The sequence below is a fragment of the Poecilia reticulata genome, chromosome 15 (genome assembly GCF_904066995.2).
Source record: "Poecilia reticulata chromosome 15, P_reticulata-male-v2, whole genome shotgun sequence".
Lineage (NCBI taxonomy): Eukaryota > Metazoa > Chordata > Actinopteri > Cyprinodontiformes > Poeciliidae > Poecilia > Poecilia reticulata.
In genome coordinates this window covers 1,793,001-2,736,753 of record NC_088844.1, presented here as the reverse complement: position 1 = coordinate 2,736,753, position 943,753 = coordinate 1,793,001, and the positions used below count along the sequence as shown (strand labels likewise).

Genomic DNA, 943,753 nt, shown 5'->3' with positions numbered 1-943,753 from the left:
AATGCCTGTATAATAATACATTAAATACATGTCTGATAAGCAAACATTTAGCAATGGAGTGAAATTTAAAACTTCAACAGAGTTCACTCCTCAAGGAAGCAATCATTTCTCAACAGCTGGGGTCCAGACCCTCTGGGTGAAGTAAGGTGCAGAACAAGGCCTGGTTTTTACCAGGTTACTAATGATCTGGTTATGTTGAACCGGGAAAAGAAAGCATGAATACCAACGATTGTTTAGGACAGACTTTAACTTTACATCTGTTTCAGACCTGAAACAGTTTGGGGCACCACCTGCTCATAACAGCAACGGTTTCTGATGGATGTACTGACCTGAGACCAGAGGTAAGTACAAAATGTGTAGTGGTTAAAAACAGTTAATCATCCAGAAGGAATCTTTTAATTCGATGCAGTTCGATACGAGTGCATTGTATTGCAAATGGCTGGCAGGTTTATGTTTGGCAGCAGAGCATTTGTGGAGTGTTGAAGGCAGCTGCTAGTGTGCCCAACCTTTAAGTATATAAACATTAATGAAGGTGACCACGTAGAGAACAGCTCCTAGATCCATTACAAGCTGCTGGGGGTCACTTTTTGGGTTTTCACACAGCCAGGTGGTCGTATCCTGCAGTTATCTACGTGATACAATGAGTCCACAAGGACCTCTTTCATTGAAATCGCACCTTATTGAGTCTCAGGCCTCCTCTGTGTCTGCTGACTTTCACTCACTGGTGTAGACAGACGAGGTTCCTGCTCAGTTTTGAGATCTACAGTTAAGTCCAAAGTTATTCACACTCCTGTCAGTACAACTAATCAACTATCAATCAGTTTATTAGTTAATAAATATAAATATGTTTCTCACATAAAGCAATGTGAAAGTAGCATCAGTTTTGGGGGGAAAGCCTTTTTGTCTTGGTTTTCGTTTTAGACGGCACACCAACAATGGTTTCCACCTTCCTTCCCCAATGATCAATAGAAAAATCTGTTCCAACCGTCCATTAATTATGATTGGTTGACCAGATTTTTACTTGTTTTTAACTTGTATTGTGACTCAATGCATCTTTGGTGAGGAGTTCCCAGTTTTAAGGCGGGAAAGTGTCTCATCATCACCCTGTGTGTAGCTTCCTCCACAGACTATAGTCAGGAGTCTTGACTTGAATCTGTTAACGTTTTAGCTTGAAAACATAACATTTTTGTATTGTCAGAAGAAACCAAAAATGAATTAAAAAGAAAAAACATTTAAACACAAATCCACCAAAACAACACTTTTGATGATGCCAAAAATCATTTTGAACATTTTTGTTTTCACTCTTGCATGTTGGTTTCTTTTAAATAAAAGCTATGAAACAATTTGCAGATGGTACATATTTCTGCGGAGGAATGGAACAACACCCTGGGTATAATAAAATAGAGCTAAAAACGAATCCAACCCAGAAAGAGTCCTGCTGTCTGGGAGGCGCCAGCAGGGGGCACTCTATTCAAACTATTACTATGATGCAAAACCAGCGCGTGTGTACGCTTTGTATGGGTATTCAGGATAATATGAAATCAGATGCACATTAGCTCTTATTAAAAAGAGTTTATGTAAAAACATTGAATCAGTTGAATATCACTGATGTAGAAATCGCAAAGGCACAATATGATAACATATTGCTCATCTTATCTGAATTAGCAAACACTCTGCCAGGGTTTCCCAAAGTGCAACCCCAATTCCAATTTAAGAATGGTAGAAATTATCCAGGGCAGCCGGTTGAAAAAATGACTTTTTATTATTATTATTATTAGGATAGTTTCACTTACAAAATAAAAACCTTAAAATGGAAATATTAGTTACAAAATAAACTGAGTCTTTCATGAATCACATTGTTTTTCATTCATTCTAGTTTCATAGTAAGTCAGAACACAAACATCAGTGGTTTTCACTCAACAGCAGACTTTGATGTTTCCATTCATTAAAATTTGGCTAAATACAGTATTTTTGAAATGTGACCCAAATCCCAATCTAGTTGATATGCATCTTTTCATGTTTCAAACACTCATATATAGATTCATTTTCTGTTAAGGTCTGACCACTGTTTATTTTACTACATTATTTTTTAGGTACGTAGCTGTGCCTTTAATTGATACAATTGTGTGGCAATGTGACAAATTTGTTTAGTTTTAGGTTTTTTCTTTTTCTTTCAAAAAAGAAGTGTTTTTCTATGTCAACGTAAGTTTTTGCTTAACATTTCAGTTGAAAGGACTTGAGAGCAAATTATCCTAGCTCTTAAAATGTACACCATACATGTAGATGGGACGTCATCTACATGTATGGTGAACATTTGATTTGCAAAGCTAGACTAAGGTAGGCCAGTTGGAGGCTGTGGGATAAATACCACTTCCATAGCCTGACTTAAAAATGCTATAAATTGCCATTTGAATTATCAGAGAGAAACAGAATCTCTGTCCCTAAATTCTGGGAAGAAAATAGTTGTGTTGGTAAGATGTTGGAGAGCTTATGTAGGCGGTCAGTTTACCGGGCCAAATAAAACCACAGGACCAATTTTTTCCTCATGTGATGTTTTGTATTTCAACTGAAAAAAGACATTCTGAAATAAAGGTAAGCGTTTTTGTTACAGTCACATGTCATTTGTACATGCCTAGATAACATAAGTATAAAAATAAAAAGACAAATTTTACCCCATTCTCCCTGCTAATTAAACTAATATTAGCTCAAGCTAATGTGTCATTAAAGCTGGAAGTGGGATAAAAACATTTTTAAGTGTCTATTTGTATTAAGCCTTTAACTGTTTCTATTTTATAAAATGAAAATATTTTGTCAGTTTAACAATTATTTTTTAATTTCTTTCAAATCGTTGACCTTTGTAAGTCTAGCTTCTGCTATAGGTAGTTAATGTGGCTATTCTGTTGCAGAGAGCGGCTAATTGGCAAACAATTAAAAATGCACACTTTGTATTCTAAGCATTTTTTGTTTGTTTATTTGTTTGGATAATCTTGAAACTTAAGAAAAGTCTAAAACCTGCCAACTTACAGCCTCACATTCTTTTGTGTAACTTTTTAAAAGGCATTTGGTTGCCTAATTGTCATATATATTAGAAATGAAACATTTAAAAATGCAAGAATTGAAAGGGTGAAAAGAGAAGTACACCATTTTGATTTTGTACTGTCAGAATAAACTCACTCATACAGATGTAAAGGTTTATAGAACATGATGGTGAGGTGCTTCTGGAAAACTTCAGCAGGTATTAATGCTGAATACAGTTTGTTCACATGTTCACAAAAAAAAAAGATTTTCTTTTGTAACACTATGTGAGCTATCACTCTGATAGATTCCCTGTCATGTTAGTTTTATATATGATTTGATGTAGGCGTTCGTCTTGATTTTTCCAAACTTCAAAATGTATGCCTGCTTCTTCTGTGCTGAAGTATCTTTGCTGCTGGTGCAGATCAGTCATCCCTGATGGCTGCTTTCCTCCTCCTCTTCCTCAGGTACAGCTCTTTCCAGTTTACCTTCATTAAAAAAAAGAAACGCAGTCATCATCACTAGACAATTTTTTCCTCCATTCAGTTCAGCCCAGTGTTCTACCCGTTTACGTTGCATCTTAGCTAACTAGAATATCATCAAGAAGTTAACTGATTTCAGCAATTCAGTTTGAAACGTGAAATGCATAATCTATATGTTCAACTTAAGAAAATAAAGCAATGTGAAATTTGAATTAGACTTGAGTAAAAGTGAATTTTCAGTTGTTTTCTTCTCATTGATCAATTCCACTCAACAAAAAGGTCAGGAGTCTAATTTATCTCTGTGTAAAGATTTATTTTCAGACAAATGTCGCATACAGATTATGAGAAGATAATCATGTCCTACTTAGAGAATCGAAATGTAAATGAATTATTATACAGTTACCCATATCTACTGATTAGCAATACAAGTAATAAAGCAAGGTAACAACAATGACTAACACTAAAAAATATGTTCAGGCTTCTAATTGAACTGAGGCCCCAGGTTATCCCGATTTAAAGTTTTTCATAAAACAAAAGATCTCTACTTAATCTGGATTTTTTTTCTGATCTAAGGGAAAAGGCAGGGAAGGTCTTTGAAGCTCTCAGTTTTGACAGATTTCCACTTTCACAGCAGGCAACATGAAAGATCTCCCAAATAACAATTGGGGAATGTTGCTCGCTCTCCGGATCCAATGCCTTGTTTCCACTGAGCAGTACGTAGCGGGTCAGTCTGACTGGTACGCTATGTTATGGTCCGACATGCAGGAGAGAGCTTCCTCCACCAGGTGGCCTCTCATTGGTGAGGTGGGGTTAAACCCACACATCTAACATGGCGGCATACTAGTATGACGACAAACGTGATTCACCAGTATGCCTCCAGGTTGTTGCACATAGTGAAGTTTTTCTGTTGGCCAGTCAACGGACAGTGTTGCCAGTAGCTCCATCCTATCCACATTATAAAAGTCCTCTGAACTGTAGGGGTCCAAATAATGTTGTGGTATTGGTCACACAACATTCGGACTATAGTGTAGAGTACCAAACTCTGCCATAGGCTCAGTGGAAATGAGACAAAAGGCTGTTGACAATCAAGGAGGACTACAGTCCAGCTTTTTATTTCTCTGAACCAGTTGGTCTTCAGATTCCCACATGACATGCTGTGCATACTCTATGAGCTGCGTTGACTTTCCGCACATGATTGGGATTTTATAGTCCCAATCATTTTTGTTAAATTTGTCGCACTGAACCTACAAATGTATCTAATTTGATGAGCCATTTGGGCGCCCCGTTTGTTTCTCCATCAGGGCAGCCTTCGCACACCTGTCAGCATGGAACAGAGAATGGTGGTCACACTGCGTTCTCGCCACTGGGTGAATTGATTTTCAACTGGATCAGCTCAGTGTCACGTGACACCAACTACACATATGTGGTCATAAAAATATATCTTTGCATGGAGTTGTCAGGCGGACATCCGCTTTGAGTCTGCTTTGAATACGTGTGGACCTCGGTGGACTGAGGTAAGGTCAAATATGTGGGGCCTTTAGAAGGAAGGAGCAGAGTCAATGAACGTTTGTCCAACAGATTTTGATGGTTCTTTGGATCCCAGGCGGTACCCTGCATCAGTTTTACAGCTGTTGAAAGAACATGGTTATTTACTGAGTTTATATGTGGGAGGTTCTCCAGTGGATGATGAAGCAATACAAGTAGCTCAGAAAAGTCACTTCTTGGTTTCCTCCCAGACAAACAGGTGATGTTGATTAAGACAAATTGAATGATTTTCTAAACATTCTGGGAAGTTAGGCCGGACTTGAGGAAGCAACATCTTGTTTACACACATCTCATATTTGCAAGCCTCTTTCTTACTCCTGGATGCTCCGGCCACATCCAGGAAGCAGACCACATGTAGGATCCCCTGTCAACCCCAAGCATGAGAAATTTCAACTAAACTTTATCAGACAAGTGGTCTCTCTCACACAAGGCACCATAAAATCCCCGTAGATATAAATGAGGAACGTTTTAACTTATATTCACTGTGGTCCCACAAACACAGATCAAGTCCACAATTCTTTGCATGTTTTCTTGGAATCAAGGCCAAAATTTAGATGAAAATTCAAAGAAAAAAAACATACATATATTCGGACCAGATGTACAGATAGCATAAAAGACAAAGCGATACAAACAACAATATACGAGCAACTGAAAACCTCTTTTCACCATCCTTTGAGTGGAAGATGAAACACAAACAGTGGTCAGACCTCTGGTAAATTTATTTTCTTTTGGTTTTTTTGGAGGATATCCTCCCTGAGGGTGTTCAGTCTTTTAGGGGTCATGTCTATAAGAAACAGTGGGGGCATTTTTTTCTTGCTCCCCATACACTCTTCTTTAGAAAAACATTGAAGTTATTTCAGCTGCTAATGCAGCGACATGAACGCTGGGCCGGGACCGTCCCTGATGGTTGAATCTCTAACAGCTTGGGTTTGGTTCATTCCACTCTGTTTAGATCATTTCAAGGAATAACAGTGGAACATTAGAACATTTCAATTCATCCAAACTTTTTTCCTTATTATTCTAAAAATAGAGGACTTAAATCTGCCGTATTGTTTAAGAAGACAACACCCAGACATTTGTTTGCCCTTAAGATTGATTTATTCACAGCCACATTTTAAAAATTCAGACTCACCCAAACAAACAAAAAAAATCTAACTAGTAATTAAGTGCTGGATATTAGCAAAGTAGAGCAGTATTGGAGTAAGTGGGAAAGCAGACAGGAGGAACAGTAGGTTAATGAGACACAAAAAGACAGAAACGATGTTAGACGAAGCAGAAGCAGCTATCGGGAGATGGAGTCGGGGCTGGGCGCTTCTTTAGCTTTGGTGGTGGACAAATCTGGGAGGGAAACGTGCATAAAACCACAAGAGAAGGAGAAACCGAAAGGGAGAGACAGAGTTAGTACCAGCAGTAGAGTTTTATCAGGACAAAAATAAATGCTGTTCAACACAATACAGAACCACTTGGCTTTTTAATCTTACGACAGAGTATTAGGGTCACTCCAAGAAAATGAAAAGGTAAAATTATGAAAATAAAGTCATGCTATTACAAGAATAAAGTCATGATATACAGTCATAGAAGAGTAAAATCATATTTCCACAGAAAAGTTGTATGAAAGTCAAAATAATGAGAAAAACGTCTTAGTATTAGAAGAATAAATTCATAATATTGTGAGAATAAAGTCCTGGTATTATGAGAATAGTCATAGTATTACAAAAAAAGTCATAAGAGTAAAGTCAAAATAATATGATAAAGTCTTAGTATTACAAAAATAAATTTGTAAGATTATGACTTTAATCTCCTAATATTATGACTTTATTCTGGTAATATTTCGACTTCACTTTAGTGCGACTGTATTCTTGTAATATTATGACTGTATTCTCATAATTTCATTTTTAAAAAAATTTTCTTACTATGTAACACTCCGCCTTATAATCTTACTATCATATGTTTGCTTGCAAGTGTAGCTTTTATGGCTTTGGAAAAAAACTAAAATGAAACATTTTTTTGCTGTTTTTTGTCAAAAAATGTGATCTTTAGAAACACTAAAGGCCTTTTTTTCGGTTTATTGCTGGCATGTGGCTTTATCTCGCTCCACACACCAAAGAACAAACAATCTCCTGCGACTGATAAGAGCTGCTCTGACAAAGCGAATCACAAGTGACTGACAAATTCCTCCAAATATGGCACGTTGTATCTTCACTTTGGAAAGAAATTGTTTGAAATCAAGAAAGCAAATGTTGCAATTCGTGTGAATAAATGAAAACATTAATGATGTTATGATTTGGATAAATAAAGATGACTGAGAAAATAGGAAAACTGCAACCATGCAGAGACTTGACACTAGCTAAATGAAAATCAAATTGTTTTAAAGTGGAAATGGGAGTAAATTTTTTTCATATTGGTAAAGATTAACTTTATTGCAACTGTTTTTGTAAGTTAATACTACATTTTTCAAACACCAGTTTATATTTGCACTTATTTTCATTTTTACTTAAAGGCCAATTCTTCAAACAATAATTCTGTATAAAATACATGCAAACTATATCTGATCAATCAAATTTGTCTGACATTACAATTTATTAAAACATAAACTTCCTTCTTTGATCTAATAAACAGTTTACCGCCTGAGCTGTTGCTCTCTGCCACGCCTCTCTCCTGATTGGTTAACAGCAAACACGCCTCATTCCCATTGGCTTCCTCTGGCTGATTGTGATTGGCCCACGTGTAACCGGTGGCATACAGTTGCGTGGTGATTGGGCTCAGCTGGCTGTCTGTTTCACAGAGCCCCGCCCCCAGGAGATGTTGCTCCACCCCCAGCTGAAGGTCTGAGGAGATAACAGCACCTCTAGTGGACAGACATTTGAACTACAGGTGCAATGCTGCAAAGTGGAAGCAGTCTTTTTAAGAAAACTAGGGAAAAAAACTATAAAATGATAAGTAAAGATTCTAACTGAAAAGAGGGATGAATACAAGAGTCCAGTAGTCCAGTGCATTGGTTAGATCATAAATATTCTAAATTTCTGGGTTCCAATCCAGAGGTTTACATCTCTCTGGATTTTTAGCATTTGTAGAAATCACTGCTGTTTTGCAGTCTGAAATAGATACACTGATCTGATATCAATATCATGCCTGATTCATGAGGAGGGCAGATCTATTCAGTATAATTCTATGCTTTGTGTTCTAAGCAGCATGCTTTATTATTTATTGTACATTATATTGACAATTCCTAATAGCACTTTCTGAACTACTCGAAAGGTTTGTTAGTTTATTTTTACAAGTTAGTCAAAATATTGTTTCTGTCAGTTTCAGTTTATTTATTAGTGATTTTAAAATAACTGTTATACTCAACTTAAAATTGTTGTTTTTACTTGTTTGAACAAACTTGTGAAGCTGTTGGTGTATGTAAGTACTGGTGCAGTTATTAAATAAATTTGTAATTCAGTTCATTTATGTCTGTGTTTAAAAACAAAGAAACGCTTTAAGTCCATTCAGCACTTTTTTCTGTATTATTTATTATTTTACTGTATTTTTTCAGAGGTCTAGTGTCGGCCAATACTAGACCTCAGAAATTGCTACCATTATTACTATCAGAAGAGAAAAAAGTGGATCTGTGTATCCCTACTTTAAAAGTATTACTATCACTAACCACGCAGGAGAGAAAAATGTGTTGCTCCTAACCCTCCTCCTTCTGTGTTCTGCGCTGTGACCAGTCTAAGTCTTCCTGAGCGTTTGGTGCGTTGGCAGTCACTCAGGAGGCTTTTAGCAGATTGGGATCGATTAAAGAAAAGCTTTTACACTCCGGCTCTTCCCAGAATCGAGTCAGCGCTCTTTACATGTAATCATGTGTTGCGCATCTTCTTTCCCCTCGTTTTATTTTTTTTGAACATCCACCTTTTCCAACATGCAGTTTATCTTAAATGTATTAGAGAAAACACTTTTATTTAACTTCCTTCAAACTTCACTGCAGGAAGTGATTCTGCTTTGCTGCAAGAAACGGTTTGATGAATTATTTACGGCTGAGAGCCATCATACAGGTGCACTTTGCATTGTTTTGTTGCCATAGGATGAGCTGAAGCTCTTTGAAAAGTGATGAAACATTGATGTTCTCACTGCGCAAACGTAGAGCCTCTAATTCCATCAGGAGTGAGGAGCTGCACGGTGTTGCAAAAATATTCTGATGCTTTTGTTCTTTTCTACATTTAGCCATAATACGACCACATTCCTATGCTTTCTTATCGGGCTTTTGTGCAATAGCCCACCAGAAATTGGTGAAGATTGTGAAGTAGAAGAAAATTACATTTGATTTCCACAAATACTTTGATGAATCTCTTTTCTGCAGTTAGAGCTGCTTTCTTCTGGGGTAATATTTCACAACTTTTACCAATCTACAGACTGAAAGTGTTCCTTTTCAAATCTGATTCCACTAATGTCGAAAAAAACTTAATTTCTCATTTGCTGTGTTTCCATTTGAGAAACACCACAATTGAGTGTTTCTCACTCAGTTTCAGTGAGTGAGACTTTGACTTAAATGCTCATGCAATAAGTCAAAGTCCTGATCTAAATCAAAATGAGAATGCAAGACAAAAAATGTAAAGTTCAGAGATTCACTTCATCCAGTCTCTGTGAGTTTGAGCTATTGTGCTGGATAAAAGGTTCAGTTTCTAGCTGGTGAAACCTGGAAGTGGTTTTACAAAAATTTCTCTCAGGGTTGAATACAAAGACACAGATTTCTTTTCTTTTTATCTGTTTGTTTTTCTTCCTCTTCAGAGTTGTGCGCTACTTTATGTTTGATCTTCTACACAAAATCCCATTGAAGAAATATTGAAGTCTTTGATTGTAAAATGACAAAATATAGAAATGTTCAAGAAGTATTAATAGTTTTCCAAAGAGGTTTAATTTCAAAAACAGCAGTGCAAGAAAACTGATATGATGTGGTGCTGAGAGATTATTGGGTTCTCTTTAGTGTTTGACTTCAGTTTTAATATAATAATAAAATTAGATCAATTGTGTGATTATGGACATGTGTTCCTCCTCAGCATCACACCACCAACTGGACTCCACTGACAACAAGACCAGAGGCTAAAAAAGGAAAGAAAAAAAACTCCAATCCAGCCAAATAAAACAGAAACTATGAAAACAACAGAAAAAGCATGACATGTCAAACAAAGCAAACAGAAAGTAAAACACAACCAAACAGGAAGGAAACCATCAGACATATTAGCTGAATTACAACTTTCAGCAGATCCAGTGATTCTGAACAGGCAGTAATAAATAACACAGGTTCAAACGTTTCATCTCTTTTCCTTGATTATCAAAGAATTTTATCACTCTGTTACTAAATTATGTCACAAGTAGTCCTAGTATAAGTTGGACAACAATGATGACTACACAACTTTTTAAGAAAAAATCTGTTTATGTTTTATTAGATTTACCAACTGCTTTATTATTACCACAAATTTATTTATTTAGGAACAAGATATGAAAGCAATGTTAGATTTAACAGAAACCATTGTCCAGTCTGTAGGCTAAGCTAAAGGCTAATTAGCTGAAAGCTAATTCAAGAAAGAAAGAAAGAAAGAAAGAAAGAAAGAAAGAAAGAAAGAAAGAAAGAAAGAAAGAAAGAAAGAAAGAAAGAAAGAAAGAAAGAAAGAAAGAAAGAAAGAAAGAAAGAAAGAAAGAAAGAAAGAAAGAAAGGTTCTGAGCAGTGTGAGCTGTTTGGATTTGAGCCTTTTGTTCATGAGTTACATTCTCAGTTCATTCCCTCTCTAGGGGTCACCAATTGCAGTTTTCTGGACGATCACTAATCTTTAAAAATCCTGACCTGCCAATGCCAATTTTGGCAAATACCAATTTTTGTTTTGTCTGAAAATCTACTAAATATAGCAAAACAGTTGCCAAGTTGGGAACAGTGTGGTGACTATTGTTAACTGCACATGTTCACATGTATGTAGTGAGGGACAGTGGTTGCTTTTCAGATCGGTGGATAAGATCAGCCCAAGATTAAAGCAGATAATCTGTGAAAAGATTGATCTCCTCTTAAGCTACTCCAACACCATTCCCAACCAAAAACAATCTGTCACAGCCATGAGGAGGGTCTTAGCGCTGTCAGTCAACCTCATGAACACGCTACTCAATGTGCTAATGGTGGAGAAACAACAATGTTACAGGAAAACCGTTTATCTGTCATCGGTTGCTACTCCAACTCGCCTTAGCATTCAGGACAGACTCTGCTAGCTGCATCGTTGTGGGGACAGGAGGATGAGCAGCGCCACATGGATGGTGATTGACAGTGCAAAGACCTGCCTTCTGGCTGTGATTGGTGGTTTTTAGTTAGCACAGTGAGAAGGCAGGATGTCAGTTCTTTTTCACAGATCATCTCTCACACCATACCGACAAAAAGGTTAAGTTTAAAAAAAATGTCAAAAAATATTTTTTATTTAGTTATACACTGCAGCTTTAAGAAAACCAAGGGGCGATTTATCAGGGCACCTGTATTTATAACCATATGTTATTTTTATCCAGCCCCTTTAGTGATCAGTAAAAAAAAACCTTTAAACTGAACCAGAAAACTTTTCCTCTAGTCATTTTCTCTGTTCTCAAAATGGTTTTCATTCATTTTTACAGGAATGTTGAACTTTTCTAACCGATATGAAGTCAGGATTGAAGTGTTTACCTTTCATTGATGGGGGGGCGTATGTGCTCTGCTTCCTCTGAGCGGCGTCTGAGGCCTGCAAGACAAAACCCCAAAACTACTGAGAATCCCCCGAAACATTTCCTTCTGGGTGAGTTAATATTGGTAAGAAAGTGAAAACTAATTCTGACATAAATACTGTATGTAAAAAATTTGGAGGGAAATCTGCTCTGCAGTTATTTGTTTCCACATGCTGCCATGAGGCTTTAGCCGGGTAAAAATCTCAAACATGAGTTGATTCAACATTTGAAGAAACTCAGTAAAAAAAAAAATCACTACTCTAATCAGTCAAAAAATGTGCTTGCCTCATTACAAATGATTACCTTTGCATTGTAGGACATAACATCAGACAATGATAATCTGAAAAAATGCAGAATTCAGTTTTATGAACAAATTGAAAGGCTCTTCAATGTAACCTGCGCCTCTGTGAAAACAGAAATACTACCATGTTAAATCTAGAAGTAACATGGTTATAGTTATGTATATTTTTTTAGGTACAGTTTTCTGTTCAGGTTTAGCTGGAATTACTTGTTAATCAGGACAGATTATAGACTTAGTTTCAGTGTGAGGTGTAGCTGTAGTCTGAGCGTGTTCCCCTCAGACGGACCTCCAGCTTCTAGCAGCTCTGTGCTGCTTCTAATGTGCTGTGTGTGTGTGTGTGTGTGTGTGTGTGTGTGTGTGTGTGTGTGTGTGTGTGTGTGTGTGTGTGTGTGTGTGTGTGTGTGTGCGTAGGTGTGGGTGTGTGTGTGTGTGTGTGTGTGTGTGTGTGTGTGCGTAGGTGTGTGTGTGTGTGTGTGTGTGTGTGTGTGTGTGTGTGTGTGTGTGTGTGTGTGTGTGTGTGTGTGTGTGTGTGTGTGTGTGTGTGTGTGTGTGTGTGTGTGTCATTACAAGCTTTTTCCAAACCTGTGGCTCCCCGCTGGCGTTTTGTTGATCTCCAACATCTGCAGGACAGACAAGCAGTCAGTGGTTCACGTTCCAACCAATCAGTAACAGATTCCATCCTTTTACACTGATCTGCTGGTCTCCACATTTTTCACGTCACTTTGTCTGATTGTTGTTTTCTGCGACCTTAAAAGCTGTGGTTTACTATTCTGGATAACGTTCTTTTAGACCAAGGTTTCCACATCATTCTGTTGTAGATGTTCCAGAGCTTGTTGATTCAAAAACTGATCTTCATTTCCTAACATTTGAGGTATTTTTGATACAGGAAAAGAAAGCAAGACAGAAAACAGTGACATGTTTAAAATACCAGGTCATTTAGGGGAAAAGTTACAAATGATGTTTGAAATATCACATTTGATCTGTGCTGATGGTACATCTTTTTATCAATATTTAGTATGAAAGTGACACTGTCAGTCAAAAAGAACAAAATCGTATTTATTAATATTTTAAAGCAACATTTTAGGTGTTTTTGTCTAATTTTAAAAGCATGTAAAAAATAAAATCAACAGATTTGTCCTAATCAAAATATCAAATAGACCTACATCCCTCCAAAAATCCTAAATGCTAAAAAGTTTAATTCTTTTTAAATTAGATAACTTTTTTAAAAATATCCTAATTTATTTTAGCTGTTATCTTAGCAAAATGATAATAAAGAAACAGCTGCAGAGTTCTTGACCTTGTTTCCCGACTGAGATCATGAACATATTTTTTGTTTTTCCAGCTGCCAGCAGAAGGAGAACTGAAGGTGTTGAAAATGCAAAAACAGACACATTCCAGTCTTCAGCTTGAAGACGCTGGAGCTCTTTCAGGTTCAGTTTTTATGTTGTTCATGTTGAAGAAACAAGCTAGCAGTTGTCTGGGCTGCAGTGCTGGAACCTGACCCTCTGAGTGAAGTCAGGCAGATAATTTCATCAGCTGGTTCCTCTGTGGAAGGACTTACAGGCGCTGAGCGCCACACACAAACACTCACTGATTCTACGTCCAGCCTGGACGTTCGGATCACTTTACAGAAAGTAATCTAATAAAGTTTCCATTATTGCTGCTCCATCTCCCCCTCCCACAGCCTGCTCCCTGTGTTTCCTCACCTGTCCCAGGTTGTCTGTAGATCTGCAGGGTGGCGGGGGTCGGTCTCCTGCGGCGGATCTAGTGGAGAAAATTCAATAGCCCATGTTTTTAACAAAATCACAAATGGTCATTTGTCATTTAGTGTTCATCTTTGCTTCATATCTCTCTATGTCAGGAGTGTCCAAAGTGTCACCTGAGGGCCGTTTGTGGCCCTCTGAATTATTTTTGGCCCAGTGTTATTCATCACTATCCCATTGAAAGACCCAATGACCAGCCCTTTCAGGTGGAGTCTACCAGATTTCTCACTTTAAATTTCAAAGAGTTCATGATGCTACACACTCCAGGTTCCTGAATCTTTTGGAGAAACACTAACCGCTAATCCTCCACCATGCTTAGCAGTGACCACCAGGTCCTTTCCACCTAATGCTCCTTTATTTCACACCTAACCCATTTTGTCAACTAACAAGCTAAATCTTAGTCTCATCAGGCCAAAGCACACGATTCCAGGTATGCCTCGTTTCCTCGGAGTGGTAGGGCATGAGTTGGATCGGAACCCTATTTTACAGGCTGCTGTCTTCAGTAAAGAGTTTCCACTGTCACTTGGTCTCACTGACAGGCGAGGTTAAACCCAAACGTTAACATCGGGTTGTACTTGTACAATGACAAACATGACACACTAACGTCTCATGCTTTTTGCAGGCAGTGATGTTTTTCAGTCGCCCTGACTGTTTCGAACCGTTGAACCTGAGGATGAACAACTGAAGGGGTTTCAGCAATGGTGCGGTGCAGGTCAGTGGTACCGACCTCTTTCACAATGTAAACAGACAAAATAGCATAGAGACCTGTACTGTACTGCTCAGTGGAAACCAGACATAAGGCTCAAAACACACCATATGCATCCAACTTTTAAACTTTTAACACTCCAAGCATAAAGTGACATGACAGTCAGTCTACAAACCACTGGACTTTCACATGAGAGCATGCACCAGGAATTGTAAACACAAGCCGGTCTGGTGATAAAAGCTCACTCTTTCCTTTTGTTCTGTACTTCTGAGGTCCTACCATGGTTAAGTGCACTGCTTTTTTTGTGAGCAAAAGTTTTTGTTTATATTTTTCCCCCAAAGCAGGTGTGTGTCTCGCTTCCTGTCTCAGGCTCAAACACCAGATTTGTTTTGCCATCCGGTTTGATGGAAAATCAGGTCGGTTGAAGTACGCAGCAATTAGAACATATTAATGTCAATGCGACCTCACAGAACGCTAACAATTCCCTGCAACAACATCTCTGACTGTCCAACAAAGACAGACATGAGATCCATCTTGTTGGGAGCTACACAAGGATGTGATGGGAATGTCATGAGTGAGACAGGAAATGAGCCACTACAAAATAAAAAATAGATAATCTCTTAACAAAATGATTTTTTTTATTGCAAGGCATTTTTATCATCCTTCCAGGTGTACAGATAAATATGTTCAATATCTGTATGTTAGCAAAGTTATCATGTTTTGTCCGAAATTAGCTTTTTGAACAGAAACTCAGCACATATAGTCTACTGACTGAAGACCTTACAGAGTTAATGAATATTTTATGCATTTAGAATACCTTAAAGATTTACACATAAAAGCTACTTTTTGATTTGATTAGGTTATTTTACCCTCATATGATCATTTCAGAGGCCTGATGAAGACATCTATGAAGTCGTAAAACAATTTCTCCATCTGATTCCATCCAGTGCATTTTTGATTGTTTAGCCACTAAACAGCCTTATCTTGTGACCAGGGCTTAAAGTTAAAAAAAAAATCCTGAGCCTGAAACTTATAGTTATGATAGAAATTAACTATAGCGTTGCTATTGCCACAGTTTAATAAAAAGTGTCTTTGAATAGTGCAAACAATTGCTTCTAACAATACAATTAACAAGCTAAACACTCAAACTTAAATAAGACTTCAGTACATTTCAACTCAAAACAAAATGTAAAATGTCTGTGTCCTACAGGTTTGACTTACAGGCAACAATCCCTCAACATTAAATAAGAGTCCTTTCAGTCAATGTTTTAGAACATGCAACATTACCAACTAAATCAGTGTTTCTCAACCTTTTTGGGCCCAGCGCCCCCATCCCATATCCAGGTCCCTCACCAAAGAATCTGTAGGCTACTTTGCACTGACTATTATTTTATTATTAATATAATTATCACTATTGTAGATGTTTTGATTTTTATGCTCGTTTCTGTATTTATCAAGATAATTTCCCAGAGAACAAAAAAGTCATGGTAATAGAAATTATTTTCACAGGCGTCTAAGAAAAATGCAATGAACATTCAAGTTAAAAACAGTAGGCCTAACAGCAGCCAGAGTGGAAAAAATATTCTTGTTCTTTGCCATTTTCTAGTTGTTAAATATTCCACAAAATGACCAGATAAAAGATGTTCAACATGCCAGTTTAAACTGAACTATTTGCAAACGACTGAGCTCTGCAACATTAAAACATGGATAGAACTGTAACTACATTAATCATAACTCTTCTTCTCTTCAGTGTTTGTCAGTTTCTGGTGGTGCAGCTCTGTGCTGCCTTCAGGAGAATGGGACATCAGAGTATCATCCATAAATTTCACCCACATGGTATTTATTGTTCAAACCAGAGCTTTCAGTGGAAGAACTAAAGTTCCAGGTCCTTTAATGCCATACAAATATGAGACAGAAACATGGATTATATATTTATATAGACCTGACTATTGATTTATAGATTAATAGTTTTACTGGACAGAAATTACAAAGAACAAATCTGGTTCTTAATCAAATCCTAATGAGTCAAATTGAAAGTGTCATGGAGTCATCAGCCTCATGACATTAACACTGACATGAACAATATATTGAAGAAATAAATATATCAAATCTAGTTAAAAACATAAATAAGTGATCAGTTCTATACTGTTATGGTCTGTAAGATATATTTATTCTCAGTACTAGATGTGGTCTCAACAAACCCATGGCATTTCAACAATATTATTTTACCTTTTATCTGGAAATAGTGTCTGTTTATTCTTGCCATACAGTATCTGTATTAATTATTGCTCGAAAGGTCTTGCCATACCAGTTTATTCCTCTGTATTTACTTTGGCTTCTTAGTTTATTCTTGCATTTTGTACTTCATTCATTTCCATTTAGTTTCCTTTGATTAGTATTATCCTCTCTTGGTTTATTGCTATGTCCACTTTAGTTTCTTTTCTGTTCCTAGATTTATTTTATCGTTTATTGACCATCAGTAATCTTCACTCATCACCTGCTGCGCCGCCTAATCGTCATGTTTCACATCATGTGTTGATTTTTCACTGTACAGCGTCGGATTCTCTGTTTTTATGCCATAATTCACATCTAGTTCGTCGCTCCGTTTTATGTCCCGCTTCTTCTGTTTCAGAGTTTTGCGCAATGTGCGCCTCGTTTTTATATTAAGCCCCTAAAGTGCAGGGCGGTCGGGAAGCGTATCGATGAGGAAAAGACAGACAGACATAAACCTTTTAAAACAACGGAAACAATTTCTGCATTCTGATTATTGAAATTTAAAAGTGCTGTGTTGTTCTATCACCCCCGTTTCACACCGGACCACTTACAGCACCGGTGTTAACGCTATAAAATGAACGCTACGAAATACAGTTTTACCAAGTTGCTCAAAGTCTAAACTGGTATTGTTGTGATTGTAAGGTGTAAAGTTTACCTTCGACCAAAAGCGCCCCCTTGTTGTAAAACCGCCAGCTTCCCGTCTTGTCCTCTTTCCTCTAGCCATGCCCAGCGCCACTTGTTTTTAATTCCTTTCTCTAGTAAACCTGTTTCATTACCGGGTCAGACAAACTCCATCTTCTTTCATATGGCATTTCATTTAACCGCCCAACCGAACGCATGCGCTTCTTTTCTACAAACCGTCAGTCATTGGTCAAGAACAAGAGAGCTAGAATTCTGATTGGCAGACATCTTTGTAGACGGAGCTCTTTAGCCTGGAGACTACAGTTTGGTTGAGGCGGACCGTTTGGTCAAAAGCCGGAAATCCGGCCCCCGGTCGGAGCTCTTTAAGCCCTGCTTGTGACACATTAATGTAAAGACCAGGTTTGGCTGACACACACCACTATAAAAGTTCTTTATTACCATAAAGGTGAGACAAAATGCATAAGCTTTTAAAACCTTGTGGAAATGTTGAGAATAGAACCCAAATACAACCACAGCAGAACTCTAAACTCTGATGGGTAAATTAGCAGCTTCTGTCGGCGTCCGGCCTCCATCGACCAAACGCCTCGTAAAGACGGCGGCCAAACGGGGGCCACCAGTTAAAACTCATGACGTTTTTGGATTTATGAAAGAGCAACTTCTGTTCCTTCCTTCTGAAGCCTCCATTCACATGCAAGCTAAAGGAATATTACACAATGTTTGGCCTTTTCTGGTCCTCCACCAGATTTCTACTCTTAGAGAGTTCCTGTTTACTCAAGAAAGAGGAAAACCATCTGGAGTAAATATGGTATTAACCTTGTGGATTATAACCTTTCTGTGTCTCCATGGAAGGAAAACAAGGGAAACTCATTGAGTAGCAGAATAAATCAGCACAGAGCTGATTAAAATTACTCAGGATTTTGGTGGAAATATTTAAATCTTTTAAAAATGGGTGTAAACACACACCAGCTTGCAAAGCTTACAAATAAAACTACACTCAGTCACACAAATATCAGTTGTCATAGCACTACATGCTGCTCTGCACCCACACACAAAATTCCAGACAAGACTCACTATGAAGCAGCCTCATTCAGCGCTTCACGTGTAGGAACCCTCTCCTGCCCCCAGCAAACATCAGAAACATGCAAAAAAAACTCACATGTTCAGCAGCCTGTGGGTCAATCTGTCCCTGCAGGGGAGGCACAGCAAACTGGATCTTCTTTGGACTGCCGGGCTCCATTATTACTGACTGAGAGGTAGAAAGAATGATGGGCAGAGAGAGAGAGAAAGTGTGGTCGTGTGAAGGAGGGAGGGAGGGTAGAAGGAGCGAAGGAGTGGCCTCTCTCTGCCGATGGGGTCCATTATCACTAATTGACAGACTTGGAGGGATGGGAACGGCAGCCAAGGCATTGCACCATTTTCCAAACCACCATCTGAGACAACATGAAACTGTGCTGCTGTCTTGTGATGTTCAGCAGCAGCTCATGTTTACATCTTACAGCTACTTTTATTGTCCTCAGTCAAAGCTTCGGCCCTTAATCAGTTATGAGTATAGCATTGATTTTTATGATGGGAGAGATCATGTGATGATAACAACAAGCATCCATCATGGAACATTTGCTTAAATTAGAAACAAAGCTGTTACTAGCAGAAACATTGGTTAGAGTCAAAAACTGACCTGAAGGAGGCGCTAGAGAAGTTATGGCTAATAGTTTAATTCAGTTCAGTTCAGATGATCTTGTTAAGCAGGCGCCAGTGATCCACAGTCACCTTACGACAAACACACTGCTCTCTGCAGGGCCTTGAAGATGTCCAGGGTGGAACCGTTCAGCTCAGCCTTCCTGCCTCCTGCTCCACGCTGACGGTGCCTCAGGATATTACAACAAACTCATTCATGTTTCATGAACTTGTGTTGAAATGCTCATCCATAAGTCTGCATATATATGGGTGATTTTTATTTTTGCTCATTTAGGAGTTCTGGAAATGTTCAAAAAGATTTATGATTTTAGAGCTTTAAATAGTAATTTATATGTTAGACTCTAAAACAAACTTCTCTTTACTCGTTATCAAGGTTACACGTTGGGAACCTTGAAGCTGCTCCATCAGGGAATAAAGAGACGCCCATAAAAAAAGTTTGTTACAAACATCATTTCAGACTTTATTTTCCATAAGCAAAGATCACTTTTAATTTGTTCAGTTTACAGTTACATTGATTTTAGTCACAGATGTTAGACACACTAACATGTGTATCCTGCATAATAAACATGTTTCCTCCTCATCTCACTGCTGTTGATGTGAGGAGCGGCCATATTGGAACCCAAAGTCCACCTTACAAGTCTAAAACAAACTTCTCTTTACTCTTTACGGTGAGCAGTGGGAAATCTGACTTAGGTGGGTGTTCCAGTTGATTTTTTGGACTGGGAAGTCAGAATTTCCCAGTTCTGAGTGCAACAGGAACACAGCATATGATCAAAGTAAAATGAAAACAAAAAAACTTGAATGTTGAGTGACTAATCAGAAAAGTAGATTGTAAAATCTGCTGTTAGCCTCTTTCTTATGGTCTTTACTTTCACCCCCATAAATAAATGAGCAGGAAATGGACCTAATTTTGACTTTTATGATTACAATGCCTGCGACAGACTGGCGACCTGTCCAGGGTGACCCCGCCTCTCGCCCGGAACGTTAGCTGGACATAGGCACCAGCACCTCCCGACCCCACTAAGGGACAAGGGTGTTAGGAAATAGATGGATGGATGGATGATTACAATGCTGGATTATGTGTATGGTTTATGGAACACTGAATTGTAGTTTTGCATATCAAAGCCAAAACAAAGGTTATCTGGCACACAACCTTTCCCAAAGTAAATATCTGAATCATCATTTGTACGACAGGTCAGTCAGCATCCGCATCCAGTGTTGTTGACAAAAACTAGGGAACGATTGGTGGAAGACAAAGGGTGAAAGAAAAGAGGAATAATGCCTAAAAGAGTGAGAAGGAAAGTCTAGAGTGTGGGACTGGGGAACAGGTGGGAGGGAGTCCAGGCCAGAAGCAGTGGAGGTAGAGTTGGATCTACCCCCAATTCTTGGAGGTAGATCCAAGAGTCGGGGTTGGTGTGTAGGATGAGGTACGCAGTGTCGGGGTTTGGGGTTTTTCCTGTGTTTTGAGTTCTCTGTGTGTTTACTTTAGGTTTTCTGTGTTTATTTAGATCTGTGTTCATATGAGTCTCTGTGTCGTCCTGTCCACCCCGATTAGTTCCCAGGTGTGTAGTTCCCTTGGTTACTCCCTGTGTATTTAAACCCACCTGTTATCTTTGACTCTTGCCGGGTCCTTGTCGTAAATCAGATTGCAGTCGTTGAGTCGTATGTTCAGTCATCTCAGTGGAAATGTGAAGTCCTGAGTGTCTGTTTTGTTAGTCTTTACAGTAGAACTGGTTTAAGTTCTGTGTTGGCTTCAGCTCTTGTGGTCAGTCTTCAGTCAGCGTTTCCAGTGTTAGGTTAGTCTCAGCTCACTGTACTACCTGATTCTTGGACTGTTCGAGCTGCTCCGTTTTTATTAAAATCCTTCATCTGCACTTCAACGTGGGTCCAGCCTGCGTTCACTTTCACCAGCTCCACCCTCAATTCAAGACAAGCAGCTGAAAGTAGCAGGACAATAATCACCTGGACTTAGGAGTCTTTCTGTCCCATTCCAACAGTCATCTTTTTCTTCAAGATGTCCTACCTGCCTAAAACCTTTACAGATTTCTGCTAATAAGCTAATATTTGCGTCAGGTGTGTTGAAGCCAGAGGACAGAGGGGACAAATGACAGCAAAGAAAATGGAGATAAGAGAAGAAAAGGAATCAAGATAGATGGACATTTTTATGTTGACGTGATGGTAGTAAAAATGTTAAAAGTGGGAGAGAGTGGGTGCAATGCTTAATGGTTTATTTCTATATGTTGTAATCTATTTTACCATGGAATTAATATTAAGTTCAGGAACAGAAATCAAGTTCAAGCCAGCCATTTTAAATAATCTATTTTTACATTTTTTGTAGAATTAATTTTATTTAAACGGACCAGTTCCCCTCACTATGTCCACTTCAGTCCAGGACTTTTAGCAATCCCAGTAAATTCAGTCCCAGTTAGAACCTGAAAAGATTGAGTCCAAGATTTTAGTCCAGTTTAATTTAATTCAGATCCAAATCATTACAGATTCAGAATGTAATTACACACATTTTAATATAGAAGACTTTAATTTAACACGTCTGATTATCATCTGTTGTCTATACCAACTTGTCCTTGGATGGTTGGGAGTTCTGGTGCCAATCTTTAGCAGTCACTGGGAGAGAGACGGAGTTCACTCTGACTGGGACTCATCCGTTTGTTCTCGGTCCGGTTTGAGTCTCAGGCAGAAAAACATGTCTTACAGCATTTTATTATAAAATAACCCTAAAAAAAAACACCTAGTTCACATCTTTTCTCTGGTCTCTGACTCTCAGCTGCTCTGTGGTTGATTTCTATCTTCTGTCCCCTGAATTAGTTCAGATATGTATTTTCAACAGACATCTGGAGAGGCTTAATAGTTACTGTAGGTGGAACAAGCTGCTCTCAGATCGCACAAAGAGCCTCTTGTTTCCACTCTGCTGGAATCCGTCCATTTCTGCTCAGTAAAGGTGATGCAGAAAAGACTGCTCTGTTGTCTGCAGGAAACTAGCTCCTGTATTTTCCACTCATAATGGTCGACCTCCTCAGCATGGGGCGTGACGTCATGCTCTGCCAAATATGATTTTGGTGCAACTGTATACTAATAGCATGAGAGGCATAAAAGTAAAGTGATGAGGCATTCTCTCAGCCTCTTATTTTTCTAGTAAGAAAAAAAAACTGTTGACCTTGCAAGGAAAAAAGACATTATGAAACCACAATGATTTGTCATTATCATCATATGATTAAAGAATAAAAACAGTTATGTAGTAGTGATGTAATTCCTCCAAGATGTTAAAGGAAAGTGTTGTTGGAGGTGGAGCTCCAGAAAGACTCAGGATGTACCACCACTCATTTAAAGCCTGGAGCTCCTGTGGTTGTAGTGACCGAAACAAATTGAATTCAGAGTCTCTTCTGGCCTGGAAAGCTTCACAAAATGACAGACAGCAGCTCTAAAGATGTAATGAAAGAAAAGTCGCTTGTGGGAACAGAAATAAGGGTTTGGTTCCCACGTTAAAAATGTCTTCTTCAAGGAGTCGTTCTGACTGGCAGAGCAGTTGTACAGTCATAGCCAAAAGTTTTGAGAATGACACAAATATTATATTTTCTCATGATCTGCTGCCCTCTGGTTTCCTTGTGTGTATGTCAGATGTTTTCATCACATACAGAAATACAATTGCAATCATATTATAAGTAACAAAAGCTTTTATTGACAGAATGAGTTAATACAGCAAGTCAGTATTTGCAGTGTTGACCCCTCTTCTTCAGGACCTCTGCAATTCTCCCTGGCATGCTGTCAATCAACTTCTGGACCAAATCCTGACTGATAGCCGTCCATTCTTGCACAATCAATGCTTGCATTTTGTCAGAAGGTTTTTGTTTGTCCACCCGTCTCTTGATGATTGACCACAAGTTTTCAATGGGATTAAGATCTGGGGAGTTTCCAGGCCATGGACCCAAAATCTCTATGTTTTGTTCCCTGAGCCAGTTATCACCTTTGCTTTATGGCAAGGTGCTCCATCATGCTGGAAAAGGCTTTGTTCATCACCAAACTGGTCTTGGACGGTTGGGAGAAGTTGCTCTCGGAGGACATTCTGGTACCATTCTTTATTCATGGCTGTTTTTAGACCAGACTGTGAGAGAGCCGACTCCCTTGGCTGAGAAGCAACCCCACACATGAAGGGTTTCAGGATGCTTTACAGTTGGCATGAGACAAGACTGGTGGTAGCGCTCACCTCGTCTTCTCCCAACAAGCTGTTTTCCAGATGTCCTAAACAATCGGAAAGGGGATTCATCAGAGAAAATGACTTTACCCCAGTCCTCAGCAGTCCACTCCCTGTACCTTTTGCAGAATATCAGTCTGTCCCTGATGTTTTTCTTGGAGAGAAGTGGCTTCTTTGCCGCCCTCCTTGAGACCAGGCCTTGCTCCAAGAGTCTCCGCCTCACAGTGCATGCAGCTGCACACACACCTGCCTGCTGCCGTTTCTGAGCAAGCTCTGCACTGCTGGTAGCCCGATCCCGCAGCTGAAACACTTTTAAGAGACGGTCCTGGCGCTTGCTGGTCTTTCTTGGGCGCCCTGGAGCTTTTTTGGCAACAATGGAACCTCTCTCCTTGAAGTTCTTGATGCGATAGATTGTTGACTGAGGTGCAATCTTTCTAGCTGCTCTTCCCTGTTAGGCCATTTTTGTGCAGTGCAATGATGACTGCACATGTTTCTTTACAGATAACCATGGTTCACAGAAGAGAAACAATGATGCCAACCACCAGCCTCTTTTTAAAGTGTCCAGTGGTGTCATTCTTACTTAATCATGACAGATTGATCTCCAGCCCTGTCCTCATCAACACCCACACCTGTGTTAATGGAGCAATCACTGAAACGTTGTTAGCTGGTCCTTTTAAGGCTGCAATGAAGTTGAAATGTGTTTTGGGGGATAAAGTTCATTTTCTAGGCAAGTATTGACTGTAGTGGCGATTGTTTGTCAAACCAAACATCCAACTTAAGTTCCATTAAGCAACTAAGGCACTGGGTTCAAGTTTCTTTAACGCAGGCAAAAAAGAAGGTTCAAAATCCAAACGTGTAAATTGTTATTCATGATTTGTTTCTTCACATCTTTGCAAAAAACAATTACAGAGATCAACTTTCCTTCTACCTCTCTTGCACTGGTAAAAACCATAGGCCCCAAACCCAAATGCCTGCTGGTCCTTTACCAGGCTCCTACACTTATAGAAAGTGGACCAACCCACCTCACTTCCTGTTTGCTTAGAAAAATAAGAAAAATAATATAACAAAAGATAAATAAAACCAACAATTATTAACCTACAAATAAGTTCTGTAAATAATACAAAAAATATAAATTTAAGAATAAACTAACAAAATTCAAATGGAAAAAGAAAATAAAGAATAATAAATAGCTCCAGCAATTGACTTTGCAATGGGGTATTTGCCACGAGAGGTGGTGACGTATTTTCGTTTGAATTTATGCCACATAGATTGGTTCCGGGTCCTGCTTGCTCCTATTGTTTTTAGCCAAAGCTGCAAGATCTGTACCATGAAAAAGACGCAAAACTTAAAATATCTGTGAGCTACTGGTACAACTATCGAGTTTTGTGGTGTGTCATTGTGTCCAGTAATTAGCCGGTACCATCCAGTGCTTAGTTTTTTCATTTTCCTGTATTTAGGTAATACCAGCAAAGAAATGTAAATATTAAGTAATATGTAGTTAGTCATATAATTTAATATACTGAATAAGGCTGAATGATACAAGATTTTTTTTCATACCAGATTTGATTTTAATGGATTCCTCTCGTCCTCAATTTCTATAATAAAATCACAGAAAATACTTTCAAAAAATGTCTTTATTTCAATCATCTGTTCTGTGAGTTGTATAAGGGAGCATTACAGTCAGGATACAATAAATTTTAATTGCAAGAATGAGTCATCGTTACAGCAGAATAAAGATGCAATTTTATAACTATGTCTTAAAATTACAAGAAGTTGTTTTAATGAGAAATAAAGATTCAGATTGATCTGATGTAACCAGCTCAGTCCATGTGGTTCTGACATTTGTCAGTAATCAAGAGGATGTACATTTCCACCTCAACTGACCCGGTAAGCATTAAGGTAAAAATAAAAAAAAATACTGTATAAACAAATACTGTATACAAAACAGAAAAAGAGCAACTGATAGAAATACTTTCTATATAAAGAAAAGCAAAAACGTTAATAGCAGGAGAAAAGTTGTTGGCAACATTAGCTCAGCCAATCTCTGCCTCCAGGAAGCCATCAAACTGAACTGTCCAACTCCAACTATAATAAAGATATAAAAAAGAAAGAAAACTGAAAGTTAAAATAACAAATAATGCCAATTTAATAATTCAGATCTAATGCGTTCTGGAATCTATTATTGACATTTTACAAATTTCACAAATCAATTAGAAGGTTTCACAAATGTTTTATTTATTCTGCTGTTAGTACAGAATAATCTAGTTAGGTTTGAAATGTCTAGGTGTTGTTTTTAAAGTACAACACATTAAAAAAGCTCAAGATAGTGAAAAATTAAGTGTATTTCCGAATAAGATGCTACATTCGGAAGGTAACTTTAGCTTCGACTGATAGGTTGGGCACAATATAGACAGATCTATATATGTTTATATAGATATATATCTATCTATAAAGCATATATATGTAGATTGCACAGATAATCAAAACACTTAACGTTTACATAGCACCTTTGTAAGCTTGTCCCTGTTAGCTACGTCAGACATATGAGGCATTATGATGAATACAAACGATTTATTAACTTACCTTCAAAGTTATTGTGAAGTTTTGACACATCCAGCTTAAATCCTTTGTTGTTGTTGGAGCGTCTGAATAATTATATAAGCATTATTAATAGTCCTGCAGCTACTGAGGAGCCACTGTTAACATATTGTTGCCTGTTAACATATTGTTGCCTGTGAACCGGAACCATTCTATGTGGCATAAAAATGCGGAAGTGCTAAAACGGAAGTCTGTGGCATATACCCCATTGCTGTTAGCTGATCACTCTTTATAACATTCTGGAGCATATGCAAATTGCCATTATAAAAACTGAAGCAGTAGACTTTGTAAAAATTAACATTTGAATCATTCTCAAAACTTTTGGCCATGACTGGTCATCACACACACAACTTTATCTTTAATCCTGTGAAGATGCTTTTTACTCCAGATGTTTCTTAGTTAAAACAAATGCACCAGAAAAAGCTATTTGAAGGAAAAATTAAACCTAGAGAGCCATACTGAAGTTAAAGACACTGAAAATACAAAGAAGTTTGTTCCAAAAAACCCTGTTAGTAGAGATAGCAACTATGTAAGCTCCAATACTGATTTCACTAAAATAGTGTCAGAGTTGACACCTATTAACATAGACCAAAAAACACAGGAAAGACAAGAGAGTTAGATTCTGAATACTCGCGAGGAGAACAGACAGAGATGTGCTTTCAGTTACAATCTCCTACCGCTCTGAAAGCACATTTGCCTGCCCCTCTCTTTTCATTGTCTTCAGGATCCCTAATCACAGAGAGCGCTGTAGCTCTAAAGGGATCGGGGAAAAAACACTTCATCACAAGTTACAGCGCCAAGATTATCACTAACAACACAATCTATTTCACACTAGCTTATCTAGTTCCAGATTCAGGATCAAACAGGTCAAGTTGTACATCTTCACGGCGATGGTTTTATAGCTATCCTAACAGGTCAAAGCAGGGCGATCTGTGAAGAGCTGCTGTCACTGCTCTTCTGCAGAGAGGCCCTCTGAGAAAGGAAATCAGAATGATTAACAATACAGAAACATCTCTTAAAAGATATGACTAAACTAATAAGAATACATAAACTAAGAACATAATAAAAGTATAACAAATACAATAATACAATTTACCTAACAAATAGCAATAAATAAAAATGAACTGCTAATGCAAATAATTCTTCAACAGAGCATCTGCTTATTAACATTATCAGGTCACGACTGCAACATTTAGATTGTAGTTGAGTAAATTCTGAAGAAGTGGCACCTGTGCCTGGTATCCATGGTGTCTGTGATTTGAAATGTTCACGCCTCAGAAGCAGTGAGAAGCAGAGCAGCTCAGGTTTATGAACATGACAGACGATGGGGCTGTGTGCATAACAGAGGTTGAATATTTTGACATTTTTACACAAATTAAATACGCAGAGTTCTGAATCAGCTTCACAAACTTTATTCAGACAATAAAAATCAGATGTGATACAACCACATGTAGCTCTGTGCAGCTCTTAAGGCAGATCCTGATATTTGGCTAACATAACCATAAAAACATAAAAGGAATTCAAGAGATGAATTACATTTTTCTACTTTATAAATATAAAAATCAAAAACCATTTACTTCAACTTTAGTCTGACATTGTGGAGACTGAGCTGAGTAAAATCCACATTAAGAGAATTGCACTGATTATTTACCCAACAAATGTAAAAACTACAAGTGTAAGGAATATTTCCTTTGGTTCCAAAGTAAACACTGATTAAACATTGCAATAAAAAAATCTCTAAGAATTAAGATTGTAATTCCAAGATGGCTCATCTTAAAATTAGATTTATTTTAATACAATAGAACTTTCTTCTAATATCCTTATTTTATTTTCATACACACTCTTCACATGTTCAAACAAGATCTGGCTAAATCAGATTAATGAAACCTGATGGGTATTATCACTTAGCTGATGCTCTTATGAGTAAAATATGAAAATGTTTCATCATGATGTGACAAACAATGTTAGTCAGCAACAGAAAATTAAGAAGCAGCGTTTAAACTGATCTGATCACAGACTTGAATCCGTGATCAAATAGAAATTCAGTATAAATGCTTCTACTGAATTTAAAGAAACGTCCTGTTACAGAGATCATGAAGTTCCAGACACCTATATGATAATCAGAATAATCCGTCACATTGTAAAGTTGTCACTGTTAATCCACTTTCAGAGCCTTAACACTGACAGAATCACTTTAAAGTAAAAAATGACCACATTTACAGACTTTATGTTGGAGAAGGTAATACATGGTTACTGAATACTTTCATTTTGCCTGTGGAAAAATTACAAGCTGTGGTGAATTTGTGTGGAGACATATATATGACTTTAAGATATTTAAGTGTCTGCCCAAGAAAATATAAAAATACAACAGCTTCAAATTTTGGCATGAGTTAAGATTTGAGAGTTTTTGTGACTATCCGGTAAGATAGTTGTGTTTTTTTTCTCTGTTTCCACATGATTTCTTTACATGAGTGTAAAATGTGCGTCTGTTGGTAACAAGCAGTAAACTTACAGCCGTCAGTCAGGCGCATGCAGACAGATCAAAAATCATAGTCACAGAAAAAACACCACAGGTTTTTATTACTTCATGTTAAGTGTCACAACAGAAAATAAGTCATGAAGACGCAGCTTAAACATTCCACACCAAACCAATGCAGCAATGACCATCAATGGCACACAGGGCCTCCAGGACTGACCTGCTTCTACATAAAACAAACATTTGAAATAGTTTAGACTCCTGTGATCTACTGAGGATCACCAGAACGGATCACACCTCAAACCCTGCAGCTCCTGCTTCATGTAGGAGCAAAGTCCTCTGAGAACCAGCTGAACTAATCCTGACAATGGAGATCTGAGAACCAATCACTGTTAGATAGAGGAGGTATAAAAAACAAAAAGGAAAAAAAATAGTTGTTGTACAACTTAAGATGAAACCACAACCACATCATTTCAGAGATCTTCTACATTCAGTTTCTGTTATTTATGTTCAGAATCACATTTTTTAAAGGTTGGACTATGACTTTAAAATCGTCTAAAACATTTTATAAGATACATATAGGTATAATTATGAACATACAGACAGGGTGATGTGATTTATGAAGAATCCCTCACTATAATCTGTAATGGCGAAATGTTTGGAACATTTTCTACATCTGCTGAAGTTTAGACTTTACAGGAGCAATGTGGCTCATCTCCAGCAGATAATTGGTAGAAGATGGGACATTCTGAGCATCTCTCAAGAAGTGAAAGAGAAGAGTAACTATGTCATTTAGGAAAGCTAAGGGTTTTCTCCAACCAGTCTGTTATTTTTATTTTTTTACTGCTTTGATGAAGATGTGGACAGCGGTGAGCTGCTGAAGCTGCAAGGGTGGAAAGTATTGCTGCTCATTGTGCTGACAAGATTCAAGCACTTCAACTCTGGTGCCTCCTAGTGGTTGAAGGTTTTCTAGCATCACAATAACACCAAGAATCATTATAGAAGGCATCATACCTAATCACTTCAGTGCCTTAAACCAATTAAACTCCAGCTCTGTGTTTTGTCAGTTTGGTGATGTCTCAGTATTATTAATCATCATAACTTTCCATCTTGGTTTATCTGCAGTTCAGTGTTTCCATGAGTTTATCTTGGTTCTCATCCCTCTTTGATTCAGTTGATCCCTAAGAAATAAAAGATTGTGACATCTGATTAAACCCAAATAACTGCAGATATTTTTTATTGGAGTTGCAGACCTACATGTCCTTACAGCAGACTGCAGGTCAATGGTAGAAAACGACTTAAAATCATCAGTTGTTTAAATCAGGTACAAAAAAAAGTTGCACTGTTAGGTACAAATAGTCATGTTGTTGGAACAAAGCTACAAACAAAATCACTTCCTACTTTTGCAATTTAGTAAAAATGTCCCAGTTAAAGTTTTACATCTAGACTCTGTAACATCAGAACAGTTAAAGACAGACTTACAGTAAACCAGCACCCAGCAGTTTTACCACCTCTTCAACAAATCTGTTCCCAACAGACATTCATTAAAAAAATAAAATAAAAATCAGTTTCATCATGGTCTTGGAGTGAGACTGGCCTGGAATCCACCAATAAAATACAGTGAATGCAAAATGCAAATACTACCAAAGCAAAACTCTACCACATGTTCACATTGAAGCTGTCAGTAACAAGTCAGCTCCCTTCATCTGACCCAACTGCGGCTCGTCCACCTCCTCAGGACTGGACCTGCTCACCAACAATGGAATTTGGGTGAATAATTGTAAACTGAGGTCAGTTTAAAGAAACATCAATCAGTTGTAGGATTCACTTCACCGTAGTAATGAGATGAAGCAGTCAGACAAATGGCAGAGGTCTGTGGAGGAATGTCCATTTGAATTAGTCAATGAGGTTGTTCTATAAGGAACAGCTTGAGATCAGAGCCGTCACAGATGGAGATGGAGTTCTACCATCCAAAGAGACTCCACCATCAGAGCCACTAAAACATCCCAACCGACAGATTTACATTCTGGGGTCCTTTTAAAGCAGCACATGTCCAAAACCCAGTAATTCACAGTTCATTGTGTTCACATAGAGCTGCCTGGAAGGACCAGCTGGGGTAGCACTGAAAAGGGACCCGGGTTTCTACCGTTCATCTGGAACGGCGCGGTGGCACCCCACCTCCCAAAAAGAGTCCCACCTCTCCAGAGTGTGAATGAACCACTGACGGAAAGAAACTGAATGATTCTGAAGAGCTCAGCAGGTTCTGAGGGACGATCCTAAAAATCCTAGACCAAGATGACCTTTCCTTCCTGTCCACCCCGTCGGGCGTCGGGTGTTCAGATGGACAGGTCGGTGTCTGTGTCTGTGGGCGTGGTCTTCGGGCTCGCGCTCCCTCCCCTCTCCTCTGGGATGGAGGACGAATCGCCGTTCAGAGTCGGCAGCAAACCTGAATAAACAGGAAAGGAGCTTCAAGATAAACGTCACACCAACCCAGAGTTTTTCAGCCACAAATCTAACAGAAAACTCATCTAGCCAGAGAGCAAGACAGAGAAGGTCAGAGAGTATCGTTTTATAACCCAACTCTCCACATCTTCCTCCCTGACTTGTTGCCATGACGCTGTTTGCTCACTAACAAATGTCTGACCAGAAACAGAATGCTCCTGAAAACAACTGGAATTTATTCAGGAGTAACAGGGCCCAAATACTTACTGAATTTATGACTTTTCATACTTGCAAAAAGAACATTTGCCTCAATATCACGAAACAAAACAATCATAATACCTTTGCTGAATATTTTAAAGGTGATATTTACCCACATTCTGACTATTCTTTAATCACAACTTCCCTGCCATTCTTTAGGTAACATCCATCAGGTTGAACAATGAAGGCAGTAAGTCTGTCCAAGTCAGAATATTTCACTGCAATGTTTCCATCCATTAAATTTGAAGTACAATGTCCTTCTATGTACTGCATACAAGAAGTCCTTAGTCATTTTAATATTACACTCATCAATATTGCAATAACCAGCGGTGAGAACATTTCCACTAATGTGTTAATAAAGGAGCCAATTTTCCGTTTGACTTTTGCTAACTTTAGCACTTAGTTTCCCCTAAATGTATTTTTTGGATAAATTCTAAAGCACTAATTTACTGGGCTGTTTTGTCAACTTTCAGTTGAATAAAGTGCAACATCTGTGTTGAAGTCACCAGATGTTGAGTTCTTCAAGTAGGGCAGTGTGACGTTGGCGCAGGTGTGCAGACCTCAGTCCTCGACGCAGACCGATGAGTGATGCTGCACGTCTTCCCCCTCTGTCATTATCCACTTTACTGTCTTACAACTGCTAAATAAAGGCCTCTATTCTTCAAGAAGTTAGCTGTTTACATTCATGCTCTTAATTTGAAGTGGGTGAAAACTGTTTACGCAGCACTTCCTTTTCCTCTCCTCCAGTTCTCTTGTTTTCCCTCCTAATAACTTTATTTCAGACGTACAGCAACAACTAACCACAAACACTAAGACATGAACTTAAATAGAATATCTAAAAACATTGTTGATCATGTGTTAGGTTTAAGGTCAGATAGAATTTGAATAGTTAGAGCTTTAACATTAGCTTCTGCTAATGTTGGTGTAGCTCTTTAGCGTTTGTGGACCTAATGTTGATGACTGGCATGTTAGCTAGCGGTGCTCAAAACTGGCAATAATGGCTGCCAGTCAAAATACTGTGGTTCTTTGTCAGAGGAACATTTCAAGCATTTTTCTTTCACCAAACATTATCGCTCTGCTCTGTCACATAAAATACAAACTAAATTCGCTGAAGCTTGTGGCTGTAATGTGACAAAATGTGGAAAGGTTTGAGGGGTTTTAGTACTTATGTAGAAAGTCTTTACATAACTCATTTAAACATTCAGTAAAATGTCTGAGTCTTACGTTCAGTCTCATAGACGGAGCTGTCGGAGGACGTCCGATGTCTGCGTGGAGCTGACCTCTGACCTCCACTCACATACTCCTTTAGTACGCCTGACCTGGAGGGAGATTAGCCTCTTTAACACACCTGATCCACCAGGCAGTTTGGAACACACTGAATGTAATCTGACTGACATTTGAAACCTGTCTGTATAAAAAGATGCTTTCAGAAACTTTGCTATTTAAGTGCAAATCTTGGGGGAAACCGTAGGTCGTAGAGATCTGAAATTTGGTATGTAGGTAGATCTCCCCAAATCAAGAAAGAAATGTCTCTTGGAGGTACCCCCTAAAATGGTCAGGGAGGCGGCCATTTGGGGTTAAAGGTCAAATTTTGGCAATTTTTTCATTTTACTCACGTCACACTTTAACAAACTCCTCCTAGGGACTTTGACCTATCAGCTTCATTTTTGGTCAGGATGCAGTTAAGGGGTGTGGCATTAAAAGTTATCAAAATGGTAAGTTTTCGTACATGTTTAGGGGGCGTTCCGGGGCGCCAAAGTTGGCGTACTCACCACAGAAAACCAACAGCTACAACTTCACATAGAAAGGTCAATTGGCACCAAACTTGGTATGAGGGATCCTGGTTGGATGTCTGACGATCCTATGTCGTCATAGTCTGACCTCACCTAAGCCCCACCCCCTCAGAACAAAAAGTGACCTTTTTTACTGAGAAAGATCCAAGTGTGGCTCTCCTGACCTAATCTAGATGATCTTGGGTCAGATGACTGATAACAAGTTGGTCTCACTTGGTTTAAAGCGCAAACAGTTTCCAGTGGAGGGCGTGGCCAAGCCTCAAATCTGGCTATTCGCCATAAAACATCAGAACTGCGCCAGAGCGTCAGCGGTGGCGAGAGAGTGGTGGTGCAGGAACGCCCAAGGTGGCAAATAGGCCGGAGCGGCGCTGAGCTGCGAGGGCCTCCAACGCCGCTTGCGGCTTTAATTTGAAATGTTTTCTTTATTACTAACCAACCAAAATGATTCAGTGCAGCCTGTTACATTTTTATTACATTTTCTACTAATTAATGCTCAACTCCTGTCTGTCAAGCTCTGCTAATAAAGACTTCTCTGTTTTCTGTAGTTAAAACTTCCACACGTTTTTTCTGTCCTTGTTAAAAATTTCTGAGTTACTCCTGGTGAGAGGATTGAAGTTAATCTCAGCAGGAATTTCACAGCTCAGAAAAACGTTGAAAAACACTTTGCTGCAGGAAGGAGTGAGATGCAGCACTACTGCCTCCTGGAGGTAGAAAACAACTAAACAAAACAAACACGTTTCAGACCTGAAAAGGTTTGGCAGTCACAGATATCTGGATAAAAGCTTGAGATTTTTTTGCAGCTGATTGAATTTAATGATAAGAAAGAAGCTTCAATACATTTATTGATCAACTTGTTTTCTACTCCTCAGTTCTGAAGTATTCACTGTGTTGCTGTGGGTTTACTGGTGAACTGACCTGTCAAAGCTGTATGTACCAGGGTGGCTGATGGAGCGCTTCATCTGCAGAGGGACAGAAACATTTATGATGCTAACGTGATCAAAACCAGCCTGGAAAATGTTGGTTTTATAAATCACACAATTTCACAAAAGAGCAGCTGGACAGGACATTTAATATTTGCAAGTTTTAGTTTATAGTTTTTTTTTTTCAATTAAAAAACACTTTATGTATTCTAAAGGGGAAATTAATGTTATTGTAACTCATATCATCCAAGTAGCTTCCAATAATTGTTGTGGACGGTGATGCAGTGGGCAGGAAGGATCTCCTGTAGCAGTCAGTCTCGCAACAAATCTCAAGAGACCTCAGACTGAAGACTGTTCAGTCTTCAGTCTGACATGCTAACAGCTCAATGTCAGGGCAGCAGAGACGATACTCAACAGTAACATTTCCTGGATGACTAAATCAGTTCTTAGAATCTCTGCTAATCCACTTCCATTGCTTTGCCGCTCCAATTTAAGTCTCTGTCTGGCCAAGCAGAGAGACTATGAATACATTGTTGATATGATAACACACCATAACAACTGTCTAAAAGTTGTTATGGTGCACAGCGTCCAAAACAAGAGAGAATAACTGTCCAAACATGCAGTGCAAGACATAATGCACATGAAAACTAAATTACCCTTTCAGGAGGTCGGAGGTCAGGGGTCAAACTCTGGTTGGCTAGGCTCATACACTCCTCCAAAGTCCTGATGAACGTCTCACAGGTGGCACTGAGCAACGAGGCCTGAACAGAATTAAACCAGCATATTGTTCTGCTCCAGGGTGAAGTTCTGCTCACCCTGAATCAGTGTTAGATGACATGTTGGATATGATGTGAAATGTTGGAAAGACCCATCACAATAATTGTCCCAGACGTTATTGTGGTAAACAATAATATTGTTGCTATGAGGCCATTTTCAAGTAACATAATAATGCAAGAACACATTTTCAAAGGTGAATCTTTGGTAAAAATAGAGAAAAAAACAATCTGGTAAATAGAAATGATCTAGCTGGTTTTAATTTATCATGCGTTTAATTGATTTATTGCGACAAAATGTCAAGTACAATTTCTTTATTTTGAGGACAAAGATTCCAAATGTCCATTTTCCTCTCTACAACTAACTAGCTTGCGGTCATTTCTGACCTAGGTTTAGGCCGGTTGAATCCAAACAGGTTGTTTTTTTTTTTCTTACATCTGAAGTGGGCGGGGCTTCTGCGTCTGCACTGTGCTGTGATTGGATCGTCTGGACTTGCTGGACAAGGAGGTCACAGTACAGACGAAGTTCAGACATTTTGGTTTTCAGACAGTCTGAACCTGATAACACACACAAACACACAAACACACACACCCATCAGATAAGTTTATTTACAATAACAAGGCTTTATTGATGAAGTTAACTGATTACATCACAATGTACCTCTGTGTTTGTGGCTTTCCAGAGTTCCAGCTTTGGAGGATCCCAACGCCACCAGCCACCTCTGCCTCTCTGCAGCGTTAACAGCTCGCACGTAGAAATGCTGCTCACCAGGAATGATCAGCTCCAGGCGAGTCGAGTCTGTGGGATGGACTGAAACACAACTTGTGGTTGGATACCTTGACCTTCACAGTGAGGAGACCGGGCCAGGCAGACCAACCTTTAATGTCACACACGGACATCTTGATGGATCCCTTGCTGCCTTTCGCGACATCGTCCTCGCTGTCGTAGTACGAGATCACGCCGTCTTCCAGGATGAACCAGCGCGGCTGCCAGCCTGCAGACATAAAACACACACTCATCCCACAAGATTTCTGAAAAACGCTGACAGAACTTCAAAACTTTAATGCCATCGAATTCATCAGACTGACAGGACGGTTTCCAGGCCTGTCACTACAACAAATTCAATGGACGATAAATTGACCACAATTTATTGCAATAAATGATCATATAATTTTGAGACAATTTTTAAATATTCAAAATAAACAAACAAAACAATAATTTAAGAGGATGATGAAGTCTCTGTAGCCAAAATTTCATTTTAAAAGTAAAAGTCAGTTTAGGGGCTGCACAGTGGCGCAGTTGGTAGAGCTGTTGCCTTGCAGCAAGAAGGTTCTGGGTTCGATCCCCGGCCCCGGGCTTTCTGCATGGAGTCTCCATGTTCTCCCTGTGCATGGTGGGTTTTCTCCGGGTACTCCGGTTTCCTCCCAGAGTCCAAAAAAAACCCATGACTGTCAGGTTAATTGGTCTGTCTAAATTGCCCCTGGGTGTGAGTGTGTGTGTGGATGATTGTGTGTCCTGTGTGTCTCTGTGTTGCCTTGCGACAGACTGGCGACCTGTCCAGGGTGACCCCGCCTCTCGTCCAGAACGTGTTACGGTAGATTGTTGTGGCCGCTCCGATCTAAATCAGGGGTTTAACCAACTGGGAGCTTAACGCAGCCTGTTGAATGTGACAGGTAGCCAATCAGAAAGCGGGGATTCTCTTCTGCGCTTTCTGAGAGGTAATTACGGAGGGGAATCCCAAACAGCTGACACGGTGCGACCCGAAATCCGGCGGACATTGGAGATGATATGTAGAAACAACATTAATATTTATTCAACATTTCGTGCAAAGAATATAGAAACGACAATGAGAGGAGTTGGAGCCAAATTGCTACTGCAGTTAATAAACCCGGTAAGTTTTCAACTGTTCTTCGTTAACGTGACATAAATAGGTTATAATGATTTTCATTCAGTCAGGACTTTATGCTGACTCTATAGCCACATGCATCACAGGTAGATTCTAGTAAAGCATTGATTAATGCCTGATTTTAAAATTAGTTAACTGGACTTGTAGCCATTATTTTGTGCCCATGTGGCTGGACACCACACGGCACGACGAACCCCATCGAACCATTATACCTAGGATTTCTTCGGCTAATGTGTCTCAGGTTTAGAAAATGGGCCAACAATCGGCCGACAACTTGTGTAATGTGCGCTGGACATTACACTAAGGAAATGAGGAAGGGAGGGTCAGTGGAGATCATCCTAGCTGAGCCTTTTTTCAATCAGTGTCATCAACAGAAAGAAAAAAGGCTGGAAGAGACGATAAAGCCGATAATTAAAATAAGGTCGATAGATTTAATTTATCGTGCGATTAATTGATTTATCGTTTATTGCGACAGGCCTAAATGTGACAACTATGCTCTTTAGTCCATCATATAGAATCACATAAATTACATTGAAGTTTGTCTATTTAATATAGAAAAATGTGGAAAAGTTTAAGTGGTATGGATACTTACAAAGGGACAAAAATAAACCTTAGTCAATAGTTTTTACAGAAAGATTTACACCTGCTTTGGTGATTGGAATTGATATAATATTGCTCATATTTGTTCAACATTACCATTATCCTTATCATATAAAAGCTGTTACTCAAACCTCAAACTATACAAATGCTAACGTTTATATTCCTAACATAGTATCTGTAGACAAAGTGTGAACTGTTATTCTCAAGGGAAATTAGTTTTCCACTTAAAGGAAAACCTTCCACCCTTGTCTTCTCTGGCAGGATTAGCACCATTACCTTCATAACAAAAGCAGCACATCTTCAGTACTTTGACATTGTTATTGTCTGTGTTTGTCTCAGAATCACCAAGTCACATGAGTCAGAATTTGAAAGTAACAAATCACAACACTTAAATTTCCAGATGACAGAGTTCAACCTGTTCTCTGGGCCAGAATGCTGCATGTTGAAGATGCTTACCTGCAGCAGCACACAGGCTTTCACACACCCTGACAACTTACTGCTTTAGCTGACTTTTCTTTTTTTGTAGCAGCAAAAACAAAAAAGCTTCAGAAACCTACAGATAACCATGTCCTGTGAATCAGGGTGGGGAAACAGTCTCATTATCCACCATTATTATGAATAGATAAGTTATGCTGCTATCATAAAGGTTAAATACTGAACTCCTCATACCCCGGTCCTGGGCTCAGTCTTTGTTTTCTGCAGCAGAATAGGACTTTGTAGCTATTCGTAGATGTTTGTGTTTCTATTAAAAACAGATTTGGTCCAATAGGAATCACATCTATGTCACAACATTCTTTACATTTGCAACCCCAGTTACTTTGTAGAATAAGATTTGACATAAAAATAAAGTAACATTTGGTGAATTTAAGTGTTTATAAAAATGTTTGCATTCTCTACAATTTATATTAAGCATATTAAGAAATACCTTCAAATAACCACTTAATATATGGTAAAGATGCATAATTATTCATTTTTTACGTACTCTGAATTATCACTATTCTATGTAGATAAACAACCATTTATCACAATCCTTGACTTGTTTTCATTTACTTTTTCCCTTCTGATACCGATATTGCAGGTCTGAGTATTGGCCGATACTGATCCGATACGATACCAGCATGAATCATACATACGTCTAAACAGTTTTTTAAATATTATTTTTAACCGTAGTGACTAAATTGTATTAAAATAGTATGAGTAATGATCACAAACTATTTCTGTTTCATGTAAACTTCAAGTCCTTCCAACTGTTAACTGTTTATTTTTTAATTAATATTTCTCAATTAGACAGTTAGTGTGGCTAAAAGAAGACAAAAATATGTTATAGAAAATGTTTATTTTTAACTTAAATATTTAGAGCCACACAGAAATGTGGAAAATATAGATTTATTATGCAGCAATAGTAAATGAACTGTACAATTGTGTAGGTAAATAGAAACTGTTTACCTGTAATGTTTGCGTACATCATTTTAACATTTACGCTTATAGGCATTGCTAAATTATTATAAATATCTCCATATTTATTTATTCGAGGCTATATTGTTTATCAGTGATTCTTGAGAATAGGGACAAAATGGGTTTTAATTTTCCCATATTTTTTTTGTTATTTCTCAACCTTATGTATGCAAATATGACAAATAATGTTTTGGAAATGTAAAGATGCTAAGGTACAGGCTCCTAGTCGCAACATTTTTTTTTAAAATTACATTTTTAATTGACCTGACCCAGAACTTTGTCATCACCATCTGACAAAAATAAATATAAAATGATTTTTAATTACCCTATTAGTGATATTTTTACTCATTTTACAGACAAATGCTTCTCAAGAAACAAAATAAATATTATTTAAAACAAAAAACAACAAAAAGTCCATCTGATGGAGTTGACACTGCATGACGGAGTTGACACAGAACTGAAGGTGGTGACAAACTAGTGAGTAAAATGAAAAACTTCATACATGTGAAGTAATGCAATTTATGTAAAATACATTAAAATGAATTAATTGCACATTTAAGTGAGATTTGACAACAATTTCACGGAAATAGTCACAAAAACTCTGATGGAGTTGACATCTGACGGAGTTGACGAAATGCCAAACTACCTCAATTTATATGATGTTATTCTGAAGGAGGCCATATTGTAGCTCATCAGGTCCATGAAATCATTACATTTTACCAAAATTAATCTTTTATTTCACAAAATTTCATCAAAGTTTTGTAAATTGTCGGTTATGGTGTTGACACATCATGGTTGTGACAAACAACTTAGGAATAAAAAGAAGAAAAAACTAAAGAATAACATAAGCTAACCAGAGCTAACTAGCCCTCTTAGCAAAGGAAGAGAAGGGAAGTAGTCATGGGGTTATCAGAAGTTCTGGTGCCCCCCAATAATGCCTGATTTTTTTTTTTTGACATTCTTTTCATTTCTGACGGTGTTGACAAAAACTAGGGACAAATTTCAATGGAGTTGGAAAATATATAAAAATTATTTTTAATTCAATTTATTGATACCTTATAATTATTTATATGACTACTTATACTTAATTGTCATAATAAATAATTTTAGTATTTCTTTACTTGTTTTAAACTATTATAATGTATTGAGTTCTGCTCCTGGACAAGGGCTTTTACAGGCATCATCCACCGACTACAATGTTAAAATAAAAAAATATTCAGCAAATACCTGGAAAATATACATTGTTGTGCTCACATGACCCAGGTTAGTTTAGTCATATATTTGAAAAAATTATATTTTATGTATATTTTATTCAAATTTTGTGCTTCATCCATAGGACCTGTTTTGTCCCTATTCTCAAGAATCACTGTGTGTTTCTCCATTGCTTAAACAGTTTTTCATTAATGTTAGCTGCTTAAGTGTTTGAAAGGAAAATTTGTAATGCAATTAACATTAGCAAAAGAATAAAATAAAATAGGTCTGAAATCAAATTACATTAAAAAACATATTAGCCAGAGTCCTTACCTGTCATATAATTAGTCCACTTGTATAAAATGCCCTCCATGACTTCTCCAAACATCGGGTTAAAGAAAGTGGATGTTAGCTGGGAGCTTAAGCTGCTAGCTGGCTAATGGTCAATAACTCGTTAGCAAACAGCGGCCATTCCCAGCTGCTGCTCTCCTCAGCATGAAAGAGAGGCTTCCTGAAATCTGCCGATTGTTCGCCGTAGAAAATTAAGCCGAGGAGGTCAGTCTGTACGGAGCTGCTCATCGTCTCTCAGCGGGCAGTCAGCTGATGGAGAAAAGTGTCAACAAAACAGCAGATTATGTACGGGAAGCTGCGAGGGACAATTGTTCTTTCTAACCCTAAGGGGTTAAAACATACAAGACATGCAATTAATTAACAAAGTACAAGTAAAGTACACTCTCAGTGATTCCTTTTTTTAAAATTAAATGTACTTTGACCTTAAATCATTTTGCAAGTCTTTGAGGTGACTTAGACTTATTTTATTGTCATTGCACAGACACGTAAGTGAAATTTGCAATAAAATGTCATCGCTTGGCCACCAGACCACACACAAAAGCACAAGTGTGCTTATGATTACATAATATACAAATAATATATTGCTAATGCTAAATATACATAACTTAGCATTTTCAAGCAGTCTCAGACAGTCTTAGTGATGGGATTGTTGAGCAATCTGATGGCCAATGGGAGACAACTGCTTCTGAGTCTGGCTGTTCTGCAGCAGATGCTACGGAATCCTCTGCCAGATGCCAACCGGATGAATAGACCATGGAGAGGATGGGTGGAATCAGTAATACTGATAACTGGACAGTTATAATTTTTGCACAACAGTATATTTTCATCCATCCATCCATTTTCTATACACCCTTGTCCCTAGTGGGGTCAGGAGGAGTTGCTGGTGACTATCTTCAGCGAGACATTTTGGGAGAGAGGCGGGGTACACCCTGGACAGGTTGCCAGTCTGTTGCAGACAGTATATTCAATATACAGAGCTATGTTGACAATTGAAACAGTTTCTATGGAAAATATCGTTTAAAAAGATACAACCCAGAAATTCTGTTAAGAAGCAAATAGAAGTCATTCTTTATATAGAAACAGATAAAACTTAAAGGTGAATAAAGCCCTTAGCAGCTTTAACTTGCTATTTTTAACAAGACTACATTTTTATCCTTAAGAACTATTTCAAGGCTTTAGAAAAATGAACACTGCTTTTAATAACGTGTGGAAGGAGATGTTTCTGGAGGAAACACTGTGCGATGCTGTGATCAGAGTCAGAGATGCAGAATTTAAAGTTCACAGGTTTGTTCTCTGCAACCCCAGTGCCTTCTTCAGGTAAATCATTGTAAATCATTACATCTTAGTTATTTTCTCTTTAATTCCTGATCTCAATATGACGTATTGCAAAATGGTTATGAGGTTTGACAGGCACTAAATTGTGCTTTTGACATCCTTTGGGGAGAAAAAGTTGTCAAGTTAAAAATATAATTCTGCCACAGGACTTGTATTTCATAAAAGCTCCTTAAATTGTTCTATTGAATCTAGATTAAGATTGATTGATGCAGCTCTGCTGCTCTGGAGTTATTAAGAGAAGTTGTTTCTGATCCATCTTATGTAATCAAATTCAAATATACATTAGCAGTCCCAAAGGGAAATTCAGTAATCATATCACATAAACCTTTTCTGTTCAAATCATTAACCTGCCTATTAAGTTGTTGACTCAGTACTAATCTTTCATTTTCTTTATTTTTTACATCTGTAACATGTGACTTATTCTGGTTCCATCTATCTGGTTAGAATGTCAACAAATGTGTGTTTCCATGGTGACAGGTCCAGCGACACTCTCCAGTAGCTTAGCTCGCATCAGGCATCAGGTTTTGATATAAATGAAGGAAATCTGTAACATTCAGACAGATAAAAGGGCAAAGATACTCAAAGTTACCCTATGTTTCTGTAGCCATTAAAGTTCATTTGAAGGTGAAGAAACGGTCAGTAACTTGCATAAGTATTCATTCCCATTCAATAACAGCATGTCATGTTACAGACCAACACAAAGTTGTGTAATTGTGAAATTTAACATGGCTTTCAAGCTTTTCAAATAACTAAGTTGAAAAGAGTAAACCAATTATAGAAGTGATCTAATTAGCAAATAGAGTTCACCTGTGTGTATTTAATCTCAGTAGAAATCTACCTGGTCCATGAAGGAATGGGAAAAAAGGTTCTAACAATTTGTAAGTGCTGTACTTCACTGCTTTTGTGGCTTGACGTATGTTTCTTAAACCTCCAATCTCCCACAGAGACCTCTTCCTCAGTGACCAATCATCTGGGCAGCAAGTCTACAGCTTCCCTGACCTGTCACGAAATATTATGGAGCTCATTCTTGAGTATGCCTACACTTCCTCTGTTGTGGTGACGGAGGACAATGTGGTAGAGCTGTTGGCTGCAGCAGACCGCTTTGCTGTCCCTGGCATCCTTCAGGCCTGCTGCGACTTCCTGCAGCAAACACTCTGCCCTAAGAACTGCATCAAGACCTGGAAGCTAGCAGATCACTACAAGATTCTTGACCTCAAGGAAGTGGCCTACCTCTACATCCTGCAACACTTTGAGGAGGTGGTGGAGGTCTGTGCTGACTTTCAGCAGCTCCCTGTTGAGGAGCTGGTGGAACTCATCGGGAAGGACGAGTTGAATGTGAGAAAGGAGACTTTTGTGTTTGAGGCCATCCTCCGCTGGGTCAAGTTTGCTCCTGAGGATCGTAGGGGATACATGGGGACACTTTTCGCTCATGTAAGTGAATGTTGGGGCACGGATCTCCCCAAACTCCAGATATACAATTGCAACTGTCTACATAAAAATATCCTGTCTTTGTCCAGGTTCGCCTACTCCTAATACCTGTTAATTACTTAGTCGAAACTATGTGCAAAGATAATCTGGTTAGAAACAATTTACAATGTGTAAACATGGTAATCAGTGCGATGAAGGTCCTCCATGGGTCCAGCGTGGAGATGCCCCTCACCTCCACCCGTCTACCTTCTCATGTGCTGCTGGCCATTGGGGGCTTTGAAGACAATTTTCCTTCTGACAAAATTGAGATGTACAATGTTCGAAAAGACTGCTGGAAGACAGTGTACAAAAATCCAGCACCATTCCCAGAGTTCAGCGGCTGTGTTTACCTCAAAGGAAACATCTATTGTGTCGGAGGGTGCCACGCTGATCACTACTTGAGCAGCGTCATAAAGTTCAATCTCGCCACCCAAACTTGGAAAGAAGTGGGGACGATGCACAAAGCTCGTTGCTATGTCAGTGTAGCGGTGCTCAATGACCAGATCTATGCAATGGGAGGCTGCAACAAGTATGATACCTTCAAAAGTGCAGAACGGTTTAACCCTGACACCAATCAGTGGACCCTGATTGCACCCATGTATGAACACAGAGCCGATGCTGGGTCTGCAGCACTTCACGGGAAGGTAAGTGGATTAAGTGTTCTTAGACCAGGTTTGACCTTCTGTGGTTTTGAAAGGTCTTTTTAGCCAAAGTGTTGTTGAATCATGAACATTGACCTTAACTGAGTAAGATGTTGTTTTGGTTTATACAGTCACCTCCTGGACAAGTCTTCAATACACTCTTGGGATAATTGTTTGGCTGGACAGTCCTGTGAAGGTTCACCACTGCTTTATGTTGTCTCCATTTGTAAATAGTGGCTCTCACTGTGCTTCACTGGGATTCCAATGCCTTAGAAATTGATTTCTAACTTTTTCCAGACAGAAATATTTCAGTGGCTTTGTTTCTCATCTGTTTATCAGGGCCTGGTGTATTACTTTTTGAGAACTGGTAGCCTTCCTCAGGTTCTGTTCAAGTGATTTCTTAATTCTCAGAATCTGACAGTGCACTTCTTTTTGTATTTACTCAGATTATCTTTGTTTAATGTTGGATATCAAAAGAAATCTAAGATGGCCAAATACTTTTTCACTGAACTATACCTCGGAGGTTGGAACTCTGTTCATTTCCAGATATCGGTGTGTTCCTTCTGTTTGAAGAAGTTGTAATTTTGAGAACTAAACAGAAAAAAATCAATTGGAATACATGGCGAATTTGGAATTCCGACTTGGAAAGTCTCAATCCTACCTTCTAATTCAGAATGGCTACAACAGATTTAAAAAAAAAAAACCTGACAGCTTACCAGTCCATCGCAAGGCAATACGGAGACATACTGGACAAACAACCATGCACACATTCACACCTATGAACAATTTAGAAGAAAAAAAAGCACTGTTACCTTCTTGGTAGGGCCAAAAGCATGATCTCATAGTCATGCTTTTGGAGTGTGGGAGAAAGCCAGAGTACCTGTAGAGAACTTATCCATGCACAGGTAGAACATGCAAACTCCTTGCAGAAAGACCCCAGGACCTTCTTGTTGCAAAGCAACATTGTACAAATTGTGCAGCCCCCTTTTAAAAATTTATATACCATTAAATCAGTCCTGTTGACTGATAAATGTTTTCTGTGAGATGAGTATTTTGTTTTGATTGGAGGTATTCATGTTTTTTTGGTGTATTTTTTTATGAGTGATGGCAGAACAGACCAAGCATTTCATATGTGAGCTCACCATTTGCACCAGTAAAAACTTCAACTTTTTGAAGGGAAGGCTTATAACAAGATTTAAAAAATTATTTTTGGGAATCTTTGATCATTTCAAGAAGTGCAATGGGGTATATGCCACGAGAGGTGGTGACGTATTTCCGTTTGAATTTATGCCACATAGATTGGTTCCGGGTCCTGCTTGCTCCTATTGTTTTTAGCCAAAGCTGCAAGATCTGTACCATGAAAAAGACGCAAAACTTAAAATATCTGTGAGCTACTGGTACAACTATCGAGTTTTTGGTGTGCCGAAGTGTCCAGTAATTAGCCGGTACCATCCAGTGCTTAGTTTTTTCATTTTCCTGCTGATATCAAGGCGACAGCGGACTGTAGCCAAAACTTAGCCACTACAGCTAACACACGGTTTGTAGCTGCCGGTGTTACGTCAATCCGCGTTTCCCCATTAGATAGGGTTCCCCCCTGCGTCTTCTTGCCGCTCCGCCCCGCCCACGCGGCAAAATGAGCGCGTGCTTGTGCTGAGCACTGAGAAAGCAGTAGGGAACTACGGACACCATGAAAGCTCAAACATGTTTCGGCAAAGTTGTCACTTTCTTCACGTTTTTGCGGGAAACAAATAGTAATAATAATAATAAATAATAGTAATGATAAATACATATATGTCACATATTAAAATTATTATAAATGTATATATGTTTATGTTTAATATATATATATATATATATATATATATATATATATATATATATATATATATATATAGTAAACAGGGCAATACATTTTAATGCTCAATATTGCCCATCAGATACCGTCCCCCTTGTTTTACAGTGGGAGAACCCTATCTGATGGACATATTCCGCCCATCAGACACCGTTCCCCCACTGTAAAACAAGGGGAACGGTATCTGATGGGTAATATCGAGTATTAAAATACATTGCCCTGTTTTTATTTCATACATTTATATAGATGTATATATGACTAAACATATATATACATTTATAATAATTATATCTATGTGACATATATGTATTTATCATCACTATTATTTATTATTATTATTATTGTTGTTATTGTTATTATTATTATTAGTTTCCCGCTAAAACGTGAAGAAAGTGACAACTTTGCCGAAATATATTGTCTGAGCTTTCACCGTGTCCGTAGTTCCCTACGCGCGTGCTTTCTCAGTGCTCATCACAGTGGCGCAACTACACATTATTCAGGTGGATGCGAAAACGTAGATCGGCGCCCTCCACCCGAGGGAAGGAAGGTCAGGGTGAAGGAGCGACGCTCACTCCCCCTCCGTGACGTTAAATTTACCTCGTTATATGCGCGAGGTGAAGGAGCGTAAGGCGCGCTGAAGTGTACGGGAAAACATCATCGGTGCGCCGACCCCTCCAGACGGGGTTTTGGCGCCCCATCTGGCGCTGCGCCCCAATGCGTTGCATACCCTGCATACCCACTTTTTGCGCCACTGGCTCAGCACGAGCACATTTTGCCGAGTTGGCGGGGCGGAGCGGCAAGAAGACGCAGGGGGAACCGTATCTGATGAGGAAACACGGATTGACTCAACACCTGCTATTTCAAAGCTTGAGGATATTGAAGATCCAGCGTCAGAAACTGAAAGACGGAGGTTAACAGGGAGCTGTACGCGCTTCGTTCACTGGAATAATTTGTTGGAGAAAAATAATGCAGGAGGAAATCCACTGCTACGGAACAGGCTGAGAACAGAGGCAGCGATTCGGCACAAAGTGAGTCAATACGTGTTGATGTGCGTTTGTGTTATACGGAGTATGAAATTATTTTTAAGCAACTCCTTAGTTTTTGTTTATATGACAATTATATAAAATACATTTAACATGCAGTCGGAGCGACGAGCCCCTCCGATACCGAGCAGGTAATTAAAGAACAGCCGAGAGCAGCAACGCTTCAGCCCGATCCAAACCACACAGGTAGTCAGTCAGATTAAGATCCAAAACCTTCGCTTTACAGCCGTTTAAGTGGCACCGATCCACATAAAAAACCCACAGAACAAATGGTACAAATCACGTATTTCCCGAAAATATGACATTACCTTTGCTGTTTCATAATTATAATCCACGTTAGTGAATTTTTCCAGTTGGCTGCTATAATCTGTTCTTGCGTTACACAACGTAATTTCTTCTTCCTCTGAGATTCTGTTTAGAAAATAAGGTTATGAAGTTACATCCTCCTGCTGCTTTTTGTTTTTAAAATTGTAAATTTATGTTTGTCTCGACTTTTATAAACTAATGCCTCTTATATGCATCATTTTTTGTGTTGGTAATGAGCAAACCCTGTGCTTTGCCTGCTAGTAGTTTAAATTAATTTAAGCTGCACACTTTCAAAAGAGTATTCAGATTTTAACATGCATTTTCTAAGTAGTAAATATTTAAGTTCACTCTTTACTCAGTAACTTCAGTAATGTTACACCTCTGAAACATTTCTTTGTGATACCAGAACTATTTCAATTAAACATTTAATTTCCTGAGATATTGTCAATTTATTTTCAAGCAAAACTCTCAAAAAGAGCTGAGGATTTATTAGTTTTGATTACATTGTATAACTAAATATGGACGCTTATTAGTTTGTTTTTAATTTTTCAGGTTTGCATCGTAACACCTCGTGATGTTTCTGAGCCATGATTGTTGTGCTGATTACCTTTCCACTGGATCCAAACACCTGGACCAGCTGACGGCGTCCATCAGTCCACGGTCTGCCGGATCATCACAACGTGGACTAACTTTTTATTTACAGTACTTGGTTAAACTATGATCTTGAAACCGGAGCACCAGATATGCAAAAATCTACCTGCAGACTTTGTTGGCTACCCTGACCCTGCAGTCATCCAGTCAGGATACAATAAATTTTAATTGCAAGAATGAGTCATCGTTACAGCAGAATAAAGATGCAATTTTATAACAATGTCTTAAAATTACAAGAAGTCGTTTTAATGAGAAATAAAGATTCAGATTGATCTGATGTAACCAGCTCAGTCCATGTGGTTCTGACATTTGTCAGTAATCAAGAGGATGTACATTTCCACCTCAACTGACCCGGTAAGCATTAAGGTAAAAATAAAAAAATACTGTATAAACAAATAGAAATACTTTCTATATAAAGAAAAGCAAAAACGTTAATAGCAGGAGAAAAGTTGTTGGCAACATTAGCTCAGCCAATCTCTGCCTCCAGGAAGCCATCAAACTGAACTGTCCAACTCCAACTATAATAAAGATAAAAAAGAAAGAAAACTGAAAGTTAAAATAACAAATAATGCCAATTTAATAATTCAGTTCTAATGCGTTCTGGAATCTATTATTGACATTTTACAAATTTCACAAATCAATTAGGTTTCACAAATGTTTTATTTATTCTGCTGTTAGTACAGAATAATCTAGTTAGGTTTGAAATGTCTAGGTGTTGTTTTTAAAGTACAACACATTAAAAAAGCCCAAGATAGTGAAAAATTAAGTGTAATCGCCCTTTAGCTATTTTCCGAACTAGATGCTACATTCGGGAGCTAACTTCAGCTTCGACTGATAGCTTGGGCACAAGATAGACATATCTATATATGTTTATATAGATCAGTGATTCTTGAGAATAGGGACAAAATGGGTTTTTAATTTGTTGTGGCAAACAACTTAGGAATAAAAAGAAGAAAAAACTAAAGAGTAGCATAAGCTAACCAGAGCTAACTAGCCCTCTTAGCAAAGGAAGAGAAAGGGAGAGGTCATGGGGTCCTTAGAAGTTCTGGTGCCCCCCAATAATGCCTGATTTATTTTTTGACATTCTTTTCATTTCTGACGGTGTTGACAAAAACTAGGGACAAATTTCAATGGAGTTGGAAAATATATAAAAATGATTTTTAATTCAATTTATTGATACCTTTATAATTATTTATATGACTACTTATACTTAATTGTCATAATATATAATTTTAGTATTTCTTTACTTGTTTTAAACTATCATAATGTATTGAGTTCTGCTCCTGGACAAGGGCTTTTACAGGCATCATCCACCGACTACAATGTTTAAAATAAAATAAAAATATTCAGCAAATACCTGGAAAATATACATTGTTGTGCTCACATGACCCAGATTAGTTTAGTCATATATTTGAAAAAATTATATTTTGTGTATATTTTATTCAAATTTTGTGCTTTATCCATAGGACCTGTTTTGTCCCTATTCTCAAGAATCACTGAGATTCTATCTATAAAGCATAGATATGTAGATTGCACACTGCACAGATAATCAAAACGCTTAACGTTTACATAGCACCTTTGTAAGCTTGTCCCTGTTAGCTACGTCAGACATATAAGGCATTATGGTGAATACAAACGATTTATTATCTTACCTTCAAAGTTATTGTGAAGTTTTGACACACCTGACACATCCTGGGGTCTTTCTGATAGGCCTGTCGCGATAAACGATGAATCAATTAATCGGACGATAAATTAAACCTATTGAGCTCATTTTAACCCTCCTATTATGTTGCGGGTCAAATTGACCCGTTTGAAAGTTTTAAAAATATTTTTAAAATAGTTGTAAGTATTTTTATTGCATGAAACTTTTTCTATTAGTCTTAATAGGTGAACTCTACATATAAATTGAAAATGTATTCATTTTACACATTTGCAGCCCCCCCTGCGTCTACTTGTTACATCGATACTGTTCGGGTCAATTTGACCCGGCAGTCAAGTTAAAGTGCAAAAAAAGATTAAAAATGTCCAATTCTATTTGTTTCCTTACAGCTATGAACCTTATTTCACCACACACACACAAACACAACACAACACACACCACACACACACACACACACATGCACACGCAGACACACACAAACCCACTTTCTCCCTACTCTCTTTACTTCACAATGAACTGCGAGAAAGCAGGTGTTCATACAACTTTTGACGGGAACCTTTTCTGTTCCCGTGGGTAAACTCCACCCACACTGAGTGGGTAAACTCCACCCACACTGAGTGACACTCAGTAGAAGTGGAGGAAAACATAAATACTCTCTGTATGACTCATTTATCTTGATTTTAATTGGCGGGTCAATTTGACCCGGAACAGTATGTGTGTCTCAAGTTCAATTATAAAGATCACCCTTTGAAAAAAAATATTAAATGTAATATAAAATTTTTTACCAAAGATCACTTTCAAGGAAATTATTGTTTTTTTGTGTCTAGGTTTTTTTCAGTGGACATAAAAAATGTAAATCCCATTTTTTATGTCCAAATGAGTAATTGAGTAAGTTGTCGTCATTAATCCTTAATTTCTGAGAAATAAAAAACATTATTGCACAATTTTTGATTGAGATGGTTAGTATTAGAGTTAATAATCAGATAAAAAAATGTTTTGGAGGAATTTTTTCGTTCCTGAAACTATTGCATGATAAAACTCTCCCCGGGTCAAATTGACCCACGAACATTATTGCTATACCTCAGAAACGAACATAATAGGAGGGTTAATTAACGTATTTATCGTCCCTTCCAGCCTTTTTTCTTTCTGTTGATGACACTGAATGAAAAAAGGCTCAGGTCTGGTGCTCTACACTGACAAATCCCTTCATTTCCTTAGTCTAATGTCCAGCTCACACTACACGAGTTGTCGGCCCATTTCCAAACCCTGAGAGACACCTTAGCATACAGAAATCCTATATAATGGTTCAATCGAGTTCGTCGTGCCGTGTGGTGTCCAGCCACATGGGCACAAAATAATGGCTACAAGTCCAGTTAACTAATTTTAAAATCAGGCATTAATCAATGCTTTACTAGAATCTACCTGTGATGCATGTGGCTATAGAGTCAGCGTAAAGTCCTGACTGAATGAAAATCGTTATAACCTATTTATGTCACGTTAAGAAGAACAGCTGAAAACTTACGGGTTTATTAACTGAGGTAGCAATTTGGCTCCAACTCCTCTCCTTGTCATTTCTATATTCTTTGCACAAAATGTTGGATAAACATTAATGATAGCACAAATCATCTCCAATGTCCGCTGGACTTCGGGTTGCGCCGTTTCAGCTGTTTGGGATTCCCCTCCGTAATTTCCCCTCAGAAAGCGCGGAGGAGAATCCGGCTTTCTGATTGGCTACCTGTCACATTCAACAGGCTGCGTTAAGCTCCCAGTTGGTTAAACCCCTGATTTAGATCGACGATCCACCGTAACACACCACACACTGCAGAATGATCGGTTACGAAATCACCAGCGACGATCTAAGATTGTCATAAGGGGAAATTAGGGGTAAAAAATGATGTAGTGTGAACTATTGCATTAGGTAGTGGGATGTGCCCGTTTTCTCTATTTAAATCTAGTGATTACTGAAGGACAATATAGTATACAGACTTCATAATCTGTACTCTTTTGGTTGAATGCAGTATTTATTTCCACTTTGGCTTTATGTTGTTTAGTTTTTATTCAAGTACGTTTTTTGTTAATGGAGACTGAGAATCCATTTTATTTTTGTCTTTGGTTGTTTTGTTTATTTAGTTTATCAGTTCCAGTGTTACGTGTTATTTTGAAAATAAATATCAGGAAATCGCATGTATTATTAGTCATTTCCATTAAATCAGCGTCAAAAGGTCTTGAAACAATATTATCGTTTATCGCAATAATTTCTTTAGACAATTAATCGTCCAGCATAATTTGTTATCGTGACAGGCCTATTTCTGCTTGGAGTTTGCATGTTCCTTTGTGCATGCATGGTTTCTTCACAGGTACTCTGGATTTCTCCCACAATCCAAAAGCCTGACAATTAGGTAAATTGGTCTCTCTAATTGTTCATAGCTGTGTGTGCATGGTTGTTTGTCCTGTGTCTCTGTGATAGACAATCCTGTCCATGTTGTACGCTGCCTCTTGCCCATTGAGGTAGGCATCAGCCCTCCCCCCACAACCCTGCAAGGAAGAGCAGGTTTAATAGTTGGATGTATTCTTAGTAGAGAGGAAATTTCTTGTCTGGGCTTAATGCACAGATAAAATTCTCATTATGCCAAGCTGAGAGTCACTGAGCTTCTAAAGGCAACTCAATCTTTCACAAGTGTTTGTAGAAGCTATTTTAATGCCTACATGCTGGATATATCCACCAGAGGACAAGGAAGAGATAGTAACATGAATTCAGTGAGTTAGAGGGATGAGTCTATAGTTTTAGCAATTTAGTGTATGTTTGTTCTGGCCTTGGGAATGCTGAAGCTTTGCACTGTTAAAAACAAAGTCCAGCAAAAGAATAATTACTTTTGCTGCTGACATGACTGTGCATGATCAAATTACAGAAATTCCTAATGTAGATATTGTCAAGAATGATTCCCGTTCTCCCTTACCAATTCTCAGGTGTACATATGCGGTGGATTCTTAATGGATGATGCATTATCTTCTTGCGAGTGCTACAATCCTAACACCAATCAGTGGACGCTTATCACACACATGGAAACCGCTCGAACGGCAGCAGGTGTCATTGCCTATAAAGACCAGCTCTATGTGGTAAAGAGAGCTAAAGAAACGTGTTCATGACTGTAATCCAACCTTGTAGGCTGTAATCCTAGTCTTAATTCCAGTCTTTCTTCCAGCTTGGTGGCTACGACGGTAGAAGGCACGTATCAGAGGTTGCTGCTTATGACCCCTTGACCAAATGTTGGTGCATGCTGAACCCCATGATTCACTCCCGTAGCAACTTTGGGACTGTGGTGTTAGAGGACCAGCTTTATGTAGTGGGAGGTTTCACAGACGATAATGACCAGTTGTGCTCTAAAGTGGAGCGCTATGACGGAAATACCAAGACATGGCAAGTTGTCCGGGACCTGGATTCTCCTCGCGGTGCCGTCAACTGCTGTGTGGTGGAGCGAATCCCCCATGCTGCTGCCTTTGTATCCTAAACACCAACTTAGACATGTCAATAAATGCATTGATTTTATATCATAGATAGATTTTTGTTTACCAGGAAAATGAGAAGATTGCTATAACTCCTTCAGAATGACTTGCATACTGGTTGGTTATGTTTTTACTTCACGTGCAATCTTGTCTGTTCTGGCACAGATATGGTTCACCTTGAAGCAGAAACTGACTCATTTTTATAGCTTTCTGATTTCCTCTTAATCTTGATCAATTGGACTTGACAGAACAACTATTTTTTCTAATCAAAAATCTGAGAAATGTGTCCATTTGTGTTCACGCTGCTTTCCTCCGACATCTCTAAATTAGATTCCACTGCAATTAACTGGTTCCATGTCTCACCTGTCAGAATTGACCTGCATCTAATGTAATCTCAGCATAAATCCAGTTGTTCTTTGACGGCCTCAGAGGTTTGTTGGAGAACATTGGTGGACAAATGGCATCTTGAAAATCAAAGAACATGAGATGATTACACAATAGATAAGAGAGTTAGGTCATAAAACTATCTTAGGTGGTAGAATCTCCCTACAGACAAACTATTAGTCATTAAAAATGAATCCAGTAACATTTTATTTGAAGGGGGTGAATAAGACTGACATGACACTGTCATAAACATGACATAACACCTGTCATGAACATGAATAAGTCTTCATGAATATTTATGACTGTGTCATAAAGCGTCATTCGGTAAATTATGACACTTTTAATTCAAAGCTGACATTATTCAAAATGTCTTTGTTATGACAACTTGACATTAACCAAGAAATCATTACTGTTTAAACTTTACCTTTAATAACATAAAGTTACCTAATTTTTAAAGTGCAATCAGTAATACTTTTGTAACAAATTTATATCAGTAATGATTTCTTGGTTAATGTCAAGTTGTCATGTTTATGACAGTGTCATGTCAGTCTTATTCACCCCCTTCAAATAAAGTGTTACCATGAATCCTTAAGGAAAGTCAATTTAGATAGAAATTCAACTGGGTCCTTTTTGGAATTCTGCACATCACCCTAAACACACCAAAAAGTCAACACAACACAGACTATCAATAATTACAAATGACAAACTTAAAGACAGCAAAAAACTTTTCAGAAGTATTATTCTCTCTTTATTGCATTAGAACATACATTTTTCATATATATCTATATATATCTATATATTTTATAAATGTGAATTTGTACACTACAATCTTTTATTGTAACATGTTAGAAAATACTCAGAATGCTCCAAAAACATAGCACTAAAAACAGTTACCAAACAATGATTATTACATTTCTTCCATTTTTGTTTTGGCCACTGAGAACAAGGAAAAGAAAATGACAGAGCTGCAACTGTGGATCGAGAGGAGAGAAGAGGATCACAGGATGTGATATGTCACATTGATGTGGGAGCTTTTTACAACCCAAACAAGTGAGAGAGGATAGGTAGAGAGAGGGAAGAGATGAGGAAGGGGGGATGGATGAATATAAGTGCACGGGGTCATGATTTTTTTTCTCCATCTGGTTTTAATATGTCTGAATACAAGAAATGAATAAGAAAATCTTATTGCACAAGACAAATAAGTAATTTTTTTTTCTAAAGCTGCATTTTTCTATTAGTTCATTCAATTTTGACATTAGCTTGTAGTAGTGAATAGCCACAAAGCCCTTCCACTACTGACACAAATGAAGATATTAATCAGGTCTGAATATATTAAAGCAGAAAGAAAAGCAGCAATTGTGATGGTAGAACAGTGGCTTAAGGTCTTGCAGGCATTAATTTTTGCACCAGGGTTCCAGCACATTTTCCACAACCTCAACATTCCAAACTTCAGTCAACTTTGAGGTTATTTTTGTTTTACATGTATAGAGAAACATTCACCAGACAACACTTAAAGATATATGTTTTTATTGCAAAAATGGGGACAGTCTTGCAATTCCACTTTTTTGTTGTTGTTGGATTTTAAACAACAAACTTTATCGAATAATGTGTGGAAGATTTTTTTTCTAGTGTTTGTTAAATCTCAGACAACTTGGACCTCAGAAACCACTGGAAATATGTTGAAGTAGAATTTGTTCATCTTTAAATACAATATTTTGAAACTAAGTCTAGGTCTGCACCGATTGCAGTTTTCTGACTGATCACGATCTTTAAAATGCCAGACATGCTACTTCCAATTTTAACCGATGTCTGATGTCAAGTTGGCAACTGTTGCTGCTAATACTGCTAACAGTGCAAGATGTGACCTCACAGTAGAGCAGAAGGGTACTGCGGCTGATTTTCAGATCTTTGAAGAAGTATTAACCAATCACAATTTTCCAATATTAAGAAAATTTGGGGCTTTCTATTGATACCGATTTATTGTACACCCTGAAAACACACACATACCCGACACTTAGGGTCACTTAAGAGACCAATTAATTTGAAAATCAAGTTGTTGGGACTGTGGGAGGAAGCTGGAGTACCCAGAGAAAATTCACACATGCATGACAGTACATGCAGCTTCCATGCATAAAGTCATGGCCAGGATTTGAATTCAGGACCTTCTTGCTGGAAGGCAACAGCACTTTGAGTCCAACTTTGTTCAATATTTCTGCCTAAGCCTTCAAATTCAAACAAGAATTTTAAAATTAAAACAAGAATATATGTAAAGAATAATAATTATTCTTGCAGTGTTGCTTATCAGATTTAAATAAATGTGAATATATAACATTATTTAATTATGAACAAATAAAGGTAAACAGAGTATGGAAATATAAATAAATGTCTTTCCATACTTATCTGGGGATTTGAGAAGAAAATTTCATACTCCGTTTCATCCCTGTGCAGGAACCCTGGTGTTCTGCTTTATCTGCTCAAAAATGTCCATTTGAGATGTTTTTACTTTGTTTAGGAATAAGTGGAGAAAAACAGGCTGCACCACATAACTAAAGTCATTATTTGGTTTCTTGGAACCACCTTCCTTCAAGTTGTGTTATAGGATGGGATAGAGGGAGGTGTTTTCAGGTCATTAAGTTCATGTTTTCAAAGTTATGAGACACTTCAAAAAGTGCACCTCGTTTGTCAATAATCTCTTAACGAAGATGACCGTTTCTGAAACCAAAAATGACTAGCAAAGTGGAAACAAAGAGAGAAAGGTAGGAACAGCAACTAATGGCCAAAAGCATATATAAACAGCTCCCACTCATACACACTGGACCCTGTCACCAAAAGACTTTAATATAAACATGAACACTTTCTCACACACACAGACACAAAAGGCTGACAGGTTCTGATCCGGGAACACAGCGGATGCAGAGATTCCTCACAGAACTGAGAAACACGGTTGGCCAGAACCACAAAGACACAGCAGTCTGTTACTGATCGAACAACTAGTGCTACAGTGGCACAATATAACATCAAGAGAAACTACAGCAGTTTTTGGAAAAATTTGTATTTTAATGTTGGTCAAAGAGCTGTTTGTTCCCCAGACCAGGTAAATAAAGATATGATTTTGTTCTTTAAAATAAACACCTCACTTTACAAAAAAAGTCCTTTGCAATCAGGTGATTAATCAAACCAGAATGAAAAAAATGTCTTATTGTTAAAGAATTTAAACAATTTCATCCTTTTAAAATTAAACAGTTAAGTTTATGAAAAACAATAATAAGAGGGGACATTATCCATTTAAAACCATCTTTTATACAGCCAAGATTTTTTACTGAATTCTGGAAAAAGGAAAATCTGATTCTTGCTTTCAATTTTCAAAGTTTTCCTTCTTATGTTTATGAATTGAGAAGGGGTATTGTCTTTTAAAGGGACTACAATAAACAGTCCAGTACATGGTACCTGCCAGCTTATTTACAGGCAATCTGCAAGTTAACATACTTATGTTACTTTAAGTGCAAGAACAATCCTTAAAAGGTACCTATGGTGCCAGCCTATAACATCCAATGGTACTTACAGGGTTCCTATTGGCGATTCTTACAGGATACCTCCTGGGTAAACACTGGTGGGGTTGCGTACAGTGGGGGACTGGGATATAATAAGTTGTGACTTCTTATTTGGTTCTCATGAGCCCCTTCTCCACAACTGCAAGCCGGGTATTGCGCATATCAGTTTTTTGATTGGCAGCACACTGCATTCATTGATTTGTCCTGTAAATTCCTCCTCGAACAACAACTTCTCAAACAATCCACGATAAGACTGTAATAGTTGGCGAAGAGGACGAGTTGCAAATAGGTGATTCCATGGTGAAACTTTGAGGTTCAAACCTTTCCAGCAATTGTGGCAACAAATATATCCCAAGAGATGTTGGAGAAACCAGTCGCCCAATGGTACACATACAAAACATGATCGGAGCATCGACCACTGCTCCTGCATTGTCATGGCCTGCCCATATTCACGCCCACATAGTGAAGAATACACTGTCAAAGGAGACACATGTTAATGTCTGAAGCAGACATTACCTGGCTATAGTGAGGCTTGACAATGGAAAAGAGGCATTGGTTTGCCTAGAGTGTACCAATAGTACAGCTATCGTTCAATTGAAGTGTATCAGGCTGTTTTATGAGACAACATGATTGTCTGTGCTTAGAATTTACCTGCAGCCTACTTAAAGAATGCTTACAGGCTACATTTGGTCACAATCTGGTGTATTTACATTGTGTACCAGGAGGTGCACCATGAGGTGTACCCTGTAAGTACACCGGGGTTGTGAGTATTCACTTACCACCCAGTTGCATCCTGTTCTTGGATACTATCAGGGTTGTATGCTATAGAAATAGATTAGTTTGATTCATTCAAATTCATTAGATTTTACTTTATGAATTAAACATTTGTCCATATTTACTCCAACAACCATAAACATCAAGATTTGTTTGAACTTACCCCCAGTTACAATCAAGAAACCCAGACTAACTGGATGTTTCCATTATAAAAAACACTCTCATGGCTAACACTTTGTAACAGGTTTTAATGGAATATAAAACCTGAAGCACCCTGTAGTTATGCGTCCTCCAAGTACCTCTATAGGAATCCTGTATGTACCAGACTGTATTATATATAGCTACCAGAAGGTGGAAAAAAAGCTTTGCAGTTATATCTCCAAAATCTCATTTCTTCTCTTAAATTAAAATCTTTCTAGAGTAAGGTAAATACTTTTGTTCACGCTCCGCTTTCCTGGTCAAATTTCAGGGCCCAACAAACCTAAACCAAAACATCTTTCAGATTTTACCAACAGATTTTACGAAGGAGCATGAACTAAAAAAAAATAAATAAAAATTGACATTTAAGACAACTCATGCATACTTCCCTCCCCCTCCACCTCTCTCTGAATGAACAGGGCTGTGGTGTTATGATCTTAGCTTCCTAAGGCAGTATCACAGAACACTTTATAGAGACACAACAGCAGTACAGAATTACAAACCGACCCAGAACCTTATATCCACTTGGGTGGGACTTTTCAAAAGCTTTCTAAATTCTCTGCTTTTAATGTATATTTTTCTAATAAAAGTATTTTAAAGCTTAACCCTAACACAAAAGAATTTACTGCTCCTAAAAAAAATAACTGACTGATCAAATTTGAACAAGAAATTTTGGTCCTTACATTTTGCCACTGAATATTGACATATCACACTGATGGATTAAAACAAGGACAACTAAAGAAAATCTGCTTCATTATCTTGGCACAACCTGATTGTTCTTACTTGGGACCCCCCCAATGCTTCCCTCCATCACGTTTCTGTTTCAAAGGAATCAGAAATCTCTCATATTCGCTTGCTCAAAATCTACAATGGATTATCCCACATTGCAGCTTGATGTCAGGAGCAAGTAAAGGTGCTTGGTGATGGTAACTAACATTAGTTTTAGCTATCAACATGAGGCGCTAAATCTTAAATGTACAACATGAGATATATAAAAGAAAAAGCCACTCAGTGTTTTGCTAATAATTGTCAATATTACAACTAGATAAAAAGGTCTAAGTGTCACATTTCACAGGTCAGTAAAGAGTTCTAATTAAAAAAAATGATGAGGAAGAGGGTAGTAAGTCCTTAACATGATGTAGATGTGCTGCAGAATTCGGTGCGTTTTGGCTCAGTAAAAAAAAAAAAAGACGACCCTCACACCAACTCTCTTACTAATCATCAGTAGAGCAGGTGTTTAAATTAGCTAATCAAGCACCACTGTGTTCAGATGATCACTTTCAACAGTTTTTCTGTTGAAAAACTTTTGCCACATTGCGCATTGCACTGAATTAACAACTACATTTCCAGATTTCATTTAGCTAACAGAATTGTTCTACTGCGGCAGCGCAGCAATGGATGGCAAGTAAAACAATGACCTGTTTGCCCTCCAGCATTGTGCACATGTATGAATTTTCCTGAATAAGACACATGTTTATAGTCACTCCTTTCAACACTCACATCTTCATCATCATAGTTATTATTATACCCACATTGTCGTCTGATTTAGATGCAAGTTTAGTTTTCTGAAACAGAACTCATTATGTCTGGACGACACCTCCTAACTTGACGGCTGGGTTTCTTCTGCAGGAGACAAACTAAATAACCGCTCAGGAAACTCTGCAGACTCATTATATCTGCCTCATCTGAGCTGCTGCAGTGATTAACAGAGATGCAGCTGATTGTACTCATACATCAGCTGCATCTCCAGATATTAAGAAAAGCAAGAGAGGCCATAAAAGTGCCATAAAAGTGCCATCATCAGTGATTAAATCTAAAGAAAATACAAATAATTTCAGTCAAAATGTATGTATTTAGCTAAAGGCAGCATATCAAAGGTTAGGGTTGGATATAAGATATGAGGTTCTGGGTCAGAACTGGGCCGTTAAGTGGCCGACATGATGTGGGGTGGTTATGGCACTGTGGAAGCCGACTGGGTTGGAAACAGCTCTCTGCCACCCAGTTTTCTCTTCATGAAATAAGCTCAACTTGACACTACGACTATCGGACATTTACTAAGAAGTTACAATGGCTTGACGTGTCCGGCTGTGCCACAACCAGCCCAGATGGTCTCTGCTTAGTGATATTGTTGCGCATCTGGTCTATAGTACAATAGCATTAACACAATGGTCCAGCAGACAGATCAGATATCATACAGATGGTCCAATACAATTATAGTACAACATCTATACATCAACTATACATTGTGCAGTTTCTTTTTCTTCTTTATGTTGAGGGTTAGACTCGATCACCATTACGTCACTGCTGTAAGACTGGGGGATAAGGGGTTAAAGTAAAAGGAAAACAGAGCCATAGCTAGAGTGATTAATCACTGTGGTCAGTCAGAGATCACCAGAGAGGTACAGGAGGGTGTTCTAAATGTGCCTGTGACTAACTTTTAAATTTTCATTAACATAGAAAGTTACGACAATGTAAATTTTGAGATTAATCACAGAAATGTCCTTGTTTTTTCTAGAAAATTTCTGCAAGAAATCTCAGGAAAAAAGAGGAGTACATTTTCACCAAAAAACTCAGAAATACTATCTGCAATGGGTCTAATATGATGTCTACATCAGTTTCCCTGTTTTTGTTTTTCTGCTCTGCCTTCTCAAACTCCCAGTCAGTCATGGCAGAAGACCCCTGGCTCTGAGCCAGGTACTAATTCTACTGGAGATTTCTTCCTGTTAAAGGGTATTTTTTTCTCTTCACCGTCAGTCTGTCCAGGCAAAGTGAAGACCGCAAGTCAATGACTCGAAAAAATCTGCTGGGTTTCCTTAGACTGAAACATTTTAAGCTAATTTCAACAATAAACTGATCTTAATTAATTGTTTGATAGCTGAGGTATATTGAAATGTATGTGTGATTGAAATTAAATTACTTTTCTACTCAAGTACAATTTACATGACATTGTGGTGAATTGGTGCTACATAAAGCTAATTTATTTCAATGATTTTTGTTATCAAATGCTACATTAAATATCAGATTTTGTGGTGTTTACTGCATTGTGCATTGTCAGAATGATAATCAACATATAACTGATTAAAAAAAGTATAATTTTGTAGCACCTAGCATACCTTGCAAAGGTATGCTAGGCGCTACAAACTACATAAACAGTGAATACTTTTGCAAGGCATTGTGTATTATTTGTGCTTGTGTGATTAGCCTCCACATAAGTGCAACACTGAGAGTGAGGTTCAATACTGCATCATTAGCTGTGTTTCCATTGACCATATAATTGTGCAAGTTGACAGTTGAAAATAAATTCCCTTAATGGAAACACACCAATTAAAAAAAAAAATTCCTCCATTCTATAAAAGGTTTTGGCACTAGGATGACGTGGTTTTTTTGACTATATCAAAATGTATTTATTTCAGGAAACTGCAATGGAAATACTGTTTTGAATCAAATGATCAACAACTGGATGTTACAACTGACAAAAAAACAACAAAAAAGTATGTTACATGCCTGCCAGGCTGTTTGTGCTTTTTCTTTCCCCTCCCCCTTCCTTTGTTTGTCTCTTCACAGGTTGTAGGGAAGCTGGTGTCAATCTCCCCTGATTGATCCTCTCCACCCATGGGCCAATCAGCATCCAGGGAGCCTGGATATATATAAGCAGCTCACCTGGGGAACTGAACCTGCTCAATCTAAATCCAAAACCAGATAAAATATGCATTCAGGAAACATGGCTCAAGCCATCGTTACAATTTAATATTCATAGTTACTCAGTTTTACGTAAAGACGGGTCAAATGGGAGTGGAGGAGGTTGTGCTATATTCTTAAAGGAAAACATAAAATTTATTCAACTACAAATACTGTTAGACCTAGAACTTACTGCTGTAGAAATTTGTACAAATGATGGGAATATTCAAATAATAAACTTTATAATCCTTGTAAACAATTAGAAAAATTTAAACTTGAAACAATATTAGAACACTGGAGAGGGAAAATAGTTTGGTGAGGGGATTTCAATGCACATAGCAATTTATGGGGAGATCAGGATGATTATAATGGAGGAATTTTAGAGGAGATAATTGAAGAAAAAGAATTGGTCATTTTAAATAATGGAGAAGGCACTTGGGTGGACTTTGTAAGGGGTATAGAATCTGCTATTGATCTGACCTTGGTCTCAATCTGTTGCTGGTATTTGTAGATGGAAAGTATTTAAGGAATCTACAATGGGGAGTTCATTATCCAATTTTTGTAAATATAGGTATATATACAGAGCAAGACCAGGCAGAATTTGAGGGGAGGTGGAAGTTTGGGAAAGCAGATTGGGGTAAGTTTGGAAAATGTAGACATAAACAAACCAATAAATGAATTAAATTCAGAAATTAACAAATGTATTATTAACTCAGCCAAAACATCTATTCCTAGAAGTAGTGGTATTAAAAAAAGAAGATGGTTCCTTGGTGGACACCAGAATGTTCAATAGTAATTAAACAAAGTAATAAGGCTTTTAAGACACTTAAGAAAATGATTTGTTTCCAAAATCTAATAATTATAAAAGAAAACAGGCAGAAGTCAGGAAAACAATAAGAAAAGCTAAAAGGGATTATTGGAGAAAATATTGTGAATCTCTGGGGAAAAACACAGCATTAGACAGGGTTTGGAATACTATCAAAAAAATGTCTGGGAATTCAAAAGAGTATTTTTTTCCAATAATAAAAGATAATGGAAATATTATAATAAATAATGATAATAAAGCTGAGGTATTAGCAAAAGTATTTGCAAAAATACATAGTACAGAGAATCTAAACAATAAAGAAAAAATAGGATGTGAAACTACTGTACAGCAAAATATTGGATTATTTCATAATGATGAAGAATATGATGATTTTATTAATATGAAATTTTCCTTGTTAGAATTAAATAAAGCTCTGAGGAATTCTAATAAATCTACTCCTGTTAATGATCAAGTTATTTATAGTATGCTAAATAATCTTAGTGATGTGAGTAAAAAAATATTATTGGAATTATATAATAAAATCTGGGAGGAAGGGATATTACCTGATACATGGAAAGAAGATATTATTATTCCTATTTGTAAACCTGGTAAAGATCCACATTCAGCTCAAAGTTACAGACCGATAGCTCTAACATCATGTTTGGGTAAAATTATGGAAAAAATGGTAAATAACAGATTAATTTATTTTTTAGATTCTAAGGAGAAGATTAAAACTTATCAATTTGGATTTAGAAAAGGCAGAAGTACAATTGATCCAGCATTATGTCTGGAACATGAAATTAGACGGCCCAGATTAATAGAGTGTGATAGCAGCCTACTTGGATGTGGAAAAGGCTTTTGACATGCTGTGGAAAGAAGGGCTGTTGATTAAACTAAAACAAATAGGTAAAAGGGGTAAAATATATAGGTGGATTAAAAAGTTCTTAACTGAAAGAAATATTAGAGTTAAAATAGGCAGGGAAATAAGTTCAAAGTATCAAAATGAAAATGGTACTCCCCAAGGCAGTATTAAGTCCTATGCTATGCTAAATTAAATATTTGGGTATGTGGTTTGATAAAAAAACTCACATGGAAAATACATATAGATAAAATTGTGGAAAAAAGTTTTTAAAAAATTAAATATTCTGAGATGTTTGAGAGGCAGAGAATGGGGAGCAGATAGGAAAGCACTAAAGACAGTTTACATCGGACTAATTCGATCCATCTTTGACTATGGTTGTATTCTATATAATTCAGCTTCAAGTAGTTTATTGGCAAAGATAGATAAAGTACAATATCAGGCATTAAGACTTTGCTGCGGAGCGATGAAAACAGCTCCAGTTTCAGCTCTACAGGTTGAGATGGGTGAGATGCCGCTGGAGCTCAGGAGGGAACAACTAGCCTTGACTTACTGGGCAAATATTAAAGGACATGATGAAGCTCATCCTCCGCATGTTACACTGCAACCTTGTCAAGAAAAAGGAAAGAAGCAAATTAGTAGCTTTGGATGGATAATTTTAAATAAAGTAAAAGATATTAGAATAGATAATTTTCTAATTAGTCCTGTGGTTGTTACTCCTGATATTCCATCATGGATTTTTGGTCAGGCTGAAGTTGATTTAAAGTTATTGGGAAAAGGGAGACAATTAGGAAAAAAGGAAGGGGAGAATTATATAAAAAGAGAATATTCAGAATATATTCAAATATATACAGATGCCTCTAAAATGTTAAACAACCAAGTAGGTATATCATTTATAGCTCCAGATTAAAATTTTATGAAAAATAAAAGAATAACTGATAAACTGACAGTGTATACAGGTGAGTTAATGGCAATTTTAATGGCTTTAGAATGGGTTGAAGAAATGGAAAGAAGAGAGGTTTTAATTTGTTCCGATTCAAGTAGTGCATTAATTAGTCTTAAAGAGGAAAATTCAGAATCAAGGCAAGATATTATATTGGAAATAATTCATTCAATTTTCAGGATTAGAAATCCTGGTTCTCATGTTAAACTAGTTTGGATTCCAGCCCACATTGGTGTGGTAGGAAATGAGGTCGCTGATAGTTATGCTAAGAGTGCTTCAAAAAAGAATACTGTTGATTTGAATATTAAGATAAGTAAAAATGAGATATAGAATATTATAAAAGGAAAATGGCAAAAGGAGTGGGATAGAGGAGACAAGGCGAGGTTTTATTAGAGTATCCCAAAAAAAGTTGGGGAATATAGGAAATGTAATAGAAATAAGAAGGAATTACTATATCTAGAATAAGATTTGGACATACAGGATTAAATAGTACTCTTAAACTAATTAATAAACATAATACAGGTTGTTGTAATTATTGTGGAGAATTTAAAAACAATACAACATATTTTCCTAGAATGCAACAAATATGTACGGGAAAGAGAGGTATTACTTAGAGAGTTAAGTAGAAATGAAAATAAGTTAGATATTAGAGAGTTGTTTCAGAGATCGTCAGGGGATGTAGTTTTTTGTAGTATTTTTAATTTTCTTAGAAAAACGGGTATTATGGGGAGATTATAAGTGTCTGGTCCATACTCCAACCTGGAAGGTGGCGGTAATGCACCTAAAAGTTGTTTGCCAACCGCCATAAAAAGAAAAGAAGAAGAAGAAGAAGGACAAGAAGAAGAACTACTGAGCCTGCTCCATCTGGCTGGCAAGCTGACACATGTCTTGTTGCTGGTGCTTTGTGTAAAGGTTTGTGGTGGGAGTTAGAGGACTAGGTAAGTTTGGGGTACCCTGTACATTTCCATCACTTAGGTGTTTTTCTGTTAGACACATTAGGTAAGTGGGTTGGTGCCACCCATGTAAAGTTTTGGTGGAAACTTTTGTTAGATCAAGTAAGCAGGGTTTTTGTTTTCTATTTCTTTTCTTTAACATAAACGGTAGTTAGGCATAGGCCTGTCACGATAACAAATTTTGCTGGACAATTAATTGTCTAAAAAATTATTGCGATAAACGATAATATTGTTTCAATACCTTTTGACACTGATTTAATGGAAATGACTAATAATGCATGCGATTTCCTGCCATAGACAGATACACTTTATTTTCAAAAGAACACATAACACAGGAACTGATAAACTAAACAAACAAAAACAAAAATAAAATGTATTCTCAATCTCCATTAACAAAAAGCGTACTTGAATAAAAACTAAACAACATAAAGCCAAAGTGGAAATAAATACTGCATTCAACCAAAAGAGTGCAGATTATAAAGACTATACTATATTGTCCTTCAGTAATCACTAGATTTAAATAGAGAAGATGGGCACATCCCACTACCTAATGCAATAGTTCATACTACACGATTTTTTCCCCCTTAAGATAATCTTAGATAGTTGGCCGATCTAAGATTGTCGCTTGTGGTTTCGGAACCGATCATCCTGTAGTGTGTGGTGTGTTACGGTAGATCGTCGTGGCCGCTCCGATCTAAATCAGGGGTTTTCCCCGACTGGGAGCTTAACGCTGAATGTGACAGGTAGCCAATCAGAAAGCGCGGATTCTCCTCCGTGCTTTCTGAGGGGAAATAAGGCAGGAAAATCCCAAACAGCTGACACGAAGTCCAGCGGACATCGGAGATGATTTGTGGAAACAACATTAATGTTTATTCAACATTTCGTACAAAGAATATAGAAATGATAAGGAGAGGAGTTGGAGCCAAATTGCTACTGCAGTTGATAAACCTGGTAACTTTTCAGCTGTTTTTCGTTAATGTGACATAAATAGGTTATAATGATTTTCATTCAGTCAGGACTTTACGCTGACTCTAGCCACATGCATTGCAAAGCATTGATTAATGCCTGATTTTAAAATTAGTTAACTGGACTTGTAGCCATTATTTTGTGACCATGTGGCTGGACACCACACAGCACAATCAAACCTGATCAAACAGTTATACCTAGGATTTCTGTCGGCTAATGTGTCTCTCAGGTTTAGAAAATGGGCCAACAATCGGCTGACAACTCGTGTAGTGTGAGCTGGACATTACACTAAGGAAATGAGTGTGGAGAGCATCGGAGCTGAGCCTTTTTTCATTCAGTGTCATCAATAGAAAGAAAAAAAGGCAGGAAGAGACGATAAAGCCGATAATTAAAATGAGGTCGATAGGTTTAATTTATCGTGCGATTAATTGATTTATCGTTTATCGTGACAGGCCTGAGTTAGGCCCTGTTTTGTTTTATTACTTTCTTTGATTTGACACCACCTAACTGTCCTTTTCTCCCCCACAGTTTGCATGAGTCTTCTGGGATTTTTGTTGTAAATAAATCCCACTTTTTTTTTATCACATTCACTTGGACTGTCGAATTTTTTGTGGTTGTCGTGTTACTCCCCTTCTCATCAAAAGGGGGAGGTAACAAGTATTTGAAGGATCACGGCATGTTATGTTTTAATGAACAAACTTATTCAACTGTGATTTTAATTTTGTTTCTTATTTAATATTAACACTGCAACTGCGAAATTGTATTTTTTCAACATTAGTGGAATACTGACAAAGTTTTGAGCCCATTTGTAATGGAAACACAGCTACTGTCAGCATAAGCGGTCCAGTCAGCTCCAAGCTTCAGTCTATCCATGGCTCTGGTTCCAGAACGGGGTCGGGGCAAAACAACTTGGTAGTTACAGGTCAGGGGGGTTCTGGTTTAAACGGTTACGACACTGAGGACTTAAAAGGATAAAGGTTTCAGGATCACAGGAGGGAGGTGTTATGATACTAAAGTATTTGAGATGTCTGGATATTGACATGTTGAAGCTAATGGCATTTTCTTTTATTATTTGAGATACGGTATTTTAGAAGTTGATGGGGTGAAGAGAGTGGGGGACTTAATGTGAGTCTTATGAAATGTCAATGTTAGGATATGATGGTGGCCTCCGTTACTATAGCGGGATCTTCTATGTCAGCTTTACTTTGAACCATCCTCAGTTCCAGCTGAGGCGGACTGGGCCTCCGACCGGGACCTGCCAACTCTGAAGGAGAGATGGGGGGGAGAAGGGAGACGAGGCAAAAGAAAAACAAGTTTCAATTGATGTATGATGGAAAACCTGGTGCATATCCGTAATAAACCCACAGTAACAACAAAAGCTTTTAATGCCGATTCTGCGATCGCTTATTGCTAAAAATACTTAGATTAAATTCTATAAGTGGGTTTTATGTACTCTTAAATCAGGGTTTCTGGAGGTTTCATCCGACCATTATGGCAACAGAAGTCAGCCAATGGCTGAGAAAAAAAAATGTCCAGCCAACTGCCAATAAAATTTGAATTTACCCTTAGTGGACATGAAAAAGCCAACTAGCTGCTAAGACACCATTGCAAGAGCATATTGGCTGGCTGGCAAGATTATATTAACAGCTAGTTACCAGTAGCCAACAAAGCGCCTTGAATCACAGAACTCAGTGAAGATGTTTGCATGCAACTCAAAGTTTTGCTTAACAGTAAAGTCCTGCAAGAAACATAGTATATATGAAATTGAAGACTTGTAAACAACTTACCATGAGCATAAGATATGGTCCTCTGGATAACATGGTGCATCACTGAAAAAGTCTTTTCACAGGCCGTCTGAGAGAAACGAAAACGAATTATTCTCATTTGTGACTTGAAAGGAGTGAGTGTGAATGACTATGCATTTCTGTGTGCGTTTGTACACCTTTAGATCATTGGGGTAATGATGTGTCCATGCAAGCAGCATGGCTGCAAACAGATCTCCAGTTCCTACGAAGACAGCGTCCACTTTGGGGACTTCTATTCGAACTCTCTGTGTCGTCCTGGTTCCATCTGGACGAACTGAGCAGCAGAGGAGACACTGTATGGGACAGCGCCTCACAAAAGTATTTACACCCCTTGAACTTTTTGACTATTTTCCACATCTTAACCATAAACTTTGATGGATATTTTTACAGTTTTTGTGACAGATATCAAGTACAGCATAATTAGGAGAAATTTCTTTTCAATTAGTAAATATATGTTATTCAACAGCTGCACAGTGGCACAGTAGGTAGCACTGTTGCCTTGCAGCAAGAAAGTCTTGTGTGCGATTCCCGACCCACGGTCTTTCTGCATGGAATATCATATCATGCACACAATATCATATCATGTTCCACCCACCATGACGCTGGCTACCCAGTGAGACGAGGAAGCGGTCTCCCAGTCTGGGGGGAAGATCAGAGGAAGTAATAACGACTGTGTCTGGGCCCATAGCGTGTAGAAGGTCCATCACCTACAAAACACCACACAGTAAGGTAGCAAGAGTTCAGTTATGAATCAGAAACTCCTGCTGAGAAAAGAAAATATATAGCTTAAGAAAGCTGGATCCACTACCTCCACAGCATCCTTCTGAGAGCTGATGTTTTTTCCTGTTAATAATCTAAAACAACAGAGTAGAAAGTTAGCAGAGTCCAAATAAAAAACAAAAAATAGCTTGAGATTAATCAAAACTCAAACTAAATGTTGAGTTTTGATTAAAATGTTTTATGTAATTCAACTTTTTGAAACAAAGTTGTTTGAAGTGAAACTGAAAGACCAGTAGGGGGAGAAACAAGACAAAACTAGACCAGAAACATTTTTCTGGGGATCTTCAGCTACATCCAACAAACTTCTGTTTATAAAGCCACGACAACCAGAATAGGTTGTGGCAACTTTCCCATTTACCTAGATATACTTTTTAATGATGAAAAAGAAAGTACACCCTCTTTCAAGTGTAGTTTTACATTTTAGGATATAATTATGATCTGGACTACCAGGTTTTAACTCAAACTACAGAAAAACAAAGTTCACTTTGGTTTTAGTCAAGTCAAAATTAAAATTAAATCAAGTCAAAATTAAATAGGTGTTGACAAAACGCTAAGTGCACCTAATGATTTAACGGCTTCTGGATGATGGTCAGTTAACTGAAGTAAAGGCCAGAGAGTGTTCCCTTTCTTTTCACCATGTTAATTCATGTAAACACAGCCAATTAACACAATACATCATCAAATATATAAATAATCTGGATGATTTTAATTCACTCCAAATAAGGGGCACTGAATTCCTTGCTAAGACAGATTTAATACTTCAGAACACATCCTAAGCGATTAAGTCTAGATATAAAACAAAGAGACATCCAAAGAAAGCCCCCTTGAAACAGCACAGAAATACAATTATGTGTAAAAGAAAAATATTTTTAAAGCCTAGACTTTTCTAAAAGTACTACCGTATTTTTCGGACTATAAGCTGCTACTTTTTTCCCACGCTTTGAACACAGCGGTTCAAAGCGTGATTCTTCTCCAACTTTAGCAGTAAGTGAATCATTGAAAGTCAATTTTCCTTTATAACAAGCACATGCTAGCAGCAGGCATGACGGAGAAATTCCTTCCAACCCCCTCATCAAGGAAACCACACGAATAAGTTCATATTATACAGCTTTTAAGTTGAAGGCTATCAATCTAGCAGTACAGATTGATAGCCGCTGCATGTAAGCTCGGCGTGAACAAATCAATGGTTCGGTGTTGGAGACGGAGGGATGCGTTCTTAATAAACCAGAGGGCTGCATCCTTTGTGAAAAACCGAGAGCGGTGGAGATATCAGCAGCTTATATCCTGGTACAGCTTATATGTAAGTTTCCAGTTTTTTTTTTTTAAACTTTGTTGGTGTGCTCTATAGTTCAGCAAATATGGTATATGTAACATTTAACTAAACTGCACATTAAAAGACCAAATCTATTTTAGAACAATTATTTTTCATACTCCCAGCAGATTTAGATGCATAATTATTTTTCATACAACCTAGAAGTTTTGTTTTTAATGCAAAAGGAGCAAACATTTTGGAAAAATATAAATTTGTTTTAATTCACTGTCCATTTGGAAAATGTCATGTTGAAAACAATTCATTGGTAGAAAATTGGTAGAAAAATCTTTCTTGACATGACTTTGGTCTCTGAAAGCTTCCACTGGAGTTTTGATTTATCAATTTTTCTTTTTCTTTTTATTACTATATTTTCTAAGTTTTCAAAGTTCAGAACATACAAATAAGCAAACAGGACCCAGATGCTCCAGTCAAAGAATTTAACATTACAGTTAACATATAGTGCACACACAAAACATATATATACATACTCATACACATATAATACATAAACACACAATTTATAATTTTTTTCTTTGGTGATGAGTCTGCCAGACCTTTTGACATTGCCCTAATCTCAATTTTATGTCATTCAAAAAAACAGATTAACAGATTTCTTTGTTGTGCTCCTATCAAAATGAGAATGAAGTTAGGTGTGCACCGATTACAGTTTTCTAACCTACCGCCAAACTTTAAAAAGCCTGACTTGCCGATTCTAATTGCTTTACCTGACAATATTTTTGTGTGTCTGAAAAGTCACTAAATATAGCGACAAAGTCACTAAGTAGGAAATCACGGCCAATTTATCGGTGCATCCCTAAATGATATTAGCTCATGAGGCAAGTTGAGTAATAACAGAGAGGACTCCATTTTTTATAACAACATAGGAGTTTTAGTTCGAAACATATTTTTACATAAGAGGTAAAACACTTACTCAGCCTCAAACTGGTTAGGAGTAATGATGTCTGCAACAGGAACAACCTTATTCTTGTAGACCGGATAAAGATTCTGAGGAACATACTGTGGAAAGAGACATACAAGTTAAAAACGCTATCATTTAAAAACAGGCTGACAACCATATGCCCTGAACTATCATAGTTATACATAACACTTTGATATAACTGTGAGGATTAAAATTCAATAATCCATTTAATATTATTAAATTAACTAATAATAGTATTAGCAACAACACTAGAAGATACATAAACAGCAAAACATACAGATCACAACAGACAAGAAAAATAAAAGCAACTTCTCCCACATATTCAAAACATAAACACCACTGCTACTGCATTATGACACCTATAATCTCACCATGGATCCATGATCACCAAGGACGGGGTCACATACTGAAAGGATAAACATACAGAGTCATGCATCCATCAGAGACCTGCACACCCTCTGAGAGCAACCACATTAGATAAAACACTGATAAAACACTCTGGGGAGGAATGAAGATCAGAACTCATCCAGAAATATGGAGAGCAAAAGAAGAGACGTTTTAGAAAGATATGACAAAGAGAGAACTGGATGGCTCCTCTATAGCACAACGGCATGCTGTTAGAGGAGATGATGTTGTGCTCATAATTATTTGGGATTATGAGATGCTTCGTTGGTGAAAATAGAAAGTGGGTCTATGCTGTAGAAAAGTGGTTTCACTGAATGATCCTAAAGTAAATGAGAGTTGGATTCAGAACCAGCTCAGAAATACAGAAAGCTTCTGAAAAGTAATGGTGTTACATAAGGAACAGAGAACTTGAACTTGGGCATCAATGCACAACCCAATGGCCACCCAAGATAAAAGCAATTATAGCACCTGGAACATGGTGTATAAGACAAAGGTACTGATTTGTTCAAAAGGTCAATGTTCTGGAAGAGCATTCCTATGATGATCTAATGAACCAAACACATAATGTAAGTAATACATATTTGGTAAGTAATACATATTTGGTAAGTAATACATATTTACTGGTTAAACACAGTTGTATTAAATACAAGTATAAGAATGTACAGTAATAATGAGAACCGTACATTCTAGGAGAATCAAATTTCTTCAAGATTTATTCTAGAAATTTTATTTTTAGAAGAACTGAAAAGTGTTGCTCACCATAAACCAGATTAGGATTGGCTCTCTTTAGCTCCTGAACAATGTCCACCACCATCTCTAAAAAAGACGTGTCTCTGGTATACCCTAAACACATCCAACACAACAACAAGGACCAATGCATTTAAAAAGGCCACTTAAAATGTGCAACATCAAGATGGAACATTAAAACAGTAGAGAGGGAAAAAACATAGATGAAATGCACAACTCTTCCACAGGCACAACAAATCCTAAGTGTACCTCAAGTTAAGGTTGACTGAAAAACTCATTTCCAAATCATTACCAATGGACACGCGAGTGAAAAGTAAAAAGAGAAACATTCACCTGTTAATACATAGTCATACTGGTGTACGTTGTTCAGTTTGATTCCCTCATAAAGAACGTGCAGCTCATCTGCTGTCAACACTTGGCCTTTCCAGTGAGAATAACCTGTGAAAAGAACAAGGGATCAGATGTATTTATTGAGCTTCTTTAATCTGGATCAAGTCCATCCTACAATCTCCACGAGGAAACACCAACATTATTTCAAATCAGTTCACCACCGAGTATGCCATCTTCATATCAATTTTATTGTTCAAAAACTGAAGAGTCCTAATTCGAACTTTATAAAGTGCTACCTGAAATGTGTCCACCTTCTTGCCAACCTCTGTGATGCCAGAGATCAGACCATGATCTCCAGCTTTTACTGGAGAGGTGTACATCTGAGTGTGAAGTGGCTGGGGTGAAAATCAGCCCCTCCAAATCCAAGAGGTGGATAAGGGCAAAGTTATTTCTCTGGGTTGGTAACGAGATCCTGCCCAAAGTGGAGGAGTTCAAGTATCTCAGGGTCTTGTTCAGGAGTGACTCCTGCTTGGTGTTAATTGGTGTGGCAATCAACACTAATCCACCCATTGATTGCCGGACCAATCAACAGGTGGATTGATGTGGCATCTGCAGCAATGCGAACAACGTGTCTATCTGTCATGAAGGGAGAGCGGAGCAGAAAAGCAGGGCCTGTAATTTACCGGTCGATCTACGTTCCTATCGTCATCTATGGTGTCAAGCTCTAGATCAGTGGTGACCAAAGTCAGTCCTCAAGGGCCGGCATCCTGCATGCTTTAGTTCTCTCCCTGGTTTAACGCACCTGGATCAAATGATGGCTCGTTAGAAGACCTAAGAAGAACATTGACATGCTGGAAAGGTTGTTACTACCACCAGGGAGAGAACTAAAACATGCAGGCTGCCGGCCCTCGAGGACCGACTTGGGCACCCCTGCTCTAGATGGTGACTGAAAGAATGTGATTGCAGATACAAGCAGCTGAGCTGCCTCACTGCTTAGGTGTTCCAGACATATCCTACCAGAAGGAGACCCTAAGAAAGAACCAGGACACACTGGATGGACTATGTTTCTCAGCTGGCCTGGGAGCTCCTTGGGATTCTCCCAGAGGAGCTGGTCCAAGTGGTTTGGGAGAGGGAAGTCTCTCTGCTTAAGGGCCCTGCTTGGTCATGCTGAACTGCTAAAATCAGTTGTCATTGTCATACTTGAATGACGAAAATCAAGTAATGTAGTTCCCAGTCTCATATCATCTGCCCCTTCTTGTAAGAACCCCAACTTTTAACTTCTTTGGTTTCCCAGAAACTTGCATATCCTAACATTTGAGATCTACATTCTTCCTTCCAGGAAAGTGTAATTTTCCACAAGGGGCCCAACAAAACCTAATTTTCATTAACAAAGAACCGGAAAGCAGAACAGCAACTATTTAATGCTTGGTGAGATCCTTTTGGTTGAAGTCGGAGCAGTAGGGAGGTACAACAGACATAAAACTAAGAATTAAAATAACTCAGTATTCCGGCAATGTAGGGCAGGCATGATGAAATTTTACCTCTAGCATGAGGCCAGTGTGATCAGTGTCTGTCTCTGATGCATAAGACTTGCTCTGATGAATAAGGACCTCAATGACTCCATATGCTGGCATTGCTGCCCCCATGCTCTCTCGTGCTTCTACTCTCAATGTAAAGTAGTTATTGTTTACCTATCAGAAAATCCTAACTTGTTCCTAACAGTTGTTTTAAGTAATTGATATCAAAGTATCAAACTTTTTTAATCCAGAGCAGACGTATGAATGCACTCATATGAAAAACTTGCTGTGCACACAATGACATCTGCTCAGATAAGGACATGGATTTTGGTGTAGCAGGAAAAAACCCTTCCACTAACACCTATGCTGTCCCTATATGTAGCTTCTGTCTGCTAAACATGAGATTTTGAATAAGTCGTCACATTTATGTTTCATGGGCACCACCCAAACTGGGTTCATATGCGGGTGTCTGCGCATGACATGTTTGCTGCAGGCCGATGATGTCGCAGCTACAGGTGAGTCACAGCCAAGTCACATGGTGGTGGAGAATTTGGTTGCTAAGCAACAAGCCAGGAGAAAGCCAAAGGGGCTAAAAAAGACAGATGAGCATTCAGAGCACCCGAAAGAGAGGGAGAGTAAGAGGAAAAAATTGATGGCAGGCTAACAGATAAGGGCTGCCTCTGTCGTCATCAAATGTTGCTGTCGCAATTCCTGCTGTTTGCTGCTGTGGCGCGTCACTCCCTCTATCTTCATATGTGTCATTCCTTCTTCGTCTAATCGACAATGCAATCACTGTCGATTACATTTCTCATTTAGGTTTTTTTTTCTCTTGATCTCTGCAGCCTCTCAGATTCCAAGTATCTACTTCAATATGTCACATCAAATTATACACTCTCCATGAAGAAATTGCAAATCATGGTTTCAAATACAGAAGATCTGATTAAATTTGAGCAAGTCTCTGGCATCTTTATGTTAAGGTCACTCAAATTCACACAGAGGACAGATTACTTTTTCCCTATGTGAGCTACAGAAAAAAAATAGCTATTGTCATATTAACAGAGATTCTTATGATTTTTTTATGTTTATTAAATTTTAATAACAGATCTAAATGACCCTAAAGCTTTTATTTCAATATCATGTCAGAACTTGTGCCAAAAAACTAATTTGGGAAGAAATGGAAAACTGGTGCTCCTTCACGCACTATCCAGTGCTCTTTTTGTGAACAAAGTTAGAGATATCTATTTAAACATGATAGCTTAAATCAACACAACAGTTGAATTGTGAAATAGAAAAACAGAATTAAGATTTTTAGTATTGACATTTTTAACCACTTACTTGTGTAATATTTTGTCCTGCGTTTCTATTTTATATAGTACATGTGTATTGGGATGCTTCTGTCAGAACGGGGTTTTAATGTGACATCGTCTTTAATGACAATCTGGGGATGAACGAACAATTCTTTATATGCACTCTGAAAGTGCTCCAAAATGTTAAAATAGTTATTAAATTAATTAATCCAAAAGTAGGTTGGGCATTCCTGCCGCTGGAGCTGTTGTAAGCATTTAGCATGCTGTGGTGAGTGAATCTTCATCTGTGCTGACAGAGAGTCTATATGCTAAGCTACAGTATCAGATGTGTTGAAAGTCAATACATTGAAAGTTATACATCTTTGTACACATGAAACACTGCGTTCATTTAAATCAAGGTTAAAAACCCACCTGTTCAGAACTGCCCTTGATTAGTAGTATATGGAAAATTGATCAACATATTAAATTATAATAATCATCATATTATCAAAATCTGGTGATTTTGATAATGGAATTTGACAAATATGTAATGTTCTACTCATTGTTTCCAGGGTTATAATAGTTTTGGGCTTTTCATTACATTTTAGTTGTAACATTTTGTTTGTCTAGTTCAGTTAGTTTCAAATAGTTTTTAGAGTGTGCCTGTTAGTTTTTATTAAATAAATATAGTTTAATTTTAGCTTAGTTTTTATTATAGTAGTAGTTTTAGTTTTATCCTACTTTGATCTTCTTGAATTCTACACCTAAAAATCACCAAAGTGATTATGTATTTGTTGACTGACTAAAAAATACTCAGCAGAAGATACCATTTTCAAATTAATGTGATTGATTGTTGAACAACCAACTGACTCTGGTTTTTCTCCCAATCTTTGCTGTTGCACTTTTGAAGACTAGCATAAATGCCACCAAGAGGAATATTGAGTGTTGCAAATTGCCAACATCTGATGTATACTGTGTGTGGGCGGAAAACTAAAATCTATTTCACATCAGTTCAAAGGGCTAATATTTTCATAAACACAGAAATAAAGTATATCTATAATTTCAGTGTGTTTTAGCTAGTTTTATAAACACACAATACATTTCCAGTTAGTTATAGTTTTTTTTTTCCATTAATTGCCGTTATTAATTTAATTTAAAAATGTTTTTTCAGTTTCAGTTTTCATTATTTTGTTAGATTTAATTTAAAAAACAGTGCTTGTTTCACTGTTGGTGACTGCTTGTTGTTCATGGTGTAAAGCCCTGTGAACTGCCTTGCTTCTGAAACGTGCTATCCTAACAAACTTAACGTCCAAAGGTAGTGTAACCAATTTTTAAACAATCGACTGTTTAATTCTCAAGCCAAGATCATCCCAAATAAGTTATCTTGATTGATGGACAATTTTGTGATTATGAGCGAAATGAAAAGAGACCACAACAGAACAGTGGAGCCACAAACTCTGTAAATTATCTCTATATATGGTTGCTTCATTCCTAGAGTTCACCCATACAGCAACACTACACAATTATGCTTACCCTCAGCCAGCACCAGGCTACTTCACTAACATTGTTCCTCGTGACAACAGAAGTTTTAACTGAAGCAATAGGCAGTTAAAACATTAAAGATTTAATTTCTCAATGTGTGTATTGATCGTGTCGCTCATTTATTGTGAAGCATTTCTTGTCATTGTTGCCGCAATACATTTTAGTTATTGTAAAAAAAAAAACTGACTAAAATGTTAATGTTATTTTTACTTTTATTTTTTTCTACAAAAGCAAAAAAAATAAATAAATTTGTAAAATTGAAATATATGATTTTTTGAAGTGTCTATGTGCAGTTTAGTGGTGTAAATCACACTTCTTTGAGTAAGCGGTGTTCTGAAGAAACTTATTTCAAATAGAAATGTCTTTCAAGATCAGCATTTATGTTTGTAGCGCAGCAGTGTGCTAAGAAATCAAGTAGTTTTTTGTCGTCATTTTTATCATTATCACAATAGGACTGCAAATAAATTTGGGGGGAATTCTGGATTTTTTTTTTCTCCTTTATTTAACCAGGTAAACCCCGTTGAGATTCAGATCTCATTTTCAAGAGTTACCTGGGCAGAAGTCTGCAATACACAGCAACCTGGTTACAAAATAAAATTAATTAATACATAGCACAAGTGTAAAATAGTGTAAAACAGTTTAAAAACAGTGACACTGTTTAAAAGAATAGATAAAAATAGATTCTTTGCCTGTTTTTAAGAATCGCTCGAAATAAGTCCAGTGAAATCAATTCTGACATCTTGAGTTCAGACTGGAGCTGATTCCAGGCTGAAGGAGCATCACACTGAAAGCTTGCTTCCCTTTTTCAGTTCGGAAACGTGGAACATGCAAAAGAAAAATGTTGTTAGAACGTAAAGAATGGGAATTAACAGATCTATGTAAAAGAGTGTTTAAGTATGCTGGAGCCAAGTCGAGTAGAGATTTATAAATCAGGAACATCAGGTGATTGTTTCTCCGTACGGTAAAGGAGGCCATACAACTCACAATGATGTGTGAGACTTCTGCTACCGGTTACAAACCGTAAAGCACAATGATAAACAGTATTTAGTGATTGAAGGCATTTGGTCGAAGTATTCATATATAAAACATCGCCATAATCCAGGAGTGGCAGGAATGTTGCAGCTAACAATTTACTTATAGCTTTAAGAGAAAAACAAGATCCATTTCGGTAATACAACCCAATCTTCATTTTCAGTGTTCGTAACAATGTGGCTATGTGATTTTTAAAAGAAAGCTCTTTATCTAAAATAAAGCCAAGATATTTATAATTACTGACAACTCAATTTGTGTTCCTACAGCAGTTGTAAGCAATAGAGGGATTTCTGGTAGTTTCCTAGAGTGTGAAAAAAACCATTGCTTTTGTCTTATCCACATTCAGAACTAATTTCAGAGTTTGTAAGCGGGTTTGAACTACATTAAAAGCAGACTGCAAATACTGAATTTCCTGTACAAGTGATGAATAGCAGTAAATTAATAAACCATCTGCATAAAAATGATAGAAAGCATTTGACAGATTTTCACACAAGTTATTTATATAAATAGATAATAAAAGTGGCCAAGAACTAAGCCCTGTGGGACACCATTTAAAATCGTACGAATAGAGGAAGTAAAGCCAGCCAATTGAACTTTCTGGGTTCTGTTTAACAGGTAATTAGCTACCCACTTGGTAGCTTGATGTGAGAGCCCAATGCTGTGTAGAATATCAATTAAAAGCGTGTGATTTACTGTGTCAAATGCCTTTGATAAACCAATAAACAGAGAAACACAATGCTTTTTGTTATCAAGAGCCTGAATAAGATCATTAATAACCTTTAAAGTGGCAGTAACAGTACTATGTTTTTTCCTAAAACCAGACTGCACATTTTGTAAAACACAATTGGAATCTAAAATAATCTTCAATTGATCTCCAACTAATTTTTTTATTTTTTTTTGCTAGGATACATAGTTAAGAAATTGCTCTGTAATTGTTTACCTGTGACAATTCTCTACTCTTGAATAGAGGCAAAACAAATGCTAATTTCCAGACACTAGGGATTTTATTAGATATTAGACTTAGATAAAAAATATGAGAGAATGGCTCTGCTATAAACTCTGCAGCTAATTTTAGAAAAAAAAAAGGATCCAGGTTATCTGGCACTGCTGACGTTTTGGTATCTATGTTTTTCAATTCTCTGAGAACCTCAGATGAACAAATAGGGGAGAAATTAAAAGTGGTGAAGTTACAGTCATTATTCATACACTGCTCGTCAGTATTTATATTTGGGCCGAATAAATTTAAATCATCAAATAGAGAGCCAACAGAAATAAAATGCTCGTTAAAATAATTTAAAATTGCTAATTTATCAGACACCATTTTACTTTTATTCCAAACAAAATTTGGGAAAGTTATGTTTATTGTATCTCAACACATGCATTTATTTTTGACCAACACAGATATTTTATTTTGTTGCCTTCCAAAAATAATGGCCCATGTCAATTTTTGCCAAAGTGATTTGGGAATTTATTTATTTATTTTTTTAAATAACTTGGCAAAAAAAGATTTTGACAAAGTGATGATATCAAAGTCTTTGTAGTCAGCATTGATAAGATTAAAGATATTCAAAAACATCTGGACATTTTTTGACTAATCTTGATCACTTGATTATGGAACAAGGACAAGACATTTATGGTCTGAATATGCTTTGTGTTTCTCTGAGGGAACAGCTGAACAAACTACTTGTTTCTTAGCCCACTGCTGGTTCATTCTTTAAGTTCTGCTGGGATGAATAACATCAGCTGAGGCCACCTCTGAGTTCAAGAACACACAGTGCAGATTGTTCATTCAAAGGACTGGCAATTAGAGCAAAACAAGTAAAGTGACACAAGCAGACAGGATGATGCAAACGACCCTCAGAACCATCCAACGATCATACATCACCAGTCAGTTTCTGAGGAATTAAACACAATTCCTGCCACAAGCATGCCTGTTAAAGAGTTGAAACTTTCACTTTGTACATCGGTGGTAATTAAGTAGCTCAATGTTGTTGAAATCCTATTCGTTTTTATGTTTTGGAAAAAAAATGATTCCAACTCTAAGTACATCAACCTACAGAGTTTTTACACTTATTCAACTTTAAAAATACCTTTTTAATCCCAAAGTAATTATACATCCATCCATTTTCTGTTGCTTATCTTGCGGGGGCAGCAGCTTCAGAAGGGAGGCCCAGACTTCCCTCTCCCCAGCCACTTCTTCCAGCTCCTCCGGGGAACTCTTAAGGCGTTCCCAGGCCAGCCGAGAGACATAGTACCTCCAGCATGTCCTGGGTCTTCCCCGGGGCCTCCTCCCGGTGGGACGTGCCCGGAACACCTCACCAGGGAGGCGTCCAGGAGGCATCCTTACCAGATGCCCGAGCCACCTCAACTGGCTCCTCTCGACGTGGAGGAGCAGCGGCTCTACTTTGAGTCCCTCCCAGATGACCGAGCTTCTCACCCTATCTCTAAGGGAGAGCCCAGCCACCCTGCGGAGGAAACCCATTTCGGCCGTTTGTATCCGGGATCTCGTTCTTTCGGTCATGACCATAGATGAGGGTGGGAACGTAGATCGACCGGTAAATCGAGAGCTTCGCCTTTTGACTCAGCTCTCGCTTCACCACGACGGACCGGTACAGTGCCCGCTTCACGGCAGACGCTGCCCCAATCCGCCTGTCGATCTCCCACTCCCTTCTTCCCTCATTCGTGAACAAGATCCCCAGATACTTAAACTCCTCCACTTGAGGCAGGACCCTACCCTTTTCCGGCTCAAGACCATGGCCTCGGATTTGGAGGCACTGAGCCTCATCCCGGCCGCTTCACACTCGGCTGCGAACTGCTCCAGCGAGAGCTGCAGATTACGATATGATGAAGCCAACAGGACCACATCATCCGCAAAAAGCAGACATGCAATCCTAAGACCACCAAAACGGATCCCCTCAACACCTCGGCTGTTGTCGGCTGTTGTCACCTTTGAATTGTCGGTGACAAACCGATTCTGTTTGTCACCGAACAGAATCAGTGACAAAGGGCAGCCTTGGCGGAGTCCAACTCTCACCAGAAACGAGCCCGACTCACTGCCGGCAATGCGGAGCAGACTCTGACACCGGTCATACAGGGACCTGACAGCCCGTATCAAAGAGCCCGGTACCCCATACTCCCGGAGAACCCCCCACAGGGCCTCCCGAGGGACACGGTCGAACGCCTTCTCCAAGTCCACAAAACACATGTAGACTGGTTGGGTGAACTCCCATGCACCCTCCAGGACCCTGCTGAGGGTGTAGAGCTGATCCAGTGTTCCACGACCAGGACGAAAACCACACTGCTCTTCCTGAATCCGAGGTTCGACTATCCGATGGACCCTCCTCTCCAGGACCCCTGAATAAACCATACCAGGGAGGCTTAAGAGTGTGTGACCCCCCTGTAATTGGAGCACACCCTCCGGTCCCCCTTTTTGAACAGGAGGACCACCACCCCAGTCTGTCAATCCAGGGGAACTGCCCCCGATGTCCATGCGATATTGCAGAGTCGCGTGAGCCAACACAACAATTACAACATCCAGAGCCTTAAGGAACTCCGGGCAGATCTCATCCACCCCCGGGGCCCTGCCACCGAGGAGCTTTTTGACCACCTCGGCGACCTCGTCCCCAGAGATTGGAGAGCCCAACCCAGAGTCCCCAGGCTCAGCTTCCTCAACAGAAGGCACGTTGGTGGGATTGAGGAGGTCTTTGAAGTATTCTGCCCACCGGCCCACAACGTCCCGAGTTGAGGTCAGCAGCACACCATCCCCACTATAAACAGTGTTGGTGCTGCACTGCTTCCCCCTCCTGAGACGCCGGATGGTGGACCAGAATTGCCTCGAAGCCGCACGGAAGTCTTTCTCCATGGCCTCACCAAACTGCCAGATCTGACCAGCTTCCTCCCCCACCACCGGAGCCAACTCACCACCAGGTGGTCAGTGGACACCTCCGCACCTCTCTTCACCCGAGTGTCCAAGACATATGGTCGCAGATCCGATGAAACGATGACAAAATCGATCATCAAACTGCGGTCTAGGGTGTCCTGGTGCCAAGTGCACATATGGATACCCTTATGCTTGAACATGGTGTTTGTGATGGACAATCCGTGATGAGCACAGAAGTCCAACAACAGAACACCACTCGACTTCAGATCGGGGGGGCCATTCCTCCCAACCATGCCCCTCCAGGTCTCACTGTCATTGCCCACCTGAGCGTTGAAGTGCCCCAGTAGAACAACGGAGTCCCCAGGAGGGGCACTCTCCAGTACCCCCTCTAAGGACTCCAAGAAAGGTGGGTAATCTGAACTGCTGTTTGGCCCGTAAGCACAAACAACAGTCAGAACCCGTCCCCCCACCCGTAGGCGGAGGGAGGCTACCCTCTCGTTCACCGGGGTGAACCCCAACATACAGGCGCCCAAATGGGGGGGCAACAAGTATGCCCACTCCAGCCCGGCGCCTCTCACCGTGGGCAACTCCAGAGTGGAAGTGCGTCCAGCCCCTCTCAAGGAGACTGGTTCCAGAACCAGAGCCATGTGTCGAGGTGAGGCCGACTATTTCTAGCCAGAACCTCTCAGCCTCGCACACTAGCTCTGGTTCCTTCCCCACCAGAGAGGTGACGTTCCACGTCCCAAGAGCCAGCTTCTGCAGCCGAGGATCAGACCGCTCATCCCTTGGCTGCCGCCCATAACTGAACGCACCCGACCCCTTTGGCCCCTCCGACAGGTGGTGAGCCCATTGGAAGGGGGACCCACGACTCCTCTTCGGGCTGAGCCCGGCCGGGCTCCGTGGGTAAAAGCCCGGCCACCAGGCGCTCGCCATCGTGCCCCACATCCAGGCCTGGCTCCAGAGTGGGACCCCGGTGACCCGCGTCCGGGCGAGGGAAAACCAAGTCCAATGTTATTACTCATCATAGGGGTCTTCAGGCTGCGCTTTATCTGGTTCCTCACCTAGGACCTGTCTGCCTTAGGTGACCCTACCAGGGGCATAAAGCCCCAGACAGCATAGCTCCTAGGATCATTGGGACACTCAAACCCCTCCACCATGATAAGGTGGCAGCCCAAGGAAGGGCCCAAAGTAATTAAATTAAAGAAATTAAATATTGTTGTAACTTATTTTATCCAAAGTTTTTCAAAGTCTAAAATCATGTATATTTTGGTATGGATAACTTTTTATACATTTCAATCAATGAAGTTAGTTTGTATAACATATTTCAGTAACAAGGCAGTTCAAAGTGCTTCACATCATTAAAACACAAGAATACAAAATCATAAAAACCACCATGCAGTCAACAATATGAGTCAGACCTTTTCCTGATTCAAGTTTCCACCTTTACAGACTTTTTTAAAATGCTAAAAAAAAAGAAAAAGAAAAGCTCTGTATATGGCACATTTTTCTATATCATTCTGGCTTTAAATATGAAACAGGAAAGGTAGAAAAGATTAAACTAGAATAGATACAAGGGAACAAGAAAGGAAGGAAGAATATAAGGAAAGGGAAAGAGGTATACAAGGAATTGATGATAGAAGGAAGGCGGGGCACAAGGATACAAGAAAGTTCACTAGGAAAGACTGAAAAATACAAGGAAGGAAAGAAGTAAGAACACGGAGATTCAAGGAAGGAAGGAATGAAAAGCATGAGGAGGGGAGAAAGAACAGTTTTATTTAATTTACTGATTTTTATACTGACTTTGGTGTTTGCACAACAAAATAAATCCAATAAAACTTTACAATTAGTAACAAGTCCTGGAGACTATTGTCATTGCATATTTTTTGTAAAGTGCGTCAAAACAAAATATCAGAGAACATTTAGAATCATGCCAGACTAGCCTTTAACATTTTAACATTTTAATTTTGTCAAGACTTGAAACATGAAAGAGGTACATAAAACTCCACAAAAAACACAAGCTCAGGTCGCTTTGGACCAGGAGCTGTGAAATTGACACTGCAGTGTACAAATAACTCACGAGTTCTTTAAAGGTGAACTGTACAGAAATAAGTTAACTGTGTTTCACTAATAATAGAAATGTCTTAATTTTTTCTGGTAACAATTTTAGTACCAACCTCAGTAAAATCATGTTTATGGCAGTGACCATTAGAAATGCACTGATCCAATATTAATATCTGTATTGGTACCAATATTGAAAAAACCCCATCTAGATTAGGTGTTGGTGACAATACGCCCAATCCATAAGGGCAGATCTTTCAGTCTACTCTATGCTTGAATATTATTTATTTTACATTATATTTCGAGTTATTACACTTTCTGAACCATTTGAAAGAAGATTTGTTGCAGTTTATCTTTGTCAAATGTAAAAATAGTCAGCCTATTGTTTTTGACAGCTTTAGTTGCTTTATTATTTATTTAACCTTGGCTATTATACTCTTATTTGCTTTGACTGAACAAATTAAAGTTGTTTTTACATTTCTGACCAAGCTTATGAAGCTATTGGTGTATTTAAGTGTGCGCTACTGGTGCAGAGTTATCAATAAATATGTAATTTAGTTCATTTATGTCAGTCTAGAAAAATTTTTTTTTTCAGTTTCAGTCAGTTCAGCAATGTTTCTCTGTGTCGGATCAGTATCAGCCGATACTAAACCTCAGATAGTGGTATTGGTTTTGGAAGTGAAAAAATAGTGACCATTACACCTCACTTTAAATGGTGCCACCTCCAGTTTTCTGCCACATGTAACATGTTGCATGTATGCCAAAAAGTTGAGTTTTGTCTTTTGGCAAAAAATGTGAGAGAGTTAGAGTACATCAGTATTATGGAGTTGAAATGTTGTTCGCTGACCTGAAAAAACTTCACTCCTTCCTGTTCTCCACCCCCAGTTTCAGCAGCAGCCACCTCTGTTAATAATCTAAAACCTCATCACGACTTCAGCAGCACTGACTGACTCATGCACACCCACACAATCCATCTATACCATACGCTCCCAAAACATTCCCTCAGAAAGACGGTCAGAACCTGTGTGGTTGGAGAATTGCACCGAGTTGATGGAGTCCACCTCAAACCCTAAAACCTGTACACAAAGACACAAAAAGAAGAGAATCAGAGCAGAAACAAAATGTCCCCAGTCAAACATTTCTAGTAAGTGTTTGGGGACGTTTTAGCATCTCAAACCCATATGTAACTCTTACCCTTTTTCATTATTTACTTTTGTAGCCTCTAAAAGCTTCACCATCACCCCACTGTCTAATTTTTGCAGCACTTAGGTGTGGGTATTTATAGCTGAATACGCAGAAAACCCGATGCCCTGGAACTGCTAAGAGAGAACCAACTCTAGATGAAAAAAGGAATATTACGGCACAGCTAATTCTGTGAAATTCAAACTAAAAGAAAGGGAGATTTAAAAAAACATGACAATCCAACATTCACGCAGAAATCTACAGAGCAGATAAAGAAAAAAACTGCACTTGGTGTCCTTTCGGAGTGGAAAGAGGCCGGCTTGCGGCTCATCCACATACAGCTTCGTTTAACTGGATTAAAGCGGGCAGAATGAATGGGCTCTTTGTTCTTTTCAATTCACTGTGACTTTCAGAGAAGAAACACCCCTGGAAATCCCACTGCCCTTGCCAGCCAGAACAAGACTCCAAATTAACTTTGACCTTGGAGGGACGTTTGTATGCTCCTGAGAGCGCAGTGCGTGCTTTCTGCAAGGTAACCTGCCGGATGAGCACCACCAGCACGTGACTTTCAACGTGTGAGGTACTGAACAAAAACATGAAGCTGTAGGTAAAACCTTCACAAGAAAGGCTGAACTGTGGATTAGACTGTGAGTTGTTGCTGTTTTTTGTCGTGGTGATCGTTTAGTTAATATCTAATAAGGAGTTCCGCTACTTATGGAGAAGGAGACAGACTCTAGAAACAAGAAGTAGCATGTCAGTTTGACTAGCTATACTAGCACTGAGTAACGTTCTGGGTGGAGAGTGAAAAAAGTGACATGGCTGAAACCAGGAACTTTGGGCCTGCAGTTATTAAAAAACCTGGTAGGTGTCAAGAAGGGACTGAAAAATAGATTTGAAGACGCTTCTAGCTGCAGTGTGAACGTAGCATAAACATGGACCAGAGTGGTAGGAACAAAGTCAAAATGTTGGAGAGTGATCACATAGTTTCAGGATGCTCGCTTTAGCCCAAACCCTGCCTGGGGGAAATGGGAAGATCCCACAAAACCGCTGTGCAACTATGTCTACAATTAGTTTTAGCTGTCAAGTTGTCAACATAACCCACTAAATCTTAAAATGTATATGAGATATGTAAAATAACACTACAACAACTAAATAAAGTCAGGAAAAAGTTTTAATTAAAAGTAAAATAGTGAGGGAGAGGGAAGCAGGTCAGTTATGCTAGCTTGACTTTGACAACCTTAACATGTAGATGTGTTGTGGAATTCTGTGTGTTTGGGTTCAGTTAAAAAAAATAAAAACGCAACCAACACACCAACTCAGACAGATCATCAATGGAGCAGGTGTTTAAATTAGCTAAACAACCATCACTGTGTTCAGGAGGTCACTTATTAATAATAGCAAAATAAACATCAAACCTAAAAACATAAAACTGTAACGGACTGAATGTTCTGTTCTTCGTGTGGGAAATGTTTCTGTGTTTAATGGTATTGAATCCTGGTACATTAGTGGCTTTGTTTTCAGTCAATCGCAATGGCAAAAAGTCTGTGTGTAGGACAGTGAATGATAAAAAAAAGAGAAACTTTCTTCTGCGTTGTTTTCCCTTTCTCGTGGCGCATGGCACTAAATTAATAATACTTACATCTCCAGGTTTCATTTTGTTAACTGAATTTTTATACCGCTGCAATGTGGCCAAAGACGGCAAGCAAAAGAATCATCTTTGGTCCAACAGCATTGTGCACATGTGCAAAATTTCCAGATGTAAAAAACAAAATGTCGTGTCTGCAGTTAACACAGCAACCATGACAGAGAAGAACAACTACTAGAAGTTCACAACTTCTAGTAGCAACTCCTTGCAGCAACATCCTCTGTTGCTGCAAGGCAACAGAGGAAGCACTGTTGCCTTGCAGCAAGAAAATCTTGGGTTTGATTCCCAGCCCCGGGTCTTTCTGCATGGAGTTTGCATGTTCTCCCTGTGCGTGCGTGGGTTCTCTCTGGGTACTCCAGCTTTCTCCAACAGTACAGTATTTCTCTAAATTCTCCTTAGATATGAATGTTAACGTGCATGGTTGTTTGTCCTGTCTGTCTCTGTGTTGTCCTGCGATGGACTGGCAATCTGTCCAGGGTGTACCCCGCCTCTTACCCGAAATGTCTCGCTGGAGATAGGCACCTGCAACACTCCCAACTCCACTAGGGACAACGGCATAAGAAAATGAATGGATGGATGAAGTTCAGAGGAGGAGGAAATAATGATTGACAAGTTCAAAATCTCATTTTAAGTGTAGGTGTTGGTGGGATGTTCGCCCACTACATCGCACCAGAACAGAGCAGGAGTTCAGTGTTTTCCTCACGGCCTTGGACAATTTCTCCTCAGAACTATCCATCCTGCTTTTCTGGGAGAAAAACCAGTTTATGGAATTTGAGTAGAGCTGTTTTCTGCACAAACACACCCACAAAATTCAGACCAAACAAACAGTTTTGTATGCAGAAACTATATTGCTCAAGCTATTAACTATTTGTAAACAATGTGAGATTACGGCGGTTTGAAGCTAACAACAAAGACGCCAGGTTGTTAGCAAAGAACTGACTTCTGTTTTGGAGCTTCATGGATGAAAGACTCAGGGCTCCATCTGATCACCTCAAGACCAATAACTAACAAATTTATTTTAATCTAACCTGAATGGGATAATTCTGCACTGAACAGAAATTATTTACAACAGTTTGACATTTAAAACACAAATAATGGGCATTTTCTATTAGAGATGAAGACAATACGTTTTTGTTGTAATAAATTAAGTTTTCCCATTTCCTGCTTTCAGTTTAACTACAAGTTTTCCTAATCAAGCAGCAGTTTCCAAACCTCCAAACCACTAACTGTTAGATATGGTGCATTCAAGGATCAGAAAAACATAGGATTTTTTTTTTGTTTCCAACTGGACCATCTGAGGAAACCATGTCATTGTGGTCTTTGCTTTTTAGTGATTGTTTCTCTACTTTCCACAATCTTACACTGTATTGTTACACTCTTCGATATTAAGATGTGTAGCAGTGAACATCAAATAGCCTAGATTTTCCTCTTTTCTTTCTTTTTTTTAACTCTTATGCCTTCTGTACACTGTACCCACATGTGACTCTCTCATATGGAGAACCCATCTGTAAAGTCCCTGATTTGAGGCAAACACTCCCATATTAAGCAAGATTACATCAGAAATTCCAACACACATTTACAGCAACATGCATACATGATGTTGGTTTTGTCTCATCTTTGGGTGAGTGGGTGGATGGATGGATATACTTGATTAATCCCAGAGGTTAATTGCAGTAGGTTTTGGACATGTTCAAAAAGGAAAAACATTAAACAAAAAGTGATTTAAGTGAATTATCAATGAATTTAGATAAAGCTGAATTTATGTTATTAAAAATAAATATTTGTACTGATAATTCAAATATTGAAGGGGTAACAAAAGGGGTAGAGTATGATAAGTTTATGCTTCTACCCACCTCCTTTTCAAACAAATAAATATGCATCATGGCAGGCACGTGCAGAGGGGGGGATCTGGGGGGGCTTGAGCACCTGCCCCTTTTGCTCCTTGCCCCCCAAGTGCCCTTTTGGTCAAATTTTTAATTTTTAACATTTTTTTATTTTTTTTTTGGTATTTTTATTTCCTACGCCCTCTTCTGACACATAATAACATGTACTAAAATTATTTGTTTTTTGTTGTTGTTTTTTTTGTACGACATAATAAGCCCCCGATCACCTTGTTATCTTTGACCTTTTGCCCGTGACGCATGACCCAGTTGCCTCTCGCGCAGTGAGATAAGGCGGCTAACTGGAGCTCAACGTAGCGAACGTTCCAGATTACAGAACAGTTTTTGGTGAATGAAAAGGAACGTTTTTGGGGAATAAAGTGGAGTAGACTTGCTACTTGTCAGATGATGGAAAACGTTGAAGTATCGTTTCTGCTTCAGCATGGAGTGGTGGTTTAAGCAGATAGGTAATGAAATACAACAGACACTGACAGGCCTCTGCGTTTGCCTTTCTCTGAAGAAATACTGAGTGGGAGGAGACAGCCAGGTGAGGAAAAACTGTTCTTATCTATCGATTCAGTATTTTTATCATACAGGCATTAGGCTGTTGTTGTTGTGCTATTAGCTAGCTGCTAGCTAACGACTTTGCTAGCAAAGCAAGATAACTAAAAGCTTCTTCCCTGTATGTTAATGATATCAGTCATTCTTCAGTATTTATTATGCAATAAGGGCACATCGCCCGTCCAAAACCGATCATCTCCATAATGGATATACGTCTAATTTCCTTTGCTGCATAATGTACATTGCATATATTCCAGCGTTAGGTAAATGTATCTTGAAGGAGAATAGCACTTAAATAAAAGTCCAACAAAGATATTCATTTAGAATTAAAAATAGCCCTCTGTTGAGTCACCCATCCTGGGAATCGTCTCTACTTTCTCAGATTTTCTGTTTAGTTTATCCCCAGCAGCTCAGCTCCGTCTTTGTCTTCGCGTCATTAGGAGTAATCCTGTGGCGGCCAATCAGAGCGTGTCTTCCTCACGCTGCTGTCTCCGTTATGACAGCTCGGAGAGAGGGATGCCCAGCACGCTCGTGGACATCATCGTCATCATCCTCCCCTTCTCTCTTACACCAGCTGAATCACGGCCATTACTCTGAAAGCTAAGCAGCCTCTTCACTGACCTGCCACTTGTTTTTTTAATCAAAATTCCCCACAGTGCCAGATTTGACCTCATTTCTTTACTTTTACCACTGTGTACAAGAATCTGTGGCGAGGAAGACTGCAATGCTGACCATTTGGATATTTTTGGACAGTTGTATTACAGATATGCCTATGCATGTAAAGTTATTTCCTGGTGAACATTAGTTGAGAAGAGTTTGCCACAGCACTAAAAGTTGAAACCACAACATCAAAATTAATCTGAAGTATGTCTCCAGCTGCTAATGTCGAAAAAGCACAATTTCTTAATTGCAGTGAAACAGAAACACAATTAAAATCAGACAAGTTTGTTCACACGATGAGTCATTAAAAAAACCTGCCGCCCTGTCACCATCATCCTCCTGCCACTTCCTGTCATCTCCTTCTTCATTTCCACCAGTAGAAACATACAGTTGGTGATTCTGTGACTCGTGTGATGCGAAAAAAAATGTTTCTATCACAGCTTTGTAAACACACCAATAGCCATATAACCAAAAAGCCACCTCATCCTTCAACCAAACATTTTTTTCAAAACTGCCGTGTTTCCATAGGTTGAGTTTCCCTGTGACTGCTTGAAGCAGATGAGATCCGCCCCAGACTCTTCAAGAAAAAGCAGATATAAACAACAGAAGGATAGAATTCAGTAGACTGCTTTCAATTTAGCATGTGTTCTATTTGGAGCTAAATTAATATTTTGAGCAAATTTTAAAATTATTTGTTACAATTCTAGCTACTTTTTCAAGTGTTACTGGAAACATTTGGAGACTCGTGACAGCACTTATTGGTGTTCCCCAGATACAGCACTCACATAGAAAAGCCAGACCCGCTTTGTCTGCATCCCGACTGCAAATGAATCACACAGTCATGCATAAGGCCACTACTGACCAATCCCTAACCGTCAAGGTCGGATACAGAAATTATCTTGCCTTTGTCCTAAATAAATTACTGCGTTTCTATTGTATATTTTGGTCTATTCAGGTTGTTAATGCAGTCTGTACAAAAAAAACCATTCAAATAATTATTGTACTGTAACTTTGTGTAAGTTCCTAAGTAGAAACACACCAATATAAAAATTTAGGACAACATCAGTGTCAAATTACTAACCACATTACTGCTTCTCTGCTTCAGTTAAGCTCCCCACAGTCCTTTACTGTCCCACCATCACTGTCACATGACCAACCTTGTCCACCAGAAAACGCAACAAGAAATATATTGTTTATTTATCGAACCGATATCATCCATTCATCCATCCATCCAATTTCTGTACACCCTTGTCACCCTTTCTGTACACTACGCAATGCACCTTTTTGCTCCCAACTAATGATTAATGAATAATAAGTTTTAAATACTCATAATATCAATATTGACCAAAATAATCCTAATAATTGTTTTTCATAATCTAGCAGCCCTCTTATGCAAGGCTGCTCCGATTGCAATTTTCTGGCTGATCGCTGATTGACTGATCTTTATAAAGTCCAACCTGCAGATTACGATTTTGGCCAATTTCTTTTTTTATCTGAAATGTTGCTAAATACAGCAAGTAGTCACAGAGTTGGCAACAGTGGTGTGACTATTGTTAACTGCAAACAAGCAGACATGAGCTGGTAGGCCAGTTAGTCAGTCAATCAAACCTCTCTCACAGCAGAGCAGATGAGGACAGTGGCTGATTTTTATACTTTTGTGGAGATAGATACTATCAGGGTATAAGATCAGCTTCACATGTAAGTATCGGCCAGTCACCCAAAATTAAGGAAATCTGAGTTGATTTATCTGTGGATACCTACTAAAATACTGAATACTACCTAGGTAGTACATGAGTACTACCTAGCACTAATGTGCGTATCTGAATGTTCGGAGCCAGATATATTTAAGGTTGACCTGCATAAACTCCTGCTGGGTCTAAATCAGTGGTCCCCAAACTACGGCCCGCGGTCCGGATCCGGCCCGCCTACACATTTGGTCCGGCCCCCTGAACAATACCAGAGAGGGTTTAGATTTTTTTTTCATCTACCGTATTTTCCGAACTATAGCCGCTACTTTTTTCCTAAGCTTTGAACCATGTGGCTTATATGTGGATTTTTCTTCAACCACCAGGGGGCTCTTTAGCAGGAAGTGAATCATTGGAAGTCAAAATTGGAAATAAAAGAAGAAAGCACCCATTAAAACAGAATTAGGTTTTAATAGGGAATTGAAATTTGAGAACTTTTTCCTGTGAGGGCCACATAACTTTTCCCTTCTCTGGTGGGGGCCGGAGTCAGTTTGTAACAGAAAAAGTGTGACGATTGCATAAATGTAAAAATTTATTGTTTTCCAGAAAGCACAATCAAATAACCCTCTCTGGGTTCTTCACAGAAAAAAATCCAGGAAATAACACTATTTATGAAATAAAAATCTTATTTTCTGGACTATAAGTCGCAGATATCTCTGCCGCTCTAGGTTTTCCACAGCAATGCAGCAGCAGAGGGGGGCGGACACCCAACATTTGAGTCATAACAGGTCAATTGAATACCACATTTATTATGGTTGAAAAAGAAAAAGTTGCCAAGTTTAGTTTTAACTGAATTGATTACGGTAGTTTCCAAACTGTAACTGTAACAGTAAAAGTGCTGATCCTTCGTGTTGCTACTAGCATGTGCTAAATGAAAATGGGCCCCTTTTTCTTCTTCTTCTTCTTTAGATTTCAACGGCAGCTTGCATCCATTATTGTTGCATTACTGCCATTTATTGGATCCTAATATCTATACCTCAAATTCTCATAATGATTCCAGTATTATTTAAAAAAAAAAAAACGAAAAATCTTCTTTTTCCCCTTATTTCATAAATAGTGTTATTTCCTGGATTTTTTCTGTGAAGAACCCAGGAAATGTTATTTGATTGTGCTTTCTGGAAAACAATAATTTTTTACATTTAGGCACTCCTGCAATCGTCACACTTTTTCTGTTACAAACTGACTCCGGCCCCCACCAGAGAAGGGAAAAGTTATGTGGCCCTCACAGGAAAAAGTTTGGGGACCCCTGGTCTAAATGAATGCCCTGCAGTGTCAAGAACTTCAATGTCAATGAACTAATTGGGACAATGTTCCTAATACTAGACTATAAAATACTGATGAAATGTAGTATTAAATGTAGACACTACATTGACTGACAAATGCCCGGACTAAACCAACTCGGAACAGGGACAAAAGGGATCCTGATTGGCCGATCCCTTTAGAATGCTAATAAGATAAGCTAATAGAGCTTTTCAAACATTACAAAGCAAATTATCCTCATTGTACATAGCTTGTTGTTCTATTGTTGTAACATCCAAACTGATTCTATTAGAATGAATTTGGGATTTTGATTATAATATCCATAAAAGTGGAGTTGCAGAGCTTGCAGAGTAGGAGCACATTGACTGTGACCTGCCTGAGTCGAGGCTGTGTACTGAGACCGGCCCTGCTGCTCTGCATTACTTTACCATTAAGGTGGTACAAATGAGCCTTAATAGGGCGTAGTGCTTAAAGATTACTGACTACACTGAACTCTGATGACAAGCATCAAAGCGGAACAGCCATGAAGAGAAGCACCAAATAAATCCTGGTGTGCCGCAGGCTAAAAATAAACCTAGGCCACCTCTCACCATGAGCACCATGATGGAGCTCATACTGTAAGCTCCTCACACCGACCTCCACCAGTCACAGCAGAGCCTATATCATCAGGGTAATTATTACTAATGCAAAGACACTTACTGTCATCCTACTGTCAATAATGGACATCGTAAAGGAGACATGATGGCAACGCTCATTGCCAGAAGGAGCTAATACCCCTAATGTCCTCTCACATATAGTATCAATTGCCTCATTTAGACGGCGCTTGTTATGACTCTTTGTAAGACTCTTGAAAAACCACCCTGAGGCAAGACTTTTATTACCGTTTATGTAGGTAATGAGCAAACAGCAAAAGTTAGAAGAGTTTGCAAGACTTCAAAATAAAACAATCACCTGTTCATTCAGGGTTTTTTTTAGGTTTGGATGTTTTTCAAGTTAATACAGACTGCCCAATAAAGTAGATCACTGAACCACTGAAATTAGACTATTCAGATATAAAAAGACAGAATGAAACTTTAAAAATGTCAAACACTAGCATAACTACTGGAAAAGGTTGTGAGGTAGGGATTTTTTGATAATTCGGCCTTCTGATAAATCAGCTCTAATTTGCCTATTTATTAGAATTATTTATGTAATTTCTCATTGGGATCAATGAAGTACTTACGTGGTTAACAATAGTCACTCCACTGTTGCCAATTTAGCAACTTTGCTGACCTGAGCAAAGGAGTAAATAACATCTCATTATTGGGGGGACAATAAAGAAGGAAATTTCTTAAGCGTAATTTTGGGGAATCAGAAAAGTTACAGCAGCGAAATGTAACGTGATTTATTTATTTTTTTATGTGTACAAGCTGCAGGAGCAAAATTGGATAAGTGGTAATGTACAACAAATGTGTGTTTTTCTCAGTAAACTGTTGAGACCCACAAATGTCAAACTAAAATTCAAATGTGGAATATCTGGGAAATATCATAACTTCAACTTACCGTTGAAAGCACCAGAGTTTTTATGGAAAAATATTCAGATTTTAATGTGTGGTTTTAAAGGCTCTTTGCATTAAAGATAGCAAGAAATAAAGGCATACTTTCTTTTTTTTTAGTCAGCTGTTCTGCAATAGCCCCTCTGCTCTCAGTTTCCACCGAGTTGAGGGCTAGTGGTACCACTCAGCCCCTCCTGCCCGTTTCAAACTCTTCTTATTAACGTAAGAGTTAAATTGCCAAATAAAATTGAGATATTTGCTACCTTTAACAAAAACAGCTAAGTCTATTAAAACAATGTAGCCAGTTTTGTTAGTTTTGATTTAAGGCATAACAATGAAGTTTATCATGATTCAATCTAAGTAATGAAATGAACAAACTGCAGTCTGACTTTTGTTAATGTGCTTCTTTGTATTGAGTAGTGAAAGGAAATAAAATGTGTATCATGTCTTTTGCTTTATGTATTTACTTCCTGGAATTTTTGTGCCACATAGCCACAGCTAACAGTTAGCTCCTCACTTCAGCGGAGCCTGTGCGGACTGAACCATTGTTCTAACAATGGTGGGGGGGACCTAAAATTTCATTCTTATTTTTGTCTTAGATAAAAGGGTATTTATTTCATAATTTGTTTCTTTTGCCTTTTCTCTATTGATATTGTTTAAATGCAAGGGTTTCCTTCATGGTTTCTTTGGAGGAGACAATTCTAGACTTTTCCAAGATTGGGGGGGTCCAGCCCCCCGGGATTTACGCCAATGGACTTCACTCAGGTACTTTGTTGCTAAATTTAACAACTTTTCAGACAAGAGGATTGGTGATCGGCCAGAAGACTGCAATCAGTGCACCCAAACTGTGAAAACCTCCAGATGAGTGGTCTCAACCGCATTCCTCAAGGGCCAGAGTCCTTCAACTTGTGTCTCTTGTCCTACACACTTTCATTAAATAGCTAAATTCCCTCACTAGCCTCTACAAGGCTCTGCTAATGAGATAATATTGGACCCACGTGTGTTGGAGCAGAGAGACATCTAAAAGCTGCAGGACACCAGTTCTCCAGATCTGCAGTTTGAGACCACTACTCTAGAATTTACTCTGTTTGACAGTTTTTAGAATTACTTGGGTACTATGCTACTGTCTATGTGCGTTTGTATTCAGTCGCCAAGTCAAATACAGCTGAAAATCTCAAAACCATTGCACATCTAGGCAATGCTTTCTAAGAAAATTTCTAGAACCCTCTCCCCCCTCAAATTTCTAAGCACCAAAAGTTTTCTAGAAAATGTCTTACATTAATCTACAATTTTCCGAGTTTTTTTCTTCTTCTGTTTTCCTGTCTGCAATGGCCTTAATATACTGGTCGAATTAAACTGCTGTAAGAGAACGAAGGAGTAGTTTTAAATACCATGATAAAGATAACTACCTTACACCAGACAGCAACTTTGAGTGAGCCCTGTTAAACAGAGAATGCTACAACAATGTAAGAAAATTCACAACTAACTCTAAATATGTCAAAATCAAGAATGACCCTGACTAAATGATTGCATAAGAAATCTTTGAAAAATGTTCAGCAGCATTATGTTGGTGTATCATGTTTAGAATTTCATGTAAAGTTCATCTTCCCTTATGCTGACTGATATTAATGTTTCAATAATGCAATAGTTATTAAATCCTATTTTTTGTATTTAAATTGCTTACGATTCCTGTTACACACGTCCCCTCGTGATTTCTACAGAGCAGTCTACATTTCAGTAATTTATCTCAGCTCCACTCTGATCGTACTATTTGTTCCGTCGCTTTGGTGAATGAAAAGCGTCGGTTTTGCGGTGACGGACAACGAGACGTCCCAGAACATCATGATGACTCAATTATCGGGCATCCTCAATGACAGGTGTCGTGCCTCGAACCCGCAAGAAAAGAACGGGTTTTCATGTCATTTGGTCCCCGATACGCGTCCATCCTCAAACGTGACCTTAATAAACGTTTTTCGCACGAAAGTACATCAGAGGCGGAAGATTTGGTGAAAGGAGGGACTAAATGCGCCAGGGACACATTTTACGAGACACCTGTCTTCGAGGGTTAACCTTCATATTTAGAATATTAGAATGGTCTATCAAGCAATTATCAGAATAGTAAAATGAAGTTTTAATTGACAAATGCTTACAAATAAAAGCACATTATAACAGCTTGGAAGATGTTATTAATTATAATTATGTGAACTTACTAGAACGTTATATCTATAGAAAATGTATAGAAATTTGAGCTGTTTTTTGCTAGAAGATAGCTGGGAAACAGAAACACAGGAAGTCAGGAACGTACTGTGTTAAGTGGCATCTCAGACAGGGTCGTGTTCGTGACGGGTGTTGTGTCGCGCGCTGTCCGATAATGAGTGTATGCAGTTAGCATTTACCTGTAACGGGAAAGAGGCGCTCTTGTTGCCCACGTATCCCCGGACTACATGGCTCTGTATGGACAGAACACGGCATTCCATGGCGGCTCCCGGTCAGCCGAGGGAAAATGTAGATAATCCGTTATTTAAAGACAACCACGTCTACACATAACACGAGAAAACACCGTTTTAACTCTATAACAACAAAGAAGAACCCGTGTTAGCTAGCTTTCTAACCTCTCACACAGATGTGACGGAGAGCGCGTGCGGCGGCGACGGTAGTGATGTGTGTGTGTGTGTGTGTGTGAGAGGGAGAGAGCGCGTGCCAATGAGCGCACACAAACAGCTATTACGGCCCTTAACGTCACTGTTACCGGTAACGTCGCTGTTTGTGGCTCATTTTCATGTGAATCCTTAAAGGGAACAACGAGTTACAGACAAACAGGGTCGCCCCTAACAAGGACATACATTAAAAATGCACGCACGCCGGCTTTACGTGCAGGCAGTCTCTGTGACCGCCTAAACAGGATGACGTCAGCACCGTGCTGGATTTAAATCAATGCAAATTTCAATCATTTTATCTTTAGCTACATTGTTTTCCTCCAGTTTTATATATCCAAATCATTCAATACAATATCTAGCAATGACTTACTTATGTTTTAAATATGCCTAAAACAGGATGCATTTTTGCTGTATTCTGTATTTTGGTGATGCGTTTTCTGTGTTGTGACTCACACCATTTCACTGGCAGAGTCGTGACTGAGGAGGGATTTGACTTGGTAAAAGATTTTTATGTCACCACATTGCACAGCACAGCCGGAGCTGGTTTAGCACATCCACAGAGGCAAACAGTACAGCAAAGGTAAATGGTTGGTGGTGAAGGCATAACATGTTTTGTTAATCCCCTGAATATATCTGAGTTTCAAATAGAAAAAAACAACAACCAGAAGGCCTCCTAAAGTTTATGTTCCAACTTGGAAAGTTAAAGACTCTTCACAAAGCCCAATTTAATAATCCAATATGGCTGCATTAGGCTTTCTGTTTATCTCAGTTTAGAAATGTTTAAATCAGTGAAGAAAAATGAACTCACCTTTGAAGTAAACTTCATTTCTTCCACTAATTTTCCCCTCTGTAGTTGAGTTTTATTGTATTAATAGTTGATAAATCCAAAAACAACAAACTGCTAAAAGTTGGCTTCCAAACTGACAATGTAGCAGAGGGAAATTTTATGTTTTGTTTGTATCTGGACCTATGTAGGTTCTGTTTTTGAATATAAAACAATCCAAATATCCAAAAACTTATAGTTTTGAGCTTTGATAACCATTATTATACCAAAGCATTTAAGAGCTAGAAATAAACTTAAGTTGGAACATCACAAATTAAAGATAAAGTAAATATAAATCAGTGTAAGAAGCAAAACAAAGCTCTAACCTTCACATTTTCAAAATCAATTTTTTAAATATAACAATATGATAAAGTTGAAACTAAATATCTTTCCAAAATTAGTAAATGCTTAAATTATACATGTTTCAAGACTGAAAAGAAGGAAACCTTTTTTTGTAAACCAAATATTTGTTTACAAAAAAATCATGAGCTGGAGGATTTCTGAGTAACTAATAATTCTATATAGAAGATAAAGAAGAAGTCCAAAGCATATTATTCATGTCCCTTATGTTTCCTTCGTGCACACATCCCATGAATGTTAAACATGTTCAGTTTTCTTTTGATTGTAGAGGTTTGGTCCTGTGAGGATACGTGGCAGTTTTTGGAGACTTTGTTAAGTTTCTTGTGGGCTGCTTTCTGTGTGAACCTGGTATGAATCGCTAGAACTGGGCATTTTGGCCGTTGTTATGACGGGACAATATATCCCTCTGCCACAAAAAATATATCAACAAAGTAGTAATTTTTTCCAACTTTAATGACATTTTGTATTCACTTTCACAATTGCAATCTAAAGTCATTTTCTATTTTATACTCATGGTTTACTGTAAGGAAGAGTGGTTTTATGACTGATAAATCATATCTAAAGCATGTGGATCAGAAGCAAAAATAAAGGAAGGATACTGTGATACAAAGTGTTCAGAAAATGATTAAATCTAAGATTTGAGAATTTTTAAGACAATTTATCTATATTGTTTATGAAAATCATAACTACCAAGATAAATAAACTGATATGCAATGGTTTAAGCACCACAGGTGCAAAATAGTTTTTGTAGTTGCGATCACAACCAACATTACAGCATCTTACTAAATAGAGAAATGGATGGAAGATTCTTCCCTTCATTATATTAAAAACTATGAATGGTTGAACATGAAGTAACACATTTTTCCCATATATTTATATAGTTTTTCCAACATGTGGCAGCTGCGAGGCTCTGCAGACCAGAAGGGTCAACGGGGCGGGGAGAGCATGAAAAGAAGTAGTAATGAAGCCAAGCACAAGGCTGTTCTGCCGACAGCGCCACCTGCTGCTCAGTGAGGCATTAAGCAGAAAATAGCAGGCTTTTTCTACTCCAAGTGCTGCTCTATTGAGCTCCTTATTGCACATGATAATAAAACAGCCATAAATATGTTTCAAACAAATCAGACAAGGAGAGAGGGCACCACTAAGGTGAACGGGTTCACTGACACGTTTAGTACGTAAACTATTTAAAATGTTAGATTTTCTGTTTCTTTGTTGTTTTTTTATTTGAATGAACACCACATATTTCTTGTTGGTTAATCGCTTAAAAAATTGTAACAGCTGCAAATTGTGGAGGTAAAAACCCATTCCATAATCTCCATAGGACTGGATTATTATAAGCATAATCGAGAACGAAGTCTCATTCCAGTGTTGAGACAGAGCAGAACTGCATACACAGGGATACCTTCACTATATGGCATATTCAATAAATCAGAAACAAATGTGTGTCTTTTTACCAAGTGGACATTCCTATTGCTTTCAACACATCATACTTTTGTTTAAAGCTACATTTTTACCACCATTAGAAACTGATTAAAAAGAAACGATTTAACAGAAATACTCATTTAAAAATTCTAATCTAATATTTATAAAAGTCCATTGTAGTTTAGTCTTGTATACTGCAATAAACCATTATTTTTATTTGCTGAGTTCTAAAAACAAGCACTGGCTTGGTTGAATAAAGGCTTTCCCCATTTCAGCTTTGCACTCACTTAGTGCATGTTGTTGATGTAACTTCTGGGTTAATCACATGTAATACTGTGTTAAACAGTTTATGACTTCTGGGTCAATTACACATAATTTTCTGAGTCAGACTGTCACATCATCACCATCCCTATAAAGAATTCACACCCTCCAACAAGATGTTTCCTTACTGTAGCACTACAGTACACATAGTTAATTCTTTTAAGATATGAACTATAAGAAGCAACATGTTTTTTTTCCTTTAAAGGGGCGTTATTACATGTTTTTTATGCATATAGTGTCATTTTATAGCACAGTAAAGTAACTGTTATTTTCAGGTGTTCAAAAAATGCTGAATATATCAAATATGACTTAAAATAAATCATACTTTGTAATTTAATACCTTGAAATTCGGCCTGTCTCTTTAAGAAGCTCCTGCTCTTTCTGAAACTCCACTTTCAGAAAGTCATTGTTACATGGTTCCTCTATTAACCCTTTAGCAACGTTTTTACAAGTGTTTCATTGAGCAGTATCAACTATAATGAGTTCAGCAGATATACAGTTCCACCAGGTGTTTGCTAATTTCTGCTGGCTAGTCTGAAGGAGCTGAGTAGGAGAGTTGAGGGAGGGTGGAGTGCAGGGGCGCTGCTCTGTGAGGAGCAGCTCCCCTCCACCCCACCTCCAGCTGAGGAGCTGCAGAACCTGAAGCTCTGAGGACATGGGGTCCACTCAAACATTATTTTGCACAGCTGAATGGTTGCCATGAAGAATAAAATAATTTCTCAAACATGCATGAAAGAATCAAGGCAACACTACATGTATGTTTTGGATGAGGGAATAACATGACATGTTGTAAAGCTAAAAAAAAAATTACTTAATACTGCCCCTTTAATTTAAATTCTTGAGAACTGTCATATGTGTACTCGCTAATACAAATACAATAGTACACATATGACAGTATGGCAAGTACAAATACTCAGATAATTGTTTACCGGTTCTCAAATATTTGTATGAGAACCGGTACACATAGTTCATGTTCTGGAGACGAGTGAAATTTAAAAGTTAAGCCTTTTCATTCAGACAAAAAGAAGCTTCATCTAACCGGTAGACTATAAAAGTGTATAATGTAATGATGCACAAAATAAAAGTTCAACTGTTACACTGGTTTACCTTTATTGTTGCTCATCAACACTTATCAAAATATGGGAACGAACTCAACATCTCCCTAAAACTACTCGTTCACGACGGCTCCCAGTAGTTACTGTATTTCCTTTAAAACTTCCCACACTCAACCTCCATGAAACAAGGAGCTCCAGTCTTGGTCCAAATGAATTTTATTCTGAACATTTAAAGACAAATACATACATCATCTTCTACAGTGATAATTAACAACAGGCTTGTTGTTATCGCTCCTCATATATTAACTCTCAGGTAACAGCAGTATTATTCACAACCTGGAAGGTAGACGGTAAGAATGGGCTCAAACTGGACTGGGTTAGTTTCAGTACGGTGTGAAGGGAAGAGTAAGAGGGGAAACCATTTATAATCGTCGTTACTGGTTTCTGTCTGCCACAAATACCAACATTCGTTCACATCTTTCAACATACTTAAGCTGCTGATTAGACAGTGGCTGGTCACTAAGCTGTTTTTACATTTATTATTCAGAATATTGTTGTAACTGTGGCTTTAAATTAAAAGTACTAGCTAGATTTACTACCAGGCAAAGTAACTAGCTAACTAACACATCTACAACTTCACTGTTGTCAGTTGTCCCACCAGCTAATGTAGCTGCCATTTTGAATACTCAATAGCATTAAACTTTAAATTAAATAAAATTCTAATTGTTTTAAACTCAAAAATCATGTTAGTGATATGCTAAAAGTGAATTGGTTTAATTGAAATGAACATTCTTTTGTATAAGGCCAAGAAGTGTTAGCTTGTTCATGTAAAGACACTAGCACTATGTAGTTTAGTGGCTTTCTTGTTTTTTTAACAGGCCCATCTTCAGCAAATTACAAGCTTTGATCTGAAACAATGGAAGAATTGTTTAAAATAAATCAGACATTACAGAATTTAATAGCTTTTCTTCTGCCCAGTTCACACAGGCTACATGTAGCTCTTGAGATAACCAAATTCCTTACTAAGTTGCAGCTCAGTTTTTATAAGATTTATTATTTATAACTGTTTTGCCAAAGTTATTATTTTGTAACATTAACTAAAATAAACTTACTATACTTTAAAAGTTTAAGTTTAAAGAAATTTTAACAACAATGTGTCAACAAATTTTGTCTTGCTCTAATACATCTCAGTGATGTAGCACAGTTGAAAATACACAACCAATAACTTGGTCATGGAATGGGAGAAGTAGACTTTTCCAATTTGGATCCAATCTTGCCTGGTAGACTTTTGTCAGAAATATAAGCAAACAAAGATCAACTGTGGGGTTCCTCAAGGCTCCATTCTTGGACCACTTTTTAGTCAATATCTATCTGATTCCCCTCATTTAGTTTTTCTATATCTGTGCTTCAATAGATGCCACTCACAGTATTTCGGCATTGTTACTGTATGACTTTGATACTTAGCGATGTGTTTTTCCGTTTTTATGTGGTATTTATTAAAGTACTTTTAATGGGACTTGAAGGGCTTTTTCTAAGCATGTCAATATTTGAAGTTGATTCAATGGGTTGCTACCCCCATGACCCCAAATAAGAGGATGGATGGATGGATGGATGGATGGATGGATGGATGGATGGATGGATGGATGGATGGATGGATGGATGGATGGATGGATGGATGGATGGATGGATGGATGGATGGATGGATGGATGGATGGATGGATGGATGGATGGATGGATGGATGGTCAATTGACTACTTTGCTTGCTAAACTAATTGATCGTTTTGATTACTGCAGTCTATAATCTTATTTTGTTTTTATATGTTAGACTGTATTTTTACTGTTGTTGGATTAAAATGAACAACTTGATATGTATTAAATGTGTGTAAACAGAAACATGGTGCCAAATATGAACAGCATTTTTTTTTAACTTCACAAATCTTATCTTTGTCATTCCAGCAGTAAAAGCTTTCTGCTTGAATGCTGGTTAATATTTTATCTGGTTGGTGTTTATTTTGGTGATATATTTTTCCACCGTCTTGCTGTTAAAGTGGGTCTTTTAAAATATTTCAAAGAAAACCACTGATGATTCTGAGCATTGGACACCACAACGGTATCTTTTCAATAAGTTAGTATAACCTTAGCGTTATACTAACAGACCCTAACCCTATCCTAAAAAATACTGAGGTGAACGGATCTGACTGAATGTTTTATCCTCTAGGCAAACTTTCTGACTGACTACTCAAAATGGTTGCTGGCTGACAAATCAACTTGGATTGTTTTCTGCTGAAATCATGGGAACAGAGCTGTTTTCAAAGTGCTAGGAGTGCTGACGTATATTAAAATGGTTCCTGTATTGAAGCTTCTGTATTGTTAAGGACTGGAACTGGGAATAACTTTCATGGAGCTTCTTAAAATAGCTTTGAACCACAGGGACCTCCATTTGTTCATTTTCTTCCCCCTCTCCCTGCATAGTAATGACAACCGTGACAGCTTAACACTGCAGCAACATGTCAGAGCTGAGATGCGCAACAGAAAATAAAAGTTAAGACACTCTTGTTCACAGTACCTTGATTGAAATCAGCTTTTGTACCTGTTCACTGCATTGACTGTTACTCCACACATTGACATGTCTGTAAGTCGGTCATGTACACTGAATACCCATCATATACTTGCTTAAAATCTGTTTGTTTTTTTGTTTGCAGCTTATTAGCATGTTTTTTCAATACACCTGTACATATTAAGCACTTTCTGAGAAAATGTGGCAAGTGTTCAGTTGAGGTTAAAAAGCAAACTATCAAGATCCCTTTTTATGTTGTAAAGCTCATTGCTGAAAGCTTTGAAAAATTAAGAGTTTGAGAAGCTGTTCAGTGCCTTTAAATGTCACCTACCTGACTAAACTTTTCTAGTCATTCACACCTGATGTCACACACACTCAGTCACACACAGCGATTACGTTTGGAGCGACATAAAAAAAAGGAGGGATTGTCACTGGAGTTTCTCTAAGACTGTCTGGATAAAAGCAGAAGAGGCGGAAACAGCAACAACCTGTCTGAGTCCGGAGTTGGACCGAATTCAACCTGGACCCCACAGAACTGGGACAGGAGCAGACTGGGATAAAGTGGACCAGAAAGGGGGAACTGGGATTTTCATTATTTTACTGCCATTATGTATTCACAGTAAAAAACACAAAAATCTTAGCAAGTATTTTTGGTCTAGTTTCCAGTACAAATGTCTTAGTAACTTTTCAGTAAGAAATGGAAGCAAGTTTTAAGTCAATAATTTATGAATGCTGATGTAAAAGAACTAGTTCCACTGATAAATTATTTCACTTCTGACTAATACTTTCTCATTAATATTAAGTAATTATTGACTTAAAAAGAACTGATATTCTTGTTGAAAAGTTACTTACAATACAAGTTAGTTTAGTCTTATTTCGGTATTTGCATTAAAAACTAGAACAAAAATATGATGGTTTGTGTTTTTGCAGAGTTCTAAGATAACCTAGGCAACCTCGCTTCTTGCTTTCTGTTAAATATTTGCAATTAATACAATGGTACCCCAATTAAATCTGTTGCAATAAGCAATCAGTTTTGAATGATAAGTTAAAATGAGCTTGATAATTTCCATTCTGATTTTTTAAGGTCAATTTTGTTTTCAGAGACATCACAATCCATGTTCTTTATGGTTTTGGTTGTAAGTGTCCCCCTCCCGCCCCCAAGTTTTATTTACGGTTTTTGGTTGCCGTGTTTTTTCTTGGATATTTCAAATATCCTGTAGTCCCAGTGTTAAGAGTTTTTAACAAAATTAAAGTCTATTTCTTATTTATACAGTGTACTTGCATTATTATGCCATTGTTCATAAATTACTCAAAAATGGTCTCAAAACAACAATATTATTGTTTAGTGAAATAATTTCTGGCACAATTTATCATCGTAAATTTGTTGTTGTGACAGGATGAACCTCAATACCCCAACTTTGACAGCTAAATATGTGTCAATCCAAGATATGTACCTATTTTTTGAAAATGTTCTCCATTTGATCCCAAGTAAGCCCATTATTGTTAATTTCTTCCAAATAAGGGAAAAAAAAGACAAATAAAATAAAACTGACATGGCATTTAAGGTTGTTGTTGTTAAAGAGGATGATATTTAGTTACCTAGTGTAATTACTGACTTTTCCTGGGGGTTTCTTACAGAGCAAATCTTGCTGTTAACATATTAATCTCCCTAAACATTAACAACCAGAACACACAATGAGTAACCCCAGCCCGTTCCAGGCCTCTGGTCCGGTTTATTCCAGTCCAGCTCCGCTGTCCCCGTTTTCGTTTCTCTGAGTTCATTCCCAGGCCAGTCCCATCTGGTCCAACCTGCTGCTCGTTTCATGGCTCTTCAAACAGCTGCAGGTCCAGCCTAACGACAATCTCCCCCGTGGGAACCTCATGAAGCAGCAGCCTCTTAGTGATTGGTCCTTTGGAGCCCTGGTCCTTCTTTATCTCGGCCAATCGGATCTCAGTCCTGCCAAGGAAGTCTGCGGAAACAAGATGTGGTAAGTCAAGGGGCGTTTAGTCCCTCTGTGTGGGACAAACAGTAGCGCTGGATGGTTTAGAAACGTGGACTGAATGCGTCACACACCGTCAGGTGAGAACTGGTCTCGTTCAAACACAGTGATGCAGAGGACGTCCTGTTCAAGGTCCTTAATAAAAAACTGACAATTGGAATTCCACTTGGGATTCAAAGTGTCCTGCAAACAAAGAAAACAACTCAGATGAACTTTGAATTCACATTCTCTAAAACCCTCAGTGGTTTGTTCGGCAGGGCACATTAAATTAAAATTCAAACAAAAAACATTTTATTGATCCCAAAGGAAAATTAAATAATATTATAGAGATTCTGAGGACTGTATTTATCAGCTATATGTGTATTGATGGATTATGAATAAATATTTTGTCATATCTATACATATAGTGCATACACACTTTTTGAACCACTGCTCAGAGTAAAAAATAAACATTGAAAATCTTAATCGACATGAAGCTGAATTATAAATGTAACTTCTTTAGGCTAAAACATCATTTTACGAGTCTAAATTCTATGGCCCTGTCAGTGTCACACACTTTTCTACTTCATTTATGTTAGTAACTGTTAACAATTTTAACAGACATCTACAATTCATAATCCTTATTTTTCTATTCAGATTTTCTTTTCTTAGTTTATTTCAGACAATAAAACATATAATACAAAAGCAGAATTTTTTTCAGTTGATAAATATGTACCACTTTCCCAATTCAAATAAAAAACACTGAAATTGGTTCATGTATAAAAAAAAGTGGATGTGAATAGAAATACTTCAAACATTACTGAATGATTTATTTTGCTCCTTATCAGTTAAAACATCAACATTAATAAATCAAGTTTAGACCATGTGATAAAACTGAATTGTTTTTACTTTCACTTTGCTTTTTTAGAGATGCTTTTGATTAGTAGTAAGTTGGACATGGATCAACATATTTGATTTGTAGTTGTTTGATGATTTGCAAAATGGAATATTTATTACTCAATTCATAATTGTTTTTATTATGTAAAAACACGATGTAAACAATGTAAGAAAATGCTTATAGTCACTTTTCTCCTACCTGTACTGTTTTTGTGATATGGCACTGAGAGCCCATGGTGACTTCACAGTAAGGATTGCTTTTACCTTGAAACACAGACAATGTTGCTGCTGATTATTGTGCATAAAACCAGTTAGAAGTTACTGCTTAGCATTAGATTATCACATTAAATCATGATGCTTTGAAAAAAGCAATATCACATTGATTTAATTGTCAAAAGGTCGGCCTTCAATGGCCTCTTTTCGTACCATGGGTGCGACAGGGTTTGAGCTCGATGCCCTCCACGATGTTAACCATCAGCCTGCCGATCCCAGTCGCCCTCTGAGAACGGACTGAGATGAGGAGCAGACAGGTCAGCCGCCGGGGTTTAAATGAAACCACAGAAACCAGTCTGAGAGCCCAGTTTACCTAAATACGCCTTCTCCCTCTTCTTCTTCTCCGTCTCAATGAAAAGCTCTGAGGCGGCCTTAATTTTCTGAACCCACGCCGTCCTGAAAGGAGATGAACACAAAGACAAAAAGTTGGATTATTTAATTTAAGGAATAGGCTCTCAGTTGGCTTTCCAATGATATTATAGCCGTTATTATATTTACATTTGTCATTGTGGTTTCTAGGTTTTGTTTTCTCACTTTCTGCATATTTAGAGGCAGATTTTTAAGGCGTTGACTTCTACTCCTCCCCTTCTATCTCCTTTCTTTTTAAACCTTTGCCCCACCTTTCTCTGTTTCTTTTCTCGCTTTCATAGGGAAACCTGTAACACTCCAGTAAATCACTCACACAATTCTGAGTGCCAAACTGCAGGACAGGACACGTAAAAGAAATAAAATAATAATAATATTAATAAAGAAATAAGAAAAAAACCTGATGATCAGCTTATAAAAACAAACATCTGAAGCTCTCGTCTGGGTTGTGTGTTTTCTGTTACCGTTCGTTGATGCTTTCAGCTCGGAGGGTGTAAACTCGGTCTATGTGTGAGATGTGAAACAGAGGCTCATCCCCTGATGGATCTGTTGGCAGCTTTACTAACACTTCGTTCAGAAAGATTGGCTGAAAGAAACAAACAGATCCAGTTAGAAACGAGGGTGGAGGCAGGTACATATTGTATCATTTACCATGATAAGACTTTGATTTATCTGTGTCACAAATTCCAGTTAATAATCTTTAAAAAACACCGAAACTGTAAATATTGTCGAGATTTTTAGCTTTACTATTTTCTCCATTGTTTGTTCAATCAGAGCAGCAATAAACATCAATAGATTTGAAAATATGATTAAATGCGGTTGCTATGTGCAGTTTAGTCAAACAAATCACACTTCATTATGTGACTGGTCCTAAAGAAGTGCATTACAAAAAAGAAGTGATAGTTCTTATGGTCACTTTTCATGTTATCACAACAGTACTAGTAAATATTGTGATCAATTTTAAGTCCATATCACACACCCATCAATGAAGGTTTACCTTCTGTTGAAAAATACACTTGTGCTTTCTTACACAAATAGGGCAAAGTGCATTAAAGATAAAGAAAAGAAGCTGAGATTTTTCATTCTCCTCCATTAAATGAGAGCACAGGTACGTTTGCCAGCCTTCTCACCGTTTTGTACATGCGGTACTGCAGGTGGGTTTTTGAGGAGAAGACTTTGTCAGAACCTGAAGAGCCCAGAGGTTTGGTGACCTGTTTGAGGAAGGGAAAAAAGTTTAAATGTGTTTAAGTGCGTCACAAGTCCAGAAATATACTGCAATAGACGAGGAGCTGCAGACGTTTTCAGCTAGCTGTCGAAATCAGTGAGAACAGATATATACACATTTTTCAGGATGTTAATTATTTCAAGTATACATTTTTTAAGCTGGTAAAATGTGCCATCTAAAGCTTAGATCTCAAGAGATGTAGCAATGTGAAAATCTTTTTAAATAATCAATTTTCTTGAAAATTTGGATTGATGACATAATTTAACTGAGCCACAGGTTCTTAAAGGAAGACTCACCTGTGTGAGCAGCAGGAAGTCGTTGAACAGGAAGCCGTAGAGCTCCTTGCTGCTCTTTGCTTTGAACAGCTTCCCGCTGTGGAGGAACTTCCTGGGTCCCAGACAGTTGGTGACCGAGTTAAACACCAGTTGCTAGAAAGCACAGAGAAATTTATTTGAAAAAAAAAAAAAAAGTTAAAGGATCATACAAGTTTTAAGGTGACGGTGTTAAAAGTTTTACTCTACAAAGTTTCAGGTTCTTTTTATTCTAGTTTTTTAAAAACATCACAAGTTTGAAAGTATACTTCAAAAGATTTTACACCACATACATATTAACAGTAAATGGATCTCAGTGTTGCTTCTGACATAGTGACATAAGATTTTGATCGAATGGAGAAAATACATTGTGATAATGGGTCACATGCTACAAATACTTTGTCATTCAGAAATAATTAGGGCCAAGAGATTGACGCTTTAATTTTGGTTAATTAACGCAAATAATTGCTTTATTATTACTTTGTACTCACATGTTTCCAGTACACCCATAAATTTGGCGCACAAAAAAACCCACAATGGACAACAAAGTCGCTCCTCTCGGCCCACTGGGGATTCATTTCTGCTTCTAAAACGATCTGATTGGACGCTGGGAATGCAACTGTTGTGTTCAAGTTGTGCTGAAAGGAGTTAGCCTATCAGAGAAGCTGTTCTAGCCTGAAAAAGCATCTCAATGCCAAACATGTAGCAGATGACGCCAACGCTAATGTCAGCATCCACAGTTAATATTTCTAAAGAAATAATTTTTCTAATAAATGATGAATTTACGCAAACTAAGATGTGTCTCCATGTGGGATTCCTCAATGTTCTTTGCTCACAACAATTTTTATTGGATATATAATTGCTTTCCCTCCATCAGATTATTAAATTTTTTCCCCATACATATTCTGATGACACCCTGTATGTTGTGGCTGCCTAAACGTTGCATATATATATATATATATATATATATATATATATATATATATATATATATATATATATATATATATATATATATATGTGTTGATTGACAACGAGGGTCCCCGTTGTCAATCAGTGTTGCTTCCTAAGTGGACAGTTTGATTTCACAGAAGTTTGATTTACTTGGAGTTATAGTGTGTTGTTTAAATGTTCCCTTTATTTTTTTGAGGAGTGTATATATACATATATATCTTTAAATTATCTCTGTAAAATATGTCAATAAAGCTACTCAGAAAAGCTGCCTTATCTTGAGTATTTCACCTCTTATTAATCTTAAAAAAGCAGTTGCGGCTGATACTGCACCTCTGACAGCCCCTCACACTGAACATGAGCCTGAATCCACTCCAGCCGATCAGAGTTCTCCTTCTCTCTGACGCCTTCATTCACCTGACAACACAGATCACACACTCAACTCGTCATCCACATCCAAGTACATTTTCTATCAAGATTAACTACTCTTACAATCACGTTTGAGTAACTAAAAACTTTGAAAGCATAAAACACAGTTAAATCACAATTGGAGTTCTAAGTAGTTTTTTAAGAGCAGATAACCAATTTAATATATTTACAGTACAATTTTAAAGTACACGTTTCTTACTTTTGTGATTTCAAAGATGGTTGAATCACAAAAAATTGATGTAACTTTCAATATCTTGATAACTACATTCCTGCAATGCACTTAAAACTCTCATGAATAAAACACTAATTATGTGTAGAAAACTGAGACTTTTAGATGCTGCCATTCACTGCTGCACTAGTTTACACAATCTCCACACAACTTGATCATTTAAGTATCTTAGTGACAGACATTGGGATAGATAAGGGTGTGTATCAGGGTAACAATGCTGGTCAGAATCTTAATATGGCTAGAATTGGGTTTTTAAAATGTTCTTAAATCTCTGGGTAGGATGCTGGTCTCTGTTTCACCCTCTAAATCACTCACTATATTCAGGCTGGTGATTTTTACTTTTTTTCTTGATTAGCCACCATATGAATCATTGATATTGGGTATTCTGTATATAATATTGTCACTTTTTGGCAACTTTTGTCTGCCTTGTGTTTACTTTCCAGACACTTATCTTTTACACACATAAAACTATTGCAGATTACAGCTTGATCATAATTCAAAAGCATATATGTCCAAAAATAAGTGACAGATCCAGTGATAACTGATTTTCCAGTCCGCTGTAGGCGGCTGCCTTAGTGTGTGTTTCCAGTTTTCACCTGTGAGCAGAGCTCCTCTGCTTTCTCCAGTGCTGCTTTCAGATGGCTGTGGTCTGGATGAGACTCTGGAGTGTTTTCTAAGATCTGCAATCAGAAACAGTTCAAAACAATTCAGACTCGGATTAGAATCTGGAATTTCCACGAGAATTTTATGGGCACTAATGGTACAAACATTTTTGATGATGAGAGGGTAGCGTGTGACTCTCTGCATCGGCTTGAGTAGAAAACTGGACAGAGGCATCCCTTTGCACCTGGGATCCATGGCTAATCTCTGATGGAAACACAAAACATCAAAATTCATTGTTTTAGTTGTAGTTTCCCCCACAAAAATGTTTTTAATATAATTTTGAAGACTTTTAAAGTTATTTCATGTTTAAAGGGGCAGTGCTGTGTGTCTTCCAGGCTCACAGTGACATTTCATAGGACAATCAAGTAACTATGTTAACTTCAGTTGTTAAAAATTGCTATGTATAACAAATATGACTTAAAAGAAATTTTACTATGTAATTTAACGCCTTGAAATCTTTCTGAAGCTCCACCTTCAGGAAGTGATCAGAGTTCTAACCTTGAGGAAGTCTTTGATCTCAGGACTGTCGTCCGTCTTCTGTTGAATCAGCGTGGCCCCGTTCAGCTGACATGAACAGAACCTGCAAAAAAACAAGATGGCTGCTCCACTACAAGAAGTAGGACAAAAACTCCTACAGATGGAAAGCGATCCACTTCCTGACCTAATATACGGCTGCATGTGAGGCAGCTGGTTGGTCAGGATGTCGCCGATCATCTTCACAGGCATCCGATCGCCCGACATCTTCTTCCTCACCCTGAGAGCCCTGCAAGGAAACCCCGAGTCTGTAAAAACTACAAGAGGCGTTTATCTAAAGCCCATCAACAATATAGATTTTTTTCCTCACTTGAGAAGTTTGATGTTGCACATGATGAGCTCCTTCCAGTTCACAAAGATCATGGCCACCTCCTTCTCTGTCAGCAGCTCACACTCCAGCAGAGGCTTATGGAAGATCTACACCAACGGAGAAGAAGTGACGTTTAGTGCAAGGCAGATTTCTCTGTGCAAACTGCTGTTTTATGGCGTTTGATATCAATTTATAGCAAATGTCTGAACACTGCTTCATGCTGAATATCAAATGTTTGCAGCGTTTTTCAAAATTCTGACTTTCTAATATTAAATTGGAGCATCTCTTTAACAGTTGTCCAAATGGAAATTATTGATCTCATTTTAACTGATCAGGTAATGAATGTATTTATTGCTTACTGAGCTAGGCTTAGTTAGCGATTCAAATAAAGAAAAAATGCAACAGTGGTAAGTATTTCCCAAGGTGCTTAGCGGCAGGTTTTTGTACCGAGAGTGAGATGGAAGTGTTACTTTGACCTGACTTTTGGATGTTTTTAAGGCAAATATTTATTTCAATGCAACTTTCAGTTTGCTACGGTTGAAGACGACGTTTTCTCAAACTGCTTACAGCTGTTGTAAATAAATCTTTCTGAGCATAATTCAGTGTGATGTTTAACAAAACGAATTATAAGATCAGATATTTTGTTCATGCAAAAATTCAAATTCTTCCAACTTACAGTAAGTTTAACCTGATGATGTGAGTGAAAATAACAGAATTGTGTTCTTGTTCAACAACTAGGCAGTTTTATTGCATAATGTGGAATAATTATTTGGTTTAAACAGCAGTATTAGATTATAGCAACCTACCATTGAAGATGGATGAGCTGATAGTACTCATCTCTTGTTAAATTAACTTGATGAACTTTAATTTCTGAGTTAAAACAAAAACTATTTTACAGTTGCCTACAAGGCAGTAGGTGAACATTATTTTTCAAGTTAAAGTGTACGAGCTTGATATAATGTACTGCATAAAAGTATTAGGAAAATTATACTTCTACATTTATATTTACCCCCTCAACTCTTATTCCCCTAAATAAAATCTGGAGCAACAGATTCCATCTGTGTAATTTCATCTTTTTATTTATTGATGTAATTGATGTAATAAAAAAACACCTGAACACTTTTCATCATAATGTTGAAAATGTTCCAAAACTGCATTTAAAAAAATAATTGTCTTATTGTTGATTTATCACCTAAAATAGAGCAACACTGTCAACAGCATTAGAAGTAAAACGAGGCATTTTCAGACCCAAATGTCTTAAATGGGGAAAAAACATTGGAGACAATATCAGAACTGTCTCAAATGAAAAGAAAAACTTAATAGTGAGCTGATCTTGTTAACATAGAAAAAAACCAGCATCGTTGCAGGTGACCTGAAGGTATGGCCTGATGAACCCTTGTGGTTACCTCGGTGACGAGCTGCAGATCGTTGACGTAGTTCTCCTCTGTGACAATCAGCTCATGGATGTAGCCCTGTCTCTTCCTCTCCATCGGACTCAGCATGTCCAGCAGGTGGAGGTCAGCACACCCTAAAGGTCAAATGTCACAGAAAAAAAACAACGACACACCACCGTCACCCTGGCTTTTCTCAGCAGGAACGGCGCTACATACACAAAGCATAGAAAAAAAGGAAACCATTTTAGGTCATACATACCTGAGATCAACATACAAACACTGGAGTGGCATCTCAGTCAAATGTGACACTGTCAATATGAAGCTCTGTTCACTATGTTTACTAATGGAGTTTTGTTCTGCGATAAGGACGCTCTGCACTGATGTGTGTAGGATGGTGGATGACTTATTGTTGAAGGGAGTTGCTGCGATTCAGCCAGACAAGGCGGCACAGAATGTGGTGCTTCAGACAACAGGCTGAATTAATGATCAAACTACATGGACACAAACAGCTTTTACACAAAAAAGAAAGATGTTTTTGTTTAGACCAGGGGTCCCCAAACTTTTTCCTGTGAGGGTTCATAACAAACACGTGTGTTCATCTGCTCTACCGCTAGCAAACAACCGTACTGATTAAATAACATAAAAGTCAAGCAGTTCCCTAAAAGTCCAACAGATGGCAGCAATGCACCATGCAAAACAAAACACCCACAGTTTACAGGACACTCTTCCTGCTAAAGAGCCCCCTGGTGGTTAAACCGGAAAATACAACATATGAAAAAAAATCTGAATGCTCTCTGGTATTGTTCAGGGGGCCGGACCAAATGTGGAGGCGGGCCGGATCCGGCCCACGGGCCGTAGTTTGGGGACCACTGGTTTAGACCATCTCCATAGAAACAGCAGGTGCAACTTTTTCAATAAAGCCTTATTGCTGACATGGAAATATTGAATATCATTAGCTGGGAACTATGTTTGTTAGAAACCAAAAGCAAAAAGTCAGAAATAGTTCATGATTGTTTATTTATCACAAGCCATTTCACTGTTGCAAAATTCACAGATATCATGACATAGATGTTTTCCTAATATTGTGCAGTTCTAGTTAAGAGTTTAAAGGTTATTGTCAAGACAACAGAGGAAACATGACAAAAGGAATTAGATTTAATTGGTTTTATTTGCTATAATGCTAATAATGATTTTCCCTTTAACTTTACTTTGGTTGAAATTATTTTGACATGCTAATTTTGGAAAAATATTTGCTTTGTTTTATGATTATATCTTTATGAACATGCATACATGCAGAAGGGATTGCTGATATAGAATCTGCTCTGCTTCCTCGGGTTTTTCCATTATGAACTGAACTTTACATTAATGTTTGATAAATAAGATAAAAGTGGATTATGTGTAGAACAGCTGAAATGACTAATCGTGATTCATTGATTACTGGAGTAATTGTCAACTAACTTAGTAATCAATTCATTTTTATTTGATTGATAGTCAGAATAGTCAGTTATTAAAATAATTGTTAGTTGCAACCCTAATGTGTATGACTGAACTAAATACTTTTTACAGAGACGTCATGTGCTGTGAATTGGCTCTGATTGAATACAGTTGACTAAATTTTGGGAGACGCCTCAGTTAGAAACCCAGTTACACCCAGTTAAAAAAAAATCTTGTTGGTTCAACTAAGATTACTTGAAATTTACTTTTGTCAGAGGTATGAATAGTATTTGGCTTGACTGTATATGAACTGAACTAAAGTTCCTGGTTTGGCTTCGATTTGGTTTACAATTCTAAGCAAAGGTATTGAATAGTTTTGGAATCCACCATGGAGACAAGCAATATTGCTTATTTTAATATTCAATTCTCATTATGAGAAGTATCTTTATAAAATGAATATTTTATCAAGTTTTAATAATTTAGGTCAATTCATTACTACGCTAAATTGCTATTTTAAAAAGCTTTTATAAAAACAGATGCGTAATAATGTGAATAACAAGGCCAGTTGTCTGCAGTCCATCTTACATTGTTTAATCATCAGAACAAGCAGGCTTCCCTGTTTCATGAAGATCTCCACTCAAAAACAATTCAACAAACACCATCATTCTGTACACTTTGTTCACTCATTCAAGTCTTCTGTGTTTCCATCCCGTTTATTGGTTTCCATAAAAACTGCTCATTTATGCATTGTTTTTCGATCATTCACACATTCATTCGTAAATATACTCACTGCCACCTTTCTGATTACATTTGGCATTCTTTAACCATCAGTTTAGGTATACTTATCCACATAAAGGATAGCGCATTACAGCTTATTAATTATGAATCAAAAAGATCTTATTTATTTATATTTTTTTAATTAAGCAGACTAAACCAGAGTCTCGACGTAACTCGGAGCTTAGCTAAGGGTTTTCTTCCAATAAAACCACTTTGACACATCATAAAAGTTTATTCTACAAATAAAAAACTACGCGTATAAATTCAAACCTTTTTGACCTGTATTACTTTGAATTCTTGAATGGTTTAGATAAATGGTGATGGAGACAAAAGTAACTGCAGAGGTTGGGACACAATTGATTTTAGTCATCATATCCTCAACCAAACCGGTGTGGAGGAGCGTGGCTCTGGTTTAGTTGGCTCCTTTCTCTAAACTTATGAGCTCCATCTGTCAAGCCTTGATAATCAATAAGCAACTGGTACAAAAAAAAAGAAAGGTGAATGTAAATTAGACAAGTTCCCAAAACCAACAAGTCCAGTTTGCTAAACCCCCCACTGACCTTAACTCATTGACCAATCAGAGAGCTTGACTTTCAATACTGACTCAATGAGGAACCAATGAGATTCAAGAAGGTTCATAATGCTAACAAATTATTGCTTCCTGTATAAAAATGTATTTCTATAATCATTTCATTCATCTGTGTTTCTGAGGGTAAACATTAAAATCACAATACTGTCATTTGAATAAACAATAACAAATAACCCTAATACAAAGATACGGCAGTCCCTCTAACACTAGTCTGTTGCTATGAAATAAAACAACAAAAAAACGGTTCATGTCTCGTCTGTAACAGGTAACACACTGTAAATAATCTGTCTCAAGTAAAAGCGAGGCAGTGCTGTCTCCCTGTGAATTGGCTGATTCAGTAAAATGACACTAAAACGTGACGCTTTCAGGATGGAATGAGGTGAGGGAAAATGATCCGCTTGAAACAAACTGATTTCATTGTGGAGATGCACCAAGAAATCTGCCCGCGAATGCAACTGAACAGAACTGAACGGAACTGAATGGAACTGGACGATTTTCAGCTGGTCAAATGACCAGTCGGTTGACTGGTTGCAGACTCAAAACTCCGATATATAGACAATTAGTGAATGGATCTTCTAAATGCTACCAGGTTGTCATTAACAACTTCCACAGCCTTTGGTGTGAAAGTTGTTAATGAGAGAAGATGACCAAGTTTCAGTTCCTGTGAAATGTTTTAAAGTGAATTCAGGAAACTGCTTTAAATTACACTAAATTGCGACTTTCAGGTTTTGATTATGTCACTCTTTCACCTGTTGGTACTTATTTGTTTGTTTGTTTTATACCAACTTTTTCAGTGGTACAAAAAAGTGCAATCTGACTCAGGAAGTCAAGTCACTCCTGACTTGGGATGTTTTGTCAAACAGGTAAAACATATGGTTCATGCAAGATACTAGATTTCTCAGGAAATTTTAGAGTTAATTCCAACCATGCTAATAAGAAAGTAAAACCCTGTTTTACAACTACTGGTCTCCCTCATATAGAATGACGTTCCATTTGCCACTTATACTATAAATACTGATCGCCTGTGTCAGTATAGCTAGATAAATATAGCTCTTAAAGAGGAATTGGAACAGTCTACAGTCAGTAGAAAGCCAGATATAGGAAACTGACCACAAATATCTGATCGGTGCATCTCTACTGGAAAAAAGTTTTTTTTTTTTTTTCAGGCTTGTGTGTCATTGATGTTTTAGTAAAACAATACTGTTTCTTTAAAATCTCAGAGGGGTGAAATAGTTGTGCATGGCTAAATCATGTTTGCATGCAATGCAAAAGGAGCTCAAAGTTGAAAAAACATGTTTTACCAAGCAAAAAACAGCACCTGCTTGGTAAGGAACAATGGTACAGAGCAGTTTGGCTTTTTTTTTTCACCAAGTGAAAAACATAAATATAACTGTGTGTCTGTGTGTGTGTGTGTGTGTGTGTGTGTGTGTGTGTGTGTGTGGGTGCGCGCGTGCGCGTTAATATTAATCTAGAGTCAGATGTGCTACTTGGTTTAACCAGGGCAAGAGGAACAATGTTTACTCCTCCAACAAACAAAACCCTAGAAATAAGATGAATTCCTATGTGCAAACGCAATAACTTGAGTAAGAATCTTAAAAAGTCAGATGATTTCTTTCACTGGAATGATTTAGACATCTGAAAGCAGCTGCTGCACAATCACTGCACCCCTAAAAGGTTTAGTACCAAATCCACCTGCACATCATCACGGTGTCCTTATCTTGGTCTAGCTCATTATTGCGTGAATGTCTCCCATCGACGTGGCAACAGAAAAAACAATAATAATGTAAACAAAACATCAAACATTAATGGATCATTTGAAGTTAATACACAGTCAGAATGGTAAGGTTCTACACATTAAAACATATCTGCTGTGAGTTGTGTGTGGCTGTGTTCTGTGCATCAGGTTCTTTAGTGTAATTTGGTTGCAGAGGAACTTCAGCTCCACTCCGGCCGCTCGTCCCCTTTCCCGCCAGAAGGCAAGCAGCGCTGCAGCGTGAGATTTAAAGGGATAGTTCAGCAATTTCTAAGACAGGCAAGCATTTAATCTTTTATTTGCAATAAATAACTCATCTTAATTTAGTACAAATCCAGATTAGTTGATTTTGGAAGCCTACAGCTGGTCCAAGAGGGCTTAAGACCAAAGTGATTTATTTTATGAGTTTTTATGCCAGCCAATTTTGATTTGAATAGTTGCTCACACAAAGCCAAGTGATTATTTACACACAAAAAAAAGAAGGTAGGAGGGAGTGCGCCACCAATGATCTTCCCATGGAAACACAAACCGTAATCTGCGGAAATATGAGCAACATGTTTAAATGAACATGATTTTATTGATTTTTAAGATGAATTACTTTTACATTAAGCACAGAATGTTTTCCATTTTCAGAGAATGCTCCAAGCATGCTCCTGCGGTCTCCGTTTCCTGTACAATCGGTTTGTGTGTAAATAAATACTCAATGCAAACAACATATAAAGGCTCATGAAATTAACCTGTTTTCAGCCTCCAGGACCAACTACCTAATTCATACTAAACGAAGACTGCGAGAAAACTGATCTATTGCTGGTAAGATATTACCAGTCTATAGATTTTTAACAGAATTGGAATTCTCAACTATCCCTTTAACCGTCTGCTGCCATCAGTACTTCTCTTCTCCTTTTGAGTAGGGTGGGAAAGGCGAGGAAGAAAGAGGCAAGACAAGAGGAAGGGAATATTTGCCATTGAGGAGAGGAGACAGTTTAACTCTCAGACTTGTCCTCCAGCAGATAGTGGGTCTTTCTGTGAAGCTGTGGGAGGGGTGGGGGGGACAGGTTAGTGAGGGAGGGGAGCCAGCACCTTTGACTGACATGTGACTAAAGCGATGGAAGCAGGGTCAAAACAAAACATACAAAAAAAAAAGAAATTGGAATGAGTTGAGTGAATGACTAATGACTACATCTCCCATAAAGCCACAAAATGACCCACTATCCACTTCACCCTGCTGGCACAAGGCTCTGTGTGTGTGTGTGTTGTGTGTGTGTGTGCATGCGTGCGGCTATGGGAGTGCGTGTGTGTGTATACAGCCACTGTGATCCAGTAAAGACCTGTTCATTAGTCCAATCTTAAAAAGGGGAGGAGTTCAACAAGTTCCCCTCCTCTTCTCCCTTCATTCCCGATCGAAACCTCTAGCCAGATGAACCAGAAAGACATGAAAAGCAAGAAAGGAAGAGGAGGAGCAGGAGGAGTGCTGACTACTGATCTCCCTTCCTGGTGAAGCATGCCGTTTGGAGAGTTTGGCCAAGTCCGGTCAGAACCATGCATAGACAAAGAGTTCAGGGCGTGTTCATTTTTTAACATTACAGTCTGTCTGTGTGTCTGCCTGTCTCTGGCTTCTACAGGTGGAGAGGCGCCATGTCCGGGTCATGTGACCTCTCGTTGCTGTCCCATTGGTAGAGTGGCCTAGTGGGCGTGGCCTAGTGGGTCTCTTTGAGGGCTTTGAGGAGAGGGGGGTTCTGGGTAATGATATGATCCTAGAGAGAGGACGACAACAACAACATCAACAAAAAAAAACAACTAAACAAAAAAAAAGAAAAATAAACAAAAAAAACAAAAAAACAAACAAGAAACAACAACAAGAACAATGTCTGGTTGGGTGCTAGGTGGGTGGAGTGTGCAGCAAGACAGAGAGAGTGTGGAGGTGCGCCGAGACATGAGACAAGACCAGAGCATCTAAAGCGACAGCAACACACAGCTCACACAGGATTTATGGTTTTATTCTTTTCTGTAAAATTCAATAAGTGATTTTCTTGTTGCAGAGCAGATGAATTTGTACTGAGATTAGATTACACTCCAGTGGACTCTATTCAGTCATTAGCAGTCATCAGGGAACTTCTGAAGACCTTTGGTTGCACTCAGAGAAAAGGGGGCTGAATACTTTTGTATTAGGGCAATAATAATTCCTCAAATCATTCAAGAAGTTTGATTAAAATTCCTTGAGGAAAATTATCTGGCTCGAACTTAACAAATTTGAAAATACATCTTCAAAGTTGCATGGAGCTTTATGCTTTACGAAAAAGAAGCATCTTCATCATTATTAGTCTGTTTATGCTACCAAGGAACACATCTATTATGATGCAGAGTTATTATAGGGGTGTTATTGAAGAGGGTGGAGCACCTTTATATGAAGCATGGGTGAGCGACAAGAGGAGAGGTCCACTTAATTTTTTTTAAATTTCATTTTTCCACATTCAGTCACTAGTGGCCATTATTAGATAGTAATACAATAAGACAGGAGAAGAAAAGAGGGGTGAAACGTGGGGTAAAGGTCGCACAGCGTTTTTTTTAGGGTATGTACAAGTCAGTAAATCTAATTGAATACATTTTAAGGCATTTTTAATGCCCCCTTGAGTGACATTTTAAAACCAAAAAAGTAAATAAAATAAAAACATAGGGAATGGCTGGCAGATTCTGCTTTATTACAATCGAGCCTAGCAAAAACCGTGGCATTTCTGGGGTTTGTTTGTGGCTCTTAGTAGCAGCTTTATGTTTCTCACACTGCATATGTGAGAAACAAATGTGCAGCTGACAAGTTTTTATTAAATGGGTTTGCAGCAGAAGTGAGCCAGTGTCTAAAATAAACTTCGTTCAGCCAACTGGCAATAACTTTGCACTTACCCATGATAGACAAAAAATGGTAGCTAGCTATCAAGCATACATTAGCAGCTAGCTAGCGGGAGCCTGAACGGCCTCGTGTCAGAATGCAACAAAAGATGTTTTCATGTGACTCAATCTGTTGCATGACAGAAAAGTCCTGAGGCCCCCAAAAAATTCTGCCACAACAAAATTTAAGACCTCTGACTAATACATTTAAGGCTAGCTTACATTTGTTAACGTTTTTAACACATCCTTATGCCATAATTTTTTATTTATGTACCGTATTTTCCGGACTATATGGCGCACCTAAAAGCCTTAAATTTTCTCAAAAATCAGCAGTGTGCCTTATAATCCGGTGCGCCTTATGTGTGCACTGAATTCCAAAATCTGTCCCTGACACATAGACGTAAAGTGTACAGTACGTACACCAGCAGCAATAAACCAATCAGAGTTCTGCAGCATACGCCTCCGGTAAAAACAAGAGGTTTTTCCATGCATCACCATCCCTGTTCATTTGCGACTCCATACGCGCCCATCTCACCGCTACTGTGAAAAAGGAAGTGAAGCAAACTAATTTGGAGTTTACTATCATTCCAGGAGGATTAAGAAAAGAACTCCAACCGCTGAACATTGGTGTAAACAGGGTATTCAAAAAGAAGTTGCGAGCGGCGTGGGAGCGATGGATGACAGACTGAACACACATTTACTAAGACGGGGAGGCGACGCCGGGCGAGTTACGCCACCATGTGCGAATGGATTGTGGATGCCAGGGCTGATGTATCTGCCTTAACTGTTGTCCGAGCTTCGCGAAAACCGGCATCATTGCTGAACAGCCACCTGGCAACAAGACCGACTCTGTCAATGATGAGAGGGAACCTGGCATGTTTGATGGCGAAATTGCCCAGCTGTCCAATTCAGATACAGAAGATGAGGACTTTAATGGATTTGTGGAAGAAGAATAAAAAATAACATGAGTGTATTGTTACATAGTAGAATAAAGTTCAACTAAACTTACTGTTTTTTTTTTTTTGGACCGTATGTTTTAGCATCCATTTTATAATCCGGTGTGCCTTATGGTCTGGAAAATACGGTAATTTGTGTATGTTTGAATTCAATGCATATGTCGTTGAATGATTAGACATGCCACAAATCAGTTTGTGATTGAGGACAACAAAAGTACAATTGAAGTGGTATTTACAGAGTTCAATGTGTTTACAAAGTTCATAGTAAACACATTGAACAACTCGGGTGTGAAAGCACTAAGATTGGATTATTCAGCAACAAACACCCATCCAGTTGGGTCTGGGGAGAAACAAAGTATGAAGCCAGACTAAAACCTCATGCCCACCGTTGGGTATGGTGAGGGATCTGAGATGCTTGTCAACATGGGATTTTCCCTTTTCTCCCAACTGAATGAATTAAAGATCAATTCTTCAGAATTACTCAATATGAGAAAATATTCATTTATTTTTCTTCAAATTCCACAGAGGGTGCCAACAAATTTGCATTTGCCAGTCCCCGTGTTTAGCTTTTTCTATTTTTTTTTTTACTGTGTTGTGATGTTTCTGCTGTGCTGTAGAAACTCTTACATTTATGGTGGATCATGCTGAAGGAAAACATGCAGAGAGGAAAAAAGAGGTGCTTATGCACTGATGCGTGCAAATTAACACACATCTACATGCAAATACACAGCGTACAAACACACACAGGCACCACCCAGAGGTTGGGCATGATGGGGAGGTTATCAAAGAGGCCCAAAGGAGTGTGAAGGTGAAAGGTGAAACCAGCCTGGGGTCAAAAAGACTGACAGAGAGGGACAGCATCTCCACACCTGGCTCTGGATGTGTGTGTGTGTGTGTGTGTGTGTGTGTGTGTGTGTGTGTGTGTGTGTGTGTGTGTGTGTGTGTGTGTGCGTGTGTGTGTGTGTGTGCGTGTGTGTGTGTGTGTGGGGGGGTGTGTGTGTGTGTGTGTGTGTGTGTGTGTGTGTGTGTCAGTGTGTTTGTTTTACACGGAACTGAACGTTAGTCTGCTCATCTTAGCGCACACTGCCGGTGGAATCCACGCTACAGGTGGGGTCGTGTGTGCGCGTACTCACACTGCGTGCTTGGGTCGGTGTCTGTCGTCATTTTGACGTAGTTGCTAGGAAACAGGCCCTCCCTCCCGTTCAGTTCTCCTTTCCACCAATCACAGTCGTCCTTGTTGAGCACGTTGATCACCTGGCCCTTCTGGAAGGCCAGCTCGTCGTCGTTCTGGGCCACGTAGTCATACATGCCAATCACCTGACACAGAGCTTCACAAAAATAGAAAAGACGGACCAGACATCAACATTTTCAATTTGACACAAAATCTCAAACCAAAAGTGACTTAAAAAAAACTGACTAATAGATTTCTTGAAGCATTTCTTTCTTTTTATCTGCCCAGACTCACCTTTATTTTTATTGACGTCTACCCTAGCCCAGGTGTCTGAAACTTGCGGCTCTTTGTACCTTCCGCAATGACTACAGGGTTTTTTCAGGTTTCACCAACTCAAATGTAAGATTTTTCAAGACCTTTTTAATACCATTACTAATGAAATTTAAGACCTGTATTGTGATAAAAATGTACAAATGACAATAAATTGGCAATACATTTTCACTTAACCATGAGAGACATAAAAAAAATCTAGCTAACTAGCAAGGGTACATTAGCAGCTAGTTAGCGGTAGCATCAACCACCTATGATGAGTGAGGTCCACAAAGACAGATATAAATGTGTGACGTGCATACCTGTGCTGGCAGGAGCCAGTTTAGGAGGGGTGGGCTCTGTAGGAGTGGTCTTGCTGGTGCTGGGACTCAGAAGCTTCACATAATTGGCTGGAAACCAACCAATCTGACGCTTTTTCCCCCGAGCCTTCGTCATGAGAAATAGAGAACGACAGCAGATATCAGCTCAACACCAACAATGAGCTGTTACTTTTGAACATCCTTTAGAGCAATTGACTCAAACCACTACACTTTAATGTTTTTCACCCACAATATTTTTTCTTGTTCAAAGCACACCAAACTGTGACTGTAAAACCAAGGTATCAAACTATGATTGTTGTGTACCTTTACACAAGGTTTTTGAAGGTTTCATATTTAAGACTTTGACTTTGATTTTAAAATGTAATTTATTTCTTAAGGCCTTATTAAGACCATTGAATTAAATTCAAGACCTGAATCACATCAGAAATGTACAAAAGAAACAGCCTTAACCACCCTAGAGCCCAGCTTTTTTGTACAGAATGAATGTAGCATCGTATGGGTTGGCAACAGAAGTGATCCAATGGTGAAGATGAACATCATCCTGCCAATACATTTGCACTTAAACCATGATAAATGCAAAAAAGCTTTAAAAAAAAAGAGCTACCTTGCTTGCAAATTTTTAGTAGCTAGCTAGTTTTTCCTTCTCATTCCATTTCCACTGTAGAAACCAGAACAAATGTTCTGGAAGGGTATATTAGCAGCTAGCTACCAGCAGCTTCAACTGCTTCAAGGCAGTTGAAGCTGCTGGACACAAAGAAGCAGATTAAACACAACTCAAACAACTGCCTGAAAAGACCCACGAGAAAGAAAGAAAGAAAAAAAAAAAGAGATTAAATATTCCTGTAACCACAAGATGTGGTGGCAGGAATACCTAAATATATGTAAAGATCTGTGAATAAAATATTTAAGGCTGTCTTGTCTTATTTTAATTAACTTAAGACATTTCAAAGCCTTAATTTAAAATACATCAATCTAAGACCTGTGATGAACGTATTCAAGACCAACTTCAATTTCTTTTAAAATAAATTTAATACATTTAAGGCCTTACTTCTATATGTATGAATCTAAGACTTTTTAAGAGTGTGTAGTAATTTTTGCAAAAAATTATAAACTGGCTAATGTTTGTAAATAAAGATAAAAACAAATGCAAGTTATTAACTATATAAAAAAAATTTTCTGCAATATTTGCATTGAAATTCCACAAGGACTGACACAAATATCTGTTTTTCTCCTTATCACTAGACTGGAGACTGTGTGCTTTGTAAAATAAATTACCCATCTGCTTATGTTCATCTTTATTTTAAATCTTAAAAATTGAAATAAAATGCTGATCTTTAAAAATTACAAGAAAGTACATTTTTGCCTAAACAGTTACCTTTTCTCAAAAGGTCATGTGGCACTGGCCTTATTTTAATGAATTTAAGACATTTTACGGCCTTAATTTTAGATAAATGAAACTGAGACTTTTAAGGACGTGCGGGCACCTTGTTTACACCTCTAACAAGCATGTTTATTTAATCCATGTTAAGACGACCTGATAGACATCTGTCCAGGTTGGACAGTGCTGGTGTACCTGCAGCTCGCCCTCCCACCAGCCCCCGGGATTCTTCTTCCTGATGAGGATGAGCTGTCCCGGTGCTAACGTCAGCTGCTCTGCACCCGTTGCAGTGTAAGCAGCGATCACCTGAGCGATCTCTAAAAGAGGGAAAAGGAAGGAAAATGTTTTTTTTTTAACTTCTAAGAATATTAGTTTGACAAAGCAGAAATCAGCATTTTGCAAACACTCTTTTAAATGACTAAAGATGCAAAACAAGTTATAATACTAAGTGGAAACCAGCAGAACAAATGATACACATAGATTGGATTAGATTTAGTAATCTAAGTTAAATCTGTTTTATTAGAACAAAGATAAGAAAAAATCTCACCTGGTTTCTTCCCCAGACTTCCCGTCTTCCCTGCAGGTCCCAGGGACTGATAAAGGGAAATTCACAACAATTAAAAATAATAAGTAAATAAAATAAAATCCTGCAAATATTCCCAAATTATAATTTGGGAATATTTAGCCCAGACTAAATAATCTGAAACAAAGGTTTCAACCTCTGGCACTGAGTCGCGTGGTTTGACGTAGTTGGAAGGAAAGACTCCAGTCTTTCCCCCCACCATGCCAGTCCACCAATCCCCTTCTTTCCTGGTCACCACAACAATGTCTCCTTGCTGGAAACTAAGGTCCCCCTGTTCACTGCTCTCATAGGTGTACATGGCCACATATTCTGGAGAAAAGCAGGACGAAAAAGTCACTACTCTCTCTAGAGAAAGTCAGGAAACGGTAAACGTTCTTTATCGAGTTACCTTCTCCAGATTCAGAAGGTTTTGCCGGAGAGGATGAGGGTCGTTTCCCATTGGGCGGACTCTCCGATATTCCAGCTTCACTAGGGGACAAGAGAAAAAAAATGATACAAAAAGAAATTATTCAAAATGTGTAAATATTTAAAAGTAAAATAATTTCTATATAAGGAATGTCATGTTGACAGGCTGATTTCCAAAGAGCCATCACAGTTTTCCATTTTTTGACAAACACTTCCAGATCTGACAAAAACAAAATGCAGCTGGATGCAGTCTGGTTAAAGTGGTGATCACCGAACATTTTCTGCCTTTAACAAATTTTTAAAACTGTGACAAAAAAAATCTGAAGGCCCTCTGTCATTTTGACCACTTTCAATTCACACTCCTGACCACTTGGTACAGAAGTGCGCAAAGCAATCTTCACTTGGAGAAATGTTCCCTGATTTCAAAACACTGGTTGATGTGGCTCTTATAATTCCAGTCTCCATTGTTGCAGCAAAGTGCAGATGCAGCGTTCAGATCAACATCAAAACTTTGAGATGTTTGATTAAGCACAAGTTGCCACACAATTCAGGTCCATGCGGACGTTGTGAGACTGTGTTCAGACCACAGCAGGTGAATCTTTCATAATTTAAATATAATTTAATTAGATTCTTTTAATATCTAGTTCTTGGGGCCACCTGTATTAATTTTCTTCATGTGTGATGGCATAATGTGACAATAATAGATTATAATGGGATTTTTTTGACACCAAAAAAAAAATAAATAAAAAGTCAAGAATAACCTCTGAGTACAACATGAATTTAAGATAAAGATTCTCCTTTTTAGGAAGATGGACATCACTGAATTGGATCAAACATTATTTCATTGTCATCGATGCGTTGCCATTCTTAGAGGACTGTGGTGTGACGGGCTCTTCTAAACTTACTTAGTGTTTTTGCTGCGGACTGCAGCAGCAGCGGCAGCAGAGGGAATCGTCATGTTGGCTGAGATGAGCTTGACGTAACTTTTGGGGAACCAGCCTCTTAGTCCGTTCTGAAGCTCACCTAGCCACCACATGTCCTGCTGCTCCAACACTGTTATGATCTGCATCAAAAACAATGTTACCGCTTTCAGACCAACAATTTCATACACGAGTCTATAGTTCATTTCATTTCATTTTTTATTTCATTCACTCAATAAATATGAATACTTCGTGTAACAACTAAAAGAAATAATTAATGATTTTCACATTTCTTTTAAATGCAGAAAGAGGTTTAGATTGTTTTTGCTCACTGTCAAGGTTGTTCCATAAACTGACACCTTTAACTGAAATGCATCTTTCTATCATCTTCAGTCTGAATCTAAGGGACTAATTCATTTACCTTAGTTAAAACAGGAATTGTTTTGGATATTTTATATAAGATTTTCATGACAAATTTTCATCATTGAGGACCCCCAAAACTTTATATGTTTTGTTTTATGTAGCTCAACTACTTTGATATGTAATTGTGCATCAGCATTTTTTATATTAACAAAATATAATAAACTTTGTTTTACTGGTAGTAATCTGATAATCTTTTATTATCAAACCATTTTTTAATTTTTCAGAATTAATTTCCAACCATGTATAGTGGGGATGCTCTGATCAGGTTTTTTGCTGCCAATTTCGATACTGATCATCCATGAGGGCCGATCACTGCCGATCACCAATACTGAGCATCCAGATTGGCTGTTAATTTTTCACTTTAGGTATAAATGCTACTATGTGATCTGGCAAACTGAAAAAATGATCTGGTAACAAAACGACCTAATTTAGACAGAAAACCTGCAAAATACTTGCAAAGACAATGCAGCAAGTATTCAGTCAAAAAGACAACAGGAAAACCTGCAATCGGTGAAACAATATTTAACACCTAGGCTCTCAACAGCCTAAAATTATACATTAAGTCAAACAAATCTCACAGCACTGCCGGTATCAAATAATGTCAAATACAAAAGTAAACATTCATTTCAAGTTAAATGCAGGTTGCATTAAAGTAAACAATCTTGTTACTAAGTCGAAACTGCCTGTGAACACGGCCAGCTGTTTGGTGCTGGTTCTGAGTGGTTGTTTCGGAGCGAGCATGTAATTCTGCAGAACTCAGGGAGGAGGCAGAGGAGCGTGACTTTTTTTTACAGATTATCTATCATGTTAGGACAGCGAAAGTTTTAAAACATTTTTTTTTAAAACTTTTTTGTTAAGTTACATGCAGCTTTTAGGAGACGTTCGATGTGAGAGAACATTTGGTGGAGTGGAAACGGCGCTACGTCTGTGAAATATAGCATCTCAGTAGCGCAGTGGCGGTTCAACCGCGAGAGCAGAACCCTGCGTCTTCCACTGTTGGTTATCTAACCCGTTGACTTAAATTATTTTTCGGGTTATTTGCTTAGCTTTCTGACCGTCATGTTCAACCGGACGAGAATTGTGCGCTGATTTACCTGCTGTCTGATCACGCCGGTGTCCCTTTAGAACTTTAGTTGAAATGCTGTCAACCGGGACTCTCCATCACTCTCAGAGCGCTAAAGCTCCACACAACATTGCTTAGGATTTGCTACCATGTGCCTGCGTCGTGTGAAGGGAAGGGGGAGATATGCTGCACACTGGCTTCAGAGGGTTGTGAAGTACGAGATGTAGGTGATCGATTTTTGCGGCAATAAAAGAGAGTGATCGGCGATCACTAATCATACACGTTTTCACGGAAATCAGCTGCTTATGATCGATGGCTGATCAATCGGGACACCACTAATGTACAGCAATTCAATATTTTCTCCTGAATAAAATAAGATTGTCATCCACAAATAAGATACACTGAAGAAATTTAGAAAGCGAAAAAGTAGAGGTCCAATGATCAATCCTTGTGGTACTCTACACCTAATATCCTGTACAGTAGATTTTCTGTTATCTTCTACAAACTTTTATTCTGTCCTTCAGGTAACTAGTTACTGTAAACACGAGATTGAATAGAGATGGACTGCTACCTCATTTTTGTTGAAGTTGAGGTGGTTGTCCTTCTTGGCTCTCCAAGGATACAAGGCCTGGGCCTGAAGTCCCTCCACCTTCTCCCCCTAAAAATAAAACACAAAAAAGGTAGGATTGCAGCATATTACAACTATCTGTCTTTGCATAGTGACCGATTCATTTTATCCCTTTTCATACCTGTCCTAGTACTGGAGAAGGTGAGGAGCCTGTCGTCATGGTGGCAGGCGTGAAGGCGGAGCGTTGCCGTAACTGTGCCGATGGAACGCTGAGAGATGGATTCTGATTGGCTGAGGACGTAGGCCAGGCGTCCCATCCCTCGCTGTCCGACTGGCTCGCTGTGCTAGACGGCCAACTGACACAAAGGAATTTGACGATCAGGCTACAGCGGAAATCTATTGACACATTTAGGAGTCGGGAAGTAACACGAGTCAGACTTACGTGGTGCTGAAGTCAGCCCAGTTGCTGTTAGCAGAAGATGTTGAGGTGGAGGTGTGTCCGGAGGCTGAAGGGGGAGTGGCCATTGGCTGCTGGGTCGAAGGGGGTGTGGCTGAAGACGGAGGCCGCAAGCTGATTGGTGCTTCGCTTTCAGGTATCCGCTCTGCATAATTAGCTGGGAACCAACCGGTCCTGCCTCTTAGTTCACCACCCAGCCACCCAGGCTCCCCAGTTTGAGACTCATCCACCTATCAGAACACAGAGGCAACATTACAAAAAGATCTACTGACACAGAGGTAGCTCTAAATACTACGGTCAACTCTTCAAAGGAACAATGAACAACAAAACAAAGCTTTGCCGGTGAGACCATCTGTCACAGTTATTAAATACTAGAAAAATGGATGAGAAAAAGTGAGGCGCAGTAATCCTTTTGTTGGTTAATGTCCCAACCAAGTGTTCATTATACTCAGCAACTTTCTTGACCAAATTACAATGAAATAACTGCTCGGCAACTATTTCTTGCATTTGCATAATTAGGAGGATGCAACGGGAAAAATCAAAGATATGCTGTGCTTCTAAACAAAACTCTTAAGAGTGTTTTCACACCCGACAGTCCAGTGGACTTGGCTCAATTAGTTACCAAAACTGCAACATTTGTTGCATTTTCAGCTGATGCGGTTCACTTTTACTGAACTGCGTCAAACAATCCAAACTAATTGAGAGCCACCTGTGGGGGCGCTGCACCAAGAACCTCTGAAGGAAGCCGCAGGAAAACCTCAGAAGAATACATGAACGCAACTTCTTTCTTCACAAAATAGTAATAAAAGTGAAGTAGAGTCAGATTTTAGCAGTTGCAGTTTCTGAAATTTCTCTTTCCAGCATTTGACTCTTGGTTCTATTTACCCAGAATGCCCTGCACTACAGTGAGTTTCCTGCTTAAAAGCAGCTTCTGGTCTGCTTGGCGTTCTCGTATGCACTTGAACCGCACCAGAGTTCACTTTAATGAAACCGAGACCGAGGATTTTAGGGTGGACCAGTTTGTTTTTTTTGGTCCGCATCAGAGTTCTATTACGCATTCACACCTCCCCAGACAAACCAGACTTTCAAAGCAGACAAACTAGAGTTGGATTAAAGCAGACTAAATGTGGCTGGTGTAAATGCACCCTTAATAACATGTACGCCTGCAGGCACTCCGGCTTAGCTGTAACTCAGATTCACCGTTGAAGAGAAGAAATAATAAAACATCTTAAGTTCAGCTTCTCAGAGCAGAATTCCAGTAAGCAGATTTGTTTCATTTACCCAACCAGACTTGCATTGTCTTGCATATTTAGTGACCTGTTTATGAAGTTATTCCACATCTCTGAATGTACCACCAGGTTTTTGCAAATTGCTGCTGGCTAGTCTGAAGGAGCTGAGTGAGATAACTGAGGAAAGGCTGCTCTGTCAGTTTCCAAGCTCGTAAGCTTGGAAACTGCAGCTTTTCTCAAACATAAATGGAAGAATTAAGGTAACACTCCAGGTTTGTTTTTGATGAGAGAATAACATAGCATGATGTAAAGCTCAGTAAATTTTACATGATACTGCCCCTTTAAAAACGACACAACCATATTTATTAAACACACATAACTACAAGTCATTTTAGCTGTGAAGTGATCCATGTCTATGGGATGGTCACACTGATTATGAAAATACAAGAGGTCTGGCAGCATTTTGGCTACCTATGAAAAGTATTCACCCCTTTGGATATTTTTCCACTTTTCTTAGTTTTACAAATCAGTTATGGTTAACAAAATTTGGCTTTTGTGACAAACAAATGACAGAATTAGCAAAAGAATGTTGTAAACTTTTTTGGTCAAAAAAAAAGAAGAAAAAAAAACAAAATTCAGTTGATTTTGATTGATTTGTTAAATAAGTCAAATGGTTGAACATTCAATACTTTTCACAGGCACTGGACATCTATCTGTGATGACTTTGTGAAAAGCAAAGTCAATTACATTCATCCACTGGTAAATGGAAAAACATTTATATGACATGAGATGAACCAATGGCAGCAAGCGTTTTCTTTTGTTTTTGGTTTGTGATTGGTGGAAGCACACAACACTGCATTGGGCGGGGCTGCGGGGGTGAGGGGCAAGGACTTACCCATTCCCCCTTCACCTTCAGTATGCACAGCGGAGGAGAGAGGAAAAAGTTAATAAAAGCAACCCGTCTTTCACACACAAGCACACTGCAGGAGGAAGCCCAAGAAACCGAAAAAGAACCTATGTCGAAAGCACTCTCTAAAGTTTCTTTCTGAGGTGAATGGGTCTAAGTACGCACCATGATGACATCACCAGGCTGGATGCTGATCTCATCGTGACTACGAGCATCGAATGGATACAGAGCCCTGTAGTAGACCACCTTCACTGGCTGCTGCTGTTTTTGTTGCTCGAAGCCACTGGCAGAAGCTTTCTGGTCAAACAGACTTGGGCCAGGAGCCTTGTCTACTGTAGAGAGATCAGAGAAAAAGAAATATAACAAATTCAGGCTGCTTGTGACCAAAAAAACAATACACATGATGTACCATGCTGAAGGTGACACTGGACATAGACCAAGATGCGTGCCACTTTTCAGAACTACGTACATAAAAGCCCACTAGGCCTTTATTAAAGCTCAGCTGGGCAAAGACAAAGACTACTGCTCTTCTGTTTTATGGTCAAATAAAATAAATGTAACTGTTTCCAGTGTTTTGTTTTGTTTGATACACAGCTCCACATCACGATGTCACCAGGTGACTCTGAACCCATCCAATCACTGAATAGATGCTTAGAACAGGTAAATGTGTGGATGTGCCAAAACTTTCTCCAGCTGAACAGAAACGAAACTGAAATTATTATCTTTGGACCTAAAGAGGAGCGAACTAGAATCAATGCACAGCTTCAGTTATTACAACTAAAAACCAGCGATCAGCCCGAAACCTGGGAGTAGTGATGGACTCTGACCTGAACCTTCAGAGCCACATTAAGACAGTCACAAAGTCGGCCTTCTATCACCTGAAGAACATCTCTAGGATTAGAGGACTGATGTCTCAGCACGATCTAGAGAAACTCATCCATGCATTTATCTTTAGCCGCATTGATTAGTGTAACAGCGTCTTCACAGGTCTGACTAACAAATCAAACAGCTGCAGAACGCTGCTGCTCATGTTCTCACTAAAACCAGGAAGATATAGCACATAACACCAGTTTTAAAGTCCCTACACTGGCTCCCTGTAGCTCAAAGAATAGACTTTAAAATACTGATGTTAGTTTATAAATCACTGAACGGTTTAGCACCACAATACATTAAAGATCTGTTATTGTTGTACCAACCGTCTAGACCCCACAGATCCTCTGGTTCTGGTTCTGCTCTGCATCCCCATAACCAGAACCAAACGAGGAGAAGCAGCATTCAGCTTCTATGCACCACAAATTTGGAACAAACTTCCAGAAAACTGTAAAACTGCTGAAACACTGGGTTCCTTTAAATCTCAACTTAAAACCCACCTGTTTAGAGTTGCTTATGGCTAAATTAGGTTTAGAGTGTGGGTTTTGATGTCTTCCATGTTTTTATCTTTACTTTTCATCTAGTTATCCACTTCTTTTTATTTTTCTTTCACACTGTCTATGTAAAGCCCCCCCCGGAAAACCTCCCAGTTAAACGAATCTATATCTAGGGGTGTGAGAATCCTTGTTAAATAAAATCTTAACTAAAACTGTAAGGTGTGAGAATCCTTGTTAAATGGCGTTTTAACTAAAACTCTGAGTTGTGAGACGTTTAACTGAAGTCCTACAAGGGGTGTGGGTTTTAATGTTTTTGTCTTCAACTTTATTTTTTTTATTCTCTTTGTCTTTCTAACTGTTTATTCACTGTCACATGCTGTTTTTATTTTAATTATGTAAAGCACTTTGAAACGCCTTGCTGCTGAAATGTGCTATACAAATAAAAATTTGATTTATTGATTTAGATTGATTTAGTGCAAAAAACACTAAACAAGCAATTTGATGGGAGTATTTTTCAGCCAATGCCGCTAAAAATCTAATCAAAGTAGTACAAAGTGAGGAAATAAGACTACATACAGTTTTTTTTATCATAAGGCAGATATACTTAGTCTTGAGAAAAACAGTGCAACAGATTCAGGTTTGTAGGCCTTTTCACACTCATTCCAACCTTTTTTGATCTTCCCACAACTTCTCCATAGGATTGAGATGTTTTGGTGATGGCCACACCAAAATATTAGCTTTATGGTCATTAAGCCACTTTGACTTTGTGCTCAGGGTTATTGTCCATTTGGAAGACCAATCTGTACCAGAGATTTTACTACCACCTTCATACTTGACAGTTAGGATGGTACGAGCATCCCGGTTTTTCCTCCAAATGTAACGCTGCTCATTATAGCGAAATAGTTCCACTTTTGCTTCATTAGACCACAGCAAATGTCTCCAAAAATCAAGATATTTTGCCTGTGTCCATCTGCAAATTGCAATCTGCCTTTTTATGTTTCTTTTGGAGAGATGACTTCCTCCTTGCCGAGTGGCCTTTCAGCTTATGTCAGTACAGGACATGTTTCACTGTGGATAATGGCTGTCTTTCCAGCTTCAGCAGCATCTTCAAAGGGTCTTTGGCTTTTGTTCTGGAGACAATTAACACATTCATCTCTAGCATACAGAAAGTTTCTCTTTCCTGAGTGGTACCATATTAGGACATTGATATCATGTCTATACTGATGTAGAATAGTTTGAAGAGATGAACACTGCACCTTCAACCATTGGTAAATTGTTTCCAACGGTGAACCAGACTTGCTCAGCTTCACAATTCTCTTCCTGATATCTTGGTTGATTTCTTTTGATTTTCTCATTGTGTCAAACAAGAAATAAGTATGTTTAAGGTGTGATCTTAAAATACATCCATGCTGGTCCACAGGGTTCTGTTCCTTATGTCTTAGGTGTGTTCCAACACACCTGATTCAGATGACTGCATGACATCCTCTGCATGCTAAGATATGTTGCAGAAGCCCATTAGTCAGAGATTCATTTAAGTCAGGTGTGTAGTAGCAAGGAGACACCTAATAAAGTGTTGGACAGTGATCCAGGGTTTGGAGCCACTTACAGCAGGTTACTGCTGTAAGCCATGAGATGATCATCTGGGCTTTCCCTCATTGTTTAAAGAGACAGTCATAAATCTGTACTGTATATGAACTTCTAAATTTGAAGACATTAATAAAGAGACATTCTCTCTTTAATGTGTGTCTCTTTAATTCTAACAGTCCTAAAACTAGAGAACTTGGTCTGATTTAACTTGAAACAGAAATAAAGGTGAATGCATCTTTTTATTTGGTGTATGTAACAGTCTGGTTTCAGACTTTTACATACACTGGTTTCCTCAAATCAGCGGAGAGGTTGTACACGGCACGACTCTATTTAGCGCTAACATAGCAGACCTCACTTCATCTAAGCCAGTGTTTTTCAACCTTTTTTGAGCCAAGGTACATTATTTTAATCGAAAAAATCTCGAGGCACACCACCAACCAAAAATTTAAACAAAGATACTCTGTAGCCGCCTATATTACATATTTAGTCATTCTTATCAAAGTTTCTTGAATAGGAATCAAATAAACACAAAAAATGCATTTTTATTACATTTTACATTTCTTATTTCAAATTGCACTTAACATGTCCACTACAAAAATACACCTGAACAGCCACAACACTGTGGTGTTAAATTTAAAGAAGTTGTAGAAAACGTCAAAGTGTTTTACAAACTAATCCACAAGCATTCTTTTAGCCAGAATACAGAAAATAATTGTTATTCTGAAAGAAGCAATACTATTTGGGAAACATTTCACTTCATATTCACTGTTACAATATGAAGAGTTGCATGTACAAAATGTCAATATCTGTATATTTTACCCACCTGGTGTGAAACCTGTGAATGTTTGGATGAAAACTGCTGATTTCCTGGCAGAAATTGAAGAAAGACAAAGCTCTTCCTCAACATCTCTGTCTCTCTGTTTTTAGTTTTTATAGTAGCCAGGCTTGAGAAGCTCACTTCACACAGATATGTTGTGGGAAATGGACTCATGTTCTTTCCAACTACTGCTGAGCTTCACTGTCTTTTCCATCACTGTCATCACAGTCTTTCTAGATTCAGATACAGGTAGCTCTCACCGCTACCTGTAACATTCATGCATCACTAATTCTCTTGTTTTAATGTAAAATGCTCCGTACCTACTGCCATCTAGTGGTAAGAACATTACATGATTACGCCGCTAGTCACTGCTACAGCAGATACTCGAAGATGGCATTATTTGCAGATAATTCATTTTCAAAAAATCTTTTAAAAATCAATTACCGTATTTTTCAGACTATAGAGCGCACCATACTAGCACCTTCAATTTTTCTAGATAGTCTGAGGTCTTAATTCAAACCTCAGACTGATCCCCTGCCTAAAGGAACCTCAGAGTGAAGAACTTTCAGCCTCCAAGTCACTTAAACTGGCTCTTTTAAATACCAGATCTCTCTGTGCTAAAGCTCTATTAATTAATGATTTTATCACTGAGCATAATATTGATGTTTTATTTCTGACAGGAACATGGTTGAATGACATTAATGAACCAATCGTACTAATTGAATCAGCGCCTCCTACGTACAATTTTTTAAGTGAGAATAGAAAACACAAAAAAGGAGGAGGCGTGGCTTCAATATTTAAGAATACCATAAATTGTAGTAAAATCTCAGTGGGTAATTTCACGTCTTTTGAATACCGTATTTTTTGCACTATAAGGAGCACCGGATTATAAGGCGCACCTTCAATGAATGGCCTATTTTAAAACTTTTTTCATATATAAGACACACCGCATTATAAGATTATAGAATAGATGCTACAGTTATGGTCGCCACCTGTACGGTTGTTCCATTCTCTACAAATGTGGATGTATAATAATAAAGAAGCAGTCCCCAAGTACTTTATATAGTAGGCTGCCCCAGTCGTTGCTTCACTCACAGTGTTGGTGTTGCGATATTGTGCCCAACTGCTTTCTGGGTAACACAGACCAACCGACACGCTGCCACCGCAGTCTCTGTTCCCCCCCTCGGCTTTAAATGTAACCCTAGTCGAAGCACCCCGGATGAATATCTAAAGCCACTTTGTTGACATAAAAAATGTTAAAAAAACAGTCCGACTTGGGTCGGCGAGGAGAGCCTTCCGCCACTGGGCCGGGGCGTGGCCGGACGATGGTCACCCTTCTCCGTTCGCGCACAGCATGTTCGTGGAGAACGTGGAGCTAAATGACCTGCAGACGACCTGATTATCAGATCGGTAGGTAGATAGGTCAGTCAAATTTTATTAACAAACCAGCGTTTTGACAACTGTGCCAACATATGTATGTATTGCACGCCTTATTCTCAAAATAACATAAATGCTGTCATCACTTTGCTTCTTCACCTGTGGCCAAATGATTGACTGCAGGACCATCTATAATTGTAGAAATAGAAATGGCTCCAAACAATCACAGAGTATCAAAAATATGATCCAAAATAAGTTCCTTGAATAGAGAAAAAAGAAAAAAAAAAAATGTCAAAAACATTGTCAGTAAAATAAAAACAGAATCTGAAATCAGTAGATCAGTATTGAGAAATCACAATAATATTTAATCTAAAATAAGTTAACAGCTGTACTTGCAAGCATATATTTTCTTGAGTTAATGAGTTAAAATCAAATGGAAAAACAAAGGAGGTCGTTTCTAATGTTGCTAGGTAACAGAACAACGTTTTGTACTGCAAAGAAAAACAATGTAAATTAGTATATATCAACACTTGTCAGATAAGAGAAGCAGTAGTTTGGATGACACTATAATGACCATAAATTTATTAATTTATTCATAAATGAAGTCACATGAACAATACAGTAGATGAACAAAATGGGGTTGTGGTTATAATTAATGTCGGAAGAGTTCACAGCCCCTCCTTGAAGCATACAAGGCAGCCATATTAGCTACATTAGCGGTAGCATCTCCTGGAAAATTACGACTTTTACTAAGACTGCCTGTCTCAGTCAACATACAAACAACCCAGAAAGTCGCCCCCCATCAGTTATCTTTAAAGATTTTAGACTTGGCGCAAGTGATATTCCTTTTTGAAATAAAACACGGGAAAATTGGGTGTGGACAGCCAAGAGAAGGGGAGAGGGGGTCTAGGAGGTAGCGAGAACTAATATGCCAGCATTACATGGTGTAAGATTAACAACGGCCCAAACCCGTGTTTTAAATCAAGCTTTAATATCATGCAACAAAATTCATGCGCAAAATAAAATATACTACAGAAATATGAAAGCATAGACTCACCGTTGAGGTTGGGTTTGCGTTCGCCTCCGCGGTTGCTAGCCTCGGTGATGCTGGTATTTCTTCAACAAGACACTTGGGTCATGTGATTGGCTCAGTGTTGAAATCTGACAACGACTGCTAATGTCTGTGACCTGAAGTAACCTTGCCATTTTTGTACAGCGAATTTTTAGACGCTGAATTTGAGATGGCGAATTTGAGCAAGTAGAATTTTTAGGACACTAAAAATATTGCATTTGAATTTTTAAAAGTTGAATTTTTTTTAACACTGAAAAATATATATATATTGAAAATTTCATCACTTTGAAATAGGAATGTGAATTTTTTTAACAAATGAAAATTGCAAACATGTACAAATAATGACACAGAATTTTTTTTTAGGTCAAATTGTATTCTGAATTAATTTTGAAATTAAAAAAGTAAGCGCAAATATACAACATTCAAGTTTCAGATGCTTTTTTTATTCAAATTCTGATGGCACATATTTACTTCCATACATTTTGTTCTTCATTCATTTCCATTTAGTTCCCTTTGATTAGTATTATCCTCTCTTGGTTTATTGCAATGTCCACTTTAGTTTCTTTCCTGTTGCTAGTTCGTCGCTCCGTTTTATATCCCACTTCTCCTGTTTCAGAGTTTTGCACAATGTGCATGTGTTTTTTTTTTTTAAGCCCCTAAGGCGCAGGGCGTATCGATGGGGAAAAGGCAGACTGACATAAACATTTTAAAACAACTGAAACAATTTCTGCATTCTGATTATTGAAATTTAAAAGTGCTGTGGTACCATTGTTCTATCACCCCCGTTTCATACTGGACCTCTTACAGCTCTGGTTTTAAGGCTATAAAATGAACGCTCTCTATTGTAGTATCACTCATGGAGGGACTTATTTATTTATTTATTTATTTAAATGGGTTCATTTTTCAGAGGGATACACAGTGAGGGTATCGTGATTTTAGCTACCAGTAGCAGGAGAACGGAGCTGCACCAAGAAGCTAACAGAAGCTAACAAACACTGAAAAGAAGAAGAACTGCCATCGATACAGTTGCAGCCAAGCATGATTTAATGTTACACAATACAGTTTTACCAAGTTGTTCAAAGTCTAAACTGGCATTGTTGTGCATTTAAGGTGTAAAGCAGTGGTCCCCAAACTACGGCCCGCGGGCCGGATCCGGCCCGCCTCCACATTTGGTCCGGCCCCCTGAACAATACCAGAGAGCATTTAGATTTTTTTTCATATACCGTATTTTCCGGACTACAAGCCATTTATATGTGGATTTTTCTTCAACCACCAGGGGGCTCTTTAGCAGAAAGTGAATCATTGGAAGTCTGGTTACTTGCGTGCCAATATTGAGCCCACAAGCAGCAAAATGAGTAAGAAACAGATCAGATGTCTTTGGAAAGTTTCTTTGCGAAGGGGAAAAGGCCCAGAGAAGAGACAGGAGAATGGATTTATCCCGGACCGGTAGGTGAGTCCCACATTACAAGCCTGCTCTGCGTAACATGCGGCGACCGACTGCTAATGAGACAATGAAGCTTCAAGCTGTTTTGCCAGGAAGAGACCAAGCAGGCTGTGGATATAAGCAACACTTTGGGTGTTATTGTCTCTCATCACTCCCTGATGGGATCGTCTCGTTGCAGAGAAACAAGCTCAGGGCTCCCGTTAGTCATTATCATGAGTTAAAATTTTCACGAAAGTAAAATGTTCGCTTTTGTGGCGCTTCTGTATATTATTTTGAAGGGATATGTAAACGTTACCATAGCGACCAGAGTCAGAGCGTTTGGGCAGTGGTCAAGAGGAGAGGAGTAGAGCTTTTGAGGCGTAAGTCTGGTTTAGACGGCAAAATTTAAGAATTGTCGGCCTATTCTCCAAATCTCTGTGACCACAGAGCTGATAAAAGTCCAACAGATTCGATTGGTTCATGTTCAGCCACACGTCACAAACTGATTCCAGTCACGAACATCCCGATTCCAGAGGATAATCCAGTAAAAAATCCCAAAATAGCAGGAATTTAGAATAAGCAAACACGGATAACAATGTAGAAGCAATAGTTATAGTTTGTGGAGTCATTTTAAGAGATAAAATATGTAATAAAAAGAAAAGGCGGTGGATGAAAGACGACGGGAGCAGCCGCTCTATTTGCTGCACTATGATTTGGAGGTGAATGTTTTTTCATAGTTAACATTTTTAACTGAATAAACAATAATGATCTTTTAGATTTAATAATAAACATTTCCACATATCATCTCCGATATCCACCAGACTCTCAGTTGCACAATATGTCAGCTGTTTGGGATTCCCCTCTGTTCTTACGTCACTGCGCTTTCTGATTGGCTACCTGTCACATTCAGCAGGTTTTATTCTCGTTCCCAGTCAGGGAAAACCCCACAGGTTGCGATAAAAGGGCCAAGACAACCTAAATAGGGCATATTCAGTACTTAATGGGAAAACCAACATTAAGTACAGCCTTATCTGACTGTTTGTGCCCCCACCCCCTCTCCCAGGCCGCAACAAAATTTCCAAGTCTTGACGGTCCACGGTAATAAACAGGTTCCACTGATTTAGCACGTGCTAGTAGCAACACGAAAGATCAGCACTTTTACTGTTACAGTTACAGCTCGGAAACTACCGTAATCAGTTCTGTTAAATCTTGGCAACTTTTTCTTTTTCAACCATAATAAATGTGATATTAATTGAACTGTTATGACTCAAATTTTGGGTGTCCGCCCCCCTCTGCTGCTGCTACATCGTTGTGGAAAACCTGGAGTGGCAGAGATATCCGAGGCTTAGATGTATGGAAGCCCGTTTCCGCCACCCTGTTAAAAAAATAAAATAAATTATCTCAAAATAATGAGATACTATCTCATTATAATGATATAATTATTATTTATTATTAATTATTATTTTTATAACAGAGTGGCGGAAATGGGCTTCCATATAGATGTGTATGTTTACTGGTTAAAAAAAAACAAACTTTGGGGTTGTGGCTTACAGTCCGGTGCGGCTCATAGTTCGGAAAATCCGGACTATAATCTTTCCTGGATTTTTTCATTATTTATGTCATTAATAGTCTTATTATTTATTTTCTGACTTGTTCTGTAAAGAACCCAGAGAGAGTTATTTGATTGCACTTTCTGGAAAACAAAATATTTTTACATTTAGGCACTCCTGCAATCGTCCCACTTTTTTTGTTACAAACTGACTCCGGCCCCCACCAGAGAAGGAAAAAGTTATGTGGCCCTCACAGGAAAAAGTTTGGGGACCCCTGGTGTAAAGTCTACCTTCGACCAAACGCCCCCCAAAGGCATCCCAGAGCCCCACTTTTGTAAAAATGTCCCCAGCGCCCCCTGGGGGGGCGGTACCGCCCACGTTGAGAACCACTAGTCTAGACCCCCCAGATCTTCTGGTTCTGCTCTGCATCCCCAGAACCAGAACCAAACGAGGAGAAGCAGCATTCAGCTTCTGTGCACCACAAATTTGGAACAAACTTCCAGAAAACTGTAAAACTGCTGAAACATTGGGTGCCTTTAAATCTCAACTTAAAACCCACCTGTTTAGAGTTGCTTATGGCTAAATTAGGATTGGAGTGTGGGTTTTGATGTCTTCAATGTTTTTAATCTTTTTATCTTTACTTTTTATCTATTTATTAATTTTTTTTATTCCTCTTTCTATGGAACCTGGTGCTGCAAGGTTGGATACCTTGTCCTGTTAGGCGACGAGGCCTGGATAATACCCGTGTTAAATGGACGGCGGAGTCCGGCGACGACAGGCGCTTAAATTACGTAACAAAAGTATGTTTTTATCTTTTTTAATCTTTTTATTTTTTTTCCAAAATCTCTTTCTCTTTTACTGTTTATTCAATGTCACATGCTGTTTTTATTTTTTCTTTAATTATGTAAAGCACCTTGAAATGCCTTGCTGCTGACATGTGTTATACAAATAAAATTTGATTGATTGATATAACCACTTCCCATTTAATTCCAACCACATATTCAGGAGAATCCCAATCAGCAGCAGCTGTAACTCACCTGCTGAAGACCAGGGGTCGGCTGGCTGGCTGAACAACTTGTTCAGTTTGTCCTGCATGTCCTTCTTTCCTCTGCTCTCCACATCCTTCTCTTCCACTGAGGTGGCCCCCTTCCTGCCCTCCTCTTCCTCCTCCATCCCTCTCCTCTTCCTCTCCTCTTCCTCTTGAGTCACTCTGTTTAGCCAGGCGTGTGACGCAGACATGGAGGTGGGGCTAGGAACTTTAGGGGCGGAGCTTCCAGTTTCTCCCTGCCAGGAAACTCCTTCCTTTGACAATGACCTGGATGTTGGCAAGAATAAGATGCAAAGAAGGTCATATTATTTACCAAAACAAAAAAGATCAAACATTTCAGTATTTCTTCCTGTCTTACCCGCCCTCCTGCAGCTCTGCAGACTTCCTTTCAATTGCCGTTTGCATGTAAGGTTGAGAGAGTGACTGAGCGCCTCCCTCCAACTCCTTCTGCTTCTGCCTCTGCTGCCGGCTGTGGATCTCCCGCAGTTCCTGCAAAGCATCATGGCGTACAGGAAAGGAACAGCGATGAGGGCGAAGTGGGGTCAGAGGGTCGGTGGCTACGGGTTACAGTCCACAACTAAACAACAACACCAGCAGCAGCAGCACGTTTCGCATTAGTCAGGTGATCAAGACAAGCTCCGCCCCTTCCAATAACGGAGCAGCATAACTTGTTGGCATGTTTCCAACAAAAGGGAACAAGGAATCAATATAAAAGCCTTTTTTTTCAATAAATTTTATTTAAAACAAAATCACAACCTTTTCATACATTTCAGTCTTCTAGCAATGTATGTTTTCTTGTCTCTACATAGTGAGGTGGAGTGTTTCCACCATCTTTCTAAAATGTTATAATTTTCTTTCTCCAAACTTGTTGAAATTTTAGATTCGTCTTCATTTGATTTATTCCTTGTGAAATGTTTTAGTGGTGAAAAAATATGGCTGGGAGAAGAACTATAGGCAAAAAATAACGTATTGGTATAGGAGTTTCAGATGAATTGTAAGTGCAGAAATCTGCTCTTGGTCTTCTTTCTCATTTTTTTTCCAACTGCTCCTTCAGTCAGAAAAAGCATTTAATTAATTAATAGACTAATAAATTAAAATGTATTCAATAATTACCATTTTAATGACTAACATTTTTTGAAGAGTAATTTTGTTTACAGAGACATCATAATCCATTTTATTTAATTAGTAATTTAATTTCCTCTATGGATCAACAAAGTGTTTTTGAATTTAAATTGAATGCAATTCATGTTTCATTTGTGTGTGGTTTTGATTTCTGTTTATTTATTGTTTTTGCGTGTTGTGTGTTTATTCTTGGATATTTAAAATAACTTCCAGTTATAGTATTAATGTTTACAAAATCAGCATTTATTGATGTTTGAGAGGGCAACATTAAATTATTATTCCATCATCATATTATTTGAAAATGGGCTCAAAACATTATTATTTATCGCAATAATTACTGGGAACATTTGTTATCCAGCAAAATTTGTTATACAGTGATAGTGAACTTTAAAAAATAAAAATATAAAGTATATTTTCATATATTGGTTCGGTTTTTACATCTTCAGTGTTGCATATGATCCGTGTTCCTAAATTTGTCATTTCAAAAAAATTGCAAAAAGTTCAGATTTCTTTTACTGGAATGGATGTTGCTGCTACCAATCTATTTAAAGCAATGTGCGCTGCTGAAGGCGGAGGGGCGGAGCTTGCACAAAGGACTCTCTTGTGTTGACATACTGGGTTAAAATGATTGAATGAATAAAGGAAGTCTAACAGAGTGTGGAAAAGGGAAGAGTGCACTGGGATAAACATGGGCAGATCTGTGTACCCATGACAACCATCTGTGCCGTTAGAAACCACTCTGTCGCTTGAAACAATGCAATGTGGATGCCGTGTTCCAGCCAATAGACCGACAGGAGGACACTTCGAGGGACAATCAAACCCATAACAGAGAAGAGATAGACAACTTTGAGGAGACAGAAAAGTCCAAACAAACTGGGACAGGAAGTGAAAGAGACGCTGGAGAACAGACACACGCACACACTCGCTCACATTAAACCCGTTTATTTTTAAACTTAACACAACTCTCCCAGCTTCCTGTCAGGTTGAAACAACAATAGTTAAGGCGGGACTACAGTGACGTGAGGTGAAGTAGCCTTGCATAGCAAAGAACGCCATAAAAATGTCAACAGTGTTAGCTAAAGATGCATTGAGACACAATTGGACAATTTTCAGCTTGGCAGACCAGCACAGGCTTCAACAAAAACGCTACAGTATGAAAGATGTTATGAAGCACATAATTGTTATAGTTAGCCATTTTCAGTATAAGGCTTTTAAAATTTCTATGGTAGCTTGCCGGCTAGTCATTCTGCTTAACACAGGATACTTTGATAGGTTTTGCTCATTCCACTCTGCTGCCGTTTTTTTACTTTTGGAGCATTCCGCTCCTCTTTAAATCTGTGTGGTCTCATAATTTGAGAGATGTTTTTTTTCTACCTCTTCTGGGGCCATACTTCAGGATTATTCGAGCTTTGGTATGATAATCAGCTGCTCCCAGTTGTAAAAGCGTCTTATTGCCAGAGTTATGCATCATAATAACTGCATTAAAGTAAAAAAAATTAAAAGCAAAAATCCTTCCAGTTGCACAGCACTCAAAACCAGATGGAATAACAGTCCAAACATGCAATGACTCAATTTGAAAAATAATAAAACTTATAAAGAAAAGTGGACAAAAAGAACAAATCGGAACTACAGTAACTGAGCTACTCCAATTCTAAGATAATGTTGGTACAAGAGTGAACTGAGCTGCAGCAAACCTTAGCATGTTGCAGGCTACGTTCTGTTTCTACTGCTAGCTACCTGACATGGAAAATAAATGGTTTAGCAATATTAACAGACATTTCTACATCTCATGCTTAAATTAGAACTTATGTTATCTTGGGAAGTCTATACTGAATCAGCAAAAATCTGTATCAGAAGCAATGTAAAAATGTTTGATCAGTGCATCTCTACTGTTAGCTACAAGAACAAAGCTAGCTAGCTGGATAAGCAGGTAGCTAAACAACACAATGTAAGGGAAAAAAAGGATTTTTAAAAAACAAATAAAAGCAATAAGGAAGAAGATATAGAAAGAGTTCAAAGAAAGGACAGAAAGACAGAACAAGGGTTATTATGAGAAGGAGAGGATGGGTTGCTATATGGACCTTTATAGTGCAGGCTAACCGAGTCAGACAAACTCTGACGGCTGATAATAACTCCTGCAGTTGTCCCTGCTCCTGGTGCTGAAACACACACACACATGCACGCATACAACAGGCAATACACACAAACACAGAAGGTATATCTCTCAGCGTTTCAATAATCTTGTTCCCAATTCCGTCATTGAAAGAATAAAAGTGAACTTTTTGGTCAGTTTTTACCATCTGAGCTCTTTGTAAACACTCTAGTATTAGCAACCAATAAGTTAAACATACTCTTGTAGTATAAAATGCTTAATATTAGAAACATGAAAGGCAAAAAGAGCTTTGAGGGTTTAAAATTTCTTCAACCTCAACTGTTGATATTTGCCTTCAAAGTCCTAATTTATTCCAAATGGCAGCTGTTTTTTAAAACTATGATGGTGACTCATTTAAAGGAGGACGTTTGTGATTCACTGTGATGAGCAACACATATTAACAAAATCTGGTTTAGTCAGCGTTATGCAAACAACCAAGATGCCTGCACAGTTTCAATTATTTTATTTTGTGCTACGATGTTGCTCATATTCTAAAACTTCTTTTTATGAAAAATATGTAAAAAGAAGTTTCTTTTAAAACAAAGTAAAAATTCCAGGAAAAATATGTTTTCAGTAGAGCCTCAAAAATCTAATATACATCTAAATTTGTTCCATTTGGCTCTATTAAGAGATTATTTGATGTTCAATTAGCAGTAGTGGGCAATTCTAGCTAAAAACATTAGTTGTGCCATTCCTAAAGCACAAATCAAACATTAGTTCCGCTAATAATAAAGCATTAACTGATATTTAGTTGTAATTGGAGTTCTAAAAAATAAACTTCCTTTATTGGAAACACACCAATTTTGAAAAACATAAACACTAAAAACATTATTTATATAGGCCTGTCACGATAACAAATTTTCTGGACGATTAATTGTCAAAAAAATTATTGCGATAAACGATAATATTGTTTCAATACTTTCTGACACTGATTTAATGGAAATGACATTAAATCATTTATCTATACACTGTATCTATCTATAAAGTGTATAGATAGATACACTTTATTTTCAAAAGAACACATAACACTGGAACTGATAAACTAAACAAACAAAACAACCAAAAACAAAAATAAAATATATTCTCAGTCTCCATTAACAAAAAACGAACTTGAATAAAAACTAAATAACATAATGCCAAAGTTGAAATAAATACTGCATTCAACCAAGAGTGCAGATTATAAAGTCTGTATATTATATTGTCCTTCAGTAATCACTAGATTTAAATAGGGAAGATGGGCACATCCCACTACCTAATGCAATAGTTCATGCCACACGATTTTTTTGCCCCTATTTTCCCTTTACGAAAATCTTAGATCGTTGACCGATATATATATATATATATATATATATGAAAAACGTTTTTACGCTTGGATGAGGTGGTTTTTCAGCTGTATCCAACAGGAAGTGGTAGAAGGATGATGGCACGGCATGTTTTTATTTTTAACGACTTACTTATTCACGTGTTTCATATTTAATGAAAACATCCCAATTGCGAAACTGTGTTCCTTCGATATTAGTGGACGACTGACAAGGTTTTGCACACATTTATAACAGAAAGGCAGCTAGTGCTGTGTACTTAGGTTAATCTCAACCATCAACACACAAAAAGCCTTTCAGGGCTCTACTTCTTGGTGGTTAAAGTCAAAAAAGCAAGTTAGTCCCCTGGTAAATATCCAATTCAAACACAAAAAACTGACCTTAGTGGTCAGCTGATGATCAGCAGCAGAACTCCAGTTACATAACCACTAAGTATATCCCAACTGCAGTACCACCCCATTCCAGCCATGGAAGTGTGCTCTACCTGTCTCCCTTTCTCTTGGCGGTGAAGCTGGCGTCGCAGGGCTTCTATCCTGGCACAGTGGTTGGCATAGAACTCACACAAACACTGGCATGGGAGCAAAAGGCCAGTGTGGGAGGTAAATGAAAGGGGTAGAAAATATAGGAGGGATTTAATAAGTGGGTTGAACAAATAATAACAGGGAGAAAATGAATGGGAGGAATGCAGGTTGAGGAAGCAGAAACAAAATAAAAACGAGTACAGCCAGGAGCAAAAATAAAAACAACAAACAGGTACAGAAGCAGAGCAGATGTAGAGCACCAGTCGTTATAGAGGCACAGCAGTGACCAAGGAAGATTTAGGGAGTTATAGCGGTATGGAGGGGAGGGTAGAGGGAAGTAAAGTCAAATATTGTTCGCACCTCAGTGATGTTTGTCTCGTTTACTGTAAAGAACTACACAACCGAGACGTGCTTCGAGTTGAAAGAAACTGCTTTATTACTTTCTGTTCTACTTCTACTGACACCTCTGTTATGTTGGCTTCGCTACATAAATCCTGAGCCACGTTGATTAGATTAGTGGTTAGAAAATTTGTTTATTATTGTCTCTATGGTAGCTGCTCTTCAGCCTTCCTCATTGTCCTGAGTGTTCCCATCTGCTTCTGGCTATGACACACAACAAGACTGAGTCAGGACTCTGACCTCTCCCGCGGACCTAGATAAGATGAGATAAAATAAAATAAAGACTAACTGGCTCTGAAGTATCATGGTGTGTTGGAGTCATTGTAGACAGAAAGAAAGAGTCCATTTTGCCCCCCAAAAAATCTAAAAGTTTGAGATTAATCTCTGCAAGTTCCTTGGGAGATTTCTGAACTCCAAAAGTTAAAAATTTGCTAGTAAAAAATTCTAAAAATTTTGTTATAAATCTCATAATTATTTTAAGAAATGTAAAATTCAGAAAATTTTCAACTTGTGGAAATTTTGTACTAGAAATGTCTCTTATTTTCCTAAAACAATTCTGAGATGAATTTCAAAATATTTGAGTTTTTTGGTGGAAATTTACTCCTCCTTTTTGTGGACTTTTCTAACTTTCCATGTTTTTTCTAGATACATTTTGAGATTAATCTAAAATTTTCAAGCAAATTTTTTTACTTTTCAAGCTCAGAAATTTTCTAAGTTTTTGTTAAAAAAAGTTTTTTCTAGAAAATTTCTGACTCTCAATTTTTTTTTAAACCAGAAGTTTACTTTTTTTTAATCTTTCTACAATGCCCCTAATGATCAAATGATCAAACATCTACAGAAGTCAACAAAAACAATTCAACTTGCTGTCGCTAGTAGCAGCATAACTCTAGAAAATAATTTTCCTTCCACTTCACACGTATGCACTATTTCATGATGGTCTATCTCACAAATCCAAAGAATTTATGGTGAAGTTCATCATTGTAACGGGAGAAAATGTGACAACGGACACAGCCTATAAATACACTAAATAAACAGTTGTTTGCTTCCATAATCTAGCGCCAAAAACACAAAAATTAAACGTGGCAGGGGCAGCAGTACAACATCGATAGGAACAGAAACGCACCAAAGCTCAGTTCACCAATAAACAAAGTACAACTAAGCCAGGGGTCACCAACCTTTTTGGTGCAACAGGAAGGGCTACTTTTCTTGGCTCAGCCGTTATAACAATAATACATACGATTACATGCCGTCTAATAATATTAATGTTAGGGACTATTCACAAGAGTTATCAGTAATTATTACCATGGCAGCTATGGTTAATTGCTATTATGTGATCAGAAGCTCTTAGTTTAGTTTTAAGTTTGATTCCCTTTCTTAGCTTTTCTGTGTGATTCTAAATTTCCCACAAGTGACTGACAGTCTGGATTATTGCAGCTGCTGGACGCACTGTGAGATTTTCCTTTAAATAAAAGAAAAGTTATTGTATATTTTTATTATCCCTCTTTATTATTAACAAATTGTGCAGAGAAAAAAATGTCCGACAAATTATAAGGTAGCACAAAACTATCCCTGCACCTGACCTGTAAGTGCGCATCTCTCCAATGCGCATCATGTGCGCGTCGCACAAAACCAGCGCAAACTTAAACCACTAAAGCAGCGAAGCCTTTTTTAACACAAACGATGCTAAATACTAATAAATACATGGAAGCGGAGCCGACCTGTGATCCACGAAAAGAGGAGGATGTTGATCCCGGTTCAGGTGTCAGACGTGCAGAGGAGGAGAAGGTGAAGCAACATTGTTTGCTTAGTTTTTACTCTTTTGGAAAACGTTTCAACTAGATTAAATTGTTTAACACACAGTGTTAGAGCGACGCTCAGTAGGAGCGACAGATGTCAGCTAACGGGTGACCTGCTAACTGTCCGGTTCAGGAAACGTCAAAAAGCTCATAACCGGCGACCCGTCAGAACCGAACACGGTAAAAAGCTCAACCGGAATCCAAACCACTTCTAGAACTACGGGAGGTTCAAACTCCGCTCATTCAGTGTTAGCTTACAGAAAAAGCACCAAGCCGCCAAATAAACAAAAGCAAACTGACCAATAAGATTTAAGCTTTGGGTGCCCTTTGACCCCCACAGACTCAGATGTGCGCTACGTACAAGATGTTTTGACGCATAATATATTTTTTTCTCCACAATTTTAATTGTAAAGAGGGTTCGATAATTAAAATTTCATTTTATTTTTTTTTACTTCAAGTTTAAAAAAAAAAGACCTAAGAGCTCCTCCCACTCTAAGTTAGGCAGAGAGGGAGCAGCAGGCACTGCTGCCCTCCGATAACATCCTGCAGGCGCATATTCTGAACTTTAACCATAGAAGAGTTTTATGCATAAAAATTTACATTTTAAATTTTTTTTATAATTAGCTTTTTTTTAAATTCTGAATATAAACAAATTTTACTACTTCAATGTAAAAATATTAAATAATTTATTTGGCAATGCTCCCTAATGAGAATGGCTATTTTTAGAACTTGCCCCGCGGGCGACTGACAAGGGGCCCGCGGGCGACAGGGGGCCCGCGGGCACCACGTTGGTGACCCCTGAACTAAGCTTTGAGATGAATGCTATGAAAAATGGACATCATTATAGAAGTAGAGAATAAGCATTTGATTGGTTCATTTTATCTTTCTACAACTGAGTTTATGAATAAACTTTACAGGGAATATACCATTATCTTGTTTTATGTATAAGACATTTTTCCTCTTAAGTATGAAATTGGTCAATATTAAACCTAAAGTGCCAATAATCAACATTTTTATGTCTGGTCTTTAAATGTTTTGAAGCTTTACTAAGGATTTTGAAAATGTCTGGAACAGTATGAATAATCTATGACAATATTAATGTTATTCTTTTAAAATTAACACCATTTAGTGTTTTCTAAATAGTTTATTGATCCAGTATCAGCCTTGCCAATCAAGCTGTCTTCAATATTGTTAAAGAGCGCAGACTGATTGGAGCAGTTTTACTCACATGGGTCGAAATCCTATTTGTGGGGTTTGATCTTTATTAAAACAACATTATTGCATTATCAGCTGGTACTTTTACCAACTTTGTGGGCTTTCTACACTTAGGCATGTTTTGGTTTTGTAGCTGAGATTTCTTCAGCAACTCCATCTTAAAGCTGCATTCCAATTTATTTAACCTATCCCTCAAACAGTAAACTTTGCTAAATATTTATGTTGTGCATCTATGTTTTCTTTGTCTCGTGATGCGCTCTAAAAACGCATTTGTGTCATTACCTTCAGCTGTGTGTTGAAGGCGTCTATTTCCAACAGTTTAGCTCTGGTCTCCCTCTCCACTGAATCCAGCTGCTCTTTGAGCTGCTGCCTGCTATTTTCCTTTTGTTCAATGGCTTTCTGCAGCGATGACAGGCTGTCACCTGAACACACGCACACAGACAGAGTAGATGATGTTAGTTAGATAAACTTAGGCAGTAGGACAGCACCTGGTTTCTTAGAAGTTACTATAAAATTCAGGAAAAATTATCAGAATCTTGGCTGCTGCTGTAAAACAAACCTTTTAATTTCTGATATAGTACAAGAGTTTCCAGAGCTCAGAACTTTTTCTAACATCATGGGAAAATTTAGAAAGATGGAAACAAAGAAAGACAAAAAAGAGAAAGAAAGGTAAAGCAAATAAAGGAAGACAAAATGAAAGAGAAGTACGGCATGACGTAAAGAAAGAAATACGGAAAGAAAGAAAATATTTTCTAATTCATTTCTAAACTGTAGTGATGTTCTTGTTTAATTTTCTGGATAAAACACTCGAGTCCCATGCTTTTCCAGACAGAAACTATGCTGTGTGTGTTTGACTCACGGTGCAAACTGTTCTGCTGGACCTGCTTTAACTGTTCATTCAGATTCTGCTTGTCAGGAATGAGCCTCCCCAGCCACTGTTGAGAGTCCTGCATATGACAGAAAAACATCAACCACACACTAACACACACCTTACACCTCTGCTTTAACTTACAGCTAGGGCGGTTGTAAACAAATATTTTAATAATCGAGTATTCTATTGATTATTCTTACGATTAATTGAGTAATCATAAAATTCTTTTTGATAAAATAAAATATTGGTAAATCTAACATAACAGCAGTCAACATCAGTCCAATTTTTCATATTTGAGCATCTCTAACTATTACTTTTCTGTTTTTTAGAAAATTAGTTAACCTAAAGAAAAGTTATACAAAAATCTGAAATTATATTCAATTTAATAATAAAGAGGCAGGCTCACAAATACGTTTTAAAAAAATGTTTATGCTCCAGCTTTTAGTTTATGTTTTAATCTTCAGTCAATGTAATAGATGAACTCTCACTTTACTCAGACATTTATAGCTTCTGTGTCCACGTTAGCGACGAGATTTTGTCACACACAGAAGCATCTACCAGATATGTTCCGCCACGATGCACTCCGCCACCCATTTGTTGAGACCGGGATGATATGAAATTTATTTTGCGGTTCGTCCGTAAAGCTACACATATGTTAATCAACTACAGCGCAGGTGGCCGCAGTGTTCAGTTTATCCGCTCACCTGCATAAATACTCCTGGCGTGCCGCTCGCTTTCAACCAGCAGCTCTGGTAGGAGAAAAGCTGCCGAACTCCAGTTATCACACCTATCAATTTAAGGACGCTTATTGATCCCCCAAAAAAAGATAAAAACCCGTACATTTCCATCAGTCAATAAAATCCTACCAAACCGAACCTGAAAATTGGACGTTTCACTGCCAACACTTAACTTTCATCAACAACTCATAGACGGAAGTGCGAGCGCTATGCAACACAAATAATGACTCGGCCGAAACACGGTGCGCTAATTAATAAAACATAATTTAACAAAGCTTTGAGGCAGATCAATTTTCCTCAAGGAATTTTAATATTTGAGGTATTCAAATCATTCAAGGAATTGTTAGTCCTAATTCTCCTAAAGCTGAAGATTGCAACAACACCCAAAGGTGTGTAACATAACAGACTTAGATAAATGAGATGGCAAAGAATGTCTGTGTGTGTGTTGAGTTTATGTACCTGAAGCTGCTGCTGAAGCTGTGTGATTTCGGCGATGCGTGTCTCTCTCGTCTGATTGGTCTGCTCCATCTCTCTCCGCTGAGTTGAAAGACGAAACCGAACATCCTTCAGTTTACCTTCCAGCTGATTCTTCTTATCATTCTGGAGAATAGGAAAACATGTATTGTTCAATTTATTCTATTTATCCCAAGCAAAAAAAAAAAAGAGAAAACAGAAAACAGAATCCGCATCTGTCCATTAAGTGAACATGAGGAAAAGAATCTCATGTGCTCTGTTAAAGAACCAGTATTATGTATTTTCCAACCCTAAATCAGTTGTTATAAGCAATCACAACCCTCTTTCTTTCGCTCTCTCTCTCTCTATATATATATAAACAGAGACAGGGTACAATTGACCCTGTCTCTCACAACTGCTGGATATCTATCTATCTATCTATCTATCTATCTATCTATCTATCTATCTATCTATCGAGAGAGAGAGAGAGAGAGAGAGAGAGAGAGAGAGAGAGAGAGAGAGAGAGAGAGAGAGAGAGAGAGAGAGAGAGAGAGAGAGAGATCCATTTTCCTCAAGGACTTTTAATATTTGAGGTCCAGGGTTCAATTGAACCCTGGACATGTGTTTTCATGTATGTATGTATGTATGTATATATATATATATATATATATATATATATATATATATATATATATATATATATATAAAATATGACTTAAAAGACATTTGACTTCGTAAATTACCACCTTGGAATTGAGACTCTTGTCTCTTTCAGAAACTCCTGCTCTTTCTGAAACTCCACCTTCAGGAAATCATCACAAAATGGCTCCTCTGTTAACATTCTGTGCAACACCGGTAAAAACGGCATTGCAGAGAAGTAGCTCATATAATGAGCTCAGCAGAAGTGCAGTTCCACCAGGTATCTGCTAATTGCTGCTGGCTAGTCTGAAGGAGCTGAATGGGAGAGGCATAGAGGTGCTCTGTGAGATGAAACTCAGAAACTTGGAAACTGCAGCTCTGAGGAAGATATTTGTCTCAAAGACGGAGCTATGTCCACCCAGGCGTTTTGACCAGCTGAATGGTTGCCATGGATATTAAAGGATTTCTCAAACATGCATGAAAGAATCAAGGCAACACTCCAGGTATGTTTTAGCTAAGGGAATAACATCATAACATGATGTAAAGCTCATAAAAGTCAATTTTACATTACACTGCATCTTTAAGTACAGTGAAGGACCTGTGATGCTTCCAAAGTGTGTGTTTTGTGACAGGTTATTTTGAGTTACCAGAGCCTCCAGTTCAAACTCCAGCGTCTTCTTCCGGGCTTTGAGCAGCACTATACTTTCTTGTTCTCGGTTTCTTTGCGTTAGGAGCTCCTGGCGACGCTGGCGCTCCCACTCCAACTGACGCTGACGTTCCAGTTCCCGCTTAGCTGCCTGGGACACAGACAGGTGCTAAAGAATCACAACACAGAGCTATTCATGGTCCGTAACAGAATGTTTCCAGGCAAACTTGATTAGAAGCAACAAGGCAGGTTGATGTTTTAGCTTATTTATAGTAAACACATAGATTCAAAACTAGATATGCACCGATTTGATATTAATATCTGTATCGGTCTCGAGTTTGAAAAATATTGTTGATTGGTTATGAATTTGTTCGATACAATACTGCAGATCTATTCAGTCTAATTCTATGGCTTGTACTCTGAGCAACATCCTGTTGTTTATTTTACATTATATTTAGAATTCCTAATTGCACTTTCTGAACCATTTGAAAGGTTTGTTGCAGTTTATTTTTTACATCTTCGACCAACCTAGTAAACCTGTCGTTTGTCAGCTTCAGTTTCTTTATTATTTTACATTGGGTGTTATATTCCTAATTGCTGTGACGGAGCAAATTAAAGTTGTGTTGTTTTGACATGCTTGACCAAGCTTGTGAAACTCTTGGAGTGCTGTATTGGTGTAGTTACCAAATAAATGTGTAATAAAATACATTTTTTTTAAAAAGAAATGTTTTCAGAACAGTTTTTCTGTATCGGATCAGTATTGACCAATACTAAACCTCAGATACCAGTATCGGTTCAGGAAGCGAAAACAGATACCAGAGCAGTGCATTCGTATTCCATACAGGTGGTAGAGAGCTCTATAATTACAGGTGCAGCGTCTTCACTTCAGATGTAGAAATCTAGAGGTGCCAATATTTCAATGTCTAGTGATTTCGATTCAGACACTAATTTTCTATTTAAACGGGCTAGAGATTCTGGAAGTGTAAACATTAATTTAAGACAATTCTACAGGGTCTCATACCGCATCAAATTCCATCAGTTTATATTTCAACAAAAATAGGTTTGTGCACAAATTTCTGCAACTTAAATTATCAGTATTGTTTGCTTAGCTGCCTGGCTTTTTCTTACATAAGAACATATTTACTGAAGTTGTGTAGACGCGTAATGCAATGAGAGGTACACTCGCAAATAGAAGTGGCAGACGTACAACTTAAACATATTTTGAAATAGATTTTTGCACATTTTGAATCTATTTAAGATTTCCAGGACTAGGAATTGCAATCCTTTAAACAAAACCTCTAGAATGCTCCTCCTCCTCTCTCTACCTCTCTCCTTTCTATCTCCTTGCGCCGTTCTTCTTCTCTTTGCCTCTCCAGCTCTCGCTGCCTCTCCAGCTGCTTCTCCAGCTCCTGTTGTCGCCTCCTCTCCTGTTCCAGACGCTCGCGCTCCTGAAGCACCGAGATGCAAACGTAACCAGGCAGATAATAGTTTTTTTTTTTTTTTTTGTTACTCCCATGTTATAGTTGATATGGAAATAAGCGTACCTTCCTCTCCTGTTCCTCCCTCTCCAGCGCCGCCAGACGCTCCTGCTCTTTCCTCTGCTGCTCCTGGAGAGCCTGGCGTCTTTTCTCTAGCTCCAGGTTTCCTCTTTCAAAGTTCTCCCTCTTCTTGTCCTCAAATGTCACTGTGGAGGAGTAGAATATATAAACATAACCAATGTTAATGGCTAAAAACAGTGAAGAATGTGAATAGAAAAAGCATCTGTTTAGATTTAATATTAATAGGAAATTGGCTAAGAGTTAAACAGAAATGCAGAAAAATTCATTTACGTTTCCATAACAACACAAACCATGCAATATTTTAATTTTGTGTAAGAAGAAACTTCCAGAAGGAACAGGATTAAACTTCTACAGATATAGTGCTCTCAAAACTCAACATCCACTGAATGCTTCAAAAGCCTTCCCACAGGATGATATCGCCACCACCATGTGTCACCGTGGCAACAGCATTTTTAGGATGATGTGCAGTGTTAAGTGCTGGGCTAAATGCCACATTCAGGACAAGCAGGACTTCTTTAGGCTTTCAATGATTGATCGTTTTTCTTAAACCGAGATTAAACTACGTGCAGGTGGAACCTATTTAATAATTGGATGGCTTCTGAAGGCAGTTGTTTGTGATGTACTTTCTTTTGGGGTATTCAAGTAAAGGGAGACAAATACATATGCCTTCCATGATTTCTGCAGAAAACGATGGATAAAAATGTGTTTTTTCACCCAATAAGTCATTAAAAAGCATGCAGCGCCATCATCTTCCTTCCACTTCCTGTTGTAGTCTTCTTTGTGGTTTATGCCAGTGGCAACATCCGGTTGTTTTGTCATGTGACAAAACAAATGTTTGTTCAGTTGTTTTGTTTCACACATCATGTGATGTGAAAAAAGTGTTTCCATTGCAATTTCCCCAGACCAATTTAGACCAAAAAAAGTAGCAAAATTTTTTAATAAAACTTTTTTTTTTCTTCTAAATTTTATTAAGCAAATTTATTTTCAAAATATCAAAATGATTGCAGAAAAATATGGTCAATGGAAACACAACTATATTTGCACTTTTTAATGCAGATAGATTTTAATCATCAATATCTAGCTTGTGTATAAAGTGGAGCATTTGGTTTGTTTAGCTAATATGAGCAAGGTTCAAAGAATATTTAAGGGAATTATTATGGCAAATGTCAGCTGGTATGGTAGCAGAAGCTAGATTTCTGCTATCATACCAGAAATCTAGCTGGTATGGTATGGAGATGGAACAAACTCCACCTGGTAGTTTCTTCTCCTGGTTGATCTCGTTCTCTTCCTCCGTCTCCTCCGGGACACTCTTCTGGTCTGACTGGACGCTGTCACTCCGTACACGCCTTTGACACACGCACACACACATATGTTCACCTGATTGGCTGATCGTCTCCCGTTCACCAAACCGACAACGGTGGGATAGATACCTGAAGGTTGGCGGGAGGTAATCTGCTGGTAACACTGGAGGCAGTGGTAACCCTGACATGGCCATGTCTATGAGGTGCATAGCCAAGATGAACTCCTCTGCTGTTAGCTTCCCATCCTGATCAATGTCTGACAGACTCCTGAAGGAGATCATAATCCAACTGAATTTCACATGTTTGCTCTTCTTCTTTTAGCTAATAAATGGTTGAAATCAATGCACTGACCAGATCGTGGCTAACTGGCTCTGAGGAAGGCTGGATTGCATTAGAATAGTGCGAGCCTGGGGACCTGAATTAGAAATCCATGTGAGTAGTTTAGAGAAAGGCGTTAAAATCTCAATAAAAAACTGGTGGTGTGTGTGGACTCACCGGTGAGGTACCCGCTCATCATCTTATCATGGGAGTTAAAAAGCTGCCTGTACTTTAGTCTGGAAGACTGAGGAACTGCCCAATCAGAAGGAGGCTGAGTACTGGGAGAAGATCGAAGCATGAAAGATGCAATGATTACTATGCTGTGTTGTCTCTTTTTATAGCTACAGGTGCATCTCAATACATTAAAATATCATTGAAAAGTTATTTTATTACAATAATTCAATATAAATAGTATCCTTACACACAGGGATATATTTTAAGTGCTTATTTAAATCAAGGCTCTGCAACACGTGTTGAGACAGTGAATGGCAATCACCGATCATACAGTTTTTCACAGGAATCAGCTTATTATGATCAGTGGCCGATCGATCGGGACACTTCTGTGATATATATATATATATATATATATATATATATATATTAGAGATGTGTCAATCAGGTTTTTTTCCTGCCGATACCGATACCGATACCGATACCGATCACTCATGAGGGCCGATCACTGATACCGATCACATAATTATTATTATTTTTTTATCATAAACACTACCGGTTACATTATGTGGAAAAAGGAACCATGAATTCACCTTAATTTAGACAAAAATTTGTTTTTAATAACTTTTTCCAAGAAGAAAACTAGACAAAACAGGCATTGTGCAAATTGTACTGCTGTCGGTAATACTATCTTTAACAGACTGATAACATATGAAGCTCTGAAGAGGCTAAATAATACAAAGAGCCAAAATAAAACCTCTCAACGTTGCCAAAATATTCAAGTATAAAACTTAACATTCAAAGGCAAATGCAGGATCCATTACAATAAACAATCCAGAGTTACTGAATGAAAACTTCCTGATAGCATGGCGGCTAGCTGATTACTGCTAGTTCTGAGTGGCTGTTTCTCACTGAGCGGAGTAATTATGCAGAGCAGGGAGGAGATTGATTATTTTTTTAGAGATTATCTGTCTCATGTTAGGACAGCGAAAGTTTTAATACGTATGTAAAATGTATTTTTTTAAGTTAGATGCTGCAGCTTTAAGCAGAGGTACCAGGTGGTAGTGTGACAAACACTGTTAAGTATGGCATTGTTTTTATGCCATATTAGATTCGTTGTGTTGATGCATTTTGACGTGCTTCAATTTTCCGCCGCAACACGCAAACTTCCCCATTCACTCAGTGCGTTATAGTTCCACATTGCTTAAGATTTGTTGCTGCGCGTTTGCGCAGTGTGAAGGAAAGACGAGACCAGCTGCACAGGCAGGCTGGGAAATGAGAAGCAGGTGATCGGTTTGTGTGATCGGCAACAAGAGAGCACGATCGGCAATCACCGATCATACACTTTTTCACGGAAGTCGGCCAATTATGATCGATCAGCACATCTATATATACAGAGCCACAGGCTGTGTGTGTGTATATATATACACACACACACACACACACACACAAACACACACACACACACACACACACACACACACACAGGTTCTTCTAAAAAAATTAGCATATTGTAATAAAGTTCATTATTTCCCATTATGTAATGATAAAAATTTAACTGGCAGAAATTTTTAGGCAGAAATTTTGTCCTGCTGAAATCACTATGTACAAAATATGCCCTTCGCTGGTCAGATTTCTTTTTTGCAGAAATGACTTGTTTATTAATGAACTAAATTACCTTTTCAATGATATTCTTATGTTTTGAGATTAACCTGAATAGAAGAAAGTAATGGACTCAGAGCCTACCCTGCAGCATCAAACGACGAGCCCTTTTGCAGCTTGGTGCTGGAACGATTGAACGAAGAGGTCTTGTTCACAGAGGGAGCTGAGAGAGAAATCCGAGAACAATTGTGACTTCTCTTTGGGAAGAGACAGAAAATGCTGAAGCAGTGCATTTTCAAGGTTTTTCAGCACAATTTTTGATTAATTCAAATAAGTTGCAGTGAACTAATGTTCATGTTTCATGCATGTTTCTTGCCAATTACCGGCTAATCGGTTTTTGCTGGTTTGCTTTATAAAACCGATTATGCCTAACAATCAGTTTTATAAGTCATTAAGCATTATAAAAGGTTTAATGCCTTTTTTAAAAATATAAAAGGCATGAAACAATAAAAAAACAGCTTTCTTCTGTTTTACCTGAGTGGGGGAAGCCTGAGATGGGCGGCATCATAGCTGTGGGAGGAGCTCCGTTGGCAATGGGTGGAGGAAGGGGCGGAGGAGCCGAAGAGACGAGAGGAGGAGACACCCCAACGGGAAGAGGAGGAAGAGGGAGCGGGGGCACAACTGGAAGGGGGGCTGGAATGGGAGTCGGAATGGGTGCCATAGGGGGCATGCCTGGGAGAAAACACAGCAGCTCATGTGAAAACTTTAATGACAAAAAAAATATTTACACATAAATGTTAAAATATTTGTTACCATAGCAAAGGTCAGAAGGAGAAAAAGACTATTACTAACCCTGAATTTACATTTTTGTCCCTCTAAACATACGAACAACGAAAGGCAAAAACATTGTGAACATCATCTGCTGGACACATGTGTCTTTGAGTGGGATGATTTTATCCTGTAACACATTGGCTGTATGACGTAAACGTTGACCAAGCTGTGCCATTTGTAACAAACAGGACAATTCAATGGGAATAGCCACTTTTCAAACCAAAGAGGGCAGCACAGGGATGGTTTTAGGCCAGACAAGTTTACTTTAAAATCTCATAATTTGCACAATAAAGACTGAATTTATACAACTTATCTGCAAACAAATAATGTTGGTTTGGGATTTAGTTAAACTATAAAAAGTATAATCTTCCCGTGTGTCTCACCAAAGCTGGCCTGTGGGGTTAAGGAGAGCGGCGGCTGCTTCATGCTGGGAGGAAGCGTTGGTGGCAGAGAGTGACCCTGGAGCTTCAGTTTGATGAGTTTCATGGCGATAGAGAACTCGTGGATATCCATTCGGCCATCGCTGTTTATATCAGCCAAAGCCCTGCACATTCAGAGGAAACACAATTACTCCGACACAAACATAACAGTTCAAATCTCTTACAACTCGGGGTGGAGAAGACAAACTAGAAAATAAAAAAGGAAATCTGCTAAGCTGCTAGCTAAAATCTGTTAGTAAGCTTAACAATGTAAAAGATTCACTCCACATCCAGAGTAAATAAATCCGGCAGAAAAATAAACCAAAATTTACTGAAGATTGAATGACTAAACTCGGATATTTTAACCTTTTACAGAAGCTTTTAAAAGGGCAGCATTATGTTTTTTTCCATACACATTGTGCCATTTGATAGCACAATCAAGTAACTATGTTACATTCACTTGTTATAAAAAAAACGATCAAATATGACTTAAAAGAAATTTGACTTCATAATTTAATATCTTGAAATTGGGCCTCTGTCTCTTTAAGAAGCTTCTTTCTGAAACTCCATCTTCAGGAAGTCATCACAGCATGGCTCCTCTATTAACCCTTTAAGTTTTTAGTCAGAGTTTCACTGAAAAGTAGCTCCAATAATGAGCTCAGCAGATACCCACTTCCACCAGGTGTTTGCTAATTGCTGCTGGCTAGTCTGAAGGATTTTTCAAATATACATGAAAAATTCAAGGCAACACTCCAGATATGTTTTTGATGAGGGAATAACATTATAACATGATTCTTTAATGATTCTAGGTCATAATGTTAGTTATTAGTGTAACTATTGCTTGTTTGTTAAATATTACAACTGTGACAGAGCTAACTGTAAGAGCTGCTATTCTAAACAGCCTTTGAAACAAGAAATGGGTGATTTGATTTTGCGATTATCTGTCAGAGTGTTAGCTAAGAGCTTCCTTTGGGTTTTGTGACTCACCATATTTGGGCCAGGATGGGCGGAGGTAGCCCTGACTGAAGGAAAAAGTTTTTAGCCTGATCACCTAACGAGTGAACAGAAAGAAAATGTGAGACAAAAGCAAGCAAAAGAAGAAAAAAACAAAATGATTCCTGTAAATCAGCTGGGAAATATCAGTAAAGGAGATTTACGACTTCTTTATGGCCTTATTTCAGCTCACAAATACACGTTCAAGACGTCCGGATGTGACAGACAGTTCGTTACCTGTTATGAAACCCCCAGCAGACGGCGCGAGGCCGTGAAACTGCTGATCATACTTGGCTCTTTCATCCGGAGTGACCAGAAACACGTCTTGTCCTAACACACCCATACAACGCACACACGATTAGAGTCTGAGAGGGCAGGGCAATGCCAGAGAAAAGGCTGGAATGTGAGAAATGTGTGAGTCAGAAGTTTCAGTTCTTGTTCAGTAAAATCAGATCTGTACAATAAAGACCAGACCTAGAGGCAGTGTTACAACGACCTGGTGTTGAAGGTTTTCCTCTCAATGACCAGTCAACTATTAGTCTTAATGTTCCATACATCGGCCAATTAAATTAGATGCTACATTAGTCTCACACCAGAATTCAGCCACTTTAAGTGCTTCCTTGAACCCCAACTTCCTGTATAATTTTTCATTTTTGACCCACGTTTCAAGATTTGTGTTGAGTCAATTTTAGAAAACCAAAAAGGAAATCAGGAAAACTTGTGTTCACAAGGAAAAAGGAAAACTTGTGTTCACATTCTACATCCAGAACATTTGAACTATTTCTTCAAATGCTAATATGATTTAGCATCACTGGTTTTGCTACCCTAAGCCGACACAGATGTGTTTCAAAGATGAACAGTGACTCTGTTCATGGTCAAACAAATCAAACACAGAGGTTTAGAAATACTTCTCTGTCTGTTTTCGTCCCAATATGACTCTCCGAGCTAAAGTGACTAAACCTGGCAGAAGTTCAGGAAATATTTCAAAAACAGAAAATATTACACTACAAGTAGTTATGGCAAAGCCCATTACTTGCTCAGCATATTTTTGAAAATTCAGTCCTCATTTATACCCCCTTACAATGCCCCTGGTCATATTTGCACACATACTGACCTGTGAAAGCAGTGGGGAACTGTGCCATGGTTCACTCAGTCTTCAGCAAATACACAACGCCTAGAACAACACAAACTTTTTTTTAAAATTTAAAAATTTAAATGCAATTCCAACAATTCATTAGTACATGGCATTAGGCGGTTTACAGAGTCAAAGTATATTGAGATTTCAAAACATTGAAATTTCAAAACTATAGAAAGTGTGGTAATGTCTTTGATACAGCTTAAAGTCCCTCTACCGAGATGTCAGAGAGGTGACCGGAGATGTGGGATTTTTGCATAAGTCTATGTATCAAAATCAACAAATATCCATGAATAAATGTTGTAAATAGCATTATTATTATTAAACTCATTTAATTATGTTATCTTATATGATCCTATCCCCCGATCTGATCTACCTCAGTAAAGGCTAAAAATTTACTGTTGTCTTCTTCTCTGTCGTGAGAGAGGTTAGGCTGTCAGACCCTCCCACCAGCTTACATCCGCACGACTGCAGTTACTAACTTAGTTAGTATTCTGTTAAAAGTACCAAAAAGCACCCGCCGGTCATCAGAATGAGGTGCTGATGCAGCTTTTAAACTCAGGCAGGAGAAATCCTTTTTTCAGCATCAGTTTAGAGTTCATTTTCCACTCGGATGTCTTTTTTCTGCTTCAGTTGGAAATTTCTCTTTAGTGCTCTTGCTTGTGTGTCGACAGAACAGAAACCCTCTTTTTGTGCCACACTGCCTCATAGATGCTCATGCTCGAAACTACTCTGCTTTCCATTCACAAATGTGGAATGATTTACATCTGACAGAAAGGCTTGAGGACACAAGTTTACCACTCCTGGTCAATGGATATCTCCATTAGAGCCTTTCTGCTGGACGAAGCAAAGACTAGAGACTTACTTGAATATTTTGAACTAAAACCATGCTTCACCCCTTACAGTGCATCTGTTTAACACAGCTAATCAGATCCAGGCTTGCCTTCTTCCACTCGAAGCAGAGCAGCAACGTTGCAACAGGCCGTTGCTTTTATTGTGTTTTACAAGGAAAACAACACTTAGCTAATGACAGCATTATCAGTTTGCCTCTAATGGTGTCTAACTGAGCAATTTGAGTTGCACAATCATCATGACAACATGAGTGTGTGCAATATCACAAATTACTTGGAAGGCTATCCCATATAACATTTATATATCTCCTTATTCTAGCAATTCCATTGCCATTTCCAGACTCGCATGGCATAATGGGGCGGTGTGGGAGAGTAGGTGACAGTTTCTTCTGGCCCTCTTGGGGGTGAATAGCGGGGTGTCTTTATGCTCCCCATTATCATCCGAGTGGCGGGACAAAATAACCAAAGGAACTAGGTCAGAGAGCTACAGAGCACCTCACACAGACACATTAGCTCCCGTTTTTTCTAAGCAACTGCAGGGTTTCCCCCAGAAAACTTGCTTAGCCCGGTGGTCGGGGCATCGAGGCGGTCCACCGGCAGTCCAACGGCAGTCCAACGTGTTTTTGTATTAAAAGATGTTAAGTGGACAGGAAATATAAAAGTATTATTGTGTAATTATATGTTACCGGAAAAGATCTAGCGTGAAATGCTATTTAAACCCACAACTAGTCTAAAAACAACAAATTTGCACTTCTGTTTAATCAAAATTAAGTCAGCAGCTCCATCAGGCCCCCAAGGGTTTTAGGGGCCCCATAAACGCTAATATTTTAAAACAGACCACAGATACATAAATGTAACATTTGTTTATTTAGATTATCAATGCTGTTAAATTTTATTCAATTGTTTAGGCATACATAAATTAAATGATTTTAAATTGTTTAACATTTAAATACAAGATTTTAAGGAGCTGGCAAGTTTACTTTGTAAAACTTCAAAGAACAATATTCATAATTAGATTGTTTTGTTACCATAGCAACAATCTGATGCTGTGAGTTTAATCTTTGAATTTACAAATACAAATTAGTAAACTGCGATTATAATTTATTGCTTTTTAGGCTGGCCAATTAAACTATTCCCTTCTCCCATATTTCACTAAATCTAACACAGATGCAAAATAAACGGGAGATTTAATTCAATGCTTCTAATGTGGCTTTAGTAGTTATTTAATTTCGTGTCTGTTGAGTTTTTAATCTTCACAGAAACTATTCTGGTTGGTCGAGTTTAAGGGACGAGTTTCTCAGATCTCCGTGCGGCCGCGCGTATTAACTCCAAGTAGATAACACATTTCATATGGTTTGATGCATCGTGTAACTGGAAAAATGATACTAATAATAATAATAAATAATATAAAATCAGCGTGACTCCGAGGAGAGCGTGAAACCTCCTCACCGGGCTGAACCTGCATGATGAGGTTAGCGCTGCTCGTTATCCACAAATGCTCCGGCCACAGACATAAACTTTACAGAGAAGACAGACACAGAGCCACACGCTGAGCAGTGTGTTGAGACGTAAACGGCACATGTAATTGTTCGTTCACAAAGATAAATCATTCTCACCACTCCACAACGCGCACCTCTGGATACGCTACAAGTTATTCCTGCAGTTCACTTTGAGCTGCGCAACCAGAGCTAACGCGGCGGGTTTTAAACTCTTACCTAGAGTTCTCCAAAGAATCATAATTCCTCACAGCAGGTTTATGTAAATATCCATACAGGTCAGCCTGTGTCCAGTTTGAGTAAAAGGAGGCGCGTGCGATCCCGCTGAGGTAAAGAAGCGGCAGCGCGAGAGGCAAAGCGCAGAGGCGCCAGCTGTGTGATTGGTCCGTGCGCTGTCGGGTTTAAATGCATAAACTATAAATCTATCAGTGGTGGGGAAAGTACTCAAAACATTTACTTAAGTAAAAGTACAAATACATAGACAAAAATGTACTCAAGTAAAAGTAAAAGTACCACATTAACGTTTTACTTAAGTAAAAGTAAAAAAGTACTGGCTTTTAAAAACACAAGTATTAAAAGTAAAAGTACCTGCTGAATAATACCTAATCGCTATTATCATTAAGTGAACCGATTGTATTTAATTTTAATACATCAGTAATGTGCCATTTTAATGAACAATGCCACAGATAAAGCATATTTTTATTGTGTTTACTCTCTGTAACATAGTTTAGACTTAGATATTTGATTCTATCCATCATAATTTCAGGGATGGAAACATCTTGCCTCCTGTCCTAACATAGCATGAACTTCTTGTTTTTTTTTTTGCCACTAGTGGCTTTTATTTTGAAAGAAATCCAACTGGCAGGGGAGGGCATGGAACCAAGGAGCCACGTAGCAGGGGTGTAGCCTAGACCAGTGATCCCCAACCTTTTTATTGCCGCAGACCGGTCAAGACTTGGAAATTTTGCTGCGGCCCGGGGAAAGATCCACAATCCCATAAAAACACCTAGAAATTAAATACTTAGAGCTGAAATAAATGTAACCAGTATCAATTCAAACTCTTCTTCATTCTGTTTTGCTTTAATCTCTGTGCCACAATCCGCAGAGGTCTCCTGCCATCCCTAAAAAAAATAACGCCCTGGGCGGTTGCCCATATCGTCAATGTCAGAAACCACAACTGTCTGCACCATTTAACATAGCAATTAACGGTAAACAACGTTCAACTATGAACACTGTCCAAGGCGCAATAAGCAAGAAGTAACCAAGCAGAAGGAGCACCGTGACTGCTTTCATCCTCCCTCCTGCTGCAACGTCTGCCACCATGACAGGTGACGAAAACAAAGAGCAATGAGGATGCTCTGCGTTCTTACGATCTTGTTTTATTTATTCACCAATTAAATAAATAAATAAATGAAATAAAATGACAGCTACTGCAGTGTACGCAGAGCATTACAAGAACAAAGAACAGCTCTCAGTGAGGCTTCAGTCCTATCAACCTTAGTAAAGATCTGTCCAGAAGAATCGGATCGTTCCTGAATGTCAGATTACTATATTGCACTTTGGTCATAGCGTTGTCCCATATATGTGACACCTCAGTCAACACCTCCACACAATAACTCGGTGCATGAGTGACAACTTTTTTTCCATCGCAGATGCAGCATATGTCTCAGTCAGTCCAGCTAGCTTTGCTAGCATCACGTCCACGGAGCTTACAGTTTTTTAAGCTTTCCTTCCAAGTGACCCTAAAAGTTGGACGAAGTCCCCACCGTCTGTGAAAGCGAAGCGCTGCTGAATTTATATGTTGATTTATGCAGCGCTATTATATAACTGACGATTAGACAGACTTCTCCCACTCAGAGGAAACCACTGCACATGTCTTGGAGCTCCACGTGCGAGTAAAGGGGGAGGCGATAGGTGACAACAGACACACAATGCGACTTGGATGTAACGAGTAACGTGACACTTTTGTAGAAATGTAGTGAAGTAGAAAGTACAGATACTTACTGTAAAATGTAGTGGAGTAAAAGTAGAAAGTATCCATTATTAAATGGATACTTTTAATAATGGATTATTAAAAGAATCCATTTTTTAATAATGGATACTTTTTAAAAAATGTATCAATTTTTTAAAAATTGATACTTTTAATAAGTACAGTATCTGTACTTATTAAAAGTACAGATGCTGTAAAGTACAGCATCTATACTTAAGTAAAGATGCTTAAGTACAGCATCTTTACTTAAGTGTATCTGTACTTTAGTACAAATACAGCAGTAAACTGTATCTGTACTAAAGATACAATTTTAGTACAGATACAATTTCCGTGTATCTGTACTAAAGTATCTGTACATTAGTACAGATACACAAAAATTGTACTTAAGTACAGTAAGGAAGTACTTGTACTTTGTTACTTCCCACCACTGAAATCTATCCATTATAAACCTATCCTATAGGAATAAATCTGCCTGATCCGAAGACCCCTATGATGAATACGAACTTTGGACTGCGTTTTCCCTCGCCCGGACGCGGGTCACCGGGGCCCCACTCTGGAGCCAGGCCTGGAGGTGGGGCACGATGGCGAGCGCCTGGTGGCCGGGCTTTTACCCACGGAGCCCGGCCGGGCTCAGCCCGAAGAGGAGACGTGGGTCCCCCTTCCGATGGGCTCACCACCTGTCCGAGGGGCCAAAGGGGTCGGGTGCATTGTGCTATGGGCGGCAGCCAAGGGAGGGGACCCTGGCGGTCTGATCCTCAGCTGCAGAAGCTGGCTCTCGGGACGTGGAACGTCACCTCTCTGGTGGGGAAGGAGCCGGAGCTAGTGTGCGAGGCTGAGAGGTTCCGGCTAGAAATAGTCGGCCTCACCTCGACGCATGGCTCTGGTTCTGGAACCAGTCTCCTTGAGAGGGGCTGGACGTACTTCCACTCTGGAGTTGCCCACGGTGAGAGGCGCCGGGCTGGAGTGGGCATACTTGTTGCCCCCCATTTGGGCGCCTGTACGTTGGGGTTCACCCCGGTGAACGAGAGGGTGGCCTCCCTCCGCCTACGGGTGGGGGGACGGGTTCTGACTGTTGTCTGTGCTTACGGGCCGAACGGCAGTTCAGATTACCCACCCTTCTTGGATTCCTTAGAGGGGGTACTGGAGAGTGCCCCTCCTGGGGACTCCCTTGTTCTACTGGGAGACTTCAACGCTCACGTGGGCAATGACAGTGAGACCTGGAGAGGCGTGGTTGGGAGGAACGGCCACCCGGTCTGAACCCAAGCGGTGTTCTGTTGTTGGACTTCTGTGCTCGTCACGGATTGTCCATCACGAACACCATGTTCAGGCATAAGGGCGTCCATATGTGCACTTGGCACCAGGACGCCCTAGGCCGCAGTTCGATGATTGACTTTGTCATCGTCTCATCGGATTTGCGGCCGTATGTCTTGGACACTCGGGTGAAGAGAGGTGCGGAGCTGTCCACTGACCACTACCTGGTGACGAGTTGGCTCCGGTGGTGGGGGAGGAAGCCGGTCAGACCTGGCAGGCCCAAACGTGTAGTGAGGGTCTGCTGGGAACGTCTGGCGGAGTCCCCTGTGAGACGGAGCTTCAACTCTCATCTCCGGCAGAACTTCGAACACGTTCCGGGGGAGGTGGGGGACATTGAGTCTGAGTGGACCATGTTCCGTACCTCCATTGCCGAGGCGGCCTATCGGAGCTGCGGCCGCAAGGTCGTTGGTGCCTGTCGCGGCGGCAACCCTCGAACCCGTTGGTGGACACCTTCGGTGAGGGATGCTGTCAAGCTGAAGAAGGAGTCCTACCGGGCCTTTTTGGCCTGTGGGACTCCAGAAGCAGCTGATAGGTACCGGCGGGCGAAACGGCATGCGGCTCGGGTTGTCGCTGAGGCAAAAACTTGGGCGTGGGAGGAGTTTGGAGAGGCCATGGAGACAGACTTCCGTACGGCTTCGAGGCGATTCTGGTCCACCATCCGGCGTCTCAGGAGGAGGAAGCGGTGCAGCACCAACACCGTTTATAGTGGGGATGGTGCGCTGCTGACCTCAACTCGGGACGTTGTGGGCCGGTGGGCGGAATACTTCGAAGACCTCCTCAATCCCACCAACATGCCTTCTGTTGAGGAAGCTGAGCATGGGAACTCTGGGCTGGGCTCTCCAATCTCTGGGCACGAGGTCGCCGAGGTGGTCAAAAAGCTCCTCGGTGGCAGGGCCCCGGGGGTGGATGAGATCCGCCCGGAGTTCCTTAAGGCTCTGGATGTTGCGGGGTTGTGTTGGCTAACGCGACTCTGCAATATCGCATGGACATCGGGGGCAGTTCCCCTGGACTGGCAGACTGGGGTGGTGGTCCCCCTGTTTAAAAAGGGGGACCGGAGGGTGTGCTCCAATTACAGGGGGATCACACTCTTAAGCCTCCCTGGTAAGGTCTATTCAGGGGTCCTGGAGAGGAGGGTCCGTCGGATAGTCGAACCTCGGATTCAGGAAGAGCAGTGTGGTTTCGTCCTGGTCGTGGAACACTGGACCAGCTCTACACCCTCAGCGGGGTCCTGGAGGGTGCATGGGAGTTCGCCCAACCAGTCTACATGTGTTTTGTGGACTTGGAGAAGGCGTTCGACCGTGTCCCTCGGGGGGCCCTGTGGGGGGTACTCCGGGAGTATGGGGTACCGGGCCCTTTGATACGGGCTGTCAGGTCCCTGTATGACCGGTGTCAGAGTCTGGTCCGCATTGCCGGCAGTAAGTCGGGCTCGTTTCCGGTGAGAGTTGGACTCCGCCAAGGCTGCCCTTTGTCACCGATTCTGTTCATTACTTTTATGGACAGAATTTCTAGGCGCAGCCGAGGTGTTGAGGGGATCCGTTTTGGTGGCCTTAGGATCGCATCTCTGCTTTTTGCGGATGATGTGGTGCTGTTGGCTTCATCAGATTGTGATCTGCGGCTCTCACTGGAGCGGTTCGCAGCCGAGTGTGAAGCGGCCGGGATGAGGCTCAGTGCCTCCAAATCCGAGGCCATGGTCTTGAGCCGGAAAAGGGTAGAGTGCCTTCTCCGGGTCAGGGGGGGTCGTCCTGCCTCAAGTGGAGGAGTTTAAGTATCTGGGGATCTTGTTCACGAATGAGGGAAGAAGGGAGCGGGAGATCGACAGGCGGATTGGGGCAGCGTCTACTGTGAAGCGGGTGCTGTACCGGTCCGTCGTGGTGAAGAGAGAGCTGAGCCAAAAAGCGAAGCTCTCGATTTACCGGTCGATCTACGTTCCCACCCTCATCTATGGTCATGAGCTTTGGGTCATGACCGAAAGAACGAGATCACGGGTACAAGCGGCCGAAATGAGTTTCCTCCGCAAGGTGGCTGGGCTCTCCCTTAGAGATAGGGTGAGAAGCTCGGTCATCCGGGAGGGACTCAGAGTAGAGCCGCTGCTCCTCCACGTCGAGAGGAGCCAGTTGAGGTGGCTCGGGCATCTGGTAAGGATGCGTCCTGGACGCCTCCCTGGTGAGGTGTTCCGGGCACGTCCCACCGGGAGGAGGCCTCGGGGAAGACCCAGGACACGCTGGAGGGATTACGTCTCTCGGCTGGCCTGGGAACGCCTTGGGATTCCCCCGGAGGAGCTGGAAGAAGTGGCTGGGGAGAGGGAAGTCTGGGCCTCCCTTCTGAAGCTGCTGCCCCCGCGACCCGACCCCGGATAAGCGGAAGAAAATGGATGGATGGATGGATGGATTTAGAGGTGTGCGTTGAGTGTGCAATGGGATGATATATCTTTGTGAACAAAGCATTATGTGTGGCGTCTGTGGTTAGGTCTCAACACACCGACTGTGTGTGTTGATAAATTTTGCAGACTGTGCATTAGCGGACCAGTGGTTCAGAACATGGAAGAGCTTTTGTGCTCGCCTTATAGTCCCTAGTTTTATTTTCATCTCATTTTATTTTTTTGCAGTGACACGGTGCATCAAACTGCACCATATCAAATGTTTTGTCTACTTAAAGTCAGCCAGAGATAATGTGCGTAGTCGCGCGGAGATCTAAAAACTTGCCCCATAAAGCTTGGGCAACCAAAACAGTGTCTGTGGCGCTTATTAAAGCTCAATAGACATGAGCTTTAATAATGTCTATTGACATGAGCTTATTAAAGCTGTATGTTGCTTTAGAGCTACTAAAGCAACATACATTAAATCTCCCCATTTGTCCCTTTGATTCCAGCAGAGTGATGCCAGGTGTTTGAGGCCCCAACCAGCGGGCTTAGCAAGTTTTCTGAGGGAAACCCGGAAATATAACTATTTGTCTGCTTTGTGATGGACGTATTTTTCTTTTTCACCTGATGATTTATTGGATTTTATTTTTCTTTATTTTTAAATGATAAGGCATACTTTTGTCTGGAAATAGACCAACGTAATGTTCTAGTTTAGTCGTCATCCAGAAGAGGGAGATGCTGGTCATCCTTAAGCACAACCAAAGATTGATACAGAATTAAATATGGCAGCAACACCCAAATGGGGAATAGAAATGGTCCAAAAAGAGTCTGGTTTGGGATGTAAAATGCACTTTATGTGGTTCTGTTTGGAAATATAAACACTTAAGCGCTTAAGTTTCACCTCAATAGCATTCATTCAGCCGATGTGCTACAAAATTAGTTTTTTAAGAAAATGGCCGCTAATCAAATAATCGACAAGATTTATATGAACCCAATTGATAACTAGCATTCCTAGTCCCAGCATCATAAAATGCACAACATTCTTATACGTGTTTCACATGTATACTAGAAGGCTTAATGCTCCGTTTTCCCTGAGCGCCTTCTATTTGTGGGATTAGTCTGTATAATTAGAGCAAAGGGATGTTACTGCGTAGTAGGTCTGTTGTGTAAACACAGTTGTCAGAACAGGACACAAAAGAAGACTGTCCTTTATCTCTCCATGTTTATATTCTTTCCCCTCCATTATTCTTCATTTGTAATGAATTTAGACAAGTTAGGAGCAAAACAACTGTTTTCTTGCTCTACTAAACTGAAATTCCTTAAAAACATCTCTCCAATAAGCAGGAGCGACAATTTGAAAAATCAATGAACAGGAAAAACAGCAAGCGATCTGGGATCAAATATTGTTAATGTATGATTAACATAAAAGGTACCGTATATTAGGTTACACAGGATGTAATTTGTTGACCGTTCCTTACACAGATGTCTTATTTATAATACTGTTGGTATATTAATACCTGCATCACCACACTCAGTTTTTCACACTCAGCTCTCCGTTGCTCTGAGACGACGACACAAAGCGGTTCAACCCACCCCATGACCTGCTTCATCACCCATCATCAGCCCCACAGGAAGCACTAAGGGTGTAACCGTTTCAGAAAAAAAAGAAGAAAACGAGAGTAAGTACGTGATCCAGACATGCACTGCCAGCATCATCATCAAAACAACATTTTTGATCAAAAATAACCTAAATAAAAGCCAATGGAAGTGTGCAGATTAAGATGAGGAATAGAAATACACTGGACGTCGGAAGACAACTGACACACACACACACACACATCAGGCTAATGACATGACAGCGGCCATGACAGAGAAGCACAACTGCTTCATCTCAGGCATAGTTCACATGTAGCTGAATATCTTTGAAAACAGATACCTTTTTACGTAATTTGGCCTTCCGGCTACATGAAAACTCAGTTTAAAATAATTAAAAATTATTATTTATAAAAACTCAGACCAAAGTGGAGATAAGAGGAAACTCTGCATGTGTTTACAGGTGTACATGGGAAAATTGAGATTTAGGGCCCCATGTATTACTGTTTGCAACAAATAATACACTTATATTCACATACTTGCTTTGACTTAATCAACATTGTCTAGTTTCAGGGTTTCCCTCTATGTATTATAAGCCTGGTAAGTTGCCAGCCTACACTTCATTTATTATAGTTTATTTTTCTACAGCAATAACAATGTTAATGAGTCTCTTAAATAACTTAAATGAAGTGCAATGACAACATAGTATGGTCAGTATGTGAACACATAGGGAGGTGTGTTTTTTTATTGACCAAAACTCTGCATGAGAATTCTGAGTTTATATAATGTGCTATTTAAAACAAGTTACATTTATACATCTGTCCACACAAACCTGTGGGGTCATGTTTAATACTTAACAGGTAAAGGTGTACCGATCGATCGACCGACCACCGATCATAATCGACCGATTTCCCGTGAAAAAGTGCATGATCGGTGATCGCCGATCACGGTCTCTTGTTGCCAATTACCTGTATCTCATTCGTAGCCTGCATGTGCAGCTGTCTCGTCTTCCCTTCACACTTCGCAAACGCGCAGCAGTAAATCCTAAGCAATGTGGTGTGGAACTTGGACGCTCTCAGAGTGAATAGGGAAGTTTGCGTGTTGTTCGGCTACATCTGGAGCGGCCAGATAGTAGCGCACAACTACCAACACTCACCCGGATTAGCATCACGGTCAGAAAGCTAAACAAATAACCTAAAAAATAATTTATGTCTTCGAGCTAGTGGTGTAAGACGCTGGTTCCTTTCTCGTTGTTGAACCGCCGCTACGCAGAAACGACATAGCGCCGTTTCTGCTCCACCTGCAGTGAACTCTCACACCGGACCTCTGCTTAAAGCTGCAGCACGTAACTTAAAACAAGAAAAGATTTTAGATATATATTAAAACTTTTGCTATCCTAACACAAGACAGATAATCTCTGAAAAAATAATCGCTCTCCTCTGTCTCCTCCTGTGTTCTGCAGAATTACTCAGCTCGGTCAGAAACAACCAATCAGAACCAGCATTACTCAGCTGGCCAAACTGTCAGGAACGATTGTTTATTTTGATGCAGGCTGCGTTTGACTTTGAATGAATCTTTTTTACTTGACATTATTTGATATAGGCAGATTTATTTGACTCATGTATAATTTAGGGTACAGAGAACTTTACTGTTAAATATTATTTTACTGATTGCAGGTTTTTCAGTTGTTCTTTTGTATTGTGCCTGCAAGTATTTTTGCATGTTTTATGCCTAAATTTGGTGAATTTATTGCCAGATCATTTTTTTAAATTGTCAGATCTCATAGTAGCATTTATACCTAAAGCAAAAAACAGTCAATCCTGGTGATCGGCAAAAATTGGTGATCGCCAGAGATCAGCCTCTGGTGATCGGTATCGGCAGCAGAAAACCTGATCGGAGCGTCCCTATTAACAGGAAGTGATAGCTGTTTAGGACAAATCTGACAGGCTGACATAGGTTTTAGTTTTGTGCTATACCAGTGTTGTAGTACTCGAGATCGGTCGTGGTCTCGAGACCATTTTTTGATGGTCTCGGTCTCGTCTCGGACTCGACCGCATTTGGTCTCGGTCTTGTCTCGGTCTCGGGCGCTGAGGACACGGCATTTTATTTCAAGACCAGTCGAGACCGCAAATGTGAAAATATCACTAAGAGTACAGCACACTGTCCAGTTTATTTTTTAAAATCTTTTTTTTCGGTGGTTGCAAAACACACCGATTAAAATCCAAGCAATTACGTGTTTCTGTTACTCCCCCTCCCAACCTTTCACTTGCACGCGGCGCTCCAAGACATGCGCAGTGGTTTCCTCTGAGCGGCAGAAGATGTCTGTCTAATGGTCAGTAATAGAATAGCGCTGCATAAATCATAAGAAATCCGATGACCACAGCTAACTCAGCATTGCTTTGCTTTCACAGACGGTGGGGACAACGTCTAACTTTTTTCGTCACATAGAAAAGTATCTCAAATAAAAGTAAGCTCCGTTGACGTGATGTTAGCAAAGCTAGCTGTATAGAGACACATAAGCATTTGTGATGAAAAAAAGTTACTCACTGCACTGAATTATTGTGAGGAGGTGTTGACTGACTTGTCGCATATATGGGACAACACTGTGTCCATAAGTCTCCAATATAGTGATGTGACATTCAGAAACAGTTGATTCTTCTCCACGGCTTTTTACTTATTAGATAGGACTGGAGTGTCACTGAGAGCCGTTGTTCTATCAGATTACCATGCGCTGTCAGAATAGCATACATGTAGTGAGTACCATGCCTGCATGCGCATTAAGAAGTCAGAGGAGTTGTCAGTTCACCATACACAACAAGTTATGACGAAAATAAGTCATTAAATTGTTTTCAATGATAACTATATAGATATACATGCATTGTTGTGGCTTCAAGTGTATTTAAAGCAGGGCCTGGCTGCAGCTGGAGTCATCTACCACACACGCCCATGTAAAACTCATTAACCTACTTAACCACTAAGTCAGGATGCCATACAACTGTTAATAATAAAGTGTATGACGATCTACGTAATGATTCTATGTTGCTGATTAAATGAAGTCTTATGGTAATGACGTCTGAAAGATATAGCCGTGAGTTTGTGCTAAGCGTATGACGATCTGACCTGATAGAACACCCGTTCTTTGTTCTTGTAATGCTCTGCGTACGCTGCAGTAGCTATCATTATTTTATTTAATTATGTACGTTGATATTTTTTAAATGAACAAATAACTAAAACACAAGAACGAAAGAGCATGCAGAGCATGCCCATTACTCTTTGGTTGTTTTCGCTCAAAGTGGCAGCTGTAATGTGTGCCATGGTGTCAGACTGCCTGGCTTCATATAGCGGGAGAGAGGGTGAAAACAGTCATGATGAGCATCTTGTGCTTGGTTACTTCTTGCTTGTTGCTCCTTGGTCAGTGTTCATAGTTGAGCGTTATTTACCGTCAGGGCATTACCTCAATTGCTATGTTTAATGGTGCAGACAGTGATGGTCTCTGACATGAGCAATATGGGCAAACGCCCAGGGCGTTATCTTTTTAGGGATGGCACAAGTCCACCACGGATTGTAGCACATAGATGGAATATTTAATATTGGTAAAATGTATTAAGTATTTGATATCTCCAGCCAACGTTTCGGGCGAGAGGCGGGGTACACCCTGGACAGGTCGCCAGTCTGTCGCAGGGCAACACAGAGACACACAGGACAAACAACCATGCACACACACACTCACACATAGGGGCAATTTGGAGAGGCCAATTAACCTGACAGTCATGTTTTTGGACTGTGGGAGGAAACCAGAGTACCCGGAGAAAACCCACCATGCACAGGGAGAACATGCAAACTCCATGCAGAAAAACCCCAGGCCGGGAATCGAACCCAGAACCTTCTTGCTGCAAGGCAACAGCTCTACCAACTGCGCCACTGTTCAGCCCCGCCTCTCGCCCGAAACGTTGGCTGGAGATGGGCACCAGCAACCCTCCCGACCCCACTGAGGGAAAAAGGATGCAAGAAAATGGATGGATGGATGGATGGATATTTGATATCTAGGTGCTTTTATGGGAATATAGATCTTTCAGATCAATTTGAGAAGCAATTTTGATCATATTTTATTATTGTGTCGAGTCAAGACCACTGGTCTTGGTCTTGGACCCTAAAAGTCTTGGTCTTGATGCACTCTGGTCTTGGTCTTGTCTTGGTCTCGGGTTAGGTGGTCTTGACCACAACACTGTGCTATACTGTGCCACCTTGGGCTTTGGCATGTTTGAAAACACTCAAAAGGCGTTTGTGAAAGTTTGCAAGGACGAAAACGTTTTTTCCTTTTTGATTCATTATAAAGCAATCTGGATTGCTTCAACATGTCTTCTATATTTTAGTAACTGTTCTGCACTTTATAAGGGTGCAGAACAGCTATCAATAATTGGCAGCTCTGTGGCCAATCATCGATCTTTAAAAAGCCTGATTTGACCACCCCATTTTATTAGAAAATAATTTTGATTCAAATCTAACTTAAGGAAATGTGAGAACTAATTATGTATTTCCAGATTTTTTTTTCTCTTCTTTAAAAATTTAAAGGAAGAAATCATCAGCAAATCTGGATGTGTCAAGTTTCATGAAAAACACATTTATTATGGAATGTGTTACAGAATAACAAGTCAATTATTGTCATGCTCTAGCACTGTCAAATAATTTCACAAAAAAAGACACTTTGATCGTTTCAGGCTTTATTCATGGATGTATGTAAAAAAAAAAGAAGGGATTAAAATCCAATAAATGTCAGTCAACTGCCTCGCTAAGCCCGTCAGTGCAAAGTCAAAGCAACCACAAGTCGTCAGATTTCAGCACAACAATGTAAAAACTACTTCAAAAAGACAAAGTAGAGCAATTGCCATGATTGCAAAACAACTTTAGTTGAGCAAGAATTAGGAAGACATCGTTTAGAGAGTTTTCCCTTATTGGCCAAAGGATTTTTCTCAGCTTTATACAGAGGAAAATACAAAATACCAGATTAAAAAGCAAGAAACTACCTCACTGTGAAGCACTTTCAGTCATGCTGTGGCATGAAGTTTCCTTTTAAGCTAGGATGTGCATAATGGGCTGTCACCAGCCCTTCTGAAGATAGTTTATATCAATATTGCAACACTGCCAAGATGATAACCAAAAGCTGCTTTCAATCATAATTATATGGGCTCCTTTACCTTAGATGAAATGCACTCTACATCAGTGGTCCCCAACCTTTTTATTACCGCGGACTGGTCAAGACTTGGAAAATTTTGCTGTGGCCCGGGCGGGAGGTGTTGGTGTTCCCGCTAAATCCTGAATATACCCAATTTGGGTTGTCTTGGAGTTTTTATTGCAACCTGTGGGGTTTTTCCTGTTTGGGAACGAGAATACGACCTGCTGAATGTGACAGGTAATCAATCAAAAAGCGCAGTGACGTAAGAACAGAGGGGAATCCCAAACAGCTGACATATCGCGCAACTGAGTTCCGTGAATATCGGAGATGATATGTGGAAATGTTTATTATTAAATCTAAAGGTCATTATTATGTTTATTCAGTTAAAAATGTTAACTATGAAAAAACAGTCACCTCCAAATCAATAGTGCAGCAAATAGAGCGGCTGCTCCCGTAGTCTTTTATCCACCTTTTGTTACGTCTTTTATTCAAATGACTCCACAAACTATCACTATTGCTTCTACATAGTCATCCGTGTTTGCTTATTATAAATTCCCTCTATGTTGGGGGTTTTACTGGATTATCCTCTGGAATCGGAATGTTCGTGACTGGAATCGGTTCGTGTTGCTCCTGCCTTGGACACACGAACCTATCGAATCTGTTGTACTTTTATCAGCTCTGTGGTCACAGAGGTTTGGAGAATCGGCTGACAATTCTTAAATCTTTCCGTCTAAACCAGACTTAAGACTCAAGCTCTACTCATCTCCTCTCGATCACTGCCCAAACGCTCTGACTCTGGTCGCTATGGTAACGTTTACATTTCCCTTCAAAATAATATACAGATGCGCCACAAAAACGAACATCTTACTTTTGTGAAAATTTTAACTCATGATAATGACTAACGGGAGCCCTGAGCTTGTTTCTCTGCAACGAGACAGTCCGATCTGGGAGTGATGAGAGACAATAACACCCAAAGTGTTGCTTATATCCACAGCCTGGTTGGCCTCTTCCTGGCAAAGCAGCTTGAAGCTTCATTGTCTCATTAGCAGCCGGTCGCTGCATGTTACGCAGAGCGGCTTGTAATGTGGGACTCACCTACCGGTCCGGGATAAATCCATTCTCCTATCTCTTCTCTGGGCCTTTTCCCCTTCGCAAAGAAACTTTCCAAACACATCTGATCTGTTTCTTACTCATTTTGCTGCTTGTGGCCTCAGTGTGGCGCGAAAGTAATCGAGAGAATCCGGTTAAAGGATTTTCAAAATAAAATATCCTCCAGACTCAAATAATACATTAAACGGAAATATTTCACTATTTCTTGCGTGGCCCGGTACCAATTGGTCCACGGACCGGGGGTTGGGGACCACTGCTCTACATGACTTATCTGAAAGTGGATGGATCACAGCAGTTCTGGAAAAGCTATTATTGTCAAGACAATAACAGGGTTTCTGCATGTTTCACCAACTCAACATTAAAATATTGTAAGATCACCATGAAAAATTTAAGGGGTGTATCGCAACAGAAATGTACAAAAGAAAACCGCAAATAAATCAATTGGGTTTGCCAACAAAAGTGAGCCAATGATCAAGACAAACATCGCCCAGCCAACTGGTGATAAATTTGCACTTACCTATAATGGAGTAAAAAAGCTAGCCAGCTATTAGCAGATAGTTAGCAGATAGATACAACCCTCTTGAGTCACAGAACACAGTGAATACATCTGCATGTGACTAAAAGTTTTGTCTAATGGTAAAGCCTCACAAGAAAAATTAAAACTTCATAAAATATATGAGCTTAACTAGTTCTCAAAACCTGTGGTTAACATATTTAAGGCCAACTTCTTTTTTCATTGTATTTCAGACATTTTAAGGCATTAAAATTTAAGTCTTTTAAGGATGCTTTAAGGATGAATGAATAATATGAGTTACAATTTTCAATTCCATTTAATTTTCCTCCAGGATTTATAAGCATTTTTGAACTGATCTGATATGAACAAGGGAGTTCAGTAATTCTGGGAATATCTCCACAGAGACCCCTCATGCTTCATTACACATAATAAAAACGACATGTAATGTAAATATAAATCTGATGTCATTTCACTTCATTTCAATAAAGGTGCAAAGTGTGTTATAAATGTATTCTGAAAGCTATTCTAATCATACAATAGTTAAAGTAAGATGATGAAGAGCCTTTGACATGAACATTTTTCTTCATTTTGCAAAACATTAGTAGCCACTGTAGCAACTGCTCCTCATACACACAGTGTGACATTGCCTCTACTCTTAATATAAATAATTATGGCTGTTCATCGCAGGATGCGTATGAGCATATTTTGAAAGCTACTCTTACAACTTCTAAAATTATTATACTTAAAAGAGAAAGAGGAATGACCTACAAAGTTCTAATCAGTGCATTTCTAATTTTGTGCGGCAATAATTAGAATTTTTAAAAAATATCAACAGCAATCCTTGAACAGTGGTGAAGCAATGCTTCACATTGTCCAGTCTTTGTCCCACGTCTAGTTGATTGGGTCCCTGTCACCCTGCCCCCCAACAGAACTGTCAGCATCCGCGTTACCATGGAGACCAGCTCTGACCGACTGGCTTTGTAAGCCTCCTATCCCCCATGAACCTGATGAAGTTACACATCGGTGAGGCTTAAAGGGAGTGTACCCAGCTCTCTTGTGAGGGGGGAGCGTTTACAGTACCAGAACGGATTCTCCCTTCCTCTTTTCTATTCAGTTCGATTCACAAATGGTCTTAAACCCCTATAATAGTTGTTTTTGGTTTTAAGAAGGTTTTAGGAGCTTTGGATTTGACAGCTGAGACTAACATCATTATTAGTACAGGCAATATATCTTTTGAAAAAATCCACACATTTTCCCTCTTAAATATGGTAACGTGGTCAGCTTATGAGACTATTGAGACCGAGCATCATTGAGCCAGAGGTTAGCCATCAGTAACTCCGGTCAGTGTTACGGGGGTCACAGAGGAGATGCACTGATTTTACATTAGCATAGAGGCTAATTCCATGACTGTGAGCGCGTTACAATCTTGTTATCGTCGTAACATATATATCAGGCACAGCCTAAAATAGCGAATATAACAATTTAGCGTTTAAACTAGTTAACTACTCCTTGTAGTAAACGAGAAACTGGCCAACCGACCGTTATCAGTAGAATTAGCATGCAGGCTAAGCTCAGGGACATTCTTTCACATCAGCCACTCTCTACAGTCTCTACTTACCTCATAGTTCAGCTTCCATCCTTAAAAGCTCTAGAAAGTAACTCTTTGTGTGTCTGTGTAACCATAAATTGTGATGTATTCTCCCAAAATGTGGTGGTTTATCACCAAAAGGCTTTCCGGTGATTCTCCCGTGGTTCAGAAATCCCGACAGAGTGAGGGACAGCTGGAAAATGGGGTAACGCCATGCAAATATCGCGAGACTTTGTCGATTTTTGGTTTTTGGAAGGTATTACGCGATATCGCGAGAACCTTGGCTTCGCCTTTACCATATAAATATAGTAAAACAAGAGTATTAGAAGCGCTTCTGAAGTCCGTTGTTCCTAAACAAAACCCAGAAAAATATAATTTTTATCAATATGGAAACAAAATTTTATTTTTAAAAAGGCGTGATAAGTTTTAGTTTATTTTTCGGCCTAATAAGAAACCGAAAATGTTTATTGACGGATTTCTATTTTAGCTGCAATGTCCTGTTTTATGTATGTAGTAGTACATACGGCGTACCATGTAATACAGAAAAACGCCGAGTTAGATTATTCTGTGTAAATTCGCAAATTTATTAAATGACACTTGGAATAAAAAGTGGAGAGAATTTAATAACTGGACTTGTAATTGTTCTATTACAATTACAACACATTGGTCACATTCACCACTGATCAGTTATTGAATGCATTTGATTTCCTGTGCCTGGTGAGTACCAATATATTCATAATGTTGAGGTAGTGTGGTTGAAGTTAGTCCATCTTCTGATTCACACATGTGATGATCTGCAGTCAAATGTCACTTGTATGCTTTAAACTGCATCCCTTTAGACTGGGATGCAGTTTAAAGCTGGCGTGGAAATTGTCTATCTCTACTGTGTACATTATGGAAAGGTTCGAATTGTATAAAAATAGATAATTCTACAGTTTCAAAACTGTGGGAAATATTTTTGAGGTTTATTAATAGCTTATTAAAGGTTCCTGAAAGTTTAAAATGCATCAATAAATTGTACGTGTTGCGTTCTCCGGTAGAGGGAGAAGTTGGCATTGCCTTAGATTGTCACCGCAATAGAAGAAGAGGTCAGCTGATCAAATCAAACAGAACCTGAAAACCAGCGCCTGTGTTTTCTCCTTCTGATTTAGATAAAGCTGGAGGGTTTTGATCGACGTTTCTGTTCATGAATTAAAATTGGGGCGACATGAAAGGTTTATACGGCCGAGCTGCAGAGGGCGATGCTGAGCACAAGTTTGTTATTCAGGAAACGGTGAGTTGGGCTTTAAATTCATACATTATTAATAATCCAGACCCCAGCGCACTAAAAAGCTTTAGTGGTTCCTCGGTTGTTCCTGTTCCTTCTAATACCTGTTCCTGGTGGTGGGAGCATCATGGTGTGGGGTTGTTTTGCTCCTAGTAGTGCTGGCTCATCACTAAAAGAGGAAGGGATTCTGATGAAATAAGAATTATTGTGTTCATCCTCATCTAGGTCAGGGGTCTGCAATTTTTACAATCCAAAGAGCCATTTTTGTCCTCAATTTATTTTTAATTTAGTAAATTTCTGTTTGCTGCAGTATAATTTCAATTTAATCTGTAAAAAGGAAAAAAAAAAGATTAATATCCCCAAATTAAGTTTTACACCCATTGGTGAGTGTATGTAGACTTCACACTGGAACTGTAGGATAAACGGGTATCTTATTATTGTCTGATCACAACAAGCATCATTAACTGGCATGTTTCTGTTTTTCTCCAGACTCTCCTAGATGTTTTGGGAAGCCATCAGGTCAGAATGAAGGTCAAAGCATGTGGACTCAGCCCTCTAGACTTCAAGGTATACAAAACAACAACCCTAAATTATAAAGTACTTAATGAGAAGCTACTGTAAGTTTTGTGGAAACTTGCTTGTTCATAAATGTTTGTTCTCTCCAAGTGCACACACCTCCAAACCAGACAGAGCAAGGGATGCAGTTTAAATTTTACTTGTGTTTTGGGATCATATTTTGCAAAAGAAAAATAAGGGGAACAAAACATAAGAATTATTCTGTCATGATTTGTTGTATTGGTGGTGGAGGATGGATGTGGTGCACCCAGGTTGTAGAGTATATGATGGTTTTAATGGTGATCATAGTGAACAGAGATCCAGGCAGCACAAGTGAGCAATGAGGCAAGGAAACTCAGACACTGGTAGCTCTGGAGACACACGACTGGAACAAAAAACACAACTGGAGACTCATGACATATGACAAGGATCTGGCAGGAAGCAGGTGACACAGGTGGGGTTAAATACACAAGGGAGTAATCAGAGTAAATGGGACAGCTGTGAACAATCAAGGGGTAGCCGTGGCAACATAGAGATTCAATAAACTGAGAAAAACACAAAATCCAAATACTCACACATTCATCCCGACTTCATTCACTGAAATACAGTGAAGAGTGGTTGTTCCCAAAAATATTTCTGTTTTTACTTTTTTGTCATACTTAAATGTTTCTAATCATAAAACAAATTTAATATTGAGTAAAGATAAGCTGAACAAATACAAAAACCACTTTTGAAAGGATTTCATTCATCAATTAGGAGAAAAACAAAAAGTAACTGACACTGCTTGGTATCCCTTTGGAGCCAAAGAGATGTCAATTACTTTTGTTTTTCTACATTTTTTGTTTTTTTTAATTACTCTTTGCCCATTAATGGCTGAATTAATGAGCAGTAAAGTAACTTATCTGTCTTTCTCCAGTTGATTCAGGAAGTGGGGATCAGGAGGGATTTCATTCCTGTTGGCAGAGAGGTGGCAGGCGTCGTCCTTCAAGGTATCAAACTGTGTTTACTGAGCAAATCCTACATTATACACAAACACACTCATATGTGTGCTCTGAGGGAGCTTTCTCTCCACAAATGTAGCTGCTCATTCTGTGTTTTTTTTCCCCATAGTTGGACCCAAAGTGACCTTCTTTCAGCCAGAGGACGAGGTTGTAGGTGAGAAATGCTTTTAAATGAAACTTGGCTGCTAAAATTGGGTGAGGAATAAAAGGGAAAATGAAAGCATATGATTTTTTTGTAATTTAGAAAAAAATGCACACTTTTGTTTTTCTATTGTTTGTTTATAATGTTACTATCTTATTAAAATATTTGACACACAACTATAAGCTTAAGTAATGCAGTTTGGTCAGGGGTTAACTGGGTTAAAAGGGAATCAAAAACAGATTATGTGGAAATGGTCAAGTATTTGACTCCTCCCACATTTAGCTCCTACCCAAAGTCTGCACTGCAGCTGGTTTAACTAAACCAGCTGTTTTATTCTCAATAAACATCTAAAAATAAAATGTATTTATGTAAATGTTTAAGTAGATAATTGAAGAAATTAAATACTTTAATTCATAATGATTCTGTATCATCTGAATATTTGTGATGCCTTTGCTGCGGCTCCAGTTCTTCTTGCTGAGAATTCAGTTTTCCACAAATCTTTTTCATGTTCAGCTTACATACTTTAGTTTTTATACATTTTTATTGTTTATGGTTATATTTGGATTATTAATACTTAACACCTTGGATGGAGTAGTTTGTCAACTAATAAGCAATTTTCCCATGGGAATCAATAAAGCATATTCTATTCAAAAAACAAAACAGGCCATTTTACATTTTGGTTTGTTTCCTATGTAGTGTTGTGGTTCTTGTTTTTTCATTTTACTCTTTATTCATAAGTTTTCCTCCTTTCATTCTCCAGGAGTTCTTCCTCTGGACTCACCTTGTTCTGGGCTCTGTGAAGTCATTGACATAGATGAGTATTATATAGGTAAATGCACTAATGAACTTTTTTTTTACTATAAATCTGATATAAGGAGTCAGAAGAACACAAGCTGAGAGAAGGGCAGTTTATACATTAAACTAACTCAAACATGAATTGCCATAATGTCCTCTTGGCTGTGTTCAAAGTCGGTGGGATAAATGGATGTTGTGAAACAGCTCCTCGTCCATCTTTCACTGGCACTCTTGGTGTTTTAAAATCTAAAATGAAGCTCAGCTGGCTGTTTGACAGAACACTGAAAGCACCTCGAGTCCAGAGACTCCATCTGGTCTGAGACATCAGATACAATAACCCAAGCGCTTTCAGATAGAGTACCTGAGAAAGGGTGTCGGTAAATGGAACATTTACTATTAAGGAAATTCTACCTGTTATTGACATCCAGAAATCCTAATGCTTGTCATAAAACAGTACCTTGCAAGGAATTAGCATGCCTTGAACTTTTTCACATTGTGTCACATTACAACTAAAACCTTCAGTGCTTTTTTATTTGGATTTTATGTGATAGACCAACATAAATTACTGCATTATTATCAAATGCATATGGATAAGAACACTTCTGCCAATGTGCAGTGTAGGTGAAGCAATTTTTTTTTTATGTAGTGCTTTTGCTAATTTTGAAAAGGTTTAGCACATTAACCTTCCCCTAAATAATTTTTTATGAATAAATTCTAAAGCACTTGGTTGTTTTACAAACTTTCAATTGAGTAAAGCTGGACATCAGTGTTTACGTTTTGGATATCATCTGTTTAAATAGTAATTTATATTCATTCTCATACTTTGAAGCACTTTAGCGTTGGTGTCCGCTAAATACTGTGTTGGGGTTAAGGTAAGCATTAGCTGGTAGAGTTTTATACCAGCTTTCATGGAATACCATGTTTGTTTAGGACTGTTGCCCTAATTAAAATTCTTTGCCTTCAGAAGCCACCAAAGTGGTAAATAGAGTCAAATTTAATCATTGTATAAATCCAGCTATTCTGTGAAAGCCTGAATAGTTTGTTAGAGAACAACATTATGAAGACCAAGGAACAAATCTCAATTTATTATTCAAATCATGTCACCATGCAGTGCCAGTAAAAGGCCCACCAGAGGGCCCCAAAAGCATCAAACTAACATGAAATGTATGTTTAAAATAACATTAATAATATAAACTAAATGATATGACACAGGGCAAATAGTTAAAGCTTTATGACACAGTTAAATACCACTGCATTTCAAAATCTACATTTATTTTTTCCGTTTGCTACTCCTGTTGGGTAAAATTGATAACCATAATAACACCAGTATGATGTAAGCTAATTACAAATGCTATTGATAGCTGGTATGTTACACACATAGAGCAGCTCAGGACTGATAAAACATTTGATGTTAACATGATGTAACCATGCATTATTTTCCTTCCACTTTAAAATGATCTGCTTTATTATGTTCAGCCACAAAAAAAATGCTAATGTGATTGAAAATGTAAAGACAAAAAAATGTTTAAGAGATGCGAGTACCTTAACAAAGCACGGTTAAATCTGCACATTTTTGTTTGTTCTCTGCAGTTCAAAAGCCAGAGAAGCTCAGCTCTTTGTGTGCGGCGGGAGCTCTGCGTGACGGCATCTGTGCCTACACTGCCCTACACACACACGCCCGCATGGCAGCTGGACACACACTCCTGGTGATGGACGGGTCTAGTGTATGTACAGTCAGTCTGAGGATGAACTGCGATGTCGGGGCGGTATGGTTTTGTAACAGTCTCATTTCCTGTAATTGTGAAGCCTTTCGGCCTCATGTGTGTCCAGCTGGCCTGTTACCACGGAGTCAAGGTCCTCACCACATCACACTCGCCGCAGAAACAGGCCTTCCTGGAGCAGCTTCGGCCCAGCGTAGGTTTGTATCCCCCACTGCATTGACAACCGCACCTCCTGTCTTTTAATTCAGCTTCCTGTCGCAGTCAACTGCTGATTTTCCTCCTTTACTTTCAAGCTATGTATTTGCTTCCTTCACTTCTTTCCTCTCCTTCATATTTTCCTTAGGCGTTCAGGATCCTTTAGTAGGTGAGATATTTTTCTGTCTTTAGCTTTCAAACCCTTCAAGTACATCTCAAAACATTTGAATTTTGTAAAATAGTTCAATAATTTTTACTTATTTTTAGAAAGTTAAACTCTTATGTTAACATAGACTTATTACACACAGAGTGAAATGTTTCAGTCCATTATTTAATGTAATTTTGATGTTTGCTGCAGTTATCCCTGCTGCTGATGTTTCTTTTTCTACCACTTTTTCCTTCCACTTAACTTTCCATGAATATGCTTAGTTACAGAACTGTGTGAGTAACCAGCTTCTTTGGCATTGACATTGATCAAGTCAACAATCTTCACTACCCAAAAAGCTTTTTAAAATTATCATTATGTAACATTACAGTTTTCCAAAACAATGAATTTGGAGTTTTTATATTTCCAAGTCATCAATATTATGTCAAATAAAGACTTGAAATGTTTCACTTTATATAAAATTTGAGTTTCATTTTCTGAAATGAGGAACAAAAATATTGATGTTTTTCAGAATACCCAAATGTTTCTCAGATGTACCTGTATGCCTGCTTCTCTACAGGATTGCTAATGTCTGATAAAACTAATGGTGCGCCTTTTGTTAATTTCTTCTGACACACTTGTTTTATTTTTAACAAGTTAGTTGTTGAAAATGCCTAATATATATTTTATGTATGAAGCATAGAGATGGAAATGTGCTAAATGTAAATTTTGCTGCCACCTTGTGGAGAGAATCAAATACTGTATGCAGGTAAACCTTTCACTAGTATAGTCAAAAGTTTCTTCTTTTTTTATTGCCTGTTTTTGCTTCTTTTTTTTTCATACTGAAATTGACTAAAATCTAACAATAATGTAGCAAAATGGATGCAAACGTCATCAAAACATTTGTGTAAAAATGTTTGGGTAGGACTGTAGGATATTGAGAATGTTGAACTGTAGAATCAGCCACAGTGGTTCAGTGTTTTATGTGGTTCTGTTTTTGTTCATACAGCCAGAGTCATTCCGGTGCATAACGGATCATCGGACCTGCTGTCAGTGGTTCTGGAGGAGACGGGAGGACTGGGAGTGGATATAGTTGTGGATTCTGGAGGTGAACTGAAAATACACTTCAGGATGATGACCATGTCTTTGTTTAAAATATGATTTTAATAATGAAATATAGGCCTTTTTTCTTTAAAGTTTGTCTCCACGGAGACGAAGAGGAGGAGGATATAAAATTACTCCCCCATAAGCATGACATCATCAGTGTGCTCGGAGTGGGAGGGCACTGGGTCACCTCCCACAAAAACCTGCAGGTAACAGGCTTACGGTCAAATCCAGACAGCTCCTGTTAGTTCAGACTTTAAAGTTCTACATAAACATGTTAATTACGAAATGTTTGTTCTGTCTGCAGTTGGATCCTCCAGACTGCAGGTTACTGCATTTAAAATCCGCCTCCGTGTCTTTCCTCAACCCTGAGGTCTGGACGACCTCATCGGCTCAGCGAGGACGGTACCTCCGTATCCTGTCCTCACATCTACAGCCTGCCTATACATCTGCATTCATCTCATACCTATTTGGGGCTTTTAATGATTCATTTGAACCATTCTCTTATATCCATCCATCCATCCATTTTCTGACACCCTTGAGGAATAGTAGTTGAAACTTAAGGGGATTATGATGGATAGGCCAGCTTTGAGTAATGATTTGACGGTAGGTAGAGAGTCAGAGTTCCTATTATTTTGAGAAGTTCCAATGGGGTGGGTAGGTGGGATATACTGTAGCTTTTGCAGATGCATAGAGGAAAGTCCATGAAGGACTCTATTGCTGTTGTTGAGTCTTGAAGTTATTAAGGAGAGGACAAGTATCTGAGTGGTGGAGTGAGGAAGGTAGTCATAGGGGTTTGGGACTGGTAATAGGTAGTTATGGTTTGTTGCTGTTGAGCTTTAGAAAATTAGTGTCCATCCAGAGTTTGCCATCAGTCAGGCAGCTGGCGATGATGGCTAGATTTGGTGGAGATGTAGACCTGTGTGTCATCGGAGTAAGTCCATGTTGGTGGATAATGTGTCCAAGGGACAATGAAGAGAAGGTGGCAGAGTACTGAACATTGGGGAACACTGTGGATAACGGAGGCAGAGTGTGACTTGCAGGTCAGTGATTGTACAACAAACAACCTCAGGCCACGTTTACACTAGGCCACTGCCTGAAAGATGGCCATTTTTGGATGTTGATTGGGTAAAAGAAAACCTTCGATAGTGCTGGGATTTTAGCATGTCATCGAACGCACATGTGCTTTTGACCCTTAGTTTCCACCTCACTAGGTTCCTGCTCATTGCAAACACTAACTTGCATTCCTTGTCAGAAATTGTGCCAACCTGAACAGTATAAAATAACATAATGCTTTTCACCATTGTTTTTTTGGTTTTTTATCTGCTCATGCTTGTATGCTAGCATGTAAGCTTTCACACTTTTGCAGGGGTGTTATAGAACGTTTAACCAGTTAAAGTTAAAAACAATAATTGGCTTCACAAGTTTGGATTCATTGTGGATTTCATCTAAAAAGCTAGGTCCCGTTTAAAAAGAAAAAAAATTGAATTTCTTGTAAAAGCATTCCACCCTCAGAAAGCTGTTCAACTGAATTCTTAAAGGCCAAAAATTAATAGCATATGTAAATTTCTGACTTGGGCTGTACATAGTCTTTAACATCTGTTCTTAGATATTCTGAAAGACATTGTGGAGAAGATGTCAGCTGGAGTTCTCAGGTAACTTTGAAAAACATGCTGTTTGTGCATTTTATCCCAATATATAAAATATCAGAAAATACTGACTGTTCAACATAATCACATCTGGTTTCTCTTCCCTGCAGACCTCAGATGGAGGAAGCTGTTCCGCTCTATGAAGCCACAGTTGCCATGGAGACCGTCCAGCGTCATCCCCAAAAAAGGGCTGTCGTTCAGCTCTGAGCAAGAAAACAAAACCTCATTCAGTTCTGGATCCAAATCATTTACCTACTTCACACTAACATCTAAAAGCTCTTTTTTTCCAAAGTCAACTCTTCAGTGAACTGGACAATGTTTGAACCCACACACCAGTATTTCAGGATTTCTCCACATGGAAATTAATAACAAATAATCATTATTAAATCAATGTTCTTTTTAACAGATTCCAAGAAAGAAATGCATCTTTTGTTCTGGATATTTGTTTAAACTATGTTGGTAACATAATAAAATTGCATGTGAGTGATTAGAGGAGGAAGTGTCTGCTGTAGGAAAATGGTTGTTTATGTTCTTTCAAAAATTTTATTCAAAAAATGTTTGAGGGGTATGAATACTTTTGAAAGGCACTTTCAGAAGTGCACTTCACTTGTAAGCAGCTTCACCACAAGTGAAGCTCCATAGATGGCAGCTGATGTTTCTTATTCAGGGTGCACGGTTAAATTGGCCCATATTTCATTAATGTTGGGAGATTGGCGATCGGTCGATTTCTACATGAGAAACTGTTCTTATCCACAAAACCAAACACTTTGTGCCTGATTTCAGACTTTAAGCTACTTTTCAGCCAAATTAGAATTGGTAGGTCAGGATTTTTTAAAGATCGGTGATTATCCAGAAAACTGCAATCGGTGCACCACTACTACTTATAATCTTTGGATCAAACCGGCACTTTTAATGTCTTTTTAGCTGCTTTGTGGGCAGGAAGAATGATACAGCAGCTGTGTGAACAGAAGACCGGTAAGGTGTCAGCTCATCGCTCCAATGTTTGCTTTGCATGAGGACGTCTCTTTTTCTAGATCACTGAGTCTTTCAGAGCTGTAACACAGCTCTCCAAGATCCACCTCTCCTCCTGTCGCAATGCCCTCACCACCTCCAGCTGCTCCCTGACTGGCCCCCCATACTGACCCAGAAGCTGGGAGATCTAAACACAGAAAGATGAAGCATTTCAGTCCCATTTTTATTCCAGGAAATACTTTGATCTGTGTTTATGTGCACCTTATCCAGAGCTATGTGTGTATCTTTCAACAGCTGTTGACACAAAGTCCTGGCTGTCTGGCTGCTTCTCACTTCTGTCTTTTCATCAACAACCTGACCGAGCAGCACCGACCTCCATAGGTGGCTGAAAAACACAAATATAGCCAAAGCTTATCACACAAACTGGGTCAAGAAGAGAGCTGATCTAGAGTGATTGAAATACCACATTTGTTGGGACAGATTTTCTGTAGGTTCCATCAACTCAAATTTAAACATTTTTAAGACTTAAGAATGAAAATTAAGACTTATGTCGCAAAAAAGCTAGCTACCCATGGTAGAGTAAAAACATCTAGGTAGCTTTTTTATTCATGATATATGCAGGAAAGCCAGATGGCTTCTTGCTTCTATCAGTGACAAGTAAAACCTAGCTAACACTTATCTTTGCTAACTATAAATATATAGTATATATTAGCAGCTAGTTACCAGTAGCTGCAACCACTTTGAGTCACAGAAAGCAACGGAGATTTCTGCGAGTGTCTCAAACGTTTGTCTGACAGAAAAGTCTCACAGAAAAAAACATCTACATAGTAAATGTAAGACCATGCCATAATCAGAAGTCTTACATTTTGTTAACATAGTTAAGGCCAAATTCATTTCTAAAAATTAGTTTATAACATTTAAAGGCATTCATTTTAGATACATAAATTTAAAGACTTTTTAGAAATGCACTAACACCCTGTGGGCAGATGAAAATGTCATCATACTATAGTGTTTGTGGCAGAGACAGCAGTCTGAGAGCCACCATCAGCCTCCAACTGGGACCTTCACTGGACACGGTGAGATTCCTGTCAGGAAGGATGAGAAATAAGGTTTGTTAAAAAAATAAACAAATATTTGCTTCTTCAAAGTTTGCTGTCTAAATAGGTTATTTAGGTTTCCGTCTTATTGTTTCTGTGCAAAATGTTACATTTTTGTGTATATTTGTTAGTTTGGCAATATTTCATCTAAAACCGTAACAGTGCTGCTCCACCCACTTTGGTGGAATTCTTTAAAAAATTTGTCAGGGTCGGTGTTTTGCTGTCATAGGAGGGTGAGTTAGTTTTTTCATGAAACAATGTAAACCAGTTAAACAAGTCAATGTAGCAATGAAACATGGAAATGTTTATGGCACAGACTTACTCAAGGAACTGATTCTCTCTGAGGAACTTCATCTTCTGATCCAAACTCTTCTCACCTCTTAAAATGTCACACAGCAAGTCTGAGGAACCACAGAAAAAGATTAGCATTTTTTTAGGATGTTGTGCAAAATTTATTCCATTCAGAACTTTTACTTTAATTATACTTAAGATATTATTATAACATTGTCTTAACAGACTACAAAACTAGTAGGGGTGGACCGATTGGACTTTTCCAGCTGATAACCTATCTTTTGGCCAGTACTGATGTTTTTGATGCAAAGTCACTAAATATAGCAAAAAAAATTTTTTTAATCGCTCAATATAGCAACTTTTAGCAAAAGTGGACGGTAGTTGATCTTAAGATACTTACAGAGTATCTGAAGATCACCCAAAATGTAAGAAATTGAGGTTGATTTATTGGTGCACCCCTATACAAAACCTATTATTTATTATGACACTGCCTTTGACTACACCCAGACCTTTTACTGATGTTTATGACTTACCTGGTTCCACATACACGACGCTATGTGGATTATTCATGGCAACAAATCCATACTCCAAAAGCAGGCGCTGGTTGTCATGGGAACCATAGTTTATGTACGCCTGCTCGTAGCACGGTGTACCACAGACACTCCTGATTTCATAGCATTTTGTCTGATCATTAAAACCCGCTTTTACCTGGTGGAAAAAGATGATATAAATCCATCTATGAATATGGTTCAGATGGAAACGAAACATGAAATCAAAAGTAATTTCATGTTGAAAATATCCAAGTTACCTGGACATCAGGGCGGTGGTTGAGGAGATCCAGGAAGGGAGCTAAAGCGTAACTATCAGGTCCAGACAGGAAGCAGCTGGACGGCCGGGGCATGAAGACAGAGCGCGTGTTTACACTGCACCACGCCCACCTGAAAGAGACAGAACAGCTGAAATAGCAGACTGAACCAGGTTTGGTGACCATCAGTGTGTTTGTGTACCTCAGAGCTTCATAAGTCAGCACATCTTCTGGGGGCCGGCTCAGAACTGGCTGCAGAGTCCTGTATAGATCAACAAACACAGATGTTTGCAAAACCACTGATACTGCTTTAACTGTCACATTTTAACATGTTGCAACTACATGTTACACCAATGTACTTTACTGGGATGTCATGTATAGACCAACACACACTGCAAAATCAAGCATCCCAAAGCTGAACAGAAACGAAGCTCAACTCCCCTGAAAAACTCCTGATTGGAGGAGTGCATCTCACGTACCGCCTCCCTCTGCTCTAAGCCCCGCCTCCTCACGCCGGCCGGTAGGACGTCTACCACCTCGTCTGAGAAATATGCGGGGCAGGCATAAGAGCAGGGCAGCACGTCAATGTACGGGAACCAATCAGAGGCCTCCCCACGCTGGCGCTCACACACCAGGAAAACACAAAGCGCCGAGAGAGGAGAAAGGCGGGGTTTCCAACTACAGACGAGATAAAGAGTCAAACTGCAAATAAAATCCCCCCATTTATGACAAAGTTAGCAATCTTGCAGCTTTACCTTTTGATGTACTCTCCCAGGTAGCTGCTGAGAATGGTGGAAGTTGTGAGGAGACAAGATTCTGGCAGAGAAACAACCAGCTCCCCTGGCTGATAAGCAACATTTTAATTGTGTCAGTTTTGGTCCTCCACACTAATCAGCTGATTTTTGAAGGCAACTGTTTAGGAGGCTGAAGAAAAAGAAGCCATGTATCGTTTTTCTTCTACTTGACAATTGGAATATATTTCGTCTCAGTCTATCTTCAAAAACACCCCATCTTAAGGTTGTACCATGAAAACGTGAAATTGTTCTAGATTATTTAAATTGGAAGGAAATATAGTACTACAAACATATTAAAACAGTACCATTATAGTTTGGAGAGTCTGCAGTCCTCTGCCTGTGTCTGAATGAAAACAAACACAAACTGTGAGGTTGCATCATTGTAAACAAGAGATAAATACATTTCTGAAGCTCTCCTTAACATATGTAAAATAAAACTTCATCCTACAGCCAGACGTACCAGAGAACAGAGCAGGCTGCAGCAGCGTTGAGCTGAATCCTCTCCGGTGGAGAAACCTCACCAGCCTGACGTATTGCAGCTGATGACTTAGAGAGACTAGAACGTCCGAGGGAAATGAAGAGCGTTTCTTTTTCTGTGATGAATCAGTTTACTGCAGTGACTCTTTTCCTACCTGAACGGACGGATTGTTCACGCTTCCGTTTCCTCTTTCTTGCAGTTCTTCCAACTCTGCGGCTGCGACCTTTCATGGCTTCCACCAGCTCTTGTGAAGAACAAGCATGATAATTACTGGTACATTTTAAAATTAAACTAAAGTTCATCATACTTTAAAAGAGCAAAAAAGTCTCACACTTTTCTGTCTGACAGGTCATGTGTGCAGACAGAAAATGAATGTGACTCAGAACTAAATAACAAAGCTGTCCTGCTAAATGTAATGCTACCAAACAATATTTGTTGTCCTTCTTCAGATCTACCGACTATATTACTGTCCTTAATTTATGTTGCTGGACTTACTCTTACCTTACTCTTAACAATTACAAATATATTTTCTGCCGTTGGGTCTATTAAAGGGATGGTATGCTTCATTAGTCTGCGCTAATATTTAATGTGACTTGATTAAGTCGTATGCCATGTCCATGTTGAGCTACGAGACACAAAAACAAGACCATATATAATTGGAGCTCAAATTTCTAAATGAAAACCGTCTCAGTTTGTGTTGGTTTAAAACATATCATACGGACACTAACAGCTGCTGTTCATAAATGCAGTTAAATTAATTGAGTTTCCATTAATAAAACACTTACTGGTCAAGAAACAAACAAACTTTCTATCCTTGCTTTGCTAGGTTCTTTGCCTCTTTAATTTTCCGGGTATGCGTGGTAAAGCTGCGCAGTACGGCTGGCCGCCATCAGCGCCGACACACGGTCACGTGGTTAAAATGCGCCGGCTCAGTCAGTTTGGGCGCTTCTGACCAAACAGAACGCAAAAACGAATATTTCTCATTTTCTACACGATTTTAGATAATTGTCAAAAAATGTTCTTCATTGGATTTTACAATAATTTTTTATACAGTATTCTGGGGAAACATATCTGTTTAAAACGACAAACTATTACACATACTTTTGTTTTCGCTAAATGAAATTATTTTGTGGTTCATAATTATGGGTTAAAGTCGGACTGAAAATTATGAATTAGATAGAAAATACTGGAATATAGTTTACAAAACACATATAATAAAAAAAGTTATGGTTGTCTTTGGAAATGCCACTGTGCAAAGCTTTAAACCAGTGGTCCCCAAACTACGGCCCGCGGGCCGGATCCGGCCTGCCTCCACATTTGGTCCGGCCCCCTGAACAATACCAGAGAGCGTTTAGATTTATTTTTTTTCATCTACTGTATTTTCCGGACTATATGCCGCTACTTTTTTCCTAAGCTTTGAACCGTGTGGCTTATATGTGGATTTTTCTTCAACCAGCAGGGGGCTCTTTAGCAGGAAGTGAATCATTGGAAGTCAAAATTGGAAATAAAAGAAGAAAGCGCCCATTGAAACGGAATTAGGTTTTAATAGGGAATTTAAATTTGAGAATGTTGTTCAGAAAATAGTGTTTCCTGGATTTTTTCTGTGAAGAACCCAGAGAGGGTTATTTGATTGTGCTTTCTGGAAAACAATGAATTTTTACATTTAGGCACTCCTGCAATCGTCACACTTTTTCTGTTACAAACTGTCTCCGGCCCCCACCAGAGAAGGGAAAAGTTATGTGGCCCTCACAGGAAAAAGTTTGGGGACCCCTGCTTTAAACCCTCAGGTAGCATAACAAAAGAAACAGCTGTAATGTTTCAGTAGAGCCACATAGGCACAGGAGCACTTCAGAATACTATTGTCACTACCATCTACTATATCCACATGCAATGTTACACAAGGAGGGATCTGTAAAGCTCACATATGCTTTACACGCAGTTTGACAGAACTTGAACTATTTTGCAAAAAAATAACTTTTCAGATTTGCAATGATGGTAGAGGGACGCCTTAAGCTTCTTGTTACAAAACATGGATCTACAAAGTTCAGGCATTGACTATATTAAAGCAGCACATACTTTTCAGATCTTATTTGTAATGTAAAAAAGTTCTAGAGATATGAATACTTTTACAAAACACTAATACCTCAAGGTTAATGTCTCATTAATGTTTTACTGTGTTATCAGTTTGTTTGTTCATTGCTTGCATTTGTCATCATGACACAGCAGGTTTACCATTTGAAACCAATTCTACTCGAGTTGCAGGTGCGAGTATTAAATCTGTGAGTTGCTTTGTTAGGCCTTTATGCTCTCGCTAAGATCTCTCTCTCCCTTCACCGTCATGTCAGCCAAGGTCGCAGTCGTCACTGGAAGTAACAAAGGCAATGGGTTTACCACCGTCAGAGCGCACTGCAAGCAGTTCCAAGGGGACGTTTACCTCACCGACCTCGTAGACAGGTAGGCAGCTCACCTGAAGTATCTGTTTAAAGAAAAAAATCCTGTTTTATCTTCATGTATTATCTGCTTTTAATGCTTAGCCAGATTTAAAATTGACTTATTTTGTATTGCAAAACAGTGTGGAAGTCACTGAATTTCAACATAACTAGAGCTGTACCAATCCGATATTAATATCACTATTGCTTCCGATATTCAAAAAAATATCTGGTATCAGTAGCAATGGGACCGATCCATAAGGCCAGGTCTGCTCACTCTAATTCTATGCTTTGTGTTCAGAATAACATCGTTTTTCGTATTTACATTACATTTCAGTGCTATTAGAATTCCTAATAGCACTTTCTACATCATTTGAAAGGTTTGTTGCAGCTTACATGTCTGACCAAGGTAGTCAACCTATTGTTCTTGTAAGGTTTTAGTTTCTTTATGTCATGATGTGTTTCTGTGTGTTTATTTTGAGATTTTCTGTGTTTAGTCCCGTTTCCCTGTGAGTCTCTGTCCTGTCCTCCCCGTTGATTGTTTCCCAGGTGTGTCTCGTTCCCTTGATTACCCCTGTGTGTATTTAGTCCCACCTGTTGTCTGTGTTCTTCCTCGGATCCTTGTCTAACGTCGTGTGTACCAGTCTGTTTCCTTGTGTTCCTAGTGCTCCCTGTTGTTCAGTACCTCGACATTAAATTGATCATTTCATCATCATCCTGGGTCTGCCTGCATCCTACCTCACCTCACACAACCAAATTATGACACTTTATTTATTTTACATAGGCTGTGATGTTCCTAATAACACTGACTGCACAAATTAATTGTGTGCTTTTTTTCTGTTTGACCAAACTTATGATGCTGCTCTTGTATGTAAGTGTGCTGTACTGGTGGAGAATTATTAAATAAATTTATAATTCAGTTTACTTATGTCTGTTTAATAAAAAAGGAATGTTTTAAGTCAATTCTCAGGTATTTTTTGCATCACATCGGTATCAGCTGATACTAAATCTCAGATATGAAAAAGTGAAAAATGGCAGCTCAGTGCATCGCTAAACATAATCACAGGATTTGGCAAAAATATTAGGAGATCTTAATAAACAGAACTTTTGAAGAATATACCACTATTACAAATTAACAACCCAAACCTCTCTGCCCATTTCATCATCTACTATGGTCGCTATTGCAGCAGACGTACAAAGGCTTTAACACGATTCGCTTTGGTGACCTGCGTGTCGGTGCCTGTGCGCTACTTAGCTTCACTCATAAAGCTCCTATTTTAGGTACTCAATCCAATCTGAAAACAATCATCTTGCAAATATTTCTAAGCTAGTGTCATAAAATCTGTGATTGCAAAAAATTGCTAAATACTGTAGGGATTGATCAATGTGAACAATGTTTAAATGAAGCAGTACTTCTCAAATGCAGGGACAGCTTTTTATTCACGTTTTAGTTGACACCTTTTATCAATACATTCTCGCACAACTGGCCCTTCAAGAACATTAATGATCTTCATATGGCTCAAAGCAAAAATATGCTATCGATAGATACTATTGATAAATATTGGTTATTAGCCACAACATCAGTATTAATATGGATATCGGCCAACATTTTTGTACTGGTGCATTACTATCTGCTAATGCAATATTCTTGGGTAACACAGATTTGCCACGAGGGACTGAAGCCTTTGTTTCATCAACTGGACATCATTGACCTGAACAGCCTTAAAACAGCTGCTGCTTTCTTTAAGGAGAAATATGGAGGGGTGGACATCCTCATCAATAATGCTGGGATTGGTTTCAAAGGTACTGCTTTACTGCACTTAGCCACTGATGTTTTTAGATGACTGAACAACTATTATCTGAGCTGGGTTTAAATATGTCTTGATTTTGTCATTTCCTTAGCAACAGACACAACTCCATTTGGGATTCAAGCAGAGGTCACGCTGAGGACGAACTTCTTTGGCACCAGAGACGTGCTGACTCACTTTATGCCGCTGATCAAAGCAGAAGGCGAAAACAATTTCGAAAGACATTTTTTCCATAAATACATCAACTTTATCCAGAGAGAATATATTTGCAGCATTTACTCCTTTTATTCAGAATTTATGTAAATTAGTCTAGCATGCTGGTTTTTAACTTTCAAATTGAGGATACAGCAAAGAAAATTGTTCTGCTCTGACTTTGTCCCATTCTACCCTTGTAATTTTTTCTTTCATTTTTCTCTCGTTCAGAAATGAAACAGGAAACACTCTGAAGTCGCAAAATGGAAAAATCTGGCATTAATGAGGAATGCTGAGAACTATTTAGCACATCTGACAGTTCGTATCTCATTAAATCAGTGGCACAAATACTGATGTAAAATATTTCTGTGTGAACATCTTCCCTTAAATTTTTACCACAAAACAGAGAAATATATATTGTAAATTATATAAGGGGTGTCCAAACTGCAAAGTAAAAAAAAAAAAAGAATTTCATTACCCCACCAGTAAATTTGACAATTTTAGCCCAGATGACAAAAGGTTTGGACAACTCAGCTTTATATGCTCTTTTTTTTAATACTAAAATTATATAATTTAAAAGCTGCCAGCTATCCACCAATGACGCTGCAATCCACGTTTGAATAGTAACAGGGAAACAAGCTCGGTTCTATTAGACCACAATTAGCCTAATGCATATTCTGTGTGTGTTTTTTTTGGTCGTGTAGTGAATGTATCCAGCATCGTCAGTTCTAGCACTTTGAGCCAGTGATGTCCAGAACTCCAGCAGCGTTTCCATAGCAACGACCATCTTGGAGCGGTACTCCACTCCACTCAGCGTTATGTGTTTAGCAGACACAATGACGTATCAGCACATTTAATCGATCATAACACGCTTTTTTTGTTACTGGAAACCATATTCAAACATCTATCAAAGTTACATTTATAAACAATTGTATTATTTAAGTATGTTTTTAATACATAGTTCAGCATATTTAAATATGCTATAACAGTAGAATAAGAATGGAATATTCAGATATTGATGTATGATGAGCATATTACAAAGCCCACAGCCGTTAATTTATTTAATAATTTATTTAGTAAGATCAATACATATTTATATAACTATCCAAACACAAATAAATAATGATTAATACTGAATAATATATATTGGATACATGTATGGATGTATATACATCTATACATATATCGATATATATCTATGTTTTCCAGCCGACGAGTTCTAGCTTCAGAGTGATTCCGCACTTGAGATTGAGTCCGAAATTCGATCCGAGATTCATCCGTGCTGTGCAGTGAATCCGTCTCTCTTTATAGATATCTCCCACTTCTTCCTCATATCGTGTCTTTATAAAACCATAAAAACAAAAACGGAAGATTTGGGATGTATCTTACTTTTGACAGAGTGAGAGAATTACATATAAATAATAGTCTTTACCACCTGTGTAAACTTTGCTGGTGAATGTTATAACACGTAATATAGGTTTTATAATGTATGTTACATTGTTTCATTTGTAATATAGGCTCTTGTGTCAGATAATCTAAGTCAATGTTAGAGAATAATTAATTTTTAGATTTACATAATCTCAGTTAGCCTTCATAGCGGGGCTGAACCCCATATCACACCAAGCACTGTAGCTAATATTAACTGGTATGTCGCCGGTGGACATAATAAATACAGTAAAGTAATATTCCAGTCACAGAATATACACAATAATATGTCCATCGTACTTGTGAAATGTTGTCTGTGGAGCCCTCACATCAATAGTCCATCGATCAGAACAACAATATCCCTCAGTGCTGAGGCATCTTTTGCTGTTTTGATTGAGAAAAGTAGGAGGGTATACCGCTCCAAGATGGCCGCCGTATTTCTTGCGCCGGAGCAGCCAATGCGGGGTCTACTCTTATATTATGTCTATGATGTCCAGGAAGACACCTCCTTCCAGACATAATGTATTTCCTGTTTATTACTTCCGCTTCCTGTGGAGCTTTATCTGACTCTGGACGCTTTCTCGTTCCAATCTGCTATTTTTACTGCTCCGTGCAGCTTGTCCTCCAACTTCTTCTCCAAGCAGAAGTAAGGCGCCTTCAATAAACTGCATTCGTTATTGAGAACATTTTTTTTAAATGTCTATGCATTGTTTGCTTTAGGTAAAGTTGCCTCATGCTTACATGTAAAAGTGAAAGTCACTATTATACAAGTAACAGACGCAGAGTCTTCAGGTTTACTCCTCTCACCCTCTCAATAGTCTGTAGTCAAGTTTAAAGTGAAATGTGATTATGACCTAATTTGAGCTTCTTTTAAAAGCTCGTATTTTGTACTGCTTTGGGTATATTGAGTAATTTTCACGGGGTAATGCCGCCAATTGCTGTCAGGTTGTATTGTGGAATCTGTATTTGGAGATGTATAGCGATGGAGGACAAAAATAACAACAGCAATAACAATAATAACAATAATAATTAATAAATAACCCTTTTCCCTAAGTGGGCTCCGTACTGTTTACAATCGACTCACAATCTTTGATCTTATGAGCAACGTGAGACTTGTTCCTTTCATCAAAATGTCAGCACCTCCTCCTTGGAGGTGTGTGTTTGTTAATGTGTAGCTTGTTCATTGTTGGATTTTGTGCGCAGATCTCTCACCACAGTCATGTCAACCAAGGTCGCCATTGTCACTGGAAGTAACAAAGGCATTGGGTTTGCCATCGTCAGATCGCTCTGCAAGCAGTTCCAAGGGGATGTTTACCTCACTTCCAGAGATGTGTAGGTAGCTCACCTGGCAACACCTGAACTAGAATAAACTGTTTCTCTTACAGTTTATTTTCATTTCACCTCTTTGAATTCTGTTGCTTTTTTCACCCTAATTGTTCACAATCATAAATTAGTAAGGAGACTGACATGTTAGAGGTTTAGTGTTGTTTTTTTTTTTTGGGCGAGTGTTGAATCCTCCCGTCAGATTTCACCAGGTGAAACCAAAGAGTAAGCACTGAGGAAAAACAAACGAAAGAATCTAAGTGACGGACTAATTTAGTTTTAATTACTCCTTATACATTTTATGATAACTGAGTTTTAGTTTCATAGATTTTTTTAATTTATTGTTTGTATTAATAATGTTTTTATATTCATTGACAAAATGTGGGTAGTTAAGTCATTTAAACCTTGTTTGTGTAAATTTGTTTGTTTTTAGCAGGACAAATTGAGCATTGACCAGGGACAACAGAGGAAAAACAGCCTTTTGTCTAATTCTGGCACCTTTACAGAAATGTCAGTTAATGTGCGTTATTCCTACTGAATTAAATTAATTAGGGCTGCGCCCTGTGATGCAACCTGTCCAGGGTGACCCACCTGTTGCCCAAAATGTAGGGACAAGGACAGACGGATGGATGGATGATTAGGGCTGCACCGATTGCAGTTTTGGCCGATACAACTTTTTTTCCCTTTTTTTTCTCTGAAAATTCACTACATTTCATTTAGCAACAAAGTCACTAAGTTGGCAGTTGGGTGACTATCGTTAACCGATGACATGGTAGACTGGAGGACCACGGCTAATTCTCTGACCTTTGCAGAGGTAGATAAGATCAGTTTTCTCATATAAATATTGGCTGATCTCCCAAAAATCGATTATTGGACGATACTTGCATATCTACCTCTGCAAAGTTCTAAAAATTAATCACTGTCTTTTTATTTGCTCTGCTCTGAGAGAGGTTAGACCAGTGTTGTAGTACTCGAGATCGGTCTTGGTCTCGAGACCATTTTTTGATGGTCTCGTATCGGACTCCACTGCATTTGGTCTCGGTTTTGTCTCGGGCGCTGAGGACTCTGCATTTTATTTCAAGACCAGTCAAGACCTCAACTGTGAAAATATCACTAAGCGTACAACATACTGTCCAGTTTATTTGTTAACAACGTTGTTTTCAGTGGATGCAAAACGCACCGATTAAAATCCAAGCTATAACGTGTTTCTGTTACTCCCCCTCCTCTTCCCTACTTTTCACTCGCACACGGCGCTCCAAGACATGCGCAGTGGTTTCCTCTGAGCAGCAGAAGATGTCTGTCTAGTAGTCGGTAATAGAATAGCGCTGCATAAATCATAAGAAATCCGATGGCGACAGCTAACTCAGCAGCGCTTCGCTTTCACAGACGGTGGGGACAACGTCTAACTTTTATCGTCACTTAGAAAAGTATCTCAAAAAAAGGTAAGCTCCGTTGACGTGATGCTAGCATTTGTGATGGAAAAAAAGTTGTCACTCACTGCACTTAATTATTGTGAGGAGGTGTTGACTGACTTGTCGCATATATGGGACAACGTTGTGTCCAAAAGTCTGCAATATAGTGATGTGACATTCAGGAAAATCACTGATTCTTCCGAAGGGCTCTTTACTTAGAAAATAGGACTGGAGTGTCACTGAGAGCCGTTCTTTGTTCTTGTAATGCTTTGGGTACACTGCAGTAGCTATCATTATTTTATTTAATCATGTACATTGATATTTTTTTTAATTAACAAATAAATAAAACACAAGAACGAAAGAGCACACAGAGCATGCACATTGCTCTATGATTGTTTTCGTTCAAAGTGCCAGCTGTAATGTGTGCCATGTTGTCAGACTACCTGGCTTCATGTAGCGGGAGAGGGTAACAGTCACGGTGCTTGAGTCACAGCCTTGTGCTTGGTTACTTCTTTGTTGCTCCTTGGTCAGTGTTCATAGTTGAGCGTTATTTACCGTCCGGGCATTGCCTCAATTGCTATGTTTAATTGTGCAGACAGTGATGGTTTCTGACATGTGCAATAAGGGCAAACACCCAGGGTGTTATCTTTTTAGGGATGGCACGAGACCACCGCGGATTGTAGCACAATGATGGAAGCACTTCATTTTAATATTGGTAAAATTTATAAAGTATTTAATATCTAGGTGTTTTTATGGGAATATGAATATTTTAGATCAATTTGAGAAGCAATTTTGATCATATTTCACATTTTATCATGTCATTTAGTGCAGGCTGGTCTTGACTCAGTCTCGACTTCCCTTGGTCTTGGTCTCGACTTGGTTCGGACCCTAAAAGTCTTGGTCTTGTCTTGGTCTCGGGTTAGGTGGTCTTGACCACAACACTGGGTTAGACTGACTGACAGACCCACCAGGTCATGTCTGCATATTTGCAGTTAACAATAGCCAACCCACTGTTACCAGGTCAGTGACTTTCTTGCTATATTTAGTTAAATTTCAAATCGCCAAACTTGGAATTGGCAGGTCAGGCTTCTTAAAGATCAGTAATCAGCGATGAGTCAGAAATCGACAATCGATGCATCCCTAACCCCTTGCATTAATTATCTGAAAATAGGTCAGGACCTCCCCAATCTTGGAAAAGTCTAGAATGGTCGTCCCCCTCCCCCCAAAAAAGAAAAATGAATGAAACCCTTGTATTTAAACAATGTCAATATAAAAAATGCAATAGAAAGAAAGACCGAAGTAAATCTGCCATTCATCTCAGAAAAAAAAAGAATTTTTAGGTGCCCCCCATCATTATTAGAACAATGGTTCAGTCCAAAGTGTAGGAGGAGAAACAGCTGCGCTGCTGAACGGCACAGGCTCCGTTAGAGCCGTTGAAGTGAGGAGCTAGTTGATGCTGTGGCTCTGAAGCACAAACAAAAAAAAAAACCTCCAGTAAGTAAATGCTTAAAGCAAAAGACATGCAACACGTTTTATTTACTTTCACTGCTCAATAGGAAGAAACACATTGACAATAAGCAGTTCGTTATTTCATTACTTTGACTGAATCATGGTAAACTGCCTTGTTATGCCTTAGAAATCAAAACTAGCAAAACTGCTACATTGCCTTCATAGACTTAGGTCCCTTTTCTGTCGAAGGTAGCTGACTCTTACTTTGATGAGAAGAGTTTGAAACGGGATGGAGCGGCTGAGCGTTACCACTAGCCGATAGCTCTGTATGGGAGCCGAAAGCTCCCATACAGAGCTATCGGGGAAAACCCCACATGCTGCAGTGATAAACTGGCCAAAATCCAACATGTTGAATATGCCTGTTTTAGATCAGAGCGGACCAACTGCACCCGATCAGTCATAACACACCACACACTACAGGATGATTGTTGGACGTTCTAAGATTGTTGTAAGGGGAAAATCGGGGCAATAAAATCATGTAGTGTGAACTGGGCTTAAGGGAGGAGTGAACTATTTGATCAGGTAGTCAGATATGCCTGTCTTCTTTATTTAAATCTAATGATATCGAATGGCAATGTAGTGTACAGATTTCATAATCTGTACTCTTTTGCTTGAATCTAGTTTTTATTTCCACTTTGGTTTTATGTTGTTTAGTTTTTATTCAAGTGCATTTTTTGTTAATGGAGACTGAGAGTCCATTTTATTTTTGTTTTTGGTTTATTTTGTTTACCAGTTCCAGTGTTTAGTGTTCTTTTGAAAATAAAGTGTATCTATTTTTGGCAGAATATTGCATGCCTTATTATGTCATTACCATTACATCAGTTTAAAATGGTCTTCAAACAATATTATCGTTTATCGCAATATTTTTTGAGAATTAATTGCCCAGGAAAATGTATTATTGTGACAGGCCTACTTGAAAAGTTTTGTATGTAAAACCCTTGTCACCAGGTGTAAGCTGAGATTGGTCTGTTTAGCAGCTAAACGTGTAGATAACCTGCATTTTCAATGTTTGACTGTAAAATGAATGGAAATGTTTTGCAGTGGTCGAGGTCAGGCGGCCGTAGAGTCTCTGGCCTCGGAGGGGCTGAAGCCCCTGTTTCACCAGCTGGACATCAATGACCTGAACAGCATTAAAACAGCTGCTGCTTTCTTCAAGCAGAAGTACGGAGGAGTGGACATCCTCATCAATAACGCCGGGATAGCTTTCAAAGGTAGCTTTGGAACAATGCAGATCAAATGTCTGTGATTTAAACTCACATGGAAACATATCTTTAGTTACTCCAAAGGTAAATAAATCACGTGGTGGAAACAACAAATGAATTTATATCCGTGTAATACACAACTGTAATTGATTTATTTTCTAATTGGGCTTATAATAATGGTCTGTTTTTGCCTTTTGAATTGATTCATACCTAACTCTAACATCATGTTGACTCTTTAGTGGCCGACACGGCTCCGTTTGGGACTCAGGCTGAGGTCACTTTGATGACCAACTTCTTCGCCACCAAAGACATGTTGACTCACTTCATGCCACTCATCAAAGCTGGAGGTACAGAGTCTGATAGGTATTTTTTTTTTACCTTCAATAAAAGAACCACAGACAACATATATGAATTTTATAACCAAGCTTTTGCAAAAGGAGAAGACTCGGCAAGCTGCTCCTCCAAGCCGCTCTCTGAGCGTTCTAAAGACTTTGGTTACAGCTTGTCTTTTATTTTCAAGCAAAAACAGGGAGGATGGGTAAGAAACAATTTATTACTGCACACAGGCAGTTTCTAAGGTAGGGAGTTTTCCGGTTGATAAGAAGGCACCTGTGGAAACATAATGTAAGGTCTGGGAAACACACAGTTAACTGTTTCACATGAAGACAAACAGGCAGATGGGACCTCCAGGTCAGTTTATACACACAGAAGAAAGAACACTTTAAACTGAAAATCACAATAATCTATAGACTGAATGTTGATTAACATTAGACTGAATATGAACTAAAGTAATAACAAAATGATACCAAAAAATCTCTAACAGAGTCAAATCTCATTCCATTTTGATACAGGTTTCTGATCACCCTGTCAATAATTTGGTGGGAAAAAAATCCAAAACATTTTTGGGAAACTGTTCATATTTGATTTTGAAGATGTTAGTCAAATTAACTCTTTAATCAGTACAAATTATTATAACTAAAATTGAAGAAAAATATTTAAATAAAAGGGGGGAAAATATATTTTTAGATTCTAAAAACATGTTCTCTTCTACTTGTGTCATCTAGTTTCAGCTGAGATTCCCTAAGTCATATCTATTTTACATTTAAATAGATTGTAGAGAAAATGGAGGCATGAAATATCTTTAAATTAAACAATACATTTAAAAAACCTAAATGTAACATAGCATATGTTACATATGCAAATGTGTTGACCCAAAAATAAGGGTCTATTTTTGGACCCTTATGGTAATATTAATATTGTTCTCCATGGTGTTTTCAGAAGCTTGCCATGATATTTTTGATGACGTATTTATTCATATCTATGTGAATATGGATATCTTACACTACGTTTATGCTGTGCATAGTTTTTGATGTCCTCTCTGTTTCTTAGGTCGTGTTGTGAATGTTTCCAGCTTTGTTGGCTCCCGCACCCTGAACCAGTGCAGTCCAGAACTCCAGCAGCGTTTCCGTAGCGACGACATCACCGAGGACGAGCTGGCAGTACTGATGCAGCGATTTGTTGACACGGCCAAAAAGGGTGAACACAAGCAAGATGGCTGGCCGGATACAGCCTACGGAGTGTCGAAAACTGGTCTGACGGTAGGATTTACAGAGCTGTGAAATGGTATTCATTTGTTACATATTTCATATTTAAATGATATTTAAATGTTACAGATCATGAAACAAATTTTAATTTCCAACTAATATGACCTGAATGGAACCAGTGTTGCTTCATAAAGGAGAACTGCGAGTTGACATTTTATTTGTACTTCATTTGTAGCTGCGGCATTATTAAAATATTTAACATAAAAGGCATTTTTCTGAATATTTTTATTTCTATGTAGAACAAAGTTGTTTATCATAAATTCTAGATTTTTATTTGCAAAATGTAGATCAACTGCTATGGGCTGCTTTGGGTTCAGATAAATCAAGAATTATTAAAAATGTTTAAAGATATTAATTTAACATTGAGGTTCCTTAAAATGTCAAATCTTCAACACACCAAAGTTGATTAGCAACAACATGAGAGAAGTTAGACTTTTTTACCACGTTATCAAAACCAGGCGACCATGATTGAGTTAAGTATGTTCTTCCGACAAGCTGGACCTCTGCCCATAGGGGACGCTGTTCCAAAAAGCTTCTCCCTCTGTTTTCACATTGCAATGGAAAAGACAAATTAGGCTAAGTTCACACGAAGGACAAATCAGATCCAAACACAACTTTTTATTGCAGTCTGAACAGCCCAAAATGTGATTTGTGTCACTTCCATATTGGTCCAAAATCGGATACATATCAGATAGTTTTCAAATTTCAGCAGTCAAAACAGTCACTTCACATTTTATCCGACTTTTACATCATTTAGTTGAGATGTCATAATTCTGCTCTAAAAGTCAATGTTCCTTCCTCCTTCTGCTTATAGTCTTGTGACAATACTGTCGACTCCAACTGCTCATTAACTTTAAAATTGATCCTTAGACGGCAGCATCTATTATCACTACCACAATCAATGTGCTGCTGCGTGACGTCAACGTTCTTCTTCTGAGCGTCAGGAGGTTTTGGGGGTGAAAAACGTACACAAAGAAGTCTGGTTGTGGTCACATTTAATTAGTAGTATGAACGACCACACACACACGCACACAAAAATTCAAATGTCAGCCAAAATTTGGAATTAAGCATCAAAAGCAGCTATGTGAACTTAACAGAAAGAATGTTTAAGAAAAAAATAACAATATATTTGTAAGGAAATAAAGGAGCTGGAAAGAAACAATATAGCATTATAGTCAAATTTGCTAAAAAGCCAAGAAATATTTGTTTATGGAGAATAAGAACATGGAGATAAATTACAATATTTGGATTAAAGTACAAATCTAAATTTCTCTGATTTATTGAGCTATTATGGAATTTTTTTTTTAATTTTGTTGCATTTAATGATACATTAATTGATTTGTTATGCTTTTTACTGGAGAAGTAAGTCATTTATTAAGCTAGTTACTTATTTCTGTATTTCTTCGTTGTTATGGCAGGTTTGGTGTTCCGTAGTCCTTAAGTGATGGAACACTTAAGCATCCACTTAAACCAGTCAATTACTGTCAACTGTTTCAGGTTCTTGGATCTTTTGCAAGCTATTCTTATTCTGCTTAGCAGCCCAGAACAGGAACGTTTAGTTTATATACTGTAGAAATAGAACAAACTTATAATCCAGAGAAACACATCTAGAGAAACTACCTATGACCTTAGATCAGAGTATCACTTCCACCTCTTCTTTGTCAATAAAGAGCTCGCTACTGCCGGTGTTTAGTCAGCTTTAATGCAAGTCTTCTTATAACTTTGTGCCACTGACACAACACCACCGTCGAACTAAAATACAACAAACATAAATGAGACGGTGTCACGAATACAATGACATAAAAAATGGTAATTACATATAAACATACCTCGCTGGCTGACCGTTTCGTCTGAGGTAAAAATGAACAAAAATAAGAATTCTTAAACTTAAACTACTTTAAACAACTTGCCAAAGTCATGCCTCCATGTCATGTGCTTCTTTCCTTTTTCTGGTGCCCCAGCGAACATTCTGGAATGCACTTCCTACTTAGATTTTCAAAATTAAAGTCACAATAACAAAAAATGTGCCTATTACAAAATAAAACATACAAACTAAAACTATGGCAGTAAAACAGAGGTTCCCAAACTGTGGAGCGCGCCCCCTAGAGGGGGCGCCGTGCCATTGCAGGGGGGGCGCGGAAAGCCGACTGGATGAAAAAAAAACAAAAAAAACAAACATGAACGCTGTTTGCGCTGGGTTTTTACCTTAGAATGGCCAACTCTCTGTTATTCCTATGTCAATTTGATACAGTAGGGGCTACATTTCCCATATCTGTGTCCTCTGTCACTTTTATCAACAGTTAAAACTGTTTGGAAAATTTTTGGAAACCGCTGGGGGGGCCCAGGAGAAAAAGTTTGGGAATCACTGCCTTCGATTAACATTTACCATCTGCTTTATAGAATCAAACATGGAGAACCAACACTTATTACTTTAGACTAATACTAAGCTTATTATTATTATCCATAGAAACTCATTCTAGCTTATAAATTATGGAGTACATATACTTAAAATAGGAGCATCTATTTCATGAATTAGAGCAAACTTAGAATCCAGAGAAACCCCTAGAAATCATGGATTACTTATTTTTATATATGGGGCTATACTTTTTTGTTTTTTCTTCTTTTGCTCTTTCCTTTGGTTTGTTGTTTTGTTGTATTTCCTTCTAATTCATGTAAAGCACTTGGAATTGCCTTGTTGCTGAAAATGTGCTATTTAAATAAAATTACCTCACTTTACTTTTCAGATTATTAGTAGGTTTGGAGTTCTGTTCATAAACAGTAAAGACCTAAATTCTCCGTCTGAGGCATTTCTGTTCTGTGTGCCTTCAGACGCTGTCCATGATCTTGGCTCGTCGTCTGTCTAAGGAGAGGCCAAATGACGGGGTATCTCACTTTGACTTTATTTTTTCATGATCATTTTAATTCTCTCTGTGTTTAGGAATGTCAAACTGCTAGCATAAATGTTGTGTTTTACCTCAACTCAGATTTTGCTCAATGCCTGCTGTCCTGGATGGGTGCGCACAGACATGGCTGGTCCAAAAGCCCCCAAGTCTCCAGACGAGGGCGCCGTCACGCCGGTGTACCTGGCTCTGCTTCCGGCAGGAACAGCTGAACCCCATGGGAGGTTCGTCTCTGAGAAGGAAGTTCAGCCGTGGTGAAAAACCTCCAGGCAGCTCATGTTTAAAACCCAAACACTAGTCTAATGAGACAGGTCAAACTTTCTTGCTATTTACATATTTTAGCAACGATACCATTCAGGAATCTAATAATGAACCAATGTCTTCTATATTAAATAATGCTCTTCTGTAGGTCATTTTTAAAGGTGATTTATTGCTTTAATAAGCAAACCAATGTGATGTTTTAGTGCCTGTTACTTCAAATGCCTTCAGTATTTGAATGTTTAAAGTGCTGACCAAGTTTATTTTTGCCTTTGATTATTATTTTTCACTTTTACTACATCGGAAAATTGTCAATTACCTTAATGTGATGAAGTTACCTGTTCTAAAATAAAAAGTGAAAATGTTTTTCTACAATAATTTTTTTTCCTAACTGCATTGATTTCTTAATAAATATTTTCAAACAGCTATTGATCAAAAATACTAATAAAGGGACTGACTAAACAACTATCGGTTTCTGAGTGTAGTTATTTTGTATTGGGCCATCAGATCCAACATGCTCTTGCACGTACAGCCAATCAGTATCAAGGAAGAGAAACGTTACTCTTACATTAGCTGCTTTGCAAACGCCAGCCAATAGAAAGCCAAGTTGCCCTGGTATTTACATATTTTCCTAAGCTGCATTTAAGAAAATATTAATTTATGTGAAATTTTATGAGTTTCAAACTTTACAAAAAAGAGAATCTGGATAGGATGGTTTTCCTGAAGTAATTTAGAGTTATGTTCCACTGAAAAATCTGCAAATGGGTGAATCCACAAATACTGAATACAAAAGTGTGTCTGTTGTATACTTTTGTGAGATCCTTGTGTTTCATGTAAATTTTGAAACACTGAAATAAATGATCTTGATGATTCTCTAATTTATTGACATGTACCTGTAATTACAAATTAGAAGAGATATGACATCTGAAATCCAATAATTTCACAAAAAGCTTGCCATAATTATTGAATAAATACACAAATGACCTGCCATACTCTTCCAATTAAGTCCTCGGCAACAGGTCGAAGGTTTTGTCAGCGTAGCTTTGGGACCACAGCGAGTATGATACGTTTGACTGACAGACTAATTTTGGGGGATCATGATTGGCCGTGAAGCCCATCTTATCGCCTAATCTTATCTTCGTCAGCAAAGGTTTATAGATCAGGGGTGCGGGTTGGAGTCCCCCCAGTTGTTGAAAAGGAGTGCAGGTTGGAGTCACCCCCCCCCTCTCGTTGTTTTAAAAGGGGTGCGGATTCTTATCACATTTATTTGATGTCACCAACATTATTAAACTATTTATCCTCACATTGTTATGGCACACTTCCGTTGTTTTTCCACATTATTTATGTGGCCGAATGTCACGCCTGGGCTGAAACATTTACCTGCAGGAACTGTGTTAGGCCGAGTTATTCTTGCGCAAGTAAGGGTAGCGTTGATGTAAGGGTTGCTGGTCCGCCAGTGCAGGCGGACCAACACTCCAAAAGCTTCTTCCACATGACAGGTGCACGGCAGGGCGCGAGAACGGCGGGTTTGGTGCACGCCCCATCAAACCCAGTAACATAGAACCACTAACCCCTAGGAATGAGACTACTTCTGTTTTTAGGGTAAATGAATAAATTTAATTTTACATTTGGTTGACAATTAAAATGGATGGACTAAGACAACAGCATTTCACTATAGCGTTTATACCTGTCAGGTGTCAAACATCAGGACCGAGTTAATTATTTTCCTTCACGTAAGTCATAACTACTTCCTTTTTGTTTGTCTATAAATAATTATGAGTGCAGAGTGCGCTAGATATGGCTCTTTGTATTAGAATGTGTAGGTTCACCTTTGTAAAATTCTTTTTAAAATCACATGTCATTAAAAAAGGCTATGACATAAAATGTGGTTTGCCACATACAGTGCGTTGCAGAAACACTCCATCCCATTGATGCTGTTCCATAAACTTCAAAGTATTATATTCAGATTATTGATAGAAAGAACAGTCGGGAATACCCCAGAAACTGTAGAGGAATATAATTATATTAATAGTTAAAAGTCATGTTGTTGGTTGATTCACATTAAGATCTGTTTAGACTGAAAAGAAATGTACCGTGTCAAATGTACTGGGTCAATCTGACCTAGAAGTCATAAAGGAATTCAGATTGGAGAGATGTTGAATAAACAATCACCAAAGAGAGAAAGGTTAAGCTGTTGTGCAAGAAACCTTTGGCAGACATCCTTTCCTGCTTGCATGCGAGAAAGTTGGCCAGGAATGGGAAAGAATCTCTGTTTGGACAGATAAAGAACCAACAACTTTACTAATAGTTCTTCTGATGGAACAGATTTAATTTCCAGGAGGTCAACCCCCAATTCTCGGACCTTCCAACACATATCCAGTGTAAGACGGAGCCAGAATTGCTATGCAAGCGAGGTTCGGTAACGCCATTGGTCAAAAGCTTTCCAATATACTCAGTAGGGCTAGAATGATATAAAAACCTGATGTCAGAAGTAAGCGGCAAGACATTTTGGATTTCTGAGACGATGAAAATGAGATGATGAAAATGTGATGTGTGAATCCGGAGATGTGCATTAAATGTCTTCCTGTTTATCTATGAGAAGAGAGAATGGAGTTTGTGTATCATTTCTTATTTATGTACTCCATGAGGTTAGCACCTTTAAATTCCTCTATAAAACCTCTGCATAAAACCAAAATAAAAGACACTAACTTCCATGTCTGTAATGACAAAATTTTAAAAAGGAATATTTTCAAGGCCTTTAATAACCTTGTTTTTTTTTTTTTTTTAATGTGTTTAATGAAGCCTATGTTTATTCATTTCTTGTTTGAAAAGTTAATCTTTAATAAAACCCTTTGAAACCATTTTTTTTATTTGCGTGCAGGCTATAAACCTTGACCTTTTTGCTGATGGCTTCACTTTGCAAGTATTTACAATTAAACTACATAACTAATAAAATTTTCTTTGCTTGACATCTAATAAATGATCTGTTGTTTTTAATGTTGTTGACTAATAAAGGTATTTAACAACATTTAAACATTTAAACAATTAAACTCTCAAAACTTAAAATCTAAAAGGATTGAACTTTTCAAGAATTATAAACAAACATAACCGGAAAAGTAACATTAAAGAAAATACATTTTAAACTTAGGTTACTTTTTACTGTATCGGCCTGTAGCGCTGAACTTGAAAGACCAAATAATCGATCGCAGATCACTAGATCACTAGATCTTGTTTTAACTTTTAGTTTCTAAAATAGTTTTATAACCACTACACAAGGAGTTTGCATGTTCTCACTGTGCATGCGTGGGTTTTCTCTGGGTACTCCGGCTTCCTCCCACAGTCCAAAATCATAACTGGCTTCTTGATTAACTGGTTTCTCTAAATTGTCCCTAGGTGTGAGTGTGGTCATCCACCTGTTAAAATCAGTTTAGGAACTTAAGTTTTTTCGTAATATTCAAATATTCTAATGCTGGGCCAATCCGACAGTATTACTCAACTTCGTTTAACTTTAAAGGAACTTCCGATGTTTGTTTTGCTCCAGACTCTGTCCATGATCCTGGCTCGACGTCTGTCCAAGGACAGGCCAAATGATGGGGTAAAGAAAAACAAAACATCTTCTAAATGTTATATTTTATAATCCTTCGCTTTTTATCTGGCTCTTCAGTCATGGTTTTTGCTCACTCGTGTTTTTTTAAACTCTTTTTCTCAGATCTTGCTGAACGCTTGCTGTCCAGGATGGGTGCGCACATGGCCGGTGAGAGAGCAGCCAAGTCACCAGATGAGGGCGCCGTCACACTGGCATATCTGGCCCTTCTGCCGCCTGAAACTATGGAACCTCACGGAAAGTTTGTCTCTGACAAAAAAGTTTAGCCGTGGTGAATACTGGATGAATTTAAGTCTTCACAGAGGCAAAAATCTGTTCATTTTTTAAGAAGGGATTGAAACCGGATACTGAAATAAGGTACAAAAGAACCTTCTTACCAACAACACCATAAACTGCAAAGTTTCACAAAAAAGTCACTACAACAACACAAGCAATAGGCTTTACCAAGATATCCCCAAAGTGTTCTGATTGGACATCACAGATATAGTACAGAGGAAAGGTCAAGGGAAAAATTGGCTCCCTTAGACTTTTCTCTCCCGTTTGACATCTTTGATTCTGGCATTGCTGTTACATGCACACACAGATAACAATAAAAGATATTCTTAAATGCTGTGTTTTATGCCAAAGACAAATATGTCAGATGAAACAACCTCATTTAGATGCCTTCATACTGTTTCTGGTTAAAGTCATCTCTGCTCCATCTATTCTCCTGTTGAATCAGTACCCCAGCAGATTGTGAGCCAGCGTGGTGCTGATGTACATTACGTGTGACAGTGGGAGTTGTAGTCTTGTCAGACAAGAGTAAAGCCCCGATTACCTTGCAGATAAAAACTAATCCGTTGCGTGGGAGCAGCGTGGAGATGGCCAGAGACAGAGGGGAAAGATAATCCTCTAATCTCTGCTGTCTGCCAGAGGAATTTCCCTCACACTGCCTTTGATTATCATAATGACCGCCACTGTCATTGTTTGTAAGCGCTGGACGGGCATTATAATGACTTTATTGATCCTGCAGTTGGGAATTCCCTCAGTGGTAAATTCATAAGTGACAAAACTAATACAGTCATCAATAACAACTTTGATTACTTGCAGCACATTATTAGGGTGGATAAGAGGCCTTGTTTCTCTATAACTCATTTATCTGTGTCACTTTTTAGCATAAATGACAGTTTATAACATGGATGCTGATTTTAATATAAAAAAGTGTTTATATCCAATGGGACAAAATTGCTAATAATTAGCTTATTTAGCCTGTTTCATGTTAGACACTTTCTACTAAATTCTAAGGAACTAATAATTAAATAAAATTTAATAAATAATAATACATTTGATGTATTTTGCAATTTACATTTACAGTTACCGCTTGAATGTGGGTCATGTAATTTAACCAAAAATTCAATTTCATGTGAGCATTAATTGTGCTCACAAATTAAGCACAATTAATTTGTGAGCTAGGTATTTTCCAACATGACCCAGTTGGTTCCATGGCTTTTTTTGTACTACATGTAACCCTTTCCATTACTTAAAAAACTGCATGTTGTATTTTCCTGTGCTATTTCTGTCGGATCTTAAACTTTGTTTGACCTTAGGCATTCAACTGCACAAAAACTTCCAAATTGGGTTATTGTTGTTTTTAATCAGAAAGTTTCACAGTTTAAAAAGAACACATTACCGCACATTGGCATTTTAAATATCTGTATGCTGCTAATGCTACATACCATCACCATGACCTCCAAAGTCTAGTGTTAAGATGTGATTTTGAGACCTAACTACAAAATGGTTGACTTACTGTGCTGTCTACTAAAAAATAAGTGAACGGACAATTCACACACAACTTGGGAACATTATATCCTGTCTTTTTTATTTTCCTGTAGCAACTAGCTGGCTACATGCTAACAGTATGCTAACATTAGCATATAAACAGAGCTAGGCTATCTGGTATTTTTTACCGTATAAATTTATTTTCTCACAAGTTTTTATTATTTTCATGACAATAAAATTGTGACTGCTTTTTTTCAGCTTCTGTTGAGAGTTTTAATGTTCCTTAGCCACCAGGGTCTGCAGCCCTGTCTAGCTTTTAAAACAGAATTATACACAGCAAAGTATAAAGTCACTATGGAAGAGCGCCGTATGACCTGACATTTGGTTAAAAAGCAGATATATTTTCAGAAATAGACATATTTACTAAACCCATATCTACTTTTGTCAAAGTTACAAACTGCATATATTGCAAAGAAATCCTTCTGGGAAACATCTAGCCTATTTCAGGTTTGTTGAACTGTGAACCTGTGATGCAGCTGAAGTCCATTAACCTAATTTGCCTATCAATGACTAACCTGTGTCATAAGTAACTTTTCACATGCTTTATATCCCGGTTCATTAGAATGTAACCCATGAATGATGATTCAAAAGTGCAATAATACATTATTTATGACCCAATAACAATATTGTGTCGATTCGCAGATTGCAGAAAATGCTCCTTTAGCTTCACACTGTAGTTCATGCTCTTTAATTAGCTACACACCACCCTCTGATTGACTTTTGACCATTTGAAAAAGACCGCAGGGCATAAAATCCACTTATGGGTAACATATTAAAATGTACTACTACAAAATGAACAGATAAATTAGCAAATTCCTCATGAAAGATTTATTGACTGGAGACGACATCTTGACTTTAACTGACAGTTTTTGATAACTAACCTATCAGGATTGCTGATTAATGACTTACAAAACCTTTAGCAATAAGTAAATTATTAATAGGAAAGCTAGTTTTTGGATTAAATATTTTAGAAAAGCCTATTTTCCTTTAGAAATTTTACAACATCAAGGCACAGATGGTACACAAAAATCACTTCATAATCTCAATACATGAGAAGGAAAAAGGCTTTTTATGAGCAAATTCTAGTCTTTTTTTATAGATAAATTCAAGGAAATTTATCCTTGAATTTGAAGTTTTAGGGACCAAATCCAGACCAACATTCCTCCTTAGAAATCCATAAGGCACCGTCTTTCTTTCACAGAGTAGGTTGTTCCTTTATGAGTAATTTTTTCTCTCACTGACACTTTTGTCTCCTCTGCATTATTTGTTGTACTCTAGCTAAAAAGTATGTGGAGAGCAAAATGTGCAAAATTATTCTCACATTACATTATCTTCCAGTAGATCAGAGGTCCCCAAACTGTGGAGCGTGACCCCAAGGGGGGCGCCGTGTCATTGCAGGAGGGGGCGGGGGGCACGGGAAGTCGACAAATGACGGTGGATCAACCATCAAACAACCATCCAATCAAACCGTTGAAACTGTGTCATTGAATCAATGTCGTTTTGTGGTTGAAATCTGATGACTGAAATGCAGAGGTCTGATTAATGGTTGATTTTAGGTTGAAGTCGACAAATGACAGTGGATCAACTATAAAACACTCTAAAAAGAAAGTAGTTGAACCAACTTAATTGAATTGCTTCTGTAGGTAACAAGCAATTCAAATAAGTTTATCCAACTGAATTTATTAAATTTATCCAACTTAAGTTAAGTTTAACCAATTCAATATATTATAATCATCCAACTCAATTTGTCCCTCACAGGAGAGAGCTAGAATTGAACCATCAACCTGGTGATCACAAGACAACTGCTCTACCCACAGAGCCACGGTTGCTTACCTGGGAAATTGTCCCTGGTTAGCTTGAGTCATTGTGTCAAACGAGGGATACAAATGTATCGAACTTAATTATTTCAAGTAAAGCCAAAGTGAATCCAGTGTGTTTCAGCACTGGTCCTCCAAGCCCTGCAAGTTTTAGGCATTTCCCTAATTCGGCACACATGATTGTAATTGATGTCTGATTAACGGGGTTTTGCTGAAATGAAAACACTCAGGTCAGTTTGCCTTGAGGACAAGGTTTGGGGAAGAACTCGTGATCTAAATGTTCAATCAATGTAAGCTGTTTTTCACACCCCTGTCCCGCCACCCCTCGCCTGGGCCCATCTACCCCTCAATATCCCCCCCCCCTTCCACTCTCCTCCCCTCCTCCTTCGGCTCCAGGTGAAACAATTTTAATTTGAGGGTCTTAAAGTTTCACATTTTATTTTGTTAAAGATATTTTTGGCTCTAGTGGCCTTTATTTGATAGTTCATTGACAAGAAAGGGGGAAGACATGCAGCAAAGGTTGCCAAGGCCGGGAATTGAACCTATGACAACTGCGTCGGGGACTGGGGCAGGGGTGGACAACTCCAGGCCTAGAGGGCTGGTCTCCTGCAACTTTTAGATGTGTCTCTACTTCAACACACCTGAGTCAAATAATAAGGTTGTTAGCAGGATTCTGGAGAACCTGCCTGAACAGAGGAGGTGATTCAGCTATTGGATCCAGGTGTGTTCTACCAGGGAGACATGTAAGAGTTGCAGGACACCGGCCCTCGAGGACCAGGATTGCCCACCCCTGGACTAAGGCCTCCATGTGTGCAATCTGTGCAGTTTGTTGCACCCCTCATCACCTTCTCATCTCCCCCTACTCCCTCCCAAGGCTCCCCACACCCACCTGCTCCTCCCAGCCTTCCCCTCTTTACCCCCTCTCATCCCTTCTTCCCTCCCCCCATCCTTGAGCTCTGGGTCAGAACATTTTATTACTAAGTGGGGGTTAATCATGTTTCAAATTACGCACTACATGTTGAGAAGATTGGGTTGTGATTCCTTTATCTACATTTTCTTACTTGTCTGTAAATATACACTTGTCTGTGCATAATGTGTTGACACAAAAACATCTACAAGTCTCTACTAGGAGTTGTACAGTCCGACTCCCCCTTTTTACACTAGTGGTTTGTCCCAACCAAACAGCCATTTTGCTGCTGGTTTGTTTGCAACTGGCTTCTGAATTGAATTCTCCTCTGAGCAGTTTTATGGTAAGTTTTTCAATATTACGTTGATCTTAAATGTGTGTATTGAAAAATAAGGGCATTGTTTTGTGCCCATAGTAATCCTGGTTATTTTGGGGTAAAACATATATTTTTAATAATTGAGGTCATGTCTCATTTTGTATTATTTTCATCCTGCCCACCGCAGCAGGCCTAAGTTTGAAATCCTGCGAGATTTTGTGAGAGTTGAGTTTTTAAATAGGGCGGGGCCTGTTGTTTGGTCTGAGAGAGCATGTGGTGGACAAGGAAGTGTAAGGGTGGCTGCTCCAGGTAGACTTTAAATTGTTGTGATAGTAATCACTTGTTTTTTCATTTTTTATTATGATGTGCTTAGATGTGTCTCTGTTCCAGAACAACTAAGTTAGATGATTGCATGACCGTCTGCAGCCATCAAGAAGTGCAGAAGGTTGTTAATCATCCACAGATGAAATCCAGGTGAGGCAGAAGGGAAACACTTAAAACATGTAAGGCAGGTGAAACACTGAACTAAACCTGCCAATGACTGATTCAGTCTGTTGTTTCTTGGATTGGTAACTGGTTAAACTGAACTGGTCTATTATTACTTGTCTGGGATCTTCATCAGCATGTGGACATTTTGTAATGCATTTAATAAACTTATTTGGAAATATTTGTAGTTGAAGTTGAAGATTAAACCAGCTATTTGATGGAAGTTTATTCTGTATAAATTATAAATAATTTTTCCAACAACAGTATAAATCACCTTTTGCTCTATTTATCTGTCTCTAGTGTGTTAAATAAACCCTGATCCTTCCTGAGTTTTATCTTTAGGTTTTCTGATAAACAGCCTTTATTTTAAATATTGATTCCCTCATTTTAACTAACATGAGTGCAGGATCATAAATCCTACACTAGACTACAGCTTGATAGGTAAATGTAGTTGTATACGTAAACATTAAGATAAATATTAATGAAAGATTAAGATAAAAATTTACAGTGAGTCTACATGGGGAACTATATGGTTTGTATTTGTTCTCAAACCTGTAACCAGTACACTGTTTAATATTTCAATGACTTTCAGAACTTTTCAAATGTTTATCATATTTCTAACCGGCACCTTCCTCACTTTTATTTTTGTTTTTCAGCCGTTGCTCTGCAGTTTGACCAAAAGCTGAATCTTGAGGATTGCAGTAAAACTGTCAAGAAGTGGCTTCATTACAATCCAGAATGAGAGGAAGACATCACAAGGAATCAAAGTGACGCCAACCAGAGTCAAACTGGGGTTACCAACAGGCACGTGCAGAGGGGGAAGCTGGGGGGGCTTGAGCACCTGCCCTTTTTGCTCTTTGCCCCCAAGTGCCCTTTTGGTCAATTTTTATTTTTTTGTATTATTTTCTAAGCCCTCTTCTGACACATAACATTTACTAAAACTATTATTATTATTATTTTATTTTTTATTTTTTTTGTACAACATAAGCCCTCCGGTAACCTTTGACATTTTGCCCGTGACGCATGATGCAGTTGCCTCTCGCGCAGTGAGATAAGGCGGCTAACTGGAGCCCAACGTAGCGAACGTTCAAGATTATAAAACAGTTTTTGGTGAATTATTAAAAAAAACGTTTTTGGTGAATAAAGTGGAGTAGACTTGCTACTTGTCAGATGACGGAAAACATTGAAGTATCGTTTCTGCTTCAGCACAGAGTGGTGGTTTAAGCAGAGAGGTAATGAAATACAACAGACACTGACAGGCCTCTGCGTCTGCCTTTCTCTGAAGAACTACTGAGCGGGAGGAGACAACCAGGTGAGGAAAAACTGTTATCAATTGATTCAGTATTTTTATCATACAGACATTAGGCTGTTGTTGTTGTGATATTAGCTAACTGCTAGCTAACGACTTTGCTAGCAAAGCAAGATAACTAAAAGCTCCTTCCTGTACCGTTAATGATGGCAGTCATTCTTCAGTATCGCTTATGCAATAAGGGCACATCGCCTGTCCAAAACCGATCATCTCCATAATGGTTAAATGTCTTCTAATTTCCTTTGCTGCATAATGTACATTGCATTTATTCTGGCGTTAGGTAAATGTATCTTGAAGGAGAATAGCACTTAAATAAAAATTCCCACAGGATATTCATTTAGAATTAAAAATAACTCGCCCTGAATTACCATGATAGATATAATGAATGTAATGTCATTAATGAAGGGGAAAAAACTCAAACCAAACTTTAAGTTTAGGGTCTGGTTTGCAGAGTGTGAAGTTAAATTTGTTTCCCAATTATTCAATGGAGGAAAAAAAAACAACTAACCTCAGTTAAGTAAAATAAAATTGTAATCAAAACTTTTGGAACTGTAATGATTTCTTTTTTAAAAAACAAATCGTTTTGTTTAAAAAACCTTTTTTTTTAAATTAACACATTTTTGTCTTGTGAACTTAAAAAGTTATTTGCCAAACAAACTTTTATTTGCACACATCAGAAATCTTTTGCCCACGGCAACATGTGAGAATCACAAGCAAAACTTTAGAGTCGAACAAAAACTTAGAATATTAAGAAAAGATTTCTGACATGCACAAATAAGTTTGTTTTGCAAATAAAAATTCTCTTCATGAGACAAATGTGTGATTTAAATGTTTAAAGTTTTTTAAAGCAAAACTCAGTAGGCTTTTCTCATGGTGGCATGCATTAAAAATTTAATTTTTGCTTTTGTTTTTTTCTTTTTTCTGTCAAATATATTTAAAGATCTGTCCCTCTTTTCTTAAAATATCAAACCTACGTTGTCAGTTTTAGACTTTTGTACGCAGTTTACCCATGATCTGCCAATAATGGTGTTTAACACCAGTGAAGAAACTTAGTGGTATGTTATGATGCAGACCTATCAGACCTAAAAATGTACATAAATCCTTAGCTTTCATTCAATATGAAATCAACCCAAATCTGCATGTAGATCCACATTCAGATGAAGGTTGAATCAATGTTGATTCCTAACTGATTCAATGTAGAATCAACACAAATATGCATGCAGATCCACAGTCAAATGAGTGTTGAATCAGCATTGATTCAATGTAAAATATGTGTGCAGAACCACATTCAGATGAAGGTTGAATCAATGTTGATTCTTAACTGATTCAATGCAATATCAACACAGATATGCATGTAAATTGACATACATGCATATTTATGCATGTATAAATATGCATACATATTTATATGTATGCATATAAATATAAATGTTGATGGTTGAATCAACATTGATATAATGTCAGTTATGGTTGAAACCCTAACGTTGATTCAAGTCACCGACCACTTTCAATGTTGTTTCAATGTCAGCGTTCAACGTTGATTCAATGTTTCTGGCTGACATTGATTCAATGTTGTTTCAATCATTCTGTGCTATCTGGGTAGGTGCTAAAGATGGTTATCCAAAAAGTAATTCTGCAAAATGTGACGGAGTACAGTGACTTGCAGAAATACCAGTACCACTTAAACCAGGGGTGTCAAACTCCAGTCCTGAAGGGACGCTGTCCTGCAGTTTTTGAGACACGTTTTGGTCTAGATACGCTACATATGTCAATTTACAAATTGTATGGAGCAAAATACAGGGCAGTCCTAAAAGAAAACTGACAAAGACTTTGTCAGCTGCCCCAGCAGGACAATGACCCTTAACAAAAACAAGGCTTTTACACAGGGCCGTGCAGAGACCATTAAAGGGGCAGGTGCTCAACAACAGAAAAAGGGCACATCCAACTGCATTCTAGGACAGAATATTAACAAAGCCACACAGCTTTCAGAGTTTAATAAACAATGATAAATTACAAAAATGTGACATATACAATCAAAGCCAACGAACATCTCCATATAGAGCATAACACTATGCCTATGTAAGATATTTTATTAGTAATTTCTTTCTGCAGGTCTATTTTTTATAGGAAAGTATTGCAATATTCAAACCCACAATTTGGCAAGATACGTAAATCAGAGCTGGTGGTCTAGCTCTGATTTACATATTTTGTCTTTACAGAATTACACTATTAAAAATATAAATAAGGGCACAATGCAACCTTTTAGTGACTGTAATCTATAAAAAAGAGGTGCCTGTTTGCTACACTTGCAGTGGAGATTGTTAGGTTCCAGGTGGTGGGGAGTAGTGTTTCCTTTTCAGTTCTTCACCAGTCCACCAGAGGGAGCCATTGGGTCACCCTGCTGGAGAGGGCGTGCCTGCACCTGAGGGGAATCACCGTCTGGAGGAGTATATAAGGAGCAGACAGCCAACACTTCTTTGTCAAATTGTTTGCCAGTTTTTGGTACTCTAGCTCCTCAGCGTGCTTGATCTAAAGTCGTCTTGTGTTTTGACCCGAGTTTGTTCATGCTCTCACCCTATTCTTGTGACTCTCCTTCAGGAATCCTTCGACACCCTTGGGGTTGGTTTCCTCAAGTCCACCAGTCCAGGAGAAACCTTTTCCGTGACGCCTCTGCTGTCTGCTCTGCAGCTCCCTTGTGGGGACATATCTGACCTGCCACCCTCCAACGCCTGGTCCTTTTCCAGCCTGCCTCCATTAGCTCTCTCCTCAATCTGGAACCTCATACCTCCACCTGTCATTCTCCACTTGTTTTTCAAGTAAGAACAGAACTCCCAGCCATTGGTTATCACCTTTTCTCACCCCCCTGTGAAACCATCTAACCTCTCTATATCCTTGTGTGCAGACACACTCGGACTCCGACCCGCTGACCTCTCTAGCCGAGCTTCTTTGTTTGATTTTGTATTTTGCAATAAACACCCTTTACATCTCTCTCTGTGAGTGTTTCTGCATGTGGGCAAAAATCATTAGACCCATCATGACGGAGATGAAGATGGTCCATTCAGGAAAGCAGAGCTGCATCAAACTTTAACGTGGAACTGCAGAAAAACGGAAAAAAAAAAAACAAAAGCAAAAATTTAATTGTTAATGCATGTCAAAAAAATGCATGTTTAAAAAAAAACTTTCTAAAAAAATTTAAATCACACATTTTTGACTCATGAAGTTAATTTTCTTTTTTGCAAAACAAACTTATTTGCGCTTGTCAGAAATCTTTTCTTAAGTTTTGTTTGTGATTCTCACATGATGTCTTGAGCAGGGCCTAAAATCACAACAAAATATTTCTGTGTGCAAATGTTTGTTTGGTAAAAATTAGTTATTTAATTTAAAGTCTTTTAAACAAAACTTTTTTTTTAAGGAATCCAAAAGTTCCAAAAATTCCAAATGTTTTGACTATTTTATTTTTCTTAACTGAGGTTGTTTTTTTTGTTTTTTTTTCATTGAATAATTGGGAAACAAATTTAACATTGTACTCTGTGAACCAGACCCTGAACTTAAAGTCTGGGTTGAGTTTTTTTCCCCTTCATTAATGACACACTTTTATTACATTCATTATATCTATCATGGTAATTCAGGGTGAGTTATTTTTAATTCTAAATGAATATCCTTGTTAGACTATTAAGTGTGATTCTCCTTCAAGATACATTTACCTAATGCCAGAATAAATACAATGTACATTATGCAGCAAAGAAAATTAGAAGATCGGACATATATCCATTATGGAGATGATCGGTTTTGGACGGGCGATGTGCCCCTGTCAGTGTCTGTTGTATTTCATTACCTCTCTGCTTAAACCGCGACTCTGTGCTGAAGCAGAAACGATACTTCAACGTTTTCCGTCATCTGACAAGTAGCAAGTCTACTCCACTTTATTCACCAAAAACGTTTTTTTAATTCACCAAAAACTGTTCAGTAATCTGGAACGTTCTCTACGTTGAGCTCCAGTTAGCCGCCTCATCTCACTCAAGGTCCGACGCATGACGCACGGACCTTTTGCCCGTGCGTCACGGGCAAAAGGTCAAAGGTAACAAGGTGACCGGCTTATTATGTTGTACAAAAAAAGCAACGAATTTTAGCACATGTTTTTATGTGTCAGAAGAGGGCTTAGGAAATACCAAAAAAAAAAAATAAATTTACCAAAAGGGCTCTTGGGGCAAGGAGCAAAAAGGGTAGGTGCTCAAGCACCCTCAGCTGCCCCCTCTGCACGTGCCTGCTTTTACATAAAATCAAGAAAATTATGGATGACCCTGATCATCCTCTTCATGAAACTGTCATACAACAGTTCAGTCAGAGGCTTCATCAGATTTACTGAAATACAGACCGCTACAGGAGGTCTTTCCAGGCCTTCACCATCTACAATAACTCTTTGAAGAACCTTCAATAATATGAGTTACAACATTTAACTTCCATTTTGGATCAACAAGGTATTTTTGAATTGAGTTGAATTAAAACATGAGCAAAGCTGCTACAGACTACAGTCTCCCAAAAGACTTGCAGCTGTAAGTTCAGCAAAAGGTGGTTCTACAAAGTATGAAGCCATGGGGGGTACAAATGAATGATGAATACAAATGCATATCACAATTTTCATTTGTTAAAAAATTTGAAAAATCATGTATTCTTTTCCTTCTACTTCATAAACATGCATTGTATTAGTCGGTCTTCCACACAAAATTCCCAGTAGTAGTTGAACTAAAGTTTGAGGCTGTACCATGGGAAAAAGTGAAAAATGTTTGAATTGTGAATTTATGCTTAAAGAGCACATATCTAACATGCTGTAAAGCATGTTAGATATTTCTCTTATATAGATTTTGTACCATTCCTTGCTTGCTTTAAAAGCACCTGATCTGAAAGTAGTTCATGCATATATATTTCAATGTTCTTGTGTATAAAAAAAATTTATCTTAAAATCTCTAATTTTAAGATTATAGATTTTAAGATCCCATTAAAATCTCTAATTTTAGCTGAGATTTAAAAAGGCTTCTAAAATGAGTATACTAATAGGAACAGGACAAGTTATGTAACATCATAAGAACTAAATTGAGGTTTTAGGGACCAAATGAGATCTAGATTTTTTTTCTCCCCTCTGTTAGGTAACCTCAGCTTATTTTTGGAGTCTGTCTTTTCTTCTGCACTAATCAGAAACTCTCAGATGGTGAGAATGAAAAACTCAGCTGGAGTCACTCTTCAGAATGTTTCCAAGGCAGGAAATTGGACCAGAGGCTCCCCTGAATGCATATTACAAAAGGTTTTTATCTAAAGGCAAAGGTTGCCATGATCACTGATTGCGCCTGGCTTGTAGGCACAGCATAAAACACACTGCTGAGGACTTAGTCTTTTTTTTTGTTGATAATATCTATAGCCAAACATTATTTCGGCTACTTTTGTAAATCAAAATGGAGTGATGTGAAATTTTAGAGGTTGTAGGATAGAAATCCTACAACCTTTGATATTTCTCCACCTAGTGACTCTTTGGTTCACATCAGAATTCCATTGCACATTCACACCTCCCCAAATGAACTGGAATTTTCTAGACAAACAAACAAGAGTTCAATTAAAGTGTACTAAACAGGGCTGGTATGATTGCACCCTAAGAGGTCGTAATGCTGCAATTTGTAAATGCACAGGGATCAATCCAATATTTTGTTTATTTGTGGTCCCCAAGAGATACATTTATCCACAGGGGAAAGTAGCTGATCTTCCCACACATTTGTTTCAGAAATAGAAACTCTGAATAATGCTATTCAGAGAAGAATAGCATTATTTTCTGCTTGTCCTACTGCTGTTGAGTAATGCCTGCTTTGTGTATGGCCCCACTCTTTGACTGAGGGATTTGATTGTATTCTCTAAGTCAGCCACATTTCCGGTGAGTCCATCGTTCTCCAAGAACTCAAGTAAGTTAGCCTATTCAAGAGAATCAGTCACGTTTGCAGGATGTCTGCTGAATCTGCTAACTCGAGTCAATGAAGTGGTTCAACTGAATTGTCAGAGTCTGCAGCATTTCCATGAGTCTGCTAACATGCTTTGTGTGCTTAGCAGCAGCCACCCAGGCTTTCTGATTCACCATGACTACATTTAGGAGCCAACCAACCCTAATGTGAACAAGACAAGTCTGTTGTGAGGCAGGAGTATGTCAAAGACTATAGAAGACTTCAATAGTGAAGCAGCAGTACAAATACTGTTCACCTAGACAGGAGTCAAAACGCAACAGTAAAAAAACATCTAAAGAACAAGTGGGAAAGAGCAGACCATTTTTCTTCAGGAAGTTTATGAACTTCAGATCCACTATAAGTCTTTTGTGAAGAGTGCAGTCTCCTATGCAGTCATGTGTTGAGGCAGCAGCATCAGAACCAGTGATCTAAAATGTGGAACAAGCCATTAAAAGGCTGACTCTGATTTGGGGACTGCTGTAGAACCTCAGGAGGTACTTGTGTAAAATACCTCTTCTTCATTATATGTAGAACATACTGGACAACCTGAGCATCCTCTGAACTAGACAGTAACTCAGCCACAGTGTCATTTAATTTCCCTTCAGGATTACTAAGCTATATTTGAAATGAGCTGAATTTAACATACAATTCTATTAATTTGATTTCAATTCCAAATCGTGAGGTAATGTTGCAATTTAGCAGTCTCTACTGCTTACCACTAGATGGCAGTAAAGCAGTACCCTACACCTCTCCTGCTCTTCACTACACCTGCTCAGCATTTTAATGCCTCTCCCTGCTACATCTGGTGTCTCCACAGGATCTTCCTGCTTACTCAATTCCCTCTCGCTGTTAACTGAAGTCAAATTTGACAAACAAAACTGTCCTTATTAAGCTGTTGGTGGCTTCAACTAAAAGAGGCAACCTCAGATTGGTGTTTTTAAAATGACCTTTAAAGGAGCTGGATGTCCTCACAAGCTGCAAAAATGTTGGAATCAGAGTCATTGCAGTTCAGTTGCTATTTTAAAACCAAGCATTCCTGTTTGGTGGTTGAATTTAGCTCATACTAAGCTAAGGTGAAGGGTTAGAAATGAAATGTCAGATTAAATGTCATGCTTAAATGTCAGAGAAGAAGTCCAAGCCCTCAAATGTAAGACAACACTTGCTTTTGTACTATTTCGTCCTGGGTGCCTTCAGATAAATGTGCCCACGTAGTGAGTTTTCCCTTACAATGACACAAACATGACATGAAAGTCGGAAGTGAGTGAATAAATGCTGAACTGAAATGATCTGGCAGCCCCCTCAGGGTGCCCGCATGTCCACTCCAGAGACTTGTACTAACAGGACTTGCTTCTTATTCAGCTGCTTTGTAAGCAAAGGGAAATCGTGCTGACATCAGACAGACCTGAGCTGCTTTAGAGTCCCAAAATGAAAGGAGGAAAAAAAATTACAACATCAGCAGGGGACACATTTCAATGTGAAACACAGCAGGGAGGAAGCTTTTTTGGATGGAAACTGTTCAAACTTGACTAAAAGTATGAGAAATGGTGACAACTGGTGCCCAAAACATAGAACTGCCATACTGTTCTATGGTATGGCATAGAACAGTATAGATTGAATATACCAACAACAGTGATGTGCGGTGAGGTTCATATCTGGTGAAGCACCGACTTAATTATAATCGGATTTACAAATCTAGACCCCTGCATGTTATTGTTTACATAAGGAAATTTATACAATGCTGGAGGGCAAAAAGGCTATTCTTTATCATGTGATGTTTAGCCACATCGCCGCAGAATAATTCCGTTATCTCAATCAAACTTAGACATGTAGATATTATTAATTTCGTGCTGAGCTTAACAGCAAAGGGAGACTCAAAACCACGTCTTTCTCGCTCTCTGTATCAGCGCAGCTTCTGTATGGCTAGCTCGCTGTTACCGTCTCTTACTCTGCAGTTGTGGAGTCACAATATCTGGGATCATGAGCGCCCCCAGCGATGAGGCACGAGAACTGCCTGCCTCACCTCGAATCTGTTCTCTGCCGTTTCTGATCGCTCCTCAGCACACAAAACACATTACACACAGAGTTGGTGACAATAAAAACATAGTATATTAAATACATAAGCTAAATCATGGAAAATCAGTTCATACATTAAATGTTTTTAACCATTTTGTTGGCGATGTACAGACAGGAGGAGCATGCTCTCATAGAATGGCAACCGGTGCAGTTAGCGAGAGGTTGCGCAATCCCAGGTGAGGCACAACTCACTGCTGCCTCACCGGCTTCGCTTCAAAGCATTTGAATGGGAAAATTCTGCGATTTTTAAGAAAAAAATAATCAGATTTGGTTAAATTAAATGGAAAAAATAGGTACTTTATAGTATAAACCACAGGGTGAAAATATCTTTATAAATTATATTATTTTTCCATGACCGCATGTCACTGACCTGCACCAACCACTAACAAAACAACATATTGTTTCACTACACAGTAGAACCTAACAGTACATCTTAATAACAGAAATAAGTTGAAATAACATTAATTTACCAAAAGGTTGTGGCAACACATTTCTATCAATTAATTAAACTTGGAAATGAATTTTTAAAGTATTAACTCAGTTGTTTCAAGTGCAGGTTTTGGGTTATTTTAAGTGGTGACCTATAAACCCATTCAGCGTTTGTAAAGAAATATGAACAAACATTGTGGCAACGGAAATATGACTTTTAATAGCTGGTTATCATGCTATGCTGGTGCATTAACCGCAAAAGACCGACTTTTAAAAATGAACTTTAACAAGTAGCAATAACATTTCCATATCTGTGGACAGTTACTGAATTGGAGGATTCAAACCGAGAGAGAGAGCAACGTCGTGCAGAGACAGAGTTGGATTAAAACGTTTAAGCTAGCTCAGGTCATGTAAAACAGTTAAAGTGGTAGTATTTCTCAATAGAACCACTTAAAGCACACTTTGCAACCCAAACTGGACTCTACTTGGACTGTTTCTCTTTTCCATTTCAGTATGATCCCGCCATCTTTAATTCTGTATCCACTGGCTGGATTTAAGGATGACCAGTGCTGCCCTCTTCTGGATGGCAGTGAAACTACAATTAAAAGAAGTCACAAGTGGACATTTTTAGATTGGAACAAATTTTATATTGATAAACTATTAAATCGACAATCAATTGTAAGTTGATTAATTGTTTGCATCCCTAATTCAAATTCAAAATTTCTATTTATTGTACAATCTGTTTGATAGCAAAACCAAAATAATTTACAGGATTCTGCTGCATAGAGATGGCAGCATTTTTCTGGAGCTTTGGCAGTTTCAGAAGGACTGTGCAGGGTTGCTGGCTTCAGAATATCTCTCAGCAGCACAACGTGAAGCTGACATCTCATACTGTCAACACTCATCCTCAGAGCCACAACGTCCCATCGGAAAAACATCTTGTGCTACGTTATGGCTGAGCAGACATATCTGGGCTCTCACTGTGGGATCTCTCCAGCACGGCCTCTTCTCTCACTGCGATGCAGGATGAACAACATGTAAACTGTAAAACAGTGAGGGGAGATAACAAATGACATATCACATGGGACACCCACATGGAATAAGGAAGGGAAGTTGGTACATGGAGACCCAGTACTAGAGATCTTGTATGCCTGTTCTTTTCTCAGCATATATGAGAAAAGATGTGCTTCTTTTATGAACGCAATACTTTTTTTTTTTTTTACATTTGTCCCTCCTGAATGTATCCTTTCTGTGCTCCAAGAATTTAATGTCTAACATTATATAGTTCATACCTAAAGCTCTGAATAATGGCTAATCCATACAGCAGTCACTTGGCCAGACACCTCTTGATGATATGGCACAGGTATTGCTCCAAAACGAGTCACTAGCACGAGCTGATATACAAGCTATCCCTCTCATCACGGGCTAACGCTCTATGAGCTACAGAAAGTTTGACAGGCGTAGATACAGCTTCTAAGGGGCGGGGCCACTTTAACATTAGAACTCTAAAGAGAACAGTTAAATATGGTCAACTGATGGTGGGAATCGAAGGATCGAACACAGAATTACATAATTCAGGATAACAACCATCGGCTACTAGCTGGTGCTTATCTCCAGCTAACGTTCTGGGCAAGAGGCAGGGTCACCCTGGACTGGTCATCAGTCTGTCGCGGGGCAACACAGAGACAGACAGGACAAACAACCATACACACAGACTCACACCTAGGGATGCAGAAAGACCCCAGGCCTGAATCAAACCCAGAACCTTCTTGCTGCAAGGCAACAGCTCTATGAACTGCGCCGCTGTGCAGCCCACAGTGAGACTAAAAAGCATGTGGTGTGTCTCAAAGCCTCTTGAGGTTCAAACACATTTTGGTTATCCTACTGAGTATGTCGCTGATTTACAAGGACACCAAATGGAAATTTTTAAAGGCAACTGGCTTTAACTGATAAACAAACCTTCATCACTGTTTGCTACGAAGCTAACCGAAACTCACTGCTATCGTAAATTAGTCAGGTTGTGTCTCATTTGCAGGACGATAATGGGTAGTTCATCGCTTACACCTCATCTACTCATTTAGGCTATTTCCACTCTGAAGAGTGGAATGATAGAAAGGGGAAGATGAGTGAGTGTCTGTCATTCAGAAAGTTCAGACGTACTTTCATGCAATGCTCCTATTAACCTGCAGCTCTGAAATGCAAGAAACTGACTGACCTGGAAAATAGATACCTGCTGGAAGTTCAGACCTTAAAAAGGGGCTTTATTATGTTTATTCCAAACTGTTTGATAGCCTTCAAAAACTTTGACAAGTTTCTCATTTAAAGTATGAATCACAAAATGCAATTTAAATGACCAATCATGCCCGTTCTTCATCAATTTCGACAAAGAATGTTTGTGTGTTTTATTTGAAAGTGAATGCCGAATGGAGTTCATGCAAGATTCTTTTGGAATTAGGTCAGTCATTCTGAAGTCTTCAGATCTTTGTCAGATTCTGAATCCTCTTTGGTAAAACTCTCCGTCTATCAGTCTGAGAAGAGATTGCCAGCTCTCATTACAATGTAAGTGGGTCAATGGCAGTCAAGAAGCATTAGTGAGAGGCGCTACTGGCTGCTGTTGACCCCTGATGTGGAACCTACAGTTCATCAAACGAGAGCGGAGCTAAACAATGCCTCCATGCCCGGTGGGGTGAACATAGCTGGGGGGTTGAAAACAAAGGAGGGAATGAAAGTTTGATGAACAACAACTGTGAAGCAATGCGGTCGAAAGAATCAGGTAAGAGAAATGAAACGAAGTTTGGCATTGAGCCGTTGACATCCTGTGATCAAAGTATTGGAAAATAAAGAGGGAAACTGTTTATACTTCCACGTCTGGTCCAATGTTTTCCAGAGACATTCTGGTCTTTTATGTGTAAAACCTTTGGGACAGGGGCAAAAAGGTAGCTCGCACTTTTCATTTGCAGTAGAGACTCACTAAAGGAGCTGGTTTGATTGACAGTGGTTGTTCAAGCGGTAGGTTGGGTAGCAGCTCCTTTTTAATGGATGAAAACGGCAGTAATTGATTATCTGTCAACAAACTTGGCAAACCGTGGCTTCTCTAATTAGATTCAATCCTCAGCTTTTATGGCGGGACATTAAATGACTGCCACTCCTCAGGTTATAAATACACTGAATATAACATAGTTGAGTGCTGCAGGGCCTTGTGAATGTACTGTATTCACAACTCTTGACCTTTTCCAGATTATGTTACAACCACAACATATTTTATTGAGATTTTCTGTGATAGACCAACAAGACAGTGTAAAGGTGAGGGAATAGGTAAGCTGGTTTTAAGAAATCTTGAAAAGTGACTGCACTACAATGGCATGTTGTGTGTGGTGGTGTTGGAGTTGGATCGAAATGCAGACAGCAGCTCGAACACTCAGCAAGATAAAACGCTAAGGAAACAAGTACAATGTACATGCAATAAAAATAAATGTATAAATTAAGTAATGCAAAGAAATAAACTAAAATAGCAAAACGAAAAAAGAATGATCAAAACAAAAACACCCAAAGATCATAACATGGAATGGTTTAGCTCAAAGCAAATTTCTGCATTAGAACGGTTCAGTCAAAGACCATACAGAAATTCAACAGTAGTGGCATCTATGATGTCTCAAAAAATAACTTCCATTGGCTACCAAGTTTCACCAAAAACTTGAGCACTATTTATTAATTGACAAAAAACAATTAAATGAAAACTTAATTGATAGCTTGGAGAACTCTCCAAGCTATCACCTCACAGAGTGGCCCTCCTCCATGACTCCCACAATCTGCTCCTTCAGACTAGCCAGGAGCAATTAGCAAACACCTGGTGGAACTGCTGAGCTCTTTATAGGAGCTACTTCTAAATGCAACGCTGGTAAAGAAGTTGTTAAAGGTTTAATAACGGAACCAAGTTTTGATGACTTCCTGAAGGCGGAGTTTCAGAAAGAGGAAGAGTTTTTAAAGAGACAGAGGCCCAATATCAAGGTGTTAAGTCAATATTTTTAAGTCACATCTAATCTACACACATTATGCTGTCCTTTTGAATTTTACCTTCAGGTTGGCACTACAGAGCACTATTTGCAATAACCAATTGTCACAGAGAAAGTATCAAATAACGGTGCTACAACATAATCCCTGAAACAACTTGAGCAATCACAGTGTGAGCATTTCAAATTGTTTGAAGTTGTTACGGACAGAGCAGACATGTTTTGATATGAAAACAAGGTTTTTGCATTGAGAGTCACAAAGGTCAAGACATGCTTCCTTTGAAATGTCACAAGAGATGCATAGTGCTGTGAAAACATATTTTCAACTTCGGCTCATCAAACAAATTTGAATATCATACAAAGGAAACCTGAGTTAATACAAAAGATAGCTAAAAACCTATTCAAACCAACCTGGCTCTATTTGGAAAAGTGATTGTCCTCCAACCATACAACTGCTCGTACCATCCTGGATGATTGTCATCAATAACTCTTTTTACAGAATAGTTTTATTTCAGCCTCATAAGTCAAGCTAAAAGTCATGCAAATGCATTTATTAAATCAGACTTTACTGGGTTACTCCAAAATCCTAAATCAATTTGTTCTTATTTTCTGAACCAATGACCTGCTACATAACCCACATGTGCTTGAGCTCAAGGTCTCACACTAAGGCACTCAACTCGGTACATTGTGAACACCAATGAAGGATATCATAATCTAACAATATGGAACTTTCCCTTATCAAATAAAGGTTTTACAAATCATGAACTGGGTATTAAATATTGTGCTTTTAGTGTAGAACAATTTATTCCATGTTCAAAGAGCCTTAAGTATTGAAGTTTATAAACTACAGCCAATTGAGATACTCAAGTAGGGTTGCCACCCATCCCGTCAAAATACGGAACCATCCCATGATTGGCTGTTAAATGTAGCGTCTCGTATTGAACCGATATGGGACGCAATTTGTTCCGTATTTTACAAATGTGGATGCGTAATAATAAAAGTGGTCCCCGAGTACTTTATATAGTAGGCTGCCCCAGTCATTGTTTGACTCACGGTGTTAGTGTTGCGATATTGTGCCCAACTACTTTCTGGGTAACACACACACTAACCGACACGCTGCCACCGCAGCAGCAGCACTCCAACCCCCCCACTTTACACATACTGGTCCCTTATTTTAATTTCTGAAAGGTGGCAACCCTACACTCAAGGTAAATGGGTTTGTGCTTGTATAGGGCCTTATAGAGTCCAAGCACCTCAAAGCACTTCACACCACAGTCATTCACCCATTTACGCACATACTCGCATGCTGTTGGTGGCAAGCTACTAGATAGTAGCCACAGCTGCCCTGGGGTAGCCTGACAGAAGCGAGGCTGCCATGCATCGGTGTCACCGGGCCTGGTGGAACCACCCTTCTGAAGCCAGTTTCAGCTCTATTTTTACAGAATGTTTGTGCTAGATGTAAACTATCAAAAGAACAGTCAATTCATCTAGTATATGCCTCATAAAGATATTGTATGCTAATCATTTCTCTTGATAAAGTTTTCCTTATCTCATTTGGCGTGGAAAATGAGAAGGAGACTACTCAGTTGTGTTACCCAAGACTAATGCTAGCATGCCCAAGGCTAGCATTAGCCACTAGCTAGCATTAGCCACTGAATTGCTTGACGTAGGCAATTCAGTGGGTGACCAGAGTAGGTATGCTAGTCATTAGCTCCTTCAAAGCTAATGCAGAGTGAGTAGTCTCCTTCTCATTTGCCAACACCAGTTACTCAGGTACCAGTGCTGGCCTAATAATTTTGGTGCCGAAAACATGCCATAACAAACTTATGGCTGGACATTGTATTGACAGCAGCAGACCACTCTCTGTCTCAGTTTTCTGTTGTCAGCTGCTACAGACTATGAAATGTAAGTTAGCATCATAGCAAATGTCACTGTACATGTGCAGTGTGTAAAATAACATGTAAAACAACCTAAATGATGTTTTATTGTCAGCTGAGCAACACTTTCCTTGTTGTGTTGCATGTGCTTGCAAAACAGCAGCTTAAAGGGGATCACAGCAAACTGGCATCATACACACCTTCTAATTCTCTACATTTATGCTACATACTTGCACCTTTACGGTGCTGATACTCAATTAGAGCTGACATCCCAGGTGAAACACATTTCCTAAATAGATCCGTGCAAGAGAAACCATCAGGACTATCAGTCCAGGGCCACCAGGATCAATAATCACTGATCTATATTTATACCAGCATGCTCACACAAGCCCTTCTCATTAGTTGTTGCGATGACCATTGATCACAGTAATTCCCATAGCCCCCAGCCCTAATCTTTGCCTTTGCTTCTCTGTGTCGCTCCCTAGTCCGCAGCAGGATCTGGAATATGATCATAATTAACTTTAAGGTTTATTGTGGTTATTCATTCAACTCTGCAACCAAAACCTCTGTCATCTTTCACATATTCACTGCTGAAGAAATTGCTTTTATTGAAAGCACCTAGAGAAACTTGCTTTCTTAATTTCGGAGGTAAGTAAATTAGTTAGAGTTTGGTCCAAGGACAAACCAACAAATTGAATTACTTCCCAGCAGGCAGCAGCTATTCAGCTTACTTCAGGCTATGGTAATAAAGCTATACTATCCCATGGCAAAAAAAGAAGGGACAGTTTCAAGGCAGCTTATAGGGATGATGGCTACATAACAGCCATTAAATGAGTTGATAACAATCAAAACGGGTAGTAGTAGAAATTACGGATTATTGATGACAAAAAAAAGTAAAAAAAAAATAAACTATTTATCATTATTGTGAAAGGATAAGGAGTACCTTTTGAGTACCTTTTAAATCCACATTTTTATGACATTCAGATGATTTTATACTCGTAATTTCTTATTTTTGTATCCTCATGTAATACAAATATAATTGGTAAGTTATTGTTGCATCCCTTCTCTAATTATTGGTGAAATGAGTAAGAATTTGTTTCAGACTCCTTTTGTTCAAAAGTTTTATTCCCTTGGTAAACTGTATGAATGAACTTAAGAAACTATAAGCAACACAAACTGTAATTATCTGATCAGTAATCATTTACATAACCAGTCTTGGAGAGGAATCACGATGCAGTTCAGTATTCTGTAAGTGAAAGTCACGAACTCACTCGTCTTCAGTAATTGGAGCACACACCCACATGTCCACATAAATAGTTGGCCTTGCAAAAGGAGACAGAAAAAAAATCTTATTCCCACCATCTTCGTGATACAGTTCCATAAGACAGTAGAAGGAACAGACAAAAGAGAAAAGTAATGAACTGAGATACGCTGAATGGGGCAACAACTCTCTTTATTGCGTATCAAACTGACCGAGAACACAAATTCGCCTTCCCCTAACATCCCGTAATGCCATGTGAACATTCAATTACTCGACAGCGTGGGGAGGATTCATTTATGCTGTGGAAATGAAGTGCAGTGAAATTCTAAACGGCTCTGTAACAGCTGCAGGACTTTTTTCCCCGTTCCAGCAGAAAATGGGGTAAATTTCTACAGGCAAGGCCAGTTAAAAAAATAAAAAAAATCATTTAAAAGCTCTTCACATTCTGACTTGCACACAAATGCGAAATGTACACGGATAATTACAAGCATAGTTATAGCAAAACAAAACATTCAGTTCCTGAGCTAGTGAACCCAAGCTTAACAAGGCAATTTGAATCCCAAGTTACACAGAGCCAGGCAAAAATACAGCTAGACAAGAAAACAGAGAACAACCAAAATACTAGAATTTGATTTCCATTGATGGATGTCATCAGGACAAACCAGAAGCACTTGTAGTAATAAATAAACCAGTCCAGGTTTGCACTTCTCAACCACATACACAGTTTTTTTTGGTGACAATAACTGAGGTCTTCATAAACCAGTATGTTCATGGACTGGGTATCCAGTCCATGGTAAAAGCCATGATGTAGAAGCTTACTTTGTGCGTATCCACTTTAGCCTTGTGTTGTCGACAACAGTGGAGCCATTTTTACATTTTATTCATGTCTGTCTTGCTTTCTCCTGACATTAGTTGTGTTTCCTTTGACAATAGAATTGTGCAAATTGAAATCATGAAAGTAAATGGGCTTAATGGAAACACATCAGTTTCCAAAAAGTCAAGTTTTTCACTAAAATGCTTTTTGCGCTAGGATCATGTGTTTTTTGACTGTATCAAAATAGATGTATTTCGCAAAACTGCAACGGAAACCTTTTTTGTTTCCATTGCAGTTGAGTCACTTGATTAATAACAAGATGTTATTACTAGCAATAGTAGGATTACTGGCGATAGTAGGATGATGGTTTGCTTTAGTTTTTTTTTTTGGGACAAAGTGCAGCTGGCTCCACCAGAGCTCTTGCGGCATCACACTTCATAAAAAGTTGATTTTGTCATTCCAACGTGTCGAATCCACAGCTCTTCTATAAAATGGCCAACTACTATTTCCCCAAAACACCGATTCATGTAGGTGGGGCTTGTTGCTCCAATACCTGAATAAGTCGCCAACGTCTCCTCTGATCGCTGCGAGGTGAAAAACACATGTCTGAATTTTGGCTATATCTCATGTAACTGTTTACATCTGTTGATGCCATGATTTATAATGACTTATCACTTGATCAAACTTATTCACGTATGATTTTCACTTCATTTCTTATTTAATGGAAACACCACAATTGCATTGTATCATTAGCAGAATAAAAACAAAGATTTGCACACATTTGTAATAGAAACACAGCCAGTGTTTCCAGTAAAGAAGTTGTTACTGAGACGAAATAGTAGAAACAGCAGTTAAATATAGCAACTACAATTGTTTTGGCCAAGTCGTTCTATTTTTGAGACTTACACTTAGTAAAAACGTGCCAACCCTTAATTTTAGTGTGGTCCTAAATGCTCTGTCTTAATTTCCTAGAAATGCTTAATTTTATCTGAGTCAAATGGAAAGCTAGGAAGGCAGATTTCAGAGAAGCTAAAGATAGAGACCTGTTGCTAAGTGGGGAACATGCTGTTGCTAGAATGCCATTTAACCAGCAAGGTGTTGTTTGCAGCTTCCTCTCGCCCAACAAATATCCGTGTGAGCCAAGTTAAAAATGCTGATCTGTGCCACTCAACTTATGTCTTATGCTTTGTAAGTTCAACCACAAAAGGAGGCTTTAGTAAAAAGGCTAATAAAGCCTGTTTTTTAGAGTTGCTCTGTTTAACAGGTTGCTGCCTGGGAGCAGCTAGACTCTCTTTTACTGTGAACGTTATAAAGAACTGAAAAGCATTTTAGTTGTAAGGAGGAAAATCCAGGTTAGTTAGACGGATGTCCACAGCTTTAAATATAGTTTAGCATGCTTTTATGTGAAATTAGGCTGATGTCGAAACAGCAGTGCAAAAAGTAGCAACATGTGTCACTAAAGCTAAAAAAACCAGACAGGAGACCCGACAACTAGTCTGCTTTAGTGGCTTTATTTGAAAGTGAAGTGGCAGTAAAGTGGATTGTGAGGGAGGGGAAGACAAGCAGCAAAGGTCAACAGGCTGGGACTCGAGCCCGTTACGGCCATGTTGTGGACTGAGGGCTCCGTCCAAGGGTCACATGCTTTACCCCTGCACCACTGCTGCACCTAATAAATTTGACCTTTTTCACATCTTAACCCTGACCTGTCTGCTGTATTCCTCGTTCTTTGTGGCGCCATTTCCTCACTAACCTTCTAACAGACCTCTGAGGTCTTCACAGAACAGCAGGGTTTATATTGATATTTACTAACTGGGCGATTTCTATGCGAAATGCTTTGGGCTGGATTTTATTTTGGGATTCCAGAATGAAGATGGCACCACACTTGTTTACATATGTTTATATATAAACATTGATGAGCTGCCTATAATTTTTCTTCCTGTTCCCAATTATGCACCACAAGGTAGCTACAATGCCCACACAAAAAATGTTTAAGTTTACATATTAATAAGACAAATACCTTTTCTAAGACAACCAATACCATTTCAAAAGTCTTTAAAAGCAAAAAGAAGCAGAAATTGTGAGTACATTTCAGATAACGCTGAATATGAAACTAATGACTTTCACTTCTCTCCATGTAAGACTTCACTCTTTTCATTGAAAGACAAAATGTCCACTCATTTTTAGTCCAAACCTGACTATGTGTGAGCGTACCAACAGTATCAACTGACTCAGAGGACCTCCCTTCTGCTCGCACACGATTATGCAGCAATTGCTCAACCCGTTGGATCTCCGGGGAACGCTTTGGCTGTCGGATCTCATCTCATCACGGCCCGGTTGTCCCATATGTCTTTGAGGCAGGCGTCCTCCTCTCTGTCACCTTTGTGGCCCGCAGCTTCCCTTTGTACCTGGAAATGAGAGGACGTTTTACACAGGGAAGCTGCACACGTTTTTTGTTGGGTACAACATTTTTAAGCAGAAATCATTTTGTTTGTCTGTTGAAGCATTTTATGAAAGAAAAGTACCTTAAGAATCTAAATTGTATGTACAAAAAAGTCTAATAAGAATATTTGGATCCAATTTTATTCAGGGGAAGGTTGTATTTTTATGTCTCCTTGGCGTCTTTCTTACATTAGATTTTTTTTCCTTGCTTTTGGGTGATAAATTGAAAGGTTGGAGCCAAATGGATTTCTGTTCTGGAAGGAGATGGTTTATTGAATTGAATTCTCTACCTGCTGGGAAGTTGTCAATATGCCAAAGTCCAAAAGACTGCCTTTGATTTGTTGCTCTATTCCATTCAACCCGTTAGTGAACAAAAAGGTCATGTTTGTGTGTTTGACAACGTGAATGTGTACGGCCCGTTTTCTGTGCAGTGGAGACCCAATTACATAAAGATTTCCCATCTAAGGTGCTTAAAGGTTTGGCCCAGTGCATAAGTAATAATAACATTTTTAGCAATTTTCTCCTTCCAGAATGTCCCTATAGAGAGGAGGTGTCGTATTTAATCCGATTTTAAGACCTGTGACCTTCTTAATATTCTGGGGGAGGCCAATCTTGGGACAGATGTTTCAGTCGGATGTCTGAGTGCAGACGTGACCCGGATATTGAGCATCCGTGTGTGTCATTTAAGGTGAAAATTGCACTGAGTGAAGATTTAAAAGCCTTCGGCAGCAGTGGTGCTATGCTGATTAAGACTACAAACTTATGGTTTTAATGCAAAAAGTGCCCTTTTCAAATTGCAAATGAATTTCCTTTTATTACTCAATTTGTAAACAGTGTTGCCTCATTGAAAGTTACAGATATTGTCAGATCTGTGCAGATGAATGGATACATGCCTTTAAGACTCAGTTTTAAAGCACATTTTTCCTTCAGAATCTTTTATTTATGAGATAAACCAACAAAAAGTAGTTTGTTACTGTGAAGAAAAGGTGTCTTTTACTAAAATAAATGTCAAATACATAGTTTCCAATTGTATCCAGACCCCTTTTTTATAAAACTCCAAAAATGAAATCCAACGTGACTAACTATGAGGTGCCATTTGTAAATTTACTCAATCAAGAAATAAATGTATTTAGTCTTTCATACTTTCACCATATTACCCATTCACTTACACGTCACAATTTAAAAATAAATATTTAACTAGCAAGCTAAATATTTAGTGTCAATTTTTTTGTTAAGCTTCAAATTAAATATTAAGTTCCTATGCCAAATTTTTGGTTTTAAAGCTCAATACTTAGCACAGTAACTAAATATTTAGCTTCAAACTAAATATTTAGCCCCAAAGTAAATATTCAATCTGGAACTAAATTTTTAGCTAATATGCAAATTTATTTGCCAGTAATCAATATTTAGCTTTCTAATATGTTGAGTTTGAAGCTCGATATTTAGCTTGGGGCTGCACAGTGGCGCAGTTGGTAGAGCTGTTGCCTTGCAGCAAGAAGGTTCTGGGTTCAATTCCAGGCCTGGGGTCTTTCTGCAAGGAGTTTGCATGTTCTCCCTGTGCATGCGTGGGTTTTCTCCGGGTACTCCGGTTTCCTCCCACAGTCCAGCAACCCTCCCGACCCCACTAAGGGACAAGGGTGCAAGAAAATGAATGGATGGATGGATATTTAGCTTGCTAATGAAATATTTGGTTTGAAACTGTAGCATTTATAAGTTAACGATGGTGAAAACATGACTGAAGAATGAATTTTGTTTCTTATGACAACTTAAATAATCCAAATTATTGCTGTTATTTTTTGACAGTGCAGCTTCACAAACAGCACCTTGAAATTGCGTTCACTGGTCACTTGATTATTACATTTGCTTGTCATCTGTTGTTATTGAATCTTCATAGATTTATGACAGCAAATCTATGAAGAACAAGCAGCAAATGCCGTCGCAGGCCAGTGAACAGCAGACAGTCGGATCTAGTTGTACAAACATTTAAAACAGGTTGAGAGAATAAAACAACCTCCTAAGCTTCAAACATGTAATAAAATGTGAAATTTATCATAAAATCCTCAGAGAACTGTGCTCTGAGGTCAAAACTCAGACATCTGTGGATTTTTAATTGAAAATCTTGTACAAACCTTTAAATACTGAAAATGAACAGACAGACAAAGTGGTTTAGACAATTTTAGAGATTAACGGGAGGAATCCCTGGAACAGGAATTAATAGTTAAATTAATTCTAAGTAACATCCCAAACCTAGTAAAACTTTCATGCAAAGTGAATGTGTAACCCTGCTAACTACAACCGTCACTTTATGCTCCCAAAGGGCATTATTTACATCCAACTGTCTAGTTGACTCTTTGAAAACAGTCGAGCACTAATATGTAATGGGCTCTCTGTTCCCTCTGTGCCAACGCTCAGCTTAGTTTCACTGAACGTTGCATTAGGAGCCATGATGATCAGAGGGCCACAGCCTCATAAATGCTAGTAAAACTTTGAATTCTCTTGTCAACAGCTTGAACATTTTTATTAACTTTAATAATTAAGTTTGTCCCCCCAAGATGGAATAATTGTAAGGTAAACAACTTCAAGAATTTGTAAAACAATAACTTGGTGGACAGATTTGAATGTTTTGTCTAATCCACTTTTCTACACTGTAAAGGCTGACAGATAAACAAACAACTTCAGAAGAAGAAGACAATGAGTGGCAGTAGGATGACAGCGCTGCATGTTTTTCAGTGATGTATTACGTGAACAAGTTTATTCAAGTGTGATTTTTTTTACCTAATTGAAACTGCAATTGCAAAGTTGTGTTTTTTCACCATTAGCAGAACAAATTTTTGTGCACGTGTAAGGAAATGCAGCTGTGTTCCTTAGAAAAATGCCAACAATGGCTGTTTTTTTAGCCATCAGCTAGTTCCTATAATTCTTGATGGACATTTGGCTGTTTTTCCCAAACAAACGGAGTTGCTTTTCAGCCACACAAAACATTCCAGCTAAATTCACACAACAGGGATGATGTGGAGCCATCCTAAAAGCTGTTAGTCTTGATTAGAAATAGACACAAAAAGTAGTTTGTTGCATTTTGCTAAAACAGCTTAATGTTTGAAAGCAGCTCATTTGCATTTCATCTGTTGACATAGAACTTATCCAGAACTAAACAACAACCTCATGACGCATGAACGTCAGAGTTTAGGGATTTGATCAAAGAACTGATCCATCAAAGTAAATTTAAAATGAGAGAAAGCTGTAAGCCCATCAGCAGCATGTTGCTCCAGTAATTAGAGTTCAGCTATAGGCAGCATGTCTTGCTTCCTGTTTTTCAGCACAGCTCATACTCATGTTTTAACCAATAAACTACAGCAGGAGCCGACAGGCTGCTGCCCAACACGAGACAATGAGGCATGGGTTGTAATCCCACCATGTACACAGCAAATCCAGGAGGCCCAGATTAACTCTGTCAGATTTGATTTCAACACTTTTAAAGTGTCTATATGGGTCCACACCAGAAAGTGTTAATTTAACTCTTTTTGGAGAGTTAGTACCTTAACTCTTAGAAAGTGTCAAATATCAAATCTGCTGGAGTTAATAATTTAACACTTACTAACACTAATTCAGTGTTAGATCTTAATATTAACTCTCACAGAGTACTTCTTTAACTTCTTAAGAGTCATTTGTAATTAATATTAAATAGGTGGTTTATTTAATATAGTACTTCTTAGGAAAATAAACATTTAATAAAGATGCAATGACTTTCTCAAATGCATTTATTTCAAAACATGCACCATAATTACAAAACATATTACAACATGGAATAATGTGCATGTTTCACATGTCACTTTCATTCACATATCGCTTATTAAAAGGTCTAACATATCAGCTGTGCAATACAAAATGCAGTATACTTAATACATTTTTCTTCAATACCATATGCATGAAATTGTTCAAAGTACAAGGTGGAGAAAGTAAAGCCTGTATCAATGCATGCAGTTCATGTAATATGATAGAGTACATTTTCTTTTAACAGATTGCCAGACATTTTTTACCCAGTTTCTGTTTCTGTTGATAAGAGACAGTTCCTCTCTGACTCCACCAGAGAGATGTCCACTCACTAACAGACTGTCTTCAGGTTGTTGTTCTGTTCGTGATGTTTGGTCAGAGACACCAACAAGCTCCTCTGCTGCATCAGACAGTCTTCAGTCTCTGAGTCGGACAGAAAGTGTTGATCTCTGGATCATAACAAACAAAAACATAACAATGAGGAATGGAACGAAGGAATACATTTTACTGCAATTCTAACAACAAGCCTCCCTTACAGAAATGTAGAGTTTCAGAGATATTAACACTTACATAATCATTTTTGGAGCTTGAATCTTCAAAGAATCCATGGAGGGATCAGGAGGGGGAGGTTAGGCTGACGACTGGAGATTCATCCTCAACCAAACTGGTTCTAATATATACAAAAAGGCAATAAAAGGATTAAAACATGCTGCAAAACATATACAAGACAACCAGTGGTGGGAAGTAACGAAGTACAAGTACTTCGTTGTACTTAAGTACAAATTTCGTATATCTGTACTTTACTTAAGTAGATTTAATAATGGCTACTTTCTACTTTTACTCCACTACATTTTACAGTACGTATCTGTACTTTTTACTTCACTACATTTCTACAAACTGTCGCGTTACTCGTTACATCCAAGTCGCGTTGCTCTTTTTTTCCGTGAAGTTCAGGGATTTAAGGTGGCGCCGTAAAATCCAACCAATAGCGTGACGTAGTGTCTGTTGTCACCCATCCGCTCCACCTTTACTCGCGGAGCTCCAGACATGCGCAGTGGTTTCCTCTGAGCGTCAGTAATATAATAGCTGCATAAATCATAAGATGTGGCGACATGTAAAATCAGCAGCGCTTCGCTTTCACAGACGGTGGAACTTCGTCCAACTTTTAGCTTCACTTGGAAGGAAAGCTTAAAGAAAGGTAAGATCTGTGGACGTGATGCTAGCTAAGCTAGCTGTACTGAGACACATGTTGCATCTGCGATGAAAAAAGTTGTCACTCATGCGCTGAATTACTGTGTGGAGGTGTTGACTGAGGTGTCGCAGATATGGGACAACGCTGGGACCAAAGTGCAATATAGTAATATGACATTCATGGACAATCCGATTCTTCTGGACGGATCTTGACCAAGTCCTATAGTACTGAAGCCTCAGTGAGAGCCGTTCTTTGTTCTTGTAATGCTCTGCGTACACTGCAGTAGCTATTTTATTTCATTAAAATATCTTTATATTTAATTGGCGAATAAATAAAACAAGAACGTAGGAACACAGAGCATGCTCATTGCTCTTTGTTTTCGTCACCTGTCATGGTGGCAGACGTTGCAGCAGGAGGGAGGATGAGAACAGTCACGGTGCTCCTCCTGCTTGGTTACTTCTTGCTTATTGGGCCTTGGACAGTGTTCATAGTTGAGCGTTGTTAATTGCTATGTTTAATGGTGCAATTTCTGACATTGGCAATATGGGCAACCGCCCAGGGTGTTATTTCTTTAGGGATGGCAGGAGACCTCTGTGTATTGTGGCACAGAGATGAAAGCAAAACAGAATGAAGATGAGTTTGAATTGTCACTGGTTAAATTTATTTCAGCTCTAAGTATTTAATATCTAGGTGTTTTTATGGGAAAGTGAATCTTTCAGATCAATTTGAGAAGCAGTTTTGATAGGTGCACTTAATTTTATTGTCATGTAGCATGGGGTGCTGGTTTTGATTTGGTCTTGGGTTCAGTGGTCTAGACTACAACTCTGCTATGAGGCTCCTTGGTCCCATGTCCTCCTCTGCCAGATGGATTTCTTTCAAAATAAATGGTTGGCAAAAAAAGTGAGGTTCATGTTATGTTAGGACAAGAGACAAGATGTTTCCATCCCTGAAGTTATGATGCATAGAATCACATGTCTAAATCTAAACTATGTTACAGAGTAAACAATAAAAACATGCTTTATCTGTGGCATTGTTCATTAAAATGGCACATTTCTGATGTATTAAAATTAAATACGATCGGTACACTTAATGATATTAGTGATTAGGCAATTCTTTCAGCAAGTACTTTTACTTTTAATACTTAAGTATTTTTAAAAGCCAGTACTTTTTTACTTTTACTTAAGTAAAATGTTAATGTGGTACTTTGACTTTTACTTAAGTACATTTTTGTCTGTGTATTTGTACTTTTACTTAAGTAAATTTTTTGAGTACTTTCTCCACCACTGAAGACAACAGTGGGAATAATGCTCTCAATGTGAAAAAGCCTTACATTTTTTCAAAGAAAAAAAAAATCGATCAGAAAGGTTGATAAATCTGACCAATATGCATGTAAACGTTCAACATCATGAAAAAACATAATCCAGATTATTACGGATCTGTTCAAGTTAGCCAATAATTTGATTAAATGTTCACCAGCTCAATTTTTTCCCCACATTTATACTCCGCTAACATTCGGCATGCTAAGCTAAATATGCTAACACCGAGCCGTGTGGCGAAGTGACGTCTATCATACAGGTTGAGCTCAACTCAAAATAATAGTTAGAAACCATCTCAGAAAAAAATGACTTACCAAGCGCAGTAAATAACTCAGACAGGTGGAAAGTAAATAGTCCAAAGATGACTTTGCTGCTGTCGCTTCGCTTAGGTGGGAATCTGTGATTCTGGGCGGAGTCAGTGAATTAACTCCTTCAGTGTTAGAGTCGCTGTAGGTGTTCAGAGTTAAGACGTAAAGAGTTATTGATTCTATTTTAACACCTCTAGATTTGATAGGAAACACTTTGTTTTAACACTGGACTTTAACTACTAATAATATACACCGCAGACTTACATAAACAGAATGTGACTCTATTAGAGTAAAATTAACTCTGCTTTTGCACAAAGTGCACAAAGTGCAAAAGCATTTAACGCTTTTGAATTTGCTGTGTAGCGTACGCAATCTTTTCTCTATATCATAAATGTATTTTTATGTTTTTACTTCTTAAATGTTGCGTAGCGTTGTATTCTTGAATATCCGTCCTACACTGCCCTCTAGAGTGTCGGAGAATATTGGCTAAAGCAGTGACAAGTATAAATGCTAAAAAGTTTGTGTCAGCCTGATTCAGCGCATCTCATCTCCACACAGAATGTACATACATCAAGCATTAGCCTAGCTTTAGCTAAGAAACCAGTGTAAGTAACGGCTCATCGTTGTCTGGCTGCCAGTCTGCGGTCAGTCTCCAAGGTAACTGTTGCCAAAGAATCAGGTGCAGAATCAGACCTTCTGGATAACAAACAAACTTGAATGGAAGGATGTTGTCCAGCCAGCTGGATTCAGATGTGTTTCTATGGAAACAGCAGGGACAGTAATGCTGCTGTCTTTTCCTTGGTGGTACAGGTTGCGCTCGTGTACTTGCAGTGGTAAATAACCCGTCCTTTGGTCCAGGGGATGAACAGTGAAGTTTGCAGTGAAGTAATTGTTTGATTACTTCAGTTTTAGTTGATCCTCTGTAGTTCAATTGGTTCACGACCTTTAACCCTGGCACACTTCGATTATGAGTAGCACAGTTCTGAAGCACACTTGCAAGTTCAACTAGGAATGACTGAACAAAAACGCTGGCCTAGTCAAAACCCTGTCTTAAATCATAATGAGGTGCTGTAGCAGGATCTTAAACTGTGTGTCAGAATGAAATAATTCTGAAAAACAGGTGAGACAAATTCCACTCATTACATAAAAGACTCATTACAAGCTATCAGAAATGCTTGATGGCAGTTGTTGTTGCCAAGGTGACACAACCAGTTATTAGGTTTGGGAAGCAAATATCAGGCCCATAGTGAGTGAAATCAAAGTTATCAGTTTTATTTGATGAGGTTCTGTTTGTCTGATATTGAAATTTGCTTGATGAAACATTTTGGTGCGACAAAAAAGATAAAAGGAGAACTAAAGGAGAAAGTATTTTTCACAATACTGTAGCAACATATGAGTCAGTTTGCTGTCATCATGACATGAGTCAGAGACAAGATGGAGGCCTGCTGTGAAATGTGAAAACGCCTTCACTTATTTTCTTAGCGTTGTGGTTGAAATTACATTTGAATTAGTAGTGGTGAATTTAGATTGTATTTTTGAAGCAGAAATATGTCATTTTAATACAATAATCTGAACTAAAAGCAGTTAGATCTCAACGGGTTTCACTCCACAGTCTATAACTGAGAAGGTTTCAACAGGGACGAACCTGAGGCGTCTGATTTTGACTTTACAACCAGTAAAAGGAAAACAGTGATTGGCTGCAGAATGCAGAATGGGAGAAAAGACAGAAGAGATTCAACTAATAGATACTGTAAAGTGAGAGACAAAAGTGCTTAATAGAAGCTTTATTGCATTATTTCATCACATAAAAATGTAATTCCTTCTATTTTCTGGTGCTTAAGATTGTCAGTGGCATTTGTAGTGGAAACAAGTACAAAAAATAAATTAGAAATGCAGTAAGGTGTCGGGTGGTATTTTAGCACTTTTTTAGTGGCCACAACTAGAGTTTTTCCCTTTGTTTGGTCATAGTTGTTTTGGGGGGCTGTGAAGCAAACCCATTTATCAATGTCAACAGTTATGCCAGGAGTAAAAGCACTCTGGACTGACTTATGAGCTTTGGGGGTCTGGTGGGAGGGAGCTGGAGCTACCATTTCTCTGCCTAAAATCTTCCACTTCCAACTTTGGACACTTAAGCTCAGGAGAGAAAGAAAATGTCACAGGTTTATGTAAAAGAAAAACCGAAAGTGGCAGCCTATCCGCTGAGAAGGGCACCGATCCACAAAACCACATCTATTCTTGAAATTTTATAGCAACTTTTCTACATGAGAAAATGAGAAGAAGCAAATATTAATAGGAATAAAAAAAGATGAGAAAGAATGCAGGATGCATGGAAGAACAAAGCTGTTGAGAAATCAGCCGGTAGATGTTGAAGATTGATTCTGGTACATAAGGAAGACCAAACTCAAAAACTGATACATAAAATTGTGAAACTACTGAAAGAGGAGAGCAACAACACTGAGGAGGAGGAATTCAAGTAAACAGTTGTCAGGGAGGCAGTAGTTCGGAGAGGTACCATCTACAAAGCTGGGGTAATACCAAACTACGACCTGAATCCCAGAGGACTTGAAAAATAGGCTTAATGGATGCAGAGAGAGAAGAAGGAAGTTCAAGTAATCACTTCCTTCCACCATAATGAGCAAAGATCCCTAACCACGTTTCTCTGCCCAGGTTTCTAACCATACAGGTAGATAAAGATTCAAAGGGTAGTGGCAAAAGCAAATGGGGTGGATTAGCAGAGCTTGCCCATAACTGATGGTGTCATCCAGGACATCTTAAAAACATGGAAAAACATCTTTGCTGCCTGGTTATTAGCATGTTAGCATAACAAATCCTCCCTGTCTATGGCATCTACAACTTTATGACAATAAATAGATGATATGAGTTCCAACAACATTTCATTTGATAAAGTGTTTTTTGAATTCAATTGAGCTAAATTGAGTGAGTTTGTTCGGTGTAATTCAAACTCTTTTCAGTGATCTGAAGAAGCTCTCTGGTTACTGTCAGAAGCCTGCTCTACATTATCAGTGGTTATATGAAACAGTGATTGGAAAGAACTGGAAGCTCAATTTTCTACACAAAATGAGGGTTTTTGTTACCGTTTGGCTGCAATGTAGCTACCATTATTTCATTTGCAGACATTTGTGTCACTCAAACTATATCAGTGCTTCAATAGTTAGTTTTTCACATGTCATCAGGCCCCAAATCCCTTCAGTCTAATTCTACACATGTAGTGATCAGAAAGAAAGCTAAAATATTAAAAAATGAGTTGTTGCTGCAGATAACTTTTGTCGGTAAACCTGGCAGAAGAACATTTGAAAAATAAAAAAACCTGCTATTGACTTTTTAAAATAGTCTTATTTTTCTATCTACAATTGGCAGTCAAGCACATATGGTAATGATCCAAGATAGCACAGAATGATTGAAACAACATTGAATCAATGTCAGCCAGAAACATTGAATCAACGTTGAACGCTGACATTGAAACATTGAAAGTGGTCGGTGACTTGAATCAACGTTAGGGTTTCAACCATAACTGACATTATATCAATGTTGATTCAACCATCATTTGTATGTCAATTTACATGCATATTTGTGTTGATGTTGCATTGAATCAGTTAGGAATCAACATTGATTCAACCTTCATCTGAACGTGGATCTGGACACATATTTCTGTTGATTTTACATTGAATCAGTTACGAGTCAATATTGATTCAACTTTCATCTCAATGTGGATCTACATGCAGATTTGGGTTGATTTCATATTGAATGAAAGCTAAGGATTTATGTACATTTATATTTATTGATAGGTCTACATAACATACCACTAAAAGCTTCTTCATTGGTGTTAAACACTACATTATTGGCAGATCATGGGTAAACTGTACAAAAGTTTAAAAATGACAACATAGGTTTGATATAACATTTTATTTAAGAAAAGAGGGACAGATCTTTAAACATATTTGACTCCTTTTTGACTGTCAGAATAACAGTCTATTGTCCACAGAAGAACAGAGTCCATGAGGTTAAGCTTTGTACTGTATGAACCAGGGAAACAGTACAAGTTGTGGTAACCCCAGTTTGACTCTGGTTGGCGTCACTTTGATTCCTTGTGATGTCTTCCTCTCATTCTGGCGTGTAATGAAGCCACTTCTTGACAGTTTTACTGCAGTCCTCAAGAGTCAGCTTTTGGTCAAACTGCAGAGCAACGGCTAAAAAACACAAAAATAAAAGTGAGGAAGGTGCCGCTTAGAGAGATGATAAACATTTGAAAAGTTCTGAAAGTCATTGAAAGATTAAACAGTGTACTGGCTACAGGTCTGAGAACAAATATAAACCATATAGTTCCCCATGTACACTCCCTGTAAATTTTTATCTTAATCTTTCATTAATATTTATCTTAATGTTTACGTATACAACTACATTTACCTATCAAGCTGTAGTCTAGTGTAGGATAGGCTCGATTCCTGGCCTTGGCAACCTTTGCTGCATGTCTTCCCCTTTTCTCATTACCCCCTTTCTTGTCAATGAACTATCAAATAAAGGCCACTAGAGCCAAAAAAATCTTTAACAAAATAAAATGTGAAAATTTAAAACCCTGACCTAAAATTAAAATGATTTCACCCGGAGCCCAAGGAGGAGGGGAGGAGAGTGGAAAGGGGGAGGAGATTGAGGGGTAAATGGGCCCAGTGGGTGGTGGGGGGAAAGGGGTGTGAAAAACAGCTTACATTGATTGAATGTAACCTTGTCCTCAAGGCAAACTGACCTGCGTGTTTTCATTTCAGCAAAACCCCGTTAATCAAACATCAATTAAAATCATGTGTGCCGAATTAGGGAAATGCCTAAAACTTGCAGGGCTTGGAGGACCAGAGCTGAAACACACTGGATTCACTTTGACTTCACTTGAAATAATTAAGTTCAATACCACGTTTGTATCCCTCATCTGACACAATGACTAAAGCTAACCAGGGACAGGTTCTCTACTAAGCCACCGTGGCTCTGTGGGTTGTCTTATGATTGGAAGGTTGACGGTTCAATTCCAGCTCCCTCCTCCCACATGTCAATGTGACCCCTGGGCACTTAACCCCAACTGATCTGTGCATTAAATAAATGTGTGAATGTGACTCTAGTGTTAAGTGCTTTCAGTGGTCAAAATGACATGAAAAGTGCTATGTAAGTTTATTTACCATTTTTGAAGTAAACTAAATGATTTGAGTAAGACTGACTTAAATCTGTTATCTTAAACATACTTAATACATTTGTTAAAAATAAATTAACAAATTGAGTTGGATGATTATATTAAATTGGTTAAACTTAATAAATTAAGTTGGATAAATTTAATAAATTCAGTTGGATAAACTTAATTGAATTGCTTGTTACCTACAGAAGCAATTCGATTAAGTTGGTTCAACTATTTTCCTTTTAGAGTGTTTTATAGTTGATCCCCTGTTAGTTGTTGACCTCAACCATACATGCAACCTTTGTGATAATAATTCAACTTTGAATTAACATCTTTTGCCAACAAGCCAACAGCGAAGCAGCTGGTTGGACCATCCCACTCATGTAAATGGTGGGGGTGAACCGCTCCACTCCTTGTAGTAAGTTGTGGATGTTTTTGTGTCAATATATCCCACGCAGTCAGTGAGAATTGTTATGAACAAGAAAATGTACAGAAAGGAATCAGCACTGACTATCTTCTGCAGTGCTTAATTTAAAACATGATAACCCCGCTCAGTAATAAAATGCTCTGACCCAGAGCTCGGATGAGGAGGAGGGGAAGGGGTGCGGCAAAACAGCTGACATTGATTCAACATTGATGAGATGTCAATCAGTCATTAGATTTCAACCACAAAACAACATTGATTCAATGACACAGTTTCAACGTTAGTTACTTGGCTAGAGGTGGATGGTTGTTTGATGGTTGATCCACCGTTATTTGTCGACTTCAACCAAAATCAACGATTCTAACTATTTTTCAACGTTGATTTAACATCATGTGCTATCTGGGATGTTTTGGTTTTAGAAGGAAGGACAATGATTCCTTCAGAAAAGTGTTTTAAGATTGGTCATTTGCCCTAACACACAATAGAAATGTCAATAGTGACTCATTAATGTTTCATGTTTGCAAGTTTTTCTGACTCCAACATTTGATAACTGCTTTTTAAGTTGTCCTGAGAAGAGGAATATGTAAAATGTTTTTCTGACCTTTTCTTTGCAATTTGCTTAGGGTGTAGTTTGCTATATTGTACAAAAAAAGAAGCAAGCCTTAGGCATGAAAACATGTTGTGTCCTGGTTCCTGCTGATAGACAACAAAATGAGAGATCCAGAAAGTAGATATGACTGAAGCTGCTTTGCTGAATCTTCTCGGTTATTATTCTTTTTGTAAAACTGCAACACAAAGAAACTTACATTAATGTTTCAGGTACATGAACTATGCTCAACAGTCTTTACATTCCAGTAAACACACATAATCATCCTATGAATGCACTCACAAGAAAAAAGCATTACATAAACTCTATTGGCGAATGCACATTTACCAGTGCAACTAAAATGAAGCTTAACAATGAACAAATTAGCCTTAGAATCCTAACTAGCCTCATGGTAGTGGTTAGCATCCGATTAGCATTGCCATTGTTTTGTAACTCAAAATAACCTCCTCCAATACACTATAGCATAAGTGTATGTTATGTTATACACTTAACATACACATTAGTTTATACCAACTAAAATAAACTTTACCAACAAAAGTTTATTTTAGTTGATATAAAACAACTAAAATAACTTATTTTATGCATACTCATTGTTGGTTCCACTCAAAGAGTCACACGCGGGCATCATCTTGTGATGTAATGAGGGTAAGTCAAAGCATAAATACACAGAAGCGGATGTTGGATGTCTGTAGTTTTGGAGAATGAAGCCAGATGGAGCGACGAAGAAGAAGAAGCTGCTTAGAGATAACGTCAAGATGGCACCAGCATTTGACCCCATTACTACAGACAAAACAGCGACACTCTGCAATGCTGGGGACTTTATAGCAGTCTGTAAAAAATATTTACTATTAAAAGCTTTTGTTTACACAGAAAGCACAGTAGTTCATCTTTTTAAATCATGTAAGTGGTTTTATCGTGTGAGTGATACTTTAAAGGTGCAGTGACTCAAAACCAAAACTTACCAACTGACAGAAGTCAGAACAGAAAACAAGAAAAGAAAAGCTGTTGAAGAATAATAACACTCCTTATGACAAGACAAAAGTTCTGACCAGCATTGTTACTATGATTTGCATCAACATACTCAACTGTGTTGACTGAGTAGTCTTCTTTATATTAAGTCTCACTTTTTTACACATAATCAGTGTACGCTATAGGCTTTTAATGAGGTCTTCTCTATAGTAATGTTGCTGTAAAAACATTATTCTAAGGACATCGTCTGTCATGCCTCTCAGACTGGCTCTGAAGTTAGGTTACTTAGAACGTGTATTAATGGAAGGAAGTTAAAATACTCATATACCGTCAGACAGCAATTGCAGTCAAACACTCAGTGATTAAGCTCAGACATGCCATGCTGTGGCTAATTATCTCATAAGCATGCAGTAGGAAGGTTGCAGAGATCAATGGAAATTTGTCCTGATGTAGAATGTATTACAAGAAAACACAGCTGTGAAAGAATCCACTTTTCTCTCTGGGAAATGTGTAAAGCTTGTCTATTTCTATGTTTTGTGCCCTTTTCTTTCCGTTGAATCCAAGATCTTTGTTTACATCCCAGGCAAGAAAGTGTTTGGGTCTGCTTGTTGTTGGTGATACTTCTACACCTGTTTACTTCCAGGAAGCTCAACCACATTTCTTGCATAGATTATGTCTGATGTGAGAGTAATCACTCTATATTTTCTGTATTGATCATAAGCACTGACAAATACATTTAACATATTGTAGAGTATTAAAAAAAAGTTACTGTAAGAGATTTCCAGTCGGCGCTGCTACTGACCCAATTTGAAAAACAATGGAAGGGTTCATCGTTTATTTATGTTTTGTACCGTTAAGATATTTAGTTTCTTTGGCTTTAAGATATGATGATAAATGCTCTTTGAACAATACTGTCAAACATAAAAAGCAGGATAACCAAAGCACCCTAACACAGTAAAGAAAGTTACAAGTATAGAAGAAAAAAGAAAAGAACCAAGTCTCAAAGCAGACCATGCATCTGAATGTGAGGCAGGGCTTAAAGCAGTTTATTGCTGCAAAAGAGATGAATCAAAGCTTGCTTATTTTTGGAGGGGGAATGTGTCAAAAGGATAAAAAAATTTACCATTATGTGATCATCAAGTCAAGAAAAATTGCCAAACAGATGTGAGCTGTGCAAAGAGATTCTTCAGGTTCATTTTGAAAGCAAAGGAAGAGGCACTGTGGTGAACCAGGATAAAAAGTTCCTGTGCGATATTTGTTTTCGGGGCAACACACGGTGTGCAGCTGTGGATCAGGCTATGTCAGCACTGGTACCAAACCCTAGACTCAGAGAAGCTTTTCCAGCTTAGATAGCAATGGGAGACGCAGCTGCTGGAAGGAAACCTTTACTCTGTCCAACCATGGCAGGCTGAGTGTCTGCTGCTGAATACATGAAGGGTTATTTTAGTTTTATATTTTACAAAAAATATGAACTACGTTGGCTCTTAACTTTGACCAAATATTTTATATTGCTGACTACATGATATTGATTTTTCTTCTCATGTCTGTGTGTCTACATGAATGTGTCACAGAGTCATCTCAAGTCCAGAGCATTCCCCAGAGGTTGTGGACCAGCACCATGTTAACTGAGAAAGGTCAGAGGTCAAAGTCAGATGAGCTTCCCACCATTTAAAGCACATTTATCCTACTGACATTAAACAGTAAACAAAAGAGCAACCATTCATATTTATGCCAATAGAAGACAATGGCCACTGTTATAAACCTGACCTCATTTAAATAAAATTCAATAGCAGTCCCACAAATAAGACAAGCATTATAAGAATGAGACATTAAAAATCAAGATATACAAAATAAAAAAAACTGTAATCAGTGTTGAATTCAGCCCAGTTTACATTCTTTTCTCATTCTATGGATCTATTGCCAAAAAAGCATAAAAATTATTTTTTGTATGTTTTTCCAAATAAAGTGAATGTTTCTTAAATCTTAAAAGCCCAGTATAATGTGTTTGCCATGCATACAGTTCAACTCTACACCAATATCAAATAACTATGTCACCTTCAGTTGTTCTGTTTCAAATGGACCTTCAGTCTCTTTGAGGATTCACTGTTTTTAGAACACATTTTACAATGAAATCACTGATTTATAAATACATATTTATTCTCTCAGGTGTCTCTGTGGTTGTTGCCCACCAAAGTTGAAAATGTTTGCTGCCAGCACATCCCAAAGCTGTATCCCTTCTTCTTTGATAAAATGTTAAACATCATTCAAAATGAACTAAAACAAAAGTTTTAGTCATTAATAAATATGTATATATTATTAACTTCCTAAGACTGTGAGCAAAGTTAATTCTGTATAATCTGTCAAATGTTCATACACAGTTAGAAAGAGAAACTAACAACCAGTGGGGGTTTCTGATATGGATAACGGGCAACCGTCCAGGGCAACATCTTGTGGGGGGAGGCATGACAAGCCTACAAAATAAACATCTTTACACTTTTGTCATACACTCATAAATCAGACCTTTTATGACCTTATATCATGATGTAAAGCTTAAAAAAAGATTTTACATGATACTGCCTTGTTACGCTGCATCTTAAAGATTCTCGGCATTGTGTACAATCACCTGGTTCAGGTTTGTTCAATGTAAAAATTTTATATTTTAAACTGGGGCAGACCAAGTGACTTAAACTGCAAAAACAGCCTTTTATCTTGGCACTAAAAGGAAGCTGTGAAGCCGGTGCAGTATTCTCACAGTGCTCATGATTTGTTTAGATCTTTTTATTCACTCTTTCAGCATTGCTTTTCCCTTTCCCTTTCCCTTAAGCCAAAGACATGATTTAGAGGCAGAGGAAGAATTTTCAGAGCTTATGTAACTGAGTTGTTGGATGACCGTTCTTAATTAGGGGAAATACACACAGGTGGTGGAAAGCTAGCACAAAAGAAATATACCCAAATAGCACAGAATGATTGAAACAACATTGAATCAACGTTGAACGCTGACATTGAAACATTGAAAGTGGTCGGTGAATTGCATGTTGAATCAACGTTAGGGTTTCAACCATAACTGACATTATATCAATGTTGATTCAACCATCATTTGTATGTCAATTTACATGCATATTTGTGTTGATATTGCATTGAATCAGTTAGGAATCAACATTGATTCAACCTTCATCTGAATGTGGTTCTGCACACATATTTCTGTTTAACATTGAATCAATGTTGATTCAACACTCATTTGACTGTGGATCTGCATGCATATTTGTGTTGATTCTACATTGAATCAGTTAGGAATCAATGTTGATTCAACCATCTGAACGTGAATCTGGACACATTTCTCTTGATTTTACATTGAATCAGTTAGGAATCAATGATTGAACCTTCATCTGAATGTGGATCTACATGCACATTTGGGTTGATTTTATATTGAATGAAAGCTAAGGATTTATGTTCATTTTTAGGTCTGATAGGTGTACAAAACATACCACTAAAAGTTTCTTCACTGGAGTTAAACACTATATTATTGGCAGATCATGGGTAAACTGTGTACAAAAGTTTAAAAATGACAACATAGGTTTGATATAACATTTTATTTAAGAAAAGAGGGACAGATCTTCAGAACAACAGTCTATTGTCCACAGAAGAACAGAGTCCATGAGGTTAAGCTTTGTACTGTATGAACCAGGGAAACAGTACAAGTTGTGATAACCCCATTCAGTCTGGTTGGCGTCACTTTGATTCCTTGTGATGTCTTCCTCTCATTCTGGCGTGTAATGAAGCCACTTCTTGAGAGTTTTACTGCAGTCCTCAAGAGTCAGCTTTTGGTCAAACTGCAGAGCAACGGCTGAAAAACACAAAAATAAAAGTCAGAAAGGTGCCGGTTAGAAAGCTGATTGACTTTCAGAACTTTTCAAATGTTTTTGAAAGATTAAACAGTGTACTGGTTACAGGTCTGAGAACAAATACAAACCATATAGTTCCCCATGTACACTCCCTGTTAAGTTAATTTTTATCTTAATCTTTCATTAATATTTACATATACAACTACATTTACCTATGAAGCTGCAGTCTAGTGTAGGATTTATGATGCTGCATTCATGTTAAAATGAGGGAATCAATATTTAAAATAAAGGCTGTTTATCAGAAAACCTCACGATAAAATTAAGTTAGGATCAGGGTTTATTTAACACACCAGAAACAAATAGAGCAAAAGGTAATTTATACTGTAGTTGGGAAAATTATGATTTATACACAATAAACTTCCATCAAATAGCTGGTTTAATCTTCAATCAACTACAAATATTTCCAAATAAGTTTATTAAATTCATTACAAAATGTCCACGTGCTGATAAAAGATCCCACACAAGTAATAATAGACCAGTTCAGTTTAACCAGTTACCAATCCAAGAATCAACAGACTGACATGTTTTAAGTGTTTCCCTTCTGCCTCACCTGGATTTAATCTGTGGATGATTAACAACCTTCTGCACTTCTTGATGGCTGCAGACTATCATGCAATCATCTAACTCAGTTGTTCTGGAACAGTGACACATCTAAGCACATCCCTAAGCTCATCATAATAAAAAATTAAAAACAAGTGATTACTATCACAACAATTTAAAGCCCACGTGGAGCAGCCAGCCTTACACTTCCTTGTCCACCACATGCTCTCTCAGACCAAACAACAGGCCCCGCCCTATTTTAAAAACTCAAATCTCATAAAATCTCGCAGAATTTCATACTTAGGCCTGGAGTTGTGGGCAGGATGAAAATAATACAAAATGAGACATGACCTCACCCCACTGAGGGACAAGGGTGCAGGAAAATGGATGGATGGATGGATGGAGACATGACCTCAATTATTAAAAATATCTGTTTTGCCCCAAAATAACCAGGATTACTATGGGCACAAAACAATGCCCTTCTTTTTCAATAAACACCTTTAAGATCAAAGTAATATTGAAAAACTTACCATAAAACTACTCAGAGGAGAATTCGATTCAGAAGCCGGTTGCAAACAAACCAGCAGCAAAGTGGGTGTTTGGTTGGGACAAACCACTAGTGTAAAAAGGGGGAGTCTCGGGCGCTGAGGACTCGGCATTTTATTTCAAGACCAGTCAAGACTGCAACTGTGAAAATATCACTAATCATACAGAACACTGACCAGTTTATTTGATAACATCTTTGTTTTCAGTGGATGCAAAACGCACCGATTAAAATCCAAGCAATACCGTGTTTCTCCCCCTCCTCCTCCACACCTTTCACTCGCACTCGGAGCTCCAAGACATGCGCAGAGGTTTTCTCTGAGCAGCAGAAGATGTCTGTCTAATTGTCAGTAATAGAATAGCGTTGCATAAATCATAAGAAATCCGATGGCGACAGCTAACTCAGCAGCGCTTCGCTTTCACAGACGGTGGGGACAACGTCTAACTTCTTTCGTCACTTAGAAAAGTATCTCAAAGAAAGGTAAGCTCCGTTGACGTGATGATGGCAAAGCTACCTGTACAGAGACACATAAGCATTTGTGATGAAAAACAGTTGTCACTCACTGCGCTGAATTATTGTGAGGAGGTGTTGACTGACTTGTCGCATATATGGCACAACGCTGTGTCCAAAAGTCTGCAATATAGTGATGTAACATTCAGGAACAGCACCAATTCTTCTGAAGGGCTCTTTACTTAGAAAATAGGACTTGAGTGTCACTGAGAGCCGTTCTTTGTTCTTGTAATGCTTTGCGTACACTGCAGTAGCTATCATTATTTTATTTAATACATACATTTATAATAATACATACATACATTTATAATAATACATTATAAATAATACATAATAATAATAATACATAATAATACATTTATAATAATAATAATAATAATAATAATAATAATTTATGTATAATACATTTGTGCATTGATATTTTTTTAATTAACAAATAAATAAAACACAAGAACGAAAGAGCACGCAGAGCATGCGCATTGCTCTATGATTGTTTTCATTCAAAGTGGCAGCTGTAATAGCTGTAATGTGTGCCATGGTGTCAGACTACCTGGCTTCATGTAGCGGGAGAGAGGGTGAAAACAGTCACGGTGAGCTCCTTGTGCATGGTTACTTCTTTGTTGCTCCTTGGTCAGTGTTCATTGTTCAGCGTTATTTACTGTCCAGGCATTGCCTCAATTGCTATGTTTAATGGTGCAGATAGTGATGGTTTCTGACATGAGCAATATGGGCAAACACCCAGGGTGTTATCTTTTTAGGGATGGCACGAGACCACCGTGGATTGTAGCACAAAGATAGAAGCACTTCATTTTAATATTGGTAAAATTTATTAAGCTTTTAATATCTAGGTGTTTGTATGGGAATATGGATCTTTCAGATCAATTTGAGAAGCAATTTTGATCATATTTCACATTTTATCATGTCATTTAGCGCAGGCTGGTCTTGGTCTCTGACTCTAAAAGTCTTGGTCTTGTCTTGGTCTCGATACGCTCTGGTCTTGGTCTTGTCTTGGTCTCGGGTTAGGTGGTCTTGACCACAACACTGATAAATACATCTGGGCTATTGGGCATCATCGTTTTGTATGTGTAAATTTTTTCTCTTTTTGTTTCCTTATGTAATCTTTTGTAACTCTTTGGGCATTTGTTACAGAGTGTCCACAAAGATTTAAGTTAAGTATAATTTTTCTTAATGGAAAATCAATAAAGTTCAAGTCATAAAAACAGGAATTTTCTGATTTGAAGATATTAAAAAATTTCCCCCAAAAAATCTGAGAATCTTTTATGAAGCAAAATTGGTAATCCTGCCTGACCAAAACCAGAAAAACAAATGTAGTACCTGAGAATGAAGAAAATAAGTTTTTCATTTAATTAAAAGTGTTTCTATTCGTACAGCACCTGAAATGTAGCTATTTTTCCACATAATTTGCATTTCTTCAAACCCTTTGCAGTCACATCTCTTATTTAGAAAAGTTCCATAATTAAGCAGCCGTGCGGAGTCTGCTGCTGTTTGTTCTCCAAAGGAAATGTTCACAGCTCGGCAAACTGTAGTCTTGGAGCAACAAAAGCCCAGCTTGTCCCCCTCAAAGCCTTTTTCCATATTCAAATCTCCATCAAGGTCATCCTTATTCTGTTTTGTGCATTTTTCTTTATCTCTGCAGGAGAAGATGTGCTTTGTTGCTGCATTTTGCACAGTGAACGCCTGAACGTGGCAGTGACAGCTGATCCCAGAGGCGGTTTGAGTTAAAGATTAACGGCTGCTGAACTCCAGGGCAGGAGGCACATTGTGCAAAGTGGAAATGTTTATTGTTTTGAATATTGATTACTTGACAGCTAGTGATTTCTAAAGCCTTTGTGTGTGGTATTATAAACCATAATGTTTAATGGGCTGGTACTTACTGCTACGGGGAGAGAAGAAAATCATCTCTGCTTTAATCATCTCACATTCTTTTTCTGCTTTTTTAGTACCATGTCTACAGGAAGAGTGCTTGCACTCGTAGATTTAATAACTGGATAAATGAGGGACTGGACTAAATTTAACAGCATAACTTTTTTAGCTGTTGGCAAGGTGCGGCTACTTTCTTAAAAGATCACAAAGTGATTTTATTGGACACACAGGAGTGGTTGTTATATTAGGGATCTGCAGAAAGCATATGGATGGCAGCAAGAAAAGCTACATGGTCCACCTGCTACTTTACGGCTCACTGAAATGCCTGCGAGCAAATCCACTTTAATCACTTATTGTAATGCTTCATAAATTACAAATTGACTTCATAGGCTTTTGTTTGTTGCTCTTGGCAACTAAGAACTGCTTTACAGAACGTCTGTCATTTGCAAATGATCTAAAGCAGGTAGCACTTTTTATTAGCTTTTTGTGTGTGCATTTGCCTGAAAAACGTATACACATTGATTACAGGTTTAGTAAGATTACTAAACAGATTTTGATGCTGTTTGTTTTACCAGGGTGACATGATTATAGATCATCTGCGAAAAGTATGAAGAAGAATTGAATGTGCAACATCTGACTTCATGAGGCTTATCTCAAATCCACGCACAGCCAGTTTGTTGTAGGGTTGCACACCATTTTGCTCTCAGATTTGCCTTCAGTCTTTGTGGCAGATTCATCAAGGTTCCTCAGAGATTTTGGTCGACATTGACATAATAGCATCACACATCTGCAGCAGATTTGTTGGCTACAGTTGCATGATTCCCTTTCAACCGTTTCCTAATGGGGCTTCATTGGGTTGAGATAATGGTGACTGAGGAGGACACTGGAGAACAAAGGACTTAATGTCAGGTTCAAGAAACCAGTTTGAGATCATTTAAATCATTATCCTGATTGAATCTTCCATCAGAAAATGGGTAGACTGTGCTCTTAAAGTATAGACATAGACAACTCAACTCAGGTAGGTTGTGGTGTTTAAGTGGTCTTCATTTGAGGCTAAAGCTGGGTTGATACAGCAAGAAAAGTATGCCAGTTTTTTACCCAAAACAATCAACATGTCGGATTGTCTTGGCTTATTATCACAGGGCAAATGACCTGTTGAATGTGATGGTAGCCAATCAGAATACAAGGTGAAAAAAATAGGAGCGGGATCCAAAATACAGACAACAAAACATATACCAGTCAGCACCAGAAAGGAGATGGCTTTTTGTCTTGTTCTTTATAATCCACAAATCATCTGCATTGCTTCTTTCTTGTTGGCCATGTTTGCAAATTCTGAACTCCTGTTCGGTCTGCAGAGATTTTGCAAGATTTTCCACCTGACATCTAGTGAGTGAAATCTGTGTGTTTACTCCAGGCTCTAACAATTTGAATTTGCTTTGTGTACACAAAATCTCTCATTTGTTTATAATGTTATTTTAATAAAGTTGTGAAAATGTACAACAAATTCTTCTAAAGTGGTAACAGTGGTGAGGTTAAACTTTGTCCACATTTTGACAAAGCTTTTAAAAAAATAATTCAAAGGAAAAAAGCATAAAAACATCTGAATGTCGGAAGTATGATGATATATCAAACCTAAATAATAAAAAAGTATCAGTATCGATATTTACTTGGTATTGGATTGTGTCGAGAAAAGTCGAGCTCATCCCACTTCCCCATGCTGGAGATTTTAGTTTAATAGTAATAATAAATAAAATTACCTTAAAATTAATGACATAGGTGACATCAAGACCCAACAATAGAGTCAGACTGTAATAAAATTAATCTGGTTGTGTGTGTTGTTATTGTGTCCTGCAAACTTTGCTTTAATTCTACTTTTTTCTATTTAATCATAAAAAATCAAAGTCAGGCAGAAAGAGAGTCATGAAACAGGAAGAGCTCATTTCCTTAATAAAGAGGAAGTTTCTTTCTTGCATCAGTCTAAAAATAGTTCAGACCATTCCTTATTTTAAAGCATTAAAGGTTTTTAAAGAATAAAATCTAAACATTTTGAGAGATTGGATAAAACCCAGAGTAAAATACTTAAAATAATGACTTATAATTAGGCCAATAATTAATATTGGTTTAACCAGTGGTTGATGTTGATTTGATTATAAGAATATTTACACTTACTCTTACACTTGTGGAAGTACTTAAAGGTGAAACAAGTAACTGTAATTTGGTATCAGATAATTACAATAATGGATTATTATTGGTTTCTTTTCAGAAATGTCTGTAATAACTCACCTTATGATTATAATAAGAGTAACTAATAAGTTATGGTTATTATAACATTATAAATGAATGTTAAATCAGAGAAACTAAAAGGTTATAAATGTGATTTTGACATTGAACTTGAAAAGGTGTAAAATGTTGTAACTGTAATTAAAGGTCACTGATGTTGTGTTGGAGGTAGATGGTAGGTGAAAGGTCAAGGGAAAAGAGGAACTGATGGGAGAGCGGAGGTGACCAAGGCCTTATTGCTAAACTTCAACTTGCCTAAGAAAAGGTTGGGCAGGAAACAGAGGTAGGAGGACTGTTGAGCAACTCGGGGACATTAGAACAGACATCAGGTCATGAGGTCTCCAAGGTGATGGATATGAGATCATCTGTCCAAGCAGTCAGCCAATGAGACAGGCACAGCAACAAAGCTAGCCAATGTAAACGCACCAAAAGGTGGATAAACCCTTTATAAGGTGGGTGCAAAAGAGGAATCGTTGGTTGGATCCTTCAGGCAGCTTCGAGCCAAGACGGAGATGGACAAAGAACTCTGCAGCTGAAGAAGAGCCGGGGCCACAGAACCGAAGACTGTTCTGCACATGGGGACCAACCCGTTAGCCCCGCAACATGTGGCTTCAAATCGCACTTCTCTCAACAGCTGGGTTTAGACCCCCAAAGACAAAGACCAAGGCAAAGATGAAGATAAAGACAAAGGCAAAGAACAAAGGCAAAGAGGAAGAACTGGTATGTTCCTTCCGTGGGACCAGAAAGATCGTGAGACGAGGAGAAGGGAGCTACAGAGCTGCAAGACAAGAAGCTGAGGACCGCTACGCGCATGAGGAAGTTACCCTGAGGCCCGAGACCTGCTGCTCTAAGTCAGTACTCTTCCTGTACTGGGAACCTCCTGCTGCTGCAACACCTTCTTCTTCATCAGGCCAGTTCTGGGGTTCAAAATGCCAAACTCTGTCCGTCTCTCTCAAAGTTTCCCTTTTTTAGTTCTCAGTGTCAGCATTAGGGAAAGATAGGCTAGATTATTGATTTTACTTATTTGATTATTTCTGCTACTGAATTAAGCTGTACTGACCCTTGCAAAATTGCCTTACTAATAAAATAATTAGCATTTAAGAAAATCTAAAAGATGTTGTGGACATTCAATTAATGAGTCACCTTAAAGTTCTTTGATGGTTGTGAAATAGCTATGAAGTTTGATTCTGGGAGGAAAAAGTAGGAATGTTTTATAGGTTGCTTTTAGCCAAAACTAAAATAATGACCTTGGGACTTAAATCTAAGTCACTAAATTTAATCTAGCCGTTAACAAGTGCCGTTATTTTAGGAAAGGAGCTACCGTTAACAGGAGTGGTTGTAGGGGTTATGTCGCTGTGAGGGCTACTCAGCGGATTGCTCCTCAACTGTAAAAGGTCATAACTTCTGGATCGAAGGTAGTCAGAGCTAGACGAGTCCTTTCCGACCCCAGTTTAAACAGATAACTCTCCACAAACTATCTCTAGGGTAAGACTCGAGTTTCTGGGGGTTTTCCGGACCTGTTAGACAGAGAACTGGGCCGTAGTGAGTCCAAAGAAGTTGTGAGGAGTGGGCGGGACTTACTATTGGTTAGTAACAGACAATTGATACCACAATTTGCAGTATCACACATCTGTAGTTTCAGTCTAAATCTTGTTTGTCTGATTTCTCTGACAAACAAGAACCCTGTGTCTGACGGTTATGTAAAAATTCTAGCATTTAGGTAATAGCTAGATATAAATATGGAAAATTAAAATAGCACTAGCCTTACTTGGCTAAAATGTTTATGTGAAATCAGACAGTTAAAAGCTGTCCATGTGAGATCACACTGCTGACTCCCAGTACTTCCAGTCAGTCCATCTCCTGTCTTCTGACACGCTGCAGCTCCGACATGTTTACGCCACAGGACCTGTTAGCGTAGCAAAGCTGCCTCTTGCATTTCTGACTCCTCACCGCCCCTCTTTGCATTTCTTAATGATGTAGCAAAAAAACCCAAAAAAGCAATAAGTGCACATGCAGTTGGAGAAAACAAACTCCTCATGGCTATCTGTCATATTGTTTTCCACTTCCTGTCACCAGATCCAAGCAATTCCGTCTGCACACATGGACTCACTGTCATCTGTCTTAATGTTGAAAGCAACAGCACTGTTTGAAGAATGATGAAGAGAAGATGTCACGCTCTGCTGATCTGTTCTAAACAGAAAATATTGAGATAAGTTTTATGGAGCTGAACAGAGTTTAACAGATACAACCAAAATTACAAAGATGTAAAACAAGGTAACATGTTTCAAAAGGCCCAGAGCTCGGATGATCAGAAAGGTTTTTGCATCATTCTGCTAGGTAAATGTTGACTCAACTAGCACACATAGCTAACATGCATAGCGCTGCTTTTCTTCTCTCTCAGGAGAAAACATCAGAGATAGATGAGGGCAGTGTGATTATAGATTCTCTTTTTGTGGGATGAATCTTTTACTCAAAGATTCCTTCAACAGGGTTATTTTTGGCCAGAATACAGTCATTAGTTACCCACAAATTCGAGAAAAAAAGGATGGTCATTTTTTTAATTTCAAAAGTCGAAAATTTTCAACTTTTGAAACTGGGAAATGTCCATGTTTTTTTTTTTTTAAGAAAATGTCTGAATTTTTTAGTGGGAATGAACTTTTTTTCAACCTATAATGGCTTTATGTCAGCATCTCAGGTTGTTTGAATTTGTTAGGGGTTTCGTTATTATTTGTGCTCCTTAATTCTTCTACTTCTGCCTTATTTCTCTTTTTACTTCAGTTCCTTCTTAGTTATTCTAGTTATGTATATTTATTGTGTCTTGAGACGCAAGAAATATTTCAGCACTTCCTCTTCCTCTCTTCAGCCTGCATTCTGTTCTCTCCCCACACCTGCAACCCGTTAACTCATCAGTCCAGGTCTTTAATTCAACATTCACCTCCCAGTACTTAAGCACCTCATTCTCACTTCCTCCTCGCTGGCTCCTCCCATCTATTCTGTTAAATCCCATTATTTCCTGAGGTTATCTTGGTCTCTTTACTGGCTTTTTGGTTCCTGGTTAATATGTTTTTGTTCTTCTGTGGCTCCCTGTGCTCCCTGTGATTTTTGTATGTTTTGCTTTTTCCTTTTATCATAAAATCTCCAACTTAAACACATCTCATCCTGCTGAATTTGAGTCCTCATCACCAATACTCATCATGACACCCTGATACACCATCATTATCATCTTATGGAAATTTTTCTGCCAAAATCACTTTCGGCAAAAATGACTTATGCCAATATTTTAGGAAGGTGACATACTGAAAACTGCAGTTGTGAGACAAGAAAATAAGAAAAAGTTCAAGTGTAGCAATCAAGGGTGTAACTTTGTGTGGCAAGTTGGTGGGGACGAAGAGGAGCGGGGGGGTTAGGGTGCTAATAAGTCACTGGAAAGCCTTTTCTTTTCTAGTGCTAAGAATAAAGCCAAAACTTACATGTGAATGCCAGACAGTCTTATTCAATAACTTATGATATGATGTGTCTTTAATATAGCAAATAATAAAGACACAAAACCTTTTTTGGGGAAGTTGGTGAATAGAGTGACCATCGATATTACTGGATTCTATAAAATGTGGCTTAAAGCTGAGATGCTGATGTTTGGATGTGTAAAATATATATTCTCTTTGCTATTAAATCTATAGTTTGGTTTCTGTCAGTTCTAGAAACAAGAGAGAACAAAGCAAATTTCTCTTTATAATGGCCCATAATTACATTTTACTTATTAGGAGCCATAATTTAAAATTTAACAAACTTTGGCTCCTATATGCTTTATGAAATATTTCATCCTTTTTGATGATTGTTCTGAATATTGCCACATTCTACGAACAGATGATGCAATTTGTCCTGGGAAAAATGTAGAAAAGCGGGTGGTTATATTATTTTTTGAAATGTGATCCCTTTGGACCTCGTTATCTTGCTATCGTAGTGTTGACAATATCAAAAGTTTGTGTCCCCTTCTCAGATTCTTTGCTTGACTGTGTAATTTTCCCGACCACCGATATCACTGAGCGGACTTGCCATTTATGTTTTACAAAGGAATTTTAAAAAGCATTACCTGCCTGTTAATGCTTTGAGTACAACGTGTTACATAGATTCAGGCACATAAAGAAAAAAAAGGTGCAGGAAATATTGGTGGGGACTGTCCCCTTCATGCCAGAGTTGGTGGGGACAGTCCTTCAGGAAGTTACAATACTTCTGTAACACTGTATCACGTGACTTTAACCATTGGCATGTCTTGGAAGTCAAAACATTCTGAACTGGACCTGTAGATCATGGCACAGCTTATTAATAAATAACTGAAGAAAGCAAGAAACTACACAAACTGGAGTGTGTATTTTAACTGTCTGGTAACATAAACGTGATGAAAGAAAAAGTATTTTAGTTGAGTCCCCTCTCACACACATTACTACAAGGAAAAACCCATTTTCACAAATCTTTCTTGAAAGCTTCCCTAAATTAAATCAGCATTTATTTTTTAAAATGTCTCTTTTTATTATTCCTTTTGACTTTGTGAAGCTTTATTTTCTTGGATCAGAAGAATTTTTTTTATGGCAAACATGCAAATAAAATCTGACAGACTGCAGAGAAAAATGTGCTTTTCATTAGATGTAAAGGTGTTACAGAAGTAAATATGTGAAAAGGAAAACTGGCAGTAATGAATTTAGCCTCAAGCCAAGTTTTAACTCTAGTTTTACACTCTGTGGGAGTAATGTATGTAACATGGTTGAAGATTTCTGGCATGAGAGTCTTGCTTTACCTTTTGGTGCAAATCCTTTCTTGTACGGCAATGGTGCAATATTAAATATTGATTTTGTTTTTCCGTACACCATCAACTGCAAGTTTCTTGCAATGATTTCCAAACATTTCCAAGCTTCCTTTTAAACATCTCGGGCCATAAAGTGTTTTCAGATCATTACTTGCTTGGCTGATCGGTTTTCAAGTTCTGCTTGTGGCAGGTGAAAATAAATACCCATTTACTTTTTTTTATTAAATCATTGCACCTTGTCTTTTTTAAAGCTTAACTCTCTTTTTCCCTATGCACTTTGCCTTGCAAGAAGGAGAATATGGCAAAAGACACATTTTCAGCTGAGTTGATCAGAGGGTAAGGGAGTTCAAAGAACTAAGGGAAATATAGTAAAAAAATAAATAAATAAAGACAATCAGAGCGGAACAGAAAATATAGAAAAGGAGATCAATGAGCTGTAAGGATGAAGGAAATGCCAGCAGAGGGAACCAGAACAAAGACCCATGTGAGGTCATGGTGATCCTTCTGGACTCTTTCCAATGTCACTACCAGGTCCTTGGGAGCGTAGAGTTTCATTCCATCATTCACATTGGACTACTATCAAGTTAACATCTAACAATGTTATTATAGCAAGCCTAAAATGGCTGCTAATGTGTAAAATTTGAAGATTTAAAAGAAAACCTAGACTGAAAGTTTTCTTGAATCCCTAAATCAAAACAAACAAAAAAGTATTTTTTCCTTTATCCTTTGGAGAAAAGTGCTTGCGCAATCAATTTTTCTGTACTGAAAAATAGATGGCAACAAAATCTGTTAGAAAAGTCTATTTTGTTTTAAAAACATCTGTAATCAAACCACTACCAGAAAAGAACAATCTGGAAAAGTCACTATTGCAGGATTACAGGCTGATCTCCTTCCTGCCATCAGCAAAATTATTGAAAAAACTGTGACAAAGGTTAAACAACTTAGTGATGATGACCAAGCACTTTGATGTATTTCACTCTGGTTTCCATGGTTACCACAGTACTGAGACTGCTCTCGTCAAAGTGTTAATTGACATCCACATGGACACAGACTGAGTAAAAACCCCAGAGCTGGTTCTGTTGAACCTCACTGTTGACCATGACATGTTACTGAACCGACTGGAGAGTTGGGTTGGATCTTCGGTCCAGAACTCAACTGGTTTGAATCTTATTATATTTGGACTTAAAAAGGAACCATCTAGAATTATAGATCTAGAGTCAAGTTCAGTTATTACAGCTGGAAACTACAGATCAATCTGAACTCCGACCTGAACCTTCAGAGCCACATAAAGACAGTCACAAAGTCTGCCTTCTATCACCTGTAGGACATTTTCAGGATTAGAGGACTGATGTCTCAGTGAGATCTAGAGAAACTCATCCATGTGTTTATCTTTAGTTGCAATGATTAGTGGAACACCATCTTCACCATCTTCAGGTCTGGATAAAAAATAAATAAATCCTCCAGTTGCAGCTGATCCAAAACACTGCTGCTGGAGTTCTGACTAAAACACCAGCAGCAAAGAGAGAGAATACTTTAAAATATTGATGTTAGTTTATAAACCACGGACAGTTTTAACATCACAATACATTTAAGATCTGCTGTTGTATCAACCTTCCAGACCGCTCAGGTCTCCTGATTCTGATTCTGCTCTGCATCCAGAACCAAACATGGAAAAGCAGCATTCAGCTTCTATGCACCACAAATCTGGAACAAACTTCCAGAAAACGGCAAAACATCCAAAAATGAAGGCTAAACGCCCAGCTGGTTAGAGTTGAATTATTTTACTAGTAACTGGAACATTGATCAATATGTTTGACGATTACTCTTGATAAATTTAACAAAATGTAATGTTTTATGCATGTTTCATAATTGGATATTATCAGGGGTGAAAGTATTTTTAAATTCTTGGGGGTACTGACAAAAGTATATATATATATATATATATATATATATATTTTTTTTTTTTTTTTTTTTTGTTTTTGCTTCTATGTGTGCTTTGGAGTTTCTGTGCTGATCAATTTTTTTGCGAAGCGATAAAAGCTGGGTAGCTCTTGAATTGCTACAAAATAAAGCTGTATTTCCCTCTTATTGACACCACGAGATGTCATGAGACCTAAATTCTGAACATCATGACATGGAGTGCATCACAGTTTTCCATGTCTGGTATATAATAATTCATTTTAGCTTTTAAACTTGATCCTGTGTCCAGACAGAGGGATAATCAGTAGCTTTGCATCATGACCTATTTGTTCTGAAGATGCAGCTTCCACTTCATCTTCCTAACATGGCGCCTCCTCACCCTGACTCTCATACTGATAGGAGGAACCACAGAGCTCTGTTAAGTTAAAGCTCATCTTCTGAAGTTGGGATATTTTTCCTCCAACAGGTTCCAGAGGAATCACCTCAAACCAGATGTTGGACTGGATTTTATTTCAATGTCATTTGTGAATGTTAGAGCCTCATTTTCAACAGTGGAGCTATAAAGGTTGAAAAAGGTTATTTTGGAGAAAATCTTAATATTTCCACTAAAGAGGCAAAAAAAAAAAAGTCTGATAAAGGAAAAGGCTCAGACTGAGCTCAACGCGAAATGCCGCAAGCCAACCAGAGATTACGTTAAAAACATAACATTCGATCCATTATGACATTAGGTTTACAGGCTTGATATTTATTTTGCAATTATTAATAAGCGCTCCCTGAACACAGTGATGGTTGATTAGTTAATTTTAAACTCCTGCTCTGCTAGTTATTTTGGTAATGGAACCGAAACCCACAGATTTGCACAACACCTTGTAGAAACAATAATTACTGATATTTTTGTTGGGTCATTAATTTGAACACGTTTTGTTGATTTTTTTGTTGTTCTTTAATAAAGTTACGAACGTTTTGATAAGGAACCAGAGGAGGACGTGCTGCTCTCAGCGTCCTGGCATCAGGTGTTCTGCTTCTAGCAAAGCACGAACAGTTCAGAAACAATTTGAAATGGGAAAAAAGCTATTTATTAACTGATTAAGTCGTGTTTTAGATTATTCTTGAAAAACTAATCAGTCACAGCTGATTAGTGGGTGCACTCACGGCTGCACAGTGAACCCATTGATTTTTTTTTTTTACAGCAGACAGCCGCTCCCCTCTCTTCCAGGTACTGCGTACCCCCGCTAAATCTTTTAGGGGTATGCAGTACCCTACCACCCTACTTTCACCCCTGGATATTATGCTTTGCTTTGACATCTAAAGCACTTTAAAGGGCCATGGTGAATAAATGTTGAATATAAATAAGCTTGATTTGACTTGACCTTTTGTTTTCTGATTACGTCAGGAAACAGAAACGGTTTCAGTCTGTCCAGTTACATATAAACCATCATCCATATATGGAAGTGCATTTGTGGTTTTTGCTGTGTGACTTGAACCACTTATTTAAATCAAAAAAGATCATTTTTAAATGACTCATCCGCTTTGTAGAAAAGGCCGTTTCATGTCTCACACTTAAAGAATTTTTACTTTTCTGACTGTAAATTGAACTATTTGACCTTGAAGAGTTTCCTCTCATATTTCTGCTGCTTTCGTCTGTATTTATGGACATAAATATTGTGACCTTGGGTATAGCTTTAGATCCTCTTTTTACCAGATCACACAGATAAGTTTGTAAAAATTGACAGAGGCACTGCTGCAGATTACAAACAGTTTATTGAATTCACAAATGTTTCATGAGCAAAAATAGTCACGATTTATTTTATTATACCAAGTGACCACACTAAAAGTGGGAGTCTATGCTGACCCTGGGATCCTTAAAGCTGAAAAATAATTAAAACACAATTAGATAAAATTTGACTGTTTGGGGGAGGAATAATAATAAAGAAAACACAAATACAACTAAAGGCACCTAAGTGTTCCCCAACAAAAACACACTCACACAAAAATCCTTCGTGAATACAGCAAAGAAAAAAAGAAAAACTCTCCTTCCACTAATCTCCTCAATCTAAATAAAACAGCATAGGTCCCAGTTTAAAACAAGCCAGGGGGTTACAATAGAAACTCTCTTTCCCTAAACAAAACCAAAACAAAGAAAGTTCTTTTAATCAACAATAACTATCTAAAAAGAAATACTGTATTTTCCGCACTATAAGGCACCTAAAAACCTTCAATTTCCTCAAAAGCCGATAGTGCGCCTTATAATCCGGTGCGCCTTATATATGGACCAATATTGAGCCACAACAGGTCTAGCAACTATGGTAAGCAGCCGCTGACTTCATTTTCCCCCGTAGAAGAAGTGCGCGGTGCATGCTGGGATAGATGTCAGAACGCTCGTTTGTTAATAAACACTGTGAGTGAAACAATGACTGGGGCAGCCTACTATATAAAGTACTCGGGGACCACTTCTTTACAAATGTAGATGTGTAATAATAGAGAACGGCACAAATTGGCAACCCAAACTGTAGCGTCTATTCTATGCGCCTTACATATGAAAAAAGTTTTAAAATAGGCCATTCATTGAAGGTGCGCCTTATAATCCGGTGAGGATAATACGGTAAACTAAAACAAATAAAAAAAACTGAAACAGTAGCAAGCCAACCTACACACAAAAGAAATCAAGTTAAACAAGAACATCAACCAGCCAGATAATCATAAGAAACGGCTCTTGCTTTCTCTAAAGTGAAACCAGTAAACGGCGCTCTTGACGTCACTCTCTAAAGCAGGGGTGTCAAACTCAATTTCACAAAGGGCCACTTCAGCATATTGGCCACCCTGAACGGGCCACATTGACGGTACAAATCAGGAGTTTTCAGGTGGAGTCCTCCAGACTGCAACTTTTATATGCATCCCTGCTAAATCACACCCCAGACAAAAGGTTGACTTCCCTCATCAGCAGCAACTCAGTTCTGTACAGGCTTATAATGAGTCAATGATCCAGGTGTGTTAGAAGGAACGCATCTAAAGTTGCAGATGGTAGCTCTGGAAAACTAGACTTGGGCAGCCCTAGCATAAATGTATGAAAATATAATGTTAAAAATAGATTAAACAACACCTCATATTGTTAAATAATGCTTTGGAGCTTCTGGTTAGGAAGCGCATTCAAAACCTTTGGTTGAAATGGCGCGTTAAATTCAAGTCTCCATTACAGACCAGAGAAAACTAAAGAGAATGCAACGTTGTGTTCATCCATTTGAGGAGCTGGGAGTTTATCTTGAGGAAATAAATGACGACGCAGAAGTTAATGGGGTATATGCCACGAGAGGTGGTGACGTATTTCCGTTTGAATTTATGCCACATAGATTGGTTCCGGGTCCTGCTTGCTCCTATTGTTTTTACCCAAAGCTGCAAGATCTCTACCATGAAAAAGACGCAAAACTTAAAATATCTGTGAGCTACTGGTACAACAATCGAGTTTTTTGGTGTGCCGATGTGTCCAGTAATTAGCCGGTTCCACCCAGTGCTTAGTTTTTTTTTCATTTTCTTGCTGATATCAAGGCGACACGGGACTGCAGCCAAAACTTTGTCACTACAGCTAACACACGGTTTGTAGCTGCCTGCTATTTCAAAGCTTGAGGATATTGAAGATCCAGCGTCAGAAACGGGAAGACGGAGGTTAACAGGGAGCTGTACGCGCTTCGTTCACTGGAATAATTTGTTGGAGAAAAATAATGCAGGAGGAAATCCACTGCTACGGAACAGGCTGAGAACAGAGGCAGCGATTCGGCACAAAGTGAGTCAATACGTGTTGATGTGCGTTTGTGTTATACGGAGTATGAAATTATTTTTAAGCAACTCCTTAGTTTTTGTTTATATGACAATTATATAAAATACATTTAACATGCAGTCGGAGCGACGAGCCCCTCCGATACCGAGCAGGTAATTAAAGAACAGCCGAGAGCAGCAACGCTTCAGCCCGATCCAAACCACACAGGTAGTCAGTCAGATTAAGATCCAAAACCTTCGCTTTACAGCCGTTTAAGTGGCACCGATACACATAAAAAACCCACAGAACAAATGGTACAAATCACATATTTCCCGAATCCCGAAAATATGACATTACCTTTGCTGTTTCATAATTATAATCCACGTTAGAGTGAATTTTTCCAGTTGGCTGCTATAATCTGTTCTTGCGTTACACAACGTAATTTCTTTTTCCTCTGAGATTCTGTTTAGAAAATAAGGTTATGAAGTTACATCCTCCTGCTGCTTTTTGTTTTTAAAATGGTAAATTTATGTTTGTCTCGACTTTTATAAACTAATGCCTCTTATATGCATCATTTTTTGTGTTGGTAATGAGCAAACCCTGTGCTTTGCCTGCTAGTAGTTTAAATTAATTTCAGCTGCACACTTTCAAAAGAGTATTCAGATTTTAACATGCATTTTCTAAGTAGTAAATATTTAAGTTCACTCTTTACTCAGTAACTTCAGTGATGTTACACCTCTGAAACATTTTTTGCAGTTTCTTTGTGATACCAGAACTATTTCACTTAAACGTTTAATTTCCTGAGATATTGTCAATTTATTTTCAAGCAAAACTCTCAAAAAGAGCTGAGGATTTATTAGTTTTGATTACATTGTATAACTAAATATGGACGCTTATTAGTTTGTTTTTAATTTTTCAGGTTTGCATCGTAACACCTCGTGATGTTTCTGAGCCATGATTGTTGCGCCGATTACCTTTCCACTGGATCCAAACACCTGGACCAGCTGACGGCGTCCATCAGTCCACGGTCTGCCGGATCATCACAACCTGGACTAACTTTTTATTTACAGTACTTGGTTAAACTATGATCTTGAAACCGGAGCACCAGATATGCAAAAATCTACCTGCAGACTTTGTTGGCTACCCTGACACTGCAGTCATCCTGGACGGGGCTGAGCTGGACTTCCTCTCCTCCAGAGTGACGAGTTTTCATCACCAGTAAAGGCAAAACAAGTCTGATGTCTGATTAGCTGCTAGGAAGTATATTATATATATTCACTGTTCATTTTGCTATCCTGTTTGTACCTACAATAAAATTGAATCTACATTTCACAAACATTGTTTTCCCCATTTCTCTGTGTTTACGTTATATCCAGTATTTGCATTTAGATCAAGAATTATGAGATGCGAGATGTTAAAATGCAACACATTTAGGTAATACCAGCAAAGAAATGTGAATATTAAGTAATATGTAGTTAGTCATATAATTTAATATACTGAATAAGGCTGGATGATACAAGATTTTTTTTCATACCAGATTTGATTTTAATCGATTCCTCTCGTCCTCAATTTCTATAATAAAATCACAGAAAATACTTTCAAAAAATGTCTTTATTTCAATCATCTGTTCTGTGAGTTGTATAAGGGAGCATTACGGTCAGGATACAAGAAATTTTAATTGCAAGAATGAGTCATCGTTACAGCAGAATAAAGATGCAATTTTATAATTATGTCTTAAAATTACAAGAAGTCGTTTTAATGAGAAATAAAGATTCAGATTGATCTGATGTAACCAGCTCAGTCCATGTGGTTCTGACATTTGTCAGTAATCAAGAGGATGTACATTTCCACAGAATAATCTAGTTAGGTTTGAAATGTCTAGGTGTTGTTTTTAAAGTACAACACATTAAAAAAGATCAAGATAGTGAAAAATTAAGTGTATTTCCGAATAAGATGCTACATTCGGAAGCTAACTTCAGCTTCGACTGATAGGTTGGGCACAATATAGACAGATCTATATATGTTTATATAGATATATATCTATCTATAAAGCATATATATGTAGATTGCACAGATAATCAAAACACTTAACTTTTACATAGCACCTTTGTAAGCTTGTCCCTGTCAGCTACGTCAGACATATGAGGCATTATGATGAATACAAACGATTTATTAACTTACCTTCAAAGTTATTGTGAAGTTTTGACACATCCAGCTTAAATCCTTTGTTGTTGTTGGAGCGTTTCAGGACGTCTGAATAATTATATAAGCATCATTAATAGTCCTGCAGCGACTGAGGAGCCATTGTTAACATATTGTTGTCTGTGAACCGGAACCATTCTATGTGGCATAAAAATGCGGAAGTGCTAAAACGGAAGTCCGTGGCATATACCTCATTAGACTGTGACATGCGCAGTCAGCTGCTCAACCACTGCGGACGTGGCTACGCCGCTGCAAAGAGTTAAAAACCGCTGGAAGTAACTCATCCAGAAGATTTAACAAATGAAGCCTCGGTGCACGTTACCCAGGAGAGCGGCGTTCTGGGGGAGCGCTGCAGACGTAGTATCTGTCCGTTTCGGAGAAGCGAAACCACGCAAAAAAAAAATATATATATAAAAATAATAAAAATCTGGTAAAAGCACACACAGAGTTTAGTTGATCAGTTTGGACCAGACAGATCCAACTGACTGATGAATTAGAGCAGACTTTTCTGCAGATGGGAACCAGGAAGAAGTGCATTCAGACCCCAGCTGGTCAAGTGCTGGTAATTTAAGTGAAGTCGCTTAATTTAATTTATTAAAAGTTATTGAGGTCACAGTCAGTGGTTTTTGTCACTACGAAGAAAAATATAGATACATTTATCTGCTTAATTTGTGATGGGATCTGGATTCACGGTGAATATTAACTAAACCGCATGAAATGCGGCTAAATAGCCGATGTTAATATGATTGTAATTTCACAGATAAAAATAGTACATGACCGATTTTTTTTTATGTTGTCGGTCAAGATGACGGATAACAAAAAAGTCTAGCGCGACCTGCCACCCTGACACCAACTCACACACATCTTCTTTCACAGTCTTACTTGTAAATCGATTTTTCTTTTCTTGGACATTTTGATGTTAGCTTATTGATGTCTCAGTTTTATTTGCTGGGAAAATCAATATGCAGCTTGAGGTGACTCTGCTGCTCTCTAGTGGCGAGAAGCCGTAATGTTGGCTGGTAACAATCGGAATGCATTATGAGAGATGTAGTTTGTAGTCAATTCATGCTCAAAACCTATTTTAAGTCAATCATGGGCCTATAAAACGCTGGGGGGGCACATAAAATAACATGGCGGGCCTTGAGTTTGACACATGTGCTCTAAAGTATGTTTCCTACAACAATCAGTGAAGGAATCAGAAATAAATTCTCAACCCACCTCACGATCAATGTTAAACATACCTCTGCACGAGTCATCAGCCTGCATGACTCGTGCATGCAGGCTGATGCAGGTAGATCTGAGGTAGATCTCCTCAGCGATCTACCTGCTTTTAAATGTAAATGCCGATTACCTGTCTCCCTAACAAGCCAGCTGCGCTCCGTCACAGCGTCTTCCATATATGGACAAGAGGAAGAGGGCGCAGCAGCACACATTCCGGGGGACAATATGCCCCGGCTACAATCTGATTCACAAGAAGGCAATGCAGCGTGGCATCGATGTCAGAATACTCAACTTTAAATTGTCATCTACACGCATTGTGTCCGTCTTTCGAAAAACAAAACTTGTTTCATGTAATATAAGAACAAAAACGAGTGATGAAACCAAACTTGTGTCGTGTCTGTCAGAAACCCCCTCAGGCCAGTTGAGAGTAATTTTCCTACCAGTATCAGATACGAACAGTGACTGCCTGAAGGCGTCTGGCCGCTGATGAGATTCTCCAACAATCAGGCTCAGTCACCCAAGAATATTATTATTGATTCTGATTTTTAGCTACGGGCCGGTGAACGCAGCACCTTGTTTTGTTGAACCGGGAAACAGCAGCAGCGGGAGCTATCGTTCAGCGCTAATGACACTATTTTCTGAGGATGCCTCCCCCCTCCTGGATAAGTGCTATAAATGTATTTATTTGTCTGTTTCACAGGCAAATTCAGGACTGGGAAGGAGATTACCTGTCGAGATTACTCCCGATGATTAATGCTTGTTTTGGGCAGCGTGAAGTAATGCAAATTTGATTTAATGACTAAAATGAAGCGTTTCAAGCAACTTGCAAGTCTAAATGGCTTTTCTGTAAATGAGGAGAGTAAAAGATGGGAATTTCCAAACAACATAAAGAAATTAACGACTTAATAGAGTTTTTCTTCATATGCTCCTGACAGTAATGCGTATTACACGGTCATGTCGTTGAAAGAAAAACAAATGTATTTCTGTAGGAAAAAAATAGAGAGAATACTGTGAAAAAGTAGAACCTTTATGAAAACATACAGGATAATTTTTCTCTCTCGTACTTTTATAGTCAGATTGTTTCACTTTTATTTTTGTCATTTCTCATCTCAAAGTTACAGAATCAGCAGCACTGGCACTCCTAACAAAAAGGGTAAACTTTTTCAATTTAGACTTCTGTTGAAGAAAAGTTTCATTAAGCTGCTCTGAAGATCTCCAGACATTTTACTTGATTTGATTCATGATTTCCTGTTTCCCTGAAGTACGAGCTCCATGTGACACACACTTGTTTCTCTCTTCCCTCTTCAAAATGTGGAAAACAAGAGTACATTTTTCGGCTACTCGGCTACTTTTCCACACAGGAAGTGGCATTTCTTTGTCTTTCTTTTGGTCCGGTGACCAAGGTTTTGCCTTGAAGGGACAGTAATTATGTGTTTTTCAGGCACATAGTGCAGCGTTATATCACAATCAAGTCACTATGTTACCGTCAGTTGTTATAACATATTTTATATAGCAAATATGACTAAAAAGAAATTTTACTTCCTAATTTAATGCTTTTAAATTTGACCTCCGTCTCTTTAAAAACCACCTCATTCTAAAACAATGTTGTGTTTCCATTAAACTAATTCATTTCATAATTCAAATTTGTGAAATTATATGATCAGTGGAAACACTGTCACTGTTTGCTATCAAGGTTAAGTCCAGAACACTCACAGGCCACAAAATGTAATTAAAAAAAATTATGAAAAAATGATTGCTGGGAGTGGAGGGAATTGGGGTCTATTTACTACAAAACTATAGCATATAGAAGGCTAATAAAAGAAAAATACTTAGTGTTCTGGCTAATTTTTATTTTAAGGGGATTTCATTTTTTTCTGTAAATCGCTCTCCTTAAAAATATAAACCAAAGCTTCCATCTGCATAAACCCTCTGTGCTTCAGGTCAGATTTGATCCATTCTTGAATTTTGGTCGGGGCAAAAAAAATAAAAAAATTCAATCAACTGAAAATGGCTTCCGAGCCACGTTACAGACCTTTGACATGCAAAATCTCATTATAGTGAGATTTAGTGAAAGAGCTTAAAGCAACAAATCTGCAAAAATGCTGTCCAACTTAGAGGACAAAGTGAAATGACCTCTGATGTTACATGTAATAATCTATGATACTAAGTTGACTAAATAAATGTTTCCCTGCAGTGTCTACATGTTCTGTTCTGTAGCTGCTCAAACATCCAGAGAAACACTCCCTCCTCATTTGCAAAGTGATTTCTTAATAACTCCTAGTTGGGTATTGCTAAACATAGAACAGAGACATTCCTGCTAAAGCTAGAGAAGAATTACAATTTCATTTGCATTCCCACTCATGTGAGATGCTGAAAACTAATTAAAATCCAGGAAATCCTTTTAGATGTGCGGTCAGACAAGAGGCTGAGTCCCAGTCAGGTCGCCTGCTGCCTTTGATGTGAGCAGTAAGCAGGGGTCACCAGCCCAGCACAGGGCCGGTTACCTGCCCACTGCACAGTGGACACGTGCAATAAAACCTAACAGACATAAGTGAGAAATAAAACGGTAGTTCTTTTTCCCTGTATGACTCAGGGTCACTCATTGAACTTTATGACATGAACGGCTCTTTGAATTACATGAAGATTTCTATAAAACCTGGTGGCATTGAACAGTAAACTAAAATGAGTTTCAACAGGATATTTATCCAGTGTGACTAAATCAATACAGAAATAATTTAGCAGATGTAACATCTATAATTGGGCTGCACAGTGGCGCAGTTGGTAGAGCTGTTGCCTTGCAGCACGAAGGTTCTGGGTTCGATTCCCGGCCCCAGTCTTAATGCATGGAGTTTGCATGTTCTCCCTGTGCATGTGTGGGTTTTCTCTGGGTACTCCGGTTTCCTCCCACAGTCCAAAAACATGACTGTTAGGTTAATTGGCCTTTCCAAATTGCCCCTAGTTGTGAGTGTGTGTGTGCATGGTTGTGTGTCTCTGTGTTGCAGCAGCCCTCCCGACCCCACTGAGGGACAAGGGTGAAAGAAAATGGATGGATGGATGGACATCTATAATTATCATCTGTCCTTAAATCTGATAAAAAAACTAAATGCTGTCTGACTCAGAATTCTGACTTTAATCTCAGAGTTTTGACTTTTTCTCAGTTTTTACTTTATTCTCTGAATTCAGATTTTTTTCCCCTCAGAATTTGCACTTTAAGTGTGTTTAAAGTACACACTTAAAGTAAAAGTAAAGGTTAAAGTACTGTATTTTGGTAATTGTACCAAGATACACTTTTAATATATTAAATAAAAGTATACTTTAAGTGAACAAAATATTAATGAATATGAATGAATTTTTAAGTGCCTTAATAATCTTTTACTATTTATTAAAATTGCATACAATAAAAAAAGGATAATCACGATGTAATTTTTAAGAAAGTACCCAATAAATGTTCAGATGTGTGATGTAAAACCTTATAATCAACTGCATTAGCTCCAGTTCATACTCCAGACCAGATGGTGGCGGTATTGCACACTTTCATTTATTTAAAAAACGCCACAAAGGGAAGAAAACTTGAACGCAGGGAAGATAACAGACGCTGTTCAAATTCGCCATTTTTACTCGCATAATATTGCCTTAAAAGTAGAGAAGGCCTTGACAATAGTTACTAATTTTGGTAAATTCAAGCTGGTGACGTCATAGTCCGAGTTAGACGACAACACAACGGGACAACAACTGATGGAAATGAAATGTGTGTCACAAAAGGAGCCCGGGGGGACGAAGGCTGCTAAGTGTTGCTAGCTGGTGGTAAGTTTGCTTATTAATTATCTTCATTTAACTATAAACAGTGCAGTAAAGATATAGAACTTACGTTGGTTTCTTAAATAATTATTCTATCAATTTTATTGTGACTTGTATGATTATTACTATAGCAATCATTCAGCTTCATGTTATAACTGCATGGAGGCTGTTTGTTGCAACTTATACTTTAATTCATAAACTAACCTGGTTTTAATTAAGCTCCATAAGACAGAGAGACTTTGATATTGTGAGGTTGTTGTTCTAACTTGTTCATCAATGATTTTATCTTCAACATATGTTTGCAGTCTGAGCAAATGAAGATGAAATATGAAGCCAGAGAAATCAGGTGTTAGGAAACCTAAAGACTTTCTGTCTCAGAAGAAGCTCTGACTCCACCAGATCACCAACCAGCTCTAAGGATGAACCTCCACATTGTCTTCATGATGTAAGTTTGTTTTTTCAATGCTACATTTTCAACAACAAAAACTGCTGTGTTACCAACACTAAGTGCTTAATAAACATGATTTGATTTAAAGGTAACTGGAAAGAATTTTTCTCTTCTTGTTAATCTAGCATTTCTCTTTCATACATTTTATTTGTTGTTGACTTTCAGGGCCCTGTGATGGACTGGTGACCTGTCCAAGGTGAACCCTGCCTCTCATCTGATGGCTGCTGGAGATGGGCACCACCAGCCCCCCTCACCACCCTGCAAGGATCAGTGTGTTCAGATCATGGATGGAAAGATTTTAAGGTAGTTTGTCTCCTTAAGTCCACACTTAAAATAGCTTCATAGTTAATGCCAACATCAACTGATTCTATGACATTGCTGACTATTTTTTTTCTACTTCTAACATAAACAGGCAAAGAAGACACCCAGAAATGTTTTTCCACCCCAGGCATCCGGTCCCAATCATCATCAGTTCTGATGTTACATACATGGCGAGTCCACAACGTCTTAAAATCGTAAGTTTTATTTTTTTATTTGCCATTTTTCTGTTCTCTTTAAAATACAAATACTTTCTCTGTTTAATTGCTCTATTGTTCGTTTTTGTAGGATTCTGTAAGGTGCAGTGAACGAGAATGTTGTCGTTGATCCTCACTCATGTTATTAACATACCAACAGTGTCATGAAGTGTCATTCAGTAAATAATGACAATTTTAATGAGAATTTGCTTTAAAAGTTGGATGAAAGGTTTTATGTTATGTTTATGACAGTGTCATGTCAGTCTCATGCACACCCCATCAAATAAAGTGTTACCAAAATGGTAATATATTGAAAGCACAATGTAATTTTAATTTTTGTTCTTTAAAGTAATAACTTTCATGTTTTTTTGTCGCACTTAAATTTTCATGTTCATGTGTTCACTTTTGATGTGTAAACTGATAATTTATGTAAAGTTCATAAAGTTGTGAGTAAAATTGGACAATTGTAAAATGTCGGTAATAAAACAAAATATTTGAATTACCTTGAACATCTTGTGTAATTAATCTTTCCATGTAATTGTAGCCTAAAACAATGTAAGTACTGTAGTGTAGTTATGCATGTCATGTACAAAATAGAAAAGTAGGGATAAAGACTTTCATGAGCAATTAAAATTGTACTTTATTAGCAATAGCAATAAATCAAAACTAAAAATTAAGTGTTATTTAGCAGTATATTTAAAATATATTTAAAGTATATTAAAAGTATATTTTTAATATAATTCTATGACAGAATTAGTACATTCAAAATATATAAATAGTACATAAAAAAGTATTCTTAAAGTATACTAAGTACAACTTGAAGTTGTTCCAAAAAAGTACGTTTAAGTATACTAAAAATTGTAATTTAATACTATTTAAATGCTATTAAAATATACTAAGCACAAAAAAAGTTGTTCCAACATAGTACAGTTTAAGTACATCAATCAAAGTATGCTAAAGTATGTTAAAATTTAATATACTAAAGTATACTTTTTTTACTAGGGCAAGTTTTAGTGTGAAAACTACGCACTATTTTATGCATGAGACCCCAACTCCTTCTGGAGAAATATGGTTCAAAATTTCAGCAAAACATTTTGAGAAACCACTGAAAAAATGCTGAAATCATTTTTATCAAAGAGAAATAATTTTACAAGAAATTGACCTTAATTAGGGAAAATGTACTCAGTAATGTTATGGTGGAAAATAAGTAATTTTTTACAGTGTATGTAAACATTCAGTTTCAGTTGTATTCTATTCTTAGATATAAGGCTATATATGCACTGCAAAAACTGAAATCTTAGTAAGATTAAATATCTTAAATTAAGGAGATTTTTCTTGTTTTCTTTCTGACAAGATAATTTTTCTCACCAAGAGGGATTTATGTAAGAATATTTTTCTTATTTTAAGTGTTTTTGTACTTAATTATCTCAGTAAGATATAAAAGCTTAATGTTAAGAAAATATTACTTATTATGAGTAAATATGTGCTAGAATCTAGAATATCAATATTTACCAATCAAACTTCAAGTCTAGAACTTATTTTATATAAGTAAAAATTTCTTATTTCAAGCACAGAAAGCGAAATCACATACTTAATTAAATGTATTCAGATAATTAAAACAGACTATGTCCAAATGGAATCCTGTGTGTTATTGTCAATGAAAAATTAAAAAAACCCCATGAATTTATATTCTTGTATAAGTTGGCAGAGTGTACAGGAAATTATAATGTAATATTTAAACGATTGACATTTAACACAACAATTTAAGAAACAATATCAGTTTATATATCAAGATAATTCTTGGCATGTTTCCATCTGCTAAGGACCTTCTTAATTTGATCTTCTTGATGCAACCTCTTACTGACATGTCATGACATTTCTATTGATGTGTGATTTGAAATGGCTGGTATTCCACACAATGAGATTAGAATCAACAATATTGATTAGCTCAATGTCATGATAAATATTTTAACTTTTGGTTTATATTTCAAATTCTTACTTTATAAGTTACTAATATTAGTTTGAACAATATTTTATTCATCATGTTTGTAACCCCTTTTATGACATCATACAATCCACATGGGAAAGCGCCCAAAATGTCAGTGAGATAGTATTAATGTTCGATACAACAGATTTTCTTTCCGATCCAATACCGAGTAAAATTTAAGCTGGTATTGGCAATACAGATCCCATACTTTGTGCAAAAGACAATTAATTTGTTTCTTAATTAAATAAAAAATAAATGTAATCCATATCTTGGCTTCATAAAAAGAACACAATGTACTCTGATGCACTCATTTTAAACTCAGAAGTACATTGAGAACAATCTCGTTTACTATAAGCTATTTTAATTCAGCAGAAATATACAAAACATATGAAAATGGAGTTGCAAACTAAAAAAAAGAAAATTAGTAAAGTAATAACCCTACTAAACACATCCTTGTTTAATTATTAAAACTACTATAAAATGACAGCTGAAATGGCTCCATGTCACTTTTTTAATAATCTGTCAACATGTTCATTTCTGAGTGAGTGAGCGTCAGCAGCACGCTGCGCTTGGGCATTACGTCCTTACACATTACATACTCACCAGGCGGAAGAAAAAGTAGTTCCCATTAACAACGTTTCATTTCGGCAAGATCTCAATAATTTAGTTACTTTCTAACTTGCTCTTGTTAATCTACATTATCTCAAATTACTAAAGTGTTGAAAGTATTGATCCTTGGATCTGACAATAGATTTTAAAGAATTAAGTTCTGGTATCGGAAGAATCGATATTTCAGTATCAATCCGCACATCACTAACGGCAACGCCAGAGATCATTTAACTGCCCTGATTAACCGTTAATTCAGTTGTAACAGCCTAACTAAGATTTTATCTACTGTACTTTTATAAGATTTTCTTTTGGCAAATTCTCTAATCTCGGTTGGACATGAATGAAGATGGAGGACTTTTTTACGTGTATAGACCCTACAGCTGCTGTACTGAGAGGTAAGTTTAAAGTTGTCTGTCTTTCTAAGATAAGCTAACTGTGAAGCTAGTTAGCATGTCGTGATATGCCAATTTTCATCCGTGGTTAAAGAGCCGCTCTTGTGAATATGAGCTTTGAACAGTTATTAACCACAATAGCTGTAGCTTAAAAATATCGACACGAGTCTTGGTAGCTTCCGTTTTTTAACACAGCTAAGGTGGCTTCTCATTCGTAGCTTCTGATCTGGGAAATAGTTAAAGAGCAATTCCGCCTAGTATTTCACTAACTGAGGGTGTTTGATGTGCTGTAATTTAAAAACTTAAATGCAATGAGTCTAAAAGCCTAGGTTAGATATTCCACACTGTTACCAGGATATTTTAAACACTATTTTTGATTAATGAATTTAAGTAGTCCTAGTTTGATTTAATTAAAATAACTTTCTTGCCATCTTGAATTCATGTAATATTGTAATTGAGCACATGAACTAAAATAAGACTTGTTTTATTTTTCAAGTAAACCAAACTGTTGCCATGGTGAAGCCTATGCCAGACACATCTCCAATCACGTATTGCACCATCTACAAGAAACTTTGGGAATTGCAAGTGACGACGTCCTTCACATTCTTGAGGTAAGAAATTTATGATACTGATTCATCATTACACTGATTAGTCCCTAAAACGTGGTTTGTTTTGTGACTGTTTTTCTGTCTGTGCTCCAATTAGCAGATGACCCAACAACTTCAAACAAGACCACTTTTCAGCTCTGTGGTGATCGTGAAACCAACTTTCTACTGGCCATTGGAACCATGCCTGCCTGCCCTGATCTTCTGAAAGGAGGACATCACAGCTACTACACCTTTCAGCATGCGTGTGTGTGGCCACTCCTCTCTGTGCTGCTGACAGACGTCTTGAGAACGCTGTCCGTAACTGAGGCAAGACTTCCACATATAAAAGGCTATGGCTTATTGGAAGAAGTTCATTGCGGAGGAAGCTCCTATTGTTGACATCTAATCCCAAGATTTTTTTTTGCTTTGGACAATTTGGTTTGCTTGACTCTTAGTGCAGCAGATGTGTCAGATCGTCATTGTTCTGTCATTTTACAGGATTGTTTCAGAATCAGATGCCCATCCAGACTTTAAATTCTGACCAGTAGTCATGTTTTATTGTGTTTATGTGAAACTTAAACGTAATAAAGATGTTAAAAGTAATTGAACTTATGTCTTCATTTCAGCAAGCCAATAACATCTCTTGTTCCAGTATTCACAGGATCAATTTTTGGATTTTTGTCTTAGCATAAGAACCTTGAGTAAAGCTGTGACAAAATATATATTTTAATCCTATGCAACAATAAAAATAAACTAGATTTAGGTATACACTGCAAAAAGTCCCCTTTCAAAAACAAGAAAAAAAAGTACAAAAATAGGGTATAATTTTCTTAAAATAAGAAAAATTATCTGCCAACAGAACAAGAAAATTTATCTTGTCAAGATTTTCTAAAACAAGAAAAAATATCTTACCAAGATAAACCTACAATATCTTAAAATTAGTGTATTTTTACTTAAAACAAGCCAATTTTACTTATACAAGTAAGATATATTATCTTATTTTAAGAAAAATTATCTCAAGTAAAGAAAATGTTACTTTTTGCAGTGTGCTTTTGCATATTTACATATTTGCTCTTGCATCTGTAGATGGAAACGTGAATAAAAGGCGAGGAACTTTATGTCAAAGCATTTTAAAAAGTAACAAACTAGGTCATAAACATTAACACAAGTGCAAGTGTCTTTAAAGGAAATCAAAACGCTAGTTGAGATTTTTAATGGTAATGTCAAGTTGAAAGGAAAATTTCTTATCTTCCAAAATCTTATGATTAGAAGTTAACGTTTTTCCTGAAAATGGCAGCAGTGGCAGGGAATATTTTAGAAATGTCTCCTTCACAGTTTGAAACTTTATGAACTTGTATGACAATTTCAGCATAAAATTCACAGCTGATCATTTTTAAAATCCGTTCTTTGTGCAGACTTTGATAGATTCACAGCTACGTCATTCTGCTACAGTCTTGCATGGGAAACTCAAAGTCACAGGGAAGGAATATTTTTCCAAAGTGTATTATTAAAGGAGATTCAATTAATTTTTCATAGCAAAACAACAGGGGTAAAACACAATGTGGAGCTTTTGACCACAAAAGCTCCACACATTGTCCACAACCCCTGGAAGGCTGTGTGGTTTCAATACAACATCGCAAATGTCTGAGATGGAATTTGATGAACTGAACTACAGCTCTTCATGGGAGGCTTACAAGCTGTCAGGTTTTGTTGTGCTTGTCTATAAAACTAAGGTGTTTGAATTGTTGAACCGAAAAGATATAGAATATCATTTTTCAGGGTCTTCTGCCCCGCTGCTAACTGCCATGTTTTTAGGAGTGGGCTGTTGTGGGAGTAAAGCATACCTTCAGTGAAAATTCAGTCTTGCCCTCTGGATGTTTTTCTATCTAAACACTAAAAACGGCTCACTGGAACAGGTGGTCAAAGGATAACATGAATCATTAATCATTACTTGCTTTCTGGTTCTTCACCTTTCAAGAAATGTTCCCTAAAAAGTCTTTAAAAAGATTCTAATTCACCAGTCACAAACATATCCCTGAACTTCATTATTTATGTCAATTTTTATCTCCCTATCTAAGGTTACGCTTCTTTAATAATGAGCCCAACTTGGAAATTTTAGCCGGGTTTAGACATCACACAATGCGAGTTATTTTCCTTCGCCTCTCTGCTGCAGCTCCAATGAAATTTGACTTAATATCCAGAACCATGATTTCTTACCTCAGCCCTGGGTCTCAAATGGTTCAGATCACGTCCTGCTGTGAGGCAAGTCTCTGTTGTTTCAGAGACTCCATCATTTTCTGAAGTCACAGTGTTGGCCTCCCAGTGGACTCATTCACAGCTCTACTTTTCCTTCACTTTTACAATTTCCAACTCCTACACAGAAAGAACGGATCTAGATGCGATGATGTGCTGTAAGCTGTATAAATGCTGCAAACACATTCAAAAGCAATAGGGCTGGGAGGCTAGTGTTCTAATTGCAATTAATTAATTACATAGATTTTACCAGGTTAAACACAGTCGCTTTTTTTCTTACATGCAAAAGTTGAGAGCGGAACATCTTAGTATTTGCGTGTTTCTAGTACGATGGTAAATCTGATGCACAAGCATCATAATATTTTTTCTTCTCTGGAAGTTCTTATTTAAACAACTGTTCTAGGACCTCATGCATAAAGCCTGTGTGCGCGCAAAAAAAGTGCGGTCCCATATTTTACGCAAAAGTCGGCATTTATAAAAATTAACTTTGCGTCAAGGTTAATGTAAATATACGCACATTTTTTCGCCAAAAATGTGTGGCAGCCACGCAAACTTTTTCTGTGGAAATATCAAACTATAAAGCGTCAAAAGTCTGACTAAATTCTGTGTTATTTAGACCAAGAAGCATCAAACCGATGTTTTTCATGATTTTAATATTTTATTGCTTAAACATAAACGATGAAACTGAACCGCATTTATCCTCAGGCAATAAGCTAACACGCACACAAAATAAAGAAAATAAAAATAAAAGTATGTGAAAACCTCACTAGAATGTAATACTTTCCTCAGTTTTTGTCTCATAAAGATGTAACAAATTGGTCCGTTAGCCGAAGCGCATGAATTGCATCTGCGGGGTAATTTCATTCTCACTAAAAGAAGAAAACAGGGTTGGATCAGCAGATTAACTCAAACCTGCTGATTAAAAATAATCAACAGGTTTGATTATTTTTAAGGTGATCAAGGTGCGTATGCAGTCACACGTATGTAAGTAGCTGCATAAAGGTGAGCCACGTAATTGTGGAGCCCTTTGGCTCTGATGGAGAACATCGCCAATGAAAGGATTCAGAGGAAGCGTTTGTTCAGAGATCATATTGATCTGCTGGGAAATGTTGATGATGGTTTAATAGTGTTGAGATTGCTCAGACTGATCATTCTGGATCTCTGAGCAAAACTTAAAGAAGGCGTGCCGGTACCGGTCCAGCTGCAGCCATCCTTCAGTCGAGACGCCCGCTTTGTGAATGCGCCTTCACATTCTTTATTCTGTAAATATACAACTTACACACATGATTCTACTATTTAGAATAAACGTCCACATTCCCACTCAAATGACCCTCTGACTCTGACTGTCTTTAACTACCTGCTGAACGCGCTGCTGTTCTAAGAGGCTTTTGCACGATCTCATTATTTTTTATTTTTTTAACTTGGATTTTTTTTTCTTTAAAATGTATTTTTATTTTTGTGAGGTGATATTATGTGTCCTCAAAGCACCTTTTAAATACAATATATAATTATTATTATAATAAAAACTTATACTGCTACAAACAAGGACGTTGCTATGGTCATTGCTTCATGTGGTGGCAGACTTCCAGGTATATATACTAATATGTATTTATGGGTGGCAACATGGCGGACCAGCAGCTGTGCTCTATTTCCCGCAAATTAGGATTTATAAAGGAAAGGTGCGTGGCCACGTGCATGCGCACGGCTTTATACATCTGATTTTATTTGTGCGCCGCACTTTTCAAAATTTTTCCGTACTCCAAGTTTTAATGTCAAAACTGCGCAGTCTTTTATGCATGAGGCCCCTAATCTCTCCTGTCAAAAGCTCTTTAAAAATCAGACTCAGTTTTGTGACAGATGGTGCTATCTCTCTGCCTTATCACTTTGCTGCCGTATACAAAACAGTTTGATATGAACCCCGCTTTCCACCCAGTAGCTAATAATTTAATTTAAACTTATTGTTTTATTAAAATTTATGTAATGGAAACACAGCAACTGCAAAATAGTGTTGTTTTTTTTTTCGACAGATGTATTAATTAGCAACCACAGCCCAAAATAAAGTGTTTCTGTAAACACCTGAATCCAAACACCTGTGTGTTTCTGTGTGTGTGTGTATGACTGGGCTTTTGTATATAAACACATTTTAAGTCAATTTGCGATTCAATTGTTTAATAAAATTTGCTCTCGACAGCACTCATTCAGACACACTTGAGAAGTGACTGTGGAGGCTTTGGCGATCTTCTAAGATGTTGGGACGGGATGCAGAGGCTGCTTTGCTCTGAAGAGAGCCAAATGACAGACCAGACATGTGATTTTCTCTGATGGCTTTCCAGGCACTTCTAAGTAGGAAGATACCATTTATAGATCCAGAACAAGCTGGAAGAATCCCATATTCCATCTGAGCTGGAAACATCTGCAGAGCTGCAGGCAGAACCACAGGATGTGGTTGGGGGAGAACATCTGGTCCGTCCAGCTCAGCCTGCTGCTGCTTCAACCTGACTGTGAAAATACGTGGATGTGATCCAAAAATGTTTGCAGCTGTGCCTACTACATTATGGGGAACAGTGCAATTAGCTACAGATGGTATGAGATTCTGACAGTATGACAACCTCAAGCAAAAACACATTGGTTTCAGTGATAGGGCATTAAAATAATTGCTGTTATAAAAAAAAATATATATATATATATATATATATATATATATATATATATATATATATATATATATATATATCCATTCATCCATCCATTTTCTTGCACCCTTTTTCCCTCAGTGGGGTCAGGAGGGGTGCTGGTGCCCATCTCCAGCCAACGTTTCGGGTGAGAGGCGGGGTACACCCTGGACAGGTCACCAGTCTGTCGCAGGGCAACACAGAGACACACAACCATGCACACACTCACACCTAGGGGCAATTTGGAGAGGCCAATTAACCTAACAGTCATGTTTTTGGACTGTGGGAGGAAACCGGAGTACCCGGAGAAAACCCACGCACGCACAGGGAGAACATGCAAACTCCATGCAGAAAGACCAGGGCCGGGAATCAAACCCAGAACCTTCTTGCTGCAAGATATATATATATATATATATATATATATATATATATATATATATATATATATACGTCACCAAACATCAAACTGAATTTTACTGAACTGAGTGTTGGAGATGGGCACCAGCACCTCTTTTGGCCCCACTAGGGACAAGGGTGAACTGAGTGTTGCCAAAATTATAACCGCTAAACGCCACAGTGAAAGAGAGAACTTTTTCATTACTTTTTTCAAAAATAGACATTTCAAAACCCCAGGTTCATGTTTCAGTGTAATAATGCAACTTTTTAAAACAATGACATTGAAAAGCCATCTCTCTCTCTAAAGGCGTTTTCGCACTGCAGGGAACGGAACGGAACGGTTCCAGCCCTGTTGTGTTTGCTTATACACTGAGGGCGCCATCGAAGCGGTACCGGACGTCATCATTGAAACTAAACCATGGTTTCAATGTAGCGGCCGGCTGTACTCGTTCATCAGCGAGTAAGCGGAGGAAAAAAACCCCCTCATCATTAGACCAGGTGATTGCACTATATTGAGACGAATCCATTGCTAATTAAAACTAATAATACAAATATTGAAAAGAGCACTCTTTACAAAATAAAATACAGTTTAGTGAGAGCCAGCTGACAACGGAAAATCAACGTCTGACTCCATAACAACCAGGGGCCAATCAGCTGCTGGTTCTAAGCAGAACCGCTTGGCCGGCCCGATTGGAACCACAGCTCTTGGGGGCCGGGTGGAACCGGTCACAAGTTGTAATGCAAACACGCTTGGAACCGTTCCGTACCGTACCGTTCCGTGCAGTGCGAAAGCGCCTTTACAACACAAACATGGCTCCATTCTGTGTTTTTTATGTCTTTCTGTGGCAGTAGTACAGCACCACCACCACTGTGGCGCTGCATCCTGTTGTAAGAATGAAAACTTTTTTTCTCAGTTGATTACAATAATGTACCATGGTCTCATTAAAAGGGATACATTAAAATACCAGTGGAAAAATGCAAAAAACTGGACATCTTAAGACTATTGTGATGTTTTGATGGCTGGAATGGCAATTTAAATATATTTTTATCTTTATTTATTCATGTTTATTTTAATAAAACAACTCTATCCCAATGATAGCTGGACACACACACCAGGACTCCAACAATAATGCAACGATAATTCACTCCAAAAACACAAAAACTGAAGTAGTTTTTAATCTGGTTTCTAATATAAATATTAGAGGTGTGCCGATCGATCAGTCACCGATCATAATCGGCCGATTTTCGTGAAAAATTGCATGATCGGTGATCGGCGATTGGCTCTTGTTGCCAATACCGATCACCTGCATCTCATTTCGCAGCCTGCCTGTGCAGCTGGTCTCCTCTTTCCTTCACTCTGCGCAAACGCGCAGCAACAAATCCTAAGCGATGTGGAACTATAACGCACTAAGTGATTGGGGAAGTTTGCGTGTTGAGGCGGAAAATTGAAGCAGGTCAAAATGCATCAACACAAGAAGCTAATACGCAGTGGTGGAGAAAGTACTCAAAAAATTTACTTAAGTAAAAGTACAAATACACAGTCAAAAATGTACTTAAGTAAAAGTCAAAGTACCACATTAACATTTTACTTAAGTAAAAGTAAAAAAGTCCTGGCTTTTAAAAATACTTAAGTATTAAAAGTAAAAGTACTCGCTGAACGCATTACCTAATCGCTAATATCATTAAGTGTGCCGATCGTATTTAATTTTAATACATCAGAAATGTGCCATTTTAATTAACACTACCACAGATTAAACATGTTTTTATTTTGTTTATTCTCTGTAACAGTTTAGACTTAGATATGTGATTCTATGAATCATAATTTCAGGGATGGAAACATTTTGTCTCCTGTCCTAACATAGCATGAACTTCATTAGTCACATTCATTTAGAAAGAAATCTAACTGAAAGGGGATGTAAAGAAGGTGTGGCAGGGTGGAGGACATGCAACCAAGGAGCCATGTAGCAGAGTTGTAGTCAAGACCACCGAACCCAAGACCAAGACCAGCGCCCCGCGCTAAATGACACAATAACATTAAGTTTACCTATCAAAATTGTTTTTCAGATTGATCTGAAAGATCCACATTCCCATAAAAACACCTAGATATTAAATACTTAGAGCTGAAATATATTTAACCAGTATCAATTAAAACTCACTTCATTCTGTTTTGCTTTCATCGCTGTGCTACAATCCGCAGAGGTCTCCTGCTATTCCTAGAAAAATAACGCCCTGGGCGGTTGCCCATATTGCCCATGTCAGAAACCACAACTGAAACATCGCAATTAACGGTAAATAACGTTCAACTATGAACACTGTCCAACGGTGCAACAAGTAACTAAGCAGAAGGAGCATCGTGACTGTTCTCACCCTCCCTCCCACTGCGATGTTTGCCACCATGACAGGAGACGAAATCAATCAATGAGCATGTTCTGTGTTCATACGTTCAACTTTTACTTATTCAGCGATTAAATGAATGTCTATATATATATATATATATATATATATATATATATATATATATATATATATATATATATATATATATATATATATGAACGGCTCTCAGTGAGTCTTGCAGACTTTGGTCACAGCGTTGTCCCATAAATGCGACACCTCAGTCAACACCTCCACACAATAATTCAGCGCATGAGTGACAACTTTTTTCATCAGATGCAACATGTGTCTCAGTACAGCTAGCTTTGCTAGCACAGATCTTACCTTTCTTTAAGCTTTCCTTCCAAGTGACGCTAAAAGTTGGACGAAGTCCCCACCGTCTGTGAAAGCGAAGCGCTGCTGATTTTACATGTCGCCATATCAATTTATGCAGCTATTATATTATAGACAAACATCTCCTCCCGCTCAGAGGAAACCACTGCGCATGTCTGGAGCTCCGAGTGCGAGTAAAGGTGGAGGCGATGGGTGACAACAGACACTAAGTCACGTTATTGCCCGGATTTTACGGCGCCACCTTAAATCCCTGAACTTCACATTTTAACGGAAGAAAAGAGCAACGCGACTTGGATGTAACGAGTAACGCGACACTTTTGTAGAAATGTAGTGAAGTAAAAAGTACAGATACTTACTGTAAAATGTAGTGGAGTAAAAGTAGAAAGTTCCCATTATTAAATCTACTTAAGTAAAGTACAGATACACGAAAACTGTACTTAAGTACAGTAACGAAGTACTTGTACTTCGTTACTTCCCACCACTGCTAATACGACATAAAAACAATGCCATACTTGACGGAGTTTGGCTATATTGAGGCTCACTGCAGTAAAAAAAAGACATAAGGAGGATCAGATAGCAGGTAAAGCAGAGCACAGCTACAAACACTCACCCGGATTAGCATGACGGTCAGAAAGCTAAACAAATAACCCGCAAAATGATTTAAGTCTTCGAGCTGGGATGTGGTTCTGCTCTCACTGTTGAACCGCTGCTACGCTACAGGTAGTAATATTTCTCAGACGGAGCGCCGCTTCTGCTCCACCTGGTAGTGACTCTCACACCGAACTTCTGCTTAAAGCTGCAGCATCTAACTTAAAAAAATACATTTTACATACGTATTAAAACTTTCGCTGTCCTAACATGAGACAGATAATCTTTAAAAAATAATCAATCTCCTCCCTGCTCTGCATAATTACTCTGCTCAGTCAGAAACAGCCACTCAGAACTAGCAGTAATCAGCTAGCCGCCATGCTAACAGGAAGTTTTCATTCAGTAACTCAGGATTGTTTATTGTAATGGAACCTGTATTTGCCTTTGAATGTTAAGTTTTATACTTGAATTTTTTTGGCAATGTTGAGAGGTTTTATTTTGGCTCTTTGTATTATTTATCCTCTTCAGAGCCTTCATATGTTATCAGTCTGTTAAAGATAGTATTACTGATAGCAGTACAATTTGCAGAATGCCTGTTTTGTTTAGTTTTCTTCTTGGAAAAAGTTATTAAAAACAAGTTTTTGTCTAAATTAAGGTGAATTCATGGTTCCTTTTTCCACATAATGTAACCGGTAGTGTTTATGATAAAAAATAATAATAATAATTATGTGATCGGTATCGGTGATTGACCCTCATGGGTGATCGGTATCGGCAGGAAAAAACCTGACCGGCACATCTCTAATATATATCTTTGTAAACTTCAAATAAGACAGAACTAAGTTACAGGCAAATTTTTAGCAAAGGTATAGGAGCTTGTTTTAAGTCAATAATTCCTTAATATTGATTAAAAATGTTCTAGTTCCACTTGGAAATTCCTTCACCAATAACAAGAATTTTTTTCATGTTACAAGTGACATAATCTATCAATAGAACAAATACTTTTTCATCAATATTAAGAAATGATTGACTTAGAACAAGCTCCTATATCTTTGCTGAAAAGTGACTTATCAGTTACTTTTGTCTTATTAGTTCAAGACAAAAGTAAAGTATTTTCACTAGAAATATTTGGTAGCTTAATGTTTTTGCAGGATGGGTGGATGGATGGATTTTGGGGAAACATCTCTCAGGGGTGTGAATAACTTTGGATTTAAGCATAAGATAAGACATAAAACATTTGTATTGCGCCAATAAAAATCTGTCTCAGTTTATTCATGATTAAAGGTTTTAAAAAAGGCGACTGCCTGATGAGCATCATTGAAATGATGTTGACAAAGAGAAAATTCCAGCTCTGGAAAACAAGAACATGGAGAACACATGAGCAGTCTCGTCTTGAAACAAACAAACATGCAGCTTGGCAGAGATCTCTCACCCAGAGGCCTTGCATTTCCACCAGGGATTAGCTCTGCTGTCACACTCAAGAATCCTGCTTTTTAAAACGAAACCACCCCAGATTGCATCTGCTTGATGCAGAGAAAGAGCATCAAGCTCTTTCTCTGCTTCTCTTTCTCTGCGACCAATCCATCCAATCCGCTGAGCATTCAGGAGGAGACCAGTAGGCGTCCGTGAGGAACTAAAGAAAGCAATGTTTGCTCACGAGATTAAACCAAGGCACACAAATAATCATCTGGACTGTGACACTGATTTGGCTGCAGTTCAGATGAAGTCTGACGGGTTTGGATGTTCTGCCAGCAGAGTGTTTTTGGAGGATCAAGCTGTAGCTCTTATCTCTTTGGCCTGATGCTCTAACCTCTATTGCTGCCATCAGTGTCTTTCACACACATGCATTGACAGACAGTATACAGATGGTTGACACTTTTTTTATGTGAATGAGGGGAGCTGAAATAGCAAAACTCCAGTTGGGGCCATAAAGCTGTGCGTGGATTCAGGAAAATGAAGTCAAACAGCCAGAGGATAAAATTGTGGTAAAGCTTAACTGAATATCTCCTACAAATACAGACAGGTGGAAAAATTTATGGAAAACCCCACATAAAAGGTCTTGGAAGCGTGGCTGTCAGAACAGCTTTAGTCTGCCGTGGCATTAACTTTTGGAGAGTGTTACGATTCAGGAGGAAAACACTCTTACTTCAAATATTTGCTTACTTGGAGTTTTGATAGTGGCTAAGAACAGTCTTTAATACCTGTTTACTGACTATCCCACAAGAGTTCACCTGGGGTTGAATCAAATATCTGGCAAAATACTAGAACAGGAGCGGTAGTGCATGAAGGGCACAGAGGTCTACTGCAACTGACTGTAATCAGTTATAAATTAAGACTGGGACTTTGAGGCATTATTTATAACATTCATTTTGATTAATTAAGAGCAGAGTTTAACATGTTACATTTTTTTAAACATATTTATTTATTTATTTTTTTACAAATAAAAGTCTATAATGGAACCTTTGCGTTTGCGTATTTCAGCAGTGATGGAGGACAAACAGCTTCTCAAGGGCCACTGGGGTTAATTCTGCCTGTAAACTGATCTGATGGAGACTTATAGACTGATTCTATGTGCTAGAAGGAGTTAGCTGAAAATAGCATCTGAATGCTAAGCATGTAGCAGCAGCACAGACGTCCCCAACAGTGTTGTGGTCAAGATCACCTAACCCGAGACCAAGACAAGACCAAGACTTTTAGGGTCCGAGACCAAGGGAAGGCTGAGGGAAGTCGAGACCGAGTCAAGACCAAGACCAGCGCCGTGCTCTACATGATATGATAAAATGTGAAATATGATCAAAATTACTTCACAAATTGATCTGAAAGATCCATATTCCCATAAAAACACATAGATATTAAATAATAAATTTAACCAATGTTAAATTTAACAAACTCTTTGTTCTGCTTTGCTTCCATCTCTGTGTTACGATCCGCGGTGGTCTCATGCCATCCCTAAAAAGATAACGCCCTGGCTGTTTACCCATGTTGCTCATGTCAGAAACCGTCTGCACCATTAAACATAGTAATTGAGGCAATGGCCTGACGCTCAACTATGAACACTGACCAAGGAGCAGCAAGCAAGAAGTAGATACATGCCAGTGGTTCCCAAACTTTTTGTCCTGCGCCCCCCCCAGTGGTTTCCAAACATTTTCTGCCCCCCCCTACAAATAGCTGTGTGGTTGAACGATGTGTTCAACCACACAGCTATTTGTAGCTGTGTGGAACTGGATACCCAGATAGCACAGAATGATTGGATGGGGGGAGGGAAGAAGGGATGAGAGGGGTAAAGAGGGGAAGGCTGGGAGGAGCAAGTGGGTGGGGCGAGTTGAGAAGGTGATGAGGGGTGCAACAAACTGCACAGATTGCACACATGGAGGCCTTAGTCCAGGGGTGGGCTATCCTGGTCCTCGAGGGCCCGTGTCCTGCAACTCTTACATGTCTCCCTGGTAGAACACACCTGGATCCAATAGCTGAATCACCTCCTCTGTTCAGGCAGGTTCTCCAGAGTCCTGCTAACAACCTTATTATTTGACTCAGGTGTGTTGAAGTAGAGACACATCTAAAAGTTGCAGGAGACCAGCCCTCTAGGCCTGGAGTTGCCCACCCCTGCCCCAGTCCCCGATGCAGCCGTCGCAGGTTCGATTCCCGGCCTTGGCAACCCTTGCTGCATGTCTTCCCCCTTTTCTCATTACCCCCTTTCTTGTCAAATAACTATCAAATAAAGGCCACTAGAGCTAAAAATATCTTTGACAAAATAAAATTTGAAAATTTAAAACCCTGACCTAAAATTAAAATTGTTTCACTCGGAACCCGAGGAGGGGAGGAGAGTGGAAAGGGGGAGGAGATTGAGGGGTAGATGGGCCCAGGTGAGGGGTGGGTGGTGGGGGAAAGGGGTGTGAAAAACAGCTTCCGTTGATTGAACATTTAGATCATGAGTTCTTCCCCAAACCTTGTCCTCAAGGCAAACTGACCTGCGTGTTTTAATTTCAGCAAAACCCCGTTAATCAGACATCAATTAAAATCATGTGTGCCGAATTAGGGAAATGCCTAAAACTTGCAGGGCTTGGAGGACCAGTGCTGAAACACACTGGATTCAATGTTGGCATTTCAATCAATGGATAACGACAATAAATCAACATTGATTCAATGACACAGTTTCAACGTTAGTTAATTGGCTAGCTGCAGTTAATTTTATGGACTTATTTACATTAATTTCACTTAATTCTTTTGCTTTTGCTATGACAACTTACTTTTGTGTGTTTATTTAACTCAAAACTTACAAATCTTAACCTAAAGGAACTTTTCACTTTGACTTTACTTGAAATAATTAAGTTCGATACATTTGTATGAGTCAAGCTAACCAGGGACAGATTTTCTGGTAAGCCAGAAAAGCCACCGTGGACAAGTTGTTTCAACTATCTTCTTTTTAGAGTAGGTTTTATAGTTGATCCACCGTCAGTTGTCGACTTCAACCAAAAATCAACCATTAATCAGCCCTCGGCCTTCCAGTCATCAGATTTCAACCACAAAACAACATTGATTCAATGACACAGTTTCAACGGTTTGATTGGATGGTTGTTTGATGGTTGATCCACCGTCATTTGTTGACTTCAACCAAAAATCAACGATTCTAACTATTTTTGATTTAACATCGTGTGCTATCTGGGTAGTATGCTGCATGTTTAGTGATATTTTCACAGTTGCGGTCTCGACTGGTCTTGAAATAAAATACAGAGTCCTCAGTGCCCGAGACTGAGACGAGACCGAGACCATCACAAAATGGTCTCGAGACCAAGACCGATCTCGAGTACTACAACACCGGTTCCCAACGCTAATGTCGGCATCTATAGTTCATATTTCTAAAGTTCCATGAATGATCAGAGGTTCCTGAAACACTGGACGGGTAGAACAGCACTTTGTACCAACCTGATGGTTGAATAACCTAAATAACAGAATAAAAACAATAAATATATTTGTTGTTGAGGACATGTTTATTAATTTAGCAGCAAAAAGATTTTTGAATCAAAATGTTGGTTATTTTGTCAATATGAAGCCCTCGGCGTAAATTCAACCTGTAAGACTCTTCCGGCATCACATATCATCACTCCTTCACCCCAGCCAACCAGGACGCACTGCCACTCCACCTCAATCCAATCACCTGGGAAGAGCTCCTTCAAAAGGTGAAGCAACCACAGATCCACCCGCTTCAGTTGTGCTTTAACCCACCTCCTCCCCGTTTCCACCACCAGACTCCCGGACGCCTCCAGGTTCCCTCAAGACTCCTCTCTCCAAGCTCCGCTCCACCACCAGTGACTGGGTCCGGGGGAAGACCTACCTGAGCTTTGTTCGAGCCGATCATTCAAGCTCGCTGCGATTCTCAGCACGCATGTCTTCCGCCGGTGTCTGAACGCCAAATTCTCGGTCCAATAAAATTGTCTAACTGTTGTTTCTCTCTCTGTTTGAGTCTCTACAGATTGAAATGTAGTTTCAAAATAAAATGTGATTAATTGCAGACCCTCCAAATAACTAAAATTTTATCTAGTCCAAAACTGTTATAAAGCACAACAAAAATCATGTTACATTTCCAGAATTTCTGCATAAAGTATGAAAAGTGTCACCATTAGAGATCAAAGGAAAATAATATCTGGTTGAGATTAGATGATAATCATGTTTCAGAAAAGCTGCCGACTGCATCCTTTTGATATGAGACTAGTGCTGGAAACTACAGACCACTGAATCAAATAAAAGAGTTTATTGCTGACAGAAATAATAATAAAAATAATAATTTGTTTTTACTTCTTGATCCACATGAGGTTCACTGTGCAGGTGGCGAGGGAAAGATGGAAAGATTGGTCTGGTTCTGGTGTGAGGATGGAAATGTGCAGAAGAAGAGAATCTTTCTGTTATTGTTTTTTAGTCTTACTTGGTGTGATGATAGATCGTTGAAGAGTCGGTACTTTGTGGCTGAGGTTAGCAGAGGGCATGATGGGGTTGGCATTCTTCCTTTTTAAGTTGTTTCTCGATAAGTCCTGTGGCGGGGGTGTCAGTGATGGAGGGCAGACAGGTAGAGAAGTGGCTTCCAGGAAGCGGAGTGAGCAGCTGTGTAAGACCCAGGAGAATCTGCAGTCAAGTATGTAAGTGTGTTGGTGTGAAGTCTTCCAGAAATCCATGAGGTGATAAAACAAGGAGGCTTTGAGAGCAGAAGTGGGGCTCAGAGAGAAAAAGACAAGGGATAAGTAACAAGTAGAAGCCAATAAGTTAAGAAGAGGATGATTACCAAAATATCTGGCAATTCCTCTCTAGTCCTGCCGCTCCTTAAATATTGCCTCCTGATGAGCTAAAATGAGCAGCAACAGGTGAAGCAGCACCTACAAGTCTCTCTCTGCAGCAGTAGAAAAGACACACACACACAAAATGTGTCTGGACTCAGCTCAACATGATATGACAAGGAGTAGATGGCGACTCAACAAACGAGGCGCTGCCAACTACACCCTAAAGACTGACAAGAATTCCCTTATCAGACTCTTAAAAGCTGCCAAGTCTTTGCACATCACATTCTGGAAGACTAGAGAGGCAATACAGATTGGACCTTCAAAGGATGGTAAGACATTACCAATCACTCTCAAAGAGGTGTGAGGTGTTGCTGATCATGTCATCCAAGGGTTGCAATGTTTTGCCAACAGGACCCTTGAAGACCATCAATGCATTGACCTTGATTGAACAAGGTTCAGTGGGTGGAGTAGTGGTCTTATGCTCCAAAAATTTTGGGTTTGATTCCATTGTGAGTTGGTATGCTGATGGGCAAGGCATATAATCCAAGATCCCAATCAGTCTGTGTATGACTGAATAAATATGGCTACGTTTGTTGGTGTGACTGGGTGAAAGCGATTAATGTCTAATGCTTTTTCAGTTCTCAGTATGACTAGAAAAGCTGATTCCAACTGGAGTGCAGAAGATGAGTAACCAAACAGGGGATGAAGAGCAAGAACATAGATCTCTGGAGAGACTTTGATTCCACTTAAACCACACAAAGTTGGTGGTAGCAGACTTTTAGATGCAGTGGGACCCCTGCAGGCTTACAGATGTCATGGCCCAAATTGTCCAGACAAAAAGTCCAGTTTAGAGAGAACAAAGTTTGGTTATGTTTAGGCTCCCACTGACAGTCTATTTTCAGTGACTGTTGTCAACACATTTCACGCATAATGACCAGCCTCCCTCCTGTATATTTTAATGTCTTCTTTCTTTAAATATGACATTTATTTTACTGGTGTTTGATAAGCAAAGTTATTTTCATATTCACAGTCGTGCATAAGAATAAAAATAGTCATAATGAAATCACCAAAGCAAAGAATACCTCCAATCTGCAGTGTGTGCATTTTTAAACATTTCCATTTGCACACATACAAACACACACTCCTCTCACAACTCATTACACTTTAAATAAAAATGATAACATAAAGAAAGGCAGATATGCTCTCTAAATTTGTGACTAAAAAAAGAGAGACCAATCTGTTTTCCTAATCAAATTCACATCTTCATTCCTTCTTCCACTGTTTCTCATCATGTTAAACCAGCAGGCTTGAATTCATTAAGTTCAACAGCTCGCACATCTAACATGTTTTATAGAAGTTCTCAAAGGAAGGAAGAAACGTCTTTTGTGCTGGAAATTAGCTTTTTCCTCCACACTTGTATAATTACTGATACTCAAAGACATACTGTGCTGATGTTCCTACGTGACTGCAGTAATAGTTGTTTCTCTCAAGATGTTGTAATAACTTTTTGTCATGAAATGTTGACAATAAATGCCTGCCTCTCAACGGGACATGACTCATTCTCATATTTTGCTTGGGGAGTTTTCAGCCTCTCAGTTTTTCTTGAGAGCGTTCTGTAAATGAAAACCCAAGAAAAGGATAAAGAGTAGCAGCAGAGGTCATACATTTAGACAATTGTCAGACATTTATCAAGTCTTTTTAAAAGGTCATGGTAATGTACTGTTGTTGTACAGTACGTGACAATCAGCCCACACAGTAAGTCACCGTCAGAAGCATTGATAATTGGGCAACATTTGTTACATAGCAATGCTAAACTTCAGCAAATAGATTAAAAAAAGCATTATTCAAAAAAAAAAAAAAACATTTGAAAAAATGTAGGCGAAGGGTCAGAAAGACAGTGTTGTGTATTGAATAGTGTCCTGATTCAAAGTTTAGTCATTTTTAATTATAATGAAATTATAAGAATTTGTTTACACAATGCTTTGCAAAAGCATTCACACCCCTTGTTCATGTTCAGCCAGCTGTAGTATAGCAGAGAGCAAATGCCAGGGTGTGAGCAGCATATATCATACATGTGGGTGATTGACAGCACTAAGACCCTCCCCCTCGCTCTGATTGGTTGTTTTTGACCAAGCGATGTATTTCTGTGGTTAGTACTGAGAGAAGGCAGAGGAGCTGAATCTTTTCACAGGTTATCTCACAACATGGTGACAGTTTTAACAAATAGGGGGAAACATTTTGAAAAATTTACATACTGCAGCTTTAAGAATGTCAGACTGATGACATGAAGCAGCTTTGTTTACAAGAAAGGATTTTTAAAAAATCAGCAGTTTGAAACAGACATCGAGTGATTTGATTGAATTGACTGAAAAGCACAAAGCTCATCTCCCCAGACGAATATGCTTTGCAAAAATTAATAAAACTCTTCAAACACAGCTAATGAGCTGAACTGATGAGGAACCACGTTAGATGTTTTCACCCTGATTAAATCTCTGCGCCCTCAGGAGACACAGCCAGTCCGACTAGTCAGCCAAGAATTAATGAGCCGTGGCAAACTTTGCCTTCAGACTCCAGTAAGGAACAAACTCAAGGAATCGGTGGCACCTTTTGGTTCTAAAGGATCTCTGGACTTAATTGGTTGAAGAGAAGCCCAGGTTTAACTGGTTGTACCACCTTGACTCTGCAGTGTAAGCCTTCATTACAAACTTTAAACTAGAGAAGCAGCTCTTCCACTGTAGAGCCTGAACGAAGCCCAGCGTGGATGGCTCTACGAGTGAAGCTGGTGCAGGGCAGCCATTACATACCAGGTACGAAGGGAGACTGTAATAAACAAGATGTAGAAGTTGGAAACTAGCATGGATCACACATCTCAGAAAAATGGAGAGTTCTCCACTGGAAGCTGGAGGTTTGGACTGCGGTCTGTGCCTCTGGTAAGACATTTAGTATGTCAGAACTTAACCTCAACTCAGCATAAAACTTAGTTTTTTGAATTTTGCCATTGCCATCAACCTGTTCTAATGAGATACTACAAAAAAATTAATAAAAAACATTAATGGAAACAAGATTACTGACATCAGTCCATCTGGAAAGAGTAACAAACCCATTTTTAGACCTTTGATTTCTTTAAAGAAACCAAGAAACCTGTGGTGAACCCTCATTGTTTATGATTCAACAATAAGGAAAAAACTGGGTGAAAATCACTGGGATACATCAAAGACAAAAACTTCTTACTAGGATTAACACTATTCAGCATTTATTGGCTAATGTTCTGTTGATGAGATAAAAGTTCACTTTTATCTCATTTCTATTCTCTTTTGGAGAATCATATTCAGTTAAATCTGACATTTTGATGATATGTCAGAAAATGAATGCAGTATCTACTCTTACCTTACACTTAACTGAATATAGTAGTTGTTGGTTTTAAGTGTAAAAATGTTGCACTGAAAATGTGAAGTAAATGTTAGTATTATCAGTTTCTTCCACATCACAGTGTTGGACTAATTAGGGTTGGTCCATCCTAAATAATACCAACTATATGTTTTTGACTTTGTGGTCCTAAGATGACAAAATGGGAAAACTTTAAATTTGTAGTAAGAGTTACGGTATGTTGTTTTTCTCTGTATTGTGGTTGAAAAATATGCTTAGGTTAACTGGAGATAATAAAATGGACCTCGTCTTTAAGCCAGAGGCTTAAAACTTGTCATTATTGTGGACATTCGTCTCAATCAATCAATCATCCAAGTGATATTTTGAAAAATCTTTACCAGAACTGGAACCATTTTTTTGACACCAGAAACATTGGGCTGTGACTTCTTACAGAAATTCAAATGCTTCCAATTCATACATTAGGATACAACATAGAGACATTTATTTCTTGTTTCAATACCAAAACGACATGGTTCATCCCCCATCAACCACAGAAAAGCAGCATTGTTCATTAGTAACTAAAAATGGACGACAAACTAAAAAAATATCAGATTAACTCCTGTGATCTGTCCGTCTTTCACCTGCAGTTCTTTTCATTCACCCAGCCAACAAAGTAAATAATGCATGAATGTGTGTGTGTGTGTGTGTGCCTCTGTGTGAAAATATCGTTTGTAACAAAAACGGAGAAAAGAAGCGGTAGTTATAATCCTCTCCTCTCAGGAAGCTGACTTATCTCCCCGATTCCCTTCATGTTTTTCTCTTGTGCCGTAAATCCTGAAAAACGTTGAAAACCACAGAGGGCAGTAGTGTAATTCTTGGCTGGGTCACAGTTTTTTTTAAAAAGGCAGAGGGGGTGAGATCATAGAGGAGATTCCTTCTTCGACGGTGACTTCCTGGATCCTGGACGTGCGGCGCAACAACCACGAAGCTGTTCATTACCAAATGTGTGACTAGATACAAAACAAAGGGTGGAGAAATAAAGACTAAACCAAAATATCATTCCTGTGTTCTTCAACTTTGTACTCGGTCACTTTTTAAATTCCATATATTTATTTTCATATATATTTATATATATATATATATTTATATATTCTTTTTACAGTTAAAAACATGGATTTGATAGACTATTTGGTTTCTTTTCGTCTAAGTAGAAGTGTTTTGTTGATGAAAGCTTGAAGGTATTTTTTTCTCTTTTCCATACGGTCAGTCAGTGGAAAGTTGGCAACTCAGAGTGTTTGTACGCTTGTATCCATACAGTATGCATATTGATAGGATTTCCCTTGATGTATTTTTCTTTTTTCAAATTGACATTTTCAATTCACATCTTACAGATACAGAACACCAGGTCTGCCAACAGTATCAAACCAAAAACAAAAAAATGTGCGTGTCCCGAAAACGGAGCAGCCTCATTGGGCCGGGTCTCTGTGCAATAGTAGCTGGGTCTGCGTTGGTTCGCTGCAGCCGAGTCCCACGGCGCTTCCGCCGCTAAGGTTCAGGAAGCAAACAGTTTCTCGAGGCTCCGTTGGCGCGGCTGCTGCCGAGCAGCTCCCGACCTCTTCCTGCTTCCTGTGGGCAAGAGCCAACGCTCTGAGCTGCTCCTGCGCCTCCTCCAGAAGCAGAGCCGCCGCCTCCTGCCGCTGCCCGATGGCGGAGGAGCACAAGTAGGATGAGGACGAGGAGGGCCGGGTGCGCGCTGCCTTGTCCCTCCTCTCCTCCTCGCAGGTTATTGACATCTCAGTGGTTTCTGGGCTGGTTTGCATACACGATACCTCGTTGTCGTGGTGACCCTGAACGGAGGGAATGATGGGGATGGAGCAGGAGCGAAACGGAGGCAGAGACGGGGACAGGCTACGGCGGCGGCGGCCGGGCCTTCTCAGGCTGCGGCTGCTTTGCGGAGGGGAGCGGACCTGCGCGCTACCGCACCAAGGCAGGGCCGACGATTGTGTCTCCATGGAAACAGGAGTTTGCATATGTACAAAGGCATCTTGTTTGGTGTCGCAGCCCGGGCTCTCCTCCTGGGAGTGGACTCTGAAAGAGACAAGACAGAGAGAGAGAGGAGAAGGGGAGAAAAGGTTATTCAGCTGGAGAAAACGTCCACCCTTCACTTTGGGGAAAAAGTCATCGTGTCTCTGCTGTGTTTTCAACTCAATCGCCTTTTCAAACTCCCACGCCGACTGCAGAATACAGCTCTCCGCCCTCAGCCGTCTCACAGGCTAAAACCAAAGATGTAGAGGGGAAGAAAATGAGTCTGACATCTTTCATCTCTTTATATCCGAGTGTACATACACACACACACCCACACCCCCACGCACACACTCACACACAAGCACACACACACACGCACACACACACACACACACACACACACACACACACACACACACACACGCACACACACGCACACACACACACACACACACACACACGCACACACACACACACACGCACACACACACACACACGCGCACACACACACACAGAAAACCTCCAAAGATTCTCACATAAAGACAAGGAGGAGGCAACAGAGTTCTTCTCATTATTGATTTTAACAAGTTTTAAGAGAGTGGAGTTGAGGCGCTGAGCCTCCGCCAAGGACAGCATTGTGTGTTGATTTGTGAGAGCGGGGTAACTTCAGGTCAAGAGTTGCTTTAAAATGCTCTGTGAGTTGGTTTAGAGACTGTGTGGCTGCAAGAAGGGCAGAAGTTTTTTAATCAGACTTTTCTGTACGTATTGTTCATACTTTGACCGCTGGTGGAAAACCTGCCCACCATCGCGTTTGGCATTGTCTCGAAAGTCTTAATATTTTTTACTTTCTCACATTTGAGCTGTTTTAAGTCTCTGATATTGGAGCTATCATCTATGATTCCATGTGTACATACATTTATCATGAAAAATTTATATGACAAGAATTGATGTAACCGTTTTTTTTAATCTTTTGTTATAATTACACAAATGTCGTCTTTTTGTTGTCATTTGGATTGTTCCTTTATCTGACTGTAACACCTTTGAAAACTCTGTCATAGTTATAACCGTGTGACTTTAAGATCAGGAGCCCCTCCTCTTTATTTCTTCTTCTGTGGTATTATTGTTAAATTATTTGTCATGTTGTCCTGCAGGAGATGGGTGTTTATTTTTTTTTATCTAAATGTATCCAGTTTATTTATAGATCTATAAAGTTAGTATTTAACATTTCCACTGTAATATATAAATCCATTCCTTAATGTGAATATTTAAATGAACTAATGATTGCAAAGTAGCAGGAGTTAACGTTGGTTTTGTGTAGGACTTGAATGGCATGGTTATGTTCTGTTTGTTCTTGTCATATTAATCAGAGAAACCACTGCGTGACGGCTCAGTCATTTACTAAAACCATCACAAAACAGAAAGTATCCGTTTACATTTAGATTTATCGTTTTCAGCATGAATTCCAGTTGGTGCTGTTTAAATCCACCCACAAATATTTTTGGGATTGTTAATTCTACAATATTTTCCCACTGTTTGTTCAATGAACTTAAAATATGATGAAGTACAGTAACTGTACAAAGTGTAGTGATAAAAAGTAAACACTGATGTTATGGTCATACTAGCTGTGTTCCCATTACAAATGTGAGCAAATCTGTCAGCATTTTGATAATATCAAAAGAACACAATTTCACAATTGCAGTGTTTCCAGTAAATAAAAAACACAATTAAAATCCCGCGAATAAGTTTGTTCATGCGATAAGTCATTAAAAACATGCCACACCATCATCCTCCAACTACTTCCTGTCTTCTTCTTCGGGGTTTGCACCAGTAGCAACATCCAGTTGTTGATCATGTGAATTGTGTGATGAGAAAAGTTTCCATTGCAGTTTTGTGAAGTAAACCAATGTCGATACGGCCAAAGAACCCCTTCATCACAGCACCAAACAAGTTTTTTCAAAATTGTCATGTTTCCATTAAGCAAATTTATTTTGAAATGTCAAATAGTGCAAATATTGTGCAATTTGGAAACGCAGCTAGTGTTACTCTTGTCGCGGAGGACATTTGGCTCAAAAAGTTCAAGGTGTTGTGACAAGAGCAAACCAAATTTTCTTGCACCAGATAAACATGACAAGTTTAACAAATGATGCCATCTAGTGGTGAAGCTGCTGGCTGAACAAAGATAACCCCTTAAATTGCCACCTTATGCCCACAGAGCCAGCTATGTTGTCTTCAGATAATTAAATAAGTTACTGTGATTTGTAAGATAGCACTAATGAATGCAGTGTCTCCTTCGGGGTCCCGTGAAGTTTGACCCATTCATCCAGCTCAGTCTTAGGCCTTTATCAGTTTCATTACGAGCCCAACTGACTTTCCAAAGCTTTTTTTTTTTTCCAACCCAAATCTCCGCTGCCACAAACTTCTCATCTCTGTATCTAGGTGCCGATCTGGCTGCACTGACTCCTGGAGTAATCTCTTTCTAAGACCAACCATTTCCCGCTGTGTTATCCGTGTCTAAATCCAGTGTTAATCTGCAGGACAGACTCTTATCTATGTCTAATCATTTATAACACTCCTCAAAAACAACGATGTTCACTCTGTTGCCCTTGCAAATTCTCATCTTCGTCACAAATTATTCTTTTTCCATCTTTGATTTAAAAATAACACTGTTTTCTAAAGGTAAATTTTTTAGACTTTGGCGAAATCACTTCCTCGTTTTATCCCTGCTGTGTGTTTTTTCTTTTCTCCATCCGACATAAAAAAAGCAGAGTGGAGATTTGGGGGAGCCCACAGAGAGGATCCTGCAAGCGATAAGAGAGGATGGTGCGAAGGTGCTAATTCCCAAGATAACATTCACAGACAAATCTCTCTTTTGATGTGTTGAAACATAATCAGATTGCAACAATCTATGAAGAGCAGTTTAAATATAGACCCGCAGGGCAACGATGGAGCAGCTGGAGCGAAAAGAAAAAAATAACTAAAACATGGAGATTGTGTCCAAATGAGGAAAAGATAAGTGACCGGGCTTTTATCTTAAACGGGAGTTCATTACGGGTTAACACATACAGTTTCATTCATCTGTTGCCCTAAAGATTATTTTGGAATGTGTGAAATAAATAAGAGGGCTGCACAGTGGCGCAGTTGGTAGAGCTGTTGCCTTGCAGCAAGAAGGTTCTGGGTTCGATTCCCGGCCTGGGATCTTTCTGCATGGAGTTTGCATGTTCTCCCTGTGCATGCGTGGGTTTTCTCCGGGTACTCCGGTTTCCTCCCACAGTCCAAAAACATGACTGTCAGGTTAATTGGTCTGTCTCAATTGCCCCTAGGTGTGAGTGTGTGTGTGCATGGTTGTGTGTCCTGTGTGTCTCTGTGTTGCCCTGTGACAGACTGGCGACCTGTCCAGGGTGTACCCCGCCTCTCGCCCGGAACGTTAACTGGAGAGACACCAGCAACCCTCCTGACCCCACTGAGGGACAAGGGTGAAAGAAAATGGATGGATGAAATAAATAACAGTGAATTTGTGGGAAAAAACATGTGATGGTTTCCACAGCTGCACACACCAAACACGTTTGTTGTGCTTTACATTATTTGCGAAATTACAAACGAAATTTGAAGTACCGTATTTTCCGCACTATAAGGCGCACCTAAAAACCTTCAATTTCCTCAAAAACCGACAGTGCACCTTATAATCCGGTGCGCCTTATATATGGACCAATATTGGGAGAGAACTAAAACATGCAGGATGCCAGCCCTCGTGGACCGACTTTGGGCACCCCTGATCTACAGCCTTCTGCATTTCCGATCTTGGGGGTGCAGCCAATCAGTGCCAATAAAATTGAGTGGTGCACCTGGATTGGCTGCTTTGCAAAACCAACCAATAGCGTGTCATTAGCATTGTGCTTTGATGGAAGGCTTTGTAAAGATCAGTGATCGACCAGAAAACTTCAGTTCCCTACTACTCTTTCTTTCCAATCTGATTGAGCTTGAAATATTTTGGAAAAATTAGTAAAAACATTCAATCTTTAGATGTGCAAAACCTGTTGAAACATACCCCAAAAGACTTGGCGGTTGCATTGAAAAGGACTTCTAAAAGTGTCACATTTATAAGTGATGTGCCACTTAAAATCCCAATAATGTGTGAGAAAATGTAAATACATTTAAGTGCATGGGGCAGACTTGCATAGAGAAAAACTATTCCTTATTTGAAAGAAGAAAAAACAAGCATATAAAGAGCCACCCAACTTCTTCATCAGCCAGTTGGGCAAAAGATTTATCTTAAAATAGTCGTAACACTTTTTCTGTCTCCCTGTCAGCCATTTTGCTGAGATAACACCAGGCTTGTAAATCGGGGATAAAAAGAAACCAGCATCATTTTTAAATTTCTAAGCACATTTTCTAACTGTCATAAACTATCTGCACACTCCTCTGTTACATCCTTCTTTGAATGTTTCTGTATTTTTGGATTTTCTCCTCCCTTCTATTTCTGGATCTCTATGTTTCTCTGTTTCCACGCAGTCGCGGTCAGATGCCTCCATGGCAACCCCGGCAACAATGCTACAGTAAAGGGATTTGGCCGTCTGTCCATCCATCTGCCGTTCTGACAAATCTTGTCTCAGAGAGAATGAATGAGTGGATGGTTGGGCCATAGATCCAGAGTGTGTGGGTTAGTTGTGTGATCAGAATAAGCGTGCATGCTCATCTATTCGCACAGACTATATGAATTGGGTGTGTGTTTTTGTAACTGCCATTTTTTTCCTGATGTGCCTAAATGTCAATAACACCTACAGGACATCCTGTCTGAAACAGAACCTTGAAGTAAGCATTGACCATAACATTATGTTTAAACTAGAAAATTCCTGCAGAAATTTTACGGGGCATGCCAAAGTGTGCCCGTCGGATTTTTAATAAAGCGTTCTGATGCTAAAATTAGCAATAATGCTAAAGAAAGCTGCAATGTAGTAAATAACCTGTGGGGAGTGAGAAGCATGTTCACTAAGCTGTACTTGTACTATTGAGTATGTTGCATAAGCTAAAATTTGCCAAAATGCTAATAATAGCATGAATGCTATCAGTACCATGCGAAGTATCACTAGCATGTTGTCGGTCATTACTTACTCCATTCAGTATAGAAAACATTGCTAATAAGCATTCTGATGCTTAATATTAGCATCAATGCTAAGCTGAGCTAAATTTTTTTCAAAAACCTGTGGAGAGTCAGAAACATGTTGACGAAGCTGTATTGATTTTGTTAAAATTAATGCATAAGGTGAAATTAGCCAAAATGCTAATCTTAGCACGATTGCTATCAGTAGCATGTTTGGCATCACTAGCATGTTATGTTGTCTGTCATTACTTACTCCATTCAGTATACAAAACATTGCTAATAAGGAAGAAAATCATTCTGATGCTTAATACTAGGCATTTATTAAAGCTCAGCTGGGCAAAGACAAAGAAGACTACTGCTCTTCTGTTTTATGGTCAAATAAAATAAATGTAACTGTTTCCAGTGTTTTGTTTTGTTTGATACACAGCTCCACATCACGATGTCACCAGGTGACTCTGAACCCATCCAATCACTGAATAGATGCTTAGAACAGATAAATGTGTGGATGTGCCAAAACTTTCTCCAGCTGAACAGAAACGAAACTGAAGTTATTATCTTTGGACCTAAAGAGGAGCGAACCAGAATCAATGCACAGCTTCAGTTATTACAACTAAAAACCAGCGATCAGCCCGAAACCTGGGAGTAGTGATGACCTCTGACCTGAACCTTCAGAGCCACATTAAGACAGTCACAAAGTCGGCCTTTTATCACCTGAAGAACATCTCCAGGATTAGAGGACTGATGTCTAAGCGAGATCTAGAGAAACTCATCCATGCATTTATCTTTAGCCGCATTGATTAGTGTAACAGCGTCTTCACAGGTCTGACTAATAAATCAAACAGCTGCAGCTGATCCAGAAGCTGCTGCTGCTGTTCTCACTAAAACGAGGAAGATAGAGACATAACACCAGTTTTAAAGTCCCTACACTGGCTCCCTGTAGCTCAAAGAATAGACTTTAGAATACTGATGTTAGTTTATAAATCACTGAACGGTTTAGCACCACAATACCATAAAGATCTGTTATTGTTGTACCAACCGTCTAGACCCCTCAGATCTTCTGGTTCTGGTTCTGCTCTGCATCCCCAGAACCAGAACCAGACGAGGAGAAGCAGCATTCAGTTTCTATGCACCACAGATTTGGAACAAACTTCCAGAAAACTGTAAAACAGCTGAAACACTGGGTGCTTTTAAATCTCAACTTAAAACCCACCTGTTTAGAGTTGCTTATGGCTAAATTAGGGTTAGAGTGCGGGATTTGATGTCTTCCATGTTTTTATGTCTTTAATGTTTTTAATTTATTTTTCTTTCTTTTCGACGTTTTAATGATGTAAAGCCCCCCGGAAAACGTCTCAGTTAAACCACGTTTAACTCAAGTTCTACAGGGTTTAGAGTCCCAGTTGACGGAGTTTCAACTAAAAACCTAGAGGTTGGAGTCTTTGTCAAACGGTGTTTTTGACTAAAGTCCCTGAGGGTTAGAATCCCAGTTAAACAGCGTTTAACTGAAGTCCTAAAGGGGTGCGGGTTTCAATGTTTTTTTTTTTTATCTCTTTCTCACTGTTTATTTCTGTTTTTATTTTAATTATGTAAAGCACTTTGAAATGCCTTGCTGCTGAAATGTGCTATACAAATATAATTTGATTGATTGATTGATTGATTGTCATTGACTTAGTCCTTTCAATATAGTAAACATGGCTAATAAGTTCAAAAATTAGCTCAAAGCTCTTTTAGGTGCAATGCTAATAAGGCTATGGCTTGCACAAGCCAGTTCTATATCTTGAGACAAAATGCCAATGCTATTGCACTGTCTATGGTAGTGTACAGACTCGCACAGCTGGACTTGCCCATTGTAAGTCAGTATTATACATACTAGTGGGTTTCAGTCATTTAACCAAAGTGAAATGACTGAAGCTCTTGCCAGATCCACCACCATATGTCTAGATCACTGCAACAGTACTTACTAAAGTAAGAGAGTTATGGTGCTGTGTTTAAATTATCAACCACCGTTGTGTTCAGATAAGGTAAGGTAATTTTATTTATATAGCACATTTTCAGCAACAAGGCAATTCAAAGTGCTTTACGTGAGTTAAGAGGAAATACAAACAAAATAACAAACCAAAGGAAAGGAGGAAAGGACACATTAGGGCAGATGGCAACATTCAGACATTCAGACAAAACAATGGGCAAAACAAAGACATGAGTGAAGGCGGAGACGTCAAAGGGCCATGAAGCCAGGTGGCTGTGGCCCCTGGCATAGTCCGATAGAGGTGTTTGTTATCGAGGAATGTCCTTAGGAGCGCTCAGCTCCACAGCTCCATGGAAACAGGAGGAGGTGAGGAGGGAAGAGCGTTGAGTTTACATATCTTCAAGGAGATTAGAAATATGCAGCCCTTCCAAGGTCACACGGGGACAGCCAATTCAGAAACAGAATGTCTTAGGTCGGGAAGATTATGAATTTCAATCTTCTCCAAAGTCTCTCCAACACGTCTCAGTTCCCAATCATCCAAATTAGTTTGGTCATTCCACTGAGCTAAAACTAACAACTTCTCCAAGATCGATTCAAACTCGTTAGTGAGTTTTAGAGTCCTCTTCTCTATCCACACCAACAGTCTGAGTGTTTGCTAGTTCGGCCAAGTCTGTCACAAATTTGTTGATAATCCAGGAATCTACAAGCTCCAAACAGCAGAAATCCTGTTATGAATAAATCCAAGGTGAATCTCCTGTGCCCAGACTTCTCGTCGAAAATTTTATCAATTGCATTGAGAGATCGGTTGACCAGATGCATAATTTGTAGATTTTAATGATGTGCAAAGAAAGGTTCCAGAAATATAGAAGAGAAAAAGACAGGACAAAAACAGCGCCATCAGGGCAGGCATGGGCAGGGAGGGAGCAGAGGAAAAAAGTGTCCGCCTTCATCGAGAGCAGGAGAGAGAAGATCTCTCTCATTAATAATTGCAATATAAACATGAAGCCTGAAAACATAAAATTGTAACAGACTAAATGTTCTGTTCTTTGTGTGGAAAAAGTCTGCATGTTCTCTGATGATAAATCTGACACATTAGTGTCATATGTTGGCAATAGTTGCTACGGCAACAGGTCTGTGTGTAGCACATCCAACACAGAGAGCAAGAAAAAAATTTGAACAGATTTGAATTGTTCTTCAATGTTTCTTCTGTGCGATTTCTACCTTTGCCTTGGTGCCCTGCACTAAATTAATAATCCCTACATTTCCAGATTTCATTTAGGTAACAGATTTGTTGTACCATGGCAGCGTGGCTACGGATGGCAGGTAAAAGAATGACCTTTTGGCCCAGCATAGTGCGCACACACAAAATTTCTGTATGTAAACAACATGTAACATGTCTACATGTCAGGATGTTGGAGGGTTCAACTATTTTGTTTACCTACTAATCTACAATTTTAAATATAGCTGTGTTGAAAATATTTAGGAGATTAACAGTAAGGTCTAGTGTGATGTCTTCTGCTACTATTCTTTTCAGAGAAAGGGTAACACCAAGAAACGGGGCTTAGCCCTGATGTCCAACAATCATACAATTTGCCAAGTCCTTTTTTAACCTTTTAAAATTTCTGTTTCTACAGTTACAAAACAGAAATACAATAAATTGGCTGCTGACTCATTTACACCTTGATTTACCCTGACAGGTTGGCAGGGAAAAACAGAAAAAAATCAAATTGGTTTTGTCAGTGAACTCATCACACCCAAGCGATAACGGGTCATGCTAGCACACAACTCCTCCGAGGGAAGAGTTGTGTGCTAGCTGGACAAAGAAATGAAGAGAAAGAAACTATTTAAAAAACTTATTTCTTAAGGAGATCAAGAAATGTCTGCCCAACCTGACAAGTCGAGACTCTTCCTAATCATAACTGAATGATTTAGAAAACGGTATGAAGAATTCTGTGTCTTTAGACATCGGGTTTGTACCCAGATATATACGGCTGGAAAACTAAACTATGAAAGCCACACCATCTATTTATTGACTGAGTCAAATCGCAACGTTTTATTGAAATTGAAAAATTTTGCGTCAAAGTCTTTAATATTTAATAAAATTTAGTCTTTTTATTTAATAAAAATACAATTATTATAAAACTTCTAATTAATTAGATACTTTTTAAAAATTATGTACTGTCATTATATTTCACTACAAACAATTTTACGGTCACAACCAAAATTTATTAAAGGCCAATAATAAGGTACTAAATTTGATATTATTGCATTTCATTTTTAACAAAGAAAAATAACATATAATTGTTTATGATATGTTGACATAGTGTTCCTTAAAGGTGTGTCCCATTTCACAGTGGAATATTAGCAAATAAAAAATTTTCTACAAACAAAAATATTTGCAACACTGACAAAGAAAGTTTCACTTGACTTTCTGTGGCAGAATCTCAACTTTTTTTAAGACTCGTGTCCCAACGGAGAAAAATAGAGCTGCACACACTTTAGCTAGCAATCCGAGGGGAAAGCAGGCAGGCAGGCTGCCAGAAGGCGAGGGGATGAGCCCATCTTTTCTCTGCAGGTGGTCCCGACACAAATGGCTTGGAGACCAAGAGGTTGTTTCATTTATCTCAGTCTGAAAGAAATAAGACTCATCACTGCTGTCAGTTGTTACTCGATGAAAAAAACTGATGGATTTCTCTAGGCTGTTGCATTTCATTTGGCAAACAAGTTCAGACTTCAAGTTCAAGTCTGAACTTGAAGTCTGCATTCAAGTTCAGACTTTTTGATCTGAACTTGAATGCAGAGCCTGGATTTTATTCTGTGTCATTAAGATATGGCTTATTTACATAAAACTAGAACCTGGTTACATAACATTTTCAACTAAAATTTAACTATAAAGCTTTTTTCTACAACGAATGAGTCTTGTTTTTGGTTCGGGTTGTGATATATATCATTATACTTTTCAGTCTTTCCGATCACACATTTTCAGCATTGTAATTATCAAATGATATCCCAGAATAAAATCTAGTTTCTGTGTAATAGACTGCAGTTTATGGAGGAAGTTTGGACAAATATCTCAATGGAAAGTCCTGCACCAATGATTCTTAACCAAACTATTGCACTTTAAGTTATGTGAAGGATCAGAGAGCTTTTCTGTAGTTAAACCTTCAATATTGAAAAGTTACTTTTATTTCCAATGGTTTGCAATAAAAAAAATTCTCTTGGCTTATTTTTCTTTTTACCTGCCTAAGGTTAATACCCACCAGACAGGTTTTGGCATCTGATGTGTCAGAAAATCGGGTCAGATGACATTGCAGCAATTAGAATATGTTATATTTATTGGGGCCTCGCAGACCGCAAGTGGCTTCCTATGACTATGTCTCTAACAGACTGATCAGGATCGACCCGGCGTATGCTTCAGTCAGAACTATGCAGGAATTTGACAGGAATTTCATGAGTGATACGGGAAGTGAGACATGGTGGCAAAGAAAAACACATCCAATAAGGGAAAATGCAAATTAAAATTTTTATTTTGCTAAAACAAATAGTGTACTTACCTATGATAGGAGCTGAGAAATACAGAAAATTTAAAGGGTGAAACAGCTCAGCAGCTATGAGTTTACTGCTGACCGGCTTTTGTTCATGGTGGTGGAATGTCCAGTAGATCTCATGTGAAAGCTCACTCTCATAAGTCTGGTGATCCATAGAAAGATCCCGTATGTCAGGAAAAACAAAATTGCGCATGAGTGGGAAGAGTCCGTACTCTGCAATATTAGGTCTTTTTCAGGCTCTTGGAAGGTTTTTCCCCAGGATCGTTTTGTATCTAGCTACATACATGTATTTAGATACATGCTACAACTCCACTTAAATTGGAGTTGGTATTAAATTCACCAACTCCAATTTAATACTTTAACAGCATTATGAATGAAAGACCTGTTAAATGGCAAAAACATGGCAGAAATGTAAATATATACTTATTTTTTTTTACCTTTACAAAGCATTTGATGTTTGTATTGTCATTGCACTAGGATGTGTAGCTTAATGCTATGATCACTGGCACCTGATATTCACTGAAGGAAAACGGTCTGAGTGCAGCAACTTTCACAAGGAGTTGATTCCACACAGCTTCTTTATGCTTGCTAACCAGGTTTATGTGAAGTGTGATTTAATTACTGTTGCTAAGCTAGAACAATGAGAAAAAAAGCTGATCCTGTTATTTAAGACAGGTGTAACAAGAAGGCCCAAAGAAGTAGGCAGGTGCTCTGTGTCCCTTAAAGCACCAGCCTGAGTGTTTCCGCTCAGCCACATCGCCACACGTTGCCTGCCAGACTGCAACATGAAGTCACCCCGTTTCCACCCAGGCTCAGGAGAACAGATAAAAACAAAAGGATGAGGAGGAACAGAGGGTGCTAAAAATTCAGATTATTCTTAAAGTTAAAAAAAATATCATTTCTAAAGGATTGACTTTAAAAATATTCATGCTTGAAATGAGATCCAAAGCTTTGTGCGTGACAGGTCTGTATTTTTCATTTAATGGCTTTCGTTAGACTGAGTCAGCGTCGAGAGGAAACGGCACAGAAAAGCGGCAGAGACATAAAGACTGGGAGAGGGAGGTGTGAATAGAACCTAAAAATGTCTTCGCCTTAAAAGCTGCTCTTACTTCCAAATCAGCCCACATATACACAAAGATATATTTCTGAAAAGGCCTGTGGTCATTTTGTGTTACTCCAATAAATTAACAGCAGTGAAAAATAATACAAATAGAAATATTTCTAAAACTGAGTGCACTGAAATGTGTTTGAAAGATGGCGAGAGATGACAAAGGTGACAGATCTCACCTTTTTTGTGCTTCTGCTTCCTTTTCAGACGGCTCTACTTCCTGAAGGTGTTCGTAGGCAGGACCTGAAAACTTGGATCCTCCGATTGGGTTTAGCCGTCCTCTGGTTATAGGAGGCGTTCTGCGAGGAGTTGACCAGTGAGCTGAGCGGGTTCTCTGCTCAGGGCTGTGGGACAAGGAGCCGCTTCTGGAAAGGAAATAAAATATCATTAAAACTCGACAATTAAAAACATATTTTACATGGAATAAGTGTAACTTCTTGGATAATGGTGGAGTTTTACCTTAACATGTAAAAACTCTCCCAATTATTTCACACCTGTGTACAAAAGCAACCAGCGACGTTACCAGGGAAACAAATCTGGCACTCACAAATTATGATGACACCAATGCTTCTGTGAAACAGCTGGAAAGTAATTTATTCTAAGGAGTGTAAAAAAAAATTCAACTCATCTTTAAATACCACATTAAATTAGATTTTTTTCCTGAATAAAACATAATTAAATAGACATTTTTCTTAAATGATGGTGAACAGTAGAAAATTGTTCATTTGTTAACTCAAGCTGTTCATAATTTTTCTCTGTTGACTCTGTGATATTACATTCTAGATGTAATATCAGATTACATTTGAATTTCACCATGCTGCATTTGATTAGTATTATGTCCATGGTTTCTAGCATAATAATTAATGATCATGTCATTCTGTGATTTTTGGTTTTGTTGTAGAAGTTTAAATCAATGGAGTAATTTGATGAGAACATGGCGTTTCTGACTTTTATATTTTTAACTCAAATTTCACTGAGTTCATTTAGTTTTATTAATTTGTTAATCTTAGCAAATCCTAATAAATGAACTAATATTTTGTTTGTTCTTTTCAGTATTAGTCTTCTTCATTTAGAAAAATGATGAGAGTGTACAGGTTGGTACCAGTTGCTGGGCAACAAAAGAAATGTCCAGAGAATAGTTGTTTTTTTTTTGTTCAGCTTCACACCTGGACAGGATGTATCTGTCAAGATGTCAGAGTAAGGCCAGCGTATTGCTTCGAATGATGATCAGGAGGAGTAGATGAACTGTGGTTAACATTCTGTAGCTTCGTTATTTCTTACAGGACAGACAGGAGTTTGGGAAGCCTTTCCCTCTGCAGCTGCACCTCTACAATCATCGTTACCCGGTCATCCTGAGGTTGAGTTTGGATTAATTTAACAAGAAACAAATACATAGATGACAGCTTCACAGTCATCTATCAGCCAATCAGAGGAGACGTCAGCATCTCATTCAAGTGTTGGAGCAACAAGCTCCTTGTACTTGGGAGTGGCTACATGTGCGGCATTTGGAGGAAATTTTAGTCAGCAATTTTATATTCAATACATTAGAATGTCACACATTTTTTTATAAACCATTTGAAATAATCAAAAAAATAAATAAAAAAACATCTTCTTCCCACCACTTTCTGTTGTCTTCTTTGTAGTTTTTGTCAGTAGTAACAGCTGGTTGTTGATCACATCAATTGTGGGATGTGAAAAAAGTGCTTTGGTTGCAGTTTTGCAAAATACATCTATTTTAATTCGGTTGAAGAACCACCTCATCCTGACACAAAATCTTCTAATTGAAAAATGTGTTTGTTTTTAATTAGCGTGTTTCTGTAAAGCATTATTATTATTTTAATAGGTAAAGGACACACTGGTGAGTAGCAGCTGTTGTCACAAAGTTGTAAGTCCCCCCAAAAATCTGATTTTTCTAAAATGTGCAGAGACCAGTAATAATAATTCAACCAGTAAAAATAATTCAAGCTCAGGTTTGTCTGTTTTAGCAGCTGTAAAGTTTTCATAAAAAACTTGTCAGGATTCATTTACTGTGAACTGAAGATCAAAACACCTCTTTTGGGAAAATAAAACTTTATTGGTTGTAGTTATATAAACCAGTTAAAACTTTAAAATATATTATGCAATACATTTTATAATGGTAAAAAAAAATCATCTTTGTTGAGATTGGGTTTAATTTTTCCAACTGATGTTGGTTCCTATTAAAAGCAGCGATTGGTAAAGGAAGTATCCACTTCAGGTGCAATGCTAACTGCACCATCTGCAACATCACAACTGCAACATCACACTTCAAAAAATATAAAGTATGCTTCCAGTGTTTTTCTGGAGTCAAACACATTGAGTCTACCTTTCTCATCTTGTGGGCTGAACTTGCTTTTTTTATACTTCTGCTAACTACTAAGAACTAATGTGGAGTACAAACCACATTATTATGCTGAACAACCACTCAGCATGTTGAGTTTTTATAAAACGTTACTATGTTGCATTATCTCAGCATCACAGAGGGTCAAACTGGGAGAAAATGTTTGATTTGGTTTGTTCTTATGCATTCTAACAGAAACCTTGGTTTGATAGAGGATGTCATTTCCAGGGCTTAAAGTAAAAAAAAATCCTGAGCCTGAAACTTATAGTTATGATAGAAATTAACTATAGCGTTGCTATTGCCACAGTTTAATAAAAAGTGTCTTTGAATAGTGCAAACAATTACTTCTAACAATACAATTAAGCTAAACACTCAAACTTAAATAAGACTTCAGTACATTTCAACTCAAAACAAAATGTAAAATGTCTGTGCCCTAAAGGTTTGACTAACAGGCAACAATCCCTCAACATTAAATAAGAGTCCTTTCAGTCAATGTTTTAGAACATGCAACATTACCAACTAAATCAGTGTTTCTCAACCTTTTTCAGCCCAGCGCCCCCATCCCATATCCAGGTCCCTCACCAAAGAATCTGTAGGCTACTTTGCACTGACTATTATTTTATTATTAATATAACTATCACTATTGTAGATGTTTTGATTTTTATGCTTGTTTCTGTATTTATCATCAAGATCATTTCCCAGAGAACAAAAAAGCCATGAGAATAGAAATTATTTTCACAGGTGTCTAAGAAAAATTTAATGAACATTCAAGTTAAAAACAGTAGGCCTAACAGCAGCCAGTCAGAGTGGAAAAAATATTCTTGTTCTTTGCCATTTTCTAGTTGTTAAATATTCCACAAAATGACCAGATAAAAGATGTTCAACATGCCAGTTTAAACTGAACTATTTGCAAAACGACTGAGCTCTGCAACATTAAAACATGGATAGAACTGTAACTACATTAATCATAACTCTTCTTCTCTTCAGTGTTTGTCAGTTTCTGGTGGTGCAGCTCTGTGCTGCCTTCAGGAGAATGGGACATCAGAGTATCAACCATAAATTTCACCCACATGGTATTTATTGTGCAAACCAGAGCTTTCAGTGGAAGAACTAAAGTTCCAGGTCCTTTTAATGCCATACAAATATGAGACAGAAACATGAATTACATATTTATATAGACCTGTCTATTGATTTATAGATTAATAGTTTTACTGGACAGAAATTACAAAGAACAAATCTGGTTCTTAATCAAATCCTAATGAGTCAAATTGAAAGTGTCATGGAGTCATCAGCCTCATGACATTAACACTGACATGAAAAATATATTGAAGAAATAAACATATCAAATCTAGTTAAAAACATAAATAAGTGATCAGTTCTTTACTGTTATGGTCTGTAAGATATATTTATTCTCAGTACTAGATGTGGTCTCAACAAACCCATGGCATTTCAACAATATTATTTTACCTTTTATCTGGAAATAGTGTCTGTTTATTCTTGCCATACAGTCTCTGTATTAATTATTGCTCGAAAGGTCTTGCCATACCAGTTTATTCCTCTGTATTTACTTTAGTTTCTTAGTTTATTCTTGCATTTTGTTCTTCATTCCTTTCCATTTAGTTTCCTTTGATTAGTATTATCCTCTCTTGGTTTATTGCTATGTCCACTTTAGTTTCTTTCTTGATTTTATCATTTATTGAAGCTCACCATCAGTAATCTTCACTCATCACCTGCTGCGCCGCCTAATCGTCATGTGTTTCACATGTGTTGATTTTTCACTGTTCAGCATCCGATTCTCTGTTTTTATGCCATAATTCACATCTAGTTCGTCGCTCCGTTTTATGTCCCGCTTCTCCTGTTTCAGAGTTTTGCGCAATGTACGCGTCGTTTTTTTTTTTAAGCCCCTAAGGTGCAGGGCGGTCGGGAAGCGTATCGATGGGGAAAAGGCAGACTGACATAAATCTTTTAAAACAACGGAAACAATTTCGGTATTTTGATTATTGAAATTTAAAAGTGCTGTGTTGTTCTATGACCCCCGTTTCATTACGGAACACTTACAGCTCCGGTGTTAATGCTATAAAATGAACGCTCTCTATCGTGGTAGAGAGCGTTCATGGAATTCCATGGAGGAATTTCTTTATTTAAATGGGTTCATTTTTCAGAGGGATACAAAGTGAGGGTATCGTGATTTTAGTAATTACATGTTTATAAGAGAGATTTTCTGTTGTCCTTCCATGGAAGCGGGCAGCATCCAGACGGACAATAAAACACTTTTTAATATAAGTTGCTGCTTTGACATGATCACAGAACTGCCAAAACATATGTACAAAAATCCTCAATAAAACATAAAATATTAGAAAATCAGACACCAGACAAAGTGAATCACAGCAACGTCATCAGCCGGTGTAATGCTGACCTGATGCGGTGAAGCTACTAGCAGGAGCGGAGCTGCGCCAAAAGCTACAAACACTGAATAGAAGAAGAGCTGCCATCGATACAGTTGCAGCCAGGCATGATTTAATGTTACACAATACAGTTTTACCAAGTTGTTCAAAGTCTAAACTGGCATTGTTGTGCATTTAAGGTGTAAAGTTTACCTTCGACCAAACACCCCTTTTGTAAAAATTCCCGCCAGCTTCCCGTCTTGTCCTCTTTCCTCTAGCCATGCCCAGCGCCACTTGTTTTTAATTCCTTTCTCAAGTAAACGTGTTTCTTTACCGGGTGAGACAAACTCCATCTTCTTTCATATCGCATTTGATTTAACCGCTGAAACGAACGCATGCGATTCTTTTCTAAACAGTCATTGGTCAAGAACACGGGAGCTAGAATTCTGATTGGCAGACATCTTTGTCTATTATCTACAGTTTAGTTGAGGCAGGCCGTTTGGTCCAATGCTCGCTTTGCTTGAAAGTCTGGCCCCCAGACGAAGTTACGCCTAAGTTTCAAAAGTCTGACTAAATAAATCTTCCTTATTTTAATTGTAAGTAGTTCTTTAAGTAGGTACCGGCAACCAATTTTCTTTCTGTATATTCTTTGTACTCTGAATGCATTTTTCTATTAAGTGTACTACCAGAAAAGAGCAGAAAAAATTTCAGCCCATTATCTCTAACGGTTTCCGAGATTTTGGGGGGTAGGTGTACCTTGCCACAAACCCACCTTTGAGTAGAAAAAGATGGGATTTTTAAAAGCCGATTACTTAAAAAATAAATAAATTTGACATTTATTCGTAATGACATCCTTTAAATATAAATAAATCATATTGAAAAACATGAATATGTACAGTATAAATAGTTTACTTTTAAAATGAAGGTTCTTTAAAAAATGTAATTTTTAAAAATAAAACAAATTTTAATATTTAACCTGACAGCAGAGATGGCATGTTTGGGATACAATATTAAAAAATATATGTTGAAACCAAGCCCCAAAAGCTATTTTCCCATCTTGCTAATGTGGTCTTAACATGCTAAATTTTTTGTAGGGGTCTGGGACTGTTCAATAAAGATTTATTAGACCGCAAAACTGCTTCCAAAGCCAATTTGACCGACGGAAATTTTTTTTCAAAAATTGACAAAATTAATTATTTTTTGACTACTCCCCAAACTTGTATTTTTCATCAGATTTCAATAAAACTTCTCTACTACAGATAAATTAGGCTGCTGAATGACATAAAGGCATCCATTTTTGGCCACCTTTAATAGTTTCCTTGATATTGCTGGTAGGAAATAGGGATTTTTTGTTTTTAAAAAGATCTAATTTTAGAGAATTTTTGACTTGCACCAAAATGTTTATTTTTTTTATGCATTTCATTGAAACTTCCGTCCTAGATGTAAATTAGGCTGCAGCATCATATAAAAACATTTATTTATGGCTATCTTCAGTAGTTTTGTCTATATTGTTGGCAGAAAATAGAGAGTGTTTTTTTAGATTGTTTTTTTTATGCAAAATTTCCTACTACAGACCATCTGAAAAAGTGCCAAAGAAAGTACAGTTTTTAATAAAAAGTGTCTAGAATTGATCATTTTAGTATAGATACAGTCACTTCATCATGCCGCCACCCACATAATGATGCCCTGGGCGGTTGCCCATGCCTCCCATATCAGAAACCGCCTCTGAGCACGTCTGCTAACGCGATTCATGTCCTTGTTGCACAAATCGCACAAAATCTGCACAAACCTAAACCACACAAATACAGGTCATCATGCATATTTCCCGTGGCCCATTAAAACAGCGGATCTAATCCGCCTTTTTTAATTATTATTAAATAATAAGGACAGGGAAGCAAAGCATACCTGTGGAGGAGCAGGAGGGGAACGAGGATGAATAAACCCACATTCAGGTGAGGAGGTGAAGGGACCATGTTTGCTTAGTTTCTCCTCTTTTGTAAAAGTTTCCACTAGATTTAACTTTAGATTTAACTCCTCTCGCAGTCTCTGCGCGCCGCTCCGGCAGATCGCGTTATAACGCTGTGGAGCTCGGCATAACGCGGTAGATGTCAGGATCAGCCAGCCGGGCGGTCCGTCCGCTTTTCAGTTTGCAAAATAAAAAAAAAAAACTTGCTAAAACAGCGTCCCCGCTAACTAGCAAAAAGTAAAAAGCTCAGGAAGGGTTCACTCGATCCGCTCTTAGAACTACCGGGGGCTTAAAACTCCGGTTATTCGTTTTTAGCTAGCTTCACCATGTAGCCACATTTAGCTTACAGAAGGAACGAAAAGCTGGAAGGGGCGCCTCGGGGAGGTCCGTTCGTGTGTTGATATGCGTGGGGCGTCACGCACATTGATTCTGCAAGTGTGGTTCCAGTATTATATTACAGCTGACAAATTCACCTTTATTTTTATAGCCATTTTGTCGGGTTTATTTTTTATAATTCGTTCGCTATTTCACGAAGATTTGATACTTTTATGATTTACAAAAAAACTAAAAAGATAACCCTTGACAAACCGGGTATGTATAGAAAGCCTATAGTTTGAGGTTTAATATGATATCACTGTTGGCTCATTTCGTCATGTGTTCATGACGCCCGAAACGATTTTCTTGGACAATGTTTCAGCGCCTTTCAGGAGGGGCGTTCGAATTAGCATAAATAATGCGGCTTTTCAAAAAATTATGAAAATTACTGGGCAATTTAAAAAGTTTTATTTACTTCAACATACATAAAACTGGTATCGTTGGGAAGGAAAATCAATTAACTTTAACACAGCAGTGTTGCTTTTGGAAAAAAAATATTCTGAAAAGGACTTTTGATGGTGGGAAGTTAGGGCATTTTCTGTGATCAGCATGCGTTCTCTCAAATTCCTGAGTGGAAAGAGCGTCGCTGCCGTGTTACGTCAATCCGCGTTTCCCCATCAGACACGGTTCCCCCGGCGTCTTCTTGCCGCCCCGCACCGCCCACGCGGCAAAATACGCGCGTGCTCATGCTGAGCACTGAGAAAGCACGCGTAGGGAACTACGGACACCGTGAAAGCTCAAACAATATGTTTCGGCAAAGTTGTCACTTTCTTCACGTTTTAGCTGGAAAGTAATAATAATAATAATAACAATAACAACAACAATAATAATAATAATAATAATAATAATAATAATAATAATAATAATAATAATAAATAATAGTGATAACCGTTCCCCCTATGTTAAAATAGGTATCTGATGGGCTAAATATGGCCATCAGATAGGGTTCCCCCACTGTAAAACAAGGGGAACGGTATCTGATGGGTAATATTGAGCATTAAAATGCATTGCTAGGCCTGTCACAATAACAAATTTTGCTGGACGATTAATTGTCTAAAGAAATTATTGTGATAAACGATAATATTGTTTCAAGACCTTTTGACACTGATTTAATGGAAATGACTAATAATACATGCGATTTCCTGATATTTATTTTCAAAAGAACACATAACACTGGAACTGATAAACTAAATAAACAAAACGACCACAAACAAAAAGGATTCTCAGGATCTACAAAAAACGTACTTGAATAAAAACTAAAGCCAAAGTTGAAATAAATACTGCATTCAACCAAAAGAGTGCAGATTATGAAGTCTGTATACTATATTGTCCTTCAGTAATCACTAGATTTAAATAGAGAAGATGGGCACATCCCACTACCTAATGCAATAGTTCACACTACATCATTTTTTGCCCCTATTTTCCCCTTATGACAATCTTAGATCGTTGGGCGATCTTACCGATCATCCTGCAGTGTGTGGTGTGTTAGATCGTCGTTGCCGCTCCGATCTAAATCAGGGGTTTTCCCCGACTGGGAGCTTAACGCTGAATGTGACAGGTAGCCAATCAGAAAGCCGGATTCTCCTCCTGCTTTCTGAGGGGAAATTACGGAGGGGAATCCCAAACAGCTCACACGGCGCAACCCGAAGTCCAGCGGACATTGGAGATGATATGTGGAAACATTAATATTTATTCAACATTTTGTGCGAAGAATATAGAAATGACGAGAGGAGTTGGAGCCAAATTGCTACTGCAGTTAATAAACCCGTAAGTTTTCAGCTGTTCTTCCTTAAAGTGACATAAATAGGTTATAATGATTTTCATTCAGTCAGGACTTTATGCTGACTCTATAGCCACATGCATCACAGGTAGATTCTAGTAAAGCATTGATTAATGCCTGATTTTAAAATTTGTTAACTGGACTTGGAGCCATTATTTTTGTGCCCATGTGGCTGGACACCACACGGCACGACGAACCCCATCGAACCATTATACCTAGGATTTCTGTCGGCTAATGTGACTCAGGTTTAAAAAATGGGCCGACAACTCTGTAATGTGCGCTGGACATTAGACTAAGGAAATGAGGAAGGGAGGGTCAGTGAAGACCACCGGAGCTGAGCCTTTTTCATTCAGTGTCATCAACAGAAGGAAAAAAAAGGCAGGAAGAGACGATAAAGACGATAATTAAAATGAGGTCGATAGGCGCGTATTTTGCGCGTGGTTGGGGCGGAGCGGCAAGAAGACGCAGGGGGAACCGTATCTGATGGGGAAACGCGGATTGACGTAACACCGGTACTTTAAGCCCGGAGTCTACAGTTTGGTTGAGGCGGATCGTTTGGTCAAAAGCCGGAAATCCAGCCACCGGCCGGAGCTCTTTAAGCCCTGCATTTCTGTGTGTGTGTGTGCATGCATGTGTGTGTGTGTGTGTGTTTTTTGCCATGCCAAAGCCCAGCCAGCAGCCTGAGAAACGTTTTCTGAGCTCTTACATGTCTGCGCTGGCCGGCTCTCGTTTCATCTCTGTTCCATTTCCACTGCACTCATGACTGCTATAGATATGCTTGTTAAAGTGTTTATAGCTTTAATTATAATTACCACCATCCTTCTGAAAATCAGCAATTAGCCTTGCTGGCACTGTAATGCGGATAATTCAATTTCCCTTCTTCACTGAGTCCATGCTGATTACAAGGGAAGACACAGAAGTTCCTCATTGTTGGTAAAAAAATAAAAAATAAATCTACATTCCTTCCTGAAGCGAGAAGAGTCACATCCGATACAGAATGTTTGAGCAGCTAACTGGTTTACCGGTGATGTCTGGCTGCGCCTCTGGCGGGGACAAAGCTGGACTCACACACACTTCCCTGGTGAGACGTGGGGGGACGCTTGCAGTACTAGAAACACAACAGAGAGAAAACAAGTCATCAGAAATCCTGCAGATCAATTTCAGATTTCCTCAACCGTCTCTGGTTTCCTTGTTTCTGTGAGTGCAAATGTGATAGGTTGAAGGATGATTATTTTTTCACCTTTGCTGTCCTGGGATATTCTAAAACTTTTTAATGATTTCATAACATTAAAAAGGTTTAGAACAAATATTAATTCATATAAACAATTTAAATACAAGCATAAATGTTGCATAAATGTTTATTATTTTATTTATTGAACGTTCAATCTGTACAGCAGTAATTGGCTAGTAAGCCTTTTCTGGGATTGATCAGTAGTACCACATCTCCCCTACCTGCATGTGTTTAACACAAATGTAACCATTAATTAGAAAGAGAAAAATGTACCTCATTCTTACCCTTTTATATTCTGAGCTAAGTGAAAATGTGTTTATTAGAGGAAACAGCCGATAGCTGAGAAAACAAAAAGCACGAGAGCATGAGGTTGAGTTACAATTCTTTGAGAAATATTTATGACTTCAGAGATGACAGCAGCTGCTGTATATGCAACAATTTGGTAAGAAAAGAAAGACATTAGAACTTTGACTACACAACAAGCTGTGGGTAAAAATGATCAATAGTCCTCAGTCGTTCATTTTTGTTCCACAAAAGAAACTAATTTAGTAATTAAATTTAGATAAAATTGCATATTTGTGGCAATGGAAGTAAGAGAAATGAAAATTAATCATACAGCCAATGCAATTATTTTCTAAAAGTTGTAAAATCAGGTAGCTTTTCATAATTATAACCAAAAAGGTTTAGAATAAATTTAGATTGTTCCATTGCTAAGTAGTTGAAAACAGGTCAAAAACAGCATAGACATGAATTTATGTTTATGGTGAATTTATGTTTTCTTTGTACTGTGAAATATCCATCCAGCCATCCATTCATTTTCTTCCGCTTATCCGGGGTCGGGTTGCAGGGGCAGCAGCTTCAGAAGGGAGGCCCAGACTTCCCTCTCTCCAGCCACTTCTTCCAGCTCATCCTGGGGAATCCCAAGGGGTTCCCAGGGCAGCCGAGAGACATAGTCCCTCCAGCGTGTCCTGGGTCTTCCCCGAGGCCTCCTCCCGGTGGGACGTGCCCGGAACACCTCACCAGGGAGGCGCCCAGGAGGCATCCTGACCAGATGCCCGAGCCACCTCAACTGGCTCCTCTCAACGTGGAGGAGCAGCGGCTCTACTCTGAGTCCCTCCTGGATGACCGAGCTTTTCACCCTATCTCTAAGGGAGCCCAGCCACCCTGTGGAGGAATACCATTTCGGCCGCTTGTATCCGGGATCTCGTTCTTTCGGTCATGACCCAAAGCTCATGACCATAGATGAGGGTGGGAACGTAGATCGACCGGTAAATCGAGAGTTTCGCTTTTTGGCTCAGCTCTCTCTTCACCACGACAGACCGGTACAGCGCACGCTTCACGGCAGACGCTGCCCCAATCTGCCTGTCGATCTCCCACTCCCTTTTTCCCTCATTCGTGAACAAGATCCCCAGATACTTAAACTCCTCCACTTGAGGCAGGACGACCCCCCTGACCCGGAGAAGGCACTCTACCCTTTTCCGACTCAAAACCATGGCCTCGGATTTGGAGGCACTGAGCCTCATCCCGGCCGCTTCACACTTGGCCGCGAACCGCTCCAGTGAGAGCTGCATATCACGATCTGATGAAGCCAACAGGACCACTGGTTGGGCGAACTCCCATGCACCCTCCGGGACCCTGCTGAGGGTGTAGAGCTGGTCCAGTGTTCCACGACCAGGACGAAAACCACAGTGCTCTTCCTGAATACGAGGTTCGACTATCCGACAGACTCTCCTCTCCAGGACCCCTGAATAGACCTTACCAGGGAGGCTTAAGAGTGTGACTTTCCTGTAATTGGAGCACACCCTCCGGTTCCCCTTTTTAAACAGGGGGACCACCACCCCAGTTTGCCAATCCAGGGGAACTGCCCCCGATGTCTATGCGATATTGCAGAGTCACGTGAGCCAACACAATCCTACAACATCCAGAGCCTTAAGGAACTCTGGGCGGATCTCATCCATCCCCGGGGCCCTGCCACCGAGGAGCTTTTTGACCACCTCGGCGACCTCGTCCCCAGAGACTGGAGAGCCCAACCCAGAGTCCCCAGGCTCAGCTTCCTCAACAGAAGGCATGTTGGTGGGATTGAGGTCTTCGAAGTATTCTGCCCATCGGCCCACAACGTCCCGAGTTGAGGTCAGCAGCGCACCATCCCCACTATAAACAGTGTTGGTGCTGCACTGCTTCTCCCTCCTGAGATGCCGGATGGTGGACCAGAATTGCCTCGAAGCCGTACGGAAGTCTTTCTCCATGGTCTCTTCAAACTCCTCCCACGCCCGAGTTTTTGCCTCAGCGACCACCCGAGCCACATGCTGCTTCGCCCGCCGGTACCCATCAGCTACTTCTGGAGTCCCACAGGCCAAAAAGGTCCGATAGGACTCCTTCTTCAGCTTGACAGCACCCCTCACCGAAGGTGTCCACCAATGGGTTCGAGGGTTGCCGCCACGAGAGGCACCAACAACCTTGTGGCCACAGCTCCGATAAGCCGCCTCGGCAATGGAGGCACGGAACATGGTCTACTCAGCCTCAATGTCCCCAACCTCCCCCGGAACGTGTTCGAAGTTCTGCCGGAGATGGGAGTTAAAGCTCCGTCTCACAGGGGACTCCGCCAGACGTTCCCAGCAGACCCTCACTACATGTTTGGGCCTGCCAGGTCTGACCGGCTTCCTCCCCCACCACCGGAGCCAACTCACCACCAGGTAGTGGTCAGTGGACAGCTCCGCACCTCTCTTCACCTGAGTGTCCAAGACATACGGCTGCAGATCCGATGAAACGATGACAAAATCGATCATCGAACTGCGGCCTAGGGTGTCCTGGTGCCCAGTGCACATATGGACACCTTATGCTTGAACATGGTGTTCGTGATTGACAATCTGTGACGAGCACAGAAGTCCAACAACAGAACACCACTCGAGTTCAGATCGGGGGGGCCGTTCCTCCCAACCACGCCCCTCCAGGTCTCACTGTCATTGCCCACGTGAGCGTTGAAGTCCCCCAGTAGAACAAGGGAGTCCCCAGCAGGGGCACTCTCCAGTACCCCCTCTAAGGACCCGTCCCCCCACCCGTAGGCGGAGGGAGGCTACCCTCTCATTCACCGGGGTAAACCCCAACGTACAGGGGCCGAGATGGGGGGCAACAAATATGCCCACTCCTGCCCGGCGCCTCTCACCATGGGCAACTCCAGAGTGGAAGTACGTCCAGCCCCTCTCAAGGAGACTGGTTCCAGAACCAGAGCCATGCGTCGAGGTGAGGCCAACTATTTCTAGCCGGAACCTCTCAGCCTCGCACACTAGCTCCGGTTCCTTCCCCACCAGAGAGGTGACGTTCCACGTCCCAAGAGCCAGCTTCTGCAGCCGAGAATCAGACAGCCAGGGTCCCCTCCCTCGGCTGCCACCCGTTACACACTGCACCCGACTCTTACTGTACATAGTTTTGATGTATAATCCATGCCCGAGTGACAGTCTTCTCTGTTTAACAAGATTTCACCATCATTCTCTGTGTAACTCCTAGAAATATGGCAAGTGATATGTTTTTGTGCTATTCCTTCCTCCAAAGTACTTTTTCCAACTTCCTTCTTGTCAGTTTTGATCTCTGACTAATTGGGCTGTCACTGACACAATGAACTTTGAGGAAACTCTGCAGGACACCAGCCTTATTAACATCACACATGCTGTCATGCTGACCATGATTCAGGCACTTGGAGGATAATTTGTTCTTTAAACCAGTGGTCCCCAACCACCAGGCCGCGGACTGGTACCGGTCCGTGGACCAATTGGTACCAGGCCGCACAAGAAATAATTAAATATTTCTGTTTTATGTATCATTTGAGTCTGGAGGATCTTTTATTTTGAACATCCTTTAACCGGATTCTCTCGGTTTCGTCTTGCACGCCAACACTGAGCCCAAAAGCAGCAAAATGAGTAAAAAACAGATCAGGTGTCTTTGGAAAGTTTCTTTGGGAAGGGGAAAAGGTCAGAGAAGAGACAGGAGAATGGATTTATCCCAGTAGGTGATTCCCACATTCCAAGCCTGCTACGCATGATATTGGGTGACTGGCTCACTAATGAGGGAATGAAGCTTCCAACTGCTTCCAACAGGCAGTAGTGATAGTTTGTGGAGTCATTTTAATGACGTAACAAAAAGAAAAGGCTTTGGATAAATGACGGCGGGAGCAGCCGCTCTATCTGCTACACTATGATTTGGAGGTAAGTTGTGTTTTTTCGTAGTTAACATTTTTAACTGAATAAACATAACCACATATAATAAACATATATAATAACGACCTTTACATATAATAATAAACACTTCCACATATCTCAGATGTCCACCGGACTCTCAGTTGCGCCATGTCAGCTGTTTGGGATTCCCCTCCGTTCTTATGTCACCGCGCTTTCTGATTGGCTACCTGTCTCATTCGACAGGCTGCGTTCTCGCTCCCAGTCAGGGAAAACCCCACACGCTGCTGTTATGGGGCCAAGACAATGTTGAATATGCTCGATGTTAGATCGGGCATATTCAACACCACCACGTAACACACCACACACGGCAGGACGCTGTAAGATTGTCGTAAAGGGAAAATTGTGGCAACCCCCCCCCCAAAAAAACCGGCTTTATCGGGAACACCAACATGCAGAAGCCTTATCTGACAGTCACTACTCCATCTTCTTCCCCCGGGCAACAGCAAAATTACCAAGTTTTGACCGGTCCGCGGTAATAAAAAAGTTGGGGACCACTGCTTTAAACCATGAAGACGTATGTTCTCATTAAAGTCAAAAATGTGTTTGTAAGATGGTTTGGTGTAATTTCTAGAAGGTATGCAAGTAAAATTTAAGAATCCAATTTTTTTGGCTTTCACAAATTGAGAAAATCACATTATGTGTTTTAAATAATCTGTATTGAGGGTAAAACAATTAATTCCTAGCTTGGTGTGTTTGATGTGGTTTTATGCTTCTCTAAATTTAAATTGATAATAATGACATAAATAGAATAAAGGCCATATTGAATTATCTGGAATATTTGTTTCTCTGCAGTGGATTAAAGCATGCTTTTGCCTTTTTACACAGCCACAAAAGTTCTTATGTGAAAGCCCAAAGTTCACTGAGATCTATAGTTTCTTTTTGATGACTATTTTATAGTCATTAGGTATAATTGGCTCCATAAAAAAACATTTAATCCTAGCACCCTGAAGACAAATAGAAAAAATGCTCCACATGTTTATAATGTTGATCTTCCCAACTCTGCCATCCACTTTTCACATGTGAATTCTGTTACATCCTGTCTGACATTTTCTATTTCATCTTTGCAAACATGAAACTCTTCATAAAGTCAGTCCATGCTGATTGCCTCTGACATTTTGAAGGCATTAACACCCTGTTCTACGTCACAGAAGGAGAGCTCCTCATAAAGCCAGTTGGTTTAGTTACTGTTACATTTACTGGTGAGTAGTCAAACCATTTACTGATGGTAAATCAGTAAATGGTTTACCATTTACCATCAGTAAATGGTAAATGGTTTGTTTGTTGCAGCTAATGTTACTAATGTTAGCAACATTAGTTAATGTTGCTAACATTAGCAATGTTAGCAAAGCCAGTTAGCTAACATTAGCTGTCTGCTTTTGTACCAAAACTTGTTACTCAGTTGTCACACAGAGATTTTGTGATTATTAGCAACATACATTAAGTTAGCTACATGTGTACAGTATATATTGTATGTTTTAGGGCACAGTTTCCATTTTATGACAGTTTTTTTTGCTACACCTAATATAGTTGACATGTAGAGACAGAAGCTTCATAAATGATTGTGGAGATGCTGTTCTTTGTTTCTGACCATTTAATAAGTAAATTAAAAAAGATTTTTAAAAAGTAGCAGCTGAACAGACACTGCAGAGGACAAATCAGAGGAACAAACAACAGAAAATAACCTAAAAATAATAGAAAAAACTACTGAGACGACTAACATTGAAAACAAAACATCTCACAGTTCCACTTCCTGTTTCAAATAAAACTGTTAGTTCAAAATAATGTATTTCAATAAATTCTAAATATAATTAGCTGATATTCCCAAATCAGTCTTGTAATCTCTATTAACAAATTAATCATTTATTTCCTATAAAATGTTTTACTGGTTTTAAGTCTAAATGTTTTTTAACAAGGGAAGTAAGCGAATGCAGTGTTGAGACTGAGGGAACAGGGCATGTGGTGACAACTTGTTCCTAAGTTTAACTTTTTCTTATGATAGACAATAATGAGACATAATATTAAGTCACATCAACATTAGCTGATATCAACTGCGTACAACTCCCCACAGTAAAGCTACATGCTGAGATGGTTAAATTTATTTGAGCTTTATCTATCTAGGTGTTTTTAAAGAAATATGGATCTTTCAGATCAGTTTCAGAGACACTTTTCATAATTTTATTGTGTTGTTGTGTGTGGCGCTGGTGTTCATCCCGACTTTATCTAACCCCTGAAAGTCTTGGTCTTATCTCAGACTCCTTGAGTTAAATGCTCTTGACTACCATACAGCAATTCACATGTCCAATTATTCAGTGTTTCAGTACTTTTTGCACAACTCACTGTTTCCTAATAAGGAACTTAACAAAAAAAATCATAACGAGAATTCAACCAATGAATTGGCTAATAGATTTGCTACTTCTGTCAGAATTGCTATTCAAACGGCCCTCCTCATTATGCTGCTCACATTTTGACTTCATGAGATGAAGACGACTCCCAACATCTGATCAACAGAACCTCACCATGACCAGGCTTCAGACAGAAGTGGCCCTGGGTTTACAGTGTCACAAAGACAAAGAGTGATGATTCAAAGAACCGTATGTAAAGTAAAAGGTGCAAAATAAGTAAAAAAAGAAACATCATTTTAAATTGCATATTGGTTTGAAGACAGAAGGAACACTGGAGTACATTATTAGACTGTGAATAGTTAACATTGTTGCGAATAAAATATGCCTGAAGAAGACAATGTGCCGACTCACTACAAAGAAATTCAGAAAAATTCCAATTAACATTATATGGCCTGGAAGTCATCGTCAACCCATGTGCCACCATAATTGAAACCGACCCCAAGTGTCTGGTAGTACAGCATAAGGTGTCCACTCTAATAAAGCTTGACCGATAAGATTCACAAGCCTAAACATCAAGACTGTACAATAAATCGTACAAGACAGATTTGTCAAAGGTTGCTTGGGATGATAAGAGACAGACTTTCAGTGGAGAAGTTTGAGGAATAACTTGATGTCACTTGGAACAAAGAAAGTTTAGAGGCAGTCAGGGTCTTTTCTGACCCACATGCAGGATGATACGAAATCAAGATTTTTATTTACAGTATGTACGAATTTAAAGGGGCAGTGTTGTGTTTACCAGCCATGTAGTATCATTTTCTTGCACAATCAAGTAACTTGTCTGTACATATCAAATACAACTTAAAATAAAATTTACCTTATAATTTAATGCCTTTGAAGTCTCTTTAAGAAACTCCTGCTCTTTCTGAAACTCTGCCTTCAGGAAGTCATCAGACAGTGGCTCCTCTACTAATCCTTTAAGAACATTTTTACCAGCATGAGAAGTAGCTTCTATAATGATCCCAGCAGATGAGCTTGGTGTTTGCTAATAGCTGCAGGCTAGTCGAAGGAGCTGAGTGTGGGGAGTCATGGGTCAGGGCTGCTCTGTGAGGGGGAAATTCGGAAGCCTTGAAACTGTAATTCAGAAGAGGAGCTGCGACACGAAGGCAGGACTAGGTCCACCCCGGCGTTTTGAACAGCTGAATGATTGCTATGGAGATTAAACAATTTCTCAAACATGCATGAAAGAATTAAAGCTACACACCTGATATGTTTTTCAGGAGGGAATAACATAACACAATGTAAAGCTAAAAAAAGTTGATTTGACATGGTACTGCCCCTTTAAGACTGAGATGATCGTTGACCTTGCAGCAGGACAATGACCCTGAACATAAATATACTCCACTTTTCATTAGTCTGTAGCATACAGCTCCTAAAAATGCATGGAATGTATCCAAATCTGGCAAAACAAACAAACAAATAAAAAACAAAACAACACATGTATGAATACTTTTAGTTCTGTGCAGAATTTGACTGATTTTTGCAGCAATGCACCTTTATGGCCCTGGTGGTTTAATTTGAAACATCCCAGAGAAGGATGAGACATCAAGCACCATCTTTTTGGCTCATCTCAGTTTCTCTCTGGTGTTCTGACACCACACAAACCTCGAGCTGCTAATTAATTCTGAAACTTCCAGTCAGGAGATGTTTTTCCTTCCGCCTGTGCTAAAATGGAAACTCTAAGTTTTTAACAGTGGGAGGATGCATTGTGATGCCAAAACGTCGGCTTCGTCACCAGCAACAGATCCGTTCATGCTTCAGCGAGTTAATGTTTTGCAAAAATGGATACAACTACAGTAACCTTTTGAGTTGTTGATGAAAGTTCGGAGATTGATTAGTTTTGGTCATTTTTGCACCTCCACACAAATAATGAGCTACCGGGTTTCATTCTGTTTCTGTTTGAAAACAGATTTAGGCTTCAGAAAGATTGCCTGGGGTAAAAAACTGGAACGTGTCTACACAAATTGTCCTGCTCCACTGACAGCTTTTAAAGAGCATGAACATAAATGTATTAAAAGAGCAGATTCAAAAACATGAGCAGATAGATTCAGCAGGAAGTAATCATCACTTTGACTAGGACGTCATGCTCAATCTGGACATTGGTGGCAGACAAATGGTGCATGGAATGGCTTGTATTGATGGAAATGTTTGCATGTCTGCATGTGGTGTAATGTGATTATTAATCTCTAATAGGGACCAAGTCTCACTGCATGGCTGTGGAAATGTTTTTAACACTCTCAGACTATCTGGTGCAAACAGGAGATGGCTTTTCTGATTTGTGTATGAATACACAATAGCAATAATAATTATGATTACTGTGAAGTTAAATCAGAAAAAATGGTAAAAGAAAAAAAAAGGGGAAAAAAAAGTCAGGCGCTTCCACACGGACCTAAAAGAGGGACGGACAAGGGGGGAAAAAAGAAAAGACGGAAGAGAAAGCCGTCAAACAAAGAGGGCAGGAGTTTGCGGACTTTTTGAATCCCAGATCCAAGTCAACCTGTGTAAAATTGGATGATCTTGTAGATGAGCAGAGAGGCAGCTGGTAAGACATAAACTGTATTGTTATGAAATCGGACCGCAAAGTTGTCTACATTCCTACATTCCAGTTTGGTCGATCGGATCATTAACACCTAGTGACAGCTGAACTGAAGTGGCGGTGACGCTTGCCGCTCATTGATTGATGGACTTTTATGATTGAATTTATTGTATTGATGAAATGGATTTGGGTACCGAGTTCAATTGTTAATTAATTTATCATCTACTTGAAAGAATAATTCAAAGCTAAATTTATAATAAATATTTATGATTAATGTTGAGAAGCAGATGTTTGTATGTTGAGAGATATATGAAATGTAAAAATAAATATTAACTTGAAATGCACTTTAAAGCTAAGTTTAAAGTTATAAGTTTAGTTACTTGTGTAACTAAACTTGGAAATGGAAATGGACTCCAAATTGGGCAAAGATGAAGAAGCTGCATTGACTGAGCAGCAGAAATCTGACATGAATAAAACTGCAAATGAATGTGAAGCAAAAGTGAAAGAAGTCAAAAGTTTAATCCAGGAGACCCTGTGGAGAACTTTTGGAAAAACTGAACTGTTAATTGCAATTCAAGTAGCCACTGCTACTTGAGAGCACCCTCAGTCATCTGAAGGAACTTTTAAAGGCTGCAAAAGAAGTTCATTGTCGCTGGAAAAGATGGATCCCTCATGACTATCGGGATGAAATTCAAGATCGGCTGAGAGGATTGGAACTTAGTCTCCCCAAGCTGGTCTCCAGGACAGCAGAGTTCAACCAACATTTCTACCGAAGTTTCATGGAAACAAACGTGATTTTTACAGATGGAAAAGGGACTGGGAAGCACTTCAAAAACAAGGAGAACCAACTGGTTCACAGGAGGTGAACAAAGTGCAATTACTGGACAGTCTAGATGACAAAATCATGAGAGACCTTCGCTTAACCTCCTACAGCTCTGCAGAAGATGTTTTTCAAGTCCTTGAGAACCGCTATGGAAATCAGACAAAGTGGGAGGAAAGATTTCAACAAGCAGGATGAAGTGAAACCAAAGACCATGGTTCTACCAAACCAAATGCGGGATGAGGACAATAAAGCACTTGGCCTGGGGTATATTGTAGAGGAGGATAAACTCCACGTCATGGTCAGTATAAATTTTTCAAAAAGAAAAAAAAAGATGCAACTTGGGCAAAACCTCCAGTTGGACCAAATCAGAAGTCAAACACCAAACCCTTTGACAAGGCGATAGCTCCTCAGTCAGGTGTCTGGTCTGTATAATCCAGTTGGCTTAGTAACTCCTGCAAAACAGAAAGGTGCAATCCTGGTGCGGAAAGCTTTCCAAGAGGCAAAGAATGTGAGCAACCAAGTAAAAGACACCTGGGATTTAGCACTCTCAAAAGATCTTAGAGAAGATGCAATAAAGCTCTTTGAAGAGTACACCCAGCTTAGTAAGATCCAGTTTGACAGAGCATTAACTCCTTTTCAGAACAGCAGTGACTGTTTAGCAATTACATTTTCAGATGGAAGTGAGAATGCTTATGGAGCAGTGTTGTATCTGAGGTGGGGATCAGTTCAAGACCCAATCATCAGGCTGGTGGAATCCAAGGTTAAACTAACTCCATTGGATCAAAAAGGTGAGGCTGTTAAAGCAGAGATATGTGGAGCAGTGTTCGCATCACGAGTAAAGAAGTACTTTGAGATGCACAGCCAAATCAAGATTGATCTCATCTCATTGATAGTCAAACAGTTCTTGGAGCAATTCAAAGAGAGAGTTATGGGTTTCAAACATTCTTTGCAAATAGAATTGGAGAGATTCAGAGCAACACAAGAATCCAAGATTGGTGGTGGATTCCTGGGGATCAAAACATTGCCGACATCATTACCCGAGGATCCAGCCCTCAAGATCTTGATATTGACTCTAAGTGAATCGAGTGAAATTAATTTATACAGATTAGTAATTATTTTGTTAGGGTTTATTTAAAGGTTTTTACCTGCATCTTGTGGATCAGCGGTGAACTTGTCTATACACTGAAATAAATGGAAGTAAAAGCAAGCAAAACTGTTTGATCCTTCGAGTAAATCCCTGTCATTAAGAGTCTGCATGAGGTCATCCATCCCTTTTCAAGTGGGAAATTTGCACAGTTTAAAAATAACTTGACAATTACCGTATTTTCCGCACTATAAGGCGCACCTAAAAATCTTCAATTTTCCCAAAAGCCGACAGTGCGCCTTATAATCCAATGCGCCTCATATATGGACCAATATTGAGCCACAACAGGTCTAGCAACTACGGTAAGCATAGACATGATATAAGAGTAGACCCCGCATTGGCTGCTCCGGCGTAGGAAATACGGCGGCCATCTTGGAGCGGTATACCCTAATACTTTGCTCAATCAAAACAGCAGAAGATGCCTCAACACTGAGGGATATTGTTGTTCTGATCGATGTACTATTGATGAGAGGGCTCCACAAACAACATGTCACAAGTAAAATGGACATATTATTGTGTATGTATTGTGATTAGAATATTACTTTACTGTATTTATGTCCACCGGCGAGAAACCAGCTAATATTGGCTACAGTGCTTGGTGTAATACGGGTTCAGCCACGCTATGAAGGCTAACTGAGATTACGTCAATCTAAAAAATATTATTATTCTCTAACATTGATTTAGATTATCTGACACAAGAGCCTATAATAGAAATGAAACAATGTAACATATATTATAAAACTTATTTGTTATAACATTCACCAGCAAAGTTTACACAGGTGGTAAAGACTATTATTTATATGTAATTCTTTCACTAGTAAGATACATCCCAAATCTTCCGTTTTTGTTTTGAAAGTTTCCTAAAGACACGATGTGAGGAAGAAGTGGGAAATATCTATAAAGAGAGATGGATTCACTGCAGCACGGATGAATCCCACATCGGATTTTGGACTCAATCTCAGCTGCTGAACCACTCTGAAGCTGGAACTTGTCGGCTGAAAAACACACACACTCTAATATATTTATTAGAGGTGTGCCGATCGATCGGCCAACGATCATAATAGGGCCGATTTCCGTGAAAAAGTGCATGATCGGTGATCATTGGCTCTTGTTGCCAATACCGATCACCTGCATCTCATTTCGCAGCCTGCCTGTGCAGCTAGTCTCCTCTTTCCTTCACTCTGCGCAAACGCGCAGCAACAAATCCTAAGCGATGTGGAACTATAACGCACTAAGTGATTGGGGAAGTTTGCGTGTTGAGGCGGAAAATTGAAGCACGTCAAAATGCATCAACACAAGAAGCTAATACGACATAAAAACAATGCCATACTTGACGGAGTTTGGCTATATTGAGGCTCACTGCAGTAAAAAAAGACATACGGAGGATCAGATAGCAGGTAAAGCAGCGCAGAGCTACAAACACTCACCCGGATTAGCATGACGGTCAGAAAGCTAAACAAATAACCCGCAAAATGATTTAAGTCTTCGAGCTGGGATGTGGTTCTGCTCTCACTGTTGAACTACGCTACAGGTAGTAATATTTGACAGACGGAGCGCCGCTTCTGCTCCACCTGGTAGTGACTCTCACACCGAACCTCTGCTTAAAGCTGCAGCATCTAACTTAAAAAAAATACATTTTACATACGTATTAAAACTTTCGCTGTCCTAACATGAGACAGATAATCTCTAAAAAATAATCGATCTCCTCCCTGCTCTGCATAATTACTCCGCTCAGTCAGAAACAGCCACTCAGAACTAGCAGTAATCAGCTAGCCGCCATGCTATCAGGAAGTTTTCATTCAGTAACTCAGGATTGTTTATTGTAATGGATCCTGTATTTGCCTTTGAATGTTAAGTTTTATACTTGAATATTTTGGCAATGTTGAGAGGTTTTATTTTGGCTCTTTGTATTATTTAGCCTCTTCAGAGCTTCATATGTTATCAGTCTGTTAAAGATAGTATTACTGATAGCAGTACAATTTGCACAATGCCTGTTTTGTTTAGTTTTCTTCTTGGAAAAAGTTATTAAAAACACATTTTTGTCTAAATTAAGGTGAATTCATGGTTCCTTTTTCCACATAATGTAACCGGTAGTGTTTATGATAAAAAAAATAAAAAATAATTATGTGATCGGTATCGGTGATCGGCCCTCATGGCTGATCGGTATCGGCATAGGCAGGAAAAAACCTGATCGACACATCTCTAATATATATATATATATCGTCGGCTGAAAAACATATATATATATATATATATATATATATATATGTGTTTTCCAGCTTCAGAGATTTGAGTCCAAAATCTGATGCGAGATTCATCCGTGCTGCAGTGAATCTGTCTCTCTTTATATATGTGTGTGTGTATGTGTACAAATGTATGTATATACATACATATAAACATGTATCCAAAATATATTATTCAGTATTAATCATTATTTGTGTTTGTATAGTTATATAAATATGTATTGATATTACTAAATAATTTATTAAATTAATTATGAACGGCTGTGTGCTTTTTAATATGCTAATCATACATCAATATCAGAATATTCCATTCCTATTCTATTGTTATAGCCACTAAGCATATTTAAATATGCTGAACTATGTATTAAAATATACTTAAAAAATACAATTGTTTATAAATGTAGCTTTGATAGATGTTTGAATATGGTTTCCAGTAACAAAAAAGCGTGTTATGATCGATTAAATGCGCTGATGTCATTGTGCCTGCTAAACACATAAGCTGAGTGGAGTGGTGGACCGCTCCAAGATGGCCGCCCTAAATCTCGTCAGCGACAATAGGCGAGAGCGGTGCATGAGGCGTCTATCCTTATATTATGTCTATGACGGTAAGCAGCCGCCGACTTCATTTTCCCCCATAGAAGAAGTGCGCGGTGCATGCTGGGATAGTTGTCAGAATGCTGGTTTGTTAATAAAGTTTGATAATACATTTAAAGTCAAGGGGGGCGGAATGGCGGGGAAAGAGAGACATAGACTGCAGCGGCAGCGTGTCGGTTGGTCTGTGTTACCCAGAAAGCAGTTGGGCACAATATCGGAACACCAACACCGTGAGTGAAACAACGACTGGGGCAGCCTTCTATATAAAGTACTCGGGGACCACTCCTTTACATTCTGGATGTGTAATAATAGAGTACGGAAAAAAGTGGCAACTCAGGCGTCTATTCCATGCGCCTTATATATGAAAAAAGTTTTAAAATAGGCCATTCATTGAAGGTGCGCCTTATAGTGCGGAAAATACGGTAACATACATTTTTCATATATTTTCTTTTTTATCCATCATAATTTATGTGAGATTTACCATCTCAGCTACTAAAAATATTTTTTGCCTTGTGAAGATACACAAGTCATCTAGAATCCATTCAAATGGTGAACAAAGTCATTAGTATGCTGAACATGAAACATGTCATTTAAAATTTAGAATAATTGCATTCAACTTTTGCAATTAAGATATTGCACATATCGATGATGTGAGGACAGGAGTCATTCGGTATATTGCTTAGTGTTAGTCAGGGTCTAATAAACCCAGACTCTAAACTACTGGGCTATAATTCCAGACAATGTGTGGTACAAACTCTGTGCATCGCCAAAGGAACACCCGAGCCTAAGTTAGAACTTGGGAAAGTAATTCCAATCACAATATATGATGCTTACTGTATCTTCTTGGCCTCTTAAAAGGGTCAGCAGACAGAAAATAAAATTAGACCAAAGCTTGTGTGCAAACAAGAGGATTCACTTCAACATAAACTGTATATGTGTCTCTGGTGAAATTTGGTTGAAACTAGAGCTGGGACTTTGACACATTAATTTTGATTGATAAATTACATAGATTTTTATGACACTTGCCATCATGTTGTTTTTTTATTTTTATTTTTTATTTTTTCAAATAAACGTCCAGAGCCAGAACTCTTGCTATGTGTTTCTGGTACATCTGTAAATCCAACGCACAAGCAACATCCACTTACTGGCAATGGATGACAAGTTAGCTACTCTTGGCCAACTTAGTTATTGCTTCAAAACGATCCGAGAGGACGCTAGAAAAGACAATTATTGTGTTCAAGTTGGACTAAAAGAAGTTAGCTTATCAGCAACACTTTTTAAGCCTAAAAAAGCATCTCAGTCCTAAACATGTGGCAACAGCACAGACGTCCCCAATGCTAACATCCATATTGCTAAAGAAGTTCCATAAATGATCATTAGATCCTGAAACACTGGAATGGGTAGAATCTGATGGTTGAATGTCCTAAATAACAGATTAAAAAACAATCATATTTGCTATTGAGCTCATATGTCTATTTATTCAGTAATTTAGCAGCACAAAGGGTGTTTCAACTGAAAATGTTTATTTTGTTGATGTATGATTTTTTTATTAAAATATGATTCATTTCGATTAATCAATTACAGAGCCTGCAATGAACTGGGTGGGTAGAGTTGCAATACTTCATAATAATATTACTCAAGTAAAAGTAAAAAGTACAATGCAGTACATGTACTCCTAAAAGTAAATTTATTTCTCTAAAAAGTTACTCAAGTAACTGAGTAAATGTAACTACCTGCTACACAAACTGCCCTGAACCCTCCGCCAGGTTTAAAGACATGAACAGTTCCTGACTGAGTGGTATAACATGACTGATAAAAACGAGTGATGACTCGCTCAGTGCTGCTCTTTTATTCATTGCCTAATTAAATCCTTCCAACAAAAAAGCCCAGCAGTGCTCATCAGACAAACTCGTTTTTTTTATCCCCTCAACTGCCTGTGACATTCAGCTGCCTCTTTTCATGATTTGAACTATCTGGGAGTGTTTATCTACTGCAGGATGCTCTCAGAAATCAGAATCCAAATGACACCCTTAACTATGTCAAAGGAAACCAGTACCTCATATGAAAGCACATGCTATGATCACGAAGAAATTCAGCTGGCTGTGTATGACTAGGAAGAAGAATTTAGTTGACTCACTGTCAGTGAATTTGCTTCAGACAAACAAATGTAGATCATTTGCATTCGAGATCCTTTATGCTGAAGCTAATTTTTGATGTAAATGAGCTTTGTTTTTCTGAACAATGTGTAGTGTCAGTAAATGCATCATTATTTACATATTCCAAATGACTTGCATGACTGAATTTATTTACAGTTACAAATAAGTTGGTATGTTTACTGCTAAAGAGACACTGAATTAGGTACAGTATTAGTCTGAATGTAGAACATACAAATGGAGGCTTTCTGCATTCCCATTAGAAAAAATCTGAAATCATTGGGAACAATTCTGTTCACTAGATGGCAGTGATGTGATTCTAATACAAAATCTTGTGTGTGTAGAATATGCATCAATCAGCATACGATGAAAACATATTCCACTTTGCCTCAAAATGTCTTCTGGTCTCATTGTAGCCACATTTGGTGAAATAAAATTTATTTGGATGTGTTACAGACAATCTTTAGAGCATTTTTTGGGGACCTTTATACTACTGACCAATAAAAATTGGAGCATGTTTATGTTCAGGGTCATTGTCCTGCTGGAAGGTGAACTCCCAGCCAAGTCTTAAAGGGGCAGTATCATGTAAAATCAACTTATTTTAGCTTTACATCATGTTATAATGTTATTCCCTCATCAAAAATATAATAACTGGAGTGTTGCTTTAATTCTTTCATGCATGTTTGAAAAATCCTTTAGTCCTTTAGTCTCCATGGCAACCATTCCGCTGTTCAAAAAGCCTGGGTGGACCTAGGCTTTTTGGTCCACCCAAAGGGTTTGAAGCTTCGTCTCAAAGCTTCGCCTTTGAGACAAAGCTTCTTCTCAGAACTGCAGTGTCCAAGTTCAGCTCCTCCACTCAGCTCCTTCAGACTACCCAGCAGCAATTAGCAAATGTGCACATGCTGAACTCATTATAGGAGCTACTTCTCAGTGAAAGACTGGTAAAAAAGTTTGTTTTAAAGGGTTAGCAGAGGAGTGATGTTGTGATGACTTCCTGACAGCGTTTTTTTAAAGAAGCAGAGACTCAATCTCAATGTGTTAAATATCAAAGTCAAATTTCTTTTGAGTCACATTTGACATATACAGCATTTTATAACAACTGAAGGTAACAGTTTCCCGATTGTGCTACAAAATGTTACCGAGTTTCTGAAAAAAATATATAATAATGCCCCTTTAAGTGCTACAAGAGTTTTTAAAAAAGCCAGACACACTTTAACTAATTAATTAATGGCCAGATGTTCCAGACCAAAAAGGATGTTGACTTTTATTTTTCAGCACACATTAAGTGCACATAATCACTTTTTTTGGTATTCACTGTATATATGTGAGAAAACACTTTGTCTTTGACAGATCCTTCAGGTGGAGGGTCATATGAGGAGATACTCTGACGTGCGGTCCACACAAACACCAGATTTTACAGATTATGTTCAGGCCCTGTGTAGCTCTGCTCCTCACCATATCTCATACATCTGAAACTCAGGAGCAGAGCCTCGGGCAAGAATGTTCCTTTCCTTTAAGTTCTGTCTGCCCGGCATTAAAATTGACAGACTCTGCAGAGTCCGGCTCCATTCAGGCATTTGTTATTCAATGATCTGTTACGTCATTTCAAACATTTTATATGGAACGATCTTACCTTTATTGTCTCTACATGCCACAGTTTATTATATGTAAGATTCCATGATTTTGAGTCTGGCATTATAGCTCATATGCTAATGTGGCTTTCAGGGGTTTGAAACTCAATGCATTTCTAGCCTTAAAATGAAAAGAAATGAAAAACATTTACTGCGTCAGGCTAGCAACCTCTCCAGGGTGAACCCCTCTCGCCTGGAACGTTAGCTGGAGATCGGCACCAGCAACCCTCCCTCCTCCACTAGGGACAAGGGTGTTAGAAAACGAATAGACGGAAAAATTTACCTTGAGGAATGTTCCACCAAGCTACTGCAGCTAGATTCCAGTTCTGCAGTGTGGTGAATGCTTATATCAATACTTGTTTGGCTTCTTGATCAAAATAGATCTGCTCTATTTTAAAACCTAAACACTTATCCTAGACTGAATTAAATACAGATTCTTTGACACCTCCATTCTGTTTTGAAAGAAGTGAAATGTCCCTTTTATTAAATCAGAACAGGTTAAACTATCCGAGAGCTCTTGTGCAGAAGTTGTTATGGAAGGAAGAAGAATGAAACTCAGGTATTTTCAATATCAGTGAAAGCTGAAGAGTAAGTGTCAAAGCTATGCTAACATACCTGCATAATCATAAGAAAGTAAGAAAGTTAGAATGGCAAAATTGCCAGACCAGCTACACTACGCCATAGAAAAGAATTAAGAATTAAAGGACATTCTGATTTTCCTTCACCTCTTGTAGACTTTTGTTGTAAATGTGTCTCAAATTGCTGACGGCCTCAATGGGATACATTAGTGTATGTACTAAATTATAAAACCCTAGAAGAAATTATAAGTCAATTAAGCTCCAGTTCCTGCTGTCTGGATGTCCTACCCACACATTTCTTTTAAGAAAGTTCTGCCTGTTGTTGCTACTGATCTGATCCAAACAGTGAACTCATCGCTCTCTTCAGGTGTTTTCCCCCAGGCTTTGAAAACAGCAGTTATCAAACCACTGATTAAAAAAGAACAATCTGGACAAATCCCTACTGCTGAATTACAGGCCGATCTCCAACCTCCCATTCATCAGCAAAATTATTGAAAAAGCAGTTTTTAAACAATTAAATAACTTCCTAACAATAATGAATCACTTTGACTCCTTCCAGTCTGGTTTTCGTGCTCACCACAGCACGGAGACGGCCCTTGTAAAAGTGTTCAATGACATCCATATAAATACAGACTGTGGGAGAACCACAGTGCTGGTTCTGTTGGACCTCAGTGCAGCTTTCGACACTGTTGACCACGACATTTTACTGAACCGGCTGGAGAGTTGGGTCGGACTCTCCGGTCCAGTGCTCAACTGGTTTGAATCTTACATAAAGAACAGAGATTTCTTTGTTTCAATCGGAAACTTCTCATCAGAAAGGTCAAAGGTCACATGTGGGGTACCCCAAGGTTCAATCCTAGGACCCCTTCTTTTCAATATTTATATTCTCCCACTGGCTAAGGTCATAACAGGACATAGGATTAGCTATCACAATTATGCGGATGATACACAGCTCCACATCACGATGTCACCAGGTGACTCTGAACCCATCCAATCACTGAATAGATGCTTAGAACAGATAAATGTGTGGATGTGCCAAAACTTTCTCCAGCTGAACAGAAACGAAACTGAAGTTATTATCTTTGGACCTAAAGAGGAGCGAACTACAATCAATGCACAGCTTCAGTTATTACAACTAAAAACCAGCGATCAGCCCGAAACCTGGGAGTAGTGATGACCTCTGACCTGAACCTTCAGAGCCACATTAAGACAGTCACAAAGTCGGCCTTCTATCACCTGAAGAACATCTCTAGGATTAGAGGACTGATGTCTCAGCACGATCTAGAGAAACTCATCCATGCATTTATCTTTAGCCGCATTGATTACTGCAACAGCGTCTTCACAGGTCTGACTAATCAATCAAACAGCTGCAGCTGATCCAGAAGCTGCTGCTGCTGTTCTCACTAAAACCAGGAAGATGGAGACATAACACCAGTTTTAAAGTCCCTACACTGGCTCCCTGTAGCTCAGAGAATAGACTTTAAAATACTGATGTTAGTTTATAAATCACTGAACGGTTTGGTACCACAATACCTTAAAGATCTGTTATTGTTGTACCAACCGTCTAGACCCCTCAGATCTACTGGTTCTGGTTCTGCTCTGCATCCCCAGAACCAGACGAGGAGAAGCAGCATTCAGTTTCTATGCACCACAGATTTGGAACAAACTTCCAGAAAACTGTAAAACAGCTGAAACACTGGGTGCTTTTAAATCTCAACTTAAAACCCACCTGTTTAGAGTTGCTTATGGCTAAATTAGGGTTAGAGTGCAGGTTTTGATGTCTTCCATGTTTTTATGTCTTTAATGTTTTTAATTTCTTTTTCTTTCTTTTCGATGTTTTAATGATGTAGTTTTTTGTTTGTTTTTTGTTTAATCTCTTTCTCACTGATTATTTCTGTTTTTATTTTAATGATGTAAAGCACTTTGAAATGCCTTGCTGCTGAAATGTGCTATACAAATAAAATTTGATTGATTGATTGATGTATCCCACTAATGCCGGATGATGCAAATTCTACACATTCCAAGATAATATTGGAAGCATTCTGCTGCCATCTAGCAGTCAGAGCTTCAACTAATTCAGCTAAATTTGCATACTAAATATTTAAATATACATTTACAGACCCATCTAATAAGTTAATATACTAGAAAAGCCCACAAGTTTTAGGAACGTTATCACTAAGTGAAACACATTACATAGATTAACTACACTCAGACCGGAGTTTGTAAGCCTGAATTTCTGTTAACTATGATGACTTTCCATGTACAGCTACTGAAAACATGACATTTAAAATGATCATATTACATGAGACAAATAAAACACTATGTCCACAAACAGAAATGCAGGCTTAATTAAATCTATGTTTAATACCTGTTTGAAGGTTGTTATTTTCAAAGGGTACTTTTAATCTGACAAACAAGAATGGCTCAATTGGTGTAGAACTATTTATTGAATCAAAGTCAAAGCACACAGCAGTTGTTAACCCAAATTTAACCTCACTAACCCTCCCCAACACAAATAACGAAGAATGTTTATTATATATATGTTGCACACAAAGTCTCAACTAGTTTATGAATTTCAGAGTTATGACCAATGACAGTTACTTATATGTTGGCCCACATTGACTGTGAGCCAACACACAATTTCATTACTATCCATCAGGACCTCAGAGGAAACACACCATTCGATTAAAGTCATAAAGGTGCAGATTCTTTACATTTTGTTATAATGAACCTATAAAATCAAATTTCTTCAGAGCAAATATGTTCAAACTCTCTGAAGCCGCCTCCTTCTTGATACATTCATATGAGAATATGATTTCCCATGCCACCAAATCAGAGAGACACAACAGCAGGAGATGTAAGGAGATGATGAATGATTTCATCAGTCAGCACTGAGCTCTCAAACCACTGAATGGTTGCTCTGCCACAGACCCATGAGCCTGACGCAAGTGGCTGGGCTGAGATAAGGGAATACCAACAGAGCCACACGCTGACAGACACTACAAGCACATTATGCATTTTGTGATGATGATCAAATGTGTTTGGTTTGTCTTTTGTTTGAGGACATGAAACAAGACATTGATGTAAGGGCAAAAATCACCTCATGCATTTGCAGGTTGGTGTTTGGGACCCTCATCTTGGCTTCTAGAAGATTGATGGGATTGGTCGTGTAGCTTTTCAAACTGCGACTTTCCTTCAGGTGGGCCTGGAGCTTCTCCCTGCGCCTCCTAAAGGATGATAAAACAAACAAAGAAACAAAAGAATTGAGAAATGATCATAAAAATCATTTGCAATTTGTGGTCTGCAATCTGATTTTGATTGCAGACCACAAGTTGCAAAGACAAGTATGGAAATCGAAACTATCATCCAGGAGCCAATAGCTGCTTCCTACTACTGTTGATGCACCTGTACAATCAGAAAGATATATCACCAATTCGGTTTCCACTAGATATTTGAATGAAGGACAGACTGAAATTTACCAGACAGAACAAAGAAAAGACCAGGACCTCTGGAGCAATGCTGGAGTAGAGCTAAATACAGCCCAGAATTGGTTTTGGATTTATTAAAACTTTACACAAAGAGGAAGGAAAAATGTTTATTTTAACTCCATTAAAATTACTGCAGATGTTTGAGGAAAATATGTAAGTTTTGCCTTTTTTTTTTTTTTATAAACTTTGTATAAAAAAGGTTAAACTGAAGCAACTGGGCCACCAAAATCACACAATAATCCAAAACTACTACAGTCTGGTTGAGAATTAAGTAAAGGAAAGACCTGGAAAAATGACTAGCGGTGTAATCGTGTAAATTTTATTATCACTAGATGGCAGTAGGTACAGAACATTTTACATTAAAACAAGAGAATTAGTGATACATGAATGTTACTATTCATGCATCACACACGACAGTGTTGTGGCTGTTCAGGTGTATTTTTGAAGTGGACATGTTAAGTGCAATTTGAAATAAGAAATGTAAAATATGATAAAAATAATTTTTTGTGTTTTATTCCTATTCAAGACACTTTGATAAGAATAACTATATATGTAATATAGGCGGCTACAGAGTATCTTTGTTTACATTTTTGATTGGTGGTGTGCCTAGTGATTTTTTTCAATTAAAACAATGTACCTTGGCTCAAAAAAGGTTGAAAAACACTGGCTAATAAGAATGATCGATCAGCCATTATTATCATGGAAATCCTCACTGCGCCGCGGATTCTGGCTGCGGGTTTTTCCTCTTCGTCTTCCTGCTCAAACCACAGCGCCGCTGCTGCTGCGCGCCCGCTTCGGATGTTATCAACCTAAGCTAAAAGCTAATTATGAAGTGAATGCTACCAGATGAAATTTGCATTAATTTCGCGATCTCACTGCTTCTGCAGCTGCTCCGTTCGCGCCGCTGCTCCTTTCCGCTTCTCTTTCACGGTTACTTACACAACTTTACTTCGTTTCTCAGCAACAAAATACAGCCCATCGTTATTTATTGAAGATTTTACATTTCCAAAAACACAGGAATCTAATGTTTTGTTTCGTTTTGTACGTTTGGAAGCTCATTCCCTCTCACATAATCGGAAAAACCGGGGAATGGCGGCGCTTTTGACATTCGGAAAAATATGGTTTACTAATTTCAGCATAACTCCGGTTATACTTGGCCTATTAACACAATTTAAAAACTGGTGTGTAGTTTATAATGTGCACTTTAAGCTCAGGTTGAACGTGAAACTGAGGGAGGCGGAGTCTTGCTGCTACGCCGTAACAAACTAGACGTTAAAAAGAGCTATAAGGCTTAGGATCCCTATGGTTTAACGGATCGATACTCGCGGATGAAAAATCAATATTTTCCGAGGGCGGAAAATATTGATATATATTGCCGAATCAATTTATTTATACAGCCCTATAAATGATAGTGAAATAAAATCCAGTCCAACATCTGGTTTGAGGTGATTCCTCTGGAACCTGTTGGAGGAAAAATATCCCAACTTCAGAAGATGAGCTTTTAACCTAAGAGAGCTCTGTGGATCCTCCTGTCAGTATGAGAGTCAGGATGAGGAGGCGCCATGTTAGGAAGAGAAGTGGAAGCTGCAGGATCTTCAGAACCAACAGGTCATGAGGCTGGGCTACTGATTATCCCTCTGTCTTGACACAGGATCAATAGAACCAGTTTAAAAGCTAAAATAAATGGTTATATGCCAGACATGGAAAACTGAGATGCACTCTATGCCATGATGTTCAGGATTTAGGTCTCATGGCATCTCAAGGTGTCAACATTGCAGCCAGTGGGCTGAAGGAGGAAATACAGCTATATTTTGTAGCAATTTAAGGGCTTCCTTAGCTTTTATCGCTTCGCAAAAAAATTAATCAGCACAGAAACTCCAAAGCAAACAAAGAAGCTATATATATATATATATATATTTTTTTTTTGTCATAGTACCCCCAAGAATTTAAAACTACTTTCACCCCTGGGTATCCCTGATAATGAGACACAGGAAGAAAATTTGTTTCCTCAGAAACGCTCTGCACAGAACACTCACTTCTTCATTAATTTTCCCCCAAGCATCAATTAAAAGAAATGGAAGAGAAGGAGTGTTTGAGTTCATGTGTCGCAACTTGACTTCGGATGATAATTTACGTTGCAATCTATTGAGTCAGGGCCATTTCTAAGACGTTATTTAATTAGAATCATTCAATCTCAATCCTCTCTCACGTTACAGGCGAACACGCCAAAAGACTAAAGTCGCTGACCGACAAACTGATTAGTTTAACCCTAACCTTGCGCAGGCGCAGCGCAGACCCTCATGATGAAAGGTCAAGAGATAATCATGTTAGAGGAAGTGGAATAATAAGACGTCGTGGCATGGAGGGGTGTAATCTGATTTCTTCTATTCATCTGAAAAAGATTCTTCTGGTTTGTTGCTCCAACCAGTGCACTTTACATGCTCTTAATTATTGTGACCGGCTGCCCAAGCTTGTGCAATTACAGTGTCCTGGAGGAAAATGCACAGAAACCCCGTGTATCACGACTTCATTATGTTGTGCCAGAGGTATGCTCATTATCAGATTCAGCCGATAAAGCCTCTACTGCCGCTGTCTGGGAGATTCTCTGCTGCGTGACAGCAGTGTAATGAAGTGTTTGCAAACAGCCTCATGGCAAGCTCCTGAGCTTTCCACCTCTGTGGCACTTTAATTATATCATGTCAGATGAATGCTGAAACATATGGAACACACTATGGAACTTTTGGAAAAGTTTTCACTGAAACAAGGAGCCATGTAGCCTTTCTAAAGTTCGGTCTAAACAAACCGAATGTCTCAGAATGCAAAACTTTGTGACGGATTCCTAAATTAGTCTAATCAATAGATTAGACAAAAAGGTGATGTGTCACTTTTTTGGGTGACACATCAAAAAGGTGTTACCCAATGTTTCTGTTTAGATTACTATTTTAAAAATGCTGGAATTAATTCAGTTTATTTGATAAGCAATCCAGAAATGTTGGATTTCAGGTTTTCTGTTGCTACAAAACCTTTTTAAAATTTGATTCTATGTAATAAATCAACACAAGACAGTGTGTAAATTGGAAGGTAGGTTTGGATTGTGTGCGTGTGCATGCGTGTGTTTGTGTATTGCGATAAAAGATGTATAATATACACAATTTCTCTACCCCATGATGGCTATGAAAATTGAATGTTTTATACATAGTTCATATATTGTCACCTTTGTAATGGCCAGAGTCACTATTTGACTAAATTTATTTAGGCAAAAAAAAAAATATATATATATATATAAATCCCCACCTCTTTCTTTCCAAAAGATCTTTTATGAAAAAACAAACAAATAAAAACACACTATTGGCAAAAAATAAATTCCGACATTAGGAAGGTGTCTTTAAGCCAGAATTTTCATTAAGGCTAACCCTAACCCATACAACAACGACTCAACATTTTCATCAACATTAGCTGTTTCTCTAGAGCAGTGGTGTTCAAAGTCGGTCCTCAAGGGCCAGCATCCTGCATGTTTTAGTTCTCTCCCTGTTGGTAGTAACAACCTTTTCAGCAAGAAAATGTTCCTCTTAGGCCTCTAACGAGCCATCATTTGATCAAGGTGCATTAAACCAGGGGGAGAACTAAAACATGCAGGATGCCGGGCCTCAAGGACAGACTTTGGACACCGCTGCTCTAGAGTTACCAAAGGCCTGTCTAGTTTTGTCTAATTTTGCCATTGCTCATCATCTCAGTCTACATGTCTTGGTAGGTATGCAGTTGTACCATATTCTTTCCATGCTGGATTAAACAACTTGAATTATTCAAAACATGAATTATGGGTAACACTTTATTTGAATGGGGGTGAATAAGACTGACATGACACTGTCATAAACATGACATAACACCTGTCATAAACATGAATAAGCCTTCATGAAAATTTATATTTAAGATCTGTGGACGTGATGCTAGCAAAGCTAGCTGTACAGATTGAGACAGATGTTGCATCTGTGATGAAAAAAAGTTGGCACTCATGTACTGAATTATTGTGTGGAGGTGTTGACTGAGGTGTCGCATATATGGGACAATGCTATGACCAAAGTCTGCATTGATATGACATTCAAGAACGATATTATTCTTCTGGATGGATTTTTTAATGATTAAATTTATTTCAGCTCCAAGTATTTAATATCTAGGTGTTTTATGGGAATGTGGATCTTTCAGATCAATTTGAGGAGCAATTTTGATAGGTAAAACTTTATTTTCTTGTGTCACGTAGCATGGGGTGCTGGTCTTGGTCTTGACTTGGTCTTGGGTAGGTGGTCTTGACTACAACTCTGCTACGTGGCTCCTTGGTTGCCTGTCCTCCCCCACCCACTTTCTTTCCATCCCCTTTCTGTTGGATTTCTTTAAAAATAAATGCCACTAGTGGGAAAAAAAAGTGAAGTTCATGCTATGTTAGGACAGAAGACAAGATGTTTTCATCCCTGAAATTATGATGCATAGAATCACATATCTAAGTCTAAACTATGCTACAGAGAGTAAACATAATAAAAACATGCTTTATCTGTGGCATTGTTCATTAAAATGGCACATTTCTAATGTATTAAAATTAAATATGATCGGCTGCATTACCTAGGGATTAGGTAATGCGTTTAGTAAGTACTTTTACTTTTAATACTTAAGTATTTTTAAAAGCCAATACTTTTTTACTTTTACTTAAGTACAAATGTTAATGTGGTAGTTTTACTTTTACTTGAGTACATTTTTGGCTGTGTATTTGTACTTTTACTTAAGTAAATTTTTTGAGTACTTTCTCCACCACTGAATATACTGTAGGTGGTCTCAGTTTATATCAAACTATTCAACAGACTTTTAAAGGCAATAGGTCACACTGAATTCTTTAGGGTCATTTGCTTTTCAATTGTGTTGGTCTGTCAAAAAAATCTCAATAAACAAATTAAACTGTTATTACATGACCTAACGAGGACAGGTTCAAAAGATCTGAATCATTTTGTATGGAACTGAAGAAAAGTCAACATCTTGAAACAGCTTAAGGTTTCAGTTGAATAAGAATGTTTGAAAGCAGCATAACTAACCAGTTTGTACAAAAAAAAATATTTTATCCATCATGCTAAGAAAACACATGAAAAAGCCATCATTTGATCCCTGCAGTTAAGTGGTACTAATTATGCCTCTTATCCTGTTATTTAATCTTGGAGCCATTTTGTGGAGCGATGTCTTATCAATAGATGGTGAGATAGAGAGCAGGTCCTGGGGCAGACACAAATCAGGATTTATGAAGTGAATCCTGCTAACTAAAGTTCTCATATGAATAAAAACGGATGAAGAGATGTGAAACTGTCTACATCACACACAGAACCAGAGCGAACCTTTTAAATGACAGATGGTTGTTGTGTAGCCTGGAATCTTGTAGCAAGATTATTTTTTAAATGTCTGAGATATCTTCTAATCTGGTTCTGTATGGATTATTAAACTGGAGTTTATCACTGATTGACTTTCATTGAATTCTTTTAGTTTTCCATTTGGCGTCATGCTTCCGTTACTGACATCCACGTTTTGCAATAATTTATGGGGTTTTGTTTGTAAAGCATGAAACATAAATATAGTTCACACTCGAGGTAACTAGTTTATTAATACTTTAATGTTTAAATAAACAATAAAAGATATGGTGGAATGAAGTACATAGCTGGACTGTATAAACATTCCATTATATTTGTTCAAGGAGTGTGTATGAGGTTAGGTTGACCAGTGAGTTAAAGAGGAGTTTAGTCAGGTTAATTTAACTTTTGCCACTTTTTAATTTTAAGCTGCACATAGAAAATATTTCAATTGCAGTTATAAAAAGTTTTAGTAAACTACATGAAGACTGATGAGAGATATCAAGCACTGAAGCATGGATGGCAGTTCCACAGTCGGAGTGTTAAACTCATTGTGCGTCTGTTGGCAGAGACACAAAAGGAATGAAAATTAGTCCGTCTCTGAATGCATGCACACTGCAAATTAAGGGGCACAGGCGAAGGCACGAACTGAAGAGTAAGCTGTCTTTTATTCAGTAGTATTTGTGTCAGAATCTTTTCTTGTTTGTGTGAATAAAAAAAAAAGAAACGTCGACTTCATCGTCATTCAGGTCGTTTGGAGTTGCTCCCCCACACCCTCCTCTTCTAGATCTGCATGCATCTTCTCGGCTGAACAGTCAACTTCCCAGACTCAATTATAGATTCATTGAGAGCGCCTGTCCATCATGTCTTGATCCGATTATCTTGTTGTCAGGCTGCTCACTCACTCACATCATTACAGTGGAAAACCTATGGAATTACAGTTCTATCTATCAGCCTGCTCCACAGTATTTATAATACTCTAACACAGTGGTACCCAACCCCCCAATTGGTACCGGGCCGTGCAAGAAATAATTAAATATATTTCCGTTTTAGGTATTATTTGAGTCTGGGGGATCTTTTATTTTCAAAATCCCTTAACCAGATTCTCTGGTTTACGTCTTGTGCGCCACCATTGAGCCCACAAGCAGCAAAATGAGTAAGAAACAGATCAGGTGTCTTAGGAAAGTTTCTTTGCAAAGGGGTAAAGGCCCAGAGAAGAGACAGGAGAATGGATTTATCCCGGACCGGTAGGTGAGTCCCACATTACAAGCCCGCTCTGCATGATATGGGGTGATTGACTCACTAATGAGGCAATGAAGAGACCAAGCAGGCTGTGCATAGAAGCAACACTTTGGGTGTTATTGTCTCCCATCACTCCCAGATGGGATCGTCTCATTGCAGAGAAACAAGCTGAGGGCTCCCATTAGTCGCTATCGTGAGTTAAAATTTTCACGAAAGTAAAATGTTTCGGCCGGTTTTGTTGCGCATCTGTATCTTATTTTGAAGGGATATGTAAACGTTACCATAGCGAATTGAGTCAGAGCGTTAGGGCAGTGGTCAAGAGGAGAGGAGTAGAGCTTGTGAGTCTGAAGTCTGGTTTACATGGCACGATTTAAGAATTGTCGGCCGATTCTCCAAATCTCTGTGACCACAGAGCTGATAAAAGTACAACAAGTTCGATTGGTTTGTGTGTCCAAGGCAGGAGCAACACACCACACACCAACTGATTCCACTCATAAACATCCCGGTTACAGAGGATAATCCAGTAAAATCCCCAACATAGCGGGAATTTAGAATAACCAAACACGGATGACGATATAGAAATAGTGATAGTTTGTGGACTCATTTTAAGTGATAAAAGACGTAACAAAAAGAAAAGACTTTGGATAAATGACGGCGGGAGCAGCCGCTCTATCTGCTACACTATGATTTGGAGGTAAGTTGTGTTTTTTCGTAGTTAACATTTTTAAAGGAATAAACATAACCACATATAATAAACATATATAATAACAACCTTTACATAAATAATAAACATTTCCACATATTATGTCCGATATCCACCAGACTCTCAGTTGCGCCATGTCAGTTGTTTGAGATTCCCCTCCATTCTTACGTCACCACGCTTTCTGATTGGCTACCTGTCACATTCAACTGGTTGCGTTCTCGCTCCCAGTCAGGGAAAACCCCACAGGCTGCTGTAATTGGGCCAAGACAATGTTGAATATGTTCGATGTTAGATCGGGCATATTCAACAAAAAATTAAATATGTTTAATTGTGTTAGTTTAGCACCTGAAAATAGATATTTCAAAAGTAATGTTTGAGAGGATGCTGCTGATCAGTAAAATCATTGCACTTATAATTCTATTGGTGAAAGAAAATTTATATATATATATATATATATATATATATATATATATATATATATATATATATAAACACTTTATTAGAAATTGCTTTGTGTCGTAATGGACACAGAAATGAAAAATAAAAGAGAAAAGAGGATAAAAAGTTTAAAAGGAAAGGAAATAGGAGTAGAGGAGAGAAAGAAGCACAGAGAGAACTCAAATCAACACCTCTCTGAAGTTGATGTCTGCCTCTACACCTGCATAAAGAAAGAAACCAGAACACACAAGTTGAAGAAAAGTTGTTGATAGACCCAAGATTTTTCAGGGTTTGTCACTTAGAATCCAAATTTATCAAATGTTCACCTCAACTATGAGTCATACTTTGGGATTTTCTGATTTTTTTAAGATTCTGTCTGTCACAGTTGATGTCAGACCTATGATGGATTTACATTTTTTAAGTGGGAAAACTTGAAAAATCAGCATTGAATCAAATCTTTACTTTCCCCACTGTAAAGATGACAGATTCTTACAATGAAAAAGTTTGCTGCTTTAGCTTTACTACTCAGCAATCTCCTTCACATGAAAATTATATGAATACTGTCTGTTACTACCCAATAGTAAGTCCCGCCTACTCCTCACAACTCTTCGGACTCACTACTGCCCAGTTCTCTGTCCAACAGGTCCGGAAAATCCCCAGAAACTCGGGTCTTACCCTAGCGATAGTTTGTGGAGAATAATCTGTTTAAACTGGGGTCGGAAAGGACTCGTCTAGCTCTGACTACCTTCGATCCAGAAGTTATGACCTTTTACAGTTGAGGGGCAATCCGCTGAGTAGCCCTCACAGCGACATAACCCCTACAACCACTCCTGTTAACGGTAGCTCCTTTCCTAAAATAACGGCACTTGTTAACGGCTAGATTAAATTTAGTGACTTAGATTTAAGTCCTAAGGTCATTATTTTAGTTTTGGCTAAAAGCAACCTATAAAACATTCCTACTTTTTCCTCCCAGAATCAAACTTCATAGCTATTTCACAACCATCAAAGAACTTTAAGGTGACTCATTAATTGAATGTCCACAACATCTTTTAGATTTTCTTAAATGCTAATTATTTTATTAGTAAGGCAATTTTGCAAGGGTCAGTACAGCTTAATTCAGTAGCAGAAATAATCAAATAAGTAAAATCAATAATCTAGCCTATCTTTCCCTAATGCTGACACTGAGAACTAAAAAAGGGAAACTTTGAGAGAGACGGACAGAGTTTGGCATTTTGAACCCCAGAACTGGCCTGATGATGAAGAAGGTGTTGCAGCAGCAGGAGGTTCCCAGTACAGGAAGAGTACTGACTTAGAGCAGCAGGTCTCGGGCCTCAGGGTGACTTCCTCATGCGCGTAGCGGTCCTCAGCTTCTTGTCTTGCAGCTCTGTAGCTCCCTTCTCCTCGTCTCACGATCTTCCTGGTCCCACGGAAGGAACACACCAGTTCTTCCTCTTTGCCTTTGTTCTTTGCCTTTGTCTTTATCTTCATCTTTGCCTTGGTCTTTGTCTTTGGGGGTCTAAACCCAGCTGTTGAGAGAAGTGCGATTTGAAGCCACATGTTGCGGGGCTAACGGGTTGGTCCCCATGTGCAGAACAGTCTTCGGTTCTGTGGCCCCGGCTCTTCTTCAGCTGCAGAGTTCTTTGTCCATCTCCGTCTTGGCTCGAAGCTGCCTGAAGGATCCAACCAAAGTTTCCTCTGTTGCACCCACCTTATAAAGGGTTTATCCACCTTTTGGTGCGTTTACATTGGCTAGCTTTGTTGCTGTGCCTCTCATTGGCTGACTGCTTGGACAGATGATCTCATATCCGTCACTTTGGAGACCTCATGACCTGATGTCTGTTCTAATGTCCCCAAGTTGCTCAACAGTTCCTCCTACCTCTGTTTCCTGCCCAACCTTTTCTTGAAGTTTAGCAATAAGGCCTTAGTCACCTCCGCTATCCTATCAGTTCCTCTTTTCCCCTGTCCTTCCACCTACCATCTACCTCCTACACAACATCAGTGACCTTTAATTACAGTTACAACATTTTACACCTTTTCAAGTTCAATGTCAAAATCACATTTATAACCTTTTAGTTTCTCTGATTTAACATTCATTTATAATGTTATAATAACCATAACTTATTAGTTACTCTTATTATAATCATAAGGTGAGTTATTACAGACACTTCTGAAAAGAAACCAATAATAATCCATTATTGTAATTATCTGATACCATGTTACAGTTACTTGTTTCACCTTTAAGTACTTCCACAAGTGTAAGAGTAAGTGTAAATATTCTTATAATCAAACCAACATCAACCACTGGTTAAACCAATATTAATTATTGGCATAATTATAAGTCATTATTTTAAGTATTTTACTGTGGGTTTTATCCAATCTCTCAAAATATTTAGATTTTATTCTTTAAAAACCTTTAATGCTTTAAAATAAGGAATGGTCTGAACTATTTTTAGACTGATGCAAGAAAGAAACTTCCTCTTTATTAAGGAAATCAGCTTTTCCTGTTTCATGACTTTCTTTCTGCCTGACTTTGATTTTTTATGATTAAATAGAAAGAAGTAGAATTAAAGCAAAGTTTGCAGGACACAATAACAACACACACAACCAGATTCATTTTATTACCATCTGACTCTACTGTTGGGTCTTGATGTCACCTATGTCATTAATTTTAAGGTAATTTTATTTATTATTACTATTAAACTAAAATCTCCAGCATGGGGAAGTGGGATGAGCTCGACTTTTCTCGACAATACTAAGAGGATTTTTTAAAGACTGTGTAGCTGCATGGTCAGAACCAGATAAAACAGTGGGAGCAGGATATAATGATATGCCACTTTGAGGTGCAGCGTTGCCACAACCCAAGAGTTGCATTAATCAAAATCAGGTTGTCTTGTTGAAATTCCTGGGAGAAAAAATATCAGCTGTTGTCAACAAAACAACAGGATAGATTGCAACACCCTGAACATCATCACTGGGGGACTGAGTCACACTAATGAAGATCATGCAATACTGATGAAATGTAGTGTGAATTTTCAGTTAAAACAAAAAGGCTTTTTTTTTAAGAAAAAAGAGTGAAACATACCTTTTTATATCAAACAAAAAGTTACTCTTGATTAAAATGATTTTCACAAAAGTGAAACTTTCAGTTCAGCTTCTTCTGAATGTGAATTAAATTAATTACATATCAAACATTTTCCTCATTGATCAAGATTGGACTTTTTTGTTATAGAAGTCATTTAAGAATAAGCATTGAGCTTTTTAAGGTCAAAGTGTTTATCTCAGTTACATAATTAAAGTAATGCCTTCTATGAGCTTGAAAACATCTTTATATAAGTAACAATACATTTCAATAGTATAAGAATTCACTCAACGATGACAGATTCAGTTCAGTTGTTTTGTCCCAATGCGATGTTTTCGAACACAACAGCTGGAATAACTCAAAATTCTGACTATATACGGGATTTTTTGTAGAGCATTTCTAAAATGTTAAAAGACAAAATGCAGCTTGGGTAGCTGAAGCATTAAGCTACCCAAGCTGCATCAAAAACAAACGGTGTTTTTGACTAAAGTCCCTGAGGGTTAGAATCCCAGTTAAACGGCGTTTAACTGAAGTCCTACAGGGGTGCAGGTTTTAATGTTTTAATGTTTGTTTGTTTTTTAATCTCTTTCTCACTGTTTATTTAATGTCACATGCCGTTTTTATTTTAATTATGTAAAGCACTTTGAAATGCCTTGCTGCTGAAATGTGCTATACAAATAAAATTTGATTGATTGATTGATTGAAATACCGAGACTGCTTGACACATTACTGGCTGGTGCTTGAAAAGTACCCAATCCATTAGCTCCATTCATTTCCCTTTTTTGATTGGCTATACCCTCCACAGCATAGATAAGGAAAGACTGTGGAGGTCAGCTTCTGCTGTAATGCCAAAATGGTTTCCATTGTACATATTGTTGCATATGAAGGTGTTTAAACCATTATAATAGGCAGCTCTGAGCATTTTTGAAGCGTCTAAAGTTTTTGCAGATTTCAGTAATTCATGGATGGTTGAGGTCTCTAACCTCCATGAAAACTGGAGCTTAGCATCGAAAGCCTTTTATAGCTGAGTTTCTGTTGTTCCCAATCAATTCTACTTTCTTATGGTACAATGAAATCCCCCCACCTAAGAGGGATTTCATAGCTGGACCTATTGCATCTTTTCATGGCTCCAGGCTGAAATCCTCTCCTTTTAGGGTAGCAACCTAATTTTTCACAAACATTTGTAAAAGCAGTCAACGAGCCTAGGTTCTAAATGTAGTGAGGCAAACATCTGTAGTCATGCTATAGAACTTATCAATTAGTGTTTCAACTGGTTTCTGTGCAATAAAGGTGGGAAGATTGAACCAAAATATTGACAATATCAATACCAACTCAGCATCAGTATCAGATCCATGGTAAGAGCAATACTGTAGTTTCAGATTCCATCTCAAAATTTTTGCTCATTTCTGTATTGTAGTTTCTCAATTCTACCTCAAAGACATTTTGTTTTGATTTGCTATCAGATGATATTTTTTCCACTTCATTAAGAAAAAATGCACACAAAGTTATTAAGGTATTTTGTAAACACCTAAAAACTTTGTCCAAATTCTGTCCAAAATAACTAAAAGCAAAAAAAAAACAAAACAACAACTAAAAGTCAGAAGTTTGATGATATACTGTATTAAACTTAAAACGTATTGGTATTGGCAATACTGGCCCTGTATTTACTGGGTATCAGATCGATACCTAAGTTAACAGCAGCTCTCTTTGCTCCACCAACAGCTACCTGTTGATGCCGGAGCCACCCCTCTTTCTTCGTAGACGTCTCAGATGGTAAGTTGAAAATTTATCGTGAAAATAACGTGAACCAAGCCATCCATCTTGCTGCGGTGAGTTTTGTCAGGGAGTCCTGATAATGATTGTTTCAAAATGCCACGATAGGGCCGTACTTTGTTTCAAATCGTAGCCTTCCCATTTTAAATATTATTCATCTAATATTGTAAAACAAGCAATTTAGAGAAACAAATATGGAAACAACCTGATAGGGACTGCAGAGTTTCTGGTTTTATTGTTGATGTCATTTTCATGCATTCCCAGTTCTTACCAATAAACCTGACCTGCTGGGGTTTTTACTATAACAAGGAAAGAAATAGGGTTGTTTGTGTAAGACCCAGAGGATGAACAAAGGCTCGCTCCCAATCCGTCCCTCCACTGAATTTACCTTAGAAATATCTTATAGTATGTGTGCGTGTGTGTGTGTGTGTGTGTGTTTATTGTCATACTTGTTGCGGCAGTAGAGTGCCATGCACATTGTTCCCAGAAGACTGATTGCCATGGCGATGGACGTGATTGACAGCACCTGTCTCTTGTACACAGTTTTGCTCTCTGTGGAGAAACAAAAGCAGGAGAAGAAGAAGACGCCATATTAATGTTTGAACAGCACACTCTCGGGAAATAAAGCTGTATTTGTTGTACATATTTGCCTGCATATGTGTTTCAGACACAAAAGACAAAAAAAGAGGAAGGACGAATGAAAATTTTTTTGTCCTCTCAGAGTAAATCTGCCATTCATGGGAGATGTGTTCGCACTGAACCAATACACCATTCACAGGATTAAACATTGTTATTGAAAGTCGCTCTTAACCGCTTTTAATTTCTAATGTGTTTCTCTAGCAGCACCCAAACACCTATTTAAATCATCAAACAGGCAGTTATTGAACAAACAGCTCCCTGGAGCTTTTTTACCCCCTCTATCCCTCTTTTTTTTTCAATCTGCCTCGATTCTTTTCAAGAGTAATTACTTCTGTGATAAACAAACCAAATACAATGGACATAAAATAACTCAATTCTCATTTGTACAAAAAACCCAGAACATATTTACAGCTTCCTTTCCCGCCACACGGGGTACTCCCGAGTTACGGTTTCAGCCCCTTCGGCTCGTTTTATCAGCTCTGCCACGTCGAGTAATGGTCCGATAGACACCAGACATTGCTTTTGAAATGGATGCCACATGTAATGGAGCCTGAACACTTGGAAACAAGAAGAGTTATGGTACGGAGGGACGCCATTAGTGGAGAAAAATGGAAGCTGTCTTGTTTGTTCCGAACAAGTAAATCACGGTTGCCTTCGGAAACATTAACAGGCGATCAGTCAAGGTTTATTTTTGCAACGTTCGGGCCTTGGGAAGCTGTAAAGACGATGGGCATAACGGGTTTTACATTGAGAAGGGCTTTTCTAAAGGATTTTATTTGTTGTGCAAAAGTATAATAATTACTGCTGGAAGCCACTGAATACAACACGATTACTATGTGGTTTGGAAAAGTTTGGGAAGCCATGGAATTTGATTTCAGTGCTCTTCAGATCTGGATAATTATGGAAGTAGATTAAATTATTGTTTTCATTTCAATAACATACTTTTGTTTCCAAACTTGTTTCTTAGTTTCTTTCCTCTTCTTGTGTAGTTCTTCCTTTATACATTATTTCCTTCTTTTTGTATCCTTCTCTCCCTCCTTCCTTCCTTAACAGATTTAACATTTTAAAATGACACTAGCAGAGAGAGAAGTGCGGACAGTGAAGTCTGTCACGTTTTCAGTGAAACATCTGGAGGAAACCTGACAGTGTTCAGAGCAGCTCCACTGCAGCCTGCTGCTGCGTCCATATTGCTCTGCAGGATCCTGGCATCGTCTCAGCTTACATAATTCACTACTTCCTGACCTCATCAAGATATTCCTGAACTTATCGTAAGACATCTCTTTTGATATCTCAGTCAAAGAGAAACATCCAGCTACTCTGCTCCACACAGATATAATCCATCAGACACACATGGCTTTCAATCCTTTATCTCCTCTAAAACAACAGATGCTGCAGAATCTCTCAGAGTGATGCCATACAACGTTTCCCTCCATCTTTCTCCACCTATGTCTAAATGACATTTCAGGCCGGCGTTATCCCAACGCTGCTAATCAAACTGCGGCATCACACAGACTCAAAGACTGTAATACGTAACTACGTAATCAGAGGAAGATGAGAACAGTCCTGCAGAGACGCACTGACTCATACAATGTGGGGAGGGCAGACACACACTCAGAGCAGGACTGGAAGAGAGAGATGGTTGGGGGAGATGTGGCTCAGAGAGATGAGAAGAGATAAAGTAAGGAGGTGCACTAACGAGCCGAGACGTTTCACAGATGAACCCAGCCTACTTTTCTCTCCTGATAGATTTGAGGCATTGTCTGACATAGTTTTCCACTTTAGCTGTTTTAAAAATTGCCTGTATAGCAAAGAGATTTTTATTACCCATTATTAAGGTTTGTCAAGATTTTAAGCTATTTGTACCCTAAATGGTTTTGTGATATTAACAAGGTAATTAGCATAAAAGGTAAAGCCAGGACAACAAGGAGCAGCACTGACCCTTTGCACACTTTCAAGAAAGCGTCCTATTCTATTCCACCAAGATGGGCGACAGAACAGTTGGTCGCCTAATATCGCTTTTATTTGGTTGATTTCACAGTAAAAGCAGTAATAGGATGATGGGGTCGACTTCACAAACAGGCGAGGAGGCAAACGTGTTGATAAGAGAAGCAGACAGAGATGGATGGCAGCCGTTAATTGTAAGGACTGGGAGACCTCGGTGGAACTGCGAATTTGCAGCAAACACTTTTTACTAGGTAAAAAGACTGACGTTCATATACTTCTGACGTAAGGAAGATTAATAGTATGTAATCAAGTATTGAATTATAGAGAAGATACACCTTAGTAAGCATAGAGCAAATGCCCTGCCATCACATAGCGTACCATGTATGAACAAAACTGGTTAGCATCGAGACTTTCGTACTTTTAAGTCTACTCTGGTGTAAGAGAAAACTGCTTATGACATAGTGATAGGAATCATATGGTGTGCATTCAGGCAATTTGATCAAATCAACGAACGCATCAGGATGGAGAAGGTGTGGATTAGTTTTCCAGTTAACTAGTGAGCTAACACCATTGCCATGACCCAGCTTGGTGAGCTACTTCCACAGAGAAATTATCTCAACTTGAACGAGCAGATATCATGGCCGTTTTAGCAAAAACAACAAGTATAAAATAAGGCTCGTGTGAGCTATCATGTTGGAACATGTCAAATGTACTGACTGAGGTACTTTGCAAGACTTGGTGGTGAGAAATGGATAGTTTATCTAAACCAGTAAACAGGGGACAGGATCATGATCTCAGTATGTCTTTTCTTTAGATATTTCTTCCAGATAGCTTCATAAAAAAGTTGCTATCTCTGTGAAATTATTTCTAAACACTTCACTGAACAGAATATAGCATTGTTGGCGGCCTTTTGGAGAGTTCAGATTAAGAGTCCACATTTTCTTGAATGTAACTCATGAAAACAGTTGGCAATACTAAACAACGCTGTACAAATTATCAATATAAGATGTTAACACTTCAAATCAGAGCTGAACACTGTTTTACAGCGGCTTCTTTCTCACTCACACAATGTGACCTCGTCCATGTTCCCTACATGGCATGTGCTCTTTCTGCATGAGTTGAAAGAGTGAGATCTCCCCCTCAATCCCCACCACCCTGCAAGGATAACCAGTATAGACAATAGATATATAAATGGTACTAGCCAGAAACCAAAGATTAAAAACAGGCCACAGAATTCTGATTGGGGCATCTCTGTTCTTTGATAAAACTTCCCTGTTAAAATACAGAGTTATCCATTTAATTTTCATCCTCCATACCCACAAATTGTGTCTGTCCCATACTGAGCCTCACTGTTAAACCCCAGGCACATAAAGTGGGTGAGCGTAATGCTCTCATAACTCAGTACTGGCTGTTCTTGCTTGGTTTCTCTTGCAGGTTTGGTGTAAAGGCCAATTAGTGGCAAGACCTACACCTGCACCAGCTGTGTTCCTCCACCTCTCTGTCTGTCCATCCGTCTCCTTCTCCTCTCTGTGCTGAGAACCAATCTACTGATGGAGGCAGGTTTACCACAGGCCTGAACACACTTTACACTACCACCAATGTGCTGATTTTTTTTATACCTGTCACCCTAACTCAATCTGCTCACCGGAGCCAAGTCCAATCTCTTGGAAATGATGTACAAGTGGAAGTGTGAGTATGATCTGCAATGATTTGTTAATGCACACCAAAAAAAAAGAAAAAAAAATCTGTCAAGAAAACTTTTTCTGTAAAATTTTAAAAAAGTAAAGAAAAACCATTTTTAAAGGACTCATTACAAGTCATGCCTGTGAAATTGCATTTTAACTCAAATCTTACCATTTGCTGGTATCATTAACAAAAGGTGACCTAAAATATTCACTTCAGCAGAAACAAATATGAGGCTAAACACAAACTGAAAACTTTATTTTTTCTCCTTTATTTTTAAAGCCGTTTAATGTTTTTCTATGGTAGCTTTTACACCGAAGGCTTAATTTAGATTGAGCTCTGTTGGCTGAGATTGAATAATGGATTACATATTTATTGGTGAAGAAACAATTTATTTAAAATATAATATTGAGTTGTATGAAACAAATTTAGATGTAAATCCATTCACATTGCGTGAATGGATTTAGTTCCTGTGCAACAAGCAGCTTTATCCAAGTTGTTATTCTTAGCTTTTGATCATGTTGTAGGAATCGTCTATCGTTTATTTAATAAGATTTCTTATTTCCATGCGTTTTCTTTGGGAGTTTAAACACAGGGTAGAACATAATTATGAAGTAAAATTTCTTTTGTTTTAATTTTTTCTTTTGTAAATGAAACTGATAAATGTGGCCACAACTATTAACCAGATAACATTAGTAAATGATATGGAACCACCTTTCACTGCTGCTACAGTTACAAGTCTTTTGGGGTAGCATCTTTGAAGATCTAGAAACTATTTATCTTTACAACCTAGCTCACACTCAGTCGCTTTAAATTTAGGTCTGGACTTTTACAGAGAAAAACTAGCACAAAACATGGATTTTATCAGTAGTGGGCACCGCTGACTAAAAATGCAATATTCCAGTGCATTTTCACTCTGCACTGGAATAAAAGTATAATAATTTTTTTTAAAGGTTATTTGAATGCTTCCAGTTCATGCTTGAAAGCACGAATTAGAATATATTGTGTCAACAACACAACATGTGTTACAAAATAATACTGCCTTCAACAGGGTCAAAGTTGTTACTGCCCACCTACCTGAAAGGTTTGTGTTTCAGGAAGTGATTCTTTGGAACAGATCTTTCACTGATGGTCTCAGTTTTATAGTTGTTGAGTTTTGCTAACTCAGGTGGTGATTTTGTCTTATTGATCAGATCAGAAACTAAGCAGCATATAAGTAGATTTTAAACTGGTTACAGCATTGCATTCTGGGTACATCTGATGTACCACATCATGGGTGGGGAACATGAGGAGGAAACGGAACTGCCACACTGACACTATTCACCAACTTCAAAATAAGAGCACAAATATAAATGTCTAACTGCTTGAATTCTTGACTTTGACACAGTTGTCAAACTTTATTACACATGAGATTTATTCAACAGTCACGTTCTTTATCGCTTTAGAATTTATCTGTAAAAGTTAACTTAGGGGAACCTAAGGGCACTAATCGTTTCCAAAGTTTGCAAAAATGTTAAAGTCCTAAAAAAAACAACTAAGCTCTAATATTAGGGTATTAGTGGAAGTTTGGTTTCCATTGTAGCACTGACTACATTTTAAGAGTATAGTTCTACAACAATATTATCTTTAACCTTAGCCTAAAGCAGGGGTGGGCAACTCCAGGCCTGGAGGGCTGGTCTCCTGCAACTTTTAGATGCGTCTCTACTTCAACACACCTGAGTCAAATAATGAGGTCCTTAGCAGGACTCTGGAGAACCTGACTGCACTGAGGAGGTGATTCAGCTGTTGGATTCAAGTGTGTTGGACCAGGGAGACATCCAAGTGTTGCAGGACACTGGCCCTGGAGGACCAGGATTGCCCACCCCTGGGCTAAAGCCTTTATCAGCCTCTTACTATTTTCAGTCAAAACAATGCATATTCCACATTTTTAATATTCACTGCAATAGAAGTATAATTTATTTTTAAAGGTTATTTACAGGCAAGGCCCTGATAAAACATTTGGAGAACGATTGTTGGACTACGTAAGAAAGAATAATTTCCAATTTTGACAGAAAATGGCAAAAACAATTTTGCCGTTGCTTAGCGTAAGAAATTATTTTTGACACAAAAAGGTGATGACAAAAAGAGATTTTCAGGTTGGGGAATTGGATTTAAAATGTTTTTTTTTTTTTTGCATTACCCTAACTCTAATTCTGAATATATTAGGAAGATTCACAATTAAGAACTTCATTACATCCAGGCAGATTAAACTTAAATTACTTGGTAAAAGTTCCCTAAACCCGGGACAGAGTGACTTAGCTCTTACCCGTACTGTGACTCAGTGTGAGGTTAATGATGTGAAGGTCAGGCAGCGCTTAAAGCCTCCCTCTTGTTTGCACACACCTAATGCTGTCTGCACTGGCAAAGTCTCTTGATGTGAATAAATCATTCGACTCAAGAGAGGGAAAGCCTGTTCTTGTTCCATCTGCGCGACCTTGGGGTCACGTCTTCCATTTATTCCCACTTCAAACCCCCAGATCTGCCCTGCTGGTCAGTTATTCGCAGCAACTTTAAAAACAACTGTGATTAATATTTTAAACTCAAGGTGACAGTGGCTGTAACTGTAACTGTGTTTCTATGTGGTGATCTTATAAATTGATGTGGGTCTAGTTCAGTAATGGACATGTATGTCATATGAAATTGGGGTTTTTAAGAGTTCTTTTCCAGGGTGAAAAAAATACATACAATTGTATATGTTTAGGGCTCTAAACTATTCATGATTTAGGTTGATCTTTTCCTTTTATGAATGCATTTCCTGACTTGATTTCAGCTCAGTTTAATTCAAAAATATTTTATTTATGCCAAAAGGAAATTAATTGTTGTCTTAACTTATATCATCCAAGTGTCTTCAAAACCTAGTTGTGGATGGTGATGTTGAGGATGAAGGATCTCCAGACAATCCAGACATGTTAGCAGCTCAATATCCAGAAACGACATTCCCCAGTATGTCCTGGATGGCATCATCAGTTGATGGCTAGCACTGCTAATCCACCCCATTTGCTTTTGCTGCTTATCTCTAAATCTCTGCCTGCCTGTATGATTAGAAATAAAGGTGCAGAAAAACATTTTTATAGATTATCATAATTGCTAGTCCTGGGAATTCTGAATTGTTTCAAAATACTCAAAAATCTATTTTAGTTTAACGTTTTTTTCACTGCTATATACGAGTATATTGCTTATCACACATCGACTCAGCTGCCTCACCCACCATATGTATTTTGAATAATTCTTTAATATTTTTATAATCAAGAAATAGTCACCTAGGCAGCTAAGCTAACCTAAGAATTTAGGCCACAGAGTTTTATGCACAAACTCTGTGTTTGTATTTTTGTTTAAATATAAACTGATGGCATTTGATGCAGTGTGAAACTTTTTAGAATCCTTTTCATCTCCTCTGGGATTTGGGCCCATAGTTCAAGTTTTAACTGAGCTTTTGCGATGCTAATCAGCTGCTCCCTGTTGTAAAAACATACATACAGCATAACAAAAGTCCAAAAGTATATAAAAACATAAAAGCAACATTCTTTCCAGCTGAACAGAATCCAAAACTGAAGAGAAAAACTGCATAACATTTCAAACAGCAACGACTAAACCAAAAAAATCTAACGTAACAGAGCTACTCCAATATTCTGCCAGCAGGAGCAACAGTTCTATTGAGTAAATCTGTGGACATGACAGCTATCATAAGAAAATGCATTATTGTAGTGACAGAAAATTCAGTGGCAACATTTTTCCACGCACATACCGCTGCATAGCACTGAAGTCCTGATGAGTCTCCATGATAGCAAACTGCAGTGAGCCAAGTAATGAGCTTTAGCTTCTCAGCTTTGAGAGGAAGATTTGAAATGCTAAGGTAATACTGGCTTTACTTCCACCTTCAGCTCACACTATATCAGATCTATTGCCCACTAGTGTACTGGCCTATTTTTTTAAAATTGAAAATTAATTTACCAGTACAGTAATCCTGCCAATCTGTACAACACTTGGAGCTTCCTCAGTGGCAAAGGGTGTTTGTGTGCTCCTGTTTTCATTAAGGATCATTTTCAGTCTAAAACCCAATAAAAACCTCACATTTGGTATTTGTTTCTTCTAGCTGCTGTCAAAAGAATATAAGCGGGATAAGTTGTTCTCCATTTTATGAGTCATTATCAGCCTGTAACTTCAAAAGAACATCTGCACCTATCAACACACAGAGCTGTTGGCAGCAAACACAGATAATCACAGAGGTGACAAAGCGTGGCGACAGAGTGAGGTGGCGTTCTGACAGAACCTCTGAGGCGTGCTGGAGTGAGAGTGCTTCAGTGAGCGCTGGTGGAGTTCATGACACAAAAACAGAGGTGCTGGACAACACCCTTCACAGCACTCAATCTGAATCACTGGTGGCTCCCTCTTCTTAGAGACTCCACCATCAACGTCTTCAAGTCAACTCTGAATTTCTTCCATTAAGCTACACTCAGCTTTGCTTTTTAAATGTATCTCATACTTTCTGAGCCCATGTACAATAAATCACATGAATCACTTTTCAATATTTGACACATTTAGAGTGCGTTCACACCAGGCCGGTTTAGTCTGCTGTAATTAATCTCCAGTTCGCTTGCTTAGAAAGTTTGATTCGTTTGGGGAAGAGTGAATGCACAATTGAATCTTGAGGCAACTCTGGTCCACCTACAAACCTTGATTTGTATCATATGTTTCTTGGTTCGGCTGCAGTGAACTCTGGCATGATTTCAATGCACATATAAAAACGTCAAACAGACCCTAAAGCAGGACGCGGACTGTAGTGCAGTGCATGCTGGGTAAACACCACCAAAACAAAAGTGCATGCTAACACTAACAGGAGAAATGGCTCATGGTCCTCTTCTCAAATACAGACGAGAATTCCTACAACTGCTCAAATATGACTCTGCTCCATTTAGTGTATGAGGAAGTTATGCTCAGTGTCTTCTTCAGAGGTTTCTGTGTCATTTCCTTCAGTGGTTCTTGGTGCAGCGCCACCACAAGCAAAAAGGGGAACAGGTTTTTTAAAGGAATTGATTGTTTTTACAGTGCAGTGTGAAACGGAACCTCTAGAGCTGAAAATGTAACACATGTTGCAGCGTCTACTGCAGTGGTCCTCAATCCCCGGGCTGCGGACCGGTACCAGTCCGTGGACCAATTGGTACCGGGCCGCGCAAGAAATAATTAAATATTTCCGTTTTAGGTATTTTTGAGTCTGGAGGATCTTTTATTTTGAAAATCCTTTAACCAGATTCTCTGGTTTACGTCTTGTGCGCCAACACTGAGCCCACAAGCAGCAAAATGAGTAAGAAACAGATCAGATGTCTTTGGAAAGTTTCTTTGCGAAGGGGAAAAGGCCCAGGAGAAGAGACAGGAGAATGGATTTATCCCGGACCGGTAGGTGAGTCCCACATTACAAGCCCGCTTTGCGTAACATGCAGCGACTGGCTGCTAATGAGGTAATGAAGCTTCAAGCTGCTTCACCAGTAGAAACCAAGCAGGCTGTGGATATAAGCAACACTTCGGGTGTCATTGTCTCTCATCACTCCCAGATGCGACCGCCTCGTTGCAGAGAAACAAGCTCAGGGCTCCCGTTATCGTGAGTTAAAATTTTTACGAAAGTAAAATGTTCGTTTTTGTGGCGCATCTGTATCTTATGTTGAAGGGATATGTAAACATTACCATAGCAACCAGAGTTGGGCAGTGGTTGAGAGGAGATGAGTAGAACTTGTGAGTCTTAAGTCTGGTTTACATGGCGCGATTTAAGAATTGTCGGCCGATTCTCCAAACTTCTGTGACCACAGAGCTGATAAAAGTACAACAGGTTTAATCGGTTCGTGTGTCCAGCCACACGGCAGGAGCAACACGAACCTATTTCACTCATGAACATCCCGATTCCAGAAGAAAATCCAGTAAAAAACCCCCAACACACCATACGTGAATTGCCAAGCCTTGACTGGTCCGTGGTAATAAAAAGGTTGGGGACCACTGGTCTACTGGACTATGAGGTGTGAAGACACTCTCAGAGAAGTCTGTGAGGATTTACCATAATGTTACAAAATTGACTTGTATGAGCAGATTTGCGCTTGCTGCCAGAACTGTTTGTACATCTTTAAACTACCATAATCTCTGCAGTTATATTAGCGTTGCTGTCCATGGATTTGATGTTTTGTTGCGTATGTTATTGTTTCCTTTTGAGAGTCCAAAGCTTTTAGAAAACCTTTTACTGAATTATTGAATCTATCAGACTAGACTGCTAACCAGTTTCACTGTGAAATAATTAAACACTACCAAATCTATGGTCTTTCTAAAGAGTGTCAGGAATCATGTAGCAGAAAATCTTTCTACTTTATGCGAACTTATTTGGGATAGCAGAATAGCATAGATTCGCTATCCACCGTGTTTCTCTTCATTGTAAAATTATGAAATCACAGCCACTGCAGGCACAATCATTTCTTCCCTGAATGTTTTTGTCCGCATGACTCATATTTCATTTGGCAACAGTGGCTGGAGTGGACAGACTGTGAGGATAATTGTGTTGTATGGTGAAAGATTCTGTTTTATTGTCATTTAGCTTTTCTTTAGTGACTCCTCCTGTACTGTGGTATCCAATTCTGAGCCATGCAAAACAAATCTGAAGTTAACCTGAGGAGTAATGTGAAAAACAAACATTTATTCAAATTAAACACATGAACAGTTCATTAAGTTTAAACTTATTTGGATTGTGTTGACACTGAATTTCTGGTTCAGTATCCCTGTATCTTACCGAGTAAGCTGGGAACAATTTAACATATTAAATATGTGTTTAATATAGGTCTCAACTTAAATACATGACTATTTATGAGTCATCCCTCATAAAACTACTGCACACACTTACTTGTCATCGTGAGATTTATTCATCTACTTTACTCACTGACCATGTTTCTAATTCTGCCCCACCCTTGCTTCTCGCTCAGTGAGGAGTGTTTGCTTTTTCCTTACCTCAGTATTCATGATTTTAGTAATAAATGATAACCATACATAATCATGTTGTCTGTTGTTAACTCAAAAGTATAACCTTCAGTTGTCCATAATGTAATAAAATCAACTGATTAAGAGTACAGAGCATACATTATTATAACATTCACTTGATTAAAAGTACATAATATATGTTTTGATCATACATTACAGACATTTCTTCATTGGCATATGTATTATCACTTTAACCTGTTACAACTTATAATCATCATCAAATCATTATGCAGGGTATACTGTTATTTCTCAGGCCTTTATTCCGTTTTCTGCGTGCACCTGGAAAGATCTCACATGCTTATACCAGATTTCATGACACAACACATGTAGAAAATGTTCCATAATGTCAGAAGGATTTTATTATCTATACCTCAAATAGAGGCTACAGCAAAAAATCTAACAAATGTGATTATTCCCAGATGAAGCTTCGGTTGATTCCCTGGGGTTCCAAGGATGAGTAAAATATAAACTTGATTATGCGATATTAGCAGCTCCTTTGTACAGAATATGATGAATAATGTCAACATTGTACCATGATAAGTCTGTGACAAGTACAAGATTCTCCTGATTTTTCCTCCAAAACACTTAACATCTGTATTTCAGTGTTCTGATGGTGCATGATACAAACGTGCTCTGTTGCCTGGTTTCAGTCTATTCTTATGCTTCTCTTGACTGACTTTGTGAAGCTAAATGGAAATATATTCTTTCGTCAAAGCAAAAGAAAACTGTTTTCTATTTTTCCACTTGTGCCACTTTCTCTTGTCTCAGGATGTAAAGGATGATGTGCTGGTGTATTAATTAATTGCCAGTCTTATTGAAAGAGAGTTATTAATTCCTGTCATTTTGACAATTTTTCAGGCTTTTGTGATTTTGGTCATTTCATACCCAAGCATTTTAGACATGAGAATGATCCATCTGTTGGGTGATGTTTCATACTGACGTGTCAATTTGTACCGACGTTATGGATCCTATTAGAAACAAATGATTTGGTTAAAAAAATTATTATTTCACTCAGCTATATTATCCTTCCTGGCAGGAGGAACACAGGTTTGACTTTATTTTTGAGACTTGACTGTCTCAAAAATGACAGTGGAGATCAGAACAATAGAAATACGATGATAAATACGACCTGCACAAATTAAACAATTAAGTTTCAGCATATTTATGATTGATGTTGCCCAGAAACTCTTAATTACCCAAAGTGAACATCTTGAAGTCTTGAAGATTGTCAGGTTGCTCGTGGAGTCCAGCGAGATTTCGCTCAAAGGTAGAATCTTTACATTATATTCACACTGCACTTTCAATCTAAAGCATATGCTCTGAAAACAAGGTACTGCAGTCCCTTCTAAAGGTACAGAAAGGACTTTAGTTAAATGTTTAAACTGAGAAGAAAAAGAAACCAAACTGATAAAACAGATTTCTAGAGCAGCAGATTTAATTCTTCTGTCATATTATTATACATATGTAAAGATGAGTTATGCTTGTTGCAGCTAGAGTTTTGGTTTATTTGAAGGAAACAAAACTTTCCACAACAGGACCAAAAACTTTCTCACCCAGATTGCTCTTTTCTCTGTTTCTTTTCTTTGTTGTTTTGTTCTGTGTGACATTCAGCAGCTTTCTCGGTATGTTTCAAGTTGTCAAAAATCAAGATGAGTGAAATAAAAATCACCTCACTTTCACATCTACAAGACAACTAAAATACACACCTCTGCGTTCAACACTAACAAAAAGATGACCCTTTTAAGGATTCAAACAGGCAGACTGAGGCGCTGACAGACTGATGAGTCCAACAGTGGTTGGTCAGGAGTTCCTAGTCCAATCCAAGGGTTAAATGAGTCCCTGTGTTGGTGTATTATGTGTCAATTCTTATGTCAACCCAACCCCAAAAGGGTCTCTAACAGAGCAAATACAGTAAACACTAGGGATGCAATAAATCCATTTTTTTTACTTCTGATATCTGAGGTTTAGTATAGGCTGATACCGATCCGATACAGGAAAACAACTGAACTGATTTAAAGCACAAAGCATAGAATTAGATTGAACTGATCTGTCCTTATGGGTCAGGCACATCTTGATCGATACCTGATCAAGAATTATATTCAATATCAGGACCAATACAGATATTAATTATTGGATCAGTGCATCACTAATAAACACATCTGAAAACACTGGGCTTAACGCCTTAAAGCTGGTTAATATAATCATGCCAGTCTCTTCCTCTTCAGAGATTGGAAAAATGATGAAGATGGCCTCTGATTACATATTTAGCTGCTTTATATTATTATTACTTTCTTTTCCAGATCTCTATCACTTTTTGACATGTTCTTGTTCTTAGACATAACATCAACAAATGTCACTGTTTTACCTGATAATTTGTCAGGTAAAAAAAAAAAGAAAACACGCTGCGTTCAGGATTCAAAACACTTTAAACCATCCCCATGAGCTAAAGAAACCCCAACATTCACCTGAAAGAACTGAAGACCACATTTTTCTTGGACGTCAGTTTAGATGTGTCAGATTTGGGCACCAGATTTCCAGTCAGAGGTCCCTGAGCTCTGATGGAAAGGAAATATTGATGGGTGCCTGCATGGCTGCCTGATGAGGAACAGTGAATTTTTCTCCTAATCACTTGTCCTGATACATTAAAGATTTATAAAAGGGAAAGGCAGAATCGGAGAAGTCTTAAATATATTCCAAGCTGTATTAAATGAGTTTATGTCCCGGGTGGAGAAACCTTAACCTTTATATGCTTCCTTTCTAATTTTAGCCACAGAAGCTGAAGGTTGGAGGTGGAAAATGCACTGCTTATAAATTCTTGATAGAAATAAGGACTGTCTTCATAGACATAATTTTACAATTGAGCTCTCCAAGTAATGTAGATTTGCTTTAATCAAAGACATGTGATACAAGTCTCACCACAACAAACAGGATGAAAGTTAAACCCTGAAGCTCTTTATTTCATCAGGAAGTTAAAAATGAACCACAAACAAGGACAATATGATGGTCATGTTGCATAAAACAGATAAATTCACAAATGCCTAATGAATTGTAAACCAGGGCATGAAAAACAGAGCAAAACCTTTAAATACTCACATGGACTCATCATCAGGGCCGTATTTACAAAGATGTGGGCCCCTGGGCCAGAACCAGTTTTAGTGCCCTATCCAGCACTGAAAGATTATTTTACTCATTTAAATGGTAAGTCTTATATATAAGTATAAGCATGAATTAATGCATTGTAGGTTAAATCACGCCCTGAACAGTAGCTCTGTGTTATTCCCCAAAAATATAAACTTGAGTTTTGTTTACGTTCATAAAAATCCCAAAATATCGGGCTGTGAGTATGAAATGAAGTACAATGCAAAACATTTACAAGAGAAATATAGAAAAGTGTATGGAAAAGCTGGTTTTGGTAAATACTCTGAAGAACTTAAGAACTGTTATGCTTTCTTGAACAAGTTAAGATAGGATAAGTGTATGAGCACATATCTGAATGTTCATTAAATCTGTTGCTCAAAATCTTTTTTAGATAATGATATTTCACCTCCACAGTTCTGTTTGTTCTGAGCTCCTTTTAGAACAGGCTGTTTTAGGGCTCTGGTGCTTTTAAGCAAATAAGCCGCTGCTGGCCACGCCCCCCATCTCAAAGTTTACACTCACAATTTTACAACCATGCATCTTTGAAAAGCAAAGGTAGAGCCTCCTGCACAACCAACAAGAATGCAGCAAGTGGTTTCTGGATGGTACATCAACACCAAAACACTTTTTCTCCACTAGCCATCATGTAGCACATCCAGCTGACCAGACATGCTGGAGCTCTGCTTGGGTTCCTAGGTTACAGGGCTGGGTTCGGCTGGGGTTCCAAAGTGAGGGGGGGTGCCCGCCAAGTGTGACGTCATAATCAGGAGGTTTTTGAAATGGTTCATTTTCCAAACAACAAAACACATTGAATTATTGCCAGTAAAACGGCTGGGTGGTTTGGAGTATTTCTAGAATGGAAGTATAAATACATTAAAAAAAATAATTTTAAGTTGCTTTTAAAATAAGGTTAAAGGAGAGAAAACCAAACAAATGAGCTTCAACTTTCTGGGGTCAAATATCCTTCCAGAACAAGACAGAAGCATGCTCAAAGAGAAAAAAGAATGTGAGTTCTCTACAATTTGGATTTGATAAATATTCTAAATATCAGTGTGGGTTAATGTTTGGACCTGTCCAGGGTGTACCCCGCCTCTCGCCCGAAACGTTGGCTGGAGATGGGCACCAGCACCCCTCCCGACCCCACTGAGGGAAAAAAAGGGTGCAAGAAAATGGATGGATGGATGGATGGTTAATGTTTGTATTAGAGCTTGTATGTTAAAATATGAACTTGTGTGTATTAGAGGAAATTACCATCAAATCCAAAGTTGTAAACCTAAAATTGAAGACGTTGTTATGTAAATCTCAAAACTCAATTTCTATTGAAGATCGGAAGAGAAAATGTAAGATGTGTATTCAGATGTTCCTGTTGAATGTTTTCCCTTTTCTTTTTGAAAGTAACTCACAAAAGTCTACTGGAGAGCACCTGCAGATGATTTAAATATTTAGCTTTTTTCTCGGGAGAGACAGTTCGCCAAGCCACAGACATTGAGATGTTACCGTTAAGTGTGGGAGACGCTCGTCTTCGCGTGCACTGCTTAACACAATGCCGGCGAGGATGCTGGCAGGGCTAGCGAGCCCCTGGCGAGGTGAAGAGAATGTGGCAGCCTGAACAATGTTGCAAAAGGCATGAAACCTCACAGCTGAATATAAATGGGAAGAAGAGAGCTCTACGGTAAAGATCATCTGTCACTGCCAAGTTTGCAAAGTCTCAGCAGGCTTCACAAATGCAAATGTCTGGCGGGAAATGGGAGGGTAAAAAAAAAAAAAACGGGAAAAAAACAGCTCTTCTTGCTCTTTGAATACAGTCATAAAGTGGGAGGTCATTCTTTTGGATTTAATTAGGTTTTGGTTTTTTTTGCGATCAGAGCTTCTGGAAATGGTCCTAGCAATTCCGACTGAGAGAATGGGGCGAGCCGCGGCTAACGACGAGCTTCCAGGCCGTTAACTAGAGCTCCTCGGCTGCAATACCCAGCACAAAGCGCGCAGAGCAGAGCCAGGAACACAAGAGAGGAGCTTGGCAACGGCACTGTGAATCCGCTGGCCTCCACCCATCACAGCCCACGGGCATGTGCCTGGGAGAGACGCTTCAACATTCACTCTACAAAGACTGGGGGAAGAAAAAAACCTCCACACAACCAAACATTTGTACCAAACTCCGGCTTTTTCAGATTCATGCTTTTGAACTTTTGCCATCAACGTGCACGCAAGTACTAATGAGGAATTCATTTGCCAACACTGCCAACGTCACAAAACGAAAGGAAAAAAAAAGAAAACAGCCACACTGCGCCCTCTCTGTTCTCCCCGTTTCCAAGGAGACTGCAGCACATTGGTATTCTGAGGGGACACTTCATAAGCAATTGCGAGTGAAAGAAAAGTGAGATAGCACAAGATGGAGAACAGAAATGGTAAAAGATACATAAATGTGTTTGGGTAAATAGTACAGTGACATGTTTAAGCAACAAAGAATTCCACAAAGAAATAAGATTCATCATGCAGACATGGAAGAAAACATCCATGTCAAGCCAAATAACACTATGTGTGATTAGACGTGTGTGTGCGTGTGTGTGCGTGGCCTTTCGCTGGGCGTCGATCCGTGTTCTGTGTATAAGCAATCACGCAGTGTAATGTTGATCCAACATGAAACCCCTACGATGTTTACAGGCGTGAGTCATGTATATGTGAAGACAAGAAAAGCTTTCTTACCCATGAACTCAATGCCCAAGTGGTCTGATGTTCCAGGCAGCAGGAAGGAGAGAGAAAAAGAGAGAAAAACAGACGTTACTGACGATAGACTCATTGTGTCAAAATACAGAGCTAGCCACAGTGTGAACTTCTGCAACAGTCACATAGAAGAAGCAGCTAGATGTTAGTATTGTTACAAGGAAGGACACATGCGAACACAATCTAATGGTTTTATTTTCTGTCCCATCTTCACCTTCACATTAACATTTCTGTTTTTACACCAGAAAAACCAGAAAAACATAGTTCCTATAATCTATGGGAACTATGTTTTTTATATTTTATCTGTTGCTTTTGCATAGTTTATTCGTATTGTTTATACATTGTTGAAATTGATGGATAAATTAATCTAGGTTAAATTATTATGATTCATTAACTGATTTTATCATTTTACCCAACCTCACAAATCTAAGATTTCTACTTCTTGAGTTTTATGGTGGTTGGTAGACCAACTGAGATAGTTTATGACCGGCACCAACTGGACTGGAATGAAAAAAGGTCAAACGCAACGCAACCTCATATATTTTACTCAAAACTATATTCGTTGAATATATTTCTTGAAATTGTACACCACAGTTAGAATTGGTCAAGCTTTTTTTGAAAGCACAGTCGGTAAACTAAGAGGCTAATGTAGCAGGTGTGCTTAGCAGCAGACTGTGCGCTAGCTAACCAAGTACATGCTAATATAGTCTTGTTAGTCAGTTTTACTGACTGTCTACAAAGAGCGGAACAACAGAGATAATATTGTCTACAATAAACATTTTACTGAAAATCACCTCAGGATATTTATTCAATATTTTGTTTTGTGTTCCACCATGTATTTGTTCAAAATATTTAAAATGGCGGAACTTTTTACAGTTACCCACTTACGTCTTGTGACTAAGGCAGAATTTTAGTCTCAAAGATATTATATTCTATATTACTTAGAATACGTATAACCAAAATGATCAATGTATTATTTTATTTTAACAGCAATTAGACATTTATTAATATTTGAGTTAATATAACACAGTTAAGCCTACTGCAGACAGATAATAGAGAAAAGTGGGGAAAAAAAATTCTTTGTGTAGAGAGGGACAGTGTCAGATGAGCATGAATGGCCAAGGTAACAGATCAAATCATATTGCATATATATTTTAAAGGAGATTTTAGCTGGAATCTGCCTGGCTATGGTCACAGCTAAGGTCATTGCTAAGTGTCAAATGTATGGAGAATGAGTTTTTTTCAGCCTTTGTTGAAACTTGTTGAACATTTTCAGCTTAAAGTAAAAAGAACTTTTTTATGGTAATCTCAACTCACTCCCGGTGTAATTGTAGCTGTAACCTTGGTGTTTGCGTTCAGAGTGGTGTGCATTCAAAATGAAATAATTTAGTGCATGTCTAGACTTATTCATTTTTTCTGTCTCCTACAATTCTTATGTAAAAAATTATCATGTAGTGGAAGCAGTAGGGTGTTCATGGATTGTATCAGACATTAATGTTTTTATGTTTGTTGTGTTTTTGTCAAAATGCAGGTATTTTCTTCATGGTCTGAAAACATGCTATATTTAAATAATAAAGTCAAAGCTTAAACAATGCTGAAAAATGTGTTTTGTGAAAAAACAACTTGGTCTGACAGAAATGAGTTCCAGTTTAGAGGCATAATCCACTCAGCATTGGAATGAATGTCATAATTTTTTCATGCTTTTTATAATTTATTTGAAACATTTATAAAGGTAAAGTTAACATAGAAGTTCAATGATATTTGAAATCAAAAGTATGAAAGTTTGAAGTTTGAATTCATGGAGGATTTTTCATACCTCATGCAAGGTCAAAACAAAATATACAGATTAATACGTATAAAAGTAAAGTGTCATGATATCATGCTGCCTGGAACATCATGATATCATGATATCACCATGTTGAGCTTACATGTTTCTTTGGAAAACTCACATTGACAAAATATGCCATTGTGCAAACATAGAAAATAAAGCTAGAATGAATGTTATGCTACATCTTTAAAGCCAGAACTTTCTCTGAAACTCTACATCAGTGGTCCCCAAACTACGGCCCGCGGGCTGGATCCGGCCCGCCTCCAAATTTGGTCCGGCCCCCTTAACAATACCAAAGAGCATTGAGATTTCTTTTTCATATACTGTATTTTCCGGACTATAAGCCGTTTATATGTGGATTTTTATTCAACCACCAGGGGGCTCTTTAGCAGGAAGTGAATCATTGGAAGTCAAAATTGGAAATAAAAGAAGAAAGCACCCATTAAAACGGAATTAGGTTTTAATAGGGAATTGAAATTTGAGAATGTTGTTGATCAGTAAAATAGCATTGAGGAGAAAAAGAAGATTTTTTTTTTTTTAATAATACTGGGATCATTATGAGAATTTGAGGCCATCTACTGTATGGCACTACTGCCATACAGTAGATGGCAGTAGTGCAACAATAATGGATACAAGCTGCTGTTGAAATCTAAAGAAGAAGAAGAAGAAGAAGAGGCCCATTTTCATTTAGCACATGCTAGTAGCAACACGAAGGATCAGCACTTTTACTGTTACTGTTACAGTTACAGTTCGGAAACTACCGTAATCAATTCAGTTAAATCTAATCTTGGCAACTTTTTCTTTTTCAACCATAATAAATGTGATATTCAATTGACCTGTTATGACTCAAATTTTGGGTGTCCGCCCCCCTCTGCTGCTGCTGCTGCATCGTTGTGTAAAACCTGGAGCGGCAGAGATATCTGAGGCTTATATGTGTATGTTGAATGGTTTTTTTAATAAAAAAACAAAAAAAACTTTGGGGTTGTGGTTTATAGTCCGGTGCGGCTCATAGTTCGGAAAATACGGACTATAATCCTTCCTGGATTTTTTCTGTGAAGAACCCAGAGAGGGTTATTTGATTGTGCTTTCTGGAAAACAATAAATTTTTACATTAAGGCACGCCTGCAATCGTCACACTTTTTCTGTTACAAACTGACTCCGGCCCAGCAGAGAAGGGAAAAGTTATGTGGCCCTCACCAGTGGTGGGAAGTAACGAAGTACAAGTACTTCGTTACTGTACTTAAGTACAATTTTCGTGTATCTGTACTTTACTTAAGTAGATTTAATAATGGATACTTTCTACTTTTACTCCACTACATTTTACAGTAAGTATCAGTACTTTCTACTTCACTACATTTCTACAAAAGTGTCGCGTTACTCGTTACATCCAAGTCGAGTTGCTCTTTTTTTCCATTAAAATGTGAAGTTCAAGGACTTAAGATGGCGCCGTAAAATCCGAGCAATAACGTTCGTGTCTGTTGTCACCCAACGGCTCCCCCTTTACTCGCACGCGGAGCTCCAGACATGCGCAGTGGTTTCCTCTTAGCGGGAGGCAATGTCTGTCTAATCGTCAGTAATATAATAGCGCTGCATAAATCATAAGATATGGCTACATGTAAAATCAGCAGCGCTTCGCTTGCACAGACGGTGGGGACTTCGTCCAACTTTTAGCGTCACTTCGAAGGAAAGCTTAAAGAAAGGTAAGCTCCGTGGACGTGATGCTAGCAAAGCTAGCTGTACTGACTGAGACACACATGTTGCATCTACGATGAAAAAAAGTTGTCACTCATGTGCTGAGTTATTGAGTGGAGGTGTTGACTGAGGTGTCTTATATATGGGACAACGCTGCGACCAAAGTCTGCATTGATATGATATTCAGGAACGATCCGATTGTTCTGGACGGATCTTTACTGATTAAATTTATTTCAGCTCTAAGTATTTAATATCTAGTTTTTTTTATGGGAATGTGGATCTTTCAGATCAATTTGAGAAGCAATTTTGATAGGTAAAACTTAATTTTTTTGTATCACGTAGCGCGGGGTGCTGGTCTTGATTTGGTCTTGGGTTGGTGGTCTTGATTACAACACTGCTACTGGCTCCTTGGTTGCCTGTCCTCCCCCACCCACCTTCTTTCCATCCCCTTTCTGTTGGATTTCTTTAAAAATAAATGCCACTAGTGGCAAAAAAGTGAAGTTCATGTTATGTTAGGACAGGAGACAAGATGTTTCCATCCCTGAAATTATGATGCATAGAATCACATATCTAAGTCTAAACTATGTTAGAGTAAACACAATAAAAACATGCTTTATCTGTGGCATTGTTCATTAAAATGGCACATTTCTAATGTATTAAAATTAAATACGATCTGTACACTTAATGATATTAGCAATTAGGTATTAATCAACAAGTACTTTTACTTTTAATACTTAAGTATTTTTAAAAGCTAGTACTTTTTTACTTTTACTTAAGTACAAATGTTAATGTGGTAGTTTTATTTTTACTTGAGTACATTTTTGTCTGTGTACTTGTACTTTTACTTAAGTAAATTCTTTGATTACTTTCTCCACCACTGGCCCTCACAGGAAAAAGTTTGGGGACCCCTGCTCTACATTGATCCACTGGAGGGAAAACAATGAAAAATGTTTGATTTCAGTTGTAGAACTTAAAAGAAGATGAACTACATTAATTTCTCTGATTTTTTTATTGATGCGTTTTGTTGCTCAGTCATTCAGGTGTATGAACATACTGGCAACATGTTGGTAAAATGACATATTGTTGATTTTAGCTGATAATACAACAACAATCAAGAGTATTCTTTTTACTATTATGTCTCATGGTTATAGAAAGAAATACAAATGATCATAAAAACACCTGTTTGGAGACTTATTGAGTCTCCAAACAGGTGTTTTGTGACTAACTGTAGTAGCTAACTAATGCTAGCTTGTACATAGACAAGCTAGCATTAGTTATGCTTAAATTCCGTAACAAAAGTATGTTTTTATCTTTTTTTTTTCAAAATCTCTTTCTCTTTCTTACTGTTTATTCAATGTCACATGCTGTTTTTATTTTTTATTTTTTTAATTATATAAAGCATCTTGAAATTCCTTCCCGCTGAAATGTGCTATACAAATAAAAATTTATTTGGTTTGATTTGATAGACAGAAATTGGAGACTTGGTTTGAACCTTGTTATTTATTCTTTCTTTTTTATACTCTCATGTAGAAATTTTGCTTCCATTTTAATTTTTAAATGTAATGTTTGTGGAGTTAAAATCAAGCTGAATCCATCAGCTAGCACACAGGCGCTAATGGAGAGCACTTAAAATATTAGGATGGTAAACACCTGCTTTTGGTAGCTGACATTTTAAGAATTGCACACACCTTCTATTTTCAAAGCCACAACAGAGAAAATAAAACATCAGCTTGTATTGCTTCAAATTATCTCAGAGAAACCAGAGGTTGTTAGTAATCATGTCAAAAGTTGCTCACATATTTGACATTAAATGCTTCATTGCATTTCTGTTTGCACAGTAAAATAGCTTGTAGGCTTCCAGTGCTAATTGAAACACCTAAAACATGGAGAACCTGATTACTCTCTTGTGTGTAGTGCAATTTCTCTGATGAAAAGGAAGAGGCAAAAAACCCTTTACTGCTCTTAAAGGTTGTGCTTTTATGCTTGGAAGCTATTTGTGACCTTGTGCAGTTAGTGTGCAGAATTTCCTTCTGCACACTAACTCATTGGTTTGTCCCTAAATATAAGTGCCTGGCTTCACTTGAAGAAGTTCTAAAAAGGAAAGGCAGGGAAACGTTTGCAGTAAGCGGCTGTGACATGTTTTGCACTTGCTGCACTGGAAATATCCCGCTTGCTGACATGGTAGGATATAATCTATGGGAAGTACAGACGTTTGGCTTTAACCACACTGACAGAGAGTGACTTTATCTCCTGAGTAGCCCTGTGTAACATGGTGGTGGGTGAGCTGGTCTTTCTAACGCCCAGTTCAATCTGACCTAAATCTTATCAGGCGATGTTAGCCTATGTGTAAGTGAATCATTTTTCATGTCACCAGTGACGCAGAGAGCGCCCTCCGATGCCTGAAAGGATCCACTGAACGTGACAGATATTATCTTCACTCTGAAAAATATGAGTAAACCGTCAGCAGTTTCTCTCTGTTAATAAAACAGGGAAGGGATACTAAACCAATGGACCGCAGCAGGGTTAATGATTGATCTAACTCTGGAACAGCTCTGCAGGCTACTCATCTGGTCTTTGAGGTCACCCTGGTGCCCACGGACGACCTTTTGGTGACCCCTGATCAAAAGTATTCCGTTGTAGCTCTAGATGAGTGTTTAGCTTCTCAAATCTTTGTGTGTTTTCTTCCAGAACTTCACCAACCCTGTCAGATGTGTTCCATGGTCTTCATGATGCTGTTTGTTGAAAAATGTTCCCTACAAATGAACAACTGGTTTTAATCCATCAAATTCCACATAGGTGAACTATTTTCCCAAATAAGATGACTTCTAGAAGCAACTGGTAACTTAGGAGTATAAGAGTAAAGACTTGAAACATCTTCTAGTGAACACAACTGTGTGGGTGCTGTATGTTTAGCCTCTGTGACCTTAGCCGCTTCTCTACAACCAGAAGAAATAACGACATGATCTGTTCTTTGAAACTCTGCACTTTTTAGTGCTTTTGGGTGTATCTGAAAGCGCTGCCGTTGGGTTTGCAAACTCAATTTCCCATGGAGCTCAATGAGTAGAGCCTAGCACTAAAGCTGCCAAGGTTAGGGATTTCATTTTCTGCACAGCTCTGTGGGTGAAGTATATATCAGCGGCGGTACTGTCGAGATATGAAGCTTTAGCTCCCATTGGGGCCGGCTGTACTCATGATGTATGCACTCTTGCTAGGGTAAACCTCTTTAGATGGAAGGATCCACAAAGTGTCAAGTCTTAAATATGGTTGGTGGAAAATGAATCCTTGCACAGCCAAGAGATGCTGCTGGGAAATAGCATATCGGAATCAAAAGACATCATGGCCAGATCAGCAGGGGACATGCTTTAAATAAAAACTACATTACCTTAACTCACAAAAAGGTTTTTCCAGCACGTCATGTAGGGGTAAGAAGGATCAGGGCTTTACTATTGGAAAAACTCAGTTGTAATTATACACCATCATTAATAAAACCTCTAATCATTACAACTAAAAAATAATACAGAATGCTTTTTCATGATGCCTTCACAGGTTTCATGTGTGATTGCTCAAGAACACAATGAAAGTATCATAATGTCAACAGTTCAAGACAAAATGATGATTGAGTGTTTGAGGTGACGACTGAAATCAGACTTGCGAACAAGAAACACTGCAGTTGATCCCAATGTCACAATGTTTCAAAGTGTCAAGAACTTTAGTGAGAAACACCATCATGAAAATTCAGAGCTTGGCAGAGGCAGGAAGTGAAAGATTTAAAAGACATCAGTAGAAATCTGTTAAAACTCCAGAGCAACCGGAGTCATGTGAACTAATAAATTATTTAGGGACCACTGCTCTAGGTGCTTGCAGGGCTTGGCCGAGGTATGTACATCAATCCGAAGTCCCAACAAGTAAGCTGGAGAACGGTTTTAAGATGTGCGCCTTGTTATAAATTCACTGACACTAAGGTGAGTTTTACTTTCTTAAACTTAGTGGCTAACATTAACCTTAGCTTATGCTAGTAGGCAATATTCTCGGACATTGTTCTTGTAAAAATGTGCTATTTAAGTATCTAAACATTCTAACTGACAATGTTTTACGTTATTTTCAAGTTTATTGCCGTTAATGTCAGAGACTAATTTGGAGGTTATGGTTTGGGCTTTTAGCTTCCGAAGCATGACGAAGCACAACAAGCCTCATTGCTTAACAGTAGCGCAGCTCTGGTGTCAGAGATCTGGTTCAGCTGACTGTTCAGGTTCATAGTTGTTGCTTTTAGAAAAATATGACCGTGTTGCTTAATGTCTCCGTGTTATTTCGTTTTATTACCTTTGCATGTTTCTTATGAAGAGCTCAGATAGGACGGTGTTTACAGCAGTGTACAGGCGGATCAATTGCTGGGATGTCTGGCTCTGGTCTGCTCTCTCGTTCCCATAAACTCGCTCTTTCAGGCTGAATACAGAAGTGATTCCATGGAAATAACTCAGGGATGGCTCTTTTATTTACCATCCGTCTCCTCCGGTAGTTTTAGGCTGAAGAAACTGATCCGGAGTGAAGTGAAGGCTGCAAACTTTGCTGTGCGGCGTTAGTTTTAACTGGTAGCGACAAATATTTACAAGCCACCATCATAATTCAGGGTTGCTTGGAAATTAATGAAAACTTAAAAGCCCATATATTAGGAAGACAACAATGTTCATAGTATTGCTCTTTTTGCATCTGAAATACAACTTTGTCTTTTCTAGCTGTCATGGTAACTCAAAGCGGAAACAAGTGAGCCGCATTAGCTCATGCAGATGTGACCTTATCGCCGTACGTGCAAAGACCCCATGGACCTTACCAAGCTCAGCCCAGAAACGCCCCTCGAAAGTCCCACTTGACTACATGTCTCACAAGCAAAGCCTCACCGTGCTTAGCTTCTATGTGTAAACATGGCATTTTTCATTTCGACTGACTCCCTGCAGAGTATTTCTGAGTCGATTAGTTTAGCATTTCTGCCGGATTTTCACAAAATATCAGCCACGACAATAGACAGGGGAACCAACAAGTTCATGTCATCTTTTTTGGACGACATCAAGGTGTTTTAGCCAGGCGATGCCTCCAACATTGTGCGCGTCACAGTGAAAAGCTACAGGTGTTATGCCCAGAAACGCATGCCTGCCCAAAATTGCATCCCCTGTCGAGGGAGCGCGCATCGCTCTAAGCTCTCGCATATTGACGACATAATGGACTGAAATATGACCGAAGAGGAAATTTTAAAGATATTTGTAACATTATCACGTTACTTAGCCTAAAATGGTGGGTTTTATTTTGCAAATTAATTTAAATAAATACGTTTTTTACACCTTTATTGACACATATGAGTCGAACTTTTTTCAGTCCGTGTCTGTTATAAACGTTCTCCGCAAATGGTTTGAAATTCTCTGCTTAGTCTTTTGATACGATAATAGCTAAAATAACTTTTTCCACATAATCAGAGTAGTTCCATGAACTGCTGATATAAGTTTTATATCAATAGGATAATATTTGAGGAAAATAGAGAGGTGATGCATATTGTGGCAGGCTGGAAATCCATATTGCCAAAAAATGCATCCCTGTGCTAATTGGGGGAAATAAAGAGCTGAAAGGATTTCACCTTTTCTACGTAATGACACTTGTTCTCTGAGCTAATGCTATAAGTTTCATATCAACAAGACGGATGCAAATATTTTCAGGCTCATAAATTAAAATGCATTCCCTTCTACATTAATAGACTAGAAAGTTAAGCATGATAGAAAATGTTCTACTTAATGGGCCTCTGTTTTGTAATGCTTTTAAGCTATTATGGTGTCAAAAGAAAAAGCAGAGAATTTCAAACCATTTGCGGAGAACGTTTACAACAGACACGGACTGAAAAAAAGTTCGACACATATGTGTTAATAGAGGTGTAAAAACCGTATTTATTTAAATTAATTTGCGAAATAAAACCCACCCTTTTAGGCTAAGAAATGTGATAATGTTACAAATATCTTTAAAATTTCCTCTTCGGTCATATTTCAGTCCGTTTTCTCATCAATATGCAAGAGCTTAGAGCGATGCGCGTTCCCGCGACAGGGGATGCAATTTTGGGCAGGCATGCGTTTTTGGGCATAACAACGGTCGATGAGGAAAACAGCAGATTCTCACACCCTCAGCATAAATATAGCTGTGGACAAGTGGACAAGATCACTGACGCCTATTGTTCTTGCAAGGCTGGGTAAGTCGGGCATTCATGGTTTAGAGGGTTCGACTGTGCCTAGGTCTTAATCACGGTACTCGGTGCTAGTGTGGCTAAAACGATTACAGTTTAGTAAAAAGCCATTTCAGGTGAAATAAAATCTTTAATGTATGTCAGATATGGTACACATTGCATATTGATCTGTTCAGCTAACGTAAGACTGTAACTGACAGGCTTCAAGGTGGACAAGTTGTATCGGTACTGCCATTATGCTGTACTTAGCTAAAAGGTTTTCATAATGGATGTGTTTATTATTGACTTTCTTTTTTTCATTCACTAAGCACAAAGAAAGCAAAGCAATAATACTTACACCAGCAGACACTCGTTTGTTCTTATTGATCCTACGACGGTTGAGCTGCAAATGCGGTCGTGCACAAGCTTTGATCCAAGCAAGGCTTTCCGTTTCAGATTTTAGAAATCTGTGAATTTTAGTTCCCCAAACACGATCAGGATACCTGACATCGCCTGTACAGATACCCCACTGACGGTGGAGAACCATTCTTTTTCGAGTCCTGACACAAAAACTTTCTGCCGGCAAGAAGACGCCGGGGTAACCGTATCTGATGGGGAAACGCGGATTGACGTAACACTGGTCTGCTAGTCCACAATGTACATTAGCATGTATTTACTACAGTAGCTTCCATTTGTGAGACGGTCAAGCATGTGGTAGCTGCGCTGTGACGTAAAATGGGCATTAGCCAATGAAACGCGGCCCCTGTGGTAGGGTCCATTGACAGGGAAGAGGGTAATGAGAGAAGGGGGAAGACAAAGACCGCCAGGCCGGGAATCGAACCCGCGACGGCCGCATCGAGGACCAGGGCCTACATACATGGGCCGCACCCATATACAGTATGTAGGCCAACCCCTGCGCCATCTCAGCACCCCACTGCAAGGTTAAAGTTTAAGAAAATCTCCACTGCAGCAGAAGAGACAGTGAAATCAAACTGAAGAATGCTGATAATAGACTGGAGAAAGGTTACGTGTTCTGGAGAAATGTTCTTTGGTCAGTGGAGAGAGGACCACAGCTCTTGGATGAAGATCTCTCAGTATTTGAAAGAGTTTGTGACACCAAGTACTTCAGGAAGGTTTTCATGACCTTCAAATGAAAAAGAGGCCCACAGCACCACAGATACTCCGACATGCTTAACAGTGGGCATCAGGTACTTTCCCACATGTTACCACGTCTGACTTCTTCTGGTGCAGAATTATGACGCACATCTCATGTAGATGACGTGAAATTTGGATAAAATACAACATGAGTGTTCAGATTGCAGATGCTTTGAAAACAATCAGATCTGTATCTGATTTAGTTCCACATATGGAAGTGGCACAGATCAGATTTTTTTTGGTGTGTGAAAAGATTAGAACTGGACCATTCAGACTGCGGTGAAAATGGACCAGAGACATCGGATTTAGGTTACACTGCCTGCGGTGAGAACGTAGCCCTGGTGCTAAATTACATTGGGGTTATCTCTTAGCAAATTATAGTCTGAAAAAAGTTCTTTTTTACTTTTAGAGACAAATACTTTATCACAGCCCTGAATTAACTTGAGTGTCATTGTTGAAAATTGACTATAAAAGTAAAAGTATGAAAGTTCACATTTCCTCTGGTGTGTTTTGCTCCAATAAATAAATGACAAAATATTAGGAATTAATTTGGTTCTTCTGGTTAATCAAGGACGGTGGAGGCCAGAGTCTGACCTCCACACACACACACACACACGCACGCGCGCATGCACACACACACAAAGAGAGAGAGAGGGGCGTTGAAAAGCTGCCGGTTTTCCAGACAAAAACAAGGATGCAGCAAACACAGTTATTCTCCCTTTGCTCAAGGCCGTGGTCGTGTTTGGAGCCGCTTGCAGTGTTGAAATACAAAAACTTCCACCTGATTTTTATTAACAACACTGAAAGAGAAGGTGAGCTAAGGATAGAGGTCATCATCTTTTTACTGGAGAATATACAGTTAGACTCATTTAGAGTTATTAATAATCCGCTGAATGCAGAATAAAAGCTGTTACTAAATATTTGAATTTAAATTGTTTAATGTGCTGAGACTAATCTCCATATGTTGGCTCTCATTTCCTGCTACCTTTTGGTTGATATAAATTCAATATATTATCAATATGTTTTGTGGTATTCACTGCAGGGGTGCACAAAATATCGGCATCTGCATTGGTATCAGTTGATGTATGTGATTTTGTATGTGATTTTGTAACATATCGTGTTGCTCTGATAAGTAAAACTGGGCCGATATTAACGACTAAAGTTTATTTTCACTTGGTTGTAGTTTGTGTTTCAGGATGGGAAGGTTAAGGCTTGACGATGTGGTATTTGTTCAGTCGTGACAATAATAGTGAGTTACTTAATACCAATAAATATAGGTTATTGATACACATTTTCATATTGGCACATGCTTCATTTATTATACTAATGTTTAAATCAATAGTAATTAAAAAATGTGTCCCAATCTTTTTGGCAGTACATTTGTCATACATACATTTGTCATTCAAAACTCACAGAAAACAAAGACTGTAAGTAGTGCAGATGCTTTTAATAGCGCAGTTAAACAGCAGTTGCGTTTAATTATTTTTCTAAATATAGTGATATTAATTGATGTCCCAGTGGAACCAACAATGAAAAATATTCAAACTCTCTGTTTTGAGAGTTTAGAGTCAATCAGACTTTATAATTTTCATACTTTTTTCTCTGTTCTATGGCATAAAATTTTATAAAAATGTTAAAGAGGATGAACACTTTGAAAGGAAATGTTTAGAAAAATACATTTGTCATACATTTGATCCATAAGGATGTTAGTTTTCACTGAATAAACATACCGTATTTTCTGCACTATAAGGCGCACCTAAAAACCTTCACAGGTCTAGCAACTACGGTAAGCAGCCGCCGTCTTCATTTTCGCCCGTAGAAGAAGAAGCGCGCGGTGCATGCTGGGATAGTTGTCAGAACGCTGGTTTGTTAATAAAGTTTGACTTTGACTAAAGTTTGACTTACCTATCTACTTACCGACCGTCTATGATCAGGTCGTTTGCAGGTCATTTAGCACCACTTTCTCCATGAACATGCTGTGCGCGAACGGAGAATGGGTGACCAGTGGGCGGCGGGGATGGGGGCGGGGGAAGAGAGACAGAGACTGCGGCGGCCCAGAAAGCAATTGGGCACAAAATCGCATCACCAACACCGTGAGTGAAACAATGACTCGGGCAGCCTTCTATATAAAGTACTCGGGGACTGCTTCTTTATTATTACACGTCCATATTTGTAGAGTACGGAACAAATCGCGTCCCGTATCGGTTCATTATGGGAAGGGTGGCAACCCTAACTGCAGCGTCTATTCTATGCGCCTTATATGTGAAACAAGTTTTAAAATAGGCCATTCATTGAAGGTGCGCCTTATAGTGTGGAAAATATGGTACTTATTTATAGATTTTTTTTTAAATTCTAAAATTTTTATAGTTGTGCTCATGCTACTGAACAAACAAATATATTGTAACAGTTTTAAAAGTTTTGTATTGTGGATGACCGACATTCACATCATTCTGTATCTTTTTCCAGTCCATGCCAGAGCCAGAGTATAATGAATTCCTCCTCAGTTGATTATGTGCATGCAGATTTTGTTTGTGCAGATTAATTCCCTGCTGCTGCCGCCTTTGTTAATACAGATGATGCTTGTTCTTCGGTGGCTCCAGGTGGAGCGCGCCACACAAACACTCCCAGTCCTCACCTGTTTTAGCTCCCCCTGTCAGAAAATGAAATGGTTTACTGTGCAGATGGGCACGGAGGAGTGACATTATTATTTTCACGCGTGGAGAGCAGGCAGTTTGTTACATGCTTTCATCAATTAGTGTCCGCCAGTCTTTAGAGAAAGAATAAAGAGACTTTGACAGATGGTGGATCTGAAGGAGCAGAGGCAACACAGAAAAGCAACTAAACGTTAAACTTAGCTGCCTAACGTTTAAGCAATTTTAATTTTACCAGTGTTTTAACAATCTGGTCTTTAGGGACAAAAGTTAATTCCACTGTTGATTGTGCTGCTCTTCAGTCTGCTGTTCTACCTCTGGTCACTGCCGCCCTTTAGGACAGACAGACAGGAAGCATGCTGCGGCACGCACCCAGTTGACAGATCCATGGCTCTGTGATGGGAGCTCAAATGTGAGTTCAAACATCCCAAACTCTTTGCAGTCAGAGTTGCCGGTCTCAATGCTGAATCTGAATGTCATCTTTCACTGACCTGTTTCATTATTTTGTCATCTGTTCTCAGTCTTCTTTCACTCTTTGTTTTGTTTTTGCTGACAACCATTGCTGTGGCAACAAGGTATATAAAAAGTGTTTCATCTACGCTGTTTGTTTGGCATCCATATATCAGAGTGGAGAGGACAACAAGACTGAGGAGAATGCTGCTTCTGTGGCTCATTTTCCTTTTTCAGACTCAGAATGAGGACTAAGAACAAACTGTGGAGGCATTTTCATGGAGCAGAGATACAATACTGTAGCAGACATGACCAACACCGCCTTACTATCTAGATTATTCTCAGAACTCCCTTTAAGAAGCATAAAACCAGTGGTTTCACAAGGCTAACTGAAAAGTTAGCTGTGCTAACCCTAAAGCATTCAGCATTTCGTGTTGAGCTAACACTAACTGCTTTAAAATATAAACGTCTAAATAGCTGAAGGATTCTTAACATTCAATAACGAAAACTTCCAACACAGATTTCGAATTTTATTCAACTGAAAGCTTACAAAAAAGATGTTACGGCCCTGGGCCTTGTAGGCTGGGCTGCAGGTGTCTTGTTGTCTGTCTTTGTGCTCCTCCCCTTTGCAGGTGTCTCTGATCCATTGATTGGGAGCGCAGAGTACTTGAACCTGGCTGTCTCCGTCTTCTGGGTCGCCTTCAGCGTCCACTCTGCCACTTCACACTTGTGGTGTTTTGTTGCCAGGCCTCAGCTCCCCTCCTTTTTGGACTTTTGAGTTTGTCTTTGTTTTGGCACTTCAACACTTCCATATGCACTCATACAACACATCCAAGCATTTCATTACACCACTGATACTGATATCCACAATCCATTGTTGTTTTTGGTAATAAATATTAGTTTTTCTACACTTTAACCCCTGCATGGTATCCCGTTTTTGTTATGACCTTGAGCCAGTCGTAACACGGAAAAATAAACTTAGAAGAAGCTAAGTGCACTAAGCATTTTCAAATTTAGCAAAACATCTAAAGCACTGAACAGAAACCTAGCCCTGCTATTAGCGCATTAGAGGAAGTGTGTCCACAACTCCATACAACCCAGATCCAACCTGCCAATCTGAACAGACACATAAATACAGTTTCAAAATGAAGCAAGGACACGTTTTGAGACATAAAAAAGATTTTCCCAAAACAAACTAATTCAATGCAAAACAACAAAATAAAATATGGGTATAATTTATGATATCAAAACAAAACAGGGTAGAAATAATATAGTATGGACAGGGTACCAAAAAATATCAATATCACTTTGAATATGTGAATAAAAATTGTGATGTAAGGCTGTGCGCAGGAAGGAATTTTGTTGATTTGAATACTCCCAGGTTCAATTTAAATGCTGTATGCTTTTTAATGACATTAGATACATTTTTCAATGAGAATAAATCTGCTGCTTTTACTAACAACAAGGGCTCCAATCACATGAAGCTGCACTTTGCTTTTGTTTGGATTTACTTTGCAGAGGTAGTTTTTCCTTTTAAAATAAATTAACTTTGTGTTTGCAAAGTCGATCTTAACATCAGAGATATTCCTTGAAGCCTTAAAAGTGAATCGGCCAGAAATATATTCTTCAGTTTAACTATTTATGAAAGCCGAGGGAAATTTATTGAACTTTTGGAGCAAGAAAACAAACATGAAATGTCAGAAAGATGATAGTTTGTCCAAAGTTTTGAACATATATGTCTGAAAGGAGTGTGCATTATCTAAATCAATGGTCCCCAACCTTTTTACTTTTTATTACCGCGGACAGGTCAAGACTTGGAAAGTTTGCTGCGGCCCGGGGGGGAGGGGGTAAGAGGTGGGGGACCGTCAGATTAGGCTGGTTGGTGTTCCCGCTAAATCCTCCTGAATATGCCCAATTTGGGTTGTCTTGGTCTTTTTATCGCAGCCTGTGGGTTTTTCCCTGACTGGGAACGAGAATACGACCTGTTGAATGTGACAGGTAGCCAATCAGAAAGCGCGGTGACGTAAGAAGACGTAAGAGTTCTTTCCCTCCACTATTGCTACGTGCATGCTCCATGTGAGGGATTAAAATCAACAAGATGATACTGTTGCTCGGCGGAGTGAAAGCTGCAACTCCATGACTGGATGCAATCTGCTGGGTTTCCTTTAGATGGAAACTTTTTAATTAATTTGAATAATAAACTGAACTTAACTGAGTTTGATAACTGGGATAAATTGGAATGAATGTTGACTGAATGGAGATGACTTTTCATTGTATAGTGCCTCAAGATGTCATCTGTTATAATTGAATTGGTGTTATATAAAAAAACTCAATTGAATCGATTGAAGACTATGATAAGAAGTTTGTTGTAAGGGGATCCAGCAGACATGGAGCCAAAAAGTTTAGACTGTAAACCCTGAGCAGAGATGTACAAAGCTTGGTAATATCACGTTTTCCATTTTGTCTTATGTCTAATTCATTTGTTCCCATTTAATACAGAAATAATTTAAACTCATTAGGAAATCAGATTCATTACTGTGCAGCTTTGCATGTGATGTTTCTAGGAATAATCTTAAAGTTTTAGTTTTATTTTCAACAAAAAAATAAAAATCTTTTCACCATTTCTTGTAAAGTGTGGAAATAAAATTATGCTAGACTCCTCAAAAATTAGGATTTTAGCTCATCTTCACTTTGGAAGCAGTTCAGCTGGCGTCTCAGTCTGAGTAGATTCTGTAGACTGCTTTCTAATCTTTACGTCCTTCTGTTTTCAGCTCATGCAGTGGCTGAAAAGAAAATCATTATCGCTCCTTATCATTTCCCTCTAGGGACCAATCAGCTGGCAGTGCTGGCTTATTATCAGCCTGATCAGCAGCTCACTGTGGCAGGAATACACCCTTTACCTGCTTGCCATTAGACTTAGTTTGTCCTTCCTATTATGGTAACTATTCAGAGTTTCTGCTGGCTCAGTTGTAGAGGCAGGCTGTAATTTATGTAATGTAGAAGTGGAACAGCTATCAAGTTGTCATTTTTCACATTGTGAAACTGGAGGAAATGATTTAAGATTTGCCTGAATATAATTTGAAAAACAAAACTTACCGCTGTAAAGACACTTCATGTGGTTTTCTGGGTTTTAAAGCTGGAAACAATCAGTTTGATTCCACTTCTGCTTAATCTGTCACAATTTTACTGTATTTTGTAACATTTTATGCCCAGTAGTCAACTTTCTTAGTTATCTAACTATAAAATTATCATTACTAAGCATAAAAAAAATCTTCATGACAGAAAACCCAGAACTGCTTCCTCTGACCGGCCAGCAGCGCTGACCTTTAAGAAACAAATATTTCATGTTTATGTCATAGTGACAAAAACTCCTGCCACTGTACTTTCAGTCCATCACATAAAACTTCAGTAAAATACAAAAAAAGTTTGTATTTGTCATTACAAATACAAACTTTTGTAGCAAAATGGCAAAATGTTAAAAAATGTTTAAGGAGGCATCAACACTTTTGCATGACACAGCAGTAACACAACGCAGAAAAGCTGAAAAAATAAACAGAACCAGACATATTAATACTCACATCATAACATGTATTAATATGACTGATTTAAAAAACTTTAGCCAAAATGTAAAACGGATTCTGAAACAGCCTGGCTAAAACGATGCAAGGTCAAGAACTGAACCAGGGTTGCCTTTTGAGACGATGCTGAATGAGGAGCTGTGTGGATGCTGAGTCGCTGGCAAGCTTTCCAATGATAAATGAGTGAGAGGAGGAGGAAGCTGGAATGAGTAACATTTCCCATGAGGAAGAGGAGGAAGAGGAAGAGGCTGGACATGCCAAAAGAGACTTTGGGTAGTTTTGGTAAGTGATACAGAAAGTTTTAGTGCTGAGAGCACAGAGAAGTGACATGGAGAGAGGGCATAGAGGGGGAGAGTGAGGAAGAAGAGCAGGATGAAGAGAGACAGAGGGTTACCAGATGAGTCAGGAGGGCAGGGTACATGTCATCCGCTTAACTTTCTATAAGTTCATGGTTGTCATCCCTCGAGCTTCAGTCTGTCTGTACTCTCCTTTAGTCTGTATTGTATGACTCTCTCCATCGCTCCCAAAAACAGGTAAACAAAAACTGAATTGTCAACAATCCAACTATGAGGATAATGTTTATACTTTCTTACACTCGTTCATTCATGAAGAAAGTGATCTCTAGCATGTTGTGTGTGGTAGAAGGAAAGTTTTACATACTTTCAGACTTTACTCTTAAAGTAAAATGCTACTACATATCTTAGTAAATGTTCTGGACACTTAAGGTTTACAGTACTGTCTACCTCAGTTATGATGGAGGGTCTAAATGTGAGGTTCCTTCACTCCTGGCTTAGCTAGCAGCCCAGGCTAGACGCAGTTAGAGTGGCTTCAATATTAAAGAATACCATGAACTGTAGTAAAATCTCTTTGGGTCATTTTATGTCTTTTGAATATCTTGGAATCGAAGTAAAAGGCCACAAACGAATTTTGACACTAACTTTATATAAAACTCCAACATAAGAGGAAGGTTTCCTTACGAACTTGAATGAGCTTCTATCTCTCATATGCATTGATTATGATTGTTTAATAATTGTCGGTGATTTCAACATTCATGTTGACAACCCCCAAGACCGAGGGGCTAAAAAGCTCTGTAATTATATTAGAGAGTTTTGGTTTAACACAACATGTCAAACAAGCAACTCAGGGACACACACTGGACCTGGTTATCAGTAAGGGTGTGAATATTTCCAATGTTTCTGTAACTAATATTGCCCTGTCAGATCACTTTGCTGTTTTCTTTGACAGTTCTTTATCCGTTAACCCACTTGGACAAACAGCTACTGTCACAAAACGTACTTTCACAGAAAACACAGCAGAAACATTTAATCAAATCTACTCTTCTTCCTCGTCCTTAAGCTATAATAGATAAGCTGGTAGATGATTTTCAGTGCAAACTTTCAGATATCATTGATTACATTTCCCCCATTAAAGTGAAGGTTGTGACTGGTAGGAAGAAATCTCCATGGAGAAATGCACAAGTAGTTCAATCTGCAAAACAACTCTGCCGAAGAGCCGAACGGAGATGGCATAAAACTCAACTGCACGTTTATTATGACATCTACAAGGAAAGACTACGTAACTATCACACAACACTAAAACATGCAAGAGAGGCTTTCTTTGCAGATGTCATAAACAAAAACATTAACAATGCTCGAGCTTTAAATGCTACTGTTGAAAGGCTCACAAATCCTCCGATGACGTTGCCACCTGAACTTCAATCTATTGCCGCCTGCAACAAGTTTTCAAGTTTCTTTTCAGAGAAAATTCAAAAGATCAGAGGATTAATCTGCACATCCACTCCAAACCCAGTACCAATGCTGCGCCCAAACAAAACAAATGCAGGAAAAATGACCCAATTTCAACAACTAAATTATAAAACCCTAGAAGAAATTATAAGTCAGTTAAGCTCCAGTTCCTGCTGTCTGGATGTCCTGCCCACACATTTCTTTAAGAAAGTCCTGCCTGTCGTTGCTAATGATCTGATCCAAATAGTAACTCATCGCTCTCTTCAGGTGTTTTCCCCCAGGCTATGAAAACAGCAGTTATCAAACCACTGATAAAAAAGAACAATCTGGACAAATCCCTACTGCAGAATTACAAGCCGATCTCCAACCTCCCATTCATCAGCAAAATTATTGAAAAAGCCGTTTTTAAACAATTAAATAACTTCCTAACAATAATGAATCACTTTGACTCCTTCCAGTCTGGTTTTCGTGCTCACCACAGCACGGAGACGGCCCTTGTAAAAGTGTTCAATGACATCCATATAAATACAGACTGTGGGAGAACCACAGTGCTGGTTCTGTTGGACCTCAGTGCAGCTTTTGACACTGTTGACCACGACATTTTACTGAATCGACTGGAGACTTGGGTCGGACTCTCCGGTCCAGTGCTCAACTGGTTTGAATCTTACATAAAGAACAGGGATTTCTTTGTTTCAATCGGAAACTTCTCATCAGAGAGGTCAAAGGTCACATGCACAGGACGAAAAAAGGGATTTTCGACAGCTATTGACACCTTGTTCTGCCGTGCGCATGGAGATTGAGGGCTTTCGGCAAGAGGTTTTAGTCAGAGTTGAACACAGCCAAAAATGGTCAAAAACGCTGTGTGTCCGTGTTCCCCTATCACCCCTCTCCCCTTGTGCCAAGCAGAGGTTTTCGTATTTAAATGAAGTTGCTGAGTGCCATGCAAATGCAAATCAACTGTTGAGCACCGCCTTTTGACTCTTATTCATTTTGTAGCTAACCCTTTTTACCTTCTGTTCACCATAAAGAAGTATGTTTGGAGAAAACAATCTATCTTATCCATTAAAATATATATTACATGTGTGTTAGGAGCACTGAAAAACTTAGTTTTGGTTGAATTGATGATATAAAAGAAGAATATGCATGATTACATACAATAGACTTTTGTGAAACGTGATCTTACTTTAAATAAACATATATACATCTAAAAACATTTTAGCAATTAATTATAATAAAAATAAAATAAACTGTCACGTAACTTTAGAAAAAATAACTTTTAGAATGTATTTTTTTCTGTCAACTTTCATTTAACACTCCAGTCCAGTTGGTGGCAGTAATGCGCTCTCATAGTCGGTCAAGCAGCCGCCATTAAACTCCAGAGGAAGATTTGCACTGGTGGTAACGAGTGCTAACTGCTACACCCAACATGAACGAAAATACCCATGTGTTGTGTGAAATGGTGGAAAAAAGTCCTATTTCACGGAGTTACCTTTTCAGTATCGTTTTGATATTAAAGCAATGATCCGGCGGAAAACAACAGATGACACCGCGGCGGTCCAACAAGACCGAACTCACGGTAAGAAAGCTTTTATAAATAACACGTGGAGCGAGACCAGTTGCTTTGTTTGTTTCTTACAGAAAGCGGTCTGTCGTTTTCTTAATGCCGAAACAAGTGTAGGGTGAGATTTTGTATTGTAATCTCTATTACATGTGATGTTCTGAACTCTTAAAAATACTCGCATCTTCTTTGATTTTTTCAGACCTGAAAAATGGCCAAGCAGAACCAGCCAGACCTCAGACCACGGTGCCGAGGAGCTCTGAGTCCACCAGGACGAAGAGAAATTCAGTAAGTTATGATTTCACATTTAGTGAATAGTGAACACTCACATATTTGTAAGGAAAACTGATCTTCCCGTTATTTTATTGATTTTGTTGTAACGCAGTACAGCAAGGCAGAGTGTGGAAAGCAGTAAAGATCTACAAAATGGCGGACAGAGGACGGATCTGAGGACGAAGTCATGAAGCCGGTATGTATAATCACTGCGTTGATTCCCGACTGTATAATGGTTGTTTGAGAATAATTTTAACTTATTTACTTATGTATTTTTGAGAAAGCGATATATTTGCTACAATATTTTTTTAATTTTACATTAATTTCCACAGGCTCCACAGAATGAGAGTCACATTTGTGTCCATCAGACTCTTCAGGAACGTTCTGATGTCTGTGATGAGGACAGAGATGCAACTGTGTGTGAGTATCTACTATTTTAGAATGTTGATGATATTTTATGCTTCAACATTGTTTATGTACATAAAGTAATTCATCCATCCATCCATCCATCCATTTTTTTCCGCTTATCCGGGGTCGGGTCGCGGGGGCAGCAGCTTCAGAAGGGAGGCTCAGACTTCCCTCTCCCCAGCCACTTCTTCCAGCTCCTCCGGGGGAATCCCAAGGCGTTCCCAGGCCAGCCGAGAGAGTACCTCCAGCGTGTCCTGGGTCTTCCCCGAGGCCTCCTCCCGGTGGGACGTGCCCGGAACACCTCACCAGGGAGGCATCCAGGAGGCATCCTTACCAGATGCCCGAGCCACCTCAACTGGCTCCTCTCGACGTGGAGGAGCAGCGGCTCTACTCTGAGTCGCTCCCGGATGACCGAGCTTCTCACCCTATCTCTAAGGGAGAGCTCAGCCACCCTGCGGAGGAAACCCATTTCGGCCGCTTGTACCCGTGATCTCGTTCTTTCGGTCATGACCCAAAGCTCATGACCATAGATGAGGGTGGGAACGTAGATCGACCGGTAAATCGAGAGCTTCGCTTTTTGGCTCAGCTCTCTCTTCACCACGACGGACCGGTACAGCGCCCGCTTCACAGTAGACGCTGCCCCTATCCGCCTGTCGATCTCCCGCTCCCTTCTTCCCTCATTCGTGAACAAGATCCCCAGATACTTAAACTCCTCCACTTGAGGCAGGACGAACCCCCTGACCCGGAGAAGGCACTCTACCCTTTTCCGGCTCAAGACCATGGCCTCGGATTTGGAGGCACTGAGCCTCATCCCGGCCGCTTCACACTCGGCTGCGAACCGCTCCAGTGAGAGCTGCAGATCACGTTCCGATGAAGCCAACAGGACCACATCATCCGCAAAAAGCAGAGATGCGATCCTAAGGCCACCAAAACGGATCCCCTCAACACCTCGGCTGCGCCTAGAAATTCTGTCCATAAAAGTAATGAACAGAATCGGTGACGAAGGGCAGCCTTGGCGGAGTCCAACTCTCACCGGAAACGAGCACCGACTTACGGCCGGCAATGCGGACCAGACTCTGACACCGGTCATACAGGGACCTGACAGCCCGTATCAAAGGGCCCGGTACCCCATACTCCCGGAGTACCCCCCACAGGGCCCCCCGAGGGACACGGTCGAACGCTTTCTCCAAGTCCACAAAACACATGTAGACTGGTTGGGCGAACTCCCATGCACCCTCCAGGACCCTGCTGAGGGTGGGTCGCCACCTCGGCGACCTTGTCCCCAGAGATTGGAGAGCCCAACCCAGAGTCCCCATGGTCAGCTTCCTCAACATAAGGCATGTTGGTGGGATTGAGGAGGTCTTCGAAGTATTCCGCCCACCGGCCCACACTGTCCCGAGTTGAGGTCAGCAGCGCATCATCCCCACTATAAACAGTGTTGGTACTGCACTGCTTCCCCCTCCTGAGACGCCGGATGGTGGACCAGAATCGCCTCGAAGCCGTACAGAAGTCTGTCTCCATGGCCTCTCCAAACTCCTCCCACGCCCGAGTTTTTGCCTCAGCGACCACCCGAGCCGCATGCCGTTTCGCCCGCCGGTACCCATCAGCTGCTTCTGGAGTCCCACAGGCCAAAAAGGCCCGGTAGGACTCCTTCTTGAGCTTCACAGCATCCCTCACCGAAGGTGTCCACCAATGGGTTCGAGGGTTGCCGCCTCGACAGGCACCAACAACCTTGCGGCCGCAGCTCCGATGGGCCGCCTCGGCAATGGAGGTACGGAACATGGTCCACTCAGACTCAATGTCCCCCACCTCCCCCGGAACGTGTTCGAAGTTCTGCCGGAGATGAGAGTTGAAACTCCGTCTCACAGGGGACTCCGCCAGACGTTCCCAGCAGACCCTCACTACACGTTTTGGCCCGCCAGGTCTGACCAGCTTCCTCCCCCACCACCGGAGCCAAGTGGTCAGTGGACAGCTCCGCACCTCTCTTCACCCGAGTGTCCAAGACATACGGCCGCAAATCCGATGAGACGATGACAAAGTCAATCATCAAACTGCGGCCTAGGGCGTCCTGGTGCCAAGTGCACATATGGACGCCCTTATGCCTGAACATGGTGTTCGTGATGGACAATCCGTGACGAGCACAGAAGTCCAACAACAGAACACCGCTTGGGTTCAGATCGGGGGGGCTGTTCCTCCCAACCACGCCCCTCCAGGTCTCACTGTCATTGCCCACGTGAGCGTTGAAGTCCCCCAGTAGAACAAGGGAGTCCCCAGGAGGGGCACTCTCCAGTACCCCCTCTAAGGACTCCAAGAAGGGTGGGTAATCTGAACTGCCGTTTGGCCCGTAAGCACAAACAACAGTCAGAACCCGTCCCCCCACCCGTAGGCGGAGGGAGGCTACCCTCTCGTTCACCGGGGTGAACCCCAACATACAGGTGCCCAAATGGGGGGCAACAAGTATGCCCACTCCAGCCCGGCGCATCTCACCGTGGGCAACTCCAGAGTGGAAGTACGTCCAGCCCCTCTCAAGGAGACTGGTTCCAGAACCAGAGCCATGTGTCGAGGTGAGGCCGACTATTTCTAGCTGGAACCTCTCAGCCTCGCACGCTAGCTCCGGCTCCTTCCCCACCAGAGAGGTGACGTTCCACGTCCCAAGAGCCAGCTTCTGCAGCCGAGGATCAGACCGCCAGGGTCCCCTCCCTCGGCTGCCGCCCATAGCACAATGCACCCGACCCCTTTGGCCCCTCGGACAGGTGGTGAGCCCATTGGAAGGGGGACCCACGTCTCCTCTTCGGGCTGAGCCCGGCCGGGCTCCGTGGGTAAAAGCCCGGCCACCAGGCGCTCGCCATCGTGCCCCACCTCCAGGCCTGGCTCCAGAGTGGGGCCCCGGTGACCCGCGTCCGGGCGAGGGAAAACGAAGTCCAAAGTTTGTATTCATCATAGGGGTCTTCGGGCTGCGCTGTCTGGTTCCTCACCTAGGACCTGTCTGCCTTGGGTGACCCTACCAGGGGCATAAAGCCCCAGACAGCTTAGCTCCTAGGATCATTGGGACACTCAAACCCCTCCACCACGATAAGGTGGCAGCCCATTATGCATAATTACATAGCATAATGTAATTATAATGTAATTATGCTATGTATTGACAATGCACAAAAATGTTTTCCAGCTGCATCCAGGACCTACTGCCAGTCATCCAGATGTAGCTAAAGAAAGAAGCAGGTCAGATTTATTACTAATCTAGAGATGTCACAATTACTTGAATGATTAAAGTACTGTGATTTATTAAAATCCATCAAATTATCTGCCTCAGAGTTTGTTGAACTATGTTTTACTATTTATCACCAACTACTTTTAATTCTTTTTTCTTCCAATTGTTTCCAAGTGTTTTCTCTTTTTCATTAAAGTTTTTATTTTTTGTAAGAATGTATTAATGTGTTTGTTTGTTTGTTTGTTTTAATGTCTTATGTGTGCATACTAAGCTGGAAGTTGCCAAACAATTTCACTGTAGTTTCATAATGACAAAAAAATGCCTGTATTTCATAATGATTGTCTGTTCTGTGTTAACAGCTGATGGAGGAAGGCAGAGAGTACTGGCAGCAGAGGAGGTGGCATTCTGGGAGGATGGCAGCTATGAGGCGGAGTCAGGATGGACCCCAAGTTCCTCCAACCAGGAGCTCAATGACATCAGGACTACAAGACAGGAAGAGACGTCAGGTCCACGCTACAGGAGAGATGCTGGGCCTGTCCTGAACGCAGCATAATGTTCATGTTTGGACAAAGAAACACTGCCAGATGGTCCAGAAATGGACAAGCATTTCTGTCTTATTTTGTGTGCAAACAGTAAAATAAAATAAAATGAAATAAAGAAAAAAAACTTCTGTCTCTTTTATGTTCCTCATATATGAACATGTTGCATATAAGCAATATCAAATGAATGTATTTTAATACAGCATTTATTTTTTATTTAGATTTTTTAAAATACAGCATTAAAAATATTAATGATTGGGGGCGGGGTTTATTTATAAAGACATAAGTGCTATCCAATGGGCACACATCAACCAACCAATCACATATCAATGATGAACTCTGATGTCATTGTTTTTCATCCAATGACTGAGAATCCACGTGGGTCTGCTGAAGCGCCTTTGCATGTGCTAGGCTATTCGTATGCTAAGTAGAGTCGTTAACACCTCTCGCCCGCCCGCTCCCCCCCTCCAAGGATTCCGCAATCGACAGATTTCGACTCCCATGAGTGAAAATGTAAACTGTCGATTGCTGTCGATATCTGTCGCTGACTAGCTGCATTTGCGTCAGAATACAGGGTCAAAAATCCCACTTTCCGTCCTGTGATGTGGGGTACCCCAAGGTTCAAACCCAGGACCCCTTCTTTTCAATATTTATATGCTCCCACTGGCTCAGGTTATAACAGGAAATAAAATCAGCTACCACAATTATGCGGAGGATACAGCTCTACATCACGATGTCACCAGGTGACTCTAAATCCATCCAATCACTGAACAGATGCTTAGAACAGGTAAATGTGTGGATGTGCCAAAACTTTCTCCAGCTGAACAGAAGCAAAACTGAAGTTATTATCTTTGGACCTAAAGAGGAGCGAACTAGAATCAATGCACAGCTTCAGTTATTACAACTAAAAACCAGCGATCAGCCCGAAACCTGGGAGTAGTGATGACCTCTGACCTGAACCTTCAGAGCCACATTAAGACAGTCACAAAGTCGGCCTTCTATCACCTGAAGAACATCTCTAGGATTAGAGGACTGATGTCTCAGCACGATCTAGAGAAACTCATCCATGCATTTATCTTTAGCCGCATTGATTAGTGTAACAGCGTCTTCACAGGTCTGACTAATAAATCAATCAAACAGCTGCAGCTGATCCAGAAGCTGCTGCTGCTGTTCTCACTAAAACCAGGAAGATAGAGACATAACACCAGTTTTAAAGTCCCTACACTGGCTCCCTGTAGCTCAAAGAATAGACTTTAGAATACTGTTGTTATTTTATAAATCACTGAATGGTTTAGTACCACAATACCTTAAAGATCTGTTATTGCTGTACCAACTGTCTAGACCCCTCAGATCTTCTGGTTCTGGTTCTGCTCTGCATCCCCAGAACCAGAACCAAACGAGGAGAAGCAGCATTCAGTTTCTATGCACCACAAATTTGGAACAAACCTCCAGAAAACTGAAAAACAACTGAAACACTGGGTGCCTTTAAATCTCAACTTAAAACCCACCTGTTTAGAGTTGCTTATGGCTAGATTAGGGTTAGAGTGCAGGTTTTGATGTCTTCAATGTTTTTATGTTTTTACCTTTTTAATCTTTTTTTTTAATCTCTTTAATGTTTTTATCTTTACTTTTTAATTTCTTTTTTTCTCTTTCTCACTGTTTACGTTTTAATGATGTAAAGCCCCCCGGAAAACGTCCCAGTTAAACGACGTTTAACTAAAGCTCTACGGGGTTTAGAGTCCCAGTTGGCGGCGTTCAACTAAAAACCTAGAGGTTGGAGTCTTTGTCAAACGGTGTTTTTGACTAAATTCCCTGAGGGTTAGAATCCCAGTTAAACGACGCTTTACTGAAGTCCTAAAAGGGGTGCGGGTTTTAATGTTTTGATCTTTTTTTAAAATCTCTTTCTCTTTCTCACTGTTTCTTTTTCTCACTGTTTATTCAATGTCACATGCTGTTTTTATTTTAATTATGTAGAGCACTTTGAAATGCCTTGCTGCTGAAATGTGCTATACAAATAAAATTTGATTGATTGATTGATTAGCATGTGACCAACATGGTAAATGTTTTTATTCTGTGATGACCAATCAGCTACACAGCATAGGTAAGCTAAAACCATCACATGATGAACCGAAGAAACTTTCTGCACTTTCAAATCAGCCAGAGACCAAACATCATATAATGATACACTTAAGTCTTGAAGCGACACAGAAAACCTCTTCAGCACCCAGTGAGATCCTCCATGTTCTGGCTGGTTTTTATTGCCGTCCTGCTGGACTGATCTGGTTTGAACACTAAACAAAATTCACTGGTAATAAAACATTGATCCACACTTGTTAAATCTGCTTTCCACTGACCCAGAATATGAAGATATTATTTCAGCTCCCTATTAGTGATACAATAACAGAATTTTAAGGTGTTTATTCATGTGTTCTCTTTAAGTCAACCAACATTATCTGTGTAGAAAAATGAACAGAACTTTCAGCACAGGAAACACGCCCGCCTGGGTTTTCTCCCACAGACTCTTGTCTCCTGCAGACTAATGGAAGTTATAATGGAGCATTTCTACATCTGTGTTCATTAATTATCATATAAAGTAGAAGCAGATTGTTAAAGAACCTGGGGATATCTGGAGTTACTTTCAGTTCTCAAGAACAAGTGTTTCTTTTATTGCAGTTCAGCTTAAAAACACCACATGACCTGCGCACTGATCCCTGATTAATTTATCTTTTCTCTGTGCTTTAATGACCACAAGAGAAATATCTGGGAAAAGAAAAAAGCCAAGGATTATGTCTTCATATACCCAGAGATTTGTCTTTAATAAGGATGAACTGAGGAGGAGGCAAACGTATAGAATAATGAGCTTTTTTGTACAAAAAAGGAAAAGAAGAAAGTAAGACATAAAAATATCATAAGTATGTGGAAGCTAACAAGAATACAGTAGCAAAAATAATATGGTGGTTATTATTTGCAGCAAGTTAATATGTGAGGGAAAAATCATTTAAACAAATTTAACCTTCATGCTCTGTGGCCAATTAGGCAGAAAAGTACATTTCAGCAGTTCAGTTTGTGTTCAGTACCTGGAGTCAAACCCTCCATCTCATATGTAAATGTAATGATGAAACGTTCTAACATTAGTTTAAATCTACAGATGAACAGACACAGGACCAGCACACCGACCGGGAGGCTCGGTTCTGTTCTGCTTTTATAACAGCTATTTTCTGCATTCAAAGTTAAATAACCTGAAAGAGAGACAGACTAATATTGTTGGACTTTATGTTTCTAAGAAAATTCTTCGTAACACTTTATTTGAAGGGGTGTGCATAAGACTGACATGACACTGTCATAAACTTGAGACATAACATCTGTCATGAACGTAAAGAAGTCTTTATGATGATTGTACATGATTTTGTACATTATGATAATTTAATGCAAAATTGGCATTTTTAATGGACTTTCAATGCAACTTTTAGAGCAACTTTGAATTAAAAGTGTCATTATTTACCAAATGACACTTCATGACAACTGTCATAAACATTAATAAAGACTTCTTATGTTCATGACAGATGTTATGTCATGTTTATGACAGTGTCATGTCAGTCTTATGCACACCTCTTCAAATAAAGTGTTACCAATTCTTCCTCAATCTACGTTCAGCAATGATCATTTTGTAAAATGCTGGCTGTGTAAACACGGCAATAAGATAACTACAATATTTACTAACTTGGATTTTCTTTTTACATTTGACATGTTTAGTTTATTTAATCAGATCAATCATGATGAATCGATTACTGAAATAATTGTCAACTCATTTAATAATCAATTAATCATTACAGACTCAAAAAATGGCTGACAGAACCGCATAAACTGCACAGGAAATACAAACATTTTGCATTTAAGATTTAAGATAACCACTTGTCAATAAAATGTTCTACCAAACCTCCATCAGTGGTAATGGTTAAGCTTCACCTAGTTCAAATTTTCTAAAGCAAATCTCCAAAGTAGTAGTTTTTGTGATCCAGTTATTAATTGGTTAAGAAATAATCCATCTAATCCTTACTAATGTGAAGTGAAGCAGAAAGGCTGAGAGTCTCACGTGTTCATGGTTTAAAGGGTTTTCTTTTGCTGCAGATGCATCTATTGCTACCAATAATCAAACGTTCCGTAAAGGAAATAAAATGTTCATTTTTTTATTTAACAAAGGATTATTTTTATTTGTTTGTATTTATGTGTTTCTCATATTGTATCAAATATGCTCAAGTGGTTAATAAAATTCCTTCAGAATTCTTTTAATCAAAATACTGTCAGAATAATCAATTAATGACCAGAATAGAAAAACTGATCACTAAAATAATCATTTTTTTTAGTAATGTTTGTTCCCTCCTCTGTTGTTGTTGTTGTTTTTTTTTTTAGTTATTTCTGTGTTCCACTCTCGTTGGTCTGTGGTTGTTTTAGTGTTTTGGTTCTCCTCCCTCTGTGTACAGTCTATGTTTTATTGTTTCCTTCCCTCAGCTCGGCTGTTCAGCGTTCCCCTGACTACTCACCTAGTTTCACCATTTTCTTTACACCCTTGTCCCTTAGTGGAGTTGGGAGGGTTGCTGGTGCCCATCTCCAGCTAACGTTTCGGGCGAGAGGCGGGGTCTGGTTTGTGTCCATCTGCATTAATGGATTTTAACTACTGTTCTGGGCCAAACAATTTAGAGACCCACAATAGTCTGAAGGCAGCTCTCAAGACACGCATGTCAAAGAAGTGATTAATACATGTAGGCTACTTGTCCTCATGCTTTGGATGTAACCCACTAATGCATTATAGGACTGTAAAATGAGTCTTTTTATGAAAATTTCCCGCAATTTGTGAGGCTGTCCAAGATGGCGTCGTGGTTTAGGTTCACACCTGCAGATGTCTGACCTACCTAACCTGTCCTCTTCTGATTGGATGAAGTAGAAGACAGCAAGACAATTTCAAGTATTTCTACGAGGTACTCAATTTTCTGGCTTTGTTTAATCATGTCTGATGATGTGATTACAAAAGTGATTGAAATAGAATGGAATATAAGCCATGTGCAGAAAGGAGCCAACTGTGTGCAACATATCATTTATCCTTCACCTCCAGCAGCTGCAGCCTGCAGGAATAGCAGCCATTGTGAACCTGTTGAATGACATGTTGGTGATTCCTGAATGCAGATGAACAAGAGTGTCAGCGATGTTCCATTTGGGGGGGACATATTGGGACGCAGGCGGTCAATGAAGCACACCTGCAGCTAAGTAACCTATGCCTACATGTTGGGAGTTCAATGGTAGCTGGCAGGTAAGAGGTATTTGTAGCAAAGTGTTAACGCCCCACTGTGCTGCTGCAGCTGAGAGGCTTAGATAATCACTGTCAACGTTGATAGTAGACAACTGGCAAGCTTTCTTTTCTGATATAAAATTTTGATTATTTAGTTGACACTGGACTGTGTTGGGGGTGTTGGGGGGATACGAAAAGTAGAAGAAATCTGTAAAAGGGCAAATATTTTTTTTTACAGCAGTTATGTTTAAAAACAGTCAAAAGTAGAAATTTTGTCATTGCTTGTGGTTTTAATAAAAGAACATTTACACTGATGCTTAAAGCATTATGGTCTGTTATAGTTTAGAGGGCCCTCCTATTTAAATTCAGTCGTGCTATTGTTATGTAATTGTTGGCTGCAACAGCAAACCTTTGGAATGATACTAAATGTGATCTAGATTTTATTTATAGACTGTAATAACAGACTGTAACCACAACAGATCTGAAACGGGGAGTCTTTTCATCTGATTTTAAGCTGCACCTTTTCTTCAAAAGGAAAGTTTCACCACGGCTGTGTCCATCCAGAGCACTGCAGCTGGAACGAGCAGCAGACACCAAGAAAAAAAACACAAAATCTCAATCCAGGATTCAAAACTTCATGTTCTCTCAGACGGTTAAGCATTACGAAGCCTCATAAAAATTGTAGTAGCTCAGTTTCTCCCTGGAATTTTAATTTACCCTCAATGAAACAGACAGGCTGTCTCAGTGTGTTGACGTCCGGCTGGTGGATGTGCCTCGCCAGAGTACGTCAGCATACAAACTCCTCTGGAATGGTGACACAGCTTCCTGTCTCTCGGGACTCTGCACTGCAATTCCCAGCACAGCGTGGCGATGTCGGAATGCCAAAGGTAGCCGTGAAAAATGCAAAACTGGAGACCGCAGGCCATCCGTGAACACACACAGCCAAACACACACAGCAGGAGTCCTGCCAACATTACTTTAAATGATTCAAATGAAGCTTTCAACAAAGATGACAGAACATGTGGAGGTAGCATGTTGTCCTTGAGGTTAATATCAAAATGTCTAACCTTGAATTGTAGCTTAAAAGGTAGACAGTTGGTGTATTATCAAAGGGAACCTGTTTTATCCGGAGGAGTTTTAAACTAAATAATTGAAGCTTTTATTGAGAAAGATGTTGATGTTTTCTCTGAGTGCTTTAATATTTACAGCATAAAAAATGGAATAAGTATCTTTTATTCATTAGAGGAAAATGTTTTCTTATTAAGGAAGAAGTCTGGACATCCTGCCCCCCAGCAGCTAGCATTAACCCCTTTGTCTTCAGTGAGGAGCTTCTGACTTCAGCCTGAGGAAAGTTTCTCTCTCTTCACTTTCAGCTGTGAGATGTTTGAGGGTTTTTTACATGAACGTCCCATTTCAAATCCCCAATAGTAAAAATAACTCGGAATTCTCTGGGCTTTGACTTTGCCTTGAACTTTTATTAATGAAAACTTGTATTAGATTTCATTCAGTCTTTAAAGCAGAAGCAGAACTAGTCAGAGCAACAGTCACCTGGAACTCTAAGTTTTAACATTTCATTTGTTTTCATACCTGACAGTCCAACAGACTTGCTTTGATTTGGGACCAAAATTTCAACATTTGTTCCATTTTCAGCTGCTGAGGTTCATTTTCACTGCACTCATACCAACTAAACAGTGGCGGCGCCAGGGGGGCACTAGGGGGGGCTATAGCTCCCCTTGGAAAAGTCATAGCACCCCCAGAAAATATTAGATACAAATGTCTTAATCCGATTTAACATTACTTATATGTAGTTGTTGCAGCATTTTCATCAAAAGACACAAAATAAAAATTATTATATACTGAGTTAAAAAAACAACAACAACAAAAAAACACCCATCCCACAAGAGGATTTGAACTTTGTCTATACGTATATTTCCAGGAAACAATTGACATGATGCCGGCTCCGCCCCCATGCAGCCGTGGAGCAATCCTCCCCCAATCATTCCAGGGTATTTGTCAGCAACTGACCAATTGGTGGTCCCAATTTCTCAGTTAACGCAGATGCGTTATCTAGATGAACTGACTTCGACAATATTGACAGTGTTTATCATAGCAAACTACCATAGTAGTAAGAAGGTAACCAGTAGTAAGCATAATTTTTTTAAATGATAATAGTAATAGTCAAATCAAGCCCTGTAGTGGTTAATTTAGCAATTAAATGAACACAAGTTAATTTAAAAAAAACAAAAAAACAAATATGACAATATGACGATTTGCACCTGACGTCACTCTCTCCACCAAAAGGAAAGTTTCACCACAGCTGTCCAAACCTATGCACTCCTGTGTAAAGCCTGTCAAAATCCACACATGTGGTGTCCTGATATCGTTTTTATTTACTTGATTTTGCAGTAAAATGGTCACAAGGGCTGCGCCGTCAGCTGCACAAACAGACAAGGGTCAAAACCAAGCTTGTCATTTTATTTTAATGAGGAAAGATGTGGCAATGGGTAGCAGCCGTCAATCATGACTGGCAGCTGTTAGTTTAACCACGGATTTACAGCAAACTCTTTCTACAAGGTTAGAAGATTAACGTTCATATACTTTATAAGTAAGTAGGATTAGAAAGATATCAAATATCGCATTATGGAGAAGGTAGCATCTAACCACCATGGAAACGGTGCCACGCCGTCATGTAGTCTAGCATGTATGGAAAAAAAATGATTAGCGTCTCGTCTTCTGTACATTTTTAAAGCTGCTCCGGTTTAAGGGGAAACGCTGTTTATGACATAGTGACATAAATCATGTGGTGTGAATTCAGGCAAAGTCGGTAATTTGATCAACACTTCACGGGGGAGATGGCATGGGTAGGTTTCTAAGCTAGCTGTAAATACCACCGTCTATGAACCCCAACCAGGTGTGTTACCTTCACAGACAAATTAGCTTGATTCCACCAAGTAGAAACCATGAATAAACTGACAAAAACAACTTTAGCCACTCAGTTCAATGCTCCCGATTCTCACTTCCAATCTACAACATGGTGCTTTGAATGATTGTTGTAGGGTCAATACTACGGTTTCCCCTTTGTCATAAATGCTGATATAACGTAAACAATGTAATATTATATGGAAGTCATGTGGCTAAGGCTTCGTGCTGATGTCTACGTGTCAAATGCAAAACAGTCTGAAAAATAACAATACTAATGCGCGTGTGTTAATAACTATAGGGAAAAACAGATCCATCACAGCACCCTCAGTAAAATGCTTGGCTCCCCCTTAGCACCTGCAGGAAAAAATTTCTGGAGCCGCCACTGCAACCAAACCAACTGAAAAACGTGTTCCTGCCCCTCGCCTGTGGGGGCACTGTACCAAGAACCACTAAAGGAGACAACACAAAAAACTCCATCCATCCATCCATCCATCCATCCATCCATCCATCCATCCATCCATCCATCCATCCATCCATCCATCCATCCATCCATCCATCCATCCATCCATCCATCCATCCATCCATCCATCCATCCATCCATCCATCCATCCATCCATCCATCCATTTTCTGTACACCCTTGTCTCTCAGTGGGCCCGGGAGGGTTGCTGGTGCCCATCTCCAGCTAACGTTCCGGGCGAGAGGCGGGGTCACCCTGGACAGGTCGCCAGTCTGTCGCAGGGCAACACAGAGACACACAGGACAAACAACCATGCACACACACACTCACACCTAGGGAAAATTTGGAGAGGCCAATTAAGCTGACAGTCATGCTTTTGGACTGTGGGAGGAAGCCGGAGTACCTGGAGAAAACCCATGCATGCGCAGGGAGAACTAAATAACTAAAAAAAAACTCTTAAAAAAAAAAAGAAAACACTGAGCACAGCTTTCATCACTAAATGTAAACAAAAATGGAGTGGCATCAGATTTTAGCGGTAGTAAATTTTCTCTGTTTTTGGTAAAAGACCATGAGTCATTTCTCCTGCTAGCGCTAGACTCACATGTTTGTTTTAGTTGTATTTACCCAGAATTCCCTGTGCAGTAGTCCGTTTACTGCTCCTGGTCTGTTTGGCTTTCACATATGCATCCAAATCACACCAGAGTTCACTTCAACAGATCCGAGACCGAGGTTTTTAGGAATTTGCTTTTTTGGTCCACATCAGAGTTTGGTTATGCGTTCACACCTCAATAAATGGACTTTCTGGTCAAAGGAAGCAGCTGGATTACAGCGGACTGAACTGGGCTGGTGTGGATGCATCCTGAATCTGCCCTGGCTCATGAGGCCAACAATCGTCTGTGTATGTTGTGCTGAAAAACTAAAGACGGGACACTCTCTTTGATTTGCTAAAAGTAAATGGAATAGTATCCCTACTGTACAAATGCACTCAACATAAAGGTGGGAATTTTCTAATAATACAAACCCCCAATATGATATGAATTACAGTATGTTTCCTTTCCCTGCAGGGTTCATAAAATATTCTTCCCTGGATTGAACTGAACTGTGTTCCTGTACACAGGGTAAGCTGCTGTTTACTGAAGAGCTCAGACCGAATAGCTCATATCTGAAACTCTAATCCACTTCCCCACGACTGGAGTGTCTGCTGTACAACTCTGTGACATGACTAAGACTGTACAAATGTTTGTGTCCACTCTATATGCTGAAGATCTATGCTTCATATACCAGTTTGAACTCATGGCTTTTTCATCGACTGCTTTTTTTTTCTCTCCAAACACCCACACCATCTATTAAGCCTCGCCTCCTCGTGACATTATGTGAACAAATGTCTGATGCCATATTGATTGGCTAATTTTCTGCAGGTCAGAAAGTGCTGCAGAGCATCGCCTCCGACACTGAGGTGCTTCTTGTTTTGCCCGGGGATATTTCAGCTTACACAGCTTCTTTTTTTAATAACGAAACCACAGAACAAAAATGTGCATGTGTGATGAAAACTGTAAAAGAACCACTAACAGAATGCTGAACGGAGCTCATGTTGAACTGTTATTATCTCTACAGTCATGGAGGCATGAAACCTTAACCAGTATCATACTTTATGCCTCCTTATCTCATGGATTCACGCATGTTGCACAGTGTAAAAAAACAGCCTCTTGCTCAAAACTGGAGTTGCATGATTACTTTAATGTTACATTCGACATGCAATTCATGCAACCTGTGGAATGAAAATCTCAAATATAGCGTGAACTAAATTTGCCTTTCAATTTAAAGCTCTAACCCTTTCTCCTGGTCTGCGGGGAGTGAAGCGGTGCAGACACTTCAAAAAGAGCAGACGCTGATTCTGACTCTGTCTCTGCATCATAAAGACACTCCGTCTCAGATCCGAGACCTTCAATTCCAAGGGGTTGAATATATTTTTCCAATGTGGGTGAGACAATGATTGCACAAGGGTCCTGTGAGATGATGAAAACAGTAAAGAAAGATCATAAAGTGAGGTGAAGGAGAGAGGAACCGCTAATCAAAGAGAATATGAGTCAGAGCTCAGGCTCATCTTGAATACTGTATTATCGTGTGAAAGTTCTTCAGTTGGTTTAATAAACCGGCAACATTGCAGTTTGAACAACGCAGAGCAGCTGACAACAAAAGATTGAAGTTGTTTGCACTGTGAAAAGCTTTGACGTAGAGCATATAGAGATGACATCAAACGCTTCTGCTGAACCTTTGATGGATTCAAGGAAAGCCCGACTAAACCTCTGATCTCTGACGGCGAAGGTGACGAGTCATGTTCTGCCTCTGCGGGTTTCACAGGTAAACGGACCAGAGTCGGTACTGTCTGCTCTGAGTCAGCGCTCAGCATGAGGTTAAAATTAGTCTTTTCAGAACGAATTGGGTTTCCTCCAATATGCAACAACTAAGAGTGTTTAAATTTTAATCAACAAAAAAAATTATAAAAATTCACCTGCACCCAGTTTTACAAACAGAACTACGAAGGAGGATTAGGGTCACTGAAAAAAAGGAAATAATTCTGACTTTAATCTCACAATTGACATTTTTCTTAGAATTCTGATTTTAGCCTAGTGCCAAAAAAAAATTTTTTTTTTAATTGCCATGTTCCCAATAAGCAAATTTATTTTAGAAAATGTCAAATTGCACAACTATATGGTGAATCCAAATGGATCTTTTTCCAAATGTGTGTTCTGATTCAGTTCAAGAAGTTCATGGCTCAGTCTGCTCCTGGGATTTAGATTCAGGAAGAGAAAAGAGAAGGAGAAGAATACTTCCAACAGTTGGGAAGAATATCCCAATGCAGATCCCCCACCTTTAACTAGGCCTGTCACAATGACTCACTTTGCTGGATGATAAATTGTCCCAGAATTTATTACAATTAATGATAATATTGTTGTTTTAAGACCATTTTCAAGTAACATAATGGTAACAGCATAAAAAAGCAAGAACATATTCTCAACGATTAAAAAACTTCAAATTCTAATGAACATGTAACACTGGAACTGAAATACAGATTTATGATATTTCTGATATCAGAAATATCAACTTTGTAATTCATAAAATGAATTAATAAGTTGCTGTTAAAGAAGGGCTGGTTATGACCAAAACACCGGACTGAAAATTTTTGTCAACCCGGTTCTGGTAGAAAAAGAGAGAAAAGAGGAAAAAAACGATAAATCATGCAAATGATTTGAGTTTATAATGGGATTAATTGGTTAATTGATTATTACTGGCCTCCATTTAACGCCTCAGTCTTAGATGACTTCTCGTATTTTTGCTGCAAATGTCAGACTTTATAATATAATCAGGAAAATGTACAAGTTCTTTTTTCTCATAAGAATGAATTACAAAACATCTGATTTAAAATTGCACATTTTACAATATTAAAATGTAAAATTTACGTTAATCAATTTCAATGGATTAATTTTCATGTTGCAAATGTACAACTTTCTGTAATAAGAGTATCAAGATTTTTCAAATATGTGAATATTAATGGCAATCTAAAAATTTCTGTTTTTTGTTTTTGTTTTGTTTTTTTTGTTTTTTGGTGGAAATATTCTCCTCTGTGGTCAATTATTATTTTTTGCTTTTATCCACAATGGCCCTAATACTCCAACTCACTTTTCTTTCTATCTTGCTATATCTATTTTTGCTTGACTTAACATTTTCAAACCTTTTTCTGTTCATCTTTTATTCAGCGTTGCTTTGATGATTGGAAAGCAGAGTTTTTCAAAAAAATAGCTGCAGAATTGCTGAAGTGCCAAAAATTCCTTTCAGTGGTTATTTTGTCAGGGGAAATAATATTTCTTCCTTTTTTATTCCTGGATGTTGTTGTATTAGTCCAGCTATGGCAGCCCTGATGCCCCCAGAGAACCTGAGGCAGTGTGATAACCTCTCTCTGAAGACGTGGCTACCGTCATCCTGCCCCCCAGGAGACCGCAGCGTGCCAGAAGTACTTGGCAGCGATCGTTTGCCCTACCGCTGAACTTTTTTTCTTGGCTGGCACAATCCAAAATCGAGTCGGTTTGAGGGCCGCATCTCTTCGTGTTTTGGAGATGACTTGGACAGAGAATTGGAGGGATGAGGATCGGCTCCCGGACAAAATGTGTTTTGACGACAGGATGGCACGTAGGAGGTTAGAGGGAGACGGATGCAGGGCGAGAAGGCTGTTTGAAGGGAAAGAAATCTGGGAAAGAGAGGAACGGTGATATCAACACTGAGGTGAGCTGGACCAGGAGACACAGAGGCAACCCAGGAAATTAGGATCTGATTAACTGCCAGCTAAGTCAGGGAGAGGGATGCTGTGACAAGATTATCTGAGGGGCGAGGAAAGAAGAGGAGTGCAGTCTGCCACTCTTCTTTGCCAACTTTGCACTTACCAACTTTTTGGAAGCAGCAGGTGGTTGAATAATGAAGGGAAGAACAGAAGGGAAGAAAAAAATAAGAGAAAGGAAAAGAAAAAGATGTTACTGGAAAAAAGAGGCAGCAAGTTTGCACAGAAAGCTGACATCTGAAAAAAACAGGCCTTTGCAAAAGTATGCATATTAACATCTGGTTTTATTACAAGCAAAAACGTTGATGCATGTTTAGGTTTTAATGAGACCAGTGAACAGACAGGAGACGGAAGGAAAATTATATTTCTGTGATATATAATTCCCATTCCCATTTTTTTGGGGAATAATCATTACCAAAAAAATGGGAATCCCATTTTTTTGGTAAGTAGATTAACCTCAGACTGGCTGGTATGGAAACTCATTTCCATCAAGAAAGAAAGAAAGAAATCAAGGTTCAACAGGAAGTCATATTTTTGAGTTTTAAAGTTAATTATCAGATTCAAAGTTATAGTAACGAGATATAAAGTCATAATTATTTCATAATTATGCAATGTCAAGTTATAATTTCAACTGTCAGTCATAACTCTGGAATTTAGAATCACAATTATGAATTTCAACGTTATAGTTATGAGATATAAAGTCATGATTATGACATACTGGAGACCCTCTGAGAAACAGCCTGGCCTTCTATCTCGTAATTATGACTTAAAAAGTCAAAATAACTTTTAATTATGACTTTAATACAATTATGATTTCCTGTTGTACTTTTAATGTTTTTTTCATGATGGAAATGAGCTTCCATAGGATATATGAACATCACTTTTCACTTAGAGATTCTCAATTTGATTTTGGTCAGGACTTGGATTGGTCCATTCTAACAGGATATCAGCATCTACATCGGTATTGGCCGATGTTAGTCTTACTTTAACATACTGGTTTTGGTCCGATGAGTAAAACTGGCCCAATATTAACCAGTATGTATTACCTTCTTGTTGCCATTTGTGTTTTGCATGGAGTTGACTGTTATGCGTTTGGAAAGATTATAAGGTGTTTAACTGGTGGACGGTGTGGTGACATTTAAACAGAGTCCAAAGTGTAGGGTTAATATATAAACTACATGACATTGGTAAGTATTGGTTATTGGCCATAACAGCAGTATTCATTTCAGTTGTCGGCCCAAATTTTCATATCTGTGCTTCCATAATTCTAACATGAAAATGCATTCTAAACTCTATCAGTGTCGCCCTTGCTGTGTGTTCAGGGTTCAGTTCTGCTGGAAGGTGAACAAACACATTCAAGTCTTTTGAAACCAAGTTTTTTTCCAGTATTGACCATCTTCAGCTGTGCCCATTTTCCCTTCACTTCTGACCAGCTCCTCTGTCCCTGCTGGAGACAGCGTGCCCACATGGGAGCAGTGTATTCAGATTTCTGTATTGAGGCAAAAATTTTGAATCTTGGGTCCCATCTGACAAGTCCATATCTTCTTTAAACCTTTTTCTTTCAGACTTTCTCGCCACTCTTCCACATCGGCTAGGTCTGTGAAGTGTGCAGCTAACAGTAGTCTTGTCACAAGATTTTCCCATCTGATCTGAAGCTCCTCTGAAGCTGCCACGGGCCTCATGGCTGCTTCTCTGGGGAATGTTCTTCCTTCCTGCCATGTCGGCCATGTTTTGCTACTTTTGCAGTAGGATCTTTCTATTTCCGTTTCCAGGTGATGGATGGAACAGCGCTCTTTGAGATATTCAAAGCTTGGGTTGCTGTTTTTAACCTTCCTTCTGACAAGTTTGTTGTTAGTCTTGAGTGATGTTGCTGTTGTTTTAAGATGTTTGTTCTGGATTTCAGTGGCAGTGTTTCCATTAACGTCTTTTATGTGCAATTTGAAATATCATATTAAAAAAGATTGACGGAAATGGCAAAATCAAAAAATAAATAACATTGGCAATTTCACAAAAATGTGTTCAAGCTAGCTTGGGGTGCTTTTTGTTTTTTCTGGAAAAAGAGCTCATCCACCAAAGGGTGGGGAGGCTGTGCCTTACCAGGGGCACCAAACTCAGGTCTGAGCTTGTCCATTTTTCTGAGATGTGTGGCCCATGCTTGTTTCCAATGTCTTCTTCCTGTTTATTACAGCCATGTAGCGTCCTCATGACCACATTATGCTTTGTGTAGCCTGGTTGATTCGCCCCAAGTCAATAGATGGAAACATGGCTAATTCACTTTATTTCCTTCTTTGAAAAATTTGCTCAAAATTTACAACAGTTGGATGGAAGCATCGTATTTAAATTTGATGTCTGGGAACTTCTCTCCTTTCTTCCCCTCACTTGTCCAAAACGACCAAGAAAATATTTTTTTTCTTATTTTTATTTAGGTTGTGTTCAGTTTGACACTGGGTAGATAACCGCTTTTGGGTTCATTTATTTGAAAAAATGTTGGCTGTGTGCCCTCTTTCTTCATTTGCTCATTGTGAAGTTGTGACAGTTTTCTATGTTCTCCAGTGAAGCGCTGAGGCCTTCATGGAACAGTTTGATTTATACTGAGGTTAACTTTCCCAGTAAGACGACTTCTGTACGTCATTTACTGCTTTGGGTTTCTACTTAGGGGTATCAGATTAAAAGTGGTTAGAATAAAGATGGATCCACAGTTTTCAGATGTTTAATCCTAAACAAATATGCAAACTATAATTTTCTCCCCTTTACTACTTTTTGATAAAGTAGATAACTGAAGATTCTGGTTGTGAATAGATTAATAGAATGCAATAAGAACAGCTTCAGTGTTTAATCAGCATTCTGTTTGGATCGGCTGATGATGATGCAACAGCTGCAGAGCGGTCTTCCTTTACCATCTTTTACCTAGGAGGCCCTTCTTTAACTCTGTTTGTCAGGCCCCGAGTGGCTGAGGAATGACTTTGCAAGTTTGAACAATTTATATGGAAATCCGACAGAAAAGGTCCTCAGGTTTGGGATCCCCATAAACGGTTACCATGTTAGGCAAGAAAACCAATTTAAGGTAATGGTAAAAATGTGGTTAGTCTTTTTTCCTTCTCCCTCTGGAGTTAAAGGTCTTCTAAAAAGTTTTAGTAGGTGGATTTGTTTTGTGAATTGCAGAAATAACTACTTTTTTCTCCCCTTTAATTTGCAAGACCAGGTAAAAGAAATCCTCCCGTCCTAAGCTAGAAGACACTTCACACTACAGCTCTGTCTTTATACCAACGACTGAAGAAGACTCAGATCTTTTTTACACTGTAAGCTTACAGTACTTTTGAAAAGTATTCAGATAACTAACATTTTTTTAATTGTGGTGCATTACAATCATACACCACAATTTTATTGTTATTTTATGCACTAGATCAACCAAGTGTAGCAAAAATAAATGTGAAGGAAGGAAGTTACATGGCTTTCATTTATGGACAAAACCATCAAAAACATGCTATGCATTTACATATGCCCACATTTTACTCCAACACCCTTAAATAATATGCGAAGTGCTGCACATGGTTCCACTGTGCTCATGCGTTAGAATGGCCCACTCAAAGTCCAGGCCTAAGTCCCATCAATCAATCGTATGGTCGATTGATGGTGACTCATGGATGAGTTTCTCTCTCGCTGAGACATCAGTCCTCTAATCCTGAAAATGTTCTTCAGGTGATAGAAGGCCGACTTTGTGACTGTCTTTATGTGGCTCTGAAGGTTCAGGTCAGAGGTCATCACTACTCCCAGGTTTCGGGGCTGATCGCTGGTTTTTAGTTGTAATAACTAAAGCAGTGTGTTGACTCTTGATCTATAACTCTAGAGATCTCTAGGTCCAAAGATAATAACTTCACTTTTATTTATGTTCAGCTGGAGAAAGTTTTGGCACATCCACACATTTATCTGTTCTAATCATCTCTTCAGTGATTGGATGGTTCGGAGTCAAGTGATGACCTTACAATGTAGAGCTGTGTATTATTTGCATAGTTAAGGTAGTTTGTCTTACTTCCTGTTATAACCTGAGCTAGTGTAATGTAAATATTAAATAGCTATTAAATAAGAGGCTCTAGGATTGAACCTTGGGGTACCTCATATGTGACTTGAAAGGTTTTTGACAAAACTTAAAAATAGCTTTTCAGAAAAGGTCTTCATCCAATATGACTCATCTTGACCTATTTTGCAAGGAAGAGTACAGGGAAAAAAGTGATTCTGAAACTAATAGAAATGTATCCCAAAATACGTTCACCTGTAATTACAGCAGAAGATGCTTGTATTGAATATGGCAGCACTGAATGAAAATAAATGCCATACTTTTTAAATTTTGAGTCATAAAAAGGTTTATGCTTTACAGGTAAAAAAAGAAAAAAAAAATTTGGGATCTCGCATAAAACTCCATTAAAATACAGTAAAGTTTGTGATAGTAGCACGACAAAATATAAAAAAAAAATTAAGAAACATTCTGACCAACGAGGAAGGTAACATGTCTTCATCAAATACATACACAGGCCAGTCGGTTGCTATACAAACAAAGTGATGGGTGTCACTTGAGTGGACACCACCATTGCTCTAGGAAGCAATTACATTAATACTTTGAGTGGAATTAAAACCCTCATTGCAGCAGCTTCCTTTAATGATCTGGAAAGTAAAGGATATTAGCAAATACCCAGCGATAACACTGCCAATGCATTTGCCACGTCTAATTTACGTGTCCCGTTTATGGCACATTCTCCTTTCCAATCAAGTGTTAAATGGGAAAATGAAATTTGAATATTAGAGCTCTTAGGGGGCTTTTGACATTGGGCAAATACAAAGTGCCTGAAGTATCACATTGTCCTTTTAATGCTAAATAGTGTTATTATGGCATTGTTGACAGGAATACCATGTATAAGACATTGTATTGCCACAAAATGGGGAGGTTGAAGAAAGATTGATTTTCTTTTAAATGAGCCTGGAAGACCTAAGAAATTCATATAACTTTGATAAAAGGCAGGATGGTGAGAAATCTGTGTTCATCTCTGCGCTCTGTGACATTGAGAAAACCATATTTTATAGAAGATAAAGCAAGAGGAAAGTGACCTTCATCTTAATAGCAGAAAATAGTTGGGAAAGAGCTGAAAAAAGCCAATAACCAGATAGAAGCTCTCAGTTTTTAAAATGATGGGTGAGGAACTGGCTTGGAACCATTGATAACTGCTTGCAGTTCTAGATGATTTTTACACCAAAATAATGTATTGAGCTTATACATGGTTTTTACACAAGAATCTTTTCCAAAATCAATATGAAAAGTTGAGATTTGCGTTTGTATTCATCCCCCTTTAGTCCATGACCTCTAAATAAAATCCAGTACAACTGCCTTCAGGACTTCAACTAACTCACATATGTATGATTTAATCTCAGTATAAATTCAGCTTCTCTGTGAGGATTAGTGGGAAAACTGTATGATGAAGACCCAGGGACACAGCAGTCATCCCTGATCTGTCGTGTTGTGGCACATCAGGCCAACGATGGCTTAGTGATGGAGTTTGAAGCGGAGTTAAGTTGTAAAACAACATCTGAAGCTGTGGAGATGTCAACTTTGTAAAATTCATCATTTGAAAATGGAAAGAGTGCAGCAGACCTCGAGATAAAGTTCAGATTTATGGCAAGCCACAGTCATAACCCTGCTCTATGTGGTAGAGTGGAAAAAAGACAGTTTTTGTTGAAAGAAAGCAAGGAGTAGTCCTATTTACAGCAAACAAGTGAAGAAGATATACCAAAGGTTTATGTGTGCTGAAAACTAACACTGGATATCAGCATGGAAACAACATTTCTATGGAGAAACATGGTAGCGGCATCAGCATGATATATGGACAGATTTCTTTCTGAACGGAGTGGATGGAAAGGAGGGACAATACTGGAATAAACCGAATGTAAGGCCACAAAAGATTTTACAGTGATGGAGGAGAGGAACCGTCAGGGAGCACAGCTGTGGATCTTACGCTGAAGTTTGTTGAGGCAGGACTGATTTCTGGACTATCAGTGGATAGTTTTATCCGAAGAAGCCATGACAAATAACTAAAGCATATTCATCTGGTAAAATGGTTCAGTCAAAACCTAAGATCTAAATCCAGTTGAAAATCGATGTTCACAGACTCTCTCCATCAAATCTGACAGCTAATTTTGTAAAGATGGATGGGCATAAAGAGACACACCTAAACTCTTTTAGACGTTTATTTTCCTTAAACTTCACAAACATGCACTTCCGTCAAATAAAATCCCAGCAAAAACAAACAAAACTTAAAGTTTGTGGTTGTGTTACAAAATCTGAAAAAGTTGAATATGTCTGACTCTGAGCTCCCATTAAAGAAAAATAACTTCCTGACTTGTTTGCTGCCGAGATGACTCATTGCTTTTAGAATAAATATCATACGCGTTTGCCTATATGCAAAAAGATTTAACAGTGAAGGCAGTTTGATATCAAACACATTTCTATTTATACCATCTGACTAAGTGCTTCCGTAATAGCTGTCCAACTACTTTTGCATGGCAGAAGTGAGAAGTCAGTGGTTTCGGGGTTTTCAAACATGTCAGCGCAGAATTGTGAGCATTTAAATTTTTTCAGTTGCCCTATATAGTTTTATTTTTCTGCTTCTGTTTGTTTAGATGTTTAAATTATGTGTTGATACAGAGAAAACACAGAAGCCTCTTACTGGGGTCTGACAGGATGGAGTCCGTCTTGGGCAGGAACTGGTCACACCGGATTCCTTGGTAGCCTTCTCGACACCTGGTGGACAAAAAAAAACACAGTTTCTCTTTGAGACTGGAAAATCTCCACAAAGCCTTCCTCAGTGTGTTTTCTGACAAAGCAGTGGAGTTTTTTTTTTTAGAGACAAACAGACAAGGCAGGCATAGATAAATACAGAGAAGTAAGCAGTCTTTCAGGGCACCGAACGTAACAGGAGGAGGTTGTCGTTAGTCAGTGAATCCTAACACCTTGTTCAGGAGGAGAGAAATTCAGTTCAATGACGTATATGATCACGAAGGGAAAACACAAGTTGTTGCAGGCCAGAGTCTTTGAAGGGCAACCATGGTTTTAGCTGTGTCTCTCTAAAGATGTTCTCTTGACACTTTTATTGAATTGTGTTGTGAAGCAGATGTTCAGGGTTATCCATAATGGTTTTTATTTCATACAGAAACCCTTTTTCAATTTTTGATTCTAAATTGAAAAACAATTGAACAAAAAGTACACAGACCTTTCTCTTTCAAACAAGAACATATTTGGTCTTTTTAACAGACATAATATCCTTTAAAATCAGACAATTTTTTATGATAGCAAGATACTACGCCTGTATTACTTTCCTAGCTCCGGCAGTTAAACGCTCCCACAGGAGAGGAAGTTGCCTCCTCATCAAGCTGATTACAGAAGATCTGCAACATCATCTTTCTGGAAGCACTGAAGATCCTACTAAGTTTCTTCAAGAAATATAGTCAGACTTATTTCAGTTTCTCCTGAAAGGCATAATCATGTCTCCTTCACTTTCTAGATGAAATAAATGTTCCAACATGAAGTCATTAAGCAGCAACACCAGCTCTGCCTCTTCAGCCTCTAGTCCATCTCTGGTACAACCAGCATGTACAGAATCCAGAGTTTGTCGTAGTGGAAGTCTGAGATGAACAGAGTGAGAGAACAGAGCCCTGTGGGGCTCCGGTGCTGCTGGCCACCAGATCGGACACATGACCCTCCAGTTTCATAACCTTTAGTCTTGTTCAACTCAATGATGCTGAATCTGCATTGAAGAGATGTTAACCCCTCCAAATCTGCGTCAATAAATAAGGGCACATTCTGAGGGTTTTGAGCAGTCCTCTGAATTTGAGTGGCAAATTAAGAAGCAAAGAATAACCACTAAGTAGCTAATGAGTTCTGAAATGTACTCAGTCTGCCCTTCAGAAAATGTCTCTGAAAAAGCGTCTTCTTTAATAAATGTCAGCTCAATAAATATCTCCTGATCAACATATAGAAGCCTGAGTGAGGAGCAGGAACACGACGCAGGTTTAAACGAAGTGCGGCGTGAAGCCTTGGCTTGTTTGCATATCGGTCGTTGCCTCTGGCTGTTTGAACCTTCGCCTTCCCGTCTCCTTGCTGTGGAATCTGCAGGTCTCACGTATGGAAATGGACTTAATATGCAGTCTGCTCTGTTTTACCTCTGTTCAAACTGTTTATTTATTTCACCTCTTCATTTCTTTTGGCTTCACAAACACATCTAGATTCAACTGCACTGCATTTCAACAAAATACATTGTGGCTTTATTTTACCAGATAAAGACAAGAGAAGATGTACGTCTGCCCTGACAAGACTCTCAAACACTCAGAGATTCATTTAAGAAAACAACAAAACACTTTGAATTTGATCATTTTTTCAGAATGGTAAGGACAACCTTTTTGTGATCCATCCATGACGAGTGACTTTTAATCACATCAGCTCCAGCTGGCAAAGAAACATGAACACAGATGAAAGGATATTTGGAGAGACACAAGCTGATAAAAGCTCTGACTTTAAATCTGAGTCTAAACAATAGCCATAGAAAGATCCTTATCTCATAGAACGTTAACGCAAAATGCAAAGATAGAATGCTAATCGATCACGAAATCCCTGCAAGAGAAGGGGCGACACCATTAAAGTGTAAAAGTAAGGCATTTAGAATCCACTACAGTCATAAGAAACAAGTTCTCACTATAAATACATTTCATTTTAGGTCAGCAGGGTGGAGAGCAGGTGAGCAACATGATGAGGACTGAAAGAAAACAAAAAAAAATGTCTGTGCAAGCCAAAATTGAAGATTTAAATTCACAGATTATTTTATAAAAACTCAATAACTCTACATGTGAAACCCCCCAAAAAAGTAATTGTATTGTTAAACCCCTTAAGTCCCAGCACTAGCTTGTAATTACAGGTTAGCAATATAGAGTTTAAGTTAGATATTTACATGCAATGTATAAAAACATACTTTTTCCTCACTGACTGACATGAAATCGGACCAAAATCTTCCCGTTTTTTTTGGTAAATTAGGATTTCCAACATTTTAATTAAAGTTTTTTCTGCTTCACTGTCAGAGACACGAAATAAAGGAGCAGAATCTTGTTATAAAGTGAAGTAGTATTTTTGTTATGAGATTCAAAATGAGATATTAAAATACATTCCTCTGACAGATTACAACTTCTCACTCCTTCTAGATTAAAACATCCAACAAAGTATTGCCGTTCTGTTATGGCCTTTCTCGTTTAAACAAGAACATTTGTTTTGGTTAATCTGTTAAAACCAGAAAGTTTGTAATTATAACAACATACTGCTGATGCTTCCTTATTAATGCCATAAAACAGAGACAGATAATTTTTATACTATCTTCAAAACCAGAAATTACAATCATACTTAGAACACTTTAAACAGTTGATGTTGATGTTGACGATTTGCTTTGTGAGTTTCTGATGATCTGAAATTTGCTCTTTCTCAGAAGCAGTGTTGGCATAGTTACTTTGAAAAAATAACTTTAATCAGATTACTGATTACTTCTTGAAAAAGTAATTCAGTTACTTTATTGATTACGTGATGTGTAAAGTAACTAAGTTAGATTACAAATTACTTTATTAGTTACCTTCCGAAACTGCTAACAACCCTCCAACCACCTCAAGATAAAAATTACATTAACCTTTGCTAATACTTACGCAATTACAAGTTATTTTATAATCATAAGATCAACAATGTATCTCCACTTATAAAGTTGAACATAATCTTATAATAAGGTTATAATATGGTTGAAACAGTCCAAAAAAAAAAAAAAAAAACATTTATTCATATTTTTGTTCTTGTGTGTTCCACTGCTGTCTGGAAAACTCTGAAAAGGATTTTAGAGTCTCGCTGTTTGCAGTTTTCTGGAACAGCAAATATATGAACTTGACATTAACAAAGACACAGAGGGACAAATCTGGGAAATGATGGACAGGGAGAGTCTGACTGAAACTACCTGGATGTCGGTCAAAGTCTGGGGCTGATTATGAGTCTCTGCTTATTTCCAATCCCAAATATGCAACTTGAAGTTCAAAACAAGCTCAAAAATCCGCAACCTGCGACTCATTAAATTTGCAAGCAACTTTAGAAAAAACAAGCCCAAAGTCACTTATGAAAATCGGACTTGGCAACTCGGACAGAAACTCAAAATAGTTCCTGTTTTTCCAGGAACAAAATGAGCGTCTCCCTCCTCCCTCCATTGCGTTTGTTTCTGTGGCGGTGTGCGATCAGCTGCTGATAACTGTCACACAGAAACGGCGGTCACTCCCCAAGACGCACAGAGGAAATTAAATTATATTAAAGTGACAAAAGTTGTAATGCAGTGATTGAGATAAGTAACTTTAATATGAGATTACTCATTACAGAAAAAGTGGCTCGATTAGAATAAGGCGTTAGAGTAACTTGTTGCTGACATCACTGATCGAAAGATCCTGAAGGAAACATCTGTCTGGGATATCTGGGTACCTGGGATACACAGCAGAACATTGAGAACCCAAACACACCAGCAATTCCACTTCCCAGCTGCTTCGGAAAAGAAGACTTTCAAGGGGCCTAATCCAAGCCTGCACTTAAGCCAATTTAATGTGTTAGAGTCTATGAATGCTCAAAAGCGCTCCAATGATTAATGGGACAGAACTCCTTCACATTCAACACCCCTAGTTATCATCAATGGTGCTATCCCCAGTTATTGGGTTTACTGAGCAATTGCTTTTTCACACTGGGCCAGGTTCATCTGAATGACTCATCTTGTATTTATTTATTTTTTGATCATTAAAATATTTAAGATAAACTATAAAAAGTAATACCAGAATAAATCTGGTATAATCTGGTAAAATCTCGGCATAGTGTTTGCAAAGAGGAAATGGATATTGGTCGGGTGGATTTGGTGGAGACACACACCTGCCCTGCACATGGTGATGGTTTGAGCACTTAAAAGGTGGATATGGTTGTCATTTTGTTGTTCTTCACTAAACAACTGCTGTCATTCATTTTCATCTCATCGTTCCTAGTGGATGGAGACTCTACATTGTAGATGTTAAGAGCAGGTTCCTGTTTTACATGTTTTCCGTTGAAACCAGGATGTCACTTCGTAGCAGTCGGGTAATACAGAGTGGTAGCTGACAGTTTCCTAAAGGCACCAGCCGACATTAAATTCACAATAGAACGAGTCAGATTTCAAGAAGAATGCTAAACACCCACAATGGTGACCCAGGGGGATGAACTGACTGCTTTCCTTACTGCAAAAAAAGCTTTTCTTTGTCACATCCATCAGACCACATCACCTGGCTGACAGATGATATCAACCATGCTGCTAAAAAGGCCTGAAAAAAATCTTATAATTTGTCAGAATGTCTGCATAGCCTCCCCCAAACCAAGGTAGTTGATTTCAGCTGTTAGAGGCTCAGTATGTGCTGGAGCAGGAACACCACATAAACACAAAGCTCTATTGCCTCATAGACACGACTAAATTAAATTTGGCCTTTGCTTGAAGTTCAGTAGATTTCTAGACAGTGAACTCCTGACTATTGAAAGTTCTACTTCACTTGCTACTGGCCAATGTTTAGACAGCAGCCAGTCCAGGAGCGTCGTCCATTTGCCTCAGCACTCATTGGTTTTACACCCAGAGCGGAAGACAAACCAGACTATAGATGTTAGCTTCTTCATATGAGCTTAGATGGTTTCCACAAGACCTGGACAATGAATCAATAACAATATACATTACAATAAACATGTTACCAATTTTATACATATTTTATACATACTGTGCAGTTAAAAGCTGTTTTTAAAGTGCTTTATTACTAAATTGACATCAATATCAATAGATAAAACATCTGATAAAATTTTCAAGAATTTGACCAGGCCAAGTTTCCACTGTCGGTATTAAATTATATGGACAGTGTCTGTATAATTTGGTGTTCAAACAATTAAAGTAGGCTGTTACAATTGTGGGTCTTCGTGGTTTCTAAACCTTTTAATTACACCAAGTCTACTGCAACTTTTTACATTAATAAGTTTATTGACAAAGATTAGAAAAAATAAAGAAGTGTTGGTGTGAAGGATTACATTTGCTAGCTCTGCACTTTTTAATGATCACTAGTGTATTTAACTTTGAACTGAACAAAAATACTAAGCATCCATGAGGAGATTAAGTAAATCCAAACAAACTATCCTCAGTCTGGACTCAATCCCAGGAACCTCTGGTACTAATAATTGCACCATCATAATTCTAACTAGTGGGCAAGCATATTCTGCTTATTGTATGACCTTAAACACCAGTAAAGTCCTAATTCTAGTATTATCATGACTGTTATTTTGTCCAACAAACTCTTTTCTTTCTGGAATTTCTTTTCACATATATCACCCATTTTCCCCCTTCGGTGCCTAATGGAAAGACACAGAAGGGGGAAAAACTGTTCTCAAAGTTAAGAGATGAAAAGCTGATAATAGGTGAGAGACTGTTGAAGGGTATGAAAGAGATGCACAGTCTCTAATTAGCAGCACAGTCATTAATTAAAGACGAACAGAATTAGAACGCCCAGGGAGGAATGTGTTTGAGCAAAAGGTTAAATGTGAATCTTCCTCAAACCTACCGAGCCGAGGCTAAATATAGGCATAGTGTGCGCACACACATGCATGTACACATGCATACACACGCATACACAAACACACGCATACACCCATTTGTCAGTGAATGTATCTGATCATAATATCAATTGAAATTCAAATGTTCATTTCCATCAACTTTTTTTAATGTAATACTTCAAAATGCGCATGCATCAACACAAAAAAATGTAAGAATGCTTCTGATGTAACTTTTCAGCACATTGTCAGGCTAAAAGGTGGATATATTTTATGGCTTTTTACCAGATTATTTGGCAACATTTCTTAATGCAATGATTACACATGATGTATGCATCAGTAGAAAACTTGACAGCATGCATTCATTATTTCTATTTTCTAAAATTAGCTATTAGGAAATTTGTCTTGTTGGATTTATTCGAGGAATGACCGTCACCATCAATTAAAAGGCCTCTAGATGGAGAAAACATTAAGTCAGGTGTTGACAATTGTCACTTTTTATGTACTTTTTATCTTGAATGTCATAACAGACCACAGGCATGCTCTACACACACATACTGCATGGAGTTTTTCTAATATACATTTGGAAAATCCAGAAAGACAGGAAAATGTCAACTGAAGACAGATTTCTGAAATGACCACCTCTGTAACCTGGTTTTTGCAGCACTTTGCCCGTGGTGGTACAATATAGAAGACATTCTTCTCAACACGATTCCCCTCGCAGACAGTAAAAATGTGATCCAAACAAAACAATGAGCCAAGCAGCGGTGTCATATATCAAAAGTAGCAGTGGGGCTTCCTGTAACTGCCGGTTGGGCCACTTTAATACAGTCCAACTCCACAGCAGTTCGGCTCTCAACAGTCTATTAAAGGAATATATGCCACAGTGCAACGGTCAGATTCTGACAGGTTAGTTCAATGTTCTTCACACTTTGGGCCATTTTCTCAGAAGAGGCTTCGCTTCAGAACAAGAAACCAAAAAAAAAAAAAAAAAAAAAAGGAAAAGGAAAGGAAACGGTTGAATAGAAGCGTTTTCCTGTTGTGAGTGGAGTTGTACTACGAGTAAGTCAATTTACTCAGTGGAGATTTGTGTGAACAAGATTCCAATTAAATTCAAAATGATTTTTGGCTTAAATATTTTACTTTTTTTTTCATTTAGTCCCTTTTTTTTAATTTTGACTTCACAAGTTATTTCCTAACACAACATTGCCTAGCCTAGTTCAACACTGCTAGTTCTGTACCTCCACATCTGGAAGAAAAAGAGGCTTTAGCTTTTCAACGATGCAATAATTGAACAGCTAAATAATAATAATATGCATCGTATTTTCTGCACTATAAGGCGCACCTAAAAACCTTCAATTTCCTCAAAAGCTGACAGTGCACCTTATAATCCGGTGCGCCTTATATATGGACCAATATTGAGCCACATCAGGTCTAGCAACTATAGTATACAGCCGCCGACTTAATTTTCGCCCATAGAAGAAGAAGCGCGCGGTGCATGCTGGGATGCATGTCAGAATGCTGGTTTGTTAATAAAGTTTGTCTGACCTATCTACCTACCGACCTGATAATCAGGTCTCTGCAGGTCATTTAGCACCATGTTCTCCACGAACATGCTGTGCGCGAACGGAGAAGGGTGACCATCGTCCGGCCACGTCCCGGCCCAGTCACGGAAGGCTCTCCTCGCCGACCGGAGTTGGACTGTTTTTTTAACATTCTTTATGTCAACAAAGTGACTTTAGACTAGTGGTTCTCAACGTGGGCGGTACCGCCCCCAGGGGGCGTTCAGAGGATGGCAGGGGCCAAAAAAGGTTGAGAAACACTGATTTAGACATTCATCTGGGGTGCTTCGACTAGGGCTACCAAGGGACCAGCCCCTATACATTTAAAGCTGGGGGTTCGGGGGAAGAGAGACAGAGACTGCAGCGGCAGCGAATCGGTTGGTCTGTGTTACCCAGAAAGCAGTTGGCAAAATATCGCAACACAAACACCATGAGTGAAACAATGACTGGGGCAGCCTACTATATAAAGTACTCGGGGACCACTTCTTTATTATTACTCGTCCACATTTGTAGAGTACGGAACAAATCGCGTTCTGCTGGCATCCTTAACTGTAGCGTCTATTCTATGCGCCTTATATATGAAAAAAGTTTTAAAATCGGCCATTCATTGAAGGTGCGCCTTATAATCCGGTGTGCCTTATAGTGCGGAAAATACGGTACTATTATCAATACAAGCCAATAATAAATTGAAAGGAGATATAAGGCTCATGAGTTTAATATCTTACTATACAGAGATTTATAGCTCATTAAAACCTAAATATATTCTCGTTTAAATGAGAAAAGTAGTAACATCGGATGTTTGATGTCATGTAGAAGAAACAGTGAGGGGACATTTTTACAAGTTTTGTATCTTGTTATATTGAGAGAGAGTCGCAAACAAAAAAAGAAAAGTAGCTGTGAAGGCTCCAACACTATGTTCAGCTAGCCACAAAACTCTATCCCGTTTTACAAATAAAAAGTTCGGTAAATCTCAAACTACTTTTTGAAGAATCTGTGGTCAATGTAGAACAGTCGTGTTCCTTCCTGGTAAATCTATTTATTTTAGATTTTGAAATAGAGGTGAACAAATGCCAACCAGGAAGCTGCAAAGCAGATGCTAATGTTAACATCACCAGCGGCTAATGATTCACAATATTCTGACATTGTTTACAAATTAAAAGTATCATAAACGTCACTCTGTGAGGGTTTTCTTTCCATTATGTTTAGGCTTTTTCAACATTTTTAAGTCAGAATGTTCTGGCTAGCTCATGAAGTTGTCTTTATTTGTTCATTATGCTAACACAAAACAAGCCAAGAACGACTTTGTTACTTTAAAGTCAGACTCAACAGATTGTCAAGCTTCGGAGTGTTCACCGTTTACATCATTATACAAAGTCAGAGGCAAAGCAACAGGAAATTCTTCACATTGTCCAAAAACTATTGTGGTGTTTCAATATGGTGATATCATGTGACATTCCTTATTCTTGCTCTGGCACTAGGGGTGTTTTTCTAATTAAGGATAATCATTTCAAACCTGACAGGATGGATCAAAAACTTGAAAGATTTCTTCACTTACCAAGATTTCTATTTTTGTTTTTGGTTCAGTCCTAGAAATATTTATACTATTTTCTAAGTTTGACATGTAACAATAAAAAACATTTTCTATGAGCAATGTATGAAAGACAAAAGCAGACAAAGCAAATATTCTTTGAGAAGATTTAAAAGCAGCCAGAGCAATCACATCGTTTGATGTATCCAATGCAATTCAATATGTCTGCTGGGCTTTAATAGCAACTTTCTGCTTGGTTTGTTTAATCAGACCTGCAGAAAGCCAAATACAATTGGCAGTCCACACTTCAGAGGCAGCCTGAGATGATTACTTTTCAACTTTAATGACATTACGTATCACTAACCCGTATGCGCTTCCATTTATTCCTTCCTCTTTTGATGGAACATTTAAAAAAAGAAAGAAGAAATGGAAATCTAGCTTTGCGCGGTGTCAGGGGACGTTTCTTCTCTCATTTGCCAGACGTTGTGATTGAAATGAATCTGGGTTGCCATGTTTTCGCCTGGTAGGTTGTGGAAATCAGGCAGAGTGTGATGCTGTGTTGTTCCTGTGTAAAAGTTTTAAACCACCAATTATTTCAGTACACTATTCTGTTGAGAAGCCACGCTTTTTTGTAATCTTTTGAAGTGGTCTGGATCTATAATTCTTTAATCTTCCTAAAAACCGCACTGCTAAAGGGAACCCAGTTTGTTTTGTAAATCTCTTTTTTTTGTCAAATGTGACCTGATCTTATGCTAAGCTGATTTAACACAAGAGTTTGGTCTGACCCAGGATACAGTTTCCAACCCTAATCACTGGTTAAATTATAGACACCTAAGGCTCATTTAGTGGGGTCAGTTATACAAGCTGGAGTTCTGTTACAAATGTAGATAAATCTCAGTCTATATAAATCCAACATGTTGGAATGAAACAGAACATCTTATGAAGTGTGAAGCTCTGAGACCTCTGCTGCACACTCATCCTCCGACCACTTCCTGTCATCTTTTTCATGGTTCTCACCAGTAGTAACATCTGGTTGATGATCATGTGACTCGTGTGATGTGAAAAAAAATTTCCATTGCAGTTTTGCAAAATTCATTGGCAATATCTTTTTCGATACTGTTGAAAAAACACTTCTTTGCAGAAAAACATTTTATCAAAAAACACTAAGTTTTTTTGAAACTGCTGTGTTTCCATTAAGCAGATTTATTTTCGTAATTCAATTTGTGCAATTCTACAGGTAATGGAAATGCAGCTATGGATAGCCATCCAGAATCTGATTTGAACTGGGTGGGCGACAGACAGAGGGGCTAGCCCAGGGGGCCATTCAGAAAAGAATCGCCATCAATTTCATCTCATGAAAAAGGATTAATAAAATGTGATCAGATCATAAGGTTTAAAAACCTCTTTGTCGAAGATTGGGAAGATTGTCTTTAGTTTCTTCTCTAACCAAAAATATTGGGTCACAATTCTACTTTGTTTCATTTCATAGTTTCCAGTTTGAAGCAAAAACAATGGGTCTTTGTTCAACGGGTTAAGAACTATCCATAAAGGATAAACTGTACCTAAAGCCGTTTTCACACTGCAAGGAACGGTACGGAACGGAACGGTTCCAGCCCTGTTGTGTTTGCATATACACTGAGGGCGCCATCGAAGCGGTACCGGACGTCATTATTTTTGAAACTAAACAATGGTTTCGATGTAGCGGCCGAAGCCTTTTCCTCAGAGATGCGGCGGAAAACTTTTTCATTCCTCGTTGACCGATCTAAATCATTTTGTACTCGTTGATCAGCGAGTAAGCGGAAGAAAAAATTTACCTCATCATTGGACCAGGTGATTGCACTATATTGAGATGAATCCATTGCTAATTAAAACTAATAATAAAAATATTGAAAAGAGCACTCTTTACAAAATAAAATACAGTTTAGTGACAGCTAGCTGCCAACGGAAAATCAACGTCTGACTCCATAACAACCAGCGGCCAATCAGCTGCTGATTCTAAGCAGAACCGCTTGGCCGGCCCGATTGGAACCACAGCTCTTGTGGTTCCAAGGGGCCGGGTGGAACCGGTCGCAAGTTCTAATGCAAACACAGTCGAAACCGTACCGTTCCTTGCAGTGTGAAAACGCCTTAAGAGTCAAAATCTATAGACTTGAAAATCAGCAACGACCTGAAACCTGAGATGAATCATTCCTCTTCTTTATGCAAGCTTTTCAGTCAGCATCTCTTTAGAAATCCCCTTGTTGTTGCTGAAATTGTATTTTCTCTAAAGCAGTGGTTCTTAACCTTTTTTGAGGTACCGAACCCACCAGTTTCATATGCGCATTCATATGAACCCTTCTGTAGTGATAAATAAAATCTGATCCCCCCCAAATTCAAGACCTAGGGGTGACCCACCCCAAGATCACTAAGTCTTCTTAAAAGGTAGAGTAAGGTAGAGTCTCTGAGAACAGTTCTTCAACATATAGTCAGTGTTTTCAGCAAAGTTGAGCTGACTGCCCAGGAACGACCCAAGGTATTTAAAATTTGCTACAGTTTCAACAGGTTGGCCATTGAGAGAAACTGGAACCACTTTAAGGTCTTGTTTAGATTATATAATTAGCTCTACATAATTAAGAGAATGGAAAATTAATAATAAATAATAAAGACTTAGCCATTTTCTGATTTAGTAATGTATTTATATTAGTTGTGTTACCACCCCCACGCCACTAGAGGCAGTAGCAGGCCCGAAAAGATGCGACTATGGAGCAGATTTAGAAGTATACCGAAAGCTACGTGAGATTGGCTGAAGTAATTAAAGACACAAGTTCAAATCCATGCTGAAAGTGTAACTTCTTCAATCAGGGCTGCTCCGCAGCTCTGATTGGCTAAGCAATGTAATGTGATCCTCTGCAGCAAGTGATGGCAAAGCGGGGCGTCATCACGACTTTACACAAGTGTGTCTTTACCTTCGCGGCAGAGGCTCCGCCGAACCCCTGAGACCGACTCATCGAACCTCTGGGGTTCGACCGAACCCAGGTTAAGAACCACTGCTCTAAAGTATTTTTTCTTTGGTATTTTTAAAAAAGAGTCAACAAAAAAAATGATTAAAAAATACATCTTTGTGATAAGCTGCTGGTAACAAAGGGACTAAAGATCCAGTTTGATTCTTTGCAAAGTTTTGCGCTTTTTTATGGCCTGAATAATTCATGGGTCAGAGTGAAATCCATCCTAAAGATACGTTCCTCTGACAATGTTTCAGGCCAGAGGACACGAGTGAAAATGAATGAAGAGACAAGAAACTTTCAAAGAACGTTGAAAAACCTGGAGAAGTCTTGATCAAGACCCGTTTGACAGAAAAGTACAAAGAACAAAGGGATGCCTTAAGACTTTTTATCTTTTCAAGTTTAAGCCATAAAGACTACAAGAACGCCAAAAGCTCAAGTCAAATAATAAACAAAGATGTTTACAGAACCTGAGATCTTACAGTGCAGTCATTGCTAACCTACATGTTCTTGTTAAGTAAATTATTGGCTGACAGATTCCCTCCACATTTCCATGCAAGGTGTTAGTGCTTTTTTAAATGAGTGCTTTATTCAGATATTGACATTTAAGAAGCAAAAGAAAATGTCTTATTTAGCTCTACATCTAAAGGAACAATTGGTGTTAACTTTGATGAGCTAAGGTGTTGTTCTCACCCAGTCCAATTTATGTCTTATTTCAACCAAATGAACTCTGAAGTACTATTAGACTCTTAAATGAAGTAATAAATAATAATAATAATAATAATAATAATAATAATAATAATAATAATAATAATAATAATAATAATAAGAATGCATTTCCTTTGCAGGTAATTTAAAAGATGGTGAAGTTGGATCTTCTGCTGCTGAAGTTTACCTGGCTTCTGTTACCTGGTGCTTTTGAACCAGTCAGTTTTATTTAGCTAAGCAACTAGAAACGGGCAGATTTTTGGCTCCACTGTCCCTGACCAGTCAGGGAAATTTAAGAATGTTACATTTTTCCCCACTGGGATTGTCCATATCGGGTTATGCTGACATCAACAATTTTTTAGTCAAAAATACTAAGTAGAAATTTGAAGTTTTTTGTTTTAAGTGTCAGTAGGGTGACAAGACAGTAAAGACAAGAGCTGCAAGCAGAACTTTAAAAGGTAAGTGGTTTTATGGAGACATGCAAAGGTGTTCTTTAATACTTTGCAGTGTTGGTCTGTTATCAACCATACTGCATTTGGAAATGTTGACAATCTTTAAGAAACTTTAGTGAGATGAAAGTCTACAGTCTCCAGACCTACAAAGTTTGATGTTTAGAGCTATTACTAGCAAGTTAGATACCATTAATATCACTACTAACGGTGCAAATTTCTAATATAAGTGCTAAAGAAAGTTTCAGAGGTCAACTTTAAATCATTTTGTCTTTGATTTAAATGAGTTTCACAACAACTGCTCTCTGACAAATCAGATAATATTAAAGACAAATTTAAAATTCACAACTGGGTAAAAAGCAAATGGATGGTAGATTTTTGTGTCTATACAGGATCTCGCTCTCTCTCTCTTATATATATATATATATATATATATATATATATATATATATATATATATATATATATATATATATATATATATATATATATCTTATATATATATATATATATATATATATATATATATATATATATATATATATATATATATATATATATATAAGAAGTGTAGTTTTGAAGACTGCTGAGTCCTTTGTGACGACTGAGGATCTGCATCTTCACATCCCAGATGACCATCTTCTCTTTCCAGGGGATGAGGACGCAGACCTGCAGGAGGGTGTTGGGCTCCCAGCATGTGAAAGGTCTGATCTCGAGGAGGGGGTGTCAAGAAAAGCCGAGATCCCCATGCTGGAGATTTTAGTTTAATAGTAACAATAAATAAAGTTACCTTTAAAATTAATTACACAGGTGACATCAAGACCCAACAGTAGAGTCAGACGGTAATAACATTTATCTGGTTGTGTGTGTGTTATTGTATCCTGCAAACTTTTTTTTAATTCTACTTTTTTCTATTTAATCATAAAAAATCATAGTCAGGTAGAAAGAGAGTCATGAAACAGGAAGAGCAGGTTGTCTGAGAAAAGAGGAAGTAAGTTTCCAGCCTGAATATATATAAAAATAGTTCAGAGTACTCCTTATTTCAAAGCATTAAAGGGTTAAAGAATAAAATGTAAACATTTTGAGTAACTGAATAAGACCTAAAGTAAAACACTTAAATTAATATTGGTTTAATTAAAGAATACTTACACTTCCACTTGTGGAAATACCTGCAACTAAAACAAGTAACTGTAATTTTGGTATCAAATAATGACAATAATGGATTATTTCTGGTTTCTTTTCAGAAAACATCTGCAATAACTCACATTGAGATTATAATAAGAGTAACTAATAAATTCTGGTTATCAGAATATTATAAATGAATGCTGAATCAAAAAGAAACTTAAAAGGTTATAAATGTGATTTTGACATTGAACTTGAGATTATGTAAAATGTGTAACTGTAATTAAAGTTCACTGATGTTGTGTTGGAGGTCGATGGTAGGTGAAAGGATAGGGGAAAAGAGGAACCAACAGGAGAGCACAAAGGACCAACGCCTTATTTTGTAACAAATTGAACAACTTAAACTTTCTAAAGAAAAGGTTGGGCAGGCACGTTGAAGAAGAGCCGAGGCCACAGAGCCGAAGATTGTTCTGCACAGGGGGACCAACCTGTCAGTCCCGCAATATGTGGCTTCAAATTGCACTTCTCTCATCAGCTGGGTTCAGACCCCAAAGACAAAGACCAAGGCAAAGACAAAGAATGAAGGCTAAGAGGAGTAACTGGTGCAGTCCTTCCATGGGACCAGCTCGTCTACATCTCAACAAACCAGAAAGATCATGAGACGAGGAGAAGGGAGCTTCAGAACCGCAAGACAAGAAGCTGAGGACCACTACGCACAAGAGGAAGTCACCCTAAGACCTGAGACCTGCTGCTCTAAGTCAGTACTCTTCCTGCCAGCACCCAAGTCCTGTGTGACCTCACCATCAAAGCAGAGACGAAAGCTCATCAGACCTGCAGAGATCCCTGTCTCCGTCAATCAACCTCCTCCTCCTGCTGCAACACCTTCTTCATCATCAGGCCAGTTCTGGGGTTCAAAATGCCGAACTCCATCCGTCTTTCTCAAAGGTTCCATTTTTTAGTTCTCAGTGTCAGCATTAGGGAAAGATAGCCTAGATCAGTGTTTTTCAACCACTGTGCCACGGCACACTAGTGTACCGTGATTGATCGTCAGGTGTGTGTTGGAAATTATCCAATTTCACCTACCGTATTTTCCGGACTATAAGCTGCTACTTTTTTCCTACACTTTGAACATGCGGCTATTCTGTGGATTTTTCTTCAACCACCAGGGGGCTCTTTAGCCCGAAGTGAATCATTGGAAGTCAAAATCTTAAATCAAAGAAGAAAGTGCTAATTTTCATTTAGAACAAGCACATGCTAGCAGCAGGCACGACGGAAAAATGTTTTCAAACTCATATGATGCAGCTTCTAAGTTGAGGAGTATCGATCAGGCAGTACAGGAGGGAAATAAAGCCGCTGCACGTTAACTCGGCGTGAACAAAACCGGATTTGGAGACGGAGACCTGCGTCCTTAATATGTCCAGCAGTTATAAAGACGCAGCCTTCTGCTGGGTCCTTATGGGAAACTGAGAGCAGCAGCCTGTAGCCCGGTGCGGCTCATATATGTAAGTTTCCCGGGGGGTTCAAAAAATTTGAAGGTTAGGGTTTATAGTATGGTGCGCATTTAGTCCGGAAAATACGGTAAATGGTCATAAAAGATTTTTTGAAAACAAATTAATTATCTGCAAATAATGCCATCTTTGAGTATCTTTGCTGTAGTAGTGACTAGCGGTGTAATCATGTAATTTTATTATCACTAGATGGCAGTAGGTACAGCGCATTTTACATTAAAACAAGAGAATTAGTGATACATGAATGTTACTATTCATGCATCACACACGACTGTTGTGGCTGTTCAGGTGTATTTTTGAAGTGGACATAAGTGCAATTTGAAATAAGAAATGTAAAATATGATAAAAATAAATGTTTATGTTATTTGATTCCTATTCAAGACACTTTGATAAGAATGATTATACACTGCTCAAAAAAATAAAGGGAACACTTTAACATTTAAGTGAACACTGAAGTGTTCCCTTTATTTTTTTGAGCAGTATATATGTAATATAGGCGGCTACAGAGCATCTTTCTTTACATTTTTGGTTGGTGGTGTGCCTCTTGATTTTTTCAATTAAAACAATGTACCTTGATTCAAAAAAGGTTGAAAAACACTGGTCTAGATGATTGATTTTACTTATTTGATTATTTCTGCTACTGAATTAAGATGTACTGACCCTTGCAAAATTGCCTTACTAATAAAATAAATAGCATTAAGAAAATCTAAAAGATGTTGTGGACATTCAATTAATGAGTGACCTTAAAGTTATTTGATTGTTGTAAAATAGCTATGAAGTTTGATTCTAGGGAGGAAAAATTGGAAAATGTTTTATAGATTGCTTTTAGCCAAAAACTATATGTAAACAACATCCTTGGGACTCGCCCGAGTCACTAAAACCAACCTGGTTCAGTAACAAGTGCACGTTGTAATAAAAAGAGAAGGAGCGACTGTTAACAGGTGTGCCTTGTGAAGCTAGTTGACCGCAGGCTGCTCAGTCTGGCTAATTCACGTGGGAAAGACGGGTGGGACATCTGGATGGAGGTCATCAGAAACCAGGCGAGTCTTTCTCGACGCCAGCTTAAGCAGAGTTTACTTCAGTTCTGGGTAAATCCCAGCAGATTTCACCCGTTAGACGGAGAGCTGGTAGCACATCTCCCCCTCTCAGAAGGGGAAGTAGAAAAAAAAGGGAGGGAGGGAGTTGCGCAACAACAACATATATATCTTAAAACAGTTGTGTTAAAAGCAGCACATGTTGTGTCCTTATTGACACAACTAATATGTAGTTTTAACACAACTATTGTGTCATTGAAATCAGCAAACGTGTTAAAATGTGTCATTTTGACACATTAGAATGTTGTGATCACGTTAACATTGTGTGTTAAAATGAACACAGAGCAATAAAGGTAATACAATTTTTTGTGTTATTTTTAAACATCTGTCATCATGCCACATTTTTTCAAAACAGTTTAATCTTTCTTTGTTGTGAGAAAAAAAAAGTAGTGGCTTTTTATTTAGTCAGTTTACCAGCATTGTGCAGCAACACATGCACTATGAAGATTTTACTGACTCAAGCATCTTTTGCCATTTTTTGAAAGGGATGTTAAAGCGCAGGAATGCTAGTCTATTTTGGAAAAGTAACTTTTTAAAACTGTTTTTTTTTCTGTTTTGATTGTAAAATGACTCTTTTCTAAGTCACAGTCAGGCCTCTTCCTTAAAGCATTTTGTGCCATAGCCAAATGTTAATTTTGTAATTCACCATTGCAGCTTTCGCTAAGCACAATTTTTTGTTTCACTGAATATTCCCCCGGTTTATCTAAGGCCATCTTCACCAAAGCGTATTTTATCATGCCATTCTATTAAAAGACATCATTCATGTATGATATCCATCTTGATAGAAACTAGAAATACCTTTATGCAGAGATAACGTCCTAATAAGAACTTTTATCTCTTTTTCATGTATCCATCTATCTTTCCATTCCTTTGATATTTCTTCCTTATAAATATTAACACCTGATTACTTGGGCCACTTATCTCTATGCAAAGTAATTCCCTCTAGGTCACTTTGATAAGGTATCAGATGGTTTGCCTTTTCTCCAAATAGATTCAAGGAATATCTCCCTATTATATCTAAGTTCCGTGGTTCTTAAATCACCCAAACCACTTGTTATCTCTGCTTGTGACAAGAGACAAGTCTTTCAGGAGACTACAATCCATGCAGCGCCATTTCTTAGAAAATCAAAATCGAACCTGTCAGACGTATATCGTCTTTCCAAAGTTTTAAAGTGGAAGTATTTTTTCCACTTTCCACAGAACAAAAAGTAAGCACCTGGGGAATAAAATGAAATGCTGATTACAACCACAGAGAACTGAAGAGCATTTAAAAGAAAAAAAAACAGAGGAGTGAATGCTATTTTCTTTGAGAAGAGGACTGAAAATTTCTCTACCAAAAATGGGAGATTTTTGGTAGAAAAATGTTTTGGCAGCTGTAAATATTCTACATTTGTGCCATGACAAAAAGAAACCCCTTTTTAAATCTGTATTTAAAATGCTAAATTAAAGAGTAATTGTTTCATTACAAACAATATGAGAGTACAATGTGTTTAGGTTTATTGTGTGTTTTAATATAATGATGAGCTGAAAATGTCCATTAGGCATTCAAAGTTATACATCTTAAAGTTAATTTTAACTCAGCATTGTCTTTTCACACAGCTGATTAATTAATCAATCAATCAAATTTTATTTGTATAGCACATTTCAGCAGCAAGGCATTTCAAAGTGCTTTACATAATTAAAATAAAAACAGCATGTGACATTAAATAAACAGTGAGAAAGAGAAAGAGATAAAAAAAGAACAAAAAAAAAGATAAAAACATTAAAACACTCACCCCTTTAGGACTACAGTTAAACGTTGTTTAACTGGGATTCTAACCCTCAGGGATTTTAGTCAAAAACACCGTTTGACAAGGACTCCAACCTCTAGGTTTTTAGTTGAAACGTCGTTTAACTGGGACGTTTTCCGGGGGGCTTTACATCATTAAAACGTAGAAAAGAAATAAAAAGAAATTAAAAACATTAAAGACATAAAAACATGGAAGACATCAAAACCCGCACTCTAGCCCTAATTTAGCCATAAGCAACTCTAAACAGGTGGGTTTTAAGTTGAGATTTAAAGGCACTCAGTGTTTCAGCTGTTTTACAGTTTTCTGGAAGTTTGTTCCAAATCTGTGGTGCATAGAAACTGAATGCTGCTTCTCTTCGTTTGGTTCTGGTTCTGGGGATGCAGAGCAGAACCAGAACCAGAAGATCTGAGGGGTCTAGACGGTTGGTACAACAATAACAGATCTTTAAGGTATTGTGGTACTAAACCGTTCAGCGATTTATAAACTAACAACAGTATTCTAAAGTCTATTCTTTGAGCTACAGGGAGCCAGTGTAGGGACTTTAAAACTGGTGTTATGTCTCTATCTTCCTTGTTTTAGTCAGGACACGAGCAGCAGCTTCTGGATCAGCTGCAGCTGTTTGATTGATTTATTAGTCAGACCTGTGAAGACGTTGTTGCAGTAATCAATGTGGCTAAAGATAAACGCATGGATGAGTTTCTCTAGATCGCGCTGAGACATAAGTCCTCTAATCCTAGAGATGTTCTTCAGGTGATAGAAGGCCGACTTTGTGACTGTCTTAATGTGGCTCTGAAGGTTCAGGTCAGAGGTCATCACTACTCTCAGGTTTCGGGCTGATCGCTGGTTTTTAGTTGTAATAACTGAAGCTGTGCATTGATTCTAGTTCGCTCCTCTTTAGGTCCAAAGATAATAACTTCAGTTTCGTTTCTGTTCAGCTGGAGAAAGTTTTGGCACATCCACACATTTATCTGTTCTAAGCATCTATTCAGTGATTGGATGGGTTCAGAGTCACCTGGTGACATCGTGATGTGGAGCTGTGTATCATCCGCATAATTGTGATAGCTAATCCTATGTCCTGTTATGATCTTAGCCAGTGGGAGAATATAAATATTGAAAAGAAGGGGTCCTAGGATTGAACCTTGGGGTACCCCACATGTGACCTTTGACCTTTCTGATGAGAAGTTTCCGATTGAAACAAAGAAATCTCTGTTCTTTATGTAAGATTCAAACCAGTGGAGCACTGGACCGAAGAGTCCGACCCAAGTCTCCAGTCGATTCAGTAAAATGTCATGGTCAACAGTGTCAAAAGCTACACTGAGGTCCAACAGAACCAGCACTGTGGTTCTCCCACAGTCTGTATTTATATGGATGTCATTGAACACTTTTACAAGGGCCGTCTCCGTGCTGTGGTGAGCAGGAAAACCAGACTGGAAGGAGTCAAAGCTATTCATTATTGTTAGGAAGTTATTTAATTGTTTAAAAACTGCTTTTTCAATAATTTTGCTGATGAATGGGAGGTTGGAGATCGGCCTGTAATTCTGCAGTAGTGATTTGTCCAGATTGTTCTTTTTTATCAGTGGTTTGATAACTGCTGTTTTCAAAGCCTGGGGGAAAACACCTGAAGAGAGCGATGAGTTACTATTTGGATCAGATCATTAGCAACAACAGGCAGAACTTTCTTAAAGAAATGTGTGGGCAGGACATCCAGACAGCAGGAACTGGAGCTTAACTGACTTATAATTTCTTCTAGAGTTTTATAATTTAGTTGTTGAAATTGGGTCATTTTTCCTGCATTTGTTTTGTTTGGGCGCAGCATTGGTACTGGGTTTGGAGTGGATGTGAAGATTAATCCTCTGATCTTTTGAATTTTCTCTAAAAAGAAACTTGAAAACTTATTGCAGGCAGCAATAGATTGAAGTTCAGGTGGCAACGTCATCGGAGGATTTGTGAGCCTGTCAACAGTAGCAAATAAAGCTCGAGCATTGTTAATGTTTTTGTTTATGACATCTGCAAAGAAAGCCTCTCTTGCATGTTTTAGTGTTGTGTGATAGTTACGTAGTCTTTCCTTGTAGATGTCATAATAAACATGCAGTTGAGTTTTATGCCATCTCCGTTCGGCCCTACAGCAGAGTTGTTTTGCAGATTGAACTATTTGTGCATTTCTCCATGGAGATTTCTTCCTACCAGTCACAACCTTCACTTTAATGGGGGAAATGTAATCAATGATATCTGAAAGTTTGCACTGAAAATCATCTACCAACTTATCTATTATAGCTTAAGGACGAGGAAGAAGAGTAGATTTGATTAAATGTTTCTGCTGTGTTTTCTGTGAAAGTATGTTTTGTGACAGTAGCTGTTTGTCCAAGTGGGTTAACGGATAAAGAACTGTCAAAGAAAACAGCAAAGTGATCTGACAGGGCAATATTAGTTACAGAGACATTGGAAATATTCACACCCTGATAAGCAGGTCCAGTGTGTGTCCCTGAGTGTGTGTTGCTTGTTTGACATGTTGTGTTAAACCAAAACTCTCTAATATATTTCAGAGCTTTTTTGAACCTCGGTCTTGGGGGTTGTCAACATGAATGTTAAAATCACTGACAATTATCAAACAATTGTAATCAATGCATATGAAAGATAAAATTTCATTGAAGTCCGCAAAGAAATTTTCCACATATGTTGGTGTTTTGTATATAGTTAGTGTCAAAGTTCGTTTGTGGCCTTTTACCTCAATTCCAAGATATTCAAAAGACATAAAGTTACCCAGAGAGATTTTACTACAGCTCATGGTATTCTTAAATATTGAAGCCACGACTCCTCCTTTTTAATGTTTTCTATTTTCACTTAAAAAATTGTACGTAGGAGACGTTGATTCAATTAGTACGATTGCTTCATTATTGTCATTCAGCCATGTTTCTGTCAGAAATAAAACATCAATATTATGCTCAGTGATGAAATCATTAATTAATAGAGCTTTAGCACAGAGAGATCTGGTATTTCAAAGAGCCAGTTTAAGTGACTTGGAGGCTGAAAGCTCTTCAGTCTGAGATTCCTTTAGACAGTGGATCAGTCTGAGGTTTGAATTAAGACCACTGCTTTTTGTATTTCTGTTTTTTGTAACTTTTCTTGTAGTGATCCAGACAGGTATTGTCCTGCTATGCAATGTCGTGGGGCCAGACACATTCTGGAGGAAGACGGGTGTAAAGATAATATCTGAACCCCGGTCTCAGACCTCAGAAACGCAGAGTTCTGGATCCTCAGGGAGGTCAGAGGCAGGTGGCTTAGATGAAGTGAGAGTTGTGCCGAGGCGAACCTGTTGATACATACTATCCAGCTGGGAGGAGAAAGAGTCCGTCCGTCCTTCTCTCTGACCTGAATTCTCCACCAGCATTTTCAGGCGGCTCAGGTGCAGCCCGACTCTCTTTAGTGATTCACTTCTTGAGAAACTCTGATCTTGTGAGTGAGTGTAGGAGCAGAGAGGGAGGGGGGAAAGATGTGGGATGGGGGAAGGAGGAGGGGAACCAGTCATTCTGTCCTCAGTCAATGTTTTATCAGTTTGTTTTGGGACACTTTGCTTCTGATAAGCGGAGGGTTCCATCCTAGTCAGACATCCTTGAGGCTGTTCTTCTGAAGTGATGGTCACATTGTTGTTCTTGTTGATGAAATGAAAAATGTTTGCAGTGAGCAGCTTTATTCCGTGTTTGTTAAGATTGCGTCCGCCTCTTCCAAAGAGATGAAAGCGCTGCCAGTAGATCCAGAGGTTATCGATGAAGGTCACTGAGCTGGTAGAGCAGGTTTCAATCAGCCATTTGTTTATCATGGCCAGCCTGGAATGTTTTTCGTCTCCCCATTGAGGTGATTGAATTGGACCACTGAGAAATAACTTCGTTTTTAATTTTTCCATAGTGTCCAGAAGAATATTAAAGTCCTTTTTCAGAATCTGAGATTATTGCTTTGCCAGATCGTTGGCTCCAACATGCACAACTAAAGTCTCCATGTTTGGCTCATCAGTGGTTAGAGAGAGCACTTTGTGAGTCAAATCAGATACAATCTCACCAAGAAAAGAAACCACTCTCATTTTCTTGGGATTGCAAACATGACTGACTCCATTTACTGCCTCATCTCCAACAATAAGCACTCTTGGCATACCTTTCGTTTTCCTGGTGGTCACTTTGTCCTTCGGAGCTTTGTGCGGTGGGTGCGTTGGTTTAGCCTCATTGCTGGTGTTTGAAGGTGGGTTTTCACTCAGAGGCTCGTGCTGGAGTGCAGAAAACCTGTTTTTCAGTGGGATTTCCAAGGAGTCGGGATGTTTTGAGGCTTGGGCTGGTCGCTTTGTCCTTAGGAGCGGGGTTGATGGTGCCGTTTTGGTTCCAGCTGCTTGTTTGCTATTCTTTGGCGGCGCAGGTGTTGAGGTTGAAGGTGGGATTCTGCTCAGAGACGGCCACGCTGATTCGTCCAGGTGAGGGGTTCTCCCCGTTAGTCGTCTCATGGGATCTGCAGTGTGAGACTTTTGTTTCGGTTTGGCGCCCTGAGCGATCCAGGGTGAGCTGCTTGGTGCGGGGTGTACAACCTCTCCGCTGATTTGAGGAAGAGTTGTTTCATATCCACAGGTAGCGTTGACCTCAAAGTTCACCTCCAGCCGTTGAATCTTTGTTTCTAAAAACTGAAGTCGTTGTAGAATCCTGCTAATGTCCTTGGGGTCGGACAGGGGCATTTTGCCCTAGTTCAACAATGTTGATTTTTATCACTTTTTAGCTAATGATGGCTATTAGGCAAAAAAAGAAACATTAAATTAGGAATTGAAATCAGAAAAAGAAATATTACCAGTACTTTTGGCTATTATTTTAAGCAAGAAAAACCCTGAAGAGTTCCTCCCCACACAAAGGACAGGCCAGTATACAACCACGTGTTTTCTACAGGCAGTGTGGAGAAATTTGAGTTTAATCAAAACATACCGGTGGCAGAAAAATATTATTTCACAGTTATTACAGTACGACATGAACTGCTTCCTGACAGAGGAACAGATGGCCAAATCTTCATAGAAACAATTATTATCTTTATCCTTAACTGTCATATCTGACATCTATTATTCCCAATAATGGCTTTTGTTAACTGCAGAACGGAAATACGAGGACGTGTAATCTCCATGTCTGTATTTAAAGTACTCTCTACTACTTTTCATCGAAGCTGTAATTCTTGAAATACCAAAAAGTTATAAAACCAGTGCAAAGCAGATGTTCCAATTTTAAAGAAAACAAAAATATAAGGATAAATCCATCTCACAGAGGAAAAGTTTCACACATTATTACCTGGTTTAAAGACTCAATTAAGTTCTACTGCAGTTTCAGTCTGGCTAACATTTAGCAGCTAAAGATTAATTGGGATCACTTGAAGAAAACTTTAGCTGCTCTTTGGGATCGACAACTCTTTAAAGATTTTGAAACTTTAGAACCGTGTTGTAAAAATTGTAATCTAATGGTATAAAACAAAAACTCATGTGGGATTGAATCCTTTGAAAATTTCATTGGAAGAAGCTCAAGCAGCTGCTGCATAACTTAAAGTAATACATTTAGCAGCTAAATGTTAGCTAGACAGAATTTATACAGCGCTTACATACAGCTTGTCATTTCTTCTCTGACACAAATGCTTTTACAGGACAGATTTAAGGTCCGGACACCTCTCTAAAAGTAGGAAGCGGACATATAGCACAGGGCATTCTGGGTAAATACAACCATAGCAAACATATGTGTTTAGCACTAGCAAGCGTAATGGCTTGTGATCATTTCCCAAAGATAAAAGAGAAATTTTAGAACCAATAAACTTTCACCCTACTCCATTTCTGTTTACATTTTGTAATGAGCAAAGTTGTGCTCAGTGTCTTCTTCAGTCGTTTCTTTCAGTGGTCCTTGGTGTAGCGCCACTATAGGCAAGGACGGGAACCACACCAGATGAAAATGTAGCAAAATATTACAAATGTTGCTACATTTGTAATATGTAGCAACATTTACAAATATTGCCAATCAAACATTGATTGGCATCAAAATGGTTCCCAATCAAAATGAGTCAACCGGGCTATCAGGTATTAAAATACCCTTAAAATCTGTTCCTGGCTTTTTCAGAGCTTCTGTAAATGGGTACTGTCAGGAGAAACCTTTATTAGTCGACTCTGGCATTCAAATGGACAACAACTCAAGGAATACTATTTTTTTTCTTCAAATTCAAAATAATTGTGTCAAATATAGACAGGGTGCCAAGCTTAAAGAAACCACATTAACCAATATATGTGGTTCATAGTAATGACATTTTGTTAATATCCCAGCAACTGATGCTGTGCATTTAAAACACATTTGGAAAATATCAAACAGTACAGCCCCTCCCCCCCTTACTCCCCAACCATGATGTCACATCAAAAGCACAAATAGAAGCTCTGCAGCAATAATAGGACAATAATGTGATTTGTATTCACATGAAGCTTGAAGTGATTACTTTATTTTTTGTTCTCTGTTACCCTCTTTGTGAACTCTCATACAAAACAGGATTGCTTTCATGGACATGGTCGTGCTTGATAAAAGTGTCAAGTATATTCTCAGAAGGAAGAGGAAAATCAAAGGTATTAAACAAGACAATCAGACGAGTTCGGCTGCAGGGCTTCTCCCCAGAAAATGAAGCCTAATGGCTGCACGGTGCTGCCTACAACATTAGAGTATGGCTTTCATTTTAAGCCTATAGATTACTATTTAATCCATATGCTAAAGTAATGCACTTTTTGTCAAGGGTAATTACACAGTAAATGTAGGAAAATACAAAATAAACACTAGTACAATTTCTATAAAACATAAACTTCTGAAAATATATAGAAAAAGTGGTTTACATAATATTCAGTATATACATTAAAGCTGCAAAGAAGATTTCTGTTTTGATTAGACTCTCATCACAAAGTTGTGAACTCATTCTCTGATCAGTTGAGTTGGACTTTAGCATCTACAGTCTAATGGTATAAAACAAAAACTCATGTGGAATTGAATCCTTTGAAAATGTCATTGGAAGAAGCTCAAGCAGCTGCTGCACAACTTATATTATTACAGCTATAATCAATAAAGTCACCAGTGAAACTTGTATTTCCATCCATCCATCCATCCATCCATCCATCCATCCATCCATCCATCCATCCATCCATCCATCCATCCATCCATCCATCCATCCATCCATCCATCCTCCCTCTTTACATGCTTGTCTCTAGTGGGGGCATGAGGGGTGGTGGTGCCGATGTCCAGTGGTCACTCTGGACTAAATCTGTTTGGTTGATTTGTTAAAAGATAACAGCAATGGTGAAAGAAATGTTTTTCTTTTCTTTTTTTAGAGAATTACTAAACCTCTATTATCATAGTGAACAAAGCAACAATGAGAAGACAACCTAAAAAAAATATTTTCATCCAATTTCATTCTCGTTGTTCATCATTCATCATTGTTCTCAGAATGTTGCTGAAAATAAAGCAACTAAGAGGGAGAAAGTTGTAAAAACACCCAAGCCAAAAGTTACAATACTAAAAACCTGTTGTCAACAGCCGTGCACGCTGGGGAAGCTTTAAGCAAGAGGAAATAGGAAATAGTTACGGTATCACAAGAGAAAAGGTTTATGCAAGACATCCGCCGCAGCGCCGCGGGCCTGAAAAGCGTTGTGCTTTGTGTGACCCAAAAAGACCTGAGAAAGACGCCCTGTGCAGACATTCAACAAGAGAATACAGATGAGAGCAAAGATACTTCCCCTTCCATCAAAGGTTCTTTTGTTCAGCTATTCCCCAAGAGTCAGTGAAGACTCTGGGTGGTATTTTTAAACAAACGTGAGGAATAAAAGGAGGCTTAAGGTACGATACAAATGGAGACATCTGGAATTTTTCGACATGTTGTGGTTGATATGATTATATTCAATCTGAAATACATTCCTCAAAACTAACCAGACACATCTGCTATGTTTCTAATAATGCGAGAACATTATTATCTCTTCATTGTATGCTATAGAACTATTGTCCATGACTAGGACCGACACTATTCCTCAATTCTGCAGTTAGCCGATTACCTCAAAACTAAACGTAAAAGTTGTGCAGGGACTCTTTGGTTTTATGATTTCTGTAAAATATGAGATATCAACTTCTGGGCCAAATCCTGGCTGATGGCTACAGTGAAGATAACTGTTGCCATGGTGATGTATTAGTGCCAACAATGAAACTATTGTGCACCCAGGAGTGGCTACTTCATTGCCACAGGAGGTATTTATTCCAAAGGTAACTAGTGATAATGTGTGTTGACCATTTTTCTTGATAAAGTATGTGTCAAAACCACAGGTTGTGCATCCAAGAAATGCTAGTTGTTAGCCTCTCTGATGTTAGCACCAGCCTATCTGTGCTTAAGGACAGCAGAGGGTGAAGTGTGACCAACCTACGGTTGTTAGTCACTAGCCTCTCCAATGCTAATGCAATGCAGTATCCTACTTTTCATTTGGTGTTCAGTTACTGCTGCTGGTCTTTCATTATTCAGATCATTAGCTGGCATCAGAATAAACATAGTCTCCTGGTACAGGAAAGTAGCCACTGTTGGGTGTGCAATAGTCTTAATTGTGACACTAATACCAGACAACACTGTCGTTAATCAATCAATCAATCAAATTTTATTTGTATAGCACATTTCAGCAGCAAGGCATTTCAAAGTGCTTTACATAATTAAAATAAAAAAAAACTGGTGTGATGTTCTCTATCTTCCTGGTTTTAGTGAGAACAGCAGCAGCAGCTTCTGGATCAGCTGCAGCTGTTTGATTGATTTATTAGTCAGACCTGTGAAGACGCTGTTGCAATAATCAATGCGGCTAAAGATAAACGCATGGATGAGTTTCTCTAGATCGTGCTGAGACATCAGTCCTCTAATCCTGGAGATGTTCTTCAGGTGATAGAAGGCCGACTTTGTGACTGTCTTAACTCAAGAAGACAATGGCTTCAACTGAATCTCACTCTCTTCAGTTCCAAACAGTCTGCTAATCAGATAAAGTTAATTTAAAAAGCGTCTTTTACAGCTTCACCTGAGCTGAAGCTAGAACTGAGGTTGTAAAGTGAAATAGACCTTAACATGTATACATCTTTCTATTACTTGAAGCTATGGCTGGGCTGTTGCATAGTAAACATTTTTCAGGTTTTTGCTAAGTGTGAAAATAGAAAAACTTACTGCAGAGACATGTTGATACACATGTTACTCATGTTGATATCTTTGCTCTCATCTGTATTCTCTTGTTGACATGCTCTCTGCATGTGAACAAGTCGAGAAAGAGGGAAGGTTTAGTGGAATGTGCCCCTCTATTGTAAGCAGTGAGACAGGCGCAAAGGACGCCGGCTCTAGTATTAATTAGTCAGGTGAAATGAGTAGACTGCATCATTATATTGGCAATTAGAGCAGAATCTATTTCTCTGGCACGCCGGTGGCGAGCAAGCAGTACGAGGGGTTAGAAAAACGACTAAGAAGCTGACAGAGCCACAAAGAGAAAGATTGAGAAAAGCTGCTGGAAGAGAGATTTGAAGAGAGAAAGAATGTTGTGGGGCTGAGAGTCATGAAAAGGATTTATTGCTAATCCCGGCAGTGATAGTCAGCTTCCATGATCCCTACCACCCTGCTAGTCAATCACAGCGCAAACATTGAGATATGTTGATAGAATGCAGCACATTTCCTGGATCTGTCTTCCCTTTCAGTGCGCTGATGTCGTCTTACCCTGGGTGATGGATGACTTAAATTGTTGTTGAAATGAGCAGATGCCTTTGGATGCAAAAACACATTGTAGTGTGCTGCAGTTCATTTTCCCCTCCGGTGTTCACATAAAAGACTCGCACAAGATTTGGAGAAATCAAGTTTTTTTTCCTCAACAAATTGCGTCAAGAATACCGAAAGTAGGTCAACATTCAGTTTCAGTGAGTTGAATCTCTCATTAATGGCCTGATGTTTTTATATTTTGGTCGATTTTCCTAACGTCTCGTTCTTTTGATAATTGGACACCTGAACACTGTACGCTGAAGAAAATTCTTGTTTTAAAATCGCTCTTCCTGGTGTGCAGTGGACAGGTTACCAGTCCACCGTGGAGCACACAGGGAGATTCTAACAACGCAGTAGAAATATTAGATATCTGTGTAACTTTTTTGCACATTATGGCAGCCTTGACATCGACAAACAGCCTGACATGTCCAGGTGATGTAGGAAGCTTCTGGCTTTCAGGTGAAAGAGGCCTGAGTGTTGAAAAAAAAAACAGGTGGCTCTAAAATTGCACTGAAATGTGTTGCTGGCTCTAATGCAGCTTTGCTCCCAGAGGGATTCTGGGTTTACAGGGAAGAAGCTGTGGGCTGTTGCCGGTGCTGGTCAGGCAGCGCAGCGATGGAGCTAATGGAGGCCAACTATGATGACTTGGGTTCTGTCACACCAAGGTCTTCACTCTAACTCCACTATAATGAGACTGTCAGAACAGTGTGAGCCATCAGAGATTCTCCTCTCCATCCTCCAGAAACCCACTTTCACAGTCAAGGATGAGTAGCGCTGTGTGTGTGTGCATGTGTGTGTGTGTGTGTGTGTGTGTGTGTGTGTGTGTGTGTGTGCATGCGTGCGTGCGTGCGTGTGCAGGTGTGTGTGTGTGTGTGTGTGCGTGCGTGCACGTGTGTATTTGCGTGCACCCTAGAGACTTGTTTATGGTCGTTCTGGTTTTCAGAGCCACCCCACTCAACCTGCTAGCTATCCAGGCTTCTCTTGTGTCTTTCATCTGGATGAAGTCTCATCATCCAAACATCAGGATGTAAAGAAAGCAGACATGAAACCAGACACTGCCATCTTTACACCAAAAGGCTTTCAGACCAAGGGAAGACTTAGACTTTAAACTTAGACTAAACACGTGCAAATCTAGACAACCATCATGCATTTTGTAAAATAAGTGTACTATTATACACATGTGCAATATTTACAACAATCAATTGAAATGGCCACAATGTTGAACAAGTATGTAAACTACATGGTGATATGAGCATTCTATTGAAAGACAAATATAACTTTTTCTGCATTTTAAAGTAGCAAGAAAAACAATACATGTTTTTTCATAAGGAAACCCGATAGGCATCTACATCGGTATTATGCTAGTCATTTTTTTACATATCAGTATCGGTTTGATAGTTAAAACTGGGCTTATATTGACAGATGTTTAGTTATCTTGTTGACGTTTGTGTGTTTCAGTGTGAGGTTGGTCGTGTGTTATTTGTTCAGTCATGTTATTTGTTCAGTCATGTTATTTGTTCAGTCATGTGACAAACATAGTGATACAGTGCAACATTATGGGGGTGTTTAACTAAAGCAGGAAAATGATGTAGGCAGTGTAGTTTTACATGGTGTTTAAAGTGTAGGAAAATATATAGAATGTAGATAAATATTGGTTATCAGCCATAACAGCATAATTAATGTTGGATATTGATATCGGCACAAGTTTTCATATTGCATCCCTGCTTTTAACATTTGGAACTAATGAACATATGACAAATATTTAAACCATGTTTTAATCTCAGCAGAACATCAATTTGCTGTGTTACATCTGCAGCTCTCATGGGTATATCACCACTTTTACACATCTAAAGATGACATTTTTGCCAATTCAGCTCAAACTCAGGCTGAATAAAACAGATATGTCAAAATCAATTTTAAAATTTTGCTACAGATTTAATTGGATTTAGGTTCTTGTCAGGGTCTGTGTTTTTCCCTCTTTTATTTTGTTAGTTTGTTTTCGGTTTTGAGTTTTTTATATGTTGCTGGAACCGTCATTCATCATGGCATCCACCAGATGTCACCAACTAGAAGAGCCCCTGGGAAGCTGCTGGGTTCAACCTGTGTACACACCTGCTGCTCGTTTGGAGGGCGTGGATTGTGGATATAAGCAGCAGCTCCTCCTCTTCTCATCGCCTGAGTGTTTGCTTATCTTGGTAACAAATCGTTCCAGAGAAAGGCCCTCTGTGATCCGCTCTGTTCTAACTCCTTGTTGTCTTCCTCGTCAGATGATCATGCCGTCTCCTCGTTGTTCCCGTGTGTTCAGTCCTTCCCGGGTTCTGAGTGAGTCTGTTTCCCCGCTGCTGTGGATTACCTACCTCCTGTGTCCTCCCTCGACGCTACCAGCCAGATGCCACTCCTCGTGTGTTCACCTACTCCCTTCGTCGATCCTTCTCCGGTGGATTCCCCTTGGGGACGTTCCGGGTCTGGAGACCCAAGCCCGAACCCAACCGGAGAAAAGAGTACTACTGAACCAAAGTCAAGCTGCTCCTCCAACCGTTAACATACCTGTCCGCTCTCCAACGAATCATACCAACCTACACTCTACTCAAGTCTTCCTCACCTTCCTACCAAGTAAGCATTTCCTGCCTTATTCCTGGAAAACATTCACCTTGCTGTTTCTGATCCTGTGTCTCCTGTTGGCAGTAAGATGACCCGGTCCAGTATTCATTCCCTTTCCTGACTTCAATAAATGATCATTGTACATTTAACCGTCTCTTCTGGTTGTGTTCTTGCATGTAGGTTCGAAAATTGAGTACCAACATGACAGTTCTGACTTTGAGTAGACCAGAGTAAGATGTGATTAACCTTTGATCTGGAACATTCCATTGTGGTTCTGGCTTCAGGCTTTGAGTAGAAGGTTATTTACTTATTTTTTGCCATCTTACTTTTTGAACATTGTAAAAACTCTAAATCAGTTTCACAGCAAACTTGTTAGCCATCCAGATTAAGGTGTGTGTTCCCTGTTTGCTTTAAAGCCTCTCCATGTGTTTTCCTCCAGAGCCTCCCTGATCCAGTGTTAACTGCTGTCATAAACAAGTGGCTGTGAGCCTCTGTCCACTGAGGAGTCCTGGTAAAGCTGTCAGTGGAATCCATGACCAGAGGAGCTGAAGATAAAACAACGTTCCACACAGCTGACTTTTTGATTAAGCTCAAGCTTATTTTCACCAATAGGAATATTCCTCCAGATATTGAACAACACACAGCTTGAGGTTTTTTTTTTATTTTATTTTTTTAACTATGTTAAATGTAGTGTTTTTATTTTTGAACACTATCTCAAATGCTTGGGGGAGTCATGCAAATTGAATAAAACCTCTATCAGTTATGCTGGTCTTCTGCTGCAGAGTATTTTTCATGGGGTCAATATTCATGCCTGGACTGCAGCAGCTAAACTTGTGTTGGCAGAGATGGAGGGAAGCTCCCAGAGTGCTGGAAGTCAAACTTTGAATCACTCTCCATGCAAAACTTTAGACTTAACGGCGTTCATGTTGACTGTTTTCTGTGAGAAAAGTGACTTATTTTATAATGGTTAAAGATATGTTTTAAAACAACCACACACAGAGATGTGCCAATCAGGTTTTTTTTCTGCCGATTCAGATCACCCATGAGGGCTGATCACCGATTCCGATCACATAATCATTATTTTTTTAATTGTAAGCACTACCGGTTACATTATGTGGAAAAAGGAAACACGAATTCACCTTAATTTACACAAAAACTTGTTTTTAATAACTTTTTCCAAGAAGAAAACTAAACAAATCAGGCATTGTGCAAATTCTACTGCTATCAGTAATACTATCTTTAACAGACTGATAACATATGAAGCTCTGAAGAGGCTAAATAATGCAGAGTCAAAATAAAACCTCTCAACATTGCCAAAAAATTCAAGTATAAAACTTAACATTCAAAGGCAAATACAGGATCCATTACAATAAACAATCCTGAGTTACTGAATGAAAACTTCCTGATAGCATGGCGGCTAGCTGCTTACTGCTAGTTCTGAGTGGCTGTTTCTGACTGAGTGGAGTAATTATGCAGAGCAGGGAGGAGATCGGTTATTTTTTCAGACATTATCTGTCTCATGTTAGGACAGCGAAAGTTTTAATATGTATGTAAATGTATGTTTTTAAGTTAGATGCTGCCGCTTTAACCAGAGGTTCGGTGTGAGAGTCACTACCAGGTGGAGCAGAAGCGGCGCTCCGTCTGAGAAATATTACTACCTGTAGCATAGCAGCGGTTCAACAGCGAGAGCAGAACCAGCGTCTTACACCACAGCTCAATGATTTAAATGATTTTGCGGGTTATTTGTTTAGCTTTCATGCGTCATGCTAATCTGAGTGAGTGTAGCTGTGCGCTGCTTTACCTGCTGTCTGATCCTCCATATGTCTTTTTTTTTTTTTTTTTACTGCAGTGAGCCTCAATGCAGCCAAACTCCATCAAGTATGGCATTGTTTTTATGCTTCACCCCCGACCCCTAAGGTAGTTTTCTGCCGCAACATGCAAACTTCCCCATTCACTCAGTGCGTTATAGTTCCACATCGCTTAGGATTTGTTGCTGCGCTTGCGCAGTGTGAAGGAAAGAGGAGACCAGCTGCACAGGCAGGCTGCGAAATGAGATGCAGGTGATCAGTTTGTGTGATCAGCAACAAGAGACCGTGATCGGCGATCATCGATCATACACTTTTTCACGGAAATCGGCCGATTATGATCGGTGGCCGATCGATCGATCCATATTCAAATGGAAATTTGTTCAAATTTAGGGAAATGGCCAAAAGTTTCTCCCACTTTTTAGCTCAATTAACCTAATAAATCATGTCTTTGCAGCTCATTATTTCTTTATGGGGGTCAGCAGTGCAAAAGTCACAGAAAATGCTGTTCAAAAAGCTATTCAAAAACAGAAACACAACTGCTGTGGTGGCCACCATTAAAAATGATCAGAATTATTTACCGCCTGCCATACACCGAAAACCTGCCTGATATTTATGATATTTTAACTTCCCTGCTCTTTTTACCCAACCTTTAAAATCATGTTTGATAAAATCATCCATCTATTGCCTAACCTGCTTGGCCTTGGACCAATCACAGGACGACTCATGCTACATTCACACAGCAGGCAAATGAGACCAAATCGGACTTTTTCACGGCAGTCTGAGCCCACAAAACATCAGATTTTGTGGGGTCCATACGTGATCTAAGTTGGGTAGTTTGAAAAGCATATCCAATCTGACAGTCATGTCAATGACTTTTAGGTCAGTGACATAAGACATGTTTCATAATTCTGCACCAAAAAAAGCCAGACGCGGCAAATCTGGATGTAAAGACTGGTTGAAATTATAATTCTGAAAAATTTCGTCTTCCAAACAGACTTCTCTACAGAAGTTGCAGTGAATTCTCCACAAAACACCAACATTATTAGCCTTGCTTTTTTTATTAGCTTCTCTTGTCTGTTATGATCTTCTGTTCTTCTCATCATAAAGTATTTTTGAACTGAATTTAATTTATTTGGGTGGATGGCAGTGTTGTGGTCAAGACCAACTAACCAGGTCTTGTCTTGAGACCAAGACAAGACCAAGACCAGAGCGTATCGAGACTGAGACAAGACCAAGACTTTAAGGCTACGAGACCAAGACCCAGGGAAGTCGAGACCGAGTCAAGACCAAGGCTAGCCCGCTCTAAATGACAAGATAAAATGTGACATATGATCAAAATTGCTTCTCAAATTGATCTGAAAGATCCATACTCCCATGAAAACACCTAGATATTAAATACTTAATAAATTTTACCAATATTAAGATGAAGTACTTCCATCTTTGTGCTACAATCCACGGTGGTCTCATGCCATCACTAAAAAGATAACACCCTGGGTGTTTGCCCATATTGCTCATTTCAGAAACCATCACTGTCTGCACCATTAAACATAGCAATTGAGGCAATGCCTGGACGGTAAATAACGCTCAACAATGAACACTGACCAAGGAGCAACAAGCAAGAAGTAACCAAGCACAAGACGCTCACCGTGACTGTTTTCACCCTCTCTTCCGCTCTCCCATGCTCTTTTGTTCTTGTGTTTTATTTATTTGTTAACAGTGTTGTAGTACTCGAGATTGGTCTTGGTCTCGAGACCATTTTTTGATGGCCTCGGTCTCGTCTCGGACTCGACTGCATTTGGTCTCGAAATTGTCTCGGTCTCGGGCGCTGAGTACTCGCCGATTTATGTTTTCGCATCCACCTAAATAATGTGTAGTTGCGCCACTGCAGGGGGGGGTGGGGGGTCGCGGGAAGCCGTTTGGATGAAAAAGAAAACAAAAAAACATGAACGCTCTATGCGCTGGGTTTTTACCTTAGAATGGCCAAGTCTCTGTTATTTCTCTGTCAATTTGATACAGTAGGGGCTTCCACACTTCCCACATCTGTGTCCTCTGTCACTTTTATCAGCAGTTAAAACTGTTTAATCCATTGTTAACATGTGGTAATCTTCAGGAACGTGCAGAGGGGGTGGCTGGGGGGGCTTGAGCACCTGCCCTTTTTGCTCCTTGCCCCCAAGTGCCCTTTTGGTCAATTTTTTTATTTATTTTTTTATTTTTTGTATTATTATTTTCTAAGCCCTCTTGTGACACATAACATGTACTAAAATTATTATTTTATTTTATTTTTTTTGTACCTCTGGTCACCTTGTTACCTTTGACCTTTTGCCTGTGATGCATGACGCAGTTGCCTCTCGCGCAGTGAGATAAGGCGGCTAACTGGAGCTCAACGTAGCGAACATTCCAAATTACACAACAGTTTTTGGTGAATAAAAAAAAAACGTTTTTGGTGAATAAAGTTGTCAGATGACGGAAAACGTTGAACGTATTGTTTCTGCTTCAGCACAGAGTAGCGGTTTAAGCAGAGAGGTAATGAAATACAACAGAAACTGACAGGCCTCTGCGTCTGCCTTTCTCTGAAGAACTACTGAGCGGGAGGAGACAGCCAGGTGAGGAAAAACTGTTCTTATCTATCGGTTCAGTATTTTTATCATACAGACATTAGGCTGTTGTTGTTGTGCTATTAGCTAGCTGTTAGCTAACGGTTTTGCTAGCAAAGCAAGCTAACTAAGAGCTTCTTCCCTGTACCGTTAATTATAGCAGTCATTCTTTAGTATTTATTATGCAATAGGGGCACATCGCCCGTCCAAAACCAATCATCTCCATAATGGATATACGTCCAATCTTCTAATTTCCTTTTCTGCATAATGTACATTTCATTTATTCTGGCGTTAGGTAAATGTATCTTGAAGGAGAATAACACTTAAATAAAAGTCCAACAAGGATGTTCATTTAGAATTAAAAATAACTCACCCTGAATTACCATGATAGATATAATGAATGTAATAAATATGTCATTAATGAAGGGGAAAAAAACTCAACCCAGACTTTAAGTAAGTTTAGGGTCTGGTTCGCAGAGTATGAAGTTAATTTTTTTTCTCCCAATTATTCAATGGGGGGGGGGGAAACTAACCTCAGTTAAGTAAAATAAAATTGTAATCAAAACTTTTGGAATTGTAATGATTTCTTTTTTAAAAAACAAATCGTTTTGTTTAAAAAACTTTTTAATTAAATAACTATTTTTTGTCTTGTGAACATAAAAAGTTATTTGCCAAACATAAACTTTTATTTGCACACATCAGAAATCTTTTATTGCGATTTTGGGCCCTGCTAACATGAGTGGTGGACTCATGTTAGAATCACAAGCAAAACTTTGAGTCACAAACAAAACCTTAGAATATTAAGAAAAGATTTCTGACAAGCACAAATAAGTTTGTTTTGCAAAAAAAATTCACTTCCTGAGACAAATGTGTGATTTAAATGTTTAAAAAAGTTTTTTTAAGCAAAACTCCATCCATCCATCCATTTTCTTTCACCCTTGTCCCTCAGTGGGGTCGGAAGGTTTTGCTGGTGCCTATCTCCAGCTAGCGTGCCGGGCGAGGGGCGGGGTCACCCTGGACAGGTCGCCAGTCTGTCACAGGGCAACACAGAGACACACAACCATGCACACACACACTCACACCTAGGGGCAATTTAGACAGACCAATTAACCTGACAGTCATGTTTTTGGACTGTGGGAGGAAACCGGAGTACCCGGAGAAAACCCACGCATGCACAGGGAGAACATGCAAACTCCATGCAGAAAGACCAGGGCCGGGAATCGAACCCAGAACCTTCTTGCTGCAAGGCAACAGCTCTACCAACTGCACCACTGTGCAGCCTAAGCAAAACTCAAAAATTCAAATTTTGCTTTGGTTTTTTTCTTTTTTCTGCAGTTCCACATTTAAGTTTGATGCAGCTCTGCTTTCCTGAATGGACCATCTTCATCTCCACTGCATGTGTAGCAAACAGGCAGCTCTGTTTTTTATAGATTACAGTCACTAAAAGGTTGCATTGTGCCCTTGTTTATATTTTTAATAGTGTAATTATGTAAAGACAAAATATGTCTGGTGGTCCAGCTCTGATTTACACACCTTGCTAAATTTTTGGTTTGAATATTGCAATACTTTCCTATAACAAAATAGACCTGCAGAAAGAAATTACTAATAAAATATCTTACATATGCATAGGTGTATGCTCTATGTAGAGATTCTCATTAGCTTTGATTGTATATCTCAACAATTTTATAATTTATCATTGTTTATTAAACTTTGAAAGCTGAGAGGCTTTGTTAATATCCATCCATTTTCTTGCACCCTTTTTCCCTCAGTGGAGTCGGGAGGGGTGCTGGTGCCCATCTCCAGCCAACATTTCGGGCGAGAGGCGGGGTCACCCTGGACAGGTTGCCAGTCTGTCGCAGGGCAACACAGAGACACACAGGACACACAACCATGCACACACACACTCACACCTAGGGGCAATTTGGAGAGGCCAATTAACCTAACAGTCATGTTTTTGGACTGTGGGAGGAAACCGGAGTACCCGGAGAAAACCCACCATGCACAGGGAGAACATGCAAACTCCATGCAGAAAGACCGGGGCCGGGAATCAAACCCAGAACCTTCTTGCTGCAAGGCAACAGCTCTACCAACTGCGCCACTGTGCAGCCCGCTTTGTTAATATTCTGTCCTAAAATACGGTTGGATGTGCCCTTTTTTGTTTTGAGCACCTGCCCCTTTAGTGGTCTCTGCACGGCTCTGGTAATCTGTTTTTCCGAGACGCCTTTAAATGCAACATGAGCGCTACGACGCTGGGTTTATACCTGTGCGGCAGCGAAGGAGACCTGCTGCTGCTGCTGTGCTGAGCTGCACAGGTGTGTTAGAATCATGGCAGCAAACCAGCAAAACGCAAAGAACTTTTCACAGTTTTCCCCCCCAAACTAACAGACTGTTTAGTAAAGCTGTTTGATGCAGGTAAAGTTAGCTAAGAGATGACTAGCTAGCTAATATCAATGCATCACCTTAAGCTTGTTAACAAGTAGCTTATAGGCTAAGTTGTTGTCTATGTTCATCTACATAGATTCATTTTGCCCCCCAAAAAGTTGACCCCCCCCCCTCAAAAACGCATCGTTCAACGTGTGCAGTGAGTGACAACCTTTTTTCATTACAAATGCTTATGTGTCTCTGTACAGGTAGCTTTGCCAACATCACGTCAACGAAGCTTACCTTTCTTTGAGATACTTTTCTAAGGGACAAAAAAAGTTAGACGTTGTCCCCACTGTCTGTGAAAGCAAAGCGCTGCTGAGTTAGCTGTGGTCATCGGATTTCTTACGATTTATGCAACGCTATTCTATTACTGACCATTAGACAGACATCTTCTGCAGCTCAGAGTAAACCATTTGCATGTCTCAGAACCGCATGCGAGTGAAAGGTGGGGAGGAAGAGGGGAAGAAACAGAAACACGGTATTGCTTGGATTTTAATCGGTGCGTTTTGCATCCACTGAAAACAACAATGTTAACAAATAAACTGGACAGTGTTCTGTACGTTTAGTGATATTTTCACAGTTGCGGTCTCGACTGGTCTTGAAATAAAATGCCGAGTCCTCAGCGCCCGAGACCGAGACAAGACCGAGACCAAATGCGGTCGAGTCCGAGACGATAAAAAATTGTCTCAAGACCAAGACTGATCTCGAGTACTACAACACTGGTGGATGGACAGATTGACTTCTTTAATATATATTAAGATTATTCTACAGAAATGGGCAGGGACAAAATCCATTCTCCTGGCATTGATTAATTTAACCTTTTAGTGCTAGCAGATTGATAATGATATTATTAAAGGATTAAAATCCTGATGGGTGGTTGTAATAGTTTTTTCTTTTCTTGCTCTCTTTATAACAAATGTAAAACTCCTAAAGAGGCAGAATTATGTATTTTCTAGGCACACAGACCCATTTTATTTTAAAGTCAAGTAACTATGTTGGCTTAAGTTTTAAGAACGCTGTATATATCAAACGTGAAATAAAAGAAATTTGACTTTGCAACTTAACGTATTGAAATTGGACCTCTCTCTCTTTAAGAAGCTTCTGCTGTTTCTCAAACTCCGCCTTCAAGACACCATCACAACATGGCTCCTCTATTAACCCTTTAACAATGTTTTTACCAGCATTTCACCGAGATGTAGCTCCTATAATGAGCTCAGCAGATGTGCAGTTCCACTAGGTGTTTGCTAAATGCTGCTGGCTAGTCTGAAGGAGCTGTGCGGGATAAGCCTGCTCTGAATGGCAGAAGCGCTGAGGAGGAGTGTTATGGAAAAGACGGGCGCCACAGAAGATTAGAGGATTTATTAAATATGCATGAAAGCATCAAGGAAACATTCTAGGTATGTTTTTGATTAGAGGATGACACTAAAACATGATGTAAACTGCCTATTTTATTAACACTGCCCTTTTAAAATGCCTTGCATTTCATGGAGCCAGTTGGAATATCAATAGGCTATCTTTGCCAAAATTAACACGGTATCCTCTGGTATAACAGTGAAGACTTTGTCTTCATTTCCCAACTGTAAGAAGACTTGCATCAGAAGAGTTTCCACTTTGCTCACGTTCCCTGCAGCAAATCTAACTACTCTCTAAACACCACATGTCTGACTTACATTGTTCAGTAAAATGACAACTTGGGCCTCATGGAAATTACTAAAATACACTTCAGTTTCACAGTTCTGTCATGGTTTTAGGAAGCTGCTGGGGACGCTTGCTGTCACTGTTTGTATTAATGTGACACTTAGTTATTTCAGTGACAGCTCTGAATAGTCAGGGTGTGTAAGCAAAGGCAAAGGGGAACGCTTCATCTGTCGCTTAATATTTGCCAGATGCGACTGCATGCGAGCACAACTGTAGACAATAGAACAGTCTGCAGCCACGCTAAAAACAAACAGTCGCTTTATGTGCGATGACAAGTTAAATAGACGACACTGACGTGCAGTTTTGCCAAAGAAGCCATTTTGCCGACATGTCGATTTGCTAATGTAGTCTCCTAAAACCACACTATTTTTTGTGCCACAAGCACAGCAGAACAGCAGCCGCCCTTTGTTGTTCAGCTGCTGCTGCTGCTGGTTTATGAAACATTCACAGCTATTTATGACCCTTTTGAAAAGCATGTCATGGCTAATTTAGGGCAGAACGCCCAGCTCTCATTGATTGTAAATGTGTTATTGTCACACGCATGAAGAGATAATCTAATATAATCGTCTGGTTGGTGGAAGAATGCCAGAGTTGCGTGGTGGCTGGGTAACGAATTCCAGCAGAGAAAATGAGCTTTTTCTGTCACACAGCGTCCAGACAGGTTGCATTTAAAAAAGGTTGAGTGTTTTGTGTTGCTGCTGCTGCTATTAAGGCATGCAATCACACACACACAGTGCTCTAAGGTGACTTGGTGCTCCTTGTCTAGCAAATGGAGGAATATCCTTGATTCTCGTCAGGTAGATGGATGGGTGTGCATTTATATGTGTGTGTGTGTGTGGGGGTGTGTGTATGCATGTGTGTGTGAGGAAGACAGAGATGGATGAGAAAAAGATTATTGTATGTAAAAAAAGAACATTAAACAAGACCAATATTCATCCGTCTGGGTTTTTCAGAGTGACTGGCACAGATCAGCAGACTCAATGCTGGAGCTAATGAACTGGTCATCATCAACCTCTTTCCAGACTGCCATCTCCTTGGCCACAGGAGATGCCAAGGAGATGGCAAAGTATTAAAGTGATGTCAATCCCAGGTTTTCTGTTTCGCTGGAGTCTCACATTCAACTCAGATAAAACAGAGAAGGGCTGAAGCAGATCTGAGGACCAGGTTTTACATCATCTGTCCACTAGACTGGGTTTGATTGAGGACCAAAGTTGCAACATTTGTTACATTTTCTACTTGTTCATTTTCACATCGCCCAGCGTCGAACAAACCAAGGCCTTTGAGCAACTTGTTAAAGGTTGAAGTGCCGAAATTGGCTTTTGTTGACGTCAACACGTGACAAACATTGCGTCATTTTAGATTCACAGAGACGCCTGCCAAACTCGACACCAAGCCCAGTCATAAACAAACAAATCTATAAAATTCCTCTCTGCATCAGATAAACATTTCTCAAAACTAATCATTTCTCCTGGAGATAGTTGGAGCAAAATACAAACATTGCTGTTGGAGCACACTTCTGCATGTAATACAGCAACAAACCTCTGTTTTATATTCAGGAGTTTGTCCACAAAATATTCACAAAATGAACAAATATGGAGTGATGTCAACAATGTTGATCAAATTTCAAATGTTAAGATTACATTTGTGCACAAAGATGAGTGAAACACTCCTTACTGCAACATTTCATTATGTCTCTCTGCACTCAACATTTGATGGCCCAAAAGAATCAATACTATACAAGTCTATTAAAGTTTCTGCTGTTGCTCCAGCCTGAAGACCCCCAGCTCTGGAAATTCTCCTGATCTCATTATGTCCTCACTGTGCAACCAGACATATTGTGTGCTAGAACTGTTATTGCTGAGCAGAGTTATTTCTGTCTTAGAAAGCTCTTCCCAATTTGCCCATGGTGGATAGCTCACCACTACAAGCCCTATGATACGCTCCCCATGGAGATTTGCTAGAGTCTTTAGCGTAATGAGAAAAAACTGATCAACACAGCCAATGTAGATGCTACTGCAATTAGTAATGGATGTCAACAGGATTTCAAAACTGGGATAGGTGATTCCTTGAAACAAGGAATCAGTCAATCAATAGATTCTTCCTTTTTTGTTCTTTTTCTTGTTTTGCTTCTGTTGGCGCGTTTCTCTGTTTCATTTTCTGTTGTCTCCCTCCTTTAAACCTCCATGGTTAATGATCCGCCATGACCCTGGTGACCTTTAATTGAATAATAAATGAGTGGATCTGATTCCAGACTCGTCTGCAGCAGACTGCAGGAAAGCATGATGCGAATTACAAGGTCATGTTGACAAGCTTTACAGTCAGACACGGACTGTCAAAGAATACAATGGAAATGAAATGCAGTTCACCCCCTAGAACAAATGACTGCTCTTTAAAATGAATAAAAACAGCCAAAAGTGGTTTCTTAAAAGAAAAGTTTCAAAAAAGTGTGGAAAGGTTTTTTTCTCTCAAAGAGCAGAGAGAGAAAGAGGAAGTTCAAACCATCTCCTCCATCGATCATAATGGCCAAAGATCATATCTCAGACTCCAACGTCTCTCTGTGCCCCGACAGACAGAAATTTAAAGAGACAGACCCCCACATTCAAGGCATCAAATTATAAAGTCAATTTTCTTTTAAGTCATATTTGACAGCACAACTGAAGGTAACATAGTTACTTGACTGTGCCACAAAATTATACTATGTGGCTGAAAAATACATAATACAGCCTGTTTAAAATGTGTGAGATGTGTAGCTCTGCTCGTTCACTGCAGGAATATCAGTGCTTGAAGCCTGAAGATATTTTCAGTCTAAGTGGACTAGACCCAAAAAACCTCTGAGGCCTTCTCCTCAGAAGAAGTCTCTCTATCACCATCACCTTGTGGAAGAGAGGTTTGCTTCAGCTTTAGCGGGGCGGCTGCCCATTCCAGATCCACCGCCCTCCAACACAGACATGTCAAATGTGCTTTGTAGGGATGCAGGAAAAACTACAGCAATGAAGGCTTCTGACCCTTAAGAAACGCCTTAAAATTCTGCCCATGAAAATCAAAACACAGAGGCAAAGTCCAGCAACTTTGAATAAACTCAGAAATTTTGAGAAGTCAAAAGTTTTAGAGAAAAATCTAGGAAATCTGAGTTTCAAAAGTCAAAAATCTTTGACATTTCACACTCTGAAATTTCCAATTTCTTTCCCAGAAAATTTCTGAGATTGATCTAAAAAATTCTCAATGTTTTCTCACAAATATACAACTTTCGCAGTTCAGAAATGTTCTAGATTTTTCCAGAAAGCTTTTGGTCGAACTTTTCTTCTTTTTTATCTACAATGGCCATAAAATCTCATCGTAATTTTGTAACCTTCTATTAGTAATGTTAATCAAGTGAAGAATCCCAAACTAAACAAATTGGCAAGAAAACAATGTTACAGCCATATGCAAATATCTCTGGAGTACCTACAACGGACACAGTTTTGTCAACAAAACACAAAGAAACATCCAAAGATTACATCACATAACAACAGGAATTACCTAATTCAATGACAGGATTTGTGTGTGAAACAAAAAGCTTGGAATCCACAGCGAGAACAGCATTATGCTCTGAGAAGCCCACATACAAAGAGCCATTTCAGTGTGTACAGTGGTCCTGAGTGGGACAGTTTATACCACAACGCCATTCCTTTATTTTCCAGTAAGACGAGCGCATTGCAATTAATCTCATTGTCTGGGGAGCCAAAATATTTTCAGAAACAACAATCCAACTTAGAATAAAAGGCAGAAAAAAAGAAAGCAATCCAGAGATGGATTTTAAATGTGCAGCGGGTGGCGAAAAATAACTGCAGTAAGCCTCACAGTGGGATGCAGGTACTTGTGGGAAGAAGCTGTTTTATCAGAGCTGGTCGGAGCCCACATTACAGCACTATAACCATGTTTCCACTCCCTGATCAACTTAATGGGCAGACTGGGTCTCTGGGCGATCTGCCATCCTCACGCACATCCACACATGCGTGGTCACGCATGCATGCACAGATAGACACATAGTGTGTACACATATAACTGAATTAAACAACTGGGAGCCAGTGATATTGCAGCCGTCCAGCCAAATAGATGAGGCGTGGGGGGATTTGATAAAACGAGAGAGCAGAGAGAGAGATGTTGTAAAGGGAAAAAAGAAAGCAAGTTTTTGAGTCTGTGGGGGTGTGCGTGTGTGTGTGTGGTTTGGGCGTCTGTTGAGCCGCCAGAAGCCAGGATGGTTTGGCATGGATATAAAAGAGCAGAGCTAGCCATGGGGCACAACAGCATCGACACTAAATCCTCATACAAACAAGTAAACACACACACACCGACGCGGTCATTTATGTACAAACAGTTCACACAGAGAGACAAGCTCAACACATCAGCCTGTAACTGCCAAGCTCTAGCGATCATTACACTTTAAGTGCTAACCGGTCAGTTTGTGCAACGTGTATGAACCTGTGATGGAGAATTTTACCAGAAGCTTGGAAAGCAAATTTGCTGATTATTACCTCTTTATGCGCTGTAGCATAAAGAGGTAATAGCAGATTGGTTCAAAGAGATTTTCTTTGAACCAATCTGGAAACAAAACATTTCTAAGCTTCTTTCTTTTTTTTTATAAACATTTTTATTAGTTTTATGTTTGCACAAGTAGAGAAAATAGAACATCACAACATACACTGTACTGTCTATAACCTTACATGGGTATGTGAAGAAGAGAAACAAAACAAAACAAAAACACACACACACACACACACACACACACACACACAAAAAGGGGAAAGCCGCTGTACAATGTCACATTATGTCAAATCATGTATCCAATGGTCAGCAGACATTTATAGACATGTTTAAAGCCTGACAACACAAACATACCTAGCCGGGTGATAAAAGAAAGAAAAAGAAAGATGCATAGTGATACAAAAGGAAGGTGTTCTTTAGGTAAGACCTGGTGAGACCTTCCACTTTATAGGATTCTGACCTCTCATCACAAGTTGCCTCAACTCTTTAGGTAGATAGCTGAGCACAGGAGACCACATATCAAGGAAATGTTTTTCATTAACCTTAAGAACTGCACTAATCCTTTCATGAGGGAGAACCCTAAATATTTCTCTATACCATTGTGTGACAGTTGGTGGCTTATCCTTAATCCAATTAATTAAAATGCATCTTTAGAAAGCGGCCCACTCCTCCATGACAAACATCAAAACGACATGCTCAACGTCAACTCATGTAATGTGTGCCAGAAAAACAGATATTTGGTAGTCTAGTATTTAGTTGACTTCACTGTAATAATGTTCATAGGGTTGTTGGGGTGCTTGGCTGCACAAACATACAAAGATCCAAACCAAACTCGTCATTTTATAGTAGAACTTTGGATGAGGAAATATATGTGGTTAGCAGCCGTCAACCATAAGGACTGGCAGGCTTCAGAGTAGGCATGAATTTACAGTGAAAACCTAAGGTAAGACCATTAACTTTCACATACTTCATAATTAAGATTAACAAGAAGCAATCAAATGTTATGGAGAAGGTTTATGTCTAACCATGGAAAGAATGCCCCATCATCATGTGGTCTACCACGTATGAAAAAAACTGGTTAGCATCTAGATTTTAGTACGCTTTTTAAAATCTGCTCCGGTGCAATGACAGTGGAATAGATCATGTGATTTCAGGCAAACTAGACCATTTGATCAAATCAACAGGAGAGAGAAGGTATATAATGGGCCAGTTTCTAAGTTTCGTTCATTTGTAAAAACCTGTGTCTAAGCCACTGCTAGGTCTGCCACTTCCACAAAAAAAATAGCTCAACTTGAAAAGCAGAAGACACGAATAAACTGCAAAAATAACTTGGGAAAACAATCACAGTCACTACATTCAGTACTGCCACCGCCCACTTCTGATGTCCATCATGCTGCTGCAACGTGATTGAATGGCGTAGTTGCAAATGGTCAGTCAACAGATTTAAGATCCCATCACATCTTTCTCCCTCAAACAGCCCTTTGGGGGAAAGCAGGAGCTGTGATGTGATTGGGAGTCGTTCAATTCAACTTATGGAGTTGGTTGAAAGTAATTCTAAAAAAAAAAAAGAAAAATATGTATGTCTTTAGATTGTCTAAGGAGGCTGGGGCACCCGGAGAGAACCCACACATGCTCTGGGAGAACATGCTGCTTGCAATAATTTTCCTCTTATTTGTTTTGCCTCTTGCTTTTGGATGAACTGCAACTAACAAAATTTGCAGTATGGGTATTTCACAAGGTTATTGTGACATAATCATCAGCACTGATTTCATTTGACGCCTAAAATCGGAGCTAAATGCAAGTTAAGCAGTCATAAAAACAACATGAACTCAGGGTTCCTTCACTGCCTTGTGAAGCTACATACATGTCAAACGTTCCTTTGATTTTAATTCTAGTCAGATTTCCAAATTAGTCATACTGCTACACACCAAAAAAGATAGAAAAACACTCTTCATCTACCCTTTAAACAGATGTCTTTGTCGTCTTTCGGTTTACTTGTCAAGGCCTTCAAAATCTCAATGTCAGTCCTTTGTTTCCTCGCCTCACACCTAACATAAAAAAGAGACCTGACATACTGTGCGTTCACATTGAACTGAATCAAACAAATCATCATCAAGGTTACAGTACATTCAATGGCAGCAAGTGGCAAACCTCCAAGGCAATTCCTCCATTTATCCTCCCCTCAGTGTTTTCGCTATTATGGCTTTTCAATTCACCAGTTTTTACCATCAAGTGGAGGGCCTTGAAATGCCAACTTCCCTTCTCCACAACGTTTCTTTCTTCCTACACTGCAGATGTTTTTGATTTATTTGTGCTTTTATTGAATTCATTCCAAAGCTTTATAATCTTGCCTCTCCTCAGGTTTTTACTTTGCTGTTGAGATTTAATGGATTATTGCAAAAGTGCTTTTGTTATTCCTTTTATTTAGTATTTTTATTTTACAGAAAAGGGAAAATAAATCCTTCTTTAATTTCTAGGGGTTTAATGTATAAATTACATCTGTTTTTTTAACATTCCCAATTCCCTTTAATAGTCTATTTGGACTACTCTGCATCAGGTCATATCCACATCCTTCCTATAACCAATGATCCTTTACGTAAATAACATTTGTAACTTCTGGGCTACATTTACACGTCTCTCCCAGACTCAGATTCAAATAGGTGGGAATAAAAACTCCTACTCTTGAAATAAGATAGCATAATCAAAACTTCCCCTACAAATTTAAAAACTGTGGGAGGATGACCTGAGAACATTTTCTTTGATCATGCTAGCATATGTAGCTGCTTCATCAATTCTCCTCCAAGAAATGACTGAAGTTAAGAATATAATTTTATTTCCTATTTATATGTGGGTAAACATATCAAAAAAACAAAATAAGTAATTTAGCTAAGCTGCAAATCAGTAACTTAAAAAAGGCTTGCTTAATTAGCTTTCATGTGCCTTTAACCTGCGCTAGCTTACTGAAAGTTACTAACACAATCAGTCTAACTTGACAATTTTTCTTCTTCCTTTTAAAATTACTGGGTAGTTTCTTATATTGCTTCACCATGGCAATAAAAAGAAATAATTTCAGAGAAAGTGAATTCACCGATCCACTCTCAGACCCTACGGCTTTCCACCAAGTCGTATGTTTTTCTTTTTTTACATTTTTTTTATCTCCATTGATTAGCTGCATTGATCCATTAGTTAATAGCATAGTGAGGAGCGCCTGAGTGGGTGCTATGCTAATTTCTGCTCTTACGAAATCTGGCTTTGGGCTAGAAAATACAAAACAGGGCTTTAAGGCCTTTGACTTGCACATAAAAAAGTCAGTTATGAAGCAAACATGTCCCCGTTTTAAGCTGCCGTTGTGGCACTTTAAGTAAAGCTCCTAGACATTCTTGCATCCCCTTCTTCACAGATGTCAAGTTTTTATGCTCTTTTGTTGTGGCACTTGTTTTGCTACAGGAAACAAATTTGTTACGATAACTGCGATTGAGGAGGAAATTTGACTCTGGGTAATGAGGAACATGTATTAAAATTTTCATCACTCTGACAACACGCTCACAGAATATCAAAGAGGAGATTTTCTTTTGTTCTATTTTAGCTGTGTTAACACTGAATATAAAAGACAAACAACATTTTTTGATTTAAGCCACATTTATCAACCGTTTCACTAAATGTAAATCTAAATGTACTGGATTCATCAGAGCCAAGAGAAGCAAGTTATATCTGCCAAATGCTATTGTAATTAGAATTAGTTATAATTAGAGTCTTTAAATTATTGCATATACATTATATGTATATGTATTTCATTTTCATGTTTTTTTTTCTTACAATTACATGTGGGTGGGTTGATCTAAAATATTAATATCAATAAAAAGCTGGTGTCAGTATCGAACTGATACTAGCACGGAAAGATTGATACATTAGTTTTATAGAATCTAATCTAGGCTTTAGCAGTGAAGTTCCGTCATATTCCTTGTTATACGATGATCTGTTTGATTAATTCATTTGGACTGTTTATCAGAGTTTTAATACAGTGGGAAAGGTAAATTTAAGCCTTCAGTTTCCATTTCCCACCAATATGAACTAATTTCCTTCTGAAAATGGAATTGTATTGGTCTGAGTTACACAATCCAGTCATACCAAATCATATTCGGACACTTCAGCCCTCCTTTATTGTAAGGTAGATATAATACTGATAGTTTAACTCTGGAGTTTTTATTTTCCCAAATAAATCTGCCAAATAGTCTATTTTATGAAAGAAGTCTTCAGGTGGGAATATTTATGGATACATACAATACTTTACGCAAAATACACATTTTGATTACATTTATTCTACTAATAAATATATATAGGATTATATAATTAATTTGTACTATTAGATCTAGATCAGGCCCAATTTGTATTCATAAATAAGTATTGTGTATTTTATTCCTCATCACATTTTGTCCATTTTCCTCCAGGTAAAAATCATCGGCTGTCTGCTCCATTCAATGATCTCAATATGTTCTATATGTACTACAAGCCATAAAGCAGAAATGAGACAGGCTCAGCCTCATATACCCCACATATCTGCATTTCCAGTCACCACCAGGTACAACATGACAGTGGAATGCAAATCATGAAAATCCACTGTGTGCTACATGAGCGTGTGATTCATGTGCTGGTAAATTTGGTTCTCGACAGAGGAAAATTAAATTACACAGCTGCAGCCCTCCTCCCTTATGAGTGTACAGATGCAGGAAGGTGCTGGAAAGTTTCTGCTGCGTTTTGTTAAATGAGCTTAAAATCTCCTTCGTTTGGTTTTCTCCACGTAGAACTTTTTATTCAGGTCAAACATCTCAAAAGGTCAAAGTTCAACAAGTATCAAGGCCATCTAAACAACTTTGCAAATCTAAACCCTGATGTCAATTCTACTTTTTATTTAGTTGTTTTTGAATATGTAACAATTTGTACAATATTGTACAGAAAGAGAAAATAAAATTACACATACATACATACATATATCAAGTTTCTACACATATTAAAGGGGTGAGATGAAGCATAACTTATGCTCCACCCCTATGGTAAACATATAATTCCTTATTAATGTTATGTCAAAAGTCCCATGCAAGTTATGATTCTTGTAGTTCTATTAGAATATAATTCACATATGTGTCATTTATCATTTACATATGTTTAAATATGGTAGCCAATAAGTCACAAATCTCCCACATTAATACCAAAATACAATAGAGTATTAAATTAGTAATAGTCACGCCAACAATGATAATAATTTTAATATATTATCCCATTTATGAACATGGTTTTATACCGGGATTTGAACCGTTTCATGATTTGGATTTGAGCTCCATATTCAGACTGATCCAAAGTTTCACCCACAAAAAAATGAAAAACTCCTAAAAACTTTTTATGTTGTTCCGATCATTTATGTTTGATATTGATGTAAACTCCTAAATTCTCCTGCTTAAGTTTAAATCCAAAATGATGTTTAGGTCAACATGTGACATATCTGTTTTAAACTGTAAATGATTGAAATGAACAAATAAATAATCCTTTCATAAAGGACAGTATTCTCTTTTTCCTGTAAAATCAAAGTAAAAGTACAAAGGTTCACTTTTTGACCAAACGTTTCTTTCACACTTTCATTTTGGTAAAATAACTGAACTGTGAATTTTTTTTTTTGATGTTTCTTACACTGAAAAAAAGGATTACACTGATTTGAAAATTTGAGGAAATATTAACATCTGATATTAGTGTTACTGTTATGGCTGATAACTGATATTTATATAATATATACCATCAAAACACTGAAACAAACTTCCAGAAAACTGCAAAACAGCTGAAACACCAAGGTCCTTTAAATCAAGGGTGAAAACCCACCTGTTGAGCTGCCTGATGCTTTTCAACCACAACATTGAACAAAATATTGGACATATATTGGTGATCTTGATTGATCACTCGTCCAAATGTGTTGCTTATTGCTGGTTTCTCAGTTGTTGACTGTGCGCTGTTTTAATGATGTACAACATTTCGTACTGCCTTGTTGCTGAAATGTTCTACACAAATAAACTTGTTTGATTGACATAAATATTTTCCTACTATTTCAATACCAGGTAAAAGCGGCTACACCTTCAGTTGAACACTTTCACCATCACGTCACATGACCAAACAAATACCACACAGGTAATCCCCACCAGCTCCTGAAATGAAAACAGCCAGAAGATGGAAATCAATATTGTTAGAATCACTCCACTTTTATTTATCGGACCAATACAGATATATTTAAAAAATGACAAATAATGGTTGATAATAATGTTGATGTCAATTCAGTGTGCATCCCACCGAAAAAACCCAAACAGACGATTATGTCCTTTCTCTTGTCGTGTCTAAATAAGGAAAGAAATTAAGAGCATAGAAGTGTGCGTGTGTGTGTGTGTGTGCGTGCGTGTGGGTTTGTGTGTGTGTGGTGTGTGTGCGTGCTTCGTAATCTCTTGTTAATCTCCTGAACACATGCAGAACACACCAACTCACTGGGATTTGGCCTCATCCACACCACAGTCCTGTTTCTGTCCACGTCATCTATTGGCCACCATTTGTAATCTGCTCCACATGATTTCCTGCTTTCCTTTCCTTCAGTTACAATGATTTAAAATTTGACTTCAGTTTATTATTGTGATTCTGCACAGACATATTTTTAAAATTGCACAAGTTTGTCTTAAGATATTTTTGCATCGTTATCCATCAAAACCGTTGGTTCTTTTCCCCATAATACTCCATCCATCCATCCATCCATCCATCCATCCATCCATCCATCCATCCATCCATCCATCCATCCATCCATCCATCCATCCATCCATCCATCCATCCATCCATCCATCCATCCATCCATTTTCTTGCACCCTTGTCCCTCAGTGGGGTCGGGAGGGTTGCTGGTGCCCATCTCCAGTTAACGTTCCGGGCGAGAGGCGGGGTCACCCTGGACAGGTCGCCAGTCTGTCGCAGGGAAAGACAGACACACAGGGCAAACAATCATCCACACACACACTCACACCTAGGGGCAATTTGGAGAGGCCTATTAACCTGACAGTCATGTTTTTGGCCGATGACGTCACCATCACCCCATCTTGCGCAAAAACAAACCAAAGTAGGCTACTTCGTTAGTGCTCCGTTTGTGCAGGTTTGTGCAGTTAAAATTGTCGTTTGTGTAGCTTTGGTTTCTGAGATATTACAAATTATAATTTTGGCCAATGACGTCACGGTCACCCACCGCGGTGAAGATAGTTCGAGCTCCGCGGAGTGAGCGGCGTTTAGCTCAAGGTTGATCCGATTGATGAACACTAATGTCGGCCAGCGGTTCTCCACCGCTCCGGGCCGCAGCGCCGAAGGTTCAGGAACTGTCAACAAATTACCGAACCAAACATTCTGTCAAATAAATGTTAATAAATTACTTGAATTGTAACCGACTAAATAATTGTCAGTGCTAATTCATGCTTTTACATGAGACAAAATAGCATCTGTTAAATTTTAAAGTCATATTATTTTCAATAATTTTAATATTAAATAATATAGTATTTTCTTCAATAGCTTCCAGGTCATGTGAAGTATTGACTCAAATCACTTTGAAATAATTATACTAGTCTGCACAGATGAGGCACAGTCATTTGTTTTCCATTTTAATCTTTTTGTATTTTTTAGCATTTTTCTTTGTCAAAATTTAGAATGTTTTTGTAATAGCTTCCAAGCCATGTGTCCTAATGATTCAAAACCACTTTGAAATTGTTTTACAAACCATTAGAGATGAGGCACCCTCATTTTTTCCCCATTTTAGATCTTTTTCATTTTTTTACATAATTCAAATCTACAAATTAAAAAATATGATTGGTGTTTAATAGCTTAAATTTCATGTGACCCACTGACGAGGAATAAAAAGGGTTAAATGGAATAAAAAGGAGTATGCACCGCCTATAGGTGATAGTATAATTTCACATTGACTTTGAGTTAATAAGACTCATGGGTCTCATGACCCATAAGCTATTGAAGAAAAATCAATCAATCATTAAATCAATCATCTTCTCCTTGTCCGCAGTCGTGTTGCGGGGTCAGCAGAGGCCCAGACTTCCCTCTCCCAGCCACTTCTTCCAGCTCCTCCAGGGGAATCTCAAGGCGTTCCCAGGCCAGCCCAGAAACATAGTTCCTCCAGCGTGTCCTGGGTCTTCCTGTGGGCCTCCTCCTGGTAGGACGTGTCCAAAAGACCTCACCAGGGAGGCGTTAAGGAGGCATCCTAATCTGATGCCTGACCCACCTCAGCTGGCTCCTCTCAAAGTGAAAAATCAGTGGCTCTGAGTCCCTCCTGGATGACTGAGCTTCTCATCCTATCACTAAGGGAGAGCCCAGACACCTTATGGAAAAAAATAATTTTGGCCGTTTGTGTTTGTGATTTTGTTCTTTCAGTCAAGACCCTTAAACCTATGCTATAGATGAAGGTAGGGACATAGATCAACTGGCAAATAGAGACCTTCCTTTTTGATCCAGCTGTCTCTTCACCACAACAGACTGGTCCAGCGCCCACTTTACTGCAGACGCTGCGCCAATCCGTCTATTGATCTCCTGTTCCATTTTTCCCTAATTCTTAATGTTATGGATTCTGTATTTTCCTCCATCACTTTTAGCCTCTTTCATCTGCTCAACACGCTGCAGCATTCATAACCATGTTTATATGTGACTGCTGGCAGTCATATGTAAACAGACTGAAACTGATTAGAGTATCGTTTAGGGAGGGTCCAGATTGCAGAGATGAATAAAAAGCTAAACTTGCTACAATCTTTGCCTCTCTTGGCTTCTTGTCACTTGGCCCCAGCGCTGGACGGTGAATGTAACCTAAGAAGCCTGATGTTCCATTTGGATAAATGGATCACCAAGAACAATCAATAAGTTTGGACATTGAACCTTGTTTTGCCCGTGTTGAGAAACTTGACCCCTGTGCCTTAGTAGTGGCTTGATGGAACTTTTATTGGATGTTTGGCTTTGCAAACAGTCAGAAGTGATTCTGTCTAGTTTGGTTCTTCACCTGTTTATCAGCTTTATTGTACCTTTATTGTGGCGCATTGCAGCCGCTGCAATTCTTAAAAACAAGTGACAAAAACTGAGCTAATCCCCTGTGTTCTAAAAACATGGTGATATTTATAACAGTCATCAAACTACGGCTCCTACAGCATATTTAAAATAAAACGATTGACCAATAGAAGTAGATATTCGCCCTTTCTTGTATCTTGACAGAACTAACAGAAACTAAACTGTTTATAGATTTATATCATGGAGAATTTATCAAACATCAGTTTTCTAATCTTTATTTTAAGTATATCGAATAACAAATGATGGTGCTAATAATATTTTTGAGACAGATTTCTCCTTGTCCTGTATTGGGATAAAATGGTTTTCTGGACACATGTCAATTGATATGCATATCAGTAATGCATATCAATTAGCAGGAGAATGAAAAACATGAAAATAATTAACTATACTACATTAAGAAATTGTATTTAAGCCTCGGTGCTACATGAAGCTCATTTTGAAACAATGCAAGTTAAAAACAATATTTTGTATTGTTTTTAATACAAAATATTAAAAACAATATTATATATATATCATCTGGATTGAGGCATCAAGGCATCATCATTCCTGAAAAAGTCCCTGCCACCCTCTTGCCACCCCATAAATATTTTTCTAGATCCGCCCCTGATGATCGGTGATCGCCGGTCATGGTCTCTTGTTGCCGATCACCTGTTATCTCATTCGCTGCATGTGCAGCTGTCGATCTATGTTTTCGCATCCACCTGAATAATGTGTAGTTGCGCCACTGCGTATCAGCGCATTTAATCGATCATAACACGCTTTTTTGTTACTGGAAACTATATTCAAACATCTATCAAAGCTACATTTATAAACAATTGTATTTTTAAGTATATTTTTAATACATAGTTCAGCATATTTAAATATGCTTAGTGGCTATAACAATAGAATAGGAATGGAATATTCTGATATTGATGTATGAAGAGCATATTAAAAAGCACGCAGCCGTTGATAATTTATTTAATAAATTATTTAGTAATATCAATACATATTTATATAACTATACAAACACAAATAAATAATGCTCAATACTGAATAATATATATTGGATACATGTTTATATGTATATACATACATATATATAGATATATGTTTTCCAGCCGACGAGTTCTATCTTCAGAGTGATTCAGCAGCTGAGATTGAGTACAAAATCCGATTCATCTGTGCTGCAGTGAATCCGTCTCTCTTTAAAAATATCTCCCTCTTCTTCCTCACATCGTGTATTTAGGAAACCTTCAAAACAAAAAGATATACGAGAAGATATAAACATGGCGGCAGCAACAGCGGGAGCTTACCGTCCTGACAATGCCTCTTCTCGTATAAAAGCTGAAGTCTATAATACTACCTGCGGTAAAGTGATTGTGGAAGATGAGTTTTTACATTTTATCTCTGCCGAGATAAAAACACTGCCGCACGATGACATTGTTTTGTTGGCTACAAACAATTTCTCATCTGACTGGACTGAAGAGTCCAAACGACTCCTGTGTGAACTGTGCCCAACAAAGCAGCGTAACATCAAACATAAGGGCGCACAGAAAGACGTAAATAATGTAAAGGATTGCTTGAAGTTGTTAAACGAGCGTGGTGAGAATATTCCTCGTTTTGTTTCGCACTACTTGGACGACCTTCCACCCGTTGGCTTCGGCAACATTGATGCTCGGTAGAATGGAGCGTCTAAGCCAGGAAGTCTCTGTGCTAAGAGGAGTTATGAAAGCTCAGGCCACTGTGAGTGAAAATCTTGGATGAGCGACGGTGGATTTGGAGCGCCGGCTGACGGATATTGAAACACCTCATGAATCCAGTCAGGCTAACGAACCCGTGCATGGATCGATGCAGGCTGAGGCGCAATTGGAAGGGCTACGTGGAAAAGATGCTAAACAGCAGCAACCAGAAGACGCCTCCAATCAACAAGTCCTGTCTCCGGTTTGGAGTACTGTTTTGAGGGAAGGGGAGCCGAAGCCCCAGAAACCCTTGAAGGGAGTTGTGTCACTGGGACATGGAATACAAAATAGTCGAAAGCGGGAGCAACGCAAAGGAGGAATTATTGGCACTGGCACAACGAGAAACATCCCAGTGGTTAAAACCAAGCTGGTAAGTGTCTTTGCTACGAAATTCTCTCCCGACCTCGATGCTGACACTCTACGTGCCTACCCCAAACCCAAATGCCTGCTGGTCCTTCTCCAGGCCCCTGCACTTATAGAACGTGGACTGACTCAGATTACTTCCTGTCTAAATTTAGAAAATAAATAAGAAAATAATAAAACAAAAAAATAAATAAAATCAACAATTATCAACCTACAAATAAACTCTGTAAATAATACAAAAACAGAAATTTAAGAATAAAGTAACAAAATACAAATGGATAAAGAAATAAAGAAAAATTAAAGCTCCGCGGAGCATCGAGCGGCCCTCGCAGCCAAGCGCCGCTCGGCCTATAGCCACCGCGTGGTCCCAGCACCGCCTTCCCCCAGCCACCGCCGATGCTCTGACGGATAAGCCGAACCCGCCCCCCTTCAATTACTCAGTGTGTCATGTTTGGCATTGCTCACAGACAATGCACAAAAATCTGTTGCAGATTGGCTGCAGCGAGTAGATCAGGGGTCACCAACCTTTTTGAACCTGAGAGCTACTTCATGGCTACCGAGTCATATAATGGGCTACCAGTTTGACACTATTCTGAAATAACAAATTTACTCAGTTTGCCGTTAGTTATATATTATCAATAATGATTAATGATACTTATCCATGAGAATACTCATCCATGAGAAGACACTGATCACGTTAATTATCTCACAATAATTAGCAATGAAAACAAGGTGGGAAACAAATATCAATATTCAGCACTTTATCTCTTTTAATCTCAGTAATTGGGTGATTCTTTTTTTGCGGCAAAATTTCGGCCTCAGGATTTTTGAAAAAAAAAAGTATTTTAAGTTGTGAATATTTTGTTACAACACTGAAATGTTTAACAATAAGAAATTAATAATGGGCAAGCACAGGATTGGATAAATTAATTATTACATGTGGGGTTTTTTCACCATTGTCTCTGAATGTGTTCCACCCTTTTATGAACATTTACATATGGACCACAAATAGTTAAACATTTAAATTGAAAAAATAATGAATTTTTCTTAGAAAGAGTGTGTCCCTTTTACTATATAATATGTTTTTTTATTGAAATTGTCACACATCATGAATTTACAAATCATTTATGACTGTATTGTAAAGAAAACCCTGTTTTTTTTTACTCATTATTACTGACATCATAGAATATATTGGTAATTTCAAAAACTTAGACCAATATTTGCAATTATTGGTCTTCAACTCCCAACATGGCTCAGAAAAATCCACAGTACTTAATGTTTCTGTAACAATATTTAATAAAAACATGTGTGGAATGGAACATAACATGGTGGATTGTCCCATAACAGGGTGGAAAATAAAAGTATTTGATTCTAAAATCTGATTATTTTCATTATTAGTTGAAGGATTCCTAACAGGGTGGAACTTTAAGCTTTACATATACAGGTTTAACATATTTAAGATAAGAAAAAGTACAGAGACGGTGATTGTTGAAGCTCACTTTGTTTTCCATGGTTGAACTCACATCAAAACCAATTGATGTCACTTACATTAAATGGTTTTTAAGGAATTTTAGACTTTTTGAATGCAGAAATGAAACATCCTAACAGGGTGGAAAGTTAGTACTGGCACATGTATAAGATGAAGAAAATATCAAATGAGAAAATGGTTTCAGTAGATTAAATTGCATATTAAAATAAGGTGTACTCCAGTCAATCAACTTATTGAAGAAAAACATAAATATAAATATATTTTATAGTTTAAATGACATGAGGAAGTCTATTACGCTGCACTGGTCAAACATGAAATTGAACATGTTCGTCAACAAAAGGTGTGTAAAGAACAAAATATTTGAAAGGCATTTCGTTTATATTTGAATAATGACAAATATCTAAATGTATAATTAAAATACTTTGTTGTAAATATTTGGCACATTTTACAAAAATTAATAGTAAGCAAAACATGGGGACATGGAATGTTGCCGCAAAACAATCACCCAACTGTTACATTTTTAGATAACCACTTACATCTCTACATTTCATAGGAAAAATATCCAATTTTCACTAGCCACTCAAACAATTTTTTCAACAAATCATGAACTATGTTGCACCATGCTTCAAAAAGTTATCAATTATGTAATGTTAAAGAAAAATCAACTTACATATTTAAAAAAAAATCTTGTCACATTTTGAACTCATGACCAAATCTGCTGCATTTTTAATAAAATTGTAACTGTTATATGTCATGAACACACTTTTAAATTGAACACAAGCTAGCTAACCTTCAACAGAATAACAAACCTTTAATGACTAAATCTAACATTATGCTTTTTAAATTTTACTGAATAAACATTTTTCACAATCTTTCCTAACAATCTTTCCACTGTCCAACGGCGCAACAAGTAACCAAGCAGAAGGAGCATCGTGACTGTTTTTATCCTCCCTCCCACTGCAATGTTTGCCATTATATAGGAGACGAAATCAATTAGCAATGAGCATGCTATGTGTTCATACGTTCAACTTTTACTTATTCAGTGATTAAATAAATGTGTGTGTGTATGTATATATATATATATATATATATATATATATATATATATATATATATATATACACACACACACATTTATTTAATATCTGATATATATATATCATATATATATATATATAAACAAATAAGGGCTCTAAGTGAGGCTTCAGTCCTTAGGAATTAGTAAAGATCCGTCCAGAAGAATCAGATCGTTCCTGAATGTTATATCACTATATTGCAGACTTTGGTCACAGCGTTGTCCCATATATGCGACACCTCAGTCAACACCGTATAATTCAGCGCATAGTGACAACTTTTTCTAATCAGATGCAACATTTGTCTCTGTACAGCTAGCTTAGCTAGCATCACGTCCACAGATATTACCTTTCTTTAAGCTATCCTTCCAAGTGACGCTAAAAGTTGGACGAAGTCCCACCGTCTGTGAAAGCGAAGCGCTGCTGATTTTACATGTCGCCATATATTTTGATTTATGCAGCGCTTTTATATTACTGATGATTAGGCAGCTTCACCCGCTCAGAGGAAACCACTGTGCATGTCTTGGAGCTCCGCGTGCGAGTAAAGGTGGAGCCGATGGGTGAGTTGAAGCTCACTTTGTTTTCCACGGTTGAATTCACATCAGAACCAATTGATGTCACTCACTTTAAATGGTTTTTATGGAATTTTAGACTTTTTCAAAACAGAAATGAAACATCATAACAGGGTGGAAAGTTAGTTCTGGGACCTGTATAATAAGAAAATATCAAATGTTAAAATAGTTTCAGTAGATTAAATTGTATATTAAAATAAGGTGTAGTCCAGTCAATCAACTTATTGAAGAAAAACAAATATAAATATATTTTATAGTTTAAATGTCTTGAGGAAGTCTATTATGCTGCACTGGGGACACATGAAATTGAACATGTCAGTCAACAAAAAGGAGTATAAAGAAAAAGTTAATATTTAAAAGCCATTTTGTTTATATTTGAATAATGGCAAACATCTAAATCCATCCATCCATTTTCCTGCACCCTTGTCCCTTAGTGGGGTCGGGAGGGTTGCTGGCGCCCATCTCCAGCTGGCATGCAAACATCTAAAAGTATAATTAAAATACTTTGTTGTACATATTTTGCAAATTTTACAAAAAATAATTGTAAGCAAAACATGGGGACATGGAATGTTGCCACAAAAAAGAATCAACTTACATATTTTTAAATAAATCTTATCACATTTTGAACTCATGACCAAATCTGCTGCATTTTTAACAAAATTGTAACTGTTACATGTCATGAACACACTTCTAAATTGAACACAATTCCTCAATATTTTAATTAAACTTTGCCATGACACTGCCATGTTGCTACAGACATCTGGTATTGGCTACCTTATTAGTGAGAAGACTTGCATTGCATGCTGTTCACCAGTGCTCTTTAATCTGGTGTGTAACTTGAAACTGCAACTGTGAGTGCATCTTTCAGATGTGCATCAGTGAGACATGTTCTGTGTTTGTTCTTGATGAAGTTCATGTCAGAAAACTCTGATTCACAGAGATAGGTTGAACCAAACAGGCTGGTAACCTTCATAGCTGCTGTGCATACACCACAGCACCATCAATTTTACTTGGCTTTCAACACCAGCGGGATCTAGTTTTAAATTGTATGTTGTATTTTTAAGCTGTATGTCTTCATTTTTTTTATTGTTGTGTTTTAATGTACAGAACTTTGCATCAGCTGTGGTTGTTTTAAAGTGCTATGTAAATAAAGTTGGTTTGGTTTGATTCCACTTAACCTACAGGGCTAAGTGGAATGAAGTTATAGTGTAGCTGTCACATTCAGTCTTCATTTGTTTCAGTGGCTACCTGTATTAGATGTGTGCAAGTTTTCCTGCCGTGTTGCCCGTACTGGACTGTGTTTGAGCTTCTCTTTATTAAATTATAATAAACATCATCATCGTCATCATCATCACCTGGGTTTCAGTGTTCATCCTCACCACCAACAACCACAAATCATGACAGTTTAAGTTTTGGGAGAATGTATGTGCATCTGAACAGCTTGATTGATACTTTATCTAGTCACTTGTGTTGACATTAGCTGCTTTGTGTTTAGTTATAATCCAATCTTTAGAGGATCACCACAGTCGATCATAGAAAATCTGGTGCAAATTGGATGAAGCCTGGTTGATTTAGAGATGATCGTAGACATGGCTAGCATTGCTATTTGCTAATAAAGCATGCCCACATGCTTCAGCTAGCAGTCAACATACACAGAGTTCATCATCATGTCATTTTATATTAATTTGCACAGCATTGAACCCATTTGAGTCAGAGTAAAAGCAAGACTTCCGGCAGACAAAAACAGGTGAATTCCTGTTGGAGGGGGGCATGGCTAAGGTTATGTCATCATATGACCTTGTGAATGTGATCAAGGCTGGCCAATAATGAAACATGGAAAGTCTGATGAGGTGGTCACTTTTCCTGTAGAAGTTATTGCATTTTAGTATTTCATGGCACAAAGCCAAAGTTTGACAATTAGCCACGCCCACATGCTTTGATGTACGAGAATTCTTTTGATAACATTTCACCTTCAATGTCTTAAGTGTGTGCTGAGCGAGTTTGAAGTCTGTATCTCAAAAGCTGTAGGAGGAGTTCGATCAGATGCGACGTCTATGAAAAACCGGAAATGGCGGCTTTGATCCAAAATGGCCGACTTCCTGTTGGGTTTGGACGATGGCTCCAAGAGACTTTTTTGTACATCCTGACAAGATACACATGTGTATCAAGTTTCATAATTCTAGGTTAAAGCATGGCTTGGGGCTGATGTTTTAAAATATTCTAGAGGGCGCTGTTGAGACATTAGGCCACGCCCACCAAATATTGCACTGGATTACTGTCCGGAGATGGATCAGGATCCATCTCAGTGAGTTTGGTGCAGCTGGACTCAAAATTGTGGAATACAGAGCCAAACGTAAGGACAGGTATATTCGCCACGCCGCCACGCCCACCTGCTGCATCCAAACCAAACGGGGTTGGACACCCTGACACACCAACATGTCTTCTGTTTGTGGACACAGTTTCATGTTGATTATGTTAAAGAGGTCAGATAGGGACCGATCACAATAAAACATGACACTTCCTGTTCTAAGGGGGCGTGGCTTAGGTAATCTCAAAATTTCACAACTGGGTGTCGTAGGTCATCCAAAGGTGATCACACACAGAAAGTTTGGTGGCTCTATGAGTTTCTTTGTAGGATATATAACTGTTTATTATTTTATGGTGAGTCAGTGAACTTTGACCCCTGGTATCACCCCTTCAGCATGCACGAAAACTCACCGTTTTGATAACTTTTAATCGGGCATGCCTTATGAACCAACTTACCAAGTTTGAAGCCGTTCCATCAAAAGCCCTAGGAGGAGTTCGATCAAATGCGACGTGTGTAAACGGCCAAAATGGGGTCAAAATCGGAACTTCAATCCAAAATGGCCGACTTCCTGGGATACTTGCACTATGACATTAATTGTAAATTCTGAGTGTCTTGGGGAGCTCTACAACTGTAGCGAATTTCAAGTCTCTACGATAAAGTAAGTGAATAGGAAAGGGTCTTTTGAAAATTTCTAGGGGGCGCTGTTGAGCCATTTTTTATGCGATTTTTGCGTAGACCTTAAAATACGTAAATTTTTCACAGTCTCTATGGGCCCACCAATTTTGGTGAGTTTTTGAATATGTTAAAGCCCCCAAAAAGGCAATTCATTTGAGGCGAGAAAAATAAAAAAAAAAAAAATAATAAACATTCGAAAAACAATAGGCCTTCGCAGCGCTTAGCTGCTCGGGCCTAAATAGCTCCAACAACTTTTATTCTGCCTTTTCTCGCTCTGTGTGTCGGCTTTACGCGACCCGTTGCCATGGCAACCGACAGACAACAGCTCAACGAGCAGATAGAGCAGAGATAACCGATCAGGGGAATCAACACCAAAAAACAAACATTTCCCACACAAAAAAGTAGCAAAAACACTAAAACAGAACATCCAGTCTGTTACATTATGCTGTCAGGCTTTATGTCTATATTGTGATTAATAAGTTTTCACCTGAGCACAGCGGTGGTTGATTAGCTGATTTAAACTGATGACGTGGTGGGCGGGTTGTTTAGTGCCAACGGAACCAAAACACACCGAACTGCGCAGCACATGTTAAGGTTATCAAAGTCAGTAGCAGGCTAACAGTTAGGCTAGTATAACTGACCCACTGCTCACTTGTTCAATCTTTTCCTTAAATTAAAAGTTTTCCTCACCTGTGAAATCTGAAGCCTTTATTACCATTATCTAGGGTTGAATTAACTGCTAAACATTGAGTCTGTTGTTCTGATTATTTGCGTGATTGTAGTATTTTCCTGACCACCAATATTCCTGACTCAATGGACAGCAATGGCGCATGTGTGACTTACGATAAATCACATAATGTCCAGTCCAGTAACATATACAGATATCAATGCTGCTGCCTCGCACTCTGTCCTTCTCTCGCACTTCCCGCTACTTAGCAGTAGGTGTCAGGTTACATTGTGTTGCATTCAATGTTGTTGGGGAAAAAAGAGTTTCATGCGCTTAGATTTGCCATTGAATTCATTGTCGCTAGCTGGGGTGGCAACAGGGGTGGCAAGGAACTCGTTTGGGGTGGCAACTGATACCCCTGTCACCCCGCTAGATCCGCCACTGCAGATCATACACTTTTTCACAGAAATCGGCCGATTATGATGGGTGGCGGATCGATCGGCACACCTCTAGTTTTAAATATTTGTAGATACTGTTTCATCTGTCATTACAAAAACATCAAAAATGCTCTCCTCTTTATGTGTTTTTACACAAAACATGTAACTGTGATTTATCCAAATATTTGAAACTTTGAATTAGAAATGATGATGGAAATTTGTCAAGAAAATAATTTTATTGGCTAACAATTGTCCAGTTTATGTCTTCTCTTGTTGTTCACATTTTGTCTGCCACTCATTTTCCATTTCTCTTTTCCCAAACATCTAAAATGCTGCTAGTAATCAAAAACACGTGTGCATTTTGCAACACAAAGGTTTGAACTCTTGTTATGTTGTTACTTGTTACTTATAACTTACTCGATGGGGCAATGTTTTGTAGGAGAAATACTGTATAGTTCATATTAATCTGTATAATCAATGTAAATACCTAACATAACATAGTGACCAACAAACATGGATCTATACAACACTATAAAGGTCATAAATGTGGGTACATGTACACATTTCAAGAACATAAAGATGTCGAGTACAGTATATCTTAATCTGTGACACTGCAAGTATTTTGGAGGGAGGAAGGAATTAGCAAATAGAGTCCATGGATCATTAATAAGGAGATTAATTGATGTTTTTGTTCATTAATGAGGCGGGGACAATGAACAAGGCTGGAAACATCAGAGTGCCGTGGCATGAAACTGGATTAGTCCTGTCTCAGACACCAGGATGCCATTATTCTATGCATTAAGTCCATTTTAACACTGAGGAAAAACAGAAAGGCTTAACAGGGAACATTGTGTGTCTCTAGTGTTGTGGCATTATGCAAGTGTGGCTAAGTCTGATGTCCATGTATGGGTTGGATGTTTCTCCATAAGGAGACAGCAGCCAAAATACACAATATGCACCATGTGTTTAAAGATAAGAGAGTTTTTCCTGACCAGCCCATTGTTACTATCAGTTCCTCACTTCAATTAGTCATTCAAGCTTCAGTTAACTCTATGTGGTTCCATTTTGCTAAATCAACAAATTATTGCTTTCTTATAGGATAAATCTTGATATAAATCTTGACCTCATGAAGATAATTCTAAGCCCATGCATTTATGTCATTATTTTGTTTTCGTTTTCCTTTGTGTGTCTTCCCTTTTGGCAACTATTGGCAGGTTTCTCTGCTGCTTTGTTTTTACTTTTTCTATTGTTCCCTTTATTCTGAATTTTGGAAATGAAAACAAATGTAACAAACCCGAACAGAGGCATGAAGTAAGGACACGTCATAAGGCCTTTAACGTGTGAGGAGCTGCAGATGAAACTGCCATTTAGCAGAGCTAGCTACAGACTGCAGCTGCCTTTCTGGCCTTACAGTTCCTGGTATGAAATGAACGTCAGACTTTTCAGCTACTTTAACACTTTTCAAAACACATTTGTTTCAGGTTTAAGATTTACACGTACTTATTTAGTATTTATGGTCTTTTATTCACGCTGCTAACTCTCACTCATTTGAAAATATCTGTCCTCAATATAAACTCTTAACCTCTCATTTCTGTTTTGTGAATTCAGAAGGACAATATATACGCAGGGCTGCACAGTGGCGCAGTTGGTAGAGCTGTTGCCTTACAGCAAGAAGGTTCTGGGTTTGATTCCCGGCCCTGGTCTCTCTGCATGGAATTTGCATGTTCTCCCTTCCAAAAACACGACTGTTTATTAATTGGTCTGTCTAAATTGTCCCTAGGTGTGAGTGTGTGTGTGGATGGTTGTTTGTCCTGTGTGTCTCTGTGTTGCCCAGCGACAGACTGGCGACCTGTCCAGGGTGACCCCGCCTTTCGCCCGGAACATTAGCTGAGATGGGCACCAGCACCTCCCGACCCCACTAAGGGACAAGGGTGTAAAGAAAATGGATGGAATATATACGCACTGATTATTCCTTCACGGTAGTCTCAAGCTTGCTATGCCTTCTCCTGAGAAACGCTAGTATAATTGTGACCTTCTTCTTTTCATTTCCAGGTATTAGCCAACTCCTATTGGCGAATCCGCCTGCAGCTCAGAACCTCAGCGGCCTGCCCGCTCCAGCCCACTGTTCGTTACCCCCAAGAGACACTCACCTTGGAACTCCCGGTTGGTCCACCCTGTTCCTTCCCCCCCATCGGAAAGCCTTCCAAGAAGACATAAGCTGATTACTCCCATTAACCCATCAAACTTTTTGTCCACCTCTGGCAAAATCATTGACCTGTCTCTCCGCTTCCAGGCGAGACTCGGACCTATTCCTACGGATCACCTGCAGGACATTTGTGATAGTTTTTTCTACTAATAAACAGTTACTCACCATTAGTCTCCGGGCCTGATTCTGCATGTGGGTTAGAAGCCTACCATCAATTATGACATTATGAGCCTTTCTGTTTGTCAGAGTAAGCTGCATCAGGCAGACTGCGGGTTGAGGATAATTGTCATGCATGGGTCTCTGCTGGTCTCTGCGCCTACAGAAGGCCTGGTGGCACTTCCTGCTCTCCTCCAGTTGTCCAACGTTTCAAAGTTCCGGTGAGAGGATGAAGGACGTGAACAGCCAGGTGACACTTGTAACGTTTCACTTCCTGACTTCCGTCTCTAACCTCCATCCGACTTGTTTCTCATACTCTTTTTTTTCCTTCCTTTCAGACATTTTTAGCTGAATAATTCAAAGCAGGGAACAAGCTCTGGTCAGACAAGAGAAAGAAAAAAATTTTTTCCCTTAAAAGAAAATGAATATTTGAACAAGGGAAACAAGGTGCATTACATTAGGTTTTCTTGTTTTTTTTCCCCAACCAATCTTACTGTTGTAGAAAAAAACATTCCCTGCACAAACATTTTTTACCAATATATTTTTTTTCTATCAAATTTTCTTTAGATTCCATGAGTAATATTGTGTAGTACCTGCAGCAAACTTTTAAAATATGTCCAAGAATTTAATGTTATAGTTTACTGGATGTGCATTTTATAAAACATCATTGATAGTTACATATTTTAAGTATTTTGTGACTCCCGCAATAATGATTATCCTTTTTGTTTACTTTGTGTGTATCATTTCAATACCATAAAGAAATTTGATTTTGTAATTTAACGCCTTAAAATTGGGCCTCTGTCTCTTTAAGAAACTCCTGCTCCTTCTGAAACTCCTCCTTCAGGAAGTCGTCACCACATGGCTCTTCTATTAACTCTTTAACAGAGTTGTTACCAGCTACTGACAGCTCCTATTATGGGTTAGTCTGAAGGAGTTTTGGATGAGAGCGGCTCTGAGGCTGAAGCTTGGAACCTGCAGCTCTGTACCAGCTTCGTCCTCGAAGGCGGGGCTAGGTCCACCTGGGCGTTTTGCCAGGCTGAATGGTTGCCATGGAGATTAAAGTATTTCTCAAACATTCAGGAAGTAATCAAGGCAACATTCCTAATATGCTTTTGATGAGGGAATAATATTATAACATGATGTAAAGTTGATTTTACATGGCACTGCCCCTTTAAGGCGTCATGTGTCCTGTCATGCTAATTGCCATTGCTGGCCTCTTGATATGGATACATACTTTTTGTTGTCTAAGATTTTGTAGGGTGTATATATAAACATCATCCATACTGAATAATACATATTTATTTATTTTTGCAATATGACAGCAATAACGGCAAAATACTTCTGCAAATGTCCAGATATTGGTTGGATGTCCCTGAACATCCAGCCACGGCCCTTCTGCAGGCAAAGCACTGCCATTTCATTTCCTTGCAGGCTGGTTATGATGCCAGAGCTCTTCAGAGGTCAAATGTGTCTAAGATGGCATTTCACACACATCATCTGCAGTCAGAGTCTCATCAGTTAACTCTTATGAATATTCAGAGGTAATTTACATCTTCTTTACATAAATACATCTCAACTGAATCCCCTCCCAGAACAATTTTACAAATCTTTCCAAACCATTATCAAGCCTCTTCACCCTGAATGTTCTGCTTCCTGGTAGTGACATCATCAGCACCCCTCAGCCCAAGGCTGCATGTCAATCCCTCACCCTTACCCTTTATGTTGAAATTTTGGCGAGGTAGAGCTCTGCGCTAAATCTGGGGGATGCAATTCAAAAAAGCAAGAAGACGGCACAGTAGAGATAGGTGGGCTAACGTGCTTCCTATTAGGAGTTATGATGCATGACCCATTGCAACATTCACTGTCACATAAACGGATCATTTCACTGAACTCTAAAGTTGATAGGAGGATCAATGTGACATAACAGAAAATATGGCCCAACAAATAGACAAATTTGTAGCCAGTGAATGTAACACAGTGGCGTTAACCGTCTTGACTGATGCAGCTACACATGAATCGTCACACCAAGCTTTACACACTGCATATCTGCATATCTGTGCTGAGCAAGAAACTACAGGAAAAGACTGAGAAAAGTACATTGAATGTGCAACACTGTTGAATAAGTGGAGCAATTACTTGAATCTAAAGTCCAAAGCTACATTTGGGTATATATTCCTTCAGTTTCTGTGACTGTTGTGATTTAGGAAAAAACATATTTAGCTCAACAGAGGTTAAAAAAAAAATGTTCATTTTGTGGTGTGTAGATTTGTTGTGTCCAATCTACCTCCCCAGCACACAGCCCATGCACAAACTGGCTTTCATTACTGGTTTTAAAGGTAATATTACCAATATGCACATACTTAAAAACTATGTTGCTTCAAAGTTAAATAAAAAACACATCACATCTCATATAGTGTGTATTAGTATTCCATTTTTGTTTCATTTTACAAATTTACCAATGACAGTCCAGACATTGCTCTCTTCTTTCTAATCGTTTTGTCTATGTAAAATACATTTTTGTTGGCTCTTAAGAACAGTATATTGAACAGGCACATGAATATTACAACATAGTTTTAATTACAAATTTTTAATCATTATTGAGTCAGTAAGTAATATATTTCATAAAAATTGAGATAAGGGGTAGGATTAAATATTTGTTCATTTCTTCTTGCTCCTTTTCAAACAGAATAGTGGTGAACAAATTATTTTGTTCTTGTAATGTATGCACATGTTTTGTCTGTCTTCATATTTTTAAAAACCTGTTTGAAATAAATAAATCAAATCAACATGCTGTCAGTTCTATGCTTTTAACATTTTTGTAAGTTTTAGAAAATAAAATCCAATTAATTTCAAAATCTGACAAAAATCTTTAATTTTCACCAAAATAAATAAACCACAACAAAAGTATAGTGACAAAAGGAAGTGACACAACACACCATGTGAGAGTTAATTACTTTTACAGCTGTCAAAATTTTACTAAAGAGGAACCCCAGCTGTGTAGTATCTTTAAAAGTCCAAAGAGTCTATGGTCTGCTTTTCTGTCAAAATACTAGACTTATTTCATTTTGATGATACAAGCAGAAAAATGATGTGAATAAAACGCAGTTCATGTGAACACTGACCGCAAACACTAAATAGAGCTGCACATGAGGTGGTTTAGGTTACAAATGCTGTTTGGTGCTACAATGAGAAATGACACCACAACCTACATTTTTAAGATTTTTTTTTCCAAAGAAAATGACGAATGAAACAGGTTTAACTTAGTTCAATGTTTTTATGTTAAACCACGAGCATGAATCAATTCATTTCACACCACTGATGGGTTCAGATCAGGAACAGCCCTAATGAAAGTATGTGCTGGAAAGAGATTGTTTAGGCAACACTTTCACAAATTATAGAAAAAGCTCTAAATGTTAACATAGGGGACGTAAGAATGGGGAAACCTTCTCTTCCATGTATAGTTTAAGCTGAATTTAGAGCCATGTCTAGTCTTGAGCTCATGTTAAGCAGAGGATTTAGCTCCAGTTTCCAGTAAGAGATGTGACCTTGATTTAAGAAGTGTCGAACACAGCTGTGCTATGGCTGCTCAAGCTGATCTCAGATTGGCCTGAACCGATCTGCCATGAAAGTCAATAGTAATGGGATGAAACATCGTCTGGGACTGAGCTGAAGGATTTTGGTGCTAATTATATCCCTTTAATTGGCTTTATTAGGTTCAGGTGGACCCCTCCATCCCACCACCATCCCCCCTCTTGCTTCCCGGTGCTTCCCAGGGCCAGGATATGTCCATGAACCCTGGCTCTGCTTTCATCTCAGCCAATGTCAGGTACATCAGCTGAAATTTGATTTATTGATCTCTCACAAGCTATCTGAAGTTCTGTGTGTGGGACTCAAAGCGATGGGTTTGGTGAGGCTGGGGAGGTGGGGCTGATCAGAGGTCAGTGCTTATGTTAGTGTCACACTGGGCACCTATCACAGCCAGCGTTACTGCTGGTGCTCTGCTTTCTACAAAGTCTGAAGTCTGTTTTCTGCTTAGAATAAGCAGAACTATTGTACTCAGGGAATCCATGCATCATAGAAAGTTGGCCTTTAACACGTTGATCACATCGACAGGATTATTTCATCTTGTATTTTCTATGGAGTTTTTTTCTTCCCAGGATTTTTTAGTCAGGTAAAAGTTTGAGCTGCACTCTTCAGCTAAACTCAATCGAATCAGACTAGCTCACTGCTAACATAACCTTGTTAGCTAACTTACTATCATGAGTGAGTGCAAATTTATTCCCAGCTGGATGGATGAACTTTGTACATTTCTGTGGTGATGAAGGTTTTAAATTCCATTCATAAATATCTTCAAAAGTTGGTGAAAATTACAGAAATGGTCATCAAGCGTTTCTAGACATTTAAACAAATTGACCTTTTTATTTTATATTTTTACTTATTTTTTATCTTGTTTCTGTCATTGCTAAGCAACCTTCCTTTCATGTCAACCATTACATCATAATCTGATTTAAGATTAAATATGACGTGAGCCACGGTTAGATTGTATCTTTGGGTAGCTTTGTACTAACATTGTGTCCCAAAGACTCATTTTGTTCATTTTCCTTTGTTTATGTCTAAAAAGGAACTAGAGGTAAAACCAAACCAGTGATCAGTGAACTTGTAGTTTGAAGATTGGCCAGATGTTCTGTGAAAGCAGAAAGTTAAAATGACTTCTGAACAAAACAATAACAGATGATTTACTTCTGGAGAGCATCAGAAAGTCTCATTTATTATTTTTCTAGGATGAACTGACCATCTGGGGATGAAACTCATTGTGGTCTGATTATAATGATCTATTATTGTTATTCATATTCTTATATTTAAATACATATGCAGTAGGTCGGGCAAATGCTTACCAAAGATTTGGCAAATTCTCCTAACACAAATGATGATAACAATGTTTTACTGAAGTATTGGTGAAGATCTTTGGGTTTTAACTGTAAGACTTTGTACTTGCTGTTACCTAAAGAAACTCATGTCAAAATACATGAAAGAATGGATATGCAAAACAAATCAATCTTAATGACTACGTGTTGTAATTATAACCCTTAATGTGGAAAAAAAAGAAAATATCAATAAAAGTGATGGTTCTACAACCAGGAAGAGAAAAGTTTATCCAAACACAAAACATTTGACTTTGTTTCTGTGTCAATACACTGCATGCTGTCTGAGAGTGACAATAATTAGATTTTAAATGACACGAGATAAGTATGTGCGTAACAAGAGGAAGTGGAGAAGATCCGCGGCAGAATAACAAATAAAAATGATTTATCAAATTTGTTAGTGAAGCGGAAATAAACCTAATATAGCAAGTTTGGAGGGTTTGGTTGACTGAGAAAGATACTGTGACACCGAGGCGACACATGAAATACTGCACTGATAAGATGCAGATGATGTCTTGTTCCCACGGTGCCAATAAAAGAAGATTTGAATTTAAAAGCAGGATGAAGGGAAACAGATTGAGTCAGTCTAACGTCATTACTTTTTTTCTTTTTTAACCGAGGAAATATCATCTAAAATATATTGATGTGAGGACAAAAAGGATAAACACCGGCACTTAAACACTCAGACACTCAGGACTCGGCCAAACATGAAGACAGCGACAGAGAGGGCATAACAGACAAAGATGAAGTGTTTCATGAGCAGGTTGATAAAGTGCATATTAAATTAGCGTGAGCTCTATCGATCGCTGCGCTGCACTAGAAACGGATGCCTTGCATATCAGATTCAATTATGCTCATATAATCAGCTTCAGTTCCTTACAAAGCACAAGGCGGATGGATGGAACGGCTGGAAATATGGAGGGAAAAAAACAGCAGATTATTTCCATAGACTGAATGGAATGTTGCTACTTTTAGTCAGTAAAATAAATCTTCATTGTGAAAATGAAAACTCTCTTCAGTGTGCTTCAAGGGAAATTACAGTATAATAAAGGGAACTTGTTCTTAGTCTGTTGTGTAATATTTTCCTTCCTCTTTTTGCTCCTCGTAGTTTTCTACTGTGATCTCTATTCACCGCTCTGTCTGTCTTCCTCCTAAGCCTATTTCCACTCATTATTTATTCAGAAGTCATATTTATTTAAGAAGTTCACTGTGAGGAGGGATCAATGTCTTATTTACACATTTAAAAAGTCAGTGGTCTGAGCTGATATTAAGTGGCTTATAAAAGCTGTAGCCTCATAAATCCAGTCGCTGACATTTGGCTGTTTAAAATATGCACCTCCAACAAACTACAAAAAATATTATTCCAGAAAATGTGTTTTATAAGTTGCATGGCTGCAATAAAGGAAGAGGTAATTTGTCTGTCTTTAGTGAATTTAGTCCAGTATTTTGTCCAGCTTTCATTTCTCATTTGAAGAAAATGCAGCTTTGTGTCACCATGTAGGACGGCTGAAACTGAAGCTTATGTGTCAGCTTGAGTCATTTGGGTTACTATTATCTAAGCAGTCAAGGGCACTCATTGAGCAATGAAAGTTTATTCACAAATAGTTTATTTTTCATAATAACAACAAAGAACGAGCTCAGTTGTCACAGATAAGTAACATCCCACCTGACGATACAGCAGAACACTGTGAAGTCCATATTATTAATCTCAGTATAAACATTTTAGAAGATGAACACATTAAATAACACTTTTAAAATCTCTGACAGGACTTTGTGTTGAACATCATCTTCATTTCTGCAACTTTATAATCATAACTGTTTTGTAAGCTAGCATACAAATTAAGATCTGAATTAGCAACGTCCCAAATTCCTGTAGAGGAAATCTTCTGCTGAGCTAATGCCGTCAAGTCTGAAAAACAGTGGAAATGTGATTTCAGATGGGTTATGTTTCTTTTCTCTGAAACTGTTGTTTTGCTAAACTGTTTCTGTGGCTTTTATGAAGGTTTGGAGTCTCTTTAAATGGTGATACCTGTCAGTCACCACAAGGGGAGCTGTGTCTTCAACAGCCCTCGACTTCCCATTCTTAAAGCAAATGCACATTTATCAATAAATCAATCAATAACATTTTATTTGTATAGCACATTTCAGCAGCAAGGTATTTCAAAGTACTTTACATAATTCACTACTCTGTGTATTTGTGTTTAAGGATGTAATATTGAATAAACAATCAAAACCATTAAATTTCCCGCCGAGTCGAAGTCCTTCAAATCGTCAGGGGGAAGAAAAAAAAAAAAAAAAAACATAGCGGGGGGCACCGTTTTAAATTTTGCATTCTGTAAATGATTATTGCTTTTAACAAGGATGAAGCAAAACTGACTTTTTCCTCACACAAAGGCCAAAAGGTTCAGTTTCAGTTCTTGGAGATGTATTTGCATGACCTGCTCCATTCTTGTTATTAGCTAACAACAAATGACTGGTGATTTTGCCAGCCTGTTTTGGCCACTTGACTCATAAAATGATCAAAAATAACTCCGTGACTTATTTACTGAACTCATAAATCATATTTCATTTAATATAATAAAAAGTAAAACGCATAATTGGGCTGAGCCATTGGGGAGCCATTTCATATCCTTCATATTTCTGATTATTGTAGCAAATTATAAGGCTAATCATAATCCATAAGGCATGATACCTTAAGGGTATGATTAAACTCATATCTGAAATTGTGTGTGGATTTATGTGATAATTTTCCAAGCACAATAACAAACACATGAAAGTTGTGGCCCCAAAAGGCCAGATATCCGGAATGAAAACTGTAGTTAGAAAATGAAATGTTTCATGGCAATGTCTGAATCTTTCCTTTCTTTCAAATAAAACAAAACTAATTTGCTGAAAGGAGAAGGAAAATATAAATAGTATTACACAATTCACATATTATACCATCTTTATCTTAACCTCTATCTTTCTTAAAGACAGGAGGTTTTAAGCTGTAAGCTTTGCCTGTGCAGTAACCATCTCCTGCGCTGCTCAGGCGATCAGACATTTTCTGAATTACAGTCACTCGAGTTTGCTGCTGTTATAAATTTGACCATCCCATTACTGGGGACATTGAACGATTACCAAACATCTCAAAATAGGCCAATTATTTAATAGCAAAGAAAGAATTACCACTTCACATTTTAATGACCGTTTTTGTTTTTTCAAAGTTTGCATATTATTAAATCTGGTTTCCACTGGTGGGTTAATCAGTTTGGATGGAGTTTTTTTTTTAAATGGTGGCACCCCTTATTATCCACAGCTTTTAACTAATGCGTAAATACAAAAAATGACACTTTCTTAATAAAAGCACATCTTGGTGATCTTGTACACAAACAAAACAACATGGTGACGGAAAACAGATGTTTTCCCCTCCTTTTTAAAATGCGGTTCTGAAAGACATCCAGGATTACTTGCAATGCAAACCTTGCAGGGTATTTTCCTGAAATACGGCCTCTACTTGTCCCTTTGTTGGTTCTTGATCTTGTTTCTGTGACAAAACGTGACTGATTTGTGTTAATACGTCTTCACTCCATGTCACTTCTATCATCGTTAAACACGCCAAGCAAAACATATCAGCAAAAACAAACGGCGCACACATCTGTCCGTCTGCATTTGCATGCAGCTGACGCAGCGCATCAAGAAGAAAATATAATTCTGTCACTCAGTAATGAGCGTTGATGAACAAAATGGCTGGGTAACGCTGCCAAGACGCGTCGGTTGAAGTCTGAGTTCTAAATAATGGGAGGACAACTGCTAGCTAATGCTGATATTATGTTCACGCTTCTTTCTCTCTCTCTTCTTGCCCTCCAATCCTTTCTCTTGGCTCTGCAATGGAATTCAATTACTCTCATCCTCCCATATAATCACTTTTCATCCCCAAGGCCTGACAGTTTCCCTGGTTTGATGGAACAAAGCCTAATTACTCTCTGACCTTGACTCTCGTTCTCTCGATCACGCTCCTAATTTACAGGCGGTATCTCTCCCTCTTGCCTCCATTCGGTGACACCTGTTCAGACGTGTGAACCCACCGGACATGCTGACAGCGGCGCCGACAAATTCCAGGCACACAAACATGTTCACCTACTTTTAGAGCGCAGACAAGAGAAGCCACCTCTTCTAACTCATTTTCATCATATTTGATTGGACTTGAAGTCTTCTCCTTTCCTTTGATTTCACCCCTCACACATTTGTCTTTCATGGTCTCAGTTATGTAAGAGGCTCATCTTTCTTTTCTACAGAGACATAACTCTTAACCCCACAGTGGTTTATCGTTCCTCAGCCCTATTGTTAAAAGATGATGGGGGGGAATCGTGTGGGAAAGAAAAGTTCAGACAGAGCTGTCAATGGAGGTTTGATCCTCGGCTCACTTAAATTTCCGTTTGATGACAAACTGAAGGAAGAAAAGAAAAAGTGGAAGAAAGTGATTCACCATAAGTCCAAAAGTAAACATGCACATATTGAGCAAAAAAACCAAAGACATTTGTGTTTGATTTATTTTTTTTCACAATCGTGGTTTGAAATCAGTTGTAAAAATTCACCTTCAGGTTCCCCAACAGCCTGAAGAAAACTAAAGACTCGGTTCTCGTCTCCATGCAGGTGGTTCAAAATCCTGAGACAGCTGCCACAAGACAACTGACATTAGCTGCATTTACATTGATGAGCAATTTGACATGGGAAAAAAATGCTTAATAGAAACATCAATTGAAAAAAATAAATAAATAAAAGTGTTTGCGCTGGGATGGGGTTTCTGGCCGTATCGAAATTGGTTATTTTGCAAAACCGCAATAGAAAAAATTTTTTTTGCATCACATAAGTCACCTGATGAACAACCGGATGTTTAAAATGTGGCACTGGCCTTATCCCAGAGATGTTTGTGCCACCCATGTAGCTTAAGTTTGTTTATACTATCTATTTTTATTTATTTCATGATGCACTCAATGACTTGATTATGCATTTCTTTATTTAACTGTGTCACTTTTAACCCTCAGTTTTCTGTTTAGAAGTCTGTTTAATAAATTATTTTCTATATCTACATTCCAAAACTTTCCTTTCACATCTACATAGTGAACATCTTCTAATGTACAGCAAAAATTACAACAAAATTAGTGAGACAAAGTGTAGTAAGTAAATAGATCAGTGATGACTGTAACAGGAAGTGCTTTTATTTTGATATTTGACATTTCAGGAAATGTCCTGGTAATGTTGCTGCTAGCTTAAAAACGAAAAAATGCAGAAAGTGAGTTAATTTTCTGTTGTTTCCTAAATTACCATGTCTTTTAACACAGTGTTCATTTATTTGGTCATTATTATGAAGCTAAAGCCAACATGAACAGATCGGTTAATAATCAAATGCATCCTTTCACAATAAAACATGACTGATCATTTAACACCTGCTAACGGGCCTTTTATGTGCATTGTTGAGAAAAATTATTATTTTGAGTGTTTAACACAGTTTAAACCTTTTAGAACCAATTTCTTAAGTTTGAACAGGTTTCTGTTAGTGATTTGAAACAAATACTATTGCTGGGTAAGTATTGAAATAGATCTGCAGGAGAGCCTCGGCTCAGACCCCTGGGGTCTTATCATTAAAGACAGGAGGTCATAAATTAACATATGCAGGAAGGTGGAGGACAGTATCACTTGAATTACTCTGAGAAAGGGAACTTTGGTCGGTTCACGTAACCAGGATGAGAAATCTTCCAGAACTAACATCTGACATGGTGCAAAAACTGAATATAACATAAAATGTTTTAAATCACTAACATTTAATTTGTAAGACATTTTTCTTAGTTATTAATAACATGTTTTGACTAAAAATTCTATTATCTTGTTTTAGAATTAATTTAGTTAATGATGAATGTATTTGAAATTGTATTATTTCTGACTATATTAGAATCACATGAAAATGATTTGTTTAGTATTAGAAAATACTTAGGTTATGGTGAATGAATGTCTTAATTCTTATTTGTTTCTAATTCCTAATTAGAAACAGGAATTGTACTTCATTATTTTCTGTTTATTATCTATTGCTTTTGGTTTGATATCAGAACTAAACTTTGGAGATGCTGAGTGCAGAAGAACAAATTGGATTTTTGGAGAACTTTTCATTGAATTAAAAGTACAGATTTAAAGGTTTGTTCCTGGCAGAGCAGAAGAGAAACCAGAATTTCACAGCTACCTGTGAGGTTCCTGCATCTGTTTCTCTTGGCCCAGATGGCTGTAGAGCCACAGGAGGCCGGATAGTGTTAAGAAAATAAATTTAAAATAAGTTAGTTTTAGAATTTATCATGACTTGATTGAAATACCATAATTATAGTTTTAAAATTTATAACATATTCTGACCTATTGATATATTTTACTGTAGTTAAAGCAGATTGTTTGCCAAGATCTTCTGATCTGCTCTTTGTCTGTTGGGAAACAATCAGTAGGAAGTTCCAGCTTTTCACACTGATCTGTGAAAGCCATAAACCACCATGAATTCGGAGAGTCTGCTTACACCTTATTTAACAAAAGGTGTTTGATCTTGCGACCAAACTGCGGGACTTTTTCTAAAATTTAAAAGGGCCAGAGATGCCTTCCAATTGGTCAAGTAGAGATACGCCTTATTTGAATACATTAAAGAGGTAAACACACCTACAGGTATAAAAGTTTGTGCACAAGGGAAACAATTCAGAAAAAAGCTGATTTATTTTACTTCTGCACCAGCTCTTTCTCCAAGGACGTCCTTGATATTTCTTTGTCTTCTTGTCTCAGGTAACAATGTTTGTATCTGTCTTTCTTTAGTTTCCTGTACTATCTTATATTTTCTTCTGATTGGATTAAATCCTGTAATTCTGTGACGTCAACACGCATTGTTGTGTTTTTGTTCCCGCACGTGGCCACGCGAGAAAACCCGGGATCAAAAGGAAGTATCAGAGCCAGAGTTTTGCTAAATTTAACAGTAATATAAAAATTCTTCCTTAACATTTGGGGGCTCGTACCGGTTCCGAAGTTTCGGACGTGCGCCTGTGGGGACTTTTTAATTCGTCTGGGTCTGACGCTGCGGTCTGGTAAGCCTGTGTTAAGTTTGCGGGCGGCGCCGCTTCGTTTGACACTTCCGACTTCCCTTTGCTGTGCGACGCCGCAGAATTATGGAATTCTCTGCAATGTCATAGAAAATTCCCCCCGAAAAGAGCAAGAATAGTTTAATGTTAATGAATGAATACACACTACAGGGAGCCGGTGGCGGGCTCAAACAGGGAAACGGCGCAGTCTCTGTCTCAAGCTAGGCTTTAATTTGTGGCCTACAGGAACGTTACTGTGCCTGTAAACTAACAAATTTAATTGGATTTAATTTTGTGTGTTCTAGTTGTAGGATTGGCTTGATTCGGCCAGGGAATTGCTCGTTCCTCAAGGACTGATAATTTTAAGGGTTAAATTGGCTGAGTCTGTCGCTTTGTGCGATTTAAGAGACTTTTGATAAATTATTATTTGGCCGGGTTTTCATGTCGCCTTCTTCGCTGGCTCTTCGTAAATTATGTAGCTGGGCGGATTGATGGAAGAACATATTGAAATTGAGTTTTGACCCGACTCTGAAAATTGAGAAGTTGTTGAAAATGTAGAAGTTGTTGAAAATATAGAAGTTGTTGGGAATTTCTTGCGTTGCAGTAGAACTATATTTTAGCCGGCTCCAAAATGTGTTCTCTCTTTTCTTCGTTTTTTCCTGTTACCTGAGCCTGTCTCTCTTGTTCTCTGTGTTTCTCTGTATCTGTGCTGTTTGTATGTAAAGAGCTCTGTGTGTCTGTGGCGCTTGTGAGCAAATCAGTGTGAGTGGGACGCTGCGTTTGAAAACTGCTGTTTGTGTGGATTTGAATTCGTGTTTTGCGCTGCGGATCTTGTGTTAAGTTAAATATGGATATTGATTTGTTAAATGATAAGATTCTGAGTTTCTGTTCAGGTCCGTGGAAAACTTTGAATGAACAGATCACAGGTTTACTTAGCGTTTTGGAACAATTGGGGTGGAACACAGTTAAAGTGACGGCAGACGATTTGAAACGGGAAGTATTACAACAGCATAAACTTTTAAATACCGAAATGCCTTTGGGCCTAATTTTAAGTCAGGCTTTGAAACGGGCAGTCGCGGATGAGACTGCAGCCCGGTCAGACCTTCGTGAAGCTGGTTTATTCACTAAGGGTGCCGCTTTTAAAAACCTGGAGAAGGCAGAGCAGATCAGGCACGAATGGGCTCGTTGCTTGGTTTTTTGGCAAGGAACAGTTCATCTCCATAAACAGAGCTCAGATGTAGGGATTTTTTCCCCCCTCTCGGCTCCTTTGTTTATTCCAAAATTTACTTGGGACCGTACTAATAGTCCCAGACTCTATTTGGACAGGGGTACTAAAATCTGGATTAAACATACGGGATTACATCCGGCTACTCATTCAGAGCAGAGGGAACAATTTCGTCAGGCCATCCTAGCTGGTGTCCCTTCTTCTGTAGCTGAAAAGATGACCCAAAATCGGGAGCTGATAGGTTGTGATCATGCTGAGTGGGAGGAACATCTGTTACATCATTTGCATGTGTTTCAGGATGCGGAGAGGACTGAGGTTGATGAGCTGGAGCGGTTAAAGAAACAATTGCTTAAGCTTCAGATAAAGGAGGCTAGATACAAAGTGATGAAACATGAAAAACAAATGCAGGTGGGAGTTGATACATTATCAGAAAATTTTCCACCTGTTTTGGGTCGGGTTCCTGCTCCAGCAACACATTCTGGCCCTCGCATGTATGCAGCTGCATCTTGGCAGAATTTGAATCCAGGCTGGCGTGGCAAAAGGAAAAGGGCACCCGGTTTCTCAGGTGTGAGGGGAAGAGGTCAACAAGGTGTGAACTGCAGGGACATGTGTTTTTATTGTGGCGAACAGAGCCACTGGGTTCGACAATGCCCACACAAGCTTCATATTCCTGTTGGAGGCAGTACGGCTGACATATAACTGCCAAGAGAAGCACCAGATCCTGCGTCGGTCCCATGATGTGATGCACAGTACAAACAAGCTGGACGATATTGACACACACGCAGGACCTTTTGATCTGAGATCACTGCCAGATCTCCTGATCGACGTCAAGAATGATGGACATTTGTTGCCATTTTGTGGTGGTTGTAGGAGTGGCACACTCCATACTGAACACTGACCTCTCTGACTGAATAAAATCAGTGGTTCTTTTCTCTGCAGTACGCTGGACTCTGCCTGTCGCCACATTTTTGCACACGCTTGTGCATGATTTTACACATGGACATTTTCTGCTGCAGTTATCAGTGGAGCACCTGGCTGACAGCTGGACATGAATGAACACACCAAGCTTTGGTCCTGCTTCTCACTTTGGAAACCCTAGATCCGAACACTTGTGTTCTCTGGGCTGATTTTTGACCTTTTCCCATGCCACCCTGTTTAAATTATTTAATTGGACAGAATGCTTCCAGGAGTAGGTAGATGTAACTTTAGTAGGTAGTGCCTGGAACATGTTTTTGCATTTTTGTGGCTAAATAACTGTTGCTGGTGCATGAGTTTGACTAAAAGCACGCTAGAAGTAGCAGTGCCATATGATCTTTTGGCTCTGCACTCTAGCTCATAGCCTTAGTTATTGGGAGGTGTAATTTCATGCTCCCTGTTGATTCTAGACTGACGGTATATTCCTGCTCCTCGCTTTTTCTTCTCCCATCCATGAAACATATGAAATATAGTGTTCTGGGCCACATGTCCCACTGATTTGGGGCACGCTGACATCACACCTGTTGCTTTTGATTTTTAACTGGGTCCTCCTCTTTTGGTCGTTTACATAAGTCTGCTGCAGTGGAGGGGACAACAGAAGCTGGCCCGAGTGTTACTTATTAGAGGTCAAGCTTTTATTCAGTAAAGAAAGGAATAATATTTTGTTAAATGCACTTACACTGTGTTCTTGGATAAAGGCTGCACATACTTGTTATTACATTCAGTTAGTGAGTGTTATACACTGTGTACATCTGAGCTGTCAGTCTCCAGGAACAGAGCTTCTTTTAGTTTTGATATTTTTTTCATTTTCATTTTTGTTGTTTCAAATCATTTAGATGTCTGCAAGTCACAGAGCTGTGAGTTTGAATCACCCCGGGATATGACTGTGGTGGACATGCTGCACTTTCTTTGTATGACTAGGAATGGTAGGAACTATGCTCCTAGATTATCCTGATAACGATTGGCTCTAACTTGTTGCCATTTGCAATTTAGTTTGGATGTTTCTGTGGCTGAACTGAGTGCACACAGTTCTGCCTCAGAAACAGGGGGAGAGCAAATCTGAGTGCCACAAGTGAAAGATTTGAGAAGTCTGTACACAGACGGTTCCTGTTGTAAATATGAAATAAAAGCAGCATATGCACTACTTTAAGATTTAAGTAGTGAGTTTCAGGAACAGAACCAATCCATAAATTGAATTTTGTTTGTGTGGCACATTTCAGTAGCAGGGCATTTCAAAGTGCTTTACATAATTGAAATAAAACAGCATGTGACATTGAGTAAACAGTGAGATAGAGAGATTTAAAAAAGATACAAATATTAAAACCCACACTTCTTTTTAGGACTTCAGTTTAACGACGTTTAACTGGGACTTTAGTCAAAAACATAGAAGACAACAAATGCAGGGTTCTTAGAAACGCATAAAATATGAAACGGAAATGGAAATTGGTAGAAGCATTATTCCTGTGTTAATTTGTTATTGTGATTGAAACAGGGGTCATGAAGAAAGCAGGACAAGAGTGACAGCAGAAGGCGCTGCCACTGACAAACACAGCCAAGAAGGCTGTTTGATTCTTGTCATTCCTTTAAAATGGTAAGTATTAGAACTGAAGCAGGTGGAATAGAACCATCTGTACAAGATATTTTAACACAAAAAGGGGGTGTCATCACTGGAGCTGTCTGATGAGCAATAAGGAGTCAGTTAATGACCGACTCTGACAAGGACTGAATGGTAAGGTGATTCTTTCTCCTGATATGAGACTCCAGGTTTTTCAAGAAGTCTATGGACTTGGCATGAAAGGATTTCACAGGTGATGAAAACCTGGAACACAGGTGGCATCTTTTCTCAAAGACAGGGTTAAAGGATAGATATGCTGACGCTGGTAGGTATTAATCCCTCTGGATGCAATACTCAAGATACCTGGAGGCGTGGCCAGCGCAAAAGAAGACAGCAAAGCTTTCATATTCTGCTTGATCAATTATTACATTCCACGCTATGGATTTCTAACAAAGATCAGGTGAGTAAATGGTACTCCTTTTAGGAATCAAGATCTGCAGAATGTGGAACAGATGCTCGGATTGACCCATTTATTCGGTACAGTATATTATCCCCAATCACAAGGCAAGGTTGAGAGAGTAAATAAAACAAAATTGGCTATAAACTGTGCACAGTCTAAACTTAAATTGGGTAAATGCTTCGCTTATTATTGGATGTTTGTTTGAATGTCCATTAACAAATCAACAGGGTCCATATGAGCTCCACACAAGAAGGATGTTTCCAGCACCTACACTCGGATTCCAGAATGGACAGGTGAACCTGCACATTTATTTCATAATTATGTTTTTAGTGAGTCACAGGTTCTGGCAACAGAGTTTGCAAAATACCAGACGTCATAGGACCGTCCAGGCTCAGGACCGGTCCCAGGAATCAACTGGGTGTGGCTGAAGGTCATCAAAAGACAGTGGTCTGAACCTCGCTTCACCAGACCATACCAACTCGTGGAGAGGACGTCTCATGCTGTCCGTCTGCAAGGGAAGGGAGACACCTGGTTCCATTGGAGTCACTGCACAACAGCTGAGGAGCCACAACGCGCTCCGAGACGTACAAGAAGATCTGCAACTTCAGACGAGGAGCGTCTGCAGGCACTTCCCAGGACCGAGGAGGATCAGCAATTCCTGCCATGACCACTTCTAATTCCTGGAATTCGAGGCTTAAAAGGCCCGGACAGGCATAATACTCCTGTTTCCGGTGTCCTTATATTGAGAAAAGGAGATTGCACCCTCTCCTTAAACTCACTGTTATATTGGCACAATAAATCCAATTTTCAGTGAGCAACGGACACTCAGGTGGGAACCTGAGGTTTAGACCCGACGAGGAAATCAGGTTACACGAAGTATCAAGTTACAAGAGGATCACCGTTAACACATCTTCTCTCTTTTGCGTATTTTCGTCTTTTCTTGTGAACTCAATGAACTTTCGTTTCTTTTTTCGCGCGTATTTTTAGATCATTTCTGGACGAAGAACTTCTTTTGTTTTTGAGGAAAGACAAAGAAGAAAGACACAGACTCTAAGACTATTATTGAAGTCTGTAAAAAGGGAAATGTGTAATTGATTTTTATGTGTTCTAATTTCTTTTTCCTTGACAGCTTTGTTTTTGGTGTTGCTTTTTACACTGTTGAAAGATTGTAATTGTTATGATCAGTATTGATTTTGTGATTAGTGTCCATCTTTGGTAAGTTTTGTGTACCTCCGACATTTTTCCATTTTATCATTTTTGGGTGATGATTTGTAATGTGTTTTGCTTGTTTTGAAATAATTGAGTTATAGGATTTTTAAAAGGTTAATAGGTATTTTTACATTTAAATTGAGATTGTTACAAATTTTTGCAATACTTCAGGTGAGTATTAAATTACTGGACAGAACAAATCTATCATCTACAGGTAAAATAAGGAGTTTAATTTTAGATGCATAAAACTGCTAAGGGTAGCAGAGGCCCACCTGCTCCGCCTCCCTATCAGATGCTTTACTGTGGTGCTGCAGATGAGGGGGATGTGGAGCTGAGGGGTCCTGTTGAAAAGGGGGACTGTATAAGAAGGTATAAGAAGGTAAATGTTTTGGTTATTCTAGTACACGGAATTTTTTTTGTTCCTATATTGGAAGGCCTAATCAATTTATTTGTGAGGTCTGTGTATCTCAGACCTCAAAAGGGGGACTGTTGAGAAAAATTATTATTTTGAGTGTTTAACACAGTTTAAACCTTTTAGAACCAATTTCTTAAGTTTGAACAGGTTTCTGTTAGTGATTTGAAACAAATACTATTGCTGGGTAAGTATTGAAATAGATCTGCAGGAGAGCCTCGGCTCAGACCCCTGGGGTCTTATCATTAAAGACAGGAGGTCATAAATTAACATATGCAGGAAGGTGGAGGACAGAATCACTTGAATTACTCTGAGAAAGGGAACTTTGGTCGGTTCACGTAACCAGGATGAGAAATCTTCCAGAACTAACATCTGACATGGTGCAAAAACTGAATATAACATAAAATGTTTTAAATCACTAACATTTAATTTGTAAGACATTTTTCTTAGTTATTAATAACATGTTTTGACTAAAAATTCTATTATCTTGTTTTAGAATTAATTTAGTTAATGATGAATGTATTTGAAATTGTATTATTTCTGACTATATTAGAATCACATGAAAATGATTTGTTTAGTATTAGAAAATACTTAGGTTTATGGTGAATGAATGTCTTAATTCTTATTTGTTTCTAATTCCTAATTAGAAACAGGAATTGTACTTCATTATTTTCTGTTTATTATCTATTGCTTTTGGTTTGATATCAGAACTAAACTTTGGAGATGCTGAGTGCAGAAGAACAAATTGGATTTTTGGAGAACTTTTCATTGAATTAAAAGTACAGATTTAAAGGTTTGTTCCTGGCAGAGCAGAAGAGAAACCAGAATTTCACAGCTACCTGTGAGGTTCCTGCATCTGTTTCTCTTGGCCCAGATGGCTGTAGAGCCACAGGAGGCCGGATAGTGTTAAGAAAATAAATTTAAAATAAGTTAGTTTTAGAATTTATCATGACTTGATTGAAATACCATAATTATAGTTTTAAAATTTATAACATATTCTGACCTATTGATATATTTTACTGTAGTTAAAGCAGATTGTTTGCCAAGATCTTCTGATCTGCTCTTTGTCTGTTGGGAAACAATCAGTAGGAAGTTCCAGCTTTTCACACTGATCTGTGAAAGCCATAAACCACCATGAATTCGGAGAGTCTGCTTCCACCTTATTTAACAAAAGGTGTTTGATCTTGCGACCAAACTGCGGGACTTTTTCTAAAATTTAAAAGGGCCAGAGATGCCTTCCAATTGGTCAAGTAGAGATACGCCTTATTTGAATACATTAAAGAGGTAAACACACCTACAGGTATAAAAGTTTGTGCACAAGGGAAACAATTCAGAAAAAAGCTGATTTATTTTACTTCTGCACCAGCTCTTTCTCCAAGGACGTCCTTGATATTTCTTTGTCTTCTTGTCTCAGGTAACAATGTTTGTATCTGTCTTTCTTTAGTTTCCTGTACTATCTTATATTTTCTTCTGATTGGATTAAATCCTGTAATTCTGTGACGTCAACACGCATTGTTGTGTTTTTGTTCCCGCACGTGGCCACGCGAGAAAACTCGGGATCAAAAGGAAGTATCAGAGCCAGAGTTTTGCTAAATTTAACAGTAATATAAAAATTCTTCCTTAACAGCATAAACATGCTTCCAGCTACAGTTGGTGAAGCAATAAACCAATCCCCCCCCTCTGCCTCTGACCAACGAGGTGTAAATACCACTGCACAGCTAAATGCCGTTTTTAGACCAGTATTCAACATTTTCCACTTTGTTCTGTGTCTGCAAACACAAGGATTGTCTCAAAGAAGAATGGCTAAAAAACTAAACACTTTAAAGTTAGGGGAAGTTTTTAATTACTGGAGGCCCGAAATAAATACTAGAATCTGACTGCAGTCCTGATGCTACAAAACGTCTTCCCAGAGGGGACAGAGAAAAGAGTCCACAGTGGGATCACAGATGATGTTCATGATGAATAGCAGTGGGAACATTTTCACTCCACTAAGTGCTTGGGAGATCGTTTGTGGACACGAGGGAATTAAGCTGTAAAACGTGCAATAAAATCCAACATGTTAACACTTATATTTACATTATGGGGAAAACAAAAACCCATGTAGACATTCTTCATATCTTAGTGACTTGGGTTTTCATTTGAACTTAAAAGTCTTTCAAAGATTCCAAAGCAATCAGAAATGCTAAGTCTTTTTTCAAAACTGTTGAGCTAACTGGCTAATGAACTAGCAAAGTGGTTAATGTGCTTGATTATCTACTGTTACACAGCGACTGGTACACAAAGAGACGCACACACACTCAGACCTAAGGATCATTTAGAAACCAGTCAGCATAACATGATTGTTCCTGGACGGTGGGAACTACGGACCTTGAGACTGGAAGGGTAACAAAGCTATCAACACCTGCAACAGTGCAGCTCCTGCCATATTTACAATTTCAAACAGAATACAGGATTTATGGACTCAAAACTGTTTTTTAAAGACCGTCCTTTTAGTGTATAATTGTCCAGACTCCTTTAATAAGAACAGGAACTGCATACTAATATTCCACACTAAAATGATCAAGAGAAAGTTTCTGTGAAGTGTAATATTTTGAGATCTCATCACACAAGATCTTGGTCTAAATCAAAACATCAATCCTTTATTTTTCAAAGCAAATAGTGTTAACAGATGGAATAAAACTGACAATAAGAGTTTGATGATGCTGTATTTTCAAGCTGTCCTATAATTTAAAAGGATCAGCAGTAAATGTGAAAAGTAAAAACCTTTATTGCATTCTGCCTTCAGTGCTGATTTCCCAGAAAACATTTTTTATTCACACCGCTTTGATATTTAACTTGTTTTCTTGTGTTCTGATGCTATAAGTGGACCTAGTTGATGCCGATGGCTCAGTCCAACACTGTTGGTTCAGTTGCTGGGTAATAACAGCTTGAGAATGAAAAAATTCTGATTACATCTGATGAAAATATACTGCCAGTGTGTGCTCCACTTCCAGCAGACTGTGAGAGGCCCCGCAAATATCCGCTTGTATCACAATCTCTGGGGAAACTGAATAAAGGCAAAAAATAGTTTTCTGACTCAATCAGAGGAGAGTTCCTCCCTGATGGGCCCGCATCAATATTTCCACGCTGCGTAGAAGAGGCAGTTGGGCATCTGATGCTGCTTCAGACATATTTGCATCAACTTGTGTAAGCCTGATCCACGCTGTGTTTTTGCATAATTTTGCAGTGGTGCTATTAGCGATCAAGCTAACAGGCCAACTTTCTCTAAATAATGTCAATTTGATTCTGATTACTTTAGCAGTTGGAACAGTATCCATAGTCTGATGCTAAGTATTATCCTAGAGCACATGGCCTGCTGTCACCCTGAGTGAGGAGCTGGTTGAACTTAATATTTAATCAGCTGTAGGAACGGCTGTCTGACCTCATGTTGACCTCCAGAGGTCTCCCACACACAGACACAACTTTGCTCAGGCTGCCTGCTGTTCTGCTCTAATGGAATCAGAACCAACCAACCTGTTCCTTACTCCATGTTGTACATGCTACATTCCCCAAGTCCAGTCCATTAGCTGGAGGCTTGCATGTGTACAAGATTTTTTTTTCAATTATTAAAAAACAGAACTTTTGAATTGAGCACATGTAGACTTGCCATTAGCTCTATATTTAAAGTAACTGTTTTCTTTATGGATTTGCAGTCGGTGGGGAAGAAAATATTTGGTACATCACAGGTTTTTTTTGTTTGCTTTGTTTTTTGTTTTTTCAAGTTTTCCACTTCCAAAGAAAGTATACCTCAGCTGTGAGAGGCAGAATCTAGCTGAGTATTTCACGTCGTCATGCCACGACTCGTCTTCAGTGTCATTACTGAGGGGAATCTGTTGATACCAGGGACCATCCATCCACATTTCGCCTGCATCCAAAATGCTATCTGTGGCAAAAAAGTGCGGTTTAGGGTTGATTCCTCCATGGTGACAGATTTGCCTCCAATCACCTCAAAGCCAATGTGGCATGTCTGTCACCAACACCTGTTGGTGCGTCTTCCACACATACGGAGGATCTCATTGGAAGCACATTACTGCCATCTAGTGGCCAGAGTTATGCTCAGTTATGCTTAATTTTGATAAGTTGCACACTAAATATCTGAGTTTGTATCTGATGGATGTGAGATATTAAAACAACACTTTCTACTTAAATTAGAATTTGTTCAGATACTTTGGATACATTTAAGTAGTTAGTATGCAAACAGAGAGAAAGAAGCTGATTGCAGTAAAAGATGAATTTAAATATGGTAAAAATTCAAGAGGAAAACCTGTTAGCCTCTCCGTCCAGCAGGATAACACTAAGACAGAGCTCCAATCCAATGGGTCGCATCAAAGTATATTCATGAGGTAGAATGGCCCAGACTTTAAAAAAAAAAAATCTGTGTGTAGATGCTCTCTATTAAAATTTTGTAAAGGACAAAGTAAAAATCTGCTCCATTAGAGAAAAAGCCTGTGATGATTGCACAATAACACCATATATGTAGGATTTTCTTATACTTTTACACCAAAATGGATATTTAAAAATTTTTAATAGCATGGTCACAATCTTTTCCGGTTTTGTGCTAAGTAATTAGAAAACGATGTTATGGAGTGAAGTGGAGCCATTTTCAGTAACTACCCCGGGTCCCCGGGAACAAGCCTGGAAACCGTGACAACATAAACAGACGGCGTTAGATTACTCTGTCCTGGAGGCAATTCTTTTAAAAAAGCTCCAACTTTCTGAGATAATTAGGCCATTTTTTAGTTTCAACTGGACCACAGATGCCAGCACCGTTGGAACTGAGACACTGACTTCCAGACTGATTTAATCAGTCAATCTTTTTTTGTCTACAAGTTGTAAATATGTATTTACACCCTTATAGATGTCCTGTTTTACTAAAGCTAATTTTATCAGAAAATACCCTAGTTTTGAGAGGTAACTTATTCATGTAGAGCAATATCAAGTAGCGTTATTCCCTTAAAGGGGCAGTATTATGTATTTTCCAGACATACAGTGCCATTTTTTAGCACAATCAAGTAACTATGTTACCTTCAGTTGTTATAAAAATGCTACATACATACAACAAATATGACTTCAGAGAAATTTTACTTTCTGATTTGACACTTTGAAATTGGGCCTCTGTCTCTTTAAAAACTCCTGCTCTTTCTGAAACTCTGCCTTCAGGAAGTCATCACAACATGGCTCCTCTATTAACCCTTTAATAATGCTTTTACCAACTATTGAGAAGTAGCTCCTGTAATGAACTCAGCAAATGAAATCTGGTGTTTGCTAATTGCTGCTGCTGTTAGTCTGGAGGAGCTAAGCGGAAAAGGCTGGATACTTCCCCTTTAACAACTGAAGTCAATTTGAAAATTGAATCTTGTAGTTATTTTCAGAACTTTTGTCTCATACTAACATTTGTGTGATAAGTATGATAAAAAAAATCTAAGGGAGGGTCAAATACTTTTTTTACCGTCCTGTCAAAATGTGCCTGTCCAAACTTATTGTTGTGCTCCCACCATTTCTGATCTAGTATAATAAAAGCCAAAAGTGGAGGTGTCATAGTGGTATTCTGTTACTTTGCTAATCATAACATTATATGTTCACACTAGGAGCCGTTATCAGCGGGGCGGCCCTGCTGAGCTCTCTACTTGACGAGATCTGAGTTATCACACATATCAAAGTTAAATCCTCAGCGCGGCTCCGTCTACGCTGCTCATCGATCTGCTCTTTGTATCTCCATAAGCCGGCATGTGTTACACTAATAGAGGAAGTATAAAGTTACTTTGTGACCTTAATAAAGCCTTCACTTTGTACTTTAGTCTGCAGTTGCCTTCAAATCAGGCGGCTTAGCTGCCAGTTGACATAAAAAGTAATATCTCAGAGTGAGGTGGACAGATTTAAATCTCTCCCACACCCAGAGCCATTACCGCCTCCCTGTCCTGCTGAAAGGAAACGAGAATACTCTCTTTATTCACGTTTTTTGTGAGTAAACATGATGTACATGTAGAATGTCGGTGAGTACGTGTATCAGATTGCAATTCTAGAAATCAATTCAGTTATATTTAGTTCTGGGCTTTGACTGGACCATTCTAACATGAATATGTAAACAATTGCACTGTAGCTTTGATTGGAGCTACAGTGAAAAGAATACCAAGAGATTATATTTTTTGTAAAAAAAAAAAAAAAAAAAGGTGAAAATTGTTTATTATTTTCTATTCAACTTGTAACTACAAAGTGCTTTGTGTTTGTGTCTCAGTATATTATCTCAGATGATATAAATAAGGTTTATGATTTTAGCAGTTGTTTTTGTCTTTGGCTAAAGACCATTAGCCATTTCTTCCTCTAGCTACAGACTAGTGAGTTTGTTTTGTTGAGTTTACCCAGAATGCCCTGTTCTACAGTCTCTGGTCCACTTGGCGTTCACTAGAACTGCACCAGAGTTCACTTGAACTGAACCGGTTTGTAGGGAGACCTGAGTTTGTTCCTTTGGTTCGATGACAAACTGGACTTTCTAGGAAAATGAACTAGAGTTTAATTAAAGCAGAGCTGCTGTGACTCTCACCTCTCACTCTGAGATGTCTCATTAAACTCTCATTGGTTCTTTTTAGTTAAGAACTTTAAGTCCCAGTCAGTTTCTAACTAAACACGCCCCAGTAGCTGCCTCTGGCAGAAGAAAAGAAACTTCAACTCTTCGTGGCAAAACATAACAAACCTGCACAGGGAGTGAAGTGAATATAAAACTATGCAACTTAAGAGAAGTTTGTTGTGAAACCTTTACTTCTCACCTTCTGTGTGCGCTGCATCGAGAGGTGTGACACGAGATGTCACATAAAAATGCCAAGCCTCTTCTGTCTCAAGAGAGGGTAATGAGGTGCAAAGTGGAGCAGAAAGATGTGTGTGCAAAAAAAAAGGTTGGAGGGCTCCTCTAGAACTTCAGAAACAAAAGTGTTTTTCAAATGAAGAGTTTGGGAAAGAGAACAAATCTTTTGTAATTTACTAGAAGGTCCTATGTGACATAGGCTAGAGGGACTGTGACATAGGTCACCATATTTGACTAAAACCTGCTGCAGACGGACGGATGTTTTCATCCAAACTGCAGCAAAGTTTTAGTATTTAGTTAGTTTATGGAACATTTTGCAATTAGCAAATGGCACCTCTGGGTCCTTCAACAATGCAAAGGTAAAAGTTGTTTCTCCTCCCCTAAAGTGCAACAAGGCGTTGAGATTGTATTCACAATTACCATTTTAGTAGGTCTTTGTTTTTGCAACACAAACAGGGTAAAGCGGCTCCCTTTGAGAATGAAAATGTGATGAAACATGTTTCCTTTCAGCTGCAAACTGTTTACTTCAGTCTCTGTTCAGAAAAATCAGTAATGCACAGATCAGCAGGGGCATGTCAGAGCAGCTAACAGTCTGCAGCGCTGATCCCAGGGGTTCACACAGGAAGCACAATCTGTTAGGAAACTGACTGGGAAAACTTTCATGAAAAAATGAATTTAGAGAATGAATTTTGTGAAATATCCATGGGTATTCAGTTTAAGCACATATGCTGCATAAAAAGAATGGGTTGCTGTTTGTAAGGACACGCAGTCAAAAACTGATAGTAATATTTTGTGTTTTTTAGGCTGTGGAAACAGGAAAAAATAGGGCTTCATTTTTCAAAGTTATTTTCATCATGTTAATCACTCATTTAGAAATGTCAGTTTATATAGTTGGCAAACTGAATATGTACTTAAACATTTAGCTACAAACATTTAGTTGGTAAGCTAAATACAATTACAAAGCTAAATATTTTGTTAGCGGGCTAAATACTTAGCTTCAAACTAAATATTCAGTTTGAATGTAAATAAACTAAATATTTATCTTGTAAACTAAATTCTTAGCTTACTAACTCAATGTTTACTTTCTACAGTCTATATTTTACTTTCTTATTAACCAATCAATAAATTTTATTTGCATAGCACATAAACATAAAAAAAATCATAAAAGCATCATAGAATCACCAAGTGAAAAATCAATAAACATTTGTTGAGTGTCATCATCAAAATGATCAATACACATCAAATATGTTGATCAGTGTTTCATTTATTATGGTTCAAAAGCAACTTTAACCAGGTGGGTCTTAGTCCAGATTTAAAGGAACTCAGTGTTTCAGCTGTTTTTCAGTTTTCTGGATGTTTGTTCCAGATTTGTGATGCATAGAAGCTGAATGCTTCATAAATATTTAGTTTGGAGCCGAGTACTTAGATGGTTAACTATCTAAAAATGAATATAAAGGACTCCAAATCACTGTACACCACATTCAGTCATTCACTCATTGATATGCTGCTGGTGGTGAGCAACACTCCAGTCACATCTGCCCTGGGGGGTCTGCAATCAGCAACACTGGGCCCTCTGACCTCCACCACAAAAATGATTTCAGACACACACACTTGTCTCAAGCTTGGCTGTTTGTCCCAAGGCAGCCCAGTGTGTTCTCCTTCGCCTGGTATTTGTAGCAGAACAATAAGGTATTATTATCCAACCTGGATAAATATGACAGAAATCCAGTTGTGACCTTGTATGTTTAAGCAGGGGCAGGACTTTATGCCTGCTGAAGCAAACAGTGGCAACGATTGTCTTCAGTATGAATCTATCTTTATTCAACTGATTTTCGGCATAGTTGTGTATTCTGTTGGTATTAACTCAACTAGTTATCTAGTGCAGTGATACACATTAAGTACTCTGCAGGGAGCAAACACCCCACAGTCATTTTGGAAGCAAACACTTTCTTAGACGTCTCTGGATGATGTAGCACAAGAGGTTTCATCAATTTTTGAAGTAATATCTTGACTGTATGTTTAAGGATTTGCAAGGTCTTCTGGAAATGAAGCATGAATGTAGTTCCTTACTTGTAGTTCACTTTTCATACAAATATGTTTATGGAACAATACGTGTCTCAAGGTATTGACAGTAGATATGAAGAATAACGACCGATATGCACTTGGCAAGAACAGACAAATTCATTCTTTAACTCCAGGAGGCAAGAACAAGAACAAAGTTCTTTTGAGCAAAGACATTTTATACTTCACAAGAACTTGGGTGAAGAAGTTTTGGGAAACCCCTACAAGTCAGTATTTGTAATAATAGTTGCCAGGCACCGCCCAAGAAAAAGGTTCTGCCAAGACAATGTGTCAACAACTCCCAAACTGGAAAAACCCAATTTGTTCTGTGGGTTTTTTATGTGTATCAGTGCCACTTAAACGGCTGTAAAGCGAAGGTTTTGGACCTTAATCTGACTGACTACCTGTGTGGTTTGGATCGAGCTGAATCGTTGCTGCTCTCGGCTGTTCTTTAATTACCTGCTCGGTATCTTCGACTGCATGTTAAATGTATTTTATATGATTGTCATATAAACAAAAGCTAAGGAGTTGCTTAAAAATTATTTCATACTCCATATAACACAAACGCACATCAACAGGTATTGACTCACCTTGTGCCGAATCGCTGCCTCTGTTCTCAGCCTGTTCCGTAGCAGTGGATTTCCTCCTGCATTATTTTTCTCCAACAAATTATTCCAGTGAACGAAGCGCGTACAGCTCCCTGTTAACCTCCGTCTTCCCGTTTCTGACGCTGGATCTTCAATATCCTCAAGCTTTGAAATAGCAGGCAGCTACAAACCGTGTGTTAGCTGTAGTGGCTAGGTTTTGGCTACAGTCCGCTGTCGCCTTGATATCAGCAGGAAAATGGAAAAAACTAAGCACTGGGTGGAACCGGCTAATTACTGGACACAACGGCACACCACAAAACTCGATTGTTGTACCAGTAGCTCACAGACATTTTAAGTTTTGCTTCTTTTTCATGGTACAGATCTTGCAGCTTTGGGTAAAAACAATAGGAGCAAGCAGGACCCGGAACCAGAAAGCACAATCAAATAACTCTCTCTGGGTTCTTCACAGAAAAAATCCAGGAAGGATTATAGTCCGTATTTTCCGAACTATGAGCCGCACCGGACTATAAACCACAACCCCAACGTTTTTTTTTTTTTTAAACCAGTCAGCATGCACATCTAAGCCTCAGATATCTCTGCCTGTTTTCCACAACGATGCAGCAGCAGCAGAGGGGGGCGGACAGCCAAAATCTGAGTCATAACAGGTCAATTGAATATCACATTTATTATGGTTGAAAAGAAAAAGTTGCCAAGATTAGATTTAACTGAACTGATTACGGTAGTTTCCGAACGGTAACTGTGTCTGCTACTAGCATGTGCTAAATCAGTGGTCCCCAACCTGTTTATTACCGCGGACCGGTCAAGACTTGGACATTTTGTTGCGGCCTGGGGGGACATGGGGAGGGATGAACAGTCAGATAAGGCTTCTGCATGTTGGTGTTCCCACTAAATACTGAATATGCCCTATTTGAGTTGTCTTGGCCCTTTTATCGCAACCTGTGGGGTTTTTCCTGACTGGGAGTGAGAATAAAACCTGCTGAATGTGACAGGTAGCCAATCAGAAAGCGCGGTGACGTAAGAACAGAGGGGAATCCCAAACAGCTGACATATCGTGCAACTGAGAGTCTGGTGGATATCGGAGATGATATGTGGAAATGTTTATTATTAAATCTAAAAGGTCATTATTATGTTTATTCAGTTAAAAATGTTAATTATGAATTAACAGTCAACTCCAAATCATAGTGCAGCAAATAGAGCGGCTGCTCCCGTCGTCTTTTATCCACCGCCTTTTCTTTTTATTACGTCTTTTATCTCTTAAAATGACTCCACAAACTATAACTATTGCTTCTACATTGTTATCCGTGTTTGCTTATTCTAAATTCCCGCTATTTTGGTTTTTTTTACTGGATTATCCTCTGGAATCGGGATGTTCGTGACTGGAATCGGTTTGTGACGTGTCGCTGAACATGAACCGATTGAACCTGTTGGACTTTTATCAGCTCTGTGGTCACAGAGATTTGGAGAATCGGCAGACAATTCTTAAATTTTGCCGTCTAAACCAGACTTACGCCTCAAAAGTTCTACTCCTCTCCTCTTGACCACTGCCCAAACGCTCTGACTCTGGTCGCTATGGTAACGATTATATATTCCTTCAAAATAATATACAGAAGCGCCACAAAAATGAACATTTTACTTTCGTGAAAATTTTAACTCATGATAATGACTAACGGGAGCCCTGAGCTTGTTTCTCTGCAACGAGACGGTAACATCTGGGAGTGATGAGAGACAATAACACCTGAAGTGTTGCTTATATGCACAGCCTGCTTGGTCTCTACGTGGCGAAGCAGCTTGAAGCTTCATTGCCTCATTAGCAGCCGGTCGCTGCATGTTACGCAGAGCGGCTTGTAATGTGGGACTCACCTACCGGTCCGGGATAAATCCATTCTCCTGTCTCTGGGCCTTTTCCCCTTTGCAAAGAAACTTTCCAAAGACATCTGATCTGTTTCTTACTCATTTTGCTGCTTGTGGCCTCAGTGTTGGCGCAAGTAACCGAGAGAATCCGGTTAGAGGATTTTCAAAATAAAAGATCCTCCAGATTCAATACATAAAACGGAAATATTTCACTATTTCTTCTTGCGCGGCCCGCAAGGGCGTAGGAACGAGTCTGTCATTGGGGGGGGAGCATATCAGAAACCTGACAAATCAGTAAATAGCTTGAACAGAAATGTCATAAACTATTAAACCATCAACACATCAGTAATGCATTAATCTAATCTGACCCTGGTTTCAGTAACAAGTATTCTAATGTTACTATTGACAATCCAGTAATCAGATTAAAGTTATGCATAGTACAGACAAGCTAACAGATTCTGATATATTTTATTGGTCAAAAGACATTTGATTATTGGTCAAAATGCATTGATATGAATTGACTGGTAATTGAACTGGTTCTACATCTTTCTAAAACCAAAGTAGAAAACAGCTCATAAAATAGGACTCAGCAGTTTTCAACTCAGCAGTTTGACCAACAAAAATAAAACCGAAAAAACAAGTTTTGCTCTTCTTGAACAACTCTCTACATCAGTGCAACAGTTTGATCTACAAAATAAATAAAAATTATACTTCTCACGTCTAACAGACCTTCAGCTCCTCACTGTTAACTCAGTCTCACTTTCCAGCTCTGCATTCAGTAACTTACCAAACATGAGCCAAAAAAACACAGAAGCAAAAAACCTAAATGTTTTTATTCTCCTGTCATTTTTAGCAGCAAACATTTAACTAAAATATCTACAGTTATGTGTTTCTGTCTCTTCCTCCCTCTGACTCTCTGCAGCCTGATGTTCCTGCAGGGATTCATGGATTTACAACAGACACTGCAGTAATGTACAGTAATGTCACAATGTGAACTAAATATAAAACGTATGTTTTTATCATACAGAATGAGAATTTAAACAACTTAATTTTCAGATGGATACATTATTATACATCTCAACTCTATTTACTGTGTAGCAAAAATTGTCACTATTTTTAAACCTCTCCTCAAGCACTTTTCTTATTGTCTCCTTACTATTGTCCTTATAGTGTGGAAATAAAGACCAAAATATTGAAACATTGAAAGAAATCAACCTGACATCAGTCTTCACCCGTTCTCCTTTCTGGTTTTATTGAAATTAATATAATTTTTATATCTTCACACTCTGAAACTCCACCTGACTCTCCTATGTCTTCCCTGACCTGCTCCTCTCATAATAAAATAGTTTATTTAAAAACAGTTAATACATATTTCAATAAACTAAATGAATATCTCACCAGAACTTCTTCACCTTTCTTCATCATTCTAGCACTGCTGTTCTCCTAAATATATAAATAATATAATATAATATAATATAATATAATATAATATAATATAATATAATATAATATAATATAATATAAATACATGTTAAGTGGTCCAGTACGATCAGGTGTTGCTCACTTTAAATAATAAAAAGGCTAATTTTGCTGCTGTTTCAGTCTCATTCTAAATCATTGTGACTAGACTAGCAGTAATACTTTGGACATGTGACTATTCCCGAATTAAAACGGCTTAACCAAAAAGATTTAGTTCTATATATGAAAGTAAACTGACAACAAGATGTTATAAACGAGCGATATTCATGGCAACATTCCTGACAGACAGTTTACCTCTTTCAAACGGAGTTTCTCTGCTGCTGCCTTTACTCTGAGCCGTTCAGAGGGGGGAGGAAGCGCTCTGCTGAATGCGCTGTGGTGCGCCTTCAAAATAAAAGCACGCGAGTGGAAGATTTTAAAATTATTCGAAACTGCGGTGAAATTATTGGGGGGGACGAATGTGACTCTCCAATATTCCCCTGCTTCCTACGCCTATGGCGGCCCGGTAACAATTGGTCCACGGACCGGGGTTTGGGGACCACTGCTTTAAGGTATTGTGGTGCTAAACCGTTCAGTGATTTATAAACTAACAACAGTATTTTAAAGTCTATTCTCTGAGCTACAGGGAGCCAGTGTAGGGACTCTAAAACTGGTGATATGTGCTCTATCTTCCTTGTTTTAGTCATGACACGAGCAGCAGCTTCTGGATCAGCTGCAGCTGTTTGATTTATTAGTCAGACCTGTGAAGACGCTGTTGCAGTAATCAATGCGACTAAAGATAAACACATGGATGAGTTTCTCTAGATCGTGCTGAGACATCAGTCCTCTAATCCTGGAGATGTTCTTCAGGTGATAGAAGGCCGACTTTGTGACTGTCTTAATGTGGCTCTGAAGGTTCAGGTCAGAGGTCATCACTACTCCCAGGTTTCGGGCTGATTGCTGGTTTTTAGTTGTAATAACTGAAGCTGTGCATTGATTCTGGTTCGCTCCTCTTTAGGTTCAAAGATAATAACTTCAGTTTTGTTTCTGTTCAGCTGGAGAAAGTTTTGGTACATCCACACATTGATCTGTTCTAAGCATCTGTTCATCTATTCAGTCATTCGTGTCTAAAACAACCAAAACTCTCAGTTCCTCTCTAGATCTTTTGGAAATAAAAATAAATATTTTATAGCAGTTTATGTTTCAAAAATGTCTTTCAAAGTGTTACCAGTGGGCATATATATATAGGTACAGCTGAAGCATTGGTATTATGTCAAAAAAGCAAGAATACATCTTCCTTTAGGAAATATGGCAGAAATGTTAGCAACTTCTTTTTGCATTTGTTATGCAAATATCATCAAATATTATATAAATATTATCATGCTATCTGCAGCGTCCACCCAAAGGTTTGTTCAGTTTCTTGGGAATCTTCCTATTCTGCAAGCTGAAATTCTCCAGGTTTAAAACAAAATGGTCAAAATAAGCCAAACACTGACAAATCGAGCAATTTATTAACTTGTAAACATAAATATATATCAACCCTTAGAGGGGGCGTATTATGCAAAATAGATTTTTTAAAGCTTTACATCACGTGTCAAACTCAAGGCCCGTGGGCCGGATCTGGCCGCCGTACCTTTTTATGTGGCCCTCAGGTTCTAGACTAAATGCCAAATTATATCAGTCAGTCCCTCCAGTTTCTTGAGAATTATTTTTGAAATTCACGCAAAATCAACAAATTCCCCCACTTTTTTGCAATATTACATAATTGGGAGTTTGTAGCAGATTTTTCTCAAAAAATGTCCAAAACCTTCTTATTTGTACTAAACAGCTGTCTCAGATTTAATAGATATCAGATTATGGTCCATGATCTATACAGCGAGTAATAAACAATAGCATTTTACCATCATAAATAAGTGCAAATATTTCCAAATTAGTCCCACAAACACTTTGATTTTATTGCAACAACAAAAAAAAAAAATCACAAACAGTATTACGTAATCCTGGAGGGACTGAAAAGATGTTCAATGATATTACTTAATTTTAAGAATCCAATGATATTTTAACAGTTGGTGAGCAGGTTTTATCAATACATTCTGACATAACCGGCCCTTCAAGAGCGTTCATGATCTTGATTTGGCCCAAAGCGAAAACGAGTTTGACACCCCTGCTTTACATCATGTAATTCCATCATCAAAACCACCGCGAGTGTTGTCTTGATTTTCATGTATATTTGAAGAATCCTTGAAACTCCATGGCAACCGTTCACTGGATCTCTAACAAGGCAAGGCTCCTCAGAACCATGTTAAAGGCTTAATGGAGCAACGCTGAGATGATGTGCTGAAAGCGAAGTGTCAGAAAGAGCAGAAGCTTCTTAAAGAGACAGAGGCCCAATTTCAAGGCGCTAAATTGCAAAGTCAAATTTCATATTCATTTTCATAAAAACTGAGCTGGAAACATTTTTATAACAAGCTGCCTGGAAATACATATTGCTGCTCCTTTAACAAGGTGTATTTTATCTTCTAATGAAAACCAATGCTAGACTTCTGGAAAGCATTTAAAGCAAGGCTTTTCTAAGTTTGGAATTGTTTACAGTCTGAAAGTAGAACTTGGACCGTAGAAGAAAGATGACACGGGTTCAGTGTGGGAGTCTGATCTTGTGTTTACTTTGAACTTTGTGTGTGCATCCTGGGTTCAGTTTTTCTGTGGAAGACATGTTTTGCAGTGCTGTATTTTGGCTGGTCTGACTTCCATCATTTCTTTGTGACATGCTGAAGTTAACGTGGAAGTTTGTCAGCCCCCGCCAGGATCACCCTCATTACCTCACAGGTTTGATCCTCTTCTGCCTCCTAACAGACTCTGGGGACGTTTCCATCCCCCGCTCACATCCCAGAGGTGTGCAGCACACACACACATCCCTCCTTCCACCATCATTCTTTGTTTTGATACCTCCCCAGTAACAAGCTGACGAGCCAACAAAAGCCGAGTTGTCAGCATGACATCTCCTGACAGGCTGTGCATTCAATCTGCACTACGGCCAGCATGAACACAGCTTCACCCAGAAGCGAAGCATTGTGGGGCTTCCACCCTCATGTACTATCTGGTCATTTGGCCTGGCAGAAAACAACATGGAAATCAGTATCTGCATGTTTTACACATAAACACAAGTACTTACAGACTCATTTTCACTCAATAAAGCTTCTCCCCGTTTAGTCTGTCTAATAAGATGTAATGCAGATATAACAGTCCTATCGTAATAATGAGAACGTTTCTTGTTTTGACAAGTTTAGCATCTCGTTATACTGAGAAACTTTCTGTTAAGTTTCTTGTTATAACAAGAAATGTTGTTCCTGAATGCATTTCCAACCAGCAATTTTATGTTTTTCAATTTTCAGTTTTGTCACCATGCAGGTGGAAAACAATTTCTAAAATGATTCATCATGACCACGTTTTTGTCATAAGAACATAGCATTCATCGCTAAGTGATGAATGCTTACCTGTGTAGGTACATGAACTCTACACAGGTTTTAACTTTGCATTTTAACCCTGACCTCATCTAGATTCACTACAGTACATGAACTCCCACTGCAGATAGAGCGAGGTCCATAAAGACCCTGCTGTCCTACATCCTAGTTCCACATTTGGGTTTCCTGTGAAAGGAGTGTGTCGGCTAAACGTGTGACCATGTTTGTTAAGCTGAAGGCTGCTAGTCAGAGAGAGGAAGAGACAGAGACGTCTGAGCTGAGAGTGCTGCTGCAAGGGGGCGGAGCTCCCAGCCAGCAGCATTAGCATTATTAGCCTTAGCATTAGCAGTAGGCAGGCAGAGCTCCCAGCCAGCAGCATTAGCATTATAAGCCTTAGCATTAGCAGTAGGCAGGCGGAGCTCCCAGCCAGCAGCATTAGCATTATTAGCCTTAGCATTAGCAGTAGGCAGACGGAGCTCCCAGACATTAGCGATAGCCTTAGCATTAGCAGTAGGCAGACGGAGCTCCCAGCCAGCAGCATTAGCATTATAAGCCTTAGCATTAGCAGTAGGCAGGCGGAGCTCCCAGCCAGCAGCATTAGCATTATTAGCCTTAGCATTAGCAGTAGGCAGGCAGAGCTCCCAGCCAGCAGCATTAGCATTATAAGCCTTAGCATTAGCAGTAGGCAGGCAGAGCTCCCAGCCAGCAGCATTAGCATTATAAGCCTTAGCATTAGCAGTAGGCAGGCGGAGCTCCCAGCCAGCAGCATTAGCATTATTAGCCTTAGCATTAGCAGTAGGCAGACGGAGCTCCCAGACATTAGCGATAGCCTTAGCATTAGCAGTAGGCAGACGGAGCTCCCAGCCAGCAGCATTAGCCTTAGCATTAGCAGTAGGCAGGCAGAGCTCCCAGCCAGCAGCAGCAGAGCTTCAGTTCTGCTCATCCTCAGCTGTTCTGTGGTCTATGCTCTCCCTCTGTCACTCCGTGTTCCTCTCCCCGTGTTTCTCCTTTTGTCAGCAATTCTTTATCTAAATGTACATTTTACTGTTTTAACTTCTCATGCAAAGATTCAGCTGATTGAGTAAGACTCCCACAGGTAATTGTAGTATCTTTTAAGTGTGTAGAGAAAGTTTCAATGGAAAAACGTCCGTTATGTTCTGCATTAACCGTTCTTTTTTGGACACTTTTTTCCGTCCTGCAGTCCCAAAACCCAGCGGTTTGAAGGGAAGATGATGGTTCATTTGCATACATTTGCATTCTATTAACACATCAAACCTGCTGACTTGAAAGGGATGCTTAATTAGGAACACCACCAAAATGATTGTAAGTCTTGGTCCTCACTCCTTTCCCGGTCGTTTCCTCTCGCTCATCTCAGCTGCAGTTGTGTTGCTGTGCAGATAAAACAATTCGTGCATATCTGTGCATCATTAAAGTGGATAATGTCGTCATAATCTTCAAGCTTTGATGTGCTTAACTCTTCCCATAATGCCTTCTCCATTTTTACCTCCTACCTCTCTGTGCCTCTTGGTGTAGCGTTTACTTTTTTGTGCTTTGTGTGTAAAATTTTGGAGGTTACCTACGAAATGTAGAGAAATGTTCTGTGTCACAACAGCCTGCTAAAGATGAGCTGAGAGGAATATTAATGTGCTCACATTTAGCTGCCCACTGGTTTATATCATTGATTTATGTAATAAATTACATTGCAGCTGTCGCTCACATCAGTGGCACAGCAGGAGGCAGAAATGATCTGCACTGCCATTGGTGACAAAGAGTTTCATTCTTTGAAAAATCTCCTGGAATACAGCAGCAGATGGACAAAGAAAAATCCTCACATTTTAAGGGAAATTCATCAGATTCTGGAATGTGATTTTCTTCAAAAATATATCAATAAAAGTATGGATATAATTGAACCTGTATGTGCTAACAAACTGTGAAGTTTTGTGAATCTAAAGCAGTGGTTCTTAACCTTTTTTGAGGTACTGAACCCACCAGTTTCATATGCGCATTCATATGAACTCTTCTGTAGTGATAAATAAAATCTGATTGCCCCCCAAATTCAAGACATAGGAGATCACTAAGTCTTCTTAAAAGGTAGAGTAAGGTAGAGTCTCTGAGAGTCAGTGTTTTCAGCAAAGTTGAGCTGACTGCCCAGGAACGACCCAAGGTATTTAAAATTTGCTACAGTTTCAACAGGTTGGCCACTGAGAGAAACTGGAACCACTTTAAGGTCTTGTTTAGATTATATAATTAGCTCTACATAATTAAGAGAATGAAAAATTAATAATAAATAATAAAGACTTAGCCGTATTCTGATTTAGTAATGTATTTATATTAGTTGTGTTACCACCCCTACGCCACTAGAGGCAGTAGCAGGCCCGAAAAGATGCGACTACGGAGCAGATTTAGAAGTATACCGAAAGCTACGGTGAGATTGGCTGAAGTAACGGACCTTACCACAGGGGCCGCATTTCATTGGCTAATGCCCATTTTACGTCACAGCGCAGCTATTACGTGCCTTACCGTCTCACAAACTCATGCTAATGTACATTGTGGACTACCAGACCGACAGAAAGTTTTTGCGTCAGGACTCGAAAAAAAATGGTTCTCCACCGTCAGTGGGGTATCTGTACAGGCGATGTCAGGTATCCTGATCGTGTTTGTGGAACTAAAATTCACAGATTTCCAAAATCTGAAACAGAAAGCCTTGCTTGGATCAAAGCTTGTGCACAACCGCATTTGCAGCTCAACCGTTGGATCAATAAGAACAAAGTGTCTGCTGGCGTAAGTATTATTGCTTTGCTTTCTTTGTGGTTAGTGAATGAAAAAAATAAAGTCAATAATGGTGGGAAGTAACGTAGTAAAAGTACTTCGTTACTGTACTTAAGTACATAGATACATCCATTATGAAAACCTTTTAGCCAAGTTCAGCATAATGGAAGTACCGATACAACTTCTCCACCTTGAAGCCTGTCTGTTACAGCCTTGCGTTACTGAACAGATCAATATGCAATGTGTACCGTATCTGACATACATTAAAGATTTTATTTAACCTGAAAAGGCTTTTTACTAAACTGTAATTGTGTTAGCCACACTAGCACCGAGTATCAGGCCTAGGCACATTCGAACCCTCAAAACCATGAATGCCGGACTTACCCAGCCTTGCAAGAACAATAGGCATCAGTGATCTTGTCCACAACTATATTTATGCTGAGGGTGTGAGGATCTTGCTCGTGTTCCTCATCGACTGGTAGCATTTAGCTGTGACGCGCACAATGTTAGAGGCATCGTGTGGCTAAAACATCTTGATGTCGTCCAAAAAAGATGACATGAACTTGTTGGTTCCCTTGTCCATTGTCGTGGCTGATATTTTGTGAAAATCCGGCAGAAATGCTAAACTAATCGACTTAGAAATACTCTGCAGAGAGTCAGTCGAAACGAAAAATGCCATAGAAGCTAAGCTCTGCAAGGAGGTTAATGTGAGACATGAAGTCACGTGGGACTTTCGAGGGGTGTTTCTGGGCGGAGCTTGGTATGGTCCATTAAAGACACAAGTTCAAATCCATGCTGAAACTGTAACTTCTTCAATCAGTGCTCCTCCGCAGCTCTGATTGGCTAAGCAATGTAATGTGATTCTCTGCAGCAAGTGATGGCAAAGCGGGGCGTCATCACGACTTTACACAAGTGAGTCTTTACCTTCACGGCAGAGGCTCCGCCGAACCCCTGAGACCGACTCATCGAACCCTTGGTGTTCCATCAAACCCAGGTTAAGAACCACTGGTCTAAACAAAAAACAATATGAATCCTCACACAGAGTATCTGCATTGTGGAAAACGTACAAGTGCTGTTGGCTGACTGAAATTTGTACGGTGGTCGACAGGTGCAAGCGCGCAGCAACAGAGAAAACATGCAAACAAAAAGCAAATTAAATGCAGCAAACAAAAAAAGAGATGCAAACAAAATAGGGACAATAGCACTGCATCAGCACTGCGGGATATTGTTGATCAGATCAACGGACTATTGACGTGAGGGCTCGACAGACAACATTTCACATGTAAGATGGACATATTATTGTGTATATTTTGTGATTAGAATATTACTTTTCTGTATTTATAGTGCTTGGTGTTAAGCCCCCGCTCTGACAGCTAACTGAGATTATCTTAAAAAGTTTATTCTCTAACATTGACTTAGATTATCATACAAGAGCCTACTATAGAAATGAAACAATATAATATATATTATAAAAATCATAATATTACATGTTATAACATTCACCAGCAAAGTACACAGGTGGCAATGGCTATTATTTATTTCACTCTGTCAAAGTAAGATACATCCCAATTCTCCCGTTTTTGTTTTGAAGGTTTCCTAAAGACACGATGTGAGGAAGAAGGGAGAAATGTCTCAGCACGGATGAATCTCGCATCGGATTTTGGACCCAATCACTCTTAAGCTAGAACTCGTCGGCTGAAAACATGAAAAAACCTCTGTGTGTGTTTGTGTGTGTGTGCTAAACATGTATAGCTTAATATTATTCAGTATTAATCATTTATTTATGTTTATATATTTATATAAATATGTATTGATAAGACGAGAGCGGTCCATTAGGCGTCTGTCCTTTTATTATGTCTATGTGAGAAACGGCCCGGTCTACGGAAGACGGGTCCTTCGAAGGCCACGAATATGGACGACCAGAAGAGAGAAACTGTAGCCTCCGGCTAGCTGCCTAGCCTCCATCTCGGCGTTATGTTGCTTAGCAACCGTGACAACGTGAAGCACAGAGCGGCAAAGGAAAAAAAAACGGACTCAAAAGATTTTTTTTTTACTCTTTATTTCTGTATTATTCTTCACGTTTTGTAATAAAGGCTCTTCCATAGTAAAAAAGAAATTTGTCTGATTCTAAAATGTTTAAACATGTATAGCAAGGGATGTAAGAAAATTATTCATTTTCAAAAACTCTCCATATCTCAGGAAGTAAGACAATACAGTTAAGTAAAACTGTTATGTTTGAAGGCTTAGCTTTAATCAGTCAAACCCATTTGCTCAGGAATAAATTAAATACTTTAGTGAACCAAAAATATTTACAGCTATTACCAGACTTAATATGTGTGTTTCACCTTCACTCATAGGCAGGGCCGTGCAGAGACCACTAAAGGGGCAGGTGCTCAAAAAAAAAAAAAAAAAGGCACATCTAACCGCATTTTAGGACAGAATATTAACAAAGCCACACAGCTTTCAGAGTTTAATAAACATTTAAACTCTGAACACACCTAATGAACAGGTGTGTAACAAATTTTGTTATTTGTTAAACACAATAACAAAATTGTGAGATATACAATCAAAGCTAAGGAAAATCTCTATATAAAGCAAACAACTATGCATATGTAAGATATTTTATTAGTAATTTCTTTCTGCAGGTCTATCTTGTTATAAGAAAGTATTGCCTTATTCAAACCCGCAATTTAGCAAGATAAGTAAATCAGAGCTAGACCACTAGACGTATTTTGTCTTTACATAATTACACTATTAAAAATATAAACATGGGCACAATGCAACCTTTTAGTGACTGTAATCTATTTAAAAAAGCTGTCTGTTTGCTACACTTGCAGTGGGAGATGAAGATGGTCCATTCAGGAAAGCAGAGCTGAACTGCAGAAAAACGAAAAAAAAAAGCAAATATTGAATTGTTAATGAATGTCACCATGAGAAAAGCCTACTGAGTTTTGCTTAAAAAACTTTTTTCTCGCATGACATTGTGGGTGGGCCCAAAATCGCAACAAAATCTTTCTGATGTGTGCAAATAAAAGTTGATGTTTGGCAAATAACTTTTTAAGTTCACAAGACAAAAATGAGTTATTTAATTAAAAAAAGTTATTTAAACAAAACATTTTGTTTTTTCGGTTTTGGACGGGTGATGTGCCCCTTATTAAGCAATACTGAAGAATGATTGCTATTATTAACGATACAGGGAAGAAGCTTTTTAGATATCTTGCGTTGCTGGCAAAATTGTTAGCTAGCAGTTAGCTAATAGCACAACAACAACAGCCTAATGTCTGTATGATAAAAATACTGAATCGATAGATAAGAACAGTTTCTCCTCACCTGGTTGTCTCCTCCCGCTCAGTGGTTCTTCAGAGAAAGGCAGACGCAGAGGCCTGTCAGTGTCTGTTGTATTTTATTACCTCTCTGCTTAAACCGCGACTCTGTGCTGAAGCAAAAACGATACTTCAATGTTTTCCGTCATCTGACAAGTAGCATGTTTACTCCACTTTATTCACCAAAAACTTTTTTTTTTTAATTCACCAAAAACTAATGTAATCTGGAACGTTCTCTACGTTGAGCTCCAGTTAGCCGCCGTAACTCGCTGCGCGAGAGGCACCTGCGTCATACGTCACGGGCAAAAAAAACAAAAAAAACTATTTTAGTACATGTTATTATGTGTCAGAAGAGGGCTTAGGAAATAATAATGCCAAAAAAAATAAAAAAATTGACCTAAAGGGCACTTGGGGGCAAGGAGCAAAAGGGGCAGGTGCTCAAGCACCCTCAGACCCCCCCTCTGCACGTGCCTGCTCATAGGGGAAAATTATCGGGAGTTTTTAAAACGATTTGCCGGGAGACATGGGTTCTCTCTCGGTGTACCGAACCTGGAGCGCCCGGCCAGCTGACAGCTGGGAGGGGAGCTGGCTGTTAATGCAGCGGGAGCAGACATCTCCGAAAACGTCGGAGAAATATTGTAATTAAGTGATTTACGGTTGAGCAGATATTTCAGATCTATACATCTACATTCTTGCCTAAAAACTTTGTAAAAAAAATCATATTGTGTAATTTTAAGTGTAACACAGCACAAATCATTTTGCCGACATTGCTGCTTTTCTGAACACCCGCTTTAAAGGATGCAGACCTTAAATTTGGAAAAGCTGTTTTTTGTTCAACTCCTTCTACTGGTCTGGAGCACTTCTGTTTTCAGCACTTTTTGTTTGCATCTTTTCTTTTGTTTTCTGTTTTCTGCATTTCATTTGTGGTTGTAGTCTTTTTTGTGTTTGCTGCATTTCATTTGTTTGCGTCTCTTTTTTTGTTTGCATGTTTTCTCTGTTGCTGCACATTTGCACCTGTCGGCCACCGTAAATTTGAAGGAGAACGCGAGAAAATTCAAACATAAGTTCAACAATTAAAACGTTTTAAGGTTCTACAAACAAAAACAATCAGTTTATGAGGCACATTGTTCGTAATTTGTTGACTTCGACCGCAACATGACAATCATTTCCTCTTTTATTTTATCTTTTCAAATGTTCCTGTCAGCCATTTGCGTCAGTTGTGTTTTGTCATTTTCTCTCAAAATCCCATTAAATTACTGATATATTATTAGATCTATATTACAATGATAGACAGCTGCTCAGACTTCAGTCAGAGGAGCTACAAAAATGTATTCAGTGTATCATATTTTACAAATTAGCATATTTGTAAAGTCATGTTTGTCATTAAGAAATCACACACAAACGTACGCGTGCTGCCATTGTATGTTTGCAGAGGAGTATTAATTAGATACTCCATGCTGTTTGCCAAACTGTGTAAGCTAATGCAATTGCACAATTAAGCTTGTTCAATTTTGCTAATTAAAACTAACAGAGACATGATTACAAATCAATCAGCACTCTGGGAGTTGTTGAACCTCCCACGGAAAGCAATGAGAAGACAGCTTGACAGAACATTCACAGAGGACGGACACAAGTTGGCAAAAAGTTCATCCTAAAAAAAAAAAAAGTTGAGTTTTTCATTTTGGTTCAGATATTTCTGGCACTAGATTTGAGATGCACCATATTAGATTCATGAGAATCATATTCATGTCTGTTTTCATAAACTGAATAAAAGTTACAGAAATCACTAATTGTTTCAAATGATCTGTCATCTGTTTTCAATTATGTTCAGATTTGATCCAAAGTGCGACTTCTAAATATAAATAATTAAATGCAATTCAGAGTAACTAAAGAACTTTAAAATAAGCCTTTTGTTAGCCACCAGTAGCTAATCTTAACTTGAGCAGCTAATGTTTCCTTGGAGTATTTTAATAGTTCTATCAAAATTTTTGTGTCTTGATGTCACTTTCTATAACTTTTTTACATATCCTATAAAATGCACAAAAGGCTAAAAGTGATAATTGTTTTAGTTCCTGATTGTGGATTCAGGTTAATGAATAATCCTAAACTAACTCCATGTTTATGTGCCGTCAGTCAGGGTGTCCACACAACCATAAAAACTCAAAATTTCATGTGTAAAATGAATGCCTTAAAGTGGCTTAATTAATAAAAATATGCTTTAAATAGGTTCACCAGATCTTTAATTTAAGGACTATTTAATCTTGTATATGTAGTTTTTTCTCTCTCTCAGGACTTTTCCGTTTGAGTCATGTGTAGACATTGCATCTTTGTTGTGCCCATGACTTGAGGCGCTAACTAGCTGCTGATATTCCCTTCCAGCTAAGTATCTAGCTTTTTTGTGTCTAAGTGCAAACTTAGTGGCAGTCAGTTGGATGATGCTCGTTTGTGCCTTTCAGATATCCTGTTCAATGGTTCTTGGTGCAGCGCCAACACATGTGAGAGGGTGAACAAGTTTTTCAAAGGGTTTGGTTGGTTTTACACAGTGAAGTGAAAGTGAACCACAGCATGTGAAAATGGAACAAATGTTGCAATTTAGATCCTCAATTGAACCGAGTCTACTGGACTGTCAGGCATGAAAACAGATTTTAGCAGCTGATCTGGGTCAGTTCAGATCAACTGCTAAAGTACAAAATGGCAAAGGCGAAAAGCCTTGAATAGCTGACATCTTCCTTTAATCCTTAATAGCCTTCTCTTCATTTTTAAACACAGCACTAATGCTGAAAATGTCTTCCATACGTCTGAGTTTCCAATTTGCCATTCAGGAAGTGGTCTTTACCTAACACCTTCACTGAGCTGCCAAGAGATCAACAAGGCTTCATAGTGAGCTAATTAAATCAACGCACAGCGACAGGCTAATGTTCAACCACCGCCACCAACACTCATCTCCTCCCAGCCTCCTCATCTAAAATAGAAGAACACTTTCATTGCTTGTTTACCGTTCTAAATTTGTCATGTCCGTCATCTGCTCTCCCCCAGATTCTGCTTGGCATTCCTGGGCACGTCTAGTGCCCCACATCTTTGAGAATTTGCTTGCTAAAAGAGGCAAATTCTAGTCTCCATCTCCTTATCCGTTTAATTTTCTCCCTCTCTGAAAGCATGCCGCAGCATTCGCCTTGTTTATTGCTGTCAGGAAGACAACTGCCCGACTCCCATCGGTGTGCCATTATTATTATACCACAGATGGTGATGGGGGTTTAGAGAATTCAGCAAGGCCACAGAAAACTGGAGGAGGACATGCTAAAGAGGAAAAAGGCCATTTGAAAGAGAGAATGGATAATTAAAAGATGTTAAGGGTAGAGAATTTTTTTATCTACACACTTGGTTTCTGTTTTTTTTGACACTCAAACCCTTGAGGCAATTCTATCAAAAGGCCTAACTTCTGTCAAGGTAAATAAACAATCCTTACACCAAGGTGACCCTCTGTATGCTGGCTGGAATATCAGGATCTCCGGGGATGACACTCCATTTTGGCGAGTGGTTGCTTGCATTTTCAGGAATGCCCTGAGCAGGGACTTCAGAACATCGGGGAGGAACCCCATACACTGTGATTAAAGTTTCATGAAATGGAAGTGTGGTCTGGAGCCAACAAGCGCTCAATTGGAATTTTGAATCCCAAAATATACAGTAAAAAGTAGGTCCAGCCTCAAAAAAATGGCATTTCAGCCAAGAACACACTCACTGGGACATGAAAAGTAGATAAAGTGAGAATGCTTAATATATTTGAATCTGTTGTTGATGTGCAGTTTGACTCAGAGAGGAAAGAGGAGCTCCTTACGGGACATAAACGAAGTCACCAGAAATAATGATGCAGTACATCCAAACATGCTTCAATAAAACATTCACATGCCGTTTGAAGATACTTGTTTGCTAAATGTGTCCAAAGCTGTACTTACACATCTTCCTACTTCTGAAACCAGAAGCAATCTGATAAAATAGCTCTATAACACAAACAAAACCTCTGTGCTGATATTTAAATAAAGTATTATACATGTATTTATTTGTGAACGTGCCCAAATTTCTGTGAATTACATCCAAAGCATGGTGTCACATTCTCAATGCTGTTTGCATCATGCAGGTTTCCATACAAAAAATAATCAACTGAGAGCAAGTGGAAATGATGGCACAGCAGAGGAAAGAGGACAAAAGTAACTTGCACTACTGGCTTCACACAAACAAAATTATACTACACATGATTCATTCTGTCTTCCAGTGAGGCATGTCTGATACAGTATAATTTTCACCAAAGATTTACATTTTATTTCAAATCACATATTTTCTATTTTCTTTTGTGGAACATTACAACCAAACACCCTTTTTGATTTGAACTGGTCAAGTTAAAAAGTTGGAAACTTGAACAGGAGTTTATTTTTCCTTTGAATAATATTCCACATAAGTCCACAGATCTTAGAGAGCTTTTCTTGGAGGGACATCTCATAATTTTCCATCTGGTAACTTTTTTGATCTCAATAAATGCATTTAGAGTGTTTTCACAGCAGACTCACTCCAGTCTGTTTGTCTAGAAAGTCCAGTTTGTTTGTGGAGGTGTGAATATTTAATCAAACTCTGATACAGACCATAAAACAAACTGTGGTCTGCCTGCAAACCTCTGTCTGATATGTTTCTTTTTGTGTCATTTCCTTCAGTGGTTCTTGGTGCAGCGCCCCCACAGGCGAGGAGGGGAACAGGTTTTTCAAAGGGTTTGGTTGGTTTGACACTGAACCGCAGCAGCTGAAATGAAACAAATGTTGCAACTTTGATCCACAGTGGAACTACATCATCTGAACTATCAAGTGGAAAAACATTTTTGTGCAAGTCAAAAACCTGAAGAAATGGATCAGAAATAATATCTGAAATGTAAAAAAAAAACTAAACTAAATTTTTTGTTCACCTGCACATTGTTGGGGTTGTCTGCCATGTACTACTTTATGGAAAACAAAAAATAGATTTTCTATCTTTGATCTCTTTACTGTTTGTGTTGTGTTTGTGGTTGATGTAATGCTAATGTAGGTTCTAACTGCTCAAATTTACTGAATTTAATTTCTGTTTCCATGTAGTCATAATCAATAAATTAGAATATATGTCCCCACATAGTCTGTCAGATTAAAAGTACCTTTTGAAAAATATCAACCTTTGAGCAGGCATTAAACATTCTTATGTATTACTTATGTATTACTTTTGTATTACTTTTTTATTTAATCTGATGTCATGTTAAGTGGAAACTCATCAAAATTAAAGGCTAGGAAACGTCAGTCTGTGTGTAATTAATCTGTATAATGCGTTTCCCTTACTGAACTGAGTTAGTGAGATAAATAAACTTTACAGTAATATACCAAATTATTGAAAGGATGTGTATTTAGTGAATTCAGCTTTGAGAAGAAAAACACACCTGGCATTCATATAACACACTGAAGAAATGGCTTTGATTCTTGTGCAGTTTGTAAATAAAAATAGAGGCAATTAAAGTTCTTTTTAAATTAAAGTTCAAACAAAATTCTTTTGTTCAGGATTATTTTAATCCATGCGTTGTCATGGTTGCATATAAATATTACATAAATACTTCCCGTTAATTAGCATGCCAATGCACATGCTGTATGTCACAGGTAATGAAATGTGTTCTGCTGTAGTGAGGTCCAATCCATCTGAAAACTCATGAATTAAGATGAGGCTGAATATTACTGGAGAAAAAAAGACTTTTTGCTTCAAATGCACATTTTCAGACAAACACTGTCATGTTGGATTTGTGAGTTATTAATCTCAGACTAGAAAGCTGGTTAAATGGGTATTATTCCTGGTAATCTCTTTGTTTTCTCTGCTGAAATGGGCCTCCATCTTCTGCTGTCATGGCGATAAACATGTTGAATCTGTGAAATATTACGACCGACACTATAAGACAATAGATGGAAGCTAATAATAAATGAGAAAGACGAGATGAATAAAAAACTCTTCTAGAACCTAAATATCCCTTCCTCATACAGAATATCAATGCAAACCAGTATGCTGGCTAAATTAGCCTCATAGATGTTTCCTTCTTTCCAAATTTTCATCCCATCTTGCAAGGTACTCCCAAATCAATTCAGAAAAAGATTTTGAAATCTGTGAAGATGTGAGAGACAGATCTGAAGACCTGCAGGTGAAATTCAAGATTTCCTCTAGGAAAGACTTTCAACAGGGAAGAGGTCAGTCAGACGACCTGCAGCTCAGTTTGGGGAAAACAAACCCGCCTCCAAGCTGGGCTGCATTCCTGTCGGGTAAGTTTTATATCCATTTCCTTCTTGCTGTGAGTATCTGTGAAGGACTCTCGCCTTATCAGCGGGGACTTTACAAAGATTTGTTTCCACACCCTGCCCATTACCTCCATTTGCCAGGTAATACTGTCACATGATCTGTTTAGGTAGAGGAGGTTCAGCTACAGAGACAAAACACTGCTGTGTCATTCAGGGGAGAGGGACTAAACATGATCTGGACTGAAATCACTTCTATTCCATTTGTAAGGACAGAATGAATATACAATAAAACAAAAGCAAAAGTGGAGCCTAAACGTATATGAATGAGACAGTCTCTTTGAACCAACAGGAAGTACCCAAATGCTACAAAAAATATGATGAAAGGTAAAATTCCTGCTCAGCCTGTATGAAGCTCTACTAACAAAAAAAGTTAGCTGCACTAACCCTAAAGCACAATCATAAACATTAGTTCTGCTAACGCTGTATCATCACGGTATTTAGCACAAACTAGTGCTAAAGCACTAACTTCAATTTAACTTATATCTGCTTTTGAAACACTACAATCCTCAAGCACTAATTTAATTCTGACATAATTAATTTACATGTTAAACACATGTGTTTAACAGAAAGTTTACAAAACTGCCAAGCAACTTAGCACTTTTGATTTTATAGAGAAATTACATTATGGGAAGCAAAGTGTGCTCAACGTAAAATTAGCTCCGCTTCTAGCACATTAGCAAAAATGTGCCCACCGCTGTCACTGTCACAACAGAAGTTCTAACTAATTTCACACTTTCTAAACATGCACAACACTTCCTTTAAGTTCCACATTAGTTCTATCGCTCTCTATATGCTACAAAAAATATCGCTCTCAGTTAGATTAAAAGGAATTAAAGCAAAACACAATTGGATATTTTGTTGGCAGCATTGCTTCCTCACTAACAATAACCAGGGCTGCGTTAGATGTTTAATGAATAAGCAGTTAAATATGGATGATAAAAATAGAATATTGATTGAGACTTGGTGCCTGATGGACGTTGGCAAGCCTCTAAATTAAATTCTGTTTGGACCGCTCAGTTCCTTGGCCCTTTGGGTCAAAATGGAGATGAAAACAATCAAGATGTTGTGGATTGTTGTTCAGAAAAATCCTGCTTATGAAATTACAAAGAAAGGGAGAGTTGAATTGTACGGGTATATAATGTGTGGGAGATATTTAAGTTATAATTACATAGGGCAGTAATCATGCACTCACAAAAATAATTCTCTTTAGAAAAAATGTGCCGAGCAGGAATGTAATTAATTTTAGCATCAGATACTTTTTAACTGAATTTCTTGGCCTCTTGCCATCTTTTAAAAAAAAAAAAAGTATTATCTTAGCACGCTGACTAATTTCCTGGTTAGCTGAGCACTAATGATTGAATGCCTGACTGTGCTGCTTGAAGCGGTGTGAAGGACTTGTGTAAAAGCACGAGCTCTCCGTATGACTCACACACACACACACACACACACACACGCACACACACACACACACACGCACACACGCAGACACACACACACACACACACACACACACACACACACACACACACACGCACACCCCCCCCCACACACACACACACACACACACACACACACACACACACACACACACACATCTCCTCAAATACGTTTGCAACCACTCTGCCGGCTTTACAAACGCAGCCGTCGCACACCGTCAGCGCTAAACGGCGCTCAGGGGGACGATCTGCGCTCATTTTACAACCGGCTGGGACCGCTGCCTGATGTTCAACTTATCGCACTTTAGAAAAGACTCATTGCGCAAAGGATCAAGTTTCATCTCTCAAATAAAAAAATAATTAATTCTCTGGCAAATAAGGACACAAACCAGCACAATTTATCCCCATTAGACGTCCGAGCTGAGTGGCGCTTTACGGCCTGATTTGTCTCAATTTGTTTAAAACACAAAATGAATGAGATTATGTATCGATCCTGTGCCTGCAGTGAAATTTGTCATTAAATGGTTGATGGAGAAAAATTACAATCAGAGCATAACTTCAAATATATTTTCTTGTTTTCATTTTTTTATAATGTAGTCATTTAAAACGAAAACTTCAATTTAGGGGGAGCCAAACGTGCCACAAATTGACAAACATTCAAAATTAGATCATCAATTAAATGTGTCATAAACTGATTAAAATTGTGAAAAAAGAAAAAGACAAACAATTTTCAAATATACAAACAACACATCCATCAATCCGTCAGCTATCTCTGGCAGTCATCAGACGGGGTGAACCCTAGTCAGGCCGCCGGTCCATCACAAAACACACACACACACACACACACACACACACACACACACACACACACACACACACACACACACACCTACACACACACACACACACACACACACAGAAATGTCAGACAAGCCATGCACAAACACAGTTTAGAGAAACCCAGTTTTTATTAGTATTGTTATTTATTTTATTTTCCAGAACCACACATATTTATTTGATTCTTTATGATGTGTTGCAATATTTTCAACTCCTGCAACACATCCTGAATTTTTTTTGTCAGTCTTATTCTAACACTGCTGCTGTCCTGATGATTGGTCTGAAATGGATAAATCAGAGGCAAACATAAGTTTATATCTTAAATGAATTTTGAAATACATTTATAAACTCTTTAGTTTACAACTACTGAAGTAATTGTTCATAAATTAAACTCCTTAGTTGGGTTTATAAATTAAACTAAGGAGTTTAACTTATAAACCCCTTAGAAGAACAATTACTTCAGATATTTATTTCAAGGGTTTGAACTAAAATTGAAGAAGAACTGTAAATAAGTCTGCAAAGAGATGGAACTTGATCAATTCCTAGTGGTTTATATAAAGAGCGAAGAGCGAGAGTCTTAAATTGGAGCGGTAATCAGCAACTTTGAATCTCGGTCTTTATAAGAAGGCCAGTGAGGTACAATGGGTTTTCCAGATTTGTGTCAAAAGCTTTTGAGAAATCAAGAAAATCTATCAGTGATGTCAAAGGGACATCATAAACAGACTTAATGAGAACTTCATTATTCTAAAGGCAGAGATTGATATTTTAACTTAGTAGTTGTGCAATGAAACTTGCAGTCAGTGAGACAACGATGGGATCTAACTGATGATGACATGGAGTTTTGTTGTATGTAACGACTTTCAGATTCTGTGGATCGCTATTACATTATACTTATGACCTAAGCAAAGTACACAGCATAAAATCTATTTTTATTATCGTATGGCACAAGCTCCTATCCAGATTCCCCAAAGGCAAATCCCACATTTCTCCTACCTCACTTTCTGAGAATGCTCATTGACACGGAATTCAGCTGCAATCAGTCCTGCCGTATTTTTCTCTCCTTTCCAACTCGGCACACATTAACATTCACAGACTGTGTGATCAAGGCCATGGCCGTGTACGTCTCAAACCTCTGCTTTAACAGCAAGAGTTGTCCTCAGATTACGCTGTCATGGCAACAGATGTGAGAAGGAGAGATCCTCTCCGATCTCCGTCTGTCCACACACTGAACTTCTAGTTATGTTGTTCGGTACAGCTTCAGTATTTCTCATTTCTGTCTTTTTCCATTTCCCTCCAAACAACTTGATGATTCAAGTATTTGCTTCCCCTCAATACAACAGGCTAATATGAAATTGTTGGCTTTGCACTTTAACCTGCAATGTAGCAGAATACGTTTACTTCAGCTGCCTATAGAGGTCCAGGACTGGGTTTAAAACTATTATTTGCATCTATCTATTTGCAAAAGCCGTAAATCACAAATTTATCATTTGGTTACTGTATGCCCACAAGCGTAGAACATGTGCCAGCAATGATTTATGACCGTATGATGTCTAAGACCCTAAAGTTGCCCAACTTGCAATTTAAAAATAAAGCTGGGACTCATTTCTGAATACTTACTCAGGGTTTTCCCAGTGTATTATAGGCCTGGCGGCCCGCCATCCTTTACTACTGCCACCACCAGGCAAAGCCTTTCTTTTTATGTTAATAAGGAAAATAATAATTGAAAAAAAGGTGGGGTTTTTTCGGGGGTTTTTTAAGTCAGATTGCAAGCGTCACTGTTGCTCTGAGCGTTTCACTGGCGGAGCAGATTTATTCCTAAAATATATGTTTATAGAAGATTGGTTTATAGTTAATGCATTTAAAGCCGGACCAATCACACCACTGGCGCCTCTGCACGTTGCCTCGTGCGCTGCAGTAGCTGGATTAAGTTTACCTCAGCGGAGATCCCGCGTGCCTCCTTTCACTCAAACTGGACACAGGCTGACCTATATGGATACTTACATCAACCCATGTGAGGAATTATGATTCTTTCCAGAGTTTTTGATCAAGGTAGGACTTTAAACCCCACTCTGGTTAGCTCTGGTTGCGCAGCTCTACGTGAACTGCAGGAATAACTTGTAGTCGCCTTTTCAGAGGTGCGTTGTGCAAGCGGTGAGAATGATTTATATTTGTGAACAAAGAATTTTGTGCGGCTTTTCCGTCTCAACACGCTGCCCAGCCCGGCTCTGCCTGCACTGATAAAGTTTATATGTGTTACAGGTTGGCCGGTGTATTAGTTAACGAACTAGCACTAACCTGATCATGCAGGTTTAGCCTGGTGAGGAGCTTTCACGCTACCCTGTCTGTAACGCATCATGTTGATTTTATATTATATTATTATTTTTAGTATTATTTTTCCAGTTACACAATGCATCAAACTATATCAAATGCTTTGTCCCTTAGTCAGACAGAGTTAATGTGCGCGGCAGCGCAGAGATCTGAGAAACTCGTCCCATAAACTCGACCAACCAGAATAGTTTCTGTGACGCTTATTAAAAACTCAACAGACACGAAATGAAAGAGCTACTAAAACCACATTAGCAGCATTGAATTAAATCTCCTGTTTGTTGCGCATCTCTGTGTAGTGCAGCAGATTACCTCATTGTGCAGGGCCGGTCCAAGGGTGTATGAGGCCTGGAGCAGAATTTGATTTAGGGGCCCCTTTTGTTGCTAAAACATCAGCATCTCTAACAAATGTGTTGGATTTAATCTGAGAGAGGGAGAGTAGTTTAATTAGCCAACCTAAAAAGCAGTTATAATTGCAGTTTACTAAATTGTATTTGTGAACAATCAGAGCTCAAACTTAAAGATTAGACTCACAGCATCAGATTGTAGCTATGGTAACAAAACAATCTAACTATCTAAAAGTTCAAAGAACAATATTCAAAGTAAACTTGCCAGCTCCTTGAAATCTTACATTTAAATGTTCAACAATTTAAAATATTTAATTTATGTATGCTGAAATTGAATTAAATTTAGCAGCATTGATCATCTCAATAATCAAGTGTTACATTCATTTATCTGTAGTCTGTGTTAAAATATTAGCATTTATGGGGCCCCTGAAGCCCTGGGGGGCCTTATGGAGCTGCTGACTTAATTTGGATTAAACAAAAGTGCAAATAATTGATATTCATTTTAATTGTATATTTAGATTTTTGTTTTTAAAACTAGTTATGGGTTTAAGTAGTGTTTCACTGGTGATGTTTTCCCGTAACGTATAATTACCAGGTGATATTTTAAAATTTCCTGTCACCTTAACATCTTTTAATACAAAAACACGGTGGACCGCCGGTGGACCGCCGGTGGACCGCCTCAGCACCCTGACCACCGGGCTTAGCAAGTGTTCTGGGGGAAACCGTGCTTACTGGTCTGCAACAAACGACTGAACCTCGTTATACAATCCATCCAACAAAGCATACATCATTTTCTTTAATAATAATCAGTTTTATTGTGATTTCAGTTGAAACTAGATGTTTATATTCACAATATAAAAAGACTCACTGTATGACATTAAGCCTTTTTCTGTTTTAGGTTGGTTAAGATTACCAATTTTTTTTTATATTTGATAAAACCCAGAATAAATACTAATAATTGTCTCCATAATTGTATGACTTGGGTCACGAAATAGTTGGTTCAAGAGAACTGGCGCGGTTTGAATTCATACGTGAACCTGAAACAGTCTGGAGGCTGCTCCAAAAGCAGACCGCAGAACAGGGTATTCTGGGTAAATAACATCTGTATTTAAACATGTGCTACCCGTATTTAGCGCATGTCAAGAAATGACTTGTTGTCTTTTGTCAAAGACAAAAGAGGAATCCTACAACCCCTAAACTCTGACACCACTCCATTTCTAGTTACATTTCATGAAGAAGGAAGGAAGTTCTTCAGAGGTTTTTGTATCATTTCCTGCCCTGGTTCTTGGTGCAGCGCCACCACAGGCGAGGGAATAGGTTTTGCATAAGACTTGGTTTGTTTGACACAGTGCAGTGTGAAAGTGAACCACACCAATTGAAAATGTAATAAACTTTGTAATTTTGGTGCATGAAAACACCCTCAGACTCAACAGGTAACAAAGTTCAATAGTTGTTTTTCCTACCAGAGGATATGTACAGTATATTCCCACAGATTCAAATATTTGTCCTTAGGTGCATTTACTTTCTGAATTATTGCTTCTTATTCACAGAGCGGCCTTTCAGCCCATGTAGGTACAGGACTAGGTTTACTGCAAATGAGACTTTAACCAAAACATTTTGGACCAAAACACATGCATTCTTGAAACACAGAACAATTACTGGACCTGACTTGTTTAGGTACATAACTCTTTTCTGTGTTTTTTTACGAGATTTACTTCAGACTTTTCAGTAATGTCACTCCAAAAGTGTGTTTGAAATGTAGACTTAAAATATACCCACAGTTATGGTTATCACCAATGTTGTGTGAACGAATATGAAAGAAGACAAAAGTGCCATGGAATCATCATTTATCAAAACTAAAATATTTTTGGGACTCCACCTGGCCTAAAAAAAAACAACAACAAGAAAAACAAACACAGCAACAAAAAAAGGTTCTGTGTTTTTACACAGCAAATGCAAACATCCCATTTCAAATGTATGTGAATGGATATGCTATACTTCTTATAGTCATACATCATCTTATTGGTGCACCTTCATAATGTTCAGTATTCAGCTATGTTTTAGTTCTACATGCATACAGCACTAAACTTCTTTAGAACAGCCCCAGATGTTAAGCTGCAACCATGAGGAGGGAAAAACTTGTCTTAAAAAACAGGTCGCCTGGAAGTCCTGAGGTTAGATTTTGGGAAGATGATGTTCTGGGACTTAATTAGTAAAAGGTCCCACATTTGAACGGGCTGAGTGCCCATGAGCTCTCCTCTCAAATCTGGGGCAGCGAAGCACCCACACACACACGCTTAAATACACACATGGAGCACAATGGTAACAGCTATGAATAAATAAACACACACAGATGGAAGATGATGTAGAAAATAACAGCAAAATCCCAGACCAGTACTAGAAATAGTCAACTTGAAGTTCTATAGAAGCTCCATATCCTCAGAAAGTTTGACTGATGATGACTATTGACTGCCTCTTTGTTGGAGGACTGTCATTAATGGCAGAAGAGTAGCTCTATTGCTGCAAACACTGTTTGACTTAATTGTTATAAATATGTGCTTTTTGCTTCAATGGACAATCCAGAAAGCACTCCAAGAAAAAAGTGTTCACAATAATTTGTCAAATCGTGCGCACGGGCAAATCAACAAAGAACATTTAGAAACAATACTTGCATTACATTTATCTGGTCACAATGTTGCATGGAAGCAGCAAAATAATTTTTAAAAAGTGTAAAAGGGAAATTTCAACATTTTGACAGGTAAGAGGTCTACAGTTACAATTTCAAAAATATGATTCTTGATTATTTTATTTAATAAAGCATAAGACAATCATTTCCATCGAGGTCTGTGGTTATTCACACAGCAGCCTGTAGTAGGTTGTTGTCATCAATCAGTTATTTGTTCAGTGTTACTTTTGGATCAAGTTGATTTCTTAAATTGCTTTTGTCATTAGCTTATTTAGCTAACTGCACTCTGGTGAGGTTTTATTACAGAAAACAAAGGATGTGAAAACTGGGACTTCATCTTGTTTATGTGTTTTAATAGTAAGTCTGTTAGGACAAACATTAAGCTAACTGCTAAAGTTAAATAACATGGTGGTTTGTTGCAATGCTAAAGAAAATATGGAACCTTTCTTTTTAAAAACTGAGACCTGAAACTTGTCAATCACAGTACGTACCTAATAAATAGTAAGGCACTTGTAAAGCACTAGTAAAACACATTGTTATTTAAATACTGCTGGTATCACTCAGTAGTTTGATAACTAATTCATTAGTTTACTAGGTTTCCAGCTAGAAACCTAAAATGTTTCATGGAAGTGAAGATGCTAAGAGTTAACTAATGAATAAAATCGACTACTCAACAAAAAGACACTTATTTTGACATGTTTACACAAACTTCCTAATTAAAGTCTTTTTTTTGTTGAGATATAAAATTCAGAGGCACTTTGCTAAGCTCAGGAATGATAATGTAGTCAAAAATTATGAAGGTCTGACAAACAATACTTGTTATGCATTGTAAAAACTGATGAAAATATCCCACCTGTGTTCATTAATCTTTTCATAATAAAAGTGGATAACCCAAGCAATATTTTTCCCAAAGCTACCCAAGTAGACGTGGGCCAGTTAATGCTTCCACGGTATGCTAGGTTTTTCACCATTTCTGGTCCAAATTCACAAAAGTGTTTGATAAACTAAACAAATGTATCTAGTTAAATATAAATGCTGATTCTTGTAAACAGTGCTGCCATCTTGCCAGGTCCCTCTTGAAAAGAGATTGTAGATCTCAACAAGGTTGTTTTTTATCTGCCTAATTAAACTTTATAATGATTATTATTAATTTTACAGTAGGCTAGCCCTTTCCCCTTAGAAAGATAAATTCAGTAAGTCTTCATTATTTCCTGGGGCAAAAATTAAGTGCTGAAGTTGAAGCTGACGTGTCACGACATGTTTAGAACATGGGAAATCTATATTTTTTTAAGGTGACTGTAGAAAAAAGAATCTCGCTGACAATTTAGATTTTTCTGTAAGAGTAAGAATATAATTGCTTTTAAGTAAAAAAAAAAAATGATTATGCTATGAATATTTGTTGTAATTTTAGGGTAAATTCCATGATTCTTAGATTGTGGTATTTTGCTAAAGCTTTTGTGTGTAGATACAACGCTGACCTTAACAGAAGTAAGAGTAAGATTCACTGAAACTCCACAAGGAAGCAACTTTCAGGGAAACTAATGAAAAGGCGATAGCTCTCTAAATTACCATCCGCCTCCCCAAAATTGTGGCAAAGACAAACAGAAGTGTAGAGTAATCAGTATGTGAACCTTAAAAGAACAGAGGCTTTAAATTAGGCGGTCACTTACTTGCAGTGCTTGTGGGGGCCACTGAGTGTCTCGATGACAAAGCATTCTCCACCATTGAGGCAGTAGGCCAAGTCCTTCTCATGGCAGGGTTTGAAATGCTCCGAGTGAAGCGGAGGCACGGTTGGGGATGCTGCAACGACACACAGAGTCCATGGCATCAATTACAATCAGGCCTGAAACAGCGAGTGATGGATGGTGAAGGATCATAATCCACCGCAAAAATGAAAGCAAATCTGTTTTCTAGCTACATGCCACTTGAGACTACATAAGAGTAAGTCACACAACACACCAAACACTTCTGATAAGAGCTAGTAATGGGCCATTGTTTGTTTAGACCCTCTAACAATGCCATCAAAAGATGGATGGAGGACGATTAATAGTCTGTCCTTCTGTGATTAATACTCAGTGGTCACAGTAGCGTTTTTGACTCGACTTTTTGCTGTGATTTATCACGATACGCACGAGCGAGCTCGGATTGCCCCGACTTCTGAAAGCATCGCCACACGTTAAAGGATGGTTTTATCATTTAAATGAATAAACAAAGAACCAGTTGCTTGAGAAGGAATCAACAAAAACACCCAGAAATTCTGTTTGTTCAACACCACTGGCATTTTAGTGCTATTTGAGGATAACTGGGTTTACAAAAAAATAAAATAAAAATCAAGAAAAAAAGTCCAGGCAGCCATCTATCAGCAGCGTTTCAAATCCTGAGATTCAGTTGGCCAAGACATAATAAAGTGAGGAGAAATCTGATTTACACCCCAGATGATGTTGTCATTAATCCTAGACCAGACTGCTGAGTGTTTCCTTTGTGCTTGCAAATGAAAAATGAGTCAACTAAGGGCCCTCATTAGCTGAATCCCAGCGTATTTTTCTCTTTTTTCTGCCTTTCTTTTTCAAAGTAGCTTGATGGGCAGTTATGATCCAGAACGTTAAGCTTCAGTGATTAAAATCAGGATGCAGTTACTTCCTCCAGTGTAGTGATTACAGTCTGAGGTCAGTCTTTAATGGTGTGTGGAAGATACATCAGAACGAGCTGCAGCTTTTGCAATCAAGAAACGAATAGTTATAAGCAAGTGTTCGGTGGCGGGGGAGACGTAGAGGGAATGAGCCGAGTTATTTCAGGATGGGATTCAAATCCCTTAATAAGCACCGTGAGGAATGCTTATGGTCCACTAGTGGCTGGTGCTTACTGGGAGTGTTCCACTACGGTTCTGTAATTAGCTGGTGATGAACTGGATCTGGGGTGAAGGTTAGGCCGGGCAGACAGACCGGCTAAGAGGGTAGCAAATGCTTTCATTAGCTGGAAGCATCAACAAGTTGCAGATAAAGAGAACATTGTTTTAATCAAAGTAATAAAGCATAAAGTTACTGTTAATCACACTTCAGTGTGAAAAAAAGTTTTCACCCTTACAGATTTCTTTAGATCTTTCAAGCACGTCTTAAAGGAGCGGCATTAAGTGTCATTTCATAGAACAATCAAGTATCTATGTCACCTTCAGTTGTTATAACAATGCTATCAAGTATGAATTAAAACAAATTTTACTTTGTGAATTACAGCCTTGAAATTAGGCTTCCGTCTCTTTAAAAACTCCTGCTGTTTCTGAAATTCATCACATCATGGCTCCTCTATTAACCCTTTATTGTTTTTATCAGCGCTGCTCTGACATGTATCTCCTGTAACAAGCTCAGCGATTCCACCAGGTGTTTGCTAATTGCTGCTGGCTAGTCTGAAGGAGCTGGGTGTGGGAGGGAGGGCTGCTCTGTGAGGCTGAAGCTCGGAAGCTTGGAAACTGCAGGTCTGGGGAGGAGCTGCACCTTGAAGGCGGGGTTAGGTCCACCCAGCCATTTTGCACAGCTGACTGGTTGCCATGGAGATTAAAGGATTTCTCAAACATGCATGAAAGAATCAAGGCAAAGCTCCAGGTACTGTATGTATGAATGACATAACATGTAAAGCTAAAAAAAGTAAAAAATTTTAGCTGCCCCTTTAATATCAACAAAGATCACCAGAATTCTTTCTGTTCCACGTGATTCTTTTGTCTTCTGCTATTGAGCAATACTGTTGATTCTAGCCTCAGTTTCCAGTTGTTGGCTGACACCAGGGAACCACACCTCCCTGGTGTGGTCATCTGTTGCCTCAAACCTAAACATGTTGAGCTTTCAGAGATGTTATTGTGCATATCTGGTCTGTAATTAGCTGTTATCTGAACAACCAGCTTGTCCATTATCCTCACAATATCCAAACGAGTGTCCCTCACACCGCCGGCGAGGTTCTTAACTCTTCCACTTTAATCCCTTTTTCTACATTTAGATGCTCATTTTGAACATCTGCATGTCATCTTCACCAATCACACCGAGTCGCTGCCATGTGATCGGCTGAGTCGCTATCTTTATTCGCTATTTTTCAATATCATCTCATTACAGATACGCTTAGTCATTGTGGGTTTTCCTTCATTTTCATGCTTAGCAGGATCAGAATTTCAGTCTAGTTTACTGCTTGTTGTAAGAAGAGGTTAGCATCACAAAATCCTTCAAATATGTTTGAATGATTTTATGTATCTGTGTTTTAACAAGCATTTCTTGGTCTTAAAAACAGAAATAAATGAGATCTCTCAGCATGTAGTTCTCCTGCATACTCTGGTGTACTGTACTCTATGAGGCACATGGATCCTGTTCACAACAGTTGAGATTTCATAGCCAAGCTACAGATAGCCTACAATTATGTCAATTTCCTTCATTTCCAGATGGATGCTAACATGCATTCCCTAAGCTAGTATAGATGGATGGATTTGCTGTCAATAATCAACATAGTTATGGAGTTCCACCATGTTGCATGGTGGAACGGGCATATGAATATGAAATTGTTGTACAAAGACTAATTAATGTTTAATGCTCCCTTTCCCCAAAGTAAGTTGCTAAAGAAATTCCTGCATTTTAAACATCCCACAATATCTGAATAGACTATTATTTAATAACCTTTGTTATTCATGTTGAGAGATGAAAAATGTGCTTAGTAGTAAACTGGGAACCAGGATTCATACCAAAGACCTGTTTGGTGTAAAGCAGCAGTGCTACCCACTGCTACACTGCGCAGCAGGGTTTAATCCATTGCAGTTTTTTTTTCTGTCTAAACAATGTTGTTGGTTTATCTCACTACGCGCCGTTTGGATACTGTCACTAGTGAACAAGTTTTCAGACTAATTCACACGTGTTTCCAAAATGTGCATGTTAGCAGTCAGCAGATACTCTGCTGGCCTGTCGCTGTTCCTGCCTCATTACTGCCTCCTGCACAGAGCTCTTTCACTATCACAAAGTAAATATTTTCACTTTTCCACCTCCACTTGCAGTGATGTTATATCTCCTCTCCACAACTGAACGCTGTCTAATTAGTGAGTGAACATCAGGTTTTTACCTGACACAGTAAGCTTAGCTTGAGGACATACAAGATCTTCAGTTCAGCTTGGTTATTCTTCTAGCTGATGCATAATTTGACTTTACTATAGTCTTTTAGACAGTAAAGTACATTTTAATGAGTTTCTAAGTAGCCTTTCTTTTTTTTACAACATTGAGAAGGCTGCTGTGAGACACACTACCTACCACATGGAACTTCATAGCAGGAGGCATATAATCTCCCATTAAAAGGTTAGGTGTTTACTTCTTCATAACCAAGTGTTTTAATCTAACAAAAAACAAAAGAAAAAAAAAACAGAAATGTGACAGAATTATTTCTGTTGGTGACCAAAATTCAGCCAAACCCAGTCCTAGGTTTGTAGGTGGACCAGAGTTCACATCAGAGTTCATTATTCATCCACACCTCCTCAAGTGAACTGGACTTTTAGGCTCCCGGACTGGAGTTGGATTAGAGAGACTAAACAGGGTTGGTGTGAATGCTTTGATTGTAATATGAAGTTGTGTTTTTGTATGCTGCACTGATGAGGACACTGGTTCTATCCTGTTTTTATTCATCATGTAAAAATAATGATATTTAAGGATGGCCACCAATGTATTTCATAAAGAAGCTTTTGGTTTCCAAAGCCTGTGTTGTTTTTGCAAGGCGCACACAGATTTTGTGAACTGTAGGAATTTGAATATATAACCCTGATACATACATACATAACTTGGACAGCTTGTTAGAGTTGAGTATTGCAAAAGTGTATTTTTTATGTCAGAAAAGTAATATATCAGAGCCTTGATAGCAGTGGCAAGAGGAGTTATCCTTGAAGGAAGATTGACAGACAGGGAAAGCTATGGCTAAAATTATGTGTAACCTTGGTAGCTTTATATTTAAAATGATCAGAAATATTTTTATTACACCCATCAAATACATTTTATAATCACTTAATCGCCTTTTGCATGTTTTCAGTCACTAGTCACTTTGTCACCATCTTTTTTGAAAACATTAATCTTTAGCTTCCTCCACAAATTCTCTAACAGATTAAACCAAGAGTTCTGACCCCGACGCTTCAAGACATCCATACTACGCAAGTCAGAAGGAACATATTGTCAAAAATGAAAACATTGATTACAATTATTCAGACTTCAGGCAGACTTAGATTTGTCGAGGAGCAAACTATCAGTTGAGACAAAGAAACTGAACAGGCCTGTTTATATTTCTGTAATGGATACATTAATTCACTCAAACCTCACAGCAGCAGTGTTCATTTTCAATAATGATGTTTATTGAATCTATATTAAATTTTTAAATGGAAGATGTCAGCTGTGAAATTGTTCATCAGCACTGAGTTCTCACCAAGTCATAATTTGATCTTCCTACTCCCAGTTTTAGCTCTTTAGGTATTTTAGTTGCTTATTCAGCATTTTGCTGAATTAGCAAAAACCTTGTATTTCAGTACAAGGTTTTTGCAACTTGTTTTTATCATTTTCTTAAACCTTCATAAACATGTTGCAGTGTGACGTCATGAATGCGACATCAAGTCTGGGTTCTTTAGGTTCAGAGTTGCTGCAGGTCTTCTAGCCACCTGCAAAAAGATCATCAAGGTTTTCTTTCTTTCTTTTTTTTTTTTTTACCAAATCCACTGTTCATAAAATACCAGAAGTAAATTTTTTAGCTAATACCTAATGTTTTGTTCATAGTGTGAATTCTTTTACTTCTTTTAGTACAAAGAACACTCAATAGATTCAGATTCTTCTTTTTTTTAATGACAAAGTTTATGCTCAATATTACAAAATAGAATATAATTTTTCCAGCCAGATATTTAAAAGAAGCCTATTGAGAGAAACATGGAGTATGTTTTAAATGATAATTTCAATTTTAAATGATAATTTCTTCCTCATCTGCAACATGTTTGCTCATTTATAAAATCCCCACTTGACCCTTAACCCAGATCACAGTTCAGCTGTAAGCAGCAGGTCACAAAGTTACCAAGACAACATGTAGGCCTAATAAATCAATTAATCACACAATAAATTCAAACAAGCAAGATTAATTGTTTTTCTCTTGTCTCTCTTGGATGATAAAAGTCTTCAGTCTGGTGCTTTGGTCTTTTAACAGAGACTTCATAATTCATTTGATTTGTCGTTTCTGCTGTTTTACTTTACTTATTTAAAATGTTCCAGTGTCAAATGTAGAATTGAAGGTTTATTGATCTTTGCAAATGTTTTCTTGCATCATTATAACATTATTCCCATTCTATCATTTGAAAATGCTGTCAAAACAACAGTATTGTTTATTGCAATAACTTCTGGGACAATTTATTGTCCAGTAAAATCTGTTGTTGTGACCGAGATAATAACATGCAACGCTTCGAACACATTGTTTAGTCCTGCTGCGTGCGCCATTTCTGGAAGCCAATGACTCATCAAAAAGAGAAAAACTTTAAACAAACCTTTTACAGCATCTGTCCTCAGTCTGCAGCACCAACAGAATATATTAAATCAAAGGTTTTGTTCATGCTTCAGCTGGCTTGTGCCTTTTTTGCAGTCGTTGTGAAAGCTGACACAAGAACCATTTGTCATCTTCTCGCTCTCCCCTCCTGTTTTCTGACAGAGTTGTAGGTTGTTTAGCTTAACACTTGTCACTTGTCATCTCAGATGTACGCACTAAGAGACTTGTGTCATTTTAAGGAACGCGGCAGTCAACTGAAAAGAAAAGGAAAAAAAAAAGATAATTTTAGTGGGTTGGAAATGTCACTGCAAGTTTGACAACAGTGCCGGCAGAAGGCAGGTGTCAATCACTGCAGGAGAAAACAGTCCAATTTTCTCCACTGAGTTTGGGACGGAGAATCAATAAACCACGAGGCCTCTGGACGGCTCTCCTCTTCAGACTCTTCTCTTTCCACCAAGTGAGAAAATGCAGAAGTGATTTAGCTCGTTTTAATCTCGGCATCATGGCATTTCATAATGGTTTTAGAGAAAATAGCTGTAGATGTTTATGCGGGAGTTTGCAATTTATTGAGAGAAGCAAAAATATAAACAAATAAATAAAAATAAATGTATCAATGTGGAATAAATGAGTTTAGGGGATTCCCGGAGAGCTGCTTGTGGCTCCAACCAGATATGTCTTGCAGTATTATTGGCAGATTACACTTCTTTGGAAAATGTTAAAATATTTTTTTTTCTGTTTTCCTGAACAAGTCTGCATCTATAGAGTTTCTGGAAATCCAATCAGACATGCAACACAAGACAGAGACGATGTCAGCAATGTTAACGACAGCAGAAGAAACACAGCAAGGCTAAGGAAGTGCCAGGACAAAGACCGACAAGATTTTGTTAAATGCAGCTCTTGTCTGTTTGCCAAAAGGTGTAGGTCACAAAATTCTTTAGCCTCCATTCCAGGTTAAATGGAGACAAAGTAAAGAAAATCAAATGTGCCACTAATCGCCGGACATTCACTCCATAGGCTGTAGAAAATTAGGAAGCGTTTAATTGCCAGAGGTGGGAAAAACAACCAGGAGCAATCTGGTTGTAATCCAAAAGTTTCCCGTTATAACAAGATGTTAAACTCGCTTGTTAAAACCAGAAAGTTTCTCATTTTAACAAGATACAAAACTTGTGAAAAGAGAATGTTTATCCATTATAACCAGATAAAGAACTCACTGAAACGAGGAACATTTTGTTACAATGAGATGCAGAACTTGCTAAGAGAAAGGTTCTCGTTATAACGAAATACAAAACTCGTTTAAAACAATAAGTTTCCTATTAAGAGAAGCAAAACTCATTCAATTGAGAAACCTGTTTTCAATTCATCCATCCATCCATTTTCTTTCACCCTTGTCCATCAGTGGGGTCGGGAGGGTTGCTGGTGCCCATCTCCAGCTGGCGTGCCAGGGCCACCCTGGACAGGTTGCCAGTCTTTCGCAGGGCAACACAGAGACACACACACACCTAGGGGCAATTTAGAGAGGCCAATTAACCTGACAGTCATGTTTTTGGACTGTGGGAGGAAACCGGAGAACCCGGAGAAAACCCACACATGCACAGGGAGAACATGCAAACTCCGTGCAGAAAGGCCGGGGCTGGGAATCGAACCCAGAACCTCCTAGCTCTGGAAGTTAAACAATTTGTTTATAAAGATGCACCACAAACTGATTCACTATTTCAAATCACTTTAAGTAAATCTAAATTTGACGTCAACCTTCTATCAAGTCCAGATGCCTTTAACTGAAAACGCCTGTATGAATGAACAGCAGCTGACGTAGAAGTCTGTCATTTGGTTTATTTTCTTCCGTTGAAGCAGGAGTTTCTCCAGGAGACGCTGCCGTCTCTAGGATACGGCTGTGTTATTTCTCCTCAGGATTTTATTTGCAGTTCAGATATCTTGTTTAGAAAAACCTGTAGAGGAGAAACTTCCACATCTTCTGCACCCGGTTTCTTTCCCACAAGTTAGCCTGAGTCCTTTGAGTGAAGATTAATGCTATGTTAAATAACTGCACCATACAAACAATACGAGACTTGTGGGAGAGGTTTTTTAATGTCACTTCATTATGCTGAGCCATAGCACACTCTGTATAAAAAAAATAAAAAACTCTCCTAAACTATGTTCCTCAGGAGTCCTCTCACAGAGTTTTAATAAATTATTGTTTAAATATGCTTAGTACAGTTGCCTCCTGAGCAGGTAGGGATTTTGTAACCTAGACAAATTAGAAAAGGAAACTAAGCTTCTTTTTTGTTGCTTTTGCTGCTGTAGCAGTTTTTTCTGAATTAATTACCCTAACTAGGTCAGTTCAGAAATATGTGCTTAAGCACTTATCAACTCATGTTATTGGCTAACACCACTATTCTATCCCAGAACATGGCAACCATCCATATAATTTGTTGCGTTTCTTTATTTGAGGCATCTGGATGGCATTTCCACATCCTCTCCCCTCCATTACTTTATATCTGCTTATTATGTACTTTCATCTTGTTTCCACTACCTCTCATTATTTTCATGCGCACCAACTCACAGATGTGTTGGGGAGTGGATGGCTGTAAGAGCGTCCTTCACGGATGACAGTCTTCCAGAGCAGCAGACGGATGGCCTGCCAAGCCAGCAGACATGCTAACTCAAAGTGAAGGTTTCTAAAAAGTCTCCTTCCTGAGTGACTGGGTGAAATTCAGTCAAGACCCACAGATGTAGGATGTGAATCAATAGGAGCCATGATGATTTATTTGGTAAAGAATAAGTCTTTATACCAACATCGTAATCGTACTACCTGGTAGTGAGCAGTGGTGATGTGCTACATCCAGTTAAACCTGTAAACTCAAGATGAAAGAGAACAGAATAAGTTGTTATTCCACCTTTAACTTGTGGCATTTCTATCCAGCATAGGGTGGCGTCTTCACCTAGAGTACGTGTCAAACTCAAGGCCCGCGGGCCACATGTGGCCCGCCATGTCATTTTATGTGGCCCCCCAGCGTTTTATAGGACCATGATTGACTTAAAATAGGTTTTCAGCATGAATTGACTACAAACTACATCTCCCATAATGCATTCCGATTGTTACCAGCCAACATTACGGCTTCTCGCCACTAGAGAGCAGTAGAGTCACCTCAAGCTGCTTATTGATTTTCCCAGTGAATAAAACTGAGACATCGACAAGCTAACATCAAAATGTCCAAGAAAAGAAACATTGATTTACAAGACTGTGAAAGAAGATGTGTGTGAGTTGGTGTCAGGGCGGCAGCTAGAACTTTTTTTGTTATCCGTCATCTTGACCGACAACATAAAAAAAAAAATCGTTCATGTACTATTTTTATCCGTGAAATTACAACCATATTAACATCGGCTATTAAGTCGCATTTTATGCGGTTTAGTTGATATTCACCGTGAATCCAGATCCCATCACAAATTAAGCAGGTAAATGTATCTACATTTTTCTCCGTAGTGACAAAAACTTCTGACTGAGGCCTCAATAACTTTTAATAAAATAAATTAAGCGACTTCACTTAGCATCACTTCACCCGCTGGGGTCTGAACGCATTTCCTCCTCTGCAGAAAAATCTGCGCTAATTCATCAGTCAGTTGGATCTGTCTGGTCCAAACAGATCAACTGAACTCTGAGTGTTTTGCACTGTGCGCGGTCCGGTTTGCGCTTTTACCAGGATTTTTTGTTGTTGTTTTGCGTGTTTTCGCTTCTCCGAAACGAACAGATGTTACGTCTGCAGCTCCTCCAGAACGCCGCTCTCCTGGGTAACGTGCACCGAGGCTCCATTTGTTAAATCTTCTGGATGAGTTACTTCCAGTGGTTTTTAATTCTTCGCAGCCGCGTCCGCAGTGGTTGAGCAGCGGACTGCGCATGTTACGTCTAATTAACTTCTGCGTCGTCATTTATTTCCTCAAGATAAATTACCGGCTCCTCAAACGGATGAACACAACGTTGCATTCTCTTTAGTTTTCTCTGGTCTGTAATGGAGACTTGAATTTAACGCGCCATTTCAACCAAAGGTTTTGAATGCGCTTCCTAACCAGAAGCTCCAAAGCATTATTTAACAATATGAGGTGTTTAATCTATTTTTAACATTGTATTTTCATACATTTATGCTAGGGCTGCCAAAGTCTAGTTTTCCAGAGCTACTATCTGCAACTTTAGATGCGTTCCTTCTAACACACCTGGATCATTGACTCATTATAAGCCTCTACAGAACTGAGTTGCTGCTGATGAGGGAAGTCAACCTTTTGTCTGGGGTGTTTTAACAGGGATGCATGTAAAAGTTGCAGTCTGGAGGACTGGACCTGGGCACTCCTGATTTGTACCGTCAATGTGGCCCGTTGAGGGAGGCCAATATGCTGAAGTGGCCCTCGGTGAAATTGAGTTTGACACCCCTGACCTAGAGGGATCTGTGCCATTCTACATGAACTCTATCAGGACGGGATAAAGTAGACCACTGTCTGTGAAGCAGATGGTCTTACATGTTACCCATCATTCGTCTATCCACCCATCCATCCACATCCGTTGGACTATGGGAGGAAGCCAGAGTGTCCAGAATGAACCCATGTAACCATGAAAACTCCATGAAGACATGCCCCAGGTTGGGATTCAGGCTACAGTTTATGGGCATAAATTCATTGTAAATAAACCATCTACATACCTCTGCTCTAACATTTAAACAGGACGCTTTCTTCTGTGCCAATTAGTTTTTAATCAGTGTATTGAACTTGAAAATGTACAAAGTCATTTTAAAACTTCTGAATTGGCAAGTTATAATTTTAATATACATGAATTGTAGCTTCTTTCATTGTTTAAACAAAAGAAATCCAGCTGTGGAAAGGTATTTAGAGTTCAGCTTCATTGGCAATATATAGTCTATATGGCCTTTAAAACTTTAAAAATCATTAAATGTTCAAGATTTACTGCAGATAAAAGGTGACTAAATAATTAAATGCTCGATCTGGTGCTTTATTCACAGCTCACAACGCAAACCATCCGACATGGAACAACGGGTCCATTTACAATCCAAAAGACGTCTAAAGAAACTTCCAAAAGTCAAATTCTTCTCAGAGAAGTTACTTCTAAGTTTTACATTGCAATAAATGATGGGCTACACACCAGATGCCTGCGAGAAAAAAAAAAAAAAAAGCACTGCAGTCATGGAGCAAAGAAATTCTAGTTTGGAAATGGTTCAGTAAATATTTCTGTCACCCTGAAAAAACTTTGGCCTTGATTAATTCTGAAGGAAGCATAAAACCCTTTCCCTCTGAGCGCTCCCTCAGCACCAGACTCTTCATGTCTGATATGCCTAAGGTGGGCCTACGGTGTTCTGCTTTTTGTTGGACAAGATGAGCCATAAAATGAACGAGTGATTATTGGTGGAACATTACTAAGCAAACAGCATGGTGTTCTGGAACATGCTAGAAAATGTGGACAAACATTTAAATCTATAGCATCTTTAGTTCCTAAATCAGAATTTTCTCCATCTTTATATTTTCACAGAATTTTCTGAGCTTTGCTGGAAAATGAAAACAAACCTTTACATTTCTGTTTGGACAGAAATGCACATATTGAGCCAGAGAAGCCTAAAAATCCATAAAGTCTATTAATGTCACAGATAAACTGAAACAAATATCATAGATTAAAAGATTTACTTCTGCTATTGCTGCTTTTTGAAATTTTCCCTGTGCAAAATTATCACTTATAAAATGTAAAATAGCATAGAGGAGAGAAAGAGCTCAAAACTGTTGAAAACCCAGTCAATAGTTTCCAAAGCAAGCTGATGTTACATGCAATACACAAAATTCAAGATTCAATACAAATCACATTTTTCTATGAAGAAAGTAGGAAAGTCTCTAACTGCAGGGCAAGTTATTTCAAAATGTTTCTACTAAAATCCTGAAGCTTTCAGGTGGACTCAGTCATTTCTGCTCTTGTATCGTTACTCTGATGCACTCAGGCAGGACTCACTTTCTCTCCCAACAACTCAACCATCAGCGAGGCATGGTTGGGTAAAACAGAAGTCGTCTCAGTACCCATCTATTTTACTCACAAGCATGTATGAATTACAGTACAGCAGCAGAGTTATTCAGAGACACTGTCTCACCACTCAATTTCTATAAGTTGGTGAACAAGTAGTATCTCGTTTCTTTGGAACAAGTGGTGGTTAAATGAATGATATACAATCTATCATTCATCTAGCTCACACACTGATAAAAAAAAAGAAAAAAAAGTGTATTAGACAACTATTTGTTGTGGCGTTAAAGCCAACCTGTTTTACCCTGAAAACAAACCCCAAGGTAAAACAGGATTCAGATATTTTTATAAAGGTGTTGTTGGCTCTAGTGGCCTTTATTTGAAAGTAGTTTGAGAGGAAAGAGGGTTATGAGAGAGGGGGAAGACATGCAGCAAATGTCACCAGGCTGGGAATCGAACCTGTGACCACCGGCATGAGGACTGAGGCCTGGGTTGTGCTTTGCCCCTGCACCACCATGTTTCAGATATTTTTGATTGGTGAGGAGTAGTCTGTCATCTTTCACAGATCTCATTTTTAAGGAGAGGTAGAGATCTTGCTCTATCCTCCTCTGTGTTTGTCTACTTAATAATTTGGCGTATTCCAGTTAGCCAGATCTGTTTGTCTAGAAAACAATCCGTTTCCCTTTGTATGTCCATGCAGGTTGTGGACAGAGAGCTTCAAGCGATGCTGCAGTGCATGTTGCCTTTTGTGACTTGTTATAACAAAGTGGTTTAAAAACAGGGAAAAAAAGCAGATTTACGATGCGAATCATCCACATGGACTGAATATACGGCGTTCGATTGTGCAGTTATATTTGATTTGTTGTCATGAAGGATGGCGCAGCGCCTCCTTTATGAACAGGGAAAGAATTTGAAACCCCGAAGGGCTTTTTCTTTTTTTCCTATGCTGTTTATTGTATTATACAAGCTTTTATCACTGCTGCAAGTTAGATACTTCTGGGTCACTTCACTCAGTTTGGAGCCTCGATAATCAAAAACGACTTTTCAAACACACCCCAGGCATTTCCAGCAAACAATCCTCCAATAAATACAAGGTCAAGAAGCACATATATCTTCTCTGCTGGTCTTTCTCCTTTCTCCCGTCCAGCCCCATCTTTTCCCTCCCACTTAATACCCCGGCATCTTCTTTTATGTGCATCTGCCCATCTGAGGTCCACCATTTCAACAGCAGGGTCACCAGCAATTTCCTTCTTTGAAAACAAGGGAGTCTCTGCTTTTTTCTTAACCGAAAAGGAATAATGATAAAAATAAGAAAAACACATATGTGTGTTTACAACCAGGTTCTTCTTAAAGGATAAGCATTTATGATATGGACCACCACAGAGAACACCTGATCAGTCTGGATAAAGTCCAAAGGGAGGAAAGTTATGGCTGGAAAAAGAACCTATGTTAGAAATACTCAAAACAATACATTGTACACACAGTAAGACAGGGATGCTTGATTCATGCCTGAAAAAAAAAAAAAAACTGATTTATTTAAGTACATCTGTGACCGTAAAGCTCTTTCTCTTGAAACGTTGACTAAACAGATGTAATTCAGCAACATAAATTCATAAAAACAATGCTAAATCTATATTGGACTCTGAAATTCACCAGACTTGGGAGCTCTAATGTGTGACAATTTGGTGAATAATTATCCAGTCTTTTTAATATATTTCCTCCCATATTTAACTAAGAGAACACAAAGTAGAACCATTTGCATTTGTCATAATATGCACATGCATGTATGATCTGCTCACAAAGTCCTGTTTTTAAAATGACTAATTCAGATCAATGACAAAGCAAAAAGTTATTGGTACCTCGGCCAGATTTACATCTTTTCTTTTCTTTTTTTTCTTAAATCCAACCAAAACATTCGTCTCTGGCTTCAAACTAATTTAAAAAAAATGTGGGTGGGCGACTCAAAAATGTTATTAGTACTTATAGACAGAACAAACATGTTTATACAAGGAAGACATGTTTAAAAGTATTTATTCATATTTTTTAAAGACCCTTCCCGGCTCCCTCACACTCACATATATTACCTGTGGTAGCATTCACAGAGAAACCATGATGGTGATTATATATATATATATATATATATATAATTTTTTTATTTTAAATTTGATTTCTTGTTCCCACGGTGTCGCCGTGGCGTGAGGATACTATTACGGTGCTGCGCGGTCTCAAAGATAACGACACGCCTCTCATCGCCGCCGTTCGCCTCCACTTCCATATGCCAGCTGTCTAATAAATATCAATCAAGTCGACCTCACTGATACCAAACACTCTACTGAGATAAGAGCGCGACGTGAAGTTTTTTTAAACTGCTTTGAGGACCTCTACAGGAGATTCTCTCTCGATTGAATTTAAAGGGTTTTGTGCAGTTAGCAAACACAAAGTGGAGCCGCCTCAGAGTGACAGTATGCTAAAGGTTCTGATCATGATGTTTTTATTACAGCTGTAGGGCTGGAAGGTACCACTGGTTGTTATGATCGTGTTGTCCGTCTTCGGGAAATACTTCCATCTTTCCTACGGTATCTCTGCTCCAGGTTGGCCTGAAAGCCTGCTGCAATGCAGGTCAATCGTTTGTTATGCTAGTGTAGCAGAGTTAATTTTATTCATTTATTTTATTGTTCTTTATGAGCCTTCTCCAAACTCATTTTCTTTGAATTGACATGTCTGTTATATATTATTTCTGTTTTATATTGCTTTTATTTTTGGTTCCTAGTGTGTAAAAATCCATCCTCATCTATGAATATTTGTTTTCCTTAGTTTTTTATTGTATTTTATTTTGGTGGAGAAGCTTTTATTTTCTTGCTTCCTGTTTTTGTGTCACATTCTGTGTGTTCCCGCTGCCCTCCTCAGTTTGCGCCGAGTTGCGCTTAGGAGAGGTGAGCATGTTTCTGTTTGCGTGTTAAAATGTTGAACATGTTCTAAAAAGTATGTTGTAAACTCATAAGTTTTTTATATATATTATTGTTTAATTGTTTTATGTTTAGAGCAGCACCTCACTGAGCATTTAATTCCCACGTTTGTAACGTCTATCAAGTTTTCCTTGCCAAGGTGATTATTCAGTTTTTTTGTGTTTTTTTTGGTTGGTTAAGGTGTGTGAGGAAGCTGAAGCCCAGGAGCTGCTGGAATAAAAATGTTCTTGTTTTGAACACATATGTGTGTTGTTTCATTTGGATGTTAAATTAATGTATTTAGTATATTTCTATGTTATGGTGGAAAATTGTTGTTATAGGGCAGATTGTTTCTGTTTAGGTTTTATTTTAATTGTTTTGTATGACTGTAGATTTATTTTATTAGTGAACCTCAGAGAATTTTGGTTTTGTTTAATGCATTTCTGTGTCAGTTCGCGCCGAGTTGCGCTGAGGAGAGGTGTGTATGAGGAAGCTGAAGCCCAGGAGCTGCTGGAATAAAAATGTTCTTGTTTTGAACAGGAATAAAATTATCCTGATTCCGGTGTGATTCTGACTTCCTGTTCTCAACCGCTACACTAGGAGTGATCCACATCAAGGAGCAAAGAAACTGGTGCTTATGTCTTTAAACTGTTTATGTAGTTGTTTTACAACTACATATACATGTACGTACGCCCACACACACACACACGCACACATGCACACACACACACATATATATATATATATATATATATATATATATATATATATATATAAATGCAAGCTTAACGCCAACAGTGCGAAAATTAACCCCAACAAAAGTTAAAATTTTTTTTTTTTTTACATTATTACATTATTAATTCAGAGTGTGACAGTAGATTTGGCTCACAAATACTGGTTCATGAGTCGAGAGATGACTTCAACAATATGTTAGCGGTTAGCCTCTGGAAACGTATGTAATGAATAAAATGTAATGTTTTCTGCTTGTTTATGATGACATCATGTAGGATGTTTTATGATGGAAAGTACATCATTTTCATTCTGTGCATTATTGGGAGATATTGGGTGTTTGAACTATTAAAATAGGCAGTTATTCAGGTTTTTAAAGGGGGTCTCACATATTCAATGCTATAGGTCCACTGTATCATTACTGATTCTTTGTTGTCATAGATCCATGTTTGAACATTTGAATCTGTTTAGATTCTCTGAAGTTGCAGAAAAACATCAGAGTGAAACAGCAACACTCACTGCATTGCAGATGTATAAACCAGTCTGACACGGCAAAACCTCATAAACAGGCCCATGTACAGTAATTAGCAGGCCCAGAAATAAAATGATCAAGATAGCTCTGTGGGTAACGACAGTCTAGTTTCAAATCCTTCTGCCATTTTCAAGAAACGCATAAACTCTCTAATCAGTGGCTTAAAGCACACCTGCATGGTGCAGATAGGCCAACTGCTGCTGCTAATCTGTCTGAGTCAGAGTCAGTCCAGTCTGGCTGCTGAAAGTCCCACACTTCTTCTCTGCTCACCGTTCAGATCGTGTTCACAGGACACCCCAAGGCTTGGCAAAATAAATAGCGCTAAGTATCGGGCCTCATCCCGTCCGCTGGCCATCTGGCTCTGCAGTGGAGAAATTCATTACTCTCCAGGTGATGGCTTCACCGCGCTGTCCCTGGATTGCCTTTGTATCCCTGCAGGCTCCGTTCTGACACTGGAGATTATAATCGCAAACTGGCAGCAAAAACATGAATTCTGGGACAGAATTATCAACATAATTACTGCACATCAGACGCACAGCCGCATGTGTTGTATCGTACTAATGTGAATTTCAAAACTCTGCTAAGCATTATGCTTTCATAGCGTTAATTAAAGGCAGAAGATGTAAATGTACCTAACAGTGACAAAAAAACAATGATTTACAAAAATACAGGATGTTCATGTCTCATAGATGGAACACTGTCAAATTCAAAATTTAAAATACTTATCTTCAGTTTAGCTAAATTATTAGAACATCCTTTATCATTAAAAAATAATTATCTAAAATGGGAAGGAAAATGTGTATATAAAGACAATGATTTGGAGGGATGAGTAGTATTCTGAGAAGATTTGGATTTTCCTGGATGTTTCAGGCAATTCCTCCAAAAAGATCCTGAAACTGTACGAGTCATTTCTTACTTTTATTTTCACATTTTCAAATTTCATTATTGGCTTATCAGACCAGGGTTATTATAGTTTTGGGATTTTCATTATAGTTTAATTTTATTTCTTTGTGACTTTTTGTCTAATTCAATGAATAGCTTTTAGCACGTGTTTTCTAGTGAATTACTTGTTAGATGAATATTGTTTAGTTTTTCTTACCTATTCTATATTATAATTAGTCATACTTTGTTTCATTTTTAGGTGTATACTGTAATTGAAAAAAAAAAAGGTCAGCATACTGTATTATAATTCTATATTTATTTATTGGGTAATGAATACTCAACAGACGATGTATTCACTTATTGTTGAACAACTGACTGGCGTTTTTTCCAACCTTTTGCTGTGGCCATTTTGCAGACGAGTGTGAATGCTACCAGGATTATGGAGAGTCGTAATTTGTTGACAGCTAACGTAAACTGCTTGTGTGGGGAAAACTAAATCAATTTTACATCAGCTTTGAAAGCTAATGAATAGATTAATTAGCACAAGAATTAAGGCCAGTATATCTCCAATTTCAATATGTTTCAGAAAATACAGTTCCAGTTTAGGTACAGTCTCTCCCTATTAATTACTATTGTAATTTATTTCAGTTAAAAATGTTTTCTCAATTTCAGTTTTTGTCGTTTCATTAGCTTTAGTTAACTTTTCTTTTCTTCTTTTAAATCTGAAAGCTACAGTGTACTCTTTTGGAATCTTGCAGAGTTGTTTTTGTGTGTTTTTTTATTATTATTATTATTATTATTATTATTATTATTATTATTATTATTATTATTATTATTATTTTACAGGGTGTATTTCCAGAACCTGAAGCACTCAAAATACAGGAGCTTTAATATAAGCTCAGAAAATAATGTGACCCTCGCTGAACTTTCCCTGTATACTGTGGAGGAACCCGGCTGGTTCAAGAAAGCAGTCCATCAAGTCTGGATATTATCTTGTAAATATTCTACCAGGTCTTAGAAAATCTGAGTTATTTTACAGTTTCCCCCCCCCAAAAAAAAAAAATAAAATTACATTTGTTATGTTTTCCATGAAAATTCAAAAATCCCAGAGAAAAGAAGACATGAATACTACATGGGCACACTAACGGCAAGAAAACCCAGAGTGTGCCCAGTCTGCAGGTGCATGTGGGATGTTGGGGGTCTTATTGTTTCAGTTCTCAAGATCTCAAGAGTCCACAAGATGGATTTGTCTGAACACACTTGATTCAAGTCGTTCCTATGATTCTAATGGCATTTCCTGTCCTCCTCCTGATCAGTTCAAAGTAGAAACTAAATCTAGACATGTAACATACTCTGGAAAATAATCTGCAGACTTATAGTATTTTGTTCATTAAAACTTCTGATGAAAGAGAACTTTAGTAATTTTGTGCCCACCTTTTTTTCTAGTTTTAAATTTCAGGCAAAGAACATTTAAATAGATATGCCCAAAATGGTTCAATCAGGGAAAGTTATAGACTCCCTTGCTCGATTATAATTACACACCTTTTCATCTAAGTGTTTACTAAAGATTAGGAATCTAGTCGGTGTATGAAACTGTATTTAGGTCAAGAGCCTTTGAAAATTTGATTCTGCAGAAAAAGGGAGAATTAGGCAGCTTTACATGTGAGGTACATTCAGAATAAAAGCTGTGCTCTGAAGGTGAAGTCACTCCGTTTACTGCACTTTGATCCAACTCTAGTTCATTTACCCAGAAAGTCCGGTTCGTTTGGGGAGGTGTGAATGTGTAATTGAACTCTAAAAACTAAAGTCTTGGTGGGGTTGAAGTGAACGCAAAGCAGACTGGAGACAGCTCCAAAAAGCTTCCGCTCATGCTTAGAGGTTTTTGTGTCATTTTATTCAGTGGTATTTGGTGCAGAATGTTTTGTAGCTGGGCCATCTTTAGTTAGTGCTATATGCAACGCTGCTGCCTCTCTAGCAGGGTTCAGCCATTATTGTGACCAAAGCTACCAAGCCAGGGTTCCATGAGTCTGTTGAAAAGCAGTCAACTAAACAATAAGTCAGTGGATCATATCAACATGGAAAATGTCCACGTCACGGTGGAGAATTTCTAAATAATTGTAACTTACGGTCCAGTGAGATCTGTGCTTTTTCCTCTTCATGGCCCAATTTTTGACAGGTGCTACACACTCTGGAGCGACTTATAGTTCGGAAAACACGGTAATGCAAATACCAACATGTAGAGAGTACATAGGAGTGGCTCGAGTTTGAGGATACAACATGCTAAATGTTGTGTCCTCATGTAGGCCATTTCAACTTGGCACAGACTACTGTGACATGTACTCCTCAAACGTTGGGCCTATACATGATCTGACCACCAAACTGCTTACATAGCAACAATATGCATCGGCTATCAAACAGTGTTTTAGTGCTGCTAATTCTGCAAGTGCATTTACAAGGCATCCTCTGTATCTGGTATCCTTCAGTCACTGCATGTACTTCTAACATGACTTGCTTTCTGATGCCACCTCTCATGGCTTCTAATGCCCAATCTGTCAGCTTTTGTTGTGAATCCAATCACTCGCAAGCCCAGCCTTGTTTGCATATGGAACAAATTAAGTTCAAATCTGGATGTACCTTGCCTTCTGAGTGCCTACATTATTTTGGCAGTGAGTGTACATCAATGCACACATTCTCATTGTCATCTCTCCTCTATTCCTGTTATACAGGCAGTTGTTTCACCATCAGAGCCAACACGGCCTCTTGGTCTACAGTCTACTCTCAGAGGGTTGAAGTGCTTTGAAAAAGCTCTTTGACCTTCTGTATCACTCTGAGACAGCTTGCTAATTTGGACCAACTTTCACAAAATAATTATTTTGAATTCACCTCTTCTAGTGTATAATTATCCCGGATGATTATCAATCTCTCGTGTGGCCAACTAGAGATCATTCCACATCAGAACAGAACTGTCTGTAAATGTTTCAGTCTGCCTGTTTTGATCATATCTAAAGCTGTAGCAGCAGTCCTCTCTCAGGTGAAATGCTGGTTAATCAGAGAAATACAGCAATCAAAAGGGATTCAGTCAGATCAGCACCGCTTACTTGAGGTATGAGTGGTTGTGTAATACATAAGGTTCATGAGACAAACAATACAGAACTCAGGCTAAATAAACAAGACTGGATTTTACCTAATTTTTAAAAAAAGATGTTTTTGTTTTCACAAATAATGTCAAAGTTTCATTCATCATAAAATCTTACTTCAAATTATTTTGTTTCATTGATGTTTTCTTGATCTCAAACATCAATAAAAGGGTGTCCAGGCTAAAGTAATAACATTTGTGTTTTGCATCCATAATGTTTGCTAGATTGAACTTTATCAGATGAAATCACAATCTGATGGCAGCTGGATGCTAACAAGAGACAGATGACAGAGGGAACCACAAGCACCCACTGAGATCCATCAATGCTTCCTCTAAAAACACTTACAGCTGTCTGCTTCAATATTTCAAACACCAAATACACCTTAAGATGAATTAAAACGAACAGATAAAAACGCTCAGCCATACCGCAGAAGCTAGCATCAACAGTCTGCTTTATCTAACATATTCCTGGTGCAGCCAATCAGTGGTAAGGAAATGAGGCATCCTGATTGGCTGCTTTACAAATGCCAACAAAGTGTGTTGAGGTTCAGTTGCATTTTCTTTAGCCAAGTGTGTTTTTTTTTGTGTCAAAATCATATAAAGTAATTTTTTTTTTTTTTTTTGGATCTAGTGGCCTTTATTTCAAAGTGCTAGTCCAGTCAAGCAGGTAAAGAAAGAGAAGGAAGACATGCAGCACAGGTCACCAGGCCGGGACTCGAACTCCAGACAGTTGCGCCATGTGGGTCGCGCTCAACCCCTGCAGCAAAACAACTCGCCATATTTTGTCAATAAAAAGGGAAGAGGAATTTTTGGTTAGAATCACTTTAGGGTTTATTTTAGGAAGCTGGCAATATGCTACATTAGATTCCACAGAAAAATCCAGAAATAATTGAACCCACAAACATGAATAGACAGAAAGATTGGAAGGTCGGGTTTTTTTTAAAGATTGGTGATCGGCCAGAAAACTGCAATCAGTGCACCAGGCTAAACAAATCATAACATTGTAATCTAGCCCCTTAATGACGTCCAAGTCACATCACAGAATTTCCATTGTTATAAGGGTTTTATAATTTTAATAATTGAATCCAGATTTACAAAGAAATAGCAAAGCAAGTTTGTTTAATAGAGGGTTAAGTGAGTTTGATTAATTGAAAGTCTTATTCTAGCCACATTCTTAAATATGCAGCATGAAATAAATACAAATACATTGTTTAATCATTATTTGACAGCTTAGATCAACTGAAACTGAAATTATAAACCATTTATTACACACACGACATGTTCTTATCTTTACAAATAACTGTTGAATAACTGTTAAACTGCCTCTTTGTAGCACTCTATGATTTTCACTATAGTGTCACCTTAATTAAAGGTGGTGTCAGTCTTTATAAGAAAATGGAAAAAGCAGCACAGCTGATCTAGAGTCAGTTTCTATTCTTAAACAACCGCTTTAAACGTTTAAACTAGGTTGACAAAATGAATAAGTCATGACTCCTCTCAGGCTCCCAGTGCAGATTTACAGACATTCCAATTACTGATCTCTAGATGATGCCGGCATTTATGAAGCTCCCTTATTTGCTTTGGGAATAAGAATTTATAGTCTATGGAAGTCGATATGCATATGAAGTATGCAGACAGACAGAGAGATGTGCTTTGCCATTTGAAAAAGCCCACCAGATTAACACTGCCCTTCCACAACTTCCTAAAAAAATTCTAAGAAATCCTAAATCTTTAAAAATAATCAGTTTTGGTTCATGGTTTTTCAATTTCATAATGTAATGTTATAGTCTCCAGTTTACCGAGAAACAGATCAGTGAGTGTTGTGCTAAATGCAGGAGCTAACCAGGCATACCGCCAGTATGATCTGCTTCCACCTGCACCAGTTCACATAAGATCCACAGTGAGCATCCTAATTAAGTTCAGAAGCAGCTTTTAGTTTTCAGACAGGCTCATTTGTCCTCTTTCTGTGCCACTGCCAGCTGAAAGTGTCTAATCACATTCGATGAGACAGCCGAGAAAGCCAACAATCAGCCCTTCTCTGAGACCTCCAGTGGTGAACATGTTGTCAGATATCATTGATGCCCGTCTACATCCTTTCTCAATATGTTTTGTAATTATTTTCTCTCATTGGTTCAACCGAATTTAAAGCAACTTGAAAAGTGTTCACACCTGTACAATTGCAGTGGCAAATATTGGATGACCATATTTGCCAGCAGTGGCCATTCAGGTACCAGTGATGGCCTGTCATTAATGAGGTCAGTAGCTGACCTCAGAATGGACATAACTTCCTGAAACAAGGAAGTAACCACCGCTGGGTGAGCAATAGTCTTAATTCTGCCACCAATGCTGCACCATACTCTACAAATCTAGCCTAATATAACCTGTTTATTGTCTTTATAGAGGAGCAGAGCATCACCTTCAAGAAGTACAATGACCTTTAACATACAGTCAGAACTATAATAGTTGGTTTGGATCACGTTCAAGGAATGTAGTTTTTCAAAGTTGTGTTTTAGTTAAACACTCACACCTAAGGACAATTTAGAGAGACCAATTAGAGAGACCCGCGTTACAATCCTTCATTACTCGTACTTGAGAAATAATCAGAAGCAGTGAGTAAAACCCTGACATTAAGCTTTCTTTGTCTTAAACTGTGAGAAAGCTTGCAATAAATTCAAATGTCACAAAACGCTGATAAGAAAAAAAGACATGCTGAATAGCAATATATTGGTCGGTTACGATCGCTGACACAAGCTCGTTTTGTGTGGATAGTTTTACTTTCGTGCCACATTTTAGCAAGAGGGAAATATAAATACTCTTATTACATACACTGCAGCTGCCTGGGAGTACAGTGTAAGTACATTAGTGTGCTTCAGCTGATTAGTGCGTTGTATTTAAACTTCTAATCACATTTTTGAGACTCAAGTGCGACTATTTAAAATTAAAATTACAAAAGGGTTTAGAACCACCTCACAGTTTCATTTGCAGAAACATTTAATCTTCATGACAAACATCAAGACTCCGACAGGATTAAGAAGATATTTAGTTTTAAGGCTGATTGGAGACTTAAAACTAAATATCCTCACAGAGAGATCACAAAGGGTTAACAGATAATGTTCTGTTAGTCTGCATCTGCCAGTGATAACAGAACACTGAGCATTTTCAAGCCTATTTATCTCTCATCAAGTGGCACATCTGTATGGATATTAAGTTCATTGGCATACGGCTGTGAGTAAACAAACAATATTTAGAACATCTGTTAGCCATGACAGTTGTTTGCTCCCAGGTTGGCCTCAGCAGCACACAAGACAAGCGTAAAAACCAACATGACAGCAAGTTAATCTGTTCTCTGTGGAGTCCAAGTTCCTTTCCAGAACCACCAGACGTATCCTGTGCAGCCTGATGGACGGATAAGAAGCAGAGACTCGCTGCATAAGTAACCATTTACCTGCTGTTTAATTTTTTTTAATACATAATGTTAGCAAGTGAAATAACTGTAATGTTCTGTTGGTTTTTCTTCCTGTCCTTCTTTATCATTTCTCTGATTTTCCTCTCTTTCTCAAAGACTATCCCTCATCTACAGGCTCTTTAATCAGCTAGCCGCCATGCTATCAGGAAGTTTCCATTCAGTAACTCTGGATTGTTTATTGTAGTGGATTCTGTATTTGCCTTTGAATGTTAAGTTTTATACTTGAGTTTTTTTGGCAATGTTGAGAGGTTTTATTTTGGCTCTTTGTATTATTTAGCCTCTTCAGAGCCTTCATATGTTATCAGTCTGTTAAAGATAGTATTACTGATAGCAGTACAATTTGCACAATGCCTGTTTTGTTTAGTTTTCTTCTTGGAAAAAGTTATTAAAAACAAGTTTTTGTTTAAATTAAAGTGAATTCATGGTTCCTTTTTCCACATCATGTAACCGGTAGTGTTCATGATATAAAAAAAAATAATAACAAATTATGTGATCGGTATCGGTGATCGGCCCTCATGGGTGATCGGTATCGGTATCGGCAGGAAAAAACCTGATCAGCACATCTCTAACAAAAGGTGCACTTCATTAGCCTTAGCTCAACTTGCAATTATGGAAGATCCTTTGACCAAAGATGTTCAGAAGCTCTTTGCTTGAACAAATAGATTTTGTTCAGTAAAAAGATTTTTATTGGGAAAAAGGCAAAAATGTCTTTTTGGGTTTTCTAAACATAGACTCAGATGATCTCAAAAGAAAAGTCTACTTGAGACCCACTAAAACGAGGTTAACGTTGGAGTTGAAACAACCTGTTGAGCTACACGGCAGAGTCATTTTATAGAAAATATACCACAGTGAGCTGTGCTGGGTTTCCACCCTATTACTAGTCTAGTCTACTTGCATGTTTTAATTCATATTTGCTCTGCGAATAGCATTGCTGGTCCTGCAGCATCATGGCTTATGGGAAAAAGTGTGGATTGCAAATAAAAGTAGTCCAATGTTTTTATTTGGACCAGGCATATCTAGTCAAATAAGACAGAAAATATTTAATTTAACATTCATCTTCCTGTATGACATTTTTGTTCTCTGATTTTGTTGAGAAAATGTGAAATTATTCAATGATGGAATCATAATTATCTGCCTTTCTAAAACAAGTTCCAGCATTCTGTTTATGAGTCTGATTTAAAGAGGGAACATTTCTGTAAATGCTTTCTTAAATAGTTAAATGACATATTTTATTCGTCATTCTGTTTTTTCTGAGGTGAAACTTTTAATTCGCAGCTGTAAATTGTCATAGAAAATTTAATAAAAAACAAAAAACCAACAGGTGCATCGTCATCAAACCAAGCCCTAGTCTAATCAAGCTTCCAGGCATTATCCTCCATATTCTAAATGCACTGGCAACTTTCTCCACCCACTGAGTGAGGGACAAATGCATTAACTTAGTACAGTCTATAAAATTCAATAAGGCAATAATAGTGAAGTGAATGAAGCCATTGGTCATGTTGGTCTTGCTTCCAAATGTCAATTGATTAAAGTCCAAATCTATGTTATTGTCAATTCATCACATGTTCTTCACATACAAGGAATCAGTATCAGGTTTCTCGCCATCCTCCCGTAAAGCTAAAAACTTGAAGACATCACATCACATAACGATAAATAAGAACAAATAGTAACAAATAACATTTTCCATATTCTGTAAAAAACAGAGTCATATTAAAAGAAAAATCACATAAACCAGAAACCATCTAGTAATGTGGAGTCGGAGCAACAGGAATGTATAAAACATTTTATTGCTGACAAACGTCAGGGCCCTACTCTCCACAGTGTTGCTTACAGCGCAACCTAATTTCGGGTAAGCTTCATAGTGTATTTGGTGTATGACATACGTCACGGCCAAATGTGACTTATGGGTAAAATGTAAGATTTTAACAGCGTCCACGCCTCCAGGAAGCAATCAGTTCTCAGTAACTGAAAGCCCAGACCTTCTGAAGGAAGTGAAGCATAGAACAAGGGGCTGGTTTTTACCAGGCTAGCACAGAGAACACAAAAAGCAGTGAAAGTCTTGGTCTAACTACATCGACTCAGTTTATAGGACAGTTCAATTCAGAACTGTTCCAAACAGCAAACACCAAACAGGAGAATTTAAACGCCTCAGTTTGGGATCAAATTTGGTAACTTATTCCGCTGTTTTATCACCGTCCCTTTATCTACCCTGTCAGGCCCTTTTAAAGTTATACTTTTTTAAATCCCAAAATATTTGACACCCAAGCACAAACACTCTCCACAGGTGGAGGAGACCCATCGGGGTGACAGAGGCGCAACGTTGCTTCGACAGCCGTCTTTGAAAACAACCTTGTCAGCCAGTCAGGCAAACACCAAGAAATATGTTCTGTTATCTCCAATCCAAAGCATGAGATCATCTCATCTGATATCCAGTTACGTCAAACGACAAAAGGTGGATAATCAGATCAGAGGGAAACAATTCCTCCCGTTAATCCAGCATGATAATTTATTCTGTTCCTCCCTCAACCAAATTAGATTTTTTGAGATGAGATTACCTGTAAATAATTCACCCTGCCCCAGCTCTGAAAAGGTTAATGAGCCAATTCTGCATGCACGTTCCCACGAGCGCAGTTCAAAACGCCTCCCTGTGACCCGGGGCGACGGACGTCCGACAGATTCGTCATTCCCACAGGTGGTGTGAGCGATAGCTGCTCTTCAGGACAGATTAGATCCGTGTCACGTTTGATTGTGCCACAGAACATTTGGAGCCATCGCCAGGCTTTGGGGCGATCCGTGTCGGCGGCAGCGGTGACTGATGCACCATCAGTCATTCTCCCATCCTAATATACATAGACTAAAATGCACACAATTAAAATTATGAAAGGCTCGACTGAAAAAAACCTGACATGGAGATTAATCTTTTCCACACGGAGAGAGTCCAAAAGGTGGAGGAGAGTGCCAGACTGTGATGCTGAGAGGAGGGACAGATGGAGAGAAGAAAACCAATGAGGAAGATATTTTAGAAACTGAAGCTTTTATAGAACATTGCTATATTTTTTTCCATAAAAAAAAAAAAAGAATCAGTGACCATTAAACAGATTTTTTTTTTCACATGTACAGTGAATATGTTAGCAGTCTACAAAGCCCAATTAATAAAAACAGGTTTTTACAACACCAAAAAACATTACCGCATTGAATTATTTGAAAAAAATGTCCTCCTTTAATGTGACCCATTCTCTGTAATTTCACTGAAAAACTACAAAGTGCTAGTGGGAGAATCTGAAAAAGCCACAACTACCTACCTATATATGAGTGTGCACCATTAAATTAATTTAAACCCTTTAAAAAATGTACATTTCATCATTCAGTCTTCTTCGTTAGGATGTTGGTCAGTCTCTCACTGTTTGACTTGGTAATATTTTCCCATCTAAATTGCTCCTTTCTACATCAATTTATTTTTACATAAAATATGCTTTTGGATTTAATCAGATGCTAAACTTAATGAGACTGTTCACCTCAATATAGCACATGAAATAGATATAATGTGGTTATTGTGTATATGAATTTGCTAAATTATTCATTACTTAGCCGAACTCTGACTCTTAGATAGCAGCAAAGTGCCTCCACTTTCCTTTTTGAGATAAAGACACATTGCATGCAATTGTTTACACCTGGAAGTTTCACAAATGTGCACAATGCTGGAGGGCAAAAAGACAATTCTTTTACATGCCATCCGTAACTGAGCTGCTGCAGTGGAATAAATCCATTAACAAAATGAAACTTGCAGATGTAGCTATTATTGATTTAGTGTAGTGCAGTGGAGCACAGAAAATAATGCAGAAAAGATGGTTAAGAACAGCTGAAAACCACTTGCGTTCTTTGTTTTTCTCGCGTTTGGTGTCAGCTATGTTATACACAGATCTGTTGCCATAGCAACTGACTGACTGACAAAAGCTCGTATATCAGGAGGCGACCCTAGCGATCTGACCCTCGGCTGCAGAAGCTGGCTCTTGGGACGTGGAACGTCACCTCTCTGGTGGGGAAGGAACCGGAGCTAGTGTGCGAGGCTGAGAGGTTCCGGCTAGAAATAGTCGGCCTCACCTCGACGCATGGCTCTGGTTCTGGAACCAGTCTCCTTGAGAGGGGCTGGACATACTTCCACTCTGGAGTTGCCCACGGTGAGAGGCAGCGGGCAGGAGTGGGCATACTTGTTGCCGCCCATCTTGGCGCCTGTACGTTGGGGTTTACCCCGGTGAATGAGAGGGTAGCCTCTCTGCTACCCTCTCAGGTGGGGGGACGGGTCCTGACTGTTGTTTGTGCTTACTGGCCTAACAACAGTTCAGATTACCCACTCTTCTTGGAGTCCTTAGAGGGGTACTGGAGAGTGCCCCTCTCTCCAGTGAGGGGCACTGGACTCGAGTGGTGTTCTGTTGTTGGACTTCTGTGCTCGTCACGGATTGTACATAACAATCCGTTATGTACAATCGTCACGGATTGTATATAACGAATACCTTGTTCAGGCATAAGGGTGTCCATACGTGTTATGAGGGTCTGCTGGGAACGTCTGGTGGAGTCCCCTGTGAGACGGAGCTTTAACTCCCATCCCCGGCAGAACTTTGAACACGTTCCAGGGGAGGTGGGGGACATTGAGTCTGAGTGGACCATGTTCCGTACCTCCATTGCTGAGGCAGCTTATCGGAGCTGCGGCCACAAGGTTGTCAGTGCCTGTCGCGGCGGCAACCCCCCAAACCCGTTGGTGGATACCTTTGTTGAAGGATGCTGTCAGGCAGAAGGAGTCCTATCAGGCCTTTTTGGCTGGTGGGACTCCAGAAGCAGCTGATGGGTACCGGCAGGTGAAGCTGCATAAGCTGCATGTGGCTCAGGTTGTTGCTGAGGCAAAAACTTGGGTGTGGGAGGAGTTTGGAGAGGCCATGGAGAAAGAATTCCGTATGGCTTCGAGGCAATTCTGGTACACCATCCGTCCTTTCAAGAGGGGGAAGCAGTGCAGCACCAACACCGTTTATGGTGGGGATGGTGTGCTGCTGACATCGACTCAGGACATTGTGGGCCAGTGGGTGGAATACTTCGAAGACCTCTTCTTCGTTTTTCTTTTGGGCGGAATAGTCTTCGAAGTATTCCACCCAGCTCATTGACGCATTGAGGAAGGCTGAGCTTCCTCAATGCCTTCCATTCCGTGTCAGGCTCTCCAATCTCTGGGGACGAGGTCGCTGAGGTGGTTAAAAAAGCTCTTCGGTGGCAGGGCCCCGGGGGTGGATGAGATCCGCCTGGAGTTCCTTAAGGCTCTGGATGTTGCAAGGTTGTGTTGGCTAACGCGATTCTGCAATATTGCATGGACATCGGGGGCAGTTCCCCTGGATTGGCAGACTGGGGTGGTGGTCCTTCTGTTTAAAAAGGGGGACCGGAGGGTGTGCTCCAATTACAGAGGGGTCACACTCTTAAGCCTCCCTGGTAAGGTCTATTCAGGGGTCCTGGAGAGGAGGGTCTGTCGGATAGTCAAACCTCGGATTCAGAAAGAGCAGTGTGGTTTTCGTCCTGGTCGTGGAACACTGGACCAGCTCTACACCCTCAACAGGGTCCTGGAGGGTGCATGGGAGTTCGACCAACATGTGTTTTGTGGACTTGGAGAAGGCGTTCGACTGTGTCCATCGGGGAGCCCTGCGGGGGGTTCTCCGGGAGCATGGGGTACCGGGCCCTTTGATACGGGCTGTCAGGTCCCTGTATGCTCTGTGTCAGAGTCTGGACTGCATTGGAGAGGCCAAACTCCTACATGTTTGGCCCGAGTCATGCAAACATGCTCCAGACTGGTAAGGATGCCTCCTGGACGCCTCCCTGGTGAGGTGTTCCGGGCATGTCCCACTGGGAGGAGGCCCTGGGGAAGACCCAGGACACACTGGAGAGACTATGTTTCTCGGCTGGCCTGGGAATTCCTTGGCATTCCCCCAGAGGAGCTGGAAGAAGTGGCAGGGGAGAGGGAAGTCTGGGCCTCCCTTCTTAAGATGCTGCCCCCGCAACCCGACCCTAGATAAGCGGAAGAAGATGGATGGATGGATGGATGGATGGATGGATGGATGGATGGATGGATGGATGGATGGATGGATGGATGGATGGATGGATGGATGGATGGATGGATGGATGGATGGATGGATGGATGGACAGTACAGGTAATCTTATGCACAATACACGTACTGTATGACTGCAGTCCATGTCAGTGGAAAATTGTCAAAAATATGTTTTTTTCTGCTAAAAAGGGATCATGGCCCATTTCCTGGCCAATGAAATGCAATTACTTCCCAAAATGACTTTGTTTCAACCAAAGGGATTATATCATATAAATAAGGTTGATAAATATGTTAAATAAAACAATGCGTTTCAATTCTCTATTTAGGCTACATGTCAAAAGCAGTACAGTCTCAACAAAGGTTGCCTTTTCAGATTCTGAATACCTGATTGTTGGCTGTAAGTAGTTTGCAGGTAGTTATTTTAAACATGTCCTTGTAAACATGTCCTAAAGCATAAGGAATACTGGACCTCGGTTGGTCTTGTGGGACGCCTCACAGCAGGCAGTGGGAAATTTCCCTCATTTTTAAATCCAAACCTTGACCGGTATGCATATGCTAACTGACTAGCCACTGTTAGTGTGAGCTATTAGCTTAGGAGTGTGGTTACAGCATAAGGCATCTAAGGTTTAGTTACAAAATTATTGTTTGACATTAAAAAAATGATAAGTTTTCACTCCAAATGTTTCTTAAAATGCTTATTGTCTCAAACTAAATCAAAATCAAATGAAAAAAATACTAAAAATACTTCAGAAACTGAATATTTCCATGTAATGTTGCAGTAGCAAACTCTGCTTATTTATGTTTGACAGTAGGATGTAGGACAGCTTTGACCTGATGAGCTCACTAGATCGGGTCTAATAGTTGAAAAATCCATTCGTTATATATATATATATATATATATATATATATATATATATATATATATATATATATATATATATATATATATATATATATATATATACATATATATATATTATTGAAGTTATTATTAAGACCCTTAAGAGTGTTACCAGTCTTTTTTTTCTTCTAAAAAGCAGTTACTGTAATTTGTTTTTCAAATGAATGTTGTTCAGTATGCAATTGCAGAGACTTTTAACCCGTTTTCACTAGTATACATTTTGGGTCACTATATACAGAATTATTGATTCCTTTTCATACTACTTTTTACTTGTTTTTTTTATTTAAAATTATATTTTAAAATTATGAAAAGCAGTTTCTTAATAGTTTAATATAGGTAATAACAGGGAAAGATGTTGCTGGATTAAAAATAAATTTCTTCTGGTAGTAGTAATTATGTCACTGTAATGTCTTATTTCTTTGTTTTGTTGCTACAGTAAAATGCAATAAAACAAAACCAACCAGTCATGGCTTTTATACATGGGTGAATTGTATTTTCCACTGGAGTGTGGACAGTGTTCATCCACTGGGTGGGGGTAGTAGCTGTGTGGTTGAGCAGCTGAAGCGCCACACATGCTGGTGTGAACCTCTCTCACTCCCTGATGTAACCAGGAGAATCTTCATGCTCACATGCTGCGGCCATATGTGACTCCAGGGTTATGGAATATTACATAACACCACTGAAAAGAACTTCAGCCACAGATTAAATCATACTATTGTGTTTTGTTACAATACTTTCTGTTCAGACTAACAAACCACTGTGAAACTCATTCAAAGACACGTACACACATACGCGCACGCACACACATACATTATATATATATATATATATATATATATATATATATATATATATATATATTCTATCTTCACAAGGGCTTTGTTTTGACTTTCATTCAGTTTTCATTCATTTGAACAGCCTGACTCTTACCACAAAACAGCAACTTTTTTAAAAGAGCAGCATTATGTAAAGTCTAATTATAATTATTTTTTTTTTTTAGCTTTTTTTAGCCTGCCTTTGAGACGCACCTCCTCCTCAGAGCTGCAGTTTTAAGTTCCTTCAGACTAGCCAGGAGCAATTAGCAAACACTTTGTGGCGCTGGGCTCATTATAGGAGCTAGGTTCTAGTGCAATGCTGGTAAAAGGGTTAATACCAATGTTGGTGTTAAAGGTTTAATATAAGAGCCATTTTGTGATGATTCCTGAAGGTGAAGTTTCAGAAAGAGCAGGAGTTTCTTAAAGAGACAGAGGCCCAATTTCAAGGTGTTAAATCAGAAAGTCAAATTTCTTTGAAGTCGGATCTGACATATGCAGCATTTTAATCACTGAAGTTAACATTGTTACTTCATTGTGCTAGAAAATTCCACGATAGTTGAAAAATACATACTACTGCTCCTCTAAAAAATGTGTTATTACTGGAGCCCAACAATGACATCTGGGTCAATATTAGGGGTGTAGCGATACAATAATTTCACGATACGATGTACAATATTCTGGTCACGATACGATATGTATCACGATATTTGTTGAGCGATACGATTCAGTGCATTTTTTTGATTTTCTGAAAGATTTTAGAAGGACAGAGTGATTTTAGTGACATTTTGAGTTCCATAGACTTGAATTTAGTTAACTGAAAACTGATTAAAAGCACCAACTGATTGGTGACTCTGATTGGACAGTCTAACAGTCTGCAACTGGATAAAATGAATCAAAGATGCAGTGAGAGAATTAGTTTCTGTCATTTAATTCATGTGGATTTGACATAAAACTCAAAAGTTTAAATGGTAATCCAGGAGCAGAGTGGGGAGATTATCAGCCTCTGTAGACTCTCAATATGCAAATGATTGCACTTATGTTTTTTCTTTTGGACACTGTGGCTGCATTTTGGAGTAAAAATGCAGCCCCAAATGCAGTCTTTTGGCCTATGGGGAAAAAGGCTTTTCTACCTTGGCTCCCGGAGTTAGCCGTGGCTGTAAGCTGTTTACTACTAGCTGCTAAAGTAGTGGCTCCGCCTCACCCCCTAGTGATCGACTCCCTGCAGCTACGCAGCGCAGCTATTCCCCTGCTTGGATCTCCGAGTAGCTGCCTCTCAGACTGCCAGGATCTCATAGTTCTCTCAGTCTCTGATCTTCTTTGTCTGTTGCTAATAAGAATGATCAATCAGCCATTGTTATCATGGAAATCCTCACTGCGCCGCGGATTCCGGCTGGGGTTTTTTCCTCTTCATCTTCCTGCTCAAAACACAGCGCCGCTGCTGCTGTGCGCCCGCTTGGGATGTTATCAACCCATGTTCATTCTTCAGGTAATCCTTTATATACAGAACAGAAACCGCTAAGCTAAAAACTAATTACAAAGTGAATGCTACCAGTCAAAATTTGCATTAATTTCGTGAAAGAAAGAATAAAATCAACATTGATGTTGCCAAGTAAACATTGTGGAACATTGACAGTTTGTGCACATTTGTAAGGAAACCTGATGGTTAGTTTTCTGAAATCCACAGTCAACATAGTCATCTACCAGGAAATGTCACTTCATGCTTCTCTCTGCTCACAAGTTGTAAGGAGACACTGATTTCATTTTGTTTTCTCACACTGACAAAAGTATCAAAATCTGATTCAGTGACCCTGGTGTTCTTGTTCTTGATTGACCAGCAAACTCCCCTGACCTTTAACCCTCTAGAAAATATAAAGTATTGTAAAGAGGTATGAGACATATACCTCTATATATGAGACACGGTTCTGTAGGCCTTAATCATCAATGTTACAAGTATTGAAGGATTGAAATATATCACTCAATGTGTAAATACATATATGTATCATTCATTTCAATTTGTGAAATGAGTGAGAAGAATCACTTAGCTTTTCCATGGTGCATATAAATATATATATTCAACAAGTTACAGCCACCAAGAGCAGAAATTAAAAAGCTTGTTTTGTTTCTGCAGAGATCTGAAAGGCAGATTGTGCCGAGACTTTATTAGATGGGGTAAATAACCACCTTTGCCAAGTGTTTGCGGACCAAACCCAACGCAAATAACGAATGACTTCAGCGTGTGGTCACATATGGACAAGCACTCACAGAATGCACAAACAAGGAAATGAAACTGATAAGATTTGATTGAAAATCCTCCATGTTGCTATTTTTGTTTAGGAACCCAAAGAGCTCTATCTCCACGTTCTTTATCTGTTTCATAAGTGTAAAGCACTGATATAGAGCTTTCACCGTTTTCTTTCTTTAAACTGACACAAAGTAAAATCTTGACTTGCAATGTTACATATTCGTTTGCATTCTTATGACAGACTGATGCACATTTCAAAGCTACAATAAATTTCCAAAGATTTTAAACATTATTTAAATTGCTAGAATATTATAGATTTGCTCAAGTAAATAGTTGGCTTCTTTCCAGCTTTCTTTCTAATACATATATACATTTTTAGTATATTCTTACCCACATCACACCACTTTGAACAGTATATGTAACGTTGGCAAGAACTGCTAATCTACCTCATTTTCTTTTGCTGTTCCTCTTTAACTCTGACTGGTCCTTTGGTCTGAAATTAGAAATGTCCACAAAACTCTGTCAGTATTGAAGCAATGTCGGAAAATAAACACAATGTCGCAATTGTGATATTTACATTAAATAAGAAACACCAAAACTGTTTTTTTACAAAATTGCCGTGATTCCATTAAGTGTGAAACTGTGTGAAACTGTGTGAAACTGTGTGAAACTGTGCTGCAATATGGAGCTAATGAAGCCCCCTTTCAACCCCTCTGGGAATTGGAGGGCATAGGTCAGGTCTTATTTGAGCTTTTGAGACGCTAATCATATTTCCTCTGTAAAACAAGAGGACGCCTGATTAGCAGACTTCCTCTTACATGTTTGATTGATCCAACAAACAAACATGTAAATCCTTTTTTTTAGCCTCCTAAACCCGTCGGTTCCGCCGGTGTGGTCACTTTTCACTTGACTTCAGCTATCTCTGCAAACAACCGCTAAATGTGACTTTTTTTAAATTGTCAGCTAAAAGAGGCTTTCATCATTCAAAAACTATCCCGCATACAAGTTTTGCCCAAAATGTTATGGTTTTACAGCCATTTAAAACCAGCTGACAAGATTTAAATGTTCTTGGGAGATGTTATAGTTAAAAAAAAACTCTCTTTGAAAACAACCCATGTAGATGATATTATGAGAGGAAAAAAATCTAAAACTTAATCCTTTTTAAAACCTTTTGACTCATTATATCCTCTCTTATGCCCAGATTCAGAAAATGCTGTGTGCAAAGACTGAGATCACAGAGATAACAGCGTCACAATAATCAGCATTTATTCAAGGCAGATGCATGCTATCACCAGAAAAGCTCATCATAAAACATCAGAAACCTCAGAGCATAAACAACACATGAATTTACCTGAGAGAGAGAAAAAGACAAAAGATGGAAACGACAAACAAAAAGCAAAGACGCCTGGAAGGTGAAGACCACAGTGGTGCCTGTGGTCATCGGGGCCCTCGGGGCAGTCACCCCCAAACTGGAGCAGTGGCTACAACAGATCCCAGGAACAACATCAGACATCTCAGTCCAGAAATGTGCAGTTCTAGGCACAGCCAAGATACTGGAGGAGAACCCTCAAGCTCCTGGGCCTCTGGTAGAGGACTTGAGCTCAGAGGATGTAAGAAACCACTGCGCTGCCATATATATATATATATATATATATATATATATATATATATATATATATATATATATACAAAAATATATATATACACAAAAATAAATCAATATTATTGATTTATTTTTGTGTGTTTTTGTCGGGCGGAAATTCAATTTACCCCCCTCTTGGGTGCAAGAGTTAAACAACCTTGATAAACTGATACTGGTAACAGACACACACTCCTGTTTGATATAATCAATTTCCAATCAAAGCTGCTTACCCAACATTTATCTTATGTTTGCAAACACTCAAATCCTCTATCATTCATCCAAATCTTTATCTGAAAAACCATTTAAAGCGTGCCACATTCAGACAAGTTCCTATGTTCTATTTAAAGTAGACGCCCTTGTTTGCTGTGTTTATTTGGTTTAATTTATCAAAATTAAAGATTATCAGCGTACTGAGCAGTGAACAGAGCCGAGGCTGTTTCCTAAAAGACTGTGATTGATTTCCTCTCTCTATCCCAGTCTTTCTGTGACAAAAATTAATTTGTCTCTAAATGTGTACAAGCTGAGCAGAAAGCAACAAACAACATTGTAGAGAGTTTGAAGAAGTGTTAAGTGACGTACGGTTGGAAAGGTGACAGGAAAAGTAGCATTTGAAAAGCGTTGACAGCTCTGTGCGTGCCTGATATTATTCCGTGTGGAACAAAAAGATCAAGGAAGGAAAAACTGAGGCCTGGGAATGAATCTTGCTGTGCTTTTTCTCAAAAGTCAGAGGCCTCTGAGCAGGCAGGAATAGACGGTCCATGGTCAGAGGCAGCATGAGGAAATGGATCTGAAATTAATTGTCTGTCTGAAGCTTTCACCAAATATCTAACCCCGACTCCGGAAGGCTGTACGTGCGCGGGTGTTACTTATCTCAATCAATGATCAGGACCCTGGACAATGTTTCCAGTCGGCTTTTCCATTACTCTTGTCAGTCGTCAAAACTTGAGTTTCATATGCTTAAATAGGAGCTCTAACAAAAGGCGGGGGTTGTATTATGTATCACACATTTGGTGTAATTGGTGCAGGGGGAGGATGTTTCAAGAGAAGCACTCTGAATAGAAGAGAGTTGACAAGTGTAAGACTTTTAGCTTGCAAAAATCCACTCTGATTTCCATCTCAGCCAATAATGGCATTCGTTTCTTTCAAGTGAGCGAAGGCAAATGGGTTTCCATTCATTTTGATGAAGAGAGGAGAGGACAAACAAAGCCTGAGACACAGGAAATTAAACATTTATTGGAAAGACTGTTATTCTTTCTGAAGATGATTTGACTAACATGGATTCTTACATTTGCCTCAAACTTTTGAACTCGAGATATTTGTTTGCTTCAAGATAAACAGAGAATCTAAGGTCATCCACATTGCCTCAATCCATTTAGATTATATAGTATATATAGGATTGTAATGTCAAACATTTGATCTAAACATTAAGAATCTAAACAAGCTTTAATTGTGAGAGTTAGCAAGTAAATTGAGGAGTAATATTTGGTTAAAATGAGAAACTTTCATGAAACATTAAAACGAGTTTTATATAATGTTAAAACATGAATGTTTCTCATTTTTAACAAGACAAGTTTTATGTCTCATAATAATGGGAGATATAAAGGCAAAAATATATAGAATTACTTTTCTCTCACTGAATATGACTTCTTAAAAAGACAATGTTATCTTGGCGCATTCCAGAGGTGTTGCTGTTTTAATGCTGCAAAATGTCTTATTTAAACAAGAATACATTTTTTATTTTAATGGGACATAATCTCATTATAACAAGTTTTATATTTTGGAAAAAGAAAAAAAATGTCTTGTTTTAACGCGTTTTGCATCTCGCTATGACAAAGTTTCTTGTCATAGTCGAGCTCTGGCTGTGAAAGTCTTCGTAACAGTGAGATGTTGATTTTGGTCATTCATTTTAGAGGCAACATTTAATCAGTTTGTCTCAAAAATGTCTTTTCTAGAAAACTATTGAAGGAAGTGAGTTCAAATTGTTGAATTGATAGTTCTCTTTTTCCTCAAGGTTTTCCTAGCTGCCAATGCAGCAGTTCATAATAACTGAAGACCTGGTGAAAATATGAGTAGGTAAATTAGTACTATATGCTGTAAACTCAGAGTCTTGAAAGTGAGAGAGAGAAATGTCTGTCAATGAATTAGATTGATAAAATTTCCATAGAAAAGATATGTATTTTTTTAACCAGTTTGATTTTCTCCAACATTTGTTTCATTCAATTTTTTTTCCAATTTGGCCACTTTTTACCATAAAATCCAATTTATTTCTTCTTCAATGTGAAATTGCAATACTTTCTCCTTATTTTCAATATTTTAAGAGAAAACCTTTTTATCCCTGAGTGCTTAAAATAAGTACGAGAGTCTGAACATGTCATGTGCTTTGAAAGTAATTTAGAAGTGAAATATTGGTAGGTGCTCACCAGAGAGCATTTTTCTTCACTCTGCTGGAGTGGAATTTAAATAAATATGTCGGTGCATGCTGAAAACAATAGTTTGGTAGATTGAGGAGCTGAGTATTCAGGCGTCTGCTTGCCGATAAAAGATTTCTGAAGCTCAAAAAAGGCAGGATATACTAAGGAATGTATAAATTATTCATATGCACTGTTCTCACAACAGAGCACTAAACCACAAAGCATGTTGGGACATCTGTTTGATGGTCTGATTTATTTTCTAATGTTTTTACTGTTTATTTACAGAGTCCAGGCTGAAATGGCTGTGGATCATTTCTGGAGGTTATTTCAGACACTCTGTGAAATTTCCTAAACACTGGTTAGATGAACATAAAGACAGTGCAATTAGTATTCTGATTGCTTCAAACATCTGAAGATCTTGCAATTTGAAATGGCAAGATATATATTTTTTAAGTTTATATTGGCTCTAGTGGCCTTAATCTATTAGTAGCTCAACAGGAAGAAGAGTAGAGAGAAGGAGAGGACATGTAGCCGGGAATTGAACCTTTGACTGTAGCCTCCTATGAACACAAAAAAGTAAGTTGGCATAGCAAAAGCAAAAGAATTAAGTTAAATTAATGTAAATAAGTCCATAAGATGAACTTCAGCCCAAAAAACACTTGTTAGAGTGTATATGGTGCACTTGCTCTGCCACTGAGCCTCCTGGTGTCCCAAAATGTCTTGTTAAAGTGAAGTTGGTTTCACAAAGAGTCACATGTCAAAATGTTATATTTTGTTAGTTAGACATAGTATGAGTCAAACTTTTCAACAAATTTAAATTTAGGATGCATTCCCACCAGTTTAGTCCGGTTAGTTTGGGGAGGTGCGGATTCATAATCCAAACTCTGGTCTGCCAACTAATCTACATCTCGGTTCAGTTTAAGTGAACTCTGGCGCAGTCTGAATAAATTTGTGAATGTCAAGTGGACAGAAAATCGCTCCAAAAGTAAGAAGTGAACTACAGCGCAGGGCATTCTGGGTAAATACAACCAAAACAAACACAAGTCTAGAGTTGGCTACATGGTTTGTGATCTTTTACTAAAGATGAAGGGGATAAATCCTAAAACCACTTAACTCTCACGCCACTCCATTTCTGTTCACATTCCGTGAAGAACGAAGTTGTGCTCAGTGTCTTTTTCAGAGGTTTTTCTGTTTGCTTTCAGTGGTTATGCTACCCTCCTTGCCAACCACAGGCAAGGAGGGTAACACGTTTTTCAAAGTGTTTGGTTTATTGGTTAATGTGAAAACGAACCACACCAGCTGGAAATGGAACAAATGTTGCAATTTGTGTCCCCAATCGAACCAAATCTACTGGAAACACGAATAGGTTGTTATCAAGATCAGCCTATGGGTGCTGAACACGGTGCAGTAAAAGACGTGCCGTGATTAACGTCATAAAATCAAGTCTGCTCATGGCATCAAAATAGGCAGGTGACACAAATGGAGTAGGAACATCAAATGACATTGAACCATTTTACTTGTGTTTCAGTTTCATCATCACCTTTTTAAGGATTTTAATGTAATTCCTGCTTATGCGTTTCAGTGTGAAATCTTTGTGGCTCAGAAAACATAAATTTGCGTCATGAATGTTTCTATTTCAAAAGGACAGCATTCATCCAGCATTCATGAGGATTTCAGTTAGTACACAGTACTCCAAAGCAAGAAAACGTGAGCAGGGAAAAAGACCCACATCCCAACAGGAGCCACAATTTGATCCAATACAAATGACGTAGATGTGCTTTAAGCATAGCGTCAAGAAACAACTTTATCCCCTGGGAAAGATACTAGCTGTGATGCTGAGTTTAAACATATTTTTGTTTCCTTGAAACGCATAAACTCTTCTCATTAATGAAATAACCAAAACCTTAATCCATATCATAGCCATTATATTTACAGCTAGACAAGAACATTGGGGAATAGGCTTTCTTCCCTCACTATAAGATTAATAATACATTATAAAAGAAGCAAAAGAGCTGAAAACAATACAGATATTGTTTCTCTGTTTTGTTTTTGGGATTAGCTATGTGATCTTCCAACAGACTGGCACCATGTTAGACATTATAGGCTGAATGTGAACATACAGTTCAGTAAAGACTAAAGTTTGCATTACTCTGTAGCTTTAAGCCTTGAATGGAAATGGATGTTATACTGATGTCTGGCCTTTCAAGATGCTTTCAGGCCAGATCTGTTCTCAGGGTGGAATGATCATAAACATCAGCATATCTAGCAATATTCAAGAAATTTTATTCATGGTAAGATCATTTCTCAATAATGTTGAGTCCCTCCAAATAAGACAAACGTATACATGGTGAGCAGTAAGAGCACTGGAATAGGGTTTTTCTAAAATTTCGGTGTTTATAAAAAAATTAATAAAAAAAAATCTGATTTAGCATTTAAAAGGACAAATAAAGTGCAATAATTTCTTTCTATTTTGGTCATAATTAGAGGGAAAACTAAGATGTAGCCGCATCCATCAAGGAAGGTGATAAACTTCACTGAGTCACCAGATGAATGCTATAACTAGACAACAGCTCAGTCCAACTGCACATTGAGCTTCACAACAATCAATTTTAAAAGAACTGTCTGCATGCATGAGATATAGCATGTACTTAAAATATATCCTCATTTTAAAAATCTATGGTTATGTCATCACTTTCATACCAGTATGCATCTTATTATTGTTAAACCATAATCCTCTGCATGGATATTTTGGCCCAACAATGATTGCAGAGAAACTGTAATTGGTATGGTGACGTGAGTGATGGCAGGTTATTAACTCCATGTTTATATAGAGTGCGTTGTAATTACTGCAAACAAGCTGTGTGTGAAGTTAGTAAATGAAGTTAGTGAATTAATGCCTTCTAATTATCAACAGCTTGATTTGTTTGTGACTGTCCAAATTTGCACAGCTTTTTGTGTTGCTTTAATCATTCCTGAAACTGATTGGATGCATACCACTGCTTGTTGGGTTCACTCTAGAGTTTGTAACTCAGGTGAAAAAGAGATTCAAACTTGACCTTTGGAGCGAGTGTGTTTGGACATGGTTGTTTGGCTCAGTGTGAGCCAAGTGATGAAGTGGCAACCTGACACGATGCATACAGCCTCTCAAAGATTGGGTTTGGAAAAGTTAGAAAACCCAAATCATGAACACCTGTTGACTTAATAAAAACACATCTTCAGCCTGGGATTTGCATCTTCCTTCTCATGTCCGTATCTTTACAAGATGTTTTGCTTCTAAGGACAGTGGAGAATCGGGTTGAGGATGTTTTAAAAAGAGGCGGGTTGACAGCACCTCACCGCGACTGCGTAGTGTCCGTTTCTAGGCAACCATGACAACAGCGTCGGTCCATAGCGTTCAAGGATCCTTTAGCTTCCACAACCATAGACATAAATATGTAGACGCCTCATGGAGCGGGTCAGCCTGTTGCTGCGATACGTACCAGCGTCCGCCATATTGAATGTGTCAGTAAGCTAATACAAGAAAAAGGACCGAACTTCATAAAGTGCCGTTCTACAAAGTATTTTAAGTTAATACTCGTCATTGACACATTTTCTCACACACACTAATATATTTGGTAGTCTAAGAAATGACTAAAGAGAGTTTCTAACTCTTGATGTGATTATTTAATTGTTTTGGGACATTTCTGAATAAAGAGCACAATGTTTTATTTGATAGAAATTATTCTGATAATTTTTATATTGACATTGATGAACACACTTTTACAATGTTTAATTAAAGAATATATTTACATAATTCCATAACTTAATGTACATTTAGCATTTCAAGACAACAAATAATTTTCTTGTATTTATTTTTTATACATTGAGAAATGACTTTTGATTTATAAATCAGTCATTGTCAAACATTAAACTACATATTTTTCTTTTTTCCAGAGGAAAAAATATTTATTACAGTATGTAATAATCCAGCATTTCTGCTGGATTTTCACAAAATATCAGCCACGACAATAGACAAGGGAACCAACAAGTTTATGTCATCTTTTTTGGACGACATCAAGATGTTTTACTTTAGATGGTACTTTAGATGTTCTCCCTTTTAAACTGTTTATGAGGGTTTTTGATTCCATCGGGCCCTATATTACAAAAATGTTTAACATGTCTTTGCTTAGCGGTGTGTTTCCCCGTCTTTTTAAACATGCCATTGTGGAGCCACAGTTAAAGAAACCGGGACTGGACTCTTTTGAACTCAAGAATTTCCGGCCAATATCCAAGATCCCTTTCTTGGCCAAAGTCCTGGAAAAGGTGGTCTGCATCCAACTTAGATCATTTTTGCAGGCGAATGACATTTACGACACTTTTCAATCAGGGTACCGTGAGTTTCACTCTACTGAAACAGCCCTGTTGAAGGTGTTTAGTGATATTATGATAGCAGCGGACACCGGTAAATGTTCTGTGCTGGTTTTATTGGATCTGTCATCGGCGTTTGACACAGTGGACCATGGCATCCTGATAAATAGGCTCCAACATTTGGTTGGAATGTCGGGTTGCGTTTTGAAATGGTTCACCTCTTACCTGGTTCGTAGAACTTTTAGTGTGTCAGTGGGAAATGTAGTGTCTGATTCTGCAGGGCTTTTGTGGGGTGTGCCGCAGGGATCGGTCTTGGGACCTGTTTTGTTCCTGCTGTACCTACTTCCTCTAAGCAGGGTCATTCAGAAGTTTAGTGAGGTGTCCTATCATCTCTATGCCGATGATCTTCAATTGTACTGCTCTTTCAAGCCTAGTGAGCCGCATAAACTTTGCGCTCTCACTAGTTGCTTGGCCGAAGTGACAAAATGGTTCACTGAAAACAGCCTATTATTGAACTCCAGTAAGACTGAGACCTTGATTGTTGCTCCTGATAGTGCTGTGCCTGGAATTAAGCAGCATCTTGGGAACTTGAGCTGCACAGTTAAGAGCAACCTGTGCAACTTGGGTGTCTTCATGGATGGAGCAATGTCGATGGAGCGGCACACAAATCAGCTTGTTAGAAACTGTTTTTTCCAAATTCGGAACATTTCTAAACTCCGTAAAATGGTGACTTATGGTGAGCTTGAGATGATTGTTCATGCTTTTGTCTCATCGAGACTGGATTATTGTAACAGTCTGTTTACATGTCTTAATAAGAGGGAGTTAATGCGTCTGCAGGTAGTACAAAACTCTGCTGCACGCCTGCTCACCTGCACCCACAGGAGGGAACATATCACACCCATCCTCAAAGGCCTGCACTGGCTGCCTGTATCTTACAGGATGCACTATAAAATCCTGATACTGACTTTCAGAGCTCTTCATGGACAGACGCCAGACTACATTAAGAACCTCATACAGCCTTATGTTTCGACTAGGAGCCTCAGGTCGTCGAATCTGAACTTGTTGACGGTTCCTCGGACCTTTTTTAAGACTCGTGGAGACAGATCTTTTAAAGCTGTGGCGCCCCGCCTATGGAATGAGCTACCTTGCACCATTCGATCTCTACATTGTATAGACACTTTCAGGAAACAACTTAAGACCCACTTTTTTAAACTTGCTTTTTAGTGTACTACTGTGTTTTATTGTTTGTATGTTGTTTTAAATTGTTTTATTTTTTATACTTTGTGCAGCACTTTGTGATCCTGGTCTGTGAAAAGTGCTATAGAAATGAAGCTTACTTACTTACTTACTTACTTTTAGCCACACGATGCCTCCAACATTGTGCGCGTTGCAGCTAAATGCTACCAGTCGATGAGGAAAAGAGCAGATCCTCACACCCTCAGCATAAATATAGCTGTGGACAAGATCACTGATGGCTATTGCTCTTGCAAGGCTGGGTGAGTCGGACATTCATGGTTTTGAGGTTTCGAATGTGCCTACGCCTGATACACGGTACTAGCGTGGCTAACACGATTACAGTTTAGTAAAAGCTAGCGTGGCTAACACGATTACAGTTTAGTAAAAGCTAGCGTAGCTAACACGATTACAGTTTAGTAAAAGCTAGCGTGGCTAACACAATTACAGTTTAGTAAAAGCTAGCGTGGCTAACACAATTACAGTTTAGTAAAAAGCCTTTTCAGGTGAAATAAAATCTTTAATGTATGTCAGATACGGTGCATATTGCATATTGATCTGTTCAGCTAATGTAAAGCTGTAACAGACAGGCTTCAGGATGTAGAAGTTGTATCGGTACTGCCATTATGCTGTACTTGGCTAAAAGGTTTTCATAATGGATGTTTATTATTGACTTTATTTTTTTCATTCACTAAACACAAAGAAAGCAAAGGAATAATACTTAAACCAGCAGACACTTTGTTCTTATTGATCCAACGGTTGAGCTGCAAATGCGGTCGTGCACAAGCTTTGATCCAAGCAAGGCTTTCCGTTTCAGATTTTGGAAATCTGTGAATTTTAGTTCCACAAACACAATCAGGATACCTGACATCGCCTGTACAGATACCCCACTGATGGAAAACCATTTTTTTTTGAGTCCTGACGCAAAAACTTTCTGTCGGTCTGGTAGTCCACAATGTACATTAGCATGAGTTTGTGAGCCGTTAACCCACGTGATAGCTGCGCTGTGACGTAAAATGGGCATTAGCCAATGAAAGGCGGACCCTGTGGTAAGGTCCATGATGTTGCTTTGTAATCCCCTCTGATTCTATTGGCGATTGGATGTGTCAATCACCTAAATCAAGCGTTGGGCTGCAGATAATCTGCTCTGTAGGTTTGGTTTTTCGACTCGGTGCTTAATGCTTTTATAACCAGAGCGCCCAGCACAGTAATTTTTAGTAGCACTTCACTCTTGTATTGTTTCAAAAACCATTGTTATTAATTGCAAATAATATTTATAGGAAGATATAAGTTGGCCAGGAAAAAATAAAATTAAAAAGGGAGAGAAATTTGTAATTGCACACATGGTGCCAAAATGTCCAAAAATGGCCCATTTGTAATGTTCGCCTGGAATTTTATTAACTAATACCTGTCCAAAATGTCTACGCTTCATTTTTTTGGCATTAAATTTGGTACAGTAAGTGATCAGAACCTGTATTGTGGATTGCTACAGGTTTTGGGTTTCAACTGCATGCTTTTAAGGAAAAGCCACATTACATAATGTATTCCAGGGGTCACCAACTCCAGTCCTCGAGGACCACTTTTAGATGTGTCTCTGCTCAAACACACCTGGATCAAATAAACTGCTCATTTCCAGCCTATTGCAGAGAGGAATGAATGCTGGTGAGGAAATTCAGACATTTTGGAGAAGAGGTGAATCTAAAAGTTGCAGGATGGTAGCCCTTGAGGACTGGAGTTGGTGAGCCCTGATGTATTCAATTAGAATTTATTATTTTTATTTTTTCACTAAGTGCCATATGTATTTGCTCTTATTCAGTAATACAAATGTTGATTTTTAAACCTCTAGAGTATTCACTGAAATAGTACCTTAATTCTGATACCGGAACCAGTTAAATACACCAAGCAGTTCCTGAGATATGGAATTCATTTTGGGGGAGTCATTTTCTCCAAAGAAATCTCCAAAACAGAGGCTGTTTTCAAGGGGAGAAAGATGTTTAATATAGCTACTAATGTTAGCTATATTAAACAATGCATCAACATGCTAACTTTAGTTTTATTAAAATAAAAAGTGACCATTCTAACCTTAGCTTACAAATTCAGCAAATTGCTCTTGGTTAAAACTGTAACCATGTTAAGTCAGACATTCTGTTAAAGCTATCTGTGTTTTAGATAACATTGTCAGGACATTATAGGTTTCTCAAATGAAACAAAGATGTGACTGGATATTAGCACATGCCTATTTTTAAATGACTTGGATTGGTCCAGCAGACAAAATAATATTGGTCAGTACAATCCTAGTGAAATTTAATTCTACCATTTTTCTTTCATCAGACTATAACAAATGCATGTATTTTTCATGTCGTCTCATACTCATCTTGAAAATAAACTTTTATCTATCCACCATGTCCTCTCCATCTTTGTCACCACTATTTCTTGTACAGTAGCGCTTATTTAGACTTTCCAACTTAAAATAGACATTGTTTCATTAAGTGGAACTTACGCTTTTCTCCCTGTTTGGTCAGAGTGTTCAGCCATTTCCTTCCTCATTCTCTACTTTTTAATTTCATAGACTTTCCAAAGTAACATCTTTCACTAATCATCTTTCTGGTCTTGTCTGAATCAAATATAGCTAATACTGTTAACCTCATTGAAAGGAAAGTTCTTCCATTACTGACAGTAAATGTTGTCTCTTTATAAGATATCTCTCATGGCTTTTCAAAGTGGTAGTTACCCCTGCTTACTCTTGCTCAAAGTGTAGTTTCATATGATAAAAAGCAAAGCCTCTTTTTCAGCGTTGGCTGCATCTCGTCATGCAGGTGCTTTCAGTCCCACTGAGGTCTCTCTGCAGCAACACCCCATCTAATGGAGGGGAGTAGAATTTGGTTTTCCAGCGCCGGCTGAATGGACGGCTGGATAAATGGATTTGTGAATTACATTTGTTGCATACGTGTCTCTGAGTGAACTGCAACACTTCAACTTTTGCTGCCACTGCTCTCTCACACATGAAGGAATTATTCGTTCACCGCAGCGTTTCGCATGTGAACGCCAGCCTTAGGATGGGAGTGCCGTAAATCAAATTCCATTTGAACGCCTTGCTGTGGCTGTCATCCAAAATAATTTAAATTTCAAAAAGAGGGGTAATTTATGTTTTAAAAACGCTAACATCATCAATTCTCTGATCCAGGAAGTTTTTTACTCCAGCTGCAGACTTGCCGCCTGTATGGGCTCTTTACATGGTGAGCTGCATGGCTGCACCAACACACCAAGCACTTCTTGCTCCATTCAGTTCTGAATGGAACTCATGTCAGGGAAGGCTTTCCTGTTGATCCAAATCTGTTCTGCTCTTTCATGATTGATGTTTTTCACAGTGAACTGAATGTTGTAGCTGTTTTGAATAAGAAAAAGAAAACTTCAGGAATTTTCTAAAATGTTAACACCTCTGCACATTTATTGAGAATAAAAGCAGCAGCAGGGTATAAATGAAGAATGTCGGCGCACTAAAACTACTGTTAGTAGTTTTGGAGTAGAAATCATCAAAACTTATGTCACCTGCAAATAGATACACTTATTTGGCAAGATGTTTATCTACATCTTAAGCTTTGAAAAGATAAAATATAAAAATTCTGCCTCTCTAGAATATAATTTATTTCTTCTACTGATTTTCTCAATCAGTAATTTATAATTCTTTATAACTTTGATTTTAAAGCAATTATAAAGATTTCAATGTGTTAAAAGTCTGAATGCCATAAATATTTTTTTTTCTATACAGCATTTCCAGCCAGAACCTTTGTATTGTTTCTGGTACACCAGTGAATCTGGTTCACAAGCAACATCTGCATGGGGTTGCCACCTTTCATCTTTGCATTGCATTGCATCTTCCCTCTCACGTCCGTATCTTTACAAGAGGTTTTACTTCTAAGGACGGAGAATCGGGATGAGGATGTTTTAAAAAGAGGCGGGTTGATAGCAGCTCACAGCGGCTGTGTAGTGTCCGTCTCTAGGCAACCGTGTCCGTAGCGTTCTGGGGTCCTGTTTAGCTCCCGCAACGAGAACTTAGCTGACTTTAATATTTTGGTCATTATTGTTACACTTAGTATTGATATGTGTGTGATAGGCATGTCTATCGGACATTTATGGAAATACGGAACAACAGCCAAATACGGGACGATTCCATATTTTATGGGACGGGTGGCAACCCTACATCTGCAACAAAAATGATCACTCCCCAAAAAACGATCTGAAGGGATGCTGGAAAACACTACTGTTGTGTTCAGATTGTGCTAAAAGGAGTTAGCCACCATGCCAACATCAGCATCTACAGTCCACAGAACTCTTTGTCTCTTTCTACATTTTTTGAACTGTAATCAGCTGTTCCCAATTGTAAAAACTAGAATTTTGTTACCACGGTTTTGCATCCCAACAAATATTCAAAAGTAAAAAAGAAAGAGCAAAAATCCCTCCAGCTGCAAAGCATCCAAAACCAAAACCATAGTTCAAATATGCAACACCTCTTCCCCTAAAATAAGAACAAATAGAAAAAGAAGAAATCAGAACCAATGACCATTGGTTTGTTTGGATTTTTTAAAAATACAATCAAACTGATTATGATCTATCAGTAATAGTGTAGCTTTTCAAAGCTTAACTTATACAGAATATGTCCCAAATCAAGTCACAAAATGCATTACGGTAAAAAATATCAGATAAAAAAAAGGAACCAAAACAATCATTACAACCATACAAACAACAGGTAAAAAAAAAACTTGTCATGTGTTTGATTGCATTAATGCCTACATCTGCATCAGCTGCATTTTGCTTTTTCGTTTTATTTTTTGCACCTTTCTCAAAGTTGAGAAATTGCATTTTCTCAACTTTGAAAATGCAATTTAATATAACTATCATCCGCTGCAGCTCTGGAAGAAAGTGAAAGTTTTTAAAAATGACCCTTTTCAGAAAACAAACTTTGTACAACCTGCTTTATTTCTTCAATGAATCATTATATGAATCATTAAAACTAAACATCGAACATGAAGGCATAGCCACAGATCTATATTCAGGCATATAGACGTGTATTTAGGGAAAGACTTTCAAGATGAAATTCACGACAGAAGCAAAAATAATAAGCAGTGTTATTAGGTCCTTCCTCTGTCTCGTACTTCTGTCGCTATGGCAACAGTGTTATCTTTGCAGTAATTCATGTAAACTGTGGCAGGTTGTAACGTAGTCCTGTCACCAAAGCTAATAACCAGAACAATGGAGATGATGATGATAACTACCACTCTGTTCTTCTTTAATTTAGCTGAGTAGAAATGACAAGCTAAGTATGGTAAACAGACCTGAAATCACATACAAACAGTTTAGATCAATAAAGCATAAAGCATTCATAACTGTTGGGGAAGAGCAGCTCAGCTGATAATGTGAACATCACTGCCTCCACAGTTAGCTTGATAGACAGAAACTCCCCTATGCTTACAGCTCCTTCTGTAGGGTCACACTGACAGGTTTCCTGCCTGCAGGATGAAATCTGAAACTTTCTCAGTCAGTGAGAGTTTAAAAAATATATCCAATACTATCACAGGAGATGACAAAAAAAAGTCCGTATAATGTGATAATGTGGATGTGATCTCAATAAAACTAGTCACATTTATTGACTGCTGCAGTTCATAGCTGGACTTTTATGTCTTCTGATATTTTGACTGACTGGGTCAAAAAAAATCCTCTCAATCTTTTTGTCTGTTTTTAAAATAACTGAAATATATAGTAATGATATTTAATTTTTAGTAAGTTTAATATTTTACTCTACCTGGATTGAGCCGCTTGTACTGAAGGTTTTACGTACGCCTGTCACGATAACAAATTTTGCTGGATGATTGTCTAAAAAATTATTGTGATAAACGATAATATCGTTTCAAGACCTTTTGACACTGATTTAATGGAAATGACGTAATAATGCATGCGATTTCCTGCCATAGATAGATGCACTTTATTTTCAAAAGAACACATAACTCTGGAACTGATAAACTAAACAAACAAAAATAAAATGTATTCTCAGTCTCCATTAACAAAAAACATACTTGAATAAAAAACAACATAAATCCAAAGTGGAAATAAATACTGCATTCAACCAAAAGAGTGCAGATTATGAAGTCTGTATACTATATTGCCCTTCAGTTATCACTAGATTTAAATAGAGAAGATGGGCACATCCGTCTACCTAATGCAATAGTTTTTTGACCCTATTTTTCTTTACGACAAAATTAGATCGTTGGCCGATCTAAGATTGTCGCTTGTGGTTTCGTAACCGATCATCCTGTAGTGTGTGGTGTGTTACAGTAGATCGTCGTTGCCGCTCCGATCTAAATCAGGGGTTTTCCCCGACTGGGAGCTTAACCCTGAATGTGACAGGTAGCCAATCAGAAAGCGCGGATTCTCCTCCGTGCTTTCTGAAGGGAAATTACGGAGGGGAATCCCAAGCAACACGAAGTTCAGCAGACATTGGAGATGATTTGTGGAAACAACATTAATATTTATTCAACATTTCGTGCAAAGAATATAGAAATGACAAGGAGAGGAGTTGGAGCCAAATTGCTACTGCAGTTGATAAATCCGGTAGGTTTTCAGCTGTTCTTCGTTAATGTGACTAAATAGGTTATAATGATTTTTATTCTGTCAGGACTTTACGCTGACTCTATAGCCACATGCATCACAGGTAGATTCTAGTAAAGCATTGATTAATGCCTGATTTTAAAATTAGTTAACTGGACTTGTAGCCATTATTTTGTGCCCATGTGGCTGGACACCACACGGCACGACGAACCCGATCGAACCATTATACCTAGGATTTCTGTCTGCTAATGTGTCTCTCAGGTTTTGAAAATGGGCCGACAACTCGTATAGTGTGCGCTGACCATTACACTAAGGAAATGAGGAAGGGAGGGTCAGTGAAGACCACCGGAGCTGAGCCTTTTTTCATTCAGTATCATCAACAGAAAGAAAAATAGGCAGGAAGAGACGATAAAGACGATAATTAAAATGAGGTTGATAGTTTAATTTATCGTGCGATTAATTGATCCATCGTTTATCGCGACAGGCCTAGTTTTACGGTTGATTTGAAAGCTGAAGTTGGAGGCTAATTTGTACTATGCTAACACAGTGGAGACCAATTACAAGCACCATTTCAGCCAAAGTTTTGAAATCAGGGAACATTTGAAACAGTTGAAAATGTTTATGGGTGTCCACTGAGTGGGCAGGAGTGTAACTTATATCTGTCAAAATGACAGATGGCCTTCAGACTTCACCATCTCAGTTTTAAAAAACAGTCAAAGATGGAAAATATTCAGTTAACTTCACCCATGATTTTGAAAAAATATGAATCTCCAAAATCTGTCATTGACTGGAGTGCATTAGTACAAGTCTCCTTGTGGATTTCTGAAGATGAGTTTACCTTTTCAGAAAACCATGCCTCCCTCATTGATATCCAGCTTCTTTCCAACTCTAACAGGGATCTCATTTGTTATGGTTTGTCAAGCCTGATAACCCCAAAAAATACCCTGGACACTTTGAACCTGCTCTGGAGTCCAGGCCCAGGGATATTTGTTTTCCAACCACCACTCATTATTTCGTTATGGTCCTCCTCCAGACATTTCTTCCCCTCATCTTTTTTTCCGTACTTTGAAGGAAAAAACAGCTTGATCTCATTAAAAACACACAGAAAGATTCCATTTACTCTGCTGATATTTATTCACTGCAGTTTACCTTCCTTCTGTTTGCATCTCTTTGCCATAAACAGCCATGAATCTTTTCATGTTTTTCACACTATATTTTATTCGCTTTTGTTCAGATATTAATACCAGTCTGTCTACAGAGGCCTATGGAGTAGGATCCAGCAGCAGCAGAATACAGATGAGCCAAAGCAGGGATTAGAGGTCAGAAAACAGACAGTACCTACCAATACTTTCTATTTCATTCTTCATGCTGCTTCCCACCAGCGGGGGAGCATGTCTCCTCTGGTCATTTTTTATTTTATTTTTTTTTTAACCTATTTTCTGAACTGGAAGAAATGTAGCCTTTGAACCCGGCTGTTAAAAGCATATTCATCTCCCCTTGTCTTGTGGTGGCCCCATACAACTGTTCCTAAATTTTCATACATGGCATCCTAGTTTCAGATGAATTATTCAGACACATTTTTCTTTAGCCATCTCGACACTTTCATATCACACAGATGTGGGAAAGGAGAAGGAAAAAAAAATCTAAAATGAAAAGTAACAAAGGGGTGGAACCTGAAAGAGGAAAGCTGATTGGTATCGTTCAGATTTCACATTCACTGGCTGAAAAGCAACAAGGCTGAGCGCCCAGAAAGAATGACACAATTCAGGTGTCATTTTGTACCCATGCTGACCTGCACTAGGTGCATAAATGAATCCATTTTCAACAAGAAGGGATGTCTAACACAACATGGTAGAGTGTGATCAGGAGTGGAACTAGCGTTGTCAGGCAGTCAGTAAAAATAGAGATCGGATGATTTATGCAAAAATTTAACAGCATTTGATGAACTTTAGTAGAAATCCCATCATGGTCTGTTATGTTTGTACTATTCCAAAGTCTTGCATGTGTCAAAGAATACACAAAAACATATGAGGTATCCTCAGTCCTTAAGTATGTTTCTTTTTTTATGAATGTGCAACACGCATTGAAAACAGACTTGTGGTTGTCCATTCTCTGATGGACTGTAGAGAGCAGTGTTGGGCACCTATGGCAAACATGCAACAATACACAGTGTGTTTGGAATGAATAAATAGTTATTAGCAACATGGCAAATCCGAGAGCAATGACGACTTTATGGGCAGAATCATGAAGAAGCCTGTGTGATTCTCCACTAAGAGGAGCTGTTGCTCATCCGCCATGTTTCTCTGTAGTCACTGAATGTTGAAATGTGCAAATATTTGGACATGGCTTTGAAAATATATAATTTAACAGCGTGGTGAATGACAAAGTTACGAGGGAGAAAGAAGAATAAAAGATAAAGAAAATATGAAAAATAAATTTTGGGAATCTGCCTCTACACCTGCAGAAAGAGAGAAAAGACCAAACAAAACAGAACAGAGAAACCATGACAACAAAACAACATATGTTTATGTATTTAGTGACAAGCCCAGCCCAAGTTAGTATGTTTGTGAACACCTTGTCCATACTTGAGTGAACACCTGTGTTGTACTCAGTTATGGTTCATGGTTTGTAATTCCAAGCATCAGACAAACTTATTGTTTCAATTACAAATAGGTTCCAGTCAATAAAAGGGAAAAAGACGTCATTTTGCACGTTTACTAGCTTTCTTTATGTAGTAGACGTGTAGACAGCAGAGTGGTGGCTGCTTCCTGCTGCCTGGCTCCAAGTCAGGTGTGTGGAAAGGCCAACAGGAAGGAGAGGTGTAATGTTATTCTGACACAGTGACTGGGGTCAGTCAAAGACTGCATTAGATGAGATGCATCTGCTCAGCTCTCATGGTCACAGATGAGAAGGGTATTTTATATATATTAGATGAATGGGCCAATAGGTTCGGCTATTGGAGCATGGTGGGGTGTTTAAATCACACACAAAGGCAGTTAAATTAATTTAAAGAACAACTGGCTTTAGCGACATAAACCATATAATTGACAAACAGTTGTACAAGACACACAATTATGAAAATAAAATTACACACAATAAAATACAAGAAATAATAATAATACTTGGCCAAGCGCTAGTTCTCAGTTTTACGAACTGTTGGGTGCAGCCTGGTAATCTGAATTCTAAATAGTAAGAGGCAACAGATTAATCAATTTCAGTTCCAATTAGGTTCAACTCAACACCGTTCACATGAGGAGAATTTCCTACACAGCAGTTTGTTATAAAGTTCCAAATAAAAACTGGTCCAAAATGTAAGGTCAGAAATTACAGGATTAAACAATGAGAATTAAAAATGTCAGTCAGTGGTCTCACTCATAAACAACTGTGTGTGAAGATCTGAGTGATACAGGCCTACCACACCACAGGGTGCAGCAGGACTCCAAATGGAAAAGAAGGAATCCAGTTCTTTCTAAATCCAGGTGGGAAAGCTCGCCATCAAAGTCACAGGAGGAATCCACCTCAGGAACAATCCACCATAGAAAAAAAACCTGACCTGTCAACAGACAGGACCAGCAGAATAATAGAATTTCATTAAGCTGTTCTAGCTTTAATCCTTTAATCAGGTTTCTGTAGACATCATATTTGACATCAATTTGTTATCAAATAATTTGCAATAAAACAATTCTCCTTTACCTCAATGCAGTATTTCACTACATTGTCAATTTACTTTTCTGTAAATTGCTAAAGCATTTTTTCAAACAATATTAAACATTACATTTTACCCAAAATCAGTAAAAGTTTACATTTGAATAATTAAATAGTTCAGATAAACACTATTATTCAACAAAAATGTGATAAACAAAACAAAAACCCAAATGAAAGGCACAGAATATGCTCACCGATCTCAATGCGACACGTTTGGGACAACAACACGTTTGGGACAACAACATGGTGGCTCTCAGTTCGGACCGTGGGGCACTAGATAATGTAACAAGGCATATTTTCCATACTTTAACCTCAATAATATGAGCTTTCATCGTGAACAAAGTAAAAATATACTGCAATTTAGGCTTTACCTTCAGCTGAAGGGAGAACGAGATGAACTTCGAGGAACCAGTAGCAAATAAGAGCTAACGAGGCCAACGAGTTAGCTAACAATGCTCGGCAGAAAAACTGAAGTTCAATCTTTTTTACTCACTTCACAACTTCCAGCTTAGAAGTCGGATGATAAACAGCCATTCTATCTGGGAAAGGGTTTGTTTCGGGTTCGTATCCAGTACTATAACCGTCTTAACACAGACTCTCACGCTGCACAGCTTAACCGTTTCCTCCTCATGGCGGATCTCTCCCGCTCACACACAATGCTACAGACACGGGGAAGAAGGGCGGGACTTGCAGCGGCAGTCTGAATTCTGATTGGTTTAAACACACTGGAAACTAAACTTCCTATTGGCTAGGTCAGTGTTTTTCAACCACTGTTCCGCGGCACACTAGTGTGCCGTGAGTGATCGTCAGGTGTGCCGTGGAAATTATTCAATTTCACTACGGTACCGTATTTTCCGGACTAAAAGCTGCTACTTTTTTCCTTAACTTTGAACCATGCGGATTGTAGCCCGCTGTGGCTTTTCTGTGGATTTTTCTTCAACCACCAGGGGGCTCTCTAGCAGGAAGTGAATCATTAGAAGTCAAAATTGTAAATCAAAGAAGAACGGCTAATTTTCATTTAGAACAACCACATGCTAGCAGCAGGCACGACGGAGAAATGTTTTCAAACTCATATCATGCAGCTTTTAATTTGAGGGTTGTCGATCTGGCACTACAGGAGGGAAATAGAACCGCTGCATTTAAGCTCGGTGTGAACGAAACCATGGTTCGGCTTTGGAGACGGAGGGCTGCGTCCAGCAGATTTATTAGGACGAGGCACTCTGCTGCCCTCTGCTGGGTCCTGATGGAAAACCGAGAGCAGCTTCCAGTTTTCATTTTATTTTATTTTATTAATTGAGGGTGCTAGTATGGTGCGCTCTATAGTCCGAAAAATACGGTAATTGGTTTTAAAAGATTTTTTGAAAATGAACTGTCTGCAAATAATGCCATCTTCGAGTATCTGCTGTAGTAGTAGCAGTGGCGCAATCATGTAATGTTCTTACCACTAGATGGCAGTAGGTATAGCGCATTTTACATTAAAACTAGAATTAGTGATGCATGAATGTTACAGGTAGCGGTGAGAGCACTGAATCTAGAAACACTGTGACGACAGTGATGGAAAAGACAGAGAAGCTCAGCAGTAGTTGGAAAGAACATGAGTCCATTTCCCACAACATGTCTGTGTGAAATGAGCTTCTCAAGCCTGGTTACTATAAAAACTAAAACCAGAGAGAGACAGAGATGTTGAGGAAGAGCTTTGTCTTTCTTCCATTTCTGCCAGGAAATCAACTGTTTTCATCCAAACATGCACAGGTTTCACACCAGGTGGGTAAAATATACAGATTACATTTTGTACATACAACTCTTCATATTGTAACAGTGAATATGAAGTGAAATGTTTCCCAAATATTATTGCTTCTTTCAGAATAAGAATTATTTTCTGTATTCTGGCTATAAGAATGCTGGTGGATTAGTTTGTAAAACACTTTGACATTTTATACAACTTCTTTAAATTTAACACCACAGTGTTGTGGCTGTTCAGGTGTATTTTTGAAGTGGACATGTTAAGTGCAATTTGAAATAAGTTTATTTGATTCCTTTCAAGAGACTTTGATAAGAATGACTATATATAGGCGGCTACAGAGTATCTTTATTTCCATTTTTAGTTGGTGGTGTGCCTCGGGATTTTTTCAATTAAAACAGTGTACCTTGACTCAAAAATGGTTGAAAAACACTGGGCTAGGTAGACCAGCTTCCCTAACCTCCATTTCTTAAAGAGGCATCCCCATTTTATGTAGGTTACACAGTGCTGAAGGGCTTGGACTGTTCAAGACAAGGACGAGTTCAGGATTAATATGGAACAGCTATTGGAACAAACCTCAGTACAAAGCTGTACTTTTCCTTGGAAAGGTAACCATACACTTTAAACTTTTCCATGTTTTGATAAGTTACAACTAGAACTTGTTTTATTGGGATTTTATGTGATAGACTGACAAAGGGGTTTATTGGAGTTCATCCCAGTTTTCCATGTCTGGCGCCTCCTCATCCTGACTCTCATACTGACAGGAGGAACCACAGAGCTCTGTTAAGTTAAAGCTCATCTTCTGAAGTTGGGATGTTTTTCCTCCAACAGGTTCCAAAGGAATCACCTCAAACCAGATGTTGGACTGGATTGTATTTCAATGTCATTTGTGAATGTTAGCGTCTCATTTTCAACAGTGGAGTATAAAGGTTGAAAAAGGTTATCATTAAGTCTCAACATCAATATTTCCACTAAATAAGAGGCAAAAAAAAAGAATAATTTGATTGAGGGAAAAGCCTCTCAGACACTGAGCTCAAAGCAAGATGCCAGACAGCACCAAACTATTTTTATTTAATATTAGATAATTAATTTAATTTCACATAATTATTGCGGTATAGAAGCCATTTGTTTGTTAAATAATTAAACATATAACCCGAACAGGTGATCAACTCAAAACCACTCACACCTTTTTATTTTCCGTCTCTCTGTCATTTAAGCACACCCGTTGCCGTGGCAACCACGATTACTTTAAAAACATAACATTTAGTCCGTTACGATATTAGCTTTTTTCAGGCTTGATATTTATTTTGCAATTATTAATAAGCCTCCCTGAACACAGCGGTGGTTGATTAGTTAATGTTAAACTCCTGTTCTGCTCATTATTTTGGTAATGAAACCGACGACACCTGCCGCCTTTTAACACAATTGTCCAACTTTATTTAACTAAAATGTTACTATTTTTTTTAAAGCCAAGTAAGTTAGCACTTATGGCAAGCTAAGTGCGCTAAACGATTTCAAAGTTAGCAGAAGCACAGAAGCACTAAACAAAGAATATGGGAGAAAAACTTCAGGAGATGCTAAAGCCACCAGTGACACCTAGCAATGCCTAGTTACAGTACTTTGAAGGATTGCCATTTTGGCAAACATTTACTTTCATTTAACGCTCATGAGGTTTACGTAATATAATGCTTAATTATAGTGCTTCATTTATATTTAAATTAGTAGTTTAAGTGTTATTCAACAGCAGTTTACCTTCCTTTTAAAAATGTCTCTCAAGATTTTGTCTTTCCATCATTTTTGCTCAGATGCCTGGAATATGTCTTAATTTTTTTTCCTCATTTAACTAAAAACAAATCCTAACACAGACCCAGGATAGGATAATTAGTCTGGTCTGTGGGGAAGAAGAATGGGAATTTTGTCCGGCCTGTTGGCATTACTCTTGGGATGAGCTAAGGGATTGAAAACTTACAAATGAGTTTGAAAGGGAATATTAAAATGTCCATTGAAGGTTTAGGAGGTATGCAGGCATCCTAACTAAAATGGTTGTCTGATCTTTCAATTTAACTGAAATGCAAGTATTCCTTCAGTGGCTCCTGGAGGGGAGGGACTGTCTAAAAAAATTTGTATAAAACAGCAACTAATTTCTGATCTAAAAATACAGTGAAATGCAAATCCCACTTTATAATGCGTTGCTTCATTTAATGACAAAAGGCTTGAAACGCTTTTTGCTTTGCTTTACAAGCACCTCGGTGTAATTTCATGACCCACGTGTTTCCCCGACTACTACTTTTGTTTCTTCTTTGTAATTAAGGCCCATGTTTTATAGATGTCACGCTGTTTTGTAATTAGAGTTTCTGCATTATAGATGTCTGCAGAACTACATGAGAAGGCAGACATGTGACGCAAGCCTTGCACTTTTGTTTTTTCACCTCTAAAATGGAGAGTGCGCCCACAGAGCGGCAAGGGCCGAGGTCTGCGCCGCTCCGTCCTGGAGCTATGCATTATTGAGTGTTGTCCTCGGCAGGGGGTTGCAACACACATCCTTACAGCGCCATCTGAGAGGATGGGAGTGAGGCCTTGCCAGGCAGTGGTGCGCGTCTCATCTGATGTACTGCTTCAGCCTTATAAATTAGTCTGACATCAGTGGGATAGAAGGGAGAGGACTACCGCATAGAGACAAAAATGGCCTCACTTAGCAACACACACCCATCCTTCCGTACGTCCGTCTGCCTATACCCAGTTGAAAAGGTGCCTAGTAGGAAAACTGAACTTTTATTACTCATTTGTCTGATTTTACAATAACTGATGACAGTTATGCAACAAGAAGGAATGAATGATGACACTGAATCAAAGGGTGAACCCACAGCAGTTCTGTTACTAATCTCTGGTTCATTTGCCTAGAAGGTCCGGTTTGTTTGGGGAAATGCAAATGTGCAATTGAACTTTGATTTAGACTAAAAAAGTGAACTCTACGTCTGTGTCCGCCTACAAACCTCAGCCTTGGTTTGGTTGAAGTGAACTCCAGAGTAGTTTGAATGGTTTTTATGAATGTCAGGCGGACTAGAGACCTCTCCAAGAGCAGGAAGCGAACTATAGTGCAGGGCATTCTGGGTAAATACATCCAAAGCAAACACGCGAAGCTAGTGCTAGCCGATTAATTAGCTTGTGTTGTTTTACCAAAGATGAACAAAATCCTACAACAGAAACAGAAAATATGACACTCAATTTTTTCCCATTTCATGAAAAAGGAAGTTGCACTCAGTATCTTGTTCAGAGGTTTTTCATTCGTTTCCTTCAGTAGTTCTTGGAAGAGCGCCACCACAGGCAATGGGGTGAACAGGTTGCTCAAAGGCTTTGGTTCTTTGGTCCCGTCTGGTTCTCTGGCATAGTCCACACATAGCCAGATATCTGGGAAAACTGATAAATGATTTTATTTTGGCCTTCCATTAACACGAAAACTCATCATATCATTTAAGAACTATTTATAAAAACTCTGACCAAAGTGTAGATTTGAGAAAACTCTGTATTTGTGTTTGATTGTGCACATGGAAAAGCAGAGATATGGGGTACCGCATAGCACGATCTGCAACAAATAATGCGCCAACATATCCACACATTGGCTTTGTGGATATATTCTCAATTCCCAGTCGATGTCATCTTGAGTTTAATCTTTACACAAATTAACCTCCTGGTGCCATGCCTCATTTCTAACTGGAAGTCATGGTTGTTTAGAAGCAATCTGATTGGCTGATTGGTTTTAGCTGTGTGCTACACAGACCTCTAGGGTTTAGGCCTGTTTAAAACAACGCTCAGAGGCATATTTGAACAACATGGCAGAGATCTTCGGTTTTATAAAGACCAAGCTACTGATAATTTTACTTCAGTTACAAACCAACATGGAATGAACTCACAGACTTGCACACAACCACAGTGGCTTCTTTGCATGTTGTTAATCCTAATCATCTTGACCCAAATAGAAGCAAGCATGGATTAAATGCACCTGCTAAACAGATGAAAGCGAAACAGATATGACTGCGGCGCTTAGGAAAGATGAGACAGTGGCCAAACGGCCCTCATTATATGTGCCTGCTGACATTATGGCCAGTATGGAGTGGCTCTTTTGCTTCAGTAATGCTGATCAATATCGCTCTCTTCTAAATGCAACAATTACACCTGAGCTTTAAAAAAAGCCTATGTAGCTTTTCTACAGCAAGGAGGGGAAAAACATAAATCAATGCCTGAAGCTGATGGTTGGGGGGAGAGGGGGGGCGAAGGGGAGGGTCCAGTTTGCCATGGAGTCTGGTTTCATGTGCTGACGATCGGCGTTTCCCTTCAGCCCTTTGTTTTGCATAGAGCTGAACGGAGGGGCCTTCCTTCATTCAATGAAGCTGCTTTGTACTCCAGCATTTTCTGTCTGTTGCACCACTGGCCTAATTTCAAGCGACTGCCCATTGATTTGTGTTTACCATGTTAATAAGATGCTAGGCTCTTTAGGCTAGAAAACCAGTAAATACTTTTACTTGTGTGGCCGTTAGATAAATACTGTTGGGGGAAAAAAAAGCTCTAAGCACTGACTGATGGGATATTGGAAAAAAATAAAAAACAGAAGAGAAATTTCACTTCCAAACCTCAATCAGTTTGATAAGCAAATTGATTGAGTGACAGGCAGGCTTATGACAGGGTGGCCCACAAAAAAGTAGCCCGCGTTACTATAGTATTACTGGCGGCCTTCCATAAAGAAAGAAAACTTGAAATGCCAAAATCTTTAGTCACTCTTTACAGAAAGTGCTGGAAATGATCCCCTTGTGCGTCGATGCAGTTTTGGGCGCGGCTTAACATACGCAACTCTGGGGCATCAATGCTCTGAATTGCATTAAGAATATTGTCTTTCAACTGCTGTAAAGTTCTTGGGTTATTAGCGTATACTTTTCCCTTCAAATTGCTACACAGATAAAAGTCACAAGTTGTTAAGCCCAGCGATTTTGGTGGCCACTCTGGCAGGAAGGCCGGCTACTTTTTCGTGGGCCACCCTATGCAAGGAATTCTTGCATTTCTTGACAAATACATTTCTTGTATTTGTCAAAAAGTGTATATATTCTTGTTTTTCCTTCTACATACGTTTTTATTTTAAAATGTGTATAATTTCATTTACTTTTTCTTTATACATGCTTTTATTTTAAATTATGACAGTTTTGATTCTCCATCGAAAACTAGTTATGTAGGAGAAAAAAAATGTATTTCACACCCGTTTGAAAGGCTAAAAAACAAACATGAAAATGAAGGATATTATTTTTATAATTTCAGTATGTTTTAGTTAATCTGATAAACTAGTGATATAGTTCCAGTTAGTTATAGTTTTCCCTCATTATTACAGTTTTTTATTGATTTCAGTTAACAAAAATGTTTTACTAATTTCCATTTTGGGCTTTTTGTTGTTTTTAGTTAACTGCAACAATCTTGACGACAAGGATAAAAAAGAAAACCCAGATGTACTGGCATCTCTCCAGAAGCCTGAACAAACACAGGGTAGAAAGTAAGCGAGGACGATGCGGCGAAGCGGCAGAGGGAGAAGTCGGGCTCAGAGTCTATTTCACATCACACTGCTGTCAGAGCAAAAGCCTAATGGAACATCCCCACTCTGGACTGGAAGGGTCTGAGCAGATCTGACAGCCTGGAAGAGCTGCACCTTGTCTGCAAACTCAAACACACTCCCTAGCTTGTCTCCCGTTTTACTGCATACACAGGTAAAAACGAAAACCCAGCTGGACTGCGAGCGTCGGGTAAGTCCAACAAGCTCTGGACTTAGTGTTTTATTAGGGGCATGCCATAGCAATGCATAAGGAGAGCAGTACTGACTTGCGAAGCAAGTCAGTACTGCCTCCATGCATTGCATGGCAGGCACCTATTGTTCTACACCCAATAGAACGCCTCTTTATTATTTATTATTCTTCCATCACCGTTAATGCGGCTCGTACCGCTGCGTGCCCACCCACAAAAGTGGTATCAAATCGTGCGGCTCGAGGCCGGCATTATTGCTATTATTTTTATTGGGGATCGGAGTTAAAATGATTACATAAATTAATAAAAACGAAAAAATTTGAGATTTTGTGTCTCACAGAATCAGTAATCTTTCTCTATGAAACACACACACAGGACTGTTTATGGCTGACTCAAAAACCCTTTTTAAATCCCCCTCACAGGCATAAATATCGCCCTATTGGTCTGAAAGTTGGTCATAACATAGATACACATGCATGCTCATGTACAATGTTTACAAAAATTTGCTAGGGCTTATGCTTTTTGTCAGGGTCCTTCAGACTGACGCCTGGTGTCTCCCAAGTATAGAAACTGTGTCTGAAGAGGATTTTCCCGCTCTTTGGCTCTCACAGCTGCAGGGGATTAATTACCATAGCAACAGAACAGCGTCTGGAACTGCAGCTCCCCAGGACTGCACTGTAGGGTTTACTGGTATTTACAACTTCTTGTGTTTTCAGCATTATACTACTGATTCAAGACTATAACCATTACACATATGTCCCCCATGTTAAAATCTGACATAAATAAGAATAAATAGTTGATTAAAAGTCTATGGACAGAAAATAACGTCGCTGCTCCTTTAAGGAACCAGCGGCACAGACGCAGCGCCTGCGATGCTACAGATCACAAACCTGACAGAGAGAGCAGAAGAGGATTCGTAGGAAAAGAGCGGTGATGCTCAGCAAGGCAGGTCATTAGCATTTGTACAAAAGTTAGCATTTCACTGTCTATGACTAGTGCACTAGCACTTTTACCTAAAGTTAGCTTTTACCTAATTTTCTCATTAATTAGACATGTTTAGTATACTGAATACAGTAGTAAAATTAAAACAACATGGTCGTGTTGCTCCACATGCTACTGCCAGCATATTGGCTAATTTTAGCTTATGCATCAATTCTAACATAATGAATGGTACAACTACAGTTTATTAAACATGCTTCTGCCTCTCCACAGGTTATTGACTACGTTGCAGCTTTCTTTAGCATTAATGCTAATTTTTAACATCATAGCGCTGCGTCAAAGCCGACGGGCACACTTTGGCATGCCCCTTTAAAATTTCTGCAGGAATTTTCTAGTTTTTATCTGAGATTTCCATTTTGTTTACATTTTTTTCCTTTTTTATTCTTGTGAATTACCAATAGTGCTTAACGTTTTCCTGCTGACACTTTGGAGTCGTAATCCGTGTAATGACTGGCGAAGGTTTGGACCGAGTTAATAGAGCCGAGATGCAACCAGATGGCAGAAAGAAATGAGATGTAAAAACATCACAGCAGGTTTGGAAGTCAGCTCTGCTACCAAGTAAACCACTGGTATGGATGACAAAGCAACAAACCCCTTGCAGTGCTTCCAGCTCTCTTCGTTCCCCCTCATCTATTTTTTCATGTTTTGTCATGTAAAAACTGGAAACTTGGATATTGTCTATTCTCCCCTTAGTTCCTGCTAAAACTACAGCTGAAACTCTTTAGGGATTGTTCTTACCAGCTGTGCATGTTTGCATTTTGTCACTTGCTTACAAAATGTCCTCACAGCATGATGCTGCCACCACAGGGATCACCTGCAGTGTTAGTTTTCTTCTAACATAAAGGCATAAAGGTTAGCATTAAACTTTCAGCGGATATTTACCTTATTTTTAGTAAATAAGGTTTTGAATTCAGATGCAAGCCACACTTTTCAGATTTTCTCCCCGCCCCCATTGCAGTTACTGACATTTAGTGTTGTAGCTCAACAATATCCCTAATTGTTCATCGTTGATTGTTTATCAGTAATGCTGATGCGGTGATAACCTTTGTGATGTTAGCATGGTGGTTTATGCTACCATTAATTGCTTCCACTGGGAATTCCAGGTTGGGTCCGTTATGAAACTCCCTAGTAACGGATCTGTGTTCTACAGCGACGGTCCGGGTTTTTTTAACCCATCTTTTCGTTGTCTCCCAAACCTGCATTTTTCTGTTCACCCAACACTGGGAGCTCCCTTTCCACCGTGACCCTCTTCGCTGGCACTCTGTCTCTGCTTTTTACATTCACACCCAAAGTGCACTTAAGCACCGCTCCAAGTGGCTTATTCCAGACATGTTTTTTTTTTTTTAGCTCAGCAATTCAATGAAATAAAAGCAAGGTGGGTCACTAAAATGAAGCGGCATTGAAAGCTGAAGCAAACCTCCAAAACACTGCAACTGGAAGCGAAACAGTTCCAGCTTTCAGTGCAGGTTGGTGGATAATTAGACACAAAATAGGCCAGTGGAATAGTGCTAGAGCTACAGATTTATGTTTCTTTTTTTAATAATAAGACCAGTGAGCCATGTAACGGAAGAAAAAAAACTTTTAATTTGCATGAATGTATCTGTTAAATCAGCATGGGAACACAATTTGTAAAAACTCTGTGCTAATAGAAAAGAAGCACACCTGCGCCTATTAGCTAGCTGGAGGCAAACTTGTTGACATACATGCCCTGTGGTCTGTACACAGAGGCAGCTGAATGCTAATATGCAAAACCACATTGATATTCATGCGCTAATGTTACCTCTGGCCACTGTTTCCAACAGGTCCCAGTTTCACTTCACTCTATCATTTTTCCTAATGTTTCAACATTTACTGACAATCTCTTTACACAATAAAGGTTGAGACACAACCCTAATAAATAAAAGAAGCAGTTAAATCAAGTTAATCTGAGGGTCTTTAGTTAATTGCAAATATTTGCATTTTAATCTAAAACAATATACATTTAACAAAATAATCTACAAAATAAGTAGCATTCTGTATTCAAAGCCCTTTATACTGCTGGGTTACTGAATAAACAGACTTCCTCTGTGTGTAGTGTGAACTCTTCAGCTCAGTCAGTCCAACAGCAACACAGCTGAAACCCACTATAGCACACTGCTTTAATGCTTGATGGTAAAAAGTAGAACATTTAAACAATAGCTTTGTATTTTATGAAGCAGGACATCAACTCTTTATGTAAATTTAGTTGGCAGACAGAAGTCATGCAAATGTTGCAAACTGAATGATCAAATCAGTTAAACAGAGAGGAGGTAAGCTAGCATTGCCTTAGCATCTCAGGATATTCCAGTTATTTTTCTGAATAAAATATATGACGATCCTAACCATAATGAATTGTAGCTGTGATCTTATTTGTGTTACTCAAAGTATCCTGCCAAGACACTGTCAGGGTTATTAGATATAACAGATGATAAGATGTGATAAATGTTTTCATATGACCAAAAAGAGAAAATGTTTTTTTTATAGTTCTACAATAATTAAACCTACAGTGTAGAATAATACCTTCTTAAATACTGTTGTATAGATAATTTAATGTTTGCAGGTGCACTGTGGGAATTAGTAACAACCTATTTTTACATTTTACACTTGTTATGTGGCTCCCAGTAGGACACAGAGGAAACAGATGTTCATTCTCATTAAAAATGTCTCAGCCCTCTTGGGTAGAACAGATTTAGTCACGAGTCCCTCATTCGGAACAGCAGCTTATCATTACAGTCCGACTTGTTAACATGAAATGGAGTCTTGACAAAAGTTCAGTCTGGAAGACTCTAGTCGCACCTGCCTCATCAATCAGCGCCTCCCTCTCTGCAACCTGGACCTATCAGCGCCAGTCCAAGCCTCGCTCCAGCCAATCATCGTTTGGGCTCCAGTTGAAAAGGACCTTCACCCATGGCCTCCTCTGCTCACCAGCTGCGATCGACCCACCTCCGCCCCATCTCCACCTTCTGCTCCTGGCTCTCAGGCCTCATCCTCCTCCGACCGTCGCCACCAGTACAGGCCCCGGGGGGTCTACATTCCTATGCTGCATCAGGAATGTTCATCAAGCTTATCGAAGTCCAGCTCGACGTCCCTGGCCAGGGCCTGAACGCCAAAGACTTTGTTTATTTCATGTTCATTTTGTCATTAAACTCTTTTAATCGCTTTCTTTCTCCGTTTGAGTCTCTCCAGATTGAAGTTGTCTTTGTTCCCGTGGAGCTGGCACTTATTTTCTGCAAAATTTGATTCAGTAAATGTTCACAATGTCCTTGGATTCATGTGTTGTTTCTGACGTGTTTATTGGACTTTGTGGAGCTACATGAAGTAAAGATGACATGACACCCCTGGTTGGTAGATTTTACTTGGTGTCAGATTAAAACAATACAAAACAACTGGAAGGGTCTGACTCAACCAGCAGGTCTAACCGCAGGCCAAAATTGACTTTCAAATTATTCAGCCCATCACATTTAATAAATAATTAACAGTTATTTACTGGTAAAGATGAGGCAACACTTCAATCTGTACTACAGGAAGCTATGCCTGTTAAAGAGGTTACAGAGACTGTGCGCACAATGTGACCCATTTAAAAAAATATCAATTATTCATTATTTTGAGGCAAAGTTTAAAACAGGCTTCTTTCTATGAACTTATTTTATCTATAAATGTGAAATGTTTACATCTGGATTCTCTTCTACAGCCAAAACCAAATATTTACATACACTTTTTGAAAAGACATTTTTGTCAGCGTCTTGCATTACTGTGAAGTATTTCACAGAATTTGTTTTTATTTTTTATTTTTTTTATAGAGATTTCTATTTCCTTTCTTTGAATTGGCCCATTCCTCCCAACAAAATGAGTGTAACTGAGTCAGGTTTGTCACACACACTTTTTCAGTTTTTTAAGTTACACTTACCAATGATAGACTCAGAAAAGCTAGCTAGCTCGTACGGCTTCATTAGCAGCTAGTTAGCGATAGCCTCAAGCACATCGAGTCAGAATGGAATGAAGTTGTCTGCATGCTACTCAGACTTTTGCCTGACAGAAAAGTCCCATGGGAAAAATAAACTACACAGAATATACCAGATTAAATAGTCCTGCCACGACAAAATTTAAGACCTGTGATTAACATATTTAAAGACTTACATAGTATTTAAAGGACATATTAAGGCCTTCATTTTAGATACATGAATTTAAGACTGGGATGGGCAGGCTCCCTGATTTAACAAAAAATGACATAACTCCCTAACATTATTAGCAAATTCTAAAATTGTTTAGACATTTTAGTGTGTTAACCTCTGAATTTAAATAGGGAGAAAAAAATTCTCCCTCCATAATTTGAGTTTAGAAAATGAAAATTATTTGACTAATTGTAGCTAACTTTATAGAGGAATTTAAATATATAAATATATTGTTTCCACTGTAATTTGCCACAAATGTTGTTGACTAAATGTTGTGGTAATCTCAGCATGTTTCAGTATCCTCTGCTTTAACTCACTTTTCTGTTTCTTTGTTCTCCACGTTTCAGAGCTGAAAAGGCATATGTGAACAGCATGTATTGTCATAATTAAATTAATGTAAGCCCATTAATGCTGCAGCGATCATTTTAATTTGTCAGACAGAGCTGCAATTAATGCTGATACTTGCAACAACTCTGGATTAGTTGTCCAGGTCTTCTCACTGAGATAAGGACAAATGAATTTTATTTTTTTTGTCTGATGTAGCTCAGAAGTGCTACAACAACCTGCCTACCACAGCTTCATGAGGTCACACTCACTCTCAGCTGAAAAGTGACTTGCTGGTTCTTTAAATCAAAAGCAGGAATGGCTCACGCTGCATTTCAAGTGCTAGAACAATGAAAATTAAAAATGCAACATGCCACTTTGATTTGCTGCAAAGTGAATCCACTCCGAGATATAATTACTGACAGAATAAATACGAGTGGGCGTAAAAGACTGAGGGTAAAAAAACAAAACAATAATCTACTTCTACCCATAAACCCTGCCGCGGCGCCCCTGGACTCATGTCATAATTATATGAGATGTTCTTATGTTGAACATCTTCAATATAAGACGAAGATCATCCTATCCTTCCTATCCCACATTGAGCATAAGATGAAGAAAATCCCAAAATGTTCAAGAAAATCTTCATAGCATGAAGGTGTTCTTCGCCATATGAAGACTCTCCTAGGTTGAACATCTTCAGTATAAGAATTTGTTCAACATAAGCAGCTCAACTTCTTATACTGAAAATCCCATGTAGGTCAGTATGTGCAAACATACAACGTAGCATAGGGTATTTTTTCTACAAGTAAACAAGGTAATGGGTCACTTTTGACCCACAAGACAACACAAGGGTTAAAACAGATCCTCTGATCCACGTCTTTCTTTTTCCAAAAAAATAAACTCACTCTGCCTACAATGACAAAATATAAGTTGTAGTGTGCCAGCATTAAGAGGAAAGCACTCCCTGCTCTGAGAGTAGTCACTAAGCCTTGGTTACAGTTACAATCAGTCTAATCCTGCAGGCAATTTGTCTGTTCATGCGAACACTTTGGAGAAATATAGCGATGATTAATTTCAACCCTCAGCCAGGACTCCGTTTTAGTGCCATTAAGGATGACTCATCGCACTTTGATGATATTCTTTGAGAGCACAACGCTGGATCTAGCTAATATATGTAGTCAAACAGCCAGAGTAGCTAAAACACTAAATGTACTCTGCACTTCTTTTGACTCTTTAAAGGTTTTTTTAAATTTATTTTCTGTATTTTTGACCACTATAATCAGATTTTTTTCAAAAGTGATAGTTTAATTTATGATTCAGTCGCCTGTTGAATGTATTTTACTCATCTGGTGTTGCAGTACAAGCCACCTTTGATTGATATTTAGAGAAAAATATAATATAGGAGAAAAATAAATAAGGACATAGTGGCACTAGAAAATAAACTGTTTTTCTGCTTCAAACAGGTTTAGTAATATTCCAGGCCTCACGCGCCGTTGACTGTTCGGCCAAACAATTATTGGCATAAAGCTGCCATTAGATGTGAACCAGAAAACGCAGTCTCATCTCCATAAAATTCATTCATTCTGGATGCAGCCACAGTTCCTCCATCAGTTCTCCCTGAGTGCGCAGCTAAATTTGCTCCTGCAGGTTCACGCCGTGGTCTGCACGTCGGCGCCGGCTTCTAAACAACCGTCTCCTTCCAGATGGTCCGCTCACATAAACCCTGCTCTTCGGTTTACAGGCTGCAGCTGCAGGATGAGCCGTCTACAAAACCCTCTGCCGTCATTATCACTGTGGTTTTTGTTTTTCTGAGCAAACCTTTCAAATTTGTCTTTCCCTGAGGACGAATACATGAAGCAACTGAAAAAAAATAGAGTTAACTTGATACAACCAGAAAAAAAACAAACAAAAAAAAACAAACGGAAGAAATCAATGTTATAAATGTTTTGCTACTGAACCCAAACAACTTTCCTCCAGTTAAGATTCCAAGATTACAGGAAAGTTAGAAACTTTTCATGGGAATAAATCTAGAATTTAAAATCCTTAAAGGATTTAAGTACTATATGCTTTCCAGGCACATAGTGACATTTTATTGCACAATCAAGAAACTATGTTGTTGTTCTTCAGTTGTTATAAAATACTAAATATATAAAACATGACTTCAAATAAATTTCACTTCCTTATTTGATGTCTTAACATTGGGACAGCTCCTGTGCTTTATGAAACTCCGCCTTCAGGAAATCATCACAACATGGTTCCTCTATTAACCCATTAACAGAGTTTTCACCAGCGTTGCTCTGAGAAATAGCTCCTATAATGAGCTCAACAGTTCCACCATGTGTTTGCTAATTGCTGCTGGCTAGTCTGAAGGAGCTGAGTGGGAAGTTGTGAGTGAGGAAAGCTCTGTGAGGCTGAAGTTCAGGAACTGCAGCTCTGCACAGTAAAAAAAAATTTATATGTAACATTTTTAACATCAAAAACTGTTAAATTACGGAAAAAAACCTGTTAAATTATGGAAAAATTTCCGCTGGAAATTCCGTACATTTTCCTGTTTTTTTACGGAAAATTTTTGAACTAAAATACTGTTAAATTACGGGAAACTTCTGACGGAAATTCTGTTAAAAAACTGAAAATATCCAGGCAAAAAGTTACCAGGACGTTTTCTGTTTTTTTTCTTCCAGAATTTCCATCAAAATATTTCACAACATCACAACTGTCCATGAACTTCAAACACGTCCCGGGGGAGGTGGGGACATGGAGTCTGAGTGGACCATGTTCCGTGCCTCCATTGCCAAAGTGGCTTATCGGAGCTGCGGCCGCCAGGATGTTGGTACCTGTCGCGGCGGCAACCCTTGAACCCGTTGGTGGACACCTTCGGTGAGGGATTCTGTCAAGCTGAAGGAGTTCTATCAGGCCTTTTTGGCCTATGGGACTCCAGAAGCAGCTGATGGGTACCGGCGGGCGAAGCGGCATGCGGCTGGGGTGGTCGCGGAAGCAAAAACTCGGGTGTGGGAGGTGTTTGGAGAGGCCATGGAGACAGATTTATGCACGGCTTCTGTTGATTCTGTTGCCGAGGTGGTCAAAAAGCTCCTTGGTGGCAGGGCCCCGGGGGTGGATGAGATCCACCCGGAGTTCCTTAAGGCTCTGGATGTTGTAGGTTTGTGTTGGCTCACACATCTCTGCAATATCGCATGGACATGAGGGGCAGTTCCCCTGGATTGGCAGACTGGGGTGGCGGTCCCCTTGCTCAAAAAGGGGGACCGGAGGGTGTGCTCCAATGACAGGGGGGTCACACTTTTAAGCCTCTCTCGTAAGGTCTATTCGGAGATCCTGTAGAGGAGGGTCCGTCGGATAGTCGAACCTCGGATTCAGGAAGAGCAGTGTGGTTTTCGTCCTGGTCGTAGAACACTGGACCAGCTCTACACCCTCAGCAGGGTCCTGGAGGGTGCATGGGAGTTCGCCCAACCAGTCTACATGTGTTTTGTGGACTTGGAGAAGGCGTTCGACCATGTCCCTTGGGGGGGTCTTGTGGGGGGTACTCCGGGAGTATGGGCTGTCAGGTCCCTGTATGACCGGTGTCAGAGTCTGGTCCGCATTGCCGGCAGTAAATCGAGCTCGTTTCCAGTGAGAGTTGGACTCCGGCTGCCCTTTGTCACCGATTCTGTTCATTACTTTCATGGACAGAATTTCTAGGCACAGCCGAGGTGTTGAGGGGATCCGTTTTGGTGGCCTTAGGATCACATCTCTGCTTTTTGCAGATGATGTGGTCCTGTTCACTTCATCAGAAGAACTGCGTACCCTCAAGAAAGGGAAGCGGCTGTCTGCTGTAAAAAAAAATCAATGGGTTCACTGTACAGCTGTGAGTTCATCCACTAATCAGCCGTGACTGATTAGTTTTTCAAGAATAATCTAAAACACGACTTAGTCAGTTAATAAATAGCTTTTTTTCTCATTTTATATTGTTTCTGAACTGTTCGTGCTTTGTAGAGCAGGGTGCAATATGTCGATCGCGGAAGGTTTTGAGTCGATCTCGACATTAGGAGACAAACTGAACGCAGCCAGGACGCCGAGACCAGAACGTCCTCCTCTGACTCCTTATCAAAACGTTCGTAACTTTATTAAAGAACAACAAAAAAATCAACAAAACGTCTTCAAATTAATGACCCAACAACAATAATAATCTCAGTGATAACCAAAATAACGAGCAGAGCAGGAGTTTAAAATTAACTAATCAACCACCACTGTGTTCAGGGGAGCTCTTATTAATAATCGCAAAATAAATATCAAGCCTGCAAACCTAATATCGTAACGGACTGAATGTTATGTTTTTAACATAATCTCGGGTCAGCTTGTGGAGGAGGTTGCCGTAACAACGGCTGTGCTTAAATGACAGAGAGAGACGGAGAGTAAAAAGGTGCGAGTGGTTTAGAGTTGATCATCTGTTCAGGTTGTTTTACCTTTGCTGTGACTCATCACAGCTGCTGTAATTTCTGAACGTTCAATAAACGACAAACTTGAACTAATTACCTCGTTCTTTGTGACTATACGTCATTTACAACAAACATCAAACACGGTAAATATGTTTAATTATGTATTTAACAAACAAATGGCTTCTACTGCGATAATTATGTGAAATTAAATTAATTGTCTAATATAAAAATATATAGTTTGGTGCTTTGAGTTCAGAGTCTGAGAGGCTTTTCCTTTATATCAAAAACAAAATTTTGCCTCTTATTTAGTGGAAACATTGGTGTTGATGAGATTTTCTCCAAAATTATGACCTTTTTCAACCTTTATAGCTCCACTGTTGAAAATGAAGCTCTAACATTCACAAATGACATTGAAATAAAATCCAGTCCAACATCTGGTTTGAGGTGATTCCTTTGGAACCTGTTGGAGGAAAAACATCCCAACTTCAGAAGATGAGCTTTAACTTAACAGAGCTCTGTGGTTCCTCCTGTCAGTATGAGAGTCAGGATGAGGAGGCGCCATGTTAGGAAGAGAAGTGGAAGCTGCAGGATCTTCAGAACAAACAGGTCATGATGCTGGGCTGCTGATTATCCCTCTGTCTGGACACAGGATCAATAGAACCAGTTTAAAATATAAAATGAATGGTTATATGCCAGACATAGAAAACTGGGATGCCCTCCATGCCATGATGTTCAGAATTTAGGTCTCATGACATCTCAAGGTGTCAACATTGCAGCCAGTGGGCTGAAGGAAATACAGCTTTATTTTGTAGCAATTCAAGGACTACCAGCTTTTATTGCTTCGCAAAAAAATTCATCAGCACAGAAACTCCAAAGCACACAAAGAAGCTATATATATATATATATAAAAATTCCCTTCTCACGGGAATTTTTATATGAGATATATATATATATATATATATATATATATATATATATATATATATATATATATATATATATATATATATATATATATATATATATATATAAAACTCTGGCAATAAATATATTTTATTTATTTTTTTCTTGTTATAGTACCCCCAAGAATTTAAAACTACTTTCACCACTGGATATAAGTTTACTTTAGTCAGAAGTCATTGTTTAGAGCTTTTGTGTGTGTTTTGGTCCTGTTAGCCTGTGGCTCTGCACTGCAGATAGCCGTTCTGAGTTTAAGTACCCAACAAGTCACGTTGCAGGACTTTGAGCTGATGTGAAGGTACCTCTGGGTTTTGTGTGTTTGTTAACCTGCCTGGACGCCCGCTGTAAATATGCTGCACAGCTTCTCCGTCTTTTTTTCACCTGAAGAAAAGTACAATAAACTCCATCTACAGTGAACATTGGCATTGGCCTTTCATTTTAGTCCAAGTCATAATAGAATCACCTTTTGTTTAGTGATTGCATCGACAACAAAAGGCCTGTGATAGTCACAAAACTATGGAGAAAATAAAACTTTTTTTTTTTTGCATGGTTGAACCCATTTCAAGAAAAACTTCAGTGCCATTTTAGGGTCGCCTATATTCTTTTGGGACAAACAGAACCACTAATGTGGGTATGAACGTTTCCTTATAACATGCATAACGGAAAAAACTTGTGTGGCTAGGGGACCAAAACTAGCTTCATCCCAGGTCCCACATTCCCATAAACATAACCCTGTACATGGCACTTCAGGGGTATTAAAGCAAAATTGACTTTTTTGAGCTTTACATCACATTATGTTATTCCTTCATCAAAAAAATACCTGGAGTGTTGCCTTGATTCCTTCATGCATATTTGCGAAATCCTTTAATCTACCATGGCAATGGTTGCCACAGGAGATTGCTGCCTATTTAACATTTGTTATGTCACAAAGCTCAGAGTCAGCAAAAAGACAGATGACTTTCACCAAAACCACTCCATTGAAGGAAAACTACCAGTGGCCAACCTGTAATCCATTAAAGACTAATAAATATTCTAGACAAAAGTTATGAAATAAATAAATAAATAAAAAACCCAGAAACACTTGGAGTTTTAACAGCAATAATTAGCTTTATAAATTAGCTGCCAATGTCTGTTACTAATAAAAATAGTGAATTTAATGTCTCATAATTATTAATTATTAGAAATGTCAGCTTGCTTTTTTGTAATGAAAACAAAAACATTCCTGGGGAGAATTTCATAGAAGAGTCACTCAGCTAATGAGTATTAAGTACTTTCAACAGTTTCATCCATTAATTAAATGAGTGGCAGAGGGGAGGACAAGGAAACAAGGAAAAAACACTTTTACTGTCCGCACATGATTCTCTATGTTGTTCCATAACACTGTTAAACACCGGAATGAGCCAGGCTGCTTTCATGTCTTTTTTTTTTTTAACAAGCGAACGATAAGAGCATTGTTGTGGATTATTTTAATGACACACAGCATGTAATCAGGGGCTTTCTTTCTGGAAACGAACATCATGCTTCTCTGAGTGGTTTAAGGGGCCGTTAAGGACATGATTAATAACAGCTTGTTGTTCTTCATTTTTGATGGATTGTTCGCTGCTATGATGCCTCAGAATGTATTTGGACATGCTACATAGCTTATGCTACATGTTTATGTTTCAGCTAACACACGCTGTCTGGCAAAAGTATTCACACTCCTTCGACTTTCCCTTAATTTTGTTGCAAAACGACCAGAAAGCTAAACGGATTTTATTGGGATTTTAAGTTATGTCCTAACATCAAATGGAACAATGTAGAGACGGGAAAGTGGAAGAAAAACTAAAACCTAATATTTATGATTAGCGTTTTGACGTTTTGTCAGCATTGAAAACATTTAGTGCACTTAGCTTTTCCTAAATTGATTTTAAGTGGAAGCTTGTGCGTTAGCACTAGCTTCTGCTAAATACCTTGTTGCTATAGCTTTTACTGGAACTAATGTTTATGATTAGCGCTGTAGGGTTAGCAGAGCTAGTGCTTTAGTTAGCGGTTCCCACCACTGCCTTCCTCCTTATGTTCACCAGACTTTCTGTTGGTCAGCCACAGAAAATCCAAAAATGTCCAACATGGGTGAATACTTTAGCAAGGCACTGCAAAGACTGCAAAAATATTCAGTGTTTGAGTCCTTCTGGCAGAATCAATAAGCAATTTCCTTTGCTTTCCCGATGGGGAAAAGTAATAAATAAACCAACTCCAACAAAACACTTAACGTTATCATTCATGATGCTGGTTTTTGGTCCCAAATCAATCAAAAACAAGGAAACAAGCTCAATCCATTACATCAACGCGAAACACTAATTAAGATGGATGTGGCAGTCATTGTGAGCAGCTTAATGGCTGCTGTTATTTATGAGTAGTGTAATCATATGACCAGGAGAGTATATTACAGAGATGTATCAGCCTTCTTTTACCCATCAGTAGTTTGATATTTGAGTCACTGCTCATACAAATATTAATTGCAAAATAGACAATTGAATTCCTTCAGAATGTATTACATTTCAGACACAGCACTTCTCTGATCAGAACTCGCTTTTCCAGATGAACAATGTGTTCATTGACACAGTCTGCATACACCTCAATACAAACAGTTGGTAGAAAAAGCAGCAAAACAAGAAGCATCCTCTGCCTGCCTAATGGAAGAGCATCAATACGAACCCGGCAGGAGGGAACCATTTTATGAGACGATCGATCCAAGAGGCTTTACAGCAACCAACATGAAGCGAAATGCCGAATGCTCAAGAAAAGAAATGAAAATCTGCTTACTTCCCAGACAAAGAGAACTACATCGTGAATTGGACGGGAGAGTAAAAACATCAAATGAGTCAAAAACAATCAGAAAAAAGTTTCATAGCACAGTCTCATTTTCTCAAGTTTCTCTAAAGTGCAATACCAAATATTTCTGTTTTTAAATTATTTTGACAGACTTGAGTTCAAATATGGTTTAGGAAGCAACTTTTCATACAGTAGCTGATACTCTGCTGATGTTTAGAAAGACCCAACATTATCCTTTTTCTTGCAGCAACATACAGAGAAAACTTTTACCGTAACTACATTTATTATTATTATCACAAGTTAGGAATAAATATTTATGAACAAAATCCCAAGTGATTATTTATTGGCACCCTTGGCGATCACTTTAAATTAGATTTATAATTTTTTATATATGGACACGGCCCACCACTGCGCTAATTGCATTAGTATTAATTCTAACACTAAATAACTAATCACAAGCATTAGCTCTGCTAACACTAAGGTGCTATCCATCATAGTATTTAGCAGAAACTAATGCTAAGGCACTATACCAACATGGTATTTAATGGAAGTTAATTCTAAAGTCCTATATTAACACGGTGTTTAGCAGAAGCTAATGCTAAAATGCTATACAAATATGATATATCACTGAGTGCCTTTAGATCTAGACTAAAGACTCACCTCTTTACAGTTGCCTTTGAAGCAAAATTGATTATTAATGACGGCACTTCATTAAATGTAATGTTTCGATTATTGATTCTGTGTTCCATGATTGTGTTTTTTGTGTTTTTATGATGTAAAGCACTTTCAAATGCCTTGTTGCTGAAATAAATTTGATTGATTGATTGATATTTAGCATAAGGTAATGCTAAAGTGCTATACCAACATGGTATTTAGCAGAAGCTAATTCTAAAGTGCTATAACCACACCAGTAAGAGGAACCTGATCCCTACCACTTGGGGAAAATCAGTTCTGATGTGTTTTACCATAAGCATTAGTATATTAGAAAACATTATGACAATATATCCATCCATCCATAGAGCTGACACTAAATAAAGGGGAAAAAGGCCAGAGAAACAGAAACTCTGAAACTAAAAGCAAAGAAGTGAGACTAATATGTTCATGGCCTCATCCTCAAACTGTAAAAAAGGGGCAGCGTTATGCGTTTTCACGGACATAGTACCATTTTATAGCATAGTTCAGAACTATGTCACCTTCAGTTTTTACAAAAATGCAGAAATTATTAAAAAGGACTGAAAATTATTTTACTTTGTAAATGACCACCTTGAAATATTTCTTTGTGAAACTCTGACCTCAGGAAGTCATCACAACAAAAAAGAAAAGAAAAGAACTGCTTGTTTTAATTTATGTTCCCTTAATCAATAAGTTATTGATTCATAACTTATCTGAACAGGCATAGCCGCAACTGATGATGGTAAATATATTGAGCACCATAAAGCACCCATAAACCTGACTCCCTGAGCAGTGAGCCATATGTAAAATACTGCTAATATGTTAATATATTGTAAAAGTAATTGTACTGCTTATTTTATCTTTTTCTCATATTGTCATGTTATAACCAGGGGTGAAAGTAGTTTTAAATTCTTGGGGGTACTATGACAAAAAAAAAAACGTTGCAGCCCAGTGGCTGCATTGTTGACACCTTGAAATGCCATGAGACCTAAATTCTGAACATCATGGCATGGAGTGCCTCCCAGTTTTTCAATGTCTGAGAGGCTTTTCCTAACCCTTCCTGATAAAGTAATCAAACAATTTTTTTTGGCTCTTATTTAGTGGAAACATTGATGTTGATGATACTTTCTCCAAAATTATGACCTTTTTCAACCTTTATAGCTCCACTGTTGAAAATGAGGCTCTAACATTCACAAATGACATTGAAATAAAATCCAGTCCAACATCTGGTTTGAGGTGATTCCTTTGGAACCTGTTGGAGGAAAAACATCCCAACTTCAGAAGATGAGCTTTAACCTAACAGAGCTCTGTGGTTCCTCCTGTCAGTATGAGAGTCAGGATGAGGAGGCGCCATGTTAGGAAGAGAAGTGGAAGCTGCAGGATCTTCAGAACAAACAGGTCATGATGCTGGGCTACTTATTATCCCTCTGGACACAGGATCAACAGAACCAGTTTAAAAGCTAAAATATGCCAGACATGGAAAACTGGGATGCACTCCATGCCATGATGTTCAGGATTTAGGTCTCATGGCATCTCAAGGTGTCAACATTGCAGCCAGTGGGCTGAAGGAAATACAGCTTTATTTTGTATCAATTCAAGGGCTACCAGCTTTATAATTTTATTTTTTTCTTGTCATAGTACCCCCATGAATTTAAAACTACTTTCTCCCCTGGTTATAACTATAAACTCCAGCAATTTGTCATGGTATTTTAAAGTTGCTCTGTGTTGATGGGACTGAATAAAAGTGAATCCAAGAGGAAAACCTGCAAAACATTTGAACCTGAGGTGAAAGTTCATTATCCAGCAGTTAATATCAATACATGCCACACTTTGTAATTTCCAACAGAGTTCTTAGCATGGCATTTTTTATGCACTGTAAACCAAGCATCGGTTTGAAAAAATGACAAAGTGTCCCTTTAGAATCTTTGTTATTTCTGCTTTCACAAACGTTGCCACCTCCCTTAGAAGACGCCAAAGAACCTTCCTGAATAAAAATCAGTCGAGTGTCGCTTTAATATTCAGCTCATTCTGCACTGTCAAGAGGCAATAATTTATTCATAGTCGATTCTAATTTTCATTTTGGGTAAAACTGTCCTCCGCAGAAAGAGATAGGGGGCGAAAGATGAAAGGAGGAAGAGGTGGTGCTGGCAGGGACTTTGATCAGGGTTGAAGAGTGAAGATTAATCTTGTTGTCAGGGATGGGTGGCAATGTGAGGCACGCTGTGTTTCCATCTATCTCTGCTCCAGCTGCTGGGTTTGGCCCTGATCTCCTGCCCGCAGAGGGAGGAGGAGAGGGGAAACGGAAATGGAAAACTCACAGGTAGAGCCCCCGTCAGAAAGCTCCACAGGAAAAGTTTTCATCTGGGAAGGACGGCAGTGATGGGAGGCTTTAGCAACGGAAGAAGAAAGAAAAATGACTTTTTATTTCCGAATTGGATGTGTGTTTTTTATTTTGATATATTGTGTCTTTTTAAGACTGTTCCTAACTTCCTTGGGATTGAAAGCTCAGGTATTTGTGGTATGTACTAAGGATACACTGATGGCGGTTTTCTGGCCAGTTGATATTTAAGCAACCTGACCTTCTGATTACAATTTTGTTCGAAATCTTAAATATTAGAGGATCAGAAAAATTTAGAGTCTATAGAGAATTGCAAGTTCATTCATGATGCTCAAAAATCAATTTTAGTCTTTATTATGTAAAATTATATTTTGAATGACTTGATAGTTTTTACTTAAGAAAAGCCAGGCAGCTGAGCTAACCTAATAATAATCATTTACATTACATTTTACACACAAATGAAACCTTATAGAATTGTTTTAAGTAAGTTATATTTGTTTTATTGTCTGGACCGCTTGAATAGAAAAATTGATTACTGAATTAAGAATTGTTTCAGAATCAAAAATTGTTTTAGAATTGAATCATGACTCCAAAAATCAAAATCAAATTGCTTAACACTGTTAATAGACTTTCTTTTAAAGTATATTAATGAAAGAAAGTCTCTAAATTGGTAAAAGTGGGATGATTATTCCATCCATCCATTTTCTTTACACCCTTGTCCCTTAGTGGGGTTGGGAGGGTTGCTGGTGCCCATCTCCAGCTAACGTTCCAGGCGAGAGGCAGGGTCACTCTGGACAGGTTAGCAGTCTGTTGCAGGGTAACTCAGAGACACACAGGACAAACAACCATGCACACACACACTCACACCTAGGGACAATTTGGAGAGGCCAATTAACCTGACAGTCATGCTTTTGGACTGTGGGAGGAAACCGGAGTACCTGGAGAAAACCCACCATGCACAGGGAGAACATGCAAACTCCATGCAGAAAGACCTCAGGCCGGGAATCGAACCCAGGACCTTATTGCTGCAAGGCAACAGTGCTACCTACTACACCACTGTCCGGCCCACATTTGCAGTTAATAATGATTATTACAAACTGCAAATGTGTAAATGTGATCTGGTGGGCGGCTCTGACAGTCTAACGTCTCTCATAGAAGAAAAGAGGACACTGGTTGAACTTTAGTACTTCGCCGAAGCAGATAAGATTGATGGAAGAGATCAGCCGATCACGGATCTCCCAAAATTAAGGAAATTGGTGCCAATTTATTGGTGCACTCCTATTAAGTACTGCGGTTATGTTAGAAGAAAAGAGGGCATTCAGAGACACTCTAAACCAGTGTCTCTGAACCAGGGCATTCTGGGTAAATACAACCAAAACAAACATGTTTAGTGCTAGTGGGAGAAAAGGCTTGTGGTCTTTTATGAACGACAAAAGAGAAATCTTACAATTACTAGAATACTACTATATTTTTCTTTACATTTTGCAAAGGAAGAAATTATGCTCAGATATTTCTTTAGAGGTTTTCATGTTGTTTCCCGAAGTGGTACTTGGCGCAGCGCCACCACTGGCGAGGAGGAGAACAGCTGTTTCAGTGGGTTTGGTTTGCTGTGAAAGAGAACCACATCAGCTGAAAATGTAACAATGGACTGAGCAGGTTTTCAGCTAAGGGCCTTTATTTATTTATTTATTTATTTATTTATTTATTTATTTTCATTGTTTGCAGTATATATCATAAAATATCACAAAAATGTATTTTGTCTCTTGGTTTGGAAAAGGTACTCTACCAGAACCACAAACTTTAATATTTTTTTTTTATGATTGATTTTACTTGGCCTGTTTTTTTATCTACTGCTGTTGTTTCAGTATTTGTCCTCCTTAATTTCTAAGAAAATCAGGGTTTGCTCCTTGGGTCTGTGTCTTGTATGTTTTGTTTGCTCGTTGCCTTTCGTAGAATTGTTTCTTTTCTAAGATTTTCTTGGGGTGGATTATTGATTTGAACCTGCTAAGAGGTTGAGTCAGCCACTCCAGTTTTCTGATGTGCCAGGTTTCATTTGATCAAATTTCATTTCTTCAGGAAGCCTGTCTGAGTGCTGCCACATGGATGATCTTATACATGGCAGATGTGGATAATAAAAAAACCCCAATGCCGTCATTAGCTACCGTGGATTGTACAGCGCAGCATCAGGTTGTACACTTTCCACATTTTCTCACCAGCCAAACTGAAGTTGGTGTCAGCCTGATGTATGGTTTTCTTCAATTATTCAAAAATGGTTTCTTTCTTGTTTTCCAGCGTTCAGAAATTTTGAGTTACAAGAAACAACCTGAAGAAGATAAAAAAATAAGCATGAAGCAATTTGCTGCAGTCAGTCTGTGAACCGAGAGTTTTGTTTGCTAGATACATATTCTATGTGCAATCTGTTTATGTTTGGTTCCAAATTCAGAGTCATCTTGTGAAGGGCTTCAGCAGCGAGCTAACAGATTTCACATTTTTAGTTCAGAAACAACTTTTATCTCATCTTTAAAATCCAGTCCTTTAAACCTTGTTACCCTGCAACTTATTACATTCAGTCATGTTAAAACTACAAACTTCAATGTGTTTTATTTCAACTTCATGTAACAAATTCACAAAACATTTCAAATTATTTTTGAATTAGAAAATGGTCACAAAAAGATGCAGCAAAGCTGTGAAAGAAGGTTTACTATGAGACCAAAATGTAACTTTTCAGGTTTTCTGTGGCAGAAAAAGTAATACTGTACATCACACTGACCACGTCTTCCCTCACGGACGAGGAAGTTTGGTTAAGAGTTTGTTGCAGGCTGATGTAATGTTATGTGGGATGTTTGTTATTGGTGAAGCTTGGTTGCTACAGTTTCTACACTTAATACAAAGTTGATATCTTCCAGTGTGAAAGCCTAACAGGAGATTACTGACCAAATGTCAATGTATGTCACGTTTGGCGTGACAAGCATGTCAGTCAAAAAGGTGTTTCCTTTTTTTACTATTTTACTACTTATGACATTTGTGTTGGGAGACAAGAACTTCAAAGACTTTAGGGTCAAAATATAGAGCTGGGCCTGTAAGTGCCTCAAATATCCAAGGAGATTAAAGTCTGTGGTCAAGTATTTTATAACACAGGGTAAAAAGGTAAAAGACTGTGTCTGTATCGGAAAATATTAGAAGCATCTCACAAATCTATGTCCTAAATTAATTTATTTTTATAAGGAATATTAGAAATACTTTGAAGACAAAACGGTGAATAGGTAAGTTTTTAAAACCAAAATGTGTTCTAGATTTCATGCATTAATATGACATAATGCAGATTGATTGAACTACCTATTTTGTTCTAAAAGTTTGTCTCTTGCTGAGTGTTACCTTGTTCACAGCAGCTTGATGCACACAGTGACTAACGACAGCAGACAGCAACAGTTGGACATTTTCAACTTTCTTGTGTTGAGTGTATGAACACATCTATGTGTACCAGCTTAAAATTTCACAACCATAAATTACACCAGCCGTTTGGCTGGATGAGGATGAGGAGCGACTGTCGCCTCATCGCACAAGTTCCATAAGTAATGAATGAGCCTTTAAAACAAAATGGCTTCCTTTAAATCTTCCTGAATATAAAAACATAGAAAACTGAGAATCCTCAGAAATATGTGGTTTGAGACCGTAAAACACTTTTTGAAAATGTGAAAACAGTGGTAGTTTTTGATTGTGGTAGTTTCCCAGGGCATCCAAGAAGTATAAAAATAAAATAAATCTTATCCGTTAGTTGTCCCATGAATAAGTTTGCTATTATTTGTATTCATTTTTAATGGAGTAAGTTTAATTTAAAAAATGTAAAATTTAAGTCAGAATCTACACATGTATTAGTTGACAGAAGGAAAAGCTTGCTTCCTTTAAAAACCACAACTCTGTCCATTTCAAGTTTACAAATTTAGGGATAGTGATTAATTGTAATTAATTTGATTAATTGTAATTAATCACAGTAATAGATTGAATGCTAGAATGCTCCAAATTTTGTAACTTTAAGACATTTTTCACAACTAGCAAATGTAAAAATGCCATCAACCTGTTGATTCACATTTCTGTCACCACAGGGCAGGTTTGGACTCATCTGCACACGACACATGGTTACAGGACATGAGCATCTTGAGGATGTGCACACATACTCTCAGGAATTTAGCACAGGTAGATCCTCCGGTATTAAATAAAGTCTCACACATGCACAGTCACAGGTACTCAGAAGTCATTTTAGGTTAAATATGGAGAGGGAAGTTAGTGATTGGAACTCAAGAGTTCTTGAGGGATTTAAACTTTTTAGGCGAAAAAAAAAAAATCAATCAAAGAAACCCGAGTTTCTCTCTGGAATATATAATCTTACAGTGGCAGTATGAGAGGGTTTTGGATTAAGTGTTCAACTGTTTTATCTTCACCTACTTTACCACAAACACTTACAGGCTTTTAATGCATTGTGTGTATTGGGGTTTTGCCTCCCGGTGGGCGACGGTGTCCTGCTCGAATCTAATAACGGTCGTTTGAGCAGGAGCTGCAGCGCGGACAGAAACGCAGCAGAAGAACTCAGAATTATCAAGGAAGGTGTAAATTCCACTCCAGCAAACCTCAACAGTGGCATGGAACAGCAAACACAAACCTTTGATGCGTTTCTTCCAAGTTAACACATAGGACTAGTAATACTCAACCGGTCTGACTCAACTTACAGAAAAATGTTATGCTTCAGAAAAATGTGCACATTTTATCCAGTGCTTCACAATGTTCTACACCAGCAGTTCCTGAACTTTTTCATGCCACGGCCTGCCAAAAAGCATATAAAGTAACATCAAATTTTTGAATGGTTTTTATTTACAATTCAATAAATTATTTATTACATTAGCATAAGTGCTGCTTCATACCATCTGGATTTAGATGGCTAAGAGTTCTGTTAATATGATCAGATAGTATACTGACTTATTTACCAAATAACACGATTGTACATCACCCACATGGGCAATATTTCATGTTTATCATATCAAAATGTATTTTATTATCACAGTTATGATTTTCTGCAGTCGTGTCCTCCACTCCGCTGCTGGACGGTTCCTTTGGTCTTTTTTTCGTGCATCAGAAATAACATTTCAATCAATTGTTTTATTTTATATTTGAATTAATAATATAATAAAACCCAATGTAACATAACAAAAACAAACATATTATGTATGTAAATCATTTATTTTAATTTATATTTTATGATTAAAGAAAACTATTGAATAACAGGAAAAAATTATGATAAAAATTTACTGTTAAAAAAATTTATGGGACTGAGTTTTTTTTTATTATTGCATTCTTTTTTGTCTTCATCTTCCCTCCAACTCTCTGAGGACCCCACGGTTGGATTTAGATATTTACTTTGATGGGTTTTTACCCAGAAGATTCTGGGTAAAAAACAAAACAAACAAGTCTTGCCAGCAGGAGAAATGGCTGGTGGCCTTTTTTATCAAAGACAAAAGAAATGAGCTAAAATCTGACGCCACTTTGTGAAAAAAGTTGTGCTCAGTGTCTTCTTTAGAGGTTTTTCTTGTTTCCTTCAGTGATTCTAGGTGCAGCGCCCCCACTGGTGAGGAGGTGAACAGGTTTTTCAAAGGGTTTGGTTGGTTTGACACAGTGCAGTGTGAAACCACACCAACTGAAAATGTAACATGTTGCAATTTTGGTCCCCAATCGAACTGACTGCTGGACTATCAGGTGTAAAATCACCCTGAAAATCCAATTTGTTGCTAGTCACTGCAAAAAATAAAAAGGTGCATTTCAGCAATAAACCATTTCAGTATATCTCATCTTATTCCCTACATTAAGTGTAAAGTATTGTTCCAACAATGTTTGATGTCACCTCCCCGTACACACTATCATGTCTAGTGTTACTCATCCTGACTCCCAAAAAAGTCGAGCTGCACTTTATCTCAGTTCAGATCATCATCCAATGTTCACTGTCCCACATTGTTTGTCAGTCACAAACAGAAACGCCTCCCTTGATCCCAAACCAGCAGTCATCCAGCACTCTGTTTACATCCGTCTCTTGAAATATTTAATGCTTTGCCTTTGTCACGTGTTTCAGAAACCTTGTTTTGATGTGTCTCTCATACTTAAGAATTCCACTTTGCTTTGTCATTTGATCTCTTCCTGGTTGCAGATGACATTGAATTTCTAGCAACAGTCAGTGTGAGTTCTTCATGTAAAAAATAGTATACTTTAGTATATTTCAAACATACTTACATTTGTGAAAGTACATTTTAAATATACTAAGTATTAAGTACTACCTATATATGAAGTATACTAAAAGTATGCTTGTACCAATTTCGAAATTATAACTTTAAACACACTTACATATAATTGTACCAAAATACACTTTTAAGAAATATAATAAAAGTATACTTTAAGTGAACAAAATATGTGTTTGCTCAAGTGTAAATATACACTTGCTCAGGTGTATATTTAAAAGATATTTAAAATATATGTCAAAGATATTTTGTGTATATTTTAAAATATATTCTCAAAATAGAATTTTTAAAAATTCACTTAATGCTTACTTTCAATTATATTTTAGTATTTTTTAAATACATCTCAGTGTATACTTTAGGCTAATAAAGTATGCCTTTTAAGGTGCCTTAATAATCTTTTACTACTTTTGTTAAAATGGCAAAAAATAAAAAAAAATGATAATCCTGATGTAATGTTGTTTAACAAAGTCACTAATGAGTTGCCTCAAAATATCAAACATTGACACTTTAGTGACAGAGGTGCTACAACAAAAACAATACTTGTCCTTAACAATAAATGTAGCAGGTATCTTCAGTTATACATCTCTCCGAATATGATCTGTTGTTTTCAGTTTTTTAACAAAAACACGGAAGCTGTCTTTACCCAATCCATTTTCAGATGTATGATGTAAGATCTATAAGTCAACGGCATTAGCTCCAGTTCATACTCCAGACAAGATGGTGGCGGTATTGCATAAAAAAAACAAACGCCATAGAAAGAAGAAAAGCCTTGACGCATTTTTGATATCCTCTACAAAAAACATCAGACTAGGCAAATTCTCCGCAAATAATTACATTCCATGAAAAAATTTGTGATCAATTTTTTATGGACATTTTTCAAGTACAGAGTTTCGCAAAAAAAGTTTTTAGGCTTGCTTGAGACGGTTTTTCTTTTCGCTTTATCATATAAGAGTCAGTGCGCTAAAGGGGAGATTGAAACATTTACAGAGAACGTTCTGACGTAGCAGCTGTTTCTGCTGATAGAATGATTCAAATTGCATTTCTTTCTCTACGTCTCCAGACAGCGTTACAGCGCCGACACTGTTCAACGTGACAGAACAATTAAAACACATTCTTGAAAACTCTCCATGTTTTTTCAGATGTGTGGTCCATGCAAGTTAGCAACATCTACTTCCTGTTTGGGACAGCTCTGCGTAATACCAACATGTGATGAGATGTTTGATTTGCTCCAGATCAGCAGATGGATACAGATCTTTGTTGTGACATTTTAAAAGTTCCCTTAAAATTTGTGTGACAAGTGAATGGAAACATAGCTACTAAATAAATCAGCAAATAGGTGGAGCTTCTCTGTAATATAGACATGAACATTTAACTAGAATATTTTTCATTACATTTAATTTAACTTAAAAAACACCAATTGCTGTAAAGTATACAGAACATTGTTACATAATAACATTTACTCAACAGAAATCAAGATATGCATTTAATTTTTAAGAAAAATAATATTAATGGACTAACATCAGTTGATGTTGAGATTTCTGAATGAATAAAATAGGAAACGATTTTGATTCTAGAAACAAATGTCTCTTGTTTATAACAGCACAAACTTATATAAAATAAAATGTTGTTACCAAAAGCATGTAACCAAATTCTATTTGAACAAAACCATCAGACTATTATAACCAATTAATAAACAGTAATAAATTCAGTCCTCTCATCCAGCCATGTGTTAATTAAATCTCAGTTCCTTTCTAAGTAGATTATTGAGGTTTTCTTAATGCATGCTCAAAGGTGATTAGATGAGGTGATGCTTCAAATATCATAGAGAAATGGCAGCAGCAAAATAAAACGATTTCAGTGAAAGGCTAGTTCATATTGGAAGTTACTAACCTTTCCTATTTTAAATAGTAAAACCCATCTTTAAATGTTTTGAAAATAAGTTAATTTGGGACAAATGTCTCCTACAACTCTTCTCCATTCAGTTTTCAGCTCATATTTGATCTGAATGAATGTCATACTTTCATGTTTAAAGGCCTTTTGGCTGGAGAAAACTCAACAATTATCTGCAGTCAATCGCCACTGATTCATCTTCTACAAACTGGTGAAGTTGGGGGGAGTTTAGAACAGTTTCTACAATTTTGCAGAATGTTTGTTTTCAGGTCTTTTTCAGGTCTATTAAACTTTTTTATTTTTCATTTAGAATGCATGTAAAAATTTCAATCTCTGAGCAGCATGGTTTCAAATTGACACATTACCTTCTGTGGAGTTTTGTGTAATAGTGCAGGCGGGCAGGGTCATAAAACTTTGCAATTATGCATATAAAATTGTAATAATATTAAGTGAATTCCTTCTGAGACTGCTTTGGTGTCAGGAAATCCCTTTTCAGATAAAACTATAATAAAAACTGAAAACGAATCCTCCTCTGTTTACTTTAGGTGTTTTCCATAAAGTCCAAACTCTGTAAAAGAAATAAAAAAATTGTTGATGCAGTTCCTCAGTGAACCTGTCACAGACAAATTAGCTGCATTCCTACTGACCATAAAATTGCAATTGGAATTGTGAAAATAAATGTACTTAATGGAGGACAACAGGATTGGTCTGTTAGTGCATTAAAAAAAACAATCTACGTATTTGATGTATGGGAGTTGTGTGGGAGACAGAAACTACAATTTCCCTGAGGGAAAATCTCAAAGGAATCAATAAAGAATGGAAACGCAACAATTTTGGAAAAAAACTCACTTTTTTCGATAGAAAGTATTTGCTCTAGGATAAGGTGGTTTTTGGCCGTATTGAAATTATTGTGTTTTCCAAAACTCTAACGTAGGTGTGATTTTAATTGTGTTTATTATTTAATGGAAACACAGCAATAGCTAAATTCTTGACATTAGCGGAATATCAGAATTTACAAACACTTGCAATGGATACGCAGCTGCTGACAATCCATAGATTTACTTTTTCATTGCGAAAGTTTGAAGACTAAATGTGAGCAGACTGATTGTTGTTTTAAAGAAACAAAAATTCACTTTTGTACATGTTTGTATTTCCATTTGTGTGTACTGCTTCTAGAAACAGTCCAAGCACAGCCCCCCCCCCAGAAAACCAAAACCTCTGTTTCCTGGCAATAAGTTCATGTTCTTTGGGGTTTGGAAAACAAGCCTGTCAAAAACCTCCCAATTATTACGTCACAGTAGGTAGGCACTGCCCCGTTACCTAGCAACCCAGGCAAAGCTGATGAGTTGGTTTTACTATGTCTACAAATGTGATAATGATTTTGTCAAATAAGCTTCCAGAACAAAGATAGCACTCAGTCTGTAGCATTGTGTTTTATACGGCTGAGACACTCAGGTTTTTTTAACCTGTTCTGGCTGAGGTGCAAAAAAGAGAAAAGCTTCTATGAAAGCAGTATTTTTCTGCTGGACATCAGAGACCGGTTTGTTTAGTGGGATGTACAACAGATTCAACACTCCATCTCTCTGACACACAACAGGTTGCAGGAAGGACACGCCGCTAAAATAATACGCAATGGGAGTCCATTTCATGACTCTGTAAATATGCTATGTTCAAACAAACTTACCTGATGGGCAGCCAGGAGAAATACAGCGTTTGGAGAGAGTGACCACATCCAGTGGAGCAGAAACAGGAGGAGAGAGAAAAAAAGGAAAAGTCAGACAGAGAAAAAACCTTTAGAAATAAATAATTGACGAGCTTCACTTTTATGTTCGGCCTCAACAAAGATGGCTCTTAAAATGCATTTGGGCTGGAATATGGAATTGAAAGAAACACCTCTAATTATAAATTATTAATAGGGTGTGTGATTGTCTTGGTTGCAGCAGGGGCAACAGATGAGCAGGGGGGACGGGGGGACGGGGGGGGCTCCCTTCATCTGATGAAAATTGCCAATCAGGGACCAGCGACCATGGAGTTAGAAGAGAGCAGAGGTGGGTTAGGAATTCAGATGCCTCATTGCCCAAACACTTGGAAAATCTGTCAGAAATATTGCTTTATTATGACCCCGGCAAAAGACCCACAGAGGATCGGGTGCATGCAAAGCAGCTTTCATAGCAGCGGGGATGCTAAGCCGCCATTTATCATGTAGCCGGGTTCCCAGAGAGCTGGAAAACTTTCATATGCAAGACTACTGAGAGAGCGAGGCAGGGAGTGGGACTGGCATAAATATGGTCACTAGGTTTGATTATTTTTTTAATTAGCTTACCTTAAACACTTTTTCCTACTATGCAAATTTATAATCCATATGGTGGGGTTTTCCCAAGACTCCAGGAAATTCATTTCTTAACTGGTTCTATTAAAAAGAATAAAAAAAACAACATTGGAGAACCAGCTTAGCTCTCCACAGCCATCGTTGATCCCACCTCACTGCATCACTTAAAACTCTGTTACTGCACCTGTAAGGTGATGGATCAGGAAGGGATTCTTTGGAACAAACCTTTTACTCATGCTTTCAGTGTTGTAGTTGTTGAGCATTGCTAACTCTGCGTAAACAATCTTCACACACTTTAAAACAAGAGCATGAATATAAACGTCTACTAGAAGAATTCTTAATCACCAAAACTTCAACACAGATGTCAAACTTTATTCAAGTGAAAGTTTACAAAACAGCCAAGTAAAATAGCGCTTTATCTGGAAAACTAATTTAGAAGTTATGTCTACTAACCGTTTTCAAAGTAAGCTGTTACGACTGGCTCAGGGTCGTAACAAAAAACATGAAACCATACCATGGTTAAAGTGAAATAAAGTAAATGTTTATTAACAAAAAACAACTATCAAAACAAAAGAAACTCAAAAGTGCAAAAGACGGGGAGCTGGAGCCTGGCAACTACCATTGCCTCTGCAGAATGGACGCTGAGGGCCACAGGCGACAAACCACCAACGACCAGCTACGAGCCACCCAGCGCCGCTGAAAGACGGAGACAGCCAGCTTTAAGTATCCTGCACTCCAATCACCCGATCAGGCACACCTGCAAATGGGAGGAGCACAAAGAGGGACAACAAGACCAGCCTACAAGGCCCAGGGCCGTCACACCCCCACCCATAAAAAGCAGGTTCCTATAAGGAACCCTGCTCCTGCCTAACTCACCGTGCGTAAACAAACACAGCCACCATTTTCACCAGTCGTACTTAGCAAAGTAGATATGTAATGCCCAGGTTTTCTCCTCCCTACTCCACTCTCCAAACCAGCAACTGGTGCACTCAGAAGCTCTTTTAAGGATAAGAAAAGGAAACAAAGAAAAAAGAGCACAAAACAAACTACTAAACTGGAGCGCGAGATAACGCATCGGCTACTACATTGTTTTTCCCTTTAATGTATTGAATATCCATGTTGTAGGACTGCAGGAACAATGACCAGCGAATCAATCGCTGATTAGGACATTTCAGGGAAGACAAGAATGTTAGTGGGTTATGATCTGTAAACACCACAACACTAATGCCACCACTCAAATAAACATCAAAATGTTTCAGTGCCAAGATCAAAGCAAACGTCTCTTTCTCAATTACAGAGTAGTTCAATTGGTGCTTATTGAACTTCTTTGAAAAATAACTCACCGGTCTGCCAATACCCAGATCATCAGTCTGTGTAAGGACAGCTCCGGCTCCCACGTGACTGGCATCCACGTAAAGCTGGAACGGACGGTTAAGACGTGGTGCAGCTAATACGGGAGCAGCACAAAGGAGTCTTTTCACCTGCACAAAAGCCTGTTGACAAAGGGAAGACCATTCAAACTTTACATCTTTATGCAGCAAATTTGTTAGCGGCGCCACCACAGATGAAAAGTTTTGACAAAAACATCTGTAGTATCCTACCAGCCCAAGAAAACGCATCAGTTCCTTTTTTGTAGCTGGAACAGGAAACTGCCCTACTGCCTGAACCTTCGCTGCAACAGGGCGGACCTCACCTTGGCCAACCACACGGCCTAAATAGGTAACAGTTGCCCTTCCAAATTCACATTTGGCCAGGTTAACCGTTAACCTCGCTCCCGCCAAACGAGTGAAAAGCTCCCTGATGCGCTCCACGTGCTCTTCCCACGTATCAGAATACACCACCACGTCGTCCAAGTAGACTGCACACCCAGTCATATCACCAACCACTCTGTTCATTAATCTTTGAAATGTCGCTGGCGCATTTCTCAGGCCAAACGGCATCACCGTGTAAGAAAACAAGCCTGTTGGAGTAATAAATGCAGATACTTCACGTGCGCGTTGTGTCAAAGGCACCTGCCAATAACCCTTCAGGAGGTCAAACTTACTAACAAAGTTAGCAGAACCCACCTGGTCAACACAATCATCCATTCTCGGTAACGGGAAACAATCTGGTTTTGTCACAGCGTTAAGTTTGCGAAAATCCGAGCAGAAACGTAGGGTGTTATCAGGCTTTGGGACCAGAATACATGGAGATGCCCAACTGGACATACTCTGTTCTGCGATCCCATTTCGAAGCATGTAATCTACTTCTGCATCCAAATGCTTACGCTTCTCCAGATTCACTCTGTAAAACCGTTGTTTTATCGGCCTAGCGTCTCCCACCTCCACATCGTGTTCGATGAGATGAGTGCGACCTGGCGTGTCTGAAAACAAACAAGGAAATTCACCTATTAAGTCTGCTAACTGTTTAGCATGACCTACAGATAGGTGAGCCAACAACGTGTCCAATTTAGCCAACGCTTCTGAGTTTTTAAGACGCCCATGAATCAGAGCGCTGTCCAACTCATCTGTACCGCCGTCATTCCTCACAGGTGATACTGCGCTATCCGTGGTGCTGAAAGTCTCGCTGCCCCCATCAAGGCTGTTTACGGTACACACCGGGGTAACGCCATGAGGCTGAAATAAAACGTCATGAGCATAATATGCTTTTAACGTGTTAACATGACACAACTGGCTTTTCTTTCTCCGCTCTGGCATTGATATTAAATAGTTCTGGTCGGAAACCTTCTCCAGGACCGTATATGGACCAGAAAATTTAGCCTGAAAAGGAGAAGTCATGACTGGACACAAAGCTAACACTTGATCACCAGGCAGAAATGAGCGAACCTCAGCACGGCGATCAAACAGACTTTTCATTTTCCTCTGCGCTTCAGTCAGCCTCTCTTTAGCAAGATCCCGCGCCAGATACAAGCGTCTTCTGAAACCATTTACATAATCCAACAAGTTTGTCGGTGGAACGGATTCTTTAAGCCCGTGCGCTACCACAGCCAACGGACCCTTAACGTTGTGCGCAAAAACCAGTTCGTTTGGGCTAAACCCGGTGCTTTCCTGGGTTACCTCCCTGGCGGCCAGCATCAGCCACGGCAAACCTTCTTCCCAGTCGCCCGCCAGTTCTGTACAGTAAGCTCGCAGGAGAGACTTCAGAGACTGGTGGAAGCGCTCTAACGCCCCCTGACTCTCTGGATGATACGCTGTTGCTTTACTGTGTCGGATCCGTAACTGCTTCAAAACCTGACTGAACAAATGTGATGAAAAATTCGTTCCTTGGTCAGATTGTATGACTTTAGGGATGCCAAACACCGAAAAAAACTGAGTGAGCGCACGTACAACTGACCTAGCAGTTATTGACCGTAATGGATAGGCTGCTGGATAACGTGTAGTTTGACATATCACAGTGAGCAGATATAATGACCCAGCCTTTGAGCGAGGTAACGGGCCAACGCAATCAATTATTAAGTGCTCAAACGGCTCAGATGCGGCAACAATTGGGCGTAATGGGAACGGTTTCAAAGTCTGATTGGGTTTAGCAATGAGCTGACAGACATGACACATCTTAATGTAAGACGATACGTCCTTTTTAAGACGCGGCCAGAAAAAATGTCTGAGCACCCGGTCATACGTTTTACGTACACCAGAATGGCCCGACTCGTCATGAGCAACTTTTAACACTGCGGAGCGGAGTTTAGTGGGAACCACTATTTGAAATACTGGCTCACCCACAATGTCAGCATGGGGTAACCATTTCCTCACCAACAACGAGTCCTGCAGGAAGTAGCCACATGCACAATCCGTGATTTCACTCAGCGGGCGCACCTGATCGAAGAGACTCTTAAGAGAAGCATCAGCTTGCTGCTCCGCCACGAACTCGCTGCGAGACAGAGACATGGGAAAACTGGACAATGGAAGAGTCATTTTTTTCACACATTTTTCCTCTTTCCCGCTCTGAGCACGCGTCATGGCTCGAGTAACTGCGCATGCGGTAAAAACATCCGGGAATTCCCCGTTATTCTCGTCAGTCTGAGAAATGACTCGTTTAATCGGCTCCGATTTAACAAGTCCATCCAACTGCACAATCTCCGCCCACAAATGTGTCCCAGCTAAACCGTTACCTAAAATCACAGAGACTCCGTCAATCGGCAAAGCAGGGCGCACAGCCAACTGTGCGTCACCCGTAAATAGTTCACAGTCGAGATATACTTTATGTAGTGGAACAAACAAGACGTTTAATCCCATTCCTCGAATCGGAACACAGGCACCTGTCTCAGATTCAACCGAGAACGGCAAAACATCAGCTCTAATGAAAGAGTCAAACGCGCCAGTATCCCTAAGGATCTTAACTGGAACCTTCTCCGTGCCGTTTGGCAGCGACACATACCCATCACGAATAAAAGGCAGATAGGAGACGCCTACTTCAGAACGCTGAACGTTCTTCGCGTCCTTTAGATGATTCTGCACCGGTGCAGCCAAACCAACACCTTTAGGAGCAGTCTCAAACCTTTGCATTTCAGCTTTAAGCTGATAACAATCCGCCTTAATGTGTCCGCGTTTGTGACAATAATGACAAACCCGATCATCCCGAACAACCGGACTTTTAAATCGTCTGGCCTCATTTAGCTCAGCGACATCAACCCGATCAATGCGGTACCCGCTTCGCCCAAAAGATTGTCTGAAACCAACCTGATCTGAAAAATCCTTATGCGTCAGAACGTATTCGTCTGCCAACACTGCAGCTTCAGACACGGTCTTAGCTTTCTGCTCATTGATGTAAGTTGCTATGTTTTCCGGCAACCCGTTTTTAAACTCCTCCAGCAAAAGTAGATCGCGGAGCTGATCAAAGTTTTTTACCTCCTGTGCAGCGCACCACCGATCAAACAAAGCGGTTTTTACACGCCCAAATTCCGTGTAACTCTGATTGTCGGATTTTTTAAAGCGGCGAAATCTTTGTCTATATGCCTCGGGTACAAGTTCGTAAGCCTTTTCCACTGCACTCTTCACTTTATCATAATTTAAACTGTCACCAGGTGACATCGAGGCATAGGCTTCCTGTGCTTTACCCGTAAATACGCACTGCAAAAGCAACGGCCAAACATCCTTAGGCCACTTGAGTGTCTTAGCCACACGCTCAAACAAGACAAAATACTTGTCCACATCCGACTCTGAAAACGGTGGAATCAAACGAATGCATTTATTAATGTCAAACTGGGCCCCTGCAAGACCACTGTCCTGATCAGCAGAACCGCGCGCTGAGTCGCGTTTCGCAACTGCCTCCAATTCCAGTTTGCGCATTTCAACTTGATGTTGCAGCTCCAAACGACGCATCTCCAATTGCAATTCCATTTTACGCACTTCAGGGTAAAACGGCCCAACTTCACCCTGTGTGTTTGGTGCGGGAGGTGGCAAAACCTCTTGCTCAACCAATGCGGCGTATAAACGTCCTTTAATAACCCCCTTTTTCTCTTGTTTAACCACAGGTATGTTAAAATGAGCAGCAATGGCTATGAGATCGTTTTTAGTAGTACTATTAAACTTCTCCAAAGAGGGATCAGCTACAAAACTTTCCAGGTCAAACTCCATTTTCAGGACGAAAATTAATCACGTCACAGAAAGAAAAAACGCCAGCTAAGCGCCAACAACAGCGTGAAGTGAAAACAAATTGAAACAAGTGCACAATGGGTCCAAAGTAACCATGTCCCCACTATACTTTACCTGCCTGCCAAGACTCACCTGATAAACTGATTCCTGGCTCTTCACGTGGATCGGCGGTGGGTTTATTAAGCACCAAACCAGTAAGAAATTAATCTTACGGACTGCCCCCGAGATCACTGCTCGCACAGTGAACGCTAACCGCAAACCCCCACGACACTATCAAAATAAACAGGTGAAGTCTAAAGCGACAGCACCTCTTAGCCTAGCAGGAGACACAGTCACTAAAATAGAACCAACACTGATGCACAAGCTCAAAAAACATTTCACTCACCTGCATATTGAACCAACCTACCAAATACGCCACAGCTGCCAAAAACAAGCCGGCCAAAAAAAAGTGTCACACCCAAATGGTGACGTCAGTGCTCACTCCTACAAACACGAAAAAAGATGAATGACAAAACATCACGCATTCAAACCATCAAGTTTACAAACTGTAGGAATTCTTGCTTTGGACGAGCCCCCATTTGTTACGACTGGCTCAGGGTCGTAACAAAAAACATGAAACCATACCATGGTTAAAGTGAAATAAAGTAAATGTTTATTAACAAAAAACAACTATCAAAACAAAAGAAACTCAAAAGTGCAAAAGACGGGGAGCTGGAGCCTGGCAACTACCATTGCCTCTGCAGAATGGACGCTGAGGGCCACAGGCGACAAACCACCAACGACCAGCTACGAGCCACCCAGCGCCGCTGAAAGACGGAGACAGCCAGCTTTAAGTATCCTGCACTCCAATCACCCGATCAGGCACACCTGCAAATGGGAGGAGCACAAAGAGGGACAACAAGACCAGCCTACAAGGCCCAGGGCCGTCACATAAGCAAAAGAACATAATAAAATATTAGCTCTGTTGTAAGGTGAGGTCATTTTAATTATATAGCACATTTTCAGCAACAAGTTAATTCAAAGTGCTTTGCATAATGTGCCCACCACTTTTCTCCATTTGTTGTTTTCTGAATTTTGTTAGAGATGATTTAACTACACAAACCAAACAAGTCTTTTTATTTCTTAAAAGTAAAAAAAATATTTATATTATTAGTTTAATATCTAAATTCTGTTAATTAAATGTCTGTGTTTACTCATGCTCTTCACAATACTGCTCAGAATGTCCAACCTCTGGTCTGTATTATTTTGAAAATCATGTTTGATAAGGAGACGTATGCAAACATTTTCAATCAGATTCTATAAATATCAGCTGATAAGCTCTGATAGTGTTTATGAAATCTGTGCTTACTGGTTCACCTCAATGTGTTATTTACATAAAAAACAGATCATTTCTGTGGACAGACACTAACTATAAGATTAGTGATTGAAAAGTTAAGAAACTAGAACAGATTCTACACCTTTAAAAATATATCAGTTTTAAAAGAGTAAATAAATGAGTAAAAACTTCTCATTTCTAAACCTAATCTTGTAGCTGTACAGTATAAACACAATGGTCTTGACTCAATACTCTTGAGTTTGGTCTCTTTCCTTTTTCTTCCACACGTTTCTTCACTTGTAAACCTTAACACGTCCAACCACAATGTTCAACTTACCAATTATTCATCTTAAATTCAAAATTTAAGTTCAGTTAAGGTCAAAAAGTCTCCACTACGTGCTTCACTCCCACAAAATGGCATATCAAACAGTCAGAGCACAAACTAAAGCGCACAAAACTGTCTGTGACAAAACAGCTTACACCAGGGATAAACTCACCATCTCTCATGTTTTTTCTGAGTAAGCACATCTTTTTATTCAGAGATGCTCCGGGCTCTTTGATCGATGAATGAATGTTCCTGGAGACTTTTAGAGAGAACGTGTTGGAGAAATATGTGCCTTGCTTTCACACCAAAGAGAAACCCTGGAAGCACAAAGCGTGGCAAAAGAATTGGAGTGGACAGCGCAAACAACTCTAACTTTTCCTACGGGGTTGGGTGTCTGGATCACTGAGCAAAGAGAAGGTCTTTCAAAGGACTGGCATTTTATTTCATAGATTACCATTTTAAACACATCCACCAAGGATTGTGTCAAGGATTTAAGTATTGTAAAGTTGATGTAAAACTTAAGATGGTTGCTCGAAAGACAATGTTTTTGTTCAGGATTCTTATCAGAACCAGGTTCAGAATAGCAAATGTAATATGTTAACATCTTGTTTACTAGAGGTTAACGCCTCGGTCTTCAAGCGTTCTGTCTTTGCCCCAGCAAGTCATTGATGCTTTAAAAGTTAAGAGAAGTCATTGCACCAAAATTCCAACTCATAGGATCTACTTTAATGTTCCCACTGTAAAGTAAGACAGACCCTTCGAATGAGCCACTTTCACTAATACAAGGTCCTGACTTTTAGGTTGTCAGGTATTGAGCCGTTCAATCAAGAAACCGGATGGCTATAGAGATATTGTCTCCCTACGAGTTGGGCAGTAAAGCCAGCCAGCCGATTCATTAGTTCTGATGTTTCTGCCAGTCAGCTGGGAATCCAGCAGTCGTCTTCTCAACCTGTGTTGTTTATCCATTCTTGGTGAGATATGAAGGCTTCAAGCTGTGTCCCTAATGCCTCTCATAAAGCAGAAGATTGATGGAAGGATATCAATGAAGGATGGAAAAACTTCATGTGAATCAGCTCTGGAGGTGTAATGAGATCTATCACCACAACATCTCATAACGGTAAAATGATGCGCTGTTGCTCGTCAATGCAGTTATTAAATCAGTCAAAGATTCATTATGAGCCTCGAAATGAAGGTAAGTTGCTTTTATGCTTCTTATAATGTATATTTTCTGCTACTCTTATTTTGAAGTAATACAGGAAGTAGTAGCATTGACAAAAGCAACGTGAACTGCTTGTGTTGGAGCACTTATGTTAGTTTTGCACTTACGGAAAATGAGAAACATTAGTGCTGGTCCGCAAAATGGTGACAGCAAAAGTTGTTGTTTAGCAATAAATTAATACATTTTTATGATTATGGTATATTCTGGTAAGTATTCATTACCCAATCAATGTATGCATAATCAGAATACTTTACTTTGACATTTTTGAATAAATGCATCTAAAGATTAACCAAAGTATGAAAAAACTTTGGTTAATGTAATATAACTAATAATAAATTATACAATATTTAACTAATAATAATATTAAAAACTAGCAAACACACTCTAAGAACTAATTGTAAATAACTGAATTAGACAGCAACAAGTCAAAACAAGAAAAGACTACCATGACAAACCCAAAACTACAACCCTGCTTCACAGTCACAGTTAGTTCAAAATCTAAAATACTCTGACTAGTTAAACTGGAACCATATAATTTACAGTTCAAGAATTATGAAATCTTTATTCTGTTTGTGAAAACCAAAAATTGGATTTGAGTTTTATTTTTTTATCTATAGTTCACAGCTGATGGATGTAACTAATAAAGTGACTCAATGTAACTTAGTTACTTTTGAGAACAAGTAATCAGTGACTTTTTAAATAATCAATAATCTGTTACTGGATTATTGATTCAAGGTGACTGTGGCAACACATGTTTCATATTTAGGCCTTTGCTCTTACATTGTATGAATTACAGAACAAAGTTAGCCTTTTGCCACTACATACAGTTATATCAAGGCTCCCCTTGATAGGAAGGGGCCAGTGGACATTTCCTCCACTGTTCATCCACGTTCAAGTTAACAAAACCAGACTCACCTCTCCTCTTTCTGCTAAGCAGATACTGAGAGGGTTAGCAAAGAACAGTAGACATTGTTATGAATATGGAAATTCTATCTTTAAATTGAGCTTTTCTCAATGGAATCATATCCTGTAGGTAAGATGGTGGATGTCTAGACCAGAAACTAAATGAACCACAGAAGACAAAGTGTGCATTTTCTTTCTGTTTCAAATGTACTGTTGACATAAATGTCAGTGATATGGAATCAATTTAGTTTCAAAACAATAAAATACAAACTGGAACTTGAAAAAACCCAGAACTTTTCCAAGTTCAAATTTGATTTTTTTTTATTTGCACAAATGAAAAGGAAGCTGATATATTTTGTTTTCTCAATTGTAATAAAAAAATCTTTTAACTATCACTATTTTGGATTAGTTTCCAAAATTAAAAGGGTTTTAAATGAGATATTTACCACATGACTAAAGAGTAGCAGGTAACCTTTTCACCTTCCTCACAAACATCTTGCAATATTTATGCTCCAAGAAATCTTACTGAGCCAAAACTAGAACTCATAAATTAGATATGGGACTAAAACACATACGCCTTGACACAAAGTTTAGCTGAAGAAACAACGAATATGAACATCCAGAGACTCACTCAGACATTTCAGATTTTGCACGTTACGACCTCTAACTACAGGTTTCCCCTGCTGATACTTAAAGATAACAGGGAGACGTGGACCTGCAATATCACATCTAAAACAGTAGTAAATACATTTACTCCTTTACTGCTTTCATTTATAACCAATTATAGTAACTGGTGTTTTTTTTTAATGAAGCAGTCTGTACATTGGAAAATAGCATGGATGTGAAATGTGAAAGAAAAATTAAGAGTTATTGAGGCAAAGTGCTTCCAATACGAAGCTTGATATTAAATATACATCAACAGATGATGTTAACTACTTAAGCAAGTTAAGAACAATAGCCTGCTAGGTTAGTTGTCTACTGGTAACTGAGCAGCAAATGAGCAGAATACTCACTTTCATTAGCATTGGAGAGGCTAGCAACTAGCATGCTAAGGCTAGCTGCCCACTGGGTTTGTAAAATATTTTTTATGCATCATTTATTGTCTACTTCACAATCACGCAACACACTGTGGTTGTCTCAGTTAATCTAATTAAAAGACATTTAAGTTTGTGGTTGTAATGGTACAAAATGTAAAATGATTTCACAAATCACTAATTCTGAATGTGGTGTTTTCCTGCAGTTCAGCTTCTCTTATCTGGTCAACGATGCTGTTCCCCTTTACTTCCTCCCTCCTCATCCTCATTCATCTTGTCGCTGCGCCGTAATGGCCCATAAAACTTTAATTTCATTATTTCAGCAATACGGCTGGTGAGATGATGTTGAGCAGGGAGGAATGGTGGTTTGCATTAAATGAACAAATGAAATGGGCCAACAAGAGCTGAATGACGAGCACTTCTGATAAAACCAAAACAGCACCACCCAACAGCTCACACACCAGGCTAGCTCCCATGTATCCTAGCATTTACTACAAAACATTTAAACAAAATAAAATGTATTTAGGATTTATTTTTTTGTTAAAGTTTGATTCTAAGCCAAACTGCTTATTTTGCATCAATTGAAACTAAACCTCCAAGCATGGTGTTTATTCTGGTGTCGGACAGGAAGCTGATGCCTCTGAGAATAAAAGGAAGGAAAGGTTTCTCACATGTAGGTCACACAGAGCAACTACTAATTAGAGCTAAATTTCCAACATAAGAAAACTTTCTCTTCAAGCAGATCTTAGTAGAATGAAAATAGAACGGAAAGGAGCTTTTTCAGGACATAATATTAATGTCACATATGTACATGTTACCAAGAGCTTTCCATTTCTGAATACATTTGGTTAAAAAAAAAATCACATTTAAAAAATGTGATCATAGTGTGATGTCTATGTTATTAAATGCCTGTGAGCTGCTAACTTCACCTAATATCTGGTTCATCACATTCATTTGTTTTTACACCATGTTCAATTATTCATTTTAAATATGCATTATCTAGCACACATTGCTTTCTTAAACTTTCTTGAAATGCAAGATGAACAAAAAGATTTTTATTTGTGTAATCTGACTTACAACTGGGTTCTCCAACCTATCAGAAGTCTGATAGGAAACCCAAAAGGTTTGACCCAAGTCATTCATTTTAAGACAGTTATTCCTGACGCTGACCATCCCTCACACTGAATTTGAGGAAAGTTACAAAAAAAAAAAAAAAACTCAAAAATGTTCCAAGTTTTTTGGCATATTTTTGTTAATTCTAAGCTAAAACAAGAAAAGTTTGGTCTGATTTAAGTTCAGACAGTGAGATAAACACTGTACAAGGCAAAAGTTAGAAATACTTGTGTCATCAGCATGAACATATCTGATGAATTCACATGTAGTTTGGACACATTTCATTGCTATTTTAAGAGAAATATTAACTACAAAACAGCAAAAAAGAGAAAAAACGGCAAGTTTAGAATAATACTTGATACTTGATTTGACTTTTTCTTTCTTATTTTTAAATATCCTCAACCTCCTACATGTCTAACTGGTATAGTTGTAAAATGCACACTTCAGCTAATCTGCTAAGGAAGTTATAGTGTAGCTAATTTTTCATTTAGCACTCTAGCATTTTTTATAACTTTGAAAATGCTTAGAACACTTCCCCTAAATAAAATGTTCTAGATGAATTCTAAAGCGTTAATTTACTAGAACCTGTAAACTTTCAGTTGAATAAAGTTTGGTTTCCTCCCTTCACTTTGTTTTACTGAACAAATAGTTAGCATGCGACAAACCAATAAGGTGTGCAGAAGAATTCAACACTTACATGAACCAACTGGGCTTGCTAATTGAACAAAAACATGCAAAATTCACATATGAACAACATGAGAGCCTCCTCATGTTGTCTACGCATGGTGGGTATCAACATGGTTGAAATTAGCGCTTAACCTCTAGTTAAAGACCATGTTAGTTAGCGCTTTAGCATTAGTTGAACTAATGCTTACTATTGGTTCTTGAGAGTTAGCGCAGCTACATTTTTACTTCGCGGTGGCCACCTCTGCACCACATCATAGGAAACAAGGTAAATCTGAACTCTCAGATTCTGATTTAAACTGAAGGTAAATCAGAAGCACCACCTTGCTTCTAAACAGATGAGGCAAATGAAGAAACGGAGTAGATCAGAGCGCATTACAGTTAAATGAGCTGAGTGGAGCTGTCAGTTCGGGGTTACCTCCCGTCATTCTGATGTTCTGCAGCTGTTCTCACTGGAACAAAGCTGCTTCACTAATGACGGCTCAGCAAAAAACTCCTTCACTGATGGTACTTGTGCATATTTCTCTCTGTCACCTGTGCATAGCTAACACACTCTAAAGCTGGGCACTACACTGCTCAGTCGCAGCTGCCCTTTCGCTCGTTCCTCAGCCCCATATATCACAACAATGCAGCCAGACCCGAGCGACAAGCCAGAGCCCCGCATTTGAAAACACATTACTTTTTAAGACCCCTTGAGAAATTGTGAGAGGAAGAAGAGTAATAGAGCTTTTCCACTCCCTCTTGTAAAGCACCCACTGTGACCGCATGAGGCTGCGTGTTCAGAGTGCGTCTAAAGGCATTTGTGTGGTTATTTACTTGCCATGTAATTTCTACCAAGGCAGTGAATTACTCAGTAATATTGGAGTGTTATTGTTATGGAAACAACATAATTTCTAAAATTTAATTTAGGTTCATCCAACTTCTGAAATAAATGATAAAGCCTACAGAGTATCAAAACTTTCACAGAAGAAAGTCATCTTGTTGGGAAAAGTGGGTTTTGATATTTCATATTACTGTAGCAAAACCAGTGAAAACTATTGGATTTTCACAGATGTTTGGTGTATGAAATTTTAAGGAGTCAAATTCAAACCTTCAAATAAAGGTTAAATAAACAAAAGTTTAACAAAAGGTATTTCCCGACGTCAGTAAAATATATCACAACGCTCAAATACAAAATTCATTGTCACCAAAATAAAGTTGAAATTGTTGAAAGCAGTGTCAAAACACCAGAGGGAAACAATCATGAGATAAGGATTGGAAAACAGGTTGGAGAACTGGTGCTTGAGAGGCAAAAGAACTGACAAAGGAAAAAGACTAAACTTTATAGACACAGCGGTTGACAGAGCAGCAGGAGACGGGAACAACCGAGGCAATCGCAACAGAGGAAACAGGACAAACAGAATGGCAGCAACAAACAAGAAAATTAACGTTCTAGAACCAAACAGGAAGTGAACCTGCAAATGAAAAACTGAAGGCAGTGATGGGCTGTTTTGGAGACCACAGGTCAGGATTAGAGACCATAGCAGGTTTTACAATCAGACCCAAATGTTCTTGAAAATACTTAAGGAATTACATTTCTTATGGATTCAAGTGTTTTTGTATTCCTCTCCCATGCCCTCACCCCTAAAATTATTAAATGTTACACAAGAGATTCCTACCATAATTCAGCTTCTGAGTTTTATTTTTCACTTTTGCATTATTCATTTGATTCTTTTAACTTCAACAAAGTTTCTTAAGCAGGCAATCGACTTTTTCTTTTAAGTTTTTTTCATGTCCAATTATCTGCAACAGCAGAGAGTCAAATTAATGGGTCATAAAAACTAAGGCAACTAATGATATTTCTCAGCTGCAACAAAGAACCGGGGATGGAAAGATCATTCTTAGGAGTTTATTAAAGATAGCTGTATGTGCCATATCAGAAATATCTTCAGAAACCATTGAAATACCAATAGAATTACTATGTCTCAGAGCAATGCTGGTAAAAACTTGGTTAAAAGGTTTATGGAGGAGCCCCGTTGTTTTGACTTTCTGAAGGTGGAGTTTCAGAAAGAGCTGAAGCTTCTTAAAGAGACAGCAGCCCAATTTCAAGGAACTAAATTACATAGTCAAATTTATTTGAATTTATATAGAGCATTTTTATAACAACTGATGCTTGGTTGTAGAGGCCAACGAAATGGACTGACAAATGTATCACCATATTTTGTAGTACTATTGTGATAATAAAAGATAATAAAAAACTATGTCTTAATTCTTTTTATGAAACTGAATAACAGCATCACAAATTAAGTGCTGATCTAGAAAATAATTTCTTTGAAAAAAAAGCATGCTTTCTATCACTAGACTGCATTTAGAGACTTCATTTAATCACATTTTCAAATGTACTGATATTTATTGATGCTCTCATGGGAAAAAACCATGGAGAAAGAAGTAAAAACCATGTCTCTGTTTTTTTTACTGACAATAAATCAACAATCTTACAACAGAAAATTTATCACAATAAATGATAACATGATAAATTCCCCCGTACTGCATGATGAATACGATAAGTGCTATAAAATGACTGTCTGGAAGACAAGAGAGTCTGCAGTCTGAACAGTCACGTCACATTTTGTCCCACCTTTATGTCATTCACGTGAGACGTGTGTCATAATTCTGCACCAGAAGAAGCCAGACGTGGTAAACCCAGATAAAAATGATAAACTTCTAAAAGAGATTATGCTGCCTCATTTTAAGCCTTTTCCACATCTTTACCAGGGTGCTAGTACATTTGTCAGAAGATAACATTTTTATTGCCCTTAGTAAATGTAATCAATGGGCTTATATTCTACAAATGAATTGACTTTGTGACTTCATACCAACGGTGGATTTTAACATGTTTAAATCCTCTAATCATTGCAGAAAATGTAACCAACAGATAAAGGCGATTATTAATATTATCTGAGTTTGACACTCTGAGGCACCTCAGCTGCGATGGCACTTCATCTTCGCCACCAGATCTAAGGAACTCAGAGATCCCACAGGGTTTCCCCCCCGCTCCTTGTCTTTATGCTCCGCTTGTCACTCCCTTCCTTTTTTTATTTCTACGAGGGACAGAACATAAAACTCATCACGGCGGCGAGAGGCCATGCAGGGGATATAAAGAGACAGACTACGGGAAGAGAGAGGGGAATGTCTGGAGGGACGGCTTGATGAATGGAGGGCCAGGGAGGCGGGTCGGACTAACCAGACACATCACTTTCCGGCGATCATGCAGTGTTTCTGCCGCCATGCTTCGGTTCTTTCAAGCGAAGGGGAAATCTAGCTTGTCTGATTGTGTTCACGCTAAGAATCTTTGCTAACAAGGAAAAAAAACATCAAATATTTCAGACTGTCATTTCAAGCTCTCCAGATCCATCCATCCGTTGTGTTCCCCCTTCCTGGAAAACCTCTAAGGAGGGAGATCAACTTTAAATTCAACTCAAATGAGCCTCTTGTCCAGACACTGCAGCTGAAAAGCCCGTGTTGCCATGTTGGGTAGTTAAAATAGTTACAATCCGAACTGCTTTTGTAACACAGTAGAGAAGGGTATTTATATATATATATATATATATATATATATATATATATATATATATATATATATATATATATATATATATATATATATATATATATATATAATTTTTTTTTTAGATGAATGGGCCAATAAACTGACAAACAGTTGTACAAGACACACAATTATGAAAATAAAATCACACACAATAAAATACAAGAAATAATAATAATACTTGGCCAAGCGCTAGTTCTCAGTTTTACGAACTGTTGGGTGCAGCCTGGTAATCTGAATTCTAAATAGTAAGAGGCAACAGATTAATCAATTTCAGTTCCAATTAGGTTCAACTCAACACCGTTCACATGAGGAGAATTTCCTACACAGCAGTTTGTTATAAAGTTCCAAATAAAAACTGGTCCAAAATGTAAGGTCAGAAATTACAGGATTAAACAATGAGAATTAAAAATGTCAGTCAGTGGTCTCACTCATAACCAACTGTGTGTGAAGATGTGAGTGATACAGGCCTACCACACCACGAGGTGCAGCAGGACTCCAAATGGAAAAGAATGAATCCAGTTCTTTCTAAATCCAGGTGGGAAAGCTCGCCATCAAAGTCACAGGAGGAATCCACCTCAGGAACAATCCACCATAGAAAAAAAACCTGACCTGTCAACAGACAGGACCAGCAGAATAATAGAATTTCATTAAGCTGTTCTAGCTTTAATCCTTTAATCAAGTTTCTGTAGACATCATATTTGACATCAACTTATCAAGTTGCTCAAATTAGTACACTCTAAAATGCAATACTTATTCTTACTTAAATTAAGTTAGTATGCTTTACTTAAATCTCACTAAATTGTTAATTCAACAGTGTTTTTACAGTGGATTTACAGTGGCAGAATGCAGACTGCCACTGTAAATCCCGCCCTTCTTCCCCGTGTCTGCAGCATTGTTTGTGTGTGCGGGAGAGATCCGCCATGAGGAGGAGATCATAGACATAATATATTTATATATACATGACATCATCAGTGATTAGTCAGTTGTTAATGAAGTCTTTTAAAAGGACGTGGAGCCACAAAATCACATTTAGATCTGTTTCACATGGTCTGTTTCAGAGCCACTTCAGAAAATGCATTTCCACCATTAACTACAGAATTACGTAAATTGAAACTACGGAAATAAATTCACTTTACTGAAATGCGCCAATTTAAAAAAAACTTTGTTTTTTTGGTAAAGCTTTTGGTTTTTCAGCCATATCAAAATAGATGTACAGGTCACATGATCAACAACCGAATGTTACTACTGGTGTAAACCATGAAGATGACGACAGGAAGTGGTCAGAGGAAGTAGTTTGTTTTGTTGTTTGCTCTCACAGCATCCCACAGTTCATAAAACATTGTGCGTCATTCCAACGTGTTGAATCCATAACCGTAATGTAAAATCACAGACTACTATTTGCCACAATACCGCTTATGCAGACCAATGGCTCGTTGGAGTGAACCATTCAGTCGTTGGCTCACTCCAACGACTGAATGAGATGCAGACGTCTCATCTGATTGGCTGATAGATGAAGATGAAGAATGCTATAAATGAATTATGAATATATCTCATGTAACTGTTTACTTTCATCACTGCCATAATTTTTAATGATTTATTGTGTGAACAAACTTAGTCGAATTTGATTTTAATTTCATTTCTTATTTAATGGAAACACCACAATGGCAAAACTGTTTTTTTGTTTTTTTTTACATTAGCACAAATAGATAAAAATGTGCACACATTTCTGATTTGTTGCAAGACTGACTGCTACCAAATATTTTTCCTGCCAAAAGCATCAAAATAAAAAGTGAATCTTTGGAAATACTTGGCTGATAAGAGTTATGATAATGTTTAATTTCCGTTTGAGGATAAATTAACTATTTTTAATTGAATTCAACTAACTTGAACTGAATTGACTTGTATAGAGTCCTGTTAAATTTCACTGACTTGTTTAGGTTTAAGATCTTTATTACAGGCCAGAGAAGATTGATGATGTGCCATTTGAAAACAAACTTCTGAAACTCTGTTTTAAGCCATAATTGCTCACAGAATCACATATTGCTACTAAGTTATGTTAGCAAAATATAGTATATATATGTTCTTCCTGCCTGACATGTTTCAGTCAGTCCAGCACAAAGACTTGAATCCTGACTGTAACTCCATACTTATTAAAACAGTGACAGGAAATGCTCAAACATTCCAGGCAGAACATATTCAGTTTCTGGTGATTGTTGAGCATTAACCAGGCTGGGAAGACAGAGAGAGTCTAGAGGAAATGTCATTAGCCCCCACGGCGTCGTGCGCATGGCGTCGGCCCAGAGCCAGCACATGCGCAGACATGCACATTCCAGCTCCGCAGCCATGATTGGGACCTGAAAGGTTAATTAGTCACTGTGTGGGGGGAAGGGAGGGGGGGGGGCACTCAACAGGATGTGAGCTCAGCCTCTCTCCATCGCCACCCCATGCTGTCTGCAGGCCACGGCTCCCTCCTGTGTTTTCATTCCAGGCAGAAGGAAAAGACCACTTGAAAGATAAATCAAGAAGCCCAGGGAAAAATAAGGGCTCAGCTCATTACTGAGAAACACAACACTGATGGAAGGAAGGCACACATGTATTAATGGAGGCTGTATTCACAATAAAATCTATCCAGCTAATTTATAACATCCTTGCAGTATGTATGATATACATTTAAAGCCAGCTACAGATACTGCTCTTTCCATACAGTATTTACACATATTTGCGTTCCCACTATAAATATGTGTAAATCTATATTCCATTGATGTTGAAAAAACATACACTCCTGATCAAAATCTTAAGACCAGTCAAAAAATTGCAAGAATTTGATTTTGCACTATTGGATCTTAAGAAGGTTCTAAGTAGAGCTTCACAATGTTAAAGGAAAAAATCAGTGCGAGAGACAAGAACTTTTGAGTGGGGAATTTTCTGAAAACTGCATTTACACTCAAACATAATTATTTCAGCTGATCAAAAGTTTAAGGCCATAGTCTTTAAAAGCCAAAAGCTGTGCAAAAATCTGGATTCCATGTCATTTTCTGTCAAGTCTTTACACTGTCAAAACCTCCTGATGACAAAAGCAAAAAAGCTCACTGACTTTGAACGTGGTAGGATTGTTGAGCTGCATAAGCAAAGCCTCTCACAACGTGCCATCGCTGCTAAGGTTGGACGCAGTAAGAAGGTCATTTTGCATTTTTTAAATGATCCTGAGGGTTATGGAACAAAAAAGTCAAGTGGTAGACCCAAAAACATTTCGCCAGCTCTGAGCAGCAGGATCCGATTGGCTGTCCGTCAAGACACGGGACGGTCCTCTACCCAAATTAAGGCCATTACTGGTGCTGACTGCAGCCCAATAACCATCAGACGGCATCTGAGAGAGAAGGGCTTTAGAAACAAAAAAAGTCTTCAAAGGCCACGTCTTCTTCAACGCCACAAAATTGCCCGTTTGGACTTTGCAAGGGTGCACCAAACATGGGACATTGAAAGGTGGAAGAAAGTTGTCTTCTCTGATGAGAAGAAATTTAACCTTGATGGTCCTGATGGCTTCCAACGTTACTGGCATGACAAGGAAGATCCCACCTGAGATGTTTTCTACACGGCACAGTGGTGGGGGCGCCATCATGATTTGGGGTGCGTTTTCCTTCAATGGAACAATGGAGCTTCAGGTTGTGCAGGGGCGTCAAACAGCAGCTGGCTATGTGGAGATGTTGCAGCGGGCGTCCCTCATGACTGAGGGCCCTCGTCTGTGTGGTAATGATTGGGTTTTTCAACAGGACAATGCTGCAGTTCACAATGTCCGCCTGACAAAGGAGTTCATCCAAGAGAATAACATCACTCTTTTGGACTATCCTTCATGTTCCTGCATGTTCCCTGGATCTAAACCCAATTGAGAACATTTGGGGATGGATGGCAAAGGAAGTTTACAAAAATGGACATCAGTTCCAGACAGTGGACGCCCTTCGTGAAGCCATCTTCAACATTTGGACCAAAAATCCCACTGGCCTCCTGGAAACACTGGCATCAAGCCTAAACGATTGTTTGAAGTCATCAACAAGAATGGTGGAGCTACTGAGTCCTTTTTTTTGACACTTTGATTTCTTACAATAATTCCAAGTACTGGACAAGGGTCTGCAACCTGCAGCTCTGGAGACTGTTTGTGGTTTACTCATTTGCGAACTTAGCTATGTTATTTACATAAAATTAGCATTTATACAGAAGTTTTTTCATGCAGCATTCAAACATCATGCAGCCTGGGAAGCAGGAATAATACTTGATATGTTATTTCTTGGCATTTACACAGCAACCAATCTAGGAAGGCCATTAATTTTCTTTGGCGCTGATTGGCTGTGGAAATTAATGCACATTAAGACATATTAAGTGTTTGAACTATAAAGAGACAATAATAGGCGTTTTTAGAGGGGTTCTCATGTATTTCAGATTTTAGCAAATCATTGATTTTGTCGCTAATACTGGAGATCCACTGTAAGGATTTTAAATAGAAAGCTCATTTTAAATCTGTCTGTTGCAATAAATCCATTAAAATACTGAAATGATTGTGGCTAAAATGTGACAAGTAGTGAACAAACATTTCACCACTTGTCTGAATAATAGTATTTTGTCCTTCGCTGCAACTGATAAATTTGACTATTTTAAGCATCACTTTACAACTTCTAACCAACACTCTGCTGGTTAGTGATTTTCTTCTGCATGATTAGCTAAAAACAGTGTTGGTGGCGCTTGTTGTTTGAATCCAATTAAGGCTCCGGGGCCTGTAACTCTGAATATGGTTGTTTATGATTGTCGTCCCTAGCAGCAGGAGATAAATACATTCTAATGGCTGATAACTTTAATGTGAGCTTCGAAAGCAGTCCTTAATTAAATGTCAAACTCACGCAGAGTCACTGCTGTTGTAATACACATGTAGTGAAAAGAATAGCTGATAAGAGCAAAGTGGCTCACAGTTATCCACATTGTAGATCTTACCAACCTATTCCTCCAGAACCAACCTAAATGCAGTCGTGTTTTGAATTTGACGCAGAGTGAAGCATTATTAGAAGTGGTAATCTTGTTAAGTGATTAAGGGGTGGGCAGAATGGCATCTTCATGATATGTGGGTCCGGCTGACGCTTTTCCACAGTTGGCTGAGGTGGACATAAAATGACTCACTCATTAGATTTGATTGAAGCACAGGAAAGGCCACCAACTGTCCCACTGAGCCAGTTCAGTGACTACGAGAAGTGTTAGACGATCTGTTGAAAGTTTTGCTGGGAGTGAAATGTAGCTTTTTTTTAAATTATTATTATTATTTATGTTTCTGAACTGCAGAGTAATCTAAATAAAAATGAAACTTTTTGGGAAAAAAATATTCTACACATATCCAAATAGTAGCTTAAACTAGAGATGAACAGATCTGACATTAATATTCTGATTGTTGTTGTTACCGAAAAAAAATTCCATTATTGGCGACAATGTGCCCGATCCAGGCCAGATCTACTCAGTCTATTTCTATGCTTCGTGCTCTGAGTGACATCTTACTTCATTATTTATTTTGCATTATATTTAGATTTCTAATTGTACGTCCTAAACCATTTGAAAGAAGGCTTGCTGAAGTTCATTTTTACATGTATGACCAAGGTAGTCAACCTGTTGTTTTTGTTGGTTTAAGTTAAGCCTCAACCCTCATGACCCCGCTAGGGATAACGGTGTACAGAAAATGGATGGATGGATGGATGGATGGATGGATGGATGGATGGATGGATGGATGGATGGATGGATGGATGGATGGATGGATGGATGGATGGATGGAGGTGGAAGCTAAGCCTCTCGCAATAAACAATAAATCAATTATTAACACAAAAATTTAAATGAACATGATAATTTCCATTTGGACAACTGACAAAGAGATGGTCCTCTTAACTATCACTGAAAAGCTGCCATTTTAAGAAATGCCACAACTATTAACACCCAGTACGAAGTAGTTAGTTTGCACTACCTGCCACTTTTGCCTGTTTTCCCTGTCTATGCTGAATGGTTATTATTTTGAAATACCATTTTAACTACAAAAGCGTTCTAATACATTTTGTTTATTATTGTTTGTTTTATTTTGGATATTAAAGGTCCATTATTACTGCGACAGACTGGCAACCTGTCCAGGTTGACCCCGCCTCTCGCCCGGAACATTAGCTGGAGATTGGTACCAGCACCTCTCGACCCCACTGAGGGGCAAGGGTGTCAAGAAAATGGATGGAGGATGGATGTCCATTATTATGTGTGGATAGATTCAAGTTATATGGTAGGTCTGTGGCCTATACAAAACATGTTTACTACATTTAACACACAAACTCATTCTTATTGAGATTTCACCCATTCAGTTCTGCCTGCTTTGAGCTCATTAAGGAATGAGTGTTTTAGCTAAGGCATGATTATCCAAATGAGCTGCTGCTGGCCACGCCCTCCTAACTCTGCGTTTACATTATTAGCACCTTACACACATGAAAATGGCTACAAACAGACCCACAGTGACACAACTGTATGTTTGACCTGTTTGAACAGTGAAGCCTCCTGAACAACCGTCAAACCACAAACACTGAAGGATTAAATGCTGCAGTTCCAACACACATTTATATTGTTAATTCAAACTGAGGATTTTGCTTCATTAGGGCTGTGTCATGATGTGAAGTCTAGCAGCTGACATCAGCACAATAATTCAGCACAAGCTGTTGTTTTCCGCAAATGCATTTTCTTAAAATGTAAATTTGCGAGGTTAGAGGTTATACATTTCTCTGAACATGCAAAAAATAAAATCCGACGTTGTCAGTAATATCAGAGAAATTGATCTGTTTTCACAAACATTGCATCTTCTCAATGTAGACGGTCACTTTCAGTTTACTTTACATTTAGTGGAAGCAAACACACAGATATTGTGAGTAAGGTAGATACAGGACTAGCAGAACTATCATTCAGTTTTGTTTCTTTAAATTGGCTGATACTGATACTCTTAATCACTCTGACTGAACAAATGAAAGCTGGTTGTTTTACATGTTGGACCGTTGGACCAAGCTTGTGTGTATTTTAGTGTTTTGTAGTGGTGCAGTTATCAAATAAAATTGTAATTCAGTACATTGTTTAAAAAAATATTCAGCACAGATTTTCTGTATCGTATTGGCCGATACTAAACCTCTGATATTGGTATTGGTATCAAGAGTGTAAAAAAGTGGAATAATGTTTTCCTAGTTTAAACCTAAGTAGTAAAATTATGTTTCAAACGTTGAGCTTTGTGAGTTGGTGAGTCTATGTTTCATTTATATTAGAGCAGCCTGTAAAAGAAGAGCAAGATTAAGAAATTTAACCATTCAAACCAAGCAATTTTGATAATTCACACTCAAATTGCAACCATCAAACCAGTTTGAGACATTTCTAGAAAGTTCCTGGTAACTTTTTTCTTTTCAAAATGTTCATTTATTTCAAAATAGATAGAAGTGGGTCTTAGGACCTTGAAACGTAACGTAGCATGGTACCAAATAGGATGGTACTATTTCAGAAACTCACAATCTTCAGGAATTTTCACACACAACTATCTATAGTTGTAAATCCCTGTTCTGGGGTTTACACCGAATAGTCTGAAAAAAAGGAAAATAAGCCATTAGTGTCAACTGGTCGTGTAATGTTTCAGCCCTTTGTAACCACAACGAAGAGGTTGCTGCACTCCAAAGACCTCACAGAGGAACGATTCATACGTCCAATCACATGATTGGAAATGGAAACGCAGCTCCTGTTTCTCATCAGTGATGTTACCAAAGAGCAATACTGCTTTGGTAACATATAGAAATCTGTACAAGCTCAGAGTAGAAAAAACATTGTTATGATGACATTTTTAAACTTTCGCGTTTTATGCTGTGTACCGACATAACTTTCAGACATATTTTCCCCAACAGCAACAGGTATTGAATTCCTTTTGTCTCCTGTGGCTTTTATTTCAATACATTGTCCCTACGGAGAGCACAGCCATGTTGGAGTCCTTCTAGCTTTATTTAGCACAGCTCACAAGTTTAAACTCTTGACTTCTATTAAATAAAACACTGCAGAATAATTTTTAATAATTCCATCCCTAAAGAGTGAATCACCAACCTAACTCAATTTCATTATGAATAAAAGCATCAGCAAGAGATTTTTTCCTCCCTCAGATGTCAACCAGAGCTTGACATCTGACATCTGGTTGATGTCTGATGTCTACAAAGTCCTTTTTTTCAGGACTTTGTAGTTCTGAAAAAAAAAAAAAAAGATTTGCAGCACTGCATTATATTTATCTTAGTCTCTTTCTAAATCTCTCGCCCAGACTCACAGTGCTGTCACTCTGAGGATCATTTGCAGAACAGTCCGGCAAATAGAAGAGATTAAAACATTCCCAGGCTCTGCCAAACTTAATATTTGTAACAAATTTGTAACAGTTTTCCTTGTCAAACGACTGTATATATATATATATATATAAAAAAATAAATAAATAAATTCCCTTCTCACCCTCCGCGGGTGGTCTGTTTCATCCTCTGAGCTCGGGTCCTCTACCAGAGGCCTGGGAGCTTGAGGGTTCTGCGCAGTATCTTGGCTGTACCTAGAACTGCACATTTCTGGACTGAGATGTCTGATGTTGTTCCTGGGATCTGTTTGAGCCACTGCTCCAGTTTGGGGGTGACTGCCCCGAGGGCCCCGATGACTACAGGCACCACTGTGGTCTTCACCTTCCAGGTCTTTTCCAGTTCCTCCCTGAGGCCCTGGTATTTCTCCAATTTCTCATGCTCCTTTTTCCTGATGTTGTAGTCACTTGGTATTGCTACATCCACCACAACGGCTTTCCTCTGTTCTTTATCCACCACCACAATGTCCGGTTGGTTCGCCATTACCATCTTGTCTGTCTGGATCTGGAAGTCCCACAGGATCTTAGTGGTGGAGAATATATATATATATATATATATATATATATATATATATATATATATATATATATATATATATATATATATATATATATATATATATATATATATATATATATACACACACTGCACTCAGAGCGACTCAGTGCAGCTACCAAGCCATTAATATGTGACTGGGTCTGAGAGATGTAGGAGTCTTCGGTGGAGCCCCGCAGGGAGTTATCAGCTCGCTTAAACCTGCCACAGAGACCCACTGCTGGGCCCAGATCGCTTCATGAGAAACACGCCAGCCAATGACCACCTGGGGCAATGACTGTGGCTTACTGATGTGATGAGAAATTCAACTGGTGGAACGCACAGCCTGTGAATACACAGAGGTTATTTAACATCACAGTATTCAAACATAGCTGGGCACGTTAAATAAGAAAAATAGAAAGCTAAGTTTGATCATTTTAACAACTTGCCACCTTGAATAATATTTAAATGTACAGGAAGGTTGGGGTACTTGCTACATTACACTACAGGTAAAACCCTCATAAAGGGTTTTTTGCTCCTAGCCTCGAATGGGTGAAAAGCAGAAGTCACTCAGAGGCGAAAACTAACATAATCCAGCAAAATGCCCATAAATTTACACTTACTCTAGCTATCTTACTAGTAAAGCTAGCTATCTTAACTTATTAGGTAGTAAGTTAAGCTTATTAGCTAGCTTTACTTCCTACCCTACCCTATCTAGTATACTAGGAAGGGTAGCTAGCTACTTACTAGCTAGGTAATAAGCAGTACCTTAGCTTCAGCTTACTAGCTAGGATACCCTGAATGCCATAGCTAGTAAGGCTATATCAGCAGCTAGTCACCGTAGCCTCAACCACTATGCAATGAAGATGTTTCTACATGACTCAAACTTTGCCCAACAGAAATGTCCAGTAAGGGATAAAAAAAAAAAGACTTTAAAGTTTTGTCTCAATAAACTTTAAGACATGTGATTAAGAAATTAAAAACAAACTTACATTTTATTCATTTAAGAAATTTTAAGGCTTTAATTTTAGACAAGTAATTTAAGACGTTTTTTAGGGAAGTGTGGACCCCCAACCACTTTAGGTATTAAACATTTACTAGTCACAATCCAATTTGCAATATGTCGAAAATAAAACAGATTTTTTTTTTTTACATAGTGCAAATGCTCTGGAGATAATATTTTCGAAGTACATCTTACAAATGGTATCTTAATTAGCTTGCTGCTCAATTCTTACTACTCGTTATTTTACACCCTGAAATATGGTGGTGGCAGTATAACAACATGGCAATGGCCACAAACATCTTGAGAGTGGGGTGGAGGCTCACCTTCAAGCAGGATGACAAATATTCAACAACAGTTGTACTGGAATAGATTAGAAATCAATATGTAAATATGCTACCTGGTATGAATGGAGCAAGAGATTTTTTTCAAACATTGGGAGAAATGTATAGTCTTTAGATGTCAGCAGCAGGTGGACAAAAGCCAACTTGATCTGTGGTAGCAATGAAAGGTTGTATTGAATATGTACTTTAGAGATTTAAATTTCTAAACACTTTAGAAAACATTTTTCTTACACTTTATGGTCATATACATTCAAATCTGTTGGTTTAATGTGAAAATAAAAAAGATAAAATACATTAAAGTTTCCTCTCCTTGGGCTGTCACCTTATCGAGGTGGAAGAGTGTTAGGTAAATTGTATTATTATCAATTTTTGTTATACTTTTATGATGTGCTTACATTATGTACTCTTATTTGTTTAGTCATGTCTTTTAAGACATGTTTCTGTATTGTTAATCATTCTGATTTCCTTTCTCAGAGGGCCTTTCTGAAGAAGAGCAGTGACAGCAGCTCTTCACAGAACGCCCTGCTTTTGGCCTCTTAGATAGCTGTAAAACTATCGCCGTGAAGATGTACAACTTGCTCTGTTTGACCCTGTGTCAGGAACTGGAGAATCTAGGTTAAGATAGATTGTGTTGTTAGTGATAATCTTGGCGCTGTAACTTGTGATGAAGTGTTTTTTCCCCCATCTCTTTAGAGTTACAGCGCTCTCTGTGATTAGGGATCCTGAAGACAATGAAAAGAGAGGGGCAGGCAAATGTGCTTTCAGAGCGGTAGGAGATTGTAACTGAAAGCACATCTCTGTCTGTTCTCCTCGCGAGTATTCAGAATCTAACTTTCTCTTGTCTTTCCTGTGTTATTTAATCTGTGTTAATAGGTGTCAACTCTGACAAAGGGTTTGAGTGTCCCAATGATCCTAGGAGTTATGCTGTCTGGGGCTTTATGCCCCTGGTAGGGTCACCCAAGGCAGACACGTCCTAGGTGAGGAACCAGACAAAGTGCAGCCTGAAGACCCCTTATGAAGAAAAATAATTTTGGACTTGTTTTTCCCTCACCCGGATGCGGGTCACCGGGGCCCCACTCTGGAGTCAGGCCTGGATGTGGGGCACGATGGTGAGCGCCTGGTGGCCGGGCTTTTACCCACGGAGCCCGGCCGGGCTCAGCCTGAAGAGGAGACGTGGGTCCCCCTTCCAATGGGCTCACCACCTGTCGGAGGGGCCAAAGGTGTCGGGTGCACTGTGTTATGGGCGGCAGCCGAGGGAGGGGACCCTGGCGGTCTGATCCTCGGCTGCAGAAGCTGGCTCTTGGGACGTGGAACGTCACCTCTCTGGTGGGGAAGGAGCCGGAGCTAGTGTGCAAGGCTGAGAGGTTCTGGCTAGAAATAGTCGGTCTCGCCTCGACTCATGGCTCTGGTTCTGGAACCAGTCTCCTTGAGAGGGGCTGGACATACTTCCACTCTGGAGTTGCCCACGGTTAGAGGCGCCAGGCAGGAGTGGGCATACTTGTTGCCCCCCATCTCTGCGCCTGCACGTTGGGGTTTACCCCGGTGAACGAGAGGGTAGCCTCCCTCCGCCTATGGGTGGGGTGACGGGTTCTGACTGTTGTCTGTGCTTACGGGCCGAACAGCAGTTCAGATTACCCACCCTTCTTGGAGTCCTTAGAGGGGGTACTGGAGAGTGCCCTTCCTGGGGACTCCCTTGTTCTAATGGGGGACTTCAACGGATTTTCCATCACGAACACGATATTCAGGCATAAGGGTGTCCATATGTGCACTTGGTACCAGGACACCCTAGGCCGCAGTTCGATGATCGATTTTGTCATCATTTCATCTGATCTGCTGCCGTATGTCTTGGACACTCGGGTGAAGAGAGGTGCGGAGCTGTCCACTGACCACTACCTGGTGGTGAGTTGGCTCCGGTGGTGGAGCAGGAAGCCAGTCAGACCTGGCAGGCCCAAACATGTAGTGAGGGTCTGCTGGGAAAGTCTGGCGGAGTCCCCTGTGAGACGGAGCTTTAACTTCCATCTCCGGCAGAACTTCGAACAAGTTCCGGGGGAGGTGGGGGACATTGAGTCTGAGTGGACCATGTTCCGTGCCTCCATTGCTGAGGCGGCTTATCGGAGCTGGGGCCCAAGGTTGTTGGTTCCTGTTGCGGCGGCAACCCTCGAACCTGTTGGTGGACACCTTCGGTGAGGGATTCTGTCAAGCAGAAGAAGGAGTCCTATTGGGCCTTTTTGGCCTGTGGGATTCCAGAAGCGGCTGTTGGGTACCGGCAGGCGAAGCAGCATGCGGCTGAGGCAAAAACTCGGGCGTGGGAGGAGTTTGGAGAAGCCACGGAGAAAGACTTCCGTGCGGCTTCGAGGCGATTCTGGTCTACCATCCAGTGTGTCAGGAGGGGTAAGCAGTGCAGCACCAACACTGTTTATAGTGTGGATGGTGTGCTGCTGACCTCAACTTGGGATGTTGTGGGCCGGTGGGCGGAATACTTTGAAGACTTCCTCAATCCCACCAACATGCCTTCTGTTGAGAAAGCTGAGCCTGGGGACTCTGGGTTGGGCTCTCCAATCTCTGGGGGCGAAGTTGCCGAGGTGGTCAAAAAGCTCCTTGGTGGCAGGGCCCCGGGGGTGGATGAGATCCGCCTGGAGTTCCTTAAGGCTCTGGATGTTGTAGGGTTGTGTTAGGTGACATGACTCTGCAATATCGCATGGACATCGGGGGCAGTTCCCCTGGATTGGCAGACTGGTGTGGTGGTCCCCCTGTTCAAAAAGGGGGACCGGAGGGTGTGCTCCAATTACAGGGGGTCACACTCTTAAGCCTCCCTGGTAAGGTCTATTCAGGGGTCCTGGAGAGGAGGGTCTGTCGGATAGTCGAACCTCGAATTCAGGAAGAGCAGTGTGGTTTTCGTCCTGGTCGTGGAACACTGGACCAGCTCTACACCCTCAGCGGGGTCCTGGAGGGTATATGGGAGTTCGCCCAACCAGTCTTCATGTATTTTGTGGACTTGGAGAAGGCGTTCGACCGTGTCCCTAGGGGGGCCAGGAGTATGGGGTACCGGGCCCTTTGATACGGGCTCTCATGTCCCTGTATGACCGGTGTTAGAGTCTGGTCTGCATTGCTGGCAGTAAGTCGGGCTCGTTTCCGGTGAGAGTTGGACTCCGCCAATGATGCCCTTTGTCACTGATTCTGTTCATTACTTTCATGGACAGATTTTCTAGGCGCAACCGAGGTGTTGAGGGGATCCGTTTTGGTCGCATCTCTGCTGTTTGTGGATGATGTGGTCCTGTTGGCTTCATCAGATCGGGATCTGCAGCTCTCGCTGGAGCGGTTCGCAGCCGAGTGTGAAGCAGCCGGGATGAGACTTATTGCCTCCAAATCCGAGGCCATGGTCTTGAGTCGGAAAAGGGTAGAGTGCCTTCTCCGGGTGAGGGGGGTCGTCCTGCCTCAAGTGGAGGAGTTTAAGTATCTGAGGATCTTGTTCACGAATGAGGGAAGAAGGGAGCGGGAGATCGACAGGCGGATTGGGGCAGCATCTGCCGTGAAGCGGGCACTGTACCGGTCCATTGTGGTGAAGAGAGAGCCGAGTCAAAAAGCGAAACTCTCGATTTACCGGTCGATCTACGTTCCCACCCTCATCTATGGTCATGAGCTTTGGGTCATGACCGAAAGAACGAGATCACGGATACAAGCAGCCGAAATGGGATTCCCCCACAGGGTGGCTGGGCTCTCCCTTAGAGATAGGGTGAGAAGTTCGGTCATCTGGGAGGGACTCAGAGTAGAGCCGATGCTCCTCCACGTCAAGAGGAGCTAGTTGAGGTGGCTTGGGCATCTGGTAAGGATGCCTCCTGGACGCCTCCCTGGGGAGGTGTTCCGGGCACGTCCCACCGGGAGGAGGCCTCGGGGAAGACCCAGGACACGCTGGAGGTACTATGTCTCTCGGCTGGCCTGGGAACGCCTTGGGATTCCCCCGGAGGAGCTGGAAGAAGTGGCTGGGGAGAGGGAAGTCTGGGCCTCCCTTCTGAAGCTGCTGGCCCCGCGAACTGACCCCGGATAAGCGGAAGAAAATGAATGGATGGATGGACGGACATTAAAGTTTGTGGTTGCAACATGACAAAATAGAAAAGCGGATAAAGTTTGCGAAATGTTGCATTATGCTTTACCTTTCCAGAAATAACTATGTGTTTTTACCTTTTTTATATATTATTTTTGAACCACATCTGGCAATTGCCACATTTTCACTCCTGCCAGAAAAAGCATCTTCAAGACAGAGCATGTGCCAGATTTTAGAAACAACCCATGGCTCAGATCTTGAACCTAATAAACGGGGATTTATTTATTTTACTCTAAGTTAGACTAAAATGAATTATGTTGTCTTCAGCTGGGGGAAAGAAAAAAAATCATCCCCACTGCTATTTCAGTGTATAAAACATTTAAAACTGTGCTTAATACAGAGGAATAGGCATATTTACAGCGTCTCGACAGGATGTAGTGAGGTATATCAAGTGCACACCCAAATTGGAAGTGATCGCTCAGTATCTATGGGTTTGTATTTGTACAGAAACAAAGGATATCTGCATATTTGTACAAAATAAGGGACATTTTGAATTTAGAGTGGAAGCAATGCCATTGCAGAACTGAAGGCAACACAGGGCAAGGAACAACCAGCATGGCAGGTGGGCACCAAGGGAAATGATAACTAGAAACATCAGTCACAGCGATGACCAAACACTACTAGAATCTACTAAAACAGAAAAATAATTCAAAGATGACAAAACAAAAACTAAAGTCTTTCATTATAAGATACCATGCTGTGAAAGTGCTTTTTGAAGGAGACTGAAGTTTGACAGAAATTCATCAGTCAGATTCACAGTAATAAAAAGCAACGTTAGCTCTCATTAAAGTGAAATCTCCCTGAGGCGGTAGCTATTGTTATTATTAGGCCCAGATATGAAGGTGTGTGCCTAGGCCTGCCTGTGTCCATATTATAGACTCGTAATATGGATAGAGATACAGTCTGTATCCAGTAAGAAAGGATGTAGTGCTGTGTTTTCAGCGTTAGCATCTGCTTTGTAGCTTGTAAATAGTTTCACAGATTTTTAATGTGCATTCTTGAATAGCCAGCAGAACATGGAACATATTGACAGAGTGAAAAACATGATATGGTTTACAACTACAGAGGGAAAAAAAGGGGAGTAAATTAAGCTAACTAACTATTAGCAACACTGAAGTTAGCACCTACTTCCTAAGGTGCTAAGCTAGCTATTTAAGGCAACTAGATAGCATTCAATAAGCTTTAGTTTAAAGCTGAAATATTTATGGGTAATTAAACCTGTACTGGATATTTTTTTAAACAGAGAACAAACAAAACAACTGAAACTGTTGTTCTGTTTACAAAAACAAATATATAATGTGTTAAGGACTTCCTGTTTCTTGGTAGTTTTGTTCACCATTTTTCTCAGCACTGTGTTCTATTTGAGTTGTAGATCCTGTTTTCTTCTGGTAGTCCGTTCTCTTAGATGCTCTGTAAAACAGCCACTTCCTAGTTTGTTCTTTCTGTCCGCCTTTTACTTAGCTACTTGATGATTTTTTTTGTTGTGATTTCTCTTGTGTTAACACTGTTTAGCTAAAGTATCCATTTACACATTTTCCAACCATCTCCTCATTCTTCCTTGGTTGTTTCAGCCATTTATTTCCATGTTTTAATTGTTTTTGCTTTTAGAACAGCCCCTGTTTGTTGTTTCAGTAATCACCCTCCCATAATAAAAACCTCCAAGTCTTCTCAGTCCTCTGTCAGATCCTTCTGTCATCTAGCCAGTTTCTACCCAGAGTTATTTTAGTTTTTAATACCAGATTTCTGTGTGATTTCTTTTCTCCAATTCTTTATTGTATTTTGGATTTCTCCAAAATACAAAGAATTGTGAATTCACAAAGAATTCACAATTCTTTGTGAATTCCTTTAATTTTATTATTAGTTTTGCTTTTGTTCTTTCCTAATAAATTTACCATGAAGGTTCCTGCATCCTGTCTGCCTGCCTACAGAAAAAATAAACAGCTCTTAAATTTTACAGGGCACCATGTTATAAAGAAATTCAGAGAGATGTGAAATGTCAGTGTAAGAAATTCCCTGTCCCTCCACAGAAACACCGTGCTTTATTTTTCTTTTCCCTCTGAGATGTGTTATGTGGAGAGAGAAGCAGCAAATATATAGTAGAGTTGTTGAACCTGCAACTTGAGCCAGCTGAAATGAAATTGTGATACTACAGGGCTACAAGGTGATATTTAGGTGTGAAGAATTGGAGCGAAGAAACTTGTTTGTTCTAGCATATTGGACGTTTCAAACAAACTTGGCTGGAATAATTCCCTGGTAGAGGTCTAAAGGGCTGAATTGCATTTATATAAAGTGGATGGATTCAGTCCTCTTTATGATTTTTTTTCTCCTACCATGACTGTCGGCTAGCTTCGCTCCACAGTTCCTGTCTGTGTTTCATGTCGTCTGCTTTTATCTGGGTCTTCATGCTCCTGGAGACTCAGCCATTCTGCTTTGAACACAACAGTTTTAGCTCTGTGGTTTTCCACTGACTAACGACGGCTCCCACTCTTATCACCTCTGCTCTCTTCCTTCTCTTGCTGTGTAAATGATAAGCTGGAGTTTATTTCTGTGTTTATTGTCTTTTGTGTTGTAGCCTGCTTTCCATCCTACAGGATCAGGTTTTGTGCTTGAGGTCATAACAGCATTTGGCAGAAAGTACATACCGTTTGATGTCTTTATTATTGATCGGGATTATTTGAGATGACCTTTTGTTTCAGCAGTTTAACTGAACACTTAACATATATTTTATTATTTACATCCATAGGCCCTACAGAATAATCAGTTTTTCATAAAATCCAAAAGTATTTGCTCATCTGCGTTCACACAATAGTGAACTTAAGTGATACACCATTCTCAATCCACAGGGTTTAATATTATGTTGGCCCAAGCTTTGCAGCAATAAAAGCTTAAAGTACTCTGAAGAAGAGTGTGTTCATGGGAATATTTGACTATTCTGTGCCTACCTGTAGTGGGCACATTTCTGTTAATCCACTGATCTGATCCACTGTGTGCTAAAAACAGAGCTAACTTTTTTAGTGCTTTTAAAAACTTTAAAAATGCTTAGAGCACTTAGCTTGCCCTAAATTTTTCCAGATAAATTCTTAAAGAGCACATTTCGTTGGGTTTGTTTTGTAAAGTTCCACTTGTATAAAGTTTGACATCTTTGTTGAAGTTTTGATGATCAACTTAAGAATCCTTTAAGTAGTTAGGCTTTTATATTCATGCCCTTATTTTGAAGTAAGTGAAGATAGTTTACTCAGCAGTTCCATTTCCTCTCCCCACATTCTCTGTTTTTTCTAAATAACTTTATTTAAGACAAGAAACATACAACAACAAAATACAGCACAGACAGTAGAGGACAAGTTTTAACATAAATGCAATGCATAAGGGCTTTATAGAACATGGTAAATATAATGTCACAATGAAATTGGTGCACACACAATTCAGTCCTTCAATTGAATATATCATTTTAAATGAAGTTTGAGCTTTAGCGTTAGCTTATGCTAAATAGTGTTTATGCAGCAGTTTAGTGTTAGCAAACGTAATGTTTATGATTAGTTCTTTGAGGACCTCTAACTTTTTAGTTAGAGGTCCTCACCACTAGACTTTGCTAAATTTTGCTTTTTGTGGGAACAATGTATTTTTTATATTACTGTAAATTAATTCAACTTCAGTCAAGGTGAGGTATGCATTTTACTGATCCAGACTGGGTTGTTGTTTTTGACCAGCGCTATAGCAATACCTCTTAAGCCTTAACAGCTAGCATGCACATGAATGCTCATCTTAAAGCTCAACATCTATGATCTTTGAGAGAACTACTGCCAGTGCAGCAGCTAGAGCTATCAATGAAACTGAATGAGATACAAGCTAGCGGAGAGGCAATGCTAGCCAAGGAATTTATAAAAAATAGCAAAGAAGGCATGGTGTTGCTTTTTTCTCTGTCCTTCCAAATAGGTGTTGTGTTGGAAATCCTTCGCCCCCATTTTTGACAGTGGTAATGTTGTTATTCTCACATTCCTGACAGGTAGTGGTGAAGAAAAGCCAGATACTCTGAAACATTCCTTTTTTCTTCTCCTCCACACTGAATCAATGGTGTGTTTTCTCCTGACAAGTATAACTAATCTTAGGAGAGAATTTCTGCCTGCATCATTTGGCAGTTTGTGATATCTAAGATGTGAAAGATGTGTCATCTGAGGGAACAGTTTATAATTATATTTCCACAAGGCTTCCTGGAGAAAAACATTCTGACAGAGGAGGAAGAGAAAATGATAATTGGATAAACAGAAATATGCGATAGATTCAACACTGCTTATTTTAGTCCTAGCCAGCAACACACACAAACACACACTGCTCTGGGTCTGTGATCGTTGGACAAATATTTATAAATCAGATGCATTATAGATGCGTGCAAAATTTATTTGGGATTTAGACATTTTTAATGTGCACCAACAAATATCTATCCTGCTGCTCTATCAATTTTATGTAACCTAATTAAGAGTTTTTGCATTCCCTGCCCAGCTTTCACATCAACAATCTTCCTCTTTACCTTGGTCAAAGCAGACTTCGCTGTGAGAGCCGCAAATTCAGAGTCAATCTCAAGGACACATCAGAAAGATGACTGCTGCATGTTTAAATGGTTAAAAATGCATTATATTTCCAGGGAAGCCTGGGTGTCTCATTTCTTCCTCCTTGTCCTTGCGAGGCAAGACTGAAAGCCAGACTGTCCTTGTAACATAATCCATCTCTTCCCTCGGAAATTGCCTAACAAAGAAAACACCCGCTGAGAGGGAAAGATGGGAAAACAGTGAAATCTAATAGGATCTGATCTGAACTGTGAACTGTGACTGCTGTGACTGATGCAGCGGTCACAGTTTGGTGATAGCTGTCGTCTCCTGACCGTGATCGAGTTTTTTTTCTCTGTAATTACTAAACTCAAAAGGAGGTGCAAATCTTCCAATTGATTTCTTTCAAACTGAAGGATTTTTTTTTTGACAAATATTAACAAAAAGGACAACTAACACATAGTGTTGAGTTGAGTGCAGAGTTCAGTTCTCGTATTTAGACGGATACTAAAATTCGTCTTGTGCCGCCACTGTCGCTGCTGTTGAGTTTTAAACTGCTGCATGTGTTGACAGGCACATATCTGTAGACTTCACAAAGAAATATAAAAAAAATCCTGTTTTAAATATAATTGAATTTATTTTAGCATCTTACTTGACTTTAAATCAATTAAATCCAGGGGTGCATGGATTTAATTGATACTGTGTGACTTTAAATCACTGTGTGATTTAAAGTCACACAGTGAGGCTATTATAAAATAATAAAATCATTTATATTGCTATTTTCACCCTGTGGTTTATACTATAAAGTATCTTTTTTTTACTTAGCTTAACCAATTCTGATTATTTTTTTCTAAAAAATTGCTGAATTTTGCATTTTCCCATTCAAATGCTCAGAAGTGAAGCCGGTGAGGCAGCAGCAAGCTGAGCCTCACCTGGGATTGTGCAACCTCTCGCTAACTGCACTGGCTGCCATTATATGACAGCATGTTCGTCCTGTCTGTATGCCGGCAATAAAATGGCTAAAAAACATTTAATATAAGGACTGATTTACCATAATTTCGCTTATGTGTATAATGTACAGTGTTTTTTGTCACTAACTGTGTGTGTATCGTGTTTTGTGTGCGGAGGAGCGATCAGAAACGGCAGAGAACAGACTCGAGGTGAGGCAGGCAGTTCTCTTGGCTCATGGCAGGGGGCGCTCACGATCCCAGATATTGTGACTGCACAACTGCAGAGTAAGACACAGAGAGCTAGCCATAGAGCTAGCCATAGAGCTAGCCATAGAGCTAGCCATAGAGCTAGCCACACAGTAAATAAGTAAAGTACAGCGATATATTTGTTTTCTCCTCTCTTCCGACGTCAACATGAAAAACTACATTTCTACACTTAAACAGTTTTCTAAAGTGGATTTTCAATTGAAGCAGGAGATAATAACTAAAGGAAGACCAACACCGGAGCTGAACGTTTTACTTCAAGACAGTTTGATGATTCTCAAATGGAGTAGAAGACATGTCGAGGATAGACTTGGCTTTGGATGAACTGGTATTATTGTGCAGAATTAGGGGTGCATGGATTTAATTGATACGTAAAGGTAAGACAGCAATAAGATGTTTTAGTTTAGTTTTTTTTTACTCGAGTTAACGAGTTAATGAAATGTGCGTTTTGTGGGCTACAGTTTATGTCTAAAAAATTCAGTAAAGTAGAAGCGGTAGCTAATCTACCACAGCAATTATTTATTAATAAAACATGAAGCCTAAAACGTACTACAACAACAGACTAAATGTTTTGTTCTGTGTGCAAAATTCTTGAATGTTTTTTAGTGCATAGCTTGGAGAATACAGATCACTTTGCTCTGGATCATAGTACGAAATTAATACCAAAATTTCTAATTTTCACTGAGTTAACGAGGCTATGGATGACCTGTAAAAGATTAGTCTTTTTGTCAGAAACGCCTGATGTCTAAGTCATAAGTCAGTGCCTCACCAGCAATGAACTTCACCGCACGTCACTATTATATATATATATATATATATATATATATATATATATATATATATATATATCTGCCAATACTTTTCAAATTACAAGAAGTACTTGGAGGATGATGTGAGCAAACTTATTCACATGTGATTTATTTAATTGTTTAATGTAAATTGTAGTTTTTCCAATATTGGCAGATTATTGTCAAAGTTTTATGCACATCTGTAATGGAAACACAGCTACCGACATGGACATTATTCTCTAGGGGGAAGGGCAGCATTTTTCAAGAGGGGGTCATGGCCCCCCTCACCCTCTCTTGGTGGCACCACTGCAATGAAATCCTGACTAAATTACCTTTAACTGCTATATTTACTATGCAGTTAGAAGAAGCAGAAGCCTTACAATTTGGCCATAATGAACACAAATGTTTTATGCTATTAATCCATGACATCATTTATCTGTCATAGTACAGCATCTGCAATACGAGAGGTGAATACAACCTTATTTAATCAACAAAAGTTGCAACATAACTTATCCAAACTGGATCCTGAAAGTCCTATAAGTTGAAATTCATCTGCAGCTACACAGGAGAAATCCTGTGTAGCTGCAGAAGAAATTCATTTAACTGTGTTTTCACTCAGTTAAATGCAAATTAAAAACCTGGTTGGCATGTTTGTTGTATAGAATCCATAGAGGTTTTTTAATTATTATTTGATAGGCTGGCATGTAGCTCAATTCAAACCTTGCAGCCTCGGTCTTGTTCTCTCTGTACATCTGGGTTGAGCTGGAACAAAAGGGTTAGTTGCTAACCCACCAGGCAGCTCGGGCATTAGCACACTGATTACCATCCCACACACGGCCACACACGCCCACATGTGCGGACATGCGCACAAAGAACAGCGTTCAAATCACGCCTGAGAGGCAGAAAGATTGAGGGAGTGTAGAGAGGAGATGAGAGAAGGGAACGAAGAGAGAACATCAGCTGGAGCTTCCCACTGACCTCCTGCTGTCTGACGCCTTTGTCTTTTATTTTATTGCATCATTTTTACCCTTCACTGACTTATTAAAGCTAGGTTTTCATTTATGTACAACATTGACTATAAATGAGAAAAATCTAACTGGACCCTGTGGAAACCGATGGCATTTAAACACAACAAGGCAAAACAACATTAGAAGCTAAAATGTGCTAATGATACAACATGGTATGCGTCCCTAACTCCTATTGTTCCAATGTGATAACTAACTTATTTTGTATGATTTTCTGGTAGGTACATGCTGAAGTAAAACATTTTAGAGTTTTGTAAAGCAACTGGTTGTAAGTTGTTTTTCGTGCTGGCCATATTAAGGTGTTTTCACACCTGACAGCCCAGTAGGCTCGGTTCCACTGGGGATCCAAATTGAAACATTTGCTACATTTTTAGTTGCTGCTGCACTGTGTCTAATGAAAAAAACCCTTTGACAAACTTCTTCCCCTTCTCACCTGTGGAGGTGCTGTACCAAATAATACAGAAGGAAGCAACAGGAAAACCTCTGAAAGACAGAGAGCACAACTTGCTTCTTCACAAAATGGAAAGAAAATAGAGTGGCGTCGGGTGTTAGTGGTTGTAGGATTTTTTTCTTTGGTCGTTGGGGAAAAAACCATGAGCTATTTCTCCTTTTAGCGCTAAACATGCTCATTTTGTTTTGGTTATATTTACCCAGAAACCCCTGCGCAGCGTCCTGCTTTTGGAGCAGTCTCTAGTTTGCCTGGCATTCACATCTGCATTCAAACTGCACCAGAGTTCACATCAACCAAATCAAAACCTACTTTGGCAGATGAACCAGAGTTCACTTATTTTGGTCTGCATCAAAGTTAGATTCCACATTCACACTTCCCCAGATCAAACAGACTCTAGGCAACTAAACAGCAGACTAAACAGGGATGATATTGATACAGCCTAAAAGACTTGAGTATTTACAAGCAAATAGAACTCATAAACTAGTTTGGAAACAGAGATTATGAATTCTAGCTTCCAATTTAGTAGTATTAAACATCGTACATACTTTGCTTTAATTGTTTTTTTGTATGTTTTTGATAGATCTGTACATCCTAGTTTAGCGGAAAATTTGCTTAATGAAAAAATTTATAGATATGTCAAATTACTGCATGTCTACAGAAGTGTTTAACTCCCAGAGCTACAACATCAAATCAAAGCTGTAAATGAGTTTTGCATCTTATAAGATATTGCTTTTGAATATATTTCTGCCCTTGAATTTATTTCTTAATTCAGACCTCAGAATACCTCTTTAGATTTTTGCTTCACATATAGAGTATGAAGAGCACAGAAAATCAACATCATTGTCCACAAATTCTCTTTCAGCTCCTTCAGACTAGCCAGCAGCAATTAGCGAACACCTGGTGGAACAGCTCATCTGCTGAGCTCGTTATAGGAGCTACTTCTCATTGAAACGGTGGTAAAAACATTGTTAAAAGGTTAACAGACTAGCCATGTTGTGATGACTTCCTCAAGGCGGAGTTTTGTGAAGAGCAGGACATTCTCAAAGAGACAGAGGCCAAATTTCAAGGCAATAAATATCAAAATCAAATTTATTTTAAGTCCATCCATCCATCCATCCATCCATCCATCCATCCATCCATCCATCCATCCATCCATCCATCCATCCATCCATCCATCCATCCATCCATCCATCCATCCATCCATCCATCCATCCATCCATCCATCCATCCATCCATCCATCCATCCATCCATTTTCTTCCGCTTATCCGGGGTCGGGTCGTGGGGGCAGCAGCTTCAGAAGGGAGGCCCAGACTTCCCTCTCCCCAGCCACTTCTTCCAGCTCCTCCGGGGGAATCCCAAGGCGTTCCCAGGCCAGCCGAGAGACGTAATCCCTCCAGTGTGTCCTGGGTCTTCCCCGAGGCCTCCTCCCGGTGGGACGTGCCCGGAACACCTCACCAGGGAGGCATCCAGGAGGCATCCTTACCAGATGCCCGAGCCACCTCAACTGGCTCCTCTCGACGTGGAGTAGCAGCGGCTCTACTCTGAGTCCCTCCCGGATGACCGAGCTTCTCACCCTATCTCTAAGGGAGAGCCCAGCCACCCTGCGGAGGAAACTCATTTCGGCCGTTTGTACCCGTGATCTCGTTCTTTCGGTCATGACCCAAAGCTCATGACCATAGATGAGGGTGGGAACGTAGATCGACCGGTAAATCAAGAGCTTTAAGTCATATTTGACATTTTTATGACAACTGAACATAGTTCATAGTTACTTGATTGTGCTATAAAAAGGCACCTTGTGCCTGAAAAACATAATACTGCCCCTTTAAATTTCAGAACTGACTCTTTGTGCTCAATTTGAGAAATTTGTTAATGTGTGTCTTTATGTAATTCTACTAAAATTGACAGAGTAAGGCTTTAGCTTAGTCTGTCAAATATGTTCTAATATTTGAACAAATATGTCTGCCCTTACTTGTGTCTCATATGTAGCATTTTTTCTTTATATTTGAAATCCTGGCTTGCATAAAGTGCATGTCACATTGGTATATCTGTTCTGTAATGTAAATGTGTTTGCTATAACACAGACAGCTGCGAAAGCTGCCTGCAGATGATGTGATTGGATTTTCTTGGACGTTGGGGAGTTATTTTTGCATCAAACATTCCAACATGCTCTTGGGCCAGGATTAGCCCCAGCCAGCCAGCCAGCGCTCTTTAGATGTGCTGGCAACATTTTTGTAAACATCATTCACACATGACCTTCTTTTGCCGTGGTATTATCTAGTTTAAATTTCTCTAAGATGTTTGCAAACTCAAGCCACACTCAGAGGCATCAACAGCTCTTTTTTTTCTTTTGGCCTTAAAAAACTCTTAGATCTTGGCATCATGTACTTCAGTAGAAGAGAGAATACCGGGTGGGAAATCTGAGAATAAAAGTTTAATTAACTAATCTTCATTTACAAGGTAGGATGCTGAGTACTCATTCATTTTGCAATCATTTTCTTACATATTTTAGCTGTGTTATATCTTTTGAAGTACTATTTTTAAATATATTTGAAACCACATACTTACATAGAGACAATCTTTTTCTAACTCTGACACTAACTCAGACTAAAATGTTCTGTTTTAGCTCTGTTACTATTACAAACGAAATTATATTTTTTCCCAATTCCAGAATAATGAGCAAGAAAATGTTTTGATGAATGTTCTTATATTTAAATACATTAGCACACAGTCAAATTCAGTAAATTAGGATATATGTACCAATGAATGTTTGTGAGATTAAAAGTAACTTTTCAAAATAACATTTAAGCAGGTGTTAATCATAGTTAATCAATCATACATATATTTCTGAATTTAAAGTGTTTTTATTGATCTGGCATAATATTCTAATTTTAAATATGTTTTTATTAGCTTTAGGTGGAAAATCATCATAAGTGACAGAAACAAAGCCTTTCAAAAACATCCATCTGTTTTTGAAAGTCTATAGAATGTGATTCAGTTTCTGACAAAATTCCTAAAGTAAATGTATTTTTTAATGTTGTGATTTATTGAATGGGTCTGTACTAAACACTTCTTCAAATGTTTAGATGATGGTTCCATTACTTGGAAAGATTTTGGTATTAAAGCATTTTAATTTACCTTGAGGCACTTAAACATGCTAATTCATTATGTGACATCATAAGATAAATAAAGAAAAGAAAAATAAAAATAAATGTAATCTCCCCAAAAGCCAAAGGAGAAGATTTGGTACTTCTAAAAGTTGAGTTCATCCTTGGGTACTTTTTCAAGTAATATTTATTTCAATATTTGTGAAAAGGGCTAAACTCTATACATCATGATGTTAAGAAAGAAGATTTTTTTGGGAAAAGTGTTAATAGACTTCAAGGAAAAACAATTCAGAGATCTTAAGATGCTGAATGATGCTGATAAGACAGTACCATTATTGAAACAAACCCTTCTGAAAGGTCACTCAGTGAAGATGCATCACACCAAAAGCATAAAGATCAGTTTACAGCAAAAAAAAAAAAAAGCACTTTGAAGAAATTATGTTAGTTTTTGTGGACATGTCCTGTGATTTGATTAAACAAATCACAGGACTGCAGATGATGATCTGCAGTCCATTCCATTTGCCCTGCTAAATGGAATGAATGCTTCATCAAGTCAGAGGCCTCCAAATTTCTTTACACTACATTCCGTCATTCACACAAACACCCAAACACGGTGATGGTGGTAAGCTACCATGTAGGGCCATGTCACCGTGTAGGGCTACACAGTCGCAGTGTAGCCCTACAGCTGTGACTGTGGCTTGTGACGGAGTGGCAGTTGTCGTCTTGCAATCTGAAGGTTGTAGATTCAATTCCAGCTTCTTGGTGGCAAGGCACTTAGCCCCAAGTTGTCTACCGATCTGTACATCGGTGTATAAATGTGAGTGCAAATGGGTGAATGTGCCTGTAAATAACGCGCTTTGAGCAGTCAAACTGAATGCTCAGTCCATTTAGTGCCTTGCACAATGACGATGCCTGAGGCAGACAGTGGGTTAGTCCTGCCCAGGTCACCATTAAGCAAATGAAGAATATTCTAAATGTTTGATGCAAGTTGTATGATGTGAAATGAATGCACTCAGAAAATGTATGTTAAGTTCTAGATTTGAAAAAACAAAAAAACAAACAGTCAATTAGTCAATAATGTTGATAAAACAGAAAACTGTTGGATTTAATGCAGTGTATGTAAATTTATGGTTCATCTCTTCCATTTATCATATATTCAGACATGTAATGATGTAAAGAAAGCCAAATAGTCGTACTTCTGTCAAACTCTGATCTAAATTTAGCTCCCACTGCAATGCAGGTGACAATCCATAGCCAGCAGCTTTCTCTCTCTCTCTCTTCTTATGCACGAGCACACACACACACACACACGCACACACACACACACACACACACACACACACACACACACACACACACACACACACACACGCCAAGAGTCTAGCCACCAGCAGAGAGAAAAGAAAGCATCTGTTGCGAAATGAAAAGCCACTTTAATCTGCCAGTCACCCCCAACCATCGCCTCTTTCCCCTGACTACTGCTCTGAGAAAGGTCAAAGGTTGTGGGGGATGTGAGATCAACCATGTTGCTCTATTTCCTTCAGATTTTAATCTATTTGCTGCGTTGTATTCTCCAGCTGTACACTTTTATGACAAACTGATGTTCTGAGGTGATCTGTTTGAAATAAAACAAAATAAAATTCCTCTAATGCCCCTCTCGTCATCTCTTTGCTTCTGTCACTGTACCCGTTTAGCGACTTGAAACGTACAATTCTCAGTGTGCCCAGAAAAAGGATCTGATTAAAGCACGCTACTGCTTCATATATATCCACGACTATTTCCTGGGGTCTATTAGAAAAGACATGACTTATTCAAGCGGAGCTTTTGATTGAAGTTCACTGCGTCTCGGCAGCCGACTTGCCGTCTTTTTCTCTCTCTAGTGTCACCTATAGTGGCTCTGATCTCTGTCTTCCCCATTTCCTTCAGTGTGTTCTTTAACCTGTTCTTCTTTCGTTCTGGAGGGCCTGAATTGATTGGAAGTGACAGATTATATCCGTTCGGCTCCACTTAGCTCAGGCTGGTTGGATGAGAGCGAGGGCTTTGACCCTCAGTGAACTGGTGGTGAGAGGTGGTCAGGTGGTCAGGTGCAGCTGCATCATATGAATCTGAGGGGAAATGTTGCTGAGATGGTTTTCAGTCCAGAAGCTCCTGCCTGTCATCCTGTGTGGACATACAGTTTATTCCAGGCAGTCTAGTTGCTTTGCTATACCAATAACAGAAACTGCTATATTCCTAAACATTAGCATGTTTTCTAGAGTTTCTAAAAGCAGAATGGAAGGCAGACCTTTTACGTCCTCTTCTTTAGTGAACAGCTTCCATTTGTCCTGTCTGTTTTACATTCAGGATTTATCATTTTGATAAAGCTCATAGTGGCTTATGCAGTATTCAAGACCACTTTTTGATGGTCTTGAACTTAACACCATGTTTGTATTCTGTCTTGTCTCATCTCAGACACTGAGGACTCTGGATTTTAGCTCAAGACCAGTGAAGACCACAACTGCTGAAACACCACTAACTTATCAGAATATTGTTCAATTTGTTAACATCTTTACTTTACATTAGATGTACAACATACTGATTTAAATCAAAGCAATGATGTGACTCATTGCTAAATATGTAGTTTTTGTGACCGCCGAACATCATCTTCAACCCGTTTCACTGTTACCATCTTTGCGATTTTGTCACTATATTTAGCAAATAGCATCTTTTTTATGTGATATTTGAGACTATGGCAACAACATAAAGAAATATTAAAACAATTGTGAGTTGTATGCTATTTCTGTTTTATTATTTGTTATGTTTTGTTTTATTTCATTTTATATATTGTTGATCAGTATGTACAGCATGCTGGAAAACTTGCTCTTAAATGTGCTTTGTAAATGAATTGGGTTTGGGGCGTTACAGTGAACCTGTGTACAGTACACCCTACATGTTTTAGGGCACTAGTTTCCGTTTTGTGACAGCTGTTTGCCATCTAGCTTAGTGCACAAGTTGGGAAAAACTAATTATTGCTTCATTACATTAAACTTCCTAAACACAATGTTTAAATTGTTTTCAACTTTAACTAATTTGATATATTCCCTCATAATACACCCATAGAAATATATTGGACTAATCCCACCTCACATGGCACATAGGAATAACCCTCGACTGAAACAACTTCCTCAGGTAAATCCCTGTTAAAAGGCTTTGGTTAGATTTGTTGACCAAAAAATGTTGATGGAATTTAACCACAATTTAAAAATCCAGTATAGAACTAATATGCTTGAATGAAATTTAAATCGTTTTAGTAGCTAAACATTAAAACCCTTTAAAATTCCCTTTTTTAGCTGAAAATAAACAGCTAAACAAACGTGGATTTATGACATACTTTACAAATACTTGCTTAAATTCAAACTTTCTTAGCAGTAATAAGTTCTGATCAGTATTTCACATTTTTATACAGATAAAAATTTCTTCTAAACAAAATGAGAGAAAACTTATCAACTCATTAGACAAATCAAGTTCAGTTCTAGGTAAAGCTTGTCTTTTTACTCCATTAATAGTTAGGAAAAAAAATACTGCTTGCTTGTGTCATTGTGCTTCTATTCTCTATTGATTGATTCAAGTTTTTCCATTGCTGACCTCAGACATTAACATTATGACAGGCAAACAAAGGTCACTACTTCATCCACTCAAAAAAAGTTGAAAATCTTGAAAAAGTTTTCTCCTCTTGCTGTTAGAGCATCAACTTGAACCCCATGGACTTGTCCAACATTTAACCAGCCTGGTATTTTTAAATGAACTTTTCACCCACTTTATCATTCTTACATGACAGTGTCTTGGAATTGTCTGAATTATTTTTTGTGTCAAAGTTGTCATCATTTAAGAGGATATAACCTTAAGGAGGCAACAGATCTGAGCTCAATCCCTCCACTGTGCCAGCAGGAATTACTTCACTTTAAACTGAAAAGAACTTGACCCTTTCTGCCAACGCTTTTCAGAAAATCTCTGCCCAATTATAATTCACTGCCAGGATAGCTTGTTAATGACGCTGATACTCTTCCGTCCCTGCATAAACCTGGAGTGAAATCCTTTTTTTTTTTTTTGCGCTAGACTCTCATCCGATTAAGATGAGATATACTTAATATATATCTTTGCAGCAGGGAGTCTGGGGATTTTTGCAAAGAGTGTCTGTGTAAAGCCAGGATATGCTAAAGAACTGCATCTCACTGTGAACCCTTTCTATGGTGTCTGACAGCCATTGCAATCTTAAAGAGATCAAGGACAAGAACAAGCTGTTAGTGGGCCACAATCAAGCCAAGCTTGTGTTGTTAAGTCTATATTTGTATCTAAGTACTTGAAAAGTTTTCATACTCCACCAACCAATTTGCATTTGTAAGGTTGAAACCACAAAAGTTGATGTATTGAAAACACATGGATGTGCTTTCATCTAAATCATTTTATGACTTCATGCTTAGGGCCAGTGACCTCCAGCCTCTGGTCTTTTGCTCCCTCCAACAGATATCCAGTTTTTCACGTCATCCAGCTTTTCTGTGCCCTGATGAAGAAAAGTATTCCCACAGCATGATGCCGCCATCACCTAGTTTCATTGAGGGCATGGTGAGTCCAGGGTGTTGGGTGGTGTTAGTTTTAGGTCATACTAAGCTTGTAGGCTTAGAGAAGATTGTTCCACATGTTTGAGGTGCTCCAACATGACTGGAATGCAAATGGCCCTTCTTATAGTGTTCCAGCAGATGTACCATACTTGTCTTTTTTTGAATGATAGATCTGTGCGATGCTTAAAGCTCATGATCATGTTTTAAAATCTGTGATGATTATTCTTTGTCACACCTTAAAGTCTATAGATACTAAGCTTGGAATGGTTAACTCAAGCTCAGGTTGAACATCAACAGCACAATTCATGCAGGTTGTTGTAGTTTTAGCTCTTATGTGCTAATCTTACACATACTGAAGAATTTTTTTTGCGTATATGACTCAAGTGCAGCTGGTAAAAACCAGCCCCTTGTTCCATGCTACAGAGGGTCTGAAACCTGGACTATTGAGAAATGTTTGCTTGCTGGAGGCATGGACTCTGTTGAAGTTACAAACCATTGGATTTGATTTTGCCCAATCACTGTTTGGCTGTGACGTACATAATGAACAAGCTATACTATGAAGCTTATTAGGAACTCCAGGCGCTGTAAAAAACCATCTGTTACTGCAAATAGAAAAGTGTGGAGCTGAATGAAATCTTCAATAAAGTGTCAAACATTCCTCTTGGTCCAACTTTAATTGGCCATATTTGGAAGAATGAATGAAGCCATTCAGTCTGTGTTGGGAGGCCAACTCGACTGAACGGCTTCATTTCATTCTAAAACTATGCAGAAAATTAAAGACATCGTTCACAACTGCTCTTTCTGTTTGCTGATTGGACCGCCGCTTGAAATTCAATCAGAGAAATCCAGCTCAATCTGACGTCTGTTTTACACTAAAGTTCACTTACATTAGTGAACCTGTCAGTGAACATTAGTGAACCTGTGTGACCTTGACAAAAACGTTGGCTTTATCATGAGATTCAGTTAAACACAGCTGGATTAGATTGGATTAGATTCCAATCTATTTACAAAGAAAAATGGTGAAGGTAATCATTATATTAAAAAATAAAATAGGGAAACTGTGTATTCTCTTTATATTTACCAGTCAAGTTCTATTTAGTGCTGGTCTGTCACTTAAATTATTTATAAACCGTATGGTTGGTTGTGACAGCAAGTGAAAACAAATGAAGGTGTACATATACCGGTACTTTTTGCAGGGCAGTGTATGAAAGTGTTTCACATGCTATTTTGAGATTGAATTATTACTGCATGATTAAGCATGGTCATATAAATGAATAACCTGAACACAAGCCTCTCTTCTCCCAACTTGTTCTGTAGAAACAAAGTTGGCACCGTCCTCCCCATGCTGCCAGAGCCGTTGGAAGCCCTGAGGGACGTTAGACAGTCTGTGGGCAGCTCAGGGAAGCAGATGGCCCTCCATCCTATTACACAGCTCCTTACACAATCTTTATATTGCACACTCTCTTACTTGCACAACGGACATGTCAAGTTCTATTTTCAGTATGTGTCATTTTTACCACGCCTGTGTGTTCATATGCTTGATTTGTGTTTCACTTTTGTCTGTTTTGGAAAGAGATTCACAAATCCAGTTTGTGATTGTAGACTTTCTTGGGGTGGGCGGGGGGGTGGGGGGGGTTTGTTGAGTATTTGTATATAAAGAAGAAGCGAGTCATCTAGTAAAGTTCCTTTGTTAATCTTGATTGAGCAGAATGTGCTGGACATTCACCGCCCAACATTTCGGCTCCGCAGGACAAAGCTCGCCCATCAATTTAAGGGAAGACGATGTGTTTACACAGCTGTGCCTGTACGATAGCCCTCTACTGTCACTGAGCCTGCAAGCTATAGCGCTTACACACCCCCTCATTGTGCATTTATTATTCCCAGGCAAGTAAACAAGAAGAAATGTGTTTAACTGCACCCAAATACATTTAGTTTTAAAAAGTCACTTTATGTAGAACTTGGGGAAATAGGTTTATGGACAACATTTCTACAGAATTCTATAATAACTACTCTAACAATTACAATTATTTTTTACTTAATTGAAGTAACCAGGATATGCAAATCGTAAATCAACCGGTGTACACTACATACAACTGTAGTACACAGGAAGTAGAGGCTGCAAACTAGCATGGACCACACATCTCAGAAAACATGGAGAGAGTCTTTCCCTCCATGTTTCGTACTGGAAGTTTAGTGTTAGAAATTGTCCAAGATTTGATGTTTCATGCCTCCACCAGTGGATGGGAGTATCAGCTTCGTCAGGACTTATCCGGCATCTTCCATCTCCCCTTTAGCCCATTAACTCTTTTACAAAAAAGCCAAAAACCACCTCAAACGAGTGTCAACACTTTTTTTTGCAAAATTGAGGAAGTTATTTTGAATTTTGTTAGTTTCCATCCACCTTTTCTTCATTATTTTTTAAAGGTTTTATTGCCCTTTATTTGAGAGTAGTTGGGTCTCGTGACCTACAGGAAGGAAGGCCATGACACAGGGGGGAAGACATGCAGCACAGGTCATCAGGCTGGGAATCAAACCTGTGATGTCCGTGTCAAGGACTAAGGTCTCCATATGTGGATTATGCTTTACTGCTGCGGCACCACAGCACCACTCCATCCATCCACCTTTTCGAATGCTGTACTTCAAAAGCATGCATAATAAAATGCTGATGGAAACACGACTCATGTTCAGTGGACGTTTGCAAACTTCACATACTTACGTTTGTGATGGTGGGACAGAAAAAGGTTATTTTCTGTCTGACCAAATGGGCTCTTTGTTACATCATGGTGATACCGCAGAATAAATAAAAAGAGGATAAAAACAAGAGCTTCAGTTTCATCTATTTTAAAGGGATTTCTAAGGATGCTAATTAAATTATATTCTGGTAGATTCAGTACAGTTTAATATAATTTTTAATTTACATAGGTTTTCTTTTCCATGTTTTAAAAGTATTTTAAGCTTTTTACACATTTGTGGTGTGACACCAAATTAATCTTTGTTTATATATGGCACATTTCAGCCATATTCACACACACTGACACACCAATTTACAGGTCAGGCCGTAACGTCCAAAATAAATGAATCTGGAAGAGACTAAATTAACTGTGGCTTTATGCATCCGGTACGTCAACACATCTCCCTCTGCAGCCTATTGTCAGCTGTTTACTATGGACAAAATAAAAGAGAGTGAATAAGCTTTATATGCGCAGAGGTTAGATTTACAAGGTGTGTGTCAGTCAAATGCCAAACGATGAGCAAAAACAGAAGACATTTGATCAGCGCTGCAAACATCTTTGCATCTTAATGGATGCGCAGTAGGAAATTATGTAAATTCTGCAGACTTCCACAGACGGCATCAAAGAAAACATTTGGTAGATTTCAGATTTTAATTTAAAGCAGAACACACTCAGGCCACACTTATCAACTAACACAAATGTTGAGTTCTCTTAGTTTGCAACTTTATTGCTGCGTCTTTACATTTTGACCTATTTTCTAACTAGCTAATTTGCAGTGAACCAACCTGCCTTTACTTCTAAAAGTATGTATGAATGTCAGTGGTTCAAAAGGTACCAGTTATTTTACAAAATCTAACACTTCATTATATGAAAGATATGTGACAATAATAATGAAAAAACTTGTCTGGACCAGTTAGTGTGCTGGTTAAAGGCTAGAGCCATCTGGCTGTGATTTTCATTCTTTCTTGCTACAATTTATGAGGCAAAATAACTGGAAATAAAGGAAAACTAGAAAACACCATGAGCACAGCTCACCATTGCATGTCCTGCTTACACACAAACCCAATGTATAACACTTGTTGTTTCTAAAGAAACAAGAGGCCACTTGTCAGCTGTTTCAACAGTATGAACCACAGGTGAGACAGGGAAAGTCTGGGTTTACGTTTTCTAGAATCCTCTTAATGGAGTCCTCTTAGTGGGTCAGCACATTTTATTAGCTGTTGCATTTTAAAACAATAAACACCTATTCTTTGACATAAATGGGAATTAAATGATGTGTTAATATGCTGCAAGGTTTTTCAAACAAACAGGTTTGGGTTATTTTTGCTAACCAGTCAGTCAAATATGGACGAATCTACGGTTAGGTTAAGGCGAGGTTATGTGTCTGATGGTGGTTTGGTGAAGTTTATAACTAATGTCTACCATTAAAATTAAGGGCTGAAAAGAATAATCCATGAGCAATCAGAGGGTAAGAGGCAGGGACAATTTAGAGTTGTGATGTATCCTAAGTGTGAAAAAGGTAGAAAAAAATTATGCTCACGTAACCATGGTGAAGAAAACGAATAATAAAAAGAAATATTAATAAAGAATGTTCTTATATTTTATATTTTAAATGTCCCACTGCACTTAAATGCACCACTCAGTGTTCCCAATGTACAGCCAATCAGGAACCACTTTCAGGTAGCGCAGCGTGACGTTGAGGCACATTTGTCAATCGTTCTTTTCTGATTTGAGATGTGAAGGAGAAGGAAACAGTTATTCAGCAACTGGAGATGAGTTGACTCATCTCCAGTTGCTGTCTAGCATGTGACCCATATACAGAGGCCTTATATGGCCCCTGCACCCATGATGCAACCATCAGTGGTTCGATGACTTGAACCCCTGTTGCTGAATGTCTTCCCCCTCTCTCTCAACCCACTTTCCTGCCTGATAACTGTTAAGTAAAGGCCATTAGAGGCCACAAAACCTTTTAAAAAAAGTGTTTCACACCCGATTGATGATAGACTCTGTTCAATTGGGGCATTATGTCAAACCAACCAAACCCTTTGAGAAACCTCTTCCCCACCTTGCATGTGGTATTGCTGCAGCAAGAAACACTGAAGGAAACACAAAAACATCCAAAGACAACACTGAGCGCAACTTTCTTCATGAAATACAAACATAAATAGATTTTAGCAGCTTTGGTATTTTGTTTTCATCTTTGGCAAAAGACCACAAGCCATTTCACCCACTAGCGCAAGACGTGTGTTTGTTTTGGTTGTATTTACCTAGAATGCCCTGCGGTATAGTTAGACTCAAGTCCACTTGGTCTTCACATGTACATTCAAAACGCAGAGTTCACCTCAACCAAACCAAAACCTAGATTTTTAGGTGGACAAGTGTCTGATTGCACATTCACACCTCACCAAACGAACCAGACTTTCTAGGCAAACAAACTAGAGTTTGTAAACAGGCTCATGTAAATGCAACTTTAATCTGGAAAACAAGATTTACACATAATTTTTTTTTTAAAATGTTTATGTTTAAGTTCTTTGGTGTGAATCTTGAACATAGTACCACTAGCTTATGCTAACTACTTTGCAGCTAAAAGAAAAAGACTATCTTAAATGATCAACCTCAAGTATCAAGACAAGTATCAAGTCATTAATTCATTAGCATTAGTATGACCGTACATTATTTTACTATCTGACCTCTTCTTATTTAACATCATGGAAGAAATCTGATTGGATTGTTTTATGGTGGTAATGGTGATCTGCAAAAAAAAAAAAAGAAAAAAGACTGAAGCTCATCATTTTCTCTTAAACTGCCAGATTACTGCTTCAGGTAATTAGTTATTGTTACAAAACAGATATATTATACCTTCCAGCAAAATTATATCATATTTACACAATAAATAATCCTTGGATCTCCAATAGTCCAAAAAGCCTAATGTAAACTCGCATATCAATATGAAAAGCATCATACTGTATAAACTATTTTTAAAATCAATGTAATCTTTGTGAGTCCACAAAGCATGGACTTCTATAGTAAGATATGAAGGAAATACTTTTTATTTTAAAATAATGACCAAATTGCACAAAGGCAGAAAAGAAACATGACTGCAAATATTAATGCTGTTTTTTAAGCATTAATGTCAGTTCTTTTCCAACCACATTGTTGTACTTTAGCTTGACTGCTGGAAATGAAACCATTTATGTCCTGGGCCAGACATATAATCTGCAGCCGCCTGTAAGGAATCACAACCCGTCTGGGAGATCCAGTCTGAGAATATAACAGAACAAGTAGCATGTAGTCTCTAAACTTTATGTAGTGTGTTTGTTTTGGACAGTGGGAGGAACATGGTACAGTATGCAAGCTCCACACAGAAAGGCTCCTGCTGAGATTTGAACCAGCAACCTTCTAGCTGTGAGACAGAAGCAACTGCAGGGAAATTATCGTTTTGTAGTGATGTAATTATAGCAATACTACAAAAGCAGATTAGGGCCATTGTACATAGAAAAAATACATTTCTGCCCCGATAACCTAACAGTTCAACGGTAGCCTAAGTAGTTAGACATGTTATTGATTTTTTTAACCACGTAAACAGCCCTCAAATTGCTTGAATTGCTTGAACATGTTTCTGGCCCGAGTCCACAAGGTGAGAACCTGACACCTATACCTGATAGAAAAATACCAGTAAATGAGAACGAATGGAAAAGAAAAGCCATTTTCCTTCCCTTGTTGGACCTCATGTTAGCCTGTAGCCATTGATTGGCTGCCTGTGCTTTGGGTTAGACCCTGTGGACAGCCTTACTGTTATCGACCGTTGCTCTGCTTTAACTACTTCTTGAGGGGTTTGAGCTCACTCAAACACCAGAGTAGATCAAACTGTAATGATTCAGCATTTCCAAGGTTTCACCTAAATCACATCTCAACTCTGTTAACTGCTGGAGGCGTGAAGCTCCTCAGAGGTGTGGTGTGACCTCATGTCAGATCAGCTCAAGTATTTAAAGTTTTATATTAAATATAGCAAAAATGTTCTAATGGTTAATGTGTACCTGGCAGCTTGTCTTGCATATAAAGGTTCTCATGCCCTCTTACTCTTTTGTTGAACTTTACTGGGATTTTACGTAATAGGCCAACACAAAATAGCACATATTCCTGAAGTGGACTGAACATATTTTTCCGTTTCTGAAAATTATATACTAATATTGGTAAATTAATCTAAATCTAAATATTAATATTGATTAATCTAAATAAATTAAGTAAATACACAAATTCTGTGAAATTCTATTGAATATTAGTGAACAAACAAGTTGGTTAAGCTGGACAGAGGTTTAAAGCATGATTAGGTTATGAAACCAATTAATCTAATAATGAAATAAATCTTATATAAATATAACTGAAAATCTTTGACAGTGAATTTTTTCTATTGTAGATAGAAAAAAGTAGGAGTAAATTTCTGCCAAAAAACCTCAGACATATTGAGATCACTCTCAGAAATGTTCCTAAAAAAATTAGGAATTTTTTTGAGTTTGTAAAATCCAACAATTTAGACTTTTGGAATTTTTTTCTTGCAAAGTTTTGACTTTTAGAGCTTATTTGGTGGAAACATACTCCATTTTTCCCTTTATCTACAATGGCCCTAAGACACCATGGTAAAAATCAGTTGTAACACCTGAAAATTAGCTGTGTGTAGAAGCTTTCCACCCATTCTGACTGAGCTTTGAGCTATTCTACAAAGGTGGAAAATTAATTAGAGAATCCATTTCTCTAATTTAAAGCCAATAGAAACATACCACACAATTGAAATCACAGGGAAAGATGGTTCTATAAATTATTTTCACATGTCATCTGGAGATAAATGCAAATCACACTTCTAAGAATCATATTTGATAACAACAAAAAAGTCTAGAAACCATGTAAAAATTTAAATTTTAACACACGAATTTGGGCCAAAAAATTGAGTCACATAATCATGATTATTAGTTACTATGATTCAGCACCTAATCTAAGATGTCCTAAAAATCATTTAGAAAAATAAATAAAACAAATTTGTTGTCTGTCATCCTCCATTTTGTAATCATGTGGAACGTCCTCCTGATGTAACCACTAGTCACTATGTTGACACTTCCGCTATGTCATAGTGGAACGTACACATGGTGGAAAGCACCAGAATAAAGGGGAACTATAAAAATGAAAAAGACAGGGAGCCAAGCTATGGCTGAGCTAAGGTACACTGTACCGTCACGTGTCTCTACACGTGACGGTACAGTGTACCTATACCTGTGCGATGTGTTGTGTCTTGATTGGTCAGACATTTGTGGCCGTGTTTTATGCAGAAATGCTTTAACTAGTCCGCTTTCATCGATTTTGAATCAAAACATGGCCCTCAAATAAGATCATGGCTGTCACTGCTTTGTGTTATTTTATCACATAAATCGCAAAAAAAATGGAATACAACTTTAATACTTTGCTTGCCAGAGATTTTTCACAAAAATGATAAAATTGTAATATTAATAACAACATTAGGGAAACAGGAGCTGAGCACATCTGCACTGAGTGCACATAACATACCAAAAAGTGTTTGTTTGGCTAAACAGATCATTGAGTGGGGCAAGGTTTCCATGGTTACTGTCTGTCACCTCAGTGGGACACCATGCTTGTTCCCATTTTGTTGTTGGCTTCTCCATATCTTAGCATGCCCCTTTTCTTTCCCCACATCTCCAACACAGATTCACTCGCAAAACCAAAAATGTATAAGAAGTAAGGAGATGAATTAAGACTGGAAGTAGCAAATTGGGACTTTTTTTGTTAAATATGCCTCATTCTGGTCTTAATAAATATGATTACTCATTTTACTTTGCACTAATGCAGATTTTCCAGAGTGCTCCGATCTTTTAACCGCACACAAACACAACAGTACCCACCTCTCTGAAAACAATATACAATCTCAAAGGCTTAGGATAAATCCAAAGGATTCGGCTACATTAAAAAATAAAAACACTGGTCCGCATTACACTCACGCAAAACTAAAACGGGCCACATTCACTTCTCTCATTCCCATTTCCTTTATGTCTACTCCTTCGGTCTGCCGTGTTGTAGGTGTTTGGGAACAATGGTTGATGAACGAGAGGAGCCATGGTGGCTGCATGAATCCAACAGCTTAGGATTTATGAGGGGCAACCCACTCTCTCCGTCATCAGGTACTCCATTGAAGTGAAAAAAAAAAAAATTTAGCCAAAGGGATATTACTCTGCCTTTAAGTACGTACACTCAATATTTTTAATGTGAAGTGGGATTAAATACTAAAAGGATGATTACTGTCGAAGATGACTTTATCCTACTTTTTGAAAAAAGATGAACTTTTGACCATATGTAGAGAGGGTTTTCCCTATTTAGGTTCTAATATGCATCAATGAAAAAAAGAAAACACTGCAATAATAACCTTATATAAGTGAGACCACTAGAACATTTGATTTATTTTTACGTTATGTATAAATGTGTTACCAAATGACTTAACATATCGATTGGGGAAAAGATAATCTGGTTACATTGAAGGTTTTCATTTCCAACTGAAAGAGGGACGGATTAATAGACAAGTGCACACACACACACACACACACGCACGCACGCACGCACTCACGCACGCACGCACACATATGAACAAACACCAAACCCATGTGCTACCACGAATGGAATAGTAGCCTCAGGAGAATCAGTTTCTAAGTTAAAAGTTAACTGAGTGTTTCAACTGGCTTTAGAAGGTCCATTACAGCTGGACAGGAGAAAACAGGACAACTACTTCACTAAAACCACCAATAAAAGTCCTTTTATACAGCCATTTTAGACATGTACACACACAATTCTGTCCTCTACACCTAAACATGGACAACCTACGTAGAGCTGTGGGATGAGTGGTTACTGCTTGGTTACTGTCTGGTAATCAAACAGTAACCAAGCAACTGCATGAAATTTCAAGTGAAACTCCAAGTATTCTCCAATAATGAGAAACATTTTTAGATTATTTATGCAAAGTTGGGAAAATAGAAACGGCTATAAAAATTTGATTTACAAAAATCTATTTATTTCGCTTATGGAGAAAACACAGAGTTCATATAGGGTCAATCGTGATATAAAGCCAGATGTGAGATATAGGACACATGGACTTGGTTTACGGGCTGCACAGTGGCGCAGTTGGTAGAGCTGTTACCTTGCAGCAAGAAGGTTCTGGGTAGGTTCTGCATGGAGTTTGCATGTTCTCCCTGTGCATGTGTGGGTTTTCTCCGGGTACACCGGTTTCCTCCCACAGTCCAAAAACATGACTGTCAGGTTAATTAGCCTCTCCAAATTGTCCCTAGGTGTGAGTGTGTGTGTGCATGGTTGTGTGTCTCTGTGTTGCCCTGTGACAGGCTGGCGACCTGTCCAGGGTGACCCCACCTCTCGCCCGGAACGTTAGCTGGAGAGGCACCAGCAACCCTCCCGACCCCACTGAGGGACAAGGGTGTTAAAAAATAGATGGATGGATGGATGGACTTGGTTTACACATGGTGGACACTGGATCAGTATAGTATACTGGAATATAGTATAGAAAGAGCGTAATAGCCTTTCTACGCTATTACGCTCAATTAAAATCTCACTTCACAGATAGTCTGGGCTTTCTCCCGTTTACAAGGATTTCCAGAATTTCATCCACAGAACAGAAGAAGTTGTGAACAGTGAATTTGATTTTCTGCTCTGTTTAGAATTGTGGTCTGCCTGTAGTTTTAGCGATGGCAGCAGAGGAAGTGAACAAAGTCGTTCAGTCCGTGTTGGCCACATTTCCAAATATTAACATTAACAGTCTCCTCATTCAGTTTGGCACTTCTGTCTTTACAGTGGAGGATGTCTGTTTACAGTGCAGGGAATTTCTGGTAAGTTTCATTACAAAATACTTCCATGGCCAAACATTAGCCATTGGGTAAAAACTTCAATAGTCCACGACTCCAAGATGCAATTGATTTGTAATTTACAGTGGAACATGTGAACTTCATGTGTTTTTTCCATAAGTGATGTCCTTCTGCATAATACATTAAAAGGCAGGAAAGGTAATTAAATAGGGCTTCAAATAAAGTGATTTTGTTCTCTTCTCTCTCTTTTGGAGACAAAAAGCTGTGCGCCACAAGCTCACCCTCGCTGAAATTCTGTAAAATACAAAATCTTTTAAACATAAACATACAGAGAGATGCCAGCTTTCTGCATTAGATGCTACATACCCACGCAGTGCCGATTATGTAAAGTTTGTGAAATTCTGAAATGCAAAAATGAAATATAAAACTGCAGAGTGAATAGATTCAAAATTTACCTTCAGCCCAACAACATAAGAGGGTCTGAGAAGATTACTGCTTTTATATGGCAAGAGATTCCACTGTACTGTATTACATGTTTTCTAAGGTGGTAATAGTGGAATTATTATTGAAGCATTTAACTACCAGAGCTAAGAAATAAATTCACAGGCAATATCTTGCTAAAATGAAAAACGTTCTCATTACGACATGCAAAACTCGTTATAATGGAAAAGTTTCACATTGTAGCAAAGTGAGTTTTATGTCACCATAAGAAGATTTTAGGTCTAATGATATAAAACTCTTTACAGTGAGAAACTTTCTCATTGTAAGTATTTTCTACTGTGTTGTGAGAAATTTTGTCATTTTAATGAGATGAATGTCTTACTGTGGCAGTTATATGCTTCTTTTTGGACTGGTCCATCATTTTGGTGCTCTCTGGAACAGTGTTTCAAAAGTCAAACATTTTCAACATATTTTCTGACTTTTAAAAGTTGAAAATTTTACACTTTTGAAACTCAGAACTTTCAAAGTTTTTTCTGGCACAATTAATGTGAAAATATGAGGGTTTTTTGGCAGAAATTTACTCCTTCTTTGTATCTACAATACCTCAATATGGCATTATAGTTTTTCAGTCAATGCTACAAAATATGTTAAAATAATTTCTTGAAATGTTAATTGCCATGCCCATCTTTCTGATTAGCTGCCAGACAATCAAATTTAAGAAACTACTTTGCTCCTCAAGCTAGCTTTGCAAGCGCACAATAGAAACGTGTCTGACGAGAAAAAGAGCTCATGGCCAATTAAAATCAGACGGAATGAGGCAACATTAATCCTAAATTAATGCAAAAAATATCAATGAATAAAAGTAAATAAAAGCAAACCCAACCATGTATTGGTAAAAACATGCAAACTCCATATGAAAGACGTTCTGTTGCACCATGCAGCCTCTTTAAACTAAGTCTTACTCTAACCAATATTATTCTATTGAATTCAGGCTTTGACTTTAAATTCCTCCTCCTCAAGCTCTACAAAGCACATACATTGTGGTTTAATCTTAACTGAAGCACCAGCTTGTCTGTTGGCGATAACAAGGTTTTAAATGATCTAATTTCGGTATTGACTCAGAAACCGTTCAAGTGTTGAAATCCTCAGAAATATAATAATGAAATGCCTATGGAGTTGGTGTGGCAGAGATTTTCTGCACCGTGATCACAGCAGCGCCGCGCCCGCACTTCATTAAAAACGTATTGTGGACGGCGTTTGTCGAGTAATTCCCTGTCTATTCTCCAATCCGGTCCCAAATAAGTGGAGAGAGCTAAATTCTCCCAGAGGAGCCGGAGCCCCCGAGACGGAGCATGGCGGCACTCCAGAGACGCAATCCATTTTTATCAGCATGCCCAGACCAGAGTCCATGAAAAAAAAAAAGAATAAATAGGGCCGTTAAAACCTTATGGCTTTTCTCTTAAACTACAACAAACAGAGCTATAAAAAAGGAGAACTATAAAGAAATTGTGAAACTACTCCAAAGGTTTGTGGCTACTTATTTATTTATTTTTACCATGACAGCTTTTCGGGGCTGAAGGACATTCAGCTAATTGATAAAACGCCATCTTGTTTTCTGCCTGTCAACCAGCCACTTCATATCACTTACAAGTCTTTGTGTTTGGGCACTCGAGCCTCTGTTTGCCTTTAGCCTCAATTTCTCATGTCAAGTCCCCCCCTCTTCATTCGGTGCTAAATCTGTCTAGGCACATGTGGGTATACGAGCAGAGGCTAAACTCCTATTGTGAATTGCGCAAGATCAATAATACAATTTCTCCGCTGACCTCTTTTGCTGATAGCCTCTCCTGTGAGCTTTCAGCTCTTCCTCATCTCGCCCTCATGAGCTACAAGCCACCAGTAGCTGTTAAAAGTGTGCTGTGACAACGCGGCAGGCTGCTGTTTGACAAGCACAGTGTGCATAAGGGAGCATTGTGAACTATCCTGCTTAGAAAGATAATCATCTTTTTGTGACCTAGCCAAACATTGATTCATTTTTGTAATATGGAAACTCCCTAAATTTGTTATGGAGGCAGAAACCCTTTCTCAATACCAGTGAAAAGGCTTGAATGCATTCAGCATGCATGAATGTCATTTTAACTTTCGGTCTTTTAGGGAGCATTCTCTCTTGCCCTGTTTATTTCGCTTTAATCAAACTCTAGTTTGTAGACTTATGAATACGTAATCTAACTCAGATGCGGACCAAAAAGTAAACTCTGGTTCGCCTACAAACCTTGATCTCAGTTCGGTTGAAGTGAGCCAACCGTTCAGGCTACATTTGTGGTTCAAATGTCAAGCGGATCAGAGCGGACTGCAAAGGGCATTCTGAAGAACAAAACATGATGCGCTTATCTCCAGCTAGCGGGAGAAATGACTCGTCTTTTACCAATGGCAAAAGAGAAAATCTACAATCTCTAAAATCTGATGCTGCTAAATTTTTCTTAATCTTTTGTGAAGAAGGAAGTTGCGCTCAGAGTCTTCTTTTAATACGTTTGTGTCATTTCCTTTAGTGGTTCTTGGTGCAGTGCTGCCACATACAAGGAACAGACCAGGTTTATGAATTGGTTTGATACAGTGCAGTGTGAAAGTGATCTGCACCACCTGAAAATGGAACGTCTGTCCCCAATCAAACCAAGTCTACTGAACCATCAGGTGTGAAAATACCAAAAGGATACTTTTAAACTGTTCTTTTTCTAGCACAAAATGATGAAATTTGAACTTGGTGTCCAGCAGAGCCTGCAGAGAACTCAAGAAATAGACCGTCTTCCTGTAACGTCAGGTTCCTTCGCCACTAGTGCATCTACAACACAGCTGGAACGATGATACGTACTGAACGGGTGTGAGCAGCGCATACACGAGCATGTTTGACATTTCTAAGACCCTCCTCTTGGTTCTGATTTGTTGCTTCTGACCAGCAGCGGTATATTTCTGCAAAGAGCAGCAAGACCTCTGGGAGGACTTAGAAGAGCTCCTCCAAGGTTATCTATCTCAAAGTCTACTGTCAGGACGCAGTCACACTTACTTACTTAAATATTTACAAAATCTATTTTTATAGAAGTCACCTACAGCAGCTTGAAGCACAATTCACAAATTTAAAGTTATGTTAAGGTCAGATCAAGTATAAATGAGGACACTTCACCAAACAGCAAAATGAGGATGATGTTCAGAGATGGAATGGGGAAAACTGGGGCTAGTTTAGAAGTAGGCAGGAAGAAGTGATGGAGTATAAGAGCGTCTGTCTTGCTTTGATGCATGACAGCTTTATAACAACTGTAATGTGCGTCTGCAGTTGTGCCTTTGTTCAGGAGCTCAAGAAGATGATCCTGCATGATCAAAACGACGACTGATCTGAGTTTGCCAGCTGACGTTTTAATTGTCCAGTCCTTTATTTGTGTAGAGGAACTCATCTGCTAGCTATTGTGTTTAAATAGATGAATTAGACAGAACCTGTGAGCTTTCCACCAAAGTGCTTTGTGAAGCTTTATTACCATTATTATGCAGTCATTGTGCTGGTTAAGAGGACGTTTCCATCTCTCTCTCTATGTGTGTGAATTTGTGGTGTGAAGGTGGACGACCTGACGAGAAGCAAATAGTAACAGTTTAAATAATTGTAGAAGGTTAAACAACAAATGATGCAACCAGGGCAGGCATGGCAAAGAAAACTTGACAGAAATGATAAAAAAAAGAGTAGAACAAAGTTTTAGAAAAAAGTTGAAACACAAATTTCCTGACGAGTTAAAGAGAAGATGAGCAATAGAGAAAAATGTAAAACAGCTCTTCCCTCAACAATATTAAGGTTAAGCGAGACGTTTTTAAAATAAGCTAGTCGAGCTTGAAGCTCCGATGAGGAGCCAGTTTTCACTGAGACTTGAAAACTGGAACCCTGGACCACTGTGTCCCTCTGTCTGGCTTTCATACCTAGCTTTCTGGTAAAATCCCTTCGTTGATCATGTGACTCGTGTGATGCGGAAAAAAGGTTTTTCCATTGCAGTTTTGTAAAATAAACTGATTTCAATATAGACGAAAAAAAAAAAGATTCTTGAAAAATGAAACGAAAATGAGTTCCCATTAAGCAATTCTTTGTAAGTATGCAATTATATGGTTAATGCTAGAGAAGTCTTTCTCAAAAGCAAACGCTAGGCTACTAAATACCTGACTGACACTAACATATCCACCCCTCACTCAAAGACCCCTGGAGATAAAATAGCCACAACCACAAAACATTTGCTCAACATATTTAGATCAGAGGACATCGAACACGAGTCTGTTTCTGTTTCATGCAATTAAGGAGAGAGAAACCAGAGAATACGTAAAGACGAAAGAAAAAACCACCATGGTGTGTACAAAACCAAAAACAATGACGCTGAGCAGCCCAGTGTTAGGGAAATGCTTAAGTTTGAGGCTTTACTATTTTAGCCTGTGGGAAACTCAGCAAGGCAGAACATTATGGAAAAACAGCACAAATACACAATCTTAAGATTAAAAACCACAAGTTGTTTTTGGGGGAGGAAAATGGATGAGAAGAAATTAGAAAGGTATTAACAAGCTTTTTTTTCCTAACAATGAATTATCATCCTGTTCAGGAGTTTTGTTGACATATAGTGAAATAGATGTTTTTTTTTATTTGGTGTGCATAGCCACTCTCAGGTTTCCCCCAGAAAACGTGCTAAGCCCGGTGGTACTTGCGCTAGGACAGTCCACCAGCGACCCATCGTATTTTTGTGCTAAAAGTTGTTAAAATGTTAAAAGTTACAAAACTTTGGAGGTGTTTGAACAGCCATCATAATTTGTAAATAATAGCCTGTGAATCCAACAGGCAGATGAAGGGAGAGCACTATTGGTGCTCACCCCCCCATTATAACCTAGCTTAATCCGTTTTTACTGTCACTGTTACAGGTTTAAAAACCCCTGTTGAAAATAAGCAGCCTGCTGGGTGGGGCAGGTACAGCCTGGTGGCCCACCAGACTGAAAATACTCTGCGCTCTGGTTTCCCATGAGTGTCGTTTTCTGAACCAGTATCCAGTCTACAGATGTGTTATTTTCCTTCTCTTAACCTTTCTGTTGAGTGAAAAATATTTCCCCACATTTGTTCCAAAAGTGACCATAACATCACAATTTGTGGGAGTGTTCGGCAAGTAAATCCCTTTGATATCACAAGGCTGATTTTTGCAGCAGGGGGTCTGCTGAGGAGGAACCTCCTAAAGATCACTGGAGAAAGAACAATGTTGCAGTTTCTTAAAATAATTTGCAGTGGTGTTCAGCAAAAATAGAGGTTGTGTTTGCATGTGCTGCAGGATCATTTTAACTTTTACATAAAGACGACTTTAATTTTGCTCTTCATGACCAGATATGCTGCAGTGGCTCACTCGAACACTACTAAATGTTTGACCTAATCCTACTTCAAAAATACGTAAACACACATAATAAATGATCTTACCATATCCTATAATAACGTACAGTATGGTAACAGTGGCAGTAAGAGGATCGGCTGAAATGCTGTTGGGTGTGGACTTTTCATCTCATGTTGACTGTAAAACTCCACACATGGTCAAAGCTTCTTACCTCTCTTCAGCCTCTCTGAATCAGATCCATTCTGATTCCAGGAATTTGCATTTAGTAGTTCAGTGGAAGAGGCTGATGGGTATGAGACATGGATTAGTTGTCCTTTTATGTCTCTTTTCACTAATACGCACCTACAGAAACACGGGTTGAAATGACTTCAGAGTATTTATTTATGAGTCAAACTTTAGCCCTCGCTACTGCACATTTGGTTTAACCTAAGTTTCAGGTGATATCTTTAGTCAGATCCAATTAAAAACTAACAGTTTGACTAAACTGCAGTACAACTGAGAAGTTGTATTTCCTCTAAGCTGTAAACCTTTTCAGCACAACGCAGCATTGAGCTTATACACATTTTTAAACCTACTTGGACCAAATCTACATGAGATAGTTCTTTTTTAATCTCTATTTTGGATTAAATTTTGCTAAAACTATTTTTCTCATTCGCAAAATATGTTCACTTATGGATTTCATTTAGAAAAAAAAAGATAAAATTACAAACGGGACCTAAAAGAATTTCAAAAAGCTTTTAGGAAAAAGTTGTGGTTCAGATTTAAATAGAGATCTTTAGTCTATGAATCCAATATATTTTGTTTCCATCCAACAACTGCTTATGAATATTGAGCAAATTTTTACAATGTTGCAAAAAAAGAAAATGGAAATTAGCCACGTTTCCATCCACTGGTTTGGAACAAACCAACCAGGCTCAGCTATTGTTCGCTATGTCAGAACTTATTCAGCAAATGTGTTTCCATCTCCCATTCAGCACAACAACTTATGTTCGGAAAAACCAAAAGCCACCTGAAGTGAGCGGAAAAACGTTTTCTGCAGAACAGAGGAAATGATTTAGAATTTTGCCATTTACATGGACCTTTTCTACTGCAATACTTTGAAATGTGCATAGTAAACCGATAATGAAAACAGCTAGTAATGGTCAATACATTCAAAATAGCCCAGATCTGACCAAATCAGGCTGAAGATACAGAGGAGCAAGACTGTCAAAAAACAAAAAGAAATGTGATCACATCACAGCAGCTTTAAAGTTCCTCCACTGGTTCCCATAGAGCAATCATGGAATTTGTATAGATTGCCAAATTAATTTCTACTTAGTAAATACATTTTTAGATACTTAAAAGAATTTTATTATCTGCTTTAGCAAAGCTAAATATTAGAGCATGGGAATGTGTCAGAGTAAGCCCATAGTTGAAATGTTTTGCAGCCGGTGCTCCATAGAGATTGGAGGAAAATGTCTTTCAACACTGAAAAAAATCCTCTTTAAAAATCCTCATGCATACTAATATCCCCCTAAGCTAAAATATTCAATGGCCGCCACAGCCCTCATTGCTTCTGGAAGAGACTGAACATTAACCTGGGAAGTACAAACATTTGTCTTGTTGAAAACAGATTTTTTTTTTCAGGCAACCACAGCACCTGTTTTTCTTCAGCCCACTAAAAACACTGGCTTTTTAAACTTTAGCAACATTTTAAGATACATAGATAGAATAAATGGTATTTTTTGTATTTTTTAGTACATAATTAACCAAAACAATAACCAGTGTAACGTTATGTATGTTAAAAGCAAACATCTAACATGTACTTCTAGTGCAACATGGACCATTTTATTTCTCTAGCCTTCCCTGCTCTAGCTTCAGACTAAATCAATGCTTTTTGCATTAGCGTTAGCATTAGGTCACACCAGAGTAGCAAAGCAATGCAGATTCTCATTGTTGTCTCTTACTGCTTTAGGGATTCAATTGAATCAATACAGCATTATGCAAGTTTTTAAGCCAGAGTCTGTGAAATCTTGAAATCTAATTATTAGAAGTTAATAATATAGTACTTTGTAAAAGTATTCATACCACCAGTGATATTTTTTCCACATTTTGTCACATTACAAACATAAACTCCATTTATTGTACTTTAGTGGAAATGTCTGTGACAGACCAATACAAAGTCTTGGATCATTGCAAAATGGAAGAAATGTTTTTTTATGGTTTTTGACATTTGTTTAAAATAATATTTTAACAGTGGATTTGTTTTAGCCACCTTTTGCTTTGGTACACCTAAATAAAACCTAAACAAATTTATGAAAAGCTTATAATTTTCTTTCATTTCACTATTATTCCCTTCTTTCTGTTGAACTGCCACATAAAATCCTTATGAACACATTTTGGGTTGAAATGGGACAAAATCAGAAAACGTTGCACAGGTCTGTGTGTGGGAGGATTTCAGAAAATCCTTGAACACTTTTCAGACTGTAAAGAGGTTGAAACACCTGGAGGCAATCTTATAAATAAGACTAATGTTCACAAAAACATTAGAACTGACAGGATTAAAAACCAGTAGTTTGTTTTCTGTGACACAAGGAAGACAAACAAAAGGCCAAACATGATATGGAGGCCATTCCAAAATTGTATCCTTGTGTTTCTCCTTCTCTAGTGGAAGGTTGCACTGTACATTAGAACATCCTCTGCTGCAAACTGAGACAAAGCTGTGTGAAGCTGGCACCCCACCCACGTCAAAAACTCCAGCACACCGTCTGAATGGTTAGTGCTCTGTTTGTGCAGGTTTGTGCCTTTGAAACTGTCGTTTGTGCAACTTTCGTCTTTGGGATATTAAAAGTTATAATTCTGGCAGATGACGTCACCGTCACCCAGGGGTGAAAGTAAGGGGGTACGGTCGGGTACTGCGTACCCCTAAAAGATTTAGCGAGGGTACGCAGTACCTGCAAGAGAGAGGAGCGGCTGTCTGCTGTAAAAAAATCAATGAGTTCACTAATCAGCCGTGACTGATTAGTTTTTCAAGAACAATCTAAAACACGACTTAATCAGTTAATAAATAACTTTTTTCCCATTTCATATTGTTTCTGAACTCTTCGTGCTTTCCTAGAGCAGCGGTGCAACATGTCGATCACGGAAGGTTTTGAGTCGATCTCGGTATCAGGTGACAAACTGAACGCAGCCAGGAGGCTGAGAGCAACACGTCCTCCTGACTCGCTTAAAACGTTCGTAACTTTATTAAAGAACAACAACAAAAAAGTCAACAAAACGTGTTCAAATTAATGACCCAAAAAAAATAACAATGATTATAATTTCAACAAGGTGTTGCGCAATCCTGTGCAAATGGCTTCTACCTTGATAATTATGTGAAATTAAATAAAACGCTATATTGGTGAGAAAACATTGTTATCTTAAAACATTTCTTGAAATGAGACAAATTTCTTCTTGTTCTAAATCTTTATTGAAGTTCAAAACAAAAGAAGGTACACATTGTACAACAGCTGAAAATCTGAAGAATTTAAACGAAGTAGCCCACTTTGGTTTGTTTTGGAGCAAGATGGGGTGATGGTGACGTCATCGGCCAAAATTATAACTTTTTATATCTCAAAGACGAAAGTCGCACAAACGACAGTTTCAAAGGCACAAACCTGCACAAACAGAGCACTAACGAACTAGCCCACTTTGGTTTGTTTTGGAGCAAGATGGGGTGATGGTGAACTCTGGATGACCTAAAAAATTATTTTTAATATCTCAGAAACCAAAACTGCACAAACAAAAATTTTAACGGCACAAACCTGCACAAACGGAGCACTAACCATTCAGACTGTTTGCTGGATTTTTTGACGTGGGTGGGGTGTCAGCTTCACAGAGCTCTGAGACAAGGTTCAGCAGCTCCATGATTAGACACATTTCAGCAAAGCTAGCCTCAGGCTTTACATTCTTCAATACTCCTGAAAGAAGAAACAAATTCCTATTTTTTCTGCATAACTGACAACACCGCTGTTAATGCCATTTGTTATATAACATGTGAAAGTAACGTTGTGTCTTCTAAGTGCCTATAAGCTGCAAAAAAAAAACAAAAAAACTGAATGATCTGCACATTCCTCTGCAGCTGTTTTGTTTTTCATGAACAAAACAAGAACAAAATACTCAAAGTGCAGCTGTGGGATGTGAAGTGAAAACAGAGAGATGAGTGCTTCAACCAGCCGCGGCTCGTTAGCCTCTCCACGATGCAAAAGAAAATAAAAATAACAAAAAGAGATGGATATGCACATACAAATACAGTAATCTCTCATTCACTCCCATAATTCCCCTTTTCCCTCGATCTGGCCTCCCGCCTCCCCTGTGTGCCTGAAGGGCTCATAAATAAAGCAGGGTAAGATTGCAGTGCCTGCAGCGATAAGGGATGCTGGCTGGGAAAGAACAGGACCTGGGCTGCCACACAAAGAGGGGCAGAAAATACGGGCCAGGGACCAGGTGCTCTCCAATCGGGCCAAGCGTTCGATTCAACATTATTTATTTAGAGGAGTTGATCTATGGACAAAATCTGAAACTATTTCTGCGTGGAAGTAAGCAATAAATCTAAGATTCTTGTTTTCTGCTTCCTTTTGGGTTATTTGGACGTGAGTCAAGCTTCGTACTATTTTTGAACTGCTGGAATAAATTTTGCGCCACAGGATGCTACGCTGTATTCAACCAGGACAGGAATAGGTAGAGAGCTTGTGGCAGGTTATGTTATGTTTGAGACAACTTTATGAAATGTTCTAATATTACGATTTAGGGATTTCTAAATAAAAAATACATTTTGAAAATGTGTAGAGTTTATGTGCTGGATGTGTTAAAGAGTCAAGTAGGAAGCATTAGTCAGCATGTTAGACTGATAACCTGCTGACGTTATCAGTCGTTATCGGACTAGATGTGTTTTCACATCCAGTCCAGTAGACTCAGTTTGATTGGGGACCAAAATCGGAACACTTGTTACATTTTCATTGTGGTGTGGTTCTCTTTCTCACTCAAACCAAACCCCTTAAAAAAACCTGTTCCCCTCCTTGCCAGTGGGGGCGCTGCGCCAAGAGCCATTGAAGGAACAACACAAAAACCTCTGAAGAACATACTAAACGTAATTTGTATTTCTTTTAAGGCTTCTTAAAAGAAATGCAAACTAAAATGAAGTGGCATCTGATTTTAGTGGTTGTAGGATTTCTCATTTGTTGTTGATGAAACCACGAATCATTTCTCCTGTTGGTGCTAGACTTGCATGTTTGCTTTGGTTATATTTACCCAGAATGCCATGCTATAGTCTGCTTCCTGCTTTTGAAAAGTCTCCGCTGTGCTTATATGCACTTCAACCAACCCGAGAATGGGGGTTTTATTTAGGGGAACCAGAGTTCACTTTTCTAGTCGGCATCAGAGTTTGACTACACATTCAAACATCCCCAAACTGAGTATCTAGGCAAACAAACTGAAGTTCAGTTAGAGCATACTAAGCAGGGCTGATATTAATAAACCATAGTGAAGTGAATTTGCAGAAACAATGGCTCTAACATACCACTGAAATTTTGAATGCATAACTAGAATAGAACAAAATTAAAATGAAACCATCTCTTTAGTGAGCTAGTTAGGAGAGATTAAACCTCCCCCCAGGCTGGTTAACCCCTACAGATTGCATCTGTTCAGCAGAACAACCAAAACACTTTGTCCCCAAAAAGGACAGGTCACTTTCAAGCTTGTCACTATCTGTGGAAATAGTTTCCCATATCTATTTCTCTCTCTCCTCCCTCTCTCTGTCTTGATTAACCTTCAGTAGGGGGCCCTCTGGGTCAGGATCTCTAGAAATTTGTCCTCAAAGCTATTTTGAAACCATATCAGCCCAGCTGGCTTGGCCACTGATTCATTTCCCAGTAAAACTCCCTCATTATGTGACACAAATCAATTATAGATGAAAAAAGAAAAAGAAGAGGAAAAAAACTGAGATGCACAGTCTCTTTCATGTGTCAAACCCCACAGACTGGAAGAAAAGGCAAAGAGACGAGAGAAGTCAGAGAGGGAAGAAGAGCAGATATAGATGGTAAGAGGCAGAGTTTAAACACATATTACATTAAAGTATTTTTGCACCCCCAAGATTATGGTCTGCCTGTCTCCTGTAGGAATACTGTAATTCAACTTTCAACATTAATTTGCATTTTAAAGTCAGCTAATGTAGTTGGCTAGCTAAAGTCAATTCTGTAGCTTAATGTTGCAGAGAAAATAGTATGCCATGCTACACCTGATTTCTACACCATGCTAACAATAGTAACAGTAGTTAACATCAGTGACGTGCGGTGAGGTTCATATCTGGTGAGGCACCGACTTAATTATAATTGGATTTACAAATCTAGACCCCTGCATGTTATTGTTTACATAAGGAAATTTCGCACATGCGTACAATGCTGGAGGGCAAAAAGACTATTATTTAACATGATGCTTAGCCACGTCGCCGCAGAATAATTCCGTTATCTCAATCAAACTTAGACATGTAGATATTATTAATTTCGTGCTGAGCTTAACAGCAAAGGGAGAAACCGTTAAAGTACAACTCAAAACCACGTCTTTCTCGCTCTCTGTATCAGCGCAGCTTCTGTATGGCTAGATCGCTGTTACTGTCTCTTACTCTGCAGTTCTGGAGTCACAATATCTGGGATCATGAGCGCCCCCAGCGATGAGGCACGAGAACTGCCTGCCTCACCTCGAATCTGTTCTCTGCCGTTTCTGATCACTCCTCAGCACACAAAACACATTACACACAGAGTTGGTGACAATAAAAACATAGTATATTAAATACATAAGCTAAATCATGGAAAATCAGTTCATACATTAAATGTTTTTAACCATTTTGTTGGCGATGTACAGACAGGAGGAGCATGCTCTCATAGAATGGCAACCAGTGCAGTTAACGAGAGGTTGCGCAATCCCAGGTGAGGCTCAACTCACTGCTGCCTCACCGGCTTCGCTTCAAAGCATTTGAATGGGAAAATGGGAAAATTCTGTGATTTTAAAGAAAAAAATCATCAGATTTGGTTAAATTAAATGAAAAAATAGGTACTTTATAGTATAAACCACAGGGTGAAAATATCTTTATAAATTATTTTATTATTATACATTATTTTTCCAAGATGCCTCCCCTGACCGTACGTCACTGCTTAGCATGATGTACTGTTGAACAGAAACCCAGTTTGTGCCAAGTGATAGTCAACTAACTGTGTACAGTCTGATCAATATTGTTGTAGTAAATGTTTACAGAGGACTCCTGCCCAGTCGTGGTTCAGTATTCGGGTGACTCTCTGAATTCGGTGCCTTTTGTGTCCCACATGTTTGTCTGAAAGATTTTCATATAATGCAAACAAATTTTTTTGAGAAAATCAAGAAATGTAAATATCCATGTGTCTTGGTAATATAACATGCAAATATATTTTTAAAATCATGTTTTGAAAAAAATTATGGGTTGTTGAAGTGTAGAAGTCAGCCAAATGAGCATGTCCCCACTGACCAACGTTCATTTTTCAATGACTATAAAACAAATAAAAATAGCCAGTAACTACACGTTATTTGTACTGTTATAATCATTTTTAGGTCTACTTTAACCTAAATAAAAGAAATATGAGAATAATACATGAATTATATATAAAATAGCGCTTTTTAATTCTGTCCCTCAAGTTTTGTTCAACCCCGTAACAGCATACTAATTCCTACTTTTTATAAATAATGGTTAGTCCAATTTCCTCTGTACCCTGGAAGTGACATCACTTAAGTCTCTTCCTGCTCACACTGTAAAGAGATTCGAGTTTAGGAAAGTTTCTTACCTATATTTGGTTATTTTTTACCCAAATATCGCCATCGTCAAGCTCAACCTTTCAACCCTGTTATTTATGTAAATAATATTTATTGTTGTTTGGGAAAAAGTAAAGAATGGTCTTTGAAACACATATTCATTTCTTGTTTTCATCATATCATATGTTGCTCCATACCCTAGCTGATGTGGACTTATGGCAACTTTTAATGAAAATCTTCAACCTTGTTACAAAAACAGTGGTTTTGTTACGGGGTTGAACGTTGGACTGTTGTAAAGCCAGGCAGAGTGTTCAACCCCGTTACAGTCTGGTCAACCTTTACAATGGGTTCAACTTAACTCAATACATTGTAATGATTTTTATTTTATTTTATAATAACAGCAAATATTAGGCTAATATTTGTTGGACTGTATGCAAAGTTTAAAGAATGATTCAAAAACATAAAAAAGCCTGATTTAATTTTTATTTTTAAGTATATTTTCATGATTTATGAGAAGCGCTTTTACAACAAGTTGCCATATTCTACTTACCAGTCTAATTATTACGATTCAGAAACAAATAAAATATACTTACATGTAGTTATTTTAATCAAGGGACAGGTGATCTCAAAGGAACTGGAAGAATTAGTTTAATTGTGTCATGTAGTTATACTGATAGAGGAATGAAATTGTCCCGTTGTCCCCTAGGTGTGAGTGTGTGTGTGCATGGTTGTGTGTCTCTGTGTTGCCCTGCGACAGACTGGCGACCTGTCCAGGGTGACCCCGCCTCTCGCCCGAAACGTTAGCTGGAGATGGGCACCAGCAACCCTCCCAACCCCACTGAGGGACAAGGGTGCAAGAAAATGGATGGATGGATGGATGGATGGATTTGGGATTTCATGCACAAGGTGGGGAGACATATTTTCTAGGAGGTTCAAAACGAAAAATTTTTGTGGTATATTTTTAAGTAACCATAGACCCCAAAAGGCACCGAATTCAGAGAATCACCCATTCATTAATTTACTTATCGCCAGATTTTTCTGTGGAGCATATCTTCAAATTAGTCACTGAAAATTTGCCTACTGGCAGATTATTATTTTTTTTTTGTATAGAACTTCTAAAATATTCCCAAGAAGCTGAAATACCTGCAATGCTACTCAACACGCTGCTTTGCTAGCATTTGCAAAGCAGCCAATCAAGGAGTGCCATTTGTTGTCTTTGGTGCCGAGAGGCAGCACCCAAAAGAGAGGGGATAAGGAAAACTGCAGATGTTAACCTCTGCTGAATCATCAGGACAGTTTCCACTTTGTGTAACTGTAATCGTTTTTAGAGGAAATCTCAAGTGGATTGTAGCTATTTACATTCAGCTGTGATCCCTAACCAATACGAACATCATCATGTCGGATGGGTACACTGAAGTAGTGGGGAGTGATGCTATCAAACATTGTTTATTTCTCTTAGCTAGCTAATGTCGTTAGCTAGCTAATGCCAATTCTGTATTACAACAGAGAAAGTAGAATCTACTAGAAGTTAGTAGGTTCCTGTAGATATTATCTAGAATGCACCGACAGCCATGTAAAACATCTCTATCTGGAATGCATAGCTTTTGATGAGAAACAAAGGAAGATTTCCTTTGCAGCAACATGAGCACTAATATCTACCCCAACAGGTTAGACAGCATCTGATGGTAGCAGACTTCATTAGAATTAGCTTTAGCTTTTAGACGAATCCTTTAAGCTACCCATCTCTTAAAAACACAAAATAGCTACAATACATGGATAGCTTAAAAATACTTTTAATGATAGTATGTGGAATAAACATGTTGCCACTAAATCCTGGTGTCTGACAAAAGTGGGAAAGATTTTTCAAACTGAAAAGCGTATGCTTTTCCTTACCACCACCAAAAAAAAACAGTGTTATCTGTTTGAAACACATGCTTCCACAAGATTCTCAAACTGCTCTTATGTAAAGTCTTGGCTTTAATATTAAGAAAAACATGAGTCTGACAGACAAATCATATCCCACAGTTCAGGCACTGACTAGTACAGAAGTCTCGAATGGGAGATCAACAGCCAAACCCATCCAGACGGCAGCGCTTGTTACGGGTGAGGAAGAAAAAGTCTCTGATAAGCAAATGTGCTGTTGACAACGGCTTATATATATTGTCTTATATCAAATTTGACTTTGTAGTTTATCGCCTTGAAATTGGGCCTCTCTCTCTTTAAGAAGCTCCTGCTCTTTCTAAAACTCCACCTTCAGGAAGTTATCAAAACATGGCTCTATTAACTCTTTCGCAACATTTTTAACAGTGTTTCACTGATGAGTAGCTCATATAATGAGCTCTGCAGATGCACAGTTCCCCCAGGTGTTTGCTAATTGCTGCTGGCTAGTCTGAAGGAGCTGAGCGGAAGCATCAGCAGGAGGGCTGCTCTGTGAGGCTGAAGTTCAGAAGCTTGGAAACTGCAGCTCTGAGGAGGAGCTGTGGCTTGAAATCAGGGCTAGGTCCATCCCAGTGTTTTCATAGCTGATTGGTCGCCATGGAGATTAAAGGATTTCTCAAACATGAAAAATTCAAAGTACATCTCAAAAAAGTGAATCTTTCATGATACTGCCTCTTTAAAGAGACTACAGAACTGAATGCTGATGTTTTATCTTAAGCTATGAAAACAGGATATAAAGTTAACCTGAACATCAAGTTTGACTCACTCACAAAGTTTTAACATCCAGCATGGCAGGATGGAACTGGAACAGCAGCAACCTTGAGACTAACTTTAAGATTTTGTTTACCACTTTACTGTTGTTATTGTCACACATAGAGCTACAACCAAAATAATATTAACACAAAAGTCTATAGAAACTTTATAATCAAGATTCTACTAAAATCAACCAAGCACAGTTGTAATAAATATATTTTGAGTAGGGTTTTAGTGGGGATTGTGGCCATAGTTTCCCAAAAACTTATGGTAATTTTTCTGTGGCATTTTATTTAACTTTTTCATTTATCTTTTAATTAACTACCAAGAGTTGCAATTGGAAAAAATGTAAAAGTAAATTTTTACTAAGGTGAAAGTGGCTGAGAGCAATGAGGAAAGGCAATGTTTCTAAAAAACCAAATCTAAGAGTGCCTGCACAAACTGAAGGCTACACATCTTCGGGTAATGACCCCGTTTCCAATTTTAAGTTACATCATCTTAGTCCATATCTTTATTGGGTATTTTATCAGGAACCAATAAAAGACTGATTCGGTTTGTCCCTCTGACGGTTTGTACAGCAGACAGAATGAGAACCTAAGAGCAAAGAAAGCAATTTGAACAAAATCAAGGAATTCTATTATGTTAGCTGCACAAGCTCCATATATATGCTTGAAATGAATGAACAATGCTTGAAAATTAGGCGAGAAAATGTTTGTAGTGAATAAAAATCGACCAGTTGCTACAGACTAAGAAATCTCTTGTGCCTGTAAGACATTCTCAGCTACTGTTCATTTTAAAAACTCATCTCTGCAAAGATGAACTAAAATAGCATCATAATTAGCGACTTTGAATGCCATTAGCACCAAAGTTAGGTGTTTTATGCTTCTAGTCTTTATGCAGAGCTACGATGAACTGACTTGACATCATCTTTTTGCCTCAGCCTTTATAAGCAAGGTTTACATAATCATTTGCAAATCATAACACAGATGTTTTCACTCCTCCCCTGTGCTTAATGGCTATGAATTTTCTTCAGACCCACCATTTAATCCAAAATCTGTTCCATCCTTTAGTCTGTCCATCCATGTCTCTCACATGGAACTATTTCTATTCCTGCTTCACACTAGCATCTTTTTATACAGCCTTGTCTGTTCGCTGTCTCCACCCTTTCTTTCCATGTTCACACATCTGTCTTTCTCCATCTCCTCCAGGCTCCTCAGCCTTTACACTCACTCTCTTCTAAAGTCACAGAGGTCACGTTAAATTGCAAAAGGAAAGCTCTCCTTGATGTTGTCCAACTCTCGCTGCATGCTGTTATATCTGCTGATCTCCTGCTCTATAGGGCGTTGACATTTTTTGCAGAATACAATGTTTGCATTTCTGCAAAAATAATTAATTCCCAAAGCCGTTCACCTCCAGAGAAAAAGGAAATCTGTCCTCACTTATTGTTTCTGTGTTCGTTTTTGCCCCCTCACATTCCTCTTGCTTCAGAAGTTGTGTTTTGGGAGCAGAGTGGTTCAAGGACAAGGCAAGGTCTATCCCTCTGAGGCAGCAGCTACTGGCCATTTAGGCAGCTTGAGCTTTAAGCACACAGGCCTTGGCATATCACTGCGTCCCTGTACGCTAGAGTAGCAGCACCATCCATGCATTATTACACTGCCTGAACACAGAGCTATGCACAGATTTATGCTCAGCCACAGGGGCAACGTGTGGCTACAGGCAGAGAACATGTAAAAATCTACTGGAAGGACGGAAAGAGGGAGGATGGGCAGATGGAATGAAGGAGGGAAGGAAAAAGGGATAGATAGATGGGCAGAATAAATATTTTATCACTTACCTGTTTTGTGGAGCACAGGAGTCAAACCGGACAAGAAAGAGGAAAAGAGAGGGAAAAGGCAATTTAAATTACTATTATTTACATTAGAGAACATATTGAAATACAATTATTTGCAAAAGCCTTCACAATCTGAACCTCTAATAAGAAACTTACATTTTTTATGGATTTTAAAGGGACAGTGTAGTTTATAGCTCAGCCAAGTAACTATGTTACCTTCCGTTGTTATAAAAATGTTGTATATATCAAAAATGGCTTAAAAGAAATTTGATTTGGATGTTCATCACTTTGAATTTGGGCCCCTGTTCCTTTAAAATCTCCTGCTCTATCTGAAACTCTGCGTTCAGGAAGTCATCACAACATGGCTCCTCTATTAACTCTTTAGCAACGTTTTTACCAGCGTTTCACTGAGAAATGGCTCCTAGAATGAGCTCAGCGATTCCACCAGGTGTTTGCTAATTGCTGCTGGCTAGTCTGAAGGAGCTGGGTGTGGGAGTTGCAGTGGACGGCTGCTCTGTGTGGCGGAAACTTGGAAACTGCCTTTTAGGAGAAGGCGTGAGGCTTGGTCGACCAGTCATAGTTGAATGGTTGCCATGGAGATTCAAGGATTTTTCAAGCATGTTTGAAAGAATCAAGGCAAAACTCCAGGTGTGTTTTTGATGAGGGAATAACATTATAACTGATTGGCTCTTTAAATGATGTGCTGTCACAGAAGCAATGAAAAGTTGTACATACTGTAACTGTTCAGTTGAAGTAAAATAATCAAGTAGTTTCACTCAAAATACAAAATAAACTTTTTAGACTTGACTTAACTTGTGCTCTAAAAGTTTGAGAGCTGACTTAAATTGAGACTCAGTTCTCATCAACAAACATTATCTGATGTAATCAGGAATAAAAGCAAGTTGCTATGCAACAGACTGCAGATCAGACCATTGATTTCAGGTCAGATTAGTTTGTTCTAATCTTTTTGTTCTGTTGCTGTTAAGGCTTCAGTAGGTAATTTTTATAAAAATGTATCTTTTACATATTTGTTAAAACTGTGTCCATATCCAATGATAGAATATGAGACAGATAATAGTGAAAAACATAAATAAAAATCAAGCTCCTCTGGCTCCTCCCATTAGTAAGAATACATTGTTCCTGGTCAGAAGAAACCAATATCTCTCCACTATGGGTGATGGTTGTTTACATCACACACAGCTTCTGGTAAGCTTCATAGCACAGCTTCCTTCACAATGGAACTAGTGTCACAGCCAAACGTTACCGATTGGTTAAGATTTCAGACTTCAGCAGCGCTCAGGCTTCCAGGAACCATTAGTTTCAGACTCACTCTTAGTGAGTTGCTTCGTACTGAAGGGTCCAGACCTTCAGTACGAAGCAAAGCATAGAATACGGGGCTGGTTTTATCAGGCTGCACTGCCAGTGAATATGAAAAAGTGAAACTTCTGTGGAAATGTTTGAATGACTTCATATAGCAAGAGAGAAATTACAGAGATTCAACAAATTTACAAGGTAGCTTACAAACATAGCTATAAGTATGGCTACACTGAACGTTTTCAGGAACTTAGCCTGGTTTCTTTAAACTACAAACCTCACTGGGTTAGCTTCACTAAATCTGGTGAAAATGTTGTATACTGGAGAAGAAAATCCAAGTTGAATGTCTGTGTTGCAAACAGTTACAAGAAAAAGCTCAATTTTAAAACCAAAAATAACATATGTAAATTGGTGAAGTCTAACCTTCAATGGCCAACAGATGGTTGGTGAATATTTCCTTTTGTTCAGGTAATTGAGCTTGTGGTGCAAGCTGCAAACCGTAAGGAAAACATCCAAGATTAGGATGCTGGTGGGATTATACGAGGATTGCGGATTTTCAGTGTGGCTGTGTCTACTTGTGTGTGTTTTTGTGTGAATGAATGTAAATTTGTATCTCAAGAATTCACTTGCACAACTTTCATCTGTACTGATTTAAAGCACACTTGTGGACGTGAGTACGGTAAACATGTACTCAGCACACCCAGACGAGTCTGGTTACACACAGACCCAGATGCAGGGCAAAGAAAATGGAGGAGGTGGGGATGAGAAGGAGTTGAAAAGAATCAAGCAGAGAAAACTTTAGAAAGTGTGTATTTGCATAATCTCTTTTTTGCAGAGTCTAGGGGAAGAATAATAAGCTAGAGAAAGCTGTCATCTGCCAACACAGTGGAGCCAAAGCCACCGTGGATGTAAACGCGGCTCCAGAAGCAGCACAGAGCATGTCAGTCTTACTTTACTCCGCTACAAGCTCAGTCTCATTCACCTCACCTCCAATGTCCTGCACTTGATTCACTCGCTGAGGAAAATGAAAGCAGTTCTCCTCCCCATGCCGCTGATGCTCATCGTTTACCTTCATTCTTTTTTGCTTTTTTGCTCTCAAAGTGAATCAATAGGGAAAGCTGCTGGAGGTAATTGACACCAGGCACTTGTTTTTTTTCTGCTAACCACTTTTCAATTTTTAACTATAGAAAATTAAAAGTTGGGCACTTGGAAAAAAAGCATCTCAGGAGACATTAAAGTTTAAACTTTCCTTTGCTAAAATGACATTGAAAATCAATTCTAACGAGCTTTGACCACTGTACCACAGCAACCACAGAACCTTCAGCAGTAAGTCAATAAATTAAACTGCAACAAAGGGACCAGAATAGCAAAATACTGACACAGAAATTTGTTTCTTTTCAATCTCAAATGACTTACGAATGATTTACAGAAACTATTGTGGAGTTGTCCTGGTAAGCCTGAAAAACTACAGGAAACTTTACCATTGTATTTCACCTCCTCCATTTGTGTTTCTTTCAGTTTCATGGCAGACAGTCAGAAAGAATCAGTTTAAAGCACAATAACTTTACCAACATTTTAAAAGGTATAGGGTTGTTGAGACAACGTTTACAGAAGAGTTTCTTAAAGGTACAGCAATATATAAAATTGACTTTTTTTAGCTTTATATCATGCTATAATGTCATTCCCTCATCAAAAACATACCTGGAGGGTTGATTTTAATTCTTTCATGCATTTTTAAGAAATCCTTTAATCTCCATGGCAACATTCACCTGTGCGAAACGCCTGGGTAAACTAAGCTCCGCCTTCGAGGACGAAAGTCCTCCTCAGAGCTGCAGTTTCAAATCTTCTGCCTCACAGAGCAGCCCTTCCACACAGCTCCAATCAGCTCCTTCAGACTAGCCAGCAGCAATTAGCAAACACCTGGCGAAACTGCTGAGCTCATTATAGGAGCTACATGTCAGAGCAGCGATGGTGAGATCACTGAAGGGTTAATAGAGGAACCATGTCGTGATGACTTCTGAAGGCGGAGTTTCAGAAAGAGCAGGAGCTTCTTAAAGAGACGGAGACCCAATTTCAAGACATTGAATTATAAAGTTACATTTCTTTTAAGTCATATTTGGTATATACAGCCTTTTCATAACAAATTAAGTTAACATAGTTAGTAGATTGTTCTATGAAAGCACGGTTATGTGCCATGCTTTCTATGAGAGCAGAACTTCTCATAACTTATTTCATTTAATTTCATTCTTTCTTTGAACAAACTAAATTAAAAACACATACATATATTGACAGAGAGAGAAAAATATTGTCGCTCAGTTACTAAATTATAAACCTAAAACTTTTTCTATATTTATAATAGGAGTTCACTGATTATTTCATTCTGTTGTAGAACTGTGGCATGTCTCATCAACTCCATGCTAAAAAGCTGACTGTTTCCAAAAGACTAAATTTTCCTAAATCAAATGCACTGAAGTAAATACAACAGCTAATCAGAAAATGATTGTATAAATTGGTCAAATGTAAGAACATAACGCAGTCGACAATACGGATATACAGCCAAAAAACATCACAGCCAAATCATCACTTATTAGTCATTTTAATTCGATATTGACTGGTATATTTTAGCATTTTCAAAAGCCTGCTGTTGGTACAAATATACGAATCTTCCCTCAAGCATATACATCTGGACTACCATGAGGGGAGGAGAGCAACATTTCTATGGATTTTGTTGCAGAGTGCTGCTGCCCATCTGGACTCTCACCAGCCAGTCCCAAAGTCAAAGCCAGAAAAAAATATATTAAAAAAAGGACAGAACATGACGGACAATTAAGGCGCACATGCTGCGTCACTAATTTCCCTCTGAGTGGGGGGGCTTATTAATTGAGATTGACTTTCAAACAAGCGAAATGGGTGAAATCCAAAATGGACTTCAGCTGTTCCGGCATTCAACAGAGAGCCTGTGATGAGGCCTTGGCCTTGTTTCCACAGCTCAGTTCTCTGGCTGCTTTAAAACGTGGAAATCTTTTTTTTTTTTCTCACCCTCAGGGTTATGTAGTCGAGAGGATGCTGCAATCCTTTGAAATCAACCGGAAGAAAGGAAGGGAGTGATATCATGGGGTTGTTGGTGTGCAGGCCGGGTATTATCATTTCCATTTGGGAATGCTCAACATGCTTATCTGAAGAAGATCGCACAAAAAAAGCCCAGTCTGAACTCTGACTGTAACCATATTCTTATCCTGCTCAAAAAACAAAGACACAAAACAAAAGTAGAAAATTGTCCTTGTTTAGCTTTTGCTACTCTGTCATCACCATCACATACACCTCTGGCTAATAATTTGAAATTGTATTTGTCTTGTTGTAATGCCACCTCAGCACACCTCACCACGGTCTCCCTGTCCTTCCACGTGTCAAGCCTCCATACCACAGAAACCTGAGGAACGCCCGTGTGACAGCTGCAGTGACAGCCAGACGTCACTCTGCTACCAACAGATCATGGTACATTTCACCACACTTATATTTTTGTTTCTTTAAATATTTTAATTTACTAACAATTGTTTTTTGTTTAGAACTTGACACAATCATATGAATTGAAATTCCTTTGGTTGGTCTCAGGTTTTTGCATGTTCTCCCCTTTATGTGTGTTTGTGTGCAGATCAGTCAGTATTTAAGTTTTCCCTTTTGTTTGTTTGAGTTGGTGTTTTTGTTGTCAGTTAAGTAGAGTTCATTTACTTTGACATCTTTTATGGGCCCAATATTATTATCTCCTGTAATTTACCCTTCTTTGTTTTTTGAGTTAAACAAACGTTACTGTCGTTTTACGGCTAAGTCCATCAGAACCAAACTTCCTCATACAGCACATCCATTTATTTCCATAAATGGAAGCATGCTTCCTCTAATGCACTAATAGCAGGGCTAGTATTTTGTCTAGCATTTAGAAGTACATTTTCCCAAAAATGTATTTTTCTGGATAAATTCTAAAGCACTAATTTACTTGGTTGTTTTGTAAACTTTCAGATGAGTAAAGTTTGAGTGTATGTTGAAGTTTTTGTTATTGATTGTTAAGCATTTTTTAAGCAGCTTGATGTTTATATTCATGTCATTATTTTGAAGTGGTGAAGACCGTTTACGTCAGGTCCGTTTCCTCTCCTCAGGTTCTCCACCTGCGATGCGACGCAGCAAACGGCGTTCATTCTGTACCCAGAATTCCACAGTAAACCATTTAAAATCTACATGTGATTCCTAACCAAAGCCCTACTGTGGTCTACAGCTAAAATTAGCAACAGAGTTAGCAATATGCAACAAGAGTAAAACTGAAAGAAATTGTACAAATGGGTGTATAATAACAAACTTGACCCATTAAGGGGCGATAAACTGCTATATTTCAGTATATGTTGTCATTGACACTATGGTGTTTTCATTTTAGCACTTTTAGCTAGTTTGTTCTAAGTAAGTGCTGGTAAGTTACAGTAGCATCAGCAGAATTAATCTTTATGATTATTGCCTTAGGATTAGCTCAACACATTTTTAAACTGCAAAAGACGTCAGTAGAAAGAATTGTCACTGAATTTCCACTTTCTCCATTTTCATTAGAAAAGCTCGTCAATCTCTGGGACAAAAGTAGTGATTCTAATATTTTTTTATTTTTGCAGACTGCTGATAGCTCAGTATTGTGAAATATAATGCCATTTTTCAGTAAGGTATAGTCTGTGTGAACAACATGATGCATACTTCCAAATAGATCAAAAGTAAAACAGCGACACACTCCCAACTGTCTAATTTGTCATGCGGAGGCCAGTTGAACGAAACGCTTCCATAGAGGTTATTTAAACAGTTGACCCGACTCACATGACTGCTAAGGTAAGTGAAGTGAGAGAAAGTCTCTTTAAACCTTGTTCATGTTTCCTGTTCTCCCCCTGAGGCTCTGTTTTCCTCCCCCATCAAGAGAAGATCAACAGCGTTGGGAGAAGTCAGAAAGCAGGCGTAAGCAGGTTTTGTTCCTCACATAGCAAACAAACAGACGTTCACACACACTTCTACACACATGCCAACATCTAAATCCCAAACTGCCACCAGGTCAGTGCACACAGGAGAGCAAGTAATGTTCCCGTTTTATCCTTTTGCTCCTGCAAAGGTCTGTGTGTCCGGATTTCTTAAAGGCCGGTGTTCATAGCTCGGCAGATTTTCCTTTGTAAGCCGATAAAATAAAGGGAGACGGGTGAAATATTTGTGTCTAACTTAAAAGACCAGCAGACGTCACAACGTAACAGAGCACATCTCTTCAATTTTTTCTTTTTTGGCTTCTGGCTTAGTTGGAGTCATAACTCTGATGTCTCAGTAACATCTCCAATACAGATAGCATAACAACAAGATCTGCACACTTCAATACAAACAGCAGAGGGGCAATGATTCATGCCACAGTAAACGTCACTGTGTGATAAATCTGCTTTTATAGCAGCGTCACAAAGCAAGCGAAATGTCCATGTTTAACCACTGATTCACCCGGCAGCGGAGCCCCCCGGGGACCAAACGCTGGAAAAGGCAGATGGAGCTGGGATCATTTGAAGAATAGATAAATATCCCTTTCAAACGATCAAACAAGTATTATCATATTCAATTTAAAAACAGCCCCTACCACATCACTTGATCAGAACAGACATTTTCACTCAAAATAACACACACTGATTGGCAGTGAACTCGAGGTTACATGCCTTGCCCAGCTGCACATCAACATGTGGCAGCAGGTAGCTGGAATGGGACCTACAAGCTATAAGAAAACATGTTTTCTTCCTCACATAGCAACACTCATCTCAGTATTTGGACTTTGTTGCAGGATGGGAAGATAAGTCATGTTTAACATTAAATGTAATGAAAATGGTAAGTATTTGTATAGATCTAAACATCAATTGGTACATTTCAAAAGAAGTCTTAAAGAAATACATCATCTGAGATTCTTAGAAATTTGAGAAATATATAAAGACTGTTAAGTAGAATTGAGAAAGCAAGTTTGTTTTCCCTCAGATTAAATAGTGTCTGTCATTTTAATGTTGTAAACTGATTCAGATTGATTTAATTCCTCTTAAAATTATTATCAGAACCTACAATAATCAAGGGTGTTCTATTGAGTGTATTTGATAAAAATTGGAAACTTTATGTCATGAACTGAATTTTTTTTCTCAGCCACAAAAGCCACAAACAGATTTTAATAAACTACTCAACCAACCTGGGGAGTTATGGTTTTGATTTATTTAGTTTTAGTTGTGTGGCTTTTGCATTTTAAACCTGAAATCATATTTAGTTTTTATAAAATCATAAGCTCAACTAAGGAGAAACATCACAGATTAGCTAAGGCTATAAAAAGTTGAGCTGTTTGAAGTTTGTTGAGACTTTCTCTCCAAAAACAAACTAATAAAAAAATGAAACAGAGCTAAACACTGTTTAAAATTATATACATTTGATTAGCCGTTAAAATCAGGAAAATGTAAATAACATTCTCAATTTTTAACAAATAAAGCAAGACAGAGTACTAGATTTAATTATGCAATAGTGAGTAAAATGTCAATTATTGACAACGGAAACGATGCCCTGCCAAAATATAACATTTTAAAGCAAGTTGTTAATGACTTGTTTGTTTACCCTGAGATTCCTGTGGATCACAATAAATTATCATCACTTGAATAACAAAGTGTTTGCATTTCTCTGTTGTAAAGTATCATTGCTTCAGCTTCAGTTGTACAACATAACCTCAAACAAGAGAGCATAGATAAACACCAAGTGCTCCTCTTCTCAGTTGGCATGTTAAATGTTTAAATTCATGACAGTGCGACCTGGAAGACGGTGAACAAGTTTGACTTGCTTAGAGGAAGAAGCCTGTAAACAGCTTCAGGTTCCAGCAGTAAGTCTGAACAAACCAAAGCAGTGGAACAACGTCTCCTCAAAAACGAGAGCAAAAAGAAATTACGTTAGATCACAATAAACTGCAGAACCTGCAAGGTATATCCATTTTTCTTGTAAGTAGTTATGAAAAAGAAAAATCACAATAGTACCTAATTTTAGGGTTGGGCTGAAACATTACTTTCAACTGTTGTCTTGAGAACAACACAAATGAACTGAAGTAAATAAAATATTTGAGAAAATTAAACGTTCCTTTACTGTATTTTTAGTTTTCAGAAACTGTGTAACTTTTCCAAAAATCCCAAACTGGATTTTTTTTTTTCAATTTAATAAGCATTGCAGAATAATTTAGTCCACATTTCACTTATGCTTATATAATTTAACTACTCTGAACTCTATTGTGCAATGGGATCAAATACAGGTTAGTGACAAAGCTGTGAAATATCCTCTTTAAGTTAACGCTGATAGACTGAAGCTGTACTTTATTCTCAAGGTTCTTTTAGATTTTATCTATAACTTCTTTTTTTCTACTGAGTTCTCCATACTGTACGCTGCCTCATAAACTGAAAACATGCAGATGCATTTTCAGTGCTGATGTAGCAGAGTGTTGACTGCTGGTAAAATGACATCTTTATTGTTTAACTTTATCAGTACAATTCAGAAACCTTTGTACTTCATAAATTAACATGGGACACTGTTCAAATTGTTTGTCTCACTGCCACTGACATCCTGGAATACTTCTGAAATGTTTTGATGATATATGGATTTTTATTGTTTCAGTACGTACTGCCGTTACTGTTTGAAATAAAGATAACCGTTTCTCATTAAAACATTATGGAACCTTGGAACAGAGAAATATGCTTTTATTATTTCAGATATATGCAGCCACAAGGGAATATTTTAGACTTTTTTATGATCAACTACAGATTTTACATATTTTTCGAATTAAATTCTACATAAAAAAAACTGTTTAAAGTTTGTTTTAATCGAAAAAACTTTGCGAGAGGACTAGATTGGTTTTTATTGTTCCAGACATAACACCTTACAATGATCTCACCGACGATGACTAGCGTTGGTTTTAGCTGTGAAGTTGTCAACATAACAAGCTAAGTCTTAAATGTACAACTGATATATAAAAGAAAACGGGACAAAGTGTTTTGCTACTAACTGTCAACACTATGACAACTATTTAACAAAATCAGGAAAAAAGTTTTATTAAAAAAATAGTGAAGGACAGGGAAGTAGGTCAGTTATGCTAGCTTGACTTTGACAACCGTAACATATAGATGTGCTGCAGAATTTGGTGTGTTTCGGTTCAATTTAAAAAAAATGACCCACACACCGACTCTGACAGATCATCAGTAGAGCAGGTGTTTAAATTAGCTAATCAACCATCACTGTGTTCAGAGGGTCACTTATTAATAATCACAAAGTGAACATCAAACTCAAAAACATAAAATGGTAACAGCCTGAATGTTCTGTTCTTCGTTGGAAATGTTTGCCTGTTTGTCGGTGTTGAATCCTGATACATTAGTGGAACTGTTATCAGTCAGTTGCTACGACAACGAGTCTGTGTAGTGTAGCCTACACAGAATGATAAGGAATACGAGTGATTTTGAGTTATTCTTCAATGGTATTTTTGCATTATTATTCCCTCTGCAGTGGTAATAAATTAATAATACATCCCCAGGTTTTATTTTGTTAATGGGATTTGTTTGACTATAGACTATAGAATCATCTTTTTGCATTTTGCACATGCACAAACTTTCCAGATGTAAACAATAATATTCAACCTGTCTATACATGACAATATATTCATAGTACAGTTAGAAAAATAAACATAGGCAGGAAGATATGTCTCTAGAAAGAGCTGACAAGACCATGTCCTGACATGCATGGAGCATACTGATAAATGATGGACTATACACAATGTTCTCTGATCAGACTTTTTCTCTGAAATAATAAGCACCCTGACACAGTCTCTCTTTCTCTCTCTCTCGTACTTATAGACACACACACACATGCACACACACATTAGAAGCCTGTTCTATTTGGCTGCTCATCCTTGTGAGAGCCTTTGATAACACATCAAACAGATAACAACCTAGGGAGACAACACCCAAGCATGACTTCACATGCACGGCCACACACACACACACACACACACACACACACACACACACACACACACACACACACACACACACACACACACACACACACACACACACACGCACGCACATGCACATGCACACACAACACGCTCCCGCGCGCAGCCGAGTGTGAGGATCTGTGTGCAGTACAGGTTGTTCCTGGGACTGAGTGAGAAGAAGGGGAAGAGCGCTGCGATGAGAGCTGTGGAGAGACGGGAGAACAGATGGATGGAGAGGGGGAGCGAGGCAGAAGGAAGGATGGAGGAACTGACAGGAGTGAAGAACAAGTTTACTGCTGCACCGCGTGATGCTCGTCATTTCTGGCAGTGAAGGTTTCTCATCAGGGGTCCTTCAGTTTGATGTGGTTTTACATTTAAGGAGTAAAAACAGAAAAGTATCACCAACAGAGTGGTGTTGTAGAAATTATCTCTGCAAAAAACCATGACTTAATTAATGGGTAGAAGTTCATCCCACTCACCCTGCGCCCTTCGCCCTCTGCTATGCTGCAGTTGTGAATGTTAAGGCTAGTTAGCATGGCCACCGATGACCATCAATCCACGTTAAGAATGCATGTGAAGAACAGAAATAATGCAGATGGTGTAAATGCTACATAATGCACCTAGAGTCTCTACAGAAGCAGTTTTCTGAAATGAAATCATCTGAGGCTTTAATGGGTGGCGTGATGTAGATGGCTGTTCAGAAATTTCTCTTTTGGACCATCCCAACCCCATTTCCTCTCTCCTTCCAAATCCCTGCCGTCTACCTCCCCATTCCGCTCCTCTCCCTCCTCCTGGGTCTGGAAGCAGCAACACAGCTTTAATTGCTTTCTGAGTCACCTTATTCCTTTGAGGAAAGATGGAGGACGTAAAGGAGAGTGATGGTGGGGGGAGTGAGACAGAATGGTATGTTTAAACATTTAGAAGACTTAAACTCACTTTGTCTCTTTTGTCCTTTCTCTGATAGTGATGCAGTTTAAAAGCCTCAAACTTTCTCACAACTAACTAAACAAGACCACACACTTTTTAGCTCTTCCTAAAGTTAGCAAATACTCAACACTGAACAGTCAGATAAGGCTTCTGCATGTTGGTGTTCCCGCTATATCCTGAATATACCCGATTTGGGTTGTCTTGGCCCTTTTCTCGCAACCTGTGGGGTTTTTCCTGACTGGGAAAGAGAATACGACCTGCTGAATGTGACAGGTAGCCAATCAGAAAGCGCGGTGACGTAAGAACAGAGGGGAATCCCAAACAGCTGACATATCGCGCAACTGAGAGTCCGGTGGATATTGGAGATGATATGTGGAAATGTTTATTATTATATGTAAAGGTCATTATTATATATGTTTATTCAGTTAAAAATGTTAACTATGAAAAAACACAGTCACCTCCAAATCATAGTGCAGCAACTAGAGCGGCTGCTCCCGTCATCTTTTACCCACCGCCTTTTCTTTTTGTTACGTCTTTTATCTCTTAAAATGACTCCACAAACTATCACTATTGCTTCTACATCGTCATCCGTGTTTGGTTATTCTAAATTCCCGTCTGCTATGTTGAAAGTTTTGTGGAGGAAACCAGACTTAAGACTCACAAGTTCTACTCATCTCCTCTCGACCGCAGCCCAAACGCTCTGACGCTGGTCGGTCGCTATGGTAACGTTTACATATCCCTTCAAAATAAGATACAGATGTGCGCCACAAAAACGAACATTTTACTTTTGTGAAAATTTTAACTCATGATAATGACTAACGGGAGCCCTGAGCTTGTTTCTCTGCAACGAGACGGTCCCATCTGGGAGTGATGAGAGACAATAACACCCGAAGTGTTGCTTTTATCCACAGCCTGCTTGGTCTCTACGTGGCGAAACAGCTTGAAGCTTCATTGCCTCATTAGCAGCCGGTCGCCGCATGTTACGCAGAGCGGACTTGTAATGTGGGACTCACCTATCGGTCCGGGATAAATCCATTCTCCTATCTCTTCTGTAGGCCTTTTCCCCTTTGCAAAGAAACTTTCCAAAGACATCTGATCTATTTTTTACTCATTTTGCTGCTTGTGGGCTCAATGTTGGCGCGCAAGTAACGAGAGAATCTGGTTAAAGGATTTTCAACATAAAATATCCTCCAGATTCAAATAATATATAAAACGGAAATATTGAATTATTTCTTGCGCGGCCCGGTACCAATTGATCCACGGACCGGTGCCGGGGGGTTGGGGACCACTGATGTAGCAGACAGTGGTGTCTCTCCTAACTGTAAAGTCAACTTTAAGATTGCTAAAAACTGAAAGGTTTCCAACCCCTCTTCACAAAAGTAGATATTCAAATTCAACTGGGACTTGCAGCTACTGACATAAACAAATAAAATGCTTTCAGAGACAATATTTATGATTAGAGGAGACAAAGACATTTAACCAGAATAACCAGAAGAGTATTCTGAGGAGTCCAGGAATGGCTTTCATACCAAAGGGTCATGTTGTGGGGCGGTTTGTCTACGAGAAGTCAGGTATATTGGACAAGGATTCATTTAGTCAGTTACTCAAGGATTTTTCTGTGGAACGCAACTCCTAATTATCATTAGAAAATTTGCATAGAACTGAAATATTTAACAGAAAATGCAGCTGGGGAAGTGGAAAAGCCTAGGCACAATGCTACTGGCACTAATCAGCTGTTATCCAAGAGCGCAGATAAGGAAGACGATGATGTCAGATTCTGTGGTAGTGCTAAGACAGTTTCCACTGGTCATATTAAGGTGCACTTGGTGTTTGTTGTGTTCCTTAACTGCCATGATTACCAGGGTCCATAAAGAAGCAGGAACACCAACACATAATTCTTCAACCTTACCTTCCACGGTAGCTTTCACAGCTAGATAGTTTAACCTAAAGGAGATCTTTGCCTCAAGAGCATTAATGTCCATATTTTGACATAGCGAAGCAATGCAAAGCAAAGACAGCAACTGAAGCTGAAGTGATCTTCAGTCTGTCTGATCTGACGTAGAATCTGGTGCACAGCAGCTTTGCTTGTATTAGCAGCAGCAGCCTGCATGGGGTCCTGAACTTTGTAGTTGTGTATTTGTTTACTGAGGAACTGTGATCTAAATTGAACCCATCTGAGTGTCCTAAAAAGGCAACAATATCAGCATACATTCAAAACTAGATAGGAATATGCTTAAAAGCCACGTCTGTGCCAGGAAACAGAACAGTCTAAATGAAATGCAACAACCCAGCCAAGCCGAATGCTCAAAGTAAAGCAGAGGTTTGTTGTTTGCAACAAAAAGTGATTGAGACTTAGCAGTTTTGCTAATCAAGTGAGAATGTATACAGAACCATGAAAGGTCCCAAACTAACATGATGCACCAACCCAGTGAGACTGTATGTAAGCTCTGATCTCCATCCTACCTTCAGCAGGATGTAACAGATGTAATCCTACCTGGTTCCTGCGAACATAAAATCCACCTGAATGATTTTCGTGAAAAAATGACAACTGTTTGAATCCCTGTGAATGCAGCAAATGTTCTGTCATTTTTAATCTTGCTTCTCTGCTCATAAGTTTATCCGAAAATCCATAAGCGAGCCCTCTCTGGAAGCAAACTGCAGTGGGAGGATTTATGTGGTTATAAACCAGGTTATACCGCTCCAGGATATTAGCTAATTAGCCACTGAGTACCTGATCTTCTCCCTGATTGCCCTTCCAGACCCATACACCGCTCTGTGGTTAATGTGTATAAGAGGTTGCTATTTAGGTGACCTTCGCTGGTTACTAAAGGGGAATGAAACTAGCAGTCTAATGAACTCATATAAATCAAACTTGTTAGCTGTGCTTAGATAAAGCATTTTACTCTCAAATAGAAGATATTTCCAAGCAAGTAAAGGTCTTCTTTTGGTCTTCTCATTCGTGCCATATATCACCCAGAACATAAATGATTAGGTAACCAAGGAAACGCTGTAATATCTGTGTTCTAAGTAGTTCATCACGCCTGTCTGGCTTCTGTCAGTTTTAATGAAAAACAGGAGTTCAGTTTAGCCCAGAAACTTTACTTCCCAGAGGACCAGAAGGAAACAAACAGCGCTGCCCTAAATCACTGGCAGACAGTCCCTGACGTGTTTTGCTGAGTCAGCATTGTCCAGAGTGTGTGTGTGTTTCTGCGTGTGTGTGTGCGTGTGCGTGAAAATAATGTGTATTTGTATTCTCATGTCGGTGTTTCTGCTAGCACCTGGTTAGTGGCCAAGCATGCATGAGAGTGTGTCTATGAATATGAAATTAACTGAGCGTGCACACATGCCTCAATATCTGTGTGTGTTTGTGTGTGTAGCTCATGAATTAAACATTTTCTCTTTGATAGAGCAAATGCATTCACCTCAAAAAGCAATTAAATACCAATAGAGTATAAGTTTAGAAAATGTCCATGTTGAGATGGTCACAGAAGGCTGAAAAAACTACAAATGTTTTTACAGAAATTGTTGCATTGACAACCAAATTAAGTTCTCTGATCAAGTATTAGCTTACTTGTGTATCTCTGTTATCACTTTCATCTATTTTTTTAACCAATAATCTGTCTTTCACAAGACTTGGACTGTTTGAACAGTAATGAACCACCAGCAGGTGTCTGTAGTTGCGTTTCCATTACAACTGTTTGCCAAACTTTGTTGATATTTCGCTAATGTTGAAAAACACAATTTTGGTGTTTTTATTAAGTAAGAAATGTAATTCAAATTACACATGAATATTTCTGTCACACCATCATCCTCCAACTACTTCCTGTCGTCTTCTTCTTGGCTTCCACCAATAGTAACATGAGGCTGTTGATCATGTGGCTCATGATGCAGAAAAATGTTTCCATTGGAGATTTGTGGAATAAAGTAATGCTGATACAGATGAAAAACCTCATCCTCCTAGCAACAAACTCTCGTCTTTATCGAAAGACGAGTTCTTTCTAAATTGACATTTCCATTAAGCAAATTTGTATCCATAACTCCAATTTGCCCAATTTTAGAGTCAAAGGAAACACAGCTAATCATCTGTTTAGTCTTCTGATGTTACTGTAGTCTCTCCGTATTTACAAAATGTATTTTGTGGTGCGTATAGCCCTGCTCTGTGCAGTGGTTTATGTTTGTCATTTAGAGCAGAAGGACAAACAGACAGGAACCAGAGTTGGAACCCTGAACCCAAATACAGCTGTTACCTGAACCGACTAGATCAGTGGTTAGTGCCATTATGAGAGACGTTTTAAACAACGCAACATTACCTCAAATTTTTCGGATCACTATAAGCCTTCTGAGTAAGATCTATTCAGGCTTTCTGGAGAGGACGGCACATTGGGTAGTCAAGCCTCTGAGTTTGTTTTAAGTCCTTAATATTGATGGAAACGTTTAGTTCCATTGGCAGATTACTTCACTTATAACGGCAAACATGTCTTGATATAAGTGAAGTAATCTGCCAGTGGAACAAGTACTGTTTCAAGTGTACTAAAATGCTTGCACTCGAAAGTCGACCAAAATTACTTTTTAAGATTTAGTGTATTTGCAGTGTTGGTTGTAATTCACCTAATTAGGGAAAGAAGAAAAACAATGATGAACGTCTGAGATGTGGGGAAAAACTTCATGGTGTTTTTGGTTTTTAAAAGGTTTGTCAGCTCTAGTAGAATTTATTTGACAGACAGGAAAGAGGTTTGTGAGATTGGGGAAAGGACTCGGGCTCGTGATAGACTAAGGCCTCCATTTGTGTGTTGCGCTTTACTCTGTGCCGTTGCCGCACCCAAACTTCATAATTTTACATATAAAATGCTGTGTCTAAATTATGGATGGATATATTGTCCATAAAGTTCCCATCTAAATTGAATTTCAGGAAGGAATTTTAAAAAATCCTCTTTCCAGCTGGGTTGAGCGGTGAGTTTGAATGAATCCCTTCCTATCATTTTGTGTTGAACATGTCCATTACCATGTGACTGGCTTTTTTTTTAGACCTCCGGGAAGAGACGAGGACAACAAGGAGAGAAAGAGCTGCACCTACACCTGTCAGGTGACTCCGGAGCAGATGGTGTGATCTAAATACAGCACAACACGTTCCAAAGGCAGCGGGGCTGACGCTGTTAGAGTGTGTTTGTGTGCTCGCCGGCCTTTTGGCCTGTGTGTGTAAGCGAGTGTGTGGCTGTGGTTAGAGATGAGCTCAGAGGTGGAGCTCTGCCAGCAGCCCAGCGGCAGACAGCTGGCTGAAGGTTCCAGTCCTGAGGTCCAGACCCGCTGGGCCTGTGCATATGTCCACCTACTGTTAGCTGCATACCTTGCTCTGCTTAACGCACTGTGAACCCGAAGGGTGGAAGAGTTCGGAAATGCAGAAGCTCCTGATCTTTCGCATTTGCATTTAAATAAAGTGGCTGCTGCTCAGAGGCTTTAAAAAAGCAACACAACCTTTGAAAATTGCAATTTTGAATTAGACCAAGTGCTGACCGTTTTAATTGGAATGCAACAGCTGTGATGGCAGAACAGCTACAGCGGGAACTGGATATTTACATACTTGTACTACTCAAAAAAATATGCATTTCTTCTCACATACATTATAAATCAAACTGAACATTTTCAGTTTTTGATCAGTTAGGATGATCAGAGAATATTAGTTACATACACTTTAAACGCATTCCTACACCAAAAATGATGATGACGTAGATTTGTAGGCATTTGACATGTAAACTGAGATATTTGAGTTAACTACCTACATCTGTGGATGTGTTTCAAGGCATCGCCTCAAATACCTGCCCTTCCTGCACACTGTCCTTCACACGCCCCAGTGAGTCAGCTTCACCTCTACTCTTTGCACTTTCCAACAAGAGAAAGGACTCCTTCCAGTAACTGCTTAAAGGTGTCGCCATTACAGTGCATTCTGTTGCACATTTTCAAAACATTTTAGAAGTCATGCCTAAACCTATTTTCTAAAAATGATTTCAGGCCATTCCATCTAAAGCTGTGTTTCCATTACAAATATCTGCAAAACTTTAATATTCCATTAATGTTGGAAAAACAATTTTGCAATTGTGGTGTCTCCATTAAATAAGAAAATACAATTAAAATCACACGTGAATAAGCTTATTCACATAATTCATTAAGAAACATCCAACTGCTCAATCATGTGATAAGAAAAAAGTCTTTCCAATGCAGTTTTATGTGATACACTACGGAAGAGGATTAGGGCCACTGGAAAAAAAACAAAACAAAAAAACAGTTCTGACTTTAATCTCAGAATTCTGACTATAATCTCAAAAATAATATTTCTGACTTTAATCTCAGAATTCTGACTATAATCTCAAAAATAATGTTTCTGACTTTAATCTTAGAATTCTGAGATTAAAGTCAGAATTTTATTTAATTTTTTCTAGTGGCCCTAATCTTCTTCTGTAGATAACTAACATTGATATGGTCCAAAACCAACTCGTCCTAACACCAAAAAAAAAAAAAAAATTTAATTGCTGTGTTTCTATTAAGAACATTTACTTTAAGTCCAATTTGCCCAATTATATGGTCAATGGCGATGCAGCTACTAATCCAGTAATGTTGTAAAAACCTAATTTCTATTACTGTGTTTCATTAAATAATATTGCATGAATAAGTCTGTTAAAAAACACGCCGTGCCATCATCCTCCTACCACTTCCTGTTGTCGTCGTCTTCTTCGTTTCCAGCAGTAGTAACATCCAATTGTTGATTACTTGCAATTTCATTGAAGTTTTGCAAATTACACAAACTTCAATATGGTCAATTTGTGCAATTATATGGTCAGTGGAAGCACAGCATACTATATATGTAACAATAAATACCCATTCCAAAAAATAATGCTTGTGACTTTCTAAGGTGGTTTCAACCATACGTGAAGCTAACCTGCTTGCAAGTCAAAGCAGAAACTTGAAACAGAACTGCATCGCTGAAAGACAAAAATCCAAGCTCAAATGAAGTTATCCTAATGCTGCCTGTGACAGTCAAGCCTCTAAAAGCTTTCACAGTTACAAACTGATCTTCAGAAGCATTGCCTGTGACGATTGGGCTCATGTTTAAGAGCTGGGTTTCTTTCAGCTGCTGTCAGGACAACAGATGAGGAGCAAACACTCAATCCCTGCAGTTAGCGTACGAAGCTCTCTTCTCGCTGTCGATCTCTGATCGCCTTTACAGTGATGTCAGCATTTTCAGCAGGAACCCAGGATTCAGGTCAACTCGCAGCTTCCTTTACGCTGCCTGTAAGTTAATGCTTCACAGCACCTGTCTCACTGATGAGTTTCACTCCACCGATAAAGAGGACAAAAATAACAGGACTAACATCGCATAGAAAGAAGGCAGTCATTGTGTGTTTGCGCATTGTGCGGAGACACACCTGCCAGAGTTCAGTTGCGTGCCAGGTCTGTTAAAGTCGTCTGTGTTTTAAATCCTTTGTAAATGTGCCATGGCTGCCGGCGTAGAGAAGCCGTGCTCTGACAGCCAGCGGCGCAGCGATGCTGGTGATCAGAGGCTTACTGAAACACAGATTTTCCAAAAACAGTTTTATTCTGCGATATGAGGAGGAATTCCAAAAGCATTATGTGAAGAAAGGTGTGTATAAATGATAAATCCGTTTGACAAAATACTGATTGGATATTGTGTTTTTGAGCTCAGCATGCCACCAGGCACCAATCTGAAACATCATGTTTAAATAACTGACTATTAAAATACATCACAAAAAGTTAAAAGGTACCAAATTATTTGGATTCTGGTTTCTGAAATCTAAAATGTTTCACTTTTTAGAATTATTCTGTCTTGTAGTGTTATCGTATTTTGCATTTTTATAACTACTGCTAATTGGCTAACAGTGGATCTACTTTTTTGCTTAGGATTTTTGCTAACTTTTAAAATGCTTAGAACACTTGGCTTCCTCTAGTTAAACTTTTCAGATAAATTCTGATTGCTGTTTTGTCAACTTTCAGTTCAGCTTTGGTTTTTAGCTGTTAAGAATTCTTTAAGTAGTTTGATGTTTACATTCACGCTCTTATTTTGGTTTTATTTGGCAACTTTAGCTTCCAGTACCATGATTTGTAGGATTTTATGGAACATGCTAAAATGATATAAAGTTGGTGATTGCAAGGTTTCCCCCAGAAAACTTGCTAAGTCCAGTGGTTGGGTGCTGGGGCAGTCATTCATCCAGCAGCCCGTCATGTTTTTGAGTTGAAAATGCTTAGAGTTGACAGGAAATTTGAAAATATCACTTGATAATCGTGTTACTGAAAGATTGGAAGATTAACACATGAACAACTATAAAGCCTTAAAAAATGCAAACATTTTACAAAAGACTTAAATAATCAATGCTTAGCCTGGTGGGGGCACAAGTAAAGCCTGGTGGCCCGCCAGGCTTATAATACACTGGGGGAAATCCTGGTGATTGTACTGTTCATCTTGCAAAGCAGAGAAATGTGGTATGTCCTGTGCTTGCTTTGTTTTATTTTTAAAAATATCATGAGTTTGGAGGTTTCTTACTGTGGATTGAAGTGGAAATTAAACTTGAAAACTGTGACTGCCACCAAATTTAGAGAAAATAAGAAGCAGAGCTCATTTTAGAAATACTCACTTAGCCTTGTGTATACACGGCCTTGAAAACAAGCAAATCTTTGATTCAGTCAATTAAACCAGAATTGAGCTCATTACCCTCTTAATTAGACTTGTTGAGGAGCTCAAAATGGAAAAATAAACTCAACCTTGAACAAAGTTTGGCAGGGAAATAAAAATAACTGGAGTTCAAGCTAACGCTGACATGAAATAAGGAAACTAATTCATTAGTATTTGAAGTTAATGAAAGAAGTAGAGACTTTTCTGACATTGCTTGTTTGTAGTTTAATAGTATTTTCTTGATTCATGTGATTCTGCAGATTTTCTATGATTTTGGGAAGTTTAAAAGTTAAAACGGCACACTGAGTCGAACGTTAAGGAAAATCAACTTGTTCACAGATCAGGAAACAGAACCAAACCCTATGTCATGTACAACGTCCATGAAAAGTATTCACTCCTCTTTTTATATTCATTTGGAACTTAACATCAAAATCATTTCTACAAAATTACATTTAAATAAAAGTATTTAACATAAAATAAGTGACTGTATAATTATTCACACCTTTTAAGGTAGCTGACTTAATTTAACAGAGTAAAATAACTTATTTTATGTTTCATGATTTTTTTTCCCCAGTTGTCATTATTTTGCAGGAATCAGTATTGATTTTAGGGTAAAGGGTTTATTTTAGATCAAAAGAGCCAAATTTTATTGATTTGTAAAAGCAATAAAACAGGTAAAGCATCTAATGGAGTTAATACTTTTTACTGTGTGATCCATAAAAGTGTTGTCTCTTAAAAAACACCCTGAGGTTTCTTAATGTGGGAGGTTAGCCTTAAATAAATAACTGCTGCATGTGTAAATCCAGTTCTTATTAAACCAAAGGAGAGCAAATCAATACAAATGTAAATTAGTTTTTGAATAAGGCAAAAAATTTACCACCGGCTGCACGGATCAATGCACAGAATTTGGATTAAGCTTCTTTTTTTGGTTGCTGCTTTTCTTTCATGTTTTATGCAGGCCCAACATCCGAAGAATAAAACGATGATTGCTGCTTTTCTTTCAGTCCCAAGCCCAAAATGTGTCTCTCACCATTATGCACACACACTCACACACCCACACACACAAACAAAACAAATAGCAGCCACACACAAGCCAGGGACATCTGTTTGTGTTGCTTTTTTAGTAATTATTCTGGACTTTTCAATCACTTAAACGTCAGGCAAACATCACTGCAACTTAACTTGACGAGGTAAAGGTGCATATCAATCAAGAATGAACCAATCAGGGCAGTAAAAAGCACGCAAGTGAATGATTAAATCCAGAATGACGACTATAGCTTGGAAGTTAAAAGCTACATTTGTGGATGTCGCCGTCACCACTTTTACTTCCTCATGAGCTCAAATTTCTTTCAGAAATTAAGAAAAATGATGGCAGATGTTTACCAAGTTGGCATGACAAGCAAACAGCCGCAGTTTGGTTAAAGTTTGAGAGAACGTCTCGTCTCCCTCCCTGCTCCTGCCTTTCACATCTCTCCTTATCGTGTCTTCAGACGGGGGTCTTCCAGCTTCTGTGGGAAACAGCAGGTGGAACACACAAGAGTCTACCAAGCTTCCAACAAATCACTTCAAAGATGAGCTTTTATCTTGTAGCTGTTTTTTTCCTTGTTGCCCCCTGTGCATTCATTCAGGGAGTAATTTCCCATTCTCCCATGAATTAGATATTCAGTGTTCAAAGCTCTGCTCTTAATAAGAAAAGGTTAAAATGCAGGAAATAGACATTATCAGCACCACACACTCTCCGTTAATCCCAGTCTCCAGCGGGATGGAACTAACTTTATTAGCCGTCCACAGAGAGCTTATTTTCTGCTACACTTCTGGAAGTGCAAACGTATTGGCTTGTAGTCCTATGTTTGTCAAATAGGAATTTACTACAGACAACCCTAACCTTGACAGAAACTTTTATTGTTACATAAATTAAAGAGGTAAATGCAGGTTTTGTCTGGTTTTTCACTGTTCTTCCATTTGGTGCTTAATCATAGAAACTGTAATCTGAAATCTAAGGCTAACCAAGCAAACAGCTGGTGAAAAGAGTGATAGTTTGAGCTACTCAGTGGTGTTAGCTAAAAGGCTAGCTGTGCTAATTCCAAAGCTCTAATGGTAAACATTAGCTCCGCTAATATTAAAGCGCTATACCAACGGGTTGTTAAACGCTGAATTTAAAAAAATGAGTCAATCAAAACCTAAGAACAGCCAAGTTAGAGGTTTAAAATTTATTTGAAAAAAGTTATTTAGGGCAAGCTAAGTGTGCTAAATTTATTCAAAACACACACACACGCACGCACACCCCCACACGCACCCACACACATACACACACACAAAAAAATCAGCTACAATCTCAGCACCTAAAACACACTTTGTATATTATCAGATACTTATGCTGTGTGCAGAAAGGTCAGATTCCAGTAGGAAACCAGGAGTTTTCACATAAAGATCTTTATACAAAAAAGGCAAAATAATGTATCAGAAAAAGAGCTTCTTGGGAAGTTTCAGACTGCCAGGATGAAAGTACACCCTGGATTGTTGGAACAATTTGTCTTTATTTCCCTTCAGTGTCAGCGAAATAGTCCACACTGAAAGAAGTATGCACTCTGTGCCGTTATTATCTTCCCTAAAAGCCATGCCGAAGCTCTTAGTGTGCCTTGCTCACTGTACTTCCTTTATTTCTTATCTTCCACCTCCCCGTCTCTACGGAGGTGAACCAGGTGACCCTTTTTCTAACTGACTTGGAGAAATGAGTCTGGCTTTGACATCCATGGTATAGACACATTCACTCTGCAGCTGTTTGGTGATAAAAAACGAGGGTATAAACCATAATAATTCGGATCTTATTAACATAATGCAAGACATTTTGTGTTGTAGTCCGTTGGCATAAAACTTTAATGTACTTTGAACCATTTAAAATATATACAGTTGCTTCATATATGATTATAGAATTGTTAATAGTATTTTACACTGTAATATTTTCCATAAATAAAAGTTGATCTTAAAATATGCTGCTGTCAAAATGTAAACCCAGGAAAATTAAAAATGCATTTATTTGATATATAAAGGCAACAATGTTTTCTAAACTAACCTGATCCTATCTTGAACATACATCCTGAATCAAAAATGAACTGTAATTAGTATATCTATCGATATCGAAGTATACTTCCATCTATACTTTGATAGATTGATAGATATGTTTACTAATTGTTTGCTACTTGCTGCAGGCTAGTCAGAAGGACTAAGAGAAACTCTTACGTGATCGCCAACTTGACCAGCAACCACTCCAAAAACAGGAAATGGACTCTAGTGGAGGACATTCTGGGTAAATACAACCAAAACAAATGCAACAGTCTAGCGCTAGCAGAAGAAATGTCTGATGGTGTTTTGCCAAAAACAAAAGAGAAATCCTACAGCCAACAAAGTCTGACACCACTCCATTTTTGTTTACGGTTCGCAAAGACTGAAGGTGCGCTCAGTGTCTTCTTTAGAGGTTCTCATGTTTACTTCAGTGATTCCTGATGCAGCGCCACCACAGGCAAGGAGGGGCGCAGGTTTTTGAATAGGTTTGGTTTATTTGACAGTGAAGTGCGAAAGGGAACCACACCAGCTGAAATTGGAAATAATGGTGCGATCAAACCGAGTCTACCAGACTACCAGCTTAAATGAAAACTGTTCATGTTTGAAAACCAACCAAAACCCAATTTGCCTGAACTAAAACAACCTGCAAAGAAAAATTAGGGAAAAATTCTTCTACCATGGAAACATAACTTCAATCTAAAACATACACCAAGCATAAGTCCAGACAGGATGGAAAAGACATTTCTTTCTTTCCTGTTTGCAAGTTTGGAGGTTCATAAAAAAAATCTTCACATTAGCCGACAGCTGTTTTAAGATATTAGAAGTTTGCTTTATAACCAACTCTGTCTGGAATAGTCGCTGGCCCTTAGTTTCAGCCTTGGGGAAATAACCTAGATTTGCACCATAAGAAAAGAGTTATGTATTGCAGGTGATATATTAACTGTTTAGTAGATATCAGCAAAACCTCCATTTATATAAAATGCAGGAATATCACAGCATCAAGACGTATAATCCAAAGACACTGTACTGTAAAGTAATAGTCATGCTTTTTTTGCCTATGTAAAGTATATTTTATAGCAAAAGTATCACTTGGGATTCAACTGATTCTGGAATGATGGGACTTTAATTCCAGATATCCATTTTGCTGCTAACCTACACAGAATCCCCACCATGTTGTCTTTGGAAGGTTAATGTGTAGATCTTTTATATGCCGACACACCCAGTGTATATGGTGTCTCATCAACTATGGATGACACACTTTGGAACATCTACTTTACACAGTGATGAGCTCTGAATAATGCATGAGTTCTTCTTTCCTCCATGTGTGATGTTGATGAAATATGGCAAACGTGATGTGTGGTTTACTAAAGTATGTGACATCTTGGTGAAATCACCCACAACCAGTCATAAGCCTGAAAGTCAGATGGAAAACATTTTTTAATCCCATGGAAAACAAAGTTCAGTCAGATGCTGTCAAGTGTTCAGCAAACAGAGATGTCTTAATAACAGCAGACATTTTGTTGGGATTTAAAGTGGTTGATATTTTGCAGAACACAATGCTGTACAGTCAGAGGAGGCCGAGCGAAATAACGATGAAACAGAATCCATTTGTAAACTTAACTGTTGTATGAATTTGTTTTCTGGATGATTTTATCTTTTGGAAGGTCAAGATCACAGAATCTACACATAACCAATCACCACTTACAAAACAAACAACTGTTACATTTTCTCAAATGTCATCAAAATCATCAAGAATGCTCATTAAATATTGGGATGAAGATTAATAATTATAGTTTTAGTTATTGATAAAGGTAACTTTAAACTCATGTTTTGTTATCTTTCCTTTTTAGCCTTGATTTTAAGGAACTCAACGTTTCAGCAGTTTTGTAGTTTTCTATGTTTGTTCCAAAGTCATAACAGTTAACAAGAACTAACAAAATAACAAAAACCCACAATTGTCAAAACATTTTTGTAAAATAAAAAATAAAAACTGGGGATTGTATTAGTTTCAGTGGCACATTATTTCACCAAGACATTTTTCCACATTAAAAGTGAAATAATTTGCCAGTGGAACTTGTGCTTTTAAAAAAATCAATATTCAAGCATTATTGACAAGCTCTTCAAGTGTCTCGTAAGTTAGTTTTCGTATTTCAAGTCTACTAAAATACTTACATGAGAAACTAGACCAAAAATACTATGTCTTACTTTTGAGTTATTTTTTTATTGTATTTTAATTTGTGTGTGTTGTACCCTGCTTTGTTCGTTTTTCAATAAAAAATAAGGTGATTTTCAGCCTGATTTGATGTACTTGTATCCACAGGCACCTCTCCTGGTCATCTGCTGATCAGGAGAGGTTTAAATAAAATGAGCTCTTAAAATAGTTTTTCTAAGCACCAAATAAAACAAAAGCCCATTCATACTGCTGGTTTTCTGACAACAGGAGGTTTTGCCGCCGTCATGTTTTTGTTTATTTTCCCGAGCAGGTATGAGCACAAATGCGTATTTGTCCGTGTGTGTAATTTGGCGTGAGCATATTTCTATACCGACATGCCGTCACCTTCCGGAGCCCAGGTGGCCGGGGTCACACGTATGCAGGCGAGCTGATGTAGAGCGTCCATCTGGTCTCCTCATACACTGTGTGTCTAAAAGTGACCTTGTGTGTTTCCAGGGCTAGCGATGGAAAGAGGTGGCTGAGCGCGGCCGGTGGAAACAGATTTTTACATTCGTTTATTCGTTTCCTTTCTGCAGCGGCTTTGTCCTGCCTGTGGTCACAGAGAGAAGGAGCCGGAGTCCATCCCAGTAATAGCTGGATGTAAAAATAGAGCTTCTGCAACAAGAATCTTAGATATATTTGAACAAGATTCACACCATTTTCATTTCTGTATTAAGCCAACTTTACTATCAGTACGAGTTCAGCTATTCTGCGAAGGCCTCAGAGGTTTGTCAGATACATATTTTAAAAATGTAATCAATAATTGTTATAAAATCTAATCTCTTTTTCAATAACTATAAAATAAGCTAAAATAATGTATTGAAATCTTATTTGACATGATGCTCATATTTTCTGATTGGCTCCTATCAAGAGGCCTTGCTCCTCCAACTAGTGTAGCATGGCTAAAAGTCAAAAGGTAAGAGGCGCCACTTATGCTAAACCAATGTAATAATCAGTTCAAAAAAGACGTCCAGACATAGAGAACCATTCCAAAAACCTTCAAACAAATCTATTTTCATGTTTTGAGCTGGAGCGAGGTCATCTTGTAACATCTCAGTTTTTTTGCTTGTTTTGTGTAGGTCGCCTTCAGGAGAGTCTGATTACATAAGAACAAGCTTCTCGGTGCCAAAGCACTGTTATGTTATCAGGCGGTTTCACAGGATTCCTCAGTCCATCTGCCTCTCTTCAAGCTTCTCAATCCTAACAAGCTTGTTAGAAAAGGAAGCAAAAGTTGGAAGAGCATGATTGCCCCTGTACACTTTTGTACGAAACACTAAGCCACATTCTTCTCTCCTGCTAATCCTGCTGCTTTTATTTTTATTAAAAAAGGAAGAGAATGACATTTGCCCTCAGGTATTAAATCATGCAAGAGGATGAAAGTTTAACAAAGGTTTATTCAGGTGGCCTTTTTCATATGTGCTTGTTCAATTTAGACAAGAATTATCTCACACTCTCACTTTTCACTTTCTTTTTCATTTTACTCCGGCTGTCATTTCCTGATTTTTTTTCCATCTATGCCAATTTCAACTTGTTAGATATGTTCACATGTTTCGAGAACCAATTACGGTTGTGATGCTCACTCTTTCTGTGAATGTGGGATCTTTTCTGCCATCTTTTTTTATTATTTCACAGCCTTCCTCCTCCTCTGACTTTTTTGTCTGTTGATTTCAAAAACACTCTTCTTTTTTTGTCACTTAACTTTTTGCCTGAAGCTTGCTATGAAAAGCACGTATGACAGAGGCACTCTGTGGCCGTCTGGCTGGTAGCTTTGTAGAGATTTTTACTTTCCTGACTGACTTCTATTTCAAACAGGAAAACAAATTGTGTGAGGGTAAAGGTTAAGTGGATAAAAATGACCTTAACCTTGTTACTCTTTAATAATAATGACTACCCAGAACCCCCAGCAGGTCTATGGCCCCAATGAAAGTATCTGAGACTTTAATGACAAATGGACCTGCAGTACAAGTCCATTCTAATGAATTAGATCATCATTGAAAAATTTTTGAAGAGTAAATTAACATTTTATCAAATCATAACACACCAAGTGATGAATTATTTCTGCTAATATTTATGACTATGACTTAACTAATTGATATTTCCTCAAAGATTTTGCTAAATAAGGCCAATGATGGTCACCACTAAAGTGAGCTCTACTAACCCTAAAGTACTAATCAGACGTTGTGTGTCCATATCAGGTGCTGGTTCAGTGCTGCGTTGTAGACGTTAGCATGAGGTTCAACATGTCTCCACAGTCATATAGAAACTAACCTCCCTGGGATCTGTCATCAGCTGAGCTTCTTCCAGAAGGTTCCTGTCTGCAGAGTGCTGTAGTTGCTCCCCAGCCTCCGTCTCTGCACTCCCAGCAGCGGGATGCCCTGCTTGAGGGTGTGAGTGGAGTGAGAGATCACTGCTGGTTCCTCTGTCCAAACCTTCCAACTCCTTCTCCTCAGCGGCTCCCAGCCGTTAGCTTGACTTTCACTTGGATCCTGTGCGCCTTGAGTCAACTGTTCCACTATGTCTGAACTTTCTCCTGTCTGCTGTAGTGGAGGCATTTTTACTCTGCTGGCATAAGGTAGTGGTCAAGTTTTGAATGTGTGGTTCTCTTTGCCACAGAGGTTACACTTCGTAGAACGAGAGCCTTCTTTAGCCAAATGTTTGTTGCTTTTACAGTTTTTACAATGTAAGGTTTGGCATTCTGCATGTTTATCTCTAATGGGGTCAGGAGGGTGCTGGTGACCTTCTCCAGAGGTCAACAGGTGACAGGTGGGGTCACCCAGTCTGTCACAGAACTGTAAGCCATAGTTATCAAAATCTACTGAAATAAAGTCTTAAATCTAAACCCTGCCAGTGTAATGAGTTTATATGGGTTTTAACTCTTTGAATTGATGGAACCTGTGCTTGCCAAGTTCAAGTTGCTCCTGATGACAGCGGTTTGTTGGAATAAAATTACACACACTTTGTCCACAACATGACAATAATTACCTGTTAAAGTTTGTAAAAATGATATAATATTCACAGCAGGTTCAGACTTTAGCATTTCACAAACAGCAGTTTCTCTGTTGGCCAGTGTCCAACTAATGGTCCATTATAATATGTTATGAAGAACCATGAAACTAGTCCTGCTTTTCTTGCTATTTTATTTTCAAGGAGTTAATGAAATGTACACCGATACTTAAAAAACAAAAATCGCTCATGACTTTGATAATACAGGAACACATGTATAAGTGGCTGTATTTACATGGACAAAAATAAGTCACAACTTATGCAAACATTAAATTTATGCTGTTTCCATCAGTTTTATGTAGGAAATATGTGTTACACTGTGTAGTCTAAGCAATAAAGCACCATCTAGGGGTTTCGTGATACATCCAGCTGAGATGATACGAGTTTACAAAAACAGAATAAGATTTCAGCAATAATTTTCAGAAAACAATTAACCCCATGCAACATACAAGAATTTTGAGAAAACATTTAACAAACTGTTTTGTACATTACTAAAATCAGTTAAGAATGTGTGTGAAAATGGTGGGACTGACAGATGGAGGGAGGCTGGTGATGGTAGGGGTCTCTTTGACAAACTGGCCTGTATGGATTATGTGTGGCTACTAATTAGTGCTGATCTAAGGAATAAAATTCTCAACAATCTGCCAATAAATACGTGAACATTTAGCTATACTCGTGTATAGCTAAAACACATACAGACATACTTGTAACCTGCACTTATTCTAATAATTCATTTAAATTTACCAACAAAATATGGTTTATTTCCCACTTCCACTGCTTGGGTTGATTTAAGTTTTAGTAAAGGAACAACTTGTCCAAATCCCTTTAGGCTTTGCTTTGTGATCAACATTTAATAGCATCTCTGCACTGTCAACTGCAGTTGGTTGTTTTTGCACAGGAGCTCAGAAGTGTTAAGAGTTGAAGAATCCATATTAAAGCTCTTTTCTGGCAGGCACATCTTCTCGCCATCCCACTCTCCTTCCTCTATCGGTGTTAATTGCTTTCTGCATTGATTGGAAACAGAATGGTGTATGAACACTTCAAAATTAAACATGCTTAACAGGACTGCTTGTTCTTTATATCACGTTGTATTGAAAATTTACTGGATGGATGGTTCCAGTAATTTAAATCAGAGAAGAAGAACAGAGATATGGAGAGTTCTGTTTTAAACTGTATTGTGAATTACAAATTACCAAACAAAATGGTATTTGCACTGTAGGTTAAATATGGCAAGATTAAAGTAACACAATACTTATACTGCTTTATGAGCTAGGATTTTTTTTACTTTTCTTCATGTTCTGACAAAGAACGTTTTAATTTATGACTGGAATTACTTTGACTATCTCTAGCTTGATATTCATGAAACCTTTATGAAAAAAACTAGCATTAGGAGATCTGTTGAGCTGAGAAAAACTGCAGCACCGGACAAACAGACTGCACTTTTCTACACTGGTTACACATTTACCAGTCTATTTGGTAAAAACAAAAAAATTTGAGTTTCAGTTTTTTCAAAATTGATGAAATCTAGACCTGGTGATGGCGCTCATGCTAATAGCATTTTAGCTCATTTTGACATAAATGCTAAGCTTACTATATTGAATGGAGTAAGTCGATGTTAGCTACCCCATGCACTACTGACACCATTTCAGCTAACCTTAACATTTTAGCTAAGTCTGAACATTTTCATGACATGTAGCAAAGAATAACTATCTGCTGTTTTAAGCTTTTTAGGTTTTGACATTCAACTTGGGGACTGCAGAACATTATCTGCAATAATCAATAAAGTTAATTTGTATAGCACATTTCAGCAACAAGGCAGTTCAAAGAGCTTTACATCATAAAAACCCAAATATACTAAGTCATAGCACTCAGTCAACAATTGAGAAAAGTAGTAAACACTACAACTTGCCAAGTGTTATCATCACATCAAAAATTGTTTCATTCATTATGGGTCATTTATTATGGTTCTAGACTATCTGGACTAAAAACCAGGTGGGCTTTTAGTCTAGATTTTAAGGGAACTCAGTATTTCAGCTGTTTTGCAGTTTTTTGTAAGTCTGCTCCAGATTTGTGGTACATTTTTTGTTTGACCAATATGCACACTTTGGACTTTTATATTTCTTTAGAAATTGTCTAGTTCTTTCTTGTTTTTTGGTGTTGCTGTAAAATGTGTTGTACCTAATAATTTTATGCATAGTAGCTTTCGTAATGCAAAGTGTTCTGATTTCACCCCTTGGTTTTCCTCATGTGTCCTGTTTCTATTTCATTCTACTGTTCGCTGTGTGTCCTAGGTGTGTGTGCTGTGTTTTGATTATGTTTGTGTCTCTTCCTAGGATTTCATGTGTTTGCTACAGCTCCAATCTGCCCAATTACTGCCACAGCTCCTCTTCTGGTTGGCCTGTCTCTGGCTGCTAGCATACAACGGGAGACCCCCGGGGCAGTACCGCTGGTAATTACACCTCAGGAGGCAGGGAAATGCATGCACACACAATGACAGCCGCGAACACACACAGAGTGACCCCCAGCTTCAAGGACAGGTTGTCTAATTTCATCTCAAGAAGTGATCATTAAGCCGGAAAAGTTGTGCTGACATCAAATATGCGTCCATATTTGTGCACAAAGCCGATGGCAAAGAAGCTGCATCAGAGATCTAAACACTGCGCTCTAAAAATGGCTGAATATAAAATTAGACCTTTAGGTTTCTTTTAATAAGCATTTTGCTTTTTACAGCAAACCATATTTTCACTGGTGGTAAAGAGAAAGGACACCATGTTTTAAATTAGGGCATTATTAAATTTGACCTGCACATTTCTTATTTTTTAAAACAAAGCTGAAGGTATAATGGAAATGATGCCTCTGAAAAAAAATTGTAATTAAGTAGATCCTAGTAGCATGAAGAAACACCTTAAAAGAGGAAGTTCTTAGGTGTTAAAAGCTAAATAAGCTCCTCCTATTCAGGCTAAGCTCCACCTACTTACTCTGAGCATTGAAGCTTTAGTCGTCAGTTGAGCTCCCGCCCCTGAAAGCAGCAGTTATGTTTGATTTATGCAGCATTTTTATAACAACTTAAGGTAACATAGCTACTTCATTGTTCTATAAAATGTCTGGAAAATTCACAATACCCCATTTAGCAGTTATTATGAGGTTTGTGTTCAAAACAGTGCAGCATATTATGGCCAACCAGATGTTTTTGGCTAATTCAGATAACATTTTGCAAACCCAAGTAATTATTTTTTTTGAGAAAAAACATCCCTCTTAGAAGTTTTCTAAGCAATGCTTGTTATGTGTTTTTCTGTGCACACGTTTGTGAACTGTAACGTTTAACCTGAGGGCTTTGGTACAACAGAGTACAGGAGACAAAGATGAAAGATTTATTTTTTTTGCCATAGTGGAGTAAATTTCTGTGAATAATCTTTAAGATGAATTCCATATATTTACAATAAAAAAGTGGATATTCTATGAAGTAGAAAAGTTGTAAATTTGTATAACAAAATTACAGTTTTTCATGACTAAAGGCATAGATTTACAATATTTAAACCAGGATATTCTGTAATAACAAAAACCCTAACCCTAACAAAACGTGTCCAAATCCCTCTAAAATTGATGTGATAAATTTAGGGGAAGCACATGTGGATCTTCTCCAATGTTTAGAGTGAAAAAGGAATCAATGCTTTTCCACACAAAACCCTTCCATTTTGATTTTACTAATTAGTATGGCAACTGTTGCATTTTTGTGACCTTGCCGTTATATTTAGATATGTTAAAATCTAATAACTGAAGAGGGTGCTCCTTCAAATTAATGACAGAAAGGACAAAGGTTTTCTCAAAGAAAATAAATATGTTTTGATATTTAACATCTTTGTATCAGATGTAGTGCACAACCTGACCTGAGTCATATTTTTTAAAGTTGGAATAAATCTGGGTGTTTTGCTTGTTAGATTTCAATGAATAATAATGATTTTACTTTAAACATTTTTAAAAAATAAAAATCAAAAATGTGTGGCATGCATGTGCTGTGAATTCAATAAAACAAACTAACTAATTAAAGGGATAGAAACAAGGACTGATGAGGAAAATCATTAACCAACACCGAGATTCTTCCAAGGTGAGGATGTTTTCTTATTTTAAAGATGCTGAAGCAACACACATACTGTAAGAGCATGCACATGCTCGTGTACGCTCATAAAGCTGTTCTCCACACACAAGAAATACCTTAAATGTTAGCAGCACAGAGCCTTGAGCTACATGCAAAATGTCACAGAGAGTCTTTTCATAATTTTGTTGGCTGTACTTTTTCAGTCCCTTTGCTTCTGCCCATTTGAGCTCCTTCCAAACTGCTTGTTTTTTTTTTTGTTTTTTTTTTTTTTGGGGGGGGATCAGGGGGGGCGGGTTTGTTGGGTCATCGTAACCGTTTTTCCCATCATTAACTTGGAATTATTCTTCTCCCTTTTGTTGATGTCTCTGCTTAGAGGTACAGTAAACCAAGCTGAAGTTAGTGAGCCCACACCGAAGACATCCAGCTTTCACTGCCAGTGAACACTGTTTTCAGCCATGACTGGTTTGAGGCAGGAACAAATGTGTGAACCACCATCCCTTGCTTTACTGGCAAGGATGGTGCCAGTAAAGCACCATCCCTTTTTTTTTCCCACACATGAACTGAAGATCCACCCAAGTGATTTTGACAGGAAGTAGAAAATGAAAAACGCTACACAACCTGCTCAAGCGACTCTTTCCTTTAGAGTAGGTCTTGCATTAAACATTAGGAGGAAAAGGCTAAATCCTCAGGCTCTGAGCACAGACTATACTGGCTGGATTCCACAATTATCAACTGGTTCATTTCTTTAATTTGAAAGAAATGGAAACCATTTTTCATTTTTATTATAAACATCATATATAATAAATCCCATTAGTTTGGTTCCCCAGTGCTCCATCCTAAAGATCATTTGTCAGAAGCAATTTGAATTGGTGTACTCTGTCTTATCCTCCCTAATGGCAAAAACTAATCTGTCAAAGAGGGCGGCCCTCCCTAAAAATCTGTCAGAGAATGCAGTGAGAATTAGGAGGAAAAACTGATTTTTACCAGATTAGTTGTTTCATATTTATACATCTCCATAAGTCAGTCATATGAGAAAAGTGAGACATTGACTACTTTGCTTCTATGAGCTCACCAGCCCAGACCTGTTGTGGCACTGGGTTCGCTAAACTGGTGCCCTCTATACGATCTGGTCAGATATATACCTGAATTCTGTGGTCATTCCTCTTTGCAGAAGTAGTTCAACTGCAGTCAGAGGATTGGATGGAGAGTTTCCAGAAATTCTAAGGAGTTGCCACAGATTATCAATTGGATTTTAAGGGTAAAAAAAGTTTGGTTCCTGTCAAACTAATTAAAATCTTGTAAAAGTTAATCTTTCATAAAGTCTAGTAATAGAATTTTAACTATGTGTTGCTTTCTTTCTGCTTTATCTACCTGTAGTTGAAGCACTCTAGCATTAATTTGAAAAATATAATGTACACAAAGAATATGTTTTGCATATGTACTATTTTATTTATTAACCACACACACCGACACACCCAGACAATCTGGAAGTCTTTTGGAACGTACAATGCCACAAAGTCGCCTCTCAGCTCTATGTCCAATCAGTTGTCACAACAACCTTCTGACAGCATCAACACTCCAGGAGGCCTATCCCATGCCAGAAATATTTATGGACAGGCCAGCAGCAGACTCAGTGACAAATCCCTGCATCACCCAATTAAGCAGAACAAGAGAAAATGTGCCTGAAACAAGTAGACAGAGCAAAGCAATCATGCCAGAATTAAGATCAGTGCAAGAAACCAAACTCAAACGGAAATCAAGGCTTCTAGAACAAGAAAGTAACTAAATTATTACTGAAACTATGGACTCAACTCCTTGTATTAATTCGGTTTTTTATCCAATAGATGTGTTTAATAAAGAAAAATCACACTGGTAGGTAAGAATTTAGCCAAAATATTTAAGGTCATGATGTGGAAAGAAAAGGAGCAGTACGCATCACTGGAATTAAAGTGGTAATGTTTTAAAACCATATTTGGTCATCTATGGGTCTTCACTGGCCTTCACTTCACCTGTAAGGCATTGTGAAGGCCAGCTACTCAGATATGCAGGCTGATCGTACCGCATAAAAAATTACTTCTGTCTTTTCCATGCCTGTAGAAAAAGTTTTCATAGAGAAAGAAGTCACTTAAATTTTTATGACAACAGCACAGGGTGTGAAGTAATATGGTACGGTAAGTAAACAGAGTTTTCATTGGGAAGTTTTAGACACGAGTCATTTACTTGTATCAATGTGTGCCACAAAAAATTCCCATCATGCCATTTGTGTGCTACAAAAACCTTAAAACCATAACAGCAGGAAACATTCAGGTGTCATCCAAGTTTTCTCCAAATGTTTGGAACTTTGCTGCTTTTTGCTACTGTCAAGTTTACCATGAACCACTGAAGGAAACAACAAGAAAACCTCTGAAGACACTGAAAGCAACTTCCTTCTTCTTGAAATGTAAACAGAAATAGAGTGGCATCCGATTTTAGCAGTTTTAGGATTTCTCTTCTGTCTTTGAAAAAAGACAATTCTCCCATCAACACATTGGTTTTGTTTGTACAGGTCCTTCTCAAAAAATTAGCATATTGTGATAAAGTTCATTATTTTCCATAATGTAATGATAAAAATTAAACTGTCATATATTTTAGATTCATTGCACACCAACTGAAATATTTCAGGTCTTTTATTGTTTTAATACTGATGATTTTGGCATACAGCTCATGAAAACCCAAAATCCCTGTCTCAAAAAATTTGCATATCATGAAAAGGTTCTCTGAATGAGCAATGAACCTCATCATCTGAATCAACAAAGTAACTCTAAACACCTGCAAAAGATTCCTGAGGCTTTTAAAAACTCCCAGCCTGGTTCATTACTCAAAACTGCATCATGGGTAAGACTGCCGACCTGACTGCTGTCCAGAAGGCCATCATTGACACCCTCAAGCAAGAGGACAAGACACAGAAAGAAATTTCTGAACGAATAGGCTGTTCCCAGAGTGCTGTATCAAGGCACCTCAGAGGGAAGGAAAAAGTGTGGCAGAAAACGCTGCACAACGAGAAGAGGTGACCGGACCCTGAGGAAGATTGTGGAGAAGGGCCGATTCCAGACCTTGGGGGAAGCAGTGGACTGAGTCTGGAGTAGAAACATCCAGAGCCACCGTGCACAGGCGTGTGCAGGAAATGGGCTATGGGTGCCGCATTCACCAGGTCAAGCCACTTTTGAACCAGAAACAGCGGCAGAAGTGTCTGACCTGGGCTACAGAGAAGCAGCACTGGACTGTTGCTCAGTGGTCCAAAGTACTGTTTTTGGATGAAAGCAAATTTTGCATGTCATTCGGAAATCAAGGTGCCAGAGTCTGGAGGAAGACTGGGGAGAAGGAAATGCCAAAAGGCCAGAAGTCCAATGTCAAGTACCCACAGTCAGTGATGGTCTGGGGAGCCATGTCAGCTGCTGGTGTTGATCCACTGTGTTTTATCAAGGGCAGGTCAATGCAGCAGCTATCAGGAGATTTTGGAGCACTTCATGCTTCCATCTGCTGAAAAGCTTTAAGGAGATGAAGATTTCATTTTTCAGCACAACCTGCTCACAGTGTTAAAACCACTGGTATTATTGACCATGGTGTTACTGTGCTCAATTGGCCTGCCAACACTCCTGACCTGTATTTACCCAGAATGCTCTGCGCTATAGCCCACTTCCTACTTTTGGACAGTCTCCGGTCCACTTGGCATTCACATATGCATTAAAACTGCACCAGACTTCGCTTGAACCAAACCAAGGCAGAGGTTTGGTGATGGACCGGAGTTCATATAAGAGTTCAATTACAGCTGAACTCTAATCGAAGAGATCGCCAAAGTTCAGTTCATTTCCCGAACAAATCAAATTTTCTAGGTTAAACAAACCAGAGTTTCACTAAAGCGGATTAAACAGGACATGTGCAAATACACCCTAAATATATTTTGGAAATAATATACAAAAAGGATGTAATCCAGTGTTCTTTCTTGCAACCTAAAATGAAGTTCTTCAGCTCTACATCCAATCTATATCACAACAGCACCAACTTTTATCAAAAAATGTTTTGGAGTAATTCAGTTTCTTGGTGACAGAATAAAACACAAAAAACATACTTTGCCTATGGTGTTCTGCCTTTGATGACAACTAGATCTATACTCAGTACATACTTGTGTAATAACACTGGAAAAACCCTCTTACATCTCTGCATCTGAGCAAAACTATGTTCAAACATTCATGTTAAAGGTAAAAATAGACGGCGTAGCAGCTGTGGCATTCGTGTCCTAATTCTGAAAATAGTGTATCTTCTAGGCTTCCTGTTTTTTACTGTTTTTTTTTTGTCCTCAGTGGCACCTAAGAACACAGTGAATTGGCTCAGGCCCAAACCGTCATACACAGCCAGGCCAGGCCACTTCTCCAACACATCTGAAAAGGCAGGTCCTTTCAAAGAAAAAAATAATAATCATAACTATTCTTCTCTTCGGTGTTTGTCAGTTTCTGGTGGTGCAGCTGTGCTGCCTTCAGGAGAATGGGACATCAGAGTATCATCCATAAAATTTCACCCACATGGCATTTATTGTTCAAACCAGAGCTTTCAGTGGAAAAACAAGTTCCATGTCCTTTTAATGCCATACAAATATGAGACAGAAACATGGATTATATCTTTATATAGACCTGTCTATTGATTTATAGATTAATAGTTTTACTGGACAGAAATTACAAAGAACAAATCTGGTTCTTAATCAAATCCTAATGAGTCAAATTGAAAGTGTCATGGAGTCATCAGCCTCATGACATTAAAACTGACATGAAAAATAATATTGAAGAAATAAATATCCATCCATCCATTTTCTTGCACCCTTGTCCCTCAGTGGGGTCGGGAGGGTTGCTGGTGCCCATCTCCAGCTGACGTTCCGGGCGAGAGGCAGGGTCACCCTGGACAGGTCGCCAGTCTGTCACAGGGCAACACAGAGACACCAGAAATAAATATATCAAATCTAATTAAAAACATAAATAAGTGATCAGTTCTATACTGTTATGGTCTGTAAGATATATTTATTCTCAGTATTAGATATGGTCTCAACAAACCCATGACATTTCAACAATATTATTTTACCTTTTATCTGGAAATAGTGTCTGTTTATTCTTGCCATAGAGTCCTCTGTATTAATTATTGCTCGAAAGGTCTTGCCATACCAGTTTATTCCTCTGTATTTACTTTAGTTTCTTAGTTTATTCTTGCATTTTGTTCTTCATTCTTTTCCATTTAGTTTCCTTTGATTAGTATTATCCTCTCTTGGTTTATTGCTATGTCCACTTTAGTTTCTTTCCTGTTGCTACATTTATTTTATCGTTTATTGACCATCAGTAAACTTCTCTGCGCCGCCTAATCGTCATGTGTTTCACATCATGTGTTGATTTTTCACTGTTCAGCATCAGATTCTCTGTTTTTATGCCATAATTCACATCTAGTTCGTCACACCGTTTTATGTTTTATGTTTCAGAGTTCTGTGCAATGTGAACGTCTTTTTTTTAAGCCCCTAAGGTGCAGGGCGGTCGGGAAGCGTATCAATGGGGAAAAGGCAGACTGACATAAACCTTTTAAAACAACGGAAACAATTTCTGCATTTTGATTATTGAAATTTAAAAGTGCTGTGTTGTTTTATCACCCCCGTTTCATACCGGAACACTTACAGCTCTGGTGTTAATGCTATAAAATGAACACTCTCTATCGTGGTATCACCCATGGAGGGATTTCTTTATTTCTTTTTTTTAAATGGGTTCATTTTTCAGAGGGATACACAGTGAGGGTATCGTGATTTTAGCTACCAGTAGCAGGAGAACGGAGCTGCGCCAAGAAGCTAACAGAAGCTAACAAACACTGAATAGAAGAAGAGCTGCCATCGATACAGTTGCAGCCAAGCATGATTTAATGTTACACAATACAGTTTTACCAAGTTGCTCAAAGTCTAAACTGGCATTGTTGTGCATTTAAGGTGTAAAGTTTACATTCGACCAAATGCCCCCCAAAAGCATCCCAGCACCCCCCTTTTGTAAAAATGCCCGCCAGCGCCCCCTGCCGTCCTCTGAACGCCCCCTGCGGGCGGTACCGCCCACGTTGAGAACTGCTACTCTCAACTGTTATTATTCAGCAGTCAAAACCAGATATTCCGTCAGTAATGGGCCCAAATGTCCCCAGGGGTTTGGCTTATCAAAGCAAAGCAATAAACCTTCAATTTTAGAACTTTGGCGATTTCCTACTTATTCTGATTGAGAAACACAACTAATCTTTTTTTTGTCTGTTTTTGCATATTTGGAAAACAGATTGCACTTTAAATATCCCACTGAATTATTTTAGATAAAAAATAGTACCCAAAGATAAAGACAGAAAGTTAAAGGAAAGTTGGCTTGGATTAAGAACAAACTAATGTGGCATAAGTGATTGTGAATGCAAAACAGATGGGTAGCCATTGGATCAGTTAACTAGTTTCAAAGCCAAAACGGACAACCCAACCACAAACACCGACTCACTCACATGTAAATGCTTATGAATGCACGCACATGCACGAGCTGAAGCAGCGCGACCCTCAGTGGTGGCCCCGGGGTCTGGCTTCACAAAATGCCATCACAAATTGAGATTGCTAACAGTTTACGCCACACTGACATTTTCCAGCTGGCTGCCCACAAAGGTCAGGCTGAGCTCCTGAAGGCAAAAATGGAGGAAGATGCTCGAGTTGCTGTGGTCGCCACTGAAATTTGGCAGCCTCCACGCAAAACTAGCAGTACGTTATTAACTCAGAGTGTGGACTCCTCAGGAATCTGTGTTCTGGGCTGAAAGTGAAGCCATTGGCAGCGTTTACGCCGGTTGAGTGCCAAATGAAATAGGTGCTGTTGGGCACAGAAGTAGCCGTCCAAGCAAATATTAGCCTCACTGTTCACTTTTGCTTTTAACAATAGTATGATGGCCTGTGTGAAAAAGACTTATATTGTGTGCATCCAATGTTGTTTTTTCATCTATTTACATATTCACTTTTCAACTTCCTCACCTGAATGGTTTAAAAAGGCAACACCAGAAAGAAGAATCCCTATAGAAATGTAAATCCGTAAGTTACTTCACACACAATAGTATTTTACATGTTTTCTTCCTGCAGAACTTGTGCATGAGATATGATTTTCCAAACAGGAAGTGACATGTCATAGTTTATGCACATCCAGACAACAAAAACGCGAGTTGTGCTGTGATTATGCGTCGCGGATAATTTCCTTCCCACGCACTGTTAGTGCTCTCTAATTAAAACGGGTAGCCAACCTATATGTGTGTATATATGTATATAAAATGCAAAACTGCATGGGTGCAAATAGTGTGTTTACAAATCTGCATACTGCCTAGACATGACGTGCAGAAGCGTGCACCTGCACCCGCCCACGCACATGCTGGCCTCCTGATAATAAGCCGACACACAGGGGGGTTGATGGTGTGTAGCGTTTGAAGGGCATCACCGGTGTCTCTGTCTCTCAGGCATCAAGAAGATAGCAAGGTAGCTGGAATGTCATTTATCTTGCTGACAGGGACAAGCCTCAGTGACAGCGACAGTGAGCCGAGCAGCGAGGCATTCTCTCTCTCTAATACCATTCCCCTCCAGCAGCACACAACAGCAATCCATTACAGCAAGCATATTGTGGCACGCTATATCGCGCTAAACTGTCACGTCATTTCATATTTTCACATGAATTTTAGAGCCTACCCTGCCTTTTTTATTTTGTGTGGATCTACCCTCTCATCTTACTTGGTATGTTACATGAAAGCCATTAGCCACAAATATGAGCTAGTCTAAGTTATGATTTAGGCCCCGTTTTACACAACAATTTCTGGTGAAAATGGAAAATGGTTTCGTTATGTTTGTACTGTACATCTACATGGAAATAGCGAATGTTTTCTTCGGCAATGGCACAGTTTGAGAACTGGTTCCAGAGTGCAATGGTTCTAAAACGTACCAGTGTCCATTGTCTTGTAAACAGAATAAATGGATCTTTTCTGTCAGTGAATCCCTAGCTCATGCATAGTATGACAACATAGCTGCTTTCTACAAGCCACAGAAGAAGAAACCACCGACAATGCTGGTGTTACGATTTGCATTTCCCCATCAGATACGGTTCCGCCATTGTCTCCTTGGTGCTCCGCACAGCCCAGGCGGTCAAATATGCGCGCTCTTGTACAGCGCTCATAACAAGCAAGCACTTGTTCAACACTCTTATCTAAAGAACTTCAGACACCGTGTTTCTGCAAAGTTGTGCTACTTTCTTCAGTTTTTTGCTCATCAGACACACAAACATAAGCTGTGTCCGAATTCAGGGTCTGCATCCTTCGAAGGACTGGTCTACGTAGGACGGGTCCTTCGAAGGCCGGGAGAAAAATATCTGTGGATTCGGACAGGTCTAGCCTTCATCAACTTCAACCAAAATGTTGTACCAAATCACGTTGTGTCATTTAAAGTGTTATAAAGCTAAATAATTTGTCGCTATCCGTGAAGGATACACCGGACCCATCCTTCAAATCTGGGAAAAAGAAGGATGCATTTGAAGGAGTCTTTGAATTCGGACAGACCTTGTCGCCACGCTGTGACGTAATCGGCCTACAAATGCGTCCTTCGAAGGATGCAAACCCTGAATTTGGGCACAGCTATAGTGTGTGTTCCCCCAGACACTGGGCGAGCAGTATCTGATGGGAAAATGCAAATTGACGTAACAACTTTCAGACAGAACTTTTATTTTTCTTTTTTACGCATGCGCACTTAGTTCCAAAGAACCTAGCACCAATTAGTGGCGTGGCGTGGCAAGGGCATTACACCTTTTCGATGCATATGGTTACTGTGTAAACAAACATTGTAATAAGAATGTCTTCATGTTAATGGATTAATAGAAATGGAACAAAAATTCAATTTTCGTTGAATCAGTGTCCTGTAAACAGGGCCTTAGTGGGTGGAAAGGGGTAGCATTTTAGACAATTTCAACAGGCATATTTGCACTGGACTGAAGAAAATTTCTACATTTCTTATATTATTTTATATTGGAGAAACGCAATGTATACAGTTAACACTGAGCTTCACCCAACCTAAACCTCAGAAGAAAAATGTTAGATTTTTAAAAATTAGGCCACTGTAAAGTAAAATAAACCTAAAAGCACATTAAGTTTTGCTTCTAGTTCTTTTTGTCTTATAAATCTAGATATTTATATCTGGAGAAATTGCTATTTTACATTTCCATAAAATTACAAATCAATTAATTTCACATCAGTTCCAAAGGCTAATAAATAGATTTAACAAAAAAGAAGGATGTTATTGCTATAACTTCAATATGTTTTAGTTAGTTCTATAAATGAATGATATAGTTCCAGTTAGTTGCAGTTAGGAATGAGAAGGGTTCGGTGAACGCGCATATGAAACTGAGGGGTTCGGTACCTCAAAAAAGGTTAAGAACCACTGATCTAAAGACACAGTACATGTAGCCATGAATATTAAGGAATTGTTTTATTTCGTTACATTTTCTGTATGAGGTCTGTAAGTATCTATCTATTAAATGTAAGTATCTTTTTTTGCATTGTATCTGTCTTATGTTTGATTCAAGATGGTGAGGCATAGTCTGGTTCTGTGTCTGGACAACGTAAATAGCATTTTCTGTGACGTCTTTATTTACTTTTTTCATATTGAATAATCACTAACCGTGTAAAAACCAGCTCCTTTTTCTACACTTTGCTTTGTGCGGAGTTTTTTGTGAAAAGACTACGAGCATGTGTTTGCATCTTTTCTATTTTTAGTTAAACAAGCTTTTTTTTATTGCGTAAAGTTACTCACAGTTAATTCAAATAAAAGTAGTGATACTTAATAAAAATACTCAAGTAAGTGACGAGAAACATTAGAGCTGCAACGAGATACTGCTCCTGCATTTATTTCTTAGATTTTTAACTACAGAAACATTTTAACTGCCACAGCTATGTTTCAGAAACTTTTACAATAAGTTAACCCTTTATTGGTGCATCAATATGAATTACCTCAACTTTTATCTTATGATCAAATATTCAATTCAGAAAACATAAAAGCACTTACTTACTGCAGTCCATAAGTTCACACATCATCACCTTTCTAAAATAATGGCCTAAGTCATTTTTTGCCAGTTTTTTTTTTTTTTTTTTTTACCAAATCCTCTTCTGGTAAAAAAAAATAGAGGTGATATTTTTTTTGTCAGAATAATTTTGGGCAAAAAATTATTTAGGACATTATTTTAGGAAGAGGATGATAAATAACTGACAAACCTGGTAATACAGATTTTACCTACATTTATTTGATTAAAATAAGCTTAAAATATTAATTTTAAGCCTTAAATATTTCATTTATTGAATTTTCCCTCACTATAAAATGCATTCCAGTAGATATGCTGAGCTAAGAAAAGCTCAGATGGTTAAGGCTCCTCATCAGGATGAGGAGTATGTTGTGCAACGAATCTTGACATTGTTCTGGCTGATAATAACCCATCCCTGCTGATCTCTGGGAGACATAACCGTTAGTGTTTGTCTGTGAGTAAGGAGCAGAAAATAAAACCAGTTCTGTTTATGGCTTAGCAAATATGGTCCACGGCATCTTTGACTCATTTGTAATAAACAGTATGCGCTCTGTGAATTTTCTTTGCCATTGGAGTGTTGTTGAGGTAATCTGTGTGAAAGACAACAGGAAAGCAATAAGACTTTTGAATTTGGCTGAAAATCAAGGTAAACTCCCACCTATCCATCTGGCATCTACATCTGTACTCACACTCTGCAAACCACCCAGCTGGTCCTTACATAACAGTAAATAACAAGGGAAAGCTAAAGAGAGATAAGAGAAGAAAAAAAAGAAAAAAGTCAACCCAGAATGCAAAGGAAAAAATAAATGCATGTTAAAAAGTTTAGTTGAGGACACAAACCTTGAAATTTACGCTATTTAAACTGGAACCAAGTGCAGTTTGGTATAATGGTCTAATCCCAATTCTAAGATATCATCCAATATTCTAGCCTCATCTAGGATTAAAAATCAAAACAAACACTCCCGTTCTATGGTGCCATTCTTTGGGATTTTCTGCTGTGCCATTTTAGAATTGCCTTTATTCTTAGCAAAGGTAGTGGAGGAAGTGAACAAAGTCATTCAGACCATGTTGGCTACACTTCCAAATGTTGAATTAACATCAACAGTCACCTCGTCCGATTGGCACTTCTCTCTTAAAACCTCAACAAAGTCCACACTTCTAGGAGGAAAACGTCTCTCAACGGCCAACAGTCCCGACCCTCCGAACAAAGTAAAGTGTAGAACAAAGGGCTGTTTTTTTTTTTGTTTTTGTTTTTTTAAACCAGGCAATATTTTGTAAATTTTTATTAGTATGCAAATTTGTTGGACACAAAAATGTTTAGTCTTTGTGAAACCACTTCTTGGAGCTAATAGTTAATACTGAGTATTTTAGTTGCATAAAGTCTTAATCTGTTCATTAATCTGCTGGCTCACCAAGACTCACAATCACAGTCAATGGAAAAGGACAAACTATAGTCTTTACTAAGTGTGCATGACATTGGACCATTTTTCTAAACATCTAACTCTTTAATTCTTCAGAAATAGCTAATTATCAAAATAAAAATACTGAAATAAAATCATTTTCATTGGTAAGATTTGGTTTGTTTTTGGGTTTTAACTGGAAATATAAAGAGATGAAATGGCAATGTGGGGATAAAAACTGTCTTTTGGCTATGCAACTGACTGATAAGAACAATTTCTTATTTCATTTTCCCAAAAGCATTGAACTTAACCATATAAACATTTTGTGACTTTAGGAACTGTTACTTTTAAACTGCATTTTATGCCAGTTAATTATAGATAGTTGAGGACAAGTATGATGAAGTAGTAAAAAATGGTTAGGATACCATGTTTTTATTTTATTGTTACTGGTTGATAGATTGGCCTAATTAGGAGAGCAACGCCTTATACACCAATGTGTGGCAGCAAAGAGAAGAAAATTGTGTTGCATTAATAGAAATTTATTCTTTGGAATTGTCTTAAAACAATAAAACGTATATGTCTGACTGCATTGATATAAAGCCAGCATTTTACCTTTTCATCTGGCGCTACAGCCAGTTTGAAGAAATACTTACAGATATTATCCCTGGAAAAATACATGTCTACAATTAGGTTTAAACTGGCTGCGTTTCCATTAACCATAAAACTATGCAAATGGTCTTTCTGCATGGAGTTTGCATGTTCTCCCGGTGCCTGTGTGGGTTCTCTCTGGATACTCTGGCTTCCTCCCACAGTCCAAAAACATGACTGTGAGGTTGATTGCTCTCTAAATTCTTCTCAGGTGTGTGTGTGCATGGTTGTTTTGTTTTGTCTTGTCTGTCTCTGTGGTGGACTGGTGACCTGTCCAGGTGTCCCCGCCTCTCGCCCGTTGACCGCTAAAGATAGGCACCAGCACCCCAAGGATGGATGGATGGAATTTGCTTAATGGAAACGTTCACATTTTTTGCAAAAACATTTTTGTGCTAGGCTAAGGTGGTTTATCAGCTGTATAAAAACACTTTTTTTGCACCACACTAGTCATGTGATCAAGAGTCTGATGTGACTATTGGCGGAAATGCAGAAGATGACAGGAAGTAGTAGGAGGATGATGGTTTGTTTTATTTTGACAGTGTCCAGTTGGCTCCATCAGAGCTCTTACAGCATCACAGTTCAAAAAGTTGTGTGTCATTCCAATGTGTTGAATCCACAGCTGTTCTGTAAAGTAGTTGACTACAATTTCCCCAAAACGCAGCATGCTCCCAAGTAGATGGGGCTTGCCACTCCAATGCCTAAATAAGACGCCAACGTCTCCTCTGATTGGCTGATAGATGAGTGCTAGCCCCATGGCTGAATTACATCTCATGTACAGTCATGGCCAAAAGTTTTGAGAATGATTCAAATGTTAATATTTACAAAGTCTACTGCTTCAGAATATCAGTCTGTCTCTCCAGGGGCAGACTGATATTCTGCAAAAGGTACAGGGAGTGGACTGCTGAGGACTGGGGTAAAGTCATTTTCTCTGATCAATCCCCTTTCCGATTGTTTGGGACATCTGGAAAACAGTTTGTTGGGAGAAGACGAGGTGAGCGCTACCACCAGTCTTGTTCTCATGCCAACTGTAAAGCATCCTGAAACCTTTCATGTGTGGGGTTGCTTCTCAGCCAAGGGAGTCGGCTCTCTCACAGTCTGGCCTAAAATCACAGCCATGAATAAAGAATGGTACCAGAATGTCCTCCAAGAACAACTTCTCCCAACCGTCCAAGAGCAGTTTGGTGATGAACAAAGCCTTTTCCAGCATGATGGAGCACCTTGCTATAAAGCAAAGGTGATAACTAACTGGCTCAGGGAACAAAACATAGAGATTTTGGGTCCATGGCCTGGAAACTCCCCAGATCTTAATCTCATTGAAAACTTTAAGTAAAGCATCAAGAGACGGGTGGACAAACAAAAACCTAGGAATTCTGACAAAATGCAAGCATTGATTGTGCAAGAATGGACGGCTATCAGTCAGGATTTGGTCCAGAAGTTGATTGAGAGCATGCCAGGGAGAATTGCAGAGGTCCTGAAGAAGAGGGGTCAACACTGCAAATACTGACTTGCTGCATTAACTCATTCTAACTGTCAATAAAAGCTTTTGTTGCTCATAATATGATTGCAATTGTATTTCTGTATGTGATGAAAACATCTGACATACACACATGAAAACCAGAGGGCAGCAGATCATGTGAAAATATAATATTTGTGTCATTCTCAAAACTTTTGGCCATGACTGTAACCGTTCACATCCGTCACCAGCTGCCATTATTTTTAATAACTTATCAGGTGAACAAGCAGTTCATGTGAGATTCAAATTTTATTTCTTATCGCAAAATTCTGTTTTTTCGACACTAACAAATTATAGGCAGATTTGTAAAGGAAATGCAGTAATTGTCATCTTTATGCTTTCTCGTGAAAACTAAAGGGAGAAAGATGTACAAATGTTGAAAAAGAAAACTCATCCTGTTCAATAAAAAAGTAGAATTTCATAGGAACAGTGAACAGAAGTAAACAATCACAGAAGTGGATGAGGTCAATCCACAAGCCATTTGGGATTACATAACAGGGGATTGTCCCATCCCTGGTTAAGAGCTTGTTTCTGTCAAGGTTCATCTCATCTTTGACCTGAGAGGATCCTACAGAGTTTCACTGAAGAGGATTAAATGGAAAAAAATGTTGGGATGTGAACACCTGGAAATCTTTCACGTAAACCTCCAACACCTTAATACTGGGGTGTAATTCCTCTGTCGAAAATGGTCATCCAACTCGACCATGTGTGTTTTTATTGGGAATGTTCTTTTCATTTCCCTCGAACCAGCATTTCTCCCCATTTCTTGCTTTCTAGAGGTGCCACTTGCCTCTCTTTTTTGTTGTTTTATTAACTTTGAAAGAAAAAACATTTTTTGGCTTTTTTGACCCTTAAGCTAGAGTTTTATAACTGAAGTAATTTCAGCACAACCAAAGTCTAGCCAACAGCAACTCTGACCGGTCAGAAGAAATGGCAATTCCAACTTTGCTCGAGAAAAACAGCATTTACTTTATAGTCAGGCAGACAAAAGTTTCTTAGCATTTCAAGCTTGGTTTCAGATTTAAAGCCCCCCTAGCAACTCCCACCTTGGATGTTTTTGAATTAATATTAACTGAAGGTAGGGTGAAAAAGAAACGCAGGCTATTGGTTACTTCCACAATAGCAATAAATTGCAAATGAGATTGTAACAAATGTACAGCGGGTTATGCATTACCTAATCAAAACAGTAAAACTCAGAAATCAATGCCTTTTACTTCATTCATATGCTGCATAGCACCTCAAGCAGTATGTAAAATCAATCTGCATACAACTCTAAGCATCTTTATAGACTAGACGCGCGTCTTAGTCAGACACTGTTCTTTGTTCAATACCAATACTGCTGCTAGGAGCTTATTTGCTTTTGAAGCTGTGATAAATTTCCATTTTTCATAACATTAACTAACTGAATATTAGGTTTTTGGGAAGTGAAAAAGTTGCTGTAGAACTAAATAGGATGTACATAAACAACGTTGTTCTTATAAAAATAACTCAATTCCACACAAGGGCTGAGGCTTCCTGCAAAGGTTCTGGTACCTGTTGACAGTAAAACTAAAATGTCTACATTAAGATCAAAGGAGTGTGTGCTGGTGTAAATATTATTGATTTGCTTTCTTTGTGTTTAGTGAATGAAAAAAAGAAAGTCAATAATACCAACATCCATTATGAAAACCTTTTAGCCAAGTACAGCATAATGGCAGTACCGATACAACTACTCCACCTTGAAACCTGTCAGTTACAGTCTTACATTAGCTGAACAGATCAATATGCAATGTGTACCATATCTGACATACATTAAAGATTTTATTTGACCTGAAAAGGCTTTTTACTAGAGGTGTGCCGATCGATCGGTCACCGATCATAATCGACCGATTTTCGTGAAAAAGTGCATGATCGGTGATCGGCGATCATTGGCTCTTGTTGCCGATAGCGATCACCTGCATCTCATTTCGCAGCCTGCCTGTGCAGCTGGTTTCTTCTTTCCTTCACACTGTGCAAACGCACAGCAACAAATCCTAAACGATGTGGAACTATAACGCACTGAGTGATTGGGGAAGTTTGCGTGTTGCGGCGGAAAATTGAAGCACGTCAAAATGCATCAACACAACGAAGCTAATACGACATAAAAACAATGCCATACTTGTCAGAGTTTGGCTACATCGAGGCTCAATGCAGTAAAAAAGACATATGGAGGATCAGATAGCAGGTAAAGCAGCGCACAGCTACAAACACTCACCCGGATTAGCATGACGGTCAGAAAGCTAAACAAATAACCCGCAAAATTATTATCTTCGAGCTGCGATGTAAGACGTTGGTTCTGCTCTCGCTGTTGAACCGCTGCTACGCGCTACAGGTAGTAATATTTCACAGACGGAGCGCCGCTTCTGTTCCACCTGGTAGTGACTCTCACACCGAACCTCTGCTTAAAGCTGCAGCATCTAACCTAAGAAAATACATTTTACATACGTATTAAAACTTTCGCTGTCCCAACACGAGACAAATAATCTCTAAAAAAATAATCAATCTCCTCCCTGCTCTGCATAATTACTCTGCTCAGTCAGAAACAGCCACTCAGAACTAGCAGTAATCAGCTAGCCGCCATGCTATCAGGAAGTTTTCATTCAGTAACTTTGGATTGTCTCTTCAGAGCCTTCATATGTTATCAGTCTGTTAAAGATAGTATTACTGATAGCAGTACAGTTTGCAGAATGCCTGTTTTGTTTAGTTTTCTTCTTGGAAAAAGTTATTAAAAACAAGTTTTTGTCTAAATTAAGGTGAATTCATGGTTCCTTTTTCCACATAATGTAACCAGTAGTGTTTATGATAAAAAAATAATAATTATGTGATCGGTATCGGTGATCGGTATCGGTGGTCGGCCCTCATGGGTGATCGGTATCGGCAGGAAAAAACCTGATCAGCACATCTCTACTTTTTACTAAACTGTAATCTTGTTAGCCACGCTAATCGTGTTAGCCTCTGAGTACCGTGTATCAGGCCTAGGCACATATGAACATTTGCCAACAGAAATCACCCTCTAAACCATGAATGCCCGACTTACCCAGCCTTGCAAGAACAATAGCCATCAGTGTTCTTGTCCACAGCTATATTTATGCTGAGGGTGTGAGAATCTGCTGTTTTCCTCATTGATCGGTAGCATTTAGCTGTGACTCGCACAATGTTAGAGGCATCGCGTGGCTCAAACACCTTGATGTCGTCCAAAAAAGATGACATGAACTTGTTGGTTCCCCTGTCTATTGTCGTGGCTGATATTTTTTGAAAATCCGGCAGAAATGCTAAACTAATCGACTCAGACAAATACTCTGCAGGGAGTCAGTCGAAATGAAATTACAAATAGAAACTATTTGTAGTTTCTACAAATAGTTTCTATTTGTAGAAACTACAAATAGAAACAAACTCGCTTTGACAAACAAAGCGAGGCTTTGTTTGTGAGACATGCAGTCACGTGAGACTTTCGAGAGGCGTTTCTGGGCGGAGCTTGGTAAGGTCCATAGTTTGCAGATGAAGCACAGCTGTGCAGCGTTTCTTACTTTGACGTGACATTTTTAGCTGGGTAATGAGAGCAGTGCTATCTAGTATTTGTTATGCAAATTGCAGGCAGCAGTCAAATACGGGAAACCGTAAGGTACACTTCAATTTCGCTTGTTGAATGCCTCATTTGTTCGTTTATTTGTTGCATGGACTTGTAATTTGCTCCATAAAGTTTCTTGAATAAAAGGGGGCGTGAACATGAGGAGACAAAACAGAACTTCTGAAGGCAAACAAGGCTTCTCTCACAAAATAAATCAGAATCAAAATTCCTTACGCCATTGTGCATGTGTAAAACACCACAAAATTAAAACAATATCAACTCCCGAAGAAACACAGAACTGAAATATTAAGAATAAATAAAGATCAGGTTTTAGATGGATTTGCTGTGTTCAGTGCAACAGCAGCTCTTGGGTAGAAACTGTTTTTTAGTCTTTGTCTTTATATAAATATAAATATAAACATAAACCGTGAATATTAACATCTTCTTGATTAATTCTTAAGTCAATAATCAAAACTTTAAAATTTATTTTCTGAAACTTTCAAGTAAATTGATTGTTTCCATTTTGATGTTTTTATAAAAAGTATATTTGCTAAGTGCACTAAGCAGTTTCAAAGTTAGCAAAAATGCTAAAGTGCCAGGCAAAATGCTCTTCACTATTCAGAGCTGTCTGACCATCACAGTTGTGACATTTAAATCCTTACACTTGTCCATTTTTTAATGCTCTCTGTAACACAGTAATGTATTACAGAGAGCTTTGAAGATAAATTCTCCACATGCTGCTGATTAAATCCCAGCCACTAATGTATGCTGTAATGAACAGAACACTTTGACTGGCATGTAAGTTTATCCTAATAAAGTAAATAATTTCAAAATGATGGATTACATTTAACAGCATCAACTATCCTTGATGTTTTCTAGCCACAGCTACCAAGTCGAAGGCTCTTGTTTGGCTTTTCCTTACCAAACCTGGGTTGTGAGCTATGTGGTCTCTTACGTATGTCCCACAAACCGCAGTAAAAATCAGCCTCTCAGGTTCAATCACATACTTATGCATGGAAAAGCTAAAGTGATAGCTGGAGAGTAACAAAAGTCCATTAAGTGCAATCTTATGGTCCATAATGAGCTTCTTAGTTGGTCGTTTCGGATTTTTACTAGTTAGCAGAGAACACAGCCAACTGTCCAGCAGAGTCTGTTTACCTCCCAGCTCGATTACTCCACACACACCACTCGAGTCGGCGGCCATGAGATGCATACATATCTGTATAAATTGAGTTCCTTTAATGAGAGAAACACAGAGCAGGAGGAGCTGGGGGAACACACAAAATGAAAGCCGCAGCACACGCTCGCGCGTCCGTCTGGTCGCGCCTGCTGTCTACGATGGACCTCAGGAGACCGCAGGCTGAAATTTGCATTGCAAAATATGTCGCATATTTCGCACGTTTTTTTTTTCCCAATACGCAGTTTAATTTTTCCACAGTGTGTGTTTGAGTGGCTCCGTGAAGGAGGTGATGCATATCTGCTGAGAGAGCAACACCTATCAGATGTAACCTTTATCCCTACAGCCGACGTCTTGCACACAGACGATAGGGTTTCTGTGCTTCCATGTGTATGAGACTTTCCCATCAGCTGTAATAGACACCAAAGAGGGGCAGATATCTGATAGATAACCAACAAACCCAGATTAACCTAAATAACAAATTAAATAATGATGAAGAAAAAAACAGAAACAGAACTAAAAAGTATCAGAATCAACTTATGTTTATCACTAAGCGCTGAACTTATATGGGAATAATTGCCTGGTGCTATCTGGTTGAGTGTGTTACAAGTGGTGCGTCTGTTCTTGCAGCGATAAGTCAGGCAAGGAGAGTTCTCTCTATTTCTGAAGGAAACCACTGAGTTCACTGTGACCAAAAGGTTTATGTTTAGGAAAATTACATTTTATTCTTTTGATTTTAATTATTGAAAAAGTTGACAGACTCTTTAAGTGCATAAGACACCTTACACAAGTCAAAAAAAAAAAATCTAAGAAATAAAAAACAAAGGTCACAAATCATGTTTTACGGATGCACAGATTGCAATTCTCTGGACTATCTCCGATTACCATCCTTAAAAAAATTTGGCCTGCCGCTAGCAACGTCTTTGTTTTGGTAACCAGTAAATACTTGTTTGGTAAGTAATTTAACTCTTTTGGAAAAAACCCAAAACAACCTATAACGAGCTTAAAACCTTTTTTTGGGCAAAATCAATTACATATTTCCTCGAATTTTGCCATTGTATCAACCTTTTCTAATGAGATACTTCAAACGTGAATAAAAAAACGTTGATGGAAACACGACTAATGACATGGGAGACTATTGAGAACGACACTGATGAGTTCGTTCAGTGGGATACAACCACAAGACCAGCGTAGGCCAAGTAATACTGATGCATGAGAAATCTAAGGGATGAGAGCAAGCTATCCTCCAGAAGCTTGATCAGGGTTGTAATTGGAAATCTAAAGGCAGGTTGTAGGTTTGACACATTTACTAAGCAGTGGAATTTGTTCCTCATGTGATTCAAGCAGCTGGGCTGTAACCTGCTGGTGTTCCCTCTTACTTACTCTAAGGAGTAGGACAGAACACCAGCAGGTTACAACAACAATTATTGCAATTTTAGTGTAACTTTAGGTTTTGAATTCCAGAAAATTAATCAAATATATTCAGGGAATAAATGCATTTTCTTTAATGGAACATTACATTTTTATAGAAAAGGATGCCAAAAAAGTAGTGACTGCATTTTTCTGGACAATCACCATCACACCTGTACCAATTTTGACTGATGCTGAATGTTTTCATAGGGTCACAATATACTAGTGTCCTAATCTTATTTTATTAAAAAACACCAGTGAAACAATACAAATTTGTTTTGAAAACACATGAGGTAGTGCTCTCATAAGGACATCTTTTTCAGACCTTTGGAGATATAAACTAGGTTGTTTCACCTGTAAGTTTTGGCCAATCACCCAAAATTTAGGAAATCTGGGGCCATCGATTGGTGCACCTTAGAAAAAAGCAACTTTTTTCAAACCAAAAGACAAAAAAATGACATCATTAAAAAAAACACAATATTCCTTACACTAGTAGAGCCACACTTTGCAAAAATTCTTTGTATTTATTGCACAAACACAACTACAAAAGCTTCAGTTTTCTTGGTGTTAGAATTAGCATATGATTAGCATTTTTGGCTAAAGTTATTATGACCTCAGTGGAGGGTTTAAAGAGCCACAGGTTGGAGACCACTGACTTAAGTAGTCAGACCAACAATATCTTAGACAATGTTAGTCAATCTCATTAGCTATATGTCGTCCATTTATATAAAATTCTTATGTTTAAACTAACATAACCACTCATTTGTATTTGTAAAGCATGATGAGAATAAAATGATGGCGTGAAGTAAAGCTAATTAGGTTATTTCTAATTCCCTGCGCTACTATAATGAAAAAATAAGTGTCTTATGATAAAACAGATTAATCAACTGCATATCACCGTTACAAACACAGTGAGGATCATCTCTATCAGTTACATGCTACAGCTTTGCTACTGGGTCGTTTGGACTAGGACATGACATCGTTATGAGAACGCTGGAAGCAGAAAGACTTTGGAAAACAATGGAGAAGTAATGGTGAGCTTCACAGTGACTCTGCTTTCATTTACAGGGTGAGTTCACTACATGCTGGCTGGCGCTCATAAAAATGGCAATGGCTGTTGGCGACCGTCGATGGCTGAGCCAAAAATACAAAGAGGATGTACTGAAGGACTGCTATTAATGAAAACGTACTTAGTGTTAATGGGAAGCTTCTGCCAGAATGTTTGCCTAAAAAAACGATAGATATAAAGTTGCTATTTGAATGAATGAATCTGGAGTCACACCAGCACTAATTTATTCCAACAGTTGTTCATCTTTTTAAATTGTACAACGTTAAGAATTCCACTTGAAAGCTAAATATTGTGATTTTTGATTTCTCGCAGCACTGTGTGAGTAACTGGTACATTTCTTTGTATTGTGATGGAAGGAGAGGGAAGGAGAAGAGTTGGCAGACATGCCAAAATGTTTTATTGCAATGTTGTGAAACACAAGCCAGAAACAAAATGAGGATGTCTGAGGAGATCAATAAAGAAGACATAAAGGATGGAGAAAACTAATCTGTCTTCATACAAATTTGGAAGTTAAAGAGGTTCAATTTTCTTTGGTTTTATCCTTCTTTGCATACGCTGGACTGAAGAGAAATTTAGTTTATTTGTGTGTTTATTTTGCCACGCCAAATAGGATTCTCTTCACAAACAGGAGGCATTATTGCAAGAACTGTAACGTCTAAAGCAGGAAAAGCGCTGCTACGGATGGCTTGTAAAAGAATCGCCTTCTTGCCCTCCAGCTTTGAGCATGAAATTTCTGGATGTAAACAATAACATGCAACGTGTCAATAATTTGGAGTTCTGTTTGACAGAACATTTCAGAAAAAAGTTGAGGGTGTAAATACTGAACCATGAATAGACAGGGATCCACTGTATTCAGTTATTATAATGATACTTAATAGTATTGTCTGTTTGGGCCATTTCTCCCTCTTTCAGTATTATTCAATATGATGCTTCATGTTATATTTATTATTCTACCTTAGCATCTCATTTCCCTCCCTAATATTCAAATTAAATCACACAGAATAGCAAGAAAATATGAAATAAAGATAATATTTCCTGCCAGTATGACGACGGCTGTTTGATATTGTTCTATTTTGAACTGAAGCTTGGAGCTCAAATGTTAGCAGGAAAATAGGGCATGAGTTTAATTGATTTTTTATCGGCAAAAAGAACTTTTCTGTTCTCCGTTGCTGTAATGGTTTTATCTGTTTGCTACGAGTCAGGCTCCCTGCTGCATTTGTGAGAGCGATAGCCCACCGCTACATTTCTTTTCAATGTGAGTTTGTGTATCTGTGCCCGTGTGAGTAATAAGGAGAAAAAAATGTAAATCTGCATGTGTGTGTCAGATGAGGTGGGAGGGGAGGGCCAACTCCAACCCATGATGAAACAACAAAACACGATCTGAATGGTTGTCAACAACTCCGTTGCCCCAAACTATGTTGCTGGTTGTTTTCATCAGCATGTTGCAGCTTCATGCCACAAGCATATTTATTGGAGACATTCTGACATTCTACCAAACACAGCCTGACAATTATCATTATTACGTTTTCTTTTGCAACTTATGTGAAACCAGGGGCGGATCTAGAAACATATTTATGGGGTGGCAAGAGGGGGGCAGGGATTTTTTCAGGGGTGGCAGTATATATATATATATATATATATATATATATATATATATATATATATGATATAATAGGATTAAATATAATTTCTTAATGTAGTTAATTATTTTTACGTCTTTCATTCTCCTGCTAATTGATATGTATTACTGGACTGGACAGTGCCTATTAGTCGCTATGTGATTCATTGTGTCCAGAAAACCATTTTATCAATACAGGACAAGGAGAAATCTGACACGAATATATTCGTAGCGCCATCATTTGTTATTGGATATATCGACTTAAAATAAAGATTAGAAAACTGATGTTTAATAAATTCTCCATGATATAAATCTATAAACAGTTTAGTTTCTGTTAGTTCTGTCAAGATTCAAGTAGGGGCGAATTTCCCTTATATTGGTCAATTGTTTTATTTTAAATATGCTGTAGGAGCCGTAGTTTGATGACTGTTATAAATATCACCATGTTTTTAGAACACAGGGGATTAGCTCAGTTTTTGTCGCTTGTTTTTAAGAATTGCAGCAGCTGCAGTGGCGCCACAATAAAGGTACAATAAAGCTGATAAAACAGGTGAAGAACCAAACTAGACAGAATCACTTCTGACTGTTTGCAAAGCCAAACATCCAATAAAAGTTCCATCAAGCCACTACTAAGGCACTGGGGTCAAGTTTCTCGACACGGGCAAAACAAGGTTCAATGTCCAAACTTATTGATTGTTCTTGGTGATTTATTTTCTTCTTTCACCAAACAGAGATCAAACTTTCATTTATTCTCATGCTACCATTTTTAAAAACCATCGGCCCCAAACCCAAATGCCTGCTGGTCCTTCTCCAGGCCCCTGCACTTATAGAAAGTGGACTGACTCAGATTACTTCCTGTCTAAATTTAGAAAATAAAACAAAAAATAATTTAAAAAAAGTAAATAAAATAAACAATTATCAACCTACAAATAAACTCTGTAAATAATACAAAAAATTGAAATTTAGGAATAAAGTAACAAAATTCAAATGGATAAAGAAATAAAGAAAAAATAGCTCCAGCAACTTTTATTCCACCTTTTCTCACTCTGTATGTCGGTATTACGCACGACCAGTTGCCATAGCAACCGACAAAACAGCTCAACAAGCAGATAGAGCAGAGATTACCTGATCAGGGGAATCAACACCAAAAAACAAACATTTCCCACACAAAAAAGTAGCAAAAACACTAAAACAGAACATCCAGTCTGTTTCATTATGCTGTCAGGCTTTATGTCTATATTTGGATTAATAATAAGTTTTCACCTGAGCACAGCGGTGGTTGATTAGCTGATTTAAAAACCTGCTCTACTGATGACGTGGTGGGCGGGTTGTTTAGTGCCAACGGAACCAAAACACACCGAACTGCGCAGCACATGTTAAGGTTATCAAAGTCAGTAGCAGGCTAACAACAGTTAGGCTAGTATAACTGACCCACTGCTCACTTGTTCAATCTTTTCCTTAAATTAAAACGTTTTCCTCACCTGTGAAATCTGAAGCCCTTATTACCATTATCTAGGGTTGAATTAACTGCTAAACATTGAGTCTGTTGTTCTGATTATTTGCGTGATTGTAGTATTTTCCTGACCACCAATATTCCTGACTCAATGGACAGCAATGGCGCATGTGTGACTTACGATAAATCACGTAATGTCCAGTCCAGTAACATATAACAAATTGCAAAATCATCCATATCCATCAATGCTGCTGGCGTTCTGTTCTTCTCTCGCACTTCCCGCTACTTAGCAATATGTGTCAGGTTACATTGTGTTGCATTCAATGTTGTCGGAAAAAAGAGTATTATGCACTTAATGTCCGATTTGCCATAACTATTTATTGAATTCATTGTTGCTAGCTGGGGTGGCAACAGGGGTGGCGAGGCTCTCGTTTGGGGTGGCAACTGCCACCCCTGCCACCCCATTATATCCGCCCCTGTGTGGAACTTAAATTACAGTTATGACTCCACATCTTTGTCATGTTACATAATGGCCCAAGTCGTATTTTTTGCCAAATTGGAAAACCTTTACACTTTTGGCACCAGTTTTATTGCCAAAAATGTAAAATCACATTAGGTAAAAAAGTGACTTATTATTTTAGGAAGGTGACAATATTTAAGGTGAGAACCAGGAACCCATAAATTTCTTAATGTGCTTTAGTTTTATTAGTAGATATTGTTGTGTGAACATGTACACACCAGCTTTCACATTGATAACATTTCTCAATAAGCCCTAAAGCAGTGTTTCTAGACATGACCATGCTGTATAACTGTTTGACGGTTTTGTAATTAAACTCGTCCAAGCACAGTCTCTGCATAGCGCATGAGACTGTGTCTTAAATTAAACGAATTAAAAATGAATCAGTTCAGATTGGAATGCTCTGGAGTGAATCCTCCATGGACACCGGAGGTTTCGTTTAAGGCAGACATGAATAGATTGTTAATCATAGAGGTGCATTGATGCGACTGTTTAAGTATGGAATATATTGCAGTTCATGCCAGGTGAACACAAGCTGTGCAGGAACAATGTTGGTTATTAATTTAGTCAGCCATGTTAGCTGCCCTGTGTTGCAATTTTTGCTGACGTTTAGCCAAGTGCAGGCTGATGTGCAGAGTGGAAGGAATAAGGTCGATTACCATTGACCTGAAATATCACAAACAATGATGTAGAGATGGTAAATTAAGTATTTTTAAGAACAGGTTGGATAATTGTTTAATGCTACTAAGTCAAGAAAAATGTTCCATTATGCTGAGACTTTAACAATGCTCTGAGAAGGTTTTCACATTTTGTCACATTACAACCCAAAACCTCAAAATATTTTGTTTGAATTTTAAGTGATAGATCAACACTAAGTTTTAAGTACGGAATGAACTAAAATATGAAAAGTGTGGCTTGTTTTTGTATTCATCACCCTGTACTCTGGGAGCCTGAGGACTGGATTGTCTACCTCAGCTGGCAGACCGAGCAAGAGGAGCGAAATAACCAGAGCAGCCTGGCCTCAACTGCACTGAAAAAAGAGAAAATGTATCTTAATTATAATTAAAGTGCACCCCTATCTCCTCTCAGACTCCTACTGACTGACTACTGACCAGCTCTCCGTCTAACGAGTCCGAGAAAACCCTAACTCCCGAGTATTACTACAGATGAGTGTATAGAGAGTGTTCTGTTTAAGCTGGAAGCGAGAAAGATGCGTCTAGACTCTAACCACCTTCAGATCCTGAGATTATGACCTTTTACAGTTAATGGGTCAGACATCCAAATAGCCCGTGGTAGCCTGACTTCAGAAACCACCCCAGTTAACGGCAGCTCTTTCTCTAATAATAACGTGCACTTGTTACAGTCTAGATAACTTTAGAGACTCTGCACAAGTCCCAAGGTCATTATTTATCATAACTAAAGAAACGTCTGAAGCCCCCAATTCACTAGGATCATGAACATTGATTTTATTTTAACCAAAACAATTACTATTCCTATGACTTAGTTAATTTCCCTGTCCCAGCGTCAAATAGACTTTAATATTTTATTAGCAAGCTTTAGCAGGGAAAAATGACATGCAGCTACTTCAATCAAAAATCAAAAGATTAAAATATAAAATAATTTTAGAAAACACGCTTCCCTCTAGTCCCTATACTGTGTCACTGAACTTTAAGAGAGGCTTTGGGATGCAGTTCCACTCTTTCCCAGATGCTGAGTTGATCTTGGTAGCAGAAAACTTTAAATTCCATGGCCATCTTGCCATAGCGGAGTCCTTTTTCGGAATAAATCCAAAGTTGAACTGGTGAACGTTCTTCATGAGCTCAGTTCTTTATCCATAGGTGACCTTTGTCTATCCCTATGTCTACTGCAGTATTGTTGAGATATTTTTTGGGTTGAGAGCAGGGCAGGTGTTGAATCAGAACCCCGGGTTGTGGATAAACGGATCTTGTTCCTTTCTAGAGCAGTGCGAAGTCTTCGCCTCCCCGTGGTTTCAGAGTATAGCCCCAATCTTGATCCTGCATCTTCTTGTGGTCTTGACTCGAACGCTGCTGGAACGAAAAACCCCGTTCTTCTCTCGCTTGTACTTTTTATATTCTCGGTATTCCAGTCGTGTGCGCATGTGCGACTTACACAATTATCTACATCTTGGTTGTGCATGCACTAGCTGCTTGCACAATCTCCCGTTACTCAATTCTTGAACTTCCTCTTTTACTCTTGCTGCAGCTCCTATCTGGTGCTTTTGCTTATTTCACAATCCCACTGTTTCTTCCGTACTCACAGTTCTTGCTCTCACGCAGCCTCTTTTATTCCCACGCAGCCTCTATTATTGCGACACAGTATTAAGACTATTCATTTATGATTTCTCACATTTACTCTTTAAATCAAGTTCACATAATTCATCACATTGATTAGTGGTACATTATTAAAATAAGGATTATACAAGTTTTAATCACATCAAATCATAATACTGAATCATTTGTTTCTTCTGGATTTCTATTACAATAAAGATTATATAAGTTTTGTTACAATAAAGATTATATAAGTTTCAATCAACATTAAATCATGATTCAAGATTACTTGTTGCCTCTGGGCTTTTGTGATCTGTTTTCCGTGTGTTCTGGAAAGATCTCAATCAGTTCCAACCAGGTTTCACGACAGTATATACAAACATATAGTACAATAAAGTGTTTTTTAATTATTATTTTTGCCTTAGTACTTTTAGTAGTTTATAGTCAATACAGGTCACTTTGATTATTAGGCAAACGTAGTCTGCATATGTTGTTGGCCAAACATCAAATGAAACTCCATTAAGCATTCGGTGAACATTAGCTGGATGTTTGCTAGCTGCCTGCTGAACGTCCATCAGGTGTTTAATGGTGCTCCATGTAGACATCAGGCGAACCTTCATGGTGACGTTCAGGGGACGCTGTCTAAACGTTCCATGCCAGCTGGCCAATTACTTCTTACCAATTAAAATTTCTTTAAGTTGGATCAACTGTTCTATTTTTTCAGTGTGGGGACTCTGAAAGAGCTACAGGAATTTGCAGCTCAAGTTGGAGTATCTGTTAGCAGATTCTCACAACTATTAGTGACATGCTCCATAAATTTTCCTTTAAGGAAGAAGATTATTAAAGGAAAGCTGCATAGCCCCTTCATCTTCAGTTTTCCACAAGTCTTGTAGGACAAAGAATAAGCATCTGGATGAAGGTACTTGGGTAAAATGAGATCCAAGACAATGTGTGTGGCAGAAAATGAAATTGGCACACTGCCTTACACACATATTCCTGATTGAAACTTGATGTGTAGAGGTAACTTTAGGCAGTTCTGGAGGTGACACTACCAGGTGCTTCTTACTTTGACTTCACCAAAATGTGCTGTGTTAGTCTACCACATGAAAAGTAAACAAAAGAGTTTAAACTTTGGATTTCACACATGAGGGATATCATTACCTTTGGAAAGCACAATAGTCCAGATTTCTGATTTGAGTTATCCAGTTTTTGTACAGCAGTATCAAGTATTGAGTTGAAAATTTCTCTGATGGATATATAAGAAAGTTTGTAAGGAAGCAGAGAAAGACATTTTTCCCTCAGAAATTAGCAGATCAAGTCACACACCATCAAGTAAATATATGTATTTATAAACTATATTTGTTGCCATCTAAAACAAGATTTCCCTCTGCTGTGGATCTGGGAGCATCTTGTGACCAACCAAAAAAATAAAAAAATAAAAAAACCTGTCTAGCTTCAAACTGTCACTGTTTTACATAAGTAACACATCTGATTAATTCACCACTAAGTGGCCTCACAGGACCAAGGCAGACAAGAACCAAACACACACCACAGGGAGAGCGTTTGAACATCCTCTCCTCAAGTTCACCTCAGTTCTCCAGTCATTTGCGGCACAGAATTATCTACTTAATTGGACAAGAAAATTGTGCTGAAGAATCACCTGCAGGGGCGGCATCTGGCTGCCGGCTCCGGGCTGCCCATCAGCGCCTCCCCAGAGGTGGACTTTCTCCATCACAGTACTCCACACAGAATTGAAAGTCTGGGATACCCAGCACCTGCTGCGCTGCGCCCAGCCAAGCGTGCAGCGCCTGTGGCTGCTTTGTCATTTGTGCTTCCTTTCAGAGATGCAGTAAATTTGATGTGACATCTAATAAAATCCCTGCTTGGAACCATAGATTCGTGACATTGCAATATTCTTCTGAGATCATAAATATTTTCTTTGAATATTGTGTTTTCATAGACAATGCTATTTTTAAGACCACACTGAAATACGTTTTTAGACTTAGACTAGTAAATAAGGTAAATTAATTGCTAAAAATGCATTTTACATTTTGTATAACACTGATTGTTTTAAATCTGACATATTGTGTAGGATAGTACTTGTAAAACATGTATAGATTTGATATTTATTTTACAGAGTTGAGCTGTTAAAAGTCAAAAGTGGAAGTGGATACAGAGATCACGCAAACCCAATATTTAAATCCCTCTATGGCATGGCGTTGCCCTCAGGTAACAAACCACATATCTGTACCTCACGTTGCTCCTTTATTTTATTTTTGGGGGGGAATGATTTAAAATACCACCAGACATATTTTTGTCCAAATAAAAGAGGTTTTGAGGTTCATGTGACCTTTCACTTGGAAGAGAGGCAGACCTTTTATGAAGCAGAGGTGCATGCTACACCTTTCCTCCTACTTATAAGTTATACATCACTTTTCTTCATGTTTAAATTTTGGGTAACTCTAACTAAAAATATTTTCATGTCTGTGAGTATGCAAAGAAGCATTGTAGTATTAGGGGCCTTTTAGGACAAAATCTATGTTTTGTCTCTCACACACTATGAAAGACTCACGCACACTCAAAAAATACTCAAATTGCGCATACACACTACTAAAATGTCACACACGCATACACATTTTATCTCACACGCATACACAAAATCCCAAAATTGCACATACACACCACTAACATGTCGCACACGCACAAAAATGTTATCTTTCTCGCACACATACATTGTCCTAACATGTCGCACACGCACACACAAAATACTAAAATTGCACATACACACCACTAACATGTCGCACACGCACAAAAATGTTATCTTTGTCGCACACATTCATTGTACTAACATGTCGCACACAAAATACTAAAATTGCAGACATACACTACTAAAATATCACACACGCAAATAGTTTTTTTGTCTTAGTCACAAGACTAAGATTGTACATATATACTAATAAAATATAGACTCGTTATATTGTATGTGAGAGACTCAGTTTTGTATGTGTGAGAGGTGTCACGGAAGAGGCGGGGCATAATTTGGAGATAAGAACGCGCATGCGTTATACCACAGGGAAGTTAGCTTTAAGTTAGATATTCGAGCTCCGCGGTGCAAGCGGCGTTTAGCTCAAGGTTAATCCGATTTATGAACGCTAATTTCGGCCAGCAATTCTCTACAGCTCCCTCCTCAAGGGCTCGTCGGTTCACTTAGGGCTCTACTCCGGCTTTAGAGCCGAAGTAAGCGGCCCTATAACCGGCGTTATAGCCGGCGTTAGAACCGGCTATAACAATGGTTCTAAGGGCGCTCACTCCGGCTCTATCGCCGGCTATAACGCCTGTTCTAAGGCCGTTTACTCCTGCTCTATAACGCCGGTACTAAGGCCGCTTACTCCGGTTCTAACGCCGGCTACAACGCCGGTTATATTTCTGTGGTATTACGCATGCGCGATCTGATCTCCCAAATTATGCCCCGCCTCCTCCGTGACACCTCTCACACATACAAAAAATGTCCCTCACACATACGAGCATAGACATAATATAAGAGTAGACCCCGCATTGGCTGCTCCGGCGCAGGAAATACGGCAGCCATCTTGGAGCGGTCGTCCCTCCTACTTTGCTCAACAAAAACAGCAGAAGATGCCTCAGCATTGAGGGATATTGTTGTTCGGATCGATGGACTATTGATGTGAGGGCTCCACAAACAACATTTCACAAGTAAGATGGACATATTAATGTGTATATATTGTGATTAGAATATTACTTTACTGTAGTTATGACAACCTGCGAGATACCAGCTAATATTAGCTACAGTGCTTGGTGTAATATGGGGTTCAGCCCCCAGGCTAACTGAGATTTCGTTATTCCAAAAAAAAAGTATTATTCTCCAACATTGACTTAGATTAGCTGAAACAAGAGCCTATATTAGAAATGAAACAATGTAACATACATTATAAAACTTATATTATGTGTTATAACATTCACCAGCAAAGTTTACACAGGTGGTAAAGACTATTTATATTTAATCCTTTCACTCTGTCAAAAGTAAGATACATCCCAAATCTTCTGTTTCTGTTTTGAAGGTTTCCTAAAGTTAGTGTGTGTGATATTTTAGTAGTGTGTACGTGCAATTTTAGGATTTTATGCGTGTGGGAGAAAATTTGTGGCCGTGTGACATTTTAGTAGTGTGTATGCGCAATTTGCGTACTTTTTAAGTGTGTGTGAGTCTTTCATAGTGTGTGAGAGACGAAACATAGTTTTTGTCCTAAAAGGCCCCTAATATTAGATTATTTCAAGACATTTTTAAAAAATAATTTATATGCTAAAACTGTGTTTTTTTGTTTGTTCCCTCAGGGCAACATTGCGCAGTTGAGGCCCTTTTTCTCAGACAATATTGTTCTAGTGCGTTGATATGCAGTTGATTACAAAATGATCAAACCATTTTTTGGTTTGATCAAAAACCAAAAAATGGTGGATGCAAGGTCATTTTATGGACAAAAGCTGCATGATTCATAAGTTGGGGTTATTCCCAATGAAAACATGAGGATCCATTGTATTTCATTGTTTGTTTATCCTCAAAACTAACTTCAGTCCCAAAAGGTGATGAGATGGTCATCAATGAACAAATGGCTCTATTCCAAGGTAGGCAAAGACTGAAGCAATACCTGCCAAAACCAAAAATATGGGGTACGTCATATGGCTGGTGCAGATAGTGTTCCTTACAACTTTAAAACCTACACAGGGTGAGCCGTGCCACCACCAAACCTACCAGACATGGGAGCTGGTGGAAATGTTGTCCTTAGCTTGGCTCAAATTCTATCAAAAAATCAGAACTACAAACTCTTAAAAAAAGGACCTGCAGCCCTAATAGATGATCAGATGGTGATTAGATGGTGATTCTTAGGTATGTCAATAATAAAGTACCAGAAATGTGATATACACTCTTTCACATCAACAAGCAATTCCTTCCTGATGTTTAACATATAATAGGAAAAAAGACTGATGGCAACATCCTTAGTGATTGTAACTAATTTTAGTAATTTACTCAAATGTACCATTCATTAATGAAAGTTAGTTGTTTATTTTATATTTGGTGAGCTGGGACCATATCTGATTAATTTTTGTCAAAAAAAGTTTTTTTTTGAATATAGTTTGTGTTTGATTTATATTTCACTTCTCATAATCACTGTAGAAAACTTGGTGCTTTAGACCTCTTGTAGCGCAACATTGTGCTACCTCCTGGAACCCAAATCTGGTTCCAGGAGGTGTCAGGGTATATATTCCCCCCCGCCCCCAAAAAAATAATAAGTCATGTCATAGAGGGTTATTAAAATGATTGAAAATTCATGAATTGACAGACTACCATATTTTAGAATTTATGTACAAAGAGCATTAACATTTTTTTTAACCAAACAATATTCAAAACATGTGAATAATGTGAATAAATAGGACACCGAGATTAAGTTTATACTTCTTTTCTGTTCTTTTTCATTCATGATCTCTTTACCTGAGCTGTTCATATTTATTATTAAGTGAATTTAAAAAAAGATGGACTTTTATTTTAACTCTTAGATTATCTGAAAAGCTGCCACCATTTCAAATCCAGTTTGGCTCATAAGAATCAGATCATGAACTTTCAAAAAGATAAAACAGTTAAGCTGGGATCTAATATCTTAAATCTTCATGTTGCTTTTTTGCCATTAGAGTGATGAATGTTTGGCTCTGGCATAACAAAGTCACTTTACCTGCTATTCAGCATGATTTGTATATATTTTTTATATTCATATTATTTATTTTTACACCATTACATCAATGCAATTTCGTAGCCTGTGAATTTGCTTTCTGGCAATGGCAATAAAGACTGATTCTTCAAGTCTTGCTCTCTCTCTCTCTCACCCTCCTGCAGCCTAAAAGATGGCAATGCTTTTTTTTTTTTTTTTTTACATGGTTACTGTCTTAACTGTGAACTTACTGAGATAAGGACACTTTGTCCCATATAACATTTTAAATCTTTATTACAATAAAATATGTATATTTTCAGAAGCAGTTTATTTAGTTGTCATCAACACAATGCAGTCAGATCTACTAGGCACTAACGGGATTCCCAGCATGTGTTATTGAACTGAGTCCCTGTTCTTCATCCTTTGCGCTTCAGGGACAGCATCATTCCCATCTCTGCTGCCACCTTCTTCTTCATCATCATCATCATCTTTTTCTTCTTCTCTTGTTTTTGTCCCGACTCCCTCCCCCTCTCTGTTTCAAACACTTCTCCTCTCATTATCTCGTCGTGTTTCCAGCAGCTCTCCGTTCCGCCTCCCCGTCCTCCTTATTGTCGGTGCGGGCCGGGGTGCGGGGAGCAGATAAGGTGTACGTGGGAAGCACATCTGGGTTACTCATGTGCGACAACGATAGAGGCGCGTTCATGGTGGCGCGTGGGAGCCGGTGTGTGCGCGCGCGCTCGCATGTGTGTGTGTGTCCGTGCGTGCGGGGGTGTGCTTATGTAGAGCAGTGATATGGGGCGGCAACAGTCGGTCGAGCTTCAGCTGAGCCTCCATTCCTACATTGTCTTAAAGCGGCTTTACAGGCAATCCGTCTGTTTTTCTTTTCTCCGTCTCTCCTCTGCTCTGCTCTGCTCATTCTTGCCCTCCGCGTTGGTTTCTTTGAGCAGCTCATTGTTGCATGACCGATTCTCGCCTCCGCGGCCCAAAGAGAGCGAGGAAGATCCCACATCCCGAGGAGGTGAAGACGATTCGACAGATTCTTAGGAGAATATGCCAGTCTGGCCCAATTTAGTGGCTCATATTCATATTCTCGCTCTCTCTACTTTTCTCTTTCTCTGTCTGTGTGTGTGTTTGCCAGAATGGTTCAGGTAATCCTTGTTATCCAGTTTAAGACATTTACAAGGAAATATGTTGGTGGAAACAACTCCAAACTACTTTTTTCTCGTTATGTCAAGTCAGAAATATGCAAAAAGATTTGGGACTAAACTGATTTGTAGGTTGGCATATAATCAGTCAATCAATCAATCAATCAATCAATCAATCAATCTGTTGGGATCTGGGGAAGGCTCGTTGCTTTTTCCTGTTTTCTCCACCAGAGGGCATCCTGGGGCTTTCCTGGAGGGCGTGACCAGCGGCTCCTTACCTGCGCACCTGGCGGCAGGTATTTGGAGGATATATATACTCCTCCAAATATACATTTGGATATCGGAGGGAGCAGCCGACACTCCAGTGCCAGAGTGTTAGCCAATAATGGTAGACATTATTAGTGAGCTCACCTCTGACCAATCTGCTCCTTGTGTAATTCTCTCTGTGTTGCCTCTTCTCAGGTTATACCTCCGTGAAGCCTTGGGCTATACCTGAACTGCCAGGATTATTGGCAACCTGATCTGAACCTTTGAGACCCCGTGAATGTTTCCCATTGGTGGCCCGAGTTTCCAGAACCTCTTGTTGTTTCAAACCTCCATCAAGCCTCCTGGTCGACGGCTCCCCCCAGGATCCAGGAAGACCTAGCTCATCCATTTTCCTGACCAGTCATGGCACACTAGTGTGCCGCGGCACAGTGGATGAAAAACACTGGCTTATGCAACGTGCTTGGTCTCTACATGGCGAAGCAGTTGGAAGCTTCATTCCCTCATTAGTGAGCCAGTCACCCCATATCATGCATAGCGGGCTTGTAACGTGGGAATCACCCACCGGGATAAATCCATTCTCCTGTCTCTTCTCTGACCTTTTCCCCTTCGCAAAAAAACTTTCCAAAGACACCTGATCTGTTTTATACTCATTTTGCCGCTTGTGGGCTCAGTGTTGGCGTGCAAGACGAATCAGAGAGAATCCGGTTAAAGGATAAAAATGAGTCTAATTTAAAAGGCAATATAATATATATAACACAGGAGGTTAAGAGACAAGGTCATTTTTAGGTATCAAAAGAGGGAGCAGCGGTTAGAAGCACAAATTAACATAATCTCAGTATATAGAAGTTAAAGTTGCTACACTCCATTCTTTTGGTTGGAATTTTGCCTATAATATGTGGAACAGACTCGGTAGCTTGGAATCTGCAGCTCTGAGGAGGAGCTTTGTCCTCAAAGGCATAGCTATGTCCACCCAGGCGTTTTTCACAGCTAAATGGTTGTCATGGAGACTAAGGAATTTCTCAAATATGCATGAAAGAATCAAAGTAACACTCCAGGTATATTTTTGATGAGGGAATGACATTATAACATGATGTAAAGCCCCAAAAAGTTGAATTTACATAATACTGCCCCTTTGAGGCTGAAACTAAAAAGGCTAGAATTGCAGCTGCAACAAAAGATGAGTTTATTTTAAAGCTTTTTTTACACATAACAAACACATCTTCACCTGCAGCTGATGCAGAGTGAAACTGAAAGCCTAAACAAAGCATTACAAATGGGTGGCACATTGCAAGTGACTCCATCATGCACGAAAGCACACATTCTGCACAAATGCAGAGGGATGAATACAATGGAAGCGTTTCCCTGAAACTTTGACCTCTATCGTGGCGCATTATCCACAGGTGGCCAGCTTCAACTTGCTGGCAAACTAATGGCCCCAGAGGAAGCGAATGTGACTCCATCCATCACAGTCATGCTGGTTTTGATCCCTACACAGGTACACATCTACACATGCAGATCCCAGCAGCATTCTGACCCCCCAACAGCCTTTGGAGGGTGTTTTCCTCAACCTATATATGAACAAAAAGATTAAAAGCGTCCAAACTGCTGGACCACGTCAGTGTTCATCTGATGTGATTTAATCTACTTCAACTCCTGAGCGTTGGACTTGTTAATTGTTATTTGTATTATCAGTTAAGCCTTAAGTTTTTCCGTCCATCTTTCGGGGGTCAGCAAACCCCAACTTCTCTTGTCCCTATCTTAAGTTTGGGCATTAAAAACCTGCTGCTGAAAATAGACACCCTCTGATAAGTATTCAGCTAGCACCGCTGTTCAAATACAATCCTGACACTGAAAGACTGAGAAGGATGAATCAGAAGCAAGAAGGTCATCAAAAACGAACGGTAGATAAGAGACAAGCGAGGAGCTCATCAAAAGGCAAAAAGGTTGAAGAGGATCCAACAGCGATAGGAGGTACAGTAGAGAAGAGAGAAGAACAGGGTTCTGGAAAAACTAAACGTGCAGAAAAAAAGCCAAAGTTGTCAAAAACAACACTAATTGGACGAGAGTCTTATACGAAGCAGACTCAGAGAATCTGCAACCTTCAGATCGTCAGATTGGAAAGTGCAAGCTAAGCAGACATCACTACAGCGAAAAAGTGTCAAGGTTTTAAAAAATGAATCCATTTCCTCTGCTAGGTTCTCTTGGGGGGGAGAAAACGAAAATGATCAAAGTCTTATTTCACGCATTTTTCATAGACCAGCTTTGAATTTTTGTCCGAATCTAAGTGTAGGATTTTTACCTATGCAGGAAGGATGTGGAAATCTGCCAGTACCCACAACTGTAGGTAAAAATCCTAATGATTTGAAAGAGTCAAGTCTAATAACTGAGTGCAAGGACTGAATAAAAGTTTTCTACAGCAGTTCCTTTACCATCATATTAACTGGATACGCTAATTAGGATCAGTTATCTTGCAGAAATGGGATCTGATTCTTTGAAACAGTTCCTTTTAAAGAACCATGTAAAATAATCCATCACTTTTATATTTAGTTGTTTCCAAACTCATTTTATTGGGCTGCTAATCATTGAAAAGAACAAAAGACTGACACTTGGATCATTTTCTGCCCCCTCTGAGTCCCTTAGATACCAGAAATGTTCTTTTACCAGAAATTATGATGTATTAACCTCATTCATCCAGATTTTTCTTATTAATGCTTTTAACATATTAATTAAATGTATGCTTTGCTTAAGCACTGAACTCTAATTCTAGAGATTCAAGTCTCAAAAAGAAGTTTTTCCTTCAAATGTAGATTTGCAAGATGGATATTTTTATTTCTATCATATTACATATCTCTACTTTGTTTCCAGACAGCTTATGTGGAAGATTGCATATCATCACTAGCTGTGTCTCCATTACAAATGTGTGCCAAACTTTGTCTGAATCTTGCTGACACACCACCTTCCCCTCCCCCCACAAACACACAAAAATTCACAATTGTGGTGTTTTCATTAAATAAGAAAAGCAGTTAGTATCTGGGGATCTTGTTCACGAATGAGGGCAGAAGGGAGCGGCAGATTGACAGGCGGATTGGCGCAGCATCTGCCGTAAAGCAGGCGGCGTACCGGTCCGTCATGGTGAAGAGAGAGCTGAGTCAAAAAGCGAAACTTTGTTCACATGGTAAGCCATTAAAAACATGTTGCGCCATCATCCTCCAACTACTTCCTGCTTTCTTCAGGGGTGCTCCAGCAGCAACATCCAGCTGCTGATCATGTGATGCAAAAAGTGGTAAGTTTTGATAAATAAACCAGTTTCAATGCAGCTCAAAAAACCCACATCATCCATGCTTTTTTTTTCAAAATTGACATGTTTCTTTTTAGCAAACTTACTTTCAAAATTCTAAATTGTGCAAATATATGGTTAATGGAAACAAAGCTAGTGACTGCTGTTTATTGTTGGCCGTATTGCAATTATATCTCAAGACAAACACATAATTTCTGGTGAACTACAAACTTACATAAACAATGTCATTTATGGCAACAAAAAAAAAAAAAAACTTGTGGTAGATTTAAACATATAGGAGGATATTACTGCAATAGTATCACAAAAAATGTATTCACATCAAACATCATGAATGGGCCACTCAGGAATGGTGACTGTTGAGAATTCAATGAGAGGTCAGAACTGAGAGAGAGGCAAGTATCTTTGCTCTTCAGGTAAGTAAAGACAAGGGGATATTGTTGAGTCATCCTTCATAATTTTCAGTCGACCTGCTTTTCCTCCTCCCTCACCTTTTTCCCTCCACATCGTTACCTCTACAGGGTGTAAAGGCCTGAGTGCTCATGTCTTAATTACTGTTGCAGGATGCAAAGTTGGTTACACCTTGCCTCTTGGTGTGATTCACCCTGGACTCATTTCCCACTCAATAGTATTGCATGACAAGCATTCAGCCCTCATATGAACTCAACTGAAGCATGTCCTTGTGTGCTGGCACATGTGTAGTACAACAAGTGGCTCTATTATGGGAAAGTCTTCTGTTGCTTCGGTAACAATGGGAGAGAAAATGCCCGGTTCACACGGCAGGGTTTTAAAATCGTCGTAGGGTTTTTAAAATCGCATAGACCGCGCACAGGAACTTAGAAACTCTTAGTTGTAACGGGTTTGTTTGTCTGGTGCTGAGCCACACGGCAAAAGCAACACACCACAAACCGATTTCACTCACTAACATTCAGATGTCAGAACATTTCTGCAAAAAATGTTTGAATATCATACGTGAGTTCAGAGTAAACAAACATGGCTGACTGGGAAGAATCAATGACGATAGTTTGTGGACGATGTTTAGCAAAGACAAGACAATGCAAATACATCTGACATCCACCAGACGTTCTGATGCACTGTGGCACTTTATTTAGAGTTCCCTTTTGTGTTTTTGTCACTTTCTGACAAAAACACCAATGTTGCGTTCTCACCCCACATGCTGTGATATCAGGCTAAGACAATCCAACATGTTGAATATTGATCTGGCCAGGCAGACCAGATCACTCTCTTAACACATGGCAGGAATATCTCTTAAGATTATCTGTAGAGCCATCCAGATTATCAGTGTTAGTCGGAAGGGGGAAATCAGGACAAAAATCTGCATAAAAATCAGTAGCATAAGACACAGTTGGGTACCATGAGGTGAAATTTAAGGCTTCTAGTCAAGGCTCTACAGAATGTAGAAGTTGTGCACAGTGTTTGGGATCCAGAGGCTTAATGTTAGCTCACTGTTTCTGTTCGCTGTCTTGGTGGAACAACCAACTGTGTCCAAGTTCTACCCATATGACCCAAATTGTCACTCAGAAATGAAAGGTAGTCAGTTTTCAGGAACAAAACAACAATCACCAAGACTAAACCCTATCAATGACTGGAAACTGTTGGAACTTAAGTGTTTCTGTAAAACTTAGCTAGTTTTCACTTGTATAGATGTATAGATTTTTGTCTTGAGAAAAAAGTTTATCAACCACAAGACAAAACACTTTTCTAAAACACTTAAAGTTGTGACACATAGATCAGGTGTCAAACCAGCCATTTTTCATCTAAGACACTAATCAAGGTGGTCACATTTCCAAATTGGTTGATGGTATACTGTATAAAGGTTAGCTTAATTTGAGGGAAAAAAATCCCAAACATTGTCAGATGGTTTTGAAATGGAGCAAGCAAACTAACAATATACTCTTGGAAAAGCCTCTATCGATGCTAGAAAAAATTTCAATAAAACATATGGAGCAAATGGAGTTCTCATTTACTTTATAATGACATTAAATGCAACACATTGTAATTTTCTTAACCATACTGCAAACGGCAAACGCCAACATTTACAATTCACTTGCAAACCTCTATTTCCTCTTTTATCATCAGAGTAGATGTTCTATAAAATCCTGCTCATTTTCCTTCCAATTTTGCCAGCTGTGTGTTTCATATCCCCAAGTGAAGCACTAGCATAAACTCATCTAATGAACTATGAAGCTAAGAAAGTGAGGTGGAGCACAGATACAATGAAGAGTTTGGGCTACAGTTCCCTTTAATTTATGCTGCAGAGCATTAAAGCATATGATTTTCTTAAAGCTTACAGCTGTACTACCTCCACATTAATGCTGTAATGGGGACAACGTTAAAAAGGTGTTTAAAACTACATTAGTCTTCAACTAAAAGTGAGTATTGCGGTCAAGCAAATTGCATTACAAGGAGAATGGAGAGAGAGAGAGAGAGAGAGAGTGCTCAATAAACATGTTTTTTCTGTGTAAAAAGCCTATAAAGCAGAAAACAGTGTGCATTGCGCAGACATCAGCGTTCCTCCCAAAGGAGAAATGAGCCAGGATCTCATAACATGCCCCAGTCGAAGCACTTTAAAGAGCCCAGTGCACTGTCTGCAGCTGTATTTAACATGTTTCTGATGCTCATATTTAATTTCTCCTCATATTTCACCTGAAATGGACGTCTTTCCTCTTGATATGAAAAACCAAACAGGCTGTGCAAAGCAAATAAAAATCATCGTACTGCCCATCTGCTTTGGGATAATTATTAAATTATGGAGCCATTCAGTGTATTTAAATTTTCATGGCAGCCATTAGCATCCAAGCACACAGAGGTAGAGTTGGGAAAGGTGGTGCAGAGCTGGAAAATGAGCGGCGATGGAAGACAGAGGCAAAGGCGCTGAAGATGGAGAGACAGATGACCTAGATAAATAAACCCCTGCACGAAGTTTTCCATCCTCATCGGGGTCTTTCTTTACATCAACATGGGCTTTTTGTCACGTTTATTTTACTTTTTCCTTGGCTTTGCTGCCATAGCTTGACTTTTTCCTTCTTTGCCTCGGTAATTTCCTCTGTTCTGCTTCGGAGTCAGATAAGCGAACTATGCATGGTATTTCAGATAACATGAAGCTAGATTAGAAGCACATAATACACATCAACTTCATATTAATGCTTTGCACCAATATGAAGTTGATCTTATACTTTATTTTTTGTGGGGAATAAAGTATAAGAAATTCACTGACACATGATCATTTAAAACAAATACTTTAGGATTTATACAGAAAGTTGGAAAGATGTATTGGCATCGCTGGTTAAGACACAAGAAAATCCTTAAAAGAAGTCCATCTTTTATTACAACCGCATAGTTTTGGACTGAAAAAATACAGAAAAATCCAACATTTTGATTTTGGAGTAAATTCCATATCAAGAAATATTTTTAACAAAGTCAGTGGTGGCACACTTTTTTGTACCCCTGCTGTTAATTATGTGATAATTTTCACAGCCTCCTCTTTCCAATAACCTGCCACTCAGTCTTTTCCAATAATAATTCACATGATTTTTTATTTATTTTATATTTCACCAAATTAAACAATATTTGATCATTCCCTTTGACACAATCTTTCTCTAGCTTTTCCAGAGTCCTTGGTCGTTTACGATGATCTATTTTCTTTCACTGATCATAACAGAATTTTCATAGGATTTAGGTTTGGGGACTGAAAGGGGCTTTGAACGTCTATAAAAACATTTCTGATCAACAGTGGTGGGAAAACTATTGCTAGTCTGCTAATGCGCTAATAAATCAGCGTTTTACCATTTTGGCTAACTTTGAAAACTTTTAGCACACTTATCTTTGACTAAATAATTTTTTTCCCCCAGATAAATTCTAAAGTGCTAATTTACTTGGCTGTTTTACAAACCTTCTGTTGAATAAAATTCAACATCTGCATTGAAGTTTTGGTTATCAACGGTTAAGAATTCTTCTAGTAGCTATACATTTATGTTCATGCTTCCATTTTGAAGTGGGTGTTTTGCAGTGGTTCCATTTCTCCTCTTGTTTTCCATCTGTGATTAAATTCTACTCATTTTCTGCCTGTTCTCCAACAGAAGACCTACTGTGATCAATCAGGTAAAATCAGCAACAATACTCAGCTATTAATGGAAACCAGGAGCTCTGTTCTAAAGTATCACTTTCTGAAGTACAACCAGGTGTGTAATAACAAATTTGACCCTGTTGAGGACGATATACTGTTACAACACATATTGTGTCATTGACAAATGTTGGGTATCAACATGGTTGAATTTAGCAGTTTAGCGTTTGCTCAATACCATGTTGGTGTAGTCCTTTAGCATTAGAAGAAGTCATGTTTACAATAAGTGCTTTAAGGTTAAGAAAACTAAGTTTGTAGATAGTGGTGCCCACCACTGCTAGTTAACTACTTTCATGACAATTTATTTATTTTAAAGAATTTATTGAGACATGGACTCTAGTGAGGAGTTGGAATCCAGATAAATTGGCCCACTTTTAGCCTAGTAGCCAATGGAAAAAAGAAATAGGCTTCTGTGTAACTTTATGTGAGACAGGAAGTTTCTGGCTTACTAGTAAGAAGTTTCTAGAAACTCAAAACTTTAAAAAAAAATGCTTCCAAAAATATTTCCAAAGAGTTATTAGGGACATGGATAATTGTGCCACGGGGGATTCAGCTATTTCTGACAATGTACTTTCCCCCATTAGATAAATGTATTCAAAATACAGATTTTAGAATAAAAGCTTAAATAATTTTAAGGCTTTTTACACATCTTTCACAAGATTTCTAATACATTTGTCTTTGTATGACATAGCAAAAATATCCAGTGTTGTCCTTTAAAGCCATATTGCATTCATCATTTACTCAGAACTAGAACACAACTTTATTTAAACTTAAGGAAACCCACAGAGGTGCTGCCTAATGGCCAGCTGTGATTCTGCTTCCTATAAAACCAGCATCATGTGACAGAAGTGGAACAATGATAAATTAAACAATGGCAGTTTTCACAAGGCAGCCAGCTGCAGTATAATTTTGTTTTTAACCAACTGTGACATAGAGTGAGGCACTGGGGAAAAACATGCTCTGATTATTTTCTCCTGAAGAGTTGCTGGAAGATAGTGAAAACAAGCTGTACGGAGAGGTAATTTAGCATATAAAGCAGAGATTAACAGCAGCTTTTTTCAGCTGTCCCTGGTATGGTTTGCATCTGGCAGCATAAGGTTCGGCTTCGGTGTCCAAGAATGTGAATGTGTAAAGGTACAGTATATCAGTAAGCTACCATCCTTCATCTGTGTGGCTAATAATGCTATTTTAACCTTCCAAATCTGCAATCCCTAATCTTTCCATAGATTATGCTTTATGTAATCCATACTCTGTCCCTGGGATTGCAGTGCAGTGTTTTGACCCACATTTAATGTTATTGCAATAGTAACAGTGAGCAACTTTAATCCCACAACCCTGACAAGAAGAGATTGGATTTTTGACATGAATAACATTTAAACAAAACAGTACATATTGTATTTCACAGTGCATGTATGGACATAATGAAACCCAGGAACAAGCCAATATCTACCACCTTGAATCAGCGATGCATTCTAGACCATTGACGACAGGTTTAGAATGCAAATTTGGACATCCAGTAGGTATTTTTGTTGTTTTAAGCATAAGAATTTCAATTACAAATTTAATTTAATCTTAATTTTTCTTTAACAGAAAGTGTTACACAAAGTATTTTCTTTTAGTAGGGCAATAAACATCCAACGATTCAGAGCAAATCAGTTCAATTTAACTTGGTGTTTTTTAAAGAAAGATCTCATTTTTGTTGCTAGTGTAGCACTTTTTAATGTCCGAAAGGACTAGGTGGAATAAATCAGAAGACCAAATTCGTCTACTAGAGCTGTTGTCAGTAATCAATAAAAACAATGCAAAAGAATAACTGCTTTCAATACCATGTATTTTAAAGAGAAAATTAAAGTGAACACCACAAGACAAACATACATAGAACCCAAAATAATAAATACAAAATAAATATACATAGTACCGCAGTAGATCTTTCATATATTTGTGCACAACCGTCTTAAATTTCCCCACTGGTCAGCCCAGTGTCTGACAGACACACATTTGAAAAGTCCATAGTTGAATTGTCCAGATATTTGAGATGACAATGTCCAAGCGCAAGTCATTTCAGATGAAGAGATGAATAGTGGATTGTGTGTCTGTATGGTGAGATGGAGGGGAAATGATACAGACCATCAGCCTCCTACCAGACCAGTATGGTTCTCCTGGCTCCAGCCAGTTCTCAGAAGCTTGCCATCCTTTAACCCTACAAAGGGTCACCTGGCCTGTATTAAAATAAACAGGACCAGTAAATTACCAGCCTGCTAGTTAACTAGATTTTAGTCAGTTACATACAGAAATGCAATTTTATCCTAAATCTAATCTTTCAGACAAAATAAAGATAACATTTATCTCATTATCTTAAACAAGTTGAATTTAAGAAGTAAGATCATATGACAATTGATGATCAACAATTAGCATTGGCTACCACCACCAACATGCTAAACAAACAAAACATTGTGTTCACTAGTGATGGGTCCAGTAACACCGACGTGCTGACGCATGCATCAAGCCCATAGACCAACACCCGTGTCGGTGCGTATTGGTTTCAGCAAGTCACGTGACCAATACAGGAACTGTTTCGAAATGACACTTGATGCCAAACTGTGTTTATAAGGAAGCGAATCTGTCAAAAGCATTTGCCAAACAAATTCTTGATTTTTTACATTGTCATCTATGGAGCAGCTTCAAAGGAAATGTTTCCGCAGTGTGGGACCATTTTGATCTTAAATTGGAAAATAAATTTTTCATTTTTGTCGTTTCATCCGGTTCTTGTCAGTTTCTACTTAATCTATCTGAACTCAAATTCAGCTGAAACTGACTTTTAGTTTACTTTCATATTATGTTCTGCAGGTTAAGTGTCGCATATGTTTAACTAAACTGTCTTATTTAAATAAATCCACAGGTTCACCTAGATAAACTCAGATATGCAGCCAATCTACAAATGACTCAGTTGGTTTTTATAAATTATTTCATATACAGTGAACCCTCGCTGTAACACGGTTCACTTTTCACGGTTTCGCTGCTTCGCAGATTTTTTTGTGCAGTTTTTTTTCCAGTGTTCTTCATCCTAATTGACCATATGATTGGTAAAAACAGTCTCTGCGCTACCTGAGTGCCAATAACGTTACGGTGTTTAAAACAGATTGGCCACTCAGGAGATGGAAACTGAAACTTTCAATGTCTGCTAGAAAAAAGAAAACTGTGGCCAGAGGCAGCGCAAAACCCGACCGGAGGCTCGTTTGATGAGATCCGTCGCTCTGCTGTAGATACAGCTGTGAATCTGGAGGGGCAGGTTGGAGGAGATGCTTTAATGACATGACTGCGGATCACATTAATAAGGCCCGATTGATGCACATGCAGATCCGCTGACCTGAAAACAGGTTTTGTTCAATGTAGAGTGTTTATTTATGCTGTGTAATAACTGTAAAAAATAAAGGTAACTACTTCACGGATTTCGCCTCACGGGTTATTTTCGGAACACAACCCCTAAGAAAAACAAGGGTTCGCTGTAAATGTAGTGTTTACTTCATTTTTTTCTACAGCAAAAGTTTTGTCAAAAAAGCGTAACAGGCTTAATTTCAAAAGGTTGTACAAACTTTTTTTTAATAAAAATGTGTGGGAAAAAAACAGTCTATGCATCCTCATTCAAAACACATTCACTTAAATTGTCACTTTATGGTACATGTTCACATTCTTTATTGACTGTATATCAAATATATTTTAAATGTAACTGAAGATATGACATAATACAACATATAATATTCAATAAAATACAAAGACTTAAATCTTATTATACAGACTTGGTCATCAAATCACTACGTTGCCTGTAAGAATTTTTAATGTCCAGCAGGTGTCAGTATTGAGTGACACAGTATCAATACAGCGTTGCTAAAAGTCGAAACGCCTTATTTACCCATCACTAGTGTTCACTACTCACCAATTCCATTTATAGTTCAGTGAATGACAGCTTCGTGGCTCCAAGTTCACTGGATGTTCAGATCTACATGATTTTTATATAGTAAGTTTTAAAAAGGGGCATAAACAAAGAGAGGAACTGATTGTTTGGAAGCACAAACCTGTAGCTCCTTTGTCTCCAACTCTCCCCCTCACACCTGACTGGGAAAGCTGGAGCAGGCCTGAATAACTACTTCAGGTGTGTTAATTGGCTGAATGCACTATGTGACTGACTGCCACTCTAACCAATGGAGCAGCAAAGGCGGGACTAAGGGCAGTTGTTTACCCTGGGTTACACCTGACCACATCAATGAAAGAAAAAGCTGTCTAAAAAGTTTTATTTATTAAGACAGAAAATGCCACTTTGTTTAATCAAAATATTGCTTGTTAAATTTTTGCTAAGCAGATAAAAAAAATTCATAGCAATATTTTTTGTGTTTTAAGTTGTCCCTTGAGTACTTTTCCACTTTGGGATTCTGGCCTATGTTTGAAAATGTTTGGACACCACTGACTTGAATAATTGTGCAAACACAATGATTATTTTCCATCAGTTAATTAACAATAATGACATGCAGATCATGGGTATTGCAACAGTTATGTCTTATGGAATGTGTCCCCATCTCATTTGATAAATATTTGTTTGAACCCTCCCACATTTTCAAAAAAAACTTTTCTCCTAGCGCTATTTCTATTGTTTCACAAAAGAATCCATTCCAGGTGATTGACAGGAGAATATTCCTTTTGCTAAAACTCCACTCTGGTTTTCATGATCAACAACTCACCATGCGCCAAACATAAACAACAGAGTGAATCATTCTGGCTGCTGAGAAATGGACAAAGAAAGGTCAGTCCCATTCGCATCTCACAATGTCTGTCCTGTCTCAGGAGGTTAGGGGCGCGGTATAGGAGGGAAAAGTGATGACAATTCTAGGGGCCCTAACCAACAGGGGGCCCTCCACAATTTAATTATTTTATTTTTTGTTCATAAAAATAAAAAAATCAGGGCCCTGTCAATTACAAATTTAATCATATTGTATTTTCAAAGATTGTTTTTAGCTGTAAAAATGTAATGTTCCCACTCCCAGATCAAAACACACATCCATATTTGCCCTGAACCGCCACCCTGTCTGCGTTAAATGGTTCATTCCTGCTTGGAGCGCTTGAGAGTGATGCTGTTCAGCAGCAGTCAGTAGGAAACAAGAACGATTGTGGCTGTTACTATGCTGCTAAGAAAAGTTATAAAATCAGGTTTTCAAACAAAAGAGAGGGAGAGAGAGAAAAAGGCAAGACTGTTAATTTATAACCCAGTTTTTCTCCAAGAGAGGTGGGTAGACTGTGTGAGATTATCAACCATTTAGCATAATTAGCTTAGCTACAAACTACCGTTTGCCTGCTTTTCACTAGCATAGCGGTTCTCAACGTGGGCGGTACCGCCCCCCAGGGGGCGTTCAGAGGACGGCAGGGGGCGCTGGCGAACATTTTTACAAAAGGATGCCTTTGGGGGGCGTTTAGTCGAAGGTAAACTTTACACCTTAAAATGAACAACAATGCCAGTTTAGACTTTGAGCAACTTGATAAAACTGTATTGTGTAACATTAAATCATGCTTGGCTGCAACTGTATCGATGGCAGCTCTCCTTCTATTCAGTGTTTGTTAGCTTCTGTTAGCTTCTTTGCTCAGCTCCGTTCTCCTGCTACTGGTAGCTAAAATCACGATACCCTCAGTGTGTATCCCTCTGAAAAATGAACCCATTTAAATAAAGAAATCAAGAAATCCCTCCATGGGTGACACCACTATTGAGAGCTTTCATTTTATAGCGTTAACATCGGAGCTGTAAGAGGTCCAGTATGAAACGGGGGTGATAGAACAAAACAGCACTCTTAAATTTCAATAATCAGAATGCAGAAATTGTTTCCGTTGTTTTAAAAGGTTTATGTCAGTCTGCCTTTTCCCCATCGATACGCTTCCCGACCGCCCTGCACCTTAGGGGGTTAAAAAAAAAAGACGCACAAATTGCGCAAAACTCTGAAACAGGAGAAGCGGGACATAAAACGGTGTGACGAACTAGATGTGAATTATGGCATAAAAAAACAGAGAATCCGATGCTGAACAGTGAAAAATCAACACATGATGTGAAACACATGATGATTAGGAGGAGCAGCAGGTGATGAGTGAATATTACTGATGGTGAATAAACGATCAAATAAATCTGGCAACAGGAAAGAAACTAAAGTGGACAAAGCAATAAACCAAGAGAGGATAATACTAATCAAATGAAACTAAATGGAAATGAATGAAGAACAAAATGCAAGAATAAACTAAGAAGCCAAAGTAAATACAGAGGAATAAACTGGTATGGCAAGACCTTTTGAGCAATAATTAATACAGAGGACTCTATGGCAAGAATAAATACACTATTTCCACATAAAAGGTAAAATAATATTGTTGAAATGCCATGGGTTTGTTGAGACCACATCTAGTACTGAGAATAAATATATCTTACAGACCATAACAGTATAGAACTGATCACTTATTTATGTTGTTAATTAGATTTGATATATTTATTTCTTCAATATTATTTTTCATGTCAGTGTTAATGTCATGAGGCTGATGACTCCATGACACTTTCAGTTTGACTCATTAGGATTTGATTAAGAACCAGATTTGTTTTTTGTAATTTCTGTCCAGTAAAACTATTAATCTATAAATCAATAGACAGGTCTATATAAAGATATAATCCATGTTTATGTCTCATATTTGTATGGCATTAAAAGGATCTGGAACTTTTGTTTTTCCACTGAAAGCTCTGGTTTGCACAATAAATGCCATGTGAGTGAAATTTTATGGATGATACTCTGATGTCCCATTCTCCTGAAGGCAGCACAGAGCTGCACCACCAGAAACTGACAAACACTGAAGAGAAGAAGAGTTATGATTAATGTAGTTACATTCTATCCATGTTTTAATGTTGCAGAGCTCAGTCGTTTTGCAAATAGTTCAAAGTTTAAACTGAGATGTTGAACATCTTTTATCTGGTCATTTTGTGGAATATTTAACAACTAGAAAATGACAAAGAACAAGAATATTTTGCACTCTGGCTGCTGTTAGGCCTACAGATTTTAACTTGAATGTTCATTGCATTTTTCATAGATGCCTGTGAAAATAATTTCTATTCCCATGACTTTTATGTTCTCTGGAAAATTATTTTTGATGATAAATACAGAAACAAGCATAAAAATCAAAACATCTACAATAGTGATAGTAATATTAATGATAAAATAATAGTGCAAAATAGCCTGAAAAATCTTTGGTGGGGGGCGGTGAGGGACCTGGATAAAGGCTAGGGGGGCGCTGGCCCAAAAAAGGTTGAGAAACACTGCACTAGCATTTAATGATTTAAGGAAAAAAAATACCAACATATTCATATATTTAACTTGTCCCTTGTACTTTTTACCACTTAACAACAGATGAGTCAGTTAGCAGCAGCTCTAACCCACGTCCCACCTGACCCGTCCTCTCCTGAGTGAAATTAAAACTGAATTTTGTCACTTTTATATAAATATTTTTTTCACATATTTTTTAAAACCGTCATTATGCTGTGACAGTATGGTATGAGAGGTAATCTGAAAAGTATATTTCCTCTGCCTTCTCCCAGTGCTAGAAACAACCAGTCAGTGGCAGGAGAGTTTTAGTGCTGTCAATCACAATCTCATGTGGTGCTGCTCATCCTTCCTCCCCCTCGATTTGTGCCATGCTGCAGCTAGCATAGCACAGAGCTGTGCAGATACAAACTGTGAATGCTAAGTTTTGTTAGTATAGCTACCAATGATGGCAGATAAACGGTTTCTTGTAATGACAAGTTGTTTCTCCACCATTAGCACATTTAGCAGTGAGTGAATGAGGCTAATTGACAGCTCTAAGAGTGCCTTACTAGTTCTGATTGGTTGTTTTGGTCAGAACGATGCATTATTTTAACCAGTAATAGTAATTCAGGAAAGAGATGGAGGAGATTGATTGTTTTCAGATTATTTGTCTCATAACAAACTGCTATGACATGGTGACAGCTTTAACAAGTATGGAGAAAACATATTTTTTTATTAAAGTTATGTACTGCAGCCTGAATAAAATGCAACTACATAGCATTTTTGAGAAGTCTGGATTGCTTTTTGTGTAGTTGCAAGTTGCTTTTGACTGTTGCTCATGGGGAGAAACATTTCAATATCTAAAACTATAGAAACATTTTAAGCAACCTACTTGCATACTGGATGTGGGTTGTTGGATGTTAAATTCATGAGCAGTAAATATTGTGCAAATTATCAGTATTGAACCAAATAAAGCAAGGCAGATGCAAGCATTTAAAATTGTGACGCTTTTTATGGGTCAAATAGACTCAAAAAATTGTAACAGCAGCTGCTCAGGGGGACCCGAACAATTTTTTTGTCAGGGGGCCCAAGATTCCTGGCGGCATCCCTGCAAGAGGTGAGTGAACTCTCTGGTTTAACTATGCTAGTGCTAGTGGTCCAACTGAAGTTACAGCAATACAGGTGATTGAACTGCAGGCATGTTTAAAGCTGGAAAGAAGTCGAATGAAAGTGGTAAGTTTTTCTAAATGAAGTTAATGTGTTAACTTAAGGAGCTGGGCCACACCCAAAACACTCCTCTTTTCCAGGCGGCCTGTTTATACTCTGTTCATTCATTCATCTCAGTCTGTTATGTTTCTTCAACCGTCAGACCGGTGAATATTGCTACGATTACAAATCTACAAATTCAACTCGCCACAGAATGCGAAGTGGCCATTCAGCTCTTCCCTTCTTAATGATCTTCAATTTCCCATCAAACATTCTCCTCCTCCATTAACAAGACAAGCTTCAAGTCGCAAATGCCTGCGCTCCGGTATCTTTGATACTTGAGCTCTGTCTTGCACCACATTACCGTCAGTTCAAGAACCGTCCAAGGTTCATCCTTCACCTCCAACAATATTCCAGTCCCATGACCGTAGACCGCTTAGAGGTGTCGGATATCAGGCTCATTCTCCCGGGTCACCACCACCTTCTGGAGTCACTCAGCCAAGCAACACCAACACATCCATGTTCCAGGGCTCCACCGCAGGCGTCTCAACTGGTCAATGCCTCAAGTCACTCGCCTTCAACGCTCTCTACATGAGAAAGGAATCCCATTCAGCCGCTCAGACAAGTAAAGTACCTTCCGACTCCTTTCATCTTCTACAGTTTCCTCATCAAACAACAGCATTGCCGTCATCCGAACATCCCGGGCTTTTCCTCAGGGTCACCTCCCAAGCCTTCCCATCATTCTCCCCAGATAACCAAATAAAGATCATTCATCCCTTTACCCCCTCATCATTCATCCCTTCATCCCTCATCCCTTCATCATCATTCTTTCATCTCTTCATCCCTTCACTAATAAATCTTTAAACCTATATATTTGTGGCATGGTCCTTGCTAGTGAAATAAAATACTCCACAAATTTAATTTAAAATGCGAACCTTGACAGACCAGTTGAGTCGCCACCAGCTGCACAGGAGAGAGAGAGAGAGAAAAGCAGCATGCGGCTCTTGAGCTGCGCGTTAGCTACCCCTGCTAGCCAGCTTGTCCTTCCCCACATTACAAATGCTTTGAAAGCTTCTGATTTTGATAGAGGAACAGGTACAACTTACATTTTTGTTTAAAGTTTCCGAATTGGTTGGTAACTAGAATCAAAGGTTTAAAAAAACATATGAAAATAGACAGAAGCAAGAGTTTGTCTTTCTAAAGATGTCAGCAGTCTAACAAATTAAATACTAGAAAAAGAATAAGTGAAATAGATAAAAAAAATCTATTATTGCTGTTTGTGAAGTACAGATATGACAATCTAGGCTGTTAAGTAGCTGGCTACATCAATTGATAGCCTGATTAATTTGCTTTTTTCGACACTATGAATACCAGAAACGACAAAAATGTTTGATATTCCACACGTATTGGAATATCATAATTCCAATACGTATTGGATTTTATTTTTAAAGCCGCTCCAAAATTTAGCAGGTGCTTTTATGGAATTTTTTTATTATTTTTTTTTTGTATCTAGTAGCAGTCGTTGGTATTACTACAATGTAGTATTATGGTCAAATTATGATAACGTTTTTTTCATTACAAAAAATATAGTTCTAATTTAATGTTAATAAATTAATAAGGATAATGAGGATATAGTCTATAGGAACAGAATAAAGATGCAATATTGAAAAAAGTAAAATTATGAGAAAAGTGAGAAAAATAATTTGAGATCTGACATGACCAACTCCACAAGTCAGTGTGGTTCTTCCTTCAAAATAGACAATTGTTTCAAAGTCCTGCAACTGATAATAATTTGATGTTGATGTGTTAAAAAACTTATCTTATTTGTAAAACCTAAACGAAAGCATAACTTAACAAGATGCTCAATGTGTCTCGTTTTAGCGCAGTGGTAAAACTGCTTTTTCCTGTAGGAGTTCTCTTAAAATTGCCACTTACTAATTACAAGTTTATTCTCGCGATTACATTGGTCTCGTCCTTTAAAAAACCAGATTCTCTCAGTCTGACCCTTGTACTCCTTCGTAATGATCACTTTCCTGTTTTAACGTAATGTGATCTTAATTGTAGTTTCAAATTTTTTACACCACCAAGATATTTTTAACCATGTTTATTGAATGTTCAGAACGTGAGGGCTCGTTTGGCTGAAATGCTTACTGTTGCAAGGAAAGAGGCAAATGTGTGTTTTGTGGCTCATTCACTGTTTGTCGTTGGCTCGTAGTTGTGTGTGTTGTATTTAGGTCATGGCTTAGCGAGCCGACAGCTTCTCGGCCGACTTGCCATACTCATTATTACTATTTACCGATTTGTAATTGCTTATTAAGTCTCTGAAGGCAGCTTATGATTATGCTCTACTCTCTACAATCTCACTGCTGGCTAAAATGGTGGCACATTATTCTCCATCAGGTCAGATGCTTTTAGCCATTGGTGATCTTGTAAATTCATTACCATATATAGTACTGGGCAAATATTGTTCGACTTTCACCAGCCTTCATATTTTTATCAATAAACTGATGCATTTGAGATCAAATAAAATTTTATTTGAGGTATCTTTTTAAGCACTAGAACAAAAGGTTGAAAGAAAAATCTCCTAAACTTCATGTCCTGCTCAGGGTCTGAGGAGAGTTGGATTTAGATGAACCCCACTGGAGAAATCATCAGGGCATCCCAGGCCCAAAATACACACCAAGAAGAGACATAGTATGAGACCGGAAAGAAACTTCCAGGCACAGGGATAGCAAATGCCACAAAGATGGTGTATTTCAGGGTGAAAACCAAATCAAGAAAACAGTTGTGTTGATACAGAGTTTGGAAAGAAAGAAAAACATTGAATGTGTCTGAACGGAGGAAAAAACACATAAAGTAAATGAAAGCCCGGTGGGGTCTGAGAAAAGGCTCGTTTGGTGTACATAAACCATTTATCTACAACAGGATGTGGGAAGGAAACCAAGCACTGAGCATCCGCTCAATAATATCATGCTAAAAACCAAACTCAATGACGTCAGCATTGTTGTATGAGGCGTTTTTTCCTGCAACATGGAGGAGGAGACTGGTCAGTGAAAAAACACTCCATTCTGAAAAAAATGCTTGAATATAAAAATATATTGATGGAGTGACTTACATTGTCTGTATACTAAAGAAAAAAATTTTTTTTGTTACATATCCATTCTTCAGAGTAGTTCAGGCTGCTAAATTACAACCAGATATAATTTGAAAAAGCACCATATCCTGACTGCAACCATAACACGTTCCAAGATCATTTTAACTGGGACTTTGTAGAGTTGCAATTACATTTAACATTATTTAATCTTTTCTAAGTCAGAAAGAGAGAGAGGCTAACTCTCCCCCACTTGTTCCTGCACATTGCCAAAATAATGTCTTTATTTTTTGGAAACCCAACCACAAAAAACTATTATTAAGGTAAAGCTGTTTAAGTTGGAAATCAAACGTCATCCATTTGCTGAAAGAAGACATCTCTTCTGTTATCAGGTCCAAGTTGAACGATGCGCTTGCAGAGGATTAAGCTGGTGGAAATTGAGATAGAGATTGCTAACAACAGGTTTGAGGTCCACCCAGAAATCAGCAATGCTAAGTCTGCCATTAGTGACTTAAAATAAGTCCAACCTTAAAGAGATCGTTGCAGAATTAAAGAGTGAATTCTGCTGGATAAAAGAAACTAAATAGGAGTCTACTGGGGTCATTTCCAAATAGCCTCAAGCTATGAAAAAACATTTGATTGTACCATTTTCAAGGTGATTACATTCACCTTGAAATGTAATCAAATGTACATTTTGCAATTTTCTGACCTTGCAAACACCTCAGAAAATTCAACCACAGTCCAAAAAAATTAACTTTACTTTTGGTGGACTTTCTCATGTCAGAAACTGATACAGTCAGTTTCAACTAACATAACTTCACTGAGTATAGAAGGATATGCTATGCTAACTTAGCCCAGCACTGTATCCAAAAGGTAATATATTCAGTTTCAGTTGTGTTAATAGGTGAGGATTTTATCATGTTTCTACAACAGGAGACTTATCGTCGATAATTAGATGACTTATCGTCATCTAATTGTCATACGACAATTAGATGGAAGCATTTAAAATGCTGCAAAAAAGAAAATATCAGACTTGTTTCCATCTACTGGTTTGGATTCAACCAGGGTACACAGAGAGACATTTCATTAGGTGTTGATGATACATATTGCAGTAATAAACAAGATGTAAGACGTTGCAAACACCTCAGAAAATTGAGATCCATGAACGGGTAAGGCCACCAGTGGATGGGAATGTTCGCTACATCAGAAATCATTTAGCAAACATGATTTCTATCTCCTTTTTAGCTCATTAATTCCTTTTTTGTAAAAGCGAAAAACTACCTCAAGCTAGCGTAAGAACCTTTTTTCAAAATTCAGGAATTTATTTCAAATTTCACAGTTTCCACCAAGCTTTTCTAATGTGATACTTCAAAACACTCTTAAAAAATATGTTGATGTAAACAGCTAATAACAACAATAGAACTTGCTCCAAACATCATGAGTTATGGTTGTGGAGGACCCAACAGCAAGCACAAGGTAGGCAGATAGTTTGGTTTAAATTGCTATGATCATGCCTTATTGTTACTCAAGGTCATCCTGCAGTGAGAAGCTTCAAAGCGTAAAAAAAGTTAGGTCTTCACACAACAGTTTCAGATATCAGAGCAACAGCTGCTGAAGATAATTACTGCACCGTTGTTGTTAACTAAAGCACAGAAAGAGGGATGGATAAGGGGGGAAATGAGAAAAGAACCAATGAGAGGGAGAGAAAAAGTGCTGTATAATGGCCTGTCAGCAAATGCTAAAGGATGGCTATTAGTGAAACACCACTTTGCAACTTCATCAATAATTCACCAACATGTCAACGGCCGATCACCAATCTCCCTTCCCCCCAAAACTCTTGTTGATTTTTCTCCCTTCCTCCATCTGGGTTTCCTTTAGGTTGAGGACGAACAAAGTATAAAAATAAAACAACAGAATCAAGTGAAGGAAGTTTGTTTGACTCCATTTTACCTGCAACATTCCCTCAGGCAAGTATATGTATATTTAAAGAGAGAAAATGCACAGTCATGCCACTTTCTGAAGCATAATTTAACCTCAGAACGAACTCCCATGATTCACTCCTGGCCAGTGTTGTGTGTGTGTGCGTGTGTCACATTCACGCAAAACCAAATCTTCCCACCTCGTCACTCTCCCTTAAACTACAGGCTTCGGCTGTGCGCGATATGTCTAACCTGTTTAGTGTTTCTCATTCTCTGACTGGAAGACTTATTGATTTACTTGGAGCCGGTTTGGTCCCAGCCCTCTGCCCCAAGTGAACGGAGAGAAATTACCTGCAATGCCGAACAAATTAAACAGTCATTTGCTCTGAGATGAAGTCAGGCTCGCTACGACGACCAAGCAGCAAATCTGAATTCGCAGGCTGGCCTAGCAACAGAGAGCTGTCCTCCCATCTCGTTCACTCAGAAGGACAGATAAACAGCCTCTCCAACCCAAGACGCCGGGCCATTTACAACAGCTTGACTCATTGAAATTAGGGATAAAAATGTCAATCCTCTCTTAATTTGTCACACCTGAGAGCTGAGAACAATGTGGCAGGTATTGTCAGTTCAGAAAGAGACCCTTCATCTAGTCCAACTACAGAATGGACCAAACTGAGTGGCCATGAAAAAGAAATCGAGATCTATTTTCAACAGGTATATTGTTAAAATTGTAAATGTGCTTCTTTCCATTCATGGAAAGTATTTCCCCCCTTACAGATATCATCTCTCTTTGCTTTTTTTTTGCAACTCTTGACGTCAAAGGCTGGGCAAAAATCGTCTGAGTAAATACTAAAAGCTGTTTAGTTTCATTCATGAATGGAAAAATGTTTCAAAATCCAACATACACAATAAGACATGATTGTCTTCTAAACAGGGGAGGGCATTTATTGTATCGTTTATCATTTAAAAGTATCTTGTCGACATTAGCTTTGACAGACAACTTTGACATAATAGTTTTGACATAATTTGTAACAAGTAAACATACAAAGCCTGCTAACAAGCAATGTAAAAAGAAATATATCAGTAAATCCTAATTTTAAAAAATAAACAAAATGCTTATAATCCTGCAAGTCACTGTGTTCAGTTGCTTTTTTGCCATGGTTGAGCATTACCAGTTGTTGATAGGATATTAAAATGAAAATCCAATATAGATGTAACTTTAACATCAAAGTTTTATCCTCTTAAGAGTCTGGGAGTGCTCTGCAAACTTCACAACAATCTGCTCGCTGGATTAAAAGATGTTTTGACGTGCTATTGACATTTCTTTCCCCTGCGAGAAGAAAACTTTTGGATTATCACAAATGAAGTATTGATTCTCCAGGGATCATCTGTAATCTGCCCAGTACGGGCTTACCTTGTTGTTTAACACTGCCAGCCTGAGGTTCAACAAATCCAAAAAAAACACAAACATAATTTAGAAATTCTGTGGGTGGAGTTGGGGAGATTAAAAAAGGGAAATATAGAAAATATCTGCAGCTTTTGATTTCAAATGAAAACACTATGAGAGAGTTGAAGTTAAATTTGTGGTGAAGAAGCAGCTCCACCATATGAAAGTATCAGGTGAAGAAAGAGGTGGGAGAGCAGTTTAATCATCCAGGAGGCGCTCGTCTTCTCGACAGCGCTGCCTCAGTCTCGGTTCGCTAAGCACCGCCGAGATGGCTTATGCAGTCAGTCAGCTGCTTGGACAGAGTGATGAGCAGTAAGAAGTTCTATCTCGGCTCTTATGTCCGTTTTATTCTGATGTAAATCACATTGGAATAGTTAACTATTCAGAAAACAGAAATACAGAAATAGCCTGGGCACTTAATGTTACAAACAGAACAAAACATTTACTCTTTCTTGTGAGATAATTAAAATATCAAATTTCTGTGGAATTTATATATTTAAACCAGTGGTTCTTAACCTGGGTTCGATTGAACCCCAGGGGTTCGGTGAGTCGGTCTCAGGGGTTCGGCGGAGCCTCTGACGCGGAGATAAAGACACACTTGTGTAAAGTCGTAATGACGCCCCGCTTTGCCATCACTTCCTGCAGAGGATCACGTTACATTGCTTAGCCAATCAGAGGATCACGTTACATTGCTTAGCCAATCAGAGGATCACGCTTAGCCAATCAGAGCTGCGGAGGAGCACTGATTGAAGGAGTTCCACTCTTAGCATGTATTTGAACTTGTGTCTTTAATTACTTTAGCAAAACTCACCTATTTTACCAAATTATATAGTCTAAATCTGCTCATTAGTCGCATCTTTTCGGGGTTGCTACTGCCTCTAGTGGCGTGGGGGTGGTAACACAGCAAATAATTACTTTACTAAATCAGGATATCGCAAAGTATTCTGTGTGTCGGCGGGGTGGGGTGGGGGTGGGGGGTAGGAATGAGAAGGGTTCGGTGAATGCGCATGGGAACTGGGGGGTTTGGTACATCAAAAAAGGTTAAAAACCACGGCTTTAAACAGACTATAAAGTGATAATATATCATTCTTTGTAATCAATGTAAAAACTATATTCATTTGTAAATTTACCTTATGATAGAGATGAAAAATGTATTTGAGAAAGCAACAGATAATAGCCATTTGTGTAACACACAGGGGCTATTAAAATTTAAAATGTAATGTATATACTTGTTATCAAAGGGATTTTTTCTGTTGATGGCATTTTGAAATAGCAGGCTTAGTGGCACGGCACAGCAGAAACAGAACCCCATAAGTCTGATTGGTGCGGTTTGCAGTAATGGCTTTAATTGTCTTCTCTTCTGACATAAACAAGCAAATTGAATGTGGCAACGTGGCTATTAAAAGAATGTGGAGGAGCATTTACATGAAATGAGTGGTTGTCTGTGTAATTTCCACAGTCACTCATTATGATTCTGATTTTGTAATATTGTGTCCATAAAAGCCATAACAACAACAAAATGTACAACTTTGGTCATGATGTTGGATTTATCCCATACTAGCTTAAATACTCAATTAAATTCACTTATCCAGAACCAGTTTGGAAATACCAGACACACACACACGCACACGCACGCACACACACACACACACACACACACACGCACGCGCACACACGCACACACACACACACCCCCACACACGCACACACAAATACTGCATAGACGTAATGAGGATGAGCAGAAATATGAAGCGCAGCAGTCATTCAAGCGGAATAATGAAGTTGCAGTTGCATTAGCTGACTGACATCAGCTCTTCCATCAGTGGGGCTGCATTCAGACGTTTTCCTTCACTTTCCTGAAATAAGCTAAATAATAACATGCCGTCATGTTGATGCACATCAACAGTTGCAAGTTAAAAGCCTAAACAACCTTTTTAGATACAAATCTCAATAATAAAAGAAATAAATCTGCTATTACATAAATGACAGGTTTGTGTCAGGGTTTCTGCCAAACGCTGTCAAGTAATTACACTTTGTTAGAAATCATTAGGATTTAGGAACAAATAATACGTCTCTAAACTCAGAAATGTGCTGCTGTAATACTGCTGTCAACTTGTTTCCTTTCTTGCCTCATTTGCTGGCATTTTGAAAAATATTACATTTGGCATATTGGTTTGGTATTACACTTCATTCTGAAGGTAATCCTTTGATGCCGCCTCTAATTTAGCACGATTTCTCAAGCATGTATGAAATAATTATGGCAACATTCCAAGTATGTTTTTGATTAATATTATAACATAATGTAAAGCTCCAAAAAGTCAGTTTAACATAATATTGCCCATTTCATGTAGCACCAGAGTGACAGGTACACAGTCTGTTTTGTACAGTCTAAGTCTTTAATTTTAAACCTACATAAAACTTTGTTCTGTGTATTTCTGCCATCTTCACATCCAGATTGAAGTTTTTCTTTTTTTCATGACTCTCCTGTTTCTCCTCTACTATTAGAAATCAAGCCAAACATTTTGCTGCTTCAAACTTATTCTCACTTTCATTAGAGTTCTAGATTCCCTCTGGCAACCAACATCCAAAGACACATATAACCCGTTTTACAGAGATGTTTCCTGCTTCATTTCTTTTCTTTGTTGAGTTTTTGATTAGGTGGCTCACCCCTCCTCCCTCTCTCTCCTCTACATGCCATTAGGGCTAAGCCTGTGTTGTTCTGGGGGATTCTGGGTAACAGCTGTGCAGATGTAGGGCTTACATGATGGTCCAGCTCAGCTGTGGAACTCGCGGCTCCTTTGGGACGATGGTGAAAAGAGGAGATTCAGAAAATGTTGACATATGCACACAGAGAGCTTTTGGGTAGCTGACGTAGGATGTCTCTGTGAAAGTTTGGGATCTTGGTGAGATGCTGTTGCTATGCAGCCTCTTTCACTTCAACCTTACCTAAAGAATTATAAAGAAACAGAACAAAAAGCAAGAACACTACAGGGTTCTTGGGTCAATATTTTGCCTTTGGGTTCACCAGAGATAAAAAAAAAAAGAAAGAAAGAAAAAGGTAGGTCCCCGCTGTGAAAGGAACCGTTTTTTAAGCCTAAGGCGGAATAGCATTGTCATGATCTTGTCAGCCACTGAAATCCATCAAAGTTAGGTCTCAGGAATGTAAAAAGGCTGTAGGAGAAGTTAGATCTAGGGTGGCTCCAGTCCTGGCTGGGTCTGCTTTAAACGCCTTCCTACCTACCAGCTAGGAGTTACAAGTCCATCAGAAGAACAAAGGAGTTGGTCGATGAGGTTCCTCTAAAAAAATCAAACCTGCAGACTTGGCAATTTTCTGTTTGAATCTAGTTCTTTGTTTCCCTGTTTCAGAGCTTCTGATGCAGTTTCACATGAATATAAAATACTACAATTCTGATTTTATACTAATGCAGTCACTTCCATTATTTTATTTCATATGTCAGTCTTAACAGAAAAGCTCAACACTCGGAGAAGATGAATTCTCTTCGTGTTTTTCCTCAAGTTGAACATGGACGACACCAATTAACTCTCAAACTGTCTCAACAAGCCCTTTCAAGTCATCTCAGAGATGACTGATCAAAGACACGCACTTGTGGAAAATACTACAGGATGTAACTTTCTGTGTAAATTGCGAACTTGCCTGAAGGAGTTCAGTTTGATGAAGTCATGTGGTGGTAGGTAACTTTAACTTCAGGAGTGAAGAATGTACAGAGGACCTGTGGAGGTGTTTCTCACTCTCTGTCACTTTGAGCATAACTGCTGTTTTATTTTAGACGTTTTGCTTTACATTAACTCTGTCGCCCATTTTTTGTCACAATGTCAGTGTTTTAGGATGTGTTGTGTTTTTTTGTTTCATAGGTTTAGTTTTCTGTTGGATGTCAGGTTTTATTTCTTGTCTATAGGGATGTAGGTCATTGGTTCTCCGGCTCTGTCTCCTCTGTTAATTTAGCTCATGTTTGTCACCTGTGTCTCCTGATCAGTTATTTCCCTCTCCTGTTTCCTGTAGTATTTAAGTTTGAGTCATGTCCTTGTCTGGGACTGGATTCTTGTCTGTCTCACCTGGTGTCACCTGTGTATTTGCCTACCCATGTCAAGAAAAAAGAAAACAAACTGCAAGGTGCCATGCCGCCGTTCATTTATTGGTTCGCCTTCACTGCCTAAAACACCCTTCCTGACATTTTTAGATATTTTACATTTTCACAACCCAAAATTCAGACATTCACATGGATAGATATTTTAAAGTACTTATGTTTGCTAAAAAGGGAATTTCATTAAACATTTGCGTATCTTCTCCTTTTTTGAATTTGAATTATAGTGATAGTTTTTGGCTTATTTGTGAATCTGTCTTGCATTTCCATGGTGTAGGTCAGGACGATGTTCTTCTCATGCCTGGTTCACAAGGCACAGCAATAATGACCCGATTTCTCCTTCCAACAATCTTAAGGATGCTCCGATTATCAGGATGTTTCTAAAGATAATCTTACGACACATCTTTGCTGGGTGTGGTGTGTTCAGAGTGATCTGCTCCACTCAGAAGGACGTCAGAACCGGTCCGACCTAAAATCAAAGGCTATTTAACATGTTGGATTGTCTTGATACAATATCGCAGCGTGTAACACAGCCTGCTCAGTGGGACGTTTTGTCAATCAGAAAGCAAGGTGACAGAAACACTGAGGGGAATCAAAGCTTCAGCTGCAACTGCCCTGGTGCACCATAAAGTCTGGGGAATTCAAGCGCCCTTAAGATTGTCGGAAGAGGAAAATCAGGTCAAAAATCTGCAAAATGAACCTTCTGTGTGAACCAGGCATAAGAACTGTAACATGCGGGACTTTTTCACCAGCCTGTGTTTTGCTAGGTCATTCTGTCGTTGCTTATTTTATGACCAAAATCACTTCAGCAAACGATTTGATAAAGTCAAACTGCAACTGTGATTCAGGAAATGTGAAATTCACTCACATTTCCAACATGATTATCAAGCAGAAAGTTTTTTATTAAAATCTTATGTAGCACTCATTCATTTCTCTCTACTTCCTGCTTGTGGAGATGAGGCGCTAGCAGCAGACTGTAATGTCATCAGCTCCACTAGACAAGCTCATTTACTAACCCTCCTCTCATGTTGCCTGCTCTCAGCCTTCATCAGGCTGCCCTGACCCCCACACGGGCGTGGCCGTCTTCTCCCTCCATCCCATCTGTGCCAGTGAGCGTCTCTGTCAACAGGCAATGAAAAGACGAGTGGAGTTAGAGGAGTGATGGATAGCGACTCCTCGTGCCCTCTCTCTTCCATTCTGCGACCGCTCACTGCTCGTTGTCTTCTCAGGGCTTGGCTAATGGCTTGCAACATGATATGAATGCAACACGATTTTTCCTTTTTGCAGTGGGAGAGGCGTGGAGTCAGGCAAAGCTTTATTCTGACAGTCTACAGCCGGGCAGATCTGAAGGGAGCAAAGCCCTGATTTGCAGATTGTGATCCCAAGAGATGCAAAGTGAGACAGTGCACCAAGAATCAGCATGATGAGACATAAGGAGGGAAAACTGATAGCTCATGAATTAAACATCCTTAGTTGCAGTGTTTTTGTTTTTCACTTGCTTTCCACAGTTATGTTATTTGTACAACATATTCAAACTAAGCCCAGCTGATCTTCTGTCTGACTTAAGCAAAACACTTAAGATTTCTAATGTCATCTTTTACTGGTAAGTGCTCCTTTGAATATGTGTAAAAATCAATGACCGGTGTATTGATGAGCTCTCAAACAAACTATGTTTAATATACAAATTGTAGGAAGCTAGGTTGAAGAAAGGTCTAAAACAATTTTGTGTAGTACTAACTTTATAGCAAAGTGTGAAGTAACCTTGGACCATGAGAGCCTGATCCCAGAGATCTCTGGTAGTGGAAACAAATTTCCCTTGTTTCCTTCACTGTGTGGTTTCTTCCTTGTTATCTGTTCCTGTCAGGTTGGAATGGCTGGGAAATGTTTACTGCTGGCGGTGACCACCAGCAGGAGCAAAAGAATAAATAAATGAGTGAACGGTTTGTTAGGACGGACAAGCGGAGCAGGCAGACAAGTACAGCTGAAGAGGGCTCAGCCGAAGAGTGGCTGTTTGAGCTGCACAAAGCTGACAAAGAGAAGTAAATTGGCAACTGAACAACTTCAAACAAACGCTGCAACGTCTCTCTCACACAGATGGTCATGCTGTGCCTGTGTTTGCCTGTCTGAGGGTTTGTGCAGCCGTGCGTCTTTGTGCTGATGTCGTTGTACAATTTTGTGTGCACACTGCCAGCTTTAAATCCAGGTTTTTGGGCATATGCAGATTGCAGTCCTGATTAAAGTGAGTCTAAACAGCAAAACAACATCCTTTGTAGAAAGTGGGACCCTGCTACATTCAGAGGTAGACGTAGGTGAGATTCTGATTCTGAATTTTACAGATGTGTTTTGGTGTGAGGGTTCTGGATGGGGAAACTGGTAGTGTAATCAAGACCACCCAACCCCAGACCAAGTCAAGACCAAGACTAAGGTACATAAAGACCAAATGAAGATCAAGAACAAGTCTAGCGCCCCACACTACATAACACCTTAAACTGTCATTTATTCAACACTCCTGGGTAACAACATCCATCATTTAGCATGAACACCGATAGCTAGCTTAAGATGTCTGATTTATATTGACTCTTTGTGTGAGAGCCAGGTGATGAACTGTGGTACACAGATAGATTGTGCACTTGATTTGCACTTGGTAGGACATGGTTGTCTCTTTAGGTGAGTGTGTTGGGATCACATATACCTTCTCTGAACTGTTGACTTTACCTGGCTTTATTTTGGGTGAGTTGAACTCGAAAATAAACCAATCCTGGTACGGCCATGATCATGGTGTAAGGAAGGCTTTGGATGCATTTACTCAGATCACTTTCACAGGTGAATTTGGGGCCATATTGACTTTATTAGTTATGTGAATCCAAACTCAGCCACAGCCATACTGAAGGAATTCCTACTGGCCTGAATTGGCTTTAACCAATAAGTTTCCTATTTTTCCAGCCAAAAAAACCATTGTTGAAATCAGCCTCAGCAGCTAATTGGAATGGATTAAACCGCTATCTGTGGGAATATTGTGAGGATAAGATTATTTTTAGCTTAAAGATTTATTAAACCACTTGTCGGAATCCTTGTCAATCCAAAGAGACATTTGAGTTTTTTTCTATAGTCTACCTACTGTAAAGTTCCTTTTATTTGATTTTAATGCTCATTGTACCAGCTGCTGTCATCTTGTATTAAATCAGTGTTTCTCAACCTTTTCAGGGCCAGCGCCCCCCTAGCCTTTATCCAGGTCCCTCACTGCCCCCCACCAAAGAATTTGTAGGCTACTTTGCACTGACTATTATTTTATTATTAATATCACTATCACTATTGTAGATTTTTTTATTTTTATGCTGATTTCTGTATTTATCATCAAAAATAATTTCCCAGAGACCAAAGTCATGGGAACAGAAATTATTTTCACAGGCGTCTACGAAAAATGCAATGAACATTCAAGTTAAAATCTGTAGGCCTAACAGCAGCTAATCAGAGTGCAAAATATTCTTATTCTTTGCCATTTTCTAGTTGTTAAATATTCCACAAAATGACCAGATAAAAGATGTTCAACATGCCAGTTTAAACTTTGAACTATTTGCAAAACGACTGAGCTCTGCAACATTAAAACATGGATAGAATGTAACTACATTAATCATAACTCTTCTTCTCTTCAATGTTTGTCAGTTTCTGGTGGTGAAGCTCTGTGCTGCCTTCAGGAGAATGGGACATCAGAGCATCATCCATAAAACTTCACCCACATGGCATTTACTGTGCAAACCAGAGCTTTCAGTGGAAAAACAAAAGTTCCAGGTCATTTTAATGCCATACAAATATGAGACATAAACATGGATTACATATTTATATAGACCTGTCTATTGATTTATAGATTAATAGTTTTACTGGACAGAAATTACAAAGAACAAATCTGTTCTTAATCAAATCCTAATGAGTCAAATTGAAAGTGTCATGGAGTCATCAGCCTCATGACATTAACACTGACATGAACAATAATATTGAAGAAATAAATCTATCAAATCTAATTAACAACATAAATAAGTGATCAGTTCTATACTGTTATGGTCTGTAAGATATATTTATTCTCAGTACTAGATGTGGTCTCAACAAACCCATGGCATTTCAACAATATTATTTTACCTTTAATCTGGAAATAATGTGTATTTATTCTTGCCATACCGAGCTCTGTATTAATTATTGCTCGAAAGGTCTTGCCATACAAGTTTATTCATCTGTATTTACTTTAGTTTCTTAGTTTATTCTTGCATTTTGTTCTTCATTCATTTCCATTTAGTTTCTTTTGATTAGTTTTATCCTCTCTTGGTTTATTGCTATGTCCACTCAGTAATCTCCACTCATCACCTGCTGCGCCACCTAATCATCATGTGTTTCACATCATTTGTTGATTTTTCACTGTTCAGCGTCGGATTCTCTGTTTTTATGCTATAATTCACATCTAGTTTGTCGCTCACCTATGTTTTATGTCCCGCTTCTCCTGTTTCAGAGTTTTGCGCAATGTGAACGTCTTTTTTTTTTAAGCCCCTAAGGTGCAGGGCGGTCGGGAAGCGTATCGATGGGGAAAAGGCAGACTGACATAAACCTTTTTAAACAACGGAAACAATTTCGGTATTTTGATTATTGAAATTTAAAAGTGCTGTGTTGTTCTATCACACTGTTTCATTCCGGACCACTTACAGCTCCGGTATTAACGCTATAAAATGAACGCTCTCTATCGTGGTATCAACCGTGGAGGAATTTCTTTATTTAAATTAGTTCATTTTGTCAGAGGGATACAAAGTGAGGGTATCTTGATTTTAGTATGTTTATAAGGGCGATTTTCTGTTGTTCTTCCATGTAAGCGGGCAGCTTTCAAACGGAAATAAAACACTTTTTAATAAGTTGCTGCTTTGACATGATCACAGAACTGGCAAAACATATAAAAATACCAGACAAAGTGAGTCACAGCATCGTCATCAGCCGGTGTAACGCTGAACTGATGGGGAGAAGCTACTAGCAGGAGCGGAGCTGCCCCAAAAGCAAACAAACACTGAATAGAAGAAGAGCTGCCATCTATACCATTGCAGCCAACCATGATTTAATGTTACAAAATACAGTTTTACCAAGTTGCTCAATGTCTAAACTGGTATTGCTGTGCATGTAAGGTGTAAAGTTTACATTCGACCAAACGCCCCCCTAAGGAATCCCTGTGGCCCCTTTTGTAAAAATGTCTGCCAGCGCCCCCTGCTGTCCTCTGAACGCCCCCTGGGGGGCAGTACCGCCCACGTTGAGAACTGCTATATTAAAGTCTTCCACGCCAATAAGATGGAAAACAGATCATCTGTTAGTAATCTGGGTGATATTCCAATAGCTGCATTTTAGAGATTCAAACCTTGATTTCAGTGAATTAAAATTCAGAAAAACTTCATCCATCCATCCAGCCATCCATCCATTTTCTTCCGCTTATCCGGGGTCGGGTCGTGGGTGCAGCAGCTTCAGAAGGGAGGCCCAGACTTCCCTCTCCCCAGCCACTTCTTCCAGCTCCTCCGGAGGAATCCCAAGGCGTTCCCAGCCCAGCCGAGAGACGTAGTCCCTCCAGCGTGTCCTGGGTCTTCCCCGAGGCCTCCTCCCGGAGCAGTTTGAAATCATTAATTATTTCAAACTGCTTGCTTTTTTTGCACAATATCCATTAGGCTACATAGTTAAGCTATACTTTCAATAGTTAATGAGCAAAAAAATGTATGTGAACCATGTTAACATCTAAATCACTTTGAATGGTGTCTGAATGTTGGGAATTGATGGGTTAGGCTTTTCTGTACAAATTTGAAAAAATATTACAAGTTTCCCAAATATTTAAATAAATATGTTAAATACTAAATATAAAATCAATACCCATTTAAATTTTTCTGGCAGAGTCCACCAGAGTTTGATTTCAAATAACCTGGTATTGTAAAGAACGTGATAACTAACATGGTTCTAAAGGTTTTTAGAAGAGAAACGGACCTGGACCATCACAGATCATCCACCGTACTTAACAGAGGAAATTTTATTTATATGTAAAGTCTGATTATATCATTCCAGATGTCTGTCAGTGTCATATTTAGGTCATGATCTTTCCTGTCCCTTTCAACTCATCCTTGGTGATTTCATATTGATTCCCAAAGTCATCTCTAAGAAATTTCACTCACTCTACATATGATTTATGTGTATGTGGAGTATGCATGTCATGGGACAGTTTAAAATCCCATGCCATCCTCAGTTATTGTCTACTGGACTCTGATACTTTCCTACAAAGATTCTCTGACAGAAACCTACCGATGTCCAATGTCCGACTGTACTGATCTTATCCCACTAACAGAATTGTTAGCATGTTAGCTTAGTGCACTTCTACCGTGGGGGATTATAGTTTTGTCTTGTTCTGCTTCAACTACCTGGAAATGGTCAATGCAGGTCCAGTGTGTTTGTTTTTTTTTTTCTTCTCACCGTTGTTACTTTCAGCTTCCGCCATGTTTGTACGCTCAGATGCAGATGCTTACATCTGTTTAACATCTGGGACAGGAGCTCTTGCCCCGCGTCACAGAATCAGCACTAAGAGGCTTAACGTGACCGGCCACTTTCCTCTCCAGATATAGTCCCGATGGAACTGCATGGCGGTCGGTCCCCAGTGGCGCACATCTGTGCTTTCCCCTCCCCTCCCACTCAGACATCTGCCTCGTTGTCCCCCGAAGGAGAAACGCATTAACATCTCCATGGTGAAGCAGATACACTAAGACGACAGACTTGTAAAGTAAGGCCTTCTGGGATAAAACATTACATTTTAAAATGTCTAATATACGGAAGTGCATTGCTATCACGCAGGGAAAAAAAATCGAGCGCTATCACGTTATAACGTGATACGTATCTTGTTTAAACGTGATAGTATCTTGTTAAAACGTGATACATATCTTGTTAAAACGTGATACGTATCTTGTTAAAATGTGTTATATTTAACATGTAAATGTTAAGAAATTATCTGTTCTGCTTTAAAAACATACATCGACACTTCAAATCCCTAGTAGATTATTCTACGCCAATAGCAGAATATTTCAAACCTAATTTGTGATTTGTGAAACCTTTATCGGAATTGTGAAACATCAAAAATGAGAGATTTAAAAACCTTTTTGTATCTGGAATGAATTAGAAATGAACTATCACATTTACAATATTTGCTATTATTTTAACCTTCTGTTTTCTTTCATTTTTTTGTCCTAGAGCACCTGCCTTTTTGTTTGGCTGTTGTGGCTTACAGGGATCACACTGTAATATATATGCTGTGGATTTCTTGGTAGCATCATGTTCTACTTTTTGCTTCGTACAAACTCTCTGGACCCTTGGCTGTTTAGAAATTATTACTTGCTGTGGATGTTTTAATTGATTGTATCTGATTTCAGCCAATCGCTAACATTTGGCCGTCATGTAACTAATGCACTAGCTTGATTGTGAAAGAAGCTATGCTAATAAACTTACAGAAAATTACAAAGAGAGAAGTACCAAGCTAAACAACATTTTTGTCATCAATAAAATGTCTTAAACATTCCTCTTACTCCGACTAATTGCTCCGGATTTGGATGAGTGGCCAACAAGTACTGCACAGCTTCATTCACTTCCTCTGCTGCCATTGTCAAACTACAACCATTTAAAGCAAGACGATAATTCTAAAATATCATTCACAACTCCTTCTTTTGTTCACTGGTTGACCTGCGATTGGTTGGAATTCATCTGAAGAAATCCAGCTCAATGGGAGAAATCCCAGATGGAGGGAGAAGAAGGGAGATGAGAATCTAGCAGAATTGCGTAGGACGACTAAAGCCAGGCAAATTTTATAGATTTGTTGAGCCAGATATAATCTGCATACCAATGACAATATATGCTGTGTGTCCTGATGATGTCTACACTTAAGCACCATTCAAAACACATAACTTCACTACGAGGGTAATATCCAAATGCCCCTTTGGCTTACCGTTGTGTTGTTTCCCTCTTTTTATCTGGCAAGGGAAAGCTGTAACTGTGTAAACACAGCAAAGCTACAAAGATTTAGAGACTGCATGGTTCAGAGGGCAGCAGCTTGGACGTATATAGACATCAAAATGACACGGTACACAAAGCGCTTTGACGCAACAATAAAATACCCACCTGACAAACCAATACATACATCTACCACTCACCAACTCCTCCTGCTCTCCATTCACAGCCCTTTCAGTTCAGAGCATTCGGAGGTTGCTTTTATACTCTGTGTGTGTTGTCTGTATTCTGTCAAATCAATCATTTTATAACCATATAGCTAATTATACAGCTGTTGTCATTAACTTGTAATTGTGAAAGCACTTATTTGCCAATATGGTCACACTGTGGTTTCCACACTTTGCCCTGATATCATGAAATTGCCTTTGAATGACAAACCAAGTCGCTTGTTGTCTCTGTTTTCACGACTCATTTCACACCATCAGCAGACCCCACCACCCCGCCCCCGATTCAATGAACTTTCACTCTGACCCTTGCACAATTTAACACCATTAAACATCCTCTCATGATATGCTAAATGTGCCTGTAGTGCTGATGACTTGTCATGAGCTACACTTGTTCTAACAGAGATGTTCAGCAGGTCTCAGGAAAACAGTGAGCAGGAAAATAATAAATATTTAGAGCTGGAAGTGAACAACGCTTTTGACTGTGTTCTCACCTTTTAAACCTCTTCTCATTTTGTTATGTTGCAATAATAACATTTAATGCATTTTATAGTCTTTTGTGACTAAAATGGAGATCTGATAAAAAGAAAAGAAAAAATTTGAATATATGTGAAAAAATGAATGAGTTAGGTAAAAAATGAGTGAGTTTTGCCAAAAAGTCCCAAATATTTTCTAGAAAAAAAACATGGAAATTTCTAAGATTGTAAAATCGCAAATTTGATAGAAAGTAGTAAACATTTTTGCCAGAAAACAATTGGAAATTCAGAAGTCAAAATTAGACTTTTGAAATGCAGAAATTTTCTTGTTTTTGGTACAACATTTCTGAGATTAATAACAAAATTTTAAAGATTTTTTGGCAAGAAAATTTTGCAGTGTTCTTTCACTTAAATTCTCATTGACATACAATCAAATTGCATTTTTGGATGTATTGTGAATAAATGTGAAGAACCATTTTTCAGGGTTTTGTAGGGAAATTAAAAAACAAGACAGCAGCAACACTTAAGAACAGAACCAAATGGACAATTTACCAATAACTCTCCAGTCAGCTTTTGGTAAAAGTTGCTCATTTCCATAATGTCCCATCGATAGGAACTCATCTTAACAATATTGCCTAACATCAGTAGTCAGACCTGCAGTGGGCCCTCTGGAGCTCTGGATACATTAGCCAGTGGTTTCTCCTTGCCTGTAATTCCCCCATGATGTATCTTTTCTCCCACTTCCTTTTCAACAGGAAGCTTTCATTTGATCAAACAGAGCAGATCTACTGGGTGTCAATTAGTGAGGAGAAATTAGTTTCTCAGAGCCACTTTTGAGTTTCAGATTTTAAAACACAAGCTTTATTTTTAGCATCTTTTGACAGCTTGTGTGTTCATTAGTTGATACAGGCTATTTTATTTATATGTTTGAGAAAGTAGCAGGGGAAATAATATATATGTTTTATTTTAATTAAATACTAATGACAACTTAAAGGCTTTTAGATCCCTTAGGACACTCTGTTCTTGGTGTAAAAGAGGCATGGAGGGAAAAAAGGCCTGATTTTAATAGCCTACAAGAAAGAGCGCCGGTGTTTTTAGCCAAATCATCAATTTCTTGATTTGCTTGTTGGTCATTTTTCTTGTTATTTACTGCAAAAGGTAAAATATTAGCTTTAAAACAAAGGAGGGTATATAATGTATTCAGAATTACACAAAAATAACACTTACACCAACAGAACATTAGAATTTACACTTCTAATCCAGGGCACCAATCTCCTATACTTGGGAAAAAAATGTAGCTTGTTGTGTTTGATAAAAATCTCGTGAGTGAAATTTCTATTTCATACACTGTAAGTGCACAGCAGTGCCATAACACTTGTGTTAACAGATGGCATTTCCATGTTACATCAATCAAATCACTCATATAACTCAGGAACAGCCTTCAGCGTGAGACCAAGTCCTCTCACTCTGTCCTCTGTCAGATCCGGATGTTTCCGCTTAGCATTTTTTACGCAAACATGCTTTGTTTTGAATCCATTTGAAGATGGAGAGGTCAGTTGGCAGAGGAGCCGTTTTATCTGAAGCGGACTGCGACTATCTTAACTACTGTCTGCTGCTGACATTGATAGTAATTTGGACAACAGAGGAGCAGCGGAGCGTGCCAAGTCAGGGTTCATCAATCAAACAGAAGCCTGGTAAAGGCCTGTCTCATGAGTTAAATAAGTGTTCTTCAGGCTTCCAAATGAGCATTTAAGTTTTCATTCTAACAAGCACATCAGTTATACCAATCTGAGGTATTTTCTCTCTATCACTACTTTATTAGATTAGGTACATCATGTTTGTACTGGATCCAAACCCTTCGACAAAGTGTTGCCCAGGTGTTGGGGTTAATCCTCAGAGATTTTGATATGATAATACAAGAAAGATGTTCTATGTACCAGTAATATATCCATGATGGGAACCACCAGCTCCACTGCATCGCTGAGGTTCTCTGTTGGACTAAGCTCTGGTGATCATGGCGTCTGGAGGAGGACAACTGTAAATGCTTGTTCTATGGTAACACTGTGATAAAAGGAAAACAGACAACCAGGAAAAGTCTCATTCAAACGGATCTTTACTGATACGAACTGCAGCTTCCACAGACACAACACATGTGTCAGTGATGTTACATGCGTAGAACCCATACGGCAACCTCTGTAGGACAAGATAATTGTTTCTCAAATGACCTAGAACATTATGGCCTCAACACACGGGGAACAACAAATGGCCGTTATCGCCACCGGGGTGAAAACCAACACAGTGGACATGATCGCGATGAAAGAGTTACAAATTCCAATCTCCAAGAAATTAGATTGGAGGGATTTTGATATTTTCAAAGCAGTCCGTGTCAGACAAGGTAATGGAGTTTTTACTGCTACATACATTGATTTTGGAGAATATAAAATATGTAAGTCTCCAGTTATTTGTGTAACCAGTCACAAAGAATGGTCGGTGTGCGGAAGCATAATTTTTTAAGCCTTGACAACAAATTGAAACAGTTTCTCAGTTTGATTTAGATCTTAACTTTGACTAGGTTATTCCATTACATGAACATCCTTTGATCCAAACCATCCCATCATAGCTAATGTCTTCATGATGCTGTTAAGGGTTTCCCACAGGACACATGCTGAGCCTGGTGGTAGGGGCACCAGGACAGTAGCCGATGACCGTCAGCACTCCTTTACATGTTTGAGTTCAAACATGTTTACAGGTGATAGAACATTTGAAAATATCACTAGTAATTATGTATTATTGGAAGATATTATTAACAATATCTAACACCAAATATCTTCCTAAAAATGGCAAAAAGTAAAAAAAAATAGAAGCAATTAAAATAAATATACATTTATTGCACCTCAGTTGTTTTATTGCATTGAAAGTGTCCAAAATGTTTTCATCCTTTATCCATCAGTGACTTTACTATTTTTTAAGTGTAAAACAGTAAAGACATGCCGTAGTTACAGACCAGTTTGTGCTTCCAACGGTTTCACCAGAAACTCTTGATCTCATCTTTGCTATTACTATTACTGGTGTATAAAAAAACCTAGAATAAATAACGCCTAACCTGGTGGAGGTGCAACTAAAGCCTGGTGGCCCGCCAGGCTGATAATGCACCCTGCTGTTTGTTCACTAATGTCCCCTAATAAGCCCTGGAGGCCTTCACATACCAGCTGGATTCATACTGAGATTTCATTTCATGAAAGAGGATTCTATTAGATGACTTCTGAACGCAACTGACAGCACTTTTTTATTTAGGGTTGTCAAAGTAAAGCAAGAAAACATTTTTCCCTAAGCTGAGGAGATTTTAGTTGAATCTATTTTTCCTGCCCTCCTTTGCTTCCTTCACATGTAGCTCATCCTGCTGGCATGTTCTTGCTCTGGGTGTGAAGCATCCTTTAAAAAGACTCTTAACGTCCACAACTCCATCTTGTCAGGAGTGTAATGATGTGATGAGAAACACACAGTTGCTAAAAGCTAAATGTTGGGGGTCTTGGGTTGTGATTGGTCTCCATCTGAGCATTTTCTTTGTCTTTTAAACAACCGACTTGCGTCAGGCCAATGCCAACATCGCAAGATAGCTCTTACTGAGTTCAAATTATGTTTTCCTTGTGTTAGCAGGATAAACTGTTGGAACTGTTTAGGTGAAAGCTGACTGGAACTTTTGTCAATGTTTTTTTGTTTTTTTATTACAATAATGTCATTGTGCAGCTGTTATTTTTTTTGGCATTAATTCCATAACTTCATAATGGAGAGAGTACTTTTAGATTACAAGCTGCCTTCCCTTCATAAAAACTTAAAAAGTCTGATCTTGTTAGTGGATAATATGAAAAATAGATGTCAAACATCTTTATGTAACTAAAGTCAACTCACTCAGTGAATCTTTCAATGATGTGACAGTTCATGGCACACAGCAACCTCTCTCCTTAACCTCCGTTGTGGTTTCCTTAACTAAATTAGCCAGAGCAGGCATGGCCGCCAAGCATGTTAGCATCAAAAGGTATTCCTGGTGCAGTGGGATGTGTCAGCATTCAGCTCTACTCAAGAAAGATGCTGAGAAACTGAGTGACTCTAAGTATTGTCAGAGCGCTCCTTTATGCTCCAAACTATGTAATAAGAAATGTTGAAATCCATCTTATGCTGAGTTGTTGTCATTTTTGTTAGTCACATTTCTCACTCAATTATATTCTCCTAAATTTCCTAAAATATTTGAATCGTGTAACTTTATCAGGAAGAATTTGGGACCATTTAATTAGGCTACTGTTTATTATGTTTGATTATACATGCAAAAATCTTTAGATGTTCCTGCTTTGGATCATAACTTATGATAGATGTGTCAGTCATCCATCTTATTCATTTTTCTGGTAAGTGTGAGGATTTGAGTTTTCTGTGTGTCTGTTTTCTAGGTTTTGTTTCCCTGTGAGTCTCTGTGGTGTCCTATCTCTTCCCCCTTGATTGCTTCCCAGGTGTGTCTTGTTCCCCAATTACCCTCCCTGAAACCCACTTATGTCCTTTGTTTCTTGTTGGGTCCTTGTCTAATGTCAATCGGTCTGTTCTACTGTCAGTTTTCCCAGTGCTGCTTGAGATTTTTGGAGTTTTGTTCCTGGATTTAATCATTAAATCTACTTTTATCATGTCAACTTGGGCCTACCGGCATCTCCCTCACCACCAACACCCACAAATCATGACAGTAAGAATTCATTGGAAAATTCTATAATCTAGTTATGACTAAGATATTAGCTGCACTCATTTCCTCTCACTAAATAGTATGAAACATGAATCATACAACTGAACTAATCAGCAAGAATATAGTTCTGTTTGAAAAACTGTCAATTACAGTATAGTAAAAAATTGAGTATGTTGAAGTATTTTCTGAAACAATATAGTCAAAGTAATAGTTTGAATTTTATTTCAAATGAAGCCTGTGATGTATGGGTCCCAGTTTATTTGCAATTTTCCCCCAACATGACTTAGATACTTTAAAAATGTAAAAATTGCATTAGTTCTTTAATAAATCGATATTTTCATCAGCAGCTTTGGATGGCAGGTAAAAGAATCGTCTTTTTGCCCTCAGCGTTGTGCAGATGCACAAAATCTCTGGATTTATACAATAAGATTCAAAGTGTCTATAAAGTACTAACTGAGGCCAAAATTATTTTAATTTGCTAATTTGATCATTTCTTTTCACAGTTTAATTATTTGGTCAATATCAGGGATAACTGTCCTTAAAACTGTTCGTTTTGGGTAAAAATTGTTCTCGATACTTTTTCTGACATTTAATAAACAGAAATCATTTTGGTAATTGTGACTGACCTATAATGAGAGAAGCTTGGTCTGATTCAACTTCAGAAAGTGAGAAAAGCATTCTGGTTGTGGAACATTTCAAAGCTTACGCTGCTTTCAGAGGGTTAGGGTCCCTGCCTGATGAACACCGTTACTGACTGCTCCTCTTGCCTCTCGGCGCTGTCTCACAGCTGCACAAGGAGCTCCGAAACAGTCGACATGCAGCACACCGACTTCTTTTAATGTCTTTCTCCAAAATCTCAGTGAGTTGTTGTGCTCCTGGTGAGTCCTTGCCAAGGATGAGGATGAATTAGTCACACACATGTTGCACTTACGCCCTCGTGAATCAATGGAAGCAAGCGCAAGAGTTGCACACAACCTGCTGAGTGAAAAGGAGGAGGCAGCGATTTTTATTTTATGTTTTTTGCAGTCATGCATTAGAATTCAAAAGGTGCGATTCTTTCCCCAGCTGGATCTGGACTTGGTTTTAGTCAGAGATGTTTGCTAAGCATTATTGTTCCTGAATGTGAGCGTTTGCCTTTCTGTAAGACTCAAATCTTGACGCAAAGATGGCTTCTTGTAACCGGTGGAAACAAAATCATGCAAATTGGAATTATGATAATAAATTTGCTTCTTATAAACGTGCATTTTTTTTTAAATTTGTGTTTTCTTAATGTAAATTTTTGAGCTTGGATAAGGTGGTGTGTTTGACTATAATTATATTGGTGTATTTTGTAAAACTACTGTGGAACACCAGTGACTTGTGTCAGTTTGTTGTATTTGATAAAAAAGCGCCTTGCTACCCAGCAGCAAGGCTTATTTCGGGGAACTGTCCTACTGTCCTCCTTGGACAATGTGCAGCTGGCTCACCCAGAGCTCTCACAGCTCATAAGTTTATCTCTTCTATGGAATCGCAGTTCAGTAATTTATAAATTAGCTAAAGTCAATTCTTTAATCTACAGCTAGCTAATGCTACTAATGTTAAAGTTTAAGATAAAGAGCCTCTTTTTCTTGCTCTATATGAAGCTTTATTATGCACAAGGCACCAAGAGTGTTATTGTTTTTCACTGTATTCATGAAAAGTACTTCATGGAAAACTGAGAAAAAGGGCATAAAGACTGACTGCCTTAGTAACAGGTGAAACGAACAACCAACTCGAAGAAACACTCAGCCGCACTCTTTCACAGTGGACACACATCAGAGGTAAAAGGTCTAAACATAAAACCAAAGGCTTTGGGGAAACAATTTGAAGGCGTTCTAATGGACCATGTCAACGGAACCTTTCAAAGTTAAGGCAGAAGTGCTCCTTCAATATTTCTAAACATCTTTTTCCTAACCATTCACTGAACAAAATACAGAAAGATGGCAGTCCACTGAAGATTCACACACCGCACAGATCCAATCTATCAAAAGGCGTGAGTCAGTCCAAAGTGAATATTTGCAACAGGTCCATTAACAAGCCTTTTTTATGGCAAAGCAACAGTGTCTGTAGGTGTTTGGACATGTACATTAAAACAGGGGTCCCCAAACTTTTTCCTGTGAGGGCCACATAACTTTTCCCTTCTCTGCTGGGGGCCGGAGTCAGTTTGTAACAGAAAAGTGTGACGATTGCTGGAGTGCCTAAATGTAAAAATGTATTGTTTTCCAGAAAGCACAATCAAATAACCCTCTCTGGGTTCTTCACAGAAAAAATCCAGGAAGGATTATAGTCCATATTTTCCCAACTATGAGCCGCACCAGACTATAAGCCACAACCCCAAAGTTTTTTTTTTTTAAACCAGTAAACATACACATATTAGCTGCAGATATTTCTGCCGCTCCAGGATTCCACAAGGATGCAGCAGCAGCAGCGGGGGGCGGACAGCCAAAATTTGAGTCATAACAGGTCAATTAAATATCACATTTATTATGGTTGAAAAAAAAAGTTGCCAAGATTAGATTTAACTGAACTGATTATGGTAGTTTCCGAATGGAAACTGTGTCTGCTACTAGCATGTGCTAAATCAGTGGTCCCCAACCTTTTTATTACCGCGGACCGGTCAAGACTTGGACATTTTGTTGCGGCCTGGGGGGACATGGGGAGGGATGAACAGTCAAGGCTTCTGCATTTTGGTGTTCCCACTAAATACTGAATATGCCCTATTTGAGTTGTCTTGGCCCTTTTATCGCAGCCTGTGGGGTTTTTCCTATCTGGGAACGAGAATAAAACCTGCTGAATGTGACAGGTAGCCAATCAGAAAGCGCTGTGACGTAAGAACAGAGGGGAATCCCAAAGAGCTGACATATTGTGCAACTGAGAGTCCAGTGGATATCGGAGATGATATGTGGAAATGTTTATTATTAATTCTAAAGGTCATTATTATGTTTATTCAGTTAAAAATGTTAATTATGAATTAACAGTCAACTCCAAATCATAGTGCAGCAAATAGAGCGGCTGCTCCCGTCGTCTTTTATCCACCGCCTTTTCTTTTTGTTACGTCTTTTATCTCTTAAAATGACTCCACAAACTATAACTATTGCTTCTACATTGTTATCCGTGTTTGCTTATTCTAAATTCCCGCTATGTTGGGGGTTTTACTGGATTATCCTCTGGAATCGGGATGTTCGTGACTGGAATCGGTTTGTGCCGTGTGGCTGAACATGAACCGATCGAACCTGTTGGACTTTTATCAGCTCTGTGGTCACAGAGGGTTGGAGAATTTTCTTAAATCTTTACGTCTAAACCAGACTTAAGACTCACAAGCTCTACTCCTCTCCTCTTGACCACTGCCCAAACGCTTTCACTCTGGTTGCTATGGTAACGTTTACATATCCCTTCAAAATAACAGAAACGCCACAAAAATGAGCATTTTACTTTCGTGAACATTTTAACTCACGATAATGACTAACGGGAGCCCTGAGCTTGTTTCTCTGCAACGAGACGGTAACATCTGGGAGTGATGAGAGACAATAACACCTTTAGTGTTGCTTATATCCACAGCCTGCTTGGTCTCTATGTGGCGAAGCAGCTTGAAGCTTCATTGCCTCATTAGCAGCCTTCTTGTTACGCAGAGCGGGCTTGTAATGTGGGACTCACCTACCGGTCCGGGATAAATCCATTCTCCTGTCTCTTCTCTGGGCCTCTTCCCCTTTGCAAAGAACCTTTCCAAAGACATTTGATCTGTTTCTTACTCATTTTGCTGCTTGTGGGCTCAATGTTGGCCCGCAAGTAACCAAGACTTCCAATGATTCACTTCCTGCTAAAGAGCCCCCTGGTGGTTGAAGAAAAATCCACATATAAACGGCTTATAGTTCGGAAAATACGGTAAATGAAAAAAAAATCTGAACGCTCTCTGGTATTGTTCAGGGGGCCGGACCAAATGTGGAGGCGGGCCGGATCCGGCCCGCAGGCCGTAGTTTGGGGACCACTGCATTAAACCATTTAATGTTCACATTTAGGACGGATGTTTTCATTGCTTTCTAACTGAAAAGAAAAGATGGAACCAAAGCACTTAGAGAAACTGTAAGTCAAGGAGGTCGGCACACAAAGAACGGTGGCACAAAGTGGGAAATGTCATGTTGTTCACAGCAGCCAAGGCAAGGTGGTAGAAAGGGTGGAGGCGGGGTGTTTTGTTCTCTGCTCATCAAAAGCCTGACTTGGAAGTGAAATCTTTCAGATTGTCTTACCTTGTTAACACATTGAAATGTAGCACCTTTCCAACAGCCATGCAACTTCAGCTCTGCATGCCATTAAACACCTCTGACTGGGGTTTGGAGGGATGATGTAGTTCAGTCTTTTTATTATTATTATTGCAATTCTTCCAAATTTATTGTAACATTCTGATTGTGTCTGCAGGCAGCCTATCCATCTCCAGTTAATAAACATACATAATGAAGGTTGTATTTTTAAATCTCTTATTGGAGAAAGTAGTCCTTCGTAGTGTGTAAATTCAATGGTAGCATTATAGATAGTCTTTGACACAACAACGCTGATAGGCAATTTAATGTTTCCAAAAAACGCTGGGTAACTACCTTTATCTAAAGTTATTGACATTTCAGGTTAAATATAGTCAAAGTTTCTCAAATCGCAAATAATGTTTTCAGAATAAGTTTGGAATAATGTGTTTTTACCAAATTCATATTTTACAGTGTCCAATCAAAAACTGGCCAGAGTACTAAAAATAAGCTAGCATATGTTTTTACAGGTCAAACCAAAGTTTCATAATCCACAAACCATTTCAGGTTTTTTAAATGATAAAACTACAGGGAATCACATTCAGTCCAGACTCACCAGTTTTGAAATGTTCCTTTTGCTAATATAGCGCTACAAAAAGAATGCTAGCTGTGGCAGTGTTGTAATCAAGACCACCTAACCCGAGACCAAGCAAGACCAAGACAAGACCAAGACCAGAGTGTATCAAGACCGAGATAAGACCAAGACTTTTAGGATCCGAGACAAGTCAAGACCAAGACCAAGGGATGTCGAGACCGAGTCAAGAACAAGACCAAGGGATGTCGAGACCGAGTCAAGAACAAGACCAGCGCCCAGCACTACATCACATGATAAAATGTGAGATATGATCAAAATTGCTTCTCAAATTGATCTGAAAGATCCATATTCCCATAAAAACACCTAGATATTAAATACTTAGAGCTGAAATAAATGTAAACAATACTTGCTTCCATCTCTGTGCTACAAGTCGCAGTGGTCTCATGCCATCCCTAAAAATATAACGCCCTGGGCATTGGCCCATATTGCTCATGTCAGAAACCACCACTCTCTGCACCATTAAACATAGCAATTGAGGAAATGTCCTGACAGTAAATAACGCTCAACTATGAACACTGACCAAAGAACAACAAGCAAGAAGCAACCAAGCACAAGGCGCACACCATGACTGTTTTCACCCTTTCTCCCGCCGCTACATGAAGCCAGGCAGTCTGACACCATGGCAGACGTTACAGCTATTACAGCTGCCACTTTGAATGAAAACAATCAGAGCAATGAGCATGCTCTGTGTGCTCTTTCATTCTTGTGTTTTATTTATTTGCTAATTAAATAAATATCAATATATAATATAAAAAAAATAATGATAGCTACTGCAGAGCAGAGCATTAAACGCAGAGCATTAAAAGAACAAAGAACGGCTCTCAGTGACACTCCAGTACAATCTTCTTCGTAAAGAGCTGTTCAGAAGAATTGGATCGTTCGTGAATGTCACATCACTATATTGCAGACTTTTGGACAGTGTTGTCCCATATTTGCGACAGGTCAGTCAATGACTTCGCACAATAACCCAGTGCAGTGAGTGCCAACTTTTTTTCATCACAAATGCTTATGCGTCTCTGTACAGCTAGCTTTGCTAACATCACATCAACGGAGCTTACCTTTCTTTGAGCTTCTTTTCTAAGTGACGAAAAAAGTTAGACGTTGTCCCCAGCATCTGTGAAAGTGTAGCGCTGCTGAGTTAGTTGTCGCCATCGGATTTCTTATGATTTATGCAGCGCTATTCTATTACTGTCGATTAGACAGACTTCTTCAACTGCTCAGAGAAAACCACTGTGCATGTCTCAGAGCGCGTGCAAGTGAAAAGTGTGGAGGGGGCTGGGGGGAGCAACAGAAGGTCACGTTATTGCTTGGATTTTAATCAGTGCATTTTTCATCCATTGAAAACAACTATGTTAACAAATAAACTGGGCAGTATGCTGTAAGTTTAGTGATATTTCCACAGTTGCGGTCCTGACTGGTCTTGAAATAAAATCCCGAGTTCTCAGTGCCCGAAACCAAATGTGGTCGAGTCCGAGACGAGACCGAGACCATCAAAAAATGGTCTCGAGACCAAGACTGATCACGAGTACTGCAACAATGTAGCTAACGTGCTATCTGTAGCGCGTTAGCTACAGATAGCTAATGACACTGTCTCACAAATGTAGCTAATAACAGATAATGATTCATGAGATAGCGTCATTAGAACGTAGCTAATAACGCTACATTCTCACAAACCAATAATTTCTTGTCTGCCATTCTGTCATCAGTTCTTTATAATCAAGTGTTAGTTATCTGTCAACACAATAGGGCATTAATTACTTCAAAAATATCCGTTTAAAATATCAAGACAACAGGATAGCCAGTCAGATTTAGACTTCCAACACAAGACAAAGTTATCTGCTGAAAACAACCTTGTGGCATTTTGGTATTTTATGGCACAAGATCTCATAACAACTATTCCAGACATGTGAACAAGGTAAAAAAAAAAACTGTATGTCAACACAAAGTTTATACTTATCTTAGATTTAAAGGATGACCAAAAAAAAGGTTTCAGAGTAGTTTTGATATTAAATCAACCCACCAAAAATGTTTTTAGTTTCTTTTTTGGTGGCTGACTACGTGACCTAAACAACTAAATAGCTATAAGCTAGCCTGGCTTTAGACTTCCTACATAATTCCACTCAATTCTCATTTCCCTTAAGTGCTCCATCTGGGATTTCTCCCAATGAGCTGGATTTCTCCAGTCAAATTGTGAACAATTCAAATTGTGAACAGTGACGTCAATTTTCTGCACTGTTTTAGAATTGTAGTCTGCCTGTAGTTTTTCAACAGTAGCAGAGGAAGTGACCAAAGCCGTTCAGGTCCTGTGGGCCACGCTTCCGAATATTGAGCAATTAATGTCGGGCCAATAGGAATGTCTAAGACATTTTATTGCTGGCAAAGACGTCGTTCGGGGTGAGTAACTACAGCACACACACGGTTGTTTAGCTTATGGTTACATAACACGCATGGTAGTTTAGCTTCCTTCAGAATCAAGTAGCACATTACATACATCCTGACCAAACATTGACGATTGGGTTGATCCAATTGTTTTAAACTTAAACAGAGCTAAGGATGCAGACTCGCTATACGAAGCAAAGCGAACAACAAGGAGCTGGTTTTTACTAGGCTAGCACATTCTAGCTGTGCATTTGGCAGCTGGTCCTTTTTTTATTAGGGTCTTCTATTAAATCCCAATTTCATCCATGCCTGAGCTATTACATGCTTTAAAATAACTATTTAATGCATAATTGGTTCATTTCTGTTGGTAGTTTAGTATATATATGTAAAAATGTTTAAATCAACAGTAACCCTCGTCATAGCAGCAGGTTCTTAAAGTAAAAAAAAAATTCTGAGCCTGAAACTTATAGTTATGATAGAAATTTACTATAGCGATGCTATTGCCACAGTTTAATAAAAAGTGTCTTTGAATAGTGAACAATTGCCTCTAACAATACAATTAAGAAGCTAACCACTCAAACTTAAATAAGACTTCAGTACATTTCAACTCAAAACAAAATGTAAAATGTCTGTGTCCTAAAGGTTTGACTTACAGGCAAAAATCCCTCAACATTAAATAAGAGTCCTTTCAATGTTTTTGCAAGTAATTTAGAACATGCAACATTACCAACTAAATCAGTGTTTATCAACCTTTTTTGGGCCAGCGCCCCGCCAGCCTTTATCCAGGTCCCTCACCAAAGAATTTGTAGGCTACTTTGAACTGACTATTATTTTATTATTAATATTACTATCACCATTGTAGATATTTTGATTTTTATGCTTGTTTCTGTATTTATTATCAAAAATAATTTCCCAGAGAACAAAGTCATGGCAATAGAAATTATTTTCACAGGCGTCTACAAAAGATTTAATGAATATTCAAGTTAAAATCTGTAGTCCTAACAGCAGCCAGAGTGCAAAATATTCTTGTTTTTTGCCATTTTCTAGTTGTTAAATATTTCACAAAATGACCAGATAAAAGATGTTCAACATGTCAGTTTAAACTTTGAACTATTTGCAAAACGACTGAGTTCTGCAACATTAAAACATATATAGAATGTAACTACATTAATCATAACTCTTCTTCTATTCAGTGTTTCTGTGGGTTTCTGGTGGTGCAGCTCTGTGCTGCCTTCAGGAGAATGGGACATCAGAGCATCATCCATAAAATTTCACCCACATTGCATTTACTGTGCAAACCAGAACTTTCAGTGGAAAAACAAAAGTTCCAGGTCCTTTTAATGCCATACAAATATGAGACAGAAACATGGATTATATCTTTATATAGACTATTGATTTATAGATTAATAGTTTTACTGGACAGAAATTACAAAGAACAAATCTGGTTCTTAATCAAATCCTAATGAGTCAAATTGAAAGTGTCATGGAGTCATCAGCCTCATGACATTAACACTGACATGAAAAATAATATTGAAGAAATAAATATATCAAATCTAATTAAAAACATAAATAAGTGATCAGTTATTTACTGTTATGGTCTGTAAGATATATTTATTCTCAGTACTAGATGTGGTCTCAACAAACCCATGACATTTCAACAATATTATTTTACCTTTTATCTGGAAATAATGTGTTTATTCTTGCCATACAGTCTCTGTATTAATTATTGCTCAAAAGGTCTTGCCACACCAGTTTATTCCTCTTTATTTACTTTAGTTTCTTAGTTTATTCTTGCATTTTGTTCTTCATTCATTTCCATTTAGTTTCCTTTGATTATTATTATCCTCTCTTGGTTTATTGCTTTGTCCACTTTAGTTTATTTCCTGTTGCTAGATTTATTTTATCATTTATTGACGCTCACCATCAGTAATCTTCACTCGTCACCTGCTGTGCCGCCTAATCATCATGTTTTACATCATGTGTTGATTTTTCACTGTTCAGCGTCGGATTCTCTGTTTTTATGCCATAATTCACATCTAGTTCGTCGCTCCGTTTTATATCCCTCTTCTCCTGTTTCAGAGTTTTGCGCAATGTATGCGTCGTTTGTTTCTTTTTAAGCCCCTAAGGTGCAGGGCGGTCGGGAAGCGTATCGATGGGGAAAAGGCAGACTGACATAAACCTTTTTAAACAACGGAAACAATTTTGGTATTTTATATATATAAAAAAAAACATATTAAACCTTATTTTTAATGTTCCTTATGAGGATGAAATATGCCATCCTATTTAATGATTGTTATATATTCAAGCAAACAAGGCAATTCAGTTTTTGTCATTTATTAACATTTTAAAAATTCCAGCTGCTGCAGTTCAAAGGGAAAATAAGCTGGTAAACAGGTAAAACAACTTTAAACCATTTATATTCTGCTTTTCTTTGCTCTCTGTGATGGCCTGCAGACCCGTTGTCATGGCAACCGACACAACATCTTTGTTAACTCGCAGAGCAGAGTAATATATTGACCAGAATGTCCTGCACTGTAGTTAGTGTCATGCTTTTGGAGCGGTCTCCAGTTCAGCTACATTCTCACTGCCTTCCAGCCGCATCAAAGTTCACTTCAGCCGACCGACACTGAGGTTTTAAGGCGGATCAGAGTTCACTTCTTTACTCCATTTTGGAGTAAAGAAATTTGCATTCACTCTCCCCAAACAAATCAGACTTTCTAGACAAACTAATTAGAGCCTGATTAAAACGAACTAAACAGGGCTGGTTTGAAAACACCCTAAATGAAATATCTCCTCTCTTTTTATTTTAACAGGACTTTAAAGTTAATGATTTTTGAAGTGGAAGGTAAAGAAAACGAAACCAAACATCACTTCAAATGTTATTTCATGTAACATTTAAAGTGTTACATGAAATGTCATTTCATGTAACACCTTAAAGTTTTGTTTCAAACTTTTAAGGCAAAAGTTTGAAACAAAAAATGTCCTTATTTTTTATTTTTTTTTACATTGCATTAAATCTATTTATTAATGGATGAAAGAAATAAAATCTGTTACCAGATCAAGCCTAATCATCCAGAACAGTGAGTGTGTAAATGTCAAAACATCCATTAATATGAAGATCTAAAGATCTATCATGTCACAGCTTAGCAAAGTGTGAAATGTATTATTAATGTTGTGGTGTCAGTGTAGAATTTAAAAGCAACATAAGTGGGTTTAACGCAGAGTACGGTACTTTCAACCAGATAACACACAGAGGAACGTGGTGACATTCCACCGAGACGAGCTGTCACACGGCCGAGGGACATGTAAGTGGAACGGCACCGAGTCAAGACAGAGCTGGAACTCATGTGAGTCATTTACGGTTCAATTCAGTTCAATTAAATGTTTTTTTCTGTTTAATGTTCCAGAGGTAAAAACTGAGTCGTTCAAGCAGGCAGAAAATAAAAAATTAAAACAAACTTAAAATGGCATACTTTGGTTCATAAGACAATTCCCTAATGTTAATATCTTTTTGGTATTAAATTGTACTGATTGCTGATCACAGCCTGTAGGGAAACATTCCTTGTACCATGACTGGAGGAGTCGATGCGAAAGGAAACTTTAATCTTTTTTCCTGTATTTTATGTGTTATTCATCATTTTTATCTTATATTAACATACATTTTATTGTAAGAACAAAAACAAAAGATATGTTTACTCTTTGCTTTTGTTGTTACTAGCAAGAAAACCTGAAAACGTAGCTGGTGTTCTTCTGCTAATGCCAAATGAGGAGTTACATTTTATTGAGTTGATCTTTCAACATTTATAACAAACGTCATCTCACTCCAACTTTAGATCCAATTAAATGCTGTATGACTTTATTAAATCTGTACTTGTGAGCAAACCGTTACTGTTTTCAACATTTCTTTTAAATTGTTAATGTTAGTTTAGCTGCAGTAGATGATGGATTATTTTACAATTCTAAAACAGCGCAGAAAATCAATGTCATTCATCACAACTTTTTCTTCTGTTTGCTGATTGGTCCAGTTGAAATTCACTTCAATGGGAGAAATCCCAGACAGAGCAGTGAAGAGCAATTAGAACTATTACATAGAATGGTACAGACTGTCTGGTGACATGGAGGGGAGAAACAAGTCATGGGAACGACTTGGTTTAATAATAAGTTGTTCTCACAAAATGAATGTTGTTCCCAAGAGATGTGAAGTTTTGTTCAAAACATTTTTTTTCTCTACTGTAGGCTTTGTCTAAAGGCTAAGCAGGAGCAGCAACCTCTCCATTAGGCTTAGCGACATCCTCTCCAGATCAACCAACAGTTCACACCCTGATTAGGCAGAGCGACTCGTGCCGAGATAATTATGGTTGGATCTAATTGTGGCCAAGCTGATGCCTTGCGCTGAAGTGAAAGGCTAACTTGGTGGGCCTGCCTACCCGCTGACAGCTCCTGCCTGTCCATCTTCCTCTGTGTTCTTCTCAGGGCGTGAAGCCAGCAGTGTCACTTCCCAAACGTCCAAAGAACGTTTGGGAATGTGCACGACTGCCAGGCTGAAGCTGGTGTACGTTATTTGTAAGAGAGAGAACAAAGACATGGGGGGTGAGGGTTGGCACTAGACATCAGTCACTCCTGACAAGTGGCGGATGGAGTGCTGACAGCTCATGGCTCTGATGTGTTCATCTCCTCGGGAATGAAATACTGCTTAGATGGTTTCAAACAAGTTTTTTTTCCCTTTTTTACACAGAAACAAAGACATATTTTCTTTTAAAGTGCAGTAACCCTGAAAGGACTTCATCATTTCTGGCAGCTGTTTCCTTTCTTCTTCGTTCTCACAGCTAAAGCGGGAGCGGCTGCTGTGTTTACGGAGAAGCCTCGTGAGCCGCAGGCTGCAAACATCATCTGGTGTTATTTGCCTAAGCAATGGATGGATAACCTGACACAGAGTGTGTTTGAGGGGAGCTTTGCAACTTTTCAGGGTCAGATTGCATTTTCTATGTTACCCTGCGATGACGTGTTTCTCAGCACCATCTGTGTGGAAACGTGTCTGATGAATAGTGCTTGGCGTCGCCTTTTAACATTGTGCCGTGGCTTGCAGAAGCAACCGTGCTAACTGAACATAGTACAAACAAAAACTTCTAAGTTTTTATTGGAACTTTACGTGACAGATTAACACAAAGTAGTGCGTATTTGTGAAATCTAATATTAAAAATGCTAAATCTTCTGGGGCCTCTTAAAAGTGTGGTTACAATTACCACATTAGATAGCCTGGTGTAGAATTGCCTGCCTATGCAATTCTGCCTGATTCTCTTCTAACAATTCTCCCATTGACGTGGATTTCTCTGGTGAATTTTCTGCCAGGCCAATCAGCGAATAGAAGAAGTTGTAAGCAATGACGTTGAAGTATTGTTGTCTGCCTGTAGATTTAGCAATGACAGCAGAGAAAGTGAACAAAGCCGTTGGGTCCCTGTTGGCCACACTTCTAAATATTGAGTAATTAAAATCCGAGCAAGACGAATGCTTAAGACATTTTATTGCTGGAAACAATGTAGTTTGGCTTAGCATTGGATAAAGTTTAAAACCTCAACACAATCAACACCTCCAGCAATCAATTTTTTCTCGACACCTGAGAGTCCAGACTCTGTTCAAAGCGAAGTGTAGAATTTGTGTCTGGTTTCTGCCAGGCTGTTGCATAGAGGCTAACTAACAAGACAGAGGCTGAAATCGGGCAGTGGGAATGTTTTTATTTTGCAATGACATGGAGGCTGACATAAATGGGAAGATGGAGTTCTGGCAGAAAGTAAGCATAACATGACTGGTTTAAAATGGTCTTACTGCTGTGTCCAATTGCAAATTTTTCAGAAAACAAAAAAAAAGTTGATTATTGACACTTTAGTCTGGCTTTGCTTGAGCCGTTGTTGTGAAGAAGGGAAAAAATTCAGCCTTTTGACATCCACATATTCAAAATGGGTTGAACTCATAATCATAGTGAAAGATAATTTTAAGAGATTAAAAAAATCTCTTAATTTTTCACAATATTGTAGCAATATTATGAAAAATATTTGCTAGGTACTTATTTAAGGTGCACAATGACATTTAGTAAATGTATTTTGAAGAACTTGTCCTTTCAGCACAACGTTGCTGCTGTAAAACGGTGCCACTGGTTCGCTGCAGTCCACGTCTCTCCAGTTCTCTCCCTCCCTTTGGTGGTTTGCGGTTAAAATTAGAATTACATTACTCACATTCGAGGCTCTGCATGCCCTGACACCTGCTTATATAACACATTTTTGAATTTATTTTCCAGCGGCTGATGCCTTCAATCTTCTGTTCACCCTTCAGTCGGCTCTTATTGGCTGCGAGGCCTGGAGTTGGGGAGCAACACAGTGTCCAGGGAACATAGCGGCTGTACTGGAGCTTAAGGCATTTTTAACGAAACCCTAAACATCCTGTGCTCAGTGATGTCCTGTATTGTAATGTTTTAAAATGTTGTGAATGGTATTTAGCTAGCTCACATTTCAGATTAGCATTTTTCTAAACCGAACATGGTATTTTTTCCTGCTTTGACTAAAATACGTTTGATGCCAGTCAACGAAGTAAAATCCACAGACAAGCGCCTCTTATTTTAACCAGACTGCAATATCTAGACTTTCTGCAAACATACAGCGCAATAAAAATATAATATTAACAGCAGAGTGTCAGAGGTTGAGTAGAAATGTGTTTTACACCACCATCCTTTGTTTGATTTGCCAGTGTGCAAACAAAAACCCGGCCATCTTTTGAAACAGCCAAGACTGGATTTGAAGCTAAGTGGGACTCTTTGTAGGAATATGAATACACAAATGAAAAGGAATACCTTTTTTTTAGGCTTTAGGGTAGAATGAAGTAGAACGAACACTTTTATCCAGGATCAATATGTTCCAGTTTGGCAGCTGGATGATTGTCTGGTCTCTGTTCAATAGAGAGGGATTTTATTTCAGCATGAATGATGATCTGGGATTACAAAAAAGCCTCTTTTCATTGCAGTGGTCATTTTTGGGTCATGCTATAGAACTTCACTTTATTCAGTGTAATAAGCCACGTCTGACGTTTCCACACCAACTTTGTACAATTTGCAGAGGTTTGTTTTAAGTTTGATAATAGATTTGAGTAGATATGAGCAAACTTGCAGAATGTGAGGTTTAAAAAGTTGAGATTTTAAAGTCACTAAAATCTTCCCATTAAAGAGATGTTGGAAACGGTAACAAAGTAACTGTATATTGATTTGATCTCTTTGGAGGTTTGAGTAACCCCACACTGCCCCACCTGTTTTTACTCAACTTGTTGAATAAACTTGCAACACTTTTTGTACAAGAAACATGGAAACACACAAAGTCCTTAAATAAGAAAAACTGTAGCTGCGTTTAAATCTTTGTCTGTTGTCTAAAGTAAAAAAAACAAACACAATTTCACATTTGCATGGTCATTCAATTAAAATCACATGTGAACAAGTGTGTTCACATAAGTCAGATATAGACACTTGGATGAGTTTTGTTCATAATTCAGTCATGGTGCTAGTGCTCATCATAGATCAGCCATCAGAGGAGACGTCTTATTCAGGCTTTGGAGTGACAAACGTCTTATCCACTTACTGGGAGGGTTACTGTGGAAACCATTATGGGTTTCACTTCCAGCGCCCACCGGAAGTATCAGTATTTCACTGTAATTTGTAGGGATTTTTGTTAATCTACTGTATATTCATAATAGATGTTACAACTCTCTTTTCAGATATTGTAGAATATCAAATAAAAATAGTAGATGGACACGCTGTCTGCTATCAGAGAGCTGCTCTGTACAGAGGATCGTAATTGTGAGTTTAACCACGAGCATTCAAGGAACACGATCGTTTTATAGGGGAATGACTGTGACCTGGCAGCGCTGCTACAGCTGGCTTCTCTAAAGAATGGACAGTAGTAAAGACGAGAAAAGAGTGAAGCTGCTCAGAGTTCTGAGTTTCAGTTTTGCGCCGACAGTTTAAAACATCAGAACTACATTAGCTGATGTGAATTAAATTTTTTGCTTGAATTTTAACAAAATAATAAAGTTAATGCGTGGCTATTGGTTTTCATCTTTTAACTACAATACCTTACATTACTACACTACTCCAAAAGATTACACATTTAAAAATATAAAGGGCAATTACAATCAGCTGATCTGAGTCTTTATCATTATGTTTGGGTCAGCAATAATAAGTCAAAAAGGAATATCTTGGTTTATTTGAGTCCATCAGAACCAGAACCTCAATGTTCTCTGTTGCTGAATAGTGGAGAATTGACCACAGCTGCTGTGCTACAGATTGTAATAGGGAGATGCTCATCACTGGAGTAGAACCGAACCGCACATTAACCTGTTACAGAGAGCAACTTGCCAGTAGAAAGCGCCTTAAGATGCCCTTGCAGAGCTTCAGTAACTGTTGTGCTGTTTGTGGCTGTACTCTAATAATCAAACCAAATTGAATTTGAGCTGCAACAAGTGTGTTTTGATCGTGCTCCCAAAACAAAAAGGGAGTGTTTCTGTGATAAGTGGTACAGTTTCCATTATCTACCGACAGACAAGGAAACAAAAAGAATTTGGCTACAAAATCTAAACTTTAGGAAAGAACTGAAATTGCTTTATGTATCCTCATTTCATTGTGTGGATAAAAAGCAAAAGGAAGAAAACCCGCATCTGCAACCAAAGCAACTGAGCCAAAGAAGTAGCTAAATATGCTAGTGCAGATTATTTGTGGCCACTTCTTTAAGTCACCATCCCTCCTCGCAATAGCTGTAGGCAGTGGTAAAACAATATTGCCACCTTTAAGCTGTGACAGCTGGCGTTCCCACATATTTTGTTGCCTAAAACCTCTGACGAAAGCTGGTTAGCAAGTTGTTAACATGTAAGCAAATGACTGTTCCGGTTTATCGCGCAAGTCGGCCCATGATTCACGCAAAGGCTCATGGGTGCTAGAAATAAGGTGGATAAAAGATGCAACATTGCACTTGTTTCTTTAGCAGAACATCTGAATAGTTCAGAAACAGGAAAACAGTCCAACAGTAGCAAGAAAAAGTGTCAAAGAAAAGCAGTTAGCTCATTTTATGAGTTTTAATTTTGTAAACTGTTGTGTAAATAGATACTGATAGTCTGAAAATAGGACATTCCACAATGGCTCCTGCTTAACCCTTTCATGCACAGTGGTCACTACAGTGGACAGCTATCTAAAAGCCATTTTCTTGTGCTTCTTGTGGATTTTTATGTCACAAATGCACACAGACCACTGAAATGGACACTAATGCATCATAAAATACACTATCAACTACTGACCATCAGCTGCAAATGCAAGAAATTATTTTTGTTAGGTCCAATATGGCCGACAGACAAAAAAGCATGCCAACCAAGAACAATACTACTGATGTATTTTTCAAATTACTTTTTATTTGGAGAAAATTACAATTGATCACTTAATTATTTTTTTTTTATTTTACAAAGTTTTTTTCCTACCTTTTTGTTGTGTCTTAAGAAAAAAAAAATGGGGAAAAAAATCCTGACACAAAGGACCATAATTCATGCATGAAAGTGTTAATACTAAATGTATTTCAAATAAACAAGCACAATCTTGATATATAAACTGGCACACCAGCTAACCCATATGTTAATTAATGTTTTAAGAACAAACTAACATCAACCAGATTTACAAAAAATCCCAGACTTGGTCAACAACTCTTAAGATGTAGCATTTAAGCTAGCCGGCTAACACGCATTGACCTCTCTCAGCCTGTAAACAAACTTTCTACTGATTCAGCTAACTGCTTAGCTGCTAACAACCAAACAATATTGTATAAGACTGCACTCGCCACTTTGCAAAATGCTGACACTACTCACCCTCCTGAGCCCATTTCTATAAACAGCATCAGAACCCATCCATCTATCACTCCCCACCAAATCAACTCCGGCTGGGAGTAATGTAAATGTAAATGAACTGAGTGGGCAGAAGGAGATGGAGGGAGAGCGAAGGGAGGGCTTAGAGTTGTTAGATAGATGAGAGGCTGCCTTCCTTTGCCTCCATCTTTCCAGCATGGAAACCTGTTTTTTTTCCTGCAGCGTATTCTGTCCCTGCATTTTCAACACTTGTCTTCCAGGCCATTATCCTGTTTTTTTTTTTTTTTTTGTCTTTTTCAGGGTTCTGCAGAGGCTGTGTGCCTCAGTGGATGGTGGGAGTGTTCATTAAGGCAAAACGAGCCTAAAGCAGTTATTCTCGATGTGATGAGATTTTTGGATCTCAATGAACTTTGTGAAAAACTTTAAATTAACAACTAAAGTAGAGGGTAACACTTTATTTGAAGGGGGGTTAATAGGACTGTCATGACACTTTCATAAACATGACATAACACCCGTCATGAACATGAATAAGCCTTCATGAATATTTATGACTGTCATAAAGCCTCATTCGTTAAAATATGACACTTTTAATACAAAGTTGACATTATTCAAAATGTCTTTGTTGTGACAACTTGACATTAACCAAGAAATCATTACTGTTTAAACTTTACCTTTAATAACATAAAGTTACCTAATTTCTAAAGTGCAATCAGTAATACTTTTATAACAAATTTATATCAGTAATGATTTCTTGGTTAATGTCAAATTGTCATAATAAAGACATTTTGAATAATGTCAGCTTTGTATTAAAAATGTCATAATTTACCGAATGAAGCTTTATGACAACAGTCATAAAGGGGGGGGTGCTGCACCAAGAACAACTAAAGGGAACTACACAAAAACCTCTAAAGAAGTCACAAGATGCAACTTCCTTCTCCACAAAATTTAAACAAGTGTAGTGGCATCTGATTTGGGTGGAATTTCTCTTTTATCATCGGCTGAAGTCCTTAAGACATTTCTCCCGATAGACTAGCACGTTTTTTGGTTGTATTTTACCATAAAAAATAGTTTTGTTCAGGTTGATGGACTGATAACATCCAGGGTGAACCACTAAAGTTTGTCACCAAGCGACGACAGAGAAGCATGGATGGTTTTTATTGTGGAGACATTTTATCTTTCAATTTATCCACTTTGTAGAAAGTGTTTTGCGATTTATAGAATCAGCTAAAATTCAATCGACAGATTGGAGTTTTACAAAATTAGAATTGGGCTGGAATTTCTCACAAAATCTCAAACTGGTGCATCTGTAAAGCAGAACTGTTTAGGTCATGAAACAATTGGTAAAATCTATCTAAAGCTATAAAATTTTACGGGGTACTTCATTTGTTCCAGTATGCCATTTGTACACTCTTACAATCTCACCATTTTCTTTCTCTCTGCTTATTGTACTGCAAAGACCCTCATAAGCCATAAAATAGCATTATTGCATCTTTAATTTGTCCCCTGAAGCCTGAATTACAGAGAGAAACTGAAACGTTGCATGTGTTAAAGAAAAATCTTTCTAAAAATGAAAACCTTAAATATATTTCAGTTGAAGTAGCCAGAAAAAAGAAAGTCCATCAAACAATTCTTTGTTTTTAGAAATAGTTCACAGAGCCAAACCGTTTTTAAGTCAGTGTAAGAATCTATTAACTGGAAATTACTACAAGCAATAGAAATTTTTTTTTTTACTCAAATATCACTTTTTTGCTCAAAGAGCTTGTACTTCACCAGCAACCTGCAGACAATGCTACAAAATAGGTAAAGAAGCATTGAAGTTTATTTTTTTTCCTCACTTTTATTCACTAGTAATAAATTTGACTTGAGGCCGATCAGAAAGATGAGCATGGCAAATTACATCTTCCTGGATTTCTCCTCTGTGGGACAATGAAGGCCATTTCTATCTTCTATCTCCATCTTCAAAAATATTTTAACTTATATAATAATGATTTTAAAAAGAAAAATATTTATTTTTTCCATTTTTTTTAAATCTCATCTTTCTGAGGCCCTGGTAGCGCTCCCTGGGCCCCCATTTTGTGAACCATTGGTTTAGATTATTTTAAAAACACCTGTAATAAATCTAAAAATCTGAATCTAGAAAGTTTTGAAATGGAACATTTTTGTGGAAGACCTGACTATATTGAAATGAAGTTATTCTGACTCTGTTCTGGTGACAAACTGGAAAGCTTTCTGTCACTTCAGGAAGCATCCGGAAGCTGACACAATGACTGATAATAACAGCAGCACCTCCAGTTTTCAAGAAAACATTCTCCTACACAGGGGTGAAAGTAGTTTTAAATTCTTGGGGGTACTATGACAAAAGTGTATATATATTATATAGCACACAAACTCTTCTTTGAGTGCTTTGGAGTTTCTGTGCTGATTAATTGTTTTGCAAAGCGGTAAAAGCTGGTAGCTCTTGAATTGCTACAAAATAAAACTGTATTTCCTTCAGCCCACTGGCTGCAATGTTGACACCTTGAGATGCCATGAGACCTAAATTCTGAACATCATGGCATGGAGGGCATCCCAGTTTTCCATGTCTGGTATATAACCATTTATTTTATATTTTAAACTGGTTCTATTGATCCTGTGTCCAGACAGAGGGATAATCAGTAACCTAACATCATGACCTGTTTGTTCTGAAGATCCTGCAGCTTCCACTTCTCTTCCTAACATGGCGCCTCCTCATCCTGACTCTCATACTGACAGGAGGATCCACAGAGCTCTCTTAGGTTAAAAGCTCATCTTCTGAAGTTGGGATGTTTTTCCTCCAACAGGTTCCAGAGGAATCACCTCAAACCAGATGTTGGACTGGATTTTATTTCAATGTCATTTGTGAATGTTAGAGCCTCACTTTCAACAGTGGGGCTATAAAGGTTTAAAAAGGTTATTTTAGAGAAAGTATCATCAACATTAATATTTCCACTAAATAAGAAGCAAACATTTTGATAGAGGGAAAGCCTCTCACACTCTGAGCTCAAATCAAGATGCCAGGGAGCAATAAAACAATTATTTTTGAATTAGACAATTTAATTTCACATAATTATCAGTGTAGAAGCCATTTGTTTGTTAAATACTTAATGAAACATATTTACTGAGTTTGATGTTTGTTGTAAATGACGTATAGTCACAAAGAACGAGGTAATTAGTCCAAGTTTGTCGTTTATACTACAGCGGCTGTAAAGCGCCACAGCAAAGGTAAAACAACCCGAACAGGTGATCAACTCTAAACCACTCGCACCTTTTTACTCTCTCTCTCTCTCTCATTGTCGTTTAAGCACACCCGTTGCCGTGACAACCGCTCGAGCACAGATTACGTTTAAAACATTTAGTCCGTTACGATATCAGGTTTTCAGGCTAGATATTTATTTTTGCAATTATTAATAAATCTCTCATGAACACAGCTGTGGTTTATTAGTTAATTTTAAACTCCTGCTCTGCTCGTTATTTTGGTAATGGAACCGAAACGCACAGAATTGCGCAACACCTTGTTTAAACAATAATCACTGAGATTATTATTTTTGTTGGGTCATGTTGAAGAAGATTTTAAGTTATAGTATATTTTTAGGAAATATCTCTGACTCAATCTTCTTATGGATCCCAGGTTCTCCCGGGGGACCGGGTGTAGCCACACAGCAAACAACAATGAGTGTTGACGTCACAGAATTACAGAGTTTAATCCAATAGAAGACAACGTATGAAATTACAACAGAAACTGCAGAACAACGGAGACATACATTCATTTACCTGAGACAAATAGAAAAGAAGAAGAAAAAAAGAAAGAAAAGCAAATACGTCTTTGGAGAATTGCAAGAGCAAATCTAGTTTGTTCCTTGCGTGCACAAATTTTTATAGTAAAGGTGTATTCTTGTCTTTTAATTTATTCAAATAAGGCGTATCTCTGCTCATCCAACCAGGAGCTGTCTCTGACCCTCTCTAAAACTCCCTGCTATTTGTTTTCCACGATCAAAAGCCAGTTGTCTCCTTTATCTAAACAGAGTGGAAGCAGAGACTCTCCTCTCCTGGCCTGAACTCCTGCTGTTTTATGGCTTTTCACATATCAGTGTAAAAGCTGGAACTTCTCCTGATTGTTTCCCACACAGACAAAGGGCAGTTCAAAAGATCTTAGCAAACAATCTGCTGTAACTACAGGTAACATAAAGGTCAATAAGGCAGAATAAGTTATTAATCTGAAAACTGTAATTAGACTATTTCAATCAAGACATGTTAAGTTTTAAAACTAGCTCATTTTAAATTTATTTTCTTAACAGTCATTAATATGAAAACGTTTTGTTGACTTTTTCTTGTTGTTCTTTAATAAAGTTATGAACGTTTTGATAAGGAGTCAGAGGAGGACGTGCTGGTCTCAGCCTCCTGGCGGCGTTCAGTTTGTCATCTAATGCCGAGATCGACTCAAAACCTTCCGCGATCGACGTATCGCACTGCTGCTCTAACAAAGACCAGTTCAGAAACGACATGAAATGGGGGGGAAAAAAGCTATTTATTAACTGATTAAGTCGTGTTTTGGATTGTTCTTGAAAAGCTAATCAGTCACAGCTGATTAGTGGCTGCACTCACAGCTAGTGAACCCACTGAACTCTCTTGCAGGTACTGAGTACCCCCGCTAAATCTTTTAGGGGTACGCAGTACCCTGCCGTACCTCCCTACTTTCACTCCTGCTCCTACACCTTAAGACTGTTATTGTTGAGGTCTCGACTCGCACTTACTTAGAATATGATATGGCTTGGTGTCGGTGTGTCAAAAATAAACAAGCCTGGTACGTACTGTTTTCTCTCTGAGCTTAACATATCTAAATCTCTGTCTGTAAACATTTCCTCCACACAGACCGTCTTCTCTTGTCGGCTTTGTTCTGTTTCCTCCAGTGCTGCCATTTCCCCGAGTCCTCCGCCACCAAAGCCTTGCGCCGTGCAGCCCTTCTAGAGAGAGGCTGGCAACAATCTTTGAAGCTAAAAATAACTGCAGCAAAATGCAGCAGAAGCTGGGGATAATCGGGACCCACGCCCATATGCGGGGCCTGTTCGCCGGAGTGAGCCGCCTGCCAAACTGCTGAGTGGCAAAAGACCTGGATACAATCACAATGAGATCGATATCCTGTGGGAGGGTGGGTGGAGGATGGGAAAAGGTGGCTCATATCAGCCGCATGAAAAATGTGTCACCGCATGCTGACTCTCCTGCATGCACAGAATCACAATCTCTAACTTAACAGAGAGGGAGGATCCCTGGCGGGGCGCGGCTCTGAAAATTAATGGACGAGAACAAGAGAGTTATTAGATCAGCATGAGGCACCCTTTATTTTTGAATAACAGCTTGATTTAGAGCATTTTTGTAACTGAGTCAAGAGGTCAGAAGGTCAACAGAAATGTTCGTTTTCTACTGGAGTCAAGGAATCACAAAATCAGCAGTATAAACACAGAATGGATCTGCAGAAGGAAAACTGGACAGCTGGTTGAAGTTCTTTTTATATACAAGGCTAAACTTCAGTTCTTCTGGGTCATTTTTGAACTAGCAGTCTAATAGTTTAATTGTACTGCAAAATGTTCAAGTTTACAGATTGGAATAGGGCAGTTTTTAGCTTAAAAGATCCTGACTGGTGATGGAGTGGGTTGGAAAATAAAAACGAAGAAATCTTTTTGTGCCCACACTGTACTCAAATCGTAGGGTCTTGCTAACAACACTCTTCAGTGAAGATGCTGCTACAGCAAACAGAAAAGTACGGTGGCCGACAGGTGCAAATGCGCAGCAAAAGAGAAAACACGCAAACAAAAAAAGAGACACAAATTGCTAATACAGAATAATTATGTCAGATTAAAATATCAACTACTAAATAACTTGGTTTCACAAGACCAGTAAAATCCTGTTTTACAGTCAGTGTCTCCCCACACAACTGCTATGACTTTGCCTCTGCTCCTATTAAAAATAATTATTAATGTAATGGCGGGAAAACTGGAGAAATATTTTGAATGTCAGAAAATTCTGAGTGGAGCATCTCTCCAAAATATTATAAATCACAAAAGATTTCAGTTTTTTCTTTTCATATGGTAAATGTGCATGAGCACACTGAAAATGTAATACTATAAAAAGTTTAAGTGATTGTATGATCATATTTCTCATGCACACACCTGAATCTCTTAATGGAAGAGTACAATCAGTGTCCAATTCAATGGACCTTACCACAGGGGCCACGTTTCATTGGCTAATGCCCATTTTACGTCACAGCACAGCTACCACATGCGTGACCATCTCACAAACACAAGCCACAGTAGTAAACACATGCTAATGTACATTGTGGACTAGCACACCGGCAGAAAGTTTTTACGTCAGGACTCAAAAAAGAATGGTTCTCCACCGTCAGTGGGGAATCGCACACAATGTTAGAGGCATCGTGTGGCTCAAACACCTTGATGTCGTCCAAAAAAGATGACATGAACTTGTTGGTTCCCCTGCCCATTGTCGTGGGTGATATTTTTTGAAAATCCGGCAGAAATGCTAAACTAATCGACTCAGAAATACTCTGCAGAGAGTCAGTCGAAATGAAAGACGCCATGTTTACGCATAAAAACTTGTTTGTGAGACATGCAGTCACGTGGGACTTTCGAGGAGCGTTTCTGGGCGGAGCTTGGTATGGTCCATAAGGAGAAATCACTCAGTACACTTTGAATTAGCTTTTTAATCACTGGGTCCATCCTTCATTTGCAATTGTGCCATTGTTGAAGAATGTTTAATGACAGAATTAATGCTTAAAATGGAAATTAATCACTAATTCAACAGTTTGAAGTAAAAAATTGGTGGTTTTGCATATTTAATTAGCATTAAAAAAAACTGAAGCAATGTCCCTTTAAAATCTTCATGACATTGTATTCTGGAAAATACTCTATAAACCCTCCTAAAAAACTACTTAATAATGTTAATTTGTCTTTCAATTAACAAAATCTGCTTGTTCCAGCTGAAAATGCTAGATCTCGTTTTATACGTCTGCTCTTAAAAGCACTTTGAGTCCAGTCAGCAGCAGGAGCTGAGGTAATATGAATCAGATGAGCTGACCTTGAGAGAGCAGGATAACAGCGAAGACAGGCTCGATAATGCAGCTCAGCCTGTGATAGAATGTCCACCCAGAACTGCTTCTGAACGTAATCATTAGGCTGGGTGCTATCTCTGTCCACGCCAAGGCTTTTTCCTCTTAGCCAACGACGCTGTTTGTTTCCAACATGTCAGCAGCATAATGAGCAGAAGTTAAGGAGAAAGGCTTTTCCTTTGCAGCAGTCATCTCTGCACCCTTGAAGCTTAAAACAAGTTGGAATCAAACTGCATCACTTCACTGCGATGACATGCAGTTAATGACCAACAAATGGGAGGTGAAGTGTTTTTCATTTTTTATATTTTCCAAATATGGCAAAAGATTTAACTCAGAGACGTCACCTGAAAAAATGAGCGTGATGTTAGAAGTTTAAACATTGTCATTTCTTCCACTAAGCCAGCCAGTTAAAGTTGTTTCGGATGCATATGTTGTTTGTTGTGGTTTCTCGGTGGTTTTCTCTCTTTTTGCAGGTTTAGAGGCAGACTGTTAGGGTGCTGACTGGTGTTCTCTCTATACTACTTTATCTCCTTTGTCATTATTTCTCCCTACTTGCTCCCTTTCAATGTGTTCCAAATTAGAGGCCTCAAAATCTAATGTGTTATCAGACACTACAATCCATAAATTCTATACTAAGAATCACCAAAGAAATTCTTTGTATTCTTCTATTTGCATGGTAAGCCTGTGCATGAATCCCATTTCCTTTCATTGATATCTTACAGTTTGTTCACAAATCAAGAGTTTCTGTGCCTTGTTTAATTTCTTTTGGTTTAAATGTTCTATTTCCAAGACTTTTTGCTCTAAATGTTCAGTGCCTGATGATCTGACTTGATGTCTTCCTTGGCCTATCTGGTTGTTTCCCTTTTACCACCCATATCATCTGATTGTTGTGCAGCCCCGTACCACTACACCATAGTTCCCTACTCTGCCTTAAGGTGTTCAGGAACCGCTGCCTTACTAAGATAATCAGAATTGTACAGAAACCTGATCTAGTTTTCAGGGTAATGCTAGAACAAGGCTTGAAAAAAAAAGACTCCTTATAACATGGCACCAGAAAGGACTGGATTTCTTAAAAATCGGCATAAATGATACAAAAAGACTATGGACTATTGCACCATCCAAACTAAAATTCCTTTATTCGTTTCTCTGGATTCAGAAAAGGCTCAGAGGAAATTGGACATTTCTATTTGCTATCTTAAATGTTTTGGGGTTCCATCATAATTCATTATTTTTTAAATTTTATTTTTATGCTAAGATAAACAAACAAAAATGAGGGCTGTTGCAAGCAACAGTCACATTGTTCACCATTCTGGTTTAGACACTTTACTGTTTAGTGTCCCAGAAAAAGAAAAATACCAGGTGCAGGTCAAAAAGGGCAGCAAAAAAGTTCAGGACTCACAACAATTAACTGTTACAAGTCTGGCTATAAAACAGATTCTGTCTCCTCTCTTTGTTTTTTTTCTTCCTTTATTTAACAAGGCAAACCCCATTAAGATCCAGATCTCATTTTCAAGAGGGACCTGGGAGATGCATTGAAAAAAATCTACATCTCCATATTGTGGATCAGGCTTATAATATTTATAAAAAGCCTCAGGGTGGAAGACTTGGCTGCAGCCAACATTTAGTAATCGCCTTCCTTCATGTGATCATAAATATCTTCATGTGTCACTTTTACTCTGAGCTTCATTCTTGAATGAGGCACCAGGCATGGATGCACACACTCCTATTCACTATTTGCTGGCTGCAGTTCATGAAAGCCTAAATCTTTCTATAATAGAAATAAATCCTTAATATGTCTTTATGCTAATGAATTGTTGCTCTTTCTTGAAGATATATAAGCCCCTCTCTTATAAAGTAAGTAACCTAATAAATACATTATCAGTAACTCAGGGTCAGTTGGAAAAAAATCAATCGAATATTCATCTCACCCCCAACCATGCACTCACAAATTGGGACCATCACATAGCTTAGCATCAATATTTTAACTGGCAGATGCTTTTAGTCCAAAAATGAGTCTATAGACTACAAATACAATGTCTGTAAAAAGTAAAAAGGGCTAAATGTTCAACCCCTTGAACATTTAGTGCTTTTAAAGCTTTTCCAAAAAACTCTTTCATGTAGGGTAGGGCAAAATGGACTTCAAGTTTTATCTCTATATTTTGAGGTATTATTATAAAAACATTAAAAATTACAGTAAGAACTATTTCTTATTTCTTTTTCAAGTGACTGTATGGATGTGTCACGGGAAATACACAAACACAAATTTTGAAAAACATTTGTATTTGCTTCTTATGACACCGGTCATAAAAAGAAGTGTATACACTTTTTTTAAACATAAAATGATCAATCAAAACCCTTATTGTGATAAGAAATTATTACAATAAATGATAAATGATATAATAAATGTCCCCTGCATTAATGTCAAAGTAAAAACTAGTTTCTATGAAAGTGACATTTAAATAAAGAAATATACAACATAAAATAAATGGTTTCACAGACACTCACCCATTTTAAAGTGTCTGACCTAATTCTGAGGTCCAGCCCAGCTGGCATTAATATGGTATGTTTTAAATTATAAAAATAATGCATCTGTTACACAATTTTGACACTACACTGGTTGTTTTTATTTAGTGTCTTGTTTGGAGGAAAGCACACGTGTGCCATGCTACCCAATTATTTTTAGTGGATATTCAGGTCAAATTCACCCACTACTGTCACTGTCTACATCCCCCCTCTGACGTAACGAACGAGAACAAGCTGCAGTGTGAGTTGCGGGCTGTGACTGAAATCATAGCACTGCGGTGTCTGTTTGCTTACTTGTGTTAAATAGTTTGCTGCTGCAGGCCAGCTGACGGGTTCAAAAAGAGGGAGGTGAAGTGGTGAGAAAGGAAAAGTGGGTGGGCAGACCCTCTTAATTATCAGAGCTGGAAAAAAAATCCCAGCTTTGCTTCTGTTTATTAAGAAACAGTATATTTCTACATTTCATTCCAATTTTAAAAAAATAGGAAAGTTCACTTCATCACAATGTGGTTCTAATGCCTGCTGCAGAGGAAAGGGAGAGGAAGTCTAAAAAGAGGCAAATGAAAAATGTATGTAGTCGTAATATTTTGAGCCAAATCACAGAAAAAAAATGTTCTGCTGAATTCAATTGCTTTCCAACCAATAAAAAAACTCATTGAGGAACTCAAAGTGCCTTTACTTTCTAAAGAAGTACTCAGAAGTTCAAATTGTTGACTCTGGGTAATTTGTAAAAAACAAAAAAGGGACCCATCTTCAATTATTTAAACTTTCCACTACATATTGAACATGTTTCTCTTTCGCATGATTAAAATTTCATCACTCCCTGCCCTGGAAGCCATTTCATCAGAATGCATCAAAGTAAGCTCTGTTTCAAGGCATTAACAGCAGATTAAAAGTCCAACTTCAATTAGATGACAAGGTTTTGATGTGTTTTCGTTTGCTGTCACATACCAGTCATAAATTTACTAAAGTCAACTGTATATTTAAATAAACAAAACAAAAAAAATCACTTTGGTATCAAAACACTGTGATCGAGTTTAGTTTTGAAATAAAATACAGCAAATATGGGATTAACACGTATGGGAGATGTGTAAATATATTTATAATACCAGGAATGAACCAGAACTGGTCATTTGAGCTCATTCTTTGGTCACATACTAATGTCTCAGGGGACTGAAGCATTTCTGAGCAGCCAACAGGAAATAGGCAGGCTTCACTCTGGACCAACTCAGAGAAATGAGCAAAATATCAAAACAATCATATATAGTGTAGGAAAAGAGTTCTCTGTTAGCTGGCATAAGATAAAACTAAAGTTATGATCTTGCTTTGAATCTACAGTATTTTTTTATTTTCTTGTGGCTTATAGTCTGAAATAAAACAAGATAGTTGAAAATGTTTAATTTTTGTTTTATTGTATTTGACGGGCTGACAAGGCACAGGAAGGACAGTGTGTAGGAAGGGGCGGGGCTAAGGGCGGATATGGTGGGTTAGGCTTGGAACCTGTTCAGTATTGCTCTGTTATTGGTCACTTACCAGACTTAGCTTCAAGCTAACCCAAATGTGCACACGTTTATAAAAAAAGAAACAGCAAACAAAAAAAACTAAATTTCAAGTTATTAGCCTATAACCTGAAGGGAAAAACTGGCAGGGAGCCTTGTTTGACTTGTGTGCACCAGTAGCTGAGTTCCCATTACATTAAATAAGAAATGAAATTAAAACTACGCATTAATAAGTTTCTTCATGCAAAAAAGTCATTAAAAACATGCGGCACCATCATCCTCCAAACACTTCCTGCTGCCAGTGTTGTGGTCAAGACCGCCTAACCTGAGACCAAGACAAGACCAAAAGCGAGGGAAGTCGAGACCGAGTCAAGACCAAGACCAGCGGCCCACGCTACAAGACATGATAAAATATTAAATATCAAAATTGCTTCTCAAATTGATATGAAAGATCCTCCCATAAAAACACCTATATATTAAATACTTGATAAATGTTACCAATATATATGTTACCAAATGTTACCAAAAGCAGAACAAACTCTTTGTTCTGCTTTGCTTCCATCTTTGTGCTGCAATCTGCGGAGGTCTCATGCCATCCCTAAAAATATAACACCCTGGGTGTTTGCCCATATTGCTCATGTCAGAAACCACCACTATCTGCACCATTAAACATAGCAATTAAGGCAATTGCTATGTTTAATGGTAATTGTCCTGACGGTAAATAAAATTCAACTATGAACACTGACCAAGGAGCAACAAGCAAGAAGTAACCAAGCACAAGACGCTCATCATTACTGCTCTCTCCCTCTCTGCCGCTACATGAAGCCAGGCAGTCTGACACCATGGCAGACATTACAGCTGCCACTTTGAACAAAATCAATCAAAGAGCAATGTGCATGCTCTGCACGTTCTTTCGTTCTTGTGTTTTATTTATTTGTTAATTAAAAAAATATCAATGTACATAATTAAATAAAATAATGATTGCTAAAACAGTGTACGCAGAACATTACAAAAACAAAGAACGGTGTTCTGTCAAGTCAGCATACACTGTCAGATCCTCATACGCTTAGCACAAACTCACGGCTATATGTGTCAGACACGTCACTACCATATGGTTTTATTTAATCAGCAACATGGAATCATGACGTAGATCATCATACACATTGTGTGTAACAGTTGTATGGCATCCTGACTTAGCTGTTAAGTAGGTTAATGAGTTTTACACGGGCGTGTGTTGTAGCTGACTGCAGCTGCAGTTAGACCCTGCTTTAAATACACTTTGAAACCACGATGATACATGTATATCTATATAGTTATCATTGAAAACAATTTAATGACTTATTTTCGTCATAACTTGTTGCGCATGATGAACTGACAACTCCTCTGACGGTCGGACTTCTTAATGCGCATGCGCAGGCTTGGTACCCACTGCATGTATGCTATTCTGACAGCATATGGTAATCTGATAGAACAACAGCTCTCAGTGACACTCCAGTCCTATTTAATAAGTAAAGAGCCGTGCAGAAGAACCGAACTGTTCCTGAATATCACATCACTATATTGCAGACTTTTGGGCACAGTGTTGTCCCATATTGCGACAAGTCAGTCAACACCTTCACACAATAATTCAGCGCAGTGATTGACAACTTTTTCACCATCATAAATGCTCGTGTTTTATTGACCTTATTCCTGGGGGGCTCACTGGGGAAACGATTATGGGTGTTACTTCCAGCGGCTAGAGGAAGTAACAAAGCTAGCCGCGGTGTTAGCTTGGTGTGATGTGAATTTTATTTTTCGTTTGAATTTAAAAAATAATAAAGTTCATGATCTGAGTATTTATCATTATGATTGGGCCTGGAAATTTTATTTATAAGACAAAATAAAATATCTGGATTTATTTAATCGATCAGAACCAGAACCTTGAGGTTCTCCGTTGCTGAGTGTCACTGCAAATCGGGAGAGAAATAACCGCAGCTGCTGCACTCCAGATCTTGCCAACAGCTGAATCTCCCCACTGGACTAAAACCAAACCAAATCACACATTAACCTATTATTGACAGCAACTTGCCACTGGAAAGTGTCGTAAGATGCCCTTGTGGAGCTCGGATAACTTTTGTGCTGTTTGTGGCTGTACTCTAATAATTAGACCATATTTAGTTTGTGGCTGCAGCAAGTTCAAGATAACCCACATCTGCATCTGAAGCAACTGAGTCAGTGAAGTAGCTACATATGCTAGTGCGACTTGAAGAAATCTGGCCATTTCTTCAAGTTGTCATCCCTCCTTACAATAGCTGTCGGTTGCGATAAACCGATATTGTCACATTTAAGCTTTGATCGCTGGTGTTCCCACATATTTTATAGCCTAAAAGCTCTGACGAAGCTGGTTAGCGTTAGGGTAACATGTAAACAAATGGCAGTTCCGGCTTGTGGCAGAAGTCGCGTCCATAATTCACGCAAAGCATCGTAGGGCATAGTAGATACAGCTAGTGGATCAGTGAGTATTGAGAGTAGGAACAAAACAGGTCCTATGGATAAAGCACAAAATTTAAATAAAATATACACAAAATATAATTTTTTCAAATATCTGACTAAACTAACCTGGGTCATGTGAGCACAACAATGTATATTTTTCAGGTGTTTGCTGCATATTTTTTTATTTTAAACATTGTGGATGATGCCAGTAAAAGCCCTTGTCCAGGAGCAGAACTCAATACATTATAATAGTTTAAAACAAGTAAAGAAATACTAAAATTCTATATTATGACAATTAAGTATAAGTAGTCATATAAATAATTATAAAAGTATCAATAAATTGAACTAAAAATCATTTTTATATATTTTCCAACTGCATTGAAATTTGTCCCTAGTTTTTGTCAACACCGTCAGAAATTAAAAGAATGTAAAAAAATCAGGCATAATTGGGAGGCACCTGAACTTCTGAGGACCCCATGACCACTTCCTTTCTCTTCCTTTGCTAAGAGGGCTAGTTAGCTCTGGTTAGCTTCTGTTATTCTTTAGTTTTTTTTTCTTCTCTCTTAATCCTAAGTTGTTTGTCACAACCATGATGTGTCAACAGCATAACTGACAATTTACAAAACTTTGATAACATTTTGTGAAATAAAAGCTTAATTTTAGTATACTGTAAAGATTTCATGGACCTGATGAGCTACAATATGGCCTCCTTCAGAATAACATCATATAAATTGAGGTAGTTGGCATTTCGTCAACTCTGTCAGAGTTTTTGTGACTATTTCAGTGAAATTGTTGTCAAATCTCACTTAAATGTGCAGTTAATTCATTTTAATGTATTTTACATGAATTGTATTACTTAACATGTATCAAGTTTTTCATTTTACTCACTAGTTTGTCACCACCTTCAGTTCTGTGTCAACTCCGTCATGCAGTGTCAACTCCGTCAGATGGACCTTTTGTTGTTTTTTGTTTTAAATAATATTTATTTTGTTTCTTGAGAAGCATTTGTCTTTAAAACTGAGTAAAAATATCACTAGTAGGGTATTTTAAAAATCATTTTATATTTATTTTCGTCAGATGGTAATGACAAAGTTCTGGGTCAAGTCGATTAAAAATGTAATTTTAAAAAAAATGTTGCAACTGGGAGCCTGCACCTTAGCATCTTTACATTTCCAAAACATTATTTGTCATATTTGCATACATAAGGTTGAGAAATAATAAAAAAAAAAAAAAAATGGGAAAATTAAAACCCATTTTGTCTCTATTCTCAAGAATCACTGGGATACAGCTAGCTTTGCTAACATCACGTCAACTGAGCTTGCCTTTCTTTGAGCTACTTTTCTAAGTGACGAAAAAAGTTACACGTTGTCCCCAGCATCTGTGAAAGCAAAGCAATGCTGAGTTAGGATTTCTTAGCCATCGGATTTCTTATAATTTATGCAGCTCTATTCTATTACTGACGATTAGACAGACATCTTCCGCCGCTCAGAGAAAACCACTGCGCATGTCTTGGAGCGCCGTGTGCGAGTAAAAGATGGGGAGTGGGAGGGGAAGTAATCGGTGCATTTTGCATCCACTGAAAACAAAGATGTTAACAAATAAACTGGACAGTATGCTGTATGTTTAGTGATATTTCCACAGTTGCGGTCTCGACTGGTCTTGAAATAAAATGCAGAGTCCTCAGTGCCTGAGACCAAGACAAGACCAAGACCAAATGCGGTCGAGTCCGAGACGAGACCGAGACCATCAAAAAATGGTCTCAAGACCAAGACCGGTCTTGAGTACTACAACACTGCCTGCTGCCTTCTTTGTGGTTTATTCCAGTAGTAACAATTGATTATCATGTGACTCATGTGACGTGAAAAAGTGTTTCCATTGCAGTTTTGGCAAAATACACTAACTTTAATTGGGCCTCAACAATCATCTCATCCTAGAGCAGTGTTTCTCAAGCATGGTCCTCACCAACCCCCTGTTCTTCATGTTTTAGATGTGCCTCTATTCCAGAACAGCTGATTCATATCAAGTACTGCAGAAGCCTGTTGATCACCCAGAGATACATTTCTGGTGTGTGGTAGAAGGGAAAAACCTAAAACATGCAGGACAGGGGGCCTTGAGGACCAGGGTTGAGAAACACTGTCCTAGAGCAAAAATGCTTCATCAAAAGACGTTTGTTTTCTTTTATCAAAATTGATTCCATTGAGCAAATATATTTTCATAGATCCAATTTTGCAGCTTTAGATAAAAGGAAACACAACTAGTGGTGATGTGTTTTCTCAAAACAACATGGAGACATTGGACATGCATAAGATTTACTGAGCCTGATAACACCCCTCAATGAAACCCCATCATAGGAAAATGAAAAGATTTTCAATGAATGTTAAAAAACAAGATGGAGTGTCAAAATAAAGTCCTAGTGTCATAGATAGCTTAACTACATTAAGTTATTTATACTACTACTACTACTACTACTACTACTACTACTACTACTACTACTACTAATAATAATAATAATAATAAGAATAATAATAATAATAATAATAATAATAATAATAATAATGTTTTCTTCAATACAGTGTGACAAAATTGCCACACAAGAACGAGGTGCAACAATTTTTAAATTCTACATTTAGGATGATTTCGTTTGTATTTCCTCCCTGGAAAGCTGCCATTTGAATAAAAAAAAATCTTTTTCCTGGTGGAAGGAAGCAATCAGGCCTGAAGAATGGAGCTGATTTCAGCCCTCGTTTATATTAGAGATCAGAGCTGAGTCACAATCACTGAATACATGTAGACACACAAATGTTCAGCAGTGGGTAGGTGAGTGCTGGGCGTTGGTCAGCACATGAACAAACTGGAAAGACTCGATGAGAATTTTGGAACTAAGCAGCTTTCCTGAGCTGGAATCCTATTGGGAACACTGTGAACTCTCACATCAGGTTGAAAACCTACAGTTGGTCTTAAAACAAAGCATCACCTTCCAAGAGACAATTATTGATGCAGAAATTCACAACATTGAGTGTTGGAAAGCACTGATAGAAGTTCCAGGTTGGTTTCAGTCCTTCATCCATCCATGCATTATCTTACTCCCTTATCCTATCGGGGTCGGAGGATGAGGGGCGAGGAGGGGGTGCCAATATTCAAGTATAAAAATATAAATATATAAAAATGAGTCGGCCAATATTGAACACTGAATTATTGGGAGTCCACCGTATCCTTGTTTTGATTGGTGCTGATTCAAGGAGATTTCTCGAAACCACAATAACACTTTATTTTCTATTACATGAGATTGCTTACATAACCACCATAAAGGAGATTATATAAACACACGAGTTCAAAGGTAAACCTGCTGACTGGTCAGTCCTGATGCATGTTTAGTATCCAGGTATTCTGTTTTTAGGTTTAAAGTTTGATGATAAGCCTAGAAGTTTATCTGTCGTAGGAATGTCAAAAACTGCAACATTCCCACTCAATATACCAACGTCTAGTAAAGAGTGAAACATCATTTCAGTCTGTGTAGTTGTCATGTCTGTGTTGTTACTATAGACATGAACTATTTCCCCCAGCACCTCGTTTAAAGCACCCTTGAGGGATCCAGAAACACAGCAAAGAGAAAGCGCTGCCTTAAACGTGTCATCCCGGCTTCATTTAATGAAAAACATCCGGCGTCAGGCCATACATCAAAACAATCCTCCAGGAGTCAGGCTGCTGCTTGGAAGCCATGTAGAGTGTGACTGATAGGGGATCTGATGCAATTCTCTTCCTAATTCCCATCTTGCTCTTCTCTCCAGAGACGGGATGTTATTAATCTGGATTTAAGACTCAGGACAATCTTCCTCAGACCTAATCCCACCGAGCGGCTTGCTGTGAAGGCCTCACACCCAAATACGCAATTCTCCCACTTGGGAGATGTTCAAAATGATTTCTTACTATAATTAAAGTTAAATTATAATTTAAATATTTTACTAGATTATTTGAATTTGAACAAGTTGAGGAGTTGTGGGTAGAAAATATTTACAAAGATGTATTTTTTATCTTAAATTCAAAATGTATATATTTTATTACAGTTTTGACTTAATTACTCCTCTGAGTGGATTGTTCTTTCAACTTTTTGTTAGTTTTACGATTGATCACTGACCAACTTAGTTGAAGATTATTTATATCTTTGATTAATCATCAGTTAATCCGATGAATCATTTCAGTCCTAGACAAAACAATTAGAACTGCTAACATACTGGAAGGCTATGACAACAGATTATGGTAGATTAATTCAACTAATATTTATGTTTTCATTGGAATTTTTTCTCCATATATTTCTCATATTCCTGAGGCTGATCTGTTGGCATTATCTCTGTGACCTCATCTGACATTTTGTCCTGTATTATCATTGTAATTTAATCTCACTCAGATCTCTGTCTTATTCTGCATCTTATCACTCAGGGAGCACTTCAGACATTGAAGGGTCCAAAGGATTTGCTCTTCCGTTAGTTATTCTCACAAAGTGACATTTGCATGACGTCTGACAACTTAACTATCATATCTTTCCATACTGTAGCTTTCAGATCTTGACTTGTTGACAGTTAGACAAGTTAGAATGTCACCAAATCCCACTAAAGCAGTGATGCATCCAGGGTGCCATTCATTTTTAATGTGACTTTATGTGAGATCTGAGCTGCAGTGAATCGTTGTGGTCCATCGATGGACTTTGTAGACATACCAGGAAACGGTTGGGGAACAGCTGGAGTGCACTTTGTTAAGAGGCTTGGTAGCATCAGGCTTAGAACTCAGCTGAATATTGATCTGAATCATATGGAAAAAATTTTACAGGAAAAGTAGCGAGTGATATAGAATATTAAAGTAAATATAAAGCTTTACAGTGAAGTCCACCTTGATGTATTTAGCATCATATGGTATCTCTGAACTCATCCCATCCAACTGAAAAGAAACAGAACTGAAGTTATTGTCTTTGGACCTAAAGAAAAACAATCTAGAGTCAACAAAGCTTCAGTTTTTACAGTTGGAAACTACAGATCAGGATGAACTCTGGGAGTGATGACCTCTGACCTGAACTTTCAAAGTCACATGAAGACAGTTACAAAATCAGCCTTCTATTAGCTGAAGAACATTTCCAGGATTTTAGGATTAATGTTTCAACAAGATGTAGAGAAAGTGATCCATCCGTTCGGTTAGTTTATAAATTAAAGATCTGCTGCTGAATCAACCTTCAGACCTCTGAGGTCTCCTGGTTCTGGTTCTGCTTTGCATCCAGAACCAGAACAAAATATGGAGAAGCAGCATTCAGCTTCTATGCACAACAAATCTGGAACAAACTTCCAGAAAAGTGCAAAACAGCTTAAACACAGAGTTTCTTTAAATCAAGACTAAAATCCAGCTGTTTAGAGTTTCAAATGAACTACAATAAATGAAACATTAATCAATATATTTTATGCATATTTGCTTGATGGTCTTGGTGATGGCATTTGACAAAATGTAATGTTTGGTTACTGTACTTTGTCTTTATGGCATAAAGCACTTTGAACTGCCTTGTTGCTGAAATGTGCTATGCAGATAAACTTGACTTGATGTTTATGTCCACATTTGGCTCCTGTAGTTCAGAGCCTCCAAGGCAGAAGAACCACAATGTCACTCTTCATTCTGTGATCCAGAATGACCGGTACCGATAAGCAGCACACAAATGGAAGACTAATAGATCCCCACACCGTTTCTGAAGGCGGTCCAACTCGGTAATATCATAAGACATTTACACATAATGGAGAGTTAATGTAAAAATGATGGCCTTTTCAAATCAAAGCAGCATGTGGGTGGTGGAATCGAAGGGGTGGGAGTGAGAGGGGTGTTTAGGCTTATCGAGCGAGCAGGATGGGGAGGATCGGGGGGAACTGTGTAGCTGCTGGAATGTTCCAGGAGAGCTGGAGAGGGAGTGACATTTTCTGTAAGATATCTATCAACAAGGTTTAATGGCTATTCTGAGCACTTGCTGAAGAAATGTCATTCTTTTTTTATGGTTAATTAATAAATGAATAGATGATGATGAATGGCCTCCATTTTTTCTCCTGGTGATGAAATGATTGGCTGTTTGTATTGTCAGTGGGAAAAGTCCTTGCACTCTGCTGTAATCTCAGATTTGGTTCATATGGCTTTATGAACCAAAGCGTAGACACATAAGAAGTAGATGCATAAGCACAGCTAAAGAGAGCTGAGTTACAGTAAGTGAACTGCTGGTTTTCATGGGTAAATGTGTCATCATATCAATGCTGACAGTAATTTTACCTAACATGATGCTAATTTAATAAATTCATAAATCATTTAAGGCAGTTCTCACAGAGCCATGAAAAAGTATCCCCCCCCTCGCCCCTTTTACTTTATCTTTGCTGCATTGTCATGCTTGTAAATTTGTACAAATCAAGCAAGTTCTATGTGAAAATGTAATCACCCCCTTCAGTAAGATCATGAACTAACTGGGAGATTAACAACATTTGTTTGATTCAATGTCATTAGCAACAAAAAGGTTAAATCAATCATCAATAAATCAAATTTTATTTGTATAGCACATTTCAGCAGCAAGGCATTTCAAAGTGCTTTACATAATTAAAATAAAAACAGAAATAATCAGTGAGAAAGAGATAAAAAAAAATAAAAATAAAAAAACAAAAAACATTACATCATTAAAACGTCGAAAAGAAAGAAGAAGAAATTAAAAACATTAAAGACATAAAAACATGGAAGACATCAAAACCTGCACTCTAACCCTAATTTAGCCATAAGCAACTCTAAACAGGTGGGTTTTAAGTTGAGATTTAAAGGCACTCAGTGTTTCAGCTGTTTTACAGTTTTCTGGAAGTTTGTTCCAAATCTGTGGTGCATAGAAGCTGAATGCTGCTTCTCCTCGTTTGGTTCTGGTTCTGGGGATGCAGAGCAGAACCAGAACCAGAAGATCTGTGGGGTCTAGACGGTTGGTACAACAATAACAGATCTTTAAGGTATTGTGGTGCCAAACCGTTCAGTGATTTATAAACTAACATCAGTATTTTAAAGTTCATTCTCTGAGCTACAGGGAGCCAGTGTAGGGACTTTAAAACTGGTGTTATGTCTCTATCTTCCTGGTTTAAGTCAGAACAGCAGCAGCAGCTTCTGGATCAGCTGCAGCTGTTTGATTGATTTATTAGTCAGACCTGTGAAGACACTGTTGCAGTAATCAATGCGGCTAAAGATAAACGCATGGATGAGTTTCTCTAGATCGTGCTGAGACATCAGTCCTCTAATCCTGGAGATGTTCTTCAGGTGATAGAAGGCCGACTTTGTGACTGTCTTAATGTGCCTCTGAAGGTTCAGGTCAGAGGTCATCACTACTCCCAGGTTTCGGGCTGATCGCTGGTTTTTAGTTGTAATAACTGAAGCTGTGCATTGATTCTAGTTCGCTCATCTTTAGGTCCAAAGATAATAACTTCAGTTTTGTTTCTGTTTAGCTGGAGAAAGTTTTGGCACATCCACACATTGATCTGTTCTAAGCATCTATTCAGTGATTGGATGGGTTCAGAGTCAAAATGACTACCTGACCTCCAGAATTAAGAGATTCCTGAAACGGAACTTGTTGACAACAAGAAGTGGACTAATAGACCTGCCTCAATGTGAACTTACAAAAAAGTCATAAAATAACCATCAGTCTGGAAGCCATTTTACATATTTGGGGACCCCAACAAACCACAATGGAACTACCAGAAATTCCTAATAATACATTGATACCTTGGTATGTCAACTGAATCTAATTGGATTTAGGAGATTCTACAAAGAAGTCTGGACCAAACATCACCACAATGATGAAAGAAAATCACAAGCGCTGGGTAGCAGTTGTTGCACAACCTATTATTAAGGTTATAGGGTGCAGTTACATTTGCTTGGGTTAGCTTGTTTTCCTTAACAATTACTTCAAGCGCTCCATTTTGTATTTACTCGCACCGTATTTGATTAGATGCACCAGATTATTATATAAGACTGAAATTTTTTTTTTATTATTTGTGACTCAGCAACTGATTTAGTAATTGATTAATCATTTAGTAAAATAACAACACAGTCGAAAGAGTAATTACACTAAAACTGTACGAACATATATACATTTTGCATTTAATATAAAAAAACTTTGTAAAGTCTTACCAAAAACTCCTCAAATTAGCTGGCTAAAATTTTGTAAAAAAAGAAACAAAAAAACATTTTAAGCACTCATTGCTAAAAGGAGAAATTAGGGTTAGGGGACATTGATCAGATTTTAATCTGTTAACTGATTAACAGATTATTAATCAGTTAAAAAAAAAAACTCAACGAATCTGCCCAACCAAGGCCATTGATAAGTCAAGCACAAAGGGCTGAGGTCAAAATATTGTGAGAAGTATTTTTTTTTTTTAGTTGAAGGCGCTTCACTTAATACAAATGACCATCCGTTCATTAATGTATCTATCTATCTATCTATCTATCTATCTATCTATCTATCTATCTATCTATCTATCTATCTATCTATCTATCTATCTATCTATCTATCTATCTATCTATCTATCTATATATATATATATATATATATATATATATATATATATATACTGTATATAGAGAGAGATAGATAGATATCTCTCTCTCTCTCTCTCTCTCTATATATATATATATATATATATATATATATATATATTGCATTGATAAGTCAAGCACAAAGGGCTGAGGTCAAAATATTATATATATATATATATATATATATATATATATATATATGTACATAAACACTCCAGCTCTGCATGTCTGCTTTGTCCTGAGCATGGTTCTGCTCTACATCTGTGTGAAGTTGTGTTTTCTGTCTATATCAGATATTTCCTTCAAAAAGGAAATATTTTCATTTCCATTTTTTATTTATTATTTTTATTGTAACAATTTTAAAAAATGCAAATTTTAAATAACAATCTGCATATTGTGTTATTTTTTTAGCTTTCTTAGAACAATCAATTAGTTGTTGGAATAATCAATAGATTAACAGATAAGTAAAATAATTGTTAATTGTATCTGTATCTGGAACATTTAAGCATGACCAAAAAAACAAAGACAGAAGGAATAAAGAGGATAATCTTTTTTTCATTGTATATCTTTAGCCACCAGAAAAGTACAGAAGTAATAAATATTACAAAGTACATTTATTCAATACAAAGAGAATAAAAACTTGTCCCCTATTTTTTAATACCAAGCAATAAAATAAAACTGCAAGTGCAACAGTGAATGTAATGCAAATCTGCAAGAAAAGATGGCCATTAAATGAATGCTGATTTATCTGCTTCCCCTGGTTCGCCTCCTAGAAGACAGCTTGAAGATGGCCGCGCACACACACAAATCCCCCCTTTGATTTCAAAAACTCAGTTGCTCAGTGGCCCAAAAGCATGGTAACAGAAAAGAACTACACCAGCACCTACCATTTTGAGAGCAAAAGCATCCATCATAGAGGAAGCTGTGTTTGTACATGTATGTCTGTGAGTCATTGATTGCAGCGAGAGAATCCCACCGTAGCACTAATCAATAGCATGGGTGCTCACATAACTTTAGTCAAGGACAGAGGTGGTAAAACAGAAAGAGAGGAATCAGTATCAATCAACAAATTGATCTTCTCCTTAAGTAACTCTGATATGAATGATGGCAACTTCAATTTAGGATGACTCTGGAAAAAAATGCAGCGTTTAAATACCATAGCTATGTAAATTTGAAGTTACAGATAAACAACACCACTCAGTATACATGGAGCATCAATGCGTCCTCCTCCTTCTAAACTCAGAGTTCATTTTTAATCACTCAGCTTGGTGTAAACAATATGGATGAGATGAAGCTCATATTCAGGAAGCTTCACATAATTTAGTGCAATCAAGTGTAATACCACAAATGCTCCATATTATCCATTTAACAGTCATTTTGGCTTGTGATGCAGCTGAAAAAACACAACATATCCATTCAAGACCATAGATATTGATAATTGATCCAAAATCTCTACAACTCCAGCTGAAAAATAAATCACTGTTTAGCAATATAGCCTATAAGAGTTTAAAAAACAGTTTCCAAGAAAAACAAATACACACTGACTTATAACCAAACAGATTGAGTGCCAAATTTTTGCAACAATGCTTTACTTCACAAACCTATACAAGAGATTTCTTTATAATGGAAAAAAAAATCAAAAGTATTCAATCAAACAACCGCCATATGAGTAAGACACTTTAAGAGTCACAAAGTATAGAAAAAACTTACGTGTTTTACGTTGGCTTTGTGTATGCATGGTCAGCGTGGTAGAGACCTCCTCTGTAGTAGTATGTTCCGTAGTCCACATTTGTGTAGAGTCACGAAGAACTGTCGGATTCGCAGGAGATGAGCTAGTAGTCGCCGCTCCAATTACAAAGGTTGTCCGCGGTGCTGCAGTGGTTGTAGTAAAGATTGAAGGTATACGTCCGTTACGATTTCCAGGGTTCCGAGGAGTCACCTGACTTCCAGAGGCTGCCCCCCCCCTGGGGTTTATAGTTGTGGTCGAAGCAACAGTGCGAGTTCTGCCTTTTGCCACAGTTACGGTTCTAGGTGTGGGGTTTCCACCGTTGACTGTGGAAGTAGTTGTAGTGGTGGTAGTATCAGGACCTTTAGGAATCCCGCTTGGCTTGGAGAGAAAGATGGGATCTTGGCCTATTCGATTAGCATCCACCAGGTCAGTTGGCACATAATCCCGCACTGTACCCACAACAATCCACTTCAGGAGCATTAGGCTCAATCCAAGGCCAATGAAACCAATAAGTAAAGGGACCACGCACAGCCATGTTTGCTGGCGAGGCCACACAGCACACCGAAAAGGACCCTGATCCTGAGCCTGGACTTCTCCACGGCCCCTGGTAGCTCCCGAACCTTCTGGTTCCTCCACGATCACTGCCCCAGATACAGCAGCTCCGGAGCTCTCACTCATCCTGCCTTCCCGTCCTTTATGGCTCATCAAGGGTTAACCCTGCAATAGGTATTGATAGCACATTGCAAAAAGGTTCTTGACAATGCCGGACTTTGAAAAGATGATAGGAATGTAGAGGCGGACAAAGGAGTTCCCAAAGCACTCTCAGTAGCAACTATATGAGTATGTATCCCGAAGGTATGAAGAAAGGCAGGGGTAAAGAAGATACATGCAGTCATGCAGTCACAAAAGCACAAGTACCCACACTCACACTCAGAGACATCCAGTTAGATACAGGAGAGGTTGTGTAAAAGTCAATCCACCAAATTAGTTTAGGTTTATTTTTGGCCAACTCTCGATTGTCAACAGGAAACTTCAAAAATGTTCACTGTGAAAGCAAGCAAGAGAAGAGGAAAAAAAGAGATGCCTTTAGCAGGAAAGTGTGTGGGATGAAGCGTCTTCACATCTGTTAGAAATCAGTGCCATCAATGTTTGGATGCCAGTGCAGCAGAAATCCACAGCTTGGATGTGATGTGAACATGTAGCAATCCGTGTACAAATCCACAATGGGACAGGGAAACTTGAAGGGTGGGTCCAGCCTCTTTCCTAGTCTTCAGAGCTCTGAAAGAATGTCCTAATGCTGGGTCTGACACAACACCTTTAGTCAAGTCACCCTTTTCTTCGAAATCTATTCCTGTTGTCGCTGGAAGGGAGACCAGAAAAGATCAATTAGAAGTCAACTTAACACTCTCTGACGATTATTTAACACCTCTAGCCACTGGTAGACTTTCTGCAAGTGTCTTCCTTGTATCCCTTTATGTATTTGTATGATCTAAACCCACTTTGCCATGAAATCCAAAATCCAGTTATTTGCCCAGAAGTGTTGAAAAAGAGATATCAAGAAAGGACAAGAGGGTGAGGTAGGAAAAAAAAGGGGTGTTGTCGCGTGGTAGGATGGATAAATCTGCAACGAATGATCCTGCTCGCTCTCTGGCCGGCTGTGGATCAGATTTCCCCCAAGCCGTCTGCTCAGCTCTCTTGCCGTCTCAGGGTACCGTTTGTTAATGCCGCAGCAAAGCCCTCAGGAAGCTTCCTCTCACGTATTTGCAAAGAACATTCCGCCACAGTGGGGATAAATTGTGAGAGGAGGTGTTGATGAGGAACCAGGCAGTTGATAGGAAAAAAAATTAAGGAAAGATCAGAAGAAAAGTAAGACCATCAGGAGAGGATAGTGTTGGAAAAAAAAATTCCAAAGAGTGCTGGTTGTTTTTGTCCCTTTTAGTTCCTGATTGCCTGCACGCTTTTCAGTCCGCCAGTTGGTCTGGTAGCTGAGCTCCTCTGCCCGTCCTTCAGTCCTGGAAGCTTTTTAAAAAAATTTTTTTAGAGATGATTAAAGATGTGCATCCCACTCCGGAGTGAAGACTTGCAACCACAGAGGCACGCACTTCCCCAATCAACCAACCAGCCAACCCTCTACCCCTTTTGGAGTTTGCTGCATCCAACAATGCAGCCGTCTTTACCTGTAGCAATGGTGATGCAGACGCGCACACAGCTGCCTCCTGAGCTGCTGCCACCGAGACAGGGAGCGAATGAGAAAGGTGGGGAGGAGGGGAAAAAAAATCCAACAGAGCGGAGTGCACACTGGTAGAGCAAGGGAAGGGAGAGAAGGAGGGAGGGAGGGGAGAAAGAGGCTGCACCTGCTTAGATGCACCAGCTCTGGGAAGAGTGCCCACCTCCGTTAGCGGGGAGGGGAGAGAATAAAAACGCAGTGTGCATACAGAAATGCAGAAAAAGCAGAGTAGAGGTGTGTGTACAGATAAAGATAATTAGGGAAGGGAAAGGAAAGAGGGACGGAGAGCTCTGCATCGGCACTAGCCAGATCCAGGCAAGAAGTCCCAGACAGAGGCGAGCAGAGGCGCTAAGCTGGAAGCCATCAGTCAGACGCTCAGCTCCACCCACTGAAGAGCTTTAGAAGAGAGAGAGGGGAGGGGAGGAAAGAAGAGGTAGATTCTTAAGCTAAAGATCTGGGTGAATTCCAATACCTTGACTGATATTTATTTGACTAAGCCTAGACTTGCTCAGAATGGACTTTTAATAAATGACAAAACAGTAGCTGGAGTTGTATAATGACTGTAAAGAGGTGCGACAGTACAACAGCATCATATTACCCCATAATTTGCTGTGTAATAGATTACATAGCATTCTTTTAAAGATATTAAACACACACGCACATGCAAATATATATATATATATATATATATATATATATATATATATATATATATATATATATATATATATATATATATGAGACAATGATTATTGTCTCATCTAATGAATCCTGTATTGTGAATGATGTTTTCTCGTTAGCTGAATGTATCACTCCACTGTTCACTTGTTCTATTTTGTTGGCAAACTTTTAAGTCCATATGGTCAGAATGAAGAGGGGAATTAAATATTTCTAAATACATGAAAAAATATCTATTCTCATAAAACGGAGGTGGGAAGTATATATATATATATATATATATATATATCCAAGCTTTATGTAGCATTTTAAATTAATAATGATTAATGAATAAAGTAATGTTATCAGATTTTAATTTGTATGTCATTGACATATTTCTTAGCAAGGACAGACAGCAATGTGCCCTAAGAAAAATCTTTTAATTACTCCTTAGGGAGAAACCAAATGACGCTGTGGGTTTTTACATCTCTTTGTTTTCTGACAAACAAATCAAAATCAACAAGCGCTCGCTCGTTGAAGCAGCCATTATGTTACGATGCTGATTTGATTTAAAATCAGCATAGTATGCTAAGAAAGACTGTTTGAGAAACAATTGTAAACATAATCATCAACAAGATATAAAAGGACATGTTTGACAACAGTAAGAATAACAGTAATGAAAGCTATAATCACAAAACTAACTACTTTATAAACAAAATTAGAAATGTTTGAGAATATTATCATGGATAAATCCAGCCGGGGATTTTGAAGACTTAACATTGTTAAAATGATTATTGTCTCATCTAATGAATCCTGTATTGTGAATGATGTTTTCTCGTTAGTTGAATGTATCACTCCACTGTTCACTTGTTCTATTTTGTTGGCAAACTGTTAAGTCCATATGGTCAGAATGAAGAGGGGAATGCAATATTTCTAAATACCTGAAAAAAATCTATTCTCATAAAACGGAGGTGGGAAGTACACAACAATATGCTTTTACCAATTTTAACAGTTATGAATACTTTTACTTGTTCATTTTCTAGCATTGCACTGGATTAAAGTGAAGATGTTGGCAAAATATAATTTAAAGGGGAATTATTATGTATTTTCCAGACTCATAATACCATTTTATACCATAGCCAAGTAACTACGTTCAGTTGGCATGGAAATGCTGTATATATCAAAAAATCGGACTTTGCATCATCGACACATCTGACACCTTAAAATCTGATTCTGTCTCTTTAAGAACCTTCCACTCTTTTTGACACTCCTCCTTTAGCATGTCATCAAAACAGTGATTCTCAATGCTGCCCACTGATGTCATTTACAGCCTTCCTTTGGAGCAGTGTTTGTATGTTGTATATCCACACAGATTTCTACACTGGTGGATTTTTGAAGAACAGACACTTGAAAGGATTCAAAGGGCTCTGAGTTGCTGGTTTCAGAGTATGCAGCTAGGCTAACGGAATCAAAGAGGTGTCAGTTGTAACTATAACATAACTTAGCTCAGAGTTAAGGTCCTCACTAAGTCTAGTAGAGTAGAGCACACCAACCCAATTCTAAAGTCCATTAACTGGCTCCCTGTATTTCAGAGAATAGACTTTAAACTGCCTTTGCTACTTTATAAAACACCAAATAGCTTAGCATGAAGTTGTTTTCGAGATTGATTGTTGCGTCGAAATTCCAGATTGGTCAGGTCTTCTGGAGCTAGCCCTCTTTGCTACCCCAGAATAAGAACCAAACACGAAAAAGCTGGATTCAGTTTTTCGTGCTCCACTGATATGGAAGAAAACTAGAAAACTGCTGAAACACTGACAACCTTTCAATTTATCACGAGACATAAAAAATTCCTGTAGATGACAGAACTTAGATTGATATGAAAGGAACTAGTGTGTGTCTTATTCTTCGCAAACACCTTAATGCACAAATCACAAACTTATTGAAATGATTGAAAGAATGAAAAACTACACATCTCTTATAAGTAGTCCAAAGGAGGGGTTCATCTTTGCTTTCACTACAAATGTTAACAATAAAACCTGATTCAATATGAATCTCAACTTTTCCTTGGATTAAATATTACTGTCAGTAATTAATTTGAACGCAATTATATCTAATTGTACAGCAACATCTGCATCACTGAGCCAGTACTTTGGACATGAGGATCTTAACTCTTTAAACATTACATAGCAGGAAAAAAAATCCCCTAGCAATAACAAACAAATAAATCCCTGAAGTGATTACTCAGTTTAACATTTGTCCCAGTGTATGATGGGATTGGTTTTAACCCACCATGACCCTGCACAGGATAAGCTCAGGATAAACATCTATGTAGGATGGATGTTTATACTCTTCATATATTAAAACAAATTCCTTTTGTAACAGTCATAAAAATAAAATAAGAACATTCCGTCAAAATATAGCCAACGAATCATCAACTTCAAGCTTGCAACTGACAATGAAAATCTACAGATGACCAATTTAGGACTGGAGCACCAGACATTCATTAATAAAACATGGGTATCATTTGTCAAAACGCCAGTATTACGCTTGTTTGTCAATTAAACTGTAAGGCAAGTTGCCAGTCATGAAGGATATATTCAGATTGTGTACAATTTCTTCCTCACTAACCTTTCATAAAATTAACTGGTAAGGGAAAATAACAGTGAACGGGAGACTTCAGGGTTTCCCCCCATTATATTACAAGCCTGGCGGGCCACCAGGTGCATTAAGGTCTCAGTCTCCCCTGGAGGCGAGGGTTTGAATTCCACTTCTGACACGACTGGTACACTGAGATGAGGACATGAGAAGTTATCACTCAGACTTGGCTGTACAGCAAACAAAGCTGATTTATTGGCTCTCAGGCATCAAAGGAGCGTTAAGGCTGGCAGCCCTTCCCTCAGTCTGCCTGCCACATCCAGCAGTCCACCCATATACAGGTTAAACCCTGCCTCCTCAGTTCAAATCGACCAATCACTTCAGTCATCCAGAGTGGGAAAAAAAGAAACAAAGTTGACTTTCAAAGGAGACATTAATAATTATTTATCATTAATAAAATATAAGGCAAACATCATATCTATGCAAATGTACAAATTTACAAGTTGTTTTATTCTTTTGATTGCGTCAACCAATCAAACTCCAGCTCTGATCACCAAACATCCCATAAAAGAGCAGGTTTTGAGGTGGACCTCCTCTTTATAGAAACCCAAGATGGCTGCCAGAGAAGACACAAGTTAAACATTTCATCAGTACATTGACACACACAATGTGTCAATGTGGTCAGTACATCGACACATTCACACACACTCTAGAACTAAAAAAATGTTAAGAGAAAATCTTTGTGCTTCTTAACACACTAAAATATTAAGAAGCACTAACATTTTGGTGTTCCTTAACATGTTTTTGTTTACATTTTCTAAAGTTTTTTTAAAGGGTTTGGTTCGTTTGACACAGTGCAGTGTGAAAGCGAACCTGACCATCTGAAAATGGGACAAATTCTGTAATTTTGCTCTGTAAACTTTGGAATTACTCTGAAACCAGAAACTACTATGGAAAATGTGTTTAAGTAAGTTAAATATAATGTGGGAATGAATGTCTTAAAGGCAAGGAATTTTTCTCTTGTACTACAAGGGTAAGGCAACAGTGTATAATAAGTAAGAAACACTGCCACCTGCAGGTGGTAATTAGCAGTCACTTAAACCCAATGTTTTTCACCAAGGCTGTGGAAAATTTTAAATACATTTTCCACTAATCTATGGATTAGCGGAAAAAATGCGGGTGATCTGTAGATTTTGTGTGCATTTAATAAGAAAAAAAAACTATTTGTTTGAAATACAATACAGTGTATGGTTTAGCTAAAGAAAATGGATCCCCAAAGCTATTTTGCTTGGGCTAACAAAACAAACGGAGCTTACTATTTTTGTAGAAAATATCACCTGCATTTTTTTGTGCAATAGCACAAAAAAATGTAGGGGATCTGTTGATTTTGCATAAATTTGTGGAATCAGAAAAAACTGAATGGCTACTTTAGACAGCACTTATATTAAAAAGAAATTCTGAACTATATGTTTAAAAGTACAATATGGTGTTTGAGCTACAATTTGTATTTTAGCTAAAAAAAAATGAATTCAAGTTTTGTAAAGATAGAAAAAAAATGTATTGTTGCCCCCAAAGTGAATTTGTGTGAGCAAACCAAACAAAAAGGAATAATAATACTTCAATTCTAAAACACAAGAAAACAAATCTCTTCTCATCTCGTTCTTATGAACCCCAGTACTTTATATCAGTTTGTGTTGTTTCATTCCTACAGTGAATAATGACCAAGATAATGGCATTCATACCTTAATATTCATGTGTATCTCCATCAGAATGGTCTGGTCCCTTAGGGGTGGTAGATTAAGCAACAGGGACCTACAGGGAGGGAGATAAAACACAAGAGCCAACAAGTTCAAATAAAGACGAAGGAAATGTGAGAACAAAAGGGAAATAAAATACAAGCAAAGTGGGGCATTACCGTCCCTGTGGCTTGTAAAAGCAAACACCATCTGGTCTTTACCCATCATGCAGTGTAATCCCATCACATATGATAATTGTAGCATTAGATAGTTATGTCTGTTTGTTCTACATACAGCAAGGCTATCACTGTCCCACAGCTTCAAATCAAAACATGAGTTGGGAAATAAAAAAACAGGTGATGATTTTTCCTCCATAGATGATTTTGATGCATAAATGAAAACAGACTCGTTTCATCCTATAAAGGCGTTGAGCGTTCAAACCAAACAGTAAGCACCAAACTGTTTGTTTCAAATTTGTCTGATTTTGCCCAATCATGCATCAAATTTCTGGTTTTGTAGTTTTACTTTATTTCAAGTTATTTCTTCAATGTATTCCCATTACATTTGTTGTCCTCTGGTTCAGTAGTCACAGTTCAATGTTGAAGAGTCGGACATTTGCATGAGTCGGATACAAGAAACATCATGATACCACTCAGCTGCACACGAGAGCCTCATTCACATATTTTGTATTTTAAACAGGATGTAGATTTGGCCACCTGCATATCAATGTACTCTTGAAACAACAAAGCAAAACAAAAGGGAAGCAAGCTTTGTGTGTGTGCGTGTGTGTATGGGGGGATTTGGGCTTAAATCAACCTGCTGCGTTTTCCATTAAAGTGGCTGCAGCAGCTTTGGAGATCAGGCCAACTTTGCTCTGCTGTAGAAGTTCAGGGAAATGGAAAGTCAGTCAAAGCACAACTGGTGCTGACCTGCTTTCCAAACATAGACAAATTTTAAATGAATCATGCTAAAGCTAGTATCTAACTCAGAGTTGAAATATGTTAAACATCCAGTTTCAACAGTACTGACAGTCAGCCATCTACTCGAGTCATTTATGTATTTGGGATGTTTTCACACCTGATAGTCCGGTGGATCGTTCAATCGGTCTACTGGTTCAACAAATGATCAATGTAATATTTCAACATTTTTGCTGGTAAAGAAAGAACCCAAATCCTCCCGACCCCCTCCCACACGCACACACACACGCGCGCATGCATACACACACAAACTGCTTGCCATTGCAGAGGATCAAACAAACTAAGACCATTTGGAAAATTTGTTTCCCTCCTCGCCTGTGGGGGAGCTGCACAAAGAACACCACTGAAGGAAATGACAAAACTTCTAAAGAGGACGCAACTTTCTTTACAAAATGTTAACAAAAGTGGAGTAGCGTCAGATTTTAGTGGTTGTAAGATTTCTTTTGTCTTTGGCAAAATACCATAAGTCATTTCTATCATTAGGGTAACCGTTAACTGCCAATAATCTAAAAGCTAAACACTGTTAGCATCTTTGTTAAAGAAACTAGTTTTGTGGTTATTTACCCCTTGATTTTAGGTAAGAGGGCAGTTACAAGGTCTTTGTGCATTGTTCAAGCACTGATCCATATGTATAAAATTGGAGATTTATTTCTATTAGCAATATGTTAAGTGATTGTCTACGCTGATTAACGTTTTTATTTTGTACATGATGCATAACAGTCTCTATAAATGACTGTGATTATCAAGTGCTTAGTCATTTATGCAGAAAACACTCAGTGTCAGCGGTGCAGCAAAGCCACTACTAAAGAATCTATTTTCACAGAATAAAGACTCTGTAACACACAAATTATTGCATCTGCTGTCAAATACATTATTTTGTACATAGATGGTGAGCAGTGATGTGAGGTGAGGTTCATGGCTGGTGATTCACTGACTTACTAATCAGATGTACAAATATTGACCCCCTAAATCAGGGGTCACCAACTCCAGTCCTCAAGGGCTACCATCCTGCAACTTTTAGATTCACCTCTGCTCCAAAATGTCTGAATTTCCTCACCAGCATTCATTCCTCTCTGCAATAGGCTGGAAATGAGCAGTTTATTTGATCCAGGTGTGTTTGAGCAGAGACGCATCTAAAAGTTGCAGGACGGTGGCCCTCGAGGACTGGAGTTGGTGACCCCTGCCCTAAATGATATTGGTTACATACGGAAATTTTGCGCTTGCAGACAAGCAGGAGGGCAGAAAGACTATCCTTTAGATGTTATCCAAAGCTGCGCAGCCACGGTAGAATAATTCCATTAATGTCATGTTGGTATTCAATTTTCAAACCCACATGCAAGAACACAACCAGAAGAGACCGATTAAGTGTACAATAAGTTTTATTGAAGTCAGGGAAGGAATAGGGGGATGAATATTGGAACGGGTGACTTTGAAGACGGGGAAGGAATCAGGGAGTTATTACTGGAACTGATGACCGGGTTGTCTATTAGTTGGAAAGGTGAGGAAAACTTGAGCGGAGCGTTGGGTGGTAGGTGTTGTTGGAGAGTGGACCGGTTTGATGATGACAGGAGGAGCGGCTAAACTCTGATCCAGTAATACTCTTTTCTCTGGTTGGTTTCGGGTTTGGATCTCCTGACCCGGAACGTCCCGAAGGGGAATCCGCCGGAGAGGGACCCGCGAAGGGAAAAGGTGAGCTCACGATGAGTGGCGTCTGACCGGTAACACTGGCAGCGTCGAGGGGGGACACAGGAGGCAGGTAATCCACCACCGCGGGGAAACAGACTCACTCAGAATCCGGGGAGGACTGAACACACGGGAGCAACGAGGGAGACGGCAGGAACATCGGGGTAAACAAACACTCAGGAGATGAGACGAAGAGGAGCTGCTGCTTATATCCATAAGCCACGCCCTCCAAACGAGCTGCAGGTGTGTACACGGGTTGAACCCAGCAGCTTCCCAGGGGCTCAGCATGTAGGTGACATCTGGTGGATGCCATGAGGAATGACGGTTCCAACAAAAATAAAACCTCAAACCCAAAAACAAAGAAAACAAACTAACAAAATAAAACAGGTAAAAACACAGACCCTGACAATTAACTCAATAAAACTTGGAAGTGTAGGTAGAGATATGGGAAACTTTGTATAGTGTATAGAGAATACAGGTCCACTGTGCCCGTGTTGAAAATGAATACAATTTAAATCAAACGGTGTTCAAATATATTCTGCCAGGGTCTTAGTTGAAACATATTGTACTGGGTTTGGTGTGGGAAAGAAGGTCCCCAGGCAGAAATGACACCAGTTAGCTAAAAATGCTCAGACCTGATGACAGACAAACAGGAACACTCCCCTCTGGCTGAATAAAACGGATGCGCAGACGCACACACACACGCACACACACGCACACGCACACACACGCACACACACACACACACACACACGCACACACACGCACACACACACGCATACACATTGAAGCCTTCAGAGTCTTGTGCCATGTCAGCTCTAAGGTCCAGAGGCCAAACTCATCTGTGAGGATTTCTGTCATGGTGGGTGGCAGAGCGGTCAAAGGTCATAACTCTACAGGCATTAGTTGACTCTTGACACGATGAACGACTGACTGTAAAAGACCAAATTCTTAATCTACAGTGATCCCTCGTTTTTCGTGGGGGTTGCGTTCCGAAAATAACCCACGATAAGTGAAATCCGCAAAGTAGTTACCTTTAGTTTTTACAATTATTATACAGCTAAATACTCAACATTGAAACCAAAGAACAAAACCTGTTTTCAGGTCAGCGGATGTGCGTGTGCATCAATCGGGCCTTAATGTGATCCAGAGTCATGTCATTAAAGCGTCTCCTCCAACCTGCCCCGCGAGATTCACAGCTGTATCTACGGCAGGGAGATGGATCTCGTCAAGCAAGCCTCCGGTCGGGTTTTGCGCTGATTCTGGCCACACTTTTTTCCAGAAGGCATTCAAAGTTTTCAGCTTTCATCTCCTGAATGGCCAAGCTGTATTATTTATATTTAAATACCGTAACGTTATTGGCACACAGGTAGAGAAGGAGCTCAGAAACTGTTTAGCCAATCAGGACTCAGAACACAATGCACTGTGAAAAAAACTGCACAAAAAAATCTGCAAAGCAGCGAGACCGTGAAAGGTGAACCGCATTATAGTGAGGGATCACTGTAACCTGTTTCACATTTCCCTTCCCTGACAATTATTCAAACCTTTCTTTTCAGTTTGCCAGCAGTAAGTACTTTTAATCACATGAACATTTCCAGTTTTGGTAAACACACGTTATGAGGCTGCTGTTACACTGATCATTATTTTGCCTTGTGTATTGTTGCATTAGGTCTAAATATGAGGAAGGATATTTTGTGGAAAATTAGGTCCTGATGATGAACTAGGAATGACATTTCAATGCTCATAGGGAGTTTTCACACCTGGTAGTGTGGCAGACCCAGTTCTATTGGGGACCAACAATGCAGTATATGTTATGTTTTCAGTTGGAGCGGTTCGCTTTCCCACTGAACTGTGTCAAACGAATCAAGCCCTTTGACAAACCTGTTCACCCCCTTGGCTGTGATGGCATTGCATAAAGAACCACTGAAGGAAATGCACAAAACCTCTGAAGTGCAACTTACTTCTGACAAAGCCATTTCTCCTGCTAACACTAGACTCCTGCATTTGATTTGGTTTGGCTTATTAAGTAGGAACAGCTAAATGTAAGTAAAAAGGCACAAGACCACCAATCAACAGCCAATCAAATCTTGAGAAAATGCACTTTCCAAGAGGAAATTTGTCTGGGTCATTTATAATTTCAGATCTGAAGCCTTCAGGATAGAGTGACAAGCATCTAAAAGAGAAAATCTCAGTGGAGAAAAGTGCTTTTTTTCAATCAGAGGCTAATTATGGCACTAAATCCTTTCACTTGTTGACCTTAAAAGAATTGGAAATATGCATACTTATTGGTTTAAATTAGACTGAGATATTCACAATAGACTTTTAAGTATGTTCACTAGCTAGCTTAGCTAGTTTTGAACTATTAATTTGTACGCAAAGCTTTGTCTGGCTGTTTGTGAATAAATCCCATGTGTGTACTCATCATAACAGTTGTGTTCTTCTCTGAGTATATGAGAATAAATGTGTCCCTGTGTGTGTGCTTGTAGCTGTGTGAACTTGTTTTTCCATGTTACAGCATGCTAGTTAAATTGGTAAGTCCCAGGAAGAGGACTGCAAAGTGTCAGTCAGCTGTCAGTGTCAGGTAGTACACCAGCTGAATGCAGAGCAGTTAAGCAGAGCAGCACTCTCCAGAATACAGACAGGGTGAAAAATGGGGAATGGTAGTGAGACCTGATGGGGAAAAGAGGCAGTGGATCTATAACACCAGAACAAAATGTCCCTACTGGTACCAGTTAAAAGTATTGTGGTAATAAAAGCCTTAATCAGAGTATTTCTTCTCAGTATGCTGGGGTTGTTCATCTCTGGTCTGTGGACAATACACAGTGAATCTCGACAAACTGTCAATGATCATATTAATTTCAGATACATGGATTAAAAAAATAAACAATGTTCCTTATATCACATGTGTGTGAAATAGTTTACTTGAATACAAGACAAACCAAAGAAATGATACAATTAGGTTTGATATAATTCACCCCCAGACAGTATTCACAGGGGTAAAGGACCACAGTTGAGTGTGAATTACCAAAATCCTCAAATACTTGAGACCTCCTCTAAAAATGTGTATAGCTGCTAATTTTAATAGTTCAAACACTAACTATGCATTAATACAAACAGTAGTAACAGCACTACCGCAGAAGCCATGAACTACAGTGTTCACATCTCTGCTGTTGGGACTACAGCTGATCAGTACCAAGAGCAGGAAGCAGACTGCAGCACAGGGCATTCTGGGTATGTACAACTGAAACAAACAAACTTTGCTCAGGATGGTTGTAGTCTTCCCAGTCACAGGTTGAAATTGAGACTCACATGTTGTCAGTCAGGTGTTTCCTCTCTGCTGGAAAACAAACAAAGCAAAAGTTAGAAAGATGCACTACATGAATATCATATAAATGCACCATTCACTTAAATGATTGTTTCACCTTTGTTGACTTGCATATGGAGACTTCAACCAGGCGGTGTGATCATTTCTGACTGAAAATTCAGTAGTTCTTAAACCTTTGTTTGTTGACGACAGGTGTGATCCTCTCTGCAACCTGACAAAATACACAAACAAAAAACATAAATAAAAACAAATATAACTGTTTTAGGCAATTTATGAAATAGATACTCACCATTTATCTGAGTCTCATGAAGGCCAATAAGTTGTCTTCAAATATGTATGTAAGTTACATTTCCTGCAAGCTAGCAGAAACAAAGCTGTAAATGTGTACACTTTTCATACAGGCAAACAAATAGATACACCTGAGACGATTTATGCTGTTAGTTTTTCCCAGTCACTTTTGATGCATTTCTCAAGTCATTGTTGGCATTTACAAAACAGTAAGTGCATTTCTCAGGTGGGGTTAAGGAATGAACAGTAGGGTGGGAGAACCTCCATCAGCATCATGTTGTGGGTTGCAAACCATATCCTGATGTTGGACTGATGGAAACGGGCAGATGTCCTCAGCCTCTTCTGACTCTTCTTCTGCTTCCCTCCCAACTATTTCCTCCTCAGCCTCACTCCTCTTCTTCTCTCTGGCTGTTCACTCTGTCCAGATACTTGTTCATCAGTTCTCAGAAATGTAACATTGTGTTGTGTTCTGGCTATATAGACCATATTGTTGCCAACTGATGATTCACAAGATGCACCTTCAATTTGTTTCAGAAAACTGGTTGATTGTTGGATGAGCTAATGGTTGATACATTGACCTGTTAGAGAAACTCAGGACTCACTTGGGAGCAATTTACCAATTCAGGACAGATTTAGAAAAGAAACAATTATAAATTAATTAAAATATGATTGACATTATGACAACTTTAAGACTTATGCATGTTAAGACTTACACAATGAACTTATGCTATTTTGGAAGTTGAGAATTCAACACAGACACGTTTAACATTTTGATCAACACGATTAAAGCAAATCATAACGGGGGGAAAAGCAGAGAAGTGCACATAATCAGTTACAGGATGTACAAAAGCAAAACTTGCAAAATGAATGAGAAACTCATTTTTTATGTGCAGAAGTGACACAGTAATTTGAAGATTGAACAGGTAGCTTTAAGAATTTCAATTCTGTTCTGAGAAATGCACCCAAACTGAGAAAAACTGTAAAATATTAATTAAATTCTCTTATCTTAAAATTCTTCAACTGTCATGGACCCAGTGAATTTAGTGCAAGTATATTGGGGGTGAGAGTCAAGAGGAACAAATTCTATATTGTGTCTCTCAGGCAGTATGTTAAGTAAGGGTTCAGTTTTGTTTAGGTCCTCAGTTTTGCCTGGTAATCTGCAAAGTGAAGACGAGTAGGCAGAAGAAAGTCTGCAAATATGCTTATGTGAAAGTGTGTGGCGCGTACATGATCGCGTGTCTATGTGGGTAACACTGTGTGATTTCTCTAGCTGTGACTACGTGCCTGTGAGCCTCTCTACTGCTTTCAGAACAGTTTATTGAGTCTCCTGAACAAACCAATCTGCCTGAATGTTTGTTGTGCTGAATAGCTTTCTCCCCCCTTAGGAGAACAGGCATTGTTCTCAGACTGATTTTTTTTCTGTTTTTCCTTCTACTTTTCATCTGTCTTACTTACGGTGTCACATAACCTGAGGGACAAAATTGGCTAAAAGAAAAAAAAAACAAAACAAAACAAAAACAGGATATGCAGAAGTCAATACTGTCAGACACTTTTCCTGTTCCAATAAACTTGACTGACTTGAAGAGCAATGAGAAGTCGAACATTTATATGCAATCAGCTAATGAAAATAAACCCCAAGCAAATTGTCCATCCATCCATCCATCCATTTTCCTGCACCCTTGTCCCTCAGTGGGGTCGGGAGGGTTGCAGGTGCCCATCTCCAGCTAACCTTCCGGGTGAGAGGCGGGGTCACCCTGGACAGGTCGCCAGTCTGTTGCAGGGCAACACAGAGACACACAGGACAAACAACCATGCACACACACACTCACACCTAGGGACAATTTGAAAATGCCAATTAACCTAACAGTCATGTTCTTGGACTGTGGGAGGAAACCGGAGTACCCGGAGAAAACCCACGCATGCACAGGGAGAACATGCAAACTCCATGCAGAAAGACCGGGGCTGGGAATTGAACCCAGAACCTTCTTGCTGAAAGGCAACAGCTCTACCAACTGCGCCACTGTCCCCAAGCAAATTGTCATTAATTCATTTTTTTAGAACATTTTACAGTCTGTTTTCACACACAAGATAAAACATAATCTGTTGTGACATTACCTTACAATAATTTTCTATAATATAAATCCTATTATCTACTTAGTCAAATAGCTAAATATACTACTCAAAATCCATTATCTCCATTTTTGAAAATGACATCCAACAATGTATCAAAAACTATTAGAAATTCCACCAAACTAAAGCCTTCAACATTTGCACCTTATGTGGTCTCTTTAATATATAATATTGAGATGTACTGTCTCAATGTTAGTAGCCCCTGGCAGCTGTCATTGCATTGCACTCTATTTTATTGTACTGTTCAGTATTCTTTCTCAATAGATAAAAAAACAAATAAAAGACTTACACTAATTTTCTTGCCGATTAAACTTTTCATCAAACATGAAATACCAAATGTATCTTAATATTCATAATTATGCAGAGTTGAAACTGTCTTAGTACTACTGCAGAAGCTAACATGTATAGTATTTATTTTTTCCACTCTTTCGGGTACAGCCAATCAGTGCCAAAATTCATAGTGTTAGTTTCGACTAGCACTGAGCCTTAGTATTTCAACTACCCAAGCTACATTTTCTTTTGAAAATATTTTAAAATCTCTAAGGAAAAATTTGTGAATAAACAGGTTTTATGAAAAATAAGACCCAAATGCAGACGGGTTGACATAACATGTGATTTTGAGTATTTAATGAGAAATTAAGAAACTTACAAAAATGAAGGAAGCAAAAGTTTAATAAAAATAAATCATACAAAAAGACAGCCAGGAGACCCAAGGAGAATGTAAGGAATCATCAAGGAAATGGAGAAGAGATGGGGAATGAACGGAGGAACCAGTAAGGAGTAAGAGGTGCTCGAGTACTGGGAGGTTGAATACTGAAACGAAGGAACAGGGCTGATTAGTTAACGGGTTGGAGGGGTGAGTGGAGGGAGCAGGAAGCAGACTGAGGAGAGAGAGAGAGTGGCACTGGGGGCGAGGGAAGTACACAGGGAACAGGGAATAAATTTACCACTAAATAATAACTGGAGAAAAAAATAAATCTAGAGTAACAAAGAATAAGCAAGACAAAACCAGAAACACTAAGAATTGAAGAAAAAGGAAAACAGGAACAAGACAGATCTAATCAAAATAAACACAAAACTTTGAAACTAGAATCAAATCAAACTACAAAACAACCTAGCAACCCTGGATCCTAACAGTCACGTTGTATAGAAAACTCTGCAAATACTGAACCGTGAATAGATGAGGGTCGACTGAATTCTGTTTGACAAACTAAAAAAAGCTCCTGTGCTCTATGGACACGAAATCACTTGAAGGCTGGACATGGATGACAATCCCCTAGCTAGATAGCAGGTAAGGTTAGGGACATGAATCATGGTGGGAAGCACAGGACATAGGAAAATCATGACAATCTTTTTCAACATTAACTTACGTCTAACCACTTTTTTTAATGAGGCAAATTAGTTCCTCCGGAGCTACCATGAACTTCTTAGCTCTTTTCTCTCCTACTCTCGATGAAGGCGGACGCTTCTTTCCTCTGCTCCCTCCTTGCCCATGCCTGCCCTGCTTGCTCTGTTTATGTCCTGTCTTTTTCTCTTTTTCTATATTTTTTGGAGCCTTTCTTTGCACATCATCCAAATCTACAAATTATGGATCTGGTCAACCGATCTCTCAATGCAATTGATAACATTTTCGACGAGAAGTCTGGGCACAGGAGATTCACCTTGGATTTATTCATAACAGGATTTCTGCTGTTTGGAGCTTGTAGATTCCTGGATTCTCAACAAATTTGTGACGGACTTGGCCGAACTAGCAAACACTCAGACTGTTGGTGTGGATAGAGAAGAGGACTCTAAAACTCACTAACGAGTTGGAATCGATCTTGGAGATCGATTCCAACTCGTTATTTTAATAGCTACTGTAGCAAGGGCCACGATTTTAGCCGATTTTAGCTATTTAAAGCTCAGCAAAAAGATTAGGTATGCAATGATGGAAAATAATAGTACATAGTTAATGTTTACACGTCAACCGGAGGCTGTCATCAATCTTTTTCATCATTTTCTCAGCTGAGAAGTTTCTGCTGTTTCTGCAGCACAGTATGTTGGTTGAGTTTATTCTCTCTGCCTGACAAGCAGAGAGAATAAACTCACATATCAGTCTGCTAATAAGTTTTACTGGCATTAGTGGTGGGCACACTTCTGCTAATCTGCTAACAGCTAACCTTTAGAAATTTTGCTAACTTTTAAAACATTTAGTTTTGAAAATGTTTATTTTTCAAAGTTAGTTTCCCCTAACTTAATTTTTCCAAACAAATACTAAAGCGCAAGTTTATGTGGCTGTTTTGTGAACTTTCTGTTGAATAAGTTCGACATCTGTATTAAAGACTTAGTAGTTAGCTGTTTATATTGGTGTTCTGATTTTGAAGTGGGTGAAGACTATGCAGCAGTTCAGTTTCCTCTCATCATGTATTTTTTTTCCATCCAATAACTTTATTTCAAACAAGAAACACATAGGAACAAAAAAAAGATAATAGAAAACAAGATATTAACATAAATATAATGTATCTAAGGACATTAAAAGATGTAAATTATAATGTCAAAATTAATTTAGTGCTTAAGGGTTTTAGTCTTTCAAGGGCAGATATAATTTGAATTGAAATTAATGGTTTAACATTAGCCTTATCTCAATACCAGGTAGGCATTGCGCTTTAGCGTTAGGGGAGCTAATGTTTTGATTAGTGCTTTAGAGTTAGCACAACTAACCTTTTTGGGTAGAGGTGCCAAGCAAACATGCTTTTTGTCAGCTCAGAAAGTATGAAGTTCTGTCCCAGCCATGTTGCTTCCCAGAAGTAACATAACATACATAACATAAATACATAACACACTGAATTCTGAGTGTCCTTTCTTTCTATTACCAATTGCAATTTTTAAAACTGCATTGGTAAATGAGAAGCATTTTTGTGCTTTCAGTAGTGTAGTTTAAATCCAGCAACAGGAACAAAAACAGATGCTGTGAACTTACTAATGGTAAACACGTCTACTGTTAGCTCTCCAGTCTTTTGAGGGTTTTTTCTGTTTTACACTCACTGTGATATACAGTAACACCTGTCTACCATAGAGGAGCGATTACTGATTTTGACTTCACAGAAACCCAACTTGAGAAAAACTCCAAATGATCTTATGTGAAGAGTATTTTGCTCAATATTTCTTTGTGTTTGTAGGTCTAGAACCTCTTAGTACTTGTGTGAGGTTTTGGCCAAAAACAATTTTAACTTTGATCTTTGATAGTTTTCTTCTCTTTGTTTTTCTCCACACCTGACCCCTTGATTTATTGGCTGTGTTTGTGTTTCCTTCTCTGAATACTTTTTACTAAGAGGACAGAGCATCATACCTTTGTCGTCTACACGCTGAAAATATTTTATTTTTTCTAAACACGCCTTCTAAAGACGTCCTAGGCAGATTTAGTGTGAGACCTTTCTAGTATCATCCTTTAATGCCCTTTACCCAAACAAACTTGCGTCAGTGCTTCCATTTGCACGCCAGGATTTGTCTGGTCAAGAAATGAAAAACAAATTTTTCTGCTGCAACCACTCAGGAGAAATAGTAAGAGATATATTTACTGTTTATGACTCAACCTGACAAAGAGACAAAGCAGTAGCTCCAGCAGAAGCAAAGTCCTTTCAATAAGCAATCTTCAGGGTTTTTAATCTTGAGACACTGGAGAAACCTCTTCTAATCCCACATCTCCCATCGCATGCCATTTGCGCCATCTGGATACCACAAAGATTACAATGTGACACAGGGAGCAAGGTTAAATTAGAAAAAATAAAAGTATGATATTGAAATTCCAACCAGAAGATAAAAATATTTCCAGGGTTTGCTTGAAGGGACGGGCTTCTGGTACATTCAGTTAGAAGACGTATTTTAGAAAGACTCAAGAGGATTAGCACTCAGTGTATTTCTTAGTATTTACTTTAACTGCAAGACCCTGCAATGAAAAAAAAATCTGCCTTCTTGTGACTTCTCCTGCAATTTTCTCTGGAGTCCTTGAATGCACTTCAAGCAAGAACTTACAAAACAGTCCTGCTTATACAGGGCCTTGCAAAAGCAGTTACACAACATGTTTTTATTCTTTTCACACACATTTGAAGAAAAACCTCAAATGTGTGACATGCATTTGTACTTATCAGGTTCATATAGCGATCAGTTTATGCTTTATTAAAAGACCTGACAATGGTTTATGAGGACTATCCCTTAAACGTGAAGCTAACTTTTGTTGTCAGAAAAATCAATTTCTGGAAAATTTAAGCCAAATTTATCTTTATATGAAATGAACCAGAGACAGCCAACCAATACACTCAAGGTCTCAGCATATTTCTTCACATATTATTGAGTGACATGACTAATACTTATAAAAAGTCACCTCTAAATTATATTCCTATATTTTGCTGCAACAATGACTTTCCACTGTAGAACGGTGTAGCTATTTATAGAGGCCACAAAGTCGCTTCCATCAGATATTAAGTCGTGACCACAATTTCTATCTGTTTTCTCCCATGTCACCAGACAGGCTCCATAGTTAATTGATAAAAATAAAAACAAACTTTTCATTTTAGATTTTCTTTGATTTTTAATCAAATAAGTACCAGAAAATGTCCTCTTACAATCAGAACCTGTAACATTGAACTGCCTTTGCAGGGATTACCCCAGGGAGGTCATTTTCATTCACCACTTAATGGAATGCTTCCACTAACAGCTTGTAGATTAGATCACTTCAATGGCGTGTCAGAAACAACACCCATTCTCTTATTATCACAAACTACAGGCACAAACATGGGGCTATGAAACTGTCAACTGTTTCCTGGGGAATGGATCCTTATGCCTACCACCTGCCGCTGAACAGGTAATTGTTCCACTCACACTAGCTGGTAATGCTAATATAATTGTTCTACGGTGAGAATAAATGTCAAACCTTGCCATAGATAGAAAGATGGTTTAATAGAATCAACTGCAGTTAAAAAAGCATTGCATTAGTGTAAGAACTCAGATGGAAGTGCTCAGAAACAAACGTCATTCTTCTGCTAAAAGTCACCGTTGATGTACTTATAGAGACATGTGTCACATTTATAAAACTTTAATTTGTATGTCATGTATCATCAGCCCCTAAAACATTTAAGTAGATGTGTTAAAAATAAAACTGTTTATTTCTAAGTTGCTAAAGACCTGAACATGTATAGTTCAGGTCTGGGAACACAGTCAGTCATGGAAAATTTAGTGCTTATTTGGTCAGCAATATATTTTGGATTACTCTGCTGAAAGACTCGCTGAGTAGACAAGATTTTGTTTATTTAAAATCACCTGGGTTTCTGGATCTGTGGAATATTAACAGGGCCGTAGTATCAGTAATCTTTTTCAGTTTTTAATAGTGGGGTGAGGTGGCATCACTCCAAAAACATGTTGGTTTGTAGAGAGCATCTAACAGTTGCTATGGGAACTTAGTGACACCAACCCTCCCTTATGTTTCTCCTTTATACACATTATGCAAAACTCAGTATCGTTTCCCGTCCAGCCTGGCACACAGTGACTAAAAACATGAGTATTTATACTATTTACACATCTTTGTCCAGAGCTGGACAAAGGTCCTCAAATCGTCAGTGGCCTCCCATAAATGCTTGAATGTGAACACAGACAATAAATCGAAAATTTTCAAATTTGTTTATTGAGAATGACCCTATTTACAAGATTTGTCTACAGTTTACTTTTTGTAAAAATGCAAAATATTTTAATTATTTCATGGTTCTATAAATATATTTACAATCTGATACTATAAATTGTATATATTATTATTAAAATGAGTTTAACAGAAAGTGGGGCCCCAAATGAAACTCTGCTTGAGGCCCCCTACAACCGTGAGTCAGCTCTGCACCAGGGAATCACTAATTAGATATTCCTGATTACTCTGATGAGCTTAAAGACAGAAAGCACAAATATAAATGCTTTAGTTATGTTGCTTTTAAATGGTTTGTTATGACACCAAGTCTACCAGGTATTATAGCTTATGAAGAGCTGCATCGACCTGGTCTAAACGTGAAAACATAAAGGAGGTTTTGTTGAACATCAAGGCCTGTTGCGTCTTTGAAATATGTGTTGCTTTTGATATCTTCCTATTCTAAATTCAATGCTGAATTATGTGGGAACTTATTTTTACATCACTGTCTTGTGTCATTCATCGACTTTACATAAGTATAAACAATATTGTTTTTGGCGGGGTATGCATAAGACTGACATTGTCATGAACATGAAGGAGTCTTTATGAATGTCTATGACAGTTGTCATGAAGAGTTACTCAGTAAATAATGACACTTTTAATGCAGAGTTGCTCTAAAAGTTGCCTTGAAAGTCCCACCTTTGCATTATTTTGTAAATAATGAGACTTTAATACCAAGTTGGCACTTTGCATTAAAAGTGTCATTATTTACTGAATGACACTTCATGACAACAATCATGTACATCCATAAAGACTCCTTCATGTTCATGACAGATGTTATATCATGTTTATGACAGTGTTATGCCAGTTTTATGCACACCACAACAAATAAAGTGTTACTGTATAAACTGACCCTGTTGGATTTAAATATAAGTACTCAATAAGTGACCCTAGGGGGGCATTAATTTTCCAAATGAATCATAAAATAGGTCAGGCTGTGCATTAACTTTTAGGTTTAAGTGTCTGAGGTGAGTATGTTCTCTTCAGTGCATAGAGTAGTGTGACATTAAAGCATATTGTATTTTGTGCTGTATTGTACAGCGATATTTGGAGAGAGGATGGATGTTGGCTCATTTTTCTACAATTAATAACACAACAATTAAAAACTAATTGCTGAAGCAACAGGCTACAATAAATTTGCAGAAAAGCTGAACATTTGACTACTTGCATTTTCATAACAAACACTAGAGATTGTGTTTCTTCACCTGACAGTAAAAAAAATCTGATTTTTTTATGTTTTGCAGAAATACAAAACATAAATTGTACTGCAGTGCTAATTTGAGCGAGCTGCCAGTTAATCCTTTACGAAGACATGCGGCATATCTTCCTTTTTGTTCTGCTCAGAAAGATTTTTCCACAAAGCCTGTCCTTAACCGCAATTCACTGCGCCACAGTGAACAAAACAGCAGCACATCAGCGCAATCAAGAAGATGAGCAAGCAGGAGAAAGGGAGAAAAGGAAATCAAACAATAGGACTGAAGAGCCACTCAGAAGAGTGAAGCAATATTTCACAAACTCAACGCTTTAAGACCAATAAGTAGGGAACTACAATAACATCATTGAGTAAAAGCATCTCGACCTCTGAACATCTACTCAACCAGCTTGAATAGTCATGTGGTGTGAAGGTAATGTCAAGGACTCAGGGTAACGATTGCCAGCACAGGAGAAGCACTGTGTGTGTGAGTGTGTATGTGCATGCGTGCGCGTGGGGGTGTGTGTGTGCACGGGTGTCCGTGTGTGTGCGTGTGTGTGTGCGCGTGTGCTCAAGTGCAAGTACCAAGAAAAGAGGTTAACAATAAAACATTTTGTTTCTAGTGCTTAAGCTACTATAAACTGAGTCACTGTGCTCAGAATGTAACAATCATAACTGGTTTCAGACTCAAACATACCAATCGTACTGAAGGTCATTTATCTTAACATCCAAGGCAAAACAATTTAAATCTACACTCCTTAACATGAATTCATTCAGACTACACAACACAAACAATAAACTGAGTCATGTGTTGTCATTTCACAGCAGATAAAGCAGATTTGTGCAACTGCCTGTCGTAGCAATGTTGCTTCTTTAGTTATGCACTGTTACACATGAAGGACATAGATGAGCTTTTAAGGTCTAAAGTTCTTACACAATTTTTAAGTAACTTCTTTTATTTTGCGTTACACTGTTACTTCTACTTAACTGTAGCTTGTTGAAGTTGAAACAGGTTGTGCAGTCTGTGTAACATGGACCAAACTGTCACACTAAATTACAAAATAATATGTTAATTAATCTCATGGTGTGCAACAGTCTGATGTAAAATGTTTCTTTGAAAACCTGAACCATGAGGTAAAAATGCCTGTTCAAATCACTATAATTTTTGGAAGTAAAATGTTACACATCATCACTGCTTCACTTCGGGGCTCATGATTGTGAGGGAAGCTGTGCTGTGAAGCATACTGGAAATTGCATGTAATGACAAGAAGAGGAGTAGACATCTGTGCCAGAAATAAAATATCTTAATCATTTCTGCTTGCTCCAACTTCAATTGCTCAATATTTGGAAGTGTGGCCAACACGGAGTGAACAGCTTCGCCCACTTCTGCCACTGCTGTTGCTAAAACTACAAGCAGACTACAATTCTAAAACAGTGCAGAAAGTGAACTAAGCCATTCAGTCCAAATACTGAGCAAATCCAATTCACATTGAGCTTTATTTCTCTGGTAGAATTTCTACTGGGCCAGTCAGCGAACAGAAGTAGCAGTGAATGACTCTGCACTGTTTTAGAGTTGCAGTCTGCCTGTAGTTTTAGCAAAGTCAGCAGAGGAAGTGAACGAAGTCGTTGAGTCTATACGTTTCCAAATACTAAATCAACAGTCGTCTTGTCTGGCTCTCTTCGTAGTGAAGGATGGTTGTTAACAGTGCAGGCGATTTGTGGTTAGCTCCATACAGTTGAACTGCTGCATTTCAAATGTCACGTTAGCGATTGGGTAAAGTAAACAGAGTCCACACCTCCAACCATTTCTGAATAGCTAAGGGTCCAGACTGTCTGTTCATAGAAGAAGGAGGTGGTTTATGACAGGCTAAAGTAAGTAGAAATTAAAAAAGGGGAAAAGAATCATGAAAAATGTTCTTTTATGTATTTTATATTAAACAGTTGCCATATTTTTACTGGTTGAAGAGGCACTTGGCTCCTTTCTACAAGCAATGTAATAAATAGCTGCTGTTTCCATTAAAGACAACTGACTAAAAATAATTGAATATATCCCAAAAAATTTAAATAAAAAAATATATCCCAGAGGTAACTTTACATTATAGAGTGTGCAGGTAAATGTTGCCACTCATTTTTATTTCTGTCTGAAACATTATATTGTGTGTCCCTTGACAGACACCAGATGAGGACAGCCTATTTTCAGCAGCCTTATTGCAACATTGCCCTGTACCAGCTTGACTGACAGTTCGGTTTGAGGGTGGAGGAAAGGCTTTATGTTACCTGCGGATCATCTGCCAATCACACCTGGACCCAGTCATGTTGTTATGTGTTGAGCAAGTATGTAAAAAAAAAAATGTGTTTATTGATGTTCGCTTGACATTTGCTTCTACATAATTCTGAACGGTATTGAAGTTAAAAGGATCACTTGCAAATTTGTATTGTGTTGACTATGTAGTGGGTTAGTGACGGTAACTCGGATAGAAACCAGTCCTGTAAACCACCTCAAGCAGAAGTCCTGACAGCTACGCTCAGTCACACAGTGCATTTCATATGGTCTCACTCGTTTTTATCAAATGCCTGAAGGAAACCAGCATATAATTGAAGTCATTTTGCATTTTACATTCTCCTTATTCCAAAGAAAATACAATACATTACCATACAGTTTGAAAATATGTAAAAAATCCAATGTGGAATTTAAATTTGAGTTTGCTATTCAAAGTGTGTACAGCGCATGGACTGCTGTATATGTTGCCTGTGGCAGTTCACTCATCAAACAATACGAGTGAGCCTTTCAGCGGCTTATGCAATTTCCTCATGTGCCTGCGTCAGAAAGTTGACTGATAGTTCTCCAGTTTCCAAAAAGTATTTATTTATTTATTTATTTATTTATTTATTTATTTATTTATTTATTTATTTATTTATTTATTTATTTATTTATTTATTATGTTCTGAATTAAAGTTCACACATCTAAAACTGTGGAAGTTCAAAAGAATTTAAAGTTCATGGTACAGTTTCAATGTTTATCAGAATATTATGCATGAGTTCAATCTTCAGCCTTAAAATGTAAACATTATAAAAAATATTTTGTGCTAGTGAGTATTTCATCACTTTCAATGGGAAATTATATTGAAAGGCTCTATGATCCTGTGTTTCCTCTGGCATTGTTTACCCATTTTTCTCAGCTGCTCATGTTTTGACCTTGCTGTATTCTGGAATTCACTAAGTCAAATTAAAGACTTTTCAATGCCTGTTTAAAATAAATATAAATAAAATTCAAGGCCAGTATATATATATATATATATATATATATATTAAAGAATGGAAGACTATTAAGGCAGAAATAATACTCCATGTTGATTTTTTGAATTTGTTAGTGGAAGATATTAATACAGTTCCTTTTAACCATTTTTCACTATCTGTCAGTCATAGTTGTATCTTTTCTTTTTTTTCTTTTTTGATTTAGTGCTCTACTCCTTTTTTTGTCCTTCTCACCTGTATTTTCCTCCAAAATAACAACTTTGTTGAAGTAAAATTTTAAATATGTAATACTCACAAGTGGAACAAATCAGAACTGGGCTGTGGGCTTTATGATCTAGCATGAAAACAAAAACTGCTGTATTTCATTGTTGCCTTTTTCTAATTATGATAGCGGTTAAGTGAGTTGAAAACAGGGTCAGGGAAGAAAAAACGCCTACAAGCAGAACAATAAGCTGAGTCCTGAGTATTAAAACCAAGGATTGGATTTTTACAAGTCACTTCAAAAGCTTCTTCTGGCTCCTCCTTGCAAGGTCTTTGGGAAACTCTGGTGCTTTGGTTGTGCTCGACCCTCGCACCAGATCTTGATTATATATCACAAAAAACTAAAGTAAAGAGAATGTGAGAACCTCCCTGTGAGTGCGACAGAAGCCCCTTTTATGCCATGCAGGATCACCTTCAGAATCAGAAGAATTTTATTGTCATTTTGTCATTATCAGAAAGACAACGCAATTGCAGTTCCAGAAGTAGTTTTAAATATATATATATATATATATATATATATATATATATATATATATATATATATATATATATATATATACACACGTTGCTTCTTTGTGTCCTTTGGAGTTTCTGTGCTGATTAAATTTTTGCGAAGCAATAAAAGCTGGTAGCCCTTGAATTGCTACAAAATAAAGCTGTATTTCCTCCTTCAGCCCACTGGCTGCAATGTTGACACCTTGAGATGTCATGAGGCCTAAATTCTGAACATCATGGCATGGACTGCATCCCAGTTTTCCATGTCTGGCATATAACCATTCATTTTAGCTTTTAAACTGGTTCTATTGATCCTGTGTCCAGACAGAGGGATAATCAGCAGCCCAGCATCATGACCTGTTTGTTCTGAAGATCCTGCAGCTTCCACTTCTCTTCCTAACATGGCGCCTCCTCATCCTGACTCTCATACTGACAGGAGGAACCACAGAGCTCTGTTAAGTTAAAAGCTCATCTTCTGAAGTTGGGATATTTTTCCTCTAACAGGTTCCAGAGAATCACTTCAAACCAGATGTTGGACTTTATTTTATTTCAGTGTCATTTGTGAATGTTAGCGTCTCATTCTCAACAGCGGAGTTATGTTTATAACTCCGCTGTTGATAAGGTTATCGTTGATAACGTTGATAAGGTTATCATTTTAAAGAAAGTCTCATCAACATCAATATTTCCACTAAATAAGAGGCAAAAAAGTATTTGATAAAGGAAAAGCCTCTCAGACTCTGAGCCCGACAGCACCAAACTATTTTTTTAATATTAGACAATTAATTTAATTTCACATAATTATCGCGGTAGAAGCCATTTGTTTGTTAAATACTTAATGAAACATATTTACCGTGTTTAATGTTTGTTGTGAATGACGTATACTCACATGATAATTAGTTTGTCGTTTATTGAATGTTCAGAAACTACAGCGGCTATAAAGCGCCATGAGAAAGTCATTTAAGCACACACGTTGCCATGGCAACCTCCTGTGCTTTCCAAGCCGACCAGAGATTACGTTAAAAACATAACATTCAGTCCGTTACAATATTAGGTTTGCAGGCTTGATATTTATTTTGCGATCATTAAAAAGCGCTCCTTGAACACAGTGGTGGATAATTAGTTAATTTTAAGCTCCTGCTCTGTTATTTTGGTAATGGAACCGAAACGCACAGAATTGTGCAACACCTTGTTGAAACAATAATCACTGAGATTATTATTGTTGTTGGGTCATTGAACACGTTTTGTTGATTTCTTTGTTGTTCTTTAATAAAGTTACGAACGTTTTAAGCCAATCAGAGGACGACGTGCTGGTCTCAGCCTCCTGGCTGCGTTCAGTTTGTCACCTAATGCCAAGATCGACTCAAAACCTTCCGCGATCGACATATTACACCGCTGCTCTAGTATAGCACGAAGAGTTCAGAAACAATATGAAATGGGAAAAAAGTTATTTATTAAATGATTAAGTCGTGTTTTAGATTGTTCTTGAAAAACTAATCAGTCACGATTTAGTTGCTGCACTCACAGCTGCACAGTGAACCCATTGATTTTTTACAGCAGACAGTTGCTCCTCTCTCTTGCAGGTACTGCGTACCCCCGCTAAATCTTTTAGGGCTATGGACCCTAACTGAAGCACGCGATTGTGATTATGATGTCGAAGTTCACCACCAGCTTTATCAGTTCAGGGCCCACAGATGTTCCAGGGAGGAGGGGTTGCAGAACAGAGCCTTCTTTAGACATAACAACCAGGGGAGGATAGCTGGCAAGCAAGGCCAGCCTGGGGAGCCAGATTCTGATAGCAGAAATTTGTTTAGGTCAGGTTGACATCAGTTTACTGCCTTCCTTGAAAGTCTCGCTGGTGCTTCTCAATGGCAAATCCAAACAGCCGAATTTAGGGTCTTCTGCCTGATCCAAGTGAACAACGTTCTCCAAGGTCACACCATATCCATTCTGAGTCCGAGATCCGCTGCCCTGCCACTGTCCTGTTCCAGTATCGCACCCAGTCTGCGGCTCAGCTCCCGTATCATCTCAGTCTGAGTGTTGATCGCTCTGCAGATCCCATCAACCGTACCCAGCAGCCTTGAAGTGGCCAAAACGGCCACCAGCATCTTCCGAAATTTCCGATAAGCCAGGTATCCGCCAACTCCAATAAGCAGAAACCCTGTTATCATGAATCCAATCATGTACACATCTTCAACATCCTTGACTGACAGCATCGTCAGACACACGGTCTTCCACTTCCATCCGGAATCCATCGTGTATCTAGCAAAGAATGCCCCGTCGGGACACAATGGTTCCCCTTTACCCTGTTTCCCAGTGGAAATTTTTTTTATCAATTGCGCTGAGAGACCAGCTGACCAGATCCATAATTTGCAACCTCGGAAGCTATTCAAAAGAAAGACTGACAACACAGGACACAGACGCTTAGCAGGGAAGATAGGGAGGGCAGGGAGGCAGAGAAAGTGTGACCTCCTCCTTCGATAGACAGAGCAGAAAAAAACCTTGAAGTCCCATGAAGACATTTGTTGGAGAACTTGGCTCCTCCCTGAACTTCAGCAGAAAACAAACAGTTACCAGGCCTCACTGCACCGGCAGGAGGCCATCACACTCAACCACGAATACAAATATAATCAAAATAAGGAATTAATCTGTGGGATAATTTGGGATGCTGCTGTCCATAATGCAGATGGTCATTTGAATGAGCTTATTTTTAATTAAGTTATTTTCCACAAATAAAACCACACGACAAGCATAAAAGTCAACAACCTCTCAATTATTTCAATGTTATTTTACTCACAACTAATGGTTGTCCTCCTTTTTGTCTTACAGCATCTATACTTTGTTATATCTTAAAATACACCCATCACATTAAACCACAGTCTTTTGTGATTAATACAACACAGCTGCCAGTGATATGACAGTTTTCTTTAACATTGGATAATTATTGCTTAAAACATTTTTTCTAGAGCACATCTCTGGATGTCTCTGGTTGTCTGTATCTCCTCCAGGGAAAGGCTCAGCTCAGGGTTGTTAAGTTCCATTATAGCTAAGAATAATGACAAGATGTGCTTTGTTCATTATTCCTTTTGGGTATCACTGTCAAGTTAAAAATGTTTTGTTGCAGTTTGGAAACAGTACGCTTAAAGGTCTATTGAAGTCTTGTTGCAAAAACAGGTCTCAAAAGTCAGGAATAAAACAGAAGGGGGAATGAAAAGTGAGATTTCCACAAAAACTGAGAATTTGGGTACAAATCTAAGGTTCAGAACATAAAACTTGTAAGAGTAGACAGGGAAATGACTGCATTCTTGCAAAAAGTTAATACATCTTTATGCCTTCATTGCATAATCATTACTTCATTAAGTAAAAGTTACTATCTCAATAGGAGAGATCCCAGACCATATTTTATGTTTTATTTTGTACAGACCATCTGGACTCTCGGCTATTGAGAGATGATTACTTGCTGGAGGTGTGGACTCTGTTGAGGGTTTGCTAACATAACGTATGTAATACACCAGTTTAACTCTATGAAATTTACCAGAAGTTTTCTGCACTTTGAGAGAAGTGCCGAACCGAGCGAAGCGGCTTAATTCAATATTTGAAAGTGTGACCAGCTTCGTTCTCTTCCTCCGTTGCTTTTGCTAAACCTACAGGCAGACTACAATTCTGAAACAGCACAGAAATTTGACATCATCGTTCCCAACTTCGGTTAAAACATAGAGTACATATAGCTTTGACTTAGAATAGACTTCACAATGCTGATTGTATCTTCTTGGTACTGGCAAAACTTTTTATACATGACACCTCATTAAATATTTACAGAGCTCATCGTTCTGTGGACCAGAAAAAGACAGGAGGAAGAGAAGCTGAAGAAAAGACAGAACATGGACATTTCTGAGATTAATTTAAAAAAAAAATGATAGAAAAAACTGAAATTTCTGAGTTTGAGAAGCTTAAGATTTGCTAGAAAAAACTCAAAATTTTCTGAGAACATTTTTTGACCTTTTACTCAGAAATGTCCATGTGTTTGCCGTGAATTTATTCCCTTTATTTATATTCTAATAATGGAATTCATTCACAGTAACACTAAATTTTTCATCTCGGGATAAAAATACAGAGCAGGTTTTAATCCCATCACACCACAAAAAAAGTGATAATGAAAATAGTGAGGATTAAAAACTCAAACTGTTCTCTAAATAACATTCATACATTAATACATCTTACCTTACCCTGTTTTTCATCTCACAGTGAAATAGTGTAATGACAAAGGGACATGGCATTGTATGTTTTTCATCTTCTGTTTTAGTAACCCAACTTTCCCCAGATCCTGTCAAAAGAATCTCTTTGTGTCACATGTTAATAAAAGCCCCTTTGGTCCATCCTTAAGGAAAACAAAGTACCATGTCAACGAACAAACGCCAACTGTTTCTTCCCTTCATTAGTAAAACCATGAGATTAGAAGGAGCCATGGCAACGAGCTCAGAACAGCAGAAGACGTTGCTGAGAATTTTTTAAAAAAAGAAATAAACAAAAAACAAAGAAGTAGTGACCAGATTGTGAGGTGTTATGTTTACAGGTATTTTTTTTGTTTTTGGGGAGTTTTCTTGTAATTAACCCATATTTTAAATGTTTCAGTTTAAGTTACGCCCTGCTTATCCACTTCAGGACAAGGTTTTTGTTCTGGATTAAAAAATATAAGGACTACACACACTGTGTTGTGCACCAGGTATGGTCATTTAAGCATGCCAAACTTTTAAAAGATTATAGCTTCAAAATCAGAACATTTCATACAATTTAAAGTCCTTAGATTGGACTGGAACAGTTTGTTGAAAATTTTGCGATATATTTTTAAGCCTCATGTGATTATACAAAAGAAGGTAACGTGAATTTTGTGATGTATGTCTCTGTTGCACAAGTTGGATCAATTTGTAGATCCAATACAGGTCTAAAATATAAAATATTATTATCTTATATTTTATATCTAAAATAATAATATCACCCGTTTTAAGAGCATAATACAGCAGAGATGGGCCAAAACAAATAAAATAAGGCCTAAGGAAATTCATTCTGGGGTTGATTACTTGCATAATCAACTGTGAGCCAAGATCCAGCATGCGTTGTTCCTCCGATTTATTTGGAATTTTACAGAGGCTGACATACTGGATTCAAAAAGTAACACAGAACAACTTTTAAATACATTCCAAACTTCTTCAGCTTGGATTTCATGCAAAGCTTAATATGCTCTCCTGTCAGTTACCATAGCAATATGACTACATGCGCTTGTCAACAGGAGTGAGAAAATATTTTTGTAAAATGTGTACAGGTCACCATTTTATTTAAATCAGATTTTAGATGTTTTTCATGTTTGCAAGCAGCGTTACCCTAGTTTTGTTGAGAAACTTATCATTTTACTGCACAGTGGTTGATACGGCAACCTGCAATTTGTCTGTTTCAGACTCAACCACTGTTATCAGCACACCGGCAGCAATAAAGCTCTGATAAATCAACAGGGAATATATGATCAAACCAGGGAAATTGATGCTTTTATTATGACTTGCTATAAAGTGTATAGGGCTATTAGAGATAGTTGTAATTTCAATATAATGATAATGCACCTCTCCTTATCGTGGTGGAAGGGTTTGAGTGTCCCGATGATCCTAGGAGCTATGCTGTCTGGGACTTTATGTCCCTGGTAGGGTCACTTTGGATCTGGCGTTCCCTTGCCCAGGCGCGGGTCACCGGGGCCCCACTCTGGAGCCAGGCCTGGAGGTGGGGCATGATGGCGAGCACCTGGCGGCTGGGCTTTTACCCACGGAGCCTGACCAGGCTCAGCCCGAAGAGGAGACGTGGGTCCCCCTTCCAATGGGCTCACCACCTGTCGGAGGGGCCAAAGGGGTCGGGTGCAATGTGTTACGGGTGGCAGCCGAGGGAGGGGACCCTGGCGGTCTGATCCTCGGCTGCAGAAGCTGGCTCTTGGGACCTGGAACGTCACCTCTCTGGTGGGGAAGGAGCCGGAGCTAGTGTGCGAGGCTGAGAGGTTCCGGCTAGAAATAGTCGGCCTCGCCTCGACGCATGGCTCTGGTTCTGGAACCAGTCTCCTTGAGAGGAGCTGGACGTATTTCTACTCTGGAGTTACCCACTGTGAGAGGCACCGGGCAGGAGTAGGCATACTTGCTGCCCCCCATCTTGGCGCCTGTATGTTGGGGTTTACCCCGGTGAACAAGAGGGTAGCCTCCCTGCGATTACGGGTGGGGGGACGAGTTCTGACTGTTGTCTGTGCTTACAGGCTGAATAACAGTTCAGGTTACCCACCCTTCTTGGAGACCTTAGAGGGGGTACTGGAGAGTGCCCCTCCTGGGGACTCCCTTGTTCTACTGGGGGACTTCAATGCTCACGTGGGCAATGACAGTGAGACCTGGAGGGGCGTGGTTGGGAGGAACGGCCCCCCCCAATCTGAACTCGAGTGGTGTTCTGTTGTTGGACTTCTGTGCTCATCATGGATTGTCCATCACGAACACCATGTTCAAGCATAAGAGTGTCCATATGTGTACTTGGCACCAGGACACCCTAGGCCGCAGTTCGTTGATCAATTTTGTCATCGTTTCATCGGATCTGCGGTCGTATGTCTTGGACACTCGGGTGAAGAGAGGTGCGGAGCTGTCCACTAACTACTACCTGGTGGTGAGTTGGCTCCGGTGGTGGGGGAGGAAGCCGATCAGACCTGGCAGGCCCAAATGTGTAGTGAGGGTCTGCTGGGAACGTCTGGCGGAGTCCCCTGTGAGACCGAGCTTTAACTCCCATCTCTGGCAGAACTTCGAACACATCCCGGGGGAATTGGGGGACATGGAGTCTGAGTGGACCATGTTCCGTACCTCCATTGCCGAGGCGGCTTATCGGAGCTGTGGCTGCAAGGTTGTTGGTGCCTGTCGTGGCGGCAACCCTCGAACCCATTGATGGACACCTTCGGTGAGGGATGCTGTCAAGCTGAAGAAGGAGTCCTATCAGGCCTTTTTGGCCTGATAGGCCAAAAAGGCATCCAGAAGCAGCTCCAGAAGCAGCTGATGGGTACCGGCGGGCGAAGCGGCATGTGGCTTGGATGGTCGCAGAGGTGAAAGCTCGGCCGTGGGAGGAGTTTGGAGAGGACATGGAGAAAGCCTTTTGATTCCCCCAGAGGAGGAGGAGCTGGAAGAAGTGGCTGGGGAAAGGGAATTCTGGGCCTCCCTTCTGAAGCTGCTGCCCCGGCGACCCGACCCTAGATAAGAGGAAGAAAATGGATGGATGGATGGATGGATGGATGGATGGATGGATGGATGGATGGATGGATGGATGGATGGATGGATGGATGGATGGATGGATGGATGGATGGATGGATGGATGGATGGATGGATGGATGGATGGATGGATGGATGGATGGATGGATGGATGGATGGATGGATGGATGGATGGTAATACAATATTATGTGACAGTAATAGAGTATTACATTTAGGATAAATTTAATAAGAATTACAAGACAACGGCAAAATATTAAAAAAATAAAGACAAAAATGCCAGAAGAAAGTTGTAAACTTATGACAAAGTTGTTTTAATGAGAGCAAAGTTCTGCTAACAAAATAATTTGATGCTGATGTGTTAAATGTTTCACAAGATCCTCAACATTCCTCATTTTTATTTTTCATGTAGGAGTCATAAAATTACTACTTCATTATTTTGACATTATTCCTTTTAGATTATAACTTTGTTTTATGACTTTGTTCTATTATTTTTGACTGTTCTGGCAACATTATGTCTTTATTCTTGTATAATTATAATTTTGTTTGTGTTTTTTTTATTTACTGTTGTATTAATTTATTCTCGTATTATTACTTTTTCTTGTGTTATTACGCCTTTATTCTCATAACTTTGTAACTTTAGTCTTGTAATATTACAACTTTGTCGTATTTCATTTACTGTCGTATGACTTTATTTTCTTAGAACATTTTCCTTGTATTATTATTTTATTCTCATTATTAACATTCAGCTGATAACATTCAGCATTACTACTCTTGTAATAATACTTTTGGAATATAAGTATATATAAGTATATATTTTGTTTTTTGCTTTTGTTTGTTTACTGCAGACTTTGAATTTACTTTTGCATGGCAGTTTATTTTTCACAATTTCTCATAATCACAAGCTTCAATGCATTGCATTGGGATTTATTGTGACATCAAAAGCACTAAAATATTTTTAAATTCAAGACAAAATATATGAATTCTCAACATTTTTACAAATAAAACTGAGAAAAATCCCACACTGTACATTTGTATTCCTCCTCCTTAACTAATGCATTAATACATGTTTCCCTTTAATTCCAGCTGTAATGATCCACCACCTTTACACAAATGGGGAATAAAATTACAGAAAAGTGTTTTTTAGACATAAATCTGTACAATGAGTAATAATTGTAACACCTTGCTAATGACAACTGAAACAGTATGACAACTTTGAACATTCGAAGCAGAGAGTATAAATATTCCTGAATTCTTTATTGAGAACAAGGCCAACATACATACTTTCTTGGAATCAAGTGACATATTGCAGTGGAACTTCCTGGACTTGACAGAAGTCATTGAGAACTTCCCATGTTCACCCAGCTAGACTGCTAAGACTATTGAACGTGTTTGCTGGTGATAAGGACCTGACAGGGCTGTCGGCCAGCACCGGGTGACAATTAACTCAGGATGTGTCAGCCTTATCGGAACGCAGAGGACAGGACCATGGTGACTCTGCTGATGTCCACCTCATCAATCTATCTGGGTCAGCCACATCAGGCGTTTTATCAGATACAGATCTGATGACTTCAGCTGAAAATGGCTTCACACAGTTCCACATAGGTGGCTGATTTGAAACTGAAAAGGTGCCATAGAGAGGCTTGTTCATACTATGTGTCCTCAAAAATTTAGAAGCTTCTTCCTGACGTATGTGTCAATATATACACTTTTTAAGTTACTAGCTATATAGCAGAGGTCAGAAAAATTCATAAACATCCAAGAGATGCTAGAAAGGCCATCATAAGCAACTTTTCCATTACAACTGTGTGCAAAACTTTGTCAATATTCCCCCATTGTAAAAATTAGTGAAGAACTTATTCACTTATCACATAAATACTTTTGTTTAAGTGAGAAGTCATTAAAAGTATGGCGCATCATCATCCTTCAACAACTTCCTGTGTGCTTCAATTGAAGTTTTGCCAAATAAAATTCCATACAGCCAAAAAAAAAACCCCACCTCATCTTAGGGTAAAAAAACATTTAAAAAATTTAGTTTTATCGGAATTGTTGTATTTCCATTAAGACAATTCAATTTCATAATTCCAGTTTGCACAACATTAAGGTCAATGGAAACACAGCTATAGTTGCCTGACTACATTAAAATCTCCTGTGGGTTTTGAAAAAGCACACAAACCTCAGAATAATATTGAGCTGTCCATTGATGAAGATTCCTCTGGAACACTGCCAGAAACTGGTATTTGGCTGCAAATCACATTTACAGCAAGTCATAACAGCAAAACAATACTCTAGTTAATAAGTACTAAAAACTCTTGTCATTAATGGGTTAAAAATGACTAAGGCTGCAGCAGTTATTAGCTGGTAGTTCGAATATGTTTGTAGTAAACCTAATTTGAAGATGAGGTTGAATTATTTTCTCTCTCCGAGCTTCTTCTTATATATATATATATATATATATATATATATATATATATACACACACACACACACACACACACACACACACACACACACGCACACACACACACACACACACACACACACACACACACACACACACACACACCGTATTTTTCAGACTATAAGCCGCTACTTTTTCCCCATGCTTTGAACCATACGGCTTATAGCCTGGTGCGGCTTTTCTGTGAATTTTTCTTCAACCACCAGGGGGCTCTTTAGCAGAAAGTGAATCAGTGGAAGTCAAAATTGGAAATAAAAGAAGAAAGTGTTAATTTTCATTAAGAACAAGCACATGCTAGCAGCAGAAAAAAATTTCTTCAAACTCATTCCCCTCATCATGGAAACAACACGAAGAAAAAGATGCAGCTTTTAAGTTGAGGGATATCCATCTGGCAGTACAGAAGGGAAATGGAGCTGCAGCTCGGCGTGAACGAAACCATGGTTCGGTGTTGGAGACACTGCGTCCTTAATAGCAGATTTATTAAGGACCCAGCCCTCTGCTGTGTCCTTGTGGAAAACCGAGAGCGGCTTATAGTATGGTGCACTCTATAGTCTGGAAAATACGGTATATGTGTGTGTGTTGCTACCTTTTGTAAATTGTAAAATGACCTCCCTGTTGATATTGATTTTCTATGACTCAACTCTTCTGTCTGTACAGTGACTCAAACAGTTTGAATCCCTGGGCTTGCTACAGTGAGATTGCTTTAACTTTCCTGAGGAAACAGAGATTCTGAAATCTATTTGAACTATTATTTAAAAACATAAAATGCCTCTTTGGACAATTGCATTTCACATCAAAGTCTTTCTCACTCTATATTGACTCTAATATCAAGGCAGTAGGATTGTGGGGATGATTAGCTAGATTAAAAGTGCAAAGATTTGTAAGTGTTGACAAGAGTGTTTTCACACCTGATGGTGAACCAAAATGGCAACATTTGTTATATTTTTATCTGATTTAGTCCTCTCTCTCACTGCACTGATTCAAACCAATTAAAAAAACTGACTGACTAAAATTAATTAGACAGTTAGTCTGTCAGTTCTGTCATGATGCCAGTAAGGACTAAAGCAAATTTCTTTTATATTGGTCAATTTATTTTACATAACTGTCTGTGTTAAAATTAGTTTAAGATATAACTCCTATACTTTATGAAATATTTAGTCCAATTTGATGTTATATCGCCAGGATCTACAAACCAATGAAGCTTTTATTTATTAAACATTTGGAAATTCCAGCAGCTGCAGTTCGCCACAGCAAAGGGAAAATAACCTGATCAACAGGTAAAACTTTAAACCACTTATAATCTGCTTTTCCTCACTCTGTCACCTTGACTCTACATGTAGACCTGTTGCCATGGCAATCAAAATACCTCCATTAATCCAAAGAGCAGAGTGTAATATATTGACCAGAATGCACTCACTGAAATGCTAGCTTATTTGCTTATTTGTTTTGGTTGTATTTACCCAGAATGCCTGGCTCAATAGTTCATTTCCTGCTTTTGGAGTGGCCTCCATTCCACTTGGCGTTCACACATGCGTCTTAGCCACATCAGAGTTCATTTCAATCGAATTCTATGTTTTCAGGTGGACTAGAGTTTGCATCGGAGTTTGGTTACACATTCACACACCCCCAACCGAACCAGAGTTCAGCTGAAACAGCTTAATTGCATAAGCTCTGCAATTAATAGATTGCTTTATTGGCCAAGAGAGAAATAAATGTCTGGTGAAACTTAGGTTGCATTCACACCAGCCCTGTTTAGTCTGCTTTAATCAAACTCTGATTTGTTTATCCAGAAAGTCCAGTTTGTTTGTGGAGGTGTGAATGTGCAATCAAACTCTGATGCAAATCAAAAACATGAATGCTGATCTGCCTAAAAACCTAGGTCTTGGTTCGGTTTAAGTGAACTCTGGTGCAGTTCCACTGCATGTGAATGCAAGCGGAGTGGAGACTGCTCCCAAAGCAGGAAGCCAACTACAGTTAGAGGTAGTTAACAGTTATTAGCATTTAGCCTAGCGGCAGTAAACGGTCACTTCTAATACAAAGAAATATCTCAAAATATGTCAATAAAATACTGTGCTGACCTTAGATAACCTTTTAACAATCGTACCTGTCCTGATACTTATGCACATTATACACCTGTAAGAACAGAAATCAAATTCTTTACTAGTGGTTTCATGGTGATTCTGACTTTACAATGCTCTCGTGTTTACAATGAGCTTCTTCTGTTACCTGTTAGCATCTATTTACACCCTGTTCTGTAAAACAAATGGTTCTGTTAGGACTAAATCAGGTATGAGCTGTGCATTGCAAATTTGCTCAACTTTAAGACAATTTGTGAGACTATATTATTTAGATGTAGAAGTGCAGTGTAAAGGTTAGTCCTATTTTCATTTTCAGGTGGGAGGCATAGTTTTATGATATTTTGTCAATCTTAGAAGCTGTTGCCAGACTCCATCAGTTGTGAACAAAGAGCCATAGCACCTGGTTTTTCAGTTAGCTGATTCTCATTTCCTGCTGGGAAAACAATTTGAGGAGAAATATTTCATTCAAAAGAGGTATCTCCACATCATTTGAACATTTAGGTATGTCATCACTCACTTAAAATCCCAGACGAGTTTAGACTGAGCAATTTATTGTTCAGTCATTTCACATAAACAATGTTATGAAAAAAGATTTACTCCCATTAAAGAATTCTTGTTTTTCCTTTCTTTTTTGTGGTCACACTTCAATGTTTCAGATCAAAGATGTTTTTAAATCAATACCAACAAAAAACCCCAAGTAAATGCAAAAAGCTGTTTGCTAATTAAGATTTTATTAGAGAAAAAAGTTAATTATCAAACCAAATGTCCCTATTAATGTTAGAGCAACATAATATTCATGTGTGCCCAACAGGAAAACAACATATAACTAAAAGGGATTTGGTTTTTGGGCTGCACAGTGGCGCAGTTGGTAGAGCTGTTGCCTTGCAGCAAGAAGGTTCTGGGTTCAATTCCCAGCCCCGGTCTTTCTGCATGGAGTCTCCATGTTCTCCCTGTGCATGTGTGGGTTTTCTCCGGGTACTCCGGCTTCCTCCCAGAGTCCAAAAACATGACTGTCAGGTTAATTGGCCTCTCTAAATTGCCCCTAGGTGTGAGTGTGTGTGCATGGGTGTTTGTCCTGTGTGTCTCTGTGTTGCCCTGCAACAGACTGGCGACCTGTCCAGGGTGACCCCGCCTCTCGCCCGGAACGTGAGCTGGAGATGGGCACCAGCAACCCTCCCAACCCCACCAAGGGACAAGGCTGTAAAGAAAATGGATGGATTTGGTTTTTGTTATAGAAGAAAATCTCCTTCTATAAATAATAAATTATTACAATCAGGCAAATTAAAACAATTCAGTGTTAGAGGTTTGAAACATCCAAAAACAAAGCTGGTTTCATATCGGTAAAAGACAAAATGTTCTGTCTGTACACCTGGATCTAAGCTTTACTAGGAAATGTTCTGTGCATTCTGCTGAGCCTTCTTTGTATTTCAATAATAAAACATATGACTGTAGCTCATCCTTTCCAAGCACCTCTTTTAAAAGCGGTGTGGTGGATTATCAAGTATGAGAGGATTTTAAAGGACAGGTAGACTGTCATCTTCCTGTGCTGTGGGAGGATTTGTTGATAACCTTTAGCCAGACTACTTCCGAACGCGCTCGTATCGCTGTTGAAGAAATTGGAACTTGCTTTATCTGGGAGGAGGCAACACTCACTTCTCATACATTTCATTTTCTATCACAATGACAGCTTAGGCGAGAATGGATTCAAAGCATGACCCTGACCCAGGGGGACAGGTTTCATCGCTGACGTCAGTGAGTGTGTGAGAGAGCAAACACTTTGAAATGATCCTGCTGCTTTCTTACATTACTGTACTCCATAGCTCCAAGGACTTTCATCACTCAGTCATTTACAGCAATAATTTTTATGTTCAAACATCATACTTCCTGTCCTCTTGCTGGTTTAGCTGTACAAATACCTGTATTGCTGTATCAAGAGTTTTTGTATAAATAGTGTGATGGTACTCATGAGATCGGGACCACAGTGAAATGTTTGCACAGGAAATATGTGATTTTAGACAAATCCTGGAAATAGCATGTCTCAGGTTTTATAGAACCTAGAAGAAGTTATTCATATTTTCCCCCAAAACCTGAGGGTTTTTGCATCCTAAACATTCTAGTTAAGATAATACAACTAATGATGCCCTCATTTATCTGTGGGACCCGAGTGTAATAAAAACTGCAAGAAATGTGAGCAGGCTTTAAAAACAAGCCAATAAAAGTTAATTTATTTAAAAATGAGTCACTACTAAAAGGGATGCAGGGCACGCATGTGCGGCAGAGTCAGTGGATCAGTCTGTATGAGGAAGAATGAAGTCTTAGCTAGCCCAAGGAGCAATGACCTAATTTCTATATACATGAGTGGTGGCAGTGGTCTGAATCTCGCCCTTGTAGGACATGCATCTCCCATTGGAATGGTGTGCTTGACGGCATCCGTCCGACCAAAGTCCTCATCATGTTTGGAAAACACTTTCCCATTTCTGAAGTAGGGTGGTCAGCTTACCGGCTTCGGCAAGTGTTAAACCTGGTTATTCCACTAGCCTCTGTAGGCTGAAGCCTTGGCTCTCCTCTAGAGAATTCACAGCTTCCACCAGCCTGACTTGTACCACGCCACTGTCATCAACAGCCAGGTCAACATCTCGACCTCTGTGGACATCCATGTCGTCGACTTGGTAGAGGTGGCCAATCTTTTGGTAGCGCCCTAGGGTGACTGGAAAATTATTCATATTTTTCAGACAAACAGGGAGCCTACCATTTCTGACGATAGCAAGGGTGCGGGCCACTGAGACAGTATTGAGCTTCTCCAGGGCTTTCACCAGGCCACAGTAGTCTCTCCCTGCTGGTTCTACCCGAGCTCGTCCTCAGATCACCACCTCGCTTCTTGCTGGAATCTTGACCCCTTGTCACAGAGCTGGCCAGATGTATCCCTTGAACTCGTCCTCTGTAGCAACAGCTGTCCTCTGGCAAAGAGAAAAAGCCTCCCGCCACGCCCTCTGGGACCTTGGGCTCCAGCAGCAAAAGGACAAAGGCTTTCCTTGGTTACAGAAAACCACATCCCAGCAAGGTCTGACTATATTCATGCCAATAATGAAGGGATTGGTGGAGCATTCATCAGTCACTACAAAAACACCGTTTTGGTTAATATCAACACCCTCAATCTTAAAGTCCATTAGGGTGTAGCCTATGCAGGGGATCTTAAGGTCATTTGCCGCCTTACGTTGGATGTAAGTTAGAACATTATTAACACTGCAGTCAGGAAAGTGTTCGAGAAACAGGCTCTGTTGCATATGTGTCATTTGTGAGCCAGTATACAAAAGTCCCTCCAAATTAATTCCTCCCACAGGCACATCTACATATGGGCAGTTCCCCACTAAATTAGTAGTGGCCCTTTGGTCGTGTTGACCTGACCCCACTGCATGGGCCTCAACAGCAGGGTGTGCTAGTTTAAAGCTGGCTGGTTTACAGAGGACTCTCTTCAAAATCGGGCTATATGACCCGGTTGTTTGCACACCCTACAAATGGGCCTACCGTCCTCGTTCCATCGGCAGCTGGTGTGACAGTCCAGTCTGTTAATTAAAGAGGCAGTACACTGTAAACATGGACATTTTATTTTCTCTATACAAGAATGGGTCTAGAAGTAAAAGTTGGGATGTGAGAAAATGTTTAAGAATAAGTATAATGAAATCAAACTAATTATCAAACAAATAAGTCAATGAATATGATTTTCTGTTAATAAATTAGAACAAAGCCTGCCTACTGAAGATCATATTTCACATCTTCCTCACATGAATGTATGACATTTTTTTCAGTCCATGCACATGAGCTGGTGTAATAATTTATTACATTAGGAACTCATAAAACTACAGGATTTTGTAGGCTATCTAGATACCTAAACTGAAAAAAAGCTAGTGTGATTCTCCTTTCTAATTGTGGTTGGTTTCATCAGCATTTCATTGTGTGTATTGTTCCAGCCAAATGTTTTCCATTTACACACGGATTAAGCTAATTAGCTTAGCTGTATTATCAGTTTCTTATGAGATTGTAAAATCATGGTGTCTTATCATTAGAACGTCATGATCCCAGCCCACCTGGGTCTTTAGTTTGATCAAACCTTTTATTGTCCCACTTAATGCAAACCTGATGAAATACGCCTTTAACCTCCTTTAAACAGTATTTTGGTTTTGAACAGTAAAAGTGAAGAAGTTGCGTCCATCAGAAATTGCGCCGTACTGCAGTTACCCAGATATCATGAGAATAAACTAATCAAAACCTATTTTAAAATGACAGCAGCTAATTAGAGCTATTTCAACTTCAGCCGGCAGAGATTAGAGTTGTAAGGTGCGACCTAATTACCCCCAACTGTTGCAAATAACTGAGATTAATGAAGGTCTGGAGGAGAGCGAGGCCTGAGACAAAGATAAGTATGTTGGTCATTCTGACATCTGTCATTAGCAGATGAGTTGCTGTGCCAAGGTAATGACTGAATCTTAAATAAGGGTGAGATTTTCTGTTAACTTCATGTTGGGAAAATGTATTATGGCAATCCAATTGTTGACATTTTGGTGGTATATAAAAAGCAACCCAATTGCTAATTTTGTTGTGTATTCATAAATATCTTATAATCTTTTCTTTTTATCTTTATCTTTTTTTGCTTTATTGGTTGCTGGCAGTGGCGGAGCCTGAGGGGGGGCCAGGAGGGCCAGTGCCCCCCCTGTCATCTGATTGCCCCCCCCAGTCCCCCTCCTGATGATTGACATGTAACAGGACCAGGTCATTCCTGTACATTATTTGGAATCATTCTAAGTCAACCTAATATCTAAAGAAGAAAAACAATAATAAATATATGAAAAGAAAATGTATAAAACTTTAAATAAGTCCATGTGATGACATAAATAAATAGATTTTTATCAGCCTTTTTTATACTTGTACTCATAAAAACTCCTGGATGTTTCAGTTGTGCTGCGCTGTGGTGCAACTCAAAGGTTAAAGCACTTCATACCTGGTGGTGATGGTAAAACACCAATAAGTTATTTATTGATCCTCCGCAAAAAAGAGAAAAAACCGAAGAGGGGCCGACAATGTTCGTAGTTTGGAGCAGAGGTGGCGCTGGAGTTTTTTCATTGTCCGTCAAAGAAAAAAATCCTTTTATTTCCAATTTGTAGTCATCAAACAAAACATTTATTATTTCTCTGTTAGAACGTTTTTGAAATCAGGTAACATTTCACGAAATGACGTGATTAGAAGACGGCAGAACTCTGATCGTTTCCTGATCCCGCACTGACTTCCCTCAGGGGAGAAAAACTCCGCAGAAGCGGATCAGCTGCTGGACGCTCCAAAGCCTCTGGTCCGTTAAAGCGTCCAGATCAGAGATGATTCTCTGACAGATATTGTTCTTAGTATGATTAATAATGAGCTCCGCGACGTTCTCTGTGCGTAAAGTTGAAACTGTCTGCGCACCAAGTGGTCAGCTGATCACAGTCTGGACAGAAACCAGCGGACTGCTCTCTGTTCTTATCAAGACGAGGCTGAGGAGGGAATCTGACATATTAACTCAGTTAAGTTTTTACTGGTTTTGTTTTTAAAACACCATTAACGTAAGCAGTGTAACTATATATTGTATATTTGGCGTTTGTCATCTCACGTGTGATTGATTGGAGCGTAACGGTGGAGCATTTATTGCCCAGCGCTCTGCGCTTGTTTCTGCCTAACGGATCTGCACTTTAGTTTCTTTCCTCTGTCAACAGTCAGCTGTTATTTCTCTACTTAAACTACAATAAGTAGATCACATTCTCTTTAGGTTTTCTCTGTGTGCTCCAAACTCATTAAATATAAACTCATTAGAAGCCCGAACCACCATCAGGCAAATAATTCTGGTCCGACCAGAACTATTTTTACCTGTCAAATTACCTGTCCAAACAGAGCTTCCTAACCAAGGTGTCCATAACTCTTCAACACGCTTCTGGTCAGAAAGACGCATTTAGTTCAGTGTCCATGAGATGATATTCAGAAAAGATCTTTTATTTGATTGATTTTAGTTTCCTCTGCGATGAACTCTTAGCGTAAAGTCTATCATGTCTCCATGTGCGGCAGTCAAAGGTGTTAATTATAACATGTCAAAGTATATTTTAATATCCTTAAATATTCCAGCACATTTATAAGACATATAGATAGGGAAAATAGCTGAAGCATTTATTTCTTGACATTCACACTATTATCCAACTTACATTCACTAATGGTTCCATTTAAATTAATGAACAATTAATTTATTATTATTTTACAATATAACTTAAATGAGACAAAGACTTACAGACAGATATTAAAGAGGAAATATAAAGAACATATCACATCATGCTAACATCTAATATTTACAGCACTACTCCAAACCAAGGGAATACATGGATTGGGTGGATTGTGTAGTAGTATATGGAGCTGCTTCTTATGTAGGTCAGAAACCTGAACTTTGTTCTCATCTGACATGAGTGACATTATTTTCCGTCACCACAACTTGGTATAGGGCTGGATTAAAACTATACACTAAGATTTGTTTTAGTTCTCAATTGCATTTTTTTGTAAAATGCACATACTGTAATACTTCCAAATTACTGCAATAGTTTTTCTTAAAAAGACTTTGTGAATCATCAAAATGGTAAGGTTTTAGAATACCTTTTTTTCTTTGCTAAAATCATTTAATCAGATCAATATATTGTTTAAAGGATTTATTTTTCCAGTTTCCCAGACTCTGTTATTGTTTTGTCTTTTTACCATTTAAAAACTACATCATCTGTCAGTTTAGCCTCCCCCTCATATCCTTACTCAGATTTGGTGCAGCAGTGAGCTGGCAGGAGTGAGACGGCTGAATGGAAATGACTTCACTGAGCCCTGCTCCTACCTCGGTTCCTCTGGGTCGCACATGCCCTGCAGCAGCAGAGTTAATGGGATAGCAGCAGGACTGCTGATCAAGCACACTGCTGATATGCACTGCTTCACACACACACACACACACACACACACACACACGCACACCCCCACACGCACACTCACGCACACCCCCCCCCCACACACACACACATGCACGCACGCATACACAGACACGCAGACAGACACAGTAGCAGCAGGAGTGCCCTGAGATTCAACTAGATGTTCACGGAGACACACCTATACACTAAAACAGCACATCGGGCTGCAAACATTACACAGACTCATAAGAAACCCAGACAGAGACAAGAAGGATTCAAAACCTCCCTCAGGAGCTTTCATAGCAGGTCTGTGGAAAAAACCCCACGTATGCTGCAGTAGGTTTACTACACATCGAACACAACGCGCCGAGGCTTACAGTCATTTCCACCGACTGATACCAGCAGTGAGGCGTCCAAAACCAACACCTGCAGGCTGGTAGGGCTCTGAAGACACAGAGAGACCGGTATGACTCCATTTCAGGCTCTTGCTAGCGCTCGGGAGCTAACGCATCCTGTCAAGGACAGTCGGCTCTGTTACGTGGATTCTGACTGAAAAACGTTTGGCTGCCCTTATCTTGGGTTTTATGTTTTTTTTTTCTTTCTACTAAAACTTCACAGAGAATCCTGAATAAGCAATTTAGGTAGAGTTCAACCGTAAAAAAGGGGGGGGGGAAGAAAAGAAATTAATTTTGGACTGAATTATCCTAATTGCATTTGATCACCATGTCAGACACTGTAACAAGCTGAATGTCTGCCACTTGTGGAGTGGAGCCACTTGTCTGCACATTGTTGTTTATTTGAGGAGCTTGAACATGTTACTGTTCATAAAGCTTCGACAGAAAGACGTTTGCTGCTATAAGACCTCTGCGCTTCAGCGGAGCTGAGACATTGTTTTCACATTTTATATTTATGTCGAAGATTGGATGCTTGATTCCTGAAGGAAGTGCTTCATTATTGAGCCGCGGCGTGTTTACAGGTGGGCGTTTCAGGTTTCCAAACACTTTCTTGAACCATCTTGTAACACTTGCTTTTCACAGCAGGATTGTGGATTTCATTATCTTTGTGTGGTGGAATAAAACCCTTTATGTAAAATTGATGCGTTAGTGCATTATAGTATTTCTTCAGAGCTGAAGAAACCCTATTCCTATTACTCTGAGAGAAATTCTTTCAAACTATTTTTTTACTGACTCAGAAATTGTTTATCTAATGTTGTTTGTTCTGCAGGTACAGACCTGTCTATAAGAAAAACTGAACATATATTTAATGCCTTTTATAGGAGTAGATGAGAGTACTGGATGATTATGCGTTATCAAAAAAATTGTTTTGCCCTGCTACCCTTATTTTTTGGGGATGGTGGGGCTTCTTTTACATTTTTTTTTGTCTTTACTGACATATCTTAATGCTGGAATGAGAGTTTGAAGCTGAATAAGTCCATTTTTGACAGATCTTGTCTGACATTTTTAGAAATCTCACCCCTGACTTAATATCTTATAACCACAGCTTAATGGTAATCAACTTTATTTAAAACGGGACAATGTACAACATGCATATAAATGGTATAATCTGCACTGTACCAGATTATACCAAAAGCTATAGCAATTCACATCTGCAATATCTCATGGGAACGACTTAATTATAACTCATGGCCATGAATTAAGTCATGGGCCCAAGATATTAAGTTGTGACCAAATTTTTTTTTTCTTCAACGTCACCAGACAGTTTTCGTATTGTCCTTCCTTCATTGGATAAAATCAGGCAGCTCTGTGCCCAGAAAGCTTTTTAAAAAAGAAACAATTTTTTGTTTGCTTAAGTGTTGACTTTTGAGCATCCCAACTCTATTTGTTTGGTGAAATTTATTCAGGTATGGTGTGGTAACATCAATTCACACCTACATGTTTGTTGAGATAAAAGCTCCATATCAAAGTACAATCATACACTGAATGCATTGAAGAAAACTGTTGAATTCATGCTGTTTTTAAAAAAGTGTAGATTGAACAGAAATATAATTTTTTATGAACTTTTGATTTGTAGAAAATATGTGTTAAGTCAAAGGTTTTATTAGCGGATGGCCATAACCACCTTTTCCATTTTTCTTTCAATCAAATATTCGACTGGTCCTTTCAACTCCTTCTACCTGTTAGAAAAATAATGAAATCTTGTTCTTTGTTCAAGTTAACTGCATGTTGATGAATTCGTCTTAATTCTGTTTTATCTATTTGTTCTTGAGATATCAAGAAATTAAAGCACTCCTCACAAAAGGTTAATGGAGATTGCTTTGGAACCCTGTTTGATGGACATTTCTTCTCACTAAATTTGCTCATGAGGGTAGGAGGCACATCCATTGTCCCTAAGCAGAATGACATGAACCAAAAATACCACCCAAAAAACATCTACGTTTCAGCTTCTTCCTGGTCACCCAGGTTGTGAGGACAACAACAATTGAAGATGGATTGAATTAAATTCCAGCAGATGCTTTTTTTTTATTCATCCTTTGATTTGTACTTCTCTGTGACCTTGTCTCTGATTGGCTGGAGTGTTCTTTAGTCTTCTTGCCGTAATGATAGCCAGGAATACTGATGGACCAGTGAATGGACCTTCCAGACACAGGTGTCTTTAAACTACAATCACTTGAGACACACTAACTGGACTCAGCTGATTTCCACTCGTGAGGCTACTGGCACCAATTGGCTGGACTTCTGTTGAATTAGGTCAGTCACTTTAAAGGGAAGGAATATTATTTATGCAATTACTTATTTTACGTTGCATATTTTAATTTAATTTTAATTATTTTGTGAAAATCAGTGTTAACGTTGAAGTTGAAGAGGTTTGATTTTGTTTTGTTTTTCTATTTCATTAGCAAGGATACCTCCACAAAGATATGATAAGGGATGAGAGTGAGAGGGATGGTAAGGGAGAGGGGTGAATGGGAGGAGGGACGAAGGGATCCCTTCTGCCCCCCCACCCCTCCGTGAGGGGTGAAGGGATGAATGACTCGATTTGGTCATCTGGGAGAATAATGGACGGCTTGGAAGTGAAGACTTTGAGTGGGGATCTGGGGCCTAATGCACATACACACACACACGCACACACACACACATATATATATATATATGTGGGTGGCGACAGGGCAGCTCTATTTCCCACAAATTGGGATTTATAAAGGAAAGGTACGTGGCCAGATTATTTTTTTGTGCGCCGCACTTTTCTAAATTTTTCTGTACTTCAAGTTTCAGTGTCAACACTGCGCAGTCTTTTATGCATGAGGCCCCAGGTCTTCAGGAAACGGTTCCTCTTATTTTCCCTGAGCCAACATAGGATCCCCCAGATGAAACCTGCAGCAAAAAAGAAAAGCAATGCATGGTTATAAATGAAGGATTAAATGAAAGAGGTAAAGGGTAAGGGAGGGTGGGGTTGACGAAACGTAACAGACTGGGAGGAGTGGTTAAGCCGTCTGGATAATTAGAGGTGTGGTTTGGGCGTAATGGAGGTAATGTTAACACATTACCTCCATTTCATTAGCAAGGACCACACCACAAAGATATGGTTAAAGATTTATTGATGAATGGATGAGGGATGAAGGAATGAGAGGGAGAGGGATGGAAGTTAGAGGGTAAGGGAGAGGGGTGAACGGGCGGAGGGACGAAGGGATCCCTCCTCCTCCCCACCCCTCCATGAGGGGTGAAGGGATGAATGATCTTGATTTGGATATCTGGGAGAATGATGGAGGGCTTGGGAAGTGAAGACTTTGAGTGGGAATCTGGTCTTCAGGAAACGGTTCCTGTTATTTTCCCTGAGCCAACATAGGATCCTTAAAAGAGTCTGATTTAAATTGAACAGAGAAAAGAATGAGCTTGTAATAAATCTCCAAGGTTGTTGTGGATACATGAACAGTAAGCTTGTGATGACCAGTGAACTCAAACTTAAGTCATCTGATCGGAGATAGCCTGACTGGATGCGCAAGAGAAGAGGCAGAATAAAATTTGAGAGAGATGTCTGATCTAAACAGAGCTACACTGAAGTGGCTGGAGAACCAGACTGAAGTGGCTGGATTACAAGATTCTCAGATGAGGCATGGACCTTGAGATTAAATTCTATCTGAAATTCTGATCTGAACATAAAAGTAGAGGATGGAATAAGGATAGAAGAGATGAAATGGATGAGACAGCAAACTGATCTGTTGACTTCTCTGAAGAGTAATGTCTGAATGTTCTAATAATGATGATACCTGAAAAGCATGGATGAATGAAGGATTGTGCTTGAAGAAATAGAACAGGGGAGTAGGTTGGATATTATTGAATAAGACGGTGGAGTTGAAGTTGAATGAATTTCTGAATTTGAAGTAAAGTCAGAATTTTGAAGAAAGTGACCGAACATCGTCAATGTTCTGAGTTATTGGAATGAGAGCTGCTCGAACCTGGAACTGATGCTAGATTGAGACCTGGATGAGTCTGGAAAAAAAGGAGTAGACTTCTTATCCCATTCATTACCCCAAAGTTTCGCTGCATTAAGGATGGAGTAAGTTTGAAAAGTTCAAGAAAAATTAATTCTTGGGGCCATTTTGGCTTCAACCATTTGTCTCTGACTATCTGCCAAGCCTCTAGAGGGAGTTGGATGAGTGAGCCTTGAATAGAAGGGATGCTGGCTGCTTTCAATAAATATTAGGAATGTGGGATTTCTCTGAGGAATGATACAAATTGCATAGTTCACATTGCGAAGAAATGTAAGCAACTGTTATTTGAAACATCCGTCAGTGAGTAAAACTGAGAAGAGCAAAGTGGTTTAATTGATCTTTTAGGGCTACATAATGAACGAAACTGAGGCAAACTGAAGTGAAAGCTCCTTTCCGAAACATGCGGATAAACACCAGAAATCTGGGTGAATGAGAAGGACTTTGAATGTGCAGGAGATGTCTGCTTTAGAGAGCCCAGCGCCTTGGCCTGCTAAACAAAGGAATTTAATGACCTTAGAACCCTTCTTTGACCTCCTTTTCCAGAAGTGAGTCAACTGTGTTCAATCTTGAAGGAGATGACTGAAGATGGAGACAATGATTAATTTGGAATATCTATGCCCGGGAGAAAACCCATGAATGAACCCGATGGAGAGAAAATTAAACTCTCTATCGGGATAATGTTTAAGGCAGTAAGGATAGCATTCATCTTGATTTGAAGTGAAGATATTGTTTAAGTAAATTGGAAGTGAAAGTGGGACTGTGGGGTTAGGAAACCCTAGCATAGGCACTGCCATGAATTAGCAGACATGCAGCAGTTTGCGGCTGGAGACTGAACTGCCAAGATTGTTGAAATTATTGCAAATCATCCTGCCCTCTGGCAAAGGATGGTGCGGCCCCATCTGTCGGCACCCTCAGAAATTGATGAGTTTACAAGAGGGTTTATGTCTGGGTTTTGGATTGATATGAAGGGGAGGGGCAGTGGGAGACTGCCAATCGGAGGCTGAAGAAGTGTGAGATGAGGAACGAGGATGAAGAGGGAGAGTAATTGTACAAGTAGTTGCTGGATGAGATGAAGTACAGCAGAAACTGCCACATTTTGCCACCCGCAAAATGTGGCAGTACAATTCGGGCTAAGGGAGACCCAGTATGTCTCCTGATTAAATTACTGGCCTGATATGTAGGTGGAGAAAAGAATGTGATATTGATGGAAGCCTGATCCTCTACATCGGAGAATTATGTCAAGAATAATGGAGAGATATTCAGCGAATTCGGACCTGGGACCTGGATACTTGAGTGTATGGAATTCGTTCAAGGTTTGCAGCAAGATGTTGTGCATCTTTTACAATTCTATTGTTGAGAACATCATCTCTTCTGCTGTCATCTGCTGGGGCAGCAGCGTCAGAGCCAGGGACCTAAAAGGTTCAACAGCTTGATAAAGAAGACTGGTTCTGTTCTGCATAAGACTAAAAATCAATCGGACAGCTGTGGCTGAGCTGGAATGCTGCTGCTGATGTTTGGCTAAAACCTGGAAGATGGAGCACATCAGTACAGTTCTAAAGTCCCTACACTGGCTCCCTGAAGCTCAGAATAGACCAGTGTTTCTCAACGTCGGTCCTCACGGCCCCATGAACTGCATGTTTTAGGCATTTCCCTTCTGCCACACACCTGGATTGTATCTCTGGGTGATTAACAGACTTTCTGCAATCATTTGAATCAGCTGTTCTGGAATAGAGGCACATCTAAAACATGCAGAGCAGGGGGACATGAGGACCGGAGTTGAGAAACACTGGAATAGACTAAAAATACTGCTGTTAGTTTATAAGTCATTGAGTGGCTTAGCGACAAAATACGTAAAGATCTGCTGTTGTTGCATCAACCTTCCTATCTTCTCGGGTCTTCTGATTCTGGTCTGTTCTGTGATCAGAACTAACATGGAGAAGCAGTATTCTGCTTCGATACGCCACAAATGTGGAACAATTTCCAGAAGGCTGCAAAACTGTTGAAACACTGAATTCTTTTAAATTCAGACTTAACACACCTGCTTAGAGTTGCTGTTGAAGCATTGTAAATGGTAATACTGCCACAATGCAAAATGTTATTTTTCAATTGCTAACTGTTTTCTAGAACTGCATCTATGTTTTTTTTTGGATTTTTTTATGTAAAGCACTTTTCCTTTACATAAAGTTTTGAAGTTTTGAAATTGTCAAAACTTCATTGACTAACTGTGGAACTTCTGGAGATGATTATGTGAATAATGATTCCTCACAATTCAAGAAATTATGAACGACAATGACCATGTTATTCATGAGACTGGCCTGGGAAAGCAGAGCATCTTTGATCAGAGGTTTCTTGTAGAACGGAGGTCTACGAGCCAGCATCGGAAATGACTTCAACGGAGATTTTTTGGAGGAGGAAACAGACGTTGAAGAAAAGCTGAAAGTCCGGGATGTTCGGATGAGGGCGATGCTGTTTGATGAGGTACGTAATATGAAAGGAGTCGGAAGAAACCTAACTTGTTGTCTGGGCGGCTGAAAGTGATTCCTTTCTCATGTGGAAAGCGTTGGAGATGAGCGACAACCCGGAACTTGAGACCTTGACGAGTTGAGCCGCCTGCGGTGGAGTCCTGGGATGTGGAAGTGTTGGGGTTGGCTGAGTGACTCCAGAAGGCGGCGGTGGGCCGGAAGAAAGAGCCTGATGTCTGACGCCTCTTAGCGGTCTACAGCCAGGGGACTGGAATGTTGTTGGAGGTGAAGGATGAACTTCGGATGGATATTGAAATGACGCTAATGAGGTGCGAGATGGAGCTCGGGTATCAGAGATGAAAGACCGCACAGGCGTTTGCGACTTGGAGCTTGTCTAATTACTGGGAGAGGCGAATGTTCGGCAGCAAATGGAGTATTGAAGATCATCGTCTGAATCAGAAGGGTAGAGCTGGATAGCCACGTGAGTTGTCTCTAGACTGCAAATTATAAACTTCATGGATGTATTGTTGTTTCTGTTATCCAGTTCGGCTCTGTCCAGAACTGCTGGTTGACTCATTCAGACTATGGTTCTGGCTATATTACAGGATATATGGTAAAACTAATGTAAAACCTTCAGATAGAACAGCAATGTTGCCCAAGATAAATGGCATAAATGTATAAAAGAGAAAAAAAGAATTTGCTTAGAGGTGAAAAAACAGGGAGTCCAGTAAACGGGAAGATCAAACCTGAAGGTAGAAATCACACTACACCCTCAGCTACAGAGTTAGTGCCACACAAAAATGATCAGTAAAAATGTTGAGCATGTAGCACACTAAGCTAGCTTCTCACCCAACTGGTGACTTCTGGTGCTTGTCTCTTTTTGCACATTATTAACCTACATGCTTTCCATGCGACCGTCCTCCCAGCATCACATCTGTTACCTTCCCTTTAAACAGATATGCTCTTCCTTCAATGCTCATCATCAGCTGGAACGCCTGCAGCATGGAACGGAGTGCAGCCACTAACAGGGAAAGGTTGAGCTTTGGATATGCAGACGTGGACTAATCCACACGGAGATGATTCAAAATAATCGGCGGCACACAAGACAAGGAGCTCTTTAGAACAAAGCAAAATGACAACCAACAAGCTGGCAGGTGTCCTGGCACATCTGAAGAAAGTCAAAGTGTTGGATAGGGATAATACAATCTAACAAAAACAGCTACAAAGCTGAGGATAAGAACATAATCTTTGAGTTTTGAGACTTTAAAATAAGAGTTCACAGTTAGTGAAACTGTAGTGAGAAACACAAAATATCAACTATTGCACTCTGAAGGTATTACAAAAAATGAAACAACTTCAGTCCGGTTCCACCCGTACTGCAGCCCTGTTGTATTTGCATATAACTGAGGGCGGCATCGAAGCTGTACCTGACGTCATTCATTTTTTAAAAACTAAACAATGGTTTCGATGTAGCGGCCGAAGCCTTTTCCTCAGAGATGTGGCGGAAAACTTTCTCATTCCTCGTTGACAGATCTAGTTCTGTACTCGTTCATCAGTGAGTAAGCGGAGGAAAAAAAACCTCATCATGGAACCAGCAGAATATTTAGAGGAATTCATCGCAAATTAAAAATAATAATAAAAATATTAAAAGGAGCACTCTTTACAAAATACAGTAAGAACAGTTTAGTGAGAGCCAGCTAGACCCGATCAACGGCTGACTGCAAAACAACCAACGGCTGACTCTAAACCAATCAGCTGCTGAATTCTAAGCAGCCCCATTTGGCCGGCCAGTTTGAAACCACAACTCTTGTGGTTCCAAGGAGCCGGGTGGGACCGGGTCGGAAGTTCTAATGCAAACACGGTCGGCCCTATTTTGAACCCGTGCCGTTCCGTTCCTTGCAGTGCGAAAATGGCTTAAAATAGGCCGCCTGGATAATTAGAGGTGTTGTTTGGGCGTGGCCCCGCTCCCGAACCCAAGTTAAGACATTAACTCCAGCTTTGTAAAAGCCTCATTTTGTTGATCAAGATTGATTAGTAAAGGCAAAAAAAATGGTAAAACATCCAAGGGAGGTGATTGTCTTGGATACTGTCCAAACTATTCACACCTTTGTCTACATCCAAGTGGTGTAGTCCAAGGGTTAACGACACCCCTTGGACACCCCATGGGTGTAGGACTGTCTCCCAACTGTTGATTGGGAGAATTTATACTAGGGCTGAAATGATTAATTTTGTGAATCGACTATTAAAATAATTGTCAACCAATTTAGTAATTGATCAATCCTAAACTTGAGTACACAGAATCAAATAATATTTTTAGACAAAATGTTTATTTTATCTTTTAATATATTTCTAATGTTGTATAAAAAAAGGCTTACGTATTTAGAAATTGCATTTTAAAGGATCTCATTTGTTTTGTTTTTTTTATATTTCCAAACTCCCTAAAGAACAATGCAAAGTAATACTTCTGATAAAAGCAGTAAGTTTGATGGCTATTGTCTAATCTGCACCATAACCGCAGTTTTCATAATCGTCCCAGAAGAGAATTGTTCTACTTACCTCAGATATTCACACTCTGACGCTGATTTACTTGTCCTGACATTTCGAGCAAAACGACTCGTGAAAAACAGATCAATTTAAAAAACAAACGGCAAATGTCTAAACCAAAGTGACAGAAACATAACATTCATATCATTTGGCACCGTTATTGATTTTAAACGGCTTGCTCTAATAGCTCCTGTGCACCTGCAGTGTCCGTATACACTCTGACAAACAGCTCCATTTGCATCAAGCGGACACTGCTGTCATTAGTGAGAGAACAGTTTGAAGCATCCGTCACAGACGGGTTAAGAGAACTATTACGCCGTCTCTTTTCACCCGCTGTCATCACTTCCTGTATCATTTCACACATTCTTTTCTGTTTTGATTCAGTTCAGCTCTGCTACAATTCCCCCAAGTCCCACTACAGGAGATAAGGGGATCAAGTAATGGACTTAGAGTTGACCTAAAAAACTGACAAAAAGGTTTAAGAGCAACTCTAGAACTTATTGTTATAAAAAGAAGAAGTGTGACATTTTGTTTGCCTCCCAGGATGAACTATTTGAGTATTGGCTTAGTATTTCTGGTTTAATAATTCAGACACATTTTATTGTAGAAATGTGCTGCTCGTGGTGGCAGCATGTTGGAGGAACTTATGTCAGGTCTGATTTGTCCTTTGTGTTGAATTTTTCATATTTTTCTTTTTGGTTGAGACAGTAGATGTCTGGACAATTATTTTTCCTGATTTTGGATGCTGTGCAGCTGGAAGGATGTGTCTTTGTGATGCGTGACCGTGGCAACAAGGTTTTATTTTTACAAATGGGAGCAGCTGATTAGCATCTCAAAAGCTCAAATTATACCTGAACTCTGACCCCAAATCCCAGAGGAGTTAAAAAGGAGGCGTCATGGATGCAGAGCAGCGAGAGGAGGAAATTCAAACCATCTCTTCCATCAATTATATTGGGAAAAGATCATTTTTCTCCACCGTCTCGCCGGTGTATCATCTATATAAGCTCAACATATAGATGATGCAGATTTTACTGCTTTTGTTTTTAGGCTATATTTGAGTAAGCAATTTTATTCCTCATGTTTCCAGATTTTTGTCCAAATTCTTCCAGCTCCATCTTGTTGACTTTTGTAACTTCTAGATGAGTCAAGGGGGATTCTTCTAGGATATGTGTTTGATAGGAGCGGAGCTGCATTGTGCTGTGTTTGTTAGTCAAAATGACTTCTGAACCTTTAATTATTTCTTCCTCAACAGGGTAAACTACCTCCTCCCCCTTATTTGGCCATTTAGCCAAATAATGCTACGTAATCAGAAGACTTGTCACTTTTTATTTACTTAAAATAACTCATCTGAAACCACTTCTTAAATTGAAAACAAAGCTCACCTTTGTTTTCAACTTTGCACCAAGCAGTGTAAAATGTGTTTTGTAGGTATATAGAAGATCAATTTGAATTTCACTGTTGTAAGAAAAAACATTCCATTTCTAATTCTATGGCATGACCGGGAGATGCCAAACAAATCACAAAACATATCCAGTGCTTAACCAGACCTGATGCTAGAGCAGGTTGTTTAGATGTTTGGTTTCCCACAGTCAGAAAACCAGCTTGGTACCAGGTCACTACATCACTCCAAACGTTTGATCCTCCTCCTGTCGTATTCTGAGTTTCAATATAGGAGCACAGCAGACGGTTCAGCAACAAAAAACATATTCTTTATGCCTGCCTGGAAACACATGTACTAATATTCACCAGCTTCATTTATTGAGGCTCAATATTTGTAAGGGGCTCACAATCATATCCAATTATATTTGATCAACACAAGCAGCACTGCAAAGAGAAATTAAGCACGGCAATTGTGCAGTGCATGGTTTATTAACACCACCTGGCACCGAGTCAGAAATGGCATTCACCTCGACTCTGTTTGGACACCAAAAAGCAGGAAGATAAGAGACAATCAGCTCATGCTAATCCACTGCTAATCTGACTTTTTAGGGAATCTTAAAGCTCATTGATTTCACTGTTTGGTCTTAAATAAGGCAAAAGCAAAACTAATATTGAATCTTTACAGTGCATTCATTCTATTTGTAAGCTGACTGGAGACCGCTACAAATGCAGGGAGCGGGCTACAGAGTAGGGCATTCTGGGTAAATGCAACCAAACCAAACACCCATATCTAGCGATGGTGTGAGAAAAGGCTCAGTGAGCCCATTCATGGAGTGTCTGGCACAAGCATCAAAGAAAAAAAGAGAAATGTTACATCCACTAGAACCTGAAACCACTCCATTATTCACATTTTGTGAAGAAGAAAGTTGCACTCTGCTAATCTTAAAAGATATTCCTGCTGTGTGTGGTGTAAGAGTGATCTAGTGCAGTGTAGTCCATGTGACACAGGCTGATTGAGTTTATTGGCTAAGCTGGAATAAAGGGCTCTTAAAGGAGTCAAAGCACTGCTATCAAATATTTGCACTTGGCTTTCTAATTCTCTGTTTCACAGCCAATGGTAATAATGCCCTGCCAAATGTGGATGGAATAATGTTGTGCATCCAATCATTGTTTTGAAAATTAATTGCAATTGTACGCTGTCTCAATCCACCTTCACTCAGCAACACCATCTAACATGAAGAGTGTTCATGGTAGATGCTCCTTTTCCCCTAAAACTGTTCCAGGTCTCCAACCTCACAACTGGCACAAAGTTAAGATTTGTTCAATTTAAGCTCTCAATATCTTGCGTAGTTCTTATTTTTGTTTCTTTGGTTTTGCTTAATATTTGTGTTGTGTGCTGTGTTGCAAACCACAACGGCTCAATTACTGAGACCTTTTGACAGTTGACTTGCTCACGGAAAAGCCGAGCTTAACAGCCATATCGCGGCTTACGTCTGCACTCAGTCTCTGTCTCCGAACACACAGACAGTAATAATATATATTAAGAAATTCCTTTCGGAGATGAGGATGAGGGTATTAGAGCACACACCCAGCTCAGTGGCAATCATATTAACATAGCTGTGTGGGCCTGGCACCATTTAGCCCATCCTGCACTGAGTAGATAAGGATTATACAGACAGCACAAAGTAAAGGTCTGCTCTGTCCTCCCACCAGACATATTTTCACCTTCTCCCATTCCTGCTGACACCGAGACATCCACCAGGCCTGTGGAGAGAGGGCAATAGAAATATCTACAATTACAAACAATAAATAACATCCACACAGGGGTACTTGTGCATGAACAAACACATTATTTAGACGTCTGTCTTTACACAAACACACACTCTCCCAAACACCATTACTCTCCATAATGACTGGCAATCGATTGGAGGAAAGGGGCTGCAGGAATCTTGCTCTTAAAAGGGCTTATTACTGAGTTTGATGGCCTGTAAGGGCCTGTAGTTTTACAGCTGTGGCATCATATCTTTATTAAGGTACCAGCTGAGGCCCCAGGCAATTCTAATTGTACAGCTAGTATCAGCACTTTCTAAACTGGCGTCTTATTTACAAGTTTCCTGTAGGGCAGCATCAATATGCAGCCATTTAGCATATGACCCATTCTTCAAAAATGGATACATTTTTGGCTCTCATGTTCAAAATACAGAATCATTTGGACTAAACGATTTGGATTCCAGTCCTCTAGTTTGTATTGGTAGTTGGGGATTAGGAAGGTTTTTTTATTCGCTAAATTCTTAACCTAGGTTCTTTTAGTTTTTCTTTTTGATAAAAACACTACTTTTACTTTACAGGTAGTGAGTTCTGTTTTCTTTAGTTTGTATCTTTTTTTTTGAGCTACCCTGACATTTTTCTATAGAACTTTGGGCGAGCCATTTCTATTACAGCAATGAGACATATTGGTCCACAAAGGCCCAAATTATGATACCACCACATCAGCTGTATGCTGGAGTCATACAGCTGCCACATCATCTGGACCTTTCCTAATGTTCAGTGAAAAACAAAGCAATTTAAATGTATGTAACCTGCAGAATCTAAAGAAATTAATTACAGTTTTATTGTTGTTGTTTCATCTGGAGGTGAGCAGAGAGAAAATGCAAATGGCACCCAGAAAAGCCCCAATCGGGATTCAAACCAAAGACCCTCTTTCTGCAAAACTGCACCAAAATTTCTAACTAGCCTTTACTGCCAATGAGAAATTTGTTTGGCTTTGTTCATTTACTTGCAGGCGGATCCTGCTGTGATCCGATAGCAGCAGCACTGAGGGATTGACTCTGCTCTGAAGTGAAGATAATCTGTTGTTACTTTGTAAATTGTTCCCCTCTCAAACATGTAAATGTGATCCCTCTCTGAAGTAATATTAGGCTGTGTGCCAACCACAAAATCTTGCATGTGTGTGAATCAAAACAGAGACTTAATCCAGCTTCCCCTTGCTCTGTTAGAACATGGTTCTGTTATGTTGGAGGTTTTGATGTCGGTAAATTTTTTTGGACCATGTTTGCTTTCCATTGAATGAAAATTGGTGGTTCTGTGATGCATTTTATTTCAAATTCTGGTGGTTTGTCATTCTTGATTCAGTACAATCTATTATCAAAAAGACTGCAAGATTTTATCTTCACTTTTATTGCCATAACAACTAAACAAGACAACACCACAAAATATTGTGATACAATTTTAAGTTCTTTATTCTGTCATCTTGCATGAAAATAAGATTTAGGTTCCATTAGGCGAGGATGTTTAATTTGGAATTAGTCTGGTGCTGGGAGAGACGTGGGTCAGCAACTTGAGGCCTGCTCCAGCCTTGAAACATTAAAGAAAAGCAAGACAAAACATTGTTTTATCCAATTAATTGTTTCTGTCCAGACACAACCACTTACCGTTCTGAAGGAGAAGTTCAGACATAGAGGTTCATGCAGCTAGTCTTAGTTTTACATTACATTATAAATCCCAACAGAATACATTAAAGTTTGTACTTTTAATATGATAACATGTAGAAGTGTTCAATTCACTTTTTGCCAGCCACTGATTCAGTTTTCCCCACTCATATCTGGAATATCAGCAAACATTATCTAAAGAGCTCAAATAGATCTATGGAAATGATTCTATAAGACATCAAATCCTTAGCATTGTACAACAAATATGCTGTTACATACAACATATAATCCCAAACAAGCACAAAAGCGTAAACACACCGGATTGAACTGCTGGAATTGTGGGTTAATAGGGACTCAGCAGCCTCATTTCCACTCATCGACCACCCTTGTAAGATAATCCAGCAATGGCCTAAATCATCAACACTGAACTGAGTGGTTTCATAACTTGTACACACACCCCTCAAGATGTTCTCTCTGTGGCCTCAACTGGAAACGTGAATGAACCTGGCGACAAACTCAATTACACCTGCTGTCTGGGAGCACATGCTCTTATTCATTCGGTGATTAAGTCTGTCCGTGGGAGCGTATGAATCACCTGAGGAATAATGACGCTGTGGATCACGGTTCATTGTTAGGACAGAGGACACAGCACTTTTTGGCGGGGAAAATTATTGGGTAATGAGTTAATGTTGTTGGAAGAAGATGAAACAGGAGATTTTCTTTCACTCAGGAAGCAGAGGCTTAATTGGCTGAGTGCACTTGTGCATATTTGTAACTACATCAGACTGAAACAGTGACATGTTTCAGCATATTTCAGTTATGGTCTGTTCTTTTTAAAAATAGATGGTTTGTACATTTAATGCTTTTGTGTGCAAATTTAATCTGAGATTTCCTTTAACCAATTATTGATTTATTTAACTTTTCGAGGACTGACCACCCCGTTCACCCGCTTCCTCATACACAGAGTCAGCAGCACACCAGTAACCTTCCCATTCATACTTGATGACGTCACGCCCACATTGACACGCCCACCACCAGGTGTCAAAGCCGCTGCTCCTGTCATATCAATAATTACTTATTTCATTCATATATGGCTCTTATAGAACCTCAGTGAAAACTTGTTTATTATTATAAACTCTGCAAAAAACTGATTGAAAATCAATTTATTTACTGCATGTTTATGTCTGTTAAGGCTCAAATGGAACGGCACTGAAAACAGCCATTTAAACCATTTAGACGAGCACAATAGACACAATGAGATGACTTATTACCCCGCGATAACTCAATAGTCCATGGAAAAACCTTATAAGCTTGTATTAAAGCAGAAAGTACGGCGGCCGCTGTAAGAAAGGCTCAGTATTCAATTATGCCGCATGAACTGATGAGTAGATGATTGCGAGGGAACGCAAAAGTTTTGCGAGGGGACGCAAAAGAAAAAACATAGCTCTGTAGAATTCTGAGAAAAAAGTCAGTTATTATTTATTTAATTCTAGGGGCTTTAGTCCTCTTCCTTAGTGTTAGACCTGACGTATTGTGCTGTTTTTTCTAGTGTAAACCACAAAGGGAATCCATCCATCCATCCATTTTCTTACACCCTTGTCCCTCAGTGGGGTCGGGAGGGGTGCTGGTGCCTATCTCCAGCTAGCATGCCGGGTGAGAGGCGGGGTCACCCTGGACAGGTGGCCAGTCTGTCGCAGGGCAACACAGAGACACACAGGACACACAACCATGCACACACACACACACTCACACCTAGGGGCAATTTGGAGAGGCCAATTAACCTGACAGTCATGTTTTTGGACTGTGGGAGGAAACCGGAGTACCAGGAGAAAATCCACGCATGCACAGGGAGAACATGCAAACTCCATGCAGAAAGACCGGGGCCGGGAATCGAACCCAGAACCTTCTTGCTGCAAGGCAACAACTCTACCAACTGCACAGTGTGCAGCCCCCCACAAAAGGAATCAAAAACATCAAATATTTGCTTAATTAGTAAGTTAAGCAAAGTCATTTCACAAACGTAAAGTATTTCTGCCAGTTCATTGAGGCTGGTGAGTTCCTTCATGCTCTGTCCTTCATGACCAAACATCTGTGTTTTGGTCTCCTCTGTCTGAAACATGTTGTTCCAAAGTTACTGCGGCTCAGACTCAGTTTCGCAAATTGAAGTTGTGCCGTAGTATGTTTTAGTTTGGACTGTGTCAGTCCAAACGGTATTTCTTCTACCGTGTTCTAGCTGCGTTGACAACGTGCTGACTGAGGCATGTGGAGTCTGAGACGGAGCTCTTGCATTGACCGCAGTTTCTGCTGTCGGATTTAGTTGAGATTTTCCACTCCAGGAAAAACTGGCAATATTTGGGAATAATCTTTCTTACAGTAGGACAATGTATTTCCGATTGTTTGAAATTTCATTGAAAACCTTCCCAGATTGATGAGAAGCAACATTTGCTTCTCATCAAACAGAAATACCTCCTGTTTTTCCTAACGTTGTTTAGAGGTTGATAAAATAATCAAGGCAACAGCACCTACTTTTCTCATTATTGTTCTTACAGTTATGAACAATTATTTTAGTCTCCATTGTAAGTCAAATAGCGTTTATTAGTAAAGATCTTCTATGGTTACAACCAAAGAATTTGATTCAGAAGAGGAAGACAAAGCACTTCTAGTGCATTTTTTGTTAAATAAATGTCATGTAGATTTATGTGCTGTTTGCCTTTGTATATCAAATATAAAATATGAGCATAACATCAGACACTAAAAGATTGTTCTGGTCATTACAAATAAACCAGGGCAGTAACAAGAATCTAATCCAGCGTCCATTCCTAAAACTCTATTTATGTGTTTTACTTCAAAGGAAGACCTAAAAAAAGTAAAATAAAATTGACAAATTGTGAGCAACCAGTTATTTAAAAATAATATTGTCCCAACAATACAATACAACACTGTCCAGTTGATTCTTTTTATCTTAGACTATTTCACGACTGAAGCCTCATTTATGCATAAGTCACTAAGCAGACTTGAGTTGTCATTTACTATAAATTAGAATTCTTTTGGTTTGTTTGTTAGATTAATCTTTTAAAGATGACAACCTTTAGCCAGGTTTTATATCTGATGTAATATTCTAATCTCACAAGTCATGTTATCATTTTCTGCGATCAGAAAATCATCATAATTATCAGAACAATGGCTTATAAATGGTGTGTAATTAATCTAAATAATATTTCACTTTCTGTAATAAACTCTTCAATAATATTTCAATTTACTGAATGGGTCTGTGGATATTTAGTCAAAGCGTAACTGACTGGCTTTAAAGTGGTTTAGATTTACAAATATTGTTCTGAAATCATCACAGGAAACATAATAGAAACTGAAAGGCAGCTTTATTTGATATGAATAATAATCAAGATATTGCTGAAATAATATTATTGTGCAGAAAAGTATTATTTTGCTTAACAATATTGAGAGAGCAGTAGTAAATATGACAGATTAACATAAGTGTAATGCATTGTGGATGAAAACAACACATAACAATCTTTAATCCATAATCTCTCTTCTAAAATGTGGCTAAAGCATGTGAGTGGTACAGGCTGAGTTCAGCTGGTTTCCATAAAGAGTTTTATTTGTTTTTGCTTGTTTTTTTTCACAGCAATGTTCCAAATATGAATGCACATTTAAAATGTTCTAATATTATGTAAACCAGTGGATAAATGTGTTTGTAGTTCAACCAAAGTTCATTCCACTAATTCTTAGCTTTTTTGTCTCAGCATTTATGTAAAATATATGAAAACACTCCCAAAAATAATTCACTAGTTTTTGATCAAATGTGTGTTTATGTTAGTCAACCTGCCAATGAGCGGGTTGGCAAGTAGCACTCTGTAGCGCAGACCTGAAGGTGAACTTTGTAACTTATTACAGTATGTCCAGGATGTGTGGGGTCTGCAGAGATGTTACCTGACCCATTGATAAACCTTTAGTTTACTGCCTGTGGTGATGATGTCACAGTTACTGTTTTTTTGGGGTGACGGTAGAATAATGAGAAATCCCAGCTGACAGTTAAAGCAAACGAATGCAAAGGGAGGAGGTTTCTCTAGACAGCAAAATGATGTTCAACAATCAGAGATGCTGTAAATATGAGTGGCATTAGAATCTGCTGTGTGTGTTTGGTCACATGATTTGTTTGCACCAGCAGGTCATCAGGTTAGTATTTCACTATTACTGCAGAATAAACGAAAAAAAAAAACCATGAATTTTCCTTGTCTTTGTGCAGAAATCTGTTCTGTCTCCAGAGTCGTCATCCCAGATCCCAGGTATGTCAGCCATTTTCACTTTTGGGTCATATCAAGATCACGAACGTTGATAAAACAAACTATTAAAATATTATAAATTAGCTGAATTTAATAAGTGCTTCTTAAAATTAAATAAAATTTAATGTCTTTTCACATTGATCAGTTCCTCTAAAATTTCACAATTTTCTTTGTGATTTTTTTTTTCATTTTTGTTGCCTTGGTGTTCAATCTAATTGTATTTGTGTAGCACATTTCAGTAGCAAGGCATTTCAAAGTGCCTTACAACATTAAAAACAGAAACACAGAGTCATGTAACATTGAATAAACGGTTAAAAAATTTGTGGTGCATAAAAGCTGAATGCTGCTTCTCCTCGTTTGGTTCTGGGATGCAGAGCAGAACCAGAACCAGAAGACCTGAGGGGTCTGGTAGGTTGATACAACAACAGCAGATCTTTAAGGTATTGTGGTGCTAAACCGTTTAGTGATTTATAAACTAACAACAGTATTTTAAAGTCTATTGTCTGAGCTACAGGGAGCCAGTGTAGGGACTATAAAACTGGTGTTATGTTCTCTATCTTCCAGGTTTTAGTGAGAACAGCAGCAGCAGCTTCTGGATCAGCTGCATCTGTTTGATTGATTTGTTAGTCAGACCTGTGAAGATGCTGTTGCAGTAATCAATGCGGCTAAAGATAAACGCATGGATGAGTTTCTCTAGATCGTGCTGAGACATAAGTCCTCTAATCCTAGAGATGTTCTTCAGGTGATAGAAGGCCGACTTTGTGACTGTCTTAATGTGGCTCTGAAGGTTCAGGTCAGAGTCCATCACTAAAAAACTGCCTTTACAATAACTTTGCTTATGAATGGGAGGTTGGAGATCGGCCGGTAGTTCTGCAGTAGTGATTTGTCTAGATTGTTCTTTTTTATCAGTGGTTTGATAACTGCTGTTTGAAAGCCTGGGGGAAAACACCCAATTTCGGACAAGAGGCGGGGTCACCTTGGACAGGGTGCAAGTCTGTCACAGGGCAACACAGAGACGGACAGGACAAACAACCATGCACACACACTCACACCTAAGGAGAATTTAGAGAAATCAATTAACCTGACAGTGATGTTTTTGGACTGTGGGAGAAAGCTGGAGTACCGGGAAAGAACCCATCATGCACAGGAAGAACATGCGAAACTTCATGCAGAAAGGGTGGGAATCAAACCCAGGACCTTCTTGCTGCAAGGCAACAGTTCTACCAACTGCGCCACTGTGCAGCCCCATGCAATGGTGCAATGGTGTTAATTTGAAAATTTTCACAAGAAATGTTGCAATATTTGTGTTTATGGCAAATGTGTCGTGTTATTACTCACACATCAATAATGGACTATAACTTAACATCAAGTTAGGCTGAAGCAGCTGTGCAGTGCAAGTATGAAATACTGCCACCTACATGTGGGAGTTAGCATTGACTTAACCCCAATGTTTTTGATCACTTTTGCAGAAATTTTAAGATAAACTCATAATTAGCATAAAAAATGCAGGGGTTGAGTTTGCATGAAATTACTTTGATTGAGAAATGATTTAAGCATTCAACTATTGTACTAAAGATTCTCTTTCTGAGTTTTTCTGGAGTCTAGAGGGATGCAGAAGAAGCTAGGGAGCCGGATTTGGCCCCCAGGCCTTGAGTTTGACACATGTGAGTTGTCCCAGTTAAAATGTGAAAGGCCAGCTGGTCCAGAAGATGTCTGCACCGGAGCCTTTGGGAACACTTCCAATCAACAATCCTTAAATTAGAGGCTCTCCTTAGCGCTGAGTGGGAGGCAGAGCTTGTGCGTTTGTCGTTTTTACACAGTGCTGGTCAGAAGTATACACTCATCACTGTCATAACATTAAACTGGAGTCATCAAATGGAGTGGAATAATGATGCAACATAGTCTCTATGATCTTTAAAAATAAGTAAAAATTCAAATCAAGGTTTTAATTTATTGCTTACCATTCATCCACTTGGGCTCAAATAAATCCACACATAGATAAGAACTACAACAAGCTTGTGGCATAAGTCTGGATGTAAACTTCTTATCTCGGCGACATTAAAACATTGTTAACCTCTTCTCATGGAATCCAATGATTCATTCAGGTAGAAAATCAGCAGAGAGACAAATTTCCCCAAAACAGACGCTGCATGTTTTTACTTATTGGACTTGTACATGTTGATGCTGATATTTTTGACGTATATTACAGATGTTTAATGTGTAATCATATTTTAGATATGACAGACACTCAGTGCTTTCAAACACATTCATAACCTTTGACATTCATTCTATTCATTCTATTTTTTACACTCTACAACAAAATCCAGTAATTTAGTGACAGTGACGTAACATTTATTCTTGTCTTATAGTACCACAAAATATAGTGATAAAACCTGAAGTTCATATCAGACCCATAGTTTAGATCAAAGCACATTTGCCTTGGAGGATCCCACTTTACTTCGGCCACTAAACCCAGTTGATAGTCAAAGGACAGACCTGAAAATGTTAACCAACATGTTGTATCCAATCTAAGAGAAAGATGTTCGAACTTCATCCTAAAAGCTTTCAGCAGCAAAAAGTCTTGGGGGATAAAAACAAAACTTTAGAATATTGCTACTAAGTGATGCTGAAAAGTCTTAAATGATTGTTTAAAACACTGTGCATGTTTGCTCACATTGACAATTTGAATATTCAAAAATCAACGGCCCTTTGTTGAAACTTCCTAAACAAACTTTTAAAATCCTATAAGATCAGTTACCCAGAGATAACTGATCTTATCAAAAATAATCAGTTTAGGTGTAATAAATATCATCAAAGCCCTGCGACAGACTGGCGACCTGTCCAGGGTGACCCCGCCTCTCGCACGGAACGTTAGCTGGAGAGGCACCAGGAACCCTCCCGACCCGACTAAGGGACAAGGGTGCAAGAAAATGGATGGATGGATGGAAATATCATCAAACACATGAAGAAAAATAATCCAAAAGGTTTTCATTGGTGTGAAAACATTAACTGATGTATTTTGATGATTTTCAAACAATGGAGCGAAAATATGTTTGCTACCTTGCAGATTTCTTCTGTTTGTTGGTTTTTTTCTTCACCTAAATGTTTCAGATCATCAAACAAATGTTATCATTACACAAAGATAACCTGAGTAATTACAAAATTATATTTTAAAATGATTAATGAAAATATGTCAGCATTGTTTTTTTGTGAGAATATAATCCTTCTTCCTAAGTGAAATGAATGAAGTGTGGCTAACCACATTTTTTGGTTAAATTTGACCAGCCACACCCAGACCTGATCACCAGTAGAATCTAAAAAACACAAATACACAAAGCGAGACATTCGAAAGGAATGGTGGAAGGAAAAAAGTAATTGAAATCTGTCAGTCTGGAAAAGGTTACAAAGCAATTTCCAAGACTCTGCGACTCCAGCGAACCACAGTATGTGCCATTAAGCTACAATAGTAGGAAGCATGAGACAGTCGGGGGTTTGTGTGGTGTAGAGGTTGAGCTGGTGCTCTGTAGATGGAGCCTGTTAGTCCTCAGCAGAGTCAACTGAGGTTTGATTTCTGACCCTGGGACCTTTGCTGCATATCTTTCCTCTTCTCTCTCTGTCTGAAAACGGCAAAAGTAAAGGAATGTGTGTCACAAAAACCTACAAAACAAACATTAGTAAAAGTCATAGATGGCGTGATCTATTGGAAAGCTCCAGGAGAAAAACTATTAGTTTTCATAAAAATATATAAATCTTAATGATTCCTGAATCCTCTGGCAAAAATTCTGTGGGCTGATGAGATTTCAGGAAGGTGTGTATAGTGTAACTTCTGGTGTAAAACTAACACAACACTTTAGAAATAGAACATCACACCAGTAGTGTTAAACATGGTAATGTGATTTTGTGGTGCTGCTTTGCTTCTCCTGCATCTGGAAGATCTGCTGTAACCATGAATTCTGTCTTTCAGAAAATCATGTAAGAGAATAGATGGCCATCAGATTGTGACCTTGAGCTCAAGGACACTCAGGTTGCACAACAGAACAATGACCTGAACAACAGGAAGTCTAGATCTCAATGGCTCAAGTTATGTAGGTTTTGGCCTAGTAAAAGTCTAGACTTTTACTAGGCCATGATACATTTTAACATTAAACAGGCTGTTCATGCTTGAAAACCCTTTGTGACTCAGTATGCTCCGCCAATATAATGTAAAAGACTGAGTGTCATTTATCACAAGCAGCGCTTGATGGTTCAAATAGTTATCAGATTTAGACAACAATTACTTTTTCCACATAGGTTCAGTTTGGTTTGGATAGTTTCATTTGAAATAATTAAACCACTTGAAAATATATATTTTTAAATGACCTTTCAAAAGTGAGTCACAGACAAAGATCCAAACGTTACACTATGTTCATCAAATAGATAATTCACAGGTTCTGTACCATCCATTTCTGGATGGTACAGAAATAAATAAATAAAACAAGAAAACCTTTCTGCTGCCACAAAATAAAACAAGAAAACCTTTCTACTGCCACAGGATGAAGAGAGTTTTTAGGCAGTGCCAAGAATGGACACCATTGATATTCTCCTTTACAACAGAGGAACCTATCAGCAAAGGCACAGCTGAAAAAAGCTAGACTGGAGGAAAGAGGCAAGAAACCTTTTTCAAAATGCTAACTTTATCATCATCAAATAGGCATTTTTCATCTTTCACCAACTTTACTTTGGCAAGACATTCATCAGGCAGGACTGCAGAGGGGAAATGTTACTCTGATGGGTTTATAATAGGACCCTGCATTGTTCCGCCGGCCAGTTGCACAAGAGCTATTCACATTTTGAACAATGCGGGAGTGTAATGATGTATTATTGCTGAAGAATTCACATACCATGATTCACTTGCTTAATTACTAGTTAAGCAGTTTGTTGGCTCAAGGTCTTTTTTTCTGCCAGGAAGTAGTTGGATTTTCTGTGTTTAATGTATTTGCCAAGAAGGTCGTGTTTAAATGTGCAAGTGACCTTTGCACGTTTATATATTTTACATATTTTAAAAATAAACCTTCTCCAGACTTTAGCTACTGTATAAAAGATACATAGGAGACCTGGAGGATTGAAAGGGGCATGTGAAACGTCACGCTGCTCCAGCACAGCGTCTCATGACACACAATGCTCAGATGTACAACTTCAACTTTGAAATACCAGGATGTGTGAAACGTACAAAGAAAGTTGTCAAATGTCAAGAGCAGTAAGTACAAAGTACTGGTTCACTTCATGCCCAGCAAACATGAATAACAGAAATGAAAGTCCACAACATCCTCAAAGTTTAAGGAGTGGCTGAAGAGACGGGGATGCTCTGTGAGGCAGACGGTTTATTCCAGTGACGACGTTAATAATTAATCAAAGACAGAAAGGCCAGAAATAAACAAAAGCCCTTGATTCTACTCAGCAAAGTTTGACTCTGGAGAGGAAACTTTCATTTTGATTGGAACAAACCCCCAAAGCCAAGTCCATAATGACCAGGAGGATCATCTGCTCAGACCATTAACAGCTTAAAAGGACAGGAAAGACACAAATGCATGTCAGTAGAATAAATGTAAAATCAGTAATAGTAATACAATGTTAAGAGTAAGAGACGAGGCTGATAGCAGCAGACCCTTGTTGGTGCACTAGTACCAAGGTTTCAAACTGCTCTGTAAAAAACAAAAGTAGCTACCAGCTGACTTTGAAGCTATTAGAACAACATATTTTAATAAATATGTTAGTAAAGCCAAATATGCAAATTTTGGGGGACTGTGAGATGTAGGATCTATAGCTCCTTTAAAAATATTCCCACCCTTTGAACTTTGTTACATGGTGACTTCCTACAACCACAAACTTCAATGTTTTGTGTTAGAAGTGAACTGAATGGAAAATAATACATTATGTTTCGAGTATCTTGTGTTTTTCTAATCTGCCTTCACTCTGACACCCCCAAATAAAATCCAAACTGCCTTCAGATGTGACAGATTTGGTAAATAGTCAATCTGTGCATCTAAAGCTTTTCCTTCTGCTTCACACCTTTTGTTTTGGAAGCAAACATGTGTTGCAGTTTGGGACATGAATCTGACGAAAAGTGAAGGTTTGATGTTTTACAGTTGTAAAACATCAAAAATAGAAATCATTTCTTCAAGCTGCTCTTTCTCTTAAAATCACATGCATGCTAAAGTTCACTGTCGTCTTCCAGCCTTCTCCTCATTTAATTTCAAGACTGCTTTGCAGCTTCTTGGAAGATCAACATCACTGATTACTGAGATGAATCTAAAAAATTTAATCACTTCATTATTTCCTATTGAGGACTTTGAATAAGCCTAACCTTAAGAAGCTAATTAAAGTACGAGACTTTTTTCCTCAAAATGAACTTTAGTGATCGTGGCATGTCATCACACAGGTTCCATCCACAAGTCTTTTAATATCAACTTGTACAACAGCAAAGGAGAGATAGCTACGCACAAGTTTGGTCAATTATGCATCCTGACTCAGCGAATAACTTAACTAAAGCGAAGTGATTATTTCCACATAGAGTAATCTTCTCAAGTATATTAATCCAGCAAAAATAAATAGACCCCGCTGACTTCATTTAGCGGCACGAAGCAGATTCCTGGCTTGGGAAATCATATTTAGTTTCATCACCAGAGTAATTAACACAATGCGTCACAGCGAGGCATCTGTCTTGGCGTGTTTGGCGGAGAAGTTTCCGCCGTGGTGACAACCCCAGCCCTCCAATTCACCTGCAGCAGCTAGCGAACCGGTCAGCTGTTCGGCAGCCTCGGCCGCATCACACTCCCCCTGCTCCAGAACACAAACTCCTGATTGTTACCCAGTCATCAAATCGTTCTGCAGTGTTTTGAGAAAATAATTACATTACGCATACACACACACACGCACACACACCTACACACACGCCCGCAGAGACACTAACACACACTTAAGCATCTGCAGCAGCTTCCTCCACTCCCTCTCCCTTTTCTTTGCTATTCATCTGAATCGTTTCCTAATGGAGGCTTTTGGGCGGACGGCGCTGCAGTTGCAGCCCACTCACCTGTTTTTGTCTCACATTATAATGTTTGAATTTTTCAAGGTGAAATGAGTCATCTTTCTGACACATTGACAAACACACCAGTCCTCTGAAAGGCAGCCATGACAACAAAAATATATACAATTATGAGATTTCATTAGAAGATTTGGAGAGATTTTCTCTTTTTGGGCATAAAATTTTATATTTAAGAATAAAAAAAAACAGTGTTTGTGGAACTCTGGTATTGCAGAGCTTACCCAACCTGAGGAGATAAAACTAGGGACATTTTTATTGAGTGAATATGAAAGGCACAAAGAGTAGACAAGATTTAAAAAGCAACCAATAACAAATAGATAGACTCAAGCTAAAAGACTGAAGCTCGGTCATCTGGGAGGGACTCAGAGTAGAGCCGCTGCTCCTCCACGTCAAGAGGAGCTAGTTGAGGTGGCTTGGGCATCTGGTCAGGATGCCTCCTGGACGCCTCCCTGGTGAGGTGTTCTGGGCACGTCCCACTGGGAGGAGGCCTCGGGGAAGACCCAGGACACGCTGGAGGGATTATGTCTCTCGGCTGGCATTGGAGTTTCCCCGGAGGAGCTGGAAGAGTTTTTATGGTTCCCCCTTTGAATTATTTTGTTAAAAGCTATGACAAAATTTGGATAAAGTTTATAAGTATCTACAAAATACTTTAACAACATATTAATGTAGTTAACAGAAGGAATAAAATTAGAAAAAAAAGACAAAGTGTGAAAAATTACAATGTGAGAGCTAATCAAAACGAAATCATTTCTGATGTAAAGCTGAGAAACTTCAATACAAATCTGAAGCAACATTTCAAGAGGGAATGTAAATCTAAATGATCGATCTTCCCACGCTGGTATCGATTGGATGCTGGTAACGACTCGGTATCAATATCTTAGTTGTGGACAGAGTCAGACTTCAACATCTGGACATGACAATCTTACATCATTCTTCCTTTAAAAAATGTTCAAGCCCTTTACTTAAACTTTGAAAATACAAAAAGAATATAGTCTTTTTTGGGGTAGCAATGATACCAACAATAACATGTACGTTACCTATAAACAAAAACATTAAATCAAAATGCTGAATAAAATGCATTTCCCAAAATGCATCCTTGCTGTGATTTCTCTCTGAATGTTTTATACATTTGAACAAAACATTGGTTTAACATTGATTTTTGTTAAGCTTAACATGCTAAGCTAACTGCAGAAACAAATGAGAATGAAAGTAAGAAAATGTTTTGGCTCAAACAGAAACGGCCCCCCTGAGAAAAAATAAATAAATACATTTCTCAGGCACTTGTGAAGAGTGTTGTGGCGTTTAGGTCACGCATCTATCTTCATGCTGAAACTGTGACTGTGTGTAAACCACAGAAAGTGGCTGACAGCTGATTTAGAGGCTGGGCTGTGGTAAATGAACCGTGGCGCTAATGGTCCTCCCAGCCACAGCTTTAATGGACATACCCACAGAGCAATGGGCAGAGAGCATTTCCAACAAGCTCTGGGTGGGAGGTGGATGATCCGAGCCAGCCACGCTGGGGATTAAAGACGAAGAGAAAAAAACAAGGAAAAGGTGAGTGAGAAGAGGATCTGCAGAACACACACACACATCCCAGGGATTTTTTGGCTGCCATCCTTTAAGCAGAACATGCCAACACACAGAGGAAGTCAATCTGCTTTGACAAACTGGAGAATAATACCTCACCCACTCTCCTTCCCGATCACTGGTGACCTCTAACAAAAATCATTTTTGGAACCCAGGAGGATTTTCCTTTTGACAGGAACCATTAATCCTCACACTGAATTTCCTCCAAGTGAGCTCTGAGTTTTACCTTTAGCAGTCAATGCTTTTCACAGGTGCATTCATTCTGTTGGAAATAAATCAGCAAAACAACATCCATGTACATAAAAATAGGTTCTTTAGGGACATCTAACTAGCTGTCTATTTCTAAATTAGCTAGCTTCTCATCTAGCTAGGTAGATTATATAGCATCTTTAATTTGACTCTCTGATGAACTGGTGACTGTCCAGGTGACCCCACCTCTCACCTGTTGACCTCTGGAGATCAACACCTGCACCCCTCATGACAACTGAGTGTGTTGGATTATGTATATATGGATGTATGGGTGTTTAGTTTGATTTTTGAACTTGTTTTCCCATCTCATGGAAAATGTCACAATATTAGGAAAACATATTTCTCACCATAGTAAAGCTAAGAAGCCCAAATATGAAGGAAACTGATAATTCTATATTAAATATGTATTATTTAAAGGATAGTTTGAGATTTCTGAAGTAATTATACTTCATATATACCTCACTTATGTTCTTCCTTTTATTAATACTTTTCCTTCCATCCATCCATTTTCTTTACAACCTTGTCCCTTAGTGGGGTCGGGAGGGTTGCTGGTGCCTCTCCAGCTAACGTTCCAGGTGAGAGGCGGGGTCACCCTGGACAGGTCTGTCGCAGGGCAACACAGAGACACACAGGACAAACAACCATCCGCACACACTCACACCTAGGGAGAATTTGGAGAGGCCAATTAACCTGACAGTCATGTTTTTGGATTGTGGGAGGAAACCGGAGTACCCGGAGAAAACCCACACATGCACAGGGAGAACATGCAAACTCCATGCAGAAAGACCTGGGCCGGGAATCGAACCCAGAACCTTCTTGCTGCAAGGACTGCGCCAACTGTGCAGCCATCAATACTTTTATGACCAGCTTTAAATTTGATGTGAAGAGCATAAAACAGAATATATGGCTGGTTAAAACTGAAGTGGGGTTTTACATCTATGCACAGATTATTTTATGTTATATGAAATATTTATTTGTGATAAAAGTTAGGATTTCTAATTTTGACAAAAATATTATTAATACCTCATCAGCTTGTTCCTATGATAGAAGGCTGACTTTGTAACTGTCTGTATGTGGATCTGAAGGCTCATGTCGGGGATCAGACTAAAACAAGGACAAATGTGTTCAAAATTAGAAAAAAAAATCTATTTAATAATTCTAAAAAGTAGTTAACAAAACATAAAGTTTCAATAAAAAAGTAAGTGAAATGATTAACTCAAGTAAACACTAACTGAACACAAACAAAACTGACCCGCAAAGAACAAAAGGCTGTTTAAATAGGAATGGAGGAACCCAAACCTGCCACATGAGGGCAGCACAAGATGACAAGGAACAAACAAATACAAAGTTCGCTAAAGCAACTATGAAACAAATGAAGCAAAACTAACTTTAACTTAGCACAAATAATAAGTGACAAAATTAAATAACTAAAGTCAACTTTAACAAACTCCCCCCTCAGTCTTTTAGAAAAACTAATGGTCTGTTCCAGGCTTCCTCCTCCAGCTGCTCCGTGTTTACAGAACCTCAAACTAAAGAACAAGTGTGATTAAACCATTCAGACAAATACTAACTAAAGTGTATATGTATATGTCTAAACAAAATGACTTTAACTTAAGCACAATGTAAGCTGTAACTAATAATGTAAATTAAGATAAATAAATAAATAAATACTATGTGGTGGTGGTAGGAGCATCCATTCAGTCAGAGTTCATCCTGATCTTTAGTTTCCAGCTGTAACAACTTAAGCTGTGTGTTGACTCCAGATCTAATACTCTAGATCTATAACTCTAGATCGATCCTCTTTAGGTTCAAAGATAACTTCAGTTTTGTTTGTGTTCTATGGAGTGAAAAGTCTCAAAATATCTGTGCATGTGAAAAAGGATTTGTGCGTGTGTAAAAATGGATTTGTAACTCGTGTAAGCATCTTTGTGTGTAAGTTTGGATAGTTGTATCTGTGAAACATAATTTACAAGCCGTAAACAGAAAATAAACATTTTCCTACGCCTACAAATGTTGATAAAGTATGCACGAGTCGCCAAATACACACAAGCAAAACTGCAGTTACGTACAGATTCAGTTACGATTGCACAACTTTTTTTGAGACTCATTTCACGCTTCTAGTGTTATAGATCAACTGGTGGCTAAATCAACTGGTTGAAATCTATGCGCACCGCAGAAGTTTCCAAATTGTAGGTGGTTGTGTCGATGCCTGTTGAAAAATGCTACTTGCGTGAAAAAACCGTTTGCAAAACTTTACTATAAATCCCATTTGACGCAAATATGTTTAATCTTGCATTTGAAAATTATGTTTCAAAACAATTTTCTAAAGAACAGCACTCATTACGCTTCGAAAACACCACATTTGAGCATAATCAGATCAATGAATAACACAATCAAATTCACATTCAGGTTCACCACAATACATTAATTCCAACTCATGAATAAACGCAATGCAAACCTAAGTAGATAGTTTCTGCTTTTTGTAACCAGCACTGATCTGAAAAACATTGGAATTCACTCTCAAGTACCTGTAATGCGAGTTGCTTACATTACAGGTAAGCTAAAGGTAAATAGTAAGTGTCGCATTGTTTAGCGACACTTACTACCCACAGTAAATGTCGCTAAACAATGAGGTGTTTGTCATCATATTTAATAAAATTTTACTCGCATACCTGATGATGTTGCTTGTGTTGTTTACGTGTCCAAATAGAAAGGAATATCAAGTAATGTCAATAAGTTGTACTGTAATAAAATCTCATCTAAATGATATAAAGTTAACAGCTAATGTTGTTGGTGGTGATATCCAAACTGACAAACCGAAATTATAATAATAAACGTCCCTACATGTCAGATACCACCAACAGACTATGAGCCATATCTACAGTATTTGTTCGTGTGTTCTCTACTGGGAAACAGTTTGCAAGCTGTTGACGAAGGGAAATCAAATGGACCTTACCACAGGGTCTGCGTTTCATTGGCTAATGCCCATTTTACGTCACAGCGCAGCTATTACGTGCCTTACCGTCTCACAAACTCATGCTAATGTACATTGTGGACTACCAGACCGACAGAAAGTTTTTGCGTCAGGACTCGAAAAAAAATGGTTCTCCACCATCAGTGGGGAATCTGTACAGGCGATGTCAGGTATCCTGATCGTGTTTGTGGAACTAAAATTCACAGATTTCCAAAATCTGAAACGGAAAAAGCCTTGCTTGGATTAAAGCTTGTACACGACCGCATTTGCAGCTCAACTGCAGCTCAACCGTCGTAGGATCAATAAGAACAAAGGATTGTCTGCTTATTATTGCTTTGCTTTCTTTGTGTTTAGTGAATGAAAAAAATAAAGTCAATAATAAACACATCCATTATGAAAACCTTTTAGCCAAGTACAGCATAATGGCAGTACCGATACAACGTCTACATCCTGAAGCCTGTCTGTTACAGCTTTACGTTAGCTGAACAGATCAATATGCAATGTGTACCGTATCTGACATACATTACAGATTTTATTTCACCTGAAAAGGCTTTTTACTAAACTGTAATCATGTTAGCCACGCTAGCACCGAGTATCAGGCCTAGGCACACTGAAACATTTGCAAACAACAGAAATCAGTCATTTCAAAAGTAACCCTCTAAACCATGAATGCCCGACTTACCTTACAAAGAACAATAGGCATCAGTGACCTTGTCCACAGCTATATTTCTGCTGAGAGTGTGAGGATCTGCTGTTTTCCTCATCGATCGGTAGCATTTAGCTGCGATGCACACAATGTTGGAGGCATCACGGCTCAAACACCTTGATGTCGCCCAAAAAAGATAAAATGGACTTGTTGGTTCCTCTGTCCATTGTCGTGGCTGATATTTTTTGAAAATCCGGCAGAAATCCAACACTAATCGATTCAGAAATACTCCGTAGAGAGTCAGTTGAAGCGAAATATGCCATGTTTAGACATAGAAACTAAGTCCCACTAGGCTTTGTTTGTGAGCAATGCAGTCACGTGGGACTGTTGAGGAGCGTTTCTGGGCGGAGCTTGGTAAGGTCGCATTAAGATTAACTAGTGACAGCCAAACAGGGTCCTCAACGCAGATGTTTGTAAAAAATTAGGTGGCTTTGTTGTTTCCTGATCAAAACGCGACAAACGTAAATAAACGGATATGAAAATGTCTCCACTTTCTCTAAGAGCTCTTCAAAACAAAATGGTATGAAGGAATATTGAAGAATACATTAAAAGGTCACTAAAATATACCCCACTTCAAAGGAAGCTATACTAAACAGAATTTGTACTACCACCCAGCATGGTTAGAGTAATGACAATTATTTAAAGTCTTTTCAGTCTTATGTTGACTGACATGCTCTGCAAACATATCAATAAATATAATAATATCATGCAAACTAATTAATTGCTCATTTAATGGAAGCCACACTATTTCGTTTTCACTTTAAGACTTCACTCGGCTGCAGAAGCAAAGCTGTGCAACTTGGTAATCTGACAATATTCTTACAGTTAAAGTTTGTCTGGCAAACCTGTTAAACAATATTACCTCTAAAATGTTGGCAACAAGTGAATTATATTATTTATTTTTGTAGACAATAAAATAAACTGGTGCAGAAAGAGAAACAGACAATGGCGCTGCTAACTAAACTCGTACCAGTGGTTGCTGAGTTCAGAGCGCCGTTTTAACCACTAAACTATGACGACGGCTGAGAGTCCGATGTTTCTACCTGTCATTGATTGTCATCTAACGCAGTGGTCCCCAACCTTTTTATTACCGCGGACCGGTCAAGACTTGGAAAATTTTGCTGCGGCCCGGGGTGGGGGTGTTGGTGTTCCCGCTAAATCCTGAATATACCCAATTTGGGTTGTCTTAGAGTTTTTATCACAACCTGTGGGGTTTTTCCTGTCTGGGAACGAGAATACAACCTGCTGAATGTGACAGGTAGCCAATCAGAAAGCGCGGTGACGTAAGAACAGAGGGGAATCCCAAAGAGCTGACATATCGCGCAACTGAGTCCGGTGGATATCGGAGATGATAAGATGATAAGATGATAAGATGATATGTGGAAATGTTTATTTATTCAGTTAAAAATGTTAACTATGAAAAAACATAGTCACCTCCAAATCATAGTGCAGCAAATAGAGCGGCTGCTCCCGTCGTCTTTTAACCACCGCCTTTTCTTTTTGTTACGTCTTTTATTCAAATGACTCCACAAACTATAACTATTGCTTCTACATCGTCATCCGTGTTTGATTATTCTAAATTCCCGCTATGTTGGGGGTTTTACTGGATTATCCTCTGGAATCGGGATGTTCGTGACTGGAATCGGTTCGTGTTGCTCCTGCCTTGGAGACACGAACCGATCGAACCTGTTGGACTTTAATCAGCTCTGTGGTCACAGAGGTTTGGAGAATCGGCCGACAATTCTTAAATCTTTCCGTCTAAACCAGACTTCAGACTCAAGCTCTACTCATCTCCTCTCGACCACTGTCCAAATGCTCTAACTCTGGTCACTATGGTAACGTTTACATATTCCTTCAAAATAAGATACAGATGTGCCACAAAAACGAACATTTTACTTTCGTGAACATTTTAACTCATGATACTAACAAACGGGAGCCCTGAGCTTGTTTATCTGCAACGAGACGGTCCGATCTGGGAGTGATGAGAGACAATAACACCCGAAATGTTGCTTATATCCACAGCCTGCTTGGTCTCTTCCTGGCAAAGCAGCTTGAAGCTTCATTGCCTCATTAGCAGCCGGTCGCTGCATGTTACGCAGAGCGGGCTTGTAATGTGGGACTCACCTACCGGTCCGGGATAAATCCATTCTCCTGTCTCTGGGCCTTTTCCCCTTCGCAAAGAAACTTTCCAAAGACATCTGATCTGTTTCTTACTCCTTTTGGTGCTTGTGGCCTCAGTGTTGGCGCGCAAGTAACCGAGAGAATCCGGTTAAAAGATTTTCAAAATAAAATATCCTCCAGACTCAAGTAATACATAAAACGGAAATATTTCACTATTTCTTGAGCGGCCCGGTACCGATAGACCCTTTTCACAGCGACGTCACACAACTTCCGTTATGGCTCGAAGCGGTGTATCTTTACTTCCGGTGTGATTTTGCCTCTGGAAATCTGACTGAAAAAAATCACGGATACTCATTATCTTGAGGATATAATAAAAGGTAAGGTTAATAATAACAGTTAGATAGCTGTTATTACTCATTGTCAATTCACCATTCTCTATGTGTACAATAAACAGCCTCCGATCGGAGAGTAAACCAGCTAGCAGCAGCTTTAGCCACAGTTAGGAAACATACACGTACACCGCTGCCTTTCAGTGCTGTGTTGTTAAAAGTTTCACTAAAATCACTTATATCTTCCAACACTGTTGTTTAGAAAAGCATTTTAAATATTGATTTAAGCGCCATCTGCCAAATAATTTACATATTTTGATGAGATTCATAATTTCTCCATTTGTTTTGTTGTCCATCTTTCTCAACAGTAGCCGACCTAACAACCCACCATATCTGGGATGGTCTTGTTCCTCTGTCCATGGCAAGTTCAGTCAATCAGCTGTGGGACATCTGCTGCCTAGTCAAAGTATCATGGGCCTCTTGATTTAAAATGAGACCAACCAGTACAGAGCCTCCATTCTCCTGCAAGTCACAATTCTTGGATGAACACTCACTACTGCAAGCAGCTGTTAGAAATGAAATCTTTGTGTATCTATTCTGTAATTAAAATCTGTATATATCTATTAATAAATGAATTGATTTTGTGTAGAGTTCTGTAAAAAATAACTATTGTTAATAACTTCTTTTGAGTAATTCTACATATGTGCAACTTTTACATTTAAATTGCTTAGTTTTGTAAATTTTACACATCTGGAAACGACGTATGTGGAGGAGAGGAAATGCTAAAATTAAAGCTGCCATTGTGGAACAAAGACAAGGTTTGTGGCTGTTTCTTCAAAACATCTATTAAATAATTATATTAAACACTGTACATGGTTACTACATTACACAAACATAATTACCACAATTAATAATTTAAGTCATTGATAGAGAAAATGTAGTTACAAAAGACATATCAATTTTATTTCAACATTATGTACTCAGGGTTTACAATTAAGAAGACATCCATGTAGGGTCCTTGGTGTGTGCCAGTCTGCAGTGAACTGGTGGATGACAGAGACAATGGTATACTGTAGTGAGCAGTTTGAAGCAGAAGTCCCACCATATGATCCACAGGGTTTTCCCACCTGAGCACAAACTTCATGCACTTTGTTTCCACAGGCACCACAGCAGAATCAAGTGTAACCTGTTAAAAGGGATATAATGTTATTATTTCTATGTTATTAATTTTCTACTGCCAAGTCTACAGCCACAGGAAAACAAAGTATAAGAAACTTAACCTTCTAATCATAACATTGGAGAAATGTGAAGTTAATGAGCTAATATAGATAGATAGCTCATCACATTTCTCCAATGAAACGTTAATCTGAAAGATATCTATCTAAAACAGCGTCTTCCTCCTCATGTCTTGATCGTAGCAAGAGTTTAACTTCTCAGGACGTGGTGGAGTAGCAGGTGTTTGGCATAACTGTCAAGTTTTGGACTTGTGGCTACAGGTAATGTCGCTACTTAGCGGGTGGTGAAACTAGCGTAAGTGAGGAGGGTTTAATACGATCACGCATTTTACATGACGTGTGGCAACCCCAGTCTATACTATAAAAATGTGATTAAGGTTAGAGCCTAAATACGTTCTATTTCCAAAACAGAAAGGCTACGTAATGTTAGCCAGCTAACAAATTACTATTGCTTGCCTAGCATATCAACTAACAGCTAGAAAAAACCAAAACACGTACCTTTGTAGGCAAACTGGTATCATTCAGCGAGGAATTTGTCCAGTTTAGATTATGTTGATGAAGAAAAATTGTTTGCAAATAGTGATATATCTTTAAATCGCTGTTTCTGCTTTAGAGTCCAGAAACAGCGTTAACTACACACACCGGAACTAAAGATACACTGCTTCGAGCCACAACGGAAGTTGGGTGACACTTTCAGAATCTCAGTATGAGTGAAGATGTTAACCTGTTTCTGATGTAAAAGTATATAAGACAATTGTTTTTTCAACAATGTCTCATATGGTTGAGAATTACGGTCCCTTAATGAAAAGAATAAAGACGTTTAGTTAAATTACAAGAAAAAATATCAACAATAAGGAAGAAATGACACTGCCACATAGATCTGCGGTAGCCATGTCTTCTGTAAATGAGCTAGGAAATAAAGTGTAACATTACAGAAACAGTTAAAAAGATTTTGCTATAGTTTCTGTGGATATCTATTTGAAATATCACAATAAGAGGAATATGTGGAAAAACTACACAGCCAGTCGATCTTTTTAAACATTTTATTTTTAATCCCAAAGCTCTTTAACATTTATGTCGGCTTTCAGGGATTAATCTTTGCTTTGAGATCTGGTCATGCCACATCGAGATCTATTTCAATCTTCCTTTGACGAGTTTCAACGTCTGAAGCAACACATAAGTCAGGCCAAGTTCTGCGTAATTTACATGTTTTGATGGTTTTTCAGATTAACTTAAAAAAAAAGGCAACATACCATATTAGACCAATAAAAGTCTTTCTAATTAGTTATTCCCGAGATCTTAATGGTTGTTTTACGGAATCGGATAGTATTTTTGCAAAGATTTGTAGTTCTTTAAGCTTATCGTATTGTTTACTTCCTGGTTCGGTAAAGGGGTCCTAAAAAGCCACGCCCACAGAAACATCAGTCTTTTCCAGCTGCCACCGCCAGTTGATTTAGCCACCCGTTGATCTATAACACCGGTGGTCTGTCCTCAGAAGTAAGTAGAAGTTACCCCTGCACGCTTTGCTCTCCGATTATAATGAGACATCAAGTAATTATTAATAATTTCAGATTACTTTATGTCTGGTACTCTGCCCTCCTCACATGTTTCTGTCAGCGGGAGCTAAGGTTTATGTGAGCTATGCCACGTTGGCTGTTGGGAGCTGAGTCCGTGTATTTTTAGTATCACAGTCAGCACAGTTTGAGAGTCTATTTTCTTAACTTCAACCTAAGTTGATCTAGTTTTATGATGCCGAAGTCGGCAAGCATCTTCAGGAGATTATGGCAGTTATGGATGATGGTCATTATCACTGAAACCATATTTTGTTGCTTCAGCAGTAATGAAGGTAGAGCTGGACTTGCAGGAACACCATCTGCTGCTAGACTTTATTCACCAGAACAAACTGAAAGGTACTTCATTTATGTTGACTTCTCAACATACTTAAGGATTTAGTCTAATGTTCACACGTAGGCCTGTCACAATAATCAATAAATCAATTAATCGGATGATAAATTAAAACAAACTCAATCATTTCCATTGGCCTCATTTATCATTTATCTCTTTTTTTCTCTTGTTCTACCAAAGACTGGATGATAAAAGTCTTCAGTTTGGTACTTTGGTCTCGACTAGCCCTTATTTTGAAAGGCAATTTTGTTTACAAAGACTTCAAAATTAATTGTATTAGTTGTTTTCTTTATTTATTTTGGATATTAAAAATGTCTCCCAGTTCCAGTGTTAAATATTCATTAGAATTTAAAGTCTAATGAGAATGTGTTCTTGCATTATTGTTTTGTTATTATATTACGTAAAAATTGTCTCAAAAGAACAATATTATCATTTGTTGAGAACTTCTGGAACAATTTATCATACAGTAAAAATGTTCATTGTGACAGACCTATTCACACATCCTCCAGAATCTTCAGATTAAACTGTGTTTGTGTCTGGATCTCTGAAATCCACAGGGACCCCATTTAAACAAATATATACCTCGTCTGCAAACCAGGACAAACATGCTGCTCCTGTTCGTCTTCATTTCAAGTTGACTAATGTAGATTATATTTTACCATTCAGATGGTTTAGATTTCCACAAACAGTAAATGTATTTCTCAATTGATATTTTGACACAATTAACAGCTAAAAAACACATAATTATTTTATGCATTTATTTAAAGTACCACTGCAAAAATAGCCTTCACAGCAAAACAATGAATAGATAAACACTTGATCAACATAAAAATAAAAATTTCTACATGCATTGTGATGATTCAAGTACTTCTCAGGTTCAGTAATGTTCTGTCAAAGTCAGGTTTGTCAGAGCATCAGCTGTTCAGGAACATAAATCTTTTTCTAACACTAACTGTCAATTTGTACTTTTTTCTGCATCTTCAGACAATCCGCAGCAGCTGAGATTCTGGGAGGTTCATCACCAAAACCTGAAGCTTTAAATTGTGCCGTCAACAGGACCAAGGCGCCTACCTTCAAAACAACTGCAGTACACGGTTTCCCCCAAAACCTTGCTAAGCCCGGTGGTCAGGGTGCCGAGGCGGTCCACCGGCGGTCCACCGTGTTTTTGTATTAAAAGATGTTAAGGTGACAGGAAATTTTAAAATATCACCTGGTAATTATACCTTACGGGAAAACATTGCCAGTGAAACACTACTTAAACCCAAAACTAGTTTTAAAAACAACAAATTAAAATATACAATTAAACTGAATATCAATTATTTGCACTTTTGTTTAATCCAAATTAAGTCAGCAGCTCCAATTTCAGCATACATAAATTAAAAGATTTAAAATTGTTGAACATTTAAATGTAAGATTTCAAGGAGCTGGCAAGTTTACTTTGAATATTGTTCTTTGAACTTTTACATAGATTGTTTTGTTACCATAGCTACAATCTGATGCTGTGAGTCTAATCTTTAAGTTTGAGCTCTGATTGTTCACAAATACAATTTAGTAAACTGCAATTATAACTGCTTTTTAGGTTGGCTAATTAAACTACTCTCCCTCTCTCAGATTAAATCCAACACATTTGTTAGAGATGCTGATGTTTTAGCAACAAAAGGGGCCCCTAAATCAAATTCTGCTCCAGGCCTCATACACCCTTGGACCGGCCCTGCACGATGAGGTAATCTGCTGCACTACGCAGAGATGCGCAACAAACAGGAGATTTAATTCAATGCTGCTAATGTGGTTTTAGTAGCTCTTTCATTTCGTGTCTGTTGAGTTTTTAATAAGCGTCACAGAAACTATTCTGGTTGGTCGAGTTTATGGGACGAGTTTCTCAGATCTCTGCGCTGCCGCGCACATTAACTCTGTCTGACTAAGGGGCAAAGCATTTGATACAGTTTGATGCATTGTGTAACTGGAAAAATACTAAAAATAATAATATAATATAAAATCAACATAATGCGTTACAGACAGGGTAGCGTGAAAGCTCCTCACCAGGCTAAACCTGCATGATCAGGTTAGTGCTAGTTCGTTAACTAATACACCGGCCAACCTGTAACACATATAAACTTTATCAGTGCAGGCAGAGCCGGGCTGGGCAGCGTGTTGAGACGGAAAAGCCGCACAAAATTCTTTGTTCACAAATATAAATCATTCTCACCGCTTGCACAATGCACCTCTGAAAACAATTCTCTATAGTCCAATCCTAGAATGTCCTCCACAAGTTGAACATAAATTGTTTCTTTGCTGTCTTTCCTGAAACCATCCCGGTGCTGAAAACTCCTGCCTCCTGAATACAGACGCAGACACTCTGCCTACTGCCGTGCCACTGATGTCACTCCATGCCTGAATTAAATCCAATTTAGGAGACAGTTCTAGTATGAACTGAATTTTCCCAGGAGCTCCTTATACCATCTTGCCACCAACTGAAGCGCTCTCTTCTTTAAGTTTCTTAAGACTTAATAATAGATCAATTTGTGTGATATCGTCCAAGCAGCAATAGCCTCGGCCGTGTTACCGTTTAGATGCAAAGTGATGATGACAGCCCATGTTTCCATGGCGGTAACAATGGTTGACAAAAGAACAATGATTTCAAGCACCATTACCTGTTAAAGCAACCATTTTGCTCTTCAGATTCAATCTGAATGACAGAGCGGCATCAGCTGCCCTGTCCTCTTTAACCTGTCCCCTGGGCTGATAATCAGATCATTGAAATGAAATATCACAAGTTACCAGGCAAGTGGATTGTTAAGTTTTATACAATTTCAGACATTTATACTAAGTTTGACCCACATATTTGGAAAAATAAGCTGAAAAATTCAATCAGCAGGAAGAAACTTCTAGATTTCCACATGAAGCCTGCATTCTGTTGCATCTAAGAACCTATATTCACGCAATAATTTTTCTTCTTTAGAGCAAACTTTTAGTAGAATTTTTATAATTCAATAAAAGAAGTGATAATGCATTAGTCCTTTTCTAATTAATTTAGTGAACAGGCTTACTGAAAATGTCATTTTCAGTCTGCGAGAAAATGACATTTTCTAGGTTGAATATGATCCGTTTTAGAGGATGTATATACATTTTATGAGCATATCACACTTTAGTCTGATTTTCATTTACAATCTGTCCTGTGACTTTCTGCTTGCAAGCTGTGAATGCAGACTCAGGAGACGGGACATTGTCTGTTTCTGATCAGAACCAGGTGTTTCCAGAACTGTCCCACTGAATGCAGCTTCATAACTGAAACTCCCACAAATTCCTGTAGACCTCTGATAAATTGTCTCCTACTATAGAACAGTAAAAGACACAAAGACAGCTCTCTCTAAATCCTTCTTGTCTGACTTTGTGGACCTGGTGGGTGAGGACGGTTACAGCTCTGCTGGGAAAACTCAGGCTTTCCACTCTGGAACTCTGTCCACATTGTTGTGGTTGATCCCATGGCGTTCCATGGCCTGTAGAGTTTAGTCTCCAAGTTCTGGGTTTGCCTTGGGGTGTTCTGGTAGTGGAACCGTGACAGAACATTGCAGTTGGGAAATGTAGCCATACAACAGTTTGTTGGATGTTATATGACAAAAACAGGCCAACAAAGGAGGACAAAGTGTCAGCTTAGTTTAGTCAAACTACTAAAGAAAATTTAGTATGTAAAAGGTGTGGTTATTTTTGTTTAGCAGTGTGGCCCATAAAGGGTCAACAACATGTAAAAGTCAGAACAGAAGTTATGCTAGCAAGTTTATCCTAAGTTCAGTTGTACCTTTTGTGGTTGTGGGTTTTGCATTTTGTTGAGCCTTCTGGGTCACTGTGCCTAACAGAATAAGTGGTGTAATTTATGTTCACATGGATGTCTGCACAGTAGCAGGAAACAGAACAGTCCTCAATACTTTATCCGTCTCTTGATGGAAGACAAGGAAAACACATCAATTGAAATCTGTATGAATAATACAGTAAAACTAAAGAAAACAAAAGTCCACATGCAAGAGAGCAATATTTATTTATTTTAAAGAGACAATATTTAAAGTATGAATTTATTGGATGCGAGTTAATGCTGCTACACACTAATGTATCTATAAGTTGGTTGTGATCCACCAATATATTAAAGGAGAAGAAGAGACAGTGTGGAGAACTAATCAAATGCCATGTTGCATTATGGAGCCCTGCATGTTGTTTACATCCAGAAACTTCATACACACACACAACGCTGGAGGGCATAAAGATGATTCTTTTACTTGACATCCATAGCCTTTCATTAATTAAAAATGTTCCTGACCTTTTTATCTAGTTATATTAGAATTGACAATAACTAGATAAAATTTGGGTCATATTTTATCACCCAAATTGTATGCCTGTCAATTTTCAGGCATACATTTATGATTTAGCGCGTTTTATATTGATAACAGCTAAAACCAAAGCTAGTCTTCGTTGATGAGCAGCTGTTTGCCCTTCAGCAGGGAGGGGGGTCTTGTGCCTTGTCATTACTGTGCAAGGGCTTTAAAAGACAGTTTATACTGATAACTTTGTATATTACCGCTTATTTTTCTGACATGTTAATTTAATGAGCTCTATGTGCCTCTCTGTGTTGATGTTACGACTCAGCTCAGCCAGGGGAAAGGGGAAGTAACCTGGATGTTAACGGTTTAACAATTAGAGGTTTATTGTTTGGGTTTGACAAAAATAAAAGGTAAAAATTAACAATAATCAAAATGTAGGGACATACAACCAAAATGTACTAAATAAAACAAAATCCACAAAACAATCAGAGTTGTAAACCGAAGAACTTAACCAAATAAAAATGGACCTTAATTCCAGGTTAAACAAAATTAAACAAAACAAACTACAAATCTCTAGCAGAGAAACAAAAATCCCCCACAGGGCCAAAGGCAGCTTACAAAAGCCATCAGAAAGACAAAGCAATTTTACAGCAGTCAACAAACACCCAACAAAGTGTCACGCTGTCTCAACAAAGAACCAGCCGCACCTTTTCCCAGGAAGTCTTAGGTTTAATAGAAGGAGGCCTCATCAGGGATTGGTGGAGGTGACAATTGGTGAGCCAATTGCTGTAGGCCTCAGGGAGTGGCACAGGAAGACAGGGCTGTATCCACTTCTAAGTGGAGTCAATTTGATTAGAAGCTGCAGATATACAGAAAAGAAAGAAAAGAAAACATGCAAGGCCACTGACCATAATAGTTGAGATGCTCATGATGACAGTTGATGAAGCTGAAACTAAACTCAGGGTTTTGATTTGAGGTTTAGCTCAGTCACCAACATCCTTGTTGAAAACTTTATTAATTAGACTGTCTTACTGAACACTATTCTGAATCACATAAAATATCCCAATATTGATAACTTATCACTCACGCAGTATCTGTTAATTATAAATAGAGTCAGTTCAAATTGATCTTTTTTTAATCGTCTCCCAGATTAACTATTGGCAACTTTTTTTTTGTCCTTCTGTCTGTGGAAAATTCTTATGTGGCTGCACAAAGTTGATGCAGACCTCATCATTTCTGCCTTCTCTTGCTTTTTTGCAGTGGAAATAATTAAATTTTTTTCACTTTGTCAATGTAGCTATGAGATTTGTATTGACAGGGCCTTTCGGTTTAGAGTAGTATTGCTGGGCTCGCTATTCAAAAATCAATACCTGGCAGGTGGATAATCACCATGCTACAAGTAAAGCGGAGATGGTGGCTTTTTCTCACTGCAGCCTCCTGCCTGGTTCTCCTTCAGAGCCGTGACTTTAACCCTTTGCATGCCTCTAACAGACTGCAGGAAAAAAATATTTATGCTCATTCCCTGTATGTATCTTCAGAAAGTGGGTATGAGGAAGAATGAAAAGGTTTTGGAGCTGTTAACATTAATCCATTAATGCATGGAATTTTAACACATTAATATTACATAATGCAGAATGATCGAACACACCAAATTCAAAAGTGTTAAATGTTTTGGTGTTAGTAGACTTTCTGCAAAAGCAGAGTTAATTTTACTCTAATAGAGTCACATTCTGTTTATGTAAGTCTGCGGTGTATATTATTAGTAGTTGAAATCCAGTGTTAAAACAAAGTGTTTCCGTATCAAATCTAGAGGTGTTAAAATAGAATCAATAACTCTTTACATCTTAACTCTGAACTCCACCAGCGGCTCTAACACTGAAGGAGTTAATTCACTGACTCCGCCCAGAATCACAGATTCCCTGCGAAGCAAAGCGACAGAAGCCAAGTCATTTCAGGACTATTTACTTTCCACATGTCTGAGTTATTTACCACGCTTGGTAAGTTACTTTTTTTCTGAGATGGTTTATAACTATTATTTTGAGTTGAGCTCAACCTGTATGATAGAAGTCACGTTCGCCACGCGGCTCGGTGTTAGCATATTTAGCTTAGCATGTTAGCGGAGTATAAGTGTTGAAAAATATCAAGCCGGTGAAAATTTAGTCAAATTTTTGGCTAACTTGAACAGATCCGTAATAATCTGGAGTGTGTTTTTTTATGATGTTGAACGTTTACATGCATATTAGTCAGATTTATCAACCTTTCTGATCAATTTTTTTCCTTTGACAAAATGTAAAAGGCTTTTTCACGTTGAGAGCATTATTCCCGCTGTTGTGTCTTATATACATTTTGCAGCATGTTTTAATTCTTTTATTGCCTTTTTGTACATATTGGAACCAGTCTGGTTGCAGATAAATTGCCAGTCGTCAGCCTAACCTCTCCCTCCCGATCCCTCCATGGATTCTTTGAAGATTCAAGCTCCAAAAATGATTATGTAAGTGTTAATATCTCTGAAACTCTACATTTCTGTAATTGAGGCTTGTTGTTAGAGTTGTAGTAAAAATGTAATCCTTCGTTCCATTCCTCATTGTTATGTTTTTTGTGTTATGATCCAGAGACCGACACTGGCTGTCCTACTCAGAGACTGAAGACTGTCTGATGCAGTAGAGGAGCTTGTTGGTGTCTCTGGCCAAACATCACGAACAGAACAACAACCTGAAGACAGTCTGTTAGTGAGTGGACATTTCTCTGGTGGAGTGCAGATCAACAGAAACATAACCTGGATAAGAAATGATGGATCTGATTATCAGGTTGGTCTATTATGTAATGTACATATCTGGCAATCTACCTGTTAAAAGAAAATGTACTCTATCATATTACATGAACTCCTTAGGTTTCCATTGATTTTCAAGATGGCGCCGGTGTGTGTGGCTGCTCGTCTGTCATTCTCTCGTTTGATTATGTTTATACTGTTTCTGACCTGTGTCATCTACGGAACTGAGTCTCTGCTGGTGTATGATTGCAACACACTACTAGACCTCCAACCTTTGGTCCAGGATATAGAGCTATTTGATGTTGCTGGCAAACAATCCTTGCCCCCGCTTCTGTCGGAGATTCCGAGTCACCTGTTCCGGGTTCCTGTGCTGCTTTCACGGCGGAGACGTCATCGTCGTCGCGGTAGACGAAGCGGCCGGCTGGTGAAGCTGAAGTTTTACCTGACGCACTGTTCTGCTTTTACCCGATCATCGCATGGATCGTTTCTTGGATCCCGTCGACGTCTGCTTGGTGCCAGTGGTCGGCGTTCAAGCCACCCCACACCGGCGTCCCTGGCCTTCCCGAATCAACATTTGCCGACGGTGTCTCCAAAACCTGAGACCGCTGTGCCGGGTTTCCCGACCTGTCGAAGCCCAGGATCCAGCTCCTGTCAGGATTGGCCTGGTAAACGCCAGGTCGCTTGCAAATACAACTTTTATTCTTCTGGACTTTTTTAGTCACCAAAACCTGGATTTTCTGTGTGTGACTGAGACGTGGCTGAGTGTTGGTGAGTCCAGTGCTCTATCTGAGCTTTTACTGGCGAATTGTTCTTATTTTAATTCACCACGGGCTTCAGGGAGAGGGGGAGGCAGAGCGACTGTTTACAAACAAGACTACAAATGTCTTTCCCTAGCTATGAGTTTACGTCATTTGAGATGAGACACGTAAACCCAGTTTTCTGTCGTTTACCGGCCCCCCAAATATAATAAGGATTTTATAAGCGACTTCTCTGACTTTTTATCTGGGATTATAACTAACTATGAACATGTCCTTATTGTTGGAGACTTCAATATACACGTGTGTTGTCCTGATAAGCCACTGGTAAAGGACTTTTTAAGCCTTCTGGACTCTTTTAACCTGGTACAGGCCGTATCTGGTCCTACACATGAGCACGGACACACACTGGACCTGGTTATTTCCTGCGGTCTGCCTGTGACTAACCTGGAAATCTGTGACTCTGTGTTCTCGGATCACCTGCTTGTTTTATTCAGTGTTACTTTGACACCTACTGCAGTTAAAACTAGCGCTGCTGTTCGGCGCTGTCGGATTATTAACCCTTCCACTGCCACTCAGTTCTCTACTGCTTTTCTTCAGCTCTGTGAAGCATCTGACTTCCTCCACTCTCCACACTTTTAGAGGACGTGGTTGGCCGCATTAAGCCATCAGGTTCCCTCCGTGATCCTGTCCCTCCACGATTTTTTAAAGATATTTTATCTAGCATAGGGGCAGCCTGTTTTTGCAATTATAAATAGCAGTCTGTCCTCAGGTGTGGTGCCCTCTAGTTTTAAACATGCAGTAGTGCAACCATTGCTTAAAAAATCTGGTCTTGATCCTATTGTTCTGGCTAATTATCGGCCTATTTCAAAGCTGCCTTTTCTTTCTAGGGTTTTAGAAAAAATTGTATACTGTCAGCTGAAACAGTTTTTAGATGACAATGGCATTCTGGAGGTTTTCCAGTCAGGTTTTAAAACTCCTCGTAGCACAGAATCTGCTTTAATAAGAGTTTTTAATGACATCCTTCTTGCATGTAATTCTGGTAACCATGTTGTTCTGATTTTACTTGACCTAACTGCTCCCTTTGATACAGTAGACCACGACATTTTAATATCGAGATTACACCACATTGTTTGTATTGATGGCGCTGTTCTTAAATGGTTCAGGACTTACCTGGAGGAGAGAACTATTTCTGTGAAACTTATTGACTCTGAATCATCTGCTGTTTCAATGCCTTATGGTGTCCCGCAGGGCTCAATTCTGGGCCCTCTGCTTTTCTTACTTTATTTACT

At 38.6% G+C, this 943,753-nt stretch overlaps 9 protein-coding genes and 7 long non-coding RNA genes across 29 annotated transcripts; 9 read left to right on the top strand and 7 right to left on the bottom strand.

Annotated features, from left to right (window-relative positions):
• Positions 1-6,117: 6,117 nt before the first annotated feature.
• On the bottom strand, positions 6,118-18,888 carry LOC103476579 (protein phosphatase 1, regulatory (inhibitor) subunit 1C). Of its 5 annotated transcripts, XM_008429037.3 has the most exons (6): positions 18,599-18,888; positions 13,764-13,821; positions 12,625-12,677; positions 11,719-11,773; positions 7,667-7,870; positions 6,118-6,380 (listed from the first exon to the last, which is right to left on the bottom strand). In XM_008429037.3, the coding sequence occupies exons 1-6, from the start codon at positions 18,677-18,679 to the stop codon at positions 6,325-6,327; spliced, it is 507 nt and encodes a 168-aa protein (XP_008427259.1). In that variant the 5' UTR covers positions 18,680-18,888; the 3' UTR covers positions 6,118-6,324. The 5 variants fall into 5 exon arrangements, with proteins under 5 accessions (XP_008427259.1, XP_081472115.1, XP_081472114.1 ...); XM_081615989.1 differs by lacking the exon at positions 7,667-7,870 and having other exon boundaries at positions 12,640-12,677; positions 18,599-18,866; XM_081615988.1 differs by lacking the exon at positions 6,118-6,380 and having other exon boundaries at positions 6,387-7,870; positions 12,640-12,677; positions 18,599-18,880.
• Positions 18,889-27,338: 8,450 nt separating this feature from the next.
• On the bottom strand, positions 27,339-40,419 carry plekha3 (pleckstrin homology domain containing, family A (phosphoinositide binding specific) member 3). Its single transcript, XM_008429035.3, has 8 exons — positions 40,091-40,419; positions 35,483-35,599; positions 35,266-35,415; positions 35,041-35,162; positions 34,488-34,592; positions 33,827-33,870; positions 32,343-32,437; positions 27,339-30,864 (listed from the first exon to the last, which is right to left on the bottom strand). Exons 1-8 carry the CDS (start codon positions 40,143-40,145, stop codon positions 30,755-30,757), a joined length of 798 nt encoding a protein of 265 aa, XP_008427257.1. The 5' UTR covers positions 40,146-40,419; the 3' UTR covers positions 27,339-30,754.
• A 730-nt stretch (positions 40,420-41,149) lies between these two features.
• On the top strand, positions 41,150-52,610 carry LOC103476576 (kelch-like protein 10). Its single transcript, XM_008429032.2, has 5 exons — positions 41,150-41,425; positions 42,388-42,874; positions 42,961-43,554; positions 52,031-52,180; positions 52,267-52,610. Exons 1-5 carry the CDS (start codon positions 41,292-41,294, stop codon positions 52,570-52,572), a joined length of 1,671 nt encoding a protein of 556 aa, XP_008427254.1. The 5' UTR covers positions 41,150-41,291; the 3' UTR covers positions 52,573-52,610.
• A 1,063-nt stretch (positions 52,611-53,673) lies between these two features.
• On the bottom strand, positions 53,674-96,617 carry LOC103476575 (pyridoxal kinase-like). The gene is made up of 12 exons (XM_008429031.3): positions 96,393-96,617; positions 96,177-96,317; positions 84,334-84,388; positions 72,001-72,105; positions 71,680-71,763; positions 70,887-70,921; positions 70,507-70,592; positions 68,292-68,337; positions 68,079-68,190; positions 67,621-67,757; positions 67,466-67,532; positions 53,674-66,942 (listed from the first exon to the last, which is right to left on the bottom strand). Exons 2-12 carry the CDS (start codon positions 96,255-96,257, stop codon positions 66,827-66,829), a joined length of 924 nt encoding a protein of 307 aa, XP_008427253.1. The 5' UTR covers positions 96,258-96,317; positions 96,393-96,617; the 3' UTR covers positions 53,674-66,826.
• A 3,999-nt stretch (positions 96,618-100,616) lies between these two features.
• itsn1 (intersectin 1 (SH3 domain protein)) lies at positions 100,617-179,323 on the bottom strand. Of its 7 annotated transcripts, none has more exons than XM_008429021.3 (47): positions 179,138-179,323; positions 161,102-161,161; positions 160,225-160,317; positions 159,982-160,045; positions 158,959-159,119; positions 158,279-158,476; positions 157,889-157,967; positions 156,149-156,249; positions 156,005-156,068; positions 155,783-155,920; positions 155,604-155,698; positions 154,338-154,477; positions 154,119-154,241; positions 152,795-152,962; positions 151,515-151,655; positions 150,307-150,394; positions 149,730-149,869; positions 146,001-146,084; positions 141,282-141,412; positions 140,913-141,190; positions 130,848-131,014; positions 130,671-130,685; positions 128,532-128,776; positions 128,271-128,445; positions 128,093-128,179; positions 126,021-126,178; positions 125,099-125,178; positions 124,847-125,019; positions 124,675-124,720; positions 124,323-124,444; positions 122,732-122,855; positions 122,062-122,256; positions 112,549-112,670; positions 111,143-111,249; positions 110,960-111,061; positions 110,797-110,878; positions 110,404-110,502; positions 110,232-110,315; positions 109,311-109,394; positions 108,012-108,143; positions 107,621-107,701; positions 106,955-107,076; positions 106,438-106,520; positions 106,278-106,361; positions 106,051-106,115; positions 105,050-105,158; positions 100,617-104,945 (listed from the first exon to the last, which is right to left on the bottom strand). In XM_008429021.3, the coding sequence occupies exons 2-47, from the start codon at positions 161,127-161,129 to the stop codon at positions 104,797-104,799; spliced, it is 5,406 nt and encodes a 1,801-aa protein (XP_008427243.2). In that variant the 5' UTR covers positions 161,130-161,161; positions 179,138-179,323; the 3' UTR covers positions 100,617-104,796. The 7 variants fall into 7 exon arrangements, with proteins under 7 accessions (XP_008427243.2, XP_008427248.2, XP_008427244.2 ...); XM_008429026.3 differs by having other exon boundaries at positions 152,795-152,944; XM_008429022.3 differs by lacking the exon at positions 179,138-179,323 and adding an exon at positions 170,647-170,742.
• Positions 179,324-180,176: 853 nt separating this feature from the next.
• On the top strand, positions 180,177-188,173 carry cryzl1 (crystallin, zeta (quinone reductase)-like 1). 2 transcript variants are annotated; one of them, XM_008429017.3, is made up of 13 exons: positions 180,177-180,380; positions 180,864-180,941; positions 181,846-181,918; positions 182,040-182,084; positions 182,833-182,901; positions 184,458-184,591; positions 184,674-184,785; positions 184,932-184,952; positions 185,938-186,036; positions 186,126-186,241; positions 186,340-186,445; positions 187,642-187,687; positions 187,792-188,173. In XM_008429017.3, the coding sequence occupies exons 1-13, from the start codon at positions 180,315-180,317 to the stop codon at positions 187,886-187,888; spliced, it is 1,062 nt and encodes a 353-aa protein (XP_008427239.1). In that variant the 5' UTR covers positions 180,177-180,314; the 3' UTR covers positions 187,889-188,173. The 2 variants fall into 2 exon arrangements, with proteins under 2 accessions (XP_008427239.1, XP_008427240.1); XM_008429018.3 differs by lacking the exon at positions 184,932-184,952.
• Positions 183,923-192,354, bottom strand: setd4 (SET domain containing 4). Of its 2 annotated transcripts, XM_081616212.1 has the most exons (12): positions 192,273-192,354; positions 192,101-192,196; positions 191,946-191,983; positions 191,602-191,690; positions 191,291-191,524; positions 191,049-191,111; positions 190,850-190,979; positions 190,575-190,749; positions 190,073-190,151; positions 189,658-189,738; positions 188,915-189,038; positions 183,923-188,840 (listed from the first exon to the last, which is right to left on the bottom strand). In XM_081616212.1, exons 1-12 carry the CDS (start codon positions 192,346-192,348, stop codon positions 188,712-188,714), a joined length of 1,314 nt encoding a protein of 437 aa, XP_081472338.1. In that variant the 5' UTR covers positions 192,349-192,354; the 3' UTR covers positions 183,923-188,711. The 2 variants fall into 2 exon arrangements, with proteins under 2 accessions (XP_081472338.1, XP_081472339.1); XM_081616213.1 differs by lacking the exons at positions 191,602-191,690; positions 191,946-191,983 and having other exon boundaries at positions 191,291-191,387.
• Positions 192,288-197,123, top strand: LOC108166972 (uncharacterized). The gene is made up of 4 exons (XR_001777377.2): positions 192,288-192,391; positions 194,464-194,572; positions 196,209-196,350; positions 196,450-197,123. It is a non-coding gene; the product is annotated as an uncharacterized LOC108166972 (long non-coding RNA).
• Positions 197,124-198,474: 1,351 nt separating this feature from the next.
• cbr1 (carbonyl reductase 1) lies at positions 198,475-208,646 on the top strand. Its single transcript, XM_008429016.3, has 7 exons — positions 198,475-198,618; positions 199,176-199,304; positions 203,258-203,427; positions 203,658-203,765; positions 204,808-205,016; positions 207,852-207,905; positions 208,007-208,646. The coding sequence occupies exons 2-7, from the start codon at positions 199,192-199,194 to the stop codon at positions 208,178-208,180; spliced, it is 828 nt and encodes a 275-aa protein (XP_008427238.1). The 5' UTR covers positions 198,475-198,618; positions 199,176-199,191; the 3' UTR covers positions 208,181-208,646.
• A 32,415-nt stretch (positions 208,647-241,061) lies between these two features.
• Positions 241,062-242,377, bottom strand: LOC145555142 (uncharacterized). Its single transcript, XR_014091229.1, has 2 exons — positions 241,663-242,377; positions 241,062-241,541 (listed from the first exon to the last, which is right to left on the bottom strand). It is a non-coding gene; the product is annotated as an uncharacterized LOC145555142 (long non-coding RNA).
• A 35,617-nt stretch (positions 242,378-277,994) lies between these two features.
• On the top strand, positions 277,995-279,872 carry LOC145555158 (uncharacterized). Its single transcript, XR_014091253.1, has 4 exons — positions 277,995-278,882; positions 279,051-279,188; positions 279,298-279,400; positions 279,492-279,872. It is a non-coding gene; the product is annotated as an uncharacterized LOC145555158 (long non-coding RNA).
• Positions 279,873-281,090: 1,218 nt separating this feature from the next.
• On the top strand, positions 281,091-283,578 carry LOC145555157 (uncharacterized). Of its 2 annotated transcripts, XR_014091252.1 has the most exons (3): positions 281,129-282,391; positions 282,885-282,999; positions 283,094-283,578. It is a non-coding gene; the product is annotated as an uncharacterized LOC145555157 (long non-coding RNA). The 2 variants fall into 2 exon arrangements; XR_014091251.1 differs by having other exon boundaries at positions 281,091-282,391; positions 282,885-283,578.
• Positions 283,579-299,538: 15,960 nt separating this feature from the next.
• nrg3a (neuregulin 3a) lies at positions 299,539-855,132 on the bottom strand. The gene is made up of 9 exons (XM_008429015.3): positions 852,575-855,132; positions 542,429-542,558; positions 421,681-421,754; positions 376,672-376,695; positions 359,967-360,069; positions 346,514-346,640; positions 324,872-324,957; positions 315,165-315,350; positions 299,539-303,331 (listed from the first exon to the last, which is right to left on the bottom strand). Exons 1-9 carry the CDS (start codon positions 853,296-853,298, stop codon positions 302,710-302,712), a joined length of 2,076 nt encoding a protein of 691 aa, XP_008427237.1. The 5' UTR covers positions 853,299-855,132; the 3' UTR covers positions 299,539-302,709.
• LOC145555012 (uncharacterized) lies at positions 394,136-401,947 on the top strand. The gene is made up of 5 exons (XR_014091046.1): positions 394,136-397,830; positions 397,928-398,011; positions 398,148-398,235; positions 401,390-401,442; positions 401,791-401,947. It is a non-coding gene; the product is annotated as an uncharacterized LOC145555012 (long non-coding RNA).
• On the top strand, positions 446,772-457,664 carry LOC108166957 (uncharacterized). Its single transcript, XR_014091242.1, has 2 exons — positions 446,772-452,754; positions 452,923-457,664. It is a non-coding gene; the product is annotated as an uncharacterized LOC108166957 (long non-coding RNA).
• LOC103476568 (uncharacterized) lies at positions 598,258-605,136 on the top strand. Its single transcript, XR_535495.3, has 3 exons — positions 598,258-598,295; positions 603,130-603,467; positions 604,866-605,136. It is a non-coding gene; the product is annotated as an uncharacterized LOC103476568 (long non-coding RNA).
• Positions 855,133-943,753: the final 88,621 nt, after the last annotated feature.

Bases quoted from the DNA above. Each gene is read 5' to 3' on its own strand.
- cbr1 (XM_008429016.3), top strand. From the start codon at position 199,192: ATGTCAACCAAGGTCGCCATTGTCACTGGAAGTAACAAAGGCATTGGG. The intron at 203,428-203,657 runs GTAGCTTTGGAA...TTGACTCTTTAG, and splicing joins CGCCGGGATAGCTTTCAAAG to TGGCCGACACGGCTCCGTTT. The intron at 203,766-204,807 runs GTACAGAGTCTG...TCTGTTTCTTAG, and splicing joins GCCACTCATCAAAGCTGGAG to GTCGTGTTGTGAATGTTTCC.
- nrg3a (XM_008429015.3), bottom strand. From the start codon at position 853,298: ATGAGCCATAAAGGACGGGAAGGCAGGATGAGTGAGAGCTCCGGAGCT. The intron at 542,559-852,574 runs GTAAGTTTTTTC...GTGTCGTTGCAG, and splicing joins ACAAAGCCAACGTAAAACAC to CATCCCCAACCGTGCCTCCG. The intron at 421,755-542,428 runs GTAAGTGACCGC...TTTGTCCACCAG, and splicing joins GGCCCCCACAAGCACTGCAA to GTGTCGAGAAGGCTACCAAG.
- LOC103476575 (XM_008429031.3), bottom strand. From the start codon at position 96,257: ATGGAATGCCGTGTTCTGTCCATACAGAGCCATGTAGTCCGGGGATAC. The intron at 84,389-96,176 runs GTAAATGCTAAC...CTTTGTGTACAG, and splicing joins GCGCCTCTTTCCCGTTACAG to GTTTTAGGGTTTGAGGTGGA. The intron at 71,764-72,000 runs GTGAATGTTTCT...GGATGTGTTTAG, and splicing joins GTATGACTATGTATTAACAG to GGTATACCAGAGACACGTCT.
- itsn1 (XM_008429021.3), bottom strand. From the start codon at position 161,129: ATGGCACAGTTCCCCACTGCTTTCACAG. The intron at 154,242-154,337 runs GTACGCTTATTT...TCGGTGCTTCAG, and splicing joins GGGAGGAACAGGAGAGGAAG to GAGCGCGAGCGTCTGGAACA. The intron at 126,179-128,092 runs GTAGCAGTCCAT...TTTTTGATGCAG, and splicing joins TCAACTTCAACAAAAATGAG to ATCATAACAGTGTTGGAGCA.
- setd4 (XM_081616212.1), bottom strand. From the start codon at position 192,348: ATGAAAGGTCGCAGCCGCAGAGTTGGAAGAACTGCAAGAAAGAGGAAA. The intron at 192,197-192,272 runs GTAGGAAAAGAG...CGGACGTTCTAG, and splicing joins TGAACAATCCGTCCGTTCAG to TCTCTCTAAGTCATCAGCTG. The intron at 191,112-191,290 runs CAGGGGAGTTGA...TGTTGATCTATA, and splicing joins TCCTCCAATCAGGAGTTTTT to CAGGACTCTGCAGCCAGTTC.
- LOC103476579 (XM_081615990.1), bottom strand. From the start codon at position 18,679: ATGGAGCCCGGCAGTCCAAAGAAGATCCAGTTTGCTGTGCCTCCCCTG. The intron at 13,822-18,598 runs GTGAGTTTTTTT...TTTCTCCACTAG, and splicing joins ACCCACAGGCTGCTGAACAT to ATCCGCCGCAGGAGACCGAC. The intron at 11,774-12,624 runs GTAATGACACAC...TTTGTCTTGCAG, and splicing joins CACAGGTTTGGAAAAAGCTT to GCCTCAGACGCCGCTCAGAG.
- plekha3 (XM_008429035.3), bottom strand. From the start codon at position 40,145: ATGTTTGGAGAAGTCATGGAGGGCATTTTATACAAGTGGACTAATTAT. The intron at 35,600-40,090 runs GTAAGGACTCTG...TTATGTCTGCAG, and splicing joins GTGGACTAATTATATGACAG to GCTGGCAGCCGCGCTGGTTC. The intron at 35,163-35,265 runs GTACATTGTGAT...GTGTGTTATCAG, and splicing joins GGAAAGCCACAAACACAGAG to GTTCAGACTGTCTGAAAACC.
- LOC103476576 (XM_008429032.2), top strand. From the start codon at position 41,292: ATGAACACTGCTTTTAATAACGTGTGGAAGGAGATGTTTCTGGAGGAA. The intron at 42,875-42,960 runs GTAAGTGAATGT...GTCTTTGTCCAG, and splicing joins TGGGGACACTTTTCGCTCAT to GTTCGCCTACTCCTAATACC. The intron at 43,555-52,030 runs GTAAGTGGATTA...ACCAATTCTCAG, and splicing joins CTGCAGCACTTCACGGGAAG to GTGTACATATGCGGTGGATT.
- cryzl1 (XM_008429017.3), top strand. From the start codon at position 180,315: ATGAAAGGTTTATACGGCCGAGCTGCAGAGGGCGATGCTGAGCACAAG. The intron at 184,786-184,931 runs GTTTGTATCCCC...TATTTTCCTTAG, and splicing joins GCAGCTTCGGCCCAGCGTAG to GCGTTCAGGATCCTTTAGTA. The intron at 187,688-187,791 runs GTAACTTTGAAA...TCTTCCCTGCAG, and splicing joins ATGTCAGCTGGAGTTCTCAG to ACCTCAGATGGAGGAAGCTG.